Below are 1,119,980 nucleotides of genomic sequence, written 5' to 3' on the forward strand. Positions count from 1 at the left end.
CCCCCCCGTCTAAACGTTCCCATAGACAACAGACCCCACCCAGCACTTACTACTGGCCACCGCCCAGCCTGTCAACTCCTGTGAGCCTCACAGCAACAATGACTCTCAGAGTTAGGAATGAATATTGCCCCATTTTACGGATGGGGAAATCAAGGCACAGGGCAGTTGAGTACCTTGTCCTTGGTCACACAGCTAAGTGGTGGCAAAACCAGCAATCCACCCCAGCAGCCAGCCTGGAGCTCTCTGCCATCTCGCACCCTCCCTACTCCGTCTGGTGGGTCTCTAGCCTAATTTAGTTTCAAATGAAAGTTTGTATCCCTACCGTAGTGGAAAGCCAGTTTCACTTGCCTAAATAAAAAGTAACTGTATCCGCAACAGGAGGGGCCGCGATGGTGAGAGGCCCGCGCACCGCGATGAGGAGTGGCTCCCGCTTGCCGCAGCTAGGGGAAGCCCTCGCACAGAGGCGAGGACCCAACACAGCCAAAAATTTTAAAAATATATAAATAAATAAATAAATAAAAGATTACTATTAAAAAAAAAGAAGTAACTGTAAAGAGATACTGTGTTGCCAGGTGTGAGACTCACACCGCCCCAGGGTTTCTCTCATGTCACTCGGGTGCTGCACCCCCAGACTCTCTTTCCCAACAGCGGGCATGGCTGCTCTCTGGGGACCCCGATACCTCAGAGCAGCCAGGAACTTTGCAGCGGCACCCCTGTCTTGGGTCAGGCAAGGCGCAGCTCCCAGCGCTGGGCGGGTGGCAGCAGGTACCAGTCATTTTGCAAGTCCCTGCTGCCAGCCTGGCGCCTGACCCGCCTGATGGTCGTGTGGCCCCAGAAGAGCCACCTCTCCTCCCTGGGGTCCTGTTCTCATGGAAATGGAAATGAGTTACACCCCCCTCCCCCCAGGTCTGCTGTAGGGACTCAACAGATCCAAACTGCACAAAGCAGGGGGGACACGGCTGAGGAGGGGCCACACCGTGGCCATGCTGGCAGAGCCTGTGAGCTCCCAGTCCCCCTGCAGCCTCCTGTGGGGCACAGGGAAGATGGACCCAGCCTGCAGAGTGGGGTCACATCACTGCAGGCCGGGTGGTCAAGAGGCAGAGGACACACAGCAAGATACTCTGGGATAGGACATCCCAGATGTACACACGGCAACGTGAATCGACCCAAAAACCTGACACAAGTGAGACCAGCAAGAAACAGAGTGAGCTCTAGAGCCAAGTGGACACACACGCGTGGAGACACGCCACATACTTCACCAGGGTGCACGCACACCTGCACCGTGGGCCCTGGGTAAGGCCATGTCTCCGGGTACCTGTGTCCACGTCTGTCAGATCAGAGCCCTGCGGCAGGGCTGCTATCTGTGCCAGGTCCACAGGCAGTGGCTCTGGGACATGAGTAACAGGTGGGCTACACACCTAGAACCAAAGGACGGCCACGCTGGGACGGGCCTTCGAGACCAGCTCTGCCAGGACCTGCAATTCACAAGCCTGGAAAGGGCCCCAACACCCTGCCCCGACACACACACACAAACAAGTCACAACTGCCCTGTCAAGACGCCTGCTTGCACACTTTTCACCCTCGTAACACAGGTATTATGTGGTCTGTAGCCTGAGTCAGGAAATGTGTGCAAAGGACTCAAGTGACTTGCAGAACCAAGACTCAACCCCAGGCAGGTCTGAGGCTCCCCCTTCCAACTGGCCCAGCTGCTGCCCACAATTTGGCAAAACAAACAAAGCCCCATGTCTCCTCCCTCCTCAACAGAGGCTGGGCCAGCATCCATCCCAGAGTCAGGGCAGAAGGACCCTCAGACATGGGCTTGTGCAGGAAGACGTCAGGCTGGGGAGGGGAAGGCACTTGCCCAAGGAGAGGCAGCGGGGGGCACCCCGAGGGAAGACTTGGAGGCAGGAGGTTCTGCCGCCACCAGGGCCTGGCTGGGTGGAGCGGAGCAGACGCCCGCAGGACGCAGCAGGGCTTGGGGGGCTCGCTGAGCCCTAGCGCCAACCCTGCCGCCGCCTCCTCCCAGTGAGCCGCCCCAAGCCTGCAGGCTAAACCCACTGATCACATCACCGTATTTTATTTCCTCAATAGCACTGCCCGCAGTGATTTATTTTCTAGTTTCTTGTCCTCCTGAAAGTCACACAGGACTTTGCCTACTTGTTGTATCCCCAGTGTCTAGAACTGTGCCTGAGACAGAGTAAAGATATCTGTGAAATGCATCAATCGCAGCCTCGACGTGCTGCCTCTTCAGCCCCGCAGAGAGAGAGAGCTCCCGGGCTAGGGCAGCAAGCAGTTGCTGCACCTCAGAGAGCAGTGCCGATTGGTGTAAGGTAGGGGCCTCCCAGCCACCTGGGGAATCGGGAAGGTCACCTGGGAGGCAAAGCTGGACGGGGTCTCTGCCGCTTTCCTCCACGGAGCTGGGGGGAGGCACGGCCAACTGCTCAGAGATCTCCCTTGAAATCCCCGTTCAGCCCTCAATCCCGTCCAGTCCTGCTGTTCGGGACTCCTTCTCTGGACCGGCGCCTTCTCTCCTGGATCTGTAACCTTTCCCTCCCCATGACCTCCTTCCTTCCCTCCAGCATTGAAAGGGGCTCCTGTCTTTCTCATCTTAAAACATATCTTTCTGGATTCCACCTCCTGAAGGAAAGGCAAAAAGGGGGCTGGAGTCTGGGCCCCTCCCTCCCCATCATCCCCACCTGCAAATCCTCCACACCCTTTGACCATTCCTCTTAACTATGTCCCATTCGGCCTGCTCTTCCCCATGGCCAGTACCGTGGCCTTCTGTTCACTTCTGTTTCCCTGCAGTTGGTTCCGGGCCTGTCACAGTGACCATGGAACCAGCGACGGCAGGGACGCTGGGAATGTAAACGGCTGGGTCGGGGGCACCACGAGGGCTTGGCCATGGGAGGGAGAGGCTGCCCTTCCTCTGGCTCAGGTCAGGCCTAGGCCGCAGGCTCCATCTTCCCTCCATGTCACCTCCAGGCAGGTGACAGGTGGGTCCCCAGGTCCGGGTCCCGGTCCCCGGCCACTGGGCTCCAGCCTGGCCCCGCCGTCGGGGCAGCAGCCGGCGTAGTGAGGCCGCGGGCCGGGCGCGGGGGCCTTTCCTGTCTGGGCCGCGGCCCCAACCGCTGGCAGCGCTTCCGGCGGGGCTGCGGCCGGGCTGCACTATCAGCTCGGCGCCAGATGCCCGGCCAGGATACTTGTGGTGAAACTGTGAGGGCGCACTTGGCCCTCTGGGGTTTCTCCGTGTCAGCCTCCAAGACAAATGGAGGGGGAGACTGACACCCGGCCCTCTTCTTCAGCCACCTTTTCCTCCCTCTGACCACCCGCGGCCGTGGGCAGCTCGAGGCCTGTCCGTGGAGGAGGAAGGCTGGACGATGGGGCTGGACAGCGGGGCTGGAAAACGGGCTGGACAGCGGGGTCGGATGATGGGCTGGACGGTGGGGTCGGGTGATGGGCTGGACGGCAGGCTGGCCTGGGTGCCTAGACCACACGTGGCCCAGGAGCGCCCACTCCCCACTGTGGGCCCAGGGAGGAGGCTGGTCCGCGACCAGTGAACGTGTCCGTGTCTTGGGCACCTCGCCGCGCACCACGGGCCAGGCCAGTCCACCCTCGCCCCGGGCTTAGGAGGGGGAACCAGGTCCCGCTGGCCACTGGGGAATCCAGGACCAGGTAGGAACAGGGGGGCCCGCGCCCCAGAGCTGGGGATGGGCGGAGCTCGGGCAGCGGGCGCGCAGGCCTATCCCGGGCCCCGCTGGGGTGATGGACGAGGCCCTGGCTCGGCCCAGCGCCAAGTCTGGTCCAGGCCGGGAGGAGGCTCCCGGCCCCCGCCCCTAGGTGGCACCACCGCTAGAGCCCTCGGCTTCACCGTGGGTGCGGCCTTGCGCATGCGCGGCTCCCCTAGCCGCGTCTCCCCGGCGGGCCCTCTGCGCCTGCGCACCCGGCGCAGCCCGTGTAGTGTCGGCGGGTTTCCGGGAGTCGCGCGGGCGCCGCACAGCTTGCTCCCCGTCCTGCGCGCGGCCCGCCGGCCCAGCAGAGGGCGCCCGCCGGCACGACCCTCGGTTTCTGCCCCCGGTTCTTCCCTTCCCTGCTCCGAAGTGAGGGATTTACCCGAACTAAGCGGGCGGGGAGGCTGGAGAAGAAGCTGCCTAACGGCCGGCCGAGGCGGCCACCGCCCGAGGGGAGCCCGCCCTGCAGCCCGGGGCCCCGGCCGAGCGCAGCCCCGCCTGCGGCCTCGAGAGCGGGACCTGAGGACCCGGCGCGGCCAGAAGCTCTTCGGAGGAGCCAGCATTAAGGCCGAGGGAGCGGCCGCGAGGTACCGTCACCTGTTCCCTCCCGAGGGCTAACCAAGCGCCGCCCGTCGGTCTCCCAGGCTCCCCGAGACCACAGTGCCGGTGGGCCCGGGGGTCGTGCAGCCCCGCTCTGGAGCGAGCGTCTTCCGTACCCTCCCCGACCCCCGCCTCAAGCCCTCACACTGGCCTCCACCATTTCCTCTCTTCAGTCTCCCCCTCCCACCCGACACTCCGCGACGGCAGTTAACACATCTGAACGCGCCCATCCTCAACCTGTCAGTTGCACCGGGAAGCCTCTCCCGCGCCCGTCCCCACCGCCCAGCCACGCAGCTCTGCAGTCACCACCTCAACGACCCGCTCCGAAACCCCACAGCCTCCTCTTGGTCGACCCGAGACACGCACTGCCGAGTCCACGCGGTCCTGCGCTCCCTTGCCGCACCCGCCGCAGCGTCGCGCTCCAGGCGGCCGCGGCACCCTGGGGCCCTAATGCTCAGTCCTGGGTCTCCACCACCCCACACCTTTCCCCGGCAGCGGACCCGCAGCCTCCAGCTCGCCGTTTCCGCAGCCGTCTCCACGCCGAATATCTAGCTCCCACGGACGGTCCCACCGGGCGGCTCAGGCACACACCCCCTCACCGGGTCTGAAACAGAACTCATCACCGTCTTCCTCGAAACTGGCCTCGTGCAGACTGCCCCACATTAGGTGAATGGCACAGCCATCTCGCCACCCTCCCCACCAAGATGTAAGCCACCAACTGGGTGTCACACGCTGATCTGAACGTCTAGCTGATAACACAAGGGTGAGCGTATCAGACGAGACCTCTGCCTTATCAGGGCTGGTCCAGTGATCGCACACGTTCCGACCGCGCTGGACGATGTGGAGGACGGGTACAGGGTAGCACAAGAGGGCACAACAGGATGGGTCCCAGAGGTCGTGGAAGGCTTCCCGGGGGCCGTACTTAAGCTGTTCCCTGAAGGACGAGCAGGACTTCACTAGGTGAGGATAAGGCGTCCACCCCAGGCAGAGAGGAGAGTGGAGTGGAGGGAGTTGATCACTCGGCAGCCGATTCCCCCACGTAAGTCTCTCCACTCCATCCGTGTCCCTACATCACCACCCTGGCCCACGCCTTCAACTTCTGCCTGGGTTACAACAGGCTCGCAGGCCTTCTCCCACATCTACTTATAGTCTTCAGTTCGTTCTCAGCCAAAACCAAAGCTAAGCATGTCTCTCATACACGGGTCGGTCTTCCCTTGACTTTAGGGTCAAGCCAAAAGCCTGGGCAGGCCTATAAAGCCCTGTCTTGTCTGGGCTCTTCCAGCTCTGCAGCCCTGTGTCATACACTTTATACCCCACTCTCTGGATTCCCTTCAGGTCCTCAAGCCCCAGGGCCTTGGCACATGCCGCTTTCTCAGGGAAACTTTCCCCAACTCCCATCCCCATCCAGTGCTCTCCTGTATTTACCATCAGAGGACCCTGTCCCTCTTCCTTACAGGGTTATGTCAGTTTGTGACCATGAGTCTGTGTTGATCACGTGACTGTTCTCCACAAGAGCCATCTCTGCTCTGCTCATTGTTTCCTTAGTGCCCAGAAGAGCCCATGACACAAGCACTCTGACACCCCACCACTCTGTTCTGGGACCTTACCTAGGCCACTTTACCTTTGTGGCGTCAAGTGTTCTAATATGTAAAATGTAACCAATACTCGCCATGCAGACTTGCTCTCAGGAGCGAATCCATTATTTAATGGATAAAAAGCACTTGATAAAAGTACTATCCCCAAAGTTAAGAAATAAGTTATGAGAGACTTTCAACAGAACAGAACAGATGTTCACAGTTCCAGCTTTATTTTCATTCGGTCACACATGCTTTAAAAAACATACACGCCTGTAAAATACCCAAACATCAGGAATTAGAAGGGCATAAAACAAGGGGCTTACAGGTGGAAAGAATATCCTAGGCTTCAGAACAAATAAAACCAACTCAAAAATTTCTTTGTTCAAAACACAAAAATATTTTGTTTTTAATGACACTTAAGTTTGTTTTTGTTTTTTTTTAAAGGAACATTTTAGGGACAAAAACTAAGCTTCTTGTATTGCTTGAGGCAGAGCCTGGCTTCCTTCTTCCTTGAAGGCCTTCTGCAAAATACAGAAGCCAGCATTTGCCGGCCTTGATGTTCACCACTCCCACCCTGCCCTCTGCAAGTGCAGGGCTACAGGGCATCCAGGATGTGGTCGATCTTGGTGACCAGCTCCTGTCGCTTTCCCGAGATGAGCTTCTCGTTCTCGATGTACGTGTCTTTCTTGAGCTTGCCAGCCACCAGCCGCTCGGCCTCCACTGCCGACTTCAGTACCAGCTCCTTGACCTGTGCGTCCAGTTTCTGCATTTCGCTCACCTGGCCGAGGCAAGAGCAGGGCAGGGCTCGAGCGTCCTCCGCGGCCCTGCCCCACAGACCCACCACCTCCCGGGGCAGAGGGGCTGCTGTGGAGGGAGAGGCCAGCTTCACCCCCTGAAAGGCCTGTTCCTGCAAGCTCTGGCCCCTGTGAGCCAGGCCCTTCACCACCCCCGGCCCCAGATGTGGAGAGACTGTAAGGACCGAGTGTGGAAATATCGACACCCCCCCCAGCACAGTGCCGGACGCACGCAGGCACTCGGTGAACGTTTGTTCTCTTCCCTCCCACGGCCAAACTTGGCCAGGGACTTGATCAGGCAGAGGGCCAACGGCAGCGGGTGGGCGACTCCTGTTATCACCAACTGGGTGTCAGGCTGAGGCCTTTTATAGCCACATTCATTCAACACTCAACAAATACTTGTGAGCCATGAAGCCAGGCATGACTACGCTCTGGAAAACAGCAGTAACGACACGGGAAGCTGACGCACAATAAATACTTAAGCACACGAATACGTGGTTTCACAAAGGAGCGGGTGTGCGGAAGAAAACAGCACAGGGTGCGGAGAGGGAGCAGGAGCGGGTGGGGGCGCGTGGAGAGGGTGGTCGGGGGCTCAGAGGGGCACCCCGGGGGCTTTCAGCCTCATTTACAGGCGCCAAGAACTCATGCAGCACGTCCTAGGCAGGATTCCCAGCGCTTCACATGCACTAACTCATTTCACATGACCGCCGTGAGCTCAGTAAGGATTAACAGCTCCCCCATTTTAGAGATGAGGAAACTGAGGCACACAAGTTAGGCAACCTGCTCAGGTTCAGAAAGTCTGAATCACAGCCTGGATTCAAACCCACAATTCTAAGTCTGGGTGCTTCTCCCTGCAGCCCGAGCAACCTGGAGCCTCGTCCAGTCTGGCCTCCAGGAGAGGAAGCAGCTGCTCTCAACACCAGCGCTGTGGAGGCCAGCAGCGCTTCCTCCAAATCCAGCTCACAACCGAGAGCCCAGACCTCGTTCCACCCCAAGGGTCGGCACCACGCGACGCGGCCACCACTGGGCGCGCTCACCCCACAGGCCAGCGGCGAGCAAGGCCACGTTGGGCGAGGCAGGAACGAGCCGGGTGACTCGGCGACGGCAGGCACTTACTCTGTCGCACAAGTCGGAGCCCTCCGTCTTCAGCCTGGACTGCAGCAGCGCCACCTCGCTGGCCAAGGCCTTGTGCTCCGTCTCCAGGCTCTTCCTGCCACTGTTGAGGGTGGACACGTCCCGGGACTGTTTGTACCTATTGACTGTCTCGTCAAAGTGACGGTAGAGACCTAGTCTCTTGTTGACCAGGGTCAAGACCTGCTCTGTGATGCAGGCCACCTTCATCCTGGCTTCTGCAGCCGGGTCCTGGGGGAGAGACACCGTGTGTGATGACGTCCAGGCCTGAGCCCACTCCGACCTTCTCCTCCCAAGGAGCACCCACCACTAGCACACAAACGAGAGAAGCCGCCATCTTGGAAAGTCAGAGATTCACACTTTCACCGACACTGACCCTGGAACGGTTCAGCCATGGGCAGGACGGGACGGGAAGATGAAGCAGACGTTCACGTCCAAGTCCAGCAGGACAGACAGACTCTTATAAAAGGGATACTAATGCCAGGGTGCACCGTGAGGGGTATGAGGTACTGAGGGAGGAGAAATCCCATCTCAGGCCGGGGAGGGCTTCCAGGACGTGTTTCCAGGGCCTAAAGGGTGAAGCCCAAGCTCCTTAGCCAGCCACGGCCCTTTAGACGCGGCCCCGTGTACTCCCCAGAATCCCTCACCAGTGGGCCACTGCAGAAGCCCTAACCGGGCATGCTCAAAGGCTGACTCTGGCCTGCAGAAGGTCGGTTTGGCCCACAATTAGTTTTTTTTCCTCAACAAACTATCAAAGCTTTAAAATACAGATGTATACACAGGAAATCAGTTGAATAAACTATGACCTATCCATACAAGAGAGTCCTCTGCAGCTATAAAAAAAATAACGAAGAAGAAAGCTCTCTATGAACTGATATGAGTGATTTTCAGGATACATTAGTTAAGTGAAAAAAACAAAGTGAAAAGTAGATATGCTGTTGCTACCTTTTGTGTACAAAAGAAGTAAATAAGAAATATCTGCCTGTTTTCGCAAAATCAGAAAGGCTACCTCGGGGACTGATGAAATTGTTCCCTACAAGGCAGGGTGGGACAGGGTGGAGGAAACCGCACCATTTTCAAGTTCTCAATTTAGAACTCTGTTAATGTTTTACGGTATCACAACCAACATTAAATATTTCCAATGATGGAGGAAGAAACCAGAATAAAATTCAAGCATAAATGAACCTAACTACCTTTCAAATGAGTAACATGGGAAAGAAGAACAGAGCAACTACCTTGGGATCACAGTACTTTGACACTATAGTCTCAATCTAAAGACAAAAAGAGGGCTTCCCTAGTGGCACAGTGGTTGAGAATCCGCCTGCCAATGCAGGGGACATGGGTTCGATCCCCGATACCGGAAGATCCCACATGCCATGGAGCAACTAAGCCCGTGCACCACAACTACTGAGCCCATACTCTAGAGCCCGCGAGCCACAACTACTGAGCCCACGTGCCACAACTACTGAAGCCCAGGAGCCTAGAGCCCGTGCTCCACAACAAGAGAAGCTACCGCAACGAGAAGCCCATGCGCCGCAACGAAGAGTAGCCCCTGCTCGCCGCAACTAGAGAAAGCCCGGGCGCAGCAACGAAGACCCAATGCAGCCAAAAATAAAAAAATAAATAAAATAAATTTATTAAAAAAAATAAAGACAAAAAGAACTGCCAAGAAACCTGGCGCTCTACTGGTAGGTTTGGTGTTTGTCGTGGTATGAGTGCAGCAACTGTGGAACTGTTTTGTTTTGTTTATAGACTTCAGCAAATAAACACACTGATGTTGGGATCCAGGCAAAGAACCCTGCGGTGTTAGACTGGAATAACTCATATTTCAAATACCACATGTATTTATCTCCCGGCTCTGTCTGCGGAAAGGGCTGAGGAGCAGAGATGCTCCAAAAGCAGTCATCACAACCAGCTCCCAGATCATGGTCTCCAGGTACCATTCTGCACTGAAAGGAACCGGAGCTCCTTGGAGAAAGTACAAGATATGCCGGAAACGTATTGCTGCACCCTACAATAAGGAAGTGCTCAAAAATACGATGTAGACAGAAAGACAGTCAAACCTGGGACACTTGAGCATCAAAAGGAACAGCACAGTGGACAGTAATCCAATAAAATAACACATGAATCCAAACGAATAATGAACCAACCAACCAACAAGAAAAGCTTTTCCTTACAGTAGGAAACCACCTAGTAAGGTAAAACGCACTATAGTTTTTCAGCCACCACAACTATCAGATTCAGATAAGAATTAGTAATAAATACTGTAACTAATGGGTGAATATATATGATATTTATATCGACTCAAACAGATTATATATTAATTGCAAAGAGAAAAATAGTAACTTTACAGTGAATAAACCAAGAAAGGCACCAACTCAACCAAGGAGAGTCAATATCACCAACCCCGGACCAAATGACACCAGGTACCTCCCGACGTGATGCACTGCAGACGCAGCACCACTTTACAGTGTTCTTGCCAAAAGTGCATCATCTGAGTCTTCAAGGAGAAACGTAAGAAACCTAAACTACATACAAAGGCTGAGGAATGTCCCAGAGTAAAGCACACTAAGGAACTATGACAACTAAATGCAACGCATCATCCTCAACTGAATTCTGAAGTATGAAAAATAACGGCTACAGAAGTTACCCTTGGGGCGATCAGGAAAATTTGAGCCTGGACCGGGTGCTGGTTGTTACTAGAGCAACGTCACGTTCCCGACTTCGATCGTCATGCTCTGGCTGTGAGAGACGGGGCCCTCGGGGTCAGGCTGTGCACACGCCTAAGCATTCAAGGGAGGTGGGCAACTTACTCTCAAACGGCTCAGGAAGAGTACACACGACAGAGAGGCCAAATGTCAACCACTCCGTCCAGGTGAAGAGTGCACAAGAGTTCGTTTTACTATTCTTGCAAAATGTCTAAATGCAGAATCATTTTAAAACTCGGCATTTTTTAAATTAATAAAACAAAAGCAATTTTTATAGCGTAGAAAATGGGGATATGTCACAATAAAACCTAGACTCAGCCCTTCTGCGTGACAAGGCTAGCAGCTGCCCCGGTGGCACCCCTACCCCGGGGCAGCCTCGCTGGTCTACGGAACCAGCCAGACCAACGTCCTTGCTCGTTTGTACCAACTGCCACCCACAGGCCCCAGCGAAAGCCTGCCATGCTGTCCCACAAGCTGCTCCCTCCAGCCAAAGGCCCCGCCCCACCTCTTCTGCCAGTCACTTCCCCAGGAGCCTTTCTGGGCACACGCTCTGCCCACCGCCTCTCCCCACGGAACTGGCCGCCAGCAGCAACCTGTCTCCTTCAACAGCGCACGTCTGTGACCACAGCAACAAAAGGAGGGGTCTCTAAGGTAACGGTCAGCTGAGGCCACAGGCAGGGCAGAGGCGTATGTCGCGCAGCCGGGCGCTGGGAAAGCGAGTCAAGCGCACTCTGCAGGCAGCCGAGTTGGGTACCTTTGTGATGGAGAAGTCCAGCCTGACGTAGACGATGACGGTGAAGAACAGGATGTAGAAGGCAGCCACCACCAGCAGGGGCTCCTGCAGCATGAGCACCTTGTTGAAGGTGTAGTGCACCTGGGGGGAGCCAGGAACACACGCTGACACACAGGTCCGCTCGGACTCGGACACCTGGGGGCGAAGGGGCCTCACAAGGCCTACAACTGTCCGGGCTGCCCCCGCCATCTGCCCCACCCCCGCCCCCAGAGGTGGCTGTGCCGAAACCACGCCAGGCAAGGAGGAGAGGATGGCAGGTCCCCGACCCTGCAGCCGCTCTGCAGGGAGGAGGCCTGGGAGGCAGGGCTGTGGAGCGCATACCACCATGTCCTGAATGTGCTGTTCCACCAGGTTTTCCTTGTGGGCCACGATCACGGGGCGGCCAAACGTGTCCAGGTAGGTGTAGTGCAGCTCGTCAGGGGCTCGGCTGATCTCATAGGGGCTGTCCACTTGGATGTTCCTAGATGCCGATGGGGGGAAACTGAGCCTCAGACAAACCGCACTGACCAACTAGGTTCACAGTGAGGATCCAAGGCCCAAGGGGTCTTCCCAGGTCATGAGTTCTACTCCACTCTGCTCCCCTCCCATCACAGGGAACACCCGACCCCCTGAGACCACGGACCCACTGTCAGAAAGCCCTGAGTATGAGAATGTTTTGTCGCCCATGCCAAGGGCAGGTGGCCCTGTGAGTGTCCACTGGTTTCTGCCAACTGGACTCCTAGAGACGCCGTGGCTCTGTCCTTTCCCAAGCCTGGTTCTTCAACTTAGGCCAGCATTTGATGAGATCCCTTACCCTTCCAGATTCCTTCCTTTCTGCTTAAACTGGCCAAAGACAGCTCCCTCTGTTTATAACCATGGAACCTGATATACCATCTGAGACCACCCTCCCCCCACCACCTTCTGAACCTGGTGTGACACGCCCAGGACAAGACAAAGCCATCTCCACTATCCCTCCCCTTCCTAGGAGCACAGCCCAAGGCCACCCAGCTGCCTCAACTCTGCATTCTCTCCTTTTGCCAGTCACCTCATCAGACTCAGGCCATCACTCTGGCCTGCTGTGAATCCTGCCCCTGTCACAGAAAGGGCTGTGTTGGGATAGCTCATAAGTGAATCTTGTGCCCTCACTGAGTCAGATGTCTCAGTTTAAACTCCGCCGGAAGCCCCTCCTCTGCACCCTAGAACCCAACGTCCCCCTGAGGTGCCAAGAGGGCACCACCAGGAAGGGAGACAGGAAGGGAGGTCAGACTCACTTGGCCCCTTCTGGCAGGATGATTTTCACAGTCAGAGAGTCTATCACTTGTTCATCAAACACGTGGTCCACAAGCCTCATCTTCAATGCATACTGGTCTCCTGGAGGGTCAAGCAGACACAGCTGTGACTGGTTTTGTGCGTGTCTTTCTCGTAAGTAAAGTACTAGAATCTAGGCCCTGAACGTCACAGAAGGAGACACCAGCCACCACCGACTGTGTGCCTTCAATGAAAGAACACGTCAGCTGAGTCCTGCTGAAAGGATCGACCTGAGTCTGATCAGGCTCCAGAGACAGCTGTCAATGGGCTAGAAATACGAAGACAGAGGCACGTGCTGCCCTGCGCTCTGACCCGCAATCAGCAAAATCCAGACCATGGGCTACACTACAAACAGGGTCAAGTTCTTCAACAGATAAACCATGAGGAAAACAGATGGAGGAGGAAACTATGGATTACTAGAGGCTGACAAGACAAATCAACTTTTTTGAAAAACGCAGAACTAGAGTATCTAGAGACATACAAGTGGGTGATAGAACGATGAAGAAATTCAAGAGAGTGGCTCCCAAAAGTCAGGACGGTGATCGCTGTTGTGGGGAAAGAGGAGGTACACGAGGGCCTTCTGAGTGGCTGGCAAATTTCAATTTCTTGACCTGAGTGATGGTTACAAGGTGTTCCTCTTATAATTTACTGAGCTTTGCATTTGTTTTGTGTGATTTACTATATTCTATTTTGCATTAAAAAGGTTTTAAAAAGAAAAACTTGGAAATATGACAAAATGTTTATAATCAGTAGTTCTGGGTGCTTGTGTAAAAGTGTTTATTATTCTCTGAATTTTTTATTTTTTAAATATTTCAAATTTAAAGAATTTAAGCAGTTCCTTCTTATGCTAGAACTCGGGGTAAGAAGAAGCTTTTTACTGTCCTATGTGAATTGATTACCGTATGCAGGTATCACTTTTACAACAGTAATTTATACCCACCCATGAAAAGTTGTTGCTGATATCCCAGCCTTCCTAAGAATGATAAAAGAATACCCTCTCCCCATCTAAAAGGACTGGCAATTATCTCACACACACACACACACACACACACACACACACACACACACACACACAACACAACACAAAACAAACCCACAGGAAATTAAAGAAAAAGACAGTCTTTCTCTTTTCAACTCTCTAACAATTGAAAACTGACCCAAATTATAGAGGTACTCATAGCTTGGGAGGTTGTAGCCGACGATGTAATGGGTCTTCCACCCGCCAAAAAGAGGAAAGCGAGGCCGGATTTCCATCTCTACGGAGTCATCCAAAATAAGAAGGTGGCTGGTGGAAACATTGCCAATCTCATCCCGATAATAAACATCCTGTGCAGCAGCAGGAAGGATGGTCTGCAAGACAGTGAGTATACCTTCTGAAGACTCCAGAAACTGACGCAGAGGAAGTGATCCTAAGTCCAGAAAAGACTTCCTGCACCAAGCTCTTCATTACACTACTTAATAGTCTCCAAACTGTGAACAACCTGAGGAAAGTCTAACTTCCCCCCAAAGGCTTCAAAATATCTAGATACCTCATCTGCTTCTCAGTCAAGGTTGGTAAATAGCCAAATTTTTCTAAACAGTAAATAACAGACTCAAAAATACCTTTGCAAATGCTAAAGACTTAATACAAAGGTACAAATAATCTGTAAGTTATTTTGCAGGAAAGCAAACTAAAGATGGAGGAAATCACATGAAGTCACTAGGTGGTTTATGGTTTACTTATGAAAGGGGTTTCTCCACCTAATATTTTTAACTTATTTTTTTAAATCTTTACTTATTTTTAATTATTTATTTCCAAATCTGTAAGCATATTTTGATAATCGAGGGGAAAATGTAATGCCTTTGTTCGCACAGTGAGCACTTATGTAATACTTAAGTACATGAAAATGCTTCTAGGATTTCACTGATAAGGCAGAAAAAGATACAAAACTGTATATGCAATATGATCAAATGTTTTTTAAAAACAGTATTATAAAAGAAAAAGGAAATACATAAAAGAGTGTCAGCAAAACTAGTGCCTGGGTTTGTTTTTCCTTTTTCCATTATTCAAATTTTCTTTAAAAAACATGACTTACTTATATAAATGGGGGCTTTTTTTTTTTTTTTTGGCCTTGATGCTAGTTCCCCAACCAGGGATTGAACCTGGGCCACAGCAGTGAAAATGCCAAGTCCTAACCACTGGACCGACAGGGAATTCCTGGGGGCAATTTTTTTTTTAACATTCTGTTGGTTCTAACACCGTCACTCAACTACCTGAACATCAGTCAATCCCAACGACTGTCCATAATTAGCTACTTTCAAAAAGCAAAAGAAAGGACAGATGTGATAGTCATGGTTTCCCTTATGTCCAAGTCCAACAGTCCATACCTTAAAAGAACGGATGGAGGAGACTCCACTATCTGGCTGTCTCTGGTAATCATAGCGCGAAAAAGGCCCCTTCAGCACAGCCCCCGTGTGCTTCAAGTCCACGTTTTCCTCCACAGCAATGTTACCCCAGTGGGAGACCTCGATGACTCGGGTCATGCTGGTGATGGTCAGGAAAGGGCTGTTGTTCTCAGAATGTACTTTAAAAGTGTCCTGGAGAGGAAGGAAACAAGCAGCTCAAAGTTTGGTGACAGAGGAATCAACACTAGCTTAAAGCAAATTGATTGGAAACAACCTATGCATCAGTACCAGGACGGTTAAACTGTGACACGTCTAATGTATGCAACAGAATGGTTAAATTGTGCTGTCTCTAATGTAATGATGTGGAAATATTCACGATATATTATTAATTGGAAAGATAGAATACACAAAGCTGTTTTAGGTTCCAACATAAACATCATTTGTTTTACAAACAAAATTGCTATACTTATTATTTTATAGTGACTATGTGAGAAAAAGAAAACAGAACCTGAACTGAGACACATGAGAATGTCAACACAGACAGGAAACAGAATTACAGATTATTTCTACTTTCTCCTTGTAGTTTTTATTTTCCAAATTTCTGCAAATGAGCTTTTTAAATTGATTTTTTTAACCAATTTTTACAGTTTTAAAATAAAATAAAATCTTAAGCTGTAAATAAAGAAAAACTGTAACTAGGAAATAAATATAAGATCTAATGAAGACATAACCTCTCACCAGTGAGCTAACAAATAACTCATAACTGAGGGAGACACGTAGCATTACTGGATTTTTCTAACCTGAAGAAAATTCATCTGGAAAAGTTCACAGAAGAGACTTTTTAAGATAACATTTATGGAGTTAACATGTATGTATGCATCAGGCACTCTTTATGAGCTCTGAATAAGCACATAATTTCATTTAATCCTCAAAACATCACAATGAAGTAATTACTACTTATCCCCAATTTTACAAATAAAAAACCCAGAGGCCCAGCAGTTAGTATTAAGAAATCTTTCTGGTCACAGATACAAAGAACAGATTGGTGGTTGCCAGAGGCATGGGTGGGAGAAATGGGTGAACTGTTTTGTTTCTTTTTAATTTAAATAAACTGAATAACAGATTTTTTAAAAAGTAAAATTACAGAAAGACCAGAAAAACATCAAATTAAAAAGCTTTTGTACAGCTAAGGAAACTACCAACAAAATGAAAAGGTTGCCTACTGAATGGAAGAAGATATTTGCAAATGATACAGCCAACGGGATTAACATCCAAACTGTACAAAGAACTCCTACAACCTGACATCAAAAAACAAAGGACCCAATTTACAAATGGGCAGAGGATCTGAATAGACATTTTTCCAAGGAAGATGTTCAGAGAGCCAACAGGCAAATGAGAAGATGCTCAACATCACTAATCATCAGGCAAATGCAAATCAAAACCACAATGAGCTACTATCACTTCACACCTGTCAGAATGGCTATTATCAAAAGATAATAAATAACAAGTGTTAGTGAGGATGTAGAGAAAAAGGAAACCTCATGCACTGTTGGTGGGAATGTAAACTGGGGCAGCCACAACAGAAAACAGTATGGAGATTCCTTAAAAAATTAAAAATACAACTACCATATGACCCAGCAATTCTACTCCTGGGTGTTTATCCAAACAAAATGAAAAAAACTCATTAGAAAAGTTATATGCACCTCAAAGTTCATAGCAGTGTCATTTACAACAGCCAAGATACAGAAGCAACCTAAGTGCCCATCAACAGATGAATGGATAAAGAAGATGTGAGATACATACACATATACACACACACACACACACACACACACACACACACACACACACACACACACAGAGAGTGGAACACTACTCAGTCATAAAAAGAATGGAATCTTGCCATTTGCGACAACATGGATGGATCTAGAGGGTACTATGCTAAATGAAATGAATCAGAAAAAGACAAATACTGTATAATTTCACTTATATGTGGAATCTAGAAAACAAATGAACAAAACAGAAACAGAGTTATAGATATAGAGAACAAACAGGTGGTTGCCAGAGGGGAGGGGGGTCAGGGAAGGAGAGAAATAGGTGAGGCACATTAAGAGGTACAACCTTCCAGTTGCAAAATAAATGAGACAAGTATGAAATGTACAGTGTGGGGAAGTCAATAACTATGTAATATCTTTGTATGGTGACATATCATAACTGCACTTATTGTGGTGATCGTTTTGAAATGTACAGAAATACTGAATCAATATATTGTATAGCAGGAATTAACATAGTGTTGTAGGTCAATTACACTTCAAAAACCAAAAACCAAACAAACAAACTCATAGAGAAAGAGATCAGATTTGTGGCCCCCAGAGGCAGGGGCGGGACGGAGGGAGAATTGGAGGAAGGTGGTCAAACGGTCCAAACTTCCAGCTGTAACATAAATAAGTACTAGGGATGTGACGTACAACGAGATAAATATAATTAGCACTGCTGTACATTACATATGAAAGCTAAGAGAGTAAATCCTAAGAGTTCTTATCACAAGGAAAAAATTTTTTTCTATTTCCTTAACTTTTTTTTTTTTTTTAATTTCACAGCCCCTCGTCCCAAATAATTTATATATGAAGCACCAAAACTGGAGCCAAGGTCTGAACAGGTATCTATTTCTTTAATTTTGTATCTGTATGACATGATGAATGTGCACTAAGCTCCTTGTGATAATCATTTCATGATATAAGTCAAATCATTATGCTGTACACCTTGAACTTATTCAGTGCTGTATGTCAATTTAATCTCATTAAAAGTGGAAGAAAAAAAAAAGTTAAAGGACAAAAGGACCAGAAAAACACCTTTCTTTCCCAAAAGTCCAAGAAGTGGACAAGATAAGGTTATTTTATTTTGTTATTTTATTATAATTGTATTTAATAGCATTTAATGCCAATACCGGCACGGGTATGGGGAAACTGGCAGTTTCATAGTGCTGGTGCCATAATAAACTGGCTAAATTCTCTGAAAAAGCATTTGGCAATACAGCAAGAGATTTTTAAATGTTCATATGCTTTGATTTGAAAACTTGTACTTCAGAAAATCTATCCTGAAAGTACAGAGCAAAGAAAAGAGAGAGAAAGGACGGCTGAAGCATTGTAGCAATAGCCTGACAACCACTGAATCTCAGCGACAGATGGCTGTCCGTTTACGATACCCTATACTTCTGTATGTTTGAAACGTCCCATAATAACTACATCTTTTTTAAACCCTCATCGCTCCCTCTGCCTTTAAGGCCCACGCCCTAGGCTCAGCAACACCACCAGCAGCTAACCCCAGCCACCAGGGCCAGCACAGCTCACGTTTTCCCATCCCCGCGCCTTTGTCCCCCCACCGCCTCTGCCCAGAGTGCCTTGTTTCCTGCTCCCCCAACTCCGCCTCCTTTACAAAGCCCCCCTCCTCGAGCCCCAGCCTCTATCTGAACTCCCAGAATGAGGGCAGGGAGTCCCATGGAGTCACTTCTCGGCAGGTGAAAACTCCGGGGATGATCCGACATAGTGCTTTGGATTCCCACCCAAGCCCCTCAACGTGCAGTCACCCCCGCAGGAGATATGCTCTGCAGCGGACAGGGGTGGCCTGGACTCCACAAGGGCCCACCTGACTATAGGCAGGGACATCGCGGAAAGGTCCGTAATCCAGGAGGTCCTCGGAGCGCGTCGGGTTCCCCAACTTGGTGTAGCTCTCCACGTTTCGGGAGGCGAGTTTCACACGCATGGTTTGTGTCTTGGTCGGGTAGGGAGAGTAGAAATAATGGTTCCCCTCAAACACCACAAACTGTTTCTCCGACTGGGTGATCTGGGTTGGATATGGCTGAAGCACATGGGTATAAACGGCTTCCACAATGACTGAAATCTTGGCCCCGGGATCAAGGGCGACTGGGAGCTTGACGGTGAAGAATCTCCCGCTGGGGCAAGAATGAGGAGAAACAATTAAGAGAGATCAAGAAACTGAAAAGAGAAGAGCAGCTTAAAATCACAGCAAAATTTTGTACCAAGATAAAAGCAGTTACTTCTAAGAGATTACCTTCAACCTATTAATTTAAGCCTTTTTTTTTTTAAATTTATTTATTTTATGTTTGGTTCGGTTGGGTCTTTGTTGCTGCGCGCGGGCTTTCTCTAGTTGCGGTGAGTGGGGGCTACTCTTCGTTGTGGTGCACGGGCTTCTCGTTGTGGTGGCTTCTCTTGTTGCGGAGCACGGGCTCTAGGCGCGTGGGCTTCAGTAGTTGTGGCTCACAGGCTCAGTAGTTGTGGCGCGCACAGGCTTAGTTGCTCCGCAGCATGTGGTATCTTCCCGGACCAGGGCTTGAACCCGTGTCCCCTGCATTGGCAGGCGGATTCTTAACCACTGCGCCACCAGGGAAGTCCCTTCCTGCTTTTTAACGTGTGTTTGAAAACTATCCTTAGTAAAGTGTTTCAAAATAAATAACAAGTGCCAGGCCCCCTGCTAGGTACTGAGGTTAAAGCAGAGAAGAAGGCAAGTTCAAACCCAGGCTTCATGTTCAAAGAGCTCAGTCTACCTCCCGTGAAAAAGCATCACTTTTGGGCTTCCCTGGTGGCACAGTGGTTAAGAATCTGCCTGCTAATAAAAGAGACACGGGTTTGAGCCCTGGTCTGGGAAGATCCCACATGCCGTGGAGCAACTAAGCCTGTGCGCCACAACTACTGAGCCTGCACTCTAGAGCCCGCAAGCCACAACTACTGAAGCCCGTGCACCCTAGAGCCTGTGCTCCACAGCAAAGAGAAGCCACCACAATGACAAGCCCGCGCACCACAACGAAGAGCAGCCCCCGCTCACTGCAACTAGAGAAAGCCCGCACGGCAACAAAGACCCAACACAGCCAAAAATTTTTAAAAATTAAAAAAAATAATAAAATAAAATAAAAAGCATCACTTTCAGTGCCCTGAAGGCTGGCAAGGAGGTGTGGTAAGGCTGTCTACCCCTTGTAAACAGGACGGTAGCCAAGCAGCGATGGGAGGGTATCTGCTGAGGCAAACAGCCTGCAGGTCCCACCCACCAGTTTCCCATCTATTGACTGGGGATCCCTACCCCCATAGATTAGAGACCTGATCTGGCATGGAAGTAACTACTTTCCTGTTGTGAAACACACTGCCACTCTCAGGGGAGTCCAATTTCAGCACGAGGAGTCAGAAAAGACATCATAAATGGGTCCAGAATGCGGGGAGCCTGTCGCCTGCTACCACACACTCTATTAACTGAGACAGCCTCTAACACGCTGGGCCCATTCTAAGCGACTCTCCTAGTTATGATTCCAGCCCTGATATGATAACCTACAACCAGACAAGGCAAGACAGACATAGATATTCTGACTGTTACCTTACCTTTTACCCTTAATTTTGGTTTCACGTACTTCCAGATTGTTCTCTTCCTCATCCTCTCCCTTCACCTGTAAAAGTACAAAGGAAGTTATTCTTGTCTTTTAGTCTCTAAATTTTGAGTTAACAATTAACTAACTGCTGCAGAAGTCCACATTAAAACATTCAAACCACCAGAACTTTGCAAAGATTGAATTCTGGTTTCAGTAACAATTTTTCAAGTGAAATACAAGAACACTGTCAAAAGACCTACTTTGGCACTGAATAAGCTGTATAATATGCTCTAGAAAATCATAATATTTTCCTGAATGATCAAATACACAGATACAAATTAAAATTACGCTTCCAAATACAGTTTACACCTACAAATAGAAAGGCCAGAAAGGTTTCTTTCTGGACGTTTTCTTCTTCATTTACATTCCAATATGCCTATGCATAGAATAAGTCTCAGTATTATTTATTATTTATTATTTTTAACTTTTAATTTTTAATTTTGGCTGCGTGGGGTCTTCGTTGCTGCGCAAGGGCTTTCTCTAGTTGTGGCGAGCAGGGGCTTCTCTTCGTTGCGGTGCGCGGGCTTCTCATTGCAGTGCGCGGGCTTCTCATTGCAGTGGCTTCTCTTGCTGCGGCATGCAGACCCTAGAGTGTGCGGTGCGGGCTTCAGTAGTTGCGGCGCATGGGCTCAGTAGTTGTGGCTCAAGGGCTGTAGAGCGCAGGCTCAGTAGTTGTGGCACACGAGCTTAGTTGCTCTGCAACATGTGGGATATTCCTGGACCAGGGCTCGAACCCGTGTCCCCTGCACTGGCAGGTGGATTCTTAACCACTGCACCCCCAGGGAAGTCCCTATTTATTGTTGTAGAAGAAAAGTCTCATGCATAACCAAAACTGATTTTACTTGCGCAAAAGAAGTTAACAGTGGCAAAAGCAATGGCCACTGTGTGGCACACTCTTTTATTCTTATCCTTCATTGCAACCGGCTGTGCAACCAGGAAAAGGATGCCAGCCAGCTCTGGCAGGCTGCAGGGTCTTTCTGAGAAAGAGTAGGCATCTTGAATGAGATTGTGGAACAGATTCTAAGGAAAAAACTTACACACACAGCACTGATCTCTTTGCCAACCCAACCTCCACCAAAAGAAAAAAAATTTAAGACCACCTTTTAAGACTGGAGCAGTGATTCCCAATAGGGTATACAAAGCTATAATGAGAAAGCTATTTGTAATATTTCAAAAAGCCTAAAAATTATCATACAATCATCCTCATCAAAGCTGTACAGCCTAATAAAAACAACAAATTTCACTACTTTTGCTAGAATCCTATCACAGTGGGAACATTCTAGTATACTTGTGCTTATCAGGAACTCTCATTGTTCAGTTATATGTTGATTTGTCTTAAGAAATATTTATTATCACTTCTAAATATTTACTAGAGTCACTGTGTAATCTAATAAAAGGTTAGAGAAACAAAATATTTCAAATATAGGATCCAAATGAAAGCAAAAAAAGTAAGATGAGTCTTTGGTAGTAAAAAGACAAGGAACCACTGGCTCCTAGTCAATAATCATCACGGCCTCCTCTACCAGTTCCTAAACTTCTACATGTAGTGTTGAAGATAATTCACTGAAACAATTTCTAGCAACCTCACCAAAGCCTCCCAGGCAGTTGTTGGAAAATACACATCTTCTTGGTTAGGTTTATCATACAGTTACGTTTCCCATTGGGACAGGGGTACAAGGGAGCACATACACCCGTTTAACTCATCTCACTCTTGGACTACAAATCAAAAAATGGTTCTGAATAAACCTGGTGATGGGACTACAGGTCTTATACCCCCAACAGAACCCTACCTCACACCATCTAGGCCAGAAGAGGCAATGTCGTACAGTGAAGAACGCACACACACAAAGCGTGAAACAAACTAACCTGACTCTTTATTCTAAGACATCATGTAGGAGGTTAAACAACTTAACCTCCCAAACTACAGTCCTCACCAGCAATAACAGTACACCTCGAAGGACTCTTAGGAGAGTTAAATGAGAACGTACTTAAAATACCTACCACAATACCCGACACAAGGTAAATTCTCAATAAGACACCAGTACTGTAACCCAGCTTGTAAGCGCTCTCCGGCATTATGGCCAGATAGCTTCTGCTGTCTTGTTATACTGTGGCAACCTCACTAAATGAGAACTAGCTTTTATAAAAGAATGGGATTTAACATTCAGAACATTCAAATGAAGTTTTAATCCATCCTTCCACAAACCTTTAAGTAAAACTGCGTGTTTCATTATGGACAAAGCATGAGAAGGGAAAAGGAGTCATTTCAGAAGCATGATCTCTATAAAGGCAACTCTATAGCTCCAAGTTCAGCAGTCAGGTATGCTAAGAAGAAATACGACACTGGAATGACTATTCTCCAAACCAATAACTGGGTAATCACTTAATGGATGTTGTTTAAGGAAAACAGCAATAGAACGCAGACCTCTGTATACGTATATTCCCTCTATTCCCAAAGCCAACACTGTTTCCTTGAGAGGCGTAAAAATGACCACTGAAATGCCTGGAAGAACAGAAGCAAACTTGGGAGGCATTTATTGCTTTACTGTAAGAATGAGAACCGGTCGGCGGGAGGGAGAGAACTGGACTTTCCCTTTCTGTACTGTATTACTTGCACGAGTTTTTAAACTAACTTTAAGGAAAAGGAAATTTTTTGAAGCGTCGGTTCGCAACCGTAAGAAATGCGTTATATTAACAGCAGTTTCAAACGATTCCAAACTTGGAAGCAGGGGACCTGTTCCATTTGCGATCGCACTGGACGGAGCCCAGCTCCCCGGCGAATCCGCGCTCCGGCCGCACCACCTTGCGGCGCCCCCGCAGGCCCCGGGCCCAGCCGCCTGCGCCGCCGGCCGGGGCTGACGTGTCCGGGGCGGGGACGGGCGCCGGTCCTCCCGGCCGGCCCGTGTCCCCGGGCCCCGCTCACCTGCACGCCGAGGTACGCCAGCCGGGCCTCCAGCTCGGGCTCCAGAGCCAGAAGGAAGGAGGCGACGCGGGGCGAGGAGCTGCCGCCCGCGTACGCCAGGACCACCTCGGCCGTCACCTTGGCCAAGTGGCTGCTCAGGTCCACCGTGCGCTTCACGTCCTCGTTGACCAGCGGCGGCGCCTCCGCGGAGGCGCGGCCCGGCGTCGGGGCCCAGGCCCCGATCAGCAGCAGCAGCGGCACCAGGCAGGCTGCGGGGGCCTCCATGGCCGTGAATGAGCTGGGCCGCAGCTCGCCCGCCCGCGCGCGCACCCCGCGTCCGCCACGGCGCAGCCGCCCATTGGGCCCGCCGGCGCCCCAAGATGGCGGCGCCCAGGGGCGAGGACCCCGTTTCCGTGGCAACGGGCGGCCCGCCAAGCGCCTGCTTGCGCGCCCTGGCCGGTCTCAGGTCCCAGGAAGGCTCCCTGGCCGCCCCACCGCTCTCCCACAGAGGTAACACTGGCAGAGATAAAGGAGGAGGAGCACAGGCTGCGTCTGCCCACAAGAAGTGCTGATGATGAGTGAACGGTATGTTACTTTTTAGCTTAGAAAACACTGCCCCCAAATTCTCCGTTACACATGAAGCCATTTTCATTCTCTTTATTAACTCATCCTTCCACTCCCTCAAGAAACATTTATTGAGCCTTAAGTTGCATACCCATCCGAAAGAGAGGCAGTAAAACATCCTTTTAACAGAGAACATACTTTTGATGTGGAAGAATGAGAGAGAAGATGTCTTGTAGACGGTGAGCAGTCCGGGCCACAGAACTCCACAATCCTTTTGAGGAACTTGCATTAGTTCCCTTTGGGGGAACAGTCAAAGTGCACCAAACACCACAGGTGCACGAGGGGGAACGAGACCCAATCTAGGCCAGACTCGCTCTCCCCGAAGCTGGAATCTGAAGGCAGCAACTACACCTGAAAACTGCAGAACTGATTCATGTGCGCTGGGAGGCCTGCAGAGCTGGCCAGGGTCCCGCTCCGATCCCCAGCTTCTCCGTGTCTGCTTCTTCAATGCCTCCCACTCTGGGAGCACAGGCTCTTCTCAAAAATAGAGGAGGAAGGAACTCATTCCACGAGGCCATCATTACCCTGATTTCAAAACCAAAGACATTAAAAAAAAAAAAACAGAAAAACAAACAAAAAAATAACCAAAGCCATCATAAGTGAAAAGAAACTACAGACCAATATGGGGGTTTTTGTTTGTTTTTTTTGATAAATTGATTTATTTATTTTTGGCTGCGTTGGGTCTTCGTTGCTGCACGTGGGCTTTCTCTAGTTGCGGCGAGCGGGGGCTACTCTTTGTTGCGGCAGGCAGCCTTCTCATTGCGGTGGCTTCTCGTTGCAGAGCACGGGCTCTAGGCGCGTGGGTTTCAGTAGTCGTGGCATGTGGGCTCAGTAGGTGGGGTGCACGGGCTTAGTTGCTCCACGGCACGTGGGATCTTCCCGGACTAGGGCTCAAACCTGTGTCCCCTGCATTGGCAGGCGGATTCTTAGCCACTGCGCCACCAGGGAAGTCCCCAGACCAATGTGTTTTATGAATATATATGCAAATTTTCTCAACAACATATTAGCAAACCAAATCCAGCAACATATAAAAAGAATTATATGCCATGATCAAGTGGGCTTTCCCAAGAATAGGAGCTTGGTTTAACATCCAAAAGTCAATTAATGTAATACACTATAATAATAAAATAAAAATGAAAGAGAAATGAAGATTCCCAGGTAAACAAAAATTGAGAGAATTTGTTGCTAGCAGACCTGCATTCCAGGAAATAATAAAGGGACTCTTTCAGGCTAAAATGAAATGACACTAGACAGTAACTCAATTCCAAACAGCGGGGGCAGGGGAGAAGAGTACCAATCAAGGTAACTACGTGGGTAAACATAAAAGACAATATAAAGTATTTTGTTTGTAGGTTTTTTTCTTTCTTTTCTTTCTTTCTTCCTCCCTCCCTCCCTCTGTTCTTTCTTTCTTTCTTTCTTTTTTATTCTGATTTAAAAGACAACTGCATAGAGAATTCCCTGGCTGTACAGTGGTTAGGACTCAGCGCTTTCACTGCGGGGCCCAGGTTTGATCCCTGGTTAGGGAACTAGGATCCCACAAGCCGAGGGGCACAGCCAAAAAAGGAAAGACAACTACATAAATCATTAATTATACACATTATGTGGATACAAGTGCAAAGGCCTGATGTTCCTGTTTGCTTTGGTTTGTGTTGTCCAGCATGAATGTCACTCATAACATTAAGGACGATATTAGACAATTTCAGTGTTCAACAGAAAAATAGGATGAGGTTTCCTTCCGTCATTTCTTCCACGACAAGGCAATAATACCTGCGCATTTGCACACCTGGCTTAACAAATCTCGTCTATTTCCCAAGGACAGAAACGGCATCTTCCCTGGGTCCTGGCCTCTCGCCCAGGAGTGTGATGAAGATGAGGATGAAAACTCTCAGACTTGCCCTTAACTACACGTACCGCCATTAAGGTGCTAACTCCTCACCTATGTGGGAACTGATACCAGATATAAAGGTTATTTTTGCACTTTAAAGAGAGGTCTCCTGAAGCCCTGGAATGCATCCAAACAGGAAGCTACCCTGATGGAATAGGAGGTGGTCTGATTGGTGGATTGAAGCAGGTAGAGCAGGTAATGATATCTAAAGAGTCCTCAAATCACTGTATTTGCACTTATAAGTGCTACGCATCTTGGAAGTGTGAATCCCAAAGACATCTATGAAGGGAGGACAAGCAGGAGCCCTACAAGGGAAGCCAGGCTGCCAGACTCCTGCGACAGAGCCAGGGCTGCCTCCGGGGCACTGCCCAACCAGTCAGGTCCCTGAGGGCTGAGAGAGCTGATAGCCAGGTCGTACCAGAACACCAGCCCGTGGCGACCCATCACCGGTCACAGATAAGGGACAACTTCTGGGTGGGCCTTGGGATGGTGCTTCCCTGGGCCGTCTCCATAACCACTGCCGTCTGCTTCACGAACCCCATGGACACCCTCCAATGTGTCGCTGGCCTCGTTCAAATGAGCAGGTATGTTCATGCCTCGTCTGCTCCGCGGCTGGCCCTCTGCAGAAGCTTCCTCAGCTCCCGTCATTAATGTCCCCACCCCGTGCACCACGCTGCCCCCACTGTCCTTTACCACTTCAGCGCTCCCTGCCCAGGAGGATCCTCCAGGGGACCTGTGCAGACCCCGGGCAGCCCAGGGGCCATCCTGCACGAGGTTGTTGTTATCGCTATCACCGATGGAGAGGAAACGGACGTTAAGAACCAGGTACTGTCATCCGAAACCTCAGTCCTCGCAATAACCCCCCATTAAGTAATGTTACCCATTTTACAAAAAGGGGGGACGGATCTCCAAGCCATCTTCACCGGGGTTTAGCAGAGTGGGCAAGGAGGGCGCGTGTTCTCACCCATTAATGATAACAATAGCACGGGCCTCCCGGGAGGGGCCGAGGTAACAGACCACGCAGACCCTCAACCCACGCGATCCCCGCCCACAGCCCCACGCCATCGCCGTTGCGCACGCTCGGGTGCCACTCCAGCCGCGACCCTGCTCGGCGCTCACGTCAACGTCCCACCCCCAGGAGACCCGGAAGCAGAATTCCCCGCAGGTCAAAGCTGGCGGCGCTACTCCTGCGCCGCCGCCAGAGGGCGCTCACGCCACCTTTGTTGGCTCGCGCCTCACGGGTCAAGTCAGCGGCCGGTCCCGGAAATGGAGGGCTTTGCCGTACAAGATGGCGGCTTCCCGTGTGGCGGTACGGCACGCTGAGAGGCTGGCCTGTTTCTGGGACACGCGGGGATTGTAGCAGGCTCCTCGCGAAAGACGGCTCCCGCGGAGTTTCCCGGCGTCTTTGTCGTCGGGTAGGTGGCCGAAAGCACAAGATGGCGGCCCCCACTGCGTGGCCGGAAGTGGAGGCGAGCGTGCGGCGTGGCCCGTGGCCCGGCCGCCGGCGCAGGGCGCTCGTGCTCTGCCGCGGTGGGGCGGTCTTTGCGGCTCCCGGACCTTCCCGGGCTCGGCTTTGGGCCCACAGTGCCCCGCGGCCACGTTAGGGGTTCCCTCTCGGCCGTTTAGGGAGGGGTGCCGGTGCCCTCAGCTGCCTCGCGTGGACACGAAGGCTGACCTTCTTGTCTTGACCACGAAACCAGGAATAACCAGGTGACATGAGTTAGTCTCTCCTTTCAGAGGAGTGACCTGCCGTCGCTAGAAACCGCAGTACGGTTCCTACACTAATGTGGACCCAACCCCAGGAGACACTAAGTGACAAAAGCAAAGCGCGGAAAAACGTGTGAGGATGTGCATTGTTGGCGGGTTTTGGATGTTTTTTAGAAAGACCCACGAGGGTAGAGATGCCCACGAGCTCGCACAGGCAGAGTCCCAGCCGAAGGGCCGAAACGGGCGGCGAGGAAGGCAGCAGAGATGGGAGGACGGGGACAGGGGCGGGGGAAACAAGTTTGGGGATATTTGAGTGTGTGATCTAAATACACAAAGTCTTTTTATGAGGTTATCACATCATAAAGCAAGAAGGCAACGTTAAAAAAAAAGTAGGTTTTTTCAGCTGGAACCACGGTGGTTAATAGATTCATGAGATTGAATTTGTGAGGATAAAATTTTACAGGTCAGTACTGTAGTATCAATACTTGATGCAAAGGTTTCGAATCGATGAGACGACCTGAGTCTTGAAAGCGAGATTTTTGTTCTTGTTTTTGTTTTTGTTTTTGAGGGGGGGAGGAGGAGGAGCCGGGCAAACAGCAGGCGCTCAAGACCGTTTGTTGAATGAATGAATGAATGAATGAATGCCTTTCTGCTACAAGCACACATATTTTCAGTAGGTTCTGTTGCTGGTATATCTTCCTGTGTTTTTAGGGTTAGTACCATGGGACACAATGGCACATTGACTTAGAAACTGAAGCAAGTTCTGCCTTAAAATCATCCCGAAATGTCTTCTTAATGTTTAAAAAATAAAGTAGTAGCAGTTTCAGAACGGGTATTGGTTTTGGGAATCACCTATTTGAATGTGAGAGCAACGTCCTCCTTCCTGAAGCAACTGACCATTCTTGAGCTTTCCCAGTGTGCCGGTGCTGGACAAGTGGACACCCTTGCACGTACCACTCGGGCCTATGGTGTACACATAATGCCGTAGCTCTGGTGATGGAACTAGAGTTAGCCAAGTTCCTAAGCTGTGCTAAATGCTCAGGAAAGAGCATTTACTGTTTGGGGGCAACCCTGAGTTGCTTGATCCATTTTTGCCTCTGGGACCTTAGAGGGGCTTTAAAAATATGCTAGTTGCCCTATGGATCTTACTTTTATTTTTATCATCTTAGAGGCCATATAATGCAAAGAACTTAGCTCCTTACTGTGTATCGTTGAGTAAGTTACCTAACCTTTCCAGACTTCAGTCTCCTCATGAGTAAGACGAGAATCACAAAACCTCTTTCATAGGGTCACCGTGAAAATGATCAGAGACAATGTATGTAAAGCACCTTGTGCAGGGCATACAGCAGGCACTCAGTAGTGGTCTCTAGTTCTGCAGTATTTCAACCTCAGGGTTAAGGAACTAATACTGCACTCAGAAGCAGGAGAATTTCTCCGGAGGGTAAGGAGCAGGCGGCCACAGGGTGACAGTTAACACAGGAAACCTGCAAGGAGAAGTGGGGGCCAGCAGGTCTGCTGGCTTCAGGGCCCCCGGCTTCCCGTCTCCAGCGGGAGAATGCGGATATGGTCTGCAGGCCGTTTGCGGAGACGCCGCCTTGCTCACAGCCTCCTGCACTGTTCAGCTCACAGGCGCCTCTTCGGAGCGTCTCCCAATGCCTTTCAGAGGCGTCAGCCTCCATTTCTGCGGCTCATTGCTCATGTTTCATTGCTCATTTAATATGAAACACGTACTGCGTATGTTTAAATTTTTTCTTTTAGTTTAATAGTGGTAATGTACACATAATGTAGAACTCAGCATCTTAATATTTTTAAGTGTACATTTCAGTGGCGTTAAGTACATTCACACTGCTGTGTAAGCAATCTCCAGAAGTCTTTTCATTTTACAAAAAGATGAAACTCTGTACCCATTAAACAATACCTCTCCATTTGTCCCTCCCCTGAGTCTCTGGCAGCCACCACTCTGCTTTCTGTCTCTGTGAAGTTGACTGCTCCAGGGGCCTCATATAAGAGGAGTCAGAGTATATTTCTGTGACTGGCTCATTTCACTGAGCGTAGTGTCCTCAAGGTTCACCCGCTATAGCGTGTGTCAGAATTTCCTTCCCTTTAAAGGCAGATTAATATTCTCTTGTGTGTGTATAGCACTGAAGGGGAGCAGAATATGCTACCCCAAATGTGCCACCTTGTCATGTGAATTATTTTGAGCCAAAGGCTATCAAGACCCAGCAGTTTCAGGAAAAATTTTTACCTCTTCTTTATCAGCCTAAAAGAATTTAAATAGGGGGCCAGCCCCTAAAGAAAGCAATTACCAGAGATGAGTTTTTTATGTTAAAGACTTAACCTGCGTGGCAGGGCAGACATCTAATCACCAGACATCCGCTCTTCTCAGGTGCTGTGAATGGCCCTCCTCGCCTCTGCAGCCCCAGCTTCCATCCCTTTCCTAGTTCAGGGATGCAGATAAGCCTCAATTGCCTGACTGCCTTTGGGTCTCATATTTTTATGGGGCTCCCGTACATATGAAATTAAGTCTGTTTTTCTTCTGTTAATCTGTCTTATGTCAGTTGAACCATTAGACCAGCCAAAGAACCTAGAAGGGTGGAAAGAAAATTTTTCCACCCTGACACCACATCTTGTTTCTTCCTCTGTCAGTGGACACCTGGGTTGTGTCTACCTTTTGGCTGTTGTGAATAATGCTGCTATGAACATGGGTGCGTACGCCTTTTAGCATAAAGTAATATCTGATAGGATTATAGAGAGTAGAGTGTGTTTCATATAGTTGCATTTGACAAAGTAATTCTGAATCATAAAAAATGCACTATTAAGCTGTTTACAAGGTCATTAGAAGATTTAAAAGATGTAGTTAGTCATTGTGCATCATGGGCCATGATGTGGCCCGGTGATGGGACACAGGTTTAAGGTACTGTGATGATCGTGGATTCCCTTCTGCCCTGCCAGTGGGTTTGGGGCATTTTGTGGATAATCTTATTTAGAGATGGCATCGAAAACCTAAGGAATAGGTGCACAAAGATAGGAATCAAAGACCTTTAACAAAGGACTGTGAAGTGAAATATTGGAAGCCCCTAACTAACGCCTAATGTATTCATGTGTGAGGTGTGGATAATGAGAGTATTCATCTCAGGGTATGTTTTGGGGACAGTAGAGTCACGTGGATAAAGGGCTCACCTGGCCATTAAAAGGAAGCAGTATATCTGGGTGAAGGGTACACAGGGATTCACAGGGGTTCTTTTTACTATCCTTGCAACTTTTTTGTAAGTTTATATAAAAATAAGTTGGAAAAAACAAAGACATCAAAATAGCATGTAAAGTAAAACACAGCTTTGAGGAAAATTTTATGCACACAAAAAAGACATGATTTTTTATGTTAAAATTGCTAATCGTGGTTATCTCTGGGTGGTAGAATTACATATTTCCCCCTTCCTTGGTGTTTTCTTGAACTTACCAAGTTTTTTTGTTGTCGTCACTGTTATTGTTGTTTCGTGCATGTATCAGTTTAATAACTGTGGAGAAAAAAACATCAGTACATAGTTAGATAAAAATCTTGAGTCTAGTAGTTATCTAATACTTGTCAATAGAAATGTCTGAGACCTTGCATGAAATTGAGTACCATCCAAATGGCCCCTGGCTTCTATGAAAGACCATAGCATCAGGGCAAGGATGGGGGCCCTGCGACTCCTGGTCTCACTGTTGGGTGGGTCCTTTTTCCAAGGTTGATAACCTCACACTTCAGAACCAAATCAGATGCTTAGAATATCAGCAGCTCAAGGTTTGAAAGATCCTTAACAGTCACGGAACCCACTTCCCGCTGCTCTGCACCTCTCCCCGCTTCTCCAGCACCCAGTCTCTGCTTGCACTGCTCAAGGAGTGGAGTGCTCCCCGACAAGGGGGCCTGTTCCTTTCTTGGACAGCTCTGACCGTGACAAGCTCTTCCTCATTTGTAGTCCAAACCTGACCCCTGCTCTGTTCCTCAGAGATGGTCAGAATGTGTTTGTGCCCCACCTGAGACCAGCAGTGAGGGACTCAGAAGTGTCCACCCTGAAGTCTTATGACCTGTCTTTTTTTTTTTTCTTTTTAATTTATTTATTATTTATTTATTTACTTTTGCCTGTGTTTTGGCTCTTTGTCACTGTGCACGGGCTTTCTCTAGTTATGGCGAGCAGGGGCTACTCTTCGTGGAGGTGTGCAGGCTTCTCATTGTGGTGGCTTCTCTTGTTGTGGCTCACGGGCTCTAGAGCGCGGGCTCAGTAGTTGTGACGCACGGACTTAGTTGCTCTGCGGCATGTGGGATCTTCCCAGACCAGGGCTCGAACCCGTGTCCCCTGCATTGACAGGCGGATTCTTAACCAGTGCGCCACCAGGGAAGTCCCTGACCTGTCCTTTTCTAACCCGGCTCTTTTCCCCAAGCTCCAGACCCACACCTCCTGCTGTCTCCTGCTTCTCTGTGTTTGTCTATCCCACTGGCACCTCACACTCAGCATCTCCAAAGCGTGACTGTTCTCTCCTCTCTTACCCAGGACCCAAGAATAATGCATGTTACTTGTCTCTGCTACAAGTGATGAACAAATTAGGGCTTCATTTTTCTCTTTTGTAAAAGAAGTTCAGATTTCTGCTAGAGTGGCTGCCCCATGGGACCATCACGACCCAGACTCCCATCTTTTGATAGAAAACCCAACCCATAGTGCCTTAGCTGAGCATAGATTTCCCTTTTCTCATGGATCGAGAAGTTCTGAGAAGTACAGTCGATGCATGAAGCCATCAGAGGCCAAAGCTACTTTTGTCCTTTTGCTCACTCATCCTTACCCTGTGGTTTCCATCCCCATGCTTGTCACCTCAGGGTCACAAGATGACTCCAGGCAGGATGAAGGGGAAGGGAAGACAAGGCAAAGTGTACGTGCCTGCTCGGCCAGCTTGTTACGAGCTGCTCAGGAAGCCCCACCCAGCGGCTTCCCCTCGTTTGCTGGAGTCCTGTCACCTGGCCACCTCTAGCTGCAGGGCCTGCTGAGACACGGAGTTCTTTAGCTGGGCCCATTGCTGCCCTGAACAAATCAGGCTTACGTTCTAGGAACCAAGGGGAGACTGGACATGTGAGCAGTGGTGTCTGTCACAATAAAGCTTCCTTGGGACCTCCCTGGTGGCGCAGTGGTTAAGAATCCGCCTGCCAGTGCAGGGGACACGGGTTCGATCCCAGGTCCAGGAAGATCCCACATGTTGCGGAGCAACTAAGCCCGTGCGCCACAGCTACTGAGCCTGCACTCTAGAGCCCGTGAGCCACAACTACTGAAGCCCGCGCGCCTAGAGCCCGTGCTCTGCAACAAGAGAAGCCACTGCAATGAGAAGCCTGCGCACCGCAGCGAAGAGTAGCCCCAGCTCGCTGCAAGTAGACAAAGCCCGCGCGCAGCAACGAAGACCCAACGCAGCCAAAAATAAATAAATAAATTTATTTTTTTAAAAATCTTAAAAAAAAGCTTCCTTAAGCAACAGTAACCGTGTTGCCTAACTGCAGGATTTCTCAGAGCCTCTCAAATTCCAGGGAGAGCACTGTGCGTCCACAGAACCCTTTTTACAGTGGTCATGTCTCAGGAATTGTTGCATGGTACGTGTTTCAGGAAACACAAAACGAGCCATACTCTCTCTTTAAATCTTTAAAAGAAAAGTTGGGGACTTCCCTGGCAGTCCAGTGGTTGGGACTCCGCGCTTTCACTGCCAAGGGCCTGGGTTTGATCCCTGGTCGGGCAACTAATCCCACAAGCCATGTGGCGTGGCCAAAAAAAAAAAAAGTTACATCTGAATTCAGGATGGATTTGTTAAATATATCTTTTTTACTATCATGTAGTAAGAGTGGCGGTTTTAATGACTTTGATGGTAATTGCATCATTTCAGTTTCCTAATCTAGAAAGCTTCTGGTCATTTTCAGCATTCCTTTCTCTTTCTTGGTACTTAGGTTTCTTACCTGGAATCTTGCAACAGAATCCTCACCCTTAATGTGTTGAAGTATTTCCTTCTAGTCTTTTTTCTGTGCATAGGTATATGGTTTTTTTGTTTGTTTGTGTTTTTGGGCTGTGTTGGGTCTTCGTTGCTGCACGCGGACTTTTTCTAGTTGCAGCGAGCAGGGACTACTCTTCATTGTGGTGCACAGGCTTCTCACTGCAGTGGCTTCTCTTGTTGTGGAGCACGGGCTCTAGGCATGTGGGCTTCAGTAGTTGTGGCACACGGGCTCAGTAGTTTTGGCTCACGGGCTCTAGAGCGCAGGCTCAGTAGTTGTGGTGCACGGGCTTAGCTGCTCCGTGTCATGTGGGATCTTCTGGGACCAGGGCTCGAACCTGTGTCCCTGCATTGGCAGGCAGATTCTTAACCACTGCACCACCAGGGAAGTCCCGGGTATATGTATTTTTATCAATAGTTGAAATTATATGCATATATGCAGCAGTAAGAGCAGTGTTTGTTTTCCATCCCCCGTTCTAGGATGAGGAATACACTGAGATGAGTAAGAGAGGGAGGTCTTTGGTCACAGTTGTAGCCTCTTTTGGTTGACACTCCTCACTACCCCCAAGACACTCCTTTCTCCTCGCTGAGGCGCACTGGTGAGAAAGCTCAGAGTTAAGAAATAGATACAGCTGCTGTGACGGAGATGCAAAATAACCGTGACTTTGTTAAGGTGAAAGTGTGTCTCCACATAAAAGTCCAATCTTGGTGGCTCCAGTGGCCAAAGCATGATGGGTCAAAGTCAGAGTGGTGGTCATGGTCTTGTAGGTGGCAAAAGGATTACAAAGACAAGAAAAAGAAATATGACCCTCCTGTACCTATAGAGTGGGAAAAAGGAAAAGGAAATAGGGACCAGATGCTGCCAGCAAACTGTCCCCGGTGCCCCCTCACACTCAGTGCCAGTTAAAATTATTCAGGTTGGAGAGAATTAAAGACTATGTTCTCTGGTGGAAGGACTCATTAGAATTCAGAGAAAAGTGAAGGCTTTAGAGGAAAAGCAAGAGGAGGAGAGATCAAAGGTGGGTGATCTGAGGGGACGGTGGTGTCGGCAGGAAGCGCGGAAACGTGATTGTTGTCCGTCCCACCGTCGCATCTGTACCTGTCAGCTCAGAGCAGCGCGACAGCTTTCTTTCACTTGTAGACAGGGTGCTGCGGAAACCGGGCTGCTTGGTCCTGCTCACCCACAGGTGCATGCCATGGTAGGTGTGCTGATGGGTGACACGGAGCCCCAGGTCACAGTGGTGAAGGTGGGAAAGGTCCCCCAGCAGACCTACACTGATACTGGGGGGTGGACAGCCGAATCCGGGAGGTTAAGGAGTCTGCAGTGCTTCCTCTGTCTCATCCTGAATATTAAGAGGAGATGAGTGTGAAGTCACTCATTCTGTGTGGTCAACCCAACACAGGTGAGACCTCACCAGCCAAAGCAATAAGAGTACATCAAACCTCGCCACTTTCTGGAGGGCAGTTGGCTCTGAACTTACTCAGAAGCACCTAGTGATGGGCCAAACTCATCCAGGGATTGTTTCAAGTGGCTGAAGAATATGCACCATCCATCCTCCTCATGGATGAAAGTGATGCCATAGGGACAAGAAGATGTGACTCAAATGCCGGTGGTGAGAGAGAAATTCAGACAGTGAAGTTGGATCTGTTGAACCAGCTGCATGGATTTGATTCAAGGGGAGATGTGAAAGTTATCACGGCCACAAACTGAACAGAAACTTTGGATCCGGCCCTGACGAGACCAGGCCAGGTGAACAAGGGGATCGAACTCCTCTGCCTGAGTAAAGAACTGAGGAGCACTATTCATACAACAGGATGAAGCTGGCCGACGATGTAGTCCCAGAGCACCTGACTGTCGCCGAAGATGACCTGCCTGGTGCCCGCATCAAGGCACTCTATACCAAAGCGAGTCTGGTGACCTTGAGAGGGCATAGAAGTAACAAATGAAGACTTTTTTAAAATCTGAAGAAAATTTTCTTTATAAAAAAGAAGGCAGGGGCTTCCCTGGTGGTACAGTGGTTAAGAATCTGCCTGCCAGTGCAAGGGACACGGGTTCGAGCCCTGGCCCGGGAAGATCCCACATGACGCGGAGCAACTAAGCCCGTGCGCCACAACTACTGAGCCTGTGCTCTAGAGCCCACGAGCCACAACTGCTGAGCCCATGTGCCACAGCTACTGAAGCCTGCGCTCCTAGAGCCCGTGCTCTGCAACAAGAGAAGCCACGACAATGTGAAGCCCGCACACCGCAACACAGAGTAGCCCCCGCTCACTGCAACTAGTGAAAGCCCATGCACAGCAACGAAGACCCAACGCAACCAAACATAGATAGATAGATGGATAGATAGATAGATACATAGATAGATAGATAGATAGATAGTTAGATAGATAGATAGATAGATAGATAAGGCGGGGACTTCCCTGGCAGACCAGTGGTTAAGACTTCACTTTCCAGTGCAGGGGGTACAGATTCGATCCCTGGTTGGGGAGCTAAGATCCCACGTGCCTCATGGCCAAAAAACCAAAACATAAAACAGAAATTGTAACAAATTCAATAAAGACTTTTTAAAAAATGGTCCACATTAAAAAAATAAAATAACGTAAACAAGAAGGCACCCCTGAGGGCCTCTCTCTAGTGAATCATGGTTGCCTTCGAGGAAATGGCTGGGAGTCCTCCTGGGGGGGATAAGGTTGGGGAGGTTGCCCAGAGCGGTCCATGCTCCCGTGGATCTTTTTCAGCAAAGCACCCTGTGTGTCTTCTCGAGCACGGTGGTCAGGGTGCCTGTTGGGCTGCCTTCATCTGTTGGTCACATGCAGTGCTCTCTTTCCAGTAAAGTGTGCTCTTCCTCAAAAGGAAAAAAGAAGCCCAAGCTTTCTCAACAGCACCGATGCCCAAAATCACCAGGCACCCAAGTTCCACCTGTCTTGTTGCTTGGTCATCTCTAAGGAGTTTCCATCATCTAAATAGTCTACAACTGGTTGCCACACATTTGGTTCCAGCCGGTGGAAGGAGGGAGGGATAAAGGGGGTGCAGCCTGATTTTAAGGATCTGATCTAGAAAGCTCTCATCCACTGGCCACCACTTAAAGCTCTATTCTGAGCATCCATGTGTTCTTGACCTTTGCCTTCCTAGAGTTTATAGTCTCCTGGGGAACAAAAGGAACAATGATAGCAGTGATACATGCTAACAAGAAAACAAACTCGGGTTGGCGTAGAGATGAAGGTGGTCGGGAGTCGTGCGATCAGGGATCTCCCGGAAGAGGGACCAGCAAGCACAGATGCCCTGCAGTGGTAATGTGCTCGGCACATGGGAGGGGCAGCACGGTGTGGCCAGTGCACCTAGAGTCGTGTGGAATCAGAGGAGTGTAAATCACATCAGGTGGAGCCCCGTAGGCTAGGATAAGGTAATGATTCTTAATTTGAGTGAGATGAAAACTTTTGCAGATTTGTGAGCAGACACGATGGCATTTACATTTTAAAGATCGCTTTGAGGACTTCCCTGGTGGAGCAGTGGTTAAGAATCTGCCTGCCAATGCAGGGGACACGGGTTCGATCCCTGGCCTGGGAAGATCCCACATGCCGCGGAGCTACTAAGCCCGTGTGCCACAACTACTGAGCCTGAGCTCTAGAGCCCACAAGCCACAACTACTGAGCCCGTGTGCCACAACTACTGAAGCCTGCATGCCTAGAGCCCGTGCTCCACAAGAGAAGCCACGACAATGAGAAGCCTGCGCACTGCAGTGAAGACCCAACACAGCCAAAAATAAATAAATTAATTAATTAATTTTAAAAAAGATTGCTTTGATTTAACAAGTTATGGACTCTGCATGCTGTGGATCAAAGACCTAAATGTAAGAGCTAAAACCATAAAACTCTTAGAACAAAATATAGGGCAAAAGCTTCATGACATGGGGTTTGGCAGTTATTTTGTGGATGTGACACCAAAGACACAGGCAATGACAGAAAAAATAAGTCGGACTTCATCAAAATTTTTTTTTTAATCAATTTTTATTTATTTATTTATTTATTTATTTTTGGCTGCATTGGGTCTTCGTTTCTGTGCGCGGGCCTTCTCCATTTGCAGCAAGTGGGGGCCACTCTTCATCGCGGTGCGCAGGCCTCTCACTATCGTGGCCTCTCTCGTTGCGGAGCACAGGCTCCAGACGCGCAGGCTCAGTAGTTGTGGCTCACGGGCCCAGTTGCTCCGCGGCATGTGGGATCCTCCCAGACCAGGGCTCGAACCCGTGTCCCCTGCATTAGCAGGCAGATTCTCAACCACTGCGCCACCAGGGAAGCCCTCATCAAAATTTAAAATGTTTGTGCATCAAAGAATACAATCAACAGAGTAAAAAGGCAACATATAAAGTGGGAAAAAATATTTGCAAATCACATATCTGATAAGGAATTAATACCCAGAATATATAAAGAACTACTAAAATTCAGCATTACCAAACAACCCAATTCAAAAATGGGTAAGAGTTGCACAAAAATATGAATGTATTTAATGCCACTGGTACACTGAAAAATAGTTAATTTTGTTATGAATATTTTACCACAATTTAAAAAATGAATTTTAAATAGAATGCCCAAAGGACTTGAAAAGATATTTCACCAGAGGAGTTATCCAAATGACCAATAAACACATGAAAAGATGCTCAACATCACTGATCATTAAGGAATAGAAATCAAAACCACAATAAGATAACACTTCACACCCATTAGGAATCATCAAAAAAGCAGAAATTGGAACCCTTACACACTTCTAGTGGGAATGTAAAATGGTGCAGCTGCTGTGGAAAACAGTATGGAGGTTCCTTTAAAAAAAAAAAGAAACATAGAATCTCCATATGATCCAGCAATTCCATTTCTGGGCGTATTCCCAAAAGAACTGGAAGCAGGTACTCAAACAGGTATTTGTACAACAACGTTCACCACAGTATTTTTTTTTTTTCTAAATTTATTTATTTTTCTTTTTGGCTGTGTTGGGTCTTCGTTGCTGCGCGTGGACTTTCTCTAGTTGTGGCGAGCAGGGGCTACTCTTCGTTGCGGTGCGCGGGCTTCTCATTGTGATGGCTTCTCTTGTTGCGGAGCACGGGCTCTAGGTGCACGGGCTTCAGTAGTTGTGGCTCACGGGCTCTAGAGCGCAGGCTCAGTAGTTGTGGCTCACGGGCTCTAGAGCGCAGGCTCAGTAGTTGTGACGCACGGGCTCAGTTGCTCTGCGGCATGTGGGATCTTCCCGGACCAGGGCTCGAACCCGTGTCCCCTGCATCGGCAGGAGGATTCTAACCACTGCGCCACCAGGGAAGCCCCACACAGCAGTATTATTCACAGTAGCCAAAAAGTGGAAACACGGCAAATACCCTTCAGTGGGCAATGAATAGAAAGCAAAATGCTGCCTATCCACACACACAATTGAATATTATCATCTATAAAGAGCAAGGAAATTCTGACGTACTCCACAACATAGGTGAACTTTGAGGAAATTACGTTAAGTGAAGTAAGCCAGAAGGACAAAAGACAAATATTGTGTGATGCCATTTTTTATGAGATCTCTAGAGTAGTCTTAGAGATGGAAGTAGAGCAGTGGCCCCAGGGGCTGGGGGTGGCGGCGGGGATTGAGGAGTTCATGTTTAATGGGGACAGTTTCAGTGCAGGATGATGAAGAAGTTACGCAATGGATGGTGGCAATGGTCGCACGACAGTGAGAATGTACTTAATATCTCTGACCTGTGCACTTAGAAATGGTTAAGATGGCCTTTTTTTTTTTTTTTAAACAACAGCTCCTGTTTATTTATTTTTATTTATTTTTATTTATTTTTTATTTTTATTTATTTAATTTATTTATTTAATTTATGGCTGTGTTGGGTCTTCGTTTCTGTGCGAGGGCTTTCTCTAGTTGCGGCAAGTGGGGGCCACTCTTCATCGCGGTGCGCGGGCCTCTCACTATCGCGGCCTCTCTTGTTGCGGAGCACAGGCTCCAGACGCGCAGGCTCAGCAATTGTGGCTCACGGGCCTAGTCGCTCCGCGGCACGTGGGATCTTCCCAGACCAGGGCTCGAACCCGTGTCCCCTGCATTAACAGGCAGATTCTCAACCACTGCGCCACCAGGGAAGCCCTAAGATGGCCTTTTTATGTATATTTTACCACTATAAAAATTTAGTTTAATTTTTAAAATTTAAATGTACCTACTCAAATTACCACATGGTCATTAAAAAAATTGGAAGACCTTTGACATACTGTTAAGTAAAAGAAGTTGAATGCAAGGAAAATCAAAGACTATCCAAGAAAGGAGATGTAACCATAGTACACTGCTTGGTTGTGCAGGTAATAATATTTCTATCGTGCTAATCATATGAGCAACATTTATTGAGAGAGTCCACCTGTCAACTCAGCAAGGAAGACAATTATGGTTACAGAACAACATAACACATTATCAGTTTGACAGTGTAAAGTTATAGTTAACAGAAGTAGACAGGTGGCAGGGTGAGGGAAGGAAAAGGTACAGAGCTGGAGCTCAGATACGGCCAGAGTGGAAGTTACAGAAGGACTACAGATAGTGTTGAAAACCCTTGGAAACAGTGGAGGAGGGTGTAAGTGAATTAAATCCTCACACAAAGCAGGAAGTCAATGTACCATTCATATACCCAGAAATAGCAGGATAAGCGTGTTATTTAGAGCTATAGGGGTAAGCACCAGCAAAACAAACAGTTAAGAGTGATTGCTCTGAGAAGCAGCCTTGGGGTCAGGAAGGGGGTGGGAGTGTTGGCTTTTATTTAAGCCCCTCAGTACTATTAATTTTTAACCATATGCATATATTGCTTTGATTTTAAAAAAAACTTTAAAAACTATTTTAGAAATCAAATTGTAGGGTAACATGTAATCTATGACCCTGTTTTTAAAAAGAGGCCAAACCCCAGCAAACCATGCATCTGTGTATAGATGATTATCTGAGCCCAGAGAAATACGTGAAAGATTGTGCTTGTGTCTGGGAGGTGGCAGCAAAGGGTGTGGGAGAAAACTTCACTTGTCCTCCATGCTCTGTTGTCTGACTTGACCATGGATTATTTAGGTAAATTTTTTGCCTTTATCATTCTCTCTCTCTAAACCACTTGAGAGTGAATTGAAAACATCTTTGTGTTTAACCTCTAACTTCAGGGTTTATTTCCTAAATTCAGAGGCATTCTGGTACAAAACCAGAGTACAACTATCAAAATCTGGAAATTCAGCACTGATACAATCTTGTTAACTAATTTACAGCCCATATTCAGGTTCTTCCATTGTCCCAATAATGTCCTCTTTATGGTGGTGGTGGTGGTGGTGTTTTCCTGGTCTAAGATCCATTCCAGGACGATGCATTGCATTTTGTTTTCATGTTCCTTAAGTCTCTTGATCTGGAACAGTTTTCTTAGCCTTTCTTTGTCTTTTTCGACCTTGAGGTTTTTTGTTGTTGTTGTTTTTTTTAATTAATTAATTAATTTATTTTTGGCTGTGTTGGGTCTTCGTTTCTGTGCGAGGGCTTTCTCTAGTTGCGGCAAGCGGGGACCACTCTTCATCGCGGTGCGCGGGCCTCTCACTATCGTGGCCTCTCCTGTTGCGGAGCACAGGCTCCAGATGCGCAGGCTCAGTAGTTGTGGCTCACGGGCCTAGTTGCTCCGCGGCATGTGGGATCTTCCCAGACCAGGGCTTGAACCCGTGTCTCCTGCATTGGCAGGCAGATTCTCAACCACTGCGCCACCAGGGAAGCTCCGACCTTGAGGTTTTTTAAGAGCATAGGCCAGTTATTTTGTAGACTGTCCCTCAGTTTGGGTCTGCCTGATGTTTCCTTCTTATTACATGCAGGTTTTGCAATTTTGGCAAATACTGTATGTGATATTGGATCCGTCTCTGTTCGTCTTGTCAAGAGGTCCGTGGTGTTACTTTATGCCGATATTGCCAATGTTACGTGAGACCATTTGGTTACAGTGGCGGTCCACCAGTCTCTCTCCATCTGACTTACTTCACCTAGTCTGATAATCTCTAGTTGCATCCATATTGCTGCAAATGGCATTATTCTGTTCTTTTTGATGGCTGAGTAGTAGTCCATTGTCCATATGTACCACGTCATTTATTTATTTATTTGGCTGCACCGCGTGGCATGCGACATCTTAGTTCCCCCACCAGGGATTGAACCTGTGCCCCCTGCAGTGGAAGTGCAGAGTCTTAACCACTGGACTGCCAGGGAAGTCCCGACCACATCTTTATTCATTCATCTGTCAGTGGGCATTTAGGTTGTTTATAAATTTTATTATTTTAATTGGTTATTTATTTTTATTTATTTTTAAAATTTTATTATTTTATTGTTTTGCACCTGAACAGGGACTTGAACACTGGGCCCTCAGATTAAAAGTCTGATGCTCTAGGAGACTTCCCTGGTGGTCCAGTGGCTAAGACTTCACGCTCCCAATGCAGGGGGCCCAGGTTCAATCCCTTGTCAGGGAACTAGATCCCACATACTGAAACTAAGAGTTCGCATGCCACAACTAAAAAAGAAGATCCCACACGTAGCAACAAAGATCCCACATGCTGCAACTAAGACCCAGCGCAGCCAAATAAATAAATAAATATTCAAAAAAAAAAAAAAAAGTCTGATGCTCTAGGGGAGTTCCCTGGTGGTCCAGTGGTTAGGATTCGGTGCTTTCACTGCCATGGCCCCAGATTCAGTCCCTGGTGGGGGAACTAAGATCTCACAAGCCACATGGCTGGCCAAAAAAAAAAAAAGTCTGTTGCTCTACCGACTGAGCTACCCAGGCATTCTCCCAACGTGTATTTTTAAGCTAGGCAGGATTGACAAGGAAGCACTTTACAAGAGGGTTTGGTAAAGGCCAGCGTCTGGAACCCACTGTCCTTCCTGCTCACCTGGTTCCCCAGGCCCCTCGGTCATCACTTGCCATCACTCCTCTATCCCATCCATGTCTGCCCTGGATATCTTCAGAGGCAGCGTGGGCCCTGTGCACAGTTCTTCAAACCTGAGGCCTAGGAGATGCTAAGGCAGTGGTTCTCAAACTGTTGTCTTTTGTTTTTAGGCCACACCATGCGGCTTGCGGGATCTTAGTTCCCCTACTAGGGATCGAAACTGGGCCCCCTGCAGTGGAAGCACAAAGTCCTAACCACTGGACCTCCAGGGAATTCCCCCTCAAACTGTTTTTAGAATGTAAAACAGATGAAATGGAAGTTGTTTGGGTTGCAGAAGAGCAGTGAGCTGCAGCCGTGCCCAGAAGACCTTCGCCTTCCTTGCTGGTCGGCTTCTGAGGCCCCCAGCTGGCGCCCTGGACAGCGTTGGAGCCTTGGGCACAGGAGGCACACCAATGGCCACTGGCCCCTCAGGAGGGCTGGCTAGAACAGCTCTGACCCTGAGACCTGGGCCACACGAATCACCGGCTTTTGAGAAGGGACTCTCAGCCTGTGCCCAGGCAGCATCCCAACCCCCCACACCATCCCAGCTGCACTTTCTCGTTTGTTTTCCTGGGGTATCAATTGCAGCCCAGAGAGGAGGCCAAGAAGAAGCATGAGAGACCCAGCAAGGGCCCCCCCCGCCGCCTCTGCCCTGAACCTGAAGGCGGCTGCTTCCTTCCAGCCTGCACCCTGGAGGAGGCAGCCTGCTCGGATGTCCAGGCCACACCTCCTGAGCTCTCCCTGCAGCACACCAGCCCCGTCAGAGGGGAGCCGGGATCCTGATGGATGACCACAGCCGCCAGGAGGAAGTAGACTGGAAGAGTTCTTCACTTCTCCCAAGTCATGCTTACTGGTGGCTTTCGGAGTCTGTATAAGGTGGGGGTGGGGGTGGGAGTGGGGTGAAGACCATACCAGCCGGGAATGAATCCCAACTTTGTCACTGACCACTAGCAGCCATGTGACACTGACAGGTCATTTCAATTTTCTGATCCTCTCCATTCTAAAGTGGAGGCAAAAATTAAGCAACTCCTACTGTTGTCACAGGGACCAAATGTCATCTTGCAGTGGGGTTTCCAAATCTTAGGAATTGGCATGCCACCCGCATGATTTTGGCCATATCTTCATGCCAGTTCTACTATTACTTACCTAATTATCCCCCCGATTGGTTTGCCTTTTAAACATGTCCTGAAGAGATACTGCTCATGAAATTGGGTTTGTTTCACATGTTATATTTTCCTACTCTACCTTAAAATAAGTAGACAATGATTAAAATTTAAAATGTTCCCGTGTGTACCACAGTCAGGTAACGGATGCAGAGTGACGGCCCTGCTCTCTGCTTCCACACCACCAGCAGTCCCCCTCCCCCACCCTCTCCCCAGAGTCTCCCATTTAACTTCATGGCTTTGTTTGTAGGGAAAAGAAGGAGGACCCAAATCTCTATGATGATAGGTATTTTAACTCCTTCCGTGTGTTGTTGCAGATACTCAGTTGGCCTGAGCAGTGGCTAGGATTGTACAGCCCTTACCTTTGGGTGTGGAAGGAGGACAGATCTGTCAGAAGCAGGATCCCTGCAGCGAAGGCTGTGTCTGTGCTTGCCCTCAGCTGCTCTCAGAAGTGGTCTGTTCTCCACTGAGGCAGGCCAGGTCAGGGGAGCTTTTTGGTGGTGGTGGGGGTGTCCATGCTTCTTCTTGGGCATAACAAGAAGAGGCTCTCCAGAATGTAAGCCAGAGCCTGGACTTGAGCCACATTTTAGGTGGAATGCGGTTGAATAGTCAGTTTTAACGGCAAGCCTCTGCATTAATCAGAGTTCAGTTAGAGGAAACAAGCCATTCTACCAATTTTAATCAGAAAGGGATTTAATCCAGGGCGTTAGATGTTTACAGAGTCATTGGAGGGCCTCAAGGAATGTCTCTGAGTGGGCCTTCAAGAATGCATCCAGAACAACACAGCAGAACTGGCCTACTAGGGGAGCTGCAGCCTCTCCCACAATCAAGAAAAGGGGGCATCACTGGAGCTATGTTCCAGATATAAGGGAGCCTCTGCCATGGTTGCAACTCTCTCAGCCTCTTAGTTCACACAAAGCTAAATTGCTGGGCTTCCCTGGTGGTGCAGTGGTTAAGAACCCGCCTGCCAGTGCAGGGGACACAAGTTCGAGCCCTGGTCTGAGAAGATCCCACATGCCGCAGAGCAACGAAGCCCATGCGCCACAACTACTGAGCCTGTGCTCTAGAGCCCACCAGCCACAACTACTGAGCCTGTGTGCCACAACTACTGAAGCCTGCATGCCTAGAGCCCATGCTCTGCAACATGAGAAGCCACTGCAATGAGAAGCCCACGCACCGCAATGAAGAGTAGCCCCCACTCACCACAACTAGAGGAAGCCCATGCGCAGCAACGAAGACCCAACGCAGCTAAAAATAAAATGAATAAAATAAATAAAATTTTTTTTTTTTTACTTTTTATTTATTTATTTATGGCTGTGTTGGGTCTTCGTTTCTGTGCGAGGGCTTTCTCTAGTTTTGGCGAGCGGGGGCCACTCTTCATCGCGGTGCGCGGGCCTCTCACTGTCGCGGCCTCTCTTGCTGCGGAGCACAGGCTCCAGACGCGCAGGCTCAGTAACTGTGGCTCACGGGCCTAATCGCTCCGCGGCATGTGGGATCTTCCCAGACCAGGGCTCGAACCCGTGTCCCCTGCATTAGCAGGCAGACTCTCAACCACTGCGCCACCAGGGAAGCCCTAAATTTATTTTTTTAAAAAAACCTGAATTGCTGCTGAAACAGTGTTTCCCTGGCTGTGCTAGCCAGCAGTAGCAACCATAGAAGCAAAAAGATGGCCACGACCTCACTCCTAGCTGCATCAGTGCACTTAACTGGTGGAGCTAACTCATCCAGAATTCTAGCTGCAAGGAAGACAGGGAAATGTAGTTTTCAGCTTCCTGGCCTCAGCAGCCTGTGAAGGCACAAGAGGAAGTTGAAACGGATGATGAGAGCCAGTTCACATACCACCACAGTCGGACAAGTGAGGCGCCTTCCCCTCCAAGACCTGGGCCCAGCATCGTCTCTAGCCACCATCCACCCTGTGTTCAGTTGAGTTGCTGGTGTGCCTCCAACGTTCAGTGCCTTTGCTCAAGATTTTCCCATTGTCCAGAAGGCTCTTGTTTTTTTCTGGATGAATTTGGATTTCCTCTTCTTAGAAACTTTCTCTTTCCTCCTGGGAGAAGTTTGGTTCTCGGCTTCTATAGCTTTTTGTGTTTTCCTTCTGTAATGATTTATTTACATGTTTGTCTCCCACACCAGACCTGGAAGGCAGAGACTAGGTCTCACCTGTCTTTGTTTACACATCTGAGCAAGGTCTGAGCCAATTCCTTTTAGCTCCTGGCATATAAAAAGAAGAAGACTGAAACAGGGTAGCACGTTTTCTGGTACAGTGTAAAGGTTTCAGTTTACCAACCTAACGCTTTTAACATAAAAATGATGATGCAATATAACTGGGGTATTTTTAAAATAAGTACAGAAAAAAAGTATTAATTCATTTTTAAAAGGTATTGGAAACTGTAGGAGAGAATGCTAATTTTGCCCCAAATCAGTTCTCTACTTTTCATGTTATCATGGCCCTCAATTTTTAGCTGGATATATGGTCAGCCAGATCAAATGCTACATTTCCCAGATTCCCTTGCAGCTGTGTGAGCCGTATGATTAAGCCTGGGCTATGGGGTGTGGGACCAAGTGCTCTGTGCACTTCAGGTCCCCTGAAAGGGAAGAGGCCTTTTCCAATAGGCAGTCAGCCACATTGGGCCATGCAGACCGGGGCACCCCAGGGACAGTTGAGCAACAGTATGTATATTTACAGCCTGGCTCCTTGATACTGCAAAGCTGGGCTATTAATAGATGAGAAAGAAACCTGTCAAGTGCACAAGTGTTCTGGTTCTATTCGAGTAGCTGAAAGTACATCCTGATTATTCCTGGTTTGCAACTATGCAGTTATATGATGAGCACCGCTGTCTTGCAGATACGACTTAATCTGTACACAGCATTAAAATCCTAAATGTAGTACCTGTTTGTGAATGTGTGGTGCAGCTGTGTTCTTCCTGAGTCCCTGTAATAGGGAGTTGGGCCCAGAAAAGACATTTACTGTGTAAAAGAATTAATGATCTAGGAGGTCATGTGTGTTTTTTACTCTGTCTCAGGTGTTCTTTTGGCAAGGTAGCCTGTTCCCAGCTTTAAAGGAGTTTCAATAAGATACAGAAAGCTCATTTCATGGAGATGTTCATCACCGTGAAATACTGGAAATGAAGTAATAATAAATCGACATGGGAGGGAATAAAGAAATAATTATTCATTTAGTCAAAGGAGAATTGCAGCCATTAAAATAATGACAATTATGTGTTAAGTATAATATGCTTTGAAGTTATGCTAAATCAAGGAAGATTATAAAATAAGGTTCAAACTGGGAATCCACCTATGTCAGGAAGTGTGTACACGAAAAGAACAAAAAAGTTTTGATCACCTACTGTGTACTAGGCCTCCTGCTGAGTCTTAAGGATACACAAATTAATAAAACGTGGTCCTAGGCTTCCTTAGTGGTCCAGTGGTTAAGACTCTGCACTTCCACTGCAGGGCACAAGTTCAGTCCCTGATCGGGGAACTAAGATCCCACATGCCACGCAGCCAAAACAAAACAAACAAAAAAACACATGGTCCTATTATGGCTCTCTGTTATGATATCTGCACCCAGTGATGTGCAGTTAAATGCTTAAAAGCTGCCTGTCATTTGTGGGTGGGGGGAAATATTTTGTAATTTTGCCAGTTTTTGTGGTGTAAGCGTTTCCACCATGGCTGATTTCAAGCTACCAGTGGAACTTTACTGAAGGAGGGAATTGGGAAGAGATGTACACAAGTGGCTCTTCAGAGTCAGCACAAGCTGGTTCCTGCATGTCCCTGGAGCCTTCCACCACCTAATGTCTACCAGTTGGGAGGTGGCTGTTAAGTAAACAATAATGTATTCATAGAATGGAATGCTAATCAGTCATGAGAAGATCATACTTTGGAATAATTAGTCATATTTGAAAAATTTCAAGGTTTAGTTTCAAGTTTCAACACAAGTAGGTGTGAGTGAAAATGGCAGTGTGAGGATTACAGAAATTGCTTCCTCCGTAAAGTCAACCAGAAAATTGGCAAGAATTGTCAGAATCAACTTTTTGAGAAGTGTGGAAACTAGCCAAAGTCTTGAAACAAGCTGGAGAGCATTTATTCAAGAATAAGGGTGAACACTACAGATTCAATGCAATGCCTATCAAATTACCAATGGCATTTTTTACAGAACTAGAGCAAAAAATCTTAAAATTTGTATGGAGACACAAAAGACCCCGAATAGCCAAAGCAGTCTTGAGGGAAAAAAACGGAGCTGGAGGAATCAGACTCCCTGACTTCAGACTATACTACAAAGCTACAGTAATCAGGACAATATGGTCCTGGCACAAAGACAGAAATATAGATCAGTGAAACAGGATAGAAAGCTCAGAGATAAACCCACGCACCTATGGCCAACTAATCTATGACAAAGGAGGCAAGGATATACAATGGAGAAAAGACAGTCTCTTCAATAAGTGGTGCTGGGAAAACTGGACAGCTACATGTAAAAGAATGAAGTTAGAACGCTCCCTAACACCATATACAAAAATAAACTCAGAGTGGATTAGAGACCTAAATGTAAGACTGGACACCATAAAACTCTTAGAGGAAAACATAGGAAGAACACTCTTTGACATAAATCACAGCAAGATCTTTTTTGATCCACCTCCTAGAGTAATGGAAATAAAAACGAAAATAAATGGGACCTAATGAAACTTCAAAGCTTTTGCACAGCAAAGGAAACTACAAACAAGACGAAAAGACAGCCCTCAGAATGGGAGAAAATATTTGCAAACAAATCAACGGACAAAGGATTAATCTCCAAAATACATAAACAGCTCATGCAGCTCAACCTTAGAAAAACAAATAACCCAATCAAAAAATGGACAGAAGACCTAAATAGACGTTTCTCCAAAGAAGACATACAGATGGCCAAGAAGCACATGAAAAGCTGCTCAACATCACTAATTATTAGAGAAATGCAAATCAAAACTACAGTGAGGTGTATCACCTCACACCAGTTAGAATGGGCATCATCAGAAAATCTACAAACAACAAATGCTGGAGAGGGTGTGCAGAAAAGGGAACCCTCTTGCATGTTGGTGGCAATGTAAATTGATACAGCCACTATGGAGAACAGTATGGAGGTTCCTTAAAAAAACTAAAAATAGAATTACCATATGACCCAGCAATCCCACCACTGGGTATATACCCAGAGAAAACCATAATTCAAAAAGACACATGCACCCCAATGTTCATTGCAGCACTATTTACAATAGCCAGGTCATGGAAGCAACCTAAATGCCCATCAACAGACGAATGGATAAAGAATATGTGGAAAATATATACAATGGAATATTACTCAGCCATTAAAAAGAACAAAATTGGGTCATTTGTAGAGACTTGGATGGATCTAGAGACTGTCATACAGAGTGAAGTAAGTCAGAAAGAGAAAAACAAATATTGTATATTAACGCTTATATGTGGAACCTAGGAAAATGGTACAGATGAACTGGTTTGCAGGGCAGAAATAGAGGCACAGATGTAGAGAACAAACGTATGGACACCAAGGGGGGAAAGTGGCGGCGGGGGGGGGGGGGTGGTGGTGGGATGAATTGGGAGATTGGGATTGATATGTATACACTGATATGTATAAAATGGATAACTAATAAGAACCTGTATAAAAAAATAAAATTCAAAAATTGAAAAAAAAAAAAAAAAGAATAAGGGTGAACAGTGAGTGTTATGACATTTTAACTTGCCCTAGACTCATCCTCTGTTCTCCACATCCACAGTAGCCTTTAAAAATAACAGCCTGCATTTCTGGTGCCGCATGGCAGCTACCAGAGGAAGAAGAATGGAGCTAGAACTCTTTAAAGACACGTTCTCAAATGGATGCCATTATTTGATCAGTCTGGTGGTTCCCTGGAAGCCCTCAGTTGCAAGGCTGCCTTGGAGCTCTCTCAGTGTGAAAAGTCTTCTCTCTAGGGACATTTAAAAAAAAACAATTACAGGCAAGTTTTTTAACTATGTGATTGTTAGAGGCAGCAGGTAAGAGTTGGGTCAAACAGTAGACCTGAAAAAAAAAAAAAAAAAAACAAAGCTTAAAAGAAAAGTTTAGGGAATAGAGTTCCATAAGGGCTTTGGAAGCTTTGACGCGTTCCGGGAAGTCTGGGTGGTCGTGCACACGTGTGGGTCTGTGTACCCAGGGATGTGCACTTGCTCAGAAAAGAACTCAGAAAGCCCTAAGCTCTCACCTTTGTTGACCTTGAAGCATTGCCCACGCAGGAAATGAAGTCTAAGGTGGAGTTGTAAACTGCCTGTCTGCACCCTGAAAGTCTGTCCTAGCCACACTCACAGCCCCTTGGCAAAGAATGGGAGATTTATTTGTTCCAGGCATTTAAAGAAATCTGTGTCCTGTCATTAGCTGACCATTAACTTAACTGAATAGAGACTTCAGTGACCTTATGTGACAAAGAATACAGACACTATAGAATTAGTTCAGGGTAGTTACTTAACTACCACGACAAGCAGTAATGACAACAGACCTTGGGGACAGAGAAAATCTTATTTCTAGAGCTGTACATTCAACTATTTAAAATGTCCAGTTTTCACCAAAAATTATGAGAACACTTCCCAACTCATTTTCTGAAGTCAGAATTACCCTGACACCGAAACCAGACAAAGACATCACAAGAAAAGAAAACTACCGGCCAGTATGTTTTGTGACCGTAGATACAGAAGTCCTGAACAAAATACTAGCAAACTGAATCCAGTAGCATATAAAAAGGATTATACACCATGACCAACTGGGATTTATCTCAGGATGCAAAGCTGGTTGAACATATGGAAATCAATTAATGTAATATACCATATTAATTGAACAAAATGGGAAAAAAACACATGAGCATCTCAGTAGATGCAGAAAAAGCGTTTGACAAAATCCAATACTGTATATGATTTTTAAAAACCACTTAACAAAATAAGAACAGAAGAGAACTTCCTCAAATGGATAAAAGGCATCTAAGAAAAATCCATGGCTAACATCATATTTAATGGTGAAAGAATAAGAAGTTTTCCCTGAGATTAGGAATAAGACAAGGATGTCTGCTTTCATTACTTCCTTTCAGCATTGTTCTGGAAGTTCTTGCCAGAGCAGTTAGGCAAGAAAATGACTAAAAGGCATTCAGATTGGAAAGAAAGATGACATGATCTTACATATAGAAACTCCTAAGGAATAAATACACACACACACAACATACAGTGCTAATAAACAAGCTTAGCAAGGGTGCTAGATAGAAGATAGATATACAAAGAAGTTTTATATCTGTGCACTAGCAATGAAGAATCTGAAAATGAAATTAAGAAAATTCCATTTGTAATAGATTGAAAAGGATAAAATACTTAGGAATAAATTTAACAAAAGTGCAAGGTTTATACACTGAAAAGTTCAAAACATTGTTGAAAGAAATTAAAGAAGATCTAAATAAATGGAAACACACCTTGCATTCATAGATTGGAAGACATAATATCGTTAAGATGATAATCCACTCCAAACTGATCTATAGATACAATGCAATTTGTATCAAAACCCAGCTGCCTTTTTTTTTTTTTTTTTTTTGGCAGACACTGACAAGCTGATCCTAACTACTTGGAAGTGCAAGGGACCCAGAATAGTCAAAACAACCTTGGAAAATAAGGACAAAGTTGGAGGACCTCACACTCCCCAATTTCAGAACTACTGCAGAGTAACAGTAATCCAGACAATGTGGTACTGGCATCAGGATAGACATGTGGATTAATGGAACAGATTAGAGAGTCCAGAAATAAACCCATACATCTACAGGCAATTGATTTCAGTTAGGGTGACAAGCTCATTTAATGGGATCAGAATATTCTTTTCAACAAATGGTACTGGGACCACTGCAAAAGGATGAAGTTGGATCCCTAACGATACCATATACAGAAGTTAATTCAAATTGATCAAAGGCCCAAATGCAACCGCTAAAACTGTAAAACTTTTATAAGAAAATGTGGGAATTCCCTGGCAGTCCAGTGGTTGGGACTCCACGCTTTCACTGCTGAGGGCCCAGGTTCAGTCCCTGGTCGGGTGGCTGGGATCCTGCAAGCTGTGCGGCCAAAAAAAACAAAGAAGAAAACGTAGATGCAAATACTTATGACCTTAGAGTACACAATGGTTTCTTAGCTATGACATCTAAACCGCAAGCAACCAAGGAAAAAAATTAATGGGATTTAATCAAATTTTAAAACTTTCATGTGTCAAAGAACACTGTCAAGAAAGTGAAAAAATCCACAGAATGGAAGAAAATATTTGCAAATCATATATCTGCTAAGGATGTATTACCCAGAATATATAAAAAACACAATAATAAGACAACCCAATTGAAAAATGGACAAAGGATTTGAATGGACGTTTCTCCAGAGAAGGTATACAAAAGTTCAATAAGCACATGAAAATATACAAACTTCATTAGTCACTAGGAAAATGCAGATCAAATCCACAATGAGAAACCACTTCACACCCACTAGGATGAGTACAGGAAAAGAAAAATGGGCAATGACAAGCATTGTCCAGGATATCAGGAAATCAGAACTCTCATACACTGCCAACGGGAATGTAAAATGATGCAGCAGCTTTGGAAAATAGTTTGGCAGTTCCTCAAAAAATTATACGTAGAGTTACTGTATGACCAGCCAGGTTTATACCCAAGACAGTTGAAAACATAGGTTCACAAAAGTGTGTACGTGCGTATTAATAGCAGCATGATTCCTAATAGCCAAAAAAGAGAACAAATATCCATCAACTGATGAATGGATAAACAAAATGTGTCTCTCCATACAGTGGAATCTTTCTTGGCCATAGAGAGGAATGAGCACTGACGACACACTACAATACGGATGAACCTTGAAAACATTATTGCTCAGAAGCCAAAACACAAGGCCGCATATATATGCAACTCATATGTATCCATATATGTAATATCCAGATAACTGCATATATGCATTTATGTGCAGTATTCAGAATAGGCAAATCCATAGAGACAGAAAGTAGATCACTGGTCTCCGGGGCTGGGAAAGAGGGAATGGGGAGTGGCTACGAATGGCATGGAGTTTCTTTATGGGGTCATGAAAATGCCCTGGAGTAAGTGGTGCTATTTCCACAACCCTGTGAATATACGAAAAACCACTGAGTTGTACACTTTAAAATTGGTGAATGGTAAGTTTTGTGGAATATGAACTATATCTCAAACAAATGAAAAATAAGTAGGTTACAAAATAATGTTTCATATAAGTGGTAGGAAGGCAGCGTCTAAAATGACCCCCAGTGATTTTCATCTCCTTGTGTATCCCTTGGTCTTTGGTGCGGGCCAGATTTAGGGGCTCACTTGTAGCAAACAACACAGCAGAAGTGATGAAATGTCGCTTTTGATACTAAGTTCTAAAAAGATGGAGTCTCTCCATCACCCTTCCTCTCGCACGCATCCCTCGTTCTGGGGAAGTGGCTCCAGGCCCTGAGCAGCTCTGTGGAGCTCCCGGGTGGGGAGGAACTGCCGTCTCAGACAAGCCAGTGCAGACCTACGCCTGCCAACAGCCGCGAGAGTCGGCATCCAGCTGGGTCCTTCCCCCGTCAAGCCTTGAGGTGACTGTAGCTTCAGCCAGCACGTCAACTGCCTCCATATACACGCAGCCAAGTTACCCCTGGATTCCCGACCCTCAGAAACCATGAGATAATAAAGGCTTGTCATTTTCAGCTGCTAAGTTTTAAGGTGATTTTGATATTTTCTGAAGGTAACTACTGCAGTGTGTTATATCAAACGTAGACAAAAGACACAAATGATGTATATACCACATATTGTTTTACCAGTTGTCTCTAGGTGGGATGATTGTTGGTGCCTCATTTTCCTATTCACAGACGCCTGATTTTTCTAAAATGTTCAGTAATGAACATATGTTGTTTACATAATCAGAGAAAAAGTGAAAGTGATAGCTGATTTTAGGATGCTTAGGAACCATTTGGTAACATAAGTGCATTTGGTATAACATTAGGTAAAATAGGCAGTATGAAAATGGTCCATAGGGAATTTCCTGGCAGTCCAGTGGTTAGGACTCCGTGCTCTCATTGCCAACGGCCTGGGTTCCATCCCTGATCGGGGAACTAAAATCTCAGAAGCCACGCGGTGCAGCCAAAAAAACAAAAAAAAAGTCTGTGTACTAATATCGCATAAAAATTCCATCTGCATCTGGACAACGCCTGGAAAGGAAAACTCAAAACAGTTAGTTCTTTGGAGTCTCTGTTTTGAGTATCAAATTAATTGTTATCACGATGTTTAATTATTGAGTTCCATTGGGCTGAAACATTGAAAGTCAAGAAAGATCCGTGAGGCAGAGTGGAGGCCAGGCCCCGGTAGGAGGGTGGAATCGTGGTGGGTGCTGTATGCGACGCAAGGCCAGGCGTTGGGATGGAGCAAAGGATGAACCCAGGAGAGGAATAGGACGCCAGATGGGTGGGTCCTGGTGCCTGGTTTAACGAAAGGGCAGAGAGAGACAAGATCCAGATAACGGTCCCACACTTGAGATACCTCCGGAGAACACGGAGAAGGAAAATGAGGCTACTCTCTCCGCATTATTAATAGCAGCTTTCCCCCACTATCCGAAAGTAAAGCGTTCCTAAGAAACCTTTCATAAGCCAAATGGCATAACGCGAAGGAGCAGTTACCTTAGGACACATCTTGCTCACAGGTGCACAGAATAAATCAGGATAAGATGCTTGCAGACACAGTTTAAAGCTTGTGGCGGCTTGACGCTGAGGTGCTGAGTGTGTTTCCTCGGGGAAGGAGCTTGGCGGGACCACTCCTGCTCAGAGCGTGCACTGCCTCTGTAACAGCTTGCTGCAGAACACACGATGAATACTATTTCTGCTTTTTGCCTTTTTTTCGTAAAAGTGAAAATCCTCTTTAGAGATCTTTTGGTTAGTGAAAACAGGTACTAACGTAGGTCTTTCGTAAAAGCGAAGTGGCATAAAGTGAACTTTCAAAAAGTGGGGAATACCTGTATCAGGTTATTTTGAAAGTTTTACGTAACAGTTTGTGTTCTGTTTGCCTTGTTTCTTCCAAGAATGGAATAGAGTCCTGGCCTTTTAGGTTGCTCACTAGTGCAGTCAGTGAGAGAAATGTCTAAACGGTGTGATAATGGTCATTAATATTCAAATACTGTCCAAATATTCAATGCTGTTCATTAATACTCAGATTATCCTCCTTTCAGGGTCATGGTAAGATCATGCTTCCCTGCCTCATGGAAGTTGTTGTGACCAGGTGATAGGCTTTGTCTAAGGAAACATGAATGGAGGCATCATGTTTTACATGTGGGCAGAGGCCTTGAAGAGGCGAGCAGGAGTTTCCACACTTGCGCCCTGGAACGAACACAGCAGCGGGTGGTCTGCAGTGGTGGAGGCTGGCGCCATCGGCCCGGGTTCCTGAGTAAGGATGAAATTAAAAAACAGTCTGGTGGTGGATACACAAACCTACACAGGGGATTCAGTTATATAGCACGTAGCATGCACGCGCATGGGCGCACATGCATGCGCACACACACACACACGCAGAAAGGAGTACAAGTAAGACTGAGGAACTCTGAATATGACCAATGTCAGTGTCCTCACACTGAAGAGCTATAGCTTTGCAAAAATGTCACCCTTGGGGGACATTCAGTAAAGTGTTCAAGCCATCTCTCTGGATTATTCCTTACATCTACTTGTGGACCTACAATTAGCTCCAAAAGAGAAAAGTGACAAAATTATTCCTTTTCCAGTTATTTTCCAATCTTTCTGAATACCTCAAGGAGAAATTCTAAGTATGATAGCAGTGCGTATGTTGCATTTCTCTGACACTTGCGAATACACATTCTGAACAAAGAAAGAGCAGGCTTCCTTCAGCAGACAGTATCTACTTATAATTCAATAATGCTTATTTTCATTATACTTATTTTGCCAGTTATCGTCTATATATGTCAAGAGTGACTCATTATCCCCTTATGATGGTGATACAAAGTTTTTCTTAAAAAAAAGTTTAAAAAATTTCTAAGTCAACTCCCTTTCCATAAATAGCAGTATTGATGGCATGGGAAGATGGTATGTAAACAGTGGAATTTGAGGGAACACATACCCCCTGGGAAAAAAATGTAAAATTAAAAAAAAAATTTAGTGTTAATTGTTTGAAGAATCTCAATGTCTTGTAATGTAAGTATGAAATATGCTCTGGGTAGCAGATTTCTTAATGACATTAAATATTTTTGAAGTGTAACATACATAGGAAAAAGCATTCAAATAATAAGTAAGTGTACAACTCAATAAAATTCTCCCCAAGTGGAGTATAAATGCCATGCAATTCCAGTCTATATTCTAGCAGAATTTTTTGGGGTGGAAATTGACAAGTTGATTCTAAAATTTACATGGAAATGCAGAAGACCAATGATAGCCAAGGCCATCCAGGAGAGGAGGAAGGAAGTTGGAAGATTTACACTGCCAGATATCAAGATCTATAATGTAAGTATAGTGATTAATCTAGTGTGGTACTGGCATAAAGATGGGCAAACAGATCAGTGGAACAGGACAGTCTAGAAATAGACCCATAAATACCCAGTCATCCGATTTATGGCAAAGGTGACACTGGAGAGCAGTGGGGAAAGGGCCATCTTGTGAACAGGTCTTTCAGGTCCCAGCTGCTCCGTGAGCACTGCCATCTCTGTTGGGCCTGCATCCCGCACGGGCCATGTGTGAGTTAGCCGCAGAGCCCTGTGGGGCCTTCCCACAGCTCAGGTCCGTGATGAGGGAGGGCCGACTCAGGTTTGAACTCTTCCTGCCCCTCTGGCTCATCGTCTTAAGGTGCCCCGTCCCTGGCCAGCCCTCCTGGCTGCGGAGCCAGTGAGAGAGCTGTGGTCTCCAGCCTCCACGTTGGCCCCCGTGATTCTTACCACCAGGGTTCACGTCCTTCCGTGGTCCCCTCTCCCACCGAATGGGAGCTGACCTGTGTGACCAGCTGAGTTCTGTGGAGGTGATGACATAGGACTTCTGAGGCTCGGTCCTATCCGACGTTACAGCGTCTACCTCAGCCCTTTGGATAGTTTTCTCAGGGGGACGCCAGCTGCCGTGTTGTGTGGGCACAAACAGCCCTATGGAAAGAAGCTTCTTGGGCAGCACCAGTTGGCCAGCGTGTGAGCGAGCCCCAGGCAGGCCTTCAGATCATCCTAGCTCCCAGCCTTCACGGGTCTCAGCTGAGGCCCCAGACAGCACGGAGTAGAGGTAAGTCATGCACATGATCTTCAGTCTGACCTCCTGGCCCACAGGAATCATGAGATAAGAAATGACCCCAAGTTTATGGCACTCAGGTTTGGGGGTGTTTAGTTTTGTAGCAGTAGATCGCTGATACAGAGGCTCAAGCCTGCTGCCCTCTGGACCAACCCCTTGGCTCTGGGAAGGGCCCGCCTAGTGGCTTTGCCCAAGCAGGGTTGCAGGCAGCTGCCCTTCAGCCTTCTCTGTGAGCCCCTCTCCTGTCCCTGCCCGGAAGGCAGAGGGCAGGACCCACACATCTGCTGCCGACGACGCAGAGGTTCCCCTGGGAGATGAGATGCTAGTCCGTCCTGCTTCCCCCGCCCCAGCTTTGCATCTCACCTTGGCAACGGCGGGGGAGGGGAAGCCCAGCACTCTGGGCTCGGCGGCCCTGTGCCTGCAAGAATTCCCTCTGTCCCCTCTACCCACGATTCTGCTGCCGCTGGATGCGGGCAGGGCAGGAGGGGAGCCGTCGTGGCGGGGCCAGTCCTGCCGCTTCTCTGTGCGTGTGCCCCCATCTCAGCCGAGGTCCTAGTCATCGAAGTGTCAGATCCTCCATGCTTTTTGCCTCAATTTTGGGTCTTGGCTGTCAATACGAGGAAAACAGGAAAAGGCCCCGCTGACATCCGGATCAAAGGCATTCACGACCCACCGCGACCCAGTCTTTGTGCGTGAGTTTCCTTACTGCTCCTGCTTCCTTCCCTTGAACTCTGTTCTCCAGGGACACTAAACCGTCAGCAATTTCTGGAATGAGTTATGTCACGCGCTGTCTTTTCTCCGAACGTTCGCACCCAGCTATCCCTCCCAAGCAGTCGCCTTCCTCTTGGCCCAGCAGGTTCTTAATCATCCTTCATGAGTCACCGCAGCACCTCCTGCTCTGGGAAGCCCTCCTTGACTACTCTGCCTCCTGGGCTACCTCAGGTGTTTCTCCTGGGCCACCCTTGCTCCTCCACTTCCTGTACCCAGCGATCACCACGCTGTATCAGCGGCAGAGGCAGACAGCTCCCCAGCGAGGTTTGCTCTCCCTCTTCTGGAGTGCACAGCTGTTGCCTCGCCTGGGCCCCTGTTTCGTAGGTCCTCTTGCATCCAGGTGTGCAGCATGACTAGCTCTTACCAAAGTAACATGAGCAGAGGTGGCATGTGTCCCTTGCACACCCAGGCATTAAGAAGAAGATGTGCCATCTCCACAAAGTTCTGCCCCTGCTACCAGCTCTATCTAGACAATGACAAGCCCCTTGGGAATGGTGTGGCCACAGGGGAGAATGAGCCCGGTCCCCACGTCAGTGGGTGGAGGAAAGCCGCCCGCTTCTGTTTTGTTTGACATCTGACTCATTTGGAGGCCTATTTGTTATAGCAGGTAGGGTTGCCTTCTGTAACACAGTACTGTGATGGTGTGTTTACCAATATATTCTTTTTTTAAAAAAAATCTTATTTATTTATTTATTTATCTTTGGCTGCGTTGGGTCTTCATTGCTGCGCGCGGACTTTCTCTAGTTGCGGGGAGCCGGGGCTACTCTTTGTTGCGGTGCGCGGGCTTCTCATTGAGGTGGCTTCTCTTGTTGCGGAGCACGGGCTCTAGGCGCGCGGGCTTCAGTAGTTGCGGCACGCAGGCTCAGTAATTGTGGCTCGCAAGCTCAGTAGTTGTGGCTCGTGGGCTCTAGAGCGCAGGCTCAGCAGTTGTGGCGCAGGGGCTTAGTTGCTCCGCGGCGTGTGGGATCTTCCCGGACCAGGGCTCGAACCCGTGTCCCCTGTGTTGGCAGGCGGATTCTTAACCACTGCGCCACCAGGGAAGTCCCTACTAGCATATTCTTGATGAACTAGCCTTAAAGGAAAGGGGGGAGTTCTTCATGTGAAAGGAGAGGAGTAGGGGGATGGGAGAGCAATGAATTTATCAGTCATTCAGTGACTCTTCACTGAGAATCTGTCGTGTCCCAGGCACTGTTCCAGGCATTGGAATCACAGCAGCAAACCAGGTAGACAAGGTCCCTGCGCTCAGGAAGGCGGAATTCTAGGAGGAGGGAGAATTTCCCCATAAAACAAGGAACATTCTAGCTCCGCCTCAGGCGGGCTCTGCTCTCCAGGTGACAGGAAGCCCCCAGCAAGTCTAGGCCTGGCTGACTCTTTCTCCTGGGAAAAAAGTCTTCTTTCTCCCAACAGGTCTGCTCCCTCCACCCCCCAAAAAAGACCGTGATGCCCTGGAGCTGGTCGAGTGCCCGTCCGTGAAAGGGTCGCTGTGGGCAGGGGGCTGCGTGCAGCCTCGTGGGCAGGAAGGCTCTGGAAAGCAGCCTGTGGCTAGTTGTTGGAGGAGGAGTGTCTAGTGTGATGTGTGGTTGTCTTTTTGTGGGTGTTCCACACACAACACACACGGCCCACTGGCACCTCCTGGAGCTCAGGGACTTGGGCTGGTTCATCTCTGTGTCCCTGTGGTCAACCTGGAAGCTGATTTTTTTTTTTTTTTGGCTGTGCTGTGCGGCATGTGGGATCTTAGTTCCCTGACCAGGGATCGAACCCGCACCCCCTGCAGTGGAAGTGCAGAGTCCTAATCACTGGACCGCCAGGGAAGTCCCTAATTGCATTTTTAAAAAAAATATATTTATTTTATTTATTTATTTTTGGCTGTGTTGGGTCTTTTTTGCTGCGCATGGGCTTTCTCTAGTTGCGGTGAGCGGGGGCTACTCTTCCTTGTGGTGCACAGGTTTCTCATTGCGGTGGCTTCTCTTTGTTGTGGAGCACGGGCTCTAGGCGCGCGGGCTTCAGTAGTTGTGGCTCTCGGACTCCAGAGTGCAGGCTCAGTAGTTGTGGCAGTCCCTAATTACCTTTGAATGAATGGATGAGTGATCACATCTTAAAGAAAAGTGCCTGAAGCCGCCACCCAGAAACCGACATGTAACTCTGGTCTCCCCCCACATGTGATGGGGCACTTTGTAAGTCACTTTCACATCTGAGTCCCACAGTGACCCAGAGAGGTGGGCTTATCAACACCATTTCAGAACGAGGACACTGAGGCCCAGGGAGCTCAGGAGAGTTCCTCAAAGGCACAGGGGCTCCGGCTGAGTGCTGGGGTCAGGGGAAGTACCAAGAAGGGAAGACTAGAGCAGGGGTGGAGGGCCAGCCAGCCTAACTCCTGGACTAGTGAAAACTGCCAAAGGTGGAACCCTTGAGCCAAACCAGCTGTGTTTGAATAGAAAATCTCAGAGAACTTTATAAATCATGCAAAGCTGCATCACATAGAAAAATTCAACATTTGACCCTGCATTGAATTGGTCAGACATGTACGCAGCAGGTGCTGGGCCACTGAGGCAGGCCAGGGCAGGTGCTGGTCCCCAGGCTGGACGAGGAGGGAATGAATCAGCAGACATCAAGCAAGCAGTGTCCTGGGGCTGCGGCGGGCCTGGACGGGGCAAGGGTCGCCGTGGGAACAGGGGAAGGGCCGCAGTGAAGCGGCCTGTGAAGGGAGACACAGCTCACACATAGACACGCACACGCTCTGCTTCAGACCCTCCCCGGGCTTCTCCTCACACGCAACACACATGTCAAAGGCCTTCCCACCACCCATGAGATTCCGCGTGAGCCGGCTCTGCCCGTCTCCCCACCCCCTCTCTCCACTCTCTCCCTCCTTCTGCCCAACCACACTTGAACAGGACACCTTGTCTCTGCACAAAGCTATTGCCTCCGCTGTTCCCTCATCCCGTAACACCTTCTGCTCAGGTAATCTCAGCATGGTCGCTCCATCTTGTCAACAGGTCTCTCTGCTCAAATGTCACCTCCTTAGGGAGCCTTTCTCACCACCTGTGTCGAATATCACCTCTCCTCCAACTTCCGTCACGTCCGAGAAGCCCATCTTATCGCTTGCATCCCATTTATCACTCTGTGGATTTCTTTTCTTAATCTAAATATTTTTTAATTAAAATAATTTTTAAAAATTTATTTATTTATTTGGCTGCACCGGGTCTTTGTTGCGGCACGCGGGATCTTCGTTGCCGTGTGCGGGATCTTCAGTTGCGGCGTGCGGGGATCTAGTTCCCCGACCACGGATCGATCGAATCTGAGCTCCCTGCATTGGGAGCGCAGAGTCTTAACCACTGGACCACCAGGGAAGTCCCTAATTTAAATATGTGGTAGTTAATACAGTCCCATAGTTAAAACTTAAAGATAATATAGGGACTTCCCTGGTGGCGCAGTGGTTAAGAATCCGCCTGCCAATGCAGGGGACATGGGTTCGAGCCCTGGTCCGGGAAGATCCCACATGTCGTGGAGCAAGTAAGCCCGTGAGACACAACTACTGAGCCTGCGCTCTAGAGCCCGTGCTCCGCAACAAGAGAAGCCACCGCAATGAGAAGCCTGCGCACCGCAACGAAGAGCAGCCCCCGCTCACCACAACTAGAGAAAGCTTGCGCAGAGCAACGAAGACCCGACGCAGCCAAAAATCTAAAAAAATAAAAAATAAAGATAATATAAAAGATACGCACTGAGGATCTAGCCCCCGCGCCTCCCATACATCAGCTGTGCTGGCTTTGTTGCGCACCAGCCACGCTGGAACTACATTTCCCAGAATGCTCTTCCCTCTACAGCTCTGTGTTCACATTGGTCGTGTGAGACATTTGCCTGAGATTTAGAAGGCAGAAGTCAAACAGCAGTCATGTTGTTTATGCTCTGAAAACCACGACCGGCCCCAGACACTGGGATCGCCTGTGCACGGTGCCCCTGGTCTGCTGGTCTTGGGGCCTTGGGGTAACCTCCAGACCCACAGCCCTCCAGCCCTCCAGCCCCCTATCAGACCTGCCCCTTCAGCTTCTCTGAATCCTGGGCCGAGCGTGGGGGGTGCAGCTCCGTGGTACAGGGCAGCTCGCTCTGCACAGGTCACTCACACACGGCACTGATGCTAGAGGTGGTGAGAGACAGACATGGGTTCCAGCTGGCCCTCGTGGGTTCTCGTTATCCTCACGGGGTGCCGCGTGGCTGTGGTTTCCTCCCCCTCCAGCTTTTCTTGCTGGGCTAGCTGACCTGTAGTGCGTGATGTTGGGCTCAGCACTGGAACAGAAGCAACAGCCTGCACAGACTTTCTACCAACCATGACAACGTGCAAGTTCTCACCCTGCCATGAATGCCTTAGTCTACCTTCTCTGATTACACCTTTTTTTTTTTTTAAATAAATTTATTTATTTATTTTTGGCTGTGCTGGGTCTCCGTTTCCGCGCGAGGGCTTTCTCTAGTTGCGGGGAGTGGGGGCCACTCCTCATCGCGGTGCGCGGGCCTCTCACTGTTGCGGCCTCTCTTGTTGCGGAGCACAGGCTCCAGACGCGCAGGCTCAGTAGTTGTGGCTCATGGGCCTAGTTGCTCCGCGGCATGTGGGATCGTCCCAGACCAGGGCTCGAACCCGTGTCCCCTGCATTGGCAGGCAGACCCTCAACCACTGCGCCACCAGGGAAGCGCCTCTGATTAAATCTTGATTCACATATACCAGATAACATTTTTTATTTGCTGAAGACTGTTTTTACTCCACCCTCACTTTTTTTTTTTTTTTCAAAAAAGGGAACATATAGTGTATACTTTTCTGTATCTTGCTTTATCACTTAATAATATCCCTTGGAGATATTTCCATATCAATATATGGAGAATTATCTCATTCTTTATAGTTGCATAGCATTCCATTGATGGATGTATCATATTTTATTTCACCAGCTCTGTCTTGAAGGAAATTTGAGTGAAATTCTCATTTATGTGTGTGTGTATGTGTGTGCTTACTTATGCATTGTTTGCTGCACAAAGTAGTAAGGACCTTGAGAGCAGAGGCCTTGTTTTTCTTGCGTCCTCAGCACCTAACAAGGCCTCGCACATAATAGATTCTCAGTAAATAGTTTATTGCGTGAAACACTTCTGCACTTCGTTGAGGGGATATCTTATTCACATCTATACCCCTTACTACTCTCAAATCTCTATTTTCAACCCAGGCTAATCTGAGGGACCCAGATGCCCAACTGCCCCGTGTCTGCCTCAGCCCAGTATACCTAGCTGCCTCCTCCGCATCTCCACTTGGAGACGTCCTGCTGAGGTCCTCTGAATCAGCTTCCAGAACTGAACTCCTCACTCCCAGCCTCCTTCAGCCTGCCTTCCTTCTAGGCCCCAGTCCTCTCTCCCTCTGACCTCTCCAGCTTATCCAGATATTGCCAGATCCCATCCATGTCCCATTGCGGGGACAAATTTTCTTGAGTGAATTGTATTCATGGGTCAATGAGACACAGTCCCTGCCATTCACTTCCCATCCAGCCTCAGGTACAGCCCCAGCTCAGGGTTCCTCCCCTCTCACCTTCAGCAGGACACCGAGTTACTAGAGGATTCCTATAACAGCTGTGATCATGTCATTCCCTTAACTAACTTTTCTGTGAGATCTTTCCCCCCAACAACCAAACCTGTTTTACCAAAGGTCTTTTACATAACTGTTCCTTTCCAGGTTCATTTTGTATAGGCTCTATCCTGGTTATCTACTGCTGTGTAACAAAGCAGCGCAAAACGTATGGCTGAAAACAATTTATTAGCATCTCTTGGTTCTGTAGATTGGCTGGGCTAAATTGGGTAGTTCTCACTTGGGCCTCTTGTATGATTGCAATCATTTTTCAGTTGGGGCTGCAGTCATTTGAAGTTTAATATGGTTGGACATCTCAGACGACTCAGTTATGTGGCCGGCAGTGGATGCTGGCTACCTACCAGGGGCTTAGCTGGAGCCGTTGATAAGAATACCTACACATAATTTGAGAATCTTACAGCATGGAGGCTGGTTTCTTAGCCTTCTGCTGCCTGAGCATTTCAAGAGTTCTGGGTGAAAGCTGTAAGGCTTCTGATCATCTAGCAGTGGAAGTCACAGGATATCACTTCTTCTACATCCTGTTGGTCAATCAAGTCAGTAAGGCTGGACTTCCCTGGTGGCGCAGTGGTTAAGAATCCACCTGCCAATGCAGGGGTCACAGGTTCAAGCCCTGGTCCAGGAAGATCCCACATGCCGCAGAGCAACTAAGTCCGTGTGCCACAAGTACTGAGCCTGCGCTCTAGAGCCCACGAGCCACAACTACTGAGCCTGCATGCCACAGCTACTGAAGTCCGTGCGCCTAGAGCCCGTGCTCCGCAACGAGAAGCCACCGCACTGAGAAGCCCACACACCGCAATGAAGAGTAGCCCCAGCTCACCGCAACTAGAGAAAGCCCGCATAGCAACAAAGACCCAACGCAGCCAAAAATAAATATATAAATAAATTTATTAGAGAAAAAAAAAAGTAAGGCCAACCCAAATTCAAAAGGAAGGGAAGTAAATTCCACAACTCAAAGAAAGGAGGAACAAAGAATTTACCACCTTTTTTAATCTACTGTGGTCTACCTTCAGGACACAGATTTTGTCTAGTTCTCCTGCGTGCCAGATATGCTCACCTCCTCCCAGAGGCCCTAAAAATCTCATCCCAGTACATCATTGGCTCATAGTGGATCTTGTGTAAATCAGGTCCTGGTGCAAATGAGGCTCCTCAGAATACGAAGTTCCTGTGATTCCTCAAGAACAGCTTCTTGAATATGTTTCTCTTGATCTGAAGACCTGTGAGCTACGGACATGTTTTCTACTCTCCACAGAGCCAACAAATAGAGTTGACAAGCATAAGACAACCGGAGCAGACCCTTCTGTTCAAAAGGGGAAAAACAGGAGTGACATAGCTACCACTGGGTCACAGCAATTTTGAAATCCAGTTAGGCACATGTGGTCAGTTTTCTGATAAGGGTCCAGTCCTGCTCCTTGGGAATAATTCTCTGCAGCTCCTGACTCCACCTTCTTCGCTGATGGGTTTCTTCGGAGTAGTCCTTTCTTTTTCATGAGAAATAGCCATGTTTGCATTTGAATAGCCGTCTTGGTCTGCTTCTTAGAAAGCTGGGGGTTCACTGGTCTCTTTTTATTTTTGTGCTCTGCCTTTTTCTGTGTTCTATAGTTGTTTCTTTAAGCCTAGCATTTTGAATGGGTGCAGAATGGGGTAGAATTACCATAATTCTTGGCTTCTGAGTCCATTTCCAACTTCCATTGCCCTGAATACTCTATAAATGGTACTCACTGAGCATCTACTGTGCCCCAGCACTGTTCTAATCAAGGATATGGCAATGAATGAAACAGACAAAATCCCTACCCTTACGGAACTGCCATTCTAGTGGGGGAGATGGACAGAAAGCAAACAAGAAAGCAATATGAAGAAACAAAAAAGCAGGAAGGGAGATAGCAAGTGGATGTTTTATGTCTAGTGTGATAGGAAGGGGAACTTCAGTTTTATTTAGGGAAGGCCATTCTCACTGCGAAGATGGCATTTAAGTCAATACATGAAGAAAGTGAGGGAGTGGCCATACAGATATCTGAGGGAAGAACTGTCCAGTTCGAAAGAAATACAACTGCAAAGGGTTTAGTTACATGTGTGCCTTCTCTTTTCTTAAACTAGTGTAGTTTGAGCAGACTGATCAGAGGGGATGTTAGAAGGAGATGAGGTCCGAGAAGTATCTAAGGGGTCAGGACTTTTTTTTTTTTTTGGTGGCTTGCGGGATCTTAATTCCCCAACCACGGATCCAACATGGGCCCTTGGCAATGAAAGCGCAGAGTCCTAACCACTGGACTGCCAGGGAATTCCCAGGATAGGACCTTTTGTTTGTAAAGCCTTTAGTTTTTATTCTGACCTGTGGGAATAGTTTGAGCAGGAGAATGACATGGTTTGACATTTTTATAGAATTACTGTGGCTACTGTGTTAAGACTGGATAGGGAATGAGGTGGGAGCAGGAAACCAAGGTTGTTGCCATAATCCAGGTGAGAAATGATGGCGGTTCAGACCAGGTGGTAGTGGCAGAGATAGTAAGGAGTCACATTTCGGATATCTTTTGAAGCTTGTGGATGAGGGGTCCGAGAGATAGACAGGGGAGTTGAGTTAGTTTCCTAGAACTGCTGTCACAAATCATCACAAGCTTGGTAGTTCAAACAACAGAAATATGTTCTCTCAAATACAAAAGTCTAAACTCAACACTGTTTCTACCCGCCCCTCCCCGCCCTTGCTGTTGGCATTCTTTGGGTTATGGCTACTCACTCCAGCCTCTGACTCCATCTCCACGTGGCCTTCTCTTCTCCGTGTCTCTTATAAGGACACTTGTCATTGGATTTAGGGTTTCCCCATGGTAATCCAGGATGATCTCATCTCCAGATCCTTAATTACACCTTCAAATACCCTTTTTCCAAATCAGATCACACCCACGGGTTCCAGCATGTGTAGGGGGGTCACTATTCAACCCACTACGGGGATCAAGAATGATTCCAAAGTTTTTGTACCCAGCAACCAAAAGAATGAAGTTTGCATGAACCAATAAGAAAAGGCTATGAGAGGAGCATGTTTTTGAAGATGGAGCCAAAGTTCTGAGTAGATTCTAATGTGTGCAGGTGGAGCTGGAGCTGGGTAGGGTGCCCCGCCCTCCGCAGAGCTCTAGTGGGTTCAATTTCTTTTCTTCTCTTTTGGTGCTAAGTTCAGGGGCTGAGGCATCGGCGGGTGGGTCCAGCATGGCGCCACCCTGCTCCCGGCCGGGCCTCAAAGATGGCCGCAGCCACTGGGGGCAGACATGTTTGTGCCACGTGACCCAGGCCCGGGCCCGAGGAGGCTGAACGTGACGCACGGTAGAGGCGGGGCTCCTCCCCCGTAGCCCTGGCGTCGAGCGTCTCGTGACAGGTACTTCCGCTCGGGGCGGCGGCGGTGGCGGAAGTGGGAGCGGAGCCGGAGTCTTGGCCATAAAGCCCGAGGCGGCGGCGGCGGCGGCGTTGGAAGCTAGGACAGGCCGAGGAGCCCGCCGGAATCGGAGCTTGGAGTTTCTTTCGCTCCCATCGTCCTCTCGTCTTCTCCTCGGCGGAGCCCTCGCGACGCGCCCGGCCCGGAGCCCAGCGGAGCGGCCGCGGTAAGTGGCGGCCCGGCCCCATCCCCCTCCCGGCCCTCGGTCGCCGGTGCGCGCCGTCCGCGTCTTGGGCAGGCCCGGCCCGGCCTCTTGGGGAGCTCCGTGTCTTCGGGCCCGGCGGCAGGCCGGCCGAGCGTCCGCGGGGGTGTCAGAGGTCGCCGGGTGTGACCCCGGCTGGCGCCGCGCACGCCCGTTTCCCGGGGCGTCCAGGCCCGGGACGGCCAGGGCGACCTGGCCTGGGCGGCCCGGCACTGGGGCGGCGGCCGAGGGCGGGGGCCGGCCGACCAGCGGCGGGGGCGCCGCCCACCCTGCCCCGGTGCCAGGCAGAGCCGCGTGCCCGCCGTCCGGTCCTACCAACGCGGGTGAGGGTCCCCGACGCCGCGAGTCCGCGGAGACCCGGGTCACGTGCCCCGGGCTCCCTCGGGCGCCTCGGGCTCCCGCGACTGGGAGCTTTTTAATCACAAAGACGTTACGGTGAGGGGTGGAAGAAGTTTCCAAACTTGCTGGGGGAGAGACGGTGGCTGGTTGCAGAGCTGTGTTTGGTTCGGACCGCGGCGGGGCCCGCTTAGGGCGTTCAGTTCGGGCTTCCCCGAAAGGAATGGTTCGCAAAACTAGGAAAATTGAAAAAAACAGTAGCAAACATTGGAGCGGTTACTGCATGTTAGGCAGCGTGGTGGTATTTCTGCACCGATTATTGTATTTAATTCTCCGAATAGACTTCTCAAGTACCATTATTGTGCCCACTTATAGATAGGGAAATGGAAGCTCGGAGAGGTTAAGTCATTTGCCCAAGGTCGCAGAACTGATAAGTTACGGAGCGGAGATTGGAGTCCAGGCACCCAGACTCCAGAGCACTGTGCTCGGCCTCTGGATTGTACTGCTTTCTGATGCCCCTGAAGCTTGTGAAGTGTCTTTTGCCACTTGGTATCTGCCTCTCTCCGCCTCCTTTCTTTCAAGTGATGTCATTTTGGAAGCCTTTTCTGGTGGCATTAATTCTGCCTTAAAACCATAATATTCTATTTGCAGTTGTGAGTTTCAACACCCTTTTTTGTTTTTAAATAGTGTAGCGCCAGTAAACTGGGGGCTCTAGTATCATAACAGAGTACTCAATTGAAGTTTGAAAGTTTTTGTTACCTACGTCTTTTGTCAAATGAGTTGGGCTGGCAGTCCTGCCATGTGGACCTTTCCTGAAGCCTTAGTGCATGGGTGTCCAGCTAGCTGGTTCTTTCCTGTTGAAAATACTGTATCTTCTCTTTGGATTCCAAAAGAACAGGCTCTTGTCTCTTCCTTGTGACTGAAGCAGCTGATTACCCGCATGACTTCTCATCCATGGATTGATAAAGTCTCCTATTGGTGTGCTTCTCTCTTCAGACTTAGGAGAGTTTGTTCAGATTTGAGTCTAAGAAGTGGAAAGTGAGTTGTGAGTACTTCTTCTGAAGATCCTGTCCAAGCCCTGTTGTAGTCTGATTTCTTTTTTTTTTTTTTTTTCTTTAAACTTTGTTACCCAGCCTGATATACTTAAGTGGGTATTAAGTGTGGTAGCCTTAAGTATTGTTTCCATTTAGAGGAGTGTAATGATGAGTAGCGTTTCATCCTTTCATCAGATGTTTTGAGTATCTACCATGTATCAGGCATTGCCTATTGACTCAGGGAGATAGGCCTGGTTCCTATCCTCAAGGAATTTAAAGATGGTGAGTGATCATGGCTAGGAATTCTCTTGTGGAATGGCTTGGTGGTAGAATTTGAGATTTTTTGTAAAGGGGAGTTATTTTTCATCTCAGCAAGTGCATCCAGAGTAATCCAGGCAGCACGGTGTTCTGGGTAACTTGAAAGCTTTGCTCATTTTAACAACAGCATTTGATTTGGTTTGCTTTTGAAGAGAGTTCGTAGAAGATAATATCATAGTTTCTGAATTGGTCGTGTTTTTTGAAGGGTAATTTTCATCTCTAAACTTGTTCTACCTTTTGCTCGCCAGCATTTTTTGTTGTTCACTGAGGGAGGGGGTTGGTGTCACTGTCATCTTACAGTGCGAATGTCAGCTTCGGGGGCTGTCTGAACAGAGGTGCACTTGGCAGGCTGGGGCTGCTGCTTCAGCCCACAGTGAAAGTTTCATGTGCCGCCTCCCCGTCTCAGTACCAGTATCATCCTAGATAAAACCCTCCGCCACCCCACGTCCCACAAGTCCTCTGGTTCCCCTTCTTGAAGAGGGGACGTGAGTTTTGCATTTGTGGTAGAATTTCAGGAGTAGACAAATAGAAGGGGGAGTGGAATGTAGAAGATACTCTAAAACAGCTTTATTTGGACATTTTTTCAGGTAATTGTTAGCAACCTCATGGAGCAAAAATATTTCTTGGTGCCAACCAGGCCTAACCCCCTGCCCCAAACCCCATAATCAGAGAGCATTGCTTTATAGTACAGTGTGGCTTTGAATCCAATTCCTGACCCCACCACCAAGCGAAGCAAAAGGTTTTGGTTGTTTGATTAGCTTTTAATAAATTTCCAAAGGGACCTGCGCTGAGAACATCCTTGCCCTTAGGTTTGGCGTTAGTCTTTCTATGCAAAGGTGTAGCAAACCCAAACCACACACGTGGGAGAGTCGTTTTATGCACTGTTTCTCTCTGAGATTTGACGTAAATATTTACCATTATTACTGTCGTGAGTTGTCTAGCTCTCCGTCTGCGTAATTCACATGTGGCTAAGGAGAACTCGCCCGGCTGTTGGTCTGGGAGTTAGAGGCCGGGTGTCCGGGGAAGTCAGGAGGAGTCCTCCTGCATGAGGCCCAGACGGTGGTTCACCCGGCACTGATGTCATCCCTGAAGGAGGCTGGAGCTCGGGAGATTAGCTCCCCCCACTTCGCTGCTCCTGGCTTTCTGCTGCTTCCTGTCTCCCCTGTAAGGTGGCGGTTGTATTCCCGGCATCTGTTCCTCTGCGTGATCACACCTGCGTCTGTGACTGCCGTCTGCTAGAGCTGTGTGCTTCTGTCTGCAGTTTGCTGCAATGTGTTGATCTCTTCAGTTATTTGCTCTCGCACCTTCCCTGTATTTTCTGCTTTTTCCTTCCTGCATATGGCATTAAACACAGAAAAATAGTTTGCACTTATGTTTTAAAACTTGTTAACGGTAGTTGGGGTTAGTGTGATTTGTGAATCAAAAGTAAGCGTGATGCGGTGGGGGAAATCAGAACAGGCTTTTTAGCACCGTCTCCGACTAGTTTCAATTTTAGTACTCCAGGCTGTGATTTCAAAAACAATTTAAGAATAGCTACTTGCAGAATGTCTCCGTGGGGGAGGAAGAGAGCTTGGGAGTTGGTTCCAGTGGTGACATGCAGTATTGGCCTTGCTCGTCTCCCTGAAGATGCAGGGGATCTCAGGCCCCCCCCACCCCGGGGCTCTCTGTTTTGGTGATGTCATCACTGCCTCGGAGATCAGTCTCACTGATTCTGTTGTCCATTTCCTGGTTGTTTAGGACTGCTTGCTGTCCGGACAGAGCAGGTTTGAGCAAGCCCATCAAGGGAGGCAGGGACCTTGCTTGGCTCTCAAGTGGCCTTGCCTGCGTGCCCACCCCCAGGTGCAGGGAGGCGCCTTCTCTGGTCCACCCTCTCACAGCTAGAGGGCTTGCTCTTACTACTGCCTTTCCTGGGCTTAAGCTCAGCTCAGTTAAGGAATACTTTAAAATTTCCATTGTGAAGTAAAAAGTTACATCATTGGTTTCCAATCTTGGTGTGCAGTTTTAATTTTAAAAATTTATTAACATTTGAGTTGTTTGAGAGTACACAACTAAGCTACTATGAATTAACCTTTAAAAAACCTGATTGTAACAGCACAGACTTTATGAAAAATAGTGCCTCTTACATGTGTTATTCAGTCAGGCTACCGACAGTTCTCTGTGTACTTATAGGTCCAGGGGCCCCAGAAATAACTCTGGGTCGTTTGGGCAGCCCACAGGTTAAGAGCCACGTTAAAGTCCTCCAACCTGTCCTGTTCAGGTGATGGTTGTTAAAGAGCATTCTTTTTTTTTTTTTAATTATTTATTTATTTATTTTTGGCTGCATTGGGTCTTCATTGCTGTGCGCGGGCTTTCTCTAGTTGCGGCGAGCGGGGGCTGCTCTTTGTTGTAGTGCACGGGCTTCTCATTGCGGTGGCCTCTCTTGTTGCGGAGCACAGGCTCTAGAGCGCAGGCTCAGTAGTTGTGGCTCACGGGCTTAGTTGCTCCGCGGCATGTGGGATCTTCCCGGACCAGGGCTCGAACCTGTGTCGCCTGCATTGGCAGACAGATTCTTAACCACTGCGCCACCAGGGAAGTCTGCATTCATGTTCTGTAGAAACTTTTCCTACATGGTATTTGTCTTTCAGTGTTTTTTAATGTTTGGCTAGTGCTTAACAGTTCACATAGGATTTCACCTGGTGTTCACAGCAGCCCTACAGGCTTAGAGGGTGGCCCAGCCTGGGTGCTCAGGTGGCCCGGCTACTCTAATGCTAGTCTGGGTATCCTGAAACACAGCTGAGGCTCTTTCTGATGCACCAGCCTGGCTTTCTGATTATTCATGATTGCTGTAAAGCAGTCAGCGTTTGACTCCTTATAAAAATGTATCTTTCTTCCACTACTTTTTATTTAAAATGACATTTCTCTTTTGCTGATTATTAAATGAGCCATTTCTTTAAAAAAAAAAAAAATACAGAAGTAAAAAGAAGAAAAATTCAGTTTTCTACTACGAGGAAGACCAGAGTGTTAACTGGTTATTTTATTCTTACGAATGTATACTTTAATACTTTCCTTTAATGAGATTGAATTTTTAAAAGACGGTATGAGAGATTAACTTTGGAGGGCCCTGGATATTCTTTGGATCCTTTGACCTGTGGGACCCCTCTAGATAAACACTCAGTGGCGGGAAGCTGGGATCAGGAGACTAGCTGTATTTTTCAAATATTTAGTGGCAACAGGTGAAGAACCTGATGCATTCAGTACCATAATAAGGTTTTTTTGCCGTGGTGACAGTGGATCAGTAAGTTGTTGCAACTTGTCATTTCTACATCTTAGTAAACTCTGAATTTGCAGTAGGGCATATGAAAAGCGTCCAGATAAGTGAACAACGTCGAGAGTTTTCATAAACTCAGAAGCCCCCTTGTGCCTCCTTCAGGTCGTTGTCATCCTCTCCTGCTGCTTTTTTTTTAAATGTTCTTGTTTTCCATTTACCTTTTTTTTTTTTAATATTCATTTACTTATTTAGGCTGCACTCAGTCTTAGTTGTGACATGCGGCTCTTAGTCGTGGCATGCATGCAGGATCTAGTTCCCCAACCAGGGATCGAACCCTGGACCCCTGCATCGGGAACTTGGAGTCTTACCCCCTGTACCACCAGGGAAGTCCCTCCTCCTGTTGATTTTTAACACTGTAGTTTAATTTTGTCTGATTCGGACTTTGTGTACATCATACACTGTGTACCCTTTTGTATCTGTTTCTTTGAGTCATTGTTGCCTGTGAGATTTTCTGTTGGGTGCAGTGGTAACTCCATTTTCATTGCTCAGTAGTATTTGATTATATGAGATACCGTAGTGTTTTTATTAACTTACTGATGGGCATTTGGCTAGTTTGTAGTTTGTGGCTGGTAAAAATAATGCTGTATCGGGACTTCCCTGGTGGTTCAGTGGTTAAGATTCCACGATTCCACTGCAGGGGGCACGGGTTCAACCCCTGGTCAGGGAAGTCCCACATGCCACGCGGTGCGGCCAAAAAAAAAAAATGCTGTATGAATATTCTTGGGTTTGTCTTCTGATGACTATATGCACACATTTTCATAAGTTAATACTGAGGAGTGGAAAGTTTTAGCGTGTGTATCTGTATGTTGCTAGGGCTGCTATAACAAATACCCCAGACTGGGTGGCTTAAACAACAGAAATTTATTTTCTCATGATTCTGGAGCCTAGAAGTCCGAGATCGAGGTGTTGGCAGGGTTGGTTTCTTTAGAGGCCTCTTTCCTTGGCTTGTAGGTGAACGTCTTCTCCTTGTGTCCTCATATGGTCTTTTGTCTGTAGGGGTCCGTGTCCTAACCTCCTCTTACAAGGACACCAGTCTGATGAGGGCCCACCCTCATGACCTCGTTTAACTTTAATCACCCCTTTGAGAGCTCCATCTCCAAGTACAGTCACATTTTGACATTTTGAGGTACCAGAGGGTAGGACTTCATAAATTCTGGGGGGGGTGGGGTGGGGTGGGGGACAAAGTTCAGTCCGTAACGGTATGTGCTGCACCTTGGTAGACACTGCCAGCTTTCCAAAGCTGTATACCGCTTTACACTCCCATCAGCTGTATGTGTGAGTTCCAGATATTCCACATCTTTGCTGGCGCTTATTTTCATCTTGCCCTTGTGGTACTAGCATCGTACCTCCCTCCAGTACCAGCATGGGCAATCCTTGAGGGGGTGGGGAGGTTGTTTCTGGAGCCATATGTGTCATAACTTGAGACTGCCTCTTGTAAATGCTTTTTAAATCCGTTGGGGATAGACAAGCAGAATGACTTCAGTCTAGTGAGCAGTTAGCCCCCCTTAGTTGCCCTTATGGGTTAGTTTTTGCATTTATAATCTGGACTCATTCCTGGGGATGGAATTGACTTCAAAGTGTCACCTGTAGGGTATAAATCTAGCCATGGTAGAGAGTGCTTTCATTGAAATCCTTCTTTGGTGTGACACTTGCGTCCTTAAAATATTGGATTCCCTCATACACGTGCTAGGAATAGGTCTGTTTTGCATGTTCTGACTGACCATTTAGATACTAGTTGGTGTTTGACCAGCCGCTTTCTGGCTGCGTGATCTTGAGCTTTGTGCATCCACTGTAGACCTCGGTTTGATTGGAATAATATTACATGCCCCTGCCCCTCCCCCAGTCTAATCTCCTTGAGGGCAGGGATGAATCATTATTCTAGCATGGATCTTGAAATATTACTCAGTAAACTTAAAAATATTTTTCCAGTTCTCACTTTGGACACTGTTTTACTATTTGTAGCTTTGTAAGTTTTGCTTCTGGGCCAGTGATTAATATGGATAGCCTTCCTGAATGATAAATTATGTGTTCTCTGTTCATTTGACACAGTTTCATTGTCTACTGTAAGAAAATACTGCTGCCAGTTGTGGGGAGTATCAAATAAAAAACACTGGAGGTTTAGGAATAATTGTAAAAACAAGACAGGTGAGAGTCACAAAAATGCTAGAAGTGTTCAGTGACTGGGTTAGGTGGTGCTGAGTAGATTTTGGATGAATTGATATGGAGGGGAGACTTGGGAAAGCCATTGTAGTTGGAGGGAATGGCATAGCAAACGAATGGAGATGGGGGAACGTAGGGCAGATGGAGGGACTATGGTACCTCAGATTGGGGAGTGGCAGTATGTATGGGGGCCAGACTGGGGTGGGGAGGGGACGAACTCCAGTGCCATGTTGAAGGATTTATGTTTAACAAAGTGGTACTTCACTGGGTGGTGCTAGGATAGGGCGTAATCCTTTCACTTGAACTTCACAATCCTATTGGGTAAGACTGATGGTGTCTCAGTTATGGATTTATAGTTTACCTGAAGAAACACACATTAAGGAATGAGTGGGGCTAGGACTGAAATACAGGTGACATGCTTAAACCTTCGAAGAGGTACTTGCTCAGAATGCCTTTAACACAGGCTAAAAGTAAGAGCTGGTTTGGGGGGATGGGCTGGAGAAAGAGAGCAGTTAGCTTGGTTTTCTTCTTGAGCCAGCCAGCCCATGTGGACACTTCTTACCAGTTTATGGGCAATGTTTTATTGGCTAACTGCCTGAGATAATCTAGGGTTCATATCAAACGTTCAAACTATTGAAAAATAGTTGTGTGTAACCCTCTCTTGTTTTCCATTCTGTCTTATCAACAAGTAAAAAAAAAAAGGCACTGTCGTCGTGTTCTGTTAATACAGACTCTTAGCTCTTGGTTTGGCACCTGCATTTAGAACAGTGGGAGCATCATAGTCAAGAATCTATTGATCCAGGGGCTGCAAGGTCCTCGTAACAAGAATTGCTTTCCAAGGAACTTGATTCTTTGAGAAAGTGGCTTTAGTTTTTCCCCTCCCCACACGTGAATGTGATACCTTGAACAAAGTATATATATACACACACACAAATAATCCCTTTATATATTGTAGAGCTTAACGGTTACCTTGTTGATGCTTCACTTCCAAGTTCAAACTAAGCAGCATTTGCCTTGTCAGAATCTTTTTTCAGGTGCAAGACCAGCCTGAAAGAATATACTCAGTATCCCGACTAGTGCTCCATATTCCAGGTTGGCAGATGTGTCTTTAACCCCAAGAATGGTGAGAAGAATAGCACCTTCTTTTTTTCTTTTTTTTTAAAGATAAGTACTTTTTTTTTAGAAAAATTAATTTATTTTTAGCTGCGTTGGGTCTTTGTTGCTGCGCGCAGGCTTTCTCTAGTTGCGGTGAGCGGGGACTACTCTTCGTCGCCGTGTGCGGGCTTGTCACTGCCGTGGCTTCTCTTGTGGAGCATGGGCTCTAGGCGCACAAGCTTCAGTAGTTGTGGCTCACGGGCTCCAGAGCATAGGCTCAGTAGCTGTGGTGCACGGGCTTAGTTGCTCCGCCGCATGTGGGATCTTCCCGGACCAGGGCTTGAACTCGTGTCCCCTGCATTGGCAGGCGGATTCTTAACCACTGCGCCACCAGGGAAGCCCAGAATAGCACCTTCTGTGGAAGAGAATAGCCCTTGTAAATTTTAGTGATCGGTTTTATTTAAGTGTTTTTTTAAAGTGTTTTTGAAAAGAGGGATGCTTTGACTATTCTGTTTCTTTTGAAATGTAAATTTCCAGGTAGTGAGTTTTCCAGCAGCATCTGACTGAATTGGCTAGGTTTTTCTATAGTAACAAATAATCTCAAAATGGCCAGCGTGTTCAGTATGGATTTTCCAGGGGCTCTGTGTCATCCTTACTCCAGCTGAAGAAGCAGCCACAACAGTGTGGGACGCTGTTGGCTGTCTTGGCAAAGTAAAGGAGAACTGTTGGAGGGTCTTGCTCCCGTGGTTAAGTGTTCCAGCCCAGAGATGACACGTCACTTCTGCTCACAGCTCACTGGTTAGAGTGAGTCACACTGCACAGGGGATCAAGAGGCACTTGACTTGGAAAGCACAGAGTTGGAAATATTGGAGAAATGGTGCTAGTTTTACAGTGGCTGGCTTCCGTGGGTAATAGCTGTTGGGGAAAGTGCCTCATTTGTAGATTCTTGTTCCATTAGCTAGTAATTTAAATGCAAAAAAGGATACCAAGTTACCCATAAATCTTCTCTTACAAATCAGCTTCCTATCGTAAGAAATCTATTTCTTTTAAATGATAAGTGGGATAACCTCAATTCGAGTGCCTTGCAGTATCCTTCACACGAAGTAGGCGTGAAAGGAACATTTGATTGTGAGCCCTCCCTTGCCTTCTACGTTGTCAGTACCCTCGCCCAGCCCCCCCATCCTTCTTGTGAAGTGCTACCAGATAGTCTTGAAGTGGTCCTTAGGGCCCATTCCTTCCCTGGCCACAGAACCCTATGTTTTTCTACACACAGTGTCTCCAGCTTGTCTTCCTGGCTTTGTCCTTTTGATGCAGACCCTGTGTTGCCCTGACTTGCTGTATTTAACCTTTTCCTGACCACACTTTGTTCCCTGCTTCCTACAGTTTGGTTCCTGCCGCTCCCCTTCATCTCTGTGTTTTGTCTGTTGGCGTCCTGCCTTGCTCAGGCACTGCCAGCTTCCTTTCCTAAGTATTTCCCATCATATTCCCACCTTTCACTGAATCCCTGGGACCTGTATATGTGTGTCTGAAACACGTTTTATAGATGTTTTACCTGCTCTAGGAGAGGGTCTTAGGGTAGATCCCAGACTTATTTATTTAAACCAATAAGCCTTTTGCAGTGGGCGGGCACCGTGCACCTTGTGGGATCTCAGTTCCTGGACTAGGGATTGAACCCGGGCCATGGCAGTGAGAGTCCTGAATCCTAACCACGAGGCAACCAGGGAACTCCCACATCCTAGACTAATTTATGTTTTCCCTCCAAAGGTAACCGGATGAGAGAAAGAACTAAAAATCAGTTCCCCGAGTGGCTTTTGATAGATACGTATACACACACGTTTGTTGTGCTCCCTGCTGAAAATTCCTCAGCTTGATGGAAGTTGGGGGACCAGAAGCCGGAGGATGGTGGAGGCTTCCTTAAGCAGGGCCCCGGGGTGGGTCTCAAGGGAGCTGCTAAGCTTCAGTTTCCACTGCTGGAAAATGGGAGTACACTGGTCCCCCCTTATCCCCAGTTTCACTTTCTGCAGTTTTGGTTATCTGCGGTCAACCATGGTCCGAAAATATTAAATGGAGAATTCCAGAAGTAAACAATTTGTAATTTTAAATTGCGTGCTGTTCTGAGTAGCATGATGGAATCTCGCGCCGTCCTGCTCCTTCCCACCTGGAATCCCCAACCGTCCACATTCTCCGCTCCAGACGTCCAGGCCTTGACACTGTCATGGCCCCACCATCTGGGACCGCTCCAAGCGATGGTCCTCCTTTAGATGTGTAGTCAGAAGGCCAGCAGTGGCACAACGCCATTTTATCCTCTCACGTCACAAGAAGAGGTGGGATGAGTACAGAACAGTAAGATACTTTGAGAGAAACCACATTCATATAACTTCTGTTACAGTATAGTGTTATAATTGTTCTGTTTTGTCCTTAGTTATTGCTGTTAATCTCTTTGCATGCCTGACTGAAAGTTAAACTTTATCATAGGTGTGAATGTATAGAAAGAACAGAATGTACAGGGTTGGGTACTGTCTGTGGTTCCAGGCATCCCCTGGGGTTTGACCGTACCTCCCATGGATAAGGGGGGGACTAAGTACCCACAGGATCCTTCCTATTCTATTTTCTCTGGCTCTTGCTTATACTACAGTGGCTCGTGCAGTATCCTCACTGGCAAGATGACATCGTGGAAACGTAAAGGACCCTTTCAGCCACGGAGAAGCTGTCACCTATGTGGAGCCCTGCTCATGCACTTCTTTAGAGGAGCAGGGGGACCTCACTGCTAGGTGGCTAGATTTTTCCTAGAATGACTTGTTCCTCAATTACAGAAGCAGTGTAGAAGTCTTAAAGTGAATGGTTCTCTGTCGTCCTTCCGATGGTTTGGTGACCGTACTTCCAGACTTACATTTTTCTGTTTAAAGGGGGTCATACGGTGCACGCTCTGTGTCTCTTGCTTGTTAAAGACTTCACTCGGCACCCGTCCTTGTCGGTGCCTGCTGTTGCTCGTGGCTGTGTGCTGCTGCTGCTGGCATAGGCTAACCGTCCTCTCAGTGAACACTTCGGTGACTTCTCCCTTTTCTCTGTCACAGAATTATTTACTGTTTATCTTTGTCCACTTACCTGATTGTTTCCCTGAGATATAGTGGTTATACGTACTTGAAATTTGGTACTCATTACTATAGTACCTCCAGGAAGGTTGTGTACTTAATATTTGTAGTTGGAGAATTCTATTTATATAGTTGCCAATTGTCAGTTTTCTTACTGTTTGCCAGTTTAACTAGTGGGGAAAATTTAAATGGTGCCTCATTGTTTAACATTTCCATTTCTTTGATAAATGGATTAAACTTAAAAAAAAAAAAGATTAGCCATTTATTTTTCTTTTGTGAATTGGCTTTTGTTCTTGAAAGCCCAGGTGAGGGTTTAAAAAATATAGCAAGGGACTTCCATGTTGGCACAGTGGTTAAGAATCCGCCTGCCAATGCAGGGGACACGAGTTTGAGCCCTGGTCTGGGAAGATCCCACATGCCGCGGAGCAACTAAACCCGTGCTCCGCAACAAGAAGCCACTGCAATGAGAAGCCCGCACGCCGCAAGTAGAGGAAGCCTGTGTGCAGCAACGAAGACCCAACGCAGCCAGAAATAAAAGATAAATAAATTTATTAAAAAAACAAAAACCATATATATATATCAAGAATGGTTCTTATATAGTAAGAGTATTTTTTATATAGGAAGAATGTCAACTCTTTTTCATGTGGCAGTGTTCCTGGCTTGTTTTCTTTTGGCTTGGTTTGGTTGATGCTGTGTTTTTGTAGTATAGAAACTTTTCTGTAGTCATATCTGTCAATTTGTTTTGTTTTCTGGGTTTCATGTTACACTTAGACCTTCTCCTTTCCTAGGACAATAGAAACAATGGTTATTTTTTTCCTAGTACGTAGCACGTTTGGAATTCTTCTGTATGACGTGACGTCAGACTCTTTTTTCCCAAACGCGTAGTTGCCCCAGTATTTCGTTGTATTGTCATCCTTTCCTCACTGACTAGAAATTTTTTTTTATCACACAGATTTCCCACCTACATGTGTCTTTTGTGAATGCTTCTGTTCCATTCTTTGTTTCTGGGACAGTGCCGCTGTCTTGCTTGCTTCTCTGCTTCATGATACGTTTTCATAAATTAGGCAGCTTTCCATCTTTCATAGAACTCTGTTGAAGCTGTGCTCAAAGACCTGTTTGCTTCTGATTAAATTGGTGCTCCTCCTACGCTTGTCCTGTTTTCTTGATCAGTTTGTCTGGCAGATTGATTTATCAGGAAACTGAGAGGAAGCCTTTTCCTAAGATGCCCTGGTAGGGGGAAGGAGCTACCTCCAACCCACCTGCCATGTGTCTGGGACAAACACCATATACTTGCTCATTCAGTCAGCAGGTTTTATGGAGCACCTACTGCGCCACAAGCTCCCGTACAGCAGGAGTTGTACAAACAGTAGAAAACCTCGTTACTGAGCCCCGGAGAGCCTTGGGTTTGGGGGGCAATGTGCGTATCTTTTCATCCTTGTGTGTATCCCTGTTGCCTTGTGTAATGGGTTGGAAAGCAAGTATTGGGTTTTAAACTGTGTTCATGATGCTTTTAAGCATTTCATGTTTTGCCATCTCTGGTCTTTTCTTGCAGTATTTGAGCATACACAGTTACTTCATAATCGGCACTCTGGATGGATTTTTTTGTTAAATTTTATTTATTTTTTGGCCATGCCATACTGCGTGGTGTGCTGGATCTTAGTTCCCCAACCAGGGTTAGTACCCATGCCCCCTGCAGTGGACGTGTGGAGTTGTAACCACTGAACCGGCAGTCCCCTGGATGGGTTTTTTTTTTTTTTTTTAAATGTATTCTTTTAAACGCATTGTTTACTTTGTTTATTTATTTATTTATTTTTGGCTGTGTTGGGTCTTCGTCTCTGTGCGAGGGCTTTCTCTAGTTGTGGCAAGCGGGGGCCACTCTTCATCGCGGTGCGCGGGCCTCTCACTATCGCGGCCTCTCTTGTTGCGGAGCACAGGCTCCAGACGCGCAGGCTCAGTAATTGTGGCTCACGGGCCTAGCTGCTCCGCGGCATGTGGGATCTTCCCAGATGAGGGCTCGAACCCGTGTGCCCTGCATTGGCAGGCAGATTCTCAACCACTGCGCCACCAGGGAAGCCCCCCTGGATGGGTTTTTATTGTTAACTGTTCTTGTCTAACTTTGACAAGTTAGATTTTTCTGTCTTTCTTAGTGGAGGGTTGTTCATAGCAGATTCCATAAGAATGTGCCAGGCTTGGCATGCATTAAAATGTTTCTTTTTACTAATTTTCACAGATAAAGAGTAGACCATTGGGCCAGTCTTTGTTTTCAGGGCTTTTGAGGAAATGTTAGCCGTCTGAATTGGGAAGAACAATTACCTTTTTGACAGAAAAAGTACACTGGGTCAACCAGTTCTTTCTTTTTTCTCTTGCTTGTTATCTTCTAAAGGTGTAGCTCATCATTTGTGCGTGTTGTGATATGAAGTCCTGTCCGTGTCTCCTGTGTTGCAGGTACCCACGGTCTGCAAGGGGAGGGGGGTGAAGCCTGGTGCCCAGGACCCCTGTTAGCCCAGTGGAGAGGCCAGGCTGCGTCATCAAGAGCCCTGGGGGTGGGGGCAGGTCGGGGCGGGAGAGGAGGAGCTCGTGTGGGCCGGTCCTGCCAGGTACCCCCTCTCTGGGCACACAGTTAACCAATAACTTCACCCGTAGCTGTTCACAGGCCAGAGTCAAACCCTACGTGTCTGAATCTGAGAACTAAGTTGGTTTTTGGCTTCCTGTCCCCGTGGTGCGGGGGTGGAAGTGCGGTCTGTAGATGCCTGAGCTTGCAAAGGCTGCGCCGGGCCAGTGCCACGCTAGGGAAGTGCCCAAGGGGGAGGCGGCTCCTGTCCTGGGGGGGGCCTCCTGTTGGCTGTGTGACACTTGAAGAGCTACCTACAAAGGGGATGATGTCATATGAAGAACGATTTGATAGGAGGCTTCCGGACAGGTGAACAGGCGATGATGTACTTGATCAGTCCAAAAGGAAACCTGGAAAACAAGTCTGTGTGTCCTCTCAATCCCTCCTACTTAGAGATGACCATGAGCCCTTTAATTGCTTGGTTTTGACTTTCCAAGCTGACATTTCGTAGGCTTCAAGCTAATAAACACAATGGAAGCATAATTTGTTCTGTACCCCTTTTTAAGAAAATCTAACTGCATTTTAGAAGGTCTGTTAATAATACATGTAAGTCTGCCTGGTATGTATTTAATGTATTCTGAATATGTATTTTGAAGTAGGGGCAGAGTATTTTCCCTACTTGGGTCATTTTTTGGCTGAGAGAAGTGCACGGAGGGGAGAAGAGAAGTGGACCTGTGACCTTCCAAACATGTTGACGTGACAGAACCTGGAAGCAGGCTGTGAGATTCCGGGCCTGATTGACTGAGACGGTGGTAGGCCTTGAAAACGAGGGGGGAGGATCGGGACTGAGAGCGGGCCTGGAGTGCAGCGGTGTGCACGTGACTTCAGGGGCGGCGGGCTTCGCGCTTTCAGCTGCGTTATTCCAGAGCCCAGGTAGCAAGTACGTGATGGGACTGAAAGCAGGTCTGTGGTACTCTTGTTTTCACATTAATCACATTTTGTCATGGCAGCCTATCCATACTTACATGTCGAAAGGGAAAGGACAAGAAAGCGCAGAGGAGATCATTCTGGGTGAAAGGATTTGCAGCTGAAATAGCTGGGGCGTGAAGCGCCGGAGCCCAGCCCAGGACGATGGCTGTGGCTGTGAAAGCGGGAGAGCTTGTTGGGCAGGTGTTGGGTAGCTGGGGGCTGGGCGGGGCAAGCGCAGTGGAGTTGGTGACGGAAGGGAGCAGGGCGAAGTGCTCCCGAAGAAAGGAGGGACCAAAGGTGCCCAGGCAGTGCTGCGTGCTGCGCTGCCCTGGTCTGTATCAGCTTCCAGTGACACGGAGAGGTTCCCAGCTTCCCCTTGCTGCTCGTTGGTGATGACGTCGCGCTCAGGGCCCCTGAGGGCCAGCTCTTGGTGCAGTTTTCCTGTTATTGTTGGAGGAACTTGTTTGGTGGGAATTGCTGGCTGTTAGCACATCGGTTTTTCACATCGTATCCCCTGGCTTACCCACTGGTACAAATTGCCTCAAAAATGGCGTGTTTTATTTTTTATTTTTAAAAATTTATTTATTTTATTTATTTATTTTTGGCTGTTTTGGGTCTTTGTTGTGGTGCTTGGGCTTCTCATTGCGGTGGCTTCTCTTGTTGGGGAGCACGGGCTCCAGGTGTGTGGGCTTCAGTAGTTGTGGCGCACGGGCTCAGTAGTTATGGCTCACGGACTCTAGGTGCGCGGGCTTCAGTAGTTGTGGCCCACGGGCTTATTAGTTGCTCCACGGCATGTGGGATCTTCCGGACCAGGGCTTGAACCTGTGTCCCCTGCATTGGCAGGTGGATTCTTAACCACTGTGCCACCAGGGAAGCCCAAAGGCATGTTTTAGAGAAGGTTTCTGGAGTGAGAGCTAAGTACTTCTCCTGCACAGAGCATTCTTTGTATTTTTTCTTATGTATGTTTCCAGAAAATATTTCTTTTAAGATAAAAGAAGGTAAATATTCTAGCAAATGTCCAGGCTCCTAATGTGGTTAGGGTTAGGGCACGGAGTTGGAAGTATTAACTTCAGCTGCAGCCGCAGGCACTGGGAAGTTGTCCCCGGAATAAAGACTCTAGAAGTAGATTCTTTGTCATGCTCCTGTCAGCCACCTCTTAATAACTACGTTCCACCCTAGTGCTTCGAACGGTACTTAAACCCTGGAGCAACTAGGTTGATGCTGAGGTCTGTGCTGTGAGATGAGATGAACTTTGCCTGCTGCCACACACTGTCTCTCTTACTGTGGTCGTCTTCTGTGGTCACAAGAGGTTTAAGGAAGGAGTTACATTCAAGGAAGAGTGACTCATCCTGATCCTTCACCAAAACTAGAAAACAAATCGTACCTTATATTTGGAGAATATGCATGTACTTGGCATTTTCTGCCGAGAGAATTAGCAGTGATTCAAGGGCTTGAATGAGTTTGGTCAAGGTCTAAAAATTGGACTGAGTCACTGATATTTAAATTAAAAGACTGTAGACTACAGTGATGTCACACAAAATGACAGAGTAGGAAGCTTTAGTGGCCGGTTCCTCTACCAGGTCAGCCGTTGAGCTGGAAAGAGTGGTTGGAATCAGCTGTTTTGGAACTCTAGGACCTGATTGGATGAAGCCTTCCTGAGGGGATAGTCTGCTGGTCTTTCCTACGCGAGTGGTGGGCTCACAAGTGGACAGTTCTAGCCCTGAACAGGCAACAGTCAGCAATCCTTGGAGAGTAGGAGAATCAGATTTCCAGAATTCCTCACTATAAAATACTCAAGAGTGTCCATTTCTTAACAAAAAAAATTACGGAGTATACAAAGAAACAGGAACGTGTGGCCCATTCACAGGAAAAAAAAAAAAGAATTTGACAGAAACCATCCCAGAGGAGGCACAGATGTTGGGATTACTAGTACAGATATTAAATCAACTGTCTTAAATATGCTCAAGGAGCCAAAGGAAACCATGGGCAAAGAAGTAAAGGAAATTTGGAATACAGTGTCTGAAGAAAAGGAGGGTATCAAGAAAGAGTAATTATAAAAAGGAACCAAACAATTCTGGAACAGAAAAGTGTAGTAACTGAAAGGAGAAACTTATTAGAAGGGTTTAAGAGTGGTGTGAGCAGAAGAATGAACCAGCAAGCGGAATGTTAAGACAACTGAAGTTATTCAGCCTGAGGAACAGAAAGAAAAGAATGAAGAGAAAGGAACGCAGCCTGAGTGTAAATGGATTAAACTCTCCTGTTCTAGCTTGGACTAATGAGGGAAGTAAGAGGCAGCCACGGCCCAGCCCGGGCCCGAGGCTCAAGGGAGAGGAGAGCTGAGCGCTCCATCATTGCAGCCGCCCGCTTCCAGGCCCTGAGCTGGAGCCGCTGAGCACGGTGCACCGGTGGGGGCGGTCCAGCCCCTGCCTCCCAGTCTCGCTCCCCGTTTCTGTCCTGCGTGTGCCTGACACCCCGGCTTCCCGCCGCCCGGATGCCTGCTCTCCGTTTCCTGCGCTCAGACCCACGCCTCGGGGTCCAGCTGGACTTCACCTCCTTCACGAAGCTGCCCTGATCCCTCCCACCGCAGGTGAGCATGGGCTGTGCTCCGTGTCCTCCTTGGTCCCTGTGAACAGGTGGCTGCACTGTAGTTGGGCCCCTGTCTCGTCTCCCCAGCTGGACTGGGAGCTCTTCAGGCAGGGTCTGTGTCTGATTCCTCTTGGGGAGCCCAGTGGTGCTTGGCCTGGGTTGTGGGCACCCCAGGGAGAAAACCGCACATGCAAAGTGTCAGTGGGAAACTGAGCAGTTCAGTGAGTAAAGTGCAAGGCGTGGGCGGTGCTGCAAGGTCTGCAGGGGGCCAGTCACACAGGGTCCTGAGAGCCCAGTAAGGAACTGGGACTCGCTGGGGAGGGGATGGAAGCTGGCGATGGATTTCAAGGAGCGCAACACTGGTTGACCGCACATTGGGCTGCTCAGCGTAAAAAAACCAAAACTGGGGAGATTAAGAGGTGCAGCAAATCCCCAGCCCGTCCCAGTCCTCCTCTTGCTTCCCCAGCTGCGCTCTCAGGGTGTGGCACGAAGGAGGAGCCTCTCTGATGGGTCAGGTGCAGACTCATGGGCAGGGTCACCGAGCGTTGAAAGGCTGTACACACAGCGCCGGTGGGCCGCGCAGCGTTTTTCGGGCTTCCCGGGAGCCCACGCGGGAGCTCCCAGACGGACATCTGACACACACATTCACCACCTAAAATGGAAAGACCAGGTTCCTGGGAATCTGGAACTTGCTTTTTAAAAGGCACCTTTCCATCATCCCCTCCACCCCTCTGGGCTGCTGTGTGTTATCAAGACTCCTCCCTGTGGACCCCCCAGGATGTCTGGCTCATGCGGAGCTCCCCTAGAATCTCAAGCTGCTGAACAGCCCATGCCTTGGTCAAGCCTCTTAAAAGGACTGCTCCATGCCACTGTTATAAAAAGGAGAAATCACAGTGGAATACAACTTCCGTATTATAGTCAGGGAACTCGACTATACAGGAAAGTGACCCCAAGCCTCTTTGGGGGGGGCACAGCCCCTATCACTTCTCTGACTCTCCACACAGGTTGGTTCATGGTGCTTTGTTATCCTATAACGAACCTCTTGCTTGTAATGAACACAGGCTGGGTTCTCTGACATAAAGCATACTGGTGTTTTCTTAGGTCATTTTTTCAAGGTAATAGAAATAAAAACAAAAATAAACAAACGGGACCTAATCAAACTTACAAGCTTTTGCACAGCAAAGGAAACCATAAACAAGGTGAAAAGACAGTTATGGACTGGGACAAAATATTTGCAAACAGTGTGACTGACAATGGCTTAATTTCCAAAATGAATAAATAGCTCACACAACTCAATAACAAAAAAACAACCCAATCAAAATATGGGCAAAAGACCTAAATAGACACTTCTCCAAAGAAGACATAGAGATGGCCAATAGGCACGTGAAAACATGCTCATCGCTAATTATTAGAGAAATGCAAATCAGAACTCCTTATACCAGTCAGATTAGCCATCATCAAAAAGTTCACAGGGCTTCCCTGGTAGCGCAGTGGTTGAGAATCTGCCTGCCAATGCAGGGGACACGGGTTCGAGCCCCGGTCCGGGAAGATCCCACATGCCGCGGAGCAACTAGGCCCATGAGCCACAACTACTGAGCCTGCGCGTCTGGAGCCTGTGCTCCGCAACAGGAGAGGCCGCGACAGTGAGAGGCCCACGCACCGCGATGAAGAGTGGCCCCCGTTCACCGCAACTAGAGAAAGACCTCGCACAGAAACGAAGACCCAACACAGCAAAAATAAATAAATTAATTAATTAAAAAAATTATTAAAAAAAAAGCTTACAAATAACGAATTTTGGAGAGGGTGTGGAGAAAAGGGAACCCTCCTACACTGTTGTGGGAATGTAAGTTGATGCAGCCACTATGGAAAACAGTATGGAGGTTCCTCAAAAAACTAAAAATAGAATTACCATATGATCCAGCAATCCCACTCCTGGGCATATATCCAGACAAAACTCTAATTCAAAAAGATACGTACACCCCAGTGTTCATAGCAGCACTATTTACAATAACCAGGACATGGAAGCAACCTAAATGTCCATCGACAGATGAATGGGTAAAGAAGATGTGGTACATACATACAGTGGAATACTACTCAGCTATAAAAAAGAATGAAATAATGCGCTTTGCAGCAACATGAATGGAACTAGAGATTATCATACTAAGTGAAGTCAGAAAGAGACAGAAAACTACCATGTGATATCACTTATATGTGGAATCTAAAATATGACACAAATGAAACTATGAAACAGAAAGAGACTCACAGACATAGAAAACAAACTTATGGTTACCAAAGGGGAAAGGGAGTGGGGGAAGGGTAAATGAGGACTTTGGGATTAACATATATTATACAAACTACTATATGTAAAATATATAAATAACAAAGTTCTGTATAGCACAGGGAACTATATTCAATATAGTGTGATAAACCATAATGGAAAAGAATATAAAAAAGAAGGTATATATGTATAACTGAATCATTTTACTGTGCAGCAGAAATTAACACAACATTGTAAATCAAGTGTACTTTAAGAAATAAAATAATTAAAAAAAAATCTTCATGCTGTGGACTTAATGGAAAAGTGCCTGGAGGCTGGAGGAGCTCTGTTGATTTTTTTTTTTAAAGACCTTGATGGCCAGCTGGGCCAGCATCACTTTAGTGAAGTTACCTTGGCCAGTGGTTTTGAGGAGCTTTGAATAGTCCACACGAGCCTCCTTGTCAGCAGGGAGGCTTCAGTGAGGCCCTGCACCATGGTCACCTGCTAAGTACACTAACTGACAATATTAACCAACAATGCTAATTATACTAACATTGCTAACTACCTCGTTTTATTGCAGTTTGCTTTATTGCGCTTAGCAAATATGCATTTTTTAATATCTTTATTGGAGTATAATTGCTTTACAATGTTGTGTTAGTTTCTGCTGTATAACAAAGTTAATCAGCTATATGTATATGTGTATCCCCATATCCTTTCCCTGTTGAGCCTCCCTCCCACCCTCCCTATCCCACCCCTCTAGGTGGTCACAGAGCACCGGGCTGATGTCCCTGTGCTATGCAGCAGCTTCCCACTAGCCATCCATTTTACATTTGGTAGTGTGTATATGTCGGTGCTACTCTCTCACTTCGTCCCAGCTTCCCCCTTCCCCAACCCCACGCCCTCAAGTCTGTTCTCTACGTCTGCGTCTTTTTTCCTGCCCTGCCACTAGGTTCATCAGTACCGATTTTTTTTTAGATTCCATATATGTGCGTTAGTATATAGTATTCGTTTTTCTCTTTCTGACTTAACTTCACTCTGTATGACAGACTCTAGATCCATCCACCTCATTACAAATAGCTCAGCAAATATGCATTTTTTACAAATTGAAGGTTTGTGGCAACCCTGCGTCAAGCAAGTCTGTCAGTGCCATTTCTCCAACAGCATTTGCTCAGTTCAGGTCTCTTTGTCACATTTTGATAATTCTCAAAATACGTCAGACTTTTTCATTATTATTATGTTATAGTGAATTTTGATCCGTGATCTTTGATGTTGCTGTTGCAAAAAGATTACAACTCCCTGAAGGCTCAGAGGATGTTTGGTAGTTTTAGTAATTAAGTATTTTGAAATTAAGGCCATGTACATTTTCTTAGACATAAAACTATTGCACACTTAACAGACTACAGTATAGTGTAAACATAACTTTTATATGCACCCAAAAGTTTGTGTGCCTATAAAATGCCTAAAAGTTTGTGTGCATATAAAGACTTGATTTAAGGCGGTATTCACTTTATTGCAGTGGTCTGGCACCAAACCTGCAGTATCTGAGCTGCCTGCATACTACCTGTGCTAACCAACTACAGTAACAATACTAATTATATTAACAAGACTAACTATGCTAATGATACTAAATAAAAATTTTTTATTTCCAGGAAAAAAATGAGAAAAAAGAAAAAATGAGCTAAAGATCAAATAAAGATTATCGGTAGATTTCACATCAGAAACCTTGGAGGCCAGATGGCATGGTTTGATGTATTCAAAGTATTGAAGGGGAAAGCTGTCAACCAAGAATCCTATATCTGGCAAAACTGTCCTTCAGAAATAAGGGAGGAATTAAGACCTTCCCAGATAAACCAAAGCTGAGAGAGTTCTTTACCACCAGACCTGCCTGCAGCAAGGGGCTCGTCCTACAAAAGCTGGTGCTATTGTAGCTGGTGTTAAGAGACTAACTTACTTAAAAACCCAATTGTTAATCCTTTGTTGGGGGGCACACAACATAAAGATGTAATTTTGTAACATCAGTAAGTGAAAGGGAGGCGGGTCAGAGTTGTATAGGAACAGTTCTTGTATGTTTTTGAAGTTAAGCTGGTATAAATTGGCCTTATACTGTTACTAGGATGTCAAATGTAATTCCATGATAACCAGAAAAAAAGACGAGCCATAGGATATATGCAAAAGGAAATGAGAAGGGAATTAAAATGTTTCGCTATAAAAAATCAGTTAAGGACAAAAGAAGATAGCCATACAGGAAATGAGGGACAAAAAAGCCATAAGGCATATGAAACACAAACAGGAAAATGACTGAAATAAGTACTTCGTTATTAGTAATTCCTTTAACTGTAAATGCATTAAACTCTCCAGTCAAAAGACAGATTGGCAGATTGGAGAGAAAAACATCTATCTACTTGCTGTCCACAAGAAACTCACTTCAGAGCCAAAGACATGAAAATGTTTAATGTGAAAGGGTGAGGAAAAGATCCATGCAAATAGTAACCAAAAGAGAGGGCAACTATACTAATCTGAGGTGAAGTAGATTAAGTACAGCAAGAAGATAAAACGGTGATAAACATTTACACACCGTTTGACAGGCCCTCAAAATATATGAAGCAGAAATTAACAGAACTGAAGGGAGAAGTAGTTTGACAGTAATACTGAGTGACCCAGACAGAGGATAAGTGAGGAAGTGGAGGACTTGAATGACACAGTAAACCAATTCGATCCAACAGACACACGCACGACCCTATCCACCGCCAAGAGAACACACAGTCTTCTAAAGTAGACATGGGTCATTCTCCACCATAGAATATATGTTGGGCCATAATTTAAGTCTCAGTAGGTTTTAAAAAGTAGATTGTCATACGAAGTACCTTTGTGACCACAAAGAGATGAAGTTTAGAAATCAGTAACAGGAGGAAAACTAGAAAATCCAGAGATGTGTAGATGTTAAATAACACATTCTTAAAGAACTAATGGGCCAAAGAAGAAATCACAAGAGAAATTTAAAAATATTTAGGAACAGGGAATTCAGTGGCAGTCCAGTGGTTAGGACTTGGTGCTTTCATTGCCACGGCCCGGGTTCAATCCCTGGTTGGGGAACAAAGACACCCCGCAAGCCGTGCGATGTGGAAAAAAATTTTTTTTAGGGACAGATAAAATAAAAACAACATACTAAAACTTACGGGACATGGGACTTCCCCGGCGATCTAGTGGTTAACACACTGCGCTCCCCGTGCAGGGGGCATGGGTTCGATCCCTGGTTGGGGAACTAAGATCTTGAGTGCTCTGTGGCATGGCCAAAATAAATAAATAAAATTTTAAAAATAAATAAAACGGGACACAAAGAAGTGCTATGGGGGAAATTTATAACTATAAATGCTAACAAAGATTAGCGCAGAAAACCCTTTAGATTGAGTAAGAATTTTAAAAAGGCTCATATTAGTAAAATCAGAAATGAAAGTGGGGATGTTACTACCCATTCTATGAATAAAAAGGATTATAAGAGTCTTAGGAACATTTGCACACCAACAAATTGGATAGCCTAGATGAAATTGACAGTTTCCTAGAAGCACACAAACTGCCAAAACTAAATAGAAAATAGAAAATCTGGGCTTCCCTGGTGGCTCAGTGGTTGAGAACCTGCCTGCTAATGCAGGCGACATGGGTTCAAGCCCTGGTCTGGGAAGATCCCACATGCCGCGGAGCAACTAGGCCCGTGAGCCACAACTACTGAGCCTGCGCGTCTGGAGCTTGTGCTCCGCAACAAGAGAGGCTGCGACAGTGAGAGGCCCGCGCACCGCGATGAAGAGTGGCCCCCGCTTGCCGCAACTAGAGAAAGCCCTCGCACAGAAACGAAGACCCAATACAGCCAAAAATAAATAAATAAAAATGAATTAAAAAAAAAAATCAGCTGTATTTCTTTCTTTTTTTTTTCTTTTATAATTAACTAATTTATTTATTTTTGGCTGCATTGGATCTTTGTTGCTGTGAGCAGGCTTTCTCTAGTTGTGGCGAGCGGGGGCTACTCTTCGTCCCGGTGCATGGGCTTCTCATTGCTGTGGCTTCTCTTGTTGCAGAGCACGGGCTCTGGGCGCGCGGGCTTCAGTAGTTGTGGCTCGCGGGCTCTAGAGTGCGGGCTCTAGAGTGCAGGCTCAGTAGCTGTGGCGCACGGGCTTAGTTGCTCCGCAACATGTGGGATCTTCCTGGACCTGGGATCGAACCCGTGTCCCCTGCACTGGCAGGCGGATTCTTTTTTTTTTTTTTTTTTTAGTGAGATATTTTAATATAATTGCCTTATTAATAAAAATATGGAACGCTTTGCGAATTTGCGTGTCATCCTTGCGCAAGGGCGATGCTAATCTTCTCTGTATTGTTCCAGTTTTAGTATATGTGCTGCCAAAGCGAGCACGGCAGGCGGATTCTTAACCACTGCACCACCAGGGAAGTCCCCATCAACTGCATTTCTAAATACTAGAGATGAACAATCCAAAGAGGACATTAAGGAAACAATTCCATGTACAGGAGTATCAAAAAGAATAAAATACCTACGAATAAATTTAACTTGGTAGGTGAGAAAGACTTGTAAACTAAAAACTATAAACATTGCTGAGAGAAGTTAAAGATGGAAATAAGTGGAAAGACATGTCACATTCATGGATTAGAAAAGTTAATATTCTTGGGAAACCATCTACAGATTCAACGCAATCCTTATCAAAATCCCAGTGGCGTTTTTTGCAGAAATAGAAAAACCTATCCTAAAATTCATGTAGAAAATCATGGGACTCTCAATAGTCAAAACAATTTTGAAAGCTCAAAGTTGGAGGTCTCTCACTTCCTGATTTTAAAACTTACTACAGGGGACTTCCCTGGTGGTCCAGTGGCTAATACTCCACGCTCCCAATGCAGGGGGCCCGGGTTCGATCCCTTGTCAGGGAACTAGGTTCCACATGCCACAACTAAGAGTTTGCATGCCACAACTAAAGACCCTGCATGCCTCAACTAAAGACTCCACATGCTGCAACTAAAAGATTCCTCACGCCCCAAGTAAAAGACTCCGCATGCCACAACGAAGATCCCGCACACAGCAACGGAGATCCTGCGTGCCACAACTAAGACCCAGCGCAGCTAAATAAATAAATAAATATTTAAAAAATAAATGAAGGAATAAAACTTACTACAAAACTATAGTAATCGAAACAGTGTGGTACCGAGAAAAGGATACACATGTAAACCAGTGGAACAGAATAGAAAGCCCAGAAATTAATCTTCACATTCATGGTGAATTGAATTTTGACACAGGTGCCAAGTCCATTCAGTGGTGAAAGCACAGTGTCTTCAACAAATGATAATGGTGCTGAGAAAAATCTGCCTGTGGAAGGATTTGGACCCGGACCTATCATCATATAAAAAAATTAAAACCAGTAAAAGACCTAAATCTTTTTTTTTTTCTTTTTAAAATTTATTTTATTAATTTATTTTTGGCTGTGTTGGGTCTTTGTTGCTGCACGCGGGCTTTCTCTAGTTGCGGCGAGCGGGGGCTACTCTTCGTTGCGCTGCACAGGCTTCTCATTGCGGTGGCTTCCCTTGTGGAACACGGGCTCTAGGTGCGCGGGCTTCAGTAGTTGTGGCGCACGGGCTCGGTAGTTGTGGCACACGGGCTCTAGAGTGCAGGCTCAGTAGTTGTGGCGCACGGGCTTAGTTGCTCCGCGGCCTGTGGGATCTTCCTGGACCAGGGCTCGAACCTGTGTCCCCTGCATTGGCAGGTGGATTCTGAACCACTGTGCCACCAGGGAAGCCCAGACCTATATCTTTTTTAAAAAAATTTTATTGAAGTATAGTTGATTTACCATGTTGTGTTAATTTCTGCTGTACAGCAAAGTGACTTCGTTATGCATATTCTTTTTCATATTCTTTTCCATTATGGCTTGTCACAGAATATTGAATATAGTTCCTTGTGCTATACAGTAAGACCTTGTTGTTTATCCATTCTATATATACTAGTTTGCATCTGCTAATCCCAAACTCCCAATCCATCCCTACCTCACCCCCCTCCCCCCCGGCAACCGCACATCTCTTCTCTATGTGTGTGAGTCTGTTTCTGTTTCATAGATATGTTCATTTGTGTTGTATTTTAGATTCCACATGTAAGTGTTATCATATGGTATTTGTCTTTCTCTTTCTGACTTACTTTGCTTAGTATGGTAATCTCTATCCATCCATGTTGCTGCAAACGGCATTATTTCATTCCTTTTTATGGCTGAGTAATATTCCAGAGCGTGTGTGTGTGTGTGTGTGTGTGTGTGTGTACACACATATTTATGTGTATATATGCACATACGTATATATATATACACACATACACACACACACACCCCCCGCATCTTCTGTATCCATTCATCTGTTAGTGGACATTTAGGTTGTTTCCACATCTTGGCTATTGTAAATAATGCTGCAATGAATATAGGGGCATGTATCTTTTTGAATTAAAGTTTTGTCTGGGTATGTGCCCAGCAGTGGGATTGCTGGATCATATAGTAATTCTATTTTTAGTTTTCTGAGGAACGTCTATACTGTTTTCCATAATGGTTGCACCAACTTACATTCCCACTAACAGTGTAGGAGGGTTCCCTTTTCTCCACACCCTCTCCAATATTTATTATTTGTACACTTTAAAAAAATTATATGGATGCATCAGGTCTTAGTTGCAGCATGTAGGATCTTAGTTGTGGCATGTGTGCTCCAGAGTGCTCAGGCTCAGTAGTTGTGGCACGCAGGCTCTCTAGCTGTGGCATGTGGGCTTAGTTGCCCCACGGCACGTGGGATCTTAGTTCCCCAACCGGGGATTGAACCTACGTCCCCTGCATTGGAAGGTGGATTCTTAACCACTGGATCACCAGGGGGTCCCTTGTAGCCTTTTTTTTTTTTTTTTTGGCTGCATTGGGTCTTTGTTGAGGTGTGCAGGCTTCTCTTGTTGCAGAGCACAGGCTCTAAGCACGCGGGCTTCAGTAGTTGCAGCACACGGGCTCAGGAGTTGTGGCACACGGGCCCTAGAGCACATGGGCTTCAGTAGTTGTGGTGCTTGGGCTCAGTAGTTGTGGCTCGCGGGCTCTAGAGCACAGGCTCAGTAGTTGTGGCGCACGGGCTTAGTTGCTCTGCGGCATGTGGGATCTTCCCAGACCACGGATCAAACCCGTGTCCCCTGCATTGGCAGGTGGATTCTTCATCACTGTGCCACCAGGGAAGTCCCCCTTGTAGACTTTTTAATGATGGCCATTCTGACCTGTGTGAGGTGGTACCTCATTGTATTTTATTTTATTTTATTTTTTAATTTGGCTGCACCAGGTCTTAGTTGTGGCACGTGAGATCTTTAGTTGCAGCATGTGGGATCTTTAGTTGGCGGCATGCAGGATCCTTTAGTTGCAGCATGTGGGATCTAGTTCCCTGACCGGGGATCGGACCCAGGCCCCCTGCTTTGAGAGTGCGCAGTCTTAGCCACTGGACCACCAGGGAAATCCCCCTCATTGTAATTTTGATTTGCATTTCTCTAATAATTAATGATGTTGAGCCTCTTTTTATGTGCCCGTTGGCCACCTGTATTTCTTTGGAGAAATGTCTATTTAGGTCTTTTGCACATTTTTTGATTGGGTTGTTTTTTTGTTATCGAGTTGTGTGAGCTGTTTGTATATTTTGGCAATTAAGCCCTTGTCAGTTGCATTGTTAGCAAATATTTTCTCCCAGTCCATAGGTTGTCTTTTCGTTTTGTTTAGGGTTTCCTTTGCTGTGCAAAAGCTTGTTAAGTTTGATTAGGTCCCATCTGTTTATTTTTGGTTTTATTTCTGTTGCTTTGGGAGACCGACCTAAGAAAACATTGGTATGATTTACATCAGAGAATGTTTTGCCTATGTTCTCTTTTAGGAGTTTTATGGTGTCACGTCTTGTATTTAAATCTCAAAGACCTAAATCTAAAGAGTTAAAACTTTGAGGGACTTCTGTGGCGGTCCAGTCGTGTTAAGACTCCGTACTTCCACTGCATGGGGCGTGGGTTTGATCCCTGGTTGGGGAACTAAGATCCCACATGCCACGTGGTGTGGCCAAAAAAAAAAAAAAAAAAAAGTTGAAAACAGGGATATTTCAAGAGGTGGGTTCAGCAGTGATTTTGTGGATATGATACCAAACGCACAGGCAACAATAGAAAAAAAAGGTAAATTAGACTTTATGACAATTAAAAACTTTTGTGTTTCCAAGGACAGCATTAGGAGAGTAAAAAATCAGCCTACAGAATGGGAGAATATGTTTATAATTCATACATCTGATGAGGCTTAATATTCAGAATACATATTTAAAGCTCCTACAAGTCAACAACAGACAAGCAGTTTGATTAAAAATGGGTTCAGGACCCAAATAGACATTTCTCCAAAGAAGATACAGAAATGGCTGATCCACACACACAAAATACACAGCATCACTAGCCGTTAGGAAATTTGAAACAGTGATATACTACTTCACATGGATTATGATGGCTCTTATTTTTTAAAATGCAAAAAATATGTTGGTGAGGAAGTAGAGAAATTGGGACCCTCGTGTATTGCTGGTAGGGACGTAATACGGTGCTGGAGTTGTGGAAAGCAGTGTGGTGGTTCCTTAGAAGATTAAACAAAAGTACTGTATGTCCTGGCACTTAGGTGTATATACCCACAGAATTTGAAATCAGGATCTCAAACAGATACTCGTGCACTATTGTTCACGGCAGAACTACTCACAACAGTCAACAGGCAGAGAGTGCCCGTGTGCTTACTTACCAAGTGGTAAATGGATAAGCCAAATGTGGTACCTAGGTACAGCGGTGTATTATTCACCCTATAAAGGAATGAAGTTCTGGTGTGGGCTGCAGTGTGGACGAACCTTGAAAGGAAAGCATGCCAAGTGAGATAAGCCAGTCGGGAAAGGACAAATACTGTGTGACCCCGCTTACAAAAGCTATTTAGATAAGGCCAATTCAGAGACAGAAGGTAGAATAGAGATTACCACAGGCTGGGGGAGCAGGAAATGGGGAGTTATTGCTTAATCTGCATAGAGTTTCTGTTTGCCCTGATGAAAAAGTTCTGGAAATAGGTAGTTGTGATGGTTGCACCACAGGGTGATGTTCTTAACACACGCAGAAATTAAGATCAGTATGTTCTCTTCTAACAAGTTCTTTCTCTCAAATAAAAGCCAGACAACATCTTAACTGACAGATCTCTGACCTTGAAATGTGATTTTGTAGTTACATCAAGGTTGGTAAACAGCAGTAGGGAAACTGAGAATCTCTATTCTGAAGCTGCTGTCGTAAGTCGACCACGCGTCACCACCTTCTAGTGTGCTCAGCAGCGCTGCGTGGACCTGTGCAAGAGCACACAGACCTGACCTAGTTACAGACTGTTCGGCCCTTTTCCTTTTTAGCGTGGTACTGGTGTGTTTCCACCTTGAGTTAGCGTTTGGCAGTGATATTCCTGAATGGTATCCGAAGCAAGCTGTGCATCGGTGATCTTCTGAGGCACGTGGATCTTTATTTTGCCAGAATCTTGCCAGCACAGTTTGAGTCCCTTTAAACCTATACTTCAGTAATAACCTGTGGATAGTAACCTTTGAAATGGAAGCAGAGTGTTTGGAAACTTCTGACATCCTGTTCTTTAGCACTTCCTCCTCAGCCTAAGGGGCTGGGCTTTTGCCTGAGCCCTGCAATCTGCTGGGTTTTCACATCTACCTGGTGTGCTGGTTAATTTTGTGTGTCAGCCTGACCGGGCAAGGGATGCCCAGGTGTTTGCCTAAAGCATCATTCTGGGGGTGTCTTTGCCTTGTTTCTGGATGAGATTCACAGTTGAATGTGTGCACTGAGCCAAGCAGACTGCCCTCATCCAGTCCTGGGAGGCCCGACTGGAAAGAAAGGCTGAGGGAGAGGATTCACTCTGCCTGCAGGTTTCCTCCCGTCTTCCGTCTCAGACTGGATCTGACACCACCAGCTCGCCTGGTTCTCAGGCCTTCAAACTGCAGATCGTGGGACATCTCGGCCTCCATAACCATGTGAGAACTTCCTTACTAAATCTAAGTACCAAATCTCATGTATGTATTATGTAATCTCATGTAGTGTTACATAAACATAAATCTCATATATATGAAGTTTATTTTATTTTTTTACAAACAAAAAAATTGTATTGTAGTTGAGTTATAATGTGTAGATTTCTGCTGTACAGCAAAGTGACAGTGATATGTTTATGTATACATTCTTTTTCTTTATTTTTTAACATCTTTTTTGGAGTATAATTGCTTTACAGTGTTATGTTAGTTTTTGCTGTATAACAAAGTGAATCCGCTATATGTATACGTGTATCCCCATATCCCCTCCCTCTTGCGTCTCCCTCCCACCCTCCCTATCCCACCCCTCTAGGTGGTCACAAAGCACCGAGCTGATCTCCCTGTGCTATGCAGCTGCTTCCCACTAGCTATCTATTTCACATTTGGTAGTGTGTATATGTCAGTGCCACTCTCTCACTTCGTCCCAGCTTACCCTTCCCCCTCCCCGTGTCCTCAAGTCCATTCTCTGTGTCTGTGTCTTTATTCCTGTCCTGCTCCTAGGTTCTTCAGAACCTTTTTTATTTTTAAGATTCCATATATATGTGTTAGCATACAGTATTTGTTTATCTCTTTCTGACTTAATGAAGTTTATTTTTAACAACAGATTTTAAATGTCACTTAAAGGTAACTGGTAAAACATGGGCTTATATGTGGTGTCAACAGAACCATTAGGCTCTGTTCCTTCATCCTAATGGTTCTGTTTCTCTGGAGAACCCTAACTGGTACATCTGGCGGTAATAGAGTTACTCTTCCTGGAGACAGGCCCCAGAGCATCATTATGCTGATCTTTTCCATACCTTTGCTTCACGAGTACTTCTCACAGTGCAGGGAACTAGTGTGATTTGAGAATGACCAGATGTACTCTGACTGGCAGAAAGGTCATTGCAGTCGCCAAGCCAACAGGCTTTTTTGATTGGTAAGTCCTTTGAGTCCGAGTGGGGAAGTTCATCCAGGAAGCAGAAGAGAAGTGTGAGGTAGAAATGAAAAGCTAGTGAGAGCTGTGGGAAACATGGGGTCGAGAAGATGGGACTAGCGGTAACTCTGAGATCTTTTCCAGTCTAGCCATTGTTGTAGGGAGCAAGGCAGAACCACATCGTTCCCCACTGCCTGTCCCGCAGTGACTTCAGGTAAGGTGCGGACCTCTGTAAAGCCTTTTATTGTTTATAAGGCGCCTTTACCGATTTGCCTATGGGATGAGCCCGACAGCCCTAGGAGGTGGGCAGGAAGTCCTCCTACAACGAGGAAAGAAATTGAAGTGCAGATGTGAAAATTCATCATCACCCCTACCCCCCCTTATTCTGTGTTGAGAGTTTCTTTTGATTACAAGAATTATATATGCTTGCTATTTTAAAAGTTCAAAGGAGGCGAATTTTATATATATGTATATGATGTCAGTGTCCTGTACACTCCTCATATCCCACTCTTAGGAAGAAGTCTTGACTATATCCTTGTGACCTAGCACATATCTTCCTGTTTGCTTACCAAGTGTCTCGTTAAACCGAGCTCGAGACATGGAGACCAGCTCAGTCATCTTTGTATCTCTAGCATTTCTCTAAGTGCAGGCGCTTGAGAAATCAGTCTGTTCCAAGGTCACCAGCTTCTGAATAGGCCTTATGCACCAAGGCCTATCTGTCCGAATTGACATGACCTCTGATCCAGCAGTCCTTTATTTAGATTTTCAAGACTCGGTTCTACACAGTAGATTCCTCTTCTGGAAAAATGGGGCACATCTACTCTAGAGCAACAGCTGTCAACCAACAATCCTGCTTTAAAAAATAACTTGAGTTTTAGTTAAACTACAGGAACAGGGTCTATGTATACAGAATTCAGTGTATTGAAATAGTCATCTGAATTACTGACTGTCTTGGGCATTACTGAAAAGCGGTCAGGCATTTAAGATTTCATTTCTGGCGATGCCTGTCGACCCGTGGCGTCGTCCTCGTGAGCAGACACTGACTGTGTTCCTGCTCTGCGGCAGCTGCGGGGCCTTTGCCTTGCCGTATCCCCACCTCCCCGCGCTTGGCCGCCCGGATATGCCCAGGTTTTGCCGGTCACCTTCGGTGAGATTTAAAATTTCTTGTTGGAAAAAAAAAAAAAAATTTCTTGTTGAAAATAAACTTCATGGTACTTAATGCCATTGACTATACACTTAAAAATGGTTAAAATGGTAAATTTTGTTATGTATACTTTAGCACATACATTATAATAAAGTAAGAATGCTTTCTATAACTTTATGCTAATAAATTCGAAAACCTGGGAGCTGCAAGTGATGGGTCGGTTTGTTCTAGGAAGCAGGTAGGTTTTGCCATGTGAAGATGAAAGGTGAAGAGGGCTAAGGGGGAGGGACAGGGGAGGGGAGATGGACACTTGAAGGGTTTCTGTTCACTCTTCCCCAAGAATCAGAAGGAACGTTTACCAACGTTCATTTTCTTTCAAGCCTTTCTCCCCCCAGCACAGTAAACTAAGCAAACCATGTCGTTTATTCTTTATTACAGACCTCTCCCACACTTTCTCTGAACTTTCTGAAGTGTTCCACACACACTCCTCTAAAAACAAGAAACAGAAACGGGACGGAATTTTACAGTGTCCTGAAGGATTACTTAAATCTGATCTAGTAGTGAGGGCCTTTCTGGCTTGAGGAGGGGTGTTTCCTAGTGCAGCATACCTAAAGTTCTTTGGAAGGTTCTGCTTGAGGCATTTCCCTGATGGGTCTCACAGGCCTTGGGGGCGAGGGTCAGAAGCCGTTTAGGCAGAGGATGATCTGACCAGAGATGGTGCCCTGGTGACACTGTGTCAGGGAGCCACCCCTCTCCTGTGGGGTAGCTGTCTCTTTTTAAAATGTTCGATTATGAAAAAATTCCAAATATATGAAAAGTAAACAGACTCATATAGTACATGAACGCACACACTCCTACCAAATTTTGGCAGCTAACATTTTATCTATTTGTTTCATCTGCATATTTGGTTGAACGAATACAAAGTATATTAGACATCATGACACTTCACGCATAAATGCTTGAGTCTTTTCATCAAGAATGTGGTCTCCTCTGCTCCCCCCCTTTTATATCGTTACCTTTAACTTTGACAGGCTCCAGCTAGGTGTCCTAACAGAATGTTCTGCACTTCAGGTTTGGCTGGTCTCATCCTTTGATCTTGAATGTGTTCCTCTAGTCCTGGTACCTCTTGTGAACTGGAAGTTAGATCTGAAAGCTTGAGTACGTTTGGTTATACATTTTTGACAAGAAACTTCGTAATGTCTGATCGTCCCACTGTTAGTGAAGATAAGTTTAATCACTGTATTATGATGGTCACTGCCGTATTACTGCTCTTCCTGCCTAACCTTTGTGACTACGAAGTGATCCGCAAGGTAATATTTTGGCGCCATGTGGATCTTTAGTTTTCCACCTACCTTCACCTGTACAGTATTAGCATCACTGATGATCTTGACCTGACTTTCCTTGTTTTCATTAAGGATTACAAAATGATTTTTTTTTAATTAATTAATTAATTTATTTTTGGCTGCATTGAGTCTTTGTTGCGGTGCGCAGGCCTCTCATTGCGGTGGCTTCTCTTGGTATGGAGCACGGGCTCTAGAGCGCAGGCTCAGTAGTTGCAGCACACGGGCTCAGTAGTTGTGGCGCATGGGCTTAGTTGCTCCGCGACATGTGGGATCTTCCTGGACCAGGGCTCGAACGCGTGTCCCCTGCATTGGCAGGCGGATTCTTAAGCACTGCACCACCAGGGAAGCCCCAAAATGATTTTTTAAAATTCTGTTTCAGTCATTCCTTCTGTATTCCTTCTACTCTCTTTTTTAAATTACAGTAGTTGATTTACAATGTTGTATTAGTTTCATGTGTACAGCAAAATGATACAGATATATATCTGTCTATTCTTTTTCAGATTCTTTTCCATTATAGGTTATTACAAGATACTGAATATAGTTCCCTGTACTATACAGTAGGTCCTTATTTTTTATCATGTATTCCTTCTACTGGCATTCATGTGTTAAAATTTTTTTCCCACTTGTCAACTGGCAAACTTTTTTCCACTTGTACACTTCCTTTTTTTTTTCCCCATAAATTTATTTATTTTATTTATTTATTTTTGGCTGCGTTGGGTCTTCGTTGCCGTGCGCGGGCTGCCTCTAGTTGCGGCGAGCGGGGTCTACTCTTCATTGTGGTGCACAGGCTTCTCGTTGCGGTGGCTTCTCGTTGTGGAGCACGGGCTCTAGGTGCGTGAGCTCAGTATTTGTGGCTGTCAGGCGCTAGAGTGCAGGCTCAGTAGTTGTGATGCACGGGCTTAGTTGCTCCACGGCATGTGGGATCTTCCCGGACCAGGGCTAAAACTCATGGCCCCTGCATTGGCAGGCGGATTCTTAACCACTGTGCCACCAGGGAAGCCCTACAATTCCTATTAAAAAGGCAGGATACACTAATTGTTTTTCTCTAATCATGGGCTCTCAGAATGAGGAATTATTATATGAAATAATCTTCATCAGAATTTACACTTTGTAACATTTTTGGTAGCTGATTATAAAGTCATGACTGCAGAAAGGAATCATATGGTACATTTAGTTCAGTCTTAACACTTGCTGTCCTGATGAGTGTCCTGTCTTCTGCTTCCCATGACAGTGTTTTCCCAGTGCTTCTTGGTATGTCCTACTTTATTCAGCAACTGGTGGTTATTCTGTTTCCTTGATTCAAAACTCGTTTGTTAAACCACTGGTCCAGATCCTGTCCTCTGGAGTGATGCAGTTGGGCACACGTTTACTGTGTATTGAGGCTGCCAGGGTTTGAGTGCCTTTTTCAGTGGAGCACACAAGAGTTCACGTGATGTTTTTGCGTCTGTGTCTGTATAGGTCGAGGGCCAGCTGAGAACCTAGAGATTTCTTCACGTTAGAAGGTGCTCCGGTGTTATTTGGGTTGGGTTAGGCAGGATAGGTGAGTAGGTGTGAGAAGCAGCGATGGTGTGGAGCGGCAGGAAGGTCATTCCAGTTAAAAACATGTCACGGCGGAGTCCGAGGTAGACGGGTCGAGGGCGCTGGATCTGGAGACGTGGGCAGCTGAGGGCAGGGGCCTGGTGTGCGGTCAGGGCCATCACTGCACTGCTGCTGGTTCCCGTGGACATGGGCGGAGGGCTCCTGGCAGCCTCCCAGGAGCACCTGGGGAACCCCTGTCCCGCCCAGCGTGGGGACGGTGAGACAGCTCGTGATTTCTCATCTCTTCTCCGCTTTTGACTTTTTAGTCCTGGGGCCCAGATTATTTTGCTTACTTGGAGTTTGTTCATTGGTTGACGCACGTTTGGATGTGTGTTTTGGAGTTGTACTTCAGCGCAGTGGGCTAGCTGGGGCTTATCGGTGTCCCTGAGGGCTGTGTGTGTTTGTTGCCGATGCTTAGTCCTTGATTAGACTCTTGCTGCTGTTTCTTGTATCTTTAAATGTTAAGAAAGAATATATCTTAATTTTAAGCTTTGTATTTGGTGGAAGATTCCCTAAGTCATGGGGCTCATCTCAGGAAGAAGGGTGGAGACTAAAATAGGTTCTGTAATTGAGCTGTCACAGGACAAGGAGCCCCACAGCGCGCTGAGTTGGAGAATGTTGTACTGGATTAATTTCACCAGGACCCAGTTGTAGCTCCAGGAATTTGAGAAATAGAGAGACGTTGGTCTTTGGCTCCTCTGCCTCTTCATTCTCATATCTTCTCAGGAACACACCCACCTTTTACAGAGTCAGGAATTCAGTGTAAGGCCCAAGGAGAGCAAATTACTTACCTCAGCTTGCACAGCTAGTAAGTTTCAGAGCCCTGATTTGAACCAGAGCCTTCGGGTCCCAAGCACTTGGTTGGTCCCTCATCCCCCAAGTTCCTCTTGCGTGTGAGTGAGGAGCAGACCTGACCCCTCTGGGGGAAAGGAGTTGGGACTCTGCCCCTGCAGCCCTAGCACGCTGACCGGCCTGTGTGTGGCCGCTGTAGACCAAGAGGGGTCTTGTCGCTCTTCACGCTCTCTGCAGAGTATTGCGCTTTGGCCTCTGAACATGAACCAGAATGCTTTAAACCTTTTTGGAAATGTTGGCTGTTAAGTCTAGGTGATGGGTTTTTTGTTGTTGTTTTTGGTTTTGGGGTGTTGGGGGGGCGAGCGGAATGCAGGGTATTAGTTTCCCGAGCAGGGATCGAACCCGCGCCCCCTGCGGTGGAAGCGCGGAGTCTTAACCACTGGACCACCAGGGAAGCCCCTAGGTGATGGGTATTGTTAAAAGATAATTTTCAAGAAAAGGTAAGATCGTGACTGTCATTTAAATATGAAATGAACAAAGAACAGACATACATGGAAGTTGGTAATGTTGCAAGGAACCTGCAGATGGACGCACAACTGGCTTTTCCGTGGTGGAAGTTTGTCCAGATAGAATTCACTTGTGTAGACAAGAGCCATTTGTTCTACCATCATTCCTACAACCTACAGTTGGTCAAGGGCAGTGAGACCCCAGAGTGAAATAGCCCAAGGAAGTGATCTAGAATCGAGAGTCTAAGTAGTGCATCATTTCCCATTGGAGGCATCCCATACTCTTTTTTTTTTTTTTTGGCTGTGCTGGGTCTTAGTTGCAGCACGCGGGATCTTTAGTTGCGGCATGTGGGATCTAGTTCCCTGACCAGGGATTGAACTTGGGCCCCCTGCATTGGGAGCGCAGAGTCTTAACCACTGGACCACCAGGGAAGTCCCACATACTCTTTTTAATTGCAAGTTTCCTTACAGAATATGAGTTGATAATGCTATTCTCTCTCTTTCTTTCCTTTCATATTAAAATTTTTGAACACTTGTTTTAAAAATGTTTTTGCTGGGGAGGCTTTGTGAATTGAAGCCCCCGTGGTTACATATTAAGTTTAATGTACTTTGATGACATGATATGAAATATGGTCTTTATTTTAAAGCTGATGTACTTGGGAACATTTTCTTCTTCAAGTATCCGTTCTGAGAATGATGGCCCTTGTGACAAGGTATGGGACTCCTGGTACTCCTATGTTCCTAGTATCTGACTTGGAAGCAACACCCAAGGTTTCGAGCCTGTAGACCCTTAAACTTTGGGCAAGAGTTTGCTGCTCTAACTAGCATTTCCCCGGGCGTAACTCCACCTGCGCGCTTCAGTGTCGGAGGGGTAAATGCTGTGTAGCCACAGTTTTGTATTCCTTTGATCTTATTCTTTGGAGAGGTGGAGGGATTTGGGTGGTGTGACGGTGCAAAAGTTGAAATTGAAGTTCACTGTTTGGAAGAAACAAACCCATCTTTGGAACTATAAGGGGCTCTTGCACACCCTGGGCAGCCAGCGGCCATTGGGAGTCCTTCTTATGTCTTCAGTTAAATGTGAGGAGGGGTGAGCTGCCCTGCAGGGAGAGTCCTGTTGGGGGTCTGTTGACTGGAGAGCAGCAGGAGCGCTGGGGGGGAGAGGCAGCGCTAATGCAACCTTCACATCCGTAGCCTGGCCTTCGGCCGCAGCTTGTGTTGACTTGGGGAGGAAGGCTGCTGGCTTAGTGATGCTCTCCACCTCGCCCTCCTGTGGACTCTGGTTGAATCTGTCTTCCATTGGTTTCCGCCTTTCCTCTGTTAGGAGGGTAAAGGACACATTTGCTTTTCATCTGATAGAGCTCAGCCTGCCTCTCTGACTTCTTTCCCTCTGTCTTGGTGGCATGTTGTATCATGTGACCTGGGCTTCCCTGCCTGAGATTCTGGAACCTGGACCCTTGAGCGGTGGCATTAACTTGTTGGCACCTAACCTGACCAGGCGTATTACATTCTGCAATGTTTGCTGTACTTGTTTTGGAGCTTTAAAAATTGCCTAGTGTGGAAACAGATTATCACTTACCTGACTGATTTTTTCTTTTTCTTTTTTTTTCGGCTTCTTGATCAGGAAATGGCCAGGAAGAAATTGTTTTGAAATGTAAGTCTAGCTGTGTGAGACACCTCAGTCACCATGGTTCTTCCAAGGGTGCTTGAGAAGAAAATACATGTGACCACCTTACACAGTCGCATCCAGCTCCTAAGAGGATCTGATGAAACTCTGTACACTGTCAGGAGAAGACTTTCACACCTAATCAAAGGAGGATTTCAAGATTTGGTTGACATTTTCGTAATTTTGCCTTACGCAGGCAAACTGTGCCTGTTGATCAGTGTGGTCTGTGTCTGGTCCTTGCTGCGCCTTGTGTCGTGCACAGTATGGTTTGCTTTCAAACAGTTAACTGAACCTCAGTCTCAGTGGGTTACAAAGGACCTAGGGTAGTGTTTGGACCAGTGGCTCCAAATATTTTGAAGTGGGTATGATGCAGCCAATATCTTGCTGTAGTAGTCTAACGAAAAATTCGCATGTTGACTAATACTTTCTAAAGTTTGCCCTTGAGGAGCTAGTATCTTTACTGTGTTTTCAAGAGTGAAAGAAGATGGGCTAGATAATCAGTAATTAAGGGCCATAAATAGAGATTTGAGACGTTTGAGGACTGTCTACTAATGCTAGTAAAATCCTCCAGGGTTGTTTTGACCAGCACCATACCATAGAACTCACTGTGATGATGGAAGTGTTCTCCGTCTGCACTGGCCAGTGCGGTAGGTGCTAGCTGTGTGGCTTGTGAGCACTCAGAGTGTGGCTGGTGTGGCTGAGGAGCTGTATTTGATTCCATCTAAATGGCTAGTGGCTGCTGTATAGGACAGCACAGGTCTAGGCCAGCCTTTCTCCGCCACCTTTCATTATCGCACCTCCCTTCTGCCCCACAGGCCTTTTTAGATTTTGTTTCCCCTAATTGTCTCCCCTACCCCAGTGAAGTTTTAATGCCATGGATGTACTGTGTCTATCTGTTTTTATATTGTGGCTTCTAGAGGGCCACAGACCATTGTTAATAACACCCCCGCTGGGAATGTGTGGCCTGGACTAACCAAGGGTTGGCATTATCGAGAAGCTTAGCCCAACGGCAGTACACTTCCTGGACAATTACAATGACTGCTAAGGCTGGTGGTACCTGTGAGTGCAATTAAGAACATCAAAGCTGAGTGAGTTTTTAGAGGTTTGTAAAATTCTCCACATCCTATGGCATCACCATGTGTTAGTAATGGACAGTACTTTTACAAAGAGGCAGGCATTTTAAGAAGTACAGTGAATCTGATCCAGTCAGAGGTAGGCAACCAGGAAGTTGAGTGATCTGGAAGCCACGTTGCATGGACAGGAGTTTAGAAAAGATGTTGGCACTGGTGATGGAGTGTCTGAGTGTCTCTGAATCCCTCTGCAGCCTTTGACAGCGGAACACTGCACAGGAGGTACTTCATGGTCACTGTGAGTGTGCAGGCAGGAACTGGGCGAGGTGTCGGTGCCACGGAAGAAGTGTCTCTGCTAATAAAAGGTCAGGATAAAATGACTTCTGAGGACCCATTATGGCTGAGTTTAAGGTGATTTGGCTTTGTTCTTCACTTGGCCTTACTTTTCTTTTCCCTATCTATTTATTTATGGCTGCGTTGGGTCTTCGTTGCTGCGCACGGGCTTCCTCTAGTTGCGGTGAGCGGGGGCTGCTCTTCATTGCGGTGTGCGGGCTTCTCACTGCCGTGGCTTGTCTTTGTTGTGGAGCACGGGCTCTAGGCACGCAGGCTTCAGTAGTTGTGGCACACGGGCTCAGTTGCTCTGTGGCATGTGGGATCTTCCCGGACCAGGGCTCGAACCCGTGTCTCATGCATTGGCAGGCGGATTCTTAACCACTGCGCCACCAGGGAAGCCCCCTCACTGTTTTTAGAATCACATAGAACCCCTTGTCCAGCAAGGAGTTGTGAAATAGCCAGCTGAATTTGGCCACTGAAGTTTGCAGTTTAACACTTGAAAGCTGCAAAACAGAATGCTTTGTTCAGCTTACAGAGAATTATGATGGCCTCCTTTTGAAATAAGAAGTGTTTGTAGTTTTCTGTAGGTAAACCCCAGCCTCCAACCCAGTAACTGACACTTACTGGACCCTCAGCAGGTGTTTGAACTGAACTAAGTGTGCTTACCCTTAGGTCATGGTTAGTGACCACTGTTCCTGAAACAAACGGGGATACGTGATTGGACATGTTTAAGTCTGAAGCACGGAGGAGGGATTGCAGGACATGGGATGTTTTAGTCTGAGGTCGTCTGATCGATGTGGCTCAGGATCTTGGGAGCAGTGAGCCATCCTCCTAGGGCGCACATGCCTATACAGTTAATGCACAACAGTAGAAGCAGAGGCAAGAATTCAAATTGTAAGTCACGTAGTGAGCCAGTGCCCACTTCTCAGGTCTGCTTTTTCTTCCATGGCGTTGGCCATGGATCTTCCTCCAGTGACAGGTCTTATGCCAGATGTGACTCCGCTGCAGTGCTTGCTGATGTATGACACAGGGCCTCAGTGCCGGTACGCAGTGTGATTTTAGGAAGCACGTAAGTGAAGGTGCGATTCGTCTTAGATGAGTAACTAGGACCTCAGACACATTTATGTGGGTTAGCATGCGAATGTAGCACAAGTCAAACAGGTAGTGTGAGAGGCTGTAGTGATGAGATTTGGAAAGTGAAGTAATACTAGTTGACTAGGTACAAGTTTCTATTCACTGTTAGAAAAGCCCTCATGTCATAATAGCCACTTACTTAGTAGATTTAATGAGCCAGATAGAGCTTTCTCTGCATTATCTCATTTGTAGGGGATGCTCATTTTCACATGAAAGCACATTTAAGTTCACACAGCTGAATGTGCAAGATGGGATTTCAACCCGTGGTTGTGACCCAAAGCCCATAGTCTTCCCATGGCTATTGCATCTCCCCTGTGGAGGGGTAGCCTTTAAATTGCCTCGCTTGGTCAGTTTCTAGCCATCCTTCTCTCGCTGGTGTTCAGTGTAACCGTTCAGCTGTCTCCCTGAGAGCGTGGGAGCTCCTGCTTCTGCTTATCATTCAGTGGGGCTGTGGTCGCAAGTGCCTTAAGCAGATTGGAATGGGACAGTCAGAGCAGAACTATAAAACAGAACCTGGCCTGGTGCCTTGCACTTAGATACCCAGTGAAAATTTGAATGTTGGAGAAGCCAGTGATGCTTGTTGGAAGAACTCTGGAGCCGGACTGCCTCGTTTCAAATCCTGGCTCCAGGGACTTTCCCTAGTGGTCCGGTGGTTAAGAATCCGCCTTCCAGTGCAGGGGACGTGGGTTTGATCCCTGGTCGGGGGACTGAGATCCCACATGCCACGGAGCAACTAAGCCCGTGCACCGCAACTGCTGAGCTCTTGCGCTCTAGAGCCTGTGCACCACAACGAAAGATCCCGCATGCCGCAACGAAGATCCCGTGTGCCACAACTAAGACCCGACGCAGCCAAATACGTAGATAAATAAATATATAAAAAAAAATCCTGGCTCCAAGATGACTAGCTGTGTGTCCTTGGACAAGTTACCTTACTTTTCTGTGTGTATACATCTTGAGTTCTATGGAGAGGCTGCCATTTGAGCCCGAGCTGAATGGAAAAGCATTGCAAGTGCCAGGACAGTTCTCCCTGTGGCAGAGGCTGGTGCCCGAGGGGTGGGGACGCTTGCTGTGTGCCCCCTGCTCCTTTTACCTGCCTGATGGTCGGACATAATCTTCCCGGGCTAGAGCTGAGGAGCAGCACCGAGGGCTGCGGAGGCCTCTCACGGAGCAGCGCGGTGCACGAGCAGGCACCGAGTCCCCCCTTGGCCCAGGCAGACCTTAGTGAGAGGCGGGGCTAGCCGCGAAAATGATCCAGGCCTGGGACTTCCCTGGTGGTCCAGGAGGGAAGACTCTGCGCTCCCAGTGCAGGGGGCCCAGGTTCGATCCCTGGTCGGGGAGGTAGATCCCGTGTGCCGCAACTAAGAAGCCCACATGCCGCAACTAAGAGTCCGCATGCTGCAACTAAAAAAAAAAAAAAAAAAAAAAAAGATCCTGCATGCCACAACAAAGATCGCACGTTCTGCAGCTAAGACCCGGCGTGGCCATAAATAAATATTTTTTAAAAGAAAATGATCCAGGCCTGGGGAGGAAACGGAGCTGCCAAGGCGTTTCTTTATGTCTTGTGTAATCCGTCTAGATTTTTGCCTACTCCCTTAAACCTTTACTGCTAAAGGATCACAGATCACTGCACACAAGAAAGTAACGTCTCCACCTTTTAAGTGAGAGCACAGACGACAGTTAATACTGTGGCGGATCCAGAGAATGTGCCCTGGTGAGAATGGTCAGCCAGGCTTTTCCTGCTGAGTGACGGGCAGGAGGCTTGAAGTCTTCATGTGAATAAGCGCTAGCCTTGTGCCCGGAAGCTTGGCATCATCAGTGTGGGCCGAGCCTAGAAGAAGGCGCTCGCGGGGGCAGCCCCTGGACCCGTGTCTCCACCAGGGAAGGCTGTGCTCTCCGGGCCCGTGCACGGCCCCGTGGGGGTTGTCCCCCGAGCCCTCACTTGCGGGGCCCCGTGGGGAGTGGCAGGCGCACCTGAGACGTGGGGCATGTGGGGGGAGATGAGGCCTGCTGGGAGCAGTGTTGCCAGGTTAGACGAGGTGGCTCCCTCCAGAGGTTGCCTGGAGCAGCGAGGTGGCTGTGCTTGGGCTTGGTGTGCAGCTCAGGCCTCCCACCTCGGTGACGTTGTACTCCCGTGTCCCGCCTGTCTTGGCCCCGGGCCTGACACTCCACAGTCCGGCTCTGTCTCATCTCAGTCCCCTAGCACTTTCCCCGGGGCTTCCTGGGGCTGTCTCTGAAGCTTACGAGGAGTTGAAAACAGTAAAGTGTCCTGACAGCGTGGACACACTGAGTGCTCCTTCTGAGGCATCGCGTGTGCACTTGTTTAGTCTTGCTTTGGAAGATGTTCGGTATTTCTGCCGGTTGGGTTCTCTCTTCTACACCACTCTTGTCTTGAAGTCCATGTTTGTCCTGCCCTGTGTATTGTTTGTCTTCTTGCCACCAGGCAGCAGCCTTTAGGAGGCAAGGTCCACCAGCATTGTTCTTCGCACTCCGTCCAGGGAGTGCTGATGCGCCCGTGTTAGCACAGGGCTGTAGACTGAAGTCATAAATCCAGCACAGTTAACAGTGAAACTTAAGATGTAACTAAGTACAACCATATCTTTTAAAAATAGCTTTGATTGCAAGATTACCCCAGGCCCTCTAGCATTGGAGGAAAGGAGAATATGATAAAATTCAACTGAGTTCATATTTTTCATAGTCTTGGAAATCCCTGTAAACTATAACATGGAAGTAGGTGAATGTGAATCTCAGAATACCTACCTGTTCCTTACCAGATCCTTGAGTCAGTTAAAGCAGTGGCTCTTGAACTTTGCAGAGTACAAACTGATTCAGCAAGGCAGGAAATTCCACACGTCCTGTACACTGCCCCCAGCCATTTATCTGCCCTCTTTGGGCAGATTCCATTCTGGGTTGGTCAGAGATACTGGCAGTATCTCTGCTTTTAGTGGGGTTTTCCTACAGTGAAAGGTAACTATTACTCAGATTCTTTATCACATCTGTATTTTGATCCATGTCTGTCCTCCACTCAGTTATATATTTGCCACTTAAAGACATTTTGAGCATTGACCATAAGCAAACCATATGCGTAATTGAGTAAAGACTTTCTCTTGTTTATGTCAGGGTCACTTCAAACTTAGCATGTCTAAATCAAACATAATTCCCTTCCAAAAAACGCCCGGCTCTTTTTCAGGGTTCCCTGTCCGAGGATGCTTTTCGTTGCGTTGCGTATGAGCCTGGGCGCTTCGTGGCACGCCCCTCGTGTCCTGCCTCTTCTCAGTCCAGTTCATCGCTTGGTGCGGCCCCTCTTTTCTTGACCCTGGGAGCACCTCCGTTCCCCTCAGTCTCACCTTGGCTCTGGTGCAGCCCCCTTGCCTGGAGGTTACAGCAGCCTCTTCACCGTCCGCTGGAGGGTCTCCTGCTCAACACTGCCCCCCCCCCCCCATGGCAGGCAGGTTGATGGCGTCACAGCATGAACACTACTGTGTAAGAATCGCAGAGGGTGGGCTTCTCAGTGCTCTGGTTTCAGGGCCGCGCCGTGGCCTGCTAGGTCCCCTGTGATCTGGCCGTCAACCCCCAGGTGTTCGTTTCTCCCTGCAACAAGGCCTTTGCATGCTGCATGCGCTGGTTTTCCTGCCAGGGAAATTTTGGCGTGCTTTTCCTCCTTCAGATCCAGATTCAGGCAGATCTTCCTGGAGGAATCCTTCCCTGAGTCTCCCAACTAAGGTAATTACTCTTAAAATTAATTTAATATGTCTCGATCACGGTAGTATTTTAAAGTAGTTGGGCAACTCCTTAATGTGCTTTTCTCACTAGACATTTTTACTGTGTAATGAAAGAGTGTCTATCCCCACCCCTTGGGCCCTCAAAGTGTCCTTATGAAGGCTTCTAGTAACATCTTCCTGCTGAGTTTCCCACGTGGAGGTGGTGGTTCTAAATGGAACATCAGACCAGCAGCTTATTTGCTAATATCATTACAGTAGAAGTCTTACTTGGAGCATACAGGTTATGCATTATCTGCAGACCACGTATTTCAAGCTGTATAACCCCAGAGTCTCAGAGCAAACGGCACCCCTGCGTGGATGGCACGGGCACAGCGGTGCTTGGTTAGAGGACCGCAGTCCAGGGCGGAGAGCCTTTCGAGGACGGCGGCAGAGGTGAAGATGGTCTTGCAGGTGACTGTCGTCCTGTCCTGCACTGCCCGCAGGCTTCCACGTGGTCAGAGGGCCATGCGCTGAGGGTTGACCTCTTCCACCCAGAGGGCCCTGTAGAGCCCCGTCCTCCCCTGGCAGTGCGGGAGAGTGTAGCGGACACAGGGGAGGGAGGCTTGAGTGTGTCCTGGGCTCTGGGGAGGCCAGAGGAAGCTTCTCAGTGAAGGCAGCATTTGACCTTAAGGGAGTGAGGAATAGCTCGCCACAGACAAAGCTTGGTGCCCTGGGAATGTATAAGCAAGATTCAGGGGTTTAGGGTTATTCTGAAACAGCTGTGTTGAATGAAGGGAGATTGGGAACCGGCCAGTGGAAGGGCACGGAAGGTGTGCTAGGCCAGGCCGATGACTTAGGGGAGAGGAGAATAGTGCAAACAAGGCAAAGGCCAGTCACAAGTAAAAAGGAGGCCTAACTGCCTAAACGCCTGTTGTACATTCAGAGGTAGTGATCGTCTTGACCCGTTGCTAAGTTCTGTGTTCCAGCCTAATCATGTCTCCGTTCCTAGAACACCAGCACTGTCCTGAGCGCCCCGGAAATGACTGGATGATGCCACAGAAGTGGCTTTTGGCCTCTTACATTTTTCTCTCCTTCACTTCCTTGTACCTGCTTTTGGTCCCTGTGCCACCTGATAGTGGAGTTTCCAAACATCTCCAGTTTCCATCTTTCTTTATTGGTGGGACGTTTTTGCTACTGTTTGAAGTTATGACTTCAGTTTTAGTTCTGTAGCTTTCAAAACGTTATTCAGTGATGCTTTCTTTTGCCTCTCCCCTGGGCTTAGAACTTGTAAGCCATTTTCATTTTTAACCCAAGCCAGTCTGTCACACCCCGTCCTTTTTCCTCTTTCTTGTAGTAGAATATTTCCTAGATTTGCTAACCCTTGGGTTGTTAAAGTAGCCACGCTTCAACTCCCATCCCCAAGGGCACGCTGGCCACCCTTAACAACACTAAGTTGTCTTAACCTTCCTGCTTCCCCAGGTGAGATGAGCGGATAAAATGCTTATTAGCCTGGAGACAGTCAGTAGTGAGCTTGCAAGGGAAGCAGTTGGTGATGAGAGCTGACTACAGGCATCAAAACGGTCTGATTGAGCTCCGGCCTCTGGGTAACTAGCCCTCCTTCACGGACTGTGACCTGTGTTCCCCAGGCCCGTCAGGCAGACCTCCCTTCTGCAACCAGCATGACTTCCTTCCTTCCTTCTGCCTACTGGCTGGGAGGTGCTGTTGAGAGACGTTTTTTATTCACCTTACAACATTTTATGGCTGTTTCCTGATACTTTAGAACCCTTGCACAGTGCCTTTTAGCCACTGGAATTGAAGTTGTCTGGATGGTATTATTGGTTGAAAATTCTGATCTCATTCTGACTTTTCTCTTTCCTTCTTAAGCTTCTCTGGGATGGGAATCCAAATTAATATTTGTGTTACCTTTTTCTCTCTCAAACTGATGTTAAGTTACCTGTGGGACTTTCCTGGTGGCTCAGTGGTAAAGAATCCGCCTTACAATGCAGGGGACGCATGTTCGATCCCTGGTCAGGGAAATAAGATCCCACACGCCACGGGGCAGCTAAGCCTGCGCACCACAACTACTGAGCTCTGGTGCCTAACTAGAGCCCGCGTGCTGCAAACTACAGAGCCCATGCGCCCTGGAGCCCGCGCGCCACAACGAGAGAAGAGAAAACCCGCATGGCACAACTAGAGAGAAGTCTGCACACCACAACGAAGAGCCCACGTGCCACAGCAAAAGATCCTGTATGCCACCACTAAGACCCAATGCAGCCAAAAATAAATAAATAATAAATCTTAAAAAAAAAAAAAGTTACCTGTTCTTATCAAAACCCTAAGATAATTTTTTATTTAGGCCTCCTTTTTAAGTGGTATTTGCTAGACACTTTCAGATTTCTGCGGTGGCAAAACTAACACTCCTGCTTGCCCCGCAACCAGAGGCTGATTATCACAGATGGCCAGAGATGATTACCAAGCCTTATTAATCAAGTCTTGATTTCTCTTCCAGATACTCCTTGTGTGTTAAAAGTGTGAATTGCATTTACAGTTTTTACTACAGGAAATCTCAGGTGTTACAAAAGTAACGAGACCAGTGTTATGAACGTCCCTGCCTCCCCCCGGTGACTCAGCCTCAGTTATCATCTCGCCCCCGTCTTTGGCTGTGCACGTGGTCTCACCCTGTAGGTTATTTGAAGCATGAAATGCCGTTATGATCTTGGTGATCAACCCAGTGTAGTGGCTGAGATGAAGGTCTTTGTAATCAGTCCTGGGCTCCAATCTTATGTCTGAATATTTTTAGAAATGCAGTGACCACTTATGAGCTTCTGTTTCCTCATCTGTTAAGTGGGAATTCAACCCTATGGGCTTGTCCTGAGGATTAAGTAGACAACCTCACTGAGGCCTGGGGTGCAGTTCACTAGCTGGAATTTGCTTCTTGCTGTTTCATGGGCTGTGCCCTTCCACTCTTTAGGTCCTAGTCTGCTTCCTCAGTTTGGAAAGTTAGAAAAAAGAGTCTGGGGGCTTCCCTGGTGGCGCAGTGGTTGAGAGTCTGCCTGCCAATGCAGGGGACACGGGTTCCATCCCTGGTCCAGGAAGATCCCACATGCCACGGAGCAACTAGACCTGTGAGCCACAACTACTGAGCCTGCGCGTCTGGAGCCTGTGCTCCGCAACGAGACCGCGATAGTGAGAGGCCCGCGCACCACGATGAAGAGTGGCCCACGCTCGCCGCAACTAGAGAAAGCCCTCGCACAGAAACGAAGACCCAACACAGCCATAAATAAATAAATAGATAGATAGATTTAAAAAAAAAAAAAAAAAAAAAAAGTCTGCCTACAACAGACACTACTGCTCAGCTTGACGACCAGCACGGTAATATTATGTGAGTTCAGATGCCTTCCCCGTCTCTCCACGTAACCTTCTCCAAAACTTTATCAGCAGACATCGCTTGCCTCCCTCTCTCGAGCCTTGAAGTCCATCAGTTTGGAGAGCAAGAAGACTGCTGGGTTTCTCTAATGGTCAGGAACAGAGCCCAGACTCTTGGAAGGCAGTGGGATGCTGGTTAAAGTTGAGAATGGTACTTTTATTCTGCTCAGAAGCCTACAACTTGTGAAGTCTGTGTCCCAGTGTTGCTTCCTTTGCGATGTTATATTTAGACCATGTGTGCAGTAAATCACATTCTAGTAGGTAAAATAGGCAGAGACCATCAGACAACTGAGAAATACTTGGTGGAGATGTTCGACTCTACTAATGTAAGGAGTACAGATAGAACCCGTTGACCCTCATTTCTAGCTGTCTATCTGATTAACAGTGATCTGTGCTAATGATAGCTGGGGGTGGTGAAATTGGAATACTAGTTCATTGCTGGCGCGGGTGGAAATAAAGTTATTCTGGAAACTAATTTGTCAGCGTATTTCAAGGGCCTTTCAAATACTTATACTATTTAGCTGAGTAATAACTCATTTGTGAGTCTGATCAGATTGTATACATAGGTTCATCTCATTATAACTAAAAGCAACCACTTAATAACAAAGGAGTGGGATTATCCATATGCTGAAGTATTATCAGCCTTGATAGCGTGGGAAGATATTTAATGTAGAAAAAAATGGGATGCAAAGTTATGAACAGTATGATCTCAACCGTTGGAAGGAAAACTGGAAAGACTTATACCCTGATGCTAATAGTGATTGCTTCTAAGAGATGGAACTGTGTTTGGCCTTTGTCTTTGCTTCATTCTTTTGTACTTTTCTGAATGTTGTACAATTCAGTACTTCAATGGGGGCAGAAAAGTCAACTGTCTGGTTAGGCTGTAGCTGTTAAAGGTAGGCAACTTGGAAACACAGACCAAGTAAAAATGTTAATGGACTATAGAAAATCAATTGGTTTAACTGTCCCAGCTTTGTTGAACCTTTAGCACTTGTTCAAATATTTTGTGCCATCATTGGTTTTGTATCAGACACACATGTAAACCAGAACAGCAGTTTTTGACCTCACGTCACTGATTTCCAAACCTCGTGTGTGTACCTCAGTCCCCAGAGGGAGCTTTTTTAAATGCCTAGTTGCTGGTGAACCAGGGGAAAGCTGGTATTGCCGAGTGGCAGGGCAGTCAGGTGTTGGGTCTGGGCTTGCACACCTGATCACTCCAGCTCTGCCACTGGATTGCTGTGTGACCTTGGACGTGATGACACCTCGTTCAGTTTCACCCCCTGCGCTTTACACTGTTGTCTTGACGGCTTTGCAGACACTTTGCTCTCACCTCCTTGGCCCTGCTTCTCCCTGTAGAGCCTCACCTCCACTTGAGCATAGGCAAAGTCAGCCTACCTCCAAGAACTCAGACTTGGCGGTGGCCCGCTGACCCCCAGCTTCCTGCTCTTCCCCACCCCAGCCCTTTATCCTCCTTGCCCTCCGCTGACCCCTCTCCGTCAGTCCCTTTCTGTCCTCACTGACCCTGCCGAGCCCAGAGTTGGGAACAGTATTTTCCTGATGTTTTTACCTGCTTGGGGCGTCCTTATTTTGTCTGCCTTTATGGCCAGCTGGCTGCTGTGCTTCAGCAATGAAGAAAGCGGCAACTCCAGCTGATGGGGGGAAGTTCTGGTTTTTGATTCATTACACGGGAAACACTGTACGTGAGGGGAAGACTCGATTCAGCGTATGGAATAGTTAGTGTTTGTTCTAAAAAAAATGCTTGTTCTTCCAAGGAAGAATGCACCCCAGAGCACACTGATCAAGTTTGGTTTGATAGTAGAAGGAAGGAAGTGTGTTCTGAATATATCTTATTCTAGAAAGGCTTTTAGAGAGCTTCCTGGATTAATGGATGCTATCTAAAATGTTCGTTTCCAGGCAACAGGGGTTAGGGACCTCATACAGCTCCCTCCGTTCTCTCTGCCTGCTTCCCTTTCTCCTGTAAAAGTGTAAAAGAAAGTGGTCTGTGCATTGAAGAATGGTTTTCCACTTAGAAATTTCTAACTTGGTAGGATTTTTAAAAGTAATTTCAGTCTTCGAAAATTCATGAAGGTGGTGATGGAAATGGGTAACAGAAAGCAGAAACTGCCAGTGAAGGTTTTAAAGCCACTGCTTCTTGTGGCAAAAGTTGTGTTCAGGGTTTCGTTTGGTTTTGTTTTTTTCTTAGCTCTTTTCTAGAAACAAGTGCCCCATTCTTGGTCCTGGAGAACATTAAGTACAAAAACATAGCTCTTAGCTTCTGCCAGTTTAAAGCCATCAGCGTCCTGGTGAAGCCAGCCGGGGGTTTCCTCCGGGCCGGCGCCCTGTTTGCAAAAGCCCGACTGTTCACAGGCACCGAGCGAAGAGGAAAGTCTGCCTTTAGGTGCACCTCATGGCGAACAGGAATATTGTTGTTTTTTTTTTTAATTAATTTTTTAATTTATTTCTGGCTGTGTTGGGTCTTCGTTGCTGCGCGCGGGCTTTCTCTAGTTGCAGCAAGCGGGGGCTACTCTTCATTGCGGTGTGCGGGCTTCTCATTGCGGTGGCTTCTCTTGTTGCGGAGCACAGGCTCTAGGCGCGTGGGCTTCAGTAGTTGTGGCACGCGGGCTCAGTAGTTGTGGCTCATGGGCTTTAGAGCGCTGGCTCAGTAGTTGTGGCGCACAGGCTTAGTTGCTCCGCGACATGTGGGATCTTCCCAGACCAGGGCTCGAACCCGTGTCCCCTGCATTGGCAGGCAGATTCTTAACCACTGCACCACCAGGGAAGCCCCAGGAATATTCTTGCAAGCAGAAAATTTACCTGAAAAATCAACAGGTGAACATTTTCCTCCAAAATGGAAATAGCTTTTTGAGTTTAAAAGACATGTGCTCTTCACACGAGTATAAAGAAAACGCAATCGTCTGGAATCCCACCACCCAGGAAAACCTGCTAATCTTGTGTGTATTCCTTTCAGCTTCATGCACAGCCATTCTTACATTACAGCTTTACTCCTGTGGGGATCTCTTGTGGAAGGTGAGGTTTAAGGATGTTAATTCTGGCTCTCACCACTTGGTAAATGGTTCATCCTTTTGCTGCTGAATTTTGTTAACGCTGGACATGCCGAAATTGTTCCTTTCTGGAGTCTCTTCTGTTTATTCCAGCCCATGGTGTTCATACTGTATTTTTATAACATACTTTCCAAGACTGTTAGGCAAATCCCTGTCATTACTCTTTTTTGAGAGGAATGGGAGGGACTCTTGTGCATTTATTTTTATGAATAAAGTTATAATTACTTCATCAAATTCCAAAAAAACCCTTGGAATTGTTAGGGAAGAATTCCTGTCTTTACATGGAGGCTTCCTATTGGAGGTATCTCTTCATTTATTCAGATTTTGTCTCAGTAAAATTGTCATTTTTCTCATTTAGATGCCGTATGCTGTTAATCATTGCAACAGTGGTTGTAGTGTAAATTTGGAAAATCCTTCAGGAAAATGAATTAGCACAAGTTATGAAAATGTTTGTACTTTTGACTCAGTTACCCCATTCCTAAACAATACCCGTGGGTTAAGGTGGACAAAACCCTTTCCTGTGAGTGAGAATTTGCCCTTTGTTTAACTTTCTAGCTGTTTCCCTGGGAACCCCACTAAAGGCAGCGCGGTTTGTGATAAAATGTCTCCTGGTTGGTGATTGCATCTGCCAGATGGGGAGGGGCTGTGAGTACCTCATGGGCCCCAGGCCCACTGGAGCACAGTGGCTCTCGCGCTGGACGTGTCCCCCGTGGGGAGCCCCCCCAGGAATGAGGGCTCAGAGTCAGGGTGGTGAGTCCAGGCCGCCTCCCTGTGCCTGAGCTGTCTGCGGTGTGGGCTGTCGCGAGGACAGCCAGCGAGCTGTGTTCCTCAGGGCCGGCGTGGCCTGCGATAGTCTCGTGAGTTTGAGCCTGAGAGACCTCCCCAGCGGTATTGCTGCGGCCCAGGAAAATGACCCCACATATGGAAGTTCAGAGCTGTTCCTTATAGCGTTGTTTTCCCCAGATTTTTGATATATTAAACAAAAGGTAGGAATGGGTATTAAAATGCTTAATTCACTCAGAGAAGTATTAGACACTGAGACTGTCATGGAAGCAAGTACTGGAAAACAAGGCTAAATAGTAACATGGGAGAGACAGAATACCGGGTTATGTGCGGGGCTGGGCGAGCTCTGATGGGGACTCGGGACTTCCCGGCTGCGCCCTCCGCTGGGTTCTGGGGCTTCTGTGACTGGGTGTGCAGGTGAGGAAAGACGCTCAGGTGTCGTGCTCTGCTGCCCAGGAGGGTCAAGGTGGCCACATGGGCCCACCTGCCACCGCTGTGAGCAGAAACCTGAGAGGACACAAACGTGAGGTCTGTCGTGTGGGAGCAGGGTGGGTGAAGTGTGTTTCTTATTTCCTTCTAATATGAAATAATACTCGATGCACCGTGAACCTTACTAAACCAGGTCATGGAAATCCCTTTTCCCATTCTCAAAATCAGTGACTTAAATATTCTTTAAGAATTTCTTTGTAAATCTCACCTTCTTTTCATACCTTTCCTTAATTTGCCCTTTGGATTTGAAACTTGTCCCAACTGTCATAATCTGATCTCTAGCCCAAAATATGGTACCAGACCTTGGGATGAGACTCTTAAACTTTGGTCAAGGTAGTCCCTAGGGAGGAAGGTAGGGCTGTGGATCTCATGGGTGATTGGGGGTGTGTACCTTCTAACTGCAGAGAGAAAAAACCAACACCAACCCTAGATCTGATGGAAGACCAAAGGAAGCAGGCAGAACTCGGGCTTGTCTTGTGCCGCCCCCAGCTAGCACTGGTGAGCGCTTCATAGACAGAAGTTGGTGTCTGCAGAGACGGCACAGACACGAGGCTTTGGGCTCTGAGACAGCTTGCCCCAGGCTGGGTCGTGGCGCCTGCTAACTGCCTCTGGTCCGACTCCCGTTCCCACACCATTTCTGAAGCCGTGGAAGACACCACTTTCGGGAGTGTAGGGCTCGCCATCTAATCCCGCCCGTACTTTGCTTAAGTATAAACACTCAATTTCCCCCAGCTCCACGGAAGGTAGGAGTTGGATATTGCCCCGTAACTGTTCGTGGTAGTCTCCTGCCCTGGCTACTTCAGCGTCTCCTGAGGATAATGGCCAAGGCTAGAGGTTCTCAGAAGGCATAGGTGTCATTTCTGAGGCTCACATGCAATCATAAATTCCTGATTCTAGAGGAGGTTGCAGCTCTCTCCTGGGGATCGGCTGCCTGAGGAGTGCTCCTCTGGCAGTTTTTAGTTAAGTCACTGACATTGGGGTCCAGAATTTAGGACTCCTGCTTTCCTGAAAGTTGTTCATCTTCTGAAAGTTACTGGGTCAGACCCTGAGGACTGAGGGGCAATTAAGACAGGAGGCCGGTGTTGATAGGTAAATTGACCAGGCGGTCACGTGGTGGCAGGGAGTTGAGCACAGATTAGGCCTCTGACATGTTGTCTGGTCGAGGCTGTGGAAGGCTACCTGAAAGGCTTTCTGGGGAAAGGTGGTCTCAAGAGCTGCGAAGTCAAATATTAATTTGTGCATTAACCCAATATTTGATAATTCTCTACTTGGCACTGGAGAATAAAACCGTGGGGAATAAAACTGTTTTCACAGAAATTATTAGGAAAGGGAGAAGAGAAATGAATATAATACATTAAAATGTCAAGTACAGTTGACCCTTGAACAGCACGAATGACGCGACCCTGCTTGGTCGATGCTGTGGATGCGGGACCGCAGATGCGGAGGGCCGACTGTAAAGTTATAAGCGATTTTCAGCTGAGTGGAGGGTCAGTGCCCCTAACCCTTGAGATGTCCAAGAGTCAACCGTAGTGGTGAGTACTCTGAAGAAAAATACGGCAGAGTAAAGGGACAGACGGCAAACGGGGAGAGGGTGTGCTGCTTTACTTCACATAAAGTGGTCACCTCCGAGGAGTGATGTTTGAGCAGAGGCCTGCCTGAAGCAGGACCCAGCTGTTGAGTAAATGGAGCATTGATCTAGCATCCAAGTGGAAGAATCATTCCTTCAGACTCCTCCCAGGGGCGGGATGGCCGAGCTCTTGGGTCCAGAGTTCCAGTACTGATGCTGTGTTCTGTCGAAGGCCCTGGGTGGCGGGGAGCAGCCGGCGGAAGGGCTCAGGCGCGGTGCTCTTGGGGCTGCGAGACGTTCTGTGCCCAGGGGGGTGGGCCCCCTGGGTGTTCCCTTCCTGCTCACGTGCGCTCTCCTCTCTTCCAGCTTGAAGGATGACCTCGAGGAAGAAAGTGCTGCTGAAGGTCATCATCCTGGGGGACTCTGGGTAAGTGTCCCTCCTGCACTGGGGCGAGCACGCTGGCCTGGACTTACACTTCACCCGCTTGGAGCTCATGCCCTCTGTGCTGACATTTGCTGCTTCCATCTCTTAACAGCCGTGCCCTTAGGGCCCTACGTTTCCGTGCTCTTAGGAGCACAGCAACAATCTGAATGACCCCTGGTCAGGTAGTCCTTTGTGCCCCAATTTGGGCAAAAGGGTGGCTGTTTGAACTCAATTAATGATAGTTTCATGGGGGACTTCCCTGGTGGCACAGTGGTTAAGAGCCTGCCTGCCAGTGTAGGGGACACGGGTTCAAGCCCTCCCCGTGGCTCCGGGAAGATCCCACATGCCGCGGAGCAACTAAGCCCACAAGCCACAACTGCTGAAGCCCACGCGCCTAGAGCCTGTGCTCCACAACAAGAGAAGCCACCGCAATGAGAAGCCCGTGCACCGCAACGAAGAGTAGCCCCCGCTCGCCGCAACTAGAGAAAGCCCGTGCGCAGCAATGAAGACCCAGCGCGGCCAAAAATAAACAAGCAAACAAACAAATTTATTTAAAAAAAAAAAGAATCTGCCTGCCAATGTATGGGACACGGGTTCGATCCCTGGTCTGGGAGGATCCCACATGCCGTGGAGCAACTAAGCCCGTGTGTCACAACTACTGAGCCTGCGCTCTAGAGCCTGCAAGCCACAACTAGTGAGCCTGTGTGCCACAACTACTGAAGCCCGCGTGCCTAGAGCCCGTGCTCCACAACAAGAGAAGCCACTGCAATGAGAAGCCCGTGCACCACAACAAAGAGTAGCCCCTGCTCGCCGCAACTAGAGAAAGCCTGCGTGCAGCAACGAAGACCCAACGCAGCCAAAAACAAAGAAAATATATTTTAAAAAAAAAATTTCATGGAATCCCTTTCCCAAGCTGGTTAGACTAGGGAGCGCTGTTTATGTAGGCTTGTTGCCGTTGGCGCCATGTCCACGAGATGGAGGTTTGGGGTGCGCTGTGCAGCACACGCAGACCCCAGAGACACCAGGGGCTTGGTTCTGGACCGCCGCGACGAAGTGGGTATTGCAGTGAAGGGAGTCACGTGAACCTTTTGGTTTCCCAGGGCATATGAAAGTTATGTTTGCACTATACTGTAGTCTCTTAAGTGTACAATAGCCTTATGTCTAAAAACAGTGTACACACCTCAATTTAAATGCTTTTATGGCTAGAGAAATGCTAACCATCATCTCAGCTTTCAGGGAGTTGTAATATTTTTGCAGTAGTAACATCAGAATCACTGATCGTCATAACAAATATACTAATGAAGAAGTTTGAACTATTGCGAGAACTAACAAAATGTGACACAGACATGAAGTGAGCAAATGCCACTGGTGTCTGCTGGTGTCTGCAGAGACCGCACAGACACGAGGCTTTGGGCTCTGAGACAGCTTGCCCCAGGCTAGGTCGTGGCGCCGATATGACCATTACGGCCAGCTCGACACAGGGCTGCCACAGACCTTCAGTCTGTAAAAAGCGCAGCTTACGCAGAGCGCATTGAAGTGAGGTACGCCTGTGTCCTCCTCCTGCTGTGCCTGAGTCAGTAGAGCCTGGGACTGGAGAACTGGGTTTGGGTCTCAGATCTGCCGCTAACCGGGTAACTAACTAGTTCTTTCATCACTGTTAAGATTCAGGGGGTTACTTGGGGAGCTTTTCAGACTTGGCATCTGAAGTGACCCATGAAAACTCAGACTGGAGGCTACATATTTTTAAAAATAATATGATAATAAATGCAGGTGCACCTCCTTATTCCAAAGTTCTTTTTAAAAGGCAGTGCTTTTTCTACTGTGGCTGGCTGTTTTAATCACCCGAGGAGCCTTTTAACAATTAGCATTTGCCCAGACCAGTGGGTAGGACCTGGTTGGCAGTGCTTACATACACGCGCACTCATCTCTCTCTCCCCCTCCCCACCTCCCACTCACGTACATTCTCCTGGTGCCGCTGGTATGCTGTCAGGATTGAAAGTACTGCTTTTAGCCTGTGTTACCCAAACTTGCCTGATTACAGATTTCCTGTCTTTTCCCCCTGGAAATTCTGGTGCACGTGGCCGGGTGGAGAACACTGCCTTGGGCTGTTTGTATTTCCAGGTCCCCTCTACATGTGAAATGAATGTGTTCCTTTGTGAAAAGGAAGGTATTACTGGCTGTGAGGAAGGCTTGCGTTGTCTTCGGCCTGCCCTAACTACCTCATCACCAAAAAAAAAAAATCACACATTGTCTCTTGCTGAGTTTTCTTACTGGAAAATACCTCTGGAGGAGCATACTTTGAGGTAGATTCTGGTTTGGTGGAATATTGGTGCTTTTTTCTGCTTCAGATTTTAAACTTTGCAGCAGCAGGTTGGTTATAACTGGTGTAAATGTCTGCCCGGAGCCAGTGGCTTCCTCTGGCTATTATTTGCTTGGACTGAATAGCAACCACTCAATGGAGACACACCCAAGGCGGCAGAGATATTTTTGGACTAGTGGAGCGATCTTATTGCTGGGGCTTCTTTTAGAAGCAGAGTATTTGTTGGCATGCTTCTGGAAGGAGAGAAATAATAATACTAGGCTCTACCAACTATACCAGAACCTAGAAGCAGCTTTTCCAGATCTGGCCCGCATCTGTACCCTGTGTTTTTGTCCCAGGAGAAAGCATGTCGTCAGGCGAGTGAACTGGGAAGTTTTCCTCCTCTGATGGGGGTGGGCAGGGCCTTGTTCTCCTGCAGGACGGGCAGGTTCCTTCCGAGCTGCAGGCGTCAGAGTCAGTTTTCAGTGCCTTCCTAGTTGACTTATACTTGTGGTTTTTCTCCAATTTCAGAGTCGGTAAGACATCACTCATGAACCAGTATGTGAACAAGAAATTCAGTAATCAGTACAAAGCCACAATAGGAGCAGACTTTCTGACAAAGGAGGTGATGGTGGATGACAGACTAGTTACAATGCAGGTAAGCGCGCATGTCTCACCTTTGCCAGCCAAGCAAGCCTTGGTCATTCGTCTTTACCCCTTTTTCATGCCCAGGCATTTTCCCCTCCCTGTTCTTTAGATCTCACTATTATATTCATGGATAACTGGCTTACAGGTAGGATTGCCAGATAAAATGCAAGACATCAAGTATGTCCCAAATACTGTGTGAGACATACTAAACGTTTTTCATTTTTTTCCAGAGTTCAAATTTAACTGGACTTCCTGGTTTTTTTTGTTTGTTTGCTGTAAATTTGGCAACCTACAGGTTCCTGTCTTATGTCTCCAAAATGTGTAACTTGTCTCTTTTCTAATACCCTCGCCTAGTGCTTTAGGCCAAAAAAATCTTTGTGTCTCTCCTAGGTTCTTACAGCAGCTGTTAAATTAGTTTTTCTGGCTTCTTATAATCTGTCCTATCTGTAGCCCTTAAAGTTGTGTTTCTATTAAGCCAATGTGGTTTTTCATGTATCAGCTTAATCTGATTTCAAGGGCTTCCCTTTCAACAGTTAGGATAAAAACAGATTCCTTCACATGGCTCTTTAAAAGCCTTTGCATTCCGGCTACAAACTATTCTTCACTTTTTCATCTCCTGCCAGTCCTTCCAAATCAGGTGCTGCTCTTACAAAGCTGTAGTTGCACGTGTCTCTGCCTGCTAGGCCCTTTGGTCACGCAGCTGCACCCATCCTGAAGTCGTCAACTTTCAGCCCAGATGTTGTCTTTGGAAGCTCCCACCTCCACACCAGTTGTTCCTTACTTTCTCTGCTAAATCATGTCCTGGGGAGACTAAGACATGGGGGTCCTAGCGAGCACCGGGCTCGCTGAAATGTTTGGATGGTACAGGTTGCAGATAGTTTTTACATGTGTTGACCTCAAGCTGTCACATGCTCCCAGGGGAACTCAAACCTCCAGGATGGGGCTAATGTGGCTCCCCCATACCGCAGGCGTACACACAGAGGTGTTCAGTGTACAGCTGGAGGTGGGCAAAATAGGTCCAGGGGATTAAGAGGTACACACATCCAGTCACACAATAAATAAGTCCTGGGGAAGTAATGTATAGTCGGCAGTACTGTAATAGCTCTGTGCGATGACAGATGGTAGCTAGACATCGTGGTGGTCCTTTTGTAACTTACAACAATATAAAATCACAGTGTCGTACACTTGAAACTAATATAATATTGTAAGTCAGAGAGTATACTTTAATAGTAAGTGTGTGTGTGTGTAACTAAAGTTTGAATAAGCCAAGCTTGAGAGAAAAGGAAATTACCAGATAGCAGGAAAGAAGAGAGAACTGAAAGCTCATCATAATAAGCACAGGGGCTCCTGCCATGGTGATTTGTGAATTTATAACAGAGACTTGAGTTCTGTCTGTCATCAAGGACAAGAGGCGTGAACTGCACAAGGTGCGGGCCCAGAACTCAGAACCCCCTTGCACACATAGACACACACTCATCTAGGACCTTGGAAAGATGTGAAAACAGGACCCCAAACCTCAGCCCACGGAAGTGGCAAAGCTGGCATGTGGGGTGCAGGCTGGGGCTTTGCTGCTTGCTTCCTGGTTGGAGACTCCCAGCCCCACTGTGCCTGTGTGTGGATTCTCAGTTTCTGCTCTGCCAGGCACAGAGAGTTTAGTCTGGAGGATCTGACATAATCCTCTGTCACTCCTGGCAAAAACAAAGATAAGACCACCTTATAGGGACAGAGGATGAGCTCAAGGGGAAATAATGTCCTGCAGAAAATGCTCACAATGACTAGAGATTTCTTGGAATGGAAACCATAATGAAAGGGGGCACTATAAAAAATGAGGATATGGAAAGCTTAGTAGAACTTCAAGAAGTGAAAAAATAGTCACTGAAATAAACTGAACAGTTAAACCTCAGATTAAACACAGCTGAAGAAAACAGTAAACTTCAAGATTAAGCTGAGCAAATTACCTCAAGAGTAAACTCAAAACTGGAGTGCCAAAAATCAGAATCCTAAAAGCAACTGGAGAGAGAAGACAGGTTACAGATAAAGGAACAGCAGTTAGATGAGTTCTTGGCTGCAACAGAAAGCAGAAGGGAAATGGGATGTATTCAGGGTGCCAGGGTCAAATGCCACCTGAAGATTTCCCGTGTCCCGTAGCAGGAGAAGCAGATGGAGAGCCACGCTGTGGTTCTGACAGCCAGGTGGGCTGATGAGAAGCGAGACCCAGCCCCTCCTGGCTCAGGGGCCATTCTGATAGAGCCCCACAGGTACCATGGGCTCGGATCTTGGAGTTTCCTGGAGTCAACCCCATCTGGAGAAGCCAGGGCACCAAGCAGAGTCTGGAAAGGGTGGAAAAAAGAACATGGTCCTCAGATTGAAACAAAAGGCTGGCCCTTGTGCTCCTGCAGCCAGTTTAAAAGACTAGAATTAAATGAAAGCCATCATCTCCGGACAAAGACGTCATCATTATAGATCTTGAGGAATCCTCACCTATTTTTCACGGGCCTTTAGCAGCTTGCAAAAAAAGATAATTCAAATTAAGACAACAAGGCAAGAACCAGTGGAAACCCCCCTGGCAATTCAGAGTGGTCTTTGTATTTAAAGAAATCAGGCAATCTTGTGTATCTGTGGAGAAGAAACTAAGCAGGTGGTGTAGGTCAGTAGAACTTCTAAAAATGAAATACAATAACCACAGTTTGGAAATATAGAGAGTGTTTTTAGCAACAGATAGGATACACACCACAAGAGGGCTGAAAGGAAGAAAAATGGTGGGAAATGGGGAAAAGAGGTAAAAACAGGATTCAGTGAGTAGGTTGGACTTAGTCTCAGGCGAGCAAACAGGTGAAAGGTATTTGCTGAGGATTTTCCAGAACTGATGTGGCATCAAATCCACAGACTCAGGAGAAATAAAGAAGTCTAGAAAAATCCTACGGAAAAAAAATTCTTTTTTTTTTTTTTTTAAGATGAACTTGAAGGCAGCCAGAGGAAAAAGAATGACCTGGAGGAGCAGCGGTGAGGCTGACAGTGGGAATGGGCAGGCTGTGGGATGTGAGCTCGGGGCTTGTCGGCAGAGTGCTCCGACCCCCTGGAAATGCCCTCCTCCAAGAAGGAGAGCGAGCGCCTCCTTAGGCTCAGGGGCAGAAGCCCTGAGAGATACACTTCAGGCAGAAGTGGAAAGGTCTGAGATAAGATAGACTGAGATAAACTTAATTGTGCGTATGCATCTGTTTTTAGAATTATGACCCTAATATTAGGAGTATGTAGCTTCAAACTAGTACAAGGAAACCGGGATTGAAACTGTGTAATTTAATGTGTGGGGAAAGACTAGTGACTGTGGTGCGTTTTTAAAATTTCTTATATTGTTCAGGAAGAAGCTAGAAATCAATCGGTATTAAACATTAGATGGAGTCAAGTGTGCATGAAAAACCTAAAGGTAACTTATGAAGCCATAGTAATTTAAACAGTATGATATTGTCACAGAGATCCACAGATCAAGGGGACGGGGGGCACAGAAACAGGGCACACCTAGCTGGACGCTGGGTAGGTATAGGTGGCTTTGCAGAATGGGGAAAGGACAAGTCAGAGGACAAGTCATACTGTAAACGGCCCTGGGCCGGTGGCTTTCCATTTGGTGAGGAGTAGCCAGAGTGTTCAAGACCTGAATGGAAAAAGCACAAAATGAAAACCTGTAAAATGAAAATACAGTTTTTTTTGTTTTTTGTTTTAACTTTAGGCATTTAAAATAGAGAAAGCACAAATCATAAAAGGTTAAAGATTGATAGTAGACCACAGTAAACATCTGAATAACAAGATTCTAAGTAACAAACTACAGACTGGGAGAAACTGTTAATAATGCCTAATAGTATCCATTCGGCAGAATGACCTAGTGGATAACAGGCAACTCTCAGAAGAAACCACGTCCTGTGGCCTGACGTCAAGGAACTGCCAATTTAAAAGGCTGACAAAATCGAGTTTTGGCTAGAAGTAGAATATTCTCAAACTGTTGGTGGGAATATATCCGTGCAGCCTTTCGAATGGAGACTTCAGTTGGCTCTCCGCCGTCACACACACGCACCCCTGACAAGCAGCCACTCTGCCTCTGGGCTCGGAGCCGAGGAAACTGGGGGCCCGACGAGAAGTGAGGAGGAATGCTTACTGCAGCCTCTGTGCGGTCACGAGGAACTATGGATAACGTAGAGGACCAGGGGGCGATGGTGGTGTTTTAAGGCACCGGGATACTGTACAGCTGTTAACATCTGGAGAAAAAACAGCAAAAAGATGCAGAGGATCTTGTATGTAATTATGTTACATACACTGTCTCTGTGATACAGGTCTCAGGAGCCGCTTCTTGGGGGGGAAGGGAAGGAAGGCTGTGAGGAAGGGTTGACTCTCTTCCTGAAGAACTGGTGTAAAAACAGCAGTGTTAATAGTTGTCACCTTGGAGTTGTGGGTAGATAGATATATTGGGTGTATTTTGAAGGTAGAAAATAAAGTATTTCAGTTAAAATATTACAAATTTTGAAAGATCATAGCCACAAGACTACTTTTCTAAGTGTTAAATTAATTTTGGAAACTTGTTAAGAATAACCCTCAATTTTTCAACTTTTCTTTTTAATTCCTTACTTTGCCTTCTCATTATCTGAGTTCCAAATACCCATTTGGTTCCGCCAAGAGTCATAAAGTTCCTGTGTAATTCTGCTCTTGGGATCCTGTCCTAAAGAAGCAATCTGAAATACAGGGAAGACTCTCTGTGTTAAAGCTCATTACTGAGTTACTTATAATTATGGAAAATTGGCAGCAATATTTTTTTAAAACGAGTGAAGTGGTTTGCTGAGTCCGTGGGGCAGAGTAAGGATGTGGGCTGTCGCCGGGGAGGGTGCTGTGTGTTTCGTGGGGCAGAGAGGAGTGGCCTGTGCACTGAGATTGCAGCTGCGTGAGTGACCCTGCACCGCGGGCACCTAGAGAAGGACGTGTGCTCGTGACGACCTCTGGGTGGGAGGACGCCAAGAGTTTCGGGGCATTTTTTGGCTTTTGCTTTACTTACCCAGATGTTTACATGGTGACGATGTTATTTCTCTGCTGGGAACTTTTTTGTTGCTGTTGTCCAAGCCTATATTTAATTCTGTTTTTAATTTTTTTTTTCCTGTGTTTCTCTTTATAGAAGTAGTTGTCAGTTTTTACCTGCTGTGACGGAGTTCTTGATTCTCCCTCCACCTTGGTCTTCTTTTATGAGAGAAAAGGCTCTTTTCTCCACTCAGGGACACGCATTCAGGGTAGGACGTTGGACAGCAGGAGAGCACAGAGGTGACCCTCACAGGGTCCGGCTGCTGCCGCGCTGTCCACAGAGACTGTGCGTCCGCACGTGTGCCCTGCTGCTCGCGTGGGGCAGGCGGTGCTCGTCCCTGCCCACTGAGAGCAGGCAGAGTCTTCGGCTTTGTTTCTTTCGTTGCCCTTCAGCCTTATCATCACTTCTTCTGGTTCCCAGCGGCTGCTTCCTTCTGCGTAGTGTGAGCACCGCTGGGCCCCGCGTGGACATTACCACAGCCTCCTGACTCCACGCCTGCAGGCACGCTGAGCACCCGTGGCCACTAGGACGTGTCCTGTTCAGGAAGGTTCTTCCCAGAGTGCTTGGAGCACGCGGGGGCAGGGGTAGGCTGCCGTGGCCGGGCCCCTTGCGGCCAGAGCTGTGACCCGGAGTCTGGTCGCCTGTGGCGTCGTGTGCTGGTTGTGGAGGGCCCCATACGTCGGAAGAGAGGGCTGTGTGGGCCTTGCAGAGCTGCCCTCCTCGGAGGGTAACCTCTGGGCTGGGGTGGGCACTCTTTGCCCCGCACTGACGGGCGACCACAACAGCCCCCTTGCACGTGCACTGTCCTTGGCCCGTCTGTGAGCCAGAGTTTAGCCTGTGTAGTTGCACTGCTTTATGGGAACTTCTTTAAGGGGTTCTAATGCTGCCGTTCCCAGCTTTAGATATTTCCAGACAATATTTAAGTCCTGGCCCTGCGCCTGTCTGCCATGATGTTGTTTGAGCCCGTCCCCAAGGGAAAACCAACCTTCAGCATTTGCATGTTACGTTTCAGGGCTCCTTTTGGAGAACATTCTGGGAGGTTTTGTGGGGTTTAGAACATCATGAGCTTGGTAGTAGTAGAGAAATGCGACTCCCACGATACTGCCCTGTTCTGCTGGGTCATCCTCGTGTGTGTTCGCTCACTCTGCGCAAGCATCCCGTGTGCACTCTGTGCGGCGAGGCTCTTCCTACCTGAAGTGGAAGCTGTCTGTGGCCGCGGTGGGGTTGGCGTGTCCCCGAGTGCTGTGGGCTGCCTGGGAGGAGCTCAGCCCTCCTTCTGCAGACGCTGCTTCTGGAGGTGAAACTGTCGTGGCTCAGTCCACACTCCATGTTGGTCTAAGTCGCAGGCCTTCGGCTCATTGGCTGGTGCTTTGGACGTAAGGTTGAAATTTATTTGGGTTATGAGGATGGTCCAGATTCTCATGTTGCTCTGAAGCTAAGTGGTTTCCTGCAAACAGACAGTGGAGCCAAGAGGTGAAGACTACTGTCAGCTGGAAGTAACTGCGAACTGCTTTGGACCCCGGCACCGTGGCTCGCTGCGGGGGTGCGGCCATTCTGGAGAACACTAGTCCTCTCCAGGCAAACCAGGGGCCCTTTTGGAATCTGGGGCGTTGAGGAAATGCATCCTTGCTCTTGGACCTGGCGTGGCAGTGAATGGTGGGAAGTTCTTTGAGCTGAGCGCCTGGTGGTCCATTGATCAGAAGCGACCTGGATCTGTCCTCCATGGCGTGTTCTCACGTTGCTTGTCCCTTTATTTCTCTCCCCCTCTCTCCTTCCCGGCACCACCCCCCCCCTTTCTGGTACTTTTGTTTCCTTTGTCTCTTAATTAAGGTATAATATGAATAAAACATACTGGGGTTTTTGTAGGTCAACTTTATATATACAGTAAAATGCATACATTTGAATGTACAGTTTGGGAGTTCCCTGGTGGTGCAGTGGTTAGGACTCGGTGCTTTCACACTGCCGTGGCCTGGGTTCAGTCCCTGGTTGAGGAACTGAGATCCTGCAAGCCGCACGGCACGGCCAAAAGTAAAAATAAATGTCCAATTCAATGAATAATCACCTCCCTAGATGTCCATCACCCCCAGAAAGTTCCCAGGGTACATCAATCTTATGTTTACAGTGCAGATTTTACATAAACATCTACCCATGTGACCACCACCTGGATCAAGATGAACATTTCTCTAGCATCCGCCAGACTCACGGGACACGTCCACTCACATTGCTGTCGGGGTGCTCTGGACACTCGGGTGCTGAAGTCTGTTCCCTGATGAGTCCTGAAGTGCTTGTCTCTGGGAGGGCCCCTGGCGTCCTCCACACACCCCACTCCTGGCGCTCCGCCCCAAGGAACGACCGTTCTGTCTCTCGCAGATCTGGGACACGGCCGGGCAGGAGAGGTTCCAGTCTCTGGGTGTGGCCTTCTACAGAGGCGCGGACTGCTGCGTCCTGGTGTTCGACGTGACTGCCCCCAACACGTTCAAGACCCTCGACAGCTGGAGGGACGAGTTCCTCATCCAGGCCAGCCCCCGGGACCCTGAGAGCTTCCCCTTCGTCGTGCTGGGGAACAAGGTTGACCTCGAGAACAGACAAGTAAGCGCCAGCGACGCGGGGGATCGCCACCGGGGGGCTTGAGGACCTGAGAACCTGCCCTCGCTTGCGTTAGGGCTCCTGAGTCCCAGGAAGGGCCTTCTCGTAGAGGGGCAGCTAAGTTTTGGATGACAGGTGCTGTTTTTAGATTTGACTGGTAAAAAACGACGTGCCTCAGGGATCTACACCCCATGTCTCTGGCTGCGTGTGCCCCATGCGGGGGTGGGTGTGGGAGACAACTAACTAGCCACCTGCCCAGCCCTTGGAATGGGGCCTTGCTCCCTAACCTGTAAAGACCTACATCCTGGCTTCCCCGTGGAGAGGCGGGCAGCCAAAGTCTGCAGTGGTTGGTGTTCCCTTGGGAATTACGGCAACAAAGTAGGAAGTCCACCCCATGGAGCTGCCTGCAGCGGCCAGCCCTCTTGGCCCCGGTGAGTTGATTTGCCTTGAGGCCGTGGGATATTTTGGTCTTTCAGACGCAAAGGCAGACTTGCACTTAGTCTGGCTCATGCACTCTTAAATAGGGGATGCTTCCTGAGTCTGACGCTGTGTTCATCTGACGAGGGCACTCAGATGCCAGATGACAGTGCGTCCGGGGCTGTGGTGCCCAGGAGGAGCTTTCTAGCATTTTCCTCTCCTGTGAGAGCCCCCTGCTTCTGGGGTACCGTGTGAACTTGGAGGGTTCTGTGCTGAGCCCAGACTGGCTCTGGGGGTGCACTACCTCCCAGCCAGCTGCCTTTGGGGACCGGGGCCCAGGAGGCCAGTCCACACCCCCATGCTGCCCCTGCAGCTGTGACTTTGGGTCATTAGCACCTTTGCCTCTGAGCCTCGTTCCCTTTCTGCGCTGGGAAGGAGGGGATTCGGGTGTGACCTTCTCACGTGCTCTCTCAGCGCCTCAGGGGCCCCCCCTTGATCCCCGTGTGTACAGGACAGGAGATGCTTTGGCTTTGAGCAGAATTGCTCTAGGTTTCTTTCAAATAGCGTTGCTCTGGGGAATGTAGACTCTTAATCGTAGCTACATGTATTTCTGACCACTCATCTCTTTTTCTCCCTTTCCTAAGTGCCTTGGTCCTTCTCATGCCTGAAAATGGGCTAGGGTGGGGAAAGGTCAGGACATGGGAGGCAGGGTGAGGGCCTCGGGGCTCTGGTGCGTAGGTGTGTGGCCAGGTGAAGTGCCGTGAGCAGTAACAGAAGGGGCTGCAGAGCTTAAGACCAAGCTTCCAGGCCCGTCCTGCGCTGAGGGCCTCGAGGTCCCAGGAGGGACGGTTACTTCTTCCCAGGCCGGCGTCTTACTCCCTTCAGAAGCTGCTTCTAATCTTAGTGCAGCTGAGGGTCGGAAGCTGTGGGTGGTAGACGGGGTGCTTTGGCTCCTGGCTCTACTGTGTGTAGCCAGCGGGGTGACCGGGGCGGTGAGGGGGGACAGTCCTTCCCAGGTGGGATTCCCGCTGTTCCCTGCACACACATGCCCTGCCTCTTCTTCCAGGTGGCCACAAAGCGGGCACAGGCCTGGTGCTACAGCAAAAACAACATTCCCTACTTCGAGACCAGCGCCAAGGAGGCCATCAACGTGGAGCAGGCCTTCCAGACGATTGCCCGGAACGCGCTGAAGCAGGTGGGTGTCCGGCGGTGGTCTGGCTCCGTCCGGTGATGGACTGACCGCTGGGCCAGCCCCGGCCTGGCTGCCTTGGCCTTAATCCTCTTGCCTCGCTGACTCTTTTCCATGTAGCCAGAAACCCCCGTGTTTATCCGGGAAGGTAATGGCACGGTCTGCTAATAAGGCTGCCAGAAAGTCCACTCATTTGTGAATAACTTCAACCGTGCGGGGCAACAGAGACCTCTGCCGAGGTCTCCCTGGTCTGAGCAGCTGCGTTGTTCTTTCCTTTTGCAGCTCTCAGGTGGCCAGGCCACTACGTGGCCCTGGTCAGATTGGTCCTTCTATTTGAGGAGGGGATAAACTTGAATTCGAAACCCAGCTCTGCTGCCCATCATTGGATCTAGTTTTTTTTGTTTTTTTAAATAAATTTATCTATTTATTATTTATTTATTTATTTATGTATGGCTGTGTTGGGTCTTTGCTGCTGCGCTCGGACACTGTCTAATTGCAGCAAGTGGGGGCCCCTCACTGCAGTAGCTTCTGTTGGGAAGTGCGGGCTCTAGAGCGCAGGCTCAGTAGTTATGGCACACGGGCTTAGTTGCGCCGCAGTATGTGGGATCTTCCCGGACTAGGGCTCGAACCCGTGTCTGCTGCATTGGCAGGTGGATTCCCAACCATTGCACCACCACGGAAGTCCCGTTTGTTTTTTTTAATCATATCTGAGCTGTAAGAGACTGCGGGCTTTTGGGGCACTTGTGAAGATTAAATGAGATACACTGACTTTTGGAATTCTCCTAAATGATCCCCAGAAAGGTTAACCCAAAGCTCTAGGAATTGTATTCCTTGGATAAAGTTTTCCTACATTTTCTTTCTTACTTTGTTTTATTCAACTGTTCCCCCGAAATAACAGTGGCTTCTTGCTGGCAAGTGCCAGTTGAAGACTTTTTGACTCAGCAGCTCTGTTGGGGCCGGTGCATTGTGGCAGGTCCCAGCATTGTCAGTCGTCTGTAGTGGGCAGGTAAGGGCTGCAGTCGGAGGCAGGGGGCCTGTGGAAGCTGCAGAGGGCGGGGTGGTCCTGCAGCTCCTGGGCGCGGGTTTACAGAAGGCGCGCTTTTCGGCAGTCGGGGCACCTGGCCTGCGGGCTGTACAGGAGTCGCTTTTCACCAGTTCCCTGTTGGCTGGCATCACTGTTGGGAGTTTTTCTCTCTGAATATTGCTGTCCCTAGAGCCTCGTTATAGTGACGAGCTGGCATCTCGGGAGTGAGATTGTTAGATTGAAAGGTGTGTGTATTTTTGCGGGCAAGTGCCACCTGGCTTTCCCAGGGACAGTAGTAATCCTTCAGTTCCTGCCAGCACGCTGCGGGCCTCCCCCTGGAGCTCGGCTGACACTCTCCACGGCAGAGCCCATACGCAGCCCTCCCGCGGGACCCCACAGTGCTCAAGAGCGCTTTTGAATTGAACCTCACTTCACCTCTTACTGCAGTGGTTTTTTTCAATTCCTTTGGCCATAGAGTATTTTTCAGTTGAGTATCCAGTATTCACATACGTTGGGGTCTGTCCTGGCCGTCTGCGTGCTCCTTGCCTGGACCATCTTGATTTCGCCGCCTCTGCGTCTGACCCCTGATCAGGCAGGCCTCCCCTCACTAATTTTATCTTTTTTCTTGGCTATTTTTGGTTCATTTTATTCCAGGTACAACTTTTTCTTTCCTCACCCTCCCCCCAGATAAGACCTTAATTGAGATTCTGATTGGAATTGCAGTACAACCGTTGTATTAGTCTCTCTGGGTGCCTTAACAAATACCACAGACTGGGTGGCTAAAGCAACAGACTTTTATTTTCTCTCAGTTCTGGAGCCAGAAGTCCATAATCAGGGTGCCAGCAAATCCGATCTCCGGTGAGGACTCTCTGTTAAGACAGAAAGTAGCTAAGTGTGTGTGAAGGGCTGAGGGCATCAGATAGGGTCCGGGGTGGCTGCCGATGGTAGACTTTCTTCTGGGGGTGGCGGAAGTGTCCTGGAATCAGGGCGTCGTGGCGGCTGGCACTTTTGAATATACTGAACAACACGGCACACACACACTGCTGTATTCAGTAGAGCTTTTTAAAAAAATACGTAGTCCTAGAGGTTGTTACTTTTATAGCAATTGTGAATGGAATGATTTTTCCTAGAGAACTTCTGATGGATAGAACCAGTCCCTGCTTTCCCAAATCCTTGAACAGTTCCTGATGCGCAGGTGCTCAGTGTTTAAGTGACAAATTACTTTTCTGCATCAGGAAGTAGAAAGCTGCTCCTCACTGGAAACATGCTAATCCTCACTGGAAACATGCTAATCAGCGGAAGTCCCACTGAACTGACCCAGTCTGTGTCCTGTGATCCCCACAGACAGAGGGATCCGTCCTCGGCTGGGCTCTGCGTGTGCAGATTTGGAGATAAGAAAAGGAGGCTAGACCCTGAGTCCGGGAAGATGAGAGCAGATAGGGGGCTGGAGGATTGCCCAGGAACCCTGTGGAAATGCCGGCTCAGAGCGGCCAAATCCAGCCCACGGGAGCGTCTGCCTTCTTGTCAGGCGTTGGTAGAAGCCTCCGGAGCAGGCGGTGGCCCCCAGGCTGCCAGGCTGACGTCAACATGGAGGGCACGTCAGCCCTGTCCTGCCTGCTCCGTGTCACCTTGCCCCGTCTTCCGCTCACTTGGCCTTGAGCGCCTCTGCCAGGGCCCTCGCTTCACTGCTGGGCCTGCTCCGCGCCCATGCCCCCCATCTGCCCGGGCTGGGCTCGGGAGTCTCCCCGAGCCTGGACTGACCAGCCTGTCTGTCTCTCCCTGCCCAGGAAACGGAGGTGGAGCTGTACAATGAATTCCCTGAGCCCATCAAACTGGACAAGAACGACCGGGCCAAGGCCTCGGCGGAAAGCTGCAGCTGCTGAAGTGGCAGAGAGCAGAGCACAGAGTCCTTCGCGATCCAAGAACACACGTAGGCCTTCCACCATGAGCCCCTCTCCTCTCCACACCAACAGTCATCTCTCACATCCAGCTGCCAAAAGAACCCCCAAACACAGTCTCCCCTGCACACACACACACACCCCTGACACAGACTCACTCCACAGCCCAGGCCTGTGACGGCTCCATCGGGGTCCCTGCGTCAGCCCTCAGATGGCAGCAGGACGGGCCGGCTGCAGAAATCGTTCCGGTTTGGAGTCGGCCTCGGAGGCTGCTTCTTTTTGTCCACTGGAGAGAGAGAACTGTTTACAGTCAACCCGTGTCTAATTAGTTCTGTTTTTTTTAACTGTCTTGTGGTCTTTTTTACCCCCCCACCCCCGTGAAGGCTACCACTTGGGAAGGCGGGTGCCCTGCGCTTCATTACAGGCTCACACCCAGTCTGATAAGGCTGAGTTTTGTATGTATCTGTTAATGCTTGTTACTTTTAACTAATCAGACCTTTTTACAGTATCCATTTATTATGTAATGCTTCTTAGAAAAGAATCTTATAGTACATGTTAATATATGCAACCAATTAAAAGTGTATAAAATTAGTGTAAGAAATTCTTGGATTACGTGTTTAAGTCCTGTGATGCAGGCGTAGAGATGGAGGGTTGAAGCCTGTCTGGATCGCGGAGTGTTCAGCCACTCAGATTGCAGAAATCCAGCTGGAGGCAGTATTCTGTACAGTAGACACGAGAATCATGTACGCCTTTTAATCAAAGACTTAGGAGCCAAAAAGCTTTTCATCTCTCCAGGGGGAAAACTGTCTAGTTCCCTTCTGTATCTAAATTTTTCCAAGAGGTTGATTTGCATAATACCGTGGTGTGTGCAGTGGAGAAACGGCTGTTTCAGAAATATAAAACTCTGATTTTTCTTTTTTTTCTCTGCTCCACACTTGGAAACTCCCCTATTAGATCAGCATCCACGTACAAGAGGGAAAGGAAAAGGAAAATCCTACCAGACCTGTCCTAGTGACTTTACCTTTGTTCTGGAAGGCGCTCCTTTCGGGGCTGTGGCATCCTTAGGTGAGCAGACCGCCTCTCCTTCTTCCCAGTACAACCCGCCACGCCTTCCCCGTGTCCTGGGTGAGGAGCCAGGCGGCTGTGCCCCAGGACCCGCCCGCATTGTAGCTTGCTTCTCAGAGCACCTCCCTCTCTCCAGAGGCCTGCATTCTAGGGTGTGGGCCGAGTTCTTCTGTAAAGAGATGAACGTGATGCCAATAAAATGTAACAAGAACAAAGACCGTCTGTCTTCGCCCTGTCTTTTTTCCCTCTTCCAGACTCGGGCTCAGGAGAGACCCTGTTAGCTAATCACTGCCGCTGCTTTTTCTGGGCCCGCAGGCCTCTGAGGCAGAAAGGCCTTCTCCTCTCCAGCCCCGCAGTACCTGTCCCTGGCTTTTGTCTTTTGCATTTTTAATCACAGTATTGGTGGGGGGGGGACCCTGCATGGAGAGAGCATTGTCCCTTTAGAGGAGCAACCGCGAGCTGCTGGTGAACCATGGACCACCCACAGCCTGTGAGTGTGACTCGGCCTTTGTGCTGTCTTGTTTTTTGACTGGCGTGGTTGCTAATGCTGTGATGGTCGGCCATCACATAGTTCTGGATTTCTGATTTTTCACAGGACAGGAAGATCTGGCCGCATCAGCCCCATGTTCCAACATAGACAAGCAACAGCCGGGACTGAGTAGATGCCGCCCAGAACCAACTGTGGGAACTAGTCATGCTTCCCGCAGCAGGACAGTGTAGGCTTTGCAGACTTAGCCTTTGGATTCTACTTGGGTCCACTTCTCAAGCCCCTCAGTCGGTGTCTTTCCCCTGCTGCTCTTGGCTCGTACTTGACGTGTGAAAGTACCGTCCTCAGGAGCTCACCACCACAGTGCCGCCGCGGCTAGTGGGGCTCACCCCTTCTGGGGCCCTGCACCCTGGGCTGGGCTTGGTGCGGCTAGTGGGGCTCACCCCTTCTGGGGCCCTGCACCCTGGGCTGGGCTTGGTGGCTATGCTGTTTGGCCTCGAGAGGAGCAGCGTCCTTCCCAGCTGGCGGCCCAGTGCTGGGCCGTGCTGTGTGGACCAGGCTGCTGTTCTCAGACCGGGTCCCTTGGGTCCTAACCCTGAACATGACGTGGAAATGGACTTTGACCTCTGACCTCAACCATGCCCTAAAACTGATGATCATCCTTACACTGACCTGCTTTATTTTGAAATGAGCTTGAACATAACCTTGTGGCCCTGATCCCAACCGTAGCTAGCTGATTCGAAATTTGACTTTCAACCGACCTTGACTCTGTTCTCAGCTTCATCTTGTCACTGACAATCATCCTAAACATGGTCCCCCTTGAAATGACCTTGAATCTGACCCTCCTCCTGACCCTGTCATATTCCAACTTTGAAGTTAACACTGAACCCTACTTACCATGACAACCTTACTCCAGCCTGAGACTAATCCATGTAATGTTCTGTCAGCCCAATGTCTGGCTGACCTTGATCTCACCTTATTTACCTAAACTCTACACATACAGCTACACTTACCTAGATTTGGTTTCTCCACAGTACGAAGTAAGGCTGAGACTGAACTCTGCACTAATACAGCGTCTTTTCCCATAATCCTACTAAGAGTCAGCATCAGCACGTGCTTCTGAGAGAAACAAGTTTGCTCCAGCAAGCAGTAAGATTTGCTCTTGAGGAGAATGGGATTTGGAGTGTTTGCACTAATGCAAATTCTTTTCAGTAACACAGTTAAGTTCATTTGAATTTGCTGTGCCTCCCGGTAAGAATGTGAATTGCGACGAATGTGTGCTGCTGTGTTTACATTCATCTCACTTTGTTGTAACAAGAGGAAGTTACTTTTGAGAAGAATGGGAATGATTTGTTGCACGGATACAAATTCATCTCAGTAGTACTCCTCAGCTTGATCCAAACCCACTGTCGCCCTGTGAATGTGCATTGCTGTGCTTGCGTTCAGTTCACTCCAACAAGCTGTAAGGGGGGTCTGGGACTGACTTTGTTGCACTGATGGGACTTCTTATCAAAACCTCTATTCAGATTGGTCCTAATTTCTCCTACCTCTCAGTAAGAAAGTGCCTTTAGATGAAGGTGTGCTGCATTGCTTCCGTTCATGTTAGTTAACACTAACCAGCAATAAGGTTTTATCTGTGAGAAGAATGCCTGAGGCTGAGCTTGTCTGCACGTAGTGCTTTCCAGTAGCACTAGTTAGATGAACGTGCCCTAGAGCTGAATGTAGGTCCGTCATCATGGTTTATGCTGACCTGCAATGGTTGAGACTAAGCTTGCTTACAGTAATACGGATTCTCCCCATTACCACTAATTAGACTCATCCTAATTGGCTCAAGCTCTCAGCAAGAGCTTGCTGTTGAGGTGAAAGTATATTGCTGAGTATATTCATCTTGTTTCATTAATCCTGACCCAGTCCCTGATTCTCAGCCAGATACACTCTGAGGTTGAACCTCTTGCCTTGTCATGACCCTAAGATCTTCCTGGACTTCACAGTGATGTTGGCACTTCCTTGCCTTCCAAATGACCTGACCACATGATGTCCTAATTTTAGGTTGACTTCCTACTTTGCCTCAAACCAGATGTTTATCTTGAAACTGATCTTGAGCCTGACCCTGATCCAGTCTCTCACCCTATGGATATGTGTTCCTCGTGAACTGCCCTAATTTTTACCTTGTCCTGAACTTGACCCTGTGTCACACTTATGTTACAACCTTGGAATGACCCTCCCGATGCTGCACGTTAACCAAAGCCAGAGCTGAACTGGTCCTTGAATTTGATCATCTTGAAGTTGACCTTGAAATTGACCCTCACCCCTGATCCAGATCATGCTGCCAATGTCTCATATTGAGAAACTGATTTTAACCTTGAACTTCTCAAGTCCAATCTTGTCCTTCATACAGGATGTTCCTGACCATAATCCCCTTGAAGCAACCTTGGGTAAGCTTTCAAATTAACCTGGAACCTGACCTTGATCCAGTGTTCTGTGCCTCGCTCTTTTCAGCTTGATCTTGAACTTCACCTTGAACCTGTGCACTGAAAATCACCTGGCCTTAATCCTCCTTGAATTTCAAATAAGCAAGAACTTGACCTCACATTTGAAAGTGGCCCTGTACAACTCAACAACAAAAAAAAACCCAGTAGAAAAATGGGCAGAAGACCTTAATAGACATTTCTCCAAAGAAGACATACAGATGGCCTACAAGCACATGAAAAGATGCTCAATATCACTAATTATTAGAGAATGCAAATCAAAACTACAGTGAGGTACCACCTCCTACCAGTCAGAATGGCCATCATTAAGAAGTCTACAGGAATTCCCTGGTGGTCCAGTGGTTAGGACGCCATGCTTCAACTGCAAGGGGAACGGGGGTTCAATCCCTGGTCGGGGAACTAAGATCCTGCATGTGTGGGGGCAAAAAATAAAAAAAAAATTTAAAAAGAGAGCTGTTCTTAAAAAAAAAGTCTACAGATAACAAATGCTGGAGAGGGTGCAGAGAAAAGGGGACCCTCCTGCACTGTTCGTGGGAATGTAAGTTGGTGCAGCCACTATGGAGAACAGTATGGAGGTTCTTCAGAAAACTAAAAATTGAACTACCATATGAGCTGGCAATCCCACTCATGGGTGTATGTCCAGAGAAGACTCTAATTCAAAAAGATACACGCACCCCTATGTTCATTGCAGCACTGTTTACAATAGCCAAGACATGGAAACAACCTAAATATCCATCGACAAATATAGATAAAGAAGATGTGGTACATAAATACACTGGAATACTACTCAGCCATAAAAAAGAACACTCCAAAAAAGAACATTACGGGCCAGTATCTTTGAATATAGATGCAAAAATTCTCAACAGAACATTAGCAAACCGAATCCAACAACACATAAAAAAAGATCATACACCACGATCCCAAGTTTGAATCCAAGTGGGATTTATCCCAAGTTCACAAGGATGGTTCAACATTTGCAAAATCAATGTGATATACCACATTAACAAAAGAAAAGTCAAAAACCAAATGGTCATCTCAATAGATGCAGAAAAAGCATTTGACAAAATTCAGCATCCATTCATGATAAAACCTCTTACCAAACTGGAATAGAGGGAACATATCTCAACATAATAAAAGCCATTTATGACAAACCCACAGCCAATATAACAGTGAAAACCTAAAAGCCTTCCCGCTAAAATCTGAAACAAGGATGCCCACTCTCACCACTTCAGTTCAACATAGTACTGGAAGTTTAGCCACAGCAATCAGACAAGAAAAAGAAAAGGTATCCAAATTGGCAGGGAAGAGGTAAAACTGTCATTATATGCAGATGCTATGATACTATATATAGAAAACCCTGAAGACTCCACACAAAAACAACTAGATTTAGTAAATGAATTCAGCAAAGTAGCAGGATACAAGATTAACATTCAAAAATCAGTTGCAGGGACTTTCCTGGTGGTCCAGTGGTTAAGACTCCACCCTTCGACTGCAGGGGGCATGGGTTCTATCCCTGATTGGGGAAGTTATTCCATGCCACGAGGTGAGGCCAAAAAAACCAAACCAAAACAAAAAAATCGCTTGCATTTCTTTACACTAACAATGAAATATCAGAAAGGGAATGTAAAAAACAAGTAACTTTTAAAATAGAACCAAAAAAAAAAAAAAAATCCTAGGAATAAACCTGACCAAGGAGGTGAAAGACTTACACCCTGAGAACTATGAAACATTAATAAAGGAAATTAAAAAGGATTCAAAGAAATGGAAAGCTATCCCATGCTCTTAGATTAGAAGAATATTGTTAAGATGGCGATACTACCCAAAGTAATCTACAGATTTAATGCCATCCCTAACAAAATTCCCAAGACATTTTTCACAGAAACAGAATAAATAATCTAAAAATTTATATGAAACCATGAAAGACCAGGAATTGCCAAACCAATCCTGAGGGAAAAAACAAAGCAGGAGGCATAACTCTGCTATACTTCAAACAATACTACAAAGCTACAGTAATCAAAACAGTGTTGTATTGGTACAAAAACAGACATACGGATCAATGGAACAGAAAAGAGAGCCCAGAAATAAACCCACACACCTATGCTCAATTAATCTTTGACAAAGGAGGCAAGAATATACAATGGAAAAAAGACAGTCTCTTCAGCAAGTGGTGTTGGGAAGGTTGGACAGCTGCATGTAAATCAGTGAAGTTAGAACACTCCCTCACACCACACACAAAAATAAACTCAAGATGGCTTAAAGACTTAAACATAAGACATGACACCATAAAACTCCTAGAAGAGATCGTAGGCAAAACATTCTCTGATGGGACTTCCCTGGTGGCGCAGTGGTTAAGAATCCGCCTGCCAATGCAGGGGACACGGGTTCGAGCCCTGGTCCGGGAAGATCCCACAGGCCATGGAGCACCTAAGCCTGTGTGCCACAACTACTGAGCCTGCACTCTAGAGCCTGCAAGCCACAACTACAGAGCCCACATGCCACAACTACTGTAGCCCGCGTGCCTAGAGACTGTGCTCCGCAGCAAGAGAAGCCACTGCAACGAGAAGCCTGCGCACTGCAAGGAAGAGTAGCCCCCGCTCACGGCAACTAGAGAAAGCCTACGCACAGCAATGAAGACCCAACACAACCAAAAATAAAATAAATAAATTTGTAAAAAAATTAAAACTAAAAAATAAATTAAAAAAGCCAACTTAAAAAAGGGCAGAAGACCTTAATAGACATTTCTCCAAAGAAGACATACAGATGGCCAGTAGGCAAATGAAAAGATGCTCAACATCTCTAATTATTAGAAAAATGCAAATCAAAACTACAATGAGGTATCACCTCACACTGGTCAGAATGGCCATCATTAAAAAGTCTACAAATAACAAATGCTGGAGAGGGTGTGGAGCAAAGGGAACCCTCCTACACTGTTGGTGGGAATGTAGTAGATTGGTGCAGCCACTATGGAAAACAGTATGGAGGTTCCTCAAAAAACTAAAAATAGAGTTCCATATGATCCAGCAGTCCCATTTTTGGACATTTACCCAGACAAAACTATAATTCAGAAAGATACATGTACCCCAATGTTCACAACAGGATTATTTACAATAGTCAAAACATGGAAACCACCTAAATGTCCATCAGCAGATGAATGGATAAAGAAGATGTGGTACAGGACTTCCCTGGTGGTGCAGTGGCTAAGAATCCGCCTGCCAATGCAGGGGACACGGGTTCGAGCCCTGGTCCGGGAAGATCTCACATGCCGCGGAGCAACTAAGCCCGTGTGCCACAACTACTAAGCCTGCACTCTAGAGCCCGCAAGCCACAACTACTGAGCCCATCTGCCACAACAAATGAAGCCCGCACACCTAGAGCCTGTGCTCCACAGCAAGAGAAGCCACCGCAACAAGAAGCCCGCGCACACCGCAATGAAGAGTAGCCCTCGCTTGCCTCAACTAGAGAAAGCCTGTGCGCAGCAACGAAGACCCAATGCAGCTAAAAATAAAATTAATTAAAAAAAAATTAAGGATCTCAAATATGCACTTGCTCTCCTCACCACCCCCACTAGGCTGCAGTCCTGCACGTATTCTTTGGTCCACTTCCCCTACACACATCCCACCAGTATTTCTGTTTTCCCCCCTGCAGCGTACAGAATCTTAGTTCCCCGATCAAGGATCGAACCTGCGCCCCCTGCACTGGAAAGGTAAGTCTTAACCACTGGACCACCAGGGAAGTCCCCCCATCAGAATTTTGAAATTGGAAAACACCAGGCAAAGTCCAGTTTTCCACCTGCCCCTATGGATCACTAACTGAGGACCCACCACGCTGCACACTTGCCTTCTCCCTGTGTGTGTCACTTGCACGGGCTGGCCAAGAAGCATGTGCCTGGCATCTGGTGCTGCCGGAGCCCTGGTGTGTGGCGGAACGAGAGCTGGCGGGGCTGCTCTGCCAGGCGGGCTCACGCTCCCGAGTTTCCTGACGTCTGGGGAGAAGCGAGCTCGCTGGCGGGAGTCCTGCCTCAGTTGGCGCTGCAGGGCTAGAGCCGCCCTTGTTGCTGGGCACTCAACATTTTGCCAAAGCTCCAGGGAAAGGAGCCAGCGCTGGAAGTACGTTACCACCTAGGGTCTAGTCTAGCTCACGGGCGAACTGTTAGTCCCTACATTAGGCCAGAGGGGAGGAAGGGTAAGGGCTGTAATAAACCCCTCGCTTTAGGGGAGGAAAGGCCAACTGGCTGAAGTGGGGTCTGCACGTGTATCTGTTCCTTCTACTTGGAGAAGCCAGCATGGCTGTCAGTTCAGAAAAGCATGCTGGGGCCTTCCCTGGCGGTCCAGTGGTTAAGACTTCCTCTTCCAATGCAGGGGGTGCGGGTTCGATCCCTGGTGGGGGAGCTAAGATCCCACATGCCACACAGCCAAAAAACCAAAACATAAGACAGAAGCAATATTGTACCAGATTCAATAAAGACTTTTAAAAAATGGTCCACATCAAAAAAAAAAAAAACAAAACAAAAACTTAAAAAAAAAAAAAAGGACCCTGGCTCTCTCTCCAGTCAGCCCTCCACGCCTGGAAAGGACTGTTTGGGGGCTGTCTTGTCCAGGAGTTGTGGAAGGACAGGGAAACTGCCTGCCATCCCCCATTTCTGGCCCTGGGATAGGATCCTCCAACTCTGAGATCAACTCAGGTTACCCTGGGGATCATCAAAATCCTCTCAGGTCATTGATTATCTGGCTATTCTCGCTGTAAAAACAGAAATTGCTAAAGCATATTAAAAGGATTATACACTATGTCCAAGTGGAATTTATTCCTAGAATGCAAGGATGATTCAACATACGAAAGTCTATTGATACACGACATTTATAGGATGAAGACAAAAAAACATGATCTCGGGCTTCCCTGGTGGCGCAGTGGTTGAGAATCCGCCTGCCAATGCAGGGGACACGGGTTCCAGCCCTGGTCTGGGAAGATCCCACATGCCGCGGAGCAACTAGGCCCATGAGCCACAACTACTGAGCCTGCGCATCTGGAGCCTGTGCTCCGCAACAAGAGAGGCCGCGATAGTGAGAGGCCCACGCACCGCGATGAAGAGTGGCCCCCGCTTGCCGCAACTAGAGAAAGCCCTCGCACAGAAACGAAGACCCAACACAGCCATAAATAAATAAATTAAAAACAAACAAACAAACAAACATGATCTCAACTGATACAGAAAAAGCATTTGAAAAAATTCAACTAGAAAGTTTCTGCAATGGAAGCCATGAACACAATGAAAAGACAACCTCCTGAATGGGATAAAATATTTGCAAATCATATAGCTGATAAGGGTTTAATATCCAAAATGTATTAAAAAACTCATACAACTCAAAAGCAAAAGAACAAACAATCCAATTGAAAAACGGGCAAAGGATCTGAAGAGACATTTTTCCAAAGGAGACACACAGATGGCCAACGGGGACGTGAAAAGATGCTCAACATCACTAATCAGGGAAGCCAGTCAAGACCACGATGAGATATCACCTCACACCTGTCAGAATGGCTATTTATCAAAGACAAGAAGTAACAAGTGTTGGTGATGATGTGGGGAAAAGGGAACCCTTGTCACTGTTGGTGGGAGTGGAAGAGAGGATGCAGGTTCCTCAAGAAATGAAAGACAGAATGATGCACCGCACGTTAGTGGGGAACCTGGTGCTGAACCGTCTGCAGACGAGCTGCTTCTGGGTCGGGCCTCGAACGCGGCAGAGCAGCTCCCTCGCCACGATCTACTGAAAGTCAGCCCTCGACACAGGGGTTTATGAAAAAGTAAAACAAACAAATAAGTAAATTTAAAAAACAGAACTATCAACCCATCCAGCAATTCCACTGCTCAGTATTTATCTGAAGGAAGTGAAAACACAACTCGAAAGACAGCTGCACCCTCACGGTCACCGCAGCACTAGTCACAACGGTCAGGACATGGAAACACCCTGGGTGTCCATCAACAGACAAACGGATAGAGAAGATGCGGTACACGGATGCAATGGACTCTTCCTCAGCCATAAGAAACGAAGGAAATCCCGACATTTATGACATCGTGGATGGACTTGAGGGCATCAGGCTAAGCGAAGTAAGTCAGAGGAAGACAAATACTGTGTGATCTCCTTGATATGTGGAATCTAAAAATAAATAAATAAGCCAAACCCACGGACACAGAGAACAGACTGGAGGTTGCCAGAGCTGGCGGGGGGGGGTGTGGGTGAAATGGGTCAAGGGGGCCAGGCGTCCGGTTACAACGTTGGTCCTGGGAATGTAACGTTCGGGATGGCGACCAGGGTTCATCATACTCGACTGCATATTTCAAAGTTGCTGAAACAAGCTGTCTTACCTGACGCGCGGCAAGCCACAAGCTGAGATGCCGGCCGAGGCCGGCAAGCCGAGCGAGGAGACAGGAGAACAAACGCCCCGGCAGGCACGGGGCCCGGGTGGTTTCGGGAGAAGGAATAAGGAAGCAGGGCGGCGTCTGCGCGTGGGGTGCGTGGGGAAAAGCGATGGAAGAAGGGTGTGAGCAGGCGGAAGTAGGCCGCCGGCCTCTGCAGGTTCCAAAGGCCGCCCCGGGGACACCTGCGCAGGCCCAGTTGGAGGGCCGGCGGTCCTAACCGGTTTCAACCGGCTCAGCTCCAACCGGGTGCAGCTGACTCTGGGCTTCCGGACACTGTTAGGCTGCGTGGAGGACACGCAGGTCTTTCTGTAGCAACAATTAAAACCGCCTTGATGAGTCAAGGCAGGTTACAGGTGAAATGGATTTAACTAAGCAGCCCCTGAAGTTTCACTAAGAGACTAGACCTTAAAAGTTCTCATCAGAAGAAAAAAAAAATTTTGTAACGATGTATGGTGACGCATTTGACTACACTTACTGTGGTGATCATTTCACAATATATACAAACAGCGGTACACCTGAAACTAATATCATGGTATGTGTCAATTATATCGCAGTGTTTAAAACTTCAACACCTTTTTGTGATATAAACACTGAGTAAACTAGCAATAGGAGGAAACTGCCTCAACATAATAAAAGCCACATATGAAAACCCCACAGTCAACATCATACTCAGCGGTTAAAGACTGAAAGCCTTTTCCCTAAGATCAGGAACAAGACAAGGAGGCCCCCTTCCATCACCACATTCCACAGCGCACTGGCAGTTCTATCCAGAACAATCAGGGCAGAAAAACAGATAAAAGGCCTCCAAATTGGAAAGGAAGACGTAAAAGTATCTTTGTTCACAGAGGGCACAGTCTTATATGTAGAAAACCCTGAAGAGGGGCTTCCCTGGTGGCGCAGTGGTTGAGAGTCTGCCTGCTAATGCAGGGGACACGGGTTCGAGCCCTGGTCTGGGAAGATCCCACATGCCGCGGAGCAACTAGGCCCGGGAGCCACAACTACTGAGCCTGCGCGTCTGGAGCCTGTGCTCCGCAACAAGAGAGGCCGCGATAGTGAGAGGCCCGCACAGCGCGATGAAGAGTGGCCCCCGCTTGCCGCAACTGGAGAAAGCCCTCGCACAGAAACGAAGACCCAACACAGCCATAAAATAAAAATAAATAAATAAATAAGTAAATATGGTTAAGAAAAATATATTAAAAAAAAATACTAGATGCTTAAAGTTAAATTTAAAAAAAAAACCCTGAAGAGTCCACAATATAATTAGAGATGATAAACTACTTCAGCAACATCGCAGAATACAAAAATGAACACACAAAAATCAGCTGCATTTCTATATGCTAACAAGAAACAATCCAAAAAAAATTAGGAAAATAATTCCATTTACGATAGCATCAAAAATAATAAAATATTAGGAATAAATTTAACCAGGTAGGTGAAAGACTTGTACGCTGAAAAGTACAAAGCAATGCTGATAGAAATTAAAGACCCAAATAAATGGAAAGATACTGTGTTCATGGATTGGAAGCTTATAACTGTTAAGATGACAAATAACGTCCTGATTCAAAACTTAATACGAAACCACTGTAATCGAGACAGTGAGGCACTGGCATAAAAACAGACATATACACCAATGGAATAGAACAGAGCACTTGGAAATGGTATATATATGGTCTGTTAATTTTCAACGAGGGTGCCAAGACCATTCAATGGGGAAAGAATAGTCTTCAACAAATTGTACTGGGGAAACTGGATAGCCACACAAAAGAATGAAGTTGGACCCTTACCTTAACACATATACAAAAATTAACTGGAAATGGATCAAAGGTCTAACTGTCATAGCTAAAACTATAAAACCCTCAGAAGAAAACACGGGAAAGTTTCAAGACACTGGATTTGGCAATGACTTCTTAGATATGACAGCAAAAGCACAGGAAACAAGAAATAGGTAAGTTGGACTTCATCAAAATTAAGGACTTTTTTGCAGCAAAAGTTAATATCCGAACATATAAAGAACTTCTACAACTCAGTAACAAAAAAACAGGGCAATTTAAAAAATGGTCAAAAGACTTGGATATCTGTCCAAAGAAGATACACCGGTGGCCAATAAGAACATGAAAAGATGCTCAATGTCACTAGTCATTTGGGAAATGCAAATCAAAGCCACCTTACACCCAGTAGTATGGCTATTATTCAAAGCAAAACAAAAGGGACTTCCCTGGTGGTGCATTGGTTAAGAATCTGCCTGCCAATGTAGGGGACACGGGTTCAAGTCCTGGTCCAGGAAGATCCCACATGCCCTGGAGCAACTAAGCCTGTGCGCCACAACTACTGAGCCTGTGCTCTAGAGCCCGCGAGCCACAACTACTGAAGCAAGTAGCAAGTATAGCAAGTTCACAGCAGCATTATTTGCGATAGCTATAAGGTGGAAACAACCCAAGTGTCCATCAACAGATGATGGGTAAACAAAATGTGGTTTATATATGTATAACGGAATAATATTCAGCCACAAAAAAGGAACAAATTCTGAATAATGCTGCAACATAGATGAACCTTGAAGCCATTTTGCTAAGTAAAATAAGCCTGACATAGAAAAATAAATATTGTATGACTTCACTTAGATGGAGCTAGAATAGGAAAATTCCTATCAACTGAAAATAGAATAGATGTGGGCAGTGGGGGAATGGAGAGTTACTCTTTAGTTGGTACAGAGTTTCTGTTAGGAACGATGGAAAACTTCTGGACATAAACAGTGGTGATGGTTGCACAACATTGTGAATAGATGTCATGACACTGAATTGTATACTTAAAAATGGTTAAAATGGTAAAAAGTTTGTTATGTGCATCTCATTTTTGTTTTTAAAAAAAGGGAAAAAAGGAAACTGCCGAGCTAAAAAAGTCAAAGGCAATTAGTGTCTGCAGCTCACGAAACCTGAAAAGAAGGCTCAGCCTCACAGAACCCCAGGTGCCCCTGCCTCTGCCCGCAAACAACCTCCATCCTCTGTGATGTCCCTGCGAGGGTTGCCCTTTCAGCAGGAGCGCCCGTGCGTGGGCAAAGCCACACCGCACACAAGACAGCTCTGCCAGCTCGACTTCTGCTGCCACTCCCTGGTGTATATAGAGAACACGACCTTCTTCCAAGGTGTGGGAAGGCACAGTGGGGTGGGGCTATTTCTTTGGCCATCAAGCTCTAAAAGAGCCAGTGGGCAAGGCCTGCCAGCCTCACTACCTGAAGGAGGTGGAAGCGGAGGGGGCCAAAGAACAGGCACCCCTCCCTCCCCTGAGAAAGGCCCCAGACTCAGATTGCCCCCCGCCCTTGGAGTGGCTCTCACCCACCCAGCATCCCGGAAGCTGGGAAGCCTGCCCCTGGACCACGGGGAGCCCCAGGGCTCACCTCCTCCCGCTGGGGGCAGGGCAGCGTTTCCACTGCCCCGAGGCAGGCATTCTTTCTCTGGTAATGCCCTAGAATCCCCCGGAAATCCTAGTGCCCATCAATTATACCCCAATAAAACTGGAAGAAAAAATCCCCATGCCTGGGTCCTACCTTTGGCACTTTGGATTTCACTGTCCTGGGAGAAGGCGCTGGTGTTTTTTAAAGCTCACCAGGTGATCTGAGTGTGCAGCCAGGTTAAGAACCACTCTTCTGGATTGTGACCAATCAGCAGAGACCGTGGCCCAAGGCTCCTTAGGGAACTAGGAGAGGAGCCGGCGTCACCGTGGTCATCGTGTTCCAGTGTCCGTGGTCCTGCGAGATGACGGGCTGGCAGCAGACAAGTATTAGAGGGCGGAGCAGTTGGTTTCTATTTCTGTTGTATATGTCTCTGGAAAGGGGAAGAGAGAAACCCCCTTCCCTTCTCAGTCAAGGCCTGAAGCCCGAGGAACTACCGTCACACGCCCCTCACTGTGCGCAGGAACCGTCCGCCTGGGAAGTCACACCTGGATCTGGAGGAGCCCAGGGCTGACCGCTGGAGCCCCAGAGCAGGGCGCGGGCTTGCGCACAAACGCACGTTGCTGGTTAGCGCATAAGCCGTCCGGAAAGGGGCCAGGAACTAGGTGCAGATTTTCAGGGCTGAGGTTGGGAATCTCAGCGCCGGGGCGGATGCTGCCGGAAGCTGCCTTGGAAGCCAGGCTGTTGCGCTGCTCTTCCCACCCTGACCTCTAGGTTCAAGGGGTGGGAGGGGCTTTTGAGAAAGTCGGCTCCCAAGTCTGGGGCCAAACTCAAAGCGGGAAGAGAGCACCGCGCGGTTGGCCTGGGACCTGGTGCTGAGAGGCGCAGAGACCCCCGCCTCCCTCTCCATCTCCTTCCAGACTGGCTGCAGGATCAGTTTGGTAAAGAATCTTTGGGCAGCCCTTGCTCCTCAGGGAGAAGCAGGTGAGGGAGGTGGGCCAGGCAGGGTCCCGCCCTGAGGAGCCCCCAGCTGGCCAGTAACACAGAGGGATCTCTGGGGCTCAGGCACATGCAAAGAAGAGCGTCCAGGGGGTCTGCTCACAGCAGGCTTAAGTGGAGTTTTCATAACATCATGGGCAGACAGGGCTGAATCTGTGCTGAAGTCCACGCAGGCCAACCCTGAGCTGCAGACGTGCCTTGTTTTACTTCTTACAATTTTTTCTTTAATCTAAATTTTTAAATTTTTTTATTTATTTATTTTTGGCAGCGTTGGGTCTTTGTTGCTGCGCGTGGGCTTTCTAGGAGTTGTGGCGAGTGGGGGCTACTCTTCGTTGCAGTGTGCGGGCTTCTCATTGCGCTGGCTTCTCTTGCCGTGAAGCACGGGCTCTAGGCGCGCGAGCTTCAGTAGTTGCAGCACGAGGGCTCAGTAGTTGTGGCTCGTGGGCTCTAGAGCGCAGGCTCAGTAGTTGTGGCACACGGGCTTAGTTGCTCTGCGGCATGTGGGATCTTCCCGGACCAGGGCTCAAACCCGTGTCCCCTGCATTGGCAGGCGGATTCTTAACCACTGCTCCACCAGGGAAGCCCTTTAATCTGAATTTTGAATAATGTTTAAAGAACAAAACAAGAGATTATATACTAAAAAATACCGTTTTGCCACTTCTCTTCAGAGTATTTTGCAGCCCGGGGCCTGCCTTCTACCTGGCATAGCAGTGGGGGCTGGGCTCATTGCCCCCTTATGGGCCCACCGTGCCCCCCAGGTCACCAGTCCCTCGCAAACCATCTCATTCATTGATATTTTCTACCTGGCCAGGTAGGCCTGTAAGTCTGTGAACCCTGGGACAGATAAAATTAATGCTTTTGTCTTCTGTTTTGGTTTGGACTTTTGTTTTTTTGTTTCCTGGGACAAAATTTGAATAGAAAAGCATCCCAGACAGGTGGACAAGAAAGGCACAGAGGTGTGCAGTGTGGTGGTTCCACGTGAGGACAGATCTCTGGTGGTTTACCATCAGGCAAATCTGCGAAGCTCTGGTCCCCAGTGTCCGGTGTCACCACAGGGGCTGGTGGTGTGGATTCCTGACATACAAAGGCCAGCAGGTGCCGACTGTACAGGCCTTGAAGGCAGCATCAGGAGTGGCCAGTGAGGACAAGTTAAAAGGTCACTCTGGAAGCCAGCTCTAGTGGTTGGTGCAGTGGCAGGTCAGGTGTGCACCAGCTGTCACTTGGCCATATCCCGGGAGAAGTCAGCTTTCAGGTTAGCCAGTCCTCTGCTGGGGCTGTGGACACCTAAAAATCTGTGCAGGGTGCGGGTCTTGGGAGGAAACCAGCAGTTGGTCTCCTTGGCAGGCGTAGATGTGGCCTAGGCTGTTCTCTGAGCCTACCAGGCAGAGGTCAAAGACCGAGGTCAGCTTTGCAGAGCTTCTGCCATAGCCTGGCTGGGATCTGTGGGGGCCAGTGGTCCCCACAGAGGGACGCCTTCCCTCGTGGCTGCCCGGTGGCGTCGGGGGGAGCCTTGCAGCGTCCTTCACAGACCCTCATCTCAGAGCCTCCTCCAGGGCAGCCCCGCAGGGAGTGACCAGAGGGATCTGTGCCCAGGGGACGAAGTCCTGGGGTCTGGCCTCGGCGCCACCCCAGGGGAACCTTAGCAAGGCCTCAGGAGGACCTGTGGCAGGAAAGCTCCAGTGCAGGTCCTGGACCAGCAACAGCACCCAAGGGTCCAAGCTCTCCAGGCTTTGGCTCAATTCCTTTTCCCAAACCTGTCCCAGCATCGACCCTTTGTTAAACGAGAGGACTCCCCCGCCCCTCCCTGGGCCTGTCGAGAAGGGGGTCTGGGGGTCCGCGTGTTGACATGCGTCTCCAGGCTTTAGGATCCGCGCGTCTGGTCCCCGGAGCCGCGCAGCCGGTGGGCTGTTGGGAGGCAGGCGCGCGGTCTCCATGGAGACGGGGCGGGGCGCGCGCCCAACGCCCGCCGCGGGCCGAGCGCAGTTGAGCGCAGTTACCCGCCCGGCCGTCCAGCCGCACCGGCGGGGCGGGAGGGAGGCGGGCGCGGAAGGGCCGGGGATGCGGGTGAGACCACGCGGCGCGCCCCTGAAGCCCGGAGGGGACTTGGGCAGCCGAAAACGCAGAGGCTGGGCGCCTGCTCCCGCTCCCCCTGGCGCAGAGACGAGCTTCCTCTCCGAGCATCCTGGGGACCTTTTCCGTTCAGTCCCCTCCACAGCGATTGACCCCAGATTGACCCGGCCGTGGTCGTTGCTCACCCTAGGGGTGAAGACTGTCCTTCCCGAGAACTGTCCCCGCTCCCCACACAGAAAGCTGCCCCAAGCTCTCCCGTTTGAAATGCTAGTTCCTCCTCTGGAGCAAACTGCTCACTCGTCGAAGGCCTAGGGTAGGGGGGAGGGCAGGGGAAGGTGCTGTCTTGGCCCTAACCCTCAGGCTCTCCGGACGCGCAGGTTAATACCTTGGGCAGAAAAAACGGGCCGAATCTCTGTACTCCCTGTGAGGGCCCTTTCTCATTCACTTACTCAAACAAATGTTTACTGAGCATCTACCATATGCTAAGTAGAGAATTCGGTGACCCACACACCAGACAAGCTGACTCCAGGTGGGGAGGAGAGACTAGGCTATAAATGCAAAAGGTCAAGTAGTGATAAGTGCTTTAAAGAAAAACTTGTCAAAGTGACGGTGAAAGATGGGGGTGGGTGGCCCTACTTCAGACGGGGTGTTTAGGGAAGGCTCCCCTGGGGTGTTATTCACCTGACTGGCAACAACAAATAGGGCCTGAGAGTCCAAGGAGGAGGGGACAGCAGCACAAAGACACCGCGTGGGGTGCGCCGGCTGTCCAGGGCGGGGACAGGAAGGCAGGCCGCATAAGGCCGTGGAGAGACGTTTGTATTTTATTTTAAGTGTGATGGAAAGCCGCCCGCGTGTTTGAGGGGTGGGCAGGATCTGATGGGGTCCAATGGGGGCTTTGAGAAAACCTTGGCCTCTGTGAAGATCTGGCAACAGGGAGATCCACTCTGAGGCTTTCTCAATCTTCTGGGGCAGATGGTGCCTAACAGGCAGGTCCAGAGTGAGCTTAGAGGCCTGAAGAGTGCTTGGGCCTCCTCCGGCTGCCCTTCTGCTGTTCCCTGGCTCCGGGGCCTGGCCCGGATGGAAAGATTCTGCACCCAGACAAGGCTGGAGCTTGGCGAACACCTGTCCTCATCCTGGGACCTAGCCTTGGCCTTGCTGTCCCTCCCCCCGCCCCTGGCTAACTGGACAGATGAAGGGTCAGGAAGGGCAAGAGCGCTGCGCTGGGAATCAGAGTTGGAGCGCAATCCAATGGCACCGTGTGAGCCCTGCCTCTTCTCTGGACCTCAGCTTCTTCACGTAAGATGGGGACAGGGCAGACAGGACGACAAGACAGGGTCTAAGGGTCCTTCCCACATCGACGGTCCCAAAGCGTTCAAGAATTAATATCGGATTAGAGGGAAATAAAGTAAGGGAACTCATTTTTGGAGAGCCGTTTATGTCAAGCTCTAGACTAGGTGTTGGTCTGGTGGCTTTTGTTTCCCCCTTTCACAAATATAATTCTGAGTCCTGACGGACCTAACTCCTGAGTTTGGAGCTAGATTCCTTTCTAGATTCTCATCATTCAATGCTACACAAGACAGACAAGGTCTTGGGGGTGGGGGACAGATGCTAAAATAAAAGATACTTTAGCTACAGAAAACTTACGAGAAAAGGAATCAGGATGACAGGACTGAAGGAGCTGATGGAAATCAAACCAGGGGTGGGAAGTGGGCTCCGGGAGGGAGGCCGCGGGGAGGGCAGGGGCGCCAGGACGTAAAGTCGAAGAGGTCAGCAGGCCCAAGTGCTGCAGGCCAGTCGGGGAGTCCTGGAGGGTCCTGAGCGGGGAGGGCGGGGGCCCGGGCGGGGGGGGGGGGCAGCCCCCCCGGACAACGGCAGTTAGGGAGCAGAGTCCCAGCCTCTCAGGGCAGCTGTGAATTGTTCTTGACCAGGAGAGAATGTCGGGATCGCCAGTCACACTGACATGAGCGTCTGCGAGCCTCGCAGGCCCCGCGGGCTCTCGGCTCGGCCCTGGGACCGCGCAGACTCGCACTGGGACGGGAAGCCCGCCAGGGTTTGACTCCCATCTCATTCATTCAACGAATATTTATTGAGGACCTACTACGTGCCAGGCCTCGTGCAGCATGGGTTGACCAGGTCCCTGCTCTCCTGGGGGTGGCAGGCATGAGAAAGCGATAGGTGGTGTAAGACCAAGTGCTGGAAAGTGGGGGGGGGCCGCCTTGAAATGCGGTAAACAGCAAATGCTCTGCCATCTCTTCCTGGCCAGGGGTCACCGGGGACCTCACCCAGTCTCTCCTGGGTCCCGGTTTTCCGCCGCAGGCAGAAACGCAGCCCCGGCCGCACAGGACGGGTGATGCCCGGCGCCGGGCCCAGGCTGCTCTCGCCCCCTTTAGGGCTTTGCGGGCCCCCCGCCCCGGCCCCCGCAGGAGTGTCTCCGCGGCTGACGCTGCTTGTAAGAAAGGAGATAGAGCCATGATTCCCTTGTCGGCGCCTCTGCCCCGCAGGGCGACGGTGGAGGACGGTTTCTTTGTCTGTCGGGTTTTGTCCCGGTCGCCGGGGCCCCTCCCCAAATGGTCTCTCTATCGCAAACCCGCCCGGGGCTCCTCGGGCCTCAAACCCCAGGCCTTCTGGAGAAGAGATGTCAAGCTCTACCACAGCCCAAGGCTGGAAGACAAGTCTGGCCTCGCCCACTGGGCCGGCTCCCTCCCCGGGGGCACTGGAACGGGCAGCCTGGGTTCCAGGAAACACCTGCCCCGCAGACAGGGGGGCCGGGAGCCCGCGTCTCCTGGGCCAGGAGAGTCGCCGGCTCCCCTGTCCTTGAAACAAGGGCCCAAACGCCCCCCAACTCCACTGCTCCCCCCAGGCCTGGCCCTGCCAGGCAGAGACCCCCGCAGGGGAGGCCCCTGGGGAGGCTGGGCTGGGCCGAGGCCGAAAGGAAGAAGGGCAGGGGAAGGTGGGGAGGGCAGAGCCAGGCTGTGAGGGGGGCAGGATGCCACGTCCCTTCACGCCCCCAAAGGCTGGTGGCCGCGGCCCAGAAGAGACGGGGTGTCGGGAAGCCCTGAGGAGGCGGCCAGGTCACGGGGGCTGGGGGGATGGCGGTGCCTGAAGCGGGGTGGGGAGGTGGGGACACACACAGGCCAGGCTGGGGGGAGTCACAGAAGCCGGGATGGGCGCTCACGGGGGACGCGGGTGCGGGGAGGAGGGGGCGCTCGGAGGGCTGCACGGTCGGGGGGCAGCAAGGCTTAACTCGATTTGTAACAGTGAATCTGGCGGCTAGTTCTGGGCTCGTGAACAAAGGACAGTCACGGAAACACCTTAGTAACAGCCCCGCCTGCCCCGCAGGAGGACACGACCAGACGGCTGGCGCTGCAGCCATTCAGGACAGGCCACCTGGACGCGGACCCGGTGTCCAGAGTCAGCGACACGCAGCCCTGTGCGCGCACAGCTCGCGAGCTGGGGGCAAGGGCGGGAGCTTTGCTTTCACTTCTCATCCTTATACTCCCGTTGGGTTTTATACCACAAATAACTTCACCAAGAAAAAACTACCCAGCACTTAAAGAAATGAAAGGAGAGAAAAGTAAAAGTCCTGGAGAAGGTCCCCAGCTCGGGCAGGAGCGGCAGAGGGAGGTGGTGGGACCCCTCCTGGAGCCGAGCCACTGTTCACGCCCCAGGGTACAGGCTCCAGTCTCCACGCCGCGCCTCTGATCAGCACTGCAGGCCCGTCTCTAGGTTGGGGTCCTTACTCGAAACCCACGTTCCTCAGTCCCCCGGAGGGGGGGCCTCCCTCACTGTGACCCTGACACACAGCGCTAGGCGGTGGCAGGTTCCGCCGGGGTCTGGCTCCTTCCACACTGAGTAGCACCTAAGTCCCTTCTTGACAAACTGCACGTTAAGGACAGCAGCACCTTGGGGGCGTCTGCAGCGGGGGACCCCGCGGGGAAGCAGAGGTGGTGGGCAGCCGGGGCCCCCGGGGACAGGACAGGACGCGGTGGCAGCCCAGTCCCCCGTTCCACCTCCTCTAAGCGTCAGCATCAACTCGTCCGCTCCTTTGATCTCAGCCTCCCGCCTGGCAGTCCCGCCCCCGCCCCGCCGCTGGCCCTGGGGGTGAGGGGCCAGAGGCCCTCACCACATCCCCATTCAGGGCTTCACAATACACATTTGCATCTTAAAGGCAACCTCCCCACAGTCTCGTCTGGTGAATTCCCCTTTGTCTCCCCCCTTAAATACTGAAAAGCACTTAATGCCTCTTATTTACATTTTAAACCCCAAACTGGGCCCAGCCCAGGCTAAGGCTGGAGCCAACCTCTCAGTTTAAAGCACCTTCTGGGGAGACAGACCCTCTGGCCTCTTAACTGTTACCCCAGCAGCCCGGCCAGAGCTGACTGGGCCTTTCCTACAGCAGGTTGGAGACCCCACAGCCCTCTGGGCCTCCCTGCCCGGGACTCCTGCCCAGGCTGTCAGAAACACTCCGAGGTGGAGGTGCCTCTGTTTGCCCTTTTGTGCGTGTACCCCTTATACAGATGGCAACACTGAGCCCGCCCGGGACCCAGGCAGGTGGGTCACACAGGGAGTTTGGGGGAGGGGAGCTCCTGACTCCCAGAGTCCACCTTCCTGCTGCTGCCTCGCCAAGCAGGGTGTGCCCGGGGCTGGGGGCCGGCAAGGAGCAAGGCAGACCCAGCTACGCTCTCGGAGCCCCCCCAGAAATAGGCAAAACAGGGTCAGATGATCATAAGTGCTATGAAGAAAATAAAGCAGAGTAACGAGACAGGAATCCCAGAGAGGCGTCTTGGCCCGGCTGGCCTGGAGGCTGCACTGAATGGGTTCTGGGTGAAAGGAGCTAGCCACACAGCAGGTGCGGAGGCCCCAGGGTGGGAGCCCCTGGTGCGTGGGAGGAACAAAAAGGCCGGAGAGGGAGGGCGGCAAGCGCGGCGGCTGGGGGAGAAGTGCACGCAGGCACCTGTGGGTTGGGGGACAGGGGAGAGGGAAGAAGAGATGAGGAGGGGCCCATGCTTTCTGCAAGTCTGGGGAGGAGCAGGATTGCAAGAGAAAATGGGGAGTTTTTGTTTCAGCGATGACACAGAAGAGACACTTTTTAGACGTCCCAGGGGAGGCCGCAGGCAGTTCGTGGCCGCCTGTTAAGTTGGGAGAGAGACAGAAATGGGCGTCACCAATGTATGGGTGGTGTTTGGAGCCCCAGGACTGGAGAAGCCTGCCTAGGGAGAGTGGACCCGCCCAGAATATGCACCCCCGGCCCTGGGGAAGGGGTGGCCCTCTCCGCCAGGCCCTGGCCAATTCCAGGTGCTCCTTTTCCCGTATTTTGGCATTTTCCCATTGGCCACGTGAGGCCTTCCCCACCTGTGATGTCCTTAGAAGGATGGCAGGGGGCTACCCAGGAGCGTTTGGTTCAAGAGGCATCCCTTAAGGCCTAGAGTCCTGGAGAACTGGATAAAGCTACTAACTGCCACCCAGGCCTCAGTGTCCTCACTTGTATAATGAGGTCACTGGCAGGAAATCACCTCCCTGCCCACTCCCAAAGCCTAGAATTAGTCTCCCTGAGCCCTGGGCCCCAGGCAGCAACCCCCTCTGTGCAGGCCAAGGAGCCCACCAGGGCCGGTGTGGACTCTTGAGCCTTGTCTGCTGTGTCCTCCCTGTGGTCTGGGCCACACTGCCCTGCCTGCGTGTGTCCATTCTCTGCTTTGATTCCTTCTCTCCTCCAGTTACGGCAAGAGAGCCTCCCAGCACCCCTCACTGAACTGTTACTCAGGCCCCGCACCCTCTGCCCACTCCCCCCAACCCACCCCGGTCAAATCTTCCGATCTTTTAAAGGGAAATCTGAAATGTGGACTGCATTTTTACTGAAATCGCCTGATTTTTAAATCCTGGAACTAATTTAGGTTTTAGTAAAACACCAGACGAAACAGGCAGGGTCCAGGCAGAGGGTCTCAGAAGCCGGCTCTGAGGATCAACCAGCTTCCTGAGGGAGCTGCACTGGACAGACTGGCCCTTCTTGAAACTCTCTCCTCCTCGGCTTCCAGGACACCAGCCACGCCTGGCCCTCCCTTCCTCCCTGACCGGTCTTCCTCTGTCTCCAATGGGCAGCCTCCCTCTCCGGCCAGGCCCACGTCCTTCCTTCCCTTCCGATGACCCGGGGAGACAGCCCTCACCCCGCCTGCTACTGCAACCAGCTCCAAATTCGCATTTCCAGCGACCTGCCCCCCTCCACGGCGACGGCTGGGCAGGCTTCGGTCAGGGGTCCTTCGGGGGTATCACCCTCCGCTCTCCCTTTGACCTTTCAGAGACCCAAGCTGGAGCCCCTCTTGGCAGTCAGCCGGGTGCCTTGCGCCAGCTCTCGTGGGCGCCCCTGCCCCACTCCACCTCAGTGCGCCCGGGTCCTCCCGGGAGGGCCACCACGCCCACCCCCAGCACACCCACCCTCTGCGCACTCCCGGGCCTTCTGCTCCCAGGCAGACCCCTCGGGGGCACGGGGTCTACACCTCGCTGCTTCTCACCCTGCATCTTCGGAACCCGAGGTCTTTGCTCAAGCCACGCGGTATCTGCAAGCTCCTTGCCACTGCTCCCCATTCCTCCCAGGGCTCAGCTCTCACAGACCCGCGTGTCCCTCCCCCAGTTAGGAACTTCGGATGGTGTTTCATCACCTGGGCTGGGCTCGCTAAGCAGCCCTCCTCCCTGGGAGAGGGGCTTGGCCTTCTCTGCAGGAGCCCGGGCTGAGATCCATCCTCCCTCTCCTACGGGCTGTACTCTCTGCCCCCTTTTGTGGCTCAAGCCCCTGATCCCCGCAAACACCCCACCAGCCTCAATTTCCTTCTCCCCTGGGGCTTATTCCCCAGCTTGTCGGAAAGCAAATGGGGGCCGGACAAGCGCTGTGACGGGGGAAGCACAGACCGCTCAGGGGGCCTGCTGGGTCAGAAGGCCCGAAACGCGCCCCGCTTTTTTGGCTCTCACGGCCTGCAGCTCTCCTCACCCCTGGAGCTCAAGTCCAACCCCCCCCACCCCCGTCCCCGTCCCACCACCTCTCCTCCATGCTCGGGCCTCAGGGGACTGTTTATCCTGCCGTGGCCGTAGGATCCGGGCCTAAATCACTCACCCCAAAGGGATCCTCCCTCCTCCCGGAGCGTCTCCCCGTGGCCTCAGCTCCCCAAGTGGGGGCTCCTTTGGCTTCGAGAAAGATGGTCCAGCGCCTCCTCCGCACCCCCAATACTGGACACAGCGGCAAGGCCACCAGATTTGCACAAGCCTCCGCCTGGTACCCGGAGAGGGAGCCCCCGCTCTCAACTGCGCTCCCCACATGGGAGGGGGAGGGGTGTGGCCCCGAACGAGGAGCAACTCCCCTCCCCCATCCTCTCCGGGAAACCGTCCGGGGTCCGCGGCCTCCCCCTCTCTCCCGCCGGAGCCACCATTTGGCTTTGGGGGGAATGGTGGAGGCTGCTCACCCACCATAAAATGGGGCCCTTGTAGCATCTGCGGCGGGGGCGGGGGCGGGGGGCGGGGGGCGGCGGCTAGGAAATGTCCCCAGAGAAGCACCTGCGGTCCTCTCCGCCGCCTCCCGCGTCCTGCCCAGGCCCCCGAGGCCTAAGGAGACCCCGGGCGCGCAGGAGAGGGCGCCAGCATCCGCTCTACCCTTGCACTCTGGCGGAGACCCCCCTCGAAGACGTCCCGGCTCCCTCCACACTGCCCCAGCCGACCGCGTGAGGGCGTGCCCTGTGTTAGTTCGGACAAATTAAAGCGCGTCCAGCGGGCAGGCCCGGGCCCCCCCGGACGCGGTCTGGGCTTGGGGACCCGTGGACCACTCTTGGCTGACGACCGCCGAGCTCCGGGCCGCGGGGCCTCCCCGGGGGCCCACGCTATTCGGCCCTAAACGGGGTGCCCCCCTCCTTTCGCGCTACCGCAGCCTAGGGTGCGTCCCTCCGTTCCCCTCTGCCGAGCCCTCCCTGGGCGCGGGCCGCCTCGCCGCCGTGCCGCAAGCTCGGGCCCTGTCCGGGGCGCACGGCGACGAGCGCGGCGGCGCCGGGGAGGCGCGGTCTGGGAAGCCAGCGGCCGGGGAAGGGGCTCCAAGAAGCACAAGTTGGCGCTGGCCCCGGACCAGGCTGTTGTTGTTCTCAACGTGGTCCGCCGTAGAGCCATAAAAGCGGAGCGGGGCGCCCTCCTCGCCAGAGCCCAGCGCGCACGCCCAGCAAGCTCTGGCGGAGGCGGCAGCGACGCTCGCGAGGCCGACTAAACCCGCTCCGAGACGATCCCCGCTCTGACCGCCTCGCGCCGGACTCCTGCGCTCCGGCCGCCCCCGCGCCGGCCCCGGCTCGGGACCCCCGCTCCGGCCGGCCCGGCCCCCACCCCAGCCCTGCCGCCCGGCCCCAGGCACGGCCGCGGCCGCTCCCGCCTGGAGCCGCCGCGCGCCCCCAGCCCCCCGGCGCCCCCGCGGCCCCTCGCCTTCCTCTTCCCGGCGCGGCCCCCGGGCTTCCGCGCCCCGCCCGCCACCAACCCGCTCGCCACCATGTCTGTGGAGCTGGAGGAGGCCCTGCCGCTGACGACCGCCGAAGGGGCGGCCAAGAAGGCGGCTAAGGCCACCGGCTCGACTTCGCTGTCCCCCTCCAAAAAAAGGAAGAACAGCAAGAAGAAGAACCAGCCCGGAAAATACAGCCAGCTCGTGGTGGAGACCATCCGCCGCCTGGGCGAGCGCAACGGCTCGTCGCTGGCCAAGATCTACGCGGAGGCCAAGAAGGTGGCATGGTTCGACCAACAAAACGGGCGCACCTACCTCAAGTACTCCATCAAGGCGCTGGTGCAGAACGATACGCTGCTGCAGGTGAAGGGCACGGGCGCCAACGGCTCCTTCAAGCTCAACCGCAAGAAGCTGGAGGGCGGCGGGGAGCGGCGCGGAGCCCCGGCGCCCGCCTCCGCCCCGGCGCCTGCTGCGCACAAGGCCAAGAAGGCGGCCCCGAGCGCGGCCGCTGCGCGGCGCGCGGACAAGAAGCCCGCCAAGGGCCCGCAGCCCGAGAAGCGCTCGCACAAGAAGGGTGCCGCCTCCAAGAAGGACAAAGGCAGCAAGGCCAAGAAGGCGGCAGCCGCGGGCGGCAAGAAGGTGAAGAAGGCAGCCAAGCCCAGCGTGCCCAAAGTGCCCAAGGGCCGCAAGTGAACGCGGGGCCCCGGCGCCCACTTTTCCACCCCGAGTGCACGTAGGTTTTGCGCGGGGCACCGGCCCGGGCCGCCGTGCGCGCTCCGACTTACGGGGACCCGGCCCCGCGCCGACCTGCCCATCCCCCGCGTGGGAGCGTTTTTTTGTTTGCTTTAGATTTTTGAAACGGCCCTGGCGGTGCCCCTATTGGCTCTCGCCCTTGGCAACGGCTGCCGCCTTGGTTACCGGGCACCGAAGGCCGCGCCGCGCCTGCGCGCGAGGACGAGGATGGCCGCGCAGCCCTTCCCGCCTCCGCCCTCCCTGCCTCCGGGCGCGCGCCGAGCAATCGCGCGGGGCGCGGGGCCGCGCGGCGCAGCTTTTTCTCGTCGCCTTTTTTGGGACACAATAAATTGGGCACAATAAATTGTTTAAACCTTTGAATCGCTCTTGTTTTCTTCCGAGTGGAGTAGGGTTGGGCGCGGCCGCCTCGGGGCTTGGGCTGGATGGGGGGGTGGGTCCCCAGCACCCCGGATCCGTTAGAGGTGCAGGCCCGGAGCCCGGCACGAGCGGGGGCCGGTTGGTCCCCAAGGAAGTGCGGAGTTTACCTTGGTAGATGAGAAGCTGGGTCCACCGCCTGGGGGGGGGAGCGGGGGCTTTGCGGGGTCTGCGGGTTAGAGACCCTCAGGTCTCACAAAGTCACCGCACGCTGGGCCTTCACCGAGCCTACTGACTCCGAATTCAGAGAGGCTTCGTGTTGCTGTGACAGGGACAGTGGAGCCGGGTTCTGGTTCACTCACCACTAACTGAGGTGTAGTCTGAGCAAGGCTCTGACGCTCCCGGAGCTTGTAAATTAATCTGGAGTGCACACGGGACCCAGAGGATTACAAATTGGCAGGAATGACCTTCAGCCCTGGGACACCCTCCCACCCTTTGCGTCCAGCATATGGAATAGCTGTGCCTCTAATTGGGCACTAGACTTGAAGCCTATTCTGACAGATGTTCCTGTGAAGGGACAACCCTGCAAAACAGGGAGAGCCCTGGAGCAGTGGAAAGCCAGACAACATTCTAGGGTAGTGCACACGCACAGACCAGGCTGAGCAAGTAGGTGAGAGCTTCAGGGGATCTCCGCTGGAGAAGAGCCCCTGGCCAGCAAGTGACCCTGCCCATGGCCTGGCAGCCACTACCCTCCTCTGGCACACAGGCTGGGTAACAGGGCAGACCCTTCCCACATTGGGCAAGTGGCCAGCCAGTGCCACTTCAAGTCTCTCTCCACCCTCCTGCAGGCTCTCCCCACTGCTTCCTGCCGCAGGGAACTGCACGGCCAGCTGCCAGTGTGTTATTGCCCTGCCCTGGCCTGGGCCCAGGGGACCCAGCAGCGGGCCGAACCAGCACAGGTGCCTGCCCTGCCCAGGCTTCCAGTCAGTGTGGGAGAAGTGGGGAGACAGAAGTCACAGGGGTACCACATCATTGCCCTCAAGGCAGAAGCTCAGAGAGAGACACTTGAGAGCCAGATGGGGCCCTGATCTGGCTGGCATTAGGGCAAAGGCTGTTTTCAATTCTTGGGAACTCCACCCACCTTGCCAGCCCATATCCTGGCCACTTACTGATAAGTAACAGCTTCATCTACTTTGCAGTTTTGATTTTGGGGCAGTGTGCCCCGTGCCCTGCTGCAGGGCCACCGTGCCAGCCTCAGCCGGTCCCAAGCTGCCTGCAGAGCCAACCAATAGGCCACCAGCAGCCAGCAGCAGTGAGAGGCCGCAGCCTCCCCAGGGTTCTGGGGGATGGTGCTCCTGACCAGCTTAACGGGAGCCCTCCCATTCCACACCCTCTTTCCCTAAACCAGAAACCAGAAACCCAAGCCCAGATGCCACCTGGGCTCACCCCAGCTGTCCAAGTCAGCATCTGAGGCTGGGGCCTGGGGCTTGGGTTTCTGACCCTCTCCTAGGTGGCCCTGAGGTTCAGAGACGGTTGGGAAGGGCTGCAGGGACCTGGGCATGTGGACACTGCTCCTTCCCGCCCAACCCTTCACACTGAGCCACCTCCCCTTCCCAGAGTCCTCCCTGACCAGAGCTCCACCCCTACTGACTCTCTATCCTTTGAAGACATCCCGGGAGCTCCAAGGCCCCAAAGTGCCCTTCAGGTCGGCCTTATTCCGCACTGTCCTTCCAGATTTCCCACTGAAATCCGCCCTTCACTGCTCACACCACTGGCTCTTCCAGCAGCCTCTCGCTCTGATGCTGCTGCCCACACCCTCCTCCTGTCGCCACCGCCCCCCTCCATTCTCTGAAGACTTAGCCTCTGGCTTGTTGTCCACACCGAGGCCTATCTTCTCCACTTAGCATCTCTCATTCTTGTGATAATACAAAGCACTTTAGTTTTCTTCTGGGGACAAACCACCCCCTTACTCTCAGGCCACACGGCTCTGGGGGGTCTGACCCGTCCAGTCCCAGGGATGGTCACACGACCAAAGACCTGGCTGTTGAGTGTTTAGTCTGTTCCTTGGCCACAATGATTGGAGAAACTGGTTCTTGACCCCAGTGAGTTCAATGAGTCAATCCTGAGACTTCCTGGAACTAGTGAGAAAGAGGTGCTCTCTCACCCAGGATCACTAAGGGTAGGGACACTGGGGCCAGAGCTGCCAGTGGCCATCTTTGTCAACACATAGGGAAAACCCACCTGAAAAAAGAGCCAAGACATAAAGGTGGAGCCAAGAACTAAGGACATTAATGCAGCGTCTGGATCCAGCCATGCCTGAAGCTACACAGACCTGGCTATTCTGTGAGCTGATACTTGCTTTTCACATAAGCTAGTTGAAATTGGGTTTATGTCACTTGCAATCTGGTCTCTCATTCCTTTAACTCACTTTATCCTCCCATGCCTATATCCTGGACCTTGTCATCTATTCAAATTGCTCTTCCTCAAAACCACTCTCCTAGGGTCCCACTCTCCTCCACCCACAGGTCCCCCACCTTCCCAACTTGCTCACTCAGACCCTTCGGCCGAGCTGCATCTCTGTAGATGGGTCCCACATCCTGAAGTTGAATGAACACTCGGCGTGTGCCAGGCACTCTGAGGAAGGCTAGAGACCTCAGCCTCAAGACAGCCCAGTGAGGGAGATGTTCCAACACTCACCTTACTGGTGCTGAACGTGTATTTTCTGCCCTGACACCACACTCAGCTCCTGCACAGAGCGGGGGAGCCCATTTACTTACTGTGTCTCTTGGATTTGGCTTCAAGGGGCCTCAATTCCAGGTGAACACTGAAGGCACGTGACACTGTGAGGCCCTGGAGGAGGTAACCATTGTGCAGCAAAGGAGACAAAGGACTACGTGGTTTTCTTGTCTGTACGACAGGGCACAGCAACAGCCCAGGCCCGCACCCACTGATGGAGGGGACTTGGGTGCGGGGCCCGCAGAGGATGAGGTCAGGGTTCTGGGCCTGGGTCCACCATGGTCTTTTCTCTGGGGCAAGAGTGTTCTCTCCAAGCCTCAGTTCCCTCATCTATAAACAGAGGCAAAAAAGATTTCTCTTACTCACCTGCTGACCAGGGCGGTCTGAACACACCACCCCTGGCCAGGGTCTCAGGTTTCCGTCTCCATTCCTCGCACCCCTGGGGTAGCGCTCTCTCCTCCTGTGAAGCCGCCTCCTTCCTCTCACAGGGCTGGGACCCTGCCTCCCTGTGAATCTCCTCAGGGTCTCGGGTCTACCCTCTGCGCTCCTGGGTCCTACTTCTCCCTGGGCCCCGGACACCTCTGCACACACTGCAAAAGCCCCTTTCCAGGCCAAGCAGCCCGAGCGACCCAAAGAATGGGGTCTCCACCCATTCAACTGCTGGGGACCAACCCAGCTAAAGCTGTCCTCTGCCAGGACAGGGCCTGGCACTGAGCACAGGACTGAAACCCATGTCCATGTTGCCTCTGACCTTGGCGATGAGGGTATCCTGCAGAAGCTGAGACCTTTCACCCAGAGCTCAACATGTCCACACCTGGCCCAGTAGTCAGAAAAACTGAAGGAGAGTCCAGGGCAAGTACAGTAATTGCAGGCCCAGGTGCCACTTCCCAACAAGGAGGTAAATCAGCAGCTCACCAACCAAAATGGTTGCTTCCTTCCAAATCTGGCAAGAATCTGCCTGTGGCCCACGCTACCGGGAAACCTAGAAGCGAGGGCGCTCTGGGAGAGGTAGCGCAGTGCAGCCAAACTGACACAGTACGAAGCCATCATGATTCCCCACTACAGAATGGGTGCGTGTGAACTGCACCAGGGTCTCAGACACAGAGGTGCACAGGCCCCAGGCCGGGCAGGACAGCCTGCCCAGCTGGAGGACACAGGCCCCCCTGAAGAGTCCTGCTGATGGTCTCCAGGCAGCATTGCGGCGGAATGTGGACAGAGCTTCCCACCTTCTCAGACCTATTAGGAGCACCTGTTTCTGATTTCCCCTCCCGAGGCATGGAGGGGCGTGGGCCATCCAGGGAGGCCTGGCAGGAGGGTGCCCCGGCCGGCAGTGGTCCCACACCGGGGCTCAGACATCAGAGCCGCCTCCTGAGAATTTTTTTTTTTTAATTATTTATTTTATTTCTTTTGGCTGCGTTGGGTCTTCGTTGCTGCGCGCGGGCTTTCTCTAGTTGCGGTAAGCAGGGCCACTCTTCGTTGCGGTGCACGGGCTTCTCATTGTGGTGGCTTCTCTCGTTGCAGAGCACGGGCTCTAGGCGTGCGGGCTTCAGTAGTTGTGGCGTGCAGGCTCAGCAGTTGTGGCTTGCGGTCTCTAGAGCACAGGCTCAGTAGTAGTGGCGCACGGGCTTAGTTGCTCCGCGGCATGTGGGATCTTCCTGGACCAGGGCTTGAACCCGTGTCCCCTGCATTGGCAGGTAGATTCTTAACCACTGTGCCACAAGGGAAGTCCTTCCTGAGAATTTTTTATGTGGAAACTATAAACTTCTTTTTGTGAAACCTCCCACTTTTAAAATGTGGGCTTAGAAAAAGAAATACTCCACCTCACACCCATTAGGATGGCTACCATTAAAAAAAAAAAACACAAGTGTTGGTGAGAACGTGGAGAAATTGGAACTTTGTGCCCTGTTGGTGGGAATGTAAGATGGTGCAGCTGCTGGAAAACGGTATGGAGGTTCCTCAATCAAACGTAGAATTGATCCAGCAATTTTACTTCTGGGAACATACCCAAAAGCACTGAAAACAGTGACTCAAAGAGAGATCCCATGTTCATAGCAACATTATTCACAACAGCCAAAAGGTGGAAGCAACCCAGGTGTCCATCAAAGGATGATGGATGAACAAAGTGTGGTCTCTACACACAATGGAATATTATTCAGTCTTAAAAGGAAGTTCTGACACTTGAGACAACACGGATGAACCTGGAAGACAGCGTGCTCAGTGAAATAAGCCAGTCACAAAGGGACAAGTACTGTATGATCCCACTTATATGAGGTCCCTAGAGAAGTCAACTTCACAGAGACAGAAAGTAGGATGGTGGGTGCCAGGGGCTGGCGGGGGATGGGGAGTTAGTGTTTAATGGGGTCAGAATTTCAGTTTTGCAAGATGAAAAGGGTTCTGGGGATGGATGGTGGTGATGGTTGTACAATAATGTGAATGTATTGTATTTAATACCACTGAACTGTACACTTAAAAATGGTTGAGATGGTAAATCTTACGTCCTGTGTATTTTATCACAACTAAAAATAAATACTGTATGGCCCAAGCAAAATCATGTGTGACTCAGTGTGGCCTTCAGTCCCCACCTTTGCGATCACTCAACTTGATCTTCTATGTGGGCTGTTCTTGCTGCTTCACGAGACAAGAAGCTTCGAATGGTGGTGTCCTGATGGAGCCGGAGCCAAAGGACGCCACACAGTGGTGACAGCAGAGACCAGGCTGCTCGTGCTGAGGGCCTGCACCAGGGTGACCACCTCCTCCCACAGGGCTGTTCCTAGGACCCCAGAGCCTTGCTCAGTGCACCCTGCACATATGTGCTTCCTTATTCTCACTCACCTCCTCTTGCCTCTCCCAGCCCCTGGCTTTCTTCTGGCTGTCTCCATCAGGGGCAAAAAGTGTGGCACTGGGGCCCTGCCCCAGCCTGGCTGCCCTATAAAACTTTTTGTGTTATTCAGTGTGATTATACAACCCCTTTCACTGAAGCCCCAGCTCCTCCAAACAGTCCTTTAGCTTCCACTGCCCGCTGGGAGTGTTGCCTGTGGAGCCTGCAGCATGCCTCTCTTCCCTGGAGCCCCGGGACACAAGGGGGACCCTCACCCATCACCACATGAGGGACACCATGACAAGAGGTAGGTTCTCAGTCTCCAACAACCAGCACCTGTGGCTGTGGGATCCTGGGAGTTCAACTGTGAGCACCCACTCTCCTGATTCAGAGACGGGCAAACCAAGTCTCAGAGAGGACCAAGGACTTGGTCAGTTTTGTATGTACTAGAGACCCTTCCATGCAGCCCGAGCCAAAGCTCCTTTCCCCATGGAATGAGGTTCCACACCTCCCATCACGGAGTGCTCCTCATTTTGGTTGAGAAGAGGGAGAGAGTCTGAGGCCACGCATTACCCTCTCTGGTTCCCACCACCGACCTACCCTCTGGGCTCTCCTGGCAGCAAGCAGGGTCCTGTCCAAACTCTCCAAACTGAGACACCGTTCCCAGGCCAGAAGCCCCTCAGATTTGCCCTCAACTTACCTATGCCAAGCTGTGCGCTGTGGGCCAAGCCCCTCCCTTGCCTGCGTCTGTTCTGTTTGCTTCTATACAAAGCAGGACTGTGCTTCAGGTACACAAGCTTTGCAGGAAGAGATGGATCCAGAGGGACCGCAGACAGCAGCAGGGGAGACACCCATCTACTAGAATCTGGAGTCTAGGGGACCCTCTGCCTGCTCTAAGGCTGCAGAGCAGGAAAGGGTCCCCTAGGCCTGGAGCCAAGCCTGGTCATCGTGCAGGTAGGGTGGGGTGAGGAGGGCCTGCCAGCCGAGAGGGAGCCCAGCTGAGAGGCCAGACAGCCTCATTCAAGAGCTGTACCTCCTGCCCTGAGAACAGTTGGGGGTCCTGGTCTACTAGATCACACCACGAAAGGAGACCCAACGCAGCCAAAAATAAAAATAAAATAAAAAATGAATAAATTAAAAACAAAAACAAAGGGCAGGACAGGATGCTATGCTGCTCTAACAAGCAGGAGTAAGTATTGGCAAAAGGTGGGAAAATGGTAATCACATGCCCCTGAAACTAGTGAAAATTTGGAGAGCAACTTGGCAATACCTAGTAAAGCTGATGACTCAGATAGGGGGAAAAAACTGCCAAAGGAAATGCCCAAGATGATACCATTTATGTAAACCTGAATATCACAAAACAATGTTTTGATACAAGAATGTGCTTTTAACATCACATTTATGTCAAAGTATAAAAACCTGAATGAAAAGGACACAGGCTCTTGAGGACACTCTATTCTGCCTCGTAAAAGACCCCACCAAACTGAAAACCCTGAAAAAGAGTGGGGAAAAGCGAGGAGAAACAAAGGGAATTTTACTTCGTCGCTCATTAAACTTGAAGCAAATACGACAAAAGTCGTTAACAGTCAACATTCTGGTAAGGTATCTGTATCTGTAAGATCTCTTACTACAACCCCGTGCCAAAGAGCCCAGAGAAAACTGCAGGCCCCGGGAAAGCGCCCCGCGCCCCTCGCGCCGAGGTTGGTTTCCAAACCCCACCCGCCAGTCCCCCGCCGCCGCCGCCACCGGAAGAATTTGGAGGCCTAGGGTCTGGAGCGGGGATCCCGCCCGCCGGCGCCACTCGTCCCCATTGGCAGGAACAGCGCCGGGGCCCCGCTCTGATTGGTGAGGTTGCGATCCCTGATTTGCATAGGCCCGGCGGCGGCGTGCGCACGACAGCCTGTGCGCGGAGGCGCCCCATCCCTCCCGCCGCCAGGACTGCGCTTGGCGGGTTCCGTCTCCCGGACGCCCGGAGGCGGGGGGGAGGGGGCGTGACCGGCGCGGCCCTCCTGGAGGCTGTCCCCAGACCCCTGGGAAGGCCCCTCGGCCTCGGCGCCCCCACCGTGGGCGGCCCGCTCCTCGCCCCCCGAGGCGTGGCATCCGGTTAAGCCTGGAGGGCTGCGCGCGCAGTTAGTGCGCAGCTACGTTGCAGGAGCCTTTGCAGGCCTCCCGTTCACGTGGGCAGAAAGCGGTCCCTGCCTTCACGGACCCAGCCATCTGGGTGGGGAGGCGTACAGTCACAACCACCCAAACATCTAATTACAGAGTGACTGGTGCCTGGGACGAGCTTGCAGAACAAACCGCGGGGGCGTTGACCAGGCTGGGCCGGATGGCCCCCAAACCCGTGTCACCCTCCGTGCGCCGCTCCACCCAGGGGCCGCGAACCTGGGCAGGGCTCGCACCCAGATCCTACGCTCCCCATGCAGGGGTCTTGGCCTCTGCAACCCCTCGTGTTTGGCAGGCACTCTGGCTGGTTTTAAGCTAAAAGATTCGGGCAACTTCCAAGTATTACGAGTGAACAGAGACTCAATAAAGAGCGCCCCACCAAGCCTTTTTGTTGTTTCCAGAAAAGCAGTTTTGTCCACAAAAACCCGAATGCCCCACATTGTGACAAAACCATTCCCTAGGACTATGCCAGGAGAAAACAGTGAGATCCAGAGTTCTTCCCACCAGCAGCATTTTCTTAAATGTAAACAGTTTATCAAACACTTTATTCAGAAAAAAATACAATGTTTTAAGAACTTAATTCCAAAGCACTGAAAAGAGCCAGAAGGCTAAACAGAAAACAGCCTCTGCTAAGCAGTACCAGGGGACGCTGAGAACTGCCAGCAGGGTCAGACTCTGAGGGAAGGTCCCCGCGGTTCCAGGAGAGAGCCGTGGCCACAAGGGCCCCCCCCCCCCCCCCCCGCCATCATGAGTTGACGGTGGTGCCTCTCCCTTTTCCCAGGCTGCCCACCCACCCCACTGGGGGTTCCCAGTCACAGTCAGGACAGCCACTCCCCCAAGAAGCCACAACTGTTAACTAACACTGTGCTACCTCCTCCAAGCCACACCCACCCCCCCAACCTGTCGTCACCGTGGTGTTCAGCGCGGCGCACCTCGGCCTCGGCCTCTGGAAGTCCTGCGCTACTGGGTGTGAGGCCGCTTGGCCACAGGCTCCTCCTCCTTCTCCCGCTTCAGCCATCGCTCCAGGAGGTCAGCGCCGCCTCTCTTGGGGGAGAGCGGGCTCTTCTTCAAGAACTGGCTGGACCACTGGGGCACATCTGACTCTGCCTTTTGGGGTGTTTTGGTGTCTTGCTTTTTGGGTGACTTTGTGGCCAGCCATTGCAACATCTTCTGGCTGCTGCCACTTGCCTTGAGCTCCTAAGGAGAAAGAAGGAAAAGCTCAAACCACCAGCTCAAGCTTTTGGAAACAGGCCAACTCCAAGGGAAGAAAGAGGGGAAGAGGCATTAGGTATTGACCTCGGCATGGAAAATGTCACCAAGGGCCAGCTGGGGCCCCTAATCAGGAGTGGGAGGAGAGGAGCAGAGTGTGCTCCAAGGGCTGCAAGGAGGAGGGAGCAGCTCTCAGAGGAGGCTTCCCAGAGGAGGTGTGCGGGGCCAGCCAGAGAAGAGGGCTGCTGGGCACTCCAAACACGGGCAGACAATGAAGCAGTGTCAGGGAAAAGTGTGTGCTTCAGCCAAGACCAGGCAGTGTGGGGTGGGGAGGTGAGCTGGAGCGCGGGAGTCAGCCAAGGGCCGAGCGCAGCTCTCTCCCGCGGCACCGCCCTCCACACAGCCCCCTACCAGCCCCGCTCCCTCTGCTTCCTCTACACCTTCGCCAACCCCGGACTGAAGCTTCTGAGTTCACACGATGCCACCTCTCCAGAATGTGAATTCTTTTGGAGTAAAGACCATGGCAGAAACGGGGCAGTGTCTAGTGCAAAAGGAATACATACAATGACATTTTTAGAGACGGGTAATAAAAAAAGTGTCAGGGGAGCAGGAGTTCGAGAGAACTGAAGAAAAAGGATGACACTGACAGTGAGTATGAAAACTTAATAAACTTTTAGAAAAGTGGGGAAGGGGGCAGCTGTTCTAGCCATCATTGTCCTGCACACTTCTCAGGCACCCTAAGATGCCTACTTTGGAACAATCAGACCCACGTCTTACTTCAGGTCCCTCTATGCCACTGACAAACAGTTGCTACTCCTAAACCTTCACCCCGGGTATCAGCAGGGGCCAGCTTCTGCTCTGGGACTTCCTTCTCACTGAGGCCTCTTGCCTGTTCACCTTCCCTTCAAAATACATCATCTGGATCCCCGCCAATTCTAAGAAGTTAAAGTTCACAGCAGGAATGTTCTCAAATCCCCCTGAAGGGGAAAGAGGATTGGAACTCCTCCATCTTGTAGTTGGGAAAACAGAGGTGCAGAAAACAGACATAAATCACACATCTGGTTGGCGAGAGATACAGTTATGGTCAAGGGCTCCTTTGTCCTTCTCACAATCACCCTCTAGATTAGGAATCCTCAAACTTGGCTTATTATCAGACCCACCAAGGCAGCTTCTTAAAGATACAGAAGCCCAAGCCCAGCCCTGAATACTGAAGCAGTAGGTCTAGATAGAGGCTGGCATTTCCATTTTGCAACAGGTCTCCTGAGGACTCCCGAGTCACAGCCCGCTTTGAGAGTCACTGCCCTGGTCCACCTTGCCGTGCACGAGGAAGGTGAATCTGGGGTGGTCTGTATTCAGTCTCTGATTGTGCAAGGTCACAGCATGAAATGAACAGGTCACGCTGACGGCAGGCAGAGAGCTCAGGAAGGACTGTCGCAGTCAGAGGCCCTACCTTTCTGCCCAGCAAGCGGAGAGGAAGCAGGCACTCAGGAGTGTTGTTCCGGGAGCTGTTCACCACGGAGGAGACTCGGTGGAAGGTGATGTTCTCCGTGGGGTGAATTAACTTCAGAGCTTCTTGAGCTGAGACCTCCCCGAAGTCCAGCCACATAGAGACTGCCTCCTCTCCATCTAGTATGGCAGGCATCCTAGCCCGTGCGGTGAAGACAGTGGTCGGGAGACGGGGGGGGGGGGGCGGGGGGCGGCGGGGAGAGGCCTGGTCAGCTGAAGCGCAAACTGCCCCAAGCAGCAGCTCACCCTCCCTCCGCGCCTCACGTGCCAGTTGCTGCCCGGTGTCCCCCCCACCCCCCCACCCCCAGGGACCAACAGGGCACAAAACTCAACACCAGGAGACCCAGCTTAACAGAGTCAGATGGCAAAGACAGTGCCCCGTGCTATGAGTGGATCCACTCCAGTGTACACGCTAGCAAACTGGTGACCTTTACGACATTCCAGCCTAGACTTAAAGGGAAAATAAACCCTGGAAAACGTGTCTATCAATAATACTCTCCAGCCTTATCACCCATGGAAGATTTGTCTAAGAAAGAGCTATTTATATAATTGTGAACAAAAAGAAACTATGGCTCAGAAAAGCAAAGAGCCTGCCTCAGATGACTCCTGGTACCCAGCAGATGTTAGGAAAAGATCCCTTGTTTAGCCCCCAATTTTATGTTCTGGGCCAATGCAAAGAATGTACACACTTCATTGGTGGGTGGTACAGATAGGAGATAAATGCGTTAACATCTGTTCTAATAATTATTATTACTTCAAGAAGTCAAACATTTTAGTTTATTTTAATTTAATTAATTTTTTTGGCCGCACTGCACGGCTTATGGGATTCTTAGTTCCCTGACCAGAGATCGAACCCGGGCCCTCAGCAGTGGAAGCACAGAGTCCTAACCACTGGATCGCCAGGGAATTCCTCCAAACAGGTACTTTTAAAAAGTGTTTTAAGGGACTTCCCTGGTGGTGCAGTGGTTGGGACTCCAAGCTCCCAATGCAGGGGGCCCAGGTTCGATCCCTGGTCAGGGAACTAGATCTCACACACATGCCGCAACTGAGAGTTTGCATGCCACAACTAAGGAGCCCACATGCTGCAACTAAGGAGCCCACCTGCCACAACTAAGACCTGGGGCAACCAAATAAATTTAAATAAATCAATAAATATTAAGGAAAAAAAAGGGTATTTTAAGATCTTTGAAATCCAGATGCATTTTATGATGAATGGCATCTCTGCACTGTATCACACTTTAATTGGCAGCACTTTATTTTTCTTAACAATGTATAAAATAGTGGTACAAAATCTTAGATTAGATGAAATAGGAATTTATTTTAAGGTGAATTAGCAAAAACTAGAACTATTATATCCCACGAAAGCATCACTTCAGACAGAACGCTTAGGACAAGAGGGGCTAAAATCGGTAATCCAGTGTGTGCAGCACTGCGTTCTTTCCAGCAAAAGATCATAAAATTACTTCTGAGGACACTCAGATCTGGCAAAAACTGTGAAAGTGTTACACAAGTGTAGTCAGTTCTGCTAACGTTTGTTTTTTATTTTATTAAATATATTTTTAAATTATTTATTTATTTATTTGTTTGGCTGCTTTGGGTCTTAGTTGCAGCACACAGGATCTTTGTTGCCTTGTGCGGGATCTTCGCTGCAGCATGCGAACTCTTAGTTGCGGCATGCATGTGGGACCTAGTTCCCTGACCAGGGATCGAACCCGGGCCCCCTGCATTGGGAGCGCAGAGTCTTAGCCACTGGACCACCAGGGAAGTCCTGTAACGCTTGTTTTTAAAATGAAAATCTGTTCCAATGTGATTGATCTATTAGAACATAATGCAGATTTTGCCTTTGCTTATATACGGTTTTGTCTGTGAGAAACACAAAGTGAACACAGAAAACTGCACCCCGCTGAACTGAGCCTTGTAAGAGTACACAAAATGCACACATCTCAAACACTGACGGCTACCTTGGCTCACTGCATATTATCCTCCAAAGTTGTGTTCTGTTCTCATTTTGCATTTGTAAACTTTTCTCTATATTAAAAAAACTATTCATTCAACATCTCAAACATGTCTAAGCTTCCTGGCTCAAACACGCTAAGCAGTGCATGCAAACAGAAAACTTGTAAGTCTTGACGAGAAGCTTGAAATAATAATAAAGCGTCTTGAAAGCAAGAAGAGAACATGTGATATCTCCCGAGCAAGAGACATAAAGGATCCACAACAGTAACAGGGCTGGGAAAAAAGGAACATCCACGGCTGGAACAATTGCAAGAAGTGTTATAAAGTCAATACCAGCCAGGTCTGAAGGAATAGAAGCAATGGAAAGATATGGACTGAAAGCCGAACAGTAAAAAAACTAAAAAACTGGAAGCTTTCTCACAAAGAGAATGCCCTCTCTATACACAAAGACCACACAAACACCACAGAGGTGGCTCCTCTTAGTGCTAGTAATGGCTGTTTTGGTGGCCCCAAACACTGCTGCCATTTCCAGAGCTCTCAGCTGTTGGGAGAAGACATGAGTACAGATGAAGATGCTGTTAGGGAATTTCCACTAGTGATACTGAAGTTAATTGGAGGAGGCCACACATTGGACCAAAATGTTCAGTTTTGATTAAATACGTATCTATTATAAAGGCATGCCTCGAAGGAACAACGTTTCAAAGGCAGAAGAACATGCCCCAGGATTTAAGACTGCAAAAGACGATTATTTTGCAGAATCTTCCTTCTACCACTGCACAATAACACAAGCTGCAACTCTTGCGACACTCACTTCCACAAGTCAGTTTCAGGTCTTTCTAAGGTAAAGTGCCATATTTATTGTAATATCTATGTACTTCTTAACCACTTAATGCATGGAACGATAGTACTGTTTTTACTAGATTCCTATTTTTTTTTTTTTTTTTTACTGTGCCACTGACAAAATTTTTAAGTGTTGTCCCCTTAGTCCCACTTTTCCCGTAAGTCCTATGGTTTTCATAGTGCAATTTTGCATAGTGTGGTGATTTTTAGGAATGCATATCATGTTACAGCCAAACTGACTATACTTTGTGAAGCAACTGTCTTACTTTCCTACTCTCTAAATCTGTGCGTACAGAAGCTGCCTATCTAAAAGCAAAGAGGACAAACCCTGCCCTGAATCCTTTTGGACCCAGGCATGAGAAGTGTGACTTGCCTGTGGTGGATGCCATTCAAGCCTTTGCAAGAATCCACTGTGATGATGGTGTAAGAATACAGGCAGTCTCCTCCCTCCGGGGGCTCCCAGCAGTCAAAGAGCCCGGCCATTGTCAGCGGCCTCCAGTTGTCCCAGACTTTCTCCCAGTCCTCAGGGCCATCTGCAGCACCCATGCTCTCTGACTGGAAGCAAAATCCATGGTAGATTAGATACTCAGCAGCCGCCTTCCCCCCTGCAGGTTGGGTACTATTACAGACTTGAGAGCATGGCGATCATTTTAGAAGTAATTCAGCCCATGCCTTTAGCATGGGTCCTCTTGATCCACTGTCGCAGAAGGAAAGAGGCTTGGTGGCAGATACTCACTGAAGCAATAGATTTATGGCTCCTTAATGCTTTCACAATACAGTTTAACACCTTCAGTGGATATTCAGGCCTTCCATGATCTGGATAATCATTCCGGCTTTCAATTACAATGTTAACTTGAATTAAGCCCAGCTATTTCTAAATGATGCCCTCATGCAATTTCATGCCCCTCTATCTCGCAGAAGCAACTTTCCTCTGCCCCAAAGGTCTTCCCTTCCCTTTTTCATCACGCCAACTCCTACTTGCCATTTAAGATTCAGTTCAAGGCCTAGAATACAGAAAGCTGGAAAGTGTCACCTCCACCCTAACAAAAAAAAAGGTAGAGAATCTAAATAACCATAACTTAAACTCATCAGAGAACTGAGGTCACAGGGCAACCAATTAACCTGAACTTTATGGAAAGACAGGGTCATCCAAGAGGAGATGAGACACCAGTACTGGCTTCCCAGTGGTAACAGAAGGAAAACAAGGCCTCCTTCGTGCAGCAGGTAAGAATTCAGATAAAATTATCATCAAATTGCTCGATGCAGAGTGTGGGCTAGTCTGAGAGCACAGAAGCCCTGGGGGCTGCAGACATCAGGGAAGTTTGCCTCAGCTTGCAGACCACCCTCCACAGGTGCTATCGAGAGAGACTGGGGGCAGGGGACTGGAGAAAGCTTCCTTGCCAATGTGTGCTAGACACGGGGAGCTCTTTTGCCTCAGGGATGGTGAGAAGCCTCAGCTGGTCACTTCTCCTCTAAAGAACAAAAACCTTAAGGGGCCAAGGGGAAAAGGGATAAATCCTATCGCTCCTAAGATACAGGTAAAGACCCCCTGAAGCTGGAAAAGGGCAAAAGAAAAAAACCCTCTACGCCCCTGGGGAAGGAGCAGGATCACTGAGAAAGCTTGAGCCTGAGAGCCAGGGACACAGCTCTGCTTAAGACTGAGACTGAACCAAGACAATGGAGAACTCTCTCCACCTCCCTGCACACCAAATGACAAGCAACAGCAGTCTACCTCTGGGGGAGGGGCAAGAGCATGGAGGCTCAAAGGGACGTAACAACAGCTGCAGGGAGCAGGGCTACTGAGAAAAACCCTCTGGAAAACCAACCCTTACCCTAAACACAAGGTGACAGCAGAGAAATATTTAAAGCCTGTGGTGCACAACAAAACCAAACCCAGTTCAGCTCCGGACAAGATCAACTCAACCTCGGACATTAATGGCCTAATAAAAGAATAAACAGGGACTTCCCTGCTGGCGCAGTGTTTAAGAATCCGCCTGCCAGTGCAGGCAACGCGGGTTCGATCCCTGGTCTGGGAAGATCCCACATACAGCAGAGCAACTAAGCCCGTGCGCCGCAACTACTGAGCCACAACTACTGAAGCCCGCGCGCCTAGAGCCCGTGCTCCACAACAAGAGAAGCCACCGCAATGAGAAGCCCGCACACGGCAACGAAGAGCAGCCCCCGCTCGCCGCAACTAGGGAAAGCCTGCGCGCAGCAACGAAGACCCAAGGCAGCCAAAAAAGAATAAACATATCCATTTCCAGACACAAATATTATTGATCTCAGTCTCTGTCCTATCTACTATGTCTGGCAATCAATAAAAAATTATAAGACATACAAAAAGCCAAAAATAACCAATGAATTGCCAAGATATATAGAAATCAACAGGACCAGACTCAAGAGATTACATTTCCCAAATGCTGAAACTATCAGACAGGAATTTAAGTGTAATTACTATATATATATATTAGCTATGTATTACATATATATATATAATAGCTCTTATAGAAAAGGTAGACAACATGCATGAACAGGCAGATAAGCAATTTCAGTGAAATAAGAAAGAACAGTGAACTTAAAAACAGGTCAATAAAAATCACTCAAACTGAAACACAGAGAAAAAAGAATGAAATGTACATAAGAGAACATCCAAAAACTATGGGACAATATCAAACCGTCTAACACATATATAATTAGAATGCCAGAAAGAGAAGAGAAAATGGGGCAGAAGAAATAGTTGAATAGATAATGGCTGAGAATTTTCAAAAAAATAGGAAAGACATCAAACCAAAAATGCAAGAAGCTCAGAGAACATACCAAACACACAAAGACACAGACACAGATATACACTGCTGATGATACCTTTTCTGTTTTGATTTGGGGGAAGTAGATGAAGTAGGGCTGCGTCCGGCTTGTTCTCTGACATCGCTGCCACTCATAGAAACCATCTGCTAAAACAACACAGCGTCTTCCCTTTCCCAGAGGCACCTGAGGGAAAACATGAGCAAGATATGGTCTTAGTGATGGAAACATGTTTCATGGACTTAAAATCTCAGATCTGCCAATGTGTGACCTCAGAGCAGTTAATTCCTCTGTATGTCACACTTCTTATGTATAAAGTCACACTTACACAGATGTTGAAAAGATTAAATAATGTACATAGCAGGAAACAGGCACTGTGGTAGCTAGTCTCCAAAGCTGGCCCCCCAGAGAACCACGCCTACCAATGTTCACATACTACGTAGTCCCCTCCCTCAGGGATCTCAGGCTGGCTCTGTATGACCAACAGAACGCAGCAGAAGTGACGCTGTTATGATTTCCAAGGCAAGGTCACAAAGCCCTGCAGCTCCCGCCCTGCTCCCCTGGATGGTGAACTCTGGGTAAGCCAGATGCCGTGTGAGATGCCTGACCACCTTGACACCCCCTAGCAGGCACATGGAAAGGCCTCCAGTTGTTCTACTCATCCCAGCTGACGTGTCACACATGTGGGTTAAGAAGCCACCTGGGACATCCAGCTGTCATCTGACTAGAACTACATGAGAACCTCTGGTTGAGTAAAAACTGTCTAGTTGAGCCCAGGCAGCCCATGGTTTATTATGAGAAATAATAAACTGTTGTCTTGGCATGCTTTGTCACACAGTAATAAAGAGAACAGCACTCTACATTAATAACTGGGAACACACTTTGGAACTATTTCTCAGGTATATAAGGCACTAATAGTTCTGTTAGATAAAATATCAGAATATGTGCCTTTTCCCTAGACCAGCTACCTACCTTAAAGGACCGTTTCTCCATTATGGTATCACTACGACAGTTGCTAGTGTTGTACTGCAGCTTGGAAGGATCAGCTTCTTTAAACCAAGATGGGACCAAGCCCCACCGCATGGGAGCAATGATACGCTCAGATGAGTCTGCGCCCTGCCACGAAAAAGGTTAAGATCCAGTGAGGAGATCATAATGAAATTTAGAAAACCTAATTCAGTACATGCATTACATTACTACTAGTATCAAAATACAAAGAGGATTATTAATAGGGAAAGATTCTACTTGAAAACAATTTTAATGACGTATCATGATGTGAGTAATTTGAGTTCTCTAGCAACCATATTTATTAGAATGTATGACATTCTGCTTGGGTAGGATGGGGGATACAAAGAGCTTTAATTTCTGTAAACTTTTAATGAGTGCCTACTGCAGGAGAGACATAGTACCAGGCCCTGCACTTCACATGGCCCCAGCTCTCAAGAAGCACACGTTATAGGCAACCATCATACAAAAAGGTACATGCTATGATTAAGGGATACATAGGGTAGTATGGGGGCACATGGAAGGTGCTTAACCTCAAAGGGCTTGCACTATAACTCGTGAGGCCACACAGACATTAAAAATATGAAGTGATAAGATACCATAGGCTAAGGGCCATATAAGTGGTACACACAAGGAGTGTCAAAAAAGTTCAGTGGAGAGTGATCTGTGAGAGATGGAATGGAGAAGTATTATCAACTCCTTGGGAAGGGCAGAGGGGAAGGAATAGGGTGAGGTGGTTCTTGGATTGGATCCCACAAGAGGTATAGGAATCAGACAGAGAAGAGATGGGAGGAAAGACCAGATATGAAATTAGAGGCCGTGTCAAGAATGTGCAGGAAGTGGTTTTGTGCAGCCAAGTTATAGCAAGCCTGAGGATGCTATTTGTAGGAAGGCCTGCTTACAGGATTGGCCCTCAGTTAGGATCTGAGAACTTGGATTTTTAGTGTTTCCACCTTTCCCTAACTGATAAAGATGGTATACTATGCCTACTTTGGGCAAAAAATGAGGTTTATGCTGAGTACCTGCTTTCCTTCTAGGAGTCTAGAACTTTGGTACTTGCCAGGCAGAGAGTGCCTAGATGACCAGCCCCCGACCAAAACCTTGGGCCTAAGTTTCTAATGGGTTTCCCTGGGCAGAAACACTGCACGTTACTACATTTTTCACTGCTGGAGAGAAAACATGCTTGGTGTGCCCCCTCACAGGAAGGAGAGACGATAAGGAAGCTTGTGCATGAATTTCTCCAGATTTCTACTTGTTTCTTTTCCCTTGCTGATTCTACTGTGTATGCTTTCACTGTAATAAAGCTTAGCCACGTCACATGCTGAGTCCTTCGAACGCACCTCCGAATGTGGGGGTGGGGTAGTCTTGGGGCCTCACCCTCAACACATGGTTGTTAAACTTTTTTGGGGTAACTGGTCCCTTGAGAATTTGATGAAATCTATAGATTAAAACGCACACACACACGCACACACACTATTCTCACGGTGTACTACACTGAGTTGGAAGACACCAGTGAGCAGAGAGTACATTTTAGGTTCTACTAGGGTGGTACAGTAGGTCTGGTGACAGTAGTGAGAATAAAAGACATTCAAAAGATAGAAAGAAAAAAGAAGAAAAGAAATTGTGGTGTCAAATGGACAAAGAAAACAGCGATGATTAAGTTTTCAGGCCCAGAAGCCTGAAATAATGACGGTGCTATTGAACAAAAGAGAAAAATCCGAAAAGAGGTTTGATGTGGGGAAAGATCACATGCTGAATTTCAGGTAACAGCGGGAAGTCTGTGGCAGCTTAGAAAAAGGGTCCCAAAGTCTTTGACGCTTCTCCCATCAAGAGCTGTGTGGGGGACCTATGTGCCCTTTTCTTGAATCTGGACGGGCCTGTGACCTGCTTCTATCCAACAGAATGTGGCACGAGTGACACTGTATGATTACTAAGGCTAAGTCAGAAAAGGTTTTTCAGCTTCCTCCTTGTTTGCCGAGACACTGCCTTCGCTGCCCTGAGCTGCCATATAAGAAATCCAGCCACCTTGGTGAAAAAGCCCAGGCTTTGTGGAGAGGCCACATGTAGGGGCTTTGGTCAAAAGCCCCAGTTCAGAGCCAACATCAACTGCCAGATAAGAGAGTGAAGATGCCTCTATTTATTTATTTATTTTTTGGACTGTGTTGGGTCTTCGGTTCGTGCGAGGGCTTTCTCTAGTTGCGGCAAGTGGGGGCCACTCTTCATCGCGGTGCGGGGACCGCTCTTCATCGCGGTGCGCGGGCCTTTCACTATCGCGGCCCCTCCCGTTGCGGGGCACAGGCTCCAGACGCGCAGGCTCAGTAGCTGTGGCTCACGGGCCTAGTTGCTCCGCGGCATGTGGGATCCTCCCAGACCAGGGCTCGAACCCGTGTCCCCTGCATTGGCAGGCAGATTCTCAACCACTGCGCCACCAGGGAAGCCCGGAAGATGCCTCTAGATCAGATGTTGGTAAACTTTTCTCTAAAAGGCTAAATATTAAGTACTGTAGACTTTACAGTCTTTGTTATAAACGCTATTATAGGGACAGAGCAGCCATAGACAATTGATAAATGGATGTTGCTCTGTCCCATAAAATTTCATTTACAAAAATGATCAGAGGGCCCTAGTTTTCTGCCTCCTGCTCTAGATGATTCTAGCCCCAATGCCTTCTCAGCTGAGGCCCCAGACTCCAGGGAAGAGACAAACCATACCTGCAATGCCTTCTCCTAATTCCTCACTGGTGAACATAATATAAAGGTTGTTCTGAGTTACTAGAATAAAATCCACAGACAGAGGTTTACTATGTCCAACAAGCATGTGGAATTAAAGCTTAGGAGAGAGGCAGCATGGTACAGAGAATGGGTCAGCAAACTTTTTCTGTAATGGACCAGACAGTAAATATTTTTGGCTTTCTGAGTCCACACAGTCTCTGCTGCAACTCAACTCAACTCTGCCACCGTTGGTAGTGTGAACGCAGCCAAAGACCAAGTGAGCATGGTTGTATTCTAATAAAACTTTATTGATAAAAACAGGCAGTGAGCCAGATTTGGTCTGAGGACCATGGTTTGCCAACCTCTGGTATAAAGGAAAGAAAACGGCCTTTGTAAGAAGACCCTGGTTCAAAAGTCCCTTCTCTGCTACTTATGAGGTTAGATGTGTGGCATGGAATAAGCACACTAATTGCAGTTTAATATTTTTTGAGGTTATGATGAAAAAGAAACAGCAAAATCTTCTATACAAAGGTGACTGGTAAAGCCATTAGGATAAAGTTTCTTAGAGAGCAAATCAATCACAGGATCAAACCTGGGGGTACAAAAACAAAAAGGAGAAATGAGGAAAAAGTACAGTCCAACGAAAAGTTCCTAGAGAGATAAAAGCAGAATGAAAAAAGTTGAGAGGATGGAATTCCAAGAGGGGAACTGTCAGTAGTAGTGTCTTAGAAGGGCTTCCCTTTTTTTTTCTCTTAAATTTATTTGGCTGCACCGGGTCTTAGTTGCAGCACGTGGGATCTTTAGTTGCGGCATGCGGGATCTAGTTCCCTGACCAGGGATCGAACCTGGGACCCTCGCACTGGGATCGCGGAGTCTTAACCACTGGACCACCAGGGAAGTCCTGGGCTTCCCTTTTGTTTAAAGCTAATTCCTCCACTGTGCTCTTCACAGGATCCTGTCCCACTTCTTTCAATATCTTGCCTGTATTAGTTAATCCCCTTGCCATACAAACACACACACACACACACACACACACACACACATACACAACACAGACCCATTCTTGTTATACATGGCAGGTAGGTTGTACAAAGTTGCCACGAACACTGAAGTAGGGAACACTGAACTGCGGCTCTTAGGGGAAACACCGTTAGGTTGCCAGGAACCTATAGTGACAACATTTTCATCAAGTGATCAATATACAACCCTGTCTTCTGTGTGTTTTTAACATATTTATTATTATATGTTAAACTTTATTTAACATATATTGTTGGTTCATTAATGTTGAATTCATGACCAGCAGCCACAGTAACTCATGCCTGAACGAAGCGTCTCTAACACATGTATTTTCTCTGTAAGGCATATTACGCCCTTCTTGCATTTAGGAATTCTAGCCTGCACTTTACCACTATGCTTGGGGACAATTTTAAACACTAAGATCACCAACAAAAAGCATAGAAATGCAAAAAACATGGCAATAAACAGATCTCAAAAAAGACACTTGTTTATAGTATAAAAAGTGAAACAAGAAAGTAGAACTTCATCTTACTTGATCTCAGTTAGGAATACATATTTGGGTAACTTGAATATTTCACCACTCTGTATGTCCACGAATGACTACAAAAGCATTATGAGTATTATTTTGGGGGTTACAAAGTAGGCAAGTAGGCAAATTTACCAACACAGAATCTATGAAGAATGAGGATCAACTGTACATATGTATACATATATACATACATACATACATACACACATACATACACACATATATACATACACACATATATACATGCATACATACATACATGCATACATACATATATGCATACATACATACATACGTATATACATGCATACGTATATACATACATACATATATACATGCATACATATATACATGCATACATATATACATGCATACATATATACATGCATACATATATACATATATACGCACATACATATATATACATGCACACATATATGCATGCATATATATACATGCATACATACATACATATATACATACATACATATATACATACATACATATATACATGCATGTGTTGCTTCCTCCTTAAAGACAGAAGCAGCCTTTAAAACCAATAAACGAGCTCGCAGGATAACTAAGGAAAAGGTGATCCTGGAAGAAATGGTAGGGTAGAGAAGGAAGGAAGAGAAAGAATGTGTGAAAACACAGAGCTTTTGTAAATCCTCTTTCTCTTCCGGAATCAAATATGTCAAATGTACCTTCCAAGCAGAAGGGCTCCCTGCACAAAGCATAAATGAAAATAAGAGATAACATTATCTCACAGCCAACTAAACAATCTCGCATCAGAAATTTACAAGACAAAACTCTAGATCTGAGGTTCTGGACACGGGACAATTCTGACACCGCCCCCCCCCCCACCTTCACTTCACCAAGCCCGGGGGTGAGGGCTGGTCCACTGGCATCGAGTGGGTATATCGTGTGGGTATTTGGCAATGTCAGGAGACATTTTTGGTTATGATGACCTAGGGAAAACTGGCATCTACTGGGTAGAGGCCAGTGACGCTGCTAAACATTCTACAAGGCACAGGTCAGCTTCCCACAACAATTATCCCACTTAAAATGTCAATAGTGCCAAGGCTGAGAAATCATGCTCGTACGAATTCCACTGATCACCTTTAAGCTGAGTGTGTTCAATGGACAATTGTAAACCAAACCCAAACACAGGGCTGCCCCATACTGGGAGCAATGAATAGAAAGCAGCTTCTAAGCCAAAATACTGAAAATATTGCTCAATATTAGTCATCTTTTCCTCTACCCTCTTGGACTTGTAACCTGAACAGCTGGTAGCACCAGGGGTAGACAAATGAAAGAGGAAGTAACTTGCAAGTCAGTGGCTTCAAATGCAAATGTTACAATCTATACACATGTGCTGACATTGATGATACGGATTAGTGATCTGAAATAGTTCGATTTTCGCTTTACAATTTACGATGTTCATTTTCAGATAAATGAAACCTCAAATATTTATCAAAATTAGGAAACCCTAGCAATCTTTATAAAATTTATTGGAGATGTGGAGTCAAAACATTCCATCAGCAAACTGACATCACTGACAGAAGAGGAGGGCTATGCGTGCTGAGGGGCTCCACCTTCCCCATTCCTAGTTCCAGGAAGTATCCACTGCAGTGGCAACAGTGGACGGGACCTCGGTACCAGCTCTTCCCTCACTGCCTGGGTAACCCAGGACCACTCACAATCTTTCTACACTTCTGTCTTTACATCTGTTAACGTTTTCTTGCAGCTAACATTCATTCTATAATTTTAATGATGTGGTACAAAGAGAACCAAGGCTAAAAAATAAGAAACCTCACACAGTTAATCCTTCTTTCTCTTCAAATTATGCCTCCCTCTGAAACGTTTTATTTTTTCCTTTCCCAGTCAAGGTTCCCCATGATATTGATTTTACTTTGATTTGCCTCTCATTTAAAAAAAAGTCTGTTTAGTTTCAACAAGTATGCATCCACTAAAAATGGCTCGAGAATAAACTATTTCATGTAAATGGCTTCATTCAACCAAAAAGATCAAAGTCATCTGGCATTTTTTTTTTTCTAAAATAATCTGATCCCTGTAACGGAAAAATGAATCTTTTTTGACTATCATATTATCACAACAGTTCTGAAGAGTATGCAGCAGGGGGTATAATCAATTGTATCAAGTGACTTAAGCATTATGGATCAGAAAGAATAAAAATCCAAGATGGAAACAATCAGGATTTTAAAAAACATATCAAGGATATTTAAAATATTTAAGACATGGAAGAACTACTAATTTCTGGAATGAAGCATTTTTATTACACTACAGGTATGCACGCATACAGACACACACTCCCCCTCTTTCAGGAGATAAAGCCAAGAACCAAAACATGATTATAAATTATCGGCCACTCCAACACTACAGAAGTAGATTCTACCAAGATAAAGAATGCAATTAAACTTCATAATACCAAAGCAAATACCTCTGTTCCTAGCTTCAGTAAAAGACAAACATAAAAAGATTGAAGACGCAAGCAGAAAGAATAGAAACTTAAATGTTCAAGAAACGTCAGAGGTGTTTTTAGACTAGCTAGTCTTAGTCCTGCCCTAAGCCCAGAGATTCTGACTTCGCTGGACTCATAAGAGGCATGGAAATCCTTTTTTTTTTTTTTTTTTTTAAAGATATTGAAAGGTCCCTGATGATCAGTGAGGTCTGAAAGACGCTACCTTAAACAGTGCTTTCAAACGCATATGAACCGGGCAGGCAGCAGGGCTGGCGCGCCTCGTGCAGAGCAGCACGCAGCTGGGGCCCCAGGAACAGTGACCCGTCCCGGAGGCGTCAGCACAGGCGCAGCGGCGGGCGCAGGGCAGGTCCGCGCTCACCTTCTCCACGTGCAGCCGGGACAGGAGCACCGGGCTGCTGGACTGCGGGCTCTTGTTGTACGACGGGCAGTACCGGTCCGGGTCCCTCCACTCTGGGAGTCGCCGTTGGCCCTGCCGGTCCCGGTAGGCGCAGGCCCGGGCGAGGACCTCCTTGGGCAGGTGGCAGGACGTCCGCCCGCACATCCTCGGAGCTGCGAACACCGCGGGCCCTGGACGCGAGGACGGGGTTCGAGCGCCTCAGACGCGGGTCTCGGGCCTCGGCCCCCTGGGTCTCCCTCCGCGCCCCGCCCCGCCCCACCCTATCCCCACCCCAGGCCCGCGCGCCGGGCTCACAGGGACACCTCCCGCCCCGCGGCCCGGCCGGGCGAGGAAAGGAAGCTTCTCGGCCGGGGGCTCCTCCTGCCCCGCAGGCACCGGCCTCTCCCGCTCTGCCCCGCTCCCTCCGGGACCGCTGACCCCGAGGACCGCGCCCCACCCCCACCCCCACCCCACCCCACCCCCGCCGCCCGTCCGGTCTCACTTCCCTCTCAGGCCCGCCGCCCTCCCATCCCGCCTCGGCCCCGCTCACCGCCGCTCAGGCCCCGGCCGTCCCACTTCGCCTCCCCCTCAGGCCCGCCTGCCCGTCCGCCCGTCCCCTCCTCACCTCCACCTCAGACCCAGCGTCCGCGTCGCTCTCGGCGCGCCCGCGTTCCCCGCGCCAGGCCCCGCCCCCCGCGCCAGGCCCCGCCCCCAGCAGGCCGGCCCAACCCCCAGCGGCCGGCGGTTCCGCCTAGCGCTGGGGCTTCTTCCCCTCCCGCACCGTGCAGAGGGTTGGGGCTGTGGGACCTGACAACCCTGAAGGAGCCCGAGCAGGAGCCGCTGATTGTCTCGAGGACTCGTCCTCCGTATGGGCCGTTCCCCCGCGGGGTTAACTCCCTCCCAGGGCGAACCTCGGGAATGGGCCGGGAAGGGTCCCGAGGGTGCAGGCTGGCAGAGACCCTAGATGCGACCCGGGGGCCTGCAGCCCCCTCTCCGTACAGCGGGAACCACAACTCCAGGGCACCGGGTTCTCATAGGGGTGAAATCGGGAAATTTTCTTTACTTCGCAGTCCTACTAACGGCCCATAGTTTCGGGCAAAAATTGAAAAACCATCAGGAAAACTGCCATGGATCGCCCAAGTCACTCTGAAACTTCGGTGGGCACCACCACACTTTCCAAGGCCCATTTCCCCACCCTCAAACCGGAATCTCTAAGGGTTGAGGCCTATGTTTTTTAAAAATAGGCTTTACAAGGTGTATTTCAGCCACAAAATTGGCAAACCACCTGGCTTGTGTTTAAAAGCCCAGCAGAGGAAACGAGTGACTTCTGCTCTGTAAGGGCTGTTCCTCCGGCGGAAGTGCACCGGCCACCTCAGACCCGGCACTAGGCAACAGCCAGGTAATCCACCCAAACCCTCCGGCCTCACTCATGTCCTGTAAAAGGAGGGTGGTTTAAGGGCAAAGGCTCAACGCCTGCCAGCTGCTGTCATTCCCTCAGCAAACCTGCACTGCTCCTGCTCCTGGGCATGGGGCTCGGACGGAGGCCAGTGAGAGGGTCCCGCCTCATGGTAAGTACAGTGGCAAAGGGCTGCAGGTGCAAAGGGGACGCGGAGGTGTTCTTGGTGGTAGGGAAGCCGGACCCCTAAGCACGAGTCTGCAGAAGTAGCAGTCATTCAATAAATACATGCTGATTTATTTATAGGGATAAGATGGTTCCTTAGGGGATCAATTCAAGAGGTGGTGCAAGCACGTTATTCATTTGAGATGTCCCTTCCCTGGCAGGCAAGGCAGCAAGCTCTAGGACGAGCTGAAATCACCCCCTCTTTCCAAAGTTACCCTCAGCAGGGGGTTTTGGGGCAGGGGTTAAATTAAAAAAAAAAAACAACAAAACTCATTGATTCCTAATTCCTAATTTGAATACAATTGGCTTGGAAAGGAGTTTCCACTGGGTTCATAAGGAAGGCCTGACTTCTGCACAGTGTTGGGGGGGAAAGGGTAGGATGTGATCCTATGCAGGCTGGCCTCCTAGCCCACAGACGCCAAGATGATGTCCACTGGCAGCTCCTCTGAACTTCTGGCTGTCACCTGCATTGTTACTGTGTCCAAAAGCAGCAGCCGGGAGCGCACCAGGATGTCGTGACCCCCCCGGAATACGCCTGGAAGAGAAGTGAGAAGGACAGGTGTGTAGGGCTGGGAGCTGGGCTGAGAGGGGCACCTGCAGCAACTGGCCAAGGCAGCTCTGGGGCTTGAGGCGGGAGGGGCCCGCAACCAGGAGCACTGGCTGAAATCCCTGCGTGAGGCCCTGGGCACATCACTTTACCTCTTGAGCTGCAGCATCATCAATGATCTCAGCAGAGATCACTCTACTAGCTGTATTTCACGCTTCGGCCAAGCTAAAATGAATTAGTGGACACCTACGGCTTGTGTCTGACATCACAGGGGCGCTCACACATGCTGCCGGAATCTAAGAGCACAGACGAAGGGACAGCCCCACCATGACAAAACCGCAGCGCAGGTGTGTGCAAACCCCGGGGGACTGGGTTGCTTCACTGTGGTCAGAAATGATGGGCTTGGGGGCTGTCAGCTGTGAGCAGGGCACTGAAGCAGAACTACTTCCTAACCCTGTTTATAAACACTCAGAAAAAAATTTCCTTTCGTTCATTGTTTTAGGTGTGTGATAAGCGTATTGCCTCCCTTTTAAACAAAGGGTCATTAGCTTCCAGAGAAGCATACAGATCAGAAACATTTACATATGAAATGTCTATATATGGAGTTTGCTCTAAAATAATCTGGGGGTGGAGAATGAGTATAGGCAGAGCCGCTATCTGTTGTTGCAGCTGGAGGGTGAGTACTTGGGGGTTCCATTTTTGTGTAAATTTGAACATTTCCATGATGAGTGGAATCCCACTCCTATTAGAAAAGACCAACCAACCCAATAGAAAATTAGACAAAGCATCTGAAAACAATTCACAGAAAAGGAAATACAAATGGCACTTTGCATTCGAGAAGATACTTAACTTCCTTCAATATACAAGAAATGTAAAGTAAAACTACACGGGGTGGGGGGGGGTTCCCCCGGTGGCGCAGTGGTTAAGAATCTGCCTGACAATGCTAGGGGACACGGGCTGGAGCCCTGGTCCGGGAAGATCCCACATACCACGGAGCAACTAAGCCCGTGTGCCATAACTACTGAGCCTGCGCTCTAGAGCCCGCGCGCCACAACTTGTGAGCCCGTGTGCCACAACTACTGAAGCCCGCGCACCTAGAGCCTGTGCTCCGCAATGAGAAGCCACCGCAATGAGAAGCCCACGCACTGCAACGAAGAGTAGCCCCCACTCGCCGCAACTAGAGAAAGACCGCGCGCAGCAGCGAAGACCCAACACAGCCAAAAATAAATAAATAAATGTATTTTAAAAAAAAAGACTAGAACAATCTAAATGTTCATCAATACATGAACTGGTTCTACAAAATATGGTCCATCCATAGAATGGAATAGTAATCAACTACAAAAAAGAATGAGCACAATTTCAGATGATGAAAAAGTTCTGGAGTTGGATGGTGTAATAGTTGCACAACAATGTGAATGTACTTAATGCCACTGAACTGTACACCTAAAAATGGTTAAAATGGTAAATTTCATGTTACGTCAAAAAAAAAAAAAAAAAAAAAGAGGAAGCTCTGAGTATCGATAGGGAAGTTCTCCAAGATGCACCATCAAGTGAAAACCAAGTGCAGAACAACGTATACACCACCTGTATATAGACATTTGAGTTTAAAAAGGGAAATGCGTACACATTTGCCTTTACATCCCTATGATCACAGGAAGGATCTACAGCATCCTTTATCATTTAACACTGGGTGCCTGGTGGAAGGGAAACGGAATGACTGGCAGCAAGTGTTGGGAGGGAGACATTCCACTGCAGGTCTCTTTATGCCCTGTGAACATTCAACGCTGTGAATTCTGAATTCCCAGGTTCCCAGGGGGAGCCCTCAGCCCAGGATGCAGTGGCATCAAGACCCTTCCCACCAGAAATGCTGCTTACCTGCCAGGAGCAGCGTGTGCGTGTTCTTGTTATCCGGCACTCTGTCTGACCTCTCACAAGGGTGCATTCCTAAGAACTTCACAATATTGCCCACAGCCTCTGTGGGGAGAAATCCCAGTGTTATTAACCCACGACCTCCCCCTGGTGCCACCACCACTCCCCCATCCCCTGACCTCACTCTGCAGTTTGTAATGAAGTGGCATCTGAAGTACGTGCTCTAGACATGGCCCTGGATCTTTGGGGACTTGGGGGCAGGGGACGGGGGGAGCTCTTCAACAGTAGCCAAGGATCTTGTAAGGCAAGCAAGGCGGAAATGGCATCCCCAGGATTTACCTTCAAGTGTCTTGATGGTGGACAAGGTGAATGTTTCCTCCTTCTCAAACTCATCCCCTACCTCATCCCAGGCTGCTTCAAAGTTCAGCTTCATGACCTTTTGGATGTGATCAGCTACCGTGACTTCCAGATCTTCCAGCTGGGGAGATGCAGGGGCGCGTTAGGCACACAGCTCTAGGGGAGAGACACCTCCGAGCCTCTGCTCCGCTCTGGCCGCCCGCCCCTTCCCACCGCGCAGCCGCAGCTGCTTGCTAGGCACCGTGGTCAGGGGACAGGCACCACCTGACCGGCTCCCTGTCCTCAGGGTGCTCACAGCCAAGTGGTGTCCCCTCGGCAGAAAACGCCTCACCCGTTTACAGCCGTCCCTCAGTATCTGTGGGGACTGGTTCCAGGACCCCCTCGGATACCAAAATCGCAGATTCTCAAGTCCTTTATATAAAATGCTGCAGTATTTGCACTTAACCTACACACATCCTCCCTTATACTTTGAATCATCTCTAGGTTACTTATAATACCTGACACAATGTAAATGTTATGTGAATAGTTGTAAGTACAATGCAAACACTATGGAAAAAGTTGCCTTGTGTGGCAAACTCAAGTTTTGCTTTTTGGAATTTTCTGGAACACCCCCCCACCCCAATTCTGAATATTTTCTATTTGTTGGTTGAACACATGGAGGCAGAACCAACAGATATGGAGGGCCCACTGTCCTCATCCTCGGGTGGCAGCTGTGGGAACACATCACTCTGAAGCCTAGAGTAAGTGCCAGGCTGGACGGGAAGGAGGCCCGCATCCTGTGACTCAGCCGTGCCCTCCCTGGGGCCGACACGTCACACTGCCCCCCACCTTGAACTAACTGTACATAAACGTTCCCCATTCATTCACCCAACAGCTCTTCACTGAGCCCCTACTCCTGTGCACGTGTAAGGTGTTCACAAGTAGGACTCAGCTCCTACGGTAGAAGCTATGCCCCAGACCCAGCCCTCCTGTCCTAGGGCAGTTCCCGCCCTTAGGTCATTGCTGGCTCAGGGAAGGCCCATCCTCAACAATGGACCTGGGAGGACACAAGTGACCACCAGCTGTATTCGGTGACTGCCCCTCTGGACATGAGGGCTCTGACAAGCTCCATCCCAGGTTTAGTATCAGGGTCTGCACTCAGATGGCACTGAGCCACTGTGACCTGGGCAACCCCAGAACAACCCTGCACTCAGTTCCGTGCAAGCTCCGAGAGCTGGAATCGGAAGGGCCGTTTCAGTGCACGAAGGACTGCCCAGCAGATGCACACTGCTCCGATTTCTCTCGAAAGCAATTTGACAGCATGAGTCAAAGTCCTTTGTGTTTGGCTGTGTTGGGTCTTCACTGCTGTGCACGAGGTTTCTCTAGTTGCGGCGAGCGGGGGCTACTCTTCATTGTGGTGCGCGGGCTTCTCACTGCGGTGGCTTCTCTTGTTGCGGAGCACGGGCTCTAGGGCACACGGGCTCTAGAGCGAAGGCTCAGTAGTTGTGGCGCACAGGCTTAGTTCCTCCGCAGCATGTGGGATCATCCTGGACCAGGGCTTGAACCCGTGTCCCCTGCATTGGCAGGCGGATTCTTAGCCACTGCGCCACCAGGGAAGTCCCTCAAAAAAGTCTTAAAATCAGGCTTAGCCTTTGACCCAATTATTCTTCTAGGAATCTGTCCTAAGAAGATAACCTGAAATGCAGATAAAAATTTGTACCCAAAGGGATGCTTAACGTAGCATTTAAAAAGTGAAAATTTGGGAATTCCCTGGCAGTCCAGAGGTTAGGACTCCATGCTTCCACTGCTAAGGGCCCAGGTTCAATGCCTGGTTGGGGGACTAAGATCCCACAAGCCGTGCAGTGCGGCCAAAAAAAAAAAAAAAAAATTTTTTTTAAAGTGAAAATTTGGAATCACAAATGCCAAGTGTTTAAGGAATACGAGGTCAAGTGAGTTAGAATATATTAAGATAAGGGAGTATCTTAAAGTCATTAAAAATTGTGTTTATGAGGTATTTGTAATGGCAGGAAAATACACTCTGGTTCTAAGTGAGCACAGCAAGATCTGTAATGTACAGAATAACCGCAACGATACAACTTCTCCCCCACCCCAGTCATTCCCAAGGACTATGGGTAATGTTTTCCTGTTTGTGTATACTTTGTATTTCCCAAGTTTTCTTTTTACACACGAACATGTATTTTTTTTTTAAGTTAAAAAAAAAATTCTTTCAAAACCAAAACCAGCAAGAAAATGCTTCAAGACTGGCTGTCAGCTCCTGAAGCCTCCTTGCCCCAGCTTCTTACCACATACTCATCCTCATAGCCTTCGTCGTCGGTCTCCCCGGTGGTGGGATCGCAGTCCTTGACAGTGAACTTCATCATGCAGCTGAACGTGCAGCCCACTGCGGGGAGGGAAGGCCGGGCGGTCGGGTGAGGTCCTCTGCGGGCGGGCGGCCACAGCCTGCCCTTTAGGCCTCAGCTGCATCTGCACTAGCAGCAAATGCCACCCGGTCCCACAAATCTGGACAGAGGGCACCGGCTTGTAGAAGGCAGGAGAGCCAGGTTGCAGCCCCCAGGAGCTGCCCTCACAGGGAAGGAAGAAAGAGGAAGGCAGAGATGCTGCAGGGTGGCTCCTGGCAAAAGCAACTGGTTTCTTTGGTTGGAGTGGACCTGGGACGGTCCATGTTTGTGCCTGTCTCTGGGCCTTCCTCTGTGCTCTCTCCTGGTACAATGAGAGAGTCCTGGTTTGAGGACCAGGCAGACCTGAGCTCTGCGTCCTACCAGCCACGTGAACTCAGACAAGCCATTTAACCCGAGTCTTACTTTCCTGCTCCCCAGGGGTCTATGAGGAGGAAATGAGCTGATGTGTGAAAAGCCCCCAGGACTTAGCCATCCTTCTCTTTTCCTCGGGACTGACCTCGAGGAGCTGAAGCTCTGACAGGAAGCAAACAGCTGGTGCACAAGCCACCCACCCCACCCCCAGGGGCTCCCACAAGGCCAGGGGGGCATCTGCAGAGGGGCTCACCCGCCGTGGGGTCTTCCTTGGGCAGGGCCACCAGCGTGTAGCAGGTCCCGGGCTGGTTGTAGGGCAGATTCCGGGCGGGCACGTAACACAGCACCTCGTAGGCCTCCGTGGGCTCCATCTGCACGGTGACGTTCTCCAGGGTCTGGTCGTTGAGTGTGTTTGTGCAGTCAAACTGGACCAGGGAGCGGGGGGTGGGCGCTGAGACACTGCCCTGGACCCAAGCCTGCTGCCCAGGAGCAGCCAGGAGGTCCTGCCTCTCACCCCAAGGCCACGCCGACGCCCATCCCAGGCCCCCGTCCCAGGCCCCCCGTCTGCACGTGGACACTCAGGAGCCACAGAGGCCCTGCATCAAGGACTCGAGGGACACAGCAGCTGGTCGTGGATCTGGCATCGGGCTGGGCTCCAAGCACCGGCGTGGGGTGCCAGGGCCCTGCGGGAGGGCCTTCCCCCAGCTCACCTGGAAGACCATGTGCTCAGGGAAGGTGTGTTTGGTGCAGCGGATCACGTACTCCGTCTCCGACTCAGTGAGGGCCACGGGCTCAGGCGAGGACTTGAAGAGGGGCCCCAGCCCCTGGAGCTCCGGCACTGCCGCCAGCTGTTCTGAAACCCCCAGGCCACACCTCACTCAGCGATGTCGCTAACCAATCCTCAGGCCTGGCCCTCAAGCTCTCCCACCCACTGAAGCAGTCACTCCCGATTTCCCGAACACACCCGAGCGTCTCCTCACCTCCCTCCCTCCGCTCAGCTTGTGCCAGCCACACGAAACACTCCGCCCCGCTGTCCCACACCAGACGCCAGAGCAACCAACGGACACTAGGCCCAACGTCCCAGGCCTAATCCATGTGGAGACTCCCTCAACCTTAGAAGCTCAGCGAGGATTCTTAAAAGAGGGAGACTGGGAAAAGACTAAGAGGAGCTGAATGCTGTGATGGCCACGGAACCAGGTGAAAGAACAAACTGGTCTTAGACATGTGGCAGTTAAGACGGTGGCCCAAAAGGAGAGGCTGCAGATTCAGAGTGTTGCAGAAAACCCAACCTAGTGTGGACGGTGGGCGTTTGGTAAGGCCTCTCCCTGCGGCCCACAGCCAGGTTCCAGCCCTGGCGAGTCCAGGTGAACAAGGCATCTGGCAGCTGCCCCTATTCTACGGCAGGGGCAGAATTCCCCCCCGAGTGGTCATGAATCACCTGTGTCAGAATTACCTGGGGGTGAGGGCTTGTTAACAACACAGATTCTTGGACCCACCCCAGATCGGCTCTATCAAAATCTCTGGGTTTGGGATCCACCAATTTCATTTCTAACAAGTTTCCTCAGATGACTCTGATGTATACTGATATTTGAAGACCACTACTCAGGATTTTTAACTTGTCTTCCCAGTTAACTTGAACTCCATGTGGAAAAGAACTGTGCCTGAGGCCAGGGATTTGATATTCTGCCTGAGTAGGTACTCAATTCACATTTCAGGGATAGGGAGAGAAAGAAGGCATTATTATTATTTGGCCTTCTCCCCCCACAAAGAGGCAGCCTGTGTGCCTGCTTCAGCCCTCTGAACGTGCAGGCGATAAAAAGCCCAGAAAGAGCCAGCTTACATATTAGGAGGCACATTCAGGACCCCTGTGAGCATCAGCCCCCAGAGTGCTTTTCTATGGGAATTTATTTCATTGGGCATCAAGTTTGCGGACATGCCCCTTACTGCCTGGGGGATTCTGCTAGTAGCTATAAACTAATGCCCTGGAGTTTCAGACTCTTCATCAATAAAATAGATACAATAATCTTGTTCACAGGGTTGTTGTGAAGATAAAAGAGGCAATAAAGGTCAAGATCTAGCAAAGATCCTGGAACTTAACATGTGATCAATAAACATTAGGCTTCGGAAGGTCGTTTACAAATGGGCTTGAGTCCCTCAAAGAGGCTTCAAAGGAGTCTTCCTTGGAGGGTGTGGCAGAACAACGGCCCCCCAAGATGTGCACGAGCTAATTCCCAGAACCTGTGAGTATGTTCCCTCACTTTGCAGGGATTACATTGGATCTTGAGATGGGGAGCGTCTCCTGGATTATCTGGGTGAGCCCAATGTGACCACAAGGTCCTGGTGAGAGGGAGGCAGGAGGGTCAGAGGCAGAGATGTGACTGTGGCTGTGCTTCTGGCTTTGAAGACAGAGGACGGGGGCTCTAGGCAAACGAATGTAGGCGGCCGCCAAAGACGAACCCCTCAGAGCCTCCAGAGGGAGCTCGGCACCGCCAACACGGCGGAACCCATTTTGGATTTCTGTCCTCGGAACAAGGTAATAAATTTGTGTTATGTTAAACCACTAACTTCGTGGTAACTTGTGACAGCAGCAAGAGAGAACTAACACACAAGGAAAAGTTTCGGATTAGAGTGATCCCAGTCGGCTCAGGATGCTAGTTTTGCTGAATCTGAGACAGTATGTTGATGGAAGACAGGGTTCGGGAAGGGAATGGAAAAGGTGGGATTTAATTTAATTCAACGATGATCGGGAGCCTACTGTGAGGAAGGAAGGCACTAAGTGCAGTGACAGAGAATACAGACGACAGAACGTGCAGAACTGCACAGGACCACGGAAGAGAAGGGAGGAGTCGGGGGGGGGGGCATCACCAAGGACGAGGGACACGTGCTAGGCCTCAAAGGTAGGAATCTAGTGGATAACGTGGTCTGGCAACTGGACGCGCAGCCTCTCCCCTTAAAACACGCAGAGGGACAGATGAAAACCTAACCAAAACCCTGCAAGACAACGTGGACGGAACACATCTGGAACCCGAGACAAAGGACCGTGTCCCTTGAGTCAGCTATGTGGCATCAGACATCCTGAACTGGCCTGGGCCTCAGGGAACTGAGCCTCAGAACCAAGGCCGAGGCAGCTCTGAGCCAGTTGGAGCTGGATCTTAATTCCACCGCCAACCCCCACCACCCCTTCTTGCTGTGCAAACTTGGGCAAATCACTGTCTCTCTCTGAACGTCCAAATCTTCCAATACCAAATGGACCCAATAACCTCCACCTGAGGGTCAAACATGCTGTCTAAGTGCTCTCAGAGCCCAACACTCAGGAGAGACCCAACCGATGACAGTTCCTACTCTTAATTCCCCGGAGAAGAACCGCTACCCTAGCCGCGGTCCCGGGAGCCCCACCAAGCACCACTACTCACCTTGGAAGATCTCCTGCCGGGTGGCTGCCACCTTCTCAGGCTGCTTGGCTGCTGTGACGGGGGTGCTTTCTGCAGGAACAAACAGGCATGGTGACCCACAACTCCAGGAACGGGCCAGGGTAGTGCTGACCACGGTGCTGTTACTCAGGGATTATCACTTCTACCCCCGAGAGTGTGAAGTACAGAGCACGTGAGGAAGACAGCACGTGTTTGTGCCTACGTGTCTTCATTTCCTGCGGCCAGAGGCAGACGGGATAACTCCCTCCGCCCAGCACAGCCCCATCCATCCTGGGCAGGTTTAGTGACTCTGCAGCCAACGCAGACCCTCCAGCAGAGGCCTGGACCGGAGGGCCTATGAAAGGAGAGCAGGTGTTACTTACCTGTTCTCTGCTCTGCCATGGGTGTGGTGGCCAGGGGCACAGACTTGAGGTCAAAAGGCTTTTCCGACGGTTCTAGAGTGTACTGCTGCAGAGCCCTCTCCAGACCAGGGATGGACACGGTCAGACCTAGAGGCCAGTGGGAGACTGAGGTCCTGGGGTCGAGGTTATAGGACCTTGAGAAAACCACTTAGGCCTCTGAGGTCCCACTTTCTCATGACATCGTCCTTCGCAGGACTGATGTGGGGAGTAAACGGACACAGGAGAGGGACTTAAAAAGGGTAAAGCACTCTGCAAATGGAGGCTCTATGACTAACTCGTGTTTCAATTCACTGGGCTGTTTCCACCCACAGGGCTGTGAACGCAGGGCCCTGGGTCTCCTGAGGTCACAGAGACGCTCTGCAGGTGCCAGGAAAGCCCCGAGAGCGCCCTGCCTCCGAATCCCCCTGCCCGGCGAGACTGCAGCTCCGTCGGGGGCTGGGTCGGGGCCGGCCGGGAAGGACGCACCGTTGAGGATGTAGCCTGCGTTGAGGGCCTTCTGCTTCTGCGCCAGGACACTGAGATAGAAGGTGGCTCGGTCCCTCACTTCGTTGTCATCGTCCATCACACACCTGTGGCCAGAACACAAGGTCCTCCTGACCAGGGCCCCGCAGGGCGGCAGGAGGGGTGCTGCAGGGCTTCAGCAGAGGTCGGTGAGAGGAAGCAGGTCTCTTAAGGCTCAGTCCTCGGAACGTGGACCCAGGCATCAAATGCACAGAAGGGCCCCTGGGACTCTAATTAACTAGGAGGTGGCCGTATTCATACTCCCTGGACCCTCTCCCCAGAGCCCGCCCAGTGAGGGAGGCAATCTCCTATACCCACAGCCTACATCACAGAAGAATTTAATATGACCCAACAATTCCACTCCTGCGTATACACACAAGAGAACTGAAAACATGTCATATAAAAAGTCGCACACAAATGTTTACAGCAGCACTAGTCACAACAGCCACAACGTGGAAACAACCCAGATGCCTATCAACGGATGTACGGACAAACAAAATGTGGTCTATTCATGCAATGAAATATTATTTGCCCATACGAAGGAATGAAGTACTGGCACATGCTACAACACAGATGAACCCTGAAAACATCATGAAGAAGCCAGACACATGAAAGGCGACACACTGTATGCCTGAGTTTATATGAGGTGTCCAGAACGGGCAAATCCAGAGCCAGAAGGCAAGCGAGTGGTTTACTAGGGCTGGGGGGCTGGGGGGAGTTGTGGTGACTATTAATCGGTACACTGTTTCTTTTGGGGGTGCTAAAAACGTTGTCGGGACCTCCCCAGTGGTCCAGTGGTTAGGACTCTGCACTTCCACAGCAGGGGGCACAGGTTCCATCCCTGGTCGGGAACTAAGATCCCAAAAGCCACGTGACATGGCCAAAAAAAAAAAAAGTTTTCAACTTAGACTGTGGCAATCGTTATGCAACTCTGAATGTACTAAAACCATCGTATTATACATTTTAAATGGGTACATCGTATGGGTCTCGAATTATATCTCAATAAAGCTGTTTTTTAAAATAGAAAACACCTCAAATTAACGCCTAGGTGGAGGGGTTTTTGCATGACATTGTTTTTCATGCTTTTCTTTTTTTTAAATTAATTTAGGCTGTGCCGGGTCTTAGTTGCGGCATGCAGGATTTTAGTTGCGGCATGGGAACTCTTAGTTGCGGCATGCACGATGTAGTTCCCCAACCTGGGATCGAACCTGGGCCCCTTGCATTGGGAGGGCAGAGTCTTACCCACTGGACCCCCAGGGAAGTCCCGTACTTTTCGGTGTTTCCATTTTTCCCTATAATCAATAGTTGTGTACCTTTTCTCCCCTTTTTCAGTTAAAAAGAGACCAAGGACAGCCGCCTGGGCCCGCGGGAACACTTGTCCACCAGGCCCGCGGCCCGGACTCACCTCTTCAGCAACACCAAGATACTGGGCAGCATCTCTTCATTCTGCGCGCCGAACTTGGCCAGAGCACTGACGGCGCCTGTGTTTATGAAGCAAACACGATTTACTGCCAGGGCTCAGAACGGGCCATCCAGAGCCAAGCAGCCCCGACCCGGCAGGCCCAACCCGACACCATGAAACAAGGAGCCTTGGTCACGTGGACACCACCCGGCCTCAACTCCTTGCCTCTCACGGGGAAGGCAGCCCTGTTCTTGGGTCCCAGGAGTCCTTTTCAGCATTAACTAAGAGGCCACGAGAGCTGCCCTCAACTTCTGTATCCAAATGGCCTCAGCTCGCAGGGAAGCAGTACCCGACCATAAATGAGAGAACAAACTACTACGGAATGATTAACAATTGCTGAAAGAGGAACATCTGTCCAGAGAGGGCATGAGAAGAAAAGAGCAGTAAATTAAAAGTAAAATTAAGAATATGATGGTTGCAAATTGAATTGCACCCTCATTTAAAAGAGTGAGTTTTATCGTATGTGAATTATAGCTCAACAAAGCTACTATTAAAAATAAAAAACTAAACACTACAAAGAAAGGAAGGAAGAAAGAAAGAAAAAGGGAGCGAGAAAGAGAGAAAGAAAGTTAAATGACAACATATAGTGGCACTTAAAAAAATCACTAAGGCGAATTAGAGGTTAAGAACCATTCACCCAGATGACGCCCAAACATCTAAGGTCCTTCCTACAAGACTATAGAACACCGAGCTTGTGAGGCAAGAACACCAGGTGCCCGTGTCCCCCCGGGGGCTCAGGGCCCTCTGCTGGGGCGTCTACTCCAGGGCAAGCCCGGGGCCCAGGGGCAGCCCTGCTCTGACCCACCTGCCCGGACCTCCTCGTGCTCCAGGACCACCCGGTTGTAGATGAAGCGGATGTACTTGGAGGGGTTGTTGGTCTTGGGCCCCTCCTGGCCCAGGAGGTGCAGGATGCGCGTGGCCAGCACGGTGAACTCGCAGTCCTCGATGAACTCGCACAGGTGCGACAGCCCCGTCTCCTTGCTCTCCGCGTTCTCCTCGATGATGCAGATGATGCAGTCCACGATGGCCCGCTTGTACTCAAAGCCGCCCTGCGGCACAAGGGGCGAGCTGAGTGCTGAGGCTGCTCTCGCCAGAGCCTAACCGGGACCCGGCACAGCGGTCCAGGCACTGAACCTGGTGACGAGCGCCCGGCTCTCCCGGCCTCTACCTCCCTTCTGTGTAAAACAAAAGGCTCAGGCTGAATGCTCGCTGGGGCCCTTCCTGCTCTAAGAGTAGATGGTTTAATAGAAATATCTGGGACTTCAGGTTCTTTCCAAGTTTGAGATAAAGGCAGAATGGGTGATGTGGAAGCTGGAGGAGTGGGGTGTTAGTGTTTAATGGGAACAGAGCTCCGTTCTGCAGCATGGAAAAGTTCTGGAGGTTAACTGCACGCCCGTGTGAATGTACTGCACAATACTGAACTCTACGCTTAAAGACAGGTAAGATGATGGAATTCTACGTCGTGGGTATTTTATGACAGTTTAAAAAAAGGCAGAATGGGGCAGTAGAGAGACAAACGATCCCGGGTCAAATCTATGCTCTGCCACTTAAAGACTTTAATAACAGAAGTGGCGAGATGCCCCCTAGGTGCCTGGCCGTAACCCGGCAATGCGCAGTACACTGGATGGGACGGTGGCGCCGTGCACAGTGCCATCTAAACACCATCTAAAGAGCGAAATCACCACGCAGCCTAGCGTTGCCAGGTCTTAGAAGTTTTTAAAGAGAAACTGGAAATCTATCAAGGTGGTTTTCCTGATTTTTAAATAACGGCTACTAATTCAAAATGTGTAATAAAACTCTGCACAACCCAAGTAGAACTTGTCTGTGGGTCAAATCTGGCCCCTGTTCTCAGATTAGTTTGTTTTACAGCCGTGATAAGTCACTCTCTTTGTCTGAGCCTCAGGCACCTTCATAACAAGGACCATTAGCGTACTGACCTCATGGGTTATTGTGAAGAATAAATACGCTCTGTGAATTACACATGCACCTTACATTTCAATAAGGCTGTTCTGTCAGCAGGTGCCCTAGTTATAACACCGGCTCTGCAGCCCGCCCGCTGACTGGGCACTGACAGGTTCAGAGTAACCGCATCAGGGGTTCGCCTGCAGCGGCTCGTGGCTGACACACCGTGTGCTGAGGGACAGACCCTTTCCTAGCAGGCAGGGTCTCGGTGTCTGAGCGCTGTGTTCTAATGAGTGAAGCTCTCACGCTGTCTTCCGTGGAGCCACATGTTGTCCTGGGAGGCAGGGAGGTCCGGGAGAACACCACGGGCTCTGGAGCCAGACGCTTACTGACCAGGTGGCCACAGGCAGGTGGTCTCAGATCCCAGATTTTTAAAGGGAGAAAATGATGTCTACGACAAGGCCTGTTATGAGGATCACAAGATCGTGTAGGCTGTGTGGTGTCTCCACTGTGTTGGGCCGTCGGCTGAAGGCACCCTAAGCCCTGCTCCCTTCTCGTATTCTTGGGAACCCCAAAGGCACCCAAGGCAACGGTTCCTCTACTGACTTGGTCCAAGGGCCCACCTGGGGCTGCGGCAAAGGGCCACCAAACATCCGGGGACCAGATCTACTGATGGACACTCTGCGTCTGCTCCTCTGAATGGACCGGTTTTGTTGAGACAACCAAGAAAGGTGGCCCACGTGAATCACTAATTCATGTCAGGAACAAAAATAGAACCAATGTCACATTATTAGCCTCAGTTTCCCAAGAAACCACCCTGGAGCTCCTGGAATGGCTGGAATATTCCTACGCGAGATGACACCAGACAGAACTCGGTTTCCCATCTTCTACACAAGCATCACCTTGGGGCATCTGCTGGGTCTTTAGAGCCCGGGTAGCGTGTCACTAGGGTTATTAGTGTGATCACAGTGATCGGTGCATGTTTACACTGCCAGCCCATGAGGAGTTTCAAGGGCCGCGGGCACCAGGAAAGCAGCCGGCCAGCAGGTGGACCAGGTGCACCCGAGAACTAGCTGGGCGTGGAGCCAGCGGCCAGGCCACCACCCGCACAGGAGACCCGGCGCCCGAGCGCCCTGCTCTTACCTCCTCACGCAGCATGGAGAACAGGAAGTTCATGAGCACGGCGTGCTTGCGAGGGTACTTCTGACACAGTGCGCTGATGGCCTGGACCACCACCACCTGGGCCAAACAGACATGCGTGAGCGGCGGCCCCGCCACCTGGTGGTTACTTCACGCACCCAGTGCCAGCGAAGTCCTTCCTCAGGCAGGGCCGGGCCCTGGGAGCAACAGGCCGAGACGCGAGGGGAGCCCCACCTCCACCCTCGGGGGGCCCGCAGCCCTAAGCTCCCCAGACAGGGAGGCACGCACAGCAGTCCCGAGGCCCAGATCCAGACTCTGGGTCCCCCTACTCAGACTTCCAGGAAAGTCCGCCAGCCCCGCCAGCCCACCTGTGCTGCTCCTCCCCTCCCCCACCATTCCCACCCCTGAGCCTTCCAGCTCAGGCTGCCCCCTGGGGTGCTCTGGCCCCAGCCCTCTTCTCTTCTCAGTCTCTTTGGCAATCTCATCTCCTCCCGTGGTTTCAACCACCTCTTCTATGCCCCCGATGCCCAAATCTTCGTCTTTGGTCTGAGTTCAAGAGCAGTGCTTCCAAATGTCTACCACACAACCGCACCTGGTGCCCACAGGCACCTCACACTCGGCCGCGATCACCACCATTACCCCAGCGTCCCTCCTCTCAGCCCAGACCGTCTCCCTCCTTCCCCAAACGCATCCAAAGCACCGCGAGCCCAAACCAGAACACGGACTCACCTCTGAGGACGTTCACGCCCTCAGCTGCCACATGGTGCCCCGACACTTGGCTCTGTTCCCCAGGGGCTCTGAGACCAGCCCCCCTCCCGCTTCCCAGGCCTGCGGGTGCCTTCGCCTCTCTGCCCAACTCCCACAGCCAAGCCTCAGTCCAGTTCACCCTCCAGCAGCTTGAGAAGGATCTCTCCACACGCAAGTCTCACTGTGTCATTCCACAGTCTACAAAGTATTCCTATAACCCACAGAGTTTATTCTGCCTACTTTGCGTCATTCCTGCTACAGAACTCACCACGCTCTCTATCACAGTCATTCACATTGCCGTCTGTCCGCCTTCTACCCTGATTAAAGCTCTCCAACAACATACTAACGTTTATGTAACTGTTGTGAAATAACATAATTACAGAAATTGAGAACAGCGTGTAGGGATGGGGAGGAGGGGCTGGGTGTGGCTACGCAGGGAACGGCACGGAGTCTCCTGGTGGTGGTGTAGTTGAGCATCCTGTATCTTACGCACAGTTACTCACACACACACACACACACACACACACACACGTGTAACTGGTGAGTAAGCTGCGGCCTGTGCCTGTGCCGTGACACTGTCCTGTGGCCCTGCGGGTGCTGGAGGATGAGGCAGCTGGGGGAGGGGAGCACGGGAATTCTCAGTGTATTTCTTTACAACCTTCTGTGAATTGTTTGAAAATAAAAGTTTAGAGAACGCTACAGAAAACGCTTTAGCAGCTTCCTTAAAACCACAGCTCTTTATCACCAGCCCCCGGGCCTCCCACGGTCTCGCCACCACCTGCTCCGACTTCATGGCTCCACTGGCCGCGAAGCCCCCAACCTGGCACTTCAGCCCCTTCCTCTTGTTCCCAACACACTTGCTTCTGCCTTTTCTCCCGCGTCTTCCCAGGTACCTCCCCGGGGCGGCTCCTCCTGGAACCCCTACCCTGTGGGGTCTCCTCCCTGCACTAGTGCGTGAAATTACCGTGTCCCCGCCTTGTTGACTGTCCACCCCCCCTCCCCAGCAAGCAAGCTCCACGAGAGCAGGACTGGCCTGTCCACTGCTCTGTCCCCCTTCTCCAAACTCTGCCCAGCACACGGCAAGCGCACAGGAAACAGTGAAGAACTGAACAAGCTGGCCTGGAGGCTGCTGGCCCCGCTGGACAAAAGCCGGACGCAGCGTCATGCGCACCTCTGCCAGCCCTCCGCCCCACCAGCCCCCCAGAACCCCCGCCCCGGCTCGGAGCGGGGACGCGGCAGGCGGGGACTGTGGACCTTGAACTCGTCCGAGATCTCCGACATGAAAGAGGAGATCTGCTTCATGAGGCGGTCGATGCTGCCCTCGCTGCCCGTCTTGAGGAGGGTGGTGATGGCCAGCGTGGCGATGCTGCGGTTCGAGTCTGTAACCAGGTTCTCCAGGTCCAGGTTACAAGCTGTCACCGCAGATGGATGCTTCATGGCCACCTGTTTTGATTCGGGAGGAAAGAGATGAGGACAGGGACGGGGTACAGCAGGCCCCCCACGGTTCCGCTGGTCTTTCGGGTGAGCTCGCGTCACCGCCGGAGGACAGAGGCGGACCAGGGCTGCACCTCCCGCAGGGCGGGGGCCAGGAGACACTCCCCCAGCCCCACTCCGCCCACTCCGAACTCACCTTGTTGAGGGTGCGGACGGCGGCGTAACGGAGCGCAGCCTTGGGGGAGCTGCAGAAGAGCTGGAGCACTGCGGGGAGACGGATACGGGTGCTGGGCTGCCGGGAAGCCCAGGGGCCCCCACGAGGGGCAGGGACCGGGCGCAGCGGCGGGGCACACGTGCAAGGGCTCTGAGGCTGCGTCCAGCTGTCTCCCTGCTGGTGCCACCACCCCAACCAAGGAGACAGCCGTCCTCCCCGTGGGCACCTGAGCCTCACACGGACCCGTGGGCACGCTTGCAACCGCCCGGCAGTTCACATGCAGGAGCCTACGGTGCCGGGCACAGGGCTGAGCACTGCCTGCCATGTCCCCGCGAGTCCCCACACGCCTGCAAAGCAGCTCCCGTATCTCCCCACTTCACAGACACAGAGGCCAAGGCACAAAGGGGCAGAGCAACTGAAGGAACGAGGCCAGCAGCCAGGAAGTGGCAGAACCAGGACTGACATCCGGGGCTGCCCGCCCCGGGCCCCGAGTCGTTGCCCTACCCGGGGTCCCGGCAGAGCATCGGCCGCCCCAGCCCACACCTTGGCCTCAGGAAGCTCAGGCTCCGCGTGCGCTCGCTGGAGAGGCGAACGTGACTGCTGTTTTCTGCAGTGTCTACGCGCCTCTCCTCGTAACTTGCCTTCCATTCCCTTATACTTTTTCAGCACTTATTTACGGTTTTCTTAACTCTTATTTTAAAAGGTCTCTCTGTTTGACTTTCGTTATTCTGGAACATGAGTAATATAACAAGAAAGAACAAACATTCGAACCAGGGAATGAATTCAGTTAGTTCTTTTGCTTCTGTCGCCAAGGAGGAGGAGACACTTCTCTCTGCAAATGTGAACCCCATCTCTGCCTGACAGATTTGCAACCTTATTCTGGAGAACATGAGAAAAGCAGGAGGGCCAACCATTCCTCAGCCTCTGCAGCTGGAACTCTCTGGCCAGAACATCATGGCTTTCATTACTAGGTCTGTCCTTCTGGGACGCTTGCCCCTTCTCTCCTGCTCCAAGTCACTTCTCAACGCACCCGCCTTCCAGGACCAACCACTTAGCCCACCGTCACGTGCCTGCTACCCCGACATGCAGTGAGATCTCAACGCTCAGCACAGGGGCCTGCACGACCAAGGCACTGATCACTCGGCAGCTGGCCCGACAGCAGCGGGAGCCCAGCGGGTTCTGCCGCACGACCGCCCAGAGCGCAGGTGCTGCGTGCACCACGCTGCCAGTGTAACGGCACGATTGCTATCCTTCCCGCGGAGAGGACAGCCGGCTCGCCCAGGCTCGCCCAGCTGCCCTGCCACAGAGCCAGGACTGCAAACCCAGGCTCCTGTCCAGACTCTGGCCAAGCCCGCTTTCTCCTCCCCGAGACGGCCCAGGCCCCGGCTGCATAAATGCGGGCTTCCTCCGCCGGGCCCTCCTGCCACAGCAGCCACCCGCAGGCGGCAGCGCGCCTCTGAACCTCGCCTCCGCCACCCGCCAGAGCCCAGGTAAGAGGCCCTGGCCCGGCAGGGAGCAGGTGCTGCCTGGGGACTGATGCCCTCTCTTAACCGCAGCCTGCGGCCCGCCTGAGGGCATTTCCTTTCTTTCCCGCGCCCCCTGGCCCAGGGCCTAGCTCCTGGCAGGCAGAGCCGTGCGGGGCTTGGGTGGGGAGCGCCTGGTCACCTGACACGGCCGGGGCCAGCTCCTTGGCACTGCAGCCCGGCAGGTTGACGATGGCCGAGGCGGCTTCGTACACCACCATCTCGTGCTTGTTGCGCAGGCAGCTCTCGATGAAGTCGAACAGCGGGCTGTCACGGCTGCGGGACAACAGGCGGCAAGAGGACGCTGGGGGGCCCGCCCGGGAGACGGGCGAGGCCTCGCGTGGCGTGAGCGGGGACACAGTGCCCCTACCTGCCGTCCTCCTCCTCCAGCTGCCGGCTGGCCACGCGGATCATCATGCAGTAGGCGAAGGGGGACTTGAGGCCGTGCCGCGTGAACTTGCTGATCATCTTGCTGACAGCCAGGCGGTCGTTCTTCCGCACGTGGTACAGGAGCCCCAGCGCGTGGTACTAGAGGGCGGGAGCGGGCAGCAGAGCACGGGCGTGTGAGGCTGGGCCCCCTGGCCGTGGGGCTCTGGAGGTCACGGTCCCTCTGGGCTCCGGCCTCCTCGTCTCCGGGATGGGCATCGCGGTCGCTTCCTCCAGAGCCTGGGTGCAACCGTGCCCAACAAGCCACCTGGGCGTCTGCGGTCCTCGTCCGCCCCCAGTTTCAGCAAGGGCCTCGACGGGCAGCGTGCGTGCAGGTGTGGAGGGGACAACAGGTGCCACAGATGGAAGAACAGGAGGAGACCAGGTGTCTCTGACCAGAAAGAGAAGGCGGGAGCCAGGCCTCGAGGGGGACACGTGTCGTAAGGTGCTGTGCAGACGTGAGCCGTCACAGCGTCAGACCTTACGTGTGACACCGTGTGACAGGTACTTCTGCCCCCACTGCCCTGCCCAAGGACTCGTGGCTGCTGCCGGCAAGGCTAGGTCTGCAGAGGGAAGGCACACGGAGTTACCTCCTGTCCCCTCTGCTCTTTCCTAATTCCTTACCAGGGTGACACTCAAGGGCCTTCTACGTGGGAAGCTCCTCTGACCCTGGGAAGGGTTTGAGGGGCCACAGCTGGTCCTGGAGACGAGACCCAGCACAAAGGGCACAGAGGGAGGGAACAGATGCCCACACAGGGAGGCTGCAGGTAGCGGCCAGATGGGCAGAGGCTACAGAGGCTCTCATTTTATCCTCACAGCTTCGTGAGGCAAGGACTTTCATTCCTGTTTCACAGACAAGGAAACTGAGACTCACGGAAATAAAGGGGTTCCTGGCTGAAGTCACTGAAGAAGAGAGCAGCACACGAAAGCCCCACCAGGGTGCTTCCATGTGTCACTAACAAAGCCAGCTGGGCAAAGGCCCTCCGCCTGCCTGGGCCAGGTCAGCTATGTCGCATACCCCAAAACAACACTCAGCTGGTTATCAAGATACTCGCTATTTCGGTAACAGCTAGTAACGTCTCTAACCCAACTCCCCCTGCAAGTGGTGCCCTGGATTCTTTCCCCAAACCCCCCAAGTCTCCCCACCACGACGAAACGATGAAAGCCTGCTCCAGCCAGGGGCCGCCAGGGTCTCCGTGGTACGAGTCCATGCTGTCTGGCCAGGACAGGGCCAGCAGCCTAAGTACCTTCAGTATCACCGCTCTGCTCACCTGCACCATGACGTTATCACTGGACGCCGCCTCCTGGGCCTCATTCACCCAGCGCTTGACCACGTCGAAGCTGCACTTGAGCAGGTGCTGTGGGGCACAGGGCACACTGAGGGGTGGGCAGGCAGGATGCTCTGCCATCACACCTCCCGGCCTGGCCACAGTTCAGCTGGCTCTGGGTCTTCCCTCAGACACAGCCCAGGGCCCCTCTGTCGTCCGGGTCCTCTGAGAAGTGCACAGACTCGGGACAGCTCCCACCCTCACTCTCCCTGCCCTGGCAGACTTCCTGCCAGGCTCAAATTCCAAAAATCTGTCACCCCAAAGGACGGGTCAAGGCTGTCCAACTGGCCCCTCAATTGACCCAGAGTTCCCCGGGCGCTCTTCACTGAGAAGGGGGTGGGACTCTCAGATCTGGGGATACAAAGCTTTTTTTTTTCTTTTGGAAAGCGACTTTGATGTTTCTTCAGTCTCCCAATCCAGCCCCCGCCCCCAGCCCCGCCGGCCCCTGCTGAGGCTACACACCAGGGAAGACACCAGCGCAGAGCTGGAGACGCTGGGCACCTTGTCCACGATGGCCTGCTTCATGTAGCGCTCGATAGCCTGCAGCATGGTGCTCTGCGGGGACAAGCGGTGGGCGGGAGGGGGCCCGGTCAGTCCCTGCCGCCCTCAGGAGTGCAGGTGACAGGCTGTGGAGGAGGGGCGGCCAGGAGGGAGGAAGCAGGCTCATGTCCTGTGTTCCCGCACCCCTCCCAGGAGCCGGGGATGAGCTACAGCACGTGAAGGGTGAGACCCCGCGGCGACCGAGCTGGCCACGGGGGACTCACGTCGGTGATCTGGCAGAGGGCGCGCACGGCCGGGCCCCGGTAGCTGTCTTCCTTCCCGGTCATGTCCTTCGTCAAGCTGCGGGGACAAGGCGATGGCCTCACGCAGGGGCCGGGCCTGCCCTGCCCACCCCAGGTCACCACGCCAGTCTCCTAACGGGCGTCCTCTCTGTGCTCTTAACCCTTCCCCGCCAAACACCACACAGCAGCCAGAGGGTTTTGCATAAAACTGAGAACTGACCAGGTCACTCCCCCGCTCTGACTGAAACCTTCCCGAGGCTTCCTGCTGCCATCCCCATCAGCCCCTCACAGAGATGTCCCCAAACAGGCTGCGCTCTCCACCCCAGGCCCTGGCACCTGCACCCCCTCAGCCGGGCGCACTGCCCCCCTCATCTCCACCTCTGTCCTATTTCTCACTCAGCCCTCAGGACTCCACTCAGACAGTTCCAGGAGGCCTTTCCTGGCCCAAATTCAAGTTGGCTGTCCTCCTGATCTGCTCTCACAGCCGTCACACTTCCCTAATGCCTGTCTGCTGGGTTACTTCTCGGTAAAATCTGGGGCTGCAGAGGCCATGCCTGTCGTGTTTGCTGCTCTATTCCCAGAGTTACACGGGGGCTGACAGACGATAAATGTTGTCTAAATGAACCTACACACGAATGTATAACGTCCCCCCCGAAACTGTGGCAAGAAGAAATAAGAGAAGTGAGCCCAGGGATTATATTTCGGTCCACTCTGTCCCCTGAATCCCTCAGCCTAACACTTAGCGAGCAAAGCAGGCCTTAGCGAGCGAGTCTGCCTGTGCTCCCCGTGTATATAGACCCCGACGTGCACCCTTCCTGGGCTTTCTCTTGGTGCTCGCTAGAGTCTTTGTGAGACTTCCGGCTGCCTCAGTTGACTGAGAAGAATCAAGGGAAGGAAGGCTCTGTGCCTAAGTTCAGGCCAGAGAATTAAAAGGGAAACCGCCCACTCTCTGGAGGCCGCCACGGGTGGGCGGGGTAACTGAAGGACGGGGGAGACAGGAGAGGAAAGGAGAAAAGGGCGCGGGCAACGCGTCAGCCGAAGTCTGAGCGCCTGGCGCTCGTGAGAAGATGGGCTCTGTGTCGGTGGATCCTTCAGAGACCAAGACTCGCCTGCTGGTCACGATGATGACATCCTCTGCGATGCAGGACATTTCCTTGATGGTCAAGTAGCACATCCGACGGAGGGTGGGCTGGGCAAGAGATGCGAAAAGCCCTCTGACCCCTGGCGCAGCATGAGGCAGCCTCGCTGACAGGAGGCCCTCCCACCACCCTGTCAGAGCTGCCCCCTCTGGGGTAGGGCTGGGGTGGGGACACTTACATCGTTGGACTGAAAGAGTTTAGTCATGGCAAAGAAGGCCTCGGTTGCTTCTGTGGTCCCCAAGTGCTCCCCCTGTTTTGATCAAGAAAGAAGTCTCAGCTTGGGACAGACGGGCCACAATGCTCTTCCTGCCAGATCAGCCCAGGCCAGATCCTCGGACCCTGCAGAGGCTCCGTCCAGGGCGACACATCGGAGTGGGACGCTGAAGGGACCCAGAGCTGGGCCGCTGGCTACAACTACACAGGGGCTGTGCCCCTCCCCCCAACACACCCCAGTACCATCTTCCCCACCCCCAAGCCTCACCCCCTTACCTGGTTTATGAGATAGAGGATCTTGGTGAGGATGTGGGCACATTTCCGAGGATTGATAGGAGTTTCATTAAATACGCGGGCCTAGGAAGAAGCGACCACGGATATTACCTTCTGGCTGAGTTTATTTCCCTTCCCTGACTGCCCTCAAGCACGTTCGAGGTCTGAGAATGCCCAGGGCAAATAAATACACTTGCCCAACCTTATTTTCATAAGGAAAGAGTCTTGTTTTGCTTTTTTCTTACTTCACCTATTAACAACTCCTGAAATCTTCCCTAAATATTAGCTGAGGATGTGCTGACTTAGTGACTAACGGATACTCAGGCAACGCTTATTAATTAACTAGAAAGAGGAACGAAGACGAAGAAAAAGGCCTAATGAACCCTCCCCGGGAACAAAGTGCCCCCGTCTTTCCAGGAGCAGGTCTCTCCCCGGCTGTCCTTTAAACCAGCACTCTGAACGCGCCCGCACGCCAACTGGGAACACTCGTGATGGAAGAGACGGGAGGAAACGACACTTGCCTCCTGGAGCACGGCACTCTTCTCAAGGTGCTGGAATGGGTTGGAGCCTCCGCCTACAGTCAGAGAACAGGCACGACTGAGCACAGGCTGTGACCCTGAATTTCAGAACTCTCCCAGACGTAGCCAAGGGAAACATGTCCCAGTGCCCGACCTAGTCAAGTTCCAACTCCTCTGAACGGCAACCAAAGCTCTACAACCTGCCAGTAGATCCAGCCACCCTCCTGCAAGGGGGGCTCCCTCCATCCCAAACCACTGACTCACAGTCACCCAGCAGCCCTGGTACAGTCCTTGTGCGCCTCTCAGAGTATCACGTCTTGCATTCATTTATGCAACTGGTACTTAACTGAGTCCCTATTACGTGCGGGACCCACCTCCAGCGACTAGGGTCTGTGCTTGGCAGATATCACACGTGTAGTTACACACCTCAGTATCTGACTGACGTCTGTTTCCTCCACTACGTCGCGACCATTCTAATATTCCCAGCTCGAGCACTGAGCGTCTCACTTGTTCTACTGCAATGTCAGGGCACAGTACAGCCTGGCATGCAGTAAGCGCTCAATATATGTTTACTGGGTAAATGCATGAGAGTCAGGGTTCTCAGCCACGGGACACTGTGCTCCCCAGTCTGGCCAGCACCGACGCAGCTCCAGCGAATCCCCACAAGAGCATCGCGCGCGGCCCCCTCCCCTGACAGACGGGGAAAGTGAGGCCCAGAGAGACGTGCGACCCGCCCAAGGTCACCCAGAGAATCGCGGTCCGAGCTTACGAGTGCGGGGCAGTGGAGCCTGCTCGGGCTCTCCAGGGCTTGCCACTGACCGGCGGCAGCCCCTCGCACAAGCCCCCGTCCCTCCCGGGGCCTCGGGTCGGGACAGACGCCTCCGGGGAGGGCGCCGAGAGCCTGGGCAGTGGTCCGGCCTCCCCCAGGCCTCGCCCCCCTCACCCGATTCCTCGTCCTTCTTGTCAAATTTCTTCAGCATGGTGGTGCCGGCGGGGGCACGAACCAGCACCTAGCGCAGGACAGACCGACTGACGACGGCGATCCTCCGGAGGTTCCGCACGGGCCACTTCCGGCCGGCCACGTCGCCCGGCGCTGTGCGCAGGCGCACTCCGCGCTCCGCGCATGCGCACACCCGGGACGCTTCGCCCCCTCAGGCATTAACCCCGTCCCTGCCGGGAGGGGCCGGGGCTTAATTCGGGGCCTTACGCCCTCATCTCGGTACATTCGTTCCCGCCTCACTGCCTGTGGCGGGAGTTTAAACGTGCTTTCGGAGGCGAGGCCTTAGCACGCTGGCCCGAGCAGCCGCCCACCTCCGAGGTGCTACCTCTTCTGGTCACCGCCTCCGGGAGGCCCGCCAGCCTCGCCTCACTTCAGCCCCTCCCCTGCCGGATTTCTCTGCCTACCTCGAATCGCCGTCTGACACACTAAGTACATTCTTAACTTTACCGCTTTGACTGTCTTTTATTCCCTGCGGTGGATGATGTTGGCATACAGTAGGTGCTCAGACAATTGTTGCATGAATGGGCTCCTACAGTTCACCTCTGCCCACCCCCCTCACATCCGCTCCCGGTGCGAACTGCTTGGTACTTGGTTAACTTCCAGGGATCTGACTTTAGTGAAAGGTGGGCGCGGCAACGTCAACTTGCTCTTTAAATCTGTGGGTATTTATCGAGCACCTGCTGGATGCGCCGCCTGGCGCTGGGGGCGGGAAAGGACGCGAAAGAGAGACAGACATCGCCCAGGGTTACCTACACCGACCTGGGAAGACACCCCGAGGCCAAGGTGAGGACTTGCGCGACACCGAGACGGAGTCCCCTGGCCCGAGGGGAGGAGTCCAGGTGAGCCGCGGCGCGGGCGGTGCCCAAGGTGCGGGGGGCGTGGACCGCAACGCGCGGGGACCCCGGATGCGCAGGGGCCCCGCCTCTGCAGTCCGGCTTCGCAGAAGCTGGGGCCCGGGGCCCGGGGCCGCGGGGGAGGGTAGGCGGGGGTCTTGCGCCAACGTGAAATTGTCAAGAGCCAAAAAGATGTGCAAAATCTTTAATCAGTAACCCCACCCCTTCCTTATCCGGGGGAAATCATCCAAAGGAAGAAAATCAAGTTGCTCACTGCAGCAGTTTGCAGCAAGATAACTGGAAACACCCTAAATGCCCATCAGTAAGGGGATGATTAAGGGAATTGTGGTGCATCCATCGGATGAAATATTCCACACCCTTATAAAGGGATATTTCTGAGGACTTGGGAGGCAGTATCCAAACCTCTTAAGCAAAATGAGACGTTAAAAGGGAAAAGCAGGGTGTAAAAGTGTTCGTAATTAAGGTGAAATAAGTATGCCTCATGGTTAAAAACCAGAAAAGAACCCCAGAGATTTGCGTTGTTGTGTTAAGATCGTGAAGTACAGGTAAAGTGCGTTGAGATAACTATCCTTTTATATTATGATATTAATTCTATAGAACTATATACCAAGGGCAATTTTTATAATACTTCCTTTTTATAATGAGAATTGTGGGTCGTGAGTCCAGCTTTCTGTATAAGCTAATACGTAATTGTAGTGTTTTTATTATTTTTTAATTGTAATATACATTCTTTTTTAAAAAATATTTGCAAGGTTCATCCATATTACAGCATGTATCAGTACTTCATTCCTTTTTTTTAAAAAAATTTAGTTATTATTTATTTATTTTGGAACCGGGGCCCCCTGCCCTGGGAGTGTGGAGTCTTACCCACTGGACCACCAGGGAAGTCCCTGTAATATACATTCTTCACGATAATTGCTGAGTCCTTTGTAGAAACACAGGATACTGAAAGTACAGGAGAAATTAGGGAATCTGAATAAGATTAGTAGGTTGTACCAATATCAATATCCTGCTTGTGGTATTGTTTTTTTATTAACTTTACTCGTTTTGAAAAATTGAGATATAATCTACATACCTTAAAATTCACCTTTTTATAAATGTACACTTCAGTGGTTCTTAGTATATTCAGACAGTTGAGCGTGCATCACCACTACTTCCAGAACATTCTCACCACCCCAAAGAAATCTGTCTCCATTACTAGTCATTCACCATCCCTCACTCCCCGCCCCAGCCATTGATCTACTTTCTGTCTCTGTGGATTTGCCTGTTCTGGGTATTTCATGTAAATAGTCATACAATGTGGCCTTTTGTGTGTCTGCTTCTTTCACTTAGCATAGTGTTTTCAAGGTTCATGTCACAGCATCAATCAGTATTTCATTCTTTTTCATTGCTGAATTCTATTGCATTTATGAATATATATATATACACACACACACATTTTGTTTATTTAACATTCATCAGTTAATGGACACTTGGGCTGTTTCCACTTTTTGACTCTTGTGAATAATGCTGCTGTGAATACTTGTGTACAAGCTTTTGTGTGACACATGTTTTCATTTCTCTTGAGCATATAAGAGTAGAAATGCTGGTCATATGATAACTCTGTTTAACTTTTTGCAAAACTGCCTGGTTTCCAAAGCATCTGCCCCACTTTATTTTCCCACGAGCAGTGTATTAAAGTTTCCAATTTCTCCACATCTTCAGTAACATTTATTGACTTTTTGATTACAGCCATTCTAGTGGGAGTGAAGTGGTATCTCATTGTGGTTTTGATTTGCATTTTCCTGATGGCTAATGATGTTGAGTATCTTTTTTTTTTAATTAATTAATTTATTAATTTATTTATTTTTGGCTGCGTTGGGTCTTCATTGCTGTGTGTGGGCTTTCTCTGGTTGCAGCGAACGGGGGCTACTCTTCGTTGCGGTGCGCCGGCTTCTCATTGCAGTGGCTTCTCTTGTTGCAGAGCACGGGCTCTAGGTTCATGAGCTTCAGTAGTTGTGGCACGTGGGCTTCAGCAGTTGTGGCTCACGGGCTCTAGAGCGCAGCCTCAGTGGTTTTGGCGCATGGGTTTAGTTGCTCTGCGGGATGTGAGATCTTCCCGGACCAGGGCTCGAACCCGTGTCCCCTGCACTGGCAGGCGGATTCTCAACCACTGTGCCACCCCACCAGGGAAGCCCCGATGTTGAGCATCTTTTCAGGTGCTTTTGGCCATCTGTATTCTTTGAAGAAATGTCTATTCAAATCCCTTGCCCATTTTTAAATTGAGTTATTCATCTTTTTATCATAGAGTTATGAGTTCTTTATATAATCTGAATACTAGGCCCTTATCAGGTATATGATTTGCAAATACTCTGTCTCATTTCATGGGTTGTCTTTTCACTTTCTTTATGGTGTACTTTGAAGCACAAAAGTTTTTTACTGTGATGAGGTGCAATTTATTCATTTTTGTTGTTGTTGTTGCTTATGTTTTTGGTGTCATATGTAAGAAATCATTGCTTGATCCAAGGTCATGAAGATTTATCCCTATGTTTTCTTCTAAGAGTTTTATAGTTTTACCTCTTACATTTAGGTCTTTGGCCCATTTCGAGTTAGTTTGTGTATAAGGTGTGAGGTTCGGTCCAATGTCATTCTTTCGCCATGTGGCCATCCAGTTGTCCCAACAACATTTGTTGAAAAGACTGTTCTTTCTCCCATTGAATTGTGTTGGCACTTTTTTCAAGGGCAATTAACCATAAATGTGTGAATTTATTTCTGGACTCTCAATTCGATTCCATTGATCTATGTACTATAGTATTGCAAGATATTACCATTGGGGGAAACTGGACAAAGGGTAAGAAAGATCTTTCTGCATTATTTCTCACAACTGCAGCTGAATCTACAAGTACCTTAATAAACATTTAATTTAAAAAGGCAGAGATTATTTTAATGGTACCTTCTCACCACCACTACCACCACACAGACACCACACCCCACCCCAAACTAAAAAAAAACTGTTTTGTACTAAGAATTTCCCCAGCCTTCCTCTGAGGTGTCCACTCTTGCCCTCCAGGTGGCACCAACTCTCTCTTTTTACCTCTAGTTTTTCAGAAGCCACAGCAGGAGGAGGTTCTGCCAGGACCTCTCGCCAAGAGCAGGGCCCCTTGCCAGGCCCTGGCTGCCCACCAGCATGATTCCAGGCAGAGTCCTGGGCCTGCCCTGTCTGTCCCCAAGGTAACAGGGAGACTCACGGCTGCCTTTGCTTTAGGGGCGGCTTCTAGCCTTATAAGAGAGTTCTCCCTGTTTCTTCTCTGCTCCCGCTTTGAGAGCATTCATTCATTCACTCACTCACTCATGCGCTCATTCATTCAGCACTTACTGAGGACCCACTATTATATAATGCTTATAAACACAGCCAGTGCTCTAGACATGTAAGTCATTATTAGTAATAAAAATTAGACTTTTTGGGAATTCCCTGGAAGTCCAGTGATTAGGACTTGGCGCTTTCACTGTTGAGGGCCCGGGTTCAATTCCTGAAGCCTCGCAGCGTGGGCAAAAAAAAAAAAAAAAAAAAAAAGCCAAAAGAATTTTAAAAAATTAGACTTTTTAAGGATGAGATAAAGAATATAACCCCCCCTCCCAATGCACACCTTTGCAAACTGTCAAGGGCTACTCTTTAATAAGCTACCATCATTATTGAGGCAGGGGATCACAATGCAAGTGCTGGCATTTAGCAAGGACTCACCAGGGGACAGACACTTCATGTATTTTATCCTTAACCACCAGAAGAAAGTTCAAAGTAAACATCATTATGCTTTCATAGTCACAGAAATGAATCTCAGAGAGGTTACGTCTGTGTCCAAAGGAGACACAGCTGCTGAGTGACAGAGCTGGGTTTCCAAAGACTGCTGCTTCCCTGAACCCCAATCCACCAACTGAGAGGGAGTTTCAGGGTGAAGCCACCTTCAGGAAGCTTTGCCCTGGACACACGGTTATTAGATGGCCACCGAGATACGCTTTCTTACACCATTTCTTTTGAGCCCTTTAGCACAATTCCACTTGCAAACGACTCCTGAATTTATCAAGAGACATTTCCCAGGTAATTTAATATATTTCTTTTTTTTCTGATTGGGATAAAAAGCATATGTATTTGAGGGGAGGGAACATTAGAACAATACAACAAAGTTTTAAAAAAAAGGAGAAAATTGGCCACTTTTTTTCCTTTACTACTTTTTTATTTATATTTGATGCATACGAAAGAGTATATGTTCACATGTAAGTTCTAGAGCATAGCAATGCAATAACACCCAAGAATTCACCTCCCAAGTGCAGACCTAGAACATTACCAATAACCAGAGTCCCCCCGCACTGTCATGCCCTGCCCATGCCCAGAGGTAACTATCATCGTGAGGTTTTAGTTTATTGTCTCCCTGCCTTTTGAAAAAAATCACGTACGTGTAGACGCTTAATGAACCCTGTAGTTTTTGCTCGCTTCTGGGCTTCATGAAAATAGTATCACACAATAGGTAGTGTTCTGTGACTTGCTGTCCTCAGCACTGTCCAAGGTTTATCCTGAGTATGCTTGGCTGTGGTTCATCATTTTCACTGCTATATAATACCCCATTGTGAATAAACCATAACATACTTACCTGTTTTCTTATTGCTGGGCATTTAAATTGTTTCCAGGGGTTTTTTTTGGGGGGGGGGGTGTTAGTAGTTACAGGTGTGTGTTCATTTATTTATTTATTTATTTGGCTGCGTTGGGTCTTCATTGCTGTGCACGGGCTTCCTCTAGTTGCGGCGAGCGGGGGCTACTCTTCGTTGCGGTGCGCGGGCTTCTCACTGCGGTGGCTTCTCTTGTTGCGGAGCGCGGGCTCTAGGCGCGTGGGCTTCAGTAGTTGCGGTGCGTGGGCTCAGTAGTTGTGGCTCTCGGGCTGTAGAGCGCAGGCTCACTAGTTGTGGCGCTCGGGCTTAGTTGCTCTGCGGCATGTGGGATCTTCCCTGACCAGGGCTCGAACCTGTGTCCCCTGCATTGGCAGGCGGATTCTTAACCATTGCGCCACCAGGGAAGACCCGCAAGTATCTTTTTGAATTAGAGTTTTCGTCTTTTCCTGATATATGCTCAGGAGGGGTATTGCTGGATCATATGGTAGTTCTATTTTTAGTTTTTTTTTTTTTAAAGGAACCTGCATGCTGTTCTCTATAGTGGCTGCACCAATTTACATTCCCACCCACACTGTGGGAGAGTTCCTTTTTCTCCACATCCTCTCCAGCATTTATTATTTGTAAACTTTTTGATGATGGCCATTCTGACTGGTGTGAGGTGATACCTCACTGTGGTTTTGATTTGTGTTTCTCTAACGATTAGCAGTGTTGAGCATCTTTTCATGTGCCTGTTGGCCATATGGGTATCTTCTTTGTAGAAAAGTCTATTTAGGTCTTCTGCCCATATTTTGATTGAGTTGTTTGTTTTTTTTATATTGAGCTGTATCGAACAGCACAGTTTTATGTTTTCTTCCAAGGATTTTAAATTTGCCTTTCACATTTAAGTTCTGACTTCATCATAAATTTTTTTTTTTATTGTGTGAGGTAAGGAGTCAATTTCATTTTTTTTCCATTTGGATAATCAATTGCCTAACACATTTTATTGAATAATCCTTTCTTTCCACACTGATTTGCAATGCCATTTTTGCCCCATATCAAACTTCCATTTATATTCTGTTTGTATGTTATCCATCAAGGGCCATCTCTGTGGGTCTGTTTCTGGGCTTCCTGTTCTGTGTCATTGTCAGTCTGTCTATCTCTGTGTCAATTCCGTACCGCATTAATCATCATAGTCAGGATAAGCGTTGATGTTAGTATCTAGGAAGGCAAGTCCTTCCATCTTATTCTCAGAGCATGTCTTGCCTCTGCTTGTTCCATATACAAACCATGGGATTTTAATTAGAATTGAATTAAATCAGGCTTCCCTGGTGGCGCAGTGGTTAAGAATCCACCTGCCAATGCAGGGGACATGGGTTCGAGCCCTGGTCCGGGAAGATCCCACATGCTGCGGAGCAACTAAGCCCGTGCGCCACAGCTACTGAGCCCGCGAGCCGCAACTACTGAGCCCGCGTGCCACAACTACTGAAGCGTGCACGCCTAGAGCCCATGCTCCGCAGCAAGAGAAGCCACTGCAATGAGAAGCCCACACACTGCAACGAGGAGTAGCCCCCACTCACCGCAACTAGAAAAAGCCCGCGCACAGCAACGAAGACCCAACACAGCCAAAAATAAATAAAATAAAAAATAAATATATTTAAAAAAATAAAGGTAACCTTGGTACTTGCATTTCCCCCGGTGTCTCTGACAGGTGCCTGGTACTGTGTTATGGGCTGCACAAGCTCTCTAATTTAATTCTTACGGTCCCCATTTTCCAAGTTCACTGAAGCTTACAGAATTTGATGATTTGCCAAAAGTTGCCCGGGGGAGGCAGCGGAAGAGCCAAAGTTTGAACCCAAGTCTGTCTGACTACAAGTTTTTTTTTTTAAAGATGTATTTATTATTTTTAAATTTTATTTATTTTTGGCTGCATCAGGTCTTAGTTGTGGTGCGTGGGCTTCTCTCTAGTTGTGGCATGTGGGTTTTCTCTTTTCTAGTTGTGGCGTGCAGGCTTCAGGGTGCATGGGCTCTGTAGTTGTGGTGCAGGGGTTCAAAGCGCATGGGCTCTGTAGTTTGTGGCACGCGGGCTCTCTCGTTGAGGCACCCGAGCTCAGTAGTTGTGGCGCACGGGCTTAGTTGCCCTGCGGCACGTGGGATCTTAGTTCCCTGACCAGGGACCGAACCTGTGTCCCCTGCATTGCAAGGTGGATTCTTTACCACTGGACCACCAGGGAAGTCCCCACACCTCTAGCTTTAATGCACCAAAGCGTCTTCCTCTCAGGCATTTAGCTGTTTCCAGTTTCTCCACGTGTAAACAACATTGTGATAAACATCTCTGGTATACATTTTGCCCCTGTTTCCAGAAAGTTCATGTCAGTTTTACTTCCCCAACTAGTTCTAATGTCAGCATTTACCAATCAGTGCCCCCGTTGAACAACCAGCAAGAGAAACTGACATTTCCACAGCCGCTTCTTTGCGCCAGACAGGACGCTAGCTCATTCTCTTATGTTATCTCATTTGATCGTCACGACAACGCCAGGAAACTGAAGCTCAGAGAGGTACATTCATTTGCTCAAGATCACACAGCAAGCTAGGGACACAAAGCAGCCAGAGGGTTAGCAACTTCTTAAAAGCTTCCAGGACTTCCCTGGTGGTCCAATGGTTAAGACTCCGTGCTTCCACTGCGGGGGGCACGGGTTCAATCCCTGGTCAGGGAACTAAGATCCTGCATGCTGTGAGGTGCGGTCCCCCCCCCCCCAAAAAAAGTAGAAAAGCTTCGAGAGGATTCCCCTCACACTGGGAATAAAATCCAGACTCCTCCCCCGTGGCCTGTGAGGCCCTGCATCCTGCCTCACTCTCCTGCCATGGTCCCCTCCAACCTCGCTGGGGTTCTTCCTGTTCCTCCAGCTCTCCGTGACCCTGCCCTGTGGGCAAGGCCTCTGCCCAGCCCGTCCCCCACAGCTTTTATGTGCCTGTTGCTCTCCTGCTGTGGTCAGCTGAAAGGCCACCTGCTCAGAGAGGCGTTCCTGACTTCTGTGGCTAAAGTACCACCCCCTCTCTTATCCACGATCTTGTTTTACTTTCTTCATGGCAATTTATCACTGTCCGGGTTGATCATTTGTTGGCCTGTCGTATTAGTCAAGATTCTCCAAAAAGACAGAAATAATAGGATGTGTATGTTTGTGTGTGTGTATATATAGAGGCAGAGAGACAGAGAGGTTGAGATCTACTGTAAGGAATTGGCTCGTGCAGTTATGGGAGTGGGCAGGTCCCCGAGACCTGCAGGGTGAGTCAGCAATGTGGAGCCCCAGGAGAGCCGATGATGAAGTTCTGGTCCGAGTCCAAAGGTCTGAGGAGGAGGAGAGCTGAGTAGTGGTTTCTGTCTGAAGACTGGCAGTCTCGACTCAGGAAGAGCTGATGTTTCAATTTGAGTCCAAAGGCAGGAAAAAAGCTGATATCTTCGTTTGAAAGGCCGTTAGGCAGGTTTAGTTCCCTCTTATTCAGTTTTTTTTTTTGTTTTACTCAGGCCCTCAGCTGTTTGGGTGAGGCCCACCCACGTTGGGGAGGGCAATTTGCTTTACTCAGTCTGGTGGTTTAAATGTAATCTCATCCAAAAACACCCTCACAGACACACCCAGGGTAATGTTTGACCAGATATCTGGGTGCCCCATGGCCCAGTCAAGTTGACACATAAAGTTAACCATCACACTTGTGTACTGTCATCTCTCCACTTCAGCTGCGAAGGCAGCTCCTTGTCTGGCATATTCCTGACAATTGGCACATAATAAGTGGTCAGTAAATAGCAGTGGGATGAATGAATGACAGAGCCCAGACTCCAGCCCTGCTCTGAGTGACCCCATGTTTATTCTTCTTCTGCAATAAGACATTCCTTCACGTTGATCACTGCTGATTGACTGAAAAGAAAAACTTAACATCTGAAGTCAAATCAGTGTCCGCACGCAAATGCATGGTGTTCTTTTTGTGTGATGAAAGAGCCCCGGACTGGGAGTGTCAGGCAACTCAGCTTCTTGTGGCTTCTCAGTTCCCAAGCAACAAAATTAACACCCATCCTGCTCTTCTCTGGATGTGTGTCTGTAAGCCTGATAGGCCTGCAACAAAGCTTCAAGGTTCCCCAGAGACAGTTTTCCTGTCGCTGCAAAGTAGGAGGAGAAGCAGTCCTCTGCAGGCTCTCACCCTCCAGGAGGGGTGGCGGGGCTGGATTGTTTATTAGTGACTCACCAGGAGCTGGTGACAGTGAATAGAAAGGGTTGAGCACATCTCCACCCGCCAGCAGACTGGAGGACAGTGACAAAATAGTGACAGCTCAATAAACCAACAGGGAGTGCCTGTGATGAGCTCTCCAAGCCCTACACCCACCCCGCGGGGCCCACCAACCTTGGGTTGTACGTGGTTCCGCGGATTTTGTGGTCAGAAAGGCCCCAGAGCAAGTCTGCCTTTGCACGAACAGCTAAAATACACACACATGGTATCGTGGCGTGTACACAAGTCACACTGTGTGACTAAGGCGGGGACACATTTCATGTGCAGGGACCCGGTACTGGCATTCCCCTGGAGGGTGACCCTGGTGCAGCTTGTAAAGGGCCTGGGACTTGGCAACCCCCAGGAAGTTCAGCCCTGGGGCGATATGCGTGTAGTTCACAGTACTGAACAGGACACTTCAAAAGGCTAAGATGGTAAATTTTATGCTACCTGCTTTTCACCACAATAAAAAATAAAAAACCATCCATTTCTTACCCCACAGTTTGTGTGACTAGGAATCTGGGCCCAGCTCAGCCGGGTCCTCTGCTTCAGGCTCTCTCACGAGGCTGCACAGGGGCTGGGGTCTCATCTGAAGGCTGGGGGAAGGTCTTCCAAGATTGCGTGACTGTTGCCAGAATTCAGTTCCTTGTGTGCCACTGGCCCAAGGGCCTCTGTCGTTCAATGGCTTTGGCCAGACGCTGCCCTCGGCCCCTTGCCATGCGGGCCTCTCCACGTCGGCTCACTTCCTTAGAGTGTGCAAACCAGGAGGGCAATAGAGTGAGTCTACTAGTGAGATGGAAGTCAGAATTTTTTGTAATCTAACTACAGATGTGACATCACATCACTTTTGTCATGTCCTACTTGGTAGAATCAAGTAATCAGGTCCAGCCCACGTTCAGAGAGGGCTTTGCACAGGGTTTGCACAGCGGCTCACCCGGCAGACCTCCGCACCTCTGTCAATGGTGCCACCCGGTTGCCTCACTCAGAGACCGAGATCCACCCTCAACACCTTCCTTCCCCGTCTCCACATCCAGTCCATCCGCAGGCTTCTCTGCCTCTCCAGCAGATACATCCAGAGTTCCTGCTTATGGACCCGGCTGTGTGCCTGGCTTCTGGATCAGCAATAACCTGGCAGGCGGGCTCCCTGCCCTCCTCGTGCCCGCAGGTGTGTTGAGGCAGTAGTTTTAAACTTCTTTCCTTAGTTGTAAAGTTAATTTAAAATGGAATTGGGTAAACGAGGACCAAGTGAGCTAAGATGAAGTAATATGCTTCGAGCAGTGTCTGGCACACAGTAAATGCTCAACAAGTCCTAGCTGTGATTGTCGGAGAAAGTGAGAAAAGTTGTAAATGAGAACAAAAGAGGAGGCCGTAGAAGAGGACGGCGTGGCCTCCTCTCCCTGGGTGGGCAGGGAAAGCGTCTCTGAGGAGCCACATCTCGCGCGGAGCCAGAGGGATGAGAAGGAACTGGCCAGGCGAGCATCCCGGGACAGAGCGGGCGAGCATCCCGGGACAGAGCGGGCGAGCATCCCAGGACAGAGCGGGCGAGCATCCCGGGACAGAGCGGGTGGTGCAGAGGCAGAGGGGGTGCCGGTCTGCACTTTGGTGGTGGAGGTGGAGAGAGAGAAAAGAGGGCCCTCGCAGATCTATTTCAGAAGCAGACATGACGTGATTTGCTGGGGTGGGTGAAGCAAGGGGAAGGAAGGGACCAGAGGATGCTGTGTTTCTCACTCTAATTATCCAGTATCACCTACCTCAGTGCTGAAGCCGGGACACCACCGGTTTGGGGAAGGGGGGTTGGATTCCCAGCGGAGAGGCCCAGCAGCCACTTCCCATGTGGTGGCTTGAATCCACCCTGTCTCTCCCTCCCCACTGCCACCCCCGGTCCACGCGCCAGCCTGTCTCTCTGGGCTTCTGCAGTCGCCTCCGCCCTGTTTTACCCCTGGTCCTCCCTCACTCTGCAGCTCCAGTGGCCTCACCCACACGAACCTTCTCCAGTCACTCCCTGGCTAGCAAATGGTCACTTAGTCGAAGAGTTCAGTAGATGCCTATTGACGTGTGGAGCACGCCTAGAGCCTGTGCTCCACAACAAGAGAAGCCACTGCAGTGAGAAGCCTGTGCACCGCAAGGAAAAGTAACCCCCACTCGCCACAAGTAGGGGAAGCCCCGCGCAGCGACAAAGACCCAATGCAGCCAAAAATAAATAAATAAATTTATAAAATCAGCAAAGGAAAAAATGGACAGAGCGGGGTCCAGGAGCGACCAAGTGAGAGCGTCTGGCTGTCCTCACCCAGAGGAGACCTGCAGACAGCACTTAGTTTTCCCAGCGACCATGTGTGACAATATGCACAAAATGTGGCCAACCAGGGAAGCTCATCTGAGCCTCAGAGTTCGGGGTTTTTTTGGAGGGCCAGTCTCGTAGGCAGGGAGCAACCCCATGACTGACCACAGGTATTCGGTCTCCACTACCACCCCCCAACCACATCGAACTAAAACAGTGTGGCCCAAGGCCCCAGGCAAATAAAAATAAGCATTCACCATACATAAATCATATTGTTAGCATTAGCTGTCTGGCGTGGCCCCAGACTCCAGATACACAAAGGCACTCTTACCAGGCGGGATATTCCAAGAGTCTATAGGTTAGCTCCCAGGAGCCAGTCAAGGGCAGTGCTTTCCATGGAATGTGCAGGGTTTGGGCTACCCAAGCCTGCTGAGTTATCCATTTACTACATACTTGATCTGAACACTTACCATGTGTACCAGCCAGGGTCCAGCCAGGAAAACTGAAACCACTGTAGGTATTTCGAACAGACAGAATTTAATACAAGGAGTTGATCTCCCAGGTGATTGAAGGGCTGGGAAGCCACGCAGGAGGCAGGGAACCCAGAAACCAGCAGCAGCAACAGGGAGACCTCTGCTGCCCCAGGACAAGGGGTGGTGTTGCCTGAGCCCAGAGGCTGGCTCAGGTGTGGGGCTGACTGCTGGGCACGGGGGCACAGAGGGAGAGCTGTCGGCAGGTGCCAGAACGACAGAGGAGGGTCAGCTCCCACCCCACCCCCTGCCAGGGAGGAGGGGAGAAGAACCCTGGTTTCTCTCTCCTCCTGCCTGCCCAGCCCCCACTGGCATCTCCCATTGGCTGGACCCAGCTGTGAGCAGGGCGGGGGTTCCCCAGGAAATGACTCAGACACCGGTTACTTAGGGCCTGTTCTAAGGTGCCTGACAATGTGCTAGCCACGCTCACCCACCCCACCCCACCCCGTGTGGCCCTGCCCGAGAACTGCCCTGCAAGCAGATATCGCCTCTGCAATACAGGGATGAGGACGTTTAGGGACTCAGATAAAGAAAAACAGTCTGTGAGGGAGATGGAGCCAGAGGGGCGGAGGAACGGAGATAGGGCTGCGGAGAAGGCACAGAGGGCTTCTGCAAAAACCTTCCAGGCCAGGAAGCATCCCCTGTGGCACCCCCCCCACCCCGAGCCGGCAGAGGTGGAAGAGCGAGGTGCCCCTCCGGCACATTCCGTACTCAGTTAACACAGCTAGGAATTTCCCCCTGCCTGAGCCTCATGTCCTTCCTCCGTCCAACTGTCCCCACCCAGGTCGCCCCCCTGGGAAGACCTGGGTCCATGCACAGCAGAAATGGTTTGCACTGAATCTTTTCTGTTTCCCGCACGTGCTTGACTTGTGGCTACAGTTTGTTTTGTCTCTCAGAGACCCACTCAGTTCTATCTTTCATGCCATTTCCACACTGCTGATGGGTGAGCTAGCCCGGAGCTTGCTAACGCAAAGGCAGTTACTCAGGCGGGCTCAGAATCCAGGAGCTGGGGCGCTCCCATAAATGGTTTTAAACACCACTTTGAAGGGCGCCAAGTCCACGCCTTTGCCCGGCCTTTGAGGATCAGAAAGCCCTCTCGTTCCCTCCTCCCACACTTGGCCCAGCACCCTGGCCAACTAGCCTGTGCTCCCAGGTAAGAAGCGAAGACAAAGGTGTTATCTCTTTCCCCCCAGCCCTGTGTTCAAAGACTCTGTCTCACGGGGTTACTTTTTGTAGGTGTGATGGTGCTGTGGTGGTTGGAGAATTGAAGTTTCCTCCAAATCTTTGAGGAAAACACACACACACACACACACACACACATTCACATATAAGTGAATATGGCAACATAATGACAATTCTTTCGTCTTTTAAGTCTGCATATTCGACTTCTTTTAATAATAAAAAGTTTGGGGGTAAAAGAACCCCCACTTCTTCCCTTAAATTTTTTTAATGTATTTATTTTTAACTGTAAAATTAATTTTTTAACTCTCAAATCACCAATCATAGCTTCTAATCTACCTGAGATAAACTGTGTCATCACTTTGGATTTATTTAATTCGTCCAAGAGGGAAAAAGAAATGAAGAAATAAGACTTTCTAATTAAACATAGGTTTGGGGGCTTCCCTGGTGGCGCAGTGGTTGAAAATCTGCCTGCTAATGCAGGGGACACGGATTCGAGCCCTGGTCTGGGAAGATCCCACATGCCGCGGAGCGACTAGGCCCGTGAGCCACAATTGCTGAGCCTGTGCATCTGGAGCCTGTGCTCCGCAACAAGAGAGGCCGCGATGGTGAGAGGCCCGCGCACCGCGATGAAGAGTGGCCCCCGCTTGCCGCAACTAGAGAAAGCCCTCACACAGAAACGAAGACCCAACACAGCCATAAATAAATAAATAAATAAATAAATAAATAAAATTAAAAAAACCCCAAAAAACATAGGTTTGGGACAGTATAGAGTAGGGTTTGTTTCTTGTTTTTTAAGACATGAATGAACTTCAAGTTTAGGCAGACCTACCCCATTCTCTCTCTCTCCCAGAGAGCAGTTGTTGCTGAGGGAAAGAGTACAGGACGTAAGGCCCAGGCAGAGGGCAGTGACCCAGCTGCAAAGTCTGCAGGAAGCTCACCCCTGCTGGCCCAGCTGCTGCAGCCCTTCACAAGCTCTGTGACCAGGGACAAGCTGGGAAACGGCCCTACTGACACCTCTGGGATGACCTTAAAGATCACGGAGAAGATGACTGGCACCCTCTCCATCACACAGGTAGCACAGAGACTAGCTTGGAGAGGAGTTCAATACACTTCTGAATGAACTATTGACTTTATTTGTGTGGGATGCTGGGCAAAGTGCAGAAGACAAAGGGAACTATGTTGCAGCCCTTTGCCTTGGGCTCTGGGTCGTAGACTCACACACGACCATTCGTAATGGAAGGTAAGCTGGTGTTTCAGCTACTTACTGCTGAAGTAAGCAAGTCAAACTTATTTTTAAAGTGATTTCATATTTCTCCTGGCTCTGCACTCCGGGCTGGGCTCAGCTGGGTGGTTCTTCCGCCCTACCTGGTATCTCCGGTGGTGAAGGTGAGTGAAGAGAGCGTCTTCTCTCACATTTCTAGGGCTTCAGCTAGGATGGCTGGAAAAGGGGGCTGGCTGGGCTCACTTGTCCCTCTTTGTGGTCTCTTCTCTTCATCACGGTAGCTGGACCTCTTTACAGAGTAACTCAAGACCTTCAGAGACAGTGTCCCAAGAGGACAGCCCCCAGCATTCAAGTACTTACCAAGGTTCTGTGCGCAGCACACTTGCTACCGTCCCATTGGCCGAAGCGAGTCACATGGGCGATCCCGGAATTTACACTTGAGGGACCACAAAGGGGCTGATGTTCATTGGAGACCACTGACGTATCGAACCACCACAACCAGGAAGAGTACTGCATACAGGAGTAAATAAACTGCCATGGATCACCCAGGAGGAGGCTCTCCATTCGGCTATGAAGATGCCATGAAAGATTTCACTCATTCATTTGTTTAACAAGTATTTCTTGAGTGTGCAGATGCTGGGGATTCAGTGTGGACACGATAGGCGAGCTCTTGCTTCTGTGAGGTATCAAATAACCAATACACAGATAAGACAATTTCAGATGATGACAAGTGCTGTAAAGAAAATAAAATAGCACAGTAGGACAGAGAGTGAGCAGGGGTTGATCGGTGGATGCTTTAGCTATGGGGGTCAGGAGAGGCCTTCCTTGCAGCAGGTAGCTTAGCTGAGAGTTAGATGATGAGAGGGAGCCGGCCTTGTGGAGATCTGGGTCAGAATGTTCTAGGAGCAGGGAACCAAGGGCAAAGGAAGGAGCAGGAATACACCTTGACTAAGACTCAACTTGACGTGTTTTAGGGACAGAAGAAAGGCCAGGGTGGCTGGAGTATGAAAGAAGGGAGGGAAGGTCAGAGGGAGCAGGCCACGCCTTGCTGAGCCTCTGGATGCAGCCCAGAAGTATTGCTTGAGTGTCAGGAGCTGTGACCTGTAGTTCCTTGCCCATAGGCCTGCCCCTTTCCTGTGCTCCTCTGCATTTCCAGAAGCATTCTAAGAAGCTAGCTAGATCTGGGAACTGCCAAAAGGTCAGGGGAGCTCAGAAGGTAGCTAAAAAAAATATCCTAGCATTTGAGGGCTAGCATCCCTGTGCTGGAAATTGAGAGGCAGTGCAAAAACCTCCTGCCACCACCATCTTACACACAGACGTGCTGTCTTGACACAGATTCCGGGTCCCTGTTGCCCATTTCTAATTATAACCAACATTTGTTTTCACATATATCATCCCACGTAATCCTCACGTCCAGCCGGAGAGAGACGGTCCAAGGAAGTAAACATTTGAGCAACCTTTGTGCTAAATCTTGTGCTAAGCCATTCTGCGCATGATCTCAGTTTACCTTCCCCACAAGCCTGTGCAGGTCTTACGACTATCTCCATCTCGCTGTGGAGGATATAGGCTCAGAGTCACACAAGAAAGAGCAGCGCTGCAGTTCCAACCTGAGTCGTTTGATGCCGAGTCACAGGCTCCACCCCCTGCAGCTCTTGCTGTCTTCTAGCAGGGCCTGCCCTGGGCAGGTGTCCAGGTTGCGCATTCTCCAAGAGCTCCATCTCCATACAAGGGCCTGTGTGAGTCAGAGATGAAAAGAAGGATTAAAAAAAATGCTTATCATATTACCTTGAATTTGTCTTCCTTTATCAAATCAGTACACCTGTGGTACACCATGAGCAGATATATATAGAGAGAGAATATTGCACAATATGTGTAAAAATTTCCCTGTGTATTTACTGTACTTTTTCAAATAAACAATTGGAGCTATTGCTTTAAAGCAAGCTGCGTGGCACAGCCTAAAACAAAAAGCAAAAAAATAAAATAAAATAAACTTATCCTTTTTCCTGACTCTAAAATGTATCTATGCATTCCAGAAAGGAAATATATGTATCTCCATCCATATATATGTACATATAAATCTGTAGTCATCTTTAGGATAGCACTATTACAAATGCAAATGTGTTGAAAGTGTTAATTATCTAAATATTTAAAATATATCACGATTTTGAATACCAATTTGATATTTCTTCATATTCTAAAACCGAATTAGAAGTGGCTGGAGCGTCTCTCAACCCGAGAGGCCCCCTGATCCAGCTGATTTGAACCATATCAAGTCTTGGATTGAGTTTGTTTTTTAAAGTGCAGGGAAAGTGACCTGCTTGGGTCATGTTCAATCTGCAGTCCGTGTTTAGACATGGCACAAACATCCTCCGCGAGCTTGGCGGAGATTGCCAGGGAAGTCCCGGGCCTCCTTCCTGGAACATCAGCTTCAGGCCTGCTCCGGTGTCCCCTCCATGTGTTGGACCCAGCAACCCCCTTGCCCAGGGCAGGGCTGTAACTGGGGGTGAATCACCCTCACTGAAGCTGGAGCCGGATCACATCTCCACATGGTCTCTGATTTGCTTTCCAAAGGTCAGCAGCTTGAGGTAATGTGTTTCAGGGACGACCCAATCAGCTAGAATTGAAAACAGAGACTTTTTATAATTGGAAAAAGAACATAGAGCCTCTGGCAACTGGGAAAACACAAATTAAAAGTTATTCCCTCTACTCTTTTTTTTAAATTAATTTTTATTGAAGTATAGTTGATTTACAATGTGTTAGTTTCAGGTATACAGCAAAGTGATTCAGTTATACATACATATATATCTATTTTTTTCAGATTCTTTTCCCTTATAGGTTATTACGAAATATTGAGTAGAGTTCACTGTGCTGTATAGTAGGTCTTTGTTGGTTATCTATTTTATATATAGTAGTGTGCATATGTTAATCCCAAACTCCTAATTTAGCCCTCTCCCAACTTTCCCCTTTGGTAGCAAAAATTTGTTTTCTATGTCTGTGGGTCTGTTTCTGTTTTGTATATAAGTTCCTTTGTATTATTATTTTTTAGGTTCCACAAATAAGTGATATCATATGCTGTTTGTCTTTCTCTGTCTGCTTACTTCACTTAGTGTATGATCATCTTTAGGTCCATCCACATTGCTGCGAATGGCTTACCGCCTACTCTTGATTTGTACTTTTTGCAGTGTAACAGTGAAGGAAAGAGAAATCAGAAACCTCAACCATCGAAGCCTTCTTCTTTCTAGTCCTTCTCCATATAGGGGTTTATGTTGACAAAGCTGATGACGTTTGTTTCTTCTTTTCTCCTAATGTCATTGATTCCAGAAAAGAGTACCTAGCTCCTCAGAGGGGAGGAGTTACTTCTTATTCTAAGATGTTGTAATATTACATAAAGTTTGGGGAAATGGAAGAAAATTATTCATAAGCCTGCCATCTTTACTGAACCACTTCAGTTTTTGCATTTTCTATCTATACTTTGTTCACTGCGTCCATATTTTGCATATTTTACATAATAGAACTATTCTGGTTATTGCCCGGAAGCATTCACAGATTTAAAAAAAAAGAATGCACACTCCTACGCTCCACAAAACTCTAAAAACCTGTTTTGAGTTCTCCTTACCGGTCCTTATCCACATGCATATTTCATTTTTCCAGTTGTAAGTAAAGCACGAATTCCATTTAATATTTTTATCCTATTTTATATTATAAAACATTTAATGATTCCTTATACTCGTTATCATTTTTTTCTTAAATTTTCTTTAAGACTTGAAAGAATTACAAAGGTAATTCATGCTTATTTTTTACAATTGAAATAATTCAAAATTTTGTGAAAGAAAAATTATATCTACCCCACACCCTACTCTAATTCCATCCCCTGAAGTAATAAATAAATATTAACAGCCTGAAGTGCTCAATCCATATTTTTTCCTCTATATCTTTCAGATATAAACGATATATCAAAAAATATACACTTTTTTTTTTACAAAAATGGAATACTATGCACATTTCTTGACACCTCACTTTTTTTTTTTTTTTTACCATAGCATGCATATTCCTCAAGGCCGATAGATACTAATTTAACTTATTCTTTGAAGTGGGTTTATAATATTTTACATTAAGGATCTATTGTAATTTATTATATTTTCCTGATGATAAACATTCCTATCAGTTCCAGGTTTTTTGCCTCTAAAAACAATACTGCGATGAAACATCCATCTACATATATTCTTCTATACTGGTACTTTGGGACTTCCCTGGTGGTCCAGTGGTTAAGGTGTCACCTCCCAGTGCAGGGGGTGCCGGTTCAATCCCTGGTTGGGGAGCTAAGATCCCACATGCCTCGCGGCCAAAAAATCAAAACATAAAACAGAAGCAATATTTTAACAAATTCAATAAAGACTTAAAAAAAAAAAAGATATACTGGTACTTTTATATCTGCGGGCCTGATTCTCCAAAATGGGATTTGCAAGGTCAAAAAACATATTTATTTGTATTTTTAATTTTTTAAATCAACTTTTTGCAGATACCATGTTCATGCAGTAAAATGCTCCCCTTTTCAGTGTATGAGTCAGTGAGTTTTGACAAGCGTGTTCACCAGTATCACCACCAACACAACCCAGATTCACAACTTTCTACCCCCCAAGGTCCTTGCACCTTCGCAGGAGAGCCTTTCCCCCACTGCCCATGCAGTTTCCCATTTCCTGGGACTTCATGTACCTGGGATCACTCAGTGTGTAGCTGTCCGGGTTTGGCTCTTTCACGTGGCCCAACGACGTGGACATTCATCCACCTCGTGGCTCATCTCGGAAGTTTCTTCCTTTTTGCTGCCGAGTGTAATTTTGAGAGCACCAAGTTACTTTCCAAAAAGGTCATAGCTGGCCACAATCCTACCAGCAATGAACAGGAATGTCTTTTTCCCTGAATCTTTGCAAGCACTGGGTGTTCTCATTCTTTTCAGTTTTTGCCAACTCCACAGATGAAAATGAGTATCTCATTATTGCCTGAATTTGCATTTCGCCAATTGCCGAGTTTGTGCTTCTTGGATTTCCTCTTTTATCAATTGTCTGTACAGATCATTTACCCATTTTTCTATTGGATTTTGATTTCTAGCAATTCTTTGTTTACTAAAGATGTTAACCTTTGTTGTAGATATTATCATTTTTTTCCCTGATCTATCCTTTGTCTTCTAACTTTTTAAGTGTTTTTTGTCATAAAACTTAAAATTTCAAGTAGTCAAATATGAGTATCTTTGCTTTTATAGCTTCTGGATTCCCTGATAAGCATAATGTCTATGTACTTTCGTGTTCTGTTTCTTCACTTAAGATGTAAGCATTTCTCATGTATTACAGTCCTCAAAATTATAATTGTTAATGGCTGCACAATATCGCATCCAGAGATAGCCCATAAATTAATGAAAATTATTCTTCTCTTGGATACTCGATTTTTCACTTTTTAGTGAAACATCTTTGTGCACATGCCTTTTTCTAGTTATTAATTTAATTACTTGCAATAAATTCCCAAGAGTAACGCCCTAGGTTTTGAATGTATTATGTGATATATATATATTTTTTGGTTGCGCCGGGCTTGCAGGATCCTAGTTCCCCAATGAGGGACTGAACCCAGGCCCTCGGCAGGGGAAGTGCAGAGTCCTAACCACTGGACCACCAGGCATTCCCCATTATGTCTTTTTAAAAATATATCAGTAATCTAGAGAAATACCGGCACAGCGTCATTAATGATTTCATATTTGAGTATAAAACGGGGCTAATAATAGACCTAGAGGGTCAAGGGATGACACAGCAGCCCCATGTGTGCCTAGAACCCTCTGCTATCTGGTTTGTGGTAGAAAAAAACCAGAAACGATGTTACCTGCTCTGCACATCCCCATACCTCATTTAGGGGTCCCGTCTCTCCCCTCTCCCCGCTCCCACCTCCTCTTTACAGCTGCGTAAACAAGCTCGGAGCTGAGTGGGTAGAGCCAGGACTGGATCCCAGCTCTGAACTGACTCCAAAGCCTGGTCCTCAGCCTGTGTCCATGAATAAAGTAATGTTTGTAGAGCACAGATCTCATTACAGTTTACAAAGGCCCTTTCACAGCCATTAACAACGGGATTCCCTCCCTGCTTTTCTCAGCCCAGTGAATGCCTTCTCATTCTTCAAGACACAGGGGAAATATCTCCTCCTCCGAGCAGTCTTCCCTCATTCTCTCGGGATGGTCTTAACCATTTACACACTGTATTTTAGTTTGTCCTTTACATCAGTCCCCCTGACTACGCCCGGCTCCTCTGGCCCAGTGGGTCTCTGGAGGAGGGCAGGAAGTGCCTTTGTAGGTGGAGCCTCAGGAGGGGTCCAGCATGGTGAGATCAGCTTGGTGGCAGGATGGAGGTGGGCGATGGAGCTGGGAAGGCTGGCTGGGGCTGGGTCACTGAGAACCTTGCTTGCCACGCAACAGGCTGGACTCTGTCCCCGGGTCAGTATGGAGCTGGTGGAGGGGCTTAAATATGACTCCACTTGAGTGAGTGGTGGTTGTGTGCAGGCTGGTGACAGTGAGGGCCTAGCAGAGGCAGCTGGGCTGAAAGAAAAGGAAGGGTCTGGATTCCAGAGAAAAACTGGATTTTTTTTTTTTTAACATCTTTATTGGAGTATAATTGCTTTACAATGGTGTGTTAGTTTCTGCTTTATAACAAAGTGAATCAGTTATACGTATACATATGTTCCCATATCTCTTCCCTCTTGCATCTCCCTCCCTCCCACCCTCCCTATCCCACCCCTCTAGGTGGTCACAAAGCACCAAGCTGATCTCCCTGTGCTATGTGGCTGCTTCCCACTAGCTATCTATTTTACGTTTGGTAGTGTATATATGTCCATGCCACTCTCTCACTTTGTCACAGCTTACCCTTCCCCCTCCCCATATCCTCAAGTCCATTCTCTAGTAGGTCTGTGTCTTTATTCCCGTCTTGCCCCTAGGTTCTTCATGACCTTTTTTTTTTTTTTCTTAGATTCCATATATATGTGTTAGCTTACGGTATTTGTTTTTCTCTTTCTGACTTACTTCACTCTGTATGACAGACTCTAGGTCCATCCACCTCACTACAAATAACTCAATTTCGTTTCTTTTTATGACTGAGTAATATTCCATTGTATATATGTGCCACATCTTCTTTATCCATTCGTCTGTTGATGGACACTTAGGTTGCTTCCATGTCCTGGCTATTGTAAATAGAGCTGCAATGGACATTTTGGTACATGACTCTTTTTGAATTATGGTTTTCTCAGGGTATATGCCCAGTAGTGGGATTGCTGGGTCGTATGGTAGTTCTATTTTTAGTTTTTTAAGGAACCTCCATACTGTTCTCCACAGTGGCGGTATCAATTTACATTCCCACCAACAGTGCAAGAGAAAAACTGGATTTTGAAACAATAAGTCTTGGCCACTGTAGTGTCTGCTGCTATTCAGGACGCCTAGATGGATTTCTCCCTTGAGAACTTTCCAGGCCAGCCAGAGTGGGCCGTATACATGCTTTGGGGGTGGACATGGCATCGAGGTAAGGGCTTGAGACTGGGTGCAGGCGCTGGGGCCGGTCTGCCTGGGCCGATACCCGACCTCTCTGTGTATGAGTGCTTTTCAGCATTAAAGTGAGAAGAGCATCGAGCATCTCGCTGTGCTGTTGGCAGGGGTAAGAGCTGAGGGAGGCAAAGTGCTTGACACACACGGAGCAGCCAATAAATATAGGGTATCATGGGTATCAGAATATTACAAGTTATCCCAGGGAGGGGAGTGCTCCCGTTGGCCTCCAGCAGCCATAAGAGTGAGTCAGAGAAGAGCCAGAGGGAGGGCAGGGCACCTGCACCCCAGAGACACAGACGCAGAGAATCTAGGGGCTTCCTTGTCAGGGGCGTAGAGGAAAATGGGATTTCCATGTGCACACCGTAAACGCACAACTTATGAATCTTGTGTCTTCTCCTTGTGGCCAGCTCCCAAATATTTGTTAAATGAATGAATGCTTCCAAAATGTTTAAAAAATATTTGCAATTTTTTTATTAAAAAATTTTTTAAAATTTTTAATACAATTTTAAAGGTTACTTTGTATTTACAGTTATTACAAAATGTTGTACAATACGTCCTCGAGCCTAGCTTACACCCAATAGTTTGTACCTCCCACTCCCCCATCCCTATGTTGCCCCTCCCCCCAGATTATGTTTTTATGAAAAAATGCTTCATTAAAGAAACTTTAGACAGTAGACGTTGTCAAAGCTATTTAGTGAATTGAGTTATAGCCGCACCACTTGCTCTAATAGAGTGATGTGGTAACTTGGGCAGCCTTTTCAAATGGCTTGTATTTATTGTAAAATTATTCAACCTAACAAAAATTGTCCAACATATTGATACGAGCATCTAATCTACCCAAGCATCCTATTGAACAACAGCACACACGGCAGATTTCTGTGAGGTGGGGGCAGAGGCCATACCTGGTACCATCACTTCTAGGTGGTATCATGTTAGGGTGGCCCCTCCTTGCAGCTGTCTAGGCCTTTACTCACTGTGGGTTGGATCCAGGACAAGGGCTCCCCCACCGGAAGAGGGGCCAGAGCCTGCAGCCAGAGACTCCCCCCCACTTCCAGAGTTGGAGCGTGGAGGACAACATGCCGCCCTGCTGCGCTGGGTACAGATGCCACCATGCGCAGGGATCCTGAACTCCAGAGTGGGGCGTGGCCCTCTGATCTGATAGGCCCCATGCAAATGAGCAACCCCTGGCACGTTGGTCCTAAGGATGACAGGTGCACCTCTGGCCCTGCTGTAGGTCTTAGGACCATGCACACAGCAACCCCCGCGTATTGTGTTATGTGGACTCGCCCTCGCATAGGGCAGTCCCCAGGGGCTGGTAATCGGTAAGATCCTGCACCATATTTCGACAGACCCACTGGACACACATCAACCAAAAGGAAGAAAAGCATAATTTCTCATAATCCCACCACTGCATTTTGTAGAGGTTATGTGTGTGTTGTGTATGTATGTATATGTTGTTATGTCTTACATATGTGCACAGACACATATTTTGAAAAAATTAAAACAAAAACTACAGCAATAAAAATGGGATAATACTGCACATATTGTTACATAGCTGATTTTTTACTTAAGCAAAAATCAATGGATATGTTTCTGGGCTTGTCACTTTTTAACTAGGTTGTCTTGAGCAAGTTACTTCACTCCCTATGCGTCAGTATTCTCATCTATAAATACAAGTATTTTGTCACAGTGAGTTATAGTGTAAGGATTAAATGAGATAATACATATGCTTAATTGGAGTCTAGTAAATGTTAGTTACTATTATTAAGTGATTAAATATTCTTCTCCAATAGTTTAAATGGCTGTATAACATTCCACTGTATTGATACACTGACATCTGTTAAATAAATATATATTGATATAATACAAATATATTTACATGTAATTTATATTATATTTACTTATATATATGATATATCTCTGGCATATGAATTGATATATTGGTATAATGGCATATGTATATACTGCCGTATGTTTATATGTATGCTATTATATCAATACATATTTGTATTATACATATAAAACCAATTCCTTAAGACATTTAGGTTGTTTCTTCTTTTTCAGTATTATAAACAATTATCTTAGTCTTATCTGGGCTGCTATAACAAATTATCTGGCTGGCTTAAACAGCAGACATTTATTTCTCACAGTTCTGGAGGCTGGGAAGTCTAAGATCAAGGTGTTGGCAGAGCTGGTGTCTAGTGAGGGTCCGCTTCCTGGTTTGCAGACAGCTGTCCCCTCATTGTATCCTCACATGGCAGAAAAGGAGCATGCTCGCTCCCTGACCTCTTCTTAGAAGGGCACTAATCCCCCTCATGAGGTCTCCACCATTATGAGCTAATTACCTTCCAAAGGTCCCACCTCCTAATACTATCACACTGAGGATTAGCGTTTCAATACAAATTTTGGGGGGACATAAACATTCAGTCTGTGACAACAATCCTTCAGTGAAAATGCATATAAGTAATAGTTGTGCACATCACTGAATATTTCATTAGGATAAATACCCAGAAGTGAAATTGATGAGTTAAATAAAATCTTATCTTAAATATTTTTCCAGTTGTTACATATTTTATTTTTAAAACCAAAGTTAACTCATGCTGGAATGCTGTGGAATCAGGAAAAGCACGGTCAGTTGATTTCACCCACTTCTTAACGCTTCACAGAGGGGAGTCGTACAGAGTCTGTGATTGGGAGACTCAGCTGCGTTGTGGTAGGAAGTTGTGCTGAGTTCCAAGTCACCGCTGTATAGTATTCCACTGCCACACCTGTTTTACTGCCTCCTCTTAGTTTCTTCTACCTTCAACAATGCATTACTAATATCCAGATTCTACTCAACATCTTAGGTTTACATTTGTAGGCTAAGAGTAGAAAGAATAACTGCTATTTCCTCTGGAAAATTTCTTTTATGAAAATCCTAATATTATAATGGACTGAAATTATTGCATAACTAAAATTATTGTGTAACTCAGCCTCAAAACTCTTAACTTGGACACATTAAATTTTTTTCATTTCTCTCTCAAGAAACCTTAAAGGCTGCCCCAGGTGCTCTGATGAGAATAAAATCATCAATTGAAAATTTCAGGAAAACTTTCTCCTTTGAAGAAGGTTGCTTCTGGTACTTCCCTGGTGGTCCAGCAGCTAAGACTCCACGCTCCCAATGCAGCGGGCCCGGGTTCAATCCCTGGTCAGGGAACTAGAGCCCGCATGCCGCAACTAAGATCCGGCACAGCCAAATTAAAAAAAGGAAAAGGGTTGCTTTTATCTTGCTGTACTCTGTGCCCAAGTTTATTCCCCAAAGCCTGGAATTGAAAGCACTCTTGGAGATCCCAGTCCACCCCTCTCATTTTACAGAAGAGAAAGCAGGTCCAGAGAGGGGCAGTGGGTGGTCCACCATCACCCTATTAGCTGGTGGCAGAGGGGACCTGGAACCTCTGTCTTCGGATGCCAAGTCCTGTGGCCTTTCTGCTGGAGCACACACTGTGTCCTAAGCCATGACCTTGGCCAGCCCCTACCTCTGCTCTCTCTCCTTCCTCTCTGGGTCCTTAAGATGACTGAGCAGACAGCCCCTGTGCGAGCCCAGATGACTCAGAGTTGAGGCCTAGGAGGGGGCAGGGTGGGGCCGTAGGTGGTTCAGGATTGGCCAGTTACTCGCTGGATTGGGTGAGACACTCAGACTGGGAATTGGAGAAGGCCCAGTTGAGCTGGGCCAGAAGGACTGGGTGTCGGCCAGGACCAGCCGAGGAGCCTGAAAAGGCAGAGAAGGGCCCTGCCCGCCAGCCAGGATGCGGGCACTTCGAGTTCTGCAAAGCTGTGGAGCCGCTGAAGGGTTTTTTGTTCATTTGATTTTGTTTACTTGTTTGTTTTGGTGGGGGAAAATATATATAATTCGCCATTTTCACCATTTTAAAGTGTGCCATTCAGTGGCATTAATCACAGTGTTGTGCAGCCATCACCACTATCTATTTCCAAAACTTTTCCATCACCGCACACAGGAACTCTGTCCCCATGAAGTAATAGCTCCCCACTCGCCCTTGCTTCCCACCCTTAGTAACCTCTCGTCCACTCTATGCCTCTATGAATTTTCTCACGATAGGTATTTCATATAAGTGGAATCGTATAGTATTTGTCCTTTTGTGTCCAGCTTATTTCACTTAGAAGTGTTTTAAAGATTTACCCATGTTATAGAATGTGTCAGCATTCAATTCCCCCATCCCCCCCCCCCTTTTTTGGTGCTGAATATATCATGCTTTTGTTTTTATTTTGGTAGAATATACAGAACATAAAATTTACCATTTAACCATTTTTAAGTGTACAGTTCAGTGGTATTAAGTACATTCATGTTGTTGTGTAACCATCACCACCATCCATCTCCAGAATTTTTTCATCTTCCCAAACTGAAACTCTGTCCCCATTAAACACTAACTTCCCCCTCCCTGCTCCGTGCCCTGCCAACCCCCATTCTACTGTCTGTCTCTATAAAGCTGACTCCTCTAGGGACCTCATCTAAGTGGAATCATACAGTATTTGTCCTTCCGTGACAGCTTATTTCACTGAGCATAATGTCTTTCAAGGTTTATCCATGTTGTAACATGTATCAGAATTTCATTCATTTTTTTTTTTTTGACCATGCCACGCAGCATGTGGGATCTTAGTTCCCCAGCCAGGATCAAACCCGCAGCCCCTGCATTGGAAGGGGAAGTCTTAACCACTGGACCGCCAGGGAAGTCCCCAGAATTTCATTCACTTTTAAAGCAGAATATTTGTTTATCCACTGTATATCCACTCATTCTGTTTATCCATTCATCCACTGTTGGACATTTGGGTTGTTTCCACCCCTTGGCTACTGTGAATAATGCTGCCGTGAACACCGGTGTGCAAATGTCTATTCAACTCCCTGCTTTCAATTCTTTGGGGGTTTATACCTAGAAGTGGAATTGCTGAATCATACAGTAATTCTGTGTTCAATTTTTTGAGGAACCACCAAAGTATTTTCCACAGTGACTGTACCATTTCACTTTCCCACCAGCAATACAAGAGGGTTCCAATTCCTCTCCATCCTTGTCAACACTTGCTGTTTTCTGTTTTCATTCCTTTTTATGGCAGAGTAATATTCCATTGAATGTATATATCACTTTTTATTTATTCATCATCTGTTGATGGACACTCGGGTCGTTTCCACCTTTTGACTACTGCAAATAATGCTCCAATGAACATTGGCCTACAGGTATCTGTTTGAGTCCCTGTTTTCAATTACTTTGGGGATATACATCAGAGTGGAATTACTGGGTCATACAATAGTTCTCTGTTTAACTTTTTGAGGAACCATCAAACTGTTTTCCACAGTGGCTGCACCATTTTACATTCCCAGGAGTAATGTACAAGGGTCACTCCAGTGTTGTGAAGAAAATAACCTTCTCCAAGCCACCTCCCTCCTAGCCTGCTTTAGCATTTTTCAGGGTTTAGGAAATCACTTCTCCTGTATAAACTGCTTATTTCTGGGCTATTTCAGTGCCACACCTGAGGGTTTCTTTTCTTTTTGGTGTTAGTATTTAATTCTGTAGTGATTACCTCTCTCCTTAATCCTAATACATCTCACTGTATAAAAATGGTCAGCAAAACAGATTTCCCTTATTCCAGAATATTTCTGTTTTGTTGTATATTTTCTCCTGTCCTTGAAAACCTTCTTATTAGAGCCTATTGGATTTCAGGAAAGGGTTGGTGTCCTGGCTCTGTGACCATCAGCAAGTCGCTGAAGTTTTCTGGGCTTGTTGCTTTGTGGAGGACGTTGGGAGGTGTGAAGTCTGAGTTATTTTTTTCAGAAGACTGTCTTGCTACTTGGAATAAAAGAACATGGTTATATAGTATATTTTCACAATATTTCTGATATTCTCAAGTTTCATGTTGAGCTTTTAAAACTGAGCTCCTAATTATATTTAAACATTTTTAAAAAATTTCAGTCCATATGGAATCATTCAAGTTCACACTCCACATGCAGTTAAAATATTGTTATAATTATTTGTATTCATTTTTATTTTTTAAAAATTTTATTGAAGTATAGTTGATTTATAATGTTGTGTTAATTTCATCTGTACAGCAAAGTGTACAGTTATACATATATGTGTATATATATATTCTTTTTCATATTCTTTTCCATTATGGTTTGTTACAGGATATTGAATATAGTTCCCTGTGCTATACAGTATTACCTTGTTGTTTATCCATCCTGTATATAATAGTTTGCCTCTGCTAATCCCAAACTCCCATTCCTTCCCTCCCCTACCCTGGCTGTATCCATTTTTAAATAACAGTATTTATCTTGTCTTGAATTTTCCTCCTATGGTGGATGTTGATAAAATCATCAAGGCAGCTTTTATTTGTCACAATTTATACACTTGGAGGCCATCTTTTAAATTTGGTCAAAACCAGTAAATACTGTGCAATTTTACATACATACACAGACATAAATATATATTTACACTCTTCATAATAATATAAATATATAATATATACACTTATACATACAGACTATAACCACATTTTTTATGGTGATACAATGTAAGAAAGTTGGATTTTTTTTCTAGACACACCAGCAGTTATTGCTTTGACTTTTCAGTTTGATAAATTTACAATAGGAAGAGGTGATAAAATTACGGTACTTAGAAAATATTATATGAAAAAGTATATATAGTAAAATATTAAAGTACAAGAATAAATCATTAACTGCTTTATATGTTGCCGTTTTCTATAGACTAAAAATTTCCTTGCACCAATTAATGCTCGCCTTTTATAAAGATTTGTATAATACAAACCACAACTTATGTTAGTTGGCTTGTCCTAGATTAGGAGGGCCTGAAATATTTTGCTTATGGACTCTGCCAACTCATTTGTATCTGTTTCTCAGAAGCACAGTTCCAGGACACAGGCTGATTATCTCAGAGCCTGCCTGATAAAGTAAAATATCGAAAAGCAAGCAATGTTCATAGTTGCTCTGATTCAGCACAATTTAGATTCTCTTTTGGCAAAAAAAAAACTAAATAATGCTCTGCTGCTTCTCAGCCACGGTCAGTAGAGAGGTTTGCGCTCCTTGTGCAAATGACCATCCTTGCAAAGGCAGCAGCCTCTGGAGACGGTGGTTACCCTGTCTTTAGGTCACCTCCACACAGCACGTTCATTTGCTAAATCAGGACTGATTTGTACTGTTGTAGTTTTAATTTGAAACAAAATGGAGAAATAAAAAGTCAGATAGAGACTTAAAAAGAAAGGAAGTTCTGCCAGTCACAAAAAGACAAATGCTGTATGATTCACTTGCATGAGGTCCCTAGAGCAGTCAAATCCATAGAGACAGAAAGAAGGATGGCGGGGGTGGGGGGGTGGGGGGTCACGGGCTGGGGGAGGGGGAGGGGGAGTTAGTGTTCAGTGGGGACAGAGTGTCAGTTTGGGAAGATGAGAAAGTTCTGGAGGAGGATGGTGGCGGTGGATGCACAACAGTGTGAGTGTACTTAATGCCACTGAACTGGACACTTAAAAATGGTTCAGAAGGTAGATTTTATGTTAGGTATATTTTACCACAATAAAAAAATTCAGAAGGGGAATCTACCCCCAATCCGTGTGGCTTGGTACATTTAGGCCATGGTTTGTTAAACAGAAATCTGCTTAGTTTTCCTTTACTGAACACTGAGCCTTTTATTTTAAATTGTATAAATCAGTTTAAAACACAGAGAGGTGGAGATTTGGACATTTTTTTTTAGATGGTTAATCCTTCCAGATTAAAGTTATTGTCGGACTCAGCTCCGATGCTGCAGATTCAGTGATGTCAGTACTCAGGGCCATGACTCTGCCCTGTAACACGGGGTGGCCACATGATGCCAGCCTACTCCCAGACCATGTGGGATTAAAAAAGGAATGAGTAACAGAGAGAGATCTGGAAAGCCCCCCCAGATACTTGGAGATTAAACCACACACTTCTAAATAACATGTGGGTTAAAGAAATCTCAAAGAAACTTTTAAATATTGTGAATATACAAAGAACTCTTAAAACTCAACAATAAGAAAAAGAACAACTCAATTTAAAAATGAGCAAAACAGCTGAACAAGCACCTCACCAAAGATGTAGAGATGGCAGATACACATGTGAAGAGATGCTCAGTGTCATACGTCATCAGGGAACTGCAGATTAAAAACAGTGATGAGGGGCTTCCCTGGTGGCGCAGTGGTTGAGAATCCGCCTGCCAATGCAGGGGACACGGGTTCGAGCCCTGGTCTGGGAAGATCCCACATGCCACGGAGCAACGGGGCCCGTGAGCCACAATTACTGAGCCTGCGCGTCTGGAGCCTGTGCTCTGCAACAAGAGAGGCCGCGATAGTGAGAGGCCCGCGCACCGCGATGAAGAGTGGCCCCCGCTTGCCGCAACTAGAGAAAGCCCTCGCACAGAAACGAAGACCCAACACAGCCATAAATAAATAAATAAATAAATAAAAGAACGTGAATTTCTTAAAAAAAAAAAACAGTGATGAGATATCACTGCACGCCTGTCAGAGGGCCAAAAACCAAAGACTGACAACGCTGGCGAGGACGCGGAGCAACATGAATTCTCACTCGTTGCTGGTGGGAAGGTAAATGGTACAGTCACTTTGTAAGACAGTTTGGCAGACTCGTACAAAAGTAAACATACTCTTACTGTATGATCCAGCAATCATACTCCTTGGTATTTACCCAAAGGAGGTGAAAATTTATGTCAACAGAAAAGCCTGCACACAGGCATTTATAGCAGTTTTATTTATAATTACCAACACTTGGAAGCAACCAAGACATCCTTCAGTAAATGAATGGATACATAAACTGTGGTACATTCAGACAACGGAATATTATTTGGCAGTAAAAAGCAAGGAGCTATCAAGCCATGAAAAGCTGTGGAGAAAACGGAAATGCATATGACTAAGTGAAAGAAGCCCATCTGAAAAGGCTACAAACTGTATGATTCCAACTCTCGGACACGCTGGAAAAGGCAGAACTAGGGAGATAGTGAGATGAGCGGTGGCTGCCAGGATTTCCGGAGCAGGGGTGTGGGAGCTCTGTACTCTTCACTCAATTTTGCTCTGAACCTAAAGCTGCCCTAAAAAAAATGTCTGGAATTAGGTAATGGTTGCATGGCTCTGTGAAAGTACTGAAACCCAGTGAACTGTACACTATAAAAGGGTGAGTTTTTTTTTTTAATTTATTTTATTTATTTATATTTGGCTGCGTTGGCTCTTCGTTGCTGCGCACAGGCTTTCTCTAGTTGTGGCGAGCGGGGGCTACTCTTCATTGAGGTGCATGGGCTACTCACTGCGGTGGGGCTTCTCTTGTTGCAGAGCACGGGCTGTAGGCGTGCGGGCTCAGTAGTTGTGGCGCACGGGCTTAGTTGTTCCGCGGCATGTGGGATCTTCCCGGACTAGGGGTTGAACCTGTGTCCCCTGCATTGGCAGGCGGATTCTTAACCACTGCGCCACCAAGGAAGACCTAAAAGGGTGACTTTTATAGAATATCTGGATATTAAAAATAGCTCTATTCTTCCCACTTATTCTCATAAAAGTCTTGGATTGGATGGTAAGAGTGAACGAGATGGCAAGTCTTGAGGTATTTTTGCCAAAATGATTAACTGACCACAAATGTTGGAGAATCAATGCTTTGTTACAGAGAGTAAAAATGACCTGGAATAATGACTCTTTGTAAGGTCCTGTGGGTTGTTTTCTGATATTCAAGTAATAACTAGTAAATGGATAGCACTTTACAGTGTAAAAAGCGCTTCTGACATACATTATTCTAAACTCACAACCCTCTCTGGTGAGGTAAGTGTCAACCTTCCCTTTGTGTGGTGGTTCCATTTAAAAACTATTTGTATTAATATCGATTCTGGAGATTCCACATTGTCTGCTGTATCATCGCAAAGGCAGCATAAAACCCATGCCAATGACGTTGTCACCGGTATGGTGTTGGAAGGTACTTAGGAAACAGGAAAAGCCTGTGGAAGATGCCTTGTCTTAGCAACTTTCTAGTGAGATCTGAGAAATGCTGGCTCTGAGGATCACGGGCAGTTTGGGCAATCTCAGGAGTGATGCGGACGGGGACAGTCCTCGTGCACTCCGTAATGATCCCCTGTAGGCCTCTGCTAGGAGCTGCTACTGTAAACCTTAGTCACATCTTGCCTACCCTTGACCTTGGAGGGTCTACAGTTTAGAATCATGTAATGAAACTAAGCCGTGTGTTTTCCAAAACTTCCTATGATTTGACTTTTCAGAATTCTCTTCTTTTCCCTATTGCAGATCTTAAACTACAGTTTTATTGTTTATGTCCCTACATAATAACCCAAAGTTCTGTCCTTTATAGAAGAATGTATAAAGGTCTTAAAAGATGGTAGGAGAAGAAAGTAGGTAAGGGTCTGTGGTTATGATGTGAACAGCCTTGAGGAGATTGTATTTGCTAGCCTCTCCGTGAAATCTACCACAAAGGGTTTAATGGGGTCTCCAAGAAGGACCCATGGATGAAACCCTGGAAAAGCTAAGACTGTTGGCTAATGTCCCCTAACCTCTCCGGGGAAAGTGATTTATTGGCTCTACTCAGCTGGGGCCACTACCTAAGAGTACCGGAAAGATAATAGTAAGGAAGGGGAAAGGGAGTGAAAAGGAAATAAAAACCAGAAATCAAAGACAACTTTCACCTCCAGTGGGGTCTTAGATCCCCCTGAGGCCCAGTCAACACACTTGGGGTTGTTTATCTTGAGAGGGGGTTTTTACCGTCTGTGTTATTCTTCCAATCTTCCAATCATGAAGGGCGTGTAAGGTGCTGCATGCAGGCGTGTGTGTGTGAGCACACACACACACACACCACACACACAGAGTGAGACTATTGCTCTGCACTTGAGATGCCGCCTGTGGCTAAAAAGACCTTCCACCTACCACCTACACTGAATTCTTAGACATACACGACATGCAGGGGCTGGACCTCTCCAAAGTCCCTTCTGCTAACACTTCACCCCCTCCCCACCCCCACCCAACAGCCCTGCAGACAGCTGCCCCTGAAGAGCAAGGCAGCAGGAAAAGCTGGTGGACCTGCGAGTCTGCGGACATTCGAGTGTCCCAGCGCCAGCCCTGCTCCGGCTTCTTCTGTCTGAAGACTCTGCACACAGAAGACGGAAGCGGCAGGAGCTTGGTTCTGTCCTCTTATTTTCCCCTTAATTTAAAACACTGTCAGTCCTCCAGGATAGTTGACCATTGTGTTGATTCTTCAACAGCTTTCTTGCCATATTCAAGAAAATCTTGGGTTTTACGTTTAATGGCAGTAGTGTACTTCTTGAGGCTCTTTTCTTCCACCCTGATTATCACACAGATTACTCTGACAGCGGACCCTGAAGGCCCGTCAGAGCCCAAAGGCAGACCCCAGGCCAGGCGACAGGCTCCGAAGACGCTGCCCTGGGTACTTTCCTCTCCTCCTCCGCCAATAGACGGTCCTTTGGATTTCACTAGGTTTCCACACTGGCTCCACTGGCACAGCCGTGACTCCCTTTTGTCATACCCACCTATCCTTTTGACTCTTCACATTTGTGTACTTCCTCTGCTCTTATTTACTTCATGTTTGTTTTTAGATTAACTCACATTTTATTCTTATTTTAAGTGGAAACTTTTGGAAGCAACCTAAGTGTCTTTTGACAGATGAATGGATACAGAAATTGTGGTACATATAAACAACTAAATATTATTCAGTTGGAGGAAAAGGAGGAAATCTTGCCATTTGCAACAACATGGATGGACCTCGAGGGCGTTATGCTAAGTGAAATAAGCCAGAGAAAGACTAATACCATATGATCTCACTTATATGTGGAATTAAAAAAAAAACAACAATCGAGCTCATAGAAACAGAGGACAGATTGGTGGTTGCTGGGTTGTCAGGGGTTGGGTAGGTGAAAATCAGTGAAGGGGGTCAAAAGGTACAGACTTCCAGTTATAAAATAAATAAGTCCTGGGAATAGATTGTACAGCATGATGAATATAGTTAATGATACTGTATTGCGTATTTGAAAGTTGTTGAGAGAACAGGTCTTTTTTTTTTTTGGTATGAAGTGTTTTTGTTTTTTTTTTATTGAAGTAAAATTGATTTACAGTGTTGTGTTAGTTTCAGGTATACAGCAAAGTGATTCAGTCATACATACATATATATCTATTTTTTCAGATTCCTTTCCCTTATAGGTTATTACAAAATATTGAGTAGAGTTCCCTGTGCTATACTGTAGGTCCTTGTTGGTTATCTAACGTGTATATAGTAGTGTGTATGTGTTAATCCCAAACTCCTAATTTATCCCTCCGAGAGAATAGGTCTTAAAAGTTCTCATCACAAGGAAATAATGAGTAACTGTGGTGAAGGATGGTAACTAGACTTTTGTGGTGATCATTTTGCAATATATACAAATATGGAATCATTGTGGTGTATACCTGAAACTAATATAATGTTATATGTCAATTATATCTCTGTAAAAACAATGTACAAAATCTGCAACTTTCTCTCAGATGGTTCAGCCATAAAATAAAACATCTATGTGTGTATGTCCAAAAAAAAAAAGAGGAGACCCTACTGCACAAGTGAGAAAACAGCATAACTTGTATATTATGTTATCACAATAAAATGATAACATCCAAGACGGCTACTCAACACAGGGTAGGTAAAGTGTCACAGAGGAGTTAAAGTCTGGTAAGCACCAAACTGAGGCTTTCTCCTTGAGATGACACTTTATTACCATACGGCGCAATTTTAGTTGATGCTCTGTCGTATACCACCTAAAGCATCCAGGCATCTCACCCTGTGAAAAACAGTAGATTAGGGTGCTAATGTCTCCTACTTAAATATCTAGATCCCACCTAGAGAGGTCGTGCTTGAATCTATGAGATTTCTAAACCTCATAGGTTTACGACTACCCTGGTGGCGCAGTGGTTAAGAACCCGCCTGCCAATGTAGGGGACACGGATTCGATCCCTGGTCCAGGAAGATCCCACATGCTGCAGAGCAGCTAAGGCCATGCACCGCAACTACTGAGCCTGCTCTCTGGAGCCCGCGAGCCACAACTACTGAAGCCCGCGTGACTAGAGCCCGTGCTCCGCAACAAGAGAAGCCACCGCAATGAGAAGTCTGCTCACTGCAACAAAGAGTAGCCCCCGCTCACTGCAGCTAGAGAAAGCCCCCGTGCATCAACGAAGACCCAACACAGCCAAAAATAAATAAATAAATAAATAAATTTATTTTAAAAAAACCCTCATAGGTTCAAATAATAAGATGACAAACGACTGAATAATGTAACAAAGGTGGAGCTGCCCAGCAGAGTGTGGCACATAATAATCTCACGATAAATTCTGACTGAATTTTTATGTGCAAACCATGAAATGCTATGTAAATGAGGTTATTATTATCGTAGCATACGTGGGTTGTAAAATGACAGTCCCTGATGGAATGGGGCTGGTCAACCTGGAAGAGAGAAGGAAGTGGCCCTGGTCAACTCAGGAAATCCCTAGGAAACTAGATGTGGATTTGATTTTCCAAAAGGAAGAAAGGAGGAAGCACAGAAAAGATCGAATTCACCACTCACTTCAGTTTGGTCCAGAGCTGTCTTTGAATTCTGTGCCACTCAAAGCAGACTTCATTTTGGGTAAATCTTCAGCACCAGTAACTTTTAGAGTCAGTTGTAATCCCCCGAGAACTTTTATTGCATCAAATGAGGAAACCAACCCCTAAATAAAGGGAAAAATTACTTCCAATCATTCTTCAAATGCAAAAGAAATACTGTGATTGCTTATTCATGTGTCCAAAATACTTTATTTACTTGTAATAAATCAGTGTAGAAAAAAAAATTTTTTTAATTAATTAATTTATTTATCTTTGGCTGTGTTGGGTCTTTGTTGCTGCGTGCAGGCTTTCTCTAGCTGCAGTGAGCGAGGGCTACTCTTCGTTGCGGTGCGCGGGCTTCTCATTGTCGTGGCTTCTCTTGTTGCAGAGCATGGGCTCCAGGCGTGCAGGCTTCAGTAGTTGTGGCACGTGGGCTCAGTAGTTGTGGCTTGTGGGCTCTAGAGCTCAGGCTCAGTAGTTGTGGCGCACGGGCTTAGTTGCTCCGCGGCATGTGGGATCTTCCCGGACCAGGGCTCGAACCCATGTCCCGTGCATTAGCAGGCAGATTCTTAACCACTGCGTCACCAGGGAAGCCCTAGAAAAAGAATTTCATGACATGTGTCAGGCTAACAGAAATTGATCTTAATCACAGTTTACCTTGGTAAAACTGTGTGGAATTTGCAAAGCATTTTCATATATTATAACTGTTTGACCTTCACCGCAGACCTTTGAATATCCAAAGCTTCTTTTCTTTAATATTTATTTGGTATAACATTTTATAGGTATAAATTTCATGCTCCTCGAAATCCTATTACCTGCCTTTATGTTTTTGCTGTGGGTTGAGGGGAAATTATAAGAAACTCTGTGTTATCAGTTTCTCCATTGGCAATTTGGGGAACTGCAATGTGCATAAAAGATAATCAAGATAATTTTGGTGAGTGAATGTTTTATAAGGTAATCTATCGAAATGCAAGCCGAATTTGGAATTGTAACTCAGTTCTGCAGACCATTGCACTGTGGGTGCCGCCCCCAGCTGGGACTTCAGTGCTGATGGGAAAGACAACTCTCTGAGCTCAGAAGGACAGTGCAGGCTCTGCCAGCTCGTACAATCCGCAGCTTTCTGGCCAGGATTGCAGGAGCATGGCTTCTGCATCTGCCAAGGCAGAAAGAACAAGAGGCTGAGCAGATGAGAGTCAGGAAAGAAAAGTCCTCCCTGTTACCTGAGGTTGCACTGGCTTGGGCTTGTCCAGAAGCTATTTCCCCCGTCAAAGTCACTTTGAGAGCACTGACCATACCAGAATAATCAGCATTCTCGGTGGCTGGCTGGAGGGTGAGTCAGGATTCTAAATTCTGGCTGCAGTGCTGGGGAAAATGGCAGCATCGTGAAGAAAGTATATCATGAAGTCAGCAGCTTCCGAGGGTCGAAATGCTGAGAAGCATGGGTTTGTGATGCAATAACGCGTCTGAATGCCTCCTCTGAATGAGGCAAAGGGTTTGTTAAAAGCAAACGTAAGGATGCCTGGCGTTTGCCCTGCAGCAGGCAGAGGCTTTGATGCTCTCTGGCTGGCATCCTGCATGCCACCGTTAAAACATATAGTTGGCATATAACAGAGGCAAAGGTGGTGCTACAGAGCGTTGGGGAGTAGGGCAGCCGTCTCCCCAAACACAGTGTGGGCAGCCTGAATGAAACCCCTCTGTCCCTTCATCCAAATGCAAGTTTCAGAAATTCTTTATCAATTCTTACTCTTCACATCACTTTGAGAAACAATGATCACTAAACCATCAATAAACACAACATCCATCATATAACTGACAAAGGATTGGTATCCAGAACATATAAAGGACCCTTTCAAGTCAGTAGGAAAATGGCAAACAACAAAATAGAAAAAATGAGCAAATCAGCCTTTCTCACAAGAGGAAACTTAAATGGCCTACAGATGTATGAAGTATGTTCAACCTCACTGTGATGTGGGAAAAAGACAAGATACCGGGTGGAAACATGTGCACACAAAAACCTTTACACAAATGTTCACAGCAGCTTTATTTGTAATACTTGAAGATTGTGTTACCAGGTAGGGCAGGTGGTCTCTGGAGAAAGAGAACCAGGCATGGCTTTCTTTTTTTTTTTTTTTTAATTATTATTTTTTAAATTTATTTATTATTTTTGGCTGCGCTGGGTCTTAGTTGCTGCGCACGCTTGCCACTCTTCGTTACGGTGTGCGGGCTTCTCATTGCGGTGGCTTCTCTTGTTGCGGAGCACAGGCTCTAGGCGCGCGGGCTTCAGTAGTTGTGGCTCGCGGGCTTCAGTAGTTGTGGCTCGCGGGCTCTAGAGCGCAGGTTCAGTAGTTGTGGCACACGGGCTTAGTTGCTGCACGGCATGTGGGATCTTCCTGGACCAGGGCTCGAACCCGTGTCCCCTGCATTGGCAGGCGGATTCTTAACCACTGCGCCACCAGGGAAGCCCCGGCATAGCTTTCTTGACATAAGAGAAGCCATTTTCGGCCTAAGCCATGTTGGGATCGAAGCCTGGCCACAGTGCTTGCCCTTGAACAGGTCTCAGTAATTAAGGATCTTAAGGGAAGTGAGGGAATGCAGGAATAAAGGAAAAGCAGTCAAGAAACAATAGTTCAGCAATAAAATAGAGTCCTAGTTCCTCCTCAAGAGATACACATAACATACATGTCTTTGAGTTCTGAAGGAACTCAACGTTGCAGCCGTTCAGTCTCTTGAGCGGAGAGATGGACGCACAGACCTATGCGTGAGACATACTTGTATAGAACTAAACAACACACACACAGAGTACAAGTAAAATTGAGGACAGCTGAACAGAATCAGTGGGCAGTATCGACTTCAACATCCTGATTGTGACATTGTATTATGCAAGATGTTACTATTGGGGGAAACTGGGTAAAGAGTACATCTGATCTCTCTGTATTATTTCTTTCAACTACACGTGAATCTACAATTATCTCAATAGAAGCAAACAAACAAGAGAGACCCCATGTTTCACCCATCAGATAGGCAAAAATTAAATCATCTCACAGTATAAAATGTTGGCAAAGATTTGAGAAACATGGCACGCTTAGCCACTGCAGCTGGGAGTATAATTTGGTATGGCCACTTTGAGAGTCACATGGCAGGCAACCAGTGAAACGTAAAATACAGCCTGTTCACTGCCAGCACCTCTCCTCTGGGTTTGTATACCGTAGAGAACTCTCCCACACGTGCCTGAGGAGACCTGTACACAAGGGTGCTTATTACAACATTGTATAATAGCAAAAGAGTGGAAATAACATAAATACCCTCCATTAGGGAAATGGATATGGAAGTGGATAAATAAAATATAGTATATCTATAATACACAGCAGTAAAAAATAATGAACTATAAAAAAGAATACAGATATATGTGTGTATATACATTTATATGGATAGATCTCAGAAACATAATACCAAATTAGAAAAGCAAGATAAAGATTGATATTTATTCATTCAGCAACTATTTGAGTGCCTTTCATGTATAGGGAGCCATTTTAGGAGCTGGAAGTACAGCAGAAAACAGACAAAGCAAGACAAAGTCCCTGCCTTGCAGCTCTTAGGTTCTTGTAAGGGAACACAAACAAGTAAGCAGATAGATATGATACTATGTATGTATTGTTTGATATATATAAACCATATATAAAAATTATATATAACCTATATTTATATAATTAAATTATTCATATTATAGATTATATATAAATTTTATATAATTTATACATATGGTAATATATATTACAGAATATATAATACAATATAATATTATAAATTTTACATATTTATAAAAATTTTATATTTAAATAGTCTGCCCAAGTTTATACATTTAATGTATACATACATTTATTTATGTAATATAAAAAATGGACCAGAAGGATATATACCATTTGCATGATATTGGGAGGAAGAGAAAGAAGTGGGACTTGGGGTGGGGATGGTAATATTTGGGCACTTGGAAGTGGCACTTGGGGTGGGGACTGTAATATTTAATTACCTAAAAGCCATTCTTCAGCCAGGTATAAATTCAAACATTCTCTTTTGTAGTTATAATTCATAATTGGAGGACATTTTCATAGTCCTTATGAAAATGTAGAGTCTAAAGTTTATGTTTCTTAAATTGAAGTCTGAGTATATTTCTCAAGATTGAGAAATTGATTCATCCTTGCCAAACTCATAAGTTACTAATTTATAAACTAGAATGGCCATTTGTGTAAATTTCCACAGAAAAGGGCTGGAGACACAATGAAGAAATGTATAGTATTAGATTTGGGCCCTCCTTTTCTTACCTCCACTGCAGTTAACTGGACTAATCAGGGCACAAGCACAGGTAACAGCCCTTATGACATGTGGGTGGCACCTGTTTTCATATTAAAAACATCAGGGTTTTTTTCATATTTAAAAAAATGTATTTTATTGAAGTATAGTTGATTTATAATGTGTTAATTTCTACTGTACAGAAAAGTGATTCTGTTGTGTATGTGTGTGTGTGTATATATACACATTCTTTTCCATTATAGTTTATCACAGGATATTGAATATAGTTTCCTGTGCTGTATAGGAAGACCTTGTTGTTTATCCATTCTATCTATACCAGTTTGCTGCTAATCCCAAACTCCCAATCCATCCCTCCTCCAACCCCCTCCCCCTTGGCAACCACAAGTCTATTCTCTATGTGAGTCTATTTCTGTTTCATACATAAGTTCATTTGTGTCATATTTTAGATTTCACATATAAGTGATATCATATGGTATTTGTCTTTCTCTGACTTACTTCACGTATATGATAATCTCTAGGTCCATCCATGTTGCTGCAAATGGCATTATTTCTTTTTTATGGCTGAAGAAACATCAGTTCTTTTTAGCACTTGTAGGAACTGTGTGCAACTCTATAGGTCTTCTTTAAATTTAAATTTACAATGAGAGGATTAGACTAAATACTCTGAGATTAGACTAAATGTCCTTTTAGATTTTAGATCCTATTCACCCAATTATATAATAGTTCTTTTTAAATTTAATCTTTAAAAATCAATTACATTGGGCTTCCCTGGTGGCGCAGTGGTTGAGAATCCGCCTGCCAATGCAGGGCACACGGGTTCGAGCCCTGGTCTGGGAAGATCCCACATGCCGCGGAGCAACTGGGCCCGTGAGCCACAACTACTGAGCCTGCGCGTCTGGAGCCTGTGCCCTGCAACGGGAGGGGCCACGATAGTGAAAGGCCCGCGCACCGCGATGAAGAGTGGCCCCCGCTTGCCGCAACTAGAGAAGGCCCTCGCACGAAACGAAGACCCAACACAGCCAAAAATAAATAAATAAAAAATCCTTCCCCCCCCCAAAAAAAATCAATTACATTATGTTTATAGATTATGAGAGCTACATGATCCAATTTTACACCGTATCATGCTCTCTCAAAACACAACATAAGACATCTTGAAAAATACTCTTTGGAAACAATTTAAACACACCATTATCTTGCTATTCACTACCTATTTCAAAGTTTAAATAATGTAGATGCTTGACATGAAATTACTGTAAAATATTTATTTATTTATTTATTTATTTGGCTGCACCGGGTCTTAGTTGCAGGACGAGGGATCTTCATTGCGGCATGCGGGCTGTTAGTTGTGGCATGCGGGATCTTTTAGTTGTGGCATGTGGTTTCTAGTTCCCTGACCAGGGATCGAACCCGGGCCCCCTGCGTTAGGAGTGTGGAGTCTTAACCACTGGACCACCAGGGAAGTCCCAAAATTACTTTTTTAAAATGAATGCATCTACTTTTCTATTAATAAAAAATAGATGGGTGGTTTTATTTTGAAACTTTAAAACTATTTGCAAATAAAGTTTTTCTTTTACCAGTTAGTTTGCAGAAGTAGAGATAGTTTCAACATAAGGTCACAGAGAAGGAAGCCAACCAATGGAAAGCTCACTAAATGATTAGTCAGTGTTTCATACTTTCCTTGTCATCAGCTATCCTTCCCCACTCTGTCACTTTAAGGAGTCAATGGGAAATTGCAGGATTCGGTCTCAGTAACTACTGGGAGGCTGGAAGCTTTGTGTGAAGCACTTCAGCCGCCCTTGTTTGAAGCCTGCCCAGTCATTTATTTACTCTCTGACCTTGGGCAGATTAGTTAAATTCTCTGGACCTATTTCCCCATAGGGATAATAAAAGTACTTATCTCACAGGGGTTTTGTGAAAACTTACAAAGAGGTTATAAACAATGCCTGGTGTATAGTAAGCACTCAGTAGATAATGATAATAACAATAATGATGGATAATACTTTACAGTAATTACTTTATGCCAGGCACTGTAATAAGAACTCTCTCTATATTACCTATTAGCTATTATTAGTACTGTATAACTGCTTCCTATTTCAGGATTTAGCTTAGTAAGCTATGTTTCTGCTTTAGAAGCCGACATGAGAGGTGGAAACAATTTATTCTCCTTAACCTTAGTTGCATACTTTCCAAGCAAAGTCAGAGACTATTTCCCTGTTGGCAGAGAAAACAAGACACGGAAGGGTTTAGAAGGATATACACAGTATCATCTCCATTTAACAACAGGATCTAAGGCTTGTGCTGGACAGTCGGGCATTTTAGGCGGAAATTAGGAGTTGGCAGATATTGCTGCTCAACTGGCATTCATTTGAAAGAATCCTGAATCATGCTGAATCACAGCATTTTAGCTGGTCCTTTGAGGACACTGAATACTTTCTTTTGGCCCGTGTCATCCTGCAAGATCTTCAAGGGCATGGTCTGTGTCTTAACTCACCTTTGTAACCCCTGCAATGCTGCACACAGTACCCTGGGTTAGACTGAACACTGGAGGGCAGGAGGGGATAAAATACATCTCCAGGGGAGGGAACCATAATAGGAGCCTCTTCCTTCAAATACACTTGGCAGCTTATCTTTTGAGTGGGGTGGCCTTTTCCCTTTATTTTCAAACATCGCTAGTGAAACAGGTGTACCGAGGCGCATATCCACGCAACACGAGTCACTGTAGCTCAGCTCCATCCCAGACCTTCTCTGGGTCAGTCAGAATGCCTCATGACCAGACTGGCTCTATTAATAATAGTCATTACGGAAAGCTGGACACCAGGTAGAGAGTAGTCATTGCGGAAAGCTGGACGCCAGGTAGAGAGCCATTAGCTGTTCCTCCCAGAGCCAAACAGCAAAGACCACATTATGTTTCCATTCCTCTACTTAAGTCTTTTAAACCTATAGAAGAACATTATGTCTAATATCTTTATTTCACACCCACCCTTTTTAAAAAAATTTTTTTTAATATTAGGAACATTCAGTCCCTGCGTCTATAATGAATAGCAAATATTTTATGTAGCACTGTGGTTGGAATGGTAAACAAAAATCAAGTCAGAAAATATTAATTTATGGTTCCTACGACAATTTTAATTCATCCTCCTGGTGTGGCGTGGAGGCACCCAGGCTGGACTTCCTACATAGGCTCTTGTGTTGCACTGACTCACTGTTAGGGCTTAGGAAATCACTAGTTGTGTCTGCAATTACCACACTATGCCTTACCTCAAGATATTATAAAGATTCAACAGTTAGGGAGGGGAAGTCCATGAAGCTGTATAAGCTTCTTGGTAATAAAACTATGTAAGCACAAAATACCGTTTTATTATTGGTAACTCTGGTGTTGCAACTTAATGCATAAAGTGCCAGGCAACTCAATCTTATTGGAAATGGGGACTTTTCATACTTAATTTTAAAATATTTTTACTTTAAATTGCCTTAACAAAAGTTTTTAAAAAAATCATTGGTCCTTAAAATAGTCCATCCACTCTGATAATTGCTACCCTCTCTTGAGCACTACGTTGGACACAATCTGCTAAATGCTTTACAATAATTGATTTTAATCAGGTTTAACCCTGACTCTCAGCATCTGAGCTCTTAACCACTCTGCTATACTACCTCCTCACAACATGATTTAAGAAGCCATACAGCCTTGCGACTAGGATTCAAATGAGGTGAAACCGGGGGCAAATGAATAGCTCAAGTCTACACAGCCACCTGCGGAGCTAACGCGACAAACAAGGACTGATCACCCCAGTTTTAACATCTTAATAACAAAAGATAGGAGCGCTTACTTTCCAAGTGTAAGTCATTAAAAGAATGAAAAGTACACTCCTGGCAGGCATCAGCCAACATGGGCCGCAGACTAACCTCAAGAGGACACCAAGTTTAGTATGAGACTGAAGTGATTTTAGGGCCTTTTAGGGCTCAAGAGACTGGGGACTCTTACTTTTTTTTTTTTCTTTCATGTTTTTAATAAAGGCCATTCCCAAATGGGACACAAAATTCTGTAACTTCTTAGTTTACCACTGAACAGTTTGACTTTATTCCACCATGACAGAATATCTATGCTATATATACAATGTCTTTTGGAGAAAATCTAAAGGCCTTTCGGGACCGTGACAGCCCAGGCCGGGTGGCCCTCCTGTCGCAGGGAACGTCACTCATCACATGCTCCTCCGGTGACAAGGGTGTTGGGACCGAGGTTGCGGGCCGTCCTTCCACCCCCGCCCGCTCCCCAGGGAGGGACTTTTATTTGAAAGGGGGTGTTATCAGTCCTGCAAGTGGGAGCTATGAGGCCTCCGGGGCTCTGCCTGGGCCCCAGAAAAACCCAAACGAATCTCAGGCCTGCGGGCCGCAGCCACGGCCACCTGCGTGACTGGGCAGTCCGACTTCCCCAAACCGAGAGGCCCCGGAAGTGGGGCCGGGCTCCGGCCGCGCCGAGCTCAGGGTCCGCGGGCACACGCTTTCCGGAGCCCGCCACGGGGAGGAGTCCTCCCGGCCCCACGCGCACCGCAACCGCCTCCCTGAGACCCCCTCGCGGCGCCCCTCGGCTCTGCTGCCAGAACGCTCGCCGAGCCAGGACCCCGACATCCCCGATCCTGAGAGGCCGGATCTCGGGGCGGGAAGGCCGCGCGCGGGGCACGGCGGGAAGGGCCGCGCGCTCAGGGGAAGAGCCCCGCCCGCCGCGCCGCGTCGGGCGGGGCGGCCCTCCCCGCAGGCGGCCCTAATTGGACGGCCGAGCCCCGCGCGCTGATTGGCCGCGTGGGCGAGGCGGAGGAGAGCCGTGCGCAGCGGCGTGTGTGGGGTCGTGTGCAGACCCGCGTGTGGCGCAGGCGAGGACCCTGAAAATAAACAGCCGCTGCCTCGCGAGCCGCCTTCTCGGCCTGCGTCCGAGTCTCCGCCGCTGCGGGCCTCTCCGACGGTGAAGGTGAGGCCGCGAACATGCCGGGGGCCGCGGTGTGGGGGCCGCGGGCGAAGGGTCGGGAGCAGGGAGGCGGCGATGGCGGCCGCTCTCCGGCCTGCGCCGCTGCTGCGTCAGGCGGGAAACGGGCCGCCGCCGCCCGGCCCCGGACTGCGCCCCGCGGCCTGCCGCCTTCCCGCCCTGCCTGCCGCCCGGGACGCGGGGCCGCCGCACTCGGGCCGTCGGGCCCAGGCCGCAGCCTCGCCGCGGACGAGGCCGCGCGTCCTTGGGGCCGAGGCGGGGGCTCCGGGGCCGCGGAACGCAGGGCGGGGGTGGATTTGGCGGGAACGTGCGGGGAGGGGGCCGTGTGGGGGGAGGGCCCTGGAGCGGCGGGGGGCAGGGGGGCTGGGCCTGGCGCGGGCCATATGCCAGGGGCTCTGTGGGCTTAGGTGGGGCCTTGGAGAAGCTCTCCGTTTAGGGTGGGGGGGACACCCCGCCGGAAGGCCCGTGAGGCTTCGGGACTCGTTCTGCCTACTTCCCGATAGCTTCCCGCTTCTTGAATTTTTATCGTCATTGACATGCTAAGTTACTTGTCTTACGGGGCAGTTCGGGAAGGGGCAGATAAGGCCCGCTTTTCTTGAGTCAACACTAATTTAAGGTACGGAGGCTTTTAAAAAACCCCGCTATCAGAAAAAAGCATGAATTTGTCAAACTTCCAAAATCATGGCAGCAGCAGTAACCTTTGCATCATCTCTTGGATAGGTGAAACGAATACAATTTAATCTAAAAACGAGGCGAGAAGATTAATTAGCCAACCTCCATTTGGATTTTCCAAACGTGAAAACCTATTTCAGAATGGCATAATGGCCCACATTTGGGTTTGGGAGTTGATTTTATTATTGGTAAAGCTTGTGCTTGTTGCCACATGTTAACCACATGGCCGCAGCCATAGGGCACTTCCAAAGGAAGTGATTACATCTGGTTTTGGGGGTCTTAGGAAAAGAAAACATTGCTCAGTTTTCATCTGTGACTTCAGATAGTGTGTTTCAGGCATTATTCAGAGGGATCCACAGAAAGGGTAAGGTAAAGAAGCCAAGAGTCGGGATTAGTTTTTTTTCTTTTCAGGAGGATTAATTTACGTCCTCATCTTGTACCCCCAAATGACAAGTTTTTAAAAACAGGTTTTTCCCTTTTTCCTATTGTTTGACCCAGTTTTGGGAGAGAAACATAACCAGTTAATTTCTGCATCAGTGAGGTAACCTTAATTTGAATTAAGAACTTTGTTATTCTTTTGCTCAAGACCTATAAGTTGAGTGTAAGGTTTTGAGGTTCTAAAGAGATGGATGAAAAGAAGTTCCTACCTCTTAGGCTTTTTTTTTTCCCCTCTGCAAAGCAGTTATTTTCAAATGCTTCTTAAAAATTACTGTGATGGAGGCTTAAACACCTACAAAGTGCCGCGTACATAGTTTCATGCTGTTTTTATAGTTTGTTGAGCCTGATTCTTGTCTACAAGGAGCTCTCTGTACTGGAATATAAAAGGAATAATTTATTAGGTTCCCAAGGGCTGAATTAAGGACTTAAGATTTTTCCAAATCGCAACTCTTGGCAACAGTATTTGAAAAAAGCTAACAGTATATGTTTATGTACTTATCTAATATGTCACAGATAAATTGGGTAAGTTTTTCTCAGCAACCAAAGGTCCACATTCCTTTTCCTATTGATAACAAGCTAGGTGTTTCATACGTGCAGTCTCTTTAAAATATTTTGAGCCAAATCAGTGGAAAACTTAAGGGGCATTTATTACACTTGCATTTGAACATCTGGAACAGGCCGAATGCTGTCTTTTCTAAGGTATTATAAGTGAGTTTTGTAATACAGTTTTGTGATTGGATTCTTTTTACCTTTCTTAAAATCTAATTGAAGTCTGTGGTACCTAAATGGAAGCTTAAAATGGGTACTTAAAGGCAGTAGAACCACAGTTTGACTAATTGGAATGATTGGTCTGTTGTCTAAACTCTTGACCACAAGAGAGATTTTGCTTTTTTTTTTTTCCCCCTTGCAGGAGTGAGAGTTTCTTTTAAGAGTTGCTGGCTTCTTTCCTCTTCCTAGCCTTCTGACAGTAAGTGGAGAGCGGAAGACTGATGCCAAGGCAGCCTGGCCTGCTGTGTGGAGAACACTCTTCCTGTACTGTCTCATTTAATAGAACTCTTATTCTGCCAGTGTCAGATGCCGCTGCAGTAAGGGCATGCTGTTGAGAGATTCACAGTAAAGTGTACACCATTTTCATGTTGTAAAAAACTGCTGGAATAATAAAATAGAGCTTGTGGCTACCAACAGTCACGTTGTGAGTGGATGGGCTCTGTTAATTAGGACTGAGAGTGCAGTATGGTGGTCGCCTGGAGTGGCCCCATAGTTACAGATGAGGGTTTTAACTAGTGAAGTCAGGTTGCCAGTCTTTGGTCTGTGGTGACACTCCTAAGTTCTGCCTCAGGAAGAAGGTTAAAATCTAAAGTGGCTTTAAATTCATTCATGGGTGTGGATTTTTAGAAGCGTATCGATTCTAGTTTTATTTTGACTTCTCTAAATTGGTGTGCTTTTCTGATAGCATTTTCATGTACTGTATCACTTAACCCTAACAAAAGCCTCTGCAGAGGACTTGGAGCCAACTGTTGAAATCCTGACTCTAGAACTTTCTGTAGGGTTAGCCAAAAAGTTCTAGAAATAAGGTGTTATGGGAAAACCCGAGCGAACTTTGTGGCCAACCCAGTAGTTGTATGGCTTTGGGAAGTCATTTGGTCTCAGAGCCTCAGTTTCCTTATTGTAAACTGGGGACAGGAATACATGACTAGCAAGGTGGTAGGAGTTACAGATAATGTGTTTATCAATCCTTGACTTACAGTAGGTGTTCAGCTACTGACTGAAACCCTTCAGGACATGCAGAGATGGGTGTGAGTAGCATTGCTCCCAGGACTGTACTCTGTTCTACAGTATTCTGGCCAGAATGCAGGTAGTGCACAATATAACTTGCTTCCTTCCATTCTATCTGTAGTTTATCTTTATTTCAGCAGTTTGAAGTGTTTCAGTACCATGTTGGAACTCTGACCCAACTTATTAGAGCGTAAAAATGGGTGAGTGCATTCAAGGGGCAGAAGCTCCACTGTGGTCTCAGTGCAGGTTAGGTCAACGTGGATGAGTCAGGGGTAACCCTGAGTTTGGGGAAGGTGACTGGAGACACAGCAGATGTGAATCGATACGGCTGTGTTAGGAAAACAGTCTAACCTGATCCTCATCAACTGCTTTATGTCACGTTCCCCCTCCCCCCTTGCCTGTTGCTACTTATTTTAAACGTATTTATAGAGAGTTATGGTCTCTTATTCGTTGGAACGCAATGTTAGTCTTGACCGTGTGCTGTTAAGATTTAAGTAGTTTACTGGCTTTGTTCTTAGTATCAAAAATATGGTAGAATTACATTCACGAAGACATTTGTATTCCATTTGCGTTTTGGTACCAATTCCAGGATTTAAGCCTTAAAGCCTAGACGAGTGCAGTATCTGTAAACGAGGCCTCATAGTTTAGCTTACGTGGCCCTCACAGTGAATCTTTGCAAACCGTATCCTGACTGCCTTACTCCTCCTGCCTGGCATGCCTGTGCTCCTACCACGTCTTTACATGGGATTTATGTCAATGAAAATTCAATACACAGCAGTCGAAATGGAAACAGATCCTGATTCCTGTTATTGAAAATGTGGAGTCATTAGGAATTCACCCTTTTTCTTGTCTTACCTCTAATCCATTCCACTCAGGAAGTAGATTTTATGAGATGGGAAACTTGAGTATAAGCAGAGTTGGGCCCACTTCAAGTCTGCTGTGTAGATTGGTTTTGTTTGTTTGTTTGTTTGTTTTGGCTGTGTTGTGCGGCTTGCAGGATGGATGTCCAGAGCCCTAACCACTAGGCCACCAGGGAGTTCCCTGGGCTGAGTGCTCATCTCTCTGTCTACAATCCAGCTTAACTGGGAGAAGAGTGGAAAGGCAGGAATAACTGTGTAAGCAGTGGGCCTAAATCCATACTTTTTTTAAATTGAGCACCTATTAAGCACAAGGCACCTGGTAGTAATCTGGTTACAGATCAGTTTTATCTTCCTCAAGACAGGAGAGGGGTCAGGTGTCCTGAGGTAACGCAGCAAGTGGTTAAGCTGGGTTAAGTGGTCAGTCTTTTTATAGTGTGTGAGGGATCCATGGGTGTAGGTACAGCAATGATTTTTAGCAGCAAAAGGAAGAAAAATATGCTCCCCTGCTGCCTGGCAACAGTGAAAATACGGTATTTGTTTTTTAAATTTGTATATATGTTTTGTAGCATTCCATAAAATGTTGCTGAGAGTCTGGATGGCAAGTTAGGGGTCCGGGCTCGGTTGCTGATTTTAGTGACCTGGAGTGAAAATTTCTCAGTTACATGTGGGGATTTTACTAGACAATCTGAAATACATACTGAATTTAGAGTGATTGTAGTCAGTCCTCATTGAGTACGTAGTTGAAAATACATCGTTAACTTTTTTTTTTTTTTTTTTTTTGGGCTGTGCTACGCGGCTTGTGAGACCTTAGTTTGAACCGGGCCCCGGCAGCGAAAGCGCTGAGTCCTAACCACTGGACCGCCAGGGAATTCTCAGCATCGTTACTTTAAATTAATGGTGCAACAACTCTTGTGATAGCAAGAATTCAGGTGTTTTATTGTCAGTACTTACTGGATTGGATTGGGTCTGTACAAGAAACACAGATTGTTTCGTTCAGCAAATGACTATTGGTGCCCCCCCACAAAAAAAAAAAACCAAAAGACCCCAGCAGTTAAAATACTGAGTTATACTGCTACTAAAAGGATAATTGTATGGGGTATTATGATTCAAAGGTGAATTACTTGGTGTCTACTCTGAAGGAATATGATAAAAAGCAAAATGGTAGTGCAGAGTGCCCTGGGTCTTACTAGGGATTAAGGATAGCTCCAGGCTGGGTGGTGTGGTCAGGTTCTTTTATAGAGTTGGCCCTTGAAGGCTGCAAAAGGTTGTGACAGGCGGGAGAGGCGGGGGCAGGGCAGTGCCATCGCAGCCAAGAGCTGTGGGAGTCAGGGAGCCATGATAGATTTGCAGCTTTGTCTTACCGCCTCTAGTTTTCCTAAGGAATGATAGCATGCCATTCTCTAAAGACCTTATAACCTTATAAATACAGTTGTATGTAAGGTGAGTACCAGGATCAGTAGCATGCCTTAAAAACATAGTGGGAATCAGTTGGGTTAATGTTACTAAAGAGCTCTCTGTCATAAAGGAGTCGGTGAAAATGTAGACCAGCTGATTGAGGTCGGCTTGGCCAAAGAGAGAGAAACAGTTCATGGAAAATCCACACTTAGCTTAATCAGTTCTTGAGTAGCTAAATTTTTTAAACTAATATTTGTAGGCTAAAAGTAAACCTAAAATTTTAACTGCTGACTTTATTCAATACACTGATAAACATCTGATGATTCATTATAACGTATTTCCTTTGTACTTTACCATTATGAAACAAGAGGTCCTTTTAAAGCAGCAGTCTAAAAGGGAGGTTGCCCGGAACTGTCATTTCTTTAGCTTTGAAAATGCATATTGAATATTGGGTTGTCATTTTTCGAAAAGATAAGTATCTTATTGAAATAAGAGAATTATAAAATACTCAGAACTTGTCAAATTGCCTGGATTACCTTGTGAAAGGAAGTGATCGTTTGTGCAAAGAACTCCTTGGGACCGAGAGTTAATGTGCTCAAATTGGTCCCGAGTAAACAGAAGATGCAAAATGAAAATGGGGTTGAGGGGAGGATGACATACCATAAGCTGCATTTTTTTGTGATCATTTTATGTGCCATTCGTTTTTTAATCATGAGTATTCTCTCTGGTGGAAACCAGCCCCGCACATGACTTAGAATGCCAGCACCCGTATAAGAAAGCAAATGTAATTTTGCAAAAATACGTTTTTAATCTTCACTGACTGGTTTCATCTGACTAGAAACGTGCATTATGCATTCAGGCACTTTCCCCTACCCCTTATTGGTAATAAGTTTATACGGCAAGTGGCAAGAGTTGGTAGAAAGATTCCTCTGAAGATTTATCCTGGCTCTGATTGCAGAGAGTTGGGAAAGGTAATGAGTTCTTTTCAATATTTGATGATGGAGACTTGAAACTTGAGCATAATTTTTAGTCACTAGATTGCTCTACAACGTGTTTTAAAAACTTTGTTACCATTGTTTGACACTGGAAATAAGGGTAAAAATGTTTAGATATGGAAGTGTGGAAATGTAAAGGTTACATTGTTTTTAACTAGTTTGTTTTTTAAAGGCCACTTTACTGGGACTTTGTCCTGCAACATTCCATTCTGTTCTATTCCATTCCACTCTATTCTATTCTAGGAATAGCCCGTGCTTATTTTTGGATTGTTACATAAGAAGTATAAAATGCATTTGCTTTAGTTGGAGTTTTGCTTTTATTTTGAAACAATACCCAATAAAGGAGTCGTCTATGAAATTCCAAGTAGCCTTGTTTTAAATGTAAAATTACAGAAAAATTTGGAAATGGGAGACTAGAAGAGGGAAAAAATGGTCCCAGTGCTACTGGTATTTTACTTCGGTGTCCTCTTTGTCATTTTTCTAATATTTTTAACATACTGTGCCGTCTAGAGACAGAATTGCCTGCATTTCTTCTAACGTGCCTGCTCTAAATACTGAATCGGCACGTAGTGCTGCAGTTTAACTGGGCACTGTGTTAGGTGCTAAGGGCGCAGACGAGAATGTTTCTTCATCCACTCTCAGAGTCCATACTACATACAGCTCCTCTGGCTTATTCCAGTTTTATAGCCAGTAAATGACTTCCAGTTGCCCACAATAAAGTTTACTGGCTTGTAACCATGAAAATGTCCATTAAGTTGGACCTGGAATGAGGTATTACTAATTATTTCTAATAATGGATATTCATGGATACTAACCCTGTAAGTCCCGTCATCCCATTAATAATTGGATTAACATGTATGCATAATCTTAATGATTGTAAAGATCACAAGTTTATGAAAATACATAATGTTTTCAATGTGTTTTTCACTTTTAATATATTTCATAATAGATATATAATGCCTACATATATAGTTATGTGATTGTTTTTCTAACCAATATATTGGTTGCCTTTTTTTTCTCCGGAATAATTATCCAAAAATACACTAAACGGGGAATAAAAGCTAAAAGTAATTTCAAGTGGTTTAATGTGGTCATTTTTAATGTTTTGAAGATCTGGCTGCAGCCATGAGCAGTAATGAATGCTTCAAGTGTGGACGATCTGGCCACTGGGCCCGGGAGTGCCCCACTGGTGGGGGCCGTGGTCGTGGAATGAGAAGCCGTGGCAGAGGTGGTTTTACCTCGGATAGAGGTATTTTTGTCGAATAAAAAATTTTGAAGTACTTCAGCATTCATAAGTATCAAGACTGGTCTAATTAGTCAAATTCTTTTTGTTTCTGCCCAAAATAGGTTTCCAGTTTGTTTCCTCGTCTCTTCCAGACATCTGTTACCGCTGTGGTGAGTCTGGTCACCTTGCCAAGGATTGTGATCTTCAGGAGGATGGTAAGTATTTAACACTTCCTCTTCGTACGAGCATGCACTGCTGTGTTGGAAGAGATCTTCCACCTCTGAGGGTGTGTGCTGTATGGTTTGGAACGTAGCGGCGTCTGTAAGGTTTTATAGTCTTGGTCTGCTTCTTTTCCTTATTGTTGAAGCCTGCTATAACTGCGGCCGAGGAGGCCACATCGCCAAGGACTGCAAGGAGCCCAAGAGGGAGCGAGAGCAGTGCTGCTACAACTGCGGCAAACCCGGCCACCTGGCCCGGGACTGCGACCATGCCGACGAGCAGAAGTGCTATTCCTGCGGCGAGTTCGGGCACATTCAGAAAGACTGCACCAAAGTGAAGTGCTACAGGTGAGCTGCCGGCGTGCTGCTGGCCGAGAGCTCGTGGCAGGGGCTCCTGGAGAGTGAGTTGGCTATAAACTGGAGGGCCTTGGGGATAGTACGTGCCCTGAGGTGGCTGCGGCCGTAGGAGAGGTTTCCGGCTTGCGCAGCCGAACTGTCTCTACCTTGGGCAGTGTCCTGCCGTGATGCCTGGTGGGTTATGGCAGCTGGGCAGCACGCAGCACAACTTTGGAATTTTTAATGTTCTAAAAATAAGAATGTTGGGACTTCCCTGACGGTGCAGTGGTCAAGACTCCGTGCGTGCTTCCACTTCAGGGGGCATGGGTCTGATCCCTGGTCAGGGAACTAAGATCCCGCCTAACTGTGCAGGGTGGGCTCCCTCCCCCCCCCCGCCAAAAATAATGTTTTGTTATAATAATTTGGGGTTTTCAGAGACTTTGTAGAAAACCGTGTAATTCACACACACAAATCTTTTGTCATGAAACCAGAAGTCTCTGCCTGTCTGTGAATGTGACATATAATAATATGTACACGTTAAAGTGTAAAATTTTATAAGTTTTGATATGTATATGCCTGTGAAATCTTAGGGGTTAATTTGTGTGAAACTATAACATTGGCCAGTGTTTTGGTTGTGGTGTTGGTTGGACTCTTATGGCAAAAGTTTTGGTCTTATGCCTTAGGCTGCACAATTGGGTAGCTTCGCTATCAAATTCCTCCTTTTTGCTCTTAGTTTAGGGGATAATAAGACTTACTGTCCTGAAAACAAAGCTGTACTGGTTTATTGTTGCTTTTTGTTCTGCAGTAACTGTTGCTTTAGTCCAGTTTGGCATTTTCTGAGCGCTATTATGAAGTTGTTCTACTTTCCTTTCTTTAGGTGTGGCGAGACTGGTCATGTAGCCATCAACTGCAGCAAGACGAGTGAAGTCAACTGTTACCGCTGTGGCGAGTCAGGGCACCTTGCACGGGAGTGCACGATCGAGGCCACGGCTTAATTACTGTCCTCTGTCGCCCCTCCTTTTCTGATTGAATCCTCTTCACTGGCCAAAGGTTGGCAGATAGAGGCTACTCCCAGGCCAGTGAGCTTTACTTGCCGTGTAAAAGGAGGAAAGGGGTGGAAAAAAACCGACTTCCTGCATTTAACTACAAAAAAAAGTTTATGTTTAGTTTGGTAGAGGTGTTATGTATAATGCTTTGTTAAAGAACCCCCTTTCCGCGCCACTGGTGAATAGGGATTGATGAATGGGAAGAGTTGAGTCAGACCGGTAAGCCCGTTCTGGGTTTCTCGAATATGTTCCCATGTAGGAGGTAAAAACCAATCCTGGAAGTGTCCATGAGCTTCCATAAGTAACTTTAATTTTAGCATAATGACTGCCTTGGATTGTCTGACCTCAGTAGCTGTTAAATAACATCAAGTAACATCTGTATCAGGCCCTACATAGGACATACAGTTGACTGGGAGTAAACAAAATAAAAACCAAACATGCGTGTTAACGGCTATGCGAGAAAACTTGGGATAAAAGCCTGAACAGGAACAACTTCCCCGCAGCGTTGATGCTGGGTAAACAGATGGCGATGGCAAAGGTGTAGAACACATTTTTTCAAAGACTAAATCTAAAACCCAGAGTAAACATCTATGCTCAGAGCTAGCATAATTTGGAGCTATTCAGGAATTGCAGAGAAATGCATTTTCACAGAAATCAAGATGTTATTTTTGTATACTATATCACTTAGACAACTGTGTTTCATTTGCTGTAATCAGTTTTTAAAAGTCAGATGGAAAAAGCAACTGAAGTCCTAGAAAATAGAAATGTAATTTTAAACTATCCAATAAAGCTGGAGGAGGAAGGGGAGTTTGACTAAAGTTCTTTCTGTTTGTTTCAGATTTTCATTAATGTATATAGTGCAAAATGCCATATTAAACGGGGGAATGTGGAGGACTGAAAGCTCACAGTTTGGACTTTTCTTTTTGTACTAAGTCATGTCTTCAGTAATGAAAAATAGCTGTTACAAGGAAGCACAGGCTTCAGATACTTTGGGGTCAATTGTTTTGCAAGGATATAGAAATTTTAATTCTTTCTAATCCATTATAATGATGGCCTTTAGCTCCGTGTTCATTCTGAACAGTTCTAATACCATTGCTGTTGTAGCATTTCATATTTTTCCTGGGCTTCACGGGGATCTGAAATGTTGGATTCCTTCTTTTTTCCCTAGGGTCTGAGCTAGAGTTGAGATGGACCTTAGAAGTCATCTGGTTTAATGAACTCACTTTATAGGTGAGTTACTAGAAGCTTAACTTGCTTGAAGGGTGTACAGCTGCCTAGAGCCGGGAACTTGAAGTACGCTTCCTACCCTATGCCCTCTATACCTTTTTGTCGTCCCCCCACCCCACCCCAAACTACATACAGTTAGTGGCACATGCTTCCCCAGGCTAGTTCATTTGTTCCCCCTTCACACCGCCATGTGATTTCACCTTGGATGTATCGTGCATTTTTCACCCTCCATGTAAAGTCTGGTCAGTTTATGTTGGTGTATCACTGCAGTGTTAAGATTTGGTGTTTCAGCTGTGCTGTGCTAATTCCAGCTTGGTCAAATTAATAGTCCAGAGCAGGCAAGAAAATGAAAACACGACATGGGTTCATTTCGTTATGAGTACAAGCTTACTTTCTATTTGATTTTTTTTTAGTTTCTAGTGCAAGCATGAGACAGTGTAAGGGAAGCCCTGTTTTCAAAGGCATCACTGTTACATGTAATTAAATTCAGGGTTGGGGGCCAGCGCACATGAGGTTATTTTCTCCCAAGGTTTCCAACCTCAAGTGGGAAACATAAAACAGCAAACGAGATATTTAGAACTGCTTTGTTCCAACGTAGCACCGTCCTTTGTGCTACGTTTGTAGTAGCTAGCAGTTGCCTTTTGTTCGAGACCCTTTGACGCACATAATTAAGGACCTATTTGAAACATACCACAAAGTGTGCTTTCATAAGGTAGCATTTCTCTGCATTGACCTTGATGACTGAACAAGTCCAGTGAGAAAATGTGTTTTACAGGGATATTGAGCTAATTGCTAGGAGCCAATGAGCAGTTTGTGTAGGATTAATGCTTTGCTGTCAAACTTGGTTGTAAGGCTACTTTGTTTTTTTTTAAATGCTTCTTTAGATATCTTTTTCTTTTTAATCCTATTTATTTTTTGGCTGCGTTGGGTCTTGGTTGCTGCGCGCGGGCTTTCTCTCATTGCAGCGAGAGTGGGGTCTACTCTTCGTTGCGGTGCGTGTGGTTCTCATTGCGGTGGCTTCTCTTGTTGTGGAGCACGGCCTCTAGGCGTGTGGGCTTCAGTAGTTGCAGCAGACAGGTTCAGTAGTTGCGGCACACGGGCCCTAGAGTGCACGGGCTTCAGTAGTTGTGGCGCACGGGCTTAGTTGCTCCGTGGCGTGGGATCTTCCCAGACCAGGGCTCAAACCCATGTCCCCTGCATTGGCAGGCGGATTCTTAACCACTGTGCCACCAGGGAAGTCCTTAAGGCTACTTTTTAAAAACAGTTTTCAGATAGTAACATTGCCTTGATACATGAATGGTTTCGTCAAAAGTGAGGCTTGTTTGGAGGTAGCATCTTTCACCTGTTAGGGTCTGCCTCCCTTTTGTGTACTTCTAGAATAGCTATTTCTCCTCAGCTTCTTGAAGCTTCTTCATCAGTGACTTCAGTGAGTGGATCAAGAGGAGCTTTTGCTTACAATCCTATTTTGAAGAATTTTGTAAGTGGTGTTTAGAATAATCAGTGCAATGAACACTTATGTATACCCACTCCTAGATTTAACAGCAAACAGTTGTTCAGAGGCGTTTGTGAGTAAGTTGAAGGTGTGACTATTTTGGTATGCATCTTGTGGGAACTAAGATGTCCTCTCTCAGGATCACGGTACCACTGTTATGCTTAAGAAATCTGAGATTATTTCCCTAGTACCATCTGACCCCTAATACAACTGTTCAGATAGCCGCAGTTGTATCAAAAAAGCCATACGTAGCCAGTTTTCCCAAACCAGGATCCAGTCAGGGTTTGTAAGTTGCATTTGGTTGGTACGTTTCCTTAGTCTCTCCTAACAGTTACCAACTTTTCCTGCCTCATAAGCTTGATTTTTTTTTTTTTTTTTTTTTTGAGACTGGCACGATTTTCTTGAATGTCCTATATTTACTAATTGATTTTCTTTGGTGTCATTTCACTGGTTTATATCCCCTTTATTTCCTGGTCTACAGGCTTGATTATTAGGGTCAGCTTGAACTTGTGTTGGCGAGAATGTCTTCAAAGTGTGTAATGTTGCATTACATCAGTTTTACTCTTGATACAGAACTTGATCATTTAAGGCAGCCTCTTTTTTTTTTTCGTTGTAGTGATGTGCATTTCCCTTGAATAGTTAGGAATATCTTGGTCTCCATTATCCATTCACTTGATGATTTTAGCATTTATTGTCCCCCGAGCAGATATTGATTTGAGTTCATAAACTTGTTACGCAGTTGGGAGAAATGGAGAATGTCGCTCCCTGGTTCAGCAAAACCAGGTTGTACTGAGTGATACAGTGCCCTTCATGGTTTTGAGGTTCCTGGTAAATACTGAATATTACCCATTAAGGAAAAGTTGATTTTCTTAATAGAAATAGTCAAATTTCTGTTGAAGTTGTAGGGAAAAGAGTGCCTTGAAGGATTTTGTCTGGGAAGATTGTGGCTGTTGAGCTTCAGCTATTTTGACTATTTTATATGTTAAATTATTCATGGAACAGGCTGTCCTAGCATGTAGCAGTTCCAGGGTCAGGAGGTCAGGTTCCTGGCTTCTAATCATGGCAGTGAGACATTGTCCCCGGGAGATCAAGTCCACCTAGCTGGAGGTGGGTAGCTCATTTAATTCTCTATTCCATCTAATTTAGATGTACATAGCAAAGAAAGCCACACTGTTAATAGTTTTTAGATGTGAGGAACCACAGAGCCTGCATCTTACTGCTTATTCTAGCAAAACAAGTTTTAGAAATGCTAATTTGACTGGTCGGTGCATTCTTGCTTTGACACTTTAAAAGCAACTGAGAAGATTCCACCCTTTCCCTGCCGTAGATAAGTCAGGAATTCCAGTCCTCCCCGGAGAACCTGTATACTGTATTGCAGTGAAAGGCCACAGTGCTGGAATGAACTTAGTGACTTGGTAACATCCGAGGCCCCTGTGCACAGTGTTTTGTGTTTTCAGGAGTCCAGTGCAGAACAAAAAACTGCACGTTTACCTTTGATTAGTAGCACAGGGCTTTGGGGTGGTTGACCCTTCCAGAAGACATTCCAATTATGCTGTCTGCTACAAGTACATTTGTAACCTTGTCTACTCTAAGTGTTGGAAGGAAAATCTTGAGAATTTTGGGCTGTCGAAGTTTTTAGCACGTATTTGTCCTTTACCATCTGTCTCTTATTCCCTGTTTTGGGATGTGTTTGCCTTAATAAGTATTAGTACTGGTTGTGACAGTCTTAAGTTAAACTTCATAATTTTTAAAAAATTTTTATTTATCTTTCTATTCATTTATTTATGGTTGCATTGGGTCTTCTTTGCTGCATGTGGGCTTTCTCTAGTTGCGGTGAGCGGGGGCTACTCTTCGTTGCAGTGTGCGGGCTTCTCATTGCAGTGGCTTCTCTTGTTGTGGAGCACGGGCTCTAGGAGCTCGGGCTTCAGTAGTTGTGGTTCGTGGGCTCTAGAGCACAGGCTCAGTAGTTGTAGCTCACAGGCTTAGTTGCTCCCCGGCATGTGGGATCTTCGCAGACCGGGGCTCGAACCCGTGTCCCCTTCATTGGCAGGCGAATTCTTAACCACTGCGCCACCAGGGAAGTCCCTTAACTCCATAATTTTAAAACTGGAAGAAAGTGTAAGTTCTCCAAAAGATTCTGACTACATTGTTTTTGTATTGGACTCTGATATGTAATAATAAGCATTAGGCATCCCATTTGCTGTTATGTGACCTGAAGTATCAAGGGCTACATCTCTGACCTTTAAGTGCATGCTATGCAGAGCATGTAACTGCTAAAGCCGTTTAAAAGCGTCATTCCTAACAACAGTTTTATGGAGTAGGTGTTAAGGAACTTCTTTACTAGAATTACGAGATGTTGGCGTTTGGCTTGAACTCCTCAGAGTGGGTCCTGAGCAGTATTTTGTAAGCTTCCCGGTGATTCTAGGGTGCCACTGGATTGAAAACTACCGGGATAAGGAAGCAAGGTCATAGCCCCAGTGGCATGGTTGGAAATTGAGAACAGCTCAGTCCAGAGCTCATGCTGTAAATGACAGGGGTTTATGTACATGTAATTATCCTTTCTGCTTGCCATAGAACTGAAGGAGCATTCCTTAAACATAACTGCTTCCCATCTGTGCATTTCCACCTCCCCTACAGACCTTGGCAAGGAGTTTAACTACTTGTAATCTCTTAGTAAAGGTTTTGGTAGCAAGTTGTGGTGTCAAACCTGTCTCCTGAGCTAGCTGATACGTATGTGATGGCAAGGATGGTCATAGTAGTGTCTTCAAAATCATAAACGTATTTTTCACACTTCCATTTCTACTCTTTCGCTTGAAAAAGTTCCTAAGTGGGCCTGAGGCGACCAAGGCAGCTGCAGTGAGTAGTGTACGTGCACTTCCGTCTGTCCGGGCTCCCCGTTTTCATCATTGCATTTTCCATGGAAGATACTTTGCAACATGAAATGTGAACCATGGTCTGGAACCTGACTACTCTTGTCCTCCCCGGAGGACGTTGCTATGTTACTACGTTACCAAGCTTGGGCAAAGGTAATTTGGTGGCAGAGGTAATGAATTCAGTGACTTCTCAGTAGGACTTCCCCGGTTCACTGAGGTGGACTTCTTTCATAAGCACGGGTACCTGCGCCTGCAGTCATCCTCCCTCGTGCCTTTTCCTTCCCACGGTAACCGTCCACTTCAGCCAGGTTCAGTTCAGATGTTCCTAGTGGCAGGTAGCTTGCCCTCTTGTGCCCCCTGTCATGATAGCCACGGGAGCGAGGTTTTCGCAGTCGGGGCCTCCACTTAGGGTGGATGCGTGTGGGGAGGAACGGGGAGCAGTTCCCCAAAAGGAGAATGGGGAACTCGTGTCATTCGACCTACATTTATAGTTCCTGGTCAGGCCACAGAGATTCATGCATTAGGCACATTTTCTCAGTACTTGATGCTTAGGTGAAGTTCCTACCATTTATGAGGCAGCCTTATTTGATCATTGGAGCTTTGGGGATCCTTCAAACCAAGAACTGATTAGACCTGGATGAATGTTTCAAGGTCAGGAGAAGATTTCTGTCTGATGTAGAGGAATGAGCATTTCTTTCATTGCCTCCAGGTGGTATTTTTAATTTGGGAGAGTGAAACTGTGCAAATGATATGGTCTGTTTACCACAGATGAGGTGACACTCGTCTCCAAACTGAGACCATTTGCTTATCCACTAATATTTTGGGTGAAATATTCTACAACATGAACCTGAGCAGATAAGACAGAGGTCAGAGTTTTCAGTCACAGACCCCAGGAGTTACGTGTGACTTCTAAAAACGGGGCGAAGTAATCTCTCACCTCTCCCAAGGGTTATTGGTACCTCTGTACCCAGGCCTCCAAAACCCTTCTGGTTTTAGTAGCAGGGCCTTGCTCGTGTTTGAAGCTATGTAGCATCGTGCAGGCAGCATGGGCTGTGGTGTCGGAGCACATTGAAATCTTGGCTCTAGGTCAGTTGTTGGCTCCTATTTGAAACTGAGCCAGTAGCTCTAAGCTCATCTGTAAAGTGGAAAAAAAAACCTATATTGAAGAATCATCATGATGGATGATGTGAGACGTTGTTGGTAAAGGGCCTAGCACTTGGTAGAATAATCAGTGGTACCTCTTGTTTGTTTGCAAACTCTTCCTGCTGTGCCACCAGATAGCAGGCCACTTGAGAGGATTACCTCTCAGTGTTGGGCAAGTCTGAAATGGGACTGCACGAGCCATCTCTGGAACACTTAGTGTCCTGTCCAGCCACTGACTCCGGAGGCTGGAAGGCAGAAGCTGATGGGGGTGAAGCTGGTGAGCTGGGAAGTGGGGGAGGTGGTGCTGCAGGCAACTGGAGAAGAGTCCTGTCCCTCCAGGGACGGCAGCAGCTCCCTGGCTCTGCTGTGCTGCGGAGAGATTCTCCAGGGCTGGGGTGCGTGGGGGGAGCCGTCTACTGTTTTAAAGTGTGTTTAACGCATTCTTGGCTAAAGCTGAGCCACATTTTGAAAATCAGTTTTTCTTGGGCATTTAGATCTTGATTCCCAATTAGTTCACAATTTAAACTTTGGTTAGAAACGCGATTTGGCTTTGACAGTTTGAAACAAACACTACAAATACAATGGATTAAAGTTTTGTTAATAACTAAAATTTTTCTTATAACTTTGGGATGCTCCAGTCATACCCCTTCCTAAGGATTTTACCATACTCCATTTTTATTCTTTTGTTGGGTGTTAATACTCCTAAGAGACCCAAAAGAATGCCATCTTATCATGAGCATGGGAGTTTCTGGTATTTTTGGCTGGTTAACTCTAGGTTGGGGCACAGAAGCCCAAAGTCGATTAAAACCTGAGATTCTAGAAGTGAGGTTGAATCGTCTTTCAGAACAGTTCCTCTTAATACATTAATACATGATGAGTCTCTTTTAATTGCTATCTTTCAGACAGTTTAAATGTTGGAACCCTTTTTTCAAGAAAGGAAGAGTTCTTAGAATATTTTTTTATAGTAGGCCTCAGGTGTTGAGCATGCCTTTTCGTTCTTTGTATAGTTTATAAATTTTCTGGATTGTCTGACTGATACGTTTCTATTCACTTCTTCACAGGCAAAATAGGTACACACCTGTATAATCAGAAGTATCCATAACTTTTTTGGTAAACGTTTGACTTAGCAAAATTACAAACTCATGGCCTTCTATGAATTACTTTTTATTATTTTTTTCTCATATTGTCACATCCTTATTTTCCCCTAAGAACAGAATGCTCCAACATCTATTCTGATTACAAGGAATCAACCACTGTATTACTTTGCCATCTACAAAGGTCTCTTGCAATATAAGGTAACGTTCACAGGGTTTGGGGATCAGGACACGTACATAAAAGGGGGAGGGTATGCTACTACCTCAGGCTGCACTGTGTTCCCTCAAGATTCACAGCCATCTCACATGCAAAATGCATTCACCTCATCCCAACGTCACTGAGAGTGTCAGCCCACCACAGTCTTTAAGTCTCATCTAAATGTCATCAGCTCCGCAGTCCCCAATCTCATTGTCTTAAGTCAGGTATGGGTGAGATCTGGGTATGATCCATCCCAGGGCAAAACTCCTGTCTGCGGTTTTATAACTTGTTTTAAGGTTATCTGCTCCCCAAAATCAATGGGAGGCATAGGACACCAGCAATCGGACAGAGGACACCACCTTTGACAATGGGAGACGAAGGAAAAGGCATCACTGGTCTCAGCCAGTTACAGAATCCAGCAGGGCAAACAGTATTAGGCTTTGAGGCCTGAGCATTTCCTCTGCTTGAGCTGCCTCCCCCGGAGCCATCCATTCTTTCCCATGAAGGGTGGCACCTGTTTACGGTTGCGTACTTCCATCAGTCTGTTTGCTGCCCCTACAATTTCAGGAGTCGAACAGCCTTTCGTTTTTGTCCCCTCTCTGTCCCTCGAAGTCCAAGCTGGCAGTGGTTCTGCTGGTGTAAAATGTTCAGCCTAGGGGGTCTCCTGTGTATGTCATGGGAATTCACTCTGTTACACAAGAGGTTTCTCCACGGATCATTTCTGGATAATCCCATCTCTCTTCCTGGCTTCTGCTGAAATGGTTGAGGGGACCCATGAGTCACACACCTAATCTCTTCCAAAAGCCATCTGTCCTTTTAATCCTTCTGAGACACTAGAAAAGGGCTGCCCACCCACACCCTTGGCTTTTCCTCCAGAGCACATGTCCCTTGATAGTGAATCTCCTAATTTTAGCATCTTTTACAGTTTTACTGTGGATATATAGATAAAATATATAGACATATAGATGGTTGATACTAGGCTATGAATACAGAGATGCTTACTACAAAAAACGCTGTTACAGCACACAGGGTCACTAGGAAGCAGCATCAGCTGGGGCTGTTGGCCCGAACAGAAGGCAGCACAGCCTTGTTGTACGTGCCCTGTATTCAGCCATAAAATCTTCCATGTCAGACCTATGCCTGAGGTGGGTGTGGAGGTGGACATAGAAAACAAGAGAGGATTACAGTAAGGGCAGGCCTGTCGATCTTAAACCTAGTGATTTAAAGGCTAAGAGAGCTTTTACAAAGCGCTGCAAGCCCCTGAGCCTGGCCAGCTGACGGTACATGGGAGTTAGGTGAGGCCACACACTAGATCTGACTGCAGTGCATGGGGTTTTTGTTTTTGAAATAGTTGAGAGCTTTACATAGATCTGTTTTGAGCAGTTTTTGTGTGTAGTGTCTCCTTTAAAACCACAGCTCCTTAAGGCAAATGTCCCAATTTCGTGGATGAGGTAATATGAGAACAGGAAGATAAATACTCTTAGGCCAATTTCACAGCAGAGTAAAAGTTAAACAGAGAGGTTGAGTATGTCATCTGAGGCCACAGAGCTAAGAAGCGTTGGAATCGGGTTATGAATCCAGGCTGTCTGAACTGCCTTAAGTGCTAAGCAGGCATTAGGTGGCTGGATGGAGGAGAAGGGTTCTGCAGGCAACAGGGACAGTTGACGTGGACAAAGACAGGATCGGTGTGAGGCTAGAGAGGAAGGACACTTAGCCGACTGTGGCAAGAGAAGTGGATCAGGATGCTCTGAGTTTCAAGTACCAGGAAGTCTGACTATTGGCTGCAACACTGAAGGGAATTTATTGGTTCACACAACTGAAGATTGAGTAGTGGGCTCCAGGCAAAGACTCAGCAACTCAGTGATGTCACCAAATACTAAGGATTATCTGCCTTCGGAGTCTGAAAGTGGCTGTCAGCCTGGAAGGGAACCCCCCAATTCTCAAAATACTTCATTTCTTCCTTCAAGGTGGCTGCTCCGATAGTCACCAGTCAGCAGAGAGGGGAAAAGGGCAAGGCACGTCCATACTGTTAAGGGCACCGCATAAGTGGCTCACATTCCTTTCATTCAATTCCCATTGGCCGTTATTTACTGGCAAACCCACACCTAGCCGTCAGGGAGGTGGGACGATGGAGTCTAGCAGAACGGCCTAAACTTTTAAGGAGAAAGCTTGTCATGGTTCAGGCACGAGCTCCTGGTGTCTATCCCAAGTACATGTCTGTCCTGACATCCTGAACCACACACGTCAGCTGCTTCTCACGCTGGCCTGTGCTTCCCGCCTGCAGCCCGAGTTCCCGGCATCGGTTAGGCCCCGTGGCGGAGCAAGTCGCCACGGCGAAGCACCATGCTTGCAAAGGGGGAGCCGCTGTAAATGGCTGAATTAGCCACCGGCCCCCGCCTGAATGTCACACCACAGCTCGCTCCATCACTGACACCCTGAGGGAGGGGCCACCAGGACCATCCCTACCGGTGGCCTCTCCCCTGCCTCCCTGGTCCTGGTCTGTGGCCCTTCTGATCCCCGCAACGTGCCCAGCAGACACCGACTGACCGTCCCTCTCTCACCACTCTCCTTACATAAGTGGCCTTTTCTCCCCTGGACCTTACATTGCTTATTTTAAAAGGGTGACCTCAAGCCCTGGTCCAGCTCCGACAGACCCCTCGATTCCAGGAGGAGAAAATCTCAGAAAAAGCACAGGCCGCAAGTAAACGCCTGGGAGGCGAGTGGGGGTTGGCGAGGCCGGGCCAGCTCCTGCCCCTGGAGAGCACGCAGGCGGCGGGAGGGCCCAGTCTAGCGGCCCCGTCCACTCAGAGGCATGAGGACGAGTAACTTCCACAGGGCGTGTCTGATCTCGCAGAACCAGACAGGGCAGGAGGGATGCGCACCTACAGTTGCACACACATCTCAGCTAGCCTCACACACAACCGCAGGACCGCGTGTGCAGGACCAACAGCTACCGCGGGACGTCTCGCCGTTGTTATCGCGAGAGCAAAACCAGCGCCCCGCGCCCAGTTAGAGGCACGTCGGTTCCACTGCGCAAGCGCGGTTCTGCCAGCGCCCCTATTTTCCGTACGGGCGTGACGGTGCGAGGTCAAGACGCCGAGGGAGGGCCGCCTACGGGAGCTCGCCTGCGTTTTCTTCCCCTCCCCGGGTCAACTCTCAATTTCGCTTCCGGTCCGTCACTTCTGGTCCTTCCCAGTTATCCTTCCGACTCAGAAGCCGGTGGTGCCGTCAGCGAAAACCTTCAGTTCCCGTCCGGGTTGGCCGCGCCTGGGGCGGCGAAGCTCCCTGGGCTGGGGCCGCGCGGCCTGAGGGCGGCGCCCTCCCTCGCACCATGGTGAGCGGGTCGGGGAGTGAGGGAGGCGAGCGGCGGGCCGGGTCCGGGGCGCCCAGGGGACCCCTGCGGGCTACAGGATCCGCGCCCGGGACGCGGGGGGTCTTCGCGCCGCGTGAGCCCAGAGGCTGGAGGAAGCTGAGCCTCGGCGCCGCCGCGCCGTCCGCGGCCGTGCTTAGTCCGGACGGCGCGCTGTAGTTCCCCACCGGGAAGCCGAGGCTCCGGGAGGCGCAGGGCCGGCGCCGCGTCCCGTGAGGGGCCCAGCAGCGGTTTCTGCGCTGTTTGCCTTGTGTCTGCTCTCCGGGTCCCCGACGGGGAGCTTCCCGAGGGCAGGGTCTTCCCACCTCTGCCTCCTTAACGCCTGACACGGTGTCTGGCGCGTTGTCGGGGTCCACGGATGGACGAGTGGCCGGCGTCGTGTGACCGCAGGAGGGTGTGATCGCTGTGGGCGGGCGCGGGTGGTCGGCTGCTTCATTTGTTCTAGAAGCGCTCACGACGGAGCACGCAGTGCCGGCACAAGGAGGATACTCTTACATGTTGGTTACCATGATGGTCTCATTAAGCGAAGCACACGACGCCGTAATAAATGGTAGAAGGTGTAATGGATGCCATTGTAGATTGATGAGCCCAAGATCCGGAGGACGAGAGAAACCGGTGGACAAAAAGCAGCCCTTTCTATTCTCCAGCCCTCGGAGGATGTGCCCCGTATTACTGCTTCATACTAGCCGGCTCAGCCTCTTGATTCTGCCTCTTGTTTCTGAATTCTGACAAACAGGGAATCGCCGGTCTCCGTTCCCTAGCAGGACAGAAGGATCCCTGGGCCTGGATGTTTCTGGCAAACTGTCACCAACACGCATTCATATTTGTGGGTTTCCATCACCCCTGGTACATGCCCTTATCACAAGATTCATGGGTTTTTTGGGGAAATTCCTATGAGTTCCCTCAAAAGGGAGAACCGTGACTAAATTCCTAGTACCTAGCGTGGTGTTTCAAGCATGGAGTAAGCATTGAGAAACATTAAAGTAAATACTTAGAATCTGTAGGCTTTAATGAAATAGATAGGACACAGCCTCAGCCTTCAAGATGATGGCTTCTCCTGGGAGAACCTCTGTTTTATTCCTTAGTAGATATTGTGTTCATTTATCTATCAAACAAACTTGACAAGTTTGTTTCTGTGTCCATTGAAAGGGAGAGTCAAAAAGATTTAAATTGAGCTCACTTTTGCTGAGCTTCTGATGACTTCATGTATTTATCTCATTAAATCATCATGACATCTTTATGAGATAAAAGGTATGATCCCTGCTGTAAAGGTGGGGGAACTGAGGCTTAGAGAGACAACCTCTCAGGGATCGTAAGTTGGAGAGCCGGGAGTGAAACTCAAGTCCTTGACTCAGCAAGTACTCTTTCTACTTACACTGCAACCCAGAAAACGTGTTCCGTGTCTGACACTGTGTTTCAGGGATAATTGACTTGACATTAGTGCAACAGTATTTAGATAAAACTTACTTTGTAAAAGCCAGTCTTTCCTTCCTCAAATTTCACTGGCAGGGAACAGACAATTGTGATGCTGGGTGGAAATTGTGTGGTAGGTATAAACCCAGACAGAGGGGGGCAGCCTGGCTGGGATGAAGGGGCCACAGAAGAATTGTCTGGGACGGTGATAACACAGGTAAATTCTGAAGGATGAGTGGCCAGATCCAAGGGGTTTGGGGGAGTGGAGGAGTAAAGACTTTAGGTAGAGACAGCAGCGTAAGTAAGGCCACGGGATGTGGGCATCTTGTGATTGTTGTTGCGATTGTTACTATGTTCATGTACTACTTCAGGCATTCTGCTTGTGCCTGTGTCCTTGTGAAACTTTTCTCTACAAAGTAAATGAAACGTTTTTCTAGAAAGTAAAAGAAAAAGCTCTTTAAACGTGGACATTTTTTTCCCCTTCTCTCTCCTTTCAGGCCCGAAATGCGGAAAAGGCCATGTACGTATCAACTCGATTTCGTCTGTAAATTTCTGTTTGGTCTTTTGGTATAGCTTTCTTTCTCTACCTGTGTTGAAATAGTATTCATATAGTATTTGCCCATACATTTGTTTTCCCCATAGTGTTTTCTGACAGCTGCCAGAACTTACTCTGGATGAACATTTGCTCACCTGGGGTGGTGCAGGGGCTGATAGAGTGACAGCCCATAATATTAGTCTTTTTAACATCTGGATGTGTTGCTCGCCACAGTGGCCTGACGAGTAGAGTTTCCCACAGTCCAGTCCTTACACGCCGTATGGGTGAAAGGAACACAAATCCTTATAAGCCCTACCTTTTGGAACATGGAAACCCATAACTTCTCTGTGGTTTCTTGATTGCAATATGTATATATGTCTATGAGTAATGGATGACATTCAGTAAGGTCATGAGCAGATTTACCCATCCAGGAACTTGGATGATAAGAGATCTTTGAGCAGGATCTAACGGTGTCTTCTCTGTTCCCGGTAGGACGGCCTTAGCAAGATTTCGCCAAGCTCAGCTGGAAGAGGGAAAAGTAAAGGTTGGTTTAAATCTTCCTCATGAATTTTTAAATTATTGAGAAGAAGTGCAGTAAAACTCCCTCCTGAACAGACTTCAGACTCCAGATCTTCCTCTTCCTCGTCCATGCTTTCCTGTGTCTTATGAGTCTGTACACTTGAATCCCAGGTAGCTGGGGCAGTGTGATGATCTGACTGCTTGTGCTTCTGTCTGCTCTGTAATATGATGATTGGGTTTCCATGCTATCCCAGCCCTGCCTAATACTGAATGGTACAAAGTGGGGTGTGCTGTGAGGAGCAGCTCTAACCTGAAACCAGTAATGACCTTAGCGCATGGAGACTCAGCCAGGTTAGGGGGAATATGTACTGTTCCTTGAATATTTTTGTTTTGTTTTTTAAAATTATACACACCCCCGCACACACACCTGTATACACACAGACATGCATGTATGTGTATGTTCTAAACACTGAGAGCTGTCATTTCCTAAGGTAGTATAAATATGTCATGAAATGGGTATAACCGGGTGTACTTCGCCATCTCTCTGTAACAACTGACCCTGAACAACACGAGTTTGAACTGCATTGGTTCACTTATACACGGATGTTTTTCAACGGTAAATACTACAGAACTACACGGTTTGTGCTTGGTTGAATCTGTGGGTGCGGAAGAAACACAGATACTGAAGCCCGACTGTAAGTTATACTTGGGTTAACCCCCATGTTGCTCAGGGGTCAAGTGTACTGGACTTTTACGTTGTTTCCAGTGGCTGCCTGTACCAGGTACAATGCAGTGAATTTTTTGCCTGTGTAGTTCTTTCCTAAGGAGAGGCTGCAGCATGAGCCATAAGGCTTGATGAAGAGCACCTGGAACTGAAGCTGCAGATGTCTTTAGCCTGTTAGACATTTCAGGCTTCAGGCCTGAGTCAGTCATGAATGTTGCACAAAGCTTGTAATTTCATACAGTACAGCGGCAGCATGTGTTCTGCTTTTCCTTAGGAGCGAAGACCCTTCCTTGCCTCGGAGTGTACTGAGCTGCCCAAAGCCGAGAAGTGGAGACGACAGGTATGTGCTGGGTGAATCTGATCTTACGGAAGAACAGGTCTCTGATGGCTTTTGTAGCTACATGACTCTTCAACCAGAATTCTAAGAATTTTTAATTACTGATTTTGAATTATATATTTCTTATGCTTTCAGGCTTACTCAAAAGTCATAAAAATATATTGCCTTTTATTTTTTTCACAGATCATTGGAGAGATCTCAAAAAAAGTGGCTCAAATTCAGAATGGTAAGCTAGCCTGTCTGTTTAAAGTGCTCGATTCTCACATCCACAATTAGCCTTGGGGACGTCAGCCTCCTCTCTCAATAATCAATAGAACAGGGACTTCCCTGGTGGCGCAGTGGTTAAGAATCCGCCTGCCAATGCAGGAGACACAGGTTCAATCCCTGGTCTGGGATGATCCCATATGCCACGGAGCAACTAAGCCTGTGTGCCACAACTACTGTGCCTGGGGTCTAGAGTCCGTGAGCCACAACTACTGAGCCCACGTGCTGCAACTACTGAAGCCCGCACGCCTAGAGCCCGTGCTCCACAACAAGAGAAGCCACCACAATGAGAAGCCTGCGCACCGCAACAAAGAGTAGCCCCCGCTCACCACAGCTAGAGAAAGCCCATGCGCAGCAACAAAGACCCAACGCAGCCAAAAATTAAATAAATTAATTAATAAATAAATTAAAAAAAAAATAATCAATAGAACAAGTAGGTACAAAATGAGTAAGAACATAGAAGAACTGAACAATACTATCGATCAGTTTGACCTAGTTGACCTTTATGGAACACTCCACCTCACAAAAAAGAGTACAATTTCTTTTTTTAAGAGCAAATGGAATATTCACCAAAATAAAGCATATTTTAGGTTATAATATGAATGTTAGAAAACTTACTTAAAATTTTGCAAAGTATGTTCACTGATTATAACACAGTTAACATAGAAATCGATAACAAAAAGATATCTGGAAAATTCCTAACTATTTAGAAATTAAACATACTTCTAAACAACCCATACTAAGAGGAAACCTCAAGGAGATTAGAAAATATTTTGAACTGAATGAGAATGAAAACGTAATGTCAGAATTCAGGGGACAAAAAAATTTATGGCGTGCAGGTAAAGCAGTGTTTAGGTGAAAATTTATAGCATTAAAATAAAAGAAAATAAGAAAGGTCTCAAGTCAGTGATCTAAGCTTCTACCCTAAGAAACTTAAAAGGAGGAGCAAATTAATTCCAAAGTAAGCAGAGGGAAGGAAATAATAAAGAGAAGAAATCAATGAAATTGAAAACAGAAGATGAATAGAGAAAATAGAACAAAAGCGGGTTCTTTAAAAAGATCAGGACTTACCTGGTGGCGCAGTGGTTAAGAATCCAACGGCCAATGCAGGGGCCCATGTGCCGCACGCAGCAGCGGAGACCCAGCGCAGCCAAAAATAAATAAATTAAAAAAATTAAAAACAAAAACCAAAAAAAAACCCTCAGCTAACTGGGAATTGAAGGGAGCTTTTTTTTTTTTCCTCATAAGGGACTTCTACCAAAAAACCTATAGCCAGCTATAGGTTGAATGCTTTCCTGCTAAGATCAGGAACAAGGTGGAGATATCCATTCTCACCACTTCTATTCAGTATTGTACTGGAATTCCCTTCCAGTACAATAAAGCAAGAAAAGGAAATAAAAGGCCCAAAGATTGGAAGGGAAGAAAAATGCTCTATTCTGAGATGACATAACTTTCTGTGTAGAAAATCCCAAGGAATCTACAGAAAGATTTCTAAAATGAATAAATGAGTTTAGCAAGATCGCAGAATAGAAAGTCAATACACAAAAATCAATTCTATTTCTATGTACTAGCAGTGAACATTTGGAACTAGAACTTTTATTAAAGTGTTATTTACAGAAGCATCAAAACACAAGAAATACTTAGGTATAAATCTAACAAAATATATGTATGACCTGTATGCTGAAAACTATAAAACAGTGATGAAAGAAGTCAAAGAACCAATCAAATGGAGACATAGACAGTGTTTGTGGATGGGAAGACTCAATATAGGAAAGGTGTCGATTCGTTTTCTTTTTGAAATCTATCACAGTCAAAATCCCAGCAGTGGTTTTTGGTTTATGTTGACGAACTGTTTCTAAAATTTAAATGGAAAGGCAAAGGAACTAGAATAGCCAAAGCAGTTTTGAAAAAGAAAATAATTGGAGTATTCATAACACCTAATTTCATGATTTAATGTAAAGCTAAAGCTATTCAAGACAATTGGGTATTGGTGAAAGATAGACACACAGACCAATTGAACAGAGTAAGAAGTCCAGAAATAGGGGCACACGTATGTGGTCAGTTGACTTGACAAAGGCACAAAAGCAATTCCGTGGAGAAAGGGAAGGCTTCTCCCTTGGAATAGCCCCAACTGCTCCTGGCTCCCAGCCGCCAACGACTACACCTCAGCAAACTCCCTGTCGTCATCCCTTTAAATCTGTCCCTTATGGACTTCCCTGGCGGCCCAGTGGTTAAGAACCCGCGCTTCCACTGCAGGGGGCACAGGTTCGATCCCTGGTCGGGGGAGGTAAGATATGGCATGCTGCGCGGTGCAGCCAAAAAATAAATAAGTAAAAAATAAAGACTATAAATCTGTCCCTTAGGCTCAATTCTCAGGCCCTAGTCTTTGTCGAAGATGTTCCCACTTAACTAGGTGTTGCTTTCCTGAAAGGACTAGACTAACACAGACTGCCGCCAGCCCTGATGCTGTCGCTGCCTCGCTGCATCTTGGCTGACACTGGACGCTGTGTCCCCACCTCTAAGAGTTCACTGTTTCAGTGGCAGTGTAAATGGAGCTGCAGGGTTGCTTCAGTTTGTGTTTCTGTGGTTGCTAATGAGGATGAAGCTCTTTCCCCCCCGTGCTGCTCAAACTCTGTGCATGATTGTTGCCCTTCCGTGAGTTCGGTGTGGGTGGGTTTTCTTATAAATTGAAATAGTATCTTTGTGTTATGCACCTTTTTAGGTGTTGACATTCACTCTTAAGGCTATGACATAGAGTGGTATTTTCAAGAAACGATAGGACATTTTTGTTTTCTAGCTGGTCTAGGTGAATTCCGAATTCGTGACCTGAATGATGAAATTAACAAGCTGCTAAGAGAGAAGGGACACTGGGAGGCCCGGATCAAGGAGCTGGGCGGTCCTGACTATGGGGTAAGCAAGCCGCGGCCCGGGGGGCTGAGCACAGGCGCTGTCTGCCTGCAGGGTGGCTCCTGCTGCCCCCGCAGCCCTGCCACAGAGTAGGCACTGGAGAGATGAAAGGAGGCTTCACAGTGCCTGTTGCGCGTGGACAGGAAACGTGAAAGCACGGGCCAGTGGTGCTTAAAGGTCCACAGCGCAGGCCTCAGCACGTGTACTGGCCAGGTGTTCCAGAGTGAGCCACGCGGGCTCCCTGGGCCTCTTGTTTGAAATGGCCTTGGCCCCTCACAGTCTTCTCTGAACTCCTTGAGAATTGGGACAACCATTCCATTGTAGGCTTCTGTACTCAAGGGGGCCCTGGGGACATGGCTGTGCTTCCTTTCTCTGGATTCTTTAAATGCAGTATTCTAGAACAGTGACTTTCAAGCTTTTAGGCCCATGACCCACTCTAAAATAAACACACACACACACACACACACACACACACACTCACTCACTCACTATATCACAGCGCAGTACTGAAAAAATACTTGGTATATGTTGCTGCAGTTTGATATTTTCAATTCTGTTCTATCTTGATTTTTTAAAAAATTGATGATTATGACCCATGTAATGGATTTCACGACCCGCCAGTGGGTCTCAACTTTGAAAAATGCTGCCCCAGGCCCTGCCCCATTTACCCAGGTCATTTGAACCAGTAGTATCTAGTCAGTGGACTGTAGTATGTTATGTAAGAAATATGTGCAGTTTTTCTATGTATTTAATGCAAAACCACAGTTCTCACGTTAGTACCTGGCCTAAAAATGAGGCATTTATTCTTGTTGCAGAAACAAAGGCACTTCCACTCCTGGAGTACCTGTGCTAGGAACGTTCTCACTGCATCTTCAGTAGTTCTGTGACGGTGATTTTGCTCCCTGTCAGACTGCTTTAGTGCAGAGGTTTATTACCCTTCCTGGAAGGGTTGCAAAATTAATATGTACGATATTCTTAAGTTCCACCACCCAGAGTCAACAGTAATGTTTTTATGTATTTCCTTCTAGAGTCTTTTTTTTTTAATTTATTATTTTTATTTTTGGCTGTGCTGGGTCTTCATTGCTGCGCGCGGCCTTTCTCTAGTTGCGGTGAGCGGGGGCCACTCTTCATTGCAGTGCATGGGCTTCTCATTGCGGTGGCTTCTCTTGTTGCGGAGCATGGGCTCTAGGCACGTGGGCTTCAGTAGTTGTGACTCACAGGCTCAGTAGTTGTGGCGCACGGGCTTAGTCGCTCCGTGGCATGTGGGATCTTCCCGGACCAGCGCTCGAACCCATGTCCCCTGCATTGGCAGGCGGATTCTTAACCACTGCGCCACCAGGGAAGCCCTAGTGTCTTTTTAATGCTAAAGAATTTTATTTTTATTTTCTATGTACAAAAGTAACATTTAGGAAATTCCCTGGTGGTCGAGTGGTTAGGACTCAGCACTTTAACTGCTGTGGCCCAGGTTCTGTCCCTTGTCGGGGAACTAAGATCCTGCAAGCCGCGCAGCGCAGCTAAAAAAAAAAAAAGTGACACATTTAGAGTTTGTTTTACCAGATGGTGGTGATGGTTGCATGACACTATGAATGTACTAATACCACTGACCTGGACACTTAAAAATGGTTAAGAAGGTAAATTTTATGTTACGTGTATTTTAGTACAATAATAAGAGAAAAAGTAATATGTTAAGTTCAGAAAAGTATAGAGCAGAACACCATGCAGTCATGATCCTTTTAACTAGGAGCAGCTTCTGGAATGTTTCCGTCCATTGTTTTTCCATGAGTCCTGTAACTGAGGTCATACTCATGTATGTACAATTTTGGTTCTAGGTTTTATACTTCTTTTCAAAATGGTAACTTTGATTGTATAAAGAATACCTACTTTTATGTCAAAAAAAAAGAATACAAAACAAAAAATATAAAAATTCTAAAATATAAAAAAAATTGGGCTTCCCTGGTGGCGCAGTGGTTGAGAATCTGCCTGCCAATGCAGGGGACACGGGTTCGAGCCCTGGTCCGGAAAGATCCCACATGCCGCGGAGCAACTAGGCCCGTGAGCCACAGCTACTGAGCCTGCGCGTCTGGAGCCTGTGCTCTGCAACAAGAGAGGCCGCAATAGTGAGAGGCCCGTGCACCACGATGAAGAGTGGCCCCCGCTCGCCGCAACTAGAGAAAGCCCTCGCACAGAAACGAAGACCCAACACAGCCATAAATAATTAATAAATAAATAAATAAAGGGAAAAAGATGGTTCAATTAAAAAAAAAAGCAACATCAGCAACAACAAAAGCAAAAATTCCAAATACTTCTTTGGCAATTCTAATAAAAGGATGTATTTAAAAAAAAAAAATTTTATATACTCTATGTGTGATATAGATTACATTATATATTTTGCTACCACCCAGAAATGACTGCTATTAACATTTTCTACTTATCTTTCTAGAATTTCTTCTATGCATATATATATATATTTATTTTTACAGATAATGGTTCATTATTCTAACTATATGCTTTGTTCACTTAACAGTTTATCAGACGCATATGTTCATGTCAGTAAATAATCATTTATATAATCGTTTCAAAAAGCATTTCTGAGCTCACAGAAAGTTCCACAAATTGTATAGAGAAATCCTATGTACCCTTTATACGGATTTACCAGTTTTTAACATTTTGCTGTATTTGCTTTATCATTTTCTATGTGTACCTTGAGATTTATTTTCTCTGAACCGTTTGAGGCTTAAATACATCATGTTCTTTTACCCCTTAATACTTAAGGGGTATTTCCTAAGAGATACTTTCGTGTGTATAAGAATGTTCTCTTATATAAGCATGGTAGAGTTTAAGACATTTAACTTTGATACAATCACTTGGCTGTTTTATTGAGTTTCATCCTTATGGCCTTTCCCCTTACGGCACAGAGCCTTGTCCAGGGTCACATAATGTATGCAGCTGTCAACATCATCATTTTTAGTGGAGAGAATTCCATCTTCTGGATATTTCATTTGTCTTCTACTGCTTGTCATTTAGGTTTTTTGCAATTTTTTAAAGCTTTTTTCACTTAACATTATATTGTGTTTTTCTAAGTCAATATAAGAGTTTCGTATGAACCATCATTTTTAAGCTATAGGATATGTTCCATCCTGAATATGCTATAATTTACTTAAATCATCCTCTTACTGTTAGGTATTTAGGTTGATTTTTAAGGGATTAAAAAAAGTACCTAAATATATTTCTGTGTACATTAATATTTTCTACCTTTAGCATTATCATCTTAAATCTGTTTGCAAACATGGAAATAGTGGGTTTAAGGATCAGATCCATTTTCTCTTTTTCCTTCCCAATAAGAAAGTTGGCCCTAAAATGCTGGATCATGAAGGGAAAGAAGTCCCAGGAAATCGAGGTTACAAGTACTTCGGAGCAGCGAAAGACTTGCCTGGCGTCAGAGAGCTGTTTGAGAGAGAACGTAAGTAACTGGTGTTCGCCGGGGTGTTAGCCTGGGAATCTTGGTCCTGCTTGTAACAGTAGACATGCCATCTGCAGGGCACTCTTCCTATGCCGTTTCTTAGCCTCACAGCAGCCCCGTGTCCTCAGAGGATTTTCGTTCTCAGGTGGGCACACAGTTGGGGTGAGAACGGGAACCCAGAACTGACAGGTGTCAGATTGCAGGCTCTGCCCACACCCGTCTGAGTGTGAACGAGGAGTCTCCCTATTTGCAGTTCAGTCAGCTTCATTTTCAGTTATGTGTTCAGTTGAAACAACTCCTAACTGAAGGACACATGACACCTCGGGCCAAACCCCGAAATGCACAAGTGGAGGAGAGTGAATCCAAGCCGGGCACCCTCTCGGCTCCTGCCCTTCCCTCCACAGCCCTGGGAGCCTCCAAAATGCAGTTGGAAACCGCTGGTCTGGAATTTCTGTGTATCTTAATTTTGACTTTTCAAAAAGCCGTCCAAGCATTTTATAGAAAGAAGTGTGGAAAGCAGAGAAGGATGAGACCAGGATTCCTCTCACTGCTGGCGTTCTGCTGTTTCCTTCCAGTCGGTTTCCTGTTTGTTTAAAAATACAATTCTGCTTTCATGAAGCCCTGCTCATTCTTAAATTCATTATGCACACACTGGTTTTGCATGCGTGATTGGCATCACTTAAAATAATTCAGAGTTTAAATATCATGCCGTTTATTATGAATGCAGTATAATTTTATTATAGACACGATGTAAAATACAGAAAATCAGAAAAAACACCCACGTTTTCACAACTTACGGATGAGGGTTGTTGACATGTTGGGGTGTATCCCCTTCCAGTTTTTTAAGGCTACTAAAGTGAGGGTGTGCTGTGTATGTTACTTTTTTTTTTTTTTTGCTTTTACATTGTTTCTAAATTTATTTTTATTTATTCCAGTCATAGAGTTGTTTTTTTTTTTTTAACCAAGAAAGCGCGCAACTTAGTCTTAATGCGTATAATGGAAATAGTAGCACAGGGACTTCCCTGGCGGTCCAGTGGTTAAGACTCTGTGCTTCCACTACAGGGGGCACGGGTTTAAACCCTGGTTGGGAAACTAATACCCCGAATGCCGCACGGCAAAAAAAAAAAAAAATAGTAGCACAGTCCCCTTGATCCCCTTGACCCCCATCCCAGTGCCCTGCTAGAGGTGACCCGTCACTGTTATTATCTGTTTGGAATGTTCCCTTCCAGCCTTTTCCATGTACTCCCATGCTTATTTCATCAACTAAATTACATCAGCATAAGTGACAGGTGACTCAACCCCAATTACTTTAGGCAGAAAAGTCTATAAATTTATTGGCTCACATAACTGACAAGGTTGCCTTCAGGAATGGCCGGTTCCAGGTCACATTGCTCCGTGTTGCAGTTTTGGCTTCCATCCTGTGAGCTTTTTTCTCTGTCTCACTCTCCTCTTGTGGTGGCTGGTTGTCCGTCATCGACTTAAATTTTGTTCTCTCTCAGCAACAGATTTTTTTCCCCCAAAACAGTTCAAGCAGAATTCCCAGAGTTGAGTCTGGTTGGCTTTGGTTGGATCACAGCTCCATCCAGTGGCCGGAATGCATGCAGCGCTCTGAGGCTGCTAGGTTTCAGCCTGTCCTGGATGCAGCCCACGTGGTGGAGGGGTGGACAGGGTTGTGTGTGCAGGCCGTCCGTGTCCCCTCATGGTTCTCCTTAGAACGCCAAGTGATGTGACGGATTAGAGAGTCTCAGGGATTAACCGTATTTGGTGTGACCATCCCTCCTTTGGTATTTAGTTATTTCTAGATGTTTATAATTATAACATTTTTGCTGATCTGGTGCTTGAAACAATGTATTATTTTTATTTTTTTGTTCCCCCCATTACTAATGAAATTGACAATTGAATTCAGTTACTAAATGAAATTTTCATACATAAGAGTTTTTTCTTCTTCAATTATCAGCTTTTATTCTTTGACTAATCTGTTGGGTTGTCATTTCCCTTTTGATTTTCAAGTATTACTAAATATTCTGAATAGTAATTCTTAGTCTGAAAGTATTTTCTTCAGGAATTTCTCATTTATCTTTTTTGTTTGTAGTTTCTTTTGTTTTATCTGTATTCTTAGTTTTTTCATTAAATATTATGGCATTTCCTGTGTTGTTAAAGCACCCTATGAAGCAGCATTACTGGGGCTTCAGGATCCCCTCCCCTCCGCCATGCTTGAATTGCAGATCATAATCCTTGGGTGTCCAAGTTTTCACTGTTGTATAAATAACGCTGTGATGCACACCTCTGCCCATAAAGCTTTGCCAGCTTTTGTTTCTGTTTTTTAAATTAGGATAGATTCCTTCTAACTGGACTAATTGGGTCAAAGATTTCAACACTGATTTAATTTTATTTATTTATTTATTTTAAATTTATTTTATTTATTTATTTTTGCCTGCATTGGGTCTCCGTTGCTGCACGCAGGCTTTCTCTAGTTGCAGCGAACAGGGGCTACTCTTCGTTGCGGTGCACAGACTTTTCATCATGGTAGCTTCTCTTGTTGCAGAGCACAGTCTCTAGGCGTGCGGGCTTCAGTAGTTGTGGCTCGTGAGCTCAGTAGTTGTGGCTCAGTAGCTGTGGCGCACGGGCTTAGTTGCTCTGCGGCATGTGGGATCTTCCGGGACCAGGGCTTGAACCCGTGTCCCCTGCATTGGCAGGCGGATTCTTAACCACTGTGCCACCAGGGAAGCCCTCAACACTGATTTTAAAAAGAGTGGTACCACGTATATAATCCCATTACTAGTGTAGAGAAGTGCCTATTTCATGATATTTTCATGAACACACCTACTGTATGCCTGCGTAAGATTGTATGAGGAGAAGGCTTGAGTGAGATTATGACGGGGAATTCAGCTAAGCTGGTGAATTCTTTCTTTTAGCTCTTCCTCCTCCAAGAAAGACACGCGCTGAGCTCATGAAGGCGATCGATTTTGAATACTACGGTTACCTAGATGAAGACGATGGTGTTATTGTGCCTTTGGAACAGGAATATGAAAAGAAACGTAGGTCTGCGGGCATTTCATTTCATTGCTGCTGGCATCTGGTTTCTTTTCTCTCCCTTGAAAATGGGGTTTTATTTTTATTTTTATAAGGAACATTGTTTTTTTTAGGGCTTTTTTAAAAATTGAAGTAGTTGATGTACAATATTATGTAAGTTACAGGTGTACAGTATAGAGATTCACAATTTTTAAAGGTATATTCCATTAGCAGTTATTATAAAATATTGGCTGTATTTCCCATGTTGTATAATATATCCTTGTATAGCTTATTTTATCTTAATAGTTTGTACCTCTTAATCCCCTACCGCTAAATTGCCTCTCCCCACTTCCCTCTCTCCACTGGTAACCACTAGTTTGTTCTCTATATCTGTGAGTCTGCTTCTTTTTTGTTATATTCACTAGTTTGTTGTATTTTTTAGATTCCACATAGAAGTGAGATCGTACAGTATTTGTCTTTCTCTGTCTGACTTACTTCACTTAGTGTGATAATCTGTAGGTCCATCCATGTTGCTGCAGATGGCATTATTTCATTCTTTTTTATGGCTGAGTAGGATCCCGTTGTGTATATGCATGTGTGTGTGTGTGTGTGTGTGTGTGTGTGTGTATACACCACATCTTATTTACCCATCCATCTGTTGATGGGCACTTAGTTTACTTCCATATCTTGGCAACTGTAAATAATACTGTTGTGAACATTGGGGTGCATGTATCTTTTCGAATTAGTGTTTTGTTTTTTTCGGATATATACCCAGGAATGGAATTGCTGGATCACATGGTAGTTCTAGTTTTAGTTTTTTGAGAGCCTCAGGGTGCTGAACTGGGGAGGATCTGGGTGTGTCCCCTAAAAGCTGCCCTCCCGTCTGATTCCTGTCTGATTCCTGCCCACCGGGGCAGGATGAAGCTGACCCTTTCCAGCAGGGAGGCCTTGGCCTCGCCCTGCGTGGTGTTTAACGCTTTCTTAGAGGCCAGAGTGAGTAACGCCTGCTCTCCCTTGTCTGCAGTCAGAGCCGAATTAGTGGACAAGTGGAAAGCAGAGAGAGAGGCCCGGCTGGCAAGAGGGGAGAAGGAGGAGGAGGAGGAAGAGGAGGAGGAGGAGGAGGAGGTCAACATCTATGCTGTCACCGACGAGGAGGTACTGGGCGGGCGGCAGGGGACCCCCTGGCACTCACCGCCTTCTCTGTGCCGTGGAGGATGGGGGGGCGGTAGCAGGAAGCACAGACGAGGGGTCAGGGTCAAGGCCCGGCTCTTGCCCCTGCCGCCATCTGAGGCTTCGGCCTTCTCTCCTAGACGGTGGGGACGAAGGTCACCTCCCGGCTTCACAGGGAGGGTTCCAGAGAGGAACGGCTGTGAGGGCACTTGTGAAACTGCTTTACACCAGGGATGACTTACTTGCATCTCAGAGATAGGCCCTCCTGAACATGCTGGAATTGGATTTATAAACACATTTGAAGCCAGTGTGTTTTAGCCCATGACCTCATTGTTTCTGCTTAAATGGCAGTGCCAGTAACTCTTCTGTAGTCTTAACCAGCCCAGAGCAAGGAAGAGACTTCCTCAGGGGGTCCCGGTTGGGGATGGAGCCGTGATACCTCAGGCAAAGCCCCCTTGCTCCCAGCACCCCTGCAGGCCTTGCTCCCTGGGCAGGTCCAGGATGGAACTGATTTGCTGGACTGAGCAAGGGGAGGGGAGGCACCCATGCCTGGACTATGGGTCAGGCCCTGTGTGACGTCACATGGCTTGCTGTGACGTCAGTGGCAAGGAAGCAGGCTCAGAGAGGCTTAAGTCACCATCACACAGGATCTAGCAGACCTGAGGTTCGTGCCCTCAGGCAGGCATTTGAAGCAGGATGGCAGCGTGCCCTAGGAAGATTTTCTCTAGATGCAAATAATCCATTTGCTCTTTCAAGGGATCTTTGTTTAATGAGTGGCTACTGTGAGGCCCACTCGAGGGGCAGGACAGCAAACACGCTTCGCTTGTGGCTTGAAGTCCGGGGAGACAGTCCGGTCAGCAGACACCGTGGGAAATGGCAACTGTGATAGGAGCTCTAGGTAGCAACATGGTGAAGGCAGGGCCAGTGAAGGCTTTGCTGGGGACGTGACCCTTCAGCTGAGATCCGGAAACAAGGGGGAATTAACCACGCGAAGAGGCAGCAGGGAACAGTGTGAGCGGATGACCCCATGGGAGCGTGGGGGACAGAGAACGGGCCGGTGGCTGGAGGGCAGAGTGGGGGCAGAGTGGAGGCTGGGGGAGGGGAGGTGGGCCGAGCAAGGGCCCCGGCTCCCCTGGGGAAGCGTTTTCCTTTACCGTGAGAGCGATGGAAGGCCATCAGAGGATTTAAGAATTGTTTATCCTGAAATGCTTAAGATTTACGGGAAGTTGCAGAGCTGCTGCCGAGGGTCCTGTGTGGTCCTTCACACAGTGTCCCCAGTGGCTTGCACAGTGACAGCGCATTGTCCACCGAGGGACCTGATGTGGTATGACGCGTGTGGGCAGTGCTGTGTCTTTCATCACGTGTGTGGATTCTTTGGGGCTACAACAGCCTTCCTTGTTGGAGTCAGCCCTGAGGAGTGGAACTTCCACCCGTGGGCTCGCCTGGGTGGATACAGCCCGACTTTCCCAGAGCCCTGGGACCGGTTTCTCCTACCAGCGGCATCTGAGAGCTTCCACCGCGGCTTTCCTGGCAGCTGGTGACGTGGGGCGGGGGCGGGGTCAGGGTCCGGCCCAGAGACCCACGGGCAGTGGACCTGCCTCCGCTCAGGCCTCCTCTCTCCTCACGCCTCCAGGGCTACGTCATTCCTTAGGTTATGAGTGATCTCTGCTGACTCACAGGCAGCCTCTGAGTGATGCTTTCTTCTAGATATGCTTTTTTTAAGTTTAATTAAAAAATAGATAATGTATTCACAAGACTCAAAATGCAAAACGTATACAGAGATTCCACACAGCGTCTCTTTCGCAGCCCTGTCCTCTGTCCACTGACCCTCACTGAGATCACTGGCTTCTCTTTTCTTCCTCGTACAAGAGGTCGCGCAATACACAGTGTTCTGTTGCTTCTTGTACTTAACGCTGTGTCTCGGGTGTCTCTCTGTCTGAGAACAGAGCTTCCTCGTCGCTGTTTTTCCTTTTAAATGGCTGCAGGCTGGTGCACGTTATGGCGGTGCCGGCACTTGTTAACGGTCTCGTCCGCGCGGCCTCTGGTTGTACTCTTTTGCAGTCTGACGAGGAGGGCGGCCAGGAGAAAGGAGGGGAGGACGGGCAGCAGAAGTTCATCGCTCACGTCCCGGTGCCGTCGCAGCAAGAGGTAGGACGGGCTGGGGGCCGCCTGGCCTCCGAGGGGCCCCACGGGGCGCCGCGTGGTTTTCTTGGTGCTTCCTGTCCCTTGGGGCGGCTCTCGCTCCCGACCGCAGGGCGTTGGTCCCTGGGCTCAGGTTAGGGCGAGGCGTCCAGACGAGGCGCCTTGGGGGCAGCAGTCGAGCACTGTGTCGCTCACCTGCTCCCCGGCGGAGATCAGGGCCTCGGACGCAGGGTGCTGGGCTCCCGGCCGGGCCCAGGCGGCGTGTTGGCCTCGCAGGGCCTGCGGCCTGAGCCCTCCGCTCTCCCACCCGCAGATCGAGGAGGCGCTCGTGCGGAGGAAGAAGATGGAGCTCCTGCAGAAGTACACCAGCGAGACGCTGCAGGCCCAGAGCGAGGAGGCCAGGCGGCTCCTGGGCTACTAGGGCCGAGCCGGGGCCGCCGCCCAGCGCCGTGGGAGGTGGGCCGCCCGGGCCGCCTGCCGCTTCTCCTCCTTCCTCCGTCCCCTGCTCTCGCCTGCGTGCTGACCGAGGGCCGTTTGCCTGCCAGATGCCCCGGTGTCCCCTCGTCCCGGTGTTTTGCTGACGTGTGAACCCACTTACTTCTGTCTTGAGTGTGTAGGACACGCCGCTCCCTGTCAGCCTTTGAGTGTCTTACGTAGCCTCCTCCTGTCGTTTGGTGGGGAGGGCGACCAGTTAGTGACACTCCTAAAAAGCGCAGGCGCGTCTGTAGCTCCTCTTGCGGAATGAGGAGGTGTGTGGGCCCCGAGCCCACGGCCCACGCGGCGCGGCCGGCGGACCTCCGCCTTCGGGGCAGCGCTGCCCTCGGTTCAGACCCCTCGGCTGGCCTTGCTCCTTGCTGCCCGGGTGGCAGGAGTTTGAGTTTGCTACTGCTGTCTAGGACTGGTTCTGCAGAGAGCTATTTTTATTAAAGATTTTTGTGTGAAAGGCAACCTCCAGGTCTGGGCTGCCTGTCTTGAGGCCGTGCCTGCACTGGGACCTGAGTGAGGTTCACAGTCACTGCAGGGGACGGGGTCCCGAAACACGCAGCCCTGATGTGGGAGGGCTGGGACCAGCGGCGGCCCGTCTGGGAGCTGAGGAGGTGGCGGGGCTGTCCTCCTGTGGCCCCCGCACCCACGGCTGCGGATCAGGGCTGACGCGGCAGGGCCGCGGCGCCGGCCTGTGGGGAGCACACAGAGGATGTCCGGGAGTCGGTCCAAACCCGCCATCCCAGCCGAGTCTTTCCCTCCCGGTGGGGAGAACCCACAGCAGAGGCCGCAGCTCCGGGCAGAGTTGGGGGGGCTCCCCACCCTCAGGAGGGGTTCTGGGCGTGTCGGCAGAGCCGTGTAGCTGCCGCGGTCCCGGCGGGCCTCCCAAAGGAGACTGGGGGCAGCGGAGCAGTGCCAGCCTGAGCGAGGGGGTGACCGTCAGCGTGTGACCTGCCTTAGGATGTTCCCGAGCCAGGGTGGAGGGGGTCAGGCGGAGGCCGGGCAGGGTGGGGAGTGGCCGTGGGGAAGGTGACGTGGGGCTTCAGAGCTGTGAGTGGGAGGGGAGGGGAGGGGACTGGACTGGGCGGGGGGCTTCCCTTCCCTGGAGGCAGGGCTGGAGGGGCCCCTCGGCTGAGCCCCTGGGTGAGTGTGTGCCGGGAGCCTCGGCTGAGCCCCTGGGCAAGTGTGTGCCGGGAGCAGAGAGGGTCAGGGCTGGAGCGCTGGGAGCCCCGGGGGCTGGGCAGGGTCAGACTCAGCCCTGGGATCCACACCCAGCCCGGGGCTGGCCCCAGGCAGGGGCTCAGGAGCGAACTCAGTGGGGACTTGGAGCAGGTCCCTCTGGACACCGGCCTTAGGTTCCCTGTCTTAAAGGCCAGGACTGGACCTGCTGCCCTCCGAGTTCCCCCCGGGTCTGGGCAGTCCCATGGGGTGGGCAGAGGCGAGGTGGGGGCCTTGGGACAGACTGGCCCTGGGGAGCGTTTGGAGGGCCCAGCTCAGACGGCCCAGTTATGGGGTTTTCGTCCAAGGGTCACATGTGGGTGGGGCTCCTTGCATTCAGTGAGAGCAGGCGGTTCAAGCGACAGGTGTTTCTTATCCCTGGAAAGATGGTGGGCAGGTGCATGGAGCTCGGCCCACCTGGACAGTCCCCCAGTCTCCTCCCCTCGGCCCCCCAGGGCCTCGCGGTGGCTTCCCCGGATGGGATGCGGGCAGCACAGGACTCGGTGTCTGGCGTCTGAGGAAACGGGGGCTCTGCTGATGATGCACAGGTGTCCCTGGCAGAGGTGGGCCCAACCCCAGGCTGCTTCCTGTGCTGCAGGCCCCGGTTACCTGTCTGCCAGGGGCTGGAGAGGAGGTCTCTGCAGGGCTCCCCCCGGCCTGGAACAGCAGGGGAGTGTGGCCACTGGGGAGGTGTGGTCTCCATGGCCCAGATCCACGGAAACTTCGACAAAATCTGTTTCATGGTTTATACCAGCTTTGGCTCTGCCCCCAGTTTCCCAAACAGAGATATACGTGTCCATGGACTTCGCTCCCCTTCCGTCTCCCCTCTGCCCCACCGGCCCGGGTAGTGAGTCTGAAACACCAATCTCCTCCTGTCATGCCTTAAGACTCCTACACCAGCCCCACCCGGGCCCCGCAGAGCCCTCCTCCCCTGCACCCCAGCCCTCTGCACTCTGCCCCGAGCCCACGTGCTCTGGCTCGGGCAATTTGTAAACCTGGACGAGATTAAAACCTTTCAGGGCGAGGGGGCCCATTTCGTTTCCTCCCAGACCGCCCCATGCCCACCCCATCCTCTGCCACCATCCGCATCTCACTGCTTCCTCCCAAAGCCCCTGCTCATACTAACGGAAGCAGTGAGAGCAGAATCCAGCCAGGGGGCATCAGGTCCACGGTGGGGGTGGCGGATTTTCACATCTGCTCCCCTCCTGCCTCAGCCTCTCGCACTCTCCCCCGCAGAAGAAGGCAGACTGTAGAGGAAGGGTCTCCTGTAGGGCTGCCCCTGGCGCTTTTCTGTGTCACCGAGCCTGCGTTTCGCCCCAGGGAGATGAACTGGGCCCCAGGTCCCTCTGGTGGGGCCGGGTAGGACTGTGTGAAAACTAGCACGTGTGAGGGGCTGGGAACTAGGGGAGGAGCCTCAGGGCAGGGGGGCAGAGGGGAGCAGAGGCAGTGGGAGAGGTGAGAGGGGCTTCCCGAGGGGCCGGGGCTTGTCCCTGGCGTCTGTCTAGCAGGCCCACTTGGTGCGGGCAGGGGGGCTGGGGGCCAGCGGGAAGCTGCGAGGGGAGGAAGCCAGGGCACCCCTCCAGGGCGGGCACAGCGCCTGGGGTGGGAGGGCACCGCGGGGCTGGCGGAGGTTGGGGCGGAGGTGCTGAGCCCGGTGACCCTGTGTTTCCAGTCAGAGCGTCCTGTGTGCGACTGGTACCTTGGAATGAAGCAGGGCTCCTTTGGCCTCTGTTAGGAGGTTTGGGGGCACTGGGAGGGGAGAGCGGACATCTGACGTTTCTCTGGCCACCAGGCGGCTGCCCCGAGGAGTCCTCCCAGCCCTCAGCCGGCACCAGCCCAGGGCACCTAAGTCTACAGCTGCTGTGGCGTATTTTTGCATTCTTGCTGCTTTCAGTTCTTTAACATCTTGCAGCAAGCACTCTTCTGTATTAAGAACACAGGGCGTCATGGCTGGTGTCTGGTCTTCGTGGTGTTTTCCACCTTCGTTTCTGACCAGGGGCACGTTTTCATCCCTAGCCTGGGCTCTTCCAAAGAAAGAAAACTCGCACGATATCGTTAGAGGCTATATATTTTAATAATGGTGACTGTAGAAGGAAAGAAAAAGATGAGAAAAGAAGGAAGGAAGGGGGAGAAAGTCTCTCTCTCACCACTTGGAGGAGTTCTGATCCACGCAACGCTGGGGTCACAGCAGGTGCTTCCGTATGTCGGCTAGGATGGTGCCACCGTGTGGCAATAGCACAAACAGTGAAAATTCGTTCAGCTCACCCCCGTTAGCTTTAAGAATGTTAAATTCTTGACACATTTAAAAGATTTGGGGATGTGCATTATTTAAATTTTTGGGCCTTGGACTTCCCTGGCAGTCCAGCGGTTAAGACTCCGTGCTTCCAATGCAGTGGGTGCAGATTTGATCCCTGGTCGGTCGGGGAACTAGGATCCCACACGCCATGTGGTGCAACCAAAAAAAAAAAAAAAAATTGGGGGGCATTAAGTGAGACATCATAAACATTTTTTAATTACTCCATTTCAAAGGCGCATAATTCATTTTCAGATAAAATGCCTCTGTGCTATCCAAGAATTTACCACCAAAGAGAGGAAATGCAGATATTTTTTAACAGCATTCCTGAGATATACTTGACATACCATAAAAACCTACTGCGAGTGTACAACTTAATGATTTTCATAAACCTCCTGGGTCATGCAGGCCTCACGACAGTCCAGTTTTAGAGCGATTCCATCACCCCACAAATGCAAATGGTGGCTGTGTTTTCTGGCAAAGTCCATACCCAGGCCAACACTCCCCACCCCAAACCAGTTCCAGGCAAGGCCAGTGGAGAGGCCAGTTCAGCTGGCCAGCCACTTGCCCAGTACACCCACAGCTGCCCAAGCCTCCTCCCTCTCCCCGTGCCTGTGGTTGGTGGGACTTTGGCCCCTCCTGGAGCCACCTTTCCCCTCCTCCTCTCCACCTGGTGCTGTGGGTAGCCACTGGGACAGACGTTTTCTGGGGTCCTGGGCTTTGACGTGTCCCCGCTTCCCAGAGCCAGCCCAGTAAGGGGGAGAGCCGTCCATCCCCTGTCCTTCAGCCTCCTTCTGCCTTGGATGGAGGCTGTGTCCTTGGCTCCAACGTGATGTAACAAAGCTGGGCTCCCACACCTGCTCTCCCTGGCGCTTGGGGAGCTCCTGTCTGGTGCTGTTGGGTGTTTCTCATGGGAGTGGAGATCAGTAACTCTTCCCCCATCTCCGTGGGTCTGCCTTTGCCTCCTGGTCCAGTCTCTTCCCCACTTGGCCAGTAAAGCTGGTCAGGGTCCTTGGGGGTCCTAGTCCTGGTGAACTTGCTTTCTGTGGTCTCCTTAAGCTACAGGAAGGCCGTCTTCCCTTTCCTACTGGGGAGGGTATGGATTTTTCTCTGCTTTGTTCACTGATGGATTCCAAGGCCTTAGGACAGTACCTGACCCATAGCAGGCATTAATCTAATTTAAAAATTACATGGAATTGAAGTTCTGCGGCCCCTTTGTAAGGGTACTGTCTGAAGGGGGCAGGGGTGTTCTCAATTTCCTTCCATCTGGGTAACTGGGGAGACTCTGGGGAATAGGTCCTATGTGATCTATTTTAAGCTCCTGATAGACATTTGGGTCTCACTTCTCTGAGGAGCCCTGGTTCAGCAGGCCATCTGGGGAGCGGGTCTGCCCTAACACAGAACTCCCCATGAAGCTCCCTTGTTCCTCAGCTCAGGTGGGTCAGTTCCCCCAACTGGACCCAAATCCCCAACTGAGCCAGCCCATCCTGAGACGGTTGGGCAGCTGCTTCCACCACTGCTAGGCTGCCTTTTGGGCTTTGGAATCCCCCAAACCTAGCCTCCCACCAAACGGGGCTCCCTAATTCCACTCTTCCAGAATCCTGGGGGGGTCACCTTGAGCACACAGCCCCACAGGGATTCTGGCCTCCTCCCCAGTTCTGTAGCCAGCTTAGTTTTTGGCCTCATGGAAGCCTTCCCGTTTCCTCCTTGCAGTGTGCGCCAGGCCTTTCCCTTCTTCAGTACAGGAAAAATGCTACCGCCTCTCCCATCCTCTGTTAGAGGGATTCTGCAGCCCCTTTGGTGTGAGCACTGAGGTGACCCAGTGGTCTCCCTTCCCCAGAGATCCATTCTAAAGGAGGCCATTCTGGGCCCAAGGGCAGGGTTAACAGGCCACCCTTCCCTCGAGTCCACTCCTTCCTGTGGGTCTGGGAGAGACCAGGTAGGAGAACCCAGGTTGGTAGGAGAGCCCAGGGAGCTGGCTAGGCCTGGGTGAGCGGGAGGTGCGGGGGCGGGGGGGCTGGGGGGAAGAGGCGGAGGCAGAGGATAAATGGGCGGTGGGGGGCGCGGCGGGTACTGGGCTCGGTGCTGTGGGCGGGCTTAAGGGCGGGGCCGAGGAGTGTTAACGGGCTGAGGGCAGCCTTGAGGGCGCAGTCGGGATGGGGACGGGGTCGGGCGCCGTGCTGGGGGCGGAGTCTGGCCGGGGCGGGTCTGAAGGTGGATTCTGATTGGGTCAAGTCTGAGGGCGGAGTCTCATTGGAGGCGGGCCAGAGGCAGTGCCGAGGGCCCAGTAGGCCTGGGGGCGGGACTTAGAACAGCGCTGGAAGAGTACGGCCGGGGGCGGGCCCGGGGCGGTGCGCAGCGCGGCCCTGAGGGCCGGACTGGCCTGGCGCGGCGCGGAGGGCCGGGCCAGGCGAGTCCGGGGCGGGGCCGCGGCCGCGGGGTCTGGCCGGCCGGGCGGGCCGGGCTGGCCGGGGCGGGCCGGGGCGGGCCGGGGCGGGCCGGGGCGGGGCGGCCGGCGGGCGGTGGCGCCCCTTCCCCAGGTGTTGCGGCGCTTCCACGTCGCCAGGCGGCCCGCGGCTTGCGCGAGCCCAGGCCGCCCCAGCGTCCGGAGCGCCGGCCCTTGGGCTCCCGCGGCCATGGCGGGGCCGGGCCCGGGGGACCCGGACGAGCAGTACGATTTCCTGTTCAAGCTGGTGCTGGTGGGCGACGCGAGCGTGGGCAAGACGTGCGTGGTGCAGCGCTTCAAGACAGGCGTCTTCTCCGAGCGCCAGGGCAGCACCATCGGCGTGGACTTCACCATGAAGACGCTGGAGATCCAGGGCCAGCGGGTCAAGGTGGGAGGCCCGGCCCGTGGTCGCCGCGCAGCCGGGCCCCACAGCGCTAGGGGTCGGCCAGGGCCTTGGAGGATCTCCCCGGAGGGGTCGGGGTCGGGGGCCACGGCGAGCACCCGACTGGTCCGCGGGGGCTGGGGTCCCCTCTGGCCCCCTGTCCGAGCAGGCCTGGGCCTGGGCGTTGGGGCCGGCCTCTGGGCGCAGAGCGCGGGCCTCGGGGCGCTGGGGTGCTCGTGCTGGGGGGAGTGCGGAGGAGAGGCCCTGCCCTCCGAGCTACACCCCGGGGGACTTTGCTCCAGAATAGCGTCTCCGCTGCCCGGTGGCTGAGCGCCTCGGGTGCGGGCACGGGGGGCGCCTGGCCGGCCTGCCCCACCGCGGTCGAAGGCCCCAGCTCGGCCCTCGGGTTGGGACCCCAGGCAGAAAGGGACACCCCCGCGACTAGGAGGGACCAGGAAGTAGTTGCTTCTAGGACCGGAGGGCCAAAACTTTTTGTCAGAATTTCCGGCCTGGCCACGCCTCCCTGCAGTCTCTTTGTGGACCTGGTGGTGGAACTTTACTCGGCCGGGGCGGCCCAGGTCCCCTCCCCCAGCTGCAGCCTGATAGGAACTGAAAACTTCACGGGCCCCGGAAGGTGGGGGAGAGGACCGAGCTTTGGCAGTGGCTCCGCACTAAACCGGCAGGATGTGGATGCCACAGAGTCCTGGCAGTGGTCTAATAACTAATATTTGTGATTAGTGAATCAGTTTCTTAACCTGGGTGTCAGCCCTCCCGAACGGAGTGAGAGACCATTGTTCTTGCTCGGGAACTTGACTGAACTGCGCCGGACGGAAATCCTTTCCCCTCTTTGGTGGTTTTGAGTTCCCACCGGCTCCGGGACGGCTCCTAAGAGCCCTGGGCGGGGCAGCACAGGGCCAGGGCATCTCCTGGTATCTCCGTGTTTTCAGGTGGAGCCGGGTGATTGAGTCCCGGGAGCCCCGGTACTGTGGCGCCCGGCCTCCCTGGGCTGCTGTGGGCCTGCTACCGGTTGCCTTTTGCCAGGGTGCTTAGCTCTTTGTTTCTGCAAAAGTGGGATAATTTCTCCCTCCTGCCCCAGCATGGAGAAAAAGTCAGCCAAAAGCCTTTCCATGCACACGGTGCCTCTGGAGTTGATGTGACAGGGGAAGCAGAAACTCCCTGCCAGAAGCGTTGCTTTTTTTTTTTTTTTCTTTTTTTAACAGTCTTTTGGGTTTCTGTGTGTTTTGGGTCTCCTTAGAATAGGAAAAAAGAACAAGGTGTGGCAGGAAGCTTTGAGTCATTATTCGGGACCATCCTTTGGAGCAGGTGGTGAGGGAAGGGCTGTGGGATGGGGTCCGAGGATGAGTCTGTGCCCTGAGACGCTGCCAGCAGCCACGGGGAAGTGGCTAGTTGAAGGATAGGCGTAAACAAGCAGGCGGCCCGCTCCTGCTCCCCCTCCCTTCCCCTCTCCTCCCTTCCCCTTCCCCCTCCCCTTTCCCCTCCCCCTCCCCTCCTCTCCCCTCCCCTCCCCCTCCCCCTCCCGTCCCCCCTCCCCACCCCTTCCCTTCCCCTCCCCTCCCTCCCCCCTCCCCTCCCCTCCCCCTCCCCCCCTCCCCTCCCCCTCCCCTCCCCTCCCCCTCCCCCCCTCTCCCCTCCCCCCTCCCCTTCCCCTCCCCTCCCCTTTCCCCTCTCCCGGTGCTGACGGTGGTCAAGGAGGGGCTGGGTGTTCCTGTTTACCTGGCGAGATAACCTGTGCAGAGCCCTGGGTGCACTGTGTACCGAGCACAGGTTATGCAATGCAGGGCAGGCACTTCTCGATTTCTTTTCCTGCTGGTCACCTTCAGATTGTTCTACTTGGGAGGCAGCTGGGTGCTTCTGGGATCAGGAGAGCAGTGTAGGCATGGTAACCCCCCTAAGAGTTAACAGCAGCTACCCCTCTCAAGAGTCTGATGTGTGCCAGCTGTTTTACAGATGTGTTCTTGTGATTAACCCCACCTCACACGGGGCAGGCTTCCCCAGGCACACAGCTGGGAAGTGACAGACGTGCAAGTTTTCTTCCAGCTTTTTGGACTCCAGGGCGTTGGGGTCTTTCCCTACACCAGACTGCTTCTTCTGATTGCATGGAGTGGGAAAGCCTGTGCAAGTATTTACTTCCTGATCTTGCAGCCAGAGAATCCTGAGGCCCAGGCACTGAAGAGACTGTGAATTGCAGTTGGGTGGGTGGGGTGAGAGGACAGCCTCCCCGGCCCCGGGTGCTGGGCTCTCGGGACTCAGCGGGGGCAGGTCATTCTTCCTCACCCATAAACTATCTCTGGGGTGTCTTCCAGCAATGTGATTTTTTAAAAAATCAAGTTTATTGAAGTTCAGCTTCCACACAGTAAATGTGCCTCACTTCAGGTGTCGAGTTCTGTGAATCCTGACAAACGTATGCAGTCCTGTCACCACCACCACATTCAGCGTATAGATTCCTTCCATCAACCCGGAAAGTTCTCCTGTGTCCCTTTGTGTCAGCGTCCTCCCTTCACCCCAGGCTCTGGCAACCACTGATCTGTTTTCTGTCCCTATAGTTTCAACATTGTGGTTTTTAACTGGAACCTTTGAGGAGCCAGAGTTTATCGTTGTTGTTTCTGGAGAAAGCATGTCCACATCAGGGATTTAGTTTAAAACCTTCCCAGGCCTGTCTAGGGTCCAGCAAGCATCCAGCAGGATCTCAAAGCCGCCTCTCCTGTGCTTGCTGGCTCTCGTTGGCTCTTGAGGAACCTCAGAGAGAGATCACCTAGCGCTTTTCCAGCTGCTCTGTGCTTGGGAAGCTGCGGACTGAAAGGGGGAGGCCGAGAGACCGCAGGGTCAGAAGGGCCTTAACTAGCTTACTTTTATCCACTTTTATATTGAGGTTCCACTTGTCTTTGACTGAAGAGTTCTGCTGCCAAAAAAAATAAAAAGTTGGGAACAGCACAGATTGAATTAAATCCCTTTATTTCTATAGTCACTTCCTCTTGCGACCAGAATGACATCCCAACAGCTGACCTGTAGAGCTGGTCCCCTGTCTGCCTCAGCCACTTCATCTCCCTGCCTCTGCCCCACACTCAGTCCCCAGCCTCACTGGCCCTTTCTGTCCTTCCAACATGCCTGCCTCAGGCCCTTTGCGTCTGCTGCCCTGCCTGCCACATTCCACCCCCAGATCCCCGTGTAACAGCTGCTTCATCATTCGGCTGCCACTGCACAGGCCACCTCTTCAGAGAGGCCTTCCCTGACCTCCCAGGCCCTCCGTCCCTTTACGGGGTAGGTTCATAGCATTTACCAGGACTTGACATTCCCTTGTTTGTGGGTCTGTCCCGTACAGTGTCCGCTCCTTGAAAGTGGACACCGCCTTGTGTACCTGTGAATCCCCGCACCTACAATAGTGTCAGACACACGGTGCTCACTACCTGTGTGTTCATTGATTTTTATTTATAGGGAGGAAGCTGAGGCCACAATAAAGGAAGTGACCGACACGCCCAAGGCCCCACACAAGTCAGTGGCAAAACCAGGCTTTGAACCCAGGGTCTCCCTGGCTCCTAATTCCAGCGCCTATTTTTACCCTTGACTACCCTTCTGAGTCCCTCTCAGTTCGTAACGATGACCCTGAGATTCTGCACGTTAATGACTCTAGTGAAAAGACAACTGTGGTCACCGCACTTGGAGAGAAGCATATGGACTTGGGCATTTTCTAGACTTTCAGGAATGAGGGTGGAAACCCCAAGGAGTGTCAGGGTGTTGTCAGCTAACAGAGCATCAGGCAGCCCTGGGCAGCTCCCGTAGCAGCCCTGCTGGTGGGAAGGCTCTGGCCGTGGCGCGGGCCCCCGGGCGGCCCTGTGTGAGTTCACTGGGCTCTAGCTGTGCAGGCTGAAGCTGGGGGCAACTCTGGGAGCTGCTGGCCTCTCAGCGGTGATGTCTCTGCAGGAGAACCCTGGACTAGGTGTCCAAAGGTCTGTGCAGCCTCATCCTAGCCCTGGCCTGTCCCTTGTCCCTTCCTGGAGCCCCGGGCTTCCTCCTTTGTGAAATGGAACGAATGATCTTTGCTCTGCCTACTTCTCAGGGTTGTTGGACGGCTATGGACACGCTCAAAATAGTTACAGATTCCCCTTGTATGTTTTTGGATAATTCATCCACATGGTTCAGAATTTCAAAATTTCAAAGACATAAAAGGGCGTACCGTAAAAAAAAAAAAAAAAAAAAACAGAAAAAAACCAACCCTCCTTTCCACTTCTGACGCCCTGTAAGAAAAGGCAGACAATGCTACGCATCTCTTGTCTCTCTTGAAAGTGCTATTGTGGATAAAACCGAGGAATTACAGACATAAGGGATTATTTGATTGTTGCTGCTGTTAGCATTTTCCTCCCTAGGGATTATTATTAGGATTATTTCTTAACCTGCCCCTCCGCACCTCACCGTCCGCCAGGAAATCTCAGCCGGTTCTAAATCCTGAACACATCCTCCGAATGCTGCTCACCCACCCTTATCTGGGACGACACAAAGGCCTCTTATGTAAACCGGGCTGTGCACCTCACAGGGGACGCGCACACGGGTCGGCCCTGGACAGCTGGGCCCCTTTATTCGGCCTTCTGTCGGGGTCACTGTCCCCATGCTGGGAAGGCAGCCAGGGTCCTCCCGCACAGAGCTCAGTCTCTGCCCTGGGGCCCGGGGCCCCACGTTGCGGGACCTTGCGCTCCATCGCTCTCCTGGTCCCAAAGCGCTTCTTTTTAAAGTTTGCATCCTTAGCCTTTCCAACTGGGGGTCTGGCCTTGCTCATGTGCTTTTCCTATTTGGATAAAATTGGTTTGACTCTTCCGGTTTTGATCAGAAATAGCAAAAGGATCGCTAGATAAGAGATAAGTTCTGGGTCACGCTGGTTGTCTGAAGAAACCTGTCCTTGATGCCGGTGACAACCATCCTCGTGGCAAAACGAACCTGCCTCCTGAGGTTTCTGCCAATCCCGAGGCAGCACGTGCTGTGGGAAGATGGTGGGAAGGGGGCCAGTGGTAGAGCCTCGGGCCCCAGGTCACAATCTTGGCTCTGCCGCCTGGGGCACGTGGCATCACCGCTCCTGATCTGTCGCCTGTCAACCCCTAGCTTAAGGACCTGACGCACAGCAGAGCATCAGCAGGTGGGAGCTGACACGGGCGTGAGTCCTCTGAGAGAGATGGTGGCCTGGGTCTCGGGAGGCTCAGCTTCTCAGTCTGGCTGCCCAGCTGCCCCTGTGCACTGATCTGCTTCCCCAGCGATGAAATGAAGGCAGAATCCCCACGTCCGTGCCGTGGAGGGCCCGCTGTGTATGAGAAGGCGAGCCCGCTGGGGTCACAGGGGGGCGGGATCGCCCAGACCGGGCCTCCTCACAGCTCAGGGCCTCCACCTGCCTCCTTTCTTTGCTTCCATCCCTTTGGTGTTTCGGCCCCTTTGTGTTTTCCTTCCTTCCATCAGCCCCTGTGTGACCCTTGCAGAGAGGCTTTGGGCGTGAGGTATCGTAAAGCTTAGTAGTAAGGGGGCAGTCCTCCCTCCCTGAGTCCCCCATCTCCCTAGTTCTCACCACTGTTCTCGTGCTCTGTTCTGCCTGGTCCTTGCAGCCGCCTGGTGAGACCCCATTTCACAGACGGGGAGATGAAGGCCATGTGCAGCAGGTCTGAACCAGAACCTTGCCTGCCAGCTCCTCGTGTGGCGCCTTTTCCTCACTGCCGTGCACACCCTCTACCACTACCAGCCGCCACACGCACGTGTGTGAGCTCATGCGTGTGCGCACACACAGACACACGTGCATGAACACCCACACGGAAAGGTTTGGGACCAATGTGAAATCTGGGCCGTCGTGTATCACTTGCATTTTACATTTTCTTACGTTTTGATTAGCGGTGTCACATCAACATACTAATGCCATCTGCTTGTTAAACAAATCCTTATTAATTCAGATTAATTGGCAGAAGGGGTGCTTATGGCCAGTGTGAACAAAAGAAAGCACCTGGCTTCTAGAATGGCCTACATAATGCTGGTTTTTAAAAATTTATTTATTTATTTTTGGCTGTGTTGGGTCTTTGTTGCTGCGTGCAGGCTTTCTCTAGTTGCAGTGAGCGGGGGCTACTCTTCGTTGCAGTGCGCGGGCTTCTCATTGCAGTGGCTTCTCTTGTTGCGGAGCAGGGGTCTAGGCGCGTGGGCTTCAGTAGTTGTGGCTCGCGGGCTCTGGAGCACAGGCTCAGTAGTTGTGGCGCACTGGCTTAGTTGCTCCGCGGCATGTGGGATCTTCCCGGACCAGGGCTCGAACCCGTGTCTCCTGCATTGGCAGGCGGATTCTTAACCCCTGCGCCACCAGGGAAGCCCCGTAATGCTGTTTTATTGAACGTACAGCCAGTGCTGGTAGGTAGAGGCGTCTGCAACCTGCTCTGGGGATGTAGTGAGTCAGGACCGTTAGTCACCAGCAGCGCCCTTCTCCGTGGGTTACGTACGTGTCCCCTCCCTTCTTACCTGCCCTGCTTGGCCTTGCAGGCCTCCCTCTCCTACCCTAGGAAGAGGTCAGAGTAGCCCTAGACCAGGTATGTGACTTTCCACACAGGTTGTTTAAAAGGCAACAACCTGGAGCTTAGATGTGTCGCTAGGACCTGTCCCTCTCAAAGTGGTCTCCTTGGGGAATTGCATAAGTATTTCCGGATGTTGGATCACAGGGTGGGTTTGATGACTCAGAAGGGTCAGAGGCCACCGGAGCAGAGCCTGCCACGCTGTCAGGAGGCCTTTGGTCCCAGATGAGGTCTGACTGTGAAAGCAGAGTCCAGGCTCACGTCAGGCCGGGCCTTGCCCGAGGGCAGTCGCCATGTGTGGGCGACAAGGTTCGTCCTGATCCCAGAGGCCTGCAGAGGTGGCCTCCGCCTCACAGCGGACAGTCGGCGGGTCGTTTCCCTTCCGCATGTCAGCTTCCTTGGGCGCCATGTGAGGAGGCTGGACCACGATTACTGAGGGATTCCATTTTCCTTGAGGAAAGTTCCGTGTAGTTTCAAGCCATGCAAACAGCCCCACCTCTGCCTTTTTTTATGTCTGAGAAGTGTAAAAATCAGGTTTTTTTTTAATTAAAAATATTCTGTTTATATTTTTCAGTGAAACACTTTGATTTTTTGGTTTAACTTGTTTTTTACTCTCGGGTTTTAAGTCTGTAGTGGGGACCCGAACAGTGGATGATTTCATGATGAAAAAATGGATCACAGGATAAACTTCAGTTTGCCAGCTATGAATTGTCAGTATCTGCCATGTTTGCATTACAGATGAAATACATGGGAAAAATCAACCTTAATATTGAAATCACAAGGTAAATACCTCAACGTAAACTCCAGCTCTGCAGTTTGCCTCGGGTTATTTTCCCCAGAATAAGCCCTTGACCAGTATTGGCTGAATGAAGGAGCGAGTGGGGGGGGGGGGGGGGAGGGCGGGGAGAGGGGGAGGGGCATGTCTGCACCGGAGGTGGGTCCGGAACCTCAGCTTGCAGAGTGGGGTCCATGCGAGAGCGGGGGGGGGATGGAAGGCCCCCGTGTGCTAGGATGCCTGAGGCAGTTTGCTGTGTGTGTGTACGTGTGTGTGTACATCAACACGTTATTGTTTTGCTTTACGTAAGTCAGCCTTACCTGACCATCGTGTCCGAAGTAGTACTCCACCAAGTTCCTTTTAAAAAAATCTTTATTGAGATATAATTCATATACTGTGAATTCCCCCATTTAAAGTGTGCAATTTTCAGTGTTTTTTCCTGTTGTTTTGAATACTCATCAGGGTCAACTTTAGGATATTTTCATCACCCAGACAGGAACCTGGTAGCCGTCAGCAGTCATGCCTATCCACTCTCCCCCAGCCCATCTCTGTGGAGCTGCCCCTTCTGGACACACGTGTACATGGAACCACACACTGTCGCAGGGTCCTTGGGTCATGTTTTTGAGGTCTGAGTGACTTCTCATCCCTTCCTCGCCCTGCTTAGTTTTTCTTCCTAGCGCTCCCCCCACCCCCCAAGTCACACTCACCGTGTCGTTCCGTGCATCTGCACCTGACACTGTGCCTTCCCCGTGTGTCCTGGCAGGTGAGTAAAGCACTCTCTCCAGGTGATGGGATATTCCCATTCATCCTCTCTGAACTCAGTGGGTGTAATCAGTATGAAAAGTCCCGCGCTCCTGAAGCTCTATGGGATTCGCTTGTATTGCTTCGATTCATCCCTTCTTGTCATTCTCCCTGTCCTCTGGAGGTTGCGCAGGGCGGGAGCTGGGCTTAGGGTCTGGCCTCCGTAGTGACAGCGTGTGCTGCTGTGCTGTGTGCTGGCAGCCCGTGCCCCACCTTCCAGATCCCTGATTTACTTTTCAGCTGCATCTGTTCCGATGTTCATTTCATCTTCTAGTTTCTGCATTCTGACAATTATGTTTTTCATTTCCAAGATCTCCAGTTGGTACTTTTTCCTATCAGTAATATTTTCATTCTCAGGATATTATTAATACTTCTATTTTTCCCAATTTTTCACCGTGAAAAAGTTAAAAAATATAGAAAAATTGGAAGAATAACATAGTGAGCCCCATATATGCTCTACATAGATTTAACAGTTGCTCATGTTTTGCTGAATTTGCCTTATCTTTCTGTATGTGTAATATAAATTTTTTTATTTGAAAGTAAGTTGCAGATAGCATGATACTTCACCCCTGGATACCTCGACATACAGCTTTTAAGAATAAGCACAGTGTGTTATCATACCTAAGCAAGTCATTGTTTCTATAAGCATCTACTTAGTCCATTTTTAAGTTTCCCCAACTTCCTCCAAAATGTGTTTTATAGAGTTTTCCCCCTTGAGCTGGAGTCCAGTGTGGGTTTAGTCCAGAACGATGTCTCACTTCTGTTTTGATGACTGATGTTTTTTAAGAGTCGCTTTCTGGATTTGTCTCCCATTTCCCTCGTGGTGTCTTTTCCCTTGTTCCTCTATCCTTTGTATTTTCTGTAAACTGGAGGTTGAGTTTAGAGGTTCAGAGACACTCGGGTGGAAGGGTTTTGGCGAGAATGGCTCACGGGTAATGTTTGCGCCCACACTGCCCCACGGCAGGCGGGACGTGATGAAGGTCCCCCGCTGGAGGTGAGGCCAAGTTTGATCTCCACTCACATTTATTGTTAAAGACTCCTTTTTGCTCCATTTTCCTTTGTTTTCTTTGTGTCTTGGGTTATAATTTAAGAGCCAGGGCCTTGAGCTGGCCTCTTCTGTCTGGAGCAACAGACAAGTTAAGTGAGATGAAAAGGGAAAAACACCTAAAACTTAGAAGGTGCTCTGTCGAGCTTAACCGTGGTTGTTGGCTGGAAGGTGCCATGTGACACCCAGGACAGAAACTGCACGTCAGTGGGTTCAGGGTTTGTTCTGTGAGTACCTCCTCTCTCCCAGGTGCTGTTCTAAGTACCTACAAAAGGAAGACACATGAGATGCATCCCTGTGCCTCGGAGCTCACGTCTGGCTTGGGGGACAGACGTGCAAGCACCTAAGTAGCATGGGTGCCGTCCATACTGCTGCTGCAGGGACTGAACTGCCAAACCAGGAACTGAATCATGCGGCCTTACAAGCCGCAATGTGTTTACTGTGGCCATAGCAGGACCAGATATTTGAAATTCGGACTGTTCCTGCTCGGGTGCCGTGCTGTCACGGGGCTGCTTGCCTGGTGCCCAGGACACAGACGACGCGCAGTCCTCTTCCCGGGCTTGGAGCTGGGCGTTGAAGGAGGACAGTTCCCAGTGAGGAAAGACAGGGGCTGTGCTCCTGGGCCGTGTTCATGTGCAGCCCCGGAGGCAGGAGAGGGCCTGGTGTTCATCCAATCAGGGGAAGCGGGGCCCCGTGGGGCGTGGGAGCCGCCTTCCGGTCACGCTGGAAGGTGTGCGCTGGGCCAAGGAGCGAATGGGTTGGCTTTGTCTCATGCTGGGTGGCGGCCCAGCCGCAAGTCCTGGTCCAGGCGCTGCGGCCCCTGCTCTTGACCTCCCTGGGGGGCACAGACTGCTGCCTGGCGTCCTGCCTGGGTTTCGTCCCCACGTACCCCATTGTGCCTGAAGGGGCTACAAGCGGGTAAGAGGTCACCGGTGAGTCCCACCTTGGTCGCCAGCACAGGGCCACCAGCTCCCCAGGCCCTCCTCGCTGCACCGGGAGCTCAGGCTGCCCACATCCCCCATGGGCGGAGGCTGGGCCTTTCTTCCCGCCAGGACTTAAGGACAGGCTGACTGATTGCTGCAGGAGGAGGGGGTTTCATGAAAAAAGCACAGGACATGGTCTGTGGAGGAGCCGTGCACACAGCGAAGGGCACAGGTTTCGGAGTCAGACTGAGCTCTCCTTTCCTGCGCCCTGGGACCCGTCTTGTAAAAGGCTCTAAGATGCACCTGCAGGGCTGCCTGAGGATGGAATGTACCGAGACAGGGAGCTCCGGCAGAGTCAGCCTGGAGGGACTCACAGCGCGTCTGTCACCTTCATCACCCGGGTTCCCACCACTGTTCCCAAGATGCTGGAGGTGAAACGCAGGTGCTGGGAAGCCACCTGATCACCCTTGGTCCCCCGGCTGGCGGAGCAGGGTGGGGAACCAGGGGTCCCGCCTCCCTTCTTCCAGTGGTGGTGGCGCTACAGGGAGAGCTGCATGGTGACAAGGGACACAGAAAGTTGCCTCTGACGCTGGGATCCTGAGCAGTCGTGTTTCGGGGGCGGGAGGAACCTGGGCCCAGGAATCTGTCCGCAGCCCTTGTCAGCCGCTGGGAGGCGCGTCTGCGTCAGGTCCGCGCGGCCCCCCCGTCCGGTGTTGCTGCCCCGGTTCTCCTCGCTTAGCCTCCATCCCCTCCTGCTTGTCTCACCGCTAACACATTGGAGGTTTTGCAGGGTCTTTACCGTCGCTCCTGGAAGTGCACCTGCCTCTCAGCCGAGGCTTGTTTTCCATCCCGGGGCTGAGCTCTTCCCTGAAGACTGAGGCAGGAGTGACAGCGTTTGGCCGGGGAGTAGCTTGCAGACCACCTCCTGGTTCAGACTCCTCACATTCCGAGACACGATGAACAGCAGCATGGGGGCTCGTATTTGGGTCTGTCCAACCAGTTTTTGGAGTTTTGTCTTGAGAACTAATTTTTCCAAGGTCCCTTTCTGCTATGAAGAAGCAAGGAACTTCCCACTGCCGGCCTCATCCTGTGGGAGAAAGGCTGTTCAGATAAAATCCTCTTCTGTTTCCATCGGGAGGGACGGTGCTGGACAAAGGTTCTGGGACCTGAATCGCCAACGGTGCAGTTGATTTTATTTATTAGGTTTGTTTAACCTACTAAGCAGAATTGACTTCCCACCGGGGCACGTGGCAACCCTCCCTGGAGAGCAGCCCTTGCCCCGCCAGCCTCATCTCACTCCCACTGGCCTGACCGCAGGACCTGCCCTCAGAGGGCTTCCTTCCTGGTCAGGCACCTGCTCTGTGCCAGGTTGCAAAGGAATGAGATGGGGTCTGTCCCCACCAGAGCCCGTTTTTTGTTTTTTTGTTTTATTTGTTTTTTAATTTTTGGCTATGTTGGGTCTTCGTTGCTGCACGCGGGGTTTTCTCTAGTTGTGGCGAGAGGGGGCTGCCCTCCGTTGCAGTGCGTGGGCTTCTCACTGCGGTGGCTTCTCTTGTTGTGGAGCACGGGCTCTAGGCTCGCGGGCTTCAGTAGTTGTGGCGTGCGGGCTTCAGTAGTTGTGGTGCGTGGGCTTCAGTAGTTGTGGCTCACGGGCTCTAGAGCGCAGGCTCAGTAGTTGTGCCACACGGGCTTCAGTAGTTGTGGCTCACGGGCTCTAGAGCGCAGGCTCAGTAGTTGTGGCTCACAGGCTTAGTTGCTCCGCGGCATGTGGGATCTTCCCAGACCAGGGATTGAACCCGTGTCCGTGCATTGGCAGGTGGGTTCTTAACCACCGCGCCACCAGGGAAGTCCCCAGAGCCCATTCTTGATGGCGAGAGGCAGACTTACAAACCAGGAGCCCCACACATACAGCCCTGGGCCAGTTCCCACCGTGAACCGTTTCGTTTGGCCTGCGTAGTGGTGGTTTGCTGGTTTGTTTTTTATTGAATTTGCTTTAGGCAGGATATCCTTTTCTGTCACCTTGCTGCATTTTATGTTCCCTGCCTGGCCCCCAAAGGCACCCAAGTTTGGGACAGTTGACATCCTGTGTGTTGTATGCTGTCATAGAGGCAAGAGTAAAGGGCTGTGGACCACAAAGAAAGGAAAGCTGAGTCCGCTTGGTGTGGGGCCCAGGCCTGTGCGTCGGGGAAGCTCCACTGACCAGGTGACCTTGAACTGGGGCCCTGACGGTTAGGTAGGAGTTCACCAAAAGGTCAACAGGAATGCAGTCTATCCTAGAAAAGGAGATAATGACAAAATGATAACACCCTTCATGGGTGTGGGGACCCAGAGGGGCACTGTGAACTGGAGTGGTCAGGTGTGGCGCTTAGAAGGAAAACAGCCTCGTCCCTCACCTTGATACCGTACTTCCCCTTGAAATCCCCACCCCACCTGTTTGAAAGGGGTCACCTGACTGACCCCTGCGGAGCTGGAGGGGGGCAGCTCCCCTCTCCCGAGCATCCGTGCTCTGGGAGCCCTTTTCCATCCTGGCCGGGCCTCAGTCCTACCCTCTGTGCCCCAAAGATGCTTCCGGACTTCACTCTGGGTATCAGCAGCCCAGAGAATTTCCCCCAAAGTCAACTGTCAGTTGAGAGAGCCTGGCTGGGAAGGTCGGAGAAACTGGCGATGTGCCCGCTGGGAGGTGGGTGGCAGGCGGGCGTTGGGGAGGGGGCTCGGGTGTGATCCGTGAACAAGGCCCCCGTCTGTCCAGTGAGTGCAGGTGGAGAACTTCCAGGTGGGGAAGGAGGTGGGCGGGGGTGGCGGCTTCAACTTGGCAGGCAGGTGCTCACCCAGCCGACGGACCGTGTATTCATCGAGTGCCTTCTACCTGCCAGGTGCTGTGCTGGCTGGTGGGCTTATGCAGAAAGCCAGCCAGACACAGCCCCTGCCCTCAAGAGTCCCACGTGAGGGAGGGACAGTAAACATTTAAGAAGTGTGCGTGCGCGCCTGTGTCCAGCCAGGCGGCGGAGGGGCTGAGGAGGGGCCGTGGGGTGCGGGGCTGGGATGCTGAGGGTCTGGGACAAGAGCGTTTCAGGCAGGGGCCTTGATGCGGCCTCCCGGGAGCCGGACACGCGGGGTGGGCGACGGCAGAAAGTCGGGTCCTGTGGGGCCTGCAGGCGATGCGGAGGGCTCGGGGGACCCACTTGAGGGCGGAGGCTGGAGAGCGGAGGGGCTGCAGGATCTCAGCCGGGTTCTGGCGGCTCCACAGGGGCTGCCGTGTGGGGCGTGGACCGGGCGCTGGGCGGGTGGGGGCCGTCCGCAGGGAGCCTGGTGCCGGCTTGGCGATGATGCGTGTGAAGGCGCGGGAGCCGCAGAGCAGAGGGGCCTCCACACCCATGATTTCCTGGGCGCTGGGCCCCTGCCGAGGTCTGTGGCGGGGAGCAGGCAGGCACACGGGCTTGGACCCAGCACGATGCCAGGACACCTTCCTCGGCCAGTCACGGCACCTCCAGAGCTGGCTTTCTCCTCTGTGACGTGGGGCTCACGGCACCTGCCCACTGCGTCCACGCGGCGCTTCCGCTCTGGTTTCTAAGGCAGGGCCCGGGCCTGTGCTGCCCGGGAGATGGCTCAGGACGACGCTGCTCTGCTCGCCTGCTTCTCCGGTAGCTCAGGTGGCCGCTCAGCCTCGTTAACCTTCTCCGCAGCCTCCCCGGGGCCCTGCCTGGTGGAGGAGCCGTGCTTGGCTGCCGGAAAGCGGGGCCGCTCCCAGCCTGGCTTCTCCCAGCTCTTGGAGCACAGGGGGCATTCGGGCCAAGCCGTAGGGCCGCCTCTGTAGGACCGTCCTCCACCCAGCAGCCGGCAGCTTTACAGACGTAAGTCGGGGCACGTCCCGGCTTTGCCTGGGCTCCCTGAGGACAGCCGTAGGCAAGAGCGTGCGCGGAGCTCATCTGTTTCTAGAACAGAGGAGGGAGGAAAGGCTGTGGAGGCTGCATTCTCTTGTGGGTCCCTCTGTGAGCAAGTGGGGCTTGATCGGGCCCGGCATCTCCTGCCCTGCACTGGCTGAGTGTCATTCCATAGGCGGGTGGGTCCCTCTCATCTGGGTCACGAGTCCCGAGTGCTTGGTGGTTTCCAGCCGGCCTCCTGGGCTAGGATCAGGGAGGCTCGAAGGCTGTTTCTGTGCGAGGCTGGTTGCTGCGGCAATGGCTGGAGCACAGGGTGCTGCTGAGACACGCGAAGCGGAATGAGAGGCGTCTGATACACATCCCCTGCTTCGGACGATCTGCCGCCGTCTCCCACCACAGTGAAGTAACGCCCACCCTCGGGCTCTGGCTCCAGCACCGACGGCCTCGCCTTCCGGGGTGCTGCTTTGCTGCCATCTGGCCACACTGCCCTTGCTGTGTTTCCAGCGTGGCAGGCTCTGACCTGCCTCTGGGCCTTTGTCCCCCACGCCTGAACACTGTCCCCACGACCGGCAGGAGCCTCAGCCCAGGTGCCCCCTTCTGTGACCACCCTCGGAGGTGCCATGCGGGGAGGCCCTCCCGTTACCTTTGCTTTCTTCAGGGTGCTTGTCCCGCCTCTCTGCAAGTATCCCACTGGCTTCTTCTCGTCTGCCTCCTTTTTACTGGAAAGGGAACTCTGTTCCTGTTTCACCCCCTGCTACATTGCCAGTCCTTCCAACAGGGGCTGGGACACGGCCGACGCTCAGTTCGTCCTGAATGAACAAATGTGTGGTCGTGCACACAGCCCGGTGTGCCTTTCTTTGGGCGCTTTACGTGTTCTACTTTGCATTAAAGCTCCTTGGCGTGTATTAAAAGCGCCAGCCCCAAATGATGCCAGCTCAGTAACACTGTTAAGTGGACGCGTTTATCCAGCCCCCTCTCTGCGCCCGGCTCTGAGCACGCCGAGTCTGTCATTCACCCTTACGGCCCCTTTTCTGACAGATGAAAACTGAATGAGGTTTTAGCCTGGAGACACCAAGGTGGGAAGTGGCGGGATTGGTTCAGGATCTCAGGCTGCCGGGCCCGAGCACTGACCCTGCTCTTCCTCTTCCCCTGGCTCTGATGTGGGGAAGTAGGATGAGAATATTACCAGTCATGAGAAGGACCTACTTTCCAAAAATATTTCCTCCATTACTGCCCAGATTTCACGAGTGGGTTGACCCACATACTGTAATCTGTTGTGTTGGGTTTTTAATTTATTTTTAATTGTTATCGGTTACACTTGTGTATGATGGTTCAACAAGGCTTGTTACGAAACGGTCCCCTGATACTCCCCTCTGCCCCCAACCTCTGGGGGCAATCGCTTCCGGCTCTTCTCTGTTTCTCCTTCTGTTGCTTGTCTTGCTAACCCTCCTCACCCAGGTACACGCATCATCTATTGACTTCCTGCTTTGGAAGATGAGGGTTTAACTCTCAGCACTACCCTAGCCCCCATCACAGACACGCACGCGTGTGCGCTTGCACGCACACACACACACACAGACACACACTTTGCATCCTCCCAGTAGAGGCGTGTGGTAATGTTGATTAGATCAGCATTAAGTTCCTTTCAGTTCTATTCGCAAAACATAGCCCCAGTTTGATCACTCCTCCCTAACTTCACTGCTACGACTGTGGTCTTTTACCTGGATTATGGCCACAACCGTCTAACTGGGCTCCCCTTTTCTGTCCTTCCTCTTTTTTTTTGGCTGCACGGCTTGCGAGATCCCAGCTCCCCGACCAGGGATTGAACCCGCGCCCTCAGCAGGGAACCCATGGAATCCTAACTCCTGGATCACCAGGGAATTCCCCGGCCTTGCTCTCTTTTGATCTGCTCTCCGTACCGTAGTCAGACTGATCCTGTTTAAAAGTAAATTTGATTGGCTCAAAACTCCCTGGCTTCCCCTTCACTCACAGTGACGGACAAAGTTCTTGCTGTGGTCTCCAGGGCACTGCATGACCTGGCCCAATTCCTCGGTCATCCCTCATTTCTCTCTCCCTTTTCACTCTGCTCCCAGCCCACTGATCTTCGTGCACCCGTCATGTCTCTGCCTCAGGGCCTTTGCACTTGCGCTCTCTCTCCCTGGAATGCTTGTCTCGCAGGCATCTGCACAGCTAGCTAACTTTCTTCAGATCTTTACCCAACTGTTATCTCAATGAGGCCTTCCTATCTAAAACGTCATTCCTCACCATACTTGATAACTTCTTCCTCTGCTTGTTTTTTTCCGTCTTATCACTATCTAGCATACCCATTATTGTATTACTTATTTTACGATAAATATTTTATTTATATTCTGTATTTCCATATAAACAAATATATATATACGTATTACTTATTATCATCTTACTTAGCATCTGTCTCCTGCACTAGACTGTAAGCTTGAGCCCAGGAGTTTGCGTCTGTTTCCTCCGCTCTCTCTGGTACCTAGAACATAGAGCAGGTGTCCAGTAAGCGCTGTTGAAATGGCTGAATGAACACGTTTTGGTTAGTAAGAGCTGTTCACGGCTGAGCCATGTAGCACTGTCTTTCACTCCCCGTGCTCCCTCGTTTTTCCTGGTGGTAGTGATCATCTTGTTTCCGCGTGGGGTCTATGTATTTACCATTAACTCAGCCCCAAATTCTCCCCTAATTGGCACACTCACCCTCTCTATCTGCCCCACATACTGTGTAATTGTCCCCGCAACGTCTTGCTGCCTCTCAGTTCCATCTTCTTGAAGAAGTCTCTCCCAGAGCGTTCTTAATTTCTGTTTTAGATTTTCTGTGGCTAGAGGAATATTCTGTAAGAATACAATCTTTTGAGATTTACTGAGGCTTATCTTAAGATTTAAGATCTTATTTAATCAAAGATTAAATACTTGGTATTGATTTTTCTTCAAGTTCACTGATTCTTTTTTCTGTCTCCATTCTGCTGTTTAAGCTCATCAAATGAGTTTTCCACTTCACTTACTGTACTTTTAAGTTCTAGAATTTTGACCCTTTTAAAATATGTTTTTAGAAATAATTTCCATTTCTCTAACTGAAATTCCCTATTTGCCCACTTAAGAGTGATATTTTGCTTCAGTTCTTTGAACATATTTTCCTTTAATTCTCTGATCATATTTAAAATAACTGCTTTAAAGTCTTTGTCTGCTAAATCCGATGTTTGGGCCATTTTGGCATCATTTTCTATTGACTGCTTTTCTCTCTTGGGGTCAAATTGCCTTTTTTTTTTTTTTTTTTTTTTTTGCATGTTTAGCAGTTTTTTAATTGTATACTGGAAATACTGGTTGATACTGGGTAGTGACTCTGGATCGTGTTTGAAGGGCACTGATTCATGTCCTAGTAGTCAATTCAGTGACTGGCTGATCACCTTGAACCTGTGTAGCTTGTCTTCATGTTCTGTTAGGGCAGAGAGGTGCAAGTCTGACAGTGTTTCTCTAGCCTTTTACCTTGACAGAACGCGGCCTCCAAACCTGAGAGCTTGGTTTAGGGTTTCCTGGGCAGGTGTTGGGAGGCCCGCCTCTTGCCGTGGCCCTCACTCGTAGGGCACAGCCTTCCTGATGTCTCAGCTCGGTATCTGGGTGCTTCGCAAGGTGCTAAGGCGGCCTCTTGCCCGTGGCTGGGTTGGAATATCCCCCAGCAGTACTCAGCCTCCACCCCCGGTGTGTCCTCACCCCCGGAGGAGCCCCTCTCTGGTTAGAACCTGGCAGCCTCACCCTGTGCACGGAGCCCGCGGGCTAGGACCCACCAGGGACCCCCCCCCCCCGCCAACATCGCTCCTCATCTCAGTCACACCAGCTGCTCCAGGCCCCGTGCCCTGCTTGGAGTCTAGCCCCCTGTCCTGTGGTCAGGAAACCGTCCCCAGTAGACTGCTGGCAATCCTGAGGCGCCTGCCACGAGTTTTGCTTCTTTCAAGGATCAGGGTCTCGTGCTGTGTTGTTTACATCCTGAAAACAGTAGCCTCCCATGTTTTTCTCAGTCTCCCGCTTGTTTAAGGAGGGAGGTCTCGACGGCCACTGAATACTCTGCCGGAACTGGAGGCTCCCGGCCGGCCCGCATCCTGGCTCGCGGCTTGGCTGCTGTCTTGGGATCTCCCTACCACCCCGGGGTTTCCCTTCGCCTCTCTTTTGAGTTGAATTCTTTTTCTGGATCCCCCATTTTCTTCCTGTTGGTTGATTTCAGCAGCTTCCTTAGAAAGGGGGGCAGGAAGGTAAATTTTTTGAGGCCCCTGTGTCTGAAAATGCCTCTGTTAAACCATCGCACTTGACTCATAGTGATTAGGTGGAGAATTCTAGGCTGGAAATTATTTTCCCTTGTAATTTTAGGCATCGTTTCATTGAATGTCTAATGCGATATGGATCTTTTCTGTGAAGCCTTCAAACCCGTTTTTCCTTTCTCTCTTTTTTTTTCCCTGCAACTTTTTAGGGTCCTTTCTTCTTCCTCACTGTTCTGGAGTTCCCACGGCCAAGTGTCTTGTGTGGGTCTGTTTTCCTCCACTGTGTACTTAATGGGCCTTTTCAATCAGTTCTGGGGAATTTTCTTGAAGCATTTCTTTGATTTTACTATTCTTTTTTTTCCCAAAACTCTTACTATCCTGATGGTGGACCTTCAAGGCTGGTTCCACAATTCCTTTTCTCTCTTTTCCATCTCTTTGCATTTTTTTCCCCTACTTGGAAATTCTTCAAGTTTATCTTCCAACCCTTATGTTGCATTTTTCATTTATGTTATATTTTTAATTTTCAAGAGCTCGTTTTTCCTTTCCGAATGTTCCGTCTACTTAAAATAAGAGTGTTCTTTTATCATTTCATGGACCTTTTCTTATCTCTGAAAACACTGATGATTATTTTGGAGATGGTTTTGAGAAACTCTGCCTAGTTTCTGTTTCCGCCAAGTTGCCTTTTCCCGTGTCTGCTTGGCTTCTGTGTTTGATGCTCTCCTCTGGGGTGTGGAGGGGAGTCCTAGGTCGTCTGGATCCCAGGCTGGTGTGGTGCCAAGGTCCCGCCTTTCACGTCACCCCTGCGTGAGCTGTGCCCCGGGGCCTGCTTCCTGGAACCTCTCACCCTGCAGAGCAAATGGGACGTCTCAGGCCGGGGGTTTGGTTTGGCGAGTCGTGGCTCAGAGCGCGTCAACCGGTGGACCCCTCTTGTGAGGCCCAGGAAGAGGTGGTCACCTCCACAGTGCCAGGGCCAGAAGCCCTGCCCGCAGGAACTGTCTGAGGCCTCTGGGTCTGTCCCCACCCTGGACGCCCCTTGAGAACAGGGTAAAGAGGCACCCAGAGTGCTTGTGCCCGCGGAGGAGGCTGGATGGCCCGCGGCTCAGGATGTCACCTTCAGGGCCCCGAGGACCTGTGGCCTGTGGAGCGGAGAAGGCAGGCCCTGAGCCGCCGAGAGCCCTGGACCCGCCCATCTGGTGCCCGCCGCGGCGCAGCCTCCTGGCCCGGGCACAGTGACCGTCCCGGTCGGCCCCCGGCCCAGCCTCCGCCGCCCTACCTGGGGTCTCGGCCGCCATCCTGCTGCTGCTGCTGCTGGAAGCCAGGGCTGCTCCCGCCCCCCGGGCGCCCGTCCAGGCGGGCCCGGCAGCGGCCCTGATGGGTGCTGGTGAAGTGAGGACCTGGGCGGGAGGAGGGCTGGGACCGGGGTTAGGGTTAGCAGGCTGTGCCAGCTGACGGCAGAGGCCGCCTGAGAGGAGCCTCCCCAGGCCGTCCCTGCCCAGCGTGAGCATCTTCCCCGGCGCCGCTGAGGCAGAACAGAGAGCCTGAGTGCTGGGGGCCTCCCGACGGCGGGGGCAGCGGGCACTCGCGGCCCAGAGGGGCAGGCACTGGACACGGCACCAGCAGCGAGCCTGGTGTCCCGGGCAGAGAGGATTCAGGGTCCAGTGTGCTTCCCGCCACGGTGCAGAACCCACCCCCTTGTCCTGGGACTCTGGAGGGGGAAACGGGGCTGCCCGCCTCCCCTTTGCTCCCCCCGTCCTGCTCAGGCCGCTGAGCTGCCTTCCAGGGGCTCAGAAGGCCTCTCTGCTCTGTCCACCTTCTGGCCCGTCCTACGTGGTGCCTGCCGAGGTGTGGCCGGTGGCCTGCCCCCGGAAGCAGCGCTTTGGGGGTGGGTCTGGGGGCTCGGCCTCCCCGTCCCCTGCGCTCGGCTGCACCCCCGGGTTCACGGGACCCCTGTTTCTTTAGCTGCAGATCTGGGACACGGCTGGCCAGGAGCGCTTCCGCACCATCACCCAGAGCTACTACCGCAGCGCCAACGGGGCCATCCTGGCGTACGACATCACCAAGAGGAGCTCTTTCCTGTCCGTGCCTCACTGGATTGAGGACGTGAGGAAGTACGCGGGCTCCAACATCGTGCAGCTGCTCATCGGTGAGCGGGGGCCCCTGCGGTCCACCCGTCTGTCTGTCTGTCTGTCTCTCTCTCTCTTTTAAACAAAGGGCAAGCAGAGCACAGAGAGGGCTGAGCTTGGCCAGGTAGGAGTGGAGCCAGGACCATGATCTAGAAAATTCGGGGACTTCTCTGGTGGTCCGGTGGTTAAGACTCTGAGCTGCCACTGCAGGGGGCACGGGTTCGATCCCTGGTCAGGGAACTAAGATCCCACATGCCACGACGCGCCGCCAAAAGAAAAAGAAAATTCAGATCCTGCTAATCACTTGTAAAGTTACAGTCAGAGTGGAAATGAGACGACGCAGGCCAGGAAGCGGTCGCCACGTGGCCGCACCTTGGTCCAGGCTAGTTCAGTCTTCATCATGTGTGTTCTCATAACCCTGCCTGCTCCTCGTGTGTCAGGGACGGGGCCGAGGGTCAGAAAAGTGAAGTCATTTATCCCGGTCCACATAGCCTGTGAGCACGTAAACGTGGCCGATCGTAATTCAGTGACCTGCTCTGTCGGCCACCCCGCAGGGGGCGCTTCTCAGGTGTCCACGCTCCTCCCCGTCACTCTGAAGTCTTGGTGGAGGGCAGACGCCGGCACCACCCGCAGAGCATCTGACTCGGGAGCGCTGGGTGGGCCCGTGAATGTGCATTCCTAACAAGTTCCCAGGTGACACAGTGACCCCACTTTGAGAACCGACGCTGCAGGGGGGTGCCGTGACCCCCATTTTACCTTTTCCTCCTGCATAAACTTCCCGGGCCTGGATTCAAGAAGCTTTGGACCGTGTGTGTGGTCCCTGGGGTCCTCGTCCCAGCAGTCAGGCTGATTCCTCTAAGGTGAGCCAGTGCAGATGGGCCTGGGCCGGGGTGTGGGTGCTCTAGGCGGGCTGGACGCCCCGGGCAGGAAGGGAGCTCTCCCCACCTGGCCTGATGCTCCCCTTTCATCCAGGACTTTTTTTTTTTTTTTTTAGTTTTTTATTTTTTTTGGCCACGCCGCTCGGCTTGCAGGATCTTAGTTCCCTGACCAGGGATCGAACCGGGGCCCCCTGCAGTGGAAGCGCAAAGTCCTAACCACTGGACCGCCAGCGAATTCCCAATCCAGGACTTTTAAAATAAAACATTCTATCATAGAGCATTCTATACAAGGACATAAAAGGAATAGCGTAACAAACCCCAGATTCAGCAGAGACGGCAAGTCCTGTCCACGTTCATTTCAGCCCTCGGCCCCTCCCCCGACCTCATATTATTTTGAGGCAAATCCCAACACCAAATGATTTCATTTGCAAATGTTCCAGTGTGAATCTACAAAAGATACAAACACTTAAAAATATATAATAACAGCACGTTTTTCACATTTAAAACATACTGACATCTCCTAATACAATCAAGTTAGCTGATCTGTGGTCAGATTTATAATTGCTCATAAATATCACATGTGCTTTTCTTTTCACTTTGTTGAAATCAGGATCCAAATAAGTTCCAAACATTGAAATTGGTTGCTGCATTGTTTAAGGTTACCAAAGAAATTGCAGATTTTTTTTTTTCCTTTTTTTTGGCCATTCCGCGTGGCTTGCAGGATCTTAGATCCCCGACCAGGGATTGAACCTGGGCCCCGGCAGTGAAAGCAACAAGCCATAACCACTGGACCGCCAGGGAATTCCCTAGATCTTCATAGATGCTTATCTATTTTTTTTGTCCCTATAATCACATTATAAAAGTCAATCACTTAGAGACTTAAAAAAAATTCTTGTAGAAATTGGACCAAAGAGCAATTGACCAGATTATTTAAAACACAATGAAACATCTCACACCTCATGGGAGAAGCAAAGGTGTGCTCTCAGGGGCAGCTGTAGTCTGTGCTCTTATTCTCAGAAAAGCAAAATAATCAAAACCCACAATCTTACAGAGAATTTAAAAATTCCAAAGGAAAATAGGAGAGCCTAAATAATCAGAATAATGACAAAATTTTAGCCAAAAGAAATAGCAAGGCCAGATTTCTTTAACTTCAGCATTGGTGGAGTGCCCGCTAGGTGCTAGGTCGTGTCCACTGTGTCATTTAATCCCTACTCCGCAGAAGGTGGCGTCGTAGATGGGGAGGCTGAGACTCAGAGATGGAGTGAGTTACCCAAGCGTCACACAGCAGGTGACAGCAAGCTGGCGTCTCTACCCAGGTCTTCTTCCAGCTCTAAGCGCCCTGTTCTTTTCACCAAACCTTCCCGCTTCTATTTCTTAGGAAAAAGCAATAAAGTGCACAAGCCCCTGGCAAAGATAAGGAAGAGATGAGATGAGGGACTAAAGGATGGGATAAGAGCATTACAGATAGAGTCTAGGGCTCTCTGCCTTTAGCTGTAGCCGCGCCCGCCTGGGCCCTGGGCCTCACCACTGCCCCACCTCCCCGCAGGGAACAAGTCGGACCTCAGGGAGCTGAGGGAGGTGCCGCTGGCCGAGGCGCAGAGCCTGGCGGAGCACCACGACATCCTGTGCGCCATCGAGACGTCAGCCAAGGACTCGAGCAACGTGGAGGAGGCCTTCGTGAGGGTGGCCACGGAGCTGGTCATGCGGCACGGGGGCCCCCTGCTCAGCGAGAAGGGCGCTGACCACATCCAGCTGGACAGCAAGGACGTCGGAGAGAGCTGGGGCTGCGGGTGCTGACCGGGGAGCAGGGCAGGCAGGCGGGGCTGCCCCACCTCCTCCCGCCCTCTGGCCGCCTCGCCCAGCCCTCCAGAGCTGGCCTCCAGGGTGCCAGCCAGATAAAGGCCTGGAATTACCCCGCCTGTGGCCTGGATGCTTGATGGGAGCACTGCCCTCCAGGAAGGAAGAAGCAGGATTCCTCCCGCGGGAGGCCCTGTTGGCACAGGGTAGGGTGTGGGGCCCTTCCTGCCAGCCAGCCGCTGTCCCCACCACACATGGCGCGTCCCAGGACTGGCCTGAGCCCAGCGGTGTGGACCTTGGCCCAGGGGCTGGGAGTGGGACCGTTTCACACCCGAGGCCGCAGCAGGGTGTTGCTCTCCAGGGATGTGGCCGGAGCTCCGGGTCCTCCCAGGGCATTCCAGGGCCTCCTGTGCAGGAGCAACGGCCCAGCAGACTCAGTCCTGAGCTCCATCCCGGGGTCCCTGCCTCCCTCCTTCCTTCACGGCCGGCTCTCAGCTCACGGGCGCCCGGGGCCGGCTCCTGCCTCAGCGGGGCCTCCCTCTCCCATTTCCACGGAGCTTCTCGTTCTCACCGGGACGACGGTGGGTCACGGCCCACAGCGCTCGTCTGCTGGCTTGGGGCCCAAAGTTTTGCCACTCAGGTTGCAAAAGCAGCGAATCCTTTAGCTCTGGCTCTCAGAAGCTGGGGGGTAGTGGGAATGAGATAGGAGTGTGGACATTTAAGGGAAAAGTAAACGCTCGCACCCCTGAGCCCCGCCTGTCCCACCCCACTTGCAGAGATCCTGCCACGTTCAGAGCGCCAGTTCCCCCGCCACTCCCAGTCTAGCTTAGAGAGTTTCCCACACAGAAAAGGCGCGGCCCCGGCAGGCCTGGGTCTGGGCCCACCCACGCTAATGGCCTCTGCGTACGCTGGGCACTGAGGGTAGACAGCAGGGGACCGGGATCACTGGGGCCCTTGGAAGCAGCACCGTTCTCCGGGTGCAGCTCAGAGGGGCGCAGGGACCGAACTGGGGGAGCAGGTGGTCTTCCCAAGCCAACCTCAGTCCCTCCCATCAGCCCAGTTCAGCCCTGCAGGCCACCACCCCCCCCCCCCCCCCCCCCCCGGTATGGGGCCCCAGGAAATCAGCTGCTCTCAGAGCCGTGGGCGAGGCCACATCCAGGAGACACAGCCCAGGGCCCCTGAGAGCCCAGAGGTGCCGCCCAGCTGCACTCGGGCTCCCTGCCTGCCATCCCGGCACCTGGTCTGCGTCGAACCCCCCCAGGCAGGCCTGGACGCAGAGCCGAAGTCGGACGTTACCAGGCAGCCCCAGGAGGCGGGTCGGGCGGGGCTGCCGGCCCTTCCAGCCGCGGAGGCTGAGCCTGGTCCTGGAGGGGAAGGACGCTGGCCTGGCCGGGCCAGGAGCTGCTGAGCAGGGGTCAGCCCGCTGTCGGCCGAGGCGGGTGGGAACTGGGAGCAAGAAGGCCGCCTGGCTTCCCTCCCCCGTCCCCGCTGATGGGATGGGGCCCAGCCCCTCCACCTGCACAGTAGAAAGTGCCTGCACTGAGGGGTTCCCCAGAGAGGGGCCCCCTTCAGGCCAAGGGCAGAGGTCCTCCAGCCCCATGACCTCTCTGCTGGGGGCTGATGTTTGGGCAGAGCTGGGCGTTCAGTCCAGGCCCAGCTGGGAGAGAAGTCTCACAGAGACCGCCTTGCCCAGACCTGCTGCTCTGGGGGGTGGGGTGCATGCAAGGAGCAGTGGCCGGGACTGCGCCCCAGTTCCAGCGAGCACAGGTACTGACCCCGGGCCCAGGGCTGCCTCACAGGGCTTAGGGGAGGAGGGAGGCCCCGAGCTCACCTCCTCCAGAAGGAGCCCTGCCGGGCTGCCGGGAGCATCCAGGGTACACAGGTACAGGAAACACCAGTGACAGGGGCTCATCTGCCACCTTGGGCTGTGAGCCATCCCCCTACTCCTGTGCCCGGAACCCTGCACGGGGGAGGTGGCCTCACGGTGGCCCTTCCTCACCCAGAACCAAGGAAGCAGCACTTCACTCTCTCCTTTCACAATCCCAGGGCCCAGTGGGTCTCCTGCCACCCATCCTCTGCACGAAGCAGCCTCACTCCAGGGCTGTAGCCTAGAACTCAGGGGTCATTTCAGGCTCCCCACTTTCTCCCCCACCCTACAACCGTGCCCCCGGCCCCTCTGCCCAGATGGGCCCCATCCCCTCCCCTCGATGCCTCCCTGACCTCCTTGGCCTGGGCTTCCACCACCCCAAGCACCATCCCGCTGCTGTGAGGGGGGCAGCTATGAAAGGTCCCTCCCCCATCCTGACACCTTCCAGTCGTCCCCGGGCCCTCGGGAGGCAGTCCATCCTCACGCGGGTGTCCAAGGCCTCACACAGCTCCGTTCCTTCTCCCCTGCACCGTCTTGCCCACAGGAGCGGCTTCTGTCCAGGCCCTTCCTGCCCTCCCCCCCTTACCAGCCCTGCCCTTGAATGCGTGCCATTTAGAATCCCACAGGTGACCAGCTGGACACCTCTGAGGACAGGCCCCAGCTGGTCCCTTGCTCACCGTACCCCCTGGCAAGAATGCGTTCCTTCCCTACCCACGCTTGGCCTGCGAGGTTCCCGTCCTGGGCCGAAGCCATTCCCTAGAGGCTTCCCGTCCTCCGTCTCAGACCCAAATGCCAGTGCTCAGGGCCCCCCGGGGCGTGCTGCCGGCTGCCTGCTCTGGGGTGCCCTGGCAGGTGGGGGCCTCACTACCTCTCTGGGCCTAAGTCCTCTGTCAGATGGGCCCAGACGGATGGACTTGGCCAAGGGACAACGGGGAAGTGTGTAAGACAGCACGGCCCCGCCTCTTCCCTCTCCCAGCGCCTCTTCCTTTGTTTATATGTTACCCAAGAACAGGAGCAGGTGAGGTCAGGGGCCAGGGACCAGGAGAGGAAGCCGGGCAGGAGGGCCAGGAAGTGTCCCAGCCACCGGGCGGAGGAGGGTGGTCTGTGGCCTGGGCTGAAGGAGGACCAGAGGAAGGCTGGTGTTTTATGCTCCCGGGAGGGGGGCAGGCAAGGGACAGGGATCCGGACTCCTGAGCCAGAGACGTGGGCCCGGCCCAGAGGGCGGGGTGGGTGTCGGTGTCGGGGTGGAGCTCAAGGACACGGGCCCCAGCAGGCGTGAAGCTGGAGGAAGTTCCTAATTCACATTGAATGCAGTTAACTTCTCCCCGGAGGGCTGCCGAGGCTGGGACCTCAGAGACCTCTGAGCCTGCACCTGGGCCGGGGTGGGGAGGGCCTCAGCCCAAGGATGCCATTGCATTTGGGGAGTTTTCACGTTGCCTATTTATGAATATATAAATCTTTATAGCGAATCTATTTTTTAAAACACGGAAAAGTTGCCTTTATGGAGACTTAGCAGAGCCAGAGTGTACGCATTCCTAAACCATTAAACGTTTCTGTAACGAGCCGGCAGCGCCCAGACTGGTTCTCTTGGCTTGGAGCTCGGAGCTGGCTCCAGTGGCCACGGATCCACAGATGTCCCACCTGCCTGGCCGGCTCCCCCGACTGGCCTCCAGGCCCACACACTGCCCCCTGCCCGTCTGTTGCCCAGAGCCCTGTTAAGACCATCGGGACCCCTGGACGGAGGAGCAGACAGTGCCTCAGGGGTGGGGAGGAGCTGGGGTTGGGTCCCATCTCTGCCAGGGATACCTTGGGCGAGTCACTGCACCTCTCTGGGACCCAGGATCCCTCATCTGGTTTCGTGTTGGGGAGGCAGGTTGGGAAGTGCTACTTGGTGATCGCCAGGGGCACCAGCCCAGCAACCCTTAGAGGCACACGGGTTACCATCCCTCCACCCTTGACTTATTCAGATGAGCCGACATGCTCAGGGTAGGGAGTTCCTTGCCTGAGTCCTGCAGCCACGAGGAAGTACAGCTGTTACTCCAAGTCAGGGTCTGTGAGGTCCCGAAGGACGGGATGGGTCTTGCTCGTCACCGTTCTCCAGCGCCGTGCCCGGATCCATGCACACAGTAGGCGCTCAGAGAGCTGCTGGGCACCTGGATCAGGGCCTTGACCCCAGGGACCCCATGAATCCATAGCCCCCCGAGATCAGCAGAGTCCGTCCCTGGTCCCTGACAGAGGGGACCCCTGCTGACGGGAGGGCACAGCCGCTCAGGGCACCAGGTGTGCTGCGCCCACCTGCCCAGCCTCCCCCAAGACAGGCTGACAGGCTGGGGGTCACACCAGCCTCCACTCAAACCCCAGGTCTGCCCAGGCTGGTTTGTGACCTTGGACGAGGCATTCCTCCACCAGAGCCTGGTTTCCTCGGGACACTGATTCCTGCACTGCCTGCATCCCATCCCAGGAAGCCACTGCGAGGCCCGGGGAGCCGGGGGTGGGGTGGGTGGGTGAGTGGGAAGGAGAGGGAGGGTCCAGGTGGGCCGAGCTCCATGCACCTGCCCACCATCTTTCCAGGGATAAGAAACACCTGTCGTTTGAACCGCCTGCTCTCGCTGAATGCAAGGAGCCCCACCCACATGTGACCCTTGGACGAAAACCCCGTAACTGGGCCGTCTGAGCTGGGCCCTCCAAACGCTCCCCAGGGCCAGTCTGTCCCAAGGCACCCCCCCTCGCCTCTGCCCACCCCATGGGACTGCCCAGACCCGGGGGGAACTCGGAGGGCAGCAGGTCCAGTCCTGGCCTTTAAGACAGGGAACCTGAGGCCGGTGTCCAGAGGGACCTGCTCCAAGTCCCCACTGAGTTCGCTCCTGAGCCCCTGCCTGGAGCCAGCCCCCGGCTGGGTGTGGATCCCAGGGCTGAGTCTGACCCTGCCCGGCCCCCGGGGCTCCCAGCGCTCCAGCCCTGACCCTCTCTGCTCCCGGCACACACTCGCCCAGGGGCTCGGCCGAGGCTCCCGGCACACACTCGCCCAGGGCCTCGGCCGAGGCTCCCGGCACACACTCGCCCAGGGCCTCGGCCGAGGCTCCCGGCACACACTCGCCCAGGGCCTCGGCCGAGGCTCCCGGCACACACTCGCCCAGGGCCTCGGCCGAGGCTCCCGGCACACACTCGCCCAGGGCCTCGGCCGAGGGGCCCCTCCAGCCCTGCCTCCAGGGAAGGGAAGCCCCCCGCCCAGTCCAGTCCCCTCCCCTCCCCTCCCACTCACAGCTCTGAAGCCCCACGTCACCTTCCCCACGGCCACTCCCCACCCTGCCCGGCCTCCGCCTGACCCCCTCCACCCTGGCTCGGGAACATCCTAAGGCAGGTCACACGCTGACGGTCACCCCCTCGCTCAGGCTGGCACTGCTCCGCTGCCCCCAGTCTCCTTCGGGAGGCCCGCCGGGACCTCGGCAGCTACACGGCTCTGCCGACACGCCCAGAACCCCTCCTGAGGGTGGGGAGCCCCCCCAACTCTGCCCGGAGCTGCGGCCTCTGCTGTGGGTTCTCCCCACCGGGAGGGAAAGACTCAGCCGGGATGGCGGGTTTGGACCGACTCCCGGACATCCTCTGTGTGCTCCCCACAGGCCGGCGCCGCGGCCCTGCCGCGTCAGCCCTGATCCGCAGCCATAGGCGCAGGGGCCACGGGGGCCTGGGGAGGACAGCCCCCCAGGAAGGAGCAGGGCAGAATTTAGGGGCACCCCACTTGGGGACTTGAGGCTGAAGGGGCTCAGTTCTGGGGGTCCAGGGCGAGGAAGCTTCCGAGAGGGCGCTTCTCAGGTCTGATGGGGGACGTGTCTGGCCTGTGCCTGTGAAGTGACCACGGGCCTGGGCCTGAGTCCCCCTCCACGTGGTGCAAGAGGACAGCACCTCCTCACAGGGTTCACAGGGTACAGGAGAAAGGCCCGTGTGGGGGGCTTTATGCAGAGTCTCCCACATACTAAGTGCCCAGCGAGTGGATGCCAGCTGATTCCTAATGCAGAAACCAAACTCTCAGCTTCTGGACTATTCATGTTGATTAATATGTTTTATTTGTCCCGTTGACGTATATTTAAAAAAATTTAAATTTAGGCGCCAATGCTTGAATAATTCAGAGTTTAACATAAAAATCCAGATGCCCAACCTCTCTGGAAGAACGGAAGAACGGGCACCTGGCCACCTTTCCACGTGGCAACATTCCACTGGGCCTCTGGATGGAGCACAGGCTCCCCGGTTTACCACAGTCCCCACCACTCCCTATTGTCCACCGGCTCCGAGTTTGGGGCTCCTGGTCCAGCCTCACCTCTGTGGGTCAGTGCCCTCCAGTGGCACCTGGTGCCCACTTGGCCCTCCTCGTGGCACCCTCTGACCCACAGCCCCACCACAGGGACCTCCTTGCAGGGGGGATCTTTGGTATAATTATATTGGATTTGGGTTGGCCAGTAATAGATCTGTAATTATTATCTCATATGGTGGAAAAAAGTTTAATATTTTAACTGCTGGCACCAGAAACCCACTGAGGGAGAGAAGCATCTTGTTTGAAGACTTTGGTGACCGTTGCTTAGGGTAGAGGTGGGAGCCCACAGTTTGCAGGTGTCTGATGCCAGCATCAGGACGGGAGTTGCTTCCATGAGAAAGGGGGGAATTGTTTTGTTTCTGAAGAAGAGGCATAGAGAGGAGGAAAAGGAGGGAGAGCGAGAGAGAGAAGAAGATGACAAAGGACGGGGCAAGGTGAGCCCAGGTGGCCTCATGGCCAGGTCAGGGCGGCCAAAGCCCATTTTGGGAACAGTGATGTGCCTTGCAAGGTCTGTCACAGGTATGTCTCCTCTCCTCCCACCCGGGGTCTGTTCGCTGCTGCGTTGTTAGGACAAGGTTTTTTGTGGAACTTAGAACATTGATGTGAGGGTAGCCTGGGCTGTCTGGCGGCCCGTGTGGGAAGGAGGTGCCAGCAGCCAGGAGGGTGTGAGAACGGGACTCCCGGGACCTGGGGAAGTGCCTGGGGTGTCCAGAGATGGTGGCATTGGGGGTGGCTGGAGGAGGTGTGGAGGTGGGATAAACCGTTTTGCTAGGAACTTGGAGAACAGAGAAGCCCCATTCAATATCTGTCAAAACAAACATGGTCGCAGGTTTCCAGGATGAGACAGACTCGGGTGCTAAGAGGGAAACATCTCCAAGCCTGGGTAAAGGCTGAGCTGCTAGTTTATTTCGAGCTACCGGTGGTTGGAATGCCCAGGGCCGGGGCCGGGGTGACCCGGGGGGCACCGGCTCAGTCCCGGGGCACGGAGACGGTGCACAGCAGGCCCGCCAGGAGAGCCAGGCCCAGCGCGGCCACGACGGCCAGCGCCGCGTCCCACCAGGGCCCCGAGTCGGCCCAGGACGCCCGCAGGCTCCAGCCGCAGCTGCCCAGCTCGGAGCCGCTGAGCTGGCCGAGCGCGCGGCCGGAGGCGGGGCCGGGGCCGGCACAGCGCACGCGCAGCAGCTCCGCGGGCGCGCGGTCCTCCAGCCAGAGGCGCAGGTACATGACGCCGCAGTCGCAGCGCCAGGGGTTGTGCGCCACGTCGAGGCTCTGCAGCTGCGGCAGGTGGTCGAAGGCGCCCGGGGGCACTGAGCGCAGGCTGTTGTTGGCCAGCAGGAGGTGGCGCGTGTGGGCCGGGAGGGCGGGCAGCGCCGCGAGTCCCCGGCCCCTGCAGTCCACCAGGAGCCCCATGGTGTCCAGGGCGCGGCAGGCGCACGCGGCGGGGCAGTCCTCGGAGGCCTCGGCGGCCGCCCAGAGCAGGAGCAGGGCGGCCCAGACGGACATGGGGCAGGACGGGCTGCGGGGACAGTGGCCGTGAGGTCCTGGCGGCCTGCACCCGACCCAAGGGCTGGTGGGACCCGACCGGACAAGGGACCACTCACCACCCTCTCCGGCCCGGCTGTCTCCTCCGAGAAATGGCCGCTGGGATCAAGGAAGTGAAGCGTGCGGGATTCAGGCTGGCTGACCCTCCCCGAATGGTCAGCAGGCAGGACCGTGACGGCCGCTGCGGTGGGAGCACGGAGCGGGCTTAGTCCTTCCTTGGGAAGAGGAAGGACCCTCCGGTCCTCTGGCAGAGACCCAGCCTCTGCTCCGCGGTGGGGGGAGATGCCTGCTAAAGGATCCCAGGCCTGGCCCCGCCCCCGCCCCGAGGCCGGGGAGGGCCGCCCAGGCTGCTCCCAACATCGACCCCCAAGCCTCAGGTCTGGCAGCTGGTGTGCACGCCACAGACCACACCTCGGCCCACGGATTCCAAGTAGCTTGGCCCTGGCGGAGTGAACTCTCACAAGTGGTCCCTGGTGTGGAAGGCGGCTGAGGATGCTGACGGGGGGATAGGGAAGGGGACCCAGAAGGGGCCGCGCCTGGAAAGCTGTTGATCGAGGCTCATGCTTGGAGTTGGGAAATTGAGGCCCAGAGAGGGAGAGTGACTTGTGCAGCGCTGCCCAGCGCTCCACATCAGAGACCACACTGGCACTCAAGTCTCTGCTTTCTGCCGGGTTCACTGCCCCTCCAGGCCTCGGTGCGGGCTGTTTCCCCTCGCGAAGACAAGCTTCCAATGAACGTTTGTTGAATAAACCAATGAATCTTGACTCAGCCAAGGACCTGGTGTCTCAGGGTGAACGCCTGCCCGTGCCCCCCACCCCCCAGGAGGGACAGAAGCTGGACTTGCCTGCCAGCCTCCTCTCTCCCTGCCCGGCCTCGTCCCACCACCTCCCCTGCCAGGGGCCCACACGGCGGGAGGTGGTGCTGGGGTGGTGAGGGCCGCTTACCTTTCAGGCCTGCTGGCGGGGCACCCCTTTCCCGTCCTGAGCTGTCCTGCCTGAGGCCACAGTGATCGCTCTGTGTGGGGCAGCCGATGGCAGCCCCTGCCCGAGTGGGAGGAAGGAAATGGTGAAAACAGCCTGGCTTATCCCTGTGTGCAGCCCCCAGAGGGCCTATCTCCAGAGGTGGGGGCCCTCGGGGTCCCAGGGACTTGCGCACAGAACCGCAGGTCAAGCCCAGTTTACGGAAGGGTACGGTGCATCTCACTGCACCGCCAGTGCCCCATGATCCTCAGTCCAGGGCGTGCGGGAGAACCAAGGGGGGCCCCAGTCCCAGAAGGTGGGAAGGCTTCCAGGAGGAGGGTGCCGTTGCATCTTCAGCGCCTTTTTAACACTTTCTGATCCTTCTTTTTAACAGAGAGCTGCATCAGTCTCAGGCTAGAAGTCAGGACCATAGTCGTATGTGCATTGTATTTATTTCTATAGCGACATTCTACTCTGGGGAGTGACATCAGCTTCCCATCTATGTTAGTGATATAAAGTTCTCTAGAAAAGATAAATGTATCTTTAATTATATTTTAACGTTATAAAATATGAATTAAAATCAAGCTGAACAGTGAAATATTATGAAGAATTATATCGGAAAATTAGAACATTAATGTATGCCTTTTATTATAAGTTATAAAAATGTCAGCAATATGAAATATTAACTTAGTCAGTAAGGGATTTGCAGAGATGGCAACAGTTGCACCCGTGGCGGGGTGGGGGGACTGAGGTGTGGGAACCCCTGGGGTATAGCAATGCTTTGGGAACAGGGAGAAGGAGTTCTAGCAACCAGAGGGGCCCAGGAGAGGAGCCCAGAGTTGGGGGCTGCTGCGGAGAGGGACCCCTGGCCATCCCCCATGGCTGTGGCCAGTGTCAGCCAAGGACGTCAGTCTCGGGCCCCCAGTCCGGACGGTAGTAAACCCTCTAAAACTCAGAGGGTTCGGGCTGGAGAGCGAAACTGAGGCCCAGAGCTGCCATGCTGCCAGCCGAGGGGACACCGGAAGGTGAGCAGAGCCAGGTGTCACCCCAGCCAGGAGGGAGGGAGCCCGCACCCTCTCCAGCTGATCCTTGTTCTTAAAACAGGGTCGTTGCACCGGAGGTCACAGCGCTGGGCAGGAGAAGTCAAAGGCAGGGGGCTGAGGGCGCTTTACCCCCGGCACCCCAGACCCACAGGAATGTCCCTCACGTTCAGGACAGGGAGCGGGTGTTGGCCCTGCGACTCCCAGGCTGTTCCTGACCTGACCTCATCTGGTCGGGCCCACGCTCTCTCCTCCTCTCGGGCCTCTGAGGTTTCCTTCTTATTTTCAACATGTACAACTTAAAACCACAAAAAGCGACACAAATAAGAAATCGTTTGCATTGTGGAAAACCTGAACTCTGCAGATGAGCATGAAGAAGATGATAAAAATTGTCCTCAACCCCAATATCCAGCAAGACTACCTTTTATTTCTGTCCTGTGAGTATTGTTTTCTTACCCAAACAGGGCCACGCAGGGTCCACGGCCTTGGGGAACCTCCTTTCGCGCCTGTGGATACAGCCACAGGTCACCAGCGTCCACGTGGCTCCACTCTGGACACATCTCCTGTGTGGGGATCCTGGGTATGCAGGGCTCGCCTGCTCTCCTTATCTCCCCGCAACAGGCGTTTGTGGGGACGGGGCGGGGGGCAGCCTCTGGGCTTCCGGAGGGGACCCCCGCTTCCAGGGCTGCCTGAGCTGGCCGGCCTGGCTGACCACACGGTTCCCCCGGGGGGAGGCTGAGGCCCTCCTGCTCCGGCCTCTCGGGCTCCTTGCTAGGTCCCTCCCTCCCTCCCTGCCTGCCTGCCTGTGGAGGCCCCTCTCTCTGGCTCCTTCTGTCTGTAAACGTGCTCAGGCCTCCTTTGTTCTGGAAAAATCCTATGTGCGTGCGTGCGTGTGTGTGTGCACACAGGCCTCCACGTCCTGCCTTCCCACCTGCTCCAGCGCAAGGGGTTCCTGCTCCTGTAGGAATTCCCAGGAACGGCCCCCACCATCCCACAGCCTGACCCCTGGACCCAGAGAATCTGGTGCGACCTCAGGGCTGTGTTTCATGGGACGGCTGACCCCGAAAGAGGGAGGTTTTCAGGAGGCCTGAGCTGAACGTGGGAGCCCTTAGATGCAGACAGCCTTCTGCGGCTGGTGCAGAAGAGGAAGCGAGAGACGCAGCAGAAGGGGACGTTGTTGCGGTCACCTCTGCATTCGCAGGGCTTTGTTACAGCAGCAAGAGAAGATGAACACGAGGGCCGACTCTGCTCTTGAGCTCTGAATTCTGCCCCCTTCACCGGTTCAAGGTCATGGCAACTGCAGCGAGCCCACTCCCATTGCCCTTCCTTCTTCACTGGACCCTTCCCATCAGATTACAGATGCCTAGAACACGGCGCTTCTGGAAAGCCCGCCCCCTAAGTCCACATCTTCCTCCAAATGCCTCTGCTTTCTCTGCCTCTTCCACAGCACTTTGCAGGACCTAAAATTATCTTCTGTTTACATTCTGCGTGCATTTATGAAATGTCTCCTCCCACTGGATGTGAACTTCAGAACGGTAACCGCTGTTTAGGACACACCGGTGCCTGGCACAGAGCAGGTGTAAGAAGCACTTGTCAGCCTTGTGGACCATGTCTCCTCTGGTCCCAGCCAATCCGCTTCTCTCTAGGACGGCTGTCTCCTGGGTGCCGGGCTCCGCCTCTGGTGACAGAGCTTTGACCTCATCTTCAGTGTCCTCAGGTTAAAGTCAGCTCCTCAGCAGGGTCCTCCCTGGCCTCGTCTCCAGCCTCCCCTGTCATTGCCTTGTAACCGGAAGCTTCATAGCAGGTCATCCCCGTCCCCTCTCCCCACCACAGGCCGTTCTCCTTCTGGAGCCCTCCCCTAAACTCCACCTGGCACTCTCCATCCTTTCAGATCCACCTAGGGCATGACCTCTTCCAGGAAGCTCTCCTGGACTGCTCCCCCAGCAGAGTAAGTGGTGCTGCTGTTTGCTGTGTGTCTGCCCACGAGCCCAACAGCTCCGGGGGACCATGGTGGCCACACGGGACGTGTCCTGGGCGCTGTTCACAGAGCAGGTGCGACCGAAAGTTGGGCAGGGCTCTTTGGCGGTTTCAGGCCGTACATGCCTAAGACTTAAATAATGAGAAACACAAGGGGCAGAGCCCCCTTTCCCCTGCCCTGACCTGGAGGCGGAGCCTTAGTCCGTTCACTGTGTTATAAGGGAGGACGCGGAGGAAGACCTTTATCTTGCGGGCCCAGGACCCTTCACTATCCCCCTGAAGCAATTCTTCCTTCTCGCAGAAGCAGAAACCCTGCTTGTGAGTCTGAGGGCGACCGTCACCTAGACACATCACACCTGTAACCTGCCCCCACGGATTCTCTGGATCCCTTGCACCTCCTCCAGGCCGCCCGGAGCCTAAAAAAGATGTTTCCCTGAGTTGTTTCCCAGGAACTTGGAGTCATCTGTGTCCAGTTTGAGCTCGAGCTGGTTAAGACTGGTTAGGACCACCGACCCTCCAACAGGGCCTGCGCGAGTGTCCGCTCCCTGACCTTTGACATCAGAGGCCCCAAACTCCACCCTCCGAAGACGCTAACTAGGCCTTTTTCTGAGCATGCGTCCCATGAAGAAGCCTGGAGCGGAAGGACCGCACCGAGCCTTTTTCTTCTGTCCAATCACCGTTCCCTCCTCCGCAGCCTCAGCTTTATCCCATAGAAACCCCAGCCCCTCGCCTTCCGGGAGGCGGATTGGAGGTTTGCTTTCCCGTCTTCTCCCTTGGCGGCTCGTGAATAAGCCCTCTCTCTGCTGCAAACCTGGCGTCTCAGCGCACGTGGGCGACTGTCACTCACTGCGTCTTTGCAGACACGCGCCTCTATCAACAGGGCTGTGTGGGGCTGGGCTGGGGAGCTACGCCTGGCTCCCGAGCCCGGTGTGCTTCGCACCAGCTCTGTGGTCTGGGAGAGTCTCAGCCTCCCTCTGCCTCAGTTTGCTCGTCTGTAAAGTGGGGAGAATGAAGCGTGAGGCTTGAGCGCGGCCGGCGTTGACCGAGAGCTGCTCGGAGCCGGCCTCCTGAGGCGCAGGGGTGGCCTGAAGCCCCTGCGCTGCTCCCGGAGTCGGAGGGCTTCCGTGTCGGGATGCGACCTGCAGCCCTGACACGGGCCTCCCCGCGCTGGTCTCCTCAGGCTCAGCAAACACACCTGGTCGGAAGCGAACAACGTCGCCGCATCTTCCGTGAACTTACGTCGTGCTTCCGCCTCTGCAGGGCAGGTAAGGCCGCTGTCTCCGCTAACGTAGAACACACACTTTCCTTCTTAAGGTCATTTACGTAACTTTAAAAAGTGAGCTGATTCTAGGGCAAATGTAGAGTCGGTAGGAGCACAGGTGGTGGGGGGACATGGCACATCACCAAGGAGGGGACTGAAGCGAGTCAAAACCTCCCCCACCACACCCCAACCTGCTTTGAGCGTTTGGTCCCGCTCACCTTCCCTCCGAACCGTCGCCACCTGGTGGTGAGAGTGTGAAACTACAAGACGTTTTCATGGCCCGGGTTGGGGAGGGGGGGAGGGGGGAGGCAATTCCAGGCCAACAGAATGATGTTGTTGCCGGAAGGTGAGAGAGGACATTAGTTAGAATTTCCTAGAAAACACGTTTAACGAGTTGCAGACCATTTGACCAACCCCAAAGAAGCCTTTCTAGAAAAAGGCAAAAGGGGAGTGTTGGATGGGGAGGCTATTCACAAATATCCCGTTCTCCTCCTCTTCCGGAAACACGGCAGGGTTCGTGCCCCGCGCCTGCCCCTACCCTACTCTGCCCACCCAGGGCCAGCTGCAGGGCCTGCCACCGGTGCAGCGGCCCGGGGCCCACTCGGAAAGGCCCTGGGCTTGGGGTTTGGTGCTCTGCGGCCACTGTCCCGAAATTCATAATCATGGTACCTTTGCATTGTCCTGTCAGTGAAGTCCAGCGGGACAGTGGCGCGTGCACTGGGCACCTGGAGCCTCGGCTGCACAATCTCCGCTTCCTGTCACCTCTCCGACTCCTGGCTGCCTGCCCCCCTGGCCCCCCAGGCCCCCAGGATGCCCTTGGCCAGGGTGTGTTGCGTCAGTCTGCGGCTGGTGGCGGGGGGATCCATCAGGCCTGCGTCTTCCCCCAGTATCTCCGTGCCCGTGAGTGCTCCTTCAGCCGGCTCTGTGTCTGGGGTGCCCTCCTTCTAACCTGCTGGTTATTACTGTCAGGCCTCCTAAGGTTACTAATATACCTAAACACCTGCCAAAACACTCCCAAATCACTCTGTGTGCTGAGGAAGCATGGCTTTTCACTAGGAAATGTATTTGTTATCTCTTGCTGCTGCATAGCACATCATTCCCCAAACTAACAGCTTAAAACAGTGACATGCATTCATTTATGATCTCAGTTCCTGTGGGTCAAGCCCTAGGGAGTGGCTTAGCTGGGCAGGTCTGGTTCTGGATACTGCAGTCAGGACCTCAGCTGGGGCTACACTCATCTAAATACCTGACCTGGGCTGGAGGACACGCTTCTGAGATGTGAGCTGGGCCGTTGGCTGGAGGCCTTGGTTCCTTGCTGGCTATTGACAGAGGACGCTGATGTCCTGTCACATGGCCTTTTCCACAGGGCGCCTGGGTATCCTTCTGACATGGGGAGCGAGGAGGCTGCCCAGACCTTTCACGCCCTGGTGTCCGAGAGCACCCCAGCAATTCCGCCGTTCTCTGTTAGAAGTGAGTCACGGGACTTCCCTGGTGGTGCAGTGGTTAAGAATCTGCGTACCAATGCAGGGGCCACGGGTTCGAGCCCTGGTCCGGGAAGATCCTACGTGCCGTGGAGCACCTGAGCCCGTGTGCCACAACTACTGAGCCTGCGCTCTAGAGCCCACGAGCCACAAATACTGAGCCCGTGTGCCACAACTACTGAAGCCCGTGCGCCTAGAGCCCGTGCTCCGCAACAAGAGAAGCCACCACAATGCGTTCGTGCACCACAACAAAGAGTAGCCCCCGCTCACCGCAACTAGAGAAAGCCCGTGCGCAGCAACGAAGACCCAATGCAGCCAAAAATAAATAAAAAAAAAAAAAAAAAAAAAGAAGTGAGTCGCTAAGTCTAGCTCACACTCGAAGGGAAGAGAATTTGGCTTTATATCTCAAAGGAGACTTTGTAGACATTTTAACAGGAAATTTTCAAATTCAAATATCAGTTGTTGCAAGGCCTCTGTCAGGAAAACTCTACAGCTTTATTGAGAGGCCCTGTGAAGGGATAATTGGTTAATGGAGCTCCCGGGAGCCTCAAGTGACGGGAAACTTTCAGATCCAGGTCGTGACTGATTTTCAGGCCCTGTTTTTGGTGAGAGTTTCTCAGGAATTGTGCACTTTTCGGCTTCTGACGGGAGGAAGCCCTGTTTCCCGTGATGTCAGCTCTCCGGGCTCCACATTTCTCCCCTGGAGACATCACCCCAGTCTTCAGCTCAGCAAAGGCGGGCCCTACCTTTCTGTGAAACTGTACCCTTTGACTCCCTTTCCTGTCAGTGACCTCAGACCTTGGTGCCCAGTGAAGGCCCTGCCTGTTTATCATGGTGACAGGGTGTAAGTGGTCATGAGTGTGGGCTTGGGTCGGCCAGCCCGGGGCCGGAACCCTGGCTCGGTGGCTGGGCTGCGTGGCCGTGGGCACGGCCCCAAATCAGCATCCTCGTCAGTCAGGGTGGAGGTGGGAGGAAACCCCACGCCTGGCTTCTGTCCGTCACAGACCCAGGCCTTTCTCCAGGCAAGTCTGTGGTCTTCTCAGGATCCGTCACCCTGAGGCCTTGGGCCAGGCTTCGCTGGGCTGGGAGCGGCAGTCTGACCTTGGGCCAGGGCAGAGCATCAGACAGGTGCTTAGGTCACGTCCAAGTTCAAGGTCTGGGATTGAGGGGGTCCCAGCCTCTCCCCGCTGGGTAAAAGGGAAGGCCACCAGGCTGCAGGCCGGCAAGGCTGAGGGTCCAGGAGGCACCTGACGCCCCGGCTGACTCTGCCCAAAGGTGGCTGAGGGACCTCCTGTGCCCATTCTCCCTTTCTCCTTTTTTTAATAGACATTACTTTTTAGATCAGTTTTAGGTTCCCAGCAAAACTGAGTGGAAAGTACAGAGTTCCCCGTTACCCCCACAGACTCCCCCACTAATGTGGTGCATTTGTTACACCTGGTGAACCTACAGCATCACCCAGAGTCCATCGTTTACATGAGGGTTCATGCTGGGGGTTGTATCTTCTGTGGGCTTTGACCAATGTATATCTGGCATTATTGTATCATACAGCGTATTTTTACTGCCCTAAATTCCTCTGTGCCTCACCTATTCATCCCTCCCTCCTCACCCAGCCCTTGGCAACCACTGATCTTTTCGCTGTCTCCATAGTTTTTCCATTTCCAGAATGTCATATAGTTGGAATCATACAGTTTGTAGCCTTTTCACATGGGCTTCTTTCACATAATAATATGCACTTAAGGTTCCTCTGTGTCTTTTCATGGCTTGATAGTTCATTTCTTTCCAGCACTGAATAATATTCCATTGTCTGAATGGACCACAGTTTATGTATCCATCACCTACTGAAGGACACCTTGGTCACTTCCAAGATTTGGCAACTATGAATAAAGCTGCTATAAACATCTGTGTGCAGGTTTTTGTGTGGGCATAGCTTTTCAGCTGATTTGGGTAAATGCCAAGGAGCACAATTGCTGGATCATATAGTAAGAATATGTTTAGTTTTTAAGAAATTGGCAAACTGTCTTCCAAAGTGGTTCTACGGCTTGTGGAATTTCTACCAGCAAACTGGCATTCCATCAGCAATGAGGGCACGAGAGTTCCTGTTGCTCCACATCCTTGTCAGCACTTGGTGCTGTCAATGTTTTGGATTTTGGCCATCCTAACAGGAGTGCAGTGGTAGCTCATTGGTTTTTTTTGTTTTTTTTCTTTTTTGTGTGTGTAGCTGTTAATCTCAAATTCCAAATTCACCCCTCCCCCCCTTTCCCTTTTGGTAACCAGAAGTTTGTTTTCTATGTTTGTGAGTCTGTTTCTGTTTTGGTTTGTTTTTTAATTTAATATTTTGAATTTTTATTTATTTTTTAATTTTTGGCTGTGTTGGGTCTTCGTTTGGTCTTCGTGCTTCGTGCAGGCTTTCTCTAGTTGTGGCGAGCAGGGGCTACTCTTCATTGCAGTGTGTGGGCTTCTCATTGCAGGGGCTTCTCTTGTTGCGGAGTGTGGGCTCTAGGCACGCGGGCTTCAGTAGTTGTGGCACATGGGCTCTAGAGCGCAGGCTCAGTAGTTGTGATGCATGGGGCTTAGTTGCTCCGCGGCATGTGGGATCTTCCCAGACCAGGGCTCGAACCCGTGTCCCCTGCATTGGCAGGCGGATTCTTAACCATTGCACCACCAGGGAAGTCCAAGTAGCTCATTGTTTTAATTTGCATTTCCCTGATGACATATGTCGAACATCTCTTCATTTGCATATTTGCCATCTCTGTATCTTCTTTGGTGGTTTGTCTGTTCAGGGTCTTTGCCCATTTAAAAAAAAAATCAGGTTGTTTTCTTATTACTGAGTTTAAGAGTTCTTTGTATATTTTGGATAATAGTCCTTTATCACATGTGTCTTTTGCGAATATTTTCTGCCAGTCTGTGGCTGGTCTTGTGGCTCATTCTCTTGACAGTGTCTTTCTCAGAGCAGAAATTTTTAATTTTAACAAAGTCCAGCTTATCAACCATTTTTGATGAATCATGCCTTTGTTGTATTTAAAAAATCATAGCCGTACTCACGATCATCTGGATTTTCTCCTGTGTTGTATTCTAGGGGTTTTAAAGTTTTGCATTTTACATTTAGATCTATGATCCACTTTGAGTTAATTTTTATGAAGGGTGTAAGGTCTGTGTCTAATTTTTTTAAATTATTGGAGTATAGTGGATTTACAATGTTGTGTTAGTTTCAGGTGTACCGCAAAGTGAATCTGTTATACATATACATATATCCACTCTTTTTTAGAGTCTTTTCCCATATAGGCCATTACAGAGTATTGAGTAGAGTTCTCTGTGCTATACAATAGGTTCTTATTAGATATCTATTTTATATATAGTAGTGTGTTTATGTCAGTCCCAATCTCCCATTTTATCCATACTCCGCCTTACCCTCTGGTAAGCATAATTTTGTTTTCTACATCTGTAACTCTATTTCTGTTATGTAGATAAGTTCATTTGTACCCTTTTTTTTAGATTCCATATATAAGCGATATCACATGACATTTGTCTTTCTCTGTCTGACTTAACTCAGTATGACAATCTCTAGGTCCATCCGTGTTGCTGCAAGTGGCATTATTTCGGTCTTTTTTATGGCTGAGTAATATTCCATGGTATATATGTACCACATCTTCTTTATCCATTCCTCTGTCGACGGACACTTAGGTTGTTTCCATGTCTTGGATATTGCAAATAGTGCTGCAATGAACCATTGGGGTGCATGTATCTTTTCGAATTATGGTTTTCTCCAGATATATGCCCAGGAGTGGGATTGCTGGATCATATGGTAGTTCTATTTTTAGTTTTCTGAGGAACCTCCATACTGTTTTCCATAGTGGCTGCACCAATTTACATTCCCACCAACAGTGTAGGAGGGTTCCCTTTTCTCCACACCCTCTCCAGCGTTTGTTATTTGTAGACTTTTTAATGATGGCCATTAAAATGATGGTGTGAGGTAGTACAATTCCACACTGTCGTAATGACTGTAGTTTTGTCGTAAGTCTTGAAGTCTGATACTGCCAGTCCTTCAAGTTTGTTCTTCTCTTTCAATATTGAGTTGGCAACTCTGGGTCTTTGGCCTCTGCATATAAACTTGAGAATCAGATGGTCAATACCCACAAAATAACTTGCTGGAATTTTGATCAGAAATGCATTGAATGGAGAGATCAACTTGAAGAACTGACATCTTGACAGTATTGAGTCTTCCTGTCCATGAACATGGACTATACCTCCATTTATTTCATTAAAAAAAAAATAAATTTATTTATTTTATTATTTTATTTTATTTATTTTTTGTTTATTTTTGGGTGCGTTGGGTCTTTGTTGCTGCGTGGGGGCTACTCTTCGTTGCGGTGCACAGGCTCCAGGCGCATGGGCTTCTGTAGTTGTGGCACGTGGGCTCAGTAGTTGTGGCTCACGGGGTCTAGAGCGCAGGCTCAGTAGTTGTGGCGCACGGGCTTAGTTGCTCCGCGGCATGTGGGATCTTCCCGGACCAGGGCTCGAACCCGTGTCCCCTGCATTGGCAGGCGGATTCTTAACCACTGCGCCACCAGGGAAGCCCTCCATTTATTTCTTTAATTTATTTTATTGGAGTTTTCTAATTTTCCTCATATAGATCTTGTACACATTTGTTAGATTCATATCTAAGTATTTCATTTTTTAGGGTGCTAATGTAAATGGCATTGTGTTTTGATTTCAAATTTCACTTGTTTGTTGCTGGTATTAGAAAAACAGTTGACTTTTGTATATTAACCTTGTGTCCTGCAATCTTACTATAGTTGCTTTTTAATTCCCTTTTTCATCGACTTTTTTGGATTTCTATGTAGATGATCATGTCATCTGCAAATGAAAGCAGTTTTGTTTCTTCCTTCCTAATCAGTATTGCCTTTTGCCTTAGTCACAAGATACTATACACTGGGGTGTTTAAACAACAAGTATATTTATTTCTCACAGTTCTGGAGGCTGGGAGTCCGAGATCAGGGTGCCAGCATGGTCAGGTTCTTGGTCGGGCCCTCCTCCTGGTTTACAGATGGCCCCTTTTCTCGTTGTAGCCTCACATGATGGAGACACAGAGAGAGGAAGCATGTTCCATGTCCGTTCTCATAAGGGCACTAATCATCCTGAGGGCTGCACCCTTGTGACCTAATCATCTCCCAAAGGTCTCATCTTCCAATACCATCACTTTGGAGATTAGGGTTTCAACATATGTTGGGATACAGATATTCAGTCCATAGCACCTTTTATTTCCTTTTCTTGTCTTTTGCATTAGCTAGGACTTCCAGTAAGATGTTGAAGATGAATGCTGAGAGGGACATCTTGCCTTGTTCCTGATCTTAGTGGGAGTGTCTAGTTTCTCACCATTAAGTGTCATGTTCACTGTAGGTTTTCTGTAGATATTCTTTATCAAACTGAGGAAGTTCCCCTCTATTCCTAGTTTGCTGACAGTTGTTTTTTTAAAATCATTAATGGTTGTTGGATTTTTTTTCAAATGCCTTTTCTGCATCTGTTGATATGATCATGTGATTTTTCTTCATCCTGTTGATGTGATGGATAACATTAGTTGATTATTGGATGTTGAAACAGCCTTGCATACCTGGGATAAATCCCACTTGTTCGTGGTGTATAATTCTTTTCATACAGTGTTGGATTCGATTTGCTAATATTTTGTTGACGATTTTTGCGTCAGTGTTCATGAGACATACCGTCTTCAGTTTTCTTTTTTTTTTGGCTGCACCGTGTGGCTTGCGGGATCTTAGTTCCCCGACCAGGGATTGAACCTGCACCACAGCAGTGAAAGCGCTGAGTCCTAACCACTGGACCTCCAAGGAATTCCCCAGTTTTCTTTTCTTATAATGTCTTTGTACAGTTTTGGTATTAGGGTAATGCTGGCCTCATAGAGTGAGTTAGGAAGTATTCCCTCTGCTTCTATCTTCTGGGAGAGATTGTAAAGCACTGGAAAAATTTCTTCCTTAAATGTTTGGTAGAATTTACCAGTGAACCCATCTGGGCCTGTACTTTCTCTTTTGGAAGGTTATTAGTTATTAATTCAATTATTTAATAGATATAGGTCTATTCAGATTTCTTCTGGTCTATTCAGATTTCTTCTTGTGTGAGTTTTGGCAGATGGCGTCTTTCACAGAATTGGTTCATTTCATTTAGGTTCAGATTTGTGGGCTTAGAGTTCATAGTTTTCCTTTATTATCCTTTCAATGTCAATGGAATCTATAGTAAGATTGCCTCTTTTATTCCTGATATTAGTAATTTGTGTCTTCTCTCTTTTTCTTTTTTTTCTTTTTTTCCCTTTTTTGTTTTTGGCTGCGCTGGGTCTTCATTGCTGCACGTGGGCTTTTCTCTAGCTGTGGCGAGCGGGAGCTAGTCTTCCTTGCAATGCACAGGCTTCTCATTGCAGGTGGCTTCTCTTCAGGCTTTAGGCACGTAGGCTTCAGTAGTTGTGGCACACGGGCTCAGTAGTTGTGGCTCTCGGGCTCTAGAGTGCAGGCTCAGTAGTTGTGACACACAGGCTTAGTTGCTCCACGGCATGTGGGATCTTCCCGGACCAGAGATCGAACCCATGTCCCCTGCATTGGCAGGCGGATTCTTAACCACTTCGCCACCAGGGAAGTCCCTTCTCTCTTTTTCTTAATTAGCCTGCCTAGAGGCTAGTTGATTTTATTGATCTTTTCAAAGAATCAGCTTTTGGTGTCATTGATTTTTTTAAAAAATTAATTAATTAATTAATTAATTAATTTTTGGCTGTGTTGGGTCTTCGTTTCTGTTCGAGGGCTTTCTCCAGTTGCGACAAGCAGGGGCCACTCTTCATCGCAGTGCGTGGGCCTCTCACTGTCATGGCCTCTCCCGTTGCGGAGCACAGGCTCCAGATGCGCAGGCTCAGTAGTTGTGGCTCACGGGCTTAGTTGCTCCACAGCATGTGGGATCTTCCCAGACCAGGGCTCGAACCCGTGTCCCCTGCATTGACAGGCAGATTCTTAACCAATGCGCCACCAGGGAAGCCCAGTGTCATTGATTTTTTTCCTCTATTTTCCTATTTTTAATTTTATTGATTTCTGCTCTAATTTTTATTTTATTGAAGTATAGTTGATTTAAAATATTGTGTTAGTTTCAGGTGTACAGCATAGTGTTTAAGTATTTTTTCAGATTCTATTTCATTATAGGTTATTATAAGATATTACCTTATAAGATAATATCTTGTAATTATAAGATAATGGGTGTATTCCCTGTGCTATATAGTATATCCTTGTTGCTTATTTGTTTTATATATATGTAGTTTCTATCTGATAATTCCATAATTATCCATAGTTCCATAATTTCTTACCCCCTTCCCTCTCCCCTTTGGTAACTGCAAGTTTATTTTTTATATCTGTGAGTCTGTTTTTGCATATACATTCATTTGTATTATTTTTTAGATTCCAAATATGAGTGATATCATATAGTATGTCTTTCTGTCTTATTTCACTAAGCATAATATTCCCTAGGTCCATCCACGTTGCTGCAAATGGCAGTATTTTGTTTCTTTTTTTTATGGTGGAGTAATATTCCAGTGTGTGTGTGTGTGTGTGTGTGTGTGTGTGTGTGTGTGTGTGCGCGCGCGCGTATCTTAATCCAGTTGGCTGTTCATGGGCACTTAAGTTGCTTCCATGTCTTGGCTGTTGTACATAGTGCTGCAATGAATGTTGGGGTGCATGTATCTTTTCAAATTATTGTTTTCATTGTCTTCAGATATATGCCCAGGAGTGGAATTGCTGGATCATGTGGTAGTTCTGGTTTTAGTTTTTTGAGGAAACTCCATACTATTTTCTATAGTGGCTGCACCAATTTACATTCCCACCAACAGTGTACAAAGGTTCCCTTTCTCCACATCCTTGCCAACATTTGTTTTTTGTGGTCTTTTTGACAGTAGCCATTCTAACAGGTGTGAGATGATATCTCATTGTGGTTTTGATTTGCATTTCTCTGATTAGCAGTGTTGAGCATCTTGTCACATGTCTGTTGGCCATCTGTATGTCTTTGGGAAAATGTCTATTCAGGTCTTCTGCCTATTTTTAAAATAGGGTTTTTAAAAAATTTTGAATTGTTTGAGCTGTTTACATAATTTTGGATATTAACACCTTAATGGTTACATCACTTGCAAATATTTTCTCCCATTCAGTAGGTTATCTTTTCATTTTGTTGATGGTTTTCTTTTCTGTGCAAAAGCTTTTAAGTTGACCTTTTAAACAAAGGTTCCATTTGTTTATTTTTGTTTTGTTTTTTCCTTTGCCTTAGGAGACAGATCCAAAAAATTCCTATGATTTATGTCAGAGTGTCTGCCTGTGTTTTCCTCTAGGAGTTTTATCCCTCTAGGAGTTTTCCTCCAGGAGTTCCAGCCTTGTATTTAAGCCTTTAATCCATTTTGAGTTTATTTTTGTATACGGTGTGAGAAAATATTCTAATTTCATTGTTTTACATGTAGCTGTCCAGTTTTCCCAGCCCACTTATTTTTTTTTTTTTTTTTTTTAGAAATTCACGTTCTTTTATTTATTTATTTATTTATTTATGACTGTGTTGAGTCTTCGTTTCTGTGCAAGGGCTTTCTCTAGTTGCGGCAAGTGGGGACCACTCTTCATCGCGGTGCGCGGGCCTCTCACCATCGCGGCCTCTCTTGTTGCGGAGCACAGGCTCCAGACGCGCAGGCTCAGTAATTGTGGCTCACGGGCCCAGTTGCTCCATGGCATGTGGGATCTTCCCAGACCAGGGCTCGAACCCGTGTCCCCTGCATTGGCAGGCAGATTCTCACCACTGCGCCACCAGGGAAGCCCCCCAGCCCACTTATTGAAGAGATTCTTTCCCCCGTTCTAAATTCTTGCCTCCATTGTTGTAGATTAATTGGCCATAGGTGTGTGGGTTTATTTCTGGGCTCTCTATTCTGTTGCATTGATCTATGTGTCTGTTTTTGTACCAATACCATACTGCCTTGATTACTGTAGTTTTGTAGTATAATCTGAATCACAGAGCATGGTACCTCCTCCTCTGTTCTTTCTCAAGATTGTTTCGGCTATTCAGGGTCTTTTGTATTTCCATACAAATGAAAAAAATTTTCTAGTTTTGTGTAAAATGCCATTGGTAATTTTCTAGTTTTGTGAAAAATGCCATTGGTAATTTGATAGAGATTGCATTGAATCTGTAGATTGCCTTGAGTAGTACGGTCATTTTAACAATATTCTTCCAACCATGAACACGGTAAACCTTTTCCATCTGTTTGTGTTGTCTTTGATTTCTTTCATCAGTGTCTTACAGTTTTTTGAGTACAGGCTTTTTGCCTCCTTAGTTAGATTTACTCCTAGGTGTTTTCTTCTTCTTCTTTTTTCTGCTGTGCGGTGTGGCTTGTGGGATCTCAGTTCCCCAACCAGGGATTGAACCCAGGCCACAGCAGTGAAAGCCCAGAATCCTAACCACTAGGCCCCCGGCGAACTCCCTATTTTATTCTTTTTGATGTGATTGTAAATGGAATTGTTTCCTTAATTTCTCTTTCTGATAGTTCATTGTTAGTGTATAGAAATGTAATAGATTTCTGTACATTAACTTTGTATCTACGAATTTACCAAATTCATTGAGCTCTAGTAGTTTTTTTGGTGGCATCTTTAGGATTTTCTGTGTATAGCATCATGTCATCTGCAAACTGTGACAATTTTACCCTTCCTTTCCTTGGATTCCTTTTATTTCTTTTTCTTGTCTGATTGCTGTGGCTAGGTCTTCCAATACTATGTCAACTAAAAGTGGTAGAGTGGGTATCCCTGATCTTAGAGGAAATGCTTTCACCTTTTCACCATTGAGTATATTAACTGTGGGCTTATTGTATATGGCCTTTATTATGTTGAGGTATATTCCCTCTATATCCACTTTCTGGAGAGTTTTTTTTTTTAATCATAAAAGGATGTTGAATTTTCTCAAAAGCTTTTTCTGCGTCTATTGAGATGATCATATGATTTTTAAATAATTAATTAATTAATTTTGGCTGCATTGGGTCTTCGTTGCTGCACATGGGCTTTCTCTAGTTGTGGCGAGTGGGGGCAACTCTTCATTGCAGTGTGCAGGTTTCTCTTGTTGTGGAGCACAGGCTCTAGGTGCACAGGCTTCAGTAGATGTGGCACATGGGCTCAGTAGTTGTGGCTTGCAGGCTCCAGAGCACAGGCTCAGCAGTTGTGGCACACAGGCCCAGTTGCTCTGCGGCACATGGGATCTTCCCGGACCAGGGCTCGAACCCATGTCCCCTGTATTGGCAGGCAGATTCTTAACCACTGCACCACCAGGAAAGTCCGATCATACGATTTTTTTATTCTGCAATTTGTTAATGTGGTGTATCACGTTGATATTTTTGTGTGTGGATATTGAAATATCCTTACATCCCTGGGATAAATCCCACCTGATCATGGTGTATGATCCTTTTAATGTATTGTTGGATTCGGTTTGCTAATATTTTGTTGAGGATTTTTTCATCTATGTTCATCAATGGTACTGGCCTATAATTGTCTTTTCTGTGTGTGTGTGTGTGTGGTTATCTTTGTCTGGTTTTGGTATCAGGGTGATGCTGGCCTCATAGAGTGAATTTGGAAGCATTCCTTCCTCAGCAATTTTTTGGAAAAGTTTGAGAAGGATAGGTGTTTAACTCTTCTCTGTATGTTTGGTAGAATTCACCTGTGAAGCCATCTGGTTCTGGACTTTTGTTGGGAGTTTTTTTTCTTTTAATTACTGATTCAGTTTCAGATTTCAGCACTGGTAATTAGTCTGTTCATTTTCTCTATTTCTTCCTGGTTCAGCCTTGGGAGGTTGTACATGTCTAGGAATTTGTGCATTTTTTTCTAGGTTGTCCATTTTATTGGTGTATGGTTGTTTGTAGTAATATCTTATGCTCCTTTGTAGTTCTGTGGTGTAGGTTGTAACTTCTCCTTTTTCATTTCTGATTTTATTGACTTGGGCCCTCTTTCTTCCTTGATGAGTCTGGCTAAAGGTTTATCAATATTTATCTTTTCAAAGAACGAGCTCTTAGTTTCATTGATTTTTTTCTATTTCAGTCTCAGTTTCATTTATTTCCACTCTGATCTTTATGATTTCTTTCTAACTTTAGGTTTTTTTTTTTTTCACCTTTCCAACTTTATTGAAGAAAATGCAGTGATGGTAAATCTCTAGAACATAGTCAATTTTCTGGAATTCTTCCCTTGAAGACATGACATTTCCAAACACATGCCAAAGCGTACATGGTTCCCAACTGTACTAAGTAGATGAGAAGCTGAAATCCTAAATATTCATCTTCCAACTTTCCCCAGTCTGTGGTCTGTCTTTGGATCAGCAATAATCTCCTGAACAGCTACTATGGCTTCATTAATCTTTGTCTGTAGCTCTCTGAGCTCTTCTATATGCAGCAGTCGCAGAATTTGAGCAGCTTCATTAAGAACTGCGTCTCCTGTGTCAAAACCAAGAATATGCTTGTCTAAAGCAACAGGCAAGCCCTCTTTCATTTGATTCGCTTTAGCAACTGCATCCTGTGTCAGGCGCTCCTGGACCAAAATGCGAATTGCCTTAAGCATTACCAGGTAATCGTCATGACACTGAATCTGAAGAAGGTTAGCCAAAGCCATTACACCAGCCTTAAAATCAGGATTATTTACATCCAAATTGATCAATGGCTCTGCATTTTTAGCTGCATTGTTAGCGTTTTTTGTATTATCAGGTACCAAGTCCTTGTATTTTTCAGCATTATCTCCATATTCAAGTCTAACAGCTAAACCAAGAAGCCAGTCGATTGCTTCTGGTCGATCTTGAATCTTGAAAGGACAGTTAACATCTCTGAGATACTTTTCAAAGAACTTGGGCCAGTCACTGCTGTGGATGTTTCTTAAATTACCTCTGTCTTCAATCTTGTAGTGTCTGATTTTCTGGTCTTCGAGCCAAACAATAAAGTTTCTAAATTCTGTTTCATCTTTGCAGTTGAAGCCGGCAGGGTTGTGGTAGTCGAGGGCCGTCAGCTTGCGTCGGAACGTGGTGCCCACTGCTTGCTCCGGTCCCCTGGGCTGCGGCCAGGAGAGGAGAGGGGAGCTAACTTTAGGTTTTGTTCTCCTTTTTCTAGTTCCTCTAGGTATAAAGTTAGGATGGTTGGTTTGAGATTTTTCTTTTTCCTAAGATAGGCTTGTATCGCTATAAACTTCCCTCTCTGAATTGCTTTTGCTGTGTTCCATAGATTTTTTTTTTAACATCTTTATTGGAGTTCCATAGATTTTGTGGGGGGGGATCATTGTGTTTTCATTTGTCTCCAAGTATTTTTTATTTCCTCTTTGACTTTTTTTTTCAGTGATTCATTGGTTGTTTAGTAGCATATTGTTTAGCCTCCACATGTTCGTGTTTTTTTGCAGTTTTTTCCCTTGCAGTTGATTTCTTAGCTTTTGTGGTCAGAAAAGATGTGTGATACAACTTCAGGTTTTTAAAATTTGATGAGGTTTGTTTTGTGGCCTAGCAAGTAATCTATCAGTGAGAATGTTCTATGTGCACGTGATAAGAAGTATATTCTGTTGTTTTTGTATGGAATGATCTACACATTCTCTTAAGTCCATCTGTTCTAATGTGTCATTTAAGGCTAGTGTTTCCTTATTGATTTTTTTCTGTCTGGATGATCTGTCCATTGATGTAAGTGGGGTGTTAAAATTCCCTACTATTATTCTGTTACTGTCAATTTCTCCGTTTATGTCTGTTAATATTTGCTTTATGTATTTAGGCACTCCTATGTTGGGTGCATATTTACAGTTGTTATATCTTCTCGGATTGATCCCTTGATCATTATGTAATGTCCTTTTTTGTCTCTTCTTGCAGTCTTTGTTTTAAAATCTATTTTGTCTGATGTAAGTATTGCTATCCCAACTTTCTTTTGATTTCCATTTGCATGGAATGTCTTTTTTCATCCCCTCACTTTCAGTCTGTGTGTCTCTTTAGATCTGAAGTGAGTCCCTTGTAGGCAGCATATGTACGTTTTTATATCCATTCAGCCACTCTGTCTTTTGATTGGAGCATTTAGTTCATTTACATTTGAAGTAATTTTTGATGGGCATGTAATTATTGACATTTTGTTTAATTGTTTTGGGGTTTTTGTTCCCTCATTCTTCTCTTCCCTTATGATATGATGATTATCTTTAGTGTTGTATTTAGATACCTTTCTCTTTTTGTGCGTGTATCTATTATAGATTTTTAGTTTGAGGTTACCATGAGGTTTATACATAGCAATCTATATATGTGTGATTATTTTAAGTTGCTGACCTTTTAATTTCAAACACATTTTAACATCCCTGCATTTGTACTCCCCTCCCCTCATAATTACTGTGATTTTTTTTTTTTTTTTTTTTTTTTTTTTGGCCTTGCTGCATGGCATGTGGGATCTTAGTTCCCGGACCAGGGATGGAGCTTGCGCCCCCTGTCTTGGAAGCGTGGAGTCTTAACCACTGGACCACCAGAGAACTCCCACTGTGATGTTTTTGACATCACATTTTACGTGTTTTTGTGTATCCCTTAACTGCTTACTGTGGATATAGATTTTACTACTTTTGTCTTTTAACCTTCCTACTAGCTTTGTATGTGGTTGATTTACTACCTTTAGTGTATATTTGCTTTACCGATGAGTTTTTTCCTTTCATAATTTTCATGTTTATAGTTGTGGCCTCTTCTTTTTTGCTTAGAGAAGTCTCTTGAACATTTCTTGTAAAGCTGGTTGGGTGGTGCTGTAAAACTTTCGATCTCTCCCTCAAATCTGAATGAGAGTCTTGCCAGGTGAAGTATTCTTGAGTGTAGGTTTTTCCCTTTCATCACTTTAAATATATTGTGCCACTCCCTTCTGGCCTGCAGAGTTTCTGCTGAAAAGTCAGCTGATAGCCTTATGGGAGTTCCCTTGTATGTAACGTGTTGCTTTTTCTTGCTGTTTTTAATGTTCTCTCTTTATCTTTAATTTTTGCCATTTTAATTAGAATATGTCTTGGTGTGGTCCTTTTTGGGGTTGCTCTTGTTGGGATTCTCTGTGATTCCTGGACCTGAATGTCTGTTTCCTTTTCCAGGTTAGGGAAGTTTTCAGCTACAATGTCTTCAAATAAATTCTCTGTCCCTTTTTCTTTCTCTTTTCCTTCTAGGACCCCTATAATGCTAATGTGAGTACACTTGATGTTTTCCCAGACGTCTCTTAAAACCGTTTTCATTTCTGTTCTTTTTTCTCTTCAGCTTCAGTGATTTCCACTACTGTCTTCCAATTCGCTGATCTGTTCCTCTGTATCATATAATCTACTGTTGATTCCTTCTGCTGTATGTTTTTCATTTCAGTTATTGTATTCTTCATCTCTGTTTGGTGGTTCTTTATATTTTTTAACTCTTTGTTAAAAACTTCTAACTTCTCACTCTGTTCATCTATTCTTCTCCTGAGTTCTTTGATTATCTTTATGATCATTACCTTGAACTCTTTCTTGGGGAGATTGCCTATCTACGCTTCACTTAACTCTTCTGGGGTTTTATGTTATTCCTTCATTTGGAACACATTCCTCTGTCACCTCATTTTGCCTAATTTGCTATTTTTATTTCTATGTATCTGGTAGGTTGGTTACATTACCCAACTTTGGAGAAGCGGCCTTTTGTAGGAGATGTCCTCCTATGTGTCGCAGCAGTGCACTCTTCTCCAGCCAGGCTATATGCCATATAGGGTGTCCCCTATGTGGACTGCATAGGTCCTTCTGTTGTGGCAGGCTGACTACTGGGGGTGGTCTGGTGGGCGTGGCTGGCCCTGGTCCGGTTGGTTGCCTTTTTTTAAAAAATAATATTAGCATTAGCTGGATACGTGGTTTCCCAGCTATAGATGATATTTCCCAGCATCCCTTGCGGCTAGGTATGGCCAATGGGATGAGAGTAGAGGAGACGTGAGCCAGAGTGCCTGACCCTTCCCTTCCTCTCTCCTCCTTCCCGTGGAGGGCAGATGCGATGCTGGTGAATTGGCTTCCACCATGCAAAGGAGGATGACGCCCTAGGGCAAGGCAGAGCGACAAAGTGGAAGGAGCCTTGATCCCTGGGTGACTCCATGGAGCAGAGCTGCTCTGTCAACCAGGGCCACTCACCTCTGGGCTGTTACAGGAGAGACAGTTCTATCCTGTTTGACCCAGAGTATATCGGGATCTCTTTTATCGGGGTGGTTTAGCCTGTACCATAACTAATCCAGACCCCAAGCCGGGGGTTTCCTAGCCAGAGACAGCTGCAAGTGGTAGGAATTGTGTGAGGTTAGAAAACAGGCCTCAGTCCAGTCTTGGATGCTGATGTGCTCTGTGATGCTGGGTAGCTCATCCACCCTCTCTGGGCGCCTCGACATCCTACTCCACATTATAAACTTGCCTCCAATGAGATGAGGTTTCGTACAAGACACGAGGCTGGGCTTTGTCCTCCAGCCCTCCCTGTGGCTCCTGCCCGGGAGTGCCTGCTGGTCCCGGGCTCCCCTGATCTCCCTCCCCCGCGGTTCCCCTTCTGTGTCCCCATGACTCTGCTCCAGCCCCCTGGCGACCCCGTGCTCCCAGAGTCCTGTAGCCTCCTGTCTCCTGCCCTCTGCTCCACCCTCTGGGAGGCAGGTCAGAACCCGCCAGGGCCCCCATTGCCTGGGGGATGGAGTCCTAAACCCTCGTCTGTCGTCAAGGCCCCCCTGACCTGCCCCGTCCCTGCCAGGCGCCCCCGTCCCTGCCAGGCATCTGCCCTCGTCCTGCCGTCTCTGTAGTGCTTCATCCTCCTTGGCTCGAACTGATCCCTCTCGGCTGAGCTCTCAGAACCCTCTCTTCTTCTTTTTTTTTTAATAAAAATATTATCAAACCATTACCTTTGATAATTGACTTTATTTGTGGAGTTTTTTGTATACACAAAAATTTTAAGTTTCGTATATTCACATGTGCCTTCACATTCTTACATAGCTTTGGGGTTTGCAGTTTTAATTAAGAACCCTCTCTCCTACCTCACGGTAGCCCGGATTTCAGCCGCGTTGCACTACTTGCCAACGTATCTGTCTCCCCTACGAGAGTTTAAGGTAGATGAGACCAGGCAGCTTGTCCTCCTCCTTCCTGTGACCCCATGAGGCCTGGTACCTACTGTGTGCTCAGGAAAGAGGGGCTCTGGGTTCTGTACTAATGGGGGCCCTTTCTGGCACCACACTTTTGCTCTCGCTGTTACCTCACATGAAATGCCCTCCCCTCCTCTCTGCCTATCTAAATCCTGTCCCTCTTCTAGAGCTAGTTCAAGGCCAGCTCCACCAGGAAGCCTGCCGTGATCACGCTGCCCCGCTTGGAGTTCCCCGAGCCCTGCCTGGCCTTCCACAATTCCTGAGGCATGAGTAGTTTCCCCGGTGGACCGGGGGACACAGAGTCCCTGCGGCAGGCATGCTGTGGGGAGGAAGGGGAGGAGACCCTGGGAGCCCAGGGAAGGGATTCTGGACTGGACCTGGCAGAAGAGTGTGCAGCTCCACTCCAAGGGCAGGGGAGACTGCAGCAGGTACAGGCTGATCCAGCAACCGTAGGGCAGTGTGGACCCTGGCAGCAGGAATGCAGGGGCTGCAAGGGAATCTGGGAGGAACCCAAGGAAGGGATGGCTGCCGGGCTCTGAACTTGGGCCAGTCTCAGAAGGAGCCTGCACCTCCAGGGTTCTGAGGATGTGATGGTGGCCAGGCTGTTCCTCGAGGCTGGTCTGACGGTGGCCAGGCTGCCCACAGACTGGGCTGGCAACCTCAGCAGGAGACGAGGAGGGAGTTGCTGAGTGCTGGAGCTGCAGAGGCTGGTGCCGAGGGCTCTGTGCGCAGGAGCTCACAGCCAGCCAAGGCTCGGTGCAGGGCAGCCAGCATGGCTGAGGGGCCACACGTGCCCTCTGGAAAGAAGGAGTGGGCAGCAGGGCGGGTCAGTCTGCTCCCTCTGGCCCCCAGAGCTGCTCCCCCTCCTCCCTGGGCCCTCCCCAGCCCTGTTCAGCTGTGCCCCCCTCTTGCTCCTCTCCCACTGAGGACCCTGGGGAAGGGACCTTCTGATGCACAGTTTCTGACCTCCTCCTTGGTGCCAGGGACCATTCAGGGCACTGGACATACCCGACCCCTGCCCAGCGGTGCCCAGTGAGGCCAGCGAGCAAATGCTCATCACCAGTCTGTCTCCCCGTCAGCCTGTGAGGCCCTGTCAGGCAGGAGCCGGCCTTGCTCCTCCTGATTTCATCGGGCACAAGCTGGCACTGATGAGATTCTGCTGCCCTGAACTTTGTGTAAACAACGGGGCCACGTGGCCTAGTGCTTAAGGGAGAGACCTGAGGTCTTGGCACAGCTGGCCCTTGGCCTCTCTGTGCCTCCATCTTCCCACCTGTGGAATGGGTATGACAACAACCCTTCCTCCGCAGTAAGCCCAGGGCTGTGGACGAGTCTAAACTGCCCACAGGGAACTGCCTGGTTCCCTCGGGTTCTGGCCACACTGGCTTCTGTTTGGCCTTTTCCCTGGGGTGTCTGCTCCCTGCTCTTGTCAAATAGCGCCTTCAGCTTCCCGAAGCCTGTTCCTGAACGTACCCTTTGCAGGTGGGCAGGGCAGGAATGAGGTGGCATTTTGCAGCCCAGACACTTAGGACAGAGGTGCTAGGTCAGGATGCCCTCCGGCTGCGGCCAGGCTCTGGAAGATGGGGTCAGGGGGCTCACCTACCACGTGCAGGGTCCCTGCAAGCGTCCAGTGTGCTCAGCAAAATCTTCCCCAGGGCTCTTTTCGATATGTTCTTAAAAAGAAATGGAGGGCGGGTGGCACTTGGTGGCCCTTGAGAGCTTCTGCGTGCCTCCCTGTGGCAGATAGAGTACCCCTGCCCATGGTCCCTCCCTGGCCCCCACCCCTAGGGTGGCCACACTGCCCAGACTCTAGGTGGGTGATAGAGCAGCATGCAGGACCCATTTCTTCAAAGATCACGTGCTTACAGATTACTGTCCTTGTGCCCAAGTAGGCACTTGGGAAATGACTGTGAACAGAGATGATGCATCAGCTCCTTTAATCCTTGAAAGAGCTTATTTTATTCTCATTTTAAGCAGTGAAAAAAAGCAATTCTGGGGACTTCCCTGGTGGCACAGTGGTTAGGAATCCGCCTGCCAATGCAGGGGACACGGGTTCAAGCTCTGGTCCGGGAAGATCCCACATGCCGCGGAGCAACTAAGCTCGTGTGCCACAACTACTGAGCCTGCGCTCTAGAGCCCGTGAGCCACAACTACTGAGCCCGCGTGCCTAGAGCCTGTGCTCCACAACAGAAGCCACCGCAGTGAGAAGCCCGCACACCACAACAAAGAGTAGCCCCCGCTCGCTGCAACTAGAGAAAGCCCGCGTGCAGAAACGAAGACCCAATGCAGCCAAAAATAAATAAATAAATTTTTAAAAAATTAAAAAAAAAAAAAAGCAATGCTGAGAAAATGAGAAATCTGCCCAAAGCCACCCAGCTGGGAGATGGAAGGACCACCATTTACCCTCAGTTTCCATGGCCCAGAGCTGTGCTGGGAACCACTATCCTCACAGCCCACAGGTGTGGGGCTGCCACTTGCCACTCTCCCAGGCTGTGTCACATCAGGCTGGGCCTCGGTAGCCCTACATCCTGGGCAGCCTGAAGCGCGGGCAGAGCCCACTTCAAACCCTGAAGACCTGTGTTCACATCCTACTTCCATCTCATAGTGGCTGTGCAATCCTGGCTAAGTTAGTGTCTCTTAAGAAAAATTTTTAAATGGTTTGCTGATGCTATTTAGAAATATTGATTTCTGTGTTATGATTGTTTTAAAAATTGGGCACCTTGCCAAAGAATCACAATAATTTGCCTTTAGATTCTTTTCGGTATTCTATGTGGATAAATGTGATACATAGTTACTAATCACTTTGTTTCTTCCTTTCCGGTCCTTACATCCTTTCTTTCTCTTTTTATTTATTTATTTATTTATTTATTTATTTTTGGCTGCGTCGGGTCTTCGTTGCTTTGTGCGGGCTTTCTCTAGTTGTGGCGAGTGGGGGCTGGTCTTCATTGCGGTGCGCGGGCTCTAGTGCGTGGGCTTCAGTAATTGTGGCATGTGGGCTTAGTAGTTGTGGCTTGCAGGCTCTAGAGTGCAGGCTCAGTAGTTGTAGTGCATGGGCTTAGTTGCTCTGCGGCATGTGGGATCTTCCCGGACCAGGCCTCAAACCCGTGGCCCCTGCATTGGCAGGCGGATTCTTAACCCCTGCGCCCCCAGGGAAGCCCACATCCTTTCTTTTTCTTGTCTTATTGCATTGGCTAGAACCTCTATGTGGCACAAGCAGTGATGACAGGCATGCTTGTCTTGATTCTGATTTTTAGAAGGATTCCTTCTAACATTTCACTAAGAAGTGTGAGGTTTGTGAGAGGCAGTTGGCTGAGACTCCTAATCTGATTAAGGATGATCCCTCCTGTTCTTAACTTGCCAAGAGGTTTTATAATAAGAGGAGCTGTTACTGACTGTTCACCTATTGAGATGAACACGTGGTTTTTCTCCTTTTAATCTGCAGTGTGGTGTACTGTGTTAATAGATGTTTGATCTTGAATCATCTTTGAATTCCTGGGATAAATCCAACTTAGTCATATTGCATTTCTTTAAACACTGCCAGATTTGGTTTACTAATATGCTATTTAACATTTTTGCATCCATATTTAAATACGACAGTAGCTTATCATTTCCCTTTCTTATTATATTTATTGTTCTCTGGGTTTGAGATCAAAGTTATATTAACTTCATAAAATGAATTAGAGAGCCTCCCCTTTTTTTGGATTAGCTTCCCTGAGCTCTTTCTGCATCTGGAAGTAGAGGTGACACCTGCCCACGTGGGGAGAGCTCAGAGGCAGTCCCCGACACAGGCCGGGCTCCCCAGCCCCGCACCCCGAGCTCCTCCCCCGCCCTGGCTGTGCCAGCTCCCGTGAGCCTACCAGGTCCCGGAGCCTCCGCAGGAGCTGCAGCACATCCTCCAGCTTCTCCTCCAGCAGGGACAGCCGCACCCGCTCTGTCTCCACCATCTGCAGCTCCAGCCTCAGGTGCTCGTTCTCTTCGACCTTCTGCTGCAGCTCCGCCTGTGGGGACCAATGGGCTCAGCGCCCGCCCTGCTGCCCTCTGCCCCATACTCACAGCGCCATCCCCAGGCGGGGCCCATGGCCTGCCTTGACCCTTTCACAGAGGTCATCTCATTTGGCCCCCCCAAGCCTGCCAGGTGGCCAGGCAGATAGAAGCCCCACCGTCTACCCAGGGATGGCACCGAGGCCCAGAGAAGCTGGATGCCGGGCCTAAGGCCACACAGTGAGTCAGGCTGATGTAAGAATACACATCCTTCCTTTTCTGGTGGAAGGACTCCATCCTCCCTTCTCTTCTCTATCCATCTGCTTTTTCTTTTTGAACTTTTTTGGCTGCAAGCAACAAAAACCGATCTGGCTAGTTTGAACAGAAGGGGAATTCACTGGCAGGCTAGTGCCTTGTTCCCAGAACAGACTGGAAGCTGGAGAACCTCAGGACGAGGCAGAGAAACATCTCGAGCCTCTTGTCCGGGTGCTGCAGCTGAAAACACTCTCCAGCCACTCCCCCCCCACCCCCGCCTCGGGACAGAGAGCCCCAGGAGAGGGGCCCGACCGGCCCAGCCACAGTCACTGGCCCACCCCTGGCCAGGGGGCACTGACGCTGTCGATCCCATCCAAATACCAGAGGGTGGATGGTGGGAGGTCGCAAAATGTTGCATGGCCACCTGCCTTCTAAAGCAGGGATGGCAGGAGTGAGGCAGCCCCCTCTCTTAGCACCGATGGAGGGAAAGAGAAGCAGCCGAAGGCATGGTGCCACTGGTCTCTCAGCTTTGGGCAGGAGAGAGGAGGCCTGGGAACATGGTCTGTGGCTCTCAGGAACTGAGCTCCCCAGCCGCCTGTTTGAGATTTAATTAGAAAGCAGTGGTCGCTATGCCCTTTGGAACTGTATCAGATCACAGATATGTTTAAAAAACAAAAGAAAACAAAACAGTATGGATTTAGAATTTCAGGTATATAAATATAAAACTCTTTCATCAAAATCAGTTTGCAAACGTGCGTTGTGCTAGAGGGCTTAGCGAAATAATAACTTTCCATAGCATTCTATGTTTGATTACTGTGGAACAGGGAAGTTGCCATGGTGTAGACAGATGAGAAAAAAAATGCTAAGTGTTCTTGTTGAGATGGAGACAGACACCTCTCTTGGTGTTGCCCAGTGCCACCCTCCTCCTCCACAACAAACTCACTAACTTTCCTTGAGGGAAGTGTCCCTCTTCCATTTCATCCGACTTTGATGGAGCTGCCAGTCATGGGACCCTGCCTGCCTACCACAGCGATTGGCCCTGGCATGGGCACATGACTGAGCCTGGACCGTTGGAGTTCTTCCCTGGGATTTAATGTACTGGGCTATTATTGTTCCCCTGGGGTTTCTTCAGTGGGCTGATGGGAGCCTAGAGCTGCCTGTGGTCCTACCTTCCCTTTCCCCGCCACATGGAGCAAGCCCCTCTGAAGTAGGGGAAAGTGAGGTCAGCACCCAGAAAAATACAGAGCGGATAGGTGGAGGCAATCTGAGTCCCTGGATCCATCTTAGGCAGCTGAAGTGCCTGAAGCTCATCTTAGCTGTTCTTTTGAAACTGTTCTCCCAGCTCCGTATTCTAATAAATTCCTGTTTTTCACTCGAGCTAATCTGAGATGTATCCTTTAACTTGCAACCAAAATGTTCTTCATTAGATCTAAATCATCTTCTCTCTGAGTCTTGGTTTACTCATCTGTGAATGGGGCATAGCCCTTGGCTGAGATCCCTCAGTTCTTCTGCCTGTGAGAGACTCTAGCATTGGTCCAGCTCTCAGCCTGTGGGACTCAGCTGACCTCCTCCCCTGGTGTCCCCAGGGTCTTCCCACTGCAGCCCTGGGTCCCCAGCTGCTCCAGCTCCCCCAGGGCACGGGCATGGTCGGCACTGCCAAAGCGGGTGAAGTAGGTCATGAGCTTCTTGGCCGTCTGGTCATCACACCTGCAGCGAAGGAGAGTGCCAGCACTGAGGGAGCTGCTTTCCAAAGTCTGCTCCAGCCTGGGAGGGGGGGGGGGTGTTATTACCAAGGCTCTCTCCCCTGAAAGCTAAGCGGGGCTATGGCACCCCCTGCTCACCCACCCCCGCGGCTCCTCATCTCATCAGAGCAAACGCCAGAGGCCTCGCCCACTCTGCCCCGTGACCTCCCGACCTCCCTCCCACCCACCCACCTTCACTCATTCTACTCCAGCCACCGCAGGCTCCTTACGGCCCCGCCTACATGCCTCTGGGCCTTTGCACTTGCTGTTCCCTCTGCCTGGAATGCTTTTCCCTCATTTCCTTCGGGGCTCTGCTCAAACGGCACCTTCTCCGAGGCCCTCGCAGCATGTCCTGCCCCTGCCCCGCCTCTCCCTCACACCTGTCACCACTCACTGGAACAGAGGCTCCAGGGCAGATGGCCTGTCTTCGTTAGTGCTGTTTTCCCGGTGCCCCCAAATTTGTTTGGCACAGAGTAGGTGCTGAGTATATGTTTGTTGACTTAAAGGGTTGGTGATAACAATGACCGTGGAAAATCAACCGAACTTTACAATATAATTTAAAAAGTCAAGGCCGCCCCCCAGTGGAGTACCTGCTGGGATCGGGCACCCGTGGGGCATTTTACATCCTCGATGGAGAATCCTCACAAAACCTCTGCCCGACAGGTGTTACTGTCCCATCTGAGAGACAGGAAGACTGAGGCTCAGAAGTTGGGCGACTTGGCCGGGGCGCCCCAGGTGTCAGGAGCAGTGGGTTAGGAAAGGGACCGATGTGTTGAGGGTCCCACTGGAGCTTCGGGGCAGGTCCTGGGACCGCGGCCGAGGCAGTGAGAATCAGTGGGAATTAAACCACCAGGAACTGTGCCTTGGCTCGTCTCATTTCACCCTCACCCATGCCGGGGGCCGTCTTCTCCCCTCCCCCAACAGATGAGGGGACAGAGCGTCAGAGGGCAGGGAGGTGACCCAGCCTGGCCGTGAATCAGGGTCTGTCACTGCGTGGAGGGGCCGCCCTGCGCTTCCAGGACGACGGGGAGAGCCCGGCCCCCCGGCGCCCGGTCCTGGCCGTCCTCACCAGCATACGCACCCGCTGCCGCAGCTGGAGAGGCCGGCCAGCAGGGCCTTGACCTCAGCCGGTGGCCGCCGCGCCTCCTGCCACTTCCCACTGTCGTCCTCCTCGTCAGAGGCGGCCTGGCCCTCGACCGAGCGGAACAGCTGCTCGTCCGCTGCTGGAGAAGCACGGGCTGCAGGTGAGGGACAGAGGGAGTGGAAGCAGGCAGCTCTCCTGGGGGGGGGCGGGGGGAGGGGAGAGAGGCCCTGGTGCCATCTCCCCTCCCGGTCCCCAACCCCCTCCGCCAGACAGCGGCTCTCCCACCCCCTTGCGGCCCCCTCCCGTGTGCCTGGCCCGGGACCCCCTCCCTGGGTTTCACACGGGGACACTGGGAGCGAGGAGCCCTCCTCTCTTCTCTGCTGAGAAGCCAGGGCCCATCTGTGCCCTCAGCGGGCGTGTTATTTCCCACTGAGGACACGGTGATCCCAGCCAAGGGGGCCAAGACCCTCTCTCGGGCTGGGCCGGGGCTCTGCAGGGCTCGGGCACCCAGTGAGCCGATCTTCAGCTCTCAGGGATGTGCAGGGAGGGGTGTCACACGTGTGACTCCAGGTGATCCCCGACGTGGCCATGCCTCCTGGCGCACTCCAGCCGGAATGAGCGTCAGAAACCCCGGGCTGTGTCGTGCCCGCCTGGGGTCCGGCTGCCCGGCGTCAGGCCCCGTCTCCGGGGGCACCTCCACTCCGCCCTGGCTCGGGGGACGTGTGAGTCCAGCCTGGCCGGTCAGAGCGCAGGCCACCCAGCCACATGACTGGTGCAGGCAGGGCCAGGGCTCCAGCATAGCCAGGGAGAGCCGGGCCAGAACTTGACTCAAACTTCCAGGGAAGGGTGACACCGCTGTTCCTCCAGCCTGGGGTCTGGAGGGCGTGGGTCTGGGCTGCTGGGGGCCGCCTTGCCAGTGTGAGGGGAGCCCATGCACGGGACGGCAGGTGAGGCCGGCAGGGATGGGGTCTGCTGACACTCTGGGGCTTTTAAGTGAATTATGTGAGGCAGCAAGTTCCCTTTAACTAGAGCCGGTTCAGGCCGAATGGCCTCACACTCCCAGACAATGTCCTGACTGGCACGGCCGTGGAACCCTCCACCTCCCCGCCCCCAGAGGATCACACGCAGCAGCTTGGGGGTGGGCCTCGGCACCTGTATTTCTTTCTTTTTTTTTTTTTAATTAATTAATTAATTTATTTTTGGCTGCGCTGGGTCTTTGTTGCTGCGCATGGGCTTTCTCTAGTTGCGGTGACCGGGGGCTACTCTTCACTGCAGTGTGTGGGCTTCTCATTGCGGTGGCTTCTCTTGTTGCAGAGCACAGGCTCTAGGCACACGGGCTTCAGTAGTTGCAGCACGCGGGCTCAGTAGTTGTGGCGCACGGGATTAGTTGCTCCGTGGCATGTCGGATCTTCCCGGACCAGGGCTCGAACCCGTGTCCCCTGCATTGGCAGGCAGATTCTTTTTTTTTTTTAATTTTTAAAAAAAATTTATTTATTTATTTTTGGTTGTGTTGGGTCTTCGTTTCTGTGCGAGGGCTTTCTCTAGTTGCGGCAAGCGGGGGCCACTCTTCATCGCGGTGCGCGGGCCCCTCACTATTGCGGCCTCTCTTGTTGCGGAGCACAGGCTCCAGACGCGCAGGCTCAGCAATTGTGGCTCACGGGCCCAGTTGCTCCGCGGCATGTGGGATCCTCCCAGACCAGGGCTCGAACCCGTGTGCCCTGCATTGGCAGGCAGATTCTTAACCACTGCTCCACCAGGGAAGTCCTTGGGCACCTGCATTTCATGAGGCTCCTGGGTGATCCTGGGTGGCTGGCAGGTTTGGGAACCACTGGCTCAGGTGTCCTGATTTTGGACACCCAGCTGGGTGGGCGCAGGGCCGTTCTGTTTTGTCTCAATAAAAAGTGTCCCAGACCCAAGAGAACAGGGTTGAGGTGACTGGTCCATGACTTTTTGATTATGTGTGTTTCCAATATTGGCGATTTGTTTTTCGTTGTGGGAATTTCCTGATGATGTGTGTGTGTGTGTGTTTGTGTGGTGTCATTATCGTCACAGTCGTCCCGGTGCCCGAGGCAGGGGCAGTAGGGGCTCTGAAGTCGGGTGGGAGGGATGGCACCCAGCAGCCCATCCACTCCTGCCTGTAGCTGGGCTGGAAGAGCCCTGAGAGCCCTGGGGCACTGGCTCAGACAGCTTTTCTCTCCTTTCCTCCTGATGCTCCACAGCCACCAGACCCAGGTTCTTAAGATGATGGGCCTCTCTGTGCTCTTCTTGAGGGGTGACCGTCCAGCCCTACTTACACACCTCTTATGATGGGGAGCTTACTCCACCCCAGCTCCCTGGCCCGACCCACCCCTACACGGGATTGACAAGAGACATATTCTCCCATGCTGAGCCAGAACCTGCCTCCCTGGATCCCACCCTCCCCCACTGGGTGTCTGCTCTCAGGCCCGGGTGTAGTGGGGGCTGGGGGCTGGGGACTCCCAGCCTCAGCAGGTAGGGGATGGGGTTCTGTCTGGAGGCCAGGTTGCAGCATCAGCTCAGACAGGACCCTGGGAGCAGGGCTGGGGCACAGCCTGGTCAGTCGTGAGCTGGCAGCAAGCCTGGGTGTGCGGGACAAACCTTCGTCCAGGGGTCGGCTCCCCGAGCTGCTGTCGGACCCGCAGGCTCCCTCTGGAGGGAGGTGTGGGCCTCTGGTCCCACCATCCTCAGGTTCACTACTCTTGGCTTCCGGCTCCGGGCTGGCTCGTGGTGAGGTGGGGGGGTGGGTGTCCTCCGACCTGTGGGTGTGGGAAGACACAGGTGTTGAGAGGGAGGGCCTCGGCCAGTTTCCTGCGGGAGAGCATGGGGTATGGGCCCGCCCTTCTCCACTCCTTGCTCTGCACAGCTAAGCTGTCTGTGACATGCCTACAGAAGCCCCTGTGTGGTCTCTGTGGCTGACCCCATTGGCTCCCCACCAAGTGGCCAGTATGGCCGAGTCAGCCTTCCATGGTGGATATTCACCCAGCCTCCCTTGCAGCTAAGACGTAGGCTTGTAACTGAATTTTAGCCGATGAGACTAAAGGCAAAATCTTCTGAGGAGCACCTGCATCCAGGAGGGCCGGGCAGGGGTCCTTGATTCCAACCCCAGCGCTGCCAGTAGGAACTGGCAGTGGGACTTGGGCTCCATTTTGCAGGTGGGTCACTGGAGCCGATGCCTGAGGTCCTCCCAGCTGTGACTGGGTTCTTGCGGTCGGGCCTCTGCGAGAGGGCAGGGACCCGGAAGCCACTGGCTTGGCCAGGAGCTCCTCTGGCCGCGTGCCGGCCAGGGGGACCACGGCAGCTGTCCCGGAGTAACTGGGACACGGGGAGAAGGCACTACAGAGAGCCTGAGCAGGTGTGGGCGCCCAGGGTTGGTCAGGTGGACTCACCACCCAGAGGACCGTCTGCTGAGCCAAACAAGTGGGGGTCTGCAAGGTTGTACATGAGGCCCAGGGTGAGCCATCCGCCGCTTGGGGCCATTCAGCACCCCCTCCCCAGGGGTGACAGCGCCCCGATTGTCCCCGCCCCCAGCCACAGGCTGCTCACCTGCTCAGAGGAGGGCGTAGCACACAAATCAGCATAATCCCACCCCCAGCCACCATGATAGGCTAAGGGCTGCACAGGTAGCCAATGAGATGCAAGGAGCTGTAGGCTCGGGGAATTTCCCCGAAACAGAGGCAGCCTCTTCCCAACCGAGCAGGGGTGCCGTGGGGAGATGTGACAGTCACCTGTGACTCTTAGGGGGCCACCTGGAGACGCTGGGGGCTACGGATAGAGCCTAACAATGACGGCAATAGGAACGGATCCTTGGTAACATTATTAGAGTTGCTGGATCAGGCTCTGCCTGAAGCTAGAGCTAAGCCTAACCTTTTGTGTTTTATGAGCCAGTAACTCTGACTGATAAAGTCCTGCATTCAGGCTCCCCCAGTGCAAGCCGAGAATGGGAAGGTGCTTGGCAGTAATCGGTGTGAGACCCCCCTGGATGGGGATTCTTGGTTCAAAGAGAAACCGTGTGATTAGAGCTTAGGTCATATCATTTGAGGTCTACCTGGGCAGGTGACAGTCCCTTTCAATTCCAGAGGCTCAGACCACAGCCAAAAGAAGAGAAGACACAGGGGTATAGGGTCATTGCCTCCAAGACTCAGGTGAGGAGGCAAGTAGCCTTTATGTGGCCCCAGAGGGCAGTACTTGACCAGGATGAAGGGGAGGGGGAGCAAAGATGAGAGAGAGTCAAAAGAAGGCAGTTTTAGCTCCCTTTGAGGAAAAACTTTCTCACAAGGACTGCTGACCAAGAATGGAATGGGCTGTGTTGGGAGGTGGTGAGCTTCCTGGCAGAGGAGGTATGTAAGCAGATAAGGGACTTTAATGGGTGGAATTTTGAATAGAGTCAGACTGGGCGATGTCTAAGTCTTCCCACTGTGAGGAATTAATTTTTTCCCTAAATTATTTAAGGGCTTCAACAAGCAAAATGAGATGGGGGGACAGCCCTTATTCAAAGTTTCCTAGCAGAGGCTGGGCCTCCCCTCCCTGCATCCCCTCAGCCACTGGAGTCTCAGAAGCCGGGTCCAAGAGCGACTTCCTGCGTCAACACAACAGTAAATCTTTCAGCATGCTCGCTAGGCGCCAGGCACTGTTCTAGGGCTTTGAACATTTCCTCACAACAACCCCACGCGGTAGGTACCATCGTTCCCCCCCATTTTGCCAGAGTAACTGGCTCAAGCCGCACAGCTCGGAAATGGAGGAGCTGGGTTTACACTCCGGCCCCTGGCTCCAGGCCCGCATCTCAGGGGCCCCGCCAGGTGCAGGGGAAGCTTGCAAGGCAAGCTTGGAATGGCCCAGCCCAGCTGCTGTCCTCGTTAGGTGACCACAGGTCACATGCAACGAAGTGGGGAAGAGGAAGCCGGCGAGGACAGAGTTCGGAGAGTGGGACGGATGAGGGCACACTTTGGAATTCTCCAAGTGCAACGGGGCTGCAGAGAAACAGAGAGGGTGTTACTCTCGTCCAACAACTGGTCTCTGACGGCCTGTATCGCCGCCCCTCTCTCCGCTGGGTCCATCTGCAGGATCGTTCGCGCGCAGGATCGTTCGCGCGCCACACGGATGAGCTGTGATATCTCCACCTTGAAACAAACGAAACCACCCTCCCGCCATACGGCCCCTCCACCCGCTTCTCTGCCTGCTCTGTTCACATCTTGTCACCCGGCAGCGCCACACTGCCGGGCCTGCAGAGGCAGGGCGGACCCCACATCGCTCCCTCACTGGGCGCCTCCTTCCCTCGGCTTCCGGGAGACGCTCAACCTCCCCTGCACCCTTTCTTGTCTACTCTGCTCGTTCCTCCTCTTCATCCTGACCCCTAACCCCAGCGGCCCTCGGGCCCCACCCGAGGACCTCTTCTCTTCTTCGCGTGCCCTCCCTCTGTAAGGTCTCAGCCAGTGCTGTGGCTTCAAGCACCAGTGGCTTCCAAGTCTGCCTCTAGCTCTGGCTTCTCAGATCTGGTTTCCCAGTGAGCTCCCCAGCGCGGCCGCTGCCTTGGCGTCTCCGCCTGGAGGCCCCACAGGATCTCCAGCGCCTCCTTGCCTTCCTCCCTTTGCCCCTCCTGCTGCCCCCCATCCCCGTGTGAAGCGCCGTCACCCACTTGGCCACCCAAACAGTGTCCGTTGGGCTTGGCCACCTGGAGGTCATACGCAGGGCCTGGTCCGGGGGGGCCGCGGCAACGGTGCTGGGCAGAGGGCGGCAGTATAGGTGCTATTCTGTGGCACCTACAATGCCTGGGTCCGTGCAGGCGGGGGTGGGCGGGGAGAGGGGTGCAGTCCCTGCCCTCAGGGGTCCTCTGGGTGGAGACACGGGGCCATCAGGCAGGGAGAGCAGAGACAGCCCTCATTCTTCAGGGCCGTGCCCGCCGGACGCAGGGCTGGACCTCCCCCAGACGAGGAGGGCGCTGGGGGTGCAGAGCGGGGCGGGCGGCCTGAAGGAGGCAGGACCTGGGGTTGAGCAGAATGAAAGAGGCCTGGGCGGAAGAAGAGAGGTGGCGGGTGTTTGGGGACAGACGGGGGCAGCAGGGCCAGGGTAGAGGGCTCGCAGAGCAGACCAGAGAGCGGGTGAGCTGGCCCTGACCTGGCACCCTGCTCTGGGCTGGGCCTTGGTGTGCTCTTCTGGGCAACTCTCCTCCCTGGGCTCTGAGGTTGCTGCTTCTCAGAGTACGAAAAGATTATGTCACAGAGGTGTTGGGGGCAGGACGGTGATCCGGACCCGGGTCTACGCCCTGCCCAGCCCGACCTCCCCACGGCCCACTCCCTGCTTCACAGGCCCTGGAAGGCCCCACCGAGCTTCATACTACAGGTGGTGGAAGCATGTGTTAGGCTGACCCAGATGGAATTGCTGACTTTTCCTGCTTTTGACCTGCAAAAGGCCACTTGAGAGTGGTTCCGGCTAAGAGGACACGTCTGTGTAATATTTCTTGATTGACTGACTGCAAACCCTCACTGCAGTAGTTTGGGAAAGGCTTTGTTGGAATAGTCCGGCCTTAGAAATCTGACAGCTTTTGGCCCTGGGACCGGACCACAGGGCCCAGTGGTTTAATGAGGGTTTCCCGTAAGAACGAGATCCCTGGGGTTGGCTCTGGGGAGGAGATGGAGTGACCTGGGGGCAGGTGGAGGTCACCTGTGGCCCCCCTGGGTGGGCGTAGTGCTGTGGCCCCCCTGACTTGCAGCTCCAGCTTCTTTGAATGCTCCAGCCCCAAAGTCACAGAGAGGGCCCTGTAACCTGATAAGTATGTGTCTCTTTCCACCCACCCCCAGGCCATCAGCACTTGCTGTCATGGCCAGTTTCTGGAAAACAGCTCTGACCCTGCTCCAAAGCCTTCTGTGTCTTCCCATGGCCGACCAGAGAAGTCCAGATCGCCCCATATTCCAGCCGCTCCCCAAGGGAGTTTCCGCAAGGGATGAAGCTGAGATCTGGAGGAGGAAAGGATATATTTTGTTCCAGAGGGTCCCACAGGTGGCGAGAAGTCCCCCTGCCCGCCTCCACTTCTGCCCACTCTACTGTGGCTGCCAAAGGGAGCAGAGGTCAGCTCTGACCCCCTCCATCTTCCCTGCAAAATGCTTCAGTGGCTCCCTGTGGCCAAGAGAAAGAACGCCAGTGTCCTTAACACAACCTCGAGGGTCCTCCACGGTCCGACCCGGCCCAGCCCTCCAGCTCATGGCTGCTGATGCCCCCTGGGCATGGCAGAGCCAGACCCACTGACCCTCCGGCGTGTTGCCCTCTGGGTCCTTGCATGTGATGACCACGGCCAGCACCTTACTGTGTGCCAGACGCTGCTCTGAGTGTTTTTTTCCCCTTATATATACAGATTTAATTTTTAAAAATTGAAGTATAGTTAATGGACGTTATGTTAGTTTCAAGTGTACTGCAAAGTGATTCAGTTATACGTGTGTGTACGTGTATACATACACACACATATTCTTCTTCAGATTCTTTTCCCGCATAGGTTACTACAAGATACTGAGTAGAGTCCCCTGTGCTCTACAGTAGGTCCCTGTTGTTTACCTGTTTATTTTATAGATAGTATGTACGCTCTGAGTGTTTTAATGAAAAAACTCATCTATTCCTCCCAGCAGCCCTAAGAAAAACTTACTCTCATTCCTGCCATTTCACAGATGAGAAAACTGACGTCCAGAGCTGGGGGAACTTGCTGAGACCACACAGACCCCTCGAGCTGCAGTGTGCACTCATCCCGAGCTAGCTGTGCCTGGAAAACCCCGCTGGTCCTTCAACCACCCACCTGCCGGGTCCCCGACACAAATGTCGCTTCCTTTCCGAACTTGCCTCCCTACCTGGAAGCCCCGAGCTCCCGTGGTCTCCAGCGGCTGTTGTGCTGTGTTTCCCCCATCAGACGGCGTTTCCTGGAGGGCAGCCGGCACAGGACAGAGTGGCCCGTCAAGGTTTGTTGAACGATGAACGCGGGAACGGATGAATGACACCATTGGCGGCAGTTCAGGTGACTAGCGAGAGGGCAGGTCAGGCGAGGACAAGCCCAGCGCCCGGGGGGGGGGGGGGGATTCCAGCTCCTCCCATCCCTCTGCTCTTGGATTGTTCCAGAAAGACAGTCAGGAGAGCACTGGCTTTGGAGCCACAGACCGGGGGCGAGTCCTAGCCCCATCACTGCCGAGTCCCATGGATGGGGGCTGACAGAGGGGTGGACCCTCCAGGTGAGACGGGGAGGAGGACCTTCCCAAACTGCAGGCATTTTGGGTCACTGGCCCTATTGTTGACTAATACAGATTTCCTTTCATAGGAAACATTATCACCAAGAGTAAAAAGCCAGTGTCTCTTGCCATAAATAGAAGGTAACCAGAAAAACAAAGACAACAAAACAGCCAGTTCTAGCTAGATCCTGTTTTCAGGCTGTTCTTTCTTTGTTAAAAAGAGAGGTTGGCTAAGGGGAGTTACAGATTCACCAGCTCAGTCCAGGACCTGAGACAACCAGGACTGCAAAGGCCGGCAGAGGCCCTCGCTGGCCTGCGACCCCACGTCCACCCCCTGCCCACCTCGGGCCACTCTCCTCTGGGGGCACGGCGGGGCTGGGGGAACTTCTGGGGCCTGCAGAGATGCCTGTCACCCCACAGGCATAGCGGAGCACCTCCCTCTCGGCTCCAGGCCCTCCTGGGGAGAGGCGGGCCCGTGGCTGCCCACTGTCCCCTCGTGCCCTCACGCCCGGACAGACCGCGTCCTCGTGCCAGCAGGGCGTTCCCTCCAGCTGCGTGCCTCTGCGTGCCACCCTGAGTCCCGAGTGAGGCTCCCTCTGACGCCTTCTTCCTGCTGGAGCCCGGCGGCCAACACGATCTGACAAGGGCCAGATGTTCCCCTCTACTCCTTCCAGTCCTGGCCGCTCACGCCCAGCTCCGGGCCTCCGACGGACAGAGCCTCCCTTGGTTCTGCGATGCAAAGAGGGGCGTTCTCAGGAGCTGCCTAATCTGGGTTCCACCCCGCAGGACCGTGGCTTTGCGGTGTGACGCTCCACAACTGCCCCTGCCCCCCGGCCTCCATCTGAATCCTCTGTTCATTCACCAGTAAACACTGATGGGCCCTGGGGTCCCATGAAGATGAAATGAAATAACGGTACTTTTAAACACGGGGAGCTCCTGCCTCCGTTTAGTATTCAAGGGGATTTTAGGTGGCACTCGGATGAACAGGTGTGTGTGTGGGTGTGTGTGTTTTAAACAGTTAAGTATTTAGTATAATGTGTACTAAAGACAATTAATGAACCATTCTAGTTTTATGTTTATGACAGTGATAAAACTTCCTTTTAAATTAAGTAAAAAGAGTGAGATGATTTAAGGAAAAATAGTAACTAAAGGATAACAATACAGGTGCTCTGCAGGTATGGGAAAAGATGACACAGCTCCTAGGAGAGTGTCTGAAATTTGGCAAATGCTTGGACAGCAGCACATCATAAGCTGTGGGCACTGTCGGAGCCAAGCTCTTGCCCTGTCCCTCAGCCCCTCGTTCTGTCCCCCGCACAGCAGAGGACCCCACCGCTAACATACTGACACCCTCTTTTTATAACGGATATTTTGGAACATTCCTGTGCTATCCCTAAATGAGCTAATAGACCCTGTCTTTACATATACTTTGAAGAAATTAATGTGATGCCTTGTGATTTAAAGACGAGAGAAAGGAATTTTATAACATACATTTCAATAAGTAAATGCTCAGATATAAAGAAAATTTCAGATGCTTAAAACTATAATGGCTAAGTTTGAATTTGAGAGAGGCAAGGTAATGTTCAGTGGAATGTTGTTGACACTCTTTCCCTATAGTTGACATTTTGAAATAAGGACTAGGAAAAGATATTCAGATAGATGGATGGAGGGACAGATGGACAGACAGATAGACAGATATGCAGACTCCCTGGGACACAGAGTAATGAATGCCAGTGGACACAGGAACTCCTTACCAGCTGGTTAAGCTTCACAAATGTTGCTATCTTCTGTGATATGGTTATGCAATGATGAGGCACCCTTGGAAAATTCCAAACAAATCAAAGTATAACCTTCCCTCAACTCACACAGCATTGCATTCTTGCAAAATTCTTTGTATATTAAACCTGTGCAAAAAAACTGTGTTTGTATGGAAAGCAGACTTAGGACCTAGGCTCAGATAATTGCAGTGAAAGCAAGTTTTTCGCAGAACGAACACACAGCAGGGCATTTGGAAGTCATGTGGGGTGCAAGGCAATCCTGGTGGGTTGTACAGGGCCTACCTGGAGGCCTGTATCCCTGGAATCCACCCCCAAGTGCTGGGAACACCGTCCTCCTAGCCACTGAAACAAACAGTCCCTCCCCACAAATTTCCAGAATGTCTCTGGGGGAGATATTGCTCCCATGGAGACACCTTGTCCTCACCACATTCACAGGCTGCAGGAATTAGGGTGTGGGATCTCAGGGGTCATTCCTAGAAATTCTGCCCACCCCCACGGTAGCCATGGTGCTGCCACAGCAAGACAGACACTTCATTGGAAAGAAAGGAGAAGTGAGTTGTTCAAGGCTGTACCCAAGCCAGGGGTTCATGGTTGCAACAACAGAAACCATCATTGAAGCAGGAAAGGAATTGCTGGGCAGGACACCCAGGAGCTAACAGAGTCGATCGGCAGCTTGGAGGGCCAGGCTTGGGCAGAAAGCAAGGGAGGGCAGACCCAGCTGGTGCAGGAGCAGAATTTCTAGGAATGACCCCCAAGATCCCACACCCTAATTCCTGCAGCCTGTGAATGTGGTGAGGTATCACTCCTGGGATAGTGTTATGTTATATGGGACAGCTGACCTTAAGCTGTGTCACCTCATCACACGTGTCCCTTTAAAAGCAGAGAAATTTCTTGGCTGGTGCAGAAGAGGAAGTTAGGGAGATGTGAAGTGTGAGAAGGACTTGGGTCGTTGCTGGCTGGAGGATGAACAGGGACACAGGAGATGGCATGTAGAGAGCGACCGTTGCTGACAGTCAGCAAGGGATGGGGATCTCAGTCCTACAACCACAAGGATCTGAATTCTTTCAACCCCCAGGTGAGCTTGGAAACAGATTCTTCCCCTCAGCCCAAGGTCAACAGCACCTTAATTTCAGCCTTGTGGGAGCCTAGGCAGAGAACCCGGGCGAGCCTGCCTGGACTTCTGGCCTGCGGAATGTGAGATCATAAGTGGATGTTGTTTTGAATGCCTGCATTTGTGGTAATTTGTTATGGTTGCATAGGAACCAAATACAGCAACCCAAACAATCACACCCCATCTGTCTTGTTGGCACAATCTCAATTATTCCATCAGGCGCTGAGTGGCCAAGTGCTTCCAGACAGGAGATCTGATTGGTTTAAGCTGATCATGATTATTCCTTCCTTTTGCCAAGGATTGGTTTAGGAACAAGCATGTGATGTGATCCTGGCCAATGAGAGATGAAGGGAGGTCTTCCAGGAGGGTCTCTGGGAACAGAGAAGTTGAAGAAGGAAGTTATTTTTCTGTCTCTGGATGTGGCAGTGATGCCTGGGCCATGGCGACTATCTTGTGACCATGAGGGGCCTTTGCCGATAGGCCAAGATGACAGGCTAAGAGTCGAAAGATGGAGAATTGGGTCCTTGCAAACATCACTGAGCTGCTGTCCCCTGGACTTCTCATGCAGGATTATCAATGTCCCTGTGGTTTAAGCCATTGTGAGTTGAGTTTTCTGTTACTTGCAGCCTAAAGCACTGTCACTGATAAACACTTCACAGCACTGCTTGGGGGTTAAATGAGGTTGTGTACGTGAAGTCGTTAGTGCAGTGCATCATGACCACAGGTGCACAGAAACGCTGGCCTCTGTTCCCTCCTGCCTCAACCTCTGGTTGAGTCAGGGTTCAACCAGAGAAGTGGGGCCAGTAGGGGATGCCCATCTACATCCACATCTGTAGCTACAGTGCTGTCTCAAGAGCTTTGTAACCAGGAAGTGGCCTCTGTGCTTGTGGGGCCAGCTCAGCGAGTCTGAAATCCAGAGGCAGGGGAGCGCACAGGCGGGCTAGACCCTTGGGCACAGCAGAAACTGTGTCCACAGGTGGAACCTCTTGGTTTCAGGGAAGCCCTCAGCCTTGCTTTAAGGTCTATCGAGTGATTAAATGGGGCTCACCCAGATTAACCAGGATCATCTCCCTTACTCAGAGTCAACTGGTTAAAGACTTTAATTCATATGCAAAATGCCTCAAGGTTAGTGCTTTAATGACTTGGGCTGGAACCAAGTAACTCAGCAAGGTGACCCAGCCGGAGACCATCACACCCCTGGATTCAGCTTTTTCTGAAGTGGATAGAACACGTTACTCTCATTTGCTTCCCTCTCTGCATTCAACCCTCTGACACCCAGTGGCCCCCGAGCTTTGGGGAGCTGCAGGGCAGACGGGACATGCAGGGCCTGGCCAGGGCTGGCCAGGAGTGAGGTCACCAGGCAGCCAGAGGTCCTGGAGGCTCGCACTCCGCTGCCTTTGCTGTGTGGCGTTTCCTGAGTGAAGGCTCGCAGGAAACAGAGACGGGTGTGTGAAAACAAAAGAACAACAGTAGGAAGAAGAGCTTGAGGCGGGGCCTTGGAGGAAGAGCCGAAAATAAATCCTGAAGAGGGGAGTGTGCAGACAGGCCTCGGGGCCTGGGAAGCCTTTTTGACTGTTCCTCGTTTCTGGTCCCTACCTTAATGCGGGGCACCGCCTCTACTGGGGGGTGGGGGCAAGGGGGTGTCTGAGCAGACCCCCCCACAGTCCGAGCTGCTAATTTGGCTCCGCAGTTCATCCCACAGATGAATTGTGTGCTGGAGACACTGTGCTTAGCAGAACGGCCCGACCTCCTGGAGCCTCCCTTCCCCTGGGCGACACGGACCCACACAACAAAAATAAATGGAGGATGGAAAGGCCAGGGGCTGTGAGAGATGACAGGGGAGCAGGCTGGCCGGGCCGGGGCCTCTGAAGATGTCGTGGGGTGTAGCCAAGACAGCTGGGTGGATGCGAATTAGTCAGGAGCTGGCTGGGAGCAGTCGGGGAACCCTGTGCCCGAAGTGGACCAGGGAGGGGTTTGGGGTTCAAGGAGCAGAGAGGTCAGCATGGCTGGAGGGGTGCACAGCAGGCAGAGTGGAGGAAGCTGGGGCCGGAGTGGGGGCCCCATCTCTCAGGGCCACGGTCATGGCAAGGAGGCCCTCAGCCCAGGTATCTCAGGATGTGACTGTATTACTGTATTTGGAGACAGGGCCTTTAAAGAGGTGATTAAGTAAAAATGAGGTCCTAGGGTGGCCCTCATCCAATGTGACTGATCTCCTTGTAAGGAGAGGAGGTTAGGACAGAGACGTGCACTGAGGAATGACTGTGTGAGGACGCAGGGAAGAGACGGCCATCTCCAGGCCAAGGAGAGAGGCCTCAGGGGAAACCAGTGCTGCCCACACCTTGATCTTGGACTTCCGGCCTCCAGAACTGCGAGACGGTGGTTGATGCCACCCAGACCATGGTATTTGTCACGCAGCCCGAGCTGACTAATACACTGCCACTAACACACTGTAGCAAAGCAGCCACCTCCACCGCGCCCTCCCCTTATTCATCCCGTGTACTGTCACCTGTTGGTCAGCGGTCTCCCCCCAGGACGTCAGCCCCATGAGGGCAGGGACTTTGCCTCGTTCATGGCTGTTTCCCTTGGACCCAGGGCAGCACGGCAGTCTGGGCACGTGACAAAATGTGGTTGGATAAAGAACAGTCAGTGGTTAATTCTGACAGAAAATCGTGAAGAGACCCCACGGAGAATCTCTGTCCCCTCCCCGCTTCAGGGTCTCTGATGTCAGTGGCTCCAGCCTTCTCTAAGTCACCTCTGTCCTCTCAGGAGGATTCAGGGCAGGTCATGGGAGCCTCAGGCGTTTCCCATGGTCCGTGCACCTGCCCGGTCAGGAGGAAACACCTGCCTTTCTGGGCCAGGCCCTCTGCTTGGCAATGGCCGCAGGGGCAGAAAGGAGGGGCATTGGGCACCGTTGCTGCCCACAGGAGCTCCCAGTCAAGAGGGACTGCTGTTCTTTGCAGAAGTCACCTCCCCTTCGATCCGTCCATGAGACCCAGGTCCGGTGAACCAGAGTGGCAGTGATTGGTCCAGAGTAGTCACATGACCTCCCCCCCAAACCTAGCCAGTCAGCATATTCCAACATCCCTGGTACCACTGATTGGTTCAGGGATGGGCATGACCCATGTCAGGATAATCAAGAGTTAATCTAAGGATTTTCTTGGAACTACTGGGAAAGAAATGCTCATTCTATTGGGTTACCCCAGTAGAAGGATTGGTGCTAATCCTGGGCTCAGAGGCCCAAACATCCACTTTTTCATCTTCCCTTTGCTTGGTGCCACACTTCTAAGGGGAAGGTCACGAGGTGGAGTTCTCACTTCTAAGGGGATTCTTGGATTCTCACTTCTAAGGGGAAGGTCACGAGGTGGAGTTTGTTGTTCTTGTCTCATGGCATCCTCCTTCTGTCTCCTGATAACAGCCCCCACTTTGCTTTCAGGAACTGTCCCGCCCCCTACCCATCCTAGCATCCGCCTCTCCCAGGCCACAGGGCTGAGTGTGCATCCGAGCCCTGGCTGGCTGGCGTATCCTAGCGCCCTGGCCACGGTGATGGCCTAGAGGTGGCCTGTCACCCAGGCTGGGCTGGGCGGCGTGCTTCCCTGAGACTTTATCTGCAGGTGCTGGGACGCAGTATGCCGGTCACTGAACTTGGAAAGTTACGGATCTGGGGTCACCGCAGCCTGTCCCCTCCCGTGTGCAGCAGGAGCGCGTGAAACCAAGCAGGGACAAGCAGAGATGCGGGGTGGATGGACAGAGCTGGTGGCACGGGATTTAACGTCTGCTCCCTGCAGGTAAGCGCCGACTGATGACAATGAAATTGGTGGATTACTTACTACGTGCCGGGCACACGTCGAAGTGCTTTTTACACGTTATCTCATTTAAGTCTTACCTATGACGTAGGCACTAAAATTAACCTCATTTTCCAGATGAGCAAACGGAGGCAAAAACAGGTAGAGTCAGAGCCTCTCAAGAAGTGTCAAGGCACCAAAGAAGATGGACAAAGCAGGCAGTGGCCAAAGGCGACTGACTGGTCTGGCACTTGAGGCCACCCCGGGTCCTGTGCGGCTGCCCCTGACCTGGGAAACCGATATCGTGGTCCTCTTGTCACCTGTCTGTGTGCCTGAGGCCACCCACCTGGCTTGGAACTGGGAAAGCAGGGCTCGCGAACGTAGGGTCTCAGGGCATCCCCAACTAACCTCGAAGGCGCAGAGCCGAGGCCTGTTCCCGAGCCCCGAGGGAAGCAGCACGAGAGCCCAGGACTCTTGGGCCCTTGAGGACGGGGTCCAGCCTGGGCTATACCCTGACTGCCTGAGTGACCTTGGCCAGATCACCTCAGAGAGGGACTCTATCCACCGAACAACTCAACAGGTGGTCCCCGGCCTCCCCCGCCCACTCACTGCCTGCACTCATTCCCCGGCTCCGCTGCCCTCTGGGGCCCCGTCCTGGCTGTTGGGCTCACACGGACGTGCACTTGTGGTTTCTGGGCAGGCCTTGCTTTTCTGGAGAGAAACGAACAGATGTCCTGTACTTTCTTCCTTTAATAGCGTTGTGGAGGCCACGTGTCTGAGGGACATGGCAAAGACTCATCACAGAGCCCGCCCCGGGCTTCTGGTCAGGAGCAGACAATGAAACCCAAAGCCCAGTGTGTTCCAAGCAGTGTTAGTTGAGTTCCTGTAACTTCGGCTGAAGGGCATCCCTAACTGATGACCCCACCACTAGAGATGTCTTCCCAGCTGCCCCTGGCAGGTCATCTTCACGCAGGTGTGGTGTGACCGCCCACGTGCCATGCTGGCCGTAGTGGGTAACCTGTGGCCAGTGGAGCGAGAGGTGTCGGGGGTGCAGCGAGAAATTGTAGGTGGGACTTGAGTTTAGGTCCAGGCGGTGTGGCTTCTTAGCAAACTCCGGCTGCAATTTCAGGGTGATGTAGCAGGGGGATAAAAGGTCCGGTAACCCCCCATTGAAGGCTTCCTGTGTCCCGGCCGGACCCTGAGGACGCAGGAGGAACCACAGTCACCTGACACCCCCCTCCTCAGCCTGTACGCAGTGGGATCCTTTGCTGAACTGGGCTCCTGGGGGTCCCTGACTGTGAACGCGACCAGGTAAGATTCTCGAGGCACGGTGCTCACTCCCACTGACCCCTGAGGTCCTGGCTCACCATCCAGCCGGCAGCGCATAACGCGCCCACGAGTGCCACATCGGAGTGCTCTGTTAACGCTAGGGTGAAAGCCACTCGTGTTTGCTCTCCCCAGCCCAGCGCGAGGTGAGGACACCAAGGCTGGCTCTGGGTGACCCCTTGCTGGCTCCTCCCCCCAGAGGTAGGTCCCCATTGCCAACCTGGCTGCTGCCTGGGGCTCTAATGCCTGTTTCACCCTGCAAATCCTAAGGTGCTGTCCCTGAGGAAGGCTCTGACCTAGAACGGAGAATGGCAGGTTGAGGCTCTGCCCAGCTCCAGGTAAGGCCTCCAGGTGTGGGGCTGGTGGTCCATCCCTTCTCAGGCGCTGGACCCAGAAATGGTCTCCTCACCAGCCTCCTTGCCTCTCACCTCCCCTCCTGCCCATTTGTCCTTCACAGGCAGCCTGAAGGGTCGCTCTGAAGCTCAAAGTGATCACTTCACTTCTGTTTCAAGCCCTTCTCTGTCTCCCTCGTTCTCTGGGGTGAAGGCCTCGTGCCTCAGCCTGGTGCTCAGGGCCCTTCGCCATCCTCGCCTGCCCTTCCAGCTTCCTTTCCTGCCACTTTCCACCTCAAACCCGCCAGCCACAATACGTCTCCCTGTTCCCAAGAGGCACCAAGGCCTTCACACCTCCAAACCTTTGCACTCACAGCAACCTGAATCTGCGATACCTCAGAAAACTCCTACTTATCCTTCAACACCCAGCTCAGATGACGGCATTCCCCCAAGAGATGCCCTAGCCAGCGTCACTCACGCTGGGGTCAGGGTCCTGTGCTTGCCCACACTCTGCAATTCCGGTAGGACCCTGACACTCAGCTGACACTGTCCACTCCTTGTGGTGGTCTCCACACACACAGGGTTCTCTGGGGCCAGACTCTGTTCATATCAACAACACCAACCACCACTACCATTACTATTTATGGGTGGTACTGTGATAAGGGATAAATAAAATAATAATCTCCAGCATTCGTCAAGAGTTTTCTCAAGGCTAAGTGTTATTCTAGGTGCTTTGTACATATTAGCACTTTATCTTCAAATTCCCTATGAGGTGAATATAATAATCATTATTATACTTGTCACCCTCATTTTACAGATGAGGAAAAGGAGGCTCACAGAAGCAAGAATGACTGAGACATGGGCTTCCCTGGTGGCGCAGTGGTTAAGAATCCACCTGCCAATGCAGGCGACATGGGTTCGAGCCCTGGTATGGGAAGATCCCACATGCCGCGGAGCAGCTAAGCCCGTGCGCCACAACTACTGAGCCCGCGCTCTAGAGCCCCCAAGCCACAGCTACTGAGCCCACGTGCCACAATTACTGAAGCCCGCGTGCCTACAGCCCGTGCTTGGCAACAAGAAAAGCCACTGCAATGAGAAGCCCGCACACCGCAACAAAGAGTAGCCCCCGCTCGCCGCAACTAGAGAAAGCCCGCACGCAGCAACGAAGACCCAACGCAGCCAGAAACAATAAATAAATAAATAAATTTATTTAAAAAAAAAAAAAATGACTGAGGCAGGTCAGAGCCCAGAGCTGCCCACTCAGCCTGCACCTCCCTGCCCCCACGTCACTGAACACACATGTCCAGAGCAACGGGGCCCCAGCCCACTTCACAGATGAGGTAACTGAGGCACAGGGGGAGGGGCCAGCTCAAGGTCCCACCGTAAAGATCTGGAAAAGCTGGGATTCAAGCCCAGGTTGGGCTGGGCCTCCCGAGCCTGGGCCTCCACCCACTGAGCCCTGCTCTGCATCTCAACGGCCCCCGGGTGGGCCTGCAGCAGGTGCTGGGCCAGCAGTGTCCCTTTGTGAGCCCGGGGTATTGTTCCCTGCACAAAGGCCTCAATTCCCACTAGCGGCCACCCACACACTCACTTCTAAGGATAATGGAATCCGCAGCCAGCCGCCCCCCAGCTCCAGATGGCGCCCCCCGCCCGTCTGCTTCCCTCCTGACCCACTGACTGCGCCCACCCCCCATCAGGCCGGGCTGCTGCACTGGGGCGGAAGAAAGGAGGTGGCCCTCCAAGGCCTCATCTTTGTGTCCTCAGCATGGTGGCCGGCCCAGTGAGCTGCCCTACGCCTCCCTCCCCCCCACCCCATCCATCCCAGCCTTTTCATCCTTCCCGGACGACAACAAAGCCACAGAGGCGGCCCCTCCTCCGGCTCCAGCTGAGCTAGGTTTTCTGTCTTCTGGGCGTTGGAGGCCAGCCCCTGCCCAGCAGTGCTGGCCCCAGGCAGCTGCCCAGGCGTCTTAAAGGCCCAGCTTCTCCTCCGTGGCGCAGAGCAAGGGGTGGCAGGGCAGAGAAATGGCTGAGACACGGGGCTTCAAGAGAATCTAGTCACCGGGTGGACGATGGTTCCCCTCGAAGCAGGATCAGGCCATTGGACCACTCGGGGCTCGCCTGGTGCTGGACTCCTGCACGCCCACGCCCATTCTTCCAAGACGTTTTTGAGGCTGCATCCATCCATATGCTTGTTGGTCCGTTTACTTGTTCATTCACCATCCTACTGGGAGCCCTGGGCTGGGTGCTGGGCCAAACAACGTCAAGACATCGTGCTTCCCTAGGAGGGCTCACGGGCTGGGCCAGGAGGCCAGTAATAAGGATCCTTTTGGCCCATCCTCCCAGCAAGTTCTGAAGCACTGAGACAGGCAAGGTTGGTGAGGGTGCAGAGTGCCCCCAACTACCCCAAAGCGTTCAGCAGCCTGGGAGAGCTGACTTTGAGACAAGCCTGTCCTGCATTTAAGCAGGCTTCCTTCCGGGGCCTCCACTCAAGAGATTCTCCAGTTGCCACAGGTGGGCTGTTCCCGAGACAAGAAAGGGGATTTGGGCTGTGAGTTCCCGAGAGGAGCAAAGGCAGGGGTGTGTGTTGTTTAACACGTCTGGAATATGTGCTCCCGTGATTCTCCTGGGAGGATCTCAGTCTCAGAGTTCGACAGGGTTGGCTGTGGGTTTGTATATGTTTGGTGGGTAAGTGACTAAAGTTTGGTCAATCGGAGCATCCAATCATCCTGGCCCCCTGATGGGTTCTGGGATGAACATGTTTCCAAGTTGGTCCATTGAGGCTCAGCCTGGCACTCCAGTGGGATAGCTCAGACAAGAGATGACCTGTCGAGATGTAAGTGCCCCAGAGGCTACCAGGGGAGAGAACTTGCCTGCGAGTGAAGCAGAGCTTCCATATCCTGGTGACATTGTTTGAGTACCTGGATCCAGCCATGCCTGAAGCTGGACATGCTTAAACTTTACTGAGAGCCAGCTTCTTTTTTAAGCAAGTCAGTTTGAGTCAGGCTTTCTGGCACTCATCTAAGAGACCTGGCTGATAGGAAGAAAGAGAAAACAGAGGAGAGAAAGGTAGAGAGGGTTTGGGTGTAGTTTGGGAGAAGTGACAGGGAAACACTCTAGATGGATGGGGGCGGAGGTTAAATGACACTGTATGAATCGTGATGTTAAATATTCCATATGAAACTATTTGCATCAGTGCAACGTAATCCGCGTCTTCCCCTCTGCATCATCTGTCAGGGTTACCATGCTCACAAATGTGCTGGGAGGAGGGACTGTCTTGTGGGATTTGGAGGAGCTGAGTCTGCCATCTGGGACGAGGTGGACCCAGGAGACCAGCCGTGGGAAGCAGAAGCTGATGGGGTTGTGGTGGACCGGGTAATCCTCCGCAGACTGGGCTGGCTGGGTGAGCCCAGGGTCTTTGCCCAGCTCCAGGAGGCTGCAGATCACGTTGACACGTGGAATGCTTGTATCTGATCCAGGACTCCCATGGTTCTGAAAGCAGCAGTTGCTCTCTTGGGGGCCCCTCTGCACAAAGCATGTTTGTCCCAACATGCGTGTTCATGGCCTGTTCCATTCGGGCCCAGGAGACCCTCAGAGGGCAGTGGGCATGCCTGTACCAGTTCTGTGTACCCAGGTATCCGCACAGGACTTTGTCCATAGAAGGTGCTTAGAAAATGTGGAACGAATACATGAGTGTCTCCAATGGCTTAAATACTTACTGTCTATTCTCTTAGGTTCCTGGTCAGGATGGCGGATTGAGGTGCTACGGGAAGCTCTCTTTCTGTCTACAAACACACAGAAGTGCTGGATAGAATATAACCATTTAAAAGAATCCAGAGTCAAGGTCAAAAACAAAAAGGTAAGATGCCCAGCTTGTGTGGGGAGCAGGAGATGGAGCTGAATTGCCCTTGAGGGGTCAGGACTTGGGTTCTGAGGCCCAAGTGGGGAAGGGGCAGGAGGCCCTGCATGAAGCCCAGGGTCGTCCAGGGCCGTCTCATCCACAGACAGAGGCGAGAAAAACCCTGCTGACTGACCTTGGGATGTTATCCTAAGGTGTGGAGCTCAACTTCTCCCCACCTGTGTAGTGAGAAACTTTGAGCTAAGAAACGCATTTAGAAACCAGCCCAGAATCAGGCCCTGGTGGAGGCAGAGGGCGAGCTCCATGACCCTGGAGATCAGGGGGACCCTCCAGGATCCTGGCTTCTGCCAAAGGTAGGCTCATGGGCAGCAACCACAGAGCACACTGGGAACTCATCATCACGACGGGAAGAGCTGGGCGAGCTCGGGGTTACAGCAACCCCAAAGAGACGCGACAGAAGGAGGTTTACCTGAGAAACAGGGAAAGGACTGGGTAGAACCCACAACAAAGGCCTGAGTGGGAGGGAAAAGGAGGTGCAGGTTTGAGAAAGAACTAAATAGAAGTCTGAGCAATGAGGAAGAGAGTTGCTGAGATTTCCCTTGAGGAGGTGGCAGAGAAGGGGAAGGAGGTTTGATTTGGAGTTGGGAAGCTCAGCTGAGTTCTGGATCCATCAAGCTTGGCTACGTGACTAGTGTTCTCAACTGTTCTATCCCCTCCCCTTTCCTTTCTCCAAAGAGGGAGAGCTTTGGGGGCAAGTCAGCCCACAAACCTGCAAGCTCCGACTACAGAAAACGGGGAGAGGAGGTTTGCTTCTGGGGCTGGACGAGGTTTAAGGACAGGGAAACAAGTGACAACCATCACCTAATCACCGTGTGAAGGTCACTCTCTGGTCCGTGGTTTCCTCATTCACTGGGCATCTCCTTTGGAGCCTCTGCAATATCTGCTCCCTTTTTCCTTCCTAAGAGAGCCTCAGGTTTGGTTGCGGCATCAATATCACCAGACTCTCTTGCAGGCAGGGGCGGCCACGTGACGCAGTTCTGGCCAAGCTGATGGAGGTACAAGTTCTGGCGGGAGAAGGTGGAGGGGCCTCTCCCTGAATACAAAGGCAAAGCTCACTAGAAGAAAATCCTTCCCACCCCCAATATCACTGGTCCTTCTTATGCCTGGATAGCAGACATGAGGCCTGGAGGTGCAGCAGCCGTCTTGTAACCATGAGTCAGCAACAAAAAAGGTAAAGTGGAAAGACAGAAAGAACACAGGCTGTGGGGGCAGACAGACCTTCCTTTTCCACTTTCTGGCTGTGTGGCCTTGGGTACGTCACTTAACTTCTTGGAGCTTCATTTCCCACAACCTGTAAGATGGGGATAAAACCTCTCCCTTGAACAGTCCTTGTGAGGATTAAATACTGCGTTGACTGTGGCTCCACTTTTTCTCCTGTAAAGAGCTATCCCAATGTTTGGAGTTATTTTTACAATCATGCTGTGACAGTTACTTTAGAGCAAAAGAAAGAAGAGACCCTTTATTTCTCCTCTTGGAGAAAGTTCCAAGGCGGGATACGGGCCTCAAGCCAACGGGCCCTGCTCTTTGGCCGATCAGCTATGCAAACAGGAAGTGACTATCCAAACATTTGGAGCTGCAGAAGGCTAGCCCAGAGCCAGCCTCCTCACTCCACCATGGTGCCTCCTTGTCGCCCCGCTGGGAGCACCTCAAAAGTCAAGGACATGGTCCCCCCGATGAGGAACTAGGTTCAAAGCCACCCCTTCTGGCTGCCCTGCCCACCAGTCTGGGCCAGACCGCCTGCCTTTCGGGCTGAAGTCGGACGGCAGCCCCTTGCCCGGCTCCCACTGTCTTCTGCCCTTCCCCTCTCCTTCCATTTCTTTGTCACAACTGTAGCCAGGGTGATTTTTTTTCCAGTGCAAGTCTGTTCCTGTCGCCCCCTTGCTAGAACTTTCCCATGGCTTCATGCTCTCTCGAGGGAAAGGCTGAAGACCTTGTCACAACCATTGCGGTTGGCCTGGCCTCGGCCTGCCTCTCCAGCTTTACCCCTCCAGCTGCTGTTCTAGCTGCTGGACCGGGCCAAGGTCCCTCCTGCCTCTGCGCTTGGCCCACACTGTTCCCGTTTCCTAGCACGCTCTCCCCCCTCCCCCTCCCTGGCCCATCTCGCCGGGTCACGTCCCACCCTCAGCACTCCACTCCCGGGTCAGGTCTGCAGGCGCTGGCTGAGCCTGCAGCGGGCATGACGGGGGCCCTGCTCTCCCTGACAGCAGGCAGCCAGCTGTTGCCACACATCTGCTCACGTGGGGACCTCACACGCTCAGGGCGAGGATTTCGGAATGTCTTGTTCCGAATGACAACCCCGGTGGCTGGCATAGACCCTGTGCAGAGCTGGTGCTCGGTAAATGTGGAAGGCAGGCAGGCCGGGTGCCTTGTGATTTGAAAGGGAGGGAGGTCTGTTTACTGAGCACCTAAGTGAGCCAGGCGGGGCCTCACTGCCTCTTCACAGCCTCCCTGGCAGGCAGGGGCCCCAAGCTCTGTTCCATCCAAGAGGAAACAGGGACTCCGAGGGGGGCCGTGACTTGCCCAAAGTCACACATCTGTCAGAGGCCCTGCCAGGATTTGAACCTTGGTCCCGAGCCCAGCTTCCTACCCTGGTGGAGCTAGCACAAGGGATCATTGCGCATCTGTTTCCTTCCTCAGCTGGAGAATGGGGACATAACGGTACCTACCTCACAGGTCCGGTGGCTGTGAGCGCTCAGTGAGTTACGTCAGGTAAGTGCTTAGCTCAGAGCCTGGCGCACCTTAGGTGCTCGGTAAGTGTTAGCTGTTATCATGGTTATTGCACTGATCAAAGAACAAATAAGAACAAATATATCCTATTGCCCCCAGCGAATAGGCAAATGGAGGGGCTTTATGGGGGAACAGGCCCACGGATGGATGGGTGGGTGGATACCTGAAGACGTGAACAACACGGGGACGAGTTGAGGGGCGGAAAGCACACCTGAGGTTCGGGAGAAGGGGAGCTGATCTGGGGCACCCGGGCCGCCGGCTCACCTGTAGCGCCGCAGCTCGCCCTCCAGCCGCCGCACCCAGCGCTGCAGGCCGGGCACCTGGCGCGCCAGCGCCTCGAGCTCGCGCACGCGCGCCAGGCTGCGCAGCACTGTCTGCCGGGCCTCCTCCGCGCGCCGCCGCACCTCGGCCTGGCCCCGGCGCAGCCGCCCCGCGCGGGCCTCGGCTGCCGCCCGCGCGCCCCGCGCCTGCCGCAGCTCCCGCGCCGCCGCCTCGGGCCCGCCGTGCGCCGCCTCCTGGGCGCCCGCCTGGCTCTTCCAGAGGCCGACCTGCCGGAACAGGGCAGCAGGGCAGGCGGTGAGCGCCTCGCGCCAGACCCCACCCGGCCCGGGGCGCGTGAGCAAAGCAACCCGGCACGTTTCTCGCGCTCGTGCTCGCCGCCCTGGGCCCATCTGAACTCGTTTAACCCTCGCCCTAACTCTACCGAGGCGGGAGCTCATGTCACTCCCTTTTAAGGGATGCGGGCCACTGAGGCACAAAGCCCATATTCTGTTGTTTGCACAGTTCCAGTGAGTCCCAAACGCCTGCGCTCGTCTCTGCCCAGCTCCCGCCCTCGGGGCACTCGGCTCCGCCGCGCTCCTCCACCCCGAGACTGGGGAGCGCGCTACGGGCGTTCGCGGCCCTCCCCGCTGTCTGCCGCTAGGCAGCTGGCTCCTTGAGGGTGCGGTTTGCTTCTGTCGTGTTCACTGCTCGGCGTCCGGCGCCTAAAACAGGCCTGGTGCGCTTTAGGTGCTCAGCAAATTCTTGGAGAACTCATTAGTTCTCCTGGACGATCTTATTCCACATAAGGGCAGTACTTTCCCGCCCGGGACTTGGCTTCTCCGATGCCCGCTGGCCGTGGCCCCTGAAATCCGCGCCTTGCACCCCTGCACACTCCCTGGCCTCTCTCTACCCCTCAGGGCTGTGACCCCGGGCTGTGTGGGGAGCGGGCAGGGCTACTAGAACGTCAGCTCCCTCCTGGCCTGTGGTCCCTTGGGTCAGAGGCCGTCTGGTTCTCGTCTGACCCCGACCCCCGCATGGCCTTTGCCACACGGCTGGGCACAGCGCTCAAGTGCTTGTTGACTGAATTGCAGATGCCTGGGCTGCGCCCATGCCTCTCTCGGTGCCTGCCCCCCGCAGCGCTGAGTGGCCAGATCTGCCTGGTCTACAGTGACACTGTCTATCTAGCATCGGGACACCAGGCCTGGCCCTGAGGGAGGCCCTCCAATGTTTGTTGTGTGACTGCACCGAGCTGCCTATGTACCTCGTTAGCTCCTTAAGGGTGGGGACAGGCCTTCCTCACACCTTATCTCCTAGGCCTCCTGGAATCCTGGCACCGCGGAGAGCTCCGGAGGCGTATGTGTGTGAGACTGTTTCCTGCGAGGGTCCACGGCTGGGTCAGAGAGGCAGGATGAGCTGGGCTGTGTGTGTGTGTGTGTGGGGGGGAATGGTTTCCTTGGAGGGACTGGAGTTTTGGGGGGCTGCAGTGGGTGATGTGAGTAGGGGCGGGGACTAGGGTGTGTTGGAGTGGAATGGGGTGGCCAGGGACAGGATGCAAGTAGGCTCAAGTGGGGAGGGCCGCCCCTTCTCCCCGTCCTCTTCCTCTGCCCAGCAGGGGCTCTGCAGCCAGCCCGCTGTCAAATGCCCCCCGCTCCCGCCCCATTCCGTCATCACCCTCCGCCCCGGGACCGGGCGCACCTGCAGTGCTAGGCAGCGCGCGTCACTGCTCTGCAGCGCGGCCCGCAGGTCCTCCACCAGCTCGCGCAGGCTGCTGTTTTCTTCCTCCAAGCGCGCCAGGCGTTCGCTGTCCGGGCCGCCGTCGGGGCCGGGCGTACGGGGCGCTTGGCGGCGGCGGCGCGGGCGGCGCAGGCGGATCTGCGTCTCGATGTGCTCGCTGAGAGCGCCGCGGGGCAGACGGGGCCCGGCGCGGGTGCTGAAGTATCCGCAGAGGCGCGCGTGGAACTGGCGGAAGGTGAGCTCAGGCGGCTCGGCGCGCAGTGCCAGGCGCGCCTCCTCCTCCGCGTCCGCGTCCCCAGCGGTGGCCACCCCAGCGATCACATCCCCGGAGTTCGTGTCTCCCGCGGCTGTATCCCCGGCGGCCTCCCAGGTGGCGGCAGCCTCCTCGGCGCGCAGCCCCAGCACCGCGCAGAGCGCGCGGAAGTCGGCGCGGGGCAGGCGGCCGGCGCCTCGGCAGTCCAGGTGGTGGAAGACCTCCTGCAGATACTGGTCTAGGCCCGTGGCCAGCACCACGATCTCGTTCTCCACGCCTCGGTCCAGCCCGTAGTGGTGCGCCAGGGCGCTCAGCAGCCACTGTGTGCGCCGCGCTGGGCGCTGGTACGGGTCGCCCGCCGCGCCTTCCACGCCGGTCCCCGTGCCCGGGCCGCTGGGCTCCATCGCCGCCGAGCGCCGCTCCTCGGGTCCCTCCGCCCCGCCACTTCCAGGGGCGGCCCCAGAGTTTCATGAAAGGAGGGGCTTAGCGGTGGCGGTCTGGTTGGAGCGGCGCCGAGGGCCGTGTCCAGCAGCTGCGTTGGCCTGGCAGGACGTCTTTGTTTACCCGGGTTGGCTTGGAGGGGGCTTGGTTAGGGGACCCAGGAGCCCCGAGACCCCCGCGGGGCCACCGCTGCCTGGTCCCCCTCCTGATCTCGCTTCTCTCGGTGACCCCTGCACTCTTCTCCCCTCATCCCTACCGGGGCGTTCCTGGCATCCCCTCTTTTCCTCCCATTCCCGGGTCTGTCTGCTTTCAACTCCCCCACTCTCCACCCAGCTGCGTTGTGCAGAGAGTGTGCCCAGAGACGGAGACAAGGGGTGGGCTCGGGATAGGAAGTTGGGGAGAAGCTGGAGGGTGCCCCCTGGTCCGGTGGCCCCCTGGTCTGGTCCACGCCCACGCGTCACTCCACCCCTTCTCGCCAGAAAACCTTTCGAGGGTAGCCCCGCGAGCTAGCTGGGACTGTACTCTACTCCCGTAAGTACAGAGAAGCCCCCCTCCCCTTAAATTCAGCGACTGGGTTCCTAAACCCACTTCTCGCTCCACCAGGGCTGGTGCAAAGGGCCTCACGTGGTAACTAGAGCAGAGGAAAGCCCAGCTCCGAGAAGTGAGGGGATGCGTTAGGGCCATCCCGCTGGATAGAAACCTATCTGAGCCGGACCCTTGCTCTTTAGGCTCTGTGTGTGTTGAAGTTGGTGGGGGGGGGGTAGGAAAGCCGTGGCCTCCGTCTTCACCCCCGTTTGTGCCTGGGGAGTGGATTGGCCCTGTGACCGGAATTCCATCTCTGAGTTGGGGTTAGGCTACCAGGTAGCTCTTTGGCCAACATTTCCTCTGGTGCCTTAGAACACCTTTCTGGAAGATGAAAGAAAAATCAGCCTCTCAGGTGAATGTAAGGCTGCTTTTCCTTTTTTTTTTTTTGACAAGAGAGGTGTAGAGATGTCCTAACCTGATACCTGCTCTGGGAACCCTCATCCAGCCTCGCAGGAGCAAGAGGCAGATTTAGATGTCTTCAACTGACCTTGGCTATACGATGGGCAGAATCTGGCCTGTGTACAGCTCTAGGAATTTAAATGTTAAATCCTGGAATTTGAAAAAGCACTAAAATTCTATCTCCTCTGCTGCAGTACCCCAGAATAAGCACTTTGTCCATTTGGCAAATTTCTACTCATTCTTGAAGACTTTGCCCACCACACACCTCTACCAGGAAGGAGTTAGATGCTTCTCCCCAACCATTTTGGATGTGCATTTAAAAAAAAATTATTAAAATGGTAGCAATTTGACAAAAAATTTTACATCAACTCCAATTCTTGGCTTCTGCCTTAGAAAAAACACATGTGTACAGGATGTTCATTGCATCGTTGTTTATAATAGTGAGAAACTGAAGACAACATTTTGCCCATTGGTACAGCAGCCGGGATGAATCACCACAAAAGGATGAGTGGAAAAAGCGACAATAACAACACACCCACACAAAACGGTACTAAATATCTTCTGTGAGGACATGTGTATGTAAGCGCACAGAAAAAGATGGAGGGATTCACAAACGGATTCAGTGGTTATTTCCAGGGCTCAGAGGAGTTTGGCTTTCAGTGTAACATCTCTCTTTTTGACAAGGGAGTTGTTTTTGTTTGTTTCTTTTCTCTTTTTCTTTTGGAGGGAGAAGACATACTTTGTTTGCCATTTACAGACCACAAAGTTCACCCATTTAAGGTATATTAATAAGTGGTTTCTGGTATATTTATAGAGCATATAACCAGCATCACAATTTCAGTTTTAGAACATTCTGCTCACTCACCCCCCCCAAAAAAACCTAGTACTAGGTGGCCCACCCCCTGCTCCAGTTTCCTACCCTCCACTCCCAACCCCCAGCCCTAGGAGACCACTATTTTCTGTTTCTATGGATTTGACTATTCTGGACATTGTGTATAAAACAGAATTATACAATATGTAACCTTTTGTGACTGGCTCCTTTTTGAGAACATTAACAATAATGTTTTCCAGCTTCATCCAGGTTGTAGCTGGCATGCGTTTCATTCCTTTTTATTGTTGAGTAATATTCCATTGTATGGATGGACCACCTTTTGTTTATCCGTTCATCTGTCGATGGACGCTTGGATTGTTTTTGCTCTTTGGATGTTATGAATAATGCTGCTGTAAACATTCATGCAGAAGTTTTTGTATGTTCATATATTTTCACTTTTCTTGGGTATATACCTAGGGGTGAGATTGCTGGGTTGTGTGTTAGTTTTATGTTTAACTTTTGAGGGCCTGCCAGGCCATTTTCCAAAGTGGTTGCACCATTTTCATTCCTACCAGCAGTGTAATTCATGTATTTCTCAATGGGTAAAGGAATACAGATGTTCTCAGTCCTGGACTCCTTCCCCTCCTCCCCTCCACCACCTCCATCTCAGTTCGCGGGGCCTCCAGCCTCCCTCGGCAAATCCCTACCGTCTTGGGTTCTTCTGTCACTTTCACACCCACATCCGGTGTGTCAGGCTGTGCACCTTCAGAGCTCACCCCTAATCTGACCCCCTCTTCCTGCTCCACTGCTACCCTGGACCAAGCCCCCAGCATCTCTCACCTGTGTCATTGCAACAGCCTTCTCCCAAGAAGTGCCCCTGAATTCCTACGTCTGTCCTCCACAGCCAGAGGACGCCCTCCTTCGCTCAGCACCCACTGTTATCTCCCTCTCTCAGGGACTAAAGGCCCAGTGCAGTGGGCGCCCATGTCCCCCGTAACCTCCCGCAATGCCTCCCTCACTGACCTCCTTGCCATTCTTCTAACTCACCTCAGGGCCTTTGCATCTGCTTCCCCAGATGTTTACAGCCCGCCCCCTCACCTCCAAGTCCCTTGCTCCAGCGTCAGCCCCTCAGTGAGGCCTTCGGTGACATTGCAAGCCCTTTGCGCCCCTAACAGACTCTCTTGCCTGGTGCGTCTGTCTGTCTCCCTGTAACGCACAATCAGCCGTGAGGGGAGGGACGCTTGCCTGTCTGTCCGCCGGGCTTGGTGTCGGGGACACTGAGAGAAGAGCCCCAGCCCCCGTCTGAGCTGCCTGCCCGCAGCTGCTGCCGGGCACAGTGTGGCATGAGGCTCTCCATGCGCTTTCTTGGCCTACAGATGAGACATACTTTTTTTTTTTTTTTAATTTATTTATTTTTGGCTGTGTTGGGTCTTCGTTTCCGTGCGAGGGCTTTCTCTAGTTGCGGCGAGCGGGGGCCACTCTTCATCGCGGTGCGCGGGCCTCTCACTATCGCGGCCTCTCTTGTTGCGGAGCACAGGCTCCAGACGCGCAGGCTCAGTAGTTGTGGCTCACGGGCCCGGTTGCTCCGCGGCATGTGGGATTTTCCCAGACCAGGGCTCGAACCCGTGTCCCCTGCATTGGCAGGCAGCTTCTCAACCACTGCGCCACCAGGGAAGCCCGAGACGTACTTTTTAACTTGTATTTTAGGAAACAGCATTGTACCACATTGCCATTTATTTGCAGGCCTGCCACGAGGGCTGAGCTTCACAAGGCCAGAGACCTGGTACCCCCATGCCCAGCACAGGGCCTGGCATTAAGTAGGCACTAATTATGTCATTTGTAGATGTGCACACACTGCATTAGAAGGAAAACTACATGTAGCTGGCATCACTGGGATTCAGGCATCCTTGGGCCCAGAGATGCTGTAGTCAGCGAGACTCCAGATGTTAGGTTGATTGGACTCCCAGCTGGACCATAGAAACTTCTAGGCCGGGAGTCCCACCCGCCGGGGGGGTTGCTGTCTGCACTTAGAATAGGACTCTGGGGACTTCCCTGGTGGTCCAGTGGCTAAGACTCTGCACTCCCAGTGCAGGGGTCCCAGGTCCGATCCCTGGTCAGGGAACTAGAGCCCTCATGCCTGCCGCAACTGAAGATCCCACATGCGCCAACCAAGATCCCGCGTGCCGCAACTAAGACCCAGTGCAGCCAAATTAAAAAGAAAAAAAAAAAAAAAAGAATGGGACGCTGGAACTTGACTCTGGACTTTTTTTTTTCCCCCACATCTTTATGGGAGTATAAATGCTTTACAATGTTGTGTTAGTTTCTGCTGTACAGCAAAGTGAAGCAGCGTTATATATACGTATATCCCCATATCCCCTCCCTCTTGTGGCTCTGGACTTTTGAGCTGCGTCTCTGCAGATGAATCTGATTCAATTTCACGTGAATGCTGAGAGCTGGTGACCCAGGGGAGACTACCCCCGTTGCTGCAGCTGGCGACGGCTTTTGCGGAAGGAACCCTTTGAACGGGAACTTTTCTGGGCCGGTCAGTATTGAAGAGAAAGGCTTTAAAATCTTGCCGTGGAGCCATTGCCTGGCCTCTGCCCCCCGCAGCTCCTTGGGGGCAGGGGAGGCCGGGTTGATAATGGGGCGCCGTCAGGCCCGTCTGTCTGCGGGCAGTGTTACCAGGCGCCTCTGAAATCATCCCGGTTGGACCCACAAGGTTTTTGTTTAAGGCTCCAAGTGAGCAGACCCAGAGGTCTCCTGCGCTTTTGTCTGAGCTGGGGGATGGGTGTGTGTCTGCGTCGGGGGGAGAGCCAAGAAGTGATTTTTCTGAAGTCAGTTCAGTATTGTTTGAGCCATATCCAAATAGTACATTGTTCACAGTGTCTAGAAACAGCCCAGCAAAATGCTAAAAAGCAAAAAAAACCATCCCCCCTTGTGCCAACAAGAGAAGAACACAGGGTTCTTTTGATGTATTTGTTTTCAGATGTTTTCCATGCATTTAAGCATGAAAGAACTTTTGGGGGTGGTGAAAACATTCTATATCTTCATTGGGGTGGTAGTTACGTGACTGTATACACCTGTCAAAGCACTTAAAAGGGTGAATTTTACAGGATGTCAGTTGTACCTCCTTCAATGTGACATAAAGAAACGAGTTGAAATGCTGCTGTTGGGATCTTTCTTTGCACATCAAGCATCTTCCTAAATGGCTCCGCCATCATTACCATTCCTGCGTAACGTTCTCAAAGACTGGTCCACACTGCCTCTTAGGACTGACCCGGGAGGTGCTTTGTCGTCCCAATAGGTGCACATCGAGGTGGTTTGCAGTTTTTCTCCGTTCAAACAACACTGTGAACGGTTGGCTCAATTTCCTGGGTGCTTTACTGCAGGGCCAAGGAGTGCGGACATTTTATAAGCTCTTGATGTTGTCAAACTGTTTTTCAGAAAGTTTGTGTCGTTCTGTACAGTCCCCTGGAGTGTCTGGGATTCTCCGAGAGCCATCATTTTTAGTGTCAAAGCTTTTACATTTTTAGGAGTCTTGGTTAGTGGATTTGCTTAGTGTTCAGACGCCAAGTTTGACTTCTCTCTATTAAAAATGGGCCTGGGTTAGGCAAAGATTTCTTAGATACAACACCAAACACATGGTCCAAAAAAAGAAAAAAAAGCCATACATTGGATCTCATCAAAATTCAGAACTTTTGCACTTCAAAGCGCAATGGTAAAGATGCCATTAAGAAATGATGGGACAAGCAGGCGGCTGGGAGAAAATCTTGACAAAACACATGCGCAATACGGGCCTTGTATTCAGAATTGACAAAGAACTCTGACAGCTCAATAAGAAGAAGACAAGCAACCCAATCAAAAAATGGGTGAAAGACAGGGACAGACATTTCCCCAAAGAATATATATGGATGGCCAATAAGCACGAGAAAAGATCCCAGTACCGTTAGGCATTAGGGAAATACAAAGCAGAACCTCAATGAGAGACTATTTCGCCCTCACAAGAATGGCAATAATAACTGACGGACAATAAATGTTTTTGAGGATGTAGAGAAATTGGAACCCTCACACGTTGCTGGTGGGAATGTGAAATGGTGCAGCCACGTTGGAGAACAGTTTGGCAGTAAAAGATAAGCATAAAGCCTGATGCATAAGTGTAGCATACTACGTGACCCAGCTCTCCCACTGCTAGATGCCTCTACTCAAGAGAAACGAAAACATCTGTCCACACAGAGACCGTCATGTGAATGTCCTCAGCAGCATTCTTCATAAATGTCTAAATGTCCAACCTTAATGTCCATGAACTGATGGCTGGATAGACAAAATGGATTTATGGCTCCATTTATAGGAAATGTTCATTAAAAGGCACATTTTTAGAGACAGAAAGTAGATTAATGGTTGTCTAGAGCTTGGGGTGGGAACAGAGATTAATTATAATTAATTATAGTACTTTTGGGTGAAACTTGTGCAGGAAGGATCTTATTAGGGAGATGAAACTGTTCTAAAACTTATTTATGGTGATGATTTCACCACTTGGTGAAGTTACTAAAAATCATTGAATTATACACTTGAAATGGGTGCACTGTATGATATAAAATACACCTCAGTAAAGTTGTTTTAAGGTGGGGGGGGGGCGTTTGCTTAGGAGAGGGATGGCAAGAAGAAGATGGGCGTATGCTTCCAGCTGCCAGAGTCTTGCGATAACTTCAGAAAGCTCTCTGGGCGCCGTGGGAGCTGTGGCGCTCCACTGCCCTGGAGGAAGAAGGAAGCGGGGACAGATTGCCCTCAGATTGCTGCGTTCCACGGGGTGCCCCTTTGCAATGTGACCTTGCCCTTCCTCCTGTCCTATTCCTCACCCCCTTGAGTCTGGGCTGGCCCTTGTGACTTGCTCTGGTCAATGGACTATGGCGGAAGTGACGCCATGCTAGTTTCTAAGCTTAGGTCTCAAGAGGCCTTGCAGCTTCTACCTTGGCCCTCTTGGAACCCTGCCCTGAGAAGCCCGTCTGAGGAAGCCACTGCCGCCTGGTGGAAGATGAGGAGCCACGTGGAGAGGAAGTGAGGTGCCCTAGGCAACGGCACCAACCACCAGACATGTGGGCCAGGCCAGCTTGGACCTTCCGGCCCTGTCGACCCTCCACATGAGTATAACCCGGTGAGTGAGCCCGGGGGCCACCAGTGAAGAACCGCCCAGCTGACCCATGGAACTGTGAGAAATAGCTAGTGGCTGTTGTCTTATCCACTAAGTTTTTGGGGTGGTTTGTTATGCAGCAATAGACAATTGAAACAAATAACCCCTTTCCTTTCCTTTGACTTTGCCAGCCCTGACACCGTCTTTGCTGAGGGGAGGTTGTAGACCCAACCCTCGTGCCTGAGTCTCAGGTGACACACCTTTGCCCTCATTCCATCCCATGATGCCCCGGCTCTTGACCTGGACACTACCTCCCTCAGGGAAGTGGTTCCACATCTTGGCTGTGCAGTGGGATCTTGGTGGAGGTGACTTTAACAAACAAGGGTTCTGTTCCAGTTATTTATTATTGCACAACAAATAATCCCCAAACTTAGTGGGTTAGGACAACAGTAACTTACTTTGCTGATAAATCTGCAATTTGCAGAGGGCTTGATGGGGACAGCTGGTTTCTGCTACACATGGTGTCAGCCAGGTGACTCAAAGGCTGGGGGCTGGAATCACCTGAGGTCTGGCTCTCACACTTTGGGCAGTGACGCTGGCAGTTGGCCGGGAACCCGGCCGGCTGTTGGCCAGAGCATCTACACGTGGCCTTTCCATGAGGCTGCTTGGGCCTCCTCACAGCATGGTGCTGGGTTCCTAGAGTGAGCGCCCCAAAGAACAAGGCAGAAGCGCATGGAATTTGTATGACCTGGCTTCAGATGTCACCTAGTGTCACTTCCACCCTGCTCTGTTGGCTGAGGTGGTCCCAAAGTTCTGTCTGGGTTCAAGGGGGAGGGCACTAGACCCACCACGGGATGTGAAGAGTGTTGACATCACACTGTAAGAAGAGAGGGTGGGAGGGAATCTATTGAGGTGTTTGGAAAATACAATCTATCACCGGTTCCTAAGCCCCACCTCTGGAGAATCAATTCCACAGGTCTGGAGTGAAGCCTCAGGACTGAAGATTTGACATGATCCTGGGTGATTCTCATGCACATCCAGGACCTCTCAAGCCTGAGTTCAGGGCCGCCCCACAGGAGGGGCTGGGGAGATTGGCTGCTGCCCTTGGTAACAAGGTGGTCGAGGACCCTTTGGAGCAAAACCAGCCACAGGCAGCAGGTGGCACCTGACGGGCAGCAGGCCTGCTGTCTGTCCCAGGGAGGGTGGTGTCACTGACCGGCTCTTGTTAATGGGGCCTTTTGGGAGCTGGTGTATCCTAGTAGCCTTTTCCCCTTGCAGCCCTGGGTGTCTTTTTAGTACTTCCTTGCTTGTGGACGGTAGTCTGCAGGCTGCTGGACAGGGCACTCAGTGGTGAAGCTTGAGTCCTTCTCCCCAGGGGACCTCACTGCCATTTGCAGACCTCCCCTCACAGCTGTTCTTGAGGTTCAGCTTTTTTAGACTGATCGAACCTGAGGAATGTCGGAGGGCCCCCGTCAGTGGGCAGTATTCTGGAATACTGGACTACTGTCCCCAGCCCCTGGGGACGGCCTAGGGAGGTGGGCACTGGGAGGCAGGGGGCTTGCGTCCACAGTTTTGCTCTTTGGCCACGGGTAGGTTGTGTCTCAGCTCAGAGCCTCAGTTTCTGCAACAGCTGAGTGTGTGTGGAGATTCCGCGCCCATTCGCTTGAACAAACTACTGCCCAGGGGCTTGGTACCGGGGCCCCCGTGCGCCACTCCAGCCTCATCAAACCTTCCCTGAACTTGCCACACGTTTTCACTCTGCTTGGCCTTTGCATATGCTGTGTCCTCTTCCTGGAATGCCTTCTCTTGCTTTGCTCGCCTGGCAAACCCCACAGTTTGGCTTTTGTCACCTCCTCCGTGAAGCCTGCCCCAACCCCTCCGGACAGTCGCTTCTGCGATGTGTCCCTCCGCCGCAGCCCCTTTGGTGGTCTGTGGTCTTCTACATCGGGAGCAGCAGTTAGGGGTCTCTCATCTGGGGGTGGGGGGCAGGGTGTCCGTCAAATAGTCATTTCAATCCAGTGCCGCCATATACCTGTGTGACCTCAGGCAAATCGCTTCACCTCTCTAAGCCTCGGTTTCCTCATCGCTGAGTTTGGGGCTCATGATGACTAAAAAGAATTCTCATATTTGAAGGACGTCAGTGACAGAAGCAGAGCGTCTATGCCAGAGAGGGATGGGGGGTGGGGTGGGGTCGGGTCATCTGAGTTGGCAGAGCCCAGTGCTTCCTTTGCCTTCATCAAAGAACGCGAGGGGCCGCTGATGGAGCTGCAGTGGGGAGCTGGTAACGCCTCTCCCCTGTACTGCAGGTAAGGCTCAGCCGCATAATAGGTGCTCACGTTCAGAGCAGGAATTCCTTAAAGACTGAATGGGGGCTTCCCTGGCGGTCCAGTGCTTAAGACTTCGCCTTCCAGTGCAGGGGGTGCGGGTTCGATCCCTGGTCGGGGAGCTAAGATCCCACATGCCTCACGGCCAAAAAACCCACAAAAATCCCAAACATAAAAAGCAGTATTGTACAACATTCAATAAAGACTTAAAAAATGGTCCACATCAAAAAAAAAAAAAAAAGACTGAGTGGATAAGCGAATAACTGACGGCATGAAGGCAGCTGGTTCTGCATTTGTATACACCTTTTTGCCGGACCTTGTCTGGGCACCTGACCTGGGCCCAGCGGCTGAGGCTGGGAGCCCCGCCCCCAGGAGCCCCGCCCTTGGGCTGTGGCCACGTGCGTCTCCTAGCAACCGCCAAACATAGCGGCGAGGCGGCTTCCGCGGGCCGCCCTGCCCGGGTGGACAGACCAGGTCCTCGGAGCCTCCTCCGTGAGGAGGTTGTGCAGCTGCTGTGCGAGCTGACCGACGCCGTCGTCTGAGCCCACGCGGCTGCCCAGCGCGTCCGCTCACAGGTGCCGCAGGTACCCCCCCCTCCGCCCCGTCCCCCGCTCCAGCTGCGCAGCCCCTTCTTAGCGTTTGCTGGCGTGCGGCGTCCGTGGAGGGCGCTTGTGCGCTGAGCCCAGTACTCAGTGCTCGGTCGGGTCTTGCCTCGGGGTCCTCGCCCTCCTTGGCCTCACCAGGCTCTTTCGCGTGCTGTCCCCAAACCAAGGTCATATTGTGCTTTGGCACAGCTAACCCGAGGCCCTCACCCCCCCACCCCCTCCCTTGTGGTTCTTGGGGAATTGCACTCACCTGGAGCAGGCATTCCAGACGTGCTCAATGATTAACTTTGGTCCTGAAAGGAGGAACAGCTGGGGCCGGGAGGACGCGACTCTATTTGGAGACGCTGGCTTTGCTGATTATCACGATTACTGACGGCACCATTCTCTGAGGTTCATCTAATCTTTGTTGAGTGCGGCAGTGTCTGAGGCCTTGGCTGGTCAGCCCGGAACAGGACAAGGCACGGGGGGAGGAGGGGACAGGCCGGGCTTCCCTCCTGGGAGCCGTGGTGGTGACGGCGGTGCCTTTATTTCCTTGCAGCCGGGAGTGCCGGCCGCGTGGGCCGCCCTGCAGCATGTGGCTGCAGGCCTGTGAGTGGGAGGATGAGGACGAGGCGAGCACGGGGGCCGTGTCCTCCATGGGCAGCTTTTACCAGTCCGGGAGCGAGTGTGAAGTGGAGGAGAGCCTGAAGGTTAGGGCCTGGGCCCAGGAGTCGGCCACCGGCCACCAGTGCAGCGGCGAGTCCTCAGAAGGGCCTGCCAGCACCTTCGACTCGGATGTGCCCCACGTCGTGCCCTGCAAGTTCATCATCTCTCTGGCCTTCCCAGTGACCGCGGGTAAGTGTGACAGCAGAGAGGGAGTGTACCAGTGACCTTCTTCCAGGAGTGTAGGGCACCTGTGCTCCCTCTGCTGGCTCCCTAAGTAGGGTGGCCGGTGACAGGAGCAGAGGTCCGGAAAGAAACTGCCACTTTAGAGCCCACTGTGGTCCAGGCAAGGAACAGACTCAATCCTCTCAAAACAAGAAGCAGGTGATGTTATTTCTGCTTTTTGCAAATAAAGAAATGACGGAGAGGTTAAGGCATTTTTTTCCCCATAAGCTGGTTGTGCATCATCTAATTCCTTGTTTAAATACAGATTCTCAGATTATTGGATCAAAATCTCTGAGTGCAGAGGTAATCAGCTACTGCCAAAAAACGCTGTGTAACAAACGCAAAGCAACTCCCCGTTTCATTGGCTTCAAACAGAAATCCCTGTGCTGGGTGAGCGGACCAGCTGATCCTGGCTGGGCTTCCTGCAGTAGCTCTGCCCTGCTTCTGTCTCTCTCATCCTCCTCTCGGACGTGTGGGCAACGCAGACGCATTCCTGCCATGGAAAGGCCGGGCACAAAAGAGGGCAAGCCCAGTCACCCCAGCACTCTTCAGGTCTTTGGGCACCTCCCACCTGCAGACATTTTATTGGCCAAAGCAAGGCACATGGTTGAACCCCAAGATTAAGGGCAGAGAAAAGTACTCCACTTTTTTTAAGGTGGACTATCTTTTTTTTTTTTTTCTTTTTGAAATTTAAAGAAAAAATTTATTGAAGATCTGAAAAACAATTTCTAAAAGATTGACTTTTCCAGAAAACTGTAGCTACACAATGCATTGCGTCTATCATGTTAAAACGTGCATTAGACACAAATACAAAAACCATGAAACAAGCCACCATTCTTTGACATTCTGAGCAAAGATAAAATGCCTAAGGAACAACATGGATGACTTGCAAAGGATGGGCTCTTTAAGCACCATAAAAAAAAGGGGGGAGCACAAATGGACGAGTGTGTTCAGTTATACACACTGAATTGAACCTTTGGCACTAGGAATCAGAGTATTTTGTCATATAGCATTAACACATATTATAAAAGTGCGTAGTGTCAAAGGAATAGAACCACCAGCATTCAAAAGCAGCTTTGTCAACTAAGCAATAAAACACTCTACAGTACGTCTCTCTGTTGTCCATCATTGAATACACTGGTAGCAACTTTGAAATGAAAAAAAAAAAGAAAAGAAAAAAGGAGCTGTAACCCCTTTTATTTTCTGTTTAAAATCAAACAGAAAACAAACATCACTTCTGTTATACACTAACATTTCCAAAGTACATCATTTGTACAAGAGAAGGACTAAGAAACAAAAATGTGTTTACAGAGATCCAAACAAGAGTGAGTATAAGCGCCTCACACAGCTTTCCGATGGTACTCAGGAGGAGCCACTTCATAATCGCTGGCACTAAACAAAGTTGCAGAGTTCTTTGCCAGGTATTTTAGGAAATCATGAAGATAATTCAGTAATAAAGCAAGGCTCTTCTCATCCAGAGGTGTATAGGCCAACATTGCTCCAATACGTACAAATAATCTCAGTAGATGTGGCGCTCCATACACCTGGGACATGGGCGCATCTGGGTGATCTGCGAGGATTTCAGCATACTGTGGTCTCTCAAATTTGTAGAGCAGCTGAGTGCCCAACATTACATTGAAGTATTCCTTGATCCCTGCCACAACTTCATTAACAGCATACTCCTTATTATCTGTGTTTCCTCGAGATTTCTTGTAATTTGCATAATCCTCTAGAATGGAATCCACATTCTTCTTGGCAGAAAGATAAAAGAGCTGTTTTTGCCGGGTAATTAAGTCCCAGTCATCAACAAGCCATGGTTTTAGTTCTTCAGGAATCTTTACTTTAACTTCAACTCTGTTCATGAATGTTTCCTCATTTTCAACAGTAGGATCTACGCGGGCCCTTTTCTTGCGAGGAGGCTGAGGTGTCTCACTTGTACTGCCACCATCTCCATTTCCAGGTGTTTTCTGTTTGTTCTTTTTTGTTTTCACTTCAACATTTTTCTGTTGCAGACCAGAAGTCTTCTTTCCAGGGGCAGCCCCTCTCATCTTCCCCTCTGCATACTGCTCCTGATTGGCTTTTTGAAGTTCTCGTTGTTTCTGCAAATTGGTGTCCACGTATTTGAGTACTCTGCTTTCTGGAACCCATTCATCCCAATTTTTATTCCAACCACTGTAATGTATAAAGTATTTCACTTGTTTATCCTTTATGGCAACCTTTACACACTTTGCTTCATAAAGAAGAGGCCCATGGAAGCACAGCACTCTCTCACCCTCCTGGAATTTAGGCTTCGGGTCCTGCTTCGGCACCATTTATAAGTAATTCGCCGCCGCCGCCGCCTCCTCCTCCCACCACCCCCGACTACCGCCCCCTACTCTCTACCCCACCCAACTCTCTTTTTTTATATCAGCTTTTTAATTGAAATATAGTTAATTTACAATGTTGTCTTAGTTTCAAGTGTACAGCAAAGTGATTCAGTCATATATGTTCTTTTTCAGATTCTTTTCCATTGTAGGTTATTACAAGATATGGAGTATAGTTCCCTGTGCTATACAGTAGGTCCTTGTTGTTTATCTATTTTACATATAGTGGTGTGTATATGTTAATCCCAACCTCCTAATTTATCTCCCCTCCCCTACTATCCCTTTTGGTAACCATAAGTTTGTTTTCTATGTCTGTGAGTCTATTTCTGTTTTGTAAATAAGTTCATTTGTTTCATTTTTTTAGGTTCTGCATCTAAGTGATATCATACAATATTTGTCTTTGTCTGAGTTACTTCACTTAATGTGATCATCTCTAGGTCCATCCATGTTTCTGCAAATGGCATTATTTCATTCTTTTCATGGCTGAGTAATATTCCATTGTGTATATATACCACATATTCTTTATCCATTCTTCTGTCGATGGACATTTAGGTTGCTTCCATGTCTTGGCTATTGTAAATAATGCTGCTATGAACAGAGTGGTGCATGTATCTTTTCGAATTAGAGTTTTCTCAAGATCTATCCCCAGGAGTGGGATTGCAGGATCATATGGTAACTCTATTTTTAGTCTTTTAATGAACCTCCATACTGTTCTCCACAGTGGCTGCACCAATTTACATTCCCACCAACAGTGTAGGAGGGTTCCCTTTTCTCCACACCTTCTCCAGCATTTACTGTCTGTGGATTTTTAATGATGGTCATTCTGACTGGTGTGAGGTGATGCCTCATTGTAGTTTCGATTTTTCATTTCTCTAATAATGAGTGACATTGAGCATCTTTTCCTGTGCTTGTTGGCCATCTGTATGTCTTCTTGGAGAAATGTCTACTTATGTCTTCTGCCCATTTTTTCATTGCGTTGTTTGTTTTTTTGATATTGAGCTCCATGAACTGTTTGTAAATTTTGGAAATTAATCCCTTGTTGGTAGCATCATTTGCAAATATTTGCTCCTAGACCTTAGGTTATCTTTTCATTTTGTTTATGGTTTCATTTGCTGTGTAAAAGCTTTTAAGTTGAATTAGGTCCCATTTGTTTATTTTTGTTTTTATTTCCATCCCTCTAGAAGACGGATCCAAAAAAATATTGCTGCGATTTATGTCAAAGAGTGTTCTGCCTATGTTTTCCTCTAGGAGTTTTATAATATCCTGTCTTACGTGTAGCTCTTTAATCCATTTTTTTTTTTTTAACCAATGTAGCATTTTATTTATGTGTAGATGTGTTTTCCTAAGCAATGCCCATTCTTACAAGTTCCATGCTGTGGTCAAAACTAGTATATGTTTTATTTCTAAGGATTTTGCCTTCAGATACTTTCAGGAATTCTTCCAGACTTATTTTCTTTAATATCACAGGAGTTTCTTATACACTTCCGAGCTGCTGAGTGTCCAAGAAGAGAATAATATTCATATGTGATTTTGAGGATTAAATGAAATAGTCTGAAATTTGTTACAAAGCAGCCCATTCTGACAGTTTACTAATCACTAATACATTTTATAAAGGTAATTATTGTTTTAATATGGAAGATTTATAATGATCTTTTAGAACAATGAAACATTATTATAGAAATTATTGATTTTTAACATTTACATAAAATTATATTAATATTTTTTTAAACATCTTTATTGAAGTATAATTGCCTTTCAATGGTGTGTTAGCTTCTGCTTTATAACAAAGTGAATCAGTTATACATATACAATATGTTCCCATTTCTCTTCCCTCTTGCATCTCCCTCCCTCCCACCCTCCCCATCCCACCCCTCTAGGTGGTCACAAAGCACCGAGCTGATCTCCCTGTGCTATGCGGCTGCTTCCCACTAGCTATCTATTTTACATTTGGTAGTGTATATATGTCCATGACACTCTCTTACCCTGTCACATCTCACCCCACCCCCTCCCCATATCCTCAAGTCCATTCTCTAGTAGGTCTGTGTCTTTATTCCCGTCTTGCCACTAGGTTCTTCATGGCCTTTTTTTTTTTTTCCTTAGATTCCGTATATATGTGTTAGCATACTGTATTTGTTTTTCTCTTTCTGACTTACTTCACTCTGTATGACAGACTCTAACTCCATCCACCTCATTACAAATACCTCCATTTCATTTCTTTTTATGGCTGAGTAATATTCCATTGTATATATGTGCCACATCTTCTTTATCCATTCATCTGTCGATGGACATTTAGGTTGCTTCCATGTCCTGGCTATTGTAAATAGAGCTGCAATGAACATTTTGGTACATGACTCTTTTTGACCTATGGTTTTCTCAGGGTATATGCCCAGTAGTGGGATTGCTGGGTCGTATGGTAATTCTATTTGTAGTTTTTTAAGGAACCTCCATACTGTTCTCCATAGTGGCTGTATCAATTTACATTCCCACCAACAGTGCAAGAGTGTTCCCTTTCCTCCACACCCTCTCCAGCATTTATTGTTTCTAGATTTTTTGATGATGGCCATTCTGACCGGTGTGAGATGATATCTCATTGTAGTTTTGATTTGCATTTCTCTAATGATTAATGATGTTGAGCATTCTTTCATGTGTCTGTAGGCCATCTGTATATCTTCTTTGGAGAAATGTCTATTTAGGTCTTCGGCCCATTTTTGGATTGGGTTGTTCGTTTTTTTGTTATTGAGCTGCATGAGCTGCTTGTAAATCTTGGAGATTAATCCTTTGTCAGTTGCTTCATTTGCAAATATTTTCTCCCATTCTGAGGGTTGTCTTTTGGTCTTGTTCATGGTTTCCTTTGCTGTGCAAAAGCTTTGAAGTTTCATTAGGTCCCATTTGTTTATTTGTGTTCTTATTTCCATTTCTCTGGGAGCTGGGTCAAAAAGAATCTTACTGTGATGTATGTCATAGAGTGTTCTGCCTATGTTTTCCTCTAGGAGTTTTATAATATCCTGTCTTACGTGTAGCTCTTTAATCCATTTTGAGTTTGTTTTTGTGTATGGTGTTAGAGAATGTTCTAATTTCATTCTTTTACACGTAGCTGTCCAGTTTTTCCATCACCACTTATTGAAGAGACTGTCTTATCTCCAAGGTATATTCTTGCCTCCTTTGTCATAGATTAATTGACCATAAATGCGTGGGTTTGTTTCTGGGCTTTCTATCCTGTTGCATTAATCTCTGTGTCTGTTTTTGTGCCAGTACCATACTGTTTAGATCACTGTAGCTTTGTTGTATAGTCTGAAGTCAGGGAGCATTATTCCTCCAGCTCCATTCTTTCTCAAGATTTCAAGGTCTTTTGTGTTTCCATACAAATTAAAAAAATTTTTGTTCTAGTTCTGTGAAAAATGCCATTGACAGTTTGATAGGGATTGTGTTGAATCTGTAGATTGCCTTAGATATTATGGTCATTTTAACAATATTGACTCTTCCAATCCAAGAACATGTGGTATATCTTTCCATCTGTTTGTGTCATCTTTGATTTCTTTCATCAGTGTCTTATAGTTTTTGGAGTACAGGTCTTTTGCCTCCTTATGTAGGTGTATTCCTAGATATATCAAGAAGTACTCCATTTTTTGATATGTCTTTTTTTGTTGTTCTGCCTGAAGTATCTCCCCATGATGATTAATTTCAACTTTTCCTTGTAGTTCTGTTGATGGTTGCTTCAGATATTTTGGAGGCTATTTGGTTAGGTGTATACCATGTTTTAGAATTGACCTATCTTCTTGGTGAATTGAATTTTTGGTCATTGTGTGTGACCTCCTCTATCCATAATGGTGCTTTTTATCTTTGGTCGGTTGATATCAAGCAAAAGAGCCTGAAAAAAGACATCTGCAAATACCACCCAAAAGAAAACTGGTGCTTATTTGATTACCTTTAATCCTCACATCTCTTGCAGCATCTCCTAGATTTGTTTTTCTTAATTTGGCACTTATTCCAAAGGCGTTTACAAAATACATTGCTGTGCAGCTCAACTTATGAGACCTTGCCTGAGAGTATTTTTATGGTGCCAGGACCTTCAAAGGATCTACCTTTGGCTGGATATAAAATTCTAACGTCAATGTTTTTTCCTTCAATACCTAAATAGTTATGAATTTATTTATGAATGTTTATGTAAGTTGTTTACTTAAGAGAAATGAGATCCTATGTATCCTGTTCTACAACTTGCTCGTTAAAAATTTGATGGCATCTCTTAGATATCTTACAGGATATGAGCAGACCTGGTTTTACTTTGTTGTCGTTTGTTTTAAACACCTGTATAGTATTCCATCGTATGTGTCTAATTTATCCTACCCTGTATTGGTGGGTTTTTTTTTTTTAATGTCTGAAACATTTATATTAACATATTTCCATACATATTTCCATACAAATACAAATATAAGATTTTTAGAAATTTCATGTAATGTCTGAAACATTTATATTAACATATTTCCATACAAATAACCCAATGAAAGTTTAGTATTAGTTGTTTTGTTTGTTTGTTTCTTTATACTGCAGGTTCTTATTAGGCATCAATTTTATACACATCAGTGTATACATGTCAATCCCAATCGCCCAATTCAGCACACCACCATCCCCACCCCACCGCAGTTTTCCCCCCTTGGTGTCCATATGTCCATTCTCTACATCTCTGTCTCAACTTCTGCCCTGCAAACCAGCTCATTTGTACCATTTTTCTAGGTTCCACATACATGCATTAATATATGATATTTGTTTTTCTCTTTCTGACTTACTTCACTCTGTATGACAGTCTCTAGATCCATCCACGTCTCAACAAATGACTCAATTTCGTTCCTTTTTATGGCTGAGTAATATTCCATTGTATATATGTACCACAACTTCTTTATCCATTCGTCTGTTGATGGGCATTTAGGTTGCTTCCATGACCTGGCTATTGTAAATAGTGCTGCAATGAACATTTGGGTGCATGTGTCTTTTTGAATTACGGTTTTCTCTGGGTATATGCCCAGTAGTGGGATTGCTGGGTCATATGGTAATTCTATTTTTAGTTTTTTAAGGAAGCTCCATATTGTTCTCCATAGTGGCTGTATCAATTTACATTCCCACCAACAGTGCAAGAGGGTTCCCTTTTCTCCACACCCTCTCCAGCATTTGTTGTTTGTAGATTTTCTGATGATGCCCATTCTAACTGGTGTGAGGTGATACCTCATTGTAGTTTTGATTTGCATTTCTCTAATAATTAGTGATGTTGAGCAGCTTTTCATGTGCTTCGTGGCCGTCTGTATGTCTTCTTTGGAGAAATGTCTATTTAGGTCTTCTGCCCATTTTTGGATTGGGGTGTTTGTTTCTTTAATATTGAGCTGAATGAGCTGTTTATATATTTTGGAGATTAATTCTTTGTCTGTTGATTTGTTTGCAAATATTTTCTCCTATTCTGAGGGTTGTCTTTTCGTCTTGTTAATGGTTTCCTTTGCTGTGCAAAAGCTTTGAAGTTTCATTAGGTCCCATTTATTTATTTTTGTTTTTATTTCCATTACTCTAGGAGGTGGATCAAAAAAAGATCTTGCTGTGATTTATGTCAAAGAGTGTTCTTCCTATGTTTTCCTCTAAGAGTTTTATAGTGTCCAGTCTTATATTTAGGTCTCTAATCCATTTTGAGTTTATTTTTGTGTATGGTGTTAGGGAGTATTCTAATTTCATTCTTTTACATGTAGCTGTCCAGTTTTCCCAGCACCACTTATTGAAGAGACTGTCTTTTCTCCATTGTATATCTTTGCCTCCTTTGTCATAGATTAGTTGACCATAGGTGCGTGGGTTAATCTCTGGGCTTTCTATCTTCTTCCATTGATCTATGTTTCTGTTTTTGTGCCAGTACCATATTGCCTTGATTACTGTAGCTTTGTAGTATAGTCTGAAGTCAGGGAGTGTGATTTCTCCAGCTCTGTTTTTTTCCCTCAAGACTGCTTTGGCTATTTGGGGTCTTTTGTGTCTCCATACAAATTTTAAGATGATTTGTTCTTTAATTTCTTTCATCAGTGTCTTATAGTTTTCTGCATACAGGTCTTTTGTCTCCCTAGGTAGGTTTATTCCTAGGTATTTTATTCTTTTTGTTGCAGTGGTAAATGGGAGTGTTTCCATAATTTCTCTTTCAGATTTTTCATCATTAGTGTATAGGAATGCAAGAGATTTCTGTGCATTAATTTTGTATCCTGCAACTTTACCATATTCATTAATTAGCTCTAGCAGTTTTCTGGTGGCAGTTTTAGGATTCTCTATGTATAGTATCATGTCATCTGCAAACAGTGACAGTTTTACTTCTTCTTTTCCAATTTGTATTCCTTTTATTTCTCTGATTGCTGTGGCTAGGACTTCCAGAACTATGTTGAATAATAGTGGTGAGAGTGGACATCCTTGTCTCGTTCCTGATCTTAGAGGAAATGCTTTCAGTTTTTCACCATTGAGAATGATGTTTGCTGTGGGTTTGTCGTATATGGCCTTTATTATGTTGAGGTAGGTTCCCTCTATGCCCACTTTCTGGAGAGTTTTTATCATAAATGGGTGTTGAATTTTGTCAAAAGCTTTTTCTGCATCTATTGAGATGATCATATGGTTTTTATTCTTCAATTTGTTAATATGGTGTATCACATTGATTGATTTGTGTATATTGAAGAATCCTTGCATCCCTGAGATAAATCCCACTTGATGATGGTGTATGATCCTTTTAATGTGTTGTTGGATTCTGTTTGCTAGTATTTTGTTGAGGATTTTTGCATCTATATTTATCAGTGATATTGGTCTGTAATTTTCTTTTTTTGTAGTGTCTTTGTCTGGTTTTGGTATCAGGGTGATGGTGGCCTCATAGAATGAGTTTGGGAGTGTTCCTTCCTCCGTAATTTTTTGGAAGAGTTTGAGAAGGATGGGTGTTAGCTCGTCTCTAAATGTTTGATAGAATTCACCTGTGAAGTCATCTGGTCCTGGACTTTTGTTTGTTGGAAGATTTTTAATCACAGTTTCAATTTCATTACTTGTGATTGGTCTGTTCATATTTTCTGTTTCTTCCTGGTTCAGTCTTGGAAGGTTATACCTTTCTAAGAATTTGTCCATTTCTTCCAGATTGTTTATTTTATTGGCATAGAGTTGCTTGTAGTAGTCTCTTAGGATGCTTTGTATTTCTGCGGTGTCTGTTGTAACTTCTCCTTTTTCATTTCTAATTTTATTGATTTGAGTCCTCTCCCTCTTTTTCTTGATGAGTCTATGGTGGGGTTTTTTTGTTTTTTTTTTAACCTGCCTCTTACTGTTGAGACTAGGGGTAGGCAGGTAAGTGCCTACAATAAAAAAATTTAAGGAGATGCTCACCTCAGAGTCACGCTCTATAATTCCGCACACTGGCTTCCAGCCCTGGGGCTGCTTCTCTGGTGGCTGGGAGGACCGGACATGCATCTTAACTCCAAGTGGGCGGCAGCGGGGACTCTGCACATGGCACCTCCTCCAGCCTTGGGCTCTTCTTGGTTCCAGGGAATCGTGGAGACGGGTCTGCTTTCCCACGTGAGGTTAGAACAAGTCTCATTACATCTGTATCTTCTAGGTCACAAAGGAAAATGTTCAAGTTTGGTTGAAAAATATAGGAGACACCCTAAAATGGACAAACCTATTGCAAAGGTTCGCCATTACTACCACATCGAGTACTTCCTCCTGCCTGATGATGGGGGGCCTAAAAAGGTCGATGTGGTGGTGTTTCCAGCCTTGGCCAAAGTGTTCCTGGATTCAGGAATAAAGGTGAGTGTGTGTGTGTGTGTGTGTGTGTGTGTGTGTGTGTGTGTGTGTGGCCTTGCATATAGTCTGATACCCACAAGAAATAGCACGAGCCACAAAGGATGCTTGCTTCCCCTGGAACTTGCTAGAAGTGTAGGATCTTGGTCTCCACCCTAGGCCTACTGAATGGGAATCTGCACAAACCTAGTAATATTGATAGCAACTCTGTGATTTTCTATGAAGGTATTTTTACCTAATAATTTCTTTGGTGTTTCAAAAGTTTTGGCAGCTCTTGTTATTTCTTTCTGTGTGTACACGTGAGTACGTGTGTGTACACATGCGCGTGTGTGTATGTGCACACCCGCCGCCCGCACACACACGCACACTCCCGCCTGGGGCAGGGCTCTGGGTCAGGATGGGGAGTCCGTGGGAGGGACACTCTTTGCAGGGAATTGCTTTTACTTTATTTTTCCGAGCAACCCAGAGGCGTGCAGGCCCGTCTGTGGCACCCGTTTCCTGATTCCCTATGTGAGTTGGGAGCCAGGAGGGGGTGCGATGCACAGACAGACAAGCGGAAGGCAGGGCCTGCCACGTTGTGGCGGCGGTCAGATCTTGGCCTCTGAGCTTTCAACGCTGAGAGTCTCTTGTTGTCCTTTTACACAGACCATCAGGCCATGGCAAGAAGGGGACAAGGTCTGGGTGTCGTGGACCCAAAGTTTTAACATCAACATGACAAAGGAGTTACTAAAGAAAATAAATTTTCACAAAATCACCTTGAGGCTCTGGGACACCAAGGACAAGGTTTCGAAAAAAGCCAAGCATTATCGATTAAAACCTTGCGGGTTTCTGGAAAATGCAGGATCTTTTGGTAAGTCAGGCATTCACGTTTGATTTGAGATGTTTCCGGAGGCGTGTGGCTTCTCACCGGTAACAGCAGAAAAGCCAGCCAGCATCTCCTCGTTTGGCGCATCTGGTTTCCCTGGGGCCCACGCTGGTTTCTGTCAGCGCAGTGACACCCCCTCCCTACAGGACACGTGCGGCGACGGGAAGGGCGCCCCAAGTCTGTGTGCCGCCCGTCAGCCACCAGTCTGGGCAGTGCTGAGGCGGGCACCCACCCCCGGCCTGTGTCCCAGGGTGAGTCTGGTGTGCTCCCTGAACAAAAAAATTAGAGGCTATCGAGAAACGAAACAGGAAACTCAAAAGTCCCACAGCCCTGTTTCCATTAGGCCCTTCAGACTCTTCCTCATGTAAAGATTGTATCAGTGCCAGAAAGTCTCCTTTCGAACTCCCCTCAAAGGAGAGAGGCCTAGGTTGAAGTCACGCAGCTGAATTGAACCCTGTCTCCATCCTGAGCTAATGGTGACCTTGGGCACCTACTTCGTCTGGCCAGATGCCTGGGGACAGGGTGGTGGGAGTGCGCCCCCCTCCCCCCGCAATAAGGAGGATTGCATTGTGTAGAGGGAATTTTAAAACTATCATAAAATGCTGCCACTTAAAATATGCAGTGGCATTCTTATAAGATGCATCCCAGTTTTCGGAGATATTAGAAGGTAAAGTCGACGTGCTTCAGAGAATGGGTGGAATGAGGCAGTGACGGCTGCTGATCGCGGCTTCCAGACAAGTACAACCCTCCCCACTTTCCATAAGCAAAGTAGGCCTGGACTTGCTTGTAGCGAGAGGCAGCGCCAGAATCAGAACCCAGTTTTGTGTGACTGGAAAGTCTTTTTTCTCCGGTTTCCAGCCTGCCCTCCTCAAAGAGCCTTCCTGACCTTGGGGACTTGGGGCTTCCGAGTTTTAATCTTTCATTGCTATCCCGGGTTTCTTACCCTCGGCGGTGTTGGCATCTTGGGTCGGATCGTTCCTTGTTGCAGGGACCATCCTGGGCACTGGAGGACTGTAGCAGCATCCCTGACCTCTACCCACTAGACACCAGGACCAGCCTCCCAGCTGTGACAACTAGAAATTTCTTCAGACATTGTCCACAGGTGCAAAATCGCCCCTGGCTGAAAATCACTGATTTGCCTCTAAACTACTAGTCCTGGGTGAGAAAATGGGATTCAAGTTCTCTTTTCTCACCTGGACCAAAGGAAAGACCCGTGTCCTCAGAGCATGGGCTCTAAACCACCCGCATTGGACGCACTTGGAGTGCAGCCTCAATGCAGATTCCAGGGCCTGCCCCAGAGCTGCCGAGCCCAAATTTCTGGTAAACATCTGCCTGGCAGTGGGCTTACCCTGGAGCAGAGGTGCCAGGGTGGGTGTACCAGGAGGACTTCCTGGAGGAGGGGCCATGGAGACAAGTTTGGAAGGGTAAATGGAATCAGCCACCTGGAAAAGGGAGGAGGCCGGGTGTCACGGGCCCTTCAGTGAGGGCCCCTGGGCCTTTTGCTGTGTGCGTCCTTGGGGCCACTGCTCCCCCTTGAACCCTGTCCCACGCCTGGCATCACTGCCTCTTAAGTTAACTAATTTTCTGCCGTTAAAAATATCAGTGTGTGTTCACTTTGCAAAACAATTTAGAACTAGGTTAGCCAAAGGGAGAAAAAGTTAAAATCATATGATGTCTGAGCAGAGACAGCCATTGCTAACATTTTCCTGTGCATTTTACAACTGGATACAAAATTTTAACAAAGACGGATCCAGTGTACATACTGTCTTAAGTCCTGCCTTTTTCCACTTAAGTTATCTTCTTTTTTTTTTATTTTGGAGGAGCTTTTTTTTAATCAATATTTTTTAATTGAAGTATAGTTGATTTACAATGTTTACTGCTGTACACTAAAGTGATTCAGTTATTTGTATATACATTCTTCTTTTTAAAAAATTCTTTTCCATTATGGTTTATCATAGGATATTGAATATAGTTCCCTGTGCTATACAGTAGGGCCTTGTTGTTTATCTATTCTATATATAATAGCTTACATCTGCTAACCCCAACCTCCCACTCTATCCCTCCCCCAACCCCCTGCCCCTTGGCAACCACCAGTCTGTTCTCTGTGTCTGTGCGTCTGTTTCTGTTTCATAGACAGGTTCATTTGTGTCATATTTTAGATTCCACATATAAGTGATATCATATGGCATTTGTCATTCTCTTTCTGACTTCACTTAGTGTGATAATCTCTGGTTGCATCCATGTTGCTGCAAATGGCATTAATTCATTCTTTATTATGGCTGAGTAATATTCCATTGTATATATGTACCGCATCTTTTTTTTTTTAACATCTTTATTGGAGTATAATTGCTTTACAATGTGTGTTAGTTTCTGCTGTATAACAACGTGAATCAGCTGTATGTATACATATAGCCCCATATCCTCTCCCTCTTGAGCCTCCCTCCCACCCTCCCTATCCCACCCCCCTAGGTGGTCACAAAGCACCGAGCTGATCTCCCTGTGCTATGCAGCTGCTTCCCACTAGCTATCTATTTTACATTTGGTAGTGTATATATGTCAATGCTACCCTCTCACTTCATCCCAGCTTACCCTTCCCCCTCCCCATGTCCTCAAGGTACCACATCTTCTTTATCCGTTCATCCGTTGATGGATATTTAGGTTGTTTCCATGTCTTGGCTATTGTGAATAGTGGTGCTATGAACATAGGGATGCATGTATCTTTTTGAATTATAGTTTTGTCTGGATATATGCCCAGGAGTGGGATTGCTGGATTGTATGGTAATTCTATTTTTAGTTTACTGAGGAACCTCCATACTGTTCTCCATAGTGGCTCCCACCAACAGTGTATGAGGGTTCTCTTTTCTCCACATCCTCTCCAGCATTTGTTATTTGTAAGACATTTTAATGGTGTCCATTCTGACCAATGTGAGGTGGTACCTCACTGAAGTTTTGATTTGCATTTCGCTAATAATTAGCAGTATTGGGCATCTTTTCATGTGCCTATTGGCCATCTGTATGTCTTCTTCGGAGAAATGTCTATTTAGGTCTTCTGCCCATTTTTTGATTGGGTTTTTTTTTTGTTGTTATTGCATTGTATGAGCTGTTTCTATACTTTAGAAATTAAGCCCTTGATGGTTGCATCATTTCCAAATATTTTCCCCCATTCTGTAGGTTGTCTTTTTGTTTTATTTATGGCTTCCTTTGCTGTGCAAAAGCTTATAAGTTTGATTAGGTCCCATTTGTTTATTTTTGTTTTTATTTCTATTGCTTTGAGAGACTGACCTAAGAAAACATTGGTACGATTTATGTCAGAGAATGTCTTGCCTATGATCTCTTCTAGGAGTTTAATGGTGTCGTGTCTTATGTTTAAGTCTTTAAGCCATTTTGAGTTTATTTTTGTGTGTGGTGTGAGGGTGTGTTCTAACTTCATTGATTTGCATGCAGCTGTCCAACTTTCCCAGCACCACTTGCTGAAGAGACTGTATTTTTCCCATTGTATATTCTTGCCTCCTTTGTTGAAGATTAATTGACATAGGTGTGTGGATTTATTTCTGGGCTGTCTGTTCTGTTCATTGATCCATATGTCTGTTTTTGTGTCAGTACCGCACTGTTTTGATTCCTGTAGCTTTGTAGTATCATCTGAAGTCTGGGAGGGCTATGCCTCCTGCTTTGTTCTTTTTCTTCAGGATTGCTTTGGCAATTCTGGGTCTTTTATGGTCCCACATGAATTTTAGGATTATTTGTTCTAGTTCTGTGAAAAAGGTCATGGGTAATTTTATGGGGATCACATTAAATCTGTAGATTGCTTTGGGTAGTATGGCCATTTTAACACTATTAATTCTTCCAACCCAAGAGCGTGGGATATCTTTCCATTTCTTTGAATCCTCTTCAGTTTCCTTTATTAATGTTTTATAGTCCTCAGTGTATAAGTCTTTCACCTCCTTAGTCAGATTTATTCCTAAATATTTTATTTTTGGGGGTGTGAGTTTAAAAGGGATTGTTGTTTACATTCCCTATCTGATATTTCATTGTTGATGAAGAAGTTATCTTCTTTTTTAAAAAAATTTATTAAATTTATTTATTTTTGACTGCGTTGGGTCTTTGTTGCTGCACGTGGGCTTTCTCTAGCTGTGGTGGCTCTTCGTTGTGGTGCATGGGCTTCTCATTGTGGTGGCTTCTCTTGTTGCAGAGCATGGGCTCTAGGCATGTGGGCTCAGTAGTTGTGGCACGTGGGCTCAGTAGTTGTGGCACGTGGGCTCTAGAGCACAGGCTCAGTAATTGTAGTGCATGGGCTTAGTTGCTCCGCGGCACGTGGGTTCTTCCCGGAACGGAGCTCGAACCCGTGTCCCCTGCGTTGGCAGGTGGATTCTTAACCACTGTGCCACCAGGGAAGCCCGAGAAGTTATTCTTGAAACTTCTGTTTCCTGGGAGCAGAGACACAAGAGGCCAAGGGAATGGGAAGTTCATCACCTGCGAGAACTTGTCAGCTTTCAGCCTCCGGGTCTTGAATGGAGCATCCCAACAAGAGTTAGCATTTTCTTCTCTTAAATCTCCTGAGCCCCTTGGTTTCTCAGTACTGTCCGACAAAGACCGTCTGAAGCCCCCCCAGGTCATGGCTGACTCCTGCTATGCCCTCAACTCTTGGCCACGCCCCACCCAGCACCTACTTGGTGTCACTGCCTGTGTGTTGCTCTCTGGAGTTCTCTAGCCCTCAGCTGCCTCTTCTCTCTGTACCCACGTTTATTTTTGTCTCATCTCTCCTGCATTGCTCCCTGACCTTCCTGTATCACCCCTCAGACCCTCGCACTTCACTGCTCTGCAGCTTTTCATGGCTGCCCAGTGCCTTCGGGAACCAAGTCTGACATCTGAGTCCAGCCTTGAAAGCATCGTGCACCTTGCTCCCCAGGCCTCGTTTCTCATCACCGCTGTCACCTTCACACCTGCTCCAGCCCTGGTCCCTGAAAACACTAGGCTTTTCCCCATTGTAGGGCTTGCCTTCGGGCATCAGGGGCTCTTAGCCTAATCTCTTGCTCCAAAAATTGTTATGCATCCTTCAGCACCACCTCCAGTCACATCTCTTTTCTCTCCACATCTTTCTTCAGCATCCGTTAACTGCCATTCGTTCGCTCCTTCCCTCTGCTCGTTCTTCGTTCCACACGTGTTGGCTGCTGCTGTGTGCGTGCAAAGCCCCGCACTGATAGACGTGAAAGACACGGAGGGGTGTCCCCCTCGCTGGGGATTGTCCTCACTTTGGTAAAGGATCAGCTCTCTGACCACAGGAGAGTGACTTAATCGTCAATAAAATGGGGAGGTGGTGATGCCTTTCTTAGAGTGCAGCGTGAACATCAAATGCAACAACAGATACCGAGTGCTTAGTGACCTAGTTTGGGAGAAGCCGTTGCCAGTTGAGGTTTGCATTTCCCGGTGTTTTGAAGCAGCTCCCCAGGCAGCAGCTCCAGGAGGGCAGCGGCCTTGCCTCCCTTATTGGTCCAGCACCAGGAGAGTGATTGTCACAGCGTGGGTATCAGTGTGTATTTCTGATTGAGTCCGTGATGCTTTCTTCTCCGGCATTCTAGAGGAGGTGAAACATTTGGTTTTAAGTCAGAGAAGTTCGTCTGAACAGGGCATTCACGTCAAAGAGAAGCTGCACCAGGACCACGCACCAGGGAAGCCAGAAGAAGCAAGAAAAGGCTTAAGCTCTGGACATGGTGAGTGGAGACCCCGGCAGGGAAGGTGGTTGGCTGGTGTTGCTGGAGTGGCGCGTGCGCACTGGCGTCCGCCCCGCGTGTGCAGTGGCAGCGTTGTGCCCCTTCACCCTCCGAAGCGGGCGCGGCTCTCCCTGCACCACTCTTTCGTCGTGGATTCTTGTCCTTTCATTTTTGTGACTTACCAAAAAAAAAAAAAAAAACCTTTCCTAGCCGTAGAAGTTAGATACATCTTTTTTGTTTGTTTTTTAGAATATTCAGTGAATATGCTGGGCTGGCCAAAAAGTTCGTTCGGGTTTTTTCCGTAGGATGTTATAAAAGTATAAAACAAGCAGGGAAAATAATCTCTTGTTCCGTCACCAGGAACAAACGTAATATTTTGGTTATCATATCATGGCAACTCCTTTGTTTTTGTGCTAAGTTTTTTTTTTTTTTTTTTTTTTTTTACATGGATGAGGTTATTCTGGACACATAATTTTCTGTTCTGAGATTACTACGTCACATGCACTGTCCTATTTCCTTAAGAACTTTCCGTAAACTTCATCTGTGGTGACTTTGTAATATTTCCTCTGCTGGCGGCACTGCAATATGCTTAACTGTTTATTCCCTGTTGGTGGGAACTTAGGAATCTTGGGGGGTGTTTTCAGTATTCTCTACGGTGCTGAAGTGGACAGTTGAACAGATGGTAGACTTTTCTTCTTTTTTGTTCTCTGGGGGGTTAGATAAGGACCTAGAGGCCTTCTCTTGCCTCCATTTGTCCAAAGTAACCATAGTTATTCTGTGTATTCATTCATTACTCACGTATTATTGACAGACCTTTCTACTGAATGCTTGGGGACTGATGCCTGGGGGCTGGCATTGCATGTGCCTTAGTGAACTCGTGTAGAACAGGAAGTTTGGAGACGCTGGCTAATATTACTGGCTTCTTACCCAGCAGAAAAGGCAACTCTTCCCAAGACCACTGAGAACTATGAAGAGCTGCTCAGGATGGAAGATCTTGACACAGTACAGTAAGGATGGCCCTGTGTTATTTTGGGGTGTGGGAGTGGAACCCCCTCTTGTACTTGCCCCACAGATTCTCACCCAGAGCCATGTCGATTTTTGGTAACTTCAGTTATGTTCGATCTCACGCAATCCAGCTGAGATGAACGGAACGGAGAGAGGCATGCTGTGTCTTTGAGTGCGTGTGGTGCATCGGGCCCCATGCTTTTGCGTGCGTTACTGTATCGCATATAATCATCAGCATTATCGCTCTGTGGGGTGGTATTACCATCTCCATTTTCTCCATAAAGTGACTGAGAGGTTACGTGATTTTTACAAAGTTATAAAACTAGAATTCTTGGTCATCTTGAGAGTGTTGGTACCGCCAGGATGCCAACCCACACCTTCAGATGACTGAGTCCACAGCCTTTCCTGTTGGGAGTGCAGTTGCTCTTGGGGCCTCCTGTAGCCTAATGAGGGTCCAGCGAAGGAGGCTTCTCAGATGCTGTGGGGAGTCAGGGAGAATGGAGGCCCAGCTGGTGGCTTGACGGGATAGGATGGGAAGAACCAGAGAACATGTCATTTTTTTCGAAAATTTTATTGAATTATAGTTGATTTACAATGTTGTGTTAATTTCTTCTGTACAGCAAAGTGACTCAGAACATGTTTTAAAGTGTTGATTAAAAATTTTTTTTGCAGGAATTTACAGATTAATTTGGGGAGAATTGGCTTTTTTTCCCCCCAGAATATATATATATTTTAACATCTTTATTGGAATATAATTGCTTTACAATGGTGTGTTAGTTTCTGCTTTATAACAAAGTGAATCAGCTATACATATACATATATCCCCGTATCTCTTCCCTCTTGCGTCTCCCTCCCACCCTCCCTATCCCACCCCTCTAGGTGGACACAAAGCACCGAGCTGATCTCCCTGTGCTCTGTGGCTGCTTCCCACTAGCTACTTTACATGTGGTAGTGTATATATGTCCATGCCACTCTCTCACTTCGTCCCATCTTCCCCTTCGCCCTCCCTGTGTCCTCAAGTCCATTCTCTAGTAGGTCTGTGTCTTTATTCCCGTCCCGCCCCTAGGTTCTTCATAAACATTTTTTTTTTTAGATTCCATATATATGTTAGCATACGGTATTTGTTTTTCTCTTTCTGACTCACTTCACTCTGTATGACAGTCTCTAGGTCCATCCACCTCACTACTAATAACTCAATTTCGTTCCTTTTTATGGCTGAGTAATATTCCATTGTATATATGTACCACAACTTCTTTATCCATTCGTCTGTTGATGGGCATTTAGGTTGCTTCCATGACCTGGCTATTGTAAACAGTGCTGCAGTGAACATTGGGGTGCATGGGTCTTTTTGAATTATGGTTTTCTCTGGGTATATGCCCAGGAGTGGGATTGCTGGGTGATATGGTAATTCTATTTTCAGTTTTTTAAGGAACCTCCATACTGTTCTCTATGGTGGCTGTGTCAATTTACATTCCCACCAACAGTGCAAGAGGGTTCCCTTTTCTCCACACCCTCTCCAGCATTTATTGTTTGTAGATTTTTTGATGATGGCCATTCTGACTGGTGTGAGGTGATACCTCATTGTAGTCTTGATTTGCATTTCTCTAATGATTAGTGATGTTTAGCATCTTCTCATGTGTTTGTTGGCAATATGTATATCTACTTTGGAGAAATGTCTGTTTAGGTCTTCTGCCCATTTTTGGATTGGGTTGTTTGTTTCTTTAATATTGAGCTGAATGAGCTGTTTATATATTTTGGAGATTAATCCTTTGTCCATTGATTTGTTTGCGAATATTTTTTCCCATCCTGAGGGTTGTCTTTTCATCTTGTTTATGGTTTCCTTTGCTGTGCAAAAGCTTTGAAGTTTCATTAGGTCCCATTTGTTTATTTTCGTTTTTATTTCCATTACTCTAGGAGGTGGATCAAAAAAGATCTTGCTGTGATTTATGTCAAAGAGTGTTCTTCCTATGTTTTCCTCTAAGAGTTTTATAGTGTCCGGTCTTACATTTAGGTCTCGAATCCATTTGGAGTTTATTTTTGTGTATGGTGTTAGGAAGTGTTCTAATTTCATTCTTTTACATGTAGCTGTCCAGTTTTCCCAGCACCACTTATTGAAGAGACTGTCTTTTCTCCATTGTATATCTTTGCCTCCTTTGTCATAGATTAGTTGACCATAGGTGCGTGGGTTTATCTCTGGGCTTTCTATCTTGTTCCATTGATCTGTGTTTCTGGTTTTGTGCCAGTACCATATTGTCTTGATTACTGTAGCTTTGTAGTATAGTCTGAAGTCAGGGAGTCAGATTCCTCCAGCTCCGTTTTTTTCCCTCAAGACTGCTTTGGCTATTCGGGGTCTTTTGTGTCTCCATACAAATTTTAGGATGATTTGTTCTAGTTCCATAAAAAATGCCATTGGTAATTTGATAGGGATTGCACTGAATCTGTAGATTGCTTTGGGTAGTATAGTCATTTTCACAATGTTGATTCTTCCAATCCAAGAACATGGTATATCTCTCCATCTGTTGGTATCATCTTTAATTTCTTTGATCAGTGTCTTATAGTTTTCTGCATACAGGTCTTTTGTCTCCCTAGGTAGGTTTATTCCTAGGTATTTTATTCTTTTTGTTGCAGTGGTAAATGGGAGTGTTTCCATAATTTCTCTTTCAGATTTTTCATCGTTAGTGTATAGGAATGCAAGAGATTTCTGTGCATTAATTTTGTATCCTGCAACTTTACCAGATTCATTGATTAGCTCTAGTAGTTTTCTGGTGGCATCTTTAGGATTCTCTATGTATAGTATCATGTCATCTGCAAACAGTGACAGTTTTACTTCTTCTTTTCCAATTTGTATTCCTTTTATTTTTTTTTCTTTTCTGATTGCTGTGGCTAGGACTTCCAAAAGTATGTTGAATAATAGTGATGAGAGTGGACATCCTTGTCTCGTTCCTGATCTTAGAGGAAATGCTTTCAGTTTTTCACCATTGAGAATGATGTTTGCTGTGGGTTTGTCGTATATGGCCTTCATTATGTTGAGGTAGGTTCCTTCTATGCCCACTTTCTGGAGAGTTTTTATCATAAATGGGTGTTGAATTTTGTCAAAAGCTTTTTCTGCCTCTATTGAGATGATCATATGGTTTTTATTCTTCAGTTTATTAATATGGTGTACACATTGATTGATTTGTGTATATTGAAGAATCCTTGCATCCCTGAGATAAATCCCACTTGATCATGGTGTATGATCCTTTTAATGTGTTGTTGGATTCTGTTTGGTAGTATTTTGTTGAGGATCTTTGCATCTATATTCATCAGTGATATTGGTCTGTAATTTTCTTGTTTTGTAGTATCTTTGTCTGGTTTTGGTATCAGGGTGATGGTGGCCTCATAGAATGAGTTTGGGAGTGTTCCTTCCTCCGTAATTTTTTGGAAGAGTTTGAGAAGGATGGGTGTTAGCTCGTCTCTAAATGTTTGATAGAATTCACCTGTGAAGCCATCTGGTCCTGGACTTTTGTTTGTTGGAAGATTTTTAATCACAGTTTTAATTTCATTAGTTGTGATTGGTCTGTTCATATTTTCAATTTCTTCCTGGTTCAGTCTTGGAAGTTTATACCTTTCTAAGAATTTGTCCATTTCTTCCAGATTGTTTATTTTATTGGCATAGAGTTGCTTGTAGTAGTCTCTTAGGATGCTTTGTATTTCTGCGATGTCTGTTGTAACTTCTCCTTTTTCATTTCTAATTTTATTGATTTGAGTCCTCTCCCTCTTGATGAGTCTGACTCAAGTTTTATCAATTTTGTTTATCTTCTCAAAGAACCAGCTTTTAGTTTTATTGATATTTGCAATTGTTTTCTTTGTTTCTATTTCATTTATTTCTGCTCTGATCTTTATGATTTCTTTCCTTCTGCTAATTTTGGGTTTTGTTTGTTCTTCTTTCTCTAGGTTCTTTAGGTGTAAGATTAGATTGTTTATTTGAGATTTTTCTTGTTTCTTGAGGTAGGGTTGTATAGCTATAAACTTCCCTCTTAGAACTGCTTTTGCTGCATCCCATAGGTTTTGGATCGTCGTGTTTTCATTGTCATTTGTCTCTAGGTATTTTTTAATTTCCTCTTTGATTTCTTCAGTGATCTCTTGGTTATTTAGTAACGTATTGCTTAGCCTCCATGTGTTTGTGTTTTTTACGTTTTTTTCCCTGTAATTCATTTCTAATCTCATAGCGTTGTGGTCAGAAAAGATGCTTGATATGATTTCAATTTTCTTAAATTTCCTGAGGCTGGATTTGTGACCCAAGATGTGATATATGCTGGAGAATGTTCCATACGCACTGGAGAAGAAAGTGTAATCTGTTGTTTTTGGATGGAATGTCCTATAAATATCAATTAAATCTATCTGGTCTATTGTGTCATTTAAAGCTTCTGTTTCCTTATTTATTTTCACTTTGGATGATCTGTCCATTGGTGTAAGTGAGGTGTTAGAGTCCCCCACTATTATTGTGTTACTGTTGATTTCCTCTTTTATAGCTGTTAGCAGTTGCCTTATGTATTGAGGTTCTCCTATGTTGGGTGCATATATGTGTATAACTGTTATATCTTCTTCTTGGATTGATCCCTTGATCATTATGTAGTGTCCTTCCTTGTCTCTTGTAACATTCTTTATTTTAAAGTCTATTTTATCTGATACGAGTATTGCTACTCCAGCTTTCTTTTGATTTCCATTTGCATGGAATATCTTTTTCCATCCCCTCACTTTCAGTCTGTATGTGTCCCTAGGTCTGAAGTGGGTCTCTTGTAGACAGCATATATATGGGTCTTGTGTTTGTATCCATTCAGCGAGCCTGTGTCTTTTGGTTGGAGCATTTAATCTATTCACGTTTAAGGTAATTATCGATATGTATGTTCCTATGACCATTTTCTTAATTGTTTTGGGTTTGTTTTTGTAGGTGCTTTTCTTCTCTTGTGTTTCCCACTTAGAGAAGTTCCTTTAGTATTTGTTGTAGAGCTGGTTTGGTGGTGCTGAATTCTCTGAGCTTTTGCTTGTCTGTAAAGCTTTTGATGTCTCCCTCGAATCTGAATGAGATCCTTGCCGGGTAGAGTAATCTTGGTTGTAGTTTCTTCCCTTTCATCACTTTAAGTATATCATGCCACTCCCTTCTGGCTTGTAGAGTTTCTGCTGAGAAATCAGCTGTTAACCTTGTGGGAGTTCCCTTGTATATTATTTGTTGTTTTTCCCTTGCTGCTTTCAGTAATTTTTCTTTGTCTTTAATTTTTGCCAATTTGATTACTATGTGTCTCGGCATGTTTCTCCTTGGGTTTATCCTGTATGGGACCCTCTGTGCTTCCTGGACTTGGGTGACTATTTCCTTTCCCATGTTAGGGAAGTTTTCGACTATAATCTCTTCAAATATTTTCTCTGGTCCTTTCTCTCTCTCTTCTTCGGGGACCCTTATAATGCGAATGTTGTTGCATTTAATGTTGTCCCAGAGGTCTCTTAGGCTGTCTTCATTTCTTTTCATTCTTTTTTCTTTATTTTGTTTCGCAGCAGTGAATTCCACCATTCTGTCTTCCAGGTCACTTATCCGTTCTTCTGCCTCAGTTATTCTGCTATTGATTCCTTCTAGTGTAGTTTTCATTTCAGTTATTGTATTGTTCATCTCTGTTTGTTTGTTCTTTAATGCTTCTAGGTCTTTGTTAAACATTTCTTGCATCTTCTCGATCTTTGCCTCCATTCTTTTTCCGAGGTCCTGGATCATCTTCACTATCATTATTCTGAATTCTCTTTCTGGAAGGTTGCCTATCTCCACTTCATTTAGTTGTTTTTCTGGGGTTTTATCTTGTTCCTTCATCTGGTACATAGCCCTCTGCCTTTTCATCTTGTCTGTCTTTCTGTGAATGTGGTTTTTGTTCTACAGGCTGCAGGATTGTAGTTCTTCTTGCTTCTGCTGTCAGCCCTCTGGTGCATGAGACTATCTAAGAGGCTTGTGCAAGTTTCCTGATGAGAGGGACTGGTACATGACTCTTTTTGAATTATGTTTTTCTCAGGGTAGAGAATTGACATTTTTACATTTCGAAGTTCTCCCATCCATGATCATGGTGTATCTTTTCACCTAATTCAGCTCCTCCTTTATGACTTTTAATAGGGTTGCTTTTTTTTTTTTCTTCCTATAGATGTTGTGGATAATTCCTGTAAAAGAATTCCTGAATATTTTAGAGTTTCAGTTGCTTTTTATAAAATATATTAGTTTTTCCATCATAATTGATAATGCAAATTTGTCTGCAGACTGGCAGCCTCAGCATGACTGGGAGCTTGTTAGAAATGGGAATCTCAGGGCCACCCCAGGCTTGCTGAACCACAATCTGCATTTTATTCAGTGATTCATATGCATGTTGAAATTTGAGAAGCACTGGGTTAGAGGAATGCAATGTTATATTTTTAAAAATCTGCATACACGCTGTCCAGTAAATAGATTCTTAGATCTGGTCCCTGATTTTTCTCACTTTCATTTATTTTTCTCTTTGTGAATTTTCTAGATGTGGTACTTCAAGACCAGTCATTTCTTTGGGAGGGGCAACCACGGTGGAGATGAAGGAGTTAATTGAGAGGCCATCATTTAGCAGCTTAACAAAATTGTTGGAAAAGCAAAAATTTCAAAGTAAGTTAGGATGGGACTTTGGAAATTTATAGTATAACTAGACCTGGAAAAGAATTATGAAATATTTCAAATTCATGGTACTTCAATAAGATTCAAATATTATTCAAAAGTAAAAACTACTACATGCAATTTTAACTTACCCGGTCCATCTCACCTCATCCGTCCATCCATCCCATCCCATCCCATCCCATCCCATCCCATCCCATCCCATCCCATCCCATCCTTTCCCACTCCACCAATATTTCTGTGCTCCTGGTCCATGGTGTTGTGTGTATGGGAAACATGAAAATCTCTAATATTGACCAGAGACTTCCAGGTAAATAATTACACTTCTATGTGATAGATGCTGTGTAGGGTGGGTATGTGGGATGTACCAGGGTGGAGAGTCTCTCTTTGGAAGATGAGAAGCCGTTTGCTTCTTATGGTGGAATGAGGGAAATGGCACTCCTGAAAGCATGTGATCTGACTGTCCGACTCCCAGCAAGGACCCTCCGGTCCCTGAGTCTACCTCCTCGTTCTTGGCCTAGATCTCCTCAGCAAGTGGTTGTGTTTCCAGTATGAGGTGGAAAATTCTAGAGCCAGGGCACTTGCTTCCCGTTTCCCATTCTTTGAGCTGTAACTGCTGCACATCGTTTCCTTAGCCCTCAGTCAATCCGCTTTTCCCGGTTCTAGTCCAAACCTGAAGCTTCTGGAGTCAGGCTCCTCATTGGCGTGGGAGATGTAGGGGAGTAACGTCAGTCCTGTTTTTCAGGCCCTAAAAGACTAGGAACACCTTGCAACTCCTTCCGACTTTTCTCTTTCCAGGTTAAACAGCCTCAGTCCCTTTTAATGTTCTTTGAGCATTTTAATGAGGTTTTCAAGCCATGCTTTTTTTTTTTGAAGTAGAGAGAAGTACACAGAAAAATGTACAATGTACCCACAATTTAGGTATTAATATTTTGCCATATTTCCTTTATTTCTTTCTTGTTCCTTTTTTCTTTTCTTTCTTTCTTTCTTTCTTTTCTGTTTTTTTTTTTTTAAAGAAATAAGAGGCTACAGATACAGTTTACGCACGCTTGGCTTCCCGTGCTTTTGAGAAGCGTACAGCCACCCTCGCCTAGAAATCGGGGTAACCCCCCCCCCTTTCTCACACGTTCACACAACATTGTAGTGATTTTTGGTTTCGTGAGTTACAGAAATGACTTCACGCATGTGTATTTAACAGCAACTTGCTCTTTCTCTCGACTTTATTTCTGAGATTTATTGGTGTCAGTACATCTTAGTCCAGCCCCTTCTTCTACCTTCTGTAAAGTGCCCTGTCGGCTAGTGCCCCCTTCATCCCTGCAGGCCCCGCTGAGGGGTGTTTGAATAGTCACCAGTTTCCTGCTGTCACCAGCGCTGCGACAGTGACTGTCCTTGCGCGGGGCTCCAGCGCACGTGTAGGAGGGTCTAGGGCACATGCCCGGTGGGGTCACGGGCGTAGGAAATGCACTGTGACCGCTCAGGGGATGCTGCAGGTTTACGGTCCCAGTTTTACCTCTTTGCCCTCCTGACAGCAGCCCCGAGATTTCCCGCTTCTCCTCCATGTCACCCTTGTATAGTCAGGGGCCCAGTTCCTGATTACTGGGATTGAGAGTATCTAGAATGCTTATCTGGTCAGCACTTAGGTCATTTGCCTATTCCCATTTCTTCATTTATGTTGTTCTGTTGGGTTTAGATTTTTTTTTCTTGTTGATCCCCAAGCCTTTTTTTTTTAAGGTCTTTTGAATAACTCTGCGTAGTTTCATGCACTGTAAACATCACAGGCTGGGGTCTGTATCTTACCCTTTCCCTTCATGTAGGGTGTCTTGTTGTGTACCCTGGGTATTCACCTCTTCCCGTCCATTTTGTACTCTGGGTAACACTTAAGAGACCCTTCCTCATCCAGATGGCAGTCTAGTCTCCCAAGTATTCTTCTAACGATTTTGAAGTTTTTGTTTTCCACCTTCAGTCTGCGACTCATTTTGCATACGGCATGAGATGCCCTATAATTTCATTTGCCTCCAGGTGGATAGTCAGTATCATTGATCGACTGGTCCATCTTTTCCCACTGATTTGAAACGCCAGCTCCGGCCTCTGTTAATTCTCCCTATGTGTGTGGCTCTATTTCTGGGTTTGCCCGCAATGGTCTGTTCCATTGGTCTCTCTGTCACAGAACCTATAGCTCATGGTTTTAGTTACCCACACTTATGTGTCTTATCGTCTCCTTTTTCTTCTTGATCTAAGCTGGGTGCTGAGCTGAGCATCTTATGTACCTTTGCCCACTGACTCTTCTTGATGCCCTTAGGAGGCAGGTGCTGCCCGCATTCGACAGATGGGGGCGTCGAGGCTCAGAATGGTTAAGGCGCTTTCCCTGCAGGAGGGAGAGAGCTGATTCTAGACCTTTGGTGGTCCAGCTTCAAAGCCCAACCCTCAGCGCTGCACTGCGGTTATAAGCCGACGGGGAGGAGAACTTGGGTATTGTGTGGCGCTGGTGTCGTCACAGCCGGCTCTGGGTAGTGGCGAGTGGCGGATCAGGACCCCGTAGTTTCCTGCTGCGTGTAACCGACGACTGCTGTCCGCGTTGGGATGTGTCTCCCGGTTGCTGGGATAGAGCGGGGGCACAGACTCTGCCTCCAGGGAGCCCCCCAGAGCCCTCCGCATCCCTGCCGCGTGAAGCAGGCACATACAGCCTCTGGCACAGGGGCTCCTCTTAACGTTTATTCCCTTCCTCTGATTTCACAGTTAAACGGAAAGAAGCAGACGCGGGGAGGAAAAGCCAGAGGAGGAGGGAGCAATCTCGCGTGGAGACAGACTCCAGGCTGGCAGGCCACGGGAAGCAGGGCACCTTCGCCGTGCAGCTGGCGGTGATGCCACTCCTCGCAGGTAGCCACACCCGTTCCCAGCAGCGTCCGGTCTCCTCGTCCCGTGTGGCTAGAATGCCCGCACACAGGACACTCGCGGTGACCGAGCCCCTGCCCCGCGCTGTCAGCCGCCCCCGCCAAGTGGACGTGTCTCCACTATACAGAGCGGGAAACGGAGGCGCAGCGAGGGGAGGCGCAGCGAGGTCAAACGCGTCGGCCAGGAGGACGCGGCGAGTAAGCGAAGCCTGGGTTTGAACCTAGGTCTGATTCCAAAGTCCAAGCAAACGTGAGAATAAGAAACGTCACGGTTTTGTTTGCTACATAAGATGCTCCTTTGTATAAACGCGTTCCTGCAGATTTTTACAAAGACGTCTAGCAAAGGAAATGAGGAAAGGCAACCAGTATTTATGTCTGATCATTTACTTCTCACGACCAACTCTGATCTTCCCAGTGAACTGGTGCTGGTGGTATGGGGGGTGGTTATTATTGTCACGATTTTTTCAGGGAGGAATCAAAACTCAGAGAAGTCAAGCAACTTAACCTGAGGGCACACAGCTCAGTGGCAGAACAGGGGTTTGCTTCATTTGCTTTGCAAGATCTATCACAGCTTATAAACTAAGTTTGATAAATAATAAGTAGGTATTTATTATGTCCATAGGTTTAGATAATGGAAGGCTCAGAATATATTTTGGGTAAAATTATGTGACTTTGTTTTAAAAAAGGAATATGGGGGGAACCCTCTTCTTTTTCTTTTTAGAGAAAATAATTTCAAACTTATTTCACTGTGGGGTTTTTGGCCATCAGGGTGAATGAGTGCCCCCTTCTGGCCTATCTGAAGAAACTTAGGCAGACGTGGAGGGTCAGTGAAACCCCATAGGGTCAGAGTCCAGTGCCGGGGGTGCCGGGAAAATCCTTATTCCCACAAGCGCTTGGGTTGATGTCGGTATGTTTTGAGGAACTACTATTAAGTTTTTTGTCCACATGCTTAGATGGAGTTTTGAAAATTAGTTCCACCCAAAGTGAGTTTTCAGAGACTCTTACCCACTGCTGAGCCGTGTCCAGGAGGACCGGGCCTTTCACGCAGCGGCCACGTGGCCCCGCCTGGGGCAGTGACTTTGGTTCATGCTTCTTTGGTCTTGAACCCAGAAGCAACCGGTGCTGCTCCAGGCGGGTGGGCCCCGGGGAACCTGCCTGACCTGCTCCTTACTTTGCTGTGAGGGTAGGGAGACACTGAATGGTCCTGGTCTGCCCGGTGTGACCATTTCCAGCAGGTGAAGCCAAGAGGTGTCTGGGCCTCCCCTCCCTTTAACCTGTGCCGCCATGGCCCTGTACAGTGACAGTTATTGCAAGAGTGACAAACAGACTTGAATCCTGGCTCAGCCCTTTACCAGCAGGTCGCCTGCTTTCTCTGAGTCTCAGTTTCCTCATCTGTAAAATGGGGACAAGAACTCCCACCCCAGGGGGCTGTAGGAAGGATCACGAGAGATAATGTGTGTAAACGGCTTAGCGGGGAGCCCTGCACACAGCAGAACTCAGACCGGTTACTGGTGAGGAGGTGGCAGCTGCTTCGCCCGGACATCTGGGTGGGCTGCGTGTAGGGCCCTGGGCCTCCGGCAAGGGGGGCAGAAAGACCCCTGCTCCCTGGCACCGAGGCCACGGCTCGTGGTCATGACTGCAAGTGGCCGTGGCTCAGCAGGCCAATTGTAGGTTTCTTTTTGCCATAAAATAGAATAGCATAAGATTATTCCAAAACTAGAATGATTATTTTTAGTCATCTTCAATTTAATTTTTTTAAAATAAATTATTTTATTGTATTTATTTTTGGCTGCGTTGGGTCTCCGTTGCTGTGTGCAGGTTTTCTCTAGTTGTGGCGAGTGGGCCTCTCATTGCAGTGGCTTCTCTTGTTGCAGAGCACGGGCTCTAGGCATGTGGGCTTCAGTAGTTGCGGCACGTGGGTTCAGTAGTTGTGGCTCGCGGACTCTAGAGCGCAGGCTCAGTAGTTGTGGCGCACGGGCTTCGTTGCTCCGCGGCATGTGGGATCTTCCTGGACCAGGGCTCGAACCCATGTCTCCTGAACTGGCAGGCGGATTCTCAACCACTGCACCGCCAGGGAAGCCCCATCTTCAATTTAAGATTAGGCCGCAGACTTTGCATACCTTAGTGGTAAATATTGTTGGCCAGTAAGTGTCTAGAAAGGTTCTGTGTTTGGAGTGAACTCTTATGTTTACTGCATAGAGGAGAGGCCACACTTTTAGCCATGCAGGACTGGTTTCGACACTGGTTCTGCTGCTTATTGGCCAAGAGTCCTTGGACAATCACTTGACATCCCTGGACCTATCATGTTCAAGTCTGGCAGCTGTAGGTGCACAAACCTTGTGGTGGCCACTCGCCCTTGCCTTGTTCCTTACGTGGGACAGTGGTTCTCACCTTGGGCACTTATGCCCCTGGGGACACTTGGCACTCTGTGAGACATCTTTGGGTGTCACAAGTGGGAGTAGGACACTGCTGAATGTCCCATGATGCACAGGATGGTCCTCATGATGAATAATTACCAGTCCTCAAGTGTCAGTAGTGCTGAGGTTGAGATCCCTACCCTGGACCATGGCTGACATCACCTGAGATTTCTGAATGATGATATGAGTAGATGTTTGCACTAGAGAGTCCTTCTAAACTGGGCAATCTTCTATGAAAAGGCTTGCAAAGTTCTAGAACACAAATCAGAATTGGCTATGGTCTTAATGAGTTGGTTTATTGAAGAGAGTCACAGGGAGAAGTGGGGGGTCCCTAGGAGATGCCCATGGCCCAGGCAGACAGTGCACACCTCGGGCCCAGGACTTGTTCTGGAAGCAACTGCTCTTTCTGAGTGTGAGTGATGGGGCTCTCACATGCCCTAAAAATATGTTTACCAGCATCATGAAAGAAATAGAGTTGGTCTTTTTGAGCACGGACCCTGTGCTAGGAGGGCAGTGTTCCTGACACCTTCCCGTACATAACCCCTCTTCATCCTCTTAACCCTAAGAAAGGTGGTATCTCTGTCCATTTTGCACACCACGAAATCGAGCCTCAAAGAGCCTCTAACTTGTTGTAGGTCACATGATGCCTAACAGTCGGATTTAGGGTTTGAAAAATCTGCTTGCAAATCTGGAGCTTTGCATTTTTTTTTTTTTTTGGCCTTCACCAGTGTCTCTCCACCTGGTGAAATGTATGGGCCGCTTTTGCGAGAAAAGTATTCTCACAGCTGCCCATGTGCCCTGCAGTGGTCAAGTCACCCACCCTTTTCTGCAGTCGCGCTGCTGCACATCTGTCACGGCAGGAGGTGTGCCAGGCTGGATTTGGCTCGAATGTACCACCTGTGTTCTACGTCAGTACCTACACTCCCCTCCCTGGATTACAACAGTGAAAGTGACACCGCTGGGCACCAAACACAGACACTGGTGTTATTTGTTCCTGAATGTGTTCTAGTCTAAGAGAAGTGCCTGGAGAAGTGCTCCAGAACTTTCTGTAGTGAAGGACTTGTCCCGTGTCTGCTCATAGCCACACATGGCTCCTGAGCGTGGGACGTGGGACTCATGTGATGAAGGGAGTGCCTTTTAATTAATTAATTTATTTCTTGGCCATGCTGCGTGGCATGTGGGCTCTTAGTTCCCCAACCAGGGATTGAACCTGTGCCCCCTGCAGTGGAAGCGCGGAGTCTTAACCACTGGACCAACAGGGAAGTCCGAAGGAAGTGCGTTTTAAATTATATTTAATTTTAATTAATTTAAACATAAATATCCACATACGGCCAGTAACTATGGGACTCGCAGCGCAAGTCTGGTGGTTCTAGAATTACCTGGAGAGATTTAAAAAAATCCCAGTGTGGAGGCTACAGCCCAGACCAAGCCCATGAGACTGGGGGTGGGACCCAAGCATCATTGTTCCTGATTGTAGCCTCTAGATGATCCAGGAAATGCTTATATCACAAGGTGATCAAGATTAAATCACAAAATGAAATTCTCTTAGAGAACCTATGGGACCCCAGTTGAAAAAGTGGTGCAGACATGCTGCCTGTAGGTGTTTCCCAATTATTATTTTTTTAAGTTTTCCTCTTTTTGGTGTAGTTTTATCTTTGGCTCTCCAGTTGCCTGATCCCTTCTGTGCTGGTCTGGGGGCCGTTCTGAGTAACATTCTAACGCTGCGTGTATCTCCCCGCAGGATGGCAAACTGTCGTGAGTCGTGGCAGTGGGAGGTCGGCCAACGTCTTAGATTGTTTTTTGACCCTAAAAACAGAAGTTCCCCTCATGACTGAAGAGCAAAAGCGGGACTTAAACCCCCTGACCATAGAGGTCAAGTGTGTTTCCTGCCTTCCATCACGGTCTGTGTCCTTCAGTGAACTAGAGGTAAGAGTGAGCCAGCCCAGCTGGTTTGAGAGCTGCTTTTCCCAGCCATCTGCCCATCGCCTGTCGCCCCTCACCCGCAATGGCCCTGCATGAGAAGTATGATTATCAACTCCATTTCCTCATTTAGGATCTCACAGCCAGACAGCAAAGAGATTAGGTTCCTGGGATCAGGAGGTACCAAGTGTGAGGTCTCCTCTGCTGCACCACAGGGTTCTTCAGGTGCAGGTAGCGACCCTCCGCTCAGGAGGAGCCCTGTGCTTCCTTGTTCCAGCAGCGGTGCTCACCTAGTGCTCACTGATTTTGAACCAGCCAGTTTAGCGCTGCTGTTTACCTTGGGAGTCCCCTGTTCCTCTCCTGGTGGGTCCCTGTCCCTGGATTCTGTGTCTTGCTCTTGCTTTGTTTCCTCTTTGATTTTGCTGGAGCACATCCTCCTGTAGCTTTCTGAGAAGAGGTTAATGGGAGATACTTGTTTTATGATCTCCTATGTCTGAAAATATCCTTATTCTACCCTTATACTTGATTGATAGTTAGGGTATAGAATTCCAGGTTAAAAAATCATTTTCCTTCAGTTTTAAAAAAATTTTTATTGGAGTATAGTTGATTTACAATGTTGTGTTAGTTTCAGGTACACAGTAAAGTGAATCAGTTACACATATACACATATCCACCCTTTTTACATTCTTTTCTTATATAGATAATTACACAGTATTGAGTAGAATTCCTTGTGCTATACAGTAGCTCCTTGTTAGTTATCTATTTTATATATAGTGGTGTGTATATATCAATCCCAATCTCCCAATTTATCCCTCCCCCCTCTCCCCTGGTAACCATAAGTTTGTTTTCTACATCTGTGACTCTATTTCTGTTTTGTAAATAAGTTCATTTGTACCATTTTTTTAGATTCCACATATAAGCAATATCATATGATATTTGTCCTCTGTCTGACTTACTTCACTTAGTAGGATAATTTCTAGGTCCATCCATGTTGCTGCAAATGGCATTATTTCATTCTGTTTAACGGCTGAGTAATATTCCATTGTGTACATGTACCACAACTTCTTTATCCACTCCTGGATAAATTATCCATCCATCGATGGACAATTAGGTTTCTTCCATGTCCTAGCTGTTGTAAGCAGAGCTGCAGTGAACACTGGGGTACATGTATCTTTTTTTTTTTAATGTATATAAATTTATTTATTTATTTATTTTTGGCTGCATTGGGTCTTCATTGCTGCACGCGGGCTTTTCTCTAGTTGCGGCAAGCGGGGGTTATTCATTGCAGTGCGCAGGCTTCTCATTGCGGTGGCATCTCTTGTTGCGGAGCATGGGCTCTAGGTGCATGGGCTTCAGTAGCTGTGGCACACGGGCTCAGTAGTTGTGGCTTGCGGGCTCTAGAGCACAGGCTCAGTAGTTGTGGCGCACGGGCTTAGTTGCTCCGCGGCATGTGAGATCTTCCTGGACCACGGCTTGAACCCATGTCCCCTGCATTGGCAGGTGGATTCTAACCACTGTGCCACCGGGGAAGCCCTATGTATCTTTTTGAAGTACGGTTTTCTCCAGATATATGCCCAGTAGTGGGATTGCTGGGTCATATGGTAGCTTTATTTTTAGTTTTTTAAGGAACTTCCATACTGTTCTCCATAGTGGCTGCACCAATTTATATTCTCACCACCAGTGTAGGAGGGTTTCCTTTTCTCCACACCCTCTCCAGCATTTATTGTTTGCAGATTTTTTTGATGATGGCCATTCTGACTGGTGTGAAGTGATACCTCATTGTATTTTTGATTTGCATTTCTCTGATAATTAGAGATGTTGAACATCTTTTCACGTGCTTTTTGGCCATCCGTATGTATTCTTTTTTTTAAAAAAAAAATTTATTTATTTATTTATTTATTTTTTTTTATGGCTGTGTTGGGTCTTCATTTCTGTGCGAGGGCTTTCTCTAGTTGTGGCAAGCGGGGGCCACTCTTCATCACGGTGCGCGGGCCTCTCACTATCGCGGCCTCTCTTGTTGCAGAGCACAGGCTCCAGACGCGCAGGCTCGGTAGTTGTGGCTCACAGGCCTAGTTGCTCCACGGCATGTGGGATCTTCCCAGACCAGGGCTCGAACCCGTGTCCCCTGTATTGGCAGGCAGATTCTCAACCACTGCACCACCAGGGAAGCCCTGTATGTATTCTTTAGAGAATTGTCTGTTTGCATCTTCTGTCCATTTCTTAATTGGGTTGTTGGTTTTTTTGATATTGAGCTGCATGAGCTGTTTGTATATTTTGGAGATTAATCCTTTGTTGGTCTTTTTGTTTGCAAATATTTTCTCCCATTCTGTGGGTTGTCTTCTTGTTTTGTTTTTGGTTCCCTTTGATGTGCAAAAGCTTTTAAGTTTAATTAGGCTCCATTTGTTTATTTTTTGTTTTCATTTTCATTACTCTAGGAGGTGGATCCAAAAAGATATTGCTGCAATTTATGTCAGTGAGTGTTCTGCCTATATTTTCCTCTAAGAGTTTAATAGTATCCGGTCTTACATTTAGGTCTTTAATCCATTTTGAGTTTATTTTTGTGTATGGTGTTAAGGAGTGTTCAAATTTCATTCTTTTACATGTAGTTGTCCAGTTTTTCCAGCACCACTTACTGAAGAGACTGTTTTTTCTCCATTTTATATCCTTGCTTCCTTTGTCACAGATTAGGTGACCATAGGTGCATGGGTTTATTTCTGGGCCTTCTATCCTGATCCATTGATCTATATTTCTGTTTTTGTGCCAGTACCATACTGTTTTGATTGCTGTAGCTTTGTAGTATAGTCTGAAGTCAGGGAGTGTGATTCCTCCAGCTCCGTTTTTCTTTCTCAAGATTGTTTGGCTATTTGGGGTGTTTTGTGTTTCGATACAAATTAAAAAATTTTTTGTTCTAGTTCTGTGAAAAGTGTCATTGGTAATTTAATAGGGATTGTATTGAATCTAGATTGCCAAGGTGACTATCTTTAAAAAGGTCTGCTGTAAAGGCTGGCCCTTGGCAGGTGTCTAGGAACTTGAATCTTTCTCTGATGAGAGTGGTTCCTGGGCCTGACTGTTTCTGCCAACAGTGCTGACCATGCTTTCCTCCAGGGCACCTGGCGTATTGGGACACAGGCTGGGGGAGCCTAGTACCAGCCCCAATCAAAACCCTGGGTGCTAGGTCTCCAGTGAGCTCCCCGGTGGACAGTACGTCACCTGAGTTGTCACAGTCAGTTGTGCAGGAGCTCAGTGCATCCTGGGACACACAGGAGGAGGCCATGGGGAGATGGCACCTGTCCCCCTGCTTTGCCTCGCAGCCCTTTTCCCTTTGCAGGCTTTGCCTGGTCTCCTCTGGCCTTTGTGAAGCCCAGCTGTGGGTCCGACCACAGCCGAGTCCTGAGGTCCTCCTAGAGAATCACGGATCTGGGGGTGGCCCCAGGGCTGCCGACTCAGCAGTGTTTTCCTGCTTTGCGGGTTGCCGTCCCTGTTTGTACAGTCCTTATTTCCTCAAGTTGGTTTTTCTGTTTGTTTGGTCTCCATCGTCACATCTGTCTCAATCCCCTGGTTCGCTGCTCATAGGTAAGAGTGGGGGCCTCAAAAGCAGCCTTGGGTGCTGAGCGGGCTTGTGGGTTCTGAGCCTCATGCTGCGGTGGCCTGGGTGGGCTGGTGGTGGGGAGACCTCAAGGTCGGTCTCTGGAGATCTCTCCCAGTTGCCTGCCTGGAGGGTAAGGGTCTGGTATCCAAGGGATGAAAAGGACGTGGGGTCTGCATTGGATGGTCCGTGAGCATTTGGTCACCTAATACATCTGGTTTGGATAGGAGCCGAATGCCATCAGCTGTCCCTCATTCCAGAGACCCTCTGGTTTTTTAATTTTTAAAATAACAAGCAGAAAAGTAAAAATATCCTACAGAATCGACTGTTTTCTCTTGGTGTACAGTTCTGTAACTTTCACTTCATGTGTGGGTCAGTGTTCTCACAACCACGGTAAGGATACAGAACACCTCTATGACCGCGGCCCCCAAACTCTTCTGTACTAGCCCTTTACGACCACATCTTCCCCACCCGCACTCCCGGCAACCGCACATGTGTTCGTCGTGATAGTTTTAACTTTTGAAGATTGTCGTACAGATGGGGTTATATATTGTGTAACATCCACACTAACAACCTCTGCTCCAGCAGGGAACAACACGTACAGCCTCCTTCACTCAGCACGATGCCGGCGAGATTCCTGCAAGCTAGAATTCATCCCTTTTTGCTGCTGAGTCGTATTCTGCAGCTGGATGTAACCGCAGTCTGTCTGTCCGTTAACCCATGGAGGATGTTTAGGTTGTTTCTGCTTTGGGGCAGTTACGAATACAGCTGCTAAAACATCTGTGTACGTGCTTTTGTGTGAACATAAGCCTTCAGTTCTTTAGGATAAATGCCCACAAGTGGGCTTCCCGGGCTCTGTGGACAGGGTATGGCTGCATTCTCACCAGAGGTGTGCGAGGGTTCCAGCTGCTCCTTATCCTTCCCAGAACTTGGTATTGCCAGTGTTTTATTTTTCATTTTGGCCACTCTAATGAATATGCAGTGTTATCTCATTGGGGTTTACCATGCATTTCGCTGATGCAGAGTGATGTGGCGCATCTCTTAGTCTGCTTATCTGCCACTTTATGGCCCCTTTGGTGAAGTGCCAGTTCAAGTTTTTGCCCACATTTCAACTGAGTTCTTTTTTTTTTTTTTATAAATTTATTTATTTTTGGCTGCATTGGGTTTTCGTTGCTGTGCACGGGCTTTCTCTAGTTGCGGCGAGTGGGGACTCCTGTTTGTTGCAGTGCGTGGGCTTCTCATTGCGGTGGCTTCTCTTGTTGCGGAGCATAGGCTTCAGTAGCTGTGGCTCACGGGTTCCAGAGCGCAGGCTCAGTAGTCGTGGTGCACGGGCTTAGTTGCTCCGCGGCATGTAGGATCTTCCCGGACCAGGGCCCGGACCCGTGTCCCCTTCATGGGCAGGCGTATTCATAACCACTGCGCCACCAGAGAAGTTCTCAACTGAGTACTTAGTTTTCCTGTTGTTGAGTTGAGAGTTTTTAAATCTAGTCTGGATACAAGTCCTCTTTTGGATATATTCTTTGCAGATATTTTCTCCCAGTCTGTAGTCTGCCTTTTTATTCTCTTATTTTAATTTTGATGAAGTCTAAATTATACATTTTTGTCTTCTATGGATTGTGTTTTTGTGTCACATCTAAGAACTCTTCGCCTAACCCCTGGTGACAGGGGTTTTCTTCTGTATGTTTATAGTTTTACATTTGGATCTATAATCAATTTTGAGTTAATTTATGTATAAGGTTTAAGTTAATGTTCTTTTTTTTTTTTTTTTGCATACACATGACTAATTGTTCCAGCACCATTTGTGGAAAAGACTTTTTTTTTTGTCATTGAATTTCTTTTGCATTTCTGACAAAAATCAGTTGGCCGTACTGGTAGAGGTCTATTTCTGGATCCTTTATTCTTCTTTTTCAAAATTGTGTTAGCTCTTCCAGTTTCTTTGCCCTTTCATATAAATTTTAGAATCAGCTTGTCTCTATCTACAAAAACTTGTGCTAGGATTTTGCCTGGCTTTGCATGAAATCCATAGATCAGTCTGGGGAGAACTGACGTCTTACTGTGTTGAGCCTTCCAACCCCTGAATTCAGTGTGCCTCTCCATTAGTTTAGGTCTCCTCTTTTCTCTCTCATCGGTGTTTTGAAGCTCTCAGGACCCTGTATTCATTTGCCTGCACAACAAGCTAACAGCCTCCCGCCAAGCAGTAGGGGAGGGGTGGGCACTTGGGCCGGCTGGCTTCTCGGGACTCGCAACGGTTCCCTTGCTGCGCTCTTCCCTGTGACCCCCAGATCCAGAGATGCTGGGTCCTGCCGGTTCCTAAGTCTTTCGAGGATTTTGCAGAGAATGTGGCTGGTTCTCAGCTTCTCCATTACGTGCTTGGGATTTGGCCTCCTCGCCTGTGCTGTGTCTGCACCACTTGCTTGTCACCTTCCTAGCGCTCATGCTGGCTTCTGTTCTCTTCTCCTTGTCCTTGTATGTTTACGTCTTAAAAAAAAATTCCCTGTGGTTTTAGGGGAGTTCGGTGAGGGGTGTAACCAGATGTATGTGTTCAATCTGCCACTTAAACCGCATGACCTGATGTTTAGTTCATGTCCCCAGTGGGCTGAAGTCGCCCGCACAAGGGACCATGGTGTCAGCGTCCCCGGCACCCAGCCGGGGGCCTGGTACGAACAGGAGCTCGGTGACCATCAGTCAAGCATGAGAGCCAAGGAACAGGACATTTTGATACACTGTTTGTATCACAGTTCATCTGTTCAAAGAGGATTCCCCTCACTCAGATTTTCAGTTGCCTGCCCAGCTGCTGCCACTGCAAACAGATTACAGGTTGGGAACTTGAACTTGCTAGAGGGCAGGTCCAGGAGAGAAAAGCAATAGGGGATTTCCTTCCACTCTCTCTGTCTCATAGGGTTCCCCCACCCTGTTCCTTGGAACAGAAAGGGAGCTGTGTCTCTCCATGCCTGGTGCATAATTCTGGGATTCAGGCTTCCTTTGCGTCTAGTCTGGGACATGCAGGAAGAGAATAAAACCCAGGAAACTCACTGGGTTTGGCCTGTTTTTCCAGTCTGCCCACTGCCTTTTACTTTTCAGAAGCTGCTCCGTGCATCTCTCTAGGGTTTTTTTTTCTTTAATATTTATTTATTTATTTAGGCTGCGCCGGATCTTAGTTGCGGCACACGGGACCTTCGTTGTGGCATGCGGGCTTCTTAGTTGCGGCATGCGGACTCTTAGTTGAAGTATGCTTTCTGTTGTGTTCAGTGGGAGGTGCAGGGTGGGTGTGCTTATTCCGTTTAACCAGATTTGAAAGCTCCTCTTTTATTTTTCTTTTTGATTATTGATTTATAGATATTCTTTTTATTAATATATTGTGGATACAAGTCCTTTGTCAGATATATATGCATTGTACATATTTTCTGCCCATCTGGAGCTTGACTTTAATTTTCTTAATAGTGTCTTTGATGAAGTCCATCTTATCAACTTTTTCTGTTATGATTAGTGCTTTTTGTGTCATATCAAATAAATCTTTTTTCCACCCCAAGTTTATGAAGATACTACCCTATGTTTTCTTCTAGAAGGGGTATGATTTTAGCTTTTATGTTTATGTCTATGATTCCTCTAGAATTAATTGCATTTTCCTAACCATAAAAATGGTATATTTCTTCATTTAGATGTTCTTTAATTTCTCTCTGCAATGTTTTGTAGTTTTCAGTGTACAGGTCTTACACATCTTTCATTTCTTCCTAAGCATTTTATGTTTTGATGCTGTTGTAGGTGATATTTAAAAATTTTCAGTTTTAGAATTTTCATTGCTAGTAAATAGAATACGATAGTTTTGATCTTGATGATATACTTTTATTTTTAAAAACCGAACAAATAGATTTATTTTACGTACCTGATCATCCTAATACCTGTGCCTTTGTACATCTGCTTTTGCTAGTGGTACCTTTTTCCCTTAGGAGTTTTGTGATTTTTACTATGATCCCATGTTCGATGGAACTTTCTCTGTGGGAATTCTTTGAGGCCTAGGTTGGAAGTGGATTTCTCCAGAAGGTTTCCTTAATTTTTTCTGCCAGGTACCTGGGAGCCCTACCAACCCAGGATTATTTTAAAATAAAATTTCAGCATCAATGGTCAAAGAAATAGTAAAATAAATAGTACCCTGGGAGTATGCATTCGGACCACACACTTGTGTAACGGTGAGCTTCTGATGATAAAGTCGTAGCATGCGCCAGGTTCCCTGTTTCTGTGCCGACACAGCCCTGCCCCCCACCTCCAGCTCAGCCTGCGAGTCCTCTTAAACCCAGACACCAGTTCTGCTTGGTCACTTTATATGCTAAAGGTGCGCCGTGCCAGCCCTCCAGATGCGTGTCTGGGAAACACGGATTCTCTGTTCTAGAAGCCACTCCTCTCCACACTTTCTGTGCCCGGCCACGGGACGGGAAGAAGGCACAGGGCCTGTCCTCGTGGCACTGGCCATCCGGGGGAAGTAGTTGCTTCAGCCGCCAGCTCGGTGCTGTACACGTGGCTCTCGGGCCTCGCGGTGGCCTTGCAGAGTGGGCTCTGTCCTTGGGGTTTGTGAATGAGGAACCACAGGCCGCAGGGGCTGCCGGGGGTGAGCCTGGGGCCGGGACTTGAGCCCCTGGGTGGGGGCCACCTGGAGGGGAGGGGGGCCGGCAGGGGGCGCCCGCGGCCGCGCCCGTGACCGCCGCCCCTGCTCTCTCGCAGCGGCTGTGCACCCCCGTGTACTGCAGGTACCAGTTCCACAGGACCCCGGTGCACAGGACTGAGGGCCGGCCCCATGGGACCCACGTCTACTTCCAGGACGTCAACGTCATCTTCCTTGGGGCCATGCACCCCAGCGACCTGAGGGAATACCTGGAGGGCCCCCCCATGGTGGTGGAAGTTCATGACCGGGACCGCAAGTCAGAGGGGTATTCCCGCAAGCCTGCCCTGTTTGGGGAGGACCCGCTGGATTCGTACCTCAACCTCCAGACCCTAATTTCCCCGAAAGAGACGGAGAACAACCCCTTTGAAACCCAGGATAAGATGTGGGACCCTTACGGGGTTGCCCAGGTCAGCTTTGCCGACCTCCTCCTTGGCCACAAGTACTTGAACCTGGCCGTCCCCGTCCACAGCTGCGAGCCCAAGGCCACGCGCCTCGGCCATGACGGCAGGAGCAGGAAGGTGGTGGGGTTCCGGGTGCCCGGAGACGGCCTGCGGCACGGCCCGATGCCCCCGGGCGACTACCTGGAGGCCAGCTGCCTGCTGAAGCTGCGGGTGGGCGTGGCGGTGCCGCTGCGGGCCGGGACCGAGGCCCTGGACGCCAGCCCCACGGCCTCCCCGTTTGGCCGCGTCATCTTCGTGTTCGCCTCCAGGAAGCTCTCACTCCTGCACGGCCTCCTGCAGGACGTCACCGTGATCAACGCCGGGGCCCTGGGCCTGGACTCCTGCCCCGTGGAGGACGTCCCGCAGATCCTGTCCGCCTTGAAGATGCGGGCGAAGATCCAGGAGCGGCCGGACCTGGACGTGCTCACCGGCTTCCACCTGCTGGACGGGCGGGGCCGCCTCCTCATCCTGGAGGGCTTGGCCGACCGGGGCCTGAGGCGGCTGTGGGAGAGCCACCAGAGCCGGTAGGTAGGTCGCCGCGTTTCTGGGTGGGGAGGGGTGGCCAAGCTCAGGTTCCATGTCGCCGACTGTAGGAGGGACCTGTTGATTCGGTGCCTCTTGGGGTTTTCATAAGGCACTTCGCAGAGCTCAGCAACTGGGAGAACCGCTTGCCTTTGGTTGAAGCGAAGACTTCAGGGGTATATGGAAGGGAGGCTGGTTCAGGAAACTGGGTGCTGCCTTCAGCCTCCCGAGGTGCCCCCCCGACTAGCGGGGGGCAGAGTGTTCTGCACGGCCCTGAGCGGGACACCCCAGGGACACAGACGTCAGCTTGTCCCAAGGGAGACAGGGCGGGTTATTGTGAGGCCGGAGGGCTGCGTACGCTGCAGAAGTCCCCTTCCCTGGCGGCCCAGGCGCCCCCGATGGCCGCCCCCTGGAGGTGTTGCAGAGGCAAAGGAAGCGTCCCCTTCTGGGCTGCAGCTGGTGGCCCCTCATGGTCCTTCCGTTCTTTAGTTTTGGTGACGGGATACCTCTCTTTTTCTTTCATGATTTGCAGCTATCCTAGTTTGGATCAGTGGGGCCTTCCTTCTCTAGTCTGGAGGCCCCCCTGTCTGTTCTCAGAGCTCAGATGCCCCATGACCCAGATGCTGACCACAGCAGGGAGTCCGGGTGTTGACTCTGTCCACCCAGGAGCGGGCCTGTCTTGATGTGCTGATGGCCAAGAGCGTGGGGGCGGGGGAGGCGGGGAGGCTGCCTCCTGGCTGGGTATCCTCCCAGGAGAACTGAAAGCATGCGTACACACAAAAACGTGCACATGGATGTTCACAGCACCGTTATTTATAATAATCAGAAAGTGAAACAACTCCAATGTCCATCAGCTGATGAACAGAACATCCATACCATGGAATAATATTCAGCCGTCAAAAAGGAATGAAGTATGGATACAGATACTTCAACACGGTTGAACCTTAAAAACATTATGCTAGGGGACTTCCCTGGTGGCACAGTGGGTAAGACTCACGCTCCCAACGCAGGGGGCCCGAGTTTGATCCGTGGTCCGGGAACTAGATCCCTCATGCGTGCCGCAACTAAGAGTTTGCATGTCACAGCTAAGGAGCCGGTGAGCTGCAACTAAGGAGCCCGCCTGCCGCAACTAAGACCTGGCTCAACCAAAACAAACAAACAAACAAAAACTCATTATGCTAAGTGACCTGGAGGGCATTGTGCTAAGTGAAATAAGTCAGACAGAGAAAGACAAACACTGTATGTTATCACCTACATGTGGAATCTAAAAAATAAACTAGTGAATACAACAAAAAAGAAACAGACTCACAGAGAGGACAAACTAGTGGTTACCAGTGGGGAGAGGGAAGGGGGGAGGGGCAAGATAGGGGTAGGGGAGGAAGAGGTACAGACTATTGCATATAAGATAAATAAGCTACAAGGATCTATTGTACAACACAGTACAATATTTTGTAGTAACTATAAATGGAGCATAATCTATAAAAATTTTGAATCACTATGTTGTACACCTAAAACTAATATTGTAATCAACTATGCCTCAATTAAAAATTATGCTAATAGGGACTTCCCTGGTGGCACAGTGGTTAAGAATCCGCCTGTCAGTGCATGGGACGCAGGTTCAATCCCTGGTCCAGGAAGATCCCACATGCCGCAGAGCAACTTAGCCCATGCGCCACAACTACTGAAGCCCGTGTGCCTAGAGCCCGTGCTCCGCAACAAGAGAAGCCACCACAGTGAGAAGCCCGCGCACCACAGTGAAGAGTAGGCCCCGCTCGCCGCAACTAGAGAAAGCCCGCGTGCAGCCATGAAGACCCACTGCAGCCGAGAATAAATAAATAAATAAATAAAAATATTATGCTAATAAAAGGAGCCAGACATAAAAGGCTACCTATTATATGATTCCATTCATATGAAATGTCTAGAATAGTCACGTCCATAGAGATAGATCAGTGGTTTCCAAGGTCTGAGAGGAGGGGTTCAGGAGAAGTGGGGAGTGATGAAAATGTTCTAGGATTAGACAGTGTTTGTGGTTGCACAACTTTGGGAGTATACTAAAACCGCTGAATTGTACACTTATTTTGGGGGGCGTATACTATTTTATTCAAATTTAAATTTCACCATCAAATACTGAACTTAAGTATATGCTGGCCCTGTGTTTAGATTTGTGAAATAAAGGTGGACAGCTTTAAGGGTGCAATGTATTAAACACTGCACAATATATTAAACAATTAGAGACGATCTAGGGGTGCTATAACTCTATATACCTTTGTACATTGAGTGGCGTTAAGTATAGGGACAAGCCCAGCACCTGGAGGAAAAGCCCATTGAGGACTGAACAGAGGCCCTCGGCTGCTGTCAGAATCTCCCCTTGACTTTCAACAAACCAAGGAGTCTGTCCGTGTACAGAAACCGCCAAATCCGGGGCAAACAGCAACAGGATGAATATTAAGGAATTGGCTCTTGCCAGTTAGGACTGTGGGGCCCGGTCTGAAGCGCGTGGGGCTGGCTAGAGCTGGGACGTGTTGCAGCTCAAGTCTGGGATCTGTAGGTCAGAGCAACAATCGATTCTAGAGACAGAATGGTGAGTGCATTCTGCAAAAACCCCCGGGGTTTGCCAACAAGTTCCTAGGACGCTCTTCTCAAATGGCAGGAATCGTACACTTCAAAAGAGTGAACTTCATGGTGTGTGGGAAAGAACTTGGCCTTGCCCAAGAGAGGTCTGGCTTTTGCCCTTGGCTTCTCGGAGGTGAGCTGTGTCATGCCTGATAGGAGTGTCTTTGGTTAGGTTGGGGGCTGACCACACTGGATCTCAGGCTGAGGCCTCACCAGAGAGTCACAGGATGGAGGTTGGTGGGGCCGGGAAGACCAACAGCGTGACTTAGGGCAGGGGCTTTGGGTCGTGCAGTGTCATGGGCACGTTTTTGTGTGGATGCATGTTTTCAGTTCTCCTGGGCAGATAACCAGCCACGAGGTAGCCTCCCCATGCCCGTCACCCGCTGCCGTGCTCTTGGCCATCAGCACATCAAGACACGCCCCCTCCTGACATGGAGACTGAGATTGCTATGTGGGCCATCAATCAATCAATCAATCATTAATGGAGCCCCAATAAAAACTCTGGACACCAAGGCTAGGGGAGCTACTCTGTGTAGTGATTCTTTCATCATCTTAAAGATATCTTTTCCAAAGAAAAAGTTTTGAATTTTGATAGAGTCCACTTTATTGATTATTTTTTCTTTTGTACACTATGCTTTTGGAGACATGTTTAAGAATTCTTCACAAAGCCTTAGGTCTTGAGTATTTTTTCTCTGTTTTCTTCTAAAAGATTCATGGTTTTATGGTTTACTTTTTTTTTTTTTTTAACATAGATGGATATTTTCCCTTTCTACTTGTCTGATTGCCTTTTCTTATAGCTTATTTGACTTGATGAGTATTGTTTTTTGTTTTTTGTTTATTTTTATTTATTTATTTATTTATTTTTGGCTGTGTTGGGTCTTCGTTTCTGTGCGAGGGCTTTCTCCAGTTGCGGCAAGTGGGGGCCACTCTTCATCGCGGTGCACGGGCCTCTCACCGTCGCGGCCTCTCTTGTTGCGGAGCACAGGCTCTAGACGCGCAGGCTCAGTAGTTGTAGCTCACGGGCCCAGTTGCTCCGCGGCATGTGGGATCTTCCCAGACCAGGGTTCGAACCCGTGTCCCCTGCATTGGCAGGCAGACTCTCAACCACTGCGCCACCAGGGAAGCCCCTATGGTTTACTTTTAAGTTTATGATTCGTTTTGAGTTAATTTTTGTATAAAGTGCAAGGTTTAGATTGAGTTTTTCCCTTTTTTAAAAAAATTGAGGTATTCTTTGCATGTAACAGTATGTTAGCTTTGGGTATACAGCTTCATGACTCGATATTTTTATATGTTGTGAAACGATCACCACAATAAGTCTAGTTAACATCCATCATCATACAAGTTACAGAATTTTTTGCGATGAGAATGTTTATCGCCTACTCCCTTAGTACCTTTCAGATACGCAGTGCAGTATTACTAACTGTAGTCACACTGCTGTACATAACTAAATGTCTTGTAACCTGTTGACCCCCTTCATCCAGTTTGCTCACTCCACACACCCTGCCTCTGGGTGGAGAGCCACCAGTTTGCTCTCTGTATCTGTGAGCTCGGGTTGTTACTCTTTTGCTTCTGTTTTTTTTTACATTCCACGTGTAAGTGAGATCACGTGGTATTTGTCTTTCTCTGACGTATTTCACTCAGTGTGATGCCCTGGGGATGCAACCATGTTGTCCCTACTGTCAAGATTCTCTTTTTTTATGACGGAATAAAGTTTCATTGTGTAAATGAACACTTTTCTTTTTTTATTAATCCAGCAGCGGACACTTAGGTTGTTTCTGTCTCTTGGCTATTGTAAATAATGCTGCATAGAACACGGTGATGCAGATATCTGTTCGAACTAGTTTTTTTGTTTCCTTAGGATGAATACCCAGAAGTGGAACTGCTGGGTCATATGGCAGTTCTTATTTTTAACTTTTTGAGGAACCTCCAAAGTGTTTTCCGTAGTAGCTGTACCAATTTATTAATACATCCTTACCAACAGTGCTTGAGGGTTTCCACATCCTCACCAAAATTATTATTTCTTGTCTTTTTTATGATAGCCATTCTCAACAGGTATGAGGTAATATTTCACTTTTGTTTCACTTTGCATTTCCCTGATGATTAGTGATGCTGAGCATCTTTTCATGTACCTGTTGGCCATCTGTTTGTCATCTTTGGTAAAATGTCTATTCAGATCTTCTGCCCATTTATTTATTTATTTTTCCTTTTCTGTGACTTTATTGACTTTAAAATTATTTTTTTATTGAAGTATAGTTGATTTACAATGTTGTGTTAATTTCTGCTGTGCAGCAAAGTGATTCAGTTATCCATCCATATATATATATATATACACACTTTTTTTTTTAAGCACCTTCGTTTCTTTCCTTTTTTAAAAAAGTTTATTTATCTATTTATTTTTGGCTGCGTTGGGTCTTCGTTGCGGTGCGCGGGCTTCTCATCGCGGTGGCTTCTCTTGTTGTGGAGCACAGGCTCTAGGCACGCAGGCTTCAGTAGCTGTGGCATGAGGGCTCAGTAGTTGTGACTCGCGGGCTCTAGAGTGCAGGCTCAGTAGTTGTGGCGCACGGGCTTAGTTGCTCCGCAGCATGTGGGATCTTCCCAGACCAGGGCTCGAACCCGTGTCCCCTGCATTGGCAGGCGGAGTCTTAACCACTGCGGCACCAGGGAAGTCCCCACACATTCTTTTTTTTATATTCTTTTCCATTACGGTTTATCATAGGATACTGAATATAGTTCCCTGTGCTATATACAGTAGAACCTTGTTGTTTATCTGTTCTATATATAATAGCTTACATCTGCTAACCCCAACCTCCCACTCATCCCTCTCCCACCTCCCTCCCCCTTGGCAACCACAAGTCTGTTTTCTATGTCCATGAGTCTGTTTCTGTTTCGTAGATAAGTTCATTTGTGGTATATTTTAGATTCCACGTATAAGTGATATCATATGGTGTTTGTCTATTTCTTTTAAAAAAAATTTATTTATTTGGCCATGCCGGGTCTTAGTTGCAGCATGCGGGATCTTCAGTTGTGGCATTGGGATCTTTTAGTTGTGGCATGTGGGATCTAGTTCCCTGACCAGGGATCGAACCCGGGCCCCCTCCATTGGGAGCACACAGTCTTAGCCACTGGACCACCAGGAAAGTCCCTATCTTTCTCTTTCTGACTTATTTCACTTTTTATGATAATCTTTACGTCCATCCATGTTGCTGCAAATGGCATTATTTCGTTTTTTTAATGGCTGAATAGTATCCCATTGTATATATGTACCATATCTTCTTTATCCATTCATCTGTTGATAGACATTTAGGTTGTTTCCATGTATTGGGTATTGTGAATAGTGCTGCTGTGAACATAGGGGTGCATGTATCTTTTCGGATTATAGTCTTGTCTGGATATATGCCCAGGAGTGGGATTGCAGGATCATCTGGTAGCTCTATTTTTAGTTTTCTGAGGAACCTTTGTACTATTTTCCATAGTGGCTGTACCAACTTACATTCCTACCAACAGTGCAAGAGGATTCCCTTTTCTCCACACCCTCTCCAGCATTTATTATTTGTAGACTTTTTAATGATGGCCATTCAGACTGGCGTGAGATGGTACCTCATTGCAGTTTTTATTTGCATTTCTCTAATAATTAGTGATGTTGAGCATCTTTTCATGTGCCTATTGGCCATCTGTATGTCTTCTTTGGAGAAATGTCTCTTTAGGTCTTCTGCCCATTTTTTGATTGGGTTGTTTGTTTTGTTGTTGTTGAGTTGTATAAGCTGTTTGTATATTTTGGAAATTAAGCCCTGTCAGTTGCATCGTTTGCAAATATTTTCTCCCATTCTGTAGGTTGTCTTTTCATTTTGTTTATGGTTTCCTTTTCTCTGCAGAAGCGTGTAAGTTTGATTAGGTCCCATTTGTTTATTTTTGTTTTTATTTCTTTTGCCTTGGGAGATTGACCTAAGAAAACATTGGTACAATTTATGTCAGAAAATGTTTTGCTTATGATCTCTTCTAGGAGTTTTATGGTGTCATGACTTATGTTTAAGTTTTTAAGCCACTTTGAGTTTATTTTTGTGTGTGGTGAGAGGGTGTGTTCTAACTTCATTGATTTACATGCAGCCGTCCAACTTTCCCAACACCACTTGCTGAAGAGACTGTCTTTTTCCCGTTGTATATTCTATTTTTTAAAAGAATTAATTAATTAATTAATCTTTGGCTGCGTTGGGTCTTCTTTGCTGAGGGCGGGCTTTCTCTAGTTGCTGTGAGCGGGGGCTACTCTAAGTTGCGGTGTGCGGGCTTCTCATTTTGGTAGCTTGTCTTGTTGTAGAGCACGGGCTCTAGGCGTGCAGGCTTCAGTATTTGTGGCTTGCGGGCTCTAGAGCACAGGCTCAGTAGTTGTGGCACACGGGCTTAGTTGCTCCATGGCATGTGGGATCTTCCCGGACCAGGGCTCAAACCCGTGTCCCCTGCATTGGCAGGCGGGTTCTTAACCACTGCACCACCAGGGAAGTCCCTCCTGTTGTATATTCTCGCCTCCTTTGTTTAAGATTAATTGACCATAGGTGTGTGGGTTTATTTCTGGGCTGTCTGTTCTGTTCCATTGATCCATATGTCTGTTTTTGTGCCAGTACCATGTTGTTTTGATTACTGTAGCTTTGTAGTATTGTCTGAAGTCTGGGAGAGTTATGCCTCCTGCTTTTTTTTTTTTTTTTTTTTCCTCCCCTCGGGATTGCTCTGGCAATTCTGGGTCTTCTATGGGTCCATATAAATTTTTGGATTATTCTACTTCTGTGAAAATTGTCATGAGTAATTTGATAGGGATCACATTAAATCTGTAGATTGCTTTGGGTAGTATGGTCATTTTAATAATATTAATTATTCAAATCCAAGAACATGGGATATCTTTCCATTTCTTTGAATCCTCTTCACTTTCCTTTATTAATGTTTTATAGTTCTCAGCGTATAAGTCTTTCACCTCCTTGGTGAGGTTTATTTCTAAGTATTTTATTTTTTGGGTTGCAATTTTAAAAGGTTTTTTTTTTGCATTCCCTTTCTGATATTTCACTGTTGGTGTAAAGAAATGCCACCAATTTCTGTATGTTAATCTTGTATCCTGCTACCTTGTTGAATTCATTTATCAGTTCTAGTAGTTTTTGTGTGGAGTCTTCAGGGTTTTCTATATATAGTATATCATCTGCATATAATGACAGTTTTACCTCTTCCCTTCCAATTTGGATACCTTTTATTTCTTTTTCTTGTCTGATTGCTGTGGCTAGGACTTCCAATACTATGTTGAAGAGAAGTGGTGAGAGTGGGCATCCTTGTCTTGTTCCAGATTTTAGTGGGAAGGCTTTCAACTTTTTACTGTTGAGCATTATATTGACTGTGGGTTTGTCATAAATAGCTTTTACTATTTTGAGAAATGTTCCCTCTATACCCACTGTGATAAGAGTTTTTATCGTGAATGGATGTTGAATTTTGTCAAATGCTTTTTCTCCATCTGTTGAGATTATCATGTGGTTTTTGTCTTTTGTTTATGTGGTGTTTGTGTCAAGGTATTTTTTGTCTTTTCTTTTGTTGTGGTGGTGTATCAGATTGATTTGTGTATACTGAACCATCCTTGTGAACTTGTGTTGAATCCTGCTTGGTCATGGCGTATGATCTTTTTTACGTGTTGTTAGATTTGGTTTGCTAATATTTTGTTGAGAATTTTTGCATCTATATTCATCAAAGATATTGGCCTGTAATTTTCTTTTTTTTGGTGGTATCTTTGTCTGGTTTTGGTATCAGGGTCATTGTGGCTTCACAGAATGTCTTTGGGAGTGTTCCCTCCTCTTCAGTCTTTTGGAAGAGTTTGAGAAGAATCAGTATAAGTTCTTCTTTGTATGCTTGGTAGAATTCGCCTGTGAGGCCATCTGATCCTGGACTTTTGTTTGTAGGAAGTTTTTTATTACAGATTTGATTTCACTTCTAGTGATTGGTCTGTAGAAATTATCTATTTCTTCTTGATTAAATTTTGGTGGGCTGTATGTTTCTAGACAATTCCATTTCTTCTATGTCGTCAAATTTGTTGGCATATAATTGTTCATAGTATTCTCTCATGGTTTTTTGTATTTCTGTGGTATCAGTTGAGATTTTTCCTTTTTCATTTCTTATTTTGTTTATTTGGACTCTCTCTTGTCTTGGTGAGCCTGGCTAGAGGTTTGTCAATTTTGTCAATTTTGTTTACGCTTTCAAAGAACGAGCTTTTGGTTTTGTTGATTTTTTTTTCTATTTTTTAAAAAAAATCTCTACTTTATTTCCTCCCTGATCTTTATTATTTCCTTCCTTCTGCTGACTTTAGGTTTTGTTTGTTCTTCTTTGTCTAATTCTTTTAGGTGGTAGGTTAGGTTGTTCATTTGAGAGTTTTCTTGTTTTTGATGAAGGCCTGTATTGCTATGAACTTTCCTCTAAGAACTGCTTTTGCTGTGTCCCATAGATTTTGTATGGTTGTGTTTTCATTGTCCAGGAAGGAGGTGGCTGGGGCTCTCGACCACTCCTGGTGCCTGGGCAGGTGTGTCAGTGGCCCCCGACCAGTCTTGTCCAGGAAGGAGTTGGTGCAGTCCCTCAACCACTCCTAGGGTCTGGGAGGGTTTTAGTGGGGGCTTGCGACCACTCCTGGCATCAGGGTGGGTGGCGGTGGAGGTCTGCAACTGCCCCTGGAGCCTGGGCAGGCAGTGTCTTGCCCTCTGGGAGCACACATACAGGGAAAAAAGGCTATAGTCTAGGTCCCACCTCTCCCCTCCTACACCACCCAAACAATGCTGACTGGCCTCTGAGGTATCTCAGGCTTCCTCCGCTTATACCCCCAGCCGTGGTGGCACTGGATTCCTCCCCCCGCCCCCCAGTCTGTCTCTACACAGTCAACCCCAGTCCTCTCCCTGGTTCTGATCTCTGGAGCCCAAGTTCCAGCACCCAGCCCCTGCCAGCACTGGGGATGTGCGTGTCAGGCTGGGGAGTGCAGGTCTCCCTCTGCTCTGGCTGCCACAAACTGACTGCTGCGTTCTTCTCAGAGGCTCTGAAGCTCCCCTTCTGTCCTGGCAGATCTCCCTGCCAGTGAGGGGGCTTCCCAGGGTGCATGAACCTTTCCTCTTTCACAGCCCTCTCCCAGGGGTGCAGGTCCCATCTGGATATCTTTCTCACTTCTTTTTTTTTCTTTTTTCCTACCTGGTTACATGGAGATTTTCTTGCCCTTACAGCAGTCTGAAGTCTTCTGCCAGTGTTCAGTAGATATTCTGTGAGAATCGTTCCACATGTAGATGTATTTTTGTTGTAGATGTGGGAGAGAGCGAGCTTTGTGTCCTACTAATCTGCCATCTTGATCAGTCTCGTGTTTTCTGTTAGCAGTTAGCATCCTTTCTTTTCAACTGAAAGAAGTCCCTTTAACATTTTTATAAGGCCAGTTTATTGGTGATGAACCCTGTTAGTTTTTCTTATCTGGAAAACTCTTTTATCTCTCCTTCAATTCTGAATGATAACTTTGCCAGGTAGAGTATTCTTTGTTGGAAGACTTTTTCTTTTGGCACTTTGAATATATAGTGCCACTCCCTTCTGGCCTACAAAGTGTCTGCTTAAAAATCTGCTGATAGCCTTATGGGAGTTACCTTGTGTGTAACAAGTTGTTTTTCTCTTGCTGCTTTTAAGCTTCTCTCTTTGTCTTTAACTTTTGACCTTTTAATTATAATGTGTCTTGGTGTGGGTCTCTGGGCTCATCTTATTTGGAAATCTGTTTTGATGTGGCCTGTTTCTCTTTTGCCCTATGTGAAGGGGTCATTCAGCTAGTTTTTAGTTTTTGTTTTTGTATTTTTTCCCCCCAGAGGAAATTGTTCCATATGTAGCTGTAGATTTGGTGTGTCCTTGGGAGGAGGTGAGTTCAGGATCTTCCTACATCACCATCTTGAACTGGAACCTAGGTTGAGTTTTTGTTTTGTTTTGTTTTGCTACATATATCCAATTGCTACAGCAGCATTTGTTGAAAATATTATCTTCCTTTATGGAATTGCTTTTGCATCTTTATAAAAAGTCAGTTGGTCATAATTGTATGGATTTATTTCTGGGTTCTCAATTCTGTTCCATTGATCTGTGTGTCTGTCCCTTCACCAATACTACACAGTCTTGATTACCGTAGCTATATAATCAAAGTCAGGACACTTTATTCTTTTTCAAAATTGTTTTTGTTGTTCTAGATCCTTTGCCTTTTCATATAAATTTTACAGTATGCTGTATATATCTACAAAACATCTTTCTAGAATGCTGATAGGAATTATGCTAAACTTATGTATCATTTGGAGAGAACTATTTGAGCCTTCCAATCCATGAATATGGTATGTTTCTCCACTTATTTAGATTTTTTTTAATTTCTTTCATCAGCATATTCAGCATACAAGACCTGTACGTATTTGGTAGATTTATATCTAAGTATTTTATTTTTTGAGTGATTTTTAAATGGTACTGTATTTTTAAATTTCAGTTTCGAGCTGTGCATTGCTTGTATATAGAAATAGAATTGATTTTTCTATGTTGGTTCTACAGCCTTGCTAAACTCTCTTATTGGTTTGAGGAGTTTTGTTTGTTTGATTGTTTGTTTTTGGTAGATTCCTTGGGATTTTCTACACTGACCAAGATGTCATCTGCAAATAGGAATAGTTTAATTCCTTCCTTTCCAGTCTGTATATCTTATTTCCTTAGTGTGCTAGCTAAGACTTGAAGTACTATTTTATATAAGAGTTGTCACATCCTTGCTTTGTTTCTGATCTTTGGTGGAAGGCAGTCTTTCCCCATTACGTGTAGGTTTTTTGTAGATGTCCTTTATCAACTTGAGGAAGTTCCACTCTATTCCTTATTCGCTGAGAGTTTCCTAATTTGCTGGCTCACACAATTCACAAAAATCAATCCCAGACAGAGTAAAAACTTATTTGAAATAATTATGGACTCACAATAAGTTGCAAAAATCATAGAGAGGTTCCAGGTACCCAACACCCTGTCTCCCCCAGTGGTGACATCTGACATATTGATGGATGCAGTACAGTTAACTAGACCACAGTTGTCTGTTCTTACTCAGATTTCACCAGAAAAATCTTGTTGTTGTTCATTTTATTTTTCAGATTCCACACATAAGTGAGAACATACAGTATTTGTCTTTCTCTGACTTATTTTACGAAGTTTAATACCTTCCAAGGTCCATCCATGTTGTTGCAAATGGCAAAATTTCATTCTCTTTAATGGCAGAGCAATATTCCACTGTATCTATATATCGTGTCTTCTTTATCCATTCATCTGCTCATGGGCACTTAGGTTGCTTACATATTTTGGCTGTTGTAAATTGGGGCGCATATATCTTTTCAAAGTATTGTTTTCATATTCTTTTGATACATACCCAGGATACATACCCAGGATACACTTAGGTTGCTTACATATTTTGGCTGTTGTAAATTGGGGTGCATATATCTTTTCAAAGTATTGTTTTCAAATTCTTTTGATACATACCCAGGAGTGGAATTGTTGGATCATATGGTAGTTCTATTTTTAATTTGTTGAGGAACCTCCATACTGTTTTCCATAGTGGCTGCACCAGTTTACATTCCCAACAGCGTAGGAGGGTTCCCTTTTCTTCACATCCTCACCAACACTTTATTTCTTGTCTTCTTGATGATAGCCATTCTGTGAGGTGATACCTCATTGTGGTTTTGATTTACATTTCCCTAATAATTAGTAATACTGAACATCTTTTCATGTACCTGTTTGCCATCTGTATGTCTTCTTCGGAAAATGCCTATTCAGGTCCTCTGCCCATTTATTAATTGGGTTGTGTGTTTTTTTAACACTGAGTTGTATGAGTTCTTTATATATTTTAGATATTAACCCCGTATCAGATGTATCATTTGCCAATGTTCTCTCATTCAGTAGGCTGCCTTTAGATTTTGTTGATGGTTTCCTTTGCTGTGCAAAAGCTTTTAAGTTTGATTAGGTCCCATTTGTTTATTTTTGCTTTTGTTTCCCTTGCCTGAGGAGACAAATCCAAAAAATTATTGCTAAGACCAATGTCAAAGAACGTATTGCCTATGTTTTCTTCTTATGTTTAGGTCTGTAATCCATTTTGAGTTTATTTTATATACGGTGTGAAAAAATGTTCTAATTTCATTCTTTGACACATAGCTGTCTAGTTTTCCCAGCACCACTTATGGATGAGTGTCTTTTCCCCGTTGTATATTCTCACCTTTCTTGTAGAAGAAAAATCTATTTTAAAAAAGCTGAATTGTAAAGCTTGTAGATAATACTATAGGAGGACATATTCATGACCTCAGAATAAAGAAAGACTTCTTGAATAAGACAGAAGTAGAAAAAATAAAGGAAAAAATGACAGGTTTGGCTATGTTAAAATTAGTAACTTCTGTTCCCCCAAAGACCATAAAAACTGCGAAAAGAAAAGCCACAAACTGAGAAAAAAGTATATGCAATGTATGGAGCTAGTATTCTGAGAATACAGAAATGCCTGTGAACAAATAAGAAAACAGTAAAAACATCCCAGTGGAAGAATGGGCAGAAGACTTGAACAGGGACCCCCACCCCAACACACAGACTCAGGGTGGGATGTGCAGGCTCTGTGCAGATTCACCGGGTTCAAGAAGGTGGAGGAACCTGAGCCCAACACAGTGGGTGGCACAGCGGTGGTGAGGGGAGGAGGATGCAGAGTCGGTGGGAGGGGCGGGTCGGTAGGAGAGGGGGAGGAGACAGAGATGGGGCGGGGGCGGCGGGACACAAGCAAGCCCAGGCCAGTGCCAGCGTTTTCACCGCCAGCGTCCCTGGGAAAGCGCCGAGCTCCGTGGCGGGCAGAGCGGCAGCGGCGTGGGGCCCCTCTTCTCTCTTGCAGGGTCCCGCGGGCGGAGCCCGGCTCCTACAAGGCGCTCTACAACTCGCAGCTGCGCTTCCGCCGCCGCCTCTACGCCGACCTGGAGACTGTCCCGTACCACGTGCGCCTGTCCCAGCCGCTGGCGCAGCTGGTGAAGCACGCGGCGCTCTACGTGCGCAACACGGTGCCGCCGCAGGTCTTCCAGGCGCTGAGCAGGTGCGGCCTGGCCCGTGCCCCGCCGTCCCGCATGCTCTGCCAGGGGGCCTTCGGAAGCGTGCCGCGGACAGAAGGCAGCCTAACCCGAACCCCAGCTGTGCCTGCTGAATGTGTTTTTAAAAAGGGGGCGTCCGCTCACCCTGGTGGGGGTGGGGGTGACCACTCAGTCCTCAAGCTGTACTGACATGAGGCTCTGTGCCTCGTACCCTCTGCCTGGGCGGGAAGGAGCTCTGGGGCCCACACCCCCGACGGCCAGCCTGTTGAGGCCACTCCCTGGTGGGGCATGGGTTGGTGCGAGGTAGGGAATAAGGCCATCAGAACTGAAAAATAATCAGAGCAGAAAGTGGGAAGCCTTTAACTGCGGGGGGGCTGAGAGGGGAGAGGGAAGGGGATATCTCCCCCCGCCTCAACCCCGTGGGCTCAGCACATGGCATCTAAGCTTCTCGTGCACGAGCTGGGTGACCCAGGACCAGCTCATCGACCTCTCTGTGCTTTCGTTTCCTCTCATAAAACGGGGACCGTCTGACCCGTCGTCAGGCAGGCAGGCAGGCTGAGTGGGGCTCCTCTTTGTTCCAGGATCTACTGCATCTGCCATTACAGCTCCAGGCTCAGGGAGGTGATCACCGGGGACCTGCTGCCCTCCTCCTCCATGATCAAGGAGCTGAGCCAGGAGTTTGGGTTGCCCATTTCCCAGGAAGATCTTACAGAGGGAAAACTGCTGGCTATGTCCCCTCCTCCTGCCCCCAATCTGGAGGACTTCCGGAGCCGGAATTCCACCCTCACTTCTGAGATCCAGGCCCACCAGGAGAAGTGCCTGCAGTGGCGGAACACCATGATCCTGAAGAACAGAGACCAGAAGTACAGCCTGATCCAGGTGGGTGCTCCCACCCCCAGGGCATCCCAGGCCTCCTGCGGCCTGTGTCTGTTTTCCTGGGCGGGGATCCCAGGCGGGATGGGCAGGAAGTGCTGCTTGCAGGGCACAACTGCGCCAGGAGCTTTGCCTCCCAACCCTGGAGTATCTTGTCCTTCCTGAAAGGTGAAGAGGAACTCTCTTACGTGTAATTCCTTTCCCTTGGCCCTGGAGTTCATCTTAGAGAAAGAACTGTGTGTGTGTGTGTTAACATTTTGCTTAAGCTGCTGAGGGCATGGATGTCATATGATGTCCAAGCAACACAGGAGACAAACTAACCTGTGTGAGAAAATGTGAGTAGAGAGGAAGAGAACAGGAGACTGAGAAGCTGGTGAGGTGATGGAAGGTCAGGTGTATGTGGCCTGAATGGCCAAAGGCCTCCCTCAGTCCATACCAACCAAAAAGGCTTAAAAACGCCAACATTTGAGGTGTGCCTTGAACTCGTAGTCTGTATGAGTGAAGCCCACCCGTGGGCTGTGTGGGTGAAGCTGCTGCCTGGCCCTCCCACCCCAATCTCTAGTAAAAATTGTCTTAGTAGTTTCTAAGTTTTATATATGTGCCTTCTTTATGAAAATCAACAAGGAGGTGGTTGTGTTTTTCCGTCGGTGTTCAAGTTTTTAGCTTTCTCAAAAGAACCGGTTCTTTGATTTATCAGTCAATCTACTTTTTCTGTTTTCCTAATTCATTAACTTCAAATTTTACTTTTTAAAATTTATTTTATTTATTTATTTATTTATTTTGGCTGTGTTGGGTCTTCGTTGCTGCGCGCAGGCTTTCTCTAGTTGCGGTGAGTGGGGGCTACTCTTCGTTGAGGTGCGCAGGCTTCTCATTGCGGTGGCTTCTCTTCGTGGAGCACAGGCTCTAGGTGTGCAGGCTTCGGTAGTTGTGGCATGTGAGCTCAGTAGTTGTGGCTCGCGGGCTCTGGAGCGCAGGCTCAGTAGTTGTGGCGCACGGGCTTAGTTGCTCCATGGCATGTGGGATCTTCCCAGACCAGGGCTCGAACCTGTGTCCCCTGCATTGGCAGGCAGATTCTTAACCACTGCGCCACCAGGGAAACCCATCAACTTTTATTTTTTATGATATTTTAAAATACATTTTTCTCTTTTCCCCCTAGCTTGTTGAGTTGACTATTTCATTTAATTGTTTTCTAATAAGAAAGGCTATTAATTTTCCTCTGTATATATCCTTGGCTATATTCTGTACAGTGTTACATATGTGCTGTGTATTCTGGTGTTATTTGCCTTAGATTTCTTATAAATTACAGAACGAGACCTAGGTACATACCTATAAAAAAGTAAAACAGTATGGAGAGTATTAACTGTCTTTCCTTACCCCTTTATCCCACCTCAGTGCACTTACATATGTACACATATGTGCACCTATGTACATGAACATATTACATTCATATATGGATTAGTACTGTTTTGTTAATGCCATTTAACAAGGCATCTTGAAGATTTTACAATAATACAGCTGTACAGAATTTTATAATATGTTAGTACAATTTATTTAACATGCCCTTCTCTCCTATATTTTGTTGAAATCCTTGGAAATATTGTTCCAGATTTTTAAGAAATTATGTTTTAAATGTCTTAGGAATTGCTACTTTAAAATGGCTTTATTCATATTAAGATCAATAATTGAAACCCAACCATTATTTAATTTTTTTGTTTATACTAAGATGTAATTAACATTAAAATCCATGAAATCCACTCATTTTAATTGTATATAAGTGGTGTCTTAACCACTGGACTGCCAGGGAAGCCCCAAATCAATGATCGTTTAGTAAATTTATGGAGTTGCACAACCATTACATTGCAGTTTTAGAACATTTCCATTGTCACAAGTTTCCTTATGCTTGTTTGCAGTCAGACCCTGTTCCCACTCCCAGCCCCAGATAACCACTGATATGCTTTTTGCCTCTTACACGTGTGCCTTTTCTGGACATTTTATGTAAATGGCATCATACAATATGTGACCTTTTGTGTCTGGCTTCTTTCACTAAGCGTGTTTCTGAGGTTCATCTGTGTTGCAGAGCGTACCAGAAGTTTGTTCCTCTTTAAATTGCTGAATGGTATTCTATTGGTTGAGTGTACCACAATTTATCCATCCATTCAACACTTGGTAGATTGTATTGCTTCTGGTTTAGGGTTATTATGAATATTGCTGCTATGAACATTTGCGTACAGATCATTGTGTGGAAATATGTTTTCATTTCTCTTGGGAAGAAACCCAGAAGTATAATTTTTTTAAATTTATTTTTTTATTTTTGGCTGCATTGGGTCTTCATTGCTGTGCAGGCTTTCTCTAGTTGTGGCGAGCAGGGGCTACTCTTTGTTTCGGTGTGTGGGCTTCTCATTGCAGTGGCCTGTCTTGTTGCGGAGCACAGGCTCTAGGCGTGTGGGCTCAGTAGTTGTGGCTCGCGGGCTGTAGAGCTCAGGCTCAGTAGTTGTGGCACATGGGCTTAGTTGCTCCGTGGCACGTGGGATCCTCCCAGACCAGGGCTCGAACCCGTGTCCCCTGCATTGGCAGGTGGATTCTTAACCACTGCGCCACCAGGGAAGCCCCAGAAGTAGAATTTTTGGGTCATTTAGTACGTTTAACATTTCAAGAAACTGTCAAGCAGTTTTTTGCTGTTGTTCCAGCACTTTATGTCACCAAAAGCAATGCACGAGGGTTCCAGTTTCTCCACATCCTCACAAACACTTGCTGCTGTCAGTGTTTTTGATTATAGCCATTCTAGTGTGTGTGTAGTGGTACCTTAGTGTGGTTTTACTTGGATTTTGTAATCACTAGTGGTGTTGGATATCTTTTACTGTACTTATTAGCAATTTATCTGTCTTTTTTGATGGAATATCTATTCATATCTTTAACCCATTTTAAAATCAGATTGTCTTCTTATTGTCAAGGTGTAAGAGTTCTTTGTATGTTACAAATACAGTTGCTTATTCAGAAATGTGATTTGTAAATATTTCCTCTGTATCTGTGGCTTATCTTTTTATTTCTTAATCATGCAAGGAAAAACTCCAATTTATCAATTTTTTTCTTTTTCAGTCATGCTTTTGGTGTCATAGCTAAGAACTCTGCCTAGCCCAAAGTCACACAAAGATTTTTTTCCCCAATGCGTTATTCTGGGAGATACATATTTTTAGCATACATTTAGGCCTATGAACCATTTTTGACCAAGTTGTTTTGTGTCTTTGTGATGTAAGGTAGGGGTCTAAATTCATCCTTTTACATATGGATATCCAATTGTTCTAGCACCATTTCTCAAAAAGTCTAACTCTTCCCCCACTGAATTGCCTTGGCACCTTTGTCAAGAATCAATTGGCTATAAGTATTTTCTGTGTTCTCTTATGTTCCATCGACTTACATGCCTGTCCTTACACCAGCCCAACATTGTTTTGATAACTGTAGCGTTATAGTCAGTTTTGAAATTGGATTGTGTAAGTCCTTTAAGTTCTTTTTCAAAACCGTTAGACTATTTTGGGTCCTTCGCATTTCCAAATAAATTTTAGGATCAGTTTCCCAGTTTCTACAAGAAAGCCTGTGGGAGTTTTCATGAAAGTTGTTGTTGAATCTATAGATCAACTTGGGGAGAATTGCCATCTTTCACAGTTTTGAAGCTGCTAATTCATACACCTGAACTGTCTCTGTTTTTATTAAGTCTTCTTAAATTTCCCTCAGTAATTTCTGTTGTCAGTGTACACGTCTTACACTTTGTGAAATTAATGGTATTATGAATTGAATCATTTAGTTTTTACATAGTTTATTGCCAGGATGTAGAAATACAATTGATTTTCATATATTGATTTTGTATACTGCAACCTTCTGAAATTGGATCATGTCATCCATGGGTAAAGATCACTTTACTTCTTCCTTTCCAATACGGATTCTTCCCTTCCTTCCTTCCTTTCCTTCCTGTATTAGTCAGCTCAGGCTTCCACACAAAACACCACAGGTTGGCGGCTTACACATCAGAAGTTAATTTCCTCACAGTTCTGGAGGCTGGGAAGTCCAAGATCGTGGTGCTGGCAAAGTAGGTGTCATCCTGAGGCCTCTTCTCTTGGCTTGTGGGCGGCTGCCATGTCACCGTGTGCCCATATGACCTCTTCTTTGTGAGCAGGGGCAGGAGGGTGAGCCAGCTGTGTGGTGCCTCTTCTTACAAGGACGTGAACCCTCTTGGATAAGCCCCACCCTTATGACCTCATTTACCCTTAATCTCTTCCTTTCTCCAGATGCGGCCACAGTGGGTAGGGATTCAAAGTACGGATTTGGGGGGACACAGACACTCAGTGCATAAGCATCCCACCCTGCCCTCCCCTCCTCCGCACTGCCTGCAGCCTCCAGTACAGAACACACTGTCGTATGTTGGGCTGTGGAAGAGACATGCTCTCCTTGTTTCTGATCTTGAGGGGATGCACTCAGTCTTTCACCATGAGGTTGGATATTCACTGCGGGTTTGGGGGAGATGCAGTTTATCAGGTTGAGGAAGTTCTCTTGTAGTATTAGTTTGTTGAGAGTTTTTATCATGAATAAATGCTGGATTTTTGTCAGTTGCTTTTTTTCTGAATATACTGAGGTGTGGTTCTTATGTGTTATTAATATATTACATTACTTGATGTTTAGATTTTAAAACAGCCTTGCCTTCTTGGGATAAATCCCACTTGGTCATGGTGTTTAATCTTTTCTCTATATGTTGCTGGATTTGGTTTGCTGATATTTTTTATTTTTCTCGTGATATCTTTGTCTGCCTGTAGTGTCAGGGTAATATTTATTGGCCCTGTAGAATGAGTTGGGAAGTGTTTCTTTCTCTTTTATTTTCTGGAAATTTGTGAAAGGCTGATCTTCATTCTTTCAATGTTTGGTAGAAGTAACCAGTGAAGCCACCTAAGCCTGAGCTTTTCTTTCTTTTTTCTTAAGTTAATTAATTAATTAATTAAATTTTGTCTGTGTTGGGTCTTTGTTGCTGCGCGCGGGCTTTCTCTAGTTGCGGTGAGCGGGGGCTACTCTTTGTTGTGGTGCACGGGCTTCTCAGTGCGGTGGCTTCTCTTGTTGCAGAGCCTGGGCTCTAGGCATGCGGGCTTCAGTAGTTGTGGCTCATGGGCTCTAGAGCGCAGGCTCAGTAGTTGTGGCTCACGGGCTTAGGTGCTCCGTGGCATGTGGGATTTCCCGGCCCAGGGATCGAACCCGTGTCCCCTGCATTGGCAGGCGGATTCTTAACCACTGTGCCACCAGGGAAGCCCCTAAGCCTGCGCTTTTCTTGGTGGGGAATTTTAAAATTACTATTTCGTCTCTATTCTTGTTATTTAGTCTATTCAGATATCTATTTCTTCTTAAGACAGGTTTGGTAATTTCTATCTTTCTAGGAAATGTTCCATTTCATCTAAGTTATCTAGTTTGTTGGCATATAGTTATTCATAGTATTCTCTTAGAATCCTGTATAACCTTTAAATTTCTGTAAAATCAATAGAACATCTCCTCTTTGATTCCTGATTTTACTAATTTGTGTCTTTTTCTTAGTCAGTCTAGCTAAAGGTTTGTCAATATTGGTTTTTTCAGAGAACCAGTTTCGGAATTCATTTGTTTTCTCTGTTGTTGTATTTCATTTATTTCCACTCTAAACTGTGTTATAACTTTCTTCCTTCTGCTGGTACTTTGGATTTAATTGGTACCTTTAGTTCTTGAGAGAAGTTAGGGTTTTAAATGTGAGATCTTCTTTCATACATGTATTTTAGCTACAGATTCCCTCCCTGAACAGTACTTTAGCTGCATCCCATAAAGTTAATATGTTGTATTTTAACTTTCAGAAAATATTTTATAATTTCCATTGTGGTTTTTAGAATTGTGTTGCTTAATATCCAAATACTGGGAGATTTATTGAATGTCTTACTATTGGTAATTTTAAATTAAATTTTGTTGTGGCTGGAGGATGTACTTTGTATGATTTCTGTGGTATGAACGTATTGCAGTTTGTCTTACGGCCTCACATATGCTTCATCCTCAGGCTTGAAAGGAAAACATGTTCTTCTGATGTTGGGAGGAGTATCATGTAAATGGCAAGTCGGGTCAGTTAACTGTTGTTCAGATCGCCTACATCGCTGTTGATTTTCTTTCTAGGTCTATTATTACTGATAGAGGTATTGGCGTCACTGTCAATGGCTGATTTACTATTTCTCCTTTCAAATCTGTCACTTTTTGCTGATCGTATTTTGGTACCTTTGTGTTTATAGTTGTTACATCTTCCTGATGAATGGACCGTTTAATCATGGTGAAATACCCCTTTGTTTCTAGTACATTTCTTGTCATAAAGACCAATCTGTCTTAAATTACTGAACCCCCTCCAGCTCTCTTCTGTATTTGTTCCCCCATCCTTTTACTTTGAAACTATTTGTGCCTTTGAATCTAAAGTGTGTCTTCTATGGACAGCGTATAGTTGGATCCTGTCTTTTATTTTTAAAACCAGTCTGACAGTCTCTGCCTGTTGATCATCTGTTTATGTGTGTTATAACTATTGATGTGGGAGGAATTGTGTCTTCCGGGTTTTTTCCTGTGTATTTCATGTTGGTTTTGCTCTGCTGCTGCTCCTTTACTGCCTCCTTTTGCGTTGAACAGATATTTTTAGTGTACAATTTTAACACCTTTGATTTTGACCTTTAAAAAAGTGACTTCTGAGTGGTTTCTCTAGGTTTTTTCTTTAGTATGCATCTTTTTTTAAAAAATAAATTTATTTATTTATTTATTTATTTATTTTTGGCTGCATTGGGTCTTTGTTGCTGTGCGCGGGCTTTCTCCAGTTGCGGCGAGCGGGGGCTACTCTTAGTTGTGGTGCGTGGGCTTCTCCGTGCAGTGGCTTCTCTTGTTGTGGAGCGTGGGCTCTAGGCGCTCGGGCTTCAGTAGTTGTGGCACGCAGGCTCAACAGTTGTGGCACTCAGACTCAGTAGTTGTGGTGCTCAGACTCAGTAGTTGTGGCTTGCGGGCTCTAGAGTGCAGGCTCAGCAGTTGTGGCGCATGGGCTTAGTTGCTCCGTGGTATGTGGGATCTTCCTGGACCAGGGCTCAAACCTGTGTCCCCTGTATTGGCAGGTGGATTCTTAACCACTGCGCCACCAGGGAAGCCTGCGTTGGGTCTTCGTTGCTGCACGTGGGCTTTCTCTAGTTGCGGCGAGTGGGGGCTACTCTTTGTTGCAGTAGGCGGGCTTCTCATTGCAGTGGCTTCTTTTGTTGCAGAGCATGGGTTCTAGGTGCACAGGCTTCAGTAGTTGTGGCACGTGGGCTCAGTAGTTGTGGCTCGCAGGGTCAGTAGTTGTGGCGCATGGGCTTAGTTGCTCCGTGGCATGTGGGATCTTCCCGGACCACGGCTCGAACCCGTGTCCCCTGCGTTGGCAGGTGGATTCTTAACCACTGTGCCACCAGGGAAGTCCCTTTAGTATGCATCTTAATTTACCATTCTACTTCAGATGATTACTAATTTAGTTTGGGTAAAATGTAGAAACTATTCTACAATATAGTTCCATTTCCTTCCCTCCTTTGTGCTATTATTGTCATATTAAATCTATATATGCAGTGACCCCCCCAAATACAGTGCTATAATTATTTTATGCAGTCATGTCTTTTACATTGAGAGTTGAGAAAGGAAAATTTTATTTATATAATCTTTTATATTTACCCACATATTTTTTCCAGTGATGTTTCTTTCTGTAGATTCTAGTTACCATCTGGCGTCACTTTTTCTTTCAGCCTTAAAGCACCTGCTTTAGTATATCTGATAAGGTAGCTCACTACCAATAAATCCTGTGTTTAAATCAGAGACTACTTTCTTTCACCTTCATTTCTGAAGGATAGTTTTTGCTAAATATAGAATTCTTGGTTCACACTACTTTTTTTCTTTCAGCACTTAGAAAATGTCATTGTGTTGTGGTCTCTGTTGTTTCTGATAAGTATTTAGTGATTAATCACACTGTTGTTCCCCTGTACATGATGGGTTTTTTCTTCTTGCTGTTTCTAGGATTTTCTCATTGTCTTTTTCTTTCAACTGTTTGATATGTCCAGGTGTGGCTCTCTTTATATTTATCCTACTTGGGAATCACTGAGTTTCCTACATTGGTAGATTAATGTTTTGGGTCATTAGCTCTTCAAAAAATTTGTTCTCTTCCTCCTCCCTTCTCCCCCTTCCCCAGACTCCTATTATGTGTATGTTGGTTCACTAGATAATGTCCTGCAGGTCTTGAAGATCTGTTAATTAAAAAAAAAAAATTTTTTTTTCAGATTGGATAATGTCTGGTTTTTGTTGTCCCCATTTTCAAATTCTGATTCTTTGTCAGCTCAAATCAGCCACTGAGTCCCTCTAGTGAATTTTCATTTTCAGTTCCTATATGTTCTAACTCCAGAATTTTCAGTTAGCTCTTTTTAAAAATGATTCCTCTTTGTTAATATTGTCCATTTCTATATTCAGTGTTCTGTACTTTCCTTGAACTTTCAGAATAATTTTTAAGTTTTTTTCTCATGATAGCTGCTTTGAAATCTTTGTCTACTAAGTCAACCTGCTGGACCCACTCTATTGACTGCTTTGCTTTCCTGAATAAGGTTTACACATTCCTATTTCTTTGCATGCCTTCTAGTTTTTCATCAAAAGCTGGACATCTAAAATACATGGCAACACCTTTGGATTGTGACTTTCTCCGCCTGGGGCAGAGGGGTTGTTGTCTGCTGAGTAACTTGCCTGCACTTCATCTGTGGAATCTGTCTCCTCAGGGGGTGTGGCCATCGCTGTCTCTGCCGTTTTTATCATTGTTTTTATTTTTAAGCCTGGTTTCCCTTGGGTCAACTCTGTGTCTGCGTCACTTAGTGATGAGCCAACCACTGGTCAGAAGTTGTGCTGAAGCACCTGGAGCCAGGAAGGTGCCGGCGTTTCCCAGGGGATCTGGGGGTGCATCCAGACTGCGCCAGCTCTGGCTTCCCACTGGGCCCTCTCACGTCTCCTCTGCACGTGCAGGCAGCCTGTCAGCGAGGGATGTGTGTAGAGCTTACCAAGGTCCTCTGAGGCCATCCGTTTCCTGTATCTTCCTGTTCAGTTCTGACGAATCTGCTGGTCTGTCGCTTGAGCCATGTAGGGTCACGACCTCAGCCCCACAGAGCATCTGGCCTTCCTTGTTTGCTGTTGAGATGGCTGTTGTCCCTTACAGCGACCACACCTATGGGGTTCTACAAGCTCCAGTCTGACTCAGGTGAGCCTGTAATAGAGTGAGCAGTGCAGCCGCTGATTTTCACAGCTTGCCCACGGTAGAAGGACGACTGCTCTGACCATGCTGAGATGTCAGGAATGACGCTGACGTCTACTCTCCTTGCCTGAGGTTCAGTAGTTTTATGAGTAAACGCTTCTCACCTTGTTGTATGCCTTTGGACAGTTCCCAGTGGTAGCTTTTGACAGTTTTGTCCCGTTTGATCCTTGCTCTTTGAGGAAAGGACCAAGCTCCCAGCTTCACCATGTTAAAAGTCCTACCATCCTCCTGCCCAACTACAAGCTTTACTTATTTCTGTGTTTCCTACTATATTTGGAGTCTGTGTCTACTTTACCCTTTGTTTTGCTGTTTTTTTGACAGTAAGCTTTCAGAGTGCTTGCAGAGCCAAGGTCTTCACTCTGTCTTTGCACTTGAGAAGTGGCTGGGCTGTTTTCAGGATTATAGAATCAAATCCTCCTCCCCCTGTCCCCCAAATCCATTGCTTTTTAGAATCAAGTGTTGCAGATAAGTCTGATGCCTATCTGATTATATTTCCTTTTTAGCTAAACTATGATTTCCTCTACTCTTTTAAAACTTTTTCTTAATCCTTGGTTCTAGGTGTGCAGGTGGGGTTTTTTTTTTTGTTTTTCACCAGAGCTTAAAGGGCCTTCCACCATGATTTTTTTCCCTCTTAATTTGTACTTGTTGGTCTTTTGCACTGAGTTCAGCTATCTTCCACTTCGACCACTGTTAGTCACAATTGTTAACAACTTCTCATTTTAAATTGCAGCAGTCATATTTTATTTTCTAGAAATTCTCATGATTTCCTGTGCTATTTTCACAAATGATATAATTTTGTTATTATTAAAATATACATGTAAGAGTGTGTGTGTGTGTACTGTCAAAAATAACAAAAGCAATATTTTTTTTTTAACATTCTTAGTGGAGTATGATTGCTTTACAATGCTGTGTTAGTTTCTGCTGTATAACAAAGTGAATCAGCTATATGTATACATATACCCCCATATCCCCTCCCTCTTGAGTCTCCCTCCCACCCTCCCCATCCCACCCCTCTAGGTGGTCACAAAGCACCGAGCTGATCTCCCTTTGCTATATGGCTGCTTCCCACTAGCTATCTGTTTTACATGTGGTAGTGTATATATGTCAGTGCTACTCTCTCACTTCTTCCCAGCTTCCCCTTCCCCCTCCCCATGTCCTCAACTCCATTCTCTACGTCTGCATCTTTATTCCTGTCCTTCCCCTAGGTTCATCAGAACCATTTTTTTTTTTTTAGATTCCATATATATGTGTTAGCATACAGTATTTGTTTTTCTCTTTCTGACTTGCTTCACTCCATATGACAGACTCTAGGTCCATCCACCTCACTATAAATAACTCAATTTCATTTCTTTTTATGGCTGAGTAATATTCCATTGTATATATGTGCCACATCTTCTTTATCCATTCATCTGTTGATGGACACTTAGGTTGCTTCCATGTCCTGGCTATTGTAAATAGTGCTGCAATGAACATTGTGGTACATGACTCTTTTTGCGTTACGGTTTTCTCTGGGTATATGCCCAGTAGTGGGATTGCTGGGTCAGATGGTAGCTCTGTTTTTAGTTTTTTAACGAACCTCCATACTGTTCTCTGTAGTGGCTGTAACAATTTACATTCCCACCAACAGTGTAGGAGGGCTCCCTTTTCTCCACACCCTCTCCAGCATTTATTGTTTGTAGATTTTTTGATGATGGCCATTCTGACTGGTGTGAGGTGATACCTCATTGTAGTCTTGATTTGCATTTCTCTAATGATTAGTGATGTTGAGCATCTTTTCATGTGTTTGTTGGCAATATGTATATCTTCTTTGGAGAAATGTCTATTTAGGTCTTCTGCCCAGTTTTGGATTGGGTTCTTTTTTTTTGATATTGAACTCCATGAGCTGCTTGTATATTTTGGAGATTAATCCTTTGTCAGTTGCTTTGTTTGCAAATATTTTCTCCCATTCAGGGGGTTGTGTTTTTGTCTTGCTTATGGTTTCCTTTGCTCTGCAAAAGGTAACAAAAGCAATGTCTTATACCCACTATCCAACTTAAGAAATCAAACATTATCAGTATTTCCATAGTTTTCCATGTGTCCTTTCCCATCTCTTACCCCTTACCCATAAATAACCACTATCTCAACTTTTATCTTTCGCTTGCTTTTCTCTATAATTTTACTGCATATGTATATAATCTATCATTTTAATTTTTGCTTAGTATTAATGATATTCAACCATGTTTGTGTATATAGCTATACGAATATACCATTATTTATTAATAAGCATTTGTATTTTCTTTTGTTATTTTAAAGTGTGATTGTAAACATATGTTAACATGTCTTCTCCTTAAAAATAGGCAAGATTTTATTTCATAAGATACATACTTAGGTTTACAAGCACTGATTGTACTTCCACATGTCTGGAAAATACTTTAAATCTGACTATAAATTATCACTAATATGATGTATAATACCTCATGGAAGTTTTAATTTGCATTTCACTGTTTACTAGTGAAGTGGAATATCTTCTTATAGACTTGATAATTTCTTCTTTCATGAAAATGTTTTTCCCTTGAATTTCAGGTGTGATTTGGTTTTAATGTTCTTAATGCTATTGCAGTGGTATTTATATACGTGGTAAGTTTCTTCTGGTGTCTATGTTGTCTTTTTACTTTCTTAATGGTGCCTTTTAATCGACAAAAGTTATTTTAAATTTTGTAAGTTATCCATTTGTTCCCTTATGATTGAAGTTTTTTACCTTAAGAAATCTTTTCCTAACCCAGGGTTATAAAATTATACCGAGGTTTCCTCTACAAGATTTAAAGTTTTTTTCATTTCATTTAACGTTTTAATCCATATGGAATTTATTTTTTGTATGAGGATAGGAATCTAATTTCATTTCCTTCATATGACCTATGGTAGCAGCACTCTGTGAGAAGTTTGTCCCTTCCCCAGTGATCTATATGCCAGGTCTGTCAGAGCAAGTTGAGTTGCTGTTTCTTGGGTGATTGGGATCTTTATTGAAATTGCATTTACGAATGAATTCTTCTCTTCAAAGAAAATGTTCTTTGTTGCTTTTTAAAATTTCTATGTTGTACCTTTATTTTCTATTGCACTGATTTCTGCTCTTATTCATTTCTTTAAAAAAAATTTATGCTTATTTGCTATTTTTTATCCTTTTAAGCTTTAATTTTTATTTTTTATTGAAGTATAGTTGACTTATAATAGTTCCTGTTGTTATTAATTATGTACATATACTTTTCATATTCTTCTCCGTCATAGGTAATCATCACAAGATATTGAATGTATTTCCCTGTGTTATAGAGTAGGACCTTGTTTATTTTATATACAGTAGGGTGTATCTGCTAATCCCAAACTCCTACCTTATCCCTCACCACCCTTACTGCTCTGGTAACCATAAATTTGTTTTCTATGTCTGATTCTGCTTCTGTTTTGTAAATAAGCCCCTTTCTCTCATGCTGTTTTTTTTTTTGTTCTTATAATTTTTATTGGAGTATAGTTGATTTACAGTGTTGCTAGTTTCTGCTGTACAGCAAACTGAATCAGTTATACATATAACCACTCTTTTTTAGATTCTTTTCCCATATATATTATTACAGATTATTGAGTATAGTTCCCTGTATTACACTTATAACGTTTTAGATTCCACATATAAGTGATATCATATGATATTGGTCTATCTCTGTCTGACTTGCTTCACTTAGTATGATCATCTCTAGGTGGATCCATGTTGCTGCAAATGGCATTATTTCATTCTTCCTTATGGCTGACTGATATTCCATTGTATTTATTTACTTATTTTAAAAACGTATTTGTTTATCTTTGGCTGTGTTGGGTCTTCATTGCTGCGCGCGGGCTTTCTCTAGTTGCGGTGAGCCGGGGCTGCTCTTTGTTGTGGAGTGCGGGCTTCTCATTGCGGTGGCTTCTCTTGTTGTGGAGCACGGGCTCTAGGTGCACAGGCTTCAGTAGTTGCAGCACGCAGGCTCTGCAGTTGTGGCTCGTGGGCTCTAGAGCACAGGCTCAGTAGTTGTGGCGCATGGGCTTAGTTGCTGCGCGGCATGTGGGATCTTCCCGGACCAGGGCTCGAACCCGTGTCCCCTGCATTGGCAGGCGGATTCTTAACCACTGTGCCACCAGGGAAGCCCTCCATTTTGTTTATATACCATGTTTTCCTTACCCATTCATCTGTCAGTGGACACTTAGGTTGCTTCCATGTCTTGGCTATTGTAATAGTAATGCTGTGAACATTAGGGTTCATGATCTTTTCCAACTACACTTTTCTCCAGAGATAAACCAAGGAGTGGGATTGTTGTATTGTACGGTAACTGTGCAAATAGTTTTTTAAGGGTCCTGCATATTGTTCTCCGTAGTGGCTGCACCAATTTATTTTCCCACCAACACTGTAGAGGGTTCCCTTTTTTCTAGGCTCACCGCAGCATTTACTGCTTGTAGATTTTTTGATGCTGGCCATTGTGACTGGTGGAAGGTGACACCTCACTGTAGTTTTCATTGGCTTTGCTCTCAGAATTAGCAATGTTGAGCATCTTGTCATCTTCCTCTTTGGGTTTTTTTTCCCTCTTCAAACAGTATAAAATTCGCCTCTTCAAATTGGCTTTTTGAAAGTCGGCTGTGTTTGGAATTCAGCGTTATTAACAGCCCTTCAAGCTTTGTGAATATGAGGTGCCCTGAAGCACCGGTTGTCAAGTTGTTCCGGGAAACGTCCACAAGGCGGCAGCATTTCTTCGTGCCCAACTCCAGTTACTTGGCAACAAAAAGCCTTAGGGAAAGTCTGCTTCCTGGGCTGTGAATTAGAGGGGAATGTGCCAGAGCAAAGTCTCAAGGGCTTGGGTCTCACTACTTCTTCCCCCTTCAGCCTCACCCCTGCCCCCCGAGACAAACGGCAACCCCTGCAAACGGCCCTGAGTGTGTGCTGTGTTTCATAGGTAGGGTGACTCCCAGGAAGGAGGCTGGAGGCCCCCTGCCTGCAGGAGACGTGCAGACCAGGTGACTTCTCGAAGCTCCTCCAGCCCAGAGGGTCCACTGTCGTTTGGGTGTGCTCGGCTTCGTTTAGGTGTAGGAGGGCCCACCTGGATCTGGAGATGGTGGTCCCCTCCCAAGGGGAACGGACAAGACAGGTCCAAGGGGGGCCCCATGTGGGAGCACACCCTCCCGTGCTCCCTCATCCCCAGCACAGTACAGCCTTGGGACCAAAGTCTGCTCAGGCTTCAGGTATGTGATACCAGCCCAGGTCCCTGAGGCCAGAGGGGAATAGAGCAGACATTTCTTTGCTATTCTTGTTTATTTTCATGGTATGTTGGAGTATAGTTGATTTACAATGTTGTGTTGTTTTCAGGTGTACAGCAACCTGATTCACTTATTGATATTCATGTATCTATTCTATTTTGAGTTCTTTTCCCATATAGGTTATTGCAGAACATTGAGCAGATTTCCCTGTGCTTTACAGGAGGTCCATGTTGATTATCCATCAAATGTATGTGTGTGTATATATATATATATATATATATATACACACACACACACACATATGCACATATATATATATACACACACACACATATATAAATACACTTGTGTGTATATGAAGCCCAACCTCCTAATTTGTCCTTGGCCCCCACTTTTCCTTTTTGGTAACCCTACGTTCGTTTTCCAAGTGTGTGTGTGTGTTGCTGTTTTCTAAATGAGTTCATGTGTATCTGTTGTTCAGTCCCAGGTATAGGTGATATCATATGCTGTTCATCTTCCTCTGACTCACTTCACTTACTGTATGTGCATCCCAGGTCCATGCATGTTGCCACCAGTAGCGTTATTTCATTCTTGTTTATGGCTGAGTAATAGTCCATTGTATATACGTACCACGTTGTCTTATCCAGTCATCTGTTGGTGGACATTTTGGTTGTTTCTGTGTCCTGGCTGTTGGAACCAGTGCTGCAATGAACCCCGGGGCGCCTGGTTCATTTCCAATTACGGGTTTCTCCAGATAGATGCCCAGGAGTGTTCCTGGGGCCGGGCTCTTTTTAGTTTTGTTAGGAACTTCGATACTGTCCTTTATGGTGGCTTTTACCAATGTACATTCGCCCGAAAATGGAGGAGGGTTCCCCTTTTTTGGTCCTCGAATTACAATGTGCGCAGTGAGGGCTTGTCTCGATGGTCCTTTTGGCAGAGGTGTGTTTACGCTCTCAGGACAGGTACCTGCAGGGCAGCTGTGTCCCAGAGGTCAGCTGGCTGGGTACACACTGACAGGTGCTGGCGAGTAGGCCGCTTGTGAGGAGTGACTGGTGTCTCTTTCTCCAGAAAAACATCTCGGGGGCCTACGAGGTCAGCAAGAAGTCTCCCAAGTCTGTTGTGAAGGTGATCAAGATCTCAGCCCCGGCCAAGGATGCTGTCTCTAACTATAGTATCCAGACCCTGCACTCTACAGAGCTTGCAAAGAAGGAGCTGTATCGTGAGATGGCCAAGGTGAGTTAAGGCCCAGGGTGGGGAGCAGCGACGCACCTCCACTCCAGGCAGGGCGGCGGGGGGTCTCCGGGGTGGAGAGGAGCCGACAAGGGACGAGCGCCGGCACAGAGAGGCGTGAACCCTCTACATGCCACGTTGAGCCCAGAGGCCCCCAGCGCCTGTCCAGGTGTGCGTGGCTCTCGGTAGCCCTTCATTGCTGCCTAGGAAAGGCAGCCTAACCCCGGCAGGGAAAGCCTGGGCTTAGGCTTCCTTCCCGCCCTGACCACTTCAAAAACGGCTCTGTCAAAGGGGACAGGGACGTGGCCCTCGCTGGGCTGCTGCCTGGCTCTGGTAACCAGCAGGCACCCCGCACCACCAGGAGCCAGCACCCTGCCCCCAAGACCGGCAGCCGGTCCGCCCCCCCGAGGTCTGCTGTCAGCCCGTCTATCCACGTCTGCTCGCGTTTCCAGGAGCCGAGGAAGAGACTCACGTACGCCCAGAGCCACCTGTCAGCCACAGTGGAGCCTCAGGATTCAGAGGAGAAGAGAAAAGCCGAGAGGAAGTCCCGCAACGCCTGGCTCACACCCAGCAGCTTCCAAGTGACCGGTCTTCACAGCACTGGCAGGACACATCACTTGGGGCTGCCACCCCCCGGCGCCATCACAGAGGTGGGTGGTGGGAGTGGGTCTCCGGCGGGCGTCTGCAGGGGCCTCCCCCTGACCTGCTGCCCCCCGACGTAGGAGTGGAGGGAGAAGGCACTGTTTGCTAACGTGCTGGAGCCGGTGCTACACCGAGAGAGCTGGGGCTGGGACCGGCGCCCCCAGGACTTCGATCTGTACACGCAGCCGCCGCCATTCTTGGAGCTGCCGCCCCCTCCGGCGCCACAGCCCAGGACAGGTAACCGTGGGCGGCACCCGTTCTGTTTTAGCAGCCACACTCCTGGGCTGGTGTCACAGCGCAGGCTGGGCTGGAACTTCTGGTTCCAGCTGGATTCGTCACTTGCTGTATGACGGGGGGCAGGTCCCACCCCGGCTCTGGGCTTGGTTTCTGTGAAAGGGAGGCATTGGAAGGTAGGGCTAAGGGCTTTCACACTGTGTTACCCATGACCAGCCTTGAGAGGCTCTGGGCGCTGCTGGGCCCTTCCAGCTCCCAGACACGGCCAGTTGTCACCCATGGGGGAGGGCGGGAGCCTGGCCACACCAAGGCCTCTTCATCCCCCTGTTTGTGAAGAGGGACCAGAAAATCATTTATAGGTAGAGAACCAAATCTGTGAATTAACAGAACCAGAATCTTCAGGGAGAAAGAGAGGCGAGTTGATCTGGCCACAGACCCCTCGCCCAGAAAGCTAGACTGGATAAACGGTGGAGTGCTTTCCCTCCCTGACTCACTCATAAGGGCTGCTGGCAACAGCTCCATGAAACCGGAGGACATGCTGACAAGCTGCTGAAACTGGTCTCTCCCCTCCTCTGCACTGTGCCACCTCCCTTCAGCGGAGGCCCCAGGCTCTGGGGCTGCAGGCAGGGTCCCAGGCTCAGGGGCACTGCTGTGGTCCAGCCCAGGGACGCCAGGCTCGCTGCCCGGGCCCCGGTTCCCAGGGCACGCGGCTGAGAACCGCTCCCCACAGCGGGAGACAAGGAGAACCTGCTGCAGACGGGGCTCCCGCCTCCCGAGGGCTCTGCGCAGACCGCTGTCCCGGCACCGGGTGCGAAGCCGTGACCTCTCCCTCCGCGCCAGCACCGAAGCTGGGGTGCCGTCGGGAAGACAAGCTGTCACGAGGCCGGCAGCAGGCCCACACCCACGTGGATGACGGCTCCTACTCGCAGGGGGAACGCCGGGCCGCCTCAAGGCAACGTCTGTGACGGCCACGCCGCCGGGAACCGACCGACCCAGCGTGAAGCCTGCCAGCTGAGCACGCCAGGACGAGTGTGTAGCGGCCCGTGTGTGCCACCGGGAGACGCTGCTTGTCTTGTCAAGCGGCAGAGAGAAGCGCCCGCTGTCACGCAGCCGCACCATCACCTGAGAGGGACCAAAGCCTCACGGCACCGTGGCCCGGGCACCTGCCCCGCTGCTGCTGGAACCCTCTTCGCACACAGGGGGACAAAGGGCCCTGGAAGCCGTCACCAGAGGAGGGATCGGAGGGTCAAGTTGTTAGGCTGGCTCTGAGGAAGCAGGTGACTGACTAGTGCAGCAAACACTACAAGGGGAAACGCAAACTGTCCTCTTCTGTTAAACGGTTCCTGTTTAAACTAGGAGCCAAAGGCACTTACTTAAAAGAATGACACATACGCCGTTTTCAAGCTGTTTCTTGGAGAACGTGTGGTCTGGCAGAAATGGCCACCCTGCTGAGACCCGTCCCCCCCACGCCCGGCCAGCTTCCACCCCGAAGCCTCACGATCAGGTGAGTTGCAGCAGCTCCGCGCTCTCCCCGTGTCCGCTCGGAGCCCGGGATCGTGTCTGTCAGGCAGCAGTGCCCACGGGGGCCTGGAGAAGCCCGTCAGTCAGAGAACTGGGAGAAACAGTTAACTTGTAATAAAGCACGTTCTCTACCTTCTGGAAGGCGTGTGTCGGGCGGACAGCAGCAGGGACGCTGACCCCCTGCTTCAGGACGGCCGGTCCAGAGGGTGGGCACAGACGTAGGCTCGCTTCTTCAGGACCTGCTGGGACACTTTCTTGATCAGTTCATCGAGATTCTCCGGAGAATCTGGGAGGGAAAGAGTAGGTGATCTTTGGAAAAAAATGTTCCAGCAATTCCTGTTATCACGAAGTCAGCCCTGCGGTGTGAAGGAGCCCTGAAGGCGGCAGCCCGTCCCCAGGAAGTGATTCTGGGCTGCCGCCTGGCGACCCCAGCCTGCTGGAGGAGACGCCCTGCGGTGACAGCCGCGTCAGCACGGTGGGCGCGGGGCGCCAGTGCTGAGCTGCGCGGAGCCCCGCGCTCCTCCCTCCGCAGCGCGGCCGGGTACGGGGTCCCCAGAGGCTCTCGCCTCGCCGGCTCTGTGCGCTCCTGCGGGCAGGCCTCACCCAGCCCTCGGTGAGCAGCAGTCTGTGCGCAGCCAGCAGCCCTGGGAGGCCACCGCCAGGTCGCCTGGCATCAGGTCCCGCCCCCCATTCTCCCCCAGCCCGAGCCGCCCACTTACGCTTGTCCAGCTGAGACAGGGTGCAGAGATTCTGGTGGTAAGCTTCCGTGCAGAAGATGTTGGCCAACAGAACCTGCCAGAACCAAAGTCCAAGTCAGAGAGGATGACTGCTGAGGACCCTGGGCTCTCTGGGCCTTAGGGCCGCCCCTGCCTGGAGCCTGACCTCTGAGCTTCAAAGAACTCAGTCTGTCAGCCAAAGCGGGCAGCTTGACCAGGGTCAGGTGGCCTGGCTCAGAAGCCATGGCAGCCCCGAGCCAAACCAGCCCTGTCCTCAGGGCAAGTGACTCAACCCCTCTGAGCCTCAGGTTGCTCCTTGGCGGGAGAACGTCTCAATCCCCGCAGCCACGGGGCGCGTCAAGACGAGGGCGTGCACACAGCAGGTGCTCAGACGGAGACGGCACCCACCCTGCTAGCAGAGGGGTGAGGGCGCTGGGATTCCGACACTCACTCCCCCCTGCCCCCCCCCAAGGCAGGAAGGTGAAAGGCAGTGGTCCTGTGTCCTGAACAGCAGAGACCCGCCCATCGGAGCTGAGAGCACCGGCTATGGCCACGGACACAACTTGGCAACCCCACCTGTCTCTGGATCAGCTGGCGTGGACCCCGTGCTCACCCCCGACCCCCGGACGCACCCAGCCCCTCCCTTCCCCGCTGCCCGGCCTCATTAAAGTGCAGCAGAATGACCCCTGCAGGGAGGCTGCCTGTGCGGGCGGGAGGGGCGGGCCCACCTCGTGGTCGTGGTTCTGGAGCCCCACACGGATAGAGCGGCTGGCCCGCGACAGCACGGCCGTCATCCCGTACAGGTTGATGAGGACGTTGGCCAGTCGTTTCAAGAGCAGCTGCTCCTCCACGATGCTCTGGGAACAGAGGGCAGGGGGGAGACTTACCACCGGGACACAGCGCCAACACGCTCTCTCTCTCCCGGGCCCACCTTTGCGCATCTCTGAGCCTCACTCTACACCCTGGGGGAGCAGGCCTAACACTGCCTTCCCTTTGGGTTTTCCCTTAGCTCTGTCCAGATCTGGGCAGGAGTCAAGACAAGATCATGTCCCAGAAGCCTGGCTGAGACCACCGGCCAGCGCTTATTATCACCTTTGGACGCAAGAGACACAGATCAGGTCCTAAGAGGAAGGTCCAGGTGGGGCTGCCCCCTCCCGGCTCCAGGGAGCGTCTGGTCGCCTAGACGGTGCCCACCCAGCAGGGGCTCCCCCCACGCTCCCCAGCTAGCTGAGTGGTCCCCAGGGCAGGCAGCCACAGCCAGCCCTGCTTCCCCAGCCCTCCATGGTGACCGAGATTTCTAGGCCTGGTCCCTAGCCGCTGGCCCGCCTCCCCGCCCCCAGGTACCTTGCCAAAGCGAAGCAGCAGGGTCTCCACGGTGCGGCTGAAGTAGTGCACGTTCTGCTCGAACTTGTGGGCGCTGTCCTGGGGGGCCGGGGGGAGGATTCCGCTCAGCACCGCCCTCCCGCGGTGCCCAGGCCCTGCTGCCAGGCTTGGCTGTTCTCCACCGTGACAGGGTGGAGAGGGCATCTGGTGACCCTCGGACTGCCTGGTCCTCCCCGGTGCCCCCGGCCACACCCCCTCTGGGAAGGGGATACCCGATGGGGGGGTACCCCTGGCTGGACCACTCACCGCCATGCTGGGGTGCACGACTCCGAGCTTCCCTGTCAGCCCAAGGTCCACAGTTCGGCCCAGGGAGTCCCGAAGCCTCTGGCCGACAGTCTCCAGGATGGTGGTCACATTGCCCTGTTTAAGCTGCCTGCAGAGAGCCCAGGCGCGGTAAGCTGAGGCCCCGCAGCCGGCTCCTGCTGCCCAGCAACACGGCCCCGCCTCGGTGCCAGCAGCTCTAGGGGACCCGGGCAAGCCCCCTGACTACGCAAAGCCAGAGGGGCCACCTGGACACAACCCAGGACCTGGCCCGCCCCACAGGCAGCAGCCGTCTCCTCGACGGCCGGAGGGGACACCCGGGGCACACCTGCTTCCAGCTCATTCTCTCCCCGAGTAGCCTGAAAAATCCTCTGAGCAAGCCATGCCTGGGCGCTGGCAGGGGCTACTCACTGTTCTGGCCCCAGGATGGGGGTCAGGAGAGGAAACTAGTCTTGTGTTGGCCTTGGAGCTGACACCTACTCAAGGATCACCGCTCCTTGCCCCGGTTCTAGAAGCAGCACAGAGCTGCAGGGGAGGAGGGCAGGGCCCTGGCAGCTTCCCAGGCAGCTGGCCCCTCCCTGTCCCCTCCCACCAGCCAGCCTGTGAGTCAGCTGAGCCCTGCAAGGCTGCACGCCTGGTCCCCGGATGAGGCAGCGCCCTCCTCTGGCTGCCCCGGGACAGGCCTCTGCGGGGCAGGGTGGGCGGACCCGAGGGGCAGACGGTGGGCGCGGCACCTACCTGACCCTCGCAGTCAGGACGCGGCCGGCATGCTGCAAGCCTGTCAGGGCGATGTACATCCGGAGAATCTCGTTGGTTCCCTGTGGCCAACATCGCCCAGGTCAAAGGCCGCCCACATCAGGGCAGTGCCGTGTGCGGGGCTGGCTGGGCCATGCTGCTTCCCGCTCCCTCTTCGGAAGCAGCTGGGAGCACGGCTGTGACCGGGGGCCAGGGCAACACGCAGGCTACTGCTTCCACGGGACAAGTTGGGGCTGACCAGATGGCGGTGGCCTCCCTCCGGGACCTACCCCATCCCATGACCAACTGTGCATGAGTCATTCCTTTTTCCAAGCTTCCGATTCTACTTCTTTTAAGCGGAGAAACAGTTCCCCTTAAAAGAAGTGAAGGATACTAGTACCCAGGACACAGCAAGTCCTCAGTGGACCCACTACTAGCTCAGGCCAGGCCAGGCTCCTCGGGAAGCAGCTGGCCGCACCGCAGTGCCAGGTGCCAACACCCTGGGGCCGCCTCTTCCCTGCTGCCACCCCCAGGCACCCCGCCCCCCCCCACCGTGAGCCACGTGACCTCGGGGACGCAGACCAGGGGGCTTGTGCCCGTCATGCACGGTGGTGCTGAGGGTCAGAGGGGCAGGGGCTGGACTGAGGCACACCGCCAGGCCACGCCACGGACAGAGACTCCGTGGGAGCGGAAGTGGGAGCAAGGAGAACTCCAGGCTGACCCAGGCCCGTCCGGGGCGGTCTCGGCTTCACGCTGAGGGCCCTGCACCCCTCAGAGCTCCTGAACCCGTGCTGACCACCCCACCAGCCACGGAGGACCGCACTCGCCCGGGCCAAGCGGAGGGGCCTTGGGGGAGGCAGGCCTGGGGCAGCAGGGTTGTGACGTGGGAACTGCCCCCGGGGCCTCGGGCTGGCCGCGCCCTGTCTGCCCACCGAGGGAGAGGACACAGGGAACACCAGCAGCCAATGCGGTCTTCCCCCCCCCAGGGGGAGCCGCCCGGGCGCCCAGCCTCGCACTGGTCCAAGGGTCTGCCTCCGCACACCTGCGTCCAGCCTGAAATCCCGCCCGGCCTCCCTCCACGGCCGCTGGCCGCACCGCTGCAACCCACGCCCTGGGCGGGCTCGGGGCATTTCCAGGGACGCGAACGCAAACAAGCCATTCTCTGCTCCAAACTTTGTTACCGCTTCTCGGCCCTCACGGTAAGATCCAAATGGGCTTCCACGGCTGGCTACTCTCTGGCCTTCCCGCCCAGCCCCTCTGCCCTGCCCCCCCTGCCCCACCCACACCCCAGCCCCGCCGAGCAGGACCGGCCGCTGCTCCTTCCGTTTCCCTGGTGCCGGCAGGGAAGGTCCCATCGGGGCCTGGCACACTCCACTCCCCTGCCCTCTCTGCCCCCAAGGCCAAGTGCGCTGCTTCCTGAGACCCCAGCCCCTCACCACACTGGTGTTCCGGAGTCGTCCTCTCTCAGCCAGGCTGCACGAGGCTCTGGGGTCCACGGCGGAGCGGGGCGGGGCCGAGCGCTCAGCGGGGCGGCGCACTCACCTCGAAGATAAGCAGGATGCGGCTGTCACGCAGGATGCGCTCGTACGGGTAGTCCCTCATGTAGCCCGAGCCCCCGAGGATCTGGAGCGCCTCGCTCACGCACTGCCACGCGGCCTCGGAGCTGAACACCTGCCACGGGCCCGGGCGAGGTCAGCACCAAAGCCCCTTCCGGAGGGGGACCCTCTGCCTCGGGGCCAGGTGGCTGCGGACGGGGTGGGAGGCCCCATGCGGAGAAGTGGGCTTTGGCACGAGACGAGCCAGGTAGGAGCCCTGACTGTCACGTCTCACTGGTGGCCAAAAAATGACCCCCCTCCCCAAAACAAGACAGAGGCACGGGGAACTCTGTGCTATCTACCTCAACCAGATATTTCATAAAAGGAAGTTCTGACACCAAAATTTAGGAAGACCAGACTCAGGACAACACAGTCCTTCCCAGGGAAGCCCAGCTGCTTTGTTAGGCGGATACGAAGTTACAGTACCCAGTCTGTATTCTCTTCTTTCGCTATGGTTACCGTCAGCTGGTGACAGCCTGGCACAAACCTTGCGGGGAGACACCGGCCTCCCGTAAGCTGGGCACTGCCCTCTGCTGCTGCTCCTATGCTACTCTGCTCTGCCCAGCTGCATCCCAGGGGTGCCTGGCATGGTGGGTACCTCGTAAATACCTAAGCAGTGACAAACTAAGGAGGAAGACGGCAGGCACGCTGCGTGTGGGGTTACCTTGACCGTGGCGGCCTCGATGGAGCAGTCGGGAAAGCCCGGCTGGTCCAGCATCCCCGCGGTGAGGTAGGCCATGCTTTCCATCACGTAAGCCTTCTGAGCCATCAGGGCAAACTTCTCCTGGAGCGTTCAGAAAAATGCACCATCAAGAAAGAATCTGCCTGTACTGAGACCCAAACCTGCCGAGCAGCAGAGAGGGTAATTCAGACCACGCCCAGTGCCCAAGAGCACCAAGGCCTGGCACTCGTAAAAGGGGCCACGTGCTCATCTTCTCCCCGGACCACCGCCCAGGAGTCGGCAGTACAGACCCCCAAGCACGCTTTCAGTGCCCACGAGGCAGAGTCAGCCCATGCGGTGCTCTGGACCCTCCATACCTGAATCAGTCCAAACTCGCTGAGGTTCCTGTTGAACTGTTTCCTTGTGCAGGCGTACTCGGCGGTCATTTCTGAAGAGGGGCAGAGTTATCAAAGAACAATTTTCCGGCTGTCTTAAAATGATTTCCTCGGTCTATCGTCACCACCCTTCAAACGCTCAGGCAGGAGCTACGAGAAGCGGGTCTGCTGAGACCAACACCCTGAAAGTGAGAGCCCCGCCTTCCAACATCTCCGGGTCCAGGAGTGACTGTCCCCTCTGAGTGGCACCCAGGGTGGGGGACGCAGCAGGATCAGGGGCCAGTCAGACACGTCCGGACCCCACTCTCGCTCTTAACAGCCAAGCCTGGGCCACGTGGCCTCCCCGCTCTCGTCAACACTATCGACCTCAGAGACACGGCAAAGGCCTCGGGACGCCCTGCACGGAGAAGCAGGCTCACACCCGGCACACGGGTCCGTCTGGCAGCAGGAGGGTGACCCGTGGCTTCCGCGCCAGCCCTGCAGGCGCCCACGTGCCCACGTGCCCACGGCGGCCCCTCCCTGCAGCCAGCGCTCTCCCAACGCTCCCCACGGACCTCCACGCGTGACCCACTCGCACAGCGGGCTCGCAGGGCAGGCAGGCTCCCACGTCCCCCCATTTCTGGGCCTTGCGATCTCAGGGGCTCTACATCCTCTGGGGACAGACTGACCACGAGAGCGAAGCCCTTGCACTGAGGAGTTTTCCAGACAAGGCAGCAGAGTCCAGGTGGGCGCAGGGCCCTGGGGGAAGCTTCGCAGAGGAGGGCGAGCCCTGAGCTTGCAGTCGGATGGGGGGTGCGGTCTCGGGCACATCACCCCCCCGCTCTGAGCGGCCGTCCCTTCGTCTATAAACGAACTCTGCCCTGAACTGCGAGGAGCTTCCTGGGCACCCAGTGGGGAGCGGGCCCCGGGTACGCCCGCGCCGCAGCCAGGGCCCTGCGTGTCCCTGTGGCCCCCGCCACAGAGCAGAGATGGCAGTGACGTTCTGTGCCCCGCAAAACCCCTATCAGGCTGCTTTACCTTCACTGGCCAAGGGAAGTCTAGGGTTCAGTGAGCGTACCAGAAGAGAGGGACAGTCGAAAGGCTGAGGGACCAGGGTCCCCACTCTGGCCCCGTGGCTCACCCACTGTGGACCGCCATCCACAGGGAACCGGCGCACAGGCTTCTCCGTGTCCAGCTCACATTCAGGTGCTCGCTCCGCGGCCGGAGCAGCCACCCCCGTCTACCTCCACCAGGAAGTCCTCCGCCTCCCCCATCCCGTGCGTGTTGAAACCGCAACACCGGCCCTTCAGGGGCAGCCTCAGTGCACCCTTCAGTCTAAGTCGAAGCCCTGATCCTAGACTTGGACAGGACAGGCTGTCAGCGGCCTGGCTTGGCGCTGGCCCGCCCGCCCGCCCGCCCAGGGACGGGGCAGAGCCCCTGGGCCGGAGCAGGCAGGGGCAGGCGGGGGCGGCAGGGGCAGGCGGGGGCGGCGGGGGCAGCGGGAGCAGGCGGGGGCAGGCGGGGGCAGGCAAGGTGCCGTCCCTGACTTACGCACCGATCAGCGTCTTGAGCATCCCGGCCACGGCACTGCCCATGCTGAACCGCCCGCTGTTGAGGATGTTCATGGCCACCTGCGGAGAGAGGAGGGCTCAGTGTGGGCCGCTCCCTCCGTGCCCAGCTGGGAGAGCTGAGGGCCCTAGAGGGCTGAAGGGGACAGACCGCAACAGGGCTTCTCTGCTTTTACCAGACAACAGGCAGCATGCGGATGGAATTAATCATCCTGCCAACCCTCCCTGGGCCGGGAGAGAACACAGTCCCACGGCCTCAAAACCAGGTGATCTGTCATGGAGATGCTCTCACAAACATCCCCGCAGGCACCCCACCCCCCACCAAAAAAAAAAAAATGGGACACGCTTATTCCAAAGGAAGTGGCCACTTCCCTCGGCCTCAGGGGAGGGGAGCAGAAACTAAGACTGGCTGGGTACCCACTGCCAACTCCTCACTTTCCCAGCAACGCGTCAGCGTCAGGGTCCTCCTTTCACAGAAGAAGAGCCGGAGGTTCCAGGTGGTGACCAGTCACAGACAGAGCAAGCACCCGCCTGACGTGCACCCTGCACTGAGCCAGCCCCTCGCACGGACGTGACGGGCTCCTCCTCCCCCGGTGCCTACAGTAACGACCCTAGCTCAGGAGTTCTGTCAGCTTCACTCCTCTCTTCCGACCCCCACTTTCTACCTAAAGCCGACGGCAAGCACACACACTGCTTCCCAAGTACCAGACTAGCCGGGCTTGGGGAGGCAGCCCCCTACAGACCTGAAGCGACCCAGAGGCCACAGCCACCCAGGCAGCAGGGGAGGAGGGGCCGCCAGCACGAGGCTCCTAGAGGACGCTGTGACCTGCCCACCTCCGCTCAAGCCTGCGAGGCCCAGGGAGGAGGCCTCAAGGCAGGGCCGGGGTCTGGGGGCAGCAAGCAGCCTGGGACTCAGCTTCACACATGGCACTGCTCGTACTGACTGCTCGCCTGCGTGGCTGGGACTAACCAAACGTGCCTCTGAGTTTGAATTTATGATTACTTGCTCAATAACCTGAAGGGAGACTCTTGAGAACAGATCCTGTGGGGCTGGGGAGACGGGAAACACCTGCTCCAGCCACTGGGCAGGCAACACTGGTCCCGACAGGCGAGGCCGAGGCGGGTGGGCACCTCGGTGGGCATGGCCAGGAGCTGGGGCTCAGCTAGGTCACAGCGCAGTGTGGCCTGTTGTGCCTCCTGCTCTGGCCTGTGGCCTGTAACGTCAGACTCCCTGTGTCTCAGGACATGGAGGGGGGACGAGGAGGGGGGACACCGGTCCTGCTCCACCTGCCAGGACTGAGCAGGAACTGAACTCCCCACCTTTGGTCCCTTTTCCCAGACTGGTTCTCAAAGGCCAGCTCACAGTTTCATGAACAAACTTACTTCACAGCCCCTTCGTGGTCGATTCTCAGCTTCACTTACAACAAGAACAAGAGGAGGAGAGGACTGGACGCCAGGCCCCAGGCCCCAGGAGGGTGGAAGGCCTGGCAGGCTTGGCCTCACCGGAAAGGGCTCGTGAGCCCAGGCGGTCCCTCCTACCCAGGCCTGACCGTGCTGCGTGGTCACCTTCCTGCCGCAGAGCAGTCCCCTCCCACACCTGCACTCCAGGTACGAGACACGGCCGTCCCCGCAGCCCCCGTCGCTGACCGCCTCTGCGCCCCGATGAACCTCCTACCTGACCTCACGCGGCATCGGCGTTCCCCGGGCCTGTGGTCACCCTACCCGCCATCGCTGGGATTGCCCTAGTGTGTCGCGCTTTGCAGTGTTGACGCTGACTGACAGGCAATCGCACTCATCACGAGACAGGGCTTTAGCGATCTGTTTTTCTTCTGCACACTAAAACCATCACTTCTCACCCAACACAATGGAAACAAACGTTTTAATGCAGTCTTGGGAAGGACTGGGCAAAGGCCTCACACACAGTCCAACCGTCCAGCAGGCGACACAGCAACATGGACCAAGAACTTAAAAATGACCACGCCCGGGCTTCCCTGGTGGCGCAGTGGTTGAGAATCTGCCTGCTGATGCAGGGGACACGGGTTCGAGCCCTGGTCTGGGAAGATCCCACATGCTGCGGAGCAACTAAGCCTGTGTGCCACAGCTACTGAGCCTGCGTGTCTGGAGCCTGTGCTGCGCAACAAGAGAGGCCCCGATAGTGAGAGGCCCGCGCACCGCGATGAGGAGTGGCCCCAGCTTGCCGCAACTGGAGAAAGCCCTCGCACAGAAACGAGGACCCAACACAGCCATAAATAAATAAATAAAATTAAAAAAAAAAAAAAAATGACCACACCCTCTGACCCAGAAACCTGACTGGTATTTAAACTCAGGAGATAATGAGAGAAGTGTGCAAGATATGTATAAGGATACATACCATGCAACGCAGTCCCGAGTGGGGAAGAAGGGAAACTGCGCTAAATGCTCGATCCTGGAGACCCAGGGACAGTGAATGTGGCGTCACCACATGAGGAAATGCTGTGTGGTTCTGAACCTCAGCAAATCACATTCCCTAGCATGAAAAGACTATGAGGGCTTGTTGATAAGTGAAAAATGCCAGTTATCACCTCTTACACACACACACACACACACACACACACACACACACGCAGAAATATTTCAGCAATGTAAACTCTTTAAAAAGATGTAGAAAGACAAGCACCAGAAGTGTGAACAGTGGAGATAGCAGAAGCAAGAAGAATGACAATCCTGCAGCCTGTGGAACAAAAACCACATTCACAGAAAGATAGACAAGATGAAAAGGCAGAGGGCTATGTACCAGATGAAGGAACAAGATAAAACCCCAGAAAAACAACTAAATGAAGTGGAGATAGGCAACCTTCCAGAAAAAGAATTCAGAATGATGATAGCGAAGATGATTCACGACCTCGTTAAAAGAATGGAGGCAAAGATCGAGAAGATGCAAGAAACGTTTAACAAAGATCTAGAAGAATTAAAGAACAAACAAACAGAGATGAACAATACAATAATTGAAATGGAAACTACACTAGAAGGAATCAATAGCAGAAAAACTGAGGCAGAAGAACAGATAAGTGACCTGGAAGACAGAATGGTGGAATTCACTGCTGTGGAACAGACTAAAGAAAAAAGAATGAAAAGAAATGAAGACAGCCTAAGAGACCTCTGGGACAACATTAAATGCAACAACATTCGCATTATAGGGGTCCCAGAAGGAGAAGAGAGAGAGAGAAAGGACTACAGAAAATATTTGAAGAGATTATAGTCAAAAACTTCCCTAACATGGGAAAGGAAATAGCCACCCAAGTCCAGGAAGCTCAGAGAGTCGTATACAAGATAAACCCAAGGAGAAACACGCCGAGACACATAGTAATCAAATTGGCAAAGAAAAATTACTGAAAGCAGCAAGGGAAAAATGACAAATAACATACAAGGGAACTCCCATAAGGTTAACAGCTGATTTCTCAGCAGAAACTCTACAGGCCAGAAGGGAGTGGGCATGACATATTTAAAGTGATGAAAGGGAAGAACCTACAACCAAGATTACTCTACCTGGCAAGGATCTCATTCAGATTCAAGGGAGAAATCAAAAGCTTTACAGACAAGCAAAAGCTCAGAGAATTCAGCACCACCAAACCAGCTCTACAACAAATGCTAAAGGAACTTCTCTAAGTGGGAAACACAAGAGAAGAAAAGGACCTACAAAAACAAACCCAAAACAATTAAGAAAATGGTGATGGGAACATACATATCGATAATTACCTTAAACGTGAATGGATTAAATGCTCCAACCAAAAGACACAGGCTCGCTGAATGGATACAAACACAAGACCCATCTATATGCTGTCTACAAGAGACCCACTTCAGACCTAGGGACACATACAGACTGCAAGTGAGGGGATGGAAAAAGATATTCCATGCAAATGGAAATCAAAAGAAAGCTGGAGTAGCAATACTCGTATCAGATAAAATAGACTTTAAAATAAAGAATGTTAGAAAAGGAAAGACACTACATAATGCTCAAGGGATCAATCCAAGAAGAAGATATAACAGTTATATATGCGCCCAACATAGGAGCACCTCAATACATAAGGCAACTGCTAACAGCTATAAAAGAGGAAATCGACAGTAACACAATAATAGTGGGGGACTCCAATGCCTCACTTAACACCAATGGACAGATCATCCAGATAGAAAATTAATAAGGAAACACAAGCTTTAAATGACACAATAGACCAGAGAGATTTAATTGATATTTATAGGCCATTCCATCCAAAAACAGCAGATTACACTTTCTTCTCAAGTGCACACGGAACATTCTCCAGGATAGATCACATCTTTGGTCACAAATCAAGCCTCAGTAAATTTAAGAAAACTGAAATCATATCAAGCATGTTTTCTGACCACAACACTATGAGATCAGAAATAAATTACAGGAAGAAAAACGTAAAACACACAAACACATGGAGGCTAAACAATACGTTACTAAATAACCAAGAGATCACTGAAGAAATCAAAGAAGAAATCAAAAATACCTAGAGACAAATGACAATGAACACACGACGACCCAAAACCTATGGGATGCAGCAAAAGCAGTTCTAAGAGGGAAGTTTATAGCTATACAAGCCTACCTCAAGAAACAAGAAAACTCTCAAATAAACAATCTAACCTTACACCTAAAGGACCTAGAGAAAGAAGAACAAACAAAACCCAAAGTTAGAAGAAGGAAAGAAATCATAAAGATCAGAGCAGAAATAAATAGAAACAAACAAAACAGTTGCAAAGATCAATAAAAGTAAAAGCTGGTTCTTGGAGAAGATAAACAAAATTGATAAACCATTAGCCAGACTCATCAAGAATAAGAGGGAGAGGACTCAAATCAATAAAATTAGAAATGAAAAAGAAGAAGTTACAACAGACACTGCAGAAATACAAAGCATCCTAAGAGACTACTACAAGCAACTCTATGCCAATAAAATGGACAACCTGGAAGAAATGGACAAATTCTTAGAAAGGTATAACCTTCCAAGACTGAACCAGGAAGAAATAAAAAATATGAACAGACCTATCACAAGTAATGAAATTGAAACTGTGATTAAAAATCTTCCAACAAACAAAAGTCCAGGACCAGATGGCTTCACAGGTGAATTCTATCAAACATTTAGAGAAGAGCTAACACCCATCCTTCTCAAACTCTTCCAAAAATTGCAGAGGAAGGAACACTCCCAAACTCATTCTATGAGGCCACCCTGATACCAAAACCAGACAAAGATACTACAAAAAAAGAAAATAACAGTCCAATATCACTGACGAATATAGATGCAAAAATCCTCAACAAAATACTAGCAAACAGAATCCAATAACACATTAAAAGGATCATACACAATGATCAAGTGGGATTTATCCCAGGGATGCAAGAACTCTTCAATATATGCAAATCAATCAATGTGATACACCATATTAACAAACTGAAAAAGAAAAACCATACGATCATCTCAATAGATGCAGAAAAAGCTTTTGACAAAATTTGACACCCATGTATGATAAAAACTCTCCAGAAAGTGGGCACAGAGGGAACCTACATCAACATAATAAAGGCCATATACGACAAACCCACAGCAAACATCATTCTCAATGGTGAAAAACTGAAAGCATTCCCTCTAAGATCAGGAACAAGACAAGGAAGTCCACTCTCACCACTATTATTCAACATAGTTTTGGAAGTCCTAGCCATGGCAATCAGAGAAGAAAAAGAAATAAAAGGAATACAAATTGGAAAAGAAGAAGTAAAACCGTCACTGTTTGCAGATGACATGATACTATACATATAGAATCCTAAAGATGCCACCAGAAAACTACTAGAGCTAATCAATGAATCTGGTAAAGTTGCAGGATACAAAATTAATGCACAGAAATCTCTTGCATTTCTATACACTAATGATGAAAAATCTGAAAGAGAAATTAAGGAAACACTCCCATTTACCACTGCAACAAAAAGAATAAAATACCTAGGAATAAACCTACCTAGGGAGACAAAAGACCTGTATGCAGAAAACTATAAGACACTGATCAAAGAAATTAAAGATGATACCAACAGATGGAGAGATATACCATGTTCTTGGATTGGAAGAATCAATATTGTGAAAATGACTATACTACCCAAAGCAATCTACAGATTCAATGCAATCCCTATCAAATTACCAGTGGCATTTTTTTACAGAACTAGGACAAAAAAAAATCTTAAAATTTGTATGGAGAGACAAAAGACCCCGAGTAGCCAAAGCAGTCTTGAGGGAAAAAAACAGAGCTGGAGGAATCACACTCCCTGACTTCAGACTATACTACAAAGCTACAGTAATCAAGACAGTATGGTACTGGCACAAAAACAGAAATATAGATCAACGGAACAGGATAGAAAGCCCAGAGATAAACCCACACACCTATGGTCAACTAATCTACGACAAAGGAGGCAAGGATATACAATGGAGAAAAGACAGTCTCTTCAATAAGTGGTGCTGGGAAAACTGGACAGCTACATGTAAAAGAATGAAATTAGAACACTCCCTAACACCATACACAAAAATAAACTCAAAATGGATTAAAGACCTAAATGTAAGACCGGACACTATAAAACTCTAAGAGGAAAACGTAGGAAGAACACTCTTTGCCATAAATCTCAGCAAGATCTTTTTTGATCCCCCTCCTAGAGTAATGAAAATAAAAACAAAAATAAACAAATGGGACCTAATGAAAATTCAAAGCTTTTGCAAAGCAAAGGAAACTACAAACAAGATGAAAAGACAACCCTCAGAATGGGAGAAAATATCTGCAAACGAATCAACGGACAAAGGATTAATCTCCAAAATATATAAACAGCCCATGCAACTCAATATTAAAAAAACAAACAACCCAATCCAAAAGTGGGCAGAATACCTAAACAGACATTTCTCCAAAGAAGACATACAGATGGCCAAGAAGCACATGAAAAGCTGCTCAATATCACTAATTATTAGAGAAATGCAAATCAAAACTACAATGAGGTTATCACTTCACACCAGTCAGAATGGGCATCATCAGAAAATCTACAAACAACAAATGCTGGAGAGGGTGTGGAGAAAAGGGAACCCTCTTGCACTGTTGGTGGGAATGTAAATGGATACAGCCACTATGGAGGACAGTATGGAGGTTGCTTAAAAAACTAAAAATAGAATTACCATATGACCCAGCAATCCCACTTTTGGGCATATACCCAGAGAAAACCATAATTCAAAAAGACACATGCACCCCAATGTTCATTGCAGCACTATTTACAATAGCCAGGTCATGGAAGCAACCTAAATGCCCATCGACAGATGAATGGATAAAGAAGTTGTGGTACATATATACAATGGAATATTACTCAGCTATAAAAAGAATGAAACTGGGTCATTTGTAGAGATGTGGACGGATCTAGAGGTTGTCATACAGAGTGAAGTAAGTCAGAAAGAGAAAAAGAAATATCATGTATTAACGCATATATATGGAACCTAGAAAAATGGTACAGACGAACCAGTTTGCAGGACAGAAATTGAGACACAGATGTAGAGAACAAACGTAGGGACACCAAGGGGGGAAAGCGCCAGGGGGTGGGAGGTGGTGGTGTGATGAATTGGGAGATTGGGATTGACATATATACTAATATATACTACTAAAATGGATAACTAATAAGAACCTGGTGTGTAAAAAAATAAAATTCAAAAAAATAAAAAAATAAAAAAATAAAATAGGTAAACAAAAAAGTGTGAACAGTGAATGGCAACTCCCCTGGGATGGGCTTTGGGGGACCCACGTGTTCCCTCATCTGTGTGACATCTGCACACGGATGCCCCTCTTGTGCCCTCCACCTCCCCTACCCTCTGCTCCACACTTCCCGGGCAGCAGTGGCTGGAGCCCTGGCTGACGGCCCTTGGGTGATTCCTGTAACGCCCAGGTGGCCCGGGAGGTCCTGCTTTGATCCCTGTTCACAGCCAAGGTGGGGGCAGCTCCCCGCTGTGAAGACACTTACCCAGGCCACCCAGTAATTAGGGCAGAGCAGCAATATAAAGACAAATAGCCCAATTTCAAGACGGGCAAAGGATTTGGAAAAATATTTCTTCAAAGGAGATAAACAGCCCATGGAAACAACCTTAATGTCCACTGACAGATGAATGGATAAAGAAGATGTGGTACATATATACAATGGAATATTACTCAGCCATAAAAAAGAATGAAATAATGCCATTTGCAGTGACATGGGTGCAACTAGAGATTATCATAAAGTCAGAAAGACTTATTATCTGAAGTAAGTCAGAAAGAGGAAGACAAATACCATCTGATATCACTTATATGTGTAATCTAAAACACGGCACAAATGAACGTATCTATAAAACGGAAACAGACTCACAGACATAGAAAACAGACTTGTGGTTGCTAAGGGGGAGAGGGGAGGGGGAGAAAAGGATTGGGAGTGTGGGACTAGCAGATGTAAACTATTATATATAGAATGGATAAATAACAAGGTCTTACTGTATAGCACAGGGAACTATATTCAGTATCCTGTGACAAACCATAATGAAAAAGAGTATTAAAAGAATGTCTGTATGTGTATTAACCATTACTTTGCTGTACAGCAGACAATGGCACAACATTGTAAATTAACTATACTTCAATAAAATATTGGGTTGGCCAAAAACTGACTTCAGTTTTTAAGTAAAAATAAAAGACACATTTTTCATTTTCAGCAAGAACTTTATTGAACAACATATTCACCGTTTTGTTCCACGACCTTCTGCCATTTTTCAGGCAACTTCATAATTCCATCTTCGCAAAACTTTTTATCTTTTTGAGCAAAGAACTGTTCCAGGTACCTTTTACAGTCTTCCAGGGAATTGAAATTTTTCCCAGTTAAGAGTATTTTGTAAAGACCAAAACAAACGGAAATCCGAAGGTGCAATGCCTGGTGAATATGGCGGATGAATCAGAACTTCCCAGCCAAGCTACTGTAACAGTTTTTGCCTGGTCATCAAAGAAACATGCGGTCTTGTGTTATTCTGATGGAAGATTATGTATTTTCTATTGATTAATTCCAGATGCTTTTCTTCGAGTGCTGCTTTCAGTTGGTCTAACTGGGAACAGTACTTGTTGGATTTAATCATTTGGTTTTCCGGAAGGAGCTCATAATAGAGTACTCCCTTCCAATCCCACCATATATACAACATCACCTTCTTGGGATGAAGACCAGCCTTTGGTGTGGTTGGTGGTGGTCCATTTTGCTTGCCCCACAATCTCTTCCGTTCCACATTATTGTACAGTATCCACTTTTCATTGCGGGTCACAATTTGTTTTGAAAATGGAATGTTTTCATTACGTTCCAGTAGCGAATCACATGTGGAAATATGGCCAAGAAGGTTTTTTTCACTTAACTTACGTGGACCCCAAACATCAAAGTGATTAAGATAACCAAGCTGGTGCAAATGATTTTCAACATTTGATTTGGGTATTTTGAGTAGGTCGGCTATCTCCTGCGTGGTATAACGTTGATTGTTCTCAATTACTGTCTCGATTTGATATCCATCAACTTCAACTGGTCTACCTGACCATGGAGCAGCGTCCAGCAAGAAACCTCCAGCACAAACTTCGCAGACCACTTTTGACAACGTTCGATCAGTCACAGCACCTTCTCCATACACTGCACAAATATTTTTTTGCGTTTCAGTTGCGTTTTTACTTTTCCTGAAATAATGAAGCATAATATGCCCAAAATGTTGCTTTTTTCCTTCCACCTTCAATATTAAAATGGCTACACAAAAATTCACCAGTTTTGATAAGTTTTTTTAAAAATGCATGCTGATATGACAGCTGTCAAAATACAATCTAGCAAAATTGTTTCCAATGAAATTAAAGACAACTAAATGCTACTAGAGCCATCTCACGGAAAACGCCGAACGAACTTTTTGGCCAACCCAATAAAATAAAATAAAAAACCAAAAAAACAAAGGAGATAAATAGCCAATAAGCGCACAAAAAGATGCTCAACACGACTAATCATCAGGGAAATGCAAATCAAACCACAACGAGATACACTTCACACCCACGAGGATGGCTGTAATGTTAAAAATGGACGATCACACATATTGACAAGGATGTGGAGCAACTGGAACCCTAACGCACTGCTGGTGGGAATGTGAAACAGTGCAGCTCTTGTGGAAAAGAGTTTGGCGGTTCCTCAAAAAGCTAAACATACAGTCACCATTTGACCCTCCATTTCTTCCAGGTGTGCACCCAAAGGAATGGAAAACAGCATTCACACAAAAATGTGCACATGAGTGTTCACAGCAGCATTATTCAAATGGCCAAAAATGGAAACAACCCAAATGTCCATCAGCTGATGACAGATGGACAAAACGTGGTCCCTGCACACGATGGAACGTTACTCAGCTATAAGAAGGAGTGACACCTGCTAGACTTGGATAAACCTTGAAAACATTATGCAGCGTGAAAGAAGCCATAGAAGTAGGACCACACATGGATTCCATCTAAATGAAACATTCAAAATAGGCAGATGGGGCTTCCCTGGTGGCGCAGTGGTTACGAATCCGCCTGCCAATGCAGGGGACACGAGTTCAAGCCCTGGTCCGGGAAGATCCCACATACAGTGAAGCAACGAAGCCCGTGTGCCACAACTACTGAGCCTGTGCTCTACAGCCCGCAAGCCACAACTACTGAACCCACGTGCCACAACTACTGAAGCCCGCACGCCTAGAGCCTGTGCTCCTCAACAAGAGAAGCCACCGCAATGAGAAGCCCGTGCACCACAACGAAGAGTAGCCCCCGCTCGCCGCAACGAGAAAAAGCCTGCACACAGCAACAAAGACCCAATGCAGCCAAAAACAAAAATAAAATAAATTTATAAACAAACAAACAAACAAAACAGGCAGATCCACAGAAGCAGAAAGTAAAACAGCGACGGCCGAGGGCTGGGAGAGGGGAAATGAGAAAGTATGGCCTGTCTTGCTGGGGTGATGGCAACGCTCTAGAATTAGACCATGGAGATGGTTGCACAAGCACAGTCAATATACTAAAAACCAACAAAGCATTCATTTGAAAATGGTAAATTTTGTCATGTGAATTACCTGTTATTAAAAAAAATACTCTTACTCTAAGAAAAAAAAATCAGGGTAAGCACTCGGGACCCAGGGCTGTACATCCTGAGCTTCGCAGGACCACTGGGCTGCTCTCTCCACTGGCTGGGGGAGGACTCTTACCCCTACGTGAGGGAGGGTGAGACCGAGCGCTGCTGCACCCCTGCCTCCCAGGGCTGACTTCTCTCCGCTCTGCTGACCTCCCTGCAGAGAGCCTTGCATGGCCGCCCGGCCAGCCCAGCCCAGCCCAGTGCACTGCCAGCAGGGAGGTAATGGGAAGCTGGGCCAACGCACACGAGACTGCAACAAAGGTCAGCACACGCAGGGCAACACACCTTAAAGCCGCCTCCAACTTCTCCGAGGACGTTTCCCACGGGCACCCTGGTGTTCTCAAAGTGGACCTCGCAGGCTGGAACACACGACATCCAGGACCTCAGCTGAGGGGGACGAAGCGCTCTATCCCCGACCTCCACTCAGGGGACGTGGTTCATTCACTCACTCGCTCATTCATTCAGACCCTCCACAGTCCGAGCTAAGGGACCCAAGAGGCTGAGCCTCGTGAGGACGGCAGGGCAGCTCCAGGTGGGCCGAGGGCCACTTACAGGACACCAGCCTCGAGTGAACTGAGTGTCAACCAGGCCTGGGTGGGGAGGAGGGAGAAGGGAGGAAGGAGGAGTCCCAGGCTGGAAAGATGGGGGTCTGCTGTACTGCAACACTGACCCAGGACCCCCCAGCACCACCTCCCTCCAAGGCTGAGCGCCACGAGGTGGCGACAACCTCACCTTGAAGTCATCACTGCCCGATGTGCGGAGAGATTTTGCCAAATGCTCGGGTGGAAACAAAACTACTTAGGTCTCATGTTATCTTGATGTTTGATATCTTTTTAACAAGATAAAATCTCACCTTGTCTCTCTCTCTCATACACACACATGCATGCACGTGCCACTCACTGTTGGAGCCTCGGATGCCTAACTTATCCTCAGGTTTCCCGCTGGTGACTCCACCAAAGTCTCTCTCTACTATGAACGCTGTGACCTTGTCCTTTACTGAGCCATTAGAATCAACAACCTCTGTCTTTGCAAACACAGTAAAAACACTGGCCAGTCCTCCATTGGTGATCCAGACCTGAGGAAAGAAAGCAAAAGGGCTCCAGAGAAAACCAAACTACTACAAACTGGCCACCCCCAGCACCAGCTGCCCATCACAGCTCAGGCCAGGACGGGCTCAACCCAGCACCCCCAGAGCACGGATTTCCCCAGGAGACACAGGTGGCCCTGCACGTGTGTCTGTGTGTGTGTCAAGCAGCTCCGACTCCGCATGGAACAGCCGGGGGTGGGAGGGAGGCAGAAAGGAGTGAGGGAAAGGGGGAGGGGGAGGGGGGAGGGGCGAGGGGAGGGGGAGGGGGAAGGAGGAAGAGAGGGAAGGGAGGGGAAGGAGGGGAGGAAGGGAGGAGGGGAGGGAGGGGACGGGTAGGGAGAGGGGGAACAGACTTCTCAACAAACTGCTCCATATAGAACTTATTTGGATCTTAATTCAAGCAACTTGTTTGTAAAAAAGAAGTATGAGACAATCAGGGAAGTCTGAACGTTAAGCAGATAGTAAGAAATGATCAAGGTTTAAGTGTACGCCGTGACTTTCTCAGGCCCGTCCTGCAGAGATGCACTGAGCTTGTCACGGCTGCCATCCAGAACTGCAGTGTGACGGAGGAAGCAGCACTGAAACCGGGAGACGGGGGTGGACGTTCACGACACTAAACTTTTGTGTTTCAAATTCCGTGTAATAAAAAGTTAAAAGAACGGCCACACGAGAGCAGCTCAGGGAGGTGGGCAGCACTACAGAGGCCTGCAGGCTCAGGAGCCAGGGCACCTTGGTTCCCATCCTGCCACTAAGCGGACGGTATGGTGGCGGGTCACGTAACCTCTCTGAGCCACCGTTTCTTCTTCCAAAAAAGGAGGCGCATCACCCGAGGATGACAGTTAAGGGGTGATGTGCCTGCCCTTTATGAGCCCTGGAGCATGGGAAGTGGTCAGTGCGTGGTGGTGAAGGTCAGGACGGCCACGGAGGCCACGCAGCTGTACCTTGGAGCCGTTGAGGACGTAGTGTTTCTTATCTTCACTTAACGTGGCCCTGGTCCGGATGGAGGCGGCATCGCTCCCACTGCGGGGACAGAAACATGCGGTTGAGGGGTAACGCTGGAGACAGAGAAGAGCGGTTTTCAGGCCCCACGGAAAACAAAGGGCCAGCTAATAGGTATATTCAGCTTTGCGGCCACAGACAATCTGTAGACAGACGAGCATGTTCCAGTAAAACTTCATCTATGAACACAGGTGGCGAGGTGGATTTGGCCAACCCTGCTGTCACATCGGGAGAAAAGGCGGCAGTGACAACGTTGCGAGGTCTAAACACGGAAATGCCGGCTCACACAGGCTCTAAGCTCCCGCAAGGTGAGTGCGGGGGACCCAGGTCCCCACGTGGGGGAAGCAGGACGGAAAGGGGCTGGATAACGGACTTGCCATCACGGCAGCTGTGAGACTCGGGGCTCATCACCCCATCTCACTGAACCTCAGTTCACAGTCTGTAAAGTGGGGACAATACCACCCGCCCTTCATCCTCTAAAAGTCGCTGTGAAGCCTGAATGCATTACTGTATATAAGGAGGTTGCAAAGCACAAAAAAAATGACAGGTGCTGTCAGCCATGTTATCTCACTTGTAAAGGTCACCAGGAAAGAGAAGGAAGGTAAAGATAAGAGAGCATGAAGGGAATGGGTGAGAAAAGCTGTGGACTGGACTCGCGGGAAGTCTTCAGGGAGGGCAGAAGCAGCCGCCCAGCTTCAGTAAGAGCCCCTGGACCCTGAAGCCGTGAGTGGCGCGCAGGGCTGACCTGGCGGGCTCCGTCAGGCAGAAGGCGGCCACGTGCTCCCCGGACGCCAGCCTGGGCAGGTACCTGGCCTTCTGTTCCTCGCTGCCGGCCAAGATGATGCCCTGGCAACACACATGGGCTGCTTTCAGCGGCGGCAAGAGAGAAGTGCGTGAAGCGTGCTTGCAGAACGCGGCCCCTTCTGGAACATGCTTCCTTCACGCAAGAGCTGGCAGCCGCAGTAAAAAATGGGGAGCTGTTGGGGGGTCTGGGGAGCTGGGCTGCCAGGGAGACCCCCAGGCGCACAGGCCAGGGTGGCCGGGCACAGCTCCAGGGAGGGCCTCAGTCTTTCCGGCAGCTCCTCCACTTCCCGGCAGGGTGGCCGGGGCCGGGTGGCTGGAGCCACAGCTGGTGCTTGGGCAGCGCCACGCCCGGGCGCCAAGCCTGCTGTGCACTCGGCCCCCTCGGTTTCTATGCTGAGCAAGAACCGCCCAAGGAATGAGCTGTGGGCCCCTGGCCCTGCCCTGAAAGACGCCAAGCCCAGCGGAGGAGGAGGACCGGTGCCAACAGCAGGGGGAGCACGCTCAGGCCCGAGGGAGCCAATCAAGAGGTGCGGTCACCTCCAGCCTGTGGTGAAGGCAGGCTCTGTGGAGGCAGTGGCATCTGACCTGGGCCTGGAAGGATGGGTCAGAGGCGATGGGGCAGGGGGAGGTTTCAAAAGGAAGGACAGGGCCACCGAAGGGCACTGAGCATGGTACAGCGAGGCTGCAGGACAGCGGGCCTTCCTCCGAGACGCTGAGCCGGCCGCCCCCTCGCCGCCGCGGAAACCCCGACCCCTGACCTTGAGGCCGATGGCCTGGTGTGCTGCCAGCGTCACGGCGATGGAGCTATCCAGGCTGATGATCTCCCCCAGCCGCGCGTACATGGTGTTGGAGAGGCCCAGGCCACCTAGGGCAGAAACAGGCCAGCTTCACTTACGCTCCAGCCCCAAATTCCTCCCAGAAAAGGCAAGTGGCTTTATAAAGTAAAACCAGCTCACCATTTTTTAAAAATCACAACACAGAACGGTACAAAGGAAATAGAAATTACCCATAAACTTATCACTCAGAAAGAGCATTTTTGTGTACATCCTTTCAGAATTCTTCTAGGCATATAAGCGTATACAGGTGTATATTTTAATATAAAAATGTAATACTTAATACAAAAATATATAAACACCTAAACATACATAAAGCTACTTGAAATGCTGTGAATACCTCCTATCACAGATCTTGGGCTTCACAGACGTGAACCCCATTCTGCATCCCACCCCCAGTATCTCGCGGCCTCCAGGAAAGGTCTCTCCACCTGGGATTCTGGCATCCGGGGCTGGGTCCTTCTGCCGCAGGGGCGCCCCGTGTGCTGTAGGACGTGGGGTGGCATTCTTAACCTCTGCCCACTAGATGCCAGCAGTTCCCCCTCCTCCACAGTTCTGACAACATAAATGTCTCTAGATGTTGCCAAATGCCCACCCGGGGTGGGGGGGGGGGTAAGTCACCCTCGGAAGGAGTCAGTGTTCTAGGAGCAAAAAGAGAAAACACTAAAAACGCAGACTCCGCTGAACTGGGGTATTCCGCATTTTATCTTCAACTTCTGGCGGTGGTGGGGCGGCCTCGTGTGCACCTGACAAGTGACTATCCGAGGCCTAAGGTCAGGCGCGGCGGCCCAACTGCAGGGGGCGCCTTCCACACAGGGGAGGGCCGAGTCTCTGCAGGCGTGCGCAGCGTCCCGTGCGCTCAGCGGGGACCCAGGGAAGGCCAGGGCCCTGCGGCACCCATCACCATGCCGCTTTCAGTCAAAACGCTCGTGCTCCTACTTGTTTCACATACTGAAGTCAGTGTTGCTTGTTAAAAAAAAAAAAAACTGTCATTTTTTTCCCCATGAAAGTATCAGAAAAATCATGGGGGGAGGACAATCAATGGGGACAGATGACAGGTGGGTGGAGACTGCTTGACGGGCAAGGGGCTGAGGGGCAGCAAAGACCCGGGGGGACCCAGGGAACTGGGGGCGGAAACCAGGCTGCCGGTGGAAGGCCTCTTTTCCAGGATGGCGGTTTCCAACCAGCCTTCAGAACACTCCAGGCCTGGGAACAATTCCCGAAAATGTTTTGGGCATGAACATAAGGTTGCTATCGCCTTAATTTCCCCAGGAAGGATTTAAAAAAAGGAAAGACAATGAAATAGTCCCACATGTGACCACTGTTATCTCATGAAAGAAAAGAGCATTTTCACACCCAAGAAGGGGACATAAAACAGGAATAAGGGATGGATTTGTGCAATCACATACAGACACACACATACACCACCCCCCCCCCCCACACGTGCTGGCATAAAACACAGAGAGATGCAAAAAGACATATTCCAATTTCACAGGAAAACTGTCTGGAGGAAAACTTAACTGCTGCTTCTCATCAGTCAAGAAGTAGTTTCTTAACGATTCTGAAGGGGAAACAGATACTATCACCAGCCTGGCTCTGTCTGCCAGCTTTCCTCTACTATGTGTTTTCTCCAAGCACGTATTTTTCTCGGCTCATGACACCAACCACCGCTCTGTGGCTCAGCCCCACCTGGTCTCTATTCTAACATTCGACGTGGCCCCCACCTTCCGGCAGACAGTTCCCCGGGGCCTGGCCTCGAGGTCTGGGGAGAGCTCAGTCCCGGTCCCCAGAGGCTGCAGGTGTAGCTCCCCCCAGAGGCCTGTGTGGCATCCCGCCACCAGGGGGAGCAGCAATTAGCTCATGTTTTCTGCACAGACTCTAACTTCTTTCCTACATTTGGAAATGCAGTGAGAGGGATTTCACAGGATGACAAGGAGGAGACATCCTTTAACAGCTTAATACACTGTAACAGACACACATATAAACGAAGATTTAACCTGATTAAAATATGCCTCTAAATTAAGAAAATGAGGCATCAAACTCGTTTGTTGTAAATGTTCACATTCTGTCTCAGACTGGAGCAGCCGCAGGCTAGGTCCCAGTGGGACTTTCCGCACAGGCAGCGAGGGCCCCCCACCTCGGCTGTGGGGTGGCGTGTGCGGGGGCGCAGGGCTCACTTCAGCCCCGCAGATAAACCCGGCGGAGGCAGAACGTCAAGGACCGCTCCCGCGTCCGGGCCCCGCCGTGCAGGCCTAACCCACGGCCTGGCTGGGAGAACGTGCTCGGATGTCACACACCACCTACTGCTCTCGGGTCCAAACCCCTGACCCTGTGCTGATGAGGCCGGAAGCCGCCTCAGCCTGGGCTCGGTGGGAGGGCTCAGAGAGCAGGGGGTGCAGGGTCAAGGCCACACGTCTTCGTCCAAAGATCCCGAGAGTGAAAATACAGGGACGTGCGTCCGTGCCAGCGCTCGCGAGGGGTTCTGTTGTGTCCCTGCTCCTCCCTCACACACTCCGCGCCTGTCCCCTTACTCCCACAGAACTGAGAGGACCACCCCTAGATCAGGCAGGAGACACACAAGCTGCACGACGGGCTCAGTCTAACAGGGCACAGCCACCGGGCGGGGATCCTGGGGGGAAGGCAGGGCCTCTCACTGTAAACCTCCAACAGCAACGGGCACGGCCCAGAGGACAACGGGCCTGCTCGAAGGCTCCCGAGGCCAGAGCCCCAGCCCCGAGGCGGCCCACGCCCCACAGCCGTGCGCCCACCCCTTTGGCCGCTGGGCCCTGGCCCCTGGGCGCGCACCGCGTGGCCTTCCCTACACACAAAAGCACTTGCGGGCCTGCGGCAGCTCCTCTGCCAGAGACACCACAGGGCTCCACAGTGGAGACCACGCTGCACCGGCCCGAGCTGGCCGGAGATGATACCCACCCCTCCTCCCCAACCCAAGGGACCCAGAAAGCACAGACATCCTGCAGGGTCCCTCCCCACCTCCGAGGAGGAAGGCACAGAACTGGATAGCTCGTCCTGCTGAAAAGCGTCTTAGGCCGCACACTCACCAGCCAGCCACCCTGGATTTAACCCACAAAGGGAGGTTTTACAGCCTGACCTTGGACTTCATGCATTTTCAAAGGCCACCTTTCTGGAACAGAACCCTTTTTTGGACAAATACAGAGGGTTTTCTTAAAAGCCAAACTGGTGGGCTTCCCTGGTGGCGCAGTGGTTGAGAATCTGCCTGCCAATGCAGGGGACACGGGTTCGAGCCCTGGTCTGGGAGGATCCCACATGCCATGGAGCAACTAGGCCCGTGAGCCACAACTACTGAGCCTGCGCGTCTGGAGCCTGTGCTCTGCAACAAGAGAGGCCGCAATAGTGAGAGGCCCGCGCACCGCGATGGAGAGTGGCCCCCACTTGCTGCAACTAGAGAAAGCCCTTGCACATAAACGAAGACCCAACACAGCCAAAAATAAATAAATAAATAAATAATAAAGATAAAGGAATTCCTTTAAGAATAAATAAATAAATAAATAGATTAAAAAAAAAAAAAAAAAAAAAAGCCAAACTGGTTGGGTGGTGGTTTCCTTTACTTACCGTATTCTTCTGGGACTTGCATCCCAAAAAGCCCCAGGCTCTTCAGTTTCTCTAAAGTTTCATTTGGGATTTTTCCCTCCCGGTCGATTTTTTGAGAGTCCACTGCCAAGAGGAAATATTTTGATTAAACAAAATATAACCTGTGTTTACACAAACAGAAGTAAACAGAACAATTGTTTTATGTTATACAATCCCAGTGTCAGAAACTTCAGAACTGGAAATTGTCTAGCCATGGTCATTCAGCATGTGTTCAATTTTACCTCATTCGCCCAGCAAGAATTGCATTTCAGAAAATTACCACTACCAGGTAATGTTCTGTTTCTTGATCTGGGTGTATTCATTGCATAAAACTGCAGAAACTATACACTTATGAGACCTAAACTTTTCTGCAGGCATTTATTACTAAACTTGAACTTTTGTTTTATCACCTGTACCTTCTAGAAAATTAGACAATAAACACGCAACTGCCAGCACTGCCCTAAAACGTTTGGCTACGTAGCCAGACTCCAGGCAGCTTCTGGACCCAGCTCCACCAGTGTTCAGAACCACACCCTTTCCCCAGAGTCCACAGGTTCTTGAGAACAGGTCAGTCTGTTTACCACCAACACACACAATCATCACAGCAAAACTCAACCATCACTGCGTTAGGTGTGCAACTGCACACTTTTATATGAATCAAGTAAAAGTGCTTTCATCAACTGCCAACAAATTAAACTTCATCACTATTATAAATCATAAAAACCACCATAATCACGCTTATAAATTTTTATACATATGGGTCACTAATGAGAAATACAGGTTCCCCAAATGGAGTCCAAACCCTTCATTTTTTACTTTTACAATTTTATTGACATATATAATTGGCACACAATAAACTGCACATATTTAGAATAATTTTTTGAGTTCTGACATCTGTTCACCCATGAAACCATTCCCACAATCAACAAAAGCATTTCCTTTTCCACCGAAATTTCCTCATGTCCCTCTGTGATCAATCCTTCCCTCCACCTCCATCTCCAAGCAACCACTAATCTTTTCGGCTATAGATTGGTTTGCATTTTTGAGTTTTTATATAAATGGAATCACAAGGCATTTTTTTTGATCTGGCCTAATTTGGCCTAATGATTTTGAAATTCATCCATATTGTTGCAGGTATAAATACTTCATTCCTTTTTATTGTTCAGTACCTACTGTATGGGTATAAAATTGTTCATCTATTCACCCCTTGAAGGACATTTGGTTGGTTCCTAGTTTTTGGCTCTTAGAAATAAAGATCCTGTGAACATTCATATTCAAGTTTTGGTGCAACTACATGTTTTCATTTCACTTTGGAGCACAGTTGCTGGGCTGTATGGTAGGGTATGTTCAACTCTGAAGAAACTGCCAGGATCTGGGAAGACTTCCTTCCCGCAAGATGGAGATACAGGGACTGGATTTATCTCGCTGCCTTAGAATACAGGGTATTAGATACAAGGAGGAAGAGTCATGTGTTACTAGTAGCAAAGAATCAGCCCGAGACCACGCATTCTCAACAGGGCAACATCACCCCCAAGGGGGTGAAAACGGTTCTGGAGGAAGGGGAGCAAAAAAAATTTTTTTTTATGTATAAATCACAGCAACACGTATAATACATAAACAGATAATAATACAGTTGTGGCATTAAAATTTCACAGAGGGATATGATTAGGGTAAAAAGATGTCTAAAAAGGCTGTGGGGGAAGAGAGAGCAGTAAAAAAAGTTGAAAAACACTGCCCTACAGGCTTCTCTGCTCCTCCTAACAACACTTAAAAGCAAGTCTCGAATGGATCAAACTATTCCAAGTAACTTAATTGTGCCCTGGAACAAAGCTTAAGACCATACTACACACACACACACACACACACACACACACACACACACACACACACCCAGCACCAATAATGTAAAATACACAATGACTGGCATCCAATAGAAAACTACCAGGCACACGAAGAAGCAGGAAAATATGAGTGATAATAAGAAGAAAAATCAATCAACTGAACATGACCTGGAAATAACAAAGATGACAGTGGACAAGGGTATTACATGAGTTATTAAAGGCGCTTCCCTGGTGGCACAGTGGTTGAGAATCCACCTGCCAATGCAGGGGACACGGGTTCGAGCCCTGGTCTGGGAAGATCCCACATGCCACGGAGCAACTAAGCCTGTGTGCCACAACTACTGAGCCTGCATGCCACAACTACTGAAGCCCGCGCGCCTAGAGCCTGTGCTCCACAGCAAGAGAAGCCACGACAATGAGAAGCCCACGCACCGCAACGAAGAGTAGCCCCCACTCACTGCAACTAGAGAAAGCCCACGCGCAGCAACAAAGACTCAACACAGCCAAAAATAAATAAATAAATAAATTTATTTTAAAAAGTTATTATAACCAAATTCCAAATGCTCAAAAATGTAGAACAAAATATGAGCATATTAAGGACAGACATGGAAAAATAAAAAGACACAAATCAAATTTCCAGAGATGAAACAATGTTTAAGATGAAAAACACTGGATCAGATTAACAGTAGACCAAATACCGGGGAAAAGAAGATTAGTGAACATGAGACATAATAATAAAAGCTATACAAAATAAAAAAGACAAGAAAACAACAACAGAGCATCAGTGAGTTGTGGGACAACCTCAAGCAAATATATATATCTATATCTTTATATATCTATATCTTTTTTATAGATGTGTATGCTTTATATATATATATAAAATCTCCAAAGGAGAGCAGGGAGGAAGGAGTGTGGGAATGTGGTATGGTTGGTGATAAAACAATGTTTAAAGAAATAATGACCAACATTTACCAAAGTTGATAAACACTATGAACACACAGATCCAAGAAGTTCAAAGAACCCTGAGAAAAATGTGAAGAAAACTACACTAGTATCAATTTCTCTAAAACTACTTAAAAGCAGCCAGATACGAAGAAACACACATGAAAAAAAACAAAGATAATATGGTAGCAGACGACTCATCAGAAACAATGTTAAATCAGAAGAGACTGCTAAAAGAAAAATGTTGTCAACACAGAACTCTTTTCTGATGAAACAGACTTTCCAGGTACATAAATGCTGTAGATACTCACCCCTGCAAAGCTGCACCACAAGAAACGTGAAAAGAAGTCCTTCCCACAGAAGAATGATGGTACCAAGAGGAAGTCAATAAATAAAATGGTAAATTTTATTCCATGTACATTTTATGACAGAAAGAAAGAAAGAAAGAAAGAAAGAAAGGAAGGAAGGAAGGAAGGAAGGAAATAAAGTATTGTAGGGTTTATAAAGAATGTAGAAATAACATGTATGAAACAGAACATGGGCTGGGAAAGCAGATATGTAAGGTTCTTACACCATACATGAAGTGGTATAATATTAGCTGAAAGCAGATTTTGATTAGACATAGTATATGTTTACATACTATAAATTCTAAAGCAACCACTTAGAAAACAAAACAGGCATAACTAATAAACCAACAAAAAAGATAAAATGGAATCATAAAAAATACTCCACTAATCCAAAAAAAGCAGGAAAAGAGGGAAAAAGATCAAAGAAAATATGGGACAAACAGCTAGATGATAACATTAAACCCAGCGATATATATATATCAATAACCACATTAAAATAATCATATATCAAAAACCAATTAAAAGGCACAGAATGGGGGAGGGTGAAATGGGTAAAGGAGATCAAGTGTATGGTGACAGATGGAAACTGAAGTTTTGGTGGTATGGCGTAATAAACACAGAAATAGGAATATAGTGTTGTACACAGGAAACATACAATGTTACAAACCAACATTACCTCAACAAAAAATAAATTTAAAAAAGGAGGGCTTCCCTGATAGCACAGTGGTTAAGAATCCGCCTGCCAATGCAGGGGACACGGGTTCGAGCCCTGGTCCGGGAATATCCCACATGCCATGGAGCAATGAAACCCATGTGCTACAACTACTGAGCCTGCGCTCTAGAGCCCACGAGCCACAACTACTGAGCCCACGAGCCACAACTACTGAAGTGCATGCGCCTAGAGCCCATGCTCCGCAACAAGAGAAGCCACCGCAATGAGAAGCCCGCATACCACAACGAAGAGTAGCCCCTGCTCACCGCAACTAGAGAAAACCCGCACCCAGCAACAAAGACCCAACGTAGCCAAAAATTAAAAAATAAAATAATTAAATTTATTAAAAAAATAAAAAAGGAAAAAAGACTGTCAAATTGGATTAAAAAAACAATATTCAACTAAGCTGCCCATAAGAAATCACTTTTTCATTTTTATTTTAAACTTTTATTTTCACATAATTTTAGATTTAAAGAAAAGTCACAAAAATAGTATAGGGTTCCCGTATACTCTTCATCCAGCTTCTCCTAACAGAAGCTAATAGAACCATGGGGAAACTATCAAAATTAAGAAATGGACATTCATACAATATTACTAAGTTACAGAATTAATTTGAATTTCACCAGTTTGTCCATTAATGCCCTATTTCTTTCCTGGGATCCAATCCAGGATCCCAACTGTATTTAGCTGTCACGTCCCCTTAACATCCTCCAGAGTGAATCCAACAATACAAAAAAGGATAATATATCACAACCAAGGGGAACTATCCTGGGAATGTAAGTGTCATTCAGTGTTCAAAACCCAGTCAAAGTAATTTACTAGGTCAACAGAATAAACAATAAAAAAACATAATCATCTCCATAGATGCAGAAAAAAACACTGGACACAATTTGATACAATTTATGATGAAAACGGGACAAACTAGAAATAAAGGGAAACTTCCTTAACCTGGTACAGGGCACTCCAAAAAAATGTACAGCTAACTCATACTTAATGGTAAAAGACAATGTTTTCTCCCTAAAATCAGGCACAAGGCAAGGAAGTTGGCTCTGACCACTCCTATTCAACATACTAGAGATGTTAGCCATTGAATTAAACAAAGAAAAGAAAGGGCAGCCAGGCTGGAAAGGAAGACATGAAACTGCCCTCATCACCAACCACGTGACTGTCTATGTACTAAACCCTCTGGGATAGATCAAAAAAGTTGCAAGAGTTAACAGATGAGCTTAAGAAGGCTGCAGAATACAAGGTCAATATACAAAAACCAACTGTACTCACTGAAGAGGCTACATTCAGGGAACAACTAAACCCATGAAAAAATGTTCAACATCATCGGGCATCAGGGAAATGCAAATTAAAACCACAATGAGATAACACTCCACATCTATCAGAATGGCCAAAATTTTTTAAAGTTTTTTTTAAAACAAAACCAGTGACAACACCAAATCCTGGCAAAAAAGGCACAGAAACTGGATCACATACACTGCTATTGAGAACGTAAAATGGTACAGCCAACACTTTGAAAATAAACACAGAACTACCTCAGGACCCAACAACTGCACTCCTGGGCATTTATCCCAGAGAAAAGAAAACATGTTCACACAAAGCTTGTACACAAACGTACACAGAAGTTTTATTCGTAAGAGCCTCAAAACTGGAAACAACCAAGATGTAGTTCAACGTCAGAATAGTCAACAAATTGTGTTAACCCATAACATGGAAAACTAACCGAACAATAAAAAAGAACAAACCACTGATACATGGCAACTTACAGGAGAATTATGCTGAGTAAAAAAGGCCAATCCCAAAGTTTATATACTGTATGGGTCCATTAATACAACATTTTTGAAATAACAAAATTATAAAAATGGAGAACAGGCTAGTGGTTTCCAGAAAAACTAACTGAACAATAAAAAAGAACAAACCACTGATACATGGCAACTTACAGGAGAATTATGCTGAGTAAAAAAGGCCAATCCCAAAGTTTATATACTGTATGGGTCGATTAACACAACATTTTTGAAATAACAAAATTATAAAAATGGAGAACAGACGAGTGGTTTCCAGAAGCTGGGGAGGAGAGGGCAAGAAGTGGCTATGTCTATAAAAGGTACGCATGAGGGATTCTTGTGATGTAACTGTTCTGTATCATGATTGTGGTGCTTGTCTCATGAATCTATATATATGACAAAATTACATAAGTACATACACACACAATCAGTAAACGTACAACTGGCAAAATCTGAATAAGGTTGATGTCAATTTCCTTGTTGTGATAACGTTCTGTAGTTATGCAAGACGCATTCCATAAAGCTATGCATTGGGGGAAACTGATTGGGTGAAGGGTGTAACTGATCTCTGAATTATTTCTTACAACTGCATGTGAATCTACAATTATCTCAAACTAAAGTTTTTTAAAGCAAATAATGTCATCATGAAATGTTATCATATTACATACGTATTAAATTTAATGGGAATAACCCTGAGGTTGAATTAAGAAATCCCCACGAAAACACCCACATCTGCTGAAGTTCAACTAAAATTGATTTTCAACAAAAACTATGACACAATGGGTGACATTTTTCTTTTACCTTGTTTATAGTTCCTAAATCTCCTTTAAATGAGTGTGAATTTCTTTTATTAATGAAATAAAATATAGATTATGAAGAAAAATTTCAGAAATAGAAACAAGTATAAACAGAAAAAAGTGAACTTCCATACCACTGTAAAAATAATGTGTAAAAAATCAACTGTATTTCTATATACAAACAATGAACAATCAGAAATTGGAATTTTCAAAAATACCATTTACGATAATGTCAAAGAACTTTAAATACTTACAGATACATTTTACAAACCATCAAAAAACCATTAAGGATAAGTTGAGAAACCATCAGAAACTTTTGTCAAAATTTGTCCAAGGTTGGGACTTCCCTGGTGGCACAGTGGTTAAGAATCCGCCTGCCAATGCAGGGGGCACGGGTTTGATCCCTGGTCCGGGAAGATCCCACATGCCGCAGAGCAACTAAGCCTGTGCGCCACAACTACTGAGCCTGTGCTCTACAGCCCACGTGCCACAACTACTGAAGTCCACGTGCTGCAACTACTGAAGCCCACGTGTTCTGGGGCCTGCATGCCGCAACTACTGAGCCGGCAGGCGGCAACTACTGAAGCCTGTGCTCTGCAACAAGTGAAACCACCACAACGAGAAGCCTACACACTGCAACGAAGAGTAGCACCTGCTCGCCGCAACTAGAGAAAGGCTGCACACAGCAACGAAGACCCAGTGCAGCCAAAAAAAAAAAAAAAAAAAAAATTGTCCAAGGCCTATACACTGACCGTGACACACAAAATGCTGCTGAGAGAATTAAATAAGAATCAAATAAATGGTGAGATATCCCACGATCGTGGATTTGAAAATTCAGTATTGTTATAATCTCAATTCTCCCTCAAACTGATTTACAGATTTATTGTAACCCCAATCATAACACACAAAGGCCTTTTTGTTGAAGGTGAAAAGCTGATTCTAAAATTTATAAGCAAATGCAAAGGACCTAGAGGAGCCAAACAACTTCAGAAAAGAACAAGGCTGGAGGACTAACACTACTTGGTTTCAAGCCCATTACAAAGCTCAGTAAAGAAGGCAACACGATATTTGCATCAAAAGAGACAAATAGAGCAGAGGATTCAGAAACAGACCCTCACACATAAATGATTGATTTTTTCCATTTTTTTTATAATGTGGCAAAATACACATAAAATTTACTATCTCAGCCAGTTTTAAGTGTGCAATTCAGTAGTATTAAGTACATTCACATTACTGTGCAACCATCACCACCACCCATCTCCAGAACTCGTTTCACCGTTCAAAACAGTTAACTCTGCCCTCATTAAACAATAACTCCCCATTCCTCCTCCCCCACACCCCCTGGCAACCACCATTCTATTACTTTCTGTCTCTATGGATTTGACTGCTCTCAGTATCAATACTTCATACAGGTGAAATCAATCAGTATTTGTCCTTTTCTGACCAGCTTATTTCCCTTAGCGTAATGTCCTCAACGTTCATGTTGTAGCACTGGTCCAAATTTCCCTCCTTTTAAAGGTTAAATAATATTCCACTGTATGCATATACATTTTGTTTACCCATTTATCTGTTAACCTGGTTGTGTCTTTGGATCTAAACTGAATCTCTTGTAGACAAGATATAGCTGGATTATTTTTTAAATCTGGCAACTTCTGACTTTTGATGGAAGAGTTTAATCTATTTACTTTTAAAGTAATTAGTGATAAGGAAAGACTTCTGTCATTTTGTTATTTATATAGCTTTTTTGTCCATCTTTTTTTTGCATTACTGTCTTCTTTTTACTTGATTTTTTGCAGTGAAACATTTCAATTCCTCTCTCATTTGCTTTCATGTATATTCTTTAGGTATTTTCTTTGTAGTTACCATGGGGATCACATTGAACATCTCAAAGTTATAACACTCTCATGTGAATTTACAGCAGCTTAACTTCAATAACATACTAAAATTCTGTTCCTTTAAAGGCTCCATATCCACCCTTTTCTTTTATTATTGTCACAAAATTACATCTTTATGCACCATGTCCAAAAACATAAACTAATAATTGTTTCAAACGATTTTTAGTCTCTTAAATTATTACAGAGAACAAAATGTAGAGTTACAAAGTTACAGTGATACTAGCTTTTAGACTGATGTTTTTCTAAAAAATATATTAGACTCTTAAATCAAGTAGAAAACAAAAACTACAGTTATAAACCATTGTTACAATTATACTAGGTTTTATACCTGCGCATGTATTTACCTTCAATGAGATCTTTATTTCTTTACATGGACTTGAGTTACTGTCTAGTGTCCTGAGCATTTCTTCTAAGGCAGAGCCAGTGGTAACAAACTCCCTCAGCTTTTATCTGGGAATGTCTTAATTTTTCCCTTACTTTTAAAGGACAGTTTGCCAGATATAGCATTCTTGGTTGAGAATTTTTTCCTTTCAGCACTTTGAATATATTGGCCCACTGCTTTCTGGCCTCCAAAGTTTCTGATGAGAAATCTACTGATAATCTTATTGAGGATCCCTTGCCTGTTGCTTCTCTCTTACAGCTCTCAAGACTCTTTTGGTCTTTGTCTTCTGACAGTGTGATTATATAATGTGTCTTGGTGTAGGTCTCTATGACTCATCCTATTTGGAGTTTGCTTATGTTAGCTGGATGTTTATATTCACGTCTTTCACGAAATTTGAGAAGTTTTCAACCAATGTTTCTTCAAATAGTCTCTCTTCTCTTTCTGGGACTCCCACAATATGTATGCATTTAACAGTGTTCCACAGGTCCCTCAGGTTCACTTTTCTTCAATCTTTTTTTTTCCTGTTCTTCAGACTTGATTATTTTCCATTATCCTATCAGCAAGTTCACTGATTCTTCTGCCTTCTCAAATCTGTCTTTGAACCCCTCTAGTGAACTCCTCCTTTCAGTCACTGTACTTTTCAGCTCCCAAATGTCATTTGTGTTTCTTTTTAGGTTTACTACCTCTTTATTGATATTTCCATTTTGTTCACACATTCTTCACTTCCTGCATGTCTTGTTAGTTGACCATCTTTAAGATGGTTATTTTAAAGTCTTTGTCTAGTAGATCCTCCATCAGGTCTTTTACAGGAAGAGTTTTTTGTTGGTGCTTTTTTTTTTCTTTGAATGGGTCATACTTTTCTGCTCTGCTTTTTTTTTTTTTCCAGTTACCTTGGAGTTTATTTAAACTAAGAGAAAAAGGTCATAATGTTTTCATGCAATACATACTTCATTCTTTAAATAACAATTCTGACAAATAACAGAAAGAATTAAGGAATGCTGTATTTGTGATCCATACAAACACCAACATTTTGGGTTATACATAATTTAAAGAAATGTCCCAAACACTTTTCAAAATACTGTAGTAGCCAACACACAGAGGCATGCCTTAGGTGGCCATAGGAATGCAGTTTAGAAAATAAAGAAAAAAATCACACTGTAACTACTCAATTTCTTCAAAATCACTGAGCAAGAAAAGCAACAATGAACTTCCATACTGATTTTACGTAACTTCTATACAGTACCTTGACTTAAATCCAAGAGCAAAAGTTAAGACTCTCCTCCTCTATTTTTGGTAAACAACTGCATGGTAAACGTAGACGATTTTTCCCCCGGATTTTACCTGGGAGTGGCCTTTTAAATTTTTTATTTAAAAGAGGGCAGGTTTGGCACTTTTATACTGATGTCACCAATGTTAATATTTCTTGGGATCTCAGGAAGATTCATATTCTTTACAGCTGATACAGCATGGGCTGGAGCTCCTGCTAAGCCAGCCTCAGATTTCTCCAGTTTATTTTGTGCATCAATTTGTGTAACAATTTCATTCATGCTGGTCTCCAATACCATTCCCCCCATCACCATTTCTGCAAGAATATTGGGAACCTTGTCTATGTGGAAAATTAAATCCAGTTCACAGACGTTTTCAAAACACTTGTCTAATGTTTCCACAAATACTTGAACTAGATCTAAAATGCCAAGTTCACTTTCTGAAGAATCCACACAGAAGACAAAATATAATGTTGCATTGTCTATAAATCAGTTTGTTATCAGATCCTCCAATTAATAATCCTCCTGCTAGGAAATTACAAACATTTTCATCTCTCTTAGATACCAAATGGAATGTCTCCCTGATGACTTGCTGTTGTGTATCTTCACTGTAGGGCTGGTAGAACTTGGAGAGCCGGGGCTTCCCGTGGTTGTTAAAGATGAGGATCGCCTTGATCATGGCTGAGCCAGGCCGACTGGGTGGGAGCTGGGGGCCAGGCCGGGGGCGGGCGCACAAGCCTCGCCTCGGGATCTCGCTGGCGATCCTTCCCCACCCGCACCCGCCCGCACACCTCTGCTCTGCTTTTGTTGAAAACTGGACATGTGAATTAATAATGTGGTAACTTTGGAAATCAGATTTTCCCTCTTCCCAGGGTTTGCTCCTTTTTCTTTTTTGGCTGTGCTGTGTGGCATGTGGGATCTCAGTTCCCCGACCAGGGATCAAATCTGCACCCCCTGCAGTGGAAGCACAGAGTCTTAACCACTGGACCACCAGGGAAATCCCCAGGGTTTGCTCTTTTTTCCATAATCGAAACATATTTGACATATAACATTGTCTAAGTTCAAGGTGTACAATATGTTGATTTGATACATTTATATATTGCAATAGGATTGCCACCATAGCCTTAGCTAATACCTCTACTACATCACATAATTATCATTTCTTTTTGAGGCAGTAATAATTAAGATCTATTCTGTTAGCACATTTGATATTTATAGTACAGTGCTGTTGTCTATAATCACAATAATGTACATTAGATCTCCAGGACTCACTTATCTACTAGTTCCAAGTGTATACCCTTAAACAACACCTCTCCAATTTCCCCATTCCCCAGCCCCTAGTAATCACATATTCAACTGTTTTAGGAGTTCAGCTTTTTAGATTCCACATATAAGTGATTATCACAATACTTGTCTTTCTCTGACTTATTACACTAAGCATAGTATCCTCAAGGTCCATCCACGTTGTTGCAAATGGCAGGACTTCCTTTCTCATGGATGAATAATATTTTATTTTCCTTACATATATCTTGGTATCTTACATCTTCCTTATCCATTCAACAACTGGAGAACACTTAGGTTGTTTCCATACCTTGGTTATTGTGAATAATGTTGCAATAAACATGGGAGTGCATATTATCTCTTTAGGTTAGTGTTTTCATTTTTTTAAATTAATTAATTTATTTATTTTTGGCTGCATTGGGTCTTCGTTGCTGCACACAGACTTCCTCTAGTTGTGGCTAGCGGAGGCTACTCTTCGTTGTGGTGCGCGGGCTTCTCACTGTGGTGGCTTCTCTCGTTGCGGAGCACGGGCTCTAGGTGCGTGGGCTTCAGTAGTTGCGGCACACAGACTCAGTAGTTGTGGTGCACGGGCTTAGCTGCTCCGCAGCATGTGGGATCTTCCCGGACCAGGGATCGAACCCGTGTCCCCTGCACTGGCAGGTGGATTCCTAACCACTGCGCCATCAGGGAAGTCCCAGTGTTTTCATTTCTTTTGGGTATATACCAAGAAGTGAATTACTGGATATGGTAGTTCGATTTTAATTTTTTAAGGAGTCTCCATACTGTTTTCCATAGTGGCTGACAAATTTACAATCCCACCAACAGTGCACAAGCGTTCCATTTTGCCACATCTTTATCAACATTTGTTACCTGTGGTCTTTTTGATGACAGTCATTCTAACAGGTGTGAGGTGTTATCTCATTGTGGTTTTGATTTGCATTTCCGTTTAGTGATGTTGAGCACTTTTTTCATATATCTGTTGGACATTTGTATGTCTTCTCTAGAAAAATGTCTATTTAGTTCCTCTGCCCATTTTTTAATCTTTTTTTTTTTTGCTATTGAGTTGCATGAGTTCTTTATATATTTTGGCTATTAGTCCCCTATCCAATATATGCTTTGCCAATATTTTCTCCCATTCCTTAGGATGCTTTTTCATTTTGTTGATTATTTCCTTTGCTGTGCAGAAGATTTTAGGTTTCATATTCCACACGTTGATTTTTATTTTTGTTGTTTGTGCTTTTGGGTTTTGTTTTGCTTTTTAATTGTTGTAGGCTTTGTCTAATGCCGAGGATCAGCCTGAGGTGTAAACTTAAGGTCTTTTCAGGTCTTTCCTGAGCCTGTCCCTTTCCCAGGTCATGCATGGTGACTTTCTAATTTGCCGCCCATATATGCGATTGCTTTAGAAGGTCCTAGTATTCCATCTGGCTCCTGAAAAAACAAAAAGAGGGACTTCCCTGGCAGTCCAGTAGTTAAGACTCCGCCCACCCACTGCAGGGGGCACAGGTTTGATCCTTGGTTGGGGAACTAAGATCCCACATGCCACATGGCCAAAAAAAAAAACGGCAAAAATGAAGAGGAAAAAAGGCACTAGCCCTTTAAATCCCCTAGAAGTGACTTCCGCCAGAGGGGGAGGGGCTTGCAACATTGTAAGAAGCTGCAACACCATGGCCTCTGCCTCCTTGTCTGCACCTCTGATCAGAAGCAGCAATCAGCAACCAGCACAGATCCCTAATACTTGATGCACAGGGTCCGTTTTGCCCACTCTGGCTCCCACAAGCTGTATACAGGCTACTCCAGGAACAAGTGCACAGCAGCCTGCTTTGGGTCTGGGGGTGGGTAGCTGCTCCTGTGCTCAGAGCCGAAACTGAAATTAACCACATTTTTGTCCAGGCACACCCCCCCACCCCCCACCAACCTAGGCTCCAGAGGTCCTCAACAGTTACAACAGACAGATTCTGCCAGTGCAATTGTTGTCTGGGGGGGCAGACAGATTCCTGGTGCTTGATATTCTGCCATCTTCCGGGAATCTTATGGTCAACTGATTTTTGACAAAAGTATCAAAGTCAGTTAAATAAGGAAAGGATCATCCTTTCAATAAATGTTGCTAGAACGACTGGATAGCCACATGCAAAAAAGAAATCCTCAAACTTTACCTCACATCGTGAACAAAATTACCTGGGAATGGATCATAAATCTAAATGTTAACAGATAAAAATATAAACCTTCTAAAAGAAGATATAGACGAAAATCATCATGACCTTGGGTTTGGTAGATATTTTATGTACAATACAAAAAGCATGAACTACAAAAGAAAAAAACTTGTACCGAATCAACATTAAAAACTTTTGCTCTTTGAGACACTGTTAAGAAAATGAAAAGTCAAGCCACAGACCAGGAGAAAATTTTTGTAAAACATACACCAATTAAACACCAATTAAAACATACACCAATTAAAAGTCTTAAATCCCAGTTTCTAAAAAATGCATAAAATATTTGAAAGACACTTCACCAAAAAAAAGACATACAGATGGCAAATAAGCACATGAAAAGATGACCAACATCTTGTTAGTCATTAAGGCAATGAAAATTACAACCACAATGAGGTACCACAGCACACCCAGTAGAATGACTAGAATTGAAAAGACTGACCATACCAAGTGCTGACAAAAATGTGGAGCAACTGGAACTCCAACGCACTAGTGGGGGTGTGAAGTGGTGACCACTTTGGAAAACAGTCTGGCACTTTCTTAGATTTCAGCATGAACCTACCGTATGATTCAGACACTCCACTCCTAGGTATTTCCCCAAGAGAAATGCAAGCACATGTGTACACCAGACTCACAAAAAAATGTTCACAACATCCCTCTTTGTGATAGCTGAAGTCTGGATACCTACCAAATGTCAATGAATAGGTGAACGGATAAACAAATTTTGGCATATGCATACAGCATTAAAAAGAAACAAAGTATTGATGCACACAACATGGATGAAACTCAAAGTTAGGCCGAAAAAAGCTGGACAAAAACATATATAACATATGAATCTATTTAAATAAAATTCCAGAAAATGTAAATTAAGCTGCAGTGACAGAAAGCACATTAGTGGTTGCCTGAGGACAGAGAGAATGAAAGGGGCACAAGAAAACTTTTATGGGTTAAAAAAAAAAAATGATACAAAAGACCTTGAGGGATGGGATCCAGATGGTGGAAGAGCAGGACGTGGAGCTCACCTTCTCCCCACAGATACATCAAAACTACATCTATGGGGCTTCCCTGGTGGTGCAGTGGTTAAGAATCCACCTGCCAATGCAGGGGACACGGGTTCGAGCCCTGGGCTGGGAAAATTCCACATGCCGTGGAGCAACTAAGCCCATGCACCAGAACTACTGAGTCTGTGTGCCACAACTACTGAAGCCCACGTGCCTAGAGCCCAGGCTCCGCAACAAGAGAAGCCACCGCAATAAGAAGCCCGCGCACTGCAACGAAGAGTAGCCCCTGCTCGCTGCAACTAGGGAAAGCCCGTGCACAGCAACAAAGACCCAATGCAGCCAAAAGTAAATAAATAAATTTATATATATATTAAAAAAAACAATTGAAGTCAAGGTCTTGAAGAAATATTTGTACACACATGTTCATAGAAGCATTATTCATAATAGCCAAAAGGTGGAAGCAACTGAAGTGTCAAGCAACAGACGAGTGGGTGAGCAAAATGTGACAGATATAGATAGTCCACTGCATAGATATTATAGATTTGTGAACAGATATATAGATATATAACTATGATATAGATATATACATGGAATATCATTCAGCCTTAAAAAGGAAAGAAATGGTGACACACGCTACAACATGGATGAACCTTGAGGACACTAAGCTGTGAAATAAGCCAGTTATAAAAAGACAATACTGTATGATTCCACTTCAAGGAGGTATCTAGAGTAGTCACAGCCTTAGGTACAGAAAAGTGGATGGTAGTTGCCAGGGACTGGGAAGAGGGGTGATGGGAGGTAATGTTTAATGGGTACAAGTTTTCAGTTCTGAAGATGAAATGAGCTCTGAAAATGAGTGCTGGTGATTGCACAACAATATGAATGTATGTAATATCACTGAACTGCACACTTCTAAATCATTAAGATAGTTAAATTTTATTATGTGCCTTTTACCACAATAAAAAATTTTCAAAAAACTTACAAAAATAAAAATAAAATTAAATTTAAATGAATTAAAATTTTAAAAAAATGTTTCTACATGTGGAACGACTCTTACAGAACATCTATTGAATACTGGCAGAAGACCTCAGACTTCCAAAAGGGCAAGGAAATCTCCATGTAACTGGGTAGAGCAAAGGAAAAAAGAAAAAAAAAAGAGAGAGAAAGGAATCAGGATGGGACCTGCACCTCTGGGAGGGAGCTGTGAAGCGGAAAGGTTTCCGCACACTGGGAAGGGTCTTGGGAGCAGGTGCAGATCACTGCCCCCACCTTCCCAGGAGCCTGTGTGGCTCACCCTGCCGAGGGCCTCGCGACCTGGTGCCAACCACCCAGGGGCACGTGACCCGCCATCACCGCTGCGGAGGGACCATGACCAGAAGCCAACCACTGCTCCCGCCTCCCTGGGAGCCCGCGTGAGCTGTGCACCTGCGTACGTGCGCGCCCCTACCAAAGGGATATGAGCCAGCATGTGCTGAGGAGAGAGACGGCAAAGCACCCACAACAAAAACTGCCCTCACGCCAAAAAAAATATTAAACCCACACAAGCTACACAGGGACGCTCCTGCATATAAGTAGCCCTCCAAGATTACAGTAGGTAACTGTTTCTCCTAAACTCACAGACTAAGAGAAACATAAGCAAAATGAAGAAGCAGAGGAATCACTCTCAGTTAAAAGACCAAGAAAATTCCCCTGAAGGAACAATGAAACCGACCTCTTCAGTCTAATAGACACCAAGGGACTTCCCTGGTGGTCCACTGGCTAAGACTCCATGCTCCTAATGTAGGGGGCCTGGGTTCAATCCCTGGTCAGGGAATTAGATCCCACATGCCACAACTAAGAGTTCACATGCTGCAACTAAAGATGCCCCATGCCACAACTAAAAGATCCCGCACGCCACAGCGAAGACACAGCACAGATTAAAAAAAAAAAAAAAATAGACACTGGGTTCAAGAAGGAGATAATGAAAATACTGAAGGAATTAAGAAAGGTTATTGACAGAAATTCAGATAACCGTAAAAATGAACCAGAAACTGTAAGAAGGACCCAAGAAAAGTTAGAAAATTCATTTGCCGAGACGAAAGCCGAGCTCAAGGCAATGAAGAGCAGCGTGAATAATGCAGAAGAAAGAATAAGTGACCTGGAAGACAGACTAATGGAAACTACCCAATCAAAACAGCAGACAGGAAACCAAATGCAAAAAAATGAAGGCAATATAAGAGACCTACGGGAAAATATAAAGTGGGTCAATCTACACATAATAGGGATTCCAGAAGGAGAAGAAAGAGAAAAGGGGATTGAAAATGTATTTGAAGAAATTATAGCTGAAAACTTCCCAAACCTAAAGAAGGAAACATATAGATACAGGAAGCACAGAGGGTCCCACACAAGTTGAACCCAAACAGACCTACACCAAGACATATTATAATAAAAGTGGCAAAAGTTAAAGATAAAGAGAGGATTCTAAAGGCAGCAAGAGGAAAACATACACTTCTTTACAAAGGAACCCCCATAAGGCTATCAGCTGATTTCTCTACAAAAACACTGCAGGCCAGAAGGGAGTGGCAAAATATATTCAAAGTCTTGTAAGAAAAAAATCTGCAACCTAAAATACTCTACCCAGCAAGATTATCATTTAGAATAGGAGGAGAAATAAAGAATTTCTCAGACAAGCAAAAACTAAAAATACAGCAATACTAAACCTATCCTAAAAGAAATATTGAAAGGTCATCATCTCTAAACAGAAAAGAAGCAAGAAGAAATAGGAAGGAGGAAATCAAAATTGGAAGTAAATCACTTAAATTAGCCAGTATACAGATCAAAAAGAAAAGAAAAAAAACCTATTTGTGAAAGCAATGATAAACACAACGAATAGCAAAAGGATAAACATGAAGATGCAAAAAGGGACATCAAAATCATAAAATGTGGGGAAGGGGAGTAAAAAAAATGCAGATTCTTTTTTTTTTAGAATGTGTTTGAGCCTATATGACTATCAGTCTAAAGAAAGCAGATATAGGAAAGGGTTAACATATAATACTTGAAAAACAGGGCAACCACAAATCAAAAACATACAATAGACTCACAAAAACCTAGTAGAGGAGAACACAAGCATAAACGGAAATCATCAAACCACAAAAAGAAAAACAAAAAGAAAAGGGAACAAAGAAGAAACAAGGTTTGAAATGGCAATAAATACTTATGTAACAGTAATTACCTTAAATGTCAATGGACTAAATGCTCCAATCAAAAGACAGAGTGGCAGACTGGATTAAAAAAAACAAAAGCCTACCATATGCTGCCTACCAGAGACCCACCTGAGGGCAAAAACATAGACTGAAAGTGAGGGGGTGGAAAAATATATTTCATGCAAACTGAAATGACAAGAAAGCAGGAGTTGCAATACTCATATCAGATAAAATAGATTAAAGCAAACGCTATAGAGAAAGATAAAGAAGGACACTATATGATAACAGGATCAGTACAAGAAGAGGATTTTATACTCATCAACATATGCACCTAATATAGGACCACCCATACATACAACAAATACTAACAGACATAAAGGGAGAATGGATAGGAATACAATAGTAGGAGACTTTAATACCCTACTGCCATCAATGGACAGATCTTCCAGACAGAATCAATAAGGCAACAGAGGTCCTAAATGATACAACAGAACAGTTAGACTTAATTGATAATTTTCAGGACACTGCATCAAAGAAAACCAGAATAGGGCTTCCCTGGTGGCGCAGTGGTTGAGAATCTGCCTGCCAATGCAGGGGACACGGGTTCGAGCCCTGGTCTGGGAAGATCCCACATGTCGCGGAGCACCTAGGCCCGTGAGCCACAACTACTGAGCCTGCGCGTCTGGAGCCTGTGCCCCGCAACAAGACAGGTCGTGACAGTGAAAGGCCTGCGCACCGCGATGAAGAGTGGCCCCCGCTTGCTGCAACTAGAGAAAGCCCTTGCACAGAAACAAAGACCCGACACAGCCAACAAAAATAAAAATAAATAAATTAATTAAAAAAACAAAAACAAAAATAGAATATACATTCATTTCAAGTGTACATGGAACATTCTCTAGGACTGACCACATCCTAGGGCACAAAACTAACCTCAACAAATTTAATAGGAGTACAGAAATTATTTCAAGCATCTTCTCTGACCACAATGGCATGAAACTAGAAATCAACAACAGAAAAGAAACAAGAAAAAAAGATTACATGGAGACAAAATACCATGCTACTAAAACACCAATGGGTCAATAAGGAAATTAAAAGGGAAATTAAAATATACCTTGAGACAAACGACATGGAAAACACAAGTATGCAAATTCTATGGGATGCAGCAAAAGCAGTTCTTAGAGGGAAGTTCGTAGAGATACAGGCCTTCATCAAAAAACAAGAAAAATCTCAAGTAAACAACCTAACCTACCACCCAAAAAGAATTAGAAAAAGAAGAACAAGCTAAACCTTACATCAGTAGAAGGAAGGAAATAATAAAGATCAGGGAGAAAATAAACAAATTAGAGATTTAAAAAAAAATAGAAAAATATCAACAAAAATAAGAGCTGTTCTTCGAAAGGGTAAACAAAATTGACAAACCTCTGGCCACGCTCACCAAGAAAAGACAGAGAATCCAAATAAACAAGAAATGAAAGAGGAGAAATCTCAACTGATATTGCAGAAATACAAAAGACCATAAGAGAATACTATGAACAATTACATGTCAACAAATTTGACAACCTAGAAGAAATGGACAATTTTCTAGAAACGTACAGCCCACCAAATTTAATCAAGAAGAAACAGATAATTTGAACAGAACGATCACTAGAAGAGAAATAGAATCAGTAATAAAAAAAACTTCCTACAAACAAAAGTCCAGGACCCAATGGTTTCACAGGTGAATTCTACCAAACATACAAAGAAGAACTTATATGGATTCTTCTCAAACTCTTCCAAAAGACTGCAGAGGAGGGAACACTCCCAAAGACATTCTGTGAAGCCACAATCATCCTGATACCAAAACCAGACAAAGATACCACCAAAAAAAGAAAATTACAGATCAATATCTTTGATGAATATAGATGCAAAAATTCTCAACAAGATATTAGCAAACCGAATCCAACAACACATAAAAAAGATCATACACCACGACCAAGTGGGATTCATCTCAGGTTCCAAAGGATGCTTCAACATATGCAAATCAATGTAATACAAATTAAGAAAAGAAAAGTAAAAAACCACATGATCATCTCAATAGATGCAGAAAAAGCATTTGACAAAATTCAGCATCCATTCATGATAAAAACTCTTACCAAAGTGGGAATAGAGAGAACATATCTCAACATAATAAAAGCCATTTATGAGAAATCCCAATATAATACCCAATATAATACAAACAGCCAATATAATACTCAATGGTGAAAAGCTGAAAGACTTCAGACAAGAAAAAGAAATAAAAGGCATCCAAATTGGAAGGGAAGAGGTAAAACTGTCACTACATGCAGATGACATGATACCATATATAGATAACCTTAAGAACTCTACACAAAAACTACCAGATCTAATAAATGAATTCAGAAAAGTAGCAGGATACAAGATAAACATTCAGAAATCGGGTGCATTCCTTTACACTAACAATGAAATATCAGAAAGGGAATGTAAAAAAAAACAAACAAACTACCATTTAAAATTACACCAATAAAAAAAAAAAACCACCTAGGAATAAACCTGACCAAGGAGATGAAATATTTACACGCTGAGAACTATAAAACATTAATAAAGGAAATAAAAGAGGATTCAAAGAAATGGAAAGATATCCCACACTCTTGGATTGGAAGAATTAATATTGCTAAAATAGCAATACTACCCAAAGCAATCTACAGATTTAATGTGATCCCTATCAAATTACCCACGACATTTTTCACAGAAGTAGAATAATCCAAAAATTTATATGGACCCATAAAAGACCCAGAATTGCCAGAGCAATCCTGAGGGGGGGGCGGAAAGCAGGAGGCATAACTCTCCCAGACTTCAGACAATATTACAAAGCTACAGGCACTTCCCTGGTGGTCCAGTGGCTAAGACTCCACGCTCCCAATGCAGGGGGCACGGGTTCGATCTCTGGTCAGGGAACTAGATCCCACATGCCGCAACTAAGAGTTTGCATGCCGCAACTAAGTCCTGCATGCTGCAACTAAAGATTCCACAGGCCACAACTAAAGATCCCGTATGCCACAACAAAGATCCTGCGTGCTGTAACTAAGACCCGGTGCAGCCAAATAAATAAATATTAAAACAAAACAAAACAAAGCTACAGTAATCAAAACAGTGTGTTATTGGTACAAAAACAGGCATACGGATCAATGGAATAGAATAGAAAGCCCAAAAATAAACCCAGACACCTATGGTCAACTAATTTTCGACAAAGGAGGCAAGAATATAAAGTGGGAAAAAGACTATCTCTTCAGCAAGTGGTTCTGGGAAAGTTTGACAGCTGCATGTAAATCAATGAAGTTAGAACACAACCTCACACCATACACAAAAATAAACTCAAAATGGCTTAAAGACTTAAACATAAGACATGACACCACAGAACTCCTAGAAGAGAACATAGGCAAAACATTCTCTGACATAAATCCTACCAATGTTTTCTTACGTCAGTCTCCCAAGGCAACAGAAAGAAAACCAAAAATCAACAAACAGGACCTAATCAAACTTACAAGCTTTTGCACAGCAAAGGAAACCATAAAAAAAACGAAAAGACAACCTATGGAATGGGACAAAATATTTGCAAATGATGGGACAGACAAGGACTTAATCTCCAACATATACAAACAGCTCATACAACTCAACAACAAAAAAACAATCCAAGCGAAAAATGGACAGAAGACCTAAATAGACATTTCTTCAAAGAAGACATACAGCTGGCCAGTAGGCATATGAAAAGATGCTCAACATCTCTAATCATTAGAGAAAGGCAAATCAATCTACAATGAGGTACCACCTCACACTGGTCAGAATGGCCATCATTAAAAAGTCTACAAATAACAAATGCTGGAGAGGGTGTGGAGAAAAGGGAACCTTCCTACACTGTTGGTGGGAATGTAAATTGGTACAGCCACTATGGAAAACAGCATGGAGGTTCCTCAGAAAACTAAAAATAGAATTAACGTATGATCCAGCAATCCCACTCCTGGGAATATATCCAGACAAAACTCTAATCCAGAAAGATACATGCACCCGCATGTGCACAGCACACTATTCACAATAGTCAAGACATGGAAACAACCTAAATGTCCACTGACAGATGAATGGATCAAGATGTGGTACATGTATACAATGGAATACTACTCAGCCATAAAAAAGAATGAAATAATGCCATTTGCAGCAACATGGGTGCAACTAGAGATTATAATACTAAGTGAAGTAAGTCAGAATAAGAAAGACAAATACCGTATGATATCACTTATATGGGGAATCTAAAATATGGCACAAATGAACTTATCTACAAAACAGAAACAGACTCACAGACATAGAGAACAGACCTGTGGTTGCCCCAGCGCAGGGGTGGGGGGTAGAGATGAACTGGGAGTTTGGGGTTGGTAGATGCAAACTATTACATATAGAATGGATAAAGAAGAAGGTCCTACATATAGCACAGGGAACTATATTCAATATCCTGTGATATAGCATAATGGAAAAGAATATAAAAAAAAGAACCTATATATGTGTATAGCTGAGTCACTTTGCTGTACAGCAAAGACTGGCACAGCATTGTAAATCAGCTACACTTCAATTAAAAAAGGAAAAAAAAAAACCTTATTTACAAAGCAGAAAGAGACTCACAGACATAGAAGACAATCTTATGGCTACCAAAGGGGAAAGGTGTGGGGAGGGATAAATTAGGAGGTTGGGATTAACACATACACACTACTATACACAATACAGATAACCAACAAGGACCTACCATATAGCCCAGGGAACTATACTGAGTATTCTGTAACAACCTATAAGGGAAAAGAATCTGAAAAAGAATACATATATATCTGAATCACTGTGCTGTACACCTGAAACTAACACAACTTTGTAAATGAACTATAATTAAAAAAAAGTTTAATAATAAATTTTAATTGTTAAACTTTGAAAAAAAAACTTTTAGAGGTAATGGGTATGTTTATTACATTAATTGTGTTGATGATTCCTTGGCAGTAATGTTTACATGCCAAAATTTATCAAACTGTACACTTTAAATGTGTAATTTATTGTAAATTAATTATACCTCAATAAAAATTGGAAGAAAAAAAAAGCCTGACAAACCAGATAGTAAGTATAAATAGAAGAACAAGGAACTAAGGAACTAAAAATAGTAGTAGTAAGATAACCACTAGAACAAAAATAGAATAGAAACAAAACATATTTATACACAACTAAGCAACTTTTAAAACTAGAAACATGATAGCTCTGTAGATCAGCAGTTCTCAAAAGGGTGCCCAGGGCACCCGCCAGACTTCCAGGGAGTCCACAGAAGAAAACTATTTTAATAAAAGAAAGATGCTCTTTGCCTTTTTAATCCTAGTTCTCTCATGCGCCTACAGTGGAGTCTTCCAGGGCCTATGTGGTTTGTATCACAGATTAAATGTAGAAACAGATACGAGAATCCAGCTGTCTTTCAATAAGCCAAAAAATCTGCAAAACTGTAAAACAATGCCACTCTTCATCAAAAACACTGTTTATTCATTGCAGCACTATTTACAACAGCCAAGACATGGAAGCAACCAAAATGTCCAACAACAGAGGAACGGATAAAGATGTGGCGGACTTCCCTAGTGGTGCAGTGGTTAAGAATCTGCCTGCCAATGCAGGAGACACGGGTTCGATCCCTGGTCCGGGAAGATCCCACATGCCGCGGAGCAACTAAGCCCCTGTGCCACAACTACTGAGGCTGCATGCCACAACTACTGAAGCCCGTGAGGCTAGAGCCCATGCTCCACAACAAGAGAAGCCACCACAATGAGAAGCCCGTGCACCACAACGAAGAGTAGCCCCCGCTTGCCGCAACTAGAGAAAGCCCGCGCGCAGCAGCAGAGACCCAACGAAGCCATAAATAAATAAATAAATTTATTTTTTTTAAAAGAGATGGGGCTTCCCTGGTGGCGCAGTGGTTGAGAATCTGCCTGCCAATGCAGGGGACACGGGTTTGAGCCCTGGTCTGGGAAGATCCCACATGCCGCGGAGCAACTAAGCCCGTGTGCCACAACTACTGAGCCTGCGCATCTGGAGCCTGTGCCCCGCAACAAGAGAGGCCGCGATAGTGAGAGGCCCACGCACCACGATGAAGAGTGGCCCCCGCTTGCCACAACTAGAGAAAGCCCTCGCACGGAAACGAAGACCCAACGCAGCCATAAATAAATAAATAAATAAAATTAAAAAAAAAAAGATGTGGTACACATATACAATGGAATATTACCCACATACAATGGGATATTGCTCAGTAATATACAATGGAATATTACTAAAAATGAAATAATGCCATTTGCAGCAGCATGGATGGACCTAGAGATTATCATACTAAGTCTAGTAAGTCAGACAGAGAAAGATAAATATCACTTATATGGAATCTAATTTTAAAAAAATGATACAAATGAACTTACAAAACAGAAACAGACCTACAGATATCGAACACAAACTCATGGTTACCAAAGGGGAAACGTGGGAGGGAGGGATAAATTAGGAGGTTGGGATTAACATACACACACTACTATATGTAAGATAGATAACCAACAAGGACCTACTGTATAGCACAGGAAACTCTACACAATAATCTGTTATAGGGCTTCCCTGATGGCCAGTGGTTAAGAATCTGCCTGCCAACGCAGGGGAGACAGGTTCGAGCCCTGGTCTGGGAAGATCCCACATGCCGTGGAGCAGCTAAGCCCGTGCGCCACAGCTACTGAGCCTGTGAGCCACAACTACTGAAGCCTGCGCGCCTAGAGCCCATGCTCCACAACAAGAGAAGCCACCGCAATGAGTAGCCCCTGCTCGCCGCAACTAGAGAAAGCCCATGCGCAGCAACGAAGACCCAACGCAGCCAAAAAATAAATAAATAAATGTATAAAAAATAAATAAAATCTTGTTAAAAAAATAATCTGTGATAACCTATATCATAAAAGAATCTGAAAAATGAATATATGTATAACTGAATCACTTTGCTGTACACCTGAAACTAATACATTATAAATCAACTACACTCCAATAAAATTTAAAAAAAGTTTAATAACTGAAAAAAAACGTTGTTTATGTTAACATGTGATGGGCTTATTATTTTTAAATGAAGTAATAAATGAACACAGCATTTAAAAAATTCCTCAGTTTTAATTTGTAAAAGGGCACCAGTTGATAGCTAAAACCCACACAAACAAAACTCCTTGGGGTCCTGAGCGGTGGGGAAGCACTACTGTCAATCTGTCATTGCTCAACCCCCCCAAGGGACTCCCATAGGCAGAGGTCACTGCCCTCGCTAAGGGCAGTGACCCCTGAGTGAGGGACCCTGCACTCCACACTGGTGCCCTCAACCTGTGGTCTGGTCCCTAGATCATCCCTGGTTCCTAACAAGCTAAGTACAGAAAAGGAGATTAAACCTTCAGAAACATTTACAGCAATTTTACATTGCCACACAACCCAGCACATGATCGATGTATTTTGTATGTTTTTTTAATTCCATTTTTCTAATTGTTCATTTTTATTGTATTTTACAAAAGTGTTAGTCTGCAACAGTTTGAAATGTTTAAAGTAGTCCTTCACCACAGATACATTAAGAAGCACTAAAGTAAGGACTTCCCTGGTCCAGTGGCTTAAACTCTGTGCTCCCAATGCAGGGGGCCCGGGTTCAATCCCTGGTCAGGGAACTGGATCCCACATGCAGCCAAAAGAAAAAAAAAAAAAAAAAAGGCACTGAACTAGATATCATATAATTAAAGAGCAGTTGGATTTATTTATTTATTTATTTATGGCTGTGCTGGGTCTTCGTTGCGGTGCGCGGGCTTCTCACTGCGGTGGTTTCTCTTATTGTGGAGCACGGGCTCCAGAGCGCAGGCTCAGCAGTTGTGGTGCACGGGCTTAGGTGCTCCGCGGCATGTGGGATCTTCCCGGACCAGGGCTCGAACCCGTGTCCCCTGCATTGGCAGGCGGATTCTTAACCACTGCGCCACCAGGTAAGCCCTGGAATGATCTTTTAAGCAAAATATATCAATAGTACTATTTCTCCATGATTAATGTACACTGCTTCTAATATAAATATCAAAGCATTGCCATTAAAATGGAAATCGGTAATGATAAAGAAAATCATACATACCCTCTTCAGTGAAGAATTTTTCTACAGGTCCCACAAACTGATTAATTTCATTAAGTTCATCTTGGCTAACTTCTGGAAATGGGAAAACTTCTTTCTAAAAATGATAAACATGTAGTAAAAATTTAATTTCTGGCAACCTCCCATAGTGGCAATATCAACCGAAAGGGAAGGAAAAAGACTTGCTAGTTTCCACATCGGCTGGCAGGGCCTTACTCGCTGAAGGAGCCGGAAAGCAAACTTCAGAAGGAGCTTAAGACGAGGAATGGCGTTAGACTCCAGCACCTTGGTTCATCCCCCTCCCTGACCCAAAACTGTTCCTAATTTTGGTCAGCTTGGCCCACGGAGCGGAGAGCCTGGACTAACACTTCACAGCCCAGTCTGGGCCCTGATTTGCAGCTAACTAACTGGGCAGCCTTCGTCACATCCCCTCGCCGGTCCGCACTGCCGTTTCCTCACCTACAATGAGCAGGTAATATTTACTCAAGGTCGTCGTGAGGCCCATGGAAGATAATGGATGGGCAAGCTCTTTACCAAAACACAGAAATCCACCTCAGTTATCCTGTGAGCTCAAAGGTGCTGCCACTGACCAGAACGTACTGTGGTCACGGGTCTGACATCTTGCCGGGTTCCCACCTGGCTGCTCGCTCCAGCACCCGCCCGTCCGGCCTCACGACCCCTGCTCTGTGTACTGAGCAGGGCCACCAGAGGAGGCCCAGCCGAGGGGCCAGATCAACCGGAATGCAGCCCTGGCTCTGCCGATTCTTAGATGTGTGATGGGCAAGTCTCACCCCTTCTCAGGGTCAGTTTCTCTCCTGCTACAGGTGATGCCTCAGAAGGCAGCTGTGAGGCTCAAAGGAGACAAGGCGTCCTGAACACGAAATAGCTGCAATTATCTGTATTGGGTACTGGCTCTGCTCTTGTCCCCACAGCCTGGAAAGTGACTCCGCTTCAAGTCTACTTCAAACTGACAGAGGAGGGGCCAATGCTTCCAACTGACGCTGGATTCCCGACCGGGCCATCGCTATATGCTGCCTAAAACCATCCCGCTGTGCCCTCTGGCTTTTGGGCTCCACCCCCCCCACCCCCCCGTTAGCTGCCAGCGTGACCCGAGTATCTGGATGTGACCGACACCTGCTGAGAAGTGATGTCCCAGGCCCTAAGCCGCCCCCAGGAGCCCCGCCACTCCTCACAGCACCTCTCACCAAGCGTCTTGAGAAAGGTCTTCAAAGCAGAGGAGTCCTGTCTCCTCTCCAGCCCTGTAAATAATCAGCCACTCTAGTTACAGGCTCCCAAATCTACTTTCTTCTCTCCGGCCACCTGTAGAGGTGACAGGGGGGTGCCATGCCCAAACTTAAAGGACTCCCTGCCTCCAGGCCACCCTCGACCCTGCCCCTAAGGTGGTCTACAAGGAAATTACGCTGAGCTGTCACCACCCCGCAGCCGCTTAGAACAAAGCCAGCTCTTTAGCCGAATGTAGAGGCCACGTCCACTGAGCCAGCCTGCACGGGCTCACTTGGGCCTGCTGCAAGGGCTGTGTTAGAGGGAGATGATTCTGGTACCAGCGAGCAGGCAGGTGAGAGGAGAGAACAGCCTGGGAACCAGATGGCCTCAACTGCAACCAAAGGACAACTGTCCCCAGGAGAGAGATCTTGAGCCCATGTGAGAACAAATCTCTGATGGCAGTGTTCAGAGTCTAAATGGGGTGCCTCATGGGTGCTGGGTTCAATTTCATCAGCACTTTTCACATTTTTGAAAGTACAACCGGTTTTTCAAATAAATCCAGAACAGAAACCAAATATGCAAAACAGATGCAAGCCAAGCTGCTCTGGCTGAGGCTGTGAACGGGGAGAAAAGTCACCCAGATCCCTCCCACTTGACTCCCCCACTGGTCCCTGCAGCAGCCCTGGGGGTGCTCTCAGGAACAGCCTGGGTCCAACTGAGGGCAGGGGGACAACTGCCGGCCTGCGTGATCATGAAGGTCTCCTTCTATTCCGAGACTCTAAGCATCTGGGATACCACGTTGCTGCTCAAACCCCAACAACGCTGAGAGAGACGATGTCTGCCTGAACCAGGGAGGTACCGGCGGAAGTGCTTAGAAGCTGTCAGATTCTAAAGAGAACCTGAACGTAGAGAAAACGGGATTTGCTGTCGGATTAGATGTGGATCATGAGAACAGGAGGTGTCAAAGGTGACTCCAGGTATTCGACCTGAACACGTGCAACGGCAGAGTCACCACCCTCTCCGGTAAGAAGAGCGGGAGGAAAGACAGGAGTGGGTGGAGGGACCAGGAGCTCAGCTTTGGGGGGGCTACACTGGCGAAGCCTAGTAACATCCAAGTGTAGCTTCTGCGTAGAAAGGTAGATACAAAGAGTATGGAGTTCAGGGGAGAAACCTCAGCTGGAGAAATCAATGGGCATCTTCGGGACACTGACAGCATGGTACTGAATTAGATTATCAGAGGAATGCTTGCAGATGAAAAGAGAAGCCCACAGACTGAGCCTTAGAAAACTTCAACTCCGACTGAGCTGGCTGGAAATGTTGTCTAATGCTTAGACTTGTCAAGGAGCCAAGAACGAATCAACGTCCTTGAGTAGCTGAGAAAGCTTGGGGTATAGTTGGCCTTTGCTGGGAGTGGACGGTTCCCCCACATCAATGCAGACACACAGGCACACGTGTGGGGAGGAGGGGGTAAGCGTGGTGGAAGAAGTTCTTACCTGACTGCGTGTATTTTCTCAGTGAAACAGGAAGCAAAGCCGACAGGTGAGTGAGGATGGGGGAGGGTTGGAGAAAGAGGAGCATGAAATGAGACAGGCTGGGACCCGGGACTCTTTGCTGCCGTGCTACAATCATTGCACCTGGACACACCTCTCCTTGAGCAACAAAACACAAAAAAACTGTATGGGACTAAAAATAACTGCATGCATGCGCAGTTGGGGCAAATTCTGGGTCCAACAGATACAAAAAGACCAAAAAAACCACAAGCAACTGCCACTTTTGAAGAGCCTGGAGCAAAAACAGGGTACCCCACATGCCCCCTGCACACAACACCACCTAAGGGGTGGACAAAACACCTAAGCCACCCCTCCGGCCTGACCCCTGGACACACTCCTACCCTCACCGCATATAAGAAACAAGTTTGCCCCCCTCGGGGATTGAGCAAGCAAGGGAACGTGCTGTTTGTTCTTGTTCCCCCCGGCTGCAGCAGAGGCCCCGATAAAGCCTTGCCTGAATTTCTTGTCTGGCCTCTAGTCAATTTCTATTGCGTGGGGAAGGCCAAGAACCCTGGTCGGTAACAGAAAAATGTGTGTTCTTTCTTCCCCAAGCTGCTGGGAGCCACGGGGGTCCCACGACAGAGCACCACACAGCCCCAGGTTCCGGAGGAAACGGCTTCCCTAACTTTAAGACCTAGCTTCGTACTTCTAGCAGGGCAAACCACTCCAGTCACAGCGTTTGCATCTGTAATGCCTGACGACCTTAGAGAATGTCCTAGAAAAACCAGGGAATAACTCCTAAAGTAATACAGAATCAGCCAACATTCCAGCCAAGCTCAAAGCACTTTACACACATTTTTCCTTTGGCTTGCGGGCCACCTGTAGGAGGGGGCGAGGGCTGTTTTTACTCCTGTTTTCTGTATGAGAGCACTGAGGCACTTCACAGGAGTTATGAGCCCAAGGTCACAAGACTAGTAGGTGTTGACGCCAGCACCGACTACTCATTCTGCTGCTTCATGAATCTGTACCGCAACTTAACAGTTTAAAAAGCATTTCCACGTATATACGTCTCGTTACAACACATCTGAGACGCAGAACACATCGCAAGCTCCGTTTTAAGGCTGAAAGAACTGGGGCTCAAAGTCACAGAGTCAAGGTCAAATCCAAGTCTTCTGACTATAAGAGTCCGGTGAGTGCTTAGTAACACTAGGTCGTGCGACCCGTGGAAGGGACGGGCCGGGAAGGCACCTTTGAGCCGCGGGCTTCTGGGGAACCTGAAAGGTGGGGTGAGGCGTTGCAACTCCGCCGTGGAAGCCAACAGAGAGAGGAGCGGCATGGCCTGGGCTGTGCTTAGGAAACAGAGAGGAAGCCCCCTCCCGCCTCCCCAGTTCGCGGCCGGAGTGTTGAGTTGAGGATCACTTACCGACCACCTCTCCTAGGGTTTCCCAGGGTGTCCCGGCAGGCGTTAGCTCGAACACAGGTCAAAACCATAGCTGCTCAGAGCCACAGGGTTAATTAGCACGCCCGCCCGCAGGTGCGTTTCTAAGGCAGGTGTGGGGACGCTAACCAGGCTCGAGCAGGCCCTTCCCGCAAAGGGCCAAAGGCGAGGAGGAAGGGCAATGGCCGGCCGGGGCTCGGCGTTACCTTCTCGATTTTGCCCAGGAAGAGCTCCTTGGCGAAAGCTTGGCTCGGTGGACTGGTGCGCAGCGGGCGCCGACTCGCGGTGAAGGCCACCAGGGCACGGCACGAGCGCGCCGCCGCCGCCGAGCGCAAGAAGAGCCCGCAGCCGCTCATGCTGCCCCGAGTCGCTCTCGCCGCCGCCGCCGCCGCCGCCGCCGCTTTCCCAGCGCCTTAAGTCACTCGCCCCGGGAGCGCGCCTCCCGATGACGCCACCCACCTGCGCCGCCCTGCCGGCCGCCAACGCGCTTGCGCGGCCTCGGGCCCTGGCCGGGGCCGCGGCCAATCTTGGCGGTTTCGCGATTGGGCGGCTTCGCGATTGGGCGGCGGCGGCGTGCTGCTTTCAAACACCTGCAGTGGTTGCCTAAATGCCGTAAATTACCAGCCGGGGCAGCGTCTCTGGGCGCCGGAACCTAAGCGGTGGCCCAGCTGCCTCCACTTTGCCTCCCTCTCGCCAGCTGGGGCGACGAGGACATGGTGGAACTACAAAGCGGGGGGTGGGGGAAATTCGCGATATTGGTTATCTCTGGAGGGAGCGCACACACGGGTTACGGTCCTTGCTTTAAGTGGGTGGTTGATGCGTGAGGATTCCTTTGGTTTTGCTTCATAGCTTACGTATTTGTCACCTATATGGGGGGTGGGGAGAAGAAAAGGAAAGAGGTATTCCACCAGAGAGGTCTGGATAAAACCCTGTAGTTACTACGTCCCTGGGAAACGCCAACCTGAAGGGCAAGGGTGGGCGGGGCTGGGGGAGAAGCTGGAGCTGGGACCGGTGGCGGGGACGGGATAGGGGGGAGGGTGCCCCCCTCCCCACACCCAGCGATGCCCTGAAGGCCCTCCTCACCTGTGCCTGTGCCTGCGCCCTGCCTGTCGCATTTACAGGGCAGTAGCAATACGCCTTATTCTCATTGGAAATGCTCTCTGCCACCGTCAATATTCAGAGAGCGGTGGGAAACGCATTCAGCTCAACGTGCTGTGCCAGACCCAATAAAAAGTACACTTGTTTGGGTAAAGACTTGATGATGAAAACGCAGTCCTTCTCGGCAGGGATTCGAACCCAGCCAAAACTCAGATTGGGACTCAACCCCCCCCCCCACCCCTGCATCTCAGATGTGGACGCGAACCCACTGTCTTTTAATTAAAACCTCTCACCTGGTGTTAGGACTTAACTGAAGCTCAGGTTCTTTTGTCTGGTTGCAGAAGGAAGTCGGTGTGAGGCAAAGTGATAGGCAAAGAGTGAGTCTGTTAGCATAGGACGCTTGTGAGAGATACAAGCGGGCTGGCAAGGGAAAGGAGCCCTGAGAACCAAGAGGGCTACATCTTTATCATCCAAGAAAAAGTGGGGAGGGGAGAAGACCACCTTCTTCCTCATTCTTGGGCAAACGTCAAGGCTTACATCATTAGTTCCTCCTGTGACCCTATATGGTCTGACCGGGGCTGTCATGGCGCTATTTAATTCATATTTATATTAGAAAAAGAGTAGTAACATAGACTAAAATATGGTAATTAATCTCAGGTTTCAGTATAATGTTCCCTTTCACCTAGTTTCTTTCCTTTTCACCTATATTTCTGTCTTGGCTACACGCAGAAATGCTAGTCTTAAAGGATGATTAACTCCCTGACTTCATGTAACAAGATTCAGACTCCATGGCTTTTGTCTTGTGCTTTAACTATCAGGGTTTGTGGCTTGAGTGTTCCTGGCGCTTGGAGGCACCTGTCTTCCTTCAAGGTAGTGTAGATCGTTGCTAGGTTCCTGGATTCTTCTCTTGAGTGGTCATTAGCTTACACAGTCTCCCAAACTCCCTTAAAATTCCCTGTCTTTAATCCCCTAGTGGGATTTCTAAACTGACTGTTTGATTATCCTACTCTATCCCGATCAATGACATAGCATCAGGGAAAAAAGAGCTCAAAAACTTTCTGGGTTGCAAAATACCTGTACTTGCAGGCATCTTCTGCAATGTGTTCTCTATTTTATCTTTAACTTTTAAAGGCTTGTCACCTGGTTTCTTCATCAGTGGTCAGTATTTGCCAGTTTCAGCATTCAGCTTCTCAAGAAGGCATTTGGTAACAAGTGCCTTTGTGAATTAACTCTGCGGGTGAAACAAAGAAAAAGTGACATTGCTGGGCTTTAAGTCTGAGCTGGTGTACATTTTGGCCAAAACAAATGTAGTCAGATCAATCAAGTCATCCGATAATGTGTTGGATCCTCTTTAGTGGATCCTACTTTGGTTGGATCCTCCCTAAATTAACCAAGTGAGAAATTCAGTGGCACACAGTTTCCAAAACAAAAATTAGAAAAAAATTAAGGCATAATTTCTACATACTCTAGTAGCATGTACAATGGGAAACGTTTTGGAGTTCTACTACTTTGCCAGTTTCTAAATTCAGTTTTCTCATCTGCAAAAATGAGTCTAATGTCACTTACCTCACAGAACTTTTGTGAGGATTAACTAAATCCTTACAGAAGCATCTGCCACAGTAAATGATCAATGTTTTCCTTGTAATAATATAAAAATAAAAAATGGTTACACACTGAGATTTCCATCTTATACTTGAGTATTAGCCTCTGAGAAATAGGATGCCATTTTTAAAGTTTCCTTTAGACATAGAATTTCCACATTTCATATTTAAAACGCTCTCACCGAGTACCTCTGAATGTCCTTCTGTATGATCATGTCAGTACAACTGGTTCTCATACATGACTTACGAGCAAATAATCTGGCACTCCTGTGTGGCCATCGTGTTGGTGTTAGCATACCAGGATGCTTGGCTCTGGGCCTCTGGCACATCCTCTGAGTAGGAAACTATTCCTACACCCCTCAGTGTGAAAGCCATACAGTGGGGAAGGTCATGGAGACATTTACTAACACAGAATTAGAAGAAAGGGGTGGCGTTGTCTCCTGTCCTAAGGCTACAAGGTCAATAGTCAGTCATGTGAAAAATGAGAGTGTAGCCAAGGTTCCTGCCTTGTAGCCATCCGCGTCCTAACTAAAGGCTCACAGATAAATCATGCACAGCTATCACCAGTGCATTTCCTGCTGAGAGAAGTTGGCTGACACCTCACTGCCCCGACATCAAATACCTGCAAGAAGAGAGGTGTCCCTCGAAGAATAATGGTGTCTCATACACTCAATTATGTTGTCCCCTACTACTTCCTTCCTTTTTGATGTGTATTTGCCCACTTTATTACGGAAACATGGAAGTCCCTGGCTTGTTGAAAGCCACAAAGGTAACGAGGTGTTATGGGTTGAATCGTGCCCCCCAAAATTCATTTGTTGAAATCCTAACCCCCAGCGCCTGAGAACGTGACCTTATTTGGAATGAGGGTTTCCGATTGCATTGTGTTGCAGATGCAATGAGCTAAGTTAGGAAGAGGTCATAGTGGGGCGGTGTGGACGCCTAGTCCAGTACAACTGGTGCCCTTATAAGAAGGAGAAATGTGGGCACAGACGTGCACACAGGGAGATGCCATGCGAGGGTGAAGACAGAGATCAAGATAATGCTTCTACAGGCCAAGGAAGGCCAAGATGGCCAGCAAACTGCAGAAGCTGGGAGAGAGGCCTGGGACAGATTCTCAGCCCTCAGAAGGAACCAACCCTGCCAACACCTTGATCTTGGACTTCTAGCCACCAGAAGTGGGAGACAGTAGACTGTTTTAGCCCACAGTCTGTGGTTCTTCGTTAGAGCGGCCCTTGCAGACTAAGACATGAGGGCCTGTGATTCTTGGCACACGGCAACATCAATAAATAGGGCCTAACAGCGACCACGGGGCTGGGGCCGTGTCTCACACCCCACACACCCAGGGCTCCTGCTATGGTTTAGAATCCATGGCTTCCTTCCAGCTTTTAAGAAATGAGTGGTCATTCTCTGCTGCCTCCTCTTCCACCAGCTGGAAGCAGAGGACTCGGCCCTAGTGGGTGGCGGGACGAGATGGGAAAAGCCTAGGTCTTTGAATATTGGTCTTTTCCTCCAAAGGAGGAAAGCCAGCCACGGAATAGGGACACCCATGTTGAATAATAACAGGAGCAAGAAATATGTACTGTATGAAGCCACTGACATTTGGGGGTTTGTTACAGCAGCCCCCAACCAATAAAAATACCTTCTAAGTGTCAAGGAAAACACTATAAGGAACAGTATAAACATAAAGAGTCATCATTTTAGGGGCCAGTCACACCTGTCATGCAGGTCAACTGAGCCCCAAGCAACCAGATTGTCATTACTGAGCCCCATCCTGGTCACCCAGGATGAGTGCCCTTCTATGCCAGACACTGGCTCATGTGCCTTACGTGTCAATATCATTTAATCCTCTAAACGAGCCTGTGAATTCAGTTACTTTATGCCCATTTTGCAAATGGGAAACACAGGCACTGAAGGCTCACACAGTCCTAAACAGCAAAGCCAGGCTCCGGGCCCAGCCGGCTGGCTCCTGGGCCTGTGTCCTCATCCCCCTGGTTGTACTGCCTTCCTGAAGGCAGCAAGGCAAGACCTGGCGGGTGAAAAATGACCTCTTTCTCTGTCATCACTTGCCCCCATTACTGGCCGACCTGAAGTAAGGTGAAATTACCCTGACGGAGGTCAGAAACCCCCTCAGGCCTTGGTGTCACTCTCCGCCTCTGCCAGCTCGATGGGGTGACACACCCTTAGGTCAAGTTGCAAGGAGGGTCAAGCACAGCCCTTGGTACTTAGGTGCCCATTTGACGTGTGTTCTGGCTCTTCTTTCTTTTGTGGGATTGTCAGTCTGAATGTTTCGGACTGACTTGTCTAAGAGAGCCTCTGCTCAGTGATGCATTTTCACCAATCCCCTTCACCCTCCTCCTCCACCGCCAGACCTCGGGCAAGGCACGTCCTATTCCAGAGTCCCAGTTTCCTCACCTATCAGATGAGGAAATCAACACAAAACATGGATTTTTATGCAAATTAAGTGGTCTAACGTTTAGTTCTCCTCCCACTCCACACACTGTAGATTTCAGGGTCTAGCAACCCTGAAAAAAAAGAGTCTAAAAATAGGGGCTCTTAAGTTGAGACTTGGTCCTAGTGATAACAGTTTTTCAAAATCTCAGGAGAGCTGAAATATTAACAGCATTAACAACGACAAAAACAAAATACCTCTGATTTTTCCTTATGCTTCAAAAGCCAAAAGAACCTAAGATTCAACCAAGATGTAGAGCGTGTATCCCCCACTATTACAGCATGAAAAGCATGTTAAGATAACATGCAACAAACGCTGTGTTGAAACCGCCAGCATTCCCAAAGCAACTGCTGTAATGTAAGAGCCAAACAAGCACGTTAACTCACTGGGGTCTTATCTGTTTGCACAAAAGCCAGTAGAGCCTGAAATCTTATTTCAAGATGCCCAAGTGGCAGAGCCAGCATCCTTAACTCATGGGAAACTGCCCTCAAAGAAGATGCGATGCCAGTCCTTGCTGAAGGGACTTACTGTGGACTATTCCTCTTCAACTCAAACAAATAACTCCCAGGAAACATACTGGGGGAAGCAGAGTCCATCACCGTGATGCCTGCAGTAGCGGAATCCTGACGCACAGCGAGATCCGGCTGGGTCATTGTCGGGAAGCCCCGCAGTCAGCCTCTTGCCAGAAAACCCTGGGGGCCCCTGCAAAGGCGTTTGGCACTCAGCGCTAACATTTCTTTGAAACCAACGACAATATTTTTTTGTAATCCTTTAAGCCAGTGACTGTGGGGCTGTAAACCAGACAATGAAGCGTGATGGGGGAGAATTCATCTTAACGGTTCACCCACTGATCCCGGGAGGTAGAGACAGCTCAGGCCCCAAGTCAGTCCCTGCGTTTCAAAAAGCTTTCAGTGCTCACTCAGCATGAGCTGATAAAGAATAAAGTCTGCTCGCCATTAAAGCTCAATAAAAATATCTAGCGGACTACACTGTGATTTCCTAGGCAGAGACTGATAATCAGCTCTGTTCTCCACACTTGTTCACTTATCGTTTCTACCCTGCCTGCCTCCGAGAAGGGACTGGCCTGTATATTCACACACCATGGTGAGAATGAAATGCACAAAAAAATCCTCTTTCCATCGTTCTCTGGATGTTGTAAATGCAGATTACAGGACCATGGAGAGTCAGCATTAAGTCAAAAATTATTGACAATAATTCTTTTAATTATCTTTTAATTAGTCTTTTCTCTTTTAAGGAAAGTTACTCCTCTTGATTTTTTAAAATAAATTTTATTTATTTATTTATTTATTTTTGGCTGCATTGGGTCTTCATTGCTGTGCGTAGGCTTTCTCTAGTTGTGGCGAGCAGGGGCTACTCTTCATTGCGGTGTGTGGGCTTCTCATTGCGGTGGCTTGTCTTTGTTGCGGAGCACAGGCTCTAGGCGCGCGGGCTTCAGTAGTTGTGGCACATGGGCTCAGTCGTTGTATTTCGTGGGCTGTAGAGCGCAGGCTCAGTAGCTGTGGTGCACAGGCTTAATTGCTCCGCAGCATGTGGGATCTTCCTGGACCAGGGCTTGAACCCGTGTCCCCTGCATTGGCAGGTGGGTTCTTAACCACTGCACCACCAGGGAAGCCCCACTCCTCTTAATTACTTAACAGAACTTGGCATTTACTCAAATTCATTTTTTTTCCCAGTTGTAATTTGTAGGAGAGATAACCACGTGAAACTCATCTGAAGACCTCATTTTGTATTTTCCCTGCAATACACTGTAATTAATAGGTTTTTTTTTTTCCTTTTTCTTCTTTTCCTGAATATCCAATATTCTCTCGCTGGCCAGATTGCAGTATGTAAACTGTATGTGCCCAGCACTGCCCTACAAACAGCTCCCGTCCTGGCTGTTGATTACAAAAGGCCGACAGCAGTGGGTTTTCAGGAAGTCTAGCCAAAGGTGTCAGACATCCCAGTTTGGACTCCAGGTCACCAGGAAAGGGCCATTTGGGGTGCCATTTACTAAGAAATACTCTCTAGACTGAAGGCTGGTTCCGCCAAATGTGGATGAGTAAGTACCTCCCCAACTTGGATGCAAAGTCCGGTTAAGCGTATGAATCCAGCTTGTGAGATAAAGCAGCCTTTCATCACCAACACTTTTTCTGCAGAGAGCAGAGATGTTTTTTAAGAGAATAAATGCTCAGCATACAGTATAGCTGCATTATGCTAGCTCCTTATGGGTGTTAAAGATAATGAGTTTAGCTTGAGTCCATGACATGCAGAATGGGTTTTAACCAACAAAGTGAGAAGGAAGACTGTGGGGTAAAGGATGGCCTTCAGACCCGAAGTTGATGCAAAGGTATTTCCCCTTTCAAAGCTCTCCCTCGTTATGGCTTTGATGCCAGATAAGGCTACAGGATCTACCAGAATACTATTGTGACCGAGCAGGACACTATGGGGTCTTTCTAGAACAGGAACAACCCCCATGTCCTCTGTCTGCCTTTTTTTTGTCTGTAGAAAAACTTTAGTCGAAGAATAAATTTAATCAGAGAAGTGAGAAAATGCAGAAAGAAAAGCAAACAGTCAAGCAAGACAAAATAATAACAGTTTAGCCATTAACCAAAGTCAAGTACCTTTAGTTCCTCCTCAAGGGCTATAGGTAATATTCTGACTCATGTCCTTTGAGCTCTTTTGCAGCAACTGAAACCCTCATCGTGTGGAAGAAGTTAACTGTCTGCTGCCCGCAAGCCCACAGACCCCAGACCAGTTGGAACCAGAAGGTTGATGATGCAGACTCCCGATGACCTCACCACCAGCCAATCAGAAGGGTGTCCACGAGCTGATCGCACACCCCACAAACCCCTTCCCTCACCTTGTCTTTATAAACCTTTCCCTGGAAGCCTTTTGGGACTTTGGGCCTTTTAAGCACTAGCTACCTGACTCCTTGCTTGGGGGCTGCAATAAACACTGCACTTTCCTTCACCCCAACCTGGTGTCAGCAGATCCCGCCCCACACAGAGGTCCTGGCCGTTGTCATTGCTGTCATCACCCTCAAGGGCAGCCCTCCTGAGGCTCCAAAGGCGTTCACTTCAATGACACTTAATCCAGTCGTCACAGATGACAGCCACTGCGTGCCTGGGCTGCCAGCATCCTGTTTCCCACGGGATGCACTCAAGCCCAGGCCTCCCCACAAGCAGCCCCCAAATCCCATCATCACTGTGGGGCTATCTTCTCGTACCACTCACGGCACCAGTCTTGCATCCGTCAGAGTCCAGGGGACAGAAACCTCAGGGTAATTTGATCAGGGAAGGTTTAATACAAAGACTTTTAAACTATTTAGAGGGGATTCAGTACTAAGAAGGGATAGAAAAAGGATTCTCAAAAAAATACCCTTGAAAGAGACAAACTGTGGGGCGTGGGCCCTTCCGAAGACTGCACTTCACGCTCATTGGAGCTCTGCTTGCAGCCGGCTGGGTGCCCTGGGCTCCAGAGGGCCTACAGTCACCAAGTCAAAGGCAGGCGGGGACCTCGGGCCGGAGCAGCAAGCAGGAAACCTCCCACCTGGGGCGGGCGAGGGTGCTGAGGTTTGTGGCAGGGAACCGCCTCCTGGGTCGGCGAGCGGTGAAGCCTGGCCAGATGCGCACGGTGCAAAAAAGACAGCCGCCTACCGAACCTGGAAGAAAATCCTCCTCCGGCGGCGCCCCCCATGCACCCTCCATCGACAAGGCGACAAAGCGAAGCATCATGCCAGGCGGCAGATGAGGTAGAGTCCAGTCCGGATCACAGAGCCGGGCCAGTGGGGTGCAGCGGGGCCAATATATTGGTAACACCGGAGTGACCGTAAGTGCAGAAATGCACACCCTGTGCTGCCTTTTGTGGAGGAAAGGCTGGGAAGAACTCTCTGTGTATCTTTGCTTAACTCTGTGAAAGGACACATGGGAATGATCGACCTAGAAAGGAACACAAATGGTTACACGGCGCCCCCAGGACGGAGATAAGGATGGAGAGAGCAGTGAAGTGACAATTTCTGAAAATAGCTTTGCTTTTTTTCCTTTTGGCCGTGTGGCTTGAGGGATCTCAGTTCCCTGACCAAGGACTGAACCCGGGCCACGGCAGTGAAAGCGTGGAATCCTAACCACTAGACCACGAGGCAACTCCCCTGAAAATAGTTTCTTATGCGGTTTTGACTTTCGAACCGTGTGTCCAAAAAATAGAATTAAAAAAAAAAAAAAGCAAACCTTAACCGGTCTCACCATAGATCCACCATCACCAAGGACTGAGCTGGTCCACTTCAGAGGTGGAGGGGCTTCCTGAAAACGCAGTTACCACACCCCCGGGGGGCAGCACCCCGAAAGGACGGGTTCTGTGTTACGGGGTGCAGGCCACGCTTTGAGCCAGCGTCCACTGTGTGGTGGTGTCACCCCCATGGTCAGCACACACAGGTGCAGAAACGACGGGCGGGGTGGCTCCTCTCACCATTACACCCAAGGGCCTGCGCACAGAGTTTTTACATCCCATCCCAGCAACTCTGAGCTCTGCGTGTTTGGAGGTCTTAGATCCTGGGGGTGGGGTGGGGGGGAACGCTTCCACCAGAGGAAATGGAGCGATGGTCCTGCTCAGAGGGAGGTGGGACGGCCACCTGGCCCCTGGGCTCCCTGTTGCCCCCAAACCACCAGGAAGCAGTAGGGTTTACTCTCCTAGCTGGAAGGGTGGGTCCCAATGACCAAGGGGAGTGTGGGCTGCGGCCACACAGTGGGGGCAAGAAGGGTTACGTCTGCAACCCACGGGGTCCCCTGCGGCACCTCTTAGTACGTCCACGCGCGATAGCAACAGTTAACGCAAAGCTACAGCAACCAAAACAGGGAGGACGCTTGAAGACTCAGACCACTTGGGATGATGGTTTGACTCATTCCCCCAGACAAGGAAGCCTGGCTGGGTCATGGAGCACGGTTGGCCCCTTAATATCACGGGTTTGAACTTCGAGGGTCCACTCATATGCAGATATTTTTCAGTAGTAAATACTACACACAGGGTGGGGCGGGGAGGGTAAATTAGGAGGTTGGGATTAACACATACACACCACTGTATATAAAACAGATAATCAAAGGACCTGCTGTCACAGGGCACTCTACTCAATACTCCATAATGGCCTATATGGGAAAAGAATCTAAAAAAGAATGGATCTATGTATATGTATAACTGACTCACTGTGCTGTACACCGGAAACTAACACAACTTTGTAGGTCAACTATACTCCAATATAAAACAAAATTTAAATTAAAAATTAAAAAAATAAAAACAAACAGACAAAATACTACAGTACAACACAGTCCGAGGTTGGTTGAAACTGCAGATGTGGAGGGCCAACTATAAATTATAGGTGGATTAACCCCGACATTGTTTAACGGTCAACTGTATATTAGTTTACATTTAATGCGACATTAGATGTTTGCTATTGTTTTATTCGCACTTCTGCTTTGGTTGTCTGTAGTTTTGTATTTATGCAAGCTTTATCAGGGTTAGAAAACGTTGCTACAGTCACTTCATAAAAAAGAATTTGTAAGTTTTCCTTCCATTGCTGTGATCTGAAACAGTTTAAATAGCATTGAGATTATCTGAAATTTAAAAGTTTGCAAGAATTCCTCTATGAAAGCAATATGGACCTGGCAAGTTGATTACTTTTTTCTATTTCTCTTATGGATATTTGTCTGTTTAAAATCTCTGTCTCTCCAGGCGTCAGTTTTGGCTAATTATCAATTTTGTCTAGGTTTTTCAGATTTATTTGCATAAAGTTGTTCAAAGTAGCATTGCTTTAAATTTTTTCCTTCATTGTAATAGTTTCTTTCCTCTTATCATTTCTTATTCTGTGTGTTTGTGCTTTCTTTTCATCTTGATTTGGTTCCCTGTAGGTTAGTCAACTTTATTTGATTCTCTGACAGCACCTCGTTCGAATAGGGCCCTTATTTTAGCTGCTCCTTTCTTTCCCTTCGTCACCAGGCCTCCGGGAAATCTCCCCTTTCCAGGGTGCTTCCCTCTTCTCCGGAAGCAGGGCTTCTGCACCTCTGGTCTCAGAACTTTCTCAGTCTCTCCCGCTTGATTCCGAAGTGGCCAGTACTCTCACCCACCGGCACTCACGTTTCCTCTGAGGGCCAGTCTGTCCTTATGGGTGTGAACCCTAGTTGATGACATGTTTCCTCTATTCTGTGCAGTCCTCACCTGGATCTACATTCTGGTGTGGGATTCCCTGGCAACTCGGCTAGTCCAAGATGTTTGTTTTCCCACTGACCTCTCATTGAGATTTGTGATCTTTGGTCTTTCCTGGTTACACTGTAGGTCCGGGCTATGGGTGGTTTTATTTGTTCTTTTTATGAACAGTTCTCAGGATGTGGGAAGAGATTCCAATTTAGGTGGCCTCCACTACCCCCTGCTGTTTTTATTTTAGAATGTTTTCTTCCTATTAACCCCACGGAAGATGACACCTGAAGAGCTTTAGTACCCATCTTTCAGATTTAAATGGGACTTTTTCCATATAGGACACCGGTCACGTCATGGAGGTGCAGGTGGACCAGAAATAATAGAAAGGGGAGAAGGCAGTTCCCTGAAAGGGCCTTAGAAGTTTCTAAGTACACGTCAGAAATGGGGTAAGCATCCTTCACGACACACCTGCGTCGGCAGCCGGTACATCTTTACCGCAGACCCACTCAGTGCTGAAAGGTGAGGTGGGTTCCTGCGGGAGGGGAGCGCTGAATGAATACACCCAAGGAGAGGCTTCTCAGGTGACACCGTGGCTGCCCTGGGCCACCAAAGTGGTGTTGCTGTTCATCCCAGGAGCTCTGGCCTGAAGTCAGACTCAGGGGTGCCCCCCTCCCCCAGGCCCCAGTCCCTACCAGAGTCACCAAATCTGCTCAGAAACGCTACGATTTCCATCCATCTGGTCCTTATTCACCAAAACAACACTATCTGATGGCAAGTACATCAGGGGCCACCCATACGATGGGCCAGTGTACAAACGTCATCAACTGTTGCATCTTTTATAACATCAGGATATATTAAGGAAAAAAGGAAATACAATTTACACATACAAACTTCAACTAAACCGTATGCTGTAGAACGCAACAGAGTTCCACCGCTACAGACGTTTGGGAAACATGGCACAGACTATCTTTCGGAAACTTACAACAAATGTCATCTTTCTAAGAGGCTCTTGAAACAGAGCAGGACCCTATGGTCCTCGCCCCCCATGTCCTCAGCCTGACTCTTGTCTGTAGAAAAACTTTAGCCAAAGAGTAAGTTTAATCAGAGAAGTGAGAAAATGCAGAAACAGAGGAAAACGGTCAAAGGAGACCAGATAACAATAGTTTAGTCATTAAACAAAGTCAAGGACCTTTAGTTCCTCCTCAAGGGCTATAGATAATATCCTGAGCCATATCCTGCGAGCTGTCTTATAGATACTGAAACCTCCACCAGGTGGAAGAAGTGAACTACATGATGACCAGACCACAGTCGTGACATAAGCTGCCACAATTCCTAAACTGGCCTCAAAGAAATGGGAACAAACCGACCCTGGAACTGAAGACTAACTGTACTTAAAACCATCAAGATGACGCTGATCAGACCACTGCAGGACCAATCTCAAGACGACTGTCAGAGCTGACTGTGCTGTTTCTGCCTGGAGCCTCCTCCCTCCGTCTATAAAAGCTCTTCTCCACTGATTGTCAGGGGGGAGGGAGTTGACCTTCGGACAGGCGTCTGTCCCCCACCGCCCCCTCCCATGCCGGCCTCCGAAATAAAGCAAACTTTCCTTTCCACTAACCTTGCCTCTTTATTGTCCTTTGAGCTGCGGGCAGCCGGATCCCACTTTTGGTAACACTCTGAGACGTCCTGCAGGACAGAGACAGTTTAACTCTGATCTGACCTGGCGTCTCCTAGATGGCTTCCACTGTGAAACTCTTTCTTCACGAGGGGCACCGAATAACACTTACAGACTGTTTGGGACACACATCAAAGATCTGAACTAATAAATAAAGTTACCATAAAAAAAAAAAATCTGAACTAGGTAACCGAGAAACATGCCCAAAGACAGGGTGGGAAGAGGGGAGACTAAATGCTCAGTTATAACTGTTTTTGGGTGGTGGGATCGTGGGTGATTTTTTCACCCTGCTTGTTATGAATCTATTCTTTCCAAAGGCTCTGAATGTTAAAAACATATTTGACGAAGTTAAAACACAGTGATTAAAAGCCTCCAGCCATCACCCAAATTCTTCCTTGAATTAACAAGGAAGCGGCAGGACCCAGCCTTTCCCTGCCTCTGGCCCATGCCGCTTCCCTAGGTCTCTGATCTCACCGTGAACCACCAAAGTGCGTTGTGCATTTCGGCACTAAGTCTCCTTCTTCGGGCGTTGGTACTCATCTATTCACTCAACAAACACTGGCTGAAGCCCTTTGTGCCACGTGTTAGGATTACAGCTGTGCAAGTACCTGACCTTGTGACGCTTCGGCAACGGAACGATCACGTCACTGAATAGACAACTACGCAAACGCATTGCAGAGCGGGTATTGGCTGAGCTGAAATTTGATGCAGGAAATAGAAGCTAACTCAACAAAGATGCAAGGAAGAGCGTCCTACCTTCGGGGAACGGCCAGGGTCATACTTGCACAGGCCCGGAGGCAGGGGGAACACGGCTTCCCTGGGCGTCTGAAGGGCTAGCGTGGCTGGAATCAAAGGGGACAGCGAGGGTCAAGGGCCAGACCATGCAGGCCTCATGCAGCCCATGTCAAGGGTCCTCTGTTATTTTCTTTTTAATCCTGAGGACGACAGGAAGCCACTGACGTGGCTTCAAGCAGGCAGCATCTTAAAAAGACCCCTCTGGTGCCAGGGGAGAATGGGGTCGAGGGACCCACCGTGGAGATCGGGAGCCCAGGTACCGAGCGGGTGACAGACAGACAACGGCCTGAAGGCAGGTGAGAGATGTGAAGAGGCACAGGTAGATTCAAGAACATACAGGAGGTAAAAAATCAAGAGGGCTAGGGACTTCCCCGGTGGTCCAGTGGCTGGGACTCCATGCTCCCAACGCAGGGGGCCCGGGTTCGATCCCTGGTCGGGGAACTAGATCCCGCGTGCATGCCGCAAGTAAAGATCCCACATGCTGCAACTAAGACCTGGTGCAGCCGAGTAAATACTAAAATAAAATAAAATAAATCAAAAGGGCTTGGTGACAGCACAGATTTGGGGAGTCAGGGAAAGGACAGGTGTCCAGAACAATTCCTAAATTCTAACTTACACCCCTCACAGGGATGCTATTCATCAATGCGGGGGGCCCAGGGAGGCCCCAGCTCCACGTGTGTGTCCGTGTACGACCGTGGATTTGGTCCTCCTGGGGAGAGTTGCTACTGAAAGATCCAAGGGATGTGGGTGTTGGGAGCAGAGGTCTGGGCTGGAGATTCGAATTTGGGAATCTCTATAGGAAAACATAAAGCCAGCCGAAGCTGTGGGCTTGTGTGACGTTGCCGAGAAGTAGGAAGGAAGGAAGAAGAGGGCTTTCTGCGTCCCTGACACCAACACGTCATGGCTCCGGGGAGGGGTGTTAGCCTGCAAAGGAGACACAGGAGGAGCTCCCCACCTCCTCCCTCGGAGAGGAAGGAGAGAGTGTGCGACCAAAGACGCCACACGTTTCACGAAGGGACGTGTGAACAGCGCTGAAAGCTTTGAGGTCGAATAAAACGTGGGCTAAAGGACACGGTCAGTGAGCAGGAAACAATCTCGGAGAAGTTTCACTGTGTCACCTGCATCCCCAGCTAGATTCTCGGTGGCAGGAGCAGCAGAGGGCCGAGCAAACTGTCCATCAATGTGGGGTGCTGACGATCTACACACCCTCAGACCAGCCAGTGGTTCTGCTGTGACCCCCGCCCCCTTCCAACCACCGATTCGTTTTCGGATGCATCTTGACAGGAGCAGCCCTGTGCTGGGCACCGGACACAGAGAAGGGGACCACGTGCACCCTTTGCCCCAGGAGCTCGCAGTCTGCTGGGGAGACAAACCCGAAACCCAGAGCACGGTCGCACCGCAGCACGGGCTGAGCGGCTCGGGTGCCCCGAGCGGCAGGTGTCAGCAGCCCGGTGCGTGGTGGCATCACGCGCTGAAGCAGACCTAAGTATTCCCAGCAATTCTGGGAACCGGCTCCCCTCCCTCGGAGGCCCCCGAGGGCCTGGGAGAGGGACGGCCTCCCCGCTGCAGAGACCTGAGACCGTCTTCCCATAGGGACCCACTTCTCTGTGAAGGGTGGGCCACAGCTGATGGTGGCCGCTGACGCCAACCTCTTCGTGTTTCCACAAATAACGTCTACCAGTCTCACTTGGTTTTATGCTACGTACTGAAACTTTTAAGGGGTATTCTCTGGAGCTGAGTTTGGCTCAAGGAAAGGAGAAACAGTACAAGCCCATCACGTTCCCACAGAACGCCTGCTCGCAGCAGGAGCAGAATTCCTTCCCTGGCTTCCACATCACGTGATGGGGATTGGGCCCCTGGGTGTTCCTCTGCCCCCACCAGTCCCTCCCAGCCCACCTGCACACTTCATACGGTCCACCTCCTGTCTCTCTCTAACTCAACGAAAGCACACAATTTTGTCCAAAGTTGCTAGAAATTATAAATACCTCTGAAATCTTCTACCAGTGCCTACATTGCGACGTGTACCTTTATCTTAAGCCGTCCATCAGCATCCTCAAATTAACGTCTTCCCGGAAAGCCGGAGCCCACAGCGGTCACGACAAGGGATGGGCCGCCCTGTCACCTGGAGGTCTCTTGTGTGTGGCCGACAGGGAAACTGCTGGACTTCCCAGAAAAAGTAAGAACTCGAGGGTTTTGAAGCATTTATTTGATTTCTCCACATGATCACAGCTATGGTTTTACATCAGTAGAGCCTGTTACTACTTACACACAGAACGCATAGGAAAGCAAAAGCACTTCTTTCCTCCCCAAAGTTACATCGTGGGCGCCGGGCTTCCTGCGAGCGAGGCGGCCCTTGAGGTCTGAAGAGCCCGCGTTCGAGACCTGGTTCTAAGTGTGTGAAACGACTCGAGGTGAATGACAGTGCCCCAGAGGAGGTGGTCCCACACACGACCCTGGCATGACCGCAGGCGGGTCACACGGTGACGCCCCCCCCCCACCCCCCCTCGCTGTGCCCATTCACCACCCTCACCTCACGCCGATTCATTCTGCAACCCGCTTCCTGGATTATTGTTGTTGTATTGAAAATACTTACAAAAGGACTCGTTTTTCAGGCAGGAAGGGTGATGATATTTTACAACGGACCGTTAGATGCATGCTTACCTGTGGCGACATAGCTTCGTACGGTGCTGAGTCAACACCTAGGGTCATGTTTAACATCTGCTGTCTTTCCAGCTCATCTTAAAGAAAACCAAGAGGTTTCTGCTGCATGCAGGGCGAGATGGAAAAATCACTCTACCCGGGATGACTGAGGGTGTTTTTAAGCAACATGTGCACATCGTATTAGGATGAACTTTATTTTTACATTGTTGTGCAATCCATTCATAAACTTAAAAAAAAAAAAACCAAACAACATGATTTAATTGTTGTCCCAGAAAAGATTTCTGTGATGGTACCAACTGCTTTCTCTAAGGGTCACCTGCTGAAATAATCTGTGACTTGAACAAAATGCCCCGCGTGTATCTTGACAGTGAGAAAGGATGACACACATCCCGGTGGTGCCCAGCCTCCCACCTCCTGTGCCAGGGGGTGAATGAACCACAGGTGCCCACAGCTGCGACCCTGGGATGGGCTGGGATCCCGAGAGAGCAGTCTCAAGAAAGCTACCTGGGCCACAAGCTTTTCAGGAGCAGCTGCTTCCCAAACGAGTCTGGGGCAGCCTGGTTCCGGCCTCCTCCAGGGAACGGTGTACCTTTTGGGAACACTTATTCCACGACAAGTTTGGAAACGAAACACAAAGACTGATGAAACCTCACTGACCAGAACCCAATCCAGCAGAAAGTTGGAAACACGGGGAGAGACTTCCCCCACCTTCAGGGACCCAGCCCGGTGACAGCCTGGAGGTGAGGGTCCCGAATGGCCTGCAGAGAGAGGGCACCCTCCCCGCCGGCTCTACCCAGCTTGGCTCTGTTTCCATCAGTGACTGCCCTTCGGAAAGGGCGACCTGGGGTCAATCAGCCTGCCTGCATCTTTTCTGGAACAACCTGGAGTTTACAGTTAGATCCTACGATTGGTACAGAGGGTGAAGAAAAGCCGACATACTTAATATGTTATCACTTTACTTCAACTATTTGTCAACAGGAACACTGAGAGAGTTTGCAAATACACAGAACACAAAGTGTGGCCTCGTGCCCGACGCCAGAGGACATGCAGTACAATTCGACTGTTCCTTGTCATCACAACGCCCTTTACACCACAAGACAGAGAACGCCTCGGGAGCGGGACTCTGGAGGGAAACCAAGGAGTTTCGGGGTCCGCGGAACCGGGGAGCCTCCCACCAGCCCGGCCTGGACCACATCAGACACGCCCGTGCTTTTCATTTCTCTCTTTCTGAGCAGATGAGAGAGAAGGATGACACGGATGGGAAGGTAAAGGCGGGCAGGTTAAAGTCACACTTCTTTCAAAAAAGGAAAAAAAAAAAAAAAAAAAAGCTAAACTCTAGATTGCTGTACTTGCTCTCTATGGAGATTAACAAAGTGCTCGGTTTGCAGATTTGCTGGTTTGGTGACCTGGATGATGCGACAAAGGGGGCGGTGGGCGGGCAGAGCCCCGCGCCCGCCGAGTCCCGCGCCAGCTTCGCCCTTTCTGGAAGAGCTCCCTGCCCGGCAGGTGCCGGGGGCGATCCTCGGGTCCACGGCTTAGGAGTACAGCACTGGCGGCTGCAGTGGCTCGAAGGGCTGAAACTACAAAGTACGTCCCGTGGGTGACTCAGGCACAGAACCGGGCGCGTGCGGCGCCAGCCCCGGGGGAGCGGATGGTGTCACCACAACATGGAAGCGACAAGAGCACAGCGGAGAGTGGTGATGCCCCGGCAGCCGCCTGACCGTGAGGAGGCGGCGGGGCCTCACTGGCGGGGCCGGGCACTCGTCGGCCGGGGTCAGATGGGCCACGGTGATGACACGGGGGTCGCGCTAGCACACGGCCACATGGAGTCACGATGATCACGGCCACCACTCAGAAAACAAAACGGGAAACACACACACTGCCCTGGGTCACTAAACGCTAAGAGCAGCCTTCGGGTTCCGGGGCGTCCGCCTGCTGCGGTTGGAGACAGGATGAGGGAGCTATGGTGCTGGGGACACAGGATGAGTTGGTCGTTTTCATGTTGGAGATGAATACCTCTGCCGTGTATGGGGCCCCCCGCAGAGGGCTCTGAATGAGTGTGCATTAAATCAAATGCATACAAAAGAAACATGGATCATGGAAATTCACAGTTATTGCAGCCATTAAAGTGTCTAAGAATCTGTAACCAATGGTCCAAGGCAACCAGTTCTTAACTAGCTGTCTCGAGTTGCTACTGTAGAGTTTACTGCGTTTTATCTATTTGCTTACCTGAAATAACAGAGCAGTTATAATACTGATTACTTATGATAGTCTTCTGTTAATAAAATAAGGATTTATACAAAGCAATATCAGACTTTTAAAACAGTTAGATGCTATGTTACTTGGCACAGTTAGTAATGATCGTGTAAAGATTTCCGCCAGTCCTAGGGGGGCTTCTCTTCTTTTTTATGAAAATACGGAAGAATATGAATTTTGTCCCTAGCATTTAAGTTTTTGGTCTACCCTCTCACACGTTTGTCTAAGGTACTGTCTTTCCTATCAGGTAAGTGGAGCTCCTTGTAAAGTCTATATTGCTAATTTCGTGGACTGAAACGTTTGCCTTTCACACACAAATACTACCTATACAGTACATATATATATATATTTATATATTTATATATTTATATTATATAAAGTTTACTTACGTATTTTCATCAACCATATCAGGTCTACTTAATTTTTGCCCATTGTCAATAAAAGAGCAATAATGCAGCAAGTTTTGGGTTTTTTGTTTGGTTCTGTCTCTGGTTTTTTGTGTCGTCTCTTCTTTTCCTAGGCTGGGTTCTCATCTGCGTGTACAGTGAGGGAGCAGAGAGCTGAGGGCTACAGGTGGGGGATCAGGGCGGGGAGCTCGACATCTACTTGGCCGGCGGCACCGTTTCAGGGCTGATGGCGGCCGAGGCCCACCTCCCGGGCTGAGGTGGATGGAGCCTGAGGCGCCACTGCTAAATGAAACTGGGGGGGGGGCGGTTTGTTCCCTGTGACAGAAGCCCCGGGGCTTGGGGGGCTCCATCCGGGCCGGGAGCAAACGGGGAGGTGGAAGCAGGAAGTGCCCTGGGTCTGGTCTGGGGCTGCTGCCCCGGGCGCACCTGTGTGGTGTGCACTTGCTCGGGGGGCCGGGACCCACCCAGGCTGTCTACACAATCGTGCTGATGCCGCTGGGTTTGGCCTTGCTGCTGGGGAGGGGCGGCGGGGCAGGGGGCTGCCCGTGGTGGTGCACGGCGTGGCCCACGTGGCCCGGGTGGCCGGCGTGGGCCGAGGGCAGCGGCGGGTGGCTGTGGGCATGGGCCCCGTAGGCGGGCTGCCCCCCATGGGGGCCGTGGTGGTACTGGTGTGTGTGCTGGATGTGCTGGGGCGGGTGGTAGTGGTGGTGGTGATGGTAGGGGGGCGGGTTCTGTTGGAGGGGGCAGTACTGGCCGTGGTGCCCGTGCACTGGGGCCTGCAAGGGGCCCTCCGCGGGCCCCTGGGGGTGGCCGGGCGAGGGATGAGGCGCGTGGGGGGGCGGCTGGGGAGGGGCTGGGGGCAAGTGGGCCTGGGGAGGGGGCTTCCCTCTCTTACTCCCAAATAAGGAGCCCAGGAGGGAGGAGGAGTTGGGCATGGCCTGGTGTGGGCGAGATGGACAGTCTCGTGTTGATGTAGCTCTCCGGCGCATGTGAGGACTGCTAATGATGGACCCCTAAAAAGGAAATTCATAGAAACCAAAATTAAAAGAGCTTAGAGCACTTACATCAGAATGATTCTTAAGAAATGTCAAAAAAAAGTTCACCCACTGACTGCTAAGCCTTAGTTCAACTCGGTAGCCGCAGAGGCCGGGCCGTGTAAGGCTGGACTCAGGCGCCACCTCCGGACACTACCGTGCAGGTCGGCTGGAGGGGCCGGGAGGGGGTCTTTGGGGAGAAAGGTCGGTTGGGGGCGGGGGATGCAGCCGCGGCGGGTCAAGGTTGACCTCTGCTCTTGGCCTGATGAGCACCTCGTTGCCGGAGGCGGCCGGAGCTTCCAGATCAGAACCGTGTGTCTGCGGGTGTGTGTAAGCGGCGTGTGCTGGGTAGGGCGGGGCGGGCGGGCGGGCCGCGTGCAGGGGAAGGGCCGGTCCTGCCCTAAGCTCTCCTGGGTCCTCTCAACGTCCGAGGGCGTGTGCTCTGCCTGTGCCGGTCCCCAGGTTTCTGGGGAGGTGGCGAGGGGGACAAGAGGGGCTGGGGAAGCCCCGTCCTGGGGGTGGGCACCGCCTAGGCATTTCACTGCGGCTACTACTGCAAACCAAACACGGGAAAAGAAGGAAACAGAAAGGTCTGCAAGCTGAGGTTAGATGTGAACAGGAATATCGAGATGGCTGGAGGATGAATGAAATCTCATGAAATCCACACTGAATTCCTCTTGCTCTCATGGCTCTCCTCCCCCGAGCTAGCTGAGCAATTCCGTGGTGCCCTGACTGCAGACACACAGCAATCGAACCTCCAGGAGGGAAGCGATGGGGATGGCGGAGCATGGAAGTCCCGAGGTGGCAGAACCCGCCAGCGCGGGGCGGGGGAGGGCGCCTGGCGGCCGCCGCCTCCGGCCGGGGATGAGCGGGAAGCCGGGAGGTGGACCATGCTGGGACCGCGGGGATGGCTTAGGCGGAGACTAAACCACAACACCCAGACCCACCCCCTCCGCTGCAGCCCAGACAAGCGGTGAGGGGCACGGGAACGCCAGGCGGGCGGCATGCACGGACGAGGCGGGCGGGGGGTCTGAGCCTCTGTGCAGAAGGGGAGGAGGAGCAAAACAGAAAGACACCAGGAGGCGACACACGACAGCCAGCTGGACGGGGGCTTCCGACTTACTTCCACATTGCTCTCTAGCGATCCCGCACTGCTGCGACGCCCTCGCTTCCCTGCCCAGAACATGCAATACCACAGGTTAGACGCGACACGGGGCCGGGCGCTGCCGCCGGATGGCCCGGGGGAGCCGGTGGCAGGGCAGTAATGAGTTAACAAGACAACGGGGTTCTTAAAAAGCAAAAAAAAAAAAAAAAAAAAAAAAAAATCTTTTTCAACCAGCCCAACTTTAACCCCCTCTCCTGGACCGGGAGCCTGGGGTGGGCGCACAGGCCCGGCTGCCCCCGAGCTCCAGGGGGCCTCAGCTGCCTGCCAGCGGGGACGGGCAAGGGCAGCTCCTCCCGCAGCTAAGACGAGCCAAGCGTGGTCCCGCCCGGCCTGACCTGCGGTGGATCTCACATGCGCATGTATGGTGCCCGTACACGCACACACGCCTGCCTCCCCGGCTGCTGGTGGGCCTGACGGTGAGGAGACTGAACTCCACGTCCTCTTTCTCCCGGTGGAGCAGGGGGGCCGCACCCTGGGCCCGTGTTTGGTTTGTGCAGTGTCTGGCCAGGGACAGGGACGCTGGGACTTCCTCCCAGCGCAGGGCCTGGAGTCCTCTGTGGGCACGGCCCGCTGGGACGCCACACACGTTCCCCAGGCGTGAGCCCTCGCTGCCAACGCCTCTGCGTCCCCCGCACGTGGCACGTAGCAGGCACGCAACCTGTGTTGGCTGTGCCAGAGGAGACTGAGTCTGCCTCTTGGTTCTGGATGTCCAGCGACCGCCCTGGCCCCCGCCGGTCCCGGTCCCCCGGGCGACTTCTCCAGGCATGTCTGCAGGACACCGAGACTGAGGCAGAGAAGGGGCTCCAAGACGGCTTCCAGCTTCCACCTGTGCCGGCCTGGCAAGCCCCATGGGGCGGGACAGGTGTCTCTCTGTCCCCACCAGCAGGAGACGGAAGCTCTGGCCGACGGACTGACCGGCTCAATCCCCCCAGTGAGCACGTTCACGCCGCGTCCGCCCGTCCCCCTGAGGCGGGAAATCTTGGCCACGCTGCCTTCTGAGCTGGACCCGGGCCGGACCCAGGAGCCTGGAGGATGGAAGGCGTTGCCTCGTGCTACCCTGTGGCCCACACCCCGACCCGCGCTGGGTGGAGAGGGCATGTCTGGACCCTTCGGGCCTCATGGTGGCAGCTGCGCGGGCCTGGGCTCACAACGGCAGGCTCAGGCGAGCTCCGGTGCCCTTGCCTTGCCTGCTGACCCCCAAACCTGAGTTCCAGCTGGGAGCCTGGGGTCCACCGAAGGCCGTGCTGGACCCTGGCCGCAGAGCCCACTCGGAACTGCGCCGCACAGCGGATGAGGTTGCTGAAGACCATGGACCACCAGGCGGGGACTGGCCCTCGTTCCCAGCTGAAAATGACCTTTCCCTTCCTCATCTTTCCGCCGGTGTGAGAAGAGTGGTGACCTTTCCTTCCTGCCTTCTGTCCCAACAGGTGGCCCAGGGACATGGAAATGAATTAGAGCCCAGCCTCCAGAAGGGGCTCTGCAGCTGGAGGGGTGACCCTACCTGGCACGCCGTCCACTCTTTGCCTCAGTTTCCACATCTGTCCACTAGGCATGGCCCCCGCTCCCTGCGCTGGCTATGCTCAGACCTCTGCTGTCCTTGGAGCGTCTCAATCTGCTCTCTAGCCCCTCTAAGGCTGGGGACACTCCTCTAAGGACTAGGGACAGAGAGGGAAGACAGAGGCCCCGCCGGGCCAGCAGCACCCTCCAGCTGGCCTGCTTCTCCCAACAGGACTGGGCCAGGCCCGGGGCTGGGGGCTGCGGCTTCATACGCTGCCCCCGCTGGAGCCGAACAGCCCCTCTCCTGCCCACCGTGGGCCAAGACTCAGGGGAGCTCTAACTTGGATGTCTTGGAGTGATTCTGAGTTTCTCAGACTTCACCTTTTCAACTTCTCAAGTCAGCAGGAGATACGGGATGTCCCCGCAGGAGTCCTGCACTCCAGTCCCGGGCACACCCGCGGACACCTGCCCACGGCAGACGGACGTGTGTGCGTCTGCACACGTGCACACCACCTACTGACGAAGGAGGAGCCGGGACAGCTGCTCCCACTCACGTATCCCCACCACTCCTTCCTTGCCTGCCCTGTTTTGGGGTCCCCCCCAACCATCTCCGGATCCTGCACAAGCCTCAGGTGAGCCCTGCCCCAGCCGGCGCCTCTCGAGGGCCAGAGCAGGCCCTGCCAGCCCGGCCATGGACAGCTTGGGAGCCGCATCCAGACGGGGCGCCCGGCGAGGCTCTTCCCAGCCTTCCTGGCTTCTCGGCGTTGGGACAGCAGGCAGACAGGGCTCTGCCCGAGGTCTCGCGCCGTGGCCCTAGCAACGCTGAGGGTGACAACAGCCAGCACACGGGCCAGGCCCCACCCCCAGTGCTCTGTGGGTACTGACTCTCACAGATCCTGGAGGGCAGCGCTAGGCCCACCTGCATCTGGGGAACCCAAGCCCAGAGGTGCAACTCGACCAGGGCCCGGAGCCAAAGACCCCAGAATCGGCGTGCTGTGCGGCCCTCTGATGGGCTCTGCTTGGGAAGCCACCCCGAGCGTGGCCCCCACCCCAGGAGAGGCAGCCGCTGGCCCACTGGCCGCTACACGTGCGGAGTGCCCATCATGGGACAGCAGGGGCTGCTCTGGAAACTGGCCGCCAGGAGCCACCAGCTCTTCCCCAACAGGTGCAGGACATGGCAGGTTTCCAGCTGCGCCCCGGGTAACGACGGCAGACCCCGCGGGCCCGGGAGATGTCCTCTCCGTGGGGACCGGTGCTGGGCAGCTCGGCTGGCGAGGGGCTGAGGGCCTCGGGGTCCGTGGACGGGGTCCACTGTGACTTGACTGATCTGTGGCAGGAGCTAAGGCCCAGTCACACCCGTGTCGGAGGTCCCTGTGGGTCCTTGATCTCAGGCTGGCAGGGCTCTGGTGCCACTGAAACGAGCAGGGGGCCCAGCTGAAGGAAGACCACGCGGGAGACACGGGACGAGGCCTCGCAGCTCAGCGGGGAGCCGGGCTGGGGGTCAGGCCCGTCCCCCTGCCTCTTGGGAAGTCTGCGGCCCGGTTCCTCCTGGGCTGTCAAACCACGACTGCCTCCCAGGTCCCCGGGGTTCGCACCGGGCCGAGGGCACATCCCCGGGTGCTGCCTCCTGGAGGGACGTGTGGTCGCAGGTCTGGGGCAGCTGCTCTGGGAACGATGACAAGCCGGCTGCTGGGCGTCACTGTCCCGAGGGGAGAGGCCTCACCTCTTCCCGACAAGCCCATCTCGGCCGGGGCACGGCGCGTGCGGGAGAGCTTCGCCCCGACCTAGTCCAGCACATAGGGGCACGTCTCCGGCGTCTTCCGGCAGGCAGCTGGTGCCGGCCCGTCTTCCTCTGGAGGTCGCAGGGGGCCTGTCCCAGTCTGGGGCTTTGGCGGTCACCAGGACTCAAACACCCACCTTACCGCCCCTCTCACCTTCGGTGCAGGGGGCGCTTTCCCGGGGCTTCTCTTCGCGGTGGTTTAGGACCCGAGAGGACTCGCTCCCTGGAGTCCTTCTCGGCTCAGAATCCCCAGACAAAAATGGCAACGGTAACGATAAACAGAAATCAGCCAGACCTTGGAGCTCCGCCCTTCTCATGGCCATGCACCCGGGCACACGGCTCTGTCTGGCCCCCAAGCAGAGAGTGGCGAGCTGAGGCCCTGATCACCGGGAGCTGGAGGGGCCGTAGCCGGCTGCGCTGAGGCCACTGCTACCCGAGGGGGCTGGACAGGACCCAGAGAGGCCAGAACCTGCCCCACTGCACAAACTCAAACACGGGCCCTGGGCCCCCAGCCTGCAGAGGCCCCGAGCAGTCTGGTTACGATTAGCTGGGTGTAACAAGCCACGGGGAAAACCAGCGGTTCTCAACCACGGCAATTCTGCCAGCCAGGGGTGGTACTTCTCCCCCAGAGGGCACCTGGCAATTTGGGGGGACATTACTGGCTGTCATGACTGGGGGGTGTTACTGGCATCTGGTGGGCAGAGGCCAGGAGTGCTCTGGCACAAGATGTCAACAGAGCCGGGGTTGAGAAGCCCTGCTTGACTCTCACGCTGGCCATGCAATTCGGATTTTCACTATGGAAAAAAAAAAAAATGACGAGACAGAAACAAAGAAAAAAAATCCAACTCAAAAAAAAAAAAGAAAAACATTTCTGGGAAATGAGTAAGCTGAAGGGAGGGATGGGGTCATCAGCAGGCTCTGTACGGGGGCCCAGCGCTGGTCAAGCGGTGATGCCTGAGGCCGGTGGGGTGGGCGAGGCCCTGGTGGGGAGGGGTCCGCTGGGCCCTGGAGAGGAGGAGGCTGGTCTCAGCCTGAGAGGGTCTTCGCCAGCAGAGCCGCGGTTACGTCAGGCTCCTGCGGCTGGGACAGCTGGGGCCTCGGGGTGGGAGCCTGGGGTCCTGGCACAGCCACGTGCCCCCGTGTCCGGCTCCCTCCGCTGCGCCGCAGCCCCTGAGCTCCCTCATGGGAGAAGCTGCCTGGCTGGACACGCCTAGTGGGGGGCTGAAGAGCCGCTGGCGTGCATCGCCTCACCCCGTGGCTCCTCCGACCGACCGTGCTGGCAGGCAAAGCAGGCTGCAGCAGCGCTCACCTCCCGCCTCCCCTCCCCAGCCGAGGTCAGGCAGGGCCGCCGGCAGAAGCTCCCTGCTCGCTGATGCCCCACGCACAGCCCCCGCCCCAGGAACCCTGGGCGGCTCGAGGGGTGCTGCTTGCTTGCACGCTAAGAGGCTGGCAGCGAATCAGACGCACACAGGAACAAAGAAACAACGACGACAATCACATTTCCGCCAGGGCTTTCCCCTGACGTCCCAGGGCCAGGCGTGGCCGCGTCTCTGGGCTGGACAGAGGCCCGGGTTTCCCAGGAAGGGAGACCTCTGTGCGGAAAGCAAGACCGGGGACAGTGGGAGACGGGGTCCCAGACACAGTGTCAAGGGCTTCACTCCATCTCATTCATCAGCATGAAGCACAGGGACGGGGCAGCACAGAGTACAGGGGACACACCCATCAGCGGGGCTGACTCACTCTGCGTGAGAGCAAATTTCAGAAAACAAATAAAAGAATAAAATAAATAAGCAAGGGAGACCAGGGGTAACCTCCCGGCTGTCCTGCCTTTGACCATTCGGCCCCGTTTCCTTGGGCCTTTGGGGGACGCCCTCTCCGCGTGGCCACATGCTGCTGTGGTTTGGGGACGGCCACCCAAGTGAGCTCCGTCCGAGCCCCTCCACCGTCCGAGCCTCCAACACAGCCCCTTCCGGCCGACGCAAGCCCCGCCGGCCACGGGCGGCTGAGTCCCGCGTGCGCTGGGTAGGGGGCGGTCCTGGGCCCAGCTCTTACCCGCTTCTGAGAGGTCGCGCAGGGAGCTGCTGAGGGCGCTGCGCTTGAGGCCCTCGCCGCTGGCGTAGCTGTCGTCCAGGCAGGCCCGGCTCAGGGTCCCGCCGCCCGGCTCCTTCTTGAGGCTGGAGCACTGGGACATGCTGGGCCGCACGACGCCCTTCTGCTTCTCGAGCTCCGCTGGAACAGAGGCCGAGGGACCCAGTGAGGGGAGCGTGGCCCCCAGCCAAGGGTGGCTTGGGGAGGGCAAGGGGCTGGGCCCCCCCAGAGGGCAACGCAGAGGACTCGGGGGGGCCTCTGCTCAGGGTGGCACCGGGCTGAGCCGCCACCTCCCCGGAAGGGGGCAAGTGAGGGGCAAGGCCGTCTGGGAAAGAGCAGAAGCGACGGCACCTGCGACCAAAGGGGCCGAAATGAGACCCCAGAAAGGAGGCTGGAGAGACCAGAGTGCCCGAGGTCTGCAGGAAGGTCAGTCACTTTCCTAGGAGGCGGATTTGCGCGGGTCTGGAGAGGAGTTAACCCGGCCTGGCTGTGGATGGAGGCCAGGGGTTGGGGCACCCATGTGCCTCCAGGAAGCAGGCTTAAAGCCAGGAGAAGCAGGGGTATCATCGGCTTTAACGAAAACCAGGGGATGGCCCCAGCCCTGACCCCTCCGGGTGGTCGGGCGCAGAAGACACAAATACCAACCACGCTCAAGTGCAAAGGGCTCAGGTCCAGGGCTCTGGACACGGGGTGACCAGGGTCCCGAGAGGCCTGCCCTCAGGGCACACGATGTATGTAGTTCCTCGGGCAGGACAGGCCTGGGCCTTGGAAGCCCGGCTCCCACCCAGAGACCCCTGACCACCCCTCCTTCCTCTGTGCCGCCTCCCATGACCTGGGCGGGTGGGCTGCCTGGTCACGTGGCCGTGGGAAGGCCAGAAGAGGACGAGGGCATCTCACCTCTGGGCTCACAGAGTCCCTGCACCCTGACCTCTCACCACAGTTATTCAAGCCTTGTTTGGGGGGTCTGGCTATCCTCAAACTACCAGGTGAGGAAGGAAGGCCCAAGCCCCAGAGAGCCCAGCTCCCGGGAGGGGAAAACAAGCCATTGGAGGGATGAGGAGGAAAGGTCACAGGCCACAGGGTCAGGATGGAGAGCCCGCGGGTGAGATGAACAAAAAACCATGCCAGAGGCCAGTTAGCAGGGGGAAGAAACAGAAAACAAAAATGCATGAAAATACATCTTGTAAACATGACAGAAAAAGTAAGGTTTCACGCATGATACCAAAACAAAGAACATTAGTGCAAACTAAACGTGTGTGGATCGCACCGCACGGCAGATTCCAGGCTGTGCTGACCAGGCGTCCCGCCCACCCGCTCGGGACCAGGTGCTGAGGCCCTGAAGGTCACAGCTCAAAAAGAGGTCAGTTCTTAGCTCAAGGCCCCGGCCCCCAGCCACCAGGACCTTGAGAGAACAGCTTCTGACTTCCCCAAGATGGGAGGCAACGCCTGCACCCAGCAGGCCCCCCGCCGGGCATCCGTGACTTACTCTCTATCCTGTGCTTTTCCATCTCCTGCACCTCCGCGATGGACTCCCGCAGGTCATCAGTGAATTTCTTCCGGTCTTGAGGATTGGGGGCGTTAAAGTTTATTAGCACTTTGATGTCTGCTCCGGGGACGGCGGATGTGAGCCGGATGCCGTTGGGGTAATCTGCAGAAGAGGAGGAGAGCGCGGGCCTCAGGGCGGGCTCTGCCACCTCCCTTCTGGCTGGCAAAGTACCAGCGGGTCTCCATTCAGCCAGGGCGTGGGAGCACGCCGAGGCCAGGCTCCCAGAGGACGCATCCCTCCAGGGAGGAAAGACTTCACGGTGCAGCCTGGACAGACCACCAGGCAGTCTCCGGCTCCTGACCTGGGTCTGTGTTGCTCTGTGTTCAAGTCGAGGGCAGATCCGACTGATCTGAGGCAAAGCCAGGGCCCTCGTTCTTCCCCACCGGAAGGGCGTGGAGCCTGGACTCTTTAGGGTCAGGATCCTTGGTCACTCGGCCAGGCGCCGAGCCTGGGAGGAGGGGGAGGTCGTGTCCCCTCTCGGGGACAGTCTTAACCAGTCACTTTGGACTCTTCTGTCCTCTCCCGACTGGTCTCCAGGCCCCCAGCTCCCTTGGGGTACACTGTGGGCACCCCACACCCAACAGTCTTCTGCTCAGATCGGCCCGATGCCTCCTCCGTGCTCTCGGGGTCTCTGGGGCTTTGGTGTCCCGGCAGCCTCTCTCCTCAGTGGGAATCAAGCATCCACCACTGAGTGTGTGAAGGTTCTTGGCCCAAACACCAATCCCACCGTGGTTCAGACCTGGGTCAGGGCTGGGACCTCAAACGCCTAGAGGCCTGAGCGGGTTTCCTAAATGCAGGAAGCGGGCAGGGTAAGACTGCGGCTGCAGAGTCTCGGGGGGGGGGGGGGTGTGCAGCCCGCTACTGCCTGCCATCTGCCCAAACCTAGCTTTACAAGACGAGCCACAGATACCTGAATCTTATGGGAAGATGTTAGTATGAGCTCAACGAATTTAAAATAAAGTTCAAACGTAACATAACTGAGCTGCGACCGACCAGGGGCTGCCAGTTTGAGACCCCGGGTGCGAGGCATGTCCTACAGAAGGTCAGGGTCGGCTCTCGCTAGCACCGCGTCCAGGGCCGAGGGCTGAGCCCTGGGAACCTGAAAGTGGTCTGGGCGTGGCCTCTGCCTGAGGACTTGGTCTGCTCGGGCCGCTGCTGGGTGGTCACTACCACCGCCACCCCTTCCAAGAGGGGCCTGCCGGTCAGTGCGCGTGGCACCAGCCTCCCTGGTGCTGCCTGGGAGAAGCCAAGGCAAGGCCGCCTCCTGCCACGGGGTGCAGGCCACGTGTGGACGGGCCCCGGGACTCACTCACACTGGTTCTCGAAGAGTAGGACCTGCATGCCGTACAGGGAGAAGGACTGTCGGAAGCTGTACGTCACCGAGTTCTTCTTCTTCTGGAAGATCTTGGTGACCTGGGGGCAGCCAGAGACAGAGGCTGAGCCACTGGGCCCGAGCGGCCGGGAGCAGCCCTGGGCGCTCAGGATTCTAAGTGGGCCCACAGTTCGAGTTCTCCTGGGTGAGGACCCTCCTGCAGTTCCAAGGTCAGGAGGCCCCCGGGGCGGGGGAGGGCCGATACAGGGAGGGACACTCACAACCGCCATGCCCATGCACGGCCCAAAGGCACCGTGAAACCCTCTGAGAGATGAGCTCTACAGAGAAGGACACTGAGGCCAGAGAGCTGAAACGACCTGCTCAAGGTCAGGAACTCTTAAAGGACTTGAACCCACACGTCTAGATTCCAGCCTCAGGAAGCCGAGGAGAGCAGCTGGTCCTCAGTCAGGTGGGGAAAGGGGATAGGGTCTCGGGCAAGAAGGGGGCCTGCAGGAGGCAAGAGCTCCAAAGGGCACGCCCCCTGCTCCCTGCGGGAACATCTTTATCTCCCTGGCTCACATCTGTGCTGTTTTGGGGCAAGAGCTCAACTTCCCTTTGGGGAGCCCATCTCTGCCATGTTCAGCCCATTAGTCCTGGGGCTGAGACCCAGGCCAGCGAGACAGCACCGCACCCGCCTGGCCCCAGGGGCGGGCTTGGGCAGCAGCGAGACCTCTGCTCAGAGTCTTGGGAAGAGGATCCCCCGGCGGCCGAGGGGACAGGATTAGGCCTGGACCCGCGGAGGCTGACTTTCCCTTCCTGGATGAGCCCGCCTGAGGTGGGAGCCCAGGCGGCTGACACCGGGAGCAGCCGGGGCCACTCTCCCAAGCCGCTCTGGGGTCTGCACACCCAGCCCCTCCCTGTGGGGACCACGTACCACCAGGAGGTCATTGAACAGGAAGATTTCTCGCTGGTGCAGCCCCAGCTTCTGGGGCTTGTTTGGGTCTGGAACCTCGAAGAGCCGGCAGTAGCAGACCAGGCGCCGGTGCGGCAGCGAGAGCACCTGTGTGGAGGGGCGGCGTCAGCTCCATGCACCCGCGGGGACGAGGGACTCCCCCACCCTGCCCTCGCTCGGGCCTCCGGAGGCCCCCGCTCCAGGGAGACCGCCCTCCGACTCCTCTCAGCACTGGGCTCGTGGAGCCCCCGCCCGGGAGCCACGCGTATCTTCTGAGACCCCAAAGCACCCGCCATGTGCGCCCCGAGCCACACACACAGGAGGCTGCAGAGCCCGGGCCTCCCCGCCCCCAGGCCCTCCCTCCTGAAGGCTCTCAGCCCCGACAGCTGGGTCTGGGGGAGCCGTGCGGGGTCCCAAGCCAGCAGTCACCACCTCGAGGGGCTGGTCCCTGCCCTCTGCACATGCGGCCGTGGGCACACACGGCCCTGCGTGGGGCTGCTCTCCAGGCCCGAGCTCAGCGACCCGCAGGTGAGAGGGAGGGGACGCGGGCCCAGCCTGGTGCCCTCAGGGGGCAGCGTTGTCCGCAGCAGAGTGTGAGCGAGAAAGGTGGGCAGGACGCAGGGCTGGGGAGGTGGGCGAGGGCAGGTCACGGGAGTGCCGGGGGTCTTGGGCCCTCTGCAGGGGCAGCTGACCCGGCTGCTGCGGGGGTAAGAAGCAGACCACATGACGGCCAGAAGGCACACTACTGCCAGCCCCGGCAGCGAAAGGGACGTGGGAGGCACAGCATGGGCTGGGTGGGGACGGGGAGGCCTCAACGCCACACCAAGGTCATCTGTTCAGGCACAGGGTCTTGGGGCCGAGGGACAAGCGGCATCTCTGAGCTCAACCGGGCCCAGATGAGACAGGAGGGGACCAGCTGCTCTGGGCCTGACAGCACAACCCTCCCGCATGCTCGCAGAGATCTGAGGCGGAGATAACTGTGAAAATCAAATTTCTTATGGCTCCGGAAATTAACTCATGCAGCCAGAACTGTGGGTCTGGGAGCCGCGAGCTGCGGGGGAGTGGGGATCACGGAAGGCGAAAGCCGAGGGGAACTCACACAGCCGAGTCCGTGGTGCAGGGATCCAATCTACAGGGGGGAGCAATGAACAGACAACAAGAGATGTTCAGGTTCCAAGTACACACCTGGGCCCTGACGGAGACCCCGGGGTGACGCCCCGCCCCCAGCGCCTCCCAGGGCGCCCCCAGCGGTCTCTGATGGGGAGCCCAGGCCGCCAGAGAGCCACTGCACAGCCCCGGCCATTGGTTCATCAAGAGCCTCAGACTCTCGTCAAAGGGGACCCAGAGAGAAGGGCTGTTACTCCCTTAAAAAGCCCCAAACCTGACATAATTCACCAACCCCACCTGGAAGGGAACAGGTTCCAAAGGCACTGCGGCTACTGGCCGAAGCCGAGCCAGCGGGGTAGCCTGGGGTCGCGGGGTGGGTGGGTCTTGGGAACCCCGGGCCTCCCGCGGCGGCTCCCCCCGCGGTGGGGACGGAGACCACCTACCGGCTTCTTCCCCACGATGAGCTTCTCCACCTTCTGCACCTGCGACACGTGGTCCTCGTTGGTCTTCAGCTCCCGCTTGCGGATCCGCTCGTAGATCCCAATCAGCATCTCCCGGGGGATGTCCTCCCCGTCGTCCACGCCTGGTAGGGGACAGGGGCAGGGCTCACCCCAAGGCACCGGGTTCTCAGCCAAATCCGGACAGTGGTCCCCCTGCCAGCCCCCAGCTGAACCAAAGGCCTCCAGACCCCCAGCAGCTGCCCCTGCTCCGTCCACTACACGTGTTCTCGGAGCCCCCGCACCAAGGACCAGGCTGGCACTGCCCCCGGATGAGTGTGGAGGGGCCTGTGCCACCTTGCAGCCATGCCCAGGGGGCTCCGCACACACAGCCCTGCTTGATCCCGGCCACCACCCTGTGGGGCGGGCACCACGGTCCCCATTGCACCGACGGGCTGGCGGGGGCCTAGGGACGGGGCTGGGGTGCGGGGAGGCTGTGCGGATAGGGCTGCCCGGCCCACATCCTCACTTTGCCCCTTGTCGGCCTGAGTCGTGGTCTCTCTGAGCTACGAGTCCTCTCCTCAGTGACACAGGCCACCAAGAGCACGGTGACTTTACAGGGACCAGGGCAGCTCACGGGGCCACCCCCACCGCCCCGACACGAGAGCTCAGGGGGTCTGAGTGGCTGCTGTCCCAGTTCTGGGACTTGAACCCGGGTCGCTCTGACAACAAGCGTGCGCCCTTTCTGCTGCACGGCCCCAAAAGTGCTGTCAGGAAGTCCCAGCCCTGCTCACGACGGAGACGTGAAGCCCCCCGGCCCTCAGTCTGCAGGCTGCTGGCGGTACGTGGGGCAGCGGGACGGCTCAAGCCCTCTGGTGGGCTGTCCGCCAGCACCTGCCAGTCATAAAGTCAAACACCCTCGGGCTCAGCGAGTGGATCTGGGGGATCTGTCCCGCGGGGCGTGACATTCAATGCGGCGCTGCTTCCAAATTGCAGAAAACGGCAGCTAACCCGTCACAGGGGACTGGCTAAGCTGTCCGCATACGAGGACTCCTGCGACAGGGGTCGCTGCATGCCCGCAGGAACGAGGAAGGCCACGGCAAGCCTTGGCAACAGCCCTTAGATTTACCGAACGCAAGAGTGAGGCGCCGAGTGGAAGAGGGTCAGACCAGCCGTGCACGTTTGTACCGGCGCCCACGAGAAGCGAGAAGCTCGGGGCGGCACAGCAGGGACTCAAAGCCGATGACCTCCAGGGATGCGAAGGGCCCTGCTGTGCACCTTTTACACTTTCTGGCTTTTTTCTAATTGGCTGTTTTTTCAGAGCAGTTTTAAGGTCATAGCAAAATTCAGGGGAGAGCACAGAGAGCTCCCATATACCCCCAGCTCCCCGACAATCAGCGCCCCGACCAGAATGGTGCCTTCGTTACAGCTGAAGAGCCCACGCAGACACGTCCTGGTCACCAGAGCCCACGGCTCACACAAGGGTTTGCTTTTGCTGCTGTCCGCCCTATGGGTCTGGACAAATGGACGACGCCACGTGTCTGCCATCATGATACCATACGGAATTTTCCCTGCCCTAAAGACCCCTCTGTGCTTCTCCTTTCCATCCCTCCCCACCCACCACTGGCAACCACTGGTCTCCTGACTGTCTCCACAGCTTTGCCTCCTGCAGAACGCGGCACAGCTGGAATCAGGGTGCAGGCTTTCAGATAGGCTGCTTTCACTTAGCGATGTTCCTTTAAGGTTCGCCCGTGTCTTTTCATGACTTGGTAGCTCATTTCTTTTCAGTGCTGAATAATATCCCACTGTCTGGATGGACCAAGGTTTATCCACTCATCTACGGAAGGACAGCTTGGTGGCGTCCTAGTTTTGGCGAATATGAATAGAGCTGCTATAAACATCCGTGTGCAGGTTTCTGTGTGGACATAAGTTTTCAGCTCATCTGGGTAAATTCCAAGGAGGGCAACTGCTGGGTCACGTTACTTTCTGGGTTTTGAACTATGTGAGGATAAGACCCATTCAAAATATACATTTAAAAAATCTGAAGGCAAATATCAATAAAAGCAAAATATCGCTTGCCTGGCTTCCAGGTTCCTCCCCTGACTATCCCTGTATTCCCAGAGCCCCGCCCCTGCTGCTGGACCCACTGGGCACACTGAGTGATTCCAGAGAAAATGTGTGTCCGCTGCACGTTGGGGCAGGGGGGCACTCTCTAAAAAGAACAAGCTGGGACGTGTGCTCAGTGCAGAGCGCCGACCTGGCTTTGGGGGGCCAGCGTCCTGCCTCCTCTGACACACACTTGCTGTGTGACCTCGGGCAAGCCCCCTCCCTCTCTGAACCTTCTGAAGCTCAAGGAAGATGGGGCAGAGAACGCTGGAGTCCCTGGCTTGAAGAAAAGAGGTGATTGGTGGGAACAGCCCAGGCTCGCGAGAAAGAATCAGTGGCTTCCTCTCCTGGTTCTGGGGTGCTCAGCCCCTGCCCCTGGGAACTGGGGTGACAAAGCCCCCCCTCCCCCAGACTGCCGGGATGGCGGACGCAAGGATGCGCACGAGCCATGAAGTCGCGGATATGAGGGCGGCCGACCGGCAGGTATCTGACCCAGCAGCCCCGTCTTCCCCCGAGCCTCTGTCCACGGGCCTCTTTTCTGTCTCAGTTCTCACACAGAAGAGGCCCCGGTTACATGGCTGAGCTGCTAAACCAGAGACAAAAATCAGAGTCCCTCAAGCTCCCCGGGGTCGCCAACAGCACGCAGCTCACGGCCAGCTTTCCCGGCAGCTACAGAGCAGCCGCCTGCATCCGGGGCCACGGGGACGCCGTGGAGACCAGACCAGACTAGGCCCAGAGAGGAGAGGGGCTTGAGGTGACGGAGAGGAGGGGAGGGGGTGCAGCCCCCCGGACCATCGGTGTCTGCTGACCGCCCCGCTCCCTCACCTGGGCTGGCGACTTGATCTCTTATTAACGAGGTTCCTAGGAACTACGGCTGAGACCTGCCCCTCCCTGGGGCCTGCGGAGGGCCGCATGGGGAGGGCCCTGAGCCCAGCTCCCTGCGGGACCGCCTGTCAGGGCGGGGCCCACCCCCAGGGGGGCGCCAGCACAGACCCTCCGCTCTGGGGGACGGGACGACGGAGCAGCTTTACAGAAATGAAGGACAAAATGAAAACTTTAAACAGCTCGAAAAGTTGGACTTGATTCAGATCAGTTGTTTCCCTTTTATAAAATTATGATGCCATTTCTAAAGGGACTTCAGTCCCTTACAGCTGTTTCCCAAGGAGAGGGACAGTCCCCCCGCCCGGGACTCCACGGACAGGAGGGACCTGCCGGCAGCAAACACGGAGACAGCCGTTCCCTTTTCCGTCCCTCTCCTGCCTGACAACACAGGAGGAAGCCTCCGTCTGGCTGCCCAGCCCCTGGGCACCTGCCCCACATGGGCCCACCTGCCAGGGAGGAGAGGGCAGCCTCGGGTCCGGGGCCCAGCCAGGAACAGCTTGGCTGGAACCCACAGCGGTTTTGCCTTTTCACGGCGCTCATTTTCATAAGTGATGCCCATGTGTGACAAATGCTACCGGCTTCCCGCTTACAGTGATGACATAAAGTCCCTTTTAAAAATACATACGTTTAAGTAAAAAGACGAAAACAAGAAGGCAAGTCTGTTCCACGAGGACCACTGAGGGAGGGGGGTGGTGGGCGATGCTATGTGGGCAGCAGTGATGGGGGCAGGGCAGTGCCGGCCCCCACCCGGCCCCCATCCCGTCCCACGCCCCGTGCTCGGAGGCCCCGGGGCGCCCAGCACCCAGCCTGCGGTCCATCCTCCCTCTGGCCCTGCAAGCAGGCCTGGATCCACCGTGTGCGGCCCGGCCCCGGGCGCTGAGCTGAGCTGCGCTCTCAGGCCTCTGCCCTCTGGCGCCCTGGGCCTGCCGAACCCCGCGGTCCTCTGAGACAACACGCCGCCTCCCCCCCGAGTGCCCCCGCCACAGCATTCAGCGCCCTCTGCGGGAACGTGCGCTGCGTGGGCTCCTTCGGGGAGGAACCCCCGCCCTCCCCACATGAGGCCGCACTGCGCGCACCCCGGTCAGGTGCGTGCTGGCGGCGAGGGCGGGGGGGGGGGGGGGGGGGGGGGCGTCCCGCCGGGGCCAGGGCCGCTCACCTCGGAGGTTCTTGACGAAGTCCTCCAGCTTCATCTTGCGCTCGGGCTTGACATTGGGGCTGTACATGTCGGTGTTGAGCAGGATGATGGCGAAGGCCAGGATGAAGATGGTGTCTGGGTTCCGGAACTGCCGCACCACCCCGGGGTTGCAGATGCAGTACCGCTGGCTGGGGGCGGACGGGGGTGGTGCTTCAGCTGGGGCAGGAGGCCAGTCCGCCCCTCACCCGTGAGCGGCCCTAAACAGCTGAGGCTGGTCACTGACCTCGGAGCCTCCGTTTCTGGTACACGGGGATGTCACCTGTCTGGCAGAGCTGGCCCTGACCGTCCACTCACCCACCCCATGTGAGTTAAGTCCCACCCGCCCGTAGTTCGGCCGGCATGTGGCTGCTCAGGACTGAGGACCACATCCCTCGGTCCCCGCGCAGCCACGTGCTAAGTTCCGGCCGATGCGATGTCGGCACCTTCGAGGCTGTGCCTTAAAGGCAGGGGGTGCCCTCCATGCTCTCTGCCTGCCTGGAACGTGGATATGATGGGTGTTGCATCTGCCCCCGAGGACCTCAGGTGACAGAAGCCCAGGCCTCCTCCACGCCAGCTCAGAGGGCGGCCACCTCCGGGGCGTTTCAGCCACAGCGGCTGCGGTGGGCGTCTTTGTTGCGGCAGCCGAACTAACAGCCTCGCTACAAACTGCCTCACAGAGTCATCTGCTCACGTCCTCACTGCCTTGAATACGCCCCACACCCCACCCCACGGTTCCCTCCACTGGCGACCTTGTGCAGGGGTAGGTGTGTGGGGCAGGGATGGAGAAGAGGAACCGGGTGGGGCACCGTGACCGAGGCCCACATCCGCAGGCAGCAGCCATGGGAGCTTAGACGATGTGGGCTTAAATTTCGTCTTCCCTGTTAAGTGCCGCCCCCTCCAGGAAGCCCTCCTGAATGGAAGTGTCTGAACGCTCCCCTCCCAGGGCCTGGGGTTTCTCCTCCTGCGACCTTGCTCCTCTGTGAACCCACCACCCCTGCTGAGCCCAGAGGGCTGGGTCTCCCACACCCAGCGCAGGGCATGAACCCCCTACGTGGCCAGTGTGCACACCATCCCAGCATGGAAGATGGTGCAGGGACAGCCCGCCTTGACTGCAGGCTCTCTGGGGGGCCAGGTGCTGGACGGAGTGCGCCCGCACGGCCTGAGTGGTTTAATCCTTCCACCCCCTCCAGAGTAGGTGCCTTCATCAACCCCTCTCTACTGGCAAGGACGTGAGGCACAGAGAGGTTATGTAACCAGCGCAAGGTCACACAGCGGTGCAGGTGTCAGAACCAGGCCCTCTGCGTCACTGAGGGAGCACCTGCCCCTGTGAACGAGCAGACGAGTGGCGACACAGATGGACTCCCGAACCAGTGAGGACGAGGGGACCACGAAGACGCTGGAGGCCCTGGCTCCAGCACCGAGCCACACAGCACGCGGCAGAGGAGGGGCTGCGGCACCCCGCACCCCCGCCCCTGGAAGCTCATGGCCACCTGACCCTGAAGGGGAGTCTGCCCTTGAGCCACCGTCTTCGAGTGCGGACGCTTTCTCTACCTGACACCTGCCCCGCCCCCACCTGAAGGCCTCGATCAGCCGCTCCACCTTCTGGGCCTCCCCCTGGACCCGGATGTGCGCCTGGAACTTCCGGAGGGCCTCGTCCAGCTCCATGGCGGAGAAGTCCATCTCGTCCACCACGCAGCTGAAATGAGAGAAGGTGGCCCCGTCAGCGTCCCCTGCCCACCTTCCCGCCGGGTGCAAGGCGAGCACGGCCCGCAGAGGGCGGAGGGAGCACAAGGGGTCAGCGCCGGGAGGCCCGAGAGGGAGGGCGGCCGGAGTCGGCTCCCTCCTCCACAGGGGGAGGTGGAGGTCTCGGCACCCACTGGCCCTGCAGCCACCGCGCCCTGGGCCTGCCCCTCACGTCAACGCTTTCCCGGGCATTTCCGCGGGGCCTCTGGAGGGGCTGTGCCGCCCTCACCTGCCGATCCCACAAGGCGGGCAGAGCTGGGGAGGCCACAGGTCACAGGTACCTCTTGTCACAGCCCCGCCCCCAGCACAGCCTGCTCCTGCCTCTGACCGGGACCCCGAACGGTAGACAGGTCTGCAACAGGCACCCTCGCGTGACCACCCCGGTGGGGCTGCAGGGACCCCGGCCGTGGGCCCCCTCCCCTGGGGCGATGCGCTGAGCGCTCAAGGCTGTTGGGGCAGGGTGAGGGCAGGGGCCCCGCAGCACAATTCGCTGACCAGCATCCGAGTAGGATGCCTGGGGGCGGGGGGGTCTCGCTGCTTCCTGAGGCCGCTGCTATTTTCTGATCCGAGGAGAACAATGTGCGGATTTCCTACGGACGAGGAGCAGCTCGGAGGGGGCGTGGGGGGGAGCAGGGGTGGCTGCAGGGGAGGGGGCCAGACCACATGGCCTTGGGCCCCATTCACGGAGCAGCTAGCGTGCTCTCCTAGGACGGTTCCTCCCGGATTTCAAAGGGGGAGGGGGCACCAACCACACCATCAGGGCGGGGCCAGAACTATCAGAAAGGCTGGGCTGGGAGAGAGCAGCCCAGGTGGGACAGACGCCACAAGCCGGCCACACGCCAGGCACCGCCAACGGCTCGCTGCCTCTCCGGTGTGTGTGTGTGTGCGTGTGACTGAGTGAACACTAGTGTACATATATGTGTGTGCACGTGGGTGTGTATGGGGGGGCACCCAGGCCAGACCCCCCACCCCCCGAGCCTGGGTCTGCTCACCTGTGAAACAGAGAGGCCGCAGCCCACGCCCACCTCCTCCCAGGGGCGCCCGGAGGTGGCAGGTGTACGTGGCCAGGCCGCCCTGCCGTTCTTACTGAGGGTCAGTCTTTACCCTGCTTTGATCCCGTTCCTGGCCCACCGGCTGGGTCACCCATCCCGCGTGCAGTGTCTGGGTCAGCAATGTGCCCACAGCAGGCCTGGAGCTGCACCCCCAGGTCCCGGCAAAGGGGAGCAGGGCACCTGTTCCGAGCCGGCCTCCTGCTGGCCCTGGCTCCTCGTCTGCAGAAGGGGTTATGGACCCCTGACCCCCCCGCGGACGAGGTGAGGACACGGCCTGCACGTAGCACCTGCCCAGTGACCACAGGACCCAGGTGTGGTGGCTTTCTACTCAGGACAGTCTGGACGAGGGCCGGGGGGTGCAGGGTACGTGCGGGCAGGACTTCTCGAAGCTGTCAGCAGTTCCCAGGGGGCTGGAAACCTGTTCTTCTGCAGGGTTCCAAGGAGCTGAGAGTCTATGGCCGGCAGCCTGGTTGGACCGTCATCCCACCTCCCGCCAGGAGAGGGAGGAGGAGGGGGGCCGAGCTCACCGGTTCCCCTCCGGCTGCCCCTGCGGGAGGTCGGCCCAGAGGCCGCTGGGCCAGGGGAAGGGGCTGGCCCTGCTGGATGGGGCCAGAGGTGCTGGCAGGGCATCTCCGTGTGTCTGGGAGCCAGAAAGACAAAGGGGAGCGGGGAGCCTGGGGTGTGCGCGCAGCGCCCCCGGCCCCACTCACTCGAGCACGTCGCGGTTGAACTGCTTCTGCCGGTTGCCCAGGAACTCCCCGATCATCTGCCGGCTCAGGCCCTTGCGCTGCAGCAGGAAGTGGGCCACCCCCACCGGCGTGTCGGGCACGAAGCCGCGCTCGATGAGGTACTGGACGCCCTTCTCGGGCTTCCTGGGGGACGAGAGATGGGCTCAGCCGGGCGCTCCACCCCTCCAGCTCCCCCAGCCCTCATCCCTCCTCCTCCACGGTACCCTGCCCTGCCCCACCCTGAGCCCACAACGCAGGGGAACCGGGCCGCTTGGGCCCTGCAGGAGGGCTGGGCCAGCGCAGGAGCACGGAGGGCGCCGGGGGCTGGGGGCTGGGGGCGGCACAGAAGGGCCCCACCCCTCCCGGCTCCGTGGTCCCCTCTGTGCCGAGCTTCCAGGCGGGCTGGAGGGCCCCGCCCAGCACACGCTGGCCGCCTGCGGCACGTGCTCCGTGCCGTCACCGTCTGAGGACCCTGCACGCCAACTCAGTTCCCACACCACTCCCTGGGGTTGGCACGCTTGCCACCTGTGCTGCCCGACAGCCATGTGACCTTGCTGGGGACTCGACTGCCCGTGTCGTGAGACGTGTGTGTTAACACAGTCGGGCGCCTGAACGCTGCACGCAGTAGGTGAGCAACGCCTGAACGCTGCACGCAGTAGGTGAGCACCGGGAAGGTTTAGGATAAACCTCAACTGACGGCAGAGGACGCGGAGGCGCAGCGTCGGCCCCACCTGCAGTCAGAGGCCTGGGGCGGGCCTGTGCTGGCCCCACAAGGCTGAGCGTCCACCCGGACCAGGAGCCTGGTGGCCGGGGCGCCCTCGGGGGCTGAGCAGTGAGGTCCCTTCTTCCCGGCGGCCTCGGGGCTTGGTGCCGGCTCGGCTGACCTCACGGGGAGGCGGTGGTCGAAAGAGACGGGGCAGGGGGAGGCGCCACTGACCCCCTCCCTCTGCACCTGTGACCCTCAGAGGGCGGTGTCCTCCTCTGACGAACCCGGAGCCTCGGATGGGCTGAGGAGCTGCGAAGCCCTTGGGCATACCTGGCGCCCCACGCCTTGCCCCAGTGGTAGAGGTCAGTGTCCTGCTGGCCCCTGGGGGCACGGAGGTGAGGGCCAGGATCTACCTGCCACCACCAGCTGTGCGCTGACAGCGGGTCCCGCAGATGCCGTATTTCCACACGCAGGCCAACCTCCAGCCTCAAGATGACCCTGCTATTTTTATCCCAGGTGGCCACACACCCCAACCTTGCGCTCAGAGCTGGGCAGGGAGCGACTGCCGGCCGCCTGGGTCCTGGCACAGAAGTGGTCACCGAGTGGCCCCGTTCCCCCACGTCCCCGTTCCTCCCGGCAACCCTGGGGTCTCCAACCAAGAACTGCCCCAGTCCCAGGCCTCTCCAGGCACTGGGCTACTGGTGCTGATGCTGCAACCGGGGGTGGGGTCGGGGTCAGGGCGGGTCGCGCTTCCTCACCGCCAGCTCCACAGCGGCCCCCGCAGGACCGCAGCCCACACCTGACCGCCCCCCACTTCCACGGTAGCCCACAGATGTGTTTTCTTCGGCCCACACAACGTTAACAGAAAGAATTCCAGTTGGTCGCCAATGTTTAGAAACCGGGAGCTTGGACACAGAACCCGGATTTCCGGCTTCTCTTGAGAAGACAGTGTGGCACCCCCCCCGGCCTGGCTCCCACGTGAAAGCGACTGGAGAGCCCCCTCTCGGGCGCCCCTGTCACCCACCCGGGCCAGCCTGGCCCACCGAGGCCCTGACACCACGCCCGGGTCCAGCCCAGCCTCCTCCTGCCGCCCTGGGGTGGTTGCTCCCCTCCGCCCCGGCTGCGTTCACAGGCCAACGTCGTGCAGCCTCACAGCTGCCAGGCCCCCCCGCAGCAGCCCACAGCCCCCTGGGACGGGCAGGCTGCGCAGGGGCCGTAGCATGCGGACTGCCCAGGGCGTAAGTGCCGCGCGCCGACTCTGTGCCGGGCGGCACTCTGGATGACAGCGGCGAGCGTGGCTGGCCTCGAACGCCCGGCACGACAGCTGCCCCCGCCCAGTCTGAAGGGCAAAGTGGCCGAGCGAGGGTGGCAGGGGTTCTGGCAGGGGAGGCAGAGGCCTTCTCTGAGCAGGTGACACAGTGACAAGCGTGCTCAAGGAGCTTTTTGAAGGAGGCAATGGTGAATGCGAAGGCCCTGAGGTGGGAGTGGGAGTTGTAGGGTCGAGGCCATGAGGCTGCTCCAGGGCTCAGAGTAGGGGCCCCGGGGGAGGGGCAGCGGGGTGGACAGGCCGCAGGGGCATCTGGCTCTGCCCTGAGCGGGATGAGAAGCCCGGCACGCTCTGCACGGCGCAGTGGAGGGACCTGGGTCCCCGTTTAAGAAGCCGCCTCTGGCTGTTCTACGGGAGCCCACTAGGAGACCCTCGCAGGCCCCCCAGCGCTGGTGCAGGAGTGGGGGAGGAGGGGCTGGCTCAGGACACCACCTGGGGGCCGCGACCGCAACATATGCTAGTGACCCCGCGTGTGAGCCCGAGGGCTCCAGCCCTCAGCCCGAGGCGGACGGGGCAGGAGCCGCATCCAGCTGGCACCCTTCACAGGATGCTGCAGGAGAGGAACGTGGACTGCCCAGGCCACGACCAGAGAGCAGGGGCTCCCAGCAAACGGAGAGGAACGGTGCTGCGGCCGGAGGTGCAGGCGGGGGTGCGGGCGGGGGCTCCAGGCTCGGGATGCGCGCGGCCGGCAAGGGGCGTGATCTCCCCGACCGTGGAGAGCCAGCACTGATATGAGTCCCTGGCCCGCAGGATCTTGCTGGCCCCCAGCTGCCCCGCGTGTACTCCGGGGGCCCTGCTGGGCAGGGGTCCTGGGCCCACTGGCCCCTCACAGGGCTCCGTGCTGACCGGAGCAGCCCAGGTGTCCTGCGTGGGTAGGTCACACCCTCGGCCTGCGGCTCACCCACAGCCCTGCCCGCCCCCCCCGGGGCAGTGAGGGGCACTGGACGGGCTCGGGCCGAGGCAGGAGGGTGGAAGGCACGTCCTGTGGGGCTTCGAGATCCCCCAGAGCGCGCAGGGGACCCCATGGAAAGGAGCCTCTGCCCGCCTTGTCCCTGAGAGACTTGATGAGCGCAGCAGGCCCGGCCAACACGCAGCGGACGCGGCCGGGACAGAGCAGTTCACCCGGCTGTGACAGAGCCCACCCGACCGGGCAAAGGGGCTCGCCGTCACCCCCAGCTCTGGCTCCCCCTTCCCTGCCTGCGAGCCTGAACGCGGCTCCAGGCCCTCGGGACTGAAGAGGCGCAGCCTGGGGTCCTGCTGCCTGTGCACCCTCAGGGGCCAGCGGGGGCCCGGCCCACATAGCGCAGGCCCGACCAGAGAAACAACGTGCTGTGTCCGGGGCTGGGGCCGACGTGGCTCTGGGAGGGGCTGCTTTGGCCCGTGTTCCCAGGCCTCTGCTCTAGAACCTTCAGGGCCTCCCAAGCCTGCAGGACAAGCTCCGGCCCCTCGGCCCTCATCCACTTCTCCATTCACTCCAGGCGTCCATCCAGCGCCTGCTCTGCGTGGGTGCGGCACCAGCACACCCGTGGTCCAGACAAAGTCCCTGCCCTCGAACACACATCCTCGCTGGAGCGCGATGAACTCCCAGGAGAGACACTCCCAGGCGTGGCTCAGACCCCAGCTCCGCTCCCTGGCTGGGTGACCTAGGGCAAGTCACTCACCCTCTCTGAGCCTCAGCCTCCCCACCTGCGTAGTGGGGAGTGACGGTGCACACAGCAGAGTCACTGTGAAGATCAAACGAGTCAATGCCTCTAAGCCCTTGGAAGACACGCTGGTTTTATGGCTGTTTAAGAGAAGGGCCAGCACTAGGCAGAGCTAAACCAAGGGGAAGCCGTAGTGACCACAGAAGGCCTGGACTTCAGATGGATGGGGTGAGAAGGGACGGTCCAGAAAGGCCTCCTCGGGAAGGTGGCATTGAACCTGGAGCCAGGAAGAAGGTCCCTGGGAGCAGGAACGACCAACGCAAAAGCCTTACTGGACACGTAACAGAACGGGGCACACCAAGGGGGGAAAGTGGTGCGGGGGTGGTGGTGGGATGAACTGGGAGAGTGGGATTGATACGTATACACTAATACGTATAAAATAGATAACTAACAAGAACCTGCTGTATAAAAAAATAAGTAAAATTCAAAAAAAAAAAAACAAACGGGGCCCAGAAAGGCCGAGTAGCTGTGCACCAGGCTGTCCAGCGAGGGAGAGCCAGGTTATTACCCCTTTGCCCGTAGAAGTCCGTAAAGTTCCACTCTATGCTCCCAGCCCACCAGGGCTGCAAATCTGCTCTGCCCACCTCTGCGCTGCCCGCTCTCCCCATCTCTCCGGGTTCCCTCGACGACTCCTTCTCTAGCTTTCTGACCTCCACCCTCCAGAACCAGCATCCACGAGGTGCGGAGGCGACATTTTCACCATCTACACCTGACGCGCTTCTGCATCCCGGGCGCCTGGGCCTCTGCCCCCCACCCCCGCTGCCCGTCTGCTGGGCCTGCGAGCAGCCTCTGCTGTCCCCAGGTCCAGCCTTCCTCGTCAACTGTGCCAGGTGAGCACGTGCAGACCACAGTGGTGCCGCCAGCCTCGCAATCTCTGTCCTCGAGCCTGAGCCCGGGGCTCTCGGGAGGCGGTTACTACGAGGCCGATCTCTGCACCTAAGGACCACCCACCTGCCGGAACCCCTCTCCTCCCAGCAGGGTCTGCAGGGGCCACAACGGCTCCTCCTGTCGCTTTCACTTGCTGCAGCAGCTGAAGAGACGTGGACGTGGGCGTCTGCCCGGCACCCTGTCGGCCTCTGGATTTCCCACACCCCCCTCGAGCTCCGCCCCCTGACCCCACGGGCTGCCCGTACTCCCAGCCCGGCCGGTCAGAGTGCTGCACCCCGCTGACCACAGCGAGCGGTTCAGAGGGCGCCGGCGGGAGCCTCTCTTCCTGCAGGGCTGCCGTGAGGCTGGACCACGAGCCCGGACTGCTGGCTGCCCTCCTGCCCTGAGGGCGCGATGGTGGGGCACGGCCAAGAGATGCCCAGTGGCTTTTCAGGTCCACAAACCAGTAAGGCCTCTCTGCTTGAACCAGTTTGATCGGATGCCCATCATTTCCAATGAAGAAGGGCCTGATGCACACAGAGACCAACACGGGGTCTGCACAGACACCGGCAGGGCCCGAGGATGTCCCAAGGTCGGAGGCCGAGCCATCCCCGTGCTGTTCTCACTGGCCGCAGGGGCGAGGGATGGACTCACCAAGTTCAGCACCCAGGGGCCCTGCACGCCTGGAGGTGCCCTTCAACTCCGGAATCTAGGCTCGAACCCCTCCAATATCCTGCAGAGAAGCGGCCACCTCCCATCGGCTCGCACACCTCCACGGCCAGCAAGCTCATCACCTCCCCAGACTGCCTATTTTATCCAGCTCTGATTTTCACAAAGTTCTTTCTGATACTAGAAACCCAAGCTGAACGTGGCTGCCGGGGTCTTTTTTGCACTTATCCCAGAGACAAGGTGGAAGAATTACCCTCTGGCCCTCGTGCACTGTCGGTGGGAACATAAACTGGTGCAGCCACTGTGGAAAACAGTATGTAAGTTCCTTAAAAAACTAAAAATAGAGCTACTATATGATCCAGCAATCCCACTCCTGGGAATATATCCAGACGAAACTGTAATTCGAAAAGATACATGCACCCCTATGTTTGTAGCAGCACTATTTACAATAGCCAACACGTGGAAACAACCTAAATGTCCATCGACAGAGGAGTGGATAAAGAAGATGTGGTACATATATATACAATGGGATGTTAGCCATAAAAAAGAATGAAACATTGCCATTTTCAGGCCTAGAAGTGATCATACTTAGTGAAGTAAGTCAGACAGAGAAAGAAAAATAGCACATGATCTCACTTCTACGTGGAACCTAAGGAATTCCCCCGCTGGTCCAGTGGTGAGGACTCTGCGCTTCCACCGCAGGGGGGCCCGTGTTCGATCCCTGGTCGGGGAACTTAAGATCCTGCAAGCCGTGTGGCGTGGCCAAAAATAAATAAACAAGTGGAACCTGAAACATCATACAAATGAATCTAGATACAGAACAGAAACAAACTCACAGACGTGTGGTAGAAAACAAACTTATGGTTAATGGGGGGGGGGGGAGGAGGGGGGGAGGGAGGGACAAATTAGGAGTATAGGATTAGTGGATACTGGGAGTTCCCTGGCAGTCTAGTGGTTAGGACTCAGCTCTTTCACTGCCATGGCCCCAGGTTCAATCCCTGGTCGGGGGACTAAGATCCCGCAAGCCGTGCAATGAGGCAAAAAAAAAAGAAAAGAAAAGGATTAATGGATACAAACTGCTATCCATAAAACAGATAAGTAACAAGGATTTACTGTAAAGCCCAGGGAATTATATTCCATATCTTGTAATAGCCTATAATGGAATATAATCTAAAAAAAAAAAAAAACCAACTAAATCACTTGGCTGTATACCAACACAATATTATAAATCACCCATACTCAGTTTAGAAAAAAGAGAAGGAACTGGCATGGCTGGAACACCCGTGGGGCCTGCCCCGCGCTGCCTTCCTCCCTGAGGCCCTTGGCACCAGCCAGCCCAGACCCGGGACAGCGCTCTGAGGGTGGTGCGGGCCGGAGGAGTGGCTCATGTCAAGGGGAACAGGACCCTGATCTGCAAAGACCCAACTCAAAGTGCTCATAAGAGAGCCACAGTCACTTAAACCGTCAGCACGTCCAGCACCAGCAGACGGCCCGGCACAGCCAGCACTTCTGGTTCTGCAGCCTCGAGCCAGCGCCTGGGGTCCCGCGGCCCGGCTGCCAGCAGCCACGCCTCCCAGGCCACCGTGAGGATTCGGCGAGATGCCGCACACGAAGTGCTCGGCACCAGCTGCCAACTTAACATGCAACCACGCAGGCTGGCTGTCACCACCGTCCTCTTCACTGGTCACAACAGACGTAACGCCCAAGGCGCACGGAATCGGGAGCCCAACCCGAGCTTTGCCGCTTACTGGGAGGCGGGCCGAGCCCCGAGCCCCGCGGACATTGGAAGGGTGGCACCTCGGAGCACCCCAGCCTCGCGGCAGGGCTCTCTGCAGCAGCTCCAGCGGGCAGTGGACAGAGGGCAGGAGGAGAGGCAGGCGGCGGCCCGGCGCTGGGCGGAGAAGACCTGCCTCCAAACCAAACGCAGACCCGGGGCGGGGAGGGACCTCGGAGGCCAGGTGAGCAGCTCCCTGCCCGTCGGGAGTCCCGGCACACCAAGTAGTCTCCGAGGCCCGGCTTACGTGCTCCTCAGACAAGAGGCCCTCACTCCCTTCCGAGGGCACCATTTCATCAGGGGCGGCTCTGGGGATGAGGACACTCGTCCAGAGTGGGGAGAGGGCTGGCCTGGCCCACGGTCACCTGGGCCCGCGCCCGAGGGCGAGAGGGAGGGGCGTGAAGGAGGTCCCGCTGGGTGCCCCTCCGGGCTGTGGGGTGCGGACCCCAGCTCCCACCGCTGTGGCGGCGCCCCCTGGACTCTCAGCGCACACGCGAGGCCCAGCGAGCGGGCGGGGCCGCAGAGGCCGCGCTCCGGGCCGCAGTCCCTGCATCGGGCTTTACAAGGCTGTGCTCAGGGGCCAGGCGGCGGAGGCGTGAATCCCAGTCCGGCCATCCACCGGCCGTGGGGCCTCGGGCAAGCTACCTCTCGGCACCTCAGCTCACCCAAACTGTAAAGCGGGCTAGTGACGGTCCCCTCCCTACGGTCTGCCGTGAGCACGGTGGGCTCATACGACAGCACCGGGCACACGTCAGCGCACGTGGGCATCAGCCACTCCCGTGCTCCATGCTGCTCTGCCCGCTAAGCCACCTCCTGGGTCCTCTAAGGCCCGAGCCCCAGGCCCCCCGCAATGGCTCTGGACGCAGGAGCCCCGCGGAGCACAACCGCTGCCATCCGCGGCACCCTGGCCAGCGGCTCCCGGTTTCACGGTCTCTAACCCTCACCAGGCCCTGGGCGGGCAGGAACCTCACGGCCAGTTTCTGGGCGCAGCCGGCAAGGCTCAGGGTGCAGGGCGGTGCCGAGTCCCTGCAGCGGATTCGCTGAACCGGGGCCGAAACCATCCTGCCTCGGCTCCCGGCCCCGGCCCGGTGCCCAGCGCCGCGAGCCGGACGTGCAGTCCTGGACCGGGAGGCGCATATGGGTGCCAGGCAGACGGCGGCGCCTCCTCTGCGGCCCCGGGGACAGCCCCTCCCCACCAACCTGCTTCACCTTCTCGGGTTTCATCTGTTCTCCCTCTCTCCTCCCCAGCTGGCTACTCACCCACTGTGGATCCAGCGTTCAGGCCCTTCACGTACCCCCTGGAGGGGGCGGGTGTCTGTGCTGGAAAGCTCCCTCCCGGGAGTGGGTGGGACCTAAGAACTGTCTGAAAGGCAGCCTGGGTGTGGGCCTGGGGAGGGAGGGAAATGGCGGGGGGAGAGGAGAGCCACGGGGAGAGCATGGGGAGCAGAGGCGGGCAGCGGACACGTGGGGGTGCGAGGAGGGTGCCAGGAGGGAAAGGACAGAGGCGCTGAGGTCGGGCCTCCCAGGCAGGGGCCCCGGCCTCGGGCAGCAGGCTGCTCAGTGCCCATCCTCGTCCAGCGGCTCCAGGGCCCGCTCGGGGACACCCGGCTCCCAGCTTCGCTCGCCCCACACAGGGCCTGGCCCTCCATCTACTCGGGTCGGACCACCAGCCCTTCCCGGGCCTGGCGAGACTCGGGAGATGGCCGGTGGCCACAGCGCTGTGGCTGTGCCTTCAATCCTCCAAACAACCCCCGAGGTGGACAACCAAGGCCGAGGAGGAGGAGGAGGAGGAGACTGAGGAGGGCCGGAGCTTGTCGCCGCACGACCTCCCAACACCTGCCCCTCACGCCGCTCGGAGGAGCCAGCCTGCCACCTGCCCCTCTCGGCGTGCGAGACCCGTGTCATCCAACGGCGGGCTCTGCAGCCGGGGGACCATCCTGGACCCGCACTTCAGGGACGCAGCCGCCAAGCACGTGTGGTCGGTGACCACCTGCACTGCGGCTTGCCACCGGGGGAGCTGGATGGGCTGTAGTTACCTTCAACCTGAACGTAAACACCGCCTGTGGCCGGACCTCACCTGTGTCCCTCGACTTGTAGAGGGGCGAGGTCCCCCAAGCTCAAGGGGCTCCAGTGCAAAGTCCACCAGGAGTTTTCACGGTCTTAACGAGCTGACTCCGCAATCCATGTGGAAGAGTGACTACCAACAAGAGCCAAGACCACTTTTTAAAAGAACAAAAGAGTGGTTTCTGTCCTAATAAAAAAACATATAAAACTGAAAGTCTGATGTTGGCAAAGGAACACACAGAGCCTCTACCCACTAGCGTGGAGCGTCGCAAGGGTCTTTATTCTGTTCAGGGCTGAGTCCAGGCCCCCTACACAGGGCTTGGCATGCAGCAGGTGTTCAATAAATATTTGCCAAGTGAACGAAAGGATCCAAGCACAGGCTCTGTTCATGTAGGAATTGGATGGGATTTCAAGTCAACAGAGAAAGGACAGACTACTCAATACACCGTCTGCAGACAACCAGCTAATTTACAAAGAACTATAAAAAACTACACCCCTCACCTTGTACCATTCTCCAAACCAAACGCCAGGTTAAAGTCCTAAAGGATATAAAACAAAACTAAGAAAGTCCTGAAGAAAATATTTTAAAACTATATTATGACCTGGGGCAGAGCCTTTTAAAATAAAACATTGAAAAAAAAAGTAATAAACAAAGAGAACACTGATACATATATACAAATACTGAATCATTACGTTGTCCGCCTGAAACTGTTACATGTCAATTCCACCTCGATAAAAAAATGCAAAAATTAGTAACTTCTGTTAGACCAACAAAGCATACACAAAGTTAAAAGATATATAATTAAAAACCACTGAACTGTACACTTTATAAGGGTGAATTTTTATGGTCTGTGAATTCTATTTCAGAAGTTTTTAAAAAAAAAAACAAAAGGCCAGTGACAGACAGGAAGAAAATATTTGTAATTACAAAGGATTAGTATCTATAATATATAAAGAACCACTAGTAAATCAAAATGAGAAAAAACAGAAGAATGGGCAAAAAATAGGAACAGGCATTTTGTAGAAGAAAAAACCCAAATGGCCGAAAGACACACATAGGGACGCGGCATCTTAGAAGCAGGCAGGGAAATCCAAATTGAAACAATAGACACACTGTTTCTATGCTTTGATTGGGGTGGGAGACAAGGCGGAGTGCTGTCCAGCGTGTGGGGAAACGGGCCCTCCAGGTCCAGCTGCAGGCTCTACTTCGATGGACAACACGCCCACGTGAGCCCCAAACACCGCCCCCTCCAGCTACCCCCTTCCCCAGAGACTCGGGAGCGTGTGGGAGGGGCAGGCCCACGGTCACCGTCACGTGGTTGGTGACTGTGAAAACATGGGAGCGAGTGGCCAGACCACCCTGGACAGCCGCACATGGACCCCACGTAGCAGCACGGAGACCAGGTGGCGCGCGGCACCAATGGGAACGGCCTCCAACAGCAGAGCGCGTGGCAGCGTCACAGGAGGGACAGTGGGTGTGGCCTGGGCCCAGGTAACGTCAACAGGGGCCACGGGGACAGCAGGGAGGCTCGGGCCCAGCTCGCCGCACGTCTGGCGCTGCTGAGCAACCTATATACATCCGCTCATCTCCAACTCACACTCTGCGAGCTGGACACCATTGGGCTCGGCGCCACCACGCAGATGAAGCCGCCGTGGCAGAGACCGAGCTGCCCAGGGACACACAGGCAGGAAGGGCAAGGACCGGGGTCCGCACCCAGGCAGCCTGGCCTGGAGCTGCGCTGGACCACACGTGCACAGAACCCCGAGCTGGAAGGCTTTCACCTTCTACGCTGAGTGGAGAGTGTATTCACGCGTTTCAGGTGTAATTAAAGACTAACAGAGCCAGAAAGAATCTACAGAGGCCAAGGCTGCTGTGGGGAGGGATGCAGCTTTTTCTGGCCTCCACCCGTCCACCCAGCTGGGACTCCCACGTCAGGACACAACGTCTGCCAGGGACGAGGGAACCCCGGGCACTGGGGAGCCCCCAGGTCATCCCAGCCTCCCCCAAGAGGGTCCAAGATGACCCGGGAGCTGGCTGTGCCTGGAAGCAGGTGGGGGCAGGCTTTCGGGACAGACCTCAGGATGGGCTTGGCAGCTCATGACCTCCCCGTTCAGCGCGCTGTTCTGGCCACGGACTGCGTGGCAGTGGGACTGGTCCTCACATGCAGATGGAGTCTCAGGAGAGCACCCCTGGCAGATGTGACGGGCCCAAGACTCTTAGTCCTCAGCTGATCGAGGACCAATGACCCCCAGCCCCGGCGGCTCCTGTGGGACTGCACAGTTCCCCCACACGCGCCCTTCGGGACAGGTCTCTCTGAGTCCCCCAGCCGGCGCTGCCAGCTGCACCAGGGATGGCTCAGAAGCGCCCCCAAGACTCTCCACCCCCGTCTAGCAGAGGAAGCGGGGAGCAGGGAAGCACGGAGGACAGCTGTCAGCAGCCACGAAGCAGGCTGGCCACATCCCCGCCACGGCCCCCTCCCTGGAGGAGCCAGCGCCAGGCCGGCGTCTGCTGACCCCAAATCCAGAGGCCCTGTGGATGGAAGTGAGGAGAAATCCGAGGTTTAACAGCCAGAGCCGCCAGCGGCCCCTCCGAGGGAATGCTCAGCCCGCCTGCCCTTCCACTTGCTATTTTCAGCCGTGCTAAGAATAGTGAGCTTTAAATACCAGCCGCCTGCCCCAGACCTGCTCTCAAGGCGGCCCCCACGGCGCCTTGCCAGAACGCGGCGTGGCGGCCACGCCACAGACCCAACGTACAGTCTCCCAGAGGGCGCAGGGCCTACCAGTGCCCTGATCCCGGGTGCAGGCCCGAGTCCAGGCTGCACGGACACGGGCACGGACCTGCACCCGGCCCGCCCCTGCTCAGACCCCTGTGCCCGCACCACCCAGGGCCGGACGCTGGGGCCGGTGCGGCGCAGCAGGCGCCACTCCACGCGCCCCCCCCCCCCCAAGCCCCACCCCGGAGCCGCCCCTCATCCCGCCCGGGCCGCCAGCGGCCGGGGACTCACTTGTTGAAGAGGTTGAGGCCGATGCGGTAGTGCCGCCGGCGGATGACGTCGTTGCTGAAGGTGGGCGAGTCCCAGCTGTTGCGGGTCTCCTTGTGGTAGGTCTGCTTGCTGAGCGTCTGCTCGCGCAGGCTGTCGCGGGACGAAGACTCGGAGCTGCAGTTGATGGTGTCGTTGGAGTTGGACGTGCTGTTCAGGCTGTCGTTGTCCCCATCCGAGTAGTCCGACTCGGACTTGCTCTGCCTGTTGGCCGAGCCATTGATGGCCAGGTGGCCGTCCAGGGGCCTGGGCGCCCGGGCCCGCGGCTCCGGCTCCTCCCGGGGGAGGCCCCTGGGGGGCCCGTGGGGGCCGTGCTTGGGGCTGCCCTGCGGCCCGCCCAGGCCACGCTCGTAGGCGCTCTGCCTCTTCAGCGAGCTGCGGTCCGAGCGGTCGCTGAGGTCCACGGAGCTGTCGCTGGGCGGCTCGATGGTGAGCAGCGGGAGGTGCTCCCCGCGCAGCCGCGGCTCCTGCGGCTCCAGCGAGGGCGTGCTCCGGCAGCTGGTGTCCGTGTCCCCCTTGTCGTCCTTGTGGGCCAGGGCCCAGTAGTCCTGGGCAGCACCCCCAGGCCGCAGCCGCAGGTCCGACTCGGCGCTGGACGGCCGGCGGCCCGCCTGCCTCGGGGGCAGGGGTGGCGACAGCTCCTCCTCGTCGATGTACAGGGTGACGTCGCTGTACGAGGCGGTCATCTCGTCCAGCTGGCGGTGCTCGGCGCCGTGCAGGGCCGGCGAGGGCTCGGCGTCCCGGGTCCGCCCCGCGTCGGGCACGGGTGCCCCCTCAGCGTGCAGGCTGCGGCAGTTGAGCGCGTCGTCAATGGACTCGGCCAGCGACTTCACCTGCCGTGAGAAGGCGTCCTCCAGCTCCGTGATGGCATCCGCGAAGTCGCCGGCCGGGGCAGGGGCCTGGAGGGCAGGTGGCGGGCCCAGGTCTCCGCACTCGGCCGGCACCAGGGCCTCCAGCGGGGCACCCTTGTCGGTCACTGAGACCTGCTTGCCCTCGAAGTAGGAGCTGCGCACCTTCTCGGGCCCCTCGAAGGAGAACTGCATCCTCATGTTGGACAGCACGATGCGGCGCGACATGCGGTTCTCGGACATGGAGCTGCGCAGCCGCTCGAAGTTCTTGTTCATCTGGTACTGGCGGAAGGCTGTCTGGATGGTGCGGGCCGCATGGCGGGTCACGAGGCGGCCCCCATACTTCCGTTCTAGCATCTCCACCTGCGGGGGAAGGAGAGGAGCGTGAGCACGGCCCAGGAGGCCCAGCGCGTCCCAGGGGTCAGACCCAGCTAAAGCAAGTGTTCCCTGCAGGACTTCTCAGAACCTTTAAAGGGTGGGGGTTTCCCAGAGTTCTCTGGCCGCAGCAGCCTTTGGCCCTGGTGTGCCTGGGGCATGCAGTTGAATGAGACTTGGAGGTGGTGGAGGAGGTGCAGGCAGCCCCTCCAGAGACAGGAAGCCCGCGGCAGGTGCAGGTTAAGAGACAGGCCCGAGGGGCTTCGCTGGCGGTCCAGTGGTTAAGAATCCGCCTCCCAACGCAGGGGACGCGGGTTCGATCCCTGGTCAGGGAACTAAGATCCCACATGCCGCAGGGCAACGAAGCCCACGCGCCGCAACTACTGAGCCCGCACGCCACGACTAGAGAGAAGCCCGCGCCCGAGCAGGCCCTGGGCGCCGAGCACTGGCTGCAGGCCTCCAGCCTTGCTTCCGCCTGCGGCACTGCCCGAGGGCCTGGGCCTAGTCCTGGCCCTTCCCTTTGGCAGTGGAGTGACTCTGAGAAGCCTTGGACCCTGCGGTTGCTGAGTCCCATCAGACGGATCTCGCAGGGCAGCGGTGGGCACAGGTGAGACAGGCCCTCGGCACATGCCAGCACGGGGCTGAGGAGATGCAGGACCCTCGGCTGCACTCCTGGGAAGTATAGACAGTTTGTGGGGGCCCCAAGTCCCCTCCCTGACAGATGGGGAAACTGAGGCCCAGAGAAGAGGCCCAGCACACCCCTGGAGGCCTCCAGACCCAGAGCAGGCTCTGTGAGCCTGGCGATTGGGCCGGGCTGCAGGCAGGCAGGGGCGCTGGGACTCCCGTGTGTCACGTGGGCCTGTGAAGTCCTAGGCTCACGCCGGCCGAGGACTAAGGACAGCCCCCGAGGGCCGCTCCCCGTGCCTGCTTCCCGAGTGAGGCCAGAGCCCGCTCTTCGGCACCCAGGAAAGCCCAGGATAAGGAGCTGGCTGGTCGGCCAAGCCGAGCCCTTGGGTGCCGGGCAGAGTGGCCCCTGATGTGGGTGGAAAGGCCTCGGGTCCCTGGGAGTGAGGCGTGCTCACATCCCGCGGGGGCAGAGCACCGCTGTCTGCTCCATGCAGGCGCCACGCCCACGCCGGTGGCAGGTGGACAAGGTCCCCACCCTCAAGAGGCCAAGTCTGTCCAGGACAGAGGCACACGCGTCACTGAGCAAACCCCAGGCCGTGGCTGAGTGGGGCAGAGGCTGCTCAGAGCCGCCTGAGGGTGGGCGGGAAGGGGGAGGGGGGCTCCCAGCCTCACTCAGGACTCAGGGTGGGTCCTGGTCTCCCTGAGGGATGCCAGCTCCCCCCAGACACAGACGTGCAGCTCTCCGGGGCCCACAGGAGGGGGAGCGGCAGGCGGGGCCGAGCGGCCCCTCGCACGAGAGGAGTTGGGGGGCGGGGTGAGGATGAAAATGACTTTTCAAAGCCCGGACCTGGAGTCAGCCAGGGCGGGTCTGTTTTTCCTCTCGCCCTGAAGTTACTGAACGGCATCCAAAGCGATGACCTCACTTCCGCATCTGTGAGCAGCGTCTGTTTTCTGGGTTTGGAGTGGAGCTCTGAAAGCCCATGGCGCCGACAAAGGGCCCACGGCTGAGCTCTGGGAAGCCCTCTCCTCTCTGCCCTCCAAGGCCTGGGTTCCGGGCCCCTCGGGTGGGAAGGAGGAGGGGCACCGCACAGGTCAGAGTGCGCTTCACGGCCCCTTCTCTCTTTCTGACTCTGGATCTCGCGAACCCTGGAGCGACACTCCTGGCCTGAGACCGTCCCCCAAATCTGGGTGGGGACAGGAGAGACTTCGGGAAGGCAGACGTGGGCTCTGTGCTGCGCTGTCAAAGCCCCCTCAGCCCCTCCTACCGGCCTCCCCCGGGGCACACACAGACCCAGGCCCGCTCTTACTCAGCTCCCGGGCCCACCGTGGTCATTCATTCTTCCTTCCGGGCCAGAACCGACCCAAGGCCCAATCTGAACGCTAACTGGGGGTGCAGGGCAGGGACCCCAACCCGTCTGTGCTCGCCTGCTGGGCACCACCCTCACCTGACACAGTGTCTGGTCTGCAGAGGGACCCCAGGAGCCCCCTGCCCCCTGCAGAGGGGGACAGAGGCTCTGACAAGTGACGGGACGAGGAGCTGAGAGGCTCACCCTCCCACAAAGCAGAACTGCCACCCTTGCCAACTCAGGCCTCCCGCTCAGACAGGAAACTGCCAGGAGGTGCGGAGGCTGAGGGCCAGCGGACACTGCATGACCTTGCACTGGGCTCCTTCCACTAAAATGGGGCTTTGCGCCACCCAGACTCTACCCTCTCATGGAACCGGGCACCCTACCTTCATTTGGAAATTCCTGTGTAATCTGTCCTGTTCCTATTTTCACCTTGACTGCCAGGAGGCTCAGCAGAGAGTCGAATGCTCGGTGGCCCTCAGCATCACCTCCCCACCCCTCCCCTCTTCCCGGCCATCCTTTCCGCCAAGTGGTTCTGCCTCTGGCCTTCGTGCCTGCTGTTACCTCTTCCTGGAAGACCCCGTCCTCAAACACCCAGCTCTGATACCACCTCGGAGAGGTCCCCCACACCTCATCCAAGCTGTCTCCTCCCACAGGTGCTCGGCTTCTCTCCCCTCTTTCTTCATCCCCGGAGTTTGTATCACGCTCTGGAATTAACCTGTGTCTTAACTGTTAACCTGTCTCTGGACCACAGCGTCTGCTTGAGGGCTGGGGCCGCACCCTGTCCCCTGGTGACTCCCTGGCGCCCAGCACGGGGTCTGGCACACGGTGGGCAGCGGGCTAATGTGCGAGGGATGAAAATGAACAGCTGTGGCCACATCAAGGCTGCAGGAAGCGTATGATTACCTCCACAGGCCTCTCTGAAGTTTTAACCTTTCCCACTTCTATTTTAATGGTCCCGCTGCAGACGTTTGTTACTATAAACTGTTTTTGATCCACTTTGGATATGGGTGAAACTGATAAATGGAACAGAGGCCCCTGCCGTGGGCCTGGCCACGAGGCCAAGCGCCACGAGGCCAGGGGTCTGTTTGCTCCCAGATATTTGCCTGACGGGGATCATGTGCTTCGGGCTCTGGCCACTTGCGGGCCCCACCCCCTCATCAGTCCCAACTCACAGGCAGGCAGATACAGACCAGGGCAGGTAGGCAGGGCTGTCCAAGGTCACAGGGCAGCACCAAGAACAGGGAGACCCCGGGGGCCGGTAGGGACTGTGTCGGCGGAAGATCCGCCCGGGGCAGTACCCACACCGCACCGCTCCCCGCAGAAGTCTGGGGCTACGCCAGGCCCAGACCTCCGCTCTGTAAGAGACAAACAGTTAGGCTGGGGAGCAAACAGAGGGTCCAGGCCAGGGTAGGCGTGGGAGGCGAGCGGGCAAGGCGCCTTCTGCAGCCTGGTGTCTGAGTGGCTGCCGGGCAGGTCCTGCAGCCAGGCCGGGGCAAGGGCAGCCGCCCGGGCTCGCGAGGAGACTGCCCACGGCTCAGGGCACAGGAGCTGGGGAGAGCGACAGGCAGGCCGGCCCCGCTGCTTCTGGCAGCCTGGGGGTGCTCCTGAAGCCTGGGGCTTTCTGCCAGAGCTTCGCACAGGAATTCTGAGTAAAGTGCCTACTACGTGCCTGCACTCTGAGGGGCTGCGAGTGAGAAGCCCCTGTCCCCTCATGAGCTCGCACTCCCTCTGCCCCCCACCTGCCACCCAACCGGGACCCCTCCCCTCTCTCCCATCAACCCAAGAGGCCAAGCGGGCAGGCCATGCATGCCCGTCCTCTGTACACACGTGCCAGCCCCACAGTGGGTCTGGGCCAAGGCCCCGGGGAGGAAGGGCAACCTGCAAGGAGGCGATTTCCCCCAGGACACGGGGCTGTAAACTGAGGGGTGGAATGAACAGCCTGGCCTCGCTGGCTGGGGACGGGCTCGCTGTTCGGTTCAGAGCACGTGCTCTTTCTGTGGTGAGCTGACCTCCCCCTCCCCGAGGGCCCCTCCTGCAGACCTCCCAAGGTTCAGCTCTCTCCCGGACCCCAGGACCTCCGTGGCCGCCACGGAACCCACGCGCACTGGCGGCACCAGGTCCTGACACCCAGCGTGGGAGCCGGAGCCCAGCGAGGAGGGCTGTGAGCCGGGCAGAGGCCGAGGCCGGACAGGAACGTCCCACGTCGGCTCCTTCCCTCGCAACCCTCCGCGCGTCGGGAGGAGCCAGCCCGGGCTGGGGCTGGGGCTGAGGCAGAGGCCACGTCCACGGGGAACGGCCCCGGCCTTGGCGCGGCTGTGGAGCACGCGGGGCCCCCCGCGGCCCTGGGCGGCCCCAGCCAAGGGCCGCGTCGTCCGAGGCCGTGCAGGCACCGTGGCCTCCCCCAACCCCCAGCGCCTCTCCCCGCGTGGCCCGCGTGGCCGGCCGCCTACCTGCTTGTCCTGCAGGTCGGAGGAGAGCTCATAGCTCTCGGAGAGGGACCGTGAGCGCTTGATAGCCTCCTCCTCGGCCTGCTTGCGCAGGATGGAGGTCGAGTGCTGCAGCTTGGGCCTCCGCGTGCGCTGCTGGCCGGGCGGCCCCGCGTACAGCCCATAGGCGCCCCCTGGCGTGAGCTCGGAGTGGTCGGGGCCCAGGCCGGAGCCGGGCGCCGAGGGGCCCTGGCGGTAGGCGGAGGGGCTGTCCAGCGACGTGCCAGTCTCGCTGCTGGGGGCCTCGCCCTCGACGCTGCAGAGAGAGGACGGGCCTCTGGTGAGCGGGAACCCAGAGCCCAGGGCCCCGCAGGCGTCCCCCCGCCCTCCTACGGGTGGTCCCCAGGGGCGGCCGGGGCCCACGTGACCCTCTGCCCTGTGCCTTCCCGAGGCTCCCCTCCCCTTGCGGTGATTCCGCTTTCTCTGTACAGCTCGCCCCTCCTCACAGCCAGCACCCCTCCCTGAAGGACCCTGTTCACTGTGCGTCTCCCACGGGAAGGTCGGCCCCGTGGGTCCACTGACGAGCCCAGGACCTCGAGCGGGCCCGGCCCAGAGCAGGTGCCTAGTGACATTCACTGACAGACAGCAGGTCCCGTCCCCTCCACTCCCTCACTCCCACTGCCTGATGTAAGTAAACCACTCATTTTTTTTTTTAAACAGTAATTAACAAAATAGCTTTTCACTGCATACCTATGGGGGAGTCGGGCATTGTGCTGGTGTTTGCTATGGGCTGAACTGGTCCCTCCCCACCAACATGTGCATACTTCAAGCCCTAACAGCCAGCACCTCAGAATGTGTCTGCGTTTGGAGACTGTCTTTAAGGAGGTAACTGAGTTAAAATGAGGTCATGAGGGTCCTAATCAAACTGACTGGTGTCCTCGAAGGCGAGATTAGGACACACACACACACACACACACACACACACACACACGCACACATGGCCGACCCTGTGAGGATGCAGGGAGAAGAGGAGGGGCCTCAGGAGGAGCCACGCTGCCCACACCTTATCTCGGCCCGCAGCCCCCCATCGTGAGGCATCAACACCTGCTATCCAAGCCGCCCCATCTGTGCTGCTGGTTACAGCCAGCTTGGAGACAAACACAGAGCTGTGTGTACATTTTCTCTACATCTTAAAGCCAGTCTCCCTCCAGAGGACGGATTATTACCCCTTTTCCAGGTGAGGAGACTGAGGCCCACACAGCACAGGCCTTGTCCAAGGTTGCACAGGTAGAACGTAGGTGAGTCAGGATTAAAGTCCAACACCGGGGGCTCCTCTCCACCCCACCGCCCTCGTCCCAGGCCTGTGCAGATCCCTCAACCTTCCAAGTGCCCGGTGGGGGGACAGAGGGGTGGCTTACTCATCCCAAACTCATGACCTTAGAAGACTCGGGACACAGAGAGAAGGGGGAAACGTGCAACCGAGTTTCTGGCAGCTTCTGGCGGCCTCTCCTGAGGTGCCCTGCCACTCCCCGGTCCATCGATCCCTGGGGCCAGGGAAGGGTCCCTCTGGAAGTGGCCCAGCGGAGGCAAGGGCCCACAGACCCGTGAGCTGCAGCCCGTCCTCCAGAGTCCCGCCTTCAGAGCAGTGGGAACGCCCTGCATTCAGCAGCCTCTGTGACCGGCCCACCTGCCCAGCTCCGCTCCCACTGTCCCCACGGGTCCCAGGGCCGGCAGAGCCCCCTGCCCAGCGTGTAACATGCCTCCTGGGGCGGGGGCGTGGGCACGGAGGCCCTGGGGCCAGCACACCCCAGCCCACCTCGCTGTAAAGCCCAGCACGTGCCGCCCAGCGGGCCGTCTAAGAAGAGTGCAGGCACTCCGCTCTGGCCCGCGGGGACACACAGCGGGTCTCCTGCAGCAGAGGACACCCCAGCCGGCGCCCAGGGGCTGGGGTGTGACGAGGGTCCTCCGCGGGGAAGAGTCCTGGGTGCCTGGCGTCAATGTGGCTTTGAGTCGAGGGCTCACGCTCATCGCAAGGCCTGGCCCCTGTCCGTGACCCAGGTGGGCCGCTCTCGGTGCCTCAGGCCCACCACCGCTCGAGACCCTCCTGCCGTTCGTGGTCACCGGGCAGCAGCTTCCTCGGGGCCTCGGGGGCCTGCGTGGGCTGGTGGACGGGGGCAGGGACGGGCAGCAAGGCAAACTCCCGTTCTCCTGATAAAGCCCACAGCCCGGGACGGACAGCTGGAGGGGAGAGTGAAGGAGCCCACGGGCCCCGGAGGCGATGCATGCCCCGGAGCTGCCCGCGGCCGACCCGAGCCCCCGCCTGCGCCGCGCCTCCCCAGGGCCATCTCCACCTGCACCCCCACTGGAAGCACTTCTGTCAGAGCCTCTTCTGTCTTTCCCAGCAAGAGGGTGACAGCAAACAGAGAAGCAGCCGGGGCTCAGCTCGCCAGGATTTTGAACAGTCTCTGAGCCCTGAGTCTGCAGAGGCCACGGAGACGGGGCGGGGTCCGTGCGGGTCCGAGCGGGAAGTCCCTCCATGCCTCACGGGCCACTCCTGCCGGGGGCCTGGACTCTCCCCCAGCGCCCGACGCCCCCCGACAAAGGGGGTGTCCACCCTCACGGGGAAGGGGTTCGGCCCCTTACCCCTACCCCGCCCGCGCTCACCTGATCTCGGAGCGACGTGAACAGGTGTCAACAGGTGAAAGGCCGTTCCCCTATCCCCCCGCAGTGGGCCGGGCCGGGCCGGTCTGGGGCAGAGGGAGCTGAGGAAGGACAGGCAGGGGACTGCCCCGGACCCACGGCCACGCTCTGCCCTGCGGAGGGGCCAGGCCTGGCCGCCCGGCTGAGCTCATGAACAGGACATCTGTGCGGAGCCCCTCCGTGTGGAGGCTGGGCCCCAGCAGGAGGGGCGCACTCGGGATCGGATGCGGATGGAGGTGCTTGGGGGAAGGCAGGGGCTTTCTGGGGCTGTGCCAGCCCGGGGTTCCTGCTCTGCCCATGACCTGGCTCCCGACCGTCTCGAGCCAGCAGGTTCCAGAAGGTGCCTGGCGGAGAGGGCCGGGCCTCCTTTAAGGCCAAGAGAAGGGGTTGACAGTCACCTGCAGCCTCCTCTCCCCTGTGAGCCCGACCTTCGAAACACCCCTACCTGCCCACTGGTCAGCAGGTGTTCCAGGCCACCGCCACCGCGGCTCCCTGGATTATCACTCATGCCCCCGCCTCTCTTCTCCGCACGGCAGTCAGAGCAAATCCTGAGCAAACGGGAGCCACATCGAGTGCCTCCCTGCTCCCCGTCACACTGGGAAGACACCGTCCTTCTTGCAATGCCCTTCAGGCCTGACCTCGGCTGACTGCACTTTGGCCCCTCTTCCCCTCGCTCACTCTATTCCAGCCTCACCGGCTTCCTTCCTCTCTTCTCCAAGGGGCCAGGGAGGCCTCAGGGCCTTTGCCCTGGCTGTTCCGTCTGCCTGGAACGCTGTTCCCCGGATCTCAGCACGCACCACACCTTCACCTCCCTTGGGTCTTTACTCAGTGCCACTTTCCAATGAGGCCCCCACTGCTCGCCCGAGTTAAAACCACGCCGCCCTCTCCCAGCAACCCTAGTCCCACACTCAGTGGTCTGCCCACCAGCACGCTGTATAGTGTGATGTATTCTTGCTGTCTTTCCTTTGCCGTCTGCCCCCCACATCAGTATCCGAGCCCTGTGAGGACATGGGTCATTTTTCTGCGTTGCTGGCTGATGCTCCCCAAATGCCGACACATGTGCCAGACTAACAGGGCCCAGTGACACCTGCCGAGTGAGTGCAGGCACTTCCCAGGCCAGCCACCTGCCGGTCCCGGAATGCGGCTTCTTACATCACCCCCCGCCGGCACATCCCACCTGCCCCAAGCCTAACCGGTGACGGTCGCCCATCACCACGCAGTGACAGAGCCAGAGTCCTGAGCTGAGTCACCAAGTTAGTCCCTCCCCTACGGCCAAACTCCCACCCTCACCCCATTCCATCTGTCCCCAAGTCCTGCCGAATCTACGTGAATGGGGTCCCTTGAGTTGTGCAACGTGGCAGCCCTTGCACACCCCCAAATCAAAACCTCAGACCATCCCGATAAGAAACGGCCAGGCCATCCTACGGCAGCCAGCGTGACTCACTGTCCTCCAAGGGATAAGGGGGCAAAAGCTAGCAGAGCACGCAGCGTAAGAACCCGTCTTGAGCCAGAGGACATCACTCCTTCATGGCCCCAAACAGCAGCGACACAGTATTAGACACCGAGAGAGTCTCCTGAACCAGAGCCAAAGCCCTGGCGAACGCAAGGACAACGTCTGGCGTGAAAACGCCCGGTGCCGACAAGCACGGGCAGCAGCAGATGCGCTCAGGACACGCCGCTCTAAACCTTTCAGGGCAGCAGCCAGACCTGGTCATTGACCTTCAGTCCTGCAGATGCCTGACCTGAACCCATGGAGACGTTTACCCACACCCTGGAGCTCAGGGCTCGAAGCCCGTCTGTCCTGGTTAGCACTCGCCTCTGCCCCCAGCTCCTTCCTGGGGGAGAAGGGACCGTCCCCTGAGCAGAACAGGCACCCCACAGCAGGATGCCCGCTGCAGGCTGCCCCAGGGACACAGCCCCCAGCCCGCCCTGCACGCCTCTTCCTCACCACCGCGCTCGACGGACGGGAGGGAGCTCCACCTCTCGCCACCCAGGTCCTTTCTCTCTTGGGGAAGCTTCTCCCAAAGCCTGTGTCCATCAGCCAGGACCGGACACCCCCGAGTCGGTCCTCAGCTGCCCACTGGAATTTGTGATCACGCACAGACTCCCGGGCCATGTGCCAATCTAGGAATGGGCGGGCACTGTCCCAAGTCCCTGCCATTCCCTGACAGTTTAGAGTTTCTGGGACGTTCCATGACAGTTCAGGCTGGTGCCAGCACTCTGAGAAGATGCTCCTGATCCAGCAATCTCTCTTCTGGAGACTCACGCGAAGGAAATAAGACCGATACGCAAAGAGGTGAGTACAAGGAATTCCACCGCAGTGTTGTTTCTAATTATAAAAACTTGGAAATAATCTAAATGCCTGTCAACAAGGGATTGATTTAAATTAATTATATATCAATATACTGGAAACAATGTCAAGATGGGGGAAGGTTTAGCTTGATGGCTGTTCTTATGAAAAAGACTGGGGGACCTTTTTGGCTGACATGAGTTTAATACAAACCGAGAAGCCAGTCACTAACAAGGACGAGTAAAAAGCCAGAAGCAGACCCAGCCCTACCGTCCATTACAGGTGTCGGATCATAGCTGAAAACCGTCTGAGCCCCAGACGGGTTCTTAAGCCTGGGCGCTTTTGCTCCCACCTTCTCCCGCCAGCCCAGGGCAGACATCGCTAATCCATCACAGACTCCCTTCTGCACATCTGCCAGCACGGCGCACCACACGACCACGATGGACGCCAGCTGGGGGCGAGAGGGGCCCCGTCTGCCAACCCCAATTACAGCACGAGGCGACCTCCCACCAAGGGCTGAGACCGCGTAGCCAGGAGAACAGCGGCCAGAGGGGATATGAGGCCTGCGGTCAAGCCTCTGACGGGCTGACAGGCAGAGGACAGAGCAGATCCTGCTGCAGACAGAACTATGACCGGCATCGCCCCGCTCGAGAAAAAATGCTCTCATGTGGTCAGGGCTGCTCTGGAGGTGATGAGCTCCCTGTCACTGGAGGTGTGCAAGCTGCGGCAGGTCAGACACCTGTCAGAGGTGTGGCTGAAGGACTCCTGCACTGGCTAGAAGCCGCCATCCATCTGCACCCCACTGCCCTTCACTTGCATTTCTTGGCCTCTGAGGCCACACCCAGGTATCAGTTCAAGTCCCACTTCCTCTACAAGGCCACCCCTGCCTGCTGCGGCTCCCGCTCCCGCGCTCCCGGTCACCGTGGAGATCACCTGGGCGAGTGTGTATGGGGTCCAACCACCCCACTGGGAGTCCTGCTCTCTGAGGGCTGAGTCCCTGAAAGCCTCAGCCTCCGGCAAAGACCGGGACCCAAGACTGGCTCCTTCCCGAGGGGCCAAGCTCCGCACATGCACAACGGGGCCCCGAGGCTACAGAGCGGGAGGGGGCTGTGTGTGTGCGGGGGAGCTGCCGAGCGGCGGGTGCCGGAGAGCAGGGGGAGCTGCACACAGAGGCGTCCACACTGGCCCTAGAGGCCCAGCCCTACCCACACCGGCCTGGGGACTCCAAGCTCTGCGTCGCCGAGTTACCCCAGACCCCTCCTCCTCTTCTCCCGTTTTCCAAACATCCTTCTTGCACTAAAGGCTGGTCTGTGTTATGTTTACGCGGGGAAATGGCTGGATCACAGCGCCCAGAGCTTCCGACAGCCCTGGGATGACAGAAACCACACAAGAACAGAGGACGCATCTGAAGCCTCCCCGCCTCCTCTCTGCCAAGCGAGGGGCTGGACGGGCTTCTGGCCGCCGCCTCCGAGCCAGACGTCTGGGCTGGAATTCTGGCTCCACTGCTCACCAGCTGTGTGACCACAGGCAGGAATCCTTCCGTGCCTCAGTTTCCTTTCCTGTAAGATGGGGGCGATTAGAGAGCCAACTTCACATGCCTGCTGTGAGGCTTTACAGAGTTGGTACATGAAAAGTCCTTAAAAGTTGCTCGGCTCATAAAAGCGCTTTCTGATTGCTGTCTCCAGTTATTCTGACTGAGAAGGCCTTGCCTGCATGTCCCAGCAGTTAGAGGTGGGTCACCTACCCTGCCTGCTATAGGGCCCCTCCTTCTGCAGACACGCCCCTGCGGCACTGAGCCACGAAAGTGGGTGACGGGCTCCCAGGGGAAGGCAGGAGGGTCCTAGAAAGGGGCCCAGGCCCCACAGCCGAGACGCCACATCCTGACTCTAGCTGGGGAGAGTCAGGGCAGGGGGCCCTCGGCCTCTTGGGCCACGGATGTCTAATTATGGCCTGTGAGGTCATGAATGACTTTTCTTAAGAAAGATGTTAGTCAGAGGAGGCTCGGGGCAGAAGCAGGGACCCGCTGCTCGCCCCCATCACTGATGACGCTGCTGACAGAAATAATACTAATATCTGTGAAGTCAGTGGTGTTCTAAGCTGTACGTGCAGCTCACTTAGTCCTCTTGACCGCCCAACACACCCCACAGGCACAGAGAGGTTGGGCCCATCCTGAGGTCACACAGCTCACGAGTGAAATCAGAACCCCGGCAGCCTGGCCTCAGAGCAGACAGACGTACACCCTGTGCTTCTATGACTTCTGAGTGACACACACACACACACACACACACACACACACACGGGTTTGGGTTATACAGCAGCAACTCTCGTCTGTAAACCTGCTGGGTACAGGAGCTGTGTTGGGTGTTTAACCTATGTGGCCTGTAACCCAACCACCATCCCTGGGGACCGAGGCGGTGGGGTGGAGGGGGGGTGCTAGGCCACTGTCCCTTCTGTAGATGAGGAACGTGGGGCTGGTGGAGCTGAGTCACTGGGCCAAGGTCACCCATGCAGGGGACCTGTTCCCAGGTGGGTGCACCTGCCAGCTGGCGGCCCAGAGGAAGCGTGTGCAGTTGACGTGCTGGGGGCAGGGCTGGGGTTCGGGGCCTGGGGGTCTCGGGGTCGTGCATGGTCATGAGATAAGCCAGCCCGGGCTGCGTGGTGCCAGCTGGGGTCACATCACACGGAAAAGCCACCCTCTTCCGAGGGGGCCGGCCCCACACAGAGGAAGAGTGATCTGCAGGCCTGCCCGTCGTTAGACGCCCACGCCAGAGCCTCCCTCCAGACTCCCGGCGGTACGCACAGGCCCGAGCAAGACAGCCTCCCAAACACACACGCCCTCACACCTCCAGGCCTCGTGGCCTCCACCACACTCTGTTCAGGGTTTCTGATTTCCAGAAAGGGAGTCCAGGCCAGAGAGACAACTGACGCCCGGCCCTCGCAAGCTCCCCCTGGGCTCCTGTGGCTCTGCTGCCTAGGCCAGGTTCACAGAGGTGTGTCGCCCAGAAGGGGGGGGGACGGTCTTGCTCTGCACTAGGTTCTGGGGGAGGAACGCAGGCAGACCAGGGCAGGGTCTGGAGGGGAGGGGAGGGGAGCGGGGCAAGGAACTGGTGGCCGTGTCCTCCATCCTGGGGCAACAAGGGCAGGCAGGTCTGCGGGGCCACAGGCAGCGTGAAGGCAGCCCGGAGGCTTCGGGAGGTGAGGCGGTTAGCAGTCCAGCTACTGGGGAAGGGCTGCCTCGGCGTAGTGCAGGCGTTCCATCAGGGTCTGGAAAACCAGTCTTCAGGGACTGCTGTGGCTTGGGGTGGGTCGTCACCCACATACACCCACCCAGCGTGCCACGTGGGAGCCCTGGCACAAGCTAAGTCCATGCACTTAATCCCCGCCGTGACCCCGTGGGGAAGGCACGGCCCTGCCCCCTCCGCCGACGGGAAAATGCAGACTCAGGGCTCGGGGCTCGCCCACGTCCATGCATTTAATCCCCGCCATGACCCCGTGGGGAAGGCACGGCCCTGCCCCCTCCGCCGACGGGAAAATGCAGACTCAGGGCTCAGGGCTCACCCACGGATGCAGAGCTTGGAGCAGAGTCAGGATGCAAGCGCAGGCCATCCTCCCGGTCTTTCCCACTCGGACACGTGCCTGGCCCCGAGGAGCAGCACACGAGGACACAGGGCGGTTGTGAAGGGAGAAGTGGGTGTGCAAAGGGACAGAGAGCTGGTGTGCCCGCAAGAAGGGGGCAGAGGGCTTCCCCGGGGACCGCGGAGGCCGCACCTATGCCGGTCACCCACCCTCCTCCCTGGTCTGGGTGGAGGCAGCATCTCCAGGGAGGACTAGAGCCTCGCAGCCTGGACCACAGCTGGTAAGTGGTCCTCAGTGAAGACGGATGCCTAGCTGGCAACCGAAGGGACTCACGGATCCCGGCGGACACCCCTAAGCCCTTCCCTCCCAGGGGGGAGGAGCTGGGGACCCCCTAGACTGAGGCCGGGCAATGCTAGGCACCTCCCCTGGTGGGCGGGTTGGGTCCGCGTGACCTAGAAGGACCCCAGGAGGGGCGGCGAGCAGGAGCGGGTGCGTCTCAGCCTGCAGGGCTGGGTGGAAGCCTGGGGAGGGTGGAGGGAGGGGCAGAGCGGGCGAGCCCACGGGGAGCACTCGGGGCCTCCAGACACCGCCGAGGCCTCAGACAGAGGGGCTGCGGGAGGCTGGAGCCGCATCCACCTAAACATCCGAGGTCACTTCTGGCTGCTTAACGAGGAGCACCATATCCAAAATGCGCGAGGTGACGAGCTTTCTGGACAATCTGGAGGCGGCCCGAGGGCTTGGCAGGCTCAGGAGACTTCCTGCTTTTACCCAGTTCCTAAACTTGCTTTAATGAGGCTCTACGGTGATCACAAAGCCACCGAATAAACGCGTGTCCAGCCCCAGGCGCACCCTCTTTGCTGCCCAGCAGACCCCCGCAACACAGGCTCCACTGAGCTCCTGCGTGGCCCCCACCCACCCCTGGAGCCGCCCCATCTCGGCCCATAGCAACTCCATCCTTCCAGCTGCTCAGGCCAATAATCTGACGGCCGCTCTTGGCAATTCTCTTTTTCTCACACCCAACTCCCCGTCTGTCAGCAAATCGGGCCGCTCCACCTTCAAAACAGAGCCAGCACCTGACTGCTTGGCCTACCCCCCGCTAGCCCGGTCTGCGCAGGCCTCACCTCTTCCCTGCATTATGGCCACAGCCTCTCCAGCAGGCTCATCCGGCCCCGCTCAGCCCTCCATTCAGCCGCTGGGATCTGTTAAAACACAACTCGGACCAGGTCCCTCCTCTGCTGTCCCTCATGGGGCTTAGAGCCAAGTCCTCACGGTGACCTGGAAGGCTCTGCAGGACGGGCTGTCCCCCTGCTACCCCTCCTCCATGCCCCCTTGGCCAGCCCACCCCCACCCTGCTGGCTGTTCCTCCACATTCCTGACACACTCCAACCGCAGGGCCTTTGCACGTGCTTTCCCTCTGCCGGGGTCTTTTCCCAGACGTCCACCTGGCTCACGCCCTCACCTCCTTCAGGCCTCCGCTCAAAGGCTGCCCGAGCCTCAGCGAGGACCCCGGCCCTCCCCCAGTCCTCCCCTGCTGCATCTCTCTACAGTGGTATGCCACCGCCTCGCCACCATCTGTGGGAATGTCTGTCCCGTGAGATCTAGGCCCCAGAACAGCACCTGGCACATAGCAGGTGCACACACTCTGAACTACCCCTACCAAGCCAGGGAAGCCTTTTTAAAGAAACCCGGACTCCTGAGGGCTGCTCTGTCTGCCACGTGGACCGCAAGGTCTGTGGGAGCGGGACCTGGGCCCGGGTGGGCACCAACTTACAACAAACTGTCTCAGCCGGGCTGGCTCGACCCAACCCTCAGGTAAGGTTTCAGATCCTGGTTGGGGATGGCGGGATACGGAGCCACAGAGACCCAAAACACACCCAAAGTGACAATTTCAATGCAGAAAATCCACTCAAACATGACTCAGAATTGTCTAGAAATAGGCTTTTAAAGGAAAGCTGGAAGCTTTTCTACCTCCCCGCCCCTAACTTTTGGGCTCAAAAGGGACAAAGACCCTCTGGCCGGACACTGACACCCCTCCCTCGCGAGGTGGTGCCCAGGTGACAGACACGAGTTAACTGCAGAGGGCCTGGGGCATGTGGCCCCCAAACCGGGCTGGTCCCTAGACTCCCCTGGGAGACTCGGCAGCCGATTCCCACCCAAGTCTGGAGATCCCGAGAATTCAAAGGGTCAGCCAGCAGTGCGGCCCCTGAAACGGGACTTCAAAAAGAGCCCTGGCTGATTGTGACCTGTGGCCTGTCTGGGATCCTGACTACCAAGCCAAGCCCCCCGTCAGACACAGAGGAAACTGGGGCCCAGGAGGAGAGATCCGGCCACCCCCCTCCCCTCCCGCCGCCCCACAGCCCTGGCTCTGGAAGCCCACCCACGGGCAAGGTGCACACCTGAGGCGGAGGGCCTGAGTCCAGCCCACGTGGCTCTGTTTGGTCTACACAGAGCAGTGGCCACCATCTCCTTTTTCTTTCTGAAGTGAGAACTAGGTACCGGGAGTGTTCACTCACACAGATTTCTGGCTTTTCTTAGATAAAATCAGAAGAGAACGCATTCCCGCGTGGCCTCCATCGCTGAGCTCAGGGCCAGCCATCTGCAGTGCCCTGGGCCCCCGCCGGCCGCCTGCCTCGTGGTGGACGCCTGCCTGCCTGCCCCACAGGTGCCAGGGCTCGTCCTGCTTCACTGGTGCCGAGGGCACAGAGCCGCAGCCACGGGCCCAAGTCCCCCAAAGGGGTGACTTCCCCTGGCCTGACCTCACGTTCCCAACAGTAAAACGGTCCAGCCGGGGCCCTGCAGCAGCGGCCTGACGGCTCAGTCCCCTCCGGGGCCCCCAAGGGACATGGCGTCCGCAGGCCGGAGCCTAAGGATTCGGCCTGACCAGCTCCCTTACTGAGGCTTTAAACATAGCTACATAGCTAATAAGATAACTTACTACAGAGTTTTGTTTTTTAAAAAAGAATGGTGATTTTAAAACCTCACCGGTTTTAATCTCTCTCGAGATTTTCTCTGGACCTGAAGAGTCTTATTCACCAAACCATGGACGGGGCAGCTGGGCTGCACGGGGGCCGCAATGGAGGCCCCGAAGCAGCCGCCCGTGGGAAGGTCCGCCCTCCCCCAGGCTGGTCACTTCATCCCGTGAACGAAGCCAACTACATGACACACCCAGGTCAGGGCCAGGGACGCGGGGGGACACGGACAATGACGACGCTGGCGTCAGGACGGTCACGGGGGTGCATCAGGCGCCACAGGCCGGCGAGCAGAGCCCGAGCCCCAGCGCCCGAGGCGGGAAGCTTCCTGGGAGGCACGCACCCTCTGCCAGGACCCCAGGAGGAGCAGCGGGTGGCGGGTGAGGGCCCTTCCCGGCTCAGGACGCTGCGCGTGTGGAGGCTGAACAGCGGAGGTCGGGGTCCACTGTGTGCACAAGGGATGGGAAAGCTCAGGCTGGCGGGACACACATGGGGCTGCAGGAGCCAGCGTGTTCAGGACCTTGCAAGGCTTGTCAGGGAGGGTGCAGTGGACCGCAGGGTTGGGGCAAGGCCAAGGAAGGGTCTCGGGTTTACCTGGGGTGGGACGGACGGCAGTGGCACCCTAGAAGGGGAACGCGAACTGTGGAGCACAGGCCCCTCAGCCCCCGAGTCACTGCCTCCGCCTCCCCCCATCCTTCCCCTGCAGCGACCCTCGGGGGCACAAGCAGCCCTGACAACGGGACGGGGAAAGGGCTGGTCCCAGGGACAGTGACGGGCCAGAAGAGCGAGACAGCTATGCCCATCCTCAGGTCCTGGAAGCCACGCTGTGGGGCCAGAGGTCACCGAGAAGCTGCGGAGGCTGAGGACCCCGCGTGGCGTGGCAGGGCCGCTGGCTGGTGAGGTGGGGCTGTGAGGGCCCGGGGAGGGGAGGGGAGGGGAGGGGGCTGGGGCAGGGGGAGGACGGGTGGGTGAGAGGAGGGGACGGGTGGTGGCTGAAGGGGCTGGCGCTCCAGGGAAGGCCTGAGGTGTGCGAGCTGGCAGGGACCCGGGCACACCTGAACGGCGACAGGAGAGGGCCCTGGAGGAGCCACCAGAGGAGACGGCCCCAGCGGGTAGGACCCGGCAGCCCGGTAGGACCTCTCCCCTGCCTTGCCTCTCCGAGGGGCGGGGAGGGGGGTGGTCAGTGGGCTGCCCCCGACCCCCAGCAAGCTGGGACTCGGGCAGGGCCAGTTTCGGGAGCCTGAGGTCTGCATTAGACCAAAGCAAGAGAAACGGGGTTCACTCCGACCCTGTGTCCAGTCGCAGGGAGGGCCCGCAGCCCTGACACTGGCCCTGGCTCTCCACCCCCGCGCCTCTTGGCCTCTGTGACCCGCAGACGCCTCGGATGGCCCCTGAGCCTGGAACAGCCCCTCCCCGGCCGCCCAGCCACCGTCCTCCCTGACGTGGGCGGACAGGTCGCTGGCCCGACTGTCCCATCAGCTCGGGGGAGAGGGCCACGGCCGCAGAGCACCCCCTCCCCTGCCCCGAGGCCTGCCCTGCCGGGGACGAGGTCCAGCTCAGCTCCGCCTCCCGCCTCCCGGGCTGCAGACCGGCTCTACTGGCACCAAGGCCTCCAGAAGTGGTTTTTATATACGTATAAAAATATAGGACTCGGAACAATGAACTTCTCAGAGCGGGAGGCTATTTTTAGAGCCCTGCTAACCGCGCCAGCATTCAGCATCTCCCTGTTTGTCAGCTGCTGCTGGCGACATGGGCCTCGGGCAGGAGCGGGGTCTCCTCAGGACGCGAGCGCGTGAGGAGAGGCGCGGTGTTGGGATGCCCGAGCTGTGGGGCGTGGGGGCCGCCGCCTGGCACTCCCCGCCCCAGGTCCTGAGTGCCCACACGGCCCTGCAGGGCACTCACCACTCCACGGTGTCCCGACGTGAGGCGGCAACAGTATGGGCGGGTGGCCAGCACCCCGGGGTCCAGCCACCCTGCCCAAGCCTCAGTTTCCCACCTGCAGAGCGGGAGCGGGGCCGCCACCTCGGGGGTATGGAGTAGGGGACCCGTCGCCGGGCAAGGAGCCCTACGGACAGCCAATGCCGAGCCTAACTGGACGGGAACCCCTCCAGGGGGCGGGGCAGCGCCCTTCCTCAGACAGGCCTGTTCTCACCAGCGCACGGCCAGAGGGAAGGAACAGAAGTCGGCTGCGAAGCCAGGCCCTCGCCCTGTCCTGTCAACATCTTTCCAAGTCGCCCTTCCGGCCCCGGGGAGGTGGCGGCTCCAGCATCCCTGGCGCAGGCCTGACTCCTAAACATAAAGAACGTCTGTCTACCCGCCTGCCAGAGCCCGGGCTGGACCTCCCGGCAGCTCTGCGTGAGTCACTCCCATTAAAATAGCCCGGGGGGCCGGAGGGTCAGAGGTCAGCACCAACAGCCTGCAGTCAGGTCCAGCGAAGGCGGTCCCACGGGGCTCAGGGCACCGCAAACGCGGGGCATAAAGGTCACCCTGGCAACAGGGAAGGGAAAGGGGTTCTGCAGCTGCCAGCCCCACGTCCGCCCACCTCCACTGTCTCCACCGCATGGAGCAGGCGGGTTATCTGACCGCCTTTTCCCCTGCGTCCTGTGTCTCTGCCTTGGAAAGCTGGGGCGGGGGCTGCATGCCGCTTGCCCCTCGCTCAGGCCCCCAGGGCTGACAACAGGGCTCGGGGAGCTCAGTGAGCATTTGCTGAACGAGTGAATGAGTGACGCTACACGAGCGATGCCACCAGTGGCTAAGGGGCCCCCGTGAATCTGGGAAGCAGCATCCCTCGTTCGTTCGCTTATTCACTCAACAAACACAGAGGTGAGAAGGATGAGGCCCACTGGACGATCAGGACCCAGAGCTTGGCACCAGGCGGACCTCCCAGCCTCCCCTCCTACAACTGTGCCCTCGCTTAGCTACTCCTGGACCAGGGGCCGCGTGCCCCCAACCTTCCCTGTAAGACCTTCGGACGGCGCCCTCAGCCCCTCGGCCAGGCATTTCACTGGGGCCGCCGCAGTCAGGCCCAGCAACCCCGCAGCCGGGCTCGCTCCTCCCCCACTTACAAGCGGGGGCACCGATGCCTGGGGGGGGGCAGACTCATCCGACTCCCCCAACACACCCACAGCCGCGACGGGGCCTGGGACTCTGGACCTGAGCCCACGCCTGCTCCCTGGCCCTGCCGCCCAGCCTCGGCAGCACCAAACGGCCGCAGACACGGGCGAGTTTCTCCGAGGAACAGACGTGTGTTCTGCCCCCAGAATGCCGCCCCCCAGGCCTCGAGGCTCAAAGGAACAGGGGCCGCGTGCAGGCCACCTCGGGGGGGTTCGGCTCCCCTGGGCCACCTCTGCCCGCGCCCACCTCCCCAGCCCTGGGAGCCCTGCTGGCCGGCACCGATGGGGTCTCAGATGGGAGGCAGGCGCAGGGACCCCTCTGCAGGCGGCAAACGTGCGCTTTTACCTGGGCTGGAATCCAGCTGGCGGGGAAGCCACAGGCTCGGGTGGGGGCAGGGTCGTGGGGAAGGGGTGAGGGCCGACACACGCAACCCTCAATCCAGCCCAGCCAGGGCCTCTGCTCGGCGAGGGGCTGCTCACGTGGCATCACCAGCATTCCCGGGGGCCCCAACCTGCCTGAGGATCTCACCCCGCATCCCAGGGACCACAGCACCAAGCCAGGGGACAGGCCTAAACCAAGGGAAATGGGGCCTCTAATGCCAGTCCTGCAGCCAAACCCAGGACGGGCAGCCTTTCCAGAGAAAGGCTGTGAAAAAGCCTTTTATTCTCCCCAGGGCCATCTGGGCAAGGACCAAAGGAAGGGTGAGGCCCAGCCATCTGGGACCCTGCGCCTCACCCCCAGGACGGCTGGCTGGGAGGCCTAGCACCCACTCTGCCGCTCCTCACATGGGCACCTGAGGGGCAGAGCTCTCCGGGAGACAAGGGTCTCTGCGAGGGGAGCTCACGAGGTCTCAACACAGAGCTCCGGATGGGCAGCTAAGGATCAGGCCACGTGGGCCCACCTTCCAGCTTGGTAACAATCAGATGGAGCTGGGTGGCGGCCACACCCATCAGAGGGCAGGCGCTCTCCCGCCGCCACAGTCCTCACCACTCCCTATAGCCCGCCCACACCTGGCCTGCTCCTCTCCCTCACACCGCCTTCCTTTCAGAGCATGTGCATTTGCCTGCCATGCTTGCAAAGGACCAACGTTCAAGACCCAACTCAAAGAGCAGAAAACTCAGATCTGCTGTTCCCAAGGAACCTGATTTAGAACGCCAAGTCCCAAGGGGCAGGGTTCCAGAATTCCCACAGCTCTGCACAGCGGTGGGAACGCCCAGGCCTTCCGCTCTGTCGCACCCTCTGAGCGTTTGATTTTTCCAAGACCCACCAAAGTGGGTCCACATGGATGACCCACAATTGTGGATTGTGATCCACAATCACGTAGTCGTCATGGCCAACAAACTTCAACTCACCACACGTCCTCCTTCCTCAATGTCATGCGGCTAGGATATAACCTAAAAAGCGTTCATCCAAACCTGGATGCCCAGGTGACGTCCTGGGGTTTGCCCACCCTCAGCAGCCCCCTTCACCCGTCTGTGCAAGGAACGGTGCCCTGCAGCTCGGGAAGCGCCCACAGGGAGTGTGGGGCGGCTCTGGGAGGAGGTCAGACCAGGTCGAGCTCCAGCTGCCCCACTGCCGGGCTGAGTGACCCCGGGCGGGTGACCTCACCTCTCCAGGCTTCTGCTGGCTCATCTTAGCAATGGGTATCACTCCTGCCCGCTACCCAGCAGGCAAGGGGGAATCAAGTGAGGACAGGCTTTGCCAACTGCAAGCCCCCCTGTGAGCGCGGGGAGTATTTCTGCTCTGCACACAGACGGACAAGGGCTTGGCCAAGAGCCTTTGCCGGGTTCGTCGAGGCCGGCTAGAGATGTGGGAAACGCGGTCTCCAGTCCAGCACCCACCTAAGCACTCCCTGCTCGGCAACCAGGAACACCTCGGTGCACCTGCACAGGGCTTCATCCTCTCACTCCACCCACAGCTTACCTGAAAGCTTACAAAACTGCTCCCCTCACCGGGGTCTCATCTGCACACAGCATCACCTCTTCCCTGTCTGTATTTTTTTATTGGCCACTTCCTACAGCCTGCCCTCTGCCAGACACTCACCCCCGGCTAAGCCAGGGCGGCTCTTGTTGGTTTTGACTGCTTGACTGCATGAGGATGACTGGGGCTTCCAATCCCTGGGCGCACTCGGAAAGATTTTTTCCAAACACACACGCACACACACACACACACACACACACACACGCACACGCATGCACGCAGCCAAAAATCTTCCCAGCTGAGCCAAATTAAATACAGAGGCCTCTAGTTATTTCCATACGCGCAACATGGACTTAAATAAAGCAGTTCTCTGTGGCAGGCTCCAGCAGACTGGGCTGGGCCGGGCCCCAGGGACCCCACCCACCCCGCTCCCGGCAGGGCGGGCAGGAGGCACCGGCTGGGGAGGTGGCTCCGGGGGAGCGAGCGGGCAGAGAGGGGACACCCGGCATGCAGGCCGCCCGTCTGCAGCCCACCCTGTCGGCCAGGGCCCGGCGCGGGGCCCTCTCGGAGCCCGGGACGCTCTCGGCCCAGCTGTCCAGTCCCATCCTAGACGGCGGGCCACCAAGCTGTTCTCGCCCCCCTCCGCTGCCAGAAAGCACTTTCCAAACTGCAAATCATCCAAGTCCTCGCCGACCTAAAATCTTTGTCCCGGTCCCGACTCCCTGGGGCAGCACCCATGCCCCCTCCCACAGGGCCCTGCCCACCCCTCCCCTCGTGCTCCAGCCTGTGGCGCTCTCCATGCCCTTCCCGGGACACTGGGTGCCCATGACGGAGGGGGCACAGCCCACAAGAGGCCCCGGGACGCCCTGCCCGACAGTGAGCTGACCCTGGGACGGGCGCACACGTTGTGTGTCTGTGTCCTCAGGGCCAGCACATCCTAGGATGAGTGAAGGAAGGAAGGAGCTGATGGTGACAAGAATCACTGCACAGCAGCAGGTGACAGCCACGAGCCCGGCCTGCTGAGCACCTCACAGGGAACTAACTAACCATCCAACAACTTTTTCCTTAATAGATGTTTATTCTTTAGAGTAGTCTTAGGTTCTCAGCAAAACGAAGCGTCGAGTACAGGGTTCCCATACACCCACCCCAACACGTGCACAGTCGTACCCCCATCAACACCCCCACCAGAGCGGCACCTCTGTCACAGTCGGGAACGCGCGGACACCACACCATCACCCAGAGGCCGCAGGTCACTGAGGGCTCACACTCGGAGCTAAAGGTAGAGGCACGTGCTCTATCACCTACCCATTTAGTCGACAGAGAAACTGAGACACAGAGGTAATGTAACTGAGCGAGTGCGGGAGGGGAGAAGGGGGGAGGCCGACCAAGGCACCGGGCCGACGGGCCACGGTGCTTCTCACCCGCACCTCTGCAGCCCCTTCCTCGGGAGGGGGAGCCCACCCCCCTTGTCTGCCCCCCGACCCCCTCCTGCCCTCAGGACCTGGACCTGCAGCACCGCCGACAGGCCCCCACCCGCACGCGGCAGCCAGAGCTGGAACAGCGAGGGCCTGGGGAAGGACGCCGCCCCTCAACCTCCTGTACCAGCGGCACACGGCCCTCCCCGGTCTGGCACCCGGCAAGCAGGAGCTGTGTGACCTCGGGCAGCTGACTAGGCCTCTCTGTGCCTCAGTTTCTTAGCCATAAGATGGGGGTGTTGTCCGGCTCACAGGGCTGCTGTGAGGGCCGCAGGATAACGCACACAAGTCCTCACCTGGGGCCTGAGAATCAGGACGGGCTCGGGGCTGCGTCGCACGGCGCCACGGGGACCGGGTGGCTGGAAGGCGGTGGGTGGGTGGCAGTGGGAAGAGACCTTAAGGAGCGGCCTTTGCTCGGAACCAGGCGTCAGACCACGTGACCCAAGACCAGCTCCCGCCTGAGGAGAGTGCGGGGTGCGCTGACCGGGCGGGCACCGGTTCAGAGCAGGAGTGGGGTGGGACTCGGGCACACTGTGGCTTTTTAACTGAATCTGGTTGCGGGCCCTCCGTGCGCCCAGCACTGTGTCAGACGCCGGGGCGGTGACAGTGATATGTTAACATGTTCCTGAGGACCAGAGCAACTCACATTTCCTGAGCACCCACCGTGTGCCAGGCTGAGACACAATGCTGGGCGGGGGCTGTCAGGATGACTCCAGCCTCCTATCCAGAGCCCGAGCCAGGGTCGGGCGGGGAGATCTGGGGAGGGGGAGGCCATAAGGAGCCAGGTTACAAGCTGCAGGACAGAGAGGAGGGACGAGGGCCTGGTAGAGGCCCGGGTGGGAGAGGGGCTGGCCACGAGGGCTTGGACGGAGCTGCAGTGGTGGGCGTGGATGTCTCTTAGGCCAGAGGAAAGAGCACTTGGAGGCCACGTGTCAGGCCACCCAGAGGCCAGGCGAGATGAGAGGCCACCGTGTGGGGGGACAGGGGCGCAGGGGCCACTGCCACCCCACCACCGGGCGAGGGCAGCCCCGGGGCAGCAGGCGGGGCCCCGTGGGGACGCTGAGCAGGGAGCCCAGTTCTGCCTGGGGGCCTGCGGGGTGAAGGCCAGCGCCTCGCGCATCCCACCCCATGATCTGACGGAGGGGCCTCGCAGGCCTGGCCTCCCCCGGGGGCCGGCGTCACTCGGGTCTCAAGGCCCAGAAACGGGGCCAGGCTCTGGGTTCCCAGGCTGGGCCACCACAGCCAAGGGCCATTGGAGGAACGCGGATGTGCCCCAGGGACCCACCCCGGCCACACGACTCCTCCACTGCCAGACATGAGGCTGACCGCACGACAGGTCCTTGATTTAAAATCAACAAAATGTCTGGGATCTGCCTCAGAATAATCCGGGAGCAAGGAAGTAAAAGTGCCCGTGGGAGCCATTATGCCATTCTCTCTACTTCGTATATGTTTGGAGTTTTCCATAAGAAAGAGTTTAAAATAGTGCCAAGAATCTGCTGTCCACATCAAGGCCTATCATCTTCCTGGGCCATTCTGCCATTTTTACTGCATGGGGGAAAAAAACCCAAAGCCTGCACATTTAATTTACGGCTTTGAGAAAGTCAAGGCCGGAGGGAGCAGAGAAGCTGAATCTGCAGGGCCGCACCTCGCCGTTCTGGCAGCGGAGGAAAGAGCCGTTTCCCAATCACTTCCTCTCCCGCCCCAGCACGGCACTGAGCTACCCTGGGACCTGTCCAGGGTCTACACGGGGAAATAAGACCGATTCATAAGAACCCGGGAGCAGCCGGCAGTTCCTGAACAACTGCCACCAGCCCCTCCGTGGGGGAGGGGACCTGGAGGGCCCTTCTCACGCCGGGTGGCCTCCCGGGTGACCTCCCAGGCCAGCAAACATGCTTGTGAGATGCCAGGCCACTAGCCAGAGCTGCAAGGGTGCCGCGCCCACTGCGAAGTGGACTCTGTGCTCTCCACACGTGGCTGCTGTGAGAACCCAGGGCTGCTGTTTGGTCTGGGGTGGGGGGGTCCCACACATTCCTGTCTGCCTCCCGCCCCTTCCTGCCTCTACCTCATCCTCCATTCTTGAAAGCCCAAGCCCTCGCCACAACAAGGTCAGGGAGGGGGAAAGATATACTTTAACCTGAAGACCAAATCTACATTGTACAAAACTTGAATATGTTATTTCCATTCTCTCGCCTCAGTTTCCTTGTCCGTAAAATGGGAATAATACCAGCTACTTACTTGACAAGGCTCTTGGGAGGTTCAAATAGGATTAAGTGTGTGTCAGATTCAAAGACCACCCAAATGTCAGATATTACCATTTTTATTCTGTGGCCCATTCCAGTCTGGATCAAACCTGTGCCAACTCCAGACCCATCAAACCCAGCCAAGCCCTTCCCCTTCCCTGCAGGTGCCCAGCTGCATGTTTCCCAGTCTCCGGGCAAAACACTCCACTGTCCATCCTCCGTGGGAGGTTTCAATCCTCAGCTGTAAGCAGAGGCTACGAGCACACACACAAGCCCACGGGGCGTGCCACCCCTCACCAAGGCTGCGATCTGGGTCCTCCAGTCGCCGCCGCTGTGCACCACGAGCAGCCCTGGCCCTGCCCGCAGCCAAAACGAGGGGCCATCCGCTCCTGTCGAGGAACAACGCCGTGGAACCCCTCAAGTCTGAAAGAGTGAGAAGCTACCGTCTACCAGGCGTTTACATTACACGCTTAAGCACTCTATGTGGATCAACTCATGTAACGAGCTCTTACTGTCACTCACCTTTTGCAAATGGGGAGACCAAGGCACAGAAAGGCTAAAGAACATTCCCAGGATCACAGAGAGTGTGAGGCCCAGGGCAGGGGTCACAGGCTACAGTATCTGCCCCCCAGCCGCTGGACCAAACATCCCCCCTCAGCAAATGACGACGGGGGTCCCGCGGTCTTCACAGAGGTGGAAACCGAGGCCCAGAAAGGGGACGTGACGTGATGCCTGACGCCAGGGCCCCCAGGGACGCCTCCTCCCTCTGGAATAATCAGGATAAATAATAACACTGACAATGACCATAACTGATATCTACTGAGCTCCTTCTATATCACAGTAAGGCACCGTGTTTCACTCGGACGACTGCATCCAGTTCTCACACCACCAAGCCTCCCAGCCAGAGACAGAAAAGCAAACACCGTCTGCTTCCATCTTCCATCTTCAGGCATCGGGAAGAAAGTGCACACGCTGGCAGACAGACACGGACCCTGCCTGGACCACAGCCACTTCGGGAAACCCAGACAAGGAGGCTGCCTCCCAGCTGGGACGCTTTCAAATTTTCCAGTGTTTTTAAAAATGGTCCTTCTCTCCTCCCATGGGATGGAATTCAACAGCCCACATGCATGTGTGTCCCCTCATGACGTCAAAGGCCATGCCCTTGGGCTTCCTCACCATGCCCAGGCCAGCTACGTTCGCACGGGTCCCTCAGCAAGTCAGGGGCAGTTGGCTATTGTCCCTGAGACCCCGTGCCACACCGAGACTGGCCTGGGGGTAAGCGTGCTACCCTCAAAATGCGGCAAGTACTTGGGACCAAGGGCGTCCTGCAGCACCCTGCTGGAGTGTCTGCGGAAGTAGCTCTGGGGTCTGTCAAGACATTAGGAGAATGGAGAGAGATGTCATCAACCTGCCTATAGCTGGCGCGTTTGGGGACACTCTGGGAATCCTCACAGCAGGGGATACTAGACTCCTGTTCTGGGGTTTGGGAAAGACGCAAAAGGTTCTATTTGCGATGTGACATATTTTGCTGAAGATTATTTAGTCCCAGAGGGAGCAGAGCCTGGCTGTGAGGAGCGCAGGCCCCGGAGCCAGGCAGACGGAGTTCAAAGCTCAGCTCTCGGGATTACCGGCTGGTGACCCTGGGCAAGGCATGTGACCTTCCCCCACCTGAAAAATGGGCCCAGCAGAAGCTCTTTCTCATAAACTGCTTTGAGAACTAAGTACTTCATACAGAGTTCACCAAATGGCAACCGCTGCTATCATTATTATTATACCAACCTTTGAACAAAGAGGAAAAAACAATGTCGTCATAGTTTCCCCATCTATACAAAGAGGGAGGGGACTCTGGCTACACCTGGGCCTTAAGTTCACATTAAACTGTCTCCGTGTTAGGAAACTGCAAACCAAGGAAATGAAATGGAAAGAATGGTCCTTTCCATCAAGGAGCAGAGAAGCTACAGCCATGTACGAATAAGGCATTAAAAGCTGTTAAAGTCAGAGCAACTAGGACCAGGCCCAGCGCCCCGTGCAGACTCCAGAAACCAGCGGGAAGGAAAGCAGCGAGGAGTACGCAATGATGGGCCGAGGGCTGCTGCTCCTTGCTGGGCATGTACCACGGGTCCTCAGTCACCAGGCAAAGCTGCACAGGCCCCACAATGTCCTTTGGGGTCCCACTTCACAGATGAGAAAATCAAGGCTCAGACAGGGGAGGCAATGTATCTGAAGCCACGCAGCTGGGAAGAGTCAGGGCTCTGTGCAACCCCGAGGTCCAGGCCCCGGGGCTCACGGCTTCACACGAGTAATCCGGTTCCCCTACATCGAGCCCAGGGCCTGGCAGAGCAGGTGCTTGGTGACTGTTTGGTGAGTGAATAAAGGAACACAGGAAGTGTGACGTGGCTGGCCCTGGGGCTGCACACGTCTCTCCAGAGAACAAAGCGCCCTCCGGGCCGGAGAGCGTGTACGTCCACGGGTGCACTGCTCGCCGCGACGGCCGAGCACCAACCACAGCCCGGGGCTCGGGGCACACGCCCAACCCAAGTGCAGCCACAGCAGCCGGAAGAGCAGCAGTTACCACGCCACGTCCTCCACCACGACTGCCACCACTTTCCCCCCAGGAGCCACTCACGCAGTAGGAACAGCCAGATTCTCTAAGGCCTGACCGATTACTTCTTCAAGAGCTGTAATGGCCTTTAAACTCGTTACGATTTGCTTTTCAAGAACAAATGACATATCACGCTCAAGAGCCTTTGCACACCCTCCCCCCGCCCCCCAGGCACACACAGTTCCAGGGCACCCGGGCTATCTCCGCAGGACTCTTCCCCTGGCTGGGTCCAAACCCATCAGCCCTGTGCCGTCGCCTCGCCTCTGTGCTTACTGGGCCGATATTCCACACGTCATCATAATGCAGAGGAAATTTACAAAAGAGGAAGGAAGAAAATCCAATGGGTCCCTGGTGGTGGGAAGCACCTAGAGCTGACCTGGGCCAACTGTGCGCCTGACCGAGGCTGGGGCAGCCAGCCCAGCGAGGGCTTTTAGACGCCCGCTGGGAGGGCCTCGGGCCCCTCCGTGAACCAGCAGCGCCATTCCCTGTCACAGATGGGGAAACAGAGGTTCGTGGGGTGTGGAAACTCGCATAAACTCACAGAGCTGAGCTGGGGTTTGGAATAACGTCTGTCCGCCTCCCCAAGCCCTTCTTTCCTGACGCCCTGAGCCGCCCTGGACCCACGGATTCTCCCGGCAAACCACGATCGCACATTCCAGAGCCCCGCCGGATAACACCCGCACACGTGCACACGTGTATACTGAGCTCCTGGAGCCCTGTCCATACTCTTCCAGAAGGACCTATCTGTCCAGTCATCACACTGTTTGTGCAGCCAGCAGTCCTGTCCGTGTTTCTGAACCAAAGCTGTGTAAATATTAGCACAACCAGCTCAGAGTCCGACTTCCTTGGGCGAAAGCCCAAGGATGGCGGCAGGGCTGGCAGGGACCCTCCGCAGGCCTCCATCAGAACGTGTGGGTTCTACTCTGGGCTCGCCTTGTAATACTCTGGTCATGTCCCTGGATTCCCTGCCTCTGTGTGCCCATGCAGAAAGGTAGGGTGAGAGAGGCTCAAAGAGCAGAGCACCCAGGACAGGTGCCAGGCATGCTGTTGGCCGGGGGGCGCGGCCGTGCCGGGACAGGTTGCCTTGGACCTGTTACACGCTGGGGGCGTCCCGAGGCCTCTGGAGCCTGCTGGGTCCTCTCTGTGTTTAGAGAAGGGGAGATGGCCCTCCCGGAAGGACTCTGCGCTGGGTGCAAGCTGGCCAGCCCAAGGAGCGCCTTGCTAAGCCTCCACGGGCCAGGGCTGGGCTGATCCTCTCCCACCCTCCCCCAGGCACTCCGCAGCAAATGGGCCCCACCTGCTCGGAGGCCCGAGGGTAAGCTGCAGGCTGGGCCTGAGCAGGGCTTAATCTCCGGGGCACCTGGCCCGGCAGAGACGGAGGAGCAGCTGCTCAGCACCAGCTCTGACCACGCAAGGGCCCAAGCAGGCTTCCCTGTATCTGGAAGATTCAGATTGGCTACACGGAGGGACTTCCAATGAGAAGGGATGCAGGACGTAGGAACACGCAGAAGAGGTGGCCACGGACATCCCCACGGGAAGGGTGGCACTGGACAAGTCCTAACGGACGGAGAGACTCCTCAGGCTCTCTCTGCTGGCGACGGAGGAGGCCCAGGCAGCAGAGCGTGCCGACCACCGTGTCCCCGCTAGCCTGTGGCCCCAGGAGGACAAAGGCTCTGAGTTCTGCTCACTGCTGTGTTCCCAGTGCCTAGAGCAGGGGCTGCATACAGCAGGCACTCACGCCACAGCCTTCGTGCTGACAACAGAAGGCTCAACCTCAGTGTGCTCCCCTGCAACATGGGGAGGCGGTTCCGCAAGGACGAGAACACAGAGGAACACGGGGAGGACCGGTGCGCACGGCGGCGCCGGCACGTGTGGGATGTGAATATCATGACTCCCCCCGGCACCATTCTCGGACTGATGCCACTGACTCCAGACAGCTGGTCCTGCAGCTGCAGCCTGCCTGGCCTCCGCCCCAGACGCAAGGAGCCATGGGTCCCTGGGAACCACACCCCACAACCCCACGTGGAGCCTCAGTCCCAGGGCCCCGGCCCCTGAGGTGAGGTTGGGGGGCGCGGAGAGGAACACACGTGCGTTCTCAGCGCAGCTGCCAGACACACACCGCAGAATTTCTGAACTCAGAGATCAAACGGCTGAAGGTGGGCTCCCCCCGCAAGGGGCCTGACACAAGCCAAGACAGTTTGTCAACAAATCCCCTCCGCCCCACAGCCCTGCTCCTCCGGGGGGCCTGCAGACAGCTCAGGGGGCAGCTGTGCTGGCGGGCAGAGCGAGGAAATCGATATTCCCAGCACACACACACTCTCTCCCTCTCTCTCCATAAACACAGGCCCTTGGATGCTCAGCCAGCCACCCGCAGGCCCCGAAGAAGAACAGGGATCATCTCTGGGGCACACGCTCATCCCCGCCAGACTCCATCCCGGGCCGCACCAGACACACGTCAACAGACGCCCCCAACCCCACCAGCGGCCCCCTCGCAGCCCCGCTCAGACACAGCAGCAGCCGCACAGAACTCGGCCTTCCTGCCCCAGGTGCCCCGGCGCTCTCCCAGGCGAACCCGCCAGAGCACACCCGGGCACCTGCGTACAGCCCCGCACACTCTCCCCGGGGGCCCCCGACAGAGCGGACACAGGCCCCGGGCCCCGCATCAACAGGCCTGTGCGAGCGCTCCCTGACACCTCCGCCGGCCTGCCGCCAGACACAGCGCAGACGCCCGCTGGCCACGCTCCCTCCCACAAACTCCCGGCCGGCCCCCTGCGGGCCGCCTGCGCCGGATACCAACTCCCAGTGGTCTCCCCACGACACTCACCCACACGCGCTCCCGTCCGACAGTCGCTGGCGAGCGCGAACGCACAGCCTCCCCCGTTCTCGGGCCGCTTCTGGCCCGCACGCACACTAACGGGAAGCGCTGGCCCCGGAGCCCCCCAACGCCTCGCTCACACTCACTCGGACCCGCGTCGCACGACCGCACAAGCCCACCCCGCTCAGCCGGCCGCCCCGCCCCGGCCCTTACCCGCTGTCAAGCTCCAGCTCCAGCAGGGACTGCGTCCGCTCCGAGTGGCAGTGCAGGCACCACATGGCGGCCGCGGCGGGAGCTGGCGGGGCCGGGCGCCCGGGACCCAGGCCGGGCCAGCGGCGGCCGGACCCGGGCCGACACCCGACCGCCCGCGCCCTGCCCGCCCGCCACGCGACCACCTCGGGTCGCCCGGCCCAGCGCCCGCAGGTCCCCGCCGCTCCCGACCCCAAGTCCGAGCCCCAGGCCGGCCGAGCCCGCCCCGCCGCCGCCCGCCGCCCGCCTGGCGCAGCGCAAGGCCAGGCCGGAGGAATGTGGCCCCGGCGGGGGCGGGGCCGGGGCCGTGGGCGCGGGCGCGGGCGCGGGAGGAAGGCGCGAGGGGCGGGGCCGCGGGCGGAGGGGCGAAGGGCGGGGCCGGGCCGCGGGCGGGAGGGAGCGAGGGGCGGGGCCGCGAGCTGGAGCGGGATTCTCCCAAGGCAGCGTCATCCCCTGTCCCAGACATGGGCCCTCTCCTGGGAGGACTGCGCACTCCCTCCAAGACGGAGCCCCCCAGTAGCCATATGTCCCTCCCAAGCGTGTAAGCACAACAAATACAAAACCCCAAACCAGCCAACTGCAGCCTACTCTGCCAACGGCGCCAACCTCTGCCACTCCTGACTTTGGCCTCACTTTATAAAACGGGGCTTTTGCTTTCCCAGGCAGGGCGGGTCTGGGCTCTGACGCCCCTGCCCCGGAGATAGCGGAGTGGGTCCCATCCTGAGGCTGGGGATACCCTTTAGGGGACTTTTTGGGGAGGATCTGATGGAAGCAGCTTCTTTCTCCCTAAGCCCACCCAACCCTTTGCCCTCCCCTCACCCAGAGACAACTCCCAGACCCCCACGGCAAGTCTAAAGTAATACTAATTAGCATTTTAGAGCTTTTTACTGACATTTAGTCCTCAAGACAACATTGTGATGCAGGTGGAGTTATTACTGACCCCACTTTCCAGAAGAGGAAACTGAGGCTCAGTTTAACTGGGTTAACTCTGAGAGGCTTTGCCTCACCTTCACGGTTCCCAGGCAGCACAGCTGTCCCTGCTAGAAGCACTCATGGCTTGCTGTTCTCGGTTTGCACATTTTTTGTATTGTCTGTCCTCCGGCTCCTTGAAGGCAGGCACAGTGCCCATCACCCACACTTGTGGAATGCCCAAATGTAGTTGGGAGACCTCAAGCAGATAGACACGATCAAAACCCCACCTGTCCTGGGCCGCCCCACCCGCAGGTACACCTCCTGGAGGGCCAGGCAGCTGGCAGGTCTGCAGGGGTCAGGAAGCTGTGGGAAGCCACGCGTGCAGCGGCATCCGCTTGTGCCCTTCTGACTCTTTCATTTGGAGGGGGTGGTGCAACGGCCCCGATGAGGAGCATTATTCCCAGATGGGGAACTGGGGCGGGTGGGGAACAGGGGAGGAAGAGGGCTGGGCTGGCCCTGCTTGCGGCCCGGGAAAGGGCAAGCCCTAGAGCCAGTTTAGTGCTCCAGGGTTCCCAGGCGGGAGGCCGAGCAGGAATCCGCAGCCCATCTCCACATGCCTCCTCGTCACTTCTGATGTTTTCTTTGCTACATTAGAAATAAATGAAGACCCGCGAAGGAAGTCCCGCGCGCCGCCTGCGCGGGCAGGGGTCCCCAAGTGGGTCGCAGAGACGGCGGAGGCCTTTTGGCGTTGTTCGACCCCGTGACCGCCGGGGCCTCGACCCGCGAGGTTGGAAAAATTACAGGGTGCACAGGCGGCCTCGGCTCTACAAACAACCAGCTGGGCGTTTAAAGTCCTAAGTAAAGACGAAATCAGACGCGTGGGAGCATTTTTCTTTTAAACAATAAAGGTCATCATTCGGAAAAAAATAAAATAAAAATAAATGAAGACACAGGATGGGAGAAAATATTTTCAAATTATGCATCAAATAAGGGTCTAGTATCCATACTAGATAAAGGACTCTTACAACTCAATAATAAAATGGCAAACAACCCAATTAAAAAATGGGCAAAGGATCTGAGCAGACATTTCTCCAGAAAAGATATATGAATGGCCAATAAGCACATGAAAATTTGCTCAACACCACTAGTCATTAGGGAAACACGAATCAAAACCACAGGGAGGTATCACCTCACAGCCACTAGGATGGCTGGAATCAAGATGGGCAAAAGCCCCTCCACATAGGGTTCTGGAAGGAGAAGACCTTCACATGCTGCATCTTGGCTGGGGGTGGGGAGATGGGAGGGGATATAGTCGATAGGGTTGAAACAGTCCAGTTGGGGAGGAGGGTGGAGAAGTCCCACCCCCACTTGAACTGCCCTCTAAAAATAGGCTGTAACAAATGGAGCCAAGAGAGTCGCCCCTCAGCTGCTGGAGCGCTCCAGACACCGGCTCTGACCGCCTCACGACCCGGATTCTCCAAGAATTCCAGGCACTTCTCCAGGCCCAGGGCCTCACCGCCCGCCAGGATAGTCTTGGCGACATAGTTCCGGCTGGGATTTAGAAAAAGGGCGTTGAGTCTCCCCGTTAGCGTGTGGACTACCAGAGGATGGAGTCCCTGGAAACCAAATGCCTCTTCATTCTCCCGTTTTGTTTCATCTTCCTGCAGAGAGTGCCTTTTGCTTCTGGCTCTCAGTTAATTTCCTCACACATTAATAATTTAAGGAATCGTGAGGCAAGTGAGAAAAGTTCCAGCCTGGAGAGGTAGAGAAAGCCAATTTTTCTGCTGGGCAGAAATGACTAGACTGGGCAGAGGTCTTACACGTGCCATCTGGGCAAATTGCTTAGGCTTCTGAGCCCCCGTTTCCTCAGCTGTAAAGTGAGGCTCATCAGCTACCTCTCCGCTGGCTAATTCACCTCGCCCTTTCCTTTAATTTAGCAAACATGCCTCAGTGCTTATTCCATGCTGCTGTTCTGAGGCACAGTGGGGAGACATTGCCGTGACAAGTGTCCCTGGGGATGACGTTAGGATAGTCTGGAGGAAGTCGCCCGTAACTCTGCCCCACAAGAGGCTCCAAAGATGAAGGGACATTTAGGCTGGGCCTTGAGAGGTGAGTAGAAGCCCACCTACAAGGCTGTAAGATGCAAGAAGGGCATGAAAATGTTTAGTTTCACTGTATCGTCCTGGGTTTCAGTCCTAACCTACTTGCCTTGGCCCATTTCACACACCCCCCAACCTGACTTCATCCCCATCTCCTGGGCCTCTGACAGCCTCCCGTCTTCCACTGCCTCCTTGCTCTCCTCTGACCAGACATGTGGCACGCATGCCCCCAAAGGCCAACCTTTGCAGTCCGTGTCCCAGAGGCCTCCTCCTGTGAGGCCTGGTCTGGTTCCTCTCTCCGGCCCTCGCCGCACCTCAAGCAACACTCCCCACTGTGCTGGCTGGTGGCCAGGACTTGGGTTTCAGCTTTCGATGTGACTTTACCCAGAAAGCCACCCTGACTGGCCCTCAATCCAAGTCAGAAACTGCCTTTACATGCTCCCCAGTTCCTTGCCAGGGGCAGAGGAACTGTGCTGTCCTTGCCAGGCAGAGCTGGCCTGTGTCCTTCTCTGCAGCATCCCCTGTGCCCACTATAGGGCTGGGACACCGAGGTGCTCAGGCAAATCAATCAAATGCAAACTAAGGCCTGGGGGCAAGTCCAGCCCCCTGCATGCTTTTTTAAATAAAGTTTTATTGGAACAAAGTCACACTCATTCCGTTATGTATTGTCTATGGATACTTTTGTGCCACAACAAAGTTGAAGAGAGACTGTGGCTCGCAAGCCTGAAATATTTCTGTCTAGTTGTCCACAGAAAAGGTTTGTCAGCCTGACATAATGAAGCTCCCCTGAGGGAGTTTTGCATTAGCTCCACGTGAATTCTCTGCCTGTTCAGCCAACCCCCAGTTCCCTGCCTCAGGGCTGTGGATGAGATCTGGGAAAGAGAGTCCACGTGTCATGGGGAAGATGGTGATCAAAAAGATAGGGCCAGGCCAGGCAACCTTCAGACAGATGACCACAAGATGGGACCATCCACTGTTCGGAACAGATACTTCCAGAGAGAGCTACCTGCCCAGGTGCACAAAGACGCAGGTCCAAGGGTATTAGTTGTTTGTAACAGTAGAGCGCGGAGAAGGACACAGGCAGCATCTGTCAATTGGTTATGTAAACTGCGGTACAGAGGAGCCCTATGTTAAAAGAACGGCAGCAGCACCGTACACACTTGCAGCAAAAGGTCTGAGACGCAACATCGTGACAGAAAGTCCAGACAAATGTGAAAAGTACAGACAATAAAACATACAGGACACTAGTATGCTTATGTAGCATAATACGCTCATAGACTGTTTCTTTTTCTTTCTTTTTTTTTAATTTTTGGCTGCATTGGGTCCTTGTTGCCTCGCGTGGGCTTTCTCTAGTTGTGGTGGCGAGAGGGGGCTACTCTTCATTGCGGTGGGCGGACTTCTCATTGTGGTGGCTTCTCTTGTTGTAGAGCACGGGCTCTAGGTGTGTGGGCTTCAGTAGTTGTGGCACATGGGCTCAGTAGTTGTGGCTCGTGGGCTCTAGAGCTCGGGCTCAGTAGTTGTGGCGCTCGGGCTTAGTTGCTCCGTGGCATGTGGGATCTTCCCGGACCAGGGCTAGAACCCATGTCCCCTGCATTGGCAGGCAGACTCTTAACCACTGCACCACCAGGAAAGCCCTAGACTGTTTCTTAAAGGAGACCCAAGAAACGGGTACTGGTGGTTGCCTCTGGGAAGGGAAACGGGGGTTCCAGAGATTCCTGGGGACACGCCTCTGCCCTCTAAGCTTGGGACACAGGGTGGGAAGGAGGAAGGAGCACTTTAGAACTACAGTGTTTGCAAATTTTTCAATAATTTTTTAAAAAGCCAGGGAAATAAAGAAATCCATAATAGACGTAACAATCCAAGGGACTACAGGTCTTCTAGCATCTTCTAGGAGACTCTGAAGCCCACCAGAGCCAGTCCACAGAGACCCCAAATGCCAGACTGTACCGAAGGTGCCTCTTGGGCCACTCTGTGAGAGGCTGTGTCCTATGACAGCCATAAAAACAGGTTGCGGTCAAGCCCATCCGAGCCTCCCTCTTAGTGTCTGTTGATCACTAATAAGTTACTCTTCGCATCACTGAAAGGATCCTCCCCATGTCACAGCCACAGCTCTGTGACCCTCCCTCCAGCCCAATCCTTCACTCCACAGACAGGGAAACTGAGGCCCAGAGAGACGAAGGGATGAGCCCAGGCGTGCGGCCAGGTCCTAGAAACAGTGGCCCTGACCCGAGCGTCCTACCTCCCAGGTCACGGGCCCCCACTGCTGGGATGGCATGGCAGGGATGGGGACTGTCCAGCATACAGCCTGGGTGTGGGTGAGTTGTGGGTTCCGTATGGCATGGAACGTATTCATCTGAGCGTCGGATGCCATGAGAAACCACAGACACTGCACAGAACAGAGAACTCTGTAGCGTGACCTCTCTGGGAGTCCAGTCAGCCCCCCACAGGAGAAATTTCCCAGGTAAATAAAGCTGCTCTTATTAAGTGCCAAGTTATTTTTAAAATTTCAACCAGTTTTCATAGAAACCTCTGCAAATCATGGACTTCCCTAATCTTACTAAACAAAGTAAACTAAATGACCCTGGGATAACTTATCTTGGGAGCCTGGGGTCACCCGGAGGTGGTGTAGGGTTGTTTACGGTGAACCAGACTATTTACCTGCTCAGGTACTACCTTGGTGACATCTAGCCCCTGACTCTTTCCAGCCTCATTCCCAGCTACCATCCCTCCCATACAGTGACTCCCAGAATGCACCAGGCACTTTCCTGCCCCAGTGCCTTTGCTTATGCTGTTCCCACTTCCTGGGTTGCCCTCTTCATCTGCTTGGCAACCTCCGACTCAACCTTCAAGGCCCAGCCCAAATGTCACCTTCTCTTTGAAGCCTCCTCCAGTGCCCCCGCCCCCCTAGGCTAAGCGAGAACCCCTCACCCAGACTGTGGGCACCTTGAGGGCAGGGACAATGGCGCTCCATCACTCTCCCGGTGGTGGGGCTCAGGTGCGACTACTGCTTCACATAACCAGCCTGGTTCCAGACACCTGTCCTGGCACCAGGGGAAATGGGTCCCAACCACAAAAAACTCACTGGTACTTGGGCTGGCCAAGACCTGACCCACGCTGGTGAGATGAAAGCGGCCTTAACGTTAGTGTACCCTAGAACTTGAGAGTCGGAAGGAGTCACCGTGACCCAGTGCAGCCAGCTCTTATTCAGATGAGGAACCTCAGTCCTACAGTCCCCAAGTCAGTCTGAGGCACAGCCAAGAACAAGGCATCGTTTCCTCAGCTCCTTCCCACTGCTCTGGCAGAGGAAGCCACAGAGGTAGGGAACCATCGTGGTTGGCGGTGTACGGAGCTCTTTTCTTGCGGTCTTTAAATGAACACTAAAAATTCGATGCAGTTGTTATTAATGCCAACAGTTGACAAATGGGTGAACAGTCCTGCAAGGGCCTGGGAAAGCTCCTCCAGGAGGGTTACAATAATCGAACCACATGGTTGGGACACAGGGTCAGATGCAAGGAGAAAGAAAACCCCACGTGGGATGGGGTAGCTCTGTGGAGCTCTGACAAACCTAGCACGACAATGCTCAGTGACTGACAAGGTCAACAGAACAGCCAAGAATGATCACCTCCTCTAAGAAGACCTCCTAGCCTGGACCCCCAGAGCACGTGTCACCCCTGCCGCACAGCAGATGCTGGTTTGTTGTAAAAGTGAAGGAAGACGGGGGTGGCGGCCACAGGTGAGACCGTGCTCACCGCATCCCTCCCCAGTCTGGGCACTCCTGGGGAACACCCCCTCCGCCCTCGTCCCTCTGCTGGGCCCAGCCAGGTGAACGGGACTGCTCGTCCTGAAGCCCCGGGGAAAGGGCCTGTAGAAAACAGACCTGCGGCTTCTAAGTGCGGCCACTTGAGTTATGAGTCTATTCAAGAGGATGGGAAATGGCCATCTGCTGGATTTCTGGCAGGATTCAAGGGGCCTGACAACATCAGGAAGAAATTCAGAAGCAAAAAGCTGAACTGCTTTCACCAGTGATGGTCTCCTCCCTGAGCCCCCTCAGCCCCGAAATTACCCTGTCAGGGAGCCCTGCCAGCCCCAGGACACAATCAGAAGTGCCCCTCACACTCAACCCTCTTTTCCTGGCTGGTGGCACAAAGAAGCCACCGCCAGATCTCAGGGAGGGAGGGGTATGACCCACGATGCTTATGCCAAGTCCCTCCCTCGGGGACAGCGCCGGGAAATTGGCTCCAGACTGTTCCAGGGCTGCCCCGTGCCCACTCCCTGTGCCTGAGAACAGCCTAAGCCGCCCCCAGGTAAAGCACACCCCCGTTCTCTCCATCTTGTCTAATTCCCCTTAAAGCCCATCTCACCGCCTGTTTATCCGGCTCAGTTACATCTTCCCTTGTTTACTGTCTATCCTCTACGAGAATGAAGCGTCACCACGGTGTCCCCAGCATCCGGAAGGCGCCTGGTCTACAGCAGGTGCTCAATAAATGATGAACAAACAAATCATGTAGAACCAGATTCATCCTGCTTCAGGGCCAGCCACGGGGCCAGTCCCCCCCCCGTGCTCCCCATTCACATCTTGGTCCTATTCAGTCTGAGCCAACGCCCCTCTTCACATGAAACTGGTTTTCAAAGACACTGCTTCTCATAACCAGGGTGCCCAGTACTTAAGGAACCTGTCAGCTAAAGATTCTCTAAAGAGAGGTACCCCTGGGGCAAAGCGAATGACCATTCTTGACGCATTTGGGTTTCTTTCCCAGGAGTTGCGTTTAACCAGGGCCCACCTGCACTAAAAGGGGTAGAGAGGGGGCTGCTAGGCCTTGCCCTGCCATGGACCACTCCGCTGGCGGCACTGATTCTTAACTGTCATGCCCGCACCGCTACCAAGGGCCAGCCAAGCCGAGCCTCAGTGGCCCTCTGCTTTAATGAATAGAGCGTTCATTTATAACAAGTGCTTGGGACGCCTGTTTTGCAAACGGATGCCACTAAGTGCTCCGAAAACAACAGCTTCTCTCTTAAGTGGGTTAAACATTCCCCTCTGAAATCTTCTTTATGTTATTGATTTAAGCAACCCCTTCTCTGGTCCCGGTGGGAGGAAGACTTCAACCAGCTTGACCCGGTTCCACGGATTTGGAATCAATGGGCGCGGGAGATGTGCACCATCTGATTCACTCTTTGAATAAATAGATAACCGGCACATGTGCGTTCCTGAACATGGCCAGCAGCTGCCCCCCAGGCACAGCTTGGGTGTCTCAGAGCATCTGAGACACATCAGATGTGGGCCCTGCCCTCGGGAAGTTCGGTGGGGAGGGGGCGGGAGGCAACTCACATTGGTCGGTGCCAGCCCTGCTTCCACACACGTTCACACAATTCTGTACAAGGTGGGGTCACATCTCAGTTTCTCACGGAGGCCCTGAAGCCCAGAGAGGGTAAGTAATTTGTCCAGAGACACACAGCCCATAAATGATGGAGCCGGGAGGAGAACCCAGGAGAACGTTGTGTCCTTGCCCCTCCACCAGCAGTTCTCAGAGTGAGGTCCCAGGAACAGCAGCAACCGCAGTCCCAGCTGGGAATTCTGAGAAATGTACATTCTCACCCTTCAGGTGATTCTGACATCTGCAGAAGTTTCTGCAGAAGATCCTGCAGAGGATCTCGCACTACGCCAGGGCACTGCAGTGGGTGATCAATGCAACCATGGGATCAACCTGGCACAGAAGCAGGAATGACTGTGAGCTGATGGGGTGGCCATCAGGGAGGGCTTCCTGGAGGAGGTGAAGACTGTGTTGGGATTTGTGGCATGACTGGGAATTCACTGAAGGGCACCCCACGTACAGGGAACAGCATATATGGGAGCGTGAAGTGTGGGGATGGGTGCGCTGTGAGGAATGAGGCCAGAGGATGGGGCTGGGGTTTCATCCTATGGGTGTGTGTCGGTGGGGAGGAAGCCGGCAGAACTGGCCTGGATTTATCCCCAGGTTAGTTTTCCCAACGACCACATAAGCACCTGTATACCACTTACTTAATACTATTCTTCATATCAGGCTCACGTTATAGCTGCTCCATCTGTGAAAAGCCAGTCTCGCTGAGCATAAATTGAATTTTCTCATAAAAAGAAATCACCCAAACCAAAACACTGTTATAAAATCCTGCTCAGATCTTGTTATCAGCAGAAGGCCTATGCTTGAGGCTTGCTCTTTCTTTAAAACAGAGATTAGCAAGTATAGAGTATCCATGTCACAGAGGGCAGCCATAAAACAGAAGAAGGATTCTCTTTATATCTGACAGGGAATGAGATACAAGATATATTATAAATGAAAAGGCTAAACTTAGAATGCTGTATGTGCCTAAAAAAAAAAGGGAAGAAGAATACATACACACACACACACACACACACACACACACACCCCACAAGCTGATAGACACACAAAGTATCTCTGGATGGTGGTTACCTCTGGGGGGCTGGGGCTGGAAGGGGGCTCACTGTTTGTCTTGTAGTCTTTTATATCTTTCACTCTTTAACCATGTGACACATTACTTCCTATAAAATAAGGAAATAGAATTAAGCTTTTCTTGGAGTGATAAAGAGGCATTAAAGAGATATTAGCCCCGACCAACACTCTGGGCTCAGTGTAATCGGAGGGGCTAAAAGAACTCCAGGAGGGGAATAGCTTTTTCCCGGGTCCGTATGATAGGCTCCGTGTCACCCAATGCAGCATCTATGGCTCACCTGGAATCATTTCATGCCCACCTGTGGCCTGGGTCTTACACTTCCAGAAACCCAGGGATCTGAGAGTACACTCTCTGCAGCAAGAAATAACACCCTGAAGCACATAAGGAGTTCACAGCAACGTAAGGCTGGGGAGGGCTGCCTGGTGCCAGGGGGACCGAAGGCGGGGTTCCAGGGCCCTGGTCGCCTCCCTCCTCTTGGGAACAAAACCTGGCTGCTGCCTCACTGTGCGCCCCCTGCATTGTGAGAGAGGAGAAAAGGCCCCCGGGGCACCTCCTGCGTGGAGGCGGGTGCCTGCAGCTGGACGGCCGCTATCTCTAGGAATCACTCATCAAGTCCCGTTATTTAGTCCATAAGGAAATTGAGACACAGAGAGGTCAGTGGCTGGAAGTCACTCAGCTGGTCGTGGCAGAGCTGGGCTTCCGACCTGGGGGTCCATGCGTGAAAAGTCTAGGGCTGGGGGGCTTCCCTGGTGGCGCAGTGGTTGAGAATCTGCCTGCCAATGCAGGGGATACGGGTTTGAGTCCTGGTCCGAGAAGATCCCACATGCCGCGGAGCAACTAAGCCCGTGAACCACAACTACTGAGCCTGTGCTCTACAGCCTGCGAGCCACAGCTACTGAGCCCACGTGCCACAACTACTGAAGCCCACATGCCTAGAGCCCGTGCTCCACAACAAGAGAAGCCACAACGAGAAGCCTGTGCACCGCAATGAAGAGTAGCCCCAGCTCGCCGCAACTAGAGAAAGCCCACGTGCAGCAACGAAGACCCAACGCAGCCAAAAATAAATAAATAAAATAAATAGATTAAAAAAAAAAAAAAGTCTAGGGCTGGGAATGGAATCTGACCCCACGAAACAGGAGGAAAGCTCGAGGCCCACACTGGGCCCCTCCAGGCTCCTGGAGCACATCCACCAATGAGCACCTCTTACACAACACAATCCACAGACAATTCTGGTCTCTCTGGTAATTTCCATAAATGACTGTAATTTATGTGTTAATAGCACAGATATCAAGGTTTGGAAACCCCTGGAGTGTTAGAAACGTAATTTGTAATTACAAGCACACAACAATTTGTTCAATGTCAGTGATGTGTCCAGTAATTATCACGCTGGTGAAGAGGAACCCATATCGAGTACAGCGGGGTGCACGGGGGCCAGGGACAGAGAGCCAGCGCTGGGGGTGCTGGGCTTGGACCTGGGTGGTTTCCCTCAAGGCCACGTCCTATTCTAGGATCCCTCCTTTCCCTCCCGCAGTGCCCCGTCCTGGGGGCGTTTGCACCCGGTGGGCCTCTCACGGGGCTCGGCCCTGCCTGCGGGCACCCAAGCACAGACAAGTAGGCACCCCTTCCAGGGGGCATCCCTAGAGGAAACTGCCTCCTGCCCTCAGGAGGGGCCCTGTGTACGGGCCTGTTTCCTGTCCTTCCTGGGCAGTCTGGGGACAACGCTAATTCCAGTAAATTCCCTCTTGCTTTGGTCAGCCAGCTTGCTGTGGGCTGCTTGCAATCGTGGCTCCAGCTTCCGCCCTTGGTCTCCCTTAGTGACCACCCATGGTTCCGAGGCAGGGATGGCTGGTTGCATTCCCAGTGGCAGTGGCTGCCCTTCCCTGAGCACCAATTCGGTGCTGGGAGCTCCAAGGGACTCCCATCGGGCGAGCAACCCTCCCACCTACAGAGAGGGTACCGTTCACATCTTACAGAAGGAATAGGACTCAAAAGGACCAAACCACTTGCCCAAGATGCCAGATCACACACCAGCCTCGGGGAGCTGGGATGTGATACCAGCGATGGGCCAGGTGTGAGCGTTCCCACTCTGGGACTCAGCCTCTGGTGCGTAGGGCACGTCTTCATTCAACACATGTCGGCTCCCTGTGCGTCCAGCCCCCATGCCAGGTGCGGGGGGCCCTGGTGGAGCAGGGGAGGCACTGCCAGGCCCTGCAGGCCTCCTGGGTGCCCAGCCCTGGCTGGGCCAACATTCCTTGGGCACTCAGTGTGTGCTGACGCACGCCCACCCTGGGAGGGGGCACCTCATTATCTGCATTTCACTGGCTGAGGCTGCAGAGCGGAGATCTGGACCGCAGTACTCCCCTGCAGAGGGTGGTTTCACCCAGCTGTTCCCCTGTCAGGCTTGGTGGCAAATTTAGATCGGCTTAAAACGTCAGCTCAGGTCACAGCTGATGGATGGTCCTCGGAGGGGATGAAAGACGGGGTGCTGGCAACTGCGGGCTGGAGCCACCGAACCAGCAGTCTGGGTGCCACCTGGGGTGCGGGTGAGGGCAGGGGGAAGCGTGGCCCTGCCCCGGCCTGACCAGAGCTAGACCCAACCCCACCTGACCTGCGCTGGTCCCTGCTGGGCCAGCCCACCGGTCACCTCTGAGGGGCCGGCGCCACCTGTCGCCCTGCTGGAGAACTGCAGTCTGGCCTTCCCAGCCCCAAGCCTCCTGGATAGGGAGGTGCCCAGCCACGGGGCAGGTGCCCAGAGGAGCAGCTGAGGCAGCCTCTGGACCCCACGGTAAGCTTCCTCATTCAGATCTCCTCCTTCCGGCACAACCTAAGACACCCTCCCCCCCCGCCGCCCCCACCCCCATCACACAGCAGGAGGGCAGCTGGATCAGGAAGCAGAGCCAGCACTCAAACCCAATTTCACCGACATTTCTATCTAACAAGTCACTGACCTGCTCCAAACCCTGGCTCCTCGCTGCTTAAGAAATAAGCAGCAAACTCCTCACCACGCCCACAAGCCCCTGTGGGTTCGGCCTCTGCCTGCCTCTGCCCTCCGTCTCGTCTCCAGCCTCATACCCGGCAAGTTGGCTCCTGCCCCTGGGCCTTTGCACGTGCTGTTCCCACTGCCGGGTGCATACGTCTCTCTCTTTTCACCTACTTATCCCTGACTCCACTTTCAAGGAAGCCTTGCCTGACCTCCTTACAGGCCCCACTGAGCAAGTCCTCCCAGCCCCTGGTCCATGCTGTTCGTGGGGGCATTTCCCTCTCCTTCACTGGACAGCTCCGTGAGGATAAAAGTCACGTCTGTGGGACTCAGCATTTATTGCCAGCCTGGCTCACACTAGGTGCTGGAGAAGTATTTGTGCATGAGATGAGTTCACATGAGTCCCTGTCCCCAAATCAACATGCCTTCATAAATAAAGTGGCCCTGCTCAAGGGGCCGGGCACAGAGGTAAGGGTCCTTCGTACTTGAGCTCTGGGGAGTGTATTAACAGATGCTAACGTGGAGGGTCTCTGCTGAGGAGTCCTGACCAGGAGCAGCTAGAGCTGCAATGTGGATGCAGTTCTACTCTGAGCCATGGCCCCGTTCCCTCTGAGGATCCACTGGGCTGGGTTTACCCAAGCTGCTCCCACAGACAGAGGAGAGTGTCTGGAGCTGCCTTTCCCCTGGGGTTACCAGCAGAGTCCTGGAGGGAGATTCTAGAAAACTGAGCAGAGCGCGTAAGTGGAGAGCAGGCACCTCTCCTTCACCAGCGAGCATGCAGGGCCTGCATGTGAATTTGGAAAAAGCGCCCTCTTCTGGTGGACACAGCCTCTCAGGCCTGTGGCTTGGTACCAGTGCATTCTTCCTTTGCCAACTGCTCTTGTGCAGTGCACAACCTGAACATCTGCACACGGGCAGCGCCTGGAGCTCTGCCCCACTGGGTGACCGGCCACCCTCCCGACACCAACGGTGGATCCTGCTCTTGCTTCAAGGGGGCAGGGAGCCTTTCTGATGAAGCCTCCTAGTCACGCACACAGGGTATGTTGCCACATGTGGCCACCTGCTGCTTTCCTTTCTCAGAGGCTGGGAGAGATAAAGCCCTGACCCCAGCCCTCTGGGAGCTTTCCCTGGCAGAGATAAGAAGCCGGCAGGTCCAGGAGTCACAAGGCCCACAGAGAATGCATCAGTGAGACGTAGCGCTGATCTCGACTGTCTCCCAGAGAGCACCATCAAAGCTCAAGAGGAAGCAGTGAGAACTCCAGCCTACGTCATGCGCTTCTTCCCTGGGCCGGATGGGTGAGGTGTGGCTGGCTGGGTCCTCAAGAAGACAGACCCTCGGTCCTCTCACTGGGGCCACCACGCGCCCTGGGTTTCTGCACTGAGTCGGGAGCCCAGAGGAGGCTCAAGGTCACCCGACGGGCAGCGGGCTGGGCCTCAGCCAGGTCCCCAGGCTCCACCCTTGCTCCAGACCCAGATCTGCTGGAGTGGGGAGGGGGAGCCGGCCTCCAACTGGGGCCTTCACTGGGCACAGAGGGACCGTTCTTTGCGGCTCAACAATCCCCCTGTTTGCCCCGTGCCAGGCTGCAGCCTCCCTCAAGTCCTGCTGACGAGGAAGATCTGGTGCCAGCATCCACAAATATGCGGGCCTTCTGCAGGAAAGCAGCCGTCAGGCTCTCTAACCGAGGGGGTGGATTTAAAGGCCCAGAGGGAAGCCGCAGGATAGGGGCAGAGCAAGCTGCTGGGTGCTCTCTTTAAAATACGGCAGAGGAACAAATATATACATAGGAACATTTCTGACCAGAGATACCCCCAAAATGCTCGTCCTGTTTGCTCCGGGGAGGGGGCGGGGGGCATACGTCGTTTGCATTGTATACTCTTATAATGCTGAACATTTTACCACGTGCCTGTATTTCCTAAGCAAGTATTAAACTCATAGGAATAAATGCATGCATGAAGCCCAGGAAGAAAAGAAATGCACAGGAGCTCAGAAATTCAGAGGACGCAGTGAACTCAGGTATTGACCTTCCCTGTAAAAACAAAAGCTAAGTGCCCGAGTGCCTGCTGGGAGCCGCCGTGTTTGGAAGCCCTTTCATGCACGGTGGCATTTCAGAGCGACCTGGAGAGGTGGGGCCTACTACTGTCACCCCCGCCATGGCACAAACGAGGAGACGGAGCCCAAGTCTTACCCACTAGCCTAGGCTGAGCTGGGCCCAGAGCCGCTGGCTCTTGTTCCCGCCCTGATGCCCCCCACCCCCGGCAAGGACCTAGAGTTCTCAAAGGGCCCCAGGGAGCCGCGGCTCTGCGCCAGAGGGACTGTGCCTTTGGGCAGGGGTGAGCAGGGCCTGCGACTTCTGGGGTCATGTGGGCAGGCTGCTGAGATGCTGGGAACCGTCCTCCCAGCCCGGGCCCCAGCTGGGCCATAGCCCATCTCCGAGCCTCAGTTTCCTCATCTATTAAATGGGCGAATCTTCCCTCCCTTGCAGGGTTGGAATAAAGATCACCCAAGGGGAGGTTCCCAGCACATAGACGGTGCTCAGCACACACCCACTTCCTCCCCCTCTTCCCTGCCCTGAAGACTCCAGGAGCACGAAGGTACCGGCCATTGTGGTGGGGGTGGGGTGGGGGGGAGAGGCACCAGGATCTGGAGGGCGGACTGGAGGTTGGCAGTGCCCCCACCCCCCCCACGCCCCCAGTGGGCAGGCCCTCGTCACTGAAGAGGATGCGGAATCCCTCGGGAGCTGGTGGGCAGGTGCGTGTACGTGTGTGTGTGAGCCTGGGTGAGTGTGCACAGGGGCCTGAGACTGGCAGGTCCTTGCTCTCGGCCGCCGCCCTCCACCTCCTGGCTCTCGGCTTCCCCCAGTAGACCCAGATGGAAAGAGCTTGCGGGGGAGTGAGGGGGGGGGACATTTAATTTTCCAGACAGAAGTTCCCAGAGCTGGGCAGGGAAGTCACAGCCAAGGGCCCCCCGGCCCTCTCTTACCTTGCTCCAGTGCCCCGGCTGGGGGTGTCCTGAGGCAAACAGCACAGCCTCGCTGGCCTCTGGGGGTCTCCTCTGCAGCCCACAGAGCTGAGCTCCCTCGGCCCTCCCGGGGGTCTGTGCAGTGGACGGTGCGGGTCATAAGCCCTGAGCCCCTGCTTAATCCGCCAGAGCCCGAGTCACCGCCAGCTGGGCACGTGACGGGCCCCACAGACCTGTTTGGCAGGAGCGGCAGCTGGTCCAGTGGGGGAGGGCTGTCCGCCCTGCCCTGCCCCCGGGGGCTGTCCCTGCCGGGGCTCCCAGGCCAGAGCCTGCAGTCCTGGGCTGCTGCCTGCCCCGGGCGGGCAGGGCAGGTAGGGGAAAGGGACACATATGTCACCAAACGGCGCTGGGCAGGCTGGGAAATGGGGTGTGCGTGCGTGTGCGTGTGTGTGCGTGCGTGCGCGTGCGTGCGTGTGCGAAATGGGACCCTTAACTCACGCCCTTTACTAACATCAATTCCTCGTAGATTAAAGATCTAACGCAAAAAGGTGAATTCATGACCACAGGGTAGGAAAGGATTCTTAAAACACAAAACAAAAATAAAGTGAAAGATAGATTTGATAGAAATTAAGAACTCTGAAATTAAGATGTTCTTTCCAAGACCCCAGGAAAAGTGAAAAATGCAAGATATTTACAACACATACAACTGACAAAGGACTGGAATCCGGAATACGTAAAGAATCCTCCAAATCAACAAGAAAACAGGGCTTCCCCGGTGGCGCAGTGGTTGAGAATCTGCCTGCCAATGCAGGGGACACGGGTTCGGGCCCTGGTCTGGGAAGATCCCACATGCCGCGGAGCAACTAGGCCCGTGAGCCACAACTACTGAGCCTGCGCTTCTGGAGCCTGTGCTCCGCAACAGGAGAGGCCACGATAGTGAGAGGCCCGCGCACCACGATGAGGAGTGGCCCCCGCTCCTCGCAACTGGAGAAAGCCCTCGAACAGAAACGAAGACCCAACACAGCCATAAATTAATTAATTAATTAATTAAAAAAAAAACAAACAAACAAGGAAACAAAGACAGCCCAAGGTAGGCAAGAAGCTTGAACAGCCACTGAGGAGGAGATCCAAACTGCCAGTAACCTTACGAAAGAAAAATGCTCAACCCCATCAGCAGGCAGGGGAATGCGGATCAAAGCCATTACACACCCACCAGGAGAGCAAAAATGGCAGAGACTGACAATAGGCGGTGCCACTGGGAGTGGGGGGCGACGGGACGGAAGGACCACAGTGTTGGTCTGCTCTATGACATTGAACATGTGCGTCCTGTGTGGCCCAGTTCCAGACAGATGCCGGAAAGGAGGTCATACGTGCACTAGGACGTGGGCAGGTTCAAGAACACAGCCCCGAACTGAAGACACCCTGTGTGTCCATCACAGAGACTGGATAATAAACCGTGGCCTAGCGACGCAGTGGAATACTACACAGCCGTGACGACGACAAGCAACAGCTCCTTGTGACTTTGAGAAGAAGCCAGACCCAAACAGATATCTACAGCCTAAGTCCATGTATAAACAAGTCAACAATAAGAACAAGGCCATGTGGTGAAGAGTTGCTCAGACAGGTGGTAAGACAGTGACAGCAAGAACAATATTATCACAGAAGTCAGGATGGTGAGCATCCGTGAGGGCCAACAGTTGAGGGGGAGCCCATGGGGTGGGGCGGGGGGCTTCTGGCAGCGCTCTGTCTCGGGGCCCGGGAGGTGGTCTCACAACGTGTGTGTTCCTCTTATTTCTCCCGAAGCTGCTGCATGCCTGTCTTTTCGCCTTTCTGTTTGACAGGTTACCTATCACATCTAAAGTAGAAAGGTATGTGTGGTGTGGCACACAGAGGGGACAGGCAGGGACCCCAGCTCTGACGGCAGAGCAGACTTCAGTGCAGCGCCACAGGGCAGACGGCCCAGCCACATCGGGCACCTGAGCTGGAGGAGCATACCTGCTGTCTCATTTCGCAAACAAGAACCGAGGATCAGAGACAGGAAGGAAACTGCCCAAGTTTGCACAGCAAAGTGGGAAGCCAGCAGGGCCAGGACTGGAATCTAGGTCTCCCGGAGCCCAGATGAGGGTGAGGGGGCTCCTCTCCTCTCCCTTCCGGAAGAGTTCTTCCATTGTAAAGCACCTTTAACACCGACCAGGGCAGATGCATTCTTTTTAGCACTCACTGAAATGCTCTTTGTTTACTTTTTTGTTGTGGGTCTCCTGCTGCTGAAATCAAAGCTCCTGGAGGGCAAGGCGTTTTGTCTGTGTGGCTCCTTTGCTATCATCACAGGCGCTCCATAAATATTTGTTGAATGAGAAAATCAACAGAGCTGGCATTTCTATTTGGACTTTGAGGCCTTAGGAATACTGAGTGGCTTCTCAATATCCCCAAAGGAGAAAATGGAAACTAGCTGTATGACATTGACACACTTTCCAGAATTACCTTCATAACTGCCTTAGGAGGTTGGCCCTGTCATCACTCCCATTTTAAAGAGGAGGAGACTGAGGCTCACAGAGGTCCAGGAAGCTAGGGAGTTGAGAGCTGGGACTTGAACCCATCCCAGCGGCAGGCTGGCCCTCAGCTGGTCCATGCACCTGAGCCAATCAGGAACTGCTGCTTCAGCCCCTCCTCTCAGCCCCCAACCCTTACAATTTCCAAAGTGCTTTCCGGACTCTTTCAAACTCCTTCAGCTCAGGGAGGGGAAGGGACTTGTCCAAAGCAACAAGGAGTTCAGCTCTGACCTCAGGGCTTCCCAAGTTAGTGTGGCCGACAGTGACCCCAGCGCTCCTGGATTGGCCATAAGACTCTCAATTTCCTTCCTGTTTCACGCCAAATCCTCAGGCCCCTTGGCCAAGTCCAAAACCTGGTCCTAGTTCTGAATCTGGAGGAGCCGAATAATGGAGTGTTCCCATAATACCCCGAGGCAACTGGCTTTATTAAAACAGCCTGGCACTGAGCATTTTTCCAAACCTATATTACCATCCTGATAGCTTTCACTAAGTCCTCAGATAATAATTAAAAAAAAAAAAAAGTCATTGGCTCTGGGAGTCCTGGAGCTAAAATGGCCCTCCAGGGCACCTCGCCTAACCGAGGCACGGGAGACTTCTCGACTGCCGCAGCTTGCATACCTCCAATGAGGACAACTCACCACCTTTTTTCTTGTTTGGATCCACCTCAGTTGAGCACAACGAAGACTCACATTAGCCCCTGGCGCTGGGGACCGGCAGGTGCCTCCGCCACTGTTCCGCCCTCCCGACAGGACTTCCTTCTAAAGAGGCAGCAGATGAGGCCCAAACGCATGTACCGGGTCCCAGGACCCCTTCGCAAGCCTTCCTATCTCCGTCCACACAGCCCGCGTGGATTCACGGGGTCAGTCCCCTCTGAGCACCCTAACCCCCCGCGCCCCCCCAGGCCATCTGCGCGCGCAAAGTGCCAAGCTGTCGGGACACTAGGGCCCAAGTCACGGGAAAGACCGCGGCCAGCGGCAGGCGGGGGGTGCAGCATTCTCAGTGGGTCCCACTGGCCCGTGCGGCTGACATCACTGTTTTGATATTACGCTTCTAGAGCCTTCATACACATTAGCGGATGGGTTTGTGGTTTCGAAGATGAAATGGGCTGATACAAGTGAGACCCCGTGACAAGGTCGGGCACGGAGTAGATGCTTTAAAAGACGCTTGCTGGGTGTGAACTGTAATCGTACTAGATCAGAAGGCCACATACACTCAGTTCTTCGAAGAGTCACTGAGAACTTGACTGCCTGCATCCTGCCATTCCAAGCCGGCACTTGTGTGGTAGGGCCACTGAAGAGCTCAGGCAGTGTGTGGGGGGGCGGGGGGGGCGGGTGTCCTGCAGTCAGGCCTACCTATGTCCCTGCACACTGTCCCCCTCCCCAGTTCAGTGACAATGGGACCCCCAGGGGAGGCAGACACAGAGACTGGGCAGATTTTGCTGAAGAGGTGACACCAATGGGTGAAGGCTGAGCAAAGGTTTCTGGGTGGCGCAGGTGGGGTGGGACGGGAGCCAGGACAGGCAAGGCTGAAGGCTGGGCCCAGTGGGAAGGCAGCAGGCACTGGAAGACGCTGCCCCAGAAGCGGGTCTGAGTCACACTTCAAGTTTGGACAGCAGGTCTGAGCAATGCCAGTATGTGGAACCCTGGGCCTCATACAGGGACCTGCCCCAGTGCCTTCACCCAGCCTCTTTCATGCAAGAATCATCATCTCCTGATAGGAGCAAGCAACCCCATTCCCTACTCCCTAATTATGAGGGACGGGGTGGGAGGGTGATGAGACATCTGGTCAACCCTCCCACCAGAGGCCAAATTCATAGCCTCCCTAACCAATGAGTATTCAGCTCCAGCTTGCACACCCCAGTGACAGGGAGCTTACTACGAGAACAAAGGATGGTTGTGCTCTTCTAGGGACGCCTAGGTGCTTAGCATCCCAGCAATTAGAGAACACTGGTTGGAAGAAAGCTGAGGACACAGAGGGTCCCAGTGCTGGCTTGGCCTTGGCATCCCCTCTGCACGATGGGGCAGGGGCATGACTGAGATCACAGTGTCGTTGTGGGGCTGGCAGCCACGGGGTGAGCAGAGAAGTGCTGGAAGGGCAGGCAGCTACGGGAGAGGGTGGCAACTCTACTCACGAGACTCAAGATTACTTAATGTCTGCAACCTGTGCGGGAACCAGGGTCCCCCCTTCCTTGTCCCTCCACTGCAGGGACCTCTGGGGGGAACGCCGAGTCCTCTGAGCCTTCCCCAGGCAGCAGCTCCCCGGGCATGGCTGGACGGCGGGAGAGCTGGGGCCACTGGGGTGCTGTGTGACCTTGGCCATGTCCCTGCCTCTCCCTAGCCTCGGTTTCCCCATCTCTAATAGGAGATCGGCCCCCAGATGCTCCACCCGGTCGGTGCGGATGCTCAGTGGCTGGGCCGTGGCACTGTGGCACCCTGACCACCTCTTAGCTTGTCCTTTCCTGTCTCCGGGGCGTCTGGGGCTGCTGCTTTTCTCTCCTTTCAAACCCAACTGCTGCACATGGGCTCTCTAGCCACACACGGTTTCAGAGGCTTGGCCACCGCGCCAGCCCAAGAGAGGAGCCAGGCACAAAGCTGGGGGCAGGGAAGAGTGACCAGAGGTCACCTTCGCTCCGAGTTCCTCCCAGGGGCTGCGCAGGCTGGCACGCACGTTGTCTGGTGGTGCCTGACCACCGAGCGGAGCAGGGGCTCCCCGGTGCAGAGCAAGTGCCCCACCCCCACCCCATGATGGAGCACGCCCAGAGCTAAACGCACAAAGCTGACCAGGCAGAGGGGACCGCTGGCCTGCAAGCCTCATCTCTCGCACAGGCCCGGGGGAGGGGACACCCACTGTCATCTTTCTGCTCCGTTTGCTCTGGAAACAGATCAGCTGTGACAGCCGAGAGCTTAGCAATTTAAAGGGGCAACTGCGTGGCAGAAACTTGGGGGGGGGGGTGTCCCCATGACTGTGGGGGGCAGGGGAACAGCCTGGCCACACCTCTGGCAACCGGCCCTGCCTCCTCACAGCCCAGGGGCAGCTAGTTTGGGCAGGGTTTTCCCGCACTCAGAGCCCCCTGGTCCATGAGGGCTCCCCCCCAGGCTGGCAGGTGGAACAGAGTGCCCTGATACCTGCGACAGCCTCATCGTCACTTCTCAGACTCCTGCTGCCTCCTGCCCCATTTGGGACTGGGTCCGGAGATCGCAGTGGCTCTTCCAGCCCCCAGGCACAGTCCCTTCAACCGACTCCTCGCCCACTGGGGGTCTGACCCACAGGATCCCCAAGACTACCAGCCAGCCTCTTGCCCGCGTGGGAGTGGGAGGAGGGGCTGCCCAAGGTCACGCAAGGGGTCGGGGCAGGGCTGAATTCGGGGCCAGCCATCCAGCCCGCCCCAAGAGCGTCTAACTGGCTCACAGCGAATTCCTGAGATGCCTCAACCTCCCGCCCGCAGGCTCCGGACCCTGGACCCGCGGCAGGATTTCTCCGCGGAGAGGCGGGAGCACGGCGGAGGGGGCAGAAAAGGGAGAGAGTGTGTGTGTGTCTGGGCCGGGGGGCAGCTTCCCCCAGCGACCCTCGGGACCTGGGTTCACGTTTCCCAGCCCAGGCAGCCAGCTGTATAGACGCGGAGACCCTCAGCCCCCCTCCCCCCAGATCGCGCCTTCCACGTCCGCAAGGTTTCGGAGGAGCGATCCGCAGAGCCGCGGAGGCTCCATCTCCTGCGACCCAGGGAGCGACACCGCAGAGGCCCGGTTCCCAAAGCCCGGCGCCGCCGCCCCCGCCCCATCCCCGCGAGCCCGGCGCCGCGGGTGCCCGACCCTGCAACCCCGGGGCCCGCCGCGTCCCCGCGACTGCGGCCTCGGCCCTCGTCCCGGGCCCGGCTCCGCAAAGCCCCCCGCCGCCCCCGCCCGGTTCCCGAAAGCCGCTCGCGCGTCGGGGCAGCCGCGACCCCCGCCGACCCCCGGCCTGGCCCCCGGCCCCCGGCCCCGGCCGCCCCGCCCGCTGCCGCGCGCGTCCCCCGCCGGCCCGCCTCCTACCTCGCGGGGCCGCCCGCAGCCTCCGAGCGCGCGCCGTCCCCGCCGTCCCCGCGGCGGGCAGGAGCGCGGGCGGGCGCGCGGCGCGGGGTGGGGGCGGGCGCGCGGGAGCCCCAGCCCGAGCCGGAGCCGGAGCCCGAGCCCGAGCGCCGCCGGCCGGCCGGCCTGCCTCCGCGCAGTGACCTTGGCGTGCGCGGCCTCTCCGCGCCCGGCCTCAGTTTCCCCGGACACGGGTGTGGGCGCGGGGACGGGTCCCGCCCCGGCCGCCGACGTCACCCGAACCCCGGCCAGTTGAGGGCGCCCGGGTCAGTGGGGCCGCGGAGGGGCCGGGCCGGGGAGCGGGGTCCGCACAGCCAAGCGCGGCGGAGGGGCGCTGGGACCCCGGCCTTTCGCTCAGACTCCCCGAGACCCCCTAGGTAAACACCAGGGAGCCGCAGCCGCAGGCCCCTCCCACGGAGAGCTGCGGTCCCCGCCGGCCATGCCCAGACCCCTCCCCGAAGCCTCCCCAGTTCTCAGATGAGAAGACCGAGGCCCAGAAAGCGGCAGCCACTGGCCCAGAATCGCACAGCGCGGTGGTGGGGCCCTGTGTCCCCTCCAGGACGCGCGCTCCTGGCATTTTGGGGAGGGGGGTCCGGGCCTGCCGGCGCCGCCCCTTACCCCACAGCAAACATGGACTTGGCACCCACTGAACGCTGGGGACGGGCCTCGGTGGGGCGGCACGGCCTCGGAGAGGGACCAGTCCGCGGGGAAGGAGTGGAGTAGGCAGGAGAGGCCTGGCCTGGAAGGGGCAGGAAGGGGGACGGCACTCCAGGAAGACTGTACCCAAGGAACAAGCAAGCAGAGGAAGGCGCGCTGCCCGGTGTGTAGGGAGATTCTGACAGCCGTGAACACCAGATTAAGGAACGCTTCCTTTCGTGGGCAGCCGGGAGACCCCCACCAGGTGGGAGCAAGGGCGGCCGCAGTCTGGGCTGGGTTAGGGCGCGCCCCCTGGTGGCCAGAAGGGGCGAGACAGGAGGCCGGGGGACGGGCCGCAGTGGTCCAGCCTGGCGAGTGATGTAATGAGTCAGGAGACTGGAGTCTCTGCGGGCTCTGCCGTCTGTGGGCTGTGTGACCGTGGGCAAGGCACTTCCCCTCTCTGGGCTTCTGGAGGGGGGAGGAAGTCTGACTTTCCACTCTGAAATGTCATGACCCTGGCTATTGGGGCCAGGTGGGAGTAGGCAGTGGACCCCCCAAGGAACAGGCAGATCAGAGGTGAGAGGTGGACATTCTGTTCAGCATTTTAGGAGGTTAATTTCATTTACTTGAGGTGTAAACTATTATCCCGATTTCAGAGACAAGGACAGCGCAGCACAGAGAAGGTAAGTCAACTGCCCACACTCACATGGCTGGCTAAGTGGCTGAGGTGGGATTTGAACACAGGCCTGTGGGGCTGCAGAGTGTAAGCTAAGGGGGGGTGCCTGACCACCTCAGTCTCGTCTCGCAGCATTTATGAGCACCTGAGCTGCTCCTGGAATATACAATGCACTGGTGATGGGCAGAGACGGATAAGGAACGGTCCAGCTCCCGGTGGGTCTTCCTCACCACTGGTGCTCACAGCAAACATGACAGTGGTCCCCCTGGAGGATGGGCTTTCAGGACAAGGCATGAGCCCACCCACCCCCCCGAAACCCTGTGTTACACTCTCCTGTATCACTGGACATTTTGTTTTTAAAAACTATGAATTAGTTTTATAATTTCAAAAACTTAAAAAAAAAAAGAGCTCTTGAAGGAAAGATTCTTGTAGTTTTAATAATTAAAAATGCTTTCCTAGAGAAGCTACATCCTTTTGTTGTCAGTGCCAGGAGTGAGTTACCTGGCTGGCAGGAAGGCAGGTGAGGGACCTGGGAAGAGCAAGGGTTTTAGAACCTGTTCAGCCTGGGCAGGTCCCACCACCTTTCAGAGCCTCATGTGAATTCACCTGTAAAACAGACCTGATGATAAAAACCCTCACCCTGCCTCCTTTCAAAGGCTGCTCTGAGGATCAGCTGTGATAAGGTGTGAAAAGGTTGTGTAAAATGTACTGTATAAATATTTGTATTCCCAGAAGCTATGGAGGAAAATATTGATACATTTTAACTATATAGAAATGAAAACTTCTAAATGGAATAAAACGTACCACAAAGTTAAAAAAGACAAAGGGTAAACTTAAAAAGAATATCTGCAGCACATATGACAGAAGTTAATTGCGGAAAATGAGATGAAAGTTACTTTCCCGGATACGTAAAAAGCTCTTTCAAAGCGATAGGAAAAAGATGACTAACCAATTAGAAAAAAGAGAAGAGGATAGAAACAGGCGGCTCAGGGAAAGATACTCAATCTCACTTGTAATTAAATGCGTATTGAAGAAATACACACTGAAACACAGCATGCCTGTTATTTTTTGTGTCTACCAAGTTGGCAGAAAAGAACAAGTATAATGGTGCTTTTGCTGTTGAAGGTGGGAGGAGATGAATGCACCCAGAGTACTGGAGGGTGAGGTGCAAGATGGGGCGACCTGTTTTCGAAGGGTGATCTGGCAAAGCCATCCAGCGTGCTGGCATAAAGACGCAAGGGCAGTGCACACAGCACTCTGTGTCAGTCAGCAACTAAGAAGAGAGACACCTCTGGTGTCCAACACTGGGGGAGGGAGAGCCGGCATGAACACACCCACAGGCAGGGACTTCATGGGAATATCTCCAGGAGGCATTTCTGCTGGAAAATGCAGGGGAAAGAACACTGTGTATGTTGTGACCTCTCTTGTGCACATCGTAAAAGGTTATACATATATGCGTACTGTAATTTCCTACTTCTTCTCCCCGAGAGGATACCCACATACCCAAACAACCTGCTATTGATGGCTGCCTTTTGGGAGGACGGTGGGGTGTGTGGAATGCGTGTGGGAGGAGCTTTTACTTTTCATTTGATACTCTTCTGAGGGTTAGTTGATTTGTAAAAAGTCGCCAGGAATTATCTGGACATAGGCACTGGCTCACGGGCTGATTAAACCTTCTTCTTTATGTGCCTTCAAAAAATTAAGCAACTGTCTTTAAAGTGAATAAAAATTATTGGAGTCTTCTTGTTACCTAAAGCGCGCCAAAGAGGGATTGCTCGACAGATGCCTGTTATGATACATCCGTACGGTGGAAACCTACGCAGCGGTCAAAAAGGATGCAGCTTCTGTACATGATGGACAAGGAAGAATCTCCAAGGTATTTTTGTAAGTGGGAAAAGCAAGGTGCAGTACAGGGTATGGCATGTTACTTTTTATGTAAAAAAAGAGCGGGGTATAGGGTACCTGCTGGTGTGTGGATGTGTTATCTCTGACAAAGATGCTTAAGAAACTGGTACAGTGGTGCCCTGGGGAAGGGTGTGGAGAATTGGGGGCCAGGGTGGGAAGGAGAATGGCTTTTCACTGAAATGTTCCATTTAAATATTTTTTGTGCCCTCTGCATGTACTACCGTTTAAAAAAATTATGTTTTAAAAAGAATCATTTCTGAGACTGCACGCGTAGTTGGGAGGCCTGCTCTGACTTGGGCTGGGGCTAACTCCCTGTGTGACCGTGGGAGGATCGTCTTCCTCTGAGCCTCGAGGTTCCCTCCATCGAGCAGGCAGGAAGCCTGAGATAAGGCAAGTGCTAAGGCTCCGTGCAGCTCTGACGTCAGACCAGCCCGCGAACCTTCTCACTGGAAGAGCCAACCTGATGTGGAATGCTGCCGGGAGGTGGGGCTTCCCAGCCTTGGGCTGTGGGAGCGGAAGCCGAGGGTCAGCTTCCTTGGCCTGTGGAATGCATGACTTCTGAGCCCCCTCCAGGCTGGCCACCATGCTCTTCCCTTTTCCTTCTCCCACCCGCAGTGCCCTGCCTGGAAACTCCCGGTTCATCTTTCCTCTCCAGATCAGCCCTGGCAACAATCCCGTCTGTCTGGTTGGAGATCAGTTCCACGGAGCAGGAAGAGACGACCCAGCACTGGGCACCCATGTGGGAAGGAGATGTCAGTGGGGGCAAAGCCTCCTGCAGGGAGACTGAACCACTTACCCCACCCGGGGATCAGCCATGGCCTTGATCCTGCTCCTTCCCTCTCCCCACCCCCCGTCATTACCCAGAACGTTCCCCCTTGCCCAGCAAACCAAACTGATGCTCTTCAGCGGGACATTCACAGCTCTGCACTTTCTGGCCTCAATGTATCCTTCTAGCCCATCCCTCCACCCATCATTGTCACTTATTTAAAGCAACTTTCAAAAATACAGCTTCAGGGCTTCCCTGGTGGCGCCGTGGTTAAGAACCCGCCTGCCAATGCAGGGGACACGGGTTCGAGCCCTGGTCCGGGAAGATCCCACATGCCGCGGAGCAGCTAAGCTCGGGCGCCACAACTACTGGGCCTGCGCTCTAGAGCCCGCGAGCCACAACTACTGAGCCTGCGAGCTACAACTACTGAGCCTGCGTGGCACACCTACCGAAGCCCGTGCGCCTAGAGCCCGTGCTCCGCAATGAGAAGCCACCACAATGAGAAGCCCGCACACTACAATGAAGAGTAGCCCCTGCTCGCCGCAACTAGAGAAAGCCCGCGCACAGCAATGAAGACCCAACGAAGCCAAAGATAAATAAAATAAATAAATTTATATATATTAAAAAAATGGCTTCAATCACATCCCTTCCCTGTTCAAAACCCTTCTAAGGCTCCCCATGACCTGGAGGATAAAGTCTAGGCTCCCAGTTCAGCACCAGAACTAGTTTCTGCCTCCCTGCCCACCCCCCCATCTTCAGCTGCTTCCCCCAAAGTCAAACTACACTTAACGTCTTGTGAGTATGCCACGCTATTTCACAACACTGAGTATTTGCACATATTATGCCCTTTGGTTCATCAATATACAAAGAGTTCTAACGAATCAATAAGAAAACCATGAAAATAAAAGTATCCAGCTGATTTAACTAGGTAGCTCAGAGAAGAAGAAATACAAATGGCCTATAAACATACCAAAAGATATATAACCTTACTGATAAAGAATTGCATACCATAATAATGAGATACCATTTTCACCCACCAAATTAGTAAAAATTCCTAAAGAGTGCTTTTTGCCTGTTAGCTCAAGTCCAAACCCATCCTTAAGATCCAGCTGCAAAAATGTCACCTCCTCTAGACATCTTGGCTCGCACAGTGCCCTGTACATCCTGACACAGTTCTTAGAACAGGACCAGGCACATAGGAGAAATTCAATAACCGTTAGCTATTGATCGTAAAAATAACCACTGCCACGCTGTCCTGTAATCATCAGCTAATGAGTCTATTCATTGCCCAAAGTCCCCGAGGGCGGGGATGGAGTAGGAATCATCTCTGTTTTGCCAACATCAGTACAGGGCCTGCGACAGAGCCATGCCCAGTAAGTGGCTAAGCACTGGGGACAGGTGAGGTGCGTGAGGGGGAGGGACAGCTGGAGCCAGGAGCCAGGAGCCGGCCCTCGGGGCTGCTCTGTTGGGGAGAGGAGGTGCTGCGGAGGAGGGGGCCGGGTGCAAGGCCAGGTGGTGGGCACACGTGGTGTCCACTCTGCGTCAGGCAGGAGCTGAGCTGGGCTCTTTATCCACACTGTCTCTACTGCTCCTGCTTCTAGAGATGGGTGATGCCCCCTCCATTTTACAGGTGAGAAAACTGGGTGGGTGCTGAACGACTTCCTAAGTGGCTCTTATTTACTCCACGTGGCCTCCGTGCTGGCTTGTGGGCACTCACAGATGCACGGCTTTGGACACATCACTTTCTCTATAAGGGCCTCTACTTTCCTGTCTGAGAGATGGCTCTATATTAAGGGTTTCTCAAACTTAAGAACTCGGTGGACCCCTAAGAATACAGTTTGCATCGTTCATCAGACCCCACTTTAGGGAACACTGCATCCAGAGTTAAATGAGACCACACTGGAGGGTCCTTTGAAGACCACGTGTTCAAAAACAGAATAGGAAAGGCAGCCGCAGAAACCAGACAGCAGAACTCAGTTTTTAGAGAGCCATCCAGGTGGTCTGGAGAAATTGGAACCCTCATACAGTGCTGGTGGGAATGAAAAATGGTGCAGCCACTTTGGAAAACAGTTGTGTGTTTTTTGAAAAGTTAAACATAAGAGTTACTATCTGACCTGGCAATTCCACTCCTTGGTATCTACTCAAGAGAAATGAAAACATATGTCCACATAAAAACTTGTACGTGAATATCCCTAGCAGTATATTCATAATAACCAAAAAGTGGAAACAGCCCAAATACCCATCAACTGGGGAAACAACCTAAATGTCCATCAACTGGGGAAACAACCTAAATGTCCATCAACTGGGGAAACAACCCAAATGTCCATCAACTGAGGACAGTAGATAAACTAAATGTGGTCTACCTATACAACGGAGTCTTAATCAGCAAAAAAAAGGAATGAAGTTCTAACACCTGCTACAGCATGCCTGAACCTTGAAAACATTAGGCTAAGTGCAAGAAGCCAGTCACAAAAGGTCATTTACTGTATGATTCCATTTATATGAAATCCTCAGAAAGGCAAGTTTATTGACAGAAAGTAGATTAGTGTCTGTCGGGGGCTGGGGTGGGACAAAAGAGTGATAGAAAATAGACACAAGATTTCTTTTCAAGATGATTTGAAATGATTTAAAATAAAATTATGGTGACGATTACACAACTCTGTAAGTATACTAATCATCATTAAATTGTACACTTAACACAAGTGAATTTTATGACACAAAGTAAACCTTGGTGAAGCTTCAAGAAAACCCATGATGACTAAATGCAATGCAAGATTCTGGATTGGGGAAAAACCTGACATAAAGGACATCATTGGGATAATTGGTGACATGAACTCTAAATTGTATTTTATTTAATTTATTTATTTTTTACTTTTTGGACACACCCTGTGGCATATGGGATCTTAGTTCCCTGACCAGGGATCGAACCACCGCCCCCTGCATTGGAAGCTCTGTGTCTTAACCACTGGGCCGCCAGGGAAGTCCCTAAATTGTACTTTAGATCCTAGTACTGTGACCATGTTAAGTTTCATGAATTTGGCTATTGGACGGCAGCTATGTAAGACAGTGTCCTTGCTCTTAGGAAACATGCTGAAGTACTATTTAGGAGTAAGTCATCAGTTTGCACGTTTGCGATGACCTCTCAAATAGTTCTGGGAGAAAACAATGTTTTTGTGAGAGATTGAAATTTGGTGAAATGTTACTTATGATGAAGTTGGGCGAAGGGTACACGGGAGAATTCTTTTTTTTAAAATTCTTGCAGGCCTTCTTCAAGATTGAAATTGTTACAAAATAACTCAATGAATCCACATGTAAAAATATTGAGTGGAACTTGAATACCCCTGAGAATAAATCCATGGCCCCCAAAGGAGAAAAGGCACTGATGCAGTTGTGAACACACCTCCCACAGGGGGTGTCCCTGCTCATCCCATGTCTAGGTGCCCCCGCCACACCCCTCCACTGCCCGGGCGCTACCCATCCCATTCCTGGAGATTCCACCGATTCCCAGGCTGGGAGCCCCTGAATTATTTTAGGGGTTCTTGCATCCCATATACGCTGCTGGTAGACCAAACAAATACTACGTTTCACACATTAACATCTTTCAAACCAAAACAGATGCTGTGCGATGAATAAAATGCACAGACTTCACATTCATCTAAAATGGGTTCTCAGCGGCTCACCGTGATTTTTCAGCCACGGATACTAACCCTCGTGTGCACAGGTCGGGGGGGGGGTATGTGCGGGATTTGGGGTGATGAAAAGGCACCCTCCCTTTACCAGAAAAGCCTGGCAAGTGCACATGGAGCCGCCCCAACTCCCTGCGCGGCGAGGACACGGTGGGAGCGGCGAGGGGGAGGCCCTAGGGCTCCCACCTCAGCAAGTCTCCGGGGGCCTGGTTGCCCAGTTCCCACTCTGGCACTGCGTTTCCCCAGCCCGCCTGCTCCCAGCGGGTCGGGAGCTTCTAGAAGGCAGTGACCGGGATGGGGCCGAGCCACTTTGAGTCTCAAGCGGCCAGCACCGGGCCTGGGTGACCATGCAGGTGAGGGCTGGGTGAAGGGGGCTGGCTGGGGGCCAGCTGACTCCTGGCTCTCCACTTCTTAGCCGTGTGGTCACTGAGCACTCGGAATGGGGCTAGCTGGGGAGCTGACTTCTTTAAAATTGGAATTATTTTCAGTAGTTGACATTTGAATAGCCATCTATGGCCAGCGGCCTCTGTCCCGGGCACTGCAGCTTCTAGAGGCTTAACGGACACACAGAATGGAGCCGACGCAGAAGGTGAGACCCCCCTCCATTCCCAGCTGGGATCTGGGGTCCCCCCCCTCAGCAAAGCCTGGAATGCCTGGGCAAGCCTCACCCCGCACCTGGCCTGCTTCAGGGACCCGCCCGCTCAGTGGGCACGGAGCTCCCTGCAGGGTGGGTGCCGAACCAGGGGCTCTGCACGCCGTGGCAACGTAAGGGGTCTTCAAGGGTAGTTCTACCGGGTAATTTTTGGCTCTGTATCCAATGACTTTAGAACTTGCTCCCCTGACCCCAACCCCTGTAAGGTAAGAACCTGGCAAAATCCTAATGACGCATACTCTGTGACTGCAAAATATGGCCAAAGATTCCCTGCACCCCGGTACCCAGGCCCCTCAGCTCTGGGACTCGTCCCCTCCTCCTCCTCCCACAGGTGGGGTCCGTCTCCCCGCCCCCTGGCCATGGGACTTTCATTGCACAACAGAATGTGGCGGGATGGTTGTGTGAGTTCCGAGGCTGCACCTCAAGAGCCTTGAGACTCCACCTTCGCCCCCTTGGAACGCTGCCCTCAGATGCCATGGCCGCTGGCTGCCCACGGGGGGCCAAACTGCCGGGGGGTGGAGAAACAGAGGTGCCCCAGCACCAACTGCAGCCATGTGAGTGGGGCCCCCTGGCACCTTCTGGTGAGCCCAGGGGGACCAGCAGGGTGGCCCAGGTTCTAGCCGGCACGGTCACACACTGCTGTTGCAGCCCCGACATTTGGGGTGGTTTGTTACACAGCAAACACTAACTGAAACAGGAAATGGCACGTCCATCACTAGTGTGGCGGCCCGGGGGTGGGGGGTGGTCACAGCTCAGGCCCAGCCCACGCCCCAGAAGGCAGGCCCAGGGACCTAAAGCGTTCCCTGGAGGGGTGGGGGACCCACAAGCGGTGTCCCGGGCCCCAGGGGAACTTACGTGCCCTTTACACAGAACAGAGTCCTGAGCGGGGCTAAGGGAGGCAGCCTTTGGGAGACGCCTGCACCCTGCACCGAGCTGGGCTCTGATCGGCCCGGACTTCCCGAAGCGCAGAGGGCTTCTGGGTCGGCAGCGCCCTGCAGCCCAGCCTCTCCTGGGGCGTTTACGGGACAAGGTTACAAAGCCCTTGCCGTGGGTGGCTGTCTTTCTCCCCTTTTACAGGGAAGGAAACAGACTCAGGAGCAAAGGCGCTTGTCTGAGTCACCCTGCCCGTGCTTGCCCTCCTCCAGATCCGGCTTCTGGGTCCAAAAGCCTCCACGCTGCGGGCAGGGGACATCCTGCAGACACTCCTCCAGCTCCCAACTGGGGCCACAGGGGAAGGCAGCAGGAGACTGCCGCACCGGGGGCGGGGATACCGAGCCAGCCCGATGCAATGAGCATGGGGGCACGCGGACGCCCAGGAGAGGCCCGGGGAGCTGTCAGCAAAGGACTCCGCCTTCAGCAGCCATGCGGCACCCAGAGGCAGGCACCACGGGGGCCCTTCTCCCATAAGTGGCCCACCAGGTGATGGAGCAGTGGCGGCACCGGCTGGGGGCCAGCTGCCACCTGGGAGAGGGGACGCCAGGGATCATGGTCCGACCTCCTCATCGCTTGGGCAGCGCCTGGCACACTGCAGGTGCTCAGCTGAAAGATTTACCAATAGATTAACTCACTTGATCCCCTCCCAGAGCAGGAAGGGGAGTCGTTGGGGAGGGGACGTCCAACCGCCCAGTGGGAAAGAGACGCCCCAGAAAATCCCATCCCGTGGACAGGGCATTCCATCAATCCGCTCAGTGACCCCTGAGGTGGTGATTTGAAAGCCATTTCCCAGATAAAGCAACTGAGGCCCAGAGAAATGAGGTGACTTGCCCAAGGCCATACAGCCTGGACGGCAGAGCTGGATCTTGGGCCCAGCTTCGGGGGATCTATAGCTGTTCGTTCCTCTGAGTTCACCATGCAAAGGAAGGAATCGTCACAGCCAACATTCACTGACACCTGTGAGGTGCCTGGCACCGCACCCGGTCCTTTCAAGGTTTTCTCATTTGCCCACTCTGTGAGGTAATCATAGGTCCATTTTGCAGATATAACTGAGGCCCAGAGCAGCTCTGTGGCTTGCCCTAGGTCACAAAGCAAGGCAGCAGGCCATCTAGGGCTGGTACTCACGCCGCCAGACTTCCCCAAGTGGCGACAGCAAGGCAGAACACGCTGTGCCCCCAATGCCTCGGTTTCCTCTTTGTGCAAGGAAAGTGTGGGCAGGATGACCTCTGACCTGGTGTGATGTCATCAGGGGGGCGGGACTCTCTCCTGGGAAGTCTTAGGGCTGAAAAGGGAAGTGAGGAGCGGCTGCTTCCCCATCCCGCCCACTCCCCACCCTGGCCCTATGCCAGGTGGGTGGTCACCTCCCTTTGACCGCCTCCTCCGGAAACTGCCCCGGAAGTGCGCCTGTGACCCTGGCAGGAGCATAAAGCCAGCCTCCAGCCCCAGAGCCTCACACCTCACACCCTCCTGCTAAGATCGCCCCAATCCGAGACCAGGAGGCACAATAATGAATACACACATATATATGTGTGCATACATACTCACATATCACTGTATATTTTCTCTACTTCAGGAAACATCACAGGAAAGCTGGGCTGGCAGTGTTTTGGGACCAGGGGGCTGAGATGCCCCGTAGCTGTATCCCTCGGGACTGCCCTCCTCTCTGCCTGCGTGGCACCAGCCTCCTGCCCATCCTCTGCTTCCGGTCCCCCCTGCAATCCGTCCTCCATCTGAGGTCCTGAGGCATCTTCTTCAAACCCAGATCTGATTACCATGAGGCAGCGGAGCAGATCGTTAAGAGCCTGGGCTTCGGGGTCAGGATGATTTGAGGTGTGAGGCCATTTGTTAATGATGTGAACTTGGGCAAGTGACTATCTCCCTAAGCCTTGGTTTTCTCATCTGCAAAATGGGGATCGTAAGAAACCCTAGCCTATGGTGCTGACAGGAAGGGATGATGCAGGTCAAGTCGCCGAGCACAGCGCCTGGAGGGTCTTATCAGATCACAGTGGGGAGGCTGGATGTCTGAGCCTGCCCAGCCTCCCAGCTCACTTCCAGTAAGGCACCCCAGTTTTCTCTGGGGGATCCCCCTCCTCCACTCTTAGTCTATCTAATTTGTGTCCATGGACTCCAGCCCTAACTTGACAGTACTCCGCCCCCTTACCAAAGTGACTGGTCCAGGAATGGGCATGTGACCCAAGACTGTAGTGGGAGTTTGTTGCAACCGTTTCTGTTGGGATCATTAGCTGTCAGACTATTGTAAACCTGGAGCTGTCAGTCCCATCACGAGCAGAGATACTGCCTGGGAATGAAGTCGGGAAAGAAGAGAAAAAGACACCAGTGTCTCTGACACATAGTTTGAGCTCCTGGATCAAGCTGTACCTGAAGCCCTGTTTCAGAAGTAGAGGGCAATAAACTCAGCCTTCAGCTTAAGCCAGTCTGGGTTGTTGTTTGTTTTTATCACTTGCCACCGAAAGAATACTGGTTAATCTAACCTCCCTGCTCAAAAGCCCTGATGGCGCCTCTGTGCCCACAGAGAGAGCGCAGCACTCCGGGCTCGCGGCCCACCTGCCTTCCTTTTTGGCCCCAATCTGGCCCTCATCCCTTCCAGACCCAACACCACCCAACTCTGACTGCTGCTCCCCAAACACACGGGGACTCGACCTACAGATTCCACCCACCATCTCCTCCCTCTCCACCTGCCCAGTTCTACTCATGCTCCAGACCCAGCTCAGATGCCTCTGCTTCCCTGAAAACCTCTCCTAAATGCCACCCCCCCCACCCCCGAAGAGCCACTGCCATCCAGCTCTGGCCTGCCGCCACTCTTGATTATATCCCTCGGGCAAAGTCCACTAGTGTTTTTCTTTTGTCTCACTGGATCTTTTAGGAAAAGAACACCCTGGATTGACTTGGGATTTGACAAATTCAAAATCTGCTCTTAACTCACCAAGTGCATTTCCTGAACTTCAGGTCTCACTGGCCTGGTGCCTGCCCTCAAGGGGCATATATACCCGGAACCAAACAATTTCCCATTTGGCTCAAATCCATGGTTGCAAAAACGACAATTTAAAAAGTGTTACAGTCAAACTGAGAACAGTAGTTTTACTCAAGGTAATCACTGACCTTTATGAGCCACTGCTATGTCATCACACATGGACACGCCCAAGTATAATGTTATTTAATCCTCACCTTGTGAAATGCTATCCTCATTTTGCAGAGGAGGAAACTGTGGCTCAGAGAGGTACAGGGGGGTGCCCAAGGAGTCACAGCGAACAAAGGGGGAGCTGGGATCTGACCCTCCATCTTCCTGCTCCCACCCTGGCTTATCTCAGCCGCCCGTGAACACACTTTAGGAGCAGTTTAGAAGGGGTTTAAAAATTCGCCGCTTAAAGCTCAGAATCAAGCTGGTTTCCTGGCTGCTCGGAGTGGGTGGTCGTCCATACCCGCTGCGGCGCTGGGGTCTCTGGCTTCACAATTCACACCTGGCCTCTGGCTCTGACGCGCCCCTGTTTTGCAGGCATCGGGTTTCAGATTTACCGTGTTTGCTGCCAGTGTGATGGGAGGCCTGGTGGTTAGTCTTCTGGGAAGCTGTTTCAACACACAACTGCTTTGAACACGGTGACTTCCCCATGCGACCCTGCCACGGGGCAGCCCTGCAGCCTCCTGATGGCAGAGGCCGCTGAGCCCGGCCAACGGGTGAGCAGCACCTTCTAACTTTGCAGGGAAATACGACTGATTGGCTTATTTAGAAAAGGCTTGTTCTAATCAAGCACCCGGTTCATCCTCTGCAAAGAGGGGATGAGGAGCTTCCAGGGGCTGTTGTGTGGCCAGAACGAGGCCAGATGGAAAGTTACAGGCACACAGTAGGTGCTCACTAAGTGCTCTTTCTTTCTTGTCCTCACCGCCTAGAAGCCGGGCCATCTATCACCCAAATGCAGGCCCTGTCGCTCCCTCACCGCCACCCCCCAGGCATCCTGACCTCTGAGCCTGGGTAGGAACTCCAAGAACCCAGCACAGCCAGGTCAGCCCCACCGTGTGCGGATCCTGCGCTGACCTGAGCCCCAGACTGGACCCCAGGGCTCCTGCTCCCTCACTTCTCATTCCCCAGGCCAGCTCCAAGACCTCAAAGTCTAGCTGAGCTGCCACCTCTTCCAGGAAGCCTTTGGGGAACCCGTCCGGATGTAAACTCTGACACTCCTCCTCTGGGCTCCCACAGGCCTTGGAGCTCACCCCTGCTCAGCTCTGATTGCCTGTGTCGTAACTTCCTCTTTTCCTGTCCCATCTCCCCCAGGGCACTGTCAACATCCCAGGACAGAAACAGCATGCGGATTGCCACAGCCTGGCCCTGCAGCCGGCCCGTCGCAGGGTTGGGGAACACTCCCGACACGCCAGGCACCCACATGGAGAAGGCCAAAATGAAGACAGTAGAGAGAAAGCAGGGTGAGGGTTGAAAAGTCCAAACCCATTACATAAATTGAACTCCTGGATCCAGCCATTCCTGAAGCTAGTTACCAATAGACTTTTCAGTTCCATGAGCCAGAGGAGCCCCTTCAATGCATAAGCCTGTTTGTTTTGGATTTCTCTGTCACTTGCAATTAGAAGGTCCTCTACTATGAGGCTTGGCGAGGTGACCTGAAGCACCCAAGGTCACATATCCAAGAAAGCAGAAGAGTGAGACTCACACCAAAGTCTGGGCTCTCAGCCTGCTTCAGCAGCCTGACCACAGCCCAGCGTCCAGGCCCAGCACTCTGGGTGCAGCCCAGACACCCTGCTCTGCCGGGCCATAGCCCTCTCACCTGTTTCCTAGAAGCAGGTGATGTCACGCTGATAGGGATTTCTGGGCACTGGTTTGCTCATCCATCGAATGCGGCTACCGACCCCTCCTTCACAGACTCTCAGTGAAGGTCAGAGGATGCCTCACGCTTGCCTGGCCCACATGGGGGGCGGGACTCGGAGTGGAGGCCACGGTGTGGACCCTCCTTCCCGCCCTCACCTGGCGGACGGCCTGCAGATGCTGTGCTCAGCAGACCCCCGCCCCAGCTCGGGGGCCACATGGAGCTCCAGGCACACCCTGCCCACGCCTGGCCGGTCCTCCTGCCGTGGCAGTAGCCCCACTTCTGGGCAGGGGTCTTGAAGGCCGAGATGCTCTGGCTCTCTGATGGTGTGGGTGAGGGTCCTGCATAGCCCCAGCTCACTCCAAGCCCAGGGGAGGGGCTCCAAACAGGATGGGGCCAGCAGGCCTCTGGGAGATGGGCCCGAGGCGGCTCGTGGACTCCGTGTCCCCCCCAGGCCATGCCCCGGGGGAAAGGGTCACCTGGAAAGTATCCAGGCCCGAGGAAAACTCTCCGAGGATGTGGGCTCTTCAAGGTGTGGCAGGGAAGGAACGCCCATCAGACCTGAATGTATCTGGTGACCACGAAGCAGTCTCCTTCTATGCTCGAGCGAGCGGAGCCTGACCTGGCCCCCACAGGCAGGGGTGCAGAGCCGGGACCCCAGCCAGGGTTATGAGACCCTCACGTCTACACAGCCGCGACCCACTCACTCGGAGGGTCAGGAGGAGGGATGGTTGGGCACGAGGACCGATCTCAGCAGAGCCACGTTGAGGAGGGTCACGTTACAGCTGGGACTTGGTCTGGGGACTTCTAGAAGCTTCAGGAGAGGGAGCGGCTGGAGCCCTACAGCCCTCCTCAGGGCCCGGCTGCAGACGCGAAGCTCAGCCCCGCTCGCCACGCTTCTGCTCAGAGCCCCGGACACCCACGACCCCGCGCCACTCGGGCCCTCTGTGCCCGCCACCTGCTCTCCAAATCAACTTCACATCTACCTACGTGTTCTTGATTTTTTAGCTTTGCTTCATCCTAAGCATTGATAACTGTGACATCATGAATCTGGTATGCTAGCTGGCTTTGCTTCAAATAGGCCACGTGGACCTATGAAAATAAATCACGTCCGCCCTGGTGCCCCTCCCCTGCTATCCATCCCCCTCCCCTGCCTTTTTACCTGGTTCGTTTGTCCCTTTTGGATCCCCAGACAACACAGTGCTCGGCACACAGTAGGTGCTCAATAAAAGTGGAATCCTTGAACTTATGGACGAGCGAGGTGCTGAGACCGCACGGAGTCGTGGGGTGCTTGGCTCCTGGCTCCATGGCCTGTGCGCCGGCGAGGACAGTCCACCTCCGGAGTGAAAGCAGCTTGTCCGAGGCACCAGAACAAGCGCCGCTCCAGAGCCCCGCCTGCCCTCGGGGTGGCCTTTGCCCGGCCGGACCGGCGTCCACCAACCTGGCCAGGCCCCGCAGCTGTGCCCTGGAGCCCAGCGGAAGCAGCTCACCGCTGGAGACGCCGAGCCGGGGGCCGGAGCCCTGGGCTCTGAGCGGCCTGACCGCTGGGGTCCTCCGTGACCCCTGGCCCTCTGGGCCATCAGGCAGCTCTATGGATGGGTCAGAGGAAGCCTTCGCTGACCCCAGCTCAGAGGGCAGCCTTGGAGCTCTCACTCCTGCAGCCAAGCCTCCCCCACCCCAGTCCCGGCTTCTGGGGGCCCATGGGGCAGCAGCCCCTCCTCAGGACTGGCGTCCAACCCCTGCAAAGGGAGAAACAGACCCAGCAATGGGGTCGTCATGGGATCACTGACCCCTGTCCCCTGCACTTCCTGCCCCGACAGAGGCTGCACGATGCACCGAGGGGCTGGGGGTAGCTCCAGGTTCAAACCCCAGCTCCCCTACGTACTCCGGCCGGGGGATGCCGCACGGACGCCCTCACGTCACCAGAGGCGACAGCCATTCTCCTTCCCAGTTGCTGTGAGGGTTGGAGGGGGAAGCAGGACACGGCGGGGAATCTCCCCGAGGGGCAGGTGGCCCAGGTCCCCAGCGCGCCGAAGGGGACTTCCCGAGGGACGGCACCAGCGCCTCACCGAGCTGCTCGTCCTGCGTGTGCAGAGCTGCCCCCCCACCCGGGACCGTCCCCGAGCCCCTCCCGCCCCGGCTCTGCAGAGCCTCATGGCTCCACGCTGGACCATTTCAGAAAGAAGGTGAAGCTGTCGGCGGGGCTGGGGGCTGCCGAGGGGACACGCGCTGGGCCACTGCGGGGCTGGTGGGGGGGGACCTGCCCAGGCAGTGTCCTCTCGGGACAAAGCTGACCCTGATGGACTGACAAACAGGAAGCCCGGGTCCCAGAGCCCGGGGAAGCCTCCTGCCACCTTGGCCCAGCCTCCCCGTGCTCCAAGTGTGTGCCCCTAGGGCGAGGGAGCGGGAGGGATGCACCGACCACACTCTGGGGGCCTCTGGGGCCTCAGTTCACTTGGTTGTAAGTGCGCCTGGGCCAGAGTCCCTCTTTCTCGGCGGGGGGGGGGGGGGGTCGTGGGGCCCCAGGCAGAGAACCAACCGGCCCAGGTAGGCTGAGGGGCCTTGGCCGTCCTCCCTCCAGGGCGTGGGGTGGGTCTAACCCCCAGGGGAACGAGCGGACTTCCCTCCCGCAGCCGTGGCCGCCCTTCCAGGCAGCTGTGGGGAAACACCTGGGGCTCCTGGGCCAGCCGGGCCACACCACCCAGGCAGTGAGAAGGCACAAAAAACAGTTCCAAGAAACAGCCAAGACCCCAACGAGCGCGCCAGAGACCCTCACCCCAGCCGCTGCCCCGAACACTGGCGGCCCGTCGCAGGTCACCCAGGTGGCCGAGCCCCTCTCCCTGCTCCTGGGCAGGCGGTGGGTACTCACAGTGTCACCAGGGAGAGGGCGGCGGTCTTCCTGGAGCCCCGGCACCCTGCCTGCCTCCGCGGCCCCTCGGGACCAGCTGTGGGCCCTCCCCCCGCAGGGCCTGACCGACTTCCTCCCTGCTCAGCCGGCATCCAGGAAACCACGCCCCGGGCACCCTGGGGCCCCCGCCCGCCCCCGACAGGGCCCGGACACTGCCCAGTGGGCTCCTTCAAGGTCTGGCGCGTCCAAGGGGCCCCAGACCAGGCAGGCCCCAGGGGCTCTGCTCAATAAATAATACAACCTCCTGCCTGGCCGGTCTCTCGTGGCCGATCGCGTTTCGGGGCCACTCGAGTTTCGTCGAGGCTGCTTTGTTCAGAGCGCCGGCCCGGCTGGGTCTCTGGCCACACGGAGCTAACACTCTCACTGTGGGCCAGCCTGAGCAGGCAGGACAAAGGCATATGACAGGTGGCCCTGGAGGACACTACCCTACTTACTCTGAAAGCTGCTTCAGCCCACAGGGGATCGGGCATGGCAGGGGTCGGGCGGTCAGCCTGCCTTCCTTGTGGCCGGGCGGGTCTCTGAGGCCTCCACACGTTCAACTCCCCGTGCCCACACCAGTGGGGTCACCTGGAGAGTCCCTGGCCACTCCCCGCCACTGCCCGGCCCATCCCCCATTCCTGGAGGCCCTGCCCAGGCCCCTCCTCCAGGAAGCCTTCCCCACTGTGGGACCGATCACTGCCACCTTCTGCCAGTCTGTCTCCTTGGAGTATCCATCGTCATCTAGCTCCTGACTGGTCTCTCCAGCCCCGCCAGCCCACACCCTGTCCCCTCCACTGTCTCATTTCCTCGCAGCAGTGATTGTTTTAAAACAGAAAGCACGTCATGTCATTATCCTGCTTCAAACCCTGCCCTGTCTCTCTTCCAACCTCAGTCAACTCTCAAGTCCTCAAAAGAATCTGGTCCTGGACCCTGGGGATGGCGCATTCCTTCCCTCCCTGACCCTTGTCTCTAATGTTACGCCTCTGGGTCTTTGCACCTGCTGTGCTCGCTGCTGGAACGTTAGTTCTCCCCCAGCTCTGCACAAGCTCACTCCTTCCTGCAGCTCTCAACTCAAGGCCACCCCCTCACACAGGCCTTTCTTTTCTTTGTCTTGTTCTAAAACAGTTTCATCGAGATACAATTCGCATTCCATAAAATTCACCCATTTAAAGTGTGCAATTCACGGGACTTCCCCGGCGGTCCGGTGGTTAGGGCTCCACGCTTCCACTGTGGAGGGCACGGGTTCGATCCCTGGTCGGGGAACTAGGATCCTGCATGCCTTGCAGCACAGCCAAAAAAATAAAAAATATAAAAATAAAGTGTACACTTCAATGGTTTCAGTATACTTAGAGTGGTGCAAACATCACCACCATCTAAGTCTGGAATATTTTCATCATCCCAGAAAGAAGCACCCATTAAGCAGTCCCTCTCGGCCCCGCCCCAGCCTAGACAACCACTAGTCTATTCCTGTGTCTGCGGACTTGCCTCTGGTGGACGTATGTGCACGTGGAACCACACACTCTGCGGCCTTTCCTGACTGGCTCACATCGCTCAGCCTGGTGTTCTCAAGGTCTGTCCGTGTCATAGCGTGTACCAGCACGTCACTCCTTTTCACGGCTGCATAACAGCCCGTTGCACGGATGGACCCACTCATCAGCTGAAGGACACTTGGGAAGGGCCCTTCTGGACCACCCAGGTCATGTGGCCCCTCCTGCCCCTTCGCTCTATCACGCCTCCCAGTTTAACCCTCTTCCCTGAATCCCTGTCTGAAGACCTCTTCATCTATTTGTTTTACTGTTTGTCTCCCGTCCGAACCTCAGCCCTATGAGACCCTGGCCTTCCACTACTCACTGCCGGATCCCCAGGGCCCGGCGCACAGGAGGCGCTCAGCCTTTCCCACACCTGCTGGGGTTGCTTGGTCCCCGCCATCTCCCTGCCCAGCTCTCCGAGGGCAAGCGCGCTCCCACCAAGAGAGGTCTCCCCAGTGACCCCGAGAGGGAACTAATAACGCCAGACCCGAAGCCCCAGTCTCCTCCTCCTCTGCCCTGGGGATGGTGCCCCTCGCAGGTGGACATGAGAATGCAGCGTGTCTGCACAGAGGCGATGGAGCAGCGTGTGATGGGGCGGGGGGCAGGCCTGCAGGGCTGAGGCTCAGGGAGGCCCACGTACGAGAGGGGAGAGCAGCTGCCAGAAGAATCCACGTGAGCTTTGGGCAGCGCCCAGAGCAAGGAGGCAGCAGCTCCTCTGCCCTGCCTGGGATCTCCCACCCCGGCTGCACTCGGCTCTTGTGCCAAGAGAGGGACCAGGAGAGCCTGGCGTGTGTCCACAGGAGAAGGAGGTGAGGAGGAGACTGGAGACCCCGTCCCCAGCCTCAGGGAGTCCTGGCCACTGCAGGCTGTGTCAGGACAGGGGCGGAGGCGGGCTGGGGGCCTGAGCACAGGGCCAGCACCCCCAACCCAGAGTGGGGGGTGGCATCACAGGAAGAGAAGTGCCAGCTCCAAATGGGAAAGGATCTCCACACCCGAGAGCTGCCCAGGCTGGGAGGCAGCGAGCTTCCCGCCCCAGGAGGTGCACGCAGGCCGCCCGCTGAAGGGCATCAGATGGCTAATTGTCCGGGAAGCTCCCTGGGAGCTCGGCTGCCAGCTGCTCCCCAGCCCTCCCCAGATTCACCACAGCGGAGGAGGGGCCGGGGACAGGGTCTGCATCCCAAATGGGCTGCCCCGCCCCCCGGCAGCTCAAATGCCCTTCTGGCCCCCAGGGCACAAAGCAATCTCTCGTTCCCCAAATAATGCCAGGTGCACCAGTGATTTTCCGGGCTGACCCCAGAGGCTGAGGGTTACCTGCAGCGCAGAGGAGGGGCTGTCACAGACAGGGCCCCACCCCGGAGGTGGGCGCTCAGAGACCGATGCACGTGGCACCCACCCCACAGGCAGGCCCGCAGGCGTCGACTCAGCTAATTTCAGAACCACCCTAAAAGTCACTCACGTGGTAGAAAGGGCTGAGCTGCTTCCAAACTCAGGGCGGCCTGACTGCCAAGCCTGACCTCCCCCGCACTCCATCACCGTCCTCCGGACGCAGACGGACACTCGACACTCGGGAGGGAAGGCAGGGGACGGGGTCAGTGGTGCCGAGCCGACAGAACCCCCTTAGGATCTCCCCAGAAGCCCGCCCAGCTGGCACCGCTCCCCTCACTCTACAGGCGAGGAAACGGGCCCGAGAGGTTCAGCATCTGGCCCGTGACTGCACATCTTACAACCTACCGCTGCTGGCTGGGACGCCGTGTGCCCAGCTCCCGGGAGATCCGTCCAGGAGACGCCCCGAGCCCAGGGGTCCCCTCTCAGGGACCTCAAGCCAAGTCCCAGGGATCCTGTCACTGGCTTCTCGGCTGCAGCCACCGGGGCCCCGGGCAGAGGCCCAGGGCGGGCCAGCCAGCGGCCTGTTCCCCACTCACCTCGCGCTTTTCCAGACGTGAGCCGCCCCAGCCAGGGCGACCGGCACACGCGGAGCGGAATCTGAAGACGCAAGTGGAAAACTATGCGCTGTCGATCACAACCCTCCAATTTGTCCCTGTGGCTGCCGCCAGCCCCGCCTGGGGCCGCAGACCTGCTGACTCAGGTCTCCCACCCACCTCCGGCAGCCAAGGGGGCTGGGATCCCGCCGAGGGCCTGCTCCAGCTGTCTGTCCGTCTGTCTGTCTCAGGGAGTGGCCTTCGCCCTCTTGGGGGCCCTCCAACAAAATGGGGTGGGGGTGCACAGAGCAGCGTGTGTGTGCTGAAGCCTGGAGCCCACCCCGTGCCTCCCACACCGGGACCATCCTCCTTGCTGACCACACAGCGCCCTGTACTTATGGGCGCTAAGTGGGGGTTTGGGGAGAACCCAGGGCCAGTTACGGTGCCCTCACCCACCCCAAGCCGGTCCTCTGTCACTGACGGCCAGGCGGCCACCCTGCCAGTGTGCACGCTGGCCCTGCACTGCAGGCCTGCCTGTTGCTTCTATACGGCCAGCAGTGCCCGCAAACACCGAGTGGGCACTGACCTCGAGCCCCGCAAGCCCTCGGGTGGCTGTGCAATTACTCCCACCCTGACCATGAGGAAACTGAGGCCTGGAGAGGCCAGCCTGCAGGGCTCCATGAGGCTGGGCTGCGCCTCCTCAGAGCGGGTGAGCCCCTGGCAGAGCATGGCAGGGCCTCCCAGGCCTGGGCCCACTGCATCCTGTAAACAACCCTTGAGGTTTCCAGAGCACCAATCCCCGGAAACCGCAGGAAAGAACAAGACGCAGGAAAATCCTGCTGCGGTTCCAGGGAAAGGCACCCAGGGACTCACTCCCTGCCTGGCCTAGCCTCCAAGGTGCCCGCCCGAGGAGGTCTGTCCCAGGGTTTGAGGAGGGACAAGCGGCTGCTGACTCACTCCAGGGGTGAGCTTTCCTCTCCATTCCTACAGCCAGCCTGCATCCCCACACAAGAAAAAGCCTCAGCCCTCACTGTCTGCCCTGTTTCCCTAAAGCCAGGCCCACGGCCTGTCCCTGCAATGCCTCTCACCCACCCATCTACCCAGGATGAGGCCCAGGGTCCCAAACACTCTCCCCCAGCAGCAGAGACAACTGTGGTCCTGGAAATGATAGCTTCTTATCACCGTGAGAGTGACCTGGGTGGCTGGGTTTCCCTTTTCCCTTTGGCTGCTAGGAAGCTCAGCAATTTTCATCTCAACAAAAGGACCTCAGGACCCTGCATATCTCTGTTCTGTTCTATTTTTTTTTTTCTGCTAGGTCATGACATCCTGTTCTAAATTGTGTTTTTCCTGATCCTGATGTTTTATTATTTATTTTATTGTAGGTATTTCATGTAAGTGGTCACAAATATTTTGGGAAGGAAAGAAGGAAGGAAGGCAGGAAGGAAGGAAGCAAGGGAAAGTTTATATAGTTTACATGCCAGGTAATGAGGGCTGGAAGAAAGAGGGGGAGGATCTTCCAATCCTTTATCCTTCCTAAAACCTCCCCTTGAAGTAAAAAACATGCCCGAAGGAAGGTGTTATCCAAATAGGCGGGGCCTCTAAGCCCTTCCCAACCCCTCGACAGATGCGGAGCCCAGCCTTGTCTGAGATCACACACAGGATCCATTGGTCGCTGCTCCTGGCTCTGAACCCTTTCAGCAGCTGCTGAGGCTGGAGCCAACCCGGGGGTGGGGCTGGGATTGGTGTTCTTGGGGGTGGGGGGGGGGGAGTGCCCTCTCCCCAGGGGCGGAGCTCCGCTCTACCTCCTTCTCCACCCCCACTGCACCTGGTTCCGGGCACCCCCCAGCTCACAGATGGGGAAGTCAGCAGCTACCTCTTACCCAACGCTGGCCGCGTGCCAGGCCCCACCCTCTGTTCCCACACTTAATCCTCCCTTTGAGCCTCTAAGGATCTGCAGGTGGGAAACTCTGGCCAGAGAGGTGAAGCCACTTCACCCTCAAAAGCCAGTGACCCTGGGCTGCCTGGTGCCCAAGTCCGGGCTCAGCGACTGCGTGGACTACAGTGTGAAACAGTCCTGCCCGCGTTCTGAGCCCATCTCACCGAGGGGCGACAGTAAGGGAGGCTGGGGACGGGCCCAGGTCACTCAGATGTGCCCGAGGCTGGTGTGCTCCGTGGTTAAGCGCAGTTCCCGGGCACGTTGGGGAGACTGCCAGCCACGCCGAACCTGCCAGGCCTCCTCCGGGGCACCTGGGCACCCCGGACCCTTGGCCCACTGTCCCGCTCCCTCCCCATCAGAGGCTCGGAGGAGCGCGCCAGGGTGGCCTTTCGTGCCTCCTTCCCTGCTCCCCCAGGCCGGGCCGCCCTGGACCTCGTAGAGCCAAGGCAACTGGCCAGCCCAGTGACCGCTTGCCTCTGCCCGCTGGGGGACAGCCGGGCACGGCTGCATACACACACACGCCCCCTGGTACCTGAGGGTCCTCACGGAGATGCAGTACTTCCACATAAGGCTCCACACAGCGCTGCCACCGCCCTTCATGCCTGGCTAGAGGGGAGCGGGCGGCCGAGGGCCCACGGCGCTGCCCTCCGGCCCTGGTCCGCTCTGGCCAGGGGGCTGGCTCTCAGGTCGCTTCCTTCTTCATGGTGGGAAGAAGAAAGAAAAGACCAAAGCCTGGGGAGGAGGAGCGCTGGCCCCACAGGCCCCCGCAGGTCTCAGCCGCCGGCCTTGCAGCCCCCGGGCAGCTGCTCCAGACCCTCCTGGCTGAGCGGCCCTCGTGCACCAGACCCCGTGGCTCCTGCACAACCTTGCGCCTGCTTCCTGCCAGGAGACGGCGGTGGCCCGGGGCCAGGGGAGCAGTGAGTCACTCAGGGCGGGCTGGGTGAGGGGCGTCCGCCTGGAGCGCAGGGTCTGGTCCTGCGTCCAGAGGCCGGCCTGGGACTGGGACGGGAGAGGCTGAGCCCGAGGAGGGAGGTGGGCGGGGAGGCGAGGGCGGGCCCACATCCTCCCTCATCTCCCCAGAGGCCTAAACCCAACACCCGCCCGCTGCAGCCCTGCCCACCGAAGCTCTGGCCAGGACGCGGAGAGGGGCTGTCTGCTTCCTGGGAGAGCGCCAGCCCTCGAGGATCTCCGTCTGGTGGGGGAGATGGGGTTTCCAGCCCTGGCCAGGCCACCTCCCTGCTGTGTGACGAGCCTGGGGGTGGCTTACCCCTCCTTGGCCTCAATTACCACCACCCCACCCCTCTGACCTCGGCCTCATGGAACCCCGAGCACTGGTCCAGAACTGACTATCCAATTCTCCCAGCTGCTTTCCGAGGTGCATTTTATCATCAGCTCCATTTTACACGCGAGGAAAGTGAGGCACACACAGAGGCGGTCAGTCACCCAGGCCGCAGACCTAGGCGACGGCGGAGGTGGGATGTGAGCCGTAGGATCCATTCGGGGTGCACGGGTGGGCCAGGAGGAGGGTCGGAGGGCTGGGCCCCTCTCAGCAGTGGTGGGGTCTGGGCCTGAGCCGCGTCTGGGGCATTTCCAGGCAGGGCCCCAGCTGGAGCCTCTGCCCTCGCCCCCTGCCAGCTGCTCCCAGGCCCAGCCCAGGGCAGGCAGCCGGGGCTTCCCAGGCGAAGCCCCTGGGGACAATGACTCAAGCTCAAGGTCAGTGCTCCCAGAACCCACTTCTCCCAACCCACGGCCGCCAGGAAGTCCTCCAGAAGGCAGGTGGGCCCAGACCCCGGCACCCTGCAGCCCTAGGCATCACACCCAGCTGCCAGTGCCATCATGTCCAGCGGCCGTCAGGGCCCCCACTTCACCCACGAGGAAACCGAGGCTCAGAGAGGGGCATCACCTGTCCACAGACAGTCAGGGAGGATGGAGCTGGGCCTGACCGGGTCTCCGGGTCAAAGCCTTGTTCCGTCCCTGGGCCCCCCGCCCTGGCCTGTGCAGGATGGGAGTTCTGTTGTGGATTCCAGCCCGATTCCCACAGTCAGGACAGTAGCTGCACGCTTGTCTCTCCCCCAAGCCAGTAAAGAACTTTTTATCTGAAAGGAAGATAGGCTTCTACAAAGGCCATGGCCTCCCTGGGGGCCTCGTGAACCCAAATTCTCACTCTTTGTTATCAGACACCACCACAGTAGGCCCCTACCTGCCACAGGACCTCCTCCACAGCACTCTGGGGAAGTGGCTGCCCATCCTCAGCTTGAACACCCTTGAATACCCCTAGTGACAGGAACCTCACTACCTCTCAAAGTTGCACATTTCATCATGGGCCTCCACTGACCTAGGGAAACTCTCCCTTGGATAGAGCCTCCCTGTCACTTTTCATACTGGCTTTACTTCCTGTGCCACACAGAGCAAGATCTCCCTTCAAAGGTTTATCTGGTCTGTCCTCCTACTAGTGGAAGTTTCCTCAACATCTTTTGTGGGTGGGGGCAGCCCCTGTCTACACATCTCTACCCACCCCTATATTCACACATCCATTCACCCATCCACCTGTCCAACTAATCATCCATGGACCCATTCAACCATTCACATGTCAACACACATCTCCCTCCCTCTGTTCCAATCATGCATCCATTTATCCTCTTATCCAACTTCCCCAACGATCCATCCATCCCCTCAGCCATCCACCGCCTCACTCACCCCCCCCGGCCTGGGCCCCTGTCCCCACAGGGTCACGAGGTGTAACAGGTGGTGGCAGCAAGCTCTTCCTCCTCCTGACTGTCCTCCTGAACCCTCCTCTCTGCCAGCCCCTCGCCTCTTGCTTGGTCCCCAGGTTTCCATCCATGACCTGTCATGTCCCTGGCAAGCTGGAGCCTTCTCTGTCTCTGCCCCCAGGCCTTGTGTGGCCCCCAGGCTCTGATTTCCCATGTCTCATGGGTCCTACTGCCCCAGGCTCTGGGGCAGACCCCCTGGTCCTGGGCTCAGCACCGGGACACCCAGCGGGAGAAGTATTTGTCACACGCTTGCTCTGTGCCAGACACCAGTCATGGCAGGCACCCAGTAGAGGGGAGTACCTGGCACTTTTGCCCTGGAGGTGATCTTAGAGTGCCATTTTTAGGACCAGAGGCCCAAGTCCCTTGCGGGGGCCTCCTTCAAGTCCCTCTCGTCCTGGAGGACACACCTGTCCCATCACCAAAAGCTCTGGAGGTCCTGGGCCCCACTCTTCATTCCTCCTCTTGGCTGTGTCTACCTGGTCCATCTCCTTTCCAACAGCACCGAGTTAGGGCTTCCCTCCCTCCACTTTACAGATGGGGAAACTGAGGCCAGGGGAGGAGCACGGCTTTCTCAGCTCCCAGGGAGCCACTTGCTCCTCAGAAGGCTGCTCCTTGGTGAGGATGGGCTGGGGAGACTGTATGAGGGTTTAGGAAACCCTTGGGGCACAAGAGGAGCTCACTCCATGGGCCCACCCAGCAGGGGCCAACCCAGGCGCCATCACCCACGCTCTCCTTCACCGGTGGCCCATGACGATCTGCCTTTTGAACCCCTGGCAGCCCCACTCCATGGCCATCACTCTGGTCCAGCCTCGAACCTGAGCTGCACACGGCCCAGCACGGGCCTGATACGGGCCCCAGGGCTGATGGCAGTGGAGGCTGTCACATGGCAGAGGGCCCGGTGGGGTGGCCTGGGGGTGTGCGGGGGCTGCCCCACCGTTCCCACACTGCGCCTGTCATGTCCTCTCTCTGCTTCCTCCATCCCCGAGGGGCGGGTGTCATTATCCCCATTTTATGGATGAGGACACTGAGGCTCCACGTGCTTCGAGGTTCCCTGGATGCCGATGGTGGCTTGTCCTCGAGAACGGGGGCCGACTCCTGGTTCATCTCTGATGCGCTTGTCCCTACACGCATCGTCCGCTGAGCCTCAGTTTGTTCCTCTGTGCAATGGGACAAGCATCCCTCCCCTCCCGGCCGTGGTGACAGATAAGTGCTACCAGGCCACAGAACCGTGTAACCCTGGGTGCGAGACCTAACCTCTCAGGGCCATCTCCTGCAGGACCGGTGAGCTCATGTCAGCATCATGTCAAGAGCCCCTGGCACCGCTGGGCATGTGTGAGGTGCTCAGTGACTGCTGTGCCCCCTCCCCCCCCCCGTAGGACACAGGGCCACAGCAGCAGGCGGGGGAAGGGCATGGAAACCTTCACACCCTCCGCTGGTCCCTCTCCCAGCCTCACGGCCAAAGCCAGACTCTGCGGAGAGCTGCCCGGGCCTCCACCCTCGGCCCAGTGACTCACATGGCCCACTGGGGGTGAGGTCACTGCCACTCAGGCAGAGAAAAGGACACACCTGTTCCCTGGGAGACGCCAACGCCACGGTGAACTTGGCCTGCGAGGGCTTCCGCTCACTTGAGGGAGGCAGCAGCCTGGGGGGAGGGGGGCAGTGGGTGAGGACCCGGCCGGAGGATGGGGGCTGGGGGTGTGGCCCGCCTCTGGGGGCCAAGTGAGGGTCTGTGAACCTCAGTCCAGCCTCCAGGCCCAGTGGGCTTTGTCCCCTCTGCTGGCCTGGTGAGGGGCGTCCGTGGTCTTAGGGCTCTCAACCACCCCCCAACTCCCACCTCTGACTTAAGGGGCTACTCCATGTCGCCTGTCTCATCCAGCAAATGGGTGCCCCCAACCCACTCCCTGGCGGTGAGTTGGGGGTGATGGGGTCTCTGAGGCCAGACATCGGCCCCCTCCCCCTGGCTGGGTCCGTGCATAGCCTCTGCAGGCTCACCCTGCCTTCCGCCTGTCCCGTCCCTCCCCGACCCCCCATCCACCATAAGGGTCCTTCCAGCACCCAGCACCCTCCCCACTGCTGACCTCGCCAGGCAGGCAAGGCCCTTTCCCATCTGCCACCTGCCCTCCACTCTGCTCTGGGCCATGGACTGCGTCCCCAGGCACCCCGTTTCCGGTGGGTGTGGCCAGTGGGAGGCGTGGCAAGAGCACAGGCGGAGGAGCTCACTGCCCCACCCCCTGCTGTCCTGTGCCCTCTGCAGCGGCGGTGCCCGGTGCCTGGTCTCTGCACAGGGCTCTCTCTGGGTTCTCGTACAGGCTCCCTCGCCCGCCCTCAGGCCCAGGTAAGGCTCCCCTCCACCGCTGCCAGCCCAGCTGCTACACCTTCCCCTTAACCCCGCCCCTGCGCACAGACCCCCCACGGCCGGCACTGCGCACCAACTCCTAGTGAACCCGCTGTTTCCTCCAGGGCTCCATACACTGCCCTTCAAGGTGCAACTCAAAGGCCACCGCCTCCAGGAAGCAATTCTTTGTTTGTTCGTTCCTTCATCCATTCCACACGGACTGATCACCAGACACCACGTGAGGACTCGGTGAAGAAGATGGGGAGCCTAGTAGGGCGGACCCTCTGGTGGGAGGGATGAACAGCACCAAGTGAGCAAGTAAATAAAGATGACCTCGGCAGCGGTCGGGGCCTCAGGGAAGAGAAATAAAGCAGGGTCTCTTGCCATGAGCTTACCCTGGTCCCCCTCTCCCGCCCACATGCCCCTCACTCGCTGGGCCGGGGCTGCGGCCTTTCTCACCCTGCAGTACCCGTGTCCGTCCCTCTGCCTCTGCTCTGAGAGCCTGCGGCGGGGCGGGGAGGGGAGAACGTCGTGACTCAGCTCTCTGCACACCATCCGAATCAGCCTCACAGCAGCCCGAGTAGTAACGGTCCTCACCAGGTCCGTTTTCCACAGACTCACAAACGCGGTCCCAACACCTTGCCTGGGGGATGATACCCAAACCCAGCGCCGCCCGCCCGACTCCACAGCCGAGCTCTTTCTCCTGCTTCAGGCTGAAAGCGAAGTGCATCACCGTCATCTATATTTGCAGACTCTTGCAGAGGTGCCCAGAGCAGGGCCCAGCACGACGCCGGTGCTAGACCTCCCGCCAAGTGGGCTGAACATCAAAGACCGTGATCGTCCCGCTCCTTAAGCAGCGCGTGCCTTGTGCGGAGGGGGCCCCAGATGCCTCTATTTTCCAGATGGGAAAATGGAGGCCCAAGGCTGTTAAGAGCGTTCGGTCACATGGCATCCTGAGTTCCGCCTTCTCCTCTCAGGCCCAGGAGGCCACTCAGGGGGCAGAAGCCAGAGAAGAGTTTCAGCAGGTCCATCGTGGGGGGCACGGGGGCCAGCGGCCAAGCCCCCGCCTGGGCATGCAGGGCCTCACTCTGCTTGCCAAGCCGAGGGGAGGCTGGAGGGGGGCAAGGACAGAGCAAGGACCAGGGAGCAGCTGCTGCTTGGACCCAGGTGGTGGCCCAGGAGGTGGGGACAAGCGATTGGATTCTAGAACCACTCACCAAGCAGAGCCAGCAGGGGCTGCTGATGGATATGACGGGGGGAGGGGGAAAGAGGCGTGCAAGGTCATGCCTGGGATTCTGGTCTGAACTATTGGGCGGATGGAGGTTCCACTGATGGCAATGGGCACATGGGGCGCAGGTATGGGGGGTGATTGGGTGGGACAGAGTGGTGAGGACAAGTGGTCTAAAGGGAAAATTCTTGCTCTGTAGGAATGAAGGCTCTGGATTTTCAGAAGTCAGAAATCCAGATTTTTTTCATAAAGGCTCTTGGGTTTTAGATGTTTGCGATAAATTCAAATTTAAAATGCCATGTGGGCTAATCCCGTGCACACCAAATAAAGCACACCGCAGGTGTCTGGCCCTCAGGCTACCTCTTGTACCCTCTGTTCCTTCTCCCCCGTCAAGATTCACTGAGCTGCCACTTCCTCCAGGAAGCTGTCTGCGATTGCTCCAGCTCTAGAGGTGCTTGTGCCTCTTCACAGCACTGAAACCACCAGATTGGCAGTGACTTGAGGGTGGGTGTGGGTTTGCTTATCAATTTCTCATGCCCGCAGCAGACACTCTGGCCGAGAGGAGGCGTTATTGAATGAGTACCTACTGAATGAATGAGTATCTCTCTCCCTTGATCCTCCCACCTTTCATTTTGCAGATGAGGAAACTGAGGCCCAGAGAAGGGAGGTGACCTGTCCACGGTGGGCTCTGGGGCCAGGCTCTGTCCAGGCTGTTTGTCCGCTGACCCCGAGACTGGGCGAGCAGGAAGTATGAAGATGATTGCACAATCTTACCAGGTCCTGCCATCTGAGGGAAAAACAGGATCCTGGGCAGCTCCTGAGTGTCCAGGGAGGGTGGGGAGCCCATTCCAGGGCGACGGTGGCCACCCACTGGGGTCAGGGCAGAGCCAGACCCCTAGGACTGAACATCGCTGTGGGTGGCCTGGCTGTGGACAGAGGGACCCCCCAAGGGCAGGGTCTGACATCAGCAGTCAGTTAAAGTGACAGCCAGCCCTCCTGGGCTCTCTTCTGAGAGCTCCGACCCAGTTCCCTTTTGGCCCTGGGAGGGCAGACCGTGCCAGGGACCTTCAGGGTCTGTGCTCAGATCTGCCATGTAGATAAATCAGATGACAGAGGCGATGGAGGCCCGGCCCAGTTCCCAGCATTGGAAATGGAGAAACGGAGTCTCCGAGGTGTGCAGTGACCTACCTGAGGTCACACAGCCTGGGGGAAGCAGATCTGGGGTCCCGACTCTGAGTCCTGTATCCTTTCCAGGCTGCTGAGCTGCACTGGCCCTGGGGTCTTTACAAGCCACGCCACACACCCTTCTCCCCCACCTCAGAGTCCTCATCCGCAGAACAGGGAGAGAAGGAGAAGCCGCCCCCGCGGGGCTCTGTGCACATGAGCGCCCCTGAGGGCCGAGGCTGTGTGAACGTGCTCGTGGGGTGTGGTGCTGGGTGCAGGCTCGGGACTACACAGCCACACTCTTCTTATCTTCTGGTCTCTGAATGGTCTCGGTGCGGCAACCTTTCCAACCTCCAAGGAGACGCATCTCACTTTCATCCAAGAGAAATAATACCCGGTGGTTACTGGGTGCTCACTGGGGCCAGTGCCCTACGCGTGAGGAACTCAGCGAATCCTCAGGCTCATCCTATAAGGCAGCTTCTAGTATTATCTGCAGGGCGTGGAAACCAAGGCACAGGCAGGTGTACAGACATGCCCAGGGTGATAGAAATAGGAAACAGGAGAGCAAGGATTTGAACCAATTCTGCTCCCAAGCACCCACTAAAACCACCATGAGACACGGCTGTCCTAGTCCGGCATGGAAGTCCTTCTCAAGGTCTAACCTGAATCCCCTTTGCTGTAGGCTGAGCCCTTACCTAGCTACTTCTTAGGCGAAGGGGAAAAGCTCCGCCCATGTCCCCCATTCTGTGCTGAAAGGCCTAAGTTCTTTGGCCCCTGGCTCCCAGCTCCCTGGGTCCTGGCATGCGGGTCAGGTTACCCCAAACAGGAACCCTCCCCTTGACTGTGCACGTGCCTGCGTGCAGAGGCCTGGTGAGGACCGCCCCACCCTGGGCCAGGACCTCACCTCCTCACTTGCTTCCCAGTATCCTGTTTCCCAGCGCCCAGCCCTGTCGGGGCGAGGCCCTGCCTGAATCTTCTCCATCGCTCGTCTCCATGCACAGGCAGTTCCCAAGGCCCTCTCTGTGGACGTTACAGCATTTAATACTATTTAATGTTTTCCTTTAAGATCAACTGGTTTAAAAAGCCGTACCCTAGTCTGATCAAGCTTCTAGGTCTAACTCCCAGGTTGTAGGAACTACAGGAGACACAGGAACCAGCTGACGGGCGGGCAAAGCCACGGCATCTGGTGCAGGCATGTGGTTCACGGCGAGACTTTGAGCGGAGGGACTTTAAACCGGCTTCCAACTAGGTTCAAATTTGCAAGAATGAAAAGTTAAAAACAATGCACAAAATGCCAAATGCACTGGCTTTCGGCCCTGCATACGGTTATTTTAAAAGGAAACTTTAGATCACTCCCCTACATGGAAAACTAGTATCACTTGCTGTAAGTAGAAGGTTACCATGAAAACAACACAGTGCGATCCGATTTCAGGAGGATTCTGTGTCCTGCCAAGGGTGCCTTGCAAACCTGCCCGCCTCTGTTCCGTGAAGCCCTGGGCGAGAGGTGAGCGCCTGCACTCTCGTCCTGGGCCCACCGGGGACACTGGGCTGCAGGTAGGTCCCCGAAACACCTTTTCTCACCTTCCACTTTTCCTGCATCAGGGAGGGAGGGGTGGTGAGTGCGGGGGCAGAGCCCCCTCCTCCCCGCCCCCCGGCAGCCGGCAGGCAGTCTCTGCAGCAGAGAGGGGCTCGGTGGGGACTCAGCCTCGGCAGCCCGGGCCTTTCTGAGTCACACAATCCACAAGCTCAGAGCTGGGGCAGAGACGAAGAAACTGAGTCCCAGGCGGGGCAGGCACTGCCCAAGGTCACATGCAAAGTCTGGGGGTGGGGAACCAGGAACGACAAAACTCCAGGTTTTCTGACCTTCAGCCACGTGATCATCGAACCTTGTTCACAGGTATTCACTGCGCACCGACTGTGTGCGAGGCACAGAGGATGGGGGGCACGGGGGAACAGGACAAAGTCCCAAAGAGCTGACACTTAGAGGCGGGGGACAGAGGACAAAAGCTAAGCAAACGAATGAGATCATTTCCGATGCTGATGAGGAGGATAAAGAAGCCAAGCTGGAGGGCGTGAACGATGGCAGTTGGGGAGGGGGAGGAGGAGGTGCCACTCAGGCTGGGGCCGAAGTGCCGAGAAGGAGGGAGGGGGAGACCTGGGGCCCGGGGGCGCCAGAGGAGCAAGAGCCTGAGCACAGGCAACCAGCCCTCAGCAAGTCCTGACTCTTTTTTTTTCAAACTTTGTATTTTAAGTTAATTTCAGACTTACAGAAAAGTTGCAAGAAGCCTACAAAGAATTCTGTACCCCCTTTGCCCAGATTCCCCCCATGTTAACAGTGTATCCTGTTTATCGTATTCCTTCTCGCCATACGTGTGTGCACACACACACGCACGCACGCACAGACACGCTTGAGATCAGAATTCTCTGAGCGTAAGTCGCCCCCCTCGAGTCCCTGCTACGTTGATGTGTTCCCTGAAAACAAGGACGTTCTCTGACATAACCGAAGGACAGTTTTCAAGGTCGGGACATTCACATTGGTTCAATACTACTATCTTATCCTCAGATCTTATTCAGAGTTGCCAGCTGACCTAGCGACGTCCTCCACGGAGAACAGTCCCTGATCTTAAGCCTCCTTTGCAAACATGCGGAGGGAACTGCGTTCCCAGGACGGCCTTCAAGGAGAGCACCAGTCTGGCCCTTCGGGGGTGGACCATTCAGCTCAGAAGCACGCAGGCCCAGCTCTTCCCTCCTCTGAGTTGCCTGGACACGCGGAGCCCCTCAGGCAGGCTGACCCATCCATCCGATGGTGCCAAGACGTGGCTGAGGTGCAGACGGTCCCTCAGTGTGGATTAATCTCACGTGCTCAGTCCGGCAGTTATACTGAAGGCAGGAAGTGTCTGTCAGGGGGAGCCCAGTGGGGTCTCGTCCAGGCAACAGCATTCCCCTGAATAAACTCTCCACGACTGTAACACCCGTCTCCCGCCACCCTCCGGCCACCAGCGGGACCTCACTAAGACACAGAAGGCCTCCCGCAGGGGAGAAGCGGTCATTCGGAAGTCCGGAGCCCTGGAGCCCACCCACGCCTGCAGCGTCTGCTTTACCCGCCCTCTAGATGCACCTGGCAAGGACACACTGGTGTTCCACCCGAGGACATCCCGTTCCTCTCTCCTGGGCCGGGTTCAGCTCCGGCTGCTTGATTCTTAAACATTCACCGATTATTCGGCCGAAGACAAGCTTCTCAAGGCCCCCGGCCACCGGGTCAAAGTAAGCCTTCGGCGTGCTTCTCACCCACGCCGCACTCTGGTCCAGCAGCAGCGCCTGAGCCAGGAGGACACACTTTCGGGGAACAACGGGCGTCCTGCACCACCCAGCACACACAACCCTTCCTGCCTGCCCGCCCGTGGCGCCTGGGGACCGGCCCTCCCGCACGGGGTGCAGTGCCGCTGGAGCCCCTGTGCCTCTGGTTGGCCTCACGGGATCTCTGTTGCTCACCCCCAAAGACTCTGTCCCATACAACGCTCTAGCTCCACCACCCTCACTTCCTTTCCATGCCTTTTCTGCCAAGGGCGCTGCTTCCCTCTGTCGGTGGGAAAACCCTCTTCAGCCCTCAAGACCCGTCTCTGCTCTCCAAGTACCCCTTCTGCCTTTCCCAGCCGAAATGCTCGCTCCCTCTCCTGAATAACATCCACGCTTTCTTTGCACTTACTTCATTAATAAAAAGAAAACCCCCCATTTACCCAGAGCCAACTGTTTCCCAGGCACCCTCACACCCATTGGGTCCTCTCCCTAAGTCCATTTCAGCTCAGGACCTGAAGGTCGGAGAGCAGAAGTGACTGGGGTGTCACTGTGCCCCGAGACGGTCCCAACTTTGATGCTCTAATGAACGGAACGCAAGGGAAGTGACGCTCTGGGACTTCTGAGACCTGGTCATAAAAGCTGGCACGCCTTCTACTTGGCTCTGTCTGCCCACACCCCCCCCCCCCCGCTTTCTCTCTTTTTCTCGGGACACTTGCTCTGGGAACCCAGCCACCACGCTGTGAGGAAGCCCAGGCCGCACGGGGAGGTCCCGTCTAAGCGTTCCCCTCACAGCCTGCAGCAGCTGTGAGGTGAGCGGCCGGGTGGGGGAGGCGTCTGAGGAATGCAGCCCCCCGTCTTCAAGACGCCCCATCTGATGCCGAGCAGGACAGGCCCCACCCAGACTGCAGACCTGTGGGAAGAGCAAACACTGTCATCGTCTGAAGCCACCGGAAGTGTGCGGTAATTTGTGACGGAGCCACCGCAGGCGGAGAAGCTGCCCAGAGCCAGAAGGGGCTAGACAGTGAGGACAAGTGCGGCCGGGCCGCCTCGTGGAGCTGGTCACGTGGAGGGCACTCACCACATCCCCACTGTGTGACCTTGAGGAGGTCACCTGCCCTCTCTGGGCCGCCGTTCCCTTGTCTGAAACATGGGGAAAAGAACAGTATCTATTTCAGGAGGCTGTTGAGAGGATTCACGGAGACACCACGCGCGCAGCATTCGGCACCTGAACGAACACCCACGGCAAGTAACAGCAGTCCTGACGATGATCAAAGGGACCGGCCAGATCGGATCCCCAGCCAGCCTGATGTCAGCGCCCTCGCCGTCCCCTCAAGTCACAAAGCCTCAGGGACTGAACCTGCCGGCTAGGAGCAGACGCCTGGGCTTCAGCATGTGTGCAGGCACCCTGCAGCCTCCGACCAGCCCTGAGTCTCTGTGCCCAGCTTCCTGGGCTGTGTGCTCAGAGCTGCCAGGCCACCACGTTCACTGACTGTGACTGAGGTTGGGGAACTCTCTTCAAAACGAGCGTCTTCACACTGTGTTTTCGATACCCCTGGCCTCTGTTATTTCCAGCAGAAGGGGCTGGTGAAATCTGCCCATCAGGAAGCAAGTTGACAGCTGGTCTAACCCGAACTAGTCCTACATCTAAAAGCAGATGGGGGTACCCACCACGTGCTTGGAGGGGAGGCGCCAAAGTCAGATTGTGGGGCAAGAAAACACGGAGTTACAATCACCCTTGAAAATCTGTGACCGCGGAGGACCTGGAACTACACAGACCGAGGAAACGGCACGTGCTGTCTCAGCTTACATTCCAGGATGCCTGACGCTGTGCAGAGCTGGGGTGGATACCCACACCATTTACAGTCTTCTCCTCTCCTCTCCTCTCTCTCTTTCTCTCTTTTATACATTAAAAATATCATCCGGCTTTTAATACCAAGTGTAGGTAAGAATGTAGAGACACGGGACCGTCACTCATTGCTCGTGAGGCGGCGCACTGCTACACCACTTTGGAAAGCAATTTTGCAAAGCCCAGTAAAGTTGAAGGTACTCATATACCGCCCTGGTACAAACCCTACACACGCCACATGTGTGTGCAAGGAGCGAGTGAAGGAACACTTACTGCAGTCCTCCCTGGAGCATCAAAAAAATGGGAAACCACCGAAATCTATATCAACAGCAGAACAGTGGAATACTTTACACCAACAAAAATAAACATGAGAACTATACACAGCCACACGGATGACTCTCACCAATAAAATCTGGACTGAAAACAGCAAGTTGCATCTTGAAGAGCTATCTGTACACCCATGTTCACAGCCGCATTACTCACAAGAGCCAAAAGGTGGAAGCCACACATGTCCGTCAGTGGATGAAGAGATAAACTAAATGTGGTCTACGCACAGCATGGATTATTATACAGTTTTGAAAAGGAAGCAAATTCTGACACCTGCTACAACATGGATGAACCTGAACGATATTGCGGCGAGGGGAACAAGTCAGTCACAAAAGGACAAATCCTGCATGACTCCACTTATATGAGGTCCCGAGAGCAGTCCAATTTATAGACAGAAAGCAGGATGGTGGGTGCCAGGGGCTGGGGGAGCGGGGTGGGGAGTGTTTAATGGGGACTGAGTTTCAGTTTGGGAAGATGAAAAAGACCTGGAGATGATGGCGGGGATGGTTTCACAAGAGTGTGAACGTACTTAATGCCACCGACCGGTACACCTAAGAATGGAGAAGATGGTCAGTTTTACGTTATGTGTATTTTACCACAATTCAAAAGTTTGGAAAAGCAAGTTGTAGGTTATGACATCATGCCTGTAAAGTTCTAAAACTTGTAGAATGAGCTTTGTGTTAGCCAAATTATAAAAATGTGCATGTGAAATAAACACAGCAAATGGGCAGGGTGGGGGCACTACTGCTTAGGTTTAGCTCTGGGGGGATCGGGGTGAGATGGGATTTGAGGGCGGCCCACAGGGGCCGTCCACCGCGTCGTAACCGTTTATTTCTTTTTTCTTTTTTTTTTTTTTTAAGGGGGTGATTTTATTCAGGCTATTGCAACAGGGAGAGCCATCCAAATGTGAAGATCAAAGGGTCTTGTCAGAGTGGCTTTATCTTAGACTTTTATAGGAAGGAGTAGATAAGTTACAAGGTGGGGGGATGTAGAGTTGGAATTGTTCTGCAATCAGAAGAAGTCTCAATCAGCCGATTAGGAAGTGTAACCGTTTATTTCTGAAGCCAGGTGATGGGTATACCACTCTCTACTTTTTCTTCCCACCCGAAGAACTGTTTCACTAACCAGAGTGCCCTGAGGTCCGCCAGGCTCTAGGGCCTGGGGAGAGGGCTCTGTGCCTCCCAGGATGGGCTCTGGGCCAAAGCTAGGGGCTCTGCGGAATGGCCATCGCCCCAGGCAGAAGGCAGAGGTGCCAAGAACTTCCTTTGCACTTTCTGGTTGAAATAAGCATCTCCGCTCCTCCTGCGGCCTCAGCCTCGGGCAGGGCTCCAGGATTATTTTACATGGATTTAAGATCACTAATGAAGAATAATTAACAGCTTCAAGGGAGCCTGGCACACCCTGTGTTTAGAAGTGGTTAATTATGCATTGTCTGCAAAACACCCTTTTCATACTCGAAAGTTTTGGGTCGCTGGTTTAAACAATGGAATATGGCATCAGGAAAAGAGCCAAGTGGTTCCATGCGCCAAGTTCCTAGGGTTGGATCTCTTTGGACAGAGGTGACCACGGCTCCCTAAGCCCCCTAAGTGAGGTGCCTTAAGTGCTTCCCTGGCACTGACACTGTCAATCCCCCGGAGGGGCCATGGCAGGTGGGCTAGCTCCCTCCCCCACCGTCGCAAGCAGTTGGAGCCCTGCCAGGATGCGGTCTGGCCGTAAAGCTGGAGTCTCTCGTCCACCTGACTGATGCGTCACCATTATTTATGAACACTAGTCAATAGAAAGAGGACTGTCCCCAGCCCCAAGCATCTCATTTGCCAGTCGGGGCTCCTTGGCTGGCCCTGTGCAGCCTGTGAGATCCCTCGGTCCCCCTGACAGGCCATGTGACTCTGGGCCAGCCACTTCTCCCTCATGAGTCTCTATTTGTTCACCTGGAAAATGGGACAATTACATCCTCCCCTTCACGGGGTTGGTGGGCTTAGAACGATGCCTCCCACGTAGCAGGTACTCCGTGAGCCTCCGCATCACACTGCCCACCCGGCCTCCCTTTCTAGCCTCATTGCCTGACAGGCACCCTACACTTCAGCCTCATCTGTGACCATTTCTGAACCACGCCAGGCTCAGTCCTACCTCCACACGTTTGCTCATGCTGTGCTCCCTCCCTACTGTCCCTTCCTTATCTGGAAAAATCCTGCTCCTACGTTCAGGCCCAGCTCAAATGACACCTCCTGCAGGAAGCCTTCCTAGATTTCTCCCAGGCCAGACAGCCTCCCTCATACTGCTGGTATCTTTGTGCCACCTCTATTTATCCCCCATCCTCAACTTTCATGGCTTGTTAGTGGGTCTCTTCCCCCTCGTAAGCTGGGAGCTCCTTGGGGACTATGTCCCATTTGTCTTCCGGTCACAGTTGGGCCTTGAGAAAAGAGCACCTGCTCTGAATAAGAACCTCCCATGGTGGGAGGGGCCGAGGGGGCTCTCACTGGTTGGCCTGGAGGCTGAGCCAGGTCTCTCACAAGCACCACGTAACTCCCAGAGGGACTCTCAGCTTGCTACTCCCACCCTGAGAGTCCCTCTGGGCTCCCCACTGTGCACAGCAGGAGGCCCAGCCCCTGGTCCGAGACTCAGGTCCCCGGCGCCCCTCTCAGCTCCATGGCTTCTCACCACCACCCAAAGACACATGCCCTTTGAAAGCCTCTGGGGTTTTTCACATGCCTTTCCCTCTGCCTAGAACACCCATCTCCCCCTCTCGGCCCAGCCAACTCCTGCAGACACTTCGTTGCCCGCTCAGCTGTCACCTCCTCCAGGAAGCCCCACATCCAGATCCACTCCTCCTACCGTGTCCACCTGAGCCCCCGTGGGGTGGGGACATGCTTCCTTCATCCCTCTCGCCTCAGGACCCTGGCATACTCCTCTCCTGAGCTGCGGGGCACTCGAGACAGAGTCTACCTTGGAACAAGAGAGACCTGGGTCCAAATCCTGTGGCCACACTTACTTGTCTGCCCGCCCTTGGGTCTCACCTGCTCAAAGGGGGGCTTCAATGCCCCTCTTGCAGTAGGGCTGAGGATTGACCAGAGTGTAAAGTTCACCCTCGGCAGACACTTAACAACTAACAGCCAGAACATTCCAGGTGCCCCAGGCCCATAGGAACAAGCTCCCTGGATGGTGGGAAAGGCTGGTCCACCTGCACGAGTGGAAGATGCCCCGGGTACAGCTGGTGCTGATCAGATGTGGGGTGGGCCTCGCTCCCTGGCACCCACCCAAGAGCGGGGACTTCCTTTCTGAGGCCGCTGTGAGACCCTCAGGACTTGCCCCCTTCGGAGAAAGCCTTGGAAGAGAAAAGAAAAGCTCCCACACTTTCCCAGAACGGCTCGCATGCTAATAGCCACGGACTTCACAGAGTGTGAAATCAGGAAAAACTAATTCCCTCAGGATAGCCGGTATTCTAACTCCCTCCCCCAAGGCCTTTAATTACGGGCCGTTGAAGGCGCCCTTCCTGCTGGCCTGGGCACCGGTGTTCCTCAGCCAAGGTGTGTGTGTGGACAGAACGCACGTGCGGAAGATACCGTCAGTTTTACTAACATTCGGGGTCATGCCCGCATCGTTTCAGGGAGTAGTCCCCAAATGCCACTACCCGTCAACTGGGCCAAATCCCTAAAGATGAGGAAATTGGGGCTCAGAGAGGGAAAGTGACCTGCCCAAAGTCACAAAGCAAGCGGAGGGACTTGAACTCTGGTCTCCTGACTTCCACACCAGGGATACCCTCATTCTGCCCAAGTAAGGCAGATACCCTCATTGCCCCAAGTGTGTCTCAGATCTCTGCTTGGGATGGAGGCCGTCAAACCCCTTAGTCACATGAGCCGCCAGTGAGGTCAGGGGGCGTGGACCCTGGCAGGGCCAGGCCAGGGTGGAGGCTGCCCTCCTGTGGGGTGACAGTCCTCCATGCAAGTCCGCTCCAGGGCCAATCTCAGCAGCAAGGAACAATGAAACTCAGCGCATGGCCACAGAGCACTCGGGGGGGACCCCTTCTCTGCAGAAATCCTACCAGCTTCAGGGCTGGAGGAAGAGGCGGGTACAATTGAGCCAAGTTGCCCAGTGGCCCAGAGCAAACGCCAGCAGGGGCCCTGCCCCAGGACGAGGAGGCCCTGTGGTCGCCAGGCAGGGGACGGTCCCGCCAGCTTGGCTGCCCCACGGCAGAGGCCCTCCCGGGGCACCTACCTTTTATAGACTCCGTGCAGCGGCTGCAGGCACAGGAACTGCCAGTAATCCAGGCAAAAGGCCTTGAACTTGAGCATTTTCGCCTTTCGGTCTCCTGCCGGACCCCCGTGGCACCTCCACCGAGACTTGGAGAGGGGCTGAGGGAGCTGGGGGACGGGCCGCTCCGGCCACCACCCCGGTCCCCGCTGCCACAGTGGTCCCACTCACATGGCCCGGTGCTGCCAGCCGCCCCTCCAGCACAGCCTCCGATACAAAGAGCAGCGCACACAAAAGCCCAGCGACTCCTCCGTCAGGCTCGCCCAGGCAGCCTCAGGCTGCTGCCGCCGCGGGGGGCTGGAGCTTCTCGGGGCTTCCCCGGGGGTCCCCGGGGCAAACGGGGGCAGCCCTGGCTGCGCTGAGTGGTGGGGGCCCCCGGCCCGTCATCCTGGGGGCCTGGATACCGGGGCTCCTGACGGCGGCTCCAAAAGCTCCCTCTTCCAACTGGTCCCCAGTGGCTGCGCCGGCACCTGGCCGGGCAGTGGCCCAGCTGCCTGCCTGGCCTGAAGTGGCCGAGGCTGGGAAGACCAGGGGTGTGGGGTGCAGGCAGGGAGGGGGCGAGGTGACAAATGCCGGCCTCCTCGCCAGGTCAGTTATGTTTGGCGGAATCCCTGCTCGGCCCCGAGAGCAGAAACTCACCACGTCGCCACATGGTGCAGTGGGAACCGCTGGCTCTGAAAGGCAGCGGAGAAAGACTGACAGGGCCACCGTGGTTGCCTGGGTGACAGGGACACATTGATAAAATCTAAAATGGAACCTCGATGACAGCCGCTCATTGGCTGCCGGGAGGGGACTCCCGACGCCAGAGGGGGGGGCCTGGGCTGAGGGGCCATGGCCAGCGGGGCATTGTCAGGCAGGGACGGGGCCACAGGCACGACGGGTGGCTCTGCGGCCCGGGACCCAGCGTCACGGGCGGCCAAGCAGAACCAATGGGCCCCTCCTGGCGGGTCTGGCTTACACTCTGGACGCCCTGCGGCCCTTTCCCTACACGCTAGCCACAGGGATCTCAAATGGCCCTCCCTGCTCCACGCGGGCCCCCTGCTGCTCTCAGACTACAGGCCAAACTCCCGACTGCCCACCGGCCCTCAGCGCCCCGACTCCTGCCGACGGTCTGAGCTCTCTGAGGCTCCCGCCAGGTCCCAGAAGCCATCCCCTCTTTTAGGCCTTCCGGGCAGCGCCCTTGGCCAGAGGTGCCCTCCCCGGCCCCTCTCCACCCACCGGATCCTACCGCCAGCATCGCGTCCGAGCCCCCCGCACGCCCTGCCCTGACTTTCTCTGCGGGACGTGCCCGCCTCCGAGATGATCCTGTTGATTTACTTATCTGCTCTGCTCCCAACTGCAGCGCAAGCACCCCGGCCCAGCCCGGCTCAGGGCAGCACCTGGCCCACTGCAGGCGCCCCATCGTTTGTTGCAGGAGTGAAGAGTCCTGGAGAGCGGGATGGAAGGGTCCACCTGAGCACACCACACTCACCCCGCCTGCTACTCGGGGTCCCCGGTTTGCTCCACACTGTTGACAAAGCAGTGGTCCCATCGCATCCTTGTGTGGAGGGCTCACTCCACCTCCCCCAACCACAGAGGAGGAAACAGAGCTCCGAGAAGACCCCATCACCGTGTGTGAGGGACGACGTCCAAGCCCATCGCCTCAGACAGGAGTGGCTGCCGCCAGAGTGCTGGGCCTGCGTGTCCTGTGCCGGCGGCCGGGCGTCCAAGGCTGGGTGCGGACCCGGGCCTGATCCCAGCACCCCCCGCGTCCCGGCAAAGCCAAAAACAAAGTCACCGGCCTCAGGAGGGTGTCTCCTCCGTCCACCATCTCGGACGCGCTGCTCCTAGAGCAGTGGCTCTCCCCGCCTGGGCGATTCTGCCACCACCCCCTGCCCCAAGCAACAGTGGCCATGCCTGGGGACACTGTGGGTTGTCACAATGGGGAGGGCGGCGCTACGGGCCTCTAGTGCATTTAGAGGCCACCAAACACCCCACAGTGCACAGGACGCCCCCCTCCGCCAGGAGTGATTTAGTCTAGCGGCTCTGCAGGGTGGCTCTCCGTGGGAAGTGCCGCCGTGGACGGCTAGAAGGGAAGGGCGTCCGCGGTGGCTCAGTCGAGCGGGGAGCGTGAAGCCCAGTGAGGGGAAGGGCACGGACGCATCATCAGGATGGCCGAGCTGGACGCAGCGTGGGGCACAGTCCACCAACCCAGCCTGGGGAGAGGGGAGCTGCTGGGTAACTGGGCTGGTGACGAGGCAGGCGAGGAAGGAGGGCAGCATGGCGGTCTGCCGAGGGTGAGGGGCCTGTCTGCCAGCCAGCGGGGCCAGCCTCCCTGAAGGGCCGTCCGCCCTCCCCCAACGGGACATCAGCTTCCCTCTCACGCCTGTGGCAGAGGAAGCCGGCTGTTCCTTTGAAAGGAGGCAGTTACTGGCTGGGACCTTTGTTTCTGAATTTCCCAGGCTGTAAGCAGGCCTCCAGAACCTCCGCGGGACTGGCCACCAGAGCCCGAGGGCTGGCTTTCTCAGAGGCTCCCACAAAGCAGCAAAGCCAGCGGCCCCGCTGCGCATAAAGGGCAGAGGCCAGGCGGTCGTGCTGGGGGGGAGGGGGCGGCCGGGTCTGGCACCAACAGTCCTCTGGTCCCTGGATCTCAGTTTTCCTCATCTGTGAAATGGGAACACTGAGCTGGGCTCTGCCTATGTCCCAAGGGGATGAGGGCAGATCTCACGTAGCGTCTGTTGCTCCTCAAACGTGCCGGGAATGCTCCACATCTGAGCCTTTGCACTGGCCGTCCCCCTGCCCGGAGGCTCCTACTCCAGATAGCTGCACAGCTCATCCCTCGCCCGCCTTTCCTTCTGGTGTCTGGCTAAACAGCGCCGCCTCCAAAAGGCCTTCCCTGACTACCCTCCCATCACTATCCCCTTCACCCTGCTTTATTTTTCTTCGTAGCGCTTGTGGACAAAAAATGCGGCTGCCACTTCAGTAAACAGAGAATGCTGCTGCCATCAAGCCGTCAGCGCTGCAGCAGCCCCTGAAGGTGCGCCCTGAGGGGATTCCAGATGGAGAAAAACAGGAGAGCCGCCCTAGATAGTGGAGATGCACATCTAAGGAATAATTTCAAGGACTCTTGCACCGTCCCATACGTAGAAAAGCACTAAAATCATTAACTTGAGATGTCTGGGTTTTTGTGATTAGCAGTCCTCTTTGGGGTGGACCACATTTTTCCCAGCAGAAAGCCCTCTATCTCCTGGCTTCTCCCTTCCCTCTTGGAAGCAGGTCCCTCGGGGCTGTCACAGAGGCTGTCTCCCAGGCTACAGTCCTCGGTAAGGTCCAGATAAAACATAACTCGCAACTTTTGGGCTGTGCGCTTTTCTTCAGTCGACACACTTGTCACCACCTGATGTATCATATTAAAACCCGATTTCTCTGTCCGTTTGCTGCCTGACACAGTAGCTCTGCAAAGGCAGCAGGACAAGTCCCTGTGGTTTCCTGAGTTCCCCCCACACCCACAGGTGCTCAGGAAATAATGGCTGAGAAGCAGAGGGGGAAGGCAGAACCAAGGGGCCCTGCTGTCTTTGCTCTCTGAAGGTGCAGGGGGTCATTGGCTATGAGGTCAAGTGTGGCCAGCCTCAAGCAGCGGTGGTTACTGTGGCCACTCCCTGACCGTGACCGCCATCACTTATGTGCCCGAGCTGGAGTGAGGCCGTGGGGGTGTGGGGACCCACGTGCAGAGGGACGGTATAAGGGTCCGAGTGCCGAAGGAAGGGAGCGTGCAGATGTCCGGGAGTCTGCGTGTGTGTGTGTGTGTGTGTGTGTGTGTGTGTGTGTGGTTGTGCAGGAAGTGTACACACATGGGCGAGGAGTGTACTACAGCGTCAGGCAGTGTCCACACCAGGATCTGGGTTCAAATCCCAGCTCTGCTCACCAGCTGAGAGTCCTGAAAAAGTGACGCCTGTAAAACGGGCCGATAGCTCTGCGTGGCCGTGCAGAGGTGGGACGCTGCCAGCTTTCAGCCAACAGAAGCGACAGCCCTCACTGCTATATGCGCCGTAGCTGCAGAGCGTCCGTGTACGGGGTTACACGACAGTGTGAACGTGTGCGGACCACCCGACTCTCCGGCCTCCAGCAGTGCCCCTGGGGGTGCCCAGCCCCGAGCTGCTCAGGGAAGCCGCACCCGCGTGCCCACCCCCAGCCCTTCTCACAGCCTCAGCCGCCTCAGGCATGTAGCTGGTCGCCAGACCATCTCATCCCCATATAGCGCCTGCCACCCGACAGCTGGGGCCCAGCCCCTGCTTGACGGCTCCAGTTCCGGGCGCACTGCCTTTGTGCAGAAGCTCCCCCTCACCGAGGCCGAGCTCCCCAGTGGGACTTGGGTCTGCCGTCCACCCGCCCCCTCGCTTTCCATGCCCTGGGTCCACATCCACTTCTCAGGGCCTCACAAAGTCTGCCCTCTCCTGGGAGCGGGGACCCCCAGCCCACTTGTAGTCACCCCCACGTGTGGCGCAGACGTCCCCTCCCAGCCCCCCATCCATGCCAACCCCACTCAGGACCAGCTGCCCGTTCCTGGTCTTCCATGCCCACCTGCTGCCCCATCCAGGGGCCTCCCCTACACCACAGTCTCCAGCCCTTCCTTCTGAAGACGTCTTACAGAAACATCAAGATACAAGACGCTCAGACCACCATCCCCACTTCCACCAAGTACAGTGTGGAAACTGACAGACACTGTCGGCTTCTCCCTTGGGCTGCAGCCTTGGTCGTCATGGGAGCCACGGCTGTAGGCCGGCCCTCGGGGGACCACCAGCCTTGAATCTCGGAGGAACTATGGGCTGAGCCACGGTCCAGGAGGGACCGCTCGTAGCTGGACTTGATCTCAGGGGATGTGTCAGCACTATCTCCGGGCCCTGGGGGAATTTTAGGGCCAAATGGGGGGCTAATTTCCCCCATGGCCTCTTGGGGCCGACCCTAGGTGCTGATGGGGAGAGTGGGCCAGTGGTCCTGAGCAGGTCCAGGGTGGATGGTACAACAGTACCTGTATCGGTCAGTGGAGAGGCTGCTTCCGGTCTCCAGGGAGCTCCTGAGGTGGCAAAAGTGAGACAGGATTACCGATGACCCCAGACAACAAGCACCCCCCCCACCCGGGGGACCATGCCAGCGCAGGCCATGCTGGGTGGTGCCAGGTCAGGTCCTGGGGTAGGTGAGCAGCCCTGGGGAAAGCCTGTGGCCCCACATGCAAGAAACCATGTGCTTTTTTGCCCTCTGACAGGTCAGCCAAGACTCTGCCCCGTGCCCACCCCACACGCCAGTGCAGGGGCTCAGTGCCAGGGGGCCCTTGGCAACGACACATCCAACTGCTCCCCGTTCAATGGCGAAGCCGAGGCCCAAGGTCCCACAGGGAGTCTCCCAGCGGTGGCTCTTTGCAGGCAGAGCTGCACCCTGGGGTGTGGCCTGGGCCTGCCAGCTGGCAGGTCTGTCCACAGCCCCCGACCACAGACAACCCCTTCCCAGCATGAGCTGGCCTCTGCCCCCTCACGCTCCTCTCATCATTCCTGCCCCAGGGCCTTTGCACTTGCCGTTGCCCCTGCAATGGAATGCTCTGTCCCCATCACATTTGACAGCTTTCCAACTCCAGGAGGCCTTCCCTGTCTATAGCAGCCCTCCCCCGCCCTTCAGTACCCTCGCCCCCCACTCGTTGTCTTTCAGAGCCCCATGTGAAACAGGCCGAGTCATCTATCTGTTCGCTTATTCACTCCTGTCTGCCCGTCAGACTCCCCTCCAGAAGGCAGGGCCCCGTGTGTCCTGGTCATTGTCCCACCGAGGGGACCGGCTGTGACGGTGCCTCCTTTGATCTGTCAGCTGCTACAAACCTGGTCACAGGTGGGGAGGGCAGTCGGCGGGGGGGGGTCTGCTGAGGCCCCAGAGACGCCCGTGAGGAAACAGGCTCCGAGAAGGTAAGCGCTGTGGGTCCCCTGTTCTAGAGATCGGGTGGCACTGAGACTCGGTGTGTTTGCCTGAGACCAGCAGGTCCTCCCCAAAGAGGCCCGGACCACGGGCAGGGCCCAACACCCCCGCGCCGGGAGCCCTGGCAGAGAGGCTCGGGGTCCCGCTGTGGGTCTGGGCTCCGAGCCAGCCCACCTGTGAGGTCAGATCCCACCCCACCCCCGACCAGCCGCGCGTTTGGTACAAGTGCCTCTCTGAGCCTCAGTGTCTTCAGTAAAATGGAAGTGAGAGTACGAAGCTCCCGCGGGCAAATAATAGATCTGAGACGATGTCGAGAAACACGCGCCTCTGCTGGCTCTGCTTGGCGCCACGCCCGGTGACCGAGGCCTTCGGGTCTGGGGGTGCCTTCCACGAGGCGGGGGCCCAGCTCCCCAGCACATCCTGTCCCTGCCCTCCTGGGCAGCGGCTGCTGTGACACAGGACACGCCTCTGGAGGCGGTGTCATTGGGCTACGCCTCTCCTCCGATGCCACGCTGCTTCCCACGTGGGCCACAGCCCTCCCGCTGTGGGTGCCCCACGTGCCTCTCCGCACCCAACACCCAGACGTCCAGGGCACCTGCTCCGAGTGGGCCTGAGCTCGGCACCGTGGGCCTTGGCCTTCTGGGCCACCGCTGGGAGCCCACCACGGCTCGTCTGAGCTTCGGCCTCGTTCCCTGACCCTCCTTCCACATCCCCGCACTGACCCATGAATCTGCTACTTCCCATCCGGCTGAAGCATCGCTGGTTGCCGGACCCCACGTGCAGCAGATGGGATGCCCCAGAACCTGCCTCAGGCACCCCTCTTCTCCAGCCTCAGCTGAAGAGGCCGCAGACGGCTCCCCACTCCCCTGGAGCCAGAGCCCACTGGGGGCCGCGCACCATCGGCTCAGCCCCTCTGCCTGTGTGTCAACAGGCCTGGCCGGGGATCAGGAAGAACAGAGGACATGAGGGATGGCGTCAGGATGCCCTCGAGTCGCTCTGCCGGACTGTCACTGTCCTGTCCCCACTCTGGGGAGGACAGCGGCTTTCGAGGATGGAGAGGGCACGGCTGGCCAGACAGGCCTTCCCTCCCTCCCGGTCCAGGAACCGTGCTGGGAGCTGTGCTGGGAGAGGTGAGGAAACCCGGCCTCCTGGAAGCCCCAAGTCTGGACAATCCCCCACCTGGCTGCTCATGCCATGCGAGGTAACACCAATGTGATGTGACAGGGACACAGCCAATGGTGCTGGGGTTCCTGGAGCCCACTCTGCCCAGGCCCAGGGTTGCCCTCCCCAGCTCCAGTCCTGCTCTGACTACATCGTGATAACACGGCACCATCTCGGCCTGCCACAGACAGTCCACCTAGTGAGCGCTAGGTTCTTTCTCCAAATGCTTCCTCGCCTAACCCCTGCATGAACCTCACAAGGCACACGGAATCATGACCCACCTTTACAAAAGCTGACCATGCGGCCCAGGGGCTCCCTGTACCTGGAACACCACTCCATTCCCTGCCTTTTCATCCTGCAGTAAACTCCTATTCACCCTCCAAAACCCTGCTCAAAGGTCAACTCCTTTGTGCAGACTTCTTTGCCTACTTTATCCCCCTAATCAGACTCCTTCCTTCCTTCCTTTTTTCCTCACTCCCTCTTTCCCTCCCCCCTTCGTCTCTCTCCCACTCCTCTAATGACAGTGAGTATTTTTTGAGCAGTTCCTATGGACGAGGCATTGGTATTAACAGTTGACCAGTGTCACCTCATTTGGTCGTCACCACAGCCTGTGAAGGAGGCACGGGGACACCCCACCACATTGTGACACTCGGGTCCAAGATATGGAAGGGTGCACAATAATTCCCCCCCAGGCAGTAGTGTCCACAAGGCACACACGTGAAGACGGGGACCCTCCCAGACGTGCAAGGCTGACCTGGCCTGCTGTGGCCCAGCTCTAAACCCTGTGACAAGCGGGGGTCCCTGCCTGGGCTCCCCACTCCTCCCCACCCATGTCCCGCCCATCCCGGGGAACCCCTCGGTGGCCTGAACCCCTCGGCGGTCCCCCTCTCGGTGTGCTGCTGACCCTGACAGCCCAGCTGGGACTGGCTCTGATGGGGACCCTCCCTCTGCCCGGTGCCCTGCCGGGTCCACGCAGCCTTGTTGGCCACAGACTGAGGCCCTCTCTGCCCGTCACCCTCCTTCTCCGCTCAGCCCAGCTGCCAACAGGAGGGGCACGGCCCAGCACCTGAACTGGGAACCAACGGCCTGGGACATGCCGGAGCCCCTCTTTGCCTCGGCCTCCCCACCCAGAATGAGGGGCGGCGGTAACAGCTCCACCTCACACAGTCGCTGTGAGAAAGGTGAGGTGCTGCCCACGGAGCAGAAGCGCCTTGTATACCAGAAGGTGCAGAGCAGGTGTGTCTGCGGTACCACACGCTATTATATGATTACATCCAATAATGTTTAGTGAGATGTTAGAGCCTAGAGGTTACAACGTGAATTCTAGAGCCAAGAGGGCCGGGGTTCGGATCCCAGCTTTGCCACACACTAGCTGTGTGACCTTGGGCAAATTAATGAACCTCTCTGTGCCTCAGTTTAGGGTCCTCTTTTACTGTGTTTTAGGAAGATTAAATACGTTAATACATTTAAAGCACTTAGAACAGTGCCAGGCACAGAGTCAGTATTCCATAAATCCAGCTACGGCCAGTACAGAACTCAAAACAGTAGCATATTATGTTATGTATTATATGAAGGTGTGATACGGCCAGTATACGAATGATCTTAACGTGTTGTATTAACACACCGATTCTATATTAATAGATGTTTGTTTTACCCACATATCTAAAATCCTCATTTATAGGGGAAACGGGCTGTGAGTGGTGACCGCGCAGTACCACGGTCTCTTACTGAGGTGTGGTGGCCCCAAGTCCAGAGCTCAGTCTGCTCTGCTGGGCTGCGGCTCCTCCCGCCGCCCGGGGGCCCCAGCATCTCCGGAGGCCCCTGGACCAGGCTCGCGGACGCGGCACTCTGGATCAACTGGGCAGGGCTCCAGTCCTCCTCCCGCCTCCAACGCAGGCTCCGGGGAAACAGCCCCTTCCGGCCACCCTGGACAAGGCGACTGCCCTGGCGACAGTCCCTTCTGAAGCCCCTGTCCCCAGTCCTACATGACCGGGCTCCTGGGGAGGCCACTTCCTTCCCCCTCAGAGGAAAGTGGCTGTTCCAATCCTACTGGGAGCGGCAGTGCTTCCATCCCCGGCCGTGCGGTAGACACATGGACGCTTCTAAGAAATACAGATGTACTGACGCCTGGGCCCAAACCCAGACGGATGAGTCAGAACCTCTGAGGGCCGTGCTCCTGCACCTTGGGTGTTTTTTTTGTTTGTTTGTTTTTGTTTTTGTAACTCTTCACTTTGAAATAACCACATTAAGATTCACAATAAGTTGCAAAATAAAATGTACAGGGAGGACCCAGGCAACCCTCCCCCAGCCTCCCCCAGCGATAACATTGCGCACCAAAAAATGTTGCCCACCATCAAGCCACCGGCCACTGCAGCTGACCTGACACAGCGCCCTGAGGGGATTCAGGATGGAGAAAAAGAGGAGACAGGCCCTAGAGTGTTAAGATGCTTATCGAAGAGTAATTTCAATGAGCCCAGACTCTTGCATCTTCCCATACACAGAAAAGCACTAAAATCATTAACTTGAGAAGTCTGTTTTTTGGTGATCAGTAGTCATCTTTTGATGTTGCATGCATGCGTGCGTGCATGTGTGTGTGTGCATCTATGCAATTTCACCACATATGTAGCTTTTTGTGACCCCCCACGATCGAGTTCCAAGACCGTCTATCACATGGCACTCGCATGCCACCCCTCCCTCCAGAGCCACACCCACTTCTCCCCCAATCCTTCACTCCCAACAGCCACCAATCTGTCCATCATTTTGTCATTTCAGAATGTTATACAAACTGAATCGTACAGGATGTGATTTTTCAAGACTGGCTTTTTTCACTCACCATAATTCCCTGGAGGTTTATTCAAGCTGTTCATGTATCAACAGTCCCTTCCTTTTCACAGCTGAATAATATTCCACAGCATGGACGTACCACAGTTTTTTTTATCCATCCCCCCTGGGAAGGATATCTGGGCAGGTTCCAGGTTGGGGAGCTGTCAGGGATAGAACTGCTAGGAACCTTCTCCTACAGGTTTTTGTGTGAATGTTAAGTCTTCCCTTCTCTGGAACAAATGCCCAGGAGTGCCACAGCCAGGGTGTTTGGTGAGAGTACACTTACTCTGAAAACCCCCCTTCTAGAGTGGCTGTACCCTTGTACATTCCTAGCAGCAATGCAAGTGGGATCCAGTTTCTCTGCATCTTGGCCAGTGTTTCGTGTTGCCCCTGTTTTTACTTCCAGCCGTTCTGATGGACGTGCAGTGAAACCTCACCGTGGTTTTAGTTCAAGTTTCCCTGATGGCTTACAACGCTGACCATCATTTCATGTGTTTATCTGCCGCCCGCCTATCTTGTTCGGTGCAACAAAGGTGCACCTTCATTTTTAAAAGCTGCCCAGGGCTTCCCTGGTGGTGCAGTGGTTAAGAACCCACCTGCCAATGCAGGGGACATGGGTTCAAGCCCTGGTCCGGGAAGATCCCACATGTTGCAGAGCAGCTAAGCCCGTGCGCCACAACTACTGAGGCTGCGCTCTAGAGCCCGCGAGCCACAACTACTGAGCTCACGTGCCTCAACTACTGAAGCCCACGTGCCTAGAGCCCGTGCTCTGCAGCAAGAGAAGCCACTGCAATGAGAGAAGCCCTCGCACCGCAATGAAGAGTAGCCCCCGCTCACCGCAACTAGAGAAAGCCCGCCTGCAGCAACGAAGACCCAACACAGCCAAAAATAAATTAATTAATTAATTTAAAAAATAATATTAAAAAAAAAAAAAAAAAAAGCTGCCTAGATGGGTCTAACATGGAACCAGCTAATCCTCTAGGGCCCTCCGAGCATAGAAAGTTCTGTCAGTTTTACTTTTTATTTTTAAAAATTATTTATTTATTTGGCTGCGCTGGGTCTTAGTTGCTGCACGTGGGATCTAGTTCCCCCGACCAGGGATCAAACCCGGGCTCCCTGCATTGGGAGCGCGGAGTCTTAGCCACTGGACCACCAGGGAAGTCCCAGTTCTGTCAGTTTTAAAAAGAACATGTTCACGGGTGTAAGAATTCTTCCTGGCACCCTGTGCTTTCTGGAAGGGCCCTAGGGAGGGTTCCAGACTGCCAAAGGTGGCTCTGAGCCATTGTGCTCAGGCCAGAGGGTGACTCTGTTTGTTCCTGAGAAGAAACAGGGAGAAAATAGAGAGAGGGGCACGATGGGCAGAGGGCAGGCTCTCCACGTAGCCCTCGCCCAAGGGAGTCTGCTCAAAGCCCACAGGGGCTTGAGTGGGCTGGTTGGCAGGGAGCAGTGGGACAGGGCATGGCCTGGGAGGGACCTGGGGCAGGGCGGCTCCAGACGCTCATGGGCCCTGGGTTGGAGTATTTGTGGATTTACCCCCATTTCCAGAGGGGCAGGGGAGGCCGCACGCCGCCCTTTTACTAAATAATACATAGCCACTGCGTCAACTATGGAAAATAACAACAGAGCACAGCAAGGAAAAGAGAGCAACCCACCTTCCCAGCTCCCTGGGGATTTGCCGGTGTTGATGTCTGAGGCCTCTCTAAATGTGTGCCTGGGACGGGGACCGGGCCTACGTGTGTTGTGGTTGCACAAAAGTACATTCTGTTCTGTGGCCCACGTTCCCCGCTCACTTAACACGTCTCCGTGTTTTTAGGTCGTCAAACATTCCTCTGCGTCACCCTTTGGAAGCGGCCCGGAACCCTGGGCCCACTCCCCGCTGCCCGCATCGGGGTCAGGCCTGGTGTGTCTCTCCCCATCCTTGGCTGCTGGGCTGTCCCGTCAATGAGGTCTCTGTGCAGGCGGCGGATGTGTCTCTAGGACCCATTCCTGGGATTTCTCGGTCAAGGGGAGGGATGTTTACACGGCTCTGGGTACACACGGATGCAGACCCAGGGGGCTGGACCAGTGCTCTTAGGGCAGTGACGGGGGTGCCTGGCCATCCCCAGGGCTCCCGAAGTTTCCGTCTGGGGCAGAGCCTGGGCACCCCTTCTCCTGAGCCCCCAGCCAGCCCCAGACAGAGCGCCTGTCCGGGGCGGGCTCACCCCTCGCCGCTGCCCCGTGTGTCGCTGTCCTCCTTCCCCTCTGGGGCTCCGAAAGCGGGGACACAGAGGAGGTAGGAGGTGGCCAGGCCGCCCTGAGGTCTCGTCCCATCATCCCCGAGGCCGAGGCTGCTGTCTCACGTCACCCGCCGGGTGCCCCGCTCTGGGCTGCCTCAGACAAGGAGCCTGGGGCCTCCTCCTGCCTTGGAGACTCCGGTGCGGCTCCCGGGAGCGGACGGACGGACGCACGGGGGGCGCCTCGTAAACCACACCGACCTGAGGAGCTGCCCTGCTGGCTCTCCTCCCCCGCCCCTAGCTGTCTTGCCCAGGCCCCCAGCGCCTGCCTCTGAGAAAGCCACAGGGGCCCTGCCCACCCACCCGGCCTTCCTGTCCTGGCTCTGGGCCCCAGACAGCCCTGCCTGCAGGCACAGTGAGTGACTGTCCCCGGGCTGGCCTCCACGCCCCTCCGTCCTGCCAGGCTGCCCTGCCCAGGAGCTCAGCCCGAGTCTGGAAAAGTCTCCGCTGCGGGGGGAGGGGGTGTCTCTGCCCAGGGCCCCCCCTTCCGGACAGAGGTGTGGAGAGAGAGCTAGGGCGGCGGGCAGCGGCCCTGGGGTGAGACCTGGGGCGGGGGGCACCAAATCCCCCTCTGGGCCTCATCTGCACCACGAGGAGGTTTGTCTAGAGAAGGGATACTTAGGGGGTGGTGGTGGGGTGTCTCAGGCCACTTGGGACAAGGATTTGCTCATCCCCCCCTCCACGCAGCCCCCGCCTTGTGCCCAGCTCTCTGAGACCATCATCCTCACTCATGTCACCCTAACAAGGAGCCCACTTTACAGATGAGGAAACTGAGGCATCATCAGAGCACAGGGAGAAACACTGCGAGTAAGATGCACGGCTGCCCATGGAGGGCGGGGCGCACCCCGGCTGGGTCTCTCCGACCGCGTGTGTGAGCCAATGGGGGGCAAGGGCGGGGCTCCCCTCGGACACAGTGACTCAGCCCAGACCTCGGCTCAGCGGGGGCAGCGTGCAGGGGGTCAGCCAGGGCGGGGTCTGAGTGTGTTCAAGGGGAGGGTCCCGGAGCGGGGCAGGGAGGGGCACAGGGGGGCCTGGCTTGGCGAGGGAGCCTCCCGGGCTGCCCCGACCTGCCGAGAAGCACCCCCGAGACCCCAGCACCCAGCATCCCAGCTTCTTCTGTGACCCCGAAGCTCCCTCCAGGAGTCTCTTCTTGAGGCAGAGCACCGGCCGAGGGGGCAGGGCCACCGGCCGGGGCACGTCCAGCCTCTCCGGCTGCTGGGAGTAGGGCTGAGGTCTTGCCACTCGGCCAGGAGCCTGGCCGGGCCTGTGGCCAGGGCCCTCGGGTGCCGTGTCTGGGAGCCACATCCTGTCACTCTTGGACCTGGTTCGCTGATGGGCAGGGAGCGCAGATGCCTCAGTCCAGCCCAGCCGGGAGGGGGTCCGACCAGGCTGGAACTCTCTTCAGATGCCAACATGATCTTATTTTACCCTCAAGCCTGCCTGGGGAGCTGGAGTTTTGTATCCCCATTTTACAGACGAGCAAACCGAGGCTCAGAGGGACTGAGACCTGCCCGAGGACTCCCAGCTGGCAAGCCGCCACACCAGGTCCTGACCTGGGTCCCCTGCCCTCTGCTCCAGAGTCCCCACTGTCCACAGTCATCCAGGCAGCTGACCCCCAACCAGGACGCCCTGACCCTACTCACCCTGAGGGTGAGGGATGTGCTCAGGCACACGTTTCCTGAGAGCACCCCTTCCTTGGGGGGGCATCCCTCAGATATCCAGAAAACAAGCCAATTCACCCCAAAACCAGCAACCTACAGACTTGACACATTTAATTTTTAAATAGCTAATGCACTCTCATAGTTCATAAGTACAACAAAAAAGATATCAAGTGGAAAGTCCCCCTCCCAAAGGTACCACGTCCACCAAGGTCCCCCTGTCCCCCAGGGAGTCCCACCACGAGCTTCTTGTGCCTTGCCACAGAAATTCCTCATGCAGACACAAGCAGACGCGGACACACGCAGCTGGAGGAGTCGTGCACATGGACCATGGACACACGGCCCTGGATTTGTCCTAATGCCCAGTCCCGGAGCTCGCCCCTCAGGCTGGGGCACGGCGGCCAAGTCTGACCGAAGTCTGAGCCAGAGGAAGGATGGGGCCCCAGCTCCACGGCCCCTCCGGGGGCAGGGTGAAGGGCAGCCGTCCTCTGTGGCAGGGCGAGGTTGGGGTACCCTGCCTGAGCAGAGCCCCTGACCTCGAATGCTGGCAAGGGCACGGTGGACTCCGCCCAGCTGCCTCCCCTTCCAGGTCTGACTTGGGGCCCACCGGACGGCATCCCAACCACAAGCACGCTTTCGGATCCATGCTGACCTCACACGGTCGGACAAATACGCCAACAAGGCACCTCTTACCTTACATCTGAAACTCTCACAACACTGTAAATCAACTCTATTTCAATTAAAAAAACAAGACACCTCTGAACCATCACACGCGCACATGCTTGCACAGCACACGTGCACACACGACTGTAGGCACGTATGCGCGTGCAGGCCCTCCTGCGGGCGGCTGGAAGCACCCCCCCGGCCTCGGGCCTGGTCTCGGGGTCACACGCAAGCAAGAGTCGGGCTGGGGTGTGCCCCAGGCCCTGCACTCAACAACCACGGTCAAGGAAAATCCGCCAAGGTCTTTCCATGCAAACCGGGTGTGTTAATTCCCTTTAGTTGAATGAAAGTTAAAAACAACACGGAATATTTCCAGAACCCCCTGGAGCGCGGGGCTTCTGGGGAAACTTCAAGGGGAAACCGAGGCTGGGGCGCTCGAGAACAATGAGGCCGCTGTGCTGAGCGCCGGGCACCACCTGGCTTCTGCCCTCGCAGACGCCCTATTATCTATTCAGGAGTTTTGTTTTGTTTTGTTTTGGTTTGGCAGTGGTCTTCACAGGCCTCACGGGGTCCCTGCTCAGCCTCCTGCATGCTGGCACTGTGGCCGTGCCGTCCACGTGGCCCCGTTGCCGCTCTGCGGCACCATCTCTCTCAGGGTTTACCGAAAAGCGCTGCAGGCCGTGCACCGGGGGACGGCGCCAACCCCTTCCAGGCCTACCGGGATGTGGGCCTGGTCCGACGCGGGCGCAGACGGAACGTTTGTCCCAGCAGATTGTCTCCCATGTGGTTCCTGCGGCCACGCAGCTGTGGCCTCTCTCACACGCCCTGCACTTCCATGACCCCACCGCTGGAGGTCCCCTGAGGGGCTGGCGTCTCCTGGACGCCCTGCAGAGGAGCAAGCTGGGTGCAGAGCGGGGAAGGGGCTCATCCCCCGTCTCAGCAAGTGAGGGCTCCTGGGTGCCCTCTTTGATCGCAGGGCGTGGGGACTGGGGAGTGGGTGGGGCAGGAGGGAAGGGACGGGAGCTGGGTTTGCACAGCTGCTGGGGGACCTCAGCCTGCAGCAGCAGGAGGCCGACCCCAGCTCTGTGGGGGGACGCTTTCTCGAGGGCTGCAGAGGGGCCTGGGGGCGGAGCCTTGGGGACCACCAGCCCCTGGGTCCATGGTTGTGGTGGTCCCTGGGTACAGGGGGAGCCCTAACCCACCCCCTCTGTTCACGAGGCGGAGAACTCAGCCTGGAGGCCACGGGCGGGGGCGTCTGTTTCAGGGGCAGCAAGATGCCATCACAGCATGCGCTGTACCCCACGCGTCTGGCCTCTGCTCAGGACGCAGACTGTTCTTACAGATGGCCGAGCCCGGGCGGAAGGCCTTGGGTGCCCTCGGCCCACGGGGTGGCTGGCGGCTACAGCAGCGGGATGTACCCTTGGCCAGCTGGGCGGGGCTGAGCCCCGGGGTGCAGGGCAGAGTGGGTGGACGGAGGAGCAGCGTCCTCACTGGGGCATGAGAGTGGGGGGCGTCCCAGCCTCTGACCTGCCCCCCCAATCTAGAGGCACACCAAGCTGGTGCTCCCCGGCCCCTCCCTGCCCCCCAACAGGCACCTCCCTGCACCGGGGGGCCCATCTTGGTGGTGGCACTGCCACCCACCCAGACCTCCGAGCCAGACGCCTGGGCATGGTGGTCTGCATGCCTTTGATGTCTTCCTCTCCCCGCCGCCCCCCGGCCTCAGGCCGACCTGCAGCATGCACCCCTGTCACTCTGCTTCGTCAGGTGCCTGGGCCCCCCCATCAGACACCTCCAGGTTTTCCCATCATCCCGTGGCGGCGCTGGATAAAAAGGAAGAGAGAAAATAAACTTCAGGCTGAAGGCAACAGCACGGGGCATCCTTCACTCACTGACACTGCAGCTGCCCCATGCCAGAGGGCCCAGCTCAGGGGCCACCCCCTCCGTGCCCCCCCGCCAGGGGCTCCACCCTCAGGCGGTATAGGGATACCTGTGGCGCAGCAACTGTCCCCGGGTGCCGCTCCAGGCGTGGGCACCCAGCGGCAGGCCCGGCGGACGCAGGCAGGCGGCAGTCTGGTGGGAAAGCTGGGATTGAAAGGACAAAGGCGGGCAGTGGACAGAAGCCAGGCATGTGGGCACAGGAGGAAGCAAGGGGGTGGGGAGGCGGAGGGGGCGGGGAACGGAGACCCCGCAACCTGATGTCAGAGGGACAGACGTGGCCCTAGGGCTGTCCCCAAGGCCGACTCTGCGCCCTGGCTTTCCACTGGGCCACCCCAGGGAGAGCCCTGCCTCCTCCGGTACCATGTCCCTCTGGACCTGGGGCTCCTGAGCCGGGACACCTGTCCAAGGGCTAATGCGAGGCCAAGGGCGTGTGGGGGGAACAAGGACAGGATGCAGGCAGGGCTGCTGGAGGGTGGGGCCTGCCCCCGGACTCTGGGGTTGGGAGGCTCCTGAGGCCAGGAGGGAGGGGCACCGAAGGGCTGCGCCCAGGACCCAGCCCCTGCCCGGGGGTCTGGAGCTGAGCCCTGCTCTGCCTCCAGGGTGCTCTGTAAACTGGGAAGTGCGGTGGACAAACGTGAGGGTGCTGTTTCCTACAGCTGCAGAGTCCCGGACATCACTGGCTCCCGCCCTGGCTGAGGGGCTGCTCCCGCCTGAGCACCCACGTGCTGTCTGCGGTCCCCTCAGGGGCCGGGAATGGCCCATTTTACAGATGGGGACGTGGGGCCCGCGGCCGGCAGCAGGGCACGCCTGCCCCCAAGGGGGAGGCTCGGCACGGCCAGGAAGGGGGTCCCCTCCGGAGGTGCTGGTGAAAAGGATGTGAGGTCGCTCTGAAAAAGGTGATGAGTTTTCTTGGGTAACACACAGTGCCCCAGGCAGCTTTTAAAAAATTTTTAGTATATACCACTGGGAAAAGAGGGAAGACGAAATAACAAGAAAAGAGATTCTTGTTTATAGGTCCCCGTTGGCTAAGAAAGAGGGAGATAGGCGAGCCTGGGTGCGGGGTGGGAGGGCCAGCCAGAGCCCTCGCGTTCGGGGCCCCGCGGGCTTACCCAACACACGCAGCCACAGAGCCCCTGCAACTCGGGTCAGTGACTCCGGCTCTGCTCCGGGGCCAGGGCCCAGCCACCCAGCCGAGGGCCTGCCTCCCTGGCGCCTGGCTGTGGGCGTCCGCCCAGCGCTGAGTTGAGGCTGCCAGCTCGGCATGCTGCCCTCTAACTCCACGCATACCCCGTGCTCCGTCTCCAGCCTCAGTTTACTGCCCCCTCCCCAGTAAACACACATTTGAACCCCCTCCGAAACGCACAGTGCGGTGGTTCAGGTGGAGCTGACCCCGTCCGCCCAGCTCCAGGGCTGGCGAATCAGCACACGGCCTTCTCGGGCCATGGACGTGGTCTCAGGAATGACCACGAACCCCAGGGCTGACCAGCAGGAGGTGAGGGGTCCTGGGGGGACCAGAGCCCCCACGTGGGAACACATCCCAGGCCGAAGGCAAGCAGGAGATGGCAACAAGAGCGCTGGAGCCCCCAGACCCAGCCACGCCGAAGCCTGAGCCCTGGGCCATCCACCAACAGTGACCATTAAAATCCCTTCTGCCTTGAGTTTCTGTCCCTTGCAACCCGGAGACTTCTGGTTGATACACTCCCTCCGCCCCAGCCTGGTTTCCTTCCCCTTCCCAGGCCTGTGTTTCTAAAGTCCCAGCCTGTCCCCAAGTCTATCCCTGTGCAATGAGAGTCCAGGGGAGGAAGGTGACGAGGATATTTATAAGTTACAGACCCACCATGTGGGTCACTGAATCCTTATGGCCACCCTGCAAAGTTTGAACTATTGGCCCCATCATACTGAAAAGAAACCTGAGGTTCAGAGAGATTAAGTCATCTGCCTCAAGTCACACAGCCACTGGGCAGCAGATAAGGGGTTCCATCTGAGTAGCTACTGAGGCAGGGGGAGGTAACGGGAAAAGGCCCTGATCACCCCGATACCCCAGCCCCCACTTCTGCTCGGCCCAGTCGGTTTCGGGGAGCTCGTCCAAGGTACCAAAATCACTCAGCAACCCCGGAGATGGTCAGGGCCTGAAGCCCGACCACGGATGAGGGATCTGAGGGACGCCAGGGCGCCTGCGGCCATGCCCCCTGGACTAGGTAGGGCCGGAATTGATAACAGAGCGAATGTGAGAAGACACTTGTGTTATCTTGGCCTGGTGAGGCCTTCGAGAGCCGGGCTGAGGATTCCAGCGAGAGCCGCACTGATTAAAAATGTATCGCTTCCCTTATTAACCATTCCAAACAGATGCCGGGACCAGCCTGACGAGGAATGAAATTAGCCACACCTGATCGCCGCCCGAGGAGCCTGGGGGCTGCTCCGATGGGACCCTCGCACGGGGACTCCTCCGGGGTCATGCGCTCCCGGGGACAGGGAGCAGGGGGCAGGGGGCATCTCGGGCTCCTGGAGCCCTCAGGTCCCCAGCTCGTCCCCAGGAAATCGGATAAACTGGAGGGAAGGCCAGGGCCCCCCGATGGGTCTGTCCAGTGAGCCTGGCCCCGAGGTGCGGGTGGGCCGGGCCCCGAGCCGGCACCACGCGCGGGCTGGCTTGGACCCTGCCGCCCGCAGCCTCGCCGGCCTCCTTCCGGCTGCCCTGCAACCTGTGACAAGTCCATGTGTCAGAAGCCGAGCCACTGAACGGTCAACGTGCAGGACAAACTCATCAAGAACACGCGCTTCCTTTAACCTTTCAGTTTTAGTCGGCTGGGTTCATTTTAGTCTTCAAAATGGCACTTGAAGGAACGGCCAGTCTGTGTCTGTCCCAGCTCCTGCTGCTGGGTGGGGGAGGGACGTGGGGGCCGAGGGCGGGAGAGCCAGCTGCCCGCACTACCGCTGTGCTGGCGGCACTGGCCAGCAGGGCAGTCCCGCAGGTCCAGGGAGCAGGCCGCCCGGCCGAGGGCAGCTCGGGGTGGGGGGCAGGGAGCCTGGGGCCCAGCTCCGCCAGGGGCTCTGGGAGCATGGACCAGACCCTGCTCCAAGGTCTCAAAACTGGGTGCCAGGGACCGACCAGGCCCCAGCTGGCAGCTAAAGGGAGGAGGCTGGTCCCAGTGCCCTGGTGGGGTTCAGCCTTGGGGAGAAGGCTTGTGACCACACAGGCCTCCCACGGAGGGACTGAGACAGGGTGTGGGGTGGTCGCGGCCTTCCTGTCCCACAGTCACCAAGGGTCCAGCTCATCAGACCCAACACCTGCCCCAGGCCTCTTTTTTCCAATTAAACTTTTAATTTTGAGATAACTGTAGATTCACCTATAGTTGTTAAAAATAATACAGAGAGATCCTATCTATACTTTACCCTGTTTCCCCCACCGTCCTGCAAAACTACAGGACAACATCACCAGCACAATGCTGACGGTACCAGCCACCATCTTGGACAGATTTCCTGTTTGATGCCTGCTCGTGTGTCTCTGGTAGCGGCGGGAAGGCTTAGTTCCACGTGGTTCTACGTGCATGTTCACGTCAAGACGCAAAGACCCCTCGTCCAACCCCCCCTCCCCCGATAGCTGCAACCTGTGCTACCCTTTCTCTGGTCTAAAATGAAGTTCATGAATCACATGATCTATCTACACACATATTTTAAAACAAAAATCAACAGAATGCCCTAGTTGTAACAATACAGAGAGAAAAAGAGGAAAGCAGTTTATGATGAGGTGACCTGCGTATTAGCGGTGGGCACGCAGGGAGGCAGTCAGTTGCCCGCCCCTCTGGGTGACAGCGGCTACACACCCAGGCGGGTACAGGGGTTTTCTCGCCACTCGGGTGCCACGAGGGACGCTGCCCTTGGTGCCGTGATGCTCTCAGTGGTGACAGCTCTTGGCAGAGCTCTGAACATATCAGAGTCTGATCTTCCCCTGACTGTGAGGAGAGCAGCCGCATTCCTGGAAAGGTCAATGTACGTGACAATCACGCGGAATGTGTTTAGCGGTTTAGGTGTCACGTGGAGTGAGGTGCAGGTTCAGATAACCATGCGCGGATTTTCACTTTCGTGAGGATCTGGGGAGACGTTCGCAGGTCTCGGCTGTGCAGGCCTGCCCCCTACACCGTAGGGAACCAGACCCCTCTCCTTGCATGCACCCCGAATGCCGCCCACGTGCCCGGCGGCCCCTGCTGAAAGCGCCTAGCACACTCTCTAACCCCACACTGGCAACTCCACCTGTGTCCGTATCCTCTGGGCAGGAGTCGCTGCCCCCCAGGATGCAGCCCATGCCCAGCGCTGAACAGAAGCTAATAAATGTGCCAACAGAACGGATCTGGAATGACAGCCAGCGCAGGACAAACAGGCTGCTGGGAGGCCTGGTGTGATCTTATCCTCGGATGCCCCAGGACCAGACCCGCCCACCTCCGCTCTCCTGCCGCGGCTTTGCTTCCTTCATGGAGACCACTCTGCCAGCCACCGGTCAGGGCTTCCCGCTAGAAGGAGAACATCACCTCCTTCAGGGGCTTGCTGGTTACCATGTCCCCCCAGGGGGCCCTCAAATCCAGAACTGCAAAGCAGCGATTGGAAACTCTTTGTGTAAGTGGCTGGGTGGTTGAGGCACTTCAACAATAAAGTATTTACATTGACGCACAGAACTTCCCCAGAAGGACCCCAAGAAACTGGACACAGTGGCGGCCTCTGGGCAGAGGGACAGGGGAGGGAGGCGCCTTTGCACTGTGTACAGACATTTTTGTACCGTGTGGATGAATTATCTCTCAATTATATGAATAAACAAAGAACAGCCAAAAAAGATGGAAACAGGTATTATTGGTGTGATTAAAAACTTCTGAGCACCTACTGTGTGCCAGGTACCCTCAAGGACCCAACTCCTTGGGCTACTTATATCCTGGAGGACTGGATTCTGGGTGGGGAGACCAGAGCCTCACACCCACGCCCCCCCCCAACCCTCCCCTAGGACAGAAACTTGGACAAAGGCAGTGGAGGCATCAGCCAGCAGGTGTCCAGCAGACCCAGCCCTCCCCAGACAATGTCAGGGGTCCTCGGGGCTGAGTGGTCCATCAGAGAAGGAGGCTGAACTTTACCACTCACACCTGCCTTTATTCAAGAAAGGGTAAATCAAAACCACAGTTAGGTGCTACTTCACACCCTGAGGACTGCTATCACAAAAACAAACAAACAAAAAACACAAAACAAAATAGCAAGTGTGAGCGAAGATGTGGAGAAACTGGAATCCTTGTGCAATGGTGGTGGGAATGTAACATAGTGCAGCTGCTGTGGAAAACAGTATGGAGGTTCCTCAAAAAGTTAAACATAGAATCACCATATGATCCAGCAATTCTTCTGGGTATATACATAAAAGAATTGAAAGCAGGGTCTCAAAGATATATTTGCACACCGATGTTCAATTATTCACAGTAGCCAAAAGGTGGAAGCAACACAGGTGCCCACAGACAGACGAATGGATCAACAAAGTGTGGTCTATACACACAATGGAATATTATTCAGCCTTAAAAGGAAGGAAATCCTGAGCCAGGCTGCAACATGGATTAACCTTGAAAACATGATGCTAAGCGAAATAAGCCAATCACAAAAACACAAATACGACGTGATTCCACTTATGAGAGTTCCTAGAGCAGTCAAATCCATAGAGACAGAAAGTAGGATGGTGGGTGCCCGGGGCCTGGGGTAGGGGAAGGGGAGCTCGTGTTTAGTGGGGACTGAGCTTCAGTTTGGGAAGAAGAGAAAGTTCTGGAGATGATGGTGGTGATGGCTGCACAACAGTGTGAATGTACTTAATGCCACCAAACTGCACGCTTAAAAACGGCTAAACTGGTAAATTTCATGTTATGCGTATTTTACCACGATTTTAAAAAGAAGGTTATTGGTGTCTTGCCAGGCCAGGGCCTACAAGGACGCCAGGAAACAAAGGCAGGGCCTCGCCTGGGAAGCTCCCAGTCGGTGGGGGAGATGGAGAGGCAGGTGGCTGGGGACAACAGAGGGGCCTGCACTGTGGCAAAGGGGAGGACCGGTGACGGGGAACTCGGCGAGGAGACAACTTGCCTGGGGAGCCGAGAGAGAGGCGTGATCGGATCTCGAGGTCTGAGGTGAGGGGGAGAAAGGCCCCTCCCGGCAGAGGGACCAGCAAGGGCTCTCCCGAAAGGGCAGGCAGGACGGGCGTGGGGTGGGCTTCTGGGGCCGTATTTGTCGTGTGTCCCCGCTTGAGACTGTCAGCTGCAGGCGGCAGGGCCTGGCCCGGCACACAGACTAGGTGCTTGACAACCACTGTGGAGTGAGTGAATGAATGAGCTGGTGGATGACACCCCCGCCCCCCCCGGGGACCACAAGTGATACACAGGACGGGCTGTGTGTGAAAGAGCCAGAACGGCTGACACTCAGTTTCTGCTTCTGGTAGGCCCTGGCCCCTCTCCCCTCAGCCTCCTGTGTGAGTCCGCATAACAGAACCATCAAAAGCTGACCCTGCCGCTCTCGTTCCAGATGAGGTCACAGGCCCAGAGAGGGCAAGAGGCTGGCCCAGGGTCACACAGCAAGGCAGGGGCAGAGCTGGAGCGCAGCATCCTTCCCCTGCTCTGTGAGCTCCAGGGAGGGCCAGGGCCTCAGAGACCAAGGGGCAGGGGTGAGTGGAGGGAGAGAGAGAGAACAAGAGCCAGTGAGCAGGTAGGGGGGGAGGGAGGAGCAGACACAGGCTTTGCGGAAAGCAGCAGGCCTCAAGGTGAGCCTGGTGGGCACTTAGCACCCGGCAACAATGCCTCCTAGGTCCCTGCAGGTGGAGACAAAACCAATTTCATCCGCAGGCCCCAGATGCTGGGCTCCCTGCCGCTGCCAGACAAGGCACCCTCAGCGCCCTGGACGAGGGCCGGAGCCGTGGCCACGTTCTAGTTCCAGGCGGAGCGCGCATGGGGGGAGGGGCAGAACCCCGTGGCTGGAGGTCAGGAACCTGATCAGGGACAAGGCACCAGGGGCCGTGTCTGTCACCCGGCTGTGCCTGGCCGCCCTCCGGCCCTGCTGTCTGCTCACCTTCTGTGTACCTGCGTCTTCCCTCAAGGGCGGACAGAATGGGGCTGCTGAAGAGTGAGGTCTGGGGAGGAAGGACAGACCCCACAGGAGATGGTGCAGGAAAGCGCTTTGCCAAGGGCGGGCGGCAAGGACGAGCCCCACCCCGGTCCTGGCTCGGTAGTGTCCCTCAGGGCGAGCTGGGGGGTCCCTGTCCACACCGCTGGGCACCTGCCAGGCCAGACCGGAACTGAGTGTGAAGGTCAGCCTCACGGCGGAGAGGGGACGGGTCCCTCTCACCCGGGCCACAGAGCTGCCTGGCAGGCCACGAGCCGGGGCCTCCTGGGGACCACCCTGGCTCCCGGGCCGGCCCTGAGCAGACCTGCAGGCAGCAGCTGCCCACGGCCCGAGGCGGTGCGGAGGGCAGAGGGCCTGGGATGAGGGCGCTGCTGCTCTCCGGGACACGTGTGCCCCGCTGCGGGCACAGGAAAAGGACGGCTGAGAGCCCCGCCCGGTCTCCCTACCCCCAACCTCCTTCTACAGTCCAGCGATGGAACTGCGGCCGCCACCTCTGAGCAGAACCCTCCGTGGCTGCCCACGGCCCCTGCCTGCAGGGGGAGCCCCTCCGCCTCCTGTCCTGGTCCCGCCCACACCTCCGGGCTCTCCTCTCACCTCCTTCTTGCTCACTCTCGGGGGTGCGGGGCTGGAGCCAGACGCGATCACTGAGTAAAAGCCTGCGGTACATCACAGAGCACTAGAGCCGGGCTCTGGGGCTGCCCTGTCCGCGCGCAAGCCCAGCTCTACCCCTCACTGGGGCAAGTTATTCAGTGACTCAGTTGCAATGTCTGTACAAAGGGGATAACAAACAGCCCCTCTTCCCAGGGTCTCTGTGAAGGTCAAATGAGCTCGCGCCTGCAGAATGCTTGCAACCTGAGGCCTGAGGTTTGCATACCCGGAGCGCCCTCCCCTCCGTGACCACCTGGCAACCTCCCTTCACCCTCCACGCCTGCCGTGGGTTGCGGGAACCCTCCCCACCTCTGGGTCACCGTCCTGTTCCGGCCCTTGGCACTCATATACTGACACCGTCTGTTCATGGCCTGCAGGCTGCCAGAAGGCAGAAACTATTTCTTACTGGGCTCTGTACCCCCTTGCTTAGGGCAATGCCTGGCACAAGATCCATCATTCATTCAATCAACAAAGATTTACTGAGCAACTACTATATGCCCAGTGCTTTTCTAGGCGCTGGAGATGCAGCAGCTAACACACTGTCAACCTCTCTGCCCTGGTGCAGCTGACACTCTAGTGGCCAAGACGGACCAACCAACCCCCAAGTAGGGACACAGCGGCGGGCCAGACGGAGACAGTGCTGGGCAGGGAAGGGGCGGGGGAATGTCAGGGTGGGATCCGCCATCTAGATTTGGTGGCTCCAGGCAGAGTGAATGAATGAATGAGCAAATGAATGAATGAATTATAAATGAGCACCTCACTTCAGCCCCCTCCCCGCCAGCAGCTCTGAGAGTCTCACACACTCACTGCAAACTCCCTGCAGCCCGACTCCCTGCATTCCAGTAGCAGGAAGTGATGTGCCCGTGTTAGGCGTAGTTTCGGTTGGGAGGGGGCTGACATTAATTAAGACCCCATTAATTAAGCTGTCAGTACAGTAATGGCCTTGGTTGTTAGCAAATTTGATTAAGGAACTGATTCTTGGAGGCCTCATGATTTCCCCATCTCATTAATAAATCTTCTCCTGCTCCCACTGTCATCCTTTCTCTCGTTCACTTGGCCACCTCCATCAGTGCCTGAGCTCCCAGATGGGGACCCGCCTCCTCTCAGTGCCTACGGAGTCTAGATTCCAAAGCTCTCTTGGGAGCCCAAAGGGTGGAGGGGAAGAGACTGGAGGACAGGGAGGCGGGAAGGGATGGGGCGGGTAGCTGGCAGGGCTCCTTCTGGAGCATGTCTGTCTAGCCCTGGTGTGCAGCATATTGAGGGAGGGATGTACCGCCAAGTGCATGGCAGGAAGCAGCCATGAGACCTCAGTCAAGTTGCTACCCCTTTCGGAGCCTCAGTTTCCTCCTCTGTAAAATGGGATCATTAACACCCCACTTTATGGCAGTGGTGAGAACCAATGAGGCAAGTGGCGTGAGAAGCCTCGAAGCCCAGTAGTTCAGCTCTGATCGTGGCTACGGTGGTCCTGGGCTGGTGTCTCCAGCTGTCCTGAAAGTTAAGCGTCTGGAGACACTCAACTCCCCAGCCCTCCCCACGTTGAAAGCCCGGGGAACAACAAGGTTTGAGCTGCAGGTGCGGGATAGCCCTGGTTCTGGTCCCCAAATCTTTCTATAAAGCAGTGTGACCCCTCCTCTTCAGCCACCCCCTCCCCAGTCTCTCTGCAATCTCTGGTGCCTGTGGGTTTGGTGGCAGCACGTGGGGGGACGGCCTGGGGGTTGTGCTGCCAGACTGTGGGAGCCTGAAAGCCAGGGCAGCATGGAGAGACCCACAGGAGGGAGGCAGGGAGCCCAGAGTGCCCGATGGGCTGCCCTTCCCACAGCCCAGCCCCTTTCCCAGGCGAGCGGGTGAGACAGGCTTGATCTGTGGGTCCTTCCAGGGGCCAGGTGTTAAAATGCAGGTTCCTGGGCTCCCGGCAGACCGAATGAGTCTGTACTGGTATCCAGGAGGGGTACTGAAATCAGTATGGTAGCTGTGTCCTCAGCACAATCACAATCGGATAGGATTGGGCAGTGATGCCAAGGGAAATGGTTGCATCTGTGAACATCAGCCACAGCTGTGCAGCAAAATCACGCGGAGGACTAAAACGATCCTGAGGCTTGGGCCCTCCCCGGACCCATAAACTGGAATCTCTGGGGATGGGACTGAGGCATGGGAGTTTTTAAAAATTCTCCATTGCTTCTAGCGCAGAGCCTGGGCTGAGACCCCCACCCTCAGGCCAAGACACTCCAAGTTTCCTGGGGAGGTTTGCTGAGCCTCAGTTTCCCCATCTCTAGAATGGGATTCTTAGTGTCTGCCCAGCCAAGGCTGCTGTGCGAATTCCATCACTGAGACCAGGAGCTGGGCCTAGTGCAGGCAACGTCCGACATCACATTTCACCCTGAGGACACCCCCTCTCCCCCAGGGTTTAACAGTCCCTGAGAGTTGAGAATTTCTCTGACATCAGGCTCCTGGGCCCAGGCAAAGGTGTGGCAGAAAAAAGACGGCTGCCTCGGACCTATTCCCAGCAACAGCAGAAGTTCCATGCTGGGAAAGAATTTACTATTTGTTTCCCAGAAAAGCCGGGGCCTTGTCACAGGGAGGGAGAACTCTGGTGTGTTCTGCTCACGTCAACAAACCAACCCGTGGGCTTTTCCACTTAAAAAGCAAATGAACATCACAGCAAACCACAGACCCAGGCCACCTTCATCACCCCAGGGGCTCCCGCCCGGCCCGACTGACACAGTGGCAGGAGCAATGTTTCCTTTCCTTCACGCTCCGTTAGCGAGAGAGCTGTCTGTCCCCTGATGGAGGGGGATGGGTGCTGTTTCACTAGGGGCTCCAGGGGCCCTTGTCATGGTATAGGGGCGTTCAAGGCCTTGGAGTGCCCCCCAGATGTCCCCCTACATAATGTTCCAGGCCTCACCTTTCTAGTCCGGGGGACTGAGCCCAGCCTAAGGGTCCAGCTCTGCCCTCTGATCTTACAAGGTCTGAGGTCACTGAACAGCCCCAAGAGGCCTGGCCTGCGTAAGGTACCTAGCGCAGGAGGAGACGTGGGTCTGTGTCTCAACCCCTATGGCTTCCGGTCCCAGAGGAGGGGTCCTGTGAGGCCAGAGACCAAAGGCTGCTCACCCCAGAACAGAACATCGCAGAGCCCCGGAGAGCTGCGAGGGAAGCTGGCATTCTAATGTGACGCCCCAGGAAGCCTGGCTTAACGAGGCCCAGGCTTGGCTTTCCATAAATACCCAGACCTGTGATGTCACTGCCCCGTGCAGACTTTCACAGCCTCTGCCGCTGGCCTAGCGCCCAGCAGACAGGTGTTTGCCTCTGGCCCACAGAACACCTGGGTGGCACGGAGGGACACTGTTGCTCCCTGCTCACAAGGGCAGGCTGGACCTTCACCTGTCCCTGGAGGGCACAGCACCCTGTGCCCACCCTGACCTTCCTGCCAACCTTCCATCAGCGGTGGCTGAAGTGCCAGTCACGGAAGAGCCAGGCACGAGAAGCTTTTTCCAAATGGACACAGGAGGGCTGTACCAAATGCCACAATGGTAGCAGCAGGTCGGGGGACCCTGTACATAGATTTGGGGTGCTACCCGCCCTCAGAGACAGGGAATTTTACAGCCCAACAGAGTCCTGCTGACTAACAGCCTTTCCCTCATTGTCACCACTGACAAACACCTCCACTGCAGGGGACAAATGCTGGCATCTCTGCCTGGTGGCCAGCTCCCCCTGCAAGCCACCTGCACGGCAACCCACCCCTCCCCGCACAGAGCCCCCGCTCCAGCTCCAAGCTGGGCTGCGGCCCCTCTGGCCTCGAGTTCCAGGCATAAACCTGCCACCTATACTCACAAATAGCGTCTTCTGCACGCCATCCTGTTTGGGGGCAGTTTTCCCTTCTCTCTCCCTCTCCAGTGGTGGAGGCTCAACGTGGTTGGAGGCGCGCAGATGCTCAGGCGAGAAGTGGAAGGGAATAAAATTAAATCGAGGGCGAGTCACATTCCCGGGGGTGGCGGGCTGCTCCACGGAGGCTGGGCCAGGAGCAGGGGGTGGCAGCAGCGGGCTCCGAGGGGCCCAGGTAACGCAGGGCTCACGCCGAGCCTGGCAGCCTGCGAAGACGTGGTCGCCAGGTTGGCGGGGGGGCGTGGGCCTCGCTGCTACCTGAGACCACCTCGGGCTTTTTCCCTCCCGCACATCCGTGGTGGCGGGGCGCTGGGGGGAGGGGAGGGCTGGGGGAGTGTCCGCACCCGCTTTGCTCTCGCAGCATCCGGAGGAGGGACCGGTGCAGAGACTCCCCCGCGCCCCAGGAGCTACGTAGTGCGGCCGCGCTGGACCAATCGCCGAGGCGCTCATCGCCATGGCAACCGCAGCATCAGGAGCGGCCGCCCAGTGGCGCCCTCGCTGCAAAGTCACCCACCAGGCGGAGAGCGCCCGCGCCACGGCCCGGCACTCGGAACCTGGAAATCTGTTGCTAAAATGCATGCGCTGCCCCGGAGCCTACGATGACGCTGCTTCCCAGGGTGGCTTCTCTGCCTTTGCGACGGAGACGTGCGAGGCACGGAGCGCACGGGGTTGGCGCCCTGGAGTCAGGCCGACAGATTCCCAGACTGGCTCTGCCTCTCAAAGGCCCTGAGATCTTGGGCAAGCCGCCTCTCTTCTGGGAGCCTTGATCTATGATACTGTAAAATGGGATCACAGCAGCTATGTCACAGGGTTCCAGGAGGGCTTACCACACACAGCAGCCGCATGGATGCGGAGCTGCTTTCATTCGTGCTGGCCATGTCCTGGGGCTAGCGGAATCTCTGGTCTAGCTGTGGTGCCCGCTCATTCATGTACCCACTCACTCACTCATTCCAAAGGCACTGCTGTGGGACCGGCAACCCAGTGGTGAATAAGGCAAAGTTATCTGCCCTCATTCATTCATTAGAATGCCCCGTTTACATTCTACGGGGGAAATAGGAAGCCAACATGTAGTCAAAGATGTAATTTTGCATAGTAATAAGGATCAGGATAAAAATAAAGCAGAAGGCGGGAGGGAGGGGGAGGGGAGGGAGGGAAGCCCCCTCCCTCACATCAGAGGTGGGGGGGTCAGAGAGGGCACATGTGGGCTAAGACATGTATGATGGAAGATCTAGGGGGGGAACATTCCAGGCAGAGGGAAGATCTAGTGTCAAGGTCCTGAGGCAGAAATGAGCTTAGTGGGTTTGAGTACCATTGAGGACGCCAGTGTGGCTGGAGTGAGTGAGTCACCGGGAGGTGACGATGAGAAGGTCGCCATCCATCCTCCCCTCCCAGATTCACTTTGAACTGATCAGAGAGTCTGTTTCCTCACATGTAAACCAGGAACTCCAAATCTATTTCATATATACATATATATATATATAATGTTTAAGTGCATTATAATCCTAATAACAACCTCAGTGGGATATAAGATTTTACAGAAGAGGAAACTAAAGCCAGAGGTTCAGCAACTGGCCCAGGGTCACACAGCTGGTGGGCGGCACACCAGGGCAGTCTGGCTCCGGAGTCTCGGCTCTTAAGCTCTTGCAAAACTTCCTCATTGGGACAATTACATGAGCAAATGGGTGGGAATGCCCCGGCCCCTTGGCGGCAACTCAGAAGGCCATTCTCTTCTTCCCATTCTCTCTGGGCTTTCAGACCCGCTGAATGTAGGCGAAGGAGGGTTGCTGCATCATCTAGTTTTGTTTTAGTCTTTCCTTTACAGTGGAGGAAACAGAACTCAGAGAAGGCAAGTGACTTGGCTGAAGTTGCACAGCACAGAGTGGCAGGGGTGGGACTGGGAGCCAGTTCTTCTGGCTGTACACCCTCACGTGGAGCAGAAGTAGAGATGAGGGCTGGGCGACGGAGGTGAAGGGCATCAGAACTGCAAGAGGCTTCCTGAATCACACCTTTGAAGGACCCATCTTCCTCCAGCAGGTACTTCACTCCCGGAGAAGAAGGCTGTCAGGAAAGTGGGCTGAACTTGTGGCACAGCCCACCGACCTCTCTCCCCACTGCAGCTGCACAAGATTTTAAGAACAACACAAAAATCACAACAACTATGACCACGAGGCTGGTTTTGTTTCAGCTCCGATGTTTAGTGACTCCTCAGAGGCTCCCCACTCAGAGGGGGCTCACCTCCATGCATGGCAGAGCCAAGACTCAAACCCCCCCATCTCTGTGGCTCCCAGGCCTGGGCCCTAGCATCTCTCCTCAGGACCTCCTCAGAGTGGGGATTATTTTATCACATCCATTTTCCACCGGCAGGGCCGGCTCCAGTGTCCCTTTCCTGGGTCTCCACTTTCGGAACCCTGGAGCCTCCCTGGGGGTCATGATATCACCTGCACTCCCACTGCTTTTTGACACTTCCTCCTCACAAACTTACATGTGTGTTTCTTACATGTTAGCCTGTTATTTCAAAATAAGGCAAATGGAGAAGACCCCGGAGTTCAGACGCAAATGCCAAGACTGTAGGTGTTTACAAGGCACGTGGGTAGGTGCTAGATTTCTGAAGGTGGGTTTCTAGCACAGGATCAGGTACAAGGGAGTCTCCAAAAATTGTCGAGCTGAGATTAGAGACCCACAGGCTTGTCCTTTCGGTTAGTGACAAAGGTCACTCAGCAAGGGGGCGTGCCCACACGTGCAGGCGTGTGTGTGGGCTTTGCCTGCATCACACCAAGCCTGCACCATCACCATCGGAGGGTGGGTTTGTCAGCACACTTTGCAGATGTGAAGGCTGAGGTCAGGAGTGGGTCCAAGGGCACACAGTGAGGAAGTGGCGCCGCAGGACTTTAGTACTGAGCGGTTGGTGGGGCTCTCCCAACCGTAACCAGATGCCTGGGGTGGGGAGCATGGGGCAGCCGGCCTTTCCAAAGGCAGGTTCACCCACCCACCCCCTCCTGCAGGCCTGGGACTGGGGCACATCGGAACTGGCGTTGGGACAGGTCCTCACCCCAGCAGTCACCTACTCCCTGGGTCACTCCGGAAATGCCGGCATTCACCCCCTGCCCCCCACCTGGTCACTGTGGACCCCTGGAAGCAACCCAGACTGGGAGGAGAAAGCAGAGGCCAACGGTGGTAGGGAAACGTTTCACACCCAGGACTTCCCACCTCCACTGGAAAATTCCACCCTGCAGGCGGACAGCGCATTCACACAGAGTGTGCTGCTCCTGCAGCCTGGGGCCACTGTCCCCATCTGTCCCCACCGTGCAAGGAGCACAACAGCATGTGACGGAGGAAGGACAGAGAGGGCTGGAGCAGGGAGTCAACAGATCCCCAGGCCACGGGACCTTCCAGGCCACTGCTGGGGGCGGGGGCGGTCCCAGCATCTTCCCATCTACATTCTGACTCTTCAAATCTCAGAATCACAAATCCTTCAAGGCCTGGAATTCTTTTTTCATTCTTGCTTAAGCTTTACAGTTTAAAGGAACAATCTTAAATTCATAAATAACATGAAAATCTCTTCTCCTTAAACAAAACAAGGTCCCCTTGACCACTCCCCCAAATCTCACTGCCCTAGCCCACCTCTGCAGAGGTACCCACTGTCATCTGTCAGGATGTACCCTCCAGAACGTTTCCTATGCACTTAGCTACATACACATGCCCGTAGAAAGTATCAAGTACTATGCAGACCCTAAAAAGTGGTATCATATAAAGTTACGAAATTAAAAAGTCAATACACCAAAAGGCATAAAGATGCAGACAGTGAGCTCTCGGTATGCCCCACCCACTATGAGAGTTGGAACACAGTGGGTCTGATGGCAGCCATGGCCATCTCTGCTCCATCCCCACACCAGCCCTCTTCCTCACACACCCACAGTGAACTCACTCCCATAGCAAATCTCTCCGTGCAGTTTTCCTAGGGGGCTAGGTACCCACAAACAGCAGGAACACTCGTGCATGCTTCTAGACTTTACATAAACGGAATCACGCCACGCGTCATTTTCCATGAAGCTCTTTCGCCCTCAGCATACACTCAGGACACTGAATCCTGGAATCCCTAATCCACAGGTTATCCTGTGCAGTTGCCAAATCCCAGGCGTGGACTCAGCTCTTGCAGCTGGGGGGGGGGGTCCCACAGGCTGTGAACAGCCCTCGCACCCCTGCCCCCGCCCCACCACGTTCAGGGAGCTGAGGAAGGGAGGAAGCGGCCACAGCAATGATCTCTGGAAACGTGGGCGGGCTTCTGGGGGCTGGGCACACCCCGTCTGCTGTGCACCAGTTACTACCCCGTGTCCTGTGCCCTGTCCTGGGGGAGAAGGGGTCCCTGACACGTGGCTGAAACGCAACGGCTGCTGCTTCTTGGAGCCATTCTGGAGCCCCAGCTGACGGAGAGCTGGAAACCACCTGGCTGGCTTCGGTCTCTGCGCTCCCGCTGCCGTGCCAGGCTTGCCAAGGACACCCGGTCCAAGGAGCCCGCCCGGGAGAAGCGAGGGGGCCGGGGCCCCGCAGATGCTCCCGCAGATGCTCTGGCGGCACTTGGGATGTGCTGGCGGGAGGGGGGGGCGTGGAGGCCAGCGCTGCAGGGTGTGCCGGCTTCTGGGGGCTGGGACTCGACTTGGCGTCCGATCACCCAGAGGGCGAGAGCAAGCGGGGGCAGCGGGTCCCGGGAGCCTCCACTCGGGGGCCTGTGCGCCGCTTCCCGCGGGAGGCAGGCCGGGCGGGAAGGTGCAGGTGGGGCATCGCCGGCCGGCCCAAGGCCTGCGTGGGCGGCAGGGCAGGAGGACCAGCCCAGACGCGGAGCCAGAGGTGACGGGTCCGAGCGTGCGCGGGGTGGTGGGCCCCTCCCTCTGCCAGCAGGGCCGGTGCCCCCTCTCGGCAGGCAGGCAGTGCAGCCCGGCGGTCAAGACCAGAAGCCACCTCTGCCACCAGCGGTGGGACTTGGGGCAGGCAACCCAAGCTCAGCCGCTTCCGAAAGCCTCAGCTAGTCGGGGTGCTGGGCTGCTGGGCGGCTCGCAGAACTGCAGCCGGCTGGGCCTGGAGTCGGGGGACCCGGGCTAAGGCCTGCGCACACCCCCCTCGCCTGCCGCCAGGTGGAAGTGAGAGCGGGCGGTGGCCCCCGCAGCCCAGCGGCTTGCACAGACCCCACAGCGGCTCCCACTTCTCACCCTGTTTGTATTATTTGATTAATAGTCTCCTCTAAGTCTAAAATAATTTTCATTTAAAAGCAAAACTTCCAGTCACCATTACAAATCGTGTACCTGACAGGCTGGTTAGACCACCGAGAAATATTCAAATAAATATGGTTATGAAAGAAAAGCTGCCCACCTGAGACCCTCCCTTGGCCCCGGGGTGTCTGGGCGCCCCAGCCTGGGAAACCCCATGCTGAGGCCGGGGAGGCGGGCAGGTGGGCACAGGGCAGGTGGCGGGGTCGGCCCTGCTCACGGGCTGGGTCAGGGTAGACCGGGGACCTGCTCGTGGTCACTGCTGCGCTGGTAACTGCTCCTTTCCTTTCCAGAAGGCCCACCTACCCTTCTGTGTGTGTGCCTGTGTGTGTGAGGGTGTGTCTGTCTGTCTGTCTTTGGTGATTTGCACTGCTCCCTGGGACAGGGCTGAGGCCTCTGAGGTCCGTATGAAGGGGGCAGCACCCCCCGTGCCACCTGACAGCATCCCTAGGGGCTGGGCTCCTCCCAGGTCCTCCTGGGAATCTAGGAGCCGAGCCGGGCTGTGTGTGTGCTTGACCGCCAGGAGGGCAGCACTGCAGCTCCGCCCCCAGCCCCGGGGCCAGGAGCGTTCCCTGATCACAGAGCAGCACTAATTCTCTGCCCACTTGCTGCTTCATCCATAAAACGCTGACCGATGCCGGCCCGTCCAGGCAGTGGGGGTCCAAGGTGAGAAAGAGCCACGTCTCCCTCCTGGAGGAAGGGAATGGGCACATCCTGGGGCTGTGGTGGACCGCCACCCGTCTCCCTGCCCCGAGCCGCCCCTCCTGCGTTCACCCCTGCACCCCCTCGGCGCCTGGGGTTTGGGTGGGGCTGATTCTTCTCCCGGTTCAGGATCGGGCACGGGACTCGAGCTGCGCCCTGAGAGGAAGCCCGACTTCACTGGCGTTGTTGGGAGAGAGAACCTCTGGACTTAAGCTTGAGCTCAGACCTGAGAGATACAAGCTGGTGCTTCACACAGGCGCCTGACAAGGAGCCGGACTGAGAGCGGCAGAGGGACAGCCCTGGGGTCGTCACTGGAGCCTCTGGATCCAGCGACACCTGAAGCTTTGAGGTCATGTGAGCTGATAAGCTCATTTCACCTGGGCCAGTCTGCAGTGGGCCCTCTGTCACTTACGACCCAAAGTCCCAATACCTGTGCCTTTTAACAGTTATAATTCTGAGTGAATAGTGTAATACTGAGTGACTGTTTCCATAGAAGTTACACAGAATACTTTATAAGTGGGAGGGAAGGAGGGGTAAGTTCTTGGGCAAAAGGAAATGGGAAGGAAAAGTGGAAGTTTCCTGAAGGGCAAGATGTGGACGCTGAGCCTCGAAGGATGAGTAGAAACTCGTCAGGCAGACAGTGCGTGGAAAGGCGTTACTTGCAGATGGAACAGCATGTGCAAAGGCGTGGAGGTGAGAAGCAGAGAGTGATGCGCCTCAGCCTTTGAGGGCCTTGGGCGTCGTCTGAGGGGAAAGGGGAGCAAAGAGGGGCGTGTGATTAAGCCTGTGATTAAACAGATCCTTCATGGGGGATGGGTGGGGGGGGGAGATTAGAGGCTGGAGGGCTTCACCTCTGGAGGGAGGAGGAGGGGGAGGCCTGCACACAGCGTGGGGTGGGACGGAGAGAAGGGGTGTTTTGGGGAGAAGTGTGGGTGAGGTATGGGGACTAGGGCGACACCCAGGTTCCTGGCTTGGGCACTGGGTGGCAGGTGGCACCATTTACCTACACTGGGACACGGGAAGAGGTGCACGGTGGAAGAGAGATGACCCTCCTCTTTGGATGTGCTGGGATGCGGTGCCTGGGGGCCAAGGGGAGCGTCCAGGAGGCTCTAAGGGTCTGGCTGGAGGCTCAGCTCCGGGGGAGAGGGGAGGGAAAGTGTGAGGGGTGAGGAGGGGAGGTCGGCCGAGCCCTGGGGATACAGACGTTTAAGGGGAGAAGCAAAGGCCAGCAAAGGAGGTGGAGAGACCCGGTGAGCCCCGGGCCCTCAGATGCAGGCTGTCCCGCAGCTCACTGCCCAGCCCCACCCCCTGCCCGTCCTCCCTGCGGGTCCATCAACCACACTCTCCTGTCACAGAGATGCAGGCCATGTCCCCGTGTCCCCCAGGGCCTGACATAACACAGGAACGACATTTCTTAGCAAAAAAGAGCCCAAAGTAAGCTCTAAGCTTCATGCACACCATGGCACTATTTACAACAATAAACAAACTAAAACCCCAAACAAATAGGAAGGTGAACGCCCAATACTGAAGCTGCTAAAAACACATGATTCCTGCCTGGCACGGGGCATCAGCCAGCCTTCAAAAGGGATGTTGACAAACAATGACATTAACGATTGTTAGTTTAAAAAAAAAAAAAAAAAAAAGTAGGTTCTCAAAGCGTGTATTCCGTACAAACCTAAGAATGTGACCGAGATACAACCAGAAAAACACCACATCGACAGCTGGCCCTCGAGTGGGGGTCACTGATCGACTTTATTTCCCTTTTCATTTTCATATGTTCTACAACATACTTAACTATGATATGGGAAAAATATATTATTACAAAAAATTTCCCAGTCATCTAAAAGTGACTGAAACACCAATGAGCTATCACATAAGGATGAGGAGACGGGTCCTGCGGGGCACAGCGTGCAGGTCTGGGGTCGGATGTGGGTTTGAACCCTGGCTCCACGCCACCTGCCTTGGGGCCCATCGCCGCTCCCTGCTCCCCTGGGCTGCCTGTCTGAGGACCGGTCCCACCTGGCCCCTGGCAGAGGCTGCTGGGAACACCCCGGGTTGGGTGCCGGCAGCACCTGGAAGCGGGGGCACCCGTGACCTGTATTCCCCAAAGGCGGCAGCATACGAAGGGGTAGGAAGGTCAGGGCGCTGAGAAGGCGGCCCTGGAACCCCGGGTGCAGCTGGCTGGGCACCAGGCCACAGCCCCGAGGGGTCCTTACTGGACTGAACGCCCCGGGGTTGAGGACGGCCCTGCCCTCAGAGCCCCTTTTATTGTTTTCAAGTCGTGTTGTGGCCGTTACCCAAGTGGGTCCCCTCGCCACCCTCTGACTCAGGTGTCGTTTCCCCATTTTACGGATGGGGGACGAGGCTGGACCACCTCTCGCCCTACCTGTGAGACTGTCCAGGATGGTCCCGGCCCGAGGGGCATGTGGGCTGCAGGGGGCAGGGCTGACCCAATGGTGCCTGGGCCCTGCGGTCTCCTGTCCCCCACCTCCAGGCGGCCATGGGCCCAGTTTGGTCACCTGTTCATCTTTACCCAGGGAGGGGGTACTTGGAAGGAGGCTCCTCTCCAGGCCAGTGGGGGCCTGGTCTGTCTGGGGACCTGGGCTGCTGGTGGGGCCCAGGCTGGACGGCTGGGGTCTCTGGTCACCCAGCCCAGAGAGACGCAGCCCCATCTGGTTGGATAAAGGCTGCTCCGGGGCAGACTGGGCTGGGGCCGGCTGGGGGCCCAGCAGGCATGGACTCTGCCATCAAACCTATCAGCTCAGGTCCCAGCCCACCACTCACCTGCTGTGTGACCCCCAGCAAGTGACTACCTGTCTCTGAGCCTCAGTTCATACCCTGGGAAATGGGAAAAGCAGGGTCCTCGCAGAGGATGCACACGAGGAGGGTCGCCAGGCACACAGCTCATCATCAGAGCTGAGAGGCCTATCTGTCTGCAAGCCGGTTCAGCCCTGGGGAGTGGCCTGGAGGAAGGTGGGTGCACAGAGCTACCCCCAGGGCTGGGAACCAGAGCCTGTGTCTTTCCTGGGAGGGCCAGGGTCCTTCTCCGTCCTGACCGGGGCTACCGCCCATTCCCCACACTGTGACACGGCAGCCTGCACAAACGCCAATCAGCTCCAGGCCTCCCCAGATTCCCACACCTCCGCCATCCGCTCACCTGCTGACACTCATCCCTTCCCCCACTCTGCTCCCTGCCTTGTCCCTGCCTCAGGGCCTTTGCACATGTGCTCCCTCCGTCAGAACGCACTTCTCCCAGGTCTCCACACATCTCGCTCTATTCCAGTCTCACCTCAGAGCTCACCTGCCTGGGAAACCTTTCCTGAGCACCCTCGCTGAAATGGCCCCCCAGGTGCCCATTTCATTTCATCCAGGGCATTTAAAATGATCCTGTTTGGTTTTTTTTCCAACATCTATCTTCCCTCAAGAGAATGTCGGGTCCATAGGGGCAGGGCCACCACGGCATCCCTCAGTGCACTGATGGGGCCTGCACACAGTAGGTGTCTAATAAATGTCCACCGACAGAAAGGATTAATGAACACCCTCAAGCCATGCTCCCTGGCTCACCCCCAGCTGCATCAGTGGGAACACAGGTACACCCTGTAGCTTCCCATTATTTCCACACGCCTCACCCTTCGCGGGTTTGGTAAACACCCCACCCCGACGAAGATTCTTCCAACAGTGAATCTGCGCTGGGTAATTATGCGTGCCTCCACGCTAATAATAGGTCTTGAGATTATGGTTTATTTGCTGCGATTTTAGTTAATGGACCGGATGGAATATTTGCATATGGAAAGTTCCCCAGCTGTTTCGGGGAGCTCCCAAATTTGCTGCTCACGGGAGAAGAGGCTCTTGGTGCAGGAACAGCCCCAGAGGGCGGGCAGGAGGCCTGGAGGCAAGCCCTTCACCTCTCTCAGCCTCAGTCTCCTCATCTGTAAAATGGGACGATAACACCTGCCTCACAGGGAAGGAGACAAAGAGCCCAAACCTCCATCGCCACGATGACCGTCAACACGCTAGGACCTCTGCACCAGTATCCAAGTAACAGTTTTCTTTAAATGGACTTTTTTTTCACTTGAATGCATTTTAAAGGGAAACTCCTTCACTATCCTAAATGGAAAACCAGGGCCGCCTGCCTTACACATATCTCGTGGGAGCGCGCCTCTGAAGCTTCACAGCACACTGACGGGTTTTTGTGGTCATTGCCTGTCTCTCCCACTGGGTCATCAGCTGCCTTGTCTGGCCGCTAAACTGCTGAGCCCCCGGGGCTTAAACCAGTGCCCAGCGCATAGTAGGTCTCACTCAGTAGGTGGTGAAGGAACCAATGGCTGAGGTCTGCCAGCAAGGGAACCGAAGGGTCCAAAGGAGCCGGCCATCCATGCGTTCGTTCATTCTACACTATTGAGTGAGCACCTACTGTGCACTGGCGCCTGCTTGGTGCAGGGACACAACCGTGAACTAGCTGATGATGTCCTTTCGGTTCCCCTCGGGCCCCACAGCCCCTTCCTGGTCCTGGTCGCCTCATCCCCGGCCTCCTCTGTCCGCGCTCACGCCCTGGTGGTCCCATCCAGCACCCCCGGCTTTGTAAACCACCCATTCGCTGATCATGCCCGTGGTTATGCTTCTAACCTCCACCTCTGTGCCAACTCCCGACCGGAGGTCCTGCTGCCTCCGAGTTGTTTTTGTTCAGACGGACATCCAGGAGAAGGCCAGCTTCGCCAGGCCTCGTGGGCGCCCCGCCTGCCCTGATGGCCGCTCCTCCGCAGCCTTGTTCTCTCGGCAAACGATCACCTAACCCTCCCGATTGCCTCTCCTCTCTCACACCCCACGGGCCTGCTCTGACCTCTCCCTGGCTCCACACCCCACCCTGGTCCCGGCCACCCTCTCTCTCCTGGATGACAGTGGAAGCCCCCCTGCTCCCCCGATTCCCACGGACTATCTCCAGATAGCAGCCGGACCACTCCTCTGGCTAAAATTAAGTGAAACCACGTCCCTGTTCCGCTCAGCACCCTCCGGGGCTCCCACCTCACTCACAACAAAAGCCAAAGTCCTTGTAGTGACCCACCAGGCCCTGAGTGATCCTCTCCCCCTGCCCCCCTCCCCCTCCCTGGCTCTGCTCCCGGCACAGTGGCCTCTTCTTTCCTCCAGTCTGCCAGGCCCTCTCCTGCCCCAGGGCCTTTGCATGTGTTGTGCTTTTTGCCCAGGGGGGGATAGTCAGAATATTTGAATATATACTCAGAAACACCTCTGCTACACTGAGCATTAACTCCTTCATTGTAGGTCCTGGGGGTGTCTGAGGGGGACCGGGGGAGGGACAGGACAGCAGAGCTGCAATAGGGGCCAGTCTGGGGGCTCAGGCACAGTCTGCAACTTCTGACATGAACCATATTTCAATATTTTAATGAGGGGGACATGCAGACGGACCTGACTCCCTGTGTCTGACGTGGGCTGGGGAGAGATCTCCGATTTGGACCCCTGGGCCAGGAGACCCACACTCTCCAGTGCTCGGCCAGGGACACTCTTGTGAGAAAGGGCCGAGGCTGAGCCTGGGCACCCACGGTCCCCACGGCTGCCTTCACCAAGAACCACGGCCGCGGAGACCGCACACGGGGACCGCACTGAGCTTCACCTCCCACAGCCGGCCTCCTATCCTGCTGCCTCCCCCAGAGGGGTTTTTATATAAGACACAGCTGAGGGGGCATGGCAGGGCGGCCATCCTGCCACAGGAGGGAAAGTAGGAACCCCACTCTGGCTAGGTGAGGCACCCGGTGAGGACCATGGGCGGGGAGGGGGACCACGGCCTGCTCAGCCCCAGCCAGACCCCAAACGGGTTTCCTTACACGAGCTTCAGATATTTGCGTCCAGGGGTTACCGAGGACTAACTTGGATGGCTTGATGCAGTTATTATTTTTCACTTTACCTTAAAAAAAACATACGTTTATAATACATTTGCACGATTCAAAAGCGAAAATGTAAAAGGTTTATGGCGAAGTCTGGTCCCCACCTCTAGCCCCACCTTCGCAGTTTTGCGGCTCCCATCCACAAAGGCAGACGCTTCCGTTAATTTCTTCGGCAATCTTCTTGTGTAGGCGTTGGTTTTTGTTTTCAAAAACAAGCAAATATAGGGCAAAGAAACTGAATAGACATTTCTCCAAAGAAGATATACAAATGGCCAATAAGCACATGAAAAGATGCTCAGTATCGCTTGCTGTCAGGGAAATGCAAACCCAAACCATGGTGAGAAACTACTTCACACCCACCAGGGTCAAAAACAGACAATAACAAGCGCTGGTGAGGATGGAGAAACACGCTGCTCACACACTGCTGGTGGGGATGGAAAATGCTGCAGCCACTGCGGAAAACAGTTTGTCCATTCCTCACAATATTAAACCTGGAGTTTTATTAATATTAAACACAATATTCCTCACAATATTAAATATGGAGTTACCACATGACCCACCTAGACACATGCCCATGAGCCCTGGACACATACATTCACACAAAAACCTGTACACAAATCCTCGCAGCAGCATTATTCACAACAGCAAAAAGTGGAAACAGCCCATATGTCCCACTGATGACGGATAAATAAAATGTCTTATATACACACAACGGGATATGATCTGGCTATAACAGGGGTGGAGTACTGATAGATGCTACAACATGAATGGGCCTTAAAAACACGGTGCTAAGTGAAAGGAGCCCATCACAGAAGACCAGGATTGTAAGAGTCCATTTACCAGAAACGTCTAGAAGAGCTGGAACCACAGAGATAGAAAGTAGATGAATGGTTGCCAGGGGCTGGGGGAGAGTGGGGACGGGGGTGATGCCAGTGGATACGGGGTTTTTTGGGGGATGACAAAAATGTTCTAAAATTGACAGTGGTGATGGTCACACAAATCTGAATATACTAAAACCCATTAAACTGTACACTTCAAATGGGTGAACTCTATGCTATATGAATTACATCTCCGGCTGTTAAAAAATAAGCAAAGTGTGTATAAATAACACGTTCCTCCGGGTTTTCACCTGGCCGGCCCTTCCCATCACTCAGGTCTCTTCTCAGAGAGGCCTCCCCTGCCCACCTCTGTCCCCTCCCCGCTCCATCCTCAGAGCACTTACCACTCTCTGAAAGCACCTTGTTTGTTTGTTGACTGTTTTCTTCATTAAAGTGTTACACTCCCTGAGGACAAAGGGTTCTGTCTGTTTTATTCACTGATGTAGCCTCAAGGCTTAGGACTGTGCCTGGCACATAGCAGGTTCTCAGAGTATTTGATAAATTAATGAATCTGTTTACGTGATGGATTAAGTTGCTGGGCTCCTTACTTGGGCGATTGGTCCTGCCCCTCTGCCACCAAGCCTGCGCACTTTCCTCCTCTCCCCCCTCCCCTCCCCTCTGCTCTTGGCCTCCCTCAGAATACCCTCATTTGCAGAAGCAGGGGCCGGGGCTGGAAGGTCCTGGAAAGGCAGTGTGGGACGAGCCCATAATGCTCCAGGGTCCCCTGTGCTGCAGCCTCACCCCTGCTGGCCTCTGACTCAGCCGTTCGCCCCTCTGTTCATGCCCAGCTGTTCCCCAAGACCAGGCCCCCTGCCAACCTCCCTTTGGATTCAGGGGAACTCAGAGGGGCACATTTGGGAGGTCTGTAGGGATCTTCCTGAGAAAGCCACGTCCTCTGCAGGGGCGGAGGATGTTTGGACCTCCCGCAAGGTCCTCTCTTTGGTCCAGGAGGCTGTGTGGAAGATGGATGGGCATAAGGCTGTCTGGGTGGGGCGGGGGCGGGCAGGGCCTGGAGGAACTGGAGCAGCCCAGCCCAGAGCAAGGCAGCTGGTGGGGGGGAGGTCAGTAACCCCAGGCCCTACAGCCAGTCCTGAGACCCAGAGGGCAGGGCTGAGACCGGGAGGAGGCCAAGTGCAACTCCTTCTGGGGTCAAGCTGATCTGCTCTGTATAGAGTCGAAACAGACTGCCTCAAAAGGGAGTGAGCTCCCTGTCACTAGGAGTAAGCAAGCAAGGATCTATCAGGGGCAGAAGAAGGCCTCAGGAGCCCCTTGCATCCCTGAGGACCACGGATCCCAGGGATGTTCCCATGAAGTTCTCAGGGAAGTTCTGGGGTTGGTCCAGCCTGACACCATGGGTGTAATACTCGGATACCCCAGCAGAGGGCAGCACTCGGCTGCTACATAGTCCTGGAAAGGGTGGCCTGCGCAGCCCCAAAACCTGGTACCCAAGGAGATCCAGAGACCCAACCCACCCAGCCCCCGGCCTCCAGCCCCCTGGTCATGCCTGTGGGCCCCTATCCTGCACTCCGGGTCTGGGCCTTGTTCCCAGCTGCCATGCCCTCTCCCACCACTGACGTCCCCAGATCCCTCTGATCCTAAAGCCTCGTGCAGACCCTGGCCACCAGCATGGGCCCCGCGCCTTCCCAGTCCCAGCGCTGGCTCCTTCCCACACTGAATTCTCGGCCCAAATGTCACAGGCGCAGGGGCCTCCCTGACCACCATCCCCCACCCCCCGGGCAAGCTCGCTCCGGTCCACAGGCTCCTGTCTCAGTACCGGGGCTGTTGTAGCCCTTCCCAGCCAATAAATGGACCTGGTGACCTCCACCTGCGAAGCGCATCACTCCTCGGGGCCCTGCCCGGGTCCTAAGTCCTACACGACCCTCTGGGGAAGTGGTTGAGCTGCCCCCGGTCAGCTGTCGCGTCTCACCTGGGGACACTGAATTCAGCATTTACCAACTTCCACTTCTTAGGTATTTTTCACCCAAGACGTTTTGAGGGCCTGTCTCCCACGTCCCTGTGGGGTGCCTGTAGGCCAGGCCCTGCCCTTCCTGTGCTTGGCGAGCCCCCACCCCAGGTCTGACGACACCAGAGCCCCAGGTTCAGGGGGAGCACTGGCTGGACACCATCTCCTAGGAGGCCGCTGGCCCCGACGAACTCAGCTTCCAGACGGAGAGCGATGTCTCAGGGAGGGGCTGACCCTGCGGACCTGGGGAATCGCCCACCGACCCTCAGGCCCCTTGTCTGCTAAACGGGTGCAGGGCAGCACCGCCCCCGCCTCCGAGGTTTGCCGGGGGGAGGTGATGACAGGGGAGGGACCTGGACCAATGATCTGGGGCTCAGGGCAGTTCCTGCTGCAGACTCACCTTCTCAGACCCATAGTACAGATGCAGAAACTGAGGACACAGAGGTCAGGGGCCCGCCCATGGCCACAGGGCTGGCAGAGGGACGCAGGGATAAACTCAGGCCGACTGGCTTCAGCAACCACAAGTGAGTCCTGCACCCTCCAAGCTGTGTGACCTGAGGTAGAGCACGTGACCTCTCTGGGCCTCTGCTGGAAATTCAGGGAAGGTGGGAAAGTGGACTTAAATCACGGGGATGCACTTCGATGGTTCACGAACACAGACTCCAGGGACATCAAATCATTCGCTAGGAGGTACCGTGCCTGGCGCATGGTGGGCGCTGTGCTGCTGTTTCATGCTGGTGGTCACCGTGACCATTAGTGTGAGCTGGGACGGGGCCAGCGCCCTCCCCCTCCCCGCCTGTCCTGGCTGACTGCGGCTCAGTGAAGATGCTCCACTAGCAGGTGAGCTAGAGCTGCCTCCATCCCCGCTCCTCGGGGACCTAAGTGCCCTGTGCAGTCCAGGTGCTTGGCCTTCCCCAGAGGCGAGCCCAGCCCGTCGTGGTCCCTGCCCTTCCCGAGCCCCCTCGTGGTCCCCAAGGTGTGGCCCCCTAACCCCAAGCATCGATCGAAGGTGAATCTGTGAGAGCAGCAGTCTCAGGCCCACCCCCGCCCTCCTGAACCAGACCCAGCGGGCCGAGCCTCGGGGCTCTCACGGTCCTCCTTCCTGGCGACAGTGATGCCACCTTGGGAAGGCAGCGGCACAGGCTCTGGGGGAGGACGGCTGAAAGGTATTTTAGAACCGCGTTCCCTGCTTACTTGCAGGCCAAGCTCACTTCCTGCTCAGTGATAATCACTGACATCCCCCCACCGCGCCCCAGCCATCTGGGGCTTTTTCCGCCACTCCCAGGCGTTGGGCAGGCCTGGTGGGAACGCTGAGGACGCAATCACCAGCCTTTTAGGAGCTAGGCTTGTGAAGGAGGTGCGGACGTCTTCTCTCTCAGGGTGCTTAGCGAGCCTTTCGGGGCTGGCAATTTGCAGAGCACTCCAGATGCCTCAGGACAATGGGGTCTGATTGGCAGGGGAGTGGGAGGGGCCAGCAGCTGCTGCTTCAGAGCAGGGAGAGGCAGGGGATGGAGGGGCGGGAGGCACTGCAGGAAAATCTGGGGGGTCCTGCACACGCCTGGTTTCATTCTAGAGCCCTAAATAAAAGTGCTGAGCCAGCTGCACAGGAGACTGGCCGGGCGGGAGGCTGGGGTGAGACAGGAAGGAGGTGGCAAGGTACACATGAGAACTCAGTCACCCGTTCACTCATTCATTCATTTGCACATCACCTCCTTGGAAGGCATTGTGAGGGAGTGGCAAGAGCTCTCAGAATCATCCAGAATCCATGTTTAAATCCTGGCTCCTCCACTACGAGGGTCCCTCTGCCTCAGTATCCACATCTGTGAACCGGGCTTGGTACGAGGGAAAGAAAGAATCCTACGGACGAAATGCCCATCACCATCCTGCCCCTTAGCAGGTGCTTACGGAACGTGGGCTCAGCTTTCCTGCTCCTCTTTTTCATCTTAGTCATTCTGACCTCTGTTGAGTACATACCATGTACCAAGAACAGACCTGGGCAGTGGGAGATGGACAAGACCCCCAGCCAGGCCCTGGCACTCAGGGAGTTCAAAGGGGGCAGGGGGCAGTGAGGGGAGGCCTCTAGGTGATCTCAGGGCAGGGGTGAATGTTCAGAGAGCTATTCACTCATTTAGTCACTCATTTCTTTGCTTATTCATCCAACAAAATGTCTTATGTCACTGTACACTAGGGCATAGGGTACAGACCCTTCCCACAAGGATTCACAGTCTAGCAAGAATCAAGTATTTTTGGAACACAGACGGCAAGAAGCTGACTCAGCATCAGGAAGGCACCAAGAGGAGGTGCCATGCGAGGTGGGTTTTGAAGGATGCATAGGAGTTCCCTGGGGAGAGGAGATAACTGAGGAAAGCGCCCTTCCAGAAAGGGAACAGCATGAGCAAAGGCATAGTGGCTGCCTGGTGCTTTGAAAGACTGTCCTGGCAGAGGGAAACTCACTTGGCTCTACGCCAGAATACTGTCTTCATGCCCCAAGGAGGTACAGAAGCAACCCCAGCTGCCCTCAGGGACCAGTTCTGGGCCTTTGCATTGCTGGGGAGAGAGCTGTCATTTATTGAGTACCAACTGTATGCCTAAGGTACTCTCCCTAAGTGCCTAAGGCCTTGACATACATGGCCTCCCTTCATCTTTGCAAACCTTTGAGGGGGTCCTCCTGGCTCAGGAGGAAACTGAGACTCAGAGAGGGAAGGTGATGTGCCCCTCAACCCTGCTGGTTGGGAAGAGCTGGGATCCGAGTCTGGTTTGCCCGACTCTGGACCACGCTCTTCTGCGGCCCAGCATTTGGACGTGGCTCCAGTGCCCCCCAGTAAATAAGTCCTCCGGACGGGACCTGGACTCTGCCTGGCTGCCCACCCATGCGCCCCCCAAGGACCTGCACCTGACCTGCTGCTGACCACACCCGTTTCCAGATGTCACACCACTGCCTTTCCCTCTGTGAAACGGGCCAGGCCCTCAGCTCTGCATTCCCACACCCACTCCCCGCTCTCCACACCCACCACTACAAAACCCTGATAAACCATCTCTGGGCCTTGAAGGGCCTTTTATATCTCCAGCCATGCTTTTCTCTACATTTTAATAAGCTGCTTGCAAAACTGGTGATGGATGAGTAGGAACAAGGAGGATGTGGGGCTGAACATTTTTTTTCCTGGGATCGCTTCTGGCTGCACGCTCAACTTTAAATTGATCAGTAATGTGCAGGCCCAACATTAATTATCAGCCATTTGTCACTGGGGAAGGCGGGGCCCATGCCCCGTTCGCAGCCTGCTTCTTCAGGACCAGCTCCGGGCATTGCGGGAGATGCCTATTGGCTGGCCTGAGCCCAGGTCCGCAAGCCCTATGGGGGCTTCTGGAGGCCGAGGCCGAGCATCCCAGGGCGACGGTGCCTGACATCTATCCTGCCCCAGGTGGCCCCTGGCCTGACCTGACCCTCGGCTGGGCCTGAATAAGGTAAGGGGATCTCAGGAGACCCCAGAGTTTCTTCTTTCATTCAGCAAACACTGATTGAGTAGATATTACGTGCAGCCATCTTTCTGGCACTGAGGGCACGGCAGAGAATAGGACAAAGCCTGGATCTGGGGAGGCTGACAACACAATAGGGAAGTTTGGGGATGTCAGGAGAGACACTGGTAAGATGGGGAGGCTGGGGGAGGGCAGAGTGACCCACTTAGATGCGGGGGCGGGGAGGACCTCGCTGAGGAGGGGGGTGTGGGAAGGAGCCATGGAGTTGTCTGGGAAGAGCATTCTGGGCAGAGGAGCGGCAGTGCAAAGGCCCTGAGGTCAGAGGACACCGTGTGCTCGAAACGCTGCAAGGGCAACAGAGTGTGGGGGAGGGTATCGGGGGCAGAGGGGGCTCAGGGAGCAGAGTGTGGGGTAGGGTATCAGGGGGAGAGGGGGGCTCAGGGAGCAGAGTTTGGGGGACGCCATGGGGGGAGAGGGGGTTCAGGGAGCATAGTTTGGGGGAGGGCATGGGGGGAGAGGGGGTTCAGGGAGCAGAGTTTGGGGGAGGCCATGTGGGGAGAGGGGGTTCAGGGTGCAGAGTTTGGGGGAGGGCATGGGGGGAGAGGCGGCTCAGGGAGCAGTTTGGGGGAGGGCATGGGGGGAGGGGGGGCTCGGGGAGCAGAGTTTGGGGGAGGCCATGGGGGGAGAGGCAGCTCAGGGAGCATAGTTTGGGGGAGGCCATGGCAGGAGAGGGGGTTTGGGGGACGGCAGGGCCAGTGCGGTGTGGGGTCTGGATCTTACACCTAATGCTGTGGGAAGCCACTGTTGGGTTTCAAGCCCGTGACACGATGTGGTTTGTGTTTCTAAAAGCTCCCCTGGCTGCTGAGAGGGTAGAAAGGAGCCAGGGGACCAGGTGGGGGGGGGCAGAGTGGGTGGGGGATGGTCACGCCTGAGGAGGCACTAATGCAGGAGCCCCAAGTTCAGGGGCAGGCTGCGGAGGGGAGGTGCTACAGGCTTATAAAGTCCAGGAGTCAATAAACAGACGAACACGCCATTCTCCCCACGCAGATCCTGGGAGAGCACTTCACAAGTAAGCGCTTTCAAGATGACTCCTGGGGAAGGAAGGGAGTGCATGGGGACGGGAGCCCCTCATCAGCAGGTGCCTAGTAAGCCCTGCCCAGGCCTCCAAGGCATCCAGTCCCCAGAGACTTCCCATGGCCACACCTCTCTGAGAAATGGGCACCAAGAACGGGCATCCCAGGGTCTGTAAGGAGGAAGGGAGCAGACCCGTGCCGCGGGCAGCAGTGCTGCGGCCGCCCCATCCCCGCACGGGGCGGGGACCCTGGCTGGGGAGGGGATTTGTGAGCTACTCACATCACAGGCTGCAGTTGTCACCTGCTGGCTGCTGGGTTCTCACCCTTCCTCCGGGCCCTGGCACACGCACTTCTCCCTGAGGCTGCGTGTTCTCGGACCGTGTAATAAACAGACTCTTTGTGGTCTGTCCCACCCACTAAGGTGAGCCCCAGGAGGGCCGGGGCTTGGGGCAGGTTATTCAATTCCGTAGCCCCAGTGCTGAGGACGACACAGCCTGCCACTGCCTGACTACGATCACGTTTAACCCCACCACATCCCCAGGGCTCAGGAGTTTCGGGAGGAGGAAACTGAGGCCTGAAGAGGTTCGTCACGTTGTCCAGCCAGGGGGCTTCCCCGGGGGGGTGACCTCAGCGGAAGCTCCGACCCCAGCAGAAGCACAGCTTACTCCCCTGCTCTGACCCAGAGTCAGCGCCTGGGGCCCTGCAGGGAGGGGGGAGTTATGGAGGCTGGGGGCCCCTCCCCGGCCCAGCCGTGTCCCCAGCCCGCCCCGGCAGGTCAGCTTGCGGAAGCGGCTGCATCGATCTCCCTAAGCCAGAGCTGTCTGCTCACTCTGATACTATCGGCTTCCCATTAAATGGATCAATAGCTTCCACTGGCTTCCACTTTGTGTTTCCAGAAATTCATCTCCTAGACACCTTTTTAATTAACCCCCCTCCAACACACCCAAGGCGGCCATAGATTGCCCGCGCCAGGCCATGTCTGCAGACCACGGACCACGAGGCTTGAGCCTCAGGAGAGCTGCAGGTGTGTTTAAAGCTGACCGATCACAGTACCCCCATCACTGGCAGAGCCAGCCCCGCGCCTGGATGCCATCTACGTCTGTCCCCTGCCCCTCTCCACAGCCCGGGGAAGGGACTGGGTCCTCCATCACAGAGAGACAGCCAAGGAACAGAGAGGTCAACGCAGTGCCCTAAGGCCCCCCAGCTGGCAAGAGCTAGGGCAAGTGAGCCTTTTAGGGCAGGCGATTTGCAAAAGCCCTCCAGATGCTGCAGGACCATGGGGTCTGGCTGGCAGGGGAAAAGCAGGGGCAAGCAGCTGCGGCTTCTGAGCAGGAAAGGTGGGGGGGCCTGACCCCAAGAGGGTCTACCTTCCGCACCTGTGGGGCCTCCCACCCCACGAGGGCAAGGGCTTGTGCCTGTCTCCATCACTGCTCCATCCTCAGTGCCTGGCACATGGTAGGTGCTCAGTAAATCCTTGCTACATGTACAGTAATACTTGCCAACAGAGCACTCCTTCTGTGCCAGGCATTGTCCTATGTACCCTACTACATTATCTTATTTAATCTGCACAGCAATCCCCAAGGTGGGCACTGCTAGTATCTTCATTTTCTAGGTGGGAAAACCGAGGCACAGAGAGGTAAAACAACTCGCCTAAGGTCACACAGCCAGTGAGTGGTGGAGCTGAGATTCGAACCCAGGCCATCCGACTCGAGCTGTGCTTATTAGTCACTCCATTCTCCCTTACCTGCTCGCCCCATCTGCAGGGCCGGGACTGTGTCCTGCGCCCCGTGTAACTTCCTGACATACACCCTTCATGTAGATATGCTTACTGAATGAATACATGAGTGAATTCTGCGCTCCCTGCTTTCTCCGAAACACAGCACAGTTGACCAGTCTGTGGGGGCAAACCTGGAATGTTCCAGGCTGGGGACGAAGGGGAGGGAAGGGGTGAGTCCCCTGGGGGTCCCTGAGGTGACAAACCTCCCGGTGAGTGCACGCTGGGGGCCATCACTCAGGACCCTCTGAGTCCACCCGGACTCCCTCTCACCAGTCCCTTGGATCCAGGTTCTCTGCAGTCTATAAAGTGGGTTCAGAGCCATGATTTCATTTTTATGCGGAGTCTTAAAACTTTCTAGTAAGTGGATTACAGTTACCCAACATCCAGGCAGAAACCACCCACTGGGGGCCAGAGCTCAGCCCCGGGTCTCCCCTTGTCCGCTCCCCCCACCAGCCCCCTCGGCCCGGCTCTGGACTCAGTTGCCCTCAGGGACAACAGATGCAGGGACCATCACGGCTCCTCCCGTTCACCCCTCACCTTTGGCCTCCACCACATGCTGACCTGGACAACACTGGGTCCTCCTGGGGGGCAAAGCCTTCAGGCACCCCCCCCACATGTGGCAGGGTTCAGGGGTCTTCTAGGCACCCAGCTGGTGGGGGATGAAGTGAGTGAGGTGGGTGGAGCGGGCTTGCGAGGAGGGAACCCGTCCAGAGCTGCCAGATCTTCTGAGCCACCGAGAGAAGACAGAAACCCAGAGCCTCATCTGAAATTTTTTGGTTTTCAAATGTCCATAGGTAATTGGACTGTAAAATTTAAAATTTTTAAATTTTAACTCACACTCTGCAGACCAGAGGCCTTCTTTCGGGGGCTCATTTGTGGCTTCTGTCCACGCGGGGTGAGCTCTCGGCTCGGCACTCAGGGCCTTTCACGGTCTGGCCCTTTTGAGTCCAGAGTGAACTTCTAGGCCCCTCCACCCAGAGTGACACTGCTTCCTTCAGGAAGCCGTCCCTGACTGCTCCTCCGCCCCGCCAGGGCATAACCCTCCACGGCCTTTGATTCTGCGCACAGATTCTCCTGCCCAGGCCCCACCAGCAGCCGAGGCAGAGCCTGGTCTGGAGCCCAGGGTCCTGACCACACATCCCAGGTCCCTTCTGCTGCCATCAGGGATAGTCAGCAAAGATACTGCCCGGGGACAACCAATCGCTCCCCGGGTCCCTACCTCCACCAGCAAAGGGCAGAGAAAATGGAGGAAAGACATTTCAAGAGCATTGGGAGTCCCATAAAACACACAGTCAAGTTGACATGTGCATTTAAAAATATCATCCAGTTACCAAAAACTATAACCCCCATGCACACATATGCACTCTCCCTGCCACCACTCTCCTTCTACACCACCCCCCCACGCCCCGTGTCCATTCCCCCTCCCCTAGCAGGGCGTGAGGCTGACCAGTGAAGTATGGCCACGTGGGGGAAGGTGTGTAACAGAGCAGGACGCTATGGGGCCTTCCTGGGACAGACCCCGCTCCCTCCCCCAACACCATGTCCTCCGCCTGCCTCTCTCTGTAGACAAACTTTAGCCAAAGAATAATTTAATCAGAGAAGCAGAAAATGCAGAAACAATGGAAAACAGTCAAACAAGACAAAATAATAATAGTTGAGCCACTAAACAAAGTCAAGGACCTTTAGCTCCTCCTCAAGGGCTATAGATACTATTCTGAGCCGTATCCTGTGAGCTGTTTTGTAGATACTGAAGTCCCCACCAGGTGGAAGCTACTACATGATGACCAGACTGTAGCTATGACATAAGCCACTCCATCTTGCACAATTCCAAGAACTGGCTTCAAAGAAATGGGAACAAAACAACCCTGGAGCTGAAGATTAACCGTACTTAAGACAATCAAGATGACGCTGATCAGACAACCGTGTGACCAATTTCAAGACGACTGTCGCAGCTGACTGTGCTGTTCTGCATATAGCCACCCACCCCCCCCGCTCCTGGCCTGTGCACCCCTGAAACTCCCCTTAAAAACTCATGCCCCCTGATCCACAAGGGGGTATTAGTTCTTTGGGACATGAGTCCACCTTCTCTGCAGGACTGCCAGCTTCCTCAATAAAGCTGTCTTTCCTTTTACCCACACTTGTCTCTCGGTGTTGGATTCCTGAGCCTCAAGCAGCCGAACCTGAGTTCGGTAATAAACGGAGAGCCAGGGCTTCCCTGGTGGCGCAGTGGTTAAGAATCCACCTACCAATGCAGGGGACATGCGTTCGAGCCCTGGTCCAGGAAGATCCCACATGCCGCGGAGCAACTAAGCCCGTGCGTCACAACTGCTGAGCCTGCGCTCTAGAGCCCGAGAGCCACAACTACTGAGCCTGAGTGCCACAACTACTGAAGCCCACGCGCCTAGAGCCCATGCTCCACAACAAGAGAGAAGCCACCGCAATGAGCAGCCCGCGCACCGCAATGAAGAGCAGCCCCCGCTCGCCGCAACTAGAGAAAGCCCGCACACAGCAACGAAGACCCAACGCAGCCAGAAATAAAAATAAATAAAATAAATAAATAAATAAATGGAGAGCCAGCCTCGGCCGAGGGAACGGCAGAACCGCAGGACTGGGGGACCTGGGTCCCTGGGTGGCTCCGTGGAGCAGAGCCCTGGGCTCATCCAGGCTGCCTCTGAGCCCAACTCTGGACTCAGTAGAAATGAGCGTGGATCCACTGCCTGGAGCCCTGAGCTGAGTCCTCCAGGAGGTCCTCCCTGCCCCCGTCAGCGCCCAGGCCCACACTCCATTGTGACCTTCCCCCAGGACCCCCACGGTCCCCGGTGACTCTGCCTCCATGCCAGTGCCTGAGGACACAGGGCCACGCTAACTCCTCTTTTTATTCCAGACCCAGCACTGGGCCCACTGTAGTCAGAGACTCCATTTTTGAGCACTTACTATGTGCTAGGTATGGTTTTGAGCTCTTTATCTCATGTTATCCTGACAACAACCCCATGAAATTGTACAGGTGAGAAAGCTGAGGCCGGGTGACATGCCCCGAATTGCACGGTAGCAGGAGGTGGGGCAGTGATTGAAACATTGACCCCAGCATGCCCTTCCTTAACCACTGGTCAGCACTGCCTCTTGGCAGAGCAGGGCTAATCCGTGGTGAGTAACTAGTGAAGAATAAATGATCATATTCGGCCGTTGCCTCCTGGAGACCAGGAACCTCTCAGAATCAGAAACGAATTTCTACCCTGTGGGTTAGCACAGGGCCAAGCTCTGAGCATGTGCTCAATATATTTATAAAACGAGTGACTGAATAAACATCTTGGTGGTCAGCCGTCTCCAGAAGTTAGAACATCTTGGAGGTGACAACCTTAAAATCCTAAGTACACATTTCCCCCAATACATCATGTCAAGCCTGTGTGAGAAGAGACACCAAACGCCAGCTCTGTGGCCCACTGAAGTCACCCAACCGTGCGGAGTTAGCAGGAATAATGAAAGTAGTAAAAGACTGGGGTGGTTTTATGGAAACGCTTAAATGTCAACAAAATGTCAACCCAAGGTAACAATGAACATGTAAAATGCCACAAAGCTGGCATACCCCTGGCCATCTCTCATCGCCTGTGTTTTTTTTTTTTTGATGTGGAGAAGGGGTGAGATGTCTCGGGTGACCCGCCCCCCACGCCGGATAGAGACCTGGGGCTTCTGCACACCCCCAGCAGGTGTCTAAAGACAGTCATCCAGGAACTGAAAGAAAGTCCAAGCTGAGGCCGATCAGAGCAGTGGCTGGAGAAAAATAAAGCCAGTTCCCACTTCTAACCTTGAGCTCCAGACCCTCTAGAAACCATCCAGGTAAGTAAAGGCAGAGGACATCACCCACATGAGCACCATCCCCGTGGCCACTACAATTAATTGAGTGCCTACTATGTGGCCAGCACAGTTAGATGCTTCCCACGTGTTTAACCTTCCCAGCAACCAATTCAGGTAATCGTTATCTCCGCTGTATGCATGAAGAAACTAGATAGGCTCAGAGAGGTTAAGTCACTTGCCCAAGGTCACACAGCTGGTGAGAGAGGTAGGATTAGAACCAGGGATTTGCTCAGACCTGAGCTGGAACCCAAATCCGGCAGCTGGTACAATGTCTGCTGGTGTTATGGTGGCTGTGCTTTCTTACCACTTAGCTTGGTTTTGCCAGGACTTCCAGTGATGGTCGAGGACCCTGCTACTGGCCGCCAGACCCCACAGAACTCTGGGCTGGTGGGTCTGACACTCCAGGAAAGCCCCACTGGGCATGGACACGGTGGTGGAGTTGTGGCTTCACTGCCAGCTGGCTCAGAACCCGGCCAGCGAGATGCATGAGGACTCACCCCCACCCCCGCACTCCGTGCACCAGCCTGGCCCACCTTGGCCCTGAGCAGAGCTCCCCAACCCCCCACCCAGTGAGCCCTGGGGGACTAAACCCTTCATGCTGCCGCTAATATCACTGGGGCTTTTAAATCTAGAAAACTATAGAAAAGTACAAAAGAAACAAAAGCCACCCATAAGCCCACCACCTAGAAACCACCTCTCTGCCTTTTTGTTCATTTTCTCCTAGGCGTTTTTTCAAGGTATTTATTTTTTACCTAACTGACACACTGCTGGAGTTTTTAGTTTTGCCTTCACTTTTCTAGCGAATGTAACTTCACGGGCATCCTTCCACCTCATCTTCTTAAAACCCTAATTTTTAACAACTCTCTTACACTCATATACGTGGCTGTAGTGTCAACTATGAAACGAAACATCTATTTTTAGATAGCAATGTTATTGCTCGTATTTTGTGATCATAAAGCAACGTGGCGAGGCATCCTCGTTCTTATCTATGAGGAGTTCCTTCAGGAGCATTCCAAGAGGCAGGATTACGGGTCACGCCTGTGGTTATTTGGGGATACTCGACACAAACGCCCACGCTGTCCTCCAGGCTGCAGCGAGCGTGGTCCTGCGCTACTTTCCAGCCGCGCGCGCCCATCTCCCCTCTCACACGAGGGCATCCCCTCATCCTGTCGTGAGTCAGTCTTGGTGGGAACCTCCCTCCCTAGCTCGGGCTGGACAAGCCCACCCCTCTGAGTCTGCAGTCCTGAGCTGCCCGGCTTCCAGGCAGAGAGGCAGGTGCTCCCTTGCTGGTCAAGTCTTCCTAGAGCGGATAGAGCTTCGAAACACCACAGCGGCTCAAACAGGGCAGGCTGCGTGGAGATAAGCAGCCTGTGATAGAATCTGTACAAATCACACAGATGAAACAACAGCCTGTGGACCTCACAGCCCCTCTGCGGGGATGGGGGGAGGGACCTGCCGGTTACGGCCCCCTAGTCGGGAAATGCTTGGAAGGGAAATATGAGGGACAGTGGACGTGGGTGGGTAGGGTGTGGCCTCCTCCAAGCTCGGGGGTCACACGGCCAATACGTCCCTCTGGGGCCCTGACCTCAGACACAGACCTCCAGAGAGCAGCCACGGAAGGGCATGTCCAGAGAGTGGGCAGCGTGTGGTGGAAGGGTTCAGACAGGGGCTGCCAGGGTCCTCACGGGCCCGGGGCTCCAAGGCCAATGCTCAGACCTACGCAGAGGACTGCCCACCCCGGGAGGCAGAGACAGGGGCAGCTGGAGTGGCAGCTTGCTCTCCCTCCTCCCCTCCCTCCTTTTAAGCGCATCTGGATGGCGCGGCTGGGGGTGTACCGCGCTCTCCATCCACACGGCCCCGGCTCACCTGGGCAGTAGCTCTGAGCCTGTTTCTTTACCTGAAAACACTGTACCTGCCTCAGGGGGTGATCATGAGGATTCAAGGAATTTTTGTTTATTAAATGCTTAGAATGCTTCTGGGCACGTAGGATGGGTTATATACATATAGGCTGTTATGTTTATTTTCCCTAGGTTTGAAATATTTTATAATCTAAAAACCCCATACAAATGCAAATTGGTGTAGCCACTATGGAAAACAGTATGGAGATTCCTCAAAAAACTAAAATTAGAATTACCATATGACCCAGCAATCCCACTCTTGGGCCTATATCCAGACAAAACTATAATTCAAAAGGATACACACACCCCTATGTCCATAGCAGCACTATTCACAATAGCCAAGACATGGAAACAACCTAAACGTCCACTGACAGATGAATGGATAAAAAAGATGTACATATACACAACAGAATATTACTCAGCCATAAAAAAAGAATGAAACAATGCCATTTGTAGCAACATGGATGAACCTAGAGATTATCATACTAAGTGAAGTAAGTCAGACAGAGAAAGAAAAATATCACATGATATCACTTATATGTGGAATGTAAAATACAACACAAATGAACTTAACTATGAAACAGAAACAGACTCACATATACAGACAACAGATTTGTGGTTGCCAAGGGGGTGGATGGGGGAGGGAAGGATCCAGAGTTTGGGATTAGCGATGCAAATTAGTATATATAGGATGGATAACCAACAAGGACCTACTGTACAGCACAGGGAACTATATTCAGTATCCTGTGATAAACCATAATGGAAAAGAATATGAAAAAGAATGTATAAATGTATATATGTGTATAACTGAGTCACTTTGCTGTACAGCAGAAATTATCACAACATCGTAAATCAACTATACTTCAATACAAATAAATGAAGAAAAAATAAAAATAGAAAAACCCCATATAATGGCAGCTGAGTGATTCCAGCAGGGTGTCTGGATAAGCCCGTCCACCGGTTCCTGCTCCCTGGCCCCCACCAAGCTGCCCTGGCTCTGGCTTCCGCGGGCCTGGTCCTGCACCCACTACACCCCTGCCCGTGTGGGCATCCCCCCGCCCTGACCCATCTCTGATTCTCTTTTAGCCAAAGTTGGCTTCTGTGTCTTGAACGCTGCCTGATACCCCATCATAGGCACCTTGTGGGCTGCTGAGCCTCTGACACTAATGCAGAGGGAGGTCGCGGCCCCCAGACTGTGAGGTTTCCACTCTGCACGACTGCGGTTTGAGATTTACGCTGGGCGGGCCGGGACGCCGATTAGAGAGGCAATGCCCACGAACCCGTCTTAAAGAGCTTACCAGGGCACAGCCTCCTCGCAGTAAACAAGGATGAGGGGGGCTGCGGGATGACTGCACCCAGCTGTCACCCCATAAGAAGAAACACAGAGGGGTCTGGAGGGACACAAAGAGGACGGTCCAGGAAGCAGGCGAGAAACAAAAGGGAACGCCGGCCCCGCCTGCCCAGCCGGGCTGCAGACCCCATTCCCTGCAGCCAGGGCTTGGAGTGTCCCGACCTGGCCTCTCCGGCCCCTGCAGCACCCTCCCAGCACACGCACGGGTCAACAGCCATGCTTCCTGACCCTTCGACTGGCAGCCCCCGGACCCCACCCCCCATTTTTCTCATTGTGGCAAAGCCTGCAGCAACTCCCGCCGCTCCCACCACCCTATCTCTGTAGTGTTGCTTTGGGCTCCTTCCTCGACACCTGCCCAGAACCTGTGCCTCCAGACTTTCCAAGGATGTGCGTGAGCATCTAACCCCGTCTGAAAACTCTTTCTGCTTCAGAGAGCTGAGTGTGATGGACCGAATGTTTGTGTCCCCAAATTCATGGGTTGAAGCCCTAATCCCCAGTGTGATGGGGTGTAGAGGTGGGGCCTTTGGGAGGCGATTAGGTTAGATGGGGTCCTGAGGGTGGAGCCCGCATGATGGGATTAGTGTCCTTAGAAGAAGAAAAGCAGAGGCCGGAGTGTTAGATGTCTTCCTTTCCCTTTGTCTGCACAGCAGGAAAGCAGCCGTCTGCAGGCCAGAAAGAGAGCTCTCACCAGACACTGAACACACCAGCACCTCCACCCTGGACAGCCAGCCTCCACAACTGGGAGAAATAAACTTCTGTTGCTGAAGCCACCCAGCCTGTGGGGTTTTGTCACAGCAGCCCGAGCCGCCTAACACATGGAGGGACTCTGTTTTCTGCAAAGTCCCCAGCCTCTACCCTGGGCAGCCTCCCCATCTCCTCTACCTGCCCAGCCCCTCCCCCTCCCCACTGTTCCCTGCACCCGCCGTGCCTTTGCACATGCTGGTCCCTCTGCCCAGGCTGCCCTTCCTCCCATCCACCTGCCAGCTGGACCCTGAAAGGCAGAGCTGAATCGCCCCCCTCCCCTGTCCCCGGTGTCCTTCCTGACATCTTCTCCCGGCACTGCTGGTGCACGAGTTAGCGGCTTCCTCCTGGGCCCCCAGCACTCAGAATAGCACTCGCAAGGGCAACACGCACCACTGCTGATGGAGCGCCCACCAGGTGTCTGGAGCATTCTCACCACTGGGAGCCCACAGGGAGAAGCGCAGCACACACAGGCCGGGAATGCCGGGAACACCCAGCTTACCAGCCAGCCCAGCTCGCTGCTAGCGGGACGACCTCACGCAATTCCTGACCTTCTCTGTGCCTAACTGAAAAGTGAGGCTGTCGGGACTGCTAGCACCTGTGAAGGGCCTGGCATAGTACCCTGAGCAGAGTACCCAGCCCACAGTACTCTGCACACAGTACCCTACACATAGTACCCAGCACACAGCTCCTAGTACATAGTACTCTGCACACAGTACCTTGCATAGTACCCAGCACACAATACCTAGCACATAGTACCCAGCACACAGTACTTTGCACAGAGTACCCTGCACACAGTACCCAGCCAAGTACTCTGTGCACAGTACCCTGAGCAGAGTACCCAGCCCACAGTACCCTGCACACAGCACTCAGCCCATAGTATTCTGCACACAGTATCCTACACATAGTACCCAGCACACAGCTCCTAGTACATAGTACTCTGCACACAGTACCTTGCATAGTACCCAGCACACAGTACCTAGCACATAGTACCCAGCACACAGTACCCTGCACAGAGTACCCAGCACACAGTACCCAGCCCACAGTACCCTGCACACAGTACTCAGCACATAGTACTCTGCGCACAGTACCCTGCACAGAGTACCCAGCACACAGCTCCTAGTACATAGTACTCTGCACACAGTACCTTGCATAGTACCCAGCACACAATACCTAGCACATAGTACCCAGCACACAGTACCCTGCACAGAGTACCCAGCACACAGTACCCTGCACACAGTACTCAGCACATAGTACTCTGCACACAGTACTTTGCATAGTACCCAGCACACAGTACCTAGCACATAGTACCCAGCACACAGTACCCTGCACAGAGTACCCAGCACACAGCTCCTAGTACATAGTACTCTGCACACAGTACCTTGCATAGTACCCAGCACACAGTACCCTGCACAGAGTACCCAGCACATTACCCAGCCCACAGTACCCTGCACACAATACTCAGCCCATAGTACTCTGCACACAGTACCTTGCATAGTACCCAGCACGCATTACCTAGCACATAGTACCCAGCACAGTACTCAGCGCATAGTACTCTGCACACAGTACCTTGCATAGTACCCAGCACGCATTACCTAGCACATAGTACCCAGCACATGTCTTCGAGTGCTGCATAGGTGCCAGTGATCACTCTCAGTGGACAGACAACAGACAAGTAGACCTACCTGCAGAAAGCTCTGCCCCAGCCCTGAGAGCTGTGAAGGGGACAGTCTGTGTAGGGTGGTCAGGGAGGGCTTCCCTGAGGAAGTGACACCTGAGTGGAGGTGGCCTCGACACCTCCGAGTAACTCCCATCGCAGATACAGAAGCCTCTTAGGCTGTGAGTCCAGCCGTGGCAGGCCAGGCGGTCCACCTGGCAGAGGAGCATGTGCTGGCGGGCAGGGGGGCTCACAGGGAAGGAGCAGGGGCCGCAGGCTAGGAGAGTTCCACCACCCTGCCCTCACGTCCCTCTCCTTAACTCGCTGCACAGGCCTGGCCTCAGGGCCTGGGCCCAGCGCACAGTAGGCGTGGGAGAAGCAGGGGCGCCTGAGGGACGCTGGGGGAGCTCCCAAGAGCAGAAGTCCCCCACCTGCACCCCCCCCATGTCGCCACGAGGCCAGGGGAAGCTGAGTGAGACATGAGACAGCGCTGTCACATGAATCAGCGTCTGGATCTGCCCAATTTCCTCTTGCTGTGATTAAAAACCAGCCGGAGCATCACAAACTCTCCCTGGCTTCGCGCTGCACAGCTGCACATCCATCACTGGGTGGGAGGTGGCCGGGCCTGAACCGCCGAGCCGCTCTCGGCGGCAGTGGGCGCTCTTGTCTCAGGCTCCTGCTGAGTACCTGGCGCTGCAGGGGTCCCTCCGACGCCCCGCCCCCCCCCACTCAAGGAGGGTTCTGCTACCAGCCCCTTCACAGTGAGGAAACTGAGGCTCAGAAAGGGCGAGTGACCAACCGAGGTCACACAGCTTGTAACTGAGCCCTTGTCAGCGGCCCCTCTGCCCAGATCCAGGGCGAGGGGAGAAGGCAGGTAGCAGTAATGAAAGGGCTGTTGCCAGGCAGGGGGGATTCAGTTCATTTGGGCGTGTTCCATGTTGAAGAGCCAGTGGTTAAACACACAGGCCCCGTGGAGCCAACCGGCCCGCCCTTGCTGCCGTGTGACCTTGACCTGCTCCAGGACCTTCTGGGCCTCAGCGTGTGTGTCTGTAAGATGAGGCTCACACCTGCCCGCCTAGGGGTGGGGAGTGAGGGTTAGAGAAATCACAGCAGGTGCAGCACCCAGAGGAGAGCTCACCCATAACCAGGAGGTGGGCAAGGTCCTAGGCAGGGGTGGGTGCCAGCTGCGAGGGGCCCATGTGGCAGGCGCTCATCAAATAAAAGGAAAGCAGAACCAAAGAGCAACCTGGATGTCCCTCGCTGGGGGACTAGCTAGGATGTGCTGTGAGGCATTCCAAGCTGCAGGTCACAGGTGACACGCGGAAAAGTTCCGGGACCGCAGGGCCAGCTGCAGGACCCTCCGACACAGCACGACTCTGTTTGTGGGGGAGGGAACTGTGCACAGAACACGGCCAGCTTAGCGCGTGTGGTGCCTGAAATGCACAGAAAGCCTTGCGAGGACACGGTCCAAACAGACGACAGTGGGTACCTGTCTCAGGATGAGGGTCCGGCCAGAAATGGGTCCAAGTCACAGTGTTCCCCAGAGGTCTGGGCCCGCAAGATGGCCTCTGGCGGGGTGTCCCCATTATTCGCTCCATGACCATGGATAAGTCTCCTCTGTGATGTGTTTCCTCATCTGTAAAGAGGGCATCGTGCTGCCTCGTCTCGCCAGAGAGGGACACGTTGCCAGCTGGACCCAGGCACTCAGAACATCTTGGCCCCAGTTACTGCATCCATGGCCCCAACAAATGCCCAGGGCCAGGTGCCGGGAGTGGACAAATACCATGGGCCACAGCCGGCCCTAGGCCCCTTCCTCCAGATGAGGTCGGTACTGGGCTCGAGGGCTGCTGAATGGTAAACACCCTGGTCTGGTTGGTAAGTCGCCGTTGCCCCGAGCCCCTCCCACAGCCTGGCCACCTGCGTGGACCTGCTGCCCACTTTCCTACAAGTCAGCAAGTGAAAGGTTAACATCTGGTGCAGCGGGAGCCTCCAGGACCCTGCAAAATAGTTTACCCATCGCCTACACTACAGCCCCTGCCTCTCAGCTTTTCCCCTGGCCCAGTGTCTAGGGAAGGGGGCCCTCAGGGAAGGAATGAGGGGCCTTAGGGGTGAATGAGGGGTCCTGTAGTACTTTAACCACTTGGCCACTTCTCCCTGGAAGATGAACCAGCCAGAGGCAGCTGTAAATCCTCCTGGCTCAACGGGGAGCAATAAAAGAACAACAGTGATGGAAGGCCTACGATGTGCTAGGCCTGGCGCTGCCTGCCGGGGGTGGGTGGTGGGGACACTGGAGGTGACCGTCCGGGGCGCTCACGGCCCAGGGAGGCCTGGTGGAGCTGTGTAGCCGGGGCGTGGGTTGGACCAGTGTGCAGTATTTTTGGCTTTGAGCACCAAGTGTCCTTTGTCACAACTACTCTGACTCTGCCAGTTTTCTCTCGAAAGCAGCCGCAGACAATACATAAACAGATGAGTGCAGCCATGTCCCAATACAGCTTTACCTACAGAAAGAGAACAGAACAGAACAGAGATCCCAGATGTAAGCCCGCACATACATAGTCATGTGATCTTCACCAAGGGTGCAAAGACCACTCCATGGTGGAAGGGTAGTCTTCCAACAGATGGTGCCTGGAAAACTGGATTCCACACACAGAAGAATAAAGTTAGACCCATACCTAACAGTGTATACAAAAATTAATTCAAAATGTATCAAAGACCTAAACCTAAGAGATAAAATGATAAAAATCTTAGAAGAAAACATAGAGGGAAAGCTTCATGACAACGGATTTGGTAATGATTTCTTGAATATGACACCAAAGGCACAGGCAACAAAAAAATACTTCAATTGAAATCCATCAAAATTAAAAACTTCTGTACATCAAACGGCACGATAATAGAGTGAAAAGAAAACCCACAGAATGGGAGAAAATATTTGCAAATCACATATTTGATAAGGGACTGATATCGGACATACAAAGAACGCCTAAAACTCAACAACAAAAACTCAAATAATTCAATTCAAAAATGGGCCAAGGACCTGAATATACATATATAAAAGACCGATATCCACAGGAAAAGATGCTTCACTTAGGGAAATGCAAATCAAAACCACAGTGAGATACCACTTCACAGCCATTAGGTTGGCTACTATTTAAAAAAAACCCCACAAAATCTCAAAACAAACAAACAAAAAGTGTTGGTGAGGATGTTGAAAAACTGGAACCTTTGCGCACTGGTGGTGGGAATGTAAAATGGTGCAGCTGCTCTGGGACATGATATGGAGGTTTCTCAAAAGATGAAACTAAATCAGCCTGTGATCCAGCAATCCCACTTTTGGGCATACACTGAAAAGTGAAAACAAGCTCTTAAAGAGACATATGCACACCCATGTACAAATATTCACAATAGCTAAAACGTGGAAGCAACCCAAGTGTACATCAATGGATGATGGATAAACAAGGTGTGGTCCATCCATACAATGGAATATTATTCAGCCTTAAAAAGGAAGGACATCTGACACCTGCTACAACATGGATGAACCGTGGGGACGTTATGCTCAGTGAAACAAGCCAGTCACAAAGGACAACTACTATACGATTCCACTCATATGAGGTCCCTGGAGGAGTCAGATTCACAGAGACAGAAAGTAAATGGTGGGGTCCAGGGGCTGGGGGAGGGGAAGGAGGAGTTAGTGCTTGATGGGTTTCAGTTTGGGAAGATGAAAGGTTCTGGAGATGATGGTTGGTCATGGCTGTACAACAATGTGAGTGTTCTTAATGCTACTGACCTGTACACCTAAAAATGGTTAAAATGGTAAATTTTATGTCATGTAGTTTTTTTTTTTTTTTTTGGCTGCATTGGGTCTTCGTTGCTGTGCACGGGCTTTCTCTAGTTGCTGCGAGCAGGGGTTACTCTTCGTTGTGGTGCATGGGCTTCTCATTGCGGTGGCTTCTCTTGTTGTGGAGCACGGGCTGTAGGTGCACAGGTTTCAGTAGTTGTGACACACGGGCTCAGTAGTTGTGGCTTGCGGGCTCTAGAGCTCAGGCTCAGTAGTTGTGGTGCACAGGCTTAGTTGCTCCACGGCATGTGGGATCTTCCCAGACCAGAGCTCTAACCGGTGTCCCCTGCGTCGGCAGGCGGATTCTTTTTTTTCATAAATGTATTTATTTATTTATTTGTTTGTTTGTTTTTGGCTGTGTTGGGTCCTCATTGCTGCATGTGGGCTTTCTTGTAGTTGCGGCGAGCAGGGGCTACTCTTCGTTGCGGTGAGCGGGCTTCTCATTGTAGTGGCTTCTCTTGTTGTGGAGCACGGGCTCTAGGCGCGCGGGCTTCAGTAGTTGTGGCTCACGGGCTCTAGAGCACAGGCTCAGTAGCTGTGGCGCACGGTCTTAGTTGCTCCGCGGCATGTGGGATCTTCCCGGACAAGGGCTCGAACCCGTCCCCTACATTGGCAGGCAGATTCTTAACCACTGTGCCACCAGGGAAGTCCTGTCATGTAGATTTTTACCACAATAAAAAACTAAACAAGAACTAAAAAGCATATGCCCACGTGAACACATCTTTTGGTCCCTCCAACCCCATCCTTAAAAGGGATCCAGGGAACCAAGGGGCTCAGAGCTAAAGTTTCCTCAGCTGTAAACCTGCTTCTGCCAACAACTGAAGAAACAAACTTTTAAAGATAGTTCCATGGTGACGGAAGCAGAGCGAGGGAGCTGACTGTGGGGTATGAACGGCGAGTGGAGATAATCTCAGATGCCTTGATACCATCACCATGCTGCATCTCACGGTTTATAATTTAATACAGAGATTCTAATAAACTGCAAAATCAGCTTAAGACCAGTAAAGTTCTGTTTTTTTCCACGACTGACGCTTTTTAGTAAATAAATGGTCAAAACCTTTCACAAAAGAAAGAAAAAAGCAGCCAGTGGGCTGGATGTGGTGGTGGTTTCTAGACCCCGGTGTAGAGCATCTCGGACAGTCTGGCTGTGCAGAAGGTTGGTGTAGAATGAGGGCGGCTGCAGATGTAACGCTCATGGTAGACGATGATGAAGCTGATCATGGGCGGCAGGACGACGTGAGGACCCGGATCCCTGACTACGGCACAGGCTCTAGTTCCCGGAGGGTGACGTGCAGACCCAGATCCCTGACTACGGCACAGGCTCTGGTTCCCGCAGGGTGACGTGCGCACCCGGATCCCTGACTACGGCACAGGCTCTGGTTCCCGCAGGGTGACGTGCGCACCCGGGTCCCTGACTACGGCACAGGCTCTGGTTCCCGCAGGGTGACGTGCGCACCCGGGTCCCTGACTACGGCACAGGCTCTGGTTCCCGCAGGGTGACGCGCGCACCCGGGTCCCTGACTACGGCACAGGCTCTGGTTCCCGCAGGGTGACGCGCGCACCCGGGTCCCTGACTACGGCACGGGCTCTGGTTCCCGCAGGGTGACGCGCGCACCCGGGTCCCTGACTACGGCACGGGCTCTGGTTCCCGCAGGGTGACGCGCGGACCCGGTTCCCTGACTACGGCACGGGCTCTGGTTCCCGCAGGGTGACGTGCGCACCCGGGTCCCTGACTACGGCACGGGCTCTGGTTCCCGCAGGGTGACGTGCGCACCCGGGTCCCTGACTACGGCACGGGCTCTGGTTCCCGCAGGGTGACGTGCGCACCTGGATCCCTGACTACGGCACACGCTCTGGTTCCCGCAGGGTGACGTGCGCACCCGGATCCCTAACTACGGCACACGCTCTGGTTCCCGCAGGGTGACGTGTGGACCCGGATCCCTGACTACGGCACACGCTCTGGTTCCCGCAGGGTGACGTGCGCACCCGGATCCCTGACTACGGCACACGCTCTGGTTCCCGCAGGGTGACGTGCGCACCCGGATCCCTGACTACGGCACACGCTCTGGTTCCCGCAGGGTGACGTGCGCACCCGGATCCCTGACTACGGCACACGCTCTGGTTCCCGCAGGGTGACGTGTGGACCCGGATCCCTGACTACGGCACGGGCTCTGGTTCCCGCAGGGTGACGTGTGGACCCGGATCCCTGACTACGGCACGGGCTCTGGTTCCCGCTGGGCAGCACAGCTCTGCTGTCGGCCTCCGTAAGCATCTAAGACCATCCGCACCCAACCTCATCGGCTGAGCACAGTCTCCCCAGTTCTCTGCAGCCCTGCCTGGGAGGCGGCCAAGGACTTGGGGGTGGAGAGGGGTCCGCCCCCAGTGGCTCTCACCTCCCCGGGAAGGCTCTGGAGTCTGTTTTTGGCCACGGTGGCATGTTCCTTGGAAGGCATCCCCTTTGGCACGGGGACACTGCACGCAGGCCTGCCGCCAGCCACTCCAGCTCAGGGACAAGGGTGCACACGGGTCCGGCCAGGCAGTCTGCAGCAGCAGTGACCTTCAGGGCCCAAGAGACAGGCAAGGACTCTGTCCTCCCCTGCCTCCCTCCCGGCCTCACTGAATCCTCAGAGCCACTCTGTGAGGTGGTGACCGTCACTGGGTCCAGTTGACAGGTGAGCAAACTGAGGCTTTGGGAGAGAGACCTATTGCCACCCAGGTCTCTCTGACTCCAGCCTGGGTTCCTCATGCCTGCCCTCTCCCAGGGGATTGAGGGAGGGTCCTCATTCCGGATCCCAGCTCTGCGGCTCTTACGCTGTGTGCCCTCAGGCAGGCATGGAACCTCTCTGGGCTCCCTGCAATGGCTCCCCAAGGCCACACGTGGCACACACACTTCGTTATGTTAATTCTTCCTCTTCCCTTCCCTGCGGAGGAGCTGCTCGCAGTCTAGAGGGAGGAGGCATACATTTAATTACGAAGAGCTTATCATGGGATCTGAGACGGGGCTGGACAGAGCCCTGAGCGCGGGATCTCGGAGTTCCGGGGAGCGAGAGAGGGCAGGGCCAGCTGAGGAGTCTTGCAGACAAGGAAGCAGGGTCCATGAGACCCTCATGGCCCCCAGGGGCACAGCCCAGGCTTCCTTCAAAATGATGGTGAAATCAGCCGCCTCTGCTGGGCTCTGGGCAGCCCTCGGTCACGAGTTAAATCCTAGCTTCGCTCTCTCAGAGAATGTACGCCACTAGGTTAGGGATTACACGTGGACCCAGGGAACCCCAGATGAAACGACGTTTAAGCAGATTTAAACAGAAGGCAGTTTTGTTTAAGTCCCCCCTCCTGCCTGCGTACCCCCAGCGCCCTGCAGCCCTGGACCGCGAGTTTCCCGCAGTCCTGCATCCCAGACAGGGACGGCATCTCGACATCGTCACACCGTCATTCTCAGATATGATGACACTGCCAGCTGCCCCTTACCCTGCACCCACCCCAGACTCTCCACACCAGGGGTGAGCAAACCCCCGGGCCACCCCCAGCCGCCGTCTGTTTTTGTAAGTAATGCCCATTCGTGTACGTTCCGTCTGTGGCCGAGACAGCTGCGGGATGGAGTGGTGGTGACGGAGCCCGTACGGCCCACAAAGCCTAATCCCCGTTAGGCTTGATCCCCATTCCACGCCTGTCGCATGGACTCCTCATGGCCTCCTGGAGAAGCCACTGTTAGTTTCCTCATTTCACAGAGGAGGAACCCAGAGCCGGGAGAGGAAAGGCCAGCCCCATGGGGGCAGGGCTTCTGTCCTGTTCCCAGCACACAGAGCAGGCCGCTTGGTGACTGTTTGCTGAACGGATGGGAGGACGGATGGACAGATGGACGGATGGGTGGGTGATGACGTGGCTGAATGACTGAGCTCGGTGTGGAGTTTGAGGTCACAGGGGCCTTCCTGGTGGCCTGTGGGGACAAGGCCCTCGCTGGCCCGGGAGGCGGTGGCCCTGAGCAGAGCTGTGTATCAGCGATATGCCCGGCATCTGCCAAGCTCTTGGGCGGCCAGGACACAACGGGACCAAAGCCAGCCCTGAGAGGACAGAGCATCAGCCTGACCTTCAGGTGCAGCCAGGCAGGCACCAGACAGGCTGTTCCTGTCTCTGGAAGGCGGCAGGCTTGGGGGCCTGGTCTGGGCAGACAGAAGGGAGCTAGCAGTTCCTGGCCCACAGGAAGAAGGCGTCCTGCTCCAGGAACGCTGAATCAAGAGAGCACGGCCAGGACAGGCGCCGAGCCGGGCCTGCAGAACTCCCGGCTGTACACGGAGGGGACAGACCGACCACAGTCTGCCTCGTGAGCTGGTGACAAGCAGCCCTCCAGAACCTCCCCCCGGCCTCGGGGGACCGCTGAGGCAACAGGAAGCTGAAAGGGGACCTCCATCTAAATTAAAGGCCAGGCCTGTCCAGGCTGGGTGGAAACCATCCAGGTCACCCAGGGGCAGCAAGAGCTCCCAGCACCTGTCCTGGGCCAGGCTGCCCACAGGGCCCTCACCTTCCAGTGCGGAGACGACAATCAGCCAAATCCAACAGGTGGTGACATGCACCGTGAGCAGCAACCCCACCCCGGGGGAGGGGACGAGGCTGCCCAGGGGCGGCCTCTGTGAGATGAGGCTGTCTGCCAGAAGACCTGAAGCAGGTGAGGGAGCCACATGATGCCTGGGAAAGGGAAGGGCAAGCCAGGCAGCAGGCACTGCCAGTGCAAAGGCCCTGGGGCAGGAGCGTGCCTGGAGCCCAGTGAGTGACAGGGAGCCCAGGAATGGCTGAGGCCAGATAGTCAGGGCCGTGACGGTTACTGGGAGGACCTTGTCTCTGCCGTGAGTGAGGAGGGGGCTAGGGCAGGTGCCGAGCAGGAGGGTTTTATCAGGGTCACTCTGGCTGCTCGGTGCAGAATGGGATGACTGTGGGAAGGAAGGGAGGGAGGAAGGGAGGGAGGGAGGGAGGGAGGAAGGGAGGAAGGGAGGGAGGGAGGGAGGAAGGGAGGGAGGGACCAACGAGTGAATTAATTGAAAGAGAGGGGGTGATGGGAACCAGCAGCCAGGCAGAGCTCCATGCAGAGCGGAGGGCGGCCTGTGGGCTGCGTGCCCCTCACCATGCCCTGCAGGTGCTGCCCGATGCCTGCGGCACTGGGGCTCAGCGCAGGCCTCCGGAGAAGCCCAGCCCCCAGCTCCCCTGACTGCCTTCACTGTGCTGCCATGGACCCCGAAGCTCAGAGATGACAAGGTCACAGGGGCTCAACACTGGACACCTTCACAACCACAAAACCAGGCTCTGGCCCACCGAGGGGCCGGCAGCGTGCCCACTTCTCAGACACCGCAGGAGCCACTTCCGAGTCAATTGCATCTAGAAAGAGCCTGGCGAACCTCGGGACGCAGCCTGGGGCCCTGCTCCCCTGGAGCTCCCGTGAGAGGGGTGCTGGGGCTCCCTTGGCCCCCGGGACAGGGCCAGGGTTCACCACGCTCACAAGTTTCATAAAGACCATTCAACGCCCTGGAAATTAATTTTCCCTAGGATGACAATTACATGTCAAATAAGACACCCACTGAGCAAATGATTAAGAAAAAACCCAGCCAGGGAGGCTCTGTGTGGGCTGATTCTGAGATGTGGGCTCAGCACGGAAGGCCTCGGAAGGCATCACCGGGCAGTGATGAAGGAGGCGCTTGTTCTAATATTTGTGTCCCCCCTACCGCCGGCAATTGATTTCAGACCTATAACCAGCATCTGCAGGAAAGGCAGTCTTCGTCTTCTAATAAAAGGACTGTAACAGCACCACCGAGGGCCGGAGAGGGAGGAATCAGACATCCTCAAGCTGGGGGGCTGGCTGCATGAGGACGTGGCCCGTGGCCTCAGTTGGCCCCTCACGGGCGAGGCTGGCCTGGGTCAGTGGCCAGCACGCAACTGGGCGGGCTCACGTCGCCATGTGGGCTGGTGACTTCTGAAAGGTTGCAGGACAGCTGCACCTGTGGCTATCCTTTGACAAGTGACAAACCTGAGTGGCGGGTGGTGGCGGGGATGGAGTGGCGCCCCCCTCGCACACTGGATCGAGAAGGTGCAGACTGAGGAGACGCCCAGGCTGTGACGGGCCAGGTGGGCTGGCACGTGTTAAGAGCTCAGGAAAGGGCACTAGTGGGCCTGTCCTTAGTGATGTAACTGGCCTAGGTCTCGGGGACTGACCCTGCCACCTGACCCCATCCCCAGGCAGCCACTGATTCATAAGAATTCATTTGCACTTTCTAGAATTTTAGAGAAACGGAATCACACAGCACATATTTTAGCCTGGCTTCTTTTACTCGGCATAATTATTTTAGATCCATCCAAGTAGCTGCATGTATCAACAGTTCGTTGCTTTTTATTGCCAAGTAGAATTCCACTGTATGGATATACTACTGTTTGTTTATCCACTCATCAGTTGATGGGCGTTTGTTTACTTCCACTTTTTGGCTACTATGAATCGGACTGCTATGTGCATTCGTGTACAAGTTTTTGTGTGAACATGTTTTCATTTCTCTTGGGTAAATACCTAGGAGTGGAATGCCTGGAGCATATGGTAGGTATATGTTTAACCTTTTAAGAAACTGCTAAACTGTTTTCCAATATGCTTACACCAGTTCACATTCCCAGCAGCAGATCGTAAAAGTTTCAGTTCCTCCACATTCTCACAGGCACTTGCTACGATAAGTCATTTTCATTGTTGCCATCCTAATAGGCATGTAGAAATTTATGTCATTTTGGTTTTAATTTGTATTTCTCTAATATGTAATGAGGCCAAGCATCATCCCTTTAACAGAGTCTTTCCCAGAGCAAAGTTCTGAATTTTTGAAGTCCAATTTTTCCTGTAATGAATTGTGCCTTTGGTGTCAAGTCTAAGAACTCTTTGCTTGGATCTAGATCTCGAAGATTTTCTTCTATTTTTTTTTCCCTAAAGGTTTTATAGCTTTATATTTAAGTCCATGATCCACTTTGAGTTAAATTTTGTATAAGGTATGAGATTTAGGTTGACATTCATTTATTCAGCCTATGGATATCTAATTGCTTTAGCACCATTGTTGAAAAGGCTATTTTCTGTCCATTAAATTGCTTTTGCATCTTTGTTAAAAGTCAGTTGGACATATTTCTGGGCTCTCTATATGTTCCATTGATCCATATGTCTGTCCTCCTGCCAATAACACACTGTCTTAATTACTGTAGCGATATAATAAGCCTGTAGGTAAGTAATATAAGTAAGTAAGTGATTCCTCATCCTTTATTCTTCTCTTCCAAAATTGTTTTAAGTTAATCTAGGTCCTTTATCTCTCCATATAAGTTTTAGAACAAGCTTGTATATGTCTACAAAATCCTAGATAGGATTTTGGTAGGAATTGCATTAAGCCTATTGATCGATTTGGGGAAACAAACATCCTTACTATGTTGAGTTTTCCAGCACAGTCCATCCATAATCCATGAACATGGTATAGCTCACTATTTATTTAGGTATTCTTTGCTTTCTTTCATCTGCATTTTTATGTATCAAATCCTGCACTTGTTTATTAGATTTATGCATAAGTAATTTATTTCCTTGTAGAAATTATAAATTGTATGTGTTTTTAATTTTGGTTTCTACATGTTTATTTTTGGTACGTAGAAATGTAATTTTTCTGTGCGTTGATCTTGTATCCTGCTACCATGCTGAACGTTTTCATTAGTTCTAGGAGGGTTTTTTTGGGTAGATTCTTTGGGATTTTCTATGTAGAGAATCACCTTGTCTGAAAATAGGGACAATTTTATTTCTTCCTTTCCAATCTATATGTCTTTTATTTCTTTTTCTTGACTTATTGCTCTGTGATATGTTAAATAAGAATGATGAGAGTGGACATACTTTTCTTGTTCCCAATCTTAGAGAGAAAGCATTCAGTCTTCATCATTAAGTATGATGGTAGCTGTAAGTTTTTTGTGGATCTTTAAAAAGTTAAAGAATGTTCCCTCTATTCCTATTTATCTGAGAGTTTTAAAAATTGTGAATGGTGGAGTTCCCTGGTGGTCTAGTGGTTAGGATTCAGTGCTTTCACTGCCATGGCTGGGTTGAATCCCTGGTCAGGGAACTGAGATCTGGCAAATTGCACAGTGCCACTCCCCCAACAAAAAAAATTGTGAATGGATGTTGTTTTTTTCTGCATCACTGATATGATCATAGGATTTATGCCTTCTTTAGACTGTTGAGATGATGGATTATGTTGATTGATTTTTGAACACTGAACCAGCCTAGAATATCTGGAATAAATCCCACTTAGTCATGGTATAAAATTTTTTTTTTAATTATTAGCACCTTTAATTATTTATTTATTTATTTGGCTGTGTTGGGTCTTCGTTTCTGTGCAAGGGCTTTCTCTAGTTGTGGCAAGCGGGGGCCACTCTTCATTGCGGTGCACGGGCCTCTCACTATCGCGGCCTCTCTTGTTGCGGAGCACAGGCTCCAGATGCGCAGGCTCAGTAGTTGTGGCCCACAGGCCCAGTTGCTCCACGGCATGTGGGATCCTCCCAGACCAGGGCTCGAACCCGTGTCCCCTGCATTAGCAGGCAGACTCTCAACCACTGCGCCACCAGGGAAGCCCAAACAAATCTTTTTTTTTTTTTTTAATATTTATTTATTTAGCCGCATCGGGTCTTAGTTGCCACACCCAAGCTCTTTGTTGCGGCGCGCAGGCTCTAGAGCACACAGGCTTGGTTGCCCCGTGGCATGTGGGATCTTAGTTCCCTGACCAGGGATCAAACCTGCGTTCCCTGCATTGGAAGGCGGATTCTTAACCACTGGACCACCGGGGAAGTCCCAAAATTTTTTTATACATTACTGGATTAGATTTTCTAACATTTTGTTTAGAATTTTTGCATCTACGTTCATGAGAAAGTCACGTCTATAGTTTTCAAAGTCCAGAGTGCTAACCATTACACCTTGGGACCTGTTTGTAGTTTTCTTTTTTTGTATTTCTTTGTCTGATTTTGGTAACAGATAAGGCAGGTCTTTAAGAATGAGCTGGGAAATATTCCCTCCTTTTCAGTTTTCCAGAAGATTTTGTGTAGAATTCATGTTATTTCTTCCCTAAATGTGTGGTAGAGTTCATCAGTAAAAACATGTAGGTCTGGAGCTTTCTTTGTGAGATTTTAAAATATAATTTCAATTTCTTTGATGTAAAGCTATTTAGGTTATCTATTTCCTCTTGAGTGAGATTTCTTAGTTTTTGTCTTTCAAGGAATTCATATATTTAAGTTTTTAAATTTACTGGCATAAAGTTATTCACAATATTCTCTCATTTTCCTTTAAATATGTATCAAACCTGTAGTGATGTCATTGTTTTTATTCTTGGTATTGGTAGTTTGTGTCTTTTCTCTTTTTTCCCTGGATTAATCTATCTAAGGGTTTATTACCTATATTGATCTTCTCAAAGAGCAAGGTTTTGGTTTCATTTATTTTCTCTATCGTCTGTGTATTTTCTGTTTCATTGATTTCCACTCTGATATTCATGTTTCCTTTCTTCTACTTACTTTGGGCTTAATTTGTTCTTCTTAAACAACAACAACAACAACAACAAAAAACCCCAAACTTCTTTCTTAAGATGGAAGATTTGAGATCCTTCCTCTTTTCTATTACTGGCTTCTAGTGACCTAAAATTTCCCCTACGTATGTATCCCTTTAGTAGTATTCCACAAATTTTGATATGCAGTGTTTTCATTATGATTCAGTCAGTAAGACTTCGACTTCCTCGTTCACCATAGGTTATTTAGAAATGTGTTATTTATTCTCCAAATATTTGGGGATTTTCTTGGAAATATTTCTGTTCTTGATGTTTAATTTCACTGTGTCATTGAACATACCCTGTATGATTTGAATCTGTTTAGGTTAGTTTTATCACATAGAATTTGGTCTATTTTGGCAAACAATCCAGGTGCACTTGAGAAGAATGTTTATCTGCTGCTGTTGGGTGGAATGTCAAACAGGTAAAGTTGGCTGATAATGTTGTTCAAATCTTCTATATCCTTATTGATTTCTGTCTACTTGCTCTGTTCTTCTTTCTCAAGATTGTTTTGGCTATTCAGGGTCTTTTGTGTTTCTGTACAAATTTTTAAAATATTTGTTCTAGTTCTGTGAAAAATGCCATTAGGTAACTTGATAGGGATTGCACTGCATCTGTAGACTGCATTGGGTAGTATGGTCATTTTAACAGTATTGATTCTTCCAATCCAAGAACATGGTATATCATTCCATCTGTTTGTATTGTCTTCAATTTCTTTCATCAGTGTCTTATAGTTTTCCGAGTACAGGTCTTTTACCTCCTTAGATAGGTTTATTCTTAGGTATTTTATTCTTTTTGACGTGATGATAAATGGGGTTGTTTCCTTAATTTCTGTTTCTGATAGTTCATTGTTAGTGTATAGAAATGCAATAGATTTCTGTATATTAATTTTCAATTAATACGCAAAATTTTAAAAACCAAATTCATTGATGGGCTCTAAGTAGTTTTCTGGTGGCATCTTTAGGATTTTCTATGTATAGTATCGTGTCATCTGCAAACAGTGACAGTTTTACTTCTTCCTTTCCAATTTGAATTCCTTTTATTTCTTTTTCTCCTCTGATTGCCGTGGCTAGGATTTCCAAAACTATGTTGAATAATAGTGGCAAGAGTGGGCATCCTTGTCTTGTTCCTGATCTTAGAGAAAATGCTGTCAGCTTTTCATCACTGAGTATGATGTTAGCTGTGGGTTTGTCATATATGGCCTTTATGATGTTTGTCCATTATTTGAAAGTTTCAGGCATCCCATTCAGTTTGAAGCCTGATTTTGAACATCAAATGGGTTTTGTTCTCCAGCAAATTTCAGGGAACCCTGGGGGATACTGGAAGTTGATCCCACGTTATAAGCAGAGACTCCCTTCACACCTGGACCTCCTCCCCATGCCCACAGCACGGTCACCTCTGCTATCTGAATACAGGAATGGGGAGGGGGTTGAAGCTCTGTTTAGAGAAAAGAAAAGTAGACATGTTTATCTTGCAACCGTTTGATATTAAAATTTGATGTCAACGTTGGTGGCCCAGGTGAACGTACGGTGCGGAGATAACACCCTACACGTCTAACCAGCTGGCCCCATTAGTGCCTGCTCTGTCCAGAGGGCCGGTGGTGGGGAAGGAAAGGCTGGCCAGGGGTCCTATCACTCTGTCCAGGCTGTCTCAGGCATGGATACAGTTGTGTCCCCAGAAGAGAGCGCTGGAACCAGCAGGAAGCTAACTTCTTGTCAGTGGGAATGTCCTGAGTGGTGATGAGCTCTCCATCCCTGGAAGGATGTAAGCAGGCACTGGATGATCCCCTAGCAGGGGTATCACGGCGGAGGCTGAACCACATGGTGCTCTCTGCCCCTTCCACGTGGCTCAGATCCCACGACCTTGCGCTGGAAGTGAGAATCTGGCCTCATTAATTTGTAAACCCTTGCTCCTTGCTAGGAGCGCGTTTCCACGGAAATGCCAGTGAACCGCATGGTCCCCCAGCACCTCCCTGCATTGTCCCCTGGTAGCCAGCACCCTTGCCAGGACTGGCTCAGCCCTGCCTCTCTCAGGGGCCCAGGCTGTGCCTTATTCAGTTACATAACTGGCCGCTTTGAAGAGCCATGAGTCACACGGGTTAGCAAACTAGTTCAAGGTAATTTATGACTCTGGGATGCCTGGGTTTCTAAATACAACAGACAACGAGAAACTGCAAAGGCTTCAAACTCCTTCCCCAAGGAGAGAGTGCCTGGCCCGGCCAGGGCAGTGGCTCCGATGGCCCAGTTTGCAGGGAGGGTTCACACACTAGCAGCCCGGCCTAACCCACTGTGGGTCCTGGCGAGGCCCACCCTTGAGACTCAGTGAAGACCACCTCACCCCCGCCATCCTTCCCTCCTTCACCTCTGCTGTGCACGACCAGGTGACAAGCATTTTTCTCCTGCCCTGTGGCGGCGTAGAAACTGCACTGCATTCAGAGTTGTCACATCTCAACAGGCTTGTCTTTTTATGATAATAATATTTATTTTGCGTAAGTCAGAATTCACGCAGCAGAAACTCTGTAACTGGAAATTAACTACCTGCCCACTGCTGCCCTTGAACCCCCGGGGGGTCCTCTGCATCCCCTCCTGCGGGTCACCGTCCTGTCCAGTGCCTGTGCCCTGAGTGGCAGAGCTGTTTCCCACTGTCTGGAGGGCACTGTGGTGCCCGCCATCTCCTTGTCTCCATGCCCTTTGCACCGTGACTGGGCAGCTGTCTGGAAGCATCACAGGTGAGGTCCAGTTTCCCAGCCTGGAACCTGCCTCCAGGACTTGCTCTGGCCTCTGGCCAACAGGTGTGCTGGAAAGGACACTGTGCCAGTGCCGGGTATAGGTCTCGAGGGCCTTGTGGCCTTGTGTGCCCACCCTCTTGGGACTCTGTCACACCATGTGTGACATTCTTCTAGCCTCCCAGAAGAATGAGAGACACGTAGTCCGGTCACCACCATCCCTGGTCACCTCAGCCAGCAGCCAGCCGACAGCTGACCCCCAGCAGCAGACAGGCCCCGCTGCCCTGCTTGACCATGCACGCTTGAGGGAGCCCAGGAGACCCACCCAGGCTGCTAGCTACTTGGCTAGTAAACGGTTATTGTTGTAAGCTGCTCCATGTTGGAGTGGTTGTTACGCAGCAGAAGCTAACTGATACAGGCACTGCAGAATTCTGAGCACACAGGCCTCCTTGCACAGGCTCTGGGATTTATAGGCAGAGGCCTGGCTGCAGACAGACGGACTGGCCTCGGGGCTCTCGCCTCCCTGCCCTCACATTTGCCATCATCCAGGCTCTGTCCTACAGATTGGACCCCATGCCTCAGTCCACACTGTTACAACCGAGATACAGTCCCCCTGGCACCCCCGAGCCCAAGCCCTCTGGGCTCCCCTGCTTATGGGCCCTACCTACTCAAAGCCTTCCAGTGGCTTCCCGTGACACTCAGGATGAAATCCAACCTCCTCGCCCCACCACACAGCTCTCACCACCCCTGCTCCCCTCTCAGCTTCCTGTCTCCCACCCTCTCACGCCGTTCCAGGCACACTGGCCTCCAACCCACAGAACCCAGCCCTACCCCAGGGCCTTTGCACGTGCAGCTCCCTGGGCTGGACCGTTCCTCCCTGGCACCCACACAGCTCCTTCCCCACTTCCTGCAGGTCCCTGCTCCAACCTGCTTTAGCAAATAGCCAGCAGGCTGCTCCTTATCAAATGGCCCCTGCCACCCTCCAGGCCCTCCTGCTGCTTTCTTTGTCTTCAGAGCACCTAGCACCCGGCCCAACAATGCCCAAGCCGTGAGGCCTCCAGTGGGAGCCAGCGAGAGCTAGGAAGGGGGCGGGTGGTGAGGAAGGTCAGCCTGGGGTCCTCCAGGGCAAAGAGCCTGGGTGTCCTGCCGCAGCCCGCCTTCCTCTCTGCCCGACACCTGACGTGCTTCAGCCACTTCTGGGAGCTGGGGTCTCACTCAGCAGCACAAGCACAAGCCCAGATTTATGGCCGTGGCACAACTGCTTACAAGCCTCCCGTGGGTGACACGTTTGTCGAAAATACCTTCACTGAAGGTGGTACTAGAGGTCTGTTCCTTGGAGCACAGGAGCCCCTGCTGTGTAAAATACTCTAAAATTCAAGGCCCAGCATTCAGGGCCTTTCTCAGAATTGGTAGAGCTAAGTCTCTCACTGCAGGGAGCTAGGACTCCCCTACGGCAGGCGGGAGGCCCCACGGCTGGCCTGGCCCGGCCGCAGAAGCTGGGGAGGGAGTTCTCTGGGGCCAGGGAGGCCCAGGGCAGGCCCAGGTCCACCATGGATCCAGGGCTCAGGGACAAAGCTCTTCTACACTCTGCAAGGGGGGACAGTCCCCATGGGGTCTGAGGCCTCAGATGGGTCACTGGGAGGCAGAGCTGGGGGCCACGTCCAGGTGTGGAGGGACCATGCGGCACTGTGGTGAGGAGCACGAGTCTGGAGGGACCATGCGGCATTGTGGTGAGGAGCACGAGTCTGGGGCCAGGCGGCCTGGCTTCAAACCGCAGCCCACTCTCCAAGCTGCTGAGTGACCCTGGGCTCTGAGCCTCAGCTTCCTCATCTGTCAGATGGGCACAAACAATGTCTCCCTACAGGGCTGCGTGGACCCCATGAAATGCTTATTTGGACCAGGGCCTGGCACATCACAGCTGTCACCATCGTTATCCTCTTAGGTTTAGGGTCTGGGGGCCTCCAAGAGCCTCTCTGTGTGCGAGACTGTCCTGGAACCTGGCCCTCCTGACCCTGCGGACGGGGCTGGACACGGATCAGGGCGGAGACGGCAGCGGGCTGGACTGAGTGCCCGCTCCTGGTCGCGGGTCAGGGAAGGGAGGCCACCTCCGTTCCCGGCTCAAGACCTCTGAGTGGGGCCTGTGTCAAAGGGCCAGGAGGCAGGGAGGAGCGGAGGAGGCAGAGGCCGTGACTCCGAACCCCGCACAGCAGGGCTGGAGCCCTCCTGGCAAGGACAGCCTCTCTGATCCCGGTTCCAGGGTGACGGGGTGCTGCTCCCAGAGTTCTCCATCTCGCTACCAGGTCAGGAGCTGGAGTTCACTCACTAAAGCACAGGTGCTTTACTGTCAAAAGGACACGAGGAGGGACGCTGCAGAGGATGAGAATCAGAAGCGGCGAGCGCCTCTCTGAGAGGCGCCTTAGGGGAAATGCACCAGAAATGTCTCCGCGGCGGTTCAGGGGAGGCCACAGGAGGGAAATGGCAAGGCAGGCTAGGGGTCTGACCCCTCCGCTGCCAGCCCCAGGTCCCAGCCCACCAGCCCTACTGTGCGTGGCCAGACTTCCAGAGGAACACAGACCCTGCCCTCGGGAAGTCCCGGCCACCCTCCACGTTGGGTCACCCCACATGGTCATACGGTCATGATGGACTCAGCCCCTCCTCCACGCTCGTGTTTCCACAAAAACATCCAGGGATCATGACACTGGGCGTTCTGGGGTCCTCGCGCACACCAGAAATTGCAACGGTAAAAAGAGGGAGACGGGGAGAAGACACAGACAGGAGGCAGGAGCTTTGGGTGCTCACAAATCACCAAAGGTCTGAGGGTCTCAATACTGAGGAATTTTAGAAAGGCTTCTTGATATGAGACTGGAGAAAGGAGGTCCATTTAGTCAACGGTGCAGGAAAACTGAATATCCACATGGGAAAATGAACTTGGATCCCTACCTCACACCTCACACCACACCCCCAAGCCAAGTCCAGACATGTTAAAAACCCGCAACTGATAGTGAAAACTTTACAACTTTCAGAATAGTTTTCTATGAGGGATTATCTTTGTACAATTGGGGCTGGGAATAATTTCTCAAACAAGGAACAAAAAGCTCACTAGGCATAAAAAAAAAAATGGATAGATGTGACTACAATAAAATGAAGAATTTCTTTTTACCAGAAGACAGGAGAAAGACAAACCACAGACGGCAAGAAGACATTTGGAATATGCACAACCAGCAAAGGATTAGCATCCAGAATATACACAGAACTCCTACAAATCCACAGGAAAAAGAGAAGCAAGGAGCCAAAAGCCTGGAGCAGGGCATTTCTTAGAGAAGGAAACAGGCACACAAATGAAAATGTGAAAAGACGCTTGGCTTTACTAGTGCACGGGGAAATGCAATTAACATCCCAATATTTCACTGTATGCCCACTAGACTGGCAAAAAGTGAGACATCTGACAGTACCAAGGGCCCAAGAGGGTAAAGACCCGCTGGAATATCTAAGCACTGCTGATGAGAGAGAAAACTGGTATAACCACTGTGGAAATCACTTTGGCACTTTCTTGCAGGTGGACCATTCACACACTCTATAACCCTGCAAGTCCACTCCTGGGCGTGACACAAGGCACGAGCAAGAAGATCTCCTAGCGGCATTGTTAATAACAGGAAAAAAGAACCCAGAAATAACCCAAAGACTCATTGACAGGAGAATGCAGAAATAAATTGTCGAATAGTCACAGAGTTTATTTTCACACCAGTGTAAACTAGCTACAGCTACACACAGCAGCATGAAGAAAGCTTAAGAAAGGCAAAATGTTGATTGAAAACTGCAAATCTCAGAAGTCCACACATAGTGTACCATTTTTATAAAGCCCAAGAACAAACAAAACAATATATTGTTTAGACAGATGTAGTAAACCTATGAGCAAGAGAATGACAAACACAAAATTCAGGATAGTGGAGACTCCAGGGTGGGTCAAGATTCAAATTATTGAGAAGGTCCTAGTTCTGGAGTCGAGTGGTGTATTCACAGATGTTCATTATTTTACTATCCTTTATAATGGACAAAATGCATTAAATATTAAAAAGATACAGGCAAGGAGAAAATAGAGGAGGAACACAGTGTGGATCCAGACAGATCCAGTATGACTGATACCCTGTCACACAGTTCACTCTTTTCTCTTTGCATCCCAGTGGGTACCCAGAGGCCAGAGCAGGAGGTAGAAGAACCTGGGCCTGTTTCTCCATAAGCCAAATAAGAGGCTGCACCAGGAATGACAAATGGCTGGCACGCATTAACACAGGTCTCCCTTTCCTCACCCACTGGAGACATTACTAATGGATTGCAGCACTCTTTCACGTTGAGCACATACACAGCTTTGGACTCCTCCTCAGCTTCACACTGCAGGATGCCAGTGACGGTTGATCAAACACGGAACACTAAATGCCTGACTTGGAGAGTCCAGCCAGCTCTGGCCTGGAAGATTTGAAGCCCAGCTGGTAGGCAGAAGCTGCTCTGAAAGCCAGTGTCTCTCGAGGAGCAGCCCACTGGCTTTGGAGCTGGCCAGTGGAACCTCAGCTGCTACAGTGCCTAACCCTGTGGCCTCCCATCTCTGGACGGAGGCTGCCCCCCTGCCATCCTACTGGGCCCCCAGGTTGCCATCTGCCCGGTGGGCAGGCTCATGTCTACACAATGCTGGTGAGTTTCGCCGGCCTTGAAACCAGCTCCACTAGCACAGAGGGCCAGGCAGGATTATCGTCACCTCTAGTCTCCAGGGCACGTCCCTGCTGAGTCTTATCCATCCCCCCAGACAGAGGGACTGCATTCCTCTCTCCATCTTTGCCTCCTCAGGCCCCAGGCCTTTGTCCCTTTGTTCCTGTCCTCCCCCTGCCTGGGGAGCCCCCATCTCCCCCGGCCCCCCATCTGCTCCCTCCCCAGCAGGAGTTAACTTCCTTCCTCTCGATGTCCAGGATGCACAGGTCAGCTTTCTCATGGAGAACTTGTGTGCCGGGTCAGGGTCCAGTTTCTGTGGGTGTCTATCCCCCCAGTTCAGGGTCCCCCTCAGGGTCCACCTCACAACTGGCATGAAATTAATAATACCACCAGGACAACAATGATCCCTCGGAATAAGTGGGCTTCTCCAAGCCCGGTCCACTGACTGCATGAGCCTCACACCAGGGAAGCGGACAGTGGGTGACACGCTTCACTTCCCTTCGTAACAACCAGAAAATCAAGGGCCATGAAGGGGGGTGACTTTCCAGCATCACAGCCCACTTTCCCACCTTTTGGGGGGCTGGGAGCTTTCCTGCCACATCCCATCAGGGCCCTGAAGCCCCAGGCCTGTGTGGTCACGCCTCCCTCCCCAGCACAGGGGACGCTGAGTGACCGGGGTCACTAGTCACCAAGCAGCGGGCTCGCCTGGTCTCACCCTGCCCTGAAGACTATGTTAATAACGCAATCGTATCCGAGACATTACATCCAGCTACATGGTGTTCTGGGTGATTCATCTCGTTTCCATTTTATTCATCTTATGCAAATATTAAATGGCTGCTGGGACTGTGGGCATAGGAAGTCTTGATTTATTAGAAAGAACTGTGGCAGGTTCTTAGGAAATGAGGACAAGAACTTAAGGCATCCAGACATCTCCAGTGAACAGACACAGTGGTCTCCTGCTGCTTCATCCCGAGCAAAGCCAGCCACGTGCCCACACAGGGTCCACCTCACCCCCAGGCCAGAGGGCGCCACGACACCCAACGTGTGGAAGGGCCTGGAACCTGCTATAATCATCACTGCCCACAGACTCCAAACACCACACTCTGCTTTCCACCTGCAAAGGCGCCGAAACAATACCGCTTGGGTTCACAGGAACACAGATGCCAGGTGTTCATTTCTGGTCCCGGCTGCCCCCGGCGCATCCTCTTTCAAGCCTTGGACGCTCTGGGCACACTGCTTCTTGCTCTACGGTTCCCCACCACCCCCCTAGCGGGGGTGCGACTGGAAGCTCTCCTCCAGATGCTTCCTCAGACAAAACTCGCTGCCCTTGGAAGGCTCCTGCCCACTACTCAGAACAACGGACAGTCCTGAAAACTCATAACAGCACATAGTAGGTGCGCCGTGTGTGGTGCGCAGTGCGTAACAGACGCGGGGCGGCGCTGTTAGCACGCACGCCGGGCTACCGTTACCAGGCAACCGTTACCGCGAGATCGCTAGCGCACACCGTTAACCTTAGTGCAAGACCGCTACCACGGCGATTAGAGGGGGGCCGGACGGTGGTCCTCGCGGCGGAGAGTGCAGTAAGAGGCGGATCACGGCCTTCCCCCCGGGGGTCTCCAGGCCCTCCCGCCTCGGGCCGGCCAGTGAGCTGGGCAGCCCGGGGGACAGGCCGCGTCCCGCAGGGCCCTCGCCACGGCTGCCCACTGGCCGGGCCCAGGCCTTGAGGTGGCGGTGAACCTCTCCCCATCCCCACCTACGGGACCTAGTGGCGGCAGCAGTCTGCACGGGTTGCGGTCCTGGCACACACTCCCCCCGCCTCCCGTTTGGGTGGCCTGAGGAGCCTGAGGGCCGGCTGGGTCCTGGGCTCCCGGCTGCCTCGGCGATGACAGCTGGGCAGGCTCTGGGGACCTGGCCCTGAGGGCGCCGCCAGCTGAGATCTGCCTCTTCAGCCAGGCCTCGGCACTGGCGGGAGGACCCAGACGGATGCTCCCAGGCAGGGCACCCAGTCCCCGCAGGGACCCCCTCCTCTTAGCCGGGCCTGGACCTCGGAGGGCGAAAGTCGAGCCTTGGGACCTTGCCCTGTCTTGTCAGAACAGAGAATAACATTTGTTTTGGTGGAGGGTTACAGGAACGTCGTTCCCTGCCCAGGTCCTGACCTCAAGAACAAAGGATCTGACACCGAGAAGTTCTCAACAATTAGCCACGCCCCTCCCTCACCTTTGGGGGTTTTTAAAGCATAAGCCACTTGTCTCCTTGCACAGCCCTGCAATAAACCTTTCTCTGCTCCACACGCCGACATTTTCGTATTGTTTGGATTCACTGCGCGTCGGGCACATGGACTTGCATTGTGTAGCAAGTGGGCATTTGTTGGGTGAAAAAATGACAGTAATGAGACACAAAAAGCAAGCCTTGAGGCTGGGAGGGGATCCCCAATCCTGTCTTCAAACAGGAGGTCTTGCTCCTTTCTGGTGTGGGTAGGAAGGGAAGAGGGGCTGCCACGAATTCTTTTGTAAACAAAGGACAACGGAGTGCGGGAAGAGGATGTGAGCAGGCACATCTCAGGAAACTGAGCACAGAGGACACAGCGGCTGGACCCTCACCCTTGCCCTCCGGGGCGTCACACTGTCTCCTATGCCGAAACAGGGTGAGCAGCTCACAGGTTTCCTCGGAGAGGGTGCTCACATGACCATGGCCAATCAGCATATTCCATCCTCCTTGGCTACTGTGATTGGCTCAGGGCTAGGCATGTGACTAATCAGGTCCTACGGGTCAGGCCAGGCACTGGAATCTGGGGAAGAGAAGCTCTATTTCTGTTGGGAGCCGAGGGGATAGGACACCAGCCTGTGGCTGTTGGTGACCCTCTTGCTTTCATAAAAGGAGAGCCCATGTGAGGGTGACACCAGTAAGCAGAGCTGAGAGGTCGGGAGAGATGATTCCTGCTGACTTCACTGAGCACCCAGGTACAGCCTTGCCTGAAGCTGTCTGCCTTTAGACTTCTTAGTTACATACATTGTTCTCTCCCACTTTGCTTGCCTGTTTAAAACGCTTTGTGTTTTCCGTCACTGGCTATCAAAAAAATTTTTGACCGTTCCTTCCAGCTGGCTAAATGGAGCACCCGGCACTGCCACAGTATGGATTCAGGCTAGCTTCAAGGAAGAACTTCCAGATAACACTACGAGACTCCATTCTAACTGGAGATCCAAGTGGATCTAAGCAGTATCTGTTGAGATACATTACCCAAATTTATCCTCATGGAATTAACCCAGTTAAGGTAGCAACCGACGCCCCCATTTTGGAGTACAAGACTGAAGCTCAGAGAAGGGAGGTAACTGGGCTGTCGTGACGAAGTGTGGACCCAGACAGAACCCACAGATCCCGCTGTTTGAACTCGGGGAAACCACATGGTATGGCTTGGCCATGGGACGGGGCTAAGGCACCCAGCGCCGCGCCAGCTACTGTGGGGGCCTGAGACTTGGTGACCGCCACGCGGCTGCTCTGAGATTCACAAAAGCAATTCACACTGAAGACAGGAGGGGGACCTTCCTTCACCAGCCCCTCACACACCCTCCCAGCTCCCCCCACACCCAGCACACCTTTCTCTTGCTTTGTGTGACAATTAGAGTCATGCTCACGTGACCACAGGGGCAGTCCCCCATCCAGGGGCTGCAGCTGCTACAGGGGAGGTCAAGAGCCTTGACCGCCACCTCCTACTACCATACCTGGGGACCTCTCCTTCCTTTGGGCCTTGGGAGACCCTATTCCCCACTGGCTCACCAGAGGTCTTTTCCAGAACATGCAGAGAACCTCACTCAGTTTGGAAGGAAATGTACCCAGTCCTGCCCTTTCCACATCTCCCTTGAACTCAGCTCATGTGCTCCTTTCTCTGCGTCGCAGCCCTCGCGGCTGCCACAGGAAGAGACCAAGCTGACACAGAACTGACAGCTCAGCCCTGGAAGGCACATGCGAGGCGAGATCTGATAGCTGGGAAACTCTGTTTACAAGGGACCTTGCTCTTCATGATGTAGAGGCTTTAGAAGCCCCCTTCCAGGGTCTGGAAGCAGTGCTTGTGCCAAAATGAATCCGCAGGCATTGTGATGGCTGGGGGCTTCTGGCCATGGTGGGGGTGGGGCGAGGTCCCTGAGGTTCTAAACGTCCACTGTGTGCAGGCTCAGGGTGCACAGAGAAGAGAAGGCAGAGGCCTGCCCCGGAGGTGTTCACAGACCAAATGTGGTCGAGCCAGACAGGCAGACAGCGCACCACAGCACCTGAGCTGCTTTCACGGGCGAAGGGTGCGAGGACAGGGGCAGAGACCCAAGTCCTCTGGGGAACTGGTTAAGGACAGAAAATTTTCAACTGAGACTTGAAGGCTGTATCAGTTAGTTACATGTTTGGCTGAAGTGACAGAAATCCCTACTGAGAGTGGCTTAAACTACGTAGGCATCTAACATTTAATGTTTAAAGACAATGTAAGAGTGGACTTCCCTGGTGGTGCAGTGGTTAAGAATCCGCCTGCCAATGCAGGGGACACGGGTTCGAGCCCTGGTCTGGGAAGATCCCACATGCTGCGGAGCAACTAAACCTGTGCGCCACAACTACTGAGCCTGCGCTCTAGAGCCCATGAGCCACAACTACTGAGCCCACAAGCCACAACTAGAAGCCCACATGCCTAAAGCCTGTGTTCCACAACAATAGAAGCCACCACAATGAGAAGCCCACACACAGCAACAAAGAGTATACCCCGCTCGCCGCAACTAGAGAAAGCCCGCCTGCAGCAATGAAGACCCAATGCAGCCAAAAAAAATAAATTTTAAAAAATGGTTAAAATCGTAAATTAAAAAAAAATAAAGACGTGAGCGATGGGAGGTCCAGAGGTAGTCTCGTGGCCCAACAATGTCATCAGATGCCACCCACCTCTCTACTGCACCATTATCAGAATGTTGGTGTCACTCCCTCATGGATGCAGGGTGGCTGCCTCTGCTCCAGCCATCACCTCTGCACAGTTAACACTCAAACCAGAAGCAAGGGGGCACCCTCTTCCCTGTGCAGCTCTTTCTTTTCAGGAAGGAAAATCTCTCACAGAAGCCCCCAGAGACTTCCTCTAATATGTCACCGGCCAGAACTGGGTCATGAGCCCTTGTCCTGACCAATCACTAGTGAGTGGGGGGGAAGCAGCTGCCATGACTGGCTTGGACCAACTGTGATTCCTCCAAATTGAGCATCCATGGGAAGAAGGCGGGGTGGCCTGGGCAAAGGCTGCTGGGTAGGCAACCAACACCATCCTGCCTTAAAGGAGAAATGCACGAGGGAGCTGAGGGTTCAAAGACAAGGGAACAGGAGAGCAGGAGGAGCAGCACAGGCAGAGGTTCAGAGGTGCCAGGGACGACCTGGGGGCTCGGGGTCACCGGTGGTTCACTGCTGCAGGAACACAGCACAGGTGGGTAAGGTGGGCAGGGCCTCACAGGAGGTTTTCTGCCTGGAGTGGGGCAGGCCCTGGGCAACGGGGAGCTACTGAGAGTAAGAGAGCGAGCGCAGGAGCAGATGGGAAATCACGGTGCACGGAGGCCCCTGTGCTTAGGAGCTGGGCAGTAATGTCGCTAATAGACCCCACAGGCCTCTATTCAAACAGATGATTGTAATTGACAAGAGACAGTAAACATGACCTTGGGTAATGAATGTGCTCGTGGCAGCTACCTGTTTCTGGATATTAGAACGCACAGACTCAGCCCAATTCTTAGACAGCGCTGCCAGCACACCTGCTTCACCCACACTTCTTCTCTCCCACCTGCCCCCAGCCCAGCCTCGGGCCCGCACACCCCAGGACGCCCAAACAAGCCAGCACTTTGTGTTGTAATTTACACAGGGCGCCCCCATGTCCGAGGGCAAGGGTGACTGGGTTCCAGTTTACAGAGGAGAAAACAGAGGCTGGACGCGGGTGAGGGGCTCACTGGTGAGTTGCAGGGGTGGGATTCCAATCCACCATCCCCTTTATGACTTCAGAGCGGGGCAGCCTCCCCACCCCCGGCCAGGACGCTTGCTAGATGGGGAGACCTTTTCTCTACACAACGCTCAGCCCTGCAGAGGACACACGTGGGACCCCACAGACGCGTCAGTCCTCCCTTATGACCCGGGTGGGCCTCCTGGGCCTGGCATGAGGAGCGCCCTGACCCATGGGGACCACAGTCCGTGGGTGCACACGTGGGCAGGTGTGCCCAGTTAAGGTCCCCAATGCCCAGACAATCACATCCTGGAACTGAGGGGGGCGCAGGGGTCAGGTGGCCATTTCCAGCCTTAAAGGGCAAACTGTCATCATCCAGGGGGCTGATTTTTTAAATTAAATTACATATTTATGACCCAGCAGTCAAGCCCCTTTGTCAGCAACTGCGTAAGCTTCAGCCTCTCAGCTTTTATTTCTCTCTGGGACTGAGTTCTTAGCATCAAATTGAGTCCGATTATGGACATAAATACTGTCCCTTTCACGTGTCACCTTCAGTATAAAAGGCCACCCCAAACTCTCCCTCCCTTCCCCTTGTCAACACCTCCACAGAGGCTGGCAGGGCTCTTTTAATGCAGTTCTGCAGATTTGTGAGCTAAGGATTTAGAATAATGAGAGAGGAGGGGCTGCCCCACAGGAGGGCAGGGTGGGCAGGCGGTGATGATTCACCTGTAAAACCTCAGCTGGCAGAAGTGTCAGCAGCAGCAGGAGAGCAGCAGTCAAGGGTTGCGCAGGTGCAGAATAGGTGGATTAAGTGTTAATCCAGCAGCCTCTGGGCCGGCCGGCCCCGGAGCACGACTCTAAGCGTGGAAGAGGGAGGGTCGCCGGTGCCTGGACCCCCGCCTTCTAGAAATCGGGGTTTTGTGGCTTTGAAACCAGAACACTGGAGTTCTTGGGGGCTCCACCTCTTGGTTAGTTATTAAAAGCAAAAGAAGCCTCAGTTTCTTCATCTGTAAAATGAGGATATTAAAGTCTCTCCCTCTTAGGGTGGGAAGGGGGATTAAATGGGGCGACCAGTACAGCACAGGAGCTGGCTGGGCTGAGCGAGCACCCAGGCACGCCGCTGCTGTACAACCACTGTCTTCCAGGATCGACACACTTCTCCCATGAAGTCTCAAACAGTAAATACTTCAGGCTCTGTAGGACTTACGGACTCTGTCCCACTTACGGCCCTCTGCTGCTGCAGGGCAAACGCAGCTTTTGTCCACGCTCTCACCCCTGCTCTCTCATTTTTAAAAATTGAGATATCATTGTCACGTATCATGGTGTTAGTTTCAGGTGTACAGCATGATTTGATATATGTCCATATTGTGGAACGATCACCACAATAAGTCTAGGTAACATCCATCACCGCACAGAGTCACAATGTGTTTTTCCTTGTGACAAGAACTGCTAAGATCTACTCTCTTTGCAACTTCCAAATACACAACACGGTGTTGTTAACGATCGTCACCCTGCTGTACAGGACATCCCAGGACTTAACTTACGGTATAACTGGGAGTTTGTACCTTTTGACCCTTTCATCCATTTCTCCTTCCCTGCCCCCCACGTCTGGCAACGACCAATCTGTTCTCTGTGTCGATGAGTTCGGGTTTGTTTTTTTTCAGATTCCACATATGAGATTGTATGGTATTTGTCTTTCTCTGTCTGACTTGTTTCACTTAGCATAACGCCCTCAAGGTCCATGTTGTCGCAAATGGCAGGATTTCCTTCTCTTTTTACGGCTGAATTAGATTTCATTATACACACACACACACACATCACATTTTCTTCATCCATTCACTTCTCTATGGACACTGATGTTGTTTCCATGTCTTGGCTTTTGTAAATAATGCTGTAATGAACATGAGGGTACAGATATTTCTCAGCATGGTGATTTCCTTTCCTTCAGATAAATACCCAGAAGTGGAATTGCTGGACCATATGGTAGTTCTCTTTTTAATTTTCTTGTGGACTTTCCATACTGTTTTCCATAGTGGCTGCACCAATTTCCATTCCCATCAACAGAGCACGAAGGTTCCCTTTTCTCCACATCCTCGCCAACACTTGCTATTTTTTGTCTTTTGATGACAGCCATTCTGACAGGTGTGAGGTGATACAATATCTTATTGTGGTTTTGATTTGCATTTCCCTGATGATTAGCAATGCTAAGCATCTTTTCACATACCTGCTGGCCCCGTGAATGTCTTCTTTAGAAAGATGTCTATTCAGATCCTCTGCCCATCTTTAAACCGGGTTGCTTGGTCTTTTGCTGTTGAGTTCTTTATATATTTTGGGTACTAACCCCTCATCAGATATGTGATTTCTAAATACCTTCTTCTGTTCTGGAGGCACCTTGACCCCTGCTCGCTGGATGACGGGGTCCAGGCACTGGGGAGATTCTGTTTTTCACCCTTGTGTTTCCAATAGTGGGTGGGGCTGTGTTCTGATAAAACCGTACATGGCCGTGGATCACTAACGCCTCTTTTCTAGGAGGCCGGCTACAAGGAGAGTGGTGGGTGGGCACGATTCCCCTGAAATCACTGGGCAGACAGTCACGTGCTCAGGAATTCACATCTCCTGGCCCAAAAGTGATGGGCGATTTGTAAAGGGAGGACCTTGCCGCTAAAGCACTGAGCAGGTGCTCTCGTTCCTTGCTGGAACGACCTGGAAACCAAGTTGTGGGGAACAGGGAATTCCCTCAAGTCACAGAAGCTCAGTGGAGACTTCCTGGGATGCCGTGACCAAGCCACTGTCACTGAGGAGGGAAGGGCCTCAGGCAGGGGCGGGAGGACCTGCTGGGCTGCACTTGCCCTGCTTGTCAAGGATCAGCTCTGTGGCGCGTGGCACATGTGCTTTGCTTTGGGCACGTAACAGGAGAGGTTCTTTGGGGAGGACTGGCTTTTTTCTCTGGTTGAGGGCCTACTGTGTGCCAAGCCCAGCAGTCCTCCGACTCAGGGTTGGAAAGCCGGGCACGGAGAGGTCGGGGAACATTTCCAGGTCCCACAGCGGGCCGGGGCAGAGCTGGGGTCTGACGCAGACCCGACGCCCAGGCCACACTCTCTCTCCTTTCCCCGGAGCCATCATGGTCCCACACATCAGTGTCCCTCAGAGAGGCCTGGGGATGGGCGCGGGGAGCCTCCCTGCCTAAGAAGCCAGGACGCCGCTGTGCGAGGGAGGCCGGGGCGCTTCCCGAGTCCCTGATGCCCAGAGGCTGCTCTCAGTTGAGGGGCCCAGCGCACACACTCTGGGCTGAGTCCTGGCTCTGTCCTAGGGGTGTCACTGTGTCCTCCGGGCCTCAGTTCTCCTGTCTACGTGGCACTGGAATCGGCAGGCACTTCACAAGGTTCTGAGGAACCTACAGAATCCCTGAAGCAGCACCCAGCACGCAGGGGGCACCGTGGGGTCATCTGTACTGGCCTTCTTACCTTTTCCTCTCCCCTCTGCTGGATGAGGAGGAGGCCTAGTGGGGGCCAGGCCTGTCCTAATTCTCACCCCACTCAGTGTCCAGCAGGGGGCGGCGCCAGGCTCGACTCCGTCCTCTGCCCCCTCCTGGGTATCACTGTTCCTGCGCCTCGGTTGCCTGGAGACTGTCTTCCAGAGGCCTCTCTGTGCCTCCCCACTGCCTCACTGACATCCCCCCCCCACCCGGGGTTCTTCCAGCGCCCTCTGGCCCTTGGTCCCCACACCTTCTCCGTGCTGGGTGTGAGTGAGGTGATGGACATGCCGTGTCTCCTTGATGGTCTGGGGGAGCTCGACGCCCCAGTCCAGCCCACGGCCCCGAGAGCCCAAGGTGGGGAGCAGGGCTTGTCTTCATTCATCCATTAATTTGCTCAGAGATTCTTAGCATCTACTTTGCTGGGGGGTTACAGGGGACAGAGAGACAAGGTGAACGCACGAGAGCTGGACAGAGAGGGGACATCAGCACAGCATGAGGAGGGGGTGAGCCCGAGCTGGACTCACAGCCCCTCTCAGCCTTGGTTTTCTCATCTCTAAAATGGGGACAGACTGCTGGGAGGTGAGCGGCAGCCTGATCTACTGCCAGACACCATCCTACGTGCCTTAGAAGCAGGACCCCACCTAATCCTCACGGAAATCTGTGGGCGAGGTGCCAACGTCATCACCCCTTTCTGCAGATGGGAAACTGAGGCACAGAGAGGTGAGGTGACCGCCCAGGTCACAGAGCCCAGGCCGTCCAACTCCAGCATTCAGGCTCGTGGTCAGTGCCTGTGGTGGGTGTCCCTTGCCTCCTTTACCCTCCACTGGGACCCACGGCTGCAGGCTCAGCTCAGAGTGATTATTCGTGGGGAGCAGGGTGGGGGCACTGGGGGCCCGTTTCTCTGAGCACTGCTTTCCCAGGAGGCAGGCGGCTCAAGGAGCTGTGCTGTATTCACTGCTGGACACCCAGGCCCAGGTCCAGGCCGGCCACACTGCAAGGCCTGAATCAGTGTTTGCTGAGCGAAGAGCTGAACATGTGCGTGTCCCTGCACTGGGCCCACTGTGCCCTCATCTCCACAGCGCTCCTGGCTGCACGGCTGTCACCTCCATCAGGCTCCCTGCCAGGGACAGCCGGGGAACCAGAGCTGCGCAGCTGGGGACAGGGAGCCTCCAGGGGCCTGTGGCTGCTCCAGGCCTCTCCTGGGCTGTCCCAGGCCAAATCACAGGGAGGCCTGGCCAGCTTCCATGAACAGCAACGAGCTCCGTCCCTGGGGGTGTGCAAGTAGGTGCTGAGGGGTGTTTCCTGAGGGCAACTCAGCATCCGATGGGGCACTGGGGCTCAGACTGCTTTCATCATCCATTCCAGGCCTGCACCCCTGCTGGCAGCAGAGAGTCGGTCGTAAAAGACACTGATCGTGTGGCCTGGATTAAGCTGGTTCCCTGCTGTGTGGCCTTCGGTGGCCACTGCCCTCTCTGTGCCTCAGTGGCCTCATCTGTAATAAAGAACTAGAAACAGGGCCCCAGGAGGGCTCACTAAGCTGCTCTCATCATCTTCCCCATCATCACAGAGGAAAGCCGGATGGAGGCCTGCTACAGGGTCACACCCCCCAACCCCCCACACCTTCTTAGCCACTGTGCATGCTGTTCCACCCAGCACACCCACACCCTTCCCCGTCCCCACCAGATCACATTGTGGAGATGCTCCGCAGCTACCCCAGACCCCAGCTCCCCTCCGCCATCAGAGGTATTTCCCCCCTTCTCCTCGAAGCCCTCCACATCTGGCGTTAGTTGGTCTCCTGTGGACAGACACCCAGGCTCCCTCCTCCTCACAGTCTCCTGAGCCCCCAACCTGGGACCAAGTACACAGCAGGTGCTAAAGGCAAATTTTCTATAAATACATCCTGTTTTAAACCAGCCTGACAAGATACTTTGCAGACACTTAGAGTAAACAAGTTAACAAGTGAACTGTATACCTTTTTAACATGTCCTCAATCAGCTGAATACTTTTATGTTAGAGTTCCTTTCCCCCATAAAATCGCAGGCTTCGTAAGTGGAGGGCATATAAGAAATTAAACAGAGCCAGACACCCAGGAGGCCCTAAATATCCACCTCCCCAAACGGACAGCTCAGGCCAAGGCTTGACCAAGTCCCAGTCTCTGCTTTCACACTGTGTATGGAATTTGGTTGGTTTTTCAAATTAAGTTTTTATACTTGTCAGCCTAGCAGGGAACTTGTCAGTTCCAAACTCATCTTTCTAGCAATAATCAAGTTACACCACGCATGAGACGGCCTGTTCCCTGAGTTATCTAATTAGAATCTGCAGATATTAGCAGGGAGAGAGTCAGTGCAGAATATTTCAAAACCACCTACGTCTCTGGGATTGAGTGGGGCTGGTGCCCCTGGAAGACATCAGCTCCTGACTAGTTCTGTCGGGAGCCTCTGTCTTCCTGCGTTAGATTTCCACAGAAGCGGCCAGAGAAGAGAGTGGGCTGGAGCTGAGCTTGGCTGTCACCTATGGAAGGGGGGACTGGAAATGTCAGACAGCTGTGGTCCTGGGAGCAGCCGGACCCAAGGGAACCACAAGAAATGTCCCCTCCAGGACTGCTGTCCTACTTAGGAAAAGGCTCAGCGGCTGTAACACAGGGCCTCACAGCAGAGTGGCAAACGGAAGCTGGCATCCGTCGCGCTGGGTCTGGAGGCTGACTGTCCAGGGCTGGTCCAGGAAGCCCCTGTCCCTGCTGCCCTGTCGTCCCAGAAGAGTTGCCTCGACCCCACGGGCAGGACGGAGCTCCAACCTCAGAGCTCATGTTTCCAGCGGCAGGACAGAGGGAGAAGCAGAAAGGGCCTGCTTCTCTCTCCCGGGACATACTCTAGAGCTTGTGCAAATCGCTTCCCTTGCCGTCCTAGAGGGAGAGCTTGGTCGCACAAGCAGCCTCGCTGCAGAGGAGGTGGGACCTCTGTAGTCCCGGGCGGCCGCGTGACCAGCTGAAAGTCAGCGTTCGGTGCTCTGGGAAGCGGACAAGGCTACTGGGAGCCACCCGGACCCCTCGGCCCCGCCCCTTCTAGTGTTCCCTCCCACCTCCCCACCACTCTCAACCCTGAAGTCATGTTGTATGAAAGACTGTCCATCAAATTGCACTAAGCACTTCATAATTCAGGAACCAGCTAAAAGTCATGAGATTCTGGGTGCTTTTCATGAGTTTTGCTGGCAAATCGCTGGCGGGGCTCCCTTACTGACGGAGGCTCTCGGCCCTGCCCCCATCCCGAGCCCCCTGGACACCTGCAGCCAGACGCGTCTTGTCCAGTGGAAGGCAGCGGTGCCACTCCCTGCTCGTGGGTCCCCTGCTCTTTAGAAAAACACCCAAAGCCCTCCCTGTGGGACTGAGCTTGGACTGATAAGGGAAATCAGCAGCAGCCACGGCCCAGCCCAGGCCCGAGGCTCACAGAAGAGGAGGAGACGGACTCGGGAGCTGAGAGCTCTGACATCCAAGCCGTCTGCTTCCAGGCCCTGAGCTGGGGGAGCGTGAGTTTGGGGTCGCCGAGCACGGTGCACCAGTGGGGGTGGTCCTGGAAGCAAGGGGGGCCGGCCCAGCCCCAGACTCCCAGCCTCGCTCCCCATTTCTGTCCTGCGTGTGCCTGACACCCCGGCTTCCTGCTGCCCGAATGCCTGCTCTCCGTTTCCTGTACTTAAACCCATGCCTCGGGGCCCCTCCCTGACGGGGAAAGGGGAAAAGGCCTGACTCTTGCATGACAGTCAGAAAAGCCAGCTGCACAGGAAAGGGACCCCAAGCCTCTCCGGGGGACCACGCCCCCCCCACCACTTCTCCGACTCCCCACACAGGCTGCTTCACGGGGCTTTGTTATCCTATAATGAACCTCTTGGTCATAATGAACACAGGGCACAGGACCAAAAGTTGCCCGTGGTCCTTCTAGAAATGTTCGGTGGTGTTCGTGCAGGAAGGCAAGGCACAGTGTCTGCATTTCTGCCCTGAGTGCGGCTCCCAGCCTCTTCCCTTCAGCACCGCATGTATGGCTGCCGTGATAATTCTTTAAAGTCATTATTCCATTTAGTTGTTCTGATGAACTCCAAGCACCACGTCACTCCCTGCTTCTCAGACTGGAGCATACGCAGTCCAGCCCCGATTCTGGGCAGGAGGGTGCAGAACAGAGCGTCTGTGATGCAGCTTTCCGGAGCATCGAGCTCAAGATGAGGAAGAACCAAGTACCTGACAAGAACCGTCCCCCTCCCCACCAGCATGGAAGAAAAGACAGAGAAGGGCGGGGGAGGGGAGCGCCCCAGGAAAGACTGTCCAGTGTCTGCAGTGACACCCAGGCGGGGGCCGAGCGGCAGACCTGCCCCAGGCGGCTCCAGTTCGTCCTCGAAGCTCACCATGGTTTTGGATACGGTGCCGAGGAGGCGCTGGATGCCCTCCTGATTTGAATCTCGGGCAGAGAACACCCGCCTCGTCCACTGGCATCCGTGCACACAGCGCGCACGTCCTGCCCTGCCCCCGCTCGCAGGAGGGAGTGTGTGTCCAGCCCCGGCCCATCTCGGCCCATCTCCCGCACCTGTCGCCAGGCTCCTGGCTCCGTGTCCTCTTGCTCTGCATTTAAATGCGGTCTGCCCTTCCTCGGCCATCCAAAAGGGGTCACATTGGGCTCACTCTGCTGTGACGCTTCTTGCCCAGCAGCCTGAAACATAGATGCTTCCTGATAAAGTTCGAGAATCTCCCAGCCACCCGCTGCCGGTTCTGGCTGCCAGAGGGCGAGGCTGGGGTCCCAGCGTCAAGGTGCCCAGGAGGGTCCCGCCCTGGGGGCGTGTGGTTTTCTCTCAGGCTCCAGTGTGGCAGCTGGTGCTGTGGGTGGAGGGGAGGCCCCGGGCCCCGCCGCAGGGCTGGGCTGGAGGTGGTGGTCCTCGCCTCCAGGCTGGCTGGGGGACTGGGGGGCTCTCTGGCCTCTGCCCTGACTCCTGGCCCTCCTCAGGCTGCCCACTTTCTCCCCGTACAGCCGCGTGGGGACACGAGGCTCCTCTGCCCGTGAACTCATGCTGGGGCCCAAGTCTGCAGCTGTCGTGTCCATCTCATCCTCAGAGAGGAGGTATCCTGGCTCAGGTCCCAGGCTCGATCCCCTCCTGGTGGCCGTGCTGCAGGGCGGAGACCAGCTGCCCATGTGCCCCGGGCCTCCGTCTGTCCTGCGGCCGTGGTCCTGTAAACGGTCCAACAGGTCTCCTCCGGTCAGTCACCTCGGATAACTTCATGATGTTGGATGATTTAAAACCTTCATGCTGTGGACTTCATGGTAAAGTGCCTGGAGGCTGGAGGAGCTCTGCTGATTTTCCTTAATGACCCTGATGGCCATCTGGACCAATGTCACCTTGGCAAAGCTACCTTGGCCAGTGGTCCTGAGGAGCCTGGAATAGTCAATATGAGCCTCCTTGTCAGCAGGGAGGCCTCAGTGAGGCCCTGCACCATGGTGACCTTTTAACTACACTAACTGACGATATTAACCAACAACACTAACTATACTTACTGTGCTAATAAATACCAACTACAGTAACTATACCAACAATTCTAACGATACCAACTGTACTAAAAATACACAAAAAAAATTCAGATAAAATGAGAAAAAGAACAAAGAAAATAAAGAAAAATAAAAGAGTAGAGAAAAAAGAACAAATAAACAAAATGGGGGTAAAAAGGAAACAAGCCAACTGTGGGTCCAAGGCCATCAGGTCACCAAAGGCAGCTTCCTGGGCTATAAAGACCCAAAACCTGGGCCCAGCAGGGACTTCTATAGGTTTTCTGTGAATACATCACAGTGGCACCTATGAGGTCAGAGCAAGAAACAGACCAGTCACAGCTGGGGATAAAACACAGTGGTTTTCTCACTAATTGGTCTCAAGACCCCTTTACTCTTTAACAAACAAACGACCAAAAAAAACAAAACAAAAACAAACAAAAAAAAGGACCCAAAGAGCTTTCTGTTTATGTGGGTTATTAGAGATTGATATTTACTTTATTCGAAATGAAAACTGTAGGATAATCCAGTGGCCTTTTCATTTCTAGCTTGAAAATCTGTAATAATTTTTGGCTTCTAAAGACCTCATAACATAGACACTTGAAATATTAAATTCTGTTTCCTTAAACTCTGGTCTCAAAATAATACTACAACTCAACTGACATCACGACACTATAGGAAAATGTTCTGTTGCATAAGACACGGTAAGATAAGTATCTTTATTATTTTTGTTATTATGTCGAATACATAGTATTTGAAAACCTGGGATGTTGAGGGGTGATTCCAGAACTTCCCCTTGTGAAGCTCACAATCCAACTAACCCACACAGAGGAAACAATTAGACTAGCATTTAAATGGGAATTCATTTACTATCAATTCTAAGAACTATCGGCTCCAGGAAGTAATGCATATGAAGAAACTGCATGGAAGACGAGTAGAGACCTGGCCTGGGTGTGAAGGTACATTGTTAGCATCTATAGAGCTGAGAGGAAAACAGCTTTATCTGATTTTCTCCAGTAAGATCAGGAGATTTCTCATCAGAAACCTTGGAGGCCAGACGGCATGGGCTTGATGTATTCAAAGTGTTGAAGGAAAAAAGCTGTCAACCAAGAATCCTATATCTGGCAAAACTGTCCCTCAAAAATGAGGGAGAAATTTAGAACTTCCCAGATAAACCAAAGCTGAGAGAGTTCTTTAGCACCAGACCTGCCTGCAACGAGGGGCGTCCTTCAGGTTGAAATGAAGGACACTGGACAGTAGCTCAAAGCCTTGTGAAAAAATAAAGTAAATACACAGATGATTAGAAAAGCTGGTACTATTGTAACATCAGTTTGTAGCTCCACTTTTTATTTTCTACCTGATTTAAGAGATTAATGTAATTAAAAACCCAATTATTAGTCTGTTTTTGGATGCAAAATGCGTGAAGATGTAGTTCTGTGACATCAGTAACTGAAAGGGGGTGGGGTCAGAGCTGTATAGGAGCAGAATTTTTGTATGTTATTGAAGTTAAGCTGGTATAACTTGGCATTAGAGTGCTATAACTTTAGGATGTTAAATGTAATCCCATGGTAACCAGAAAGAAAAGAGCCATAGAATATACACAAAAGGAAATGAGAAGGACATTAAAATCGTTCACTACAAAAAATCCGCTAAGAGCAAAAGAAGATGGCCATGCAGGAAATGAGGGACAAAAAAGCCATAAAGTGTATAGAAAACAAACAGCAAAATAAAAGAAATGAGTCTTTCCTTATTAGAAATTACTTTAAATGTAAATGGATGAAATTCTCCAAACAAAAGACTGACTGGCAGAAAGGATAAAAACGTATGATCCTACACCATGATCAAGTGGGGTTTACCCCAGGAAAGTGAGGATTCTTCAATATACGCAAATCAATCAATGTGATACACCACATTAACAAACTGAAGTATAAAAACCATATGATAATCTCAATAGATGCAGAAAAAGCTTTCGACAAAATTCACCAGCCGTTTATGATAAAAACTCTCCAGAATGTAGGCATAGAGGGAACTTACCTCAACATAATAAAGGTCATATATGACAAAACCACAGCCAACATCGTTCTCAATGGTGAAAAACTGAAACCATTTCCACTAAGATCAGGAACAAGACAAGGTTGCCCACTCTCACCACTTTTATTCAACATAGTTTTGGAAGTTTTAGCCACAGCAATCAGAGACGAAAAAGAAATAAAAGGAATCCAATTTGGAAAAGAAGAAGTAAAACTGTCACTGTTTGCAGATGACATGATATTATACATAAAGAATCCTAAAGATGCTACCAGAAAACTACTAGAGCTAATCAATGAATTTGGTAAAGTAGAAGGATACAAAATTAATGCACAGAAATCTCTTGCATTCCTATACACTAATGATGAAAAACCTGAAAGAGAAATTAAGGAAACACTCCCATTTACCACTGCAACAAAAAGAATAAAATACCTAGTAATAAACCTACCTAAGGAGACAAAAGACCTGTATGCAGAAAACTATAAGACACTGATGAAAGAAATTAAACATGGTACCAACAGATGGAGAGATAGACCATGTTCTTGGATTGGAAGAATCAACATTGTGAAAATGACTATACTACCCAGAGCAATCTACAGATTCAATGGAATCCCTATCAAACTACCACTGGCATTTTTCACAGAACTAGAACAAAAAATTTCACAATTTGTATGGAAACACAAAAGACCCCGAATAGCCAAAGCAATCTTGAGAAAGAAAAATGGAGCTGGAGGAATCAGGCTCCCTGACTTCAGATTATACTACAAATCTACAGTAATCAAGACAGTATGGTGTTGGCATAAAAACAGAAATATAGATCAATGGAACAGTACAGAAAGCCCAGAGATAAACCCACACACATATGGTCACCTTACCTTTGATAAAGGAGGCAAGAATATACAATGGAGAAAAGACAGCCTCTTCAATAAGTGGTGCTGGGAAAACTGGACAGCTACATGTAAAAGAATGAAATTAGAACACTCCTTAACACCATACACAAAAATAAACTCAAAATGGATTAAAGACCTAAGTGTAAGGGCAGACACTATCAAACTCTTAGAGGAAAACATAGGCAGAACACTCTAGGACATAAATCACAGCAAGATCCTTTTTGACCCACCTCCTAGAGAAACGGAAATAAAAACAAAAATAAACAAATGGGACCTAATGAAACTTAAAAGCTTTTGCACAGCAAAGGAAACCATAAACAAAATGAAAAGACAACCCTCAGAATGGGAGAAAATATTTGCAAATGAAGCAATTGACAAAGGATTAATCTCAAAAATATACAAGCAGCTCATGCAGCTCAATATCAAAAAAACAAACAACCCAATCCAAAAATGGGTGGAAGACCTAAATAGACATTTCTCCGAAGAAGATATACATGTTGCCAACAACCACATGAAAGGATGCTCAACACCACTAATCATTAGAGAAATGCAAATCAAAACTACAATGAGGTATCACCTCACACCGGTCAGAATGGCCATCATCCAAAAATCTACAAACAATAAATGTTGAAGACGGTGTGGAGAAAAGGGAGCCCTCTTGCACTGTTGGTGGGAATGTAAATTGATACAGCTACTATGGAGAACAGTATGGAGGTTCCTTAAAAAACTAAAAATAGAACTCCCAGCAATCCCACTACTGGGCATATACCCTGAAAAAAACATAATTCAAAAAAGAGTCACGTACCACAATGTTCATTGCAACACTATTTACAATAGCCAGGACATGGAAGCAACCTAAGTGTCTATCGACAGATGAATGGATAAAGAAGATGTGGCACATATATACAATGGAATATCACACAGCCATAAAAAGAAATGAAATTCAGTTATTTGTAGTGAGGTGGATGGACCTGGAGTCTGTCATACAGAGTGAAGTAAGTCAGAAAGAGAAAAACAAATACCGTATGTTAACACATATATATGGAATCTAAAAAAAAAAGAAAAAGGTTCTGAAGAACCTAGGGGCAGGACAGGAATAAAGATGCAGATGTAGAGAATGGACTTGAGGACACGGGGAGGGGAAAGGGGAAGCTGGGACGAAGTGAGAGAGTGGCATGGGCATATATACACTACCAAATGTAAAATAGATAGCTAGTGGGAAGCAGCCACATAGCACAGGGAGATCAGCTCGGTGCTTTGTGACCACCTAGAGGGGTGGGATAGGGCGGGTGGGAGGGAGATGCAAGAGGGAGGAGCTATGGGGATATATGTATACGTATAGCTGATTCACTTTGTTATACAGCAGCAACTAACACAGCAATGTAAAGCAATTATAGTCCAATAAAGATGTAAAAAAAAATTTCATGAGATAAGAAATTAAAGTAGACAATAGATATAAAAATATGATCAATAATCATTAGAAAACTCCATTAAATATTGAAAACAATTACAATAAAAAAAAGTATGATCCAACTCATTCTAGTTCCAAAGACACAAAAAAGTTGAACATGAAACGACAGAAAAAGATAGTCCATGCAACCAGTAACCACAGGAGAGCAGGGTGGTTGTACTAACATCAGACAAATGGACTTTAAATCAGAAAAGGTTATAAGAGACAAAGAAGACACTGTATATTCAGTACAGCTAGAAGATAAAACTGTAAACATTTTCACCTCTAATGACAGATCATCAAGATATATGAAGCGAAAATGGGCATAACTGAGGGAGAAATAGTCGGTTCTACATAAGAGTTGGAGCCTTCAATACCCCACTCTCAGGGATGGATAGAACAACCACACAGAGGATAAGTGAGGAAGTAGAGGACTTGAACAGCACAATGAACCAACCAGATCTAAGACACATGCGACCCTACCCACCAACACAACACACAAGTGCACGTGGGGCCTTCTCCAGGACAGACCACGTGTTAGAGTACAATTTATGTCTTAGTAGATTTTCAAAGATAGATATCATACAAGGTACCTTCTCCAACCACAATGGGATGAAGTTAGAAATCAGTAACAGAGGAAAAGTGGGAAATTCACAAATTTGTGGAAATTACACAACACACTCAAAAGAACCTTGTACCAAAGAATAAATCACAAGGGAAATGAGAAAATACTTAGAGATGAAGGCAAATGAAACAGGACATACCAAACTTAGCAGTGCTAAGAGGGTAATTTATAGTTATAAATGCTTACACTAAAAAACAAGATCACAAATCAATAACCTAACTTTATACAACTTGGGGAACTAAAAAAAGAAGAACAAATTAAACCCAAAGCTAGCAGAAGGAAGCTGACAATGAAGATTAGAGCAGAGATAAAATAGAGAATAGGAAAGCAATAGAGAAAATCAACAAAACCCAAAGTAGGTGCTTTGGAAAGATTAGCAAAGTTGGCAGACTGTTAGCTAGACTGACTAAGAAAAAAAGGGAGACAAATTATTAAAATAGAAGTGAACGTGGAGACATTATCACTGACTGTGGAGAAATAAAAAGGATTTTGAGCAATTGTACCCTAACGAATTGTATAACCTGGATAAAACGACAAATTCCTAGAAATACAAATCCTACCAAGACTGGGTCACAAAGACATAGAAAATCTGAATAGACTCACAACTAGTAAGGTGACTAGATCAGTAATCAAAAACTCTGGACAAAAAGAAGCTGTGGACCTGATTGATGGCTTCACTGGTGAATTCTACCAAATAGTTTAAGAAGAACTTACTCCAAGCCTTCTCAAACTCATCTAAAAAAATTCAGGAGAAAGAACATTTCCAACTCACTCTATGAGGCTGGCATTGCCGTGATACCCCCCAAATATCTCTGGCCCATCTTCTAGATGGTCACCAGAGGATTTTTCTAAAACATCCAGCCAGAGGGATTTCCCTGGCGGTCCAGTGGTTAGGACTCCACGCTCTCACTGCCGAGGCTCGGGTTCAATCCCTGATCGGGGAACTAAGATCCCACAAGCTGTGTGGGGCGGCCCCAAAACAAATAAAAATAAAAACAAAATAAAATATCCAGCCAGATGGGTTCTTCGCCCAGTGACCTGAATCTGGTTCCTGTAAGATCTATTTCCTGTTGTAAAGAGAGGAGCATTGGTGCCTCCAGAATCAGGCTGAACACATATGGACCCAATCTAAGAGCCTCAGCCCCCCAGGGATGGGCCCCACAGCACACAGACACAGCTGAAGGGAGTATTAGTGAAATGAAAGGCCATCCTGAGGCTACGGCTCAGGACGCAGCACAGAGCCAAGGAGATGCAAATTAAGAAACAGGCCCTGAGAGACAAGAAATCTCGGGGGGGAGGGAAGGGAGGATGGAAGACAGCCACGTGGATGTCCCCCAAGCTGGGGCAAGCACTTCCTGCTCCAGCAAACATGAGCTTGCCTCCAATCCTCCCTCCGGATTCCAAGGAGGTGAGTCTCCAGAGACTGGTGGAGGGAGGAGAAAGGAGAGAAGAAGGTAGAAGTGAACTGAATGGTACTTCCTGTCACACACTGTCCCACCAACAGCCTCGTCTGACAGGCCCACTGGCTGTGGGCTGAGATCTTTGCTCCCATTTCATTCACTGTATCTCACTGGTCTTCATGCCCTTAGTGGTTAGCATACAGAAGGTGTTTATTTTTTTTTAAACACATTTATTTATTTTATTTACTTATTTATTTTATTTTTGGCTGTGTTGGGTCTTCGTTGCTGAGCGTGGGCTTTCTCTAGTTGCGGCGAGCGGGGGCTACTCTTGGTTGAGGTGCGTGGCCTTCTCATTGTGGTAGCTCTCCTTGCTGCGGAGCACAGGCTTTAGGCGCGCGAGCTTCAGGAGTTGCGGCACGCGGGCTCAGTAATTGTGGCTCACAGGCTCAGTAGTTGTGGCGCACGGGCCTAGCTGCTCCACGGCATGTGGGATCTTCCCGGACCAGGGCTTGAACCCGTGTCCCCTACATTGGAAGGCAGATTCTCAACCACTGCGCCACCAGGGAAGCCCCCAGTAGGTGTTTCATAAAGACTGCTGAATGACTGAAATTTGAGGCCTGGAGAGTTCAGCATCTGATCCCTGGTGACACGAGGGTAAGACGAGGAGAAAGGATTTGGATTCGTCTAAATCCACTGCCTCTACTCCTTCCATTCCACGGTGCTAAGAAGGATTTTGCTCACCTCCTAGGCCACCGCTCAGCCCCTCGTCCGGGCTCTCTGGACACCGGACACACTGCAGGACGAGGCCCCCAGCCCTTCTCTCTGATTTGGAAACAGCTCCCAATCCATCCTGCAGGCGAGCGTTCAGCTCTGGTCACCCGGCACAGCAAACATCCCCAGCTGCATTCAAACACGAGAAGGACGGGCCTGGAAATCTGTATTTTCAACAAGGACGCCAGGAATTCTGACTTGGAAAGGTTTGGTGTTCCATGTCCTGGATCCCAGGGAAGCTGGTTAGTATTTCTCAGCCTCAATTTCCCAGAGCTGAAAAAATGAGGCTAATAATTCACATGCAGGGGCGGGGCTGGCACAGATGAGGTGAGGCCCCGACCCACGGTGAACACTCGTTAAATGATACTTAATTCCTACCAGTGAATATGAGTTCATTTCAAGGGGTTGATGAGAGCCAGGGAGAGAGAAAATAACTCTTTACCCTGCAGAAAGTCCTTGCATCTCAAATACAGTATCAGCACTCCTTCTGGGCCCTCCACGTAGCTCTTCATTCTTTTCAAACTCCAAACTCTGCAAACCTCTCCTCTTTCCGACTAAATAAATCATGAAAAGATTCAAAGTCTGGGCCTCGTGAGCTTCCCCTGGAATGGAGTGAAAAGCAGACACGTGCTCCCCGGGCACAAGGAGCAAAGTCCTACGTCTGCAAAATGGTCAAAAATGAGTCATTTCATTTGTGGAGAATGAATACATCTGATCTTGCAAATGTTTCGCCTCGGGGAAAAGAAGCGCACGCGAATTCTCAAACAGCCTTCTCCTGGAAAAGCAGTTTCCTACTGCCCGGGGAGGCTGAGACAGCCAAGCAGAAAGACAGTGCCTCAGGTCACTGGAGCCTAAAGGGAAATAACCTCCCCATGAAGGGGCCCTGGGGAGGGTGTGAGCAACAGGGGGTCGTCTCTCAGGGTTCAGTTCCTTAACATTCAGCAAAGAATCAGCTCAGGGCGTCCATCAATACCTCACTTTGCCAGCCTAACGAAACCCAGACGTCAAAGGTGGCCCCTTCTGCCCACTATTTTTAGTGAGGGTTTGTTGTGGACGTAGGGATGTGAAGGATTCTCCACTGACCAAGGTGAATGGTCCACTTTTCTTTTTCCCTGCAAGTTCATGGCCTGAAAATATTTATGGGTCCTGAATTCAATAAAACGAACATTAGCTTGTCCATGTTCTATATGCAAGATATCATGCTGGGGCTCCAGGGATACCTAGTGATACCAAGGTAAATTCATTCCACTAAGGCCCTTGCGGCCTGCTGTGTGCCTGGCAGGTGCTGGCCCTACCTGGAAACGACCCAGGGCCACATCCGGGGTCCATTACGCTGCCCGGGGAAGTAAGACAGGGGCTCACCTCACTAGGACGCAAAAGCAGCATGAACTTGCGTATCAAAAGCAAGCACAGCAGCTACAGAAGGCAAGGGTGAAACCAAGCAGGACCCTGTGGGGCTCCTCCTGGGCAAGGAGCCTCTCTGTTCAGCCTCTATGACCTTCCCTGAGTTCCAAAGGGCAGTTCAAACAGTTGCCAATCAGGGAAGGGAGGGGATTCAGAGACAAGGGAGGAGAAGACAAGAAACAACAGTGCAGCCTTGGGGCAGGGTCCTGGTTCCCCCTCAAGGGATACACAAAACAATATCTTTGAGCTCTTTACAGAACTAAAACCCCTACACAAATGGAAGATGTCAGCATTCTTCATTCCAGAGAAGACCACCTGAGGCCAGATTAAAGGAACCAGAGAAGCTCATCAAGAGACCACAGAGACCAGATTAAAGGACTGCAGGTCCCGCACACACCCCACCCTTGAACCATTGCTATAAAACTCCTCAGCAAATCCTCCTGGGTGGGGACAACACAGTTTTCAAGGGCAGGAGTCCGCTGTGTCCCCCCCCTTTGCCTGGCAAAGCAATAAAGCTCTTCTTTTCTACTTCACCCCAAACTGTCTCTGAGATTCGGTTCGGCACCGGTGCACAGAGGCCAGGTTTTCAGCATCAAGGGGTGGAGGGGAGGACAGCACTTCAGCCATGCCCCCCTCAATCCCCCCAAGCCGCTGCCTCCCTCAAAGTGTCAGGGAGGCAGCAGCTTGGGGGAATTCCGAGAAAGGCACAGGTCTGCCCCGTGGAGGGGGCGGAGGAAACAGCACAAGTCACACGCACAAGCCGGAAGGCAGGCAGCGGGTCACTGGATGCGTTTAGAAGGCGAGGAGCACCGCTGGGTGGGAGCAAGCAGGAAGTCGAGGGGGACGTAGTGGAAAACCAGGCTGCACAGGTGGGAGGTGCCGGCCGAGGGGCAAAGGGGATCGTGGAGGAGACGCAGAGGGTCCCTGTTGCAGAGCACTCCCTCTGGCGGCCCTGAGGGCCGAGGGGCTACGGAGAGGCCACCCGGCGGGGTCTGGGCTCACTGACAGAAGAGACCCCACGACGCTCTTCCCTGGAAACCCAATTCTGCAGCTGTGCTGGGAGGCAGTGACCTGAGCATGGGGAGAGGACTGGGACCCATCAGGGGTCAGACCTGAGCAGTCTGGCAGCTCCTGGTCCTGAGCAAAGGGAGGGCTGTGTGTACGTGCGTGCGTGCGTGCATGCGTGTGTGTGTGTGTGTGTGTGTGTGTGTGTGTGTGTGCTGTGGCCACACCAGCGAGCAAAGGGTGTGACACGTGGCCAAGGCCTGATGCCGGCGTCCACGGCCCCGGGGCTGAAACGCAGGATGGAGACGCAGTCCAGACCTGAACACGGCACCTTCAAGTCCTGACAGTTTCCACCCACGACCCAGGAGTGCACACAGCCAAGCGGGCCGGAGCCATCGGGGTGGGGTCCTCAGCCCTAGAAGAGCTGAAACGCAGCCCTCTCTGCCCGCGCTCCCATCAGTTTTCTTCCTTGCCTGGCTCCTCTGCGCCAGGGCGTCCTGCCGAGAACCGTGTGGCTGGAGCTGGGAGCATATGTTCACGCTGCACTCCGCCGCCCGCGTCCCGAGGCCATTCCTGTTCCCACCAGGCAGCCAAGCGATGCAGCTCCGGGTCCCTGCACGCGTCCTCCCCCCTCCCCCGAGGGGAGAACCCTCCTCCCTGGGCCTGGCTCCAGCGTCAGCGCCTTCAAAGAACCACCTTCCCGACAGCCCTCCACCACCACCACGAGATGCTGAGGCTGGAGGTGGGGGGCTGGCTGGGCGCCCAGGCTCTTCAGGGCCATTCGCCGGCCACCTCGAGGTTTGCTCACCCTGCACACACCTCCCACCGCTACTCATGGGGAGGCCGGCTGGACCCACAGGTCTCAGGAGACCTCAGTGCAGGGCCCCATCTCAGCCGCGGCACCTTCTGGGTGAGTGTGTCAGTCAGAGAGGGGGGCTCCCAGATCCCAACGGGGTGGGGGGCGGGGGGGGGGCGGAACCTCACCCCCCCATCCACGAGCCAATCCCCTTCCAGCGTCATTGCACACCCCCAGTGCCGGGACGCTCACTGCTCAGCAACCCACCCTCCCCTCGGACGGCTCGTGACTTTTAATAAGAGGTCATACACGGGTACAGTTCACAGCCCAGCGACAGCACAGGGACTCAGACGAGGCTCGCGGCCACCCCGTCCCCGCCTGCCCTGCCCCCCACCTCCCGAGAGAACATTCTACAGCTGCCTGTGTCCCCTGCCCTTGCCCCAGGATGTGACGTGAGGCCCACGCTCTCCTGCACCTGGCTCTGTTCATGGGCGGCACCCCGGGCCTCGTCCCCGCCGGCAGCCGCCAGCACACCCCGCTCTCACAGCTGCAGTACTGGGATGTCCCTGAATGCCCGGCCGGGCCTCCTCCTGCATCTCCTGGACACCCTCTGTCCCTCAGAGCGTCTCCCCCAGCCCCTTCAGGCCCTCATCCTTGTGACACTCTGCTCGGTCCCCTCGAGTGTGCCTCTGCTTCCGGCTGGGACCCTGCATGACTCGGGGCCACCAGCCCCAGCCCCCCCACTGGCCCCGCCCGTGACCCCTGGGCTAAGCCACAGCCGAGTGCATGGGGTACTGACCCCAGGGAGCCTCCCCGGGATGCAGCCACCTGCACCTCTGCCTCTGGCTCCGCAGGCTGCCCAGAGGACCCCACCCCGCCCGACACTGCCAGCGCCAGACCCGGATGAGCATCCCCTCTCCCCAGGGGGTCACGGGGAGGCACCTACCCTCCGGTCTGCAGCCAGTGGGCCCCGGGGCCCCTGTGGCTCTTTAATTGCCTCCTTGCCTCTCCTTCCTGCCCCCACTCTCCCCACCACCCACTGTCTCCCATCCCCCATGGCTTTCTTGGCCCCAGCTCAAGCCTTGAGACCTGCTGCACCAGCCCCTGGGCTGAGGCACTAACACCTTCCGCTTGGTCCAGTCAGAGCCCCCAGCTGGTAGGGGTGGGGAGGCGGAGGGGTCTCCGCCGCAGGCCCCGAGAAAGTACCATCAGTCTGCTCCACGCACCCTGGAGAAACACTGCGGTCCAGGCTGCGAGCCCGTCCCTCCACCAAACTCCCCAAAGACTTGCCCCACCTGCCCAGCCTGGCCTCAGGGGCTGTCTGAGCTGAGACGATTCTGGTCCTACGTGGGTCACAGCCCAGGCAAACCGGGTCACCATCAGCCCCGACGGGAAGGAACCACCACCAGGCGGGGTGACCTCTGTGAAGGTCACTCAAGGACCAGGAAAGCCCATGCAGTAAACTGGCGCTCTCGCTCCAGGACCCCAAGCCAGCACAGCACGGCCGAGGTGCCCAGGTGGCGGGCAGGGCTCTGATCTGGCCAGACCCCGTCAGAGAGAAAGCGAAGCACATGGTTTCACCGCCACCGCCCACCCCCAGGACAGAGGCACAGACGGAGGCTGATGACACACGTACCTGACGCTGCGGGAGCTCTCTCCTTCCAACCTGCAACGAGAGAGAACACACGCTTAGAACGCAGACCCTCCGCTGCCGGGGACCCACGCGAGGATGTTAGACGTGGGGCCCCTGAGCCCCGCTGCCCAGGATCCCTTCTCCAGCCTCAGCAAGCTGCCCCCCACCCAGCCCCAGGGCCACCTCTAGAAGCTTTAGGGCTCCTCTCCCACCCCCCTCATGCCCGTCACTTCAAAGGTGATCGTTTTTACAGGAGTTGGGGAGCAACCCCAGAGTTGCAGGGGGAGCAACGGTTCCAGAACTCCGTGTCCAGGCTCTGCAAGACAGCAACCAGACCAGTGAACGAATGAATGCGTGTGGGCGCTGCGCCGGCCTTGCCGCTGCCCCTGCTTGGTATTTGCAGCGTGTCTCCCCACTCCCAGCTCTATTTTCAAGTGCCCAGAAATCAATTACACTGCTTTACAAAGGAGACAAGGCTGAATGTCAAGAAACCAGACAATAAGATCGTATCACGCGCACTTGAACTTTCATGTAGACCGAGAAACACGCGGAATCCATCAACAGCGACGACTTCTGCTCTGTAAGCCGAGAGAAAGGGACTTTGGGATTAAACAGCTCAGGGCGAAAGAGGCTGGTGGGCTTCCTGGGTCTGAACAAGCAAAGGGCTGCGAGTAAGCACATTTGGGACTCTAATCCCTGAACATCCCAAATTGGATTTCACTGCCAGACAGCCTGAGAAATAAAAACACGCTTAACCCAAAGTCAGATGACTTTTCTTTCAGCAAGTTGCCTTTCCAGTCATCTTGAAGACTGGCTGCACGGCCCCCTCAGCACGGAAGCCGGGGGGCGGCTTCTCCCACTGAGCCAGCCTGGCTGACCTCAGGAGACCACGCTGTGCCCTGTCCCCCTGTCTGCTGCGTCGGAGAAGATGTCATCCCGGTTGCCTTTCAAGCTGATGGACAGGCCGGTGCAGGACCGTGTCTCTGGGATGCCGGCAGCTGGTGGTTGTCCAGAACACCATGTCCACGGCTCTCGCTGTAGCCACACAACGCCACAGGCCACGGAGCGTGTCTCAGCGTCACGCTCAGGTGTCTCATGTGTCACAGCCACAGGCCACGTCCCGTCAAGCCTCGGGTGCCACCAATGATGACGATGAGACACGCTCCTTATTCGGTCCTCACTGTGTGCCAAGCCCTGGGCTGGGCCCTGACGCAGGTAATCTGTGATTTCCACAGCAACCTGGCAGGTCCGGCACGGTCCCCGCTGAGCACATGAGGGACTGAGGGTCCCGGAGGCTAAGTGCCACAGTCACATGACCGGCCAGTGCCAGGTGCATTTTGAACCCAGATATGCCAACTCCACCCTCTTCCTGCCAGGCCGAGCTCCTGACGCAACCTGAGCGGCCAGCAAACCACATTCTGCCGTGTTCAAAGTCTGGGCAGAGGTGACAGGGCTGGTGATGGAAGGGGACACGGGTTTGCAGGTGTGTGATTCCTGATCAGGAACTGGTTACCCAGGGATACTGTCATTTATAAGAAATGTGTATTTACATATTTGGTCATTCAGATGACCAAAGTGTTACCAAACGCAAGTCCATGTGCCCGACACACAGTGAATCCAAACAATACAAAAATGTCGCGTGTGGAGCAGAGAAAGGTTTATTGCAGGGCTGTGCAAGGAGACAGGTGGCTCATGCCTTAAAAACCCCCAAAGGTGAGGGAGGGGCGTGGTTAATTGTTGAGAACTTCTCGGTGTCAGATCCTTTGTCCTTGAGGTCAGGACCTGGGCAGGGAACGATGTTCCTGTAACCCTCCACCAAAACAAATGTTATTCTCTGTTATTTCTCTGACAAGAAAGGGCAAGGTCCCAAGGCTCGACTTTCGCCCTCCGAGGTCCAGGCCCGGCTAAGAGGAGGGGGTCCCTGCGGGGACTGGGTGCCCTGCCTGGGAGCATCCGTCTGGGTCCTCCCGCCAGTGCCCAGGCCTGGCTGAAGAGGCAGATCTCAGCTGGCGGCGCCCTCAGGGCCAGGTCCCCAGAGCCTGCCCAGCTGTCATCGCCGAGGCAGCCGGGAGCCCAGGACCCAGCCGGCCCTCAGGCTCCTCAGGCCACCCAAACGGGAGGCGGGGGGAGCGTGTGCCAGGTCCCACGGACCGCAACCCGTGCAGACTGCTGCCACCACTAGGTCCCGTAGGTGGGGACGGGGAGAGGTTCACCGCCACCTCAAGGCCTGGGCCCGGCCAGTGGGCAGCCGTGGCGAGGACCCTGCGGGACACGGCCTGTCCCCCGGGCCGCCCAGCTCACCCGCCGGCCTGAGCCCCGGGGAGAAGGCCGTGATCCGCCTCTTACTGCGCTCTCCGCCGCGAGGACCACCGGTGGCGGAGGGTGGCGTCTAACCGCGGAGCTAAGGGTCTCACACTAACCTTCCTGCTCTCAGGGTCTTGCAGTAATGGTTTTGGTTGCTCAGTAACGGCCGAGTGCTATGGGCCACGCGCCTGCGCAAGCCCCTATTACAAAAATATCTTTCTCATGTGCAGTTGGTCTTCATCCACAGTTTCCTGCTCAAAGCTTCCAGAACCCTTGGGTTTTCCTGAGAGATAAGAGCGGTGGGAGCAGCACGAAGGGGGACAGAGCCCCCAGTTCGCCACTCAAGCACCCAGGCCCACTGTCACAGGCGGATGGGCCTGGGCTCCCCTGGCAGCACCCAGCCCGCCCCTTGCGCTCACCAGCGGCAAGGAGACAGCAGGTAGTTCCCAGCTGCCTGCGTGTAAACCCCTGTCCAGAAGGACCCTGGACTCCCTTCCAAGTGGGCATCAGCGCCCACCATCACGGCCACACTGCCTGGACGCTGGCAGGTGATGAAGACCGGAACGGACCTTGTGCCCTCTCCCCCAGGGGCCGAGACAAGGTCAAACCAGCCCTCTGTCAGCTGGAGACTCTCCGAAGCCGTTCTCAGGAAGCCCTGGCAAAAGCCGGCACGGATGGGTGAGGTAGGCTGATGCCCGATCAGAGGAGCTGGCCAGTAAAGCTGCTGCCTGAAGCTCCCTGACTCACGCAGCGGGAAGGGTGGCTTCCACAGATGATGCGTCCCACGCCCGGAGCCCAGCAAGGGCCTGGCACCCAGCAGGCTCCAAGGAAAAGGCTGCCGTGTGAACCCACGATGGAGTTGGCCCAAACCCCACACGCTGAGAGCCACACGCCGCGGAGTCACGCTTACACCAAGGACAGCACGTTCCGAGGCCCCTCGGAACCCCAGGGCATATCGCTGCCGGTCCTCGGACAGAAGGAGCAATGAACGACGCAGAGGGGGGTGGGCAGGTGAGGCCTGTGTGCGCGCAGACGTGGCGCCAGCGGGTACTGGGCAGCAGGCAGCGGGAGCAGCCCAGAGCCCTCTGGTTTCCTGCCCATGAATGGGAACCAGGAACAGGATGACTTCCCAAACTGGCACGAATGGAGGTGAGGTCACAGAAGTGGCCTCATACCTCTTAACCCAACCTCAGGGGATTGTCCCCAGCGGGTCGTCCAGAGCCAGGACGAGGCTTTACACGTGTGATGCTCAGGTCAGAGATGCCTTCGTTTGGGATGCTCTAGACACACCTGGAGATAAGGATGCTGGCACAAGGAGTTTACTTGGGAGGTGAAGGCAAGGGAAGTGAGAAGACAAAGAGAAGTTGCCTAATTACGGCTGTTATCAAGCTGCCCCCCACGGTGGGAGCCCTCCACTGCAGGCAACAAGAACTGGTCCACCAGAGAGCCCTGGGGGCCAGTGCGGAGTTCCCACCCAAGGGGTAAGGCTGCTGCAGTCCTAGCTGAGTCTGCTCCTAGGGGACAGTAAGTCTCCACACTCCAGCCTGCCACACAGGAGGCCAAGGGGTCTCCAGCCTCAAGAGAAGACCCCAGGCACAGAGGTGCTGGCGGTTGGAAGTGAGAGGCTGGGGTGAGGGGCTCTGCAGCCAGTGCTCCCTGGACTAAGAGAGAGCCCCCTGCTGTCCTTATGATAACACCATGGATAACTGAGCCGCCATGTGGACTTCAGAATGTCAAGCGTACAAGTGATCATTTCGTCCTCTTGTTTCACTTCTGTGGCGGATCCTGCAGACTGACTCATTCAACATGTGTGCCAACCCCTCCTTCCATGCCTTGTGTATGTTAGCCTCTGGAAAACTGAAATCTACATTTCTCAGACACCCTTGCATCTAGAGTTCAGCAGGTGACCTGAGTTCCTCTGGACAGATGTCTACGTAAGATTTAAAAGGTGGAAGCAAACAACACAGGGTGGTGGAGGGATGGGGCTCCTGGCTGGCAAGGAACAGAGGGGTCTGGGCCTGAGCATTACGGACAGTGGGGTTTCCATGGCAACACAGTCAGGTGGGGGTAGGCGACTGTCCAGGCTGTGTTGTCCCTGGCTATGGGGCATCCAATCTTGGTCCCCCGGCAGTCCTGGAATCTCAGTCCTAACACCCAGGAATAAGTCCTCTCCTGCTCAAATCAGAAAGAGTGGATTCTGTTGTCTACAACTAATCACTGTGACTGATACAAATTCAGATTCTGAAATCACCTCTATTGTTTTTCCTGTGTGGAAGAAATACAGAAACGTTTAAGATAAACAAGTAAAAATCATCTGTAATCCACCACCTGGAGGTACTGAAACACATCAAGACACACAGTAATCAAACTGACAAAAATTAAAGACAAAGAAAAATTATTGAAGGCAACGTGGAAAAAATGACAAATAACATACAAGGGAACTCCCATAAGGTTAACAGCTGATTTCTCAGCAGAAACTCTACAAGCCAGAAGGGAGTGGCATGATATACTTAAAGTGATGAAAGGGAAGAAACTACAACCAAGATTACTCTACCTGGCAAGGATCTCATTCAGATTCAAGGGAGAAATCAAAAGCTTTACAGACAAGCAAAAGCTCAGAGAATTCAGCACCACCAAACCAGCTCTACAACAAATGCTAAAGGAACTTCTCTAAGTGGGAAACACAGGAGAAGAAAAGGACGTACAAAAACAAACCCATAACAATTAAGAAAATGGTCATAGGAACATACATATCGATAATTACCTTAAACGTGAATGGACTAAATGCTCCAACCAAAAGACACAGGCTCGCTGAATGGATACAAAAACAAGACCCATATATATGCTGTCTACAAGAGACCCACTTCAGACCTAGGGACACATACAGACTGAAAGTGAGGGGATGGAAAAAGATATTCCATGCAAATGGAAATCAAAAGAAAGCTGGAGTAGCAATACTCATATCAGATAAAATGGACTTTAAAATAAAGAATGTTACAAGAGACAAGGAAGGATACTACATAATGATCAAGGGATCAATCCAAGAAGAAGATATAACAATTATAAATATATATGCACCCAACACAGGAGCACCTCAATACATAAAGCAACTGCTAACAGCTATAAAAGAGGAAATCGACCTTAACACAATAATAACGGGGGACTTTAACACCTCACTTACACCAATGGACAGATCATCCAAACAGAAAATTAATAAGGAAACACAAGCTTTAAATGACACAATAGACCAGATAGATTTAATTGATATTTATAGGACATTCCATCCAAAAACAGCAGATTACACTTTCTTCTCAAGTGCGCACAGAACATTCTCCAGGATAGATCACATCTTGGGTCACAAATCAAGCCTCAGTAAATTTAAGAAAACTGAAATCATATCAAGCATCTTTTCTGACCACAACGCTATGAGATTAGAGATCAATTACAGGGGGAAAAAAACCGTAAAAATCACAAACACATGGAGATTAAACAATACATTACTAAATAAGCAAGAGATCACTGAAGAAATCAAAGAGGAAATAAAAAAATACCTACACACAAATTACAATGAAACCACGATGATCCAAAACCTATGGGATGCAGCAAAAGCACTTCTAAGAGGGAAGTTTATAGCAATACAAGCCTACCTCAAGAAACAAGAAAAATCTCAAATAAACAATCTAACCTTACAACCTAAAGGAACTAGAGAAGGAAGAACAAAGAAAAACCCCAAAGTTAGTAGAAGGAAAGAAATCATAAAGATCAGAGCAGAAATAAATGAAATAGAAACAAAGAAAACAATAGTAAAGATCAATAAAACTAAAAGCTGTTTCTTTGAGAAGATAAACAAAATTAATAAACCTTTAGCCAGACTCATCAAGAAAAAGAGGGAGAGGACTCAAATCAATAAAATTAGAAATGAAAAAGGAGAAGTTACAACAGACACCGCAGAAATACAAAGCATCCTAAGAGACTACTACAAGCAACTCTATGCCAATAAAATGGACAACCTGGAAGAAATGGACAAATTCTTAGAAAGGTATAACCTTCCAAGACTGAACCAGGAAGAAATAGAAAATATGAACAGACCAATCACAAGTAATGAAATTGAAACTGTCATTAAAAATCTTCCAACAAACAAAAGTCCAGGACCAGATGGCTTCACAGGTGAATTCTATCGAACATTTGGAGAAGAGCTAACACCCATCCTTCTCAACCTCTTCCAAAAAATTGCAGAGGAAGGAACACTCTCAAACTCATTCGATGAGGCCACCATCACCCTGATACCAAAACCAGAAAAAGATACTGCAAAAAAAGAAAATTACAGACCAATATCACTGACGAATATAGATGCAAAAATCTTCAACAAAATACCAGCAAACAGAATCCAACAACACATTAAAAGGATCATACACCATGATCAAGTGGGATTTATCCCAGGAATGCAAGGATTCTTCAATATACACAAATCAATCAATGTGATATACCTTATTAACAAATTGAAGAATAAAAACCATATGATCATCTCAATAGATGCAGAAAAAGCTTTTGACAAAAGTCAACACCCATTTAAAATAAAAACTCTCCAGAAAGTGGGCACAGAGGGAACCTACCTAACATAATAAAGGCCATATACGACAAACCACAGCAAACATCATTCTCAATGGTGAAAAACTGAAAGCATTTCCTCTAAGATCAGAAACAAGACAAGGATGTCCACTCTCACCACTATTTTTTTTAATAAGTATTTTAATTAATTAATTAATTAATTTTATTTTTTGCTGTGTTGGGTCTTCGTTTCTGTGCAAGGGCTTTCTCTAGTTGTGGCAAGTGGGGGCCACTCTTCATCGCGGTGCGCGGGCCTCTCACTATCGTGGCTTCTCCCGTTGCGGAGCACAGGCTCCAGACGCGCACGCTCAGTAGTTGTGGCTCACGGGCCTAGTTGCTCCACGGCATGTGGGATCTTCCCAGACCAGGGCTCGAACCCGTGTCCGCTGCATTGGCAGGCAGATTCTCAACCACTGCACCACCAGGGAAGCCCTCTCACCACTATTATTCAACATAGTTTTGGAAGTCCTAGCCATGGCAATCAGAGAAGAAAAAGAAATAAAAGGAACACAAACTGCAAAAGAAGAAGTAAAACTGTCACTGTTTGCAGATGACATGATACTATACATAGAGAATCCTAAAGATGCCACCAGAAAACTGCTAGAACTAATCAATGAATTTGGTAAAGTTGCAGGATACAAAATGAATGCACAGAAATCTCTTGCATTCCTATACACTAACAATGAAAGATCAGAAAGAGAAATTAAGGAAACAATCCCATTCACCATTGCAACAAAAAGAATAAAATACCTAGGAATAAACCTACCTAAGGAGGTAAAAGACCTGTACTCGGAAAACTATAAGACCCTGATGAAAGAAATTAAAGATGATACCAACAGATGGAGAGATATACCATGTTCTTAGATTGGAAGAATCAATATTGTGAAAATGACTATACTACCCAAAGCAATCTACAGATTCAATGCAATCCCTATCAAATTACCAGTGGCATTTTTTACAGAACTAGAACAAAAAATATTAAAATTTGTATGGAGACACAAAAGACCCCGAATAGCCAAAGCAGTCTTGAGGGAAAAAAAACGGAGCTGGAGGAATCAGACGCCCTGACTTCAAACTATACTACAAAGCTACAGTAATCAAGACAATATGGTACTGGCACAAAAACAGAAATATAGATCAATGGAACAGGATAGAAAGCCCAGAGATAAACCCACGCACCTATGGTCAACTAATCTATGACAAAGGGGGCAAGGATATACAATGGAGGAAAGACAGCCTCTTCAATAAGTGGTGCTGGGAAAACTGGACAGCTACATGTAAAAGAATGAAATTAGAACACTCCCTAACACCATACACAAAAATAAACTCAAAATGGATTCGAGACCTAAATGTAAGACCGGACACTATAAAACTCTTAGAGGAAAACATAGGCAGAACACTCCAGGACGTTAATCACAGCAAGATCCTTTTTGACTCACCTCCTAGAGAAATAGAAATAAAAACAAAAATAAACAAATGGGACCTAATGAAACTTCAAAGCTTTTGCACAGCAAAGGAAACCACAAACAAGACGAAAAGACGACCCTCAGAATGGGAGAAAGTATCTGCAAACGAAGCAACGGACAAAGGATTAATCTCCAAAATATATAAGCAGCTCATGCCACTCAATGTTAAAAAAACAAACAACCCAACCCAAAAATGGTCGGAAGTCCTAAATAGACATTTCTCCAGAGAAGATATACAGATTGCCAACAAACACATGAAAGGATGCTCAACATCACTAATCATTAGAGAAATGCAAATCAAGACTACAATGAGGTATCACCTCACACCAGTCAGAATGGCCATCATCCAAAAATCTACAAACAATAAATGCTGGAGAGGGTGTGGAGAAAAGGGAACCCTCTTGCACTGTTGGTGGGAATGTAAATGGATACAGCCACTATGGAGAACAATATGGAGGTTCCTTAAAAAACTAAAAATAGAATTACCATATGACCCAGCAATCCCACTATTGGGCATATACCCTGAGAAAACCATAATTCAAAAAGACACATGCACCCCAATGTTCATTGCAGCACTATTTACAATAGCCAGGTCATGGAAGCAACCTAAATGCCCATCAACAGACGAATGGATAAAGAAGATGTGGTACATATATACAATGGAATATTACTCAGCCATAAGAAGGAACGAAATTGGGTCATTTGTAGAGTCGTGGATGGATCTAGAGACTGTCATACAGAGTGAAGTAAGTCAGAAAGAGAAAAACAAATATCGTATATTAACGCATATAAGTGGAACCTAGGAAAATGGTACAGATGAACCGGTTTGCAGGGCAGAAATAGAGGCACAGATGTAGAGAACAATCGTATAGACACCAAGGGGGGAAAGTGGTGGGAGGGGGTGGTGGTGGGATGAATTGGGAGATTGGGATTGACATGTATACACTAATATGTATAAAATAGATAACTAATAAGAACCTGCTGTATAAAAAATAAATAAAATAAAATTTAAAAATTCCAGAAATAAAAGACAAATACAATCCGTACATAAAAAAAAAAAAAAATCACCTGTAATCCACCACCTGGAGGTACTGTAATAATTTTGCATGTTTATCTCCAGGCTTTGTTTTTTTATTATTATTTTTATATAGTCAAAATGATGCAGTTTATATCATTCTATTTATGCCAGCTCTGCTCACTTAATGTGGATTATGAACATCCCAGTGGCCTTGGCCACGAGGCCCTCAGCTCCCTAGACCAAGTCAGGTTCCTCTCCATCCACTCTTTTTTATTTATTTATTTATTTATTTTTAAATTACTGTATTGAGGTATAATTGACACAGAAAAAGCTGTATGTATTTAGATGATTTTGGAGATAAGTATATGTCTGTGACACCATCACCACAATCAATGCCATAAACATATCCATCACCTCCAGAAGTTTCCTCCACCCCCTTTATTTACTGTTTTTTTTGTGGTAAGAATACTTAACAGAAGATCTATCCTCTTAGCCAAGTTCCAAGCATTTAATAAGGTATTATTATCTCTACGGACTATGCCATGCAAATCTCTAGAACTTACTCATGTTGCACGACTGAAACTTTGTACCCTTTGACCATCGCCTGTGCATTTCCCTCTCCCCAGCCGCTGGCAGCCACTGCTCTACTCTCTTCTATGAGTTTGACTATTTTAGATCCCTCATATAAGTGGCATTATGTAGAATTTGTCCTTCTGACATTTCACTGAGCATCACACCCTCCAGGTTTATCCATGTTGTGACATGACAGGATTCCCTTTTTTAAGGCAGAATAATAGTCCATTGCATGTATATATCATATTTTCTTTATCCCTTCATCAGTCAATGCACATTTAGGTTGCTTCCGTGTCTTGGCTATTGTGAACAATGATGCAATGAATAGGGGGGCAAATATCTCCTTGAGATCCTGATTTCACTTCCTTTGTGTACATACTCAGAAGTGGGATTGCGGGATCATATGGTAGCTCTATTTCTAACTTTTTGTCTGGCTTTGGTGTCAGAGTAATGCTGGCTCATGAAATTAGTTCAGAAGGGTTCCTTCTTCTATTTTTTGGAAGAGTTTAAGAAGGATTGGTATTAATTCTTATTTAAATGTTTGGTAGATTTCCCCTGTGAAGACATCTGGTCCTGGGTTTTTCTTTGTTGGTTTTTCTTTTTTTCTGGTCCTGGTAATTCAGCTCTTTCAATCTCCATATTTATTATTGGTCCGTTCAGGCTTTCTATTTCTTCTTCATTCCATTTTGGCAGGTTGCATGTTTCTAGGAATTTATCCATCTCTTCTAGGTTGTCTAATTTATTGACATAGAATTGTTCACAATAGTTTCTTACAGTCTTTGTGCAGAGCATCCTTTGTCCCTGACTCTGGTGATGTTGTTCAGTAACGTCCCCGAAGTAGAAATATTGGCTGCATCATAGAGCGTGAATATGGTTAAGGCTCCTTCATACACAGGGCCACACTGCACCCGGGAAGACCTAAGTGCCACCCCCCTTGAATGTGAGGGCTAAGAGACAAGAGATGAATCTTTAGAGCAGCGGTGCACACGGACCACCTGAAGATCTGATTAAAATTCAGACTGTGATACAGGAGGTGGGGAGTGGGGCCTGAGACGCTGCATTTCTAACAAGTTCCCCGGAGAATCCCCCCAGAGGCCCTCAGCCTGCCTGCTCTTCCCTGCCAGTATCTGGGCTCCGCACTGACACAGCCCCTGGGCACCTGTACCTCAGCCTCCAAGGCAGTAGCCCCAGCAGCAAAGCCTGTGCTTCTTTCCAGCCTGCTTGCCTCAAGCCCTGTCTCCATTTGGCTCTCAACTCCAGGCTCCATGACCCCTGATGTATGTGTGGTTCTTAGGGGTTCTGAGTTGGGTTCTCCACTCCGTGTGGGGTGAACTTACCCCCTCAGACCCAGGATGCTCCCCTGCCCTGGGTGGGGTAGGGGACATCTGTGACTGCCTTTCCTGCCTGCCCTCTGTCTCCTCATCTTATGCCAATAGTACCTCTTTTTTATTCTGAAGACGCTCAGCTACCCACCCAGCCTTTCCTAGTCCACGTGGTTTAGGGGAAGTTAACCCTCCATAATATCAGAATCAAAAGGTGAGCGTATAACCTAGATCTGGTCACTCAACAGATTTCATCGCCTTCGTTTCAGTCACCTGTTTGAGGATGAACATGTGACCTGGGCCCAGCAAACCCATGCCAGGACTTACAACAGAACTACTGTGGATGAGAAGCTCTCTGCCCTCTGCGGGGGCTGCCAGGGCCACGACAGGCAGCTCACTGCCCGGAGAGTGAGCCCAACATGGAGAACAGGGCTAAGGTAACTCCCGAGGTCATAACTTGAGCCCCTAGGTCAAGCTGGACCTGAAGCTGACTTGATCTGGATGGGGGTGGGCCACCACAGAGCTAGGACCAAAGCCATCACAGCAAGGCACCAGCTTGGGCACTGAGGCGTGTGTGTGTGTGTGTGTGTGTGCGTTCAGCACAAACTAAGGAGGCAAGAGGCTCCAAAAGAGAAACCCCACAAGTGTCCACAGCCCCCTCCCCACACACATACGTCACGCACACGCATATGGGCACACACACAATCCAGGCCAGGGTAGCGGGGGTCATGGTGGGGGGACTGCAGCCGACAGAGAGGCGGGCCACTCCAGTCCCATGGGAGGTTTTACAACATTGCTGGTATCTTCGCATGAGATGCAAAACAATAAAAATACGAGACGCGTTAGGCGGCTGTCAAGTAGCTTAATGGAAGCGTGAGTCAAAACAGCATTTAAATATGGTAGAGTGGCCCATTTGGAGTCTTTAAACAGCCTCGTGTCTTTCATCTCTCCCTGAGGAGGAAGTCCACACTGTCGGCACTGTCTGTCTCATATGTGAGTACAGGGCCTTAGTATGTACCCTCTGGGGGTCTACACAGGAGAGGTGGCCAGGTCAAGGTCACACAGCCCACTGGGTCCAGTGCACCCTCTGGGGGTCTACACAGGAGAGGTGGCCAGGTCAAGGTCACACAGCCCACTGGGTCCAATGCACCCTCTGGGGGTCCACACAGGAGAGGTGGCCAGGTCAAGGTCACACAGCCCACTGGGTCCAGTGCACCCTCTGGGGGTCCACACAGGAGAGGTGGTCAGGTCAAGGTCACACAGCCTATAGGGGCAGAGTGGACACGCAGACAAAGGTTGTCTTACTAAAACCCTGGGTTTGACTCACCACCAGAGGCAGGTTTCCCGGGAAGCTATGGAGGCTGAAACTGCAGGGCCCTCACTTGTTTGGCCCCTTCTCAGATCTGACACCTAATTCTGGGGTCTTTTTCTTAAAAAGCGCCACACCAAACTATATAAGTTCTATGATTTAGGCCTCACAAGGCATGAATCAGCCCCAACTCCCAACGGACCTGCTTCCCACTTCCTCTCCCCAAATCCCAAACCCAAGGGTGTTGTCATCAACTGGAAATAAGTACTGAAAGGCCTCCGTTTCCAGGGTATCTCTGCTCATCCTCATTTGCAGTTTCCTCCCTATTTCTGATGATTTAGACACTTGTCATGCAAACGACATCTACAGAGACCCATTCTGCGAAATGCTTACACGCCTCTTTCAAGGTCTCCTGCATCTTAAAATAAACCCACATCCTCCTGCTTCTCCCTGGGCCTGTGCTCGGGGTCCCAGGCTGCAGAAAGGGGAGAAGCCCACGAGAAGCTCCCTAGCCATCCACCTGGTGGCCCACAAGAGCCACCCCCCGCTCTTGGCCTTGGGGGCCCCGTCCCCTGCCTTCCAACCTGCCAGGGCTGGAGGAGGGCTGGAAGTCACAGTTGCAGGTCCAGTGCTTGGACCTGACTCAGTTTCCACCCAGACATCTCCTCTCTACCTTCAGGCTTTATCAGACTCTCAAGGGCGTCTCAGTCACCAGACTAAAGGGACACACCTGCCCTTCCCACCTTAGTACAGAGGGGCTCCCAAAACTTGCAGCACTAGATAAGAGCGTGGGGGCCATTCACAGGGGCTGCTGCCCTGCCCAGAACCACGTGGGGCTTCTTACCTTCCTGCCTGGAACAGGTGACTCTCAGCATCCCTGGGTACCCCACGCCCCCAGGATTAAAGAGGACCTCACCTCTCTCAGAGTGACATGACAGAGGCTAATGATTTTGCAGAGCCGCTTGAAAAGTAACAGTGATGGTAATAATAATAATTTATTATTATTATTAACAACTAACATTTACTCAGCACTTACCACATTCCAGACCCTATTCTAATCAGTTTACAGGTATTAACTCATTTAATCCTCACTGCGCCCTGGGAAGAAGGTAGGACCTCTATTTCATTTAACTCTTCCACTTTGGGGGCTGCTTTGTTTTCATGGCAAAAGGAATGCGTGCTCCTTGGAGCACATCTAACAGAAAAGGCACGTGCGCAGAGCAAGTTCACAGTATCCCCGTGCCTGCTCTCTCCCCGTCCATCCCGGCTCCATTTCCCCTCTCCCAGCACAACCAGGGCGAGCTAATTCATGTACGCAGCCTGTCCTTATGCCAATACATGCAAGCACATATCAGAAGGCTCCCTTAGAATTAGCTTCCCCATTTTGTGGATAACAAAATGCAGCTCAGAGAGGTGAAGTGACTTGCCCAAGGTCACACAGCAGGCAGACGGAGGAACTGGCACTACTTGACTCCCAAGTTTAACGGCAAAGCCTGTGACCTTACCCACTAGCCTCCACGAGTCATCAGCTTTGAACCAAGGGAGTAATAATAATCATAACAACAGAAAGTAGCAGCGCACATTCACTGAGTACTGACCATGGCAGCGTTTCAGGTGCATTACACACATCCACCTAGACTTCCCCAAAGTCCTGCGAGCTGGTCCTATGATTTGCACAGCCTCCCCCTGATTTCACAGATGAGAAAACCAAGGCTTCACGAGGGGAAGCCACTGGCCCAGGTCACACAACTATCAGCAGTGACAGACCAGGATTCAGACTCAAGCCCTCTGACTATATCAGCCCAGGAAGGCAGTTGGGTGGGAAGAGGCAGGGTTTGGTCCTAAGTCAATGGACAGAATGGCCACTGTCCCCATCCTGAACTCACATGGGCTTTTTACAGTGCCTCCCACTGACCACCTCAGGGCCTTTGCACAGGGGTGGGTCCTCCCCTCCCCTAGGCCTAGATAATGCCCAGGGCTTACTCAGGCCCTGGATGAGCCCCTGGGTAAATTCCCCCGCTCCCCGCTGAATTCCTGAAGCTGAGCAAGGCATCTGTGCACAGCAGACATGGGATTAACACACGTTCAGGGAACAGTGTTCGGTGAATAACGTGTTGCTTCAGTGGGAAGGCTGAGCCAGGCTAAGGGGACACAGTGTGTGAAGGACCCAGAGAGGCACTGGGCATGGGCGGGGAGTATGGCAGGGCAGCAGGCAGGGCCCAGCAGGACAAAGAACAAAGAAGTAGATGAACGAGAGAATGCTCTTTCCTCCTCTCACATCATGACGGGAGACTGAGGTTTAACAAGTCCAGATAGCTCTCTCCACTGCCCTTGTTAAAATCTTCACCAAAGAGCTTCCAACTCCCAACAAGAGTGCGTGAACGCTCTGAGTTAGGATGCCACCAGCAGAAAGGACACTTCCAATACCATGGCCAGGCTGTCCTGACCAATGAGGCTGGAAGCTGGGCACCCCGGGACCAGCGCGCGGAATTACACGGTCAGCCGGTTTCCCGCTCTGGTGGGGAGAAGCCCAAGAGATTTCCTTCTGTAAATGTTCACTCGTAAAAGATATTTGTGGCAAAACAATCGGTAGTCCTGGATCATGTTGAAGGCAGCGAACTGGAACCTTAGAAATGGTCCAGTCAAAGCCACTGCCCTCTTTAAACGCGTCTGCTGTCCCCTTGGTGAGAATTCTGAGCTCTTTCGGACAGATGATTGTCACGAAGGGGGGACGCACTCAGAATGACAATTACGTACCCAAACAGGCTCCATCAGGTCCTGAGCAAGCGCTGTATCCTCAGTGGCGCTGATTTCATCCTCACACACCAGGCCTCGCTTATCTCCTGGAAACTTCCCAGCAGTCATCCCATCAAGCTCCAGGGATGGCGTGGGGATGGGTCCTTGAGAGTGAGCTCTGGAATTCTGGGGGCTCCGTTTGTGAAGGAGACCAGTTTGTCTGCTGAGGACCCCTAGCCGGGGAGGAGTGGCCGGCGGGCCTGCCGGGGGACTTGACACGGCTGCCCCAGGGCAGGGGAGCAGGTAGAGCCAGGGAAGCCACGCCCCACAGCCCACAACGGGGGCAGAGATTGTGGCTCTCCATCACAGAAACTGTTCAGTAACTACAGGTGTCTCAAGACGGATGGTTGTACCTAAAAAATGGAGCTCCCTGGCCCTGGAGGCATGCAAGAATCTGGGTTGGTGGAAAGGGCATGCAGAATTAAATGGGGGACCGGGCCGTCTCCAAGGTCCCTTAGACCACCAGGAGAAGCCAGAAGGCTACGATGTGACTATTCCTCCCTGTTAAAGCAAATCCAGAAAACTCCTCCTGGCCGGTCAGTGCCAGTCAATTGCGAGTGGCCTGCGTTTTGTAGGTAAGATAGCTCCACGTCGTCACACGTGCTTCTGTCGTTTCACAGGAAGCACCTGCAAAGCCCAGCTCGCTGCTGGTCCTGGGACGGATGTCAGCAAAGCTCAGCGGGGAGCCGCCCGCTCGGGGCTGGGTGTGCACGAGGGTCCCCAACGGGTCATAGCGGGGAGCAAGCGTCCAGGCCGCAGGGTCAGAGGGGGCGATGAGAGAGGCTTCTGGGAGGAGACCTGAGGGCAACCACCTCCTGGACGAGAGCCCAAAATGTGTCTTCACCCCTCCAGGACCCGGGGAGGGTGCGCAGGCCCCCCAGATGCCTGCAGCAGGAGAGCTGCTGCTCGTCCCCATTCGCTCACGTGTCCAGATCACATTTTGAAAAAAAAAAAAATGTTTGACGCTTTCTTCTTCCCTCCTTCCCCCGCCGAGACCTCCAAGGACGGTGAGGTCTCAGCCTCCAGCCTGCCCAGGTGGGTGGGGGCCAGGGGCAGAGGCAACTGCAGCCAGGAGGGGCTGGAGCAGGGCCGCACACAGCGGGTCTGTCTTCTGTAACCAGTTGCTGAATGGAGGAGCGAGGTGAGGGCAGCAGTGCCGGCTGTGGGGCTTGGTGCTGAGGAAGAACGTCCAGGCGTTAGGGAGCCACGGCGGGCCCTGGAGCAGACGGGTGACAGGATGAAGTGGTGTTCCAGCAAGAGGACGTCAGCCCCTAGCACTGGGTGCCAAGTAGACTGGGAGGGGCTGAGAACAGCAGACATCACAACGACCAGCGAAGCGCCGCGTGCACTCAGGTCCTCGTTCTGAGGTCTCTGTACCGATTACCTTGCTCTTTCCTCACACGATAACTCTGTGGGGAGGCGGGGACTGCCAGTGTCCCCTTTGTACAGACGAGCAAAGTGACCTCCCCGAGGTCACACCGCAGGCATGTGGTAGCTCAGGGCCCTGCATCAGGCAGGACGGTGTGTCCCTGGGGAGGTCCCTCAGCGTCCCAGGCCTCACTTTCCCCATCCGTGAACCGGGAGTGATAAAGGCCCATCTCTCAGGTGGTTCCCTCTGACCCCAAAGACTCTGTATGATTTTTCCACCGCTCTGCAGGCAAAGACCGCCCGGGGAAAAACCCTCGCATGCCTCGTTATTTTCAAGAGGAAGAAAAAAAAACCAACAAACCCAAATGATTTCCTTGAAAGGCCAGTAGTAACCCAACTCCCTGGCATTTTGAGTTTTTTCCTTTCCCCAGGAAGAGTCTGAAAGGAATTACATAGTGTTGACAAAATCTGGAGAACTTCCAAGGACTTGAGGATTCCCCGGACATTTCAGCTCGGGATCAGTCACTATTGAAACAAATCCAATAGTCTCCTCGATGGGCACCTTGTTGGGAATTTTTAATGTACTCCGGCCACATTAGGTGTGTGAGGATATGGGCAGACCCCTGGCCTTCGTGCCCCTGCGCTCCCTCCCACTGGCACAGCTGAGACGCTGACCCTTGCCCGCCCCCGGGGACCCAGCTGGACAGAGGCAGCCCTTCCTCCCGGCCCGGACCCCGCACGGGTCAGGTGTGGCCTCAGTGCCCTGGGGACCAGACCCAGAGCAGCCTCACCCAGCTGGATGGAGGGCCCACCTGCTTCTGAGGGAGGACAGAGCCTGGAAGGGTGGGCTTGCAAGTCCCCCGCCTCCTGGGGCTTCCGAGGACCGTCCCAGAGCCCTGTGTGGTCAGCGTGGCCCGGGGCTCTCACCCCGGCGGCCTCGGCCCTGCCCAACTCCCGGAAAGTTCTGTCTCCTGTTTCAACAAGAGGGTCTCAACCTCCCACGAGAATGCACATGGGCTGAAAACCACGCCGACACGGTCAGCCCCAAGCTCCTCCCAGGGCTGAGACCCGAGTATCCACCAGCCCTCTCGGTACGTCTGCTTAGAGGCCTGACGGACGCCTCAACCTCAGCTGGATGAAGTGAACCCACCACGGCCTTCCTGTTAGGGAACCACTGACTGAAACCGCCCGCCTTGGCCAGGCCCACTTGCCTGAGCTGTCTCACAACAGCAGGTCCGATAAGCACCACGGTTCTGTCACCGAAAACTAACCGGGAGAATTCGGGAGGGGCCAGAAGGAGGGAGGAGACGCCAGCCCATAATATGTCCTGCCAACCTCCCAGAGTCCTTCGCGCTGGAATCCATCTTGGCTTAGCGATGTGCACGCCACCAGGAAGGACCCTGAGTCAGAATGATGGGCTGGAGACAAGCCGGAAGCTAACCCCATCACCGTGAACCCGAGACCGCGAGCCACGTGGCGGGGCAGTCCTCCGGGGTTCCCTCACCCTGCTGCTCTCCGCCCGGACGCCCCTTCCCCGTAAAGTCTCTTGCTTTGTCAGCACGTGTGTCTCCTGGGACAATTCATTTCCGCGTGCTAGACAAGACCCCGCTCTCGGGCCCTGGAAGGGATCCCCTTCCTACAACATCCCCATCTCAGCTGGGCCCGACCGCCTCCCCAGGAGCTCAGGCCCGACACCTGGGTCAGCCCGGCCCCCCTGCTCTCGCGCCCTCATCGCATCCGTGAGCCGATAACTGGTGGTTCCACCTTCAGAATCGCCCAGGATCCGCTCCTTCCCCACCCCCACTGTCTTCACCGGAGCCGACCACCGCCTCCCCGTTTCTCTAACGGTCGTGGTCCCCTCTGCCATCACCCCAGAGCCTGCTCTCCACACGCGGCCAGATGATCCCACTCAGCCCACGTCAGGACGCATCCCTCCTCTCCACACCCTCCGCGGCCGCCCCTGAGGGACAGTCTGTGTGTCCCAGGCCTTAGTGACGGGCTGACCTCCTGGGACGTACTTCCCCATGTCCACGTGGCTCCCTTACCTCCTACAGGTCTGTGCTCAAGTGTCAGCTTCCCCATGAGGCCTTCCCTGGCCTCCCCCTCTCACCATACTGATCCCGGGCTGGTCTCGGTTTGTCTGCATGTGACATGTCGCCCCCAACCACCTGTGCACCCCCAGGAGCTGGCCACAGTCATTGCTGGCTCTGCCACTGACCAGCTGTGTGACCTTGGACGAGGTACTTAACCTCTCTGTGCCTCTGTTTCCTCATCTGTAAAATGTGCCTTCACTCCCGGTTGCTGTGGAAACTGAAGGAGTTACTACACACAACAGTCTGGGATACAGCAGATGTCCCATCAGCTTTCATTAAAATCATCATCACACGCTATGGGCCAGTGGTCGGGAGACCTGGGCTCTAGTTCACCTCTGCCCCCACTCTCCGTGTAACCTCAGGCAAGTCCCTTTCTCTAAATGCCACTTCCTTTAGCTGCGAAATGTGGGGATTAGCCAAGAAGTGGGCTGGGCCCCTGGGTCGCCCACTGCCAGGGCTTCAACCACCCTCCATGGAATGGGCCTTCCCTGATCTCCACGCACCCCGCAGTGCCACCAAGACATCTCTCAGGCGGCTCAAACTCCTGCTGCCAGACCAGACTCCTGGCTCCTCCCTTCCTGTCAAGTCCCAGGGCCCCTCTGCTTCCCCCTCCGCTTCTCAGTAAGCAGTGTCACCACCCCCTGCTGAGCAGGCCAGAAGTATCCCCTGGGTCCTCTCCTTTCCTCTCCCCCCACACCCACCCTTCGCAGACTCCTCTCAGCCCACACCTAGGATGCCCCCAAGTCCCCCCACACCCACACCCACGCTGAGCCAGCACTCCCTCCACCCTGGACCTTGCACGAGACTCTATCTTCGAGAGGGTTCCTCCCTCGCTGTTTGAGGGCTGGCACCCTCTCATCCTTCAGGTCTTGACTCAGAAAAGCCTTCCTGACCCTTGCCTTCCCTTGTCACACCCTGTCACACCCCCTCTCCGAAGCTCTTGTTTGTGTACTTGTTTATTTTCTGCCTTCTGCCTTGAATTTCAGCTCCAGAGGACAAGAGTCCCCTGTGCTGTGCCTGGGACACGGTAGCCCCTCAGCAAATATCTGGTCATGAATGTACGACGTACGATCACGGCTGAAGTTATGGCTTGATTACCTCCACAGACAGGGAGATCATTACCAAAGGGAGACTGTCCATTCCATGGGTGGAGATGTCCAAATATAAAGGCCAGAATGTTACTGTAGGTAAAAGGAGTAAACTGAGGCTCAGAGAGGAGAGGGAGTCCCTTAAGATCCCAGGACAGCAGGGACGGCATTAGAGCCACGTCCTAACTGCTGGACAGCACTGCTGATGCCCCAGGAGGTCCGTTCTCCCAGAAGCAGGTGTCTTCAGGGGCCTAGTGGGACCCTGGCCTGGATGCCGGCTGTCTGGCCCACTTTTCCAGGCATACTCCTCTTCGCTCCTTTCCAGGGCAGAACCGCTGCAGGGCACGTGCCCCCAGGTGGACCTGGCCCCACTAGACGTGCCCTTCAGAGGAAATACTGGGCAGTGGGCTTTGCCATCATAATTCACTGTGGCTTGGAAACTGCTTTACCTGAGTCTGACACAGTCACCAGGATTTAAAACAGGTGATCACAAGTCCTGTCAGCACTATGGGAGAAGGTTTATTCCTCTCCTCCTCACCCCGAACGGCACAGGGGGAATAATCACAGCCTCTGCGGATGTTCCACAGCTGCATCAACAGGCGGGCAGCCTCAAGGCGGCTGCGGGCAGCCAGACCCCAAGCACCCGGCAGCCGCCCAGGGCCCATCTCAGGCCTGGAGAGTGAGGCCCCAGGCAAACTATTTCTGGGAGGAAGTTTGCCCCGCTGTGCAATCTCCGCTCATGACGAAGTTTTGAGAATATGAGTGTTCTGTCATAAGAATATTACAATTTTGGGCTTCCCTGGTGGCGCAGTGGTTGAGAGTCTGCCTGCCAATGCAGGGGACACGGGTTCGAGCCCTGGTCTGGGAAGACCCCACATGCCGCGGAGCAACTAGGCCCGTGAGCCACAACTACTGAGCCTGCGCGTCTGGAGCCTGTGCTCCGCAACAAGAGAGGCCGCGATAGTGAGAGGCCCGCGCACCGCGATGAAGAGCGGCCCCCGCTTGCCACAACTAGAGAAAGCCCTCGCACAGAAACGAAGACCCGACACAGCCAAAAATAATTAATTAATTAATTAATTAAAAAAAAAAAGAATATTACAATTTTGTCCTTAAATGGGACTTCAAGGAGCTGCTTTCTTAAATAGGAGTCATTACATCAGGGGGTCAAGTTCACATTCCCTCTCTTGCCCCTCCCTCCCTTCCTTCTGGAGGAAAGGAAACTCCCTTTCATGGGGACTGACTCTGCACCAGAGCCCTGGCCAGGAGCTTTCAGACATGCAGTGACCCTGACAGGTATGGCAGTGAAGACCTGGGGCTCAGAGAGGCCTCAGGCCCCAGGGCAGGCCATGACCTGGCTCAACTTCCACACCAAGTGTTCACGTAAATCAAACTATAGAAGTCAGTCCCACAGCTCCGCTTTAACACATCTTTGCACTCTTAGAACCGAGCACAGCATGTGGCACACAGTAGGTGCTCATAAGTAGAGTGGGCATGTGAGAAAGAAGCCACGGGTGTGGCAGAAGTGAGCCAAGACATGGAGAGATACACACACACACACACACAGAGAGACACGCACAGACACACGCACACACACACAAGGTGCTGCTGAATTTGTTTGACGCCTGGATTAGCCTTACCTGAAGCCAGGCCTTTCCCTGGAATTCTCAGCCCCATGAACTAATACATGAATCCCCTCCCCTCCCCCCCACTTTTTTTTTTAACATCTGTTTAAATGACCTTCCTGTCCCTTGCAAGAGTTCACATGTAGTTCAAATGCATAGGCGTGCCTGTGTGTCCCCTTCCGGACTCTGGCTACGGCTGAGGATGAACGATCCACTTTCCCTTCATCCTCCTACGTCGTGTTCCCTCTCCCTGAACCTGCTGGCTTCTCACTGCCCCACCCCCCAGCCCCCAGGATTCCTCTCCTTGTTTCCAAGGCTGTGGTCGGCTGTTCCCAGAGCGGGGCCTTGGATACGCTGAGCACAGCCCTTGCTCAGGGCCTTTGCACCCGCCGCTCCCTTCGCCAGACTTCCACGAGCCCTGCTCCCTCCTTCACTCCAGATTTGATCAAACGTCACCTCCTCATCCGCTCCTGGCCACGCCGCCCTAGAGGGCCTCTCAGTGCCCACAACTCTGAAGGCCTCCCCTGCTCATCTTCCTTCGCTGCACTTAGCTCAGCCTGAAATCACATCCTATTCATTTGTGGATTATCTGTCGCCCCTGGAACCCCAGCACCGTGAGGGTGTTCCCACTGAGCCCAGCACCGTGCCTGCTCCAGATGGAAACGCTATAAAAATGCCGAAGCCTGAGTTTGAAAGAGATCTTCTCTTAGACCGTGAATTGTGACAGAAATTTGTAGAAATACGGTCATTATCAGAAATGAAAAGTCTGACCAAAAGGGTGTTTGCAACTGCTTAAAATACCCCACACCTGGGAAGAAGTCATGGTGGGGGGTGGGAAAATCCGGGAAATTGGGGTCTTCTGCATTTAAAAGACTTGCCTACTTCACAGTTCAAAAACAAGAATCAATAGCTTGGGTTGGAGGCTCCTGGAACTCTGGGAGGACCCGCTGATCAGCCCGGCCGAGACGTCTCAGGCATTCTCACACGCAGAGTGAGCGTCTGGAGGATGAGACCCGAGGACGAGGCAGAGCCGCTAGAGCAAGCGCCACGGCTGAGCCCAGCGGGGAGGTGCAGGCCCGAACACACTGCCACGGTGGTGTGATCCCGCCCCGTCGGTGCTCGGTCAGAACGCAGCACGCCCGCCCCACCCAGGAGCCCAGCTAGGCCCCTCTGTGCGGCCAAGGGGCTCCGGGCGGCGCTGAGTCCATCCAGCCCGGCCTCGGCCACACCACCCAGGGCACACGGGCTCCGCGGCAGCTGCGTCCCAGGGACAGAGAAACAGGAAGGGCACAGCGCTGCCCTTCTTCCCTCCCAGACGGCGCAAACATTCTTCAGCTCTTTTATTACATTTCTCCTTCTTTATATTCAACCTCAGCATCTTGGACACCGGGGTTGGAGGGTTCCTGAGGTCACCTGGCCCAGTCCTGCCCTGGACGCTTCAACATCCTTGTGCACTCACCAACTTCACAAAAGCAACAAATATTTCTGAGAAAAAAAAAAAACTAACAACGTGCTTCCGGGCAGTAACTTTTCAGCTGCCGGTCACTTTCACACCTGCTCCTCACAGGGGTGGGGACCCCGCCGACGGGCCATCGACCCCGGAGCACGGGTTCTGCAGCCGCGTGACCCGGGGCCACCCCAGCCCGCAGGTCCGGGGCCCGGGCCCCAGGGGTGAAGGCAGGAGAGCAAAGTGCAGTCCCGCTGGGCCAGGCAGCAGGGACAAACTCCCCACCCTCCAGCCCCAAATGCCCCTTTGGAAGTCGGGGGGGAGCTGCAGAAATCTCCACGCCCATGACGGATGCCAGGAGTCCTTTCATCAGCCTCCTGCGACAGCCTGCAGGCAGCTGGTCCCCTGACGCGGCAGCCAGGGTCCTCTCTCGATCGCAAATGCACACTTGTCACCGTCCTCCCCACCCTCTGTCGCCCTCTCACGGGGCTCAGCCCTAGGAACTGCATTTGCCGTAAGAGAGGGGCAGCGTCCAGCGGCAGCTGTGTGGTGCCAGCAATGGCCGGGAACGGGTCTGTTTGCTGCTTCGTAACAAGCAACTTCAGTGACTGTGGATGGCTGAACCACATGCCCGTCATGGGGCCGGACAGGCTCTAACTTCCCTTCGAAGGATTAAAACAGCACAAAGCAAAACAAAACTGTGCTCAGGCAGGAGACCAATTGTCTGCAATAACCATCCGTTTCTAACTGGCATGAAAGAGGCCCTTCGGGCAAACACGGGCCCCGTAAACAAACTGCCAGCCACCCCAAAGCCCAACACCATAATAATGATGATTACTGTTACCATTATTATAAGAGTAACTCATATGTTAATAGTCCTTTGCACTATAAACAAGAATCATTGCAGACATTTAGAGAGAACTGGCTGCACACAGGCGGACAGCCAAGTCATCGCAGGAAGCTCACCCATCTTCGGGGGGCAAGTGAAGCCACAGCTTGAAAACCGGGTAATGGACCCAAATAGGAAGCAGAGAAGTTAAAGCCCAGCCCAGCCCGGGAGGTCAGAGAGGTCTGCCTGGAGGAGGAAGCAGCCTCTCTTTGGAGCCTGGACAGGATAAGCAGACCGTTTCTAGGTAGAGGGGCAGGAAGGGTTCCCGGGAGGAGGGACAGGATGAGGAAAGGCGGGAGCAGCGTGCTGTGTCGGGGGACCCCAGGTACGCAGCACGGCCGGGGCCCCGGGATCCGGGGGTGGGAAGGAGCACACTGGCAAGGTGGGTGCACAGCAGGCACCGTCGTCTGTGCAGAAGAGTTCGGATTTTACCACGAGGCAACGGGACGCACAGACAGATTTTACTTACTGTGCTCTGTACTCTGTGTGTGTGTGTGTGTGTGTGTGTGTATCTGTGTGTGTGTGTGTGTATCTGTGTGTGTGTGTGTGTGTGTGTATCTGTGTGTGTGTATCTGTGTGTGTGTGTGTGTATCTGTGTGTGTGTGTATCTGTGTGTGTGTGTGTGTCTGTGTGTGTGTGTGTATCTGTGTGTGTGTGTGTATCTGTGTGTGTGTGTGTGTATCTGTGTGTGTGTGTGTGTGTGTGTGTGTGTTTCCAGCTGAGGAGGACGTGTGCTGCTGTTCAGCCTCAAAAATATTCAGACATTACAGCCTCCATCGCTTGTCTGCTGCCCCCTGGAGCCTGGCGTCCAAGTACTGCAACTGGCTTTTCATCTCTGAATTCTTAAGATTAGGAAGAAATCCCTAGAAACGGAGGCACCCTGGGTTGTGTCTTGGCCTGTGATGATTTCAGATCCACTTGTGAGGTGTGGGCAGGGCTGGCTCCTCCTCAGGCCTCCGTCCTCGGCGTGCAGGCGGCCGCCTTCTCCCTGTGTCCTCACGTGGTTGTTCCCTCGGGGCTCTCAGTGTCTTCATCTCCTCTTTTTATGAGGACACCAGTCCGATTGGAGCAGGGCCCAGACACATGACTCCATTTTAACTTAGTCACCTCTTTAAAGGCCTCATCTCCAAATACTGTCGCATTCTGAGGTCCTGGGGGGTTAGGACTTCAACATATGGATTTGAGGGACACGGTCCAGCCCACACACAGTTGCATCAGTCACTGGGAGGCACCAGCAGGGGACGGGAGGGAGGTCGGGGTATCGATTCCCAGCTCCCCTACTGCTGGGCTGCAGATTCGTCCATAACTGTGTTTCTCCACTTACAGCCCTAGCGTGAGAAGCCCCCCAAAGCCTCTGCTCTCACTGGGTCCTGGTGACGCGGCCCCTCCCAGGCCCCCCCAGCCAGTGGGTTGCCAGGTCCCGGGTGCTGCACTGTCCCTGGTCAGCTCTGCAGTGCTGCCCACACCTCTGTGATTCGCCCCTTCGTGAACCTCCCCTCACTCCCCTTGAATGGGCCTGCTGTGTCCCACCAGGATGCTGAGTGATAATCGCCATCCCACTGGCCATCTGCTGCTCTAGGCTCATTTCTACACGAATCTACAGTCGTCTGAAGCCTGTGGTCCCGGAGGAGCAGTGCCCTCCTGAAACTCCAGGGTACAACCCCGTGGTGGACGGTCTGTTCCAGAGATTGAGAGGTGGGAGTCTATGTTCCCCACACCCCCAGGTGCCCTGACCAGTGGAAACACAGTTGAAATCATGACAGCGAGCGATTTCTAAGGTCAGGCATCCACAGGCAATCAAGGTGAACCCTGACCTGAACCTCACACCTCATACAGGAATGAACCCTGCACAGATCATGGGCTCACCTGAAAAATGGAAACCCAAAAACCATTTAGGAGAAAACCAAGGCCTAGAATTGGCAAGTCTTACGCTTGACACTAAAAGCACGACCCACAAAAGGAAAAGTCAGTAGGTTGGACCTCAGTGAGTTTATCATTTTTGCTTCGTGAAAGACACTACAAAGAGGATGAAAAGACAGGCTTTTTACGGGGAGGAGTATTTGCAAGCCACACACCCGACAAAGGAGTGGTGGATATATTTATCCAGAATATAGAGTGTGCACAGCTCAACAGAACAAAAACCAACCAGCTTAACTAGAAAATGGGCAGAAGACATGGACGGACACGTCACCTAACCAGATAGACAGGTGGCAAATAAGTACACAAAAACGTTCAACACCACTGGCCGTTAAGGAAACACAAGGGAAAACACGGGGAGATGTCACCACACACCTACGAAAATCAAAAATCGCATAATGCCAAATGCTGGAGGGAATTCGATGGGAATGCAGGACAGTGCAGCCACTCCAGAAAAAAGACTTCGGCGGTTTCTTATAAAAATAAACATGCGGGCTTCCCTGGTGGTGCAGTGGTTGAGAATCTGCCTGCCAATGCAGGGGACACGGGTTCGAGCCCTGGTCTGGGAAGATCCCACATGCCGCAGAGCAACTGGGACCGTGAGCCACAATTACTGAGCCTGCGCGTCTGGAGCCTGTGCTCCGCAACAAGAGAGGCCGCAACAGTGAGAGGCCGGCGCACCGCGATGAAGAGTGGCCCCCACTTGCCGCAACTAGAGAAAGCCCTCGCACAGAAACGAAGACCCAACACAGCCAAAATAAATAAATAAATTTAAAAAATAAAATAAAATAAAATAAACATGCAACTAATACACAAACCAGCAATCACGCTCTGTGGGCGTTTATCCCAGAGAAACGAAAACCTATGTTCACACAAAAACCTGTACAGAAACGTGTATAGCAGTTTTAGCGTAACAGCCCCAAACTAGAAACAACCCAGATGCCCTTCTGTGGCATCCACGGGGCAGAACGCTACCCAAAAGGGAGTGATCTACAGCCACCTGGAGGGATCCCAAGGCCATTATCCAGAGTGAAGAAAGCCAATCCCAAGAGGTTCCATACTGTATGATTCCATTTATATAACATTCTTGAAATGACAGAATTATAGAGACGGAGACAGATGAGTGGTTGCCAGGGGTGATGGAGGCGGAAGGAGGTGAGTGTGGTTATGAAAGGGCAACGTGAGGGACCCCTGTGGTGGTGGAACTCTTCTGTATCCTGACCGTGGGACTGGATGTGCTACAGTGGCCCGTCTCTCTCTCTGTCTCTCTCTCTGTCTCTCTCTCAGGATACTCACCCTTGGAGCCCGGCCGCCATGCCCTGAGGACGCCCACGTCACAAGGAGGGGGTGTTACAGCCAACAGCGTCAGCTAGACGCCGAGGAGGGCTGTAAGCAGTCCCCCAGTTCTCCTCGCTTCCTTCCAGAGATCGTGTGCGTCCATGGTAGGGGCCCAGGTGGGCGTGACAGAGGGCAGCAGACCCAGCCCAGAACCAAGGGCTTGCCTCAGGCAGAGACACGCAGGGGTCATCGGGGGGCTCCTAGGGCCGCTGCAAACGGGACCCCCGCCCCCGAGGTCAGCCTCCACCTGGACCTGGAGGGCGGCCTGGGCCTGGGCGTCTGCGGATCACAGCCCGGGATGGCAAGCACTTCAAAGGCAACCTCTCCTGGTGCTGTAGAAATTGCTAGGCTTCTTGGGACGCACGGAGAAATCTTACCAGAGGTGCAAACGAGCCCTTGTCTTCCTTCGGTAGAATGGGACGTGCCTGCTCCGTGCGCACAGTGGGATTTAAAACATCGACTCTGCCAACCCACGGGTGCGCCCACAGAGGCAGGAGGAGCACCTTCCTAGAGACGGCCTCCTGCCAGGGAAGCCAGGAGGTCCTGGCCGGCTGCAGGATGCCTGCCCGGCCTGGAGCAGGGAGAAGGCCCTCTCTCCACGAATCCTCCCTTACCTCCACTCCGGAGATAGGAAACACTGCCTGGCCTGTCGTCCTGCAGGGAGGGGGGCTTCCACACAGCACCCCCCAGGCCAGCCTTTACGGCTCAAACCAACTTCAGGGCGGAGCTGCATACGTGACTTGGGAACCCACTTCCAACAAGGCCACGGGGTCCCTGGGGCCTCAAGTGTTCCTGGCTGGAGCGTGACCAGGGCCCCTGGTGGAGCCGTCCCCGCCAGCGGCACCTCGAGGAGCATCCAGACCCAGGCCGTGAGGTCCTCACGATGCTACGAGGCGGTCACTAGGTGGAGCCCATCTTACAGATGAGAAGACTGAGGTTCAGAGGCGACCTGCCAGGCGTGGGCTGGTGTCTGACATCTGAACCTGCTAGGGATCCACGTGCCCCTTTTACAGGCGGGCACACTGAGGTCCAGAGACGGCACAGAAGAAAGTCAAGGCCACATGGCCTTGTGTTGCAGCGGTAAGAGCTGATGTTCTGAGCAGCTGTTTGATGAAACTTTTTGGTGACCTGGTGTCATGTCAAGGCTGTGAAGGTCCAGCTTCTAAGCTCAGGCAGACTTTCTAGTGGCCCACCGCCCTGCTCTTTCACCCCAGCCCCGCTCCGGCCCACCCCTCTCTCCCAGCCCACCTGCCAAAGAAGGGCCCCGGGAAGTGAGGGCTGCCCGTCGGCCAGCTGCTGGGTCCACCCCACGACCAGCATCACTGCAGGCCAGTCCGTGAGCTTCAGCACAAGGCTGGCTGTGAGGCGGGTGGAAGTGAGCCCCCCAGTCAGTACAGGGGGAACTCTGGGCTCGGAGGGCCTGAGGGACCTGCCCAAGGTCACAGGGCTGAGAGCAGCGCCCGGTGCCTGCGGCCCAGCCTCCCCCAGCCTCTCTGCTGGGAGGGATCTGCCCTGTGCCCCCGGAAAGGGTTTCTATTCCGAGCAGCACGGTCTGAAATGACAGAGAAGATGACCCGTTCCCGGGGAGAATGGAGCAGAGAAGCGCCGAGCCCATGCAGAACACAGGGGGGCCAAGTGGCCTGTCTGTTTCTCTAATTCTAACAATTTCCGCTTATTCTCCCACAGAGGACCTCTGTAATTTAGCCCCATGGTCAGCAAGCTTATCCGAACATTAAAAGTTAATTTACTCTCTGCTTCTCCTGCCTGTTATAGCCCGTTTGTGGGCTTTTTTCCCCCAAAAGCATAAGCCCTGCACCCTTGTAAACATAAAACATTTAACTGGCAATTCCGAGGCCTGAGCTGGCCGATCACCACTATCCCAGGGGCTCTGTGCAGCCCATGGCCACGGCCCAACACCACGTGGGCCCCTCGGAGACCCAGTCTGAGAACTCGCCCACCGGGGCAGGCAGGGGGCAGGGAGGTGCTCGCCCAGGGTCAGAGGCAAATCCAGCACCTGGCATTTGGTGGGGCTCAGCGCCCACACAGTGCTGGGCGGCTGGAATATTCTGCAGCCACGGGGACTCCTGTCCTGATGCTCTGGGCAGCACTGGGAAAGGTCCGTGTGCTGACGGGGCAGCGGCACGCTGGACGCTCAGAGCCGGACCCTGACACAGGCCCTGGTCCTGAATTCCGACTCCAATGCCAGCTGGTTGTGCCCATGTGTTCCTGCATGATCCTGAGCAAGTCCTTCAACTGTCCAAGCCTGTGCTCCTTGGCCATACAGTGGGGTGAAGACTAACCGTCCCCAGAGCATTGTGACGCGAGGAATATGAAAGCTTAGGCCCCATGCTCCCAGAGTGGGGTTATTATTCTGAAGAAAAGCAGAACCCTCTATCTTCTGCTGCTGGGTAAGAAAAAGCACACCGATGAAAAAACTTACTAGGAGGAAATACACCAAAGTGATAACAGCAGGGCCCGGGAAGGCTGATGGGCTGGGTGTTTTTTTTAGCCTAGACTTTCTAAACTTTCTGTCGTGATTCTATCCTGCACTGATAATAAAAACATACTGACATCAAAATAGTGCATCCGATCATTCACGCAATCAACAGGCACGTGCTGCCTGCAGGTGGCCCTGGGAGAGAAGTCCAGTGGAGCAGGTGACATAGAACAGACTGAGATCAGCCTCATGTCACAGAAGCTATGGGGTGGGAGGAGGCCCCTGGCCCAGTGCGGGGTGGAGAGGGGTTGGGAAGCAAGAGGACTTCCTGGAGGAGGTGACACCTGTCCCCTTCTCAGAGAGGGGGAAGACGTTTGACGGGCCCTTGTGGAGAGGTTCGAGGGTGGACATGGCGGCTTGGGGCTCAGTCCCCTGCCCTCAGCTGTTATGACTCAGAAAACGTGACGTGTCAAATCTCCATCCCACGGTGTGGGCCAAGTACCCCGACTTCCTTACAGGGGACACCAGGGGTGGGGGCCACACACAACCTCTCTACAGAGTGACGGCCCCGCTGAGCCACGCCCCTCAGGCAGGATGGGCCTGCATCCAACAGCCCAGAGGTGGGACCCGAAGCCTACCTCACAGCGGAGGCCACAGAGGCGCGGAGCTCAGGGCCCTGCCCAGGTGGCTCAGGGCACAGCACGGACCCAGACGTGTGGCCGCCAGCGCTGCTCGCCGCCCTTCTCCACCTGCTTGCAGGCCGGCCTCTCAGTTCCCTCCCCAACCCCGGGCTGCAGAGGCCAGCCCCGCGGTCGGCCCCCACTTGTGTCCGCTCAGGGGTCACCCAGGCGTCCTTTGTCAAAGTCTGCAGTGGCTACCGGAAGAGCTGCGTGCTGCCCCGAGGGGCCTGCTGGCCCAGAGTGACACCCCCTCCCCAGGCCCCCCTGCCCCCAGCTGGCTGCCCGCACAGCCTAGGCAGCAGGGCTGACCACGGCCTCCGAGGGCGTCCCTCCCGCTGCTCAAAGCCCCCCACAAGACCCCCTTCCCTACAGATAACTGGGACCGACGGCAGAAGCAACCCTGCAGAATTCTTTCCCCCCGGCTCTAGTGGGTATAATTGACAAATAAAGTCATATCTACTTAAAGTGCACATGATGATTTGATAAACGTACATTATGAAACATTTACCACAATCAAATTAACTAACACATCCATGACCTCACAGCTAACTTTCTTTTCGGGGGGTTGTGGTGAGAACACTTAGAATCTACTCCCTTAGTAACTGTCACGTACACAATATAGTATCGTTAACTACAGTCACAAGGCTGGCGCTCTGTACATTGGATCCTCAGAATCCACTCGTCTTACAACTGGAAGCGTGTGCCCTTTGGCCAACGTCTCCCCCTTTCCCCCCTCCCCAGCCCCTGGCAATGACCATTCTACTCGACAAGATTCTTCATGTAAGCAATACCATCTTTCTCCACCCGGCTTATCTCACTCAGCATAACGCCCTCCAGCCTCTTCCGTGCTGTCAGGAATGGCAGGATTTCCTTCTTTTTATGGCTGAACAGTATTCCCAACAGCCAAGCTAAGGAAACAAGCTGAGTATCCTTCCACCAAGAAGATGCAGCACACGGACACAGTGGGGTGTTACTCAGCGTTATGGAATTCTCGGCACCCACACCCCTTACCATTAGCGAGCAATCTCCCAAGTTGTTTCAACTGTGAAAGGTCTACACACAGAAAACAGACTGGCAGGAAATTTCCCCCAATGTTAACAGTGTTTGCTTCATTTAAATGGGGCCCTGCAATGATTATGCTCTTCTATCTGCTTCCCTGGACTCTCCAAATCTGAAACAATGATCATGCGTCGCCTTTGCAACTGCCAACAACAGCTTTTTTAAAAGGACTTGCATCAAAATTCAGGGTCGGGGTCTTTCTCAAACGAGGCAGTTGAGGTGGTAAACTAAGTCTCCCAGGTCGCAGGGCTAGTGCCCAGCAGGGGAAAGACTGAAACCCAGGTGTGTCTGGCTCCTGTCAGGCAGGGAGAGGGGTCAGAGGAAGCTCTTGCTCCCTCTTGCAAGGATGGGGATGCCTGAGGAGAGATGGTGGAGAGAGAAGAGGGATCAGCATGGGGGTCCCCACTTCCAAAGCCAGCCCGACACCTCCACCTGACATCTTACACCTTCCCACACCACGTCACACCGCCTTTATTTCATCTGCTCTTTTCAGTTACTGCCTTGCTGTGTGATTCTGGGTGAGTCACTAGACCTCTCTGTGCTTCCATGTCCCTGTTTCTAAGCTAGAGGTAATGATTTCTTGGGACGATCAAGGGAATTCATGAGTATGAAAGCTGCAACATGGGCCAGGAAACACAAGTGTGTGCAGGATGGGGAAACTGAGGCAAGACCGCATTCCCACATCTCCTGAGTCCCACCTACTGCACCCCTTCAGGAACAAGAAGCCACACTGAACTTGCCTGAGGAGGGACCACCTATGATCATCTCATTTCATCTTCACAACACGCCTGCAAGGTGAGTCAAATCCTTCCCACTCTCTAGCAGAGGGGACTGGTGGTCCACAAAGAAATAGAACTCAGCTGGCCCAAGGCACACGGCCAGGAAGGGAGGTGACCGGAACTCACCCTTAGGGCCTCTGACCTTCCCTCCGCACCTGCCGACTGCCCCTGTACTCCTGCAGGCTACTTTGCTCTTTTAAAGCTGGGCAGGAGGCCGGGAGAGGGGACAACGGGAAGGGCTGATTTAAGAGGATTTCACGTGCAAAGGGCAGACCCCCATGTTCACAGGCAGTGCCCTGGAAAGGAGCTTCTCTCGTGATGGTTTAAGACAAAGCTTTCTCTGTAGGGGAAACAGCGTTTTCACTTCCAGGATTACAATAACATGGGATGTGTTCTAACCAACACAGCAAAGCACCCCCGCTAATTCAGCCTCAACTCCGTGCCTCTGTGTCGCCAAGTCAGTTCATTTGTGACCACAAACACTGGCATTCTAGATAATTTTGCTACATCAAACTCCTACTGGTAGGACAAACGGAGAAAGAAGGGGGGAATTATTATAGAGCGCTTTAGAAGAAATATTATACTATTTTCCAATCCACAGTGACACTTTAGCCAACTGGTAGCCAAGTGGTCCCAATAGGAGTCTTGTTGTAACGAACAGACACTGTCACCACCCATCTACCCATCCATCCATCCATCCATCCATCCACCTACCCACCCACTCATGCATCCATGCATCAATCCATCCATCTATCCACCCATCCATCCACCCACCCATCCATCTATCCATCCATCCACCCATCCATCCATCCACCCATCCATCCTATGTACAAAAAGTCTATGCTAGAACCTCACACCCATTAGGATGGCAACTATCAAAAACACAGAAAATAACAAGGATGTGGAGACATTGGAACCCTGGTGCTCTGACGGTGACAATGTAAAATGGTGCAGCCACTGTCGAAAACAGTATGGAGGTTCCTCAAAAAAAATTGAATATAGAATCACCATTTGATCCAGCAAGTCCACTTCTAGGGATATGACCAAAAGAACTGAAAGCAGGGTCTCAAAGAGATATTTGTTCACCCATGCTCATAGCAGCGTCATTCATACTAGCCAAGAGGTAGAAACAACAAAAGTGTCTATCAACATTTTTTTCCCTAAGTGATGACAGATAAACAGAACGAGGTCTATACATACAATGGAGTATTAGTCACCTTAAAAAAATAAGGAAATTCTGACACACGCTACGATATGCACGAAATGTAAGGACATTATGTGAAATAAGCCAGTCACAGAAGTGCACAAGCTGTATGGCTCCACTTATACGAGGTCCCTAGAGGAGTCAAAATCCATAGACGCAGAAAGTAGATGGTGCCCGCCAGGGGCTGGGGGAGGGGGAGGGGAGTTAGTGGTTCACGGGGACAGACATTCAGTTTGGGAAAATGAGAAAGTTCTGGAGACGATGGTGGTGATGGCTGCACAAATGCCACTGAACTGGACACTTAAAAGTGGTTAAAGTGGTCAATTTTATGTTATGTGTATTCTATTACACAAAAAAGTCTGTGCTGGATACTCACTGTGAGGGAAGAAAGGACCCTGTAATGACAGTAATGATCATTTCTGGGAGCGCTCAGGGTGCCAGCCACCGTTGTGAGCGCTGTACCGGGCAATCCCTCATTTGTTCCCCACAGTGTCCTGTTAGGTGTGTGCCTTAATCACACCCATCTTACAGGTGCCTTCTCTGCCCATCTCCGTGTCCTGCGAGGGTGACTCACACAGATGCACCAGCTGGGCTCCCTTGTGCTCTCGTCTGAGCTCTTCTAGCCAATGGGAGGTCCCGGCAGGAGACAGAGGCTGGCCGTCATCGCTCTGCTCCCCGCCCGCCGGCCTGCAGCTTTGCCTCCTGCCCTGAGCGTGGAGCCCCATCAGGCAGGCCTCTCTTGGAGCTGCAGGGCTCACAGGGTCCCTCTAACACCAGACACGCACACACGGACACAGGAACATGGGTGCCCACACGTGCACACACGCCCTTCAGGCCGACAATAGTAATGGCTCCCTGCTGCCGCTCGTCCCTGGGTGCTGCACCAGCCCCGCTGGTTCCCTTGACCTTACTCGCACCTCTGCCGGTCGTCCCTCGTTAATCCTCCCCGCGAGTGGGCCTCGGTTTCCCCGGCACCCCCTCACCCATCTGTTTGCCCACATGCCCAGGACAAATTCCTAGTTGGGGCCTCCACAGACTGCAGAGACCCCTGATCCTCTCTGGAGATGCCTGCCCTCCAGGCCTCCCGGAGACAGGGGTGTGAACAGAGTGCCCGGGACACAGAGAGCGCTCAGGAGTGTGAGGGTCAGTCATCCTGAGAACAAACAGGCCTCACTTCAGCAGCGCTTGCCGTGCAAATCAGTAAGATGCATGGGCCTGATCTGGCAGCTTAGAGTCAAGTCCAGGAACACATCTGCTGAATAACAGAGGATTCCAGTAAACTGACAGGCAGGAGGAGCTGCCCGTTAGCAGAAGACTGACCTTGGTCACATGGCCCTAAGTCCAAAACTTAACCCTTCCTTCTTCCCTCCTTCCTTCCTCTCGTATTTACTCGGCACCCACCATGTGCCAGGTGTCAGGAATACGCCCAGGAACACACAGGGACACAGGTGGGCGTCGGTAGGGTCTCACCAGGGGCACCCCCCCGCCCCACGCTCAGCCTTCCCGCCCTGGCCCCCTGGTCTGTGTCCAGACCACACTGATGGTGGAACTGGGCTGCCCGTCAGAGCGGTGGCGGTTCACACCCGCCCACGTGTGAAACCCCTTCCTGGGTGGGTACTGTCCAGACCTCGGAAGTGAGCAGGTAGGCATTTTCCACCATAATGGGCCACAGTGATAAGTCCCTGCTGGTCAGGGAAGATTACAACCCAAATAAAGCCCAGGCAGGGCCGCAGGGAGTGGGTGCCACCTCCTGCATCCCTCACGGCCTCCGGTGTGACTACAATAAAGAGAACCCTCGGCAAGCAGCTCGGGCATCAGAGCCAATGCGGCAGAAAGGAACCCGGCATCACGATGAGCAGCTGTTCCCACCAGGTCCACGGGAATCCCAAGCCGGGGAAGACTGAGCAACAGTGTCTGAGCCACACCTGGGAGGACGCAGCATCACGTCGGGCTGGACAATCTGCAAAGCCCTTTCAAACTACCCTCACGTTTCGGCCGCCCCCAACAATCCCAATCTTACCAGGCAGGCGCCATTCTTATCCTTGGCTTACAGTTAAGGAAACTGGGGCTCGGAGAGCTGAGGAAACTCGCCCAGGCAGCTGGAAGCTAGTGAGAAGGGGCTGAGCCGAGCCTCAGTTTTCTGATCTGCAAAATGGGGACAGTGATGCCTGGCTTTTAGGAGGTTTGTGAGGACTGCATGGGACGCACGGGCATGAAAGCCCCTTCGCGCTGGGCCACTTGGCAGGACCCTTTTCATGCTCCTCTGTGCTGCACACTCTCCCACTTCCACCCAAGTCACAAATGTTGCACAGAAAATGTCTTCCTGCTCATACTGCCCCCAAGGGGAATCGGGCCACTCCTGTCCTGAACAGTAAGAACACAGCAGCATTAAGGCGAGACAGCATCTCTCTCAAAATGGAGCCACCCTGAAACACTAGGGACTATTCTGTGCCACAAATTCTCCTCCATGTGGGATACAGCAGACTCATTCAGCCACTCAGCCCATCAGAACCACCAGACAGGACTATAAACATTCACCTGCACCAAGACCCAAGACTATGAAACTGCCGCCACACAGCTTAAACATGCCTCCTAATCATACAGGAGATGCTTCCTGGCCACCCCACCCATCTACCCATCATCCATCCATCCCTCTACCCATCATGCATTCATCCACTCACCCATTCATCCATTCACCCATCCATCCATTCACCCGTCCATCCAGCCACCCATCCATCCATTCATCTGTCCATCCATCCATTCATCCATCTATCTAGTCACTCATCCATCCATCCATCCATGCATCCATCCATTCACCCATCCATCCATTCACCCATCCATCCATTCACAGATCCATCCATTCACCCATCCATCCATCCATCCATCTACCCATCATCCATCCATCCCTCTACCCATCATGCATTCATCCACTCACCCATCCATCCATTCACCCATCCATCCATTCACCCATCCATCGATCCATCCATCTACCCATCATCCATCCATCCCTCTACCCATCATGCATTCATCCACTCACCCATTCATCCATTCACCCATCCATCCATTCACCTGTCCATCCATCCATTCACCCGTCCATCCAGCCACCCATCCATCCATTCATCTGTCCATCCATCCATTCACCCATCTATCCAGTCACTCATCCATCCATCCATCCATCCATGCATCCATGCACCCATCCATTCGCCCATCCATCCATTCACCCATCCATCCATTCACAGATCCATCCATCCATTCATCCATCCATCCATGCATCCATCCATCCATCCATCTGTCCATCCATCCATCCATCTGTCCATCCATCCATTCATCCATCCATCCAGTCACTCATCCATCCATCCATCCATGCATCCATGCATCCATCCATTCACCCATCCATCCATTCACCGATCCATCCATCCATCCATCTATCCAGTCATCCATCCATCCATCCATCCATCCACCCATCCATCTATCCAGCAACCTATATGCCAAGAACTGTTATGAGGCACTGGGGACCCAGCAGTGAACAGGACAGAGAAGAATCCCCACCTCGTGGAGCTGCTGGACTCATGGAGGAGAATAATAAACAAGTCAAGACATCAGCACAGCAGTGGAGCACCCAGAGAAGGGCATGAGGGTGATGTGACGGGGTAAGTTGGGGGCACTATACACGGCAGGTGAAAGATGAGGACATTTGTATGTCCACAATCCAGCTCATTCCTCCTCCGCTACCTTCTGATTTTTGTGAGCTCCACTATTATTTTTACATCATCCAGGTTATCCAACTCACAACTGGATTTCCCATTCAATCTGCATATATGTGGATTAAATGTTCAGCGCCAGTCTTTTAATTTTTATCAGCATCTCCTTTCCTGGATTCTTCATTCTGATTCATCTGCAAACCAAACGCATTTCTCTTGTTTGCCCATCTTTGAGGAAGTGTGCCTATTGCATTTATATACAAACAACAGCAAGGCTGTGTACATACATTATTCTCTGGGAACACACCCTTTCCCCCCAGCTCAGAACCGTGTGGACCTTTCTCCATTCCTCTCTGGCACTGAGTCGGCAGAGGTGAGGCGAGCCTGATACTTCTATCCTCGTAGGTGACGTGCTCTTTCTGCCTGGATGTCTGGGGGATTCTACCTTTGGTCTGAACGTGGACACATCCTGGCGTTGAGGATTTGATCAAAAGATTCCAGAACATCGACTCAAGCAGGGCTTGTCCGACCTGCTGGTGCAGCTCTTCCGTTCCCCGGTAGTAAGAACATCCCGGGGTGCATCTTCTGTCTGATTGTTAGGACCGTCAGCTATGCTATGAGCATCACAGGAGTTTTCTTCTGTACCCGCTGCTTCTCTTCTAATTGCATCTACCTCTTTCTCTCTTTTTTTCCAGCTGCATCCACTCTGGTTATCTTTTCCTCCCTTTTTGACACTTCCTCCATTTCAGCAGTGCCTCTTCTGTTCCTTGCTGCTCTTAATTTATTTATCTGCTCCTTAAAAATACCACTTTGATCATCAATTCTTTTCCTTAGGTCTTCAATCTCCCTTTTCATCTCATTCTGATTTTTTTTTTTTCATCTTCTAATTTTTGAGCTCTCCAACTGGAGTTCTTAAGTTGCTTTATAGCATGAAGCAATTATGAGAAATTTTTAATATGTTCTTTGACTTTTTTTTAATTTTGAGGTGGGATTCTTTTTTCTATCATCATATTACAAAAATTTTCAAACAGGGAGAGCAATTAAAAATAGCTTTAGGGCCCAGCTGGTCTGGGGCGGGGAGGCAGCTGGGGGTGGGTGCGTACTGTGAGGTCTCCGGCTCGCCTGCTGCGAACCGTGAGCTAGCTGTCTGCGCGCGGGCGGCCTGGCCCGGGCTCCGACTGTAACTGTGTCAGCGTGTTATGATGCCGTCTCGTACCAACCTGGCTACTGGAATCCCCAGTAGTAAAGTGAAATACTCAAGGCTCTCCAGTACAGACGATGGCTACATTGACCTTCAGTTTAAGAAAAGCCCTCCTAAGATTCCATATAAGGCCGTTGCGCTTGCTACGGTGCTGTTTTTGATTGGCGCCTTCCTCATTATCATAGGCTCCCTCCTGCTGGCAGGCTATATCAGCAAAGGGGGGGCAGAGCGGGCCGTTCCCGTCCTGATCATTGGCATCCTGCTGTTCCTGCCAGGATGTGACCACCTGCGCATCGCCTACTATGCATCCAAAGGCTACCGGGGTTACTGCTACGATGGCATTCCAGACTTTGATGACTAGCACACACCTCAGCCCTGAAGACAAGAGTCACAGATGGGACTGAGCCCACCTTTAAGACATTGAGCAGATACTATGGCTAAGGGCTAAGGAGTTCTGCGATTTGCAGATGTTTAACAAAACAGTGGCCAGATTTTATGGGTCCATCCGAAAGATGTTAACTAAGCTTACAACTATCCATGTCATCAGGACAGTCTCTATTTTTCATCTCCTGGCCCTGGCAAAAGCTCCTGACAAGTTTTGCCACGTGAATATGTATCAGGAAAAGTAGCAATGTTAATTGTATGGGAAAGTGGGAGGTTATTCTGTAGTGGAATGTGTTGCTGCCACCACCCTTTTTAGAGTTGAGCATTCTTTTAAATAGTCCTCCTTGTCAGTATGTTCTTTTGGCAAATGGAAGAATGCAGTATGTCAGATTTCTTATTACTAAGTAATTTATTTTGAAAATATGTTAAGTGTCTTATCCCCATACTCTAACTTTGTGTTCTAGTGGAAAACTGTGGCAAAATCAAATATCAGTGGGGTGCATCTATAATATTTTTTACTTGCTTTCTTATTAACAGCAACTAGGAATTTTTTAAACCTCAGAGCAAATTTTCAAACTGTAAACACATTCTCTGTTCACCAGTCCTTGGCCAGCTCTGATCTGGTTCACTGACAGGTTGGCCAGCGTATAATTTGGATCATTCTGTCCTTTGTAAATCTAGATGTTCTGTATATCATACCTTTAAGGACAAGACTTTTGGCTGTTTCCTAAGGAAAAAATGTAGATAAGTGGTTATTATTTATAGTTTTTAACACTGTTGTTAGCACCTCGTATTATGATGTCATTCTGCTGAAGATTGTAAGAACTGGCCTGATCTCTAGAGGACAAGACTGCCTTAGTTTGATTCTGTTTCCTATCTTGCAAAAAATGGCTTGTATTCAAAAGAAATTAAAATGTCAAAATCTTAAAAAAAAAAAAAAAAAAATAGCTTTAGGGGACTTCCCTGGTGGTCCAGTGGTTAAGACTCCACGGCTTCCACTGCAGGGGGCGTGGGTTTGATCCCTGGTCGGGGAAGTTCCACATGACACAGGGTGTGGCCAGAAAAAAAAAAAGAAAAGAAAAGAAAGCAATTATTCTAGCAATGGCGAAGAGATACTTTTAAAAAAATACTGAATAGAAAACGGCTTTAGGGGACTTCCCTGGCAATCCAGTGGTTAAGACTTCACCTACCAATGCAGGGGGTGCATGTTCGATCCCTGGTCGGGGAGCCAAGATCCCGCATGCCTCGTGGCCAAAAAACCAAAAAACATAAAACAGAAGCAATATTGTAACAAATTCAATAAAGACTTGAAAAACGGTCCACATCAAAAAAAAAAAACAAGAACCAAAAACGGCTTTAGGTTGAACCCTATGAAATTGTGGATATGTGACCATTTTGATCTCTAAAACCAGCAATTTCGTGGTTCAAACTAATACCATGAAAACTCAGTTAAATATTTACTTACACACTTTTTTTTCTAAAAAAATAAGTTACCAGGATCACCATACTTCACGCCTAAAGATTTCAGCCTGCATCTCGTAAGGAGGACATTGTCCGATAAAAACCACGATTCTGTGTTGGTTACTTATCAGTCCCTTCCTTCCCTCTGTCTTGCCCTCTTCCCATCTTCCTTGCTTTATTTTATCCTGGAATGCGTCTACACAGCCCATTTCCTCTCACCGATACTCCGCTGGCTCTGATGTAGTGGGCGTGGATCCTCCGCTCTCTTGGGGGTCTGTAGAGCAAGGGCTGAGTATCTGGGGTCCCACCCCCTTGCAAACCCGAAAGGCTGCAAGCAGGAGGCACAGAGCTCAGGGGGGACGGTGTGCAGCCCTTGTTAAGACACCCAAGCTTGGGAACCAAAATCCCAGGTCATACTCTGGCCCGGGGAAGCAACCCCAAGTCATCTGGAGCTGCCTGCAGAGGGCTGGGATAGCCAGGGAGGCGGAGGAGGGCATTCCAGCCCTTTCTGCCCTCTACCTGAGGAATCCCTTCTGCCCCTCTCGCCCTCCTCTTTGCCCGCCTACCCTCTTTCTATCATTCAGGGCTCAGCTGACATGTCACCTCCTCCAGAACGCCATCCATGTTCCCCCCGAACTGAGTTAGGGGATCCTCCTCCAGACGCCCACTGCCCTAAGGGTCTCCCCCATCACTCAGGGATGTCATAGATGAACTATGCATCTATGTCCTCCTGTTAGGCTACGCGGGGAATGGGTCGGCACCACAACCCAGCCGTGCAAGCACAGGGCCTGACGCATACTTCAAAACATGCAAAACACAGGTGGCGTCAAAAAACTTGTATCTGGGGCTGCCCTGGTGGCGCAGTGGTTAAGACTCCGCCTGCCAATGCAGGGGACATGGGTTCAATTCCCTGGTCCGGGAAGATCCCACATGCCGCGGAGCAACGAAGCCCGTGCGCCACAACTACTGAGCCTGCATGCTCCAACTACTGAAGCCCACGCACCTAGAGCCCGTGCTCCGCAACAAGAGAAGCCATCGCAATGTGAAGCACGCGCACCGCGATGAAGAGTAGCCCCTGCTCGACACAACTAGAGAAAGCCCGCACTCAGCAACGAAGACCCAATGCAACCAAAAATAAATAAATAAATAAAATTTTAAAAAACAAACAAAACTTGTATCACCAATAAAGAATGTGTATCAAGATTATATAAAGACATACATTAAATTATAGTGAAATGAAGAAATTCTGTCACCACAACAGCATAAATAGACTGCAAAGACAAAACTCAGAGTGGGACAAGATAGTCACATACATAAATCTCACAAAGAACTCGCATCCACAACGTATATTTTTTAGAACCTCCCACAGCTCGGTAACAAAAAGACAGACAATTTGTTTTTTAAAAAAATAAGCAAAAGACCTGGATAGACATTTCACACGGAGGAAATTCTAAAGGCTGGGAAGCCTCTAACAGATGTCCAATATCCTCAGTCATTGGGAAAATGCAAACGGAAACCACAAGGAGGTCCCGGTGTACACCCAGCAGAGGGGCTAAAATCAAACGTTGAGACAGGAACTTTCATTCTTCCTTGGTGGGAAAGCAAAAAGCTGTTTGGAAATTTGTTTCTACGAAAGCCTGCCCTTTGCAATTCCACTCCTAGGTACATATCCAGCAGACATGTACATATGTGCCCGCCAAAGTCACGGAATATCTAACGGCAGTGAAAATGAACCAGCCCCCAATGACACACAAAAACATGCGCCCCTCACACAATGTTGAGTGAGAGAAGCCAGACACAGGAAACATACACTGTGTGACTCCACATATACAAATACAAAATCACCCACAACTCATCTATGCTGGTGGAGGTCAGGACAGTGATGACGGTGGGGTAATGGCTGGGAGGGGGCATGAGGGAGAATTCTGGGGCATTGGGGATGTTTTCCATCTTCATCTCGGCGGTAGGCACAACATGGGTGTATATGAATGGAAAAACTCAATGAGCGTGCAGCAGAGATGTGCCCTTTATTCTGTGTAGATATAGCTTAAGAAAAAGTTTTAAAATCATAGGCAAAACTAAGGAAAGTCTTTTGTACGCATTATGTAATAAAACAAAGCCAGGAGAGGGTCAGACACAAGGACAGTTGCCACCTGTGGGGGGTAGGGCTGGGCAGCAGCCCAATACCCCGCACTGCGGCCACGTCCCCCTCACACGCCCTGGGCCAAGGCTCCCTCCTCCTCCCATCTCGGGGCACCGGAGTGCAGCAAGGCCATCGCTGGGCTTCACTTCATGTCCTGCAGTGGAAGGTCACCAAATCACAGCCCAGCAGTGTCACACGGTTGCTGTGTGACCTTGAGCAGGTTGCTTCACCCCTCTGAGCCTCGGGTTCCCAGTCCTTGGGCCCTGTGGGAGGGTGTGTCAGCCTTGGCGGGGTGTTGAATCCTAGCTCCGTCAAATGCAGGGATGTGGCCTGGGGGAGTGGCTTTACATCCCCCCCACCCGCCGGGTCCTCAGTGGCCCCACGAGTAAGTGGGGGTTTTAATAACACCCCCAGCTGGGGGATCCAATGAGGTCTCACAGGCCCCGCCCCCAGTACACAGGAGGCCCTCAATGAGGGGAAGCCGCCCTTCTCCCTGGATCTCCGCTCTGCCTCCCACCTGGTCTCCCGCATGCCGTGGGAGAGGTGTCGCACGAAGCTATCGGGGTTCCCATCTCCCTGTACTGGCCTGGGGACCCCCGTCTCCAAGCATCCCCTCCAACCACGCAGAGGCTCAGAGCTGCTGGACCACCGGCCCCTTCCCTGGAGAACTGTGCTCGGCCCCAGGGAGCAGGGGGCGCATTCGTGCCGGGGGAGATTATCCTGGCAACCACTCTAGATGATTCCAACTTACACAGAGCCAGGCCCCCGGAAGCTGCAGGCCCACCTGTCACAGCCGTCAGAGCCCACTCAGGGCCTGGGCGCCTCTGTCCTGACCTTCCTTAACAAGGAGGGGGCGCCCAGCAAATCTCCGAGGGCATGAAACGGCATCTGGGGAGTTTCAGGAAGGCTTCCATCCCACGGGGACATTCTCGGGAGGAGGAGGAGGGGAAGGAGGCAGGGCTCCAGGCCCTTTAGGCAAATGCCATCCATGTGGAGGGCATGGCCTGTTTCGGACTAAAAGGATGACTGCCTGCTTAATGACTCTGGGAGGTCTTGGGGGAGGGGGTCAGCCCCTGAATCCATAAACACAGTGGGACCGACACCAGATACATCCCTCCTGGTAAGATTCACTCAACAAACATTGCCACTCCGTCCCTGGTACCCATAGGGTTGGCGCTGGACACTGGGGACAAAGAGGCAATGAAAGTCCCCCAGAAAGTGGGGACCTTGTGTGCTCTGCTCCCTGCTACACTCAGTGTCTAGCACATAGTAAGGATGCGGGGCAGGTCTGCTGAGTGATTAAGCCATCTCCCCACTCAGGAGCTCACAGTAGGTGGACGAGACAGACAGGAGAGCAGAGCCCCTGCCTTCGATCACTGCGTGCTGGGAAGGCACAGCCTGGGGAGGTGAGTACGAAGTCCCTGTTTTCATGCCTGTGCTGATGGGGGCCTCACTGCCTGCTGGACAGCACGGACCAAGGAAAGCCTTCCCCACAGTGAGCTCCTCACCCTTTTGTTCCAGAACCAGGTATTTCCAATGATATGTGTTCCATAAAGTTTACTGAACTGGGAAGGGAAGGAGGAAATACCCCTGCCAGGTGTCTTTCCTCTGCACACCCCACCTTCTCCCTGCCCCCGTTCATCTTACAAAGACCTCAGATTCCGGGGCCCCTCAGGTATCCATCCTCCAACCCCCTTTAGGAGCATCTCCCCTGACAAGTTCCTCCCCCAGGGTAAGAGCCCAGCAGGCCTGGGGAGGATTCTCTGTCCTTGGCTCTCCACAGGCCCCAGGAGAAGGTCCATCCCCTGAGCAAATCCCTGAGGGCCACACCAGGTCCCGGAGCTCTGCCCCACCCCAGCCCTGCTCAGTAGCTGAACTCAACTCAAATCTAGCTGCCCAGCCTCCAAGCCTTTGCCCTTGAACTCGCCTCCCCCTGGAATGCCCTCCCTCCCTGCCCCCCATCCAAATGGATGCAAATATTGAAAGCCCGCCTCAAATGCCACATCCTTGCAGCCACAATCTCTCTGCTCCAGCCGCCTGTTCCCACATCCCTTCGCTTATGCCCCACAGGGCCCTGGTCTCATCCGAGCACCTGTGGGTTTCTTGGGGGCGCAGCTGCTCAAACTCACCGAGAGCGCTGGGGAGGGGATGTGGCTCAGAGCACTGGCTTGCGAGTCAGGCCATCTAGAACCTGAATGCCACCTCTGCCACATTTATGCTGTGTGGCCTCAGAGACCGATTCCTTAACCTCTTTGAGCATCAGTTTTCTCATCTGTAAAATGGGGACAACTGTACTTCTTACCAAGATTATTGTAAAGATTAAATAAGTCACAATCCTGGAACACAGCCTTGCACACAGGAGGTTCTGATAAAGAGGACACTAGTAAGACTAACAATAATGATCATAATGATACTATCATTCCATAAGCACCTGGTGAATTTTCATGAATGCAAGTGACACCCCAGCGCCCACTGCCCCTGCACCTCGGGGGCAGGCCCGTCCCTCATCCACACCTGACCCTTCTGTGCACAGGCCCCCAAGTTGAGCAGGGCTCAGGAAATGATTACAGCAGGAAGGCAGGCAGGCAGGGGGCAAGGGAGGAGGAAACCCCCTCCCATAACTGATAAACCGAAAGGTAAGACAAATGCCAAAGAGGCCATATTTTACAGCCCCGAGTCCTAACTAGAAATCAGAGGAAGAAGGTGTCTGCCAGGTCACACACACACACACCCCGAGGGGCGGGGCTGCCAATCCCACGCCTTCCCCTAAGCCTGGCAAAATGCAACTGCGAGGCGAGGGTGGGTTTCACAGGGGACACTGGCTCCGGCCCACAGGCATTGGGTGGCCTGCCGGTCACCACGCCCAGCCACTGCGTGCTCCCCACACCTTGCCACCCCCAGCAGGGCACGGCTGGGTGTGCTCACCTGAGACACGGCCCCTGCTGGACCACGCACCTGCAGCCCCTGCACATCACTGGTGCCCCAGCATCCAGGTCTCTGTGCCCCACAAGGATGGCTCATCACGCGTCCACACAGTTTCCTCCTAGGTGGGACCGGGCCTCGCCTGGCCTGCCCGAGGGGGCAGCAGCTCCCAGCACAGCAGCCCAGGCCTGGGGGCACCTCCTTGTGCGCTCACTGATGGCTCCACTGCACGGGGCACCAGGAGGGGCCTGGCCCGCCGAGAGGCGGTACCCTCTGCCCAGCTCCCTCCGCCAGGCTCTCAGCAATCTCACTTTACACACAGGGAAACGATGCTCCAGGACATCGGAGAACCAGACTGTGGGCTGCAGGGCACGTGAGGTCAGAGGCCCATCCACATCTGTGTCCCCAGGGCCACAGAGCCCACTTCAGCCAAACCCAGCAAGTGTTTCCTGCCCTGAATACATCGCTAATCACATTGATCGATGGGCAGCAAATCAATCAAGGAGGTCAAGGTCACAGCAGCCCTCCTATTTTATTTGCTCCCCTGATGCCCCACCCTGGCTTCCTCCACCATGAAGTAGAAGGCGTTCCAAGAAAAAACCACAGAATGTCAAGTCCCACAGGGCTGGAAAGGATTGAAAAGTTCTGTCTCAATAAAGTGCTCCAAAAAGTCAACCATCCTACCCCCAACAAGGTGGGAATCTCCTCTGCTGCATTCCTGAAGGATGGCTGTGAGCTGCTTCTTTTCTTCTTCTTTTTTTAACATCTTTATTGGAGTGTAATTGCTTTACAATGGTGTGTTAGCTTCTGCTGTATAACAAAGTGCATCAGCTATATGTATACATATATCCCATATCTCCTCCCTCTTGCATCTCCCTCCCACCCTCCCTATCCCACCCCTCTAGGTGGTCACAAAGCACCGAGCTGATCTCCCTGTGCTATGTGGCTGCTTCCCACTGGCAATCTATTTTACATTTGGTAGTGGATATATGTCCATGCCACTCTTTCACTTCGTCCCGGCTTACCCTTCCCCCTCCCCATGTCCTCAAGTCCATTCTCTATGTCTGCGTCTTTATTCTTGTCCTGCCCCTACGTTCTTCAGAACCATTATTTTTTTTAGATTCCATATATATGTGTTAGCATATGGTATTTGTTTTTCTCTTTCTGACTTACTTCACTCTGTATGACAGACTCTAGGTCCATCCACCTCACTACAAATAACTCAATTTCATTTCTTTTTACGGCTGTGTAATATTCCATTGTATATATGTGCCACATCTTCTTTATTGTGAGCTGCTTCTTGATTACCTCCAGGAATGAGCAGCTCACTCCTGTCCCTTTTTAATGCTTTATTGAAGTATAATTCACATACCATACACTTCACCCATTTAAAGCCAATGCTATTTAATTTATTCACAGAGTTGTGCAAATATCACCACAATTTTAGAACATTTTCATCACCTTAAAAAGAAACCCTCTATTCCCCCACACTTTCCCCACCCCAGCCCCTGGTAAACTACCAATCATTCTGTCTCTATAGATTTGCCTGTTCTGAACAGTTCACATAAATGGACTCCATGTGGACTTTTGTGTCTGGCTACTTTCACTGAGTATCATGTTTTCAGGGTCCATCCATGTAGTAGCACATGTCAGTACTTCACTCCTTTTTATGGCTGAATAATAGTCCATTGTGTAGATGGACCACGTTTTATCTAACCATTCATCTGTCACTCATCACGGACATTTGGTTCCATGTTTTGACTCTTACGAATACTATTCTTGTGAACTTCTGCATACAAGTTTTCACAGGGGTCTATGTTTTCATTTATCTTGGGTGTATACCTAGGAGTGTCACTGCCAGGCCACACATATGGGGACTCTATGTGTAACCGTTCAGGGAACTGCCAGGCTGTTTTCTACAGGAGCTGCACCACTTTACCTTCCCACCAGCACTATATGAGGGCTCCAATCTCCCGACATCCTGGCCAACCCTTGTCACTGTCTGTCTTTTGGATTACAGCCATCCTAGTGGGTGTGAAGTGGCATTTCATCGTGGTTTTTATTTGCATTTCCTGATGTTTAATGATGTCAAACATCTTCTCATGTGCTCATTGGTCGTTTGTATACCCTGTTTGGAGAAATGTCTGTTCAAGTCCTTTGCCCATTTCTTTAATGGGCTGTCTGGTTTTTTGGTTGTTGCTCTGCTCACATTTCAGTTGGGTTGCTTCTCTTTTGATTATTGGATTATAAGAGTTCTTTACATATTCTACATACAAGTCCCTTATGAGATCAGCAAATACTTTCTTCCATTTCGTGTGTTGACTTTTCACTTTCTTGATAGTGTTCCTTGACGCACAGAAGTTTTTAATTTTGATGGAGTTCAATTTAACTTATCTATTTTTTTCTTTAGTTGCCCAGGCCTTTGGTGTCATATCTAAGAATCCTTTGCCAAATCCAAGGTCACAAAGACCTACGCCTATGGTTTCTTGTAAGAGTTTCATTATTCTTAACTCTTACAGTTAGCCCTGTGATCCATTTTGAGGTAGTTTTTGCTTCTGGTGTGAAGGAAGAATCCAAATCCAGTCTTTTGTATGTGGATGTCCAGTTGGTCCAGCATCATTTGCTGAAAAGACTGTCCTTTCCCCTCGGAATGATCTTGGCACCCTGTGGAAATAGCTGACCACAGACGTATGAGTTTATTTCTGGAATCTCAACTCTGTTCCATTGCTCTCCATGTTCATCCTTGTGCCAATACCATAGAGTCGAGATGACTGTTGCTTTGTAGTAAGTTTTGAAATTGGGAAGTGGAAATCCTAGTCTGCCTCTTTTTCAGTATTGTTTTGCCTCTCCTGGGTTCCTTACAAGTCCAGCGAATTGTAGGGTCCATGTGTCACCCCAATTCTTGATCAGTATGAACCCGCAGGAAAGATTGCACCTGGGGCTCCTTTAAACTTCCATGTCCTTCACTCCGAGTCAAGTTTTTCAGCCATAAAAGATCAGATTAAACCTGATCAAATCCAATCAGCACACTTAGTCATTACCAGGCTGTAACTCAAGTGACCGCTGCCCTGTGAACCTGCCTTGTGTGACCAAGTCCCCAGACTGGGACTGAGGACAAGAGGATGGAAAAGACACGGCAGGCGCTGGACTCCTGGGCCATCTCGGGAACGGCCGCCACCCACCCCACCACCCAAGCCAGGGACAACAGATCAGCATCACGATAATCGTGACGATCACCCTCAGGCTCCCTCGGAAAAGCAAAGGATGACGATGGCACGATTTTTATTTTAAAAATATTCTAAGCCTGAACGGCTTCCGAGCTCTCAGTAGCAGGCAGGGCCATCTGTATATGTGAGGACATTAATAAATGCCCCTCTGCGGCCAGGGCAGGGCGGCAAAGCTACACGGATGATAAAAAGCCGAGATATTACATAATGTCCTCGGCACAGACACGCGGAGGTGTGGACGCAGCTTGGAGAAGGCGAGAGGCAGCCTCTGCAACTCGTCCCCAGTACCGCGGGCAATGCGCTCACCCAGCCCATCACATCGTTTCAACTGACTCCACGACTCCGTGGGGCTCAGTGGGCCCTTGACGGCCAATATCACTGCTTCACTGCTGGGGAGCGGCCGGGCGGGGGTGGAACCCACTTCTGCCAGGGGCTCACTGGGTTTCTGAAAAACATCTTGTGATTTCCAGCCTGGGCACTGGGGCAGGGCCTGCTGGCAGAGCTCACAGAACAAACGTCCTCAAGGCTCCAGAATAACGGGTCCCCCAAACCAACGTGCTGCTTTCAGCTCCCGGAGCCTGTTTTCTTCACGATTCATGAATGTCCCCGAAACTGGGGCCGGGGGCTGTGCCTGGAACAGGTGGAGACACGCCCTTGGAGCTGGACTGCCTTCAAGAGTCCTGTCCGGCATCCCCCAGAACCAGGCTGAAGTGGGCCTTCCCTCGAACATTCTAGGAACCTACCCAAAGCACAGAATCATCACACAAAGATGCAAAACACACTGGCGGTGACCAACTGCTCCACAGCAGATTAAATATATAACAATATCATACATGTGATACGATTACGGGAAATTCCGAAGCCACTAAAAAGGCTGCTATAGGGACTTCCCTGGTGGCACAGAGGTTAAGAATTCGCCTGCCAATGCAGGGGACACGGGTTCGAGCCCTGGTCTGGGAAGATCCCACATGCCGCGGAGCAACTAAGCCCGTGCACCACAACTACTGAGCCTGTGCTCTAGAGCCCGCGAGCCACAACTACTGAGCCCGCGTGCCACAACTACTGAGCCCGCATGCCACAACTACTGAACCTGCACTCTAGAACCCGTGAGCCACAACTACTGAAGCCCGCGCGCCTAGAGCCCGTGCTCCGCAACAAGAGAAGCCACCGCAATGAGAAGCCCGCGCACCGCAACAAAGAGTAGCCCCCACTCACCACAACTAGAGAAAGCCCGCACGCAGCAACGAAGACCCAACACAGCCAAAAAGAAACAAAGAAAGAAGGAAAAATACTGCTGTAGAACCATCTTCATCAAACGTGAGTCCCACACACCACTCGCCCATGTGACCTCCGTGAGAAGCACGAGGTCAAGTACGTTTAGGGCTCCCCACCTGGCAGGGAAAAGAAGACTCAGAAGGGGCGGTGGGGGTGAGCTACAGGAAGGGGCTGCTGCAGAGGTGCGGGCAGCGTGAGGGCAGCCAGCCGGAGATGCTGAAGCTCCCAGGGCTGGCAAAGGCGGGGAGCTGCTCACCCCTCGTCCTCAGGAACAGGGGAGGGAGCGTGTACGGACCCTGAAAGGTCCGCCAGAGAGAGCCCCTCAGCAGGAGCTGTGGAGGGAGGAACCGGGGCACGGCCCCCCCGGCCCAGCAGGGAGGGGGCCGGAGCAATGGACACCCCAGCCTTACTCCACCCTGCCCACCGATCCCGGGTCCGGGCCTCCCACGGGTGAGCCAACAGGAGCCGGCGATGGAGGGCATCCCCCCCGGCACAGAGCTCGGTGGAGGGCAGTGAGCAGACGGGTCCAGGTGGACGGGTGAATCTCGGAGAATAAGGACACGGGTCCAGCAGCATACTCCACAGACACGTTTAACTCCGTTCGCTCCTGCCCCTCCCCGAAGTTACTGACCTTTCCTCGTAAGACAAAGCGTACCATTCAGTAGGTGAAATGAACCTAGTGCACGGACTATATGAGCTCAGTGAGGGGAAAGAGGGAAACCTGCATTGTGGACAACTAAAGAGGATTTTCATTTTGTCCTTAGCGCTTCTTGTTTTGCCCTCAATTCAATGATTTTCAGTAACTTTCCTGAGTGGTGCATTAATCAGTTTTAAAACATTTTCTTCCCCCAATAAGACCCCTCACGCCTAGTTACACACACTGCACCCCTTTCCCATCACCAGCCCCCCGGCAACCACGAATCTACTTCTGTCTCTACGGATTTGCCTGTTCTGGACTTTCACATGATGGAATCGTACAATATGTGGTCTTTTCTGTCTGGCTTCTTTCACTGCACGCCATGTTTTCAAGGTTCACCTGTGACACAGGATGTATCTGTAGTTCATTCCTCCCTAAGGGCTGCGTTGTATTCCACCACGCACCATGCTGTCTGTGTGTTCACACCGCTTCCCAGAGCATTTCCACCCAGAAGCCAGCGAGAGGAACCCCGCTCTCCAGAAAGACAGCCGAGTAGGGGAGGCACTCCACAGCTGTGCAAGCAGCCTTGGACCCAACCAGCTCCAAACTGCCCCAGCTTGCCTCATTCCAACCCCTTTCCCCAAGCTGGTGCTTGATCACTATTATCTCCTTAGTATCTTCCTTTATGTCGGCTCACGTTTTAAACTTAAATACATTTATTTTGAAAAGAAAATTCATATTTACTCATATTCACACTTTAAATGTAAAAATACTATCACTTGCCCGAAAAGAGCAAGGACCCCCCAAAATAAACACCATGCAAACACGACAACCTGGCTCGAGGCTACGCTGAGCGGGTCTCCCTCAGGGAAGCAGGGGCAGGAAAGAGCTGGAACAGAGCACCTTCTCAAGCGGGGGGAGGCGGGGGTCGAGGCCTCCAGAAGCAGCGGTACAACTGCTCGCCCACCACCCAAACGGAAGGTGCATCTGCCGCTTCTGAGGCCCCGTCCTGACAACTCTGAAACTCCGGCTTCCAGGATCCCCAAGTGCGGAGGCTCGGAACCTCCCAGAAGCCGTGGTGGGAAGCTCCCGCAGAATCCCTGGCGCCGGCTGGTCAATTCCTTCCACGTGCACCCATGACACTCGGAGGCGTGCAAGGCCCCGAGCAGACATTCGGGGCCGGGGGGCGGTGGCGGAAGGGCAGTCTGGATCTGTTCTGACTTCTAGGTCCTTGAACGTTGGGCCATTTCTTATTCCCATTAGTCACCCCAGGGCTGGGCTCAGCGCTGAGTATACAGCAGGTGTTCATTCATTGTAGAATGAATGACACACAGATGCATGGATGAATGAACTAGCTGGTAAGAGAGAAAAGACAGGCTAAAATGACCCACCTGAAGACTACTCACACGGTGAGAAAGGGGCTGAGTTCTGAGCACAGGGCCTCTTGTCAGGAGGTGAAGGAAATCTCGGTGGACAAGGCAGCTTCTGGGCTGATTTACAAACAAGACGTTTAACCTCCAGGGATGGTGGAAGGGGAAACGTTTTAAAAAGACAACAGGAACAGAAGCTGGGAGAAGAGGCTCCAGTGTTCCGTGTGCTCCTGAGGGACGGGCAGCAGGGAGGGCTGTGTGGGGAGGCCCCGGAATGCCATCCTCCAGGCTGTGCTTGGGTCCTGCAGACAGTGGGAGCCACTGAATGTTCTTGAGCGAGGGTGGCCTGATCGGACTGGGCTCTAGCACGACTCGTCCGGCAGCAGGTGTGCAAGGGAGGGAGACTGGAGACCGGAGGACTCCCCCCACCACCTCCACTCCCATCCCACCCCCGGTGACTTCTACACTTGCTGAAACCCTCCCAAATCACTGACAACACCTCCTTCTCCCCAACCCACGACGTGCCATTATCAGAGGTCCCCCGACAACCCCCTCCGACGTGCACCTAAGATCACCCGCTCTGCCCCAAGGCCACCACGCCGCCCCGGTCCAGGCCAGCAGCACCTCTCCCTGGACCACTGCACCAGCCACCCAACCGGTCTGGCAGCCCCCCTCGGGCCGTCTACAATTCCTGCAGCAGCAGGAGGGGCCTTGTAAACCACGACACACCACGTCACCCCCAAACGCCGACACGAGCCCCCCAAGGCTCCCCTTCCACGCCAGCCCCCCAACGCCTGCTCCCAAGTTCACCAGCAAGAGGAAGCCGAGGGCAGCAGAGCCGGACCACCGAGCGAGCGGTCGTGGCGCCTATGTTGTGCAGGTGCAGAAGTCCCTCCCAGAAGCCGCTCTCTGTGATGTCACCCCCAGGGACTCCCCCCCAAGCTGGAAACACCTCCAGGGCCCCGGTGGCCGCAAGCTGGGATGGCCCCATGGCCATCGGGGAGGTGGCCCCATGTGGCCTCACCCCGGTGGGAAGGAACATGAAGCAGACACACCAAGCGGAACGCTGCCTCATTAATATTCGTTACAGTCTCACCAACTGCCCACCCCCGGCGGATCCTGGGGGAACCAGCGGAGGACAGACGCGGAAAATGGACTCGTTAAGATGTTAAATAATTCAACAACGAGCGGACCCTGCCAAGCCCGCGCGCTTTCTGCTCTGCAGCGGCACCAACGCTCGCCCAAGGCCTGGCCACCCCCGCAGGCCCGCCCAGCCCAGGGGATGGTCCTCGCCGGCCCCGTGGCCACGGGGCAGCGGGGCACCTCTAACGAGGAGGGAGATGGCGAGTCTTCATCTGCAGATCATCGCTCATTTCAGCAAGGCCCCCGAGGGGCTCACAGCTTATTTCAATAATGCTGATGCCGCCCAAGGCAGTCGGGGAACGTGACTTCGGGACGTGAACATGTCTGTGGAGAGAGAACGCAGCCGGGTGGGGCTTGGGCCAGTGTGGCCTGTCCGCAGGGACAGATGTGGCTCCATTTCGGGGCCACATCTTTTGAGAGCCCCAGATTTCAAACCTGGAAAACATCGCCTAGCACCTCTCACCAACACTGGGTGCCCAGGGAAGAAGACATCCTAATAATTACTCACTGAATCGAGCGACTAATTAATAATCAAGCCTATTTTCTGCAAAGTGAGGGCTAGCCTGAAAGCAAGGGCTGACTTACTTCTCTGGGTTTTTTTATTGTCTCGGAGCAGTTCCCCGAAAAGCAGCACCTGACTTGTCTGAAGGCGCATTTCAACCTCACAGAACCTTCTCCCCAAGTGTGAAGGGCACGGCCCACCTAGACGCCCACGTCCTGGGACGTGTGGCTAAATGAGCCTTGCGGACGTCCGGCCACCCGCCCCTCACACGCCCCTTCATCCAGATCCGTGTGGATGGGCTTTGGCTGCCAAACTCCCGTTGCTATAATTAGCTGCCAACTTGGGAAGGCTTGTTTCTTAAACTGGCGTCACAAGCCACTTACCCCGTGGGGAAGAGAAGATGCGGGGGGCGGCGAGGAGTCCGCGGGAGGCCAGGGAGCAGGGGGCCAGTAGGGGCCCACAGTGTCTGGCTCTGAGGCCATGGGAAGGCCTCCAGCAGAGACCAGCGAAGACGGGGGGGATAGAGGGGGCGTTTCTACCCCTGAGCGCTGTGCCAGGGCCCGGGGGCAGAGGCCAGGCCTTGCCAACCTGGCTAAGGTGGGATCACCTGGGGGCGGTGCCCAGAGGGTCACGCCTGCCTGGCCATGGCCCCGGGGTGGGCACGGGGCCCAGGCTTGCCTGCTCCCTGGCCCATCGGCCTCTGCAGGCCCCTCTGGCTCAGTGAGAAGGATGACAGGCCCAAGACGCTGCAGGAGGAGCCAGAGAAAAGGCAGAGGAGGGGCAGAGCACCCTCACCCCCACCTACAGCATCTCTGTGAGGCAGGTGGGGGGCCCCCTCCGCGTAAGCAGCACAGCCGGGGGTCCCAGCCTTGCAGCCCACCGGCCGCCTTGTGCCCCATTCCCCACGCGACACTGGGTCCGCGACCTCATGAGCTCACACGGCGCAAGCTCCCGGGGCCTCCGGGAACAGGTGCTCGGGGACCAGACGCACGGTGGCCCTCCCGAGCACAGAGGCAGCTGCAGTCGGGGCCGCACGCGGCTCAGGGACTGAATCCAAGGGGCTCCTGCACCAGCATCTGCCGCAGAAAGGACGTTCCGCCTGCAATTCGTGATCCGGGAGACGAGGCCCGGCGCCCACGGTGACGAGGTTCACAAAGGACCCCAGGGCCAGGCAGCTGCCGGATGCGGCAGCTCAGTGTGTTCCAGAGATGAGCCGAGACCCGCCCAGAGACAGGAGCCCCCAGAGCAGAGGAGCAGGAGGGAGAAGCAGCGGCCGGCCCAGCCCACAGCCCTGCATCCCCAAGAGGACTTTCTTTTTATTGCGATAAAAGATGCCTAACATGAAATTCACCGTTTTGCAGTGCACAGCTCAGGGGCATTAAGTACATCCACATTGCTGGACAACCATCACACCCTCATCTCCAGACCCCTTCATCTTCCCAAACTGAAACCCTGTGCCCGTTAACCACGAGCTTCCCATCCCCCAGCCCCGGGCACCCACCACCTACTTCCTGTCTCTATGGATCTGACTGCTCTAGGGGCCTCATGTAAGTGGAATCATGTAGTACTTGCCTCTTTGTTGTCTGGCTTATTTCACTGAGCATAATGTCCTCAAGGTCCACCCATGTTGCGGCAGGTGTCAGAATGCCCTTCCTTTTTAAGGCTGAGTAATATTCCATTGATAGACCACACTTTCTTTATCGATTCATCTGTTACTGGACACTTGGGTTGCTTCCACCTTTTGACTCTTGTGAATAGTGCTGCTATGAACATGGATGTACAAATATCTGTTTGAGTGCCTGCTTTCAGTTATTTTGGGTACATGCCCAGAAGTGGAATCGTTGGCTCATATGGTAATTCTACGTTTAATTTTTTGAGGAACCGCCATGCTGTTTTCCATAATGGCTGCACCACTTTGCATTCCCACCAGCAGTGCAGAAATTGGAGGGCTCCAATTTCTCCACGTCCTCGCCCACTGGAAAAGAGTTTCCAGAAGCAAACTCTGGGGTATGAGCTCTGTGGCAGGCGATGAAAAACATTCCAAGGTCCAACAGGTTTGGGAACCAGTGGGCACGTTTCTTTCCCACAGGACTCCTGAGAACTGTTAATACCCCTGTGAGCTCAGGGACCAGACAACGGTCAGTGCAGCTGCTCCAAACTCTGCAGGCTTTCATCAGACTTGCTGAGGAAGCTGTGCTCCGAGAGGGTAGCCCAGGGACTGGCCAGTCCCCACGTCACAGGCCCACAGCACGGTAAGTACAGAAACCGAGTCAACATTCAGAAACGTTTGCGGCCATCTGACGGTGCCCTGACATCCTAAGCAGGATTTTGTGTTTTACCGAAGCATCAAATCTCGATGGATTGAAAACAAAAAAAAGGATCTGGGTAGGGGGTCGGGGAGGGCTTCCCCGTAAATGTGCACATCAGGAGCTGGCCCGCCTGCCTGGCCATGCTTTGTAAATAATCACCCAGAATGTAATCTCTTGAGGAAAACATAAATGCTTCACTGCATAATCGGCCTCTTCCGAGCTGGAGCTGCAGACGCAGGAGGAAATCACGGAAGGACAGAAGCTCAGGTTTAGAAGAACCCCTAAAAGGCTCAAGATCTCCCGCTGAGATGCAAACCCTCCAGATTGTAGGCAAGTGGCTGCCCGGCCTCTGCCCATCCCCCTCTGCCGGAAAGGGGGGTCCCCACCCCCTGGGCCAGCCTCCTCCTCCCCTGGTGAGTGACAAAGCTTTACCACACACTGAGCAGAACCCTCCTGTGTAGAGGGGCTCCTGGTGGCCGAATTCCTCGGGGCCGGCAGACCTGCCATGTGAGGAGGAAGCTGGGAATGGACGGGAGAGGCGGGCGGGTCCGGCCCTTCCCTGCCTGTCACACCAGATCCGGAATCCAAGCTTCTACCTACGAGAGATACGCTTGGGACACCAGGGAGACGGTGGCCGTCTGCGGAAGTCAAAACAAAGGCATTAGAGGGAAAAGAAAAGCTTGTTAATTTTTGGGCCCCATTCCAGACTCCACACCTGGCCCATTTCAGCATTTTCTGAACTGACAGACTCAGGCAGAAGGAGGGAAGGGAGAAGGACATCTTGTGCCCTAGAAATTCACTGCCCCGAGCCACCTACCGAGGTGACGCTGATTTAGAATCACAGGACATTAATTAGCTTTGGGAGGAAGAGGGAGGCCAGCGCCATGTGGGGTTCAGAGCTGGGCTCTGGGGCGGGATGGTGGGGCTGAGTCCTCACCGGGCCACAGAGCTACTGGGCGACCTTGAGCAAGTTACTTAACCTCTCTGAACCTCTAGTTCTTTATCTCAGAAATGAAGACAATAAGAAGCCTCCTGAGACTGTCGGGAGGCGTAACTGGGGGAAGGCAGGAAGGGGTGCCATCCGGGGTGGCACAGAGCAAGAGGGGGTGACGGGGGCCCTAAGAACTAGCATCCTTAACTCCTCACCCAGGCTGGAAGTCCCCGCTGCAGCTGGTCCAACCAGAGGGAGGGAGGAGACCAGCCCTGCCCCGGCCCTCCAGGTCAGGAGGAAGAAAGATGGTTGCCACACCTAGGTACCAGGGCCGGGAGGAGCAGCGAAAGGGCCTGAGAAATCACGGGTCTTCGGCAGGGCTAGGGCCCAGGCCCAGCGCAGCCAGGGTGCCTGTGCTCCCGGGAGAGATGCGGGACGGGGCGCTGCACACGCAGGGGGCTTCAGCCTCCTGACTTCACCCAGCCGCTTTTCCATTTTTCCCAAGTGTTGGAATCGGCACCATTTACTTACTCTTCACTACTGTGTTAGGCAAATATCATATCCACTTCTGCAATGCCCGCCAGAGTGTGGTTTAGGGTTCAACCAGCGCTCAGAATCACACAGTTGTCTTAGGTCACCGTCCACGGAAAAGGACCCGGGACGGAGGCACAGCTTCCTGGCGGGGCTCGTCCTCTCTGCAGCCACCTGGCACCTCCACCTCTAGGGGGCCAGTCAGGCGCAAGGAGGCGAGATACACACCCGGCAGGTGTGGGAGCTGCCCTAGTTTGAAACCTTCATGCCCCATGGGGACCAGCACCTCCGCTCACAGCCCCACCGGCAAAGCGTCCAGGCTCCCAAAGGACATGGCCAGCCCACGAGCCACCGGGCTCCCGAAGCCCAAGCCTGGCGGCCCACCAGGTATGTAGGGCCCCAACCCGTCCAGATGCAATTACCAACCAAGAGATGCTTTACCTTAAGCAATGCTGCCTAGCAACAGAGGTGACAGTTACCTGGTTCCCAGGAAAACAGCTAGAAAGTTAAGCAAAGGCCAAATTCTCATGAGAAAGAAAGGGTTCCCGTAATCCACACCTATGACTCTTGGTTAACACCATTACGTAGACGTTAATGCGTTTATGACCACTAGGATTGGCATTACCCCATGGGACATGAATGTCCCTTTTATCCCCTGACCAAGTAGACTTCCCTTCTGACCAATTCATTTTATGGTCCCCACAGTACCTTTTGATCCTGGGGATTTAATGTAACTTTACATTGAATTACATTCAATGTCTGTGTTTAATACATCAAAGACAGAACAGTATTTTACCAGAAGCATTTCCCTCTAAATGCATGACATGAAGAGTTACCACTAGATAGGATTTTATTAGATTTTGTTATGATTTGGGCCCACTTTTCTCTCTTTGGAACATATGGGCAGTGTAAAAACGAAAGTTCATCAAATAGGATTCAATATGCATATATTTACTAGGCAGGCTGTAAGCGCCAGAAACACTTCCAGTCACACGTTCAACAAATATTCATTCATTCATTCACATGTTATAAAACATGTGTGAGACACAGGCTAGGAGAGACAAAGAAAACAAAACAAGGTCCCTGCCATCAAGAGTCTCAAAATGGGGATTCAGAAGGACACATAAATAAGTGGCTTCTCAGGGCTCTGATGAAGGTATATCCACAGGGCAAGGAAAGCAAGGATGAGAGAGAAATTGCCTCTGCCTGGTGAAGGAACAACTTAGCTTGGGTTCTGAAGAATGAATAGGAGTTCCCTACATGAATGGACATTCTAATCAGAGGAAACAGCATGTGCAAAGGAATGGAGGCAGGACAGAGACTCAAAAGCAAGAAAAGGTTTGATGATCTAGTGCATAGGATACAAGAAGAATCTAGAAAGGCTGTGTGATTCATTAATTCATCATTTCTTAATTAGACAGGCAAAATAACTTAGAAATTAAGAACGTAGATTCTGAAGCCAGTCTGCCTGGGTTTGAATCCCAAATCTGCCATCTAGTACCTGTGTGACCCCGGATTAGTTACTGAATCTCTCTATGCCTCAATTTACTCATGTGCAAAACGATAACAATCATACTCAGATCACTGTTCATTCATTCAGCAAATAATTGCTGAGCACCTACTGTGTACCAGGAATCATTCTAGGCATGGGGAGACGTCAGGGGGCAAAACGAAGATTCTTGCCCCCTCGCAGCTCACGCTCTAGTGGGGGACGGGAGAGGGAGCAGAGGACGCGCAGTAAGGAGAGCGGAGGGGTGACGAGGACAGATGTGCGGGGCCTGCGCCCACGCACCCTGGGTGACGCGGGAGCCATGGGGCGCTGAGCAGAGAGGGTCGAGGGCCGACTTGGGTCTCATCGGACGCTGTGGCTGAGGGCGGAGCCGGGAGACCACTTAGGAGGCTGGCGGGGGCGTGGCCCAGGCGGGGATGGGGAGGGGTCGGATTCTGGGCTATCCGCCCCCCCAAATCTGGAGCCCACCCCCAGGCCCAGCAGCCTCCCAAGTGGGGTGAGGCCAGGACATGCCTTCCACCCTGACCCTCCCGGCCTCCTGCACTGCCCACCCCTCACCCGGCCCCGCAGCAAGAGCCCGCACATCCCCCCACTCCCCTCACTCTCGGGGACTCGGCGGCAGGAGCTGTGATTTATTCACCCACGAGCCCCAGGCAGCCTGGCTCCCGCTAATAAATGAACTGAAAAGTCACTCTTTTCTGCTCCCAGCCCTCCTGAGAGTCCCAGAGCCCGTCACATGGGAACGAGGTGATGTTTTGATGACACTTGCTAAGAAGCGCAGAGTTGCCGTTTTCTTCACACGGCTCACAGGAACACCCTGTTGTAAGAACTTCCCAGAAGCTTCAACTTCACTCAAGATCCCCATTTAGCAGACAGGGAACGACGGAGCAGAGAGAAGGAAGGCTCTGTAGACGACCGTGCTGGGCTGGGACCGAGCGAGGCTCCTCCAAGGCCGGGCCCACCAGCCAGCCTCCCCCCTCTGCAGGCACTTCGCTCCAGGCTCTGGGAGACCACACCTGCCCAAACCCTGAGACCAGCTGCGTGACCCTGGCCGAGTCAAGTCCTTGCAAAGCCTCCCTTGGTCAACCGGACGCAGGTGGCAATGACGACCTAGGTGCAGGTGGTCAGAATGTAGGGCAGTGTGCGTGAAAGGCTTGGTGAGAGGGAGACATGAAGAATTACAGCAATGACTTTCACTAACTTTATATGGAAGTAGACCTTGGAACTTTGCAAAGCCAAAATCTTACTGTGACTTGCAAAGGCCTTAGCATCTTTAAAAAAAAAATTGATCTGGTTTTAAAACATTACCAAACCCCTTTGCATGGCCTGCAATGTGCCACATGATCTGTCCCTGCTGGTCCCTCCCTTTCCAGGTCGTCCCTGTCACCCCTGCCCTCCAGGCTCCAGACTCACTGGCCTCTTAGTTTTCCAAACAAGAAAACGTATGCTCACCTCAGGGCCTTTGTGCATGCTGTTCTCCCTGCCCAGAGCCATTCCCTCCACTCAGTCCCTGCCAGTCTCCTTCCCTGTCTTTCCTCAGACTTCAGCGTAAATATGACTTCCTCAGCAAGCTCTCCCAGGCCGCTCAGGCTAAACGCAGCCCCTCGCACATTTCCTCCCTGTGGTGCTGAGGACAATTTCTTTTCAGTCTGAGAACTCCCTAAGAATGTCTGTCTGTGTTTTTCTTTTAACCACTTAAGTCCAGCCTGGTGCCCGGCACCTGGTAGGCACGGGTACAGATTATAGAATAAATAATGATGTGATGTTCGTTGGCACCACTGGTGCACACATACAGAGAATTGCACACAGTGGTGTCAAATTCTGGGTTGCCTGCGTTCAAAACCCCCCTTGCCCTAAACAGCCCTTAGTCACGTGCCAATTTTTAAGGCTAGAGTATTGTTTCAGCTTGCCAAGACCTGAGCATCACAGCATTATATCAGGACTGTATGCCCTTTGATGTATATACATTATGATAACAGCAGTTGGCACCAACTGATTGCTACTTAAATGTTAACTCTCACTAGCATTACCAAAATCATAGACACAGACCGTTCAGCCCTCCAATGTGTCCTGAGTACACAATGAGCCAGCCACAGCCATCAAGGGACACTGAGGTGGCAGCCCCCACCCCAGCCCTCAAGCTGTTCACAGCCTCCTGGGTGACAATTTAAACAGCAGAGCAAGAGATGAAAGAGCAATGGAGGAAGCAAGCCTGAGCTGTCCCGACTGCCCAGGGCTGACCGTCACATGCCTAGACCACAGGCCAGTGCAGGAGACAAAGGGGAGACAGCTGAGAGGTCAGCAGGGGCTTCGCCAAGGAGGACCTCACCAAGTGGGACTCACACTCATTTATTCATTCGTTCATTCTCCCCTCAAACTCACCAAGTTTGATCCTGCCCCAGGGCCTTCGCACATGCTGTTCCGCCTTTGCTGGAATGCTTGTCCCAGATCCATCCCTGACTTCTCTTCTGCACGGCTCAGCTCTCAACTAGAAAGTTAGTTTCTCTGAGAGCCTCACTCGGGCCAGCTCAGCTCAGTCTGGATGACTCTGCCTGGATCTACCACTTCCTAGCTGGGTGACCTCGGGCAAGTGACCCAACCTCTCTCTGCCTCACTTTCTTCACATGTCAAATGAGAATAGGAATAGTACTTACGGCGCTGAATTGAAGTTTGAGTTAATATGTGTAAAATACACAGAACAGTAGCTGGCATATAGTAAGCACTCCCTCTTCTCTCCCTCTCTCTCTTTCTCTCCCTCTCTCTCTGTATGTATACACACATTATTGTTCCCTGTGAAGTGGGGATTATAATGCCTTCTTGGCTTTCACTATCAAATGCAATAATGATTATGAATGTTTTTATAAACCATAAATTGTTATGCAAAGATAATCCTAATGTCATTAGACCTGGGTAATTCTAGTACTAGCAACCCATGCCAGGTGGCCGGGAGGGTGAAATGAGGTAAACGTGCAGTGTTCCGCACGGGGGCGGGCACCGCAAGGGGTGCTATTTAAGTGTCTGCTGTGATTATCGCCGACAACGTGAAACAGATGCTCTCAATGTGACTTCTGGGATCTGAACGGAATTTTTAAAAAATACAAGCTTCCTCTAAGCTCTTGAATACTGGGTGTGTCTAATTTTATGCTTTAAAACTTTGGCATAGATTGCATCTGTGTGCCTGTGCGTCTGTGTGCCTGTGTGCCTGTGTGTGTGTGCATGTTCACGTGTGGTCTTCCCACATGCGGGCTGGCGTGTCTCTCCCCAGGGGAGGCATCTCCGGGACACGCCCACTACCAGGAGGACAGAACAAGGCACCACGGCCCATGGCTCCCCTTTGGGACGGAGCCCACCTTCTCCAGCAGGTCCCTTCCTGCCCTCTGTGCCCCCTCCATCCTGTGCAGCCCCACCAAACACACACACACATGCAGTACTGTCCCTCCACATGCCAGGCACCACCAGACTCTGTACCCGTACTCGTGCCGTCCCCCTGCTGGACCCCTTTCCCAGGCCCCCCGAAGACCCCGACTCGCTCTCCCAGAACCACCTCCAAGCCCCCATGGGCCTCCCCAGGCCTGCTCTGCCCACACCTTCCCAGCTCCAGGGCACTTCCTACACGTCCCTCCCCCGGGGCAGGCGTCCCCTCCACCCTCTGGACCGTCCTGGTGCTGCGGGGCTCCCGGGTGGGGGGTGGGCGCCCCGGCCCTGTGCCAGCAGAGCGGTCCCTGTCCTCTGCCTCAACCAGGTGGTCACAACCCCAGGTCTCATGCACTGCAGACCCGCCCTGCCCACACCTAGGTGGGCTGTGACGTGTCTCCAAGACGACTCCCACGGGCCTTCCCTTCCCCAGGAGCCCATCTCGATCCCCCATGCTGGAGACACAGGAACTTTCTCTAAATATATTTCCCCTCCTTGTTATCTTGTCCTGTTGCTGCCAACATGAATACATCCTTGCATCTGGACAAGAGGGGTTACTGGGGTACCCCCAAATCATCCCTTCTGGGGGCTGGTCTGGCTGGGATTAAAAAAAAAAAAAAAAAAGAAAAAAACTCCCAGGCAGGTGACGTGTGCAGTGACGGTGGGCTGGAGTGACACTGCCCTGTGGGAGCCTGATGCCCAAATCACAGCCGTCCAATGCCCTGCACCTCGCAGCTCTCGTTGTGCTTGATGAAAGACAGAAAATATGAGCGTTCCTTAATTCTTTTCCAGGATCTACAACTCATGAGAAACGTATCCTATCATTCCGCTCCTTGTGGCTTCTCACCATGAAAGCTAATACATCCCCCTCGCTTTCCTGCGACCGTTGCTCACGGGGTTCATTTTGAAACGTGGTGTGAGTTTGCTGGCAGCCGGCACCAAGATGTGGATTGCTGCCGCGGCACTGGGGCAAGATGGAAGTGGGGGGGGGGGTCCACGTGGGGAGCAGGGGCTCCGATCCCACAGGCCTGGGGCGAGGCTCCAGGGGTCCGATGAAGCACGCCAGCCCTGTGTGTGTCTGTGCATCCGACTGGCTTTGAGGGAGAAGATCCATCAGGCTCCTCCGTGGCGTCGGAGACCCGGAGAAGGGCTCAGAGGGGGGCCCCCATCAGAAGTAGGACTGGCCTGCACGGCCCCTCCCTCACCCGGCTGGGGGCTCCGTTGACACCTCCCCTGCACCTGGCTCTCCAGGGAGGCACTGGGGCCCGGATCTCCCGCAATGCTGGGGTCAGAGGGGGTGACCGTACCCTCCCAGCTGGTGGTCTGTGGGTGCCAGCCACGTAAGGACCTGCAGGCACCCTCCTCCGTCGGCTCAGAGGAGGGGAGAGACCAGATCCATCAGGAAACATCCCTGCTCACAGGTGGGATCTGTGCACCCCATACCACAGCAAAATCCCCGATGAGACGGCCCAGGAGGACCCTCTCTGGGTAGATGCCCCCCATTGCTGGGCCTCTCTCTCCAGTGTCCCCCAGTAATCCGAGCTGGCCACGGGGTGCTGGTGGTAGGGTGATGAGGGCTGGGGGGGGCTGGGGGGCTGGCCACTGAACCAGATGGGGACGTGAAAACGTGACAGCAAGAGGAGGGCATTCCCTTTCGAGAGGGGAGGGAAATGCTGTCTGCTGTTGCTGAGGCCACCCACCCGTCCTAAGGCTCCAAGCCTGCTGCCCTCTCTGCACATTGACAAGGATCCAGGCCCCTCGGCCGCCTGGGCAGCTGAGGAACGAGCCCCTGGTGCTGGTGACAAATGGCCAAGCAGATTATTCTTGCATCTGAGAAACATGTTAAGTCCCTGCCACTATGGCTTTACAGACCGCTTGTCACTTGAAGGTACGAGGCAGTAACAGACTTGGGGGGTTGGCGAGTGCATAGCGGGGACCCCCTGGGGAGGCAGGTCTTTAAAGCCTGCTCTCACACTGCCCCTCGGGCTCATCTGAGAAGCAGGCAGAGGCAGGAGAGAAGGGCCCCGCCACTTCTAGGTGGGGGATCCTCCACAAGAGACACAGCGGCTTGATGCCTTTGTTTCCTCCCCCAAGGACCCGCTGAGGGTGGCCGTGACAGTGGCCTTGCTGGCACAGCTGATGTCTGCTAACCGCCACTCCCCTCAGCCTGATAAGTTGACAAGTTCAAGGCGAGACCACTCTGCCAGCTCCCAGGCAGAGAGTGAGCAGGAGACACGGCCCTTAGATGGGCAGCTCAGCAAATCAGAGCCCAGATCCCAGTCTGGATGTCTCAGGCACCCCAGCCCCAGGGCCGCATCCCTCATAGCCTGGCCATGTGGGACTGAAGACCCTGACGACCCCCATCTGCCAGAGTTTTCCAGATGAAACCAGCTACCCTGTCTCCTTAGCTGACATTTCCAGGGGCTGGGCCTCCTGCCAGGAGTGGGGCCCAAGTCTCTGCCCTGCTTTCACTCATGGGGAAACTATGGTTCCAGGTGGTCCTAAAGGCGCCCCAAACCTGCCCTCCCCACTCACATCACCCGGGAAGTCTGGAGAGTTTTCCAAAAAGAAGAAAGCTGGTGCCTCGTGTGTATTAATTCACTCCAGCCACACATCGGCCCCAAGAGGTGGGTCCCACGTTCACCCCCATTTGTCAGATGAGGAAACACAGCACCCAGGCTGTCTGGCTCCAGACCCAGGCTCTGAATGACCACAGCCCGTGGCCTCCTGAGAGGAGCCTGGTGGAGAAAGTGGAAGAGAGCTGCAGTCAAGCGAGGTCTCCTGAGACCCAGGTGGACCCCCTCCAAGCCTCCGCTTCTCACCCACTCTGCATCTGCCTGCACATTTTCCAGCAGCGGGAGGCTTGCTACCTTACAAAGGCCCTCACCCCACCTTCAAGCACTGCCCTCTGCCATCGAGCTGAGACCCCCTCTGCCTTCTCGAGGGAAGAACATCTGCTCCCTCTGCCCGTGACACCCCCAACACACACACGCACGCACGCACACACACACACACATACACACACAGATGCAGACCTGTGAAGGTGCCGACTCCACGCGGCGCCTGGGCTGGGGCTGCGACACAGTGGAAAGGGCAAGGCCGCTGCCTTCCCCTCCCAGGCTGGCTCTCTGCACCTGGGGCTTCTGGCCTCTGCTGGACGCAGCCCCTGCTGCCCTCCTACCCGTGCTGGCCGGACCTCGAGCGTCCCGGGGGCTTTGGGGAGGGCGGTTCTGCTGGTCCACGGCCGAGGGCCTGGTCTGGAGACCCCAGGGTAGCCAGAGGCTGCTCCACACTTACTACCAGCCCCTGACGCTTCCGCCCGCGGAGCCGCTTCCTGATGCCGGAGGGATGCTCTACCATGCTCCCCTAGATGCCCTGTCCCGAGGCGGGGGCCATCTCAGGGAGACCTCACCCTGTCCCCCTGCCCAGAGCGTCTCTGCTTTTCTCTGATGGATACATCATGATATGGGTGTCCCTTGTCCCCCGACGGCCTCCCTCGTAGAAGCATGTGGATTTGCAGCTCTCCATTCCTGGGGGGGTAGTTTAGCAGAGAGGGAAGTAGCTCAGAACAGCGGGTTTCCACTCTGCCTCTTCCGCGTCCTCGCTGGGCGGCCCTGGGAGCCCCTGCATGCCTCTGGGCCAGGCTCCCTCATCTACAGATGAGGCCGCACGGTGATTAGGAAAATCAAACGGCAGGTACACCCTTTAATTTCTCCACACGTACCTGTGCAGCACCTGCTCTGTGCCAGGCGCTATTCCAGGTGCTGGGGACACAGCAGTGAGCCAGGGAGGGGGCGGCCCCGCTTGTGACCAGAGCTGAAGACCAATCCCCAGCCGGTCTCCCTCCACGCCTCGCTGCTGCTTTCTAAATAAACAGCTGGGGCTTCCCTGGTGGCGCAGTGGTTAAGAATCCGCCTGCCAATGCAGGGGACCCGGGTTCGAGCCCTGGTCCGGGAAGATCCCACATGCCGCGGAGCAACTAAGCTCGTGCGCCATAACTACTGAGACTGCGTGCTGCAACTGCTGAAGCCTGCGTGCCTAGGGCCTGTGCTCCGCAACAAGAGAAGCCACAGCAATGAGAGGCCCGCGCACCGCAACAAAGAGTAGCCCCTGCTCTCCACAGCTAGAGAAAGCCTGTGTGCAGCAACGAAGACCCAACCCAACCAAAAATAAATAAAATAAATAAATTTTTTAAAAAAAAGAATATTTAAAAAAAATAAAAAAATAAACAGCTGATAGAAAAAAGCAACTGATAATTAAATACAACGCCATCTATTTTTTTAACACCTAGAGATAGCTCCTCTACGCAAGTGCAGAAACAGCTGAACTGCAACAGTTACACACCAACAGCCCAGTGATTATCAGTCAGTGTAATTCACCCATCATTCACACAGCGGGCCCTGGGCTTGGCATACAGGGGTGCGAAATAAATGTGTGCTGACTCAATGAATGGGGAGGTCCACTGTATCAGAATAATGTAACCCCAGAGAGGGGACAGCAAGCCTTTACGCCCTCGAGCGTGTGACCCAGGCACACCTAATACTGATGCCCGCTTCTGGTCCCAGGCTTGTGATAAATCCGTGGCCAAGGGCTGTCAAGAGAGAACAGAGGGCTTTGGAGGAAGACTTCCTTCCCCTCCAGACCTCCCAGCTATCAAGACCACCACGCAAACATCTCTAAGACAACACAGCACTGGGAAAGGTACCGCGGGGCTCTGGGGGTGGCAGTGTGCGTGGTGGGGGGCTCCTGTGACACTGCCAACTGGGAACCCCAGTTCCACACCCACTGAGGAATCCTTAGCGTCCAGTGGGGAGTCCACAGTCTTGGGGAGCACCTATTGCTATGATGACGCCACAAAACAAATGGCCCCAATTTAGTGGCTTAAAGCAGCCACCGATGATCATCTGTGACAAGTCTAGAGGGTACCTGGGTCCTGGCCTGGGCTCCGCAGATCTTGTGTCTGCGGTCACTGGGCAGCTGGGCGGGGGCTGGCCGGCCTGGGTTGACCCAGCAGCAATGACTGGCAGTCAAGTCCATAGAGACAGAAAGCAGGATGCTGGGTGCCGGGGGCTGCGGGAGGGGTATGGGGGGCGCTCGTGGTTAACAGGGACAGAGCTTCAGTTTGGGAAGATGGAACAGTTCTGGAGATGGATGGGGGGGATGGCTGCTCAACAGTGTGAATGTTCTTAATGCCACTGGACACTTCAAAATAGTTAAGATGGTCCATTTTCCATTATGTGTATCTTATTACAATGAAAAATAACAAGACAAAAAAAAGAATAGGGACTTCCCTACAAGACAAAAAATAAGAAAAATAGGGACGTCCCTACGAGACAAAAAATAAGAAAAATAGGGACTTCCCTACAAGACAAAAAATAAGAAAAATAGGGACTTCCCTACAAGACAAAAAATAAGAAAAACAGGGACTTCCCTGGCAGTCTAGTGGTTAAGACTTTGTCTTCAAGTGCAGGGGTGTAGGTTCATTCCCTGGTCGGGGAGCTAAATGGTCCACATCAAAAAAAAAAAAAAACTTTAAAAAAAAGAAAAAAGAAAGAAAAATAGTAGTGCAAAGGAAATACGGATGTGGCAAAGGCCGCGCTGGCGGTTTTCAGAAGCCTCCTGCTACAGACCCAAGTCCAGTTGAAAATCCTCTCAGCCTGACACCGTGCCCTGCGCGACTCAGGCCTGGGGCCAGGCAGTGCCCTCAACAGGCCCACCCGCTGCCAGCGGGGCAGCCCGGCCGCTGTGTGCCCCCCACGCCCCAGTCTGCAGCCAGGTACAAAGGCCTGGCGAGCGAGCAAGGTCAGGACAGGCTCTCCCAGGTGAGCCGAGCAGCTTGCCAACGAGCATGACTGACGCGGGAGGGGGTTCCCACCGGGCCGGAGGTGGCGCTCCCGCCAGGATCCCGCAGACTGCCCTCCCCTACATGGACAGGTATGAACGGCTAGGAGGCCCCGTCCTCGTGGGGCTGCAGGGCCGGTGCCGTCTGCGGGGGGTGGAGTCTCGCTGACCTCCTGACCGGGGCTGCCCCTCGAGTCCTGCCCCCGGATCCTGACCATTCTCTCCAGGAACGCTTCAGAGCCGGCGGCACCACTGCAGATGGCTGCCTGTGGGCAGAACTCGGCCTAACTGCTGCTTCCCCAGACCCTGCTCCTGAGGGTGGCAGAGGAGGCCGCAACCTCAGCCACAGCCGCCTTGACCTCCAAGGGCTACTCAAATGCACCGACAAATGTGCACCTGCCTGGCTGGCTTTGCCGCATACCTCCCAGACACCCCAGGATGTTCTGGGGCCCCATTCCGCTCCCCCAGGTAACACGACCCCTGAGAGCCTGTCCCCCTCACTTCCTCCACTGCCCAAGCCCCGCCTCTGGACCCCCCAGGTCAAGCCCCCAGCTTCTGTCCAGGGACAGCCCGAGGCACAGGGGGGCCTGGGATGGACGCCTGGGTTCCCGCGGCCCCGAAGCCCCGCGGGCTCTCAGGCCGCCTGGCCTGACACGGCGCCCCCTCCCCTCTGCCCTCACCCTGTCAACAAGCGCTCTGCCCACTCCTCTCCTTTCACCCAAAGCTGGGCCAGATACTTCTCCCTCATAATTTTCACGCCGCGAGCTTTCACCCGCAGTCAGGGGTGTCACAGCCACTGACAGCCTTGATTCCATCACATCAGCAGCCTTCTCGGTTCTGTGCCAAGTAGGAATTTGATAAGTGGGCCCCACGCAGATCTCAGGGCAGACTTCCAGGCTGGGAGGCGGGGCTCCGGGGCCTTCTTCTGGGCTCCCAGCCACCCCAGGGCCACCCCAGGCTCGTTCCTGACCTCCCACTGAGGAGGGACTGCCCCCCAGGCCCCAGGAAACGCGGCCACAGGGGCTCCTCCCTGGGCCCAGGGCTCCCACTGACCCTGCGGTCTTCTGTCCACGAGCCTGGGCCGTCTGCTTGGCCATCCTCCCCCGCATCCTGCCTGCGGTCAAGGCCCAGCTTGTGACAGTGCAGGCTCCGATGTCCCAACGCCCTGGATCAGGAACCACCACCCACCCCCGGAGTCACCAGGACTGGGGTATCCCCACCTCCAGCTGCCTTTCAAAAGCGCAGGCAGGGGATGCTTTGGACTTAGCAACCGGGGCCCTTTCCAAGTTTCCTACTGCGTCTTTGCAGCCGTTGGAAATTCAGACTCTGCACCGATGCAGGAGGACCTGGGCTTCTCCCCCGAGCTTCCTAAAGGTGGTTCTCACCAGATCACCGCCTGCTGAGCAAAGGCACATCCCCACAGGCATTCAAGGCTGCGTGTATTCTGGCCTTTCAGCCTCCTCTCCCCACCTCCCACCCTCACTCCACCTGTGCCCAGACCCCAGGCAGTCTGAGCCCCTCTGGTTTCTAATCGGGCTCACATGTCCACCCCTCAAAACCTGCTCCTGGGCCACTAGAGACTATCATACTAAGTGAAGTCAGACAGAGAAAGACAAACACCATACGATACCACTTGTATGTGGAATCTAAAATATGACACAAATGAACCTATCTATGAAACAGAAACAGACTCACACATGTAGAGAACAGACTGGTGGTTGCCAAGGGGGAGGGGGCTGGGGGAGGGATGGAGTGGGAGTGTGGGGTTAGCGGACCTAAGCTACTATAGATAGAATGGATAAACAACAAGGTCCTACTGTACAGCACAGGGAACTATAGTCAATATCCTGTGATAAACCATAATGGAAAAGAATTTTTTAAAAAGAATGTGTGTGTGTATGTATGTGTGTATATATATATATATATATATATATATATATATGTGTGTGTATATATATATATATATATACACACACATATATATACCAGCTCCTATATCCCCCATAGAATGGCCACCCCTCTCTCTGCTGGGAGCCCCCCACCCTTCAAGACCTGTCCTCACCATCCCCTCTTCCAGGGGACCTTTCCTGACGGCTACAAACCATACATGGTGTCCTGCTTCCTCAGAACTCTTTTCCACCCTGTAACACGGATGGCTTACATTTACTGAGTTTCTCCACCTGTCCGGGGAGGTCCCCTCCTGCACTGTCACCTCCCGCACATCTGAGTTCTGAGACTTTATTTTGCTGCGGACTAAGTATCCTGTCTGCTGCTGCTATGGTTAATGTTGTACAACCTGGGTCCACATCGCCACAAACAAGCTACAGGAGGACATTTCCTTCTTGGCCTTTCTAGGGCTGGTCACAAGCCTTCGGGGACACCGCAAACAGCAACAAAAGGTCTGTGGACTCAAAGAAGACAAGCCAGGTCCTCTGGTTTGGACCAACCACAGAGGGGATGCCGCCCACACCAGCCACCATCACTGCTTGCCTGGATTGTCGCAATGGCCTCCACCCTCAGCCCCTCGGGCTCTTCCCCATGCAGCACCCAGGGTGGTCCAGATCCAGATCATGTCCTTCCTCTGCTCAGAAACGTCCATGGCCCGCCCCTCCCTGGGGTAAAAGCCAGAGTCCCCCTCGCTCACCCTCAGCCACTCGGGCCTCCTTGCCATTCCCCCAACGTGCCAGGTGCATGCCTGCCTCAGGGCCTTTGCACCGGCTGTGCCCTCTGCCTGGCTCGCTCTTCCCAGACAAGGACTTTGCTCACTCCCTCACTTCCTTTAGGTCTAAAATTCCAACAACGTCTCACCCACCCCAGTTCTCCCTGCCCCTGCTTTCTTTTTCTCCTCTCCACATTTCCTGTCTAACACACTAAATATTGTCCAAATTTATCTCAATTACTATCTGTTTCTCCCCACTGCAGTGTAAGCCCACTAGGACAGGGATTTTCTTGTTTCGTGCGCTGTCTTAACTGCTCAGCACCTGCAATGATGCCTGGCATAAGCAGTAGGTGCTCGATAAATGTTTCTTGAATGAATGAACGGTGTCGGCTGAAAGAACCCAAGCACGCAGGAATACTTTAAATGTTGCTGCGATTCCCAGCCTGAAAAGTGCAGGGGAAAACCTCGAGAAGCTGACTGTCACGGGCAGGAACCAGAGGACGGAAACCACAGTGTTTACACACCAGCATCTGAAAGAGGGAAAGACCTGGAGCCTGGGTGAGGAAGACAAAGGCCCTGATAAGGACTGCAAAAGATTCCTGAATTAAGGGCCCAAGCCAGGCATCCTCGCCTGCTCAGAGGGCTGAGCAGCAGCTCCTGGACCTCGTGCCAGAATTAGAGACCGGGCGGCAGGTTCAACAAAAGCATCCCTCGGGGCTGAGTGCTGAGATCACAAAGCCCCCAAAATGGGAGATTTCTGACCTCAGGTAGCTCGCAGCTTAACAAGCACGGCGGCAGCAGCAAACACAAACCCCAGCTCACTAGAGATCAGATGCTATTTTAAACGCTTTGCAAACATTAACCCATGTAAGCCCCAAACAGCCCTATGGGGTCAGTACCACTATTATCCCCATTACACAGATGGGGACACTGAGGCACAGAGAGGTCTAGTAACTTGCCAAAGGGTACGGAAGCTGACGTCGTGCGTGGCAGAGCCCAGATTCGCACCCAGAATGTCAGACTCCAGAGAAAGTGCAAGGCGCCCAGAGAAAGGGCATGACACCTCCTGGGCAAATGATTCCTCCCTGGAAATAACCCCTCACCCCCAGACAGCGTTTAAGATGCAACTCCGGCCAACTCAGCTGGCATGTCGGTTACTGGGTGGTGCAATGACACCAAGGAGGGGGTCGGAAGAGCTTGCACCAAAGTCAAATGGAGGCTCAGTGATGCTTTATTACAAAATGCACTTCAGTACTGCCTTAGAGAAAATGAAGTTCAACCACATTTTCATGAAAATTACATCCATCAAAATATTAGATAAGGAACAGTCAGTGTTTGATTTCTAAAATGCAAGATGTATGTGCACGCCGGGCGATACTCTTAAGCAACTCTATTTTTGAAGCATCAGGAGCCTCGTTTCCGGGGAGATCACTGCCTGCGGGGTGGCCATCGTGTATCCGTGCACTCGGCCTGCACGGCCCCACGCCTGCACCCCGGGGTGGGGGCTGGTAGACGCCCAGCAAAGGGTGCTGGAGGCTGAACTTGGAGGGCCGAGCATATGGGGCACTCCCAGCAGTGCCCTGGGCCGCTTTGGATTCCTACCCACCGCCTGCCACCCCTCCTGCCTGCTCCTCCAGCCCGGAGTGGTTCTGAGCACATTAACCGCCTGCAGCTGGGCCCGGACGCAGGCCTCGTGGGTCTGAACCCGAGTCTCAACACAATTTCAACATCCTGACAAAGGTCCACGTGGAACAAGCCACATCCATGCAGCCCTCGCCTGGCTCTGCCCTCGATGACCCTGCACACGTGGAGAAACATCCAGAAGGGCTGGGCTGAACCTCCACGTCCAGCAGCTCTAGGAGCTGCATCCGTTTTAATTAAAGACGAATTTTCCGGCACGGAGGAAGGAACCAGGAGCGGGTTATAACCTTTCCAAACCTGCTGGGTTTCACCAGAGAGCAGGCGGGTGGGAGGGAGACACAGGTGTCGGGTCCAAGGGAGACAGAGGTCACCGCAGCCTGGGCCCCGAGGACGGGGCCGGTCCCTGATCCTGGGACAACGGGGCGCAGCCGTGGACAGGCCTGTACGTGAAACGCGGAACTGGTGCCTGGATTCCAACGGCTCCATCACCCCAGCTCCCGCCTCCGCCCGGGGTTTCCTCCAGGCCGAGAGCCTCAACTCACACGGGAGAAAGTCTGTACGAAGGACAGGTGGCTCGGGGACCCAAAGAGTAAGAAGGGGCTCTTCTTGGTGGCTGGAAAAGCTTCGCAGGGTTGTAATGATGGAGTTGCTCCCCAAAATGGGGAGCCTGGTTTTCCAACTAGTTTCAAACTCTTAGGCCAGTGGTGTCCAATCAGAGGCAATTTCCAACCCAACCCCAGGGGCATGAGTAATGCCCAGAGACATTTTTTCATTTTTTTATATACTTTTAAACAAAATTGCACATATTTAAGGTGCATGACACGATGATTTGATGTACATACAGAATGAAATGATTCCTACAGTCAAGCTAACTCACCATCTCCTCACAGCTACATTTCATGTGTGATGAGAGCCTGAAATCTACCCCCTCGGCATATGTCCTGTGTTCAATCCAGTCCTACCAAGTAGGACCGTCATCCCTGTACCTGAGATCTCTAGACTTGCCATCCTACACAGCTGCAACTTTGTGCCTGTCTGGAGACAGTTTTCATTGTCAAGACTGAGGAGGGCGTGCTACTGGCACCTAGCGGGTTGAGGTCAGAGCGGCTGCTAAACGTCCTACGACGCACCAGGTGGATCCCGGACAAGGAGTTGATTACCTGGCGCAAGACGTCAAGGGGCCCAAGGTCGAGAAACTCTGTCAATAAACAGGTGGACCCTTAGCTGAAGTTGTCTCAGGAAAAGAAATAATTAATAGTTACTATTATCTTATAACACAACATATTATAATGTGCTTCTGTTAGAGAAGATGTAAAAGTTCTGGAGATGGATGTGATCGTTCCACAAGAAGTTAATGTACTTAATGCCACTGAGAAATGGTAAAAATGGTATACTTAATGTTATGTAGACTTTACCATGGTAAAAAAAAAAAATCTACAAATTATGTTATTTAATTACACCGTATATATTACCTGATTATAATTGCTTCATAATGTTGAGCGCACCATACGCCAGTCCCCATCATAACCGGGACACTGGTCCCATCCTTATCCCCACTGGGGGGGCACGAACTGAAGCCGAGGGGGTAGAGTGACGCGTCTGTGGCCCAGGTGAGGAGCCTGGCAGGCTCTGAACCTGGCGCCATCCCACTGCTCCTTGGGCAAAGGCTCTGTTCTCATCAACCCCAACGCAGCCTTGGGGACAGTTCACCCAGCAAACAGCACTGCCTGTGTGCCAGGCCCTGGGGAGGCAGAAACCCTGCCCCTCGGGGGGCTGGGCCATGCTGGGAAGCCAGAGCGTGGACCAGGAACAAAACCCAAGGGGACACGCAGTCAGGCAGGTCAGGTGGCAAATGCAGCGGAGAGAAGCCAAGAGCAGAGCAGTGGCAGGAAGCCGGGGGGACAGGCGCCCACTGCGAAGGCATCACCGGAGTAAAGAGCTTCCGGGGCCCAGGATCCCCACCCCACCCCAAGGAAGTGGCCCCTACTCCTTCTCTGCTCCTGCCCTGGCACTCTGCCAACCTGCTGTGTGTTCATAGGCAAGTTCCATAACCTCTCTTAGCCCAGTTCTCTGTACTGTAAAATGGGGACGCTAACCAAGACGTCCTTCAGTAAATGGAAGGATACATCAACTGCGGTCCATCCGTACTACGCGATAGTATCCAACACTGCAAAGAAAGGAGCCATCAAGCCATGAAAAGCCAGGGAGGAAACGAAGTGAAAGAAGCCAATCCGAAAAGGCTATATACTGTATGACTCCAACTCTGTGACGCTCTGGAAAAGGCAAAACTATGAAGACAGTAAAAAGAGCAGTGGCAGACAAGGGTTGGAGGAGGGGAAGAGATAAACAGGCGGAGCGCAGGGCATATTTAGGGCAGTGAAACTGCTCTGTGTGATACCGTTACGGTGGGTCCGTGTCATCACACATTTGTCCAAACCCACAGAACGCATACCGCCAAGAGTGAAGCCTCACTGAACTGGACTTCGGCCACTAATAATGCAGCACTGGCTCATCGATTGTGAGGACCGCGCCCCACTAATTCAAGATGTTAATAAGAGGGGAAACTGGAAGGGGTATATGGGAGTTCTCTGTACTGAAGGCTGAGTTTCCTTGCAAATCCAAAATATTATTTAAAAGTAGTCTATTTAAAAAAAATGATTAAAAAATGTAGAACCTGGAGAAGCTGACAGAGTCAGGGGATGGTAGCCAGTGAGAAGCAGAGCCAAGAGGGGAAACGTGAGATGCTTCTCACCACCCGCCCTGGAACTGCATCCGCTCCCGCACCCCGCTCACCGCTAGCCACTGCCAGAAACCTAGGGGTTCTTCTGTGGTTCTAAACATCACCCCCTGCCCATCTGTGAGTCTTGGGCTTGGCTCACAGCGGCCCCCAAATCTGGGCTTCTGACCACCTCCACCCACCTCCCTCGCCCAAGCCTACCGTCCCTGTGCTGGGCCACCGCTGCAGCCCGTGCCTTCCCTCCTTACAGTTTCCTACCACAGCCAGAGAGGTCTTCTAAAACGACGGCTTGGACCTTATTCCACAGCAAGCAGAGCAAAATCCCAACCCCCGCCTCCCGAGTCCCCACCAACCCCTCTGCTTCACCTCCACTACCCTCAGCCATGCAGGCACTGGCACATGACGTTTCCACTACAACAGGACTCAGCACATAGTCGGCACTCAGTAAACACTGCTGAACATCCTAAGAAATAAAAAGCCCCCAACGTGCTGGACAGATGTTATCATCTGCATTCTACGGACGGGAATCAGGGAAGCACTGCCACCCCCCGGGGCCTGGATGACGATGAACGCTGTGTTTAAGCCGTGACTGTTCCGGACGCGTATGTTAACTGGATCGCGGGAGACCCGTTACACTGTTGCCGTTCAAAACTCAGAGCTCTGGAACCACCTCCCCGGGTCCTTAGGGTCCCCGGCCCGCCGCCGCTCTTCCTCTCCTGTGGGAAGCCTCCGTCCCTCTCCCTCACCTGCCGCCACTCTGATTACTGATCGATGCCGGGAGGGGGCTGGCGGGACACCACCGTCGAGCTGGGGCTGCCCAAGGGACAGTCAAAGGGGCCCAGCTGTTGCGGTGCTCAGTGGGAGGATTTTCTGCATATGCAGTTATTAATGACTTTATTTATGTACCAATATTTAGTACCGCTTGCAATTAAGCAGATCTGCTTTCAAAATGACTAATTAGAACAGTCACGCTGGCAGGGAGAACGCACAGCGTTCCAGCAAAAGTTGCCCCTGCCAGAGACGAGCCCAGGCGCTGGATCTCGGGGATCCGCCTTGGCTCCCCAGCCCTGGAGGACCCTGGCAGTGGGAGCAAGAGGAGGAGAGGGGTGGGGGTGGAGGGAGAAGGGCAGGAGAGGTGCAGTCCTCAGGCCAGGAGCCTTAATTTGTACGATGCTTGTTCACTGTGTTCTCTGGCCTGACATTTTCTGCGACCTGGAAGCCAACAGAAAGGTATGGGGCTGCCTTATCCCAGGCTGACATTTTGGGGCGAGCCCACGGAGGGAGCCTGTACGGTGATGCAGAAACCCAGATCAATACAGGTTGGTGAGTAAAACTGTTATTAATCACCGATGGGCATCTGTCCTCACAGCAGTGTCACTGATCTCCACCCAGTAAGAGGCAAGGCTTTCTCTCTCAGATTTTTCACTGAGTGACCATTTTTGGCCAGAACAGGTGCTCGTAGTAAAGGTGGCAGAAAGCCCTAGTTCCTGGGGGCATCATTACCAAGCCTGGCGCCATCATTACCAAGCCTGGTGCAAGTCCCAGCGTCCCAGGTGGTCTGAGAACTAGTGTCCCTCGCAGGCGCCTGAATCTGCCTTCATCTACCTGACCCACAACTGCCCGTCCCCTGACGTCCAGCTCATGTACCTATTCTGTGCCAGGCACTGAGCCAGAGCTGAGGACACGGAGACCAAGATGGCCCAGAGGCTAACCCTGACCTTGACCCCAAGGTCCTCCAGGTGGGTGACATGGACATGGAAACAGACAACCACACTGCCCAGAGACCCGGGGAACAAGGCCTAGCCGGGGAGGCCTCCTGGAGGAGGTGGCTCAAGGCTGAGGGGAGGTGGGTCCTCTGGGCCGAGCAAGCCCATGGAGGCAAGAAGTGCGTGGTGGATACAAGGAGCCTCGGGGGCCCATCCTGGTCCCCGGGGGCTGGCCTCTCACCCCTCACTTCCACTGCTCTCTGCTCAAGGTCACCCACCGGAGGCCGCCCTGACCCACCTGCCTAGAAATGCAGCCCATCACTCCCCACCTCCCAGCCCTGCTGGACAGTCCAATCCCCACGGACCTGCTTCTCTCCTGAGTGCCTGTCCCCCCACTAGAACGTAAGCTCCCCAGGACAGGGGAGCCTGGGGGAGCACAGAACCTGACACCCAGTGGGAACCCCAAACACAGCCTGGATGAATAAGTGAGGAATAAAGAGCTTCAAATCCACCTGCAGCCCACAGGGCCGAGCCGCAGGGCCCCGCCAGGACCCTGGGCAGGGGAAGCCCATGGGGACGGCGCCTCCACCCTGCGCGGAGGCAGGCCTGCCCCTGCAGCCAGACCTCCTCCCGTGCAGGGGAGGGGGCACTGCTTAGCAGCAAGAGAAGCCGGGAATCTCAGGCTTTATGTGAAATCTCCTGATCTGTAAATGTTGCCAACTGATTCAGGTTTTAAATTTATATCTCTCTTGGCTGGGTGTGGTCTTGGGAGCCCAATTTGCAACTCAGAGGGTAAGGAGAGCAAAGGAGGGAGGAGGGGTTTTCACAGCAGAAGGGATGCAGTCTGATTTGCATATGGAAAGATCAGCCCAACCAGCTACAGTGGACACTGTGGTGGCCGCCAAGGTCCCCCCCTTGGGATGAGGCCCTCGTGCCACTCCTGCCAGGGCTGCTGGCTGCCGACGGCTCTCAGCTGAGTCCCTTTCGGGGAGCCACCTCTGGCCAAGGACATGGCTCTCTCCCCCAGGGGCAACCACATCCAACGTCTGGCCCATGCAGAGGGACAAAGGCCGCCCCCCGGCCTCTATTAGGGACATCTCTGCAGGGCCATCCCAGCTCCAGAGCTCCTGGTGCATCGCTGTGGGGGGTCACTGATGGGGTTATGTCCCCCACTGCCCTCCACTCCCCTCCTGCCGTGACCACCTGCACTGCAGTAACTGGTGGATGTGTGTCTGTCCCCGGGCTCCTGGGGCAGGCGGCTCTGTTCCCTTCATAATCCACGGTGCTCCAGGCTCCAAGCCTAGTCAGGTGTGACCCTGGCTGCTGCATCTGGGCAGGTCAGCTGGGAGCCAGCATACAAGAGCCCTGCTCTGGGGCTTTGTGGATTTGTAAAGTATCCGTCCCATTTTTTCTTAGGCAAGTTTCGTAAATCATTGCATTTTCTATCTGGGGAAATCGGCAGCTCCTATGACAGCACGAAGCCGCTTTGCACTCCCCGCTGTAAACTCAGGTGCTGGGAACGAGGGTCTCTTCCTGTGGCTGTAAGATCGGGTCTGGAGCAGGCCAGCCCCTCCGTGTGCTGGGTGTCAAGGGCGATGAGCACCCAGACCTGAACCCCAAGTGCCCTGGCCCATCAATCGCATAAGCAGACAATGATAAGTAATAGCAATCATCATCACAGTAGCCAGAGTATACGGACCACAACCTACAGGCCAGGGCCTCGCCCTCAACAATCTTCCGCGGTCCAAATATTAAACGTATTTCACTGATGAGGAAACTGAGGCACAGAGTGGCTAACAAAAGCGCTCAAGGTCACAGTTGGTCCTGGAAGCCGGCGGGTCTGGCTGCGGGGAACAGCCCGTGCTCTGCGCCACGAAGCCAGTCCAGGAAGCCCACTCCAGCCCACCCGCCCACGGGAGGCCCTTACAACGGCAGGTGGCAGCAGGCCTTCCAGAGCTCGGGGGGGGCGCGGGGTGGGCACCAGGCCCTCCTGACACTTGGCAACCACTACAACCTCCCCCCATGCCTGCAGGGTGGGCTCATTCACCCCCCCCATCACAGATGAGGAAACCGAGGCGCTGAGAGGAGTCGGGAACAGGCCTCCTGGTCCCCGGCATCTCCCAGGGTCTCCTCTGGACGTCCTGGCAGAGAAATGGAAGGAGAGACCCCACCCCCAGCTCAGTGGGGACAAAAGAGACCCTTCCCTCTAAGCACATGTGGCCCCAAGGAACAGGGAAGGCATGGAGAAGGAGGCAGGGCGTCTCCCCCACAGGGGGGAGGCTGTGGGTTGGAGCCCTCCTCCATCCAGTGTACAGACACATCGGGAGCACACAGATGACCCCACAGGGTCCCCAGCCCCCGAATGCCCACCTAAGACAGGAGGCAGAGCCCAAGTCCCCGCAGCATCGCCACACTGCCACGGCAGTGAAACCAGCTGGGCCTGCAGAGGGGCCGGAGGAAGCACCAGGAAGGCTTCCCAGAGGAGGTGACATCTGAGCTCAGTCACTGACCAGCAGGCAGCGGGGGAGACCAGGAACCTCCAAAGAGCTGTAAAGCCAGGAGGGGCAGGAGGAGCACGATGAGGAGGTGACAATGCCCCCCGCGGGCGTGGGCGCGCAGACTCGGCCCCATCGCAAGCACGGAGCTGGTGCTGCCTTCCAGAGAACAACCCCTCGCTGCTGGGGTAGCTGCGCCCTGTGAGCAGTGGCTCCACTCCTGGGCGTGCGTCCCCCCGAGGGAAATGCTCACGTGGGTCCCTGGGTGCCACGCAGGAGGGTGCCGCGCACCAAGCGCCCCCTGCAGCAGAGGCAGCCTGGGTGTCCGTCCCGCAGGAGCGGGTGGTGGGGTGCAGTGGACGCCCACTCCCCAGCCCCAGAGGATTCTGATCAGGGAGAAGCGACCAGCTGGGTGCACAAGCAAGGACACTGAAGTGCCTCAGGGCCGGTTTCCGGCAGCAGAGGGCTGCTCTCAGGGGAACCTGCGAAGCCGGGGGAGAGCAGGGGCTCACGGGGGTCCGCACGGCCTGATCCACGGGGTCTGGATAGTGGATGCACCAGAGGCGTCCTGCCTTGGGGCGGGACCAACAGCTTTTGTGGCCCCATCGTGGGTCACTGGAGCCCAGATGGGGGTGTGAGGTCTGGGGGGCTCCCCGGGTGAGGACCCCATCAGCCAAGGCATCTCTCGGGAGAAGGCCAGCTGCACCCCCATGGCAGTGGCTGGTGGCAAAGGGATGTGTCCACAGGAACCCTGTGTGCTGTGCACACCGAGTAAGGACACAGAGAGACAGGGGCCCCGAAAGGCAGAGGAAGGTGGCCATGATACTGGGGGAGGACCAGGAGGGACTCGGGGCCGGGGAAATGAACGGGCAGAGCCGGAGAGAGGCCTTGGCTGGTAGCGGTGATAAATGCACCAGGCCAGCCCAGGTGTGATGAACTCACCTCCCCAGCCCTGCGCGGAGGCCAGAACAGGAGAGGGAGGCTGTGCGCTGTGCACCGTGCGGGGTGGGGGGGACACCTGCACCCTGCAGTGGGGTCACTGACCCCAAGAAGCTCCCAACCCAAACAGCAGCCCCGAGTCTGGAGCTGCGAGAGCCCTCAGAAGCGGAGTTAATAACCGGAGCGGCGGAGGGCCGTTCATCACTGTCAGCCTGGGCGCAGGGCCAGGCGGCCGAGGGCACCCACCCCACATGCAGAGATGGGACACCCTCTGCGGGGGGCAGGCCGGGCCCAGGGTGGTGCAGGTGAGGTCGGGCTGTCCAGAACCAGCAGGGAAGGGAGAGAACGTCCAGCCACACGCCATCGGTCACTCATGAGTACTTCCCGAGGGCCCACTGTGTGCTGGCCACGGGGGCTTCAAGAGGGAGCCGACAGAAGGAACCGGCCCTCGGGCAGCCCACGCGCTGGGGGCAGCAGGTGACGAGCAAACGCCCAGGACGCGCTGCGCAGGGGTGCGCTGAGAAGGAGAGCAGGGCGGAGGAAAGGGCTTGGCGGGGGGCGCTGGCATCTAGGGGCCCCCGAGAGGAAGGGAGGAGGCCGGCCACATGGCTCTCGGGCTCAGAGCCGGCACACGGCGGTGAGGGGGTCGTGCGGCTGCCTTGCAACTAGCCCTCCCTTCCCCCGACTCCTCTGCACAACACAGACACCAACGCCTACCGTGGCCGGTCACGTGGAGGCTGAGTTCCTGTGTCTAAAGCCTCCGGCACATCAGTATACAATCCACTGAAGCACTGCCGCTTCTGGGGACACACCCAAAAGGATGGGAAGCAGGGTCTCAAAGAGACATTTGCACACCCATGTTCACGACAGCGTTATTCACAGTAGCCAAGAGGAGGAAGCAACCCCAGTGTCCCCGACGGATGGATGGGTAGACAAAGTGTGGCCCATCCATACACTGGAATATCATTCAGCCTTAAAAACAAAGGAAATTCTGACACCTGCTGCAACATGAATGAACCTTGAGGACATTAGGCTCAGTGAAATAGGCCAGTCACAAACGACGTATACTGTATGATCCCACTTATATGAGGGCCCTAAAGGAGTCAGATTCGTAGAGACAGAAAGTAGAATGGTAGGTGCCAGGGGCTGGGGGAAGGGGATGGGAGTTAGTGGTTAACGGCACAGAGTTTCAGTTTGGGAAGAAGAAAAGGTTCTGGAGATGAGGGTGATGGTTTCACAAGAGTGTGAATGTACTTTCTGCCACTGAATTGTACACTTAAAAATGGTTAAAATGGTACATTTTATGTTATGTACATTTACCACAGTTTTTAAAAATAAGATAAACAAACCTCCTTTGGAAAAAAAAAAAAGTACTTCCGTACACAGTAGGTGCTCAAGTAATACCTGTTTCCTGCCAGCCTCCTCCTCACCCTAAGGACAGAGAAACAACTGACGAGAGCAGGGGCACAGGGCCCGGGGCCGAGCTCTCAGCCTCGGAGCCAGGGGTGGACGAAGAGGCCCTGCTGCCCAGCCCTTGCCTGCACTCGGTCCTCGTCCCTGAACTGCCGGCCAGGGAGGCCAGCGTGCAAGAGGCCAGCACAACGCAGCCTTTGAGCAGGATCCTTGAGATCAGAAGATTTGCTGGAGTGGATATAAATAGCCCAAAGCTCCCGGTCTCGGCTGCTGAGCCAGCATCGCGGGCCTGACGGCTAAGGGGACCCAGCAAGCCTGCTCCAAACTCACCTTCAGGGAGCAGCCGCCCCACAGACCCTGCAGCAGGGCCACATCCTCGTCGGCTCTCCAGGCCTCAAGCGCAGGCCCCGTGCTCCACCCCCATCTTGTTGCCCGTCACAGTTTCTCTTTCTAAACTCACACTGGTTTTTAAACCAAAGCAGAATCATCAGCAGGCCCCTCCCCTGGTTTGCTGTGTAGGGACTCAAGGAACCAAGGGACGGGGCGGGGGGGGGGGGGGCACACCTGGGTGGGGCACACCTGGATGAGGACACCTGGGGTGTGGGGGGAGGGGCAGAGCTGGAAGCAAACTGTAAGAACACGCCCCCTGGTCTGTGACCCCAGCCTGGGGCACAGCCTTGCTCTCACCCGATCCCTATGATGAATCTCATTAGTCTCAAAATCAACCTGCGGATACAGCACCTTCAAAACACGTGGCAGAGACATTTTCCGACGGGTACACAGCACACCCTTCTCTTCCCTATCTCCCTCCCAACAGAACTGCGTCCCCCTGGGGGGCGCTGACCGTGGCCGCTCTGCTCCAGTATCCCCCAGCCGCAGGCTGGCACTTACGAGCCTTGGCAAGTGCTAGTTACCAATGGATAAATGACGAATCTATGGCTAATTCAACACACAGGGGACAGAAGAAGGTCAGATACACGTAGCTGCCTGCAATCTCTAGTCTGTCTCGCTGTCGCCCCCTCTGTCTCTGCCTCTTCTCCCACCACCCCAGGCAGTGCCCTATCTGTCATCAGACACCCACCATCCCCTGAGGGTCAGGGTCCAGGGGACTTGGCCATCTCTCCACCTCTGTATCTCACACTGTGTGAAGTAACTGGCCCTCATCTGCTGAGTGATTAAAGTCAGCAACTATCCCAACACTAGGGTCCTAAGGGGACCCACCTCCACCTCCACTGGCTCCAACGCTGAGGCCTTGGGCTCCCAGAGATGTGGTCAAACATCTTCAAATCACAGCCATAAAACGACACTCTTTGTAACTTTAGGATTGACTAAGAGGGATCAAAAGTAAATACAGTTGGCCTTTGAACAACACAAGTGAGAACTGTGCAAGTCGACTTATAGGCGGATTTTTTCCTATAGTAAATACTACAGTACTACACGATCCACGGTTGGTTGAATCCATGGATGTACAACTGCAAATATGGAGGGCTGACTTAACTGAGACACAGATTTTCAACTGCACGGAGGGTCGGCATCCCTAACCCCCACATTGTGCAAAGGTCAGCTGTACATTAACATGGACTTAAGCACACAGTTTTATTCTCTCATGTAAGAGTCTAGAGGTGGGTAGTCCAGGCTGTATTGGGCAGTTCCCCCCAGGTTGTCAGGGGCCCAGGCTTCTTCCAGCTCACTGCCCTGCCATCCCTACAGTGCAACCATTGTCCTCACAATCCAAAATGGCTGCCTGAGCCCCAGCCATCACATTCTCATTCCAGCCAACAGGAAGGAGGAGCAACAGGCAAAGGACCCACCTCTTCCTTTTAAAGACACTTCCTGGAAGCTGCACACCACACTTCTGCTTACCTCTTATTGGCCAGAGCAGTCACATGGCCATATCTAACAAGCAGGGAGGCTGGGGAAGGCAGTCTTTATTCTGGTTGGCATTGAGGCCAGATTAATACACAAAAACACACCAAAAACGCTAAATGCTAAAACGCTTTAATGCTAAAGAAAAAGGGAAAGTAGATATTGGGAGGCAGCTATTTGGATCATACATCCTCCCCATCTAGGCCAGGGATCACCCCCTTTCCACCTCCAAGACCCCTTTTTAGGCCAGGGATCACCCCCTTTCCACCTCCAAGACCCCTTTTACTATCTTCCCATAACCTGCTAAGTAATTATGACTGAGAACTCCTGCAGAGTGAGCTCTCCTCCTCCTCACCCATGCTGTGCTGACCGGCTCTGTCCCATGAGGAGGGCTCTGTCTCCATTCTTATGCCCACTTGCAGGTGAGGAAACTTGCCCTACCTGCTAGGATGGGGCCAGAACCCAAACTCAGACCCGGGTGCTCCCAGCTCAGCAATTTTTATTAATCAAACTGCACTTGGCGAGTTGGGGCATGAGAGGTCCACAGCCCTTGACCTCCCCGTGGGATGGAGCAGCCTGAGAAACACCTGCCCCGGAGGTGTCTCAACTGTGGAAAGTGCCCCAGTACGCGGTGCAGGTCTGACTACACCAAAGCTGGCCTTTCACAGACAGAAAGCCAAGCTCTGCCTGTGGTATGGCCGGACTGGGCTGAGCCCGCAGGCCCTGGAGGCCCAGACCCCGGCCGGGGTCCTTCTCATTAAACCAGGGGCTCAGGGCGCCTCAACTGGGTGCACAGAGAGGTCCCCACCAGCTTGCAGGCGGGGGAGGGCGCGGTTTGCTTCAATCAAATGAAAGCAAAGGAGAGCCTTTCAGGGAGAAAAACTGTGAGCTCTGGCTGAAGCTGTCACCTTGAGAGACATCAAAAGCCAACCCCTCCCTAGAGGGACATGGCAGAACCAGGATGTGGAGCCCCCGAGGGCAGCGTGAGAGGGGGTGTGCACTCACCCGGGGCTCACTGTCACCCCCCGCCCCGACAACCGCCCTCGCCCCCTGCACGGGGGGGAGCCCGAGGGACATCTGCTTCCCTGCGCCCCTACCCTCCCAACCCCACACACGACCGCACATAAGGAGGCTCGTAAACGCTTGCTGAATGGGACCTGGAGTGAAGTTCAGTGGAGAGATAAAAGACCCACCTCTGCAACTAAAACAGCCCACGCAGAGGAGGCGGCTAATATGCGGACAAAATAGAAGCCGCCTTTCCCACCCCCTGGTCTCCTCCCGCTGAGGGGGACAGGACTTTTGGCATCTGGTGAATGAAAATCTGGGAAGATGGTGATGAATCAGCTCCCCCCGCCCCCCAACAAGCCGCCCTCACCCTTGGGGACCAGAGTCAGCAGGTTTCTTAATAAGAAGCCCATGCCCCATGGATGCCGGTCCTGCTCGGCCACTGTCCTCTCCTACTGGCCTGGGGCTTTCAGGTTTCTGGGGGACAAGAGAGAAGGGGCTTACTGAGTCCCACCCATGGGGAAGGGGCCTTTGCATGCCTTGTCCAGACCACTGCTAGCAGGACCACCCCCGCCAGAGGCCACGGAAACATGGAGGAGGCCAGCTCCCATCACCACCACGGCCCAGCCATGGGCAGAGCCCCAGAGCACAGCCAGCCACGTCTCAGGACCACAGACACAGAGCAGAACGTAAAGAACACAGGTTTGGGAGTCACCCCGGCCCGGTCATGTCCGGCCCTGCCACTTACTAGCTGTGCAACGCCCAGCAAGGCATAGCACCACTCTGAGCCTCACTTTCCTCGTCTGTAAAGTGGGGCCACCCAGCTAGCACACAGCAGGTGCTCAATAAACGCCTACTTCAGCCCATCTCACAGTGGAGACCCTCGTACCAGGAAAGTAACTGCCTCAAGAAGAAAAGCAGTGAAAACCCAGCTGCAGTTGAAGACACCAGCCACTAGACTTTTGATGAGTCTTCCCTGCCCGAAGAGAGTGTGGGCGCACATCCGCGCGATAACCGTATCTGTATGTATTTATTAATCACGTGCAGGCACAACTGCACTAATGTCATTCGTGTTGCAAAAGAATCCAAGAAAAGACAGTGAAGGATGAATTTAAGCATCAATGGGAACAGAAGTCCCCACATTTTTCCCTGCACCTCAAAGGATGGTGTCCTTTGCCCCCAGGGGTGCACACACTCCATTTTGCAGACCCTGGACTTGCGCACGTGACAACGGTGGACTGATCTTAAACATCTCGTCTTTAATACAAGCAGTTTGCATCCTAACGGAAGCGGGATCTGGCGCTGCCTGCCGGATGGAGCCTAGAGGCAAGCACCCCAGCAGGGCACAATCAAAGTCAGTCAGATGGGAGGCCCCAGGGCGCCCAGGGTTACAGCGCAGATATAAAGAAAAGGCTCAAAACCACAAAAAGTTCCAAGATGGGAGCCGGTCCCTACTGGACACATGGGGTTTCTAGAGGCAGGAATGGAGGTGTGGGAAGGGTGTCTAAGGCAGAGCGACCAGCATGACCAAAGGCACGGAGTGTGAAAACTGCACAGTGCCACCGGCCGCCCCACCCAGGGCAGGTTTCTGAGCAAGAAGGAGCCTCCAGGGAAACGCCGCGTCTGTGCCAAGATGCCCCGGGAAGGGGAGAAACAGAGAGAAAGGAGAAGGGACACGCATCTCTGGCAGGCAGGGGCTCCGCGCACTCCACCCGCCATCCCCCCCAACTGTGCACGAGCCATTGGCCATGTGACGGCCCTGCCCCCGCAGGCAGGAGCGAGTCTGTGGGATCCCCCAACCCCTCGGGACGGCTGCCCCCCACGCAGGAGTGACGCTGCTCCGAGCACCCACGATGCCGGGGGAGGGGGCGGGAATGAGGGCGCCGCGCTCTTAATTACCGCAGTTATCAAAAACGCATTAGCGGTGATGATTTCCTCCAGACCCCCGTTCCCTTCCCTGGATGTTTTGGCTGCTTCGCCATATGGCAGGAGTTAAAAATACAGCTCAGAGTGAGGGGGCTGCAGACGGAGTGGGCAGGCTACCTGAGCAGTGGGGTGCGGATCTGGTCAGGCGGGGCCTGGGAAGCACTCCCAGCCCAGCTCCTGGTGGCCTGCGGCAGGACAGCGCCCTTCAGACACACAGCACCGCAGAGGGAGACCCACCAGCAGCAGGACAGGCTGTCACCCGCCAAGCAGAGAGAGGAGCAACGCTTCAGCAGCCTTAAGAGGTGGAAGTGACAGCACAAGGCCTGGGCACCCCGAAGGTGGGGCGTGAAGATGGCTGCAAATCCTTGCCCCTCCTCCCACTGAGGGTGAAGTCCAAGCCCCTCCCCTTGAACCTGGCCTTCGGATCTCCTTGACCAACAGCATGTGGCAGAAGTGACCTTGTGGTACTCCCAAGGTCAAGCCACGAGAAGCCTCACATCTCCCACCAGGCCTTGGAACACTGGTTCTGGGATCCCTGAGCCCCCGTGCTTGAGATGCCATGTGCAGGCACTCTGGTCCACAGGGCCAGCCTTCCAGGTGTCTCCACAAGTTCCCTGATACGTGAGTTAAGGTGTTTTGGACCCTCCAGACTAGTCCATCCACTATGTGAATACCACTGAGTAACTCCCACTAATAACACAGGGAACAGAAGACCCAACCAGCCAAGCTCTGCCAACCCCTGCCCTACAGAATCTGAGCTATAATAACAGGGGGCTTGTTTTAAGCCTCTAGATTTTAGAATAATTTGTTACTCGGCCACAGATAACTATAACATTCATTCATTCACTCACTCATTCATTCATGCAACACATACTCATTAAAACCTACCCTGAGGCAGGGCCCCCTACAAAAACAGCAGAGACAAATAATTCATTCTCCCTGTCCCCAGGGGAGCTTCTGGGCTGGTTCCTCAGAGCTCACCCAGTTTGTCTGGGTCCATACCCACGTACCCATCTCCCAGTTTGGCAGCTTTCTCTCCCAGGCCCATCACTTCTGGGCTCACTGCCAACATTCCCCTGTCCAGTGCCCGCCCCTGCCTTCATTCTCTCTGGGTGAGGAGAGATACACGGGATGGTCTGCCTCTCCAACAGGTTTTATTTTACTCTAAAAGGTCCCCTAGGTGCTAAAAGAAACAAGAGAATGAAAATGGTGCACTAAATATCTATCACAAAGGAAGGTAGTAAGGGAGAAGTAGAGGAGGAAAAAAAAGACATAAAACATACAGAAAACAATAAAGTTGGGACTTCCCTGGTGGTGCAGTGGTTAAGAATCCGCTTGCCAGTGCAGGGGACACAGGTTCGAGCCCTGGTCCGGGAATATCCCACATGCCGCAGAGCAACTAAGCCCGTGCACCACAACTAAAGAAGCCCATGCGCCACAACTACTGAAGCCCATGCGCCTAGAGCCTGTGTTCCGCAACAAGAGAAGCCACCGCAGTGGGAAGCCCGTGCACCGCAACGAAGAGTAGCCCCCACTCACCACAACTAGAGAAAACCCACACGCAGCAACAAAGACCCAACGCAGCTAAAAATAAATAAGTAAGAATAAGTTTATTTTAAAAAAATAGGAAAAAGAAAATAATAAAGTTGCAGGTGTAAATCCTACCTTATCAACAATTATATTAAATGTATGTAGGTTAAACACTAATCAAAAGGCAGAGACTAGCAAAATGGATTTTTTAAAAACATGTAATCCAACCATATGGTGTCTACAAGAGACTCACTTTAGATTTAAGACACAAATAGGTTGAAAATAAAAGGATGGAAAAAGATATTCCATGCAAACAGTAACCAAAAGAGAACTAGAATGGCTATACTACTACCAGACAAAGTAGACTTTATGACAAAAAGCTACTAAAGACAAAGAAGGATACCTTATTACAATAAAAGGGTCAATCCATCAAGAAGACATAATAATTGTAAACATATATGTACCAAACAACGGAACCCCAAAATACACAAAGCAAAAACTGACAGAAATAAATGGAGAAATAGACAATTCAACAATAACAGTTGGAGATATCAATACCCCACTTTCAATAATGGTAGAACAACAAGGCAGAAGATCAACAAGGCAACAGAAGATATGAACAACACTGTAAACCAACTAGATCTAACAGACACGTACAGAACACTCCACCCAACAACAGCAGAATACGCATCCTTCTCAAGTGCATGCAACATTCTCCAGGACAGACCATATCTTAGACCTTACAGTGAGGCTCAATACATTAAAAAGGAACATACCACACAAAGCATGTTCTCTGGAAACAATGGACTGGAATTTAAAGGGTCCCCTAAAATGTCTAGATGACAGCTCTCATGGGGATGTGCCTGGCTCATCATTGCCCAAACCATGACTTCCCCCTCCTTACCTCCTTACCTGGCTCACAACAGGTGCCGGGGAGGATGCAGGTCAGCCTCTGGGTGGGAACTGAATGGGGTGGTCAGGGTGACCCCCGACATCCCTTTCAGGTGGAGGATTTTTACACACCTGGAAGTTTGAGGACTGCTGAGCTGGGTGATAGTAAAGCCTCTAAGAAGTCTCGACAGAGCTGTGCGTAGGCAATGGGCTGCCGGGGTCGGGGTGGGGGACATTCCAGAAGCCTCTGCTTTGCTGTAGGGAGCCCTCGTTCTATTTTAATAGCATTAAGTCCCCACAACTTTAATACATGTGAAGAGGCTGTAACTGGGGGCTAAAAGGATTGTGATGGCACATCTTACAAAGGGTTGGATTCAAAATCAGCTACGTTAGATGTGCAGAAGGTGGGTGGATAACAGAACAACAAATGCCAAAACCCAAGTCATCTGATTCTAAATCCCATGACTTTTCTCTAACATCAAATTTCATCTCGACTTAGAAAGAGGGAACAACAGTGATTAAAGTTAGCAAGAATGAGGAGTACTCTGCATGTACACATATTAAGGATTCCATCCTCACAACCCCTCTAGGAGGAAGGTGATGCTTTAGAACCCCATTTTATAGGTGAGGCACAGCCAGGACATGGCAGAGGGAGTGGCCTGACCACAAGTGCACGTCCTGACTATTACTCTGTCCACATACTACATGGGTACCCCGACCAGGAGCTGTCTATAACCCCAAGCCACCCCCGACTCACTCACCAGTCCAAGAAACACTGCAGAAGACAAAGGCCAACATCTGGATCCTTTCCTTCTGCTTAAGCAATGATCTCCCCCTCCGATCTGGACAGGCAGTTGTTGGGGGTAAGACAGGATGGGGCTCATTCCTTCCATCCAAAACCCACGTGCTCCTGCTCGCCCCCAGCACCCCAAGTCCTGCAGCGTCTCCTGCAGCCCCTGCTCGCTGGTCCCCGCCTCCCCCCAGAGCCAGGTGCCCCGCCCACACCTAAGTGCCTCCCCTGGGCAGCACCCTCCAGGGACTCCTGGCTCCTCCCAATGTCCCTCGGGGCCTCCCCAGCCTGCTGGCCCTGCCCAGCCCCACCTGTGGGTGCCCTCTCCCTCCTCTCCTTTGCTGTCTCCTCGGTCACCCTGCTGCAGACACGCCAGTCTCCTCGCTGTGAGTGGACCACGCCAGGCACACTCCCCTCTCAGGCAACCCCAAAGGGAGACCCAGTCGCCACTGTCCCCACTAGAGACACTGACGCCAGAGCCCCAAAAGGGTCCTTCCATGTGCCAAGGGAAGCAGGAAGAGCTGGGCCTCCAGACCAGGGCCCCAGGCGGGGTCTTACCCCTGGCTGACCACACGGGCCACCCGCCCGTTGACGTTCAACTTCAGGCTGTCAGGGACCCCCTCAGTCTGTCCCCAAATCTCATCCACACATGTGCTCACCCCTGTAAGGGTCCCTGGAGGCTGCCCTGGTACCACTGGACAAGGGCTGAGGACTTGTCACTCAAGCACTGAGGCCATCCGGGAGGACAGTGGGGTTTCATGGGCACCTCATGCCAGCCTTGCCCCGCTGACACTTCACTGGCACGACCTACCTTGACAGCCCCACCAGATCTGCCACCCAGGACACCCCCCGTGGAAGCCCCGTCTTCTGGCTGCAGTGAGCCCTATTCCCTGCGGCTCAGAGGCAAGGGCCAGGCCCAGGGGCCTTGAGGCTCCACAATGTCTGACACTCTACGTGCTGAGAAAACAGGCCATTGAAACCAACAAGATGGGGGGGCAGAGCCGGGAGAGGGGCACAAACACCAATCCTCCCATTCAACCAAGCGCCCAGTGTGTCCTGAGGGGCTACCATGCACAGAAAGGCCTGGGGTTGCCTCACCAGCAGGCCAGCAAATGCACACGTGTTTGGGGTGGGGAAATGGGCCAATTCAAAGTGAACTGCCCGGCTGGCTGGTGCCTGACAGCTTAGGAGTCCCTCCCCTGCACGTGTCACCTCCTGCCCACCACCACACCACTGGCGGGGACCACCGCCATCATTTTTGCCAAAAGGTGACTCAGGCTCCTTGTGGTAAAATAACTTCCCCGAGGTGACCACAGCGAGGGAGAGGCGAAACCCAACATACAAAGGGAAAAACCAGGGCTGTCCCTGGGTAGGCAGTGGTGCTGGGGGCAGTTTTGGTTCCTGGAACCAAAAGCCTGGGTGAGCTGACCGCACACATCCTGAAACGGCCCCAAACGTCTCTCCAAACACGGACACCACGCAGCGAATAGCTGTGGAGCCACAGTGCGGTGGCAAACTGCACGGGCTCTGGAAGCAGACAGACCTGGGTGCAAATCTGCCTCTGTCGCTGGGTAACCGCGGGCAACTGCTTACCCTCTCTGAGCCTCAGTGTTCACATCTGCAAAATGGGATGGCAGTAGCACACACGTGTCATAGGGTTGGGGCATCAGCAGAGATCCCAAGGAGAAGGTGGTGGGCACGCGGCACCAGGAACGGCTTGGTTATTTCCGTGGTTTAATTATAATTGAAGCGTTCTAAGTCTAAGTGCCCAGAACACAGGATTTCTGTCCTGTTCCTTTGTGAACCTTGCCTCCTCCAAGGAAAGCTGAGCATTTCACATCGAGGCTCAAAGAGAGCACAGCTTGGTTGGGGGTGAGCCAGGCTTGTTCACCACCTCACCCCCCCAACCCCACAAGGCTGAAGTCTGGGTTCTGAGCAAGCGCCCTGGGCTGTCCATGCCCGTCTGGGCCTCGTGTGGCCCACCGTCCCTGCTCCCAGGCCTGGCAAAACCACCAACAGCACCTCCCTGCCTGAAACACGCCATGCGCCCCCCTCCCCGCCTTGGTGCTCCCACGTGTGCGGTTCCAAACACCCTCCCGGATGGCCAGGCACGTAATAAAGAAATGCTGCAAAACCTTCACTATAGCATCTGGGGGGTGTTCTGCCTGGTACGGTTCTTTCAACTTTTCCGTAGGTTTGAAAATGTTCATAAGAAAATGCTAGGGAAAAACAATCCTTAAGGGCGCTCTCAATACCCTATTCCTCCCCCGAGCCAGTGTTCACCACGTCCTGCAGTGCCAGGCGCCCCGCAATCCCTCCACCTGGATCTCCTGGAACAGGGCCACCTCCCCATCTTACACGGGGACTGGCCTCTGGGCAGCCGGGGCAAAGCCTGCCTTACTTGGACGGTCCTCCTGCTGGGAGGGGGCTGAGGCTGACGGGGTCCTGCAGACCCAAGCAGGGCTTAGCTGCTCAGGTGTCATCACGGAGGGTCCCCACGAGGCTGGGGGAGGCATTTGAAAAACTCCAGGCTGCAGCTCCCTACTCAATAAAAGATAAGCACTTAGCATTTGTAATAACTGTTCTGGCATCTCCCGCCAACATGTCAGGCCCCTGGAGGGGCAGGATTCAGACGCCAAAGGCCTCGCTGCCTCGGGATTCCTAGCCAGGCCGTCACTCTGTGAAGCTTGGTTCGCAGTCGGGGCAATTTCCACTGCAGCCTGGCCTGCATCTACCTGGGGTAGGGGGTGGTAAATTGGAGGCCCACTGAACTTCCAGGCCACGGGCACGGCCCCGGGCTGCCTCACGGCCTCGTCTGTAGCTGCGGCTCCATTTCAGTGAGGTCAGTTTATGCCCCTCCTCCCAGTTCCTGCCCAACGCCCGGCCGGCCGGTTTGTTTTTTCAGCTGCTCTGCGGCAATTACACGGATGACACCCTGACAAGCTCAGAACAGTGCCTTCCCCAAGTTGGGCAAAGCGTGGCTCTTTCTTACAGAAACAGAAAGCAAAGAACAAAAAAATGAGATCAGCTGTCAAAATAATGTCATCGACAAAACAGATGACAAACAGCCACCCAGATGACCAAAAATGCTGATGCCCCCAAACTCCCAAATCCGGGCCTCTTCATCCCGGAGTCCAAATGCTCACAGGGCACAGCCCTGAGGTCTCTGCAGGCGCGGAGGCCCGAACCCGGACAGCGGAGGCGAAAACCAGAGCAGGTCTCCACTTCACACACCGCGCTGCCCCATCTCTCTCAACCTGAGCTAGATAAAGACGCATCTCACGATTTATCCTCCAGGTTGTAGAAGAATCATTTGCCTAGGTTGTCAGACGGCTGGGAGAGAGCTTCAGAGAAGCATCTCCTTGTCCTTCTGCAGACTCTACCATCTGCTGGAGAAAGAACGGCTCGCCCCGCCCCCTTGGACTTGAACACATTTCGTCCAACAGGCACCAGGCCCCGCCAACACGTTGCAGCCTGTTGCCAGCCGGGGGACGTCCTCCCCAGCACTGGCTACTCGGCTCTATCTCAACTGCGAGAACAAGAGAATCATTGAATGAGAACGTGAACGCAGTATCTCCCTCTGCCACCCCCTCTGACGCGCAGATCAGAAAAGCCCGCTCAGCCTCTCTTGGCCCCCGCTCTCTGCTCCGAGGGGAAGAGGAAATGGAACAGAAGCGGCCGGGACCTCAGACCCTGTGGCCCGGGCCTGGGGCTCCGCGGCTGCTCTGAAGATGAACGCAATTTCAGAGGCTCCTGGCCAGGACCCGCCCCTGTACAGCAGCTCGTGTCCCTACTCCGGCCACACCCTCCTCGCTGGCCACCCTCGAGCTTCCCCGCCAGCTGATGCACCCCCGTCATGGTTAATGTCAGCACAGACCAGAGGAGCGCTTGTTTGGAAAGTCAACAGAGACTGAATGCCACTGGAAACCTCCTCCAGAGTGAGTCACCAGCTCGGAGCTTCAGAAAAACGTCCTCTCCAGTGATGTGACAGCACTCAAGGGCTGGAGGGGACGAGAGCACGAGGGAGGCAGCTCCACAGGCCTCTCCAACCTCTTCGGGCCGGTGTTTACTTCTGCCGGGGAACCCTGGAGGAGCAGAGGCTGGGAGCGAGCGCCTCTTTCCACCCTGGTCCCCCCCGCACGGCAACCTCAGGTGATGCCGAGGACCCGGCCTCGGTGACAAGGGCCCACGAGGCAGGACAGGGACCACTCGTGCTGGGCCTCCTCCAGCAGTGGAGGCTGGGAGTCCCGCAGGGTCCCGGGAGGTCTGATCACTGGGCAGCACGAAGGGCAGGTGGGAGACGGGTGAGAGCAGGGGGCCTGGGACCAGACACCCGAGCCCCAGTCCCAGCTCCACCACTGGCCAGGTGAGAGGGCCGGAGCCGGTCGTAGGACCTCTCTGACATTCAGTCTCCACATCCGTAAAATGGGAGAGGCAACCATTCCTGCCTCGTGGGAGGGCTGGGACCACGAAATGAGCTGGTAAATGCAAAGACCTGGAGCAGTGCCGGGCACACAGGGCGCCCTCATGGATGGAGCCGGAACGCACGCACCTGCCTCTTGTGCATCTGGCTCTGGGTGCTCACTGGTACCAGCTGTATCTGCTAAAGCCCAAGCTGACTTTCTAATGGAAAACACAGGGATCCTAATCAATCCCCTGTGCCTTCATCCACTCAACAATATCTACTGAGCACCTATTGTGTGCCCGAATCTCTAGAGGGATGGGAGGGGGCAGTTCTAGAAACATCATTAGAATGTAGCTAACTAAACACTGGATGTGAATTCTGATGTCAGAAAAAAAATAGTTAAATACCCAGCGTAACCAAAGGCATCCTATTTCTTTCCTTGTTATAACTCTGTTTTCCCCAGAGCTGAGAAACTCATGATGACATCCTTCAGCTGTGGTCGAAAGAGGACTTCCTGAGAAAGGGTTTAAAGGTCTCTGGGCTTAAGGGTTTCCCCCACGCCCAGGAACCCTCCTGAGGACTGCCTGGAGGAGGTGGTACAGAGACTGCTGCAGTCCCAATGCGAGCCTGTCCCATGGCATCTATCTGTACATCCCCCAGCAGGACACTGTACCCACTGGGCATGCAGGGGCACCTTGCCCAGTGGCCAGGGGGCCAGGGGCTCCTGACTCAAGCTGGAGCAGCAGGAGGCTGTTTAGGAAAGGGGAAGCCAGGCCTGGCCTAGCCTGCATGCTCGCCAGACCCTCACCCACAGGGGCCCCTGTCTGCAGGCGGGGGGGCCTGGGAGATGGTGGGCGCGCCAGCACTGGGGAAAGTGGAGCGGAGTCCCCCAGCAGGAAGTAATCCCAATGGTGCCAGCTCCGGCTCCAACTGTCTGTCGCCTTGGGACGCCCACACACAGAGGTTCTAGTCTCGACTGCAGGGGGCCAACCCGTGCCCCAGCCCAGCCTCTGGGCCGTCTCCTCCAGGCTGTCACGCCCCCAACTCCACATCCTCTGCGTGGACGCTGGGCCCCCAGAGGTCTCACCCAGCTTCTCAGGAAGTGCACTCACCTCCTGCCTGTGCTCAGTTGGCCCCCACCCCAAAATGAGAACCTGCCTGACAAGGCAAGAATGTGCATTAAGCACCTACTGTGTACTGTTTCCTCCACGCCCTTTATCTTCACTTAATCCTCAGAAAGAGCATGGGAGACAGCTAGGCTCACCCCCATTTCCGTGCATTAGACGCCCCGAGGCTAAGAGAGGTGACTTGTCCCACAGCCCCCGGGGCCAGTGCAGAGCCGGCCCTGGGGCCCGTCCACCTGCCCACGTCCCCTTCCCCGTGCGGGGTTGTGTATCCCCTGCCTGGCTTCCCCACTCTCCCTTTTGGGTCTCCAGCACATCACTAATGGTTCCGCATACAGTAGGTGCTTAATAAAAGCCGGTTGCTCTCAGGGGTTTGGTTACCCCATGCTCCTTAGGCATAAATCATTTTCTCCATGGATGGGCAGGGGCCTCCCAAATCCAGCTCACTCCCCTCACACTGCAGGGGCCGGAAACCCACGGATGTGAGCCACCAGCCCCATGCAGGGGCCCTGTGGAAGGCGGGGGGCTCCAGCACCCTCCCAGCCCAAAGACTGGGCAAAGATGCGGATGGGGGAAAGTGGGCCTGGAGTGCTGTCTTGAGGGGACCTCCAGTTCTGTTCAATACACTGGAGCCTCCCAGCCCCACTCCCCACTCCTCGCGTGTGGCCCCAAAGCCGCAGCAACCCCACTTCCAGGAGCTTGTTAGAAACACAGGCCCTCCAGCCCGCCCCAGACCCACTGATCAGAATCTGCGTTTCAGCACGATCCCCAGGCACCTGTGTGCACGTTCAAGTTTGAGAAGCTCCCCTCCACCTAGAACGTGGGCCAAGGCCCGTGTTGCCACCGTTTCTCTGGAAAGGGATACCATCATAGGCTCCGAAGCCAGGCTGACAGAGCTGGGGACTCACGACACAAGTCCTGCCTCAGCACCCCGAGCTCCCTCCAAGGCTGCCACCCAGACCAGCACTGGGGAGTCCCCACGCAGACCTCTCGGCATCTTCCCACCCCTACCTGGTCACCAGAGGCGACTTCGAAGGGAAAGAAGGAATCCACCCCCAGGACGGTGCTGTGAGGCACCTGGCGACAGCGTGCGCCCCCGTTCCCTAGGAAAGTGGGGCGCGTGTCCCAGCCCCGGTGCGCTGCCTCCCCAAGCGACTGACGACTTCACTGGGCCCCTGGCTCTTCCTTAAGTCCTTGCCTGGAGGGTGAGGGCTCACTCAGGCCCTGCAACTAGCACCAGGTGACCGCAGAAGAGACCGAGTGACAAAGGGGGTCTTGGAGACACCAGAGAGCCGGGGGCAGAGCTACAGAGGCAGTGGGGGTCTGTTCTTTCTCTCAGTGCCGCCAGCAAGGAGCGATTCCATGCCTCCCTCCTCCCTTCCAGCATACACAGAGTGCTGAAGTGTGCCACTGGCCTGCCACCACGGGGCCACCAGGCTCACCCACGCCCTGACTCCACCCTACAACGCTCCTCTTCCAGGGCCCCCCAGAGCCCAGGAGCACCGCCCAGAACCATGCAGGAAGCAGGGCGGCAGCCCTGCGCACACAGCCTGCACAGCCCGGCCTGGGGCAGCGGGGACACGGGGTCTCCGGTGACCAGAGGACCAGATAACCACACCTGGAGTCCTGGGAATCAGGAGCCCCTCCCCCGCAGGATTTTGGAGTCAGGGTTAACTCCTCCCCCATCACTTCTGCCCACCCCCAGCCTCCCCAAAACCTGTCCTGAAGCTGCGGACCACCACCAGTCTACCCTCCCAACACACACACACACACACACACACACACACACACACACACACACACATACGGTTTCTCCTCACCACTCCACCCCCGCAACACACACACTCACACACACACACTCACACACACACTCAGGCACACACACACACACAAACACGGTTTTTCCTCACCACTCCATCCCCCCCCACACACACTCACACACACACTCAAGCACACACACACGGTTTCTCCTCACCACTCCATCCCCCCAACACACACACACACTCACACACACACACTCACAAACACGGTTTCTCCTCACCACTCCATCCCCCCAACACACACACACACACACACTCACACACGCTCACACACACTCACACACACACACTCACACACGCTCTCACACACACACACACACACTCACACACACGCTCACACACACACACACTCACACACACACACTCACAAACACGGTTTCTCCTCACCACTCCATCCCCCCAACACACACACACACTCACACACGCTCACACACACACTCACTCACACACACACACACACACACACTCACACACACACACTCACACACACACTCTCTCTCTCTCCCCCCTCCGCCTCGCCGAGATGGGCGCCGGGACTTCTGCGGAGCCGGGCCGCGCACGGACTTCGGACCCTACGGGAGGCAAACGCGCGGCCAGGACGCTGTGTCCAGCGCGGCCGGGCAGTCCCGCCCCATCCCGTCCCCCGCTTAATCCTCGCTCCGACATAACCCCGGGTAATCCCGGGGCGAGGCGGGCGGGGTATTAACCCGGAGCGGCGAAGGAAGAGACGGAGGCGTCCAGAGGGAGGAGGGCTCGGCGCGTCCCGGGCTGGAGGCAGCACAGAGTCCCTTCCGGAGGGGTGCGACCCGCAAGTGACCCAGGCCCGCTCGAGGGCGGGATCTGCGCCGGACGCGCCCCCTGCCCTCCGGGTCTAGAGTCTCCGAGTCAGGAGTTCTGGTCCCGCCACCCAGAGCCCCGCAGCGGCGCCCGGACGGCCCCCTGTGGCGAGGCCGACCCCGCATTCAAGCTCCCGAGCTCCTGGGTCGCTGGAGCCCGAGTCCCGAGCCCGCCGGCCGCGGAGAGCCGGGCGGGCGGGAGCGCCGGGCAGCGCCCCGGAGCCCCTTTCCCTGGGAGCTCGGTCCCGCCGAGCCCGAGCCCCAGGTCGGGCCGCGACCCCGCCGGAGATACCCCGGCCCCCCTCGGCCGACACCCTCCACGCCCGGCCCCGAGGGGAGCGGGGCCCCCCAAGAAGTTCGCGCACCCCCAACACGCTCGCCGCCCCCGGTCCCCACTTACTTGTCGCGGCGGCCTCCGACCTCCGGGATGGCGCCAAGCGGCTGCGGGCCGGGGCCGGGGTCGAGGCGGCGGGCGCACGCGGCCAGGTGCCGCCGGTGCCGCTCCAGCAGGCCGGCGTTCTCGCGGCTCAGCCGCGCCACTTGGCGCTCCAGCTCCTCGATGCGCCGCCGCCGCCGCGCCAGCAGCTCCTGCTGCGCCGCGACGATCCGGGTCAGCTCCTGCAGGTACTCGGCCGCCTGGCCGGGGGGCTCGGCGGCGCTCGCCATGGTCCCCGCCTCAGGCGCGCGGGCGGCGGGGCGGCGGCGGCGCGGCCATGGCTGCGCGGCGGTGACGGCGGCTCAGCGCGGCGCGGCGCGGGGCTCGGCCCGGGGGGCGCGGCGCGCGGGGCCGACGCGGCCCCGCCTTGGCGCCCTGCTCCCGCCTCCGCCCGCGCCCGCCCCCGGCGCCTCCCCGCCGCCCGCGGCCCCGCGGACGCGCCGGGCCGGACAGTGCGTGGAGCTGCGGCCGCCGCCGGCGGGCGAGGAGTTTGTAAAGTGCCGGCTGCGGCGCTAGGGGAGCGGGAGCCGGAACCAGGCGGCCGGCGCGGGAGGAGCGGGCGGGAGGAGCGGGCGGCGGCGGCGGAGGGAGGGCGCCGCCTACCGGCCCCGCGCCCCACGCCCCGCGCCCCGCGCCCGCTCCTGCCGCCGTGGTGCGACTCGCGCCTCCGCACAGCCGCCTGGGCCGCTCTGATGTACAAATTTCACAAAGTAGGAATTCGGCAAAACAGACCTTCCTACTACGTACTGTCAGCCGACGACTGAGCTGTGAATAGGAAAATAAGGAACTCCTAAGCACTTTGACATTTTTTCTAAGTCTGATAAAACGCGCGGTTCATTTTGTTGCACAAGCAAGACAAGTTTCCTAGACTGTTCCTTTCCTAGACTGTTCTAGGCGGTTGGTGGCACTGAGGCCTCCACGATGTGAATGTGGACCAGCCATCAAGGCCCAGGCAGGCACCCTCCACTCACACCCAGGGTCTGGTGTGATGGGCCTGTAGGCCAAAGACCCACCTCAAAAATGGCACGGAGACTTTAAGCAGTTTATTTTGCCCCTGAGCCTCAGGTTCCCCAGCAATAGTATTTTCTATTTCTTGACTTTTTAAAACCTTTATCATTTTCATAGTCTAAATTTCCTTAGGGCTAAACTTATTGTTTTTCTATCTTCCTGAAGAGTTCGGTTATTTCCATGTTTTAAAGCAAATGCATTTAAGGCTATACATTTACCTCTGGGTAAAGCTTTAGCTACATCTCATAAGTTTCTAAAACTTTGTAATAATGTACATTTTGATGGTACAGTGTCTCTTTGTTAAGGCTGGCATCACACTGGCTTTGATAAAACTTAGTATCCTATCCCCATGTTTGTTGATACCCCTTTATCTCCAGGAGAGGATGAGCCCTGCATGGAGAGACCCTGGACCCTCCAGGGCCCTAAGGCCTCCTTGGGTGGCCCCTGGGCATGGCCTATGGAGAGGGAGAGAATGGCAGTGGGGCTATTTAGAGGTCCTCAAATTCACCAAGCACTTTTACTAGGCTACTTGTGATGTTCTAGAAAGTAATATTATTTTTATAAATCCTGTAATTATTTTGTGAAGGGCACAATTATATTACATCCTGCTTGTGTGTGTAAACTGTGTTTATCATTTCAGTTTATACATTGAAAATATACCAAAATCTTTGCAATCCTGTTTTAATATTTCCTCATTTTATAAAGATACCAGGAGCCTTCCCAAAAGGGATATGGCCTCGGCTTCTCTTGACTTATTTGGAAGACCTGACCGTGGAGTCACACATGGGGTCTCTGCCAGTTTGGGAATGAAGGAAATTCAGATCTAAATCCTGGGGCATGTGAGTGAAGATTGTTGGGGGAGAAGACGACTGGGGGGAGGAGCAGCTTCCCCCTCCCTCCACCCCAACCCCATTTGCCTGTCCCCCGCCCTCAACCTGCTACCCGCTTCCAGCAGTTCCGGGTTGAAACTGACCTCACATTTCCATCTCCACGCTGCCTCTCCCCCAAGCCCCCAGATGCAGTGAGCTGATTGACCGCCCCTCCCCCCAAATGAAAGACTAGACTCTGGACTCTCAGCCACCCAGATGTCCCTTACAGTCTCCCCACGTTAAGCCCATGACATAAGAGCATTGATGGACAAGGTGGCAGAAGTGGACAAGGAGGGATAATCCAGGGTGCTTTAACACACCTGCAAAACGAAGCAGTGAAAACACATGCAGCCTGTCCAGTTTAGACACTGCCTCTCATCTTAATTCCCGCAGGGTACAACAAAGGAGAACTGTGCAATGGACACTGTGGTGGCCAACCGGACCCCCATTTCAGGACAAGGCTCTCATTCCCCACCAGCCAGACATGTTGGCATCTAACGGCTCACAGCCACGTCCCTCTTGGGAAATTGCCCTGTGCCCATGGGATCTGCCTCACCCAAGGTTATGTCCCCACTTCCCTGAGGCCAGGCAGTGACTGGTCCATGCAGGGGTACAAGAGCTTGGTGCCCTGTCCAAACTTGGGCAACCATGCAGGGTCATTCCAGCTCCAGAGCCCCTGATAGGACCCTCTGAGGCCTCTGCGGGATCAGACCCAGGCCAGCCCTACCCCTGCCCAGCAGTGCTCCTTCACGCCCGTGCTGGTGCTGGTCCTGAGAGCTCCGCCAGCAAGCCTCCTGCACCAAACCTCCCTTCCCCTCCTCTCCCAACTGTGTCACCCACTACTTAGAACTTGTGATGATTTATGGGATTTATATGCTGTCTAGCAACTCTAGTGAAACTCTCCGTGCTTTGTATGGAGAGAGATTTTAAACTTGAAAAACCAGTAATAGGCTTTTCCAATATTATCATTACATGAATACAAGGCCAAGGAGTTTACATTGCACTGAAGGAAAAAAGATGTAACTATGTACTCTAAAGAAAATAAAGGTAACAAAAATTTCGAGGAGGAGAGAGGGGAAGGGGAGGCATATTATGATCATCTATTAATTTTTACTGTTATTATCCACATTCAGCTGCTCAGTAAGACCATCTATCTTTTTAATATTACCATTTGTTGAAGAACATTCATTTTTCTCTTTAAAAACCTTCCTCTGAGAGCTCTCTGACTCACTGTTGTAATTTGGCCTGGCGCTTCCTTGGCCTGCTACGCAGCTGTTATCGGCGATTTCCTGGCATTACTCTTCTGGAATGGGTCCATGCTCTCTTGGATCTTATGTATTCTCTTTCTTGGATTCATTTTCTATTTTGCTGTGTACATCCTCTAGCAATTCTCCCAGACACGGCCTGGGAGGGGGAAGGTCTTTGAGGGCTTGTGTGTCTGAAATGATTTATTTTGCCCTTACACTCAACGGACAGTTTTGCTGGGTATAGAATTCTAGGTTAAAAATCAGTTTCCTCAGAACCTGGACGGGTTTGCACCATTTTCCTCTATCATCTAGTGCTGCTGATGCTAATCTGATTCTTGTTCCTTTGAAGAAGAGATTATCTTGGTGGGGGTGGGGGGTACTGCATCCAGTCAGGACTTTTGGAAATGTGGTGGGGGACATTTTTGATCATCACAATGACTGGGGACAGTGTGGTATTCAATGGGCAGGGGCCTGGTATTTAATGCAGGGAAGTCCCATCTAACAAAAGCTGCCCCGCTCAAATTGCCAGAAAGAAGAACAAAGTTGGAGGGCTCACACTACATGATTTCAAGACTTATTATAAAGCAGGAGTAATCAAAGCAAGTGGTCCTGGTGTAAAGCTACACAAAAAGGTCACTAGAAGAGAGTGCAGAAATAGACCCACATGTATGTGGTCAATTGATTTTAACAAAGATGCCAAGGCCGCCTAATGGGGGAAAGGATAGTCTTTCAACAAATGTTGCTGGCACAATGTGAAAGAATGAAAACTCATACCTCTCGGCATCTACAAAAATTAACTTGGAATACAGTGTATACCTAAATGTGAGAGCTAAATATATAAAACTTATAGGGAAAAAAACCACAGGAGAAAATCTTAATGGCCTTGAGTTTGTCAAAGATTTCTTAAGTATGACACCAAAAGCATGAACTCTGAAAGAAAAAAAACATCAATAAACTGGACTTCATCACAACAATAACAAAAAACCTTGCTCTTCAAATGTCACTGTTAAGAAAAAGAAAAGACAAGCCACAGTATGGGAGCAAATATTTGCAATATGTACACTCAACAAAGAACTTGTGTATAGACTATATAAAGAACTCTTATGACTTAATAATAACAAGACAAACAACCCAATTAAAAATGGGCAAAAGATTTGAACAGACATTTTACCAAAGAAGATATATAAATGGCAAATAAGCACACAAAAAATGCTCAACATCATTAGTCATTAGGGAAATGCAAATCAAAATCACAATGATTTACACATGAAACCAAAACCATAAGGAACAAAAGAAAAACTAGATAAACTGGACATCGGTGAAATGAAAAATTTTTGTGCTTCAAAGGACATCAATCAATTAAAAAATGGGCAGAAGACCTAAATAGACATTTCTCCAAAGAAGACATACAGACGGCCACGAAGCACATGAAAAGATGCTCAACATCACTAATTATTAGAGAAATGCAAATCAAAACTACAATGAGGTATCACCTCACTCCTGTTAGAATGGGCATCATCAGAAAATCTACAAACAACAAATGCTGGAGAGGGTGTGGAGAAAAGGGAACCCTCTTGCACTGTTGGTGGGAATGTAAATGGATACAGCCACTATGGAGAACAATATGGAGGTTCCTTAAAAAACTAAAAATAGAATTACCGTATGACCCAGCAATCCCACTACTGGGCATATACCCAGAGAAAACCGTAATTCAAAAAGACACATGCACCTGAATGTTCATTGCAGCACTATTTACAATAGCCAGGTCATGGAAGCAACCTAAATGCCCACCAAGAGATGAATGGATAAAGAAGTTGTGGTACATATATACAATGGAATATTACTCAGCCATAAAAAGGAACGAAATTGAGTCATTTATTGAGACGTGGATGGATCTAGAGACTGTCATACAGAGTGAAGTAAGTCAGAAAGAAAAACAAATATCGTATATTAATGCATGTATGTGGAACCTAGAAAAATGGTACAGATGAGCCAGTTTGCAGGGCAGAAGTTGAGACACAGATGTAGAGAATGGACATATGGACACCAAGGGGGGAAAACTGCGGTGAGGTGGGGATGGTGGTGTGCTGAATTGGGCGATTGGGATTGACATGTATACACTGATGTATATAAAATTGATGCCTAATAAGAACCTGCAGTATAAAAAAAAACAAACAAAACAACTAATACTAAACTTTCATTGCGTTATTTGTATGGAAATATGTTAATATAAATGTTTCAGACATTACATGAAATTTCTAAAAATCTTATATTTGTATTTGTATGGAAATATGTTAATATAAATGTTTCAGACATTACATGAAATTTCTAAAAATCTTATATGTTCTGGTATAATGTTATAAGTAATAATCCTAGTTATTACTTTAAAATGTATATCTCAGAAATAACTAATTTTCTTGTCAACTGCATTATTATGAACTTTCATCAAATCTTTAACCGTGGTCATTTTTAAGTCTTTTGTCATTTACAGACAGTTCTGGGTGTACTCTGATGATTTTGCAAATATGTTCCTATAAAAGGGTTTCATCTTCAAGAAATTCATGGAAAAGACTCTGACAAGTACAGGTTTCTGGTAACTGACTGTACTGCTGAACTGAATGAATAAGCATTTTCAGAACTCTAATGAAAAACTGATGAACTCATAAAAGTGCTAACAAAAGATCAAGATGAAAAAAAAAATTAATTACATGGGACTGAGTGAACTGATGAGGATGAGTATAATTTTTGTGACTTTCTGTCTGAATTTAAAAAAAAAAAAATCCCACAAGGACTCAGAGGCAAAGAATATACAAATCAATTTTCACTGCAAAGTAAAGGAGTTGTAACAGTGGAGGATTACTGGACTGAATGTCAATATTATGACATAGTATGAGTGTGTTTCATGTTTGGTAATTGCAATCATTGTTGCTTTTGTTGTGGTCATCCATGTACAATGCTTGGTGTCAGTCTATTAAAAAAAAAAAAAAAGAAACTGAAATGACAACCCTCAGAACAGGAGAAAATTTTTCTGAATCATACATTTGATGAGAGCCTTGTTTCTAGAATACATAAAGAACTTTTACAACTCAATAATTTAAAATGACAACCCAATGTAAAATGGGCAAAGGATGTGAATAGACATTTCTCAAAAATATAATAAGTACATGAAAAGATGCTTGACACCATTAGTGATCAGGGAAATACAAATCAAAACCAAAATGAGATACCATTTTACACCCACTAGGTTAGCTAAAATTTAAAATACAGAAAATAATAAGTGTTGGTGAGGATGTAAAGAAATGGGACCCTCATACATTGCTGGTGGGAATCTAAAGTGGTGCAGCTGCTTTGGAAAATAGTCTGGCAGTACCTCAAACATTTAAGCATTTATACCATATGACCCAGAAATTCCACCTCTAGGTAGATAGCCAAGAGAATTGAAAACATACAGCCTCACAAAAACTTGTACACAAATGTCGTAACAGCATTATTTATAAGAGCTAAAAAGAGGAAACAACCCAATGTCCATCAATTGATCAATGGATAGATACAATGTGGTCTATGCACACAATAAATATTCTTTGGTAATAAAAAAGAATAAAATGCTGCCACCTGCCACAACATGGATGAAACTTGAAAACATGCTAAGCGGAATAAATCAGTCACAAAAGACCACATGTTGTAGGATTCCATTTACATTAAATGGCCAGAATAAGCAAATCTATAGAGACAGAAAGTAGATTAGTGGTAGCCTAGGGCCGGGGGTGGGTGAGTAGTAGGTAGGTGAAGATTTCTTTATGGGGTAATGAAAATGTTCTGAAACTGATTGTAAAACACTGTGAATGTACTGAAAATCATTGAATCGTACACTTTTAAAGGGAGAATTGTGTAGTATGTTAATTATATCTCACTGAAGCTATTCAAAGAAAGAAAATACACACACCACATCTGCTAGAATGGCTTCAATTAAGGAGTCTGACCATTCTTCCCATGTCTCCATTGGGGCTCATCTGAAGCGGGTAGGAGGCGAGGAGTTGGGTAACCAGCTTCTTCAGGCTAAGCATGCAGCCCACCCAGGAGCTCCTGACTGGCTGGGGCCTCCACGTAACTGCCGGGGAAGCCTTGCCTGCCTCTCACTTCAGTGCTCCTGTCTGTAACCTCCAGCCAAAGGCCTAGCCCAGAGAAGTCAAGATCCCTGTGGTCTTGTTGAAGGAGTAACCGTGACCTTGAATTCCAGGCTCTGTGTGTGGCTCCTCCCCACCCTGCCCCACTTCCCATGATTATTCCACAAAGCCTCACCCTGAAGTGAAGGCTGCTTTCATACCCTATCAGAGAGGGTGCAAAGGAGAAAGGGGTGAAGGCACAGCCGCATGGCCCCTCATCCTGGGCATCTGGGTCCCCACCTCTCCACTCCACCCCTCTCTGTACTTTCTTGCCTTGGACACACTACATGCTCCCACACCTCTGCACTTTTGTACACGCTGTTCCTTCTTCCAGACACTCTTTCCCCACATTCCCCCGACTGACAAACTCCTATGCATCCTTCAAAACCCAATCCAAGTGGCACCTCCCTCCAGGAGCCCTCCCTGACTCCCTCAGCCCATGTGGGGGCTCCTTTTAGCTCCCGAGGCTCTTCTTCCTGCTATGTTTAAAAGATGGTCTTCAGTTTGGTGGGGCTGTGGAAAAACAAGCACTAACTCTCAGTCACAGCTGGGGTGACAACGGCACATGCTCCTCAGAAGACAAGTGGGGAATTGAACTGTCTCACATGCACACACCCTTTGACCCGACAATTCCAAGCTTAGGAATTTATGACACAGTAAACCCACTCACTGGTTCAAAGGAATCGTGGAAAATCTGCAGCCTTAGCATAGGTTGGCCTCTATGGACCGACAAGGGTGATCTTCAGGAAGAAGGAAGTGATGAAAGTCAGGCACAGAACAGAAGCTGTGGGCTGCTCCTAGCAGTGTGAAAATATGAAGGAACATGCAGAATTGTGCACTTGAATTTGTACAGACTATTTCCAGAAGGATGTGCTCCAGATAATGCTAAAGGTGGGTGCCTCTGGATTTTTTATACTTCCTCATGTATGTTTTACCTTTTATATAATAACAGTATCCTAGGGGTGGAAAGAAGACTGACTCTATAGCCTTTTATAAAGTTCAGATATTGTTTTCCTTTTCATGTATGTATTACCTTTTCAAAATAGAGCCATAATAATAAGTGCATTGAAAGGGAACAAATAATCTCCAGGTATCCTATTCTCTTTGCACGTCTCCCTCTCACCTCGCCCGGATTCTGATTGATCCCTGAACCTCCACTCCCATGAACTGCCACCAAGAAGAGCTCAGGAGGCATCTGAGGAATGAGTGACTGAGTGGGGCAGCCCCCCACCCCCAGAATCAGCACAGCTGTCCTCCCCAGAGCCTGTGGGCAGGAAGGTGCCCACCCAGGGCTCTATGGGGCTCCCAGGCATCCTGAACCCTCACTGGTAGGAAGCAGGGACCAGACGACAATGGGGGGCTCTCCCCTCCCCCTGCACATGCTCACCTCTACCTCTGTCTTCACGCTCCAGCTCACCCAGATCTTTGTTGAGGAAGTGCAGACAAGTGGTGGAAAGTTCAGAAAGACAGACAAAAAATGGTGGAAAGAGCCAGGACTTAGAAATCCTGCTTGGCCACCAACTTGCTAATAAGCCCTGGACCACCATCTTCAGCTCTTGAGCTTCACTTAACTTTTCTGTAAATGGAAAGACTAATCCTCCTTTCCAGGCTGCTCTAAGGATAAATTAAGGTCATATATGGAAACATGGAGAAAGTGCCTGGCACGGGGTAGGTGTACATGACCTCATCCTACCTTTCCCCGACTCCCTGATCCCTGCCTCAGGGATTTATCAGCATTCACAAAGACCAAGTTGGAACATAGACACTGTTAAACAATAAACATTATTAGAAAATGAACTATGTGTGTTAAAAATATAAAATCAGTCACTAGAAAAACAGAGATAGAAGGTATAGTTTTCAAAGCAGTAGAGGGGGGGAAATGGAATAAAGATAATTCGATCAATTTAAAAATGAAACAATGACATCATGATGAATTAAAATTAAAATAAGATGGCCAAGTAAGTCTAAACAGATCAACAGTACAATAAAAGTTAATGTCTTCCATTCTCCTATCAAAAGGCAGAGACTCAGACAGGATTCTCATAATGCCGAGAGGCATGTGTTTAGGAGAGTTAAGGAATCTCAAGAGCTCCCTGGGGGTTGGAGTCCCTGCTGGCCACCTCCCACCCACCTCACCTGTCCTGATGCTCCACACTGCTAATCCTCAGAGCTGGCCATCAGGCCCTTCTCTCTCTGGATGGCTGAGGAGCACTTTGTGGTCACACTAGCTAAGGCTGGTTGGTGATTGCAGTCACCTTATCAATCACCTTGTTTCTGCAAATCAGGAAGGTCCTCATTCCTCAATTGTCCCACGTTTTAGGAGCAGGTAACTGGTCCTAAACTTGTCCTACAACATTGCTGCTTTCAGTGACTCTCAGAGCAGCTGCACACAACCCACCACAGAACTGAAGCACTCACCACATCTCTCATCTGCAGTGCCAGGCTCCTGGAGCCTATGTGCACAGAACATAACATCAGGATTCAGGCCTGTTCTAAGTGCCTTTGGTCCACTGTCTGCTGGACCTATAGGGAAGACGTTGACCTGCCCTTGAAAGAAGCGGAAGACTATCAGAATAAGGAATCTTCAGAGTTAGATCCTTAGCACTGGAGCTTGTCTAGGTTAGCAATCCTTATTACAAATGGGAAGGCCCAGGGAGGGGGACTGATTTGTCTGAGGATGCACAGCATGTTAATTGCAGTCCACCCCAATGGAACCCCAAGTTTGGTCATTCAAATGCTGCCTTCATGATGGCCATCATTAAAAAAGTCTACAAATGATAAATGCTGGAGAGGGTGTGGAGAAAAGGGAACCCTCTTACACTGTTTGTGGGAATGTAAATTGGTGCAGCCGCAATGGAAAACAGTATGACGGTTCTTCAAAAAACTAAAAATAGAGTTGCCATATGATCTAGCAATCCCATTCCTGGGCATATATCCAGACAAAACTATAATTCAAAAATATACATGCACCCCTATTTCATAGCAGCACTATTCACAATAGCCAAGACATGGAAACAACCTAAGTGTCCAGCAACAGACGAATGGATAAAGAAGATTTGGTACATATATACAATGGAATATTACTCAGCCATCAAAAAGAATGAAATAATGCCATCTGCAGCAACACAGATGGACCTAGAGATTATCATACTAAGCAAAGTAAGTCAGAAAGAGAAAGACAAATACTATATGATATCACTTATATATGGAATCTAAAATACAACACAAATGAACATATCTAAGAAACAGAAACAGGCTCACAGACATAAAGAACAAACTTACGGTTGCCAAGGTGGGGAGGGGAGGGAAGGATTGGGAGTTTGGGATTAGCAGATGCAAACTATTATATATAGAATGGATAAACAACAGGGTCCTACTGTGTAGCACAGGGAACTATATTCAACTATATCCTGTGGAAAAGAATATGAAAAAGAATATGTATATGTATATGTATAACTGAATCACTTTGCTGTACAGCAGAAATTAACATAACACTGTGAATCAACTAAAAATGCTGCCTTCATGAATTTTGCCCTTACTGAGTACACGCTAAACATGTATTTGATTTTTTCTTTACTTTGTTAAACAAAAACATTTTTAGTTTAAGTTTTCTTATCAACTATATTTAGACTGAAATGAAACTTTGTATCACTTGCCATAATTATAAAGTCATCCATAAAGTAAAATAGAATGGAAAAAAACGTGAATTTCTAGCTAGAAATTGTTGTCATTCTACACTGTGAGTGTGGGGCCTGTTCTTTCTCGATTAGCAAGTGCTAGAGGGGCGTTGAAGACCCATGAGCAGGTGGCCAAGTGCTTCTCCTTCCTATAATCAGGATTGAAGGGAAATGGACCTCTCTGCCCTGTCATCCCATGATGTTTAATGCTCTTTGGCCCACATCTCCTCAAACAGCCTTGGGGACTTTGTCCCCACAGCGTTGTCCTAACGTCCCAGCCTCTGCCTTTTCATCTGTAAAATGGGGATAAGAACATCTGCTGATGTTGGAGGCCGTGGAATTCAACGTCCCTCTGAGGGACTGCAGCTATTATCACTCCGCGGTCTCTGTAGGAACGGGGGTGGGGGGCTCTAACAGTCCTCCTCGTGGGAGGAGCATGCCCAGTGGGGGTCACCTCATCCAACCTTCCCCTTTTACAGACGGGGCGCCTGAGGCCCTGAGACAAGGCCGCCCCTTTAGCTGCTGGGGCAGAGCTTCGGCAGCCAGGAGCCTGTCAGGGGCCCAGGAATGTGTTTGAGATGGGGTAGAGGAGGGAGGAAAAAGACACACTGACATGTCAAAATGAATAAATGTTTAATTAAATGTCCACAGAACAGAACATCAGTCAACTAGTCAATTGCATCTTGACTCAGCGCCATATAGTTATATATAAATTCTATTTAATGAGGCATGTGGGTGCTTTTTAATCTGTCTGCTGTGACACGGTGTGGATGTGCCCACACAGGGCCTAGCAGGAGGCTTAAAATAGCCCTGCCAGGAAAAGGAGGGGGTTGCCAAAGAGCCCTCATTCGTTCATTCATTCATTCATTCTTTCTTTCAGCAAGCACTGAGTCTGTGGGGCCAGCAGAGGCCAAGTGAGGGGCCCTGATTCTCCCTCTGGGATCCTGTCCTGAACTTAATTCTCCATCCGTCCCCCCGAGGCTCGGAGGGAGCAGGGCAGGCCTGATGTCACAATTCACCCAGTTAGCCGCGGGGCAGGATAAGCACCCAGACCTCCCGCCGGGCCTCTGCGGGGAGCGGGCAGGCCCGCATCCCCCTGGACCCTCTCCCGGCTCCCCATGAATATTTACACAGCTGACCCTGGCCTCCCCCTTCCAGAAGTCTGCAAGGAAGCCCATTACAGATTCGTGGGGCTATTCGTGCATCTCCGATTAGGAGAACATGATTGTTCTAATTTTAACATCACTCCCTGCTACCTCGACCACCTCCCCTCCCTGTCATTCCTGTGAGGGCGGTTTTCACCTCCCGGGAGCACAATGCAGCCCCAGCTCTCTTGTCTGTTACTTGGGATGAGTCATCTTTTGGAGAATTCTCCATGACGTGGGTGGCTTGAACCGCTTGTTCCGGGGTCCCTGACAGACACTTCTCCCATTAAGCTAAAACGCCCACCCATTTAGCACCTGGAGCAGGATGGAAGCTGGAGGCCACGGCCCTGTTAACCATGACCCTGAGAACGAAATCCAGCCGCCTCCCCAGGCCGGCCAAGCCCCCGCCTGCTTGCTGACTCATCTCCCCCACCTTCCCCCGTCCAGCCTAGGATTGCCAGGTAAAATAGAGGTTCCCAGTTAAACTGGAATTTCAAATAAACAACAAATGATTTTTTTTAGTATAAGTATGTCCCATGCATCATCTGGGACATACTTATACTAAAAAATCCTCTGCTGTTTACCTGAAATTCTAATTGCAGACATTTAACTGGGTGCCCTATTATTTTTATTTGCTAAAACCTGGCCACCCTTCTCCAGCCACATTGCCCCCGTGCTGTTCCACAGTCAGACCCAAAGCACTCCCACCTCAGGGCCTTTGCACATGCTGTTCCTTTGGCCTGGCATGCTCCTACTGCCCCATCTTTGCTGATTCCTTGGCTCTGAGATCTCAACTCAAATATCACTGCAGAAACGTCTTCCCTGACCACCAAACTGATTCAGGGTCCCCTCCACCATGCCATCATCCTCTCTCCTACCATCTTGCTTCTCATGGCACTTAGCACTATCTCTGCAACCGGGTTATCTATTTATACTTTTCCTGTGTCCCCCACTACAGTGCCAACTCCATGAGAGAAGCCGAGCCTGCCAGGCAGAAGGCCAGGCACATGCATGTCTGTTGGATGTTGCTGAATATTTACAAACGCCCCTGCAGGAGAGGTTTCACACTGCCCACAGTGCAACTGAGGAAGTGGAGGATGGGAGCAGTGGACCACCCATCCTTGGTCTCTGGCTGGCCCTTTATATGCCAAGAACTCTTCCCAGTACTTTCCATTAATTAAGTCATTTAATCTCACATCAGCCCAAATGATGGAAGCACCATCATTGCCTCCATTTCCCAGGTAAGGAAATTGAGGCACAGAGAGGTTCATCAACTAACTCACGGTCACACAGCACATGAGAAGCAGAGTCAGAATTTGAACCCAGGCCTCCTGGCTCCAGAGCCTGCACATAGAAAACAGTGGCCTGGTCCAGCCCTTAACTTCACTTGCTTAAGTGTTTACAACAGACCTCCAGAAACTCTGCCCCAGACACATAACCTCAACATTCTCCTGACCTCTGCTACACACTTCCCTGCTACTGCCACTGCCCGCCCAGCACACACACACACACACACACACACACACACACACACACACACACACACACAAACACAACTCCTTGTCCTCTCCCTGGTCATCTTTGCAAGTGCTGTTCCCTCTTCTTGGGAACCCTTCCCTCTTTCTCTTGTCCACCAGAAAAAGCTGTTACTATTCCACCAAGATGCCTGAGCAAGTGTCCCCTCTTCCAGGCAGCCCTCCCTGACCATCCCCTCCCCTACACTTGGCTGGGCCTCCTCCGAGCTCCCTCAGGACTGCTCCCGCTCTGGCCCTGGTCTAAGCCTGGGCTGTCTCCGCATGGGACATGAGGTCCGGGAGTGCAGGGAGGGGTCGGAAGCCTCCTGGGGCCCTGCGGCCAGTGCAGGCAGGGCTTAGAGGGTGAGTGAAGTTCAGGATTGCGAGGACCATCCCTCCCATCAGCAGGGAACCTCAACTGCTTTTTTCGTTTCTGTCCTCAGCAGGACTTTGGTCCCCATCCCTGGCTGTGCTAGGCCGACTGGAGTGGACTCCACTGGGACAGAGACGGCCACAGTCAGGGCGGCTGGTTCAGGGAGGGGTTTCCAGAAATTAAATCCCGGTTGGGATTTTGGCTCAACGACTCTTACAGCCCACCCAGAGAAAAGCACATAATGCCATTTGCAGCAACATGGGTGGATCTAGAAATTATCATACTAAGTGAAGTAAGTCAGATAAAGACAGGTATCATATGATATCACTTCTGTGGAATCTAAAAAAAATGAGACAAATGAACTTATTTACAAAACAAAAACAGACTCACAGGGTTAGAAAGCAAACTTGTGGTTACCAAAGGGGAAGTATGGGGAGGGATAGATAAATTAGGAGGTTGGGATTAACATACACACACTACTATATATAAAATAGAATACCAACAAGGACCTACTGTATAGCACAGGGAACTCTACTCAACATTCTGCAATAACCTGTATGGGAAAAGAATCTGAAAAAGAATAGATATGTATAACTGAATCACTTTGCTGTACACCTGAAACTTATACAACATTGTAAATCAACTATACTCCAATATAAAATAAAAATTAAGAAAAAAATCTTGGGAAGAAAGAACAGCAAATTGAAAACGGAGTTGGCAATCAGCAGAGGGGCTACAGGTGATGTTTCTTTTCTCGTCTATATTTTCTACTTCAATTAACTCTGATTACTCTGTAATTAGAAAAGTGCACACAAGTCACCTGGGGGTCTTGCTGAACTGCAGGTCCTGATCCAGCAGGTCTGGGGCGGGGCCTGAGAGTCTGCATTTCTAACAGGCTCCCGGGTGGCACTCACACTGTTGATCCGAGGAGGACCAGAGTTTGAGTAGCGCGGCTGTAGGGTGTTGTAGGGAGAAGGAGGGGGAGGAGGAGGATAAGGAGAGGGAGTCGGAGGGGGAGGGGGGAGTGAAAGGAGGAGTGGGAGTGGGGAGGGGTGCAGGGGGTGAAGAGGAAGAAGAGAAATCGCAGAAGAGGTGAGACTTCTGCCCTGAGGTGGGGAGCCAGGCAGGGGGAGAAGGGAGAAGAGACAAACAGAAGGGCAGACCGGCGCAGGGGCTGACGGGAGCATCCCCAAGGCCCCAGCGGACCCAATGAGGCTCAGATGTTCCGAATCAGTCAGGAAAGCGGGGCCTGAGTGTCCTGCCCTTCAGAGCCTCGCAGCGGCGCGCTGCTTAAATCGGGCCGCCCAGCCCCACTCAGCTGTGGCCTCTGAGGTTTAGTCTCTCTCCTGCCAAGAGCAGGGCAGCCCCCGGGGGCGGCAGCTGTGCTCCCTGAGGCTGTGGATCCAGCGGGCGGGGAGGCAGGGCCGGGTGTTGGGTCTGCTCCCCTCCTGGACCCGCAGCCTTTTGGAGCTGGGGCACCTGATCAGAACCGAGGGGAAGCTGAGGCCCAGAGAGGGGAGGGGACTGGCTGGAGAGTCTGGGCCGGAAGCAGAAGCCGGGGGAGCCTGGTTAAAGGACCAAGGGGCAGAGGTGAGGTGAGTGCACGTGTTTTCCCCAAATAGAGCCTGTCAGCTCGCCTTGGACGGAGCAGTCATCCTATCGGCTGCCCTGAAGGGATTCCACTCACACAGACACCTACCACTGGAGTGACCCTCTGAGCCAGTCTCTGGCCATGGCACACTCCTGCTCTGGCACCCTCCATGGCTTCCCATTGCCTACAGGGGAAGTTTCACAGCTTTTCGTGTGCTCCCTCATAGAATTTGGGAAAAACTCTATCCCCCACCACCCTTTCTAAGTTGATATCTGTTGTATACTTTTATCAGTAGGAAGTAGAACATATGAAACAATTTACAGGATGAAATACAATGAGGATTAACCATAATTAGAATATTTTATGACAGGACTTGACAAAATAGGTTTTAATTATCAAATTAAATAACCCACTCCGACTCTGAAATTATGTGAAATTTTACTGAAGATGGGTTTTAATGTAGTTCGAAAAGTGAGAAACCTAAAAGAAAGTCCAGTTAGATTGGGAAGAATTAACTTTGCTGACTTCTCCTCTCTGGGTGTCCTGAACTCAGAACATCTCAACCCAGTCACGTGTGCCCCTGGGGAATGTTACAGGACCGGGGGCGGGTGGGGGGTGATGGAGGACAGGAAGCCTGGTTTGAATATACTGACCCCGGTCACCCCAAATCAGTATTTCCCCACATCCCCTAGCTTGGGAGCCAAGAGCTTTTTATACCCAGAACAACATGCCATAACTCTATCCCAAATGGGTGAGGACTGGAATCCAGGCCACTATCTGTTCCTCCCCACAGGAGGCTAGAAGTGTCTGACCTTAGGTTCAAACTGGCCCCTCTGCCTAGACGCCCATTGTTCCCGCCCTGGTTCTGACTCGCCTCCTCCCGGGAGCCTCCTCCAACCCTCCAACACACCAAGGTCCCTTTCCCCACCTGTAGAAGGTGCTCTGAGCCTTGTCTGTCTCTCTGCCCCTCCACAGAGAAGCCCCATCTGACTCATCACTCTTCCTTCTGCCCTGCCAGCTCCTTGGGAAGCAGGGCGTTGATAAAGGCTGCCAACAGCCCCTGGAGGTGGTAACAGCATCTCAACCTTCCTGGCGTAGGGAACAAAATTACCGACTTGACAGCCGACACGAATCTGTCTCCGACTGGGGTGCCCAAGAAACAGCCCTTGATCATCTTCCTTTGATTTAGACCATGAGCGCCCATTCCCCTCCCCACATGGATGGTGAATGTCATTTCAGTGGTTCCTGAAAACAAACTGATTACAGTTACACACTTAAACTTCCTACCTTTGCCCATCAATCTCCTCACCCTGGACCCCTGGACCCTGTGTGCAGTAGGGGCAGGTAGCTGGGGCTGCAACATTTGCCTACTTCTTCTTCATTTTAAGATGCTTCCGTCCCAAATCTATACTTCTGAAGGAAAAAAAAAGATACATTCTAACATACACAGCATCTTTTAGCCACTCCCTCTGCGTCCGGTTGCCAGAGAAAAGATGATACCTTCACATCTTTGGCTGTAGGTGAGCTAAAACTAGTCCTTTCCTGCCTCTAAAATGAGGGGCTTGGAGTAGATTAGGGAGGACGATGGGACTCCTCTCCTCTGTCAACACCAGCTGACTGGCTGTGGCTGCCCGGATGCTGGATTGTAGGGAATCTGAGGCAGAGTCCTGCTTGAGCAGGAAAGAGTGCTAGGAGCGATTAGTAATGTCTGCCAGGGTCATAGGAAGGGACTGAGGAAACACACGAGCCAGAATTTTACCAGTTATGAAGAAATTCAGAGATTGTAAACTGGTGGCCTGAGGGCAGGTTTCTTCGGCCCACACAAGCTTTTTTTTTTTTTTTTTTAATATTTTTTTAAACTTTAATTTTATTACCATTATTTATAAGGTGGAAGGTTTTACTGCCCCCCAAAGGATTTTTGGAGTCTCTAGAAAACTAGAAGAATGGGCCTCATTGGGCTTTGTTCCCACCTGGCAGCTGGAGCTCAGTGGGTGAGGCCATGCACTCAGGTCGCCAGCGTCCACCCCCAGCCCCTCGCATTCGGGGGCCGCCTGCCTGGCCCATCATCCACGTTTGTGAGCCTGGACCTGATTGTTGATTTGCTTCAGTTGGCCGGGTGAGCAGTGACAGGGACTCCTGGGGAATGTGTCATGGCCCCCAAGAGAGTGAGGACAACTGTCTCCAGTCACCAGGGAGAAGAAGGCAGAAAAGTTCATATTTACTGAGCACCAAAGGTTTGCTCACCACCAGGCTGGGGGTTTTAACACAGGAGCTCATTCAGTCCACACGGCACACCTACGGAGGAGGTAGTGTGATAATTACCACTCTGCAGACGGGGAAACTGAGGCTCAGAGAGGCGACAGGAAGTACTCAAGGTCAAGGTCCCCTGGCTGGATAGTGGCAGAGGCAGGAGATCTACCCGGTGCCTGGGCCTTGTCCACCAGGCTCTGGGCTGCTGCCCTTGGCCTCCCGCTGTAGCCCTCTGTGGAGGAGGACCCAGAGAGGGCGCTGCCACTGCCCTGGAACCATTATACCTTGCAGCTGTGGAGCGATGGGAAAATGGGATTCCACTTTCCTGGTTCTTATAAATTGTCTTTATTTGCCTTCAGTAAATACTCCCCACATGAAAGTGGTCACCTGATGAGTCTGCTAATGAAATCTTCCACGGAAGTTTATGTGCTAATTACACACAACATAAAACTTAACAAAATAATAGACAATCACCAGACCCACGGTCCCGGGCATTGTTTTCTTCCTTTCTCTCTCTTTAACTGAGACTGCTCACTTTATGTGATGTTGAAATTGTGGATCTAGACAGGATCCTTGAGAATTAATCATAGGGTGAAAGGCCCACGCCATTGACTAATGCGTCCCCATGACCTGTGTCACTGCTCTGGGGAGGCGGGGGCAGTGGGGGGGGGGACGACCTTGACCTTCAGGGCCGGGGCCTGGTGTGCTACTCAGGGGTGGCCCCTGCTAGTCCCTTCCTGTTTCTGGGCCTCAGTTTTCCCGTCTGTATGATGTATGATGAGGGAGTTGAACAATAAGAAAAAAGACAACCCATGATTGCTTTGTGTTAATGACCTTGACTCTTTTTTTAAATAAATTTATTTATTTAATGACCTTGACTCTTGACCCCTCCATTCACATCTGTGGCTTTGCAGCTCCTCCCAGCCAAGGCAGACTATTCCCGAGCCTTGATTCTAGATTCAGACTCGTGACTTGTTTTGTTCAAGGGACTGGAGAGCACAGGCTAGCACGCCCGTCCCAGCCCAGCCCCTGGGGGGGCTGTGTGTTCCCTCCTGCTCGCTCGCTCCTGGCTGTCACCATGAGCAGGACGTGTCTCACCCAGCCCACTGGGGTGACAACAGGATGAGAGCAGCAGCCCGAGGGTGAGGTTGACTGGGCCCCTCCCAAGAGGGAGGAAACCAGGGCCTCTGAGGTGCCAGGTTCTGAGCGCCAGGCGCCCTTCCAGCCTCTGCCAGGGCCACCGGAAAGCCCTGTCCAGCGGGATGGGCCAAAGGGGCAGCCCCGGGCAGGGCCCAGGAGAGAACAGACTGAAGGGAAGGGGCCACGAGGCTGCAGCCATGTCAATCAGACTCTGTGACAAGTGGCAGAAACCTGCCCTGATGGGCTCAGCCAGAAGGGAATCCATGCCACGCTTTGTATCAGTCACCTACTGCTGCAACAACACTGCCTAACAAACTGTCCCCAAAGTCAGTGGTTCGTAACTATCATCGTTTACTCTCAAGGTCACAAGTCTGCAGGTCAGTTGGTCTGGGATGGGCAGATTTGTCTCAGGTCCCTCTTAGATGTCTCTCCTGGGGCCAGCAGCTACCTGGGTTTCCTTGTTATTCTGTCAACGGCAGAAGCACGAGGAGGGTGAGCAGAGACTGGTGAGGCCTCTTTAAGCCCAGGCTCTGAACTGACGTGCGGTCACTTCCACCCACTTTCCGTTGGCCAAAGCAAGTCACGTGACCATGGCGCCCCCTCCATGGGGGGAATGCAACCAGCCTCTGGGGGAGGCACTGGGAGGCTGAGGGCAGGGATGAGCATGCAGCCCACCTGCCGCCTCTTCCCCCGGAGCCACTCGCGGTGGCAGGCAGGCCAGAGGCAGACGGGGGAACGCTGCAGCGCAGGGAGGGAACACGCTTCCGCGCTAGCCCCAGACGGTGGGCCTGCACCCCTGGCCACCTCATCTCTAAACCTCATGCCTTTCCCACCCACCTGGATGCCCAGGTTCTGGGCTGTCTCGTAGCTGGTATTTCAGACCTCGAGATGTAACATTTCCAGTATGCGCCCCCCCCCCCCACCAACACACACACAGAAAAACAGGGGGAGACAGAGAGAGACACACAGAATTTTTTTTGGCCAAACTTAGGAATTCTAGAGGAAAAAAAAATCTATATGCAATACTATAATTTTAGCGCTAAATGGTGCTAAAAGCATTTTTTGGCACCCTTTAGAGAGTGAAAGTTGCTTGGTTAGTTTGGGAACAGAAAGCTGAAGCACGTCCCTGGGTTTTGTGAACGCCCTCGCCTCTGGCCGGGTCTGGTTGTTTCTAGCAGCACATGCTTTAAGATGACGGTGACGTCTGGGGAGAAGACAGCCCAGAACTCTTGCCCGTGTGCCTGGGCGTCAGGGGAGGCCTTCCCGGGTTGGGGTGCAGGCTGGTCACGATGACGGCCCAGCGACTCTGGTGGCCCGACCGTCCTTGCCAGGCAGAACCCCACCGGGTCTGCTGAGCTGGCAATGATGGGATGGGAGGTGAACAGGGCACCCCTCCCTTCAGGGCACCGTTTCACCAGCTGCCTGGGCCACACCCACTCTGTTCTGGCCCCCAAAGGTAGCCACATGTTGGCTTCCAGCAGCACAAAGGGCTGGGAAATGCAAAATTAGCATTGAAATTCTGGCTGCTCTTTGCCCAGCTCCTAGTCAGGGGCTCAGACTCCGAGGAGGCCGGCAAGTGATGTCGGGGACAACTGGTCTCCACCAGCAGCACCTCTGGGTGGCCTGCGACCTTGGGTGGCTACCTGTCTCTAAGCCTCCGTTCCCACCCCTGTGACACGTGATGCCAGGCCCTGCCCCACGGGGCACTCAGGATGACCCTGCACGAGTGCCCCGTGAAGGCCACAGGCAGGGCCTGGGGCTGGGAGGGCCAACCCTGAGGGGCACAGGGTTGGGGGCCGGGGGCCACAGAGGAGGGGCTGCCAGCAAGGCAGGGCCAGTTAACTAATGGGGCTGGTGTCCGGTTGTAAAGGCTGGGCAGAGCGCTGGTGACCTGGGGACATGGTCTCGGGGGTGGGGTGGTGGAGCCAGAGCTGCAGAGAGAAGGGGATGGCTGGAGAGGGAGGGGAGCCGAGAGGCCGTCTAGGTGACCCCAGGGATGTGTGGGCAGGGCTGCCACGTCCTCCGACAGGGAAGGCCTGTCTGGGGGCCTTGAGCAGGCAGCTGTGGGCAGACACCACGGCCACCTGCCCTGGTTGCCTGCCGGTCCCTCAGGGGTGGGAGGGAGGCTGGGCTGTCCAGCCAGAGAAGAGAGGCTGGCAGGACAGACCTGCTCCCCAAATGCACACAACGGCAAGCAATGTCACCAGGCCTGGGTCACTTCTGGGCAGGACGCCTGTGATTCCGGCAACAATCACGCTCATCTTAAGAAATTATATAGAGCTTTATTAAATAAACCAAGTAGAAATGCGCCTATTTACATCCAAGTTGCCAGTTTGAGCTCAAGTAATATGCAAGGCACAATTCTTCCTGTCTCCAGCTTTAAAAAAATAAATCGCGTGGCCCAGTCCCAAAGGGCTGAGGCGGATTCACGTGTGCAGCTCGGGGTCCACGCCTGCCGGGCTCCGGGCCTTCTTGGGGGCGGCACGGCACCCCGACCTCAGGAGGGGCCGCGTCCTGGAGGTCTCAGCTGCTGTGTGGACGAGGGCTGGGAAGGAGGGCGTTTTCCGAGTCGCCCCCTCCCCGGCCCGTCCTGGGAGCTGCCTGGAGGGAGGCCGTCCCGAGGGGCGGCAGAGGCTCAGATCTGCGAGGTGCTTTGTACAGAGGGAGGGACAGAGAACACGGGTCTGTGCGTGGGCGGAACAGCGCAACACAAGGAAAGTCCCTGTCTCCAGGCCAAGGACATTTCCCAGCTCCCATTCCGAAGTCCCTGTGCTGATAGCGAAGCCAGGACAGAGAGGATGAGCCGGACCCCCCGGGGCCGAGGCCAAGTACACCGCTCGGGAAACAAAGCACCACAGAGGATGGCCATCCACTCACAGTGGCCCGAGGGGGGCAGGAGGCCCAGCTCCCAGTTCCCTGGCGTCTCAGGCGCCCCCGAGGCTGAGCTGGGCGCCCTGGCCCCAGTCCTGAGGCTCCTTGTGCAGGGACGGGGCGGCCCCGGTCACTCATGTCTGTTCGCTGCAATCATATCCCAGCAGCAGCCCGACGAGAGGAAAAGTCCAGTTTCCATAGAGAGAAGAACCAACACAAGTAAAAAATCCAATAAAAAGTCCTTTCCCTGAGACCACTGCTGTCACAGCATCTACAGACCCCTTCTCCACAGACGCCCACCGGCTCCAGGTCCTGAGAAGGGAGCGATTTTAGAGACCAAGAAACTAAAAAACCAAAGTGTACGTCGTCCCGAAACCCCAGACAACCAGGTTGAGGAATGAGCCAAGGTCTTTGCCTTTGCAAGACTCTCAGTAGAACAAGACAACAACAACAAAAACCCCTAGACAACAAACTTATACTCCTACTTATAAGAACAAGCTCGTGAGCGTGGCCTAAACTACAGTTACAGGAAGAGGGGCGGCGGCGGCCGGGCTTGCTCCAGGCTGGACCCAGCAGGCCCGGCCCCGGGGTGGTGGAGGCACGGGGGTCCTGGCCCTGCTGACTAGTGGGAGGGGTACACCCGGCTCCACAGCCCCGAGGGAGGGCTGGCTCTGCGAGCAGGAAGCAGCGCGTTGAAAGGCGTTGGCGATGAGGCAGGAACATCTAGGGCGGGAAGAGAGCCCCGGTGAGCAAGGAGCCAAAGGGAGACCTCTACGTTCCTCACACCCCGCAGGGCCTATGCCAGACAACGGCTCCGAGGGGCTGCTGCCTAGCTACGCCCCCGGCTCCCAGGCCAGCGCACGAGGCCCACAGAGGCCCGCTGAGCTGCGCACGCAGCGGCCTGGACCGTGACCCTGACCTCCCGGCGCACACGGCCTGCCAGGTCCCCGGATCCCACGGCCGCGTCCCGTCCACGGGGCACACGGGGAGTGGGCCTGTCCATCTGGGCAGAGAAAGCTGCACAAACAGACTCCAACGTGTGTGAAGGGTCTGGAGTGCTCAGGAGGCAACGCGAAGCCCCCGGCGTGGCTCCAACAAACCAGGGAGGGGTGTGCTGGGGGACACAGTTAGCAAGGCGAGCGCCCACTGCAAGGACAGCTGGATGATGAACCGGAGTCGACGTGGGGAAGCGAGCTGCCGAGCAGTCCACGGCTTTCCCTGGGCGTCGCAGGCCTGAGAGAAGGCTGTGATTCTAGGGGTCCAGGATGCATGTAGGATCTTGTTACCCCAGGAACACCAGTCTATATACACAGTTGTGTCCTCTTTCAAAAAACTCACAGAGCCCTTGAAGCCAGGCCATGCCCCCATAGGGCAGCAGACACCCCCTCAAGGATTCCTTGTGGAGGGGAGAGAACCCTTGAATGGGAATCCGGAGACCCAGGGCTGCCATGTATAGCTGTGCAGGTTGGGCACTGCACAGCCTCAGGGGATACCACCCACAGAGAGAGGAGCCCCCTGGGGTTTGCAGGGTCACCAGGGCTTCAGGACCACCAGAGGCAGGGGGACCATTAACAGCAATGAGTCCAGCAATGCTTCTCCATCTGAGAAGCACCTCGCCGGGACCTCCCAGAACCCTCATCTCTGAGTCAGCCCGTCCAGCCCTGGCTGAGAGCCCTTCGCGGTAGCCCCAGCTGGTGGGACCCCGGCCCCCCACGCACACCCGCAGAGACAGGGCACCCTGGCACCAGCCCCTCCGGGACCCGCATCCGCCGGCTCCCGTTCCCCCACCAGCTCCCAGGCCTGCCCTCTGGGCCTCACACCCCAGCTGCAGCTCATGCCCAGGGCCAGGCCTTCTGAGACCTGGGGATCCTCCCCCTCCGCCCGCTCCACAGGGTGGCCACTCACAGTGTGGGCTGTGCCGAGGGCTGGCTCGTGGCGAGAGGGCCGGTGGCGTGGCGGGCTCCCGGGGCGTGCAGACCGCGTGGTAGGCTGCGAGACGCACGGGTGGTTAGGGTGGGGGTGGGGACGGGGGAGCAATCGGGGGGTGGGGACACGGCACGCCCGCCTCACCTATGATCGTGACCGCGGTCCCGGCCAGCAGGGCAAACAGCGTGAAGAACATGACCTGGTAAGAGTCCAGGATGTGCTGGAAGAGGCCGGCGCCGTCTGTGGTCCAAGGAAAGAGAGTTACCAAACTGTCCGCGGAGCCCCTCACGTCGTGTGCGTGCTCAGAAGGTGAGGGGCCCCGGGTGAGAGACACATACTGCATTTCTGCTCCTGCAGCCTTCAGACCCCCGGTTCTACTCCCAGCTGGACCACTCCGCCCGTCCCTTCTGCCAGGTCCCTCCCAGCGGGTGTCCCGTCCCGTAACTCACGAGCACCAGGTCCCCGGCGATCCATCACGAAGGCCACGGTGACGGGGATGGTGATGGCCTGGTTAGTGGTGGGGCTGGAGAAGGTCAGGGTGGTGGACAGAGGCCCCTGGCTGCCGGCCGTGGGGTCCGAGATGCCGACTGTGTAGGTGACGAAGCTGGGCAGCCCCAGAGACTTCTCCTTCGCGAAGGCCAGCACGGCCGGGGACCCTGACTTCACCTGGGAGAGACGTCAGGGCTGAGGGGCACAGCCCACGTCTGCCTGACACATGCGAGCTGCCCTCCTGGGCCCGCGGGCCGATGGCGGGGACCCTGCCAGTTCCCGCTTCCCAGGCAGGTGAGGAGGCCTGGGCACTTCTAACTGCCAGGCGTGCAATCCGCAAACTCAGGGGAGCACGCTATCTATGCTGGAGCATTTTCAGGGGAAGGACAAATCAATATCACGGAATTCTAATCAAGAGCTCCTTAAAAAAAATGCTGCACTGCGTGAGCGATCACCAAACTCCAGCTTCCCAAGGGAGCAGCCAGGAGCTCTGTCTATGGCCCGTGGCCAGCAGCGCAGCCTGGGGCCCAGCAGGTGCGCCACCACCAATAGTGACTTCATCCCTGTGTCACCGTGAGGACATGCAGCTACATTTGCCGCAGCGAGACCAGAGAAGGAGCCGGCGGAGACACCAGCGAGCCCTTCGCACATCACCCCGACCCCCTCCCAGCCTGCCGGGCCGCAGGACCGGTGTCCTGCACCGCCACTCAACGGACGGGGAAACCCAGGCCCAGAGATGGGGACACCATCGTCCCCAGGTGTGCGGCGTCAGTGGATCAGCGATAGGTTAGAGGTTAGAGCTTTTCTTCCTGCCCCTCGTCAGCGTGCCCTCCTGCCCTGAATCCATTCATGGACACGTGACACGTTCGCTGAGCGGATGCCATGTGTCAGGCGGGCCCTGCACTCAGCGCCTCCCCCCATACGGCACTTCCAGCTGGGGAAGACCGGGAGCAATCACGACCATTCACACGATTATACGGGCCGACAGACAGCAGCAGTGCTACGGGGAAAAGGGTAAAGGGACTTAATTTTTAAAATTTTTTGGTTTTTTAATTTTGCGCCATGCAGCTTGCAGGATCTCAGTTCCCCGACCAGGGACTGAAAGAGTGCCCTCAGCAGTGAAAGTGCGGAGTCCTAACCACTGGACCACCAGGGAATTTCCTTAAAAATTTTAATTTGAAAGAGAGGTGGTCCAGGATTCCCACACCCCAGCTGGTCCTCCCTGCCTCTTGGTCCCCTCTGAGGCCTTGGCTCCTGCCTGGTCACCACTCACCTCCAGGTTCTCCAGAACTTCCATGGCACCAAAGACCTTGACCTCGGAGCTGGTGTAGTGGTTGCTCAAAAGGATTTCAGCCTGGTCGGTGTAAAGGCCTGGGCTGAAGGGCACCTCGGCCCCGACCTGCTCTCCGGAGAAGTGGCTGCCTGGGAGGGAGGGGGTGACCAGCAGTGCTGTCCTCTTCAGGCTCAGGTGCCTCAGCTGCTTGTCTGTAAGCCTCAGCATTGTCACCGAGCAGAGGTACCGGCCTGTGGAGACAAGGGCGTTATTCCACCTCGTCTCCGCTCCACCTAGGCCCTGATGCTAAATCCTGCTCCCTGGAGGACTCCTATTCATCCTGCAGAGCCCAGGTGAGGCATGCCCTCCTCCGGGGGCCTCCCGGGAAGTCCCTCTTCAGTGCCCCCGCCCACCTTGGACACCCTTTCTGTGACCAGCTCTCCCCCTCTCTGTCTCAGAATCCTCTGTTCACGGATTCCCCCGGGGCAGGAGTGCCTGGTCCAGCTCTGCATTTCAGGGCCCGGCCAGCCTGGCTCAGAACAGGGGTGAGGGAATGGTGAACAGATACCACGACCCAACACTGGCCGTACGGGAGTGGGGCTGAGCCCCAGTACCGCTGATGCCCCAGGTGCGGCAGGAGGTTCTGTGGAGGCCTGGTTGGGACTATTCAGGGTCCATGCCTGACCCACAGTAGGTAAAAGAGCTGAATGAACACTGTTGAGTGGTGCCTTGGAAAGCTCCAGACCCAGGGATCAGGATACCTGGGTTGGGGTCCCTCCCGTGCTCCCACCAGCCAGGTGCCTCTAGGTGAGTCCTTTCCATTCCTCCTCTCTCCCCACCACCAGCCAGGAGCCCCCAGGTGAGTCGGCTTCCTTGCTGACTCTGTTTCCCTTGTCAAGTGGGGGTAACACTGCAGCCCTTGCGGGGCTGTGCTGGTGAATCCACGGAGCCCGGGACCACCAAGTGCCTACTGTGCGCTAAGCCCCGAGCTCGGGTCTTGCACACAGTGTGCCCTCAGGATACACCGCCTGTATCCCACACGGCAGCCTGGGTGCTAAGGATGCTTTTGTGCTGCTGCCGGAGGGACAGAGACGCAGAGTGAACCCGGGAGAGGAGGGCCTCGCCTGGCCCCTGGGAGCCGCAGGCTGGTGGCAGCGGATTCTTAGAAAGAACTGAGCAACATGCCCAATGGTCATCCCCAGACCCTCTCACGACACCACTGACAGCCTCGTTGCTCGAGCACGGGACTCGGCGTCTCGGCACGTGCGTGAGCTGGGCACCGTGCAAGCCCATCCCAGGGACTGTCCTGAGCGCTCACGGCACCCTGTGAGGGGTGGCCCTCCTCTTAGAGTGACCTGGCGACACTCAGGTCACTCCACTCGGCCAGCACGCCGCTCTAGCCCGTGGCGCCGGCTGCCAGTTCCACGGCTCTGGTTACCAGTTCCGTGGAGCGGTTACACTCCAGAGACGCCCACGCCCTCGACTGCCGGTTGAATAAAGGCCCTTCCATCCCTCTCAGAGCCCCGTCGTGCCAGCAGAGCAGGGCACCGCCCTTCCCATCTCACGAGGGACGCAGCCTCCTCGCCTGCAGGCTCTGAACCAAGAAAAGCAGGAATGGCCTGGAACCAGGTTCCCAACTCTGAACCGAGTCCTTTCCGCCAGGTGTAGGTGGCTGCTGAGAGCAGCTGGGAATGCCAACCCCTGCCGGCGGCCGCAGGGAACCACAGGCCGGGGTGACGGCATCGGTCCCCAGGCTGGGCTCCTGACAGATACCGCCCCCTGGACAGACGGCCATCGTGAGCCAAATGAACCGCAGGCAAACCCGCCATGCAGGTCAGTGTGCACTTCCAAACCCCGCAGACTCACCCAGGGCAGCGTCAAACTCCGGTTCTACGGTGAAAACCTCACGGGCTGGGAAGTCGAAGATGTCTTGCTTGAACTGTAGCTGGCAGCCGAGGAGGGATTCTGGGTGCAGGGCTGCGATGCTCTCCACCTGGCCGGGGGAGCACTCACCTGGGGACGGGAGGGGGTGAGAAGGCCGCGCACCCAGGCCCCCGAGGCCCCCACCTGCAGAGCCCCAGCACGAGGACACGCGAGCAGGCCACGTGGAGGCTGGCCGGCCCGAGAACCGGACCTGTGCCCACATTGCTCCTGATGATGCCGCAGCTTATAAAAGCTGAGGACAAATTACTCATTATGCGGGAACGGGGGCATCCTGAAGCATGGGCAATTTCAGCATTTTTTCAGAGCCCGCATCCAGGGGCACGGCAGCGGGTCAAGCCCGCTGGTGCATGTCGTCTGCTCCTGTCAGCAGGGAAAACGGGCAATTTATCCCTGGACATCAAGGGGGCACTAGTTCCCCACTAATACCCTGTGCATTGTTCGGGCAACGGCACCGTGCTGTCCACTTGCACTGGAGCAGGGAGAGAGGCGACCACGAGGCAGCAGAGGTGCATCAGAACGACGACAGCGGTATTGAATTCTACCAGTTAAGTGGTTTTTAAAAAACAGCCTGTATTGATGCATTTATTTCTGGCAGCTGCTGTCCAGGGCTGTCACGGGCAGGGGATGAGGTCGAACGTTCTATGCATGACTTGGGAGAGGTAATTATGAAAATCAAAATCAGCGGCGAGGCCTGCTAAGCCACATTTTCTGGGATGAATGGGGGCTTTATCTACTTGGGTGCCCTCGGGCTGACGTTGCATCTCCAGCCCAGAAACAGGCAGTTTCGCGGCACTGGGCTTTCAGGAAGATCCCTTCACTGCTTCTGCCTGTGGAGGACTCGAATTTCTAAACAGCTGGAAGGGGCGGGCCAGCGGGGGCTAAATGCCCTCCTCAGAGTCAGTGAGTTTGAGTAGGAAGAGCAGCAAAAGCCCATCAGAAGGGCCCGAGGCCCCTAGCCTGGCAGGGCCCACGCGGGACACCCGACCCCTCACTCCTTACCTCTCAGGTTAGCGCTCCGGTCTCCCACGGTGACCATCACTTTGGAGGCCGCAAGCTCCTGGAAGCCGGTCTGGATGGGGCGGGTGTACCGGGCCACGATCCTCTGTGGGACGCTGACCACTATCTGGGGGGGAAGCCGAGGCAGGCCCTTGAGCGCTGACCGTGCAGGCCCACCGCCTGGGACGCAGCTACTGCCCTTCCCGCGGTACAGGGGACAGGACTGAGGCCCCGGGGCTACGTGACCTGCTCGGACGGGGCAGAGCTGGACTAGACCCCAGGCTGGCCTGACTTTCCCCGGAGCCGGCTGCCCCAGCAGCGGGGCAGGGCGACGCCAGGCCTGAATGCAAGCAGCAGTCGAGGTGGGCTGCAGCCTTTGGTTCCCCTGACAGTTATGATTGCGTCTCTGTACATCAACTGGGTTACTAAATCTTTCAGCAAAGAGAGAAGGATCCACTTTACTTCACTGCCATTTATTCAGAATAAATCAGCCTGACCAAAAGGCAGACCCACACGGCCTGGTGGTGGCGGCCGAGGCTCATCTCCCCAAGTTATCTCCCGGCTCACCCCTCCCATCTAACCACTGAGCACCCTCCTGAGGCAGGACGAGCCTTCCTAGGCCAGGTACCCCTTCCACCCTCCTGCAGGGCCAACACTCCGCCCTGCAGGCCCAGCTCCGGGCCACCGCCTCCCGGTGGAAGGCCAACTCCGGCTCTGGGCAGGCGCCGAGCACTTCCTGCCCCCCACGGGCCTGCTTCCACCAGCACGTGAGACCCTCGAGAGCAGGGACGGGGTCTCACTCCTCCCCAAGCTCCCGCAGACCCCGAGCCGTGGCCGACGCTGAGCTGGAGGGCTGGCCCAGCACCCTCCAGACTGACCGCAGTCACCTGCGCCCCTGTCTTCTCTGCTCCTGACTTCTGCTCTGCAGTCTCCTGCCCCGTCCTCCTCCACACCTGGCAGAGGGCCCCAGGCTTGACCCCGCTCCCTCCTGCTCCGGTAGGCCCTGCGTGTTTCCGCCACCCCCAGGGCTTCAGACCCATGTCTGTGCTGCAGGCACCCCACCCTCCCCCACCCTCCGCAGTCTGCAGCTTTGGGCCCTGCAGCTCCAGACACACCGGCCCAGCTGCGTCACCACCAGCCCCACCTGGAGGAGCTACAACCACCTCAAACTCCCCATCATCCTCCCCCAACACTGGCGCCTCCATATGTGCTCCCCTCTCTGCAAAGGGCCATCTTCCCCCTCGTCGCCCCAGCCAGACCTGGAGACTCATCCGTAAGGCCTCCCTCTCCCAAGCCCCGCTTCCAAACGGTCACCAAGCTCTGATGACCCTCCCTCCTGAGTCTCTCCAAACCCACCCTTAGTTTCGGTCTCCCCAGGGGTGCCAGTGAGGGCTCATCCTCTGTCTCCCAGCTGCCACCCTGCAGCTATGCCCCCTCCCTCAGGCTCTTAGACTCAGCCAGGCACCAGGCAATCTTTCCAAACATACTTCTGATCTATAGCACTCTTTGCCTTAAAAAAATCTCTGATGAATCCCTACTGTGTCTGGCGTCAGTTTCAACATCTTTACCCCTAACAGCAGCAGCAGCAGCTCATACCCACGGAGCACATGCTCTGTGCCGAGTACCATTCTAAGGGCTTCACACACATTAATGATTCATTTAATCCACACAACAATGTTAGCCCCATTTTACCAGTAAGAAAACAGGCACAGAGAGGTCAAGTAACTTACCCAAGGTCACACAGCCTCTCAGTGGCCCAGCTGGGATTTGAACCCAGGCAGCCTGGCCCCAGAGCTTAACCACTGTCATGATCTGATCGCAAAGCTATCCTCTGCTCCCACACACCCCAGGTTCCAGCCCCAGGGCTGGCTCTCGAACCCTGCCCACCTTTCCCGTGCGGTGCCCTCCTCTGCCAGCTCCCCCAGCCCTGCCCGACCACCCTCTGGGGCTTCTTGGGGCGGGGGGGCACTGCTTTATTTGTCTCAAGGTGCCTCTATCTGCACTGGGCTCGCCCGCACCGCAGGGTCACAGCACTAAACACACCCGCTATTAGGTTAAACTGCTGGATTCCACAGGGCACACGCTGCTCTAAAAATGAGACGCGTGGAACGCAGCCAGACTCTGCTCATTGATTCATTCTCGGCTGGAGATAAACAGAAGAGAGAGCGGTTCTGTTCACCTCCAGAAAGACTCAAAAGGTGACTTGCTGGGGGAGTTTAACTTTGCCGGTGACGCCAAATCGCTAAGCGGGACCACCTATGGCCGCGACTCCCGGGGGACGCCCACGTAGACAGTCCTGCCCCCAGGGCTCAGCCGAAGGGCGTGGGCGTGGGGATCACCCCCAGGAGACTGCCTCCGTCCTCCCACCACTGTGGACAAGGGAGCCGGCAGCCTGGGAGGGGGAACCTGCCCCCACCAGGCTCACGACTCCCCATCCGCCTGCCTCCTGAGGTGCTGGAGCTTCCTTCTTAAACAAACGGGAATCAGTCAGTACGGAATCTGAGGGTTCCACCCCGAGAGGCTCGGCCACGTGGGCCCCAAAGCCCCACCTCCTTGTAGGTCTTCAGGTGCCCGGCGAGCTCGTAGAAAACGGTCACAGATCCCGCTTCCCGGGCCACGGCCACGCCCGTCTTGGGGTCGACATGGAGGACGCTGCGGGCTGATGAGCTCCAGGTCCCGGGGACGCCTAGGAGGGGAAGCTGCATGTGACCCCTCTGTCCCATGACTGACGCTCCAGCCGCCCCGTCTCACCTGGGTCACCTGGGCACTGTCCTCCCCGCCCCCAGCCCCACGCTCCACCGCTCGGCTCCTGTCTGCGACCACAATGCCTCCCTGCCGGGAATCTCTTGGTCATTTCCCGCCCTGGGATGACCCGGGCGCTGGCCCCCCAGGGCCGGCCCACTGCATGCCTCTCCACTGCACCGCCCCCGCCCGCCCACCCTGCTCAGCACTCGCCTTTGAACAAACAAGGCGGGTGGCAGACACTGAGCTGTCACTAGACAGCGGTCCTCAGGGAAGAGCCAATCTCATCACATGATAAACGCAATGAAAGGATTCAACAACCACATTCTATTTGTGGCAAATAATATGTGCTTTTCTTTAAAGGCAGCGTGTAACTTCCTTTTACAATGAGTTTAATTAGGTTTAAAACAAGGGAGCCAATTAGGAAAAAAATTAGGTAAATGATTGCACGTGAGGCTCGTGGATGCACGGGTGGCGCGGACAGTCGCCCCACCGCCTAGCGGCTTCCTTGGCTGAGGTTCCCTCCTAGAGGCACCTGCCAATGCAGCAGCCCCGCCAAGAAGCTCATCAACACCGAACAGTCAGGGACTTCCCTGGTGGTCCAGCAGTTAAGACACCGCACTTCCAGAGCAGGGGGCGCGGGACCAGGGCAACTATGATCCCATGTGCCGTGCGGCGCGGCCAAAACCACAACCAAACAAAACACTGAACAGTCAGTTCCTCAGCCGCACCAGCCACGTTTCCAGGGTCCCGTGGCTCGTGGCTATGGGGGTAGACGGTTTCCACAAGGGTGGAAAACCCTTAGGGCAGGGTGGGCAAGCTTCTCTGTAGAGCGCCAGATTGTAAGTCTTTGGGGCTGTGTGGGCCCGAGGGTCTCTGATGCCACCGCTCGGCCCAGCAGATGCAGCGTGAAAACGGCCACTGATGACACGGAGATGGAGGGGTGTGGCCGAGCACCAGTAACAGCCTGTTGCAGAAAGAGACGGCAGGAGGCTCTGGCCAGGGCAGCAGTTTTCCGATGCCCGCTCTAGAACATCACCAAGCTCCACGTGCACACCTGTCACAGCGGGCTGAGAGCCCCGTCCCACCTCCCAACCACAGAGATGGTTCCCTCGGCCAGAATCTCTCGTACCTTCCAGGCCGACCAGAACCGTGGCCAGACAGAGGACGTCCCCCACCACCACTGCTCCGGACAGCTCGGGGGAGATGGCCTGCAGGACAGGCAGCGGGACGAAGTCAGAGAGGCCGCCGTGCGCCGCGTCCCACGCTCTGAGCAGTGTCAGGCCCACGCTGACTGCGCGGACCACGCAGGTGTTGTTGGTGGCGCCCTTCCCGATCTGCACAAACTCGTCCCTGGGCACGGGAGACGTGGCTCTCAGTCTCGGGAGAGGCCCCAGCTCTGAGGGAGGAGCCAGCGAAGGGCCCCCGCACCTGCCCACTGCGCCCTGATGTCACCCGGGTGAGGGACCCGCAGGCCACACCGACCGGATTCACCCACCACCCGGGTGGGGTGGGGGGACCCACAGCCCAGACAGGATGGCCAGCGTCACCATCCCCCCAGAGGAAAGTGATGTACCCCGTGCTCCCATCCCTTCCCAGCAGGGAACCAGGACACTTGGGGAGGCACAGGCTGCCTTCTGCCATGTTGCTGGGACCAGTGACATCGCCCCTGCCCGCTTCCTCATCTGCCAAGTGGGGCTGACAATGTACCCACGTCACAGGCTTGACGTGAGCAGCAAACCCGGTCAGCAGCTGGAGAGGGCTTAGGCCAGCACCCGGCACAAGGGCACACGGGGGGCACTCAGTGACGGCAGCCCCCGCAGGGCCGGAGGGACGGCTGGGCTGGGCAGGGGGAGGGTCAGGGTCTCTGCTCCGTTGCCTCCGTCCCCACACCCCCAAGCGCTGACCGCCCTCTTGGAGAGAGGCCCGTGTGACTTCTGCAGGGGAGCAGGGGAGCTGGACATGGGGCTCCGTTCCCTCCAGGGCAGCCTGCGCCCCAGACCGGCAGATGCCCTGCTGCGTGCACAGAGCGCCATGGCATGCCAGAGGCCCTGGCGACCACAGCCTCCGTTGGTGGCCCCGGGGACTAGGCCACGTTCTCCACGTGACAGTGTGGACACAGCGGACTGGAAGGGTGACCCGCCCAAGCTCACGGGCCCCATAAAGGGCCGAGCCCGTCTTGAACAGGGCCCAACTCCAAACCCCACTCTCCCAGGGCCCGGCCCTGGGGTGTTCAGCCACAGGGGACACATCTGCTCCAGGGCCCATGGGAAGCCCAAGCTGCAATGGTCCCCAACGCCGGGACATGAACTTCTGCGCTCAAAGAGGACCCTCTGGAGCGCTACTCCTTCCTCCTAGGTCTGAGGCTCCCCTCTCCTGCTCTTAGCTTGGTCTGCGTCCCCCAGGACAGTGGTTCCTAACCCTTAGAATCACCTGAAGGCACTGTTACAGCCCAGATTGTTGGGCCCTGAGAATGTGCATTTCTAAGTGTCCCAGGCGGTGGTAATGATGCTGGTCTGGGGACCACACTTTGAGAACCGCTGCTCCAGTGGACTCAGACATGTGGGCAGGTCTAGCCTGAGGCCACAGCTCTCTTTCCTGAAGACCACCCCCTCTCTCCTCACATTAGGCCGCAGGCTGCATTTGTATTTCAGAAGCGTCAGCCAAAAAGAACTGCCCTTGGAGCCCAATGGGACCTGGTATTGAAACCCCACTTCCTGGCTGTGTGGCCCTGGACAAGTGGCTTGACCTCTCTGGGCCTCTACAAATGGGTGACGGCGAGGAGTCGGCGAGACGGCACGCAGAAGGGCCTGAGCGTTGGAAGGTGCGTGACTTCTCTGACCAGCTCTGGTAACGGGTATAACTGGTGCTCTGGGTCCACTGACCACAGGGCCAGGCCAGCGGCCAGGGCTGTATGCATCTCCCCTGCAGCCCAGCCTTCACGGCTGCACAAAATCTTATTACAAACCTTCCAACCACAAGCCCCAACGTCTGGGTCTTGCTTCCTGCCCACCGGGGACACCTCTGCTGAATGATTCCGTGCCTTCTGGTAATAAAGACTCTCGGCCACGCCTCCCCTTGCTCCTGACGCCTGGCTGAGCCTGGTGCTTCCCCCTTGGCCCTGCGAGCAAGGCGCACACCCTGCTCTTGGGAACCGTGAGTAACAAACTCTCCTCTCAGGGGCGCTGGCCTCTCCGCGTGGTCATCAGTCACCTGCGTGAATCAGATCTGGGTCTGATCGAGACGTGACTTCATGTGGGGAACGAGGGGGGCCCACCCTCTACCTGTTAGTTGCAAAGTTGAGGACAGAGTTGTGAGCATGGAAGACGTCTCCGGAGTTGTCGTGGAAGTGGACAGTGAAAGTCACAGTCACTCCCAGGGGCAGGGCCGCCAGAGCCTCCTTGTTCTGGGTGTGCAGGGCGGGGCTCATGGAGATCCTCAGGTAGGAAACAGGGGACACCTGGGGACAGGGAGCAGGTGCAGTGACAACTGTGCCAGGAACACCTCCCTGAAGAGCCCCCTCCCGAGGACGGACGCCTGCCCCTGGCCAGTCCCCATCTCAGGAGGCATGGGGGCTGGACCGACTTGGGGTCGTGGAAAGAGCGGCCCAGCCCGCGACGTTGGCCCCCCCCCCTGCACGGCAGCCGGCCTCGCTCTCAGGAAACCCAACCCACAAGAGTCAAAAGCCATGACTGTGAAAAATTAGATTATTATTCATGTTGCAAAAATATCCTCTGGGCTTTGACCGCTCAGCTTCTTTGGAGGACCTGGCTCTCCAGGCATTTAAAGTGGAAACAATGCCCGCTCAGACTGCAGAGGCAGCGTTGCCTGGGGGCCTCCGTACGCTACAGAGCTGCCAGGAGCAGGTGCCCCAGTTAAAGGGGAGACGGGAAAAGGAGGGGATGATGGGTTTTGGGAGCCCTAGAACGCAAGCTCTTTAGAGAGCAGACTTCGTTCTCTGACTCCAGGTAAAATCCATCCTGGCCAAAAAGCCAGCCCCCAAAACACCCAATTTCTTTGACGAAGGTCAGCGGTGCAGTGACCGGCACACAGCTGGTGCTCAACGCTATTTGTTGACACAGGATGGGTGGTCAGTCACTTTCACGTACTCGAAAACTAGGGTGGAGGGTTCCCTGTTAGACACCCATCTTGAAACTAAAAGATGTTAATAAGGAAATAGGCCCACGACCCAAGCAAAATCTAAATATTACAGTGGTCGTGTGTTTTCTCTGTCACTGAGGATCAGTTGTGCAAAGAAAACTCTGCTCAGGATAAACCCCAGGACCCGACCCGGGGACGCCCAAGGAGAAAGTCCCGTCTCTGAGGAGCACAGAATGGCAAGGGGACACGGGAGTGCTGGCTGGGACTGGAGGACACCAACCCGGGCCAGGCCGACGTGGGCTAGAACCCAGAGCCTGACTCTCAATTACCGTGTGACACTCTGAGTCTTGGTCTCCTTGCCTGTAAGGCGGGTCACCTCATCCTACGAGGTGCTGTCTGTAACGTAATGGCTTCTGGGTCAAGAGCCAGCACACACATTCAATGCTGACTGGTCAGGACACCTGAGTGCCAGTCCCAGAAAACCATGGACCTCTCTGGGCCTCAGTTTCCCCATCTATGAGACGAGGTCATTGCCATCAATCATCTCCAAGGATCTTCGGCTCCGACACCCAGAAGATGCTGCAGCTTCTCACCTAGGACCTTTAATAAACTCTTCCAGACAATTTCTTGGCTGGAAGGTGAGTATATTCACTTATACACCTGCGAGGGGAAAACAGTACTGCTGATTTTATTACTCCAAAAAGGAGGCGGACGTGATCCTACCTTGACAGCCACGATGATGGTCTGGTTGGCCCCAAAAGCCTCTTGGGCAGTCACTTCAACCGTGGATGTCCCGATTATGGACCCCGACACCAGGAAGCCTTTCTCATCAACGTGCACGATGGGAACCTTCTCAGGTCCGTCCAGGACACGATAGCTCAGAGAGGCGGCGCCATCCCTTCGGAAAACAAACCAGACCAGTGTTCACAGACGGCAGGAGTGTCACAGCAAGGGGCCTGGGGTTTGGGAGACCCACTGCTCCCGGGAGAAGAGGCCCAATCTCAGCCCCGCCGTGCACCAGGCCCCCGTGCACAGCCTGCTGCAGCTCATCAGTTGCCAACAGGAAACCTAATTTGGAAAACCAAGGGTTCCAAGGAGAGCGGCACCTTCCACGAGCCGGTCAGTGGGAGGGAAGGATGCGGGAGCTGAGGGTCCCATCAGCAGCACAGATACTTGCTGTCAAAGACCCTTCCATGGTAAACTGTCTTCAGTTTGCTGAAATAAGGCAGCCTGGTGCAGCGGGAAGAGGATGGGGCTTAGAGCCGGATGGAGCCCAAAGGCAGAGCCAACAGCCCGCTAACAACTGTGCATCTTTAGGCACGTGTGTCCCCTCTCTCGGCCTCGGCTTCCTCAACTGTGAAATGGGAGTTATGGCCCTGCCCTGTCCTATTTCCAAGGGCCAGTAACTGGATAAAAACGGGCCACTTGCTAAGAATGTGGTTTGGAAAACTACTGATAATATGCACTGAGGAGGAGACAAATTATGCAGTATTTTATGCTCTTTTACATATTCATTGATGTTATAAGGAAAGAAAGGAAGGAAAAGCCTCCCAGGCCTGGCCCCCTCTCACCCTCTCTCTGTGCCGCCACCCCACAAACCCTCTGCAGATGACTTTAAGCATATGTCATTGCTTCTGCCTCAAATTTCTCCCCCTTCATCAACCCCAGCCTCTTAACCTCCTATGCATCCTTTAAGTCCCAGCTCCAGCATCTCCACTGGGGGTGTGCCTCCCTGAATCCTCGCATGGAAGGCCTTCCTTTGGGCTGTGGCTTCAACATTGTACCTCGTTTCATTACAGCCCTTCTCTCTACACTGCCCTCTTCCCCACTGGACTCCTCAAGGGCACGGCTGTCACCCACCTCTGACCCAGAGCCCTGCACGGAGCCGGGAGGTGACACTTTTGGCTGCGTGTCCCCCACGTGTGTGTGTTTCTCCAGTGGTCCTTACAATGCCCAACTTTGCACCCGCAGTTCACACACAAGGCATCACTACCCAAAGCATCGTCTTAGAATGCCGGCCAGGAGGCAGGTTTGCAGGCAGGCTTCAAAACCCCGCTTCTCTGCGTTCATGCATGTCCCCACCACCCAGCAGGGGCCGAGATCCACATTTTCACGAGCCCCCAGGTGACGCCCCGGCTCCTAGACTACACCGAACAGCAAGTCTTGAAGACACAGGGGCATTTGAGAAATTGAACACCTCCAAGCTGGCACTTTTCCCCCTTTGAAGCAGTGGATGTCCGCAGAAAGCATGAGAGGTTCTGGGCCACAGGGAGAAGAGGGCCCCACGGGGAGATGCTGCAGACGGGCAGGGGACGTCCCCGGTGACGGGGAGGAGGGCAGAGGTGGCAGCCGCTTCCAGCGCGACACCAGGAGGGAGGTGCAGCTCGCCCGAGGCACCCACAGCTCCTGACGACTTTGGCAAACGAGCCGTCGGATGTGAGCACAGCTTCGCAACCTGGACGAAGCCGCGTTGAGTGACGTACCTGTTTGTCTGGAGCTTGACAAATGAGTTGGGTGACATTAACACGTGTTCTGCTTCTATTTCGGGGTTCAGCAGCCGCAGCTTTTCAAACACCTGGAAGAGAGGGTGAGTTTTGTTTCCTGTGATCCCTGGAACCACGTCCAGGGTCTGCTTGTCTCCCAGGGGTGAGAGAGCCCGGTGCCAGCACCTGTTACGCAGCTGGTGATGCGGTGGCGAGGGCTGAGCTTTAAGAGGCCGAAGGCACGATGAGGAGGAGCAGGTGCGCTGGTGAAGCCCCTGGGGCCGCTTCACGCAAGCACGGGCCACCCCCGAGCTCTCGGGACATATGTGTGTGGGAGGCGGCAGAGTGACAGGGCCCAGGGTCCTGCTCGGTCATGCTGCCAGGGCTGAGCCTGGAGAAAGCTCTAAATTCGCCTCAGAGACACACGCTGCTCCTTACGTGCCCCTCCCAGATGCACCCCCTCAGCCCCGCCTCTCACCCTCTCTCCTGCCAGGCTCCGGCAGGATCCGCACAGAACTGGCACGGGGCGCCTGGTGACCTCAGGCCAGCAGCCGATAAACCCGATGATGTCGGATGGACTCTAATCCTGCCACGGAGGCAGCCCTTCCCGGGGGCTCCAGACCCCTCTCGGCACGCAGCCTGACGCACCCAGCACCCTTCAGGCACCTATCTCCAGGGACCCTCAGGGCATCCAAGCCTAGATGCCAAGCACAGCTTTGGCTCCCCACTGGCTTCTGATCCGATCAGACCAGCTGGACGCTCCTAAGGGCCTGTGTCTAAAATCATCTGAACTGACGGATGCTTTTCCAAGAGGAGACTGGCCTGACTTCCCTCCCTCCGAGCACTGCCATGTTCTGACCATACACTCAACCTCGATTTCCTCATCTGTAAAATGGGTCTAGAAGTCATGATCCTTGCCACACTTGTCTCACAGAGCTGGGGGATGCGTGCGACACCATGGAGTGGCAGTGCTTCCTAACAGGGCACGGGGCACGGCCTTGGGAGCCAGACCGGGTTCTGGAGTCACGTGAGCACTCTCGCCAGGCAGGCGGCATCCAGAGTGAAGCTGCCTCACTGATTCCGTATCTCGCAGGAAATACATGGACAGACAGATCCCTTCCCACTTTTCTTAGGCATGGACCTCTGTGGTCCCTCTTGAGATGGAGATGAAGGTACAAGGGGGACCTTCCTCTCCTGTTATGTGACCGGCAGAAAAGCACCATTGCCAGCACCACGGGGAACAGCCTCGGTGCCAGGGAGACGACAGGGGCTGGGGGGGCCTGTGATACTGGGGGGCACCTCTCTATCAATGGGAGGCTGGCCCTTATCTCTTGCTGGTTTTGCCGTGTGGCATCATGCCATGTATTCATACTGGGCTTGTAGACAAAATCTTCCTATTTTTAAATGTTGGCAACAAATAAAAATTGTTTCAAAGCACTGAATGAGCCAAATGAAACACCTCTGTGGGCTGGATCCAGCGTCTCTAAGTTTCCGATGTACTCAAAACCCATCTGCTGTCAGCCAGGGACACCGAGGCGCAGAGATGTTAGATGACCTGACTGAGGTCACAGAATTTGGCAGCTGCAAAGCCCTGTCTTTAATTTCAGGATAGGTGTCAGAACTTGCTTCGTTTTGTTTTCAGCTAGGAAGAGCAAGTATTTGTGTGTTTCTATGTGTGTATTTGTCTGTGCGTATGTGTCTATGTGTGTGTGTGTATGTGTGCGTGTCTGTGTCTGTGTGTTTGTGTATGTGTCTGTGTTTGTGTGTATGTGTGTGTGCCTGTGTGTGCATGTGCAGGCAGGGGTGAAAGGGGTTGGCAGACAGGCGTTTCTCTCTTTGAAATCTGCTTCTTTGCCCCTAATGAGGTATGTGCCTGGTTTAGAAATGGTTTGCTCCTTCCTGAAGAGGGAGCTTGAACCCATTTCTTTTCTCATGATACTTAGGGGCTGCTATCAGTTTTTCTTTGCAATTTAGGGGAACCCAGACATTACTGAGTCCCAGATTAGCAGGATGGGGTCCCTGAAGCTAAAAATGCTCTTCGTTGTTTTTACAGAGGGGCCCAGAGGGGGCAGGGGTGGTAGAGAGAGACGTGGGTCGAGCCCTGGGCTGGACAGGGGTGGCTGGGCTCTGGTCCTGCCTGGTCCGAGTCCTGCTGGGTGCCCCCCTCGAGGGGCTCTGAGCAGGCCGCCTCCCGTCCTGAGGCTCGGTTTCCATCAGTGAACGATGGGTCGCACCCTCTGACTTCCAGGGCACATCCCTCGAGGCCTTTCAGGACCCTCTGCCGCCTGCTCCCTGGGACCCGCAGGGGCACTTCACCCCCGGGGCTGCGGGCGCATCTAGGGCAGCCATGCCTGCAGCCCCTGCCCCGCAGGCTTTGTGGGAGCCGGCCTGGGAAGTGGGGGAGTGTGTCTGCCTCTGCTAAGCACACCTCGGGTTTGTGAAATATACAGACAACTAAATGAATGCCCGGCTCAGACAATTTTCCAGGCTTTTCCCCCCAGAAGGCACCCCAGACTCTGAGCTCTGAATTATCTGCTATTCTGGGAGCACATCAAGCTACTTCAGACCTTCAGCCCTGTGCACATGCCAGGCCCCCCCATCCTGAAACGTCCCCCCCCTCTGTGAAGCCCTGGGTCACCCCATCTCGGGCTCCCACAGTACCTCATACTCCCAGCCCCAGCCCCCTGACATGTGCCCACATGGCCCCTGGGAGGAGCAGGGCTGCTGGGTTGGCCTTTGCTCTCCCGCTAACGGTGGCTTCTGCCCACCTGTCCTTTACCTGGATTTGGATCTCATCAGAGAGCTCTTTGGCGAGGCCCAGCAGCTGCCCGGCTGTGGGGTCCAGGGCCTTGACCACCACCCTCAGCCCGGTGCGGCCCTTCACCCGGCCGTGCACGTTCATGGCAAAGTTGTACTGCGACGGCAGCCGGAGCGATGCCTGTGACAGATGTCAAAAGTGTCCCCAAAGGGCAGAGCCGGACGGGAGCCCCAGACTCCCCGCACTGCCTGCCTGCTCTCACCCTGCTGCCTTCCCGCCCCGCCAGGGCCTGCTAACTGGGGGCTGCAGCCCGTGGCCACCCCAGCACGAGTGCTGCGATTCACGTTGTTCACAGGGGCCTGTGGAAGAGGCTAGGCCAACCCGCGTTCTCACACAGGACTTCTCAGAGCCTTGACTGTGCGGGGGGTCAGGCGAAGCACCAAGAAGATGTTGGACTTGGGGTGTTCCCCCCCAGAGCCCCCGTCGTGGGCTATCTGTGAAAAAGTCACACGTCCCAGTACCATGGGAACAGTCTGGGGACAGGGCTCTGGTCCCAAAGGGTCGGGGGGAGGCCCTCGTCCTGCACTAGATGAGCTTCAGGCAGCCTCCAGGAGACCCCTATCCCATGCCCGGCCCCCTCCCCCCCTGTCCACGGATAAGACAAGAAGAAACCCCCAGCACCAACCCCACTCGGGTCCTGGGTGACCAAGGCCCACCCGGGGTGGCAGCCTGTAGTCACCAGGGCCGGCACCCGGCCCATAGCCCACTGGCTGGGCGACCCCGGGCGCGTCCCCCCTCCTCACGTGTGGGCTCCAGCTCATACAAACGGGGGCAGCACGTTCTCTCCCGCTGAGACTTAGGGAGGGGCCGTGGACCCCCTAGGGAGGCTAAGGGGAGAGGGGTGGGGTCCTGGGATAAACCTGGAGAAAACCCCAGGGCTGCCAGGCGTCATCTCGGAAAGGGGGTCAGAGGCTACAGCCTGGGGACCCCGACCAGGACCCCGAGACGTTCTGGAACTTCTGTGATGTCCCCACCAGGCTGTCGTTTTTGCTGCCTTCCGCTAGCGGGTCACTAAGCCCCTGTGCAGCGCGGCTGGTCGGCAAGAATGTGCTTAAAATGAAAAGGCTGCGGACTGTCCTGGGAACCGCGAGGGGGGAGCTGGGCGGCCGGGTTCCTGGACACGAGCAAGACTGAGAGGCCGGGAGGGACACCGGGGAGGGACAGTGTGGCCGCAGCCCTGGGAGGAGTCGGGGAGCCGCGAGAGGGCGTGAAGCGCAGACACATGGTGAGAACCCTCCCACCCCAACACCGTCTGGGATGGAGTCGGGGGACGCCGGGAGGGCGGGTACCTCGTGGTGCCGCCCCCGGATGTCCAGGATGTCTCGCTTGGTGACAGACCAGTGGAAGGTCAGGCCCGGCACGGCATTGCCGAAGGAGAAAGGGTTCTGGTTGTTGGTGATCCCGGTGACGTAGACAGGCATCTGTGGGGAGAAGCCAGGCCCGTGACCGCCGGGGTCCAGCGGCCGGAGCCCCACCCCCCGGACGCTCCGGGGCACTGCCTGAGCTGCCGCCCATTGCCGGGTGCTTCCCCGTCCCCACGGGGCAACGGGAGCCACACCCAATTCCTCCCTAACCAGCGGCAGGCGCAGCACAGGTCCCGGGAGGCCTGAGGAAACAGCAAAGGACCAAGCAGAACACAGCGCCAGCCCCGCCCCTCCCGTCCTTCTTGAGCCGCGGGCTGTCGCAGCTCGGCCGGGAGACCCCATTCCTAAATGACCGCCTTGAGCTCTGGGACACTTGCAGCGCCCCCAGCCCCCGCCGCAGAGCTTACCCTGCTCCCCTCTTTCTCAGTCTAGCGGGGGTCCCTGCTCACGAGGGGTGGACTCAGTCTCCTACAACCTGAATCGACCGCATGCCGACCAGAAGAAGCACGTGGAGGTGATGCAGCGAAAGGCAGGGACGGACCTGAGCCAGGCTGGGGTCGGCGCCCCGTCCCGCCGCGTACTAGCTGTGCAGACGCCCGAAGCCTGCCACGTGCGCACCTCCTCTTCTGTGACACAGACGTGACCCCGGAGCTACCTCTCGGGGCTGTTCTGTGCACCATGTGGACTAATACACAGAGAGCACCGAGAAAGGTACGCAACGCCCAAACACTGGCTCTTGCGAGGTGCCAGGTGCTATTCTAGGTGCGGGAAGGCGACAGACTGGTGGAGACACAGGCATCACCTGCTGACGGCACCCACACGGGGTGACAGGCGTAAGCGCCGTGCGTAAGAGGAGATGGCACTGTTGGGGAGAATGGCAGGGAGGCTTTGGGCTGCAGCAGGAAAGGCAGGGGAGTGAAGCTGGACCCCCGGGTAAACAGGGTCCAGCAGGTGAAGGGCATGGAGAATTGTCCCAGCAAAGGGAAGAGCGTCCGGCCAGCAGCCCCAAGCTCATCCTGAAGCAGATCTCAGGGCCTGACCCCTGCCAAGAGGCTGCTCCGAGAGCTCAGCCAGGAGGGCCTGGAGAGGTTCCCGCCTCACCTGGGTCCCCGTCCTCATCCGAGTGATGGGGGCGCGGATCCTCACAGCCTGGAGCAGCAAGACCTCCACCTCCACGAGATCCTAGGAAAAGGGCTTTGGGGCTCAGGCTGACTGTGGGTAGGGGCTATGCGCTAGTGACGGGAGTTTCGGGAAGGGACACCCCTCCCCAAGGAAGGAGGCTCCTGCCAAGGCCAGCTCAGAGTCACGTGGCCAGAAGGCACCCATGATGTTCCTCTTCCCTAGGAGGCCTGGCTTGGTGGGTGGCTCGCCCCACGTGGACCCGGCCGCTGCCTCTTCCCTGCCCCTGGGGGTGCCAGCCTGGTCCTCTGAGCCTACAGACGTGTCCGATCCAGATGCTCCAGGTCAGCACTGCAGAGGCTCGGGGACACTGACCAGGGACTGTTCCTCTCTAGGCCAGGCAGCCCTCACAGGACAGGTCTCCAGACCTCCCAACCCCAAATCCAGCCTGTCTGTCTCTGAGCAGAGTACCGGGACAAATGCAGGAGCCAGGGAGAGTGTGATTAGAATAGACTCTATATCCTCCTTCATTCTGAATTCTATACTCCTGTTAATTTGGCCAAAGACTAACTCTACTGGCTTCTTTGTAGGGCTGCTGACACGTGCTGAACCCAGGCTACTAAAACCCTTAAGCCCTTTTTACAGACACTCAGGTGAGCCCATCTCCTGTGCCTTGTGACCTGGGCTAACTCCTGGCACATAGTAGGTGCCCAACTAGCATCCCTTCCCTTCCTTCTCTTCATCCTTCTCACTGCTGTCTTCTCTTGCTAGTCCTGGACTATTCCTCGGCTTTGGGAGCTGATTCTTAGGGTGACCTGAATTGCACAGATGGAACCGTGAGCTTCCGACCAGAGTCGCATACCCTTCTGGGACACGCGGACCTCAGGGCCTCAGGCTGGGCCCCCGCCTGCCTGGGCTCAAGGAGACGCCTTTCAGATGGCGCTGGCGGTGCAGCCTTTCCATCTACCAAGGGGCACCGCGGCCTTCCCCCGGCCCCTCCCCCAGCCTGCCCGATGGGAGACGCAGAGAGGTGACCCAGTGAGGTCCGCCTAGAGAGGAGGGTGGCCAGGAGGGACTGCATGGCCTTGTGTCCTCTGGACCAATCTCCAGCCGGTTGCTGTGTCAGCCACGCGGGCCCCCAGGAGGAGAAAAACAAGCCCGTTCCTGAGGCCGCAACGCTTTCTTTAGAGTGAAACAAAGCAGGGCCTCCCTGGTCCTTAATTTTACTCTCACATGCCCCGTGCTTTCTTGTCTTTATAAAATAGATAGGTAAACCTGGAGTATCCACCCAGTGATTCAAAAGGACTTTGCGGCGTAAGCGGGATACTTGGAGAGAGAGTGGAACTGCTGGGAAAGGAGTAAATCAATGCACTCAGTGTCGGGTCAAAGTCAGCCCCACCCCCTCCAGGGGGTCCCAGCGCCCAGAGCTGTGTGTTCAGGTGCTCCTAACTCGGCGGTGCTCCTGGACCACCGTCAGGGGCCCAGTTCCCGTCCCCAGTCACACCACCCAGGACAAAACGCCCTCTTCGAGCCGGGGTTCCAGCATGGCCTGACCACCAAGCTGATGCTCCTGCAAGTCACAGCCAAGGCCAAGGGCACGGGGCAGAACCCAAGCACCCTGAGCTCTTCTCAGGAGGGGGGCATGCTCTGCCCTGTCCTTCCCAGAGGCCCACGGAAGTGCCTGCCCCTGGGGAAGACAGAAGCGATCAGACTTAGAGACCCCTGCTTTCACCTGCTTGGAGTCAGTGCCACCGATATGGGGCAGGGGGACCCTCCTGGGGGAGGCTTCCCCTGAGTTGGCCTCCAGCATCTCTGCTGACCCAGGAAATTGGTCAGGAAATGTCCCCCACTCCAGCGAGGAGGCGGGGGAGAGGACTTTACTTCTAGCTGAGCAAAGATACTGGCGGATGACTCAGGCTTTCTTTCTCTCCTGGAAATATAAATCCAGGTCTGAGACACTACGGGTGTCCAGTTACCCTCGTGTACAGCAGCCCAGTCAGCACATGCCTCCAGAAACATACACCATAACCCAGCAAGTGTGTCAGAGCCTAGAGCAGCCCAACTCTGCTAGGAGAACATCTCCAAGCCCAGCTGGAAAAGAAGACCTGAAGGCGGGAGGGCTCTGATGCTGGCGATACGAGGTCCGGTCCTAGAGCAGCCGTGTGGCGGCCGTGGGTTGCTAGCCCGTCCCTCGGGCCCATCACCTGCACACGGGCAGAGCAGAGGGTCCGGAGAGGACTCGGGGAGGCACGTAAAGCAGAGCGTGCTGTCGCAACGGCTACTGTCAGCCTGCACTGGAATGTCCCCAGGGCGTGGGGCTTGGGGACCCTGCCCCTTAAGGAGCAGCCGGGGAGCCTCAGTCAGGAGGAGGGCAACCTCAGGGGTGCGAGTGCAGGGCTGGCCCTGGTGGGGGTAGGTGACAGGCAGGGGCTTGGGCTCAGAGGGCAGAAGCAAGACCCTGGGAGAGGGTGGCCCTTGGCAAGAGCCCCAGCCCAGCAGGCAGGGCTTCCTCCCAGCCCGGGTCACCAACCCCGCCAGCTGCCTGGGGAGCGGTGAGCCTCACCCCAGAGGCTGTGTCCAGGGCGGCGTCGGAAGGTGCCCGCCGCGGTGCAGCCCACGCCCTTACCTGCGACACGACGACAAGCCTGCCGCTCTCGGCATCCACGGCCTGCACGACCCCCGACACGGCGCCGTGGCCCACGGCAAGGCCTCGCACCAGCCCGGCGCCGCCCACCAGCGCCACGCTCTCGTTGCTGATGGAGAAGAGGATGTTGGACTGAGGCTGGGGGCCGCCCTCGGAGGTGATCTGGAGGGAGAAGAGCAGCGCCCGTCAGCCCGTCCCCCGGCCAGCCCACGCCTCACCCCAGGGGCAAGGGTGCCAACACCCCAGCACTCTCCACAGCCCGTTCTGAAGCCCCAGGCAGGGGACACAGCCAGAGCCCGCTCTGGCCGCGGGTGGGGGTGGGGCGGGGGCGTGGCCTTTGGTTCCTACCTGCATCGTGGCCCCGATAATCAGCGTCACCTTCCTGGGTATCAACCTAAACGGGGGAAAGACCTGGGTGTGGAGACACAAGGGAGAAAGGGGCCCGTTGTGTTCCAAGCTCCTGTAGCCGGACACAATCACATTCAATTCCAGAGAAGCATGGTGCACAGACATCACTCCTCTGAAGGGGGCGCCGGCGAGCGCCTGGGGTCCCGGCCAACCCTGGGGGAGCCCGAGCAGTCCCCACGAGACCTCATCCCACCCCTGGGCCCGAGGATCTGCGGTTCTCAGGGCCGTGACCTGCTCCTGTGGAAGCCACCTGGGAACTGTAGAAATGCCCGCTCCCCGGCCTGCCCCAGACCTGCCAGTCAGAGGTGGGGTCCTGCGATGTGTTTCAACAAGTCCCCACGAGATCTGACACATGTCCAAGCTTCCAACCCACTGCTTTCGAGATTTCCCCAACTCCTCCTTGGAAGGTTGCCTCTTCCACTAAATGTCTCCAGATTTCTACTGACTAATTGCCTTAGAATAGTTCTCTACTACGATGGCCTCAACATTTTCCAGAGGAGGAAAGCGGGACTCGAGGGGCAGGGACGAGGATGCCCCCGTCTCTGCAGCAGGGCAAAGCCCCCATGTCCTCCTCCTGTACCCCTACAACTCCTGCTCTGCCCTAAGGTGTGCCAGTCGGCCCGGGGCTGCCTTGTGCGTGAGGAGTGGTCTCCGTAGGGCTGTGCCATTTATAGGCAGACAGGACTTTCTTCCCAGCAGGAGAAGACAGGTGCATTGCCATCTAGAAGCACCGATCGCATCTGCCAGCACCAAGCCCACCGGGCCTATGTGGCCGAGACGGTGGAGGAGGGGGCAGGACCAGTGTAGTGCTGCCGAAGAATAAACCTGGACACGACTTCCTGGCCCTGGCGGCTGTGGGGTTCCCGTCACAGCTGAGACGGTGCCGGGGCCCTGGAGCTCCCTCACCCGGAACTGCTGCTCCCAGAGTTCCCTCGAGGAGCGCACCGCCTCTAAGGCCCCGACTGTCAACGGGCACCTCTGCACACGCGCGCAGACCCGTCCGCACTCCTCCCCAGCCACCCCCTTGCTGTGCGGCAGTCGCTCCCCTCCCCTGAGCCACGCCACGCCCGCTCCGTCCCGGAGAGAGTGAAGTCACCCAGCCCCCTCCCTCCTGTGGCCCCAGGTCCCCGGGAGCAGTGAAGGCCCTCTTTTCATCAGAGGACACAGTAGGGCAGATTAATACGGCCCCTCCACGTGGCTTCCTGGGCTGCCCCTAAAACGCCCAGCCTATCACAAAAAAGCCCCAACATGCAACAGGGGCTGGGCCGAGGCCATGAAGCATGAAGAGGAGCAGCTTTACCTCAATCTGCTGTGGGGCTGAGTTGATTCTCTGTCCGGCCTTATCGGTCACGGTTGCGGTGAGACTGGTCTGGCCAATGGCCATGCCGTGGACGCGGAACACGGCGGTGTAGTCGTCTGGGGCCTCGTCGAGGGCCCTGGAACAGAGGGAGGGGCTGGGACTTCTCCCCCTGACAGACCTGTCGGCAATGCCCTGAGATGCCCTCCTCTGACCCCTGATCCTGCAAGGACTCACGCCAGCGTGACGATCTGGGAGGCTGCCCGGAGCTTCAGGTCCATGAAGGCCAAGTACTTGGCCAGGAAAGGCTTCTTGTGGAAGTCCAGCACGCGAACATATGCCTTGACCGTCTTCCCAATCTCCACCTACATCAAGGGGGACAGAGACTCAGGGGTGGCCTCCGAATGACCAATGCCACCACCTGGGGTACCCTACGGATCTCTGCAAAAGCATCAACAACCTCAAACCCACAGACCCAAGTTGACCTTCAGACTACCAGCCCATCAACAAACGAAAATCGGTTACGTGCTTTCTGTATTCAAGAGGCCTCGGGGATACTTCGATGAATAAATGACACATCCCACTCTGAGAGAACTAACAATCTTGGGGGGGGGGGGATAAATTAAAAGTATGGGATTAACAGATACACACTACTATGTATAAAGTAGATAAACAACTGGATTTACTGTATAGCACAGGGACTATATTCAGTATCTTATAATCACCTATAATGGAAAAGAATCTGAAAAAGAATATATATATGTATAACTGAATCACTTTGCTGTACACCAGAAAATAACACAACATTGTAAATCAACTATACTCCAATAAAAAGAAAGAACTGACAATCTAGTTAGAGAGAGAATCCATAGCTTAGAATAGCAACAGGCAAACAGTGGGGGTTTAATAAGCGCTCACTGACCCAAGAGTTCATACCTGGCACATAATACACATAGTGAAAACTTTGGGAAACATGAGTCAGAAATGCTTAGTGAAAGAACTCAAGTCTGGAAGCAAATCACCAGAGGAAATGAGATCAGAGGAGGACTACCTGAGGCTAAGAGAATACTGACTTTTAAGGAGTCCAAGTTGCTTGAATGTCCCCCTTTAACTACCAACTATTCTCTCCCCCCAGGAAGATAGGACTCTGACAGCATCCCTCTTTAAGCCTCACTGCAGTTACTTCAAGTATTTAGAGTAATATAAAATCCCTCTTTACGTTAAAGAAAAGCCTAGATCTATTACGTATTCATTTTGCAAAACGACTTGGCATTAGTACATCTTATTCATTTGCCACTGAAATTTCTGAGAATCCAAAACGTACATACTGGGGAGAAAATTCACATTCAGCAATGCATGTACCGGGCTGGTTAGTAACTTGCACCAGTCAGAGGACAGGAATTCCCAAGCTGGAGCTAACGTGGGAACAACTTCCAGCGGGATTTACAGCCAGGTTTTACAGGTGTCAACTGAGATGAAGACGGATACCCTCGGAGGCCGCTCTGCACTGAGCCCAGAATGCTGGGTGAAACAGCACTGCGAGCTGCAGGTGGACACGAGGAAAACACCCCCTGAACCCCCATCGTTCTCCTGGCTTCCGCAGGGAGGGAGCCATATCGGGAAGTTGACACTGACCTTGTCCACCACGCGGATGTACAGCTCCTGAATGTCCGAGACATAAACGTCAGCCTTGGCCGGGGCCGGGAAGGCTAAGCACAAGTCGTGGATCATGATGGTTGAGGTGCCCGGGAGCAAAGGGCGTACCTGCAAGGTCGGAGGTGGGTGTGGTTACACAGCTGCTCACGGCAGCAGCCTATCGCCCGTGGGACAATGTCTCCCAGAGACCGCAGACCAGAGCTTGGAAAACTCTAATGTTGCCCTGCCCACCCCTCATCATGAGCACCCACTGCCAGCTAGGGGAGGGGCTTGGGATGTAAAATGTTAGTGCCAGGATAGATTTCAGAGAGCCTTTATTTCAACTTTGCACAATTTACAGAGAAGAAAATGGAAGCTGCTTCAAGGTGGGGGTGGTCAGAGCTTGGCGGAGTGAGGACTCACACCCAGGATTCCATATCTCCTGTCCAGGCCACCTGCCCCTGCAGCTCCCATAAGAGAAGAGCATCCCATGGGGTCTCCTGTGAAACTGCAAGTCAGGGGCTGGTAGAGTGTGAGACCACTGCTTTCCAAATGAAGCTCTCACTGAGAAATCCTAATCTGAACCCACAGACTCTCAGAACCTGGGAACAGGCCGAGGAGGCCACCAAGTCTTCAGTGCGAGCTCTCTGAATCTTGCCCATCCCCACATTCACCTCTGCCTCTGCTGTGTTTGCAGTAGAGCCCTCATAAAATGTTCGGAGTGCAGGAATTCATCTAAGCTCCTGTTTTCCACGCTTTCACTGCCAAAGGCCCCCTTTAAGTCTTCTTCTCTCTCTACCTCCTTCCAGGGATCCCACCTTCAGAAGAGTCTCTCCCCAGACAAACCGCATCATCACCACTCTCTCATGTTGGGGATGGACTCGCAGTAATTTGTCATATTGCTTAGGTGTGCATCTCAACTGAGCGGTCTTGGGGGCTGGGCAGGTGGAGGCATGTCATGGAGCTAGTGGGTGGGCCTCACAGCTGCCTCCCATCTCTACCTGGCCCTGGCTTTGCTGCCTGAGATTTGTGGTCTTATATTCACTGGGGGTGGGAGATGGGCGGTGGGTACAGTGAACTGCTCAGTGTTGGCAAAGCTACCGTTTCAATATCAAGAACCTGTGGGGGAAAAACGTCAGGAGACAACCAAATACTATCCCATTGCACCCAGGTTAGAAGCCTTCAAAGGCTGCCCAGAGTGAGCCCACATCCTTAACACATCCTATAAGAACCTGGCACGATCTGGCCCCTGCCCAGGGCTCTGGTTTCACCACAAAACACCCTCCCCCGTGGCCACCACACTCCAGCCAGCTGGCGCCTGTCTACCCGCCTCAGGGCTGCACAGTCCACCTTTGAGATCTGGGGGCTTGTCCTCCCCCTGTGTCCACCTGCTGGCTCCCACCCACCCTCAGTCCCATTCAAGTGTCCCTCCTCGGTAAAGTCTCCCCTGATCCGGAAGACCTCCGCCCCTCTGCTCTCTTCTCCTGCTGCAGCTGTACCACTCTTCACTCCAACTCGATGCAGACCTGCCTGTGCGTCCTCCCCCCAGGCTGTCCTCTCCCCCAATGCAGCCTCAGGACCAAGCCTCACACCTGGCCGAGACTCGGCCCCCGCCCAGCGTGTCGACCACACTGAGATCCAGGGTCACAGCTCCAAGTCGCCGGTTAACGTAAGGAGACCCGCACTTCCACCAGCTCAGCTTCAGTCCTGGCTTTGTCGAGGTTTGGGAATTTTTGGAAAAAGGGGTCTGCAAACCCCAGGTACCGTCATCTATTTGGGAAGTGCTGATTCTGGTCCACATCCTTCAGTGAACACATGGGGAGACAGGCCCACCCAGCGTGGGAACCCAGCCTTGAAGGGGCGGCACCGGGGAGGGAACACGGTGCCCGAGCCCCCAGTTTAGGGCTTCTTCTCCCACACTCAGCCACTTCCCAGAGCTGGATGCCACCAGCAGCCAGAAAGGAACCGTCGGGCAGGGGAGGCGGCAGGGGCTGGCAGCTTGAGAACCTTGCCAGCAGCTCTGGGCTCACAGGCACGTCCACAGACGAAGGGCGCCCAGGGTACTTCACACAAGGACCCAAGTCGCTTAATAAAGATTCCAGAGTGGAAATCACGCTGGTGCTCCGAACAACGGCTGTGTAGTTTGACCCAGGGCCACGCCAGCCTGGTATCAAATACGCCGAGGACTGGGGGCTGGAGGCCACAGGGCTCCAGTTTTGCAGAGGACGATTCACTTGGCTTATTGCACATCCCCCAGAGAGAACCCATTTAAAAACCACAGGGAGAAGCGAGAGCTCTAATCTGATCCTCCTGCAAAAGTTGCCGCTGTCAGGAGCGGCATGTCCTTCATGACGCAGAGAAATGACGCGCTCGCTGTACCGATGGGGCCAGACCCGCGCGGGGGGTGCACGGAGGCATTTTCTCTTCTTTTTCTCTCCTTCGAAAGAGCCACTTTGCGCATTTTAAACAAAGACATAAATGACGGTGGGGAAATCGATTCCTTTTCCACTTGATTTCCCAGCAGCTGGACGTCCAGGCGCCTTCCGGATGGTGGAGCGGAAGACGGCGTCAGGCTGCCACCCACCAAAGGGCCGCGTGGCCCGTCCGCACATCAGCTCCTGCCAGCCCACTGGGCAATGAACAGCGCTTTAAGGGCGTGCCCACCCGTCACTCCAGAGACAAACCACTGGGGGAAGCGAGGGGACGTGCCGGCCAGCAGATGGCACAGGGGTGGGGGTGGCGGGGGAGAGATCCTGTCTCCCCCCGACCATGTATCTGTCACCACCCCCTTCTCCAGGCTCCAGACCCACTTGCTTCCTGACGGACATGTGGGGGACGCATGTGCAGGAGGGGAGGTGGGTAAACCCACGCCCAGCATGAATTCTCGTTCCCAAGGGGTAAAGGTGCCCACTGAGAGCCCAGGAGAAGTCCTGTCATCTCTTTGGAGACCGGAACGCGTTACTGTGCATTAAGATGCCATGTGTGGAGCCAGGGGCCGCTCTGCTCGCGCCGTCCACCTGCGCCCGCCAGGCCCCGAGGGGCCGCCGCGTCATCACGGCCCCTCGCTTCCCAGGGCCCATCACACTTCACACTTGTTCCCTGACAGGTGGCATCTATAGAAGAGCACGGACCCTGAGGATATTTCCGAACATCGCTGGCACCATCCGCTTCCATTTCCCATGCGTGCCCATCGATGTCTCGTGGTGGCCAGGCCGTGCCATGCGAGAGGGTGGGGATCCATGCCCCCGGCAGACATGGACGCCCTTGAGGCTGGTGGGGGATGACCAGGGTCACACTGAGATGAGAAACTTCATCCAAGGGCCCCAGCCAGCCCGGAGGCTTCCCGCAGGCGAACACACCGCAGGCGGGACACACCCGAGTTCACGCCCCACAGCTACCACTTACCACCTGCCCCAACCCAAGGAAGGACCCTCTTCTGATGCACCTCCTCAGAGGTACAACATCACCGTGACCAGCCCCACATCCCAGGACCCAGAGAGGCCCTGTCTGACTGCTCCCCGCTGAATCCCTGGAGCCTGGACCAGGCCTGGCACGTGATGGGCACCCACCTTTGCAGGGTGAATGCGTTAATGAAAGACGTGAGGGCTTAGCACACGCTAGGTTGCTTCCCAGCCGCCGCTCTTATAATCACACAGCTTCTGCGTGAAGGGCTTATTTTGAAATGTAAAGAACTGGTGAGAAGAAAGAAACCCTGAGTTTAAATCAGGTAAACACTCCCATGTGTAAACTAGCCAAGAAGGAAAGAGAGGTGCATTGCAGAGGGTTTGGGTCTGTGGGAGCCTGCATAATCACCCCACCACAGCCCCGGTGCGTGAGCGCCAGACTCCCTTCCAGAGACGCTTGGAAGCCGACACACACCCACCAGCCATTCTTGCCTCCGCATGGGTGTCAATAGGAAAGAAAGAAACAATTCTCTCTGAGCTAATTGAAGAAATGTTGTGTGCTTCCTTGTCTCTGTGATTAAGGGAAATGAGAATGCTGCTAATTAGCAGCTGGAAAATGCCATAGAAATGTGTAAACGTCCTTCAGAAACAGCCCTCCGAAAAGCTGCGAGGAGCTGTCATCGGCCGTCAACACTCCGTGAAAAATCCCTCCCGCACTTTACAGAAGAGGCAAAGGGAACCAGAACCCGATTCCACCTGGAGCCGCAGTGGTCTCTGCACGGGCCTGAGGTGGGGGGAAGCAGAGACCCTGGCGGCCAAGGCGCCTCCAGGATACCTTCTGGGCAAACGCGACCCTGGTGGATCGGGCACTGAACGTCAGGCACAGCTGGCACGTCCTGAACTCGGTGCCAGACACGTCCTGGGGTCGTGTCTGCAGTGGGGCACTTAGCCCCACTCAACAAGAGCCACGGAGGATGACACGTGAGGGCGAAGGCCAGTCCTACAACCTGGAGAGAGAACTGCTATAGCTCTTTGGGACCATCTGTAAACTGGGGATGTCAGGCTTGTCTTGGCCGGGAGAAGCCTAGAGTCTGTTGCTGACAGGGACTGCGCATTGTAGGACATTGCTAGACTGAGCAGGGGTTCGTAGGTTTAAGGAAACCTGACTCTGATGCTGGACTCCCATCTTGAGTCAGACAAGCATGCCAGCCTCTGTTTGAATGCCTCCAGAGATGGGGAGCTCACTACCTGAAGTGGCAGCCTGGTCCATCACAGACTCTCAGAACCTCTTGTTCTTGGAAGAAGGGTCTCTCTCTGGCCACAGGGCTGCCCTCAGGGCTTACTCAAAACGTGTGGTGCAAGGTAAATGTGAGTAAAAAGGTGCCCAAGTTTTGTTGGCACTGCACACATTTTTCTGAACTTGAAATTTCCCTCTTTTATATAACAGGGGAGTTATTTTTAATCTCCAGAGATAAAGCAAAAAAAGGCATATTTCAAGCAGTTGGAATCATTTACAATTTGAGGTTTTCCCTTTAATGTTAAGGATTTGACAGTGAACACTTACTTACATGGAAGAGGAATGGCCAGGGAATTATTCTTTCTTTCATAGAAGGAATATAAGTGCCTGGGGGAGAGCTTCCTACCATCTCAGGCATCCAGCTGCCCCCAAGCTCCCTCTAACGACACACATTTGTCCACAGGTGCCGAGAGATGGCTTTTTCTTGCTCTGATCTATGGCGATAAACCCAAGAGGTCCCAACATCTGTAATTCTGCCCCTGAGAAAAACAGGAATGTTATGACATGCTTCCTCGCCCTTCACCGAGGGGCTGCACTGTGAGAAAGCATCCTTCCAACAAGACAGCTAAAGACCAAAGTCGCCCACTGGAGGAAGGTAAGAAAATGTCAGGAAAACAAAATAAAAAGAAAACTAGATCATCCTAGCAAGACACATGCTACCAAAACTGACTCAAAAAGAAATAAACAATCTGGATAGACATGTAAGAAGTGAAGAGTTTGAATTCATATCAAAAACTACCATGAGGAAAGCCCGTGACCAGATGACTTCACTGGTTAATTCTACCAAACATTCAAGAGTTACTGTTACCAATTCTACCCAGACTCTTCCAAAAATTAGAAGAGGGAACATTTCTAAGTCTTTCTATGAGGGTGATATCACCCTGATACCCAAACCAGACAAAGACATCACAAAAAAGAAAATCACAAACCAAAATATCTCAGGAATATGAACATAAACTCAACAAAATACCAGCAAACTTTAACCAGTTACACGTAAAAAGAATTATATATCATGAGCAAGTAGCGTTTATCCCAGAATGCAAGGTTGGTTTAATATCTGAAAGCCAATTAATGTAACACATCATATCAACAGAATAAAAAACAAACAAAAAAAAGATTATTTTAAGAGACACAGGAAAAGCATTTGACAAAATCCAATACTCTTTCCTGTGTGTGTGTGTGTGTGTAGGAATAGGGAGGTGATTACTAAGGTATTTGGGGGTTTTTTGAGGTGATAAAAAACCTAAAACTAACTGTGGTGATGGTTGCATGTATCTATGAATACACTAAAAACCACTGAATTGTGACATTAAATGGGTGAATTGTATGGTATGTGAAAGATACCTCAATAAAACTGATATTAAAAATAATAAAAGTTGGCGAGGGTGTGGGGCAGCTGTCCCTTAGCCACAGTCTCTGCCGTCTAGTTTACCGCAGTCCCCACCACGCCCTATTACCTCCGACGCCGAAGTTAAGCATCTGGTGCCGGTTAGCCCAGCTCTTCCCAGTATGTTCCTCACACCCTGCTCATTTGCTTCACTTACTCTACACCTGTCCCACTTCAGAGACAACCTGTGTTGTGGCCACTGTATCAAGGCAGTCAACAGATGCAAAAAAAAAGTCAGAGAAAGGGACCAGTGGGGAGTTATGGCTGGAAACCCTGCAGAGAGTGAGGTGACATACTCCTGATTCCCGGCTAGAACACACATTTACTGCACAACCATGGGCAAGGCAGCTGGGCTGTATTTCTGAAAGGAGACTGTGGGACCAGGTCTCTGTGAAGGCTAAGTCCCTGGAATGTGCGTTTTGTGCTCTCACCAGTGGTGAGGGCTCCCCCACACGGACGGGGCAGTGCTGAAAGCAAGCGCGGGCGGCAGGATGGCAGGATGGCTGTCCCCTGGCTTCCCTGGCTGCACCACAGGAACCCCCACCATGCGTCAAGCACGGAGTGCCCCAGCCTCTCTCGAGTCCGGGACAAAGTCTCGCTCGGTGCTGGGATGACTGGAAAACTCCTCCAACACCTGGCAACCAGCCTTCACCAGGGGAAAGCAGGTCTTAGGCTCTGAGCAACCCAAAGGCCACAGCAGAGCTGCAATTTCAGGACACTGCATGGGTGTCACTGTCTCTCGGTTCTTGGCTGCCTGCAATTGCGACTCACAGCAGTGGTTTGACACACTCAGCGGTCAGAGTTTCCTTTTAAAGAAAGTTCAGTTTTCACGACAGCATAATAACTCACTGTGCCAATATGCAGACATTTAGGACGTTGGTGTCTGTTTGCCTTTACTCTTTGTCATAATTATAGGGCGATTCTTTAAAAATAAAAAAAATTAAACAACCTAAATGCTCTACAAGGAGAGAATGGCTGAGTACAAATGACTGTGAGAAAATTATCAGCCAGCCTACATAGCAACACGGAGAAAAAAAAAACCTTAGAATAAAAGCACTGAAAAGAGTAGAATGCTCGATTCTTCCACACCATGGGCACAGCTAGGGGGAGGGTCAGGAAAGGAACACGGAGAAGCAGAAAAGGCTGCTATGTCTTTTACGGCAATTTCCTTATGGTTCTTATAGTGGCACTTATGAAATACTATTTTCATCTGAAGTGAAAGGAAACCGTTAGGTAACTACAGTGTGGGTAGTTTGTGGAGATGGAATACAAACCACAAAGGTAGCTCGTGAGTTTCACAAACAGTGAATCAGAGAATCTGAAGACTCTGCTCAACACACCAGCTGAGATTAAGTGCCAGCTTCTGCAACAGTCTGTTCACTAAAACGAAGAGGAAGGCGGGGGCAGGGCCCACACTCACCGTGGCGATGCCCCGGGCTTCCTGATAGGCCACGCTGACCACATCTGCGCTGCTGGTGTTGAGGAAGAAGTAGCCAGAGCCTTCTCGGATGTGCAGCTCTGCCTGTGAGGAGGGGCCGGGCTGGCGTCAGAGGCCTGGGGTCCCCCAGGGGTCACGCCCAGGCAGTGGAGCGGGGGAGAGGCTGTACCTGCACGCCCGGGTGGTTGTAGATGGCCACCTCTTCCGGACTGACCCTCACGTCCTCCACCAGCATGAGTTCGATGGAGGCCGACACGGGCACGAGGGGATGGTGCTGAAGGGGCAACGCCAGCACTGTCAGATCCAGGGGGGCTGGGGGCCACCTCAGGCCAGCCCACGGCCTCCCCCAGAAGAGCAGGACGAGCGGCCCCAGGGGTTGGCGCCCCCTCCCCCCGGGACCTCGTTATGTTGGGGACACGAGCCCAGTAACACCCATCGCGCTTTGAGACCACAGCCCTGCGAGGACTCCCGGAGTCCTGACCAGGTGGGCGCCCCATCCACCTGCCAGGCTCCCGGGGTGGACGACTCACACGCACCCCAGGAAAGCGGGACGGCGTTGCAGGCAGTGGGAGCTGTGGGCTCAGGGGACGGGGCTGAACCAGCTGGGCACACTCAGCTGGGGCCGTAAGTCGGGCCGCGGCGAGGAAGGCCTGAGGGCCCCCGAGGCGTGCGCCAGAGACGGCACGTGGCGAGGCCCCTCTGCCTTTCAGCTAGATCCCCCCGTTGCCTGCGTGCAGGGTGTGCAGCGGGGGAGACTGAGGCAGGGAGCCCCGTGATGAGGCACCCCTGATCAGGGAGCTGGGTGGTGACCTGGGTGCAGCCCAGCGAGGGGCTCAGGACGCTGGGACGCCGGGCACAGCACAGGAGAAGCAGGAGGGCTCCCCGCCCCCCCAGGGCCCTGGTCAGTACCGGCTGCTTCACTCTGGCCATGTCCAGGTGGGACTGCTGGTAGCCAGTGGCGGTGGCAGAGATGGCCGTGGTGCCCGAGGCCTGGTGAACTGAAATGGCCTGCAAACCTGAGCGCAGGAGAGAAACCGGCGTCAGGTTTGGGCCTCGTTGCTGTATCGGTGAGGCGGCCCCTCCTTCCCTCTGTCTAATTTGTAGCTTTAAATCTCCCACAGCCCTAAAAGTGGGTGATGGGCTTTGTTTACACTGTGTGCACCGTAAGAGTTAACAGGCCCTGAGCAAGGTTTCCGGGGCAGCTTAGAGGAGCTGGAGCAGACGGCTCAGCTCCCGGCCGTTGAGGGGTCTGTGATGGCAGCGTCACAGGGTCTCGGCGCCATGCTGGTCTGTGTACAACCTGGGGTTTGAGACTCAGCCGCCGTGTGCCCTGAGCTGTTTCCCCAGCTCCCACACAGAGAGGCCGTTCCTACGTCACAGACGTGTGAGGATTAAAGGAGAGTCCTGAAGCTCCCTGAGCTTCAGTCCTGGACAGAGGGGGGTCCCAGCCCTCCACCCACAGCTGCCGGCCCCTCTCGGCACGCGGCTCGTCTGTCTGGGGCCACCGCTCACCACCCGGCTCACCGTGCAACTTCTTTTGGCCGCTCCCATCGTCCCGGGACACCAGCTGCAAGGGCGGGTCCAGCTCGACGCTGGCCAGCGACGGCCTGGTGGACTCCCACTGGACGGTCAGCGAGCTGAAATTGTCGAACCTGCGGCCCTGCTGGTCGTAGGCGGCCAGGTCCAGCAGGGGGTTGCGATGGCTGGAGACCGGGACCTGCAGGAAGCCGAGGTTACCCGACATGGCTGCGCCCCGGACTGGGCGGGGCCGCCCCTGACCACACGGTGCAGCGGACCTGCCGGCTGCCTCGTAAGCTCGTAGGGGTCCCGGTGAGCCAGTGGGGGGCAGGTCGCGAACGGATGGTCACTGCTGCCAGCCAGCAAGGTGCCCCCCAGCCCTATGCAACCTGGCCTCCTGCTCCAGTCCGTGGTCCTCAACGGGGGCCTTGGTGGGGTCTGGAAGCATTTTTGGTTGTCACACTGCAGGGAGCGCAACTGGCATCTAGTGCGTAGAGGTTGGGGTGCTGCCGAACACCCCAGGGTGCACTGGGCAGCCCCCCAAGAAGGGAGGACCTGGCCCCAGATGTCAGCAGTGCCGAGGCTGGGGGACCCCGCCCTCGGCCGCCCCACCCGAACCAGGCTGCCCTCCTCCACTCAGCCCTCCCCTCTCCAAATCCTGCCACCTCCCCCCACCCCACGCCCACCTCAGCCCCTCCAGGACGCCCCCCCCTCGTGGTTTAACAGGAACGCCAATTACACCCCAAAATGTCCCAGAGCCACTGGGATGGCAAAGCTTTCAGAGCCGAGATCTCACCTGGCCTTGACCACCCCGGTGATGGGGGCTGCCATCCACCCACTGAGGGTGAGGACGGGTCCCGGGGAAGGGAAGGGACAGAGGTCCTCGGCGGCTGAGCGGCAGGCCCTTAGGATGCCACTCCAAAAGCCCACCTCCTGCTGCTCCGGCCGCGCACCTGAGCGGCTCTGCTCCTCAGAGCCCGTGGGGGATCGGCCTCCTTCCCCAGACCTTGGCTCACCCCGCCCTCCCGGCCCGAATGGACGCCCGGGTCCCACAGCCTGGACTCAAACGCGCCTCCGCCCAGGCAAGCCACCCACTTTCTGGAGTTTCTCCACGTGAAGTGGGAATTGCACGAGATCCTCCTTCCAGGGCTCTGTTTTAAACAAGGGTCGCGTGAGAGCACTTTAAGGGGCCTGGCTCGTGTCACTAACGTGTCACCCAGGCAGGAGCCTGAGCTCAGCAGTATCCACACTTCACCAGGCACGGGTCCAGGAGGAAGCACTGGGCTTCTCTGGCCCTTGCAGTCAGGAGTGAGGGCATCACGTGCTTTGGCCAGTGAAATGTGACACGTGACTCGTGACAGTTCCGGGGGCAGAAGCTTGAATGGTCAGAACATGATCTGCCAGCTCTCCTTCTCTGCCCACGTTCAACTTGGGGGCCGCTCCACCGCCCAGGTCTTGGAAGGAAGATAACGACGAAGCGGGGCCCCCAGCCCCCTGCGAGGCACACGCTGCGTGAGCGAGAAGTGAGCCCTTACTGTGCAGGGGTCTCGGTACTGCCGCCGAGCCCACCTGGCCCGCCTGATGCAGTCAGCAAACTCCCACCTCCCTCGCCCCTGGAGAACTCTGGACCAAAGCAGGTCCCAAATTCTAAATGCAGGTCAGCACGATCACCTGGGGATGCAAAGGAGTTTACAACCATCATGGACGCGAGTCGGGAGCTGTGACTGTGGGCGGGGAGAACGAGGTGCGTATTCTAGAGGCCCCACTCTGTCCCCCAGATGCGACCCGGGGTGGAAAACTAACGTTCTTCCCTTCCTCCTACCCGGGGTGGAAAACTAACGTTCTTCCCTTCCTCCTCCTCCCCGGGGCAGGGCGGGGTGGGGGGGGGACGTGAACAAAGCATCAATCATGCTCACAGGTTCACTGGTCCTGCCAATGGCAAGAGCATCAGCCCCAAACAGGGAGCCTGAGGCTCAGAGATGTTAAGTTGCTTGCCCAAGGTCACACAGGTTTAGGCGCGGAACTCTCTGGTCTGATTTTAAAGCCCACAGGCCTCGCCAGACGCCGTGCAGCCTCTCCCCAGCACACGAGTCAGGCGGCAGCTCCATTCAAGCCCCAGCCTGTCACCTTCTGGCAGTGAGCTGCACGGCGGATGCCCAGCTCAGAGGACTGGGGTCAGGCCGGAGTGCGGTCCCACTTTGTCACTCCGCCAGGTCAGCCCCGTTTTAGTGCCTGGCCTCACCAGTGACCGACACTGCAAACACGTCCTGGGCAGCCTCTGGCTTTGGAGATGTATAACGTGAAACTGATTTGCACCGGGGTGTGTGGCAGGGATATATCTTCCTCAGGGTCCCCTGGTGAGACCATAAATCTCAGGGGCCACGCCTGACTGGCTTGCGGCTCTGGAATCCCAGGACGGATGGATCACAAGGCAATTCTGTGTTTGAGCAAAGATCTACGACACACGAGAACCAATTCAGAGCCGCGCTCGCTGCCTGACCAACATCTTTCAGCCAAGAGACAACCCTGGGCTGACCCCGAGGTCACAGCCGACAGACGGCCAGACTCGGCTCCTTCAGCGAGTGGCCAATGTTTAAGTACAGGAAAGAGTACTTTTTCCTTTGAAATTGAGAAGGTTTGGCCAGCCTGGGGTTGAACAGGCTGGAGCTGAGGGCGCTTTGGAGGGGCACCCACTGTTCAGGCCTGACCGTCCCCCCCGGCCTTGTCCTCAGCACCAGGCCTGTGAGCCTGCAGAATAAGGGCAGGGGGCGGGGGGGCTGGGGAGGGGTCCCTGGATCACTCATCCATCCACCATTTGCTGAGCTCCCACCACGAGCTGGGCCCTGAGAGAGAGACACTCACAGAGATGAAAATGAGTACAGGCGCAGCTCGGAGATACTGCACTTCGCAGATCCCTCGTTTTTACAACCTGAAGGTTCGTGGCAATCCTGTGTCGAGCGATTCTGTCAGTGCCATTTTCCCAACAGCATTTGTTCACTTTATGTCTCTGGGTCACGTTCTGGTAATTCTCGCAATAGTTCAGACCTTTTCATCATTATTATATGTACTTGTTAGGGTGTCTGTGATCAGGGACCTTTGAAGTTACTGCCACAACTCACTGAAGGCTCAGAGGACGGTTAGCATTTTTTAGCCATAAAGGCCTTTTTAATTAAGGTCTGTACATTGTTTCTTTAGCCATAACACTATTGCACACTTAATAGACTATAGGATAATATAAATGTAGCTTTTATACGCCCTGGGAAACCAAAAAGTTCCTGAGACTTGTTTTATTGCAATATTTGCACTGTACTGCAGGGTCTGGAACCGAACCCACGCTGTCTCCGAGGTCTGCCTGTGCGTAAATTCTACAGCATTAGTTGATGTTAGGTGCTTGGGGGCGGGGATCGGGAAAAGGGAACCACGTAGGAAATGCTGAGTGGGGACCTTCAGATAAGGTCTAAGGCTGAGGAAGGCCCCCACGAGAAGGTAACGTGTGAATAAAGGGCTGCGGGTTCAGGAGGGAAACAATTCCAGCCAGGGGACAGCAAGCCAGACCATGGGACTGTCCCAGCGTCCGAGCACTGATCGCGGGGGGACGGTGACGGGCGGTCTCAAGACCTGCAGGTCCCACTCTGACTCCCTATGTCCAGTCCCGTTTACCCCCCGCAGTAACTCTGGATGTCACCGTCATCACTCAAAGGAGGCAGCTGCACAGCGGGTGGGATTCAGGCCGGGCCTGAATCCGGCTCCCCGGCGCACACACGGTAGAGCCAGCAAGCCGGGTTTTCCAAGCATCCAGACATATATGATGTCTTTCTTTCCACAAGGGATAATTTGCTGAGTACATAAAAGTGATTTAAAGTGTAAAACTTTCAGGGCATTCATCTCAACAGCCCCCAAAGTCTTTTCCTGAACACACACAGATTTTCGCCTTAGGGAAGACGGTCAGCCGCTCTGTGACATGCACACTCAGGCCTGGGATAGGGAGGATGCGGCACCATGGCAACGAGCCTGCGGACGGGCCCTGGGCTCTGAGCCCGGGTCTCCGCCCGCAGGAGGACGCTCCCTGCAGGCCCGCGGGGCAGGGGAGAGGGCCCTGAGCTGCACACAAAGACTCCTCACTTTAACCAGTGCCGTCGAGGCCCCAGTCCTCACGGGACCAGCGGAGGGGCTCACATGCCTCAGGGCTGAGGGGTCAGTGAAGCCCCCCACGATCGCCAGAGCAGCGGGAGAAAAAGCTGCACTAAGCTCGCAAGGACAGGAGGCCCAGAGGCACGGGCCAGATGGTGGGCTTGTTCCCAAGGCCCAGGCCCTGGAGTCTGGTGCCTCCCCTAGAGCTTCAAAGGGATGCATCTTGACCAAACAGCAGCGGGAGCCGACTCCCAATCTCGCTGCCCCAGGCAGGCAGCTGGATACGCCCCGGGGCTGACTGCAAGCTGGGGCTGGGAGAGAAGCATCTGCAGGGCTGCCGAGGAGGCACCGGACTTGGAGCTGGACAGACATAGGTTCTGCCTGCGGGTCCAGCCCTCAGGGACGAGGAACAAGGCACACACAGCGGTTCTGATCACTGTGTGGGCAGCAGGGATGCAGAGACCCTGGGCTGGCCCCGGGGCCTTTGCACTTGCTGTTCCACCTGCCTGGGGCACCCTGAGCTTGGCCCCTCTTGGCTGGCACCCTGAGCACGGGCGTGAGCCCGTGTGCCCTCCTCACAGGGGCCTTTCCCTATAGTCTGAGGTCCCCTGTCTCCACAGGGCTTCCCACCCTCCCATCCACCACGTCTGCTGTGGGCCTCCTGTCGGCTCCGAGGCCCGAGCCTCGCCTGCCCTGGGTACTCTGCGTTCCAGAACCTGACGTGTGCCCGGCACAGGGGGTGAGATCCAGCAAATGTATGCTGAGGGATGAGAAGAAAGAAGCCTGGCTCCCTTCCGAGAAGGGCCGCAGCCGGCCAGCAGGGCGTGTGCATGCCTGACCCTGACCAGGGGGCTTCCAAATCCTCCACGTCCAGCCGTCTGGTCTCGAGGGTCTCAGGGGTGGAGGCTGGACTGCTGTCACCTCACATCCCTGCTGTCAGGGACCCCAGCGACTTTCTTCCCTCTGCCCGCAGTGACCTTGGAAACACAGCGCCATCCCCCGCAGCGTGGAGAAGGCTACGGCCAGCCACTCCCTCTGCAACCCCTGCCTTGAGACAAGAACCCCACCTTAACAGCCTCGAGCCACAGAGGAAAGCGACGAGATCTGTACAGACGGCCAAGTGCCCGCGCAGAGAGGCGGCAGAGTCCGGGCGCTGCCACCAGCAGCTGTGACGCAGGGGATGCCCCACCCCTCCAGGTCCCGGGCCCCACGTGTCACACGCAGACCAGTGCCCACCGGACAAGGCGAGTGTAGTAGGGCTGAGGGGGCAGCACCGGGCGTCGCCTGGCCCACCCACGCCGCCTCCCCAGAAGGCCACTCACCACCTGCTTGTTCTGCTGCAGCAGCGGGCAGGACAGGTCCAGCTGGGGGCTGGCGTAGACGGGCGTCAGGGTGAGCCTGGAGGGCGGCGCACACACGAACTTCACCACGGCGGGCTCCAGCGCCGGGAAGGGGTTCGTGAGGCTGGGCCTGTTCCCCACCGTGAGGGCGACGACCTGGCGGAGCAGAAGCAGCCGTCAGACACCCCACGTCTGAGCCCCTGCTCCACTGGGAGCCCCCGGGGCTCAGGGAGCTCCTCTGCAGAACGGGGGTGGCGGTGACGCCCACATCCCAAGTGGGTTACAATGGTCCAGCGACACACGCCCAGGAGAGGGCTCCCTCAACATGCAAGAGACCTTCCGACAGGGGCCCCGGCGCCCTCTACTGACAGAACGGAACCACTGCCTGCTCCTGGGCCCGAGGAGGAGGTGGGTCGGGGGGACACCGTGCAGCTTCTCCCGGGACCCTAGGAAGACCCCAAGGCTGACTAGCAAACTGACAAGCTTGTGGGTTTTGAATGGGGAATCCATAGTGACTTGCAGACACCCACCACAACGAGGGGCAGGCGCTGGAGAGTGTGCCTGACGGACTGAGCCCCTTGGGGAGGGACCAGCTACGGGGTACGGAGGGCGGGGCCGGAGAGCAGGTGCCGGAGCCACAGCCCCGCCCTCCTTCCGGCTCTTAGAGAAGCTCAGTTGGAGGCTGCAAAGACGGAAATTAAAGGTGCAAGAAAAGACACGGAGATTTATGTTTGCTCTCAGAGCTGGGACCTCAGAAATCAAGCCCGGCCCGCGTTTTACGAGCCACACGGCTCACGGCCGGTCCTGAGGGAGCGGCCCCCGGCCCCTCAGTGACACTCACTTTCACAGGCCAGAGCAGTCCGGTCCAGAAGCCCCTCAGCCTTCCTGACCATGAGGCAGGACAGAGGGCAGTGTCCTCGCTGACCCCCAACACCCCAGGAAGCGACCCCAGAGCACCAGGGTAGGGGGCCCTCGGGGTGACCTTGTTGAGGGTCCAACCCCTACCGTCCGAGGGGGACACAGATGACTGAGCCAAGCCAGGGATAAGAAGCTTCTCTACGTTCATTTTTGACTAAGTTTATTCTTGTTGTGGTACTTATTATGATGTGTTTATTTTTCTTATTCTTCAATCTATTTTGTAAAAAAAAAAAAAACCAATGAAGCCAGTGGAAGTGGGCCTCTCACTGTGCATCTTTTCCACTCACACCAAGCCAGTCTCGGTGTGGCCGGCTTCATGAGGGTGCCTGGGGGCCGTGAGTGTGTGTGTGTGTGTGTGTGTGTGTGTGTGTGTGTGTGTGTGTGTGTGTGTGTGTGTGTGTGTGTGTTTTAACATCAACTGACATGCTTTGTACTAGTAAATAAACACAGAAAGGTGTTCTTCACTTCCCAAAAGAAATGGGCTCTCTCCTATCTTTCTTGATTCATGCTGGCCTCCTCACCCCTTGCTTTCTGTTTCCTGGCACCCTGGGAATGGAGGGTTACACCCCTACTATAATCAGACAAGTGTGCAGCCCTGAGCCTGGGACTGCCGGGCACAGGGGAACGGAGGGGCGAGCTGCTGCTCTATCCAGCCGATGCCGGCCCTGCAGGGACCACAGGTGCATTGTGCTCAGTCCACCCGGGCTAATTTTTTTGGTTTTCAGCATTAAAAAAAAAAATCAAGACACTTCATACACCTGAAGTTAATATAATATTATAAATCAACTATATTTCAATCTAAAAAAAAGATTTCACAGAAAAAAGTAGTGGGATTCTCGGCTCATCCTGAAACACCGAAAAGATCTGCCCACCCTGGGTCTGCAGTCTCACTCATCTATAATATTGATACCTGCCTGACCCTGGAGGCCTCCGACTTTGCGAGCCCGATCTCATCCCACCCGGACTTGACAGTGGGGAGTGCTGACACCCTGGAGCAAGAGGAGATTGCCCCCGGGTGTGGAAAGAGAGGCAGGACTGGCCAGCGTGTAGCGGGGTCCCAACTGCCGCACCCCGCTAGGCCCAGATGGTGCTCACTCAACCACCCCACCACTCTGATCCTCAGTCTGCCTGTCTGTGAAATGGGTACAACAGCCACGGCTGTCTCTCAGGGTTGCCTCGAGGAGTTAGATAAAATAATCCTGCGAGGCACAGCGGGGTACTCGGGGGACGTGACTTTCCATCCCTCGCTCTGGGCAAGGTGGGTCTGGGGGGTGGCCGCCCTCTCACCTGCTCTCCCAAGACCTGGCAGGTCACGAGGATCCAGTGTTGCTGGTGATTCCGGGCGGCAGGGGGCCCAAAGAGAGACAGACTGACGCTGTCCATGTCCTCAGAGGTGACGTTGCGGAAGAACTTGGAAGGTTCCAGGACCCAGGGTCTGGGACCCCCCTCGAAGAGCATCTCCTTTGAGGAGCCGAGGGTCACCAAGGCAACAGAGGAGGGGTCCACAGCCTGTGGGAGAAAAGAGGGGAAGGGTCAACGTCTCCCTGGGAGAGGCGAGCCTGCTAGGGCTGGGTGGGGGGCTCACTCTCTGGTCCTTGCTTTACTTGGTGCTCGATGTCCTGCCAGGAAATGATCTGTTTGGGCGTCTGTCTCCCCAACTGGCCTATAGGCTCATTAAAGGAAAGGCGTGTCTGTTTCCTTTCGTATCTGCAGCGTGATCTCAACCACATGAGAAATGAAAGACCGTACAGACAAACTGAAATATTTTTAAAAGAGTAAATTACAACTACACTGTGATACTATTTCTCTGCCATTTGATTAGCAAAGATCCAAAAGTCTAAGCACACACACTGCTGGTGAGTCTGTAGGGAAACACGCACTCTTTTATAAAATTAATTAACTTGTTTTTTGAGATATAATTGACATATAACATTATATTAGTTTCATTAGTACAACATAGTGTTTTGATATCGGTATATATTGCAAAATGATCACCACAATAAGTCTAATTAACATCTGTCACCACACAAAGTTACAATTTTTTTTTCTTGTGATGAGAACTTTTAAGATCTATTCTCTCAGTAATTTTCAAGAACAGTATTATTGAGAAACGTGTTCTATCCCGCTGGGGAGACAGGAAAATGGCACAACCCCAACAGAGGGAAATTTGGCAATATCTACTAAAATGACAGTCATATTTATCCCTTGTCCAAGCAACATTCCTTCTAGGAATGGACTCCGAAGATATGCCTTCATAAATATATAAAATATACGCACAGAGCTACGCATTACAGTATTATCTTTAAGAGCAAAAGCTTGGAAACAGCACAAAGACCCATCAGCAGGGGCCTAGTTAGGTAAACTGTGGTCTATCCATACGATGGAATGTCAAACAAAGATCTTCCCGTGTGGATGTGGAGAGATTTGCAGGTTATTTTCTTTATTTTCCAAGCAAAGAAGCAAGGTGCAGAACAGGATATCTAGCATACTACCTTTGAGTAAGAGAGGAACGGGCAGGGCATAAGAACATATAACCATTCTTGCTGACTTTTGCAAAAAGAGACACTGAAACTGTAAAATGGCAACTAATCAAAATAGTTTTTGACAAGAGGCAGGGAAGGGATGGAAGTGAGGCTTCTGGGTGTACTTTGAATACAGATTTAACTTGGGAACCACATAAACAACTTAGACAAAAAATAACGTTAAAAAAAGCAAACCCTAAAACTGAGAAGAAATGGAAACAAATGATTCTACCTGTGACAGGATGATCATCTCAATGCTGAGAAGACCAGACCTGCATCAATCCCCTCTTCTTGGACTAACTGACCTTAACCTCTTGTGATTCCCAATATCTTTTAGGCCAAGAGTTGCAAACACCTGTTAGCCCCAAGGTCCAACTCTGATTGGCTGGTAATGGCTATGGGAGTGGGGATCTGTGCTCCTGAGGCTGAATCAGTGCTTGGCAATAAAGGCAGCCAGGATTGATTAGCAATGTCTGCAGTGGGCACAGACAGGCACACACAGAAGCCGTGCCTGCATTAGACCAGAGTCCACAAAGGCAGAGTGACTTCTCGTTCAGAATCGCCAGTGTCCTAGGCACGTGGAGGTTACCAGGAACCCACATCAAGTAAGTCCTTGACAGCTTAATGCCCAGAACACACAGAATACTTGACTGTTACCTCCAGGCCCGCCTCCCCCAAGCCCTACTCACCTGGACCCCTTAAAGCCCTGTGAGTGTTCGTGCAGATCAGGGTACAGCGACCCGTCTCAGACCCTCTGCAGCGAAGACGCTGTGGGGATGTCATAAGCCTGGGCTGAGCCAAAGCCTCCCCCACCCAGCCAGTGCCAGCCTCCCCTGTTCCCTCCATTTTGGCCCACCGTGTTTGCCAGCCCGCTGCTGTGGTCATCTCTGCTGACCTGCTCATCAGACCCCTGATGCTCCGCTCAGCTCTTTCCATGCTCTCACCCCATGGGGGCTGCTTCCCCCAACTGCCAACAGCCTGAAGCCCTCGCAGGTACAGACTGATAACCTCTCAGCTGTCACCGCAGTCCTGGACCTGGAGCAGTGCCCCAGCCGGCTGCACCTCCGTATGGAGAGGGAATGTCACTGCGTGACAGCCTTAAGATGTCACATACCCTTGAGGATGGAGGCGGGTCGGGGCAAGGTGATGATCTGCCGAGGCCTGTGGGGCTCAGGTCTCCTTGGTTGGGTGCTAAACCCTTAGTAAAGAAAGGGCATCACTTGTCAGTGAGAATTCTGTCCTTTTGACTTTTTTTTTTGCAATATGAATAATCTTCTGAATTTGCTGTCAGCTCTCCAGACATCCCTCCTTGAACACGTGTGCACAGGTGTGTACACACACACAATTCCAAGGAGCCCCCCACAGACTCTACCTTGCTACATGCCCACCAAAGAAACCATCAACAGGGCCCTTTTCCTGCACGTGATGAGGGCCTTTGGCCCTTCCCCCCTAGACCACCCCTCCCTCCTCAAGACAGCTGCCCGGCCTGCTTCCGTGCTTCACTCAGGCCTCTGCGCAAACCTCCTCCTCAGGGAGGCCTTCTTGGATCCCCTGTCCAAGGCAGGACCTCCTGTCACCTGTTACCTCCCTTCCCAGCTGGACCGCCCTTCTCACCACCTGCCATCACTTCCTGTGTGTTCTTAAGTGCATTTGCTTCTCTGTCCCCACAGCTAGAATGAAGCTGTCACTCAGCTGTGTGACCTTAAGCAGGTTAATGTCTATAAGGCTCAGTCTCCCTTCCTATAAAATGGGTACAACGAGAACCCTGCCTCATGGGTTATCGCAGATTCAAGGGGGCATGAATGGGAGCCCTGAACACACGTGTAGCATATGCTCAGTAAATGGCCCCCACTACTGTCAACTGTCACCCCCATTTTGCAGATGGAAAGAGTGAAGCCCAGCAAGTGGAAGCAACTCGTCCAAGTTCACCCAGCTGGTGGGCCCGAGTCTGTTCCGACTCCAGATGCCCTGCTCTCATCCGCCTCATCACCACAACCAGAACAGCTCTGCTGTGGACAAAGCAGGTCACTGTAAACCTTGCAGCAGGATTTTTTCCTGACCAGCCCAATAGGAAAGAATGTGCAAAATTACCACATGTCCTATAATTAAAGCTGGAGAATGATCAATTATCACCTTGCTGTGTAATTCTCTTCCCATCCAGGCATAAAAGTGTCACCGAACCCTGTGCCAGGGAGATAGTTAATAATCAGCATGGCTAATGAAGGACACTGGTAAATCGTACCGGGGGTGTCAACACGCAGATACCAGAACAGGCCAAGCAGGAGAGGAGGGGCCCCGCATCGCAGTCGAGACCTTCTCTCTCAGGGACTCAATTTCCTGGTTTGCAAAACAGGAGGGCGTCTGGTCATCAAGAGGCCCTTAGCACCAGCAGTCTGCGTTTCCAGGAGATGGACTTACCTGCCTCAGTCCAGGATCCAGAGAAAAGGAGAGGGGAGGGGAGGGGAGGGGCAGTGGGAGGTGACAGTCTCCCCCGCCGCCCCAGCACCTGGCTGACCCATGAGGCTCCAGGGCGCACAGCCCACGCTGACATCACCGGGATGAAGGAGCCAGGCGGGGACCCCAGAACCCGGCACTCCAGGCCCCCAAAGGGTAACCCGCAGGGGGGGTGACAGTGTACCCCAAACTGCTGCAGCCAACCGGGCTGAAGAGGAAGTGGGGTGTTGGCCGTGAAGGGAGTTAGGGAACCAGCAAGACAGCCCCCCTCTGTCTGCGGGCCAATTAGACAGAAGAGGTTATAGAGGTAAGTCGGGCCAGGGGGTGGGGTGAGGGGCTGGGGAGTGGCACCTGGAAGATCTGGGGAGGGTCTTTCTTCTGCCACTGGGGGGGTCTCCTTACAATGTGCTTCCAAGACACGGCCACTCACCCTCCCTGCCAGCAGCAGGGGTCTCATGGGTGTGACTGTCCTTCCCTGACCTCACCCGCTGCCCACGGCTGCATGAGAACATCCAGCTCCTAACGCATCTAAACCCTCGCTCGACCTGACCCAGGGAGCCCCACAGTCTCATGCCCCACCCCGAGATACACACACTCCTTCCGGTGCCCCACCAGCCGAGCTTCCTGCCTTCACACTCTCCTTCTGCTTCTGCGTTCATAGGTGACCTGTGCCCAGGGGACTCTTCGTTACCTCTACTACGCTCACTGTGTTTGTCTGCACGTCTGCATTCCTCACAGATGGGCCGCCTCCCAGGGCACAGAGGGTGAGCTATTCCCCTAGATCTGTCTCCCCACCCTGAGCCTTGTACTAACAAAGCACCAGGGACTGCCTGCAGAGTGAACTGGCAAGCACAGGCTGGAAAAGAACTCTTAGCTGCCTTTCCAGTTTCCACACTCCTCTCTTCCTCAGAGAAGGAACTTCCATTTTATTAGGGTGGTAAATTGCCCAGCTGAAAGGATTCCCCAGTCTCTTACAGCTAGCTGTGGCCGGCAGATTAAGTTCCGGCCAATGAGGTGCAGGTGGAAGCTGCTCTTTTAAACTTCTGACAAGGTTACTACAGGAAACTAACTCGGCTGAGAGATGAGCTCTTTCCTCTTCTGGCTATATGGAATGCAGATGTGATAGCTGCAGCTCCAGCAGCCACTTTAGAGCATGAGGCAACTTTGAGGATGAAATCCACATATTAGGATGATGAGGTAGAAAGACAGAAACCTGGGTCCCTGATGACTACAGAGCTGCCACACTAGACCTGTGTGAAACCTCTCATGTGAAAGAGGAATAAACTCTGTATTCATTAAGCCACTGTTATTTTGGGTTTTGTTACTTGCAAATACACCTAATCTTAATAGATATCAAGGCACAAGACAGATGAGAGAAGAGACACATATCCTGTTCTTTTCCTTATAATTTCTCCAGTCAGGAAGCCACCTTTACTGGGGACATGTCCACCTTATCTTCATCCTTACACCCCAGCTTGGGACAGTGAGCTCGGGGGTTGGCCCCTGATGCTCCACCAAACACCCAGATAATCAGACCATGTGGTCATCTGGACAAGCACCCAGGAGGGGTCCTGAAGAACCTCCTACCCAGGCTCCGTCACACGGCTGGCTGTGGCAGGGCCTCCCCAGGATGACCGCTGCCATCTTAGGGATTTTAGTTTTCTCTCAGCCCTGCTCCCTGAGCCCTCTCACCTCCAGGGTCCTGATCAGTGAGAGGATCTTGACCTTTCAATTTTATGCTGCCATCTTTCCTTCCTCTACCCTCTCTATCACCCTTTCAACCCTTTACTTTTTCCATGGCATGCATATACAAAATACATTACTTATTAGTTTATTTACTGTCTGTCTCTACCTCTGTCTCTGCTACAATGTCAGTTCATGAGGAAAAGGATTTCTGTGTGGTTTTTTGCACTGTTGTATCCCTAAGGTTTAGAGCAGGGACTGGCACCTATGAGTAGGTATTCATATATATTTTGGTTTGGGGGATCAGGAGACCTTGGATTCAGCCCTAGCTAGGTAACCCTGGACACATTTCCCCACTCATTCCTTCTAAATGAAACAACTCTTCTCAAAAAATTAAAAACAGAACTACCACATGACCCAACAATTCCCATAAATACTTATGGGCATTCATCCAAAGGAAAGAAAAACACTTACTTTAAAGGAAATCTGTACCCCATGTTCATAGCAACGTGATTTACAATAGCCAAGATATGGAAACAACTTAAATGCCCATCAATGGATGAATGAATAAAGAATATGTGACAGGGCTTCCCTGGTGGCGCAGTGGTTGAGAATCTGCCTGCCAATGCAGGGGACACGGGTTCGAGCCCTGGTCTGGGAAGATCCCACATGCCGCGGAGCAACTGGGCCCGTGAGCCACAACTACTGAGCCTGAGCGTCTGGAGCCTCTGCTCCGCAACAAGAGAGGCCGCGATAGTGAGAGGCCCGCGCACCGCGATGAAGAGTGGCCCCCACTAGCCACAACTGGAGAAAGCCCTCACAGAAATGAAGACCCAACACAGCCAAAAATAAAAATAATAAATAAATAATAAATTAAAAATTAAAAAAAAAAAGAATATGTGACATATATATATATATGTAGATATACAGATATAGATATAATGAAATATTATTCACCCATAAAAAGAAGGAAATTCTGCCATTTGCAACAACATGGATGGACCCTGAGGGTCTCACACTAAGTGAAATAAACCAAGACAGAGAAAGACAAATACCTTATGATCTCACTTATAAATGCAATCTAGAAACAAAAAAACAAAAACCACAAGCTCATAGGAACAGAGAACAGACTGGTGGTTGCCAGAGGCAGGAATTGGGGGCAAAACGGGTGAAAGTGGTCAAAAAGTACAAACTTCCAATTACAAAATAAGTAAGTCCTGGGGATGTGAGGTACAGCATGGCGACTATAGCTAGTAACACTGTGCTGCGTATTTGAAAGCTGCTAAGAGGGTAGATCTTAAAAGTTCTCATCACACACACAAAAAATTTGTAACAATGTGTGGTGATGGCTGTTAACTAGACTTATTGTGCTGATCATTTCACAACAGATACAAATATTGAATCACTACGTTGTACTAAGGAAACTAACACAATGTTATATGTCAATTATATCTCAATAAAAAATCCAAAACAACCCTTGGTTGTCCTCTGCTCTGTATCAGGCAGTATGCCCAGGGCTAGGGGTGCAGCGATGAAGAATTCTTACGTCACTGAGCTTGCTTTTAATGGCTGACGGGGAGAAGAAAATGCATCCCAAAGCAAGGGGACCAGAGCCATCCTAGAGGCTGGGACTGGTGCCCGGGAAATGCAAGTGCTGACTGGCCCAGCCTGGGAGGCCCGCCCCACAGGAGGGGAAGACCCACGCTCCCCGGGCCTCCCGAGTGAGGCTGCCTGGCCTCGCCCTGGAGGAAGGGCCAGGTCTCCCTTGTTCACACAGTAACAGCTAACCCTTATTGAGCGCTCAATACCTCCTAGGGACGGTTCTCAGCCCACTTGGTTCGTTAGCTCAGCTCATCCTCACCACAACCCTGGGAGGCAGGTGCTGTATTAGCCCCGTTTCCAGGCAGGGAAACTGAGGCCCAGGGAAATTACATCAGCCAAAGTCACAGAGTTGGTGTTGGACCTGGATTAAACTCGGGAGTTGGTGTCAAACAAAGGCAGCATGGTCTGAGTAGGAACACGCTAAATGCCTTCTGCACGGATACGCACGGGGGACCCAGGCGCTGATGGTTACCTGGCATCACGTGAGTGGCACGTCCAGACCTGACCCAGGGCCCCGAGGCCCCAGAATCTGCACCACGTGCCAGGGCCATTGTCCCCACCCCAGGGTTCTGTGGAGACCCTGCAGGGTGACTCTGTACTGGACCAGGAGCCCCTCTGTTCCGATCCCTGTGGGAATCATTTCATCCACAGAGATGTCGGCACTCACTGTCTGCCATCAGGGAGGCCCTGCTCTTGCTACATACTCCTGACTTCAGCTTGACAATCACCTCTGTAGCTGTCCCCAAAGCTATTCTGAACAATCAATGTTTTAACACACATTCACCAGAACAGATGGATAATTCCCATCAGGGAAGGAGGGGAGGGCAGGGCCTGGGGCTCACCTTGAGGGGCAGGTAGGCGGCAATGGTGATGCGGGCGCTCAGGTGGATGTGGCCGTGCTTGTAGCTCACTAGGAGCGCGGTATAGCCCTGGGCCTCTGCCCTCACCGTGACACCGCTGCAGTGCTCAGGCCCCGGCCGCAGCCTCCCTGCAAGAAGAGAACCACGAGGTCACTGAGACCTTGCCTCTGCCGGGAAAGACAGGACAGGCTGACCGCCCTCTTCCACTCTGGGCTTGAAACGAATCTTTTTAACTTACCATTTTAAAGTATAATTCCCATACCAAAAAGCACATGACACATTGTAAGCACACAACTCACAATCTTCCCCCCACAAGCTGAACACGCCCTGTTTCCAGGACCAGGATCAAGAAACAGTATGACCTGCACACTACCCCTGGAATCTCCTGGGGACCCTTCTGGTCAGGAGCCCCTCCCCAGAGGAAAACCACTGTTCACTGACTTCTAAGAGCACAGCTGAATTCTGCTGGCTCTGGAATCCATACGAAGGGAACCGCCTTGGTACCTGCCCTCTTCAACTCAACACTGGCGCTGAGATTCCACCTTACGTTTCGCACGCTGTAGATCTTCCATTCACATTTGTGCGTTATGCTGCTGTGTGAATGGACAGCGGTTTCTCCACGCTGCAGGGACCACGCAGGGCTGCGGTGCGTCACGCTGCTGTGCGCGTGTGTGCGTGTTTCTTTGGGGACGTATTCACCTCTTCGGAGGGGTGCACCCCGAGGAGTGGGAGCGCAGATAATGGGTGTGTGAGCTCAGCTTTCCTCATTATCGTCAATTATCTTTCCCCAAATGGCTGATGGACTTATGCTGCCTCTAGTGGCTGTGAAACATCCCTGCCAATCCTTGGTAAATATTTTCCGTCTTTTATTAATTAAAAAAAATTCTGGTAAAATACACATTAACATAAACTTTTACCATGGTAACAATGTTTCCAGTTCAGTGGCATTAGGTACATTCACACTATTGTGAACCAGCACCACCACCCATCTCTAGACCACTCTTCATCTTGCAAAACTGAAACTCTGAACCCATTAAATATAACTTCCCAACCCTCACCCCCTCCAGCTCCTGGCAACCACCATTCTACTGCCTGTCTATATGAATTAATGCTGCTATAAACATGGACATACAAATATTTCATCAAGATTCTGCTTGTAATTATTTTGGGTATATGCCCAGAAATGGGATTGCTGGATCATATGGTGGTTTACTGTTTTTTTTCTTTATTTTTTTGGCTGCATCAGGTCTTAGTTTTCGCACACGGGATCTTTGCTGAGGCGTGCAGGATTTTTCATTGCGGCATGCAAGCTTCTCTCTAGTTGTGGCGTGTGGGCTTCTCTCTCTAGTTGTGGCACGTGGGTTTTCTCTCTCTAGTTGTGGCACCGGGCTCCAGGGCACATGGGCTCTGTAGTTTGCGGCATGCGGGCTCTTTCATTGAGGCCCGCGAGCTCAGTAGTTGCAGCACGTGGGCTTAGTTGCCCCAGGGCATGTGGGATCTTAGTTCCCCGACCAGGGATCGAACTTGCATCACCTGCGTTGGAAGGCGGATTCTTTACCACTGGACCACCAGGGAAGTCCCCCATGTTTAACTTTTTCATGACCCTCCATACTGTTTTCCACAGTGGCTGCACCATAATACATTCCCACCAACAGAGCACAAGGGTTTTAATATCTCCACATCCTCACCAACACTTGTTTTTTTTCTTTCTTTTTGGTAGGAGCCATCCTAAAGGGGTTTAGGTGGTATCTCACTGTGGTCTTAATTTGAATTTATATCATGATTAGAGATGCTGAATTTATATCATGATTAGAGATGATCTCTTCATATACTGGTTGGCCATTTGTATATCATCTTTAGAGCAATGTCTATTCAAGTCCTTCATCCATTTTTTTCATTAGGTTATTTGTTTTATTATTGTCAACTTGTAGGAGTTCTTTATATATTCTATAAATTTATTTATTTATTTATTTATTTTTGGCTGCGTTGGGTCTTTGCTGCTGCGCACAGGCTTTCTCTAGTTGCGGCAAGTGGGGGCTACTCTTCGTTGTGGTGTGCGGGCTTCTCCTTGTGGTGGCTTCTCTTGTTGCAAAGCACTGGCTCTAGACGCCTGGGCTTCAGTAGTTGTGGCACACGGGCTCAGTAGTTGTGGCACACGGGCTTAGTTGCTCCGCGATATGTGGGATCTTCCCGGACCAGGGATCAAACCCATGTCCCCTGCATTGGCAGGCGGATTGTTAACCACTGCACCACCAGGGAAGTCCCATAAATTCTAGATATGAACCCCATATCAGACATATGATTTGCAAATATTTTCTCCCTTCCATAGGTTGCCTTTTATTTTTAAGACTTTTTTAGTGCAGTTTTAGTTCACAGAAAAATTAAGAGAAAGGCACAGAGATGTCCTATGTACTCCCTACCCTCATATATACATAGCCTCCCCCATTATCAACATCCTCTCCCAAAGTGGTACACTTGTTACAACTGATGCTCCTACACTGACACACCACAATCACTGCAAGTCCACAGTTCATATTAGGGCTCCCTCTTGGTGTTGTGCACACTATGGGTTTTCACAAATGTGTAAGGACATATATCCGTCATTACAGTATCACACAGAGTATTTTCTGGGCTCTCTATTCTATTCCATCGGTCTGTAAGTCTGTGCAAATGCCACTCTGTTTTGATTACTGTAACTTGTATTAAGTCCTGAAAATGGGAATAAGAATGAGATCTCCAAGTTTGTTCTTTTTTCAGCATTGTTTTTGCTATTGCGGATCCTTTGAGATTCTGTATGAATGCTATTTTTCTGAATTCATTTTACACCTAAGAGTTTTTTTGGTGGAATCTTTAGGGTTTTCACGTATAAGATCATGTTATTTGCAAACAGATAAGTTTACATCTTCCTTTCCAATTTTGGGTCTTTCATTTCCTTTTCTTGCTTAATAGCTCTGGCTAGGACGTCCAGTATTATGTTGAAGTGGTGATAGCAGGCAACCTTGTCTTGTTCCTGATCTTAGGGTAAAAGCTTTCAGCCATTCACCATGGAGCATGATGTTAGCTGTGGGTTTTTCTTATATGGCTTTTATTACGTTCATGTAGTTTCCTTCTCTTCCCAGTTTGTAGGTTGATTTTACCATAAAAATGCTTTGAGATTTGTCAACTGATTTTTCTGCATCAATTGAGATAATCATGCGGTTTTCTTCCTACATTCTGTTAATGTGGTGTATCACATCAGTTTTAGACTATTGAAACAATGCATTCCAGGAATAAATCCCACCTGGTCATGGTGTTTAATCCTTTTAATATGTTGCTGAATGCAGTTTGCTAGTATTTTGTTGAGGATTTGTCCATCCATGTGCATAAGGGATATTGGTCTGTACTTTTCTTGTAGTATCTTTGTCTGGCTTTGGTATCAGGATAATGCCAGCTTCACAGAATGAGTTAGGATGTGTTCCCTCTAATGTTTTAGAAGAACGATAAGTGTTAGTTCTTTATTTCACCTGTGAAGCCATCAGGTCCAAGGATTTTCTTTGTCAGGAAGCTTTTGATTACTGATTCAGTCACCTTGCTAGTAATGAGTCTATCCAGATTTTCTATTTCTTTGTGACTCGGTCTAGGCAGGTCTTGTATTTCTAGGAATTTGTCGTGTTATCCAGGTTATCCAATTCGTTAGGGTACAATTGTTCATAATCCTTTTTATTTCTCCACAGTCAGCGATAATGTCTCCACCTTCACTTCTATTTTAATAGTTTGTCTCCTCTTTTTTTCTTAGTCAGTCTAGCTAACAGTCTGCCAACCTTGCTAATCTTTCCAAAGCACCAACTTTGGGTTCTGTTGATTTTCTCTATTGCTTTCCTATTCTCTGTTTTACCTCTGCTCTAATCTTTATTGTCAGCTTCCTTCTGCTAGCTTTGGGTTTAATTTGTTCTTCTTTTTTTAGTTTTCTAAGTTGCACAAAGTGAGGTTATTGATTTGAGATCTTGTTTTTCAGTGTAAGCATTTATAGCTATAAATTATCCTCTTAGCACTGTTTTGCTGTGTCCCTAAGTTTGGTACGTCCTGTTTCGTTTTCCTTCATCTCCAAGTAATTTCTAATTCCCCTTGTGATTTCTTTGACAAAATTGTTCTTTATGAGTATGTTATGTAATTTCCACAAATTTGTGAATTTTCCACTTTTCCTCTGTTACTGATTTCTAACGTCCTCCTGTTGTGGTTGGAGAAGATACCTTGTATGATATCTATCTTTTAAAATCTACTAAGACATAAATTGTACTCTAACACGTGGTCTGTCCTGGAGAAGGCCCCACGTGCACTTGTGTGTTGTGTTGGTGGGTAGGGTCGCATGTGTCTTAGATCTGGTTGGTTCATTGTGTTGTTCAAGTCCTCTACTTCCTCGCTCATCTTCTGTCTGGTTGTTCTATCCATCCCTGAGTGTGGGGTATTGAAGGCTCCAACTCTTATGTAGAACCGACTATTTCTCCCTCAGTTATGCCAATTTTCACTTCATATATCTTGATGATCTGTCATTAGGGGCGAAAATGTTTACAGTTTTATATTCTAGCTGTACTGAATATACAGTGTTTTCTTTGTCTCTTGTAACAGTTTCTGATTTAAAGTCTATTTGTCTGATGTTAGTATGACCACAATGCTCTCTTATGGTTACTGTTTGCATGGCATGGACTGTCTTTTTCAATCCTTTCATGTTCAACTTTTTTGTGTCTTTTTTTAAATTTATTTTTTATTTTTGGCTGCATTGGGTCTTCGTTGCTGTGTGCAGGCTTTCTCTAGTTGTGGCGAGCGGGGCTACTCTTCGTTGTGGTGCGTGGGCTTCTCATTGTGGTGGCTTCTCTCGTTGAGGAGCACAGGCTCTAGGCGTGTGGGCTTCAGTAGTTGTGGCTCGCGGGCTGTAGAGCGCAGGCTCAGTAGTTGTGGCGCGTGGGCTTAGTTGCTCCGCGGCATGTGGGATCTTCCCGGAGCAGGGCTGGAACCCATGTCCCCTGCATTGGCAGGCAGATTCTTAACCACTGCGCCAGCAGGGAAGTCCCAACTTTCTTGTGTCTTTGGAACTAAAATGAGTCTCTTATAGATAGCATGGCGGGATCATACATTTTAATCCATTCTGCCAATCTGCCTTTTGTTTGGAGAATTTCATCCATTTACAGTTAAAATAATTACTAAAGACATTTCTTTTATTTTGCTGTTTGTTTTCTATATGCCTTTTGGCTCTTTTGTCCTTCATTTCCTGCATGGCCATCTTCTTTTGCTCTTAGCTGATTTTTTGTAGTGAATCATTTTACTGCCCTTCTCATTTCCTATTGTGTGTATTCTATGGCTATTTTCTTTCTGGTTACCATAGGATTACATTTAACATCCTAAAGTTATAATGTGTAATGCCAATTTACACCAGTTTAACTTCAATAACATATAAAAACTCTGCTCCTGTACAGCTCTGACCCCACCCCCTTTCAGTTACTGATGTCACAGAATTACACCTTTATGCATCGTGTGTCCAAAAACAGACTAACTGGGTTTTTAAAAAATACATTAGTCTTGGGGCTTCCCTGGTGGCACAGTGGTTGAGAATCTGCCTGCCAATGCAGGGGACACGGGTTCGAGCCCTGGTCTGGGAAGATCCCACATGCCGCGGAGCAACTAGGCCCGTGAGCCATAACTACTGAGCCTGCGCATCTGGAGCTTGTGCTCCGCAACAAGAGAGGCCGCGACAGTGAGAGGCCCGTGCACCGCAATGAAGAGTGGTCCCCGCTTGCCGCAACTAGAGAAAGCCCTTGCACAGAAACGAAGACCCAACACAGCAAAAATAAATAAATAAATAAAGGCATGATCAATTCTCAAATAAATATTAAAAACAAAACAAAACAGTAGTCTCTTAAATCAAGTATGAAACAAACAGTGGAGCTACCAACTGAAGTTACAATAGCACCAGCTTTTCTAATCATCTGTGTATTTACTTAATTTCTTCACGGGGCTTTGTCCTTCATTTCAACCTGAAGGATGCCCCTCGTTGCAGCCAGGTCTGGTGGTAGAGGTCGCTCAGCTTTGGTTGATCTGGGAAAGTCTAAATTTCTCCCTCAGTTCTGAAGGACAGTTTTGCCAGATATAGGATTCTTGGTTGACTGCTTTTTTCCTTCAACACTTTGAATACATCAAGCCCACACCGTCTGGCCTCCAAGGTTTCTGATGAGAAATCTCCTGATCTTACTGGAGAAAATCAGATGAAAACTAACTTCCTCTCAGCTCTATAGATGTTAACAATGTACCTTCACACCCAGGCCAGGTCTCTACTCGTCTTCCATGCAGTTTCTTCATATGCATTACTTCCTGGAGCCGATAGTTCTTAGAATTGATAGTAAATGAATTCCCATTTAAATGCTAGTCTAATTGTTTCCTCTGTGTGGGTTAGTTGGATTGTGAGCTTCACAAGGGGAAGTTCTGGAATCACCCCTCAACATCCCAGGTTTTCAAATACTATGTATTCGACATAATAACAAAAATAATAAAGATACTTATCTTACCGTGTCTTATGCAACAGAACATTTTCCTATAGTGTCGTGATGTCAGTTGAGTTGTAGTATTATTTTGAGACCAGAGTTTAAGGAAAAGGAATTCAACATTTCAAGCGTTGATATTATAAGGTCTTTAAAAGCCAAAATTATTACATATTTTCAAACTAGAAATGAAAAGGCACTGAATTATCCTACAGTTTTAATTTCGAATAAAGTATATATCAATCTCTAATAACCCACATAAACAAAAAGCTCTTTACGTCCTTTTATTTTAAGAGTAAAGGGGTCTTGAGACCAATCAGTGAGAAAACCACTGTAGTTTATCCCCATCTGTGACTGGTCCGTTTCTTGCTCTGATCTCATAAGGTGCCACTGTGATGTATTCACAGAAAACCTATAGAAGTCCCTGCTGGGCCCAGGTTTTGGGTCTTTATAGCCCAGGAAGCTGCCTTTGGTGACCTGATGGCCTTGGACCCACAGTTGGCTTGTTTCCTTTTTACCCCCATTTTGTTTATTTGTTCTTTTTTCTCTACTCTTTTATTTTTCTTTATTTTCTTTGTTCTTTTTCTCATTTTATCTGAATTTTTTTTTTGTATTTTTAGTGCAGCTGGTATCGTTAGAATAGTTGGTATAGTTAGTGTAGTTGGTATTTATTAGCACAGTAAGTATAGTTAGTGTTGTTGGTTAATATCGTCAGTTAGTGTAGTTAGCAGGTCACCATGGTGCAGGGCCTCACTGAGGCCTCCCTGCTGACAAGGAGGCTCGTATGGACTATTCCAGTCTCCTCAGGACCACTGGCCAAGGTAGCTTTGCCAAGGTGACATTGGCCCAGATGGCCATCAGGGTCATTAAGGAAAATCTGCAGAGCTCCTCCAGCCTCCAGGCACTTTTCCATGAAGTCCACAGCATGAAGGTTTTAAATCATCCAACATCATGAAGTTATCCGAGGTGACTGACCGGAGGAGACCTGTTGGACCATTTACAGGACCACGGCCGCAGGACAGACGGAGGCCCGGGGCACATGGGCAGCTGGTCTCCGCCCTGCAGCATGGTCACCGGGAGGGGATCGAGCCTGGGACCTGAGCCAGGATACCTCCTCTCTGAGGATGAGATGGACACGACAGCTGCAGACTTGGGCCCCAGCGTGAGTTCACGGGCAGAGGAGCCTCGCGTCCCCACGCGGCTGTACGGGGAGAAAGTGGGCGGCCTGAGGAGGGCCAGGAGTCAGGGCAGAGGCCAGAGAGCCCCCCAGTCCCCCGGCCAGCCTGGAGGCGAGGACCACCACCTCCAGCCCAGCCCTGTGGTGGGGCCCGGGGCCTCCCCTCCACCCACAGCGCCAGCTGCCACACTGGAGCCTCAGAGAAAACCACACGCCCCTGGGGCGGGACCCTCCTGGGCACCCTGACGTTGGGACCCCAGCCTCGCCCTCTGGCAGCCAGAACCGGCAGCGGGTGGCTGGGAGATTCTCGAACTTTATCAGAAAGCATCTATGTTTCAGGCTGCCGCGCATGAAGCGTCACAGCAAAGTGAGCCCAGTGTGACCCTTTTGGACGGCCGAGGAAGGGCAGACCGCACTCCCTGCATTTAAATGCAGGGCAAGAGGACGCGGAGCCGGGAGCCTGGCGCCGCTCCCGGGGCCACGTGGGGCCACGTGGGATGCATTGTGCTGCTCTGAGCACGTGTGGCGTTTCTCTGGGGTACGTATTTCAGCATTTCTGTCGGGTGTGTCCCAAGGAGTGCAGGATTTCACCTCCGGTCCTTAGCACCTATGTTCAGCTTTCGTCACTTCTGCCAACTAGCCCCCCCAAAATGGCTGTGTCGAGTCACTGCTGCTCACAGCTGCACTACATCCCGGCCAATACTTGGTATTTTCCACCTGTTTAAAAAATGCCATTCTGGTGGAATTGTATAGTTTTCTTTCCAAACATTTAGAAAGAAATCATGCTGTGAAGCTCCGCAAGCCTGTCCCCTAGATTCTGCAGCTAACATTTGTTTCTGTTTCCTCTGCTGCATATCTATCCACCACTTCCCATCCATCAGTCCATCCCACTTTTTTATGCCTCGAAAAGTGAGCCGTGGGACTTCCCTGGCAGTCCAGTGGTTAAGACTTCGCCTTCCAATGCAGGGGGTGCGGGTTCGATCCTTGGTCGGGGAGCTAAGATCCCACGTGCCTCATGGCCAAAAAACCAAAACATAAAACAGAAGCAATATTGTAACAAGTTGAATAAAGACTTTAAAAAATGGTCCACATCAAAAAAATCTTAAAGAAAAAACAAAAAAGGGAGCCGCAGGCATCAGTACACTTCATCCTAAATGCTGTCGCACACACATAATTATCTGCAGGTCAGCATTTCTTTAGGGTTCTTTTTCTCTTAAGGTCAAATTTACACAGGTGAAACTCACAGATCTGGAGCAGAGCACGCCGGGAATTCTGACAAATGCAGAGCTGGGACCCAGGACTGTGGAACCCAAACCCTGTCCATTATCCTTTATTCCTGGGACCCCCTGGCTGCAGCCTGTGGACACCCCTCCAGGACGCGCGTCGGGGGGCAGTGCAAGCAGCAGGCTCTCTCTCCCGCCATCGGTGGGCCTCTCTCTCCCACACTGATGTTTGCTTCCACCCTAAATGGTGGCCTCACTGGGGACACAGTTCATAAAGCCCGGTTTCTCCCGGCCAGTCAGAGAGGATGCAGCAGCACCTCCAGGGAAGGATGTGAATGCGGTGATGTCCAGGGACGTTCTGTGACATCCAAGCAGCTTCACGCTCAGACGGCTCCGTGAGTGCCGACAACCACGGCGGCGGCGTGGAAAGCCGCTCGGTCCCACGGGCGAGCCTACAGACACCTCTGCTGTCAAGCTTTCTAAACTCTGCCAGCATCACGTGGTCACTCCTCTGCTCCAAAACCAGCCATGGCCCCCACTTCTGGCCCCTGAGGTCCACGCCCCCCCAAGCCCCCCGTGATTCCGGACTCGACAGGTTCCGCCACGCCAGGCCACTGTGTGCACACACGCCCCACGGGCGTGCCCGCGAACGCTGCTCCCCGTCCACTCTAACCCTGCCCAGAGCGTACTCACCATCAGTCCTTGGTTTTCGTCATCTGCAATCGGAGGGCACTGCCTGGGTTGACTCCCCTGGGAGGCCCTGTTTCCCGGGGGACTAAGGCTCCAGGGTCAGTGTCAGACACGCCCAGCTCCATATCCCTCACGGCCCAGGGACCTCATGGGACCTCGGGCAGCGCGACGCAGCCTCAGTCTCTTCGTCCGACACGTGACCCAAGCACAGCCCCTCCTCCCACGGTGGCTGTGACGCCTGGTGAGGTCACGCACGCCAAGTGCACACGCCACGCCCGGCAGGGTTGACACCCCATAAGACGGAGGCTGAGCACAGCTGCCACCGTCACCACCGATATCACTGCCCAGCCCTGCCGGGGGTGTCTGGCTTCGATGGCCCTGGAGCGATGGACCGTGCAGTCACTAAGGTGTTATAATTCTGTAACTCGTCAGAACCCCTATTGACAGTGTATTCCGAGCACCTATCACATTCCGGGCACTGTGACGGGCATGGTGACATGCACCCCTACTTCGGATGACGCCCGTTTTAGAGATGTGGAAACTGAGGCTCAGAAAGCCAAGTGACATGCAGTCACGTGGCAGTAAGATCCAGACCAGACCACTGTTGATGGTGGACAAGGGGACGAATGCCATTTCTCAGGCTATGACCCTGCTGCTGGTTCAGCCCCTGAATTAGGAATCTGGGGCAACCCACGCTGAGAACCCAGGCCGTCGGCCCCGACCCTGCCGTCCGGCGGCCGCTCACAGCGCTGCTTTACCTGGGAGTGGTTGGAACACGCCCTGGTTCTCCATCTCCACCGCCAAGTCGAAGTGGGAGCAGTCGCTCAGCGTGACCACCTCGTCAGCCCCACCGGGCATGAGGCCGTGGATCCTCAGGGGCAGCTCCAGGCTCTGGCCCGTGCTGGCCTCCACGGGGCACGGGGCGAACTCCATGCCGCTGGGCTCGATCACGTACACCTGGAGGACAGGGGCGTGCACGGTGGGCAGGCTCCTCGGAGGAGGAACAGCCGCTGCTCCGCTTTCCTGATACCCTGTGTATGAGCACTGAGGACCCATCGGTGAGAAGCCTGAGCTTGGGGGACACGACGGTGTGTGCTGGGGGCGGGGAGACCTTCAGGACAGAGCCGTCAGGGAAGGCCTCCCTGGGAAGGTGCTGTAGGAGCTCAGACCTGGGAGCCGTGTCAGAGGCAGCCAGACAAAGGTCTGGGAAGACGAGACGGTCCGTGCAAAGGTCCTGAGGCACATACGGCTCAGCGCGTATGGAGGGACATAAAGAAGGTGAGTGTGCAGGGTGAGAGAGGCGTCACCAGCAACAACACTAATACTTACACCACACAAAACTTCTCACACGCCAGGCTCTGTTCCAAGAACAGAATGAACTCATCCCATCCTCTCAGCCTCCTTGCTAAGAAGGTTCTATTACCAACCTGTCTGCCTGATGAGGAACCTGGCACGGGAGGTTAAGAGCCTGCCCGGCTGGAGCACGGTGGTGTCTGCACCAGGCAGGTGGCCCTGGAAGCCAGGTTCTGACCACTACACATGCTCAGGAACTGTCCTCAGGCTCCGGGCTGAGCAGCCAGGTGAGAGGGGCACATTTACCGCGATAAAGAAGCTTGGGGGCAAGGGAGGGGGCAACCTGTTCTCAGATTATCCAAATACTTGACAATTGTGCTGCAGTTAAGGGGTCTCAGTTACAACCCTCCTTACACGAGTTACATGGATCTTTAGGTAGGTGTGTGTGTGGATCGAAATAAAAAGAGGAGAAAAACCTGTACGTCAGTGTCCCAAACAGTGTAGGAGAAGGTTGGGGATGGACGCACTACATATGGAGCTTTCATTTCAGCCCTAAATGTGGTAATAAAACAGGCTGAGATCAGGGTCAGGCGGTCAGGAAAGAGTTGGGGTCCGGAGGCCACCAGGTGGGGCTGGCAGAGGCTCGGCTGCAGGTGGCCACTCCCACCTTTGGCCTTTGCTGAGTTGGTCCCACGTCACTTGGGACGAACACCAGGTGTAGGGGTCCCGTGCAGGGACTCCCGACTTGGACCTGAACAGGAGTCAGAGGAAAGGACTGGGGCCGGTCTCTTGGAGTTGGGCACTTTCCCTTCACTGTGAATTTACAACCCAACGCCCAGTGGCCCTTCCAACTTGGAGATTCATAGTTTTCAGCTTGGGGAAATCGTCTAGAATGACTCCTTTGAATACCTCGTGTCTCTGTGTCCTCTGGTCTCCCTTCCAGAGACCCGGCTGGTCCCATCGCTGCCTGGTGTGGGATGGGACGACCATCTCCCTGAATTGGCCGTGAGCTCAGGGGCAGGGCTGGACCTGACACCCGATGCCCTCACCACCACCACCAAAGCCGAGTGCAAGACCGAGGGCGAAAGGGTGTTTCTGAATTAAGCCTGAGGCTGGTTAAGACGGTGGCTGCAGACCCCCTCCCCGCGGCCGTCCTGGCCCAAGGTCTCACCTTCATCTCACCGAAATGTAGCGGGTTCTGCACATCATGTGCCTGGATCACACTGAGTCCAGTGTCGCTGCCTGTGGTCATCACGCCCTTGACGGTGACCGTGGCAACCAGAGAGCTCGAGGAAGACCAGCTGAAGTTCCCACTCCCACCATGGGCCTGGGGAGGGAAATATCATCAGGTCAGCCCACCTGCCCGTCCCTTGGTCCCTCTCTCTCACACGCAGTCGGCATTGCGCCGCCACATGGTGACATGTGGCATCAGCCAACGTCTGGCTGCACTGCCTCTGCCCCTCGCCCTCCCCACCCTGTCTCTTTCCGGTCCTCATATTCTGGGGACCTTGTGGCTGACACAAGCGTATACATATGCCCATGACAGTGGCCCCAGGACCCAGGGGCACCTCCCGAGCTCAGGCTGGAATGGGAAGACCCGCGCCCCAGAGCCGGGTGCAGGACTCAGCTTCCCTGCCACCTCCTGACATAGACCCCTGCCCGCTCCGAGTCATCTGCCGCGAAGTCAAGAACAGCCCAGAGGCTTCCAGACGAGGGGTCAAGAAGGTGACACACCTGAGTGAAGAGGCAGTGGGTCCCAGTACACACACAGGACACCTGTCCTCACTGCCGTGAGACAGCAGGGACTGACGGGACGGGGCAGGCCACATGGGCTCTAGCCCCGACGAGCATCGGGCCCTGCCACTAACGCCAGGTGGGCACGTGAACGTCAAAGACCAAGAACACCTTATATGTGACAGAGTTGGAGACCCCTTCCCCTCGAATTCCAAATTTTTCTCTAAAGATCTTTACACTGCTTCCGGAAAACAATAATTTTTTACAAAAAGAAACACATGTGGAAGTTAAATGCGTGTTCAGAACTTTTTTTATCACGCTTTCTTTACTATTTTTCAAGGTTTTTTCCTAATTACCAAAATACACTGCTGTGATAGAAACCTCAGAAAATACAGAAAGCATAAAGACTCTGATTTTGAATTCTCTCCTGACCACTAGAAGGTAATTATAACAGAAACAGAATGGACATAAAGCCCCAACCCCATGGAAACACCCAAAGGAATGCACCCAGACGGGGTCTCACGGTTACCTTTATCGTGTACTGGTAGGCGCCCGTCTTTGGTTGCCAGGGAAACGTCAAGATGCTTGGATAGAGGGTGATGGGGACATGGATTTCCACCTCCTGCTGGTTCCACACAGGCACCCGCAACGTGTGGACCCCTCCGTCCTGCAAGGGGGTGAGGGTGCCGTATGCCACCATGACAACCAGGTCAGCACTCAAGCAGGCCCCCGCCCCTCCCTGGGGACTGGTCCCCAGGGTAGACTTTTCAGTTGTGGGGGAGTGGGAAGGAAGATGCCTGGTACCCTGCGGCCTTCTCCATCTCCATGGAGACGGCTTTTGGTGGCTCTGTAACTGCCACTCAAAGAAACGCTGCTTGACTGCATCCTCACAGCACCCCTGACGGGACGGATGTGGTTATCCCCACTTTACGGATGGGGAAATCTAGTCATGCGGCATGAAAGCAACTCGCCCAAAACCCCCAGAACAGAAGTGGTCACTTTGGTAGGAATCTCTGCCTGGCTCACAGGCCATTTCTGCCGCTGCCAGGTCCGGGAGAGGTTGGTGTGGGGTAGGAAGATAAGAATACCCACGCCAAGCTTCCAATCAGTAAAATCTGCTCCCACCGAAACTGACTGGCCTTTTAAATACAGGGGGATATTTTAAAACTTTGAAGGATCCAAGCAGCCAAAACAGCCAAAGAGATGCTCGTGGGCCCTGGTCAGTGCACAGCTGGACACACGGGCCCAACACTGCTCCCAGCAAGGGTTTCTAGCCCCAGTCCCAGAGGTGCAGGCTCACTTTTACAGGGGCCAGCAAAGGGCAGAGGAAGAGGGGCTCTGGCCCAGCACAGGGACAGGGGACAGGGAAAGGCCAAACCCCCTAGCCCCGGACACCACCGTGAGCCCAGAGCAGGAGGGACACCCCCCCCCCCCGCTGTGGTGCCCACGACAGCAGTGCACTCTTGGGGCCCCGACTCCCCCGGGCTCATGTCCAGCCTGGTTTGACATTTCCGTCTGCGAAGGTCCCGGGGGGCGGGGGGGGGGGGGCGGCTGCCGAGGGAGGCGCCAACTTGCCTGGTCCACCACGGAGGTGAGGGCGGCCTCGATGGCCGTCTGGCCCTTCTTTGTCGCCCTGACATGATGGTACGACCCATTCTGGGAAGAAGCCAGAACCTCAAAGAACTCTGCAGGGAGCATGGTTTCGATGTGGATGTTCTGGAAGGTGAGGCAGGAAGGTGAGAGGAGCTCCCGGGACAACTCAGGAAAGAAGCCGTGTGGCCCCAAAACAGCAGCCAGGCCAGGCTGATGAACTACACGAAGCCCTGGATCTGAGCTCTGAGTGCTCTGGCCTCTGATCCCTCCCAGGCTGCCCTCCCCTCGTGACCCGAGGACCTGGCACTCGTGAGCCCGAAGGCTACTGTCGGCTCTCAGACCCTGCGGTCCCAGCAAGGAAACCACCAAATACAAAAAAGGACATCAAAAGCCCTTAGAGCTAATTTCACCCAAAATGGTGATCGACAGAGTCTTTGTCTAGTAACACAAGGAAGGCAGTGGCTTCTGCAGAGAGGCTGAAGGGGAACCTCGCCCCCTCCTTGAAACCTCAGACCCCACAAGGAAGGTCCGGAGATTCTCCTGATCCTGGGAATTTCTCACAAAGGACCAAACACGGCCGAGACTTCTTTCCACCTGCCCATTTGTGATGTTCTTTCCATAGCCAGGAAGCTACTGAGCTTGGCCTCAGTCAAGGGGCCTTCTGGACACGTTGCAGGTATTCCTGGCCCTGAGGCTCTGCAGGGCAGGGAAGGATGGACTCTCAGTGCTGTGAGGTCCCCGGGCTAATGAGGAGGGGCAGGAGGGCAGCGGGCAGACGCCACCTCCGCGGCACTGCCTTTGTGACCCTGCTACCCGCGGCCTCCTCTCCCAGCTCCAGCCCTGTAGGAAGCGGGGCCCCTGGTGCAGACTCACAGGCTTACAGGCTCTTGAGACGCCCGAGGGGTCCCACGACAGTGTCTTCCATGGACCCGGCAGCACCGCTAGGAAGCACCCCAACTCAGCCTGCCTGCTCAGGGCCCCCTGTGTTTGGGGGCTGCTCGTTGGGCAGCTGCTCCAGGAGATGCACCCCACTCCCCCAACTCCATCAGGCCCGAAGGGGGACTCACATCCGACAGGTAGACCTTGTTGCCGGACTTGTCAAGCACTTCGACGGTGATTTCGTACAGGCGGCCGGTCTCGAGCACCCACCTGCCACCAGGGTAGACTGTGAAGCCTACGAAACAGGCAGGCGCAGAGCCTCAGCGCTGAGGCCACAGGGGCCTGGTCAGCACCGGGGCCCCAAGGCCGCTCCTCTGCGCTCCCCCGGGGAGGGGCCAGCTGTGCGTGACGGTGAGGCCTGATGCCCACAGCAGGCCTGAGCTGACCTCAGGTGCACCAGGGCAAAACATTCCCCACCGGCTGCTCCAGGGCCCATTCAAACTTGACTCTGTCCACGGTGGCTCTGACCCACAGTGAGCCTACACCCTGAACCCACGGTCTACGCTCTGGGTCCACTCTGAGTCTGTGCTCTGAATCTATAGTAGATCTACGCTCTGAACCCACAGTGAGTCTGCACTCTGAACCCACAGTAGGTCTACGCTCTGAGTGCACAGTAGGTCTACACCCTGAATCCACTGTGAGTCTACACCCTGAATCCACCGTGAATCTATACTCTGAATCCACAGTGAGTCTACACTCTGAATCCACCGTGAGTCTACACCCTGAATCCACCGTGAGTCTACACCCTGAATCCACAGTGAATCTATACTCTGAATCCACAGTGAGTCTACACTCTGAATCCACCGTGAGTCTACACCCTGAATCCACCGTGAGTCTACACTCTGAATCCACAGTGAATCTATACTCTGAATCCACAGTGAGTCTACACCCTGAATCCACAGTGAGTCTACACCCTGAATCCACAGTAGGTCTACACTGTGAGCGCTCTCCCTGTGAGCCGGCCCTGCCCTCCCAGGCCTCCAGCTCTGTTCCCACACTCGATGCCGCCAGCTGCTGGCTGACCCCTGCAATGCCACGTGCCTCCCACCTCCAAGCCATCGCCTGAGCTGTGCCTCTGCCAGGGTAACGAACCCGCACAAGAGCAGCGTCTGAGAAAAGGCCTGCCTCGAGTACCATCTCCCACAAGCCCTTCCGCGGCACTCACGTTTACTAACTCTTTACCACTGTCCTGTCACCGTCTGTTTGCAGCGGTCTCTCCCTGCAAAACCAAGCACAAGGCCCCCACTTCCCTCCTCCAGACTCCAGTGCCCCGCACGTGCCAGACAGACAGAAGGTACCAAGGATTCTGAGCGGATGGAGCTCCCAAGACACACAGGGCCACCTGCCCGAGGCCACCACATGCCAGCGTGGGTCTCACCCAACAGCAGCCTCACTCAGCAGCCAACAAGAGGACCAGGGGCCGCTGGGCATCAGCCAACAGCTCTCTCACCCGAACCACCTCAGGGCGCCCAACAGGTGAGGCGGCTCAGGCCCAGGTAACACGTGCGTCCAGACATCTTTCCAGGGGGCGTCTCTACGGCAGCTCCTGGGCCCTGGCTGTGCCCGTGCGGGTCCTCCGTGGCTGTGGACTCCTCCCCTCCTCTCTCGGCCTCAAGCCTCCCCCTCTTTTCCGCCAAGGCATCTTCCAAACGTCCATAGCCATGGTGAGGTCTGGGCAGAGCCCTGGTATAAAACCAGAAGACAGAGCCCTCCCCCACTCTACCCTATCCTGTTTCTCTCCCTGCAGAGCTGGCCACCAGCCGATCTTGGTCTACCCTCTGCTTATTCTGTGCACAGACAGGGGAAGGGCTGGGGGGGGCAGCCCCGGGAAGGGCAGGGTGGCACTGATGTCCCGGGCCTCCCCGCTGGCAGAGCTGGCCAGAGTGAAGCAGTTCCTGGGGGGCTGTTACTTTTATTTGACTTTTTAACTCCTGTAATCACAAACGACCCAGGATGCCCACACTCACCCAGGTACCCGGGTTCCACCACGTAGATGGTGCTATTGGGTAACCGGGAAGCGCCCTGCATGCGGATACCTGGATTCTGAATTAAGGAACAAATAAACCAGCTGGCAATTGTCAGCTTGGCTCCCGCGGCTTCGTTATCATCAACACCACGTGGGGAGAAGAGGGGATGGGAAGGTCCCAGCCCGAGGCCACGCACAGCACAGGCCTCTTCCAGAATCAGCGGCCACAGGGCACTTCCTCCACTCCAAAAGCGGCCCTCTGCAAGGACCCTGGAGACCACCTGGGGCATGCGAACAAGTTGGGGACACATGACAACCCACACCCTGGTGTGGAAACAGCCTCGGCCAGGCCCCTCAGATGAGACCAGAGAAGGTTCCGGAGGCGGGGTTGGGGCTCCTCTCCGGCCACCGCCCCTCACCTCAAAACGTCTCCAGCAAGTCTCCCCAGAGGTGAGCGATTGCGCTCAGCTGGGGTGCGATTTTGGTCCTTTCTGATTTTCAGACCTTGAGGGAAAACGGGGCTATTTTTAGCCTCGCCAAGCTTTCAGGGAGAAAAGTGACTTGACTTCCAAACAGCACGTCTCCTGTGCAGGACACGCAGATGTGTGCGTGCTGCCCGGGAAAAGGATACTCCTGTGGCCGAGGACCAGGTTGCTCTGTCCCAGCTGCACCGCGGTGACCAACGATGTGTCCTGGGCCAAGACCGCCACGGGCCGGCCCGGGTCTCCCTCGGGGCCCCAGACGTTGTTCTGAAGCTGTAGCTCGTACTGATCGGAGGGCATTGAGAGTTCTGGCCACCCAGAAACAAAGAAGAACAAAACGGGGAGAGAGAGCAAAGACAGGAAATGTTAAAAGTCAATGTCACCTCCCTCCCCCACCCCAATCCCTGGACCCTGCTGTCAGTACAGCTGCTTGATTTTTTTTTTTTTTTTGGCTTAATTTTTTTTCAGTGCTTTAAATTTTAATATTATTCTCCATGCCTGTGGACAAAGCTGACACTCTCCATGAATTTTCAGAGGCAATCACTTTTTTCTGGATGCCATGAGCAGCTTTTTTTTTTTTTTTAAATTAAGCACAGCCTGTGACTCAAACTGCCAGCTGCTGGCAGGATACCAACATCAGACCCTTTTCTGTTCATCACGGAAGCAAGTGAACTCTGCTTCTGCAGCGAGGGGCCCAGGGTGGGGCTCACTGGACCTGGGGGTCCTCTGGGGGATTCCAAATAACCCACTCACTGTGCCTGCGTACGTGGCCCCGTTGCAGCCCTCTTGCATGAGAGAGGGACAGGATGCAAGGACCACAGACGGCTTCCCTGCTCACCACTGGGTCCCAGGCAGGGGCTGCCATGGGAGGCGCCCAGGACAAGGATCCTGGAGGAGTTTCAGCTAGAACATCCTTCAAAACTCCCAGGAATTCTGAAAGGTGGGGGGGGGTCAACTTGCCCATCTCTTGTCCTAGGGTATCTGTTGTGTGTTCCAATAAGTCCCCAAGAATTTGCCCTGGAACAGAGGGTTCTCAAAGTGTGTTCCCCGGACCATCAGCATCACCTGGGAAACTGCAGATAACTGGCCCCATCCCAGACCTGCTGAACCAAACTCGGGGGATGGGGGAGGAGGGGTGCGGGCGGGCAGCCAGCGCTCTGCGTTTGCACAGGCCCTGCAGGGGATTCTGACTCTCGCTGCAACTGAGAAGCCCCTCCAGTCCACACAACCCACTTCCTGGTCTCTAATGGGGAAGCCCAGCCATGCTGGGCTGAGACTCTTGTAGACGATGTACCCAGTGATCAGAACACAGCAGCAGTGCATCAAGGATACACGTCATAATAAAATAATAAGGTAACGAGAGCAGCATTGCTCGGTGCTGCTTCAGGAGGCACTAGCGTCCTCCCTTGTTTAACATTCTGCAAACGAAGAGGGCCCTTTTAGGAAATAAATAGACCGACTCTGGACGGATCTTGCACCATATGACGTAACCCTACTTACAAAGCCCGAAGGCGATGAAGAGGAGGGCTCGTCTGGCGGACCCCTTCGACACCTCTTGTATTGCAGGACCTCACTACTTCTCAGAGGCACTGAACAAGGAAGCCTTTGCGGATGTGAAAGGTCCCCGTTTGTCCACAGGCAGAGGAAGGCTGCTCCTGGGGCCCCAATCCAGCCCTGCTATCACCCGCTGAGGGTAACGGGTCATCCTGTAGGCTGCCCTTCCATGGCCAGGAGGCCCACGTTCTCCTAGGAGACCCGGTCTCTGACCCCTCCCGACCCTGGCTGACCCCCGAGATGTGCTTCTAATTGTCAGAACCCCCCCACTCCCACCCCATGCAGGGTCCGGGGAGGACCATGGAGCTCTGGGGGCAGTGGGTCTGAGCCCAAGATGACAAGGAGCCCACTGTCCTGCCTCCGAGGCCAGCCCATCAGGCAGCCCAGCATGCACTCGCTCTGGGAGGCCACGGCTCAGGGTGCGATGGGTCCTTTACCAGCTGAGTCTTGGACGCAGGAACCCCTGTCCCACACCCGTCCTTTTTCCAACCTCAGCACAATTTATCCCAGTAATTTCCAGCATTCCCGTCACCCGGGTTCTTTTCAGACATCGACTTCCTCAGCCAGCTCGTCCTCCCCACATCTTGTTCTGTCTAATAGGTTGGTTACTGGGCCGGGCGCATCTGCAATGCCAGCACCAGGCACCGAGGAGCGAGGGGAGAAGGCTGTGCCCCCTCTCCGTGCTGGGAACGCTGCCCATGGCCTCACAGACACCCCTCCTCCAGGCCCCTCTCTTCCCTCGCCTGCCCCACTGGCGGGGGTGTCTGCAGGTCAACACTGGAGCTCCAGGCGGGAGGAACCCGGGCAGCCCCCTGACCACTGCAGCCCCCCAGCAGTGCCCACAGTACAGAGCAGGGACTCTGTAAACGGGCCCGAGAGAAAGGAAGCCACTACTTAACAGAAGGCAGGCAGACGTCAGGAAATAAAAATATGGAAGGCAAGAAGCAACATTACATTTTTAAGGAGGAAAGACTGAAAGAAAATATGAAGAACTAATTTGGGGTAACTGCTCTCTCACCTGTAATTCTCTGAACCTTCTGCGGGATGGCGTGCAAGACAGGGGCCTGCCAAAATTCATGTTCCCTGCAATGATGTCACCCCCTGACTTTCCTGTCTAGCAGCCAGTTAAAAATGACAGTGATGTGAATTGTATCTCAATTTAAAAAAAAACAAAAAAAACAACACAACCCATCAAAACAAATGCACAGTGAACTTCCACCCAGACGTCTTGTTCTCGGTGGACCTTTGCTGGCTCCTCCCCCATCTGTGCCCCCAGAGCATCTGTCTGGAATCCACTCCAGCCCTGTGGCACCCGATACCATCAGTCACGTAGGTGTGTTTATTTTTGGAGGCGCTTTCCATCTCATTATCACACAGATGCAAGAGAGGCAGCTTAACTACTTCCTGTCCGGGGGTATCTTTCATGTGCCCCATTCTTTGACTTCTACCGTAGGTCAGTGAGCAAACCCCGAAGTTCTCTGGGTGTCTTGGGATGTGCTGTCCATCTGGGCCATGCACCGAAGGGTGAGCTCTGAATCCCTCTTTATTAAATCCCCTCTAACCTCCCTGGTGGGGGCACAGCTCCCCGCCCTCATCTGCCCTCACAAAGGGGCCACCCGCCCTGCCCTGGGAGAACAGAAAGCCCTTCTTGTGCTCCTCTGGGGCCCAGGACCACTCGACCCTGCAGGAGTGATTAAGGCCAAGGACCCGACAGCTTTGTGACTATCAGGCATTCTGTGCCTCAGTTTCTTCGTCCGTGAAACAGGGTATTAATGAAACCCACCTCACAGAGTTGTTGGGTCATAATGTGAAAAGCACAACACCTAGGAAACTCTCATGACGGTCAGATGTTCCAGGCTGTCTCCATCAGGCCACAATGTGTTCGAGACAGTGCTCCGGTGGAGAGGGTATTTCTGAGAGGCCCCTGTGGGTGCCCTCTGGCCTTTCAACTTGTCTCCACTGCGTTCCGCCTGAGGACGCAGGGACAGGGTCCTGAGAACTCCACCGCTGAGCCACCTCCCCTTTAAGAGTCTCAGAAAGCCACACCCAGGTCCGTCCCGTTGCTTTTAGACTCTGCTTCCCGAAAGTCTGCGGTGCACGCCAGGCTCTGGCCAGGACCCCCAGCCCAGCTTCGTACACAACCCGCCTGCATGTTGACAGGTGCAAAAGAGCCGGACGCTGCACGCCCAGCACATGGGGACGCTTGGGACTCCCAGTCTACTGCCCTTCAGCAGGGCACCCCGTGTGGGAGAGAACCGGGCCTCGGGGAAGCAGGGGCCTGTCCTCGGCTCTGAGGCCTCCCCCGGGGTGCAGCGCCCTGCCACACAGTAATGACTGACCAGACCCACTGCCCTCAGACTTTCAGACCCAACTATGGACCAAGCCCAGGCTGCTCGGATGCTGAAGCACCTACACGCTTCTTAACTGATGCCCTGTATTACAGACAGAGCAGCCAGCAACCTGGGGGAAGCACCTGCCCAGACATGCGTCCAAGCGCTCGGGCCTAGAATGGGACACTCTTGTACCCGAGATACTAGATGACCTGTGCTCTGACCAAGAAATGTGTGTAAACTAAACAAAAACATGATAACGATAATAATTCTTAGGAGGCTTGGTGCTGCATTAAGAACACTCACCACTGAAAATGCATCACATGTACACGGCACTTTAGAATTTCCAGAAAAAATCCACGTCCATTAATTCATTCTGCCCTCAGCACAGGCAGAAAGGCCTCGAGGGCTCCAACAGAGAAACTGAGGCCCAAAAGGGAGCAGCGTCTTGCCAAGGCTGCCTGCAGTCAGTGGCAGACCCACTGGCAAAACCCAGTCCAACGTGAAGCTCATGGCTTCGGACATTCTTAAAACAAAGGGATTATAAACCCAAAAAGATGGAAAGCAGGGTCTCGAAGAGATATTTACACACCTATGTTCATAGTAGCACTATTTACAACAGCCAAGAGGTGGAAGCAAACCAAGTGTCCATCCATGGCTGAGGGTCTAAAACGTGGTCTATACAGACAATGGAATGTTATTTGACCATGAAAAGGAAGGACATTCTGGCACCTGCTACCACATGGATGAACCTTGAGGACATTCTGCTCAGTGAAATAAGCCAGACACAAAAGGACAAATACTACATGATTCCACTTATATGAGGTCCCGAGGACAGTCAGATTCATAGGAACAGAAAGCACAAGGGTGGTTGTCAGGGGCTGGGGAAGGGGGATGGGGAGTCAGTGTTTTATGGGCACAGGGTTTCAGTTTGGGAACATGAGAAAATTCTGGTGATGGATGGTGGTGATAGTTGCACGAAATGTGAATGTAATCAACGTCACTAAAATTAACACTTAAAAATAGTTAAAATGGTAAATTTTATGTTATGCCTATTTCACCACGATAAAAAAGGGGAGCCGTTGCCATGAGTACCAAGCTGAGCTGGTGACCCACCTGTAATCTTTCCTTGCCTGATCTTCTGCACCTTGTAGCGGATGGATGTCCCCACCATGAGGTAGACGTCATAAGCTGGGTTCAGAAGGATGTTCTCCAAAATCAGCAGCCTGACCTCCGCGGGGCGGACGTTCTTAGCATGAGGAAGAGAGAAAAGGTGAGGTGGGCCCGGAGTAGGGGTCAGTGTGAGCAAGAGAAAGGGTCTTTAGAACTTTTCAGTCTGTTCATGTGGGCACAGAGAGGTTAGGGTGAGAACACAAGGCAGCACCTTGGACACCCCAGAACCCCAGGGGAGCCCTGTGGTACAGCAGGCAGCCATTTAGAGGTCATTGCCAAAGTATACCGAGCACATCACTTTACAGTATGTAGGTTGTAGCTCAATTTTAAATAGTAAGAAGTAAACAGAAAGAAAAGCGAGGAGCCAGGAGTGATGGCTATGGATACAGAGGCCACTAGGGGCCCAGGGGCTCCACCCACAAAAGCCCCAAAGGCTCGTGCTGGGGGCCGTACTCCTGCGTCCCACAGGACCGTGACGATTGGAGAGACTATTCTTGGCGGGACACCACCCTAGGGCACTGCACAGACAGCAGACGGACACACGCCGGGCTTTCTGAGAAAGAGGCTTATCTGCCTGCGCAGAGGGGCCCACAGACGGCTCTCAGGAACGGGGGCGGCAAGGGCACCGTCATAGCCCCTCTCCTCACTTGAGCGTGCCTGTTTCTTACAGAAAGGAGTATATACCCCCCTCTGGTGCACTGATTCTGGCAGCTGCTGCCAGAGAATGTGTCTCCATGCCCGTCTCTGGTGCCCAGCCGTGGGCTCTTGGGTCCCACAGGACCGCAACCAACGGAGAAAGAGTTCTTAATCAGCTACCAGCCCCAGGGCACAGCAGAGAAACCCGATCTTTCTGGAAAGAGGCCCATTAGCTAATCATCACGGCTGCACCTGAGGGGCGGCTTCTAATTAAACACACATCTAAAGGCTGACAGTAAACCCTTCCTGAGGCCTTGGGGGTTGGGGAGACATACCTTCATGCCCTCCCTCTGCCCCACTCCAGAGCATCGGCATCTCTAGGAGGGGGGCTCTTATATGTGTCTAGGACCCCAGCTCTTACACCTGGTGCCCTGGGTTTCGCGGCTGCCGCCCAGGGGATGCCCCTGGATCACCTGGCCCTGGGGGCCCTTGGGCCCCACAGGACCGTCAAATCAGAGACAGTGCTTGGGCTACGACCCCCGACACTGCACACACAGCTGACTGACACCCCCCCCAGCCATTAGGTGGAAGAGGCCTACCTGCAGGAAAGAGGCTTTGGCCTGGAGGGCAGGCTTCAGGGTTGTCACGTGTAGGGTCTACAGAGGGGCTCTCGGGGAACGTAGGCTGTGGACATTATCTTTGTACCCCCCCATTGCCTCACTACAGCTCATGGCGTCTCCCAGAAAGGAGCCTGCACCCTTGTCTGGAGCCCCGATTCTTGTGACTGCCGCCCAGGAGACACCCCCAGATCCCCTGGCTCTGGGGGCCAGGGAGGCTCTGCTCGCAACCCCAGAGGACTGTACATATGTGTGTCCTTTAAAAGCTGTCGTCTGGGGACTTCCCTGGTGGTCCAGGGGTAAAGAATCCACCTTCCAATGCAGGGGACGCGGGTTCGATCCCTGGTCAGGGAACTAAGATCCCACATGCCGCGGGGCAACTAAGCCCGTGTGCTTCAACTAGAGAGCCTGTGTGCCCAAAGTACAGAGCCCACGTGCTCTGGAACCCGCGCGCCACAACTAGAGAAGAGAAAACCCGCACGCCACAACGAGAGAGAAGCCTGTGCGCCGCAACGAAGACCCGACGTGGCCCAAAAATAAATAAATAAATAATAAGTTAAAATCTAAAAAAAAAAAATTAATTAGAAAAAAAAAAGCTGTTGTCTGAGAGTCTGGCTTCTAACCAGTCTGGATCTGGATCTAGGTGCTGACTGAGCTCCTCCCCTTCGGGACAGAGAAAGACAAATAACATATGGTCTCACTTACATGTGGAATCTAAAAAACACAACAAAACACCCAAGCTCACAGACACAGAGAACAGATTAGTGGTTGCCAAAAAGGGGGTGGGCAAAATGGGTGAAGAGGGTCAAAAAGTACCCACTTCCAGTTATAAAATAAATAAGCCCTGGGATGTCCTGTATAGCATGGGGACTATAATTAACATAACTGTATTGCACATTTGAAAGTTGCTAACGGCATAGGTCTTAAAAGTTGCCATCACAAAAAAAATATACTCTGTAACTACATATAGTGACAAATGTTAACTAGACTTATTATGATCATTCTGCAATATATACAAATATCGAATCATTATGTTGTACACCTGAAACTACTATAATGTTGTATGTCAACTATAACTCAATAGAAAAAAACCAGTAAGTTAAATAGTATCTCTGATACATTAAAAAGAAAAAACCACCACACAGAGCACCCACCTTGGGCCGGGCTCTGAGGTGGATGCTTTCCACAGGCAGGACAAGGCCGCCTTTGCAGCTCAGCGGGGGCCCGGTCCCGGCCCAGGACACAAGGAGACAAACTCCCCAAATACTAACTGCAATCCCAGGCACGTTGCAGGACTGCCCCGGACGTGGCTGCTTCACGTTTCCAAAACCCTCCAGGATTCCCAAACTACAGCTAAACCGCTGAAGAGAGCGAATTCTCATCTGTCACTTTAGAAATTAACCAGCAGATGTACCGCAAACTTCCTGCGTGGGCTCCAGGAACCAGGCAAACAAGAGGAAGACCCCAGGTCTGCAGCTCCAAAGGAGGCCCAGGCAGGGCAGACCTGAGCCCACAAGAACCAGGAAGGAACCAGGCCTTGGCTAAACCCACTTCTCGCTGTCCTTTCTGCCCCTGCCCCACCTCCACTCCCAAAATGGGGCTTTGATGGAGAAGCAGGTGCTGGTGAGGCCAGACGACGTGGGGAGGGGGGTTCCGGAGTCCGAGCCCTACACATGTGGGACCAGGCAACCAGTGTCAGGGCTCAAGGTGGGGAACAGGGTGAAATGGCTGGCAGACCCTGGGACTTCCAAAGGCTCGGATGTGTCTCTACAGCAGGACAGGGGAGCTCACTGAAGATAAGCTAGTTGATGCCAACCCCACTGCTTCCGGACCTCCCTGGAAATTGAGGCGAGAAGATGCCTTGTGACTGCAGAGGTGGCGGCTCTGGTGCCCCGGCCACCTGTTCCTAAGCCGTGGCTCACACCAGACACCGTTCGCGGTAGGGCATCTCTTCTCTGCTACTAAATATGTGAGGGAACCAGTCGTCCAGATCCCGCCCCGGAGCGCAGGTGCCCGCGTGCGCCCACCTTGTACACGGCCTCCTGGATGCGTGCCTTCAGCTTGGAACTCCCCGTCTTCATCCCGGACACCAAGATGGTGTCCCCCTGCTTGGCCGCCTTCTCCATCTCTGAGATGTAGGAGGGAGGGATGTACGTGGACTCCAAAAAAGTCAGGATGCTGGAAAAGGAACGTGCGGTCAGACCTGATGCGTGGAACCCAGGAACCTCACACACTCACTCTCCGAAGCTCCTCTGCGTGGTGCCAGACCCCATGTAAGTGGTGCTGACCTAGTCAGTGCTGCCTAGAAACCTGTCCCTGAAATGTCCTACATCAGAATTGCCAACATCCCTGTGAAACAGGCAGATTCCTGGCCCCGGCCCGGCCCTTGGTCTGCACGAAGCCTGGGGATCTGCATTTTATAAAAATCCCAATGTGATTATGATAAAAGGCAGGCACTGAAATTTGAAGACCGCCCGCTTAGTCAAAATGTTTTGGTCTCACAGACGTGAAAGGTGAGGCTCACGGAAGCTGAGAGCAGGCCCAGGACCACAGGCCCAGCCAGGGCTCTTCAGGGCCCCCCACGAGTCCCAGCCCCCTTCCTTGGCCAGCTCCTGCATCTGGGAAATGGTTCAATGACCACGCCCTCAAGTGTTAGGAATAGGGAATCACATCGAATCCTACCTTCCCTGGGGTTAGGCTGTGGGGAGAAGGGAGGGAGAATTCGGGATGGGGTGCGACCCCCAGAGCACAGGCTGGTAAGCGGGGCCAGCCTGAGTCTCTCCCTGGCAGCCTGCGATTTACAGATAAGCCCCCCGTTCCACCCGAATGAGAGCAGTCAGTTGGACACGCTTTCATTCTCCCCAAGATCTGCCGGACGCTATACTATGCAGTAATTTGTTTCCTTGCCCAGTTTTACAAGGTGTCACACGCTGTATTTTATGAAAATCCAGGACACTCTGGTTCCAGCACCCCTTAGCACCTTGGACTTTGGTCAGCATTCGGCTTACGTACTGGGTGCTTGGAAGCTCCGGGGGCCGTCAGGGCAGGAAACAAGCCTGGTGGCACGAAGCGGGGCAGGCAACCAGCATCCCCTGAACATCTAGTATGTGCCCGGCCCAGAGAGGGGTTCTCAGCCCCGTCAACGTGCTCGCCCACCCTGCCACCCTCAGAGGTGGGCACAGTGACACCTCCATCTGCTGCAGGAGGAAGCTGGTGCTCAGGTGGTCACAGTCTTTGATGACGGCCACAGGCAGGACATCACAAGGCCAGGACCGGAATGCAGGTCTCTTGGACCTAGAGCCCACATTCCCGGCTTACTGAGACCCCAGAAATTCCAGAGCTCAACCAGAGACAGAGGCTGACAGCCCAGCCCCCAAAGAGCTCTGACCCAAGAGGGCAACCTGGCTTGCACAGCATCAGGGCATGAGGGTGCCCGCCGTGGAAATGGCCGTGAGCTGAGCCTAGATGTGTCCTGGAACCCTGAGCTGGACTTCTGAAGGTGTAAACAAAAGGCCAGACTTGTAACTCCCCACAAAATACTTATCAGTTGCAAGGGAGTAAGAAAGTGACTTCAGAGCAGGGCACCTGGCAGACCCCACCCTACCCAAGTGATGACAGCGAACAAAATCATTGACGGACCAACAAAATCACGATACGACGCAACGAGAATACGGAATCTCGCCTCTGTGATGTTCCTGCAAAGATGCAGAACTCTGGGTCTAATCAGGAGGAAAGTCAGATAAACCCGAAATGGGGGAGGGTCTGTAAAATAACTGGACTACCGTCTTCATGAGTGCAACGTCCCAAAAGTCAGAGAAGGACCGAGAAACTCTCCCACGCGGACGGAGACTAGGAGAGACAGGACAACATGCGGCAGGTGATCCTGGGGGGCACGTTCTGCTACAAAGGATACAATTGGGATAAACTGGCAAAACTGGAACGAGGTCTGGTGACTGCGGGCATCAGTGTTAACTCCCTAACTGTGATGACCGTCTTGTCGATGTGCAGGAAAACGTCCTCAGAGGTAGTAAATGAGCATTAAAATAACTGGGGGTTACGGGCACCAGGGTGGCACTTGCTCTCAGATGGTTCGGGGAATCCACCTTCTGTACTACACGTGCAACTTTTCTGTACGCTAAAAATTGCTGCAAAGTTTTTAAAAAAATAAGTCTTCCTCCCCCAAAAGGGACTATACTCTTTAACATTTTTATAATACAGCATGAGGCAATGCAGCATAGCAGGGGATATTAGCCCAGACCTTGGGTCTGCACCAGCACTGGCCAGCAGAACCTTCTGTGATGGAAATGCTCCACGTCTGCCCTGTCCAGCGTGTGGTAACACCAGCCACACAGCTAACGAGCCCTTGACACGTGGCCAGTGCACCAAGGATCTGAATTTTCCACTGCACCTAGTCTAAATTTAAACAGCCAGGATAGGGCTCATGGCTACCACACTGCACTGTGAGAATCTATACAGATCTGAGTTCAAGTTCCAGCTCCACCCCTTACCAACCTAAGGCACGTGGACAGTGTTACAGAAGCCACACGGCTGTTGGGGGGACCGACTGAGTCAAGATGGGTAACGAGTCCATCTCACAAGGAGTCCGCCTGCAGGCCCACCTCCACCCCCGTGCTGGGGAAGGCAGCCTCCTGCTCCTGGAAGAGGTCACTGCAGGAAGGTCACCCCAGCCGGAACTGTCTCCCCGTTAGCTCACCCCCAGTGGGGCCGGACCCCACCCCTCGCCTGCACCCCGGGACAGCTCCCATTGTCTGGGACAAGCTTTCTCTTCTGCAGCTGGACAGCCCAGCCTCCTCGACGATGTCCCACAGAACACACCCCCGTGGGCTGCACAAGCAGCAAGGTTCCTGCACAACCGTGTGAGCCGAGGGGGACGATGACGGGGATGATGATGATGGAAGCCCCCAGCCCACATGGAGCCGAGCAACAACCCCCTTCCCGCCTCCCTTCCAAGGCAGGCGCCTCTTACCGGAGCGCGTTGTGGGTGTCTGAGTACCCGTCGGCCTCTGTGTCCTTCACGATCATCCAGTCAAAGACCAGCCCAGCCAGGGTGCTGAACGTGTTTCCTGTAGGAGCAGGAGGAGAGGGGTGCACCCGAGTTAAGCCCCCGGGGCCAGGGGGAGGGGAGATGCACCAGCCCCTGCAGAGCAGGTGGCACTGCCTGCAGCCTCCAGCCTCCATTCAGCAGGGAGGGAGGGAGGGGAAACGAGGCTTAAAGGATCAGGGTCACGTGACCGTGAGGGCTGAGCCGGCGTGAGCCCCGGCCTCTCGGGGGGAACCGTGTCCTTCCCGCTGTACCTCCTGCCTATGCCCACCCATCACCCCTCACGTGGGTAAGTGCTTTATAGTTTAGATGGTGGTTCCTGAGACTGTCACTCACTCCCCCTCACCACCTCCCTGTGCTGGGAAAGGAACCCAGGCCGTCTGGCTTCATGTGCCCATCCTTGTCCCTCAGCCGAGATGCTGAGACCCCAAGTCCCGGGTGGAGGAGGTGGACGCTCGCACAGCCGGCCTCGGCTCTGAAGCCCTGGCTGCCGTCCGCGTGCCTTGGACCAGACGCCAGAACACGTGGAGCCTGGCACGTGACTGGCCGACCGTTCCCGGAGGAGCAGGACTCAGGGTGAGTCTGAAACCCTCCGTAAACACCTTCTCAGGGTAAGTGCAACACCTGGTGCTATGCAGACACCCGAGAACAGGGCAGGAGATGAAAACTGGGGGCTCAAAGGCCTGATCTGCTGGGAACTATGGTTTGCTTTTTCCCCAGGTGATGTTGATTTTACATTTTTTAACTGGCTCCCATCATTTCAAATTAAGAAATGCAGTATACTACATATCCAACTTCCAAGTTCAAAAGTCTGAAGACCCATCTGCCTGGACCCTGCTCCCTCTGGTGACGAGAGGCTGGCTCAGCCTCTCCAGCTGGTTTGCCCCACTCCCCACCACACCCTATCGCCCACACCCACTCCACCTCCATCATCTACATTCCTGCCTGGCCAGCTCCCAAAACAGAGCATCTGGGGCCTAGGAAAGCTCTTTCTTCAGTGCAAAGGGCAGAGCATTTAGAGTCAGGCCACACCCCACCTCTGAGGTCTCAGGGCTGTTGAGAAGATCGAAAGGAGAAAGTGCCCCCAGCGAGGTGCCTGGGAGGTGCCAGCCAGCTCAGGGGCAAGTACGGTTCATCACGGCCTTCTGAGGACGAGGAGACCGAGGCTGGGGGAGGCCTCCTTGGGTCTCTTAACCTGGAAAATGGCGACAGGAAACCCTGTGTTCATCCATTTCAGTGGTTACGCTTGGAGCTCTGTTTTTCAGAGTCAGAATCCCTGCATCTCTGTCATGTTTGGATGTGAGGGGAGGGATGAATGTGGGATCATTCCTGGAGCAGAAAGCATCCTTGGGCTTCCAGAAGTTTCACCCACATGGGCAAGTGCGCCTGCAGGACCAGCTGCCTAATTTGCAGGGCTCTAGGCAAATGAAAACTTGGGGCTCCTCATTCCAAAGGCAGGGAAAGCACCAGAAGGAGGCAAGTCAGACTTGGGAGAGTTGGAAGGAGACAGAGAAAGCCCCAGGCATGGGGCTGGCTGAGAGGGTGCTCCCTTGGGCGGGTAGGGATACTCTAGGGTGAGTGCAGACCCTTAGAGGTACCCATAGGCCCTGCCCTGCAATTTGGGGTACACATGGATGTGCCAGTTACAGGGGTCCCCTCCTGCCAGCCACTGGACCAACATACTGTGTCCTAGCTGAGCAGGCTCTGTGGAAACTGAGTCAGGCATCTCTCCTTCCCGCCCTGCTGATGCCCACACTAAGCCCCTGTAGCCTGTGCATGGATATGCTAGGAAACCAGATGAGGGTGGGTGAGAGGCTCACTCCGGCCAAAATGCAGCCTCTAGAATGGACGTGCCCTGGGACAGGGATGGCCTCTGCCACGCTCCACCCCGACATACCCTGGGGACACGCGCCTATCCCAGGCCCCCACTGGGGATGGAAGGTGGCCGTAGTCACAGGACAAGGATGGGGAGGGAGAGGACAGGCAGGACCCAGGACACCAGGGGACAGGGCACAGGCGGCCAGGAACCCAGCCCAGGAGGCAGGGAGGTGGCAGGGAAGCAGGATCTCAAATCACTGAGGCTCCAAGTCCCATCAGACCCCAATCACAAAACACGAGTACAAAAATAAATTTATTAAAATTTCAAGACGGCAACAGTGGAGCATGAAACCAAGCCTGGGGACCTTTAGAGCACGAGGCCCTGTGTGAAGCTGGCCCTGACGTCTGGGGGACAAAATAAAACCACAGGAGATGGCATGTGACCTGACTACAACTCCCAGAGCAGACAGTGAGCAAGGGCACCTTCCAGCAAAAGAGGCTCCAAGACCCACACATTCAGCAGGAATTTGCAGGCTTGGAGGTAGGGGCAGTTCAAGAAGCTTCTGCCTAGAGTTTTGCCTTGTCTGTTTGAAAAGCAGCTATTATGTACCCCTGAAACTAACACAACATTGTTAATCAACTCTACTCCAATATAAAATAAAAAATTTTTTTAAAAGCAGCTATTAGACCTACTGTGTGCCAAGTGCTCATATTAACAAGGAAATCCCAGGGCCCAATCTCCGGAGGCTGTACACCCTGTCCTGGTCCCAGGAGGGCAGCCGGAAAACATTAAGCAATTCAACTTAACAGACATTTGCTGGATGCCCACTGGGCCCAAAGTCCAGTGTCAAACAAAGAATGAAGTGATCCCAATTCTGCCCAAGTGCGGAGCCTGACAAAGAGTAAAAAGTGCCCCGTGCCCCAAGGCTGGGCCTGCGAATCACTGAGAGATTTCAAGGAGGGACAAACTCCACCTTGGGAGAGCCCTGGAGGAGAAAATATCAGAGGGGATGCCCAGAGGGGCTGCGCGTCGGAAAGCAGGGATCCGGAAGTGGGAGTGGAAGGTGCTCTGAGTGGGAGGTGAGGCGGGGCATTTGGGGGACCGGAGCCGCCCAGCACTGCCCGGGCACCAGGTACATGCGGGCTGGGAGAGAACTCTTAAAACATTAACTCGAGGCAGGAACCCTGCAGATGGCCTGAGGCCAATAAAGTAGACTCCAGCCCCTGGTGCAGACCACGGTGCCCAGGAAAAATGCAGCAGTTGGAGACAGGCAGCGTGGCCTAGTGGACAAGAGTCCCAGCCCCTGCTCTGCCGCCCACGGGCTGCATGACCCTGGGTGAGTCACTGAAGCTCTCTAGGCCTCAGCTTCCTTGTCTATACAATGGGCTAATGTATAATTACCATCCACCCTCGTGGGGTAAAAGACTGCACTTAGGGCTGGGCACCTAACAATGTTTGCTGAGCCACAAGCAGGGTAAAAACCAAACAGGCACTAACCTAGATAAGGTACATCCCTTCTGAGACTGTGGGGCCCTCCAAGGTTATGAAGGTCAAGTTCATCTTTACAAAGAAGACTGACCAGTAGGGAGGATACAGGCTCAGGACAAAGGAAGAGGGGATTTCTAAGGAACTAGTCCAAGTGCTTCTGGGTGGGGACACCCTCATAGTGAGCAGGGAGGCAGGGAGTGAACCACCTGGCGCCACAAAGGTGGGCCTTGATCTGGGCTCTTCCTGAAAGGCCAGTGTATGCAGGCCTGGGTGAGCCGGGGTTCCCCCCGGAAGTGGCCATGTGCACCACCAAAACCTTAGGAGTGGGAGGAGTGTGAAACGTGATCCCCTAGGGCCACGGGGCACCTGTCCCACACAGGAAGGCCGGGCAGCCACCTTCCATGCCTGACACGTCCACCAGCTGCCCAAGGGGAAAAACCAAAGTGACTTAAAAACGAATAAACTATAAAAAAAAAAAAAAAAAAAAAAGATGGAGAATAACAAGTGTTGGTGAGGATTTGGAGAAACCGGAACACTCATGCATCGCATCGCTGGTCAGGATGTGAAACGGCACAGCCACTGTGGAAACACGCTCCGGCTGTTCCTCAGAAAGGTACATATAGAGTTGCCCTTTGACTCAGCAATTCCACTCCTGGGTGTAGACCCAGGGGAAATGAAAGCCTATGTCCACACAAAGACTCGAACCCATGTTCACAGCAGCACTACTCACAACAGCCCGAAGGCGGCAGCAACCCAACTGTCCATCACCTGATGGATGGATAAACAAACGTGGTCCATCCATACACTGGAACATCACTCAGCCACGAAAAGGAACGAAGCACCGCCACAGGCTACAACATGGGTGAACCCTGACAACATGCTCAGTGAAAGACGGCAGACACCAAAGACCACATACTGTATGATTCATTCATATGAAATGTCCAGAATAGGCAAATCTATATGCACAGAGAGTAGATGAGTGGCTACCAGGGGCCGGAAAGAGGAAAGCGCAAGAAGTGACTGCTAATGGGTGTGGGGTTTCATTCTGTAGTGATGAAAATGTTCTAAAATTAGACAGTGGTGACGGTTGCACAACTTTGTGAATATACTTTTAAAATAAACCACTGAACTGTACACTTTAGATGGGTAAATTTCATGGTATATAAATCTCGATAAAAATAAACAAAACTTGGGTCATGGGGAGGGGATAGATTGGGAGTTTGGGATTGACATGTACACACTACTATATATAAAGTAGATAATCAACAAGGACCTACTGTACAGCACAGAGAATTCTGCTCAGTACTCTCTAATAACCTATATGGGGCAAGAATTTGAAAAAGAATAGATATATGTATAACTGAACCACTTTGCTGTACACCTGAAACTAACACAGCATTGTAAATCAACTATACTCCAATATAAAATAACAATTTTTTTAAATAAACAAAACTTTCTTTTTTAAGTGACAAGACAGGAAATAGACCAGAGAGGTTAAGAGCAGGGCTTGGCACACTACGGCCCTTGGGCCAGATCTAGCACCCACCAGTTTTTGTGAATAAAGTTTTATTAGAACAGCTACGCCCATTCATTCCACACTGTCTGTGACTGTTTTAGAGCCACGCTGACACAACTGAGTAGCTGCTGCAGAGACCGTCTGGCCGGCAAAGCCTAAAACAATTCCTAGCCAGCCCATCACAGAGAACACGTGCTGACTCCTGGCTGAGAGTGGACTCGGGACCCAACCAGGCCGGAGCTCAGATTCTGGCTCTGCTGCGTACGAAGGACTAGCATGTGTGTGTGCCTGGTCTGTGTGTGTCTGTGTGTGCACGTGTGTTCTCTCTCAGTCTCCGCTCCTGGAAGTGAAACGAGTCAGGACAGGTGAGGCGCCCAGAGACGCCTGGCTCCAGTAAGCAGCATATGACCCCCGTCACCGCGTCGGGCAGGCGAGCTCCCATCAGCCCGCTGCACAAACCCCTCCTCGGTGCCCTCTGCCTCAAGACCACACCTGACACAAGGCCCCTTTACATCCTGCATCCCTTGGCCTCTCCAATTTCAGTCTCAAGGATGAAACAGGGTCCCCGCCTGGCAGACCCCACAACCCTCAAGGCTCAGTCAAACATCCCGCCTTCTAAGAAACTGTTCTGACCCCTGATCTCCAAGCCCCCTGGAGTTGCTCCCCCACCCAGTGGTCCCTTCACACTTTGCACCCAACGTGATTACAAACCGCACCTGCCGAGATGCATGTGGGGCCTGATCTACACGTGGACCCCCCGGCCTGAGATGCTAGGGGCAGAGGCCCAGTGTGCCCGCCCCACCACAGCAGTACCCCAGGACCTGGCAGACCCAGAAGGCAGAAGACACTCCGTGGCCGCCCAGCGCACTGAGTGCCCACCACACACCAGGCGGGGCTGACCCTTCACACTCACTCACCAGGTCCTCGTGACCAGGTAAGAATCGTTATGGCAGTTTCACAGATCAGAGGGGAGTTCAGAGAATCTGGGCAGCTTATCCGATGAATGCATACAGAGCGGAAGGAAGGCTCGGACAGATGCTTCGAAACACTGATTCTGTCCCCGAGGGACAATTTGGCGATGGCTGGAGAGATTCTTGGTTGTCACAACTCAGTGGGTGCTACTGGCGTCCGGTGCACAGAGGCCAGGGATGCTGGCAAACACCCTAAAATGTACTGGACAGTCCCCACCACAAAGACTTACCCACCCCAAACGTCAATCCTGCCTAGACTGAGAAACCCTGATCTATAACAATGTTATTAAGAAGCCGGGGCAGGGGGGCTAGAGTGGGCAGGGGAGATTTCAAAGACAAGGTGAGTCCTGGCTTGGACTTGAAGTTTTAGAAGATCCTTCGTCTGGAAGATGCCTTTTGCCTGACCTACTTTCTTCAACAAGAACCTTAACCTACAAATTTTCCCTTCGTTCCCTGACCGAGAGGTCAGGCCACAGCCAAGACAGTCTGCCAACCAGCAGAACAGACCTTCTACAAAGAATCCCAGCCCAGAACAAGCCAACGTTCTGCTACGAAGTGAAGGAAGGTACGTGGGGCCAGCGGCATAGACGCACTCTCTTCCACACCCACACCCACACACAAGCGCGCATGCATAGGCTGCAGTCTGGATCAGGAAGCCAGCCCCAGACCTCAGAGCCTCTGTTGTTCACAGCAGTGACCCCGTCAGCCCCTCCCAGCTGTGCACAGGCACGGAGCTGGCCTCCAGGCCCTGTGGAGAAGTGGCCGTGGCCTCGCTGCCACCGCGGGCCCAGCATCCACTTAGAGGTCGTCTTGACCTCTTCCACGTTGCCCCCCTGGCCGGAGCAGCCCCACTTGGGGGAGAGCGGGCCGCACACGAGGAGAGGAAGAAACAGAGCCCGCCAGGCCGGTGGCCTCACCTTCCGAGTCCAGGGCCTGGATCTTAAGCTCCAGCGGGGAGTCCTCCAGGTAGAGCTCGCGGGTGGTGGAGACGATCTGAATGCCGTGGATGAGGTCCACAATGGCGTCGCAGCGCAGGACCTGGCCGGTGGCTGCAGGGGCGGGAACACAGGGTCAGCCGGAGGGCCGCCACCCCACCTCCAGCGCCTCATAGGTTGGGTGGTCTTATTCTTTGGCAAAGACAAGGGAAACCAACAATCCCCCCCCCCCAAAAATGGGGCTGGAAGAACCGAGTCGACCCTCAGGAGCTCCACGAGGCCCGAGAGTCAGCACGGACGTCCAGGAAAGTAAGGGCCTTCCAGACACTTTCATTGCCCATCTTGTACTTTTCCACCGCGAGCGCCAGCGTTTAAAGCTGTGTGCAAAACACTCTTCCTAGAATTCCGAGTTTTGTTCAGAGTGTAACCACTGAGCTAAACGACAAGGGTTCTGGTATGATGAGTTAGCACCCCAAAGAACGATGCTGTTCTGAATGCCTGTCCCTACCCTGAGATTAGCAATTACACCCGGAATCTGTGCGTTTGTGTGTGTCTGTGTTTACACTGCAGTTTTTGCACGACTATCAACTACACTATAGTATAAAAAAAGTGTGCACGTCTACATGGATTTTTTACCTGCTCCATCAATAAGACACATAAATGGCATGACCTGGAGAATCCTCTAATGTAAAAAATAACAGCCTGTGACACAAACTCATTCTGACCATTCTCCAGGCACCATATAACTACTTGTACACCCTTAACTTTGTGAGAAAGCCATTCAGCCCCAGTTATCAAAAACCTTAAAAATATTCATAGGCTGTGACCCAGTAAAGCTGGGAATCTATCCTTGGCAGGAAATAACCTGAAAGAACCCAAAATTGTTCCCTGAATAAAACTATTTATTTTCCTATATAACACTGAAACAAACATGTGAAAACAATCTGAATGCCTCATATAAGGGAATGCTTATAGCACAACCTCTGGTTAAGAATATTATTCGGCCATTAAAAATAATTCTATAATAAAATGGGAAACTTTTCATACCATGTTAGGTGGGGGAAAAGCGTGACAGAAAATTCATTGTTTTCTAAGCATCTTACGACCATAATATGGCAAATGAAACATGGGGAAGTGAAACATTGCACAACTTTTCTTCATTTTGAATCAACGCCCATTAAGAGTTATTTTGGTAACAAATAATAACTTAGAAATGAAAGCCGGCCTCCACGGGAGGGAAAGCAGGACAAGGTGCTGGCAGGGGGGGGCCAGGGTTCATGTTGCTTGCTCAGCGTCCCCCCAGCTCCATGGGCGTCCTCAGACCCAACAAGAGAAGGGAAAGCGTGGCCGTGGGCTCTTCCGTCCCTGTGGCCCAAGGTCTCAGCGGGGCGTTTGCAGCCCCTCAGCCCCCATCCCCACCAGGGGCCGCGCGGGGCCCTGGGAGGCCTTACTGACGTCCTCCGCGAAGACGATGCTGGTCAGGCGAGAGGGCTGGGACAGGCGGGCCTGCACCACGGCCTTCCGGGAGCACTGCTGCTCGCCCAGGCCCAGCGGCTCGATGCTGGCCACCTCCGGCCGGGTCGATGACCTGCGGCGAGAAGAAGAGAATTCACCCTCCGGAGCCACCGGAGGAGAGGCGGGGCTGGGACCAGGAGCCAGAGCCGCAGCCCCCATCTGTCCCAGACTCGCAGGACGGAGGGGCCAGGCTCCACCAGCTTCAAACCCAGAGGAGACAGGCGGCCGAGGCCCCTCTAGTAGGAGCAGGACATCCTGAGGGCGTGGACCTCCCCTCCCACCTCACCCCCACCCCGGCCCTGAACATATCACACAGGCAGAGAGTCACTGCTCGGGACACTGGAAAACACCTCCATGTTCAACAGTCACCTGCCGGGACCATTCCACGGAACTGGAAATAACTATTGGTGGACAGAGTGCCTATGGTCCCTGGGGAGGAGGAGAGGTCAGGTACCTGCTGACCTCTAGGCCGGACCTGGCACACGGCAGCCTCCCAGATGGTCACCTCCATCCCCAACAGGCCCTACAAACCCAGAGCTCACCGATGGGAACCTTGGCAACAGGCACACGGCCCAGCGCACGGGGCTGAGGTTACAGGGAAGGTGGGCGGAAGGGCAGGTAAACACACACAGAGACGGAGCTGTAAAATCCGTGAGATGACTTCCCACGGACACTTGGGCCTTGGAATAAACAGCTGCAGGGAAAGCATGACGGAGAGGCACCCAGGGTCAGAGCACGGTTTCTCATCTGAGACCGGGGATAACAGCAGTTCCCGGGGGAGTGAAATGGGACAAGTCGGGAGGAGCAGAGCGGACACTGCATTGTTGCGTGAGCGCGGACCACTAGCGTCACTGTAGATGGAGCTGGGGAGGGTCTCCGAAGGAGGCCCCTACTCAACACCACGCGGAGGTCTGGAGCTTCAGGGAGGGCCCTGGGGTGGGAGCAGCCAGCGAGCTCCAAGAACAGAGGCCGGTGCCATCGGGGCCCTGGGATATGGGGGCGCTGAGGTCAAGGAGATGGGGTGTGAGGTCAAGGAGATGGGATGCTGAGGTCAAGGAGATGGGGTGCTGAGGTCAAGGAGATGGGGTGTGAGGTCAAGGAGATGGGATGCCGAGGTCAAGGAGATGGGATGCCGAGGTCAAGGAGATGGGGTGCCGAGGTCAAGGAGATGGGATGTGAGGTCAAGGAGATGGGGTGCCGAGGTCAAGGAGATGGGGTGTGAGGTCAAGGAGATGGGGTGCTGAGGTCAAGGAGATGGGATGCTGAGGTCAAGGAGATGGGGGTGCTGAGGTCAAGGAGATGGGGTGCTGAGGTCAAGGAGATGGGGTGCTGAGGTCAAGGAGATGGGGTGCTGAGGTCAAGGAGATAGAGTGTGAGGTCATGGAGATGGGGTATGAGGTCAAGGAGATGGGGTGCTGAGGTCAAGGAGATGGGGTGCTGAGGTCAAGGAGATGGAGTGTGAGGTCATGGAGATGGGGTGTGAGGTCAAGGAGATGGGGTGCTGAGGTCAAGGAGATGGGGGCACTGAGGTCAAGGAGGTGGGATGCTGAGGTCAAGGAGATGGGGTGCTGAGGTCAAGGAGATAGGGTGCTGAGACTGGGGAGACACTGGAGGCCGCAGTAAGGAGCTTAGATTTATTCTGAGGGCGATTCCCACTTTTCAGAGCAGAGAGTCAGGGCTGCCTTCAGTGAGCTCTGGGCAGGGAGGCCCCAGGGAAGGGCATCCGAGGTTCCTAGGGCTGCATTCAGCGCGGTGCCCAGCACAGAGCGGGCACTCCCGAGTCACGGCTGCCATCCCCTCCCTTTGCTTTAACTCCCCGGAGCATCAATGTTCTCGGTTATTCAGAAGGAAACTTGTGAAATCAGCCTGGTGTTAAAAAGCAATGGTGTGAAACACACCCAGACAGACATCTCCAAGTCGACGCAAGTATCCCCGGGGCCAGACAGGCACAGCAGCCTCTCCAAACTCACTAAGGATGCTTGGATGGCACAGACACCACGGGCGCATGCCGAGTGCACCAACACCTCTACTCTGAGAATAAACTCACCCACAGTTGAGGAAAGAAATCTAAGCCACCAGGGAAATGCACTTGTGGTCCCTGCACTGAGAGACTTTCTCTGAGAAAAGAGCATTTCAGAGACCAAGGGAGACCACAAAGGGGACAGGAACACACGCCTAGGCAAGGAGGTGCAAACAGGTCCCCGGGCTCACCCTGGCACCACACCACTCAATGGCAGCAGCTTTGTTGCTCCAAGATGATTTTGAAGGGCATCAGACCTCCCCACTCATGCACACACGTGCACACAGACAAACAAAACTGACATGGAAACAAGAACAAAACAGAAAATGCACACAGATCAGAGCAGACTGAGGAGACAAACGTGATAGAGGATCCTGGCTTGGACCCAGGAACAGAAAAGGAACCTCAGTGGATAAACTGATGAAATCCAAGTAGTCTTGAGTTTAGTTAAGTCATGTACCAGTCAGTGTTAATGTTTTTCCCTTTCTCAATATTCATGGTTTTGAAGGATGCTGACTTTAGGGGAAGCTGGGTGAAGGGTACACAGGAACTCTCTGTATTATCTTTGCAACTTTCCTATAAATCTAAAATTATTCCAAATTAAAAAAAAATTTTTTTAAATGACAGGGTGTGTGAAGGGTGAATAATCCAAGCACAGAGGATTTTTAAGGCAGTGAAACCATTCTGTGTGATACTCCAATGATGATACAAGTCATTACACATTTGTCTACACTCGTAGAATCAATGCCAGCCATGAACCGTTACATGAAATATGGGCTTTGGGTGATACTAATGTGTCCACGTAAGTTCATCAACTGTAACTAATGCACCATCTGGTAGGGGATGTTGATGGTGGGGGACGCTGAGGGTGTGCTATACAGCAAATCGCTGTCATTTCGGCTCAATTTTTTAACAAATCTAAAACTGCTCTAAAAAATAAAGTCTTTTTTAAAAATAAGACCATTCATCGTTCGTTCCTGCTTCTACCTTTGAGAAACAGTGTGGCGTGTCTTATTCAGTGGCCCCTGGGTTCCCTGGGGATCTGGGCTCCCGTCTGGGCTGTAAATCTGCCCTCACGGAACCCCAGGCTCCTCAAGAACAGAACAGGGATGACAAGCTCTTTTCTCACTCCCTCAGGGCAGTGAATTAATCTCAGACACAGTCCCAATAAAGAAATCAATGCAGATAAGAGCAGACTGCCCTCGTTCAAGTTGGAGAGGCCTGAAGTCCTCCTCCAGTGCCCAGGCCCTCCACGGGCGGCCCCAAAATGCCCACAGGTCGGGAGCACCCCCCACCCCTCACGTGATGCCTTCAGGGCTGCAGGGCTCTGACAAGCCGCCCCATCCAATAGAAACACACAGCAAATCACACTTAAAATTTCCTCATTGCCTTATTAAAAAGCAACAGGTGAAATCAATTTCATACGCTTTATTTTTTTAGATCAGTTTCAGGTTCACGGCAAAATTCAGTGGAAAGTGTGCAGAGTTCCCACACATCCTCTACCTCCACACACGCAGCCGCCCCGCCGTCCACATCCCCCCCGATGGCGCTTCTGTCACAGCTGATGAACCCACACTGAATCATCATCATCACCCAGGGTCCACGGTTCACACGCGGGCTCACTCTTGGGGTTGCACATTCCACGGGTTGGGACAAATGTATAAGGACGTGTGATCACCATTATAGTATCATCAGAGTCCTTTCCCTGCCCTGTGCTCGGCTGACTCATCCTTTTTTTTAAGTCTATATAAAAAGCCATATGAGGGACTTCCCTGGCGGTCCAGCGGTTAGGACTCCACGCTTTCACTGCAGGGGGCACAGGTTCGATCCCTGGTCGAAGTTAATTCTAATGACACGTATTATTTAACCCAACACAGCCCAAACATCATCTTTCCGACACGTGACCCCGGCTGCCCTTCAGGTGCTCAGTCAGGTGCGGTGAGTGGCCCCGGGTCGGGCCTTCAAGTGCAGAGCCAGGCGGTCAGGCGGCCCCAGGGATGACGTCTAATCCTTGCCATGGACTGAGTGCTCCCAGCAGGTCTTAAGTCCCTCCTCTTCACACTTAGGGCAGGTACAAGGGCAGATACTGCAGCCTGGAGATGAGACAGAGCAGCCAAAGCAGCTGCCCACCCCACCCTCAGACCTGCAACAAGGTCCAGCCAGCAGACGGGGGGCTCCCACGCAGGGGGTGCAGCTCTGCTGTGGCACCGGCCTGCAGGCCCACGCCCACCCACCTCGGCTAAGCTCAGGGCAAGGGAGCTGGCGTCCATCCTCACGGGGTAGCTGGGGGGCTGCAAAGCGCCCCCCACTCTGCCCCTCACCCCGCTCCAGGACCCCGCATCTGAAGCTGGAGGGTCCATCCCGACGACCTACAAAGGGTTTAAGACAGTCTAGGGTGGTGTTTCCGTGCCCAGCAGAGGGTTAGTTTCAGTTATCTGACTCCTTCTGGAGCATTCGGAGGCCCGTGTGCTTTGGCTGTGCCTTTAAGAGACACAAGACAGAGACCCAGCAGTGACCTGCCCCTGGGCCTGGTGTCGGGTGTCGCTGCTGGGATGGTGCTGGCCAGTGGCATATGGGGTGAAAAAGCACATTTGAAGGCGCTTGCCAGGGATTATATAGGGAAAGGGACACATGGTACTCAAACTCACAATGGGGACTGTGGGGGGCCGGGGGGGGGGTGAAAACGGAGAGCGGGCAGCACAGGGGGCAGAAGCTTTACCTGTAACGTTGTATTTCTTACCAAAAAAAGCCAGACTGGAGGCAACTACGCCAACTGTTAACAACAGCTAATTCTGATGGTAGAAATATGGGTATTCATTGTTATTCTCTGTTCTTTTCTGTATCATTCTAACTTCTAAAAAGAAGTATTTCCCCTCTCACATTGGATGTAACTTAGAGAAGGATTGCTCTGCCCTCGTTTTACAGGTGAGTAAACTGAGACTCAAAAGGACGAGGGGACTGGTTTAGGGCCACTCCGAGGGTCAGGGTCAGACACAGGTGTTCCAAGCCCAAATTTGGAATTTGGAAAGTTTTCTGCCATTTGGAAATTCGGGAATTTGGAAAATTTGGAAATTTGGAAAGTTTTCTTCCATTCGAATCACCTCTTGGCCCCTCAGAAGTACTGTCTCTGCATCTCAGAGCTCTCAGAAAACCTGAGCAGCCCCAGAGACGGACGCTGTCTCTCCCCTGGGCTGGGAAGGGAAGAGCTGCCACATGTGCAATTCTAGAATGTTCTGCCTCCAGGATCTGGCAAGAGAAGGACCACCTTCGCCACGGAGGGAGGATGGGTCATTCTTCACAGAAGCGATGCTTAATCACCCTGCACCTCGAGCCAGGCAGAGAGTGCCGGACATAAGGGATGACAGGCAGGAGAAGGTCCCATCTGGCAAACGCAGAGACACCCAGAGACTGTTATTAAAATATAGAAGTGTGCTGGGGGAGCGTGGTGGTTAATTTTACGTGTCAACCTGGCCAGGCCATGAGGTGCCCACCTACTGGGTCAGACATTATTCTGGGTGTGTCTTCGGGTGTTTTGGGATGAGATTAACATTTAAACCAGTAGACTGGGTAAAGGAGATTGCCCTCCCCAGTGTCAGCAGGCCTCACCCAATCAGTTGAGGCCTGAATAGAACAAAAAGACTGACCCATCTGCAAATGAGAGGGAGTTCCTCCTGCCTGATAGCCTTCAGAGGTGTGTATACACACACACACATGCACACATATTGTTTCTCTGGAGAACCCTGACCAATACAGGGTGGGCAAAGAAGATAACGAAAGAAACTATCTACCATGTGTTAAGCCCAGAGCTAAATACTTCTGTCCATCAGATTACTTAATCCTCCAGTAGGCCTATATGGGAAAACCAAACCGAGGCTCAGAGAGGTTGAGTAATTCCCCAAAGCCACAAAGCTGTACGTGGCAGGGCCAGTGGTCACAGCCAGGTCTGTGTGACTCCAGATCAGACAATCCTCCCACTACACGAGTGCTTTCCCCAGGGTACGGAGCACACAACACCAGAGAGCAGTGAGGCACCGATGAACTATTTTTAAATTGACTCTTTATGTCATTTAATTACTACACATTCATTTTTAACTGTTTCAGGAAAAACAAATGTATCAAACTTATGAGCTCCTAAATGTTAATACTGAAGAGGATGTCCAATGTTCAAAAAAGGAGTCATTTTGAAGGAAATAGTAAGTTTTCGTATACGTGGTACACTAAAAAGGCAGCACTCTGACAGTGGCATGAAGCGGCTGCAGCTCGGGAAGGAAACACAGCATTCCCAGGACAGCTGTGAGGGGCGGGGTCTGTCCATCAGCTGCCATTCTCCAGTGTTTCTATAAAACGAGGACAGAGCAGCCTCTCACACTGATAGCTGGAGCTCTCAGAACCAGTCTGTGCCCACACTGGTTGGGGAGGACCCACATGAGGAACGGAGGGAAGGGGGGGAGAAGGCACGTGGGCCGCATCAGCTCCCTCAGCCTAACCCTCGCGGGCTCTGGGCTCATGGCCCAGGCGGCAGGACGGGTCCAGGGAGCAGGGCTCAGAGAAGGCGGGGTCTGCACAGAGCTGACAGTTGAGAGGCCCACCCAGAAACCAGCTCCGACGGCCAGGTCACTTGGACACAGCATCACGTTCTGCCAAAGAAGCAGGTCCGGGCTCAATGGCTTTTCTGCCGAAAGGGCCTTCCTCTGTCTCCGGTTTAAACAAACGGCCGCTGCTCAGAAAGGATGAGAGCTGCTCCAGCTTGCACACCTGGTCATTCTGTGCATCTCAGCTGGTGGTCAGCACGCCTGCCCACCCTCCCCACTCATGGACTCGCCCGAAGGCCCACTGGAGGAGCTTCAGGGGCCTCCCCGGGCCCCTGGCACAGGCAGTGATGGTGACATGGCCCCACTCTCTGCTGAGAAGGTGAAGGCCTAGGGCAGCAGGGTGCTGCCACTCGCCAGCTGTGTGACATTGAGCGAACAGCTCCACCTCAGTTCTCTGTGCCTCTGTTTCCTCAGCTGTACAATGGCAATAAAAGTGGTACCTGCTGCAAAGGGTTGGGGCGGATTAGATAGGATGACAGATGTAAAGCTCTTACTGCAGGGTGTCACACATAGTAAGCTCTCAAACTCAGGCACCAGGAGGAGGTGCCTAAATGAAGGGCTTCTGGCCCTGAGGTGTTCGGCGAGCTTCTGACCATAAGAACTTTGCTTTTTAAAGAAAGGAAGAAAACGTGGGCCCTTCTAGATTGTGATCATTCATGTGTGACCTGTCCATCCCCTTCCCTGAATGAAGCCTGACCCTGATCCCTGCTGGTGGGGCCCTACCCCCAACCGCAGACATCCTCAGAGCCACAAGCAAAGATTTAGGCCCGAAGTAGGGTTCACCACCGGCAAGAGCTTGAAGCTTCTGACTTCAAGTCTAACCTCTGCTCCGAAGTTCTCCCTCCGCCAGCTTCCCCCCCATCCCTCCACTTCTCGTGTCCCTCCCACCAGCTCTTGTGCGGCCCGGCCTTGAGGGCTCATGGGAAATGGTAACTCTTCCACGGACCCATCCCTGATCCTCCTCAACCTCCACTCAGCTCCCACAGCTGGTCCTCCTTGGGGTCCCTAATGCACCCATTCATTCATTCATTCATTGAATCCATATTTACTGGGTGACGTGCAACACTCCAGGTACCGTTCTAGGTGCTGGGGACACAACAAAGTACAAAGTACACATTAATCCCCACCTTCACGGAGTTTACGTATTAGTGGGAGGAGAACAAGAACAGACAAAATGAGTGAGTGAAGGTGGGATCTCAGACAACAGTGCTATGGACAAATAGAAGGCAGGGGAGGGAAAGGCTGTAGTTTCCAACTGGATGGTGAAGGGAGACTCCCTCAGAGGGGACATTGAGGAGGAGGGGGCAGACACGGGATCCCTGAATATCTGGGAGAAGGGCATTTGGGCAAAAGCACCAGCGAGTGCAAAGGCCCCGATACCATGGCTGGCGTGATCCTTCTCCCTGTCTGACCCCCTCGGAGACTGAGTGTGAGGACAGCGCCCGTGGCGTGCTCATTTCTTGCCCTCACTGCACCCAGCATAAGACTCTGGTGCAAGTTTTTGTAGATGCCCCTTATCAGGTCATGGATTCTCTTCTACTCCGAACTTGCTGCAAATTTCTATCATGCATGACTGTTGAATGCTCTGCACCTATTGAGACCATTATATGGCTTTTCTTCTTCATTTTGTTGATAGAAGAATTGTTTATTGTTGATCAAGCAATTACATTGATTGGTTCGTGTTAAACCAACCTTGCATTCCTGAGATCCACCCCAGTTGGTCATAATACAAATACCCTTTTTATATTTTTCTGGATTTGATGTGCTGCTGTTTTGTTAAGGAATTTTGTACTCTGCGTCTGTGAATTTCTTTTTCTTATAACGTTTGAGCCTGGTTTGCAATCAGTGTAATGTTGGCCTCATAAAAAGGAGCTAGGAAATGACTGTTCTTCCTGCCTTTCCTGGAAGAGTTTATGAAGGATTTGTACTATTTCCTCCTTAAACGTTTCATAGAATTTACAAGTGAGGCCACCTGGGCTTGGAGTTTTCTTTATGAGAAGGTCTGTAATTATAAACTTAATTTTACCAAACGTCTTAAGTGGACCGAGAGGCACCAAGGGCCCTATGCCTGGGAACCCTTCCCCAAGTCCTGCACAGGAGGTGGGGAGCCTGCGGTTCAGTGCTGGTGGGCACGTTGCTTCCTCTCCTCTCGAATTGCTCACCCACATCCCAGCGAGACCCCCTCCCAGATCACAGCAGCTCCTGACGAGGGCCCCAGGTGAGCAAACCCAGGGTATATATACTGCCCCGCCCCGCGCACACACACACACACACACACACACACACACACACACACACAGCTGGGCAAACAGGAAGCGAGGCAAACGTGCACACATGGGTGTCATTCCTGCAGGGGACCCGTGTTGGGTTTTGGCTGCCCAGACTCCATTCCCCCTCCTCAGTAACAGCACCCAGCTTTTCTGGGGGTGCTGCTCTCCTCCACCCTCAGACCATGAGGCTCCAGGGCACCCATGCTCCTTGGACCCTGGGAGGCAGGTGGCCGGGGCCTGGCCGATCGGCTGTGCATCCCCCTGGATGGAGGTGTTCAGACCCAGCGTGCAAGGCTTGACAAGGGCTGCAGGGCTGGACCCGTCCTCTTGCTACCCCAGGGGGCACCCGGCTGAGGCCCGAGACCAAGCCCTGCTGGCATCACTGAGCCCTGTGTGCAGCCTGAAACAAACTCTGCCAAAACAACATCCCTGCTTTATTTAAACTATTTTGGTTTGAGTTTCCTGTCACATGCAGGAAAGTCAGGAGAGTTGAGACAAATGAAATCCCCTGACTGAATTCTTCAAGACTTGTTGCCTTATTTCATTCAAACTACTGGTACTGTATTTTTTAAAAAAGAAAAAAAAAAATTGTCATTTATTATGTGCTTACTATGTGTCAGGCTCGGAATAAAACATATCACAAATGTTTTATTTGCCTCCCAACACTCCTATTGAAACCCCCCATTTGATACACAAGGAAACCCCTGCATGGATGTGAAGTAACTTGCCCAGGGTTACATTCCTGGAAAACACCTCAGTCGGGCCTGGCTCTAGACCCCTGGTCCAGACACCACCTCCACCCCTTGTGGTGAATGCACCCAGGTTGTTCACATCAGAGCTAATGGCCTCCACCTACCTGGGGCTGCCCGTGGGAGGGCCCAGGCTGCCGGACCTCAGTGAGAAATGGCTCCATCTCCTCCTCAATCACCCCCTACCCCACAGGCATCCTTAATGCTGCTTCCTAATGTGTCATCAACTTCCCTAAAATCCTACTGAATCTGGGTAAAACAGCCATTGATGAGGTCTGGCACACTTCCTGTGCATCCCAGGACTGAGCTGAGTCTGTGACCTGGTTTTGAATGTGGTTCTGCCGGTAAGCGGCTCTGAGGCTCCTGGTCTCGGTTCCCCATTTGTGCAGTGGCTGATCATTCTTGCCAGACAGGTGTCTTGTTTTGTTTTTAGCACTGAGTGGGGAATAACATGCAAAGTATGCAAAGGAGTTAGCAGAAAAACTGGTTCTGCTATTTGGTTCCCTCTGCCATCCCCACCTGCAACATTCCAAGTCCCTGCCTCTGGACTTGGGTCTCTGGCCACCCACCGGGGCAGCTGCCTGGACACCTGCACCTTCCGCCCTTCCCGGCCCCCCATCTGGTTACATCCAAGTAACCCTCGTATCTTTTTCTTACTTTTTTCTTTTATTTGTTTTTTAATTTTTTTTAAGATTTTTTTTTTATGTGGACCTTTTTAAAGTCTTTATTGAATTTGTTACAATACTGCTTCTGTTTTATGTTTGGGTTTTTTGGCTGCGAGGCATGTGGGATCCTAGCTCCCCGACCAGGGATCAAACCCGCACCCCCTGCATTGGAAGGTGAAGTCTTCACCACTGGACCACCAGGGAAGTCCATTACATTTTTCTTTTAAATTGATTCTTCCTTATTGAAAAAGTACTTTATTTATTTATTTATTTATTGGCCGTGCCCCGCGGCATGTGGGATCTTGGTTCCCCGACCAGGGATTGAACCCGCGTCCCCTGCAGTGAAAGTGCCCCGTCTTAACCACTGAACCGCCAGGGAAGTCCTGAAACAATACTTTAAAAGGAAACTTTATATCACTAGTGTAAATAGAAAGCCTACACCACTCGCCATCCATCTGAGGTAACCATAAAAACAAAAAAGAATCGAAACAATGTTACTGCATTAGGGGGAGGGGTGGGGGACACTGTCACCCCCAAAAAAGAAACAGGCAGATATTACAGGGTATTAGGAAAAGCAGAAGGTGGATGTAGGGGCCGGGGGAGGGGGAGGGGTTAGCGTTTAATGGGGACAAAGTTTCAGTTTGGGAAGCTGAAAAAGTTCTGGAGATGATGGTGGTTATGGTTATATAACAGTGTGAGTGCCTTGATGCCACTGAACTGGACACCTAAAAATGCTTAATGTTATGATATATACATTTTACCGAATTTTTTTTAAAAAGAAAAATTGGAAACAACATGTTGGCACCAGAAATGAATTTTTATCTTGAGGGTGTCTAATGGGACAGGGGAACCCGAGGACAGGGAGGGTCAGGCCAGAAAGCCACAGTGGAAAAAGGAGAAGTGACGGTTGTCAAGTGACAGTTGCAAAGAAGGGGTGAGTGGGGGCAGAGGAAGACACGGCCCTCCCTCCACCCACCTGCAGGTCCACCCTTCCCCGCCCCCCATGACAGAGGCAGGGCCTGCAGGGTGGAAGCCAGCTCAAGGGGCAGAGCAGGCTTGGGTTGCGGGGGTGGCACCCACAAGGGAAGCAGGAAGAAAACCACCCGCGGAAGCAGGGCCACTGAGTAAACACACTTGCTGTCACCTCCTTCTGTGGGTCTGGGTGGGGGGACCTGACCAGCCCTGGGGGAACCAGGGCTGCAACAGCCCGTGGGTCTGGTGCAGAAGGGAGAGTCAGGCCCAGGCCACCCTGCCCAACTCCTGACCCTACAACCCCCTTTCCATCTCCTGTCCAGAAAGGCACTCCACCCCTGCGGTCATCGCAGCAGGCCATTCTCCCAGACTTACTATCATATGAAACACAGCCACTGACTTCATCTTGGTTTATTATTTAACTCCCACAGTCAACTACAAACGCCATGAAAGCAGGGCCTCACCTGCTCGTTCACCATCCAAGCCCCAGGACCTGGCTCATCGCAAGAGTCATAGATATCCATCACTTAGCTGGTGAGTCCCCAGCCCTTACCTGTGAGACACCCCCCTGCTGATCAGGGCTCATCCCCGGGCATCAGCGGGACAGCCCTTCACAGTGAGCACTGTCCTGGGCACTGCAGTGGCTCTGGCATCTCTGCCCAAACCTCAAACCGCCAGAAATATGAGCCCCAGCTGAGAGGTCTACGGTCCCAAGGCCCCCGCAGAGGAAAGAGGAGGGAGGTTTGATCCTGCTGTGTGAGGAGATACAGGGCCCACAGACAGGCTGTAAAGGGCGAACGCTCTAGACCCAGAGGAACAGAGGACAGCTTCGGGGTCAGGGAGGGCCAAATGATGGGCCTCTGGTTAAGTTAAAGCCACTTTTTCAGTAGGGCTTCCACACTGCAAAATATTTATGTCCGTTTCTGAGCCTGCCGCTCCAATCTCCCTCGGGTGCTACTGCCTCACCTGCCCAGCCTCCAGCACCTGCCCGCCTCTGCCCCGCAGGCTCTCAGCGGAAGGCAGCGGGGCTGGATGCGTTTCCAACCTGGCTCCTTGGGCGCGCAGAGGGGTTTCCGGAGGCCACACCCCTCTCCCCAACTGCCCCGGCAGAGGGCTGCAGGGTGACCCACGGCTGCCTCCTGCTGGGGGTGAGCAGGGGGGACCCTGGGACGTGCACCGCCTCAGGCCTCCCACAGTCACAGATGGGGGCTCTCTCTGCCCACTGGCTCTCCAAGGGTCACCTGACCCGCCTGGCACACGGCACGCTCCACGGATGAGCCCCACGCTACGGGGCCCAGGCAGCAGAGAGGGCTCCCTCTGGCCTCCCAGAGAGTACTTCCGCCCTCGGCTGAGAGGCGCCTGGGCCGTGGACCGTGGTGAGAGCATGCACCTGGGCTCGGACCAAGCCCGGCCAACACAGCAGGCAGCTCCCAGGCGCTCAGGAGAGGGCGAGGCAGCCGGGCCCAGCTCAGTACAGTGGGCGCTGTGGACACCCTGCCAGATGCTCTCTACCAGGCAGGTCCACCCGCCCCCGCCCCAGCTGCAGGCGGGCTGCGCAGCTCACACTTTACACCTGCGACCTTATTCAGTCCAACACCCTTGGCCAATAGGTGCTTTGCCCAGAGGCCTGGGAGGCTGCACACACCCCCTTCCCCCGGGGCAGCCAGTGGCTGACTTACAGGGGGTGAAAAAATGCAAAAGCCTGGTCTCCGGCTGGCCTCATGGGAAGACAACCTGAGGTGCAATTCAACTCCAGAGGGTCACGAGGACCAGCACAAGGCTGGACTTTGCCTGTGACCGCATCCTCGCTCTCTCCCCTCCCCTACCTCGCTTCCCAGCAGAGTGCCCTCTCAGTAAACCAAACCCTGCCTTGGGCTCTACTTCCGGGAAGCCTACCTAAGACACTGACTTCCTCCAAGACAGGGCAGCCCCCTGGAGAATCCAGAACACCCTGGACTTCCAACTTCAACCGCAGGGAAAAGAATCAACAGATGATGGAACATCTACCCAGCAGCATGGTGCTCAGACACTGAAAACTTAAGATCATGAAGCAACATAGAAAAACAGCTGGGCTTTAACATTTGCTGGTGGTTGGTAGAGAAGGAAGTTCCCAAGTGACCTGAATACCAGATTTGAGCTTCGGGGGCGAGGGGGGAAATAAGTGATCAAAAGGAAAACAAAATGGTGACTGACTGTGTTACACTCAAAGGATTATGGGAGACTTCCCTGGTGGTCCAGTGGTCAAGATTCTATGCTTCCAATGCAGTGGGCGTGGGTGTGATCCCTGGTCGGGGAACTAAGATCCCACATGCCACTCGGCCAAAAAAAAAAAAACAAAAGAAAAAAAAAGGATTATGGGATACTTCTCTTTTTCTCCCTTTTCCCAACTCTCTCTCTCGTGTCATTTATGTAAAGGATGCCTTAAAAAGAAGCTAATGAAAGATGCTTTGGAGCCCTTTCAGTAACATGAAATATCAAAAAAGAATTAGGAGTTTGCCACATAACCAGCAATCCCTCGGTGTGACTGGAGGGGTTCAATCAGGTCTGACCAATTCGCCAGAGGCTGCAAACCCCTGAAAGAGGTGGAACAGGGGGCACGGTCCCAAACTCAAGACTGTCACTACTTATACGCGTCCCCCAGAGCACTGCCCTCTCTGAGGCTCCGACTGAAATGTGAACAGTTTTAACCTGATGCTCTCTACAGTTCCCCTGACCTTAAAATTGCCTGATTATTTGATGCTATAAAATCAAGAAACAGGAAATAGACTTAAAGCCCCTGGGGCTCAGGCACGCAGTGATTCCAGTATAGTGGGAGCTTGGCCGAAAAGTCAAAGGATGAGCAAAAATTCCCCCAAGGTCCAGAAAGGTTTTCATTTTCTCTGTTCTTCACCCCACAGACTTCACAATGAACTCCTTGGGTGAAGGGGCTATTTTCCTCCCAGGTATAGATGAATGCAGATAGAAGAAAGCTTGCCTTCAGGCCCACTCTTAAAACCCCAGAGGGGGGCTTCCCTGGTGGTGCAGTGATTCAGAGTCTGCCTGCTAATGCAGGGGACATGGGTTCGAGCCCTGGTCTGGGAAGATTCCATATGCCGCGGAACAACTAGGCCCGTGGGCCACAGCTACTGAGCCTGCGCGTCTGGAGCCTGTGCTCCGCAACGGGAGGGGCCACGATAGTGAGAGGCCCGCGCACCGCGATGAAGAGCGGCCCCCGCTTGCCGCAACTAGAGAAAGCCCTTGCACAGAAACGAAGACCCAAACACAGACAAAAATAAATAAATAATTAAAAAACAAAAACAAAAAAAACTCCAGAGGGAACTCTTCAAAAACTAAAGCAATACCTGACTGAATTAGGAAGAGAAAACTAAAAATAAGGAAAACATTTCCAATGCTTGACTGACAGAAGCTTTTCCTGTGAACTTAAGGGGAAAATCACAACCACCAAACACCTCCAAGACCCTTAAGGTAAGCAGTTACACATTTGCAATAAAAGCTATGGATCAGATTCAAAACAAGTTATAAGATACTGAGCATCCCTCTGATGCATCAGTGATCAGGAATGTTTTTTCCCTTCCTCCTCAGAAACTATACAAGTAAATTAAAATCCACCAGCTCTTCTCAGAAAAGAAAATGCAGTTAGAAAAAAAAAAAAAAAGTTGTTACTTCAGAAACAAAAAACACAGCTCTAGAATCTCAGAGGAAGTAGCAAACGGATTCATTTGAAGCCAGCTGTTTTTAATAGCCAGCTTCCTCTTTCTTGCCCCCCCCATATCAAGAGAACAACTTCAACCAGAGAAGGAACACGGTCACCGCAAAGTGTGGACTAACAGGTGATCTCCCACACCAGACAGGGCCCTGGACAGGGATGAACAAAAGTTAAAGAGAAGATGTGATATCAAGCCAGAAATACGACCCTCCAGAGGAGGCAGGCGCTAAACCCAAAATGCATTTGTCTGACGTGGCCTGTCCTTACTTCAGGAGGTGACCTTCAGAACACAAATAGGTACTAGTCATGCACATAAGCTAGAAGGTAGTCTGAGCTCCGGCACCAGGCTCGCGGATGTGCACGGATGACTATGCAAACAGACTTAACACACGCTGGACTCTCTGTACTGTGATCACACGCTGTTACACTGTCTAGCCTTGAAACAGGGAACCAAAGGGAGGAGCAAGGGTGTAGCACGTGGCGGGGGGCACCCCTTCCTTTTCATCTCCAGCAAGGTGGCGGGGAGGTGTGGTAGGGCTTTGGTCACACCCAGCACCGCGTGCACCCTGCTAGGCTGCTAGGAATGAACCCGCTCGGGGTGGAGCCCCGAGACCGCTTCAGGCTGCTGCTTCTTCATCTGAAGGATGGAAGAAGGGCTGGACCACATCACCCAGCTACCCTGAGGTGGGGCGGACCTCTAGTTTCATTAGTTCCTGGGGTTCCCAGATCACATCCCCCACAAAAGGTGCAGAACTCCTGAGTCCCCCCAGGAAGCTAGGGATCAAGGCAACCCTGCTCTGTGGGCAACCTGGGGTGAACCACCAACCATTCCCTTGCATCTCTCATCTGTAAAACAGGTGCATCATCTGTTAAACACTTAGGGTTTCCTCCGAAAGACCTTTCATCAAAGGTTTACGTTCCTCCCAAAGACGCTGAACGACTGATTCGACTCCACACACACCTTCCCCACTTCTCCACAAGCCTAATTCCCACACCAGTCCGGCGCCAGGGATGAGTCCCGGTCACCAAGCTCCGGAAAGCGGCGTCCCCAGCCTAGGGCTCTGCAGGGCCCTGACCACCTCTCCCGGAGCCTGGACGAGAAAGGCGTGCGACCACGTGGACGCGCATCCTGGACCAGCAGCGCCGGTGCGACCCTCTCCCTCCCGCAGAAGGTCCCTCCGGAAGCCCCGGGCCGGGCAGGCCTTCGCGGGCCCTCCGCCGCGCCAGCCGCACGCCCTCCGCCAGTCCCGCCGACAGCAGGGCTCCCGCCCGCACCACCTCCCCGGCGGGCCGCCTCCCGCCAGAGCGCGCGGAGGCCTGGACGCCGCCATGCGCAGTGGGGGCGACCCACGCGCACGCCGCCGGGTCACGCGCGACCAGCCGCCAGGCCAGTGGCCGCCCGGCCGCCGAGCCGGCGCCTGGGAGCGCGCGCCGGCGCACCTGCTGCGCGGGCCTGCTGGGGGCGCGCGGCTCCCGGCCTCCTGGCGCCGGCACGGCCCGAAGGCCGCGCGCCGCAGGCCCCGCCGGACCCGCACGGGGCCGCGGCCTCCTCTCCGCGCCCGCACAGCTGCAGCGCGCCAGCCCGGCCGCCCGCGCCCGAGGCTTGCCTCCCACCCCGGCCCCGCGCCTGGCCGCGCCTCACCAGCGGTAGCAGCCCTCCGAGGCCTCCAGCGTGAAGTTCACGCGCGTGGCCCGCGTGAAGGGCAGCAGCACCTTGGGGATGTTGAGCTTGGCCGCCGGCGCGCTGGGGCCCAGCGCCAGCAGCCCCGAGAGCGCGAGCAGCAGCGGCCGCAGCCCCCGACGCCGTGCCGCCATCCTCGCCGCGCTTCACCTCCCGCGACCCGGAGCCCGGCCGCACGCGCACGCGCGCGCGCTCCCCTCGCGCCCGGCCGGCAGGTGATAAGCGCGGGAGGGAGAGAGGGGGCGGGGCGAGGGCCGAGGCCTCGGGCCCCTTCCTGGGCCCCGGCGGGACCTGAGCGCGGGAACTGAGGGGGCCGGGCTCCCACCCTCGGCCCCCGGCCCTGCGGGGCGGAGGGAGGGGCTGGGGAGGGCACCCGGGGCCACGCGGGCCTGGGTGAGTGGGATGGGGCGCGCGCCCGAGTCACCGTGGGCGGGGGAGAAGGGATGAGGCGCCCTGCGGCGGTGGCGCCCCTCGACCACGCGGGAAACCCTGCACGGTTTTCTGGCCTCCACACTCGTACCCCTGGTTTCAAACTCTCGGGCGGCACTGCACGCGGATGTGGAGCCTCTCAGCCGTCCCGCAGCCATTCTTTCGGCCCTGTTCAGCGTCTCTGGCCAATGACCCTGGCCAGGGCCCAACAAACAAGTCCGCCAGGCTCCCGAGACCTTGAGCTCAGACCATCAACACACAAAGGAACAGGCCCCCAGGAAATCTGGAATGCGGAGCGCATCCTGGCCCAGGCATCCAGAAGAGGGGCCCAGTTCCGCAAGGGCAAGCGACCTGCTGAAGCCCTGGGGGCCCTGTGGGTGCTCCCTCCCCCTTCAGCCTCCTCCAAGCCTTGCCAGGGAGGCGTCATGATCCCCAGTTCTCCAGGAGGAAACAGGGTGAGTTGGCCTGAAGACCACGCAGCCACGAAGGGCAACACTGAGGCTCTCAGATCCCAAAGTCCTTCTTCTCTGCGCTGCACCCACTGTCTTGCGGAAGCCGTGAGGAGGTTACCCAAAGGGCAGATTTAAGGCCAGAGCTGCCAGAGCACATCCTACCCCTCCACCGCCCCCACCAGCGAGAGAGAGGGGGGGGGGAACGTTCAGCGTCACTGAATTGTGCGTGCAGAAATCTTAGATCTTAAATTCACTTTACAGGTTGTGCCCTAGGTTTGTAGTAGTCTTTGTCACGAATTACAGGAGGGGGTGAGCTCTGCAGGTACCCGGTGCACCAGTGCCTTTAAGATGTTAATCTGCTTCGGGGAGGGCCCAGCCTAGTGGGAAGTCAGGAAGAGGCGGGGTAAGTGCACAGGGGCCCAGCCTGTGTGAAGTGTGCCCTGGATTGTAACCGGATAGGCAAATGGATGCCTCTGCCTGATGAGGGAGGGAGAAGCTGAATTTCAATCAGGCTGGGAAAGGCTTCTTGGAGGAGGTGGCCCCTGTGCTGGGCATAGACACCTCACTAGGCTTCAGAGAGGCCCAGATGGTCTGAGCGTGCCCCTCAGGGGTCATCCAGCTTTTGGATGGTGAGCAGGGGTGTTTGGGGATCACCCTCAAAGCCTAAAGGCCCCAAACCAGAGACCTCTTGGAGCTGGGCTCTTCCCTGGGTGGGGAAATTCCAATGGGTTCTCTTGTCTAAAGAAACAAGAGTTGTATGGACAAAGCAGCCTCAGAGCAGGTTATCTGTGAGGAACTTTTAGTGTTCTTGCTTGCATATTTTATTGATTCATTTTTTAGTAAATAACAGATGGTTTAAGCTAAAAAAGGCTCAAAAGGGCTCACAGTAAAAGTGACACCCCCTTACTGCCCCTCACCCAGTACCCTTCCCAGAGCAACCAGTGCTTTCTGCTTGTGTATACTTCCAGACAGATTTTATGCATATACAAGCAGATACCTGTGTGTATACAGTTAAAATTCATGATATAACTTATCATGTTCCAATTTTGCCCACTTAAATTGGCAAACCAGGAGCCTTGCCCAGCAGGTAAATAAATACAGAGGACTAGGCAGGGTATCAGGGATCTTAGGCCCATCTGGCCTGTTAGGCTCATGAGTCCCTATGGCCCCATCATTCCAGATCTTCTGATTATTGAGAAGAAATCAGTAATGTGGATTTGTAGATGAAACAACTCAATTGTAAATGAATGCAATTGATTTATTAAAAACAAACATCCACACTCTTGGCCATTTATCCCAGGAAAATGAAAACGTATGTTTACACAAAAGCCCATACATAAAATGTTCAAAGCAGCTTTATTCATAATAACCCAAAACTGAAACCAGCATAGAGGTCCTTCCACAGGTGATGGTTAAACAGACTGGGTGCATCCACACCGTGGAATGCTACTCGGCAATAAAGGAACAAACTGCTGACACACTGGACAACTCAAATCTGCAGGAAACTATGCTGAGTGGAAAAAAAGCCAATCGCAAAAGGTTACGTACGGCATAATTCCATTCATACAACGTTTTTGAAAAGCAGCGTTATAGAACTGGAGAACAGGTGAGTGATTGACAGGGGGTGAGGGCCAGACGGGGTAGGGGTGGGGGGTGATGTGGCTATAAAAGGACAACATGTGAAATCTTTGTGCAGCTGGAAATGTTCTATGTCTTGACTGTGTCTATGGTAAATCCTGGTTGCAATGTTGTCCTATGGGTTTTTTTGTTGTTTAATTGTAGTTGATTTACAATGTTGTGTTAATTTCAGGTGTACAGCAAAGTGGTTCATTTATATATATATTTTTTCAGGTTCTATTCCATTATAGGTTATTACAAGATATTGAATATAGTTCCCTGTGTGTCCTATAGTTTTGCAAGCAGTCACCATTGGGGGAAACTGGGAAAAGGGTGCATGAGTCTCTCTGTATGTCTTGAATATGTCTCTATGTCTTTTTTTTTTTTTTTAAAGAATCAATTTTATTTATTTATTTGTATTTGGCTGCGTCGGGTCTTCGTTGCTGCGCACCAGCTTTCTCTAGTTGCGGAGAGCGGGGGCTACTCTTCGTTGCAGTGTGCGGGCTTCTCAGGCTCAGTAGTTGTGGCGCACGGGCTTAGTTGCGTGGGATCTTCCCAGACCAGGGCTCGAACCCATGTCCCCTGCATTGGCAGGCGGATTCTCAACCACTGCGCCATCAGGGAAGCCCTCTATGTCTTAAAACTGCATGTGAATCTACAGTTATCTAAAAAGAAAAAAGTTTAATTACACAAACAAAAAAGCAAACATACAAACAGGCCTAACAAAGTAATCCTGGTGGACACAGCTTGCTGACCACCTGTATGCTTAATTTAAGGCAGTCAGGAAATTTCCCTAGCAAAAAACTACGAATGGGAAGCAACAAAATGATGGATAGAACATTTTCCCATTTGAGATGTTTCCCTTTATATTGTCCTTAACTCTGTCCCCCCTCCCGTTTTCACTTGCCAGTGAACCTGGTAAGGGACCATGTCAGGGCCCCGGGGTCCATGCAGCACCCTCCTTCCCTGCCTTTGGGCGCCTTCTCTGGGTATCAAGTGCTTTATCTGAGATTCAAGGAGACAGTGGGCATGGCCTGAGAAGGCCATGCTGCCCCAGGCACAGAGACCCTCGGGGATGAAGGGACCCCAGATTCGTCTACCTGATAAATAAAATGAGATAGGAAAATGACTTCTCTCGGTGACTTCCACGCTCGGCATTTCCTACCACTCGGAAAAACCTTACAGTATCTGAGTACCATCTGTGCTGTTATTTCCTATTTGTCTTTAAATCAAAGTGTTTACATATATTTAAAAAGGAAACTTTGTCACTCTGGTAAGTAGAAAAACAGTATCTGTTGCCAAAATAGAAGTAGCCATAAAATAAATACAACGAAACAAAGGGATGCCATTAAGTTACAAGGAGACACTGTTTCCTGCCAAAGGCTCAGAGCCCAAGGCCTGTTCTCACCATTCAGCGGGAGAGGACCAAGCACTGGACGATAGGGGCCTTTCTTCTTGAGCGAATAAGGGTTGAGAAGGAATTTCAAAGGCAAGGAACTATTCCTAGTGGCATGTTGTCATATTAGAACCTATCTACCATCTTTTTGCAACAAATATATTTTTAAAATTGTGCAGTGGAGAAGCTCAAGCATTCACAGTAGTTGATAGAATAGTATAATGAAGCCCCAGGCATGACCGTCCAGTCCCATGACCATGCGCCTGCAGCCAACCCCAGCCCTCACCTGTATCATTTTGCAACAGATCTGAGACATCCTATCTCTAAAAGATAAGGACCGTTTTAGATGTACACTCTAACCACAATACTATTATCGCATCTAAAATATGAACAGTAATTCCTCAGTCATAAAATATCCAGAGTTCAAACTTCCAACTGTCTCATAAACATCATAGCTTTTTTTTCACAGTTTGTATTTTCAGAATCAGGATCCACGTAAGGTTCACACACTGCAATGGCTTGAAATGAGCTTTTAATGTCCAGGTTCCCCCTTCAGCGCTCTTTCCCTCCTGGCATTGTCTGTGTTGCCCCTTTCTGCTGGAGTGAAAGTTTTTCTTTAGAGCACCCTCACTCACACCCAGCACACCCCCATATGCAGGACCCAGCCCAGCAGCAGTGGTTTCCCTGCTGCACAAGGCTGCAGCTACCGTCTGGTCACGGTCCCTGGGGACTGAGGAAAGGGGTTCCCTCTGTGGGCCTTCAGCACTGTCTCCGGGCTGGAAACCTCGACATTTGGGGAAATAAAAGATAAAAAAAAAGTCTGGGAGCATTGGAACAGTTTCAGCCCTGGCAGAATGCTTTCCAAAACTTCATCTTGTGTAAGATAATGGCGCCATTTAATTACAGAAATCGCTGCTTTCTATCAATGCGCAGACATGCTGCGTGCTCACAGGATCTATTTTCTATTTGTGCTTTTACTCTTACTCAGGACGGTTTTCTTCCACTTGCCATGTCCATCCTCTGCCGGAGTCAGGGACTGCTTTGGCCAGTTAGCTGCCCCTGGACCACTGAACCCCTCACCCTCACCCACCTACTCCCTTCGTCCCCAAAGGCATCGCTATGGGACAGTGGCTGCAGGATAAGCTGATTGCAGCTTCATACCGTCAGGCCCCCTTAGAAGTTCCGGCACGTGTGTTACCCCAGCCGGCTAAGCCTGACACCAGCAGCCCTGGAGGGACACACAGGAGTCCTCAGACATCACTAGGCCACCAGAACTGGAGGAGGGTACGTCCCACCCCTGGCTCCCCAAATGGCCCCCACCCCCACCTCCCCGCCAGGTAGCTCACACTGGTGCCAGAGGCGTCCACACAACGCAGCACACGCGCCCCTGGCCCACCCTCCAGAGCCTCCCAGATGCCTTTGGCAGAAGAGTCCAAACTCCTTCCATGGTCCTCAGGCCCTTCCCGGTGTCCCGACTTCCCACACAGCATCACCTCTTCCTCCTATCTCCCAGGCCCTCTCCTCCAGTCTGGACACACCTGGCTATTTCATACCTCCAGTGTCGTACCTAGCTCATCAAACCCCTTAGGGAGGAAGATTTAATACTCCTTTATAAGAAAAAATTATTTCCTGTAATAAACATTAAATGAGGGAGTTCCCTGGCGGTCCAGTGGTCAGGACTGGGCGCTTTCACTGCCATGGGCCTGGGTTCAATGTTCAATCCCTGGTCGGGGAACTAAATCCCACAAGCCATGTGGTGTGGCAAAAAAAAAAAAAACAAACATTAAATGCAACATAATAATGGCTGGGAAAAAATAACTTTTTAAAACTTGTTTGATTGAGCTTTGTATATACAATCAAGCCAGCAAAAGCAAGTTTTTAATAAAAAAAATAAATATTAATAGCCAAAAAGGGAAAGGTAATAGATTAATAATTTTTAATGACATTAATGTATTTTTAAAAAACTTATACTGACCTATTGGCCTGTTGCAATAATAAATAATATCAGAGTGTACTGGTCCATTTAATAAATGAGAATAGCAACAAAAAAGAAATTTTTATTCTTAATCTAATATGAAAATTCAGTAAAATAGTTCAAGTAGAAGGTAAGATTTGCACTTAAGCAACAAAAATATTACCCCTTACAGTTTGCACTGTTTCACTGTCTTAAAATTTAAACCAGGTAAGAATCATAAGTGGGTTCATAGGATGGCTGAATAACAATAACACGAGTTGTTTTCTCTGTCTTGACAATCACGGTGCCATCATTGATCATTTCGAATCTACTGTTTAGGAACAGAAATGTGTACCGTGGTGGGGGCTGGAGACAAGAACTGTGTCTGACGCAAATTCACAGGATTCCAAAAGTTACTCTGGAAACAAACACAAATCCATATGTATGGGGCCGACTGTGTAACTAAGAGTTTTCAGAATTAACATCCATGTAGAGTACATTGTGTGTTAAAGCATACATTTTTAATATGTGTAATTTTAATGTTTATATGTTATTAAAATTCAACAGTGCACAGGCAACCAAAGTAAAAATAGATAAATAGTACCACATCAAACTTCAAAACTTCTATGCATCAAAGGATGCAATCAATAGAGTTAGAAGGCCACCTGTGGAACGGGAGAAAACATTTGCAAGTCACATATCTGATAAGGGGCTAATATCCAAATATAGAAAGAACTCCTACAACTCCACGACACCAATATAAATAACCTGATTTAAAAAAAAAAATGGGCAAAGGACTTGAATAGATTTCTCCAAAGATATACAAATGGCCAATAGGTACATGAAAAGATGTTCAACATCATAATCATTAGGGAAATGCAAATGATTTTTGCATGAGATCTCATCTCACACCCATCATGATGGCTACTATTTTTTTTAAAAAAAGGCAAAACCAGAAAACATGATGAAGATGTGGCGAAATAGGATCCCTTGTGCACTGCTGGTGGGAATGTAAAATGGTGCAGCCACTATGGAAAACAGTATGGAGGTTCCTCAAAAAAATATATAATTACCATATGATCCAGTAATTCCACTTATGGAACCCAAACAATTGAAAGCAGGGACTCAAAGAGATATGTTCATAGCAGCACTGTTCACAACAGCCAAAAGATAGAAGCAACCCAAGCATCCATCAACAGATGAATGGATAAACAAAATGTGATGTATATACACAATGGAATATTATTCAGCCTTGAAGAAGAGAGTACTGACACATGATACGATATGGATGAACCTTGAGGATATTATGCTCAGTGAAATAAGCCAGTCACAAAAAGACAAATGGAAAAAAATTCTACTTATATGAGGTCCCTAGAGCAGTCAGATTCATAGAGACAGAAAGTCAGACGGTAGCTGGGAAGGGGAGCAGAATATGCCACCCCAAAACGGGCCACTCTCGCATGTGGATCATTCTGAACTGAAGACAGTCATGGCCCAAAAGACTCAGGAAGAGCTGTGTACCTCCCTTAACTGCCTAAAAGAATTAGAAGGCATGGTCCGGGAAGAGAGCTGCCACCAGAGATAACCACAGAGTGTGGGCTGGCGTGGTGAGCTGGGCGTTTAGCAGGGCCTGACTCTATCGTCCTGCAGGGCCTGACAAACCTGTGTTCACCGAGCACTTGCTCTTCCCAGCTTCCTGTGACTTGTCTTCCTCCCCCTGGAGCCCCAGAGCCCTAGCCCTTCACCTTAGCTCAGCCGGCACACAAGCCTCCATTGCCTGACTGTCTTGGAACCTCTCATGTCTATGTGAGGCTCCCATAAGTATGACAATAAATTTGTTTTTCTCCTGTTAACCTGTCATATGTCAATTTAATGAATAGACCAGCCAAAAGAACCTAGAAGGGTAGAGGAAAAATATTCCTCCCCTACAGCTGCCAAGGGCTAGGGGAGGGGGAATGAGAGGTGGTATTTAACGGGTATGGGGTTTCTGTTTTGCAAGATGAAATGCCTGGAGATTGATTGTAAAATAATGTTAATATATGTAACGCTAATGACAGGGAAGTCTACTCAATGCTCTGTGGTGACCTAAATGGGAAGGAAATCCAAGGAAGAGGGGATATATGTATATGTGTGGCTGATTCACTTTGCCGTACAGCAGAAACTAACACAACATTGTAAAGCAACTATACTCCAATTTAAATATATATATATATATATATATATATATATATATATACACACACACATACTTAATGCTAATGAACTGAACACTTAAAAATGATTAAGATGGTAAACTTTATGTTATGTGAATTTCACCACAGTTAAAAAAAAAAAAAAAATTTAAAAAACCCCTTAACAGTAGCCACAGCAATTCTTTAGAACTTAAACCTACAGAAGTTTGCAGGGATTTGTTATTTTATCCCTGTGTGCTAAATAATAAATACACAGTATGTATTTTATCACTGACATTATTTAATACTGCCTGTGTGTGATGGTCATAAAAATCAGACAAGCTTCAGTCCATCTTGTTACTGTTTTCAAAATCTCTGTGGACAATGCACCCTCATGCTGCAGGCGGCCCCCCTGCCCACCTTGGGCACAGCTGGCTTTGAGGCCTTTACAAATGCCGGTCAGAGGCTGGCTCTGCTCCCTACTGGCTGCGTGGCCCTGAGAAGTTAGTTAGTTACACCTTCATTGATAACATGGAGCTCCTCATGGTATCTAAGGCACAAAGATTCCATTAATAACACATGTAGCATTAGGACAGTGCTTAGCACAGTAAGTGGTCAAGTATTCACTCCACAAGGAGGCCCTACTAACCATCGGACAAAAAACACTACCCAGATTTCTTTAATTTGAATTGTTTCCCAATATTTAAAAATCAGGCTATTTTATATAAAATCTAGATTTATAATTTCTTTCAAAACATCAGAAGTGCTGGCAACACTGGGCTCATATTTCCACACGGCAATGACATGCTGGAGATGAGTGGCAGCCACTTTTAAAAGAAGGATTCGTGACCTCCCCTGTTTGCCACAGTTCCCACCACTCCCTTTTGTACACCCCAGCCAGCTTTACATTATACATAAAAAAAAATTCACACCCAAGAAACCAATACACGTTAGGAAACTCATTTCACGCACAGCTTCGCCAACGCAGTGATCAAGAGGAATTTTGTTTTTTCCATAACTTCCCATATGTTCACTGAAGGGGGAGCCACAGTTATTCTGTCAGCCTTGCAGCAGCCCTCAGATTGTCTGCCCTCCACCTGAGACGCCTGTCAGAGGAAGGGCGACTTTCTGTGTGATGCTCCAGTCTCCCTGCCCACGGAGCAGGCTTACTTAATCATTTAACCGATCAGCCAGGTAAGTTTAGCTAAACTGTTGACAATATCACAACATTTGCATCACAAAGGTACACATTAGACTGTGACAAACTATAATGTCCTTGAGTCATAACCTGACTTGACTGGATAATTTAGGTTTTGTGGTTTTGCACCCATAAGAAACTTAAATGAGCTCAAGATTTAATTAACTGGGGGGAGGGTGTCTTTCCTGCCATTTTTATCCTGTGGGCCCTGAATGCTTCTTGTAGGATTGAGAAAGGCAGTGTCCGGAGGGAAACTAATAATAAAATTGACACAAGACACATGAACAGGAGAAAAAGAAATAAATTTTAATTCGTGCTCATAGAGGTTTCATAGAAATTTATGAAACCTAGAAATTCATGAACCTTAGGTCCCTTAGGTTCATAGGGACCTAAGAAGTGGCCAAAGCAAGCAGCTTTTATATTTTTTAGACAAAGAAACAATAAATTTGAGAGGAATTGACAGGAAAAAGAAACTTAGGCTTTGGGTACTTAATTAGGGAAGACTCTAAACAGGGTTTGGGTTTGGGGTGGTAAAATTAAAGAAGTAACAGGTTGTTTGTATAGACTCACGGCCCTGAATTCCCTGTTTCTGGCAATAAGGGTGTCCTTCTACCTCCAAGTGCAGAGAGTGGACCTTTCACATGAGAGATTTATTTCCTGCTTTCAGGAAGACAGGAGGGTCACAGTGCCCCTCTTGTATCAGCTATCTCTTAAGTAACTTTAATTCAAAATAGTTACTATGCCATTAAGGCATATTTGGGGGTGGCCTGCCCTGGGTCCCAACAGCAGAAATCATCTTTATTTGAGATTTCTTACTTTCTCTCCTACCATTATTATCTCATGGAAAAAAGATAAGTTTGTGACACTAAATCCAACTTCTCTTCACTTCATTAGAACAAAAGACCCTCCTATCAGCCAGGGAATCCCAAGGGATTTAAGAGCTCTGTGTAAGGATCCAGGGTTAAGGACCAAATATTAGAACTAATGATGCTCCTAGTACTTTTATCATTTAGGAAATTAAAAGGGCTTTAGGAGCTCTATGCCATGAACTGGGGGCAGAGACCAATTACACATTTCCTATTATTTCATAGTAGGCAAGTAAAACCAACCCCATTTCACAGATCTGGAAACTGAGCAAGGCCAGTGGCTTCTAAAAGGTCACATGATCACTTGGTTGGTAGAATAACACTAAAAACCCAGTTCTCCTGACATCCAGTCCAGTGCTAAGGATATTTCTAATGACATGTGGGGTTTTTTTGTTGTTTTTTGAAAAATATTTATTTATTTATTTTGGCTGCACTGGGTCTTAGTTGTGGCATGCGAGATCTTTAGCTGTGGCATGCGGAAGCTTTTTTTTTTTTTTTTTCAGTTGCAGCATGCGGGCTCTTAGTTGTGGCGTGTGGGATCTAGTTCCCTGACCAGGGATTGAACCCGGGCGCTCTGCATTGGGAGCACGGAGTCTTAACCACTGGACCACCAGGAAAGTCCTGACATGTTTTTTTAAAAATGAGAATTATTTTCCTGTTTCTTTCTTACTTTGAGTGTGAGGTGTCCATGAGAACAGGAACTGGACCCATCTGTGTTATCTCTTCCACACTAATTAGTCTCAGTTTGATTTTGCTCAGGTCAGTTCAGGGACACCCCAAAATGAGGATATTAGTCATTAAAAGAGATTTAAAAGGAGCTGCTGCGAAGTGCTCTGTTGTTTTCCAATGCCAATTTTCATCCCTGAGGTGGGATGAGACATTCGCCTGGCACAGAACTGTGTGTGTCTTTCAGCAAAAATGGGCTGCATTTGGATGCTAAAGAGTTGACATCCTGAGAAACTTGGGCTTCAAATATCAGGTTCTTTTCTTCCTGGGCAGAAGAAAATGACACCCTGCCTGCACCTCAGCTGTTAGCTTTCCAGATGCCATTGTCAACTGTGATCTTTCCATCCTCACTAAATATCAAAGCACAAGACACAGGAATTGGGAAAGTGTTTTCAAGAGACCCAGCAATTGCACGCTTTTATGCTCACTCTCATCTTACAGGCGAGGACACTGAGACCCAGAGACGCAGAGTGAGGTGCCCCATGACGCCACTGTGTCTGACCGAGACCTTGGCCCCAGTGCATGTTCCTGTATTTGGGGGCTGCGATCGAGGTGAGGTTAGAACGCTCCACACACCCAAGGACAAGAGCATTTTGTTAGTTGGTTTAATTATTTCTCTTTTAAAAAATCTGATCTTGTTTATTCATGTATTTATATTTTTTATTGAAGTATAGTTGATTTACAATGTTTCAGGTGTATAGCAAAGTGGCTCACATAGATATATATATATATCTTCAGATTCTTTTCCATTATATGTTTTATAAGATATTGAATATAGTTCCCCGTGCTATACAGTAGGATCTTGTTGGTTATTTTATACATAGTAATTATTTCTTTTCAGTCAGGGAAATGCACCACGTTCCTGCTTAAAATAGCTTCATGGTCTTTAGACCAATGATCGGAAAATTGTGAATAATAATCATTTTTTAAAGAAACATGATAGATTAGGCAGAACATGCTAGCTTCTCGAAAAGTGTCCATGGAATCCTGGTTCGAACATGAATGATAGGTTTTGACTGTGAGCAGAGACAAGCTATAGCACCTCCAGGGATGAAGGATTCATCACCACCTAAGCTGGCTGCTTCCTCCTTCTGCCCCACTCAATCCAGGATCTGCCTTCCCAAAGCTTCCCTCCATCCGTCGACCTAAACTCTCCCCTCGGGAGCACCACTGAGGATGACCCTGACACGGCCCTTGCCCCACTGCTTGTCCTCTACACTCCTGACACAGGCCTGCGGGACGAGGGGATGCCGAGACACAGCTCAGCTTGAGGGTGAGGCCCCGACGCCACTCCGAGCCTGGTGGTCTGCACCCCAGTCCTGGATCCTCCACTGTGGCCTTGGCCAAGTCACCTCGACTTCCTTTCTGTCCTGAGGGAGCTGATTGTGCACCTTTACTCTTTCCTGACACAACTGCTTAGAGTTGTATTAATCAGGGTTCTCCAGAGAACCAGAATAGGATGTTCATGCATGTGTACGTTTCAAGAGAATGTTCATGCATGTGTACGTTTCAAGAGATTTATTTATTTATTTACGTATTTATTTATTCATTTATTTTTAAAGATTTTTTTTGATGTGGACCATTTTTTTTTTTAAGTCTTTATTGAATTTGTTACAATATTGCTTCTGTCTTATGTTTTGGTTTTCTGGCCACGAGGCATATGGGATCTTAGTTCCCCCATCAGGGATCGAACTCGCACCCCCTGCATTGGAAGGCAAAGTCTTAACCACTGGACCGCCTGGGAAGTCCCTCAAGAGATTTATTATAAGGAATGATTCACATGGTTAATGAGGCTTACAAATCCCAACATCTGTGGTCAGCAAGCCGGAGACCCAGGAGGGCCAATGCTGTGGTCCAGCCCAAGTCCGAAGGCCTGAGAACCGGCAGAACCAATGGGCTAAGTTCCAGCCCAAGGGCAGGAGAGGACCCAAGTCTCAGCTCAGCACTCAGGCCAAGGAAATTCCCTCTTACTCAGCCTTTTTGTTCTATTCGGGTCTTCAGCTGACTGGACCGCATTAGGGAGGGCAATTCACTTTACTCAGTCTACCGATTCAGGCGTTAATCTCATCCACAAACACCCTCACGCAGAGACCCAGGACGTTGTTTGACCAAATGTCTGGGCGCCCCTGGGACCCAGTCAAGCTGACACATAAAAATTAACCATCATAAGAGCTACTAATTTCCCACAAGCACTGGTTTCTGGGCTTCCCACAAATTATGAACTGCTGTGTTTTCACTCTCATCCAGTTGAAAATATTTTGAAACTTCCCCTGTTCATTTTACTTCCCATTGTTCATTGCTTATTTAAAAGTAGGTGGTTTGATTTTCAAATATTTTTGAGATTTTCTGGATAGCTTTTTAATTTTCTTTTTCATCACAGTAAATACACATAACAGATATTATCTTCTTAACCATTGTTGTTCAGTGGCATAAGTACATTCACATTGTTGTGCAACAATCACCCCCATCCATCTCTAGAACTCTTTTCATTTTCCAAAACTGAAACTCTGTCCCCAACAAACACTAACTCCCCATTCCTCTCTCCCTGAGCACCTGGCAACCACCTTTCTACTTTCTGTCTCTATGAATTTGACTGCTCTAGGTACCACATATAGGTGGAATTATACAGTATTTGTCTTTTTGTGACTGCCTATTTCACTGAGCATAATGTTCATAAGGTTCATAAGGTTCATAAGGTTCATCCATGTTGTCGCATGCATCAGAATTTCCTTCCTTTTTAAGGCTGAACAATATTCCGTTGTCTGCAGAGACCACATTTTGTTTATCTGTCATCTGTTGCTGGACATCTGGGTTACTTCTAACTTTTAGCTATTGCTACTGGCACACAGGTGTAAAACTATCTCTTGAAACCCTGCTTTCAATTGCTTTGGACGTATACTCAGAAGTGGAATTGCTGGATATAGTAATTCTATGTTAAATTTTTTGAGGAACTGTCATAATGTTTTCCCCAGAGGCGGCATCATTTTACATTCACACCAGCAATGTATGAGGGTCCAATTTCTCTACATCCTTGCCAACACTTGTTATTTTCTGGGTTTTTAAAAATAGTATCTACCCTAATGGGTGTGAAAAAGAGCTTATCTTTATTAATACCTAATTTAACGTGATTTTTGAGAGTTATTTTATGGTCCAGCATGTGGACTATATGCAATGTATATTTCATAACTACTTGAATAGAATGTGTCTATAAATATCAATTAGGACAGTTTGTTGACAGTGTTGCTTAAATATTCTATATCCTTACTCATGTTTCATGTACTTTTTTGTCTACTGAAAGGAGGTGTTAAAATATTCAATATTATATGCTAATAAGTTTCACAACCTAGAAGAAAGTAACAAATTCCTTGAAAATCACAACTCAGTGAAATGGATACAAAAAGAAATAAAAAATCTGAAAAAAAAATCTGAATGATCGCTTAACTGTTAAAAAAAATTAAATTGTAATAAAGAACTTTCCCACAAAGAAAGATCCAGGTCAAGATGGCTTCTCTGGGGAAGGTAGATCAAACATTTATAGAAGAAATAATTCTAATTTACACCATCTCTTCCAGAACATAGAGGAGGTGAAAATGTTCCCTACTCTTTTTAGTGGGCCGACATAACCCTGATACGAAACTCTGACCAACATATTACAAGCAGAGAAAAGTACAGATCAATATCCCTTTTAAACACAAAAATTATTAAGAAAATATTGGACGATAGTTATAAAGCAGAAACCAACACACCATTGTAAAGCAATTATACTCCAATAAAGATGTTAAAAAAATATACTGGAAAATAGAATCCAGTAATACATAAAAATATAACACATCATGACCAAGAAGTACTTTTCCCAGGATTGTGAGTTTGGTTTCGCATTCAAAACTCAATCAGTATATATCATCACATTAAGGAATTAAAATGGAAAAATCATATGACCAGCTCATTAAGGCAGAAAAAGCATTTGAGAACATTCAACACCTGCTCATGGTAACAGCTTTCAATGAAGTAGGAAGAAAACTAATAAAATGCATCTATGAAATACACATAGTTACCAACCTGCATAACAGTGAAACGTGGAAAGCTTTCCTTCATATCAGCAACCAGGCAAGGATGTCTAAACTCACCACGTCGATTCAACATTGTATTGGAAGTTCTATCCAGTGAAGCAAAGTAAGGGGAAAAAATAGAACATATTGGGGATTTCCCTGGTGGTGCAGTGGATAAGACTCTATGCTACCTATAGAAACATGGATGAATTTTAAAATATGCTGAGTCAGGAGGGCAGCAAGAAGGGTGGGAAAGAAATCCAAGGGAGGGAGGGTGAGAGGAAGACTGAGTGAGGAAGGTAAGAGGCAGCCCAAGTGAGGGAGGGTGAGAGGGAGCATGAGTGAGAGAGGTTGTGAGGGAGCCTGAGTGAGGGAGGGTGAGTACGAGCCTGAGTGAGAGAGGTTGTGAGGGAGCCGGAGTAAGAGAGGTTGTGAGGAAGTCTGAGTGAAAGAGGGTGAGTGGGACCCTGAGTGAGGGGGGTGAGAGCGAGCCAGAGTGAGAGAGGGAGAGAAAGAGGTCACAGAGAGGGTGAGAGCAAGGTCACAATGAGGGAAGGTGAGAGGGAGGCTGAGTGAGAGAGGTTGTGATGGAGCCTGAGTGTGAGAGGTTGTGATTGAGCCTGAGTGAGAGAGGTTGTGAGAGAGCCTAAGTGAGAGAGGTTGTGAGGGAGCCTGAGTGAGAGAGGTTGTGAGGGAGCCTGTGTGAGAGAGGTTGTGAGGGAGTCTGAGTGATAGAGGTTGTGAGGGATCCTGAGTGAGGGAGGGTGAGAGCGAGATCACAATGAGGGAGGTTGAGAGGGATCTTGAGTGAGACAGGTTGTGAGGGAGTCTGAGTGAAAGAGGTTGTGAGGGACCCTGAGAGAGAGAGGTTGTGAGGGATCCTGAGTGAGGGAGAGTGAGAGGGAGGTCACAATAGGGACTGTGATAGGGAGCCTCAGTGAGAGAAGTTGTGAGGGAGTCTGAGTGAGAGAGATTGTGAGGAAGCCTGAGTGAGAGAAGTTGTTAAGGAGACTGAGTGAGAGAGGTTGTGAGGGAGCCTGAGTCAGAGAGGTTGTGATGGAGTCTGAATGATAGGGGGTGTGAGGGAGCCTGAGTGAGGGAGGGTGAAAGCGAGGTTACAATAGGGAAGGTGACCCTGAGTGAGAGAGGTCGTGAGGGAGCCTGAGTGAGAGAGGTTGTGAGGGTGCCTGAGTGAGAGAGGTTGTGAGCAAACCAGAGTGAGACAGGTTGTGAGGGAGCCTGAGTGAGGGAGGGTGAGAGTGAGGTCACAATAGGGAGGGTGATAGGGAGCCTGAGTGAGAGAGGGTGAGATGAAGCCTGAGTGAGAGAGGCTGTGAGGGAGCCTGTGTGACAGAGGTTGTGAAGGAGCCTGAATGAGGGAGGTTGTGAGGGAGCCTGAGTGAGAGAGGTTGTGAGGGAGCTTGAGTGAGGGAGGGTGAGTGGGAGCCTAAATGAGAGAGGTTGTGAGGGAGCCGAAGTGACAGAGGTTGTCGGGGTGCCTGAGTAAGAGAGGGTGAGAGTGACGTCACACGGAGGGTGAGAGTGAGGTCAGAATGAGGGAGGGTTAGAGGGAGCCTGAGTGAGAGAGGTTGTGAGGGAGCCTGAGTGAGCGAGGTTGTGAGGGAGCCTGAGCGAGAGAGGGTGAGTGTGAGCCTGAGGGAGAGAGGTTGTGAGGGACCCTGAGTGAGAGAGGATGTGAGGAAGACTGAGTGAGAGACGTTTTGAGGGATCCTGAGCGAGAGAGGGTGAGTGTGAGCCTGAGGGAGAGAGGTTGTGAGGGAGCCTGAGTGAGAGAGGTTGTTAGGGAGCCTGAGTGAGAGCGGTTGTGAGGGAGCCTGAGGGAGAGAGCGTGAGAGGGAGTCTGAGTGAGAGAGGTCTGAGGGAGCCTGAGTGAGGGAGGGTAACAGGGAGGCTGAGTGAGAGAGGTTGTGAGGGAGCTTGAGTGAGGGAGGGTGAGTGGGAGCCTGACTGAGAGCGGTTGTGAGGGAGCCCAAGTGACAGAGGTTGTCCGGGTGCCTGAGTAAGAGAGGGTGAGAATGATGTCACATGGAGGGTGAGAGTGAGGTCACAATGAGGGAGGGTTAGAGGGAGCCTGAGTGAGATAGGTTGTGAGGGAGCCTGAGTGAGGCAGGGTGTGTTGGAGTCTGAGTGAAAGAGGTTGTGAGAGAGCCCGAGTGAGACAGGGTGAGAGTGAGGTCACAGAGAGAGTGAGAGCGAGGTCACAGAGAGAGTGAGAGCGAGGTCACAATGAGAGAGGGTGAGAGGGAGCCTGAGTGAGAGAGGTTGTGAGGGAGCCTGTGTGAGAGAGGTTGTGAGGGAGTCTGAGTGATAGAGGTTGTGAGGGATCCTGAGTGAGGGAGGGTGAGAGCGAGATCACAGTGAGGGAGGTTGAGAGGGATCTTGAGTGAGACAGGTTGTGAGGGAGTCTGAGTGAAAGAGGTTGTGAGGGACCCTGAGAGAGAGAGGTTGTGAGGGATCCTGAGTGAGGGAGAGTGAGAGGGAGGTCACAATAGGGACTGTGATAGGGAGCCTCAGTGAGAGAAGTTGTGAGGGAGTCTGAGTGAGAGAGATTGTGAGGAAGCCTGAGTGAGAGAAGTTGTTAAGGAGACTGAGTGAGAGAGGTTGTGAGGGAGCCTGAGTCAGAGAGGTTGTGATGGAGTCTGAATGATAGGGGGTGTGAGGGAGCCTGAGTGAGGGAGGGTGAAAGCGAGGTTACAATAGGGAAGGTGACCCTGAGTGAGAGAGGTCGTGAGGGAGCCTGAGTGAGAGAGGTTGTGAGGGTGCCTGAGTGAGAGAGGTTGTGAGCGAACCAAAGTGAGAGAGGTTGTGAGGGAGCCTGAGTAAGCGAGGTTGTGAGGGAGCCCGAGTGAGAGAGGGTGAGAGTGAGGTCACAGAAAGAGTGAGAGCGAGATCAAAATGAGAGAGGGTGAGAGGGAGCCTGAGTGAGAGAGGTTGTGAGGGAGCCTGTGTGACAGAGGTTGTGAAGGAGCCCGAGTGAGAAAGGTTGTCAGGGAGGCTGAGTGAGGGAGGGTGAGTGGGAGCCTGAGTGAGAGAGGTTGTGAGGGAGCCCAAGTGACAGAGGTTGTCCGGGTGCCTGAGAAAGAGAGGGTGATCGTGATGTCACACAGAGGGTGAGAGTTAGGTCAGAATGAGGGAGGGTTAGAGGGAGCCTGAGTGAGGGAGGGTGAAAGCGAGGTCACAATAGGGAAGGTAAGAGGGAGCCTGAGTGACAGAGGTCGTAAGGGAGCCCAAGTGACAGAGGTTGTCCGGGTGCCTGAGTAAGAGAGGGTGAGAATGATGTCACACGGAGAGTGAGGTCAGAATGAGGGAGGGTTAGAGGGAGCCTGAGTGAGAGAGGTTGTGAGGGAGTCTGAGTGATAGGGGGTGAGAGGGAGCCTGAGTGAGAGAGGTTGTGATGGAGTCTGAGTGAGAGAGGTGGTGAGGGAACCTGAGTGAGAGAGCTTTTGAGGGAGCCTGAGTGAGAGAAGTTGTGAGGGAGGGTGAGATGGAGCCTGAGTGAGAGAGGTTGTGAGGGAGCCTGTGTGACAGAGGTTGTGAAGGAGCCCGAGTGACAAAGGTTGTCAGGGAGCCTGAGGGAGAGAGCGTGAGAGGGAGTCTGAGTGAGAGAGGTCTGAGGGAGCCTGAGTGAGGGAGGGTGACAGGCAGGCTGAGTGAGAGAGGTTGTGAGGGAGCTTGAGTGAGGGAGAGTGAGTGGGAGCCTGAGTGAGAGAGGTTGTGAGGGAGCCCAAGTGACAGAGGTTGTCCGGGTGCCTGAGTAAGAGAGGGTGAGAATGATGTCACACGGAGGGTGAGAGTGAGGTCACAATGAGGGAGGGTTAGAGGGAGCCTGAGTGAGAGAGGTTGCGAGGAAGCATGAGTGAGCGAGGTTGTGAGGGAGCCCGAGTGAGAGAGGGTGAGAGTGAGGTCACAGAAAGAGTGAGAGCGAGATCAAAATGAGAGAGGGTGAGAGGGAGCCTGAGTGAGAGAGGTTGTGATGGAGTCTGAGTGAGAGGGGATGTGAGGGAGCCTGAGTGAGAGAGGTCGTGAGGGAGCCTGAGTGAGGGAGGTCGTGAGGGAGCCCGAGTGAGCGAGGTTGTGAGGGAGCCCGAGTGAGAGAGGGTGAGAGTGAGGTCACAGAAAGAGTGAGAGCGAGATCAAAATGAGAGAGGGTGAGAGGGAGCCTGAGTGATAGGGGGTGTGAGGGAGCCTGAGTGAGGGAGGGTGAAAGCGATGTTACAATAGGGAAGGTGACCCTGAATGAGAGAGGTCGTGAGGGAGCCTGAGGGAGAGAGGTTGTGAGGGTGCCTGAGTGAGAGAGGTTGTGAGGGAGCCTGTGTGACAGAGGTTGTGAATGAGCCCGAGTGAGAGAGGTTGTCAGGGAGCCTGATAGAGGGAGGTTGTGAGGGAGGTTGAGTGAGGGAGGGTGAGTGGGAGCCTGAGTGAGAGAGGTTGTGAGGGAGCCCAAGTGACAGAGGTTGTCCGGCTGCCTGAGAAAGAGAGGATGATCGTGATGTCACACGGAGAGTGAGAGTTAGGTCAGAATGAGGGAGGGTTAGAGGGAGCCTGAGTGAGCGAGGTTGTGAGGGAGCCTGAGTGAGGGAGGGTGTGTTGGATTCTGAGTGAGAGAGGTTGTGAGGGAGCCCGAGTGAGAGAGGGTGAGAGCGAGGTCACAATGAGGGAGGGTGAGAGTGAGCCTGAGAGAGGTTGTGAGGGAGGCTGAGTGAGAGAGGTTGTGAGGGTGTGTGAGTGAGAGAGGTTGTGAGGGAGCCTGAGTGAGAGAGGTTGTGAGGGAGCCTGAGTGAGAGAGGTTGTGAGGGAACCTGAGTGAGAGAAGTTGTGAGGGAGCCCGAGTGAGAGAGGGTGAGAGTTAGGTCACAGAGAGAGTGAGAGTGAGGTCACAATGAGAGAGGGTGAGAGGGAGCCTGAGTGAGAGAGTTTGTGATGGATTCTGAGTGATAGGGGGTGTGAGGGAGTCTGAGTGAGGGAGGGTGAAAGCGAGGTTACAATAGGGAAGGGGACCCTGAGTGAGAGAGGTCGTGAGGGAGCCTGAGCGAGAGAGGGTGAGTGTGAGCCTGAGGGAGAGAGGTTGTGAGGAAGACTGAGTGAGAGAGGTTGTGAAGGAGCCTGAGTGAGGGAGGTGAGTGGGAGCCTGAGTTAGGAGTTTGTGAGGGAGCCCGAGTGAGGACACAATGAGAGAGCGTGAGAGGGAGCCTGAGTGAAAGAGGTTGTGAGGGAGCTTGAGTGAGAGAGGTTGTGAGGGAGCCCAAGTGAGAGAAGTTGTCCGGGTGCCTGAGTGAGAGACGGTGAGAGTGATGTCGCACGGAGGGTGAGAGCGAGGCCAGAATGAGGGAGGGTGAGAGGGAGCCTGAGTGACAGAGGTTGTGAGGGAACCTGAGTGAGAGAGGTTGTGAGGGAGCCTGAGTGAGTGAGGGTGTGTTGGGGTCTGAGTGAAAGAGGTTGTGAGGGAACCCGAGTGAGAGAGGGTGAGAGTGAGGGCACAGAGAGAGTGAGAGCGAGGTCACAATTAGAGAGGGTGAGTGGGAGCCTGAGTGAGAGAGTTTGTGAGGGAGCCTGAGTTAGAGAGGGTGAGAGTTAGGTCTCAGAGAGAGTGAGAGCGAGATCACAATGAGAGAGGGTGAGAGGGTGCCTGAGTGAGAGAGGTTGTGAGGGAGCCTGTGTGACAGAGGTTGTGAAGGAGCCCGAGTGAGAGAGGTTGTCAGGGAGCCTCAAAGAGGGAGGTTGTGAGGGAGCTTGAGTGAGGGAGGGTGAGTGGGAGCCTGAGTGAGAGAGGTTGTGAGGGAGCCCAAGTGACAGAGGTTGTCCGGGTGCCTGAGTAAGAGAGGGTGAGAATGATGTCACACGGAGAGTGAGGTCAGAATGAGGGAGGGTTAGAGGGAGCCTGAGTGAGAGAGGTTGTGAGGGAGCCTGAGTGAGGGAGGGTGTGTTGGATTCTGAGTGACAGAGGTTGTGAGGGAGCCCGAGTGAGAGAGGGTGAGAGCGAGGTCACAATGAGGGAGGGTGAGAGGGAGCCTGAGTGAGAGAGGCTGTGATGCAGTCTGAGAGATAGGGGGTGTGAGGGAGCCTGAGTGAGGGAGGGTGAAAGGGAGGCTGAGTGATAGAGGTTGTGAGGGAACCTGAGTGAGAGAGGTTGTGAGGGAGCCTGAGTGAGGGAGGGTGTGTTGGAGTCTGAGTGAAAGAGGTTGTGAGGGAACCCGAGTGAGAGAGGGTGAGAGTGAGGGCACAGAGAGACTGAGAGCGAGGTCACAATTAGAGAGGGTGAGTGGGAGCCTGAGTGAGAGAGTTTGTGAGGGAGCCTGAGTGACAGAGGTTGTCCGGGTGCCTGAGTAAGAGAGGGTGAGAATGATGTCACACGGAGAGTGAGGTCAGAATGAGGGAGGGTTAGAGGGAGCCTGAGTGAGCGAGGTTGTGAGGGAGCCCGAGTGAGAGAGGTTGTGAGCGAGCCTGAGTGAGGGAGGGTGAGAGCGAGGTCACAATGAGTGAGGTTGAGAGGGAGCTTGAGTGAGAGAGGTTGTGAGGGAGTCTGAGTGATAGAGGTTATGAGGGAACCTGAGTGAGAGAGGTTGTAAGGGAGCCTGAGTGAGGGAGGTTTTGAGGGAGCCTGAGTGAGAGAGGTCTGAGGGAGCCTGAGTGAGGGAGGGTGACAGGAAGGCTGAGTGAGAGAGGATGTGAGGGAGCTTGAGTGAGGGAGGGTGAGTGGGAGCCTGAGTGAGATAGGTTGTGAGGGTGCCCAAGTGACAGAGGTTGTCCAGGTGCCTGAGTAAGAAAGGGTGAGAATGATGTCACACGGAGGGTGAGAGTGAGGTCACAATGAGGGAGGGTTAGAGGGAGCCTGAGTGAGAGAGGTTGTGAGGGAGCCCGAGTGAGAGAGGGTGAGAGTTAGGTCTCAGAGAGAGTGAGAGCGAGATCACAATGAGAGAGGGTTAGAGGGAGCCTGAGTGAAAGAGATTGTGATGGAGTCTGAGTGACAGGGGGTGTGAGGGAGCCTGAGTGAGGGAGGGTGAAAGCGAGGTTACAATAGGGAAGGTGACCCTGAGTGAGAGAGGTCGTGAGGGAGCATGAGTGAGAGAGTTTGTGAGGGAGCCTGAGTGAGAGCGGTTGTGAGGGAGCCTGAGTGAGGGAGGGTGAGAGTGAGGTCACAATAGGGAGGGTGATAGGGAGCCTGAGTGAGAGAGGTTGTGAGCGAGCCCGAGTGAGGGAGGGTGAAAGCAAGATCACAATAGTGAAGGTGAGAGGGAGCCTGAGTGAGCGAGGTTGTGAGGGAGACTGAGTGAGAGAGGTTGTGTTTTAGTCTGAGTGAGAGAGGTTGTGAGGGAGCCCGAGTGAGAGAGGGTGAGAGTGAGGTCACAGAGAGAGTGAGAGCGAGGTCACAGTGAGAGAGGGTGAGAGGCAGCCTGAGTGAAAGAAGTTGTGATGGACTCTGAGTGATAGGGGGTGTGAGGGAGCCTGAGTGAGGGAGGGTGACAGGGAGGGTGAGTGATAGAGGTTGTGAGGGAACCTGAGTGAGAGAGGTTGTAAGGGAGCCTGAGTGAGAGAGGTGGTGAGGGAGCTTGAGTGAGTGAGGGTGTGAGGGAGCCTGAGTGACAGAGGGTGAGAAAGAGGTCACAGAGAGGGTGAGAGCAAGGTCACAATGAGAGAAGTTGAGAGGGAGGCTGAGTGAGAGAGGTTGTGATGGAGCCTGAATGTGAGAGTTTGTGACTGAGCCTGAGTGAGAAAGGTTGTGAGGGAGCCAGAGAGAGAAAGGGTGAGAGTGAGGTCACAGAGAGGGTGAGAGCGAGGTCACAATGAGGGAGGGTGAGAGGGAGCCTGAGAGAGGTTGTGAGGGAGGCTGAGTGAGAGAGGTTGTGAGGGTGTCTGAATGAGAGAGGTTGTGAGGGAGCCCGAGTGAGAAAGGTTGTAGGGGAGCCTGAGTGAGAGAGGGTGAGAGTGAGGTCACAATGAGAGAGGGTGAGAGAGAGCCTAAGTGAGAGAGGTCGTGAGGGACCCTGAGTGAGAGAGGTTGTGAGGGAGCCTGAGTGAGAGAGGTTGTGAGGGAGCCTGAGTGAGTGAGGGTGAGAGGGAGCCTGAGTGAGAGAGGTTGTGAGGGAGCCTCAGTGAGAGAGGTTGTGAGGGAGCCTCAGTGAGAGAGATTGTGAAGGAGCCTGAGTTAGAGAGGTTGTGAGGGAACCCAAGTGAGAGAGGTTGTCCGGGTGCCTGAGTGAGAGAGGGTGAGAATGATGTCACACGGAGAGTGAGGTCACAATGAGAGAGGGTGAGAGGGAGCCTGAGTGAGAGAGTTTGTGATGGATTCTGAGTGATAGGGGGTGTGAGGGAGTCTGAGTGAGGGAGGGTGGAAGCGAGGTTACAATAGGGAAGGTGACCCTGAGTGAGAGAGGTCGTGAGGGAGCCTGAGTGAGAGAGGTTTTGAGGGAGCCTGAGCGAGAGAGGGTGAGTGTGAGCCTGAGGGAGAGAGGTTGTGAGGGAGCATGAGTGAGAGAGTTTGTGAGGGAGCCTGAGTGAGAGCGGTTGTGAGGGAGCCTGAGTGAGGGAGGGTGAGAGTGAGGTCACAATACGGAGGGTGATAGAGAGCCTGAGTGAGAGAGGTTGTGAGCGAGCCCGAGTGAGGGAGGGTGAAAGCGAGGTCACAATAGGGAAGGTCAGAGGGAGCCTCAGTGACAGATGTTGTGAGGGAGCCTGAGTGAGAGAGGTTGTGAGGGAGCCCAAGTGAGAGAAGTTGTCCGGGGGCCTGAGTTAGAGAGGGTGAGAGTGATGTCACACGGAGGGTGAGAGCGAGGCCAGAATGAGGGTGGGTGAGAGGGAGCCTGGGTGACAGAGGTTGCGAGGGAGCCTGAGTGAGCGAGGTTGTGAGGGAGACTGAGTGAGAGAGGTTGTGTTTTAGTCTGAGTGAGAGAGGTTGTAAGGGAGCCCGAGTGAGAGAGGGTGAGAGTGAGGTCACAGAGAGAGTGAGAGCGAGGTCACAATGAGAGAGGGTGAGAGGGAGTCTGAGAGATAGGGGGTGTGAGGGAGCCTGAGTGAGGGAGGGTGACAGGGAGGCTGAGTGATAGAGGTTGTGAGGGAGACTGAGTGAGAGAGGTTGTGAAGGAGCCTGAGTGAGGGAGGTGAGTGGGAGCCTGAGTTAGGAGTTTGTGAGGGAGTCCGAGTGAGGACACAATGACAGAGGGTGAGAGGGAGCCTGAGTGAGTGCGGTTGTGAGGGAGCTTGAGTGAGAGAGCTTGTGAGGGAGGCTCAGTGAGGGAGGGTGACACTGAGGTCACAATAGGGAGGGTGATAGGGAGCCTGAGTGAGAGAGGTTGTGAGCGAGCCCGAGTGAGGAAGGGTGAAAGAGAGGTCACAATAGGGAAGGTGAGAGGGAGCCTCAGTGAGAGATGTAGTGAGGGAGCCCAAGGGAGAGAGGTTGTCCGGGTGCCTGAGTGAGAGAGGGTGAGAGTGATGTCACACAGAGGGTGAGAGCGAGGACAGAATGAGGGAGGGTGAGAGGGAGCCTGAGTGAGGGAGGTTGTGAGGGAGCCTGAGTGAGCGAGGTTATGAGGGAGCCTGTGTGAGGGAGGGTGTGTTGGTGTCTGAGTGAGAGAGGTCGTGAGGGACCCTGAGTGAGAGAGGTTGTGAGGGAGCCTGAGTGAGAGAGGTTGTAAGGTAGCCTGAGTGAGAGAGGTTGTGAGGGAGCTTGAGTGAGGGAGGGTGAGTTGGAGCCTGAGTGAGAGAGGATGTGAGGGAGCCCAAGTGAGAGAGGTTGTCCGGGTGCCTGAGTGAGAGAGGGTGAGAGTGATGTCACACGGAGGGTGAGAGCGAGGCCAGAATGAGGGAGGGTGAGAGGGATCCTGAGTGAGCGAGGGTATGAGGGAGCCTTAGTGAGGGAGGGTGTGTTGGAGTCTGAGTGAGAGAGGTTGTGAGGGAACCCAAGTGACAGAGGGTGTCCGGGTGCCTGAGTAAGAGAGGGTTAGAATGATGTCACACGGAGAGTGAGGTCAGAATGAGGGAGGGTTAGAGGGAGCCTCAGTGAGCGAGTTTGTAAGGGAGCCCGAGTGAGAGAGGGTGAGGGTGAGGTCACCGAAAGAGTGAGAGCGAGATCACAATGAGAGAGGGTGAGAGGGAGCCTGAGTGAGAGAGGTTGTGATGGAGTCTGAGTGATAGGGGGTGTGAGGGAGCCTGAGTGAGAGAGGTCGTGAGGGACCCTGAGTGACAGAGGTTGTCAGGGAGCCTGAGGGAGAGAGGTTGTGAGGGAGCCTGAGGGAGAGAGGTTGTGAGGGAGCCTGAGTGAGAGAGGTTGTGAGGGAGTCTGAGTGATAGGGGGTGAGAGGGAACCTGAGTGAGAGAGTTTGTGATGGATTCTGAGTGATAGGGGGTGTGAGGGAGTCTGAGTGAGGGAGGGTGAAAGCGAGGTTACAATAGGGAAGGGGACCCTGAGTGAGAGAGGTCGTGAGGGAGCCTGAGTGAGAGAGGTTTTGAGGGAGCCTGAGCGAGAGATGGTGAGTGTGAGCCTGAGGGAGAGAGGTTGTGAGGGAGCCCGAGTGAGAGAGGGTGAGAGTGAGGTCACAAAGAGAGTGAGAGCGAGGTCACAATGAGAGAGGGTGAGAGGCAGCCTGAGCGAAAGAAGTTGTGATGGACTCTGAGTGATAGGGGGTGTGAGGGAGCCTGAGTGAGGGAGGGTGTGTTGGAGTCTGAGTGAAAGAAGTTGTGAGAGAGCCCGAGTGAGAGAGAGTGAGAGTGAGGTCACAGAGAGAGTGAGAGCGAGGTCACAATGAGAGAGGGTGAGAGGGAGCCTGAGTGAGAGAGATTGTGATGGAGTCTGAGTGGTAGGGGGTGTGAGGGAGCCTGAGTGAGGGAGGGTGACAGGGAGGCTGAGTGATAGAGGTGGTGAGGGAACCTGAGAGAGAAAGGTTGTAAGGGAGCCTGAGTGAGAGAGGTGGTGAGGGAGCTTGAGTGAGTGAGGGTGTGTTGGAGTCTGAGTGAGAGAGGTTGTGACGGAGCCCGAGTGAGAGAGGGTGAGAGTGAGGTCACAGAGAGAGTGAGAGCGAGGTCACAATGAGAGAGGGTGAGAGGGAGCCTGAGTGAGAGAAGTTGTGATGGAGTCTGAGTGATAGGGGGTGTGAGAGAGCCTGAGTGAGGGAGGGTGTGTTGGAGTTTGAGTGAAAGAAGTTGTGAGAGAGCCCGAGTGAGAGAGGGTGAGAGTGAGGTCACAGAGAGAGTGAGAGCGAGGTCACAATGAGAGAGGGTGAGAGGGAGCCTGAGTGAGAGAGGTTGTGAGGGAGTCTGAGTGATAGGGGGTGTGAGGGAGCCTGAGTGAGGGAGGGTGAAAGCGAGGTCACAATAGGGAAGGTAAGAGGGAGCCTGAGTGAGAGAGGTCGTGAGGGAGCCCAAGTGACAGAGGTTGTCCGGGTGCCTGAGTAAGAGAGGGTGAGAATGATGTCACACGGAGAGTGAGGTCAGAATGAGGGAGGGTTGGAGGGAGCCTGAGTGAGAGAGGTTGTGAGCGAGCCCGAGTGAGGGAGGGTGAAAGCGAGGTCACAATAGGGAAGGTGACAGGGAGCCTCAGTGACAGATGTTGTGAGGGAGCCTGAGTGAGAGAGGTTGTGAGGGAGCCCAAGTGAGAGAAGTTGTCCGGGTGCCTGAGTGAGAGAGGGTGAGAGTGATGTCACACGGAGGGTGAGAGCGAGGCCAGAATGAGGGAGGGTGAGAGGGAGCCTGAGTGACAGAGGTTGTGAGGGAGCCTGAGTGAGCGAGGTTGTGATGGAGTCTGAGAGATAGGGGGTGTGAGGGAGCCTGAGTGAGGGAGGGTGACAGGGAGGCTGAGTGATAGAGGTTGTGAGGGAGACTGAGTGAGGGAGGTGAGTGGGAGCCTGAGTTAGGAGTTTGTGAGGGAGCCCGAGTGAGGTCACAATGAGAGAGGGTGAGAGGGAGCGTGAGTGAGTGCGGTTGTGAGGGAGCTTGAGTGAGAGAGGTTGTGAGGGAGCCTCAGTGAGGGAGGGTGAGACTGAGGTCACAATAGGGAGGGTGATAGGGAGCCTGAGTGAGAGAGGTTGTGAGGGAGTCTGAGTGATAGGGGGTGAGAGGGAACCTGAGTGAGAGAGTTTGTGATGGATTCTGAGTGATAGGGGGTGTGAGGTAGTCTGAGTGAGGGAGGGTGAAAGCGAGGTTACAATAGGGAAGGGGACCCTGAGTGAGAGAGATCGTGAGGGAGCCTGAGTGAGAGAGGTTTTGAGGGAGCCTGAGCGAGAGATAGTGAGTGTGAGCCTGAGGGAGAGAGGTTGTGAGGGAGCCCGAGTGAGAGAGGGTGAGAGTGAGGTCACAAAGAGAGTGAGAGCGAGGTCACAATGAGAGAGGGTGAGAGGGAGCCTGAGTGAGAGAGATTGTGATGGAGTCTGAGTGATAGGGGGTGTGAGGGAGCCTGAGTGAGAGAGATTGTGATGGAGTCTGAGTGATAGGGGGTGTGAGGGAGCCTGAGTGAGGGAGGGTGACAGGGAGGCTGAGTGATAGAGGTGGTGAGGGAGCTTGAGTGAGTGAGGGTGTGTTGGAGTCTGAGTGAGAGAGGTTGTGACGGAGCCCGAGTGAGAGAGGGTGAGAGTGAGGTCACAGAGAGAGTGAGAGCGAGGTCACAATGAGAGAGGGTGAGAGGGAGCCTGAGTGAGAGAAGTTGTGATGGAGTCTGAGTGATAGGGGGTGTGAGAGAGCCTGAGTGAGGGAGGGTGTGTTGGAGTCTGAGTGAAAGAAGTTGTGAGAGAGCCCGAGTGAGAGAGGGTGAGAGTGAGGTCACACAGAGAGTGAGAGCGAGGTAACAATGAGAGAGGGTGAGAGGGAGCCTGAGTGAGAGAGGTTGTGAGGGAGTCTGAGTGATAGGGGGTGTGAGGGAGCCTGAGTGAGGGAGGGTGAAAGCGAGGTCACAATAGGGAAGGTAAGAGGGAGCCTGAGTGAGAGAGGTCGTGAGGGAGCCCAAGTGACAGAGGTTGTCCGGGTGCCTGAGTAAGAGAGGGTGAGAATGATGTCACACGGAGAGTGAGGTCAGAATGAGGGAGGGTTAGAGGGAGCCTGAGTGAGAGAGGTTGTGAGCGAGCCCGAGTGAGGGAGGGTGAAAGCGAGGTCACAATAGAGAAGGTGAGAGGGAGCCTCAGTGACAGATGTTGTGAGGGAGCCCGAGTGAGAGAAGTTGTCCGGGTTCCTGAGTGAGAGAGGGTGAGAGTGATGTCACACGGAGGGTGAGAGCGAGGCCAGAATGAGGGAGGGTGAGAGGGAGCCTGAGTGACAGAGGTTGTGAGGGAGCCTGAGTGAGCGAGGTTGTGAGGGAGTCTGAGAGATAGGGGGTGTGAGGGAGCCTGAGTGAGGGAGGGTGACAGGGAGGCTGAGTGATAGAGGTTGTGAGGGAGACTGACTGAGAGAGGTTGTGAAGGAGCCTGAGTGAGGGAGGTGAGTGGGAGCCTGAGTTAGGAGTTTGTGAGGGAGCCCGAGTGAGGTCACAATGAGAGAGGGTGAGAGGGAGCCTGAGTGAGTGCGGTTGTGAGGGAGCTTGAGTGAGAGAGATTGTGAGGGAGGCTCAGTGAGGGAGGGTGAGACTGAGGTCACAATAGGGAGGGTGATAGGGAGCCTGAGTGAGAGAGGTTGTGAGCGAGCCCGAGTGAGGAAGGGTGAAAGCGAGGTCACAATAGGGAAGGTGAGAGGGAGCCTCAGTGAGAGATGTTGTGAGGGAGCCCAAGGGAGAGAGGTTGTCCGGGTGCCTGAGTGAGAGCGAGGCCAGAATGAGGGAGGGTGAGAGGGAGCCTGAGTGAGAGAGGTTGTGAGGGAGCCTGAGTGAGCGAGGTTATGAGAGAGCCTGTGTGAGGGAGGGTGTGTTGGAGTCTGAGTGAGAGAGGTTGTGAGGGAGCCCGAGTGAGAGAGGGTGAGAGTGAGGTCACAGAGAGAGTGAGAGCGAGGTCACAATGAGAGAGGGTGAGAGGGAGCCTGAGTGAAAGAAGTTGTGATGGACTCTGAGTGATAGGGGGTGTGAGGGAGCCTGAGTGAGGGAGGGTGACAGGGAGGCTGAGTGATAGAGGTTGTGAGGGAACCTGAGTGAGAGAGGTTGTAAGGGAGCCTGAGTGAGAGAGGTGGTGAGGGAGCTTGAGTGAGTGAGAGTGTGTTGGAGTCTGAGTGAGAGAGGTTGTGACGGAGCCCGAGTGAGAGAGGGTGAGAGTGAGGTCACAGAGAGAGTGAGAGCGAGGTCACAATGAGAGAGGGTGAGAGGGAGCCTGAGTGAGAGAAGTTGTGATGGAGTCTGAGTGATAGGGGGTGTGAGGGAGCCTGAGTGAGAGAGATTGTGATGGAGTCTGAGTGATAGGGGGTGTGAGGGAGCCTGAGTGAGGGAGGGTGACAGGGAGGCTGAGTGATAGAGGTGGTGAGGGAGCTTGAGTGAGTGAGGGTGTGTTGGAGTCTGAGTGAGAGAGGTTGTGACGGAGCCCGAGTGAGAGAGGGTGAGAGTGAGGTCACAGAGAGAGTGAGAGCGAGGTCACAATGAGAGAGGGTGAGAGGGAGCCTGAGTGAGAGAAGTTGTGATGGAGTCTGAGTGATAGGGGGTGTGAGAGAGCCTGAGTGAGGGAGGGTGTGTTGGAGTCTGAGTGAAAGAAGTTGTGAGAGAGCCCGAGTGAGAGAGGGTGAGAGTGAGGTCACAGAGAGAGTGAGAGCGAGGTCACAATGAGAGAGGGTGAGAGGGAGCCTGAGTGAGAGAGGTTGTGAGGGAGTCTGAGTGATAGGGGGTGTGAGGGAGCCTGAGTGAGGGAGGGTGAAAGCGAGGTCACAATAGGGAAGGTAAGAGGGAGCCTGAGTGAGAGAGGTCGTGAGGGAGCCCAAGTGACAGAGGTTGTCCGGGTGCCTGAGTAAGAGAGGGTGAGAATGATGTCACACGGAGAGTGAGGTCAGAATGAGGGAGGGTTAGAGGGAGCCTGAGTGAGAGAGGTTGTGAGCCAGCACGAGTGAGGGAGGGTGAAAGCGAGGTCACAATAGAGAAGGTGAGAGGGAGCCTCAGTGACAGATGTTGTGAGGGAGCCCGAGTGAGAGAAGTTGTCCGGGTTCCTGAGTGAGAGAGGGTGAGAGTGATGTCACACGGAGGGTGAGAGCGAGGCCAGAATGAGGGAGGGTGAGAGGGAGCCTGAGTGACAGAGGTTGTGAGGGAGCCTGAGTGAGCGAGGTTGTGAGGGAGTCTGAGAGATAGGGGGTGTGAGGGCGCCTGAGTGAGGGAGGGTGACAGGGAGGCTGAGTGATAGAGGTTGTGAGGGAGACTGACTGAGAGAGGTTGTGAAGGAGCCTGAGTGAGGGAGGTGAGTGGGAGCCTGAGTTAGGAGTTTGTGAGGGAGCCCGAGTGAGGTCACAATGAGAGAGGGTGAGAGGGAGCCTGAGTGAGTGCGGTTGTGAGGGAGCTTGAGTGAGAGAGGTTGTGAGGGAGCCTCAGTGAGGGAGGGTGAGACTGAGGTCACAATAGGGAGGGTGATAGGGAGCCTGAGTGAGAGAGGTTGTGAGCGAGCCCGAGTGAGGAAGGGTGAAAGCGAGGTCACAATAGGGAAGGTGAGAGGGAGCCTCAGTGAGAGATGTTGTGAGGGAGCCCAAGGGAGAGAGGTTGTCCGGGTGCCTGAGTGAGAGCGAGGCCAGAATGAGGGAGGGTGAGAGGGAGCCTGAGTGAGAGAGGTTGTGAGGGAGCCTGAGTGAGCGAGGTTATGAGAGAGCCTGTGTGAGGGAGGGTGTGTTGGAGTCTGAGTGAGAGAGGTTGTGAGGGAGCCCGAGTGAGAGAGGGTGAGAGTGAGGTCACAGAGAGAGTGAGAGCGAGGTCACAATGAGAGAGGGTGAGAGGGAGCCTGAGTGAAAGAAGTTGTGATGGACTCTGAGTGATAGGGGGTGTGAGGGAGCCTGAGTGAGGGAGGGTGACAGGGAGGCTGAGTGATAGAGGTTGTGAGGGAACCTGAGTGAGAGAGGTTGTAAGGGAGCCTGAGTGAGAGAGGTGGTGAGGGAGCTTGAGTGAGTGAGAGTGTGTTGGAGTCTGAGTGAGAGAGGTTGTGACGGAGCCCGAGTGAGAGAGGGTGAGAGTGAGGTCACAGAGAGAGTGAGAGCGAGGTCACAATGAGAGAGGGTGAGAGGGAGCCTGAGTGAGAGAAGTTGTGATGGAGTCTGAGTGATAGGGGGTGTGAGGGAGCCTGAGTGAGAGAGATTGTGATGGAGTCTGAGTGATAGGGGGTGTGAGGGAGCCTGAGTGAGGGAGGGTGACAGGGAGGCTGAGTGATAGAGGTGGTGAGGGAGCTTGAGTGAGTGAGGGTGTGTTGGAGTCTGAGTGAGAGAGGTTGTGACGGAGCCCGAGTGAGAGAGGGTGAGAGTGAGGTCACAGAGAGAGTGAGAGCGAGGTCACAATGAGAGAGGGTGAGAGGGAGCCTGAGTGAGAGAAGTTGTGATGGAGTCTGAGTGATAGGGGGTGTGAGAGAGCCTGAGTGAGGGAGGGTGTGTTGGAGTCTGAGTGAAAGAAGTTGTGAGAGAGCCCGAGTGAGAGAGGGTGAGAGTGAGGTCACAGAGAGAGTGAGAGCGAGGTCACAATGAGAGAGGGTGAGAGGGAGCCTGAGTGAGAGAGGTTGTGAGGGAGTCTGAGTGATAGGGGGTGTGAGGGAGCCTGAGTGAGGGAGGGTGAAAGCGAGGTCACAATAGGGAAGGTAAGAGGGAGCCTGAGTGAGAGAGGTCGTGAGGGAGCCCAAGTGACAGAGGTTGTCCGGGTGCCTGAGTAAGAGAGGGTGAGAATGATGTCACACGGAGAGTGAGGTCAGAATGAGGGAGGGTTAGAGGGAGCCTGAGTGAGAGAGGTTGTGAGCCAGCACGAGTGAGGGAGGGTGAAAGCGAGGTCACAATAGAGAAGGTGAGAGGGAGCCTCAGTGACAGATGTTGTGAGGGAGCCCGAGTGAGAGAAGTTGTCCGGGTTCCTGAGTGAGAGAGGGTGAGAGTGATGTCACACGGAGGGTGAGAGCGAGGCCAGAATGAGGGAGGGTGAGAGGGAGCCTGAGTGACAGAGGTTGTGAGGGAGCCTGAGTGAGCGAGGTTGTGAGGGAGTCTGAGAGATAGGGGGTGTGAGGGCGCCTGAGTGAGGGAGGGTGACAGGGAGGCTGAGTGATAGAGGTTGTGAGGGAGACTGACTGAGAGAGGTTGTGAAGGAGCCTGAGTGAGGGAGGTGAGTGGGAGCCTGAGTTAGGAGTTTGTGAGGGAGCCCGAGTGAGGTCACAATGAGAGAGGGTGAGAGGGAGCCTGAGTGAGTGCGGTTGTGAGGGAGCTTGAGTGAGAGAGGTTGTGAGGGAGCCTCAGTGAGGGAGGGTGAGACTGAGGTCACAATAGGGAGGGTGATAGGGAGCCTGAGTGAGAGAGGTTGTGAGCGAGCCCGAGTGAGGAAGGGTGAAAGCGAGGTCACAATAGGGAAGGTGAGAGGGAGCCTCAGTGAGAGATGTTGTGAGGGAGCCCAAGGGAGAGAGGTTGTCCGGGTGCCTGAGTGAGAGCGAGGCCAGAATGAGGGAGGGTGAGAGGGAGCCTGAGTGAGAGAGGTTGTGAGGGAGCCTGAGTGAGCGAGGTTATGAGAGAGCCTGTGTGAGGGAGGGTGTGTTGGAGTCTGAGTGAGAGAGGTTGTGAGGGAGCCCGAGTGAGAGAGGGTGAGAGTGAGGTCACAGAGAGAGTGAGAGCGAGGTCACAATGAGAGAGGGTGAGAGGGAGCCTGAGTGAAAGAAGTTGTGATGGACTCTGAGTGATAGGGGGTGTGAGGGAGCCTGAGTGAGGGAGGGTGACAGGGAGGCTGAGTGATAGAGGTTGTGAGGGAACCTGAGTGAGAGAGGTTGTAAGGGAGCCTGAGTGAGAGAGGTGGTGAGGGAGCTTGAGTGAGTGAGGGTGTGAGGGAGCATGAGTGAGGGAGGGTGAAAGCGAAGTCACAGTAGGGAAGGTGACAGGGAGCCTGAGTGAGAGAGGTCGTGAGGGACCCTGAGTGAGAAAGGTCGTGAGGGAGCCTGAGTGACAGATGTTGTGAGGGAGCCTGAGTGAGAGAGGTTGTAAGGTAGCCTGAGTGAGAGAGGTTGTGAGGGAGCTTGAGTGAGGGAGGGTGAGTTGGAGCCTGAGTGAGAGAGGATGTGAGGGAGCCCAAGTGAGAGAGGTTGTCCGGGTGCCTGAGTGAGAGAGGGTGAGAGTGATGTCACACGGAGGGTGAGAGCGAGGCCAGAATGAGGGAGGGTGAGAGGGAGCCTGAGTGACAGAGGTTGTGAGGGAGCCTGAGTGAGCGAGGTTGTGAGGGAGACTGAGTGAGAGAGGTTGTGTTTTAGTCTGAGTGAGAGAGGTTGTAAGGGAGCCCGAGTGAGAGAGGGTGAGAGTGAGGTCACAGAGAGAGTGAGAGCGAGGTCACAATGAGAGAGGGTGAGAGAGAGCCTGAGTGAGAGAGGCTGTGATGGAGTCTGAGAGATAGGGGGTGTGAGGGAGCCTGAGTGAGGGAGGGTGACAGGGAGGCTGAGTGATAGAGGTTGTGAGGGAGACTGAGTGAGAGAGGTTGTAAGGGAGCCTGAGTGAGAGAGGTGGTGAGGGAGCTTAAGTGAGTGAGGGTGTGAGGGAGCCTGAGTGAGGGAGGGTGAAAGCGAGGTCACAGTAGGGAAGGTGACAGGGAGCCTGAGTGAGAGAGGTCGTGAGGGACCCTGAGAGAGAAAGTTCGTGAGGGAGCCTGAGTGACAGATGTTGTGAGGGAGCCTGAGTGAGAGAGGGTGAGAAAGAGGTCACAGAGAGGGTGAGAGCAAGGTCACAATGAGGGAAGTTGAGAGGGAGGCTGAGTGACAGAGGTTGTGATGGAGCCTGAAAGAGTTTGTGCCTGACCCTGAGTGAGAGAGGTTGTGGGGGAGCCTGAGTGAGAGAGGGTGAGAGTGAGGTCACAATGAGAGAGGGTGAGAGAGAGCCTAAGTGAGATAGGTAGTGAGGGACCCTGAGTGAGAGAGGTTGTGAGGGAGCCTGAGTGAGAGAGGTTGTGAGGGAGCTTGAGTGAGTGAGTGTGAGAGGGAGCCTGAGTGAGAGAGGTTGTGAGGGAGCCTGAGTGAGAGAGGTTGTGAGGGAGCCTCAGTGAGAGAGATTGTGAAGGAGCCTGAGTTAGAGAGGTTGTGAGGGAACCCAAGTGAGAGATGTTGTCCGGGTGCCTGAGTGAGAGACGGTGAGAATGATGTCACACGGAGAGTGAGGTCACAATGAGAGAGGGTGAGAGGGAGCCTGAGTGAGAGAGTTTGTGATGGATTCTGAGTGATAGGGGGTGTGAGGGAGTCTGAGTGAGGGAGGGTGAAAGCGAGGTTACAATTGGGAAGGTGACCCTGAGTCAGAGAGGTCGTGAGGGAGCCTGAGTGAGAGAGGTTTTGAGGGAGCCTGAGCGAGAGAGGGTGAGTGTGAGCCTGAGGGAGAGAGGTTGTGAGGGAGGGTGAGAGTGAGGTCACAATAGGGAGGGTGATAGAGAGCCTGAGTGAGAGAGGTTGTGAGCGAGCCCGAGTGAGGGAGGGTGAAAGCGAGGTCACAATAGGGAAGGTGAGAGGGAGCCTGAGTGAGAGAGGTTGTGAGGGAGCCCAAGTGAGAGAAGTTGTCCGGGTGCCTGAGTGAGAGAGGGTGAGAGTGATGTCACACGGACGGTGAGAGCGAGGCCAGAATGAGGGAGGGTGAGAGGGAGCCTGAGTGACAGAGGTTGTGAGGGAGCCTGAGTGAGCGAGGTTGTGAGGGAGACTGAGTGAGAGAGGTTGTGTTTTAGTCTGAGTGAGAGAGGTTGTAAGGGAGCCCGAGTGAGAGAGGGTGAGAGTGAGGTCACAGAGAGAGTGAGAGCGAGGTCACAATGAGAGAGGGTGAGAGGGAGCCTGAGTGAGAGAGGCTGTGATGGAGTCTGAGAGATAGGGGGTGTGAGGGAGCCTGAGTGAGGGAGGGTGACAGGGAGGCTGAGTGATAGAGGTTGTGAGGGAGACTGAGTGAGAGAGGTTGTGAAGGAGCCTGAGTGAGGGAGGTGAGTGGGAGCCTGAGTTAGGAGTTTGTGAGGGAGTCCGAGTGAGGACACAATGAGAGAGGGTGAGAGGGAGCCTGAGTGAGTGCGGTTGTGAGGGAGCTTGAGTGAGAGAGGTTGTGAGGGAGCCTCAGTGAGGGAGGGTGAGACTGAGGTCACAATAGGGAGGGTGATAGGGAGCCTGAGTGAGAGAGGTTGTGAGCGAGCCCGAGTGAGGAAGGGTGAAAGCGAGGTCACAATAGGGAAGGTGAGAGGGAGCCTCAGTGAGAGATGTTGTGAGGGAGCCCAAGGGAGAGAGGTTGTCCGGGTGACTGAGTGAGAGAGGGTGAGAGTGATGTCACACAGAGGGTGAGAGCGAGGCCAGAATGAGGGAGGGTGAGAGGGAGCCTGAGTGAGAGAGGTTGTGAGGGAGTCTGAGTGATAGGGGGTGTGAGGGAGCCTGAGTGAGGGAGGGTGAAAGCGAGGTCACAGTAGGGAAGGTAAGAGGGAGCCTGAGTGAGAGAGGTCGTGAGGGAGCCCAAGTGACAGAGGTTGTCCGGGTGCCTGAGTAAGAGAGGGTGAGAATGATGTCCCACGGAGAGTGAGGTCAGAATGAGGGAGGGTTAGAGGGAGCCTGAGTGAGAGAGGTTGTGATGGAGTCTGAGTGATAGGGGGTGAGAGGGAGCCTGAGTGAGAGAGGTTGTGATGGAGTCTGAGTGAGAGAGGTGGTGAGGGACCCTGAGTGAGAGAGCTTTTGAGGGAGCCTGAGTGAGAGAAGTTGTGAGGGAGGGTGAGATGGAGCCTGAGTGAGAGAGGTTGTGAGGGAGCCTGTGTGACAGAGGTTGTGAAGGAGCCCAAGTGAGAAAGGTTGTCAGGGAGGCTGAGTGAGGGAGGGTGAGTGGGAGCCTGAGTGAGAGAGTTTGTGAGGGAGCCCAAGTGACAGAGGTTGTCCGGGTGCCTGAGAAAGAGAGGGTGATCGTGATGTCACACGGAGGGTGAGAGTTAGGTCAGAATGAGGGAGGGTTAGAGGGAGCCTGAGTGAGCGAGGTTGTGAGGGAGCCTGAGTGAGGGAGGGTGTGTTGGATTCTGAGTGAGAGAGGTTGTGAGGGAGCCCGAGTGAGAGAGGGTGAGAGCGAGGTCACAATGAGGGAGGGTGAGAGGGAGCCTGAGTGAGAGAGATTGTGATGGAGTCTGAGTGATAGGGGGTGTGAGGGAGCCTGAGTGAGGGAGGGTTTGTTGGAGTCTGAGTGAAAGAAGTTGTGAGAGAGGCCGAGTGAGAGAGAGTGAGAGTGAGGTCACAGAGAGAGTAAGAGCGAGGTCACAATGAGAGAGGGTGAGAGGGAGCCTGAGTGAGAGAGATTGTGATGGAGTCTGAGTGATAGGGGGTGTGAGGGAGCCTGAGTGAGAGAGATTGTGATGGAGTCTGAGTGATAGGGGGTGTGAGGGAGCCTGAGTGAGGGAGGGTGACAGGGAGGCTGAGTGATAGAGGTGGTGAGGGAGCTTGAGTGAGTGAGGGTGTGTTGGAGTCTGAGTGAGAGAGGTTGTGACGGAGCCCGAGTGAGAGAGGGTGAGAGTGAGGTCACAGAGAGAGTGAGAGCGAGGTCACAATGAGAGAGGGTGAGAGGGAGCCTGAGTGAGAGAAGTTGTGATGGAGTCTGAGTGATAGGGGGTGTGAGGGAGCCTGAGTGAGGGAGGGTGTGTTGGAGTCTGAGTGAAAGAAGTTGTGAGAGGGAGCCTGAGTGAGAGAGATTGTGATGGAGTCTGAGTGGTAGGGGGTGTGAGGGAGCCTGAGTGAGGGAGGGTGACAGGGAGGCTGAGTGATAGAGGTTGTGAGGGAACCTGAGTGAGAAAGGTTGTAAGGGAGCCTGAGTGAGAGAGGTGGTGAGGGAGCTTGAGTGAGTGAGGGTGTGTTGGAGTCTGAGTGAGAGAGGTTGTGACGGAGCCCGAGTGAGAGAGGGTGAGAGTGAGGTCACAGAGAGAGTGAGAGCGAGGTCACAATGAGAGAGGGTGAGAGGGAGCCTGAGTGAGAGAAGTTGTGATGGAGTCTGAGTGATAGGGGGTGTGAGAGAGCCTGAGTGAGGGAGGGTGTGTTGGAGTCTGAGTGAAAGAAGCTGTGAGAGAGCCCGAGTGAGAGAGGGTGAGAGTGAGGTCACAGAGAGAGTGAGAGCGAGGTCACAATGAGAGAGGGTGAGAGGGAGCCTGAGTGAGAGAAGTTGTGATGGAGTCTGAGTGATAGGGGGTGTGAGAGAGCCTGGCCTGAGTGAGGGAGGGTGAAAGCGAGGTTACAATAGGGAAGGGGACCCTGAGTGAGAGAGGTCGTGAGGGAGCCTGAGTGAGAGAGGTTTTGAGGGAGCCTGAGCGAGAGAGGGTGAGTGTGAGCCTGACGGAGAGAGGTTGTGAGGGAGCATGAGTGAGAGAGTTTGTGAGGGAGCCTGAGTGAGAGCGGTTGTGAGGGAGCCTGAGTGAGGGAGGGTGAGAGTGAGGTCACAATAGGGAGGGTGATAGAGAGCCTGAGTGAGAGAGGTTGTGAGCGAGCCCGAGTGACAGAGGGTGAAAGCGAGGTCACAATAGGGAAGGTGAGAGGGAGCCTCAGTGACAGATGTTGTGAGGGAGCCTGAGTGAGAGAGGTTGTGAGGGAGCCCAAGTGAGAGAAGTTGTCCGGGTGCCTGAGTGAGAGAGGGTGAGAGTGATGTCACACGGAGGGTGAGAGCGAGGCCAGAATGAGGGAGGGTGAGAGGGAGCCTGAGTGACAGAGGTTGTGAGGGAGCCTGAGTGAGCGAGGTTGTGAGGGAGACTGAGTGAGAGAGGTTGTGTTTTAGTCTGAGTGAGAGAGGTTGTGAGGGAGCCCGAGTGAGAGAGGGTGAGAGTGAGGTCACAGAGAGAGTGAGAGCGAGGTCACAATGAGAGAGGGTGAGAGGGAGCCTGAGTGAGAGAGGCTGTGATGGAGTCTGAGAGATAGGGGGTGTGAGGGAGCCTGAGTGAGGGAGGGTGACAGGGAGGCTGAGTGATAGAGGTTGTGAGGGAGACTGAGTGAGAGAGGTTGTGAAGGAGCCTGAGTGAGGGAGGTGAGTGGGAGCCTGAGTTAGGAGTTTGTGAGGGAGTCCGAGTGAGGACACAATGAGAGAGGGTGAGAGGGAGCCTGAGTGAGTGCGGTTGTGAGGGAGCTTGAGTGAGAGAGGTTGTGAGGGAGCCTCAGTGAGGGAGGGTGAGACTGAGGTCACAATAGGGAGGGTGATAGGGAGCCTGAGTGAGAGAGGTTGTGAGCGAGCCCGAGTGAGGAAGGGTGAAAGCGAGGTCACAATAAGGAAGGTGAGAGGGAGCCTCAGTGAGAGATGTTGTGAGGGAGCCCAAGGGAGAGAGGTTGTCCGGGTGCCTGAGTGAGAGAGGGTGAGAGTGATGTCACACAGAGGGTGAGAGCGAGGCCAGAATGAGGGAGGGTGAGAGGGAGCCTGAGTGAGAGAGGTTGTGAGGGAGCCTGAGTGAGCGAGGTTATGAGGGAGCCTGTGTGAGGGAGGGTGTGTTGGAGCCTGAGTGAGAGACGTTGTGAGGGAGCCCGAGTGAGAGAGGGTGAGAGTGAGGTCACAGAGTGAGTGAGAGCGAGGTCACAATGAGAGAGGGTGAGAGGGAGCCTGAGTGATAGGGGGTGTGAGGGAGCCTGAGTGAGGGAGGGTGAAAGCGAGGTCACAATAGGGAAGGTAAGAGGGAGCCTGAGTGAGAGAGGTTGTGAGGGAGCCCAAGTGACAGAGGTTGTCCGGGTGCCTGAGTAAGACAGGGTGAGAATGATGTCACACGGAGAGTGAGATCAGAATGAGGGAGGGTTAGAGGGAGCCTGAGTGAGAGAGGTTGTGATGGAGTCTGAGTGATAGGGGGTGAGAGGGAGCCTGAGTGAGAGAGGTTGTGATGGAGTCTGAGTGAGAGAGGTGATGAGGGACCCTGAGTGAGAGAGCTTTTGAGGGAGCCTGAGTGAGAGAAGTTGTGAGGGAGGGTGAGATGGAGCCTGAGTGAGAGAGGTTGTGAGGGAGCCTGTGTGACAGAGGTTGTGAAGGAGCCCGAGTGAGAAAGGTTGTCAGGGAGGCTGAGTGAGGGAGGGTGAGTGGGAGCCTGAGTGAGAGAGGTCGTGAGGGAGCCTGAGCGAGAGAGGGTGAGTGTGAGCCTCAGGGAGAGAGGTTGTGAGGGAGCATGAGTGAGAGAGTTTGTGAGGGAGCCTGAGTGAGAGCGGTTGTGAGGGAGCCTGAGTGAGGGAGGGTGAGAGTGAGGTCACAATAGGGAGGGTGATAGGGAGCCTGAGTGAGAGAGGTTGTGAGCGAGCCCAAGTGAGGGAGGGTGAAAGCGAGGTCACAATAGGGAAGGTGAGAGGGAGCCTCAGTGACAGATGTTGTGAGGGAGCCTGAGTGAGAGAGGTTTTGAGGGAGCCCAAGTGAGAGAAGTTGTCCGGGTGCCTGAGTGAGAGAGGGTGAGAGTGATGTCACACAGAGGGTGAGAGCGAGGCCAGAATGAGGGAGGGTGAGAGGGAGCCTGAGTGACAGAGGTTGTGAGGGAGCCTGAGTGAGCGAGGTTGTGAGGGAGACTGAGTGAGAGAGGTTGTGTTTTAGTCTCAGTGAGAGAGGTTGTGAGGGACCCCGAGTGAGAGAGGGTGAGAGTGAGGTCACAGAGAGAGTGAGAGCGAGGTCACAATGAGAGAGGGTGAGAGGCAGCCTGAGTGAAAGAACTTGTGATGGACTCTGAGTGATAGGGGGTGTGAGGGAGCCTGAGTGAGGGAGGGTGACAGGGAGGCTGAGTGATAGAGGTTGTGAGGGAGACTGAGTGAGAGAGGTTGTAAGGGAGCCTGAGTGAGAGAGGTGGTGAGGGAGCTTGAGTGAGTGAGGGTGTGAGGGAGCCTGAGTGAGGGAGGGTGAAAGCGAGGTCACAGTAGGGAAGGTGACAGGGAGCCTGAGTGAGAGAGGTTGTGAGGGACCCTGAGAGAGAAAGGTCGTGAGGGAGCCTGAGTGACAGATGTTGTGAGGGAGCCTGAGTGAGAGAGGGTGAGAAAGAGGTCACAGAGAGGGTGAGAGCAAGGTCACAATGAGGGAAGTTGAGAGGGAGGCTGAGTGAGAGAGGTTGTGAGGGAGCCAGAGTGAGAAAGGGTGAGAGTGAGGTCACAGAGAGGGTGAGAGCGGGGTCACAATGAGGGAGGGTGAGAGGGAGCCTGAGAGACGTTGTGAGGGAGGCTGAGTGAGAGAGGTTGTGAGGGTGTCTGAATGAGAGAGGTTGTGAGGGAGCCCGAGTGAGAAAGGTTGTCGGGGAGCCTGAGTGAGAGAGGGTGACAGTGAGGTCACAATGAGAGAGGGTGAGAGAGAGCCTAAGTGAGAGAGGTCGTGAGGGACCCTGAGTGAGAGAGGTTGTGAGGGAGCCTGAGTGAGAGAGGTTGTGAGGGAGCCTGAGTGAGTGAGGGTGAGAGGGAGCCTGAGTGAGAGAGGTTGTGAGGGAGCCTGAGTGAGAGAGGTTGTGAGGGAACCCAAGTGAGAGAGGTTGTCCGGGTGCCTGAGTGAGAGAGGGTGAGAATGATGTCACACGGAGAGTGAGGTCACAATGAGAGAGGGTGAGAGGGAGCCTGAGTGAGAGAGTTTGTGATGGATTCTGAGTGATAGGGGGTGTGAGGGAGTCTGAGTGAGGGAGGGTGAAAGCGAGGTTACAATAGGGAAGGTGACCCTGAGTGAGAGAGGTCGTGAGGGAGCCTGAGTGAGAGAGGTTTTGAGGGAGCCTGAGCGAGAGAGGGTGAGTGTGAGCCTGAGGGAGAGAGGTTGTGAGGGAGCATGAGTGAGAGAGTTTGTGAGGGAGCCTGAGTGAGAGCGGTTGTGAGGGAGCCTGAGTGAGGGAGGGTGAGAGTGAGGTCACAATAGGGAGGGTGATAGAGAGCCTGAGTGAGAGAGGTTGTGAGCGAGCCCGAGTGAGAGAGGGTGAGAGTGAGGTCACAGAGAGAGTGAGAGCAAGGTCACAATGAGAGAGGGTGAGAGGCAGCCTGAGCGAAAGAAGTTGTGATGGACTCTGAGTGATAGGGGGTGTGAGGGAGCCTGAGTGAGGGAGGGTGACAGGGAGGCTGAGTGATAGAGGTTGTGAGGGAACCTGAGTGAGAGAGGTTGTAAGGGAGCCTGAGTGAGAGAGGTGGTGAGGGAGCTTGAGTGAGTGAGGGTGTGAGGGAGCCTGAGTGAGGGAGGGTGAAAGCGAGGTCACAGTAGGGAAGGTGACAGGGAGCCTGAGTGAGAGAGGTCGTGAGGGACCCTGAGAGAGAAAGGTCGTGAGGGAGCCTGAGTGACAGATGTTGTGAGGGAGCCTGAGTGAGAGAGGGTGAGAAAGAGGTCACAGAGAGGGTGAGAGCAAGGTCACAATGAGGGAAGTTGAGAGGGCGGCTGAGTGAGAGAGGTTGTGATGGAGCCTGAATGTGAGAGTTTGTGACTGAGCCTGAGTGAGAGAGGTTGTGAGGGAGCCAGAGTGAGAAAGGGTGAGAGTGAGGTCACAGAGAGGGTGAGAGCGAGGTCACAATGAGGGAGGGTGAGAGGGAGCCTGAGAGAGGTTGTGAGGGAGGCTGAGTGAGAGAGGTTGTGAGGGTGTCTGAATGAGAGAGGTTGTGAGGGAGCCCGAGTGAGAAAGGTTGTCGGGGAGCCTGAGTGAGAGAGGGTGAGAGTGAGATCACAATGAGAGAGGGTGAGAGAGAGCCTAAGTGAGAGAGGTCGTGAGGGACCCTGAGTGAGAGAGGTTGTGAGGGAGCCTGAGTGAGAGAGGTTGTGAGGGAGCCTGAGTGAGTGAGGGTGAGAGGGAGTCTGAGTGAGAGAGGTTGTGAGGGAGCCTGAGTGAGAGAGGTTGTGAGGGAACCCAAGTGAGAGAGGTTGTCCGGGTGCCTGAGTGAGAGAGGGTGAGAATGATGTCACACGGAGAGTGAGGTCACAATGAGAGAGGGTGAGAGGGAGCCTGAGTGAGAGAGTTTGTGATGGATTCTGAGTGATAGGGGGTGTGAGGGAGTCTGAGTGAGGGAGGGTGAAAGCGAGGTTACAATAGGGAAGGTGACCCTGAGTGAGAGAGGTCGTGAGGGAGCCTGAGTGAGAGAGGTTTTGAGGGAGCCTGAGCGAGAGAGGGTGAGTGTGAGCCTGAGGGAGAGAGGTTGTGAGGGAGCATGAGTGAGAGAGTTTGTGAGGGAGCCTGAGTGAGAGCGGTTGTGAGGGAGCCTGAGTGAGGGAGGGTGAGAGTGAGGTCACAATAGGGAGGGTGATAGAGAGCCTGAGTGAGAGAGGTTGTGAGCGAGCCCGAGTGAGAGAGGGTGAGAGTGAGGTCACAGAGAGAGTGAGAGCGAGGTCACAATGAGAGAGGGTGAGAGGCAGCCTGAGCGAAAGAAGTTGTGATGGACTCTGAGTGATAGGGGGTGTGAGGGAGCCTGAGTGAGGGAGGGTGACAGGGAGGCTGAGTGATAGAGGTTGTGAGGGAACCTGAGTGAGAGAGGTTGTAAGGGAGCCTGAGTGAGAGAGGTGGTGAGGGAGCTTGAGTGAGTGAGGGTGTGAGGGAGCCTGAGTGAGGGAGGGTGAAAGCGAGGTCACAGTAGGGAAGGTGACAGGGAGCCTGAGTGAGAGAGGTCGTGAGGGACCCTGAGAGAGAAAGGTCGTGAGGGAGCCTGAGTGACAGATGTTGTGAGGGAGCCTGAGTGAGAGAGGGTGAGAAAGAGGTCACAGAGAGGGTGAGAGCAAGGTCACAATGAGGGAAGTTGAGAGGGCGGCTGAGTGAGAGAGGTTGTGATGGAGCCTGAATGTGAGAGTTTGTGACTGAGCCTGAGTGAGAGAGGTTGTGAGGGAGCCAGAGTGAGAAAGGGTGAGAGTGAGGTCACAGAGAGGGTGAGAGCGAGGTCACAATGAGGGAGGGTGAGAGGGAGCCTGAGAGAGGTTGTGAGGGAGGCTGAGTGAGAGAGGTTGTGAGGGTGTCTGAATGAGAGAGGTTGTGAGGGAGCCCGAGTGAGAAAGGTTGTCGGGGAGCCTGAGTGAGAGAGGGTGAGAGTGAGATCACAATGAGAGAGGGTGAGAGAGAGCCTAAGTGAGAGAGGTCGTGAGGGACCCTGAGTGAGAGAGGTTGTGAGGGAGCCTGAGTGAGAGAGGTTGTGAGGGAGCCTGAGTGAGTGAGGGTGAGAGGGAGTCTGAGTGAGAGAGGTTGTGAGGGAGCCTGAGTGAGAGAGGTGGTGAGGGAGCTTGAGTGAGTGAGGGTGTGTTGGAGTCTGAGTGAGAGAGGTTGTGACGGAGCCCGAGTGAGAGAGGGTGAGAGTGAGGTCACAGAGAGAGTGAGAGCGAGGTCACAATGAGAGAGGGTGAGAGGGAGCCTGAGTGAGAGAAGTTGTGATGGAGTCTGAGTGATAGGGGGTGTGAGAGAGCCTGAGTGAGGGAGGGTGTGTTGGAGTCTGAGTGAAAGAAGCTGTGAGAGAGCCCGAGTGAGAGAGGGTGAGAGTGAGGTCACAGAGAGAGTGAGAGCGAGGTCACAATGAGAGAGGGTGAGAGGGAGCCTGAGTGAGAGAAGTTGTGATGGAGTCTGAGTGATAGGGGGTGTGAGAGAGCCTGGCCTGAGTGAGGGAGGGTGAAAGCGAGGTTACAATAGGGAAGGGGACCCTGAGTGAGAGAGGTCGTGAGGGAGCCTGAGTGAGAGAGGTTTTGAGGGAGCCTGAGCGAGAGAGGGTGAGTGTGAGCCTGACGGAGAGAGGTTGTGAGGGAGCATGAGTGAGAGAGTTTGTGAGGGAGCCTGAGTGAGAGCGGTTGTGAGGGAGCCTGAGTGAGGGAGGGTGAGAGTGAGGTCACAATAGGGAGGGTGATAGAGAGCCTGAGTGAGAGAGGTTGTGAGCGAGCCCGAGTGACAGAGGGTGAAAGCGAGGTCACAATAGGGAAGGTGAGAGGGAGCCTCAGTGACAGATGTTGTGAGGGAGCCTGAGTGAGAGAGGTTGTGAGGGAGCCCAAGTGAGAGAAGTTGTCCGGGTGCCTGAGTGAGAGAGGGTGAGAGTGATGTCACACGGAGGGTGAGAGCGAGGCCAGAATGAGGGAGGGTGAGAGGGAGCCTGAGTGACAGAGGTTGTGAGGGAGCCTGAGTGAGCGAGGTTGTGAGGGAGACTGAGTGAGAGAGGTTGTGTTTTAGTCTGAGTGAGAGAGGTTGTGAGGGAGCCCGAGTGAGAGAGGGTGAGAGTGAGGTCACAGAGAGAGTGAGAGCGAGGTCACAATGAGAGAGGGTGAGAGGGAGCCTGAGTGAGAGAGGCTGTGATGGAGTCTGAGAGATAGGGGGTGTGAGGGAGCCTGAGTGAGGGAGGGTGACAGGGAGGCTGAGTGATAGAGGTTGTGAGGGAGACTGAGTGAGAGAGGTTGTGAAGGAGCCTGAGTGAGGGAGGTGAGTGGGAGCCTGAGTTAGGAGTTTGTGAGGGAGTCCGAGTGAGGACACAATGAGAGAGGGTGAGAGGGAGCCTGAGTGAGTGCGGTTGTGAGGGAGCTTGAGTGAGAGAGGTTGTGAGGGAGCCTCAGTGAGGGAGGGTGAGACTGAGGTCACAATAGGGAGGGTGATAGGGAGCCTGAGTGAGAGAGGTTGTGAGCGAGCCCGAGTGAGGAAGGGTGAAAGCGAGGTCACAATAAGGAAGGTGAGAGGGAGCCTCAGTGAGAGATGTTGTGAGGGAGCCCAAGGGAGAGAGGTTGTCCGGGTGCCTGAGTGAGAGAGGGTGAGAGTGATGTCACACAGAGGGTGAGAGCGAGGCCAGAATGAGGGAGGGTGAGAGGGAGCCTGAGTGAGAGAGGTTGTGAGGGAGCCTGAGTGAGCGAGGTTATGAGGGAGCCTGTGTGAGGGAGGGTGTGTTGGAGCCTGAGTGAGAGACGTTGTGAGGGAGCCCGAGTGAGAGAGGGTGAGAGTGAGGTCACAGAGTGAGTGAGAGCGAGGTCACAATGAGAGAGGGTGAGAGGGAGCCTGAGTGATAGGGGGTGTGAGGGAGCCTGAGTGAGGGAGGGTGAAAGCGAGGTCACAATAGGGAAGGTAAGAGGGAGCCTGAGTGAGAGAGGTTGTGAGGGAGCCCAAGTGACAGAGGTTGTCCGGGTGCCTGAGTAAGACAGGGTGAGAATGATGTCACACGGAGAGTGAGATCAGAATGAGGGAGGGTTAGAGGGAGCCTGAGTGAGAGAGGTTGTGATGGAGTCTGAGTGATAGGGGGTGAGAGGGAGCCTGAGTGAGAGAGGTTGTGATGGAGTCTGAGTGAGAGAGGTGATGAGGGACCCTGAGTGAGAGAGCTTTTGAGGGAGCCTGAGTGAGAGAAGTTGTGAGGGAGGGTGAGATGGAGCCTGAGTGAGAGAGGTTGTGAGGGAGCCTGTGTGACAGAGGTTGTGAAGGAGCCCGAGTGAGAAAGGTTGTCAGGGAGGCTGAGTGAGGGAGGGTGAGTGGGAGCCTGAGTGAGAGAGGTCGTGAGGGAGCCTGAGCGAGAGAGGGTGAGTGTGAGCCTCAGGGAGAGAGGTTGTGAGGGAGCATGAGTGAGAGAGTTTGTGAGGGAGCCTGAGTGAGAGCGGTTGTGAGGGAGCCTGAGTGAGGGAGGGTGAGAGTGAGGTCACAATAGGGAGGGTGATAGGGAGCCTGAGTGAGAGAGGTTGTGAGCGAGCCCAAGTGAGGGAGGGTGAAAGCGAGGTCACAATAGGGAAGGTGAGAGGGAGCCTCAGTGACAGATGTTGTGAGGGAGCCTGAGTGAGAGAGGTTTTGAGGGAGCCCAAGTGAGAGAAGTTGTCCGGGTGCCTGAGTGAGAGAGGGTGAGAGTGATGTCACACAGAGGGTGAGAGCGAGGCCAGAATGAGGGAGGGTGAGAGGGAGCCTGAGTGACAGAGGTTGTGAGGGAGCCTGAGTGAGCGAGGTTGTGAGGGAGACTGAGTGAGAGAGGTTGTGTTTTAGTCTCAGTGAGAGAGGTTGTGAGGGACCCCGAGTGAGAGAGGGTGAGAGTGAGGTCACAGAGAGAGTGAGAGCGAGGTCACAATGAGAGAGGGTGAGAGGCAGCCTGAGTGAAAGAACTTGTGATGGACTCTGAGTGATAGGGGGTGTGAGGGAGCCTGAGTGAGGGAGGGTGACAGGGAGGCTGAGTGATAGAGGTTGTGAGGGAGACTGAGTGAGAGAGGTTGTAAGGGAGCCTGAGTGAGAGAGGTGGTGAGGGAGCTTGAGTGAGTGAGGGTGTGAGGGAGCCTGAGTGAGGGAGGGTGAAAGCGAGGTCACAGTAGGGAAGGTGACAGGGAGCCTGAGTGAGAGAGGTTGTGAGGGACCCTGAGAGAGAAAGGTCGTGAGGGAGCCTGAGTGACAGATGTTGTGAGGGAGCCTGAGTGAGAGAGGGTGAGAAAGAGGTCACAGAGAGGGTGAGAGCAAGGTCACAATGAGGGAAGTTGAGAGGGCGGCTGAGTGAGAGAGGTTGTGATGGAGCCTGAATGTGAGAGTTTGTGACTGAGCCTGAGTGAGAGAGGTTGTGAGGGAGCCAGAGTGAGAAAGGGTGAGAGTGAGGTCACAGAGAGGGTGAGAGCGAGGTCACAATGAGGGAGGGTGAGAGGGAGCCTGAGAGAGGTTGTGAGGGAGGCTGAGTGAGAGAGGTTGTGAGGGTGTCTGAATGAGAGAGGTTGTGAGGGAGCCCGAGTGAGAAAGGTTGTCGGGGAGCCTGAGTGAGAGAGGGTGAGAGTGAGATCACAATGAGAGAGGGTGAGAGAGAGCCTAAGTGAGAGAGGTCGTGAGGGACCCTGAGTGAGAGAGGTTGTGAGGGAGCCTGAGTGAGAGAGGTTGTGAGGGAGCCTGAGTGAGTGAGGGTGAGAGGGAGTCTGAGTGAGAGAGGTTGTGAGGGAGCCTGAGTGAGAGAGGTGGTGAGGGAGCTTGAGTGAGTGAGGGTGTGTTGGAGTCTGAGTGAGAGAGGTTGTGACGGAGCCCGAGTGAGAGAGGGTGAGAGTGAGGTCACAGAGAGAGTGAGAGCGAGGTCACAATGAGAGAGGGTGAGAGGGAGCCTGAGTGAGAGAAGTTGTGATGGAGTCTGAGTGATAGGGGGTGTGAGAGAGCCTGAGTGAGGGAGGGTGTGTTGGAGTCTGAGTGAAAGAAGCTGTGAGAGAGCCCGAGTGAGAGAGGGTGAGAGTGAGGTCACAGAGAGAGTGAGAGCGAGGTCACAATGAGAGAGGGTGAGAGGGAGCCTGAGTGAGAGAAGTTGTGATGGAGTCTGAGTGATAGGGGGTGTGAGAGAGCCTGGCCTGAGTGAGGGAGGGTGAAAGCGAGGTTACAATAGGGAAGGGGACCCTGAGTGAGAGAGGTCGTGAGGGAGCCTGAGTGAGAGAGGTTTTGAGGGAGCCTGAGCGAGAGAGGGTGAGTGTGAGCCTGACGGAGAGAGGTTGTGAGGGAGCATGAGTGAGAGAGTTTGTGAGGGAGCCTGAGTGAGAGCGGTTGTGAGGGAGCCTGAGTGAGGGAGGGTGAGAGTGAGGTCACAATAGGGAGGGTGATAGAGAGCCTGAGTGAGAGAGGTTGTGAGCGAGCCCGAGTGACAGAGGGTGAAAGCGAGGTCACAATAGGGAAGGTGAGAGGGAGCCTCAGTGACAGATGTTGTGAGGGAGCCTGAGTGAGAGAGGTTGTGAGGGAGCCCAAGTGAGAGAAGTTGTCCGGGTGCCTGAGTGAGAGAGGGTGAGAGTGATGTCACACGGAGGGTGAGAGCGAGGCCAGAATGAGGGAGGGTGAGAGGGAGCCTGAGTGACAGAGGTTGTGAGGGAGCCTGAGTGAGCGAGGTTGTGAGGGAGACTGAGTGAGAGAGGTTGTGTTTTAGTCTGAGTGAGAGAGGTTGTGAGGGAGCCCGAGTGAGAGAGGGTGAGAGTGAGGTCACAGAGAGAGTGAGAGCGAGGTCACAATGAGAGAGGGTGAGAGGGAGCCTGAGTGAGAGAGGCTGTGATGGAGTCTGAGAGATAGGGGGTGTGAGGGAGCCTGAGTGAGGGAGGGTGACAGGGAGGCTGAGTGATAGAGGTTGTGAGGGAGACTGAGAGAGGTTGTGAAGGAGCCTGAGTGAGGGAGGTGAGTGGGAGCCTGAGTTAGGAGTTTGTGAGGGAGTCCGAGTGAGGACACAATGAGAGAGGGTGAGAGGGAGCCTGAGTGAGTGCGGTTGTGAGGGAGCTTGAGTGAGAGAGGTTGTGAGGGAGCCTCAGTGAGGGAGGGTGAGACTGAGGTCACAATAGGGAGGGTGATAGGGAGCCTGAGTGAGAGAGGTTGTGAGCGAGCCCGAGTGAGGAAGGGTGAAAGCGAGGTCACAATAAGGAAGGTGAGAGGGAGCCTCAGTGAGAGATGTTGTGAGGGAGCCCAAGGGAGAGAGGTTGTCCGGGTGCCTGAGTGAGAGAGGGTGAGAGTGATGTCACACAGAGGGTGAGAGCGAGGCCAGAATGAGGGAGGGTGAGAGGGAGCCTGAGTGAGAGAGGTTGTGAGGGAGCCTGAGTGAGCGAGGTTATGAGGGAGCCTGTGTGAGGGAGGGTGTGTTGGAGCCTGAGTGAGAGACGTTGTGAGGGAGCCCGAGTGAGAGAGGGTGAGAGTGAGGTCACAGAGTGAGTGAGAGCGAGGTCACAATGAGAGAGGGTGAGAGGGAGCCTGAGTGATAGGGGGTGTGAGGGAGCCTGAGTGAGGGAGGGTGAAAGCGAGGTCACAATAGGGAAGGTAAGAGGGAGCCTGAGTGAGAGAGGTTGTGAGGGAGCCCAAGTGACAGAGGTTGTCCGGGAGCCTGAGTAAGACAGGGTGAGAATGATGTCACACGGAGAGTGAGATCAGAATGAGGGAGGGTTAGAGGGAGCCTGAGTGAGAGAGGTTGTGATGGAGTCTGAGTGATAGGGGGTGAGAGGGAGCCTGAGTGAGAGAGGTTGTGATGGAGTCTGAGTGAGAGAGGTGATGAGGGACCCTGAGTGAGAGAGCTTTTGAGGGAGCCTGAGTGAGAGAAGTTGTGAGGGAGGGTGAGATGGAGCCTGAGTGAGAGAGGTTGTGAGGGAGCCTGTGTGACAGAGGTTGTGAAGGAGCCCGAGTGAGAAAGGTTGTCAGGGAGGCTGAGTGAGGGAGGGTGAGTGGGAGCCTGAGTGAGAGAGGTCGTGAGGGAGCCTGAGCGAGAGAGGGTGAGTGTGAGCCTCAGGGAGAGAGGTTGTGAGGGAGCATGAGTGAGAGAGTTTGTGAGGGAGCCTGAGTGAGAGCGGTTGTGAGGGAGCCTGAGTGAGGGAGGGTGAGAGTGAGGTCACAATAGGGAGGGTGATAGGGAGCCTGAGTGAGAGAGGTTGTGAGCGAGCCCAAGTGAGGGAGGGTGAAAGCGAGGTCACAATAGGGAAGGTGAGAGGGAGCCTCAGTGACAGATGTTGTGAGGGAGCCTGAGTGAGAGAGGTTTTGAGGGAGCCCAAGTGAGAGAAGTTGTCCGGGTGCCTGAGTGAGAGAGGGTGAGAGTGATGTCACACAGAGGGTGAGAGCGAGGCCAGAATGAGGGAGGGTGAGAGGGAGCCTGAGTGACAGAGGTTGTGAGGGAGCCTGAGTGAGCGAGGTTGTGAGGGAGACTGAGTGAGAGAGGTTGTGTTTTAGTCTCAGTGAGAGAGGTTGTGAGGGACCCCGAGTGAGAGAGGGTGAGAGTGAGGTCACAGAGAGAGTGAGAGCGAGGTCACAATGAGAGAGGGTGAGAGGCAGCCTGAGTGAAAGAACTTGTGATGGACTCTGAGTGATAGGGGGTGTGAGGGAGCCTGAGTGAGGGAGGGTGACAGGGAGGCTGAGTGATAGAGGTTGTGAGGGAGACTGAGTGAGAGAGGTTGTAAGGGAGCCTGAGTGAGAGAGGTGGTGAGGGAGCTTGAGTGAGTGAGGGTGTGAGGGAGCCTGAGTGAGGGAGGGTGAAAGCGAGGTCACAGTAGGGAAGGTGACAGGGAGCCTGAGTGAGAGAGGTTGTGAGGGACCCTGAGAGAGAAAGGTCGTGAGGGAGCCTGAGTGACAGATGTTGTGAGGGAGCCTGAGTGAGAGAGGGTGAGAAAGAGGTCACAGAGAGGGTGAGAGCAAGGTCACAATGAGGGAAGTTGAGAGGGAGGCTGAGTGAGAGAGGTTGTGAGGGAGCCAGAGTGAGAAAGGGTGAGAGTGAGGTCACAGAGAGGGTGAGAGCGGGGTCACAATGAGGGAGGGTGAGAGGGAGCCTGAGAGAGGTTGTGAGGGAGGCTGAGTGAGAGAGGTTGTGAGGGTGTCTGAATGAGAGAGGTTGTGAGGGAGCCCGAGTGAGAAAGGTTGTCGGGGAGCCTGAGTGAGAGAGGGTGAGAGTGAGATCACAATGAGAGAGGGTGAGAGAGAGCCTAAGTGAGAGAGGTCGTGAGGGACCCTGAGTGAGAGAGGTTGTGAGGGAGCCTGAGTGAGAGAGGTTGTGAGGGAGCCTGAGTGAGTGAGGGTGAGAGGGAGTCTGAGTGAGAGAGGTTGTGAGGGAGCCTGAGTGAGAGAGGTGGTGAGGGAGCTTGAGTGAGTGAGGGTGTGTTGGAGTCTGAGTGAGAGAGGTTGTGACGGAGCCCGAGTGAGAGAGGGTGAGAGTGAGGTCACAGAGAGAGTGAGAGCGAGGTCACAATGAGAGAGGGTGAGAGGGAGCCTGAGTGAGAGAAGTTGTGATGGAGTCTGAGTGATAGGGGGTGTGAGAGAGCCTGAGTGAGGGAGGGTGTGTTGGAGTCTGAGTGAAAGAAGCTGTGAGAGAGCCCGAGTGAGAGAGGGTGAGAGTGAGGTCACAGAGAGAGTGAGAGCGAGGTCACAATGAGAGAGGGTGAGAGGGAGCCTGAGTGAGAGAAGTTGTGATGGAGTCTGAGTGATAGGGGGTGTGAGAGAGCCTGGCCTGAGTGAGGGAGGGTGAAAGCGAGGTTACAATAGGGAAGGGGACCCTGAGTGAGAGAGGTCGTGAGGGAGCCTGAGTGAGAGAGGTTTTGAGGGAGCCTGAGCGAGAGAGGGTGAGTGTGAGCCTGACGGAGAGAGGTTGTGAGGGAGCATGAGTGAGAGAGTTTGTGAGGGAGCCTGAGTGAGAGCGGTTGTGAGGGAGCCTGAGTGAGGGAGGGTGAGAGTGAGGTCACAATAGGGAGGGTGATAGAGAGCCTGAGTGAGAGAGGTTGTGAGCGAGCCCGAGTGACAGAGGGTGAAAGCGAGGTCACAATAGGGAAGGTGAGAGGGAGCCTCAGTGACAGATGTTGTGAGGGAGCCTGAGTGAGAGAGGTTGTGAGGGAGCCCAAGTGAGAGAAGTTGTCCGGGTGCCTGAGTGAGAGAGGGTGAGAGTGATGTCACACGGAGGGTGAGAGCGAGGCCAGAATGAGGGAGGGTGAGAGGGAGCCTGAGTGACAGAGGTTGTGAGGGAGCCTGAGTGAGCGAGGTTGTGAGGGAGACTGAGTGAGAGAGGTTGTGTTTTAGTCTGAGTGAGAGAGGTTGTGAGGGAGCCCGAGTGAGAGAGGGTGAGAGTGAGGTCACAGAGAGAGTGAGAGCGAGGTCACAATGAGAGAGGGTGAGAGGGAGCCTGAGTGAGAGAGGCTGTGATGGAGTCTGAGAGATAGGGGGTGTGAGGGAGCCTGAGTGAGGGAGGGTGACAGGGAGGCTGAGTGATAGAGGTTGTGAGGGAGACTGAGAGAGGTTGTGAAGGAGCCTGAGTGAGGGAGGTGAGTGGGAGCCTGAGTTAGGAGTTTGTGAGGGAGTCCGAGTGAGGACACAATGAGAGAGGGTGAGAGGGAGCCTGAGTGAGTGCGGTTGTGAGGGAGCTTGAGTGAGAGAGGTTGTGAGGGAGCCTCAGTGAGGGAGGGTGAGACTGAGGTCACAATAGGGAGGGTGATAGGGAGCCTGAGTGAGAGAGGTTGTGAGCGAGCCCGAGTGAGGAAGGGTGAAAGCGAGGTCACAATAAGGAAGGTGAGAGGGAGCCTCAGTGAGAGATGTTGTGAGGGAGCCCAAGGGAGAGAGGTTGTCCGGGTGCCTGAGTGAGAGAGGGTGAGAGTGATGTCACACAGAGGGTGAGAGCGAGGCCAGAATGAGGGAGGGTGAGAGGGAGCCTGAGTGAGAGAGGTTGTGAGGGAGCCTGAGTGAGCGAGGTTATGAGGGAGCCTGTGTGAGGGAGGGTGTGTTGGAGCCTGAGTGAGAGACGTTGTGAGGGAGCCCGAGTGAGAGAGGGTGAGAGTGAGGTCACAGAGTGAGTGAGAGCGAGGTCACAATGAGAGAGGGTGAGAGGGAGCCTGAGTGATAGGGGGTGTGAGGGAGCCTGAGTGAGGGAGGGTGAAAGCGAGGTCACAATAGGGAAGGTAAGAGGGAGCCTGAGTGAGAGAGGTTGTGAGGGAGCCCAAGTGACAGAGGTTGTCCGGGAGCCTGAGTAAGACAGGGTGAGAATGATGTCACACGGAGAGTGAGATCAGAATGAGGGAGGGTTAGAGGGAGCCTGAGTGAGAGAGGTTGTGATGGAGTCTGAGTGATAGGGGGTGAGAGGGAGCCTGAGTGAGAGAGGTTGTGATGGAGTCTGAGTGAGAGAGGTGATGAGGGACCCTGAGTGAGAGAGCTTTTGAGGGAGCCTGAGTGAGAGAAGTTGTGAGGGAGGGTGAGATGGAGCCTGAGTGAGAGAGGTTGTGAGGGAGCCTGTGTGACAGAGGTTGTGAAGGAGCCCGAGTGAGAAAGGTTGTCAGGGAGGCTGAGTGAGGGAGGGTGAGTGGGAGCCTGAGTGAGAGAGGTCGTGAGGGAGCCTGAGCGAGAGAGGGTGAGTGTGAGCCTCAGGGAGAGAGGTTGTGAGGGAGCATGAGTGAGAGAGTTTGTGAGGGAGCCTGAGTGAGAGCGGTTGTGAGGGAGCCTGAGTGAGGGAGGGTGAGAGTGAGGTCACAATAGGGAGGGTGATAGGGAGCCTGAGTGAGAGAGGTTGTGAGCGAGCCCAAGTGAGGGAGGGTGAAAGCGAGGTCACAATAGGGAAGGTGAGAGGGAGCCTCAGTGACAGATGTTGTGAGGGAGCCTGAGTGAGAGAGGTTTTGAGGGAGCCCAAGTGAGAGAAGTTGTCCGGGTGCCTGAGTGAGAGAGGGTGAGAGTGATGTCACACAGAGGGTGAGAGCGAGGCCAGAATGAGGGAGGGTGAGAGGGAGCCTGAGTGACAGAGGTTGTGAGGGAGCCTGAGTGAGCGAGGTTGTGAGGGAGACTGAGTGAGAGAGGTTGTGTTTTAGTCTCAGTGAGAGAGGTTGTGAGGGACCCCGAGTGAGAGAGGGTGAGAGTGAGGTCACAGAGAGAGTGAGAGCGAGGTCACAATGAGAGAGGGTGAGAGGCAGCCTGAGTGAAAGAACTTGTGATGGACTCTGAGTGATAGGGGGTGTGAGGGAGCCTGAGTGAGGGAGGGTGACAGGGAGGCTGAGTGATAGAGGTTGTGAGGGAGACTGAGTGAGAGAGGTTGTAAGGGAGCCTGAGTGAGAGAGGTGGTGAGGGAGCTTGAGTGAGTGAGGGTGTGAGGGAGCCTGAGTGAGGGAGGGTGAAAGCGAGGTCACAGTAGGGAAGGTGACAGGGAGCCTGAGTGAGAGAGGTTGTGAGGGACCCTGAGAGAGAAAGGTCGTGAGGGAGCCTGAGTGACAGATGTTGTGAGGGAGCCTGAGTGAGAGAGGGTGAGAAAGAGGTCACAGAGAGGGTGAGAGCAAGGTCACAATGAGGGAAGTTGAGAGGGAGGCTGAGTGAGAGAGGTTGTGAGGGAGCCAGAGTGAGAAAGGGTGAGAGTGAGGTCACAGAGAGGGTGAGAGCGGGGTCACAATGAGGGAGGGTGAGAGGGAGCCTGAGAGACGTTGTGAGGGAGGCTGAGTGAGAGAGGTTGTGAGGGTGTCTGAATGAGAGAGGTTGTGAGGGAGCCCGAGTGAGAAAGGTTGTCGGGGAGCCTGAGTGAGAGAGGGTGACAGTGAGGTCACAATGAGAGAGGGTGAGAGAGAGCCTAAGTGAGAGAGGTCGTGAGGGACCCTGAGTGAGAGAGGTTGTGAGGGAGCCTGAGTGAGAGAGGTTGTGAGGGAGCCTGAGTGAGTGAGGGTGAGAGGGAGCCTGAGTGAGAGAGGTTGTGAGGGAGCCTGAGTGAGAGAGGTTGTGAGGGAACCCAAGTGAGAGAGGTTGTCCGGGTGCCTGAGTGAGAGAGGGTGAGAATGATGTCACACGGAGAGTGAGGTCACAATGAGAGAGGGTGAGAGGGAGCCTGAGTGAGAGAGTTTGTGATGGATTCTGAGTGATAGGGGGTGTGAGGGAGTCTGAGTGAGGGAGGGTGAAAGCGAGGTTACAATAGGGAAGGTGACCCTGAGTGAGAGAGGTCGTGAGGGAGCCTGAGTGAGAGAGGTTTTGAGGGAGCCTGAGCGAGAGAGGGTGAGTGTGAGCCTGAGGGAGAGAGGTTGTGAGGGAGCATGAGTGAGAGAGTTTGTGAGGGAGCCTGAGTGAGAGCGGTTGTGAGGGAGCCTGAGTGAGGGAGGGTGAGAGTGAGGTCACAATAGGGAGGGTGATAGAGAGCCTGAGTGAGAGAGGTTGTGAGCGAGCCCGAGTGAGAGAGGGTGAGAGTGAGGTCACAGAGAGAGTGAGAGCAAGGTCACAATGAGAGAGGGTGAGAGGCAGCCTGAGCGAAAGAAGTTGTGATGGACTCTGAGTGATAGGGGGTGTGAGGGAGCCTGAGTGAGGGAGGGTGACAGGGAGGCTGAGTGATAGAGGTTGTGAGGGAACCTGAGTGAGAGAGGTTGTAAGGGAGCCTGAGTGAGAGAGGTGGTGAGGGAGCTTGAGTGAGTGAGGGTGTGAGGGAGCCTGAGTGAGGGAGGGTGAAAGCGAGGTCACAGTAGGGAAGGTGACAGGGAGCCTGAGTGAGAGAGGTCGTGAGGGACCCTGAGAGAGAAAGGTCGTGAGGGAGCCTGAGTGACAGATGTTGTGAGGGAGCCTGAGTGAGAGAGGGTGAGAAAGAGGTCACAGAGAGGGTGAGAGCAAGGTCACAATGAGGGAAGTTGAGAGGGCGGCTGAGTGAGAGAGGTTGTGATGGAGCCTGAATGTGAGAGTTTGTGACTGAGCCTGAGTGAGAGAGGTTGTGAGGGAGCCAGAGTGAGAAAGGGTGAGAGTGAGGTCACAGAGAGGGTGAGAGCGAGGTCACAATGAGGGAGGGTGAGAGGGAGCCTGAGAGAGGTTGTGAGGGAGGCTGAGTGAGAGAGGTTGTGAGGGTGTCTGAATGAGAGAGGTTGTGAGGGAGCCCGAGTGAGAAAGGTTGTCGGGGAGCCTGAGTGAGAGAGGGTGAGAGTGAGATCACAATGAGAGAGGGTGAGAGAGAGCCTAAGTGAGAGAGGTCGTGAGGGACCCTGAGTGAGAGAGGTTGTGAGGGAGCCTGAGTGAGAGAGGTTGTGAGGGAGCCTGAGTGAGTGAGGGTGAGAGGGAGTCTGAGTGAGAGAGGTTGTGAGGGAGCCTGAGTGAGAGAGGTTGTGAGGGAACCCAAGTGAGAGAGGTTGTCCGGGTGCCTGAGTGAGAGAGGGTGAGAATGATGTCACACGGAGAGTGAGGTCACAATGAGAGAGGGTGAGAGGGAGCCTGAGTGAGAGAGTTTGTGATGGATTCTGAGTGATAGGGGGTGTGAGGGAGTCTGAGTGAGGGAGGGTGAAAGCGAGGTTACAATAGGGAAGGTGACCCTGAGTGAGAGAGGTCGTGAGGGAGCCTGAGTGAGAGAGGTTTTGAGGGAGCCTGAGCGAGAGAGGGTGAGTGTGAGCCTGAGGGAGAGAGGTTGTGAGGGAGCATGAGTGAGAGAGTTTGTGAGGGAGCCTGAGTGAGAGCGGTTGTGAGGGAGCCTGAGTGAGGGAGGGTGAGAGTGAGGTCACAATAGGGAGGGTGATAGAGAGCCTGAGTGAGAGAGGTTGTGAGCGAGCCCGAGTGAGAGAGGGTGAGAGTGAGGTCACAGAGAGAGTGAGAGCGAGGTCACAATGAGAGAGGGTGAGAGGCAGCCTGAGCGAAAGAAGTTGTGATGGACTCTGAGTGATAGGGGGTGTGAGGGAGCCTGAGTGAGGGAGGGTGACAGGGAGGCTGAGTGATAGAGGTTGTGAGGGAACCTGAGTGAGAGAGGTTGTAAGGGAGCCTGAGTGAGAGAGGTGGTGAGGGAGCTTGAGTGAGTGAGGGTGTGAGGGAGCCTGAGTGAGGGAGGGTGAAAGCGAGGTCACAGTAGGGAAGGTGACAGGGAGCCTGAGTGAGAGAGGTCGTGAGGGACCCTGAGAGAGAAAGGTCGTGAGGGAGCCTGAGTGACAGATGTTGTGAGGGAGCCTGAGTGAGAGAGGGTGAGAAAGAGGTCACAGAGAGGGTGAGAGCAAGGTCACAATGAGGGAAGTTGAGAGGGCGGCTGAGTGAGAGAGGTTGTGATGGAGCCTGAATGTGAGAGTTTGTGACTGAGCCTGAGTGAGAGAGGTTGTGAGGGAGCCAGAGTGAGAAAGGGTGAGAGTGAGGTCACAGAGAGGGTGAGAGCGAGGTCACAATGAGGGAGGGTGAGAGGGAGCCTGAGAGAGGTTGTGAGGGAGGCTGAGTGAGAGAGGTTGTGAGGGTGTCTGAATGAGAGAGGTTGTGAGGGAGCCCGAGTGAGAAAGGTTGTCGGGGAGCCTGAGTGAGAGAGGGTGAGAGTGAGATCACAATGAGAGAGGGTGAGAGAGAGCCTAAGTGAGAGAGGTCGTGAGGGACCCTGAGTGAGAGAGGTTGTGAGGGAGCCTGAGTGAGAGAGGTTGTGAGGGAGCCTGAGTGAGTGAGGGTGAGAGGGAGTCTGAGTGAGAGAGGTTGTGAGGGAGCCTGAGTGAGAGAGGTTGTGAGGGAACCCAAGTGAGAGAGGTTGTCCGGGTGCCTGAGTGAGAGAGGGTGAGAATGATGTCACATGGAGAGTGAGGTCACAATGAGAGAGGGTGAGAGGGAGCCTGAGTGAGAGAGTTTGTGACGGATTCTGAGTGATAGGGGGTGTGAGGGAGTCTGAGTGAGGGAGGGTGAAAGCGAGGTTACAATAGGGAAGGTGACCCTGAGTGAGAGAGGTCGTGAGGGAGCCTGAGTGAGAGAGGTTTTGAGGGAGCCTGAGCGAGAGAGGGTGAGTGTGAGCCTGAGGGAGAGAGGTTGTGAGGGAGCATGAGTGAGAGAGTTTGTGAGGGAGCCTGAGTGAGAGCGGTTGTGAGGGAGCCTGAGTGAGGGAGGGTGAGAGTGAGGTCACAATAGGGAGGGTGATAGAGAGCCTGAGTGAGAGAGGTTGTGAGCGAGCCCGAGTGAGGGAGGGTGAGAGGGAGCCTCAGTGACAGATGTTGTGAGGGAGCCCAAGTGAGAGAAGTTGTCCGGGTGCCTGAGTTAGAGAGGGTGAGAGTGATGTCACACGGAGGGTGAGAGCAAGGCCAGAATGAGGGAGGGTGAGAGGGAGCCTGAGTGACAGAGGTTGTGAGGGAGCCTGAGTGAGCGAGGTTGTGAGGGAGACTGAGTGAGAGAGGTTGTGTTTTAGTCTGAGTGAGAGAGGTTGTAAGGGAGCCCGAGTGAGAGAGGGTGAGAGTGAGGTCACAGAGAGAGTGAGAGCGAGGTCACAATGAGAGAGGGTGAGAGGGAGCCTGAGTGAGAGAGGCTGTGATGGAGTCTGAGAGATAGGGGGTGTGAGGGAGCCTGAGTGAGGGAGGGTGACAGGGAGGCTGAGTGATAGAGGTTGTGAGGGAGACTGAGTGAGAGAGGTTGTGAAGGAGCCTGAGTGAGGGAGGTGAGTGGGAGCCTGAGTTAGGAGTTTGTGAGGGAGTCCGAGTGAGGACACAATGAGAGAGGGTGAGAGGGAGCCTGAGTGAGTGCGGTTGTGAGCGAGCCCGAGTGAGGAAGGGTGAAAGCGAGGTCACAATAGGGAAGGTGAGAGGGAGCCTCAGTGAGAGATGTTGTGAGGGAGCCCAAGGGAGAGAGGTTGTCCGGGTGCCTGAGTGAGAGAGGGTGAGAGTGATGTCACACAGAGGGTGAGAGCGAGGCCAGAATGAGGGAGGGTGAGAGGGAGCCTGAGTGAGAGAGGTTGTGAGGGAGCCTGAGTGAGCGAGGTTATGAGGGAGCCTGTGTGAGGGAGGGTGTGTTGGAGTCTGAGTGAGAGAGGTTGTGAGGGAGCCCGAGTGAGAGAGGGTGAGAGTGAGGTCACAGAGAGAGTGAGAGCGAGGTCACAATGAGAGAGGGTGAGAGGGAGCCTGAGTGAAAGAAGTTGTGATGGACTCTGAGTGATAGGGGGTGTGAGGGATCCTGAGTGAGGGAGGGTGACAGGCAGGCTGAGTGATAGAGGTTGTGAGGGAACCTGAGTGAGAGAGGTTGTAAGGGAGCCTGAGTGAGAGAGGTGGTGAGGGAGCTTGAGTGAGTGAGGGTGTGTTGGAGTCTGAGTGAGAGAGGTTGTGACGGAGCCCGAGTGAGAGAGGGTGAGAGTGAGGTCACAGAGAGAGTGAGAGCGAGGTCACAATGAGAGAGGGTGAGAGAGAGCCTGAGTGAGAGAGGCTGTGATGGAGTCTGAGAGATAGGGGGTGTGAGGGAGCCTGAGTGAGGGAGGGTGACAGGGAGGCTGAGTGATAGAGGTTGTGAGGGAGACTGAGTGAGAGAGGTTGTGAAGGAGCCTGAGTGAGGGAGGTGAGTGGGAGCCTGAGTTAGGAGTTTGTGAGGGAGTCCGAGTGAGGACACAATGAGAGAGGGTGAGAGGGAGCCTGAGTGAGTGCGGTTGTGAGGGAGCTTGAGTGAGAGAGGTTGTGAGGGAGCCTCAGTGAGGGAGGGTGAGACTGAGGTCACAATAGGGAGGGTGATAGGGAGCCTGAGTGAGAGAGGTTGTGAGCGAGCCCGAGTGAGGAAGGGTGAAAGCGAGGTCACAATAGGGAAGGTGAGAGGGAGCCTCAGTGAGAGAGGGAGCCTCAGTGAGAGATGTTGTGAGGGAGCCCAAGGGAGAGAGGTTGTCCGGGTGCCTGAGTGAGAGAGGGTGAGAGTGATGTCACACAGAGGGTGAGAGCGAGGCCAGAATGAGGGAGGGTGAGAGGGAGCCTGAGTGAGCGAGGTTATGAGGGAGCCTGTGTGAGGGAGGGTGTGTTGGAGTCTGAGTGAGAGAGGTCGTGAGGGAGCCTGAGTGAGAGAGGTTGTAAGGTAGCCTGAGTGAGAGAGGTTGTGAGGGAGCTTGACTGAGGGAGGGTGAGTGGGAGCCTGAGTGAGAGAGGTTGTGAGGGAGCCCAAGTGAGAGAGGTTGTCCGGGTGCCTGAGTGAGAGAGGTTGAGAGTGATGTCACACGGAGGGTGAGAGCGAGGCCAGAATGAGGGAGGGTGAGAGGGATCCTGAGTGAGCGAGGGTATGAGGGAGCCTTAGTGAGGGAGGGTGTGTTGGAGTCTGAGTGAGAGAGGTTGTGAGGGAACCCAAGTGACAGAGGGTGTCCGGGTGCCTGAGTAAGAGAGGGTGAGAATGATGTCACACGGAGAGTGAGGTCAGAATGAGGGAGGGTTAGAGGGAGCCTGAGTGAGCGAGTTTGTAAGGGAGCCCGAGTGAGAGAGGGTGAGAGTGAGGTCACAGAAAGAGTGAGAGCGATATCACAATGAGAGAGGGTGAGAGGGAGCCTGAGTGAGAGAGGTTGTGATGGAGTCTGAGTGATAGGGGGTGTGAGGGAGCCTGAGTGAGAGAGGACGTGAGGGACCCTGAGTGAGAGAGGTTGTGAGGGAGCCTGACTGAGAGAGGTTGTCAGAGAGCCTGAGGGAGAGAGCGTGAGAGGGAGTCTGAGTGAGAAAGGTGTGAGGGAGCCCGAGTGACAGAGGTTGTCAGGGAGCCTGAGGGAGAGAGGTTGTGAGGGAGCCTGAGTTAGAGAGGTTGTGAGGGAGCCTGAGTTAGAGAGGTTGTGAGGGAGCCTGAGTGAGAGAGCGTGAGAGGGATTCTGAGTGAGAGAGGTGTGAGGGAGCCCGAGTGAGAGAGGTTGTCAGGGAGCCTGAGGGAGAGAGGTTGTGAGGGAGCCTGAGTGAGAGAGGTTGTGAGGGAGTCTGAGTGATAGGGGGTGAGAGGGAACCTGAGTGAGAGAGTTTGTGATGGATTCTGAGTGATAGGGGGTGTGAGGGAGTCTGAGTGAGGGAGGGTGAAAGCGAGGTTACAATAGGGAAGGTGACCCTGAGTGAGAGAGGTCGTGAGGGAGCCTGAGTGAGAGAGGTTGTGATGGAGTCTGAATGATATGGGGTGTGAGGGAGCCTGAGTGAGGGAGGGTGAAAGCGAGGTCACAATAGGGAAGGTGACCCTGAGTGAGAGAGGTCGTCAGGGAGCCTCAGTGAGAGAGGTTTTGAGGGAGCCCAAGTGACAGAGGTTGTCCGGGTGCCTGAGTAAGAGAGGGTGAGAATGATGTCACACGGAGAGTGAGGTCACAATGAGAGAGGGTGTGAGGGAGCCTGAGTGAGAGAGTTTGTGATGGATTCTGAGTGATAGGGGGTGTGAGGGAGTCTGAGTGAGGGAGGGTGAAAGCGAGGTTACAGTAGGGAAGGTGACCCTGAGTGAGAGAGGTCGTGAGGGAGCCTGAGTGAGAGAGGTTTTGAGGGAGCCTGAGTGAGAGAGGGTGAGTGTGAGCCTGAGGGAGAGAGGTTGTGAGGGAGCATGAGTGAGAGAGTTTGTGAGGGAGCCTGAGTGAGAGCGGTTGTGAGGGAGCCTGAGTGAGGGAGGGTGAGAGTGAGGTCACAATAGGGAGGGTGATAGGGAGCCTGAGTGAGAGAGGTTGTGAGCGAGCCCGAGTGAGGGAGGGTGAAAGCGAGGTCACAATAGGGAAGGTGAGAGGGAGCCTCAGTGACAGATGTTGTGAGGGAGCCTGAGTGAGAGAGGTTGTGAGGGAGCCCAAGTGAGAGAAGTTGTCCGGCTGCCTGAGTGAGAGAGGGTGAGAGTGATGTCACACGGACGGTGAGAGCGAGGCCAGAATGAGGGAGGGTGAGAGGGAGCCTGAGTGAGCGAGGTTGTGAGGGAGACTGAGTGAGAGAGGTTGTGTTTTAGTCTGAGTGAGAGAGGTTGTAAGGGAGCCCGAGTGAGAGAGGGTGAGAGTGAGGTCACAGAGAGAGTGAGAGCGAGGTCACAATGAGAGAGGTTGTGAGGGAGCCTGTGTGACAGAGGTTGTGAAGGAGCCCGAGTGAGAAAGGTTGTCAGGGAGGCTGAGTGAGGGAGGGTGAGTGGGAGCCTGAGTGAGAGAGGTCGTGAGGGAGCCTGAGCGAGAGAGGGTGAGTGTGAGCCTCAGGGAGAGAGGTTGTGAGGGAGCATGAGTGAGAGAGTTTGTGAGGGAGCCTGAGTGAGAGCGGTTGTGAGGGAGCCTGAGTGAGGGAGGGTGAGAGTGAGGTCACAATAGGGAGGGTGATAGGGAGCCTGAGTGAGAGAGGTTGTGAGCGAGCCCAAGTGAGGGAGGGTGAAAGCGAGGTCACAATAGGGAAGGTGAGAGGGAGCCTCAGTGACAGATGTTGTGAGGGAGCCTGAGTGAGAGAGGTTTTGAGGGAGCCCAAGTGAGAGAAGTTGTCCGGGTGCCTGAGTGAGAGAGGGTGAGAGTGATGTCACACAGAGGGTGAGAGCGAGGCCAGAATGAGGGAGGGTGAGAGGGAGCCTGAGTGACAGAGGTTGTGAGGGAGCCTGAGTGAGCGAGGTTGTGAGGGAGACTGAGTGAGAGAGGTTGTGTTTTAGTCTCAGTGAGAGAGGTTGTGAGGGACCCCGAGTGAGAGAGGGTGAGAGTGAGGTCACAGAGAGAGTGAGAGCGAGGTCACAATGAGAGAGGGTGAGAGGCAGCCTGAGTGAAAGAACTTGTGATGGACTCTGAGTGATAGGGGGTGTGAGGGAGCCTGAGTGAGGGAGGGTGACAGGGAGGCTGAGTGATAGAGGTTGTGAGGGAGACTGAGTGAGAGAGGTTGTAAGGGAGCCTGAGTGAGAGAGGTGGTGAGGGAGCTTGAGTGAGTGAGGGTGTGAGGGAGCCTGAGTGAGGGAGGGTGAAAGCGAGGTCACAGTAGGGAAGGTGACAGGGAGCCTGAGTGAGAGAGGTTGTGAGGGACCCTGAGAGAGAAAGGTCGTGAGGGAGCCTGAGTGACAGATGTTGTGAGGGAGCCTGAGTGAGAGAGGGTGAGAAAGAGGTCACAGAGAGGGTGAGAGCAAGGTCACAATGAGGGAAGTTGAGAGGGAGGCTGAGTGAGAGAGGTTGTGAGGGAGCCAGAGTGAGAAAGGGTGAGAGTGAGGTCACAGAGAGGGTGAGAGCGGGGTCACAATGAGGGAGGGTGAGAGGGAGCCTGAGAGACGTTGTGAGGGAGGCTGAGTGAGAGAGGTTGTGAGGGTGTCTGAATGAGAGAGGTTGTGAGGGAGCCCGAGTGAGAAAGGTTGTCGGGGAGCCTGAGTGAGAGAGGGTGACAGTGAGGTCACAATGAGAGAGGGTGAGAGAGAGCCTAAGTGAGAGAGGTCGTGAGGGACCCTGAGTGAGAGAGGTTGTGAGGGAGCCTGAGTGAGAGAGGTTGTGAGGGAGCCTGAGTGAGTGAGGGTGAGAGGGAGCCTGAGTGAGAGAGGTTGTGAGGGAGCCTGAGTGAGAGAGGTTGTGAGGGAACCCAAGTGAGAGAGGTTGTCCGGGTGCCTGAGTGAGAGAGGGTGAGAATGATGTCACACGGAGAGTGAGGTCACAATGAGAGAGGGTGAGAGGGAGCCTGAGTGAGAGAGTTTGTGATGGATTCTGAGTGATAGGGGGTGTGAGGGAGTCTGAGTGAGGGAGGGTGAAAGCGAGGTTACAATAGGGAAGGTGACCCTGAGTGAGAGAGGTCGTGAGGGAGCCTGAGTGAGAGAGGTTTTGAGGGAGCCTGAGCGAGAGAGGGTGAGTGTGAGCCTGAGGGAGAGAGGTTGTGAGGGAGCATGAGTGAGAGAGTTTGTGAGGGAGCCTGAGTGAGAGCGGTTGTGAGGGAGCCTGAGTGAGGGAGGGTGAGAGTGAGGTCACAATAGGGAGGGTGATAGAGAGCCTGAGTGAGAGAGGTTGTGAGCGAGCCCGAGTGAGAGAGGGTGAGAGTGAGGTCACAGAGAGAGTGAGAGCAAGGTCACAATGAGAGAGGGTGAGAGGCAGCCTGAGCGAAAGAAGTTGTGATGGACTCTGAGTGATAGGGGGTGTGAGGGAGCCTGAGTGAGGGAGGGTGACAGGGAGGCTGAGTGATAGAGGTTGTAAGGGAGCCTGAGTGAGAGAGGTGGTGAGGGAGCTTGAGTGAGTGAGGGTGTGAGGGAGCCTGAGTGAGGGAGGGTGAAAGCGAGGTCACAGTAGGGAAGGTGACAGGGAGCCTGAGTGAGAGAGGTCGTGAGGGACCCTGAGAGAGAAAGGTCGTGAGGGAGCCTGAGTGACAGATGTTGTGAGGGAGCCTGAGTGAGAGAGGGTGAGAAAGAGGTCACAGAGAGGGTGAGAGCAAGGTCACAATGAGGGAAGTTGAGAGGGCGGCTGAGTGAGAGAGGTTGTGATGGAGCCTGAATGTGAGAGTTTGTGACTGAGCCTGAGTGAGAGAGGTTGTGAGGGAGCCAGAGTGAGAAAGGGTGAGAGTGAGGTCACAGAGAGGGTGAGAGCGAGGTCACAATGAGGGAGGGTGAGAGGGAGCCTGAGAGAGGTTGTGAGGGAGGCTGAGTGAGAGAGGTTGTGAGGGTGTCTGAATGAGAGAGGTTGTGAGGGAGCCCGAGTGAGAAAGGTTGTCGGGGAGCCTGAGTGAGAGAGGGTGAGAGTGAGATCACAATGAGAGAGGGTGAGAGAGAGCCTAAGTGAGAGAGGTCGTGAGGGACCCTGAGTGAGAGAGGTTGTGAGGGAGCCTGAGTGAGAGAGGTTGTGAGGGAGCCTGAGTGAGTGAGGGTGAGAGGGAGTCTGAGTGAGAGAGGTTGTGAGGGAGCCTGAGTGAGAGAGGTTGTGAGGGAACCCAAGTGAGAGAGGTTGTCCGGGTGCCTGAGTGAGAGAGGGTGAGAATGATGTCACACGGAGAGTGAGGTCACAATGAGAGAGGGTGAGAGGGAGCCTGAGTGAGAGAGTTTGTGATGGATTCTGAGTGATAGGGGGTGTGAGGGAGTCTGAGTGAGGGAGGGTGAAAGCGAGGTTACAATAGGGAAGGTGACCCTGAGTGAGAGAGGTCGTGAGGGAGCCTGAGTGAGAGAGGTTTTGAGGGAGCCTGAGCGAGAGAGGGTGAGTGTGAGCCTGAGGGAGAGAGGTTGTGAGGGAGCATGAGTGAGAGAGTTTGTGAGGGAGCCTGAGTGAGAGCGGTTGTGAGGGAGCCTGAGTGAGGGAGGGTGAGAGTGAGGTCACAATAGGGAGGGTGATAGAGAGCCTGAGTGAGAGAGGTTGTGAGCGAGCCCGAGTGAGAGAGGGTGAGAGTGAGGTCACAGAGAGAGTGAGAGCGAGGTCACAATGAGAGAGGGTGAGAGGCAGCCTGAGCGAAAGAAGTTGTGATGGACTCTGAGTGATAGGGGGTGTGAGGGAGCCTGAGTGAGGGAGGGTGACAGGGAGGCTGAGTGATAGAGGTTGTGAGGGAACCTGAGTGAGAGAGGTTGTAAGGGAGCCTGAGTGAGAGAGGTGGTGAGGGAGCTTGAGTGAGTGAGGGTGTGAGGGAGCCTGAGTGAGGGAGGGTGAAAGCGAGGTCACAGTAGGGAAGGTGACAGGGAGCCTGAGTGAGAGAGGTCGTGAGGGACCCTGAGAGAGAAAGGTCGTGAGGGAGCCTGAGTGACAGATGTTGTGAGGGAGCCTGAGTGAGAGAGGGTGAGAAAGAGGTCACAGAGAGGGTGAGAGCAAGGTCACAATGAGGGAAGTTGAGAGGGCGGCTGAGTGAGAGAGGTTGTGATGGAGCCTGAATGTGAGAGTTTGTGACTGAGCCTGAGTGAGAGAGGTTGTGAGGGAGCCAGAGTGAGAAAGGGTGAGAGTGAGGTCACAGAGAGGGTGAGAGCGAGGTCACAATGAGGGAGGGTGAGAGGGAGCCTGAGAGAGGTTGTGAGGGAGGCTGAGTGAGAGAGGTTGTGAGGGTGTCTGAATGAGAGAGGTTGTGAGGGAGCCCGAGTGAGAAAGGTTGTCGGGGAGCCTGAGTGAGAGAGGGTGAGAGTGAGATCACAATGAGAGAGGGTGAGAGAGAGCCTAAGTGAGAGAGGTCGTGAGGGACCCTGAGTGAGAGAGGTTGTGAGGGAGCCTGAGTGAGAGAGGTTGTGAGGGAGCCTGAGTGAGTGAGGGTGAGAGGGAGTCTGAGTGAGAGAGTTTGTGAGGGAGCCTGAGTGAGAGAGGTTGTGAGGGAACCCAAGTGAGAGAGGTTGTCCGGGTGCCTGAGTGAGAGAGGGTGAGAATGATGTCACACGGAGAGTGAGGTCACAATGAGAGAGGGTGAGAGGGAGCCTGAGTGAGAGAGTTTGTGACGGATTCTGAGTGATAGGGGGTGTGAGGGAGTCTGAGTGAGGGAGGGTGAAAGCGAGGTTACAATAGGGAAGGTGACCCTGAGTGAGAGAGGTCGTGAGGGAGCCTGAGTGAGAGAGGTTTTGAGGGAGCCTGAGCGAGAGAGGGTGAGTGTGAGCCTGAGGGAGAGAGGTTGTGAGGGAGCATGAGTGAGAGAGTTTGTGAGGGAGCCTGAGTGAGAGCGGTTGTGAGGGAGCCTGAGTGAGGGAGGGTGAGAGTGAGGTCACAATAGGGAGGGTGATAGAGAGCCTGAGTGAGAGAGGTTGTGAGCGAGCCCGAGTGAGGGAGGGTGAGAGGGAGCCTCAGTGACAGATGTTGTGAGGGAGCCCAAGTGAGAGAAGTTGTCCGGGTGCCTGAGTTAGAGAGGGTGAGAGTGATGTCACACGGAGGGTGAGAGCAAGGCCAGAATGAGGGAGGGTGAGAGGGAGCCTGAGTGACAGAGGTTGTGAGGGAGCCTGAGTGAGCGAGGTTGTGAGGGAGACTGAGTGAGAGAGGTTGTGTTTTAGTCTGAGTGAGAGAGGTTGTAAGGGAGCCCGAGTGAGAGAGGGTGAGAGTGAGGTCACAGAGAGAGTGAGAGCGAGGTCACAATGAGAGAGGGTGAGAGGGAGCCTGAGTGAGAGAGGCTGTGATGGAGTCTGAGAGATAGGGGGTGTGAGGGAGCCTGAGTGAGGGAGGGTGACAGGGAGGCTGAGTGATAGAGGTTGTGAGGGAGACTGAGTGAGAGAGGTTGTGAAGGAGCCTGAGTGAGGGAGGTGAGTGGGAGCCTGAGTTAGGAGTTTGTGAGGGAGTCCGAGTGAGGACACAATGAGAGAGGGTGAGAGGGAGCCTGAGTGAGTGCGGTTGTGAGCGAGCCCGAGTGAGGAAGGGTGAAAGCGAGGTCACAATAGGGAAGGTGAGAGGGAGCCTCAGTGAGAGATGTTGTGAGGGAGCCCAAGGGAGAGAGGTTGTCCGGGTGCCTGAGTGAGAGAGGGTGAGAGTGATGTCACACAGAGGGTGAGAGCGAGGCCAGAATGAGGGAGGGTGAGAGGGAGCCTGAGTGAGAGAGGTTGTGAGGGAGCCTGAGTGAGCGAGGTTATGAGGGAGCCTGTGTGAGGGAGGGTGTGTTGGAGTCTGAGTGAGAGAGGTTGTGAGGGAGCCCGAGTGAGAGAGGGTGAGAGTGAGGTCACAGAGAGAGTGAGAGCGAGGTCACAATGAGAGAGGGTGAGAGGGAGCCTGAGTGAAAGAAGTTGTGATGGACTCTGAGTGATAGGGGGTGTGAGGGATCCTGAGTGAGGGAGGGTGACAGGCAGGCTGAGTGATAGAGGTTGTGAGGGAACCTGAGTGAGAGAGGTTGTAAGGGAGCCTGAGTGAGAGAGGTGGTGAGGGAGCTTGAGTGAGTGAGGGTGTGTTGGAGTCTGAGTGAGAGAGGTTGTGACGGAGCCCGAGTGAGAGAGGGTGAGAGTGAGGTCACAGAGAGAGTGAGAGCGAGGTCACAATGAGAGAGGGTGAGAGAGAGCCTGAGTGAGAGAGGCTGTGATGGAGTCTGAGAGATAGGGGGTGTGAGGGAGCCTGAGTGAGGGAGGGTGACAGGGAGGCTGAGTGATAGAGGTTGTGAGGGAGACTGAGTGAGAGAGGTTGTGAAGGAGCCTGAGTGAGGGAGGTGAGTGGGAGCCTGAGTTAGGAGTTTGTGAGGGAGTCCGAGTGAGGACACAATGAGAGAGGGTGAGAGGGAGCCTGAGTGAGTGCGGTTGTGAGGGAGCTTGAGTGAGAGAGGTTGTGAGGGAGCCTCAGTGAGGGAGGGTGAGACTGAGGTCACAATAGGGAGGGTGATAGGGAGCCTGAGTGAGAGAGGTTGTGAGCGAGCCCGAGTGAGGAAGGGTGAAAGCGAGGTCACAATAGGGAAGGTGAGAGGGAGCCTCAGTGAGAGAGGGAGCCTCAGTGAGAGATGTTGTGAGGGAGCCCAAGGGAGAGAGGTTGTCCGGGTGCCTGAGTGAGAGAGGGTGAGAGTGATGTCACACAGAGGGTGAGAGCGAGGCCAGAATGAGGGAGGGTGAGAGGGAGCCTGAGTGAGCGAGGTTATGAGGGAGCCTGTGTGAGGGAGGGTGTGTTGGAGTCTGAGTGAGAGAGGTCGTGAGGGAGCCTGAGTGAGAGAGGTTGTAAGGTAGCCTGAGTGAGAGAGGTTGTGAGGGAGCTTGACTGAGGGAGGGTGAGTGGGAGCCTGAGTGAGAGAGGTTGTGAGGGAGCCCAAGTGAGAGAGGTTGTCCGGGTGCCTGAGTGAGAGAGGTTGAGAGTGATGTCACACGGAGGGTGAGAGCGAGGCCAGAATGAGGGAGGGTGAGAGGGATCCTGAGTGAGCGAGGGTATGAGGGAGCCTTAGTGAGGGAGGGTGTGTTGGAGTCTGAGTGAGAGAGGTTGTGAGGGAACCCAAGTGACAGAGGGTGTCCGGGTGCCTGAGTAAGAGAGGGTGAGAATGATGTCACACGGAGAGTGAGGTCAGAATGAGGGAGGGTTAGAGGGAGCCTGAGTGAGCGAGTTTGTAAGGGAGCCCGAGTGAGAGAGGGTGAGAGTGAGGTCACAGAAAGAGTGAGAGCGATATCACAATGAGAGAGGGTGAGAGGGAGCCTGAGTGAGAGAGGTTGTGATGGAGTCTGAGTGATAGGGGGTGTGAGGGAGCCTGAGTGAGAGAGGACGTGAGGGACCCTGAGTGAGAGAGGTTGTGAGGGAGCCTGACTGAGAGAGGTTGTCAGAGAGCCTGAGGGAGAGAGCGTGAGAGGGAGTCTGAGTGAGAAAGGTGTGAGGGAGCCCGAGTGACAGAGGTTGTGAGGGAGCCTGAGTTAGAGAGGTTGTGAGGGAGCCTGAGTTAGAGAGGTTGTGAGGGAGCCTGAGTGAGAGAGCGTGAGAGGGATTCTGAGTGAGAGAGGTGTGAGGGAGCCCGAGTGAGAGAGGTTGTCAGGGAGCCTGAGGGAGAGAGGTTGTGAGGGAGCCTGAGTGAGAGAGGTTGTGAGGGAGTCTGAGTGATAGGGGGTGAGAGGGAACCTGAGTGAGAGAGTTTGTGATGGATTCTGAGTGATAGGGGGTGTGAGGGAGTCTGAGTGAGGGAGGGTGAAAGCGAGGTTACAATAGGGAAGGTGACCCTGAGTGAGAGAGGTCGTGAGGGAGCCTGAGTGAGAGAGGTTGTGATGGAGTCTGAATGATATGGGGTGTGAGGGAGCCTGAGTGAGGGAGGGTGAAAGCGAGGTCACAATAGGGAAGGTGACCCTGAGTGAGAGAGGTCGTCAGGGAGCCTCAGTGAGAGAGGTTTTGAGGGAGCCCAAGTGACAGAGGTTGTCCGGGTGCCTGAGTAAGAGAGGGTGAGAATGATGTCACACGGAGAGTGAGGTCACAATGAGAGAGGGTGTGAGGGAGCCTGAGTGAGAGAGTTTGTGATGGATTCTGAGTGATAGGGGGTGTGAGGGAGTCTGAGTGAGGGAGGGTGAAAGCGAGGTTACAGTAGGGAAGGTGACCCTGAGTGAGAGAGGTCGTGAGGGAGCCTGAGTGAGAGAGGTTTTGAGGGAGCCTGAGTGAGAGAGGGTGAGTGTGAGCCTGAGGGAGAGAGGTTGTGAGGGAGCATGAGTGAGAGAGTTTGTGAGGGAGCCTGAGTGAGAGCGGTTGTGAGGGAGCCTGAGTGAGGGAGGGTGAGAGTGAGGTCACAATAGGGAGGGTGATAGGGAGCCTGAGTGAGAGAGGTTGTGAGCGAGCCCGAGTGAGGGAGGGTGAAAGCGAGGTCACAATAGGGAAGGTGAGAGGGAGCCTCAGTGACAGATGTTGTGAGGGAGCCTGAGTGAGAGAGGTTGTGAGGGAGCCCAAGTGAGAGAAGTTGTCCGGCTGCCTGAGTGAGAGAGGGTGAGAGTGATGTCACACGGACGGTGAGAGCGAGGCCAGAATGAGGGAGGGTGAGAGGGAGCCTGAGTGAGCGAGGTTGTGAGGGAGACTGAGTGAGAGAGGTTGTGTTTTAGTCTGAGTGAGAGAGGTTGTAAGGGAGCCCGAGTGAGAGAGGGTGAGAGTGAGGTCACAGAGAGAGTGAGAGCGAGGTCACAATGAGAGAGGGTGAGAGGGAGCCTGAGTGAGAGAGGCTGTGATGGAGTCTGAGAGATAGGGGGTGTGAGGGAGCCTGAGTGAGGGAGGGTGACAGGGAGGCTGAGTGATAGAGGTTGTGAGGGAGACTGAGTGAGAGAGGTTGTGAAGGAGCCTGAGTGAGGTAGGTGAGTGGGAGCCTGAGTTAGGAGTTTGTGAGGGAGCCCGAGTGAGGACACAATGAGAGAGGGTGAGAGGGAGCCTGAGTGAGTGCGGTTGTGAGGGAGCCTGAGTGAGAGAGGTTGTGAGGGAGCCTCAGTGAGGGAGGGTGAGACTGAGGTCACAATAGGGAGGGTGATAGGGAGCCTGAGTGAGAGAAGTTGTGAGGGAGCCTGAGTGAGAGAGGTTGTGAGGGAGCCCGAGTGAGAGAGGGTGAGAGTGAGGTCACAGAGAGAGTGAGAGTGAGATCACAATGAGAGAGGGTGAGAGGGAGCCTGAGTGAGAGAGGTTGTGATGGAGTCTGAGTGATAGGGGGTGTGAGGGAGCCTGAGTGAGTGAGGGTGAAAGCGAGGTTACAATAGGGAAGGTGAGAGGGAGCCTGAGTGAGAGAGGTCGTGAGGGACCCTGAGTGAGAGAGCTCGTGAGGGACCCTGAGTGAGAGAGCTCGTGAGGGACCCTGAGTGAGAGAGGTCGTGAGGGAGCCTGAGTGAGAGAGCTTGTGAGGGAGCCTGAGTGAGAGAGGTCGTGAGGGAGCCTGAGTGAGAGAGGTTGTGAGGGACCCTGAGTGAGAGAGGTCGTGAGGGAGCCTGAGTGAGAGAGCTTGTGAGGGAGCCTGAGTGAGAGAAGTTGTGAGGGAGACTGAGTGAGAGAGGTTTTGAGGGAGCCTGAGCGAGAGAGGGTGAGAGTGAAGTCACAATGAGGGAGGGTGACAGGTAGGCTGAGTGAGCGAGGTTGTGAGGGAGCCTGAGTGAGAGAATTTGTGAGGGAGCCTGAGTGAGGGAGGGTGAAAGCGAGGTCACAATAGGGAGGGTGAGAGGGAGCCTGAATGAGAGAGGTCGTGAGGGAGCCTGAGTGAGAGAGGTCGTGAGGGAGCCTGAGTGAGAGAGGTTGTGAGGGAGACTGAGTGAGAGAGGTTGTGAGGAAGTCTGAGTGAGAGAGGGTGAGAAAGAGGTCACAGAGAGGGTGAGAGCAAGGTCAGAATGAGGGAAGTTGAGAGGGAGGCTGAGTGAGAGAGGTTGTGAGGGAGCCTGAGTGAGAGAGGGTGAGAGCGAGGTCACAATGAGGGCGGGTGAGAGGGAGTCTGAGTGAGAGAGGTTGTGAGGGAGCCTGAGTGAGAGAGGGTGAGAGTGAGGTCACTGAGAGGGTGAGAGTGAGGTCACAATGAGGGAGGGTGAGTGGGAGCCTGAGTGAGAGAGGTTGTGAGGGAACCTGAGTGAGAGAAGTTGTGAGGGAGCCTGAGTGAGAAAGGTTGTGAGGGAGCCTGAGTGAGGGAGGGTGAGTGGGAGCCTGAGTGAGAGAGGTTGTGAGGGAGCCCTAGTGAGCGAGGTTGTGAGGCAGCCTGCGTAAGGGAAAGCAAAGCAAAGAAATAAACAAAATGTTAAAAAAAACAAACCTGAATTAAAGAAGTCAGACAGAAAGGGAGGTCACTGCCTGACTGCAAATATATACAAAGATGTAGACAATGAAAACTTACCTATCGTAACAGAAAACACATCAGTGGGTGTCTGGTTGTGGGTTTCAGGAGAAGGGCCAAGGGTGCAATAGGGAGGAATCACAAAGGGGTATCAGGAAAGCTTTGGCGGTGATGGATACTTCAGTACCTTGATTGTAGTCTTGGTTTTCCTGATGTACATAATTGAAATTTTATTAAATTATACACTTGAAATATGTGCAGTTATTGTAAGTCATTTACACACTAAAGCCATTTTTAAAAGTGAAAAGAAAATTCAGGTAGGCAAAACTGAGAGAAAATATTCAGAATACGTAGGTTCTGGCAAGGGAATTGTTTCCAGAATATCTGGAATATAAAAACAATTCAACAAATTAATACTAAAAAGACGAAGAGTCCAATAAAAAAAAGTACGTAGGGCTTCCCTGGTGGCGCAGTGGTTGAGAATCTGCCTGCCAATGCATGGGACACGGGTTCGAGCCCTCGTCTGGGAAGATCCCACTTGCCGCGGAGCAACTACGCCCGTGAGCCACAATTACTGAGCCTGCACGTCTGGAGCCTGTGCTCCGCAACAAGAGAGGCCGTGACAGTGAGAGGCCCACGCACCGCGATGAAAAGTGGCCTCCGCTTGCCACAACTAGAGAAAGCCCTCGCACAGAAACGAAGACCCAACACAGCCATAAATAAATAAATAAATAAATTTAAAAAACATCTGTTAAAAGAAAAAAAAAGTACTTAAAAATGAAAAGACATTTCATAAAAGATACACAAATGGCCAATAAGTATATGATAAAGAGTCCACTGTCATTAGTCATCAGGAAATACAAGCTAATACCATAGTGAAACAGCACTTCCCACCCACTAGAACAGCAGATCCAAAGGAAAGTGACAATCCCAATGTTCCCAGGGCTATGGATCTACAGAACTCTCATCTGTTGCTGGTGGGAGTTTGAAACGGTACAATGGCTTCCAAGAGTTGTTCGGCAGTTTCTTATAAAATGAAACTAACTCTATGATCCAGCAATTCCAGCTAGATATTACCCAATTAAAGTGATATGTTCACACACACACAAAAATTTTGTATGCAAATGTTCATAGGAGCCATACTTATCATAGCTCCAGACTGGAAGTAACCTAAATGCCCATCAGCAGTAGGACTCATAACTAAATTGTGGTGTATTCATAAAGTGGGTGCCAGTCAGCAGTAAAATAGAACAAACTCGCGCTGCACATGAAGATGGAAACAAATGCTATAGGCATAATGTTGAATGAATGAAGCCAGAGACAAAAACAATATCCAAAATATATAAAGAACTCATACAACTCAATAGCAAAAAACCCCCCAACTAATCCAACTTAAAAAGGGGCAAAATACCTAAGACATTTTTCCAAAGAAGATATACGAATGGCCAATAAGTATATGAAAAATGCTCAGCTTTACTGGTCATTAGGGAAATGCAAAGCAAAACCACAAGATACCACCTCACACCTGTTAGGATGGCCATCATCAAAAAGACAAGGAATGAGAAGCACTGGCCAGGATGTGGAGAAAACGGAACCCTTGTGTACTGCTGGTGAGAGTGTAAAGTGGTGCAGCCACTATGAAAAACAGTATGGAGGTTCCTAAAAAAATTAAAAATAGAACTGCCATATGATCCAGTAATTCCTCTTCTGGGAATAGATCCAAAGGAAATGAGAACACTGACTTGAAAATATATCTGTACCCGCACATTCATAGCAGCATTATTTCCAGTGGCCAAGATATGAAAGCAACCTAAGTGTCCATAGATGGATGAATGGATAAAGAAAATGTGGTATATACATATATATAAATGATGGAATATTCTTCACCCATATAAAAGAGGAAATCCTGCCATTTGTGACAACATGGATGGACCTTGCAGGCATTATGCTAAGTGAAATAAGTCAGAAAGATAAATACCACATGATCTCACTTATATGTGGAATCTACAACAAGACAAAAACTTACAGAAAAAGAGATCACATTTGTGGTTATCACAGGTTGTGGTGTGGGGGAGGTGAAATTGGAGGAAGGTGGTCAAAAGATACAAATTTCTGGTTATAAGATAAATAACTACTAGGGATGTAACATACAGCATGATCACTACAGCGACCACAGCTCTATGGTGTATAGGAAAGTTATTAGGAGAATAAAACATGAGTCCTCTTTATAAGAAGAAAACATTTTTTTCCATTTCTTTTTACTGTATGTATATGAGAGGATGGATGTTAGCTAAACTTATTGTGCTAATCATGTCGCAATCCATGTAAATCAAACCTTTATGCTGCACACCTGAAACTCATCCGTGACACATGTCAATTATATCCCAATAAAACTGGGGTGGGGGTAAAGATTGGGATTCCAAGAGAGTCATTCCACATCTATCTCCTAGATTCCAGATAAGAGTAGGTCTGCTTTCTTCCAGGAATTAGGTGAGAGTTTCACCTGCCCTGTCCCAGATCAGGAGAGACCATGGAACGTGGGGAATGAAACCCTGGGGCAGGCGCTGGGGCCTGATGTACCTGTGAGCAGTTGTTTCACACCTAGCCACCGCCAAACTCCGTGGCTCAGAAAACCATCACTTATTGTTGCTCATGGCTCTGTGGATCAGTGTGGTGGTTCTGAGCTGAGCCAGGCCTGGCGGATCCTAGCTGTAGTCCACGGGCAGCTCAGCCGGGCTGGCAGGTCTAGGATGGCCTCACATGTGCCTGGCAGCTGGCCAGCTGCTGGCTGGGACGGTGACAGGAGTCACTGGGCCACGGGTCTGTCACCCTCCAGCAGAGCAGCCTGGGCTCCTTCACACGGCAGCTGGGCTTCTTTCAGTGACAGAAGGGAAGCGTGAGGGGCCTCTGGGGCCGAGGCTCGTTACTGGTGCAGCCTTGCTCCAGTGGCGGTATAACCATCAAAGCAAGGGGTAAACCACAGACTCTGCCTCTTGATGGGAAGATCTGCCACATCACCTCGCAACGGGCAGGGATATTAGAGAAATGCACATCAAAACACCACGAGATACCACCTCACACCCACCAGGATGGCTGCAATCAAAGCAACAGAAAACAACAAGTGTTGGCCAGGACATGGAGACATCTGAACCCTTGTGCACTGCTGGTAGGAATGTGAAATGGTGCAGCTGCTGAGGGCAACAGGATGGCGGTTCCTCAAAAAGTTAAGAATGGGGCCTCCCTGGTGGCGCAGTGGTTGAGAGTCCACCTGCCAATGCAGGGGACACGGGTTCGAGCCCTGGTCCGGGAAGATCCCACATGCCACGGAGCAACTCAGCCCGCGTGCCACAACTACTGAATCCCGCGTGCCTAGAGCCCATGCTCTGCAACAAGAGAAGCCACCGCAATAAGAAGCCCCCGCACCACAATGAAGAGTAGCCCCCGCTCGCCACAGCTAGAGAAAGCCCCACGTGTAGCAATGAAGACCCAATGCAGCCAAAAATAAAATTAAAAAAAAAAAAAAAAGTTAAGAATAGAATTAACATGATCCAGCAATTCCACCTCTGGGGATATACAGAAAACAATTGAAAGCAGTGTCTTAAAGAGCTATCTGTATATTCATGTTCACAGCAGCACTCTTCCCAAAAGCCAAAAGGTGGAAACAACACAAGTGTCCATTGACGGATTAATGGATAAGCAAAATGTGGCCTGTACATACCGTGGAATATCATTCAACCTTAAAACGGGAGGAATTTCTTCCTGACACACGTAACACCACAGATGAACCTCGAGGACCCTATGCTAAGCGAAAGAAGCCAGTCGCAAAAGGGCAAACATTGTTATGATTCCACTCATATGAGGTCTCTGGAGTAGTCAGATCCCTAGGGACAGGCAGTAGGATGGTGGGGGCCAGGGGCTGGGGGAGGGGGATGGGGAGGTGTCGTTTACTGAGGACAGTTTCAGTTTTGCAAGGTGAAGAGTTCTGGAGGCTGGTTACTCAACGATATGAAGGTACTTAACACCACTAAACTGTACAATTAATAATAGTTCAGATGGTCAACTTTATGTTATGTGTATTTACCAAAATGAAAAAAAAAGAGGTACAGATATTGAGACTAGTGGAGGAGTGGGACTAATTTTGTAAAAGATCCACCACACTTGGGTTCTAAGCTGTCGGACCTTCCCAGGTTACCTCTCTGAGGTTACCTCTGAGGCTGAACTTGCTGGGGCCCAGGGCAGGCTGCCCCCAAATATGCCTCAATGGCATATTGATTATTTTAAATTAAAGTTACTTGAGAAATGGCCGATGCAAGAGGGACACTTTGACCCTCCTCTCTGTCTCCCCGAAAGCAGGAAGTAAATCCCCATGTGGAAGGTGCCCTCCCTATACCAGGACAAAGACATCCTTATTGCCAGATGCAGGGAATTCAGGGCCAAGAAGCCTGTATAAACAAACCCCATTACTTTTTTACTAATTTACTACCCAAGCCCAAACTTAGCTTACATTCCTGACTAGTTAAGCAGCCAAACGTGTTTCTTTGTCCTGTCAATTCCTCTCAAATGTATTGTTTCTTTGTCTAAAAAGTATAATAGCTGCCTGCTTTTATGGAGGTCCCATTTCTATGACACCTCCATACGTACAAACGAAACTTCTTTCTTTTCCTCCTGTTAATCTGCCTTGTGTCAATTTTATTATTAGTCCAGCCACAAGAACTCAAGAAGGATAGAGGAGAAATTTCCCCTCCCCGACAAACTTCCTTCTGTGATCTTTATTTCCATTTCACAGAGGTGTGCATGAGACAGCTGAAGGCCTTGCTCCAAGATTAGAAAGCTGGCCTTGGCCTTCCTCTTGGTCATGTGGTCCTTCAGCTGCCTCGGAACGGCAGCTATGGGCATTTGGGGCCACCTCTCACAGTCGGCAAGGGACTTTCGCCCCCGCATTTTGAGAATTCTCTTCCCCAGCCCTCATCTTGCCTGTCTCCTGCTCATCACTCTGGTCCCAGCTCAGACATCACCTCCGCCCTGCCCACTCCAGACAAAGTGGCCCCCCTGACTCGGTCTTCACCTGTCACCCCACCCCGTCTCATCTTTCCCACAGCAGAAATGGCTTATTTACATATTTTCTTAGTGTCTTTTGTGTGTCTCTCCCACCTAGAATATACGTTCCTTGAGGGCAGGAAGCAGTCTGGTTTCTTGTTGGTATTGCTCATTTCTGTATCCCCAGTAGCTAGGATATGCTCACAGAGTATTTGTGGAATGAAGGAATTTGATCCTCAAAGTCCTATGAGATAGGGATAACCATCTTCATTTAATAGACGAGAAAACTGAGTCTCAGAGAGGCCAAGTAACTTCCAAGAATCACACAACAGGGAGCTGAAGAATCTGGGGCTGAAAGACAGACCACTCGATACCCTATCTTGTGACTACCATAGTGCAGGAATTTCAGTCTGGCTCTTGGTGGGGAGGGGATACATTACCAATAAACCAGTCCCACAAATCCAGATGAGTGGGAAGGGTGTGATTCACTTGCAGCCACGCAAGAGCTGGTGGAACGCTGCACAGGAGATGCCCTGACCCTCAGAGACCTGCAGGGCTTCCTCTTGTTCCCCACTCCTGTGCTGTGTTACACCCGGTAAGTCACTGCCCTTCTCTGGGCCTCAGTTCCTCTACCTGTACAATGTGGAGCCAAGGGAAGGAGGGGGACAGTGTCTGGAAATGCTCTGCTAGGTCCATTTCAGATGCCCCATGTTCTTTTGCCTTTCCTGGTGACCTGCTTACCTGTGAGTGAGCAATACCTGGGGTACAAATCACTTCCTGTCTGGAAGCTAGCCTCCTTGATCCCAAGGCAAGGCTGCACCCCGTGGCTCCCTGGGCCTCAGAGAGTAGAAGCAGGATGTGTCCTGAGGATTTGGGGCAAACTCTACCCTGAAGGGAACTGGTCCCTTCCTATTCACTCTTGTAAAGTCTAAAGCAGAGAGGTGAAGGATTGATCACTCTGACCAGGGGGTGGGGGTGAGGGCAGTGCAAAGAGACCAGTCTGGTCGGGAGGGCCTGCCCTTCTTGAGTGTGGCAATACCTACTCTGGCTCACTTAATCCAAAAGTGGGGCTTATTGAAGGATACTAGGGGCTCCAGGATGACTGGGAGCCTGGAGAAAAAGGCTGGCAATATGGGCCAGAACCCAGGGTGCTAGTGGTAGGGGGTCGGGCAGCAGGATCTTCAGCAGAGGTGCTGCTGCAGGAGCAGGAATGGGCCACTCTGCATGTCCCCATTTCAGGACAGTCAGTATGGCCTCCAACTGCAACCGAGAAGGACCCTAAGGGACCTTCCCAAAACAGGCCCCCAACCGTGTCCTCTGCCTGCCTCTTTTCTGTAGGAAAACTTCAGTCTCCTAGGCGTTCCCCAAGTTCCAAAGAGTACATTTAATCAGAGAAGTGAGAAAATGCAGAAAGAAAGGAAAACAGTCAAGCAAGACAAAATAATAACTGTTTAGACATTAAACAAAGTCAAGGACCTTTAGTTCCTCCTCAAGGGCTATAGATAATATTCTGAATCATGTCCTTTGAGCTGTTTTGCAGACACTGAGACCCCCACCAGGTGGAAGAAATTAACTGTGTGCTCCCACAAGCCCACAGACCCCAGACCGGTTGGAATCAGAAGATTGATGATGTTGACTCTTGGTTACCTCACCACCAACCAGTCAGAAGAATGTCCATGAGCTGATCACACACCCCACAACATACCTCTCTCACTTCATCTTTAAAAACCTTTTCCTGAAAGCCTTCGAGGAATTTGGGCCTTTTAAGCATTGGTTACCTTGACTCCTTGCTTGGCGCCTGCAATAAACGCTGTGATTTCCTTCACCACAACCCGGTGTCAGCAGATCGGCTTTACTGCGCTCAGGCCAGCGGACCCACGTTTGCTTCAGTAGCACGATCATTCATGACCGTGGCTCCCCGCTGAAGGATCCAACCCTGGGTAACAGCAGTGGGTTGGCCAAACCTACCTCACAAGCCTCTCCACACTCCCCTGGCTGGGCTGGTGAAGGAGGACGTAATGGACGCTGCAGGTTGATGCTCCCCTCTGGGCTGAGATGCTGTTTCTCTGGCTGTCAGAACGCTTGCCCGCTGGCAGCTCATCTGGGCTCCTCCCTCATAGCCTGTCCTGGGTGGAAGTTGGGGGGGGGGTGCTTCATCCAAAGCGAATGCAGCACATCCAGTGACCACACCCAATGACAGGAACGGCAGGGTGTTTACAAAGGCCCGCTGTGTGTCCTTTCCCGCCAGCCGCTTCAACTTGGCTCATCTCTGAAGGGGCAACTCCGCTCCAGAGCTCCTTCCATCACGAGCTCCTCCATCCCCGCATCCCCTGAGGCCTTTCTGCAACTGTGTAGCAGTTAAGTTGCTTGCTTTGCCCAGTCCTGCTTCCCTTAGTCCAAGACCCCCTCCCCCCTGTTGAGATTGGCTCCCTGGGAACCCAACCTGCAACGGAGAGGGTGGCTCTCCGTCCTCTGCCCTTGGCTGCTCTATATACTGCCACCAAAGGTCCACTCCACAGGGGCTCCTGGGCTACTCAGCCCTCCTAACAGAAGCCACGCACTTTAGCAGCACCCCGGATACCCAGCTAAACACATTTCCCACTCTCGTGCAGCTGCAGTCATGTGACTAAGTTGTGGCCAATAGGATGTAAGCAGAATCATGTGAGTCACTCCTGGCCAATAGGATGTAAGCAGAATCATGTGAGTCACTCCTGGCCAATAGGATGTAAGCAGTCCCATGAGCCACTCTTGTCCGGTAGCATAAAAGCAGAGTCACAGGAGCAGCTTCTCGGGTGAGGCTTTAGGAGGAGGTCATTTGCACTTCACTTCCTATTTAGCTGCTTATGGAAAGGGGACAGAGGGCAGGCCGGTGGAAGCTGGGGCAGTTGTTTTAGACCCAAGAAGCCGTGAACAGGAGATGGCAGAGCAACATCCTGGATTATTCCAGAGTTGGATTACCTGTCTTGGGTCACCCACACTGACTTTTATGAGAGAGAGAAATAAAATTCTAGCTGATTTAAGCTTGCTGTTATTTCTGGTTTTAGCAGCCAAGCTTTTAACCCAATCAATTCAAAGGATTCTATAAAAGGAAGAATGGGTATTGAAAGGACAGTAAATAAAAGGGAGGGTTCTAACACACTGACAATACAGATGGGGTCCTTAGAGGGCGTCATCTCTTTACCAGCCCCAAGCCTCAAGTTTCCCTCCCCCTGCACAAAGTTCGAGCACAACCAAGGCTTCCTGGGAAACTGACCCATGATTAGAGGGAATTCAGGAGTATTGATCAGCTTGGCGGTCCTGGATGAATGCTGAGGCTGGGAAACAAATTGGAATTAATTGTCTTAGATGCACCTGGCCTAGTTTCCCCTTTCCATTTTAAGTGGGAGGTCATTAAGCCTTATCCAATAATCAAGCCCAGGATTCTGCAATCATAGCTGCAGACCTAGGAGCAAACCAGAAAAGCAAGAAAGAAACCTCAGGAAGGGACTGTGCCTAAAGGGAGAAAAGTTCGTTGAAAAGACAATTTAACAACAAAATTAAGAGTAACTTGTGCTTTATTTAGAAGCTTGGGGGTACAAATAAAGTCCACCTCTAATTTTTCAAATTAAAAGAGATTTGAGCCTGCACATACTAGGTAAGTTGTTTATCTTCCTGAATTTTTGGAAAACTTTGAGGAATTAGTCCAGCAATTCAAAGGAACTCTTGAAAGAGAGCTGGATCCAGCCTCTAGCAGGGCGCGATTTGGTTGGGATTACTTCCGGCCTGCCACACGCTGTTTCTGTGGAGCACCAGGCCTGTGCAGCCTGGCCGTGGGCCAGTGTTCTCACTGTTCTGGCAGAGTGCCGTCCCACACTGTTGAAGGCTTGGATTCACAATCTCATATTCAGCCATTGTCCCCAAATCATGTCCACCATGCCAGAGTTCCTAGTTTGGGTACAATATATGCTCCCCTCCCCCTACACAACTAGGCCTGGTGTTGAGCCCCAGTCAGAACGCCCCAGTGGTGATTTCTCCGTTGGTGGCTCTACATGTCTGTTCTTGCAAGGTGTCTTCGTTCAGGAACACCCCAATCTGTCAGACAGGTTTACTATAGTGGAATCTCAAAAGAGAATGGGCTGGGATCTTGCTTACTTTGTGCCCAAGAGGTAATTTGGTCCCAATGCAAAATTTCTTAACTTTTCCCCAGCCACCAGCTTTGATAGCTAGTGGAGCCCATTATAATCTCCTTCTCCCAAGGTCTTGGGTGCCCCTCCACACTTGCTTTTTGGATAAACTAAGTCAATAACTTAGTTAAGTAGACTAAGGTAAACTAAGAGGAGCCACTTATAATTCTTCTCTAAATAATAACAATTTACTCTAAAGTGACTTTTTGAGTTCATCTAGACAAAGAAATGACATATAACTTCTAAAAAGCAACTTCTCTTACTTCAAAACAGAACCCACACCCTAAGTTCCTGTAGTTGGACACCTGCGGCACAAAGTAAATGACCACCCATCATCACAGCGCCCATCACAGCCGGCAAAAGTGATGTCTGTGTGCTCTCTTCCTGTCCTTGATGCCACACGCAGACTTATCTTTACAGAGCTGCTCAGGTCTCTGGGCCAGGAGAGAACCAGCAAGGCAGAAAACGAGATTCCACTGTACTGACGTTCCAGAGTGAGTCCTGTGGCAGCGACTACAGCAACAAGGATGTAGATGGGACTTGCCATCTCGTCCTCTCTCTGCCTGGTGTTAGCCTGCAGGACGGGGCCCCTTGGACTAAGTCAGCCCCCAGGGCCCTAGATCCACTGGTTTGGAGGAGGAGACTCAAGGAAGATAAAGGGACTCCTGCCTTCTGTGGACATCAGGTTCTAGAGCCCGCATATAAGACTCAAATGCTTTATAGTCAATTTATGCTTGAAATTTCCTTAAAACACCTGAAATTAACAGAAGTTAAGGCCTTGGGAAGTTCCAAAGCTCATAATTAACTTTTTTCTCTTTTCAATTTGGCCTGGCTTGCCTTGGGACAGTGGAGACCAAGGTCTAATTTAAATGGGGTGGGAACTACAGAAGGCTTAGGGGTTAGAAGAGCTGTCTCTCTCAGGTCGGATTTGTTGTAAGTTCAATGTGCCTATGATATAGCTCCTGAGTGTAAATGGTAACATGGCGTATAGTGGTCATGGAGGTAGTGTGTCATTTAAACTCACAATAGCTCTGTGAGGTGGATATTATTATTTTCCATCCACCCTTTATAGATGTGGAAACTGAAAGTCAGAGATGGCCCATGTGTAGCCTCAGGGCTTGAAAATGGCCACTTGGTGACCCCTCCTCAGTCCCGTTGGCTCATCAGACATGCCTGGACGGCTCTAACCCCAGAGCAAGCGCAGCACAGGCTCAGGCTGGAGCCCTGTTACCCAAAACATCACAGAATACTCTTTGCTCCTGGTTCAGACTGAGGGCTGTGGCAGGCTGTCAGAGTGAGGTCAGTGCCAGTTACGTGGGTGGAAATCGGGGACATGTCTCTGAGGGGCAGCGCTTTGCTTTGCTCTTGTAGATATTCCACCTGTGAAAGATGGGTGTGAACAGAGCAGAAAGGCATGTCGGGCAGAGGAAGAGGAAGAGGCTGGGAAGCAGAGCCTGCTTCCTGGGGATTAGAGAGTGTGGCCGCAGTGTCAAGTGGGTGGGGTGTTCCGGGCTAGAGAGCTGCGGGCGCCAAGTCAGGGGGAGCCTTGAGTGCCGCCATGAGGGGTGAGCTTGGGGGGTGGGGGGGCCTAGGAGATGGCCCATCCCCAAAAGCCCTGCTCAAGATGCCCAGAGGTTGTGGCTGCTGGATCCCAAACACAGGGAGAAGGTGCCACCATGCGAGACATCAGCGCAGTGGGCCCTTGATGTATATGAACCCCACACGAGTCCACCAGAAACACCTCGCTGAGCCACTGGGTGGATTTTGTTTTCATTTGAAGCCTCTCTCTGTGCATCTTAGCAGACTGGGGCAGTGTGTCTGTGCGTGGCAGGGACAGAAAATCCAGCTCACACCGGCACAAAGGGAGCTTAGGGGAGCTGGTCACACTGACCTGGCTCTGGGCCCGGCTCAAACCCTCTGGGCCTTTTCCCCGCAGCTGCCCCGCTTTGCTGCCCGATGAGGATGAGTTGGCCTCCCTCTCAGCCAGGCTCTTCCGAGTTGCCCCAAAGATGGTCCCCAGCGCTCCTGATGTAGATTCTTTTTCCGTTAACTTAGCAGCCTCAGGGGAGAAACTGCCTTTTCGAGAGTTCCAGGAACAATCTCAGGAAGGGTTTTCATTGGTCCATCTCAAGTCACATGTCCTTGACCACGTGAATTAAATGTCCACCCCTGGAGAGCCCATTGGATGGGGGAGGGGTGGGGAGGACGGGTTCCCCAAATAGAAGAGATGAGCCCTTTTTTTTTTATAAAGCCCACTTCCTTACCCCTCATTTTTGTATTGTGGTAAAATACACATAACACAATTTACCATTTTAACCATTTTTAAGTATACAATTCAGTGGTATTATGAATATTTACATTGTTGTGCAACCATACTACTATCTCCAGAAGTTTCTCATCATCCCAACCCAAAACCCTGTACCCGTTAAATAATAATTCTTCATTCTCCCTTCCCCCAGCCCCTGGTAACCACCATTCTATCTGCTGTCTCTATGAATTTTAGTGCTCTCGGGACCTGATATAGGTGGGATCTTACGGTATTTGTCCTTTCGTGTCTGGTTTATTTCACTTAGTACAATGACTTCAAGGTTCATCCGTGTTGTAGCATGAGTCAGAATCTCCTTCCCTTTTTTTTTTTTATAAATTTATATATTTATTTTTGGCTGCGTTGGGTCTTCATTGCTGTACTTGGGCTTTCTCTATCTGTGGCGAGCTGGGGCTACTCTTCGTTGCGGTGCGCGGGCTTCTCATTGTGGTGGCTTCTCTTGTTGCAGAGCATGGGCTCTAGGCATGCGGGCTTCAGTAGTTGTGGCTCATGGACTCTAGAGCACAGGCTCAGTAGTTGTGGCGCACGGGCTTAGTTGCTCTGCGGCACGTGGGATCTTCCCAGACCAGGGATCGAACCTGTGTCCCCTGCATTGGCAGGCAGATTCTTAACCACTATGCCACCAGGGAAGCCCTCCTTCCCTTTTAAGACTGATCAATATTCCGTTGTATGGATGGACCACTAGCCCATCTTTGGACATTTGGATTGCTTCCACCTTTTGGCTATGGTGAGCAATGCTGCTAGAAACATGGGTGTCCAAATATCTCTTTGAGACCCTGCTTCTAATTCTCTGGGGTGTACACCCAGAAGTGGAACTGGTTTAATATTTTGAGGAATTGCCCTAATGTTTTCCACAGTGGCTGCACCACCTTACATTCCCACCAACAGACAGTGCATAAGGCTTCCAATGTCTCCAAATCCTCATCAACACTTGTCATTTTCTCTGTGTGTGTGTGTGTGCTTCATAGCATTCCTAATGAGTGCGAAATTGTATCTCATCGTAGTTCTGATTTTCATTTTGCTAATGATTAGTGATGTTGAACATCTTTTCATGCGCTTATTGGCCATCTGCATATCTTCTTTGGAGAAATATCTATTAAGTCCTTTGCCATTTTTGAATAGCAGTGTTTGGTTTTTGTTATTGGGTTATAGGAGTTCTTTATATATTCTGGATAGGAATCCATTACCAGTATGTAATTTGCAAATATTTTCTCCCATACTCTGGGTGGCTGAGATTGGTCCTTTTAACAAGAGGAGGTGCTGGGCAGGCAATTCCACTGACATCCACCCTATTGGTCTAGGTTTCTGCAAGGTGGGAATTAGTCTGCTCTTCCCTCACAGCAGAGGCACATCCAAGGCCCAAGGGAAAGATGGGAAAGATTCCACCCAAATTGATTAATTCGATCACTTTGGATTAGTCAGATCCCGTCCCAAATGGGAATTTGAAAGCTCAGTGTGTTCAAGGAATTATTCCCACTCTTTCTGGAGTCAAGCCCAAGTGTGACTCTTTCCCGAGAGTGCACAGATTATTTTTTTCCTAAAGTGTCTAATTCCTTATCAGTTCATAGCAGTCATAATTCAGATTCACGATGGAATTTCCCTTTATGGAAGGATTCTGTGAAAAATAGATAGTCTCAGGCTTTCCTTTTTTTATACAAATGTCTTCCCAATTGCACTGTTATCTCTGTTTCTCATATTTGGTAGAGTGTGTTACATACAGTAGCTTCTTTTTTTTTTTTTAATTGAAATAGTAGCTTCTTAATAAATGTTCAAGATTGCAGCACATTTTATAATCTGTAAAGGGGTTTTAATTAATGTCCTTTAATTTATGTGCTGACATGAGTCCTGAGAGAGAACCAACCAGAGATTAACCAGTCCATTTTATAATTCAGAAAACTGAGACTCAGAGAAGTGAAGTGACTTGCCCAAGATCACACAGGAATGGGTGGCAGATATGGGCTTTACACCCAGGCCTGCATTACCCCCAGTCTCTGCTCTGAGTGCTGCATCAGGCTGCCTCCAGAGAGCAGAATGGAACAGAATTTTTCATCTGGAGTAGAGTTCTCAGATAAAATACAAGATACCTAGTTAAATTTGAATTTCAGATAAACAACCAAAAAATTTTTGTATAAGTATGTCCCATATTGCATGGATGCACTTAAAAAAACTCTTTGCTGTTTACTGAAATTCAAATGTGAATGAGCATCTTGCATATTTATTTGCTAAACCTGGTAACCCTAATTTGGGAGACACCTTAAGTGGCCCCTGAGGCCCAGAGAGGGACAGACGTTTGCTCAAGAGCACACGGGGGTTAGTGGCAAACCCAGGATTGTGGCCAGTCTGCCTGTTCTCAGGTCCTGCCCCTCGTGGTGAGGTTGCCAAGTGCTCTCAAGTCCCGGGAGCAGGGGTGATGGTGAGAATAGCTGCTCCCTCTCTGAAGGATGCCTGCACGACCCATCACCTACCCAGCTGTCCTACCCACCAGGCAAAACCAGGAAGCAAATCCCAGTGCAGAGAGATGAGATGAGATGAGAAGAGGGAGGTCGCACCAGTTTAGAGAAAATGGTGTTGACTGAGATTTCCAGACGGGGAGCACAGTCTGCTCAGGAAGCGGCTGCTTAAGCAGGAGACTCCAGTTAAGAAGCAATATGAGTGTTTGCAGCAAACCCTCGCCCCAACCAGTGCAGCAGAGAGACCCGTGGGCCGCTCTTGCCTCCTGCTCAAACAAGGGACCTCAGCAAGGTATTTCTCCCCTCTCGGCTCCGCTTTCTGGGCTGTGAAGTGACAGGGTTGTGCTGGTTGCTATTTACGGACCCTGTTGGTCCCCAGATGGGCAATTCCAAGGCAGTGGGAGGGTTGTTTCCCTCCAACACTAGACCTTTCTTCACAGCGTTCTAAGTGTTTTTTTTCCCCTCTCCATTCCACCTAAGGCCATTATTCTCTTGTTTGTAGTGGATTCAAATGCTAGTCTGTAAACCCAGGTGTGCAAGAATTGTACCTTTCTTTAAGTTGCGGAGCAGCTAAGCCCGTGCGCCACAACTACTGAGCCTGCGCGCCTAGAGCCCGTGCTCCGCAACAAGAGAAGCCACCGCAATGAGAAGCTCGTGCACCGCAACGAAGAGTAGCCCCTGCTCGCTGCAACTAAAGAAAGCCCGTGTGCAGCAACAAACACCCAACACAGCCAAAATTAAAAAAAAAAAAAAGTTTAAAACATTATGTACGATCCAATCTCATATATTCAAAAAAGTGGGGAATGGTAACAGTGGTTGAGTTTAGATGGTAGAACTATAGCAGATTTTATTTCATTTATATATGTTTCTGGATTTTCCATATTTTGTACAATGAGCACAAATAATTTTTATTATCTGAAAAAAAACCCTCATTTTTATCTATCAGTGTAGGTATCCGTCTGCATGCAGCCGGGAAAACATCAACTACTCAGATGGGACTTAATTCAGGCAATTGGTTACTCAGGTGATGGGGCAGTTGGGAGGAGAAAAGGGGACAGTGAGGTAAAGCACTGACTAGCCCAGCGGGAAGCCACTGTCATTCCTATAGGGCAAAGGGAGGCACTGAGTATTCAGTGGTACCCAGGAGCTGGCCCTGCCTGACAGGAGATAGAACCATGGAGGAGCCTTCCTGGTAGAAGCTGGGACCCAGAGGAAAAAGGGGAGCTGAAGCCACAGAGGGGAGCCCCCTCCCACTGGCAGAGATGTCACAGGGAGCGGAGAAGGAGAAACATGCTGGCTTCTCTCTGCCTCGCTTCTGCTTCCCTGCTGCACCACTGCTGACCATTGGCCGAATGCAAAGCTGGAGGGCAAGAGAAGGGTAGAGATGGATGTGAGCGCACATGAGCAGCTGACCGACATAGGGTAACTAGTTTTCATGTAGCAGAGGTCAGTGGTCATTTATAAACTTGGGTTCCACTTAGTTTTGCTTGGTTAGGAAATACATTTCTGTATCTCCCCAGAGGCATCATGGGACTTGTTTCCCTTAATTGCAAAGTACTCCACTCACTGGCTTAACACTTTCCCCATTGTCTCTTATTTGGACACATTCCAGGTTTGTGGCTTCTCCAAACAGAAAGCAGCACCTTTATATACAATGATTTAACATTTCTTTTATTTTTTTTAACATCTTTATTGGAGTATAATTGCTTTACAATGGTGTGTTAGTTTCCGCTGTATAACAAAGTGAATCAGCTATACATATACATACATCCCCATATCTCCTCCCTCTTGTGTCTCCCTCCCACCCTCCCTATCCCACCCCTCTAGGTGGTTACAAAGCACTGAGCTGATCTCCCTGTGCTATGCAGCTGCTTCCCACTAGCTATCTACTTTGCATTTGGTAGTGTATATATGTCCATGCCACTCTCTCACTTCAAATTGCTTCTTTCAGCTCCGTTCTTCCAGGATGGGTCACTGTATGTCAGCCATTTTTAAAATACTCATGGAGAGGAAACTTCCGTGTGGTGGAAAGAGTTCTGTATTTAGAATTCTGCTCGCTAAGTGAGAATACCTATAAGCTTAATTTTTCTCATCTGCAAAAAGAGCATCACTCCTGGCCTGCCTTCCCGACAGCCTTTGGGAAGATCAAGGTATGGCTGCTGCCTAAATGATGCACGCCTATGTGGGATGCTGGTGGCATTGGTGGTGATGATGATGGGGATGATGAAGATTGGGCAATTGTTGAATGAATGTCCTAAGATGAGGACCGGTGGGCATCACCAGTGGAGCCAGTTCCCACCAAGGCTTCACCAGCCCTGTGATCCAATAATCTGAAGAGAACCATGTCTGGGCCTGACCATGGCCAAGTGTGAGAACCCCAACAATTTCCCTGCGATGGAATATACATTGTATACAAACACTGGAACATTATTCAGCCTTTAAAAAGAAGGCAGTCCTATCATGCTACAACATGGATGGACCTTGAGGACATGATGCTCAGTGAAATAAGTCAATCACACACACACACACAAAAATACCATATGATTCCACCTATATGAGGTCCGTAGAGCAGTCAAAACCATAGAGACTGAAAGTAGTTGGTGGGTGTCAGGGGTTGGGGGAGTGGGGAGGGGGAGTTAGTGGTTAATGGAGACAGAGTTTCAGATTTACAGGATGAAAAGTTTGGAGATCTGTTTCACAGCAATGTGAATATACTTAACACTACTGAACTCTGAACTTCAAAAAGGTTAAGATGGTAAATTTTAGGTTATTTTTAAACCGCAATTAAAAGAAAAACTGAGACAGTGATGGCCAAATCTTGTTCAATTTTAGAACACTTCCACTACCCACCCATGTTGTCAGATTCATCCCTACCTGTGTATTGGATTTGCAGTGTCCGGAGCGTGGATGGGTTATTTCACAAAGGAGGTGTTGGAGGGAGTCATGTGGCATGTGATGGGGACTCGTAGGAGAGGACACTGTGCTGGAGGGACACGGCATGGAGGGTTCACAGGGCTGACATCCCTTGAGTGGACCCTCCCAGGTGGAGAAGCTGGAGGAGAGGTAGAGGGAAGAGCATGGGCTACTCTTGGATTCCAGGGTTGCCAGGGCCAGGTTCTTTCCCCATTTACATCTACCATTTGTCAGAAATTGAGAACATCATTAAAACTAACCCCCCCGAAAAGTTCCAGGCCCAAATGGCTTCATGGGAGAATTCGTTCAAACTTTGAAGGAGGAGAAAGTGCAGGTACTATTTAAGCTGTTCTAGAACATTAAAAGGTTTAATTTATATTTATGAATCCAATTCAACATTGTTACCAAAATTCTACAGAGATAGGTTAAAAATGAAAACTAGAACCGGTCTCATATATCCTGCCAAAATCCTAAATGAAATATTACCAAGCAGAACTCAGCATATCTTTAAATGACCACGTGAAGTTCATCCTAAAACTGCAAGGATAGTTCACTCTACAGCATCTGTTAATATGTCATATTAAAAAGTCAAAGGAGAAAACGATTATCTCAATAGATACAAGAAAATGTCATTTGATAGAATCCAATACCATTTCCTTGATTAAGAAAAAAAGTCCTTAGTAGAATAAGAATAGACAGGTTCTTTTCTTTCCCCCAAGGTTTATGCAGATGTAATTGACATATAACATTGTATAAGTTTAAGATGTACAAGGCAATGATTTGATACATGTATATATTGCAAAATGTTTACACAATAAGGTCGTTAATACATCCTTCACCTCACATGATTACCATTTTGTTGTTTTCACCTCACATGATTACCATTTTGTTGTTAGGGTGAGAACATTCAATCTCTACTGTCTTAGCAACTTTCAAGTATGTAATACAGTATTGTTAACTATAGGCACCAAGCTGTACCTCAGATCCCCAGCACTTATTCACCTTATAACTGAAAATTTGTATCCTTCGACCAACATCTCCCCATTTAACAGATACTGTCTGAACACAATGAAATATATCTGTATAAACATACATCTATATACACATCCTTATTTATCATAAACAGACAGCCTAGAAAGCTCTGACATGGGAGTGAGTCGTCACTTGGAGAATATGTGTCCAAAGATCATAAACTGTACGATCTGGGGTGTTTGTCCTCCCAAGTGGTTAGAAGTCCTATTGTTACAAATGTCTCTCATTCTCTCATTTGTAACCTTTGGAAAGAGTGGCAATTGAAAATGAATCTCAGTGCAAACTATTATATAAAGGATGGATAAACCACAAGATCGTACTGTATAGCACAGGGAACTATACTCAATATCCTGTGATAAATCATAATGGAAAAGAATATGAAAAAATATATATGTATAACTGAGTCACTTTGCTGTATGGTGGAAATTAACACAACATTGTAAATCAACTATGCTTCAATAAAATTTTTTTAAAAATGAATCTCAGGATATGTTGTCTGGGATCTGCTTCAAATGGAGGCAAAGATACAGCTGAAACAAGTTTGCCATGAGTTGATCGTTGCTGAGGCCAGATGATGGGGACTTGGGGCTCTTTTGTACTATTCTCTCCACGTTGGTAAATGTGTGAAATTTTCCAATCGGGAAAAAGCCCCTTCAAGTCCTGCTAACCCTGTGGGACCACGAAGTCGTGCCCACCCCCGCTGCTGGCATCCAGCTTGGGCTCGGGAAGATGACACACATTGAGTGACAAACTCAGACCCTTGGTGGCAAGCTTAGGGCCGACATTTAACCAGGAGCGATGAGCCGGAAGTAGAGGATACACATCACATTACGATCCGTAAAGCTCCGTGCCCAGCAGCCCTGGCTGCGTGTGGACCAGCCAGGTGGCAGGTTCCCCATCTTCGGCAGGAGCCTGTGCCACGTGGTCCCCACTTGCTTTCAGGCTGCCAGAGGGGCGTTAGCTGTGATGTGTATGCACTTGTAGGAGTGGGACTGCTTAGCTAGAAATCTCCCCATTAAAGCCAGAGTCTCTTTTAATCTCCACTAAAGCCAGCACATGGATGAGCTAAGAGCAGGTATAAGAAGACAGCATACATACTGGAAAGGAAGCCCAAGATAACGAGAGGAAAATGCCTTTACACGATAAGGAAACTCAGTAAGTTCACAAAATTAAGATATAAAAAGTCAATACTGGGCTTCCCTGGTGGCGCAGTGGTTGAGAATCTGCCTGCCAATGCAGGGGACACGGGTTCGAGCCCTGGTCTGGGAAGATCCCACATGCCGCGGAGCAACTAGGCCCGTGAGCCACAGCTGCTGAGCCTGCGCGTCTAGAGCTTGTGCTCCGCAACAAGAGAGGCCGCGATAGTGAGAGGCCCGCGCACCGCGATGAAGAGTGGCCCCTGCTTGCCGCAACTAGAGAAAGCCCTCGCACAGAAACGAAGACCCAACACAGCCAAAAATAAATAATAAATAAATTAATTAATTAAAAAAAAAAAGTCAATACTTTCCCTATAAGTAGATTGTCAGCAGAAAGTATAATAGAAGAAAAGGTTCTGCTCACAAAACAACGCTTAGAAGTCGATGGGGTGAGGAGTGTGCAGGACAGACATTTGCAGTAAGACTCCATGGAGGCGTGACAGGAGCCACAGGGAGACACGCTATGGTGACGCTGTCCATTCTCGCGTCCAGCACAGACGAAAATGGGTGCACAGTGCTGTCCCCAAGCCCCCCACCCTCCCCCCGGAGACTCACCTTCCCACGGGCCCAGGAACTCATTTCATATCTTCTTGCCTGTCCCCAGATCTCCCCTTCCTCCTGCTCCGCATCCCCCCTAGCGGATGCCGTGTCCACGCTGTTCGGAGGATGCAGAGGCCAGCACTGCCCGTGTCTTTCCCCTGCCCGCATACTGGGCCCCCCGGCCGTACCGCCTCCTCCACGCAGGCTTCCACCCCTGCCCTCTGGCACCCGTTGCATCAGCAGCTTCCCCATCTCTCCCGAGCATCCCTTTTGCCTTAATAGTTTCATCTCGCAAAGCCTTCCCCTTGGCCCCGCATCTCCTCCACCTACTTCTCCGTCTCACAGCAAACTCCTTCAAACAGTGATCTGCACTGACCGTTCCCACCGCCTCCCCTACCATTCTCCTCTCAGCCCTCTCCAATTCGGCTCTTATTGTCTCCATAACCAAAAGGCTCTCAACACCAGTGACTACTGCCCGGGCGTCATCCTCAGTGACACCTGTCCCTCCTTCAGGAGGTATTCTCTTCTCCAGGCTTCTGTGCCACCCCTGCCCCTCCCCACCTCGATTCCAGCTCTCCCACCTCACTCCCTCTTCCTCCTGCAGCCTCAGCTCAAATGCCACCTCCTCCAAGAAGCTTTCCTGGACTCCACTCACGTATTTATTGTCTGTCCCTTCTCCTAGGTGGTAAGGCCTTTGAAGGTGGGGATTCTTATCTTTCTCATTCACTGCTGTATCCTCACTGCCTACAACAGTGCCTGGCACATAGTAGGTGCTCAGTAAATATCTGTTGGCTGGAGATTAGATCAGTGTGGCTCAAATGAGGGTAACAGGCTTTTTTCCCACCCCGAATTGACAAAATGATAATAAGGTTCATCTGGAAAACTACATCTGTGAAGAATGGCCAAAATAATTCTGAAAAAGAAGAGTAGTGACAGGGGCCAACCCTAAAAAGACACACTCTGGTAGAAAAGAAGTAGCTAGATAGCTCAGTGGAGCGCTACTGAGTGGTGGTTCTCAGCCCTGGCTTCCCGTTAGAATTGCCTAAAGTGTTTCTAAAAAACAAATGAAAAAAAACAATACTTGGGCCCTATTCCCAGAGATTCTGATCCAACAGGGTGGCAACTGGATATTGGTGTTTTCTTCCTTTAAAAAATTTTTAGATTTACAAATTTTTAATTTTGTATTTTCTTAAATGCCTCCAGAGGATTCTGTTATGTAGCCAGTATTGAGAACAACTGGGTTGGCGAGTCCCGGAGCGGGTTTGGCCCACAGGAACACGTAATTTATGGTAAAGTGGCATTTCAAATTGGTGGCAACAAGAAAGCTTCTTCAGTTAGAGATGCTGAGATAATTACTTGATCGTTTGGGAAGACCAGTGGATCTTTACTCCTGGCACTAAAATAAATCCCATATGGATCAAAGTCTTAAATGTTACAAAATAAGAGGGAGGGGAAGGAAAAACCATGACGGTTCTTGGAGAAGTTATGAATAAGTTTATAATCATGGTGGGAAAGACCTTCCAAAGCTGGTTATAAGCCTAAAGAGAAAAAGTAAGTTTAAAAACATAAAAACAGTTGATTTCTGAATGTCACAAAATATGGTAAATGAAGTCAAAAGACGAATGAAGAACTAGAAAAATCTGTTTAGAACATGCGTGCCAGACAATGGACTACATTTTCTTGATTAACAAAGAACTCAAATCAGTAGTATGATTCTGACACCAATTATAATTCTGCCCACCAATTACACTGTGTGGGTTCTTTTCCCCACACCAAGCAATTCTGTGACACCAGCTGGGTGTCCTACAATTCAGTTCTGACGCGTCTACCCAGAGGTAGTGTCAGATCCCACAGGTTAAAGGCTCAGTCCTACAAGGCTGTCCCCTCACCCCACTTCAGATGCCAGTCACATGTTCAGGTGCCCCCCACCTCCGTGCTTCTGACCAACAAGGCTATATATCTGAGGTTCCACACCCCCCCTTTGGGTTTGATTAATTTGGCTCATGGAACTCAGGAAAAGTTTTCTTACTAGATCACCAGTTTATTATAAAAGGATATAAATCAGGAACAGCAAGGTGGAGGAGATGCACGGGGCAAGGTATGTGGGAAGGGGCGGAGCTTCCCTCTCCAGGCGTCTGCTCTTCCTGAATCTCCCCAAGTTCACGAACCAGGAAGTTCCTGAACCAGGAAGTTCCCAAACCAAGAAGTTCCCTGAACCCGGTCCTTTTGTGTTTTTATGGAGGCTTCATTACACAGGCATGAATAATTAAATCATTGGCCATTGGTGATTGAACTCAACCTCCAGCCCCTCTCCCCTCCCTGGAGGTGGTGGGGGGCTGGGACTGAAAGTTCCAACCCTCTAATCAAGGGGTTGGCTCCCCTGGCAACCAGCCCCCGCCCCCTTAGGGGCTGTCCCAAAGCCACATCATTAACATAACAAAAGACACCTTTAAGGCTCAAGTCAGGAAATTCCAAGGGTTTTTGATGAAGACCAACTATATCTTTATTATAAATCAGAATATCACAAATAGGAAACATACAAACAACCCAACAGTAAAATAAGCAATGGATTTAAACAGGCAATTCATGAAGATGTTCAGCTTCACTCAGAATTAAAAGGAATGCCTATTAGAACCACACTGAGGCCTAAGTGTCTACCCAAGAGAAATGAAATCACGTGTGCACACAAAAACTTGAACCCTAGTGTGCCTAGCAACATTATTCCCAAAAGCCAAGAGGTGGAAACAACCCAAATGTCTATCATCTGGTAAATGGATAAACAAAATGTGGTCTATCCATATAATGGAATATTATCCTGTCATAAAAAGGAATGAAGTACTGAGACCTGCTACGACATGGATGAACCTTGACAACATTATGCTGAGTGAAATGAGTCAGACACAAAAATCCATATATTATATGATTTCATTTTTATGAAACGTCCAGAATAGGCCCATCTATAGATGTAGAAAGTGGATTAATGGTTGCCTGGGGCTGGGGGAAATGGGGAAATGGGGCAGTGTCTGTTAGTGGTTACAGAAGGGTTTTTTTGGGGGGGGATAAAAATGTTCTAAAATTGAATATGCTGATGGTTGCACAACACTAAATATACTAAAATGATTAAATTGTGCACTTTAAATGGGTGAATTGTTTAGCATGTGAATTATATCTCAATAAAGCTGTTAAAAAAACACTGAGAGATGACTTTTCACTCCCCAGATTGGCAAAATTAATGAGTGTAGGGAGACAGACTCTCTCTTGCATTGTTGATAAAAGTGGAAATTGGTGCCACCTTTTTGAAGAGCATTTTGGCAGTCTCCACCAGAATTAAAAACGCACAGACCTTTCTTCCCAGGGTTTCTACTTCTAACTGACCCTGTGGAAATTCCGTACATCCAGGTACACCAAGGAGCTGCTGTTGGGGCTTTGTAACGGCAAAGAAACTGTAAATAAACACGCAGAGACAGAGAATGCAATCCTACAATGGGAATAAAGTACAACCATTAAAAAGAAGGTAGAGATCAGGCTGTGTTGATCTGGAGAGCTCCACAGAGATATAGTGTAGGTGCAAAACTTGCAAGGTACAAAACAGTGGGCAGAGTGTGATCCTCTGTTAATCAGTAAAAACGCTGCTATACCAAAGTATTCAGGAAGGAAATGCAAAGAGCGATCATCTCCAGGGAGAGGGACCGTGATAGAAAAGCTTTTAGTTTGTATTTTATTATCTTTTTGGAACTGTTTACATTTTCTACATGTGCGTGTACATTGACTTTATTTTTTAAATGCCGCTGGGATTATCTGTGCGGTGGCATTACAAGCCATTTTCATTTTCTTTATTTTTTTCTATATTGAAAAAGAAAACCTTGTAAAATCTCTTGCATTCCAGACAAATGTGTGATGGTTGTGTGTGTGTGTGTGTGTGTGTTTGTGAGAGATGTACAGATGTTCCCCACAAGGACCCGCATAGAACTCACGCCCTCCCTCTCTGGGCCTGTTTGCCATCCTCAGGGGAAGGGCTGGGACAGGTGGGTTGGGGGGGTCCACTTCACTGAGAGCGGGAACCTCTCTCCAGAGGCAGCTCCCATCCCCTCCTCGTCCTGCCCATCTGGTGTGAAGCCAGCTCATATGCGGGAGGTGAGCTTGGAGTTGGGGTCCGGGTGAGGAGGCGGGAGCAGGGTCCGCTCCTCGGAAACAGCAAGAACACAGGTGGGGATGGCTCCGAGAGGATGCTCTCTTGGTGTGAAGCAGCTGGGCCGAAGCCCGCTTTCCAAGTGAGGGCTGCAGGGATCTCTGAAGCCGGTGCCCACAGGGACCCAGCCCCTGCTAGCCACCTGGAGCGGGTCTGGAGTCCGGGCACCTGTGTCTGTGCTCCCACATGTGTCTATGGGCTTACTCGTCTGTGTTTGACGCATGTGTTAGAAGTCGCTTTACTGCCAAACTCCAGGGCCCTCACTGACACAGGCCCCTTCCAAGGTCTGTCTCTCATCTGTATTCATAGTTTGAGTCTCTCTTTTTGGAAAAACTTCTCCCTCCCCCAATGAATAAACATCGGGCCCAACAAAACCTGAATCTGCCCCTGACATATTTATATCGTACTATCACACATCTATGTCTCTGTCTCCCTCCCTCCCTCCTGCCCTCCGTCCTTCCTTTCTTCCTTCAAGATCTGTGTTCCAGGAACATCCCGCTCTGGGGCAGAGGCACCTTGATGAAGAAGACATCAGGGATCCACAGGGACACACTGAGGGGCATCCCACCTTCATCCTGGGACAATCCGGAAAACTGGTACTGGAAGAACGGAAGAATTGGCCGGGGTGGAGGGTCGCGGGCTGGGCGTGGTGGACCGCGCTGTGGGCGCGTGTGCGTTTGTTGTGTGTATCTGGGTGTGATGTGGTGGGTGTTTGCCTGTGGCTGTGGGGTGTGTGTCCCTCCATGTGTGCGGCTGAGGGACACCCCGAGTGCCTGTGCGCTGTTTGTTGCCGGCCTCCCGGGCCCTCGAGTGACAGAGACTAGGCAGCTGTGGGCTGAGATGCCATGGCTGTGGAGTGAGTTCCCTCGGGGCCAGTCTTCCCTGGTGGAGCAAACTGCCGCTAGGAGCCCAGAGATGGGAGCGATGATTTCATCCCACCCAGGACGTCCAAACATCCCTGCTGGTCTCGAAAGGCCCTGCCAACCTGTCTGTCTGAGGCTGAGGCCCGAGGCTCTACCAGATGCGCCACCTGGTCAGCTCTTGGACCAGCTCTTTGATTTGGGGTACGGTTTGGATGGTAGGCAGAGGTGGCCAAGCCGAGTTTCAGGTTTCCATGGTGACAGGCCCTGTGAGTGCTCTGGGTCAACAGTACTGGGGACAGGGTCGATTTTCAAGTCTAACTCACTCCTGTTATAGAGTTGGCTCAGAAAGGGCTGCAGAAATCTCCAAGGTTACCTAGAACACCAGTGGTTATTCTCCTCTTATCCCCATCCCCCAGATCCACTTGCTACAGCTTTCCACTCTGCTTTGTGTCCCCTAATGAAGCTGACCTCTGTGGACATCATCACCTGGGTTTCCTTGGCTAGGCTCCAAGTTGGCTTCAACCAATGGGAGGCACCAAAGGAAGATAGCCAATGGGACCTAGCCAATGGGAGGCACCAGTGGGAGACAGCCAATGGGAAGCATCAGTGGGCATCTGAGGGTGGGAGGAGAGAAAAGTTGGGGTATTTTCCCTACCAACCCCCAGTTTTGGCAGTGGCTGAATCTCTCTAAACGCTGCTCTTCTCAGAGGATCCTTGACTCATACCTGCAGCGCTCACTTCTTCCAGAAAACCACTCCTCCCCCACTCTCTTCAGGTTTAGGGGATGAAGGCTCCCCACTGTTGCCAGCCCAAGGACTGTACCATCCCCTGTTGATTCTCCTACACCCCCCCAAACACACACTTCAGATAAATCACCCCTTCATTAAACTGTTTTCAATAAACCACTGAGTGGGTCCTCTCTTTTCTGCTGAGGCCCTGCCTAGTACTTACAGTTTCACATTGTGGCAGGAATAAAATATACACTCCCCTTTTTCTGTTTCTTGAATACAAGCTCCTTCTGGCATCCATGCCTCTGCACTTGCAGTTTCCTTTGCTTGTTTAAAAAATCATCTCTTCATCAATAAACAAATAGCAAAACACATTTTACATACTTGGCAGTGCTTTGGCCCTGATTCAGGGTTTAACGAATACTAGCTAATATAATTGTTGTTATTGTTGCTGTGGTGTTAAATATGGACAAAATTGCCAAAGTACAGCAGTGGAATGGAAAGAGGGGTGCTTAGGTGAACTTAAAGGGCATGGTTTTAAAACCGTGTCAATTTAACTAGTATTAACTAATACTGAAATATTGGGTCTGTGCCAATTATTACTCACCTTTGGTACATTTCTACAGTTCATGTTGTCCTTTGTATGACTGTATTGTTCAAAAGAAGTGTTATGTTTTGGGGGCTGCTTATTCATTTTCAGTTGAAATATACTCCAAGACTTCGTGAAAGGGGGGAAATAATATAATTGTTCGATAATTCCGGGTCTCGTTTTGTCGCACTGACATTTAAAATAAGATATACATGGTTAAAAAGTGAAAAATAATAATCTCTTCCAAGGGGCCTTCCTAATCACTGTCTAAATCAGGGGCCCCGTTATTCTCACTCACCACCGCATCTTGTGCCTTTCACAACACTTCTCGACACTTTGTAATCATGATTATTTGTTTCCTGGGTAGGTTAAGATTTGTCTCTCCCCCTAACCTGTGAGCTTGACAAATCCTTTTAGATCTTGCCTGCTGGGTTCGCTGCTTTGTCCCAGTGTGGTGTGTTGGTGAGCAGATAGACCAGGATTCTGTAACAAAGAGGCCCCCAAACACTCAGCACGAATAACATAGTTTATTTCTCCCAGAAGTAATAGTGTGTGTAAGTGGTCCAGGCTGGCATGGAGGTTTGAAGGTGTTCTCAAGCCCCAGGGCTCCTCAGAACGCCTCTCTCCTCAGCCACACAGGATACAACTTAAAAAACCCTCTTCCCCAGAGCAATCCCACTCGTTTTGACCTCAGCTCCCCCATCCAGTCTGCCCCAGATCTTTGTTCTCTCAACAAGAGGTTCATCCATGTGACTTCCCAAACCACAGAGCAAGCTCCTGAGATGACGTCAGCCTCTCTCAATGACACAGGACCACTGTGTGCACTTTCTCCCTTGTTGTTATTAAATATTAACTTTTTCTTTCTGTGGCTATAGTTTATCTGTCCACATCCCTGACCTTTGGGCAAATTACTTCATCCTGTGCCCCAGTTTCCTCATCTGTAAAATGGGGATAACCATAGTTATAACTATGGATAACAATAGTTCCACTCCTAGGGGTGCTGTAAGGATCAAATGAGCATGAAGCTTCTAGAATTGAACCTAACACAAGCTATGTGCTATTTAAATAATAATTAGCATGATTATCTCTTTGGATTCTCTCAGCCTCCCCATGGGTGGAGGGGCAGGCATCACTTCATTTTCAGACACAGAAATGAAGGACCAGAGAGCCGAAGCCAGTTACCCAAGGCCACAGCGCTGGCAGGCAGGTGGCTGTCTGGGTTTAATCCAGACCTGAACCTCAGTTACCTCATGATAAAATTAGGGTGATGATGGTAACCCTCGTAGGATTAGGTTGTGAGAATCCAGGGTCATCATGCAATCAGGTGGTGGGCACATGGAGGGCACTGTTCAAACGTCTGTGCCCTTCCCCTTCATGGTGCCCCCTCACCTCCACCCCGGTCACACCGACACCCTCACGCAGCCGCCAGGGATCTCAGCTGCCCTGCTCCTGGCAGCCCTGGGGTCAGCTGCTTCTGTTTGGTGGGCGGGGCAGCTGGGCCGACAGAGAAGCCCATTGTCTCTGTCCTCTGGGGCTCTATTGTTGGGGCCTCCTCCCAGGATCCAGCCGCAAGACACTCTCAGCTGTCACCCGGCTCCTCTTGGCTTCCCGGTGCGGGGGAGGGGGGAGTGTGCAGATAAACAACTGTACCCTGAAGACTGGATCACCAGTCTGGTTCTACTGATAAGGTCACTGAGGCTCAGAGAGCCTAAAGAACTGTGTGGAGAGCGCTTGTCTCATGTCAGAGCCGCCAGATGGGGCTGGGCAGTGGGGGGGAGTGGGTGGCCTCAAGTCAGTGTGGTCATGCGTCCCATTAGGTCGGAGATGGCAGGGCCAGAACACACGGCCCCGACTCTCCCATTTTACTCGTGGAAACAGAGACCCCAGAGCCCGGACGCTTGCCCAAGGCCACACAGCGACTCCGCCTCGGAGTCCGCCGGGAAGCCCGGCGTCCCTAACACCCAGGAGGTCCAAGCCTTGGGACCGCGCAGAAAGGCCTGCCGGTCGGGGGCGGGTCATAGCCTGGCCCCTCCCCTGGGGTGGGGCGATGCCTCCCGTTCCAACTCTGGGACGAGCGGCCCTCCCCATAAGGGGCGCGGCTTCCGAGCCGGGCGAGATCTCACTGGGTGTTAGTCTGAGGAAGGGGGGACTTCGCGCTTGAAGGGCGTTGGGGGGCGTGGCCTCCCTCCCGCAGAGGCGCTCTGTGCGGGACTCCAGACCTCTGTGACGCAGGCGCGAGTGGGGCGGGGCGGAGCCGAGCCTTCGGAGCTCCGCCCCCAGTGGAGGCGGCCGAGGCCGGGGGCGTGTCCTGGGCGGGGCCGCGCCCCGGCCCGCCCGGTCGCGGAGTGGTGGCAGCGCTGGGAGGGCCCGGCCCCGGCATGTGAGTGCGGCGGTGGCGGGATTGGGGGCGCGGGATGGGGCGCCGGGCCAAGCCCCGGGGGTTCCTGGGAGTCCCGGTGGGCGGGAGCACCAGTGCGCGGGCGGCCGGGCGAGCCCGCCAGGTGCGGGCCCACGTATGGCGGGCGAGGGGCGCTCGGGCCTCTTCTGCCCAGGCCGGCCCCGCGTGCCGGACCAGCCCAGCGCCGCTAATCTGCGGCCCACGGGAAGGGCGCCGGCGCGGGGCGCCGTCCCGGCGGGGGCTCGCTACAAGCGCAGGTCTGACGTCTGCTCTCGGGCCCCACCAGCTAAGCGCAGGCCCCCGCAGTGGCAGCCGGGTTTCTGTTCCTTGTGCGGCAGCTGCGGAGGTGTGATGGGGGTCAGCTGCGCGGCGGGGCCCGAGGTGACCCCATTCCCGGCTCTGGGTTGGGTCGCAGCCTGCGTGAGCCCCGACCTGCTGTTTCTGGGAACTGTCACCTCGGCTCTCAGGGAAAGGGCGCTTTCTGTGCTCAGTTGTTAAATGCGTTATCTCATTCCTCTCAACAGCCACACATTTTACAGTTGAGGAAAGCGAGGCCTAAGGCCACAGAGCTGTTGATGTAATTGTTATCATGTGGAGGTGAGGTGCCGAGGCCTTACAGCCAGACACACCTGGGTTCACATCTGCTGTTCCACAGACCCGTGTGGCCTTGGGCTCACCTGGTTCCCTCCCCGAGTCTCCGGTGGGATGGTGGTGCCTACCCCCCAGGGCTGCTGTGTGGATTGGGTTGAATGGTTCAGGGAGCTCAGTAAGGAGCCGCTATTATTACTGTTGTTGCTGTTGGTAAGTGGCCCTTTTTCTGCCACCGAGGGAGCTGGTGGTACTGGGTCAGGGCTGTCTGCTCAATCCAAGCCTGCTGGCGCAGAAGGGGAAGCTGCTTCCCACAGTGAGGCTGTTCCTGTCTGTGCATGTCTGTCCCTGTGCCCATGGAAGGCCACACCCAACCCAGCTGTACCAGCATGTGCCGGAGTCACGCTGGCCCATCGTGTACTCGCCGCGCTACAACATAACCTTCCTGGGCCTGGAGAAGCTGCACCCCTTTGATGCAGGAAAATGGGGCAAAGTGATCAGCTTCCTAAAAGGTATGGAAGGCCCCACTCGGACCCTACGTCTGCTTTCTCCAGCCCACCTGCCACCACCTGCTGCTCTTTCCCTGACACAAGCTTCAGGCCCTCCCACCTCCAGTGTCAGCCCTGAGACAGCCTCCTACCCGTGCTGTCAAAAGGATCTCTCCAACACAGACTTCTAAGCATGATATGCCCCCATATCACACCTTCACTGGCTCCCCATCGCTGTGGACCTAAGTCCTGTCTCTGCCCCTGGAGACCCAGTAGAAGGGGAGCTGATGCTTGGAGGAATTCATTGTCCAGAGCCCACAAGCTCCGAGAGTCCGGGAAGTGGATAACCTTTGCTCCAACCTCACGGATTACAAATGAAGGAACTTGGGGCCCAGAGAGTTAGAAAATGTGCCCAAAGGCACACAGCTATTGAGTGGGAGAATGGGGCCTGGGCCTCAGAGCCCCAGGCTCGTCCGCTTCATGGCTCATCCCCTGAGCGGGGTGGTGCTCTGGGGAGCACGTTGTTTCAACTGTGGTTTGTAATCTAGGGGTCTGCTTCATGTGGAAAATTCAGGCATCACCGTAGGCTGGTGAAAAAAAATAATCTAGTTCCCTGTATTGTGGGTTCTTTAACTGAGGGAAGTAGGAAATATTACCTGAAATGTTACCTGGCATAGGATGAAGCATTGCATATCTTTAAATCGCACAATCCCTCTGATGACACCCTGGGGGAAGTTTCACTTTGGGGCTAGCCCGTCTTTAACACCTAAGCCCATCTCCCTTTTTAACAAATCTAGAGCGAGCCTCAGGCTCTGCACCTTGCAGAAAATAGAGTCAAATTAGAGATTAATAACACTGTTATTTGTTTTTGTATTTTTTGTTTTTATTTTTGGTTAACTTCTGTTTATGGCAAGTGATACTGTTTTTCCACTTGCAATAGTGACCAGAGTGCGTATTCAAAGAAAAATATTAAGTAGCAAAGAGTACAAGTGGTGTGCAGCCATGGCAAGAGCTCTGGTGAGGTGAGCGGAGGAGCCATCCTGCCTCTCCCCTGGCTGTTCTCATGCCTTCCTGGATGTGGTCCTTTACACTCTGCTTCCAGTGGTCCTGAGTCTTTCTGTCCATTGCCCCTTCTTGGGCTCCTGTGTCACCCAGTAGCGCAACATGAGGGTTCCTTGTCCCCCTCACTCTGAGCTGACCATTTTCCTGAGTTCCCTCTGAGGGTGTGGGTGGAAAGGAGCCAGGGCCACATGGTGAAGGGCCTTGGGTACCGCCAAGAAAAGAGCTGGTCCCTTGCCGGAAGGCAGTGGGGAGCCATGGAGTGTTCGGGGCGGGGGGGGATACCTGCTATATGTGGAGCTCTTTGTGAGAAATGTATGGAACTAGTTGGTTTCTACCAGGGTTGGTTTCTAAGAGTGACACATTAGCACAGGTCCCCTAGATTCTGACCTTGTCCTTCGATTTCTCTAGAACCAGAACATCATGGTCCTGTTGTCACTGTGCCCTAGAGCACCTCCTCCTCTCTGCCTTATTTCTTCTGTTGCAAAAGGGAGCAAGTCTTGTCTTGTGTATGTGTATGTGGTAATGAAATAACACGGTTTTTCCCAAACATCAGTCGTTTGCAAACCACTCTTGGGACCTTGCCATCGCCTCATACCACCTGTTCCATTATTTACTTCATAGTTTTTATTGACTTAGCCTTTGTTTTAAGAAACTTAAATAAGCCTATTTTAAAAGGAAACGTTATGTCATCTAAATGGAAAAAGCCAGTTTCATTTGCCATAAATAGAAGGTCATGGTAAAAAATAAATGCAATGAAAACAACAGTGTTATTTCAGCTCAGGCAGCTTACTGTTGCGGCGGACTGTGAAACTGATTGCTCCTTTTGGGGGGTTAAAAAAAGGGAGATGAGCAAGGGTCAGGCAGGTGTTAAAGAGAAGCCCCCCGTATACCAAACCCCCCATGATGTCATCCCAAGGTGGAGGGAGAATCGATCAGAAGAGCTTTTTCTCATCTTGAGAGTCAGCGTTTATGACCCGTGTGCCACTTGCCTCTAAAAGGTGTCCAGTCACACTTGAGCTCGCCTCCCGGCTGTCAGTGGCCCGGGAAACACGAGGCTCGCTGTGCACAATGTCCGATGTCCCCTGGCCTGAGGGCCTGGCCGCTGTCCCCAGTGGCCTGAGAGGTGGCCCGTTCTCAGACCGCCCACAAGCCAGCAGGGCCCACCTTGTCGTGGGGCAGGGCTGCCAGAGGTCAAGTCTGCAGCCTGTGGGAGGGGCTGGGGCTGGGCCTGGCCTGGAGGCGGCAGGGATGCATGGGGCCCGCTTTGTGGTTTCAGAAGAGAAGCTTCTATCAGACAGCATGCTGGTGGAGGCACGGGAGGCCTCGGACGAAGACCTGCTGGTGGTGCACACGAGACGCTATCTCAACGAGCTGAAGGTACAGGGCCTGGGGGCTGCCAGCCAGAAGGAGGGGCTGGAGGAGGGGGCCGCTCAGCCCGGGGATGCACAGCCTCAAGGGGCTCCATTCCTGTCCCTATGCGGGGGGAGCATGTGAGTCTGTGATCCCCGACAGGAGAGAAGTGTCCTAGAAAGGCAGAGCTAGGCTCCTCCAGGGGGTAGTGAGCTCCCCATCCTTGGGAGTATGAAAGGGATGGCCACTTGGTGGGGATTGAACCTTCATTGGGGTTTTGGGCTTCTGCATCAGTGACTTTCAGTCTGTGCTATGTGGACAGGCCTCAAAGACCCCTGCTGGGATAATGGGTAGGGGGGCCCCAGTCCCTTGTCCCCATTCAACCAAAGCTATTCCACTTTGGCCTATTTTTACCTTGGGCTAAAGTGTAAGATGCTGTTTCAAGGGCTTCTGCAGCTAAAGACGTGTTGGAAACTGTTGGGCTGAAAACGAGTTCTTACGCCCCAGGGCCCAGCAGGGAACATAAACAAGTGGTGGGTGGTGTTTGGGACAACTGGAGCTCCTGCCCTTCCCCAGCTGGTGGCTGCCGCCCAGCCTCCACCGTGGGCCCAGCTTTCAAGCAGAAGCCAGAAGTCCAGATCATTAAGTGACAGTTCCTGATTTCTTAATGTAGCAACCCACTGGAAGATTTTTGAATCCCACCTGCAGACCACCTGGGGTCTGCCCGTGGTGACCCACTTCTAGAGGAGCTGCTTGGCTCCTGTCAGTGTGGTTCTGAGGCTAGAGGCGTTCAGTCCGTCCCCTGTGTGGGAGAAGAAGGCAGACTGGGCTCGGGGTGGCATCAGAACCTGGTGCGTCAGGGATGCCACAGGTTCTCTGTCCCCAAGGGCGTGGAGTCCTGACCCCTGACCGCTAGGCTTCCCAGCAGGACTCATCTTAGACTCAGAGCTAGAGTGGGCGCCAGAGGTCCCCAGGCTCCTCCCTCACAGGTGGAAACACCTAGGCCCAGAAAGAGGCCACACCTACTCAAGGTCACCTGGGAAGTCCAGCAGGCCCGGGGGAGACCCCAGGCAGGGCATCCGGTCAGGTCTTCTGGGTTCCTGGCCACGGCAGCTGCCCCCCGTCCTCCTCCACGCCGGCCCGAGCTGTGAGAATACTAGATGGATCCGTGACAGTGTGAGCTCATGAAAGATTACCAGGAAGAGGTTGAAACCTGGCTCCCGGGAGAGCGAGGTGTGCGAGGCCTTGGCACGAAGCCCAGCACTTGGCTGCTCTGGTTTCCCAGAGCCCGGACATGCGTGGTCACAGCCCACAGCCCAGCAGCTGGGTCAGGAGGACATGCCTGCCAGAGTCCAGAGGGTGAGGGTGGGGGCAGGGAGAGACCAGAACAGAGTGGCGCCAGGCTGGAGCCAGTGCCAGGATAACGCTGGGGATGGGGGATGGGCTCCGGGGCTCTATCTGTTGGAAGGGCTTTTCAGGGAACGGTGTGGGACTGACTGCATGCCTGGCCTTGGGACCCCAGAAGCCTGAAGGCAGCTTACTATGTGATAAGCAATAATGCAAACACGTAGAGCCCCAAATAGAAAATTAAGGTCAAGGACAGGAGGAGATTCCAGATATGCCAACATAACCAAGATGCTATGGTTGTGCCATGTATTTGGAGCTCCCTGGCAGCCAGAGCAAAAGGAGAAACATGATGATATCCTCATGACCTACTAAGGTGAAGTATTCAGTCATGCAGCACATCTATATCGAATACTGACTGTGTACTGGGTGCAAAAAAAAAAAAAAAGAATAAGCAAGGTTCCCTGCTCCCATGGATTTGTATTTCATTTTAGAAGACTGAAAATAAAGAAGTAACCGTTTCAGAGAGCACCAAGGGCTATGAAGGGAAAAAAAGAGGGTAATTAGGCAGAGGTATGCTCATTTAGCTTGAGCAGTCAGGGAGGGCCTCACAGAGGAGGTGAGGTGTGAGCAGAGATCAAAGAATGAGGAGTAGGTGATACTCATGTGGGGTCTTAAAAGAAGAATGTTGCAGTCTCAGGCCTGGAGCGGGAGGGGGCTTGGCCTCCCGAAGGGGAGAGGGTTGCTTGAGTGGCCGGGTTGAAGGGAATGAAACGCTGAGGTTGCACGTGATGTGGTCAGGGAGGCCAGCAGCCCTGGTCCACAGGCCCTGCAGGCCTCAGGAGGAGTTTGGATTTTGTTCCAGGTGCCACAGGAGACTGATGTGGGGTCATGTGCCCCAGACGCTCAGGTGAGACCCATGCATGTTCCAGGCATTGTCTGGTGTCTAGGGGCTGCTCTCGGGAACAGCCCCCTGGCCCCCAATGTCCACGACGTTTCTTTCCTCTTTTCTCTGCTGCAGGACCCCCAGGGCTGCTTCTCAGCGGTCCTGTGTGTGCCCCGCCCGTACTGCCCCATACCCGTGTTCCGGGCTCATGCCTGGCCCTGCACTGGTGTGGCCTTCAATGCTTAATACACCGGACATTGAAGGAGGTGCAGTGGCCTGATGTTTGCCAGATGACATCCATTCAGGGAAACAAGTGTTTATTGAGCGCCTGCTGTGTGCAAGGCCCAGAGTCGGCCCCACTGAGGGTGGGGTTTGGGTCGGGCCAGGGCCAGGCTCCTGCCTTGTGCTGACCCTGTGACAGTTTGCTGTGGGGCGCCGGGTGGTGGGACGCAGACCCGACATGTAGTCCCTGTGTACCCTGCGCTGGGCAGTGCTCGGGACACCTTTATGTAGCGAGTGGTTAGAGCACCAGGCTCTGCTCTGGGTGCAGAGTGACGGCAGAACAGAAGAGACTGAATCCCTCTCTTGATGGGACGGAGTTGGTGTGTTAAAAGGCGCTCAGTGCCTTGCGGAAAGGGCAGAGGGAAAGGGGGTGGGGAGGACCGCCCTTCAAAACAGGAGGCCGGAGGTCTCACTGCCATGTGACCGTGGACTGAGGGCCCCGAGGGAGTGGGCTCGGTGGGCATCTGGGGGTAGGGCATTCCGAGCAGAAGTATCAGCGAGTGCAAAGGCCCTGAGGCAGGAGTGTCTCCAGTGTGTTCCAGTAGCAGCGAGGAAGAAGCGACTGGATCGGAGGGATGGGAGGGAGACGGTAAGAGGTGGGGTCAGAAAATGATCGGGGCCAGACCACGGAGGGCCTGTGGTCGCTGTGGCTTTGCTCTGAAGGAGGTGGGAGCCCAGGAGTGTTTCAAGGAGTGGGACGTGATCTGACCTAGGTTTTAACAGGATTGCTTGGCAGCTGTGATGGGAATGGTTGAGACCAGTCTGTCAGAACAAAAGCAGGGAGCCTGGGAGGGAGCAGGTGGTGGCAATGATCCTGATGAGAGAGCCCGGCCTCTCAGATGAGGCTGGAAGCAGCTGTGGCCTGGGGGGGACGTGGCAGAACTTGGGGTTTGTTATGAAGTTGGAACAATAGGATTTTCTTTTGTTCAGATTGGGTGTGGGGTCTGCAAGCCAAGGAAGCCAAGGATGTCCCAGAAATTGTGGCTGGAGCCCCAGGGAGTCTGGGCACAACTTGGGTCTCGTTGTTGCCCTCACGGCGCCTGGCGTCTGTGGGAGAAGAGGCACAGGCCCCGGTGTGTGCCACAGAGCACCTGGGGGGCGAGCCTCAGAGAGTCCCAGGGAAATGGGACGCCCGGGGTTACAGGATCAGCTTCTCCATTTCTGCAGAGAAAAAAAAAAGGCCATTGGGATTTTGGCAGGGATTGTGCATCTGTAGATGAATTAGGAGAGAACTGACATCTTCACAATGTTAGGTCTTCCAGCCCATGAACACAAGATGTCTTTCCACTTATTTAGATCTTCTTTAAGTTCTTTCAGTGGCGTTTTGTAGTTTTCCGTGTATGAGTCTTATACCTGCTTGGTAACTTTATTCTTTTTGAAGATGTAAATGAAATTGCTTTCTTAATTTCTGTCTGGGGCTATGGCTTCCTTTTCTTTCATTCTCTGTCCCCTGCTGGCTTGCTGAGGGTGGGAGCGGGGCAGCGACTCGGTGTTTTCCTTCAGGGTCTCGTTGCTCACTTACTCGTAGCGAATAGTGGTTCCCTGCCTCACATGTGCCGGACCGGTGCTGGGTGATGGGCTTGGTGGGACAGACGGGTGGAGCTGGCCATCTTCCCCTCTCTGGGTCTGCCCCCTACCACACATGCATACACATGAATGCATATGCGTATGCACACCTATGCACGCATGCGTGAACGAACGAACACACACACACACACACACACACACACACACACACACACACACACACACACACACACACACACACACACACACACACACACACACACACACACGTCTTGCATCTGTCCAGCCAGACCATGTTCTCCCTCTCCCCAGCAAGGCTGTCCCATTGCATATCAGCGCCTCCCCGCTAGGCTGCTATGTGTCCATGAGGCCAGGAGTAGTGCCATCTTGGGACCTGCAGCCTAGCACGCGCTTAGTAAATATCTACCAAGTGCCGGGGCCCCTCCAGGGCTCTGCTTGGGGTCAGTGGAGAGCAGGGTCTGGACCTCGGGCGTTCCCAGGCAGGCAGGAGATGGGCTAGGAACGGGGTGCATGGATGCTTGCCCGGGGCTCGGGAGGTTATAGGGAAGGCTGTGTCCTTATCTTGGTGCAGACGCCTTCTGGGTGCCCCAGACCCTCCTGCCTCAGCAGTGGAGGATGAGGACATCCAGCCCCATTTGAAGGGATGACTGATTCCCAGTGGCTGGAGAGGCTGCGCTGTGCCTGGGGAGCAGGAGCCCTGGGCGTCCAGTCCTGGCTCTGTCAGTGACTCCCTGTGACCCTGGAAAGAACGATCCTCCCCCCAGCCCCCCGCCTCTCCGGGGCCTCGGTGCCCCTCTGTGCAGTGGGCGGGCTGGGCCAGTTCTGGGCGGGCTCCGTGGTGACCTGGAGTCCCCTGCAGCTCTCCTTCTGGGCACAAGAGGGCAGCCGAGGGCCTTGGAGCCCGAGGACCGAGGGCTGACTTAGCTTTAGGGAGAGTGCGGTTGAGAGCATCTCTGTACTGAGCCCAAAGCTCAGCCACGGTGGGAGCTCCCATTTCTCACCCAAGGAGCTGCGCTCGCCCGGAGTCCCCCCACCCGCCACCCCGAAGCTGGCCCAGGGGGGATCTGCTTCCCCGCTGCTGCCTCTGGGCTCACCGTGCAGAGGGAGGCCAATGGCCCGCATCTCTTTCCACAGTGGTCCTTTGCTGTCGCAACCATCACAGAAATCCCCCCTGTCATCTTCCTGCCCAACTTCCTGGTACAGAGGAAGGTGCTGAAGCCCCTCCGGACCCAGACGGGAGGAACCATAATGGTAGGTGGGGAGCTGGCGGGGGGAGCAGCGGCTGGGCTGGGCCCTCCACCCCAGGCTCCTTCCCACCCTGGGTCTTTGCCCACCCTGGGCTCTCCGTCTAGAATGCCTTGTGCTGCTGAGTAGTTGAGCAAAATCCTAAATATTCCTCAAGGCAGCAACAAGAACTCTTCTTCCAAAGCCTCTCCTGTCTAGCTGGGACATTCGAATTCACGGTTCTGCCCCCAAGACCACCTGTTAGAGTTACCGTATTTGCTGGCGTATAACATGTATCCTCACCCCCTGGAGAGTATGTCCTAAAACTGTGACTCCGAGCTACTCAAATTTCAGATGGAAACAAACCCCTATGACGTCAGCGATGGATCGTGCCCCTCCCCCCCATCGTGGGTGTGACAATCACAAACACTTGCAGCAAAACTGGGTTTCACATTCTGTGTGTAGTTTTCTCTAAAATTAGCCACAGACTGCTGAGTTGATTGGAGGTAGAGGAGCTGAAATGATTTAAATGTACAATGATCTAACCCAGACATGGATCAATACCTGTTGACCCCTATAGTTTTCTTTTTAGCTTTGCAAATTTGTGCATTTTGAAAGTTTATTAGAATATTACTGCCCACCCCAAAATTATGATTTCCTACAGGATTTCAGTATTAAGGCGACAGTATTTCCAGGACCAAAAATTTGTCCATTTTCCCTTCAAAAGCTGCCTGAGAATCCTTGTCAGCTCACGTTCCATCCTAAGAACTGAACTTTGATTTCCTCCAGTTTCCTCAGCAAATTGCACAGGGGCTTACGCACTGCATGTCTCATAAGCCAGCCACTTCGGGGTTTGCTGGGGGTGGGTGGGTGCTTCCTGTATCCCACCTCCCAGCTCATCCCCACCTTGGAGCTGGCTGGAAATGGTGTTTATGGGGTGAGTGATTCAATGAATATGTAAGTGAGGGAACTGGCCGCCCGCACCCCTCATCCTGTGCTTGTTTCCAAAGGCGGGGAAGCTGGCCATGGAGCGAGGCTGGGCCATCAACGTAGGTGAGTGCCCCGTGGCCTGGCCTGGGTCCTGGGGGCAGCAGCTCTGGTGCCACTGTGGACAGGGGTAGCCATGTGGCAAAGCTGCCTCCTGACCCGGGGATGGTGACGTGCCCAGGCGGGGTCAGCTGGCTTAGGCAGCCTGGAGTCCGGAGCCGTCCCTGGGAGCTGAGCGGGGAGGGGGCACCGGGAGGAAGGTGGGAGGGGGGTGTCTGGGCCTTGAGCCTGGCCCTGGCAACACCTCGGCTGTCCTCGCAGGCGGCGGCTTCCACCACTGCTCCAGCGACCGGGGCGGGGGCTTCTGCGCCTACGCAGACATCACGCTCGCCATCAAGGTGTGCCTGAGAGCATGTTGGGGGGTCGCCTCCGAGAGCCTCCCTAGAATCCCCCAATCTGGTGTGCTCACCCCGCATTGTAGAGAAGGGAGCTGAGGCCCGGAAGGTGCGGGAGCTCGCCCGGGTCCCTCAGCCGGGCTGGGACCCAAACCCAGATCTGACACTTGCTTTTTCGTGTTGCCTGAGATGGTCCAGAGGTGACAGCCTTCAGCAGTGGCAGGGGACCGGAGGGGAACAACTTCCATGTCAATATTAAATTATGAGAAGAGTGAGGCCGAGATAGAAATAATGACCCTGATGGTGGTGACAACGGCTGGCATTTACCGCGGGCCCAGCCCTGTGGCCGCCTCCGTCCTCCAGGGCTCGCCCCTGCATCCTCACGTTTTACAGATGAGGAGACGGGGAAACGGGCCCAGAGGGGCGAGGGCACAGCCTGAAGGGGCAGAGCCGGCAGCGGTCTCCACCTCTGTCAGACCGCAGCGCTGCCTCAGCACCCGCGCCTAGCCTCATGCTGGGGGTCGCCATGGGCCCCGTGGCTCCTGTCCCCACGGGGACTAATGGGGAGGAGGGACAAGTCAGCACACCCTGGTCATTCGGAGAGGGGGACGCAAGGAGACCTTCTTGGAGGGTGGGGGAGGGGAAGGAGGGCTTCTCAGAGGAGGAGGCTTTAGGGCTGGGCCTTGTAGGAAGGCAGAGATGGCAGAATGAAGTTCCAGGCACAGCCTTGCGGGGGTTCCCCGCTCTGCACCGCACGCATTTCCCCGGGAATCCTGAGCTGTCGCTGAGGGCCAGCCCTCTTAACGTCCTCCCCTCTGGCCCTTCAGGGCACAGCACGGGCCCCTCCAGGGAGCCTTCCCTGAATACGCACACAGGCTTCTCCGGGGCCACACAGCTCCCCAGGGCTCTGCCCGGTGGCCTGTTCTCCCATCAGCATGTACAGGCTTCGGCCCACCCCCTCGCTAACTGGGAGCCCCTGCAGGGCTGTGTCCTCTGGCCTGTGTGGTCCTTACCTCTCCCCTCTCCCGCCCTGGGCAGTTTCTGTTTGAGCGAGTGGAGGGTGTCTCCAGAGCCACCATCGTTGATCTCGATGCCCATCAGGTGAGTGCCTGGTGGGGCCTGGGGTCCCACAGGCCCGCCCCCCAGGCCACCTCCCTGCACCCCCCAGCTGCCTCTGATGCACAACACCGTGCTGTGGGCTCCCCTCCCCCAGGAACATCCCCCGAGCCCCAGGCTGGGCCTCTGCCGCCCGCACCCAGGCACGTGGGGTGTTTCCTGGGGTGTGGTTGGGGGTGCCTTGCCCGGGGCATCTGCCTGTGAGTGGCTTCCATGTGTTCCCCACAGGGCAACGGGCACGAGCGGGACTTCATGGGCGACAAGCGCGTGTACATCATGGACGTCTACAACCGCCACATCTACCCCGGGGACCGCTTTGCCAAGCGTAAGCTGCCCTGTCCCTCAGCCCCAGGGCCTCTTGCTTGGATGGGGCTCTCTCCGGGGCATTTCCTACATGCTGGGGACTGCAGAGGTCCCTTCATTTATTTATCCTCAGCATCCCTGTGAGGGGGAGACTGACGAGGAAACGGAGACCTAAAAAGGTCACTTGACCCACCCAAGACCACATAAACCTGGCCAATAAACACTGTGAGTCCTTCTATTGGGGTAACCACCAGAAGACTAAAGTAGACTTTTCTCCTAGGTATGCAGCTGTCTGGTCAAAAACAGGGAAGGCCAAAAAAGAAAAAAGAAGGAAAGATATATAAATAGAAAATATAAAATAAGACGGCAGAAATCAGTTCAAATATAATAGTTACTAAGTAAATGCAGGTGGATTAAACTCATTAATTAAAAGGCAGAGACTCTCAGATGAGCTTTGGAAACACAGGGACCTGCCCACCCTGTGGGGAGGGGACATTTATGCAGTAAGTGCCGGCGGGTCTGCTGTGGGTACATCAGCCACTTTGCGGCCCCAGGGACCCGTTTCTGAGCTGAATGTCAGATGTTCTGGATTTGGACCTGAGGGCACATGGGGTGTCCGTGCATCCAGGCAAGGGCTTACGGAGACAGTGGGCTCAGACACCCGACATGGGTCCCTGAATCCCCAGGGCAGTGTTTCATCTGTGATCCCCCTTCTTTCCTTTGGGTCCCCCTTGCAGCTCGTGTGCTCTTTTTAGCTTAGCTTTGGGTGAATGAGAGGTCGAGCACTGGGGAGTCAGATGTGGAAATGGGCCGTCCTCACCCTCCCCAGCCTCAGGTTCCCGTCTCTGCACATTGGGGCTATTGCTGTCTCCCTCGCAGAGGCCATCAGGCGGAAGGTGGAGCTGGAGTGGGGCACGGAAGATGATGAGTACCTGAGGAGGGTGGAGAGGAACCTGGAGAAAGCCCTCCAGGAGCATCAGCCCGACGTGGTGGTGTACAACGCAGGCACTGACGTCCTTGAGGGGGACCGCCTCGGGGGGCTGTCCATCAGTCCGCAGGTACCTCCTGACCCTGGGGCAGGGGAGGGTCCAGGGACACAGCAGCGGCAGGGAAGGTGGGCAGCACTGGTGCTTCTCTTGAAGCCAGAGGAGAAGGGCAAAAGCAGCAGCAGTCTGGAACAGGGTTAGACCTGCAGCAGGACTTTCCGGTACCCTGAGGATCTGGGCCTGCCTGAGCCAGCCTTCCCCATCCCCCACACCAGGGTGTCGTGAAGCGGGATGAGCTGGTGTTCCGGATGGTCCGAGGCCACCAGGTGCCCATCCTCATGGTGACCTCGGGCGGGTACCAGAAGCGTACAGCCCGCATCATTGCCGACTCCATCCTTAATTTGTATGGCCAGGGGCTCATCGGGCCCCAGTCAGCCAACGTCTCAGCACAGAACTCTGACACACCCCTGCTGCCCCTGGAGGTGCCCTGACCACACTGCCCTCTGAGTGGCTCCCTGCCTGCCGCCCACCCGCCCGCCAGCCCACCTGCCCCTCAGTGCTTCTCCTTTTCCAAATGAGGGGGGGGGGACCTCGCGCGCAGCTGCACTCTCCCCACTGGGTGTCGCGGTCTCCGGGCCCTTCTGTGGGTGGGGGCAGAGGGCAGGGCGTGAGTCCCAGCAAGACCCACACGGTCACGGTCATGGCCTGTCCAGGCCCTGAGGAGGCGGCAGTTCTCCCAGGAGGGAGGAGGGCAGTTGAAGCTCCCAGGTGCAGGGCGGGCCCCCAGGGGTGTGGTGTTCTGGTTTTCAAAACAGTGTGACCGTTTCAGACCAAGGAAGCTTCCATCTCTTCCACAGTTGGGCCCCCTCCCTCCTCTTCTGCACCCTCTCTTCCTCCCTTCAGGGGTGGGAGACCTGAGAGGGGGCTGGAGCCAGGCCTCTGGGGTCCCTGGATTCCCAGCCAGCAGGCAGGGGCCCTGGTCCTGGATGTGAGGGGGCGGCAGGGAAGGGGATGCAGGTGGGTTTTCCCATCTGGCTTCTCCTTCAATGAAGCGAGGGCTGGACCTGCTGTCCCAGAGCCCCTCCCTGGTGGGGAGGGGAGGGGAGGCCTGAGGAGCCCCAGACCCCTGCTTCAGCAGCATCTTGCCCATCCAGGGAGAGCGCCGGCTTTGGGGGAAAGAACGCTTGGCTCAGGGACAGGCCTTAGCTCTGAAGGCTTGAGGGACAGAGGAAGATGAGGCCTGGACCAGGTAATTGGGGAGGGACAGGTGGCCAAGCTGGGTCCCGCAGGCCCCGAGGCCCAGGTGGGGACTGAGGCGCTGGCGAGGCCAGGCTGGCGTTGCTGGAGGGGAGCAGAGGGTCTCCATCCTGGCCTGCAGGTTGTACGGGTAGGGGGCTGGGGCGGGGCCCCGGCGGGGGCTGCAGCCTCCACTGGGCTCATCCAAAATGCCAGGCCCTGACCTTGTTGTCAGCTCTACTCTGAAGGGGATGCTCGGGACCCCCCAGGAAGCTGGGGGTTGGGGGGAGCGTCCACTGCTCCATTGCCTGGGTGTGTTCTTAGTGGTCAAAGCGGGTGGGGAGGGAAAGAGGGCCGTCCCTGATCAACCCCCCCACGGGACTTGTGCTCATTGCCATCTGGGGGTCTCCTGAATTCTCCCACCTTCTCCCTCACACCCCCCTTGCCGCTCCCTCTGCTGGAAGGGGCGGGGCAGGAAGGGTTCCAAGATCACCAAGTGTCAAAGACGCTGAACTCCCGGACCAGACCCGAGGCACTAATTATGGCTTGGACGCCCCACCCGCCCCGCCCTGTCCCTGCCCCGCCCCTGCCCTTGGTCTCTGCATCGGACTCGAGGCACCTAACTCCCCTTCACCTCCGACATGGCCTGCAGCCTTGCGGGGCAGGTGGCGACGGGCTTGTCCCCACGGAGCCTCTGCTCCAGAGAACCATAAAGGCTCTTTTGATCCGACCTGGCTGCCGTGTGGTTTTTTTTATTTTAATTAATTAATTAATTTTATTTTTGGCTGCGTTGGGTCTTCGTTGCTGCGTGTGGGCTTTCTCTACTTGCGGCGAGCGGGGGCTACTCTTCATTGCGGTGCACGGGCTTCTCATTGCGGTGGCTTCTCTTGTTGCGGAGCACGGGCTGTAGACGTGCGGGCTTCAGTAGTTGTGGCACGCGGGCTTCGGTAGTTGTGGCTCTCAGGCTCTAGAACGCAGGCTCAGTAGTTGTGACGCACGGGCTTAGTTGCTCCGCGGCATGTGGGATCTTCCCAGACCAGGGCTCGAACCCGTGTCCCCTGCATTGACAGACAGATTCTTAACCACTGCGCCACCAGGGAAGCCTTGCCGTGTATTCTTGAGATGAAGAATCCATACCTCTTAAGGATTAAAGGAAATAAAGATCGAAAGTTCACACAGCAAGAGGCCTGGCGTGGGGTAGCTGCCTGATAAATGCTAGTGTTTTAGTCCATGCACAGAGTCCCATGGAGAAGGTCATTATTCCCATTTTACAGATGAGGGCGCTGAGACTCGGTGAGGAGTTTGCTTCAGGCCACACGTCTCGTGAATGGTAGAGCCAAGTTTGACCTCAGCTCTGCCAGGTTCCAAAGTATGTGTTCTCAGCTGCCTCAGGTTTGGCAAGGGTGAAGGGGGCGGCGGGTGCTCTCCAGACAGAGAGGGGTTCAGGGGCGGGGAAGGGTGGGGATGGGAGGGCAGGCTGGGCTGGGCTCTGCCCAGTGTAGGAGGCAGCTGGGGGCCCTGGCGGGTGGTGGGTGTGTGTGTGGGGGGGTCTTCCAGCCCTGGGCTGGGAGCACAGGTGGGGATGGGCTGGGTGGGGGCAGGGTTGGGGCAGGTGGGGAGCAGGACCTTGTCCTCAGCCTGGCAGGGTGACCAGGGCACCCCCAGGGTTAGTGGCACAGCCTGGGTGGGGAATGGGCCGTTCCACGAGGGTCAGGGCCAGGGCAAGGGCAGGAGATGAAGACATCGGGGTGGTGGGCGGGTGTCCAGATGGGCCCTGTGCTAGGTGTGAGGGGGGTGAAGGCTGGCACGGCCCCGTCATCTCTGTTTTCCAGAGGCAGACACCGAGGCATGGGGGGTTGGTTCCTTGCTCAGAGCACACAGCTGGGAGGTGGAGGAGCAGGATTCCAACCAAGGCCTTGGTTCCAGAACCCGCAGCTCTTTCCTCCTCCGTAATATGGGCCTTTAAGGATACCGTAGTCACCTGGAGGGTGGGCCCAGGAGTAAACACCTAGGACGCGGCGAGTGCCCAGGGGGTGTTAGCAATGAGGGTGATTCTCCTGTAGGGCAGAGAGAAGAGCCAAGGCGAGTTCCGGTGAGGTGTTCAGGATCTGTTCTTAAGGTCTGTGCACTTTGTTCTCTTTGCAAATTATTCTCCAAGTTGTCAAAACCCAGGGCGCACACTCCAAGCCCTGGCCGTCCGGGCGGGTGCTGCAGCCCAGGGTGAGACTGGGGCCAGGCTGGGAGCTCTGGGGTCAGACACGTGCTCCGGGGAGAACCTCCAAAAAGGAGCCCGCG

General features: G+C 52.2%; 15 protein-coding genes, 6 long non-coding RNA genes and 4 pseudogenes across 63 annotated transcripts; 11 read left to right on the plus strand and 14 right to left on the minus strand.

The window, feature by feature from the left end:
• Positions 1-6,114: 6,114 nt before the first annotated feature.
• On the minus strand, positions 6,115-23,702 carry RPN1 (ribophorin I). The gene is made up of 10 exons (XM_082345282.1): positions 23,361-23,702; positions 20,391-20,455; positions 18,649-18,955; positions 14,986-15,195; positions 13,776-13,968; positions 12,582-12,681; positions 11,653-11,791; positions 11,293-11,412; positions 7,816-8,061; positions 6,115-6,683 (listed from the first exon to the last, which is right to left on the minus strand). Exons 1-10 carry the CDS (start codon positions 23,622-23,624, stop codon positions 6,501-6,503), a joined length of 1,827 nt encoding a protein of 608 aa, XP_082201408.1. The 5' UTR covers positions 23,625-23,702; the 3' UTR covers positions 6,115-6,500.
• Positions 23,703-23,729: 27 nt separating this feature from the next.
• LOC309607125 lies at positions 23,730-66,671 on the plus strand. Of its 2 annotated transcripts, XR_014232260.1 has the most exons (3): positions 23,730-27,263; positions 42,612-43,356; positions 54,894-66,671. It is a non-coding gene; the product is annotated as an uncharacterized lncRNA (long non-coding RNA). The 2 variants fall into 2 exon arrangements; XR_014232261.1 differs by lacking the exon at positions 54,894-66,671 and having other exon boundaries at positions 42,612-43,759.
• Positions 66,672-66,708: 37 nt separating this feature from the next.
• RAB7A (RAB7A, member RAS oncogene family) lies at positions 66,709-137,067 on the plus strand. The gene is made up of 6 exons (XM_082345323.1): positions 66,709-66,900; positions 120,613-120,673; positions 123,501-123,627; positions 131,044-131,262; positions 132,743-132,871; positions 135,677-137,067. The coding sequence occupies exons 2-6, from the start codon at positions 120,621-120,623 to the stop codon at positions 135,770-135,772; spliced, it is 624 nt and encodes a 207-aa protein (XP_082201449.1). The 5' UTR covers positions 66,709-66,900; positions 120,613-120,620; the 3' UTR covers positions 135,773-137,067.
• LOC309607129 lies at positions 124,117-131,036 on the minus strand. 2 transcript variants are annotated; one of them, XR_014232265.1, is made up of 3 exons: positions 130,175-131,036; positions 128,790-130,120; positions 124,117-127,266 (listed from the first exon to the last, which is right to left on the minus strand). It is a non-coding gene; the product is annotated as an uncharacterized lncRNA (long non-coding RNA). The 2 variants fall into 2 exon arrangements; XR_014232266.1 differs by lacking the exon at positions 124,117-127,266 and adding an exon at positions 127,275-127,864.
• A 23,780-nt stretch (positions 137,068-160,847) lies between the features above and the next one.
• On the plus strand, positions 160,848-162,259 carry H1-10 (H1.10 linker histone). The gene has a single exon (XM_082345320.1). The coding sequence runs from the start codon at positions 161,198-161,200 to the stop codon at positions 161,837-161,839; it is 642 nt and encodes a 213-aa protein (XP_082201446.1). The 5' UTR covers positions 160,848-161,197; the 3' UTR covers positions 161,840-162,259.
• Positions 162,260-170,499: 8,240 nt separating this feature from the next.
• HMCES (5-hydroxymethylcytosine binding, ES cell specific) lies at positions 170,500-187,124 on the minus strand. Of its 3 annotated transcripts, none has more exons than XM_082345304.1 (7): positions 187,050-187,124; positions 186,407-186,615; positions 179,259-179,402; positions 178,347-178,472; positions 175,858-176,039; positions 172,633-172,825; positions 170,500-171,170 (listed from the first exon to the last, which is right to left on the minus strand). In XM_082345304.1, exons 2-7 carry the CDS (start codon positions 186,587-186,589, stop codon positions 170,934-170,936), a joined length of 1,065 nt encoding a protein of 354 aa, XP_082201430.1. In that variant the 5' UTR covers positions 186,590-186,615; positions 187,050-187,124; the 3' UTR covers positions 170,500-170,933. The 3 variants fall into 3 exon arrangements, with proteins under 3 accessions (XP_082201430.1, XP_082201429.1, XP_082201431.1); XM_082345303.1 differs by having other exon boundaries at positions 186,975-187,054; XM_082345305.1 differs by lacking the exons at positions 186,407-186,615; positions 187,050-187,124 and adding an exon at positions 186,251-186,400.
• On the minus strand, positions 183,488-186,236 carry LOC309607140. The gene is made up of 2 exons (XR_014232281.1): positions 184,049-186,236; positions 183,488-183,616 (listed from the first exon to the last, which is right to left on the minus strand). It is a non-coding gene; the product is annotated as an uncharacterized lncRNA (long non-coding RNA).
• A 972-nt stretch (positions 187,125-188,096) lies between the features above and the next one.
• Positions 188,097-212,105, minus strand: COPG1 (COPI coat complex subunit gamma 1). Its single transcript, XM_082345205.1, has 24 exons — positions 211,946-212,105; positions 211,006-211,058; positions 210,488-210,568; positions 210,177-210,248; positions 209,969-210,048; positions 208,842-208,917; positions 208,540-208,632; positions 208,021-208,107; positions 206,694-206,851; positions 206,466-206,599; positions 204,783-204,850; positions 204,407-204,595; positions 202,409-202,504; positions 200,169-200,412; positions 199,307-199,382; positions 197,866-197,969; positions 197,362-197,487; positions 196,982-197,050; positions 194,279-194,421; positions 193,822-193,993; positions 193,101-193,198; positions 190,801-190,939; positions 190,468-190,566; positions 188,097-188,580 (listed from the first exon to the last, which is right to left on the minus strand). The coding sequence occupies exons 1-24, from the start codon at positions 211,980-211,982 to the stop codon at positions 188,450-188,452; spliced, it is 2,625 nt and encodes an 874-aa protein (XP_082201331.1). The 5' UTR covers positions 211,983-212,105; the 3' UTR covers positions 188,097-188,449.
• Positions 212,106-212,192: 87 nt separating this feature from the next.
• Positions 212,193-267,286, plus strand: CNBP (CCHC-type zinc finger nucleic acid binding protein). 4 transcript variants are annotated; one of them, XM_082345328.1, is made up of 5 exons: positions 212,193-212,841; positions 264,673-264,810; positions 264,909-265,001; positions 265,154-265,352; positions 266,218-267,286. In XM_082345328.1, the coding sequence occupies exons 2-5, from the start codon at positions 264,687-264,689 to the stop codon at positions 266,333-266,335; spliced, it is 534 nt and encodes a 177-aa protein (XP_082201454.1). In that variant the 5' UTR covers positions 212,193-212,841; positions 264,673-264,686; the 3' UTR covers positions 266,336-267,286. The 4 variants fall into 4 exon arrangements, with proteins under 4 accessions (XP_082201454.1, XP_082201453.1, XP_082201452.1 ...); XM_082345327.1 differs by lacking the exon at positions 212,193-212,841 and adding an exon at positions 257,251-257,410; XM_082345326.1 differs by lacking the exon at positions 212,193-212,841 and adding an exon at positions 257,251-257,410 and having other exon boundaries at positions 264,909-264,999; positions 265,149-265,352.
• Positions 267,287-277,435: 10,149 nt separating this feature from the next.
• ISY1 (ISY1 splicing factor homolog) lies at positions 277,436-295,215 on the plus strand. The gene is made up of 11 exons (XM_082345324.1): positions 277,436-277,748; positions 279,695-279,717; positions 280,225-280,276; positions 281,250-281,315; positions 281,496-281,538; positions 284,374-284,486; positions 287,826-287,943; positions 290,859-290,981; positions 291,980-292,110; positions 294,187-294,273; positions 294,581-295,215. The coding sequence occupies exons 1-11, from the start codon at positions 277,746-277,748 to the stop codon at positions 294,686-294,688; spliced, it is 867 nt and encodes a 288-aa protein (XP_082201450.1). The 5' UTR covers positions 277,436-277,745; the 3' UTR covers positions 294,689-295,215.
• A 5,543-nt stretch (positions 295,216-300,758) lies between these two features.
• RAB43 (RAB43, member RAS oncogene family) lies at positions 300,759-324,238 on the plus strand. 2 transcript variants are annotated; one of them, XM_082345321.1, is made up of 3 exons: positions 300,759-301,095; positions 321,284-321,467; positions 323,872-324,238. In XM_082345321.1, the coding sequence occupies exons 1-3, from the start codon at positions 300,898-300,900 to the stop codon at positions 324,120-324,122; spliced, it is 633 nt and encodes a 210-aa protein (XP_082201447.1). In that variant the 5' UTR covers positions 300,759-300,897; the 3' UTR covers positions 324,123-324,238. The 2 variants fall into 2 exon arrangements, with proteins under 2 accessions (XP_082201447.1, XP_082201448.1); XM_082345322.1 differs by having other exon boundaries at positions 321,290-321,467.
• A 4,966-nt stretch (positions 324,239-329,204) lies between these two features.
• On the minus strand, positions 329,205-337,552 carry GP9 (glycoprotein IX platelet). Its single transcript, XM_082345330.1, has one exon. The coding sequence runs from the start codon at positions 331,799-331,801 to the stop codon at positions 331,268-331,270; it is 534 nt and encodes a 177-aa protein (XP_082201456.1). The 5' UTR covers positions 331,802-337,552; the 3' UTR covers positions 329,205-331,267.
• Positions 337,553-349,626: 12,074 nt separating this feature from the next.
• LOC309607374 (RNA transcription, translation and transport factor protein pseudogene) lies at positions 349,627-353,949 on the minus strand (annotated as a pseudogene). Its single transcript has 2 exons — positions 353,875-353,949; positions 349,627-350,743 (listed from the first exon to the last, which is right to left on the minus strand). The product of its transcript is annotated as an RNA transcription, translation and transport factor protein pseudogene (transcript).
• A 491-nt stretch (positions 353,950-354,440) lies between these two features.
• Positions 354,441-389,311, minus strand: EFCC1 (EF-hand and coiled-coil domain containing 1). 5 transcript variants are annotated; one of them, XM_082345242.1, is made up of 8 exons: positions 386,885-387,639; positions 385,193-385,476; positions 364,357-364,514; positions 361,738-361,876; positions 360,480-360,621; positions 358,536-358,676; positions 356,282-356,351; positions 354,441-355,478 (listed from the first exon to the last, which is right to left on the minus strand). In XM_082345242.1, the coding sequence occupies exons 1-8, from the start codon at positions 387,578-387,580 to the stop codon at positions 355,342-355,344; spliced, it is 1,767 nt and encodes a 588-aa protein (XP_082201368.1). In that variant the 5' UTR covers positions 387,581-387,639; the 3' UTR covers positions 354,441-355,341. The 5 variants fall into 5 exon arrangements, with proteins under 5 accessions (XP_082201368.1, XP_082201367.1, XP_082201366.1 ...); XM_082345241.1 differs by having other exon boundaries at positions 361,738-361,879; XM_082345240.1 differs by having other exon boundaries at positions 361,738-361,894.
• CFAP92 (cilia and flagella associated protein 92 (putative)) lies at positions 384,379-473,334 on the plus strand. Its single transcript, XM_082345200.1, has 16 exons — positions 384,379-384,910; positions 398,008-398,303; positions 408,297-408,487; positions 409,127-409,331; positions 414,923-415,054; positions 415,986-416,061; positions 422,578-422,699; positions 425,442-425,582; positions 429,755-429,939; positions 438,236-439,140; positions 452,646-452,840; positions 453,417-453,714; positions 469,343-469,507; positions 469,957-470,154; positions 470,227-470,383; positions 473,090-473,334. The coding sequence occupies exons 2-16, from the start codon at positions 398,042-398,044 to the stop codon at positions 473,122-473,124; spliced, it is 3,267 nt and encodes a 1,088-aa protein (XP_082201326.1). The 5' UTR covers positions 384,379-384,910; positions 398,008-398,041; the 3' UTR covers positions 473,125-473,334.
• On the minus strand, positions 399,519-400,634 carry LOC309607106 (mortality factor 4-like protein 1 pseudogene; annotated as a pseudogene). The gene has a single exon. The product of its transcript is annotated as a mortality factor 4-like protein 1 pseudogene (transcript).
• Positions 458,556-528,088, minus strand: ACAD9 (acyl-CoA dehydrogenase family member 9). 4 transcript variants are annotated; one of them, XR_014232239.1, is made up of 19 exons: positions 527,876-528,088; positions 523,521-523,614; positions 497,691-497,792; positions 494,025-494,131; positions 493,208-493,308; positions 492,405-492,483; positions 491,277-491,451; positions 490,662-490,735; positions 479,182-479,257; positions 477,630-477,700; positions 477,256-477,375; positions 476,539-476,667; positions 475,000-475,079; positions 474,247-474,373; positions 473,962-474,039; positions 473,346-473,474; positions 472,621-472,693; positions 472,034-472,187; positions 458,556-465,018 (listed from the first exon to the last, which is right to left on the minus strand). XR_014232239.1 is itself a non-coding variant. In XM_082345239.1 (19 exons), the coding sequence occupies exons 1-18, from the start codon at positions 528,023-528,025 to the stop codon at positions 472,087-472,089; spliced, it is 1,866 nt and encodes a 621-aa protein (XP_082201365.1). In that variant the 5' UTR covers positions 528,026-528,088; the 3' UTR covers positions 471,774-471,992; positions 472,079-472,086. The 4 variants fall into 4 exon arrangements, 2 of the variants coding, with proteins under 2 accessions (XP_082201365.1, XP_082201364.1); XR_014232240.1 differs by lacking the exon at positions 458,556-465,018 and adding an exon at positions 470,459-470,533; XM_082345239.1 differs by lacking the exon at positions 458,556-465,018 and adding an exon at positions 471,774-471,992 and having other exon boundaries at positions 472,079-472,187.
• Positions 507,451-508,464, minus strand: LOC309607114 (AP-3 complex subunit sigma-1 pseudogene; annotated as a pseudogene). Its single transcript has one exon. The product of its transcript is annotated as an AP-3 complex subunit sigma-1 pseudogene (transcript).
• LOC309607141 lies at positions 513,346-522,427 on the plus strand. The gene is made up of 2 exons (XR_014232282.1): positions 513,346-513,417; positions 517,696-522,427. It is a non-coding gene; the product is annotated as an uncharacterized lncRNA (long non-coding RNA).
• Positions 528,089-543,654: 15,566 nt separating the features above from the next.
• IQSEC1 (IQ motif and Sec7 domain ArfGEF 1) lies at positions 543,655-877,390 on the minus strand. 17 transcript variants are annotated; one of them, XR_014232235.1, is made up of 17 exons: positions 877,090-877,390; positions 779,091-779,120; positions 677,715-677,759; positions 585,198-585,489; positions 579,513-580,759; positions 567,380-567,541; positions 565,448-565,570; positions 563,857-564,023; positions 559,719-559,858; positions 559,268-559,297; positions 558,151-558,276; positions 557,218-557,317; positions 555,845-556,006; positions 554,323-554,499; positions 548,952-549,001; positions 546,777-547,807; positions 545,573-545,711 (listed from the first exon to the last, which is right to left on the minus strand). XR_014232235.1 is itself a non-coding variant. In XM_082345195.1 (16 exons), exons 1-16 carry the CDS (start codon positions 877,353-877,355, stop codon positions 543,733-543,735), a joined length of 3,270 nt encoding a protein of 1,089 aa, XP_082201321.1. In that variant the 5' UTR covers positions 877,356-877,390; the 3' UTR covers positions 543,655-543,732. The 17 variants fall into 17 exon arrangements, 16 of the variants coding, with proteins under 16 accessions (XP_082201321.1, XP_082201320.1, XP_082201307.1 ...); XM_082345195.1 differs by lacking the exons at positions 545,573-545,711; positions 546,777-547,807; positions 548,952-549,001 and adding exons at positions 543,655-543,858; positions 544,132-544,208; XM_082345181.1 differs by lacking the exon at positions 546,777-547,807 and having other exon boundaries at positions 545,433-545,711.
• LOC309607132 lies at positions 633,226-637,787 on the plus strand. Of its 2 annotated transcripts, XR_014232272.1 has the most exons (3): positions 633,226-633,399; positions 634,426-636,321; positions 636,966-637,787. It is a non-coding gene; the product is annotated as an uncharacterized lncRNA (long non-coding RNA). The 2 variants fall into 2 exon arrangements; XR_014232273.1 differs by lacking the exon at positions 633,226-633,399 and having other exon boundaries at positions 634,054-636,321.
• On the plus strand, positions 817,165-819,531 carry LOC309607122 (transmembrane protein 230 pseudogene; annotated as a pseudogene). Its single transcript has one exon. The product of its transcript is annotated as a transmembrane protein 230 pseudogene (transcript).
• Positions 877,391-898,364: 20,974 nt separating the features above from the next.
• Positions 898,365-1,004,837, minus strand: NUP210 (nucleoporin 210). 2 transcript variants are annotated; one of them, XM_082345178.1, is made up of 40 exons: positions 1,004,605-1,004,837; positions 987,925-988,061; positions 986,456-986,587; positions 979,670-979,766; positions 976,710-976,860; positions 973,373-973,505; positions 968,522-968,680; positions 967,892-967,960; positions 966,053-966,159; positions 964,968-965,108; positions 963,922-964,059; positions 962,830-962,985; positions 961,124-961,322; positions 950,749-950,894; positions 942,933-943,154; positions 940,710-940,883; positions 935,263-935,455; positions 934,648-934,754; positions 933,908-934,012; positions 933,721-933,822; positions 926,213-926,341; positions 924,815-924,942; positions 924,581-924,716; positions 923,221-923,283; positions 922,855-923,034; positions 920,211-920,291; positions 919,035-919,166; positions 917,707-917,865; positions 914,928-915,019; positions 913,168-913,342; positions 911,628-911,803; positions 909,476-909,696; positions 908,151-908,287; positions 905,605-905,728; positions 904,528-904,674; positions 902,662-902,912; positions 901,349-901,565; positions 901,044-901,139; positions 900,879-900,962; positions 898,365-899,696 (listed from the first exon to the last, which is right to left on the minus strand). In XM_082345178.1, the coding sequence occupies exons 1-40, from the start codon at positions 1,004,775-1,004,777 to the stop codon at positions 899,596-899,598; spliced, it is 5,670 nt and encodes a 1,889-aa protein (XP_082201304.1). In that variant the 5' UTR covers positions 1,004,778-1,004,837; the 3' UTR covers positions 898,365-899,595. The 2 variants fall into 2 exon arrangements, with proteins under 2 accessions (XP_082201304.1, XP_082201305.1); XM_082345179.1 differs by lacking the exon at positions 920,211-920,291.
• Positions 1,004,838-1,007,445: 2,608 nt separating this feature from the next.
• LOC309607126 lies at positions 1,007,446-1,087,946 on the minus strand. Its single transcript, XR_014232262.1, has 4 exons — positions 1,082,472-1,087,946; positions 1,075,527-1,075,675; positions 1,019,512-1,019,608; positions 1,007,446-1,007,806 (listed from the first exon to the last, which is right to left on the minus strand). It is a non-coding gene; the product is annotated as an uncharacterized lncRNA (long non-coding RNA).
• Positions 1,087,947-1,103,751: 15,805 nt separating this feature from the next.
• Positions 1,103,752-1,118,415, plus strand: HDAC11 (histone deacetylase 11). Of its 6 annotated transcripts, none has more exons than XM_082345287.1 (11): positions 1,103,752-1,103,872; positions 1,104,842-1,104,990; positions 1,107,305-1,107,405; positions 1,112,573-1,112,689; positions 1,113,673-1,113,715; positions 1,113,971-1,114,047; positions 1,115,083-1,115,145; positions 1,115,389-1,115,485; positions 1,116,343-1,116,521; positions 1,116,725-1,116,931; positions 1,117,604-1,118,415. In XM_082345287.1, coding segments are annotated over exons 1-11 (1,101 nt in total). In that variant the 5' UTR covers positions 1,103,752-1,103,870; the 3' UTR covers positions 1,117,670-1,118,415. The 6 variants fall into 6 exon arrangements, with proteins under 6 accessions (XP_082201413.1, XP_082201416.1, XP_082201414.1 ...); XM_082345290.1 differs by having other exon boundaries at positions 1,116,725-1,116,775; XM_082345288.1 differs by having other exon boundaries at positions 1,116,725-1,118,415.
• The last annotated feature ends 1,565 nt before the right edge of the window (positions 1,118,416-1,119,980 follow it).

The sequence above is a fragment of the Balaenoptera borealis genome (genome assembly GCF_965194805.1).
Source record: "Balaenoptera borealis genome assembly, chromosome: 12".
Classification (NCBI taxonomy): domain Eukaryota; kingdom Metazoa; phylum Chordata; class Mammalia; order Artiodactyla; family Balaenopteridae; genus Balaenoptera; species Balaenoptera borealis.

Coding starts and splice junctions, on each gene's coding strand:
- RPN1 (XM_082345282.1), bottom strand. CDS start 23,624: ATGGAGGCCCCCGCAGCCTGCCTGGTGCCGCTGCTGCTGCTGATCGGG. Junction 11,792..12,581: donor ATCCTGCCAGAAGGGGCCAA/GTGAGTCTGACC, acceptor ATCGGCATCTAG/GAACATCCAAGTGGACAGCC. Junction 11,413..11,652: donor AGCACATTCAGGACATGGTG/GTATGCGCTCCA, acceptor GGCTCCCCCCAG/GTGCACTACACCTTCAACAA.
- RAB7A (XM_082345323.1), top strand. CDS start 120,621: ATGACCTCGAGGAAGAAAGTGCTGCTGAAGGTCATCATCCTGGGGGAC. Junction 131,263..132,742: donor TTGACCTCGAGAACAGACAA/GTAAGCGCCAGC, acceptor CTCTTCTTCCAG/GTGGCCACAAAGCGGGCACA. Junction 132,872..135,676: donor CCCGGAACGCGCTGAAGCAG/GTGGGTGTCCGG, acceptor CTCCCTGCCCAG/GAAACGGAGGTGGAGCTGTA.
- ISY1 (XM_082345324.1), top strand. Junction 279,718..280,224: donor CGAAATGCGGAAAAGGCCAT/GTACGTATCAAC, acceptor TGTTCCCGGTAG/GACGGCCTTAGCAAGATTTC. Junction 281,316..281,495: donor CCGAGAAGTGGAGACGACAG/GTATGTGCTGGG, acceptor TTTTTTTCACAG/ATCATTGGAGAGATCTCAAA.
- HMCES (XM_082345304.1), bottom strand. CDS start 186,589: ATGTGCGGGCGGACGTCCTGCCACCTGCCCAAGGAGGTCCTCGCCCGG. Junction 179,403..186,406: donor CCCGGCTGCACGTGGAGAAG/GTGAGCGCGGAC, acceptor TTTTCGTGGCAG/GGCGCAGACTCATCTGAGCG. Junction 178,473..179,258: donor TGGAGAAACGGTCCTTTAAG/GTAGGTAGCTGG, acceptor GTTTTCCCTCAG/GTGCCTCTGGGAAAGGGAAG.
- ACAD9 (XM_082345239.1), bottom strand. CDS start 528,025: ATGAGCGGCTGCGGGCTCTTCTTGCGCTCGGCGGCGGCGGCGCGCTCG. Junction 494,132..497,690: donor GCAAGTCCCAGAAGAATACG/GTAAGTAAAGGA, acceptor TTTCTGCCCTAG/GTGGCCTGGGCCTCTCCAAC. Junction 490,736..491,276: donor AGGCATCCGAGGCTCCAACA/GTGAGTGGCACG, acceptor CGTGTGTTCCAG/CCTGCGAGGTCCACTTTGAG.
- CFAP92 (XM_082345200.1), top strand. CDS start 398,042: ATGTGGCTGCAGGCCTGTGAGTGGGAGGATGAGGACGAGGCGAGCACG. Junction 429,940..438,235: donor TGTCCTTCAGTGAACTAGAG/GTAAGAGTGAGC, acceptor GCTCTCTCGCAG/CGGCTGTGCACCCCCGTGTA. Junction 470,384..473,089: donor GGCGCCACAGCCCAGGACAG/GTAACCGTGGGC, acceptor CCCCCCCCCAAG/GCAGGAAGGTGAAAGGCAGT.
- CNBP (XM_082345326.1), top strand. CDS start 264,687: ATGAGCAGTAATGAATGCTTCAAGTGTGGACGATCTGGCCACTGGGCC. Junction 264,811..264,908: donor TGGTTTTACCTCGGATAGAG/GTATTTTTGTCG, acceptor TGCCCAAAATAG/GTTTCCAGTTTGTTTCCTCG. Junction 265,000..265,148: donor GATTGTGATCTTCAGGAGGA/TGGTAAGTATTT, acceptor TTTCCTTATTGT/TGAAGCCTGCTATAACTGCG.
- RAB43 (XM_082345321.1), top strand. CDS start 300,898: ATGGCGGGGCCGGGCCCGGGGGACCCGGACGAGCAGTACGATTTCCTG. Junction 301,096..321,283: donor TCCAGGGCCAGCGGGTCAAG/GTGGGAGGCCCG, acceptor CTGTTTCTTTAG/CTGCAGATCTGGGACACGGC. Junction 321,468..323,871: donor CATCGTGCAGCTGCTCATCG/GTGAGCGGGGGC, acceptor ACCTCCCCGCAG/GGAACAAGTCGGACCTCAGG.
- EFCC1 (XM_082345240.1), bottom strand. CDS start 387,580: ATGGAGCCCAGCGGCCCGGGCACGGGGACCGGCGTGGAAGGCGCGGCG. Junction 360,622..361,737: donor CTCTCCAGCTGCGGCAGCGG/GTGCGTATGCTG, acceptor CCTTCGCTGCAG/GTGTGATGACCAGACGGCCA. Junction 356,352..358,535: donor TGCGGAGGCTCCGGGACCTG/GTAGGCTCACGG, acceptor TTTCTTTTTAAG/AACATATCGAAAAGAGCCCT.
- HDAC11 (XM_082345287.1), top strand. Junction 1,115,486..1,116,342: donor CGGGGACCGCTTTGCCAAGC/GTAAGCTGCCCT, acceptor TCTCCCTCGCAG/AGGCCATCAGGCGGAAGGTG. Junction 1,116,932..1,117,603: donor CACCCCTGCTGCCCCTGGAG/GTGCCCTGACCA, acceptor TTGCCCATCCAG/GGAGAGCGCCGGCTTTGGGG.
- NUP210 (XM_082345178.1), bottom strand. CDS start 1,004,777: ATGGCGGCACGGCGTCGGGGGCTGCGGCCGCTGCTGCTCGCGCTCTCG. Junction 915,020..917,706: donor CTGATGAGATCCAAATCCAG/GTAAAGGACAGG, acceptor CCTCTCTTCCAG/GTGTTTGAAAAGCTGCGGCT. Junction 901,140..901,348: donor TCGCCGGGGACCTGGTGCTC/GTGAGTTACGGG, acceptor CTTGGACCACAG/ACGGCGCCGGCCTCTTCCAG.
- H1-10 (XM_082345320.1), top strand. CDS start 161,198: ATGTCTGTGGAGCTGGAGGAGGCCCTGCCGCTGACGACCGCCGAAGGG.
- IQSEC1 (XM_082345180.1), bottom strand. CDS start 877,355: ATGGCGAGCGCCGCCGAGCCCCCCGGCCAGGCGGCCGAGTACCTGCAG. Junction 565,571..567,379: donor TTCAACCGCGACGTGCTCGA/GTGAGTGGGGCC, acceptor CTCTCATTTCAG/CTGCGTGGTGGACGAGATGG. Junction 559,298..559,718: donor TCATCGTGGGGAAGAAGCCG/GTAGGTGGTCTC, acceptor TCCCCCCTGTAG/ATTGGATCCCTGCACCACGG.
- COPG1 (XM_082345205.1), bottom strand. CDS start 211,982: ATGCTGAAGAAATTTGACAAGAAGGACGAGGAATCGG. Junction 204,596..204,782: donor CCGTCCGCACCCTCAACAAG/GTGAGTTCGGAG, acceptor GAATCAAAACAG/GTGGCCATGAAGCATCCATC. Junction 197,488..197,865: donor CGCAGGCTACATCCTCAACG/GTGCGTCCTTCC, acceptor ACTGGCCTCTAG/GTCTGACCGTGTCCATCCCT.
- GP9 (XM_082345330.1), bottom strand. CDS start 331,801: ATGTCCGTCTGGGCCGCCCTGCTCCTGCTCTGGGCGGCCGCCGAGGCC.